Source organism: Triturus cristatus, chromosome 6, assembly GCF_964204655.1.
Source record: "Triturus cristatus chromosome 6, aTriCri1.1, whole genome shotgun sequence".
Classification (NCBI taxonomy): Eukaryota; Metazoa; Chordata; class Amphibia; order Caudata; family Salamandridae; genus Triturus; species Triturus cristatus.
The window spans coordinates 1065401604-1066555036 of NC_140589.1; the positions used below are offsets into that span (position 1 = coordinate 1065401604).

Here is a 1153433-nt window from a genome sequence, read left to right on the forward strand (position 1 = left end):
TGGCCGTATCAGCAAGGAATTTAGATATCTTGGGGTTATTATAGTGAGAAATATAGATGATATCCCTAAGATTAACCTGAAAAAAGTGACAAATGAGATCGAACATCTATTCTTAAGATGGAAGAACTTGCCCTTAACCATTTATGGAAGGGTTAACTTGATAAAAATGGTAATCTTGCCAAAGTTAACCTATCTATTCAGTTCCATTCCTCTTGGTTTCTCAGATAGAGATATCAGTAAAATCCAAGGCAAAATTGGCAGTTTCATCTGGTCAAATAAAACATCAAGACTCTCCTGGAAGAAGCTAAGGCGGAAACTTCTGAAGGGAGGCTTGGCCCTTCCTGATCTTTCTTGGTATGCCCACTCGTTCCAATTTAAAAATGTTCGGGCATTACTTGTGTCTCCGGGTGATTCTAGTTGGGGGATGATTTTGAAAGAAATGGCTATTTTTGAGGGAGGAGGAGGGGGCTTCTTATATAAGTTTGGAGCCCCAAGGTATTTCAAAAAGGTACGGTTAAAGGTATTAAAAACAGCCTTAAATGGGTGGTATAAGATCAGGAGACTGTGGAGGATCCGTTATTATTCAGAGTTTGCCCCTATTTGGGACTCCCCTGGTCTGCCTGCCTGTTTGAAAGACTGCCTTGCGAAACCTATAAAGGATGCTGGCCTTACGATCTGGTCTGACCTTATTTCCTCAGAAGGCGTCCATCCATGGGAGGTGTTAAAGGCCCGAATTGGCAGCCTATTCTCAAGATTTAAATATCTCCAATTGGTCTCCTGGTTTACTGCAGAGAAAGATCATATAGATGGAAACTGGGAAATAGAGTCTCTTTTTCAAAACACAAATCTTATCAAAAAAGAGGCAGGCCATTGGCATAAAACTCTTGTGGAAACTGATTTGGCCAAGTCTCCCCCACAGCAGTCGGTTTGGAACCTATCTGTCTTGGACAGTGTTGCTGTAGAGCTATATGAATCTTCTCTGCTTACATTGTATAAACTAATCAAACCTGCTTCATTAAAAAAGAACCATTTCTATGGTATCAACAGACTATACTACACCCCCAAGAAAATAGCCAAGTTTGCTACCTATGTATCTGCAAAATGCCCAAGGTGTGAATTTTCCCCGGCAGATGATTTACACATTTTTTTTGATTGTGGGAAATTAAGGCCCTTCTTAACCCCCATTTAGCCCAAACAAAACAGTGGTTACAAAATAGCTGCAAGGCTACAAGGTAATTATCCCGTGGGGAACGAGGAGTTGCCGGCGTACACCCCTGCCAGTTAAGTCTGGGTGGCCGAGCCCTAGAAAGTCTTGAATTATGATTCTACATTGTCTATGTAAATAGGAGTTAATGATGCAGCATTTTGGCAAGTTGTCAGATAGGCACAGCATAAGTTGTGGTTAGACCGAACTTGAGACATTTTATGGAGAGAACCCTTATCAAAAGTGTCTTGTATTATGATAAAAAACAAACTGTGTCAAGGTTCAGAGACAGTACATTCAGTCATTGTCACACAGGCGGCCATCCGGCGATGTGTCACCCGCTTGCTTCGGGGCATTTGGTTACTTTACTACCTGTTTGGCGAATTTCAGCGCGGCACTTGCATCTGTAAAGATGAGAGATTTGCCTTCAGCTTGCAACCTTAACTTTGCTGAGTATAGAAGAGCGTATATAGTTCCTGATTGTTGGAGCAGTTTCTTGGCTGGAGCGCCCCCTGCATGCCCCCTGGACCCGCAAGTTGAAGTCCCGATACAGGGATATTGTACTGCCTTGGTATTGAACTGATCCGTGCTCGTGGGCCATCCTCAGAACTGTGTCCCGGTCCTGATTGTTTAGAAGGCGGGAGAGAAATGGACGCGGCTGCGCCCCGATCAGTGGTTTGGGGTCGAGAGAGCAATGTGCCCGTTTAACAAGAAACATGCTAGAGAGTTCACGGTCAAAGAGGTCACTCAACATGGTCTCTACATACTTCTCCATATTTAGTATATTGGTCGTCTCCGGGATTCCAGTGATTCTGACATTATTGTGTCTGGCTTCTAAGTCCTCATTTTTGGCCCTTATTAGGTTTAGTACCTTGTCCATCTGTAGCAGCTGTTTCGGCTTGTCGGTCATCTGAGTCAGATACTCTGACACGGAGTGAATGTCATCTTTTTGTGTAGCATCCATCTCGGTTTCTCCAGCTATGCTGGCAGCCGTGGGCCCACTCTCCAATTGACGTGTTGATCTTTTGTCGAATGTCAGTTTCGGGTGTTTTATATCTGTTTTGTCCATGTTGTCTGACGGGCAGGTGTGTAGGGGCCCACAGTTGCGTTATTCTCTTTGCCATGGCACTGTTAGTCTCAGTATATGTCCTAATAGTTCTGGCGGATCCACATGGCCTCTGGATGTCTCACCGGCCCGGGGCACCTCCAAAGAGTAAACAGCGTGTTGCCTGCGTTGCAGCCCGCGGATTATCCAGCATGTCGTGGCTTGCAACAATTGTGTTTGCCTATATTTTTGCAACCGGGGGGGCACCGTAATGCCACTCAACATTCCCTGATCACCCAAATGTTCGATCAGCATAGTGATTGCAGTGAGTCTGCTACGGTGGCTGTTCCGCGGAATGTGTGGAGCTCGGCGACAGCCACCGTGCAGATACCGGCGCAGTTCCTCAGTGTTAGGGCCTGCACTGTCCCACATGTGCGGTCCACTTAGTCGCCAATGCTTTCCCCGGTCCCAGGATAGAAAGGAGGTGGTGCTGCAATCTTCGGGGTCTTCCGCACCGTGCCCCCCGCTGGAGGCTCCCAGCTGCACAGCGCAAGTCAGGGGCGCTCCACGAGACTCACCAGTGTGTCAGCTCCAGGGGGTCCACTTTGCCTCCACCGGCAGTCAAGACTGCCCCCAGCGGGGCACCAGCGGCACGAGAGAGCACCCCCGTGAGGCCGCGAACATCGGCCCCAGTTACCAGCAAGCAGGAAGGGCAGCGAGTCGGCAGCAGCGCCAGCTGCGTCAGTCCCAGGGGCGCTTCGGGATCTCATCTACTAGGCCGCAGCAGGCCTGGGATATCTTATCTTGCCGGGAGCGTAGATGGCACCTCTCCCGATCATCGAATGCCCAGAATTCTTCTCACGCCTCTTCCAGGTAAGCACACCGTGTGCAGTGCTGTATGGACTCTGAGATTTAGGCAGGATTATTTCGGATGTTGAGGCTCGGCTGGCAGAGCCCTCTTAGAGAGCGGACATCTTGCTGCTCAACTTGGCCACGTCCCCTAAACCTAATATATAATGATTTTGTGAAGGGTGGGTTAATTTCGACCATGTATTTCTCGAAAATAGAATATGGTTTGACATCTAGGAAAGATTCCGTCCATTTCCCCAGATCTGACCGGTTAATTAGTTCTGTCCCCAGCTGATCCCAGGACATTGCCTTCAGGTTTATTTCATTAGAAGAGATTGATTGAGAATCTGTCCAATACTTTTCTAGGCCTAGTGAGAAACGTCTGTTTCACAAAGGCCAACCACAGAAGCTTTCTCCCACCTTGAGACCTATCAAGTATGTCTTGAAGGCCCTCTCTGAAGCTTACCAATTCAGGGGTCGTCCAGACTCAAAACCAGTATGAAATTGGTCTGAGTTGTATTAGGCGGACAATAGGCCAGATGACTAGATCAAATTTAAATACTAAAGGGGTGCTTTTGGTGATTTTAAGAACCTTCCTCAAGAAGTTATTCTCAGCCACTGCTTCTTAGTTCTGCATCATAGTTAACGGGATCCTGCAATTCCACACGATAGATACTGGCGGCTACAGCTTGGGCCCTCCAGGCTTCAAGGTTCGGAGCGACTGGATGGATGGAGGAATTATTTGCGAATTTTATTAGTGGTGCTGACCGGTGTTTTAAGATAAGGGTGCTTTTTGTGACTTGATTTACCCAGGAGTTGGAACTGGACAGACGTATTCCGAGATAGTCAAATTAATTCACTCTCTCTATTTGTTTCCCCTCTAGCAATATTGTTCCTTTGAAACCTCTATGCTGGCGCAAGGCCATTAATTTGGTTTTGGTTTCATTTATCACTAGGCCATGATCTGAGCAGAAGAGACTAAACTTGTGCAAAAGGGTCTCTAGGCCCTTAGGGGTATTTGAGCTTAGTAGCATGTTGCAAATAGCAGCGCTGGAATCTTGGACCCCCCCAAGAGCTGGTAAGTCATTGTCACAGGCCAGTAGGTAGTGAATGCATCCATTTATGAACAACAGTAATAGGGTGGGCGCAAGTACACAACCCTTTCAAGCTCCTTTTTAGACCCCCAAATGGGCCAGTTAATTATCCATTTGGTCCCAATCTGACCTTAGCAAAGTTATTGCAGTGGAAACGTGTAATGATGGTAAGGAGGGGCTCTGGGATCACCCTATCACTAAGGGTTCTCTACAATCTATCCCTTGGGACCATATCAAAAGCCGCTTTAAGGTCTACAAAAGCGGCATATAGAGTGCCATTAGCCAAATCCACCCCTTTCCACCTTACCAACTGGAACCTGAATACCTGGTCAACTGTGGTGGTCTTGGGGTGAAAACCTAGAGTTAATGAGACTGATCACCAGTATTTAGCAGGGCCCAGTTTTGGCCCTTTTTTGTGAATAGGGAAAAGCTTTGCCCCTTTTCATGACTTGGGGATATCCGTTCCTGCCAGTATAGCATTAAAGATGCAGATGAGATATGGAGCCCAAATGGCTTGCTCTGAAATAAAGAGATCTACTGGAATTGGGTCCAACCCTGGGGACTTCCCTGGATTCTGAAAGATTATGGCAAATCTGACCTCTGTGTCACTAAAGGAAAGCCCAGCCTCATAGGACACATCTGTTTTGGGAGGGGGTAGGTTCACTTTAGTGGTTTCTGGTTGTCCTGTTCTGTTTAGGGACCCACCATTTGGAGAAGGGTGAGAGCAACTACATGGGGTTTTGAAGTGAATCAGCCAATCATGTGGAAGAATATGGGTGCCTGGTTTTATCTTGGCTGACTTAGCACCATGAGAGATTACTACCTGAAGTCCTTTTGATTCCCCTTTCACAGATCTGCTAGTAGGTCATTCCAGATTGCTGTGTCCTAATCATTTTTTGCAATTCTTTGGCTTTGCTTGTAATTCATTCTGGAAATCTTAACCTTGTGATAACAACCTTCTTTAAGGGCACCTAGGAGATGGGTTTTGCCACTCTACATTCTTTATTATACCATGTGGTGTCTATGGACCTAGATGTTTTTTTTGTGGTTATGGGCTTGTTAAAAAACTGCATTTTTAGCTCCTCAACCCATTCAACATGGACATCCATAGTTTCTTCAGGGGATAACTCTGGAACAGCTAGAAATGTCAATGTGGGGATCAGGTAATACATGTGGGCGGGAAGGCCCTCATTATACACATTACTTCTCCACTTAACCGATCTATGGTCATTACTCAATGTCAGCTCACTACACAGTGTTCTCTCATCCCTTTCAAACCTACTTGCTATGCCACCAAGGGTTAGAAAAAGTGGTGAGTGATTGCTTTTTGTCCTGGGAAGGACTTCCATGTCTTCGATGAAACCCAGTATTGGAGGGACACAAAGAGATAGTCAATGTGGCTTGTATACTAGTTTCTGGTGAATGTCAGGTGCCTCTTCAGATCTGATTTGGTTCTGCCATTACATGCTCTTAGTTGGTTGCATATGCTAAAATCAGTTAGTTGCAAGGCTATTTTAGGGATTGATTTAAGGCATGGGTCCAACATTTGGGGCAATTTGGGGAATACCCCAATGTTGGTCTTCTTTGTTGGCCAGGTCCTTTTGCAGAGTGTTCGGTTCACATCACACATTAAAGTCCCCAACTAATATTTTGGCAATCTCTTCGTTCAATTTATTATTGATGATATCATTCAGTTTGTGAATAACAGGGTAATCAGTAGACCTGAAAACACTCCTGCAGGTAATGTTAAACAGATGGAATTTGCCATTCCTGCTAGGTACAAGGATTTCAAGACCAAGGATATCTGGGCAATCAGAGGATAGCTGTTTGACCTGGCACTCCAAAGTGACCCTAATCCATATGGGGAGGTCACCTGATGGTCTACCTGATTAACGCTGTCAAATGGAAGGTCATAAAGCCTTGCCTTTGGGTGGGGATGATTTCCCATGTTTCCTGAAGCATGACTATGTCTGCCTTATCTATTAAGGCCCCCCATTCCGTCCTGGCTAGCTTACTCTCCATACAAAGAGAGAGTAATTCCCTTGAGCTAACTATTTCAATTCGCTATACCATTTTTCTTATAGTAAGAAAGCTGAATGTTACAACAAAGATTCTATTTTGTCACAATGATTTATTAAAAAAGAATAGTAATATATATGTAGTGAATTCAGTAATTCTACATGCACATGCAATGGAATATACTCTTGTACAATGTTATCACAATTCGTAAAACAACATTTATTCTAAAAACAAATCACATATCATACCATGTATCATACATTATTAACACAGTTCATAGAAAACATTTGTTCTAAAAAACATTTCACCTATCATAATGTGCTACCTAATAGATATAAATCGCAACTGTGACCAGCACAATAGAGATAGACATCTACGTAAGATAAAAATTGTTCCTATTCTTTACGAGTGCATATCCACTGAGGCTTTACAACATAGTGCTTAATACATTGATGTAATCAGTATTTGACTTCTCTATGTCGATCCTTGGATTATGCCTTCAACAGCGTCGACGCGTTTCGATGGCCTCAAATAGTTTTTGCCATCTTTATCAAGACACAAGATTTTGTCTATCTCATAACTTGAGTCCTCAAGTATTGTCCTGTTAGTCTCCAATCTACCCTTTCTACGTTCTGTATCCTCTTAGCAGCGGTGCCGTGTTCCTGTGAGCTGCTTATCGCTTTTTTTATATGCGAGGCAAATCTATATCCTTATGACCTCTGGTCTAGAGCGCAAGCGTCGGGTTTTAAGAGTATTCTCCCATCGATCACTGTGCCTTCATTTAGCGTCCTTCGTTCTTTTTAGCCCTCCGTTACTTTTAAACAGATTCCGCGTACTTTAGCACTTTCGTTGCTCTTTCTTTGTGATACGGATCTATGTTAACAGGTCGTCTGATTCAAAGGACACGCATCGGGTTTTAGAAATCGCCATCTAAAACCCGATGCGTGTCCTTTGAATCAGACGACCTGTTAACATAGATCCGTATCACAAAGAAAGAGCAACGAAAGTGCTAAAGTACGCGGAATCTGTTTAAAAGTAACGGAGGGCTAAAAAGAACGAAGGACGCTAAATGAAGGCACAGTGATCGATGGGAGAATACTCTTAAAACCCGACGCTTGCGCTCTAGACCAGAGGTCATAAGGATATAGATTTGCCTCGCATATAAAAAAAGCGATAAGCAGCTCACAGGAACACGGCACCGCTGCTAAGAGGATACAGAACGTAGAAAGGGTAGATTGGAGACTAACAGGACAATACTTGAGGACTCAAGTTATGAGATAGACAAAATCTTGTGTCTTGATAAAGATGGCAAAAACTATTTGAGGCCATCAAAACGCGTCGACGCTGTTGAAGGCATAATCCAAGGATCGACATAGAGAAGTCAAATACTGATTACATCAATGTATTAAGCACTATGTTGTAAAACCTCAGTGGATATGCACTCGTAAAGAATAGGAACAATTTTTATCTTACGTAGATGTCTATCTCTATTGTGCTGGTCACAGTTGCGATTTATATCTATTAGGTAGCACATTATGATAGGTGAAATGTTTTTTAGAACAAATGTTTTCTATGAACTGTGTTAATAATGTATGATACATGGTATGATATGTGATTTGTTTTTAGAATAAATGTTGTTTTACGAATTGTGATAACATTGTACAAGAGTATATTCCATTGCATGTGCATGTAGAATTACTGAATTCACTACATATATATTACTATTCTTTTTTAATAAATCATTGTGACAAAATAGAATCTTTGTTGTAACATTCAACTTTCTTATTATAAGAAAAATGGTATAGCGAATTGAAATAGTTAGCTCAAGGGAATTACTCTCTCTTTGTTTGGTGATAAGAACCTCATTTCCCTTGATTATTTAAGGGGTCCCTCTTTATACTTTTTATTGTAGCTTACTCTCCATGCCAGCGAGGTTCCACAAAATCAGTATGGAAGAGTTTGATAAGTTGAAAATGGGTGGAGATTGAACATCCTGGTGTCTTGGGGGCATTCTGCATTATTGTACTGTGGATGGGGGACTACTGGGGGAGAGGTTGTAAAATTGTTCAATGGCGGGACAAGAGGTATTACTAGACTCCATCTGTGGTGGGTCCGGGTGGGAGAGGAGTTGGCCGAACGGCTTGGGTGCTCGACCTCAGACCTGGAGAACTGGGTTTGAGTATCGGTAATGACGGTGAACATCCTGTGATTCTGGGCAAATCACTTAATCTCTCCGTGTCTAATAAAAAATAAAGAATGTGTGTCCTCATGTAACATAACTGGTGCTATGTAAAGCGCTTTGATACCCGATACCGGGTCAAGTTCGCGCTATATAAAACTCTGCAAAACGAAAACAAAAAATGCGGAGAAAGAAAGGGTAGCATTGGTAATAGTTTGCTATCAGTGCTTGTGGCCACTGAGCATGCCAGTCAGTCTACGCAGGAAGGCGATCAGGAGATTGGGGATGCTCACTTCCTTGGGGAGAAAGAAAACCGCTTTTGAATTGGATCTGTGTGGTTGTGGGGTTATAAGAAGGAGTTTGCATGGAAAGTAATCCATTACTAATGGAATGGTGAGTGAACTGTAATTTAATACAGTCCAAATTATCAGAGAAGGGTATGCGGGAAGCCCTTGTAATATCGGCTAGGGGTGGGCGGAATTTGTGTAGTCCCGCTACGCAAAGCTCCGCGAAACGGTAATAAATCTCTGTGAGCACGCAGAGCTCCGCGAACACGCGGAATTGCTTGTTCCACTTGTTCGAGATGCTTTTTTCCTGTTTGCAAACACTGTTTGCGTGCTCGGGTGGAAATATCTTGCGAACACACATTTTGAAAGCGCAAACAAGCAAAAAAATCTGCAAAACTGCGGATCGTAGAATTTTTGGCAACTCCGCGTTCTCCGTGGAAAGCGAAATTACCCAAATTCCACAGAACGGAATTTACCGCCCAGGCTTAATTTCGGCATGTACGACACTTGATCATTTCCTCATGCTGCAGATCCAGTGGATCACTTTATTAATCAGGGCAGACTGGTCTTCTCTGGCTTGCGGCAAACGTTTTAGGACCCCAGTCATAAAGATCACGTTGTTGGATGGGTGAGAGATTTGATTTAGATGCAACAGAGAATGCATTAGGTTTACTGGCTCAGTGGTGTGGGCAAGTGATGACACAAGGAAGGGGGAATCAGGAGGAAGGTAACATGAATAAACTGATTTGGTTACGTACACCCTTTACCGACTTGGTCCCCACTCATTGATGCGCTGCGGGTATGGAGATTGGGTGAAATCCTGAGTCAGCACCTGATTTGCAACCTGTTGCGGAAAGGATTTGTTTGTTCGCACCTCAGTGTTATTCACATTGCTCAAGGACCTAGTGGCCGAAATAGGTAAACCTCCTAGTCTGGCCATCAACACTTTAGACTGGGGTTCATGTTGATGGTCAATCGCCTGTTTATGGATGGCTCTATGGTCCCTGGACCCCCTATCCTTAGAGTGTTTACTTGTTTTAGCTTTTGACAGTAGCTCTTCTCTGAGCGACTTGACTTCTGCCCTCAGTGTTTTAAGCCCTGATATCCTTAATCTGGCTGCTATAAGACTCATTGGTCTCCTAATATGAGGTAACAAATGGCTCAATGTTTTGCCGGGGTGCTTCGTTGACAGCAAGGACAGAGAATCAATTTTCACACATAAGAGCAGGTTCTAGAGGAACTGGAAAAGTTTGGGGTGAAAGGGATCTATGCATGGGGGGGCTGACGCCAACATTCACTCCCCGCTGGTTCTCATGGATTTTATTGTTCTCACTTGGAATCCGAGCTGTGGGAGATGAGGTTGTGTGGCTGGCTGAAGTTTTCTTAAATATGGGGGCCACTTGCGTCTTTTTTTGGTTTCCCCACTAAGGCAGGGGTGCTCCGGCTGGAGAATGTTATCCACCTCCTTTATAAGATTGTCAATGTCGCGAACTGTGGCAATGTGGGAGCAATCAATAGATTTCTTACCAGTTGGCTCCCCTGGAGGTTTGCTAATACTCTTCCTTTTACTCATGCTTTGTTAAAAAAAAAAAATAATTAGCAACAGTTGGAAGTTTAGGGATTAACCCTTTGACAGCCTCTTTACTAGATGTAGGTGTAAGGGCAAGTGCAAGATGAAAATGTGGGTGCAAGTAGAGTTTAGTTTATGATGATGACCCAGGGAGGGCCCATAACCAAAAAAAGCAGCACCAGGGGTGATTGTGAGGAGTTGGGACAATTTAGCAAGATTTTCAAAGCGATTTGACAGCAAGCGTGCATCAATGAATGCTATAGTTGACCTGCTAGTACTGTGAAGTTTGATGGCTCCCTTTAACAGACTCAAGGCAGAGCGTTAAAGAACACAGGGGGATTTGTGGGTTCTAGACCGCAGCAGCAAATCTCTGCAGCACCTTAACCACTCCCCCCGGAGTCAAAGCAAGAATGGAATCAAAACATGAATGCACGGAGAGGTCTCAATAATGGCCTCCTTGATGGCAAACAGGGGCAGTCATAAGCGAACAAAGGCTGTCTCTCCACAATGTCTCTCCACCACCTTGCAGTGATATGAGCTCAGCATTGAGTTGTTGGCAAGGTTGTCGATCACGGCCACATAGACCCCACATGGCGATGCTGGAATCAAGTTGAGATCGGGCAGGGCTCTAGCTCTAGCAAGGCTCCAGAAGGTCACCAGCAGCAGCAGCAAAACAGCAGCTAAGCAGCAAGGCTCTAACAAGTCTATGACAACCTGGCAGGCTCCCTAGCTGATACCAACAGCAGAGGAATTGCTCGACAACAGGTCACAGATCACGAAACACAGCAACAATGATCAGACTCACCTCTCCCCCTGCTCCAAAGGCACTGCCTCCACCCGCGTTAGACCGTGAGGTTAATGTTTCTGACAATGATAATGACAATGATGGCAGTGATGTTGATCTAGTAGAGTGATTTTCTGTGCCACCTCTGACCACCCTGCTACCCTGCCACACACCTGAGTACAATACAGGTTAGGCGCAGTGGCTGCGGACAAACCAGCTGCAATGGCGTTGTATATGGGCAAAGTAAGTCGACCGTACAATAGTGCGAATTGGGTGTTAGCAGAAGTATTTTTTGAGAGCGGACTTTGAATGACTGAAAGACCCCTTGTAGGAGGGTTACTCGAATGCAACCACTTTGTGACCTCTCAGCAGCTCTCCTCTCATCTTGTTCTCACCGCGTTGTCACCTTGCTCCTCCTGATTCCCTGACACCCCTGTCACTCCCGAGGTCAAACGTAGGGTGGGCACGACCGCGGTATCACAGTCATACAGGCACAGGCATGCCCACTCACACACCTGTACAGCCATTCATGTACTCAGCACTCAGACATCCAGTTACACATGCACTGAAACACCTAGTTATATACCCAGTCACCCACCCATACAGCTACTCACATATGTATTTACAAAACCATAAAGCCACTCACACACCCAGTGAGAGAGTGGCAGAGGCACTTCTACACACATTCACACACCCACGCAGCACTTATGTATCTACCACTAACAGAGCCACTAGCTCATACAGTTACAGAGTGAAACACTGACTAACACAGCCAGTTAGTAATCAATACAGATATCTACATATCCATTTGAACATCCATACAGTCACTAAAACACCCAGTCACCTACTGAGGCTCCCAGTTTACTTTAGGAATCTGAACAGTTAACCACTGCTAGATAGTGGTAACACATATGTGCTTCTCCACTAAAAATGGTTTGATTAAGTTAACTGCAATTAGGAATTTAATTTACCTGTAAGGCTCTAGTAGAGTGCACTGCCTGTGCCCAGGGCCTGTAAATTAAATGGTAGTAGTGGGTCTGTAGCACTAGTTATGCCATGCATTTAAGTAGCCCTTTAAACCTGTCTGAGGCATACCACTGCTGAGAACATTCATACATACTGTTACGGTACAGTATTTGGAAGGGACGCCCTGAACACGCCCCTTCCAAATACTGAATCGCAAACCCATTTTGCAATTCGGTAACAGATCACCAAATCACAGAAGAGGGTTTGATACATGGGAAAATCTATCTATCTATCTATCTATCTATCTATCTATCTATCTATCTATCTATCTATCTATCTATCTATCTATCTATCTATCTATCTATCTATCTATAGGCTTCATTTGATGATTCTTCATAGAACTTTCAAAAATATAACTACATCCACCTCAGCTTCTTCCTTGAACATTTGGGCTGATCCATTGAACAGGGGGTCAAAAAAACGGAATGGGGCGTTCCTAAAACGTCTTTTTTTCCATGCAATTTCCAACAAGAAATTTGGGAAGTGATACAGAAAGACAGCTAATCTGAATTACTCCAAATTTAGCAGAAACTAGCTCTTTGCTCAAAAAGTCTGCTGTTTGTGATTTTGGTGTAAATCAGTTCAGACGTTTTTGGGGAAAAAATGTCAAAACATGCTGATATTCTGATGATTGGTCCCTTAAATTTAAAAAATAGGACATTTTAATTGACTGAGAGGGCTTTTTTTTTCACTGGTCCCACGTTCTGAGTTTAGTTTAGCCTAAATGTAACATATAAGGGTCTGGGTAAGGGTACCCTGATCCCCTGGCACTTCTGAAAGACCCAGAGGGACTCCCAGGCCAAAATGTGAAAAATGTTGTAAAAACTCAGCGTGGTCTCCTGTAAGACAAGAGTTGTGCAAGAGACTGGTACCACGATACTAATGCAAGCTTCACAAACTGAAGCTTGTATGTCTCGCTCGATGCTTGGTGGTGGTAAGGCATGACTACTGCAGTACCAAAACCGATTACAAAACATGAAAAATGTGGGGAGGGAGTGTGTGGGAGTTGACTGCCCGCAGGGAGTTGGACACAGGCCATCAGCCATGCACGGTGGGAATTTAGCCACCTGCGGGTGTTGGCCAAAGGACTGGACAGAGGCAAGGCCTTGTTTCCAGCCTCACATTGTGCATATCTAAAGGCTGTGCGCCACAGGGGGGTTGGTCACCTGCGGTGGTTTGGATTCAGGGTCTGACCACAGGCCAGGCCAAGCAGCCAACCCCATGCTATGTACAGCTGAAGATCTTTCAAGGTGGATGGCTGGCTGCCCAGGGATGCTGATCGCAGGCGTTGCACTGCAGCCAACCCCGTGCTGCATACAGCTGAAGGGGCTGAGTGAAGGACCTTCCTGTCTCAATAATGAACTAATGATATTATCCAATGAAATGCTGTTTTGTCTGTCTTTCATGGGTACCATGGTGCTGGTGTTTAGGTATTGGGGTACCGCAATACCAAAAAACAACTACATTTTATCAAAAAAGTGAAGATCTACTGTTATTTGGGCCTTTAAGGAAACTACTGAGCTTAAAGTTTAAATAAAACTACTCCTTCATAGCAAATAGAACTTTTCTTTTTAATAGTTGGGGGTCCCGCTGTATTCCAGTGGCACCCAGAACAGGAAGTACAAACCACGTGGACCCTGGGATTGTTTCTATGGACTCTGCCAGAATATTGCAATATCAAAAGGATATCCAAAAAACAAAAAGGAAAGCAGTCATTGGGTTGGCCTCTCAGGAGACACTATTAAAAAAGCTCACATTCTTTAGAAACAACCCCAAATGATTTTGTTAATCACCATTACTGGAATGCCATTTACCAGAGGCAGTTTGAAGTACGAACACTTCTAAGCCATCATGGAATCAGACAGAAATGGAGACCAACAAACCCTAACTGCATCACCCACCACGCCTATACAAGTCACCCTACAGAAGATGTTGACATCATTGTGTTCCGAAGCACTTCTGCAGCACTTCCAGAAGTAAGGCCAGCAAAGGAATCACTGGTGTGGCAGTTTTTGACCTTTCACCTGGCGGAAAAAGAAGTTAGTGCACAGGAGGTGAAGTGGACTTTGTGCCAGGAGGTGCTCAAAGAGGGAAAACTGGAAGGTGTATGATGGGAACATCAATGGAATGTAGATGCACGTAGGGGCTGTGCATTTCTGCAGCACCACAAAAAGAAAGCCCAGCAAAAGAATCACTGGGTGGCAGTTTTCTGACCTTCCAGCTGGTGAAAAGAAAATAGTTCACAGGAGGTAAGGTGCACTTTGTGCCAGATGGTGCTTCACAGGGAAGACTAACTAGTATTTGATGGGAACCACTGGAATGTGAAAGCACCCAAGGGCTATGACCCCCTAAAACCATAGTGTGTGCAGAGCTAAAAGAGAAACGATGGGTGAAAAGACAACCAACTACTCCGGAGGAAGTGCTGCAACAAGAAGAGGAAGAAAATGATGAGCAATATGCAGCATTTCAGGATATACTGCATACATTCACATAATGTTGTAGCCTGTGGTGAAGTAAACAGAATATATTCAAGGGCAGTGGAACAGTGCCTGCAAAAAGACCACAAAGGACATGTGTTAAAAAAAATAAAGAAGTAAATAAAAAGATACAAAATGTTTTTTCAAAACAGTACTTAAAACTCTTTAAAAATGAGACCGAAATTACGATACCTACCCTTCTTCAACTGCTTTGCTGTCTTAACTTTTCAGCATATTCAACGAGAACTCTCACTAAAGCTTATAAGTCAAGTGCATTGCTTGTCTGACTGATCAAGTAGGAATATGCCCATCAACCTAGCCTCTGTATCTAGGCAGCAATTTTCCCCACAATTGCCCTCATGCCAACACTGAGGAATTCTTAGCAGTTGTTTTGCTGCCCCAAGATGCCCCTGAGCAACGGCAGGAACTGGACACCCCTGTGAAATTGGCCAAATTATAAGACAAGAGAGAGTCATCTTCTAGCAACAGGAAAACCCCAGGTCCTGACAGGCTCCCCTTGCAGTTTTATTGAGCATATCTCGTTCTGCTAATCCCTAGATTAGAAAAGGGGTATGAGGCAGCAATTGCCAGAAATAGCCTACCCCCTTCATCTAGAGAGGCCTTTCTGACGCCTCTTCCTAAGCCAGGAATAGACCCAAGCGACCTTGCATCCTACAGACCTTTATTGAGTCTCAATTCTGGCTAAAACATTTTAAATAAACTATTGGCTCAGTGCATATTGCTACTGATTGTCCAACTTGTTTATCCCAACTAAAATGGCTTGTGCTGGGTAGAAGCACTCCACGTAATATCCAACATACTTTCAGGGTCATGGAATTTGCGACCAGGTCTTGGCACCGTGTTGCCTCCATGGTCCTTGATCTGGAAAAGTCATTTGACTCCTTGGAATTGAGCTACCTATTCACAGTGCTGATAATGCTATGGGCTGGGTGACTATATGTTGTGCATAATTAAACTCCTTTACACTGCACTTATTACAGGGGTCAGAATTTGGCAGCATATCTCTTACTCAATAGCTGTGCTTAGAGACACCAAGCCCTCCTCTTCGCCATTGAAAAGGAGCCCATGGTGATTAACCCTTTAGCATTGTGGGGGGCGCAACTGGAACTTACCATTTACCACTTGGAGATAGGATACACTCCGCCTCCCTATATGACACCAATATGTTGCTCTACCTTAAAGATGTATCTGCAGCCCCACCCAGCATTGAGTGCATACTCTAGACCTTTGCATGTGTATATGGGGCGAAGGTTAAATGACAAAAATCATGCTTGTATGCTGTTCTCCAAGGTGCATCAGAGTCTAGAATTGATGTGCGTGATGGTGCACTTCAGTGCAGTCCCCAATCATCCGGTACCGATGGATGAGGGTTTATCCTGATTAAAGCAATCTGCTAGATGGTGGCATTTTGGAGAACATTACCACTTTCAGTGATGCACCACATCACCTGTCAACAATTATAGTGCTCCCCTGACTGCTATACTTCCTTCCTTATATAAGTTTTTCTGTGCAATAGATGCTCTGCTGGGTGACCTTATTTGGCGCATTGGGTGCTGGAGAGTCATAATGGCCAAGTTTAGACTTTCCTAAACCAAGTGTGGAATCTAGGACTTTAATTTAGAAAATTATTATCTTGCAGCACAACTACAATGGGTCTTTTGAAGGCTGGCAAAACAGCATCTGGAGGATACAGTTGTAGGAAGGTGGAGTATTATGTAGTGATGCTGGTTAGACATCACTATGCAATACTCCCACAATACCCCAGAGAGTGTTGTTGGATTCACAATAATACATCCTTAGCTCAGTCCTGGTAGTGTGGCAATGAGCAGTCAGGCTTCACTAGAGGAAAATGTGTTAAGCATTCCAGAGTACCAACATGGACAATAAGTAGCTGACACAACTCACAAGAAATGCAATACCAGTTTATAAAACTAAAGCAGATTTGTATGTCAATGTAGACACCCAAACTAACAAAATTGAATAAGTAGAACCTGAGTTATGAATTTTAGAAGAAAAATAATTCAGTGCCTTTCATTACATCAAAACTTTACTATTGCGATCAACGGCAGCAGCTCCCCTTGCCCAAAAGCAATGCCGGATCCCGCAGGAGGTGGCGAGCTGGCAGGGACCATGGGGGCATTGGGGCTCCCCAACGAGAGGCCATGCCGCGGGGGACGGGGTTCCCAAGACCAAAAATGGCCCGGGAGGGGAGCCACTCGGTCCCCCTCCCTTAAAGAAAAAAAGCATTGGGCATGCCCCGGGGGATGGGGTCCCCAGGGCCAAAAATGGCCCAGGACGGGAGCCACGCGGCTCCCCTCCCTCTAAAAATCATATTAAAGAATTGGGAATACCCTGGGGGATGGGATCCCCGGGGCCAGAACTGGCCCAGAGAAGGGGGACCACGCGGCCCTTCTATGGAATAAAAAAAATAATAAAAAGAGGCAATGCCCAGAGGATGGGGTCCCCGGAGCAGATAAATGCAGCAGGAGGGGGGCCACGCGGCCCCCGCCATGAACAAATAACATACATTTATTTTTGGCCATGCCCCCGGGCCGAAATTGGGCTCCTCGCAGCCACCTTCCTGATTTTTTGTTTGTGAAAATGTGCAGGCCCTGGGGGATGGGATCCCCAGTGCCCAAAACATATTGAAAGAAGGGATGCCACACAGCTCGCCTTCACAGATTTTTTCTTTTAAATCTGGCATCTTGCCGGAGGCCCTGCCCCCTCCCTGCACCACTCAGCAAACATGCCCCCTAGCGCGGTCTAAGTTGGGGAATTAAGTTCCCTCCAATACTGAGGGTCCCTGGGGGCCAACTAGCCCACCATGTACCTCCAGTAAGCGCCACCAGCTGGATTGCTGAGAGGTGGTCCGAGGCCACACCCCTTTTTACACGGCTGTGTCCTTGGATTGCTTTGAATGGGTGATCGTTTTTTGATATGTTTTTGCGCCTGCCAGGAGCGTGATATAAGGACCCGCCTTAAAAGTGTTCTGTGGTTTCGCTGGCAAAGTGACTGTGTGTTTCAAGGTATTGAATTCCTTCAGGACCATTTCAAGAACGGGCCTGGCAAGTGGCCGCTGTCAATGCAGCCCGTGACTGCACGGGGAAGAGGGATGATTACACTCTCTTCACGGCCCGGCTTGTTTCGTGCATTGAGGTTGAGGCGTTGGGGACTCAAGGGATGCCTTAACACTGTATTTTAAAGGGGACACCAGCTGCTACACTGCCCCACATTTTGTGAGGCAATTTTTCAGCGCTCACTGTAGCGAAAGAGATCCTGCTGATGTACTTACCTCCAATGTGCATTCTGGGAATTGTAGTCGTGGCATGGACTGCAGTGGCCCTGAGCAACAGGGTCAGATGATCTCCCTCCAATGGGAGTGCCACAGCAAATTCAAAAGTGGGAGAAGGTGGAACCTAGGTAAACGAGCGGTATCTGAGGAAGGCGATATGCCGAAATACATTATGCCCAGCTGTTACCTGTGAATAAAGGCTTCTCGACAAGTACCCCGCTGTGTCCTTGGATTGCTTTGAATGGGTGATTGTTTTTGGATATATATATATATGTATATATATATATTATCTACTGGCGGTCGCCAGTAGATAGTTATAGTTAGGACCGTGTTTCCATAGGAAATCTGAAAATTCTATTTTTAATAACTTTGGCGCCGGTTGACGAATCTTTGTGAAATTTTCAAAACTAATGGGGCGCTCCGCTCAGCTCCTACCCTGAAAGTCTCGGGGGGATTCGTCAAGCGGGGGCCAAGAAAAAAGGGAGGTCCCAAAACGCGTTTTCCCCATGCATTTTTCCATAGGACCTTTAGTCGAAGGTACAGCCCGAACGGCTGAACAGAATTACTTGAAATTTGGCAGAGAGGTAGCCCTCAGGTCAGGGAAGTGCCTTTTGCATATATGGAGTCAATCTGTTCAGTAGTTCCTGAGAAAATAGCATTTAAAAGCATATACATATCTATAAGCGCGCACCGTGCGAGCACCCTAACATGCGCGAGCGTAATTCTGATTGGTGGTTACATGTTAGTCAACGTTCGAATCGGTCGAAATCAGGAAGTGTCGGCCGCCATTTTGTTTGTTTTCAGTGCGAGAGTGAAAAAGGAAGGTGGCGAACGTGAAAAGGGGGCAGGGTAGAGAGTTCCTGACCCCCTAGCCTTTGTCAGGGGGTCCCTGAAGGACATTTAAAAAAAAAAAAAAAAATCGCGGCGGTGCGCGCACCGTGCACGCACAGTGAAAAACCCCAATAAATAAATAAATAAATAAATGTAATACGTAGTTTATTGTAAAATAAATATATAAAAAAATAATAATACATACATAACTTAGCATTTAAAAAAACGTACAAATTCACTGAAAAAACCATAGGTTTCACACACGTTATAGTTAGGAATTAGCATTTAAAAAACCTTGCAAATTCACTTAAAAAACCATAGGTTTCACACATGTTATAGTTAGGTGGATATTTCGCTCGTAAAAAACCAATGAAATTCCCCCGTTATAGTTAGTTCAGATAACTATAACTCGCGCGACCGCCACTCTATCACAAGGATGATGTCATGAGTGATGTAATATGTGACGTCATGAGCAGGATTGCGGGCGCGCGAGTTATAGTTATCTGAACTAACTATAACGGGGGAATTTCATTGTTTTTTTACAAGTGAAATATCCACCTAACTATAACATGTGTGAAACCTATGGTTTTTTTAAGTGAATATATATATATATATATGAGCTCTCTTCGCTCACAGTTTTCTCCAGGGAAAAAAGAACGAACGTAGACCTTCTTTGTGTGATTTCAAAGATGCTTTATTCCTCCTCGCCTGCCATTACGCGTTTCAGCCGTCACAGCGGCCTTGATCACATGACAATGTTCAGAGAGTTTTACTCGGTATTTAAAGTGCTAGTGCTTTGAAAAAACTACCTCACACACATGGTCTGATTTCATAGAGATAAAGAACAGACTGATAGGTACCAGATTGATGTCGATAAAATAATACATTAAATATGCATGACATTTGTGTGTAAAAATGCATACAGGTAAAATACCTAATTTACACAGATCCTGTGGACCTATAGACTCAAATGTTTACAGTATTGAACATAAATAATATTAACCGATGCCTGTAAAATACCAATGAAAGAATAAGACCTGGTAGGGATATTTTAATCATTCATTATCTCGAACCTGTGTGTGTGTGTGTAAAAAAGAAACAAATGTGCTTGCCCAATACCTGTGCAAAATACCTAGTGAATGCACCTCGGATGATATTTGAGATTGACTGCATATACCTGAGGCCTCATCTTGTATGCAGTTGAAAAATGGGGGTTGCACAGATTAAAAATCATTGCAAAATACCCAGATGTTTAAGAGATATAAAATCAAAAATCGATGGAATAATAATAAAATCCGAAGGCGCAAAAAAAAGAGAAGTGCAAATAGTGCAATACCGATCCAAATGGACCTCTAGTGCAAAACATATATATTGAGGTAGATATGTACAGAGGAATGTTAATAAATATGCATGAATGCCAGTGTTCATGAAGGTGTTAAGGAGAGGGTTGTTGGATTGCCCCTATGGTTACTGAGAGAAACATAATAACTTAGATAATGCTCAAATTACCATGTAATATCCTAAGACTGTAAACCATCAGAACAAATAATAGACACACAATAAGTAAAAACTATATGTCTAAAATGTTATTCTAAAAAGGTCTAAGCCTCAATAAATATTAGAATAAGAACAATATAAATACTAAAAACAATAAGTTATTTTATAATCAAACACGACCAATTTACATAATTAGCAATTCATAATTTCAATTTCTAGATAGGCTCTCTATGCTGGTATGATTGAACTTACAGATATGTGTAAAGGTCTTCGGTTGCATTGAGCCCTCCAGGATATTTGGAATCAAATTCCAATATATAATTAGTTTCCAGCCGTCTTAACTTGGCTTCCCTGTCCCCTCCCCTTTTGGTGACAGGGATAGCCTCTACAACAAAGTATTTAAGATGACTGGGATCACTATCGTGAATGGCTTGAAAGTGTCTGGCTACTGGGTAATTTTGATCCTTGTTAATGATCGCTCGTATGTGCTGTAGTATTCTCTTGTGTGCAGCTAATCTAGTACTCCCTATGTACTTTAGATGGCAACTACATTCCAAAACGTACACCACGTACTCAGTTTTGCAAGTTAAGTGTTGCTTAATCTCACGGATTTTAGATGAGAAAGCTGTAGTGTATGTTTTGACATTACTTCCAAATTTACATGCTTTGCACGTTGAGCACTTGAAAAAACCTTTTCTCGCAGTGAGCCACATATCTTTACGACCCTCATCTAGTCTTTTTCTTGCTAGTTTGTTTCCCAAACTTTTAGTTTTTCTGAAGGTGATGGAAGGATTGACCAGCATGTGACTTCCTATTACCGGGTCATCTTGAATAAAATGCCAGTTCCGCTTGACAATACTTCTGATTTGCCTTTCATGTTTGGAATACGAGAGAATCAATCTCACAGGTTGAGCGGCGGCAGTGACCCCTTGCTCTGATAGATTGGCCTTGTATATTAAAAGTTCCTCCCTTGCCTTGGACCGTGACCTTCTGATGGCTGCATCCACTATTCCCATGTTGTACCCTCTTGCTAAAAATCTAGCCCGACTCTCTAACTGTTTAGTTTTCATATCTTCCTCACTGCTGCATATTCTCCGTATACGGAGCATCTCCCCGTATGGTATACTTTTAATTAAATGCGGAGGGTGGGCACTCGATGCATGCAGAACAGTATTCCCTGCAGTGGGCTTTCTGAATAGTGTAGTAGTAAGGCTATTATTTTCCACTGTAACCTGCACATCAAGAAAGGACACAGTTTGCTTGCTGATGGTATGAGTAAATCTTAAATTGATATCATTGTGGTTAATCTGATCAATAAATTCACTGGCTTCAATCTCAGTCCCCCTCCACACAATAAATAAATCGTCAATGAACCTAAACCAACAAATCACGTTGTTATTGTAAGTGTGTTCAAATTGGCGCATGAGGACCAGTTCCTCCCACCAGCCCATGAAAATACAAGCATAGCTGGGAGAAAAACTGGCCCCCATGGCTACACCCTGAGTTTGCTGATACATTTGGCCATTGAATAAAAAAAGATTATTGTCCAAACAGAATAGTAACATGTCCAACAACATTTTAGTGTGCTGGGCATAAACAATGGATCTGCTGCACAAAAAATGTTCGACTGCTCTCAAGCCATCCTTATTACGGATACATGTGTATAATGAGCACACATCCAACGTTATTAACAGATAATCTGTGCACCATTTTAAATTGTTGATTTTATTTAAAAAGTCACATGTATCTTGATTATATGATTTTAGATTTTTCATATATGGCTGCAAGAAGTAGTCTATATATTTAGAAAGATTTTCCAGTGGCCCATCACAGGCCGCGATAATGGGTCTACCGGGGGGTTTGTTCATGTCTTTGTGTACCTTGGGTATAAAATAGATAGTGGGGACCGAAGGATGCTCTCTTTTGAGAAATTTATATTCATCTCCACTGAGATGCTAGAAGATATTTGAATAGTGCTTCCTGTGTGTTCTTGTATTTAGCAGGAGTGCTCTTCTTGTAACATTCCTCATCATTAAGCTGACTGTGAGCTTCCTTTAGGTATTCCTCCATAGGCCACAAAACAATATTTCCCCCCTTATCAGAATTCCTTATAACAATGTTTTCCTTTTGTAGTTTGGAAATCAATTGATTATATGTTCTTTCTTTGTTGGTGTACTTTCTGTCTGGTCTATTGACAAAGTAGTTGAGTTTTTTAATTTGATTGACTACATGTTCACTAAATGCATCCAAACCATCTCTCGCCATGATTGGCACAAATTTGGATTTATTTTTAAACGGCGTTGAGGGCCTGGCACATGCTTCCAAAGGGGACGTGCTCGGCCTGCTGGTTCGTGCTTCTTCTCCCAATTCACAAAGGTCCTGGTAGGTTTCTAAGTCTGAGACCGTCAGACCAGAGTAGTTGTCTATTTCCAAGTTTGGAGTGCTTTTAGCAGTCTGGTCTGTGAGGGATCTGAGCTGGTGGAATTTAAGTAGTTTAAGTTTCCGAATAAATTGGTAAACATCTACACGCGTAGTTGTATACTTAAAGTTAGACTCCTGGCAGTGGGACAGACCAAGAGATAGAATTTGGGCTTCTGCTGCCGAAAGGTTTACATGGGCCAGATTGATGATAGTGTTGGCATCTTGTTCAGTAGTAGGGCTGGTGGGGGTGGTGATGCCAGTATTAGTTGCCTCTACTGTCTCCTTCCCATGCCCCGGCCCCGTTTCCTGTATTCTCCTTTTTCTATTTGCCTGGCGTCGCTCCCTTCGCCTTTTGGATTTTGTTTTGTAACTGTCCCCTGATTGCGTGGTCTCAATGTGTCCCGTCTGCTTTGCTTTAAAATGTCTAATTCTTCCCCCAGAGTGAACTTGACTCCTGCATGGGTATTTCTTCTGCTGCTTTCGTTGTCTGATTCACTTTCCGGGGCTGAGCTGAGATCAGAAGCGGTGGCCAATTCATTGCATTGCTGCACCTGCTTAGTTGTATCTTCCCCTTGTATACGTCTCTTAGCTGTCGCTTCCCTGAGTGAATCATATCGTCTCGCAAACGTGAATATTTGACCACTCGCGTAATCATCGCGGTCTCGTTTAAACTTGAAAGTTTTGCGTGTTTTGATCTTTTCCTCTTCTTTGGCCAATCTGCTGTTCATTTCTTCCCTAAGTTTGTGACTTATTTGTGACTCTCCTTCAGTTTCAGTAATGTCGCCCTCCAGGACATCAATTTTTCTTTGAAGTTCTCCTCTGTCTATATCGGCATACTTAACTAGAATTTCCACCAAACGTCGTGACAATTCTAAGTTGCACTCCCCCCATTCGGCCATCATCAGTGGATTGGGTGCCTCATAACTAGGGGCAATCATAATGCGAAGCCCTCTAGGAATTCTCCCCACGTCCAGATACCTTTTTAGGGAGCATGCTTCCCACCATTTAGCTTGTTCCTGTCTTTTTAATTTTTCCAATGTTTTATACTTTTCTTTAATTCCATTGGCACTAGTATTTACATTTGTTCCTCTGTTATCCCATCTATTTGCACCATTTGTGTCCCCAATGTCATCTGAGAACATCTCCTCTGCGGCAAGTTCTCGAGTTCTGAGCATGTCGGCAGACATATTTGGTATAAGGAAATAATCTAAATGTCCCTCCAATACAATCGACGTAGTTCCAAATGGAGCTTTGCGATAATATGGAGGATTGAAAAAACCTCCCGACCCGTGTGGTGTTAAAGTAGCGCGGCGTACCTTGAGTTTTCTTTCGCCCAGCGTGTTCCCAACTGCGTCACTTCGGAAGCGTTCCCGTCTATTTCCCGCTCCGAGCGGGACGTATCCGATGGAAACGCCGGTGAGTGTGGGCTGGGATGTCACGGCGTGTCTCAATCCGCTTTCTGTGTATATGTATATATATATATTATCTACTGGCGGTCGCCAGTAGATAGTTATAGTTAGGACCGTGTTTCCATAGGAAATCTGAAAATTCTATTTTTAATAACTTTGGCGCCGGTTGAAGTGTATCTTATTGAATACATGGCTTACTGAGTAATGTTTAAATATGTAAATATCTGTATCAGTCTCTCACTTTGTGTATAAGTGGCTGCATGGGTTGGTGAGTAGCTACATGAGTGTCTATAGAGGTTATTAGTTGGTTTTTTGATTATCACTATGAGTGTCTGAGTGTCTGTATGGTTCGGTGGGGGGTATTATGTAGTGCATAGGTGCATGAATGAGTGACTCACTCTTTGTATGTGTTGAAGACAGCATGTGTGCAGGACTGTATGGGTGGATGACTGTATGCATGGATGTGTTAGTGAGTGAATGACTGTCTCAATAGAGTCTTTATGAGTAACTACATATGTTTTAAACTAGTATATGTGACTATTGGTGTATATAAGTGAGTATATGTGAGAGTGAGAGATTGAAAGAGTTCCTGTATGAATAAGTATGTGTTTCTATAAGTGATTGTTAAAAAGACTAAGTATGTGTAAGTTTCTGTTAAAGTAAGTGTGCTGGTGTGTGTATAACTGTATATGCAAGTAAATGGATGTTTGTTTCTTTATTAGCATGAGTGACTATGTGTGTGAGTAACTCTATGGATGAGTGGAATTGTGTTACAGGATGTTTAGGTGTATGAGTACATATGATGTGTGAGTACATGTATGAGTGACTGTATAGGATTGTTGGTGGATGAGTGGATGTGTATGTGGATCTTAGAATTACTGAATAGGTTGTTGTAACTGTTATTGGTATGTCCATTGTTTTGAAAATTTTAGTGTCTATTTTTGAATGTTTGTATCAAAGGTTATATTAGGGTGAGAGGAGGTCTACCACTCTGTCACAAGGATGATGTCATCAGTGATGTCATTTGAGATGTCATCAGTGATGTCATGAGTGATGTCACTGACCATGTCATGAGTGATGTAATATGTGACGTCATCAGTAGTGCATTGCGGGCGCGCGAGTTATAGTTAGCTGAACTAACTATAACGGGGGAATTTCATTGGTTTTTTACGAGTGAAATGTCCAGCTAACTATAACATGTGTGAAACCTTTGGTTTTTTCATTGAATTTCTAAGGTTTTTTAAATGCTAATTCCTAACTATAACGTGTGTGAAACCCATGTTTTTTTCAGTGAATTTGCAGGGTTTTTTAAATGTTAATTCCTAACTATAACGTGTGTGAAACCCATGGTTTTTTCAGTGAATTTGCAAGGTTTTTTAAATGCTAATTTTTTTTTCTTTCTTTTTTTTTTTTTTACATATTTTTATTTTAATTTTCTATCCTTTTTTAAAGACTATGGTTACATTTTTAAAATTCTATAATATGTTTTTTTTAATATATTTTATAAAATAAACATGTAAAATTTATTAGCAATACATTTTTTATTTTTTTTTAATTTTTTTTTTAGTACGCGTACCGTAAGCTTACGGTTTACGCAACGTCTGTAATTTTTCTACGCTGTTTGTGTATAGTTACGCAATTTGCGTAGCCGCGCGTACTCCGCGTGGGACGCGTACGCGTGTACGCTACACGCGCACGTTACGCGGAAGTGTCGGGTAGTGACTGTTATGCGCATGCGCGCAAGCGCGTGTCTTTTTTACGCGCATGCGTACTTTTGCCGTAAGCGTACCGTAAGCGTACCGTAAGCGTACGGTAGGTCATGTAATCATGAAACACAACTTTTGATTGGATGAAACTACTTTCAGTTCTAGAACTCTCCTACACCACACCCATTCCCCTCATTTCTGCTTGTGATCCCTTAGGAGAAGGAGCTGGGTTGTCTTTGTGATACGATGGCAGAACAGCAGAGCCCTTCTGAGAGTGAGGCTAGCACTAGCAGCACTACCTTGAGGCAGAGAGCGAGGAAACAAAAGACCTCTTATGTATGGGATTATTTTACTTTTCCTGAAGGCCAGCTAAAGGTAAATGCACCCTTAGTGACTTGCAAGCTGTGTCAGCGTGTACTTTCAAGAGGTAATCCTGACAGGAAGTATTCCTTTGGGAATCATACCATGATGAGGCACCTCAAGGATGTACACAAAAGGACACATGCTCGACTTTTTGGAGGTAACCCTTCAGTAAGTCAACCAAGCACATCCACAGCAGCTCAGCCTGGACCATCATCTGCAGGGCTGAGTCCTTCTTCTGCAGGTCAGGTGAGCCCTTCATCTGTGGGGGGAGCATCTCCTTTTGCTGGCCCTCAGGAAATTAACCCTCGATTTCTGAGGGTTGATATTCGATGCGCCTCTTGTCATGATCTAATTTGTCATAGGGAGACCAGTGTTTCCCTAGTGAACAACAAAATAGATCAGCACACTTGTCGCAGAGACTAATTTTCCCAATCTTTCTTTCCTCTGTCCCTACATGAACACAACGGCTCTTTTAGGAGCCAACCTTATCTTTCATCTTTTTTTTATATGTTTTTAAAAACTTTTTTTTTTTTTTTTTTACCGTACGCGTAATTTTTTATTTTTTATTTTAAAAAACACTAAAAATCAATTATCACATTACAAGGTCCTTGAGAGACTACAATTATTATTATTGACTTACCATACTCACTGAAAAAATATTTATTCATTTGTTTTTTTTAAAAATAGTTTTAAAAATGTTTGTAGTTTTCGAAAATTTTCTATATCAATCTGAAAAATATCAATCTGAAAAAAAAGAAAAAAGTATTAATATTTTTAAAACATTTTATAATACAGTACACATATTTACATATTTATCAAAAAATATTTTTGCCTTATTTTTGCTGTTTTCAGAATATATTGCATTTCACTATAAATTGTGAAAGCAATTGCATTCATCATTTTACAGCGGGCAAAAAAAAATAACAATCTCAAAGATTGTATTAAAAAAGCCCAGAATCTCTTTTTACTTAAACTTAACATTATAGAAATGCATAATATTCTAAAAAAATATCATCTAATATCAATACTTATTTCTTTAAAATACCGTCTGATATGTTTGTTTCAGAAGTATAATCACAATATTATATCTCAAATAACTCCACATTACATCTGGTTCCATTTCCTTTAGGCCAAATAGTAATTTTAAAATTCTTTTTTGATTAAATTTCCAATGGTAATCCAATAAAATTCTAAAGTTTTATTTGTACAGATCTCACCGATTCTCTGTAACATATTGGTTCCCGAAAGATTTATTAATAATTTATTAAGTCCACAATAGAATTGGTTACCTTTCCACATGGCCAAATAGTAATTTAAAAAATCTTTTTTGAAAAAATTTCCAATGGCACTCCAATAACATTCCAAAATTTAAATTGTGCAGATGTTACCGATTTTCTCTAAATTTTTGGTTTTCGAAAGTTTCATTAAAAATTAAAAAAGTCCACATTACAATTGGTTATCTTTCCATTAGGCCAAATGATAATTTAAAAAATCTTTATTTTTGAAAATTCCAATGGTAATCCAATCAAATGGTAAAATTGTTTTGTCCAGATCTTGCCAAGTCTCTCTAAAATTTAGGTTTCAGGAAGATTAGATAGGAATTTGCTAAATCAAAAGGCAAACGTTGCTTAAAAACCAATTGGGAATCATTACACAGTGTCCAGCCTTTTTCACATTTAAGATAAACTGTGTAATGTCCAGAAGTAACAGTAGGTCCTTCATGGAAAATTATTGCAACAGTTACAAAAGTTTTTCCTGAAATTGATAATTGCTGTCCTGTAAACTTCTTTATTAAAGTATCCAATTTTGAACCATCAGCTCTACATCGTTGCATCATTAAAATTACATACTGTCCGTATTCCTTTAAAATTAATGTTGAAAACATGTCAGATTGACACTCACCGCATTGCATGCTATGATTAGCATCTTTAACTAATTTAGCAAAAGTGACTGTTTTAGTCTCTGGCAATGTCAAAAAAATAAACCTTTCATTATCAACATTAGAGCCACATAGATTATAACAGTTTTCACAACTATGTTCCCATTTATAAGAGAGACCAAATAAATTATCAATTGCAACTTCTTCTTCTTCCAGTACCTGAAGAAAAAACATCAAAAATTCGTGTGCATCTTGCTGTTCATTTTGAGAAAACTGTGTTCGTCCTCAACATACATCTAAAAGTTTTCTAATTTCATTAGCACTTTCTATTTGAGTTTTATCATTACTCAGCTTTTGAAAAAGGAGACTCGGCTCTGAACAGAATCTTTTTCCCTGATTTACTATTATCTGCTCTTGCAAACTTTCCAGATAAAATGCAACATTCAGCACTACATTTGCGTAGCAGTTGACACCAGAGCTATTTTCAAAATGACATCCTACAACCTGTTCTTCTTTTTCCTTACTCTTTTTGCTTGCAATTACATCACTCCTCTTTTTTTTCCTCCTCTGTACATCTTCATCACAGATATTCTCATTTCTCCTTTTACGAGAAACTACACGTTTCTCCAACACAGGATACTGACCTAAATGAGGAGCATAGCTTCTTCTTAATCTATTATACTCCTTTACACAATTTGTATCAGCACTAACTTTTGAGTCATCAAAGTCTATCATGAATAAACCTGATAATGTTTTCACTCGTGACAAAGCAACATATGCCATACCTTCTTTGAACACAGTTGAACCAATGTTCACAAATGCACAATCTACAGTCAATCCTTGAGACTTGTGAATAGTTACAGCATATGCTAGCGAAAACGGAAACTGCTTCCTACGTACATATAAGTCTTTCACAAGCATGAAACGAACTGAACAACGACAAATGTCTTTAACTTCTTCTATCTGATCAAATTTTATTTTTAAACATTCAATTCCATCTTTTTTCTGATAATTAATAAAACCCACAACTCTTCCCATAGCTCCATTAACTAAACCTTTTTCAACATCCAAATTTCTCCTTAAAAATACTCTACAGTTCATGCAAACATATAGATTTTTTTCTAATCCAGCTGTTTTGGAAATGTTCTTCTCTAGTGAATCCAATTTATTTTTCAGTGTGCCTGTTACTGTGACAGTAATTCTTCCATCCTCAATTTTGTCCACTGCTTCTAATTTCCTGATCTCTTCCTTTTCCAATTTCAAAAGCTCCTCATTGAATATTGAGCATTCACGTAGAGTTGGCATTAAGCAGATGATACTTTTCTTTTCTGCAATGTTCTTGTATATCTTCTCTGCAACTATTTCTTCCTTTGGAAATAAATTATGTAGCAGCCGACTCTGTAATGCTTTTTTGCCAACTTCTGTGAGTAGTCCAATTCTGATATCTTTCAGAATACTTCCATATTCTTCATCGCTTGCTTGCCTCATATTAGTAGTAAGTTCCTTGTACTCAAAGAAGGACCAAATATTTGTATTTCCGATGCTTCCCAATGACTTCTTTGTGTCTTCATGTGTCACAGTATTAAACACTGGTTGTCCTTTAACTGGAGTAAGTTGCAAAAGATCTCCAAAAACTATGACGGGTTTTCCACCAAATAACATGTCATAGTCTGTCTTCAGAATTTGCTGCATTCTTAAATGCACAAAGGCAAGCATTAAGTTTGAAACCATGCTCACCTCATCAATAATGAGAACTTGCATCTTCTTCAAGACTCTTGAAACTTCCAAGGATGCTTCTCCAGTTAGCTTGTTGTATTGTATTTTGTTCTCATGCTCCACTGGTAACATTAGCAAACGATGTAAAGTGATTCCTTTTATGTTATATGCTGCTAACCCAGTTGGAGCAGTAACCACACAAGACAAAGTAGAATCCGTTTTTTGCTGTAGGTAGCTTCTGATGACTTTAATTAGGAAACTTTTTCCAGTTCCAGCTTGTCCGCTTACATACATCCTGATTGGATGAAATGATGTGCATGAGCACTCTTTTTTTTCATGTAGAAATCCGTGATCAATTTTGTTTCTGATCTCTTCATAAATTTGTTGCTGCTCTTCGTTCAGTTGTCTTTCCAAATTTTGTAAGTCTATAAATTCTTCTTGAGCTTGATTCATAGCCGTTTCCACTTCATTCATGGCTATTGATGCTTCATTTTCAAGATTGGTTGTCCTAGGGGATCTTGACTGAGTGTTTCTGAACTTTGGCTGTCCTGAGAACTGTCTCTAGCTATTTCTGCTGCAATTGTAGTTTCCTGTTCAATTTCTTCATTTAACATTTGCAGATAACTTGAGAATGTACTGCATTGTATGCTGTCTTTGCAAGCATTAAAAGAATCTTCATAGCTTTGAAATTCTCCCAGTAGTTCATCCTCTGTACGCCATGGTTTAAACAACTGTAAAAGAGCCAAGTAGTAAAATTCCTTCTTGTCAGTAGTGTCGCAACTCAGCTTCCTGTGATTTATCAAACTTCCTTTTGTTTGCTTCACCAAACATCCTTCCTCACCAATGACTTTATATTTTCCATTGTTGATGTCTTCTGCGGCTTTCCGTGAATAAATGTAGTTCTGCAGCACTTCATAGAGACACATGTTCTCCAGATGTTGACTTCTCTTGGGATAATATGTGTCCAACATGTTTGATTTCAAAATATCTGTACTTTCTGGGTCATTCTCGGCCAAATATTCAATTTCTCCAACAGATTTTAGTACCCGATTTCTCATTGCTGCAAGGCCTAAACTTGCCCAAATTATTCTTCTTGACTTCGAGTAGAGACTTGCAGAAGATAACCTATCTGAACATTCGTAGGATCCAATTTCTCGATGCGATAACATCTTCAAACTGAAACTGTACAGCTTCTTACTGACAGTCTTCTCGTGAGAAATCTCTTCCCACATTTCCTTCAATTCTGTTTTTTCTGATTTTGTAATGTAAGACGTTACATATCGAGCAACAGCAATGGAATTGTCAGCTACATACTGTATATCCATGTTAGCGTTCCACATGGATAAAATGACTGGGTTGTAGTCATTTATATTTTTTGATTCTTCTTTTCTTTTAAGGTTGTAGGTATTCTTAGGTGATTTTCTTGTGATAGTATGTCTCACAGCTGACATAAAACTGTTTACTCTTCCATTTGAAAGAACAGGTCTAGGAAATCCAAATCGACATTTAGTGTAGTATTTATCTTTGCTCTTGTATTTCCGTCGACAGTATTTTCCACACCGATGACTTTGGAAATGTAAAACTTGCTCCTTTAACTTTTTCTCTTCTGTGCTTTTTGGTATAGCACATGTTGCATATTCTTCAATGTAAGATAACACTGCTTCATCAGTATCTGTTCCAAACTTTGGGGCATCCTTGATCCACAACAGCATATGAATATGAGGAGCACCTCTTGCCTGGTACTCTTTTCTCCAAAAGAAATCTACTACTTCTCCAAGAGGTGGATTTTTTTTATTGCAGATGAAGGACATCATAGCCTCAAATCTATGATTGAAATATCTGCAAACATTAACCGGATCCAATGAGCACAGTTCTCCTGCTGTCTTGTATTCGATGTTTTTAATGTTTGAATTTGCCTCTCGTAGAAAATCCAGTAAATCATCCCAAGCGTACTCCGCACAGCTTAGGGTAACGAACCATGTTGGTGTTCCTAAATTCCGTAACATGCATTTTAATTCACCATGGCGTCGGTACCAATATTCATTTGTCCCACGCTGACAAGCCATCAGATTGATCAGTTGTGTTTCCACATGATCATCTCGGTGCTGCACTTTCTCCATAAAATCCTTAGCAGACACATTTTGTAAATGTACTCCACTTTTTAAAATGTGATTTACTGCATAAGACAGTGCAGACAAGTCGCTTTCAAATAAAAGATGGAACAAATAAGGAATACTTCGTCGAAATCTGGGATCTTCAGCATATAGTCTTGTAGTCCGATACTCAGAAGCTGGAATCTGTTCCGGACGTTCATCGTATCGTCCTCCTTTTCCTTTAGGAAACAGCTGGGGAAAACATCGAGCTTCCAAGCTCTCCTCCCATACACTCACGGGACTTCCTTTTGCTTTCTTCATCTGAAAGAGATCAATATTGTCTCCCATAACTTCTTTTGAATGAAGAGGATGTATGCTAAAATGTTCATAAATTTCTTCTTCCTTTGACTTGTCCACTTTTTCAATTTGTCCAGTTGGTGTTTCTGTGTCTTCTTGTAAATCTTCTTCTTCTTCTTCTTCTATATAAATTGATTCATACCATTTGTTATTCCTTTTCAAATACAAATTTGCTCTTTGTACTTTCCGTACATCTACCAGCTCCTGCCAAATCTTCTTATTCTTTGTAGGTACACCATTAACCAGAATAATTAATGGTTCAGTTTCCAAAGTATCCGCATCAATAGTTTCCATATTTTTTTTCAAATCCAAGGGCAAATACACCACTCTACCTTTTAAACCTCTCAGTAAATCAGAAGGAGGTAATTTACCAGTTTTGGGCTCCATACGTACTATGGTCTGGAACGGATGAACACATTGAATGAGTATAGACTCATATGTATTTAATTCAGAAAGTTCAGCAGGAATAGCATCCAATTCTAAATTATTATGTACAGCTCTGGTCGGCATTCTATTTTCCTCTAACTTGTTGTAACAGTATTTACAAATACGCTGTACTTCACCCAATTCAAAACAATTTTCAAGAAATATATATGTGGCAAAATCCTTCCACTTATAATTATCTTCATTTTCACTCTTTCTGTAGAGATCAACATACCTGGTTTGTTTTCTATAATGAGTTCTGCGGCAACAAATACAAGTAATATTTGGTCTTTCATTAGAGATTATTGCAAATTTTGTTATGTGATCATTAAATGTCTTACTTACAGAGGGTTCTACATTCTCTTCCACTTCTTCCTCATTTACTGTGTCCTTCTCTGCACTGTTTTGTTCAGGACCAAAGTAACAAAACTGAATTTCATCAACAACCTTCTCTACATCTGATACCGTTCCACGGAACAGAGCCCTATTCAATTCATCTAACTTTATTGCTGGACTTTTAGCAAAATACAACCGTCTCACAAACTTTCTCATTTCAGTATGATGAACAGCCAGCATCCTAAAATGATGGAAAACACTATTACACACTTTTCTAGATAGACAAGCCAGAGAATGACCCTGCAAACCAGTATTCTCTCTCACTCTGCATGGATCTAGACTTTGAAGCACCTTAATCTTCTGTTTTATACTTTTTTTACTAAATTCTCTTAGAAACTCACGAAATTTGTCAATAGATTCCTGACGCACAGTGCAAATACTACTACAATTCCAAGTGTACACTGGGGCTTTAGGACGTCTCCCCATAGCCTCATCTGCCATCACTTGTACCTCATCTCTTGGAACCATTATCTCCTTCTCCATTATGCAACCATTTTTTACTTCGTAAGCACGACCTCTGGTGTCAACTGCATGCAGCAAACTATTACTTTGAAAATAGCTCTCTTCATTAAAAAAAGGTTCACTACTTGAACTATGCATCCACTTTCCTAAAAACACTTTACAAAAGTTTGTTCTGTTCACTACTCTTTTCCTTTTGCTATGTGATTTCAGTACATTAACCATTTTGTCTAATGTACGCATCCTATTCAAAATTAAAATGAATAGTTTCCTTTTTAATTCTAATGCCTTTGCTGCAATGGCTTCAATTTCTTTTTTTCTTTTATAAAACTTACTCTTTTGCTTATATTTCTTCACATCCTTTATCAAATTGGACATAACTCTTCTCTGAAACATTTTTCTACGTATCTCTTTAAACGCTGTTTTTCTATTTATGTAAATCTTTTCAGTTGCAGAAGGTATATTTTCATTAACTAAATTCTCAATTTTTTCCTGTCCTTTTCTTTTCAAAACATTCTTTCCAGTACAGACATTTTGTACATTTTTCATTCTTTTGAATATATTTTTTAGAAATTGTTTTTTCTGCTTACCAGAAGATTTTTTCTTTTTCCCAACATGAGCATCTTCTACTAACTTTGGTCCTCCAGTTGTCTTCAAATATAGGTTTTTTTTGTGAGTTTTTTGAACTCTGGATTTTGTAGGCATCTTAAATTTTGTTCACTGCTCTTCAGCAATACCTGAAAAAAACTAAAAAAAAATTCCTTTATTTTATTTAAATATATTACTACATTTCTTTTCACAATAGTCACAAAACGAAATTTCTTTGCCAATTTGAATGCACACTTACTGCTCTTTTTTTTTGGCAAGTGATAATCACTTTTACAGACTGACACATTATGAATCCACTTTTCAGATTTTTTTAAATGCACATGTCCAAACTGCTTTTTCAGACCACCACCATGTGTATCCTGGGTGACTGCCTACACTCCAGCAAGGGCAACCAGCCTTAGTGATGCTGAATGTCTTTGCATTACAGACTGAAACCTCAAACCCCACTCGCTTGTAAATACTGTGCATGATTATACATGGAAAGGAGCTGGGTGTGTGCTAAGAGTCTGCTTCTGCACCAAAAAATCGCTCCCCCTTTTTCCTACTAATGCAACTGTGAAATCACCAGAGCAAAACGCAATAAATCTCTGCCTGTAATTCCTATTTGCACACAGAGTCATGTTTTCACATTAGTCACAAAACGAAATTTCTTTGCCAATTTGAATGCACACTTACTGCTCTTTTTTTTGGGCAAGTGATAATCACTTTTACAGACTGACACATTATGAATCCACTTTTCAGATTTTTTTAAATGCACATGTCCAGACTGCTTCTTCAGACCACCACCATGTGTATCCTGGGTGACTGCCTACACTCCAGCAAGGGCAACCAGCCTTAGTGATGCTGAATGTCTTTGCATTACAGACTAAAACCTCAAACCCCACTCGCTTGTAAATACTGTGCATGATTATACATGGAAAGGAGCTGGGTGTGTGCTAGGAGTCTGCTTCTGCACCAAAAAATCGCTCCCCCTTTTTCCTACTAATGCAACTGTGAAATCACCAGAGCAAAACGCAATAAATCTCTGCCTGTAATTCCTATTTGCACACAGAGTCATGTTTTCACATTAGTCACAAAACGAAATTTCTTTGCCAATTTGAATGCACACTTACTGCTCTTTTTTTTTGGCAAGTGATAATCACTTTTACAGACTGACACATTATGAATCCACTTTTCAGATTTTTTTAAATGCACATGTCCAGACTGCTTCTTCAGACCACCACCATGTGTATCCTGGGTGACTGCCTACACTCCAGCAAGGGCAACCAGCCTTACTGATGCTGAATGTCTTTGCATTACAGACTGAAACCTCAAACCCCACTCGCTTGTAAATACTGTGCATGATTATACATGGAAAGGAGCTGGGTGTGTGCTAAGAGTCTGCTTCTGCACCAAAAAATCGCTCCCCCTTTTTCCTACTAATGCAACTGTGAAATCCCCAGAGCAAAACGCAATAAATCTCTGCCTGTAATTCCTATTTGCACACAGAGTCATGTTTTCACATTAGTCACAAAACGAAATTTCTTTGCCAATTTGAATGCACACTTACTGCTCTTTTTTTTTGGCAAGTGATAATCACTTTTACAGACTGACACATTATGAATCCACTTTTCAGATTTTTTTAAATGCCCATGTCCAGACTGCTTTTTCAGACCACCACCATGTGTATCCTGGGTGACTGCCTACACTCCAGCAAGGGCAACCAGCCTTAGTGATGCTGAATGTCTTTGCATTACAGACTGAAACCTCAAACCCCACTCGCTTGTAAATACTGTGCATGATTATACATGGAAAGGAGCTGGGTGTGTGCTAAGAGTCTGCTTCTGCACCAAAAAATCGCTCCCCCTTTTTCCTACTAATGCAACTGTGAAATCACCAGAGCAAAACGCAATAAATCTCTGCCTGTAATTCCTATTTGCACACAGAGTCATGTTTTCACATTAGTCACAAAACGAAATTTCTTTGCCAATTTGAATGCACACTTACTGCTCTTTTTTTTGGGCAAGTGATAATCACTTTTACAGACTGACACATTATGAATCCACTTTTCAGATTTTTTTAAATGCACATGTCCAGACTGCTTCTTCAGACCACCACCATGTGTATCCTGGGTGACTGCCTACACTCCAGCAAGGGCAACCAGCCTTAGTGATGCTGAATGTCTTTGCATAACAGACTAAAACCTCAAACCCCACTCGCTTGTAAATACTGTGCATGATTATACATGGAAAGGAGCTGGGTGTGTGCTAGGAGTCTGCTTCTGCACCAAAAAATCGCTCCCCCTTTTTCCTACTAATGCAACTGTGAAATCACCAGAGCAAAACGCAATAAATCTCTGCCTGTAATTCCTATTTGCACACAGAGTCATGTTTTCACATTAGTCACAAAACGAAATTTCTTTGCCAATTTGAATGCACACTTACTGCTCTTTTTTTTTGGCAAGTGATAATCACTTTTACAGACTGACACATTATGAATCCACTTTTCAGATTTTTTTAAATGCACATGTCCAGACTGCTTCTTCAGACCACCACCATGTGTATCCTGGGTGACTGCCTACACTCCAGCAAGGGCAACCAGCCTTACTGATGCTGAATGTCTTTGCATTACAGACTGAAACCTCAAACCCCACTCGCTTGTAAATACTGTGCATGATTATACATGGAAAGGAGCTGGGTGTGTGCTAAGAGTCTGCTTCTGCACCAAAAAATCGCTCCCCCTTTTTCCTACTAATGCAACTGTGAAATCACCAGAGCAAAACGCAATAAATCTCTGCCTGTAATTCCTATTTGCACACAGAGTCATGTTTTCACATTAGTCACAAAACGAAATTTCTTTGCCAATTTGAATGCACACTTACTGCTCTTTTTTTTTGGCAAGTGATAATCACTTTTACAGACTGACACATCATGAATCCACTTTTCAGATTTTTTTAAATGCCCATGTCCAGACTGCTTTTTCAGACCACCACCATGTGTATCCTGGGTGACTGCCTACACTCCAGCAAGGGCAACCAGCCTTAGTGATGCTGAATGTCTTTGCATTACAGACTGAAACCTCAAACCCCACTCGCTTGTAAATACTGTGCATGATTATACATGGAAAGGAGCTGGGTGTGTGCTAAGAGTCTGCTTCTGCACCAAAAAATCGCTCCCCCTTTTTCCTACTAATGCAAATATAAAATTACCAGAGTTGTACACAATAAATCTCTGCCTATATTTCCCAACATGTGTAACCTGGGTGACTGCCTACATTCCACCAAGGGCAACCAGCCTTAGTGATGCTGAATGTATTTGCATTACTGAGTCCAACCTCAAACCCTTAAACTATTCATTTTTTATACCAATACACCTTAATTTATCGTGAAAACATAGTCCATATTATTTTACATGTTCCTCACATTTAAATTTCTCCCAAAACAGAAAATAATAAACGCAACTTCAACAAAAAGAATTACATTTCTATTATTCATTTCTTAATTTACCATATACATCCCCTCTCAAACTCTAACCTCACCTTTAAAATTAGTTAGTTGTGAAAGAAATGTGGCACTCAAACAGCAGATTATCAGAGCCAGGATCTCTGTTCTCTACACCTCTCTCCTCTCAGCAGAACCAGATAATGGCAAAGTTTCCCTCTATTTTTCCACACATATACATGTAAGTTTCAAATCTCAGTGCTTCCCCCTTTTTTTCAAATGTAATCACACATTTCTATTGGTTGAAAACCAACCCTTTTCCAAAAGTACCCTGCCCCCAACTTGACTTCTGCCTAGTACCCTTCCCCCAACTTGACTTCTGCCTGCTACCATAGCAACAGCTCATGGAACACTGCTGTGTGGAGTTAGGTCAGAAGTTCGCCACACAATGTTTCAATTCCACAGAGCAAGAGTGCTTGACTTTTCAAACCTAACAGCAAATCCATAGTACTGTTCTTTGGTAACACATTTTTCTGTACCAATACAAAACATGCTTCTATTAATTTACACATACAGCCTAGTTTTTATTCTAGAATGGTATGAAACAGCCAATCAGTTCTTTTTGTTTTGAAAAAAATATGTATGCCTCCATTTCCAAACTGTCTTTCTTTTCATATTGCCATTCTACTGAAAGACACCTCCTGAGTGCATCCAGTTCTCCTTTGAAGATGTTCACAGTGTGGATTGTAGGGCACAGCTATGTCTTCTGGAGTGAAAAGTTTGCAGAGAAAACAGGTATGGTGAGAGACCTTGCTTTGCCAAATGTAGACATTAAATGGATTGGTCAGAGAGGGTTAAAGTGGCACCAATTGATGCCATTGGTGAAATCCTTCATGCAAATCCAACACCCTGACCTCATAATAGTGCACTGTGGTGGCAATGACCTAGGCACTTTGACTGGGGTAGGTCTGGAAATGCTTATGAAGGACACCTTTGCACAACTGTTTTCACTTTTCCCTAAAACTGCCTTTGTGTTTTCTAACATATGCCAAAGGCAAAAATGGAACTGGTCCAATCATTTCTGTCCGCAGATTGACAAAGCAAGAAAGCACGTCAACAAATCTGTTTCTGCTTTCCTCCGTGACTATGGTATGGGTTCCATTTACCACAACAACTTGCGTTACGACATGCAAGACATTTATAGAGGAGATGGTGTGCACTTCAATGATGAAGGGAACAGAGTCTTCCTCTTGAACCTTAGACTCTGCATCGGTACTTACTTGTAGGTACCACAAAAAAATCACTTAATAAACACAACGGCTCTTTTTAGAGCCCCCTAATATCTAAACACTTAAATCTGAATTTCATTTCTTGTTTGTATTTTTTTTTTTACCGTACGCTTACCGTAAGCTTACCGTACGCATACCCCGTGATTTTTTTTTAAAATCAATAAATGTTTCCTTTGTACTTTTCTGTCCTTCTTTGACCCCCTTACAAATGTTAGGGGGTCTGTAACTCTCTCCCTTGCCCCCTTTTCAAGATATCACTCTTTTTTACCGGAGTGAAATACACAAAATGGCGGCCGCCGCTTCCTGGTTTCGGCCGATTCGAATGTTTACTAAGATCTAACAGCCAATCAGAATCGCGCTCGCGCACGCCACCGTACGCGTACGGTAAGCTTACGGTAAGCGTACCGTAAGCTGGCTCAGATATATATATTGATTTAAAGGCTATTTTCTCAGAATCTACTGAACAGATTTACACCAAACCTACAAAAGGCACTTCCTTGACCTGAGGACTACCTCTCTGCCAAATTTCTAGTAATTCTGTTCAGCCGTTCGGGCTGTAGCCCTGTCTAAAGGTCCTATGGAAAAATGCATGGGAAAAACGCGTTTTGGGACCCCCCTTTTATCTCAGCCCCCGCTTGACGAATCCCCCCGAGACTTTCAGGGTAGGAGCGGAGCGCAGCGCCCCACCTATTTTGAGAAATTCGCGAGGATTCGTCGACCGGCGCCAAAGTTATTCCAAATAGAATGTTGCGGATTTCCTATGGAAACAGGGTCCTAACTATAACTACCTACTGGCGACCGCCAGTAGGTAATATATATATATATATATATATATATATATATATATATATATATATATATATATATATATATATATATATATATATATTTATATATATTCACTGACAAAAACATAGGTTTCAGGGGCGTTATAGTTAGCTGGACATTTCCCTCGTACAAAACCCTAGAAATTCCCCTGTTATAGTTAGTTCAGCTAACTATAACTCGCGCCCCCGCAATGCACTGCTGATGACGTCACATATTACATCACTCACTGACCATGTCATGAGTGATGTAATATGTGACGTCATCAGCAGTGCATTGCGGGGGCGCGAGTTATAGTTAGCTGAACTAACTATAACAGGGGAATTTCTGGGGTTTTGTACGAGGGAAATGTCCAGCTTTCAAATTTATACTATTCCATTACTGTAAAAACACATTTTATATAAAAACTGACTAAGAAACTATAGCCCTGAACCACAAGTGTGACAATGGTTAAAACACTACATGCATAGTGCATACTACTTTGAAGCAGTTCATGTCCTAAAGCCTACCTCACTAAAAGACTACATGCTAACTGACTGAATGATTACAGTACTATAAGGAGACACACTGGGTGAGTAACAGGGTGTTTGCTAGAAGTGTATGAATACTGACTGGGGAATTGAAGGTGTGAAAGACAACTGTGTAGGTGGTTAGAGGCCTGCATGCATAGTGAATAGGCATTTGAAGCAGTCTATGTGCTAAGGCCTGGCTCACTGCATGAGTACTTGGGAACTGACGGAATGATTAGAGTACAGCAAAGAGCGTGCCTGGGTGAATTTATAAGTGGTTGGCTTTTGGCACAGTGAATGGATTAGTACTTGGTACTGAATGGGTCACTAGAGGATGTTTGCTGGACTGTATGGATACTGGCTAGGGAATTGAAGATGTGAAAGACAAGTGTATAGTATGTTAGAAGACTGCATGCATACTGCATAGACATTTGAAGCAGTCTATGTGGTAAAGTATGGTTCACAACATGAGTATTTGGAAACTGACTAAATCATCAGACTACTGCTAGGACAGTGCCTGGGTAAAACTTTTAAATTTTCAGTTCTGGCACAGTGAAGAGAATAGTACATGGTACTGCACTTTAGTGTCAAACCCTGACTCATTTTATCAATGCATAAGCAAAGAATAGCTTCTAAAGCTTCTAAAACTTGACAACATGACCGGTTTTAAAACAGTTATCTGTCAGCAAATACACAATGTTACCAAATGCTTCTATCACAATCCTTACCCAAATGCACACAGACTCACAGTGTGATTTTAGACAAGCAACACTATCCTAGAAGTGTGCCAAAACTCATTCACTAGTCTAGAAGAGGTAAGGGTACTGCACACAATCTACATATTTAAGTACAGGACATTAGTGTCAAAGCATGACTCATTTAATCAACGCATAAGCAAACACTGGCTTCTCATGCTACTAAAACTTGACAACATAACAGGTTTTAAAAGAGTTATCTGTCAGCAAATACAAGATATTACTAAATGTTTCTCTCACAGTGGTTCCCAAATGCACACAGGCTCTCAGTGTGATTCTACATAAACAACACTATCCCTTGCACTATACCAAAACACATTTCTTCATCTACAAAGAGTAATACATTTTACTGCAGAAACATAACTCATTTCACAAATTCATAAACAATGACTGGTTTCTACTTCTACCAAAATATAAAAACTGCATAGTTATATGTCTACAAACACATGAAAAAAACAAATCCTTATCACAAAATGGTTTCTACATGCACACACACTGTCAATAAGATTGTAGAGAAAAAAAAGTACTCCCTACACTTTAGCAGAAGAAATACATTAGTCTGATTAAAATAAAAATAGTCTACATACATCCCCTCACAATTAAATAACTCACCTTTCAAGATGTTTAGTAGATTAAGAAGTATATCAGTCACACACCAGATATCAGTCACACACCAGATTTTCTTATACAGAATCTCTGCACTGTGCACCTGTCAGCAGAACCAAAGAATGGCAAAGTTTCCCTCTCATTTTCCACACATATACATGTAAATATCAAATCACATTCCTTCCCACATAAATTCAAAAGCAAACAAACATTTCTATTGGTTAAACATGTCAACCCTTTCCAAATGACATAAACTTCAACCCTTCCCCCAATCTGCCTTCTGCCCGTTACCATAGAAACAGGTCATGGAACACTGTACTGAGCACACAGGTCACAAGTTCAGCTCACACAATGTTGCTAATCAAAACAGCAAGTGTGCTTGACTTCTCAACATATCAGCTTATCATATATAATGTTCCTTTCACGCACTTTTTGTTAACCAATAAGAATCATGCGTTTAAAAAACAGAAACATGCACCCTACCATTCAGTGTAGAAGGTTGTTGAACAACCAATAATTTCTTGTCTTTTTTCAAAATTGCATCTTAGCCACCATTTTAGAAACATCTTACTTTCCAAACTGCCATTTCATTTTCAGAGACCATCTGAGTGCATCCAGACCTCCTTACAAGATGCTTACAGTGTGGATTGTGGGACACAGCTACATTTTCTGGAGCCAAAGGTATGCAGAAAACAAAGGCATTCACAAAGACCTAGGTTTGCCAAATGTAGACATTAAATGGATTGGACAGAGAGGGTTAAAGTGGCACCAATTGATGCCATTGGTGAAATCCTTCATGCAAATCCAACACCCTGACCTCATAATAGTGCACTGTGGTGGCAATGACCTAGGCACTTTGACTGGGGTAGGTCTGGAAATGCTTATGAAGGACACCTTTGCACAACTGATTTCACTTTTCCCTAAAACTGCCTTTGTGTACTCTAACATATGCCAAAGGCAGAAATGGAACTGGTCCGATCATTTTTGTCCACAGATTGAGAAAGCTAGGAAACTAGGAAACATGTGAATAAATCTGTTTCTGCTTTTCTCCGAGACTACAGAATGGGGTCCATTTACAATAACAATCTGCGCTTTCATATGCAAGAGATGTATAGGAGAGATGGAGTACACTTTACTGATGAAGGAAACAGAGTCTTCCTCAACAACTTTAGACTCTGCATAGGTACTTACTTATAAGTACCAAAAACTCTCAATGAACACAACGGCTCTTTTTAGAGCCACTCAAGAACAAACACTTAAGCTTAATCTTTAACTCCCAACAATTTCATTTTTTTCCCCTTGGATCCGCGAACCCACCGCATGAGGATCCGTGCATCCAACGCAATAGGATGCGCGCACCCTTTAAAAAAGGGGGGCCCCAGGGGGTCCTTCTGGGACCCCCTAAGCACCTCTAGAGGGTCAGAGTATTTCCACTCTGCCCCCTTTATATGTTTTACACACTTATTCCCCTTACTTAATCAGCCTCGCTTCTACCGAGGCATAAAATGGCCGCCAACAGTTCCTGGTTTCGAATATAGAGAGACACTCGACAGCCAATTAGCATTCAGCACGTGATCGGGAAGGTGCGCGCTCGGTTCGGGGAGGGTGCGCTTACGGTGCGGGTACGGTCCGCGGATCCTCCGCGGCCATAGATATCACTAACTTTTTTACCCTAATTTTCTCAGGAAGTATTGAACAGATTCACACCATATATGCAAAAGGCACGAGTCCGAACTGAGGACTACCTCTTTGCCAAATTTGGTGTCATTCCGTTCAGCGGTTCGGGCTGTAGCTGCGACAACAGATCCTATGGGAAATTGCATGGGGAAAACGCGTTTTGGGACCCCCCTTTTTTCTCGGCCCCCGCTTGACGGATCACCGCAAAACTTTCAGGGTAGAAGCGGAGCAGAGCTGGCCAAAAGTTTGGAAAATTTCACGAGGACTCGTCAACCGGCGCCAGCGTTATTCCAAATAGAAGGTTGCGGATTTCCTATGGAAAATAGGTCCTAACTATAACTATCTACCGGCGACCGCCAGTAGACTATATATATATATATATATATATATATATATTCACTGAAAAAACCATAGGTTTCACACAAGTTATAGTTAGCGGACATTTCACTCATAAAAAACCAATGAAATTCCCCCGTTATAGTTAGTGCAGGCAACTATAACTCACGCGACCGCAATCCTCTGCTGATGACATATGTGTCTTTATGAAAAAATAATATTTGCAATATATGTATAGCTAAAATTTAATGGAAGAAGACATGGGCAAATAAGTGTCTAAATACAGTATTAGCATCAGCAGAGGATTGCGGTCGCGCACCGTGCGCGCACAGTGAGCACGCGGTGCGCTTCGCGCACCGCGCGCCCACTTTACGCAGTTAGTGCCGTGCACGCACGGTGGGCACGCGGGAAATACGGTAAGCGCAATCGGCATTTAAAAAAAAAAAAAAAATGAATTTTTGCCCTTGGGGGTACTTTTGGGACACCCTAACCAAGGCTAGGTGGTTAGGAGCTGTCTAGCCTGCCCCTTTTCCTGATATCCAACTTTGTTTTTCCTCCCCCCCTCAGAGTGCGAGAGAGAAAATGGCGGCCGCCATTTCCTGGTTTCGACCGATTCGAATGTTTACTAAGATCTAACAGCCAATCAGAATCGCGCTCGCGCACGGCACCGTACGCGTACGGTAAGCTTACCGTAAGCACACGGTAAGCGCACGGTAAGCTGCCACAGATATATATATTGATTTAAATGCTATTTTCTCAGGAACTACTGAACAGATTTACACCAGACCTACAAAAGGCACTTCCTTGACCTGTAGACTACCTCTCTGCCAAATTTCAAGTAACTCTGTTCAGCCGTTCGGGCTGTAGCTGTGTCTAAAGGTCCTATGGAAAAATGCATGGGGAAAACGCGTTTTGGGACCCCCCTTTTTTCTCAGCCCCCGCTTGACGAATCCCCCCGAGACTTTCAGGGTAGGGGCGGAGCGTAGCGCCCCATTAGTTTTGAAAATTTCGCGAGGATTCGTCGACCGGCGCCAAAGTTATTCCAAATAGAATGTTGCGGTTTTCCTATGGAAACAGGGTCCTAACTATAACTATCTACTGGCGACCGCCAGTAGATAATATATATATATATATATATATATATATATATATATATATATATATATATATGCAACTCCCATAAACCTTTGCATAGCCTCATTCAGAGCAGCCCATTCCGGGCATGCAATCATCGTGAAAAGGAAGGGGCGTCACCAGAGCGAGCATACTGCACAACCGCCGCCTCTGAAGAAAGAGTCAGGAGACTCGAAAACGTGTTAGGCGTTTAACGGTTTGGAAAGCTGTGCAAGGAATCTGCCTGATTTCTGGGCCCATACCCATTAAATGGCTTTTAGCATACACTGCAGTGGAGTGCGTCTCTTTCCAGAAGGGAACTTTGGAGCTTGATTTTTGGGGGGCTGTCCCAGCCACCGAGACTGCACCACCGCTTATTAAGGGGGCCAGGGGGACTTGTAAGACACCACCCCTCATCTGGAACAGCAGCGAGGGATTTAGGACATGACAGTCAAGCAAAGGCCCGTCCGAGGGCTTTCAATAATTCCCGCAGAATATTGCCATTTACAACTCTGGGACTTCAACTCCTATAAACCTTTGCATAGCCTCATTCAGAGCAGCCCATTCCGGGCATGCAATCCTCGTGAAAAGGAAGGGGCGTCATCAGACCGCGCATACTGCACAACCGCTGCCTCTGAAGAAGGAGTCAGGAGACTCAGAAACGTGTTAGGTTTTTAAGGGTTTGAACAGCTGTGTAAGGAATCTACATGATTGCTGTGCCCGTACCCATTAAATAGCTTTTGGCATACACTGCTGTGGAGTGCGTCTCTTTCCAGAAGGGAACTTTGGAGCTTGATTTTTGGGCGGCCGTCCCAGCCGCCGAGACTGCACCACCACTTGTAAAAGGGGGGCAGGGGGACTTGTAAGACACCACCCCCCATCTGGAACAGCAGCGAGGGATTTAGGACATGACAGTCAAGCGGAGGCCCATCCGAGGGCTTTCAATAATTCCTGCAGAATATTGCCATTTACAGCTCTGGGACTGCAACTCCGATAAACCTTTGCATAGCCTCATTCAGAGCAGCCCATTCCGGACGTGCAATCATCGTGAAAAGGAAGGGGTGTCATCAGAGCGAGCACACTGCACAACCATTGCCTCTGAAGAAGGAGTCAAGAGACTCGAAATGAGTTAGACGTTTAACGGTTTGGACAGCTGTGTAAGGAATCTGCCTGATTGCTGTGCCCTTACTCATTAAATGGCTTTTAGCATACACTGCTGTGGAGTGCATCTCTTTCCGGAAGGGAACTTTGGAGCTTGATTTTTGGGTGGCCATCCCAGCTACCGAGACTGCACCACCGCTTGTTAGGGGGCCAGGGGGACTGGTAAGACACCAACCCCCATCTGGAACAGCAGCGAGGGATTTAGGACATGACAGTCAAGCGGAGGCCCATCCGAGGGCTTTCAATGATTGCTGCAGAATTTTGCCATTTACAACTCTGGGACTGCATAGCCTCATTCAGAGCAGCCCATTCCGGGCGTGCAATCATTGTGAAAAGGAAGGGGCGTCACCAGAGCGAGCATACTGCACAACCGCCGCCTCTGAAGAAGGAGTCAGGAGACTCGGAAACGCGTTAGGCGTTTAACGGTATGGACAGCTGTGTAAGGAATCTGTCTGATTGCTGTGCCCGTACCCATTAAATGACTTTTAGCATACAATGCTGTGGAGTGCGTCTCTGTAGCTTGATATATATATATATATATATATATATATATATTCACTGAAAAAACCATAGGTTTCAGGGGCGTTATAGTTAGCTGGACTTTTCACTCGTACAAAACCATTGAAATTCCCCCGTTATAGTTAGTTCAGCTAACTATAACTCGCGCACCCGCAATGCACTGCTGATGACGTCACAGATTACATCACTCATGACATGGTCAGTGACATCACTCATGACATCACTGATGACATCTCAAATGACATCACTGATGACATCACCGATGACATCATCCAGTGAATGTGTGTCTTTCTGAAAATTAAATATGTTTTATATATGTATATCTCAAGGCCGATGGAAGAATAAATGGGTATATATGTGTCTAAATGGATGATTTGTTTTTGAAAAATATATTGTATAACTGACTGATTAAGTGTATCTTAGTGAATACATGGCTTAGTGAGTAATGTTTAAATATGTAAATATCTGTATCAATCTCTCACTTTGTTTATAAGTGGCTGCATGGGTTTGTGAGTAGCTACATGAGTGTCTATATAGGTTATTAGTTGGTTTTTTGAGTATCAGTATGAGTGTCTGAGTGTCTGTATGGTTCGGTGGGGGGTATTACGTAGTGCATAGATGCATGAATGAGTGACTCACTGTTTGTATCTGTTGAAGACAGCATGAGTGCAGGACTGTATGGGTGGATGAGTGTGTGTATGGGTGTGTTAGTGAGTGAATGACTGTCTCAATAGTGTCTTTATGAGTAACTACATATGTTTTAAACTAGTATATGTGACTATTGGTGTATGTAAGTGAGTATATGTGAGAGTGAGAGATTGGAAGAGTTCCTGTATGAATAAGTATGTGTTTCTATAGGTGATTGTTTAAAAGACTAAGTATGTGTAAGTTTCTGTAGAAGTAAGTGTGGTGGTGTGTGTATAACTGTATATGCAACTAAATGGATGTTTGATTCTTTATTAGCATGAGTGACTATGTGTGTGAGTAACTCTATGGATGAGTGGCATTGTGTAACAGGATGTATAGGTGTATGAGTACATATGATGAGTGAGTACATGTATGAGTGACTGTATAGGACTGTTGGTGAATGAGTGGATGTGTATGTGGATCTTAGAATTACTAAATAGGTTGTTATAACTGGTATTGGTATGTCCATTGTTTTGAAAATGTTAGTTTCTATTTTTGAATGTGTGTATCAAAGGTTATATTAGGGCAGAGGTCTTCAATCTGTGGGGCGCGACCCCCAGGGGGGGCCTGGAGTCCTGGCAAGGGGGTCGCACATTCCCCAGCTTCACTTGTCCCTGCAATTCAAAACGTGTGCTTTCCTTTAGAAAAAAAGACAGCCCTTCAGGGACGATTATTTAGATCGTTATCAGCTTCTCTCTGAATGAAATGCAAATGTAAAAGTGTAAAGGATGCTTGGGAGTAGTTCTGGCTTAATTCTTTTTTTTAAAATCTGTTACTTTATTTAAATCTATTTTCATTGATAAGCTCACATACCAAAGCACCAAGCGAAACAAGTACAGTATACATAAATTGACAACACACAGAATAAAAAGTACAATTACTTAAAATCGAAAAGAACGATTACATAAATTATAAACATCAATAATGAACCAAATTGCTCATCGCAATATCACAGAGACATTCACATCGAAAAGTGTATTTTTGGTGCCCCATGAAATTAAAACCACTCACATGGAAAAATCAACATACAAAAGTGTCCAACACATACTATGCCCCTCAACAAACCGAAGACCTCCCTCGTCCAAGCCGAAGAAATAAGCAGTTCATATGGGCTGGGGAATTGATCTGCAGCCCTCCTCCCCCCACTTCCTAAAGGTCCTCAAAAACGCCACCCATGTACAGCAGCCCACAGTCACTGCGGGACCAGCCACCCCCAACCCACCCATCCACACCGACACGCCTTGATCTCCCAAAAATGGCTCTCTTCCATCAAGGTCTTCTCCAGGGCCAGCACCAGGATGTGTGACACCACTACACAAATGCTTTAAAATTACTGTGGGCACCATGGTGAAAGACACAGGGAAACAGGCCAATAGGCCTGAATGAGATGTCTGAAATTTGTAACATTTTGTCTGGAGTCATGAAATGTCCAAAAGAGACTGCCTTCCAGCCCAGCTGAATAACGCTACTGGGCAACGGCAGAGGAGAGTGCACTGGGAGTTTGTACTCTAGGACTAAAAAGGCAGGTTGAATCCCCCGAAAGGCGATAAAGAAGTGTACCAGGAGCCTGTCCTCCAGTAACTAAAAGGAAGATTGAATGCCCCACTACGGCATGTGCCTTCCAACTAACGCGGTACAGGAGCACGCGGGGACTCTTGCCCCCGGGCTAAAGGAGGGAGCCTTAATGACAATTAGGCATCAGGACAGACGGCGAGCCACACTAGATGGTAAGAACTAGATTAAGAATTCATTCAGTAATTTCTGGGTTTAATTAATCAAATCACTCCAAGCTTTGTGATAACAAAGATTTGTTTTTTTGAGTGGAAGTACAAAGCGTTAACAACTGGGCTGAGAAGTGCTTGCTTTTAATTTTAACTGCATTTAGCCATTAGTACCCCTAAAGAGGTGTTGAAGGGACAGCTATGGAAAATAAATTGCATTACACACTTTGGTATTACTCAAATCTACGTTTTGAAAGCACCATTTTATCGTAAAACTATTTCCACCTTTTGCAGCATTCTATCTTACACTGTGTGTAATGTAAGTATGAAATAATGACTTACATATTCACAGTGCTTTCAATCACAGGCTGTGACCTCGTAGCACTAATAATACACATCACTAGTCACCACTGAACCAACCAAGATGTAATTCTGTGGCTCTCTGGTTACACACAGTCCTCGGTAATGCATTCACTAATCGAGGTTTCATAAAGTACTACAGTGCATTTCCCACTGAGTAACAACCTTTTAATTTATTCTTTATTTATGCTGCCCTTTATTTTTTATGTAGATACCTGATGGTAAAAGACCTCAAAAACATGCAGAGGGCCTCATTTATGAAAATTGTTGCATTGCTGCGACAAAACAGCGATGCTAAAGTTTTCACTGCGCCCTCCTTGTGACAGTGGGTGTGGAGCATTTAGTGTACGGCGCACCATGTTGTAAGGAATTACAGCTACATCAGTATTTCTAACGTATCTGTAGGGGCAAGAGTGACACATTGCTGGGGTGTGTCTGAAAACAGATGCAACTCCAGCAATGTGTTTTTTCACATGGGGCAAACCCCCTGTGAAAGGGCCTGCGTCAGTCTCACCCCTGCTGTGAGCCAGGTGTAAGATATTAACACAGTAGCGTCCTAGAAGTGTCGCAGTGAAATCTCATAGATTTCACTGCTTCACTTTTATGACCCTTTATTGCAGGGGAACGCCCACCCTACAAACAGAATACCTGACACGGGTATAATGTAGCGCAGGCCTTTCCAAAGTAACACATCTGCTTAGATGCCTCATTTTGTAAATATGGCGCAACATGGCGCATTATTTATCGCGCCACAGCATCACAAAAAGTGACGCAATGGTGGCGTAAAAGTGTGACAAGCCTTCATAAGTAAGGCCCAGAATATTCTGGGGCTTGTTTATGAGAGGCTTGCATCACCAGAGCATCACTTTTTTTGACCCTCCAGTGGTGCAAGCCTCTCAACCATACCTATGAGGTGGTGCAAAGTCACCCTGCATGGCTTTGCATGGCCTCTTAGATATGGAGTAAGACATAGCAGCGCAAGTCACTGCTTTTAAATACTCTGCATCAAGGAGGTGTTCCATGGGCTTTGTGTGGGGTTCCCATTAAACACTCATAGATTTTGATGCTGCCCCATATTTACAAAATCATGTAAACCTGGGGAGCTTTAAAAACAGATGCATCCCGAGTGGAGGTGTAACGAGGAGAGATGTTTTAATTTCTCCTAGTTCTTTCCTCTTTCCATGTGTGCCGCGTTCTGCAGCTCACATAGTAAGAGAAAAACGCCTCTCTGGATTGTTTTTGTGAAGGAAGGTGCCCCTTCCTGTACAAACACAATCCTTCCTGTGTTGGTGCTAGGCAGCAATTTGTGGGCCAACACAAGGGAAAAGGACAGGAATGCACCATATTTAATAAATACGCCAATTCCTCAAAAATTAGGCTCGTAGTTTATAGCTACACCTTTGACTACACCCCCATGCTCACTGACCTTTGGTTTGCTAAACACTGTTTAACATTATTTCCTCACAGTAAAAATGATTTGCTGTAGGAATTGGGTGCGTTTATAGTTGTAGATGATGAAGAGTACAAGGTTCTAGAAATTTTTCTCAGAAGGGGGTCCTTATGCCTAAAAAAGTTTGACAAAGGGGTCTTGACATCAAAAAGTTTGAAGACCTCTGTATTAGGGTGAGAGGAGGTCTGCCACTCTATCGCAAGGATGATGTCATCAGTGATGTCATTTGAGATGTCATCAGTGATGTCATGAGTGATGTCACTGACAATGTCATGAGTGATGTAATCTGTGACGTCATCAGCAGTGCATTGCGGGCGCGCGAGTTATAGTTAGCTGAACTAACTATAACGGGGGAATTTCAATGGTTTTGTACGAGTGAAAAGTCCAGCTAACTATAACGCCCCTGAAACCTATGGTTTTTTCAGTGAATTTCTAAGGTTTTTTAAATGCTAATTCCTAACTATAACGTGCCTGAAACCTATGGTTTTTTCAGTGAATTTCAAAGGCTTTTTAAATGCTAATTTCTAACTATACCTACAGAGATAGGACATGTGAGGAAAGAAAAAAAAACGCACAGAAAGAAAAAAAAGGAATGCAGAAAGAAGCAACAGAAGTCCTCAAAGACGAAGAAAAGTGCAAGAAGAAGGATAACATGCAGAAAGAACAAACAGAAGAGCAGAAAGAAGCCTTGTTGCAAAATCATCCTGTACCCTCAACTTTTTCAGACGGATACTGGTGGTAACTGAGTCTGACTAACCAGCCCTAGAGCCAGTGCTATGTTAAAAGACACTTAGAATACAGTGAAAATACCTACATACACTAGGGAACACTATGTGATTAGCATGACCTCCTCTGTAAGCCCCTAGTAGATAATATGGCAGGGGGGTTAAAACTACCTCTTAAAACACACCACAGGGTGTGTTTGCACACGTCACCTCAGGCTCCGTCCTCTCCCTTCCCCACTGTGTAAACATGCCCTGTGGCCGTGTTAAGTTGAGAGATTAAGTCCCCTTGAATCCTAAGGGTCCCTAGGGTCAAACTAGCCCACTAGGTACCTCCAGTAAGCGCCACAGAGCTGCGTTGCAGAGAGGTGTAAAAAGGGGCGTGGCCTCAGAACACCTGTCTGCAATGCAGCTCCCTGGCGCATACTGGAGATGCCTGTTGGGCTACTTGTCCCTCAGGGACCCTCAGTTTTGAAGGGGAATTAATACCCCAACTTACAACTCGCCAGGGGACGCTGCAAGGAGAGGGCATGGGCTCCGGTGCGATGCCGGTCTTTTATTTAGAAATTTTTTTTAAGAAGGGGGGCTGTGTGGCCCCCCTTCTTTTTCTAATTTATTGGCTCTGGGGACCCCATCCCCCAGGGCCTGCCCTCTAATTTCTTTTTAAAAAAAAAATAATTTGGAAGGGGTCCGCGTGCCTCCCCTCCCAAGGCCTTAATCGGCCCAGGGGACCCCAACCTCCAGGGCATGGCCTTTTTTTTTTTAAATTCTTTAGGAGGGGTGCTGCGTTGCCCCCGTCCTCAGGCCACTTATGGCCCCGGGGACCTCATCCCCCGTGGCCGGCCTTTGTTTTTTATTATTTAAAAAATATATATATTTATAGACACACCTAGGACATGCTGGACAAACCGTACGTACCTATCACCATGACGATTTGCGTGATATTCATTAAAAGAAGACTACACTTGGAATGTATTTACACCGCTAGTGAAGCTCTGACGTTTCTGACACCCTACCGTGCCTAATCCCGGCACCCCCGCCGATGGGTACTCTCCAAGTAGACACCCTTATTGTTTATTTAAACAAATATGGGTAGCTATTGACGGGCACATTTAATACACACGCACATCAAGCTTATCATGCCTATGTTATAATGCACAGTGATATGCCATACATATTACAATCTGGGATCCATATCTTTGTCACAGTGCATATGCAAAGTTACACTCCCCAGCACATATTTTATATTACAACTTTAGAGACTAGTTAGGTTACACAACACCGCCCTGTGCATATTACACTCCAAGGCTCATATCGCATAGTACGCGCTAGTGCCTGTGCTATCTCGCGCTCTCCAATGAATCTGTCATTGCGCACAATGTATTGCATATTATATTTCATGCCCCGGTTCATCTTATATCACACTTTTTGGTGCATAGTTGATACCATACACTATATCTAGTTTTCATTTTCAATCTCGCTCTCAGGACTATGTTCTATAAAACACTGCGTTCACCTACCCTTTCACAGGCATTACATTTTGCGATGGGGGTTGGAGGGTCAGGGGGTGTTTCTGCCAAGTGAGCCTGGAGTCACAGTCACAAACGTCCTCTAACCTGTCCCTGTCACCTCCACCCTGCCTGTCCACATGCCATGCCCCTATCCCCTATTCCCTTCCTCCTGTCCTCCATGGTCCATTTTACTGCCACACCCTTCTGCCCTCCCTGGTCTGTTGTGCTGCAACTGCTCCTCCTGCCTGCCCCACGTGGTCTGTTGTGAGGCCCCTTCCCCTGAACTCTCTTGTCTGTGCCCAGGTCCTGACCCTCCCTTCTATCCTCCATGGTCCTTTGCGCATGTCCCTGCACTCTCCTTCTTGCCCATCATAGCCATTGTGCTGCCTCCCGCTTGCCATGCATGGTCTTCTGTGCTGCCACGGCCCCTCCCACCTTCCCTGTGTAGTCAGCTAGCTGCCCCTGACCCCCTCCCACCTTCCCTCCATGGTCTGTGTGTATGCCATCATAGTCTCACTGTTGCTCTAAATGGTGTATCTTGCTTCTAGTGCCCATCCTGCCTGACCCCCATGGTCATCTTGCTGCTCCTGCCCTGCCCCCTTGCCCCAGCCCTCTGTTTCCATGTGCAGACCCCTATTCCCTCCCTCCTGGCTTGTCTGTTCCATTGTAATGCCCCTGATCCGTCCCTAATGCCCTTTATGGTCTGTTATGCTGCAGCTTTCTCTCCTGTCTGTCCATTATGGTCAGCTAGCTACCATTGCCTCTTTCCCCTCTGTTCTCTGTTGTCCATGTGCATGGTCCTGTCCCCTCCCTATTGCTTTTTATGGATTGTTGTGCTGCACTCCCGTCCCGCATGCCCTGTGTGGTGTATTGTGCTGCTGAAAACCCTGATGCCTGCCCTGTAGGGTCAGTTTGGTTTACCTCTCCATATCCCTCCTGTCCTCTGTTATCCGAGTCCATGTCCCTACCCCAATTCCTCCTGCCTTCCATGATCCAATGTACCATACTTGCGAACATTTTGAACTTGGTAAGAGGGAGATTTTGAAAAAAAACTGGGTTATTGATTTTCCCCTTTGAGTTACATTGAAAAAGAGGAGATTGTCGACAGGAGACAGATCAAATAAAGCCCATTTGAGCTTAAAAACATTGGACGTTTCCTGACTGAATCGGGTCTGTTGGCATGTATAGTTGTACTACCACTGCCTCTTCCTTGTGCCCACAATGGTCTATTATTTTGCCACAGCCTCTCTTGCCAGTCCTGTATTGTTGGTTTGTTGCCCCTGGCCCCCTTTCCACTGCCCTCCATAGTCTGTTGTGCTACCACTGCCCTTCCTGCCTGCCCAGTGTGGTCAAATTGTTGCCTCTGCACTCTCCTACCTGCCTTCAATTTTCAGAATTCGTGCCCCTGGCCTCTGCCTCTCAACAGTATCCTAATGAACAACTAGGTTGCTAACATTCTATATTTATTACAAAAGTGTGGAACATCTGACGTCATCTTGATGTAATCAAAACTGTAATACCGAGAGCATTTCCTTTAGAGATTACATATATGAGAGGGTCTTATTTGCATCAAAATTATGGTTAGTGCTCTAAAAAACTAAAATGAGGACATATTTTCTGAGTTTTCAAATAGCACTTTTAAATTATTTGTTATCTTTATGTTTTTTTATCCAGTTGACCACTTGATTAAATGTTGCACTTAGGGGAGAGGATGTGGTGTTACTTCCAGAGCTGCAGACTTTGCAACTGGGGAACCAGGTTGGAGTTTCTGCTTCAGCTTGACATTCTGTGATTCTGGTCAAATCACTTAATCTCCCCATGTCTAAAACCAAAATGAATTTGTTCTTGTGTGATGTAACCAATGCTCATGTAAAGCACTCCAATACCTGACAAGTCTGCACTATATAAAACTACAAAAACACAAAAAATAAAAAGTGTTTCGCACACTTCTGTCATTGGGCTACATGTGGGCTACATCTGGGTGATATTTGTGGTACATTTGGGCTCTTTTGTCTCTGGTGGCCATCTTGGGAGATTTATTTGTTATGAAGTTTCCTAGTTTCCTCATTTACTGCAGTCTCCTCAATAGGAAAAGCGTTCAGTTTTTTACTTTGATTCCATCAAGAAGGTATTCAGATATGTCACACATTTGCCATACATTCTGAATGTTAGCACTCTAGTTACTCATTAGATCACTGTAGTAAAGCTACTGCTCACCACGGAAGTCTGCTGCTGGTATTAAAAGTGCATGTTTCAGCCTGCATGTCAGAATATATTTAATGAAATAGAAGAGGATTTGAGAAATCACTCAAAATGTGCCCTAATTTTTCTTTCTTCAGCACTAATCATAATTTCTATGGCAAAATGAACCCCCTCATTGTGTTCCTTTTTAAATTAAATGTTTTAAGTGTTGCCAGTTTATTCCAATCAAGATGGCTTTAGGTGTGCCATACTTTTGTCATAAATAACACAGTAAGCGCTCTAGTTGTTCTTAAGAACACTCTGGGACATTCTGTCATTGGGCTATACTTGGGCTACATCTGGGTGATATTTGTGCTACATTTGGGCAGAGGCGTAGCTAGAGCTTGTGGCGCCTGGGGCTATCCCTCAGATTGCCGCCCCTGGGGAGGGGGGGTTGCTGGGGAAAAAGGACGGCGAGCACTTGAAAGAGGTCCGAGAGACACGTAGTATCGCCGCTAATAGTTACCTCGATCATGCAAGTTACATGCACATACATGACACGGTCCAAGGCTACACAGTTGAATACACTGGTGACTGGCAGTGACTGGCAGTACAAAAGAGAACACAGATACTGCATGATTTATCTGTGGACTCAGAAAAACCGCATGTGACATCCATCAGAGAGCTGCGTAAATAATTACCTGGTAATCCCCTCAGCACAATGCAAACATGCACATACATGACACTGTTCAGGGATCCATCATCTACAGCTGACATTAAATGTCCACTCATCATGGTCCCCCCATTAAAGCAGTGCACTTTGTGATCTGCATGGTACATGTTCTTTGCAGCAGGTACATTAACCCTCTGTGCTACCTTTCCAGGAGTCAACCCTTCCACTAGACAAAACTCCGATCTCTCTCTAGGAAGAACATTAATCACGAAGTTATCATGACATTTTTATTGTTTCTTAAAATTGCTGGAGGCCAGGAAGGATGCAGCAAGTTTTTTTTAAAACCATAATATACTTGCAAACACTACGCACCCACCCGAAATAGGTACCCAGTGCGGTCACACCATTCGCATCGCCCTAACCTGCTCAAGGTTCATGTGACCTCAGTGACAGAGTCACAGCGACTGGATCACTGTTGCTCTAGGATGTACTGCTTAGTAGGCCTGCCAACAAGACTGGAGATGAACTTCAGTATGGATTGTGGTGGACAGGCCTTCAAGGTTAACCCACAATTGACACCACTAGGGTACACCTGCTTGTGCTAAGACATCAAGCCTTCTAAGGTCTAGTGGGGCCTTCTAAGGTCTAGCATGGGAATGTGCTCCCTCAGTAGAGTGGTCTGGTGGACTGGTCATGAAGGCTGAACCCGGTTCCCCAGTTCCAAATTCGACAGCTCTGGCCATAGTGCTACATCCTCTCCCCCACTGAACACCATACTTCCCCACTGAGAGAAACCTGCACTGCCTTTAGCTATAACCTAATTGTGCCCGCTATAAACACTTGGATGTGGCTCAATTCAAATTATGCACTTGATAAGAGTAATATGCAATGTCCATTGCTTACATCCTTACAAAACGTAAGCAGTTTGGTTTAAAAAGACCACTTCCATAAACACAGAGCCATGGTACAAATTTTGTTTTCCAATCCACCCATCAACCAGGTATTGCAGTACCTCCAGGAATGGTACACTTTCCCACCTGCTGTTCAAAGAAAGATGAGAAAACAAAAGTAGCACTTCGCTGGCAAACTCTGTACAGTGATGCTGGTGTATTTGGATGTAAATAAAACAAATCTGGCCACTTTGCAACTGTCTTGCTTTATTTAGTTATGTATTTATTTTTCATATTTAAAACCTTCTATTTCTCTCCATCGCGCTGCACTTTGGAATAGAAAAATGTCAGAAAAAGTTGTATCACCCTTACGCCTCCCCTGGCGAGGCGTAGGTTTTTGGTGCTGCCTCAGACTCACGATTTCTCATAAATCAGGGGCAGTGTCAAAAAGCCAAGGATGTTGCTTGGAACGCCCCCAGCAATACCCATGGAATGCCCCTTCCACACAGTTTTCTATGTGAAAGGGGCACATATTCATAAGGCCATGAAAAGCCACGTAACGTGGCTTTCCGTGGCCTTGTAAATATGCCAGTGGCACATTGCACCACCGGAACGTCAAAAAAGTGACGTTCCGGCAGTGCAAAAGTGCAGTAGGGCCTCTTAAATGAGGCCCTGAGTATTTAATGAGTCGCTAAACAGAGCTATGTAGCATTGTTTAGTCTGAGCATATATGCTTTCTATGTTTGTTTAGTATAGGGCACAGCTATATTGTTTTCCTGAATGAATAAATCTTCTTTTATGGTCAGTTCATTGGTACACGCTAAGCACCATTTACACAATTGCACGCCAAATACAAGTTACAAAGCACCCAAGCAACAAAATATTACATGGGTCATGGGATTGCTAGAAGTGTCACCACTAGAGGTAAGGCTACCAAAGGTTGGAATGGCCAAAAAAGCTACATCTCAGACAATAAGATGTGTACAGTTTCAAAGCCAGACGGGAGAAAGACATATACCCAATAGAAAATGGGTTGTGGGAGGAAGCATTTATCTCCATTCCAGAGAGTTATCAGTAAGAGGTGGTTTCCCTGGGCGCAAATGAACATTTTCCAGAGTGCACTACACCAGAATTCAGCTGGGCAAATTTGATGAAGCTGTGACTGAGAGGGTACTTTTACCCACATACAGTGGTGTTGCTTGATTATAGAGAATTAATGGGAATAAGTTGAGAAGATAATAATTGGGCAGCCCATCACCAGTAGACATTGAGAAATTGACCCCACAATATGGCAGGTGTATGGCAGAGGACAGGGTGGTGTATAAAAGTATGGAATGTCCCAAGAAAGTTGAAATAAATCTTGGGAGGTATGAGAGGAACATAATTTACTTTGATGAAGTGAGATGAGCAAATCCAGTGATGTGTGAAGTTATATATCATAGAGCTGTTAGCTAAATGTGTAGTTGCTTAGTCATTAGGAGAACTAAAAAATGAATCCTGAAATGAATAGTTTGTAGATGAAACCGCTTACAGCTGTACATCTTGATTATAGTGCCACTTTGCCTGCATTATTTCCATATTTGGTCTTTACTCCAATATGTACATCTTGCAGACTCCACATTTTCCTTTTGTAATGCCATAAAAAGTTCACCAATTGTGTGAATGAACATAAAAATTAAAAATTCTATACAATATATATAGTTTTACAAATTATCTCTGTCCTTTAAACTATGAAATCCTTGATTAAGGTTCACCTACCTTTGTTTATGTCACCAAATGTACATCTCTGGATGGAAGTCACAATTTGATCAACTTTATTAACAAATTGAAAATGTGTGGCCCACAATGTATTAAATATATAATATCTATATAAGATACATAGCAGATAACTCTGTAATATGGTCCATAATTGCCATTGAGGTGTTCCAGTGACATCATAAACCATGAGGCCAAAAACTGAGTGGTTTGTAAAAGTCATTAAAACCAAGGAATGGCAATACAGGACCATATCACACCTGGCAGTGTTATGTATTGTTTTTATTACATGTTTATTTTTGTGTTGCTAGGTTGAAAAGGGTGATTACCTCTAAGTTCAACTAACAATGGCACTGAGAGGAATTAGGATGTCTAGGTTTTGTTTAAATATTTTCATTAAATTGATCATAAAAACCAACAGCAACATCAAAGGTGATGGTCAGTGGATTTAAGCGATCCTTTGATTGCAGCATTTACCACATATTTATTGATTAACTGCATTTGCCACCATTGGCAAAACTTGCAGAGTTCACCTAAAATGTTGTTTCTCAGATGGATGAAAATAATACTAGAAAAAGTGCTGCATAGCTGCCATTTTTGATGCATAATTTAGAAGTGTATAATTTGGTCTTCTGTCACTTAATCCTAGTCTCCCTGACAATGTTAAAGCTCTGCTGAGTGGTTTGGGGAATCCCATGATGATGATAAAATCCTTATTTCACAGGTAACTATGAAATATTTTCCATATTTCACAGTTCCCTGTGAATTATGGGTTATAGTACAATTGCATTTTGGGCAAAAAGAGCATCGAAACATAATATCGATATGTCTGATCTAAAACGGAGTTATGATTCTGGCATTATTGCATCATATTTTTAAACTTCAATGCTTTTCAATTTAAAAAGCTGCCAAAGTTGTTTAAAAACATGTAAAGGGTGGTGGGGGTGTCCAGGATGGTGAACGCGTAGTAGTTCCTTTGTCTTGCTACATGGTGCCTATCCACCAACCTTTACACCTAGCTGCCCAAACTGCTTATAATTTTGCAAGCAGGTGGGGGAACCTTACGAGAGTATCCTCGCCGGCAGCAGTTCTCCGCAATGCTGTGGATACCCAGGGCTTCTGATGCCCTGTGTGGAAGCAGAAAAGTTCCTGTTGTTGCACATGACCAGGAGCATGCTGTAGCTTTAAAGCTCGGCATCTGCATGTTAAAGTTCTGACAAGCAACTTCCCTCCCGGTTTCCAAAGCCAGAAGCGCATCATGGAAAGCAAATTATGTAGTTCTTTGCATAGTGGTTATTGTGCTACAAATGTCAAAAGAGGACTGATGCCAGCACCTAAAATATCAAATCTATGAAATACTTACCGGTACCAATTGACTTTCCACCCCCGTTGTCTGTCCATGGAGCTTATTGGTTTGGGCCCAATGGACCCGGGGCCGTTCTCATCTGTGTTGACTGAACACTCATACAAGGGGATTTCTATTTGTTACCATGACCTAGGTTACAACCAAGTCAGCTGTTGCTCTCTTTTAAACTGTTGATTGGTGCAGCCCCAGATTGTTCCCCCCCTATTGGTGTATTGCAATCCGCATTAGGCTTCTACAGGGCAACTGATTGAGGTGTTTCTTTTTCTTTGTTTTCCTCCACCAGACCAGTCCTATGGTGTTACCGCCTTGCTTTACTATCTCATACAAGTGCTATCTGATATTGGACTATTGCTGACTCTGAAAATTTGAAAGGGTATCTATTTACTTCCTTTTCTGTTTTAGTACTGTCTTTCCAATTGATTGAGTCTTTTAATGTCGCTTATGCTTCCTTCTAGTTTTGCTGCCCTAACATATCTATGAAAAGCGCTTTCTGTGTACCAATTGTTATAGTTGCTGGGACAAGCCCTAGCTCATTCCTCTCGGAATTCCACCTTGCAAGATATAGACAACCTCATTGAGGAAGTAAAGCAATTCTAACACCCCCATGCCCGAGCAAACCCAGTGCCAAAATTTTAAAAAAACAAGTAGCTTCCCTATTCGCAAAACGTGTTCGTATATCAAAGGCATGCTACTTCTAAAAGAAAAGTATTGGGCGGGTGCTGCTAAAGCTAATCCGCAACCAAGCCGTCTACCTAACCCTTTGATTCCACTAGAACCTACAATAGTATGCACCAACTGTTTTTCCCCCCTGGCTCCTAGCGCACAGGCCCCCAATGGCTCAAGTATGCTCCCAGTTTCTACCCCTCAGCCTGTAGCTGCAGAGGTGGCTAGCGCACAGATTAAAGAATTATGGGAATTTATCCATCAATTGAAGGCAGAAATAATGCATCTGAGGGAGAAAGTACAACTACTGACTAATTCACAATCATCTGGGCCTTTGCTAGTAGTTCAAATTGAAAGGCCAATTCTGTTCAATTGCATTTATAAGATGTGGTAAATGAAACAGTACATTGAGAACAACATTAGCGTAGCAGTTGACACCAGAACAGTTTGACAACTGGTAACCGACAGTTTTTTCTTCCTAGCACCTTCCTTGTTCTACTTCTTTTGAGGAACATCAGTTGATTATTGTGTAAGCTTCTGCTTAGGACATATTATCTGTTTCTCATAAATAGGATACTGTCGTAAATGAGGAGCGTATACACTTCTTAACCGATTGTACTCTCTGACATAACTTGCATCAGCACTAAGTTTCTTAACATCAAAATCAACCAAAAACAAACCAGACAATGTTCTAACTCACGACAACTTCACATACCTTCTTTAAGTACAGTACTTCCAATATTGATAAAAGCTGCGTATACACTTAAATCTTGTGGATAGTTACTACATATACCAGAGATACAAACACAGAAACCCCGGCACTCTAATTGTGTATATATGCAATTCTAGATATAGATCTCTTGAGCTAGAAAAACGAAATGATGTGAGGAAATGACCCCTGACATAGAGAATGTCCAGGAACGTACGTGTGTATTATTCAAATACTGATTTATTCATTGAAGAAATAGTTAGAAACATAGGTCAAAAACATTACAAGGTGTTCAAAAACACAATTAGTTTTGTGAAGTTCTTGGGAGTCCAGTTCTTGACATGTGGAGCATCAGAAACAACCAACGTGCGTTTCGTCACCACCGTGACTTCCTCAAGGCTGTAAAGATAATCATGAATACACAAAATTGGTATTTTCATACATGAGAAGGGATATCTATTGTTATTAAATTCTAAAAGCACAGAGTGTCTCCTTAAATTCAGGCAGACAGATAGAGTGGAAAAGACACCGAAAAATGACGTGATCATAGTTAGCCAAAACCAGAAATATAAAGAGTGAAAAGTAAGAAGTAAAACAAGAGTAGAAAATAAAAGATAAAGAACAGAGAACAACCAATGGGCAACCGGTGAGCACTATTTACATCTTGGTGATTCCAAAAGATACTATAATTTGAAAATCAAACTCAACAAACCCTACATTCCAGTGTGTGTAGTAGAAGGAAGAAAAACCTATTGGAACATAAGGAATATTTTTAAAAGGGAGAAAGGGGAAAATTCTTTGGAAAAGAGTACATTTAGGAACAAACAGGTCCCTATTTGGGACCTAAAGTGTATCCCTACCATCATAAGTTATCTGTTGTAAGATTAGAATCAAAGTTAATAACCTCTGTTGTGGAGCTCACATAAAAGGGGGGCTTCAGTATACCTAGTCCCCTATAGACTCCAATATCCTGGACAGTTTGTGGAATCCCAGATTAACGTTCCAAAGTTTGAACTAACTGAGAATAAAGAAAGTGAAGAAGAGTGTTAAAAACACAAAATGGCATCGGTTTCATAAAACATTAATATCTGAGAAATCCAGATTTATTTGAAAAATGAGTACCCAAAGGGGAACCTCTAATAGTTAATAATTAGTTGTCTCTGTAGATACTTATGATTTTAAAGATAGATGGTAAACCGTATTTACTTACAGAAATCCCACTCTTTTAGTGTAATAGTTTCACACAATCCCGAGTCAGAATTAGATGGAGAACAACTCAAGTGTCCCCAAAACGCTGCACAGTATTCCTAAGTACCAAAAATATATTTGTAAGACTGAGCATTGCTGCAGTAAACTAGTCTATTATTTATTCAGAGAAACATTATCTTAGATAAAAACATGCAAAATATCCTACACTCTTCAAACACTGATTCTATTGTGCCCCAATTTAGAAGCAACACTTACATTTAGAGGCGAATAAGCGTAATCGTCTTTGTCATCAAAATACGATGTGTCCACAAATTAGGGAACCGTGATAAGGTCCTAAATATATGCCAGAGAGACTGGGAACTGCTGCTGTCAGACATATAAGTCCTTCACAAGCACAAAACATACAACACATCCGGCAATCTGCTTCACCCCATCAGTCTCATCAAATTTGATGGCTAAGTATTCAATCTCATCCCTATTAGGAAAATTATTGAAAACAATAACATTCCCTATCGCACCATTTACTAATCCTTCCTCAACATTTAAATTATGCCACAAAGTTACTCTACAGTTTTTGCGCATGCGTAAACACTTTTCTAGGCCTGCAGTCTTGGATACAGATTTCTCCAATGAATCCTATTTTGCTGTTGTTTTCCCACTTAGCAGTACTGTCACCCCCTGGCGTTCCATTTTGTTGATAGCTGTAATTTCCCAAAAGAATTCTGTCTCCAGTTTTAGTAATTTTTCATTAAAATTGGAGCACTCTTAAGTGTAGGCTTTAAACAGACTATAGATTTCCCTTCTTCTATGAAATTGAACATTAGCGGTGCTGCTATGTTGATAGAGGAAAATAGTTTTTTGATAAGTCGACTTTCTAAGGTACATTTCCTAAGGGTGGGCGGTAAACTACACTCCACCAGTAGAGTTAGCGTTGTTTGCCCACACTGCAATCCGCTTGAAGTTCCGAGTTTCAGCAAAAACCCTGCCGCAGTGCACAGTTTACAGGCATGGCGACTCCCACACTAGGATTTACAACAAGCTCAGGTGATATAAATTAACTAGCAAGCTGCTTTCAAACAGGCTGACAGCCTCAGAGGTGAATCTAAGAGATCTATGGGGGTGTAACTCCCTAGAAATTACAGGTAGTTGTTTTGAAAAACCATAATCCTCACCAAAATATAGGAGTCATCCACTCCGATTAAAACTTGTTGCATTGGAAGAGACCACCGGCTTGCACCAGAATAACTGCTCCAGCCACACGTGCGCCATCTCTCTAGCATTGCACTTTGGCTAGCATGGGTGAGATCAGTATGGAGGAGTTCAACAGTGAAACATCTGCTCTGAGCCAGATTGCAGTGTGTCTTTTCGGCTTGGTAGCTGGACAAGCACATTTGCAAGATTGCAAGCACACTAGAATGGTAAGAGTGGGGTTGCCAGGAGGAGTTTTACATATGATTGATTACTAAACTGCACTATTGTGTTGGCGGCCAGCTTTGCTGCTTGAGCACCGAGCTCGCATGCATTGTTCGCCATTAGAGACCATGTTGAGCAAGTTGTCGTTTTTTATGCAGATGCATCGTAGGAGGCTTTTATTAAGGTGGGCAGCAGACTTCTTTAATCCCTGAATTTAAATGATTTGATTTACCACGCAGCGAGGGTTTTCTTTTGATGTCTTTGACACCATTTCCGTTGGTGAGTGGCGACGGGTTCACAGTCTCATAATTGTAGGGCCGATCTGGCACGCCCTTGCTGATAGTGCTCTATATGGCTGCATAATGAGTGACAGACACGCTACATCCCATGCTTAGGAGTGTTAAGGGACAGAAAACAGTGCAAGTACAGCCTGAGGCACAGTACCTGGCCCCCTCACCTTGGGGGCGCCATCCAGGGAGCTGTTCCCTGATCCCCATCCCCATCCCCCCCAGAACCAGTGCTATACAGCCTCAGTGGGCCGCCGGGCATGCAGTAGGCTGTACTGCAGAGATACTGCTGAGGAGTTTGGTTTCTTAATTTAGCATTTTATAGCACTTTAAATTAATGCCACATGGTTAATGGTGTGTAGCACATTATAATATAGTGTTTTGGCTTAAAAGTGATTTGTCCGGCTTGGGGTGCTTGACAAGCTGCTTGCAGCAGATAGTGAGCTAAGGCAGTCAGCACAGTTCCAGTTTCTATTGCTGCCTCTGTTTACAGTAGTTTACTCCCCTCATCTCGGTGAACTACAGGCCAATCATCAGTGCACTAGTCTAGGATTAGATGGCCCATGCAAGCAGCAGACAGCTGGCCACAGTAGGTTCACACCTTATGGTAAAGATGGCAGAATCGGAGTTTGCGGCTCCTTGTACCACCATGGCAACATATTCTGTATGTTGAGCTAATCGTTGTGTAGTTCTGTATGATTGCCAACTCTATTCTGCAATACATAGTGCAATTCCAGCAAAATTAAGTTCTGTCGATTAGGGGTGGTTGATCAACTCTGCCCACTAGTGGAACTTCGCAGAATTTCACAGATTTTTTCGGAAACTCAGCAAAATTCCCGGCTTAATGTTTACCCTTCTTTGTCAGAACTCCTACTCTAATGTCCTTCAGAATGTTTCCGTATTCCATGTCAGATGCTTGACACATATTCTTCAGTAGTTCTTTGTATTGGAAGTTTAGCCAAATCTTTCCATTGCCATACTTCCCAAGCAATTCTGAGTTTCATCATGGAAAAGAGTCTTGAAAACAGGCTGTCATTTGAGCGGGGTAAGTTGCAGTAGGTCACCGAAGACAATTAAATGATTTCCTCCAAACAATATGTCATACTCTGATTTTAGAACTGTTGCATTCTTAAGTGTACGAAAACAAGCATTAAGTTTGAGACACGATGCTCACCTCATTGATTATTAAAAGCTTCAGTTTCTTCAATACTCTTGACACCTCATGACAAGCTTCACTGGATAACATCTGGTATTCCAGTTTATTTTCATGTTCAACAGGTAGTATAAGTAGTCGATGTAAGGTAAGCCCTTTAATGTTGTGTGCCGCTAATCCAGTTGGTGCTATTACTGCACACAATAAATTAGATTCTTTAGTCCTCTGTAGGTAAACGGTGAGAACCTTAATTGAAAAGCTTTTCCCAGTGCCACCTTTACCACTTATGTATAATTGTATTGTCTTAAATGATGAGCATTTGCATTATTTCTTCTCGTGGAGGAATCCCTGCTCTATTTTTTCTATGACCTCTTTCTGGTTTTAGTTCAGTTGTCCAATTAACTGTTCAAAATCAACAGTGTCCAGTCTTGCTTGGTCCATTTTAGTTTCCACCTCATTCATGGCTATTGCTGCTTCGTTTTCAATAATGGAATGTCCAAGTGGATCTTGACTCAGTGGTCCAGAACTTTGGCTGCTTAATGAGCTCGCCTTAGCTATCACAGCAGCAATTGTTTCTTTCTGTTCGATCTCATCATTAAACATTTACAAATAGTTTGGAAAGTCTGGACACTGATTTCTGTATTTCACAGTGCTGAAAGAATCTTCATAGCAGTCATACTCTACAAGTAATTCTGTTTCAGCACGCCAAGGCTTTAAGAGTTGTAGAAGTGTCAAATAGAAAACCTCTCTTCTGTCTGGAGTTTGGCAGCTACATTTTCTGTGGTTAATTAGATTTCCTTTTGCGAGTCTCACCAAATAACCGTCGCATCCAACTACTGCATATTTCTCTTCTTCTATGTTTTCAGTTACATTGCTTCTGTATCTGCAATGTTGAAGAACTTCATTAAAGGCACATGTTTTCTACTTGCCTTAAGGTGGCTCGGCTCCTACCTTGAGAGGCGTGAGCAGGTGGTCTGATTGAACCTGAATGCCTCAGCAGTAAAAAAGTTAAAGTGGGTGGTGTAGCAAAGGTCCTACCTAAGTCCCACTTTCGTCAACATTTATATGTCTCCTCTGGCATATTTGGTTGAATCATTTAACTTCAAGTTCATCTCATATGTGGATGATACCCAGCTCCTGCTCTCATGTGATGGGGATTCTATAATTGTGAAGGATGCATTTGCTTGCTGTATGGTAGCCTTGCTTGACTGGGTAAAGACAACAAACTACAATGGAACCCTGATATAACAGAAATCCTGTTGTTTGGGCAGAATCACATTCCAGGATAGGTTGGAGCTTGGTCTTACATGGTTCCCCCACACTCCCTCTCACAACGGTGGCTAGGAATTTGGGCATCATGTTCGACACCCAACTTTCACTTGATGAACAGGTATCAGCAGTAGTAAAACATGCGTCTGGATTCTTCACATGCTGAAGAATCTTCTTTACCAGCTTCCGCTTGATGCTCAAGTCACAGTGGTCAGGTGACTAATCCTGTCAAGGCTGGACTATGCCAATGCACTATACCTTGGCCTCTCAGACTATCTGATCCAGTGATTATAAGTTGTAAAGACTATGTTGACCCGCCTACTATAGAAAATACTGAAATATACATCAGTATCATTATTTGGGGAAAGACTCCTCCTGCTATCTTTTGGAAATGTATAACGTACAAAGCTCTGAACCTGACACACTAAGCCCTGGACAGTGAAGGGCCTTTGTACCAGAATGAAAGAATTAAGCAATACAGCCCACGGAGACCCCTGCACTCTAGCAATGCCGGTCTAATTGTGGTTCCTTGCTACAAAAGGCAACAGAGTGAAAGTTCCTCCTTCACTGTTAGGGCAGCCGGGATAGCAAATCAACTGCCTGAATAGATGAGGACTATCCCAGGTGAAGTAACATTTAAAAAGCAGCTAACAACTGTCCTATTTAGACTGTAGAGGGACAAGAGATCAGTGATCCATGCCTACTTTCCGCTTTACCTAATCAGAGCCAAGACAATGTTTCGGAGTAGCTGAGCGCTGTAGAAGTACTCATCATTCATTCAAACTTAATTACCTATATTTCAATTCATCATTTACCTATAGGGAAAAATAAATCATTAAGATTTTTTTATGGAATACTTATTTTTTCAGCTACACATTGTAATTACCAATGTTATTTAAGTCTCCATGGTGGAAAATAATGGCAACAGTAGCTTACGTTTTTCTGTAAATTGTTGCCTGACCAACTATAAAGTTGGTGATATCAATATTGATTTTACCTCCATCTGCTCTACACCTTTGTAGAATGAGAATAACATACTTTGAACTCTGTTTGACAACTAATGTAGGAAGCATTTCTGCTCTGCACTCTGAACAGCAGTTATTTTGCACAGATTCCCAAATATTTTTTCAAAAGCCACAGACTTGCAATCTGGTTTAGTAAGGTACACAAATTGCTCTGACTCAATGCCTGTTCTGCTTCGATAGGAACAATTAACACATTCATGATTCCATGAATAGCTTATTCCAAAGATTTCATTAACTGGAATTCCCTCAGTTTCAAACATATTTAGAACTATCATTAAAAATGCTTGAGCGGGAGGAGCCTAGCGCGCATCCAAGATGGTCGCGTGAGCACAGGGCTCCCCGGACCCTTGCTGCTCCTCGGAATTTATCCTGAGAATATCCTGATGTGGTTTATGGAATCTGGCAGATGAAGACCGGCTGAGCACGTATCTCTTTTCAGAACTCGAATCGGACCTGGGAATCCTGAGTTGTCGTTGTTCGAACTTTTGGGACCCACCCGACGGAGGTGCCCGGGGCGAAGGTGAACCATGGAGCCGTGTCGTAATTGAACAACAGCGGCTGCAGTGCGGTGCCAGTGGCCGCTCTACCACTTTCGGTTTCACTTTCGGACTTCAGGGGGCTGGCCTGCGAACGCACTTGATGTGGCGAGGTGTTTCCTTGGCCTCTGCACGAGGCCTTGTTTCCACCTGCCACTAGTGTGCCCATCGCCTTGGGTCCCCCCCGCACCGCTATCTTGTGGTCCCTGGTGAGGCGCTGGTCTGCGGTGCCGGTGCCCCTACGACTCTTGATCGGCGGTCCCCTTCGGTATCCGTGACCACATGGGGGGCAAGGGGGGCCCCGAGGGGCGTAAGACTAAGGCCTCCCTCCGCGGGGGACCGGTCCAGGCCAACAACATGGACCGCTACACTCAGGGCAGAGGGTCCCCTGGAGCGACCGGCCCCCCCCCCGGATGCCGCCGGCGGTGGCACGACCGTCTCTCCGGAGCTTTCCCTGCAGGACATCATGGGCGCCATTGATGGCATCAGGGAAACCATCGCCACGCAATACGAGGCCCTGGCCCGTAAAATCGACACGGTGGCAATCGATGTCACCTTAATTCGGGCAGACCTCTCCAAAACTAACGAGAGGGTTCAGGCTCTCGATGCGCGGACCTCCACCCTTGGCGCGGATGTGTCGGACCTGCAGGCCGCGCTGGGTGACATTAAGGCGGTCAACGATCAGATGGCTCGGCGGCTGGAGGACTTCGAGGGACGGGCCCGACGCAACAACATCCGTGTCATAGGCGTACCGGAGTCCTCTGACAACCGCCCGGTTGACCTCCTGGTCGAGGAACTCATCCTCCAACAGTTGGCCCCTGCAGGCCTAAGCAAGTTCTTTGCCGTGGAGCGGGCCCATCGAGTTCCGGGCGGTCGGCCGCGGCCGGGGGCCCCCCCGAGGCCTATCATGGCCAAACTGTTCCACTATAGCGACCGAGATGCGATTCTGCAGGCCTCACGGGTCCACGGCCCAGTTCGTCATGAGAACTCATCCATTAACTTTTATCCGGACTTTACCCAACTTGTCCAGAAACAGCGGATGGGATTCCAGGGGGTGAAGCGTCGTCTCCGTGAACTGGGCCTAAAGTACTCTATGCTCTACCCTGCAAAACTCCGAGTGGAACATGAGGATCGGACTGCCTTTTTTGACTCTCCTGTGGCCGTGAGTGACTGGCTGGACTCGCTGCCGGACAGAGGTGGCCGTCCCGGGCCCTCTGCAGGCGCCGAAGGTGACGGGTCCCCTTTGGAGTGACTTTTGGTCCTTGATTCTGCCATTTTGCACTGTTCAGCTGGGTTTTACTTCTTTTGTTCATTTTGTCTCGCTAGGACCTGTGTGGGGGGCGGGCGGGGACGGGTCCCTTTCCTCCTCCGGGGTCTTTTCGTAGAATGGGGTTAGGAGGGCGACAGGCACACTGCAAGTTGGGGGGGTTTTCTGGCCCGCAGGGGTGCAGGGTGGGGGGAGTTGGATTTGGGGGGGGGTTGGGGGGAGGGAGGGGTTGTTTTGCTGTGTGTTTTTCGTTTGCAGGGCGAGGTACTGATTTTTGTCCAGATTCGGGAACTGTGCTGCTGAATGGGGGGCCTTTGATCTATTGGAGGGGATGGGGGGGGACGGGTTGAGGCTGATGTCATGGAACGTCAATGGGTTGGGGGACCGTATCAAACGGGGTGTAGTACTGCAGTATTTGCGCCGTCTGACTCCTGATGTGGTGTTTATCCAGGAGACGCATCTGGTTGGTAATGTTTGTCATGCAATGAACAGGGGGGGATACCGCCTCGTGGCCCATTCTGGTTTCACAACTGGTTCCAGGGGGGTGGGCATTCTCCTGCGATCCTCACTTCCGTTGGATATCACTAGGGTAATCTCGGATGACAGAGGGCGCTATGTGTGTCTGACTGGAAGGTGGGAGGGGCAGCCCCTTTCCTTGGTCTCAGTTTACGTCCCCCCGGGCCTCCAGAACTCCACCTTTGCGGACTTGGGTCGAATGCTGCTTGAACTTCCGGATAGTCTTTTGCTTATGGGCGGGGACTTTAATTCGGTGGTTTCGGGTGACCTGGATCGTCACCCACCCAGGGCCCTCCCCGCTGCCCAGGCATGGCTTGGTGGACTGCTGGAGACCTTCGGTCTGGTAGATAGTTGGAGATTAATGCATCCGACCCAATGTCAGTACACCTTTCACTCTGGGGCGCATGGGAGTCTTTCTAGGTTAGACTATTTCCTTATGCCCGCGGCACAGACTGGTCGGATACGAGAGATTAGGCACCTGGCGCGGGGTATCTCCGATCATTCCCCGCTGTGGTTGCTCTTTGACACCGAGTCGCGGTCTGCAGGGCGGATCGCTCCCATCAACCCGTGGTACCTGCGAGACCCTACGACTCGCGACAGTCTGGTTAAGGCTATGGACCAATACTTCCTTGAAAACGAGGGGTCGGTGTCGTCCGCAAGGTCCCTGTGGGAAGCCTTTAAAACCGTAATCCGCGGACACGCCCTCTCCCAGATAGTGGTGGCTAAGAAGCATAAGAGTGAGGCAGTGGTGAAGCTGGAGACTGACATCTCGGGGCTGGAGTCGGCCTTGGAGACGGGTGTCACTCCGGACGGGCTCCATGCCCTCAGCCTGAAACAGTTTGAATACAGGTCTCTTGTCACTGACGCTGCCAAAACGATGTATAGGGAGCAGCAGGGTCGATTGTATGATGCCGGGGACAAGGCGGGAAAGTTGATTGCGTGGCTGGATAAGAAGGAGAGAGTGAATCGTGTGGTCCCGGAGCTGCGTGTCTCGGATGGAGTGTGTCTGACTGAGCCTGGCGAGATTGTGGAATGTTTTGCTGACCACCTCCGGGCCGTGTACTCCCCGGTGACTGATAGGGACGAGGAAGACTCTTGCCTTCTGCTGAGGGATATTGCTTTGCCCTGCCTGTCCGTCGAAGACCGTGAGCAGCTGGACGCCCCCTTGTCTGTAGATGAAATTGCATCTGCGATTCGGTCCCTTCGTTCGGGCAAGGCAATGGGTCCCAACGGTCTGCCTATTGAATTATATAAGTTGCGCCTGGATAAACTCGCGCCCTTCCTCCGTCGTATGTTTCAGGAGTCCCTTGAGGCAGGCTCCCTTCCTGACGATCAGCGTCTGGCTACGATAGTCGTGATCCCCAAGGACGGTAAGCCACGAGACCGCTGTGCCTCCTATAGGCCTATTTCACTGCTAAACGCAGAGCCTAAAATCCTGGCCAAAGTCCTTGCCAATCGTTTGTTGAGCGTCATCTGCGATCTGATTCATCCTGATCAATGCGGCTTCATCCCTCACCGTAACACCGCTCTTAACTTGCGGCGTCTTCACGGCGCCCTCGCCAGGGCGGCGTACCTCTCCGAACCGGCCGTGCTGGTTTCTTTAGACGCCACGATGGCCTTTGACACCATCGAGTGGCCATTCCTCTGGGCTGTCTTGACCAAATTCGGCTTTGGGGAAGGATTTCTTGGCTGGGTGAAGCTTCTTTACACGGGACCCATGGCTCAGGTGGTGGTTAATGGTCGGGTCTCTCGGCCCTTCGCTCTCGGTAGGGGTACGAGGCAGGGGTGCCCGTTGTCCCCTCTGCTCTTTGCTCTTGCCCTGGAGCCGCTCGCTGCTTGGCTCCGCTGGGAGCCCTCGCTCAGAGGGATCCGGTGGGCCCCGGGCTTCGAGGATCGGGTCTCGTTGTATGCAGACGATATTCTCCTGTATCTCACCTCGCCGCGGCAGTCGCTTAATGTTCTCTTTGATGTTCTGACTTCCTTTGGGAGAAATTCGGGTCTAACGATCAACTGGTCTAAATCCTGTGTCTATCCTATCTCCGGCGACCCTCCTCTCTTGCCGCCTCGGCTTCCGATCCAATTATCTCTGTCCGGCTTTAAATACCTGGGAATATACGTCTCGATGGACCCGGTGGCTCGCTATGAGCAGAATCTCCTGCTTCCACTTCGGCGTTTGAGGGAGGACACGGCTCGGTGGTGTAAGCTGCCCTTGTCCCCGCTGGGTCGGGCAGCGCTGTTTAAAATGATGTCCCTTCCCAGATTCCTCTATGCACTTCAGAACTCCTTCGATGTCATTCCTGTGTCCTACTTTCGGGAGGTGGAGAGCCTGCAGAGGAGATTGGTGTGGGACGGACGGGCTCGTATCGCTCTGGCAAAGCTTACTCTCCCCTGGTATGACGGGGGCATCGCGCTTCCCGACATTCGCAGGTACTATTGGGCCTCACAGCTATCGGCCATTAACCATGCCACGTATGCGCCTGGCTTGAATCCGGCGTATGAGATGGATAAATTCCTGCTTCCCGGCGGAAATTATAACAGGGCACTTTACTCCAGCTCGGCTGGACGGACCCTTACGGGCCCTACTAAGATTGCGGTACGGATCTGGAGGGCGGCCAATGTAGCCATGGGCTGGAGTGAGCGATTAACATGTGCTACTCCCCTGTTTGCCTCCGACCGACTGGGAAGCCTCTGGACAACGAAGGGGTTTGAATGTTGGGACACGATTGGTATTAGTAGAGTGGGAGACTTATGGATTAAGGGTGCGGTTAAAACATTCGCGGCGCTCCAGAGCGAATACGAACTTACGGAAAGGGAGTTCTTTCGCTACGCCCAGGTTCGGCATGCTCTGCTCTCTGTTTTTGGGGAGGGGACCAAGATCCCGGCTTCTTCGCCCCTCGAGGACCGCATACTCGATGGTCATGTCCCCGACAGTACTATCTCTTTAATTTATAAAAAACTAATAATCGGGCTGACCTCTTGGTGCGCCTCCGGGAGGCGTGGACGGGGGATGGGGTGGAACTGGACGACGAGGACTGGCAGTCCGCACTGTCGTCCCCCAAGGAAGTGGCCATTCCGGCCCGTCTCCGCCTGGTCCAGCTTAAGATTCTCCACCGGGTGTATGTGACGGGTCCCCGTTTGGTTTCGATGGGATTTTCTGAAGACGGGCTCTGTAAGCGGGGATGTGGGCTCAGTGCCACCTTTCTCCATATCCTCTGGGAGTGCCGCGAGGTGGCTGAATACTGGGGCCGGGTTCATGTGGTCATGGGACAAGTCACCGGGGTTGCGCTGTTGCCAGAGGTGCGTCGCTGTGTCCTGAATGTGTGGGAGCCCAATGATTATAACGCGGCTCAGACTCGGTGGGCGGCCCTGGGGAACATGATTGCCAAGAGAGATATAGCGCAGCTATGGGGTTCCCAGCGGCCTCCCACCGTGTCCGTATGGAAGGAGAACATGGACTGGTGCATGTTCAGGGAGAAGACTGTGTATGTGGCTCGTGGTAAACCGGGGGCATGGGGTAGAATCTGGGGGCAATGGAACGCGTATCGTGGGGGTATCTGTACTCCCCCCCCCTAGTGGACACCGATATTGCTTTGTCCCCCTGACCCTTGATGGTTCCTTGCGACTTTTGGAATAACCGAATATAGACGTTCCTCTCCCGTGACCCCCCCCCCCGACCTATCAGTACTCCTTCCTCTTGATAGCTATTTGAAGGTCTGAAGTAGAGTCCCCCGGAGGTAGCCTGACCCACACTTTTTGTCCTTATGCCTCGCCTTTTGTTTTTATTTGTTATTTATGTTAAACCTATGTATCCTGCTTCCCTAGGACTATCCGGAGCCGTGTACGGGACTGGGCCTCGGGAGTCGACTACTGCCTTAAGAACTGTATGATCCTTTCTGAATCTAGCGGCCGGCCCTGGTGGTTGTAGGCCCATGCTTGTAATTGATTTATTGTTCAATAAAATTTTCAAAAAAAAAAAAAAAAAAAAAAAAATGCTTGAGCATTGTGTTGAGAATTTAAAGTGAATTGTATAACACCTGTAGAGTGGTCAACAATGTCACGTAACTGTGGATGGTTGCAGAACACACATACTTCTGAGCCACCACTAACCTCAGTTAATTTGTGAAAGCTCGGCACAGATTTTTCTGTTTGTTTTGTTTAATGTATCAAACACTACTGGTAAATAGAATACAGCATTTACGACTACATTACAGTAACAGGAAACACATGAGCAGATGGAAAATTAATACCCTAGGCTAGCCTGCATTTCATCACTTCTCTTCTTTTTTAAATCCTTTGAAGATACTCTGGATGTGTGGCCATAAGTGTCACCCCCTTTTTAATCAATATGATCCTGGGTTTAAGTTTATGGGACAGTTAGCCCACCCCATGTATATCCCCCCATCAGGTAGCTTACCTCTGACAGCAGGGTTTCTTACTATGAGGCTAGTCTTCCTCAATTTTTCAAAAACCTGCCCAAACTTATAAGTAGGTTGTATACACCCTCCACTGTAAAGAAAAAAAACTCTGTTATGATCCTTACAGATTTAAGCAATTCCATCTTACAGGGGGGACATTTTATATACCCCCCCTCAAGGTGATCGGGGGGAAGAACTTCTGAACTGCAGTTGGGTGTACTCCCTGATACTGAAATTGCAAACAAGTAGGCCTTTATAAGGTCTAAATCAGGGCCCATGTTCTCTCTCCCCCAATTGACATAACATCGTGGGCCGTAACTCACACAACAAACATGTACCACATATTGTGGCCTCCACATCGCTGGTTTGTTGTGCCACTTCTCCCATGAGCATCAAGGGCCTCATTCCATTTAAATGAGTGCCCCGACTGCCATAAGTTCTTCCAATCTTACCCTGCTCTTGTTGGGCAAAAAAACTAAGAGCCGTCTGCTTTCACCTTGTAAACTGCTCGGGCTGAGGTACTTCTTGCAAAGTCCAAAAGGACCTTGAATCAGGTCTCACAGTTTTAAATAGCTCCGCCAACCAGGTTCGCTGTTCTCCTGAACAGAGGTTGGAACCACCCTGACTAGCCCGCCATCTTAGAATGTCCAATAATTAGCCAATTCAAGGGCATATTTTTAGAAAATACCCTCCTACTTTCTAGGCCTCATAAGTCGGTTGTCAGTCAAGTAATTTACCAAGCTCACAGTGTATTCAGCCAGATCTACCCATGTCAAATGTATTGTATTAATATGCGATATCAACATGCCGACTAGCTCTTCCCAATACCAATATCGCTGTAATTGTTTATATTGTGCACGGATTGCCCCTGCATCCTTTGTATATCAACACGCCACCTAGCTCTTCCCCATGCTAGTATCACTGCAATTGTTTATATAGTATACGGATAACCCCTCCATCCTTCAGTTCCCCACCTAGTCCAGCTTACCCTCATGACTCAGGAGTGAAAAACACTCTTCTCCTTTTGTAATTTAGGCGGGATACATTTCTACTCATAGCAATACAATCCCTATCCTCCCTATTGTTAAGGCCTTGTGTGATGGTATCTGATTTTATCATGTGCCACTGTTCTCTCATATTTCTTCTTGCCTCAACGCTACCTCCTCCCCTCCTCCCTTGAATCTTTCCTAACATAAACCACCTGAAGTCATTCAGTCCCTGGACTTTTTTCACATAATGATTTACCAGTGGTGCATTTATTTTGGATATTCTAATCACCAATCTATGCTTTCAGAGACTCTGTCTTATCTCCCTGAGAGTCACACTCACATATCCAAGTCCACATAGGCACAGTAGGAGGTAAACTACATTCTTTCTCCTGCAGTTATTTAAATTTGTCACAGTGTGTTTGACCTCATTATGCTCAGCACTAAGGGAAACTAGGCACTGGTCACACACACTACAGTTACCACATTTGTGGTTACCTTTTTATCTCCCCTCCTCAGTTAGGGTACCTTGTGTCATATGATCTTCCACTCTATACGTGTATACCAACATACTTCTCAGATTTCTATTTTTCTTAAAAGCAAACATGGGTTTCTGTTGTGTGACTTGCTCATCATCATTCAATATTTTCCAGTTCCTATTGATCACATTCTTGAGCTTATTTCTTATCACTGAGAAATGGCTCACAAAACTATCCTCTCCTTGGAGTTATCTGTTCTTTCTTTATCCGGCATACTTTCCCTATCATAGAAACAGGGCCTTTAATATGAATGGTTTATAAGCTTTTTTGGATATCCTCTGTCCCTCATTTTTGTCTTTAGGTTGTCCTCATGCTTAAAAAAATCATTCAGGGAAGAACAGTTCCTCTTTTTCGGAGGAACTGTCGAAAAGGGATATTGTCCTTTAGAGATTTGGAGTAATGTAAAAGAGTGTTCTTGTCTGTAGGTTTTGTATACAGGTCCAACTCCAGACTCACCTCTACTGTCTTAATAGTCACGTCTAAAAAGCCAATGCTTTGATTACTAAAGTAGGCTCAGAACATAAGGTTTTGATCTCCTAGGTTTAACCACATAAGAAACTCATCTAACTGTTCTTTGGGGCCTACCCAAATAAAGAAAATGTGATCGATGAATTGGTGCCAATTTCTAATATTTTCATAAAAGGGGGATATTTTATTATAAATATGCTTCTCCTCGAACTCCCCCATGTATAAACAGGCCAGACTGGGAGTACAGGTGTCTCCCATACTGGTCCCCTTCAGCTGTAAATACAAATCCTCTTTGGGCAATAAAATGTTTTTCAGAAGTACCATAGAGACACATCTGATGGTAAAATCCTTACTTGCTCCTTATATGTCAGAATTCCCTAAGATTTTTCAAATAACTTCAATGGTATCCTGCTGCGGTATATTTTTATATAATGCCTCGATGTTGAGGGTCAACCTAAATTCCTTATTATTATCAAATTCAATACCTTCCACCTGAGTTACCATGTGGCCTGAGTCCCTAATATAAGATCTTTGTTGTTGAACCAAAGGTTTCAAATAAACTTTCACATGTTTACTAAGTGGTTTTAACAGGGAATCTAAACATGACACTATGGGTCATAGCGAGGGATCCTGCAAGTTTTAATGGATTTTAGGGAGCCCATAATAGACTGGGGTCTTCATGTCTGTGTTCCTTTTAAATCTATATTCCTGCTCACTTATTCAGTCTTCCTCCTTTGCTTTTTCTTTATATTAAATACTCCTCTTTTTAAACCATCTAATCTGGTCGATGGTTCCCTTTGGTAGTGTTCAGGTACCGATAATAATCTCAAAGCCCTTGCCTCATATTCACTGGTATCGAAAACCACCACCACTTCCTCCTTATCTGCGGGTTTTATTGTATTGCTATAATCTCTCCCCAAAGATTCCATTGCATCTCTTTGAGTTTTAGGAAGATTATTTGTCTGGAAGCATCCTTCATCTAAAATCTTGTGACCTCTATCTCTACCACTTTTTCAAATATATTCACATTCTTCCCCACGTAGGCAATGTTTGGGTAAATGTGGACATGGGTCTCAATCCTGAATCATTCCTCCTTTCCTGTCTGGGCCATCCTTCAAAAAACTGAACTAAGCAAAGTGTAGATCAGGATCATAAACACTAGTAGTTTAGATGCAGTACTATGCTGGAAGACCACATGCTGACTGTTTTCAAAATGTATCCAAATACCATTCATTTTACTTAACAAAGATTATGCTGTTCAAAATAATTTCTATATATTATAACATGGGTACACGCAAAATCTTTTATTGTGTTTCATTTGATAAATTATAATGTTGTTGATGTATGATTGCAATCCCAGCTACCCAAAGAGTGCACATAACAACTGACTTGCCTCTTATTTTACTATTGGCATTGTTGCCAGGGTGGTGGGGAACCATGAATGTTTCTAAATTCATGTTTGCAACCTATTACCTTTAAAAAAAAAATCTCAATGCACTGATATAATCTGATTTACTAAGGTGAAATGTTCTGCATGTTAATGAAATACACTTTTTGAATTTTGAAGAGGCTTTGTCATATTTTTGCAAACTTTCTGCAAGATATCTTTCTAAATTAAGGTGTCCCTACAGGTAAGCAGTTCAGAACTACCTAGTTAATTCCTCTCTTTAACTGCAATTAAAATTTAAATAAATGCTTGCCTGTTTATTACACATATTATTTATGTTAGTAATCTGTCAAGTAAACAGCAGTCCAGTATTGCCGTTGACCAGAGTGCCTCACGTAAAGGTCATGAGGGACGCATTCAGCCCCCCGGCTGTGTTTTGCATTCCACTGTATTATAAGGTCCCCTGCTAACTAAATTTACATGAAGAAGGCAGAATAATTTCTGTTCTGGTGGTCTTTACAATATTTAAAACATGCAAAGTTCATTTTTAATAGTTTCTATCAATTATATATATATATTTTTTCAATTAAAAAATGTAGGTTAAAACTTAATTATAGTTAAAAAATGTATTGTCCCTATACAACCCAATTTTAAAGTATGCAAACTTAAAAAATTCTAAAGTTATAGTTATGACTTTCATTGGCAATTAATCCACCACCTCCAAACTATAGTAGGAAATGGACCCAGTTACACCCTCTTTCTAGCATGCTAATCAGAAAACACTAACTCTAACCTGCCACTCTACCATGCACTGTGTTGTGACAAATAATGTCATTTGAGAAGTTTAAAGTGTTGGTATGAACGCTATGATTTCACATGCTATAAGTTATGTAGTATGCAAGGGTATAAACAGTGCATGGAAAAAGATGAGTTATGGTTAATGTAGTGTAACAAGTGCGGTAACAAGACTGTGTTCGGAGGTACGTGACTTATAGTCATTTGAAGGTGGTCCATAAATTATAATTTTAAGTTTTAATTATACCTTTATAATTTTTTATGTTTGTGTTTTTTAAGTTGGGTTTGTATAGAAAGAATACAAAAGCTATTTCTAACTAGAAGTTATTCTTACCCTTTATATTTTTTAATTGTATGTTAATGGTCTTTATTTTTTAATAAAAATGATTTTCAAATTTGAGTGTTGTAAATCGAGTGTAGTACAGTACAGTGAAGAAGAGTGTTGTTGAGTCTAGTGTCGTAGAAGAGAGTATTGTAGAGTGGAGTCAAGAAGAGTGGAGTGATGTAGTGTATAGTGGTTTAAAATATTATACACTGGAGTGGCATGGTGCGACATATCGTGGAGTGGAGTATTGTAGAGTAGAGCAGTGTGTTGTACAGTGTAGTGGCATGTCGAACCAAGATTTTACTGCTGTACAGTTGAGGGTCGTAGACTGGAATTTCATGAAATGGAGTAGAGTGGATTGTCATCGAGAAGTGTGTCGTAGAGTAACATAGAGTGTAGCTGAGTGTTGTATAGTGGTGTGGCATAGCATGGAGTTCAGTTGAGCATAGTGTTGTATAGTTTAGTGTTGTAGGGTGTAGTGTCATGCAGTAAAGTGGTGCAGAGTCTCGTATAGTGTAGTGTTGTACAGTGGTATATCATTATTCATGAGAACACAGGGCATGGTAGAGTGGCAAGTTATAGTCAGTGACGTCTGGTTAGCAAGCTGAAAAGAGCATGTAACAAGGTCCACTACTTATAACAATTTGAAGGTTGTCGATAAATTGTAAGTTAAGTTATACCTATAACTTTAGAATTTTTAAAGTTTGTGTGGTTTAAACTTGGTTTATATAGGTAAAATAAGTAGGGGTAGGGTGGAATTTTTAATTCCGCCAGTGGAATTGGAAGAATTTGGTAGTTACGCGTTACTCTTGTAACAGAATTGCTAATAAATTCTGCCGATCCACCAGCAGAATTAATCAGCACTGGAACTAATTGCTATGAACATCAAATAAATAATTCTTACTCTTCTGGGAATAGAAATAGACACACCCGCTCTCCTCAACACCAAGTCACGCATCACCTCCCTCTCACTCAGTTGCACCCGGAAGTATATTTAAAAAAATTGCCCATGTCTGGATGACACAAATGAATGCTGCACTGCTGCTGGAAGTGATGAGTGTTTCCATGGTGACACAGCCTGCAAGGGACGCTTGAGGCCATTAGTCACAATGGCCTCCAGCAGCAGCTTCATTGCAAACCTGCCCAATGAACTGACTTGCAGCATCCGGAGACCCAACAGCCACCACCTATCACAGTGTCTTCTGCTCTAGGTCAGCAGCCTCCTCCCACCATGCATTTGCCTGTCCCAGAGAGGCGTCAGTGCAGCCAGTCAAGCTGGCTTAGTCAGCAGCAGCTTCTTCACCTCTATATCCAACACCGTGAAGAAGATGACAGCTGTTGCCTTGGTGGGGCTGGTGGAGCAGACCTTCACAGCATGAGGACAATCCAAGAAGTTCAAACAGCTTCTGGTCATTGACGAGCCCCAGGTTGACTGGTAAATGGTGCATGACATTCAAATGGCCGGCACGGGCAACATGACTCAGTCCTGTACCTGCCCAGCTTGGTGACCATAGATACAACACAAAATATCCCCACGAAGGTGCCAAATATGAGAGAAAGCAGCCATGTTCCACAGACAGGTGGTCCATGACAACCCTAGGCGTTAACAGGCATATACAACTGTAAAGTCTTCTGCCATGTGGGTGCAACTAGTAGCGTTTGACCACCTGCTGAAGCACTCTTGTGGGTGCACACCTGTGAGAGTTGATACCTGCAGCCACACCCACTTGAGAGACTGCACTGCCGTATATATGGTAGGAGTGGGCGGAACTCCACAGAATTCCATGCAGTAAATGCCTAAAAATAAGATTCCTAACTATAACAAAGCTTTAACCTCAGGATGCTTGTTTCCAGTCCAGGGAGGATCTGGCTTGGCAGTTCGGGCTGGACTGTTCCCAGGGAGAGCAAGGTCAAGACTGATTTGCATGTGACTGGGTCCAAACTGGGTTGGTGTGGTGAGCAAAAAAACAATGGATTTAGCCCAGATCTGTGACTGGGGGTGACTGTTTGACAATGTTCAGCCTTCCGTCCATCATCTTTTTGTGTTGCGATCTGGTGATCCAGCCAGGTGGAGCTATAGACCGTTATACCATCTTGATAAGCTGCACATGAGGATTCCAATCCAGCAAGGAATTTGTTCACTAACCTTTGAAAAGTGGCAGGTGTTTTTTTCAGACCAAAAAGCATCACAGTAAACTGATATTGCCCATCTGGGGTTAAAAATGCAGATCTCTCTTTTGCTTCTGGAGTCAGACTTATGTGCCAGTACCCTGATGTGAGATCAAAGGTACTCAGATATGTGGCTGCTCCCAACCTGTCAATTAGTTAATCTGCCCTCGGAATTGGGTGTGCATCAGTTTTGGTCTCTTTTTACCACCCTGGGTATAAGGCTCGGGAACTAACACAACTGGGCTTGCAAAGGGGCTCTCAGATGGCTCTATAACTCCTAATTCCAGCATCTTGCTTACTTCAGCATCCATGCTCTCTTTCACATGATCAGACTGCCTGTATATTTTATTTTTGACAGGTAGGCTTTCACCAGTGTCCACGTCATGGGCACACCAGCTAATCTAACCAGGGGTCAAAGAGAAGAGCTCAGCAAACTGATTTAGGACTTGCCTGCAATCAGTCTGCTGTTGGACAGTGAGGACGTATGACAAGACCACTCTTTCCACTGACCCATCTTTTGGATTGTTGCACAGGAGGTTAGGGAGAGGTTCACTCTCTGCTTCCCGTCCTCATCTGTTACCATGAACATGATCACATCTTCCCTGTCATAGTAGCGTTTAACATGGTTTACTTGGATGACCCTCTTAGGGCGCCTGCAAGAGCCAAGGCCCACCAGAGGGTGACCTCCCCTTTTCTTTCTAGGATAAGGTAGGGCCTTTTCTTTCTAGGATAGGGTACTCCATTTATCTTGGAGAGCCCTAGGAGCCACGGGCTCCAAAGCCCATACTTTCTGCCCTGTTTGGACCTCAACCATAGCATAATTTTGGTCATACCATTGCTTCTGGCTGGCCTCAATGTTTTTATTTGTTTTCTCTATGTATTCAGCCATCCTGGAGCGGAGACCAAGCACATAGTCCACTATGTCCTGCTTAGGTTCAACGAGAGGTTTCTCCCATCCCTCCTTCACAAGGTACAATGGTCCCCTAACAAGATGCCCAAACAGAAGTTTAAAGGAGGAGAACCCCACTCCCTTCTGTGGCACTTCCCTGTAGGCAAAAAGGAGGCATGGGAGTAAAACATCCCATCTCCTTCTGAGTTGTTCATGCCATCATAACTTTCATGGTCTTGTTGAATCATTCAACAAGGCCATTACACTGTGGATGGTAGGGGGCAGTGAACCTGTAGGTCACTCCACAATACTTCCACATGTGTTTCAGGTAACCAGACATAACGTTTGTAACTCTGTCTCATACCACCTCCTTAGGGAAGTCCACCCTGGTAAGTATACCAGTGAGGGCCTTAGCCACTGCAGTGGCAGTGCTCGTGCTAAGGGGAATAGCCTCAGGATACCTGATAGCGTGATCAACTACCACCAAAATATATCTTTCCTGATAATGTAGGAGGGTCAAGGGGACTGACAATGTCAACCCCTACCCTTTCAAAGGGAACCCCAACCACTGGAAGTGGAATTGAGGGGGCTTTTGGGTGGCAACCTGTCTTGCCACTTGTTTGACAGGTAGCACAGGAGTTACAAAACTCCTTCACCTTTTGGTGCATCCCTGGCCAGTAGAAGTGGCTGACTAGCCTACTCCAAGTCTTGGTCTGGCCAAGGTGTCCAGCTATGGAGATGTTATGAGCCAAAGAGAGGAAGCATTACCTGAACGCCTGAGGCACTACCACTCTCCCAGTGGCACCATTTTGGGGTCTCTGACCTCTGTGTAAAGGACCCTCTGCTCGCAATAGAACCACTTACATCACCTCCTTCCTGTGCAGCAGCTTGCTGTCACAAGCTTTCATGTGTGGGACAGGTCCTCTGCCCCTGGCACAGATCTTCCCTAGTGGGTCCTCCTATTCCCAATAGCTCAGCCTGGTAAGGCTCCAGGGGCTGACTCTTCTTCCTCCTAAGGAGAAGGGTCTGGTGTCTGATTTGCAGCTGGTTCCCCAGTCTGCCTGCCATTTCTCTCAGAGGGCTGAGCCATTCTTCCAAACTCAAACACCTCTTTTTCACTTTGGGCTCTACTCTGTGTTCTGGTTTTTACGCACACCGAGTGTGGGATTCCAAGCATTTCAGCATGGAATCTCACTCCAATTCAATGCCAAGCAAACAATCAACTGGAATGGATGAAGATACTGCTACCTCTTTTTGGCCAGCAACCCCTCCCCGGTCAAAGGACGCCATAGCCATGGGATGATTTGTTGTCACATTGTCAGCATTGGTGACTGGATAGGTCATTTCGGGCAGATATTGTTCAGAGGATGCTAGTTAATGGGTTGCCATGGTGACATTAGCACCAGTGTCTCTCAATGGCTCCACCTTAACTCCATTAATAACAGGATGCTGTCTGTATTTTTGCATGTTAGTTGGCCAGACAGCTAAGGTGTCTACATCCACATCCCCTAGTACAGATCCCTCAATGAGCTCGCTGACATGACTAGTGCTCTCCTGAGATCCCATCTGGAGATTGGCAACTGCATTTACTGAAGGTGGACTACAAGCATTTTTCGTGGTTTTACAGTCAGGGTCTCCAGTTTGTTGGCCAAGTGACATACATTTATGACACCAAGCCCTTTTGGTATCCCAGTTCTTACCTTGGTACCCTCCCTCAGGCTGTGATGAGTTTCTGGGTCCACCCTCCTGAACAGATTTTTGGGGGCCTGAAGAAAACTCATTTTTGTTTTTCTCTTTTGGGTCACCATCTTTCCCGGGGGGGGGGGTGACCTCTTTCTTTTGGTCACCCCACCAGTGGTAGTTTTAGTCACCCTTGTTTTGACCCAGTGATCTACCTTCCTTCCCAACTCTAGAGGTGAAAGTGGACCTAGGTCTGATGTAACCTCTCACTGTAATAATTACTTAAAAGATGATCCTTCATAATTAAATTGAGACTTGTTCCCACAAGAGAAGATCCCAATGTTTTCTGGCTACCTTTCTTGCTAGGAAAGCTCTCTCAAATTCAGTGGACCATTTGGTGGTTTCATCACCATCTGAATATTTAGAGCCAATCCCTTTGGGGAGTTTTGAGTCAAAAGAACCTTCACTCTCCCTATTTACTTGTATGCTGCCACCAGAGATGGGTCCTAGACCCATCTCTTTCCTCTGCCTTTCTATTTCCAGGAGCAGAGCTTCTAAGTTCAGTCTCCTATTCAATCTTTTTAGCATGAGGTCTTCACCTGAGCTGTTTCTGAGGGGACTGACTCAAGTCCATTCTCAAAATCATCTTCATTAGCAGGCTCCTCATCCTCAAACTGGGCTACCTGTTCTGGGTGATCTCTCTCAAACTGAGATATCAGTTGTCTGAGATTTTCCTTTTTGGGACTTTTGCCTGATTTGATGCCATAGTCCTTACAAAGGGCCCTACATTGAGAATGGCTTAGGTCCATATAAAGGGTCAGGTCAAGCTCCTGAGCTTGTCTATCAGTATCAGGAATTATGTTACTAACGTTGGGACCTTTTTATGGAGTAAAAAAAAAGAACTACACAATCAATACTTCCTCCTAACTAAAGAACAGATTTTTTTTAATTCTAACCACTTAGGGCCAGATTTACAACTTATTCACGCCATGTAGTGCAGCAGCTACAAATGCTGCACTGCATAAAAAGAACAGAGGAGGAGAGTACTATGTTTACAGAAATATGGCTCTGTTCTCCCCTTTCCCTAGCATCGGTGCTGAAATCAGCTACCGTGTGCCATGGAGACACCTGCCACGGAGACACCTTAGCGCCATAGTGCAAGGGTGTCCTCGTCGGTCTGGCATAGGTTTTGTACTGGAAGGTTACCCTTCCCATGCAAAATACTATGCATAGACTGACTTTAATCCTTTCCCTCTCTGTATGTGTGCTGTAAAGTGCAGCACACATACAAAGCCGGAAAAAGGAGATATGAAAGCATTTTTCTTTTGTTGTACCCACTTCAAAAGGGCGCAGTTTTCTGACGCTAAACCCTGTCTACTTTATTTAGTAAATAGGATTTAGTGTCAGAAACCTTGGGTGGTTCGTTGGGGATGCCCATGTTCCACCCTTGGTATGCCCCCTTGTCACTAAGTAATGCAAAGGAGCACTATGCGCTGCTCTGCATTACCTTCACATTATTTCCAGAGCTAAACAAGCTTAGCGCTGGAAAGTAAATCAGAAAATAATATTTTGCGGTGATTTTGTATCACAATGGCATAAAATCTTAGTAAATCTCCCCCTAAGTTTCTGGGGCTTGACCAAGTCCCTAGCAGTTATTTTTCAAAATTTGGAATAAATATACAAATTAAAAATTTGACGAGCTAGAGACAATTTTTGGATTTACTCATGTGGTCACTTATTGACAAAGTGGTTCCAGCAAATGCAAATTCTTCTATCCCACCACTGAACCACCAATGTAGGAAGCAGGCTCTCTGTGCAGTGTACTAAAATGAACTACACTATGGGGTATATTCACAAGAACGTGTGCTAAACATCACAAAATAATTCTAACGCAACATTACACATCGTAGCCTATCACGGGAAAATAAACCCGTGTCAACGTGGAATTCACAACACGGCGGTACCATACGATAGTCTGCCGAAAATGCGCCCAATGTCCGCGATACAACCACCTCGACGGAGATAAAAACACAAACCACAACGCGAAAAAACATGCGATGGGCCAAAGCGCGATGAGGAAATCAGCGATAAGCACCACCAGGCCTGCGACACACACGGTAGGCAGGAATAAGCACAGCAAAAGCATGGAAAAGAAAAACAAACCAAACAGAAAACAACAGCCAAGCACGATGGAGGCAACCCAAGCCAGCAGACAACCCCACAAGCCCCATTAGCAACAAAACATTGTACATGGCAGGCCATCTTGGACAAGTTGAATGCAGCCTGAGAGCGGAGCAGGATAATGGAAGAAAACCAGAACATCCGGAATGATGCGAAAGGCACAAACAAGCAGAAACATGCCAACAACAAGAAGACAGCAATGTACACCTGAGGTGGGAGTCCCGCACCACACCAGGAGCTGGATGACATGGAGGAAATGGTGTTCCACCACATCAGTCTGGAGATGGTGGCAGGACACGGGGACCAGAAACTGCCCAAAACAACAGACACAACAGCAACAGGGAGAGGAACCAGCAGGGACTGGGGGAATGGGGGGAGATGGGCACAATGGCAAACATGCACAATGAAGCACAGCACAACTGCAGACAAACCATGCCCAAGAGTAACAACACCAACCAGGAGCACAAGTCACACAACCCGGCAATATCACACCACTGAACAAGCACAGAAGTGAAAACAACACCGCCTGAAAGGGAGAAGGGTGAGCCAAATCAGAGCTGAAGGGACATCTCACACACAATGCAGCACACACACATAGGAAGCAGAGCATCCCAACATCGAACAAAATGTGGCACAAACACCAACATTTGCACAACCGAACACAGGACACAAGTGCACCCGCCTGTGGCTGGTATACGGCCATACTTATCTGGCTAAGCACGAAACAGGGACATGATAATGCACAAGTACAAACCCACAGTCCTGATGGGGTAGCAATGCACGTATGGCAGGGAGCCAGAGAGTCAGTGACACACACATTGGCATACAAATCAAGACACAACACAGTGGGAGACAAGTGAAAGTGCGGAAACTTTATCAGCAAGTGTGTGTCAGTACGGCCAAGAGAAGTGCCACGATATGCAGACCAATGCAGCAGCATGTCTGAATGAGGAACGTAGGAAAGCGCCCATGTCCACCTCGGGGGAGTCCATCACCAACACAAGTCAGTGCCAAACCGCGTTGGTTGTCCGCGCCTGGATCATGAGTCCAGGCCAATGCAGCCATGTCAACTGTCATCTTGGGACATGTGACCAGATTCCCAACATGCAACCAGGTGTCGGGACACGTGCTATGGGTCACATCCAGTTGTGGATGCAGGTACCTTGACACTCGTTCATGAACGCGAGTGCAGCTGCGTAGGCCAACATCTCCAATGAGCGATTGTTGTCCACCTCATCTGACATGTCGTCGACGTAATCCATCAGCTGACCCGGACAGATGTGCTGACTCCAACCACTGGACCCAATGTGCACCAAAGCCTAATCGGGTAGTGGCTCAATGTGCTCACTGCACACGATGACTTGTGCAATCTCCCCGGTCCAGGTTCCAGCCTGCATGCCAAACATCAATGCTTGCCATAAACGGGCATCACAGTGACACTCCTGGTCGTGGGCCAACAGGGGGCGCACACACACATTGTAATCCAGGTCAGCTACCGTTACGTTTGAGAGGCAGACATCCATGTACCACTCGAATGTGCACAAGCGACAATGCAACACAGACTAAACGCAGGTGATGTCCGCAAGGCAGAAGCTCAGCCGGTAACTGATCTGCAGCACTGCCAACGGCAGTGCCCCCAGTACATGCAGCAGATGTGCACGGTACAGGTCCATGTGACTGGAGTAGGGCATGTGTCCGGGATGGTCTGCCATTGTGTCAGTGGCTCTGCTTGAAGCGGCACTGGCTTGCCCTGTGCCAGTCCTGTGGATGAAATGGCACAGCTCGGTGCAATGAGCAGTGTCTGTGTGCAACGGGTGCAGGCCTGGGGTGGGAGTACGTGTGAAGGCCATTTCACATACGCTAACAACGACCAAGGACATCTGCGTGTGGGATGTGTACACGTTGGTCTCACGTCGGGCAGTGCTTAGTGTAAGAGTCGCAAACAAATGCTATCGTATCTGTCAGGGGGTGCTGCCCACATGCAAGTTCATCCTCATAGCTGCAGATGTGCTACCACCTGATAGTTCAGACAATGGACCTTTCATCTCTACAGTAACTTCACCATCTGCATGCCTACAGGAGATGTACAGAGGCCTGTTGTGGGTGTGGTGGGATGTCTGCGACCCTGGGAATCATGGATGATATGCCCAGCACGTGGCACATGTGCGGCCTCACTGTGCTACATTGCCACACAGCTACTCCTCCCTCCCACGAGCCCCCACACTTGTGTGCGCTGCACGGTTGCATCACTTGCACTCCTACGGCACACCATTGTAACGCCTGTCCGCGCATGTCCAGCGGCATGCCAACAACGCCGTGAAGCTGGCCTTTGAACGTGTGCGGCCACGTGAATGTGGGCCAATGGTCTGGACAGGGCGGACACAGGTGTACAGCCCATGGCTGGCTGTGATCGCCTTGGACTGATACACATTACACTTGGCATGCATGTGCTAAAACCCCGAGCGGTCTTGCGCTCTTACATGTCCCCGTACATGCAGGCCGGCCCTCCTGGTGCATGCCACATTGCAACATCGACTACTGTGGTCCTGGTGGCTACAACACCCCAATACAGAGACACACTTACTGCACTTCCTGTCCAAGGACATTTCTGAGCCACGCCCTGCTCCCCCTGCTGAATCAGCACACCCCTGCATTGACCTGACGTACGCCGGACCAGCACACGCCGCTTGTGCATGCAGAGGGGTGCGTGCGAAGCTGCATGTCCAGGGTCACTGCCAATGCTGAGGTGACATGGTAACGTCCGATGAAGACAGCACACTGTGATGTTGCAGGGCCTGTGCCCATCATGCTGACATAATGACCACACAGACACATTTGCTCAGATGGTGTGAATGGCTATGGGCACGTGCACCCGGCCACATTTATTAGCAGGCACACATACCGAGTGACACCTGTGTTGGATGTGTGTAGGGTGTGTGCACACCAGCCGGCAAGGGCTGCCTGGTGCAGTCAGAAATCGACAACAGTGTACATCAAGATGTTTAGCTTGCATCCGCATGCAGAAAACTGTGGTGGTGATTCTGGGGTTAGATGTGCTCTAGCACTTTTAAAAAAAATACTATTACTTTGTGCATTTTTAATTCATTGGCATATAGCGCAGTGTGTTTTGTGTACTGTATCTATTTTTAAAAAATCATTGTGCACTGACTCTTAGCGCGCGGCACTATCTTTCTCTCGGCGCTGCCTGTGTACTTACGCGCTGATTGTGAGTACCGTCACCGCTTCTTTTGTGTGCAAGTGCAACTGTTATTAGCGGTGTTTGGTGCTCTTTGACAGCGTTTTCTTACCGATTGAGTCCTTTTCTGTTTCCACACCTGAGGCGGAAAGCCAGGTGCATCCTTCTCGCTATCTAAGCGCTTTTTCTTTTGTTTCTTCTCCGGGGTCGCTGGGTGGCAACATCGCCACGGTGGGGTCTGCCTTTTTCTCCCATTCCCTCACTTGTCCGGTTTACGAGGTGCTGTTGGGCTCTCGGGGACAAAAACAGCGGCCATCTTGGAAGGAGTCTTAGCACGCCGGTCGGCGGACCAGCGGTGCGGCTCTCCTTACACCTCCCCTGCATGACTATAAATTTGAGTAGTAGTTCGTGCTGGGCCAGTTTAGCTTGCATCCGCATGCAGAAAACTGTGGTGGTGATTCTGGGGTTAGATGTGCTCTAGCACTTTTTAAAAAAATACTATTACTTTGTGCATTTTTAATTCATTGGCATATAGCGCAGTGTGTTTTGAGTACTGTATCTATTTTTAAAAAATCATTGTGCACTGACTCTTAGCGCGCGGCACTATCTTTCTCTCGGCGCTGCCTGTGTACTTACGCGCTGATTGTGAGTACCGTCACCGCTTCTTTTGTGTGCAAGTGCAACTGTTATTAGCGGTGTTTGGTGCTCTTTGACAGCGTTTTCTTACCGATTGAGTCCTTTTCTGTTTCCACACCTGAGGCGGAAAGCCGGGTGCATCCTTCTCGCTATCTAAGCGCTTTTTCTTTTGTTTTTTCTCCGGGGTCGCTGGGTGGCAACATCGCCACGGTGGGGTCTGCCTTTTTCTCCCATTCCCTCACTTGTCCAGTTTACGAGGTGCTGTTGGGCTCTCGGGGACAAAAACAGCGGCCATCTTGGAAGGAGTCTTAGCACGCAGGTCGGCGGACCAGCGGTGCGGCTCTCCTTACACCTCCCCTGCACGACTATAAATTTGAGTAGTAGTTCGTGCTGGGCCAGTTTAGCTTGCATCCGCATGCAGAAAACTGTGGTGGTGATTCTGGGGTTAGATGTGCTCTAGCACTTTTTAAAAAAATACTATTACTTTGTGCATTTTTAATTCATTGGCATATAGCGCAGTGTGTTTTGAGTACTGTATCTATTTTTAAAAAATCATTGTGCACTGACTCTTAGCGCGCGGCACTATCTTTCTCTCGGCGCTGCCTGTGTACTTACGCGCTGATTGTGAGTACCGTCACCGCTTCTTTTGTGTGCAAGTGCAACTGTTATTAGCGGTGTTTGGTGCTCTTTGAGAGTGTTTTCTTACCGATTGAGTCCTTTTCTGTTTCCACACCTGAGGCGGAAAGCCGGGTGCATCCTTCTCGCTATCTAAGCGCTTTTTCTTTTGTTTCTTCTCCGGGGTCGCTGGGTGGCAACATCGCCACGGTGGGGTCTGCCTTTTTCTCCCATTCCCTCACTTGTCCGGTTTACAAGGTGCTGTTGGGCTCTCAGGGACAAAAACAGAGGCCATCTTGGAAGGAGTCTTAGCATGCCGGTCGGCGGACCAGCGGTGCGGCTCTCCCTACACCTCCCCTGCACGACTATAAATTTAGAGGCTTCTCTCTCCACGCAGTGGACGCGCGGGGTGGACGCGCCTCACTCGCGCCAAAGGAGCGCCTAAGGAAAGCCCGTCTGCGCCCGTCAGCGTCCTGGACGCCGGACGGGGCGGACGTAGCCCTTTCCTTCCTGCGGCGCTCTCAGATTGTTCTGCCAATATGCGCCTCTACTCCTCTGCTGAGCTTCTCTCTTTACAAAGTAAGACGGCTCACTGCCGCTGCGTCTTCCCTGCATTGAAGAAGAGCTGCCCAGGTTGCGGCTGGCGTCTGGTCAAACCCTCTGCAGTATCTCCCACGAGTCTGCCCACTTACCACTCCTGCATCCTCCTTAATACCAGATCCCTTAGCAGACATTCTCTGGATGTTTTCAATCTGCTTTCGGAGTCTAAGCCGCTCTGTCTCTTTCTAACAGAGACCTGGCTGGGAGAGTACTCCGGCCCTGATCTAGTCAATGCTATTTCTGCAGAATATATCATCATCAGGTCTGACAGGGCCGCAGGTAGAGGTGGTGGGGTGGCTATGGTGGTCGACAAGCGTTTTCCCTGTGCGACTTTTCAGATTAATAACATCGCGGGATGTGAATCTCTTGGTTTCACCCTTTCCTTGTCTCCACACCAAGCCTGTGTTGGGCTTTTAATATATAGAGCACCGGGTCCGTTAGGTCTTTTTTTTGAGGAATTGCAGGCTGCGCTCTCTGTACTTTGCGTAAAATCTGAGCATTGTATACTGCTGGGTGACTTCAATCTTCATATGGATACGAGCAGCAATGCAGACGTTGGTAAATTGTGGGATATTACAGCCCCTCTGGGTTTGTTACCGTATATCTCTGTTCCAACTCATAACAAAGGCCATACCCTTGATCAAGTTTTTTCCACCTGTGTGATTAATATGCTTCCCCTGTCCCCGGTACTGTGGTCTGACCACTATTTAATAAATTTTTATATCCCCTCTACCACCGTGTCTTCCATAGGACCGCTGAAATGCTCTAGAGGGATGACACGGCCTTTTCATCAGGTGACCTCTGAAATGCTGACACACGCTCTATCCCTCCACCCCTGTCAGCCATCCGGTAGTTTAGAGGAAGATTTGGATTCGATACAGAGGTGGCTTGTGGACAGATTTGAGGAGCTAGCTCCCGAGAAAACGTCTAGCAAACCTTGTCGTCGCGTTTCTGCCCCATGGTTCACTCCCTCTCTTGGTGAGATGCGACGTGAGTGTAAGAAAGCCGAAAGGGCATGGCGCCGCTTGTACGATCCCGGGGACAAAATTTAATATAGGGAAGCTATCAAGCTGTATCACAGCCATATTATGGCTGAAAAAAAAGCCTATTTCGGAAAAAGGATTGACGATGCTGAAAACATAAGTAAAGAAGTCTTTCGCATCGTTAAGGAGTTTGTCTCCCCTACTTCTATCCTGCCCTCACATTCTCACACTGAATCCTGGGTTGCCCAACTCGCAATCTTCTTTACGACTAAAATTAAATCCATTCAAGGTACTTTTCCCCCTGTGAGCCTTGCATCCACACCCGAGACTGGATCGGCTTTGTCTCCACCCGGGGGGGTGGAAGGTCTTTTTTTATCCGAATTCTTGCCTTTACTACCCGCAGCCTCACTAGATCTCCTCTCCCAGCTGAAATCCGGCTCCCCGCAGGATCCCTGCCCTGCTAAATGTCTTGGACGAGTAGCGCCTGCCTTGAATTTCTTGCTCAATCCAGTGCTAAATAGATCCTTGAGCACTGGAGTAGTCCCCCAAGCTTGGAAGCACGCCCTGATCCTGCCGCTAGTCAAAAAGCCCAATCTGGACCCTTTAATCCATTCCAACTATAGGCCTATCTCCCTCCTCCCTGCTCTGGCAAAAGTGGTTGAGAAACATGTGCATGCCTCTCTTTCTACCTTCATCGAGAGCAATAATATTCTGCATGATACCCAATCGGGTTTTCGTGCGAACAGGAGCACGGAGACCGCTCTTCTTGAAATCACCGATGCCATTAGGGAGGTATTAGACACTGGAGGAAAGGCCATCCTGGTATTGCTGGATCTGTCGGCGGCCTTTGACACCGTTCCCCACGACGGTCTCCTTTTAAGACTCTGGGAGATTGGACTTCGGGGAACGGTGCTAAATTGGTTCAGATCATTTTTGACCGGCCGACGGCAAACAGTCTGGGCACCCCCCTTTTCCTCCGAGATGCCGTCTTTGGAAGTCGGAGTGCCTCAGGGTTCCATTTTAAGCCCCACTCTTTTTAATAGCTATATGGCTCCTCTGGCGGCAGTGGCGGAGGCGTTCGGTGCCCAGATTATATCTTATGCTGACGACACCCAGCTCCTCTTTACCTGTGCAAAGGGCTCTGACTTTGACGGCTTACGGATCAGAGACTGTCTGGGGGCCGTTTTCGACTGGTTTCAGCAGCACAGTCTGAAATGTAATTCCGACAAATCGGAATTGCTCTTTTTTGGATGCCCCCCGGACCCCAATTGGAAGACATGGTGGCCTGCCGATATGTTTCCTCCGGCAGCTGCTTCGTCTACTGTAAAAAATCTAGGCTTTCAGATTGATGGTCTCTCTTTCAGACCTCAGATCCTTGGCCTTGTGGGTAAATGCTTTGGTATCCTGAAGATGCTTCGCAAGTTTCTACCACTGCTGTCTTTTCATCACAGAAAGATAACTGTTTAGGCACTGATAGGCTCTCACCTTGATTATGCGAATGTGCTCTATCTGGGGCTGCCTAAATTTCTTCTTTCACGCCTGCAGATTGTGCAGAACTCCGCTGCTAGAGCCATTTATGGTCTGCAGCGGAGAGCGAGGGCATCTGAGCTGCTGAGAAAGCTGCATTGGCTCTCGATGTCCAAAAGGATCACCTTTAAGGCATTAACTCTTGCCTATAAGGCACTCCATCTGATAGGGCCTATATACATCAGGAAGCGTTTGGCTTTCTATGTTCCTAGCAGAACTCTGAGATCTACTTTTTTGTCCATGGCCACTGTCCCTTCCATCAAACGGGCTAGAATTGGAGGTCGCTCTTTCCGTCATCTGGCACCCCAATGTTGGAATGCTCTGCCCGTCTCCTTGAGGAAAGTCAATAACTTGCTGACCTTCCGAAAAGAGTTGAAAACATGGCTTTTCTCTCAGTAATCTTTGGCTGCTTCATCTACCCTGTTTTACCTCACGGGTTTTTGCTAAAGCGCCGGGACACTCCTCGGAGTAGCCGTGCGCTATAAAAGACCCGTTTTAACATAACATAACATCATAAAGGACATAACCATTCAACCATAAAGGCCCCATGACTTGTGCTTCATAGAGTTAGTGGCCCCGGATGCACAGCGTCCTGCATGTGCCAACCACCATGGCCCGCTGAATTGCGAGTCACTGGGGCAGGGTCACGCGTGCAGAGCAGGTTTCCGTAGATGACAAAGGGGCTTGTCGCGGAGTGTCTCGGTGGACAGTGGAAGGTGTACCCTCAGGGCATGATGCAGATGGCAGGACCACGCTGAAACAGTCACTATGGAGGAGATGAATGGAACAGACACATGTCGGACACCAAGCCCGGTCCTGCCAGATGAAGATGCAGAAGACCACCAGGACATGGACTCAGATGCCACCAAGGTCCAACCAGATGGTGCACATGGCTCATTGTGCACAGAGTTAGTGACACCAGTGCTGTTCAGGGATGCCGCCTGCAATGAGGCGTGTCCAATGGTGTGGACTCCTCCACATCTTGCCCAAGACACAGTTCCACATGTGTGACCTACTGGACCACAGTGTAGGCCTGAGGCAGCGGTCAGCATGGGCCATTCACCGAGTGTCACCGGCTTAGGTTAGATGGCCCCACCAGCCTGCGTAGATCAGCTTAAGTGGCACCACGGGACGCGGACTTGTGGTGAACATGGTTGATGGCACCAGGTCAGTTGTTGATAGTGTTCGATCACTTCCGTGACTCTGATATGGCTTTCATCCGGACTGAGCCGCATCTTCCTCTTACTCCTCTCCATGCGTTCACTGCTGTGGACTCTGCCATTTATGATTCGCGACTATGTGCTGGATGTGGGACCTACTAGTCCGCAGGGTAGGCCTGAGCCCTCATCCACGTGTTGCCGGCTTGCGTTGAACAAGGTTAGTGGCACCACGTGTCGCCGGCTTGCGTTGAACAGGGTTAGTGGCACCACGTGTCACAGGGCTACGATATGGAATTTTGCCTCACTTATCGAAGGGAGTCTGGTGCTATGGCCGCTGCTACGGACTTGAGGTCACTGCCATTCAGGATTCAGGACACAGTTCCCCTTGTGGGACCTACTGGGCCGAGGGGACACCGGTGGAGTATGTCATTGAGAAAGGAGTAATGTGGGCCAGCATCGGGGTGGCCAGCCATGGTCTGCGGAGGCTGCAGAGGTTGCGGGACTGGTGCTTGGAGCTTGCACCGGCACGTGGTGGGCCCTCTTTGACACACGCTGGTGTAGGCAGGTGAGCGGAGCCTCGTTGGTGCGCTGGAGCAGGCATGACGGGTCTAGGGACCAGCGGCCCCGGGTGCAGCAGATGCACAGGGAGCCGGCTCCGCCACGCTCGGCACAGGACTCGTGGTAGGCAGAGAGGTGCCGCCCTGTCAGACGCGTTGTCCATTCCGAATGAGAACCATGACCAGTGCGACAGGCTTTTTTTTCGCACCCCTACACAGGCCTGGCGTACACAGCTCCAACCCACTATGCACGCTCATGCAGGGGCGGATGTGACGTGAGACATTTCCGCGTTCTGCCCCACAGCCTGTGGGGACATGGTAGCGTCCACTGGCCACTACACCCCATGCTTCAGCAGTTGATCTCCGCATGACCATTTCCGTGGTTTGCACCCTATGGTCTGTCCGGCACCTCCACGCCACACCTGGCATTGGGTAGGTTCACATTCCTTAGTCATTTTCCGCTCTCGCACATGCCTGCTCCATGTCTCTCCTCACATCCTGCTATTGTGTGTCTGCGATGCCGTGCCATGGCTGGGTTGTGGGCATGGCAAGGCAGGATCCCCAATGGAGTTGTGTTGTCGTGTCTGGTCGGTTGGCATATTGTGTGTCATGTTGAATGTAGTTGTGCTGCATCCCCTTTGGCAGTGTCATGAGTTGCATGACTGTGGCCTAGAGGTGTGTGATGTGTATATTTTGGACTTACCAATTGGCACTGCAACTCCATGTGTGCCATCCTGGGAGCACTGGGTGATGATGGACTGTCAGGAGATGTGAGTTTCATGCACTCTGCGTGGGGAGTTGGCCACAACATTGTTGAGGAGTCCTGGGCAGTCCACTATTGCCTGCACATTCATGGTATACGTGTGCTTTCTGTTGTGGTAGTTGTGTGCAGTGTGGGCAGGGGGCACGAGGTGTACATGTGTGCAGTTGATTGTCCCTGACACATGAGGGAATCCAGCTATGGCGTAGGGGTCTTGCTTGGTCTCCAGTTGCTCCTGCGCAGTGTGGGTGACATGAGGGTGCTGGGGTACCAGGCTGATGTTGGCATCCAGGACAGGTGTGATGCCCTTGAATGGGGCTGGCTGTGTGACTCCTCCAACTCTGGCAGTTGTGGGTTGGATAATTGCAGAGGCTGGCAAGTGCTGCGCAGCCGGCAGCTTTGTCTGCTGTGGGATGTTGGTTTCCGCTGGTTTGGTACCGTCAGCAGGTGGGGGATGTGGGTCAGACTGCGGGAATGGTTGTCCTTGGTCCTGTGGTGGGCAATGTCCTCCTCTGGTGTTGGGTCTGGGCAGCAGGTGCATTTCAGGTGTGTCCGATGTCTTTGTGTACGCTGCCTCTGTGGTGTTCCTGGGGGTGGGGGGCGGGACAGGTCCTGGGGTGGTGGCGGGCCTGGGGTGGTTGCGGTGGGTGTTGTGGCCGTCATGGGTATCCGCATTGCATGATCATTGTCTCCATGGCATCTGTGGGTCTTCCGATGTGGCTCTTGGCTGGGCTCCCTTTTATGCTGCAGGTAGTCGTCCTGCTTAACACCAGCAAAAGGCAGGTGTTAATTCCCTGCTGCTACCGTGGCTTATCGCCTGTTTTTGGTTCGTTGTGAAAGTGGTGTTGTGGTTTTTTTGTGTTTTTTTGCAAGGGAACGCCTACTCTGCATCTCGTTAGGGTTAGTTGATGGTGTCCACCGTGGAGATAACTTTTGGGGCACTTATCGCAGGAATACTGGCGTTGTGTGCAGTTTGCACCAGCTTGTGAATGGGGTGTTAAATCTATCTCCACTTTTGATGCGTTAAGGTGGAAATAAATCGGAGATAAGTCCTTGTGAATATACCTCTATGTAGAGAGTTCAGTGAATCCCCACTTTGTATACAGAGGTAAAAGTAGATTGTTAGATCTGGGGGTCTCTAGTTGGCAGAGGTAGGTACCTTTGACCAAATAGGGACCCTTGCTTCTAGTCATGGTAAGGGGGATACACACTTTAGATAACCCCTGCTCACCCCCTTGGTAGCTTGGCACGAGCAGACAGACTTATCCCAAAGGCAATGTGTAAAGTATTTGTACCAACACTCACAGTAATACAGTGAAAACACCACAAATGGACACCACAACAGTTTAGAAAAATGTAATATCTTTATCTAAACTAAACAAGACCAAAATGACAAAAATCCAACATATAAAAACTCAATAGAATGTCTTTAAAAAGATTGTTGCAAAAATAAACTTGTAGATGATGAAATGCGACACTTTACTCACAAAGTACCTGGGATACGTAACGCACAACAAACAAAAGGGTCGCAAAGAAGGCGATGCGTCAGTTCTTCCTGCACTCCGGTTCCGGTGCGACAAGATGGTGCCTCGATATGTTGCGACGATCCAGTGCGATGAGAGATAATGGCGTCTTCACTGCGATGCGACAAGATGGAGGCAATGCGTGCACACCCAACGGCCGTGCGGCGAACTCTGTGATTTTCGGAGCCACGACAGGCTCTGCGACACACTTCTCTGGTGATGCGACGACACCCTCGGTGACAGCGATGCGCTTCTCTGGTGTTGTGGCGGCGATCACGCAGTGCACTTCCTCAGCGATGTGACAGCCCTGTAACACGCTTCTCCGGTGATGTGATGGTGAACAGCGGCAGCAGCAACACGCTTCCTCGATGATGCGACAGCGGCTGCAGCGGCAGAGTCATGCTTCTCTCTCGTTGCGTTGCACTTCCAGTTCCCAACAGCAAAAAGGCTCACACCCAGTTACAGGCCCTCCTGGCAGACTGGAACTCCCAGCAAGGAAGTTCAGGGAGTTGGGGTTGAAGTCCTTTTGTGCCTGGGACTTCAGAAACAGGAGGCCAGCTCTTCCCATGCCCTTGGAGACTTTTCTTCAGATAGACACAGCACCCAGCAAAGTCCTTCTTCAAGCAGGGGACACAGCACACAGCAAAGTCCTTTAGATCTCTCCTAAGTAGAAACAGTAAATTTCAGACCAACCCCAAACACACAGTAAGTGTGGTACTTCTCCTCAGTCTCTTCAGCTGATCTTCTTTGGCAGGGATTCCTCTTGATCACGAAGTAGTCTAACTTAGGGGGTTCAGCTCTAGTATTTATACCTCAAAGGTCTTTGTTCTCCATGTATGAGGGTTCCTGGACCCAGTTCAAACCAGTCCTGGGGGCACTCTATCAGCGCACATTTTCTTCCTTTGTGAGTGTGGGCCAGGGTCATCAGACACACCGCAGGGGGTGGAGCCAGCATTGTGGAAGGCAGGCACAGCCCTATTCAGCCCCAGGAGCTACGCCTCCCACCACTCCAAATGTAGATAGGTCTATTCAGCCTAGTACTGACTCACCCAGACTCCTGGAGCCACCCCATCCCCTGTCACTCTCAAACCAGACAGTCAATCCACAAACAGGCAGAGGCACACAGAAAGGTTGAACACGAAAATAGCCACTTTCTAAAAGTGCTATTTTCAAACACTGAATTTAAAAACCATCCTTCCTAAAAGATGTGTTATTAAATTCTGACTTCAGGGATACCAGATTGCAAATTTCCATCTTACTCCTATGGGAAGATATGCAGGTAAACATGTTACACAGCATTCCCCATTCTGTCCTATGGGCAAGGTAGCCTTTCAATAGTGAAAAACAGATTTGGCAGTATTTCACTATCAGGACATGTTACCCACACTAGTACATGTCCTACCTTTCACATACACTGCACCCTGCCCAGGGGGGTACATTGGGCCAACCATAGGGGTGTCCAGTGTGTAAGAAAAGGGAAGGGTCAAGGCTGGCAAGTGTGTACACTGGACAGATCAACATGGCAGTTACCAAACTACCCACAGGCACTGCAGTGGCAGGTCTGGGACACTATATTAGGGCTACTCCTGTGGGTGGCACAATCAGTGCTGCAGGCCCACTAGTTGCATTTGAATCACCAGCCCTGGCACACTCAGTGCACTTTAGTAGGGACCTACTGGTAAAACAAATATGACAATCATAGATAAACAATCACAATAACAATTTAACTAAGAAGCACATGCACATTGGCACTGATCAGCAGTGGCAAATTGCCCAAAGCATCCAAACCAGCAAAAACTAATTCCAGAACAGTGTCAAAAATACAGGAGGTAGAGGCAAAAAGTCAGGGGAAACCACGCCAAGGATACCAGGTCTAACATAGATAATACTAATGCTCTTTTTGTGGTAGTGTGGGTGAGCAGTTAGGCCAATCAGAGGGTAGTGCTCAGCATTTGTTGTACTCACAGAGTCAATAAATGTAATACACACTTAAGAATAATCCAAGACCAATTTATAAAAATACTGAAATATTTTATGTAATTTTTAAGACCAAGCACATAGTTCTAGGTTAAGTAGTTTCGGAGTTACGATTTTTCAAAGTTCGGAAAATGAATCACCTTTGTGCGCAATTATGCACCATTGAAAACAACGGGAAAGAAGTAGAAAAATGCATATTCATTCAGGCAATGCTTTCACAAAGTTCACCTTCTTGTTGATGTCAGGACCAGGTCCAACGTTCCAACAGGAGAAGTTAGGCGCATCCTTGACTGGCCGGGAGCAAAGTGCTGAGGGTCTTAGAAGCTAGTGTGCAGGGACGAAGGGGGCCATGCGAAAACACACTGCACAGGAGGGCTTACAGGTAAGTCCAGTTGATCTCCATGGAGGGAAGAGGTTGCAAGGGCTTCAGGACCATGGGAGCACAGCTGGTTGGTCGATGCTGGGCCCGGTGGGGCCGGGCACAAAGCGAACCAGTGAGCTGGGCATCGTGCATCTTGAGGTCCTCGCAGTCAGGAGCAGGCAAATTGAAGAGAAGATCTCTGGACACTGGGGCTACTCAGGAAGTGGTATCAGGTGTCTCAATGTCCCTCAATGGGTGCTTGCTTCTGGTGTTTTTGGGACTCCAGTGTGGACTATTCTTCTCAGTATTTGTTGTTGGGGATCCGGTACCTCAGGTATTGGTTCGCTGCGGCTCCTGTAGGTCCTGGCATCTCCAAACTTCGTGTGGAGGCCGACCTGACCCTCCAGAGCTGTTGTACCTTTTCTTGCTTCGGTGCTGCATTGAGGTCGTTGGAGAGCAGCAATCGACAAATCAAAGTTCACAGAGCTGGTTCCTCCGGAGTGCAGGGGAGTGATACCTTCACTCTGAGAAAGCGTCTCTGAAATTTCTCAAAGGCTGTAGGTACTCTGAAGTTCTTAGAGTCCTTTCAGGTTCTGAATGACACGGCAGACAGCGAATGTCGAGTCCTTGAAGCAGCAGGCAGGGTTTGGTGCTATTTTCTTCTGTAGCAGGGCTTGAGTTCTCGTCCTGCTTGACTTCTTTGTCCTGGTCTTTATTTGCCCATCAAATCTGATCATCGTCTTTGAAGCTTTCTGCCTAGGAAGACCATCCTGTCCTGGAGGAGATGTGAAGCAACTCTGCCTGAAGCAGGCTCAGTCTCTGTCCTCTGAGAGCGCTCGCTCACACCCCATGAGGTCAGAACCATGTCTGGTGGTGGCAGACTGGCAAAAAGAAGTCAGGGACCACATCAGTGCTTGGTAGATTTTAAAGTGACCCACTAAATGGGTATCCTGTGTGAATTTATTAATAAATCCACCACTGGCATCAGTGAGAATTTACCAATAACAGATTTTGATACCAAACATCATGGAAATCAGTGAAGCCATCAAAGAGCTAGAAGATTTGTGTTGACAAGTATCCAGCCCATGTACTTTCCTGTGCACTTATAACATCTCAGAATAGACTGGACATTGTAGAGACATATCTGCTCATGATGATATGTTCACACACATGACTCTGCCTTAGGTCCAAAGACCTGCAGTAAGGGTGACCTACCTATACAAAATGCAGTGTATGGGAGGCATGGCACACAGGGATGTATTTCCATGAATATATGGGGAATCGTCACACACTTAACTCAAGTGGTACTACCATATAGACATAAGTCATTCTAAATAATCATGGGAGTCCAATACTTTGAAAGCTTAGTGCATTTTGATCCATGTTTTGTTCAAATATTCCTCAGTAGTTTCTGAATTCACAATGAGACAACATGATTGAGAAATGCCCATCCGGGCCTTATTCTGCATCACGTAGGAACTCATTGTTCATCCTAGGTAACCATACATAAATGTATCTAATGCATTTCGGGCTGATAGCCCTTTGTCAGGGATAACTGTAATATTAAACAAACCATTGGTAAACTCTAATGATTTCTTGAACCATAAACAAAAGTAAATAGTGAACCATGCAGTCTATGAAGTGAATTCGCAAAAACATCAATCCTCATTACACTATAACTATTCATTTCACAAGCATCATGTTCAATTCAACCCAACCATTTGATTACAAAAATAATCAGTATTAAATCCATCATAATGATGGGCACAAATGTTCTGTGTCTCTGTGCTGAAACCTGCAGCGTGACCTCTCCATTTGACATCCATGAACCCAACAGCTTGTGCTCTAAATAACTGAACACTAAAAGACCCTTTGAAAACAGGTGAAACCCGTATTGTTGCATTCCACATGATCACAAGTGCCGAGCCAAACTAAAATGAACATGAAAGAAATACATGAATCGCTTGCCTCAATTTTAACTTGCAGCCCGTGTCCCTACCAAAAAAATGTAAATAAATCATATTATAAACTAACAGTCCCTATAGAGACTAAATCATGAACATTTATAAGTTTACATGCACATAAAAACACTAAAATATAGATTGTGTTAACTGAAATATGTTAGTTAGCCCAAATAACATTAAAAAAAACCCTTTGGAATGATGGTTCAAACTTCTGAGACACATGGCTGTGTGCCATGTCAACTCTTGGGATGTTTCTTCACCAAGATGCGTAGTCTGAAATGGCAATATACATAGTCTTGCTGAGGGGTCCCTGGGGGGCACAACCAGGGCTGCTGCCCAGAGGACTTTCTTTAGTACCCATGCCCTAGGTACTAGGGATACCATTTACTAGGGACTTACAGTGGTAACTGAAGTTGTGCCAACCGTGGTACAGTTTTTGGGAAAGAGATCTGGCATGGGGAACCTGGTTAGCAGGAACCCAGTACACTTACAGTTCGAAATCACATCAGGCATCCGGCAAAAAATGGGGGCTAATAATGTCAAAAGAGGCACTTTCCTACGTGCTGCTGGGTCACTTATCCATTTTGTTGCACAGGAGTACATAAGGAAGATGGGTTTTGTTTGATTTGTTGGGCACAGTTTTATTTTGTGAGACAGAGAGCATGCAATAAAATCTTATGTACATTAAGATGTATTCTACAGTAGCGGCTCCTCCGCTAAGGTGGAGATTTGCCCCACTTCTATTTCAAAAGTGTGAAAAAGAAAACGAAAATGATAATAACAGGACATTATTATCAATGTATTTTTCTATGCAGAACTCGGAGCCAGGTCGGGACGGGGCTGGGCTCTGTGAACAGAGCAGAGTGAGGAGTGGTTTGCACTCCTCTAAGTGTGCTTGACAGTTTGGCCGGCCCTCTGGGGCCGACCAAACTGTCATGCGCACTTAGCATGTTCCCCACGGGGCTCTATTGCACAGCCACATGGAGAACATGCCAAGGCTCCCAGGCACTGCCTGAGTGGACAAACAGGCCGCTCAGTCCAATCATAATGCTGCTCATGCAGCATCATGATTGGCTGGGAGAATACGGGAGCCTGGGTGCATCCTGTACTTTCCAGCAGATGAAGAGAACGGAGGAGAGGCGTGTGGTGGTGAAGGGGAAGGTTATTTTTTTTTAACTTTTTTTTATCCATTCCCATCCCCCTCCTCACCACCCCCGTTCTGACACAGCCGCCACTGGTATTCTCTTTGTTATGTATTTGTTTATAGGTTTCCAATAAATTGGTCTTTCAGTTGTTCATGTAGCAAAACTGTAACTTTACATACACAGTCTAGTTTACTTTTGGGCTTCTTTGCTACTTTTAGTAGTAGTGTGCAGAACGATATCACTAGGTTTTTGGCCCTTATAACTTGATTACCACATCATAACATCGCTTACAATAGCAAAAAGATAAATCTATATAGTTTAATGTACTTTGTTGTTAAATTTCTTTACAATCTGTTCAGCCTTTTTGTCATGAAATGAAAAACCAATTTGCCACTCACTTCAGCTGCTGTTTGGAATGTTTCTGGGTAATTCATGAAGCGGGGGCCAAGAAAAAACGTGGGGTCCCAAAATGCATTTTCCCAATGCCATTTCACATAGGGATTTTGAACATGACTACAGCCCGAACCGCTGAGCAGAATTACACCCAACTTGGCAGAAAGCTAGATCTTGGTCCAGAAAGAGTGCTTTTTATAATTTGAATTAAATCTGTTCAGTAGTTCTGGAGTTATTAAAGAAAATACATGTTATATATTTAGAGACGTGGAACCTCTGCGGATTTGACAGATTTCAGGATAAGATCTGATTGGCTGCCACCTCTTCAACCAGGAAGTGGTGACAACCATCTTGGGACACAGGACTCAGCCTGAGTCCCAAAAAAATGCACACAAAAACAAAAGCGGCAGGGTGGGAATACACTGACCACCTAGGCCTGGTGGTGGGGTTCCACAGAAACCCTGCCCGGGGTCAAAACATTTTTCTTGCAGAGGATCTGTGAATCTGCAACAAAACAAAGCTTGGTATCCATGTTTTTTTAATACCTCCTGGGTGGGCCAGGTCCAGAGGGGATAATAAGAAATATAACTGGGGAGAGGGCTTGCATGGCCCCACTCCTGGGCAGTTTCAGCCCTGGGGACCCCATCTCCTGGGACTCGGCCTTTCAAATTTACTGGGGGCTGCCTTTCTGGGCCGATTTTGGCCCCAGGGAACCCATCCCCCAGGGCCCGGATGATATTCATAAGGTGAGGGGACCACGTGACCCCCGCCAAAATGGGAGTGGGGCATGCGGTTCCCTCCCGAGCCGATTTAGTCCCTGGGGACCACATCCCCTGGAGTCTGGCTGCAATTTTAAAAGATAGGGGTGCTCACAAAGCCATTAGCAGCACTGGGGACTCCATCCCACAGGGCCGGCTCCTGCTATGTCCTGTGGTGCCCATCCCGGGACATAGTGGTTTCCATTTGCTTTAAAAGTATTGATGAGAAAGCTGTGCATCACCCTTTATGAACTCACTATGGTGCTTAAACAAATGATGACCTCCTGCTTAGAGAACACTGTTTTTCTATTTGAGAAAACACTGTACCAACAATGTAGAGGGACTGAGATGGTTTAGAAGGACCATGTGGTCGGAACTATATAGGAAGTACCAAATTACCAGTCAATAGAAGAATCATGGAGCACTCATGTGCTATTAAAAAGAATGATCATAACTATCCAGTTGCCAGGTATTTCCACCTCTAACATAGCAGCAACAGTAATGACAGAATAGTTAGTCAGTCAGTCAAAATTACTTTATTCGGCTCATATCAAGAACCATAAAAGTGCAAGTTATCACAATAAATACAATATATATTACAGTTAAAATAAGCATGTGCACATGATTTTAAAACACTACATTAAAATAAGACAAGGTCGAGTTTGCTCATAATTCACAGTTAATTTTAAACAAGACTAAGACCACATGATTTTTTTCCTTAATCTCATCGCAATGGTCAAAAAATTTGCAATGTTAAAAATCTCCCAGGTAGTGCTTAGCAGCTGGAGATACAAAAGAGCAGGTTTGACTTGTCTGAATCCCTTATTCTTGATAAGAGGGATGATAAATTTTCTGCGGAGAGGGGACAAATGTTTGCAAAAGAAAATAAGGTGAACAGTGTCCTTAAGAGAGAATCTGTCACATGAACAGATCTCTAAGTCCCTGTCCTTCATCCATCCTGCGGAATCAGTGAACAAAAGATGGTATTTGTTCAGTCTAAACCTTGTCAATAAAAAGCGATGATTCATGTTATTCACTATGGTCAAGTAAGGTTCTATGCTGCATGTAGTTATTAATAGCTGATGGGCCTTTACTGTAGGTTTTGTTAACTCCTTTTCTTCTCTGGCTAGAGTGGTTCTGAGCTTATGTATATCTTTTACCCATTTGCGATCTCCCTTTGATAAATTATTGGGATTATCGAATATGTCTGGGCGGCCTATTTCGTCACTTAGGTTCTTAACATAACGCAGCCATGGAATAGCCTTTCCGAACTCAAGCGATAAACAGTCTGTTATAATTTCGCGATTTAGTTCAAGTTCCGGATTTAGCCAGATTGATATCCATTTTAATAGGGGGGCTAAAGCTATCCGATCAGTTAAGTAACCAACCCCACATTCTTGATGTACAATATAACCAGAGGTTGCCTGGGGGAGCGATAGAATGGTTTTTAAGAACTTGTCCTCTACCACCTGAAGTTCCTTCACATTTTTAAAACCCCACAGGTCCGCACCATACATAGCTATGGAGGTACATTTGGCTGCATAAATGTTCAGTATGGCTTGCATGGGTTTCACCCCCAGTTTGCGGGCGAAGTCCAGAACACCTATAATGGATCTAGCAAAGGCATTACGTTTTGCAGCTAATTGAGGGGCCCAAGATGACTTATCATCAAAAATAACCCCCAAATATGGGAAGCTTGTGATTCTAGATAAAACGTGGCCCTCACATAGCATGGTCTTAATTTTCTTGGGTTTACAACCTACAGTCATGACGTGCGATTTAGAGAAGTTCACGCTTAAATCAAGTCTTTTCATGAAGTCAGCAAATGTATCTAGGAGACTTTGAAGCCCTACTGCTGTGCGTGCTAACAATGCAGCATCGTCTGCATATAATAATGCAGGAATTTGATACTTCCCAGCCTTAGGGATATCCTTACAAGACTCTGTTAAGGCAGTGGCAAGGTCATTAATATAAAGTGTAAAAAGGAGGGGAGCTAAAATACAGCCCTGCCTGACACCATTGGAGATTCCAATCTTGCCAGTGCAGTTACCCAATCGGTCGTATCTGACAATGGCAGAGAGATCTCTATGAAGATCTGCTAAAAAATAGACAAGATTTTCGTCTACTCCCTGCTTGAGGAGGAGTTCCCACAGTTTCGACCGATTCACTCGGTCAAAGGCCGAGGATAAGTCCATAAAGGCCAGATGTAACGTCCCTTTCTTAGCTATAGTATATTTACCTATTAAAAGGTAAAGATTCAAGCTTTGGTCTATGGTGCCACGGCCCTTGCGGAACCCATATTGTAGGCACGAAAGGGTGTTGGTATCCTCCAACCAATCTGTTAATTTACCTAAAACTACTCGCCCCAGGACTTTAACTGCGGAATCAATGAGTGAGATGGGGCGATAACAACTAGGGTCCCCTTTGTTACCCTTTTTAAAAATGGGTATGATCACTGACTCGGACCAAGTGTCCGGAATGCCTGCGACACAGACCCTGTTAAAAATATTCATTAAAACTGTGGACCACGTCTCGATGTCTGATTTAAAAAGGTCCGAGGGGACGCCATCGGGACCCGGAGCCTTATTGCTCGTCATCTTGCCGATGGCCTCAGCCACCTCGCCCTTGGTTACGAATAAAGTATATTGTTTTGTAGTGGGAAGAGGGGGATTTAATCCACCATTCATGCCCACTTCGTAGACTGACTTGAAGTGAGAGTGCCACTGGTGAACCCCAATACCGCAATCTAATTGAGTGTTACAGGAATCGCGAAAGAAAGGTTTATTAACGACAGACCAGAACTTTGCACTATTGCGAAGGACGTCAACGGAAGAAAGTTCCTCCCAAGCGTCCTCCCGGATCTCCTTTTTCCTAGTAGCCAAGGTTTTAGTATAATCTTTCCTGAGTTGAGCTATGTTAGACCGATTCAAAGGTTTGCTGCTCAAGGCCGCCCTCAATTTTCTGTTGGCCAGAGAACAGTTTTTGTCAAACCAACCTAACTCTGCCTTGTCCATTGTTTTCGCTGGACACCGAAGATCAGCTGAGATCTGGGAGCAGATTGCGGAATACGCCCCTAGTACTTCCATGTTCCCTGCTTCCAAGTCAAGGCACGTGGTCAACTCAGGGCCAACCTTCTTTTTCAAATTTGCAAAGAAATCATCGGAGATGACTTTGTCCCATCTGATTCTGCGATCCTGATCAGTTGGGCGAATATGAGATTTGTCCGTTCTGTCGGCGACTATAACAGGTTGTAAAAAAAGATCAGACAAGATAAGGACCACAGGATTATGGTCACTGAAATGTGTCCAGACTGCCGAATATTCCTTAGTCCTGTTCCTCAATCCTGAACTGATAAAGATATAGTCGATCACAGAGTATTTCCCATTCCCTTTAAATGTTGGGATGTTCTCATCCACCATGGCAAGGAGTAACAAGCCATGGTCAGCAAGAATTGTTTCCAAGAGAGCACCCTGAGAGGAGTGCTCAAAGTGGGCCTCCCGTGATTCAGTTGGGCCTAAGGGATCCCCCAGATAACACTTCTCTGGGCATCTGTGAATATTAAAGTCGCCCATAATAATAATAGGACAAATTATCTCAGTTTTCTCTCTAAAATTAGCCAAAAAACAATGTAATGCGGTAAGATGCTCAACCGTGGTGTCTCTGTAAAAAGAGTTGTAAAAATTAACAATTAAAAAATTACTACCCCCATTGAGGGAGATCTGAACTGCCAAACAGTTACATGAGCCTGTATCTAATTGAGTCAGCGAGCCAGGAATGCTAGCTGAGATCAGGGTAACCAAACCTCCCTTGGCCCTCCCCATATGAGACGGTACGGCAGGTACAAAAAAACTTTTATAACCATCTAAACTCAAGGTGTTGTCCGTGTCCCAAGTCTCTTGGAGGCAGATTACTTCGCCTGAGCAGATAAGATCTCTCCAGGCCGGGTCATCTGTCTTATTTCTCAGCCCTGCTATGTTCCAGGAGACCAATTTAGTTAGAGGGCCCGTGGGACCATTACAAGCACTATTAACTATCAAAGGTACCATGTCTGGGACTGCTGGCTGAGTTTCGGACACTATACTTAGTTCTTGCTGCCCTAGTCACTCGTTGTCATCCAGGGTGGATAGGGCAGAGTATCTATTAGAGATAGGGACGACATAGTCAAGGGGGGTGCAACTCTTTTGGAAGTTATTGGTCGTCCTTGGGTCAGGAGCGGGGGGATAGAAAAAACCCAAGGGGAAGACATTAACATAATCATAATGGACTCTGGCAGAACCTGCCTGCCTCAGAATGTCCTCAACCAACCTGGGAGATCTGAAACTTATGACAATACAGTCACCGTCTAAGCACTTGTTAGTCTTACCCACCCAAGGGACTCGTCTAATCATCAAAAAATTACTATGTAAATGTTGCCCCAATACGGTTTTATTTGACAAATAATGAAGGGCTTTGTTTTTTAATGAGGACCAGTGTTCACTGTTCCCGTCCACAAGCTTAGGAACATTGGCTAAAATAATAGAGTAGGGGCAGGCCTCAGGAGGTAAGTGTAGTGTCGAGTCCCTCCCTGGGGGCCGACCCGGGGAACAAATCCTCCCCCTTAGGTTCAGCTTGTGTGTTACCCTACCCTGAGATATGTCTTCAACAATGGGAGGTTGGGAAATGGTAGAAGAGCCTATAGCTGGTGTAGTGCAAGGAAGTGTAGGTTGATGGTGTGTAGTGATCATAGAATCCAGCATATTGTCAACTGTAGTTGTACACGCATTTAGGGAATCAGCTACCTCAGGTCTTAAATCGGCATTTAAAACCTTAGTTTGGAGGTGTGACTCGATTTTGGTGATGCGGTCCTCTATTCGTTTCAAAATAGCCATTAACAGTACAGTTAATAGCTTAAGGCGAGCATCAATGATGGTCGCTATATCTGACCCTATATCTAACCCTATACACTTGTTACCAGTGTCGGGGCCCTGAGTTATACAGTGGTTGACTCCCCCGCACGTTGACTCACCAACTAAACGAGGAATACTAAGGTTAGCCTGTGGCAACCCCTGATCAGGATTGCTCTTTCTGGGGATTTTTGCCTGTTTCCGTGCTCCCAGGGAGTTATTTGCCTTTCTTTTACCTGCCATGGTTTTACCCCCCTTAGATAGCTGATTAGAAATGCCTCTTGATTGTCTAGTTCTAACAGCTACCGGAGAGGGGGCAGGACTAGGATTGGATAACAAGGCAGGTATAACTAAAGAGGTCTCCGCCATTTCAGACCCATTTTGAGACATACTAGGGTTGGCATCATCAGGGAGTACAACAGCTGCAGTGGTCGTAGGAGGGGTACAAGATGCGACTAACCTGGGAGGTTCAAGTGATAGTCTACGTTCCACTAACGCAATTTCTTTTACAATAGCAGATTCAGCATGTTTTAGGTAACTATCAAGAGTTCCCAAGCCCCCAGTCCTTTTACAAATTTTAGAGTTCATTCTCCGCTATGATAGAATGCAGATGCAAGCCGTGGGAGATGCAGCCAGCCACCAGGAATCGTCACTTCAATCACAACAGGAATATTTGTCACAGTTTTACCTAATGCGTACGGTCCGTTTGCAGATAGTAGATGGTGTCCCGCGATCACATGCCAAAGAGAAGGGGCCCGGCCCAGCCTCACTCGGCCTCTGAGGGCCTAAGAGGGCCCGCCCTTTGCCCGGGCTTAGCCCGGCGCCGCCCGCGCGCGTCCCGCGATGCGGGAGAAGCGTCGCGCTTTTATGCGCCTCCGGGCGCAAGGCACTCTGGGGGCTGTGGTCTCCGGTCTCCGGTCTCCGGCCGCGAGAGATGGCAATGGCGGCGGGGAGACACAACGAGGAGGTCCCCGGTAGCGGCGCCAACAACACCAGCCCCAAGACACAAAGAAAAGTTCACCAGCAGGTAGGCAGCGTTCGAATTAATCAGGGTTCCCGCTCTGCAACACGAGCGTCGCGCTTTTATGCGCCTCCGGGCGCAAGGCACTCTGGGGGCTGTGGTCTCCGGTCTCCGGTCTCCGGCCGCGAGAGATGGCAATGGCGGCGGGGAGACACAACGAGGAGGTCCCTGGTAGCGGCGCCAACAACACCAGCCCCAAGACACAAAGAAAAGTTCACCAGCAGGTAGGCAGCGTTCGAATTAATCAGGGTTCCCGCTCTGCAACACGAGCGTCGCGCTTTTATGCGCCTCCGGGCGCAAGGCACTCTGGGGGCTGTGGTCTCCGGTCTCCGGTCTCCGGCCGCGAGAGATGGCAATGGCGGCGGGGAGACACAACGAGGAGGTCCCCGGTAGCGGCGCCAACAACACCAGCCCCAAGACACAAAGAAAAGTTCACCAGCAGGTAGGCAGCGTTCGAATTAATCAGGGTTCCCGCTCTGCAACACGAGCGTCGCGCTTTTATGCGCCTCCGGGCGCAAGGCACTCTGGGGGCTGTGGTCTCCGGTCTCCGGTCTCCGGCCGCGAGAGATGGCAATGGCGGCGGGGAGACACAACGAGGAGGTCCCCGGTAGCGGCGCCAACAACACCAGCCCCAAGACACAAAGAAAAGTTCACCAGCAGGTAGGCAGCGTTCGAATTAATCAGAATAGTTAAATACGATACGTCAGAGGAGGTAAGCAGGAAAAACAACGAAGAATTCAGGAATCCCACCACATTACCCAAGTTAATTCTAAATACCTGCATGGATTAAACATTGAAGAAGGACTGGCTATCCATATTGGAATGTAATATTTACCTCATTCACGTTCTATAGATGAATTGCAACCATCGAATTTCCCTTTGAAATCCTTGAGCACAATTCTTCTAGAGTGACAGTGCAGTCACTAACAAATTATGTTCCCATTTATTTATCGTTCTGTATACATGCTTCTTTTGGTATATTTCATTTTCCATTAGGCCCTCGGTCATGAACCTTTGTAGGTCAATATGGCGAAGGCAGTTATATAACTTTCATGCTCTCTCCGACTCCTGATCAGTATTTTTAATCAGAATTATTAGTGATTCGACACAAGGGTTTTTTCTCTTTTGTGTTTCATTCATACTCACTATCACTCCATGCCCTGAGCACTGTAGGTAACTCGGATGCATCATCATGTTGGGCACTGGCCCTTGAATGTTGTCTTGTTTTATTTTGTTCTGTTAGATTTCAAAATCATTTATTTTCAGAAACATTTGGTCATAGGGGTAACAGCTATATTGCATGATTATGTTCTTACAATTCAGTTGTTGAGTTTGGGTTACCTTATCTTGATTAAATGTTTTATTTTGGGCCCTTGCCCAACATTGTCTGTGGTGTATTGCTAACTGTTGGAACACACTGCATTAATGTCATGTGTAGAATTACAAGTGTGCTGGAAGGAAGCATTCTTCCAAGCTGGGTGGAGCACGTATCTGGTAACAAAAAATGTTGTAAACAACTTTAGTTCAATTTCAATCAGTTCGTACTCTTTAGACTGTTGTTCGAACTTCTTTTTAATTATTGCATTTATTCACTGAGGACATGGCATTACATCAGTGGTTCCTTAATCAAATCATGCTCAGTTGAAAAACAAAACTCAGATATCCCAATGCATTTCGGGTCTTACCATGACCCTTCATCAGGGGTGTGGGCGTGGGGAAGGATTGAGGTCGAGACTATGTCGGTATAAAGAAGGTTTTATTGACAGGGTTTGTCTCCTTCTAACAGAAGCCAGAGTTAGGCCACAAAATAATGTCTCTTATCCTGGGACTTCTTCACTCTTGTCTGTGTTTTCCCTTGTCTGGTTTCCGTCCCTTTTTGGCTCGCGCTGCTCCGGTGCATATAAGGAAGAAGGGAACAAGGATCAGTATCACCTAATGCTGTATGAGGGGGAAGGGAGTGAGGGACCACCCGTTTTGGTGCTCGGTGCTATATACAAGGCGAGGGTGCTCAAGGAATAGGGGAAATAAGGAGCGGGAGGTAGGAGAAAGTGCCATCTTTCTTGCATGGTATGCCCCCACTTTTTGATGAATTGCTGATGTGTTTTGACTGAGTGTGCCCTGGGCTCCTGCCAATCAGGTACCCAGGGCCTATGTTCCTTCCTTAAAACTGTGTTGAAGTCTAAACCCAATTGGCATCTCTGGCCACATGTCAGCTCCTGGTAAATGGTACACTTAGTACCCAGGGCCTTGTGACCAGAGAAGGCCCCTAAGGGCTGCAGCACTTATTGTGCCACCCTCAGAGGCCCTGTACCCTGACACACACATACTGCCCTTGCAGGCTGAGTGTCTGGGTGCAGAACAAAACAGAGAGTCAACATGGCACACATCCCTGTGTGCCATGCCCACAACACACACTGCCCTGGCATACCTCAGCCACCCCTCTAGTTGGGTGCCCTATGCCAGTGGTGTGGGTACAGGTGCATGAGCCCTGTGCCCCTACAGTACCCAGGTCCATTACTGGGCACTGTAAATGCAGTGCTGCCATTTAAGAGTATATGGTGCTGGGAGCTCGTCAAACACGAACTCCACAGCACCATAATTTCAACACTGAAGACTGAGAAGTTTGGTATCAAACTTCTCAGCACATTAAACCCGCACTGATGCCAGTGTGGGATTTAATGTAAAATGCACAACAGAGGGCATCTTAGAGATGCCCCGTGAACCTAACCTACAATCCACGTCTTGTCTGAGGGGCTGCCTAGGCTGCCACACAGCAGACATGTTGCTGGACCCCTGGGTAGAGAGCCATCCGCTCTCCTGGGCCTGCAACAATGCACATCCTGGGCGAGGTGCTAGGTCTCCTCCCCCAGGATGGGCAGGGGAAGCTTCAAAGGCATGCCACCTTTGTGAGCTTCTCCAGGCCACTTGCTGTACTCAGCAACTGGCCCCTACCGTTCTGACCCCCACTCTGGTGGGAAGACTGGCAGGAAACCCCAAGGAAGGAAAGGGGGTGTGCCAGCCTCTGCCAACCCCACCCCTCAGGTGTGGGAGGTGAGGTGAAGCACATCTCCGGGCTCTCACCATCTTGAAGATGGGAAGCCCTGCCCAATCAGGACTAGGCTACTGCCCCCCTCCCACAGGAGAGTGGCAGGATAGTGGGTGTAGCCACCCCAGGTAGGGGACCTATTGGTCCCTGCCCTTTACCTACCTGTAACGCCACTAAATTTAGTATTTAGGGGCACCCTGAACCTTCCTTCCTCAGATCCAGATTCCGAAACAAGAAAGAAGATCAAGAACCAAGAAGACCTGCCGTGCAGCTGCTAACAAGAGGAAGACACCAACTGATTTGGCTCCAGCCCTACAGGCCTGTCGACCCTCGAACCTGCTCCTGCTAAACCCCGGCGTCTCCAGTGGTCAGCAACCTCAAAAACCCCAGAGGACCTGACTGCCTTGTAACTCTAACTAACTGGAACTCCCACGAGCAGTGGTACTGCTCAAAGCAAGTAACAAGACCCTGGCATCAGCCAGGTACCGTGACTCCTGCACCCTCTGCACCCGCCAAGCCTGGCCTGTGCTGGAGTGGACAAAGACCACGAGGACGTCCCCCCGGCGACTGTGACCCTGAATCCAGCACCCAAGGACCCACCTTGACGCTCCTGACAACGCCTGCAGCCTCAGAACTAGGGACCCCTCCAACCGCGTCCAGCAGAGGGTAAGATTTCCCGTCGCCAAAATGCACCCCTGCACCCGGCGCCCTGCGGCCCCCTGTGCCCAACTCCTGGGTGCCTACCTATCCTCCAACTACCCAACTTACCTCTCGAAGTGGTGGTCGCACCTGAAGAATCTTCGTCCCCGAGCTTGCAACCTTTGTTCGTCCTTGAGCTTCTCCATTGAAATCCATTGAGCGCCCGACGGCTCAAAAGCACCCTGCACCCAGCCGCCCGAGGGCCCCCGGCAGTGCAACCTCTGCTCTAATCTACTTCCCCACTTGCCCTGAGTAAGTGACCAGGAGCCTGGCTCCCACAGCCGAGTGACCTGCTAGCCAGTAGCCACCAGCCACCAACCACGGCCCCCCTGCCTCTCATAGGATAACATTGGGCTTAACTCTCTCTGCACCCGGCTGCCCCTGTGCCGCTGAGGGTTTATCAACTGTACCTACCTGACCCTGGAAGACCCCTGAGTCTATGCCCAAAACTAAACTCTGCCAGTCGAGTACTTACCCAAAAACCAATAACTCACTTCTCTTCCATAGGGTAACATTGCCTGGTTTCACTTGGAAATTCTTCTGTCGAGTTTTGAAACTTTAAAATATTCACCTAAAATCAGCCGAATTACGAAAACGAATTTACTCACCTGTTATCAGGAGAGATCTCAGTGCTGGATCTTGGTGCCCAGCACTGACCCTGCAAAGTAATTACAACCATTCTTACCTATAACTTGATTTTCCTCCATAGGATAACATTGCCTGGTTTTTGCCAGAAATTCTTCTAAGTGTCGATTTTGCCAACTTACAAATATTCGTTAAAAATCGCCTGTAGAAAAAAAACACATTCTTTCAACTGTTTACAGGAGATGCCCCAGTGCTGGATCCAGGATCCAACACTGAGTTAGAAAAAGTAACAATATCCCCACTTACCTGCTAAGTGAATTTCCTCCCATAGGATAACATTGGTGATTCTATGTGAAAAAGTTTCTAAGTGTCAACTTTTAAAATACAATAATATTCCTTAAAAATCACAACTGTAACCAAAATGTTTTTACTCAACTGTTTACAGGAGATGTCCCAGGACTGAATCTAGGATCCAGTCATGTGGTAAGAAAAGTAATCCAAAAAGTAATCAATTGCATTTAACTAGAAATTCTCATTGAGCTCAATGTTATATTGTGTTTGAAATTGGGTTGCCTATTGCAACAACTGCAACTATTGTATTCAAAAGTCTATTGCCTATTGAAAAGTATTTATCTAAAGCATCTCATTCTGAGAAAGTATATTTTGATACCTATTGTTGGTTCTAAAATAAAACAACCATATATTTTTATATACAAACCATTGGCCTAGAGTTCAGTTCTTGAGTGTGTGAGACCATTTGCTGAGTGTGCACAACAAATGCTTTACACTGTCCTCTGATACTGCCTTACTGCTCGACCAAGCTACCACATTAGAGAGTAAGGTTATATCTAACTTTAGCCTCTGCCAAACCTCTGGGGGCTGTGGACTCTGTGCACACTGTGCCTATTTGGGAACAGTATATACAGAGCCACTTTCTTACAAGAGGATAGAGGGTGAGATAAGAAACACCTCTACTCGCCAGTCTTTCCCCGTGTCCCGAACCACCCCGCAGCCCTTTTCCGTACCTTCGAGAGCCATGCTTCTCCCGAAGCGTGGCTGGGCGCAGCGTGGAAACATTGGCCTCCTGGCAGCTTCTGGTCGTCCACCCCCCTCTTCGTCTCGTTGCAGAGATGCTCGTCCTGCTGTTGGGATCCTCGGATTTCTGGTCTCCACGTACGTCTCTCTTGCGTCTTTCTCCTCAAGTCCGGAGGTCTCCTTCTTCTCTTCCTAGATCTTCCAACCACTTATTGGAGCTTGGGAGCTGACGTGTAGTACGGAGGCGGTCCTTGCGTGGTCTCATCCCAGTTAAAGGGGCAGGTCTCTATTTCGGGTTCGTCCACTTCGGTTTCCATAAAGGATCTCTGGTCCTATTTATCCTGTCGGGAAAGAAGAGGGGGAGTGGTAACAGGGGGCACAGATCACCAGTCAGTTGTTAGCTCGTCGTCCCTGGTTCCCGGGTCACAACGTGACAAGGGGTTACTTCAAAGAGTTCTCCAAAAAGAATGAGACAGAAGACTTTTCAAGAACAGTCCACTGGTTACTACTAACTAACCAGCATAAATGACGTCATACTTAACTAGTGACAATCGTGTAAACTAAGCAAATAGGTGAAGCGCCGAGTGACTGGTTATCGAAAAGTTCAGTGCAAAATGTGACAGCAGTTCGCCGAGGTTAAAGTGCCACAAAACGTGCAAAACCAAACAAAACAGTGTTAAAGATTTGTGCAGGTATTTTTACCGGAAGTCAGAATGAGGGTGAACGACAGGTATAGAACGCGTGCTAGTGCTCGTAACCGAAGAAGCTAGATCAATTAAACCAAAAGTCGAAATACGCCGTGATGATAGAATGATCCCACTGTTTTAGACCGTGCCTGTGTTATACGCGCATTTAAACACTCGCTCGTGTCAAATGCGAAAGTGACTCGCCAAGATTAAAGTGCCACAAAACCACACAAAACAGTGTTAAAGATCAGTGCAGATGTATTTTCATGTTTGCTTTACACGTAATTTTAGTCACACATGGTATCTGTTTATTAGTTAGCACTGTTTCTTTAAGACGTTCGGAGCGGGACGCATTGTTACATGATGTTTGCTTTTTAAGTAACTTTATTTACACACGGTATCCGTTTAACTGTCTTTCTTTAAAACGTTCGGAGCAGGATGTCTACTTAACCTTTCACCCCAATTTATGTTGAGTCACTAACGCTCCTGAGGATGTAGTCAGGATTTTGCACCGTCGCGCTAATCTCAGCACCTTTTAATGTGTAGCTTTCAGTCTAGTATAGTTTAAACCCCTCATTTCACCAGTCGCATGAGATATTTTTGACATGAACGAGTGTCTAAATGCGCGCATAACGCGGTCGTGGTCTAAACAGCGGGATTATTCTATCACCCTGGTGTATTGAGATTTTTGGTTCAATTGATCAATCTTCTTCGTTGACGAGCACAAACATGCGTTCTGTACCTGTCGTTCACTCTCATTCTGACTTTCTGTAAAGACACCTGCATGGATTTTTAACACTGTTATGTGTGGTTTTGTGGCACTTTAATCTTGGCGAGTCACTTTCACATTTGACTTGAGCGAGTTATAACACAGGCACGGTTTAAAACACTGGGATCATTCTATAATCACGGCGTATTTCGACTTTTGGTTTAATTGATCTAGCTTCTTCGTTTACGAGCACTAGCACGCGTTCTATATCTGTCGTTCACCCTCATTCTGACTTCTGGTAAAGATACCTGCATGAATCTTTAACGCTGTTTGGTTTGGTTTTGCACGTTTCGTGGCACTTTAACCTTGGTGAACCGCTGTCACATTTTCCAGGGAACTTTTCATTTGACATTAGATAAATAGTCACTAGGCGCTTCACCTTTTTGCTTACTTTGTACGATTGTCACTAGTTAAGTATGGCATCATTAATGCTGGTTAGTCAGTAGTAACCAGTGGACTGTTATTGAAAAGTCTTCGGTCTCATTCTTTTTGCAGAACTCTTTGAAGTAACCCCTGATGAAGGGTCATGCTCAGACCCGAAATGCATTGGGATATGAGTTTTGTTTTTCAACTGAGCATGATTTGATTAAGGAACCACTGATGTAATGCCATGTCCTCAGTGAATAAATGCAATAATTAAAAAGAAGTTTGAACAACAGTCTAAAGAGTATAAACTGATTGAAATGGAACTAAATTTGTTTACAACATTTTTGTTACCACATACTTGCTCCAGCCAGCTTTTAGGGATGCTTTCTTACAGCATACTTGTCTCTTTGTAGAATTGACGTCTTTGGACACAGCGTACTGGCTAGGATGCACAGTGATTACAATTTGATTCTATTTGGTTATCTAGCAATAAACACAAGTGCCCACAGGCAACATTGTCATTATGTGTAGACTTACAACTGCTGTGTGGTCAACTTAGTAACAATGCATGCAGTTCTGTAGTAGGCACCTCTAGTAATAGGATATATTTGTGCCATGCTGTATTCCCTCTTTTACCTTCCTCCCCCCATCAATCGTGAGCAAGGTTGCTGTGCAACCAAAACATGTAGATTGTTTCTCGCGCGTCAAAAAACTGGTGAATCAGGGTCCCGTTTTACCATATAAATGCCTGAAGCCATCCCTGCCTTACACCTGCAGCATGAGACCCTCACATAGGCCCCACCATTCTGTCTAAAACATTTACTAGATACAATAGGCCCCACGCCCACCTAGGAACATGCAAGTCTCTCCTGCAAAGAAGTTATAGGCCTCAGCTCACTGTCATATTGATAAAGTTACCAAGCCCCACTGGTCGCAAAAGTGCATTTCTGTTGTACACATCACAGTGAGCCAGCACAGACACGAAACATCCCTTAGTTAGAGGAACAACATGGTTCAAGACTTGGGTGGAGGCCAGCTGGTACATCTCATTGCTTCATATCTAATATCTGATGTTTTTCTGCTAGCTTTTGAAACTGCGACAGCAACTTGCCATGAGAACATGATCTGTAACCTTTGCAAAAGTTCTGCTTTCTTAAAAGTTTTCCGAGAAGTGATGCAAATCGCTTTTATAAATGTCTAATTTCATCATGATCTATGATCAAGCATCAGTTGACCTTCCAATATCACAGATTTTGCACCATGGTGTTAGTTCTGCATTTTTAATATTTTGACGAAGTAAGTGAAGGTTTGCGGTCAAAAGCACCTGTTACTGTTTTGACCCTGTGATTATTAGTTCCACATTAAACAAGTATAAAGATCTGCTCCACAGCTCATGCGTTGACCACCTTTCGTAGTGTCTAGCACGCGTTGGTGTTCCCTGTTGACCGCTCTATTTTGGACCTAGCCTATTTGAGGTTGCAGTGTTCATAATAGATTGAAAATCAATCAATCTCTCTCTCTCTCTCTCTCTCTCTTGCATTGATGTAATCTTAAAGCTTATGATACTGCATGGTTTAGCTTATTATTTGTTATGTGTCTCTTAGACATCTGATTATCTAGTAAGATTGTTCAAAGTTATTTGTCGATTGAAACTATGATTTTCACATTTTCTTGTTTAAACTTGTTCTTAAAATAAAAGTGCCACTCCAACTCAGTGCCTACGTTTCACTCAAGTGTCTTATTGTTGGCCAATACCAACAACAGGCCAGTATCAGACCCCAGATCAATACCAGAATCAAGACTCAGAACCCTTCCGAACCTGGAAGAAAACATACAGACGGTGAATGGAAACAACACGCTATTGCCAGAAACATTAGAGACTATACATATTTATAACCTATCTAACTATATTCCAACTTAAGTGGAATTATCAGTGTTATACAAAGGGTTGTCTTTTGTAACCACTGTTTTACAAAATCCTGTTGACACAAAAACAGTGATTCTGCATTTTTTGAGAAAGGTTAGATTAAAAGCTTTCTTCTTAGAAAGAGAAAGGAGGGAACAGATCAATATAAGTGGACTAAGAAATAAATCAGTTTTTATCCCAGAGAGTGTACTTTTGCCAGCAGAAATACTGATATTTGAAGAACAGATCCTACGTGAATTGGATGCCCTTCTAAAAAAGAAGATCTTTTATAATGCTAATTGTACCAAACAAGAAATGAAAGCTCTAAAAGATCTATCGGAGAATACGGCTATAATAATCAAGCCGGCTGATAAAGGGGGAGGAATTGTGCTCTGGGATACGAATAAATATGATGAAGAGGTTATACAGCAGTTGTCTAATCCTTTACATTATAGACTACTGGAAACCAACCCAACACCCAAACTGAAATCAGAGATTTTAGAGATTACCAAAGAAGGGCTAGAAGAACGTTGGCTATGCCAAAATGAATTTAACTTTCTTAACAGTGATAAAATCAAAGTACCTAATATATATGTTTTACCAAAGGTACATAATTCTATGACTAATCCACCAGGAAGGCCTATTGTGTCTGCATGTGGGTCAATTTTGGAGGTACTAGCAAAATACATCGACACCTTTTTAATTCCCATGGTAAAGGACACACAATCTTATGTTAGAGATACAATGGATTTGATATCGAAGGTAGAAGGGTTACCTTACGATATGGAAAAACAATTCTTGGTATTGTTCGATATCGAATCATTGTACACTAACATACCCCAAGATGAGGCATTGGCAGTAATGAAATATACACTAGATCAACGAGATCGTCCTCATCAGGTCCCTACTGATTTTATTACATCATTAGCTAACCTGTGTTTAAAGAACAACTTTTTTAATTTTAAAGAAAGTTTGTACTTACAAGTATCAGGAGTAGCAATGGGCTGTAGCTTCTCACCAGAAATAGCAAATCTGGTTATGGCAGAATTTGAAAAGAAATGGATATATAGCGACACCAACCCATTTAAAACTCATGTAGGGTTTTGGTGTCGTTATATAGATGACATATTTATGATTTGGGATGGAGAAGAAATACAATTGACAGACGTCCATAATTGGTTAAATTCAAGAACTGTAGAGTTTAACCTTACCATGTCTAGGGATCGTGCGAAGATACATTTTCTAGATGTATTTATCCAACAGGAGAATGACCAGTTAGGGGTAAGTTTATACACAAAAACTACGGACCGGAACACCCTTTTACACTTTGCTAGCAGTCACCCTCGAACGTTGAAAGAAAATTTGCCATATGGGCAGTTCCTTCGTGTGAGGAGGAACTGTACCAACAAAGATGATTATTTTTCTAATGCTGAGTAACTTAAGAACAAATTGATAGCTCGTGGATACCCAAAGAAATTGGTGAAAGGTGCATTAAAAAGAGCATGGTACACACCTAGAGAAACTTTGCTGATCCCTAAACAACAGGATAAGAACATTCCTTTGACATGTGTACTCACATACGATCCAAAAGCTAATAGAGTCAAGAAAATCATTAAAAAAACATTGGAAATTAATTGAACCCTTAGGAATTTCTAAACCACTTTTTGCTTTCAAAAAAGGAAAAAATATTCGACAACAACTTGTGAGAGCAGCCAGACATATTGAGTCATCAAAGACATATCTGAGAAACCTACTAAGTCTACGTCCAGTGGTGGGTCATTTTCGATGTCAAAATTGTTTGGCATGTAATTTAACAGAAGACTCTAAACAGTTGAATATTAATGGTCAGACACATTATCAAAAAGTGTTTTCAAACTGTAATTCAAAGAATGCAATTTATTGCATAAAATGCCCATGTAATAAATATTACATAGGCCAAACGACACAAGTCTTAAAAAAACGAATTTTACAACACAAATCAAGGATCAAATTTAAAGTCCAGGGGGCTCCTTTGGTCCATCATTTTCAAAATTTCAACCATTCCGAAAACGACATAAAGTGGTCAGTTTTATGTGTGATCGGAAATGTGAGAAGAGAAGAACTGCAAATTAAACTCAACAGATTGGAGGTTAGACTAATTGAAAAATATCATAGCGCTACAATGGGCCTCAATGATAAAGATGAGACCTGGGCATTAATGCAATAAAATATTTACCATCAGACCAGATTGGATGCAATGTGATATGTGTACAGATTTGAATTATACAATTCTATATAGTAGCCAACTCTTTATATGGAAGTACTATAGATGGCAAGATTGTAAGGAGTGGTGATACAATAGTGGGTTATAAGGTGTCCAAATCACATACATTGGTTTTTATTTTTTACTTATTAGGTTGAGTGTTTTTAATATATGCACTCGTTTATAATCACTTGTGGGAGACATATAATAATCAAGAGTGTGGTTTTTCGCTAGAATAATAGGATCTATATAATATAATTTTGCTGTAATTATCTGTGGAAATATTTAGCAACTGTATATATGGTCTTTGGATAGAGCAATTGGCCACAAAGAAATCGAGAGTTTGTTTTGTTATAGGACAAAAGAAAATGGTTATCTATATAGACCGATAGAAACCGCAGAAAATTGGTATATATTTTTGTCATTTTCTGAATTTTGTAGATATGGAGCCTAGTTTCTTGATAAAAGATTAAGAACAAGTGGTGTTGGTAGAGGCTTGTCTAAATACACTTCACTTTCGTTTTGGTTTACATCACGTTCAAAGAGGCTTTTTAAATGCACATTTGGGTGTGTTTTATTAATTAATTATTTTGTTGTTCGCCACTCCAGAAATTATAATGGGATAGAATCCTTTCGAGACTCTTTGAGTCTTATGTTTCTATGTGTGTATATATGTAAATAATAGTAGACATATTGTATATATGGATTAAAAGGTGTATTTGATTTTGTAGGTTGAATTTTGAAAAATTACACATTCATCTGCCCTAGTCCTGAAGAGGCCTGAGAATATTAAGGCTGAAACGCGTCAACAGTTAAATTGAAGACACCCGTAGGAATTTAAAATGTGATTAAATAAATAATGAATACTCAACAAGTTTAAGGTGGAAGGAATAGACCTCTGAGTTTCTTGAGAAGAGTGTTCTTCGGTGTAAAGGAATGCTGGTGAGAAAAAGTATTGAGAGCATCCTTATTGATTAGTAGGGCAAGGAGAAATGTGTAAAATGTAAATATCATACATAAAGTGTTTGTGTTATGAATATTTGTATATATGTATATCAAAAAAGTACATATTCTTTGCTGGATTGCTTTTGACTTTTGATTGAAATATAAATACAGATTTTTCAAAAAGAATAAGACTTTTAGGAAGGGATAATTAAATTACCTCTTCATCCTACTGTACATTAGATCTATCCCGAGGCATTACTATCTTTATGTAATTCTTATTGTTTTTAGATAGCACATTCATAGGGTGAAAAATCACTCAGCAACAGCTGGCGACCACGAAAACCTGCGGCCATTCTAAGGCTGCAAGAAATTGAGACGCGGCAAACCCTGCCTTCGGTGCCTTTTCCCGACTTCCTCCAACTCGTGCCCGGGTAAGCCAAAGACTTTTATTTTTTTCTTTGAATTACTTCGGTGTAAGTGTTTGGCTGTGTTGGAGCGAGCACTGACAGGTAGAGTTCTGTTCAAAGTCTCTGTTCCTTGCAGACTACTGTCTTGCCACGAAACAGAACGCCTTTTAATTCGACACTTGTGCAGGCACTGACCCAGTAATTCTTGTTCCGTTTCATATGTGTCTCAGCTGTGGTTTATGAATTTCTATTGCGCGTTTTGAGTACTTTTGGTGATACCGGATGGGGAGTTGGGCTGCCCTCCGGACTTAGCATAGCCCAGGGTGCAAGACCCTGCAAATTAGCATAGCCCAGGGTGCAAGACCCGGAGAATTAGCATAGTCCTGGGTGCAAGCCCCTGGAGAGTTAGAATAGTCCTGGGTGAAAGGCCCTTGAACATTGACACCGTCTTTATATTGTGACTAGTGCAGGAGAGTGCGTCTGGAGAGTGCATCTGGCATTAACAGGAGTTACTCTACATCGCAAGTACTTATTTTCATAAGGATCGGGTCTAAAAGAAAAATCAACGCCACTTACCCCGATACAGCCCGTGGCTGGGCCAGTTGTTTTCAACGAGACTCGCTCGGCGAGCTCGCTGAGACCTCTCATCCACCCAATGAGGTAGCCGAAGCTGGGGGCAGCCGGAGGAGCCCTATCCTGGATCACATCGTTGAAGGAACGAGCCAGGCGGGTGTTTGATGCATAAGGTTAACCCCGGTCCCCATGACGAGGATCGCAGCTAAGAAGGAAGAGGCCAGTAGGGCGTTCAATACTTAAGGTTAACCCCCGGACCCCCGGACAAGGCCTCCTGACCAAAAAAGATTGCTGCGCCTCCGGAGGCTGTTGTGGAGGGCCCCTACAGCACACATCATAGTGGATGCAGAGCACCGAAGCACAGCCCCGGACCTCCGATCGGATCATGATGGCAGGAGCGTCCATCTACGAACCTGCTAAGTCGTGCACGATTGGCACGGACCAAGGAACTGGGAGCGCCCAAGGTTGACGGCAGGTAGCACCGGAGGAAGCAGAACCGCTCTAACCGCCTATACAAAGGTACAGATTAATCGTATTTCTTCCCGCGCCGCTTGATCTGCGGTACGCGACGGAAGCAGTCGGTTCGTTTCCCCGCCCCTAAGGCTCAGCACACAAAGACGAGGAGTGCACACAAATGGTTTTTCTGGATCTGGCATTTGTATTCGTTTGGGTTAGAGATTGAGTTCACAGTAGCCCCGTTACATCCCCACGGTAATCAAAGACCGGACCAGCGGGAGCCCTCAGTCCCACCAGGCGGGGGTTACATATGTACATCTACGGCAGCGACGACATCAGGGATGCCTCACGGTACGGTCACTCACTCTTCGTCTATTATTATCTATTACTATCTTTTACCTTTATTTTTATCTGTACATAAAATGGCCGACCATTGAAACAACAAGGGCGAGGGGTCCACCTCCAGCCACTGGTCGCTCCTGTCCTTAACAATCTCATCCTAAGCTTAACAACTGAAAGAGGACAACTACAAAAAGGAAGGGAAAGTGAAACAAGCCAATCCACATGCCACAGAGATAGATACAGTTCAGCACTGATAGCCATTAGACTCCCGGTCATAGGAGGCGGCCATCTTAGAATGACTCGATTTCAATGGTATACCACATATCCTTTCAACATTGACCGACCTTCCTAAGAGCTACAGGTCTGACTCTTTATGTCAACCTTTGCCTATTTTATTCTTTTCTCTGCATAGCCTGCCCCCTATCTCGCCACACAGTTTACGCCCATGGTCCAGTCAATTAGGGCTATAGAATCAACACCTTCTCCCCACCCAGATCCAACTCTACATACCTCCACAGCTGTTTACCTCCCCCTACCACAGCCACCTGTATCCACAATCCAAACTTAACTCACAACACAGACCCAACACAAGCCCTATACACTTTTTGAGACCCCTATCGTCGCATATACTGCGTCATATCATGAAACTCACAGGCTCTCATACCTACACCATCATTTACCCTCCCGAGTACGATCCAAAGAGTGGTGGTGATCTTCTATAGCGTTCCCATTACCCGAGCTAGGACAAGGGACCATCTAAGTTTTGGACATTCCATCTTCCTGTTCCCTGACGCAAGGGGATTGAGTCCAGATGTACCTGATCACTCTGTTTGTGCAACATGTTTTCTGTATAGATGCTACAATGTGCCTTTTATTTACGTTTAAAAACTCTATTTACTGTTAAGCGCTCTGATACCCGCAAGGGTCTTGTTCGCGCTCTATAAAACTTTTCAAATAAATAAATAAATAAATCTCTCAGCTTTCTGAAACGCGCAAGTCCAGATGACTGCGTCTGGCAGTTCTCAGTTTTAACAGATTGTGATCACCGAACTAATGTTCACATGAAACAGCTTCTGTTTGCTTAAACATTTAATTCTGCAAAGAACGGGAGGACTCTTATTGCATTAAGTGAAAAGTGGTTCTTTCAAATGCGTACTTCATAAAGGGGAAGTCGTACCACGTTTCCTTGTGGTTTCCTATCCTTCTCGGGCACAGCAGCAGTGTAAGCCCTTCTACCACTCTTTCCATATTGTACATCGTACCATCTGCTTTTCTCCTTTTAGCTGCATGCATTGTTTTTCTTTCTGTTTCTAGTTCATTTCATTTCATTCATTCATTTGTCGATTATTTTTTTTTGGCCCACCTGCATGGCTGCATGTCTCGTTTCTCGGCTTCTCTCTCTCTTTCTCTCAGTCTGCATCTCCCAACTGCCTGGGTTGCGGTTCTTTCTCACATCAGTGCCAGATGGTTTCCTCTATTCTTTAGCGTGATCTAATATCTAGGTGTGTTAGTATATTCCACCTGCTTTCCTCTATTGTTTTCTTTATTGAGATCTAATAACTAGGTGTGCCAATGTCTATGTATATCATGTGCATGTTTCTGGTTTTATAATGTCGTATTATCATTAGTCTCCGGTCCCCCATATCCTCTGTGGCCCCTGCCCTCTGAGTAACTGCCTTTACCCCACCTTTTTCCCTCTCCCATGTTTCAACTAACCTCCCCTTACTTACACTGCCCACTGGACATTGCTGCAGCTAGGGTCTATATTACTTCTGCACCCCTGCCTTTCTGCCCCAGTACTTCTGGAGTCTTCCACTTGATGATTCTGTCAAGTGGTAGACCAAGGGGGAGGAGGGGTTTCTCACTCCCTGTTATTCACCACAACACTGCCAGTCACTCCTGTGCACCTTTTCCGCACGTTATGAACAATAACCGCCAGGAAACCATTGATCTTATTTTGCATTTAGTACATGATAGGGCAGTTGCGGTGTTTAATTCTAACACAGACCGTATTACCCATTCACTGAATATCAGGGTGACCTTCTGTCCAGTGCATGGGACATCCTAGGGGTAACTTTCACACCAACAACAGAAGTCTGACTGTCTGTACTACTTTTAGTTGAACTGCCACCTCCAGGCACTGCCCACACACATCCTCCGCCGCTTCCTGATACTACACGCCCGGATCTGGTCTGGCCAAATTATTCATCAGACTTCTTCACTGACCACACCACATGCCGCACCCTCTTTATATTCACCAGTTTCTCCACTAGTGATTCACGATTTGGGCATGAGGGCTGCTCTATGTTCTAGGGATATGCGGACCTTCTGGAACCTAGTTAATACCGGCTGTAAAGAGGGTAAATTGGCAATAGAGCCAAATCTTGGGGCAGAAATCTGGAGGGCCCACTTCAAGTCGCTATATGCAAGGGGAGAGGAAGAAGTAGGACAAGCTAAGGGCATGTTAACTTGCTTACAGCAGTCTTTCCCCAATGCCCCAGATATTTCCTTAAAAGAGATAATGGATGCATTGAACAGAGTAGCTCCCGCTAAAGCGCCAGGCCTAGATAAGATCCCAGGTGATGTTTTTAGGACCAAACCTACTATTTGGGCCCCATATTTTTGGAGCCTATTAAAAGCTAATCTCCAGGGGATGCCAATTCCGACGACCTGGTTGGGGGCAGAGATTATTCCGATCTACAAAAAGGGTTGTCCACTTCTCCTCGCTAACTATCGTCCAATTAGCCTCATAGATGTTTCTCAAAAGATCTATGCACGAGTGCTTTTGGATCGATTAGAGAGATGGATGTAAGAGTATTCTATACTTAGCCCCTACCAGGCCGGTTTTAGAGCAAGGATGTCCACAATAGATCAGATTATAAGGCTGCAACTCCTTTATTGGAAGACAGTGCTCCTGGAGGGTGGCAGCCTTTATCTGATCTTTGTAGACCTAAAATCAGCATTTGACCTGGTCCCTGGGGACAAATTGTGGTCCATCTTAACAAGTATGGGGGTCCCTCCTTACCTCTGTCATCAGATGAAGCGGCTTCATGAATCTAACTATGCGCAAGTTAGATATGGGTAAAACTGTGAACTCACAGATCCTATAGCTATAGATAGAGGGGTAAGGCAGGGGTGTGTTTTGGCCCCAACCCTTTTCTGTCTATTTATTAACGGCCTTGTGGAGGACTTGACTGGTGGGAGGGATGTAGATGCCCCCAGGTTGGCGAATCACAGGGTTCCGTCCCTGATGTGCGTCGACGACACCTTGCTACTATCCAAATCCCCGATGGGAATTGAGCGTGCCTTAGATATTTTCCAGTCATTCTGCAAAAGTAGGGGTTTGGAGATAAACTCGTTAAAGACCAAATATATGGTTTTTAATGCAGGTGACTCAACACATCCAAATCCCTGCTTAGATGGGAAACCACTGGTTAAAGTTACAGTTTTCGATTATCTAGGAGTAACCCTCACTGATAAAATGCAGTGGCACGCGCTAATTAGGAAGGCCAGCTTAAGACTGGCCCAAACCTCGGGGGGGCTGGCTAAGATGCTTAAGAAAAGCACTCATAAAATGGTTGGCCCGGATATGGAAATCTATAAGACACAAGCAAGGGGGGCGGCCCTATATGGGGCAGAAATCTGGGGCCAACAATCATCTGATCCCCTCTCTAGGAATGGAAATTTCTTTATTAGACAAATTCTAGGCCTTCCGAAAAGTACACCATTGATGCCACTCCGTATGGATCTTGGGGTCGGTGCAATTGCTGAGGAAGTTGCCCTTCGGCCCCTTCTCCACTGGCAACGTCTATGGTGCACACCAGAGTTAGTGGCTTTCAAGGATGAGGTGAAGGAGGTCTTAAACTTGCAGGGGGCAGGTAAAATGCCATGGTTAGCCTATATTAAAAATACCTTAGTTGCTCTAAGGATGGGTGACTTATGAGCTAACGCTGAAGTATCCTGCCCGACAATTCCCAGGAAGGCACTTTCAAAGCTCTTCAGAGAATATAAGGTAAATCAGATCAAGGGGAATTCCATCACTGGCACACTGACTGTACAATTTTTAGAAGTGAAGGACCAATACAGGTTAGAACCTGTTCTTGACGCTATTCAGCCCCTCCTAGCTAAAAAACTTTATTTGCAATTTAGGCACGGTGTACTACCACTCCGTGCCTTTACAAATAAATGGGGGGGGGTGCACAGTCCAAGGGGTGTCCTGTTTGTGATAACACTCCAGAAATGGACCAACATGTACTGTTTGTCTGTCCGGTATACAAGAAGATTAGTCACCGATGGCTTCAGCAGGTCTGCCGGAATCTCTGGACAACTCATTGTGTGGAGGCTTATAGGATATTAAAATATGATACCAGCCTCCCTATTGTGTATTCAGTTTCCCGATACTTATTCTCTATGTGGTGTGTCTGTCTAACTCTATTAAAATCTAGCCTGGTTTAATCAGATCTTTTTAACCTTTTAAACAATTTTAACTCTTTTTACTGTATAATAATTCTGTAGTATATATACTGATGCTTTTTCTGAGACCTTTTAAATATTGCACTGTGCAGCACTTTATTTCATTTTGCATAACTCAACTTTATGAAATGTGTTGTATTTTTAAATGTACTTTTATGGTCAGAAAGGCCGAAATGAAGATATTTTGAATTGAATTGATTCACGATTTCTGGGAGTCCTCCTCAGGATCCGCCTACTCTGTGGGATCCTCAGAGGAGGCCAACAATCCAGATATTATCCTCCCAGCCACACCTATATCGTCCACATTCAGTTCTAGTGGTACAATACACCAAGCAGACTCCCAAGAATACCATTCACCACTGTTAAGAGCACTCCTAAGGGATCAGTCACAAGACACAGAGCATGTGCCTGCTCTAGAGGCAGACGGCACTACCCCACACAACACTACGGAATGAGCGCAGCAACAGGGAACTACACAGCACCATTGATTGTTGTGTACCTATTTAACAACCATGTCATTGGTCTTTCAGAAGGTCATCCATCTTCATTCATTCCGGCAACTCCCTTAACCAACGCTGTTCTCCTCCCTGTGTTTCAAGTTTTAGGCATCGACTTCACCCAAGCACAACAACTGAGGCTAACAATAGTACCCACTTATGCTTCCCAATTACATCCAAGAACAGCTCTATAAATTAAAAAAAGTATGGCCACCCCATTGCAACGCTTCCTCAAAAACTTCACAGGCCAAGAGCAGCGCATAATTAAACATTGTAGAGAGCTCCATGAGCACACAAAGAATTTATCGCACCCCTGGCCACCTGAAGGGAGCTTCCATTGTGCTATACTAGATCATGCCACTACCTTCTTAGAAGCTAAGTACTCCAGCAGCAAACTACAGTAACGCAAAGATAACCTAGCATTGTGGCATATCTTTAAAGAGAACGCTGAACCCATAATCATGCCCACGGCCCCACCGCCATATGTAAGCGGTATGTACCCCATTGAACTACTGGCGAACTCTGTCACCCTCCTCGAAAATTTAGACTTGACCTCTCCTACAAATGACCTACCAGCTGTTGGTTCCATTCCAATACCAGACAATAATCCTTCTCCACAACATCCCTCAATGGACAGTGGCATAATGAACACAGCTCCAGGCCTAATAAACATAGTTCCAGCACTACGATCTCTTGCCAGCCCCAGCTCAATGATAGAAGCTGTGGTACCAGGATTCCCATGCCAGATAGACGCACAGTTCACACTGAAGTTTACACCAGCACCAAATACTACAGCACAACAGCAAGATGAGTATGAAGACTCTGACACCGCCTCTCACGCATCATCTCACTGTTCACACACTACCTTCAACCCCTTCCTTGCTGATGAACCGCTACAACTTCCAATGCCGCGTCGCTCCCTCCAACGCCAGCTGCCACCAAGCAGTGCCACATCCCAGTATTATGACAAGACCCCTATTCTGGATCTCCCCATTATACTTCGACAGTTCAGGGATGTGAGCAACAATTCTCTGATACGTTTGACGAATTACCTTTAAATAAATGGAGAAGCGGCCCTAACCTGAACAAGAGCATGGATAGCATTACACTAGGTGACCCCCACACAGACATACTACACAGAAGCCGGTCACCCAGCCCTACTGGCCAGGCTAGGGCTATCCGACGCCTGTAAATGAAAGTAAAGCAAATGCATTAGGCACTCGCTGACAAATTAAGGAACGCAGACCTTCGAGCACCATCAAATCAGGCATGGGTAGACACCTCACCATTAGAAACACTGCAGGCACACGCTCCTGGGCGAAAACCACCGCTGCTGCTTCAGGTATGCCTCAGACAGCTGCGACAACTAGCCAGGACTATCCCCCTGCACAAGCACCTCGGCAGACATTCCCACCAGCGCCAACATTCACATTTCACACGCTACCCGGGCCCATGTATACTTTCATGTACACATCACCACATGGGGAGCTCCAGAATGTAAAGGACCAAGCAACAAGAAGAAAGAGCGGATGAACATAGCTATAATAACTACAAGTGTTGGGAACACACAGCCGGCAAGATGACATTTTATATGACGTCTCAGGTAGAGCCTCTATGCGTACCAGTAGATTGAAAAACATTTGTAACATGTATCTCAGTAGACAGTATGCACCACAGAATAATGACCTAACGCCAAATGAAATGGTAACACTTGGGGAAGATTCAGACTACTATGTCAATCCCTTCACAGACAATTTGGCAGGCTGGACAGAGAGTCTGGCACCACAAATGATCCTGTGGCCATGAATAGGGTCCTTTGAACCACAATACATGGCCACAACAGAAAATTGCATCCTACACAGGGTGGGAGATGAAGACTGGGACTATAGTTACATGACGGCAAGTTTAAAGATTTGGCAGAAATATGCTCACCAATATGACCATACACGGCTCACTACAGCAGACACCAGAGTGACATATCAGATGTCGCTACTTTTCAAAAAATGTGCATGACCCCCCCCCCCCATTGTATGTCCCATGGCAACAAATGGACAATGACAATTTGAAAAAACAATTGCCGCCACTAACAGAGGGCTCTGGCAAATGAATAGAGAAAAACACCGCAGGCGTCAACCTAACCATACATACATTGAGCCTGCTCACCTTCTTTCTTCGGAGAAGAAGCATAAGACATATTAAAAAGCGTCCATAACAAAATAACACTCACTGGGATAGAACACAACGGTGTCGCATTTAACAAAATACGGCCCTTTGTATGGTCCCACTTGCGCAGCAAATTCCCTGACATCTAAGACATTGGGTCCCTAATGTCGCAAACAATGCAACCGAACGAGGATCCCACCCAGTACATTTCCTGAAGGAAAGAAAAATGGCATCAGGAGTTAGGGGAAAAATGGAATGCAACTGGAGGGAACTGTTGATTCTTCTACCACACTGTTAAGAAGGGACTGCCCACTGAGGTACAGGAAAAGTTAGATGGGATAGTGTCAATGGAATGCAAGCCATGGCCTGAAATACAAGACCCTATCATTCACTTTTGCAAAAAGAAGCAAGAACAGGACAAGAATAGACAGTTGGCTATAGAAAATGCAGCCGCGAAATTAGTACAGCAGAAGCTTAATAGGAAAAAGATAGACCAGATACAGTCATGCTAGCAACACTAGTCAATCAGATGACTGCGGTTACAGGGTTTCCCCAGGTTGCCATAAATGCACAGGGAAAAGCACCATACATGCAGACACAGCCCATTTCCAACACTGAACAACAGCCGTACTACGGTAACAAACAAAACACGGCAAGGAACACAGGGATGCAGGGTAGAGGTAGAGGAATGGAACAACAGAGATTCAGATGGCTGCCAGGCCCCCCCGTCTGCTCTTATTGTCAGAAACAGGGTCACATGCAGAGCGACTGTAGTGCTAATATGCAGAATGAGGGTCGACTAGTCATAGGGCCTTCACTGCGAACACCCCCACAAATCCAACAACAGCAGTAGATGCAGCCACAGCCACTTCAGCCCCAAGTACTATACTCCTATCCCTTACCAGTTCAGCAGCAGCATATGCAGCAACAAGTGCAACTTCAGGCACCTGCAGTAGCCCAACTGCGAGCACCCATTCAGCAGGTACAGACACCAATGCAGCAGCAACAAGCACCTGTATATCAGGTGATGCCCCAAGCACAAACTCTTGTATCTCAAAGGGGCACAGTGATTCCGTCCAGCAACCCATTTGCGCAGGGCACCATCCAGCAATATCAAGCAGGAGGATACACTGGTTAGGAAAGCCCACAGACAACTCTTGTGTGCCCAGTTTTATTGTGTACAATGAATGTTGAACAGGACTCCATTGTCTTTGTCACAATAAACAATAAAACATACAGCTTTCTCATTGACACAGACGCCACTTACTCCTGTATTACGGGAGGAACACTGCCCATTTCAGATCAGATAGCAGACACACAGGGATTCTCTGGGGCAATAGCAAGGGTCCCTTTCACTAAGCCAGTACCAGTAGAAATAGGAGGCCACTAGGTGGAACAAGAATTGCTCTACTCACCACAGTCTCTAGTGAATCACCAAGGGCGTGACCTCATGGCAAAATTGAACATAACAATTCACTTTGATGAAAAAGGCACTATGATCTGCTCAATATCAGGCACACATTTGGCTAGGATGATGGCAGTCACTGTGTACTCCTCTTTGAGCGATTAAGTAAGGGCCCGTCCAGTGGATGAGCACGCCTTTTCCGCTGCAGTACATACCATTGTTGCTACCACTCCAGAACTGAAAGGCCGCACTGTTCAACTAACAAAAGAACTCATTTTCAGACCTCAAGTGCCAGGCTCACAAATATCTGACAAACACATGATCATAGACATACACTGTCTTGAAATAACACCCACATACTGGGCTTTTCAAGCATCTGACAATAGTGTCTGTACCTGGGCCTGCATCATTTCATTCGACCAGGAGAATTAGTATGGGATATTTCAGATGATCAACTGTTTGGGCCTCCTGAACGTTATTCAAAGAGTAAGATTGTCTACGAAAATGCTGTCCCCCTTTCAGTGACAGTGGAAATGAGAACACCTACTGCCGACCAACAAATTGACTCCATACGTGAAGCAGATTTAGCTCAGGTTCCAGCGAATATTTGGACAACTGGCCCAAATGATGTAGGCCTCATTCACTCTACTGCCCCATTCAGAATAACACTGAAACCAGGTGCACCATACAAGCATTACTGAACCAGGGAGTAATATACCCCTGCACATCTCCTTGCAACACCTGTCTGTTTCCGGTGAGGAAATCTAAGACTAATCAATGGTGTTTTGTACATGATTTACGTCCCCTTAACAACATTGTGGTACCAGAATTGTTCTGGACCCATCTGTAAATCTCACAAATATTCCTCCTGAAGCTCAGTACTTTTCTGTCATTGACTTGAAAAATGCCTTTTTTTAGTGTCCCATTACACCCCGATAGTCAATACCTGCTCTCCTTTACCTTTCACAATATTCAACTGACCTACACAAGGTTAGCACAAGGCTATTGTGAATCCCCCAGTGTCTTTAACAGAGTTGTCAAAGCTGATTTATCAAATTTTCAATGTGACCGTACCCTGCTACAATATGTCGATGACATATTGCTCTGCTGTCCTACAGATCAACAATGCAGAAAGGATACAATAGCTCTGCTCACAACATTAGCACAAAGAGGATACAAGGTAGACAAACAAAAGCTTCAATACTGCCAGAAAGAAGTGCACTACCTTGGCCAATTACTTTCAGCATCAGGAAGACGAGTCACACCAGATAGAGTTGAGCCAATAAAATACACCCCTGTACCGCAAACAGCCAAGGACATACAGTAATTCCTTGGGTTAGTTAATTATGTTAGTCAGTGGGTCTTTGATTTCTTTACCATTACTGCCCCTCTGCTAAAAGCCATTAAAGTGGCCAAAGACGGACATAATAAGTTAGATTGGACACCTGAAATGATAACAGCCTTCACACAGCTAAAAGATGAAATAACAAATGCACCAGTTTTAGGGTCCCCTGACTACACCAAGGAGTTCTACTTGTTCACTCACTGTGACGGCCAAGTTATGACTGCAGTGCTTACCCAAAAGTATCCCATGGGCCACAAGCCCATTGCCTATTTCAGCGGCATGCTGGATTCTGTAATGAAAGGCCACTACCCATGTGAACAAGCTCTAGCAGCAGTAGCATTTGCTGTTGAGTAAAGCACCCCCATAGTCATGGGGTCCCTTTAACTCTGTACACTGAACATGCCGTCTTTGCAATAATCCAGAAAGCCACGACAACACTAACTACACAAAGAGTATCATGCTATAAAGTCATACTATCATTGGCCTCTCTGAAGGTTGTCAAGTGCCTCACAGTAAACCCTGCACCTTTCTTTGCCTACTCCATTGCCACCTCAGATGATGACCCTCATGATTGTGCCACATATTCACCAGATGTGTCAGGAGCAGCAAAAGAGGACCCATTGCCAGACAGTACCATATATTTTATGTTGAAGGGTCCTCCACCATTGATCAAAAAACAGGGATCAGATACACAGGAGCTGCTGTAGTTAGAGCACAGCAAAATGACTCCTCTGACTCCCTAGACATTGTACAACAGATTACATTACCATCACATTACTCAGCCCAAGCAGCAGAACTGGTGGCATTAATTGCCGCCTTACACAATGGAGCAGACGACCGCATCACCATATGTCACAACAACAACACACTACAGCATCTTATGATGGAAAAGGCATGGATTTCTCAAATCCGATGGTATGTCTGTCATCCACAAATAGTTACTAGAAGAACTAATAGATGCACTAACACTACCAGCTGCGGTAGCTGTAGTCAAATGTGCAGTACACACAAATGGCCAAGATTTTGTATCTAGAGGTAACGCTCTGGCAGATTGGAGTATTATAAATGGGGAAACCCGTAGGACCACTGGACCCGGGTGAGAAAAGGTATGAAAATAAAGGTCACAGTGGAAAGCTGACTGCAAAATCACGTACGTGGAACCGAATTCAGATACATTAAATGATTCAAACATCACTGCACAAAACGGATGATTTCTTGTGATTAAATTTGCATCACAGAAATGGAATTAATCAGAACATGGAATAAATCAGCATTGGTACACATTGATGCTCAGAAAAAGAGGGAAGGGGTGAGTGCTCAGGGAGAATTGAGTGATGGTGTGAAGGAACAGAAAGGTAATGTGGTTCAGATACATCCAAGCTTTTTAGATCCAATCCGGCCTTTTACTTGGCAAAATAATATAATCACAGACATAACATTGTAGGCACAGATAAACATGTCTCTGTCACCTATGTTTGATAAACATAACAATAACAATATGTCAACGTTTCGACCCCTGTAATCATAAAGGTAGCTTCATCCTTATTGGGGGATCTTCATCAGGACTCAAGAAACTAGTGAAGGAGGGGAGGGAGCTCCATTAGGTAACAGCACGTACAATCCGGCGGTCTTTTCAAGATGAGGGATCGTAAGCCACGGGCAAGGACCCAAAACGTAGTGAGGCGCACTACGTTTAGGACCCTTGCCTGTTGAGGCGCACTACGTTTTGGACCCTTGCCTGTCGCGGGTACTTGGGCCTCCCACACGAGTGAGGCACCGTTTTTATCGGGAGACACGGGGGAATGCTGGGTGGTAGAAAATTTGTGTCAGCCCGGTGATGCCACAACTTTCCCACACAAAAATGTGTGGAAAACGTGATTTTTTCAGCTACAATTGAGGTTTGCAGGGCATTCTTGGTAGAGAAACGTTGGGGGATCCACGCAAGCCATACCTCCCTCGAATCCCCCGGGTGTCTAGTTTTCAGAAATGTGTGGGTTTGGTAAGTTCCCCTAGGTGGCCGCCGAGCACCGGGCCAAAAACCCAGGTGACCCCCTTGCAAAACCAGGTTGTTTTGAGGTAGGCAATTTTCATGTCGCCTCAATACGTTTTGGGCCCTTGCCTGTCGCGGGTACTTGGGCCTCCCACACGAGTGAGGCACCGTTTTTATCGGGAGACCTGGGGGAACGCTGGGTGGTAGGAAATTTGTGTCAGCCCGGTGCTGCCACAACTTTCCCACACAAAAATGTGTGAAAAAGGTGATTTTTTCAGCTAAATTTGAGGTTTGCAGGGCATTCTGGTTAAGGAAACGTTAGGGGATCCACGCAAGCCATACCTCCCTGGAATCCCCCGGGTGTCTAGTTTTCAGAAATGTGTGGGTTTGGTAGGTTCCTCTAGGTGGCCACCGAGCACGGGGCCAAAAACCCAGGTGACCCCCCCTTGCAAAACCAGGTCGTTTTGAGGTAGGCAATTTTCATGTCGCCTCAATACGTTTTTGGGCCCTTGCCTGTCGCGGGTACTTGGGCCTCCCACATGAGTGAGGCACCCTTTTTATCGGGAGACCCGGGGGAACGCTGGGTGGTAGGAAATTTGTGTCAGCCCGGTGATGCCACAACTTTCCCACACAAAAATGTGTGAAAAAGGTGATTTTTTCAGCTAAATTTGAGGTTTGCAGGGCATTCTGGGTAAGGAAACTTTGGGGGATCCACGCAAGCCATACCTCCCTGGAATCCCCCGGGTGTCTAGTTTTCAGAAATTTGTGGGTTTGGTAGGTTCCTCTAGGTGGCCGCCGAGCACCGGGCCAAAAACTCAGAGGACCCCCCCATGCAAAACCAGGTCGTTTTGAGGTAGGCAATTTTCATGTCGCCTCAACACGTTTTGAGCCCTTGCCTGTCGCGGGTACTTGGGCCTCCCACACAAGTGAGGCACCGTTTTTATCGGGAGACCCGGGGGAACGCTGGGTGGTAGGAAATTTGTGTCAGCCCGGTGATGCCACAACTTTCCCACACAAAAATGTGTGAAAAAGGTGATTTTTTTCAGCTAAATTTGAGGTTTGCAGGGCATTCTGGGTAAGGAAACGTAGGGGGATCCATGCAAGCCATACCTCCCTGGAATCCCCCGGGTATCTAGTTTTCAGAAATGTGTGGGTTTGGTAGGTTCCCCTATGTGGCCGCCGAGCACCGGACCAAAAACCCAGGTGACCCCCCCTTGCAAAACCAGGTCGTTTTGAGGTAGGCAATTTTCATGTCGCCGCAATACGTTTTGGGCCCTTGCCTGTCGCGGGTACTTGGGCCTCCCACACAAGTGAGGCACCGTTTTTATCGGGAGACCCGGGGGAACGCTGGGTGGTAGGTAATTTGTGTCAGCCCGGTGATGCCACAACTTTCCCACACAAAAATGTGTAAAAAAGGTGATTTTTTCAGCTAAATTTGCGGTTTGCAGGGCATTCTGGGTAAGGAAACGTTGGGGGATCCACGCAAGCCATACCTCCCTGGAATCCCCCGGCTGTCTAGTTTTCAGAAATGTGTGGGTTTGGTAGGTTCCCCTAGGTGGCCGTCAAGCACCGGGCCAAAAACCCAGGTGACCCCCCTTGCAAAACCAGGTCATTTTGAGGTAGGCAATTTTCATGTCGCCTCAATACGTTTTGGGCCCTTGCCTGTCTCGGGTACTTGGGCCTCCCACACGAGTGAGGCACCGTTTTTATCGGGAGACCCGGGGGAACGCTGGGTGGTAGGAAATTTGTGTCAGCCCGGTGATGCCACAACTTTCCCACACAAAAATGTGTGAAAAGGGTGATTTTTTCAGCTAAATTTGAGGTTTGCAGGGCATTCTGGGTAAGGAAACATTGGGGGATCCACGCAAGCCATACCTCCCTGGAATCCCCCGGGTGTCTAGTTTTCAGAATTGTGTGGGTTTGGTAGGTTTCCCTAGGTGGCCGCCAAGCCCGGGGCCAAAAACTCAGAGGACCCCCTTTGCAAAACCAGGTTGTTACATGATAGGTAATTTTGATGTCTCCTCAATAGGTTTTGGGCCCTTGCCTGACGCGGGCACTAGGACTACCCACGCAAGTGAGGTACCATTTTTCTCTGAAGACTTTGGGGAACGCAGGGTGGGTGGAATTTTGTGGACCCACGCAGATTCCAGAACTTTCCATCACAGAAATATGAGGAAAATGTGTTATTTTGGGCACATTTTTAGGTTTGCAATGGATTCTGGGTAACAGAACCTGGTGAGAGCCAGTAAAGTCACCCCATCCAGGATTCCCCTCGGTGTCTAGTTTTAAAGAATGTACAGGTTTGCTAGGTTTGCCTACGTGCCAACTGCGCTAGGGCCCAAAATCCACAGGTATACACATTGCTAAGACAGAAAGACTGTGGCTATTTTTTGTGGGGGTGGGGGCATTGGTATGACCATTTTGGGCAGCCCCCACCCCCACGCATAAAAAAACCTGCATACTCGCTGGCGCCTAGTGGGCTTTCTGCCTCCCCAGGCGGCAGATCAGGGGCCACTGCCACCATCTGCCCTCCCAGGGGGGCAGAAAGACTGGAATTTCTCTGGGGTGGGGTGGGGTATTGTCATGCCCAATTTGGGGAGCCCCTATCCCTACACTAATAAAATAAAAAAATCCATGGTTTCTAGTGGGCATTCTGCGCCCCCAGGGGGGCCAGATTGGGGGCTACAGCTCCCATCTGCCTCCTGGGGGCAGAAAGACTGTCATTTTTGTGGGGGGGAGGGTGGGGGCATTGGCGTGCCCGTTTCGGGCAGCCCACACCCTAAAAACAATTGCGCAAAAAAAATCCCTGGTGTTTAGTGGGCTTTCTACCCCCCCAAAGGGGCAGATTAGGGGCCAATGCCCCATCTGCCCCTCGGATGGGCAGAAAGACTGTAATAATTGGGGGGTGGGGTGGGGGCATGGGCCTGCCCGTTTTGGGCAGCCCCCACCCCTATTGTTATTTTTTATGAAATTCCCTGGTGTCTAGTGGGCTTTTAGCCCCCCCCGGGCAAGATTGGGGGCTACTGCAAAAAGACTAAATAATGCCCAAATAATTTGGCGGGAGCAAAGGCCCTTGCCCAAGGGGCCGCTCCCCCCACCCTGGTGTCTAGTGGGTGGATCCCTGCTTGGGGATTGCCCTCCTGTGGCGATCCCCAAGCAGGGATCCGCTGGGGAGGGGTACCATTGGAAAGGGGAGATTCTCCCCTTTCCAACGATACCTCTCCCGTCTTTCTACGTGCTCATGGGGCTGAGATAGCCCCCTGAGCACGTAGAAAGTGAAACTGAAATGAGCCTCTTGGCTCATTTCAGTTTCACTTTCACTGTAATGATGTCGGCACGACGTGCGCGTCGATCGTCATTACAGTGAAAGGGGGGGGGGGCACGGGAGCTGGGGAAGCTCTTCCCCAGCTCCCGAGGCTATTCTGCATGAAAGGGAATCCCTCAGGGAATGCCTCATGACGAGCTGGACTCGTCATGGGCACAGCGCGACTGTGCTCCATGACGAGTCCAGCTCGTCATGGGCATACAAGGGGTTAATTGGTTTTCTGGTATGTTCCATTGTATTAGTACAAAGACTTGTATTTCTCAAACTGAAGTTGCCAACACCACCAAGTTTCTTGCAACACCACCCCCTCCACCAGCCGCCACATATGCTCGAAAAGGCCCCCATAGCAATACATTAGGTCCAAAGCCCCCTGACAGTAACATTAGTAATGCACACACCAGTATGCGCCTTTGGTCCCTGACTCCTTCCCTGGTTGAAAATAATACAGAATGGGACGGCACAGTTGATCTCACAATGCGCCCCCCACTGAAGGCTCGCCGACGCAGACATGCCCTGCCAGCCTGACTTCCCAAACATCTCACTACCCTGCTTCGCACATCCAAAGTTACCAAGCCCCACTGGTCTCAAATGTGCATTTCTGTTGTACACATCACAGTGAGCCAGCACAGACACGAAACATCCCTTAGTTAGAGGAACAACATGGTTCAAGACTTGGGTGGCGGCCAGCTGGTACATCTCATTGCTTCACGTCTAATATCTGATGTTTTTCTGCTAGCTTTTGAAACTACGACAGCAATTTGCCATGAGAACATGACCTGTAACCTTTGCAAAAGTTCTGCTTTCTTAAAAGTTTTCCGAGAAGTGATGCAAATCGTTTTTATAAATGTCTAATTTCATCATGATCTACAATCAAGCATCAGTTGACCTTCCAATAACACCTTTTGCACCATGGTGAGTGTTCTGCATTCTTAATATTTTGACGAAGTAAGTGAAGGTTTGCGGTCAAAAGCACCTGTTTTGAAAATCTTTGTCTCTCTCTCTCTCTCTCTCTGTCTCTGTCTCTGTCTCTGTCTCTCTCTCTGTCTCTCATCCCATCCCTTTTCCTTGCATTAATGTAATCTTAAAGCTTATGATACTGCATGGTTTAGCTTATTATTTGAGATGTGTCTCTTAGACATCTTATTATCTATTAAGATTGTAAGTTATTTGTTGATTGAAACTATGGTTTTGACATTTTGTTGTTTAAGCTTGTTCTTAAAATAAAAGTGCCAGTCCAACTCAGTGCCTACGTTTCACACAAGTGTCTTATTGTTTTTAGATAGCACATTCATAGGGTGAAAAATCACCCTGCAACACTGGAAGTATTGTTCAGAACTGCTGGGAGTGCCTGTCCTTGATGTTTAACAGACGTCTGATGCTGACAATTGATGTAGCAAAGGCGAATGCGCTGTGGTGACAGCACCCCTGATGTTCGGGCTGCATGCCTTCATTCACCACAGCATGTGGATATATATATATATTTTTTACTGAAGATAATGAAGGTTAAATGGACATTATAGTAAGCCTGGGCGTTGAACTACGCTCCGTTCGCGGAGCTTGCAAAGTTTAGGCAACTACGCGATGCGCATAGAGCACGAAGTTGCAGATTGCTACGCAATCTAGCGCGTAGCGTAGTAGCTCAATATTCATTCTCGCGCGCGCAGTAACGTCTTACCGTGATTCTGCGATCGCCAACTTGCTTTTCTGTCCATTCGCGAGCGCTACGAGATTTGTACTATGGCTGCCCAATCCCGCGAGAGTGTGGGAACGCGAACACGTCATTCGGGAGCGCGAGCTGACTTCCGGCGGCTGTCTTGGTAAGATCGCGATCCCGAACATGCAAAAACTACAATCTGGCGAAGAATATCTCTCGATCTTCATAAAACCTCATTTAGCTCATAAAACTCCTCAGATTGTGATTTTGCTGTAGTCTTTTGTGTAAGGAGGAGTCCTTTAATATTTTTAACTCTTTTTTTCAAGAGGAAGGAAGTGCCCCTGAGTCTACAACTTCCTGTTCCTGTCCAGCAGGCTCCTCCCAGTGCTTTGTGCATGTGCTGTTCACTTTCATTTGGATTTGGAGCTGGAAGGATCACTTTTTGTGTCTGTCTGCTCATACCATTGGATTGGATTTATTTGAGGACTTTTTGGTTTGAGATTTAATTTACTACAAGTAAGTTAGAGAATTGGTGTGTTTGTTTCATTGGGGCTTGTATTTGTATTACCTACATTTTTCTGGGTTTTTCATTGTTTTTTAAAAGTATTGTTGTGGCGGGTGGCCTGTGCTTTCAATAGGGGCCTAGTTGTTTTTCTCTGCAATTTCAGCCAGTAGGGTACCCATGGGTTCATGTTTCGTGGTGTCTGTAGAATTTTCAACATCATGTAGGGCATGGATGGCATAGGATTATTTGAAATGCTAAATGTGGCTGTGGTGTATTTCTCTGTTGGTGTGTGTGTGGAATACCTTTGTGGGATGTGTGTGCTTGATATGTAACTTCTTTCCAATCCTTTCGTAGCCCTGTTCATTTTCATTTGTGGATTAAAGCTGTGTTGTTTAGCAGGCCTCCTTTGTCCGGTCATATATTATAGGCCTGCTTCAGTTCATTGTTTTCCATGGCCTGTTGTGACTGTGAGTGCCCATGTGGCTTTTGGCAATTTTGTGGTGGTAGTTTAGTAGTGTGTGCTTCTTTTTCCATAAAGGCCTGTATTTCTTTTCTTTGTTCCCCTTGGATTATGCTTGTTGTTGTGTCCTCCTGGCCATGTGTGTGGCGGCCATTTTGTTAAGGCAGGCTTTGTGCTTTTGCCATAGGCTTACATTGAGTGTTCCAAGCTTGTGGCCTAGTCTGCCAGTAGGCCCAGAGGTAGTCAGCCTCAAATCTTTAGTGCGTTATTTAAATTTACAGTTTGTGTTGTCTGTTGATTTTCTTTTACACCATGGATGGCTTTGGATTTTATTGCAAAAGGTGTTTTTTGGGGTGGAATAGCATTTTTGGGTGTGTGTTAAATAAATAGGGCTATTTGGCAGTATGTAAGCCTAGGGATTCAGCACGCGTACTTTTGGTAACTCTGCACAGCGCGACAATGCGGACTTACAGTTTTCGTCATTTTCGCGCTCGCAATATGCGTGTTCGCACACGCGATAAAGCCTTTTTGTACAGTTCGCGATCCCGAACACGCAGCTTTTGCAATCTGGCAAACAATATCTCGCGAGCAACATAGATCCTTCTCGAAAACGCTTTTTTATGCATTTCTGCTAAAAAAACTCCTCAGGTTGTCATTGAGCTGTAGGTTTGGAGCACGGAGAAGCTTTTATTTTTTTCAAAATATTTTTATGAGAGGAAGTAAGTTCCACAGACACTAAAACTTCCTGTTCCTGTCCTTTGTAATCACTTTTTGGTTATTTGTGGTGGGTGGCCTGTGCATGTGTGTGGCGGCCATTTTAGGAAGGCAGGCATTGTGCTTTTGCCATAGGCGTACATTGACTGTCTTCCATTTCTTGTTGTTGTGGGTGTGTGGCGGCCATTTTGTGGAGCCATCCAAGCAGTGTGCTTGCTTTTGCCATTCTGTTCCAAGCTTGTGGCCTAGTCTGCCAGTAGGCCCAGAGGTAGTCGGCCTCAAATCTTTGGTGCGTTATTTAAATTTACAGTTTGTGTTGTCTGTTGATTTTCTTTTACACCACGGATGGCTTTGGATTTTATTGCAAAAGGTGTTTTTTGGGGTGGAATAGCATTTTTTGGGTGTGTGTTAAATAAATAGGGCTTTTTAGGCAGTATGTAAGCCTAGGGATTCAGCTCGCGTACTTTTGGTAACTCTGCACAGCGCGACAACGCGGACTTACAGTTTTCGTCATTTTCGCGCTCGCAATATGCGTGTTCGCGCACGCGATAAAGCCTTTTTGTACAGTTCGCGATCCCGAACACGCAGCTTTTGCCATCTGGCAAACAATATCTCGCGAGCAACATAGATTCTTCTCAAACGCTTTTTTGTGCATTTCTGCTAAAAAAACTCCTCAGGTTGTCATTGAGCTGTAGGTTTGGAGCACGGAGAAGCTTTTATTTTTTTCAAAATATTTTTATGAGAGGAAGTAAGTTCCACAGACACTAAAACTTCCTGTTCCTGTCCTTTGTAATCACTTTTTGGTTATTTGTGGTGGGTGGCCTGTGCATGTGTGTGGCGGCCATTTTAGGAAGGCAGGCATTGTGCTTTTGCCATAGTCGTACATTGACTGTCTTCCATTTCTTGTTGTTGTGGGTGTGTTGCGGCCATTTTGTGGAGCCTTCCAAGCAGTGTGCTTGCTTTTGCCATTCTGTTCCAAGCTTGTGGCCTAGTCTGCCAGTAGGCCCAGAGGTAGTCGGCCTCAAATCTTTGGTGCGTTATTTAAATTTACAGTTTGTGTTGTCTGTTGATTTTCTTTTACACCATGGATGGCTTTGGATTTTATTGCAAAAGGTGTTTTTTGGGGTGGAATAGCATTTTTTGGGTGTGTGTTAAATAAATAGGGCTATTTGGCAGTATGTAAGCCTAGGGATTCAGCACGCGTACTTTTGGTAACTCTGCACAGCGCGACAATGCAGACTTACAGTTTTCGTCATTTTCGCGCTCGCAATATGCGTGTTCGCGCACACGATAAAGCCTTTTTGTACAGTTTGCGATCCCGAACACGCAGCTTTTGCAATCAGGCAAACAATATCTCGTGAGCAACATAGATCCTTCTCGAAAACGCTTTTTTGTGCATTTGTGCTAAAAAAACTCCTCAGGTTGTCATTGAGCTGTAGGTTTGGAGCATGGAGAAGCTTTTATTTTTTTCAAAATATTTTTATGAGAGGAAGTAAGTTCCACAGACACTAAAACTTCCTGTTCCTGTCCTTTGTAATCACTTTTTGGTTATTTGTGGTGTGTGGCCTGTGCATGTGTGTGGCGGCCATTTTAGGAAGGCAGGCATTGTGCTTTTGCCATAGGCGTACATTGACTGTCTTCCATTTCTTGTTGTTGTGGGTGTGTGGCGGCCATTTTGTGGAGCCATCCAAGCAGTGTGCTTGCTTTTGCCATTCTGTTCCAAGCTTGTGGCCTAGTCTGCCAGTAGGCCCAGAGGTAGTGGGCCTCAAATCTTTGGTGCGTTATTTAAATTTACAGTTTGTGTTGTCTGTTGATTTTCTTTTACACCATGGATGGCTTTGGATTTTATTGTAAATGGTGTTTTTTGGGGTGGAATAGCATTTTTTGGGTGTGTGTTAAATAAATAGGGCTTTTTAGGCAGTATGTAAGCCTAGGGATTCAGCTCGCGTACTTTTGGTAACTCTGCACAGCGCGACAACGCGGACTTACAGTTTTCGTCATTTTCGCGCTCTCAATATGCGTGTTCGCGCACGCGATAAAGCCTTTTTGTACAGTTTGCGATCCCGAACACGCAGCTTTTGCCATCTGGCAAACAATATCTCGCGAGCAACATAGATCCTTCTCGAAAACGCTTTTTTGTGCATTTCTGCTAAAAAAACTCCTCAGGTTGTCATTGAGCTGTAGGTTTGGAGCACGGAGAAGCTTTTATTTTTTTCAAAATATTTTTATGAGAGGAAGTAAGTTCCACAGACACTAAAACTTCCTGTTCCTGTCCTTTGTAATCACTTTTTGGTTATTTGTGGTGGGTGGCCTGTGCATGTGTGTGGCGGCCATTTTAGGAAGGCAGGCATTGTGCTTTTGCCATAGTCGTACATTGACTGTCTTCCATTTCTTGTTGTTGTGGGTGTGTGGCGGCCATTTTGTGGAGCCATCCAAGCAGTGTGCTTGCTTTTGCAATTCTGTTCCAAGCTTGTGGCCTAGTCTGCTAGTAGGCCCAGAGGTAGTCGGCCTCAAATCTTTGGTGCGTTATTTAAATTTACAGTTTGTGTTGTCTGTTGATTTTCTTTTACACCATGGATGGCTTTGGATTTTATTGCAAAAGGTGTTTTTTGGGGTGGAATAGCATTTTTTGGGTGTGTGTTAAATAAATAGGGCTTTTTAGGCAGTATGTAAGCCTAGGGATTCAGCACGCGTACTTTTGGTAACTCTGCACAGCGCGACAACGCGGACTTACAGTTTTCGTCTTTTTCGCGCTCGCAATATGCGTGTTCGCGCACGCGATAAAGCCTTTTTGTACAGTACGCGATCCCGAACACGCAGCTTTTGCAATCTGGCAAACAATATCTCGCGAGCAACATAGATCCTTCTCGAAAACGCTTTTTTGTGCATTCCTGCTAAAAAAAATCCTCAGGTTGTCATTGAGCTGTAGGTTTGGAGCACGGAGAAGCTTTTATTTTTTTCAAAATATTTTTATGAGAGGAAGTAAGTTCCACAGACACTAAAACTTCCTGTTCCTGTCCTTTGTAATCACTTTTTGGTTATATGTGGTGGGTGGCCTGTGCATGTGTGTGGCGGCCATTTTAGGAAGGCAGGCATTGTGCTTTTGCCATAGGCGTACATTGACTGTCTTCCATTTCTTGTTGTTGTGGGTGTGTGGCGGCCATTTTGTGGAGCCATCCAAGCAGTGTGCTTGCTTTTGCCATTCTGTTCCAAGCTTGTGGCCTAGTCTGCCAGTAGACCCAGAGGTAGTCGGCCTCAAATCTTTGGTGCGTTATTTAAATTTACAGTTTGTGTTGTCTGTTGATTTTCTTTTACACCATGGATGGCTTTGGATTTTATTGCAAAAGGTGTTTTTTGGGGTGGAATAGCATTTTTTGGGTGTGTTAAATAAATAGGGCTTTTTAGGCAGTATGTAAGCCTAGGGATTCAGCTCGCGTACTTTTGGTAACTCTGCACAGCGCGACAACGCGGACTTACAGTTTTCGTCATTTTCGCGCTCGCAATATGCGTGTTCGCGCACGCGATAAAGCCTTTTTGTACAGTTCGCGATCCCGAACACGCAGCTTTTGCCATCTGGCAAACAATATCTCGCGAGCAACATAGATTCTTCTCGAACGCTTTTTTGTGCATTTCTGCTAAAAAAACTCCTCAGGTTGTCATTGAGCTGTAGGTTTGGAGCACGGAGAAGCTTTTATTTTTTTCAAAATATTTTTATGAGAGGAAGTAAGTTCCACAGACACTAAAACTTCCTGTTCCTGTCCTTTGTAATCACTTTTTGGTTATTTGTGGTGGGTGGCCTGTGCATGTGTGTGGCGGCCATTTTAGGAAGGCAGGCATTGTGCTTTTGCCATAGTCGTACATTGACTGTCTTCCATTTCTTGTTGTTGTGGGTGTGTTGCGGCCATTTTGTGGAGCCTTCCAAGCAGTGTGCTTGCTTTTGCCATTCTGTTCCAAGCTTGTGGCCTAGTCTGCCAGTAGGCCCAGAGGTAGTCGGCCTCAAATCTTTGGTGCGTTATTTAAATTTACAGTTTGTGTTGTCTGTTGATTTTCTTTTACACCATGGATGGCTTTGGATTTTATTGCAAAAGGTGTTTTTTGGGGTGGAATAGCATTTTTTGGGTGTGTGTTAAATAAATAGGGCTATTTGGCAGTATGTAAGCCTAGGGATTCAGCACGCGTACTTTTGGTAACTCTGCACAGCGCGACAATGCAGACTTACAGTTTTCGTCATTTTCGCGCTCGCAATATGCGTGTTCGCGCACACGATAAAGCCTTTTTGTACAGTTTGCGATCCCGAACACGCAGCTTTTGCAATCAGGCAAACAATATCTCGCGAGCAACATAGATCCTTCTCGAAAACGCTTTTTTGTGCATTCCTGCTAAAAAAAATCCTCAGGTTGTCATTGAGCTGTAGGTTTGGAGCACGGAGAAGCTTTTATTTTTTTCAAAATATTTTTATGAGAGGAAGTAAGTTCCACAGACACTAAAACTTCCTGTTCCTGTCCTTTGTAATCACTTTTTGGTTATATGTGGTGGGTGGCCTGTGCATGTGTGTGGCGGCCATTTTAGGAAGGCAGGCATTGTGCTTTTGCCATAGGCGTACATTGACTGTCTTCCATTTCTTGTTGTTGGGGGTGTGTGGCGGCCATTTTGTGGAGCCATCCAAGCAGTGTGCTTGCTTTTGCCATTCTGTTCCAAGCTTGTGGCCTAGTCTGCCAGTAGACCCAGAGGTAGTCGGCCTCAAATCTTTGGTGCGTTATTTAAATTTACAGTTTGTGTTGTCTGTTGATTTTCTTTTACACCATGGATGGCTTTGGATTTTATTGCAAAAGGTGTTTTTTGGGGTGGAATAGCATTTTTTGGGTGTGTGTTAAATAAATAGGGCTTTTTAGGCAGTATGTAAGCCTAGGGATTCAGCTCGCGTACTTTTGGTAACTCTGCACAGCGCGACAACGCGGACTTACAGTTTTCGTCATTTTCGCGCTCGCAATATGCGTGTTCGCGCACGCGATAAAGCCTTTTTGTACAGTTCGCGATCCCGAACACGCAGCTTTTGCAATCTGGCAAACAATATCTCGCGAGCAACATAGATCCTTCTCGAAAACGCTTTTTTATGCATTTCTGCTAAAAAAACTCCTCAGGTTGTAGGTTTGGAGCACGGAGAAGCTTTTATTTTTTTCAAAATATTTTTATGAGAGGAAGTAAGTTCCACAGACACTAAAACTTCCTGTTCCTGTTCTTTGTAATCACTTTTTGGTTTTGGCACCCCGACTACTGCGGAGTCGGGGTGCCATTCAGGTTGGTGGTGGGCGGCCCTGGGAACCCTGGGCTCTCGAGTCCCCTGACGGCCGCAGCAAAGATCCCCCTGGTCACCATTTTGGGAGATGACCTCAGCAGTGGCATGGCGTGGCCACTGGGCATCAACTCCGGCCCTGAGAGCAGAGTGCGGACTGACTACACGGGTGAGACCCCTGTGTCGGTGCTGGGCCCCCATGTATGATCCGCCTCTGATTGATTGATTGATGCGATTGATGAGAAACTTATATAGCGCGACTATCGCCCTACGGGCATCCTGGCGCTTAGACTGAGGAACGACAACAGAGATAACAAAAGGAGTCATGAAAGCTTGCCTGGTTTAAGCTTTGGGATGTAACCAGGTCTTGAGTCCCTTATGAAATTCAAGAAGGGAATTGCACTGCCGCAAGTTCACCGGAAGCTTGTTCCACATGCCGGAGGCTACTGTGCTGAAGGCTCTTCCAACCACCCTAACACGCTTGTACCTCGGAACCACCAGTAGACCAGCTGTAGAGGAGCGCAATTGCCTACTTGGTAGGTAGTGAGCGAACTTATCCTGTAAGGGAGCTGGGCCTAGTCCATGCACTGCTCGGAAGGAAATGCACATGGACTTGAAAAGGACCCTTTCCCTTACAGGAAGCCAGTGTAGATCCTTTAGTGCTCTGGTGGACGAGGCGCAGCGTCGCCTATCAAGCACCAATTTAGCTGCGGCCGACTGTATCCTCTGCAATCCTTGAAGAATATACTGCGGAGCCCCCAAATAAAGGGAGTTGCAGTAATCGAGTCTGCTTAATACCGTGCTGCGCACCACTGTAGCTCGCGACTCCCTAGGGAGCAGAGGTAGGATACTACGAAGCAGCCGCAGCAAGGCAAAGCAGACATTAGCACTCTTGCTTGCCTGGGATACCATCTGAAGGTCGTCGTCAATGATCACCCCAAGATTACGGACCTTCCTAACTGGTATGAGGGGTCCTCCCTCCGGTGTAAGACAGAATTCGGAGGGGAGATGTTTAGGGATCCTAAATGGTGAGCAGAAGACCACCTCTGTTTTACCGCTATTAAATTGGAGCGAGTTCTTTCTCAGCCAGTCCTTAGTCTGGTTCATGCATTGATGGAAACGATCCATAGATAGAGCGTCTTCCCCCTCAAGAGAGAAGGCCAGCTGCGTATCGTCAGCATAATTCACCAAGCTGACTCCGAAAGATTTTATTAACGGGAATAAGGGCCGCAGGTAAATGTTAAAAAGGATGGGACTAATTGCGGATCCCTGCGGCACCCCATACGCAACTGGAGACTTGCTAGAAGAGAACGGTGCCAAGGTAACTACCTGCTGCCTGTCTTCTAGATAGGATTGAAGCCATTGCAGTGCTCTACCCTTTACACCTATCTGCCTCAGCCTCTCCAGCAGGACAGGGTGGCTAACCGTGTCAAATGCTGCTGACATATCAAGGAGCACCAGAATCATGGCATTCCCTTTGTCAGCCCGCATTCGAAGATGGTCCAGCATGGTGGTTAAAGCTGTTTCGGTTCCGTGGCCAGGACGGAAACCAAACTGGTCCCTATCCAACAGAAGGTTCTCTTCCAGAAACTGAGATAAGATCTTGCTTACGGATTTCTCCAATAATTTCACCGGATATGGTAGGAGAGAAATAGGCCTGAAGTTAGCTGGCACCAAAGGGTCCAGATTCGGCTTCTTTATCAGTGGAGTTACCACTGCTAGTTTCCAGCAGACTGGAACGGATCCATCTGTTAAAGATTGATTACAGATCATCCTTAGCCAAGGGAAGGTGTGATGTCCGTACAGCTTCCAGATCTTGTGGGGTAGAGGATCTAGAGGTGAGCCCGACGACACACTTTCTGTCAGGTTATCAAAACTTTCCTGAGAGAAGAGTTGAAAGCTGTCTAAAAAGGCGATCGTTTTAAGATCTCCGTTGGCCGGGCTAGTTGCTTCCTCAGAGCCATGCTGGTGGATGTTAACCTGTAAATTATTTACAATATTAAAGATCTTCTCCTGGAAAAAGGAGGCAATTTCATTGCATAGAGTTTGCGAGGGGGCGACTCTATTGCTCATACAGTCTGGGTTAGTAAGGTCTCGGACGATCTTAAAGAGAGCTTTAGACCCATTAGACGCCTGTGTGATGGAATTGGCATAGAAATCTGCCTTAGATCTCAGGATAAGAGTTTTATATTGTAGTTGTACCTGTCTTAGATCTTTTTTATCTACCTCAGAGTAGCTTCTCCTCCATTTCCTCTCTGCCTGTCTACGAGAGAGTCTGAGAAGGCGCAGCTTCTCATTGTACCAGGGCGCTGATCGCTTCCTTGCCTTCTTTAGTGGCTTTATAGGGCTACAATGATCTAAAACCTTAGTTATGTGATCTGTGAATAACTTATAGTTATCCTCACAGACTTATTGGGATGGAAAAGATTGACATCGAGAGAGGTGATCAAAGAGTCAACCTTAGCCAATTTGGCCCATTCTCTATCCATCCTACAAAAGCCCTGCTGTCTGGGCATGTTCTTCTGGTGCGGCATCTCCAGACTCAAGCGAATAAGAAAGTGATCAGTCCAATTCAAAGGTGTTATATTGATCACTTTCATTATATCTGGACTGGAGAAGACCAAATCCAGAATACGGCCCTTCTAATGGGTAGGGCTACACACCAGTTGATGGAGATTCAAGGTGGAACAAGTAAATAGAAGGTCTCTCAGTTGACTGCTAAGGCCTCCGTCCTCGCTAAGATTAAAATCACCTAAAATGACCATGTTGGTGTGGGCAAGTTTTAGATTGGTGATGGTTTCCGCGAGAAGATGGAATTGGGTAATCGCGCCCGGTGGCCTATAGCAGAGCATCCCCGTAAGTAGGCTTCCGCCAGGGGACTGAAGAGAGAAGCCCAAAATTTCTATCCCCCCAACTGCATCAATTTGACATGGCCTGAAGTCTAGGGTGTCCCTAAAAATCAGACCCACTCCTCTCCTTTTGCCCACGCTACGAGGCTTGTGGATAATTTTGTATCCACTGGGGCAGGCCCCGCTCAAAGCAATGATAGACTCTGTGTTGGCCCAGGTTTCTGTCATGAAAAGTACATCTAATTCCATGTCTTCCAAGAGGCTAAACACTTCCGTGAAGTTTTTAACAAGTGAGCGGCTATTGATTAGACCGCAGGCAAGATCAACACCTGCTGGTTTGTGACCCTTTGGAGGATTTAACTGTAGCAATTGTGATCTGCTATAGCTTACTCGTTTTAGCTCGCAATTTAACCGTATAGCGTTACTGGCGCTGGCGGCATCCGGGGCGTGGATGGGCGCAGACGGGCTTGCCTCTGGCGCGCCTCTGGCGCGCCATCGGCGCGCTCGCTGCGCGCGCGCGCTACGCGCTTGCATCGGGTGATTTAAATAAGGTCTCAGCAGGAATGCCCCAACCACTAGAGTGCGACTAAAAATGGCGGCTAGAAATGGCACAATAGAAATATCAATACACCCAAGATGGCGATATGAGGAAACAGAAGAGGTCGTCACGCTAAAGCAGCGTGTGCAAGATTGCTTTTCTTTTTAAATGCGGGTAAGTGAATCAGCTTGTAAAACGAGAATTGTTAAAATACACTTCGAGATTAGGTCGGTTTAAAATACAAACAATACAGTACAATAAAAGCGGATAGAAGCAGCACCACACGGCGCCCTAGTTGCAGCAGTACTTCACACACACAACACGCGCTCTGTCACTCGATGTTGGCCTCAGCCAATTAGGCTGCGCGCTTGCATCGGGTGATTTAAATAAGGTCTCAGCAGGAATGCCCCAACCACTAGAGTGCGACTAAAAATGGCGGCTAGAAATGGCACAATAGAAATATCAATACACCCAAGATGGCGATATGAGGAAACAGAAGAGGTCGTCATGCTAAAGCAGCGTGTGCAAGATTGCTTTTCTTTTTAAATGCGGGTAAGTGAATCAGCTTGTAAAACGAGAATTGTTAAAATACACTTCGAGATTAGGTCGGTTTAAAATACAAACAATACAGTACAATAAAAGCGGATAGAAGCAGCACCACACGGCGCTCTGGAGTGCTTGAGGGGGTTCCTCGGGCTCCGGTGCCACCCAGCTGCTCAGCCTTGTGTGCGGTCTCAGAGAGAGCGGCCACAGGAGCGGTTGCTCAGAGGAACCTGTGGTGTCCGGAGGAGACAACTGGAGCAGGGCCTTGCCAGTACTGATGATCTCCAGGGACCCACCGGGTTGGAGGAAATTGCCCTGCAGCGCCTGGAGTCTCGGGGCCTCCAGTGTTTGCTCCAGGGGCCTTCCCGGCATCCATCTAGAATCCCTAGACTTGCCGCAGCGTCCTTGGACCTGGGGACCGGGCATGCGGGGGACCTCCCGGAGGTGGTTCCTCATGCTGGTGCCTGCTCCCCAGGGCATTGCCTGCCACTGGAGGAGTCCCTGTCCTGCATATCGCTACTGCTCCTCCTCAGGCAGACTACATCACTCCCCATCTTAACAAGGCTTTTCGACAGACCCCCTCCTTGATGGACTGGAACCTGCACCTCCCCTCCTCCCAAGCACCTTGATACCCTTACGGGTGATTAGTTGCACTTAACAAACCCGTGATTGATTGATTGATTGATTGATTGAGTGCCCGGAATCGAGGACCCAGGCAGCGGCTCCTAGCCGCGAAGGTCACAGTGAGTGGGGAGATAGCGCTTTGCCTGCGAGGGCCCTGTGAGGAAGAGGAGAGAATTGGCACTGCGTCAGAGCCTGATCCGCTGTCTCCCCGTTAAGGCACGACTGTCTGCTGCCGACCGGGGATGCCTACGGTACATTGAACGTTACCCCTACTTGCAGGAGGCTTCTTCCCTAGTATTTGGCTTTGATCCTTCCTCCCTGTTTGAAGCCCTGCATATTGCAAGCTGACCATCTGGCAGGCCAGTTGAAAGGGGCACATTTTTTATTGTTCAGCCCCGCGTCTGGCGGAGACCACAAGAGAAGTCAACTGCTTGGCCCTGGGGTATATTGGGAGGAGGACTGAAGCCGACCTCTGTACATGCACCCTTGCACGCTCCATGTGCATGGTGAGTGCCCTCCCTCTTATACATACCATTGCACCCTGCACAGTGGATTGCATCAGGGGTGATCTCCTTATTCACCCCTTTACTGGTGGGACCGGCGAAAGCACAAGGTGGCCCTGGCCAGAGCTTCCTTGTCCAGGAACACTCGTTTGAGGGGAGGTAGCAGGGCGCCTTGGGTCACATTCTTTCGCCTCCCTGGCCAGGACCTGGATTGCTCTGCATCTTTGATGAAGTGACTGTTGCACTCACCCTCTCTGCTCTTTCTCTGGTGAGCTATTTAGAGCTTCCTTGTCTGAACACCATATTGACCTGAACACTTGCATTGAACGGCACCGAGCCCTTGCTCCCTGCTATCCCGCCGTTTAATCTTCCAGGGCTGGCTTCTCTTCATCGCTGGGCCCACGGTCCTCACTGTACATGCTGTCATGCCTCCTAAAAATAAGGCCAATAAAGACAGTGAATCTGCCACATCCCGGGACAACCCAGTCACGTCCTTCTGGTCTAAGATGAACTCTCAAATGCAGTAGGATTCTTACTCTTAGGCTGCGGTATCGGGGAAGTCCAGCTCGGAGGTGCCAGTCACCCAGGCGTTCATGACATATTTTCTGCAAGAAATCAAAGATGAGATCGGATCTCTTCAACAAGATTTCAAGGCCAGACATATGTAGGGAGGTTATGGAAATCGGAGTCGACGATCTTGAACGCACTATGGACACTAGGACAGAAGACAACAAAAATCTTTGGAAAAGGATGACGGAAATCGAAGAGCAGAATATCACCCTACAATTGAAACAAGAAGACCTGGAAAATTGCAGTAGGCAAAACAACCTACGTATCAGGGGGGTCCGCTGGGAGGGGAAGGAAAAGACAACCTGGCATATACAGCAGAACTCCTACAAGCCATCCGGGAGAATGAGGAAGCTGCACCACCTATGCTTGACAGAGCCCACCGGGTCATCAGTCCATGCAATCGGCCTGATTTTATTCCAGACATTCTTAGAAGAGTCCACTACTTTGCAGACAAGGAAGCCATTTTGAGAAAAGTGCAAGGGATCAAGGCGGTTTCATATAATGGCCTCTCGATACTTCAAGACTTGGCGCCTGCTACGCTTCGGCAGAGGAAAGATTTCAAGCCTCAATATAATGTAGCAGTGGGGCCACCCCTTCGCTCTGATGTTCACCTGGGAGGGCAAACTGTGAGTCCTTCGTTCGCTGAGAGATGCGAAGCAGCTTCTACAGCTCCCTGTGGAGCCTGAAAGAGAGGACCTTTCTTCATCGCGGGAACGTCGGGACGGGCCTCTCTGCCGGATATGGTCCACTGTTATGCCCCCTCGTTCCAAAGGCCGCATACAGGAACTCAAATCCTCACAAACTAAGCAAGACATCATTAGTCACATTCGCTCTCTAAGTGGCTCTTTCTCACCAGCGCAATCACCAACCCATGTGGATTAAAACTCCACTGCATGTGCCAGCCCCCAAACTAGCCCTGAAGTCCCTTGCATCTAATCCTGGAATGTGGGCTTGTCCAGTTATTTGATATAGGACCTGTACATGGTTGAGTACTATCTATGGGTCGGTCCACCGCACGCATCGGAGGGTAACAGTTGGCCCTCTTAATCGGAATAACTGTGCCTACAGAGGGCATCACCATTATCATTGTAACTGGTTTCCTTGGGATTGCCCAGTGGTTGAATAAACCATTGCTTTACCCTACATTGCCACGGGACGAAGGTCGCGGAGACCCTCAAACTTTTGTGTGTCTGCCACCCACCTCCTCAGAGTCCCTTAGGAGAGTGACTTTTCCAGAATGGCCTGCCTGAGTGACTCCGGGCTGTTCCTGATAGACTCTGATGCTGTTTGGCCCAGTTGGCCATCTGTTACTGCATTTTTTCATTTTTATTTTCTCCTTTTTTTTAACAGTCTGTTCTTTCCCCATGGATGCGCTGATTTTAGGGGCTGGGGCGATGCAAATAACTGAGGGTACCTCACTGGGAGCCACTCAAACATGCTCTATTGAATCGGAACCTTATGATGGCTTTCCAGTCCTTCTAATGGGGTGGATGACCTGAGGGGTGGGGCCGCGGGCTTGCAATGCTACTGTGAGGGTTGCTGGTGACGCACATTCCTCTTTTAGATACTATGACTAACCCTATTAAATTTCTCTACCTAACTGTAAAAGGGTTGAATTCCCCTAACAACTGACGCCAGGTGTGGCCATATCTGCTTCACCATGACACTGATGTGGTTTTGATTCAGGAGACTCACTTGCTTTCTATTGACACTCGCCTCATGTCACATCCGAGATACCCCACTCAAAATTGGGCCTGCTCCTCTTCTAGAACGGGGGGGGGTGGGTTACGATCTTTTTCAAGCCAGGCTGGCGAGCGGTGACTCCCAAAATCACGGCAGACGAAGGTGGGAGGTTTATTAAAGCACACATGGTCTGGGTCAGTGGTCCTTAACCTTTGTTAACATATACACTCCCAATCAAAATCAGGATGTTTATCTTCGCTTGCACCTCAGGGAACTCCTGCCGACAGTCACAACTCCTATTGTCCTTGGGGGGATTTTAATTTGGTCTGGAACTCAGAATGGGATCGCACTGCGCAAGCGCATCACACCACCAGGGCGATATCGGCGACACTGTGGGATGCCGTCACCCACTTCTGTTTCGTTGACGCCTGGAGACACCTACACCCTGATTCTAAGGATTACTCCTTCTTTTCTCATGTGCATTGGTCATATTATCATATAGACTACTTTATCCTCTCCCTCCCCTTGATACATGCGCTTTGTAAGGCACATGTCTTGATCTCTCTCTAACCCCCTAATTCACATAGGGAATTCTTCTCTCGATGGAGACTGCCTCCTCAGGTCCTCCGGGACCCTGTAGATGTGTAGATTGAGGCCTTCTTTCTTGCTAATACCCTCTCTGATACCTCTGAGGACATTAGATGGGATACCTTCAAAGCTACTATCCAAGGGGTCATCATGTCTATATCGATTGCCAGGACCCCGGAGGCTCGGTTGATCAAATCCACCCTTTCTAGAGATATTAAAACCTTAGAACGCAAGGACCACGTGCGGCTCCTTGCTGAACTACGTGGTCAATTGCTCTTACAGTGCACCAACAAGACAGATCGACTCCTACTCACCCTCAACCAGAAATTCTAAACGGGGGACAAGGTTGGGGCATGTCTGTCACAGTGACTCCGAGCTCAGACCACACAAGTCCACATCGCTAAGCTTAAACGCTTGGGCCATCTTGGAGGTGGATAAAAGCCTGAAGCTGGAGAATTTCTATTGGGATCTCAGTGCGAATGACCCTTGTCCCCAGGAACCTGTTTCTGCCTTTATTGACTGCTGCCACTGGGACCCTATTGACCCTCATTGTACGAAATTGTTAGACGACCCCATTACTCATGACGAAATTGCCAAAGTGTTGAAGCAACTCCCGATTGGTAAAACCCCGGGTCCTGATGGTTTGCTGGTTACTTTCTACCGGGTTTTTTATCCGAGGCTTCCTGATCTCTTGCTCCATCTTTTTAATAGTTTCACAGATTACTCGGGTCTCACCCCAACAATGAATGAGGCGGAAGTAGTGCTTATTATCAAGCCAAGTAAAGACCATACCCTGCCCGCGTCCTTACGTCCCATTGCTTTGTTAAACACTGATGCCAAGATCTACATGAAAATCCTTACAAACCATTTAGAGCCCCACCTTCCGGGTCTCATTGACCCCGATCAAGTGGAGTTTATCCGTCATCGTCAGGGAGCAGACAACATCCACTGGATAGCCCACCTTGTGGAAAAGGAGCTTTACAGAAATATTCTTGCCTGTCTGGTGTTCCTGGACGCGGAGAAAGCATTTGATCAAGTGCATTGGGACTTTCGCAAAGAAGTCTTAGGGAAGGAGGGATTGGGTCCGGGATTGATCTCTAAACTGATGGCTCCTTATGCGAAACCCACTACCCGCATTCCATTCAATGGATGTCTTACTGCACCTATTCCCATCTATCGCGGTACCAGACAGGGTGCCCGCTATCCCCTTTATTATTTGCCCTAGTGGTGGAACCCCTGGCCATCGCCATTCGTTGAGATCAGGATATATGGGGTATCCCCATGGATGGCTATGAACATAAAGTTTCTCTCTTTGCTGATGACCTCCTTCTCTCCCTGTCCTCTCCACCTACTTCCCTCCCTGCTGTAGCGATGCTCATAAGGTCCTTCGAAGACACTTCAGGATATCAAATCAATCTCATTAAATCTCAAGCCCTTAATCTTACTCTTCAGGCCTCGGAAGTCCAGGAATTGCAGGATCTGATCCCGGTTCAGTGGACTGACGTGTCAATTCGGTACCTGGGCCTTGACCTGACACCCACACTCTCGACCTGGTCCTCGTTTAATTGGCCTAGATATAGGAAAGCCATACGGGAGGAAATGAGCAGATGGAATGGCCTTCGTTTTGCGTGGGGACGATGCATCAATACCATTAAATTGTCTTTTCTCCCTAAAGTCCTCTATATCTTTCAAACCCTTCCAACCCCAATACCACAAGCTGATATTCTAGCCCTACAGCGGGACTTTACAAAATGTATCTAAGGGAATTCCCGTCCTCGCTTCTCTAATAAGATCCTAATGCTGCCCCGTAACCGGGGTGGGCTCGCGTGCCCCAATCTTTTGGAATACTACTGGGTTTGTCACCTTTGGTTTATATCAGAATGGGTAGTTCGCGAAAGTGAAAAGCATTGGTTTCATTTGGATTCGGCGGTATCCTATAGACCTTTGTGGGATCTGGCATGGCTACCGCGAGGAGCCCGCCCCCGCAGTGCTTACATTGCTACCCCTAAGAGAACGGTACTAGAGATCTGGGATAGCTTGGCGATACCTCTGGGCCTTACGACATTTCCCTTTCCTAACACACCTATAGCATGTAACCCCATGTTTCCCCGTGCCCTGCAAACTCAGGCATTTGGTGCGTGGACGGAGGGAGAATGCCAGGTTATTCAAGACCTTTCACAGGGCGACGACTTCCGTACGTTCGAGCAATGAAAGCAAACCTTCCATCTGTCAGAGGGGGCACGTATGCAATACTACCAGCTACGGCATTGGCTCAACTTCCAAACCTACATTCAGGAAGCCACCAGACAGCTTACCGCCTTTGAATCCCTGGTTCATAAGTGTGAGAGTTTGAAGGGTTACAACATTCTCAACAACCCACATCTCATGGATATCAGACACAATAGGCCATAGACATGGACGAGGAAATATCCCCAGAAGGGTTGGCTCGACTGTGGAAGGACATCCAAAGGGTATACCAGAGCATTCCGCAATGCAAATCAGCATACAAATTGATGACACGGTGGTACTATACTCCAACCCGCCTGCATCAGATGTTCCCAAACTCCTCCCCAACTTGTTGGAGGTGCCAGAAAGATAGAGGGGACTTTATTCACATTTGGTGGCCATGCCCCAGTCTCATGATGTTCTGGAAGGAGGTCCTCAGTCACATCAAAGAGGTGGTGGGTTTTCCTATTCCTTCCTCCCCACTTGTCATGATTTTAGGCATTAAACGCTTAACGCTAAAAGCAATGACACTAACAGAATGGCACCTGATCCTCCATTGTTAGGAGCCACTAGGCAGTCAATTGCTCTGTATTGGAAGAACCCCCCCATAGCCACTTGGGGGCATATTCGGAGGACTTATCTCCGATTTATCTCCACCTTAAGGCAACAAAAATGGAGATATATTTAACACCCCATTCACAAGCAGGTGCAAACCGCAGACATCGCCAGTATTCTTGCGATAACTGCCCCAAAAGCTAACACCACGGCTGACACCACCAACTAACTCTAATGAAATGCAGAGTAGGCGTACCTGTGCAAAAACACACGAAAAAACAACACCACCACTTTCACAACGAACTGACAGAACAGCGAAGCGAACCAAAAACTGGCAATAAACCGCGGTGGCCGCAGGTATTTAACACCTGCCTCAAGCAGGTATAAAGACGGACGCCTACCTGCAGTTGTCTACGGAGACCCGCACATAACCATACCCGAAGAACAAATGACGCCATGGAGCTGCTCATCATGCAGCTCAGAGCCCCAACAGGGCCACAACACCCACTGCCACCACCCCCTGGACCACCACCACCCTCAGGACCCAGACCCGCACCCCCCCAGACCACCACAGAGGCAGCATAGAGTAAGTCAGCGTACCTACCGAAAACACACCACCCTTACAGACCTAACGCACGCGGAAGTCATTGCCCACTACAGACTCAAAAGGACAACCATTCTCCGCATCATGACACACATCGCCCACAGGCTGACGGTACAAACACAGCGGAGAACATCCCACCTCAGACAAAGCTGCCGGCTGTGCTGCACCCGTTGGCCTCTGCGACATTCCAACCAACAACTGCCAGAGTCGGAGGAGTCTCACAGCCAGCCCTATCAAAGTTCATCACACCTGTCCTGGATGCCATCCTCAGCTTCATACCTCAGTACCTTCAGTTCTCCAACACTACGCAGGAACAGCTGGAGACAAAGCAAGGCTTCTCCGCCACAGCCGGATTCCCGGCCGTGTTGGGGGCAATTGACTGCACACATGTTCCACTTGTGCCCCCTAAAGATACTGCACACCACTACCACAACAGAAAGCACACGCATTCCATCAATGTGCAGGCAATAGTGGACCACCGGGGACTCTTCACCAATGTCTTCACCAACTACCCAGGCAATGTGCACGATTCCTTCATCTTCCGACAGTCCATCATCAACCAGCGCTTCCAGGATGGCAATATGGAACTGGACTGCTCGTTGGTAAGTACTAAATCAACACACAACACACCACACATCCCACAGCCAACAACGCACAAAGCACATCAGTGGGGATGCACACGTGACCAAGCCACATTCGACATGTCAGACTACACGACCACCTACCAGACACGACTACACCACTCCATGGTCATCGGGGCTACTCCCTGAGGGCTGGCTTACACTCACCCCACACTCAGCCAGCACAGGCGTCACTGAGTTGGTGGGCCTGCCATAACATTCTGACGAACCAAGTATTGACTCTTTTCTCCCTGCACTGTCACAGGTGATCAAGGATATGCACTCTGCCCATGGATGATGACACCCCTCCGGGACCCGAACACACATGCCCAGAGGCAGCACAATGCGGCCCACATACGCACCAGGGGCATCATTGAACGCACATTTGGCGTGTTGAAGTCACATTTCAGGTACCTGGACTGCACAGGCGGAAGCTCCTGTACAGCCCGGACGTCGTGTGCAAGATGATCATTGCATGTTGCACAACATCTGTGTTTGCACCAGGGCCCCATGGATCCCAGTACCAGAGGTACCGAACGATGATGATGGTGATGGGGCAGGTGGGCCACATCCCACTGCAGCTGCAGCAGGAATGGCCCATAGGAACTACATCATTGACACCCTACTTTTCATGAGCACGTCACATTGTGTCGGTCCGTGGCAATCATGGGACAGTAGTAGATGTCCAATTGCACTGCATGTGTGAATCAAACATTTTTGCAGGTTACCGTTTGGAATTGTGCATTGTCATGTTATATATCCCTGGGGTTACAGATGTGATTTGCCTGGTTGTCCACATTTGCCGGTCCAGTTGTGTCCTGTGTTCAGTTGTGGAGGGGTTGATGATTGTACCGGGATGTTGCCAATGTTGAGGTGCACTTCTGCTTATGTGCGTATGCTGCATGGTGGGTGTGTCGCTCCAGCGGCTCTGATTTGACTGCCACTGGTCTCATTCATGCGGTGTGCCTGTCGGTTCTGTCCTTCCACGGTGCTTGGATGTTTTGGTGTGCATGTTGTCCTCTGTAGTTGGCCAGGTTGTATCCATGGTACTCCGCTGTTGCTGTATTTTGGTCAGTGGCATTTTCCGTATGCTGTTCTTGTGCTTGTTCCCACATTGCGCGTGAGTATTGCTGCCCTCGTGCTGTTTATCCCTGCTTTCCTCATCACAGAAAGGCTCATCGCAGGTTTTCTGGCGTTGTGGTTTGTGTTTTTATCTCAGTCGGGGTGGTTGTATCGCGGACATTGTCCACGTTATCTGGTGGCTATCGCATGCTAACGCCTTGTTGTGAATTCGACGTTGACACAGGGTTATTTTCCCGCGCTAGGCTGCGATATTGAAAGTTGCGTTACGCTACTCTTGTTTCTTCGGTTGTGGGATGTCTTAGCCCTAGAATTGCTTACAACGGCATCATCCACTGGTCTCTTTCATGCGGTGTGCCTGTCGGTTCTGCCCTTCCACGGTGCTTGGATGTTTTGGTGTGCATGTTGTCCTCTGTAGTTGGCCAGGTTGTATCCATGGTACTCCGCTGTTGCTGTATTTTGGTCAGTGGCATTTTCCGTATGCTGTTCTTGTGCTTTTCCCACATTGCGCGTGAGTATTGCTGCCCTCGTGCTGTTTATCCCTGCTTTCCTCATCATAGAAGGGCTCATCGCAGGTTTTCTGGCGTTGTGGTTTGTGTTTTTATCTCAGTCGGGGTGGTTGTATCGCGGACATTGTCCACGTTATCTGGTGGCTATCGCATGCTAACGCCTTGTTGTGAATTCGACGTTGACACAGGGTTATTTTCCCGCGCTAGGCTGCGATATTGAAAGTTGCGTTACGCTACTCTTGTTTCTTCGGTTGTGGGATGTCTTAGCCCTAGAATTGCTTACAACGGCATTATCCACACCGATGCACGGTTTGAACGCCTTTCTCTAGGGCTCGTAAACCGGAATACCGGAACGGCTCACCTGAATCAACGGGCCTGTCCTCTCACCTCCCGAAAACCCTTTAGTCTCTAATTTGAGATTTGGATCCTTACAGCACATCCGTCTGTTTCCCCCCCTTCCTTGAGGGAAGTTCCCTCTAGTTTTTTTTTTTCCTTATTTGTTTCATATTGCTATAAAATTGTCCTTACAGTGTAAAAAGCTTCCTTAGATAATGAGAAGGTCTTACCTATTATGAGGCTATGCATAACATGTCCCCAATGATTTTATTGATGTATCAATGGTAGAACCCCACTTGACAACTGGACTATGGAGTATCTCTTGTTCTCCAGCTCTATCTCCATGTACTCCCCTGGAGATGGATATACTGTTAAGCGGATTGAGGTCTGGGGGTACAGTATGCATTTTTTCCCTCTACTTTGACATACTACGTAGGTGTGGTCTTGGTGATATTTTGCATAGTTTAGACTATGCTCCTTGTGTGTTTTTTTCTTATGATGTTTCACTGTGTAACATGGAATGTGAACTTATTTTGATGCTTCTCTTACAGGGACATGTGTCCTCAATTTGTCTGGCCTTTTTTTTGCTTTATTTTCAATTTACAGACTTTACAATAAAAGAATTATACAAATAGATATATGCCAGTCTTTTATACATCTAGCATCTTCAGACGCATAACACATATCACAATACATGTGCAAGTAGAAAAATACCTCAGTCACAATACCATGCACATCTTAAAACTTGACAGACTACACTTCACTTTTTAAGTTTTTAAGCAGACTCTGAAAATTATGTGGTATATTTGAAATGTACCTTTCCACAGATACATACAAAGTACCCTAATCACTAATCCCTGTGCTAACATGTCTTAAACTTCACTTTTATTCTGCAATTTTACCATTCTATCATGACTTAGGGTGTTGGGCCAAACCAAATATAAAGCAGCAACCCTTTGCATATCTGTGCTGTAAGTCTCACCAAATTTCTGAAAGCATGTATGCATATGTCTGTACCTTTTGCTAGTAGCATCTTCTATAAAAGAAACATACAACTATATGTATACCTGTGTTTTATACGTCTAGTATCTTCAGATGCATAACACATATAACAATACATGTGCAAGTAGACATACCTTAGTCACAAGACCATGAAAACCTTAAAACTTGACAGACTGCACTTCACATTTCAAACATACACCTAGATTTAAGCAGCGTACTTCAAGTGAACCTTTCCACAGGCTCATACAAAGTACCATAATCACTAGTTCCTCAGCCAACACATCTTAAACCTCACTTTTCTGCTGCTGCTTCACCATTCCACTACAACTCAGGTGTTGAGCCTAGCCAAATTCATAGCAGCAAACCTTCACAAGACTCTGTTGTAAGTCTTCCCATATTACTGAAAGCATGCTTGCATGTGTCTCTACCTTTTGCTAGTGACACTATATATAAAGGAAGCATAGAAATATATGTATACCTGTGTTTTACATGTGTAGAATCTTCAGATGGATAACGCATATCAGAATATATCTCCAAACGGAGACTTTCCTTAATCCCAACACTATGCAGACCTGAAAACATCATACAACACATTTCCCATTTTTTTTAAGAACACACCAAAAATTATGTTGCATATTTCAACTGCACCTCTCTAGAGACTTATACAAAGTAGCCTGATCACTAATTCCTCATTTCAACATGTTTAAAACATCACTTTTGTGCTGCAGCTTCACCAATCTAGTACTACTCAGTGTTGAGCCTACCCACATCACCTCTCTGTTATACATCTTGCATCGTCAAATGTATAAGACATATGAGAATACATATGCAAGTAGAGACATACCTCAGTCACAAGTCCACACACACCTTACAACTTAACAGACTGCACTTCCAGTTTGAAAGTGACTCCTAAAATCAAGCGGCATACTTCAATTGCACATTTCCGCACAATATTATAAACTATCAAAATCACTAATCCATTTTCCAAAGTACATATATTACTATACACAATCTATTTCAATCATCATTTAAGTACAATAAAAGAAACTACAATTTACATCTCTACATTTAATCATATATTTCAAACATCACAGTTCTTGAATAATTTTTTAAGATTGAAAATAAAACTTTTCAAAAAATTACATATTGCTACAAACAGTAAAGCACTACTACATAATACATAATATACCTAACAAATTTCTAACTCACCTTTCAAATAGTAATGTAGAATATAAAATTTCAGAAACTCATAAAAGATTTTCTTTTGCACACAATCAATGTAATGCACCACTCTCAATAAGGTAAAACCAGTAATGGCAAACTTTCCCTCTCATTATCCACATAAACAAATATAAGTAACAAATCACATTCCATCCTACATTATTTCAAATTTTAAAACACATTTCTAGTGGTTAGACATATTAACCCTTTCCAACTGTCTTTTAAAAGTGCCCAAACTGGTTCTATTATTTTCTGGAGTCGGGATTCCACCGCGGTGCCGCAGTGTAGTGTCGAGATGGAGCCCCGAACTCTTACGAGACTTCAAAAACCTATTTCTAATAATACTAGTATTTTTTTTAACAACACACTACTCCTACACATACAACTGACTTAGGAAAACTTAATTAAGTGATATATCACTTATGTATAACCTACTATTTTACATTTTAAATCCACACTTACGTTTTAACCCTTCCCCCATTCACCTCAATTCCAGTTTTCAGCAACACTTTTTGCAACATTCAACTGTACTGGCAGGTCACAAGTTCATCATATTTTTAACTTCAGCTCAGAGGCTTACAAATGCAAATAGCAGGTGTGGTTGACTTTTGCGAAGTATTACCATATCCTATCTACTGTACCTTTCAAACATTTTTTAATAACCAATAAGAAACATGCTTCTGTAGGACAGTAACATGCAACCTATTTTTGAGTACACAATGTTAATGAACAGCCAATAACTTATCAGCTTTTTGAAAAATAGCATCTTCCCCACCATTTTAGATACCTCTCATTCTACCAACTGACTACCTGATCTACAAACATCTTTTCATTCCTTTGAGGCATCCCTTTAAGATGCGTTATGGATTGTAGGGCACAGATAAGTTTTTGGGTGCAAAAGGTATGCTGAAAACAGAGGTATTGACAAAGACCTAGGTTTGCAAAATGTGGATATTAAATGGATTGCACAGAGAGGATTAAAGTGGTACCAATTGATGCCTTTAGTTAAAACCATTTTGCATCTCAAACCCCCTGACCTCATGATTGTGCACTGTGGTGGCAATGACCTAGGCACATTGACTGGAGTAGGACTGGAAATGCTCATGAAGGATACCTTTGCACAATTGATGTTACTTTTGCCTTCAACTGTCTTAGTATAATCTCATATATGCCAAACACAGAAAAGGAAAAGGTCAAATCAATTCTGTCCAGAGTTTGAGAAACCTACGACAAATGTTAATAACGCTGTTTCTGCTTACCTCAGAGACCATAAAATGGGCTCCATCTATAACAACAATTTACGTTTTATTATGGATGACATCTACAGAAGGGATGGAGTTCACTTCATAAATGAAGGTTGCATGTTGCAGAGTGTTCTCAACAACCTTAAGCTGTGCGTCTGCACTTACATGTAGCTTCAACAAAGTCATAATGAAAACAAGGGCTCTTTTTAGAGCCACCCTATAACCCAATAGTGAATCCTTAAAAAAACCAAAAACATACATACTCTTTTTAAATATTATGAGGATTTGGGTACCCATCGCAAATCCAAAAACAAAAGTACTAACTCAATGTACTACAACACAATACACTTTTCAAGTTCAACTTTTTTTATATATTATTACAAACTCTATTAAATTTAATGTAATTATTAATTAAATGTCACTAACTCTATAAAAAAAGTTTGCAAATGCAGCACTACCTTCTAAATTATATACCATTAAATTATTTATTTGAAGTGGATCCACAAATCCAATGCAACATTACACGGGGGCGCGCTGAGAGCCGCAATGGGGTTGCAACTCCAAAATCGAGAGAAAAAAAAAACGCCCAACTTCCATTACTCGATATCCGCCCCGGGGACCCCATTTCCCGAGGCATGCTCTCACGTTGGGGACCGTGGGGGAAGCTCCGATGCCCCTGCAGTCTCTGCTGGCACCCCACCTCCTGTGGGAGCCAGCATTGCTTTTGGACAACGGGAGCTGCAGACATGCAGCTCCCCTTGTCCAAAAGCAATTCTGCATTGCTTCATGGAAGTGAGAGCAAGTTTCCTGCTCTCGCTTCCATGAAGCAAAGCGGAAGTTTGCAATGGCAGGGTGAGAATAGTGCTCCCACCCTGCCATTGCAGACTGCAATGTCCCGTGAGTGACACCCCAGGACATTGCTGGAGCCGGCCCTGGGGGGTGGCGGTTCCACCAAGGAAGGCTCCTGGAGGGGGGCAGTGCGGCCCCGTCCAACAAATGTTCAAAGCCCTGGGGAGGTGGTGGTCACTGGGGCCAGGGGTCAGCAACGGACCACCGTATTTGAATAATTAGTGCCCCGGAGAGGTGGTGGTCCCTGGGACAATGTGTGGGGGGGTCAAGCCCCCCTACACTTTGATTTTCAATTAAGCCCTGGAAAGGTGGTGGTCCCAGGGACTTGGGGGGGGGGGTTGCAAGGCCCCCCCACATTGCCCCAGGACCTGACCCACCCAGGGGCTTATTAAAACGAAGCGCGGGAGTCTGCGCTTTGTTTTTTGTGTTGTTTTTTTCAGTGGAATTTGCGCAATTCGTGGAATGCTTTTTTTTGCCCCTGGGGGTCCCTGTATGACCCCCTGATAGGACCTAGGGGGTCAGGGTGTTTCTACCCTGCCCCCTTTTCTTCATGTTTAACCTTTTTTCTTGTGACTCAGTTCAACCGAGTCACAAGATGGCTGCCAACACTTTTTGGTTTGGCATGTTGGCAGCCAATCAGAGTCAAGCTCGTGCTTGGGAGTGTTCGCGGATCCACCGCGGTCACCAGATTTCGATATTTCTTTATTTTTGAATTTCTCAGAAACCACCTACTGGATTTACACCATTTAAAAAAAGAACGCTTTCTGAACCAAGAGCTACCTTTTTCCCAAATTTTGAGTAAATCTGTTCAGCAATTCGGGCTCTAGCCTTCTCCAAAATTTCCTATTGGAATTAATATGGAGAAAATGCGTTTTGGGACCCCCCTTATTTCTCGACCCCCGCTCGGTGAATCAACTCGAAACTTTCAAGACAGGAGCTGACCAGAGCGCCCCATTTGTTTTGAACATTTCACGAAGATTCGTCAACCGGCGCCAAAGATATTGGCAAATCAAAAAATGCTTTTCCTATGGAAACTAGGTCCTAACTATAACTACCTACTGGTGACCACCAGTAGGTAATATATGTATACACACACACACACACATATATATATATATATATATATATATAATATATTGCATATACATCTACATCTATATATATTGATTAGAAATATAGCTTATTAAAACTATTTTAAATAATTGTTATAATAATTTAATATTTTCAAAAAATGAATTATAAATCCCTATTTATGAAAAACAATAGATTTCACCTTTTTGGCGGTATTCTATTCCACAACAATTATTATTCAATATTTATTGTTTTAGATTGTAAGCCAGAAGCACAATATTTTTGTAAATTATATTTTTGACACAATATTCGTGTAAATTGATATTGTTGTTCTTTATATTCTATAAAACAACTGTTCACTTAATCTGTCACAAGGTCGTAATGAGAACCCACAAGACTAAATTAAAACCATTCAAAATTATTTTCACCCACAGATGTTTTCCTAAGAATAAGTTAGTGGAAAATTGTGAGGTTTCCTTCTGTCGTTTTTAATTGAGGATAAGAAATTGTTGTTGCCATGAACATGTTTGTACCCTTCGACAGGCAGGAGCACCTCTGCAGTACTCTGCATGATGAACAGAAATGTAAATTACAATGCGCTTACGTGTCTCTCAATGCTATCCACAAATGTGCCAATTTTTGCTTTCTGAGCACAATCAGGATAAATTTACACTCTTATTTTTTGTGAACACATATGTGGCATGAGTCTAGTAAGGAGAGTTCAATCAGGTATTGGGGGCATGTCACGTTAAGATGCAGAAAGACCCTTCTTAATTTCAATACTCAGGTCATTTAGTGCCACAACGTGGATGAGTAATGCAGCTCATATCAGTGGAGAGGAAAATGGACCGTATTTCCCCACCCAAAGTTACCAATTCAGAGAGTACAGGAAACTATGAGGGTGGAGAAAATATAGAAAATTCCATAGTGGGCCCTTCGGGAAATAAATAATTAATTGTGAAATCAGTAATTCTACATCTGATTGCCAAGTGACTTCCCATTTTGCTTTTGACCTTCCTCGCTGTGTTTCCGTAGATCTCAAGACTACATTCGGGACAATGATAGCTTTTAAAATCCCCATCAGAATTAAGTGGCTAGATGTAATTAATGAGGGCCTAAGCGGTGAATTGTTTTGTCATTGAGTGCAGGGGTTCGGATGTTGTGGTTCAACATCATAACTTCCTCTGCACTGAGGGCTGGGAGCCAGGGGCAACTGCGTCTGTGAGGGAAAGAAGGGGATTTGAGGTGTACCATGAAGGATCCCCCGGATGCCTTCAGTACCATGTATGCTTTACCATAATTGATTTAAACAGCACCTGAATGCATGGAACAAAAACACTCTTAACACGTTCTCTCGGACTAACGTTTAAAAATCCAAACATGTTCTCACCTACCTCCCTCCACCTCTCAAAACAGAACAAAGGACCATTGGTGACTTCTCTGATCTCCACCTCCTCGGGTCAGCAAGGATATTTTGTGATTACCTGTGACCCACCTAGAAGCTAATTAAAAAAAACAAATAAACTAAAGAAAAACCTTTGTACACCACTTCATGTAATAGTCCCGTAATAATAAAATGGTGTGCTTGAATAAATTGTGGAAGCATTAGAAAAATTGGCAAATTGTTGAGGTTGCCATAATGTGTAAACTCTGACATGCACCGATTTTAAGAATTTGGAAAAAATTGAAAATTCCCCCTTTAATCCAAGTAAAAGTAAACACTGAAAACAGGAACACCTAGTCATAGTCCAGACCCCAGCTCTGTTCTACATACTTACAATACTGTTTAGCAACCTTCAGTTCAGTCATGTAAGAAGGTGCAAATGGTTTAAGGTACTGACTATGGGTGATCTTATGAGGCTAGATAGAGTGTAGCACAGCAGTTCACTAATTATTGTAGGTGTAAGTGCAATCTTCAATGGGAAGGTTAGGAGAGAGAGAGGTGAGGCAGAAGCAGCTTCTGGAAACTTTGAGGCTACTACTGTATGCCTAGAACGCTCAAGATCACGTGTATTAAAAATAGGGAGCCCGACGTTGTGTCCAGACCAATCAATGTATTTTTAAATAGTTAATCACATCAGAAGATGTAAAGAGAAGATCAAACGGAATGAATTGTTTGATGCACGAACTGTGAGAGTCCCGGATGGCACAGGAATCTATTAGTAAAGCGGTTTCTGGGTGAAAAGGTGGTCAGCCCAAATATCCGAACCCTTTCCACCCCCACTCGCTGCCTTTGTGAGCCCCAGTTCATTTTCCCTTGTTGCCCCTCCACCAACCACCCTAGTATGTGGCGCTGCACACTGGTTCCACGGCACGGCCTGTGCTGGAGCTCTATGTGATTCAACTATGGGATGAGGAGGAAGTCAAGGAACTCTTGGCCTCAACCCAGAACAGCAGTGAGGAGACATTGCCTGGGTTGAGTGGTTTTAGATTTATTTTGGACTATTGGTGCTTTTTGCTGGATTTTGTATATTACTTTGGAAATTTTGTTAATTTGTTTGGGCATTTACTTTAGATATTTAGCTTTTTCTGCATCATTTTCCCTATTGGACGGTGGATGGTTTATTTAGACATTTGCCATGACGTTCCTGACTTGTTCTTTTTTGTTGTCTATCCCCCTCCAAGAGGATTCTACAATTCCCATAACTCAGGCTTTAGTTGAGTTATTTCTCCCCTCCCAAAAGACAGTTTACATCTTTACACCATTCCCGGAATCCTTATCCCAGTACTTTTTTTTCGTTTTTAGAGTTTCTTTATATAAATGTGTATTTTTTTAACTGACTTAGATGTGTTATGAATCTTTTAGTACTCTATGTGAATGCCTGAAGATGGACATGTGTGGTGATCTAAGGTGAATGGCTCATAATCAAGACTCTCTAATGCATTCCATGCCACTACTAATATGGACCAAACTTCAGGCCCACGTTTACATGCAGATGTAGTTTGCTTTTATTCAAAAGTGGCAACAAAATAAGAATTTCAATACATATTCAGGAGTGCGATGAGTAAACTAAAAAACGGGGGGTGTTGGGTGGGGAAGGGCAGTGATTGGTGAGTGATGTTTTCATTGGGATCTTTGTCCCTGATCACCCTAGGGGAGGGTTGTCTGCGTCCCGAGCATTGTAACTGGGCTCACATTGGGGCGAGGATCAGGTTTTACACAGAAAGTATATGGGTTTCTGGGAGGGGTGATAGCTTTCCAGGTGGTTGTTCACCCTCGGTTCTTTGAGGGGCAAACCTTGGCTTTGAAGCTTTAGATCACCCCCTGTGAAAGAGGGCCTGCATGAGCTGCGTGACCATCACATGGCACCTTGCATTCTCCTCACACGATACACTGAGATGTTCCTGGTTCAACTTAACAATGTCCTTGAGAATTTTATCCATGTTCTCCAAGACCTGTCTCAAACATGAATGCATGTTGTACAATAACCTTAAGGCACAGATAACACTTCAGCAGAGACAGATGATACATAACATTGAAATACATGAGTATCTGTTGTAAGTGCCCAAGGACATGCTATAGAAGAGTGTCTTGCCTGGCAGTGACATGGATTCTTGTGGTGTGGATGGAAAATATGGTATTACCTGTGATGGAGCGCGGTTACCAGCTCTGGATGCACACACATACCTAATACACACCTCGGCCCAAAAACATTCACACAATAAGCTAGTAAAACCCGCTGGCATCAATTTTTGTGTTTTACCTGAAATTTGATATTCACCTTTACCAAATCTTACCAACTCGATTATCTTAACAGTAATTTCCTCTCCTCAATGAATCAGGGTGCTGAGTTAGTTTAAGGTAGAATGACATTAACCTTTTACTTCGAATAACCACAGACTCAAGACGTTTTGAAAACCTTTATCTAAATCAATAATTTGTGAGTCAAGAATCAATTACAGTGAGCACCTTCACCCAAAAAAGAAGGCAGAGGAAGTCAAATATAGCAAAGTCATTAAATGATCAATGAAGACGGTACCTGAAAAGGGAGGGAAAGAGAGAGCACAGGCACAAAAGACAGGTTTCTCAGAATTATATCTACCTATGGTCATAGATGAACCCAACTCCTTAAAGATGGGGCCAGATAGAATCTCCCAGGACAGGAATGCAGACAGAAGATCAGGCAGATTCAGATCTGGAAAGATGACCTCTTCTAATGTGCAACGCCAGCGTCGCACCCCTATCTGGTACTACTCTCCTTGAATATCCCTTTTCCGAAGACCACTTCTAGATGATTAGATTATCAATCAGTATCTCAATTTCATAAGCAGAGTTTCTGGCAGCAGCAGGGTCTGAGACAGCGTCTCGGACAGAATCTGGAGCAGCATATGCGTTTGGTCAGTGACGAGTGGAATGACAGATCTGACAAGTCGGACAAGTTCTCTAGCTAACTTACCACAATTATACTATTCTTTATTCATGTACCACCCCCAAAAGTTTCAATATTTGTGTTTTCCCCTATTCTGATTGGTCAGGGCGAGGAGGTGAGTTCATCACACCATATTAAATGTAATGTTTTCTCTTTGAGCCATTGTTTTATGTTTCTGCCCCTTAATTTACTTCCCCATAGCTTTATTCCCACCCGCATTTCACGTTATGCTTAATACAAATTTTGCAACAAAATATAAATTTTTTCATGCATTCAGGTCAACAGTTCCTTTTTCCAGGCGTCTTAGTTCGAGGTGGCCTTGGCTGGGTTTCAAGTGGTGCTGTCACAGGGTTCCGGCTGGTTCTTGTGAGCCTGCGTGATCATCAGATGGGTAGGGAATTCAGTCACCATCCGAGGCCCAAATATAGACTAATAATAAAGTCAGAAGACACGGAAATTAATGATTTCACTGTATACCACTTATCTCTACTCTATCCCCATTTACTTATTTAAGTCTTTTGCATTAGTGTTTAATAGAGTTTACGAGGTTTAGTTCAAGCAGCAGCCTATGCGTTAACATGTGAGTTTCAAGCGGCCATATTTGATGCTATTGCGCAGCTGCAAAGTTTCCCACCAAAAGCATAGAGAGTGTCATACTACGTAGATGCAGTAGACGCATGCGCAATAGAAATCCCGCGTTTTTGGCGGCCATCTTTAGTCACTCGGATTACTTGTTAGTAATACACATAGAAAAGCATCCCCTAGATACAGTATGTTCATATGTAATGCAATATTAGTATTTACAAGACTTGTTGGTTACATTATTACATGTTATTTGAGAGGATTGCATCCAAGCAAGTTTCTTTTCACAAAATCTTGCTCCATCAATCCCCTCTCTGATGGCTTTTATTTCCATCATTTATTTCTACTGAAACAGATGCCAACTTTAGCACATCTCTATTTCTTCTTCAACCTTTTCATTTCTTTCTTTTTCCTTTTTAATCCTCTCATTTTTTATAAAAGTCTCATTTCAATTCTTCTAGTTGTATTTCTTCACGTTTTCTTTTCTTTCCCCTTTCATGCACTTCATATTTCTTTCTCCCTTTACAGCATTTGTGCCAAAACATTATTTCTAATACTTGTAGGCTTATTCCCATTATGGGCAATATTATTTGACCTAGAATACCTATACCTAAATGAGAAAACCAACTACCTATGTTAGAAATGCTATTTGTCAATTCCTTCGACACACTTTCAACTTCCAGTGGTTTTAACTCTTCCTCTAATTTCGTAATATTTTTAATATATTTTCCAATCTCAACACTTTTATCAGGAATATACGTGCAACCATGTTGCGTTTTCAATAATTTACAGAAACCACCCTCTTTTGCCAATAATATGTCAAGGGCAAGTCGATTTTTCATAGCCATAGATCTGACCGCAACTAATTCAGTGTTAATCATTAGAAATCCTCCAGCAGTGTCAGTAGATAACCGATCAACTACTGTAGACAACTGGCACATTTTTCGTGAATTCAGAAGAACTCCCACTGAAGGTATCAATGCACCAAAAATGTCACCTACGATTTCTGAAAAACTAGCTCTTTTTACACGTGTTAGTCTATTTGTGTCTTCATTGCTTCCAGTGATTCTTTTTACATGATAAACCTTAGGGAATACTATTCCAAAATAACAACTCCCATACCAATGGTCTGGCAGCCTAAAGTAGGCTTTATTGCCACACACATAATAGATTCCAGGAAATACTGGATCAGTCCCTCCTTTTAGTCCCCATCCCCCAATTACTAGGAAATTATGCTCACATTCACTGGAACCAATAAATACATTGTTATATTCTGTTTTAACCTATGGAGACAGATTTTCCCTGTCTTTTTAAAATCTAGGGACATAGCAGCATAAGTCTTGCCACTTGCAAAATGCTCTTCCTCCTCAGCCCATTTCGGTATCTGAGGTTTAGGTTCAGAAGCTCTTCTTTGGAAATCTTGTCTCCTTTTTCAACTAGATTCAAAAATATTTTCTCTTCTTCATGCAATTTACATGTTAAATTGTGCTTATATGCTTCAGCTATATCTATTGTTTTCATGGTTAGGAAATATTCATCCATAAATTCTGAATCTCTTGTACTAAGAACAGGGTTCATGTTTTTTCACATAGGAACCTCGGAAAAAATGACATCTACATCAGAGTATAATATTGCAATTTTCCTGTTCTATAAAATAAGCTTGCTAAAACACTACAGGAGATACTATATGTTGTTGGTAAAATGATGATAGGTCACTCCTTCTGCTACAGATGCAGGTAATTTCATGCAGACATAGCAGTCACTAACCTCCATAGTTTCTACATATTGTACTAATAGTTGGTAAAAACATTTAAATCAGTATCATTTTTATTCACAGTGTGATGTAAATCTAACTCATCAGGTGCTTCTAATTCTACTCCATCTCCTTTGATCGTAGCTATCTTTTCATGTGTATTAGTGTTATTCTGTACATTTGTGACCATTAAATAAGGTATAGCCACTGTTAATACTAACCATATTATGAGTACTACAAATATGCTACATATACACATTCTGCAACATTTCTTTAAACTTGTCTGTTTTCCAGCAGCTCTATTGTCAGCCATTTTCAAGTGGGATATGAAGATTGCGCTTCTCTACTTGAGTAATTCAACTTTGCGACTGAGTCTAAGAGGGGGAAATTCGTTTCAGGGTGGTCTCAAGTCAATTTTCCCTGCATTAAAATGTTCAATTTCCTCTTCAATTATCTCCAAATTCTCGAAATCTTCGAGAATTACGTATGTCCACTCAGGACCTTTGAGTTTATTATTTATTATTTTTGCTCTGGGCCTTCTTCGTTTTGGATTTTCAGCTGATGGTCCAGATCGATCGTCTACCTGCTCTGGCTCTTCTGCTATTGTTTTAAGGTGATATTTCAATCTCTTGCTAACACCTGGCCTATTATCACCTTTTCCGATTCTTTTAGCTTGCACTGCACTTTCACTTTCTTCAGGTGATCTTTTGTTCTCGTTGGTTTGATGCACAATTTGGTTATTTTCGTCTTCAGAATCTCTCGCTATCTGACCTTGTCCAGGGCTTATTATTTTACTGTCACCTGCCTGGATGCGTTCTCCTTCCCTAGTCTGACCCTGTTCAGGTTTAATTTTTATTGGTATTTCTTCTTCTTTCACCTGAACTTCTTTGACTTCTCCTATCTGGTCCTGCTCAGGTCTTTTTGTCTCTTGATTGTCTTCTGTCTGAACGTTTTCTCTAATTCCTACATGTCCCTCCCCAGACTCCGGATCTGTGAATTTGATTTCTTCTGTCAAAGTAAATGGCACTTTCCTTATCTGGTCCTGCTCAGGTTCCCTAACAATCGTGCTTTCTATCTCCCGAGCGCGTTCTTCTGTGCCTTTTTGGTCATCACTCTTTTCCTGAAGCTTGTCTAGTTTGGCTTCTTGTTCTCTCAATTACTTCTGGTATATCTACTATTGGTATGCAATCATCCTGACTGGTGTTTGGTTGTTCTTCGTCAGCTACTTCAGGATCTTTCACTTGGGATCCTTCAGCTGTGCAACCTTCAGCCCCTTCAACTGCTTGAGTCAGTTGAGGTTCGTCATCGTCGGGTGCTGGTACTCTTGTAGTATGGCTTGCATGTATCCAATTAGCCAAGCCAGCACACTTTACTGCTGTTGTTGTAACCAATATAACCTGATGTGGTTTATCCCACCTTGGTGCTAGGCACTATTATTGAGTGTGGTTCTTCACTACAACCCAGTAAGCGGAATTCAGATCATGCGCTTGGTTCGGCTGCCTGGGATTTGCGTCTTCTCCAACCTGGTGAGATATAGAACGCACTTGGTCAGCCAACTCTTTGCAATACTCCAGTACCAAATCATCTGTTATATTCAACAGCCTGTGTCCTGGTGTACATGCCTGTCTCATTTCTCTTCCCATGATTATTTAATGGGGACTCAATGCGGTATTCTTGTCCGGAATACTGCTAAGTCCCATCAGAACAAGAGGTAAAGCATCAGGCCAGTCCAGTGGAGTGGATGCAAACATCTTTCCCAGCCTTGACTTCATTGTGCCATTCAATTGTTCTACCACTCCAGATGCCTCTGGGCGGTATGCGCAGTGCAGCTTTTGCTCAGTTTTAAATGCTTCACAAATTAATAAAAATATTTCATTATTAAAATGAGACCCTCAGTCTGATTCAATAGCTACTGGAAAAACGAAGCGTGGTATAAGTTCTCTCAGTAAGAGTTTGGCTACTGTCAAGCTGTCATTTCTTCGGGTGGGGTATGCTTTCCCCCACTGTAGAAATAAACAAACGATGACAAGTACATATTTCAATCCTCAACAAGCAGGTAACTGAATGAAGTCAATTTGAAGTCTTATAAAGGGACCTTCAGCCTTTCCAATTTTCCCCATATAGACTAATATTTTCTTGCCTGGATTCATTTGTTGGCATGTCAAGCACCTTTGGCATAATCTTTCAGCAACATTTCTAAACCTTGGATTAAACCAATCTCGTCTGAAAAGCGTGTTCATTGCATCTCTGCCTATGTGGGTGTCTCCATGATACATTCTGGCCATTATTGCAAGCATACAGTCTGGCAATACAGGTCTGTCATCTTAGTAAACCCATACACCATCTTCTGCCCTTTTTGTAAAACCAATTTTCACCCATTCTTCTTTCTCTTTTGCTTCTGCTTCATCTTGTAATGATCTTACTTCTCTCCATGTTTCTAAACCTGACAATAGCATAAGTTTTCCACACCTTTCTGTTTATTGCCATTCGAACTTTTGCACAGTTTTGGGCCACCTGGTCAGCATAATGATTACCTGCAGTCACACGGTCATTTCCTGACTTGTGTGCAGCACACTTGACCACTGCCACTTCTTTTGGTAATTTTATTGCTTCAAGCAATTCTTTAATGAATTGTCCATTTTTAATGGGAGACCCTGAAGAAGTCAGGAAGTCTTGCTGCATCCAAAGCTGGCCAAAGTCATTGTACAACGCCGTAACCATACTGACTGTCAATGTAAATGGTTACTCTCCAGTTTTACCCCTTTTTGCAAGCTCTAATCAAATCAATCAATTTGGCTACTTGTGCAGACCTGACTCCTGGTCCTGGTAAATAAGATACTTCAACTATTTCAGCCAATGTACACACGGAATAAGCAGCACTCAATCCTCCCTCCTCATGGCGCATGCATGAGCCATCTACAAAAAATTCATGCTCAGCATCTTTTAATGGCTCATCCTGTATGTCTGGATGTGGTTTTGTACTGAGTTCTGTTACATCAAGGCATTCATGTTCGGGTTCATCTTTCACTTCTCTATTATGTGGATCTGGTAACAAAGTAGCTGGGTTAAGTACAGTACATCGGACTATGATCACATTTTCTGCTCCTAATATGATCCTCTCATACTTCGTTAATCTGCTTGGGGTAAGATACTGAGTTCGAGTTCTTGTTAAAAGAATAACAACTGAATGTGGAACATACACATTTACAGGGTGTCCCATCACAATTGACTCACTTTGCTCCAGACTCACGACGTGGCTGCCACAGCCTTTAGGCATCCGGGCAAAGCGGTTGCTACAGGATCTAAGGTAGCAGAAAACGATGCCACTGGGCATCGCATCAGGCCATTTATCTGCGTTAGGACTGAGAGGGCACAGTTATCTCTCTCGCAGCAAAATAATGCAAAATCTTTCGAGAAATCTGGCATACCTAGGGCAGGTGCTTCGCACAAGCAATTTCGTAATTTCAAAAAGGATGTCATGCTCTGATCATCCCATTCTATTTGTTCTTTTGCTCGTTTCTTTGTCATTTGTAGTTTCTCAGGGGACACTTTATGTCCGCCTTTGGCTATATGGTTTAGCAAGGCTTTGGAATTCATTACACAGTCACTTTTTGTTTTGGAGGTTGACCAAACGATCGTCGATATATTGAACTAGGACAGATTCCTTAGGCATCACTAAGGTCTCAAGACATTTTTAAAAAATTTAGTTAAAGATCGAAGGACTTTCTGTGTACCCTTGAGGAACGCGGTTCCAAACATAAACACGATCCTCAAATTTGAAAGAAAATAAAAACTGACTATCTGGATGCAATGGGATGGAGAAAAAGGCATGGCATAAATCAATCACGGTAAGCCACCTCGCATTACATGGTATTTGGTACAAAATCACTACAGGGTTGGGCACTACCGGGCAACAGGGCACAACAATCTTGTTAATCATTCTTAAATCTTGAACTACCCTATATTTTCCGTTTGGTTTCTTAATGCCAATTATAGGTGAATTACAGGAACTACTCATGATTTCCTTTAAAATGTTCAACCATTCGATTTATTTCTGCTGCAACACCAGCCTTAACTTCAGGACTCATCTTGTACTGTCGAGTGTTTGGGTAGACTGCACCTTCCTTCACTGTCACTTTGACAGGATCTACATCTGTCATCAACCCTACTTCTTTTCCAGTAAAATCCCACACCTCCGGATTTACTGTCAATTTTACCTCTTCTGGTAAGTCATCTTGGGTTGTCATTGAAAACAAATCTTTTACTTCTGCTCCTTGTTTAGCTAGCATGATTTTATATATTCATTCTTCATCTGGGGTTTGAATGGCAACACGGTCCAGTGAGCAAAAGATGGTGCAATTCATTTTGCACAACAAGTCTCTCCCTAATAAATTCACAGGACTGGAGTCACATACGACAAACTTGTGCATCTCTTTAAGGTTACCGATGCACACCTCCATTGGTTTTTTAATAGGGGTCCTAATTTGTTTATTAGAAAGGCCCACTACTTGGATCGCTTCTCCTGAAAGGGGTAGGTTTGGAATATCTGCTGTTCTCACTAAGGGTGGACGGACAACTCCGTTCCGCCCACGGAATGTGCAGAGAGTTGCCCTTCTGCGATAATAGGCGGAGAAAAAGGGCAAATCTCCGCACACTCTGGCATAACGGAAGTTGGCCGCCCGCCCGCAGTATTAAATACATTAAAAAAGCAATTTTTAAATAACTTTACCTTATCGGCGGCGTCCCCGGGCTTCCATCCTCCTCCAGCGTGTCTTCTTCTGGGAACTGTGCATGTGCGGGAGCCCGCGCATGCGCAGTTCCCAGAAGAAGACGTGCTGGAGGAGGATGGAAGACGGGGACGCCGGCGATAAGGTAAGGTTATTTAAAAATTGCTTTTTTTATGTATCTAATACTGCGGGCGGGAGGCAGGCGGGATGTGCGTAACGGATCTATGAGGAGGGGTTGCGGACATTGGTTCCATCTCCGTGCCTCTCCGTGTAGGTCCCTTACGCACATTACGCCCACCCTTAGTTCTCACAGTAGAAGGGGTAGCACCAGTGTCCAACAAAAAGGTAATGTCATTTCCTTCTACCTTTCCATCAATATATGGACCTGACTGATCTACCGGTAAGGATGTGCCAAGTACGCACTCCTTATCCCCCCTCTCAGGCACCGTCATTGATCTTGATCTTCGAAATATGCATCCTGCAAAAGAACTGTGATGTTAAGTAATTTTTCTTACCACTTCCTTCCTGAAATCCGGTGTCTGCACTGTACTTGGCTTGACTCACAAAATTTGGCAAAGGGGCAGGTGGCAATTGACTCCGCAGGTTTACAACCTTTTGTGGTTGACTCATTATCACTTCATTCTGCGTCTGTGGATTTAAATTTTGATTTGGGCTATTATTATTTTGTATATTTTTACACTCGTTCTTCCAATGCCCCAATTTTCCGCACCCATGACAAGGGAAATCTTTCTTTGCCTCTTCTCTGCTTAGTCGCCCTTTTGGTTTACCGCCATTATTTTCACCATTTCCTTGCCCCTTTCCTGGGTTTCCTGCCATGTTAGTTAACTGGAGTTCCTGTTCATCTGCCACTTTTACTTGAGTCCACATCACTCTCTCCTCTAGAATTTTTCGTCTATTGTCAATTTCATCTCCACAGTACTTTGCATATTTTAAAATCTCATCTATGGGCTTCGCTTGCCAACACAAATTATGGGGCCCGATTCACAGAATTAACTTAAGACAAAATCCTAAATTTATTACCATTTTGGTATTCACAGAAGGCACTTACTCATTTTGGTATTCACAGAAGGCACTTACTTATTTCGGTATTCACAGAAGTTAGGAGTCCTAACTTTAGGACTCCTAAATGCCTTCTGTGAATTCCGAAAGTCTTAAAGTTAGGATTTTTCTCAGTTTAGGAGTCCTAAAGTTAGGAGTCCTAACTTTACTACTCCTAAACTGGGAAAAATCCTAATTTTAAGGCTTTCGGTATTCACAGAAGGAATTTAGGAGTCCTAAAGTTAGGAGTCCGAACTTTACTACTACTAAATTGAGAAAAATCCAAATTTTAAGGCTTTCGGTATCCACAGAAGGCATTTAGGAGTCCTAAAGTTAGGAGTCCTAACTATACTACTCCTAAACTGAGACAAATCCTAATTTTAAGGCTTTCGGTATTCACAGAAGGCATTTAGGAGTCCTAAAGTTAGGAGTCCTAACTTTACTACTACTAAATTGAGAAAAATCCTAATTTTAAGACTTTCGGTATTCACAGAAGGCATTTAGGAGTCCTAAAGTTAGGAGTCCTAACTATACTACTACTAAACTGAGAAAAATCCTAATTTTAAGACTTTCGGTATTCACAGAAGGCATTTAGGAGTCCTAAAGTTAGGACTCCTAACTTCTGTGAATACCGAAATGAGTAAGTGCCTTCTGTGAATACCAAAATGAGTAAGTGCCTTCTGTGAATACTAAAATGGTAGTAAGTTTAGGATTTTGTCTTAAGTTAGTTCTGTGAATCGGGCCCATGCTGTTTAATCATTTCAGAAATTTCTTTTCTTAATCCTAACACAAATCAATACACAAAATGAGTCATATCTTTGTCCCCAATACTTTCAAACCCACTATACTGTTTGAACACCTGTAGGAGGCGCTCATAGTACGCATGGACAGACTCATCTTTTTCCTGAGTTGTTCTGTCTAACTTTATCCAATCAGTCTCTTTTGGGGGAATTTTCCCTTTCAAAAAAGTAATTACTTGGTTATATTTTTTCATAACCTCTTCTGACGGGGCTCCTGTTTTCTCGTTTCTCCGGTACTCATCATTTGGCCAATCGACTGTGATTTTACATTCAGTCCACAAATCAGCAGGCACCACTATGTTAAAAAGACCATCCAGATCGTTCAGCAAAACTTTTGAAACCTTCACAAACCTCTCGACTTATCTATACCATTCCACACGCTTCTCTCTCAGTTTTGGAAAATCATTTGTAAATGACAAAATATCCTGTCTTGTCCATGGGACATGTACATAACCTCTTTCTGGAACTCCTCCCATCGGGTACAATCTTTCTGCCTTTTCTGTTTCCTTCATTAAATACTCTGATGTCACTCGACTGGTCTGTGCTTCTTCCTTTTTCTTTGTCCACGTTACTTTCCATCTGTCTAAATGTCCCCATTTCTGTAATATTGCCATCAATTCTTTTACTTGTAGCTTTCTTCCTGACATGTTCATGTTTTCCAAATCTTTATCAGAAAATTCTGCTCTTTAAGGTTTTTGCAGGACTTTTGATCGCCCTACCTCTATTCCCATTTCGGAGGCTAGATTCATTAATTTTTCTTGGAATGCTTTTGTGTTTTGTGATATGCTTCTGCAAATGAACAGTAATTCTTCCTCATTGAAGGTATTTAACCTTTCCAATCCTACATTCCTAGCTATCATTTCTTCTAATTCAACTCTTAGTTTAAAAATATCTAGTATTTTTGGTGGTGGATCGGGTTTCTCTATGTCTCTCGTGTCCATCTTTCCAATTCTTCTGGGGTTATTATGGTGGCACTCTTTGTTCCGGTGGATGTCTCAATTCGTACCTCTTTTGCACCACCTGGTGTGACTCTTCTGGGTGTGTCATTTAATTTCCCTCTTATCGGCAAGTCCATTAATGAAATTACAGACTCGCAATCACTAGCTTGGTTGTCAATTATTATCTTCTCTTTTCTAGGTTCAATGATGAGTGTTGTCATGACAGGTGTTTTAGGACAATTTGATTTATCCCCATGCAATGGGACAACAGGACCTATAGTCACTGGTATAGTCAGATCTTCAGGATGTGTGTTTAACTGGGTAATTTTCTGTATTAATTCACTTCTTTTCTTACTTATCGCTTCCCTTTCTCTTTCCTGAAGTACCCTTTCCATTGTTCTCTCATGTACTATTTGTGGCACCAAGGGTGTCTCTGGGAGTGGAGCACTCGGGGTAACTCTGCTTGGTCCTTCTTGATAAGGCGGAGGACTTTTCATTAAAATATCGTCTAAATAATCTACGTCAGATTCTCCGACACCTGTCGTCATTAAATGTTTTTTCTTTTCTGTTCGTCAGCTATTAATACAGGATATAATCCTTCAGTTAACATGGCTTGCCTCCACTGTTTCATCTGTTTAGCTCGGGTTTCGCTTAGACATTTTGGGTAAAAACTGCTCAAATTTCTGTTACACCTTGGTCTATCTCGTTCAAATGCCTCAGTCTCCCATTCTTCTAGTGCCTCATACTGAGTTAATCTAGGTCTGGGTTCTAACTCATTCATTCTTGTTCGTAAATTATGTAAAATTCTTCCATTAAATGTTCTGTTTTCTGTGAAAGCCAAAATCCCATCATCTTTTGTGTATTCGATCCAATTTTCTAACCATACACAAGTATGATAACCTCTCTCTACCATCATGTAGGATGCAGGAGTTTTCGGAGGAGGAATGAGAATTCCTTCTCTGGTTTTAATGGGTTTATCCTTTTTAAAATAATTCTTTATTTACGCATAAATGTCATTTTTCTCATCTCACCATACATTTTGCGCGATCTTCCTTTTAGGTACTGCTCGTGGGCAAACCCTAAATAATTTCTGTCTGAGCAACTCCCTATTTATGTTGGATCGTACATACACAATCCCTTATCTATTATTTTTCTTGAGATTTCTATGTTTACAACTATTGAAACTCTTCTCCAATACTAGTGCATCTTTTATTTTGTAAGTAAGCAGAAAATTTTCGCGTCAGTCACATGCCTGCTGTCCTACCAATCCCAGCGCATTTTTTTGTGACGTCAGTGCAGCACCCGCAACTGACCCCTCCTTTACAAGGTAATGCGAAAACTTATTTTTTCACTAATTTAAATAGATTTTGCATTAATTAACAACATAAAACATTTGCCACTTTGTCAGATTCTCTACATTTCAAAGAATAGTCAATTTATTTTACTGCGAGTAAAACCTTTCCGCTTACTCTTCACTCAAGCATCAGAGAACCTGCTACTCCTTCAGTATAACCCTTTCTAGGTGATATAAGACCAAAGTTTCACCAACAAACTCCTTTGCAACCAATTATTCTCACTTTCATACAGAAAAATAATCCCTAAATCAGTGCTTCTAGTCTTACCTAACTTTCAGCACCTTTCCGAATACTGACAAGTAACCTCCCTGCAGTATGGCTTCCATTTACCATCTGCTATTCAATATTCCTGGGAATTTCAGACAACATGACTAACAACGAAAACAATAACAACAGATGTTAATGCATATATCAATAATTAAATCCACAATATTCGCTACCCAACTAACTAGTACCTAACCATGCCTCTGCTACCAAGTAAAAACTGATGGAGCGCGGTTACCAGCTCTGGTTGCAAACACATACCTAATACATACTTGGGTCCAAAAACATTCACATAATAAGCTAGTAAAACCCGCTGGAATCAGTTTTTGTGTTTTACCTGAAATTTGATATTCACCTTTACCAAATCTTACCAACTCAATTATCTTAACAGTAATTTCCTCTCCTCAATGAATCAGGTTGCTGAGTTAGTTTAAGGTAGAATGACATTAACCTTTTACTTCGAATAACCACAGACTTAAGACGTTTTGAAAACCTTTATCTAAATCAATAATTTGTGAGTCAAGAATCAATTACAGTGACCACCTTCACCCAATAAAGAAGGCAGAGGAAGTCAAATATAGCAAAGTCATTAAATGATCAATGAAGACGGTACCTAAAAAGGGAGGGAAAGAGAGAGCACAGGCACAAAAGACAGGTTTCTCAGAATTATATCTACCTATGGTCATAGATGAACCCAACTCCTTAAAGATGGGGCCAGATAGAATCTCCCAGGACAGGAATGCAGACAGAAGATCAGGCAGATTCAGATCTGGAAAGATGACCTCTTCTAATATGCAACGCCAGCGTCGCACCCCTATCTGGTACTACTCTCCTTGAATATCCCTTTTCCGAAGACCACTTCTAGATGATTAGATTATCGATCAGTATCTGAATTTCTCAAGCAGAGTTTCTGGCAGCAGCAGGGTCTGAAACAGCGTCTCGGACAGAATCTAGAGCAGCATACGCGTTGGGTCAGTGACAAGTCGGAATGACAGCTCTGACAAGTCGGACAAGTTCTTTAGCTAACTTACTTCAATTATACTATTCTTTATTCATGTACCACCCCCAAAAGTTTCAATATTTGTGTTTTCCCCTATTCTGATTGGTCAGGGCGAGGAGGTGAGTTCATCACACCATATTAAATGTAATGTTTTCTCTTTGGGCCATTGTTTTATGTTCCCTCCCCTTAATTTACTTTCCCATAGCTTTATTCCCACCCGCATTTCACGTTATGCTTAATACAAATTTTGCAACAAAATATAAATTTCTTCATGCATTCAGGTCAACAGTTCCTTTTCCCAGGCGTCTCAGTTCGATGTGGCCTTGGCTGGGTTTCAAGTGGTGCTGTCACAGGATTCCGGCAGGTTCTTATGTGCCTGCATGAACATCAGATGGGTCGGAAATTCAGTCACCCTCCGAGGCCTAAATATAGACTAATAATAAAGTAAGAAAAAGACACATTAGAACACGGAAATAAATGATTTCACTGTATACAACTTATCTCTACTCTATCCCCATTTACTTATTTAAGTCTTTTGCATTAGTGTTTAATAGAGTTTACGAGGTTTAGTTCAAGCAGCAGCATATGCGTTAACATGTCAGTTTCAAGCGGCCATATTTAATGCTATTGCGCAGCTGCAAAGTTTCCCACCAAAAGCACAGTGTCATACTACGTAGATGCAGTAGACGAATGCGCAATAGAAATCCCGCGTTTTTGGCAGCCATCTTTAGTCACTCTGATTACTTGTTAGTAATACACATAGAAAAGCTTCCCCTAGATACAGTATGTTCGTATGTAATGCAATATTAATAATTTAAAAGACTTGTTGGTTACATTACTACATGTTATTTGAGAAGATTGCATCCAAGCAAGTTTCTTTTCATGCAACCTTGCTCCATCACCTGCTTACTAAGGGGTCTGAAGGCAGCTGTGGACTTGTACAGTGGAAAAAAAGTTATGAAATACATGAGAATTTTGACAACGTGACATGAAGCAACTGAGAGACGTGACAACATATGTTGATGCTGATAAATGTCAAAGGGAGATACAACATATATGAGCAAAATGAATAATGGGCAGATACTTGTTAGAAATTAGAAAGGTGGTGAAGAGGATTTGCATTTGCAGTAGGTTCACAGACTTAAATGGCCGATTCTTGGTAGAGTGGTGAATTCCTGCTTTCAGGATGACCCCTGATGTGGTGTGAGGACACCAGGAGGTGAAGCCTGCAGAGAGTCACTTACAGAGAATTGAAATATTATAACACAAAAACTATGAGGGGATGGGAGTATGTTGGTGTTACAAAGTGATGAAAGGTCTACAGAGCTGTTTCCTGGGTGGCAGCTACTGAGAGTCAGTCAGAGGCTGTAGGAAGGTGGAATCTGAATGCATGGTTGCTCCCACTTTTTTCCTGGTGCTTTGATGGTTTTTGACTTAGTTTGGCTGGGAACCTGTTATCCAGGTCCCCAGCCTATCTGCTTTCTCTTATACATTTATTCCATGTACTTTAATTGCATTACAGATTGGATCTGAGGTGCCCTTATAAGTCCCTAGTATAAGGTCTACTATGTACCCAGGGCATAGGTACCCCAGAGGCCTACCAGGGGCTGAAGCATGTATTATGCCACCCCTGGAAAGCCACCCAAAATTACACCACAGGTCTGCTACTGCAGCCTGGATAAGGTGGTGCATGCACCCCTTACTGTGATATAGGTTACCTATATCACTAAACATATAGACACATATAAACCTATAAGTCACTCCTATGGTAGGCCTTGTCAATCCTGAAGGCAGAGTGCTTGGTTCTTATGTGAGAGGGAAGCCCCCACCTCGAGCACTGAATCCACTGAAGATTGTCGGCCTGGTCACTCGAGTGACCCTTGGCCTGCCATTTTGTGTTTCGTCTCGAGGTCCCTTCGTGATCCCTGGTCCATTGACTGGTGGGTCCCTGAGGGGGTAACTTTGAATTTCCTTGGGCTTCCCTGGTTTCTCCAGATGTGCCCCGACTCCCTACCAAGTGGTGAGTCCCACAGACCTTGCTGGTCTGCACCGAAGCATCTTTCTCGTATCTGCATGGGTTGCTGTTGCCAAGGCTTGTTGTGTCCAATCTGGGCACCGATGCTGCAGCACTTGACATCCTTCGTGGGACAGCTCGAACCCAGCTCCTGGTCATCCTCGACGCCTCCTGGTCCTCGTGGCTGAAGAGTCAAGCTTCACCTCTTTCCCCTGAAATCACCCGACATCGGTGGGCATCTGTCCATTGCCTTCCTGGTCACTGGCTAGTGACCCAGACTCTGTCCCCTCTGCTTTCAGGTTCTTCTCATCTTCGATTCAGGCTTGGATCTCTTCGGACACTTCGGATCTTCACGGCAGCAGCACTTCTTCGCCAGCTCCCATTGAAATCGACGACGTGACCCAACACCAAAAGACACCTAGGCACCCGGCTTCCCTGGGTGAGGTGACACGAGTACTCTGGTGCTCCCGTGGGTGTTAGCCCTAGAACTTCCTAAGTCCAAAAGGGTTTGGTCCTGACTCATTTCTAAGTGTCCCTAATCTTTAAAAATCTAACCGCGACTTTCCCTGTAGAAGCTAACAGGAGCTCGCGGCTGTGTTCACACACTGCACACGGCCCCCGTGGGTCCCCTGTGTCACTACCTTGGGTGGTTCCTTGGGGTCCTAGCGATTCTACAGGCTCTAGGCCTTGTGTCTAATTAAAGTTGGGGTTCTTATACCACTTTTTTAGTATATGGTTTGGCTCACCTCTAGGGCCTGACGTGTATTTGTGCTATTTTACTGTGATTATTGAAGCGTAACTTATGTGTTTTGACCTCTAGTCTCATAAAGGGACTAGGAGGGTGTGTTTAGTAATAAATACATATATTTTATATATATACCTGGTGTGGATATCTTTCATTTAGGAACTCAAGAGATTATAGACTGGTAAAACAAGCTGCTTTACATTCCTCCAAGACTTAGCCTGAAGGCTGCTCTCCATAGCTACCACTAGGATAGCTTTCAATAAAGGTTGTCTTTAACCAATAAGGGGTTGTTTGGACTGATACAGAGTGCCCACTATAACTAGTGGACACCATATATCAGGCCAACTTCTCACAGAGGCAAACATTGATGTGACATGAAACAAGGCTAGGTATTATTACAAATGACATTTCACTCACTGATTGACTGCAAGGGGGCATGGGTGGATTGAGTAAGTAACAGAAGACATATACTCACAGTCACCAATAAAGATTTTGAAACGAATAATGTATTTTGTGACAAAATGACACAGACATAAAACCTGTACATTCACCCATTACACCTGGTAACGAGATGCCGAACAAGACATGCTTATTGTGTTATAGTATCCCATTTTAGAGATAGAGGTGCATAGACTGTGTTTGATTATCTAGGATGCTTCTCTGTCATCTGGTATCTGAGGCCAGTCCACATGACAGCGCAGGTACTGCAGCAGCAATGATGGGAGTGACAGGTGGCCAAGGGGTTGACAACACAGTATTTGCAAAAGATAGAATGTCATATATGAATGGGATTATTGAGCTCTGACAGTCAAAGAGAGGGGCTTCTCAAAAGTGTGGCTGCAACATTTATATCTGTGAGGCATACTTGGCTGGGTGCCAGGAAGGCACTAAAAAGCTGGTCCTGGTTGGGGGTGCTAGGGAAAGTTGCTGTTTTAGCTATCACCTGTAATGTGCCGGACATTTGGACCGTGAAACAGAAAGTTAGAACACATCAAGCTTGGTATAATCAGTAGCCACTCTACAAAGGGTATAGGCGCTGTGTGGAACCAGTCATACATGTGGTTCCCAGAGTACCCTCCTCAGAACACTTTCTATACCTACAGAAGAACAGAGGAGGACTGAACTTGCTGACAGTGACCAGAGAATATCTCAGAAGACTGGAACTGTGGGAGACTCTTGCACCGAGGACAAAGAAGTGGACTCCAAGGGTCATAAGGCTGACCTCCTGTTCAGGGACACAGCAAAGCTACAAAGGCCTTTCTGGCAAATACCCAGCTGTCCAGTTCCAACTGGTCCTGCCCTAGACCCTGCTGCTGGCCTATGCTGGAGTGAGACTTGACCCCCAAGTGCTGTCCCCAAGGGCCTGGACCCTCGGCTGGTGTCAAAGTGTACTTCTCCTATCATCTTCTGAAATCTATGACTTGGAAACGTTTTGGCTCCAAAACCTCCCGACGACCAGGACCAACCTGCCAAGCTGAACTGACGAAGGTGCATTGCAGCAGGTCCATAGATTTAGCTCACTCTGCTTGGAGCTTTTTCACAGTAGCAACTCTGATTCAACTGGACCTTGCAAAGAACGTATCTGGCTTTGTGAGGCCCTCTTCAGCTACAGCCTGCAGCCTTGCCCCTCTGGAAGAATCTCTTGCTCAGAGCTTTCCCACCAAAAGACAAAAGCTTCCCCGAGACCTCATCTAGCGAATAGCTCTTCAGCTACAGCCTGCTGCCTGCCTCGCTGAGGATTTTTTACTTCCATTTTAGAGACTAAGGGCCTGATTCCAAGTTTGGCAGTGCAGGAGCCGACGGCCCGCTCCGGCACTGCCAAGCTCATGGTCCAGCCGCCTGCCGGATTAAGAGTGTTTCTTGTGTCTGACAGGGCTTTTTTGGCGATGCCTCTGAAAATGTGCACCACAATGGGAACGCCAAAATCTCTTCCTGCGCGGCTTGGAGTGTAAAGTCCATGCTGTGCAGGAACTGTAGTGCATGCACACAAGGGGGACACATGATGTGTACCCCTGCATGCACCCCAGGGCCTAGAGGCACCAGGGGGCCCTGCGGAACCGCTTTGTTTCCTCTCCACCACAGCTTTCATGGAGGAGGAACCGCCTTGAAAACCGTGTCAGAGAGGAAACTTGTAATATGCTTGGTGGAACAACAGCAGTCCTTCCAAGCGTAATGCTGCCTCAACATCACCTGGCCACCACCAGGGAATGGTGGTTCCCTGGCAGCTGCAGTGGTCAACTGCCCGAGTTGTAATAGGCCGGTCAGAGCACTGGTGTGGCGGTCACTGTAGTGCCACGCCGCGCCTCCGCGAGTTTGGCGGTCCTCAGAACAGCAGACTCTTAATAAGGCCCTAAGTCCGAAAGTAAAACTTCAAACTGGTTTTAACCTGGTATTTGTATCCAATCCATGCTCCATTGTGGTCTGCCTTAACTTGTGCCTAGCTACTACTCAAGCAAAACCAGATGATTGTGGTTGGCTCTGAACATTTTTTGGCAACATTTAGAACCTTAAACTTCATAACTAGAATTTCTCTTATTGGATTTTCATTGTTTTTGTGTCATTTTTGTAGCATCTTCCCTGCCTGGGTCCCTGATAATGACCACACCACACGCGGAGCTTAGTATTACATCTATTTATTCTGCTGTATGTAACTGCAAACGCCACATTTTAGAATAAGCTTTCATGGCATTGCACTCTTGCGCCTACATCACAGCTCTACGGAGTCCGTTAGGAGTTAAAAGGGTTCCGTCATACAATATTTCAAGACACTACAATTTTATTTATTAAAACGTACTTTATTTTTCTACATTTTGGAGGGGTTTTCTTGTGTTGTGTTTTGATTTGAGCTATGTTCGATGCCTCCTTTGTACGCCACCCTTGTACATAGGGGACAGCGTCAAATACAATGGGGGTTGAGGTGGAACGCCCATCACAACACCCACTGCCCACCTCTTTCACACTAAACATAGCATTAAAGGGTGCCTTATGTCCAAGGCAGCGTTAAGCCACGTTAAGTGGCTTAATGATGCCTTGTACATAAGGAAAGGACCCTATCACCACGGGAACATCCCAAAAAGAGACGTTCCTGTGGCGATAGGGGCTTGTACATATGCCCCTTCATTTTTAGGTCGAGCATTCGAAACCTCTTGAATATACTTTAATATATACTTTAGTATATACTTTAGTTTATACTTGTGTGTATGTACTTTGTGGGCTCTGGAGATCAGCCCTAGTACTTGTCAGCTTACGCTTAGGGTCTTTCTTTTCTGTTCAACTGCCTCTACTTAACTGTCTTGTGGAAAATGACCAACAGAGGTCAGTAAAATACCAGAAATGCTTTCTGCTGCGGAACTCTTTTAAAACAAATTCTGGCAACTGCCTATATTTAACTTTCTCGATATAAAACGACCAGCAGAGGTTAGTAAAATACCAGAATCACTTTAGCATTCTCTAGATTCCAGTTCATAGAAATTGTCTTCCAACGAGCACCCGTAGACAATAATATGTGTTTCAAATCTTGTATTTTCAGTGATATGACCACCGAAGGCACTGCTTTTATATTAAAAACAGAGCTTTGAACTATACCATTTCCCACTGAAAGGCAATATTTTTCTCCATGTGTTCCCATACCTGGTGCGTCACGCAGTTTGGTGCTCACTTTCCCTCTATCTTAAAGAACAGTAGATGTTTCAGAACCGAGGCTAATGTGCTGCATAGCAAAATACATATGAGGTCCCATAGGCGAGACCGAATGCATTGCAAATGCTTGTTTGCTTAAGGTGAACTGAGTCAAAGAGAAATTGGAGCCAGATTACCTGGATCGCATTAACTATTGGGCATTACATAGAGTGCACTGTTGCTTTTTTGCACCACCTTATGCATCCATTTTTGGGCAGACCGACCAGGGCAGCCTGTTCTTTTTGCACTGTTCATTTGATGCAAATATATGTTTTGCATTCGTCAGCTATTTCAGATTTTAGTCTAAACCTGTTTGTCAGTGTGGCTACCTCTCCTCCTGCCAAGAATCGCCATATGGGATTGTGCATCCCTTTAACTGCCAGGAATATTTGCAGGGAGTAAGCTGGTGATTGGCAGCGGTGTTATTAGATCATCTGCCTGAGTCTGGCTAATTTGACAGGGTTAATTAGGGTTAAGGAGTTAATAATTGATGTGCACACAACATAACTCAAGTAAGACAGACAGCTCTTCTTTGTTTACTTTTAATTTTAAAGCTGTTTGAGCTTTAAGCGTAATTCAAAGCAAATGGCAATTGTGCTGTTTATTCAGGAGTTTTTCTATTTGCGTTTTTCATTATTAAAAACAGTTCCACGCTAACACATCGTAATAGACATTTTTACATTGAAAGATGCTGGTCTGAAGGATTGTTTTTATGAAAAGGAAATTTATTCTGCTTTCAACAGGTTATGTTTTTTAGAATTCAAAATATAACGTCATTTCCGCCAGGACTTATGTAAAGCGCTCAACTGGCTGTATTTAGTCATCACAAAAGGGTTCAATGTTGCCCCGCTGTAAAACCTCTTGATTTAGTTAATGTCACAGTTCAAGTCATGTAACTGCATTCCCAGCAGCAGTATTTGCATTGCTAATAGAAATCCCGATTATAGAAAAGAAGGGATACAACCACGGCCCATGTGAAGACCATATAGATTTCATATGGTCACAGTTTACATCCATTCCTGCCATGGGAGCTAGTCCCAGGCACGCAAATTGGACACCGTTTTTACCAGAAGAAGAGTGGGAATGCTGAGTGGGTGGTAGGAAATGTATGGATCCCCACAGATTCCAGAACTCTAGATCATGATTTTAGTCAAAGTTTGAGGTTTGTAGGCTTTCTTGATAAGAAACCGTAGAGGATCCACACAAGGCACACGACCCTGGATTCGCCTGGGTATCTAGGTTTCAAAAATGCAAGGAGTTGAAGGGTTACCTGATTCACAGGAGATCCAGCACCCGAAAAGTGAAAGCATTTACCGTGGCAAGTGAGAGGAAACTAGGATTTATCCTCTCTCGAAACTAAACCCAACAGAATCCATATTTCCTCTCGCTAGCCATGGCAATATGCATGCTCTAGGCCTCAGTGGGGCAGAAAGACTAATGAGGCTTTAGAGGTGAGAGTGGGGCCTGATGTCATAATAGGCTGGACCCCAATTAATTATTTTTGAAAATATATGTCCCCTGTATCCAGAGGGCTTTCTACCCCCTGAGGGAATAGATCAGTGGTAAACCTGCCAATCTGCTCACCACAGGAAGAAAGACTGTAGTGCTCGTTCTCGGGTGGGGACAAGAAGACCCGATATCTGGGTGGGCCGCACCCACTTCCTTTATTTGGACCATTTTTGCATGGTGTCTAATAAGCTTTCTGCACTTCTATTGTTATGGCTGGGGAACAGCTTGATGCCTATATCTTATCTCTTCTTTTTTAAGCATTCTTTCCTAGTGTCTTATAGGCTTTCTGCCCCCCCTTCTTCCCTAGGGGGTAGATTGGAGGTAAACGCTCCTAATCTGTCCTCTGGGATACGTAAAGACTATTTAATTTTTTCTGGGGTGGGGGCATGGCCTCAGGCTTTTTTGACTGCTTTTTCCTGGTCTATAGTGGAATTCTTCCCCCCTGGGGCGCCGACTCAGAGGAATTTTCCCATCTACCTCCTAGTGGGCAGAAAGACTGCTAGAGCCATTATGGGGTGGGGACACAGCTGATGACTCGTTGGACCACTCTCCCCCTTTCCTTTTTTTACCATATTTCCCTGGTGTCTAGTGAGCATTATGTTGCCCAGATGGCAACAGATTACTCCAAATTGGGGTAAACCTCTCAATCTTTCATTTGGAGGGGCAGAAAGATTGTTGGGTCCATACTAGGGTGGGGGCATGGTCTGATAGCTGAGCAGGGATCCAGCCTTTTCTTTTTTTAATCATTTTTTTCAGTAGTGTTAATAGGACTTTCTACTTTCCCGAGGGGTAGAACAGATGTGTGCCTGTGAGACTGTAATGCCTCTTTTGGGGTAGAGGCATGGGCCGATGCTATTGTGGTCCACACCCACCCATTTTTTGATTTAAGCTAAAAAAAATCCCTGTCTTAATGCCTTTCCAAGCGGTAACAGAAAGACTGTTGTGTTTACGGGAAGCACTTGCCTATGCTCAGGGGGGCCAACTGCCTCAAAAACATTTTCTTGGTGTTTACTGGACGAACCTCTGCTTGGGGATCGTGGTCCCATGGCAATCACCAAGCAGGGATTGACTTGGGGAGGTACTGCTGCAAATGAGACATTGTCCCTCCCCAGCGCTACCAGTCTAGCACACATTGATGCTTGAGTGGTTGAGCTATGCCCTCAAGCACCAATCAGATTGAAATCCGATAACTCCTAGTGGCTCTGTCTGCTTTTAGTTTGTGTACTATGATGCTAGCACGCTGTGCGTGCTGCGCATCACAGCAAACAAAAAAACACAAACTCTGTACTCAAACGAAGCATTTCCCTTGCACCCCAATTTTTTTTGTTGAAAAAATCCTTCTGGTGTAAACACCAGAAGAATTGTCGCAAACACGGCAGTGGACTACCCGCCGTAGTACACCACACTTCAGAGACAGTGTGGTGGACATCATTGGGTCTCCCACCACACTCAACAGACTAGAGATAGGCTCTTCCGGACCATTAAGGTCCCACTTCTCATCATGGTCAAATGACTTGATCGTGCAATTTTCAACCATCTTATCCAATTGATAGATTCGCTAACTCTGCTCCATTCACTGCAATGTATGTTCTTTGTGAATGAGGTACTGATAGTGGGGTATTGGATACTCTTCATCACTGAGCTGACAAGGACATGCACACAGCATTGATTTTATTGCATCTCTTGGTAGCCTTTGATACCATGTCAAGTCAAGTCAAGAAAGTCTTTATTTCGAATATTTCATCTTAAAAGACAAGATAAAAAATACATTTAAAAAATATGCGATGGTTTACATCATTTCCATAAAAACCATTTATAAATACATAACTCTTTAAAAACAGGAATAAAAAGGTATTAAATGGTTAGAGAACACGACTTGAATTGGTTAAAACAGACTCCAAAAAGTAACAATTTCTATAATTCTGTGGTAGGAGGCAAAGTGTTACAAGAATTATGCCTACTCCGTAGTAGCCAAGCCCATCTAATGTATTTAGCTAAACCAATAACCACAAGGGAAGATGTATCCGTCTTAAGAAACCTTTTGGCAGCCTGGGCAGATCTTACACCTAGTTCACGACACACAGGCCGCAACCAAACTCTTCTAGGTCGGTCATATAGCGGACAGACAAATAAAAAAATGATCGTCTGATTCGACTAAATTCTTACAGTTTGGGCATTTGTCATTGCCGTTAATAGACCAACCAGAAGTGAAAGAGCATAATGGGAGGGACCCTATTCTGAATTGATGATACAGTTTCCGGTCCAGCTTCTTGGTTATTACATCCCAGTAAGCCTCAAGAGTGGGTTGATCCTTAATAGACAGGTAGCATGTTGTCAAAGAGTTGGCAGTCAAGGAGGAAAGACGTTTATGCTGTGACCAAAGCCAGTAGGAATCCCTGAAGACTTTTTTAGGGGGAAAAACAGCCGTCACAGGGTTAAACCACAGATCGCCCATACCCATATCTATCAAGATAGATTTAATTTCTGTTAACCAGCTAATTCTATGGGAGCCCCCCATGTCTTTTACCTCCAGCAGTCCCCTTGCATAATGAGATAACTCCGGGGTGGTCCATAGGCGTCGCCAAAACGCCAAAGGCCTATACCGGGTCATATCTTCAATAGGCTGACATCCTAGGTCGTATAGCAAGGGAATTCGTGGGGCTGATGTGGGTAGCCCAACTATAGACCTCAAAAAGTTATTTTGGGCCACCCTCAGAGGGTCCAGTTTACTGAACCCCCATAACTCAGCACCATACATGACTGCTGGGATAATTTTAGATCCATAGATTTTGATCAACGGAGCTACTGGTTTGGTGCAAGATAGTCTATGTTCTTTATACAACGCTCCACCTAATTGTGAGTGCTTAAGACTAAGGAGGTCGATCTGGGGCCTCCAGCTTAAATTGTCACTAAATGTGACCCCCAAATAGGTGAAGGTGGAGGTCTGTTCAAGCGTTGCGCCACCCATATCAACCCTGGCTTTAACTGGGCGGGTGCCACGAAGGACCATAAACTTTGTCTTCCCCACAGTAACCTCGAGCTCATGGTCGCGGCAAAATAACTCAAACCGAGTCAGTGCTAATTGAAGCCCCTGACGGGTTTTAGAAATAAGGAGAGTATCGTCCGCGAACATGAGCAGGGGAACTTTCATGCCTGCTAACGTGGGTGCATCTGTTGGGAAGTCACGAAAATACCTAGTTACACCATTGATAAACAGGGAAAACAAAGTGGGGGCCAGTACACACCCTTGTCTGACCCCTTTGGTCACGTTAAATCTCGCTGTCACCTCGCCTGGTTTGCCCCATCGGACCTGTGCGTATGTATGAGAATGTAAAATAACCAAGAACCTCAATAGTTCAGCCGGCATGCCCATCTCACGGAGGACATCCCACAATTTAGCTCTTGGCACCGTATCAAATGCGGACCTGAGATCCACAAAAGCTGCAAAAAGCTTCCCCCCCCCCAAATGAACTACCTTCCAATAAAGAAGCATGAACCTAAAAGCTTGATCTATGGTCCCGACATGTGTCCGAAACCCCGCCTGGAGGGGCGTTAGAATGTCGTGTTCGTTGATCCAGCTTGTAATGCTGTGGTAAATATTTAAATTACCTGTATTATTTTTTATGCGGTAAAGTCTAGTAAGAATAACTCAGTCAAAATAAGAGGCAGAATCCGTGGTATTAGAGGTTCTGAAAAGGACTTTATTCCTTACAAAGGAATTATGGTTCGAACCAGGCAATCGTATTCCATCACCACGAAGGTTCAGGAAGGGATAGGCATACATTATTGACAAGTAATGATATATATATGAAAAGCATTACATTAAGACAGATGCAGGAGGCGTAATAGCTGATAATACAGATAAGAATACACATACGTAATGAAAATAGGCGTAATAATAGGCGTATACTAGAAACGTCATTTAAAATGATGTCACAAGTGGGTGGATCCATAAGAGAATCCTGCAGTGTCAGCAGAAATATTTGGCAGAGATGCGCGCGCAGCCGCATGACGTGTGATTGACGTGCAACTAGAGGGTGAAGGGGAATTGACATTTAGCTCTACATGTGGAGACAGAAGTCTGGGGGGTCAGGTCAACCTAATCCCAAATCGTATCTAATATCTTTGTTTAAGGAACTGTTTTATCCAAAAGGAAAGGTCTCTCGGACGGAATCTATTCTATACTGACTGTTAGTGCATGTACAAGCGTCTATGTGTCTACATGAGATGCGAGGGGGCAGGAATCTTCCATGGTAACAGGGGCTATGAATTACTTGCATAAAGACAGCGAGGCCGGGCCCTTTGCTCGGTAGCTGGAAGGATGTTTACCTAAACTACTAGACAGGAATGCATTGGATGAGGAGCGGAGCAGATAACTTGAAGGCTGAATACAGTTTTTGGCAGGCAACAGGCCGCGTCAGGCACCGTTAGCCGCGCAGGGAGTAGGACAAAGTTCATGGATACGGATGCAGGTCCAGGCTGGAGCATTTCAGAGGCAGAAACAGGAAAAGGCTTGATGGCAGAATTCAGGGCCTACTCGCCTGAACTGTAAAACGTGACAAGTGAACCATATAAAGTCGGTGGCCAATCATACTTAGGAATGGAATATTCGACCCATTCATGGCGGATCTGAAAGAGGACATGTTGACATTGGACGCACATGTATTTGCGTCTTCATAGCTGGAACTGGAGGGAACATACATGTACTTGTAACATGTACATGGAGCCATTGGGGTCTAAGATAGGGGACATAACTGATCATAAAATTCATATTTCCTCATTCCCTCCTTGTCCCCTACGGACCCTTCATGAAATATCCATCTTCATCAATCCATCAATCTGTTCATATAGCATCATTTGTTCTTCTTTCTTCTTCCGGGATCTTGAATGAAAATTTGAAGGTGGGATACACGATGTGGCACACAGACCACAAATCGCTGGCCCACATTGTAGACACAAGCAGCAACTGAATAGTATGAGAAAGCCAATACCTAGGAAGGATAGGATCCTCCATCCCCAGGCTGACAACACGCTCCAGAACCAACCGGACCAAGTCCAGGTGCCTGGATTCTGGTGTATCTGGCTTATGATCTTATGAAGGCGAGTTATGGCTTTATATACTGACGGCGCGTTTTCTGGTATGAAAACACAGCAACTTGATCCGATGACCCTACAAGCTCCGCCCCTATCGGCCAGGATGACGTCAAGGACAAGACGATTTTGAAGAACAACAATCCGCATCGCAGACTGCTCCTCTGTTAAGTTGCCTAAGGCGGAAGTAGTTTCATTCACTACTGCTTCAAGGGTTCTAGTTAATCTACGTATCAGCTTACTATTAGTGACTGTACCTATGTAGGGAAAGAAACCTTTATTGAAATCTGTGTATTGCTCCCATGCTGTTTCAGTGTAGTCGACAATCGGGAGATCTCTCTGCTGTCTATTGTGTACTAAATGGGTATTCCTATGGTAATCAGGCGGGGCTAGGAAAACAGGTGGCAGAAGGAATGCAATGTAACAAGTACCATCCCAATCTAGGGGTAGGCGTATGTATGCGGTGTGACCACAGATGAAGTAGGAGTGACGGGAAGCTCTAAATGTAGACTTGCCTTGATCACTGAATTCTATTACAGTGGTACATTTACTATGGCCCATGTGTATTGAACCATTCTTTCTTACACATAATTCGCCTCTAACTGGAAATACTGACACAGCGGGCAAGATTGGTGTAGCTTCGGATTCAACATTCAGGATCATGAGGTTAAGTGTAAAGTTACCTAATCCATATACTTCATTTTCTAGATCAGTTCCTGCTCTTTTGGGAAGTCCCTCCTTGTTAGGGTAACAGACTTTAAGTAAAACTAGGTTCAGGTTTCCCCATACCCAGTTGTCTTGATAAACTACTGAATTTGAATCTAGGGAATTAATCAAACTAAACCATGCTCCACAGGAGCCATTGTGTGTGAATGGATACGGAAAGAGGGGCAGAACTCCCTTGTATTTCTGATAGGGAGGGAGTCGGCCACATATCCAACAATTTGTAGCATTGCTGGTCTGATGAGAATGATGTAACATACTAATGAATGTGTTGTTGCGCAGCGCAAATCTATAGGACAACTCATGCGGAGGTAATTCGCTAAAAGAATGTTCGGCAGTAGCATTGAAAGCACGCTTGGAAATAGGGTAATACATGTGTAATAATATACTGGCAATAATAATCAGAAGACTTAGAGAAAACATAATTAATAATGTCACTATGCAGTGACTACGAAGTGATTTACAGTACGCATGTTTCTTGAGCTGTTTCTGTCTATTTCTCTCTCTATTTCGGTCTAGAAGATACATGTCAGAGACAAATTCAACCGATTCACCTTGAAGAGGACTTAAACAATCAAATTGTCTGACTTGCTAGACCTTAGTTTCAGTTTATAATTCTCCTTTTCTGGCTTATCAACCAGGGGGAGTTTTGAGTCAGTCTGTGAGGAAATGCAGGGCTGAAAGTTCAAGTCAGATGGTAGTCCATGAAATTTTTTGATATGGCTCGAGTGCAACCACCCTTTGCGTCCCTCAATCTTCACAGCTGTCCTTGTGGTCAATAAGACGAGCTTGGGCGACTGCCAGCGAGGCTCCAGCGGGTTCCTTCTGTCGAAGTTCCTTACAAGCACAAGGTCCCCCGGAACCACGTCATTGGGCTTCACCTCAGTGTTATCGGGGAAGGCTGCAGCTACCTGTGAACGACAAGATTGTAGTGCAGACATCAAGGAAGCCAGGTAATCTGTCAACATATTACAATCAACATCAGTGATTTTACGAGGTATAGGCGTCCCCCACATATTTGGTGGTCTACCGAAGATCACCTCATACGGGGATAGCCTTGTTCGAGAGTGTGCTACCATTCTCATGTAAAAGAGAGCAACTGGTAAAGCTACTATCCAGTCGACACCTTTTTCTCTACATACTTTGGACAGTCTAATTTTCAGAGTTTGATTATGCCGCTCCACGAGACCTGCTGCTTCGGGATGTCGGACACAGTGGAATTTCCATTGGTAGCCTAACAGAAGTGAAACATGTTTCATTAGCTCGGATGAGAATGGCTGGCCATTATCTGAGTACACGACACGGGGCAAACCATACCGTGGGAAGAATTCTCGAACTAACTGTTTGGCAGTAGTCGGGGCAGTGTAATCTGAGACGGGATACGCCTCTGTCCACCGGGAAAGAGCGCATACAACTACAAGGACATATTTGAATCCTCGACATCGTTCCATCTGGATATAATCCATCTGGAGGACTTCAAAAGGGTGATTGGGAGGTTGAAATCCACCCTGTTCTACAGGTACGCCTTTTCCTGGATTGAACTGACAACAAATCATGCAGGTACGTACTTTCTGTTTAGCTGCTGCTCGCAAGTGTTTATTGAACCAAATGTGTTGAATACTGTCTAGCATAGCTTTCTCTCCTAGGTGCGCTGGACTATGTATTGTGTTAATGATGACTTGAACCATGGAGTCAGGAAGAAACCATATAGATTTTCCCTTCGTCATCCATCCTTGATCCGTTTGGATCCCTCCTAATTCAGTCCATCTCTTTATTTCTTCTGGTGTAGCATGTGTCTGTATGTCAATTACATCAAGGGCGGGATCCTTAACTGTCATGCAGTGTGTTGGTGTCGGAACTATTGTCTTTGTCGTGTCAGTTGTATGAATCTGATTCTGAGCAGTCTGTTTAGCTGTTCTGTCAGCTAGGTCGTTACCCTGAGAAATAATGTCAGTCACTTTCGTATGGGCCTTGCACTTCATAATCGATATTGCAGTAGGCAGATGTATTGCATCTAACAGAGCTTGAATAAGGGGACCGTGCTGGATGTGGGCACCGTGAGAAGTTAAATAACCTCTCTCTCGCCAAAGCACGCCGAAGTCATGGACGACTCCGAATGCATAACGTGAATCTGTGTATATGTTGACTTTCTTATTTTTGGCTTGAATACAGGCTTGTGTCAGAGCGATGAGCTCTGCTGCTTGAGCTGACAAGGTATCGATACAATTTGTTTCAATAACTTCAGTGTCTGTTGTGACTGCATAAGCGGCCACTAACTCTCCTGTATTTGTTCTCATGCATGAACCATCTACATACAATGTCAGGTCTGGATCTGATAGTGGAATATCTGTCAAGTCTTGTCTGGGTTTCGTCGTAATAGTAATAACTTCAATACAATCATGTGCCAGTGGGTCTGTTCCACTTAATGGCAAAAGTGTGGCAGGATTTAATGTACTACAACGTCTGATTTCTATATGTGGCTGGAACAATGTCAATTCATAACCCGTCAGTCTTGCTATAGTCAAGTGTTGTGTTTGGGTCCGGTTCAAGAGAACCTCTACTGCGTGTGGTACTTGTACTGTCAATTGATGTCCTAACACTATGGCATCGCTTTGTCTGATTGCTAAAGCTGTTGCTGCGACTGATTTCAGGCACGCAGGAATAGCCTGAGCTACGGGATCTAATGTACTAGAAAAATAAGCACATGGCTTGTGTGATCCTGCTTGTTCCTGCGTGAGTACTGACAAAGCAGTACCTTCACGTTCTGTGACAAAGAGTGTAAAACGTTTGCTGTAACATGGTGTTGCTAAAACAGGTGCTTGGCATAAAGCTTTCTTTAAGCTTTCAAAAGCTTGTGTATGTTCCTGAGTCCAAGGGAGGACAGTCGATGTCGCTGCCTCCTGTGTTGTCAACTGAATGAGTGGTTTTGCTAGAAATGCATATTGAGGGATCCACTGCCTACAGTACGAAGTGAGGCCTATGAATGCCCGCACCTCCTTTTGTGTCTTGGGTGGCGGCATGTTAACAATTAACTGGATACGGTCGGGTGTAAGCTGTCTTCCCCCCTTGGACAGCAAGTGCCCAAGGTACACAACTTGCTGGACACAGAATTGCAGCTTCGAAGGGGACACTTTGTGCCCCTTGTCGGCTAAGAAATGTAAAACCGTCAGTGATGCTTTTTCACATTCAGGTTCGCTTCGGGCGGTGATCAGCAGATCATCGACATATTGAAGCAGGGCAGTGTTAGCTGGCATGTGGATACTGTCAAGTTCTCTTTTCAGTGCTTGGCTATAGATGCTGGGGCTAAATATATTGAAGCTCGTCGTATACGTAGTGATGATAGCAGCATTCTGTCATTTTTACCGGGCACTGGATCATATCTACAATCCACAAGATGTTCCTTAAACATGTCGGACGTTGCTATTTGGGTAGTACGTTGGTTTGCTAAATCTCTAAGAGACGATTTACTTCGTGACGGTGGTGTGGCAAAAATTGCTGTCGCACCTCCTGTCGCACCTTCCGAGGTGCTAGGCACGAAAGGATTTGTGGGATGTAAGGTAGAAACTGTGGATGCAGGAAAAGCGGTGGAAACAGATGGACCTATTGGAATGTGCGGAGGAGTTTGTTGTTGCGGAGTTGAGGGCGGATGATCTCGGGGTTGAGCACCATCGACAGGTGGCGTGTGTGGTGGAACATTAACATATTCGGGAGCTACATCGTCTAAATAGGAGGAAAGGAAAATATCTTTTGCGGTCTTGGGATGTGCTTTAATCGGGAGTAATGGGGGTGGCAAATCTTTCGGTATTTCCGGGGTGGCCTTAGGTAAACCTTCGGCCAAAAGAGGATACATACCATTCATAACAGTGTTTCATTGTCTGTCTACTTGTTCTGTTTTTACTCGGGTACCTTCCTCAATTAATACGTTTTCTCGGGCTTTATTTGAGTTCTCCCTACTTTTCTCTTCCTGTCTGAGCGCTTTCTCTGTGCGCCTATGCGATTCCTTACGCCATAACTCAATGGCATCTTTCTGTGACTGTCTGGCTTTCTTTTTCCATAATTCTTCTTCTACTCTCATGATGCAATCTGCATCCCATGTCCCAGCTGCGGGCCACCTCTGACTTTCTGCTAGATCCTTGGTGTAGTCCACCCATAAATCAAGATATAATACGGCATCTAGGCCATGTTTATGGTACATAAAATACCCTGGAGTGTCCCTAGGTGGAATGGGAACAGCTTCTTCGAGTACTCCTTTTCTAGTTTTGATCTGTCTTAATTTTGAAAAGAACGGCATCTTTAAACCTTGCTACTTGATTCTTATTTGAACTGGACTTGAACACAATTAATACAATAAACACAATAAGGGACACTCATTCATACCACAATTTTTAAACCTATTAAAACATTTAACATTCAATATTTAACATTTAACGAACAATGATAATTAGAAGAAAACTAGTTACTGACATAATACTAATACTAGATAATACTGGATTATATACAAAACATACTAGATATACTGCTAAACAGTACAGATACACTGCTAAAACAGTGCAGACCGGATCTGTGTACCCAAACCCGTCATGACCGGCACAAATTAATGTGCACGTCTAAATGCCTCCCCAGCAACGGTACTCACCGGGTAGCACGGAACGGAAGGCCTCGGAACTGAACTGGACTGGACCGGACTGGACTCGACTCGACTCGGAACTTCGGAACCTGGTGGGCCTCTGTATACATCGGATCTTGCTCTCTCAGCTAGGCTCTGGTCGGGATACTTCGCACTTCTCACCGCCTCGTCTGGGTGTTGATCGCAGCCTCAGTCACCCCCGCTTGGCCGGAGGGAGATACAGGAAATCCTGCGGGTACGCGTTTTTGTCCGTCCAGCTGTGGCAGGAGACCGGGCCTGCAACGCACCTCCGGCGCGTGAGATGAGAAAGTGTCCCTATTCGGGCGCCAATTTATGTGGTAAATATTTAAATTACCTGTATTATTTTTTATGCGGTAAAGTCTAGTAAGAATAACTCAGTCAAAATAAGAGGCAGAATCCGTGGTATTAGAGGTTCTGAAAAGGACTTTATTCCTTACAAAGGAATTATGGTTCGAACCAGGCAATCGTATTCCATCACCACGAAGGTTCAGGAAGGGATAGGCATACATTATTGACAAGTAATGATATATATATATGAAAAGCATTACATTAAGACAGATGCAGGAGGCGTAATAGCTGATAATACAGATAAGAATACACATACGTAATGAAAATAGGCGTAATAATAGGCGTATACTAGAAACGTCATTTAAAATGATGTCACAAGTGGGTGGATCCATAAGAGAATCCTGCAGTGTCAGCAGAAATATTTGGCAGAGATGCGCGCGCAGCCGCATGACGTGTGATTGACGTGCAACTAGAGGGTGAAGGGGAATTGACATTTAGCTCTACATGTGGAGACAGAAGTCTGGGGGGTCAGGTCAACCTAATCCCAAATCGTATCTAATATCTTTGTTTAAGGAACTGTTTTATCCAAAAGGAAAGGTCTCTCGGACGGAATCTATTCTATACTGACTGTTAGTGCATGTACAAGCGTCTGTGTCTACATGAGATGCGAGGGGGCAGGAATCTTCCATGGTAACAGGGGCTATGAATTACTTGCATAAAGACAGCGAGGCCGGGCCCTTTGCTCGGTAGCTGGAAGGATGTTTACCTAAACTACTAGACAGGAATGCATTGGATGAGGAGCGGAGCAGATAACTTGAAGGCTGAATACAGTTTTTGGCAGGCAACAGGCCGCGTCAGGCACCGTTAGCCGCGCAGGGAGTAGGACAAAGTTCATGGATACGGATGCAGGTCCAGGCTGGAGCATTTCAGAGGCAGAAACAGGAAAAGGCTTGATGGCAGAATTCAGGGCCTACTCGCCTGAACTGTAAAACGTGACAAGTGAACCATATAAAGTCGGTGGCCAATCATACTTAGGAATGGAATATTCGACCCATTCATGGCGGATCTGAAAGAGGACATGTTGACATTGGACGCACATGTATTTGCGTCTTCATAGCTGGAACTGGAGGGAACATACATGTACTTGTAACATGTACATGGAGCCGTTGGGGTCTAAGATAGGGGACATAACTGATCATAAAATTCATATTTCCTCAATGCGACCCAACAACAGACGGGCGGTAATTTTTTGAACTGCGTCGATGAGACTAATTGGGCGGTAGTTGGCAGGGGCAGAGCGATCACCCTTCTTGTAGATAGGCAATATCTCTGCCCCAAACCAAGACACCGGGACCGACGCGCCACCAGACAGGGCATTTGCTAAGGTTTGAAGGTAGGGAACCCATAGATCCTGTTCCTGCTTGAATAGATCGGCGGGGATACCGTCGGGGCCTGGTGCTTTTCCCCACGGCAATGATTTCAAAACAGACACTACCTCATTAGAGGTAAACTCTAGTGGAGCAACACCACTAAAGACCCGTGGGGATTCTAAGGGCAACTCCCTAGAGAAAAATTGGTTTTCAAAATAACTGACCCACTGGTCAGGAGCTACATGGTTAGCCGGTATCATAGCATGTGGGTTCCTACCCCATTTTAAAATGTGCCAAAAGTGGGTCATGTTTCTGCCCTCGCAGGCCTCGAGTAGCTCTTGCCAGCGTGATTCGTCCCATTTCGTTTTAGCCAGGCTTTGGGCAAGTTTATAAGCAGCTCTACAGCTCCTGATCGTTAACGGGTGTCTAGATTTAATTGCTGAGATCAGTGCTTTGCGTGAGGCTCTGCAACCACCATCAAACCAAGAGTTTTCTGGCTTGGGAACCAGTTTAGTTGTGGCATGGACAGTTTTAATAAAAAATGTTTTAAGCCCTGTAAACAGTTCTCTATGAATGTCCGACATGGAGTTTATGATCCCCTCCCTTGATTCACAGTTAGATAACTTAAGCGTTGCAGCAGTAATCAAATTCCTGATAGCGACCCGGGTAGAGGGGTCCGAAGCAATTTTAGGCCAGCGAACCCTTCTCATATCCAAAGACAGAGTAGCTTGCACATGCGGGACACTTCCAACATCACTATATGGCTTGGCAAAGCTACTGTCCGATAAAGTCAACATCAGGGGGTTATGGTCACTTTCTAATCTATCAGACACAACCATATCGACTACGTCAACCCACATCTCGCAATTCACTAGAATATAATCAATTCTGCTCCCGCATCTACCATTATTAAAAGTTATCTTCCCCTGCCTGTCGGATGTTGTTCTGCCATTAACGGCCCTCAACCCCATCTCCAGGCAGATCCCCTTCAGAAAGAGGGCTGCTTGGGTCCATTTACTAATGGGTGGTAGACCTAATTGCGGTATACCCCACACGGAGTCCTCCGCTTCAGATAGTTTTCCATCGTCTAACCCCAGTGGTTCAAAACAGGTGTTGAAATCACCTGCCACAACCCAATGACCGTCTCTTGTAGAATTACAAAGAAACTGTTCTAATACAAGAACTGTAGGGGAGCATTTACCACCGGGAATTCCCCTAGAGTAAATATTAATAACGAGAATATTTAGACCCTTTGAAGAGGTAATACGAGTGGCCAATATGTCAGGGCTATCTATCGGCACTTCCACAGCAACTATGCCTTCGCATTGGCGAACCCAGGTTGTCAGACCACCTGTTGGTCTCCCTCTGGGGCCCCTGGTGGCTGGTTTAAAGTAATTCATATACCCTACTCGAAAAATAGGGTCAGCCGCCCACGACTCCTGGAAACACCAAATATCCACCTGGTCGATAAAGGCCACCCAGTCAGGAGAAATTACTTTAGATTGGAGGCCAGCTATATTCCAGGAGGAGAGTGATAGATGGCAGTTGGTGTCTGGCGGTTTTACCGTTCGAATCTCCATATTAGGGTTAGTTGTAGGGCTACCACTAGAGGGGCTTAGATGATCAAGAGTGGTACGTGGGATGGAGTCCACAACAGGTACAATGGGCTGTATTAGAGCTTGTGGCTCCCTACTAACAAACAATGGGCTCCTAGTCTGGAATTCCCAGGGCTGTGCAGAGCTATCCCCATGTCAATCGTTGTCCTCCAAGGAGGAGAGAACAGCGAACCGGTTACTTAACCCAACTGGGTGAGAACCAAGATGGAAATTACGATGGGGGGCACGTGGTTGCATATGAGCCGCCGGCCTAACCGGTCTATAGAAGTAGCCCAGGGGTAAGATCTGTATCTCATCTAACAATATATTTTCTCCATGGCCGGTCCATGTGGGGTAGCATGTGTGTAGAGAGTATAAAAGTGCATGTATAAATTCATTTCCAAAACATCTAGAACTAAACAGTATTTCTAGAAACTGGGGGTATCAATCCTAGTATAATACTACAACGATCGCCATTGCCCAGTAATACATTGGATCCCTAACGAAATGGAGAAACTCCAAACATTCGGTTTCTCAGATGAGGACTTAGTGTCCTTACTAGGCGACTTCACTGTAAGTGGTCAGATGGGACTCATAACCAGCACAGTGGGCAATGAAGACCTTAACAAATTAACATCATTAAAGAAGAAGGCCAAACGCATTGAAATGCATGGCCATTTCATGTTGGAGTATCTAAAGGCAGGAGTCATCCCACAAGGACTAAGGGTGAGAAACATCCCAAGTCTTTTTGTAAAAATTCGCAAATTCCTAGAACGCTGGTCACATATAGCAAATAGATGTTCCCGGGATCTAATGATCCTTATTGTAGAAACATCTAAAGAGATGATACAAGCATTAATGGAGGAAATCCAAGAACTAGAAAACAAAATCAAAAGTGACCAGGCAATCGAAGAAGCGAAAAAGAAATTAGAAGAGGTAGAAGCAGAGATGGTATCCTACCATGAATACCTGATGAAACGAAAAACGGATAAGCTCAAAAAAGATGTAAGATATACCACTCAGGAAAAAATTTACCCATATCTGGCAGATAATTTTTATCAACAACTGCCAGTTGAGGAAGATCAATTTCAATCTAGAAATGACAGGTCTGTCAAAAAAATAGTAACCTTCTCGGATACTACAGACTCAGAAGGAGAGGGCTACAACCAATATCAAGCCAATATGGGGGGCCGTCAGGTCCGAGGAGATGATAGGGGCGATCGGCCTGGTTTTTTAGCCCGGCGAGGAGCCCAAAGAACCAGATGGCGACCCAGGTACCAACGACGTCAGCGGGGCAATTATCAACAGGGATACAACTATCCCCAAGCACAGAATTTCTATCAGGACGATCCTCAAGTTCTGACGACCAGACATGCCCATTATTGGCGAGAATAAACCAAATTCCAATCTTCAATTTAAGCACCATCGAAATTGATAGTCAGACTGAATCTATGCTGACAAAAGGGCTATCTTTCATCCCACACACTAAAACAAATAAGTTTGAGCTTTTTCAAGATCTCATCTCATTTTTTCGTAAGATCAGATTACGGGCCTTCTTTGAGGACAGGCCCCCACAAATATCAGGCACGCCCAATAGATCAGGGTTAGCACCCCCGTCTACATTTACTCCGACATTGGAACAGGTAGGACCGGAGGTAGCCATCTTTGAACATGTGGTGTTCAACAAAATAACAGCAGCCACTAAATTTATTCCAGTACCCAAATATAATATACCTCGTGAGGAATACCAGGCCCTTGTGAAACTTAAAAATAACACGGATATTACCATCAAAAGCTGCGACAAAGGTGGGGGTATAGTGTTAATAGATACAGACCAATATGTCATGAATATGACTAAGATGTTGTCTGACAAAAACCACTATACCCCTATAAGTGTTGATCCAACCAGGAGAGTATCTAGACTAATAAGAGACTTAACAAAAAAAGGCTTAGAAGAGGGAGCCATCTGTGAGCAAGAATCGATTTTCCTAAATGTACCCAAACCAAAAATGGCGGCAATATACGGTATACCGAAGATTCACAAAAATGCTACCAATCCGCCGTATAGACCCATAGTGACTACTATTGGGTCGGCAACAGAGACACTATCGAAATATGTTGATGCCATATTACGTCCCCACATTCCTAAAACAAAATCGTACATAAGAGACACATGTGACATTATTAACAAGATCGAACAAATTAGCTTTAATCAGTCATCACAATTTCTAGTTACCATGGACATTGAGGCATTATATAGCAATGTCCCACAAGCAGCAGCATTAACGGCAGTAAGATGGTTCATTGAAACCTATGAAATTGAGTGTCCAGTACATTTTTTATTGGAATGTCTTAAAATCATTCTTCAAGAAAACACCTTTGAATTTAATGGTGCACTATACCAACAAACCCAAGGAGTAAGCATGGGTGCTTCCTGTGCACCAACGGTAGCTAACATCTTTATGGCATACTATGAACATCAATTTATCTATAATGAAGTCGCACCATTTAGTGAATCCATCACTAGCTGGTCTAGATTTATAGATGATGTCTTCTACATCTGGAACGGGACCGAGGACGACCTAACGGAATTTGTTTCCTGGTTAAATCTTTGTGATCCAAATATCCGTTTTGTGGCGGTAAGTGATAAATGTAAAGTTGAATTTCTAGACGTAACAATTAAATCTATCGGACAACAGCTAGTGGTGGATCTATTCACTAAGCCCACAGCAAGGAACACGCTCCTGCATTTCTCTAGCTATCATCCCACAGCACAGAAGTCAACCATCCCCTTTGGGCAATTCCTTCGCCTTCGAAGGAACTGTACTAATATAGAGGACTATGACAAGCAATCGGACATCATGAAGGCGAAATTTATTGCCAGAGGTTACCCTAGAAGGCTAGTGCGTGACTCCTTTAAAAGAGCACGCTATTTTGACCGTCAATGTCTACTGAAAAAGAAACCTCCAAAAGAGCAGAAACGCTTGGTAATGGTCATGAGATATTCAACTATGAATGAGTCCGTGCGCCAAATCGTGAATTCCAGCTGGCACATTTTAAATGCCACAAGGAATGACGCAAATCCCCTGCCCAAGCCCATGTTTGCCTATCGGAAAAATAAAAACTTGAAGGATCTGGTGACGAGGTCCCGTATGCACAAACCCACAATCACCTCTGCACAAACTACCATTGAAGGTTTGCATACAGTCAAAGGAAACTATAGATGTATGTCTTGCCTTGCTTGTAAGTCTGCCCTAGAAGTCAAACAATACTCCATCAATGGAGTTGAAATACAACTGCAGAGTTTCACGAATTGCAAAACCACTAACATAATATATGCAATTCAATGCCCCTGTAAGAAAACCTATATAGGGGAAACTTCAAGATCAATGGCGACTCGCCTAACAGAGCACAGGTCAGCCGTTAAAACGAAGAAACTACAAGCACCATTAGTACAACACTTTATTGACTTTAATCATACCACGGAGAGCATAAAATGGTTAATATTAGAGAAAATCAATACTAGTGGAGTACAGGGCATGGAGATACGCAAAAGAAGAGAAGTCTTTTGGATATTTTCGCTGGACACTTACAAGAAAGGTTTAAATAATGAGATCCCGTGGAGTCAAGCGATCCGTTATAATAACTAATGTGATATACATAAACATCAACAGGACCAACAATAAATGTATGAATTTGGTACGAATTCAATGCCTGTAGTCAGCATCCCTACGTGTGGAATTTCCAGTTAAGAATCAAAGAGTAGAGACAAATTGGATAACATAAATACTGCTCAATAAAATTCTATACAATCTGCGTCACCATAACACAAATATATAAACTGACCCAATTTTTATATCAAGTGATATGGCCACCTAAGAAAGAGATTAGTAGCCTTCTCGAGTTGGTTTATAAAGGTCTACCCTTATGGCTCTTAAAATATTGTCGTTCAGAGACTCGATCGTCTTATCTCGTCCCCAATTCCAGAAGTCTTAGTCTATTGTAACTGGGATAAAAACGAGGAATTAAGTATCTGCACCTTCATGTCCATTTATGAACATTGTTAGTGGGAAGCAGGGTGATTGGTTTCCACAAGAAGAAATCAGTGCCGGCGCTGAACCAATAATGTGTGCATATCCCTTTAAAAATAGAAACCACGGCCGTGCAACACATGATCGGCTAATTTGGATCACAATCAACCAATAGTAGAAAGACTTATGTAATATAACGGAAGTACTAGTTATCGGCGGCGTTTGCACGCTGGCACGACCGCTTGAAATCGGATGAGCAGAGAACGTAGAATAGTTGGTAAGTGGCAATCGAGATTTGAGGTAATCAGCGGAGGTAGAGGGGGTGTATCGTCCTGTGCCTCTGAACGTGGGGTGTTCGTAAAGTATTAATCTAGATAAATATGCTTGTTTATAGATGACGTTACCGCACGTCCTTCAGAGAAAAAAACGAGCGATATACGCACATGCCGTGACTCGCAAGAGCTAACAACGTTGTTGTTCCGGTGAGTGCAAATCGGCTTTCTGGTATTAAGTAAAACTATATTAGGAGTTGCGTCTCCCGTTTATTCATACAAGTATGCCCCGAGATATAAATACATTCCTTCTTCCTCTTGTCTCTAGACGGCGTCAGTGTACTCCTCCTTCCCTCTTAAATACCCAACAATTGATGCATACGCCATAGTTTGGATGGGACAGTTTGGACTCTGCACGTTGTTACTGTGCTTAAGTAAGTACTATAGAATAAGCATAGATTAAAGGGAACAGCAATGGATATCCCTATTATTAAGCATCAACGCTAAGACATTGTGTTTTTTTGTAGATTGAGAAGCAATATTAACCTATCAGCAAGCCTCCTTTGATGCATGTCGTCACTACCCTTTCCTACTCTATATAAGAACTGAATTCCAAAAGTAAGTTAGTTAATACAACATTAGTGTAGTAGGGAGAATTGGGCCATAAAATCGTATCTATCATTTTTGTTTCATTCTGTCATAGAGCTTTTGGTACAAGAACGGCTCACAACGCATTAGCGCCGAGAAAGTATCATGATAACAAGTCAACAGACCTGCCCCCAGTAGAGGAAAATGAGTGGTGGCATACATATAAAACAATAAGGTAATGAAATAAAACATGCAAACAGTAATGTATCTATAGCGAGTAAATAGAATCCCAATGAACTTCATTTACATTCTCGCTATATATAAAAATTGCCTTTTATAGTATACAATCAGGTCAGGTGAGCATCATAGAGAGATAGATATATATATATATATTTTTTTTGCCCAAGAGGAATACCTATAGAGCCCTACTAACAGATGAAATCATAGATAAATGGATTGTACCTTATCATACATAAGTAAAAAGATTCTATGAATACTGAATATACTCGAATGTCTTGAACTTTCTCCACTTAGGGCCTTTAATGGTCATATTATAAATACTGCAGATCGATTAGGTGAATTGGAAATGAATAAGACTGAATTGTGTAGATAATATGTATAGGAAATAGTATAAAATTGTAAATGGATTCATGTTTGTAAATTTTGTAAATAAGGAAATAGGTATTTTAGAATTAGTATTATGCACTGTAGGTTGTTTTGGTATGCACAGACAATTATAGTTTGTTTTTCCTATTGTAGGAGGTATCAGAATTATGGTTACCTGAAGAAGGCTGATCGCCGAAACGCGCGTAGAATCAAAAATTAGCCATAACTTACCACTATCGTCTATTTATTTGTCTTTCATTATTTTTGTTTTCTATTGGTGCTTGATTATATAATGGAATTACAAATGTTTACATGGATACGATATGACATGATGATTTTGATATAAAATATATACAAAGAAAAGTTTTTGCACATATGTATATATATAAAAATTAAGAATGAAAAAGTAAGAAATAAAATGAATTATCGAATCAATATGTGCATTAGTTGTCATGTTTAACCAATGGAAAATCATAAATGAAATGTTTTGATTGTTTGTGCATTACCTTTGCTGAATTGTTTCCTATATAGTTTTGTTCAAAAAATTTCATCTAACAAGGGTACATGATATGAGGCCGTCTCCAAGATACGTTCGACCAAATAGCGGGACCCAAAACTTAGCACCACACAATCACCTGTCAAAGCCTTTTGAGTGTGACCAACCCAGGGCACCCGCCTGACCATTTTAAATTCTTCAAATAAGGAATGGGGTACCCCACATTTCCTGCTGAGGAAGTGCAGCGCTTTGTTTTTTAAGTTGGACCAGTGCTCACTAGACCCTTCCGGTAGTTGGGGAACATTGGCTAAAATGACTGTATACGGGGTGGCCTCAGAGGGGAGATGTAAGCTTCTGAAAACTTCGGGATCTACTGCATTAGAAGGCATGGGCCTTAATTGGTTCACTGAGAGCTGCTGATCTATCAGCGATCTTCTGGCGGCTATGGGGGCAGCAATAGGCCTAGAAAGTTGTACCCCTGTTGCAGGGGGAGTTGGAAGAATGTTAATGTTAGTTCCCAAGACAGGTTGACCAGTAATAGTCCTAACACTAGGTCTACGGACCTCATCCTCAATATTTGTAACAGTGATTGTTGGCACAAGCGGCGGACCATTAGACAAGGTAGTTTCAATGTGGCTGAGCCTAGTCAACACAATGTCTAACTTTTCCAAGACTGGTTGTATTAGTGTAACTATTTGGTCTTTAAGTGCAGAACTTAAGATGTCGATGCTCTGGTAATCAATGGGTTGCTTGTTGATGGTGCCTGTAGGGGCGGATAGAGGAACAGAAGAGTGTGTGCTTAGCAGATCCGCGGCAACTCGGGGATTAGGGGGTTTATTTTGGATCCTGCCTTTCCTTTTTTTACATGGGGGTTCGCTAAGTTTAGGGGCTACTACTCTCTTGTTTGCTCGTGTAGAAACCATTGCCGAGAGGGAGGGGGGGCTAGAAGTGCAGGGAGAGTCAGAAACACCGGGACAAAAGGGTACACTTGCCGAGGTGACATTGGCGGCTGTGGGTGGGGCACCTGACAGGGAGATAATAGGATCCAGTGAGAGCCTACGTTCTACAGCTAGGATCTTATCAGAGATTTCAAGTTCGACCCTTGTTAAGTAATCGTTAAGAGTGCCAGCTAGCCTACCTTCAGCCTTCCTTTTGCTCATGATGGGGATGAGGCAGCACAGCAACAGCCCAGTGCAAAATGAAGTTATCTCCAGCAAGTATTACACTTAAGCGTCCAGATGCTGTAGTGGACCCCTGCACGAACGAATCGATCGTACAAACCAAAACCAAAAGGGTAGGCCCTGCCCGGCCTCTCACGGCCACTGACGGGCAAGGACGGGCCCGCACTTGGCCCGGGCTTCGCCCGGGCGCTGCCCGCGCGCGTCCCGCGCTGCGGTGTCACCAGGCGGCCTAAGTAGTGTTCCGGCACGGCCTGGTGACGTCGCCGCAAGCGCCGATGTCAGGGAGGTGCTGGGAAGTGTAGTTCGTAAAGGGCCGTTCACCTCACGGCAGCTGGTAGCAAGGAACGATGGCGAGAAGCGACCAGCAGCAGGGGCCTTCCACTTCCCCTCAGAGACACCCTCGTAACAGGTAAAAAGCACCAGAAGCTAGTAAGCAGCAAAGCGTCCCGCGCTGCGGTGTCGCCAGGCGGCCTAAGTAGTGTTCCGGCACGGCCTGGTGACGTCGCCGCAAGCGCCGATGTCAGGGAGGTGCTGGGAAGTGTAGTTCGTAAAGGGCCGTTCACCTCACGGCAGCTGGTAGCAAGGAACGATGGCGAGAAGCGACCAGCAGCAGGGGCCTTCCACTTCCCCTCAGAGACACCCTCGTAACAGGTAAAAAGCACCAGAAGCTAGTAAGCAGCAAAGCGTCCCGCGCTGCGGTGTCACCAGGCGGCCTAGTAGTGTTCCGGCACGGCCTGGTGACGTCGCCGCAAGCGCCGATACCAATCGTTCCTAGACCATTTGGATGGTTACGGTATTGAAGGCTCAGTTATTACCTGGATCTGGAGCTATTTGACAGATTATGTAATCTAGGTAATGTTGGATTCCTTACTGCCCAAGTTTAAGACTCTGACTTATGGCGTGCCACAGGGGTATGCACTATCTCCCTCGCTTTGTAATTTTTAGATCATTTATGTATTTATTTACATTTTTGTATAGTCATGTAGGAAACAATGATATCACAACTGGTTTGATGGAAGAGAATAATATGGCTATGTGGTGAGAAGTATAAAGGGACTTTATATGTTGGAGGAGGAGAGGGTAAAGAAGGGGTAAGGTGGAAAAATCTACTACAGAATATAAACCATGAGAGATGTTAATTTCCAGGCCACATCAAGTGATAGGGATCCCATTTACATTTAGGGGTCGATTAGGATGGTGGTCGGAAAACCATTCCGACCGCCATGGTAGCGGAAATGAACCGTCTGCAGGCTCCACGGGAAAACCGGCGGTCAGATTAGGATCAACCACCAGAAAAAAACAACCGCAGCAGATCAACACCACAAAAGACCGCCGGTAGTGGGCGGAGCAGGTGAAAATCCATCGGTGGCTGTCGGATTCGCTGAAGAAAAAAACAGATCTGCCGCAAGGCCAGAGAATTGACCGCATGCACAATTAGGAAATCATTGAGGTGACAGCGGAACAATACACTGTTTCCGACCGCCGCGATCGCTAACAGTGATGAATGGGAGAGCAGGCGGAAGGGCTGTTGCATACCCACTGCCGCGGCCGCTCCGGAATCAATATGGCGGTCAACAAAAGAACACACACAACAAGGTCACCAAGTGTACACATCAAACTAGCTCAGCCCCCAAAAACACCCAATACACCCCAAGGACACACCCCCTCGGCAACTAAAAAAATACAAATCCCAGGACAACCCACACAACACACCTGACAGCAATACTCCATTTTGACACACCCACATAGCTAAGTATAAAACAGCCCATTCCCTGACCAGAATCCTTTGCAATTCTCCATCCCTGAAGGAACTAAACCCTACAGCACATAGGAGAGGCAAACCACCACACATCTCACCAGCACAACAGCACACACTGCACTTACATCACCCCCACCACCCTCACACCTAAACCTCAAACCATTTGCACATCACACACCATGGCACAAAAGAAAATGCTCAAATTCACTGACAATGAGTTGTCAGTCACGGTAGATGAGATAATCAGAGTAGAACCACAATTATTTGGTAACCTGGTCCAACAGACACCATTAGCCACCAGAACACAAATGTGGGAAAGGATAGTCAACAAAGTCAATTCAGTAGGGACCACCCACGTACCAAGAAGGAGATCTTGAAGCGGTGGCATGACCTCAAGAGGCAGGTGAAAGAGAGGAATAACAAGAACCATCAGCTGCCTCAGATGACGGGCGGTGGCCCTCCCATTCCACCAAGAACTTTCACTGCTTCGGAGGAGAAGGTGCTTGCCATACTGTATCCAGAGAGTCTCACAGGAATAGCCGGGGGAGTGGAGGCTGGTAAGTACAAACAAATGTCTACCATCACACTGCTATATACTGTCTTGCACAACTACAAAGCTACACCTCCTAGACCCAATTCCATTCATGTGCACCACACACCCCCAACACATGTCTCACAGATCCAACATTCACTCCCTCTCCTTCACCCCAAAGGTAGCTAGCAACACCCCCTTGGTTGCATGTGTACAGGCAGCCAGCACTACAACTCCCACCAGGCCCCCTGTCCCACAGCTAAGGAGGATGGAACACTCCCCCCACCCAAGAGCCATGTGTAACCATTCCCTTCTTCTGCTCCACAGGGAGGCAGCCATCTTAACAGGGAGGGGTGTCAGTGGATAGGCAGCCAGCACTGCAACTCCCAACAGGCCCCCTTGTCACAAAGAACACCAGGATGGAGCACCCACCCCACCCTAACCAGAAGCATGTGGTAACCATTACATTGCCCTCATCAAACTAACAGGTAGGTAGCCATCTTAACAGGGAGGGTGGGTTGTGGGTGGGAAGCCAGCACTTCAACTTCCACCAGGCCCCCATGTCCCATAGCTCAGCAAGATAGAGCACTCCCCCCACCCAGGAGCCATGTATAACCATTCCCTTCCTCAGCTCCATAGGGAGCCAGCCATCTCAACAGGGAGGGGTGTCTGGATAGGCAGCCTGCACTACAACTCCCACCAGGCACTCTTGTCCCACAGCTGAGCAGGATGGAACACTCTCCCACCCACAACCGTGTGGCAGACATTGTACCTCACCAACCAAACGTACAGCTAGGTAGCCATCTTCACAGGGAGGGGTGTTTGTGGTTAGGAAGTCTGCGCTACAACTCCCACCAGGCACTCTTGTCACAAAGCACACCAGGATGCAACACCCACCCCACCCAGAAGCATGTGGCAGCCATTACATTGCCCTCATCAAACTAACAGGTAGGTAGCTATCTTAACAGGGAGGGGGGATTGTGGGTGGGAGGCCAGCACTACAACTCCCACCAGGTCCCCTTGTCCCACAGCTCAGCAGGATAGAACACTCCCCACATGCACAACCATGTGGCAGCCATTGTATTTCAACAACCAAACTTACAGGTAGGTAGCCATCTTTACAGGGAGGGGTAATTGTGGGTGGGAGGCCAACACTTCAACTCCCAACAGGCCCCCATGTCCCACAGCTCAGCAAGATAGAACACTCTACCCCAGCCAGAAGCATGTGGCAGCCTTTGTATTTCAACAACCAATCTTAGAGGTAGGTATACATCTTCACAGGGAGGGGTGTTTGTGGGTGGGAGGCCAACACTTCAACTCCCAACAGGCCCCCATGTCCCACCCCTGAGCAGGATGGAGCACTCGCACTCAGCCAGAAGCATGTGGCAGCCATTGTAACTCACCAACCAAACTTACAGGTAGGTAGCCATCTTCTCAGGGAGGGGGGTTTGTGGTCAGGAAGCTTGCACCACAACTCCCACCAGGCACCCTTGTCACACCAGGATGGAGGACCAACCCCACCCTACCCAGAAGCATGTGGCAGCTATTACATTGCTCTCATCAAACTAACAGGTAGGTAGCCATCTTAACAGGGAGGGGTGTTTGTGGGTGGGAAGCCAGCACTACTACTCTCACCAGGCCCCCTTGCCCCACAGCTCAGCAGGACGGAGCACTCCACCACAAACCCATAAAGATGTGTCAGAAATTCTCCCCAAATGTGCCACAGAACAGGTAAGTAGACAGTGCAGGCACCCCTCCATTTCTCTCAAAAAGCATGGAGCCACATGACCAAACCAGCCCTCACATCCCACCAAACTTGGCATAGATCCAATTGCCACTTACAGTGTGCAGACAGCTAAGCGTATGTAACTGTCACAGAAACCATAGTGTGACTCACCAAATAACATGTTGAAGAAAATCAGGGCACAATCATACACAGCACTGAATACTATCTGTAAGTGCCATGGCGGCAGAGCATCAAGGCCCATATGAAAACAAAACAAGCATCGTCAGTAGTAAAAATAAAGCAAAGCACATGACATAACAAAGGTATGCATGAGATTACAATGTCTAGTTCATGCTCAGATATAACGTCTTTCATGCAGAGTAATCAACAAAGATGCTTCACATAAAGTTGTTGTGCTGCTATTTGTTAGATGACAACATGTCCTTGTAATCACAAAATCTGTACGTGGCGTATAGTATCTATTAACATGTTCTACCATGGAGAAGTAATGTATGTACCTCCACATAATATCATCATGCACAGTACTGAGCAGGCATACAATGTGATATCAATGTAAACTGTGTGGTGTATAACATGTAACAACAAAACATCTAACACCAAGCTTGAGGGGTGCACTTCAATGACCATTTCTCCTCTGTTCCACAGGTGACCAAGAACTGATAGCTGCAGATGACCAAACCAACCTGCAGAGCCAGTCTTCCCCCCCGCCCCCAGAACATGCACTCTCTGATGCAGACTCCCTAGATTTCTTGGATGCGGAGCCAGAAGCTGGCCCATCAGGCATGCCAGGGCGCAACAGGTCCCAGGACCCCACTGTCCCCACCGCCACAACCTCAGCAACAATAACTACGCTGAACCCTGCTGTAACAACCTATGCCGCCTCCACTACCACCATCACCACCACCAGTGCTGCCTGCAACACTGTCCGTGCCTCAGAGGATGACCACACCACCCCACAATCTGAGGAGGGCAGGGAGAGTACGCAGGTGTGTAGAGTGGTGACGCCACAGGTGGTAGGGCAACTGGGCATCAAAACCAACCTGACACTGGGACCGAAACCCTGGTCAACATCGCCAGAGTCCTTGGGGCCTATGAACGAGCCCAGGGACACACGAGCCAGGCTCTTGAAGATTCCTGTGAGCTCCGCCTGCTGCTGAGGTCCATAGACACATACATGGGCCAAATCATGGACCTCTTGGGTCAGCTTGTGGGTGTCCTGAGAGACAGGCCTGTGGCCCAAACAACAGCTCAACCTACCTCCAGTGGCCTGCAGGATGACAGTTCGCTCACCTCCCCTTCAGCCACAGAGAGGGGTGAGTCCTCTGACCCCGCTGAGCCCGAGCAGAGACCCCCCCTACCAAACGCTCAAGAGGCCGTCCAAAGAAATCCCAGGGAGGATCACGTGGCAAAGCACCAGCCAAATGCCAGTCAAGGAGCCAGCCATGATGGCACCCCTCTTCACCTTGCCACTGACTTTGTTGACTGTCCTTACCCACACTGCCAGGTTAATGGCAGGCATCTGTTGGACTGGGTTACCACATCAATGTGGGGACTACTCTTTTGTCTCATCTACCATCACTGACAACTCTTTGATTCCCTTTTCACCATTTGGTAAATATTCACTTCCCTGTCACATATACCCATTGTAAATAAACACTCCTTGCACACCTATGTTATCGTGTCAGCTCCTTGTTTATCACAGGATGTACAATGTTGACTCTGTTTACAATGTACCAGGAGCACTGGTTGTTTGGAGTCATTGAGAGTCTGAAGGGACCTAGGAAAACACAAGAGAACACTATTTACTTGTCAGGTGATGGCACCACAGCCATTACCCAACACTTGTCATCAAGGTACTCAAATCTGCACACATTACAATTAGCAACAGTACCAACATAGACATCCTGTAGCTGTGCATAACTACCCTGTCCCAGAAACATTAGCAGCCAGCACAGAGCCAACCACAGGCAGCAGTCACAAATCTCCCCTAGGCCTTTTCACCAATAACAAAATCAGCAGACAATGGCACCGTTATACGTTTTCATTCACCTTCAAGGGAAGTAGTGGTTGATGAGCTGTTGACGCAGGTCGACACCTTCCTTCTCTCCACTATCCTCGTCACTGGACATGTGTGGGTTTGCAGGCGGGGGCCTCGGCTGTTCATCATTGTCCAGAAGCAGGGGGATCTCCTTGCACAAGGCCAAGTTGTGGAGCATGCAGCATGCAACTATGATCTGACACACCTTTTGGGGAGAGTACATCAGTGCACCTCTACTCTTGCCCAGGCAGCGAAATAGTGATTTAAGTAGACCAAAAGTACGGTCCACCACACGACTTGTCCTCCCATGGGCATCATTGTTGCGGACATCACCCGGGGTCCTGGGATTCCTCAGTGGGCTCAGCAACCAAGCCCAGTTGGGATATGCAGAGTCACCTAGGTGTGAGATATACAGACCAATTTTATAAGATAAACAGTAGCTGAGAACAGCATGTCACACATACAGCACACTACTTGACTGCGTACTCACCCACAATCCACACACGCTCTGGATGCAGATTTGCCATCAGCTGTGGTACGATGCTGTTACGCAGGATGTAGGAGTCATGGGCTGATCCCAGAAATTTGGCACAGACATGTGAGATTATCATATCTGCGTGGCATACCCATTGCACATTAATGGAATGGAAATGCTTCCTGTTCCTGTAGATGTGCTCACGTGCCTGTGTGGAACCAGGCCAACATGTGTGCAGTCAATGGCTCTAAGAACATTAGGGATGTTGGCAAGGACATAAAAATCACCCTTCACATTTCATGCCTCCTGGGGAAATGGATGTAGCTGTCCTTGTTGGTCATCATAGCGAACAGGACATCACGTAGCACCAAGCTGAACATGGGTTGCGACATCCCACCTGCGGTGGACACCGTGTACAGGAATGAACCAGTAGCAATGAAATGCAGGGCCGCCATCCCCTTACACGTTGGTGTCAAAGCAGTCGGATAGGTTCTGCGAGGCCTCAGATGGGGCTCCAACAGGACACACAAGTCTTGAAGGGTAGGTCGATCCAGACAGAATTTCCATATGATGTCCTCATCCTCCATGTCCACCAGCACTGTGAATGGACGATGCACATTTGGTCGCCTCCTAGGTGAGATGAAAGGGGAAACATGTCAATTCAATCCCCCCCATGTGATGTGTCCAACATCTTACGTGTTGACTGAGACAGCGCCAACAATGACTGGCAAAAACACTTCAGCTTACAGCATAACTCACATGTATGGACACCTTGATCTAAACTAGTCGCACACGTCCAGTATTCACACAGTGAGTACCCCCAAAACAGATTCAGACTATGTGAATTTCAAAAGGTACATTTCAACATCTTGTGTCACCAGCCCTGAGAGTAGTTGACACAGCACATGTGTGAGACAGCAACATTGCTAGCTTCTACGTAGCTGCTGTACCTGCCACATCTTGCGTAAGTCGGCCAGGGCACACATTAACAACACAATGTGCACAGTGTGTGCACAAAGAGCAAGTATTAACATGAGTTCAGCAATCTACACAGTGAAATAGGCACATTATGTGGTCAGACCTTCATTACTGTGTGTCGGTTAGCCATCTCACACATTGAAATGTGTACAAATTTGAGAGTCCATCACACCACAGATCTGTGTACATGCACAACAATTTCATAAGTGACATGTGAGTGAGTACATGTCCGTTCATGTAATCCTGTGCACTGACATGGCATGTGAAGTCATCAGTGGGCTAAATGTCACACTAGCAGTGGTTAGCACAATCTGGTGGCATGATTCGAGTGTATACTGTACAATATTGAGAATGGGCCATTGACACTGACACAGCACGATGTGTCCATAGGTGCCATAAGCATGCACCACCACCACAATCATGGCCAAAGGCACCAACATCAAGCAGCCAAATCGCGGTAGCAGCCGCCTGGCCCCTGCTGTGTGTCACCATCAATGTCCATGCCCTCACAGCCAATGTGAACAGCAATCGCGGTAGTGATATACACATTGAAAAATGGCGGTTGGCGTGCTCCGCCACCTCAATCATGGACATGGGCACCAATATCAAGCGGCCAAATCATGGTAGCGACCGCCTGGCCCCTGCGGTGTGTCACCGCCAATGCCCATGCCCTCACAGCCAAAGGAAGCGCAATTGCGGTAGTGATATACACATTGGAAAATGGTGGTTGGCGTGCTCCACCACCACAATCACGGCCATGGGCACCAATATCAAGCAGACAAATCACGGTAGCGACTGTCTGGCCCCTGCGGTGGACCACCTCCAATGCCCATGCCCTCACAACCAATGGGAAGCACAATCGCGGTAGCCAAATGCAATTTTGAAAATAGCGGTAGGCGTGCTCCGCTACCGCGGGGCCGGTCATTGGATTCAGTGTAAGATACACGATCGCGTAGCAACCACCTGGCCCCTGCGGTGTGTCACCGCCAATGCCCATACAGCCAATGGGAACCGCAATCGTGGCAGCCAAATGCAACCCCAGGGGACTATATATGTGTGGGAGGGAGCCACACATTTACACTGCTTCCAGACCCTGCTGACTGACACACTTCACCACCAACTGCTGCTGTTCTTGTCTCCTGGACCCAGTGATGGCGAGGACTGAGAACATCAGGGCCCGTCCCTTCACCACAAAGGAGCAGGAGGTCCTGGTGAAGGAGGTGCTCACACAGTATGGGAGGCTATATGGTGCTCCTGATGTCATGGTAAGTGTTTCAGAGTGAAAGTAGGGGAGTGCAGGGAGTGTACAAATGAAGTTGATCTGCTGCAGTATGTGCCTGAGAGTGAGGGTTTGTGTGATACACTGCCTAGCATGCTGACTTCAGGCAAAAGGGGTTTGTAGCCTATTTTACACTTTTCCCTGGCTGCATATCAGGATGGGAGGGACATGCAGTGTTTTTGCAGCCATACAGTGACACTGCAAGTTTGGTAAGTGGGAATCAGGACAGAAATTGCCTGTGCTAATGGATGTTTGGGTCCATGAGGTTCTTCACAGGCTCATCTGTGACATTACAAAGAGTTTCCATCCGTAGGGTACGGATGGAAGTGTGTTTGACTTTATATTGCCACCATGGATATGTCAGCATTATGCACACGAGTGACATGCCTGAGGGTGACACTCTTGGTAGAAATTCAACTATGACGCAGCAGATTATTGTAATTATGAAACATCCCCCTTCCATTTTCTTCACAATGTGTCCTGACTCGCATGTGTAGGCACTGTTTTCCCTCTCATATTGTACATGCATGTGACAGTTCTGATGGCCATGTTAGACCACAGTGTGAGCCCCCCTGGCCTGCACAGTTACTGGCCAATTTGTCAGGGACCCATCACTGAATGGACATAGTGAGACATATGGTTTGTCTGCTATCCTATTCCTCAATGAGCTATCTTAGGCCTGTGGATTGCACAAGACAGACCTTGTGAGGGTGTGAGATTGTAAGATCATGTCCCTATATGTGACCTCCATGACACAGGTAACCATTCGCAGGGCAAGGACATTGAGGGGTGTGCAGAGTTGGGCACAGTGAGTCTGCCCCAAAACATCCTTTGCAATGTATTGTATGTCTTGCTCCCTCACAAACTGCATTGCAGATGTGGGCCATCTTCAGCTTGCTTTCTGTGCTGGCATTCTGCATGTGTATGAGATGGCCAGGTACTGTGTCCATCCTCATACCTAAATGCATTCAGGTATATTATCTCACGCTAATGTACTACGTGTCATGCTGTATTGTCTCTGCTAAACATATCTGAATAGCTGTGCTGAGTGTGTGCATGCTCCTGTACTGAGACACAGTGTCACTGAAATTTCCTCTCCTTATCTCCCATGCCTGTAGCTTAAAGTCCACCAACGTAAGGCCATATGGAGGGCCATTGCACGCAAGGTGCAGGCTCTGGGTGTCTCCAACTGACGGCACACACACTGTCACTAGAGGTGGGATGACATCTTCCGGCTGAGCAAAAATGTGGCAGAAATGACGCTGGGACTGCTCCCTCGGAATGGCAGGTTGGCACGCAGGAGCATGACACCACTAATGGCCGCATCTTGGCAGTGACACAGCCAGAGCTGGATGGACGTTTGAGGGCCCATTAGCAGCAAGTTGGGGGTAAGTATTCTGGAAAGGGGGACTTTGGGTGTGAGAGACTGCATGTATTCCAACACTGATTCAGTGCATAGCTCTGTGATGTTGCTAGTGTGAATCAATGGCTTGTAAGTGGCCTCTGTGTTGAGTGCAGCTGTCATGCATTTACGGCACATGTACTTTCTCGTGTCTTTAATGTAATGGACTTTGACATTACATGCTCAGATGTGGCCTTTTGGCATCTGCTGCATCAGGGGAGTCATGGACATCACTGGGCAGTGAACGGCAGTGTGCCTCAGTTGAGTGTGCTTTTGTCGATGTGTGCAGTGCCTGACCTCAAAATTGTGAGAACTACACATCTGACGCCACTGTGCAACTGTAGTTGTGCACCAAAGCACAACATGGTGGATGGCAGTAGCTCACAGCCATTGCTAAATGAGATTTGGGAGTCTGTATCTGTGTTGTCCCCTTATGGTGACTCCATATGTGACTGTGACAACATGTTAGATGTACATCTTTTTCACCTACAGGCACGTAGGTATGCTTACAGGAATCTGTATGTCAGGTTACATGGAGGCACGGGCAAGCTAATTGGCTGTGTGGACATCACATGGGTCATTAATGCCAAGTGTACATCTTACCATGCATGTTTTGAGTTTTGAATTAAGGTGGCACATGCAGACTGCACAGGGTTGTGTGCAACATGGGGGTACCATCATCTTGTTTTGTGCCCTGCTTGCATATGATGTTTTTTGTGTATGGCACTAAACTGAACCTACGTCTCTGTCTCTTGCAGCATCTACCGAGGGCACAGAAGGACATGCGACGGACACCAGTGGTGAAGCTTCGGGTACGACTACTACACATGAGCTCGCTGACACTGATGTGACCAGCGCCTTGGAGGGGGACAGGAGTGCCCTTGAGGAATCACGCCCAGAAACACCAACCTCAATGTCATCTGAGGCCAGTGGTGACTCCTCGATGTTGGCGGGCACAGGTAGTGGGAAATCTGCCTCCTCTTCCATCACACATCGTCCAGTGCCCACCTTCCCAGCTACTTTCACTAGTGCTGCACGTGCTCGCACCAGTAAGAAGTGAAGAGTGTCCTTCCCCCAGGCACCACTGCCACTGCCCCTGACTACCCTGCTGCCCTCAGTGTTGAGGCTGTGGATGTTTTGCGCCATCTGTGTGTGGGGCAAACAACTCTTGTGAATGCCTTCCAAGACCATGACAAGAAGTTGGCACAGGTAGTTGCCTTCATGGAAGGCATTCATTCAGACATGGGTGGGCTACACAGGACTGTCCGGTCTTTGTCCTTCACCGTTGTGGCAACCATTAAGCTGTCACAGGCTCAGAGTCCAGCTCCAAACCCTTTGGCAACTACCCTGCCAGTGGCTACATCTGACGAGAGTGACCACACACTACAGCCCACAGGCTCCTGGTACACCACACGGAGCACGCAACAGCAGCACCCCAAGCGGGCCAGAGCGCAGACTCCATCCCCCAAGCAAACTAAAGTCACACAGGAGCGCAAAGGCAAAATCCCTTCAGGTGAAACTCAGGGGCATCAAGCCAAGAAGAAGGCCTCAGGCTCATATGCCTCAAAATCTGCCCCATCCAAGGACACTCCTGTCCCAAAAGTGTCTCCCAAAGACAGGCAAACAGTTGCAGTGCCTGCTGTGAAACTGGTGCCTGCTAAGAGTCCGCAGAAAAAGCCCTCTAAGGCAGATTCACCCACAACCTCAACTCTCGCCCACACGCCTGTGCTGCTGGGACAGGAGGGCACTGTTGGGGGTTCAAATGTTCAACAGGGGATAAAGGGAAAAAGGCAAGGCCAGGCCAAGCGTACCGCCAGATCCAGCGGATCCCCAGAGGGAGGGCCACCACCGGCACCTGATGCACCTGTGGTAGAGTGAGGATGTTGTGCCTGCCCCACTCCTACCAAGACAATCATTCCCTATCAAATCCCTAAGAAGTGGAAAGGCAGCCCTCCACATTCTCCCTCCCACACTGTGTCTCACGGCAGCATGTCTCCGCCTCCACATGCCACCACACCACCAGGTCCAAGCAGCCCTCCAGCTTACAAAGCCACTGATGCCTCTACCTCAGCTCGTCCTCTCTCTCCCAGATCCAGTCCTCCAACTGGCACCGACAATCAGCCACCTCCCAGTTCGACTGACAGACAAGTCTGAGGAATAGTCCCCCTCCCTAACCTATCTCTCTCACAGCTGTGCCTGGACTGCCCATAGTTATCCCCCTAGCTGTGTTGCTGACCATGGCAGTGTACGGTGTCACCCATTCCCTGTGCAGGTTCTCATGCACACATGACCCTCCTTTGCACTATGGACTGGCCACTGGCCTTGCAGTTTGTAATTTGGATGCCCATTCACTGTACAGGTTCTCATGCACACATGTCCCTCCTTTGCACTATGGACTGGCTACCGCCCTTGCTGTTTGTAATTTGGATGCCCATTCCCTGTGCAGGTTCTCATGCACACATGTCCCTCCTTTGCACTGTGGACTTGCCTCTGGTCTGGCCTTGCTGTTTGTATTTTGAATGCCCATTCCCTGTGCAGGTTCTCATGCACATATTTCCCTCCTTTGAACTATAGGCTGGCCACTGGCCTTGCTGTTTGTAATTTGGATGCCCATTCCCTGTGCAGGTTCTCATGCACACTCTTTGTAATTTGGCTGCCCATTCCCTGTGCAGATTCTCATGCACCCATGTGCCTCCTTTGAGCTATGGACTGGCCACTGGCCTTGCTGTTTGTAATTTGGATGCCCATTCCCTGTGCAGATTCTCATGCACAAATGTGCCTCCTTTGAACTATGAACTGGCCACTGGCCTTGCTGTTTGTAATTTGGATGCCCATTCCCTGTGCAGATTCTCATGCACACATGTACCTCCTTTGAACTATGGACTGGCCACTGGCCTTGCTGTTTGTGTAGTTTGGATGCACTCCCTGTGCAGTTTCTCATGCACACATGTACCTCCTTTGAACTATGGACTGGCCACAGGCCCTGCTGTTGTCTACTTTTGATGCCTATCTGAGTGATGTGTAATAAAGACAGTTACTCATGTTGTCTGCTTTGCCAGTGTCCTTGCTAAATAAAAACTTTTCAGTATGGGTATGATTTCATGTGACACATGCTATGTATGCCACTTTAACATTGCCAATTGCTTGTTTCACTTTTTCAGAGTTTTCCAGAGGTGACAGACACTTTAATTCTTCTTTACTCTACGGCTTGAGGGTGCAATGATGGGTGTTTGTGATGATATACTGTTATACTAATCATTCTATGGTCAGGTTTGCTAAATTGTACACATGTCATGTTAGGATGCACTACCAGCTCAGAGGGAAATTCTATCCACAGGATTACATGCAGGCTGGTAGGGTCCATCATGTCTGTGTGATCTTTCTTGATGTGTGAACAGCAATGTTGATGTATGGTCATCTGGTGATGGCCTATCTTCCTAGTCAGATGGGTACATTTGAATATGTGCACTTGAGTGGTCATGAAGTGTGAAGGGGTGACTTGGTCAGTAGTGTTGATGTGTGTGTGCCCCTGCAATGCCAACTGCACACATGTATGACCCAGGAGCTGAGTGCCTGTTTGTTTGAATTGTCAGCCCTGTGCTTGTGATTGTGGGCACATGTAGGAGTTTTAGGTTGTGCACTGTGTGTTGGTGTGTCCTTGCACTCCTGGGGGACACCTACTTGTTGTTGCTGCCAGTTGTGAGTTTGTAGAGTGTGTGACTGCCAAGTCTGTGTTGTGTTTTGTTGATCTGTCATGTGTCTTGTTACTGTTTGTGCTCACTCTGCTGACCTGCTCAGCCACACCGACATTGTTGGTGAGTTTTCTCATGCATTGCTGTCACTTGAGCCATTTTTGGCTCCAGTATGGTATGTGGGATGTGGAGTCATACCACCCCATGTCTGTGCTTCTGATGTCTACCCATTGTGAATGACTCCTCTATGTGTTTGTGTACAGTACACTCCTGACCTGTCCACTACTGACGTACACACCACTTCAATCTCATGTCACCTACCCCTTGGGTTGCCAGTGTGTGAGCCTCCCCACCACTTCATTTGCTATACTATGGTTTGTGGTGCTGATCTGTGCAGAGGACCAATTGCCACTCAGGGCAGTTTCCCATATGGTTATGTGTGATTTGCTTGTACTGGTTTGCAGTCAGGGTTGCTCATGTGCAGTGCAACTGTTTGTGCTGCACAGTCCTCTGGTCATGTTGTTTGTACCTGGGTGTCCCTGAGTTGTGCATCTGTGGGTGTTGGGTAAGCTGTATGTGGTTTTGCTGAGGTACTGCTACCCTTCCTGATTGTGATGTCTGTGTGCTGTGCTGATTTGTGTTGTGGGAGTACATGTTGTGCACTGAGATGTGTGGGTACTGATTTGGTTGGTGTGCACACACTGCTTGGTCTGCATGCAGTGCTGTCAGTGTATGTTGCCTTGTACTTGCCAGGTGTGCATCCCCCTGATGTCCAGCTGAGTTTGCAATGTGATGGATTGGCATGTGCATTTGTTGTGTTTTTGATGTGGAAGTATGCAGTGTTTGGGCTGTGTTGGCTCTTTCTGCTGACAAATGCTCTGTGTGTGTCATGTTCTATTTGCATGACATTGTGTGTGAGTAGTTTGTGCATTGTGATACATTCAGATGTGTGTTGCAGGTGTGGTGTGCATTACTTGTGTGGGTTTGACAGTCAGGGAGTGTGACAATGAGCCATGTGTGTTGTGCTGATGACATACACATGTCAAGTAAGTTGACACAGATGTGTGGCTGATCACTGTTTGACTTCAGACACTTCCTATCATTCCTGTGCCTATGGATGGCTTGCCTTGATGTCTCCGTGAGTTATTAAACAGAGGTCACTTTGGTTTAATTTTACTCACTGTGCCACCCATGTCTGATTTGATGGCCTAAGGGTGGTGTGATATGTTCATTCTCTTGCATGTGATGTACACATGCTTTGTGGTTTGCTCCATGGCTTTCCAGCACTGTCCATTTCACATTTGACTAGCCCTTTTATTGTCCTCCATTGCTGCTGACATCTGATACGTGTTTGTGGCTGTGTGTCAGTGTGGGGTGTGTCTGAGTGACTTGACAGGCAGTGTGGACAGTTCAGTGGATGTTCATATGCAGTGTGAGTCTTCATTTTGTGATTGGACTCAGTTTGCTTGACATGAGTGGAGGGTAGGTGTGAGGAGGAGGAATGCCCTGCCCCTGAGCTTCTGTGCAGGGTGTTCCTCTTCACCCCCACCTTCTAAGACAGGCTCCCTGGTTGTTTGGTGTGTGTGGTGCAGGGTCTGGCTACACCTGGCAGATAAATTGTGCAGGGGGGGCACAGGAGGAGCCCACAGCATGTCCCCAAATGGGTGTGGGGGGCATAGTGTGTGAAGGGTGGTGGTGGGGCCCTGTAAATCTTTGTGGACTGCCCATGCCTGGCGCTGGTCCTGCCTACTACATTCTGCGCAGGTTTTCCCACGTCAGCACCTCTGCGGTGATGTAACCGGGACATTGCAGTGATTTCGCGGTTGATGGGTGACCTGAATTCGGAGGGGTGATTTTATTAAAGTTAGGACATGTGTGGATACACTTGGAGATGTGTTCCTGTCCCCACAAGAGTGTCTGATGTGGACAGGAACCGTATATCAGCCGAGGAGTTGTGTGTTGTGTGCAGAGTTGTGTGATTGCGTACCTGCGGCGTTGCCTACGCAAGGTCCATTATTTGCTGGTAGTGGATCAGGTACAGCACCAGAAAGGCTTGTAGAGCTGGATCCATTGCGGTCCGGACCGTGTGGAAGAGACCGGGAGTCTGGTTTCGCGCTCTGCTGTCGTGCTTCCGCCGATCCGGTTGGGTGGTCTCTCCGCTGCGGTGTGCCGGGCTGTTTGGGGTATCCTGATTCGTACATCGGATGGGAAGTAATTCTGCACGGCGGTAGGTCTCTATTGGCTCCCACCGCCGCGGTGGCGGGTGCATATTTGTGGCGGTTGGCAAACAACCTTTACAATACAATCATTACATCGCGCTACCTTTACATAGCAGTCATTACATCGCAACATCCTTTACATCGCATGTCATTACAACGCAGCCATTACATCGCATGTCACTACAACGCATGTCATTACAATGCATGTCACTACAACGCAGGCATTACATCGCAAGTCATTACAATACATACCATTACAATGCATAGTACCCTTACACTATCCAACACTTACCCTACTGTTGCACTCACTGGAGTTAGAATAGTAATTTTTACCCCTACACTATCCAACACTAACCCTACTGTTGCACTCACTGGAGTTAGAATAATAATTTTTACCCCTACACATTCCAACACTTACCCTACTGTTGCACTCACTGGAGTTAGAATAGTAATTATTACTCCTATACTATCTAACACTTACCTTAAATGTGATGTAATGGTATGCATTGTAATGGTATGCGTTGTAAAGGTATAATGCGATGTAATGGAATGCATTGTAAAGATAGTTTCTGAAAATGCGATATAATGGCATGCGATGTAAAAGAATGCGTTGTAAAGGATGATGCGATGTAAAAACTGCGTTGTAAAGGCATGCACTGTAAATGTATGCGTTGCAACGTCATACATTTGTGGCGGTTCACGTCGCACAATGGCAGACGGGAAATGGGCTATGTTTGCCCATTGTAATATGGTGGGCGCGAGGACCCGTGCTGGAGTGTGGAAAATGACATTTTCTGCCAGAACGGCGGATGTGCCTCTGCCCGCCACCCTAATGAGCTCCTTAGTGTCTCCTTCATAAAGGATCAGTACTCTGACAGGATGGTAACAGCAAATATAATTTAGAGAGAACAATTAGTCAATTCACTTCTTTCCAGCATTTGTAAGGAGCTCTGCATATAGGGGACTGGGGGTGGCACTGGAAAAGTAGAATTTTCAGTTCCTTTTTGAAACTTTTGTGTGAGTGGATTCAGTGTCATCTTTAGGTTTCTGGTGGCCTAAAGACATATTTTAGGGGACTGTATTCAGAACAACTTTCTATTGTTTTAACCCATTGTCTGATAACTAAAACCACATGATGGCAAACAATGTTGAATAATGTGTTAAAGTTTGAGATGGAGAAATAGCCACGTAACACAGAGAGAAAATTAACTTTTTCAGGGGCCCCTTGAAAGGTGGGCACCCAGGGCAATTGCCATTTTGCCCATGCCTTGAAAAGTCTCTGAGAGGATTGTTCTGATGATGAGAGGCAAGGAGTTTCTTATTATCTAAGAACGACTGTTTAGTCAATCGTGAATTCTTTCGGGGGTGGGCAATCAGTAGTATCAAGTCTGCACTGCAGGCTGTTTTGAAAAGGCTCCTAGATTGCAGGGGAAGCCAGTTGATGGATTCCAGAATTGTTGAGAAATGGTCAGATTTCCTCTATTCTGTGACTAATGTGACAGCCAAGTGTAATGTTGCTCTGAGAGGTGGGTTTTGAGATGCCTGCCATAATTGAGTTACCATGATCTAGTTTTGAGAGGACCAAGGATTGAATAATTAGTTTGACACCATGGTATGAATTGCTTGATACTTCGCAATGGCTTGAGCTAAAATTGTGTTCCCTTTGCTAGGTTATCAATGTGGTTCTGAAAATGTAGGTGTGTGGTACCCTCCACAATGCTCCTTTTGCTGTCTATAAGGGCTCTCTCCTGAAGCCTCTCAGGAGCGGTGCAGTGTCGATTGAGTTGGGAGATCAGGAGAAATTCGGTTTTGGGTGGGTTCAGGTTAAGGTGGTCCATGGTCATCCAGAATCAGACTTCTGAGAGAATTTGAGAAGCAGTTGTGATGGCTTCTGATGAGGTAATTGTCATGTAGTGCTGCATGCCTTTTGTGTAGGAGTGGTAGCTGAGGCTTAAATGCTTGAGAATAGAAGCAAGGGGCTTGATGTAGATATCGAAGAGAGTAGGAAAGAGTGTGGCGCCTTGATGAGCTCCATGGTGGAGTATTGTTATTTCAGAGGTAGAACTGTCTATTTTCCAGAAAGGAGGTGAACCATATGAGTATGGATCACTGACACAACATCAACTCTCATAACATCGAACTACATAATTATTGAGTCAACAATATTGTAAACAAAAATATCGACATACCATACACAAAAAGAAATATCACTAATATTGAATAGAAAATGTCATTGAAATGAATGTTGATGACAAAAATAACGTCCAGAAAAATATAGAACACAAATATATCGATAACATTAAATTAAAATGAAACACATCAAAAATATTTATACAAAAAATTCGACAACACAAACATCGATAGTATACATTTTAAATATATCGAAAATAAATGTTAAATATAAAAAATACTATTTACAATAAAATAACACATACCAATTAATGTAAATAAACAAAACAATCAATAACAAATTAGCCACATTAATTTAAACAAATAAATTAAATATACAAAAACAAATTAATAAACAAACAATATTATATATAAAATAAATTAAAAGTAAAAAAACAAACAAACATAATTATATATAATAACGGGGGGGAAATATAAAACCTCTATCTACATATAAAATTAATGAACAACAACAAACAAAATAAAAACAAACAATAAATAAACATAATAAATATTAAAGAAATAACTAGGTGGTCCGGTGTTGTCGCAAGTGTTTATTGTGGAGCGTGCCTACCACTCACTAGGTCCCAAGTCGCCAGTGGGAACTGCACCTCGGCCCATAATTGTGCGCCTCTTAAACTAAAGAGATTTTGCATCAGTAAAGCGTAGTTTGCAAAGTGCCTCTATTCCTTACGCTATGTTGTACTCAGCCAAGCTAAAGATAACACACGGAGGACAGTCGCACTTTTTTACTGATGCCAGGGCAGCCCTAAAGTACACGCAGCATATATGCTCCAGGAAATCGTCACTACGCCCATCCCAGCAAAATGAATCAGAGCAAAACTTGAGTGACAATGATTGATACATCTAACCTAAGTCCTGTTTAGTATTAAATATTACTATGTTCTGTAAGCGTTTCAACAGATACGTTCACACAGTCTATCGCTATGCATAGGTAGATAGTTAAGTATTTCCTTTGCCCTCGCAAAAACGACAGGTTTATATTTGTTGGATTCTACAACACTGATACAGCCTAGCCACCCGGCCAATAGGCAGGATCTTGGCGGCGTCGCTAGCCCCGCGGGGAGAACTCCCATGTGTTCTTGTTTTTCTGTTAAATGGTGTTGTAAACTGGAGGGTGTGGTATAAGGTCACAGCTTTATTGGGAGGTTGGTGTGGGAGGTGGGGGGACAAGAAACCTGCAGCATATTCGGACATACAGTCATTAGCTATACATTATACTCGTAAAGTAGATCACAGATGCAATCATGTATCCAATATCCTAATCCAGTTCCTACTGGCTCACAGGTTTTGTATCAATGAACTGTCTACATGGCTTTTAGCTCCAACATGCTCTTGATCTATATAAACACATTTTGTGTAACACATCAGTTGTACAATGACAGAGGCTAAATTCATTACTTGGAACATTAGAGGGCTCAATGATTTTAGGAAATCTAGATTGATGCATACATATTTAATCAGACATCGGATAGACGTTTGCTTCCTGCAAGAAACCCGCCTGAAATATGACTCAGATTCCAGATTAAAAAACAGATACTAGGGGGAAATACATTCAGCCCCATATTCTAATTACGCACGGGGTGTATCGGTATTGATCAGGCGTGGGTTGGGGCTGGATCACTATCAATACACAGATTGACCCTGATGGACGTTATGTAATTTTCCATGGCTCATTGATGTCCACACAGATCAGCTTAGTGGCCATATATGGGCCCAATGTGGATGATTCGCAATTTTTCCTTACCATATTAGCAGGCGAATGGGGGTGACACAATCATTTGGGGGAGAGATTTCAATGTAATGTTGCAGGATGAATGGGACAGAGTCGGGGCTGCTCGCTGCCCACATACTAGGGCTGCCCAACAATTAAACGCTGTCATACTTGATCAAAATCTTAATAATATTTGGCGCAGCAGAAATTCAGGAGTCCGGGAGGGTACCTGTATCTCCCCATATCGTAGCTCCTGGTCCAGCCTGGCTGGTTACCGGTGACGTTGCCTCCTGGGCCACAGATGTGGACCGTGCTCCAGTTGTGCTGTGCTGTAAGATTCGGCAAACAGTACTTTGTGCATTTAACTGGCACCTTCCCCCATATGCTCTTTTAGATGCTGCATTAAAAGAAGAAATTAGAACTGAAATCACCCAATTCGTTTCCACAAATGAGGGGTCGGTAGACTCTTCCTCCACCCTTTGGGTAGCATTTAAAGTAGTTATTAGGGGTGCATGCATCTCCAAGCAAGCAGGGGTTTTAAAGGCAATTAGAACTACTTTAACGAAGCTAGAACACAACATTAGATCCACTGATTTGTTGTTTTACCAGTTGGGGGTGCCTGCGTGAGCAGATCTCGAAATTTGGTTAGGAGGCTGAAAGAGACCCGGTTTTTGGGTAAACACGCGAAAGCCCGCAGTTACGGAGAACGTGGCAGGCCAGGTAGAACCCTTTGAAGCTCTCTGGTAGCTTGCATAAATGCTGATACACCCGTTATACGATATACTTCAAATGTCACAGGTTGCCATCGCTATTTTTGCATGTAATCCCATATATGCCCATCAATACCATGTGTATAGATAGTTACTCTGATTGCATTGTACTGTACATGTTGTTTTATGCCAATATAATGTACGCATCATTGTAAAGCGTACAGATGACTAATTGTAACATAATTCCGTTCTGAACTGGTGATGACTGTGTAATCCATATATGAAAATCTGTTAAGAATACTGGGCAGTTTGCTGCTGACTGTATGTCTGTAACGCACATATGTTTGGATAAATTTCAACCAATCAAATTATTAAAAACAAAAATAACAAAAAAAACAATAACAAGGTGACAGCTAAAAAATTCAAAAAAGCTATCTCAACCAATACATTTAAAACACACTAACACAAACCAATAGAAAACTCTAACTAATTAAACAAACACTATATAAAAAATGAAATAATTAACATCAAATTTACCGTATGACGTATGACCACAGTGGAAGAATGACCGTTTGAGAAAGAGAAGACAAAACGGAAATCAACTTCATGAAAAACTATTCCAAACATCCCACAAAAAAAGGTAAGCCCAAAACTTGATAGCTAAATAAATTTAAATAACTTGTAAAACATTATAATATAATTTCCTTAATATATAACAGATTCAACATCACTAAAATTGCATCTAGAAATATCTACACAAAGATTGAAGGACACAACAATAATCAAATATAACACAAAGTAAGTATATGGCTTCACCAACAAAATATTTTAAAAAACAAACTGAATAAAATAACAAACAATAGCTAACAAATGTTCTTTTATTTTTAACAGATTCTACAAAAATCGGCAAAATGAGAACATTTACTAAGGTCACTCCATCACCTAAAAGAGTAATTATATTTACTTAATTACAAATAAATAATAATAAACACTTAAAAATATAAATAATGAAATAACTAAAAATACAACGTAATTTTTTGTTTTTCACAGATTATAATTCACAACAACTCCACCAAAACCCCCCAAAACAAACATTGCATTTCAAAAGAAAACCAAAATCAAAATAATAGAAATTTATAATACAAAGTGAGTGTATAAAAGAACTAACAATTAGACATAACTATTAATTTTCTTTTATTAACCCCTTGTATGCCCATGACGAGCTGGACTCGTCATGGAGCACAGTCGCGCTGTGCCCATAACGAGTCCAGCTCATCATGAGGCATACCCTAGGGAATCCCTCTGGTGCGGGCACCAGAGGGATTCCCTTTCTGCACAAATAGCCTCGGGAGCTGGGGAAGAGCTTCCCCAGCACCCAAGGCCCCCCCCCCCCTTTCACTGTAATGACGATCGGCGCGCACGTCGCGCCAACGTCATTACAGTGAAAGTGAAACTGAAATGAGCCAAGAGGCTCATTTCAGGTTTCACTTTGTACGTGCTCAGGGGGCTATCTCAGCCCCCTGAGCACGTAGTAAGACGGGAGAGGTATCGTTGGAAAGGGGAGAATCTCCCCTTTCCAATGGTACCCCTCCCCAGTGGATCCCTGCTTGGGGATCGCCACAGGAGGGCGATCCCCAAGCAGGGATCCACCCACTAGACACCAGGGAGGGGGGAGCGGCCCCTTGGGCAAGGTCCTTTGGTCCCCCCTGTGTAATTTTGGGAATTTTAGTCTTTTTGCCCTCCCTGGGGGGCATATGGGGGCATTAGCCCCCAATCTGCCCCCCGGGGGGTAAAAAGCCCACTAGACACCAGGGAAGTTGTGTAAAAAAAAAATTAGGGGTGGGGGCTGCCCAAAACGGGCAGGCCCATGCCCCACCCCCCTCAATTACTACAGTCTTTCTGCCCCCCCCGGGGGACAGATGGGGAATTGGCCCCTAATCTGCCCCTCCGGGGGGGCAGAAAGCCCACTAAACACCAGGGATTAGTTTTTAGTTTTATTTTTAGGGTGGGGGCTGCCCGCAACAGGCAAGCCAATGCCCCCACCCACCACCATTACAGCCTATCTGCCCCCCTGGGGGGCAGATGGTGCATCGGCCCCCAATCTGCCCCCCCGGGGGGGCAAAAAGCCCGCTAGACACCAGGGAATTGTAACAAAAACAAAAATAGGGGTGGGGGCTGCCCAAAACGGGCAGGCCCATGGCCCCCCCCCAATTACTACAGTCTTGCCCCTAATCTGCCCCTTCGGGGGGGGGCAAAAAGCCCACTAGACACCAGGGAATTGCTAAAAAAAAAAATAGGGGTGGGAGCCCATACCCCCACCCCACCCCACCCCCCAGTTATTACAGTCTTTCTGACACCCCCCCCGGGGGGCAGATGGGGCATTGGCCCCTAATCTGCCCCTTCGGGGGGGGCAGAAAGCCCACTAAACACCAGGGATTTTTTTTGCGCAATTGTTTTTAGGGTGTGGGCTGCCCGAAACGGGCACGCCAATGACCCCACTCTCCCCCCCACAAAAATGTCAGTCTTTCTGCCCCCCAGGAGGCAGATGGGAGCTGTAGCCCCCAATCTGGCCCCCCCTGGGGGCGCAGAATGCCCACTAGAAACCATGGATTTTTTTGTTTTATTAGTGTAGGGGTAGGGGCTCCCCAAAATGGGCATGACAATACCCCACCCCACCCCCAGAGAAATTCCAGTCTTTCTGCCCCCCGGGAGGGCAGATGGTGGCAGTGGCCCCTGATCTGCCCCCTGGGGGGGCAGAAAGCCCAGTAGGCGCCAGCGAGTATGCAGGCTTTTTTTATGCGTGGGGGCTGCCCAAAATGGTCATACTAATGCCCCCACCCCCACAGAAAATAGCCACAGTATTTTTGCCCCTTTAGGGGCATATCAGGATGAAACCCCCTTCCCCGATTCCCCCCCAGGGCGGCAAAAAGCCCACTGGGCTCCGATTTCTTTTTAGCAATGTGCATACCTGTGGATTTTGGGCCCTTAGGCAGTTGGCACGTAGGCAAACCTAGCAAAACTGTACATTCTTTAAAACTAGACACCGAGGGGAATCCTGGATGGGGTGACTTCACTGGCTCTCACCAGGTTCTGTTACCCAGAATCCATTGCACACCTAAAAATGTGTTCAAAATAACACATTTTCCTCACATTTCTTTGTCGGAAAGTTCTGGAATCTGCGTGGGTCCACAAAATTCCACCCACCCTGCGTTCCCCAAAGTCTTCAGAGAAAAATGGTACCTCACTTGCGTGGGTAGGCCTAGTGCCCGCGTCAGGCAAGGGCCCAAAACCTATTGAGGAGACATCAAAATTACCTATCACAAAACAACCTGGTTTTGCAAAGGGGGTCCTCTGAGTTTTTGGCCCCGGGCTTGGCGGCCACCTAGGGAAACCTACCAAACCCACACATTTCTGAAAACTAGACACCCGGGGGATTCCAGGGAGGTATGGTTTGCGTGGATCCCCCAACGTTTCCTTACCCAGAATGCCCTGCAAACCTCAAATTTAGCTGAAAAAGATCACCTTTTTCACACATTTTTGTGTGGGAAAGTTGTGGCATCACCGGGCTGACACAAATTTCCAACCACTCAGCGTTCCCCCGGGTCTCCCGATAAAAATGGTGCCTCACTCGTGTGGGAGGCCCAAGTACCAGCGACAGGCAAGGTCCCAAAACGTATTGAGGCAACATGAAAATTGCCTACCTCAAAACGACCTGGTTTTGCAAGGGGGGTCACCTGGGTTTTTGGCCCGGTGCTTGGCGGCCACCTAGGGGAACCTACCAAACCCACACATTTCTGAAAACTAGACACCCGGGGGATTCCAGGGAGGTATGGCTTGCGTGGATCCCCCAACGTTTCCTTACCCAGAATGCCCTGCAAACCTCAAATTTAGCTGCAAAATCACCTTTTTCACACATTTTTGTGTGGGAAAGTTGTGGCATCACCGGGCTGACACAAATTTCCTACCACCCAGCATTCCCCCGGGTCTCCCGATAAAAGCGGGGCCTCACTCGTGTGGGAGGCCCAAGTACCCACGAAAGGCAAGGCCCCAAAACGTATTGAGGCGACATGAATATTGCCTACCTCAAAACGACCTGGATTTGCAAGAGGGGTCACCTGGGTTTTTGGCCTGGTGCTCGGCGGCCACCTAAGGGAACCTACCAAACCCACACATTTCTGAAAAATAGACACCCGGGGGATTCCAGGGAGGTATGGTTTGCGTGGATCCCCCAACGTTTCCTTACCCAGAATGCCCTGCAAACCTCAAATTTAGCTGAAAAAGATCACCTTTTTCACACATTTTTGTGTGGGAAAGTTGTGGCATCACCGGGCTGACACAAATTTCCAACCACTCAGCGTTCCCCCGGGTCTCCCGATAAAAATGGTGCCTCACTCGTGTGGGAGGCCCAAGTACCAGCGACAGGCAAGGTCCCAAAACGTATTGAGGCAACATGAAAATTGCCTACCTCAAAACGACCTGGTTTTGCAAGGGGGGTCACCTGGGTTTTTGGCCCGGTGCTTGGCGGCCACCTAGGGGAACCTACCAAACCCACACATTTCTGAAAACTAGACACCCGGAGGATTCCAGGGAGGTATGGCTTGCGTGGATCCCCCAACGTTTCCTTACCCAGAATGCCCTGCAAACCTCAAATTTAGCTGAAAAAATCACCTTTTTCACACATTTTTGTGTGGGAAAGTTGTGGCATCACCGGGCTGACACAAATTTCCTACCACCCAGCATTCCCCCGGGTCTCCCGATAAAAGCGGGGCCTCACTCGTGTGGGAGGCCCAAGTACCCACGAAAGGCAAGGCCCCAAAACGTATTGAGGCGACATGAATATTGCCTACCTCAAAACGACCTGGATTTGCAAGAGGGGTCACCTGGGTTTTTGGCCTGGTGCTCGGCGGCCACCTAAGGGAACCTACCAAACCCACACATTTCTGAAAACTAGACACCCGGGGGATTCCAGGGAGGTATGGCTTGCGTGGATTCCCCAACGTTTCCTTACCCAGAATGCCCTGCAAACCTCACATTTAGCTGAAAAAATCACCTTTTTCACACATTTTTGTGTGGGAAAGTTGAGGCATCACCGGGCTGACACAAATTTCCTACCACCCAGCGTTCCCCCGGGTCTCCCGATAAAAACGGTGCCTCACTCGTGTGGGAGGCCCAAGTACCCATGACAGGCAAGGGCCCAAAACGTATTGAGGCGACATGAAAATTGCCTACCTCAAAACGACCTGGTTTTGCACGGGGGTCACCTGGGTTTTTGGCCCGGTGCTCAGCGACCACCTAGGGGAACCTACCAAACCCACACATTTCTGAAAACTAGACAACCGGGGGATTCCAGGGAGGTATGGCTTGCATGGATCCCCCAACGTTTCCTTACCCAGAATGCCCTGCAAACCTCAAATTTAGTTGAAAACAACAGCGTTTTCACACATTTTAGTGTGGGAAAGTTGAGGCATCACCGGGCTGACACAAATTTCCTACCACCCAGCGTTCCCCCGGGTCTGCCGATAAAAACGGTGCCTCACTCGTGTGGGAGGCCCAAGTACCCGCGACAGGCCAGGCCCCAAAACGTATTGAGGCTACATGAAAATTGCCTACCTCAAAACCACCTGGTTTTGCAAGGGGGCTCACCTGGGTTTTTGGCCCCTTGCTCGGCGGCCACCTAGGGGAACCTACCAAACCCACACATTTCTGAAAACTAGACACCCGGGGGATTCCAGGGAGGTATGGCTTGTGTGGATCCCCCAACGTTTCCTTACCCAGAATGCCCTGCAAACCTCACATTTAGCTGAAAAAATCACCTTTTTCACACATTTTTGTGTGGGAAAGTTGAGGCATCACCGGGCTGACACAAATTTCCTACCACCCAGCGTTCCCCCGGGTCTCCCGATAAAAACGGTGCCTCACTCGTGTGGGAGGCCCAAGTACCCGCGACAGGCAAGGGCCCAAAACGTATTGAGGCGACATGAAAATTGCCTACCTCAAAACGACCTGGTTTTGCAAGGGGGGTCACCTGGGTTTTTGGGCCGGTGCTAGGGTGGAAATTTGTGGATCCACGCAGATTCCGGAACTTTCCACCACAGAAATGTGTGGAAAATGTGTTTTTTTGCTCAATGTTTTAGGTTTGCAAGGGATTCTGGGTAACAGACCCTGGTGGGAGGCAGTCAAGTCACCTCATCCTGGATTCCCCTGGGTGTCTAGTTTTCAAAAATGTATAGGTTTGCTAGGTATACCAAGGTGCCCCCAGAGCTAGGGTTCAAAAACTACAGCTAGACATTTTGCCAAAAAAGGGTCATTTTTCACTGCGAAATTGAGGTGTGGCCACGTTGCGTTTTGCGCCGTTTCCAGTCGCGGGCACTAGGCCGACCCACACAAGTGAGGTACCGTTTTTCTCGTAAGACTTTGGGGAACGCGGGGTGGGTGGAAATTTGCAGATCCACGCAGATTCCGGAACTTTCCACCACAGAAATGTGGGGAAAATGTGTTTCTTTTGTCAATTTTTTAGGTTTGCAAGGGATTCTGGGTAACAGACCCTGGTGGGAGGCAGTCAAGTCACCCCATCCTGGATTCCCCTGGGTGTCTAGTTTTCAAAAATGTATAGGTTTGCTAGGTATCCCAAGGTGCCCGCAGAGCTAGGGTTCAAAAACTACAGCTAGACATTTTGCCAAAAAAGGGTCATTTTTCACTGCGAAATTGAGGTGTGACCACGTTGCGTTTTGTGCCGTTTCCTGTCGCGGGCACTAAGCCGACCCACACACGTGAGGTACCGTTTTTCTCATAAGACTCTGGGGAACGCGGGGTGGGTGGAAATTTGTGGATCCACGCAGATTCCGGAACTTTCCACCACAGAAATGTGGGGAAAATGTGTTTTTTTTGTCAATTTTTTAGGTTTGCAAGGGATTCTGGGTAACAGACCCTGGTGGGAGGCCGTCAAGTCACCCCACCCTGGATTCCCCTGGGTATCTAGTTTTCAAAAATGTATAGGTTTGCTAGGTTTCCCAAGGTGCCCGTAGAGCTAGGGTTCAAAAACTAGAGCTAGGCACTTTGCCAAAAAAGGGTAAATTTTCACTGCGATATTGAGTTGTGACCACGTTGCGTTTTGCGCCGTTTCCTGTCGCGGGCACTAGGCCGACCCACACACGTGAGGTACCGTTTTTCTCATAAAACTTTGGGGAACGCAAGGTGGGTGGAAATTTGTGGATCCACGCAGATTCTGGAACTTTCCACCACAAAAATGTGTGGAAAATGTGTTTTTTTTGACAATTTTTTAGGTTTGCAAGGGATTCTGGGTAACAGACCCTGGTGGGAGGCAGTCAAGTCACCCCATCCTGGATTCCCCTGGGTGTCTAGTTTTCAAAAATATATAGGTTTGCTAGGTTTCCCAAGGTGCCCGCAGAGCTAGGGTTCAAAACCTAGAGCTAGGCACTTTGCCAAAAAAGGGTACATTTTCACTGCGATATTGAGTTGTGACCACGTTGCGTTTTGCCTGTCGCGGGCACTATGCCTACCCACACAAGTGAGGTACCATTTTTATCGGGAGACTTAGGGTAATTCAGTTTTGTAAAGGAACTGTTATTATCTATTGACTTTCGATGCATTTCTTCCTTCCAAATGAAAGATATTGTGTAAAAAAGAAGTCATTCTAAAAAATGACTGATAATTCTCATGCTAGTATGAGTATTCCCAATTTCAGAAATGTGCAAATATCTACTGTTTCTAAACTCTATATTTTGTTCCCATTTCAGAAATACATAGGTGTCTTTCATACCGATTTTTCCATGTACACATTTTTACAGAATAATTACTATATACCCGGTACATAATAAAAAACCATTGCAAGTTGCTGCTCAGTTTTTGGCTCTGGGTTCGTCGGGTTCTTGGTGAACCTACAAGTCCTATATATCCCCACAACCGGTAATGTCCAGCGGATGTAATGGTATATTGCTTTCAAAGAGCTGTCATAATTATAAGAAGTTACAGGTGAAAACGTTGACACAAAAGGCTATTTTTTTCAACTAATTTTCAATTTATCCTATCTTTAACTGTTAGTTTCTATGAAAAAAACCTTAATGGATCTACACAAATGACCCCTTGCTGAATTCAGAATTGTGTCTTCTTCTCGAAACTGTATAGCTTTCCAGGATCCATTATTGCTTTTGTACCCATTTCTGCCATTAACTGGAAGGAGGTCAAAAGCACAAAAAATAGCAAAATTAGGCTATGTCCCAGAAAAATGCCAAAACTGTGTAAAAAAGGTTGGGTTTCTGACAAAAGTCTGGTATCCCCGAAAAGCTGGGAAAATGGTTATTTCAACCCCACAAACCCTTTTTTGATAACATTTGCAGGGAAAAACCCAGATGCTTTCATTTGCAGCCCGTTTTTCCAATTTTTCCGAATAAAACCAAAATTTTGCTGTATTTTGGATAATTTCTGTGACCCCTCTAGGAGAATCCACAAACCCTGAGTACCTTTAGAATCCCCATGATGTTGGAAGAAAAGGATGCAAATTTGGCGTGGATACCTTATGTGGTCAAAAAGTTACAGGGGCCTCAGCGCGCACTGCCGCAAATAGCCAAAAAAGGGCATGGCACAGGAGGGGAAAAGGCCTGGCAGCGAAGGGGTTAAGAAACTGATTATTACTAACAAATACTTGTCTCTTAACAGCATCTACAAAATTCAACAAAAAACAACATAATTTTAAGAAAATTCATCAACTGCATTCAGTAAGTATTTTTATTTCTCCACCATATTAAATAGACTAAAAAAGCTAACCAAACAAATAAACTAAAACTATAACCTCTTATTTTATATTTCACAGATTACGCTTCAATAAAATTCCACCTTAAAGCAACAAAGCAAGAATTAACTTCGAAAACAGAAACAAAAGCAACATTACAGAAAAAAGATAAAATTAGGTAAGTATACAAGTTAACCAACAAATACAACAAACTAAATAACAAAATTTAAAAATATTAAAATGCAAATATATCTTACAAATATTTTTCTCTTGCCAACTTTTACAAATTATAACCTACAACAAAATCATCGAAAGCAACATCAACGAAAAATAGTAAGCATTTTTTATCAACAAAATCAAAATAGAAACTAAATAAATAAAATAACACAATAAAATGAAACACTTTAATAACAATGACATTTTGCTCTTATACCAACAGAAAAAACCCAAGTGGATAAACATCAACAACAGAAAGGAAATCCATCAAGAAAATAAAATCAAAATACATGTAAGTGTCTATCACACATATTCATTATACACAATGTTTATTGTTCAAATTAGTATAATTAATAATTATAGAAATATACATACATATATTCACAGATTAACCAAGAAATGGCAGAGGGAGCAAAATTCATTACTTCACAAAAAGGGAAACTACTTCTCTGCTACATGGGGTACACTTATACCCAATAACAAATGAGTGGAAACAAAACACATTGGAAATGCAGTAAATATTATTCTAACTCTTGTTATGGTAGAGCCACTACAGTAGAAACCAATGTAGTAAATGTCAAAGAACATAACCATTCCCCAAATGTAACTTAAATTGAAATTAGAGATGCTCTAGAGACAATAATAGAAGCAAGTACCAGCTCACAACAAACAACTACCCAAATACTTAAAAATGTGTTAACTAGGATACCTGAGCATATTACAGGACAACTATTAAGATTAATTTCCTGAACTAAAAGAGCTACAACTCAAACACCACCTACCCCTCAAACTTTTGCTGAAATACGAATATTACCTGAATATACCATCACTCACAAAGATAACAAAAGTCATGAACAACGAATTCTCATCTTTGCAACAAATACCATTTTACCAAAATGTTAAAAACTGAGACACGTGAATGATGGATGGCACATTCAAAGTTTGTCCCAAACCTTTCTATCAATTATACACAATCCATGGTGAATATGAAAATACTTACATACCCTTCCTATACGCACTACTCCCGAATAAACAGAACACCACATACATAGAGCTCCTAACAACGGTCAAACAATACACCAACAACTATTTTCCGGAAAAAGTCATCATAGATTTTGAACAATCAATGATTCAATCAATTTTAAAATTATACCCACGCACTTCAATACAAGGTTGCAACTCCCACTTTAATCAAAGTATCTGGAGGCACATACAAAAATCTACTTTAAGTATAGAGTATGCCACTAACAGCAACTTCGCCTATCAAATTAAGAAATTAATAGACTTGGCCTATGTACCAACAACTGAAGTAGCAAACCATTACAACCTACTTCTTGAAAGCCCCTTCTATCAGGCAAATAAAAAACAAACTAAAACCCTTCCTGGACTACTTTGAAGATACTTGGGCGAGAAGGTTACATAGGTCAGGTCACCGTAGGCAACCCAAATTCCAAATACCTTGGTGGAATGTATATGATAGTACTCTAGCTCAAAAGGCAAAAATAAACAATGCAGTGGAGGGATGGCACAATGTCTTCCACACCACAATTGGAAGAGGACAACCAACCCTACATAAACCTATAGAAGCTATTAAAAAAGAACAAAGCTATCAAGAGCTCAGAATAGAGCAATGCCTAACAAATATCCGTCATAAACTAAGTAAACATACTAAAAGTATGTATAAATACCTGCAACATAAAACTGGACTCTTTACAAACACCAAAGGTCTAGAATACTTAGACATGATAGCTAAATCTATACTCTAAAAAAACAACAATGGTAAACATCATAAACTTTAACTTCAAAACATATAAACAACATATTTATACTATTTTTTTAAATAATAATTATATAACTATGTCATGTACAATTTAAAAAATAACACAAATATATATGGCATACTGTAATTGTTAAATAAAAAAAATACAAATAAATCAACGTAACCAGAAACATTTCCCACCCATAATAATTAAAAATAACTTACAGTTATGTAGCAGTAGTTGAACCGGGAAATCCAATAAATCCATAGAAGATAAATCAAAACCAAATCCATTAGAAAAGGGAACTTTAAAAAAATGCAAAACTACAACTGTAGACAAAATGATCCGACGACGTACTCCTCTCAATTACGAAACCCTCAAAAACCTGAAAAATAGTTTTAAATAAAAAAACGCTCCAAAAAACCTGAGAAATAATAGGAAATGTAAAAAATCTTTTCAAAAAACAAAGTCATGTTTCCTATTTTGTAAAAAAAAATAAGGGTCGAGACCACCATCCGTTCACAATCGGGAAAACCTGCACAAAAAAAATAAAACAACACCCACCCACAATACCAAGTACAAACCCACAAACATTAACATTAACAATAAACACAACATAACACAATTAAGCAATACATAACTAACACTACTTAACACTCTACTCTAATTCAACACTACGGCAAACACATAAAACACAGAGGGGTCTATTAGAATGGCGGGCAGTGGCACCACCGCGGTGCTGGTGGTGCGGAAAAATGCATTTTACCACCCGCGAGCAGCAGAACCCATGCCCGCCATATTAGTATGGCCAAACATAGCCCATTTCCCGTCAGCTGCGGTGCGAAGCACACCGCCATCAAAGTGCGCCTGCCACCACTGTGGTGGGAGCCAATGGAGACTCATCGCCGTGCGGAATGATGTACGCCCTGCTCCACAAATTAGGATGCCCCAAACAACCAGTCGCACCGCAGCGGAGAAACCACCCAACCGGAGACGGCAGAAGCTCGACAGCGGAGTGCGAAACGAGAGTCCTGGTCCCTTCAACCCGGTCCCGACTGCCATGGATCCAGCTCTACACGTTTTTCTGGTGCTGTACCTGCTACATCACCAGCAACTCATGGACCGCCGCGGACGCCACCGCAGGTGCGCAATAACACAACCACAACCCACAACTCATGGGCTGATACAGGGACCAAATCAACATCAGACACCTTGGTAGGGACAGGAACACATCCACAAGTGCACCCACACATAACCCACCTGCCACTAAGTCACCCCTCCGCATCCTGGCCACACATTTTCCGCCATCATGCAGGAATGTCCTGGTCACGTCACCGCAGTGGTGAAGACAAGGGAATACATGTGCACAATGCAGAAGGCAGGGCCAGTGCCAGGCATGGGCAGGGCACAAAGAGCACAGGGCCACACCTCTACCCTCCACACACTAGCACCCCCCATGAAGGCACATGCCATGTGCCCCTCCTGTGCATCCCATGCACAACAACAAGCCAGTTGAATCCACACCCTGCACCACACAACAAACAACCAGGGAGACAGCCACAGCAGGAGTGACTGCAGTGGAACACACAGCACAGAAGCACAGGCCCATGGAAACACACACACCACAACACCACCACACTCAGGGCAATAAAAATGAGTACAAGCACCAAATGAACCCACATACAAGGTACAAACATCCAACTGGACACACAGCCTGCCACGTCACACACATATACCCCATACTGACACACAGACACATACACACACCACATGCCAACAGCAATGGAGCACAACAAATAGGAAAGCCAAAGTGGGGTACACACAAATGGAAGGCCATGGAGACAAACAACAAGCATGTGTACATCACATGCAAGACAAGGAACAGAGAACAACACCCTCAGCCCATCAAAGCACACATGGCAGGCACAGTCAGTGCAGTCAAACCACAGACAGCTCAGTGCAACAACACAGGGAGACAGCAAGGCAAACCATGTATAGGCACAAGGATGAAAGAAAGTCCCTTAAGTCAAACTGTGAACAGCCACACATGTATTCAACTACTTCACAGGAGTACACCAGCAGCACAACACACAGGGCCCATTGACACACTCCAAGACTGCCAAACACCAGTAGGAATCTACACACATACCCCCCTCACACCAGCAGCACACAACACCAGTGTCAAACACACTGAAGGCTGGCAATACTTGCCAGTCAATACACAGACAAACAATCACATACCCTGGGGGTAGCCGCAAACATCACACACACACAGGGATGCCAGAACAAATGTCTGCACAAAAACAACAGACAAACACATAACCCAGCAGAAACACACACAGAACCAAATCAAGAACAGATATGCCCTATGCAGCTAAACTGTGGTAAGGCAATGGGAGCACAGACACAACAGGAGTGCACAACTTCGTCACTCAGGAACAATGCACAGACAACATACCACAACACAGACAAGAAGTGCATCATCACAGAACAACAAAGCCACATCAAACACACAACAGATGCACAGGCAAAGAAATCACATAGCAAACACAGCCGGACATCAGGGAATGTACACCAGGCAATGACAAGGCAACATACGCACACAGCACTGCATGCACAACAAGCAGTGTGTGCACACCAAACATACCAGCCCCACACAGACATGAGTGACATAACATCAACCAACACAACACCAATCAGCACAGCACAAAGACAACAGCACACCCAGGAAGTGAAGCAGTACCACAGCCAACACACACACATCCAACACAACACCAACAGATGCACAAGTCTGGGACAGAATGGTGGAAACTACTTGACCAGAGGACTGGGCAGCACACACAGTTGAACTGCATATGAGCAACCAAGACTGCCAAACAGCACAAGAACATCACATATAACCCATTGGGAAAATGCCCTGAGTGACAAATTGATCCTGGCCAAAGAACTGCATCACAATGCACAATGTCACAAATGAAGTGATGGGGAGGCACACACACATGTAAACCAAGGGGACAGCTGACATCAAAGTGAAGTGTACTGCAAGTCAGTAGGGGACATGGCAGGAGTGTACCATACACAAATAGAGGTAGTGCAGACTCACAATGGGTAGGCATCTGAAGCACAGATAGGGGATGGTATGACAACACACACAACATGCCATACTGGAGGCAAAAAGGCACCGTGTGTAAGCAATGCATTATAAAACACAACCACAATGGCAGTGTGGAGCACCAGGTCTGCACAGTCTCCACAAACAGTAACAAGACACATGGATGATCAACAAAACACAACACTGACTTGCCAGTCACACACTTTGCATACTCACAAGTGACAAAAACAACAAGTAGGAGTCAGCCAGAACTGCAAGGACACACCAACACACTGCACAGTGCACAACATACAACTTACACATGTGCATTCAACCACATCCACAGGGCTGAACAATCAAAACAACAGGCATACAACTCCTGGGTGACACGTGTGTAGTTGACAATGCGGGGGCATGCACACATCAACACTCCCGACAAACTCAAACCCTTCACACTGCACACCTCTTGACCACCCAAGAGCACACATTGAAAGTAAGCCATGGGACTAGGATGACTGGCCATCACAAGATGACCACACACATACACCACTGGGCACACATAAAGGGAGAATACACATACATGATGACCCTGGGCAACCTGCCTGCAATCCTGTAGTTAGAATCCCACTCTGTGCTGGCAGTGCCCCCCAACCTGACATGTGTACAATCTAGCCAACATGAACAAAGTTAGAAAATGACAACTGCTTTCCATTTAAAATTGACATAATTGCCCCCACAAGTATCTGGGTCAGGGCGAACTGAAGTCCCTGTCACCCCTGTAAAAAAGTAAATGAGCGAAGACATTGGCTATGTTAAAATGGCACACAGACCATGTGGCACAGTAAACCATATACACACAGCAAAATAACTTTATTCAGTAAGGACACTGACAAAACAGACAACAAGAGCAACTGTCTTTATTCACATATTGCACAGATAGGCACCATGAGTAGAGAAGAGCAAGGCACAAAATGCAGAGTATGTCCATGAGAAGCTGCACAGGCAAGGGCAAAACAGCAAGGCCAGTGGCCAGGGCAAAGTGCAGAGTATGCCCATGAGAAGCTGCACAGGCAAGCGCAAAACAGCAAGGCCAGTGGCCAGGGAAAAGTGCAGAGTATGTCCACGAGAAGCTACACAGGCAAGAGCAAAACAGCAAGGCCAGTGGCCAGGGCAAAGTGCAGAGTATGTCCATGAGAAGCTGCACAGGCAAGGGCAAAACAGCAAGGCCAGTGGCCAGTCCAGGGTGAAGAGTATGTCCATGAGAAGCTGCACAGGCAAGGGCAAAACAGCAAGGCCAGTGGCCAGGGCAAATTGCAGAGTATGTCCATGAGAAGCTGCACTGACAAGGGCAAAACAGCAAGGCCAGTGGCCAGTCCAGGGTGCAGAGTATGTCCATGAGAAGCTGCACAGGCAAGGGCAAAACAGCAGTGAACAACAAGGCCAGTGGGTAGGGCAAAGCGCAGAGTACGTCCATGAGAAGCTGCACAGGCAAGGGCAAACCAGCAGTGAAAAACAAAGGCCAGTGGGCAGGGAAAGGTGCAGAGTATGTCCACGAGAAGCTGCACAGGCAAAGGCAAAGTGCAGAGTTTGTTCATGAGAAGCTGCACAGGGAATACTTGAACACAGCAAAGAGCAACAAGGCCAGTGGCAAAAACGAAGTGCAGAGTATGTCCAGGAGAACTTGCACAGGGAATGTGTGCGACTGTACCTTTCCATGGTCATCAACACAGTCAGGGGGTAACAATGTGCAGTACAGACCCATGTGTGTGAGAGACAGGTGTGTGAGGGTGACTACCACTCAGACTTGGCTGTCAGGCGGATTGGGAGCTGGCTGTGTCTCGGGGACTGTCGGGGCACTTGACCAGGGAGAGAGCGGACCAGCTGAGGTAGAGCTATCAGTGGCTTGGCAAGCTGGAGGGCTGCTTGGACCAGGTGGTGTAGTGGCACTTGGAGGTGGAGTCATGCAGACGTGAGACACAGTGTGGCTGGGAGATTGTGGAGGGATCCCTTTCCACTTCTTTGGGATCCTAAATGACTTGCCTGACTTTGGATCAATGGGAGGTGGTGTGGACACAACAGGCACACTCACCACCAAAGCTGCATCAGGTGCAGACGCTGGCACTCCCTCTGGGGATGTGGTGGATCCAGCGGAACGCTTTGCCTGGCTTCGCCTTTGCCCCTCCATCCCCTGTTTTCTAGGTGTTACCCCTTTAGTGCCCTCCTTCCCCTGCTTCACTGTGCTTGGAATGGGAGTCGAGGTGGTAGGTAAATCAGCCTTGGAGCCCTTCCTACGTGTACCCTTGGCATGCACCACCTTCTCGGTGGGCACAGAAACTGTATGCTTCTCTTTGCAAGATGCTTTAGGGACAGGAGAGTCCTTGGCTGGGGATGCCTCTGAGACATGTGAGCCTGAGGTCTGCTTCTTTGCAATTTGGCCCCTGGTGTCGCCTGATGGGCTTTTGTCTTTGCGCTCTGGGGTGGCTTTGGTCCTCTGTGGGGATGGTGTCTGCGCCTGTGACCGCTTGGGTTGTTGCTGCTGTGTGCTTTGTGTGCTGTTTCGTGACTTTGAGGTATGTGGATCGTGGTCACTATTGTCAGACGTGGTCAATGCCAGGGGGGGTGGACAAAGGGACTGGAGCTGGACTGTGAGAATGTGCCTGTTAAAGGGCTGCCATCACTGTGGAGGACAAAGACTGGACAGTCCGGTGCAGACCACCCACGTCTGAATTAATGCCCTCTGTTAGACACGGGGTAGCGTGGTGCAGAGCGGGTGGGCCAAACTCCGGAGGAAATGTGTAAAGCATCCATGCAGCACACACAGGCGACACACCAGGCACACTACAAAAAGAGACCACACCAGTTTAGGTGTAAAAACAGTATGTGTATTATAAAATAAACACATCAGAAGGGAATCACAGGTGCAGTTGAACTGTGCCAGCCGGCACCGGGTAATAATTCACAGGGGGACTATATACAGGGCAGCGCCAATCGGGCCGCTGCCAGAACCAAAACAAAGGATACAGAATAGTGAATGTGGAGTCCATCAATGAAAATGTAACCGCCAGTCGCTGCTGGCAAACCCCTGCCCGTGGCATAAATCGCTTTAGGCCTATGTCAAATTGGCATTAGGCATGAAACGAAAACATCTCTCCCAGTAGGCATAAAACATTTCTGGGTATGAGGCATGAACCCTGCAAAGAAAACATCATGGCATCACAATAGGCAACAACACATGCAGTAGGCATCACCATGAGCCCGAACACCTCAGGCCTTATCAGTACGCAGGAAGACAGTAGGCATATAACAGCAGGCATGAAAACTCATTATGCATCAGGACCCATAAGGCCTAGAATGAAACTAGCATTGCATGAATCCCAGTGGGCCTGCGAACATAACCAAGACGTCAGTTATCAAATCAGCACTGCAAACCGGAGGGAAAAGCATTAGGTATCATCCTAGGTACAAATGCATTATGCAACAATAAATGCAATAAATCATATGGGGCAATAGGCCTCACCAGCACAAACACAGTTCACCCCAATCGGGGGAACAACACTCTGAAACTGGCCCTAGGCCAACTGGCCTCCCTCCGGGGCTCAAATGCCCTATGTCCCGCAAAGTCAGGGCTGGCTGCAAAAACAGCAAAAGAAAAGTGTTCAAAGCGCTGGGGCAGGGCAGGAGTGTCTCTCACTCTTCTATCTCTTCTACTGAGGAGTACAACGCCCCCCAATACGCTGCAGCTGCCTGCGCACTCGCAGGGCAGCTGGGAGTCAGGCCCAAAAACAAGCACTGGCACCACTGCGCAGTTGGGAGCCCAACTCCGGGACCCCTGAAATTCACAGTGCTCCCCAAGGTTGCAGCTGCCCGCTGTCAGATGGGGCTGCTGTAAGGTCAGCACGGGCACCATGGTGCCCTCAGAGCGGCACCGGGGGGAGGCGAGCACCGACAATGTGCCCCGACACCACCCCTACCAAGCTGGGACTGAGCCTTACTCACCGGGCTCTCTGGAGTCCTTGCGCAATCTCTGGGCACCGGCACTGTGCCCCGATAGGCCCCTTCCTGCTGGCAGACGATGGGGGCAGCCGGAATGGAGCACGCACTGCTCCCGCTTCTTCGGTGGCTGCAGGGCTCTCTCTGGCAATAACGTGGGGAGTCCCACAGGCCTTCTCCTTGAGGGGCGGGGGCGGGTTGAGATACATCATACAGGAAAGTAGCGCCCACGCTCCTCACCTCCTTCTGGGGCACAGCTGTAGCGCTCACGAGGCGCTAGAGTCCTCCCAAGGCCAGGGTCTCCCAGAATAAAGTAGCGCTCTGGCAGCACAGCACTGCAGGCTTCAGCTCCTCACATCCTTGAAGTACAGGCCACCAAATATAGCGCTTTGACAGCACAGCGTTGCAGGTGTCACTCCTCCTCTGGCAACCAAGAAAATAGTGCCTTCAAGGCGCTAGGGAGCTGGTGAGGATCCCAAGTCCCACACAAGACAGTAGTGCCCACGAGGCGCTAGGTCCCAGGAATGCCGTCAGGGTCCCACATAATCAAGCTGCAGCAAAAATGCGGGGAATTGGATATATAGTGCTTTAGCAGCACAGCTCTGTATTGAAAATAACCAGCTCTTCCTGGCAGCAGAAGGTGCTTCTTCTCTTGGGCAGGTGCTGGAGGCCGCGCTCACCAGGTGCTAGAGAGGCCCAACAGCTCCAGGGACAACTGCTCTAATGTGCCAACACAAAATATGCTTGTGACTTTGGAGCTGCACATTCATCTATATCTAGTGGACGTGGAACTGGTGATCCTGAAGAGTGGGCGGAGGCATGTTGCCGGTGATATTGCCCTAACAACAGCTTTTTTTATTTATTTTTAGCTCCAATCGAATCCAAAGTTCAATTGTACTGATCACAACTCATATCTATCCCTTATCTAGTAAAGCAGTAATCGTCAGCACAACAATCATCACTCTGCTTTGTTGTAGCTGCCAAAAGCTCCAGTGCAAAATATAAGCTGAATTTCCTGGTCTGTAAAAAGCCAGTTTTGCCACAGGTGTGGGAGTGCTCACGTGCAATTGTGCGGCTGGTGTAGCTCCAGAGCTGAACCGAATTAAATGCTTTCAGTCTGTAGGAGAGTAGGATCTGCTTCACATGGGTACCCCCACTTTTTGCTGGTGTTTCACTGTTTTTCGACCTTAGTCTGGCTGTGGCCCTGCTAATCAGGACCACAGCCTAGCTGCTTCCTCTCTACAATGGTTTGCATGTACATTAGGTACATATCTAATTGGATTCTGGAGTGCCTTATAAGCCCCTAGTATATGGTATACTATGTACCTCAGAGGCCTACCAGGGGCTGAAGCATGTATTATGCCACCCCTGGGAAGCACTCCAAAATGGCACCACAGGTCTGCTTCTGCAGCCTGGGTAAGGGTGTGCTTGCACCCCTTACAGGGGTATAGGCTACCTATATCACTACCATTGCACACACATATAAAACCTATAAGTCACTCATATGGCAGGCCTTAACAATCCTGAAGGCAGAGTACTTGGTTTTTATGTGAGAGGGTGCCCCTGCATGAGCCAAGCCCCTCTGCAGCGTTTGGAGTATCTCCTCTGATGCTGTTTGTGGTGCAGCCTGACCACATACTCTTAAGTGCATTATAACCTCGCGGTAAATGCTAACTTTGGGATGGCTGCACGGAAACATGTCGTGTTTGGTGTCAAACGCTTTGGAATACTACCCCCCCCCCCCCGCCAGTTCTGGTGGCGGGGGTAGCATTCCACCCTTCTAGAGGGTGAGACTAGTTCACACTGGTCTAACCCGGTAGGACTTTCTTGAGCCCTGGCATCACAAAATGGATGCCTCTGCCACAGACATAGGTCTGGCCTCCTGCTTCTGACCAAAACTCCGGCAGGGGAGGCCTGGACAATAGGTTTCCTGTCGAAGGGAGGTGGTTAAGGGAGGTGTAACCACCTCCCCAGACAGGTAGATGTGTATTGGGGCTGGGCAGGAGCACTCTCTGGTGCTTTGAAGTCCTGCACTGGGGGCACACTTGGTGTCCCTGTGCATAGTCCAATTCAAACCGATTGCAGGGACTACCTGCCCCTGCCATGGTGCAAAACTGGACAAAGGAAATGGGTGTAACCAACCATCTTTCCAAACCCTCCCATAGGTGGGTCCCCAGAGTATGTCCAACCCCCAAACTTAGTATAAGTATGGGAACCCAGTCCTTGAGACTTTAGATTACCCTGGACGAAACTCTGAAACATATATCCTGGACCATCGACTTTCTATCTCGACTAGAATACAGAAGAAATCTCCCTTGGGGTCAAGGAGTGACTCCCCTGCTTAGCAGGCACCAAAGAAGCAACTGACTGGTCTACATCGCTGAAGCTCCCACCGGACGCCGAAGTATTTGCATCACCAGAGGTAGATTTCCAGACTTCACCGAGGCTACCCTGAGTCCACAGCAAAGCTGAGGCCCGTGGCTATCGTGGGTGACGTGGAACCATGACCCCTGGACACCGCAAACTTTTGCAGCAACACTATCTTCCTGGTCCTCCTCTAAGTTGTGCTTTGGGCTCTGAGTAGCCCCAGCCTTGAGCACCTCCTACACCGAAGATTGCTGGCCTCCACTCCACGAGTGACCCGTGGGCCAGTTTCAAGTGCAACCGATTGAGGCTCCTTTGCGATCGCTAGCCCATTGGCTAATAGGTCCCCACGAAGGCAACTCCACTTCTAATTGGGCTTTCCTGGTTGCTCCAGATGTGCCCCGACTTACCGTTGCTGGGTGAGTCCCTCAGACCTTGCTGGTCTGCACCGCAGTCCTTTCTCTGCTTTCCATTGACTTGCCGTTGCCAAGGCTTGTTGGGTCCAATCTGGTCGCCGACACCACAGCACTCGACAGACTTTGTGGGACAGCTCGAATCCAGCTCCTGGTTGTCATCGGCGCCTCCTGGATCTCGTGGCTGAAGAGTCACGACGCCCATCAACTCACCTGAAGCACCCGACATCTGTGGGCATTTGTCCAACCTGCCCTCGGTCACTGGCTAGTGACCCAGACTCTGTCCCCTCTGCTTTCAGGTTCCATACATCCTAGATCCAGGCTTGGATCTCTATATACACTTCTCCTCTTCACGGCAACAGCAGTTCTTCGCCAGCTTCCATTGTAATCGACGACGCGACCCGACACCAAAAGACACCTATGCACCTGGGTGAGGTAACTCAAGTACTCCGGTGCTCCTGTGGGTGCTAGCCCTAGAACTTCTTAAGTCCAAAAGGGTTTGATCCTGACTCGATTCTAAGTGTCCCTAATCTTTAAATTTCCAACCGTGACATTGCCCTTAGAAGCTAACGGGAACCCGCGGTTGTGTTCACACACTGCACACAGTCCCCGTGGGTCCCCTGTGTCACTACCTTGGGTGGTTCCTTGGGGTCACAGTGATTCTACAGGCTCTAGGCCTTGTGTCTAGTTCAGTCGTGGTTCTTATACCACTTTTTTGGTATATGGTTTGGTACGCCCCTAGGACCCAAACGTGTATTTGTGCTATTACTGTTGATTGCTAACTTGTAAATTAAGTACTTTGAACTCCAGTCTCATAAAGAGACTAGAGGGGTGTGTTTTATCCTAAATACATATATTTTGAATATATACCTGGTGTGGTTGTCCTTTCATTTGATCATTCAAGAGATTATAGACTGGTAAAAAAAGCTGCTTTACATTCCTTCAAGACTTAGCCTGAAGGCTGCTCTCCATAGCTACCACAAGGATAGCTTTCAATAAAGGTTGTCTTTAACCATTCACCATAAGGGGTTGTTTGGACTGATACAAGGTGCCCACTAGAACTAGTGGACAGCATATATCAGGCCACCTTCACACATTGGTGTGTACCGTGTGGGATTCCAGCTTGCTATTGTTTTACCAGATAATCTCAATTGAATTGATCAACTGAAAATCACTAAAGGTACCTAAGGTACATATAATATCAAGTTTAGCTACTGTAAGTTCTACTGAACTTAGAGTTGTGCGTTAAGGGATAGCACACCCTTTCTACAACTCAAGAGAGTTTAGTAGGCCACACTAGTGTAGGTAGTGCAATACACCACACCACAGTAGTAATGTCTAACCAGCCAGGAACCAGTGGGTCCCTACCAGGAAACAGTGAGCTCCTTCCCTATAGATATGAGGATCTCTCCTTTGCTCAGCTTAGGGCCTTATGTTCCATTAGGAAGCTGAAGACAGGCAAAAGCCCAACCACCCAGCGTCTCATAAAGATACTTAAGCTGGATGATCTCCCAGGACCTAGTGGGTCTGATGGGGTAGGCAGTGTGGGTGGGGCAGCAGGTGAGGGATGGCCTAGGGGTAGCAATTCCCCTGACCCTACCTCTAATGCTGACCAGAATGGTGACAATGACCAGACTCTGGTGAACCCAGCTCTCCTGGATGAGGATGAGGAGTATGACAATAATGCTCCTTCCTTTATTCCTCCAGGTAGAACTGAAAGTAGATCTAGAAGGGATAGATCTCTGTCAAGGGGATCTGTCCAGTCTAACTCCTCTATAGGGACATCTGTCTCTTCTCACAGAGGGAGGGAAACCTCCCAGGATAGGAGAGAGAGACTGCTGAAGTATGAGCAAGACAAGTTCAACCTCAGAAAGCAGCAGATGGCCTTAGATAGGGAAGCCCTAGAGCTCTACAGAGCTGGTAAAAAGGAGGGACTAGAGTCCCTTGGTGGCAGCAATTTCCTTAGAGATAGGGAGAGGTCTTATGACCATAGAAACCTAAGTAAGATTGTCCCTCCCTACCAGAGTGGGGATGACATCCACAAAAGGATAACTGCCTTGGAGAGGGCCTGTAAAGTACAGAAGGTCCCTCAAGGTCAGTGGGCAGCAATCTTATGGCTCTCCTTTGCAGACAAAGGTAGAGATAAGCTCCTCAGTGTAAGAGAAGAGGATGCTGATGATTACCATGTCTTGAAAAGTGCACTGCTAGATGGGTTTGGCCTAACCACTGAACAATACAGGTTAAAGTTCAGAGACACCCAAAAAGCACAAAATCAAGACTGGGTTGACTTTGTTGACTGTGCTGCTAAGGCTCTGGAAGGTTGGTTATTGGGCAGTAAAGTGTGTGACTTCATAGGATTGTACAATCTGATAATGAGGGAGCAGACTCTTAATAACTGTCAAAATCAGCTGTTGCACCAGTACCTGGTAGACTCTGATCGGACCTCTCCCCAAGAATTGGGAAAGAAGGCAGACAAATAGGTCAGAACCAGGGTGAGGCAGAAGGTACAGAACCAAGGTGGCGACCCAAAGAAGCAGGATTCTAAGAACTCTGACAAGGGTGGGGACAAGGGTAAAGACCAGACGTCATTATTATCAATCAGCATTTTAAAAGCGCATGGCGGATCTAGCTGGGTGTCTAAATATTGAACAAAGATATAGAGAGAGAAATGTGATAATTAACAAATGTTTAACTTTTTAAAAAACATCAAAATAGAATCCCGTTGCTTACATGTCTCGCATGTTTCCCCATTGCCAGGTGTGTCAGAAGTCCTTACATTCAAAGTTTTTAAATCCTACGCCTTCATACCCATGCAAAACTCATTATGTGCACCTGAAGTAATTATTGACACACTACTCTTCACAAACCTGTTTCCGGTATTGTTGCACCACTAAGATGTGTTAAAGAGGAGATTTCGTTTCTGATTTAGAGTTGGGTAGCAATGGAAAAAACTTTTATTTTTGTAGTTTAGCTTCTGGATTTAATACCTACTCCGGAAATCAGAAGATTTCCATTATCACCCAAGGCATAGATGTATTTATTGATGTAACAACTGACAAGAAATTCTGTATAAAGCAACAGTTGCATGTTTTATAAGCAGGTTGTATCCAGTTTATCTATGGAAAACTTTCCTCTCTATTCACTAAAGAAAGTGTTTGGCCAGGCCTAAAGTTTGGTCAACATTTTATGTTCTCACCACTGTGATCTCTGTTCTCTAAGGCCCCCATTTCCAGACGCCTCCTCATTCCGATGTGTTTGGTAAATGCATTTACTAGACGAATCTGAATTATCCGATCCACGGAAAAAAGACAGGTCTCTTCATTTTCTCTTGGAAATCTCTCATTGAATGTGTGGCCCAAATCAGGAATTACCAGAGGACACGGACCCGGAATTTATTGATTTCTCAGTAATTCCTCATTTCTTAATGGCCCTCAATGTCCAACTAGTTGTAGCTGGATGTCCCCATCCCCAGAGGGACCAGTATTGGTAGCTTTAGGGTGCGAAAAATTCGAGCTTTTTGGTTGGACATATTTGGTGGTCGTAATGAGGGCCTTATTCCTTTTTTTTTTACATTTTCATTCAATCATACCCGTTGTCTGTCCATTTTGACATGCTTTATCCCAGCTGTATATTTTCAGATAATTGATACTGCTTGGCTTATTTCTGTTTCCTTTATTGTCTGGTATGGCTGTGTTTTTTAACTTGCCTCTAACATTCTGGTGACTTTAAAGACGCCATTACCACTTTGCCATTCACTCTCATTCGTTCATAACCTAAACAAGGGCTTAGCACAACCAAGACATTACTTAGACTTTTTAAAGAGCTCCGGCTTACAACAACTTCGATACTTTTTCTGTATTTCGTACCTGGCCTGGGAGTGCTGGAAACTACTAGAACCCGGGTTTCTCGCATAATAAGTTTCTGCAAAACCCTCTCTGCCACAAATCCCTCCTCATTAAACTAACCTTAACAGCTCGTTGACGCTATTCAATGATGCTGTTTCTAGATGTGATGAAGAGCGTTTTCATAGTATATATAATAGTTAGTAAAGTAAACTATTCCCTCAGGATCAGCCTCTGAGATTTTTTTTTTAACAGAGTTGGGGAATAACGTGACACAGGATTGGGAGGGTAATATCCTGGTTTATTGATGCATTTTTGGTGATATGATTGGGCGCATTTTTAAAAAGTCTGTGATGAGTGGATGCAGAACTTTGGGCAATTCTGTTTCTTCTTTTTTCACATTGAGCTGCCCAGAACTGAAAAAAGCCAGAATGCCCTGCAGCACAATAATTCCTCGTTGTACACAGTGAGGAATGCACAGAACAAGAGATGGTTGTGCCGTCCATCACTGTCAAGGGTCAGACAATGGAACTATTTTAATAGCAATTGCATTAAGTTACTTTCACTGTCCGGGGACTTCCAGGCTTGAAACTTTGCTTTTAAGACCACTGTCAGAGATCCTACCTCTGAGTTTACCTTAATGCAAATATCAATAAGGTAAATACATTGCCAGCCTGTCATAATGCTCATAAGAGTAACTGTGCTGGGCTTTTTGTTTTCCTTCTGCCGAGCAGTGGCGCAACTCTGATTCTGCATCTCAGGTGAAAAAGCACCGGCGAATTTTGCATCTTTCGAAATTCACTCAAATTTTTTTCTCACCGTTTCTATGCTGGCAAGCCAGAACAATTCTCTACTATGGGGAGGAAGTCTTCTATGACACTTATAGTGGTGAGTAGTAGCATATTTTCAGTTGACATCTTTAATGCTGGACTAAACCTCAATATTTACCAAAATGTAGTGGGAACTCTAGGAATGCAAAATATAGGTGTAAGTTACCTATCACGCTTACACATTCTTTTAAATATCCTTAACTCAGTAGTCTCTGTAACATTGTCCTGCAAGACTTTGCAGAGAATCCAAAACCACCCTTTCTCGAATTCCTTGAGACAGATCCTCTACCAGTAGTTACTCTTTATCAGCTAGAGTACCTGCATTGGGGTCCCATCATTCAAAAAATCTCTACAGCAAACTTTGAAGATAAGTAAATTCTGAGGTTCCCAATAAGTGAAGAGAGAATAAGTTGTGACTTCCTGAAGTAGGTTGAATTTTTTATATATTCAATCTAAGGGTGACCCATATTTCAACCTTCCCGGTGGCATGTAGGCAGGACCTTTTTCAATCTACGAGATCCCCATATTACAAGCTCCGCTTTGGTACCAGTGCAAGAATCCTTACTACCAGGATGTAAAAATTGTTGTACCTGTGGAAATGCAAATGGCCAACTTCTAAGGTAAATTGGAATCTATCTCTTTTAGATGGGGCTCACTGGAATGGTAGTTGACCCTAAACTCAGAAAATGTAGTGGCCATTTGAGAGGACACAATAAGGACGGGAGTTGAGACCAAGATATTGGTTTCCATTGGAGTTGTTGAGGAAGGGCCCAGCAGAATTAAATCAGGACTCTTCCTTGACATCTGTTTCACAGAAACCAAAGTTGTGTGCACACACATGATGAGTCAAGTGTAGGCATTTGGAACATGTAATTATTTTATCTGTCTAACCATGAATTGGGGAGGCTCAGGATCCCCTATCCACTCTGCCACCACTGAAGAAGAAAGCCTGATGAACATTCGTCTAACCTTTCAGACAAGCCCAGCATGACTCAGGTTCCTCATCTGAGAAGTCAGACTCTTCTCTTGTGCTCATAATTGCAATCTCACCCAAGTCAAGCAGTCGTCAGATGAGTGATAGAAGTTACTCTACAACTCCACTCCAGTTGCCAGCCCCTCGGATGGCTACCTGAGCAACTTTCTGGACCAGAGGGTGTCTGACTCCATAAGGAACTTAAAATAGTAGGCATGCACAGTAACATGGTCAGTATGCCCACTTGCAATTAAGAGGAACACAACCTGTGCATGTACTAACCAGGCTTGTATGGAACAACTGCAGTCTGGGAACATAAGTAGTGGTCTGTTTGCATGATACATCATTCAGCACTTTTGGAGCATAGACCTTAGCACCTATGGTCCCAGACCACAATTCCTTTGAGTCCTGTTCACTATCTGCATGGTTAGTTTTGACACAACCAAAACTCATTACACCATTCTCTAAAGAGCTAAAGCTTACAGCAACTTCACTAGTCGCACATGAAACAATCAACGCCAACATAGATACCTGCCCTGATACCCTTCAACATCCACACTTTGACCTTAGACAAACTCATCAACCACCAGTGAACTGAATAGGTCCTTTGAGGGATGAACATGTCTTGGCTGTATTTGATATTGCTGTCATCCATATGAACAACATGAAGAATTTGTCCATTTGATACTACTATCTGGCTTGCTGATATATTATCAAGTTTCAAATAAATGTAAATATAAATCTTCTTTTCAGTTGAGTACTAATTCAAAGTGTAATAACTTGGAAGGCGCTTCCATTATTATCTTTAGTTAAAGTCACACTCAACAACCACAATCAACACCCCTGGTATCATGGTGCCAAATAGTACAGTACCACTTCTTCCAATCAACATTAGATTCAATAATTTTGCTTTATGTGGATGTGTGATGACATCTATACCACTTCAAAACAGTGGTAAGGGAGGGCGGGTGACCCGCCTACCGGGAGGGTATGGAGGCCTTTATGTTAGGCAAAGGAAGAAAAAGGATACATTTACCCAGAAATCAAGTTACAAAAACACTAAGAGGATATCCCTGCCTCAAAAACCTTAGGTGCACTTCTTGAATAGTAAATATCCTAGGCTAGGCACATAAGGAACTGATTGGGGTGTATACAGACACCACCCACAGAAGAAGAAAGAGAAAAACAATTGTGGATTGAAAAGAAATATGACTGTGATTTACACTTTTGCCGATCATGCTTGTATTGTATAAGTGTGAAGAGGACTAGTCCTTACTCTATCTGTGGCCTTTCGACAACACATTAGGGAATATGGTGGTTGTCCCTACCTCTTTGTACCATGCCGAATTGTAATTATAACTAGATTTATATGTGAAACGCCTTAGAGCACCACAGCCCTATTACTCACCACCAAACATGCAGTAAGCACTTCTTTAATAGACACCACCTCTGCACGAGATGGGAAAAAGTAAAAATAATCTTTTTTATATATATAAGCCTCCCCGACTCTGGCAGTGGCATGCCTCATCATCAGGTTCACCCTGACCCCTAAAACTTAGGGTGGGCTCAACAATATTCCAGGGAGCCCTTGCATGTTATGGTGTCTGGGGGAAGCAACATGGAAATAAAAATACCTCATCCACTCCCAAGGTATCCCTTTAATAGTGGGGTGGAAGTGCAATGATTACAAATAATTAATATATGAGGGGCATACAGGTTATAATGGTCCTACGACCCTCGTGGTGCCACCCGATGATAATTCATGCCACTACTAGAGTGGGTGAGGGTTATGTATGAAAAAGGATTAATTTCCCTTTTTCCCATCTTGTGCAGAGGAGATGTCTATTTACGAAGGTCAAGAAGTGGGCAGGTAAAAAGACATGAAACCATGGATTATAATTCTGCTGCCATCACTGACAGCTCAAATCCCACCATGATAAAGCATTAGAAAATTTCACTGCGGTTAGAGATGCACTTTGGGTGTACCACCTTCATTACAACAGAGGCTAGCTCTGTTAAAGACTGACTCTACTGAAATGTGAAGCCTTTCCACTGTCCTCGCATGTTGTTAATCTCAGAGAAGGAAAACAGACCAGATAAAAAAATGTAAATAGAGCAGGGCTGTACTGCTTCACCACACTGTGCAACGGACGTTTGATCCAATACCATCTCACCAGAAAGATCAACCAAATTGACTGCCACTCAACCATCCACCACCACACTATTATCTTTAGACTGTGCTACCAGCCCACAACAAAGAACAACTAAGATGGCTCATCTTTACCATTACATCATTACACTACACGCCTCACACCTCAGTATCACCATAACCCCCTTATAGTCACCACACTGGTAAAGTCTATCACCGACTCACAACACTACACTACCACCTCAGATCACAATACTACACCCACAGTACTACTGCATTACCACTACACATCACCTTACTATTGGTCTTGTTGCAGGGATTCTGCTTTTGCACAGAACTATGCGCAGGAGACCAGGACCTCAGAGAATTGTGGTGTACCAGAAAACTCCCCTCAGAACCCAGAACCCCTTATCCGACTAGCTTAGTATCCCATTCGTTAACCTAGATCTAGCTAGGTGGTCCCAATGTATAGACAAACCAGAACAAGCGACTTAGATATTTCTCAGGAGTGGTGGGAATCCGAAATACCTGTTCGTATCTATTTGTTAGTCCACAACATAATAATACAGACACGGTAAAGTTTAAAGAGTTTATTTTATAAACCTCGCGTCCTAAGATGCAGTACTTTGGCTAACACTAGCAGACTAACAGTACAGATCAGAACCATAAGCATTATTACAATACCATACAAAATGAAAGGAGCAATCATACTAATAATGACAGTGGTATATAGCCACACTCCTTTCACTAGAATCTAATACATTATTATTATTAGACTATTAGAAGGTCTCTTAGGCTAACAGGGACCCCATACCGTATAGATCAGCTTAGTAGAATCACATCAAATGATCAGCTCTCGCATGCATCAGCTCTTCTGTTCGAATGAATGTAAAACCAAACTGTTCTGCAATATTAAAGACGCTTGTCCTTCAGATATTGGCAGCTGTATGCATGATATGTCTAACAAGTGGTACGATCAATCTAAACACAACACTCTGTACCTTCTAGTGACCCAGACGCGTTCTTTGCATGATGTACAGACCAAGGGCACATTTCACGGTTAAGAATGTGAAACAACAGTTTGTTATCCTGTAAGGCAAAGTCAAGTCAGCATTTCTACAAATGAATAACACATAACAACAGTGTCGTGTGCAGTGCAGCAGAAACGACAAGCTTGCGTGCTAACCATGATCTCGTTTATGCTAACTTAGTGTTGTAAATAGGGCGTGGCTTAATCCATCTCACAGTCTACTATTGTCCCTAAACTGCTGCACAAGCTTCCAAACTACATTATCACCCTCCGGTAAAAACGTGACACCAAAGCACCTCTCTGTTCTAAAAAACACTACACCATGGCACTGCATTAGCACTCGTGCTATCGCATAGCTCCAAATATATCACACACCCTCCCCAACACAGTCTTGTAACTCCCAAGACCAACCACCACTGCCACATGCAAACTAACAGCAGCCCCACACAACCCTTGTAATGCTCCAAATACTCCATCATCACACAGCAGAACCCTGGAAGGGCCGTTTCTAGTTGTTCTGGTACTTTCTAGAGACACATTCTGATGGGTATTTTAAGCAACATGGAAGTGTGAAGGGGGGAAAATCACTAATGCACAGTCAATTTAGAAACACCACTTCCTGATACATAATAACCAAAGGACAATTGAGGAAGATTAGTTACGTTTATTAGAAAGCCAAAAATAACTAAAAAAAAAAAAAGCACACCTCAACATGAGGGTAGGTATAGAAATACAATGGAAACAGCATGAAGCCAAATCTATGCACCCAATTTAGACCGTGCAACATGAGTAGAACTATTAATTTGAGAAGGTGGATACAGACAATCAAGAAGCAAGAGTCCAAATTTCCATGCATCAAGGGCTGATGAACGAAGAGCATTTAAATCTTTCCCTACTCTATCACTATAGTGACATCTCTACTTTAATGAGTAAGCATATTGAATCAGGAGGAAAGTTGTAAGTCGTGGAGGCTTCCTAAGAAGTCTTTCCGCCATTGAGATGAGTCAGGCAGCATAAAGCCACTATCACAAGAGGAAGAGTTTGTTCTGAGATGCTCCCTCTCCAAAGGCAAGGAAGATGTGGGCACTATCCCTAATTCCAACAGCCAGTTATCCACAGGTAGAATTCCCATGGTGCGCTTCTCGCATGTACTCCACAATGGGTACAGCCATGAGCGTGCTTTTGCATTGTGTTCTCCATGTGGATCCTTTGCAATAATTTGTCCTTGGTCCCTGTGCCTTCTCCCATGTGAAACCAATTTCTTTCCTTTATCACCTCCAAGCCATATGATTGTAACTTATTTTCTCCTTGCCTGGATGCTAAAATAAAGACATTCATTACTTTGTCTAAAGGAATGCTTCTCTGCCTGCAATGCAAAATGTGAGGAAGAACAGCTTCCACAGCGCACATGAAATTCTCAATCAATCAAAGCTTTATTTCGACATGTAATGTCATAAAAGCACAAAGTACATAAAAAACAATTTCATAGCAAATGCATTTTAAAACATGTCGTAAGAAGATCTAGTTACCTAATATACAATAAATATCTAAAAATTTATTAAGTTTAGCAGCTTTGGAAATAAAAAAGAGGGGATTTAACTGGGACTAGTGAATCTCTGCCTTATCAACCATGCCCAGCCTAAGAATTTGGCCACCCCGCAGACTATGGTGGTATTAGTGGATGTTTTGAGGATTCTCAGGGCTTCAATATGATCCCTTTTTCCTAGGTGTAAACAGACAGGCCTAAGCCATTTCATTCTTGGCGGTATATAAGCTGGGCAGGCAAAGAAGAAGTGGGAGATATTTTCGGCAGCACCAGAGCAGAATGGACTATCTGGAAGAGTCTTATGGGGGGGATCCACTTACTGGTGCGGTCACGGAGGGGGAGGGTCCCGAATCTGAACTGGATAAAAAGAGATCTATCCTTGGGCTTCGTAATGAAGTCCAGATAAGGTTCTAGAAGAGGGATAGATTTATGCTGGCGAAATGCCTCTGTCAACCTACCAAGATTAGGATCTCTTAGTTCCAAGGCATCCATCCATACCCAAAATGCTCGTTTAGCTTCCTCCTTGGATATTGGTGCCCCCAAAGCCCGGTCAGATGCGAGGCCAGTTGCGACCAAAAGCTTTTTGATATTTGTGAGCCACTCAATTTTATGGACTCCTCGCTTATTCATAACCTCCCTTAAACCATCGGCATAGTTGGAAAGCTCAGGGGTACGCCACAACCGCGTCCAGTATAACAGAGGGCGAAGGGTGGCTAAATCTCTAATAGAGCGCCTACCAAAGTCGCTCAATAGTGGTTTAGTCGGGGTACCCCTAGGGAGTAATGCAAGTTCTCTAAAGAACTTGTTTTCATTGGTCACAAGGGCATCTACACAACTGAAGCCCCATAGTTCCGCGCCATAGAGGGCACTACCTACCGCTTTTGCGGCATAAATGTCTAGTACTGGGGCAATAGGTTTGGTAGTAGAGGCACGGAATTCCTTTCCCAGGGCTCCAGTTACCTGTTTATGGTTAAGGACCATTTTATCTATGTGGGGCTGCCACTTGAGCCTGTCAGAGATTCTAATCCCCAGGTAATCAAACTCCCTGACACGCTCAAGTGGTTTCCCATCTAGAGTCAAGGTGGAGCCAGAGGATCTAGTTAGATTAAAATAGAGGAGTTTGGTTTTGGAAGTGTTAATGACAAGGCCTCTCAGCTCGCAGAACAAGGAGAAGCGCTCCAAGAGCTTCTGCAGTCCTATGGGCGTTTTTGAAATTAGAAGCGTGTCATCCGCAAAAAGAAGGGCGGGGACTTTGTCACCCGCCAATGTGGGTACATCCGCTTCAACTTCGAGCAGGTAGGAGACTACGCCATTCACAAACAATGTGAAGAGTGTTGGTGCCAGAACACAGCCTTGGCGAACCCCTCTATTCACCGGGATTTTGTTGGTTTTTTGACCCTGGGTCCCCCATCTGATGCAAGCGAAATTATCTTCGTGCATCCGAATAAGAAGTTTCAAGATATAAGGTGGGATCCCCAACTCCTCCAAGATCAGCCACAGGCGATTGCGAGGGACCAGATCGAAGGCGGTCTTAAGGTCAATGAACGCTAAATATAGGGCGCCCTTGCCAATAGTGACCACCTTCCAATAGAGAAGCATTAGCCTAAACGCTTGGTCTATTGTGCTGGTGCAGGCCCTAAAGCCTGCCTGGAACTTTGTCATGATCCCTTTTTCGTCCGCCCAGGAATGGATCCTCTCTAGGAGGACCCTACCGACCAATTTCTGACCAGAATCTATAAGGCTGATTGGGCGGTAGTTCGCTTGGTCTCCCCTAGAGCCCTTCTTGAAGATGGGGATTACTTCGGCTCCCCTCCAAGACTCAGGCACCGGTGATCCATTCAGTAAGCCATTGATAAAGATTGTGAAGTACGTAGCCCAACCATCAGTGTTGGCTTTATATAGATCACCCGGGATGCCATCTGGTCCTGGGGCCTTGGCAGATACAATTTTGTCAATGGCAATTTGAACCTCTTTCTTCTCAATCCTTGGGAATGGGAGGGGGTCAGAGAGTGCGGCTATGGGCCTCAGGCAGGTGCAAGGGTCCTCCGCGTGCTCCACCCCCGCATACAGGTTCCTAAACTGGTCAAACCATTCTCTGTCCGTGATATAATTTGGGATTTGAGCCTGGTCGTGGTTAATGGATCTTCTTAAGATAGACCAAAATAGCTCGCCATTTTTTGCGTGGCTCGCTGATTTTAAAGAAACCCAACGCTGCTCCTCCCAGTCTTTCTTTGCGGAGATAAGTGCTTGTCTATAAAACAACCTCGCTTGCTTGACGTCACCTGGGTTGTTAGATTTGATCGCAAAGATTAGGCTGTTTTTCTTTAATCTACAGTCTTTGTTAAACCACTCGTTTTCTGGCTTAACTCTTGGGTTGGGTTTTTTCCTGTGGTCAAGGAACAGAGTGCCAATCGAGTCCATAGTTTCCTCATAGACTTTGGTATGGCTGGGCATGTCCTTGGGTACTAAAGAAAGCCTGGTGGTATAATCAATGAGGGTTTTCTCCAGAGTAGCAAGTTTTATGTTGCACAGGACGAATTTAGACCATTTGAGGAATCTATTACAGTTAGAGGGATGGAGCATCTTGGTCATCATTTGCATTCCATAATAATGGGTTGTGTCTTGTCTATGCCAGATCTCCCGCATGCTGAGGGACAGAGGGTTGTGGTCGCTATTGATTGATGGTGTTACAATCATGTCAACGACAAATTTCCATCCCCTCCTGTCGATCAATATGTAGTCGATTCTGCTTTGGCTGGCGACCCTATTAAAAGTATTGGCGCCCACTAGGTCGGAAGATGTACGCCCGTTGGCAGCTCTTAAGCCGAATTCTAATGCTAGGGCATTAATTTGGATCACGACCGGGGACCATCTTTTTACGGGGTTGAGAGAAAGTAAGGAAATGCCCCATCTGGTGTCCTCGTCGTGTATTCCCAACATGTCATCTGTGGCGAGCGGTTCAAAAGAACAGTTAAAATCGCCAGCGACAAGGAGAAGGGAATTGGAAGGACAAGTGGAGAGCATTTCTGAGAGGGCTGTGATGGTGGAGGACTTAGCACCCCCTTGGGTTCCACGGGCATAGACATTAAAAAGTTCCCAAGAGAAACAACTCTTGGTACCTTTAATGGTAAGCCTCATTATGTCTGGCGTGGAGCAGCTATTAATGGTGACCCTAAGATTAAGAGCTGCCCTAATCCAGACCATGAGTCCACCAGAGGGACGGCCACGGCCGATTGAGATGGCTGATATAAAAAAAAAAAAAAAATCCCGGCTTGTACAGTGGTTCGACACTCCAAGTTTCCTGGAACATGCATATATCATGCTCCTCGATGAATTCATTCCAATCTGGAAGATTTAGCTTGTTACGTAGGCCTGCTACATTCCAGGAGACAAGCTTAAAGAGGCTGGAGGGGATTTCCTGGGGAGTAGAAGCACTTGGGGGATGGGTTTGGGGGGGGTCAAGATTAATAGTGGGCCTCTGAGGTATCATTAATGAAGTGGATAGATCCAGACCCAGGTGGTCAGGAGATGTAACAGACTCTAATGTGCGACAACCTGGGGGAGGCGAAGGAATGAATGGTATATCTTTGTTACCCTGCAGTCAGTCGACAGCCTCTAGGCTGCTGTATCGATTTTCCGTAGGGATAAAATCTAGCGGCAATGGAGGTGTAGGCCAGCTCCCCAGTGAGGGACCCCTCCCTTTCCGATGTACAAGCGTCCAAGCTTCCGTGAAATGGCCAGGGGGATAAAAATAGGTCAAGGGAAGAGCTGTAATACATGTTCCTGGGGTAGTATATCTCCAGTAACAAATGTGCTCGACAGTTTTGGGATCATTGAAGTTAATTAAAATGCAGTCCCCCCTTATGTTCTTAGCTAGGTGGCCTACCCATGGGACCCTTCTTATCATGAGAATTTTGGAGCTAATGTGCAATGGCAGTGGTCTGTTTTTGTTGAGCCAGTGTACCACCCTATTCCTCAGGGTTGTAGGTGACTCAACTTCGTTTTTGGCCAATTCGGGGACTCCTGCTAAAATTACAACGTAAGGGGCGGTTTCAGGTGGCAAGTTGGGGATGTTAGCCCCATTCGGGGTCCTGGGTGTCGGTGACCTAACAACCTCTTTCAGCTGAGTTGTACTAGGCTGCTTGGATTTCCTATGGTCAAAAGCTGAAGTGGGCATATTAGTTACAATTGTTGGTTGACATTCGGAATGAACTGTTGATGGAACATGGGGGACCACCAGGTCTTTTTCTGCTCTTAAATTGACCAGTGTGTTTGGGGCCCCTGGTTGGTGGATGTTGTTTGGAGTGAAGGACATGAAATTCAGAACATTAATTCAAAAGCACGAGTTTGCCAGGGGTTTGCATTTCAGGCCTACAGCTTTGGCTAAGATAAGAATGTATCATTTTAACATTGCTAGTGGCATAACTATATTTCATTTTGACTAACACATTTACCAAATTATAGAAAGTATTTTTATTAAACACATTTAGTACATGAGCAGTGTCAAACTTAACACGGTTTCTTCATGTTAGCGTTTTATGCTAGTTACATTTATTTCCTATGTTAACTCTTCATACTACTTATCAGTACACTAAAATATGTCACATAGATACATTAACGTGGTTCACAATTCTAACACTCACATTTACAAAAGGCACGATTATATGGTGGTGTGCTCTATACGTGATTAGGATGCACCCCTACATATGAGTAAAATGCAAATACGAAACTTCCACTCTATCAACCCCTTTTCTCCCCTCCTTTGGTATCCATAAACTACAGCTTTGTGTTCAGAACACCAACACCTTTCAATATAAACACAGAACTCCTGTCTTTATCAATGTTTGTTTACATATAGTATTTCCCTCCCCTTATTATGTTTAGGTCTCGCCTGAGCCAGCGCGCATGCGCTACTCTGCGAGACTTGAAGTACGCCCTTTTTAACTTTAAAGACACGCTCGTGCGTGTGCTTTTTTTTTAAATCACACCTATTGGCCTTTGCGTACGTCTTTCTAAGAAAGACAGCTGGCAATTGGTCAAAGGCGGGTGCATGGCCCGCCTTTTCTCTGCCTTGGCTTAGGGTCCGCGGGGCCGAGCAGCAGCGCCATCTGTTACCAATTATCTTAATTGGAAACAAATGGTAGTCGCGCTGGCTTCTTCCTTGCAGCACGCGTGTGTGCACCACTGGCGGTCACCCTTACAGCGTGCGCACATCGCACACCACTCGCGGGACATGCCTCCTTGTTTATTTACATTACAAATGTTTGTTTTATAGCGTGTACGATAATGGATTGGGTGATCTTACAACAAGACAATTGAACACACTCAGGAGAGTGGTTATTTGTCGCGCCCGCTTTTATTGTTACTGTTCTCGATCCCTTTCATGGGATGCGGGTCAAAGGGCCATTAAAAAGGCACAGCCGCGAGCTCCTGGTTAAAAGGCGGAAATCCCTGAAAACTGCGGGATCGGATTTGGAGGGAAGCTGTCTGTCTGAAGTCCCACGCGTGTGAGAAGCGAACTCGCATGCACGCACGGCAAATATTTCACTCCTGTGCCTTAGGGAGGCGGAAAACCCCATAGGAATTTTATGAAGGCTCCGACCTACCGAAAAAGAGCTGGAAACCCATTTTGTCTAGGCAGTGCCGGCTTTTAGGCGATGCAAGTGGTGCCACCGCACCGGGTGCCAAGGTCAGGGGGCGCCATCTGGGGTCTGAAATCGGCGCCAATCGCATTGCCCAAAAGCCTGCACTGTTGAACATCAAGCTTTCTTTTCCAGGACGTTAATCTTCCTAGAGACATATGACAGTGTTAATTAGATCAGGAGGCACACTTTTATGCCCACCCAGCGCTGCAGGAAAAGTAAATATTTGTTTTGCTTATGAGTCAGAAAATAAAATAAAAGGTTTTGCGTTAACATTTCAGTATGTCTTCTTGTTTGTGAATTTAAACAAAGTAAGTTGCAGGCAGGGCTGGCTCTGTGGCAGTGCAACATATATTATAGTTTTAAATGCACCTGCTGCCGCATTCTTTGATTCCAGCAATTTTCTGGCAACAATAAACATGTCACCATAACTCCGGTGATTAATGTTTTTTTCTGCCGAGAGAGATCGGAACTTTCACTTGTAAAAGTTGTGATTTATCGTAAGGTAGCACAGCGTGCCTGCTGCAAAGAATGTGTACCATGCAGATCTCAAAGAACATATCATGTAAATACGTCTACTGCTTTTGTCAGAGAGATCCTATTCTTAATTGCAGTTTTTAATATAAAATCCTAATGTAGAACAGTGAGCAATTAACTATCCTCAAAGAGCTGCATGAAAACTGCATGGTATAGGTTAGAGCGTTACAATTTTATCTCCAGTCTTTTATTATCCTAATGTTGCAAAATGTGTTGATTGGGGCAGAAATCAATTTTTATTATTAAAGAGAACCCCCAACCACGGTGTTCAGTTTTATATTCTAATTTTGTCCTTTTCTAGACCAAGCAGTCTTAAACTATACTGCCTACAAGTATGGATGACATGACTCCTATTGTAGTCCTCTGTCTTATGTAATGTTTCCCATATTGATTTACACAAGTATAATTGATTCAGTGGCATAGCAAGGGGGGGAGGGGTGTCCGCTCCAGGTGGCATGAGTTTTGGCAGCGGCGGCCTCTCCCGCTCTTACCTGCCATCTAGGGGTAGCAACCCCCCCCCCCACCCCCCCACACTCTTCAATCGACTGCACTGGGGTGGAAAACGCAATGACCTCCACGGGCAGCCAAAAGACTAGCTACGGCACTGGATTGATTGTCTCTGTATAATATGTGTGATGTAAACATCTCTGACACCCTACACTGGTATGAGTGTTGCTATAAAACTAATTTAATTAATCCGTGAGAAAGTAGTCATGGAGACTTGAGGTGCACTGTTGAAGGGTGGTGGTGAGGGAATCCGTGGTGGAGGTGGTCATTGGCGGGGCACCAACAAACATTGTCACACAGGGCGCCATCAGCACTAAAGCCGGCCCTGTGTGTAGGGATTTATAGGTTACCTTCTTTTCAGCGTGTGATATCAGCTCTTCAGTGGGTGACCATGCGAAGAGAGCCGATATCTTGTAACACCCTCAGGCAGTTGGCAAGTCTGCATTTTTGAATAAGCCCCACGTCTCAGTAGTGGCGTAAAACAAACTGACAGGACATTACAATCAATCAATCAATCAATCAATCAGTGACACTTGTAAAGCGCGCTACATACCCGTAGGGTCTCAAGGCGCTGGGGGGGGGGGGGGGGGGGTGCCGCTACTGCTCGAACAGCCAGGTCTTCAGCTTCTTCCTGAAGGAGAGGTGGTCTTGGGTCACGGACTGGCAGTGATAGTCCACATGCCTGCTTACTGCTGAGCATGTTTTTATTTTCTTGTCCTACATGTAATGTAAACTACAAAGTTGATGGAGTGAGAGGAGTTTACATTTTGGCTATAGTTTCTGCTTACAGCGTTCGTTACACGAGTTCTCGTTCTGCTCGCAAGATACAGCTGGTTTACTTTTTTGTTTACAAAACTGCATTATGAAGGGAAAGGGAGGACGGTTCCAGGTTCGTTTGTGGTTCATGTTTCCATTCGTCCCTAATGCTGGGTCAGAGTCAGGTCAGGTAGGGAGGCAAGAAAGGCTAGGGATCCAATCCACTCAAGTCGTGTATTGCTTCCATTGAAATAATTACATCAACACAGCTGAAAGCAACGGTTTTTAGGTGAAGGCCGGGGTTCAGGTTCAAGGCTGGTGGCAGTGTCCGTAATGGCCTGGAGTGCGTTGGTCCTCTTCTGCTGTACACCCCCTTCTCTGAGGCGCCCCAGGAAGCATGTCCTCTCTTGCCACTGACGATGGCGTCGCAAGGGCTCAATGCGCCCTATTCCGAGCGAGGACATTGGGCATCGCATCCTCTGGCAATGGAGAAATAAACAGGTAATAACTGGGGTGAAGCGGGCCATCGGAGCTCTGGGTCCGGGTGCCACTGCACCTGCTGCACTATTGATAGCGGCGCCCCTGCCCACAGATGCCTCTGCCTCGGGGGTGTTTCCATCAGCGGTAACACTTCTATCACGCTAGAAAAGCGAGCCCTGGGGCTGGTAACACCGCTCAAGTACAGCGCTGACCCCCATCTTCCCCCCCATGCTCGCCGCATTCACAGGCGTCTGAATAATGTGCTGACTAGAAATCTGAACAACACATCTCTCGGAAAGCAGGAGGCGCTAATGTTCTCCATCGCACGGACATTCATGTAAAAGTGTACATTTCCTGCCTTTTAATTAAAATGCTGACTCGCCGGTCATCAGCTCCGCTTCAAAGAGATGAATGTAACAGGGAGAGGGTCGGCGCCTCGATGGAAGGGAACATTAATGTCTTGGAGATGTTAACCCATTTGCACTTGTGCAGTGGGAAACAATCTGAGGCTTCTAAGCGCTCTGAGCGTTCACACATCAATCACAGATGCTACGTAGATTGAATGCAACATAAAACCGTGGGTTACCTGGTGAAAAGAAATCCTTAGTTTTTATTTCATTTAAGGCTTTTGTAAAGCTCCGCAAACCACATTTCCACACCACCTTCCATGGCCGAGGAAGGGAAGGATCGCAGGTCAAATGCCCTGGAAGTGAGGTTCCCTAGTTCGGTGCCCCGAGAAATGCAGGGGGGGGGGGGGGTTCTTCTGTCACCCAGCACTGTCAGGGTGCACAATGTAAGTAATGTATTGGTATTTACATCGTCACTTACCCTGACTGGCCCCTGAGAGTTCACTCCAACTCAGCCTTCCCAGTAGGGGGGCTTGTGGGTGGCCCCTGAGAGTTCACTAATATTCTCCTATAAGGTCCCAAAGGCGAGACATATTAGCTATGCCAATGCTTGTTTTAATATGTTGCTCTGAAATAAGCTTGAGTAGGATCAATGCAATCAAAACATTCGGTGATTTAGAAAGCCTTGTCCGCTTCCCTGTGCTTAAAAATAACTCTTTGGAGTGACACTATCTCTGCAGGTGAAATCGCCGTGACTCAGAAGGCATTGACCTACGGCAGCCATGATCGGTATGTCGAAAACATGTGATTAGCTCTCACTGTGGAATGAGGCTCTGCATGTGCGTCTCCGGCGGCCGAGCCCTCCCACCCACAACTAAGATGTAAATAGTTGGTGCCCGCCCGGAAGAGGTGGGTGAAGACAGGCTGCTGGACGGAGCAGCCGGAGCGTGCCCCCACCCGCCAAGGAGAGACCGCTGGAGCCGGATTCATGCAAGGTGCCCGCATGACTGGCCAGCAGGGCAGGATGCCAGAGCAGGCGCAGCGCTCGGTCGGTGTCCTAATGCCCGACGGGCAGGAGATCTGCTTGGCAGTCGGGGTACGTGTGTTAATGCAGCAATCCAGAGGGGGGGAGTGGGGGGGGGTGAATGCCGCAGGTGATGTGTGGAGCTTGTGTGGCGGAGGTGGGAGGCTAGGAAGGACCGGGGGCTAAAATGACTGATTATTTAGCATTTCAGAACTTTTTCTCATGTTTGAAACCCACCCTTCTAGCCCAAGGAAGGAGCAATTGCAATGTTCATTATTTCTGCCAGGAAGTTCCCCTCTTGGATATCTGGAAATCCTGACACTTCTAATCAAATTATATTTCTGCCATGGTCTCCGAAATAGGCTTAGAAGTCCCGCGCGAATCTGCTGTGGCATACTGGCCAAATATTTCAGTTACGTGCAAATTACGCGGCCAGGGAAGGCACCGCGGGTTGCTGCCCCTGACGCTGCTGTGCGCGCCCGATCACGAGCCTTGCGTGTTATGTGCTCCTCTCCTTCCGCACCGTATGTTATCTCTGGTACATCAGTATTTCCGTGTGAGCGAGCATTAATAGCTGGCACTCGACAACGGTTTCATGCGCTCTCGATCGGCTTGCGTGGTTTGTGAGCAGTTTCCCAGTCACGCTGATCATAATGTTTTGAAACCAGGATACCTGCGGAAACGAAAAGACAACAGAACTTTGCACTGCTGTACATCGGTGCTAAGATGAGAGTGTGGGACAACCAGGGCTTTAAGTGGGCTGGAGCATCGGCAGTTCTTAAAAGCAGGACGCGCAAACGGGTCCCTAACGTGCTCTCTGGGGCTTATTTACAAGCCCCTTGCGCCACTTTTGCGTCACTTTTCCCATGTTAAAAATGCCGTAAAAGTGGCGCAAGGGGCTTGTAAATCTGCCCCTCTATTTTTACCCTCGGGGGGTGGGGGGGGATGTAAGTCTAAAAATAGTAGCACCCGTCACTGCTTTTGATGGAACTTCTAAGAGACCCGTCGAAACTTGGGAGGGCTTTACATTAGCACCAATTCCATTACACAAGCCCATATTCATTTTTTGAATCACCAGTTGTACAGCCGACGTTAGGCTGGAACCTGCTGTCTCAGCTCGAAAGCTCTAGCCTTATGCCACATGTTCGCTCACAAAAACTGCAGCATTTTCAGTATTATATACAACGAAAACATAGCTGGTTCATATTTATGTTATGCAACTTACAACAATTGACAAAGGCAATAGTACTGGCGTGTTGCAGGTGTAATGTCACTTGTATTATGGATGCAATGACAACAGAAGCACAATACCAGTCGGGTGGCACACTATGCTAAGTACAAATTTTTAGCATGTGTTTTAGGCCACGCCTGTAATTACATCGGCCATGCCCCTATGAGAGACCCCTAGTTTTTTCATCCTACTTAAAGCCATGGGGACAACTTATCGTCGCCATAGTGTTTTTTTCTTTGTCTGTGAAAATGTTCCCCAGGGAAAGCTACCCTAAACAGGAATTTAAAATATGTCACTTGCGCCAGACATACGGCTCAAAACAGGCATTGTTTGGAAGTCGGCTGTGGTGGACGGAATTACACAAACTTGTCAGTAGAGCGTGTGTAGTCTAGCGAGTGGAATTGGAGTAATTGCTTCAGCAGCAGCGTCAGACTGGGATAAAATCACAAAAATAGGCCCGGACCACAAAAGAAAACAGGCCAACATTAGCTAATCAGATAGCTAAACAGTGACCCACATTTGCAAATGTGGCCTGTTTGGAATTCATAAAGACACACCGATGGGTCTTTTGCACGGTATGGGGGATTCCATTCATCTGTTGTTGCTGCAGGCAGTGTTTGTGATATTATCAGAGATACCAACTGTAATAATCGACCCAGCAAACCATAAAACAGCCCCACACACTGTTACAAAATCCGGCCCACACACTAATCTGTTATGCCAGCCCATCAGACACCGCCTGGTTGCCCTATAGGTTAGTCCGACCCTGTTCAGTACCCTTTTTAGGTCTCGCCTGGCATTGCAGCGCGCATGTGCTGCTCGCCGGCGAGAGATACTGTGAATGAGGACTTTCAGAAGGAGGCTTGAAGCCCCGCCCCTCAATTCCATTGGCTGGCATCACCTTTTATGCTAAACGGTGGCTTGCCATTGGAAATGAGCTTTTTTGGTTGCCGCCCTTTCGCATTTTTGGGATGGCCTCTCCGGACTGGATGGCTTGGTTTACGTCTGTCATGAAGCACTTTCTTATCTTCACGAGGCGAGTTATATAAACAACACGTGGTCCAGTCCGGAGGGCCATCCCAAAAGGAGGCAGGGCTGTAGGCAGGCACAACGTGCATTGCGTGCTTTCACTTTATGATTCCATTGCGTGGCGACAGCTTGTTTCCATCTGTAGCGGGTCAAGCATTGCTTCCTTGGGAATCTCTCCCATTGTGCTTGGGTTTGGCTGCCCTTGCGGTATGGGAGAGGCTGTTGCTGCTGCTCTTGGTAATCGCGATGTCCAAAGGGGTGGTAGTCATAGTCCTGACCATGTCCATGGCTCTCTTCATACCCACCATGCTCCCGCTCGTGCCCGCCAAGCTCCCCCCTTTCATGCCCATGCTCCCACTCTGATGAATAATCTTGCTCGTGCCCATGAATCCTATCAGGCCTCCATGTTCTCTCTCGTTCCCTATAGTCCCTTTCATGGCCGGCGTGCTCTCTTTCATGGCTGCCATGCTCCCGGCTATATCCACGTCTCTCTTCATATCCGTGGCCTCGCTCCTGTCCTCTGTGCTCTCTCTTGTGAACCCCATGGCTATCCTCTTGCCCATTCTCAGCAGTGTGGCTGTGCGTTTCTTCCTGGCCCCTGATGCGGGGATGGCACTCACAGCGGAGGCCTGCTTGGCGGTCAACTCCCAGATGGTCTCCCTTTAGTCTAGGATGGTCTCCTTCTGGTGCACGACTGTCTCCCGCAGGAGCAGAATGGTCTCCTTTGGCTCTCCATGAGACCCTGTCCAATGGACACTGCTGCCTCCATTATGCCGTGAGGCCTCTGAGTGACAAATAGAGTCATTTTCTAATGGCATGGGGCTGCAGATACATTTTGGGAGGGTGTGCTCTCTCCAGCCCCCAGGCACCAAGATCAGACACAGCTGAGTCACCAGGTTTGATGCTGTGATTTAGGGCCTGTTTTGTTTCCGTCTGCGGCAGAGTTCCCTGTCTCCGTCTCTCCCTCGCCCGAGTCCTTTGCTGTTCCTCAACATGATGAGACTTTCAGGGGGATTTAAAAAGAAGATTTGTGTTGTTTGCTTCCTATTTATTTATTTATTTTTATTTTATTAAAGCATATAATCACTACTACGATTTGGTGCTTTATCAGTTGTTGAATTTTATATCATTCCTACAATAGCGACTAAAAAGCCTGAAAGTCTATGACTCGCTGCTGCATAGTTTACATACGCTTTAAAGGCTTTTTTCTATGTAGTATCACTGCTATTAGCGTTTGTAATGCCTTGTTAAAACAGTAACTTGACCGCATCATGGTGTAACGTGCACATGCATCTAAACATTTAATTTGATGAGGCTGGTGACGCATATTATTAAATACACGTTAAAGGTGTACATTGCATAGCTGTCCTGTCCAGTTTTCAGCACGCACCTTTGAGCGACATGCCATCATTTTAGGGAGGAAATTGGAAGGAGAAGCATTTTCAGGCGGGAGACAGCAAAAGTAAAGCTAATTGTTGCTTCACAAATCAGGAGTCTCCGGCCCAAATCGGGTGCATTGGCATGTATGCGTCACGTATGACACCTTTTGTGACAATTTATCAGGAGCAGAGAGCAGTGGATGAAGAAATATATTTTACTAAATTAAAATCTTGGTTTATTAAATGCAATGCAGTACCTGGATTAAACAAAAGGTAGGCCACATCAGTAGCTTGAAAAGCAACCTTTTTTTCTACTTTTCAAGAGCCCGGCAGCTCACAAGATGATCCTACGAAGCCATTTGTTTTGCTATACAATACCATTAGCAAAGCAAATGGCTTTAACTTAATCAAAGGCGAGATCTATTGCATTTTCAATGCTTGTTATAAGTGTGCATAAGCGCGCCTTTCTGGTTGAACAGTGAGGGGTGGTATTCTGAACACAGGCAGCAGTCCTATGAAAAGGTCTATTACCTGAACTGGTCTCTCCTGTTCCGATTGAGCAGTGAATGTGCTTGTGTTGACTGACAATGGTGAGCATGTTTCTTCCCCTACTTGGAGCTTCATTGAGCAACCAAGGAGCAGAGACTAACATCTCCTGAATGGTTTATAACTCATGTTATCCTCCGTTGGAGGGCTCACATTGGCATTTATAGTGGACAAATGGGCAGTTCTAGATGTGAGCTTCCAGAATATTCCCCTAGATCAATCCACTTCCAGGAGAGCTCACTATGGACTAGCATTTGTGTCAGTTATATTGTGGCTCACCATTTTTCAGGCTTCTGTTGGCTACAAAAAGCAGTTGGACTAGAAACAACTAAGATTCAGTGATTATAATGACCTAACCCGAAGGGATGGGAACTAAATTAGATGCAGAATTAGCCACAGGAATCTATTATCGAGGATTCCCCTGTATGTCCGCACTTATGCATTTGTTTGTTCCTTGTAGGTGAAAGCCTCCGGGCAGGAGCTCTTCGATAAAGCGTGCCATGCTGTGCAGATCAAAGACCCTCATTTCTTTGGCCTCTGTGTTCTTCAAAGTAAGTGTATCTTGAGCAACCTACAATTAAACGTGGGCAGTGCTGATTGCCAAAGGCTGATTCTGTGCTGGCGCGTTTCCCTTCTACAAGATAGTACCGGTATCACGAGGTCAGAAACGATTGTCAGCACTCACACGGTCAATAGTTCTCCAGATGGGGGTTGATGTTTTTAGCACAGGTGTACACTGTTGTTGCCGGATAGTATTGTTTTATTTTAATTGGACGAGTTAGGCAGCTGTGACACACCTTACTGTGAGTGATAACCAACTTACTTGATCGTAGGAGAAAGGTGTTTGATGGAGAAAATGTGTTAACTCAAAGGGGTGACCTCGTATTCCTCAGACATGGGATACGTTTATATGGTATAAGGAACAGTGGTTTCCGTGGATCAGTTCATGAGTAATTATGCTCTTCAAGGAAGGCAACAAAAGTGCTCTCCCTACATTAACATACAACGTAAACACCACACTGTTAGTCCCAAGAAATGAAATTATTGAAACCTTTATAATACAGTCTGCACATATATATTTAAGGTGCTCCATAAAGAGAAGTGAATGGTGCATTACCTACTCTGTCAGTCAATCAGTCAAGACAACTTTATTCGGCAGAGCGCCTCAAAAGAATAAAACAGTTCATTATACAAAATATTATAAGTTTCTTAAAACATATGTATCAAATCAGGATTACCAGTCACAAGGCAACTATTTTTCTGTTAAAATAATAATTCATATATTTTCCTAGTGCCAAAAGCTTTCTTTTTAACATGTAAAACTGCATAGCCAATTTTTTCGTGGAAAGCTTTTGCAAAAAGTCTAGAGCTGCCTGATGTTGTTTAATTTTTGTCTTGTGTAACACCAGAACGACGTAAGCTGACCTCAGATGCGCATATAATAATAATAAATCGGTATTTGTAAAGCGCGAATTACTCATCCTTCCGGGTCTCAAGGCGCTGGGGGCTGTTGTGGAAATTAAGTGAGCTTTTGCCCAGAGTCACATGGTGCTGAGCTGAGTTCCTGCTGTAGCCAGGGATCGAACCATGAACCCTGTGCTCTGAAGTCAGCTGCCCTGGCAGCTGCACCACACTATAACGTGCAGATAATAATGTGAGACCATATATTATTACATCGGCAAGGCGGTAAATCACGAGACCAGGAAAAGCTACCATTAAATGGATTGTGTTCAATCTAAAATAGGTGAGTAAAAGCTGAGAGGTTGGGTTTTCAAACAAGTTAGGTAGGGTTCAGTGAGGGTAACAGTTACAACTTGGATATAGGCTTCTAAGGACTGCTTTTTTTGGGTCCTTGCTAATCTCTAAGTCATCTTGATATCACAGAAGCATTTTTTCACTCTCGCTTTTGCATCTTTGCCAATGTTTTGCTGATATAAAAACATTTCATCTAGGCCTAAAGTAAAAAAACATTTTTTTAACATAGACTATCCATGGTATACTTCCTAATTATCTAAATTAAGGCAATCTTGAATGCATGTTCTTGTCAAGCCTGCTTCCGGGATCATCCAACATTTAGTCCACAACAAAAGAGGGGTCAGTCCAACTAGATCATCTAAATACAGAAGTCCTAGTTCTTTGTCGCGAATAACATTAGCAGTGTTTTTTGGAACTGCCTAAATCCTAGGGGTGAAACAAACATGTTGTAACTTCTCAACTTTTGTGATCCCCACACACCTGTGCCATATAAGGCTTTTGAACTGCATTTAGATTTGCACAATATTATAAGTTTTGCTGCAGGTTTTTGTTTTAATTATAGAGAGAACCAAAAAATGCCTTCAATGTTCTTTCATCTGTTGGGATTCCAGTTGAAAAAGGGATTTACATGAACTAAAGGCTACTCCCAAGCAACTGAAATCCCTGACCTTGCCCTGATAATGTCTACACATGTTGAAGCATTTTACCTTTGAGCCAAAGGGACCTCAAGTCCTTATATATGATTTAGAATAATTTACTTTTAGGTCTTGCCCCTCCACGAAGTCAGAGAAACCCTCCAATAAGCTCTAAAGCCCATTGTCCGTGTGGGCCATAAGGACCGCATCGTTTGTGTACAATAACATTGGAATATTTTGGTATCCCATTTTCGACACATCCCTACCTAAATTGATTAAATGATTTGAAATTCCATTTATATATAATACAAAAGGAAGGTCTAGCATCAGGCAGTGTAGACTCCAGTTATTAACACTAAATTATTCAGGTACCACCCCTCTGTTCGAATCATCAGGGGTTCCATTGTCCTTTTCCATTCTCACATTGTAAGCTGTAACATTTGCGAAATGTTCCACACTAAACATAGGAACAATATTGTCCTTACTCAACCAAGCCATGTTCTAACATTGCTGAATAGGACTTTTCAGTTAACGCTTTGGCTCGCCGTGTTCGTTTGTCAAGGTCTTCTTCTCAGGCTGTCTCTCTATTGCTAATGCAGTGTTGTATCTATTCTCAAATTAACAATGTGTGAATACACTTGCAAGGGAAACGTCACTCAAGCAGAAATAGAAAACAGTATACATGCGAAATGGAAAACAGGGCTACTGAAGACAAGTTTAGAATATTAAATCAATGGTGCACATTTAATATGCGTTTGCACCTTTAAACACAAATTAATATAACATGTCAGTACATTAAATTCATATTGATTGTGGCATATAGTAAACCTTTAATACACATGTGTAAGTATGGCCAAAAACTAAATTTTATATGAAATATAGGAAACATTAGTGCGCACATTACACAAACATTATCTTTTCTAGAGTAAGCACACTCTAAATATGTGAGGATGTTTTACTCATCAAGTCTTCAAAGAATATCTTATTTATTATGATTAAGGCACACAGTGGTATATATAAATTCTCTAATTCTACAGTGAATACACTTTAATAATGATGTCAACTGCAGCATTTCATATTAATGCTCCTAGGCCACACAGGAAACATGTGCTAAGTGCATTTGCATGTCATGTATTTGTGACGTGTAAAGGTGTGGTCAAACATACACTGTACCAATCCCCCCTCTGATGGCAAGTCAAACCATCACATCTAAGATAATCTTTTTATCAAATTGACAAATTACAATCTGGTTGTTTTCATCAAATTCCTTCTGGATTCCTCCAGAAACTTCATATCTTCATAGTATTTACTTTGGCTGTCTTCTAGTTCTACGTAGGCTTTTTTAATCTTCAATCCCTTTTTTACTTGTGAATGTTTGCATCCCTCATAGATTACAAACAAGAATAATCCACAAAGGGGGCCGAGCTTGCCAGCTCGCAAAATGGCCGCGCCGTAACAGAGCTCCCCTGAGCCATCAACACTATCCGGCATTATCCTGACTCTTTAAGCCCTGTGTTTGCTAAAAGCCGCTGCACCATCCCGATCTGCGACACCTGTGTGGCTGAGACTTTACCGCATCGCTACATGTGAAGAACAGCCTGCAGAGCGGAGCGGACGCTTTGCAATATCCACGGGAGAGTGGTGGGCTGCCTGAGCTGTCATTGGGTCCTACTGCGTGATGGGGTGAGCTCCCGGGGGGTGCCTCTGCGGTGGGGTCGCACCTGCCCTCCAAATCGACGCTACTGACCTGGCTGAAGACTCGGCTGTGGGGAGCATGGGCACTGCCTGGGGTGCATGTGGACCATGAGTGCTCTGCTCTGGTTTCCTGGCTGCCTGACCTGGGGCGGGGCTACGCCTATCGGGAACCACGTAGAGAGACTGCCTGACTCTGCTATGCAGCCTGAAGGCGGCCTAGCGTCTCCCCTCGCCGTGTGAGACTCTGAAGATTGCGAGGGTGCTGCGCTGTGTGGCAGCCCCCTGGTGATTTAAGCTGCCGCAGAGAGCGTAGGTGAATTGTGGCCTGACGTGAGGACGTGAGAGACCCAGTGTGTGAAAACCAGCCCTCTGGATTTGTGGTGCCGTGCTTAGTTTTGTGATGCTGCAGAAGGGGGGGAAGCTTCAAAATACACTTGCTGCTGAGGTATGCTGTCTGATGCCTGTAAGCATTTAAGGCCCTGGGCCTGAGGTGGGACTTAAGTGGGACCTGGAGATGAGCTTTGCTTCCTTCATTACTCCACGCAAATCCCTTCCTGTACTGGGTGCACTGATTTGGAGGCGGCTTCTATTTGAGGGGTAGTTGACCTGGTGAGCCCTGCAGAGTGGGACAGGCCGTGAAGACGTTCATCTCTGCCCCTACTAAGCTGTATCACTTGAATAGCTGATTGACCTGGTGTGGCGCCAGAGGGTTATCCTCCTGACTGTCTGATCTTGCCCTAACCTTGGTGAAGTGAGCCCCACTTGCGACAGCTCTGGGGGGCTGAGTCACCTTCGGAGGCAGCGGCTGGACAGGTACCCTCTGGAGATGGTGAAAGTGGATAAGGTCTAGTATAAGCTCCCATTTGAACAGCGCAAAACATGAACCCTAGAACCGATGATTCCCAACCCCCCCCCCCCCCCGAACAGTGCAGCATGGCTGAAGAAATGCCAGTCAAATCCTTGCTACAATGCAGGCTAGCCTCAGTTCCATAGACGGGAAAATAGACTTATTAGCCTACAGCATGGTTCGTATGTCCGAACCACTTGATAAGCACTCTGAAAGTCTAGACATGGTGGAGAGACGCGTGACGGAGGTGGAGGAAGCCCACATGGAGACTAATGGGACTCAAAAACAGATGAACAAGGCCCTTACACAGCTGCAGGACAAGGCGGAGGACTCGGAAGCCAGGTCTAGGTGGAGCAATATACGAATCACTGGCCTTCCGTAGTCCACGGCCACAGGCAACATATAACTGTTAATCGAAACCCTGTTTGTGACCCCCCTGGGCCATGAGGTCTTCTCCTCCATGTACGTGATTGAGCGTGCGCACCGCTCTTTGGGCCCTAGACCTCTGCCGGGATCCCCCCCATGCCTGATTATTGCCAAGCTCCTGAACTACAGGGACAGAGATGCAGCCCTGAAAAGAGCCAGAGAAATAGGGACCTTGCAGTATGAGGGCTCCACCATCTTGTTGTTCCCTGACTTTACAGCCAAGGTACAGGAAGCGTGAAGGCAGTTTTCACCACTAAAGTGTGCACTGCGTGCTCAGTACCTCGATTATGCTATGCTATATCCAGCACACCTCAGAGTGACGATGAATGGAGTATCGAAGATTTTCTTGGATCCTAAATCCCTGCAGAAAGCATTGAAAGACTACTCTGCAAACCAACCGCGCAAGAATGATTCAGAACAATTGCAGGGGGCTACGGGAGGCACTATGGATGAAAATGACTAGAATAGGAACCTATCATTATACTCCTAATTGATCCTGTATGAAAGGAGGAGGGGAGGGTGGAGAGGAGTATTGTACCCATATGGTATGCTACTTACTGAATGATACACTGACCGGACAGGTGCTACTTCCCTGCTTGCATATTGTGTTGAGGATAGCTCTATCATGACGGTATGCCGGACACTTAGAGGTGTTGCGCGCCATTATGTTGGCACCCCTCCCAGTAAGCACAGAGAATGCATAGCAAAGTCACGGTTTAGGACGCCATTCTGATGGTACCGCTTACCTGATTTACACTTCTGCATGATGGACTTTTGAGATACTCTTACCTGTTAGTCCTGATGTGATCTGTGGTTCGTTCTTTGATGTGCACCAGGAACGGAAATCAGGGCGTAACGTTTTCCTGAGGGAACTGGAAACTGTAGGTCACAGGACTGGGCATTATTGATGCTTGGGAGGGTAATTAGTAATGGTATGATGCATGGGGTGGTCTTCAGAAAATTGGTACGCTTCTGTAAGTAAGACTTTACGGTAGGCAGGATAAAATGTCATATTTGTTTGTTGTGATGGCTGACATTCTCACTTGACTAAAGCAGAGTGAGTATCAGAAGAGAGACAACATAGGCCCCTGTGTGTGCTCCACTTGATGGCACTAAGCTGTCTTCGTTTGGGGAAAGAGGGGGGGATTTAGTTTGCGTCCAGTTGGGGAAGATGCGACGTGGAAGGGGGAGGAAGTTTGATAATGTTTGTTTATTGAACCACGGCGAGTGCTCTGTCCATACGACGCACTTTAGACAGGATAGCCAGCAGTCTCGACTAGACATCACGGAGAGAGTCAGGTACACTATGGTCATGCTGTTCTATCTAAGATGACTCAAGGCGACAGAAACATGATCAGATGCCTTACATGGAATGTTAGGGGCCTCAGCAATCACTGTAAGGTGCACCATGTTATTGCATACCTAAAGCGGCACAACATCGATATTGCTCTGCTGCAGGAAACTCATTTACCAATTGATAGTAAGATCTTCCAGCAGAGAACTTTACGGCCTCCTTTGAATTGGATTTTCCACTGACTTGGTCTACGGACCCGGTTCGATATTTAGGCATACAGATTCATACGGACCCGGAGATTATCCTCAGGGAAAATTATAGTTGGGCTGTCACTAAACTTGAGGAGGATGTTAACCACTGGATACGACTGCCTATCTCTTTACTTGGCCGAATATTGCTGATGAAGATGGTAGTCCCTCCGAGGTTTTTGTTTCTATTTTCAAATATACACATGGTACTATCAGCTCACTTTTTAAATTTCTTACCTCTATATTGACAAAATTGGCCTGGGTGGGAAAGAATCTGCATGTTCAGTGGAAGGTTCTTACCCTACTCTATGGGCTGGGTGGGCTGGGATCCCGTGATATGGACCCTTATTATAGAGTGGCACAAAGTTTGCACATGTTCTATTGGATTCATCACGAACTAGACCCTCCTCATATACACATAGAAAAACTGGCTGCTGCTCCCGCCACTCTCCCCTCTTGCTTGTTCGGTGCTCCCGATCGTCGCACAGGTGTACTAGACTCGATTAATGTCACTGTGCATGCATGACATAATCTGATGAAGAGACAGGCGAGCAATATACTATATTCCTCAAGTACTCCGTTGGAATGGTGCGCGTGGCTGCCTATGAGTACAGACTGGGCGACGGTCAAGGCTTTACAAACCATTAATATTACCAGAGCAGGGGACCTCTTTGTAGATGGTGGGGTACGTACGTGGGTCGACGTGAAGGTTGATGGTCAGACAGCTACACCATTAGTGCAATTCCATTATCATAGGGTGCGCCATGTCATGTGTGCACTCCTAGGTGATGAACTGGCAGAGCCACCGGAGGTAGCTCCTTTCACTTTAATATTAAAAGCGCTGTCTCCTTATAGACTGGTGTCTAGCATGTACGGAGTAGTACAAAGTTACCGTAAGAACTTTTACACCAAATTGCAGTTGGAGTCGCAAACTGACTATGATGTAATAGATGACGACACTTGGAGCTATTGCTGCGAGGTGACATGGCGAGTCTCCCTAAATGGCTGACATCCCCTAATTCACTTCAAATACCTACAAAGAGTATATTACACACCTGCACGCTTGTATTGATATGGATTGTGTAAGACAGCTGAGTGTGAAAGGTATAGAGCTGGTCCAGCAGATTTCCTACATGTGGCCTGGTTATGTCTCAGTGTTGCCAAATACTGGCGACGGATATTCCAGGAATTGAATGATATTACAGAGGTGCATATATCTCCGGTGTAGGAGAGTAGGATCTGCTTCTTATGGTTACCCCCATTTTTTGCTGATGTATCACTGTTTTTGACTTAGACTGACTGGGATCCTGCTATCCAGGACCCCAGTCTAGCTGAGTTCTCCTCTAAATTGATTGCATGTACTTTAGGTACACTCCAGATTGGATACTGGGGTACCCTTATCAGTCCCTAGTATGTGGTATACTATGTACCCAAGGCATAGGTTCCGCAGAGGCCTCCCAGGGGCTGCAGCATGTTTATTCCACCCCTGAGAGACCATTCAAACTGACACCACAGGTCTGCTACTGCAGCCTGTGTAAGGTGGTGCATGCACCCCTTACTTAGATGTAGGTTCACTATATTTATTCTAAATCACTGCACATATGAACCTATCAGTCACCGCTATGGCAGGCCTTATCAATCCTGAAGGCAGGGTGCTGGGCTTTATGTGAGTTGGTGCCCCTGCATGAGCAGAGCCCCTTTGCAGTCTTCGGAACCTATTTTCCAGGGTTGTTTGTGATGCAGCCAACTATATATATTTAAGTGCTGTAAATGCTAACTTTAAAATGGCTGCTTAGGAACATGTCGTGTTTGGTGTCAAACACCTTGGAATCATACCTCCACATATGATTCCTCTCTTCTAGAACCACTACTGTGGGTCACCGGGCTACCCGGTACCAGCTTTCTTGACCTGGGCATCACAAAATGGATGCTGCCAGCCACAGACACAAGTCTGCCCTCCTGCTGCTGAGCCAAGCTCGAGCAGGGGAAGGCTTGACAATAGGATTCCTTTCACAGGGAGGAGTGACCACCTTCCAGACAGGATTTAGTGTATTGGGGCTGGGTGAGAGTGTTTGAAAGTCTGCACTGTGGGAACATTTGGTGTCCCTGTGCATAGTCCAGTTCAAACCGGTTGCAGGGGCCATTTGCTCCTGCTCTGGCGCAAAACTGGACAAAGGACATGGGTGTAGACACCCCTCTGTCCTGACCCTCCCATAAGTGGGTCCCCAGAGTTTGTCCCACCCCTTCCTTGGGTAAAAAGTAGGAACTCTGACTACTGGACTTTAGATTTTACCTGGACTAAACTCTGCTACAGAAACCAAGTACTTCAAAATACTACGCTTTGCTGGACGACTGAAGAATCTCCCTTGGAGTAAAGGAGTTACTTCCCTGCAGCAACAGGCACCTAAACGCATGTGACCGGTTTGCATCTTCCCAAGCTCCTGAGGACTCTGAAAATTTCTGCAACACAGGAGGTGGGTTTCCGAGGGCTCTGAGGTTGATCTGTTCTCTCAGCAAGTCTGAGGCCAGTATCCCTTGTAGGGACTGTGCAACCCGAACCCCTGTGCACTGTGTACTTTTGCAGCAGCATATGCTTTTTGGCGATCCCTGTGCTTTAGACTAAGTGTAGTCCTGACCCCGAGCAGTATTTCCACCGTAGATTTCTGGTCTACAATCCACGAGTGTTCCGTGGGCTGGTATTTCGTGATTCAGCTCGAGGTCCCTTCGCGATATCTGGTCCATTGGCCTGTGGGTCCCTGTGAAGGTAACTTTGACTTTCTTTTGGTTGCTCCAGAAGTGCCCTGACTCTCCATTGCTTGGAGAGTCCCCAGGACCTTGCTGGTCCTCACCGTAGCTTTTTTCCTCTGCCCGCATGGGTTGCAGTTGCCAAGGCTTGTTGGTGTTCGATCCGGACACTGACCTAGCACTCGACATCCTTTGTGGGACAGCTCACCTCTGGACTTTGGTCATCGTCGGCGTCTCCTGGTCCCCGTGGCTGCAGAGTCAAGCATCCTATCTTCTCACCTGAAGCACCCGACATCGGTGGGCATTCGTCTACTGAGCCCCTGGTCACCCTGAAGTGACTCAGACTCTGTCCCCTGTGCTTTCAGGTTCTTCTTGCCTCGGATCCAGGCTTGGATTCCACCGGACACTTTTTCATCTTTCAGACAACAGCACTTTTTCGCATCATGCCATTGAAAACGACGAAGGTTTCCCACCACTTGACCCCTATGCACCCGGCTCCTCTGGGATAGGTAACATGGGTATCTCGGTACTCACAAGGGTGCTGGCCTTAGAACATTCTGTGTTCCAAGGGGCTTGCTTAAAGTCCTCTCCGAAGTGTCCTTAAACTCTAAAATTCCAACCGCGACTTTCCCATAGGGTTGTAAAGAGCTCGCGCCTGTGTTCACACACTGCACCCGTCCTCTGTGGGGCCCATGTGTCACTACTTTGGGTGGTTCCTTGGGGTCCCAGTGATTCTGCATGCTCCAGGCACTGTGTCTAGTTAAGTCATGGTTGTTATACCACTTTCTTAGTATATGGTTCGGTCTCCCCCTGGAGCCCGCTGTGTATTGTGCTAGTTACTGTCGTTCTAGTGATTTAAAATTGTGTGCTTTGTGCTCTAATCTCATAAAGAGGTTAGTAGAGAGTGTTTAGTAATAAATACATATATTTTATATATCTCTTGTGTGGTTCTCTTTTCATTTGGTCATTCAGGAGGTTGTGATCTGGTAAAACAAGCTGCTTTACATTCCTTCAAGACTTAGCCTGAAGGCTGCTCTCCACAGCTACCACTACGATAGCTTTCTTTAAAGGTTGTCTTTAACCTAATCATCAATAAGGATTGTTTGTACTGGTACATGGTGCCCACTTTAATTAGTGGTCAGCATATACCAGGGATTCAAGCTCGCTATTGTTTTACCAGATAAATCTCATTGAGTGATTAACTGAAAACCACTAAAGGTATTAGGTACATATAAATCAAGACTAGAATAAGTAAGTTCTACTGAACTTGGAGTTGGATAGTCAAGAGAGTTTAGTTCCCACTAGGTTAGGTAGGTGCCTACACCACATAATACTAGTATGTCTTCTAGGCCAGAAGCCAGTGGCTCTCTGCCAACTAAGTATGACCATCTCTCATTTCAGGAATTGAGAAATATGTGTGCATCTAGAAAACTGGGGACAGAGAGAAATGCAAGCACCCAAAGTCTCATAGAGACATTGCTTTTAGATGACCTTATAAAGACCCCAGGGTCTGATGAGGCAGGCAAGTTGGGTGGGACAGGAGATGAGGACAGAGCAGGAAGTGAACACTTCTATGAGCTGGACTCAAACACTGTCCAGGAGGATCAAGATTATTCTAACCTGGAAAATCCAACTCTTCCTTCAGATAGGGGAGAAGGCCCTAGTGGCCCTCTCTTTACTCCACCAGGGAGAGAACACAGTTTACCCAGAAGATAAAGATCTCATTCTCAGGAATCTAATCATTCAGGTACTTCTGTAGGGACCTCTGCTTCTCATAAAAGGGACTCTTCATATGAGAAGAAGTGTCAGTTACTTGAGTATGAGAGGACCAAACTCAGAATCAAGAGGGAACAATTGGCCTTAGACAGGGAATCCCTAGAGCTCCAGGGAGCTTCCAGAAGGTTGGGGCTAGAGCCCCATGGTGGCAGCAGCAGTGTCCCCACAGTTAGAGAATATACTCATGATCATAGGAACCTGAACAAGATAGTTCCCTACCAGAGTGGGAATGACATCCACAAATGGATCACTGCACTAGAGAGGGCCTGTACAGTACAGAGGGTCCCTCAAGAGCAGTGGGCAGCTATCTTGTGGCACTCCTTTGCTGACAAAGGTAGAGACAAGCTCCTCACTGTAAGAGAAGAGGATGCTGACAATTACACAGTCTTGAAGAGTGCTCTCATTGATGAGTTTGGCGTAACCACTGAACAATACAGGATTAAGTTCAGAGACACCCAGAAGGCACAGACTCAGGACTGGGTTGACTTTGTAGATTGTGCTACTAAGGCTCTGGAAGGCTAGTTACTTGGCAGTAAGGTGTGTGATTTTAAAGGATTGCACAATTTAATTATGAGGGAGCAGACCCTTAATAATTGTCAAAATCAGCTGTTGCATCAGTACCTGGTGGACTCTGATCTGACCTCTCCACAAGAATTGGGCCAGAAGGCAGACAAATGGGTCAGAATCAGGGTGAGCAGAAAGTTCAGAACCAAGGTGGTGTCTCTAAGAAGCAAGATGCTAAAACCTCAGATAAGGATGGGGAGAAGGGTAAAGACCAGAATTCTTCTCAAGGGCCCCAAAAGTCTTCATCTGGTGGGGAGTCAAAATCAAACAACAACAAAGGCAAGAAGAAACCATGGTGTAATATCTGTAAACAGTAGACCCATTGGACAAATGATTGTTAAAAGTCCAAGGAATCTACTCCAGCCACCACTGCCCCTAAGGCAACTGTTCCCCCTAGTTCAGCTCAAGTGATGGTACACAGAATAAGGGTGTAGTAGGGTTAACCCTGAGATCTGAGATAGACTCTGGCCTAGTCAGAGTGCCAACTCAGGCTGTGTTAGTCTGTGATGGAGGCATGGATATTGCCTCCTTATTTGTCAGTCCAAGTAATCTGGGCAAATACAGACAGCAGCCTTTGATCAATGGAAAGGAGGCCTTGGAATTCAGGGACACAGGTGCAAGTGTCAGAATGGTGACAAAAGATCTTGTGGCCCCTGAGCAAATCATACTTGGTGAGATGTACCAAGTGACCAATGCAAGCAATGTCAGGACAGACCATTCCTTGGCCGTTGTGAATTTCCCCTGAGGAGGGGTAACTGGCCCGAAGAAGGTTTGTGGTAAGTGCAGACCTCCCTGTTGAATGCTTATTGGGCAATGATTTGGAAACTTCAGCTTGGGCTGAGGTGGAACTCAGGACACATGCAGAAATATTGGGCATCCCTGCAGATGTGTTTGCTATGACTAGGTCACAGGCAAAAATGTCTTCCACTGAACAGACCCTGAATCCTGGGATAATGGACCAGGTGCCTTCCAAGAGAAGGAGCAGTAGGTGTAAGGCAGCATCTTCCCCCCGCTTCAGAGTACAGATCAGTCGCTTGAGGGAAATGATCTTAGTCCTGAAGAAGGAACTGTCTCAGAGGAACTTGAGCCTGATCAGGTTGAGTTCTTGGGGACAGGGGGCCTTCAAGGGCAGAGCTGCTGCTGAGAACGGTGATGGATCAAACCCGGATCTGTTGACTGGGTGTGAGTGTTTGATTGGTTCTGATGCTTCGTCCATCACCACCCCCTTTTGTACCGCTTTGTTCGCCATAAGTTGGCAGGGTATGCTCAGACGCAAGTCCCTTGCTCACTTTGCCACTGGATTCAAGCAAGCCTGGCTGAAGACGGCTGAAATGCCAGAAACCGGTCCTACGAAGCTTGTTTCCGGGCCAGGGAAGGCATGGCTTGGCAGTTCGGGCTGGACTGTTCCCATGAGGCACAGGGTCAGACTGATTTGCATATGGCCATGTCTGAACTGGGGTGGCAGAGTGGGCTAAAGAACGGTGATGGATCAAACCCAGATCTGTTGACTGGGTGCGAGTGTTTGATTGGTTCTGATGCTCCATCCATCACCACCCCCTTTTGTACCACTAGGTATCCAGAGGCAATTCCACTTAAGACTACCACAGCTTCTGTTGTGGCTAGAGCCCTCCTGGGAATCTTTTCCAGGGTGGGTTTTCCTAAGGAGAAAGGGGCAGATTTATAAGCCCTGTGCGTCACTTTTGCGCCGCCGTTTCGTCACTTTTGTGACGCAGTGGCGGCGCAAATCCTGCGCCATGCTGCGGGGTATTTACAACGTGACGCATCTGGCAAATGCGTCACGTTGTAAGGCCCTGCGCCACATGTAGGCGTTTTGGAGCAGGGGGGGCGTTCCAGCGCAGGAACGCCTCCTAAAAGTGGCTGAGTGAAATCTACTAGATTTCACTCAGTCACTTTTAAGGCCATGCTGCGTCAAACCCCTGCGCCTGCTTGAAGCAGGCGTAAGGATTGACGCAGCATTGTGAAGATAGGTCCCCCCAAAGCATTGCAGGAGCTGCATCGCGCTTGCGACGCAACTCCAGCAATGCGCCACTTTTACGGCACAGATGCGTCACGCATCTGTGCCGTTTTTGCCCCATGGTGCGCCGCATTGTAAATTCGGTGCATCCATGGTGGCGGAGCTGTGGCGCACAATAACTGGCGCATCCCTGCTGATATGCAGGGATGCGCCAGTTATTATAAATCTGCCCCGTAGTATCAGACAGAGGTGCAAACTTCGGGGCAGATTTATAAGCCCTGTGCGTCACTTTTGCACCGCCGTTGCGTCACTTTTGTGACGCAGTGGTGGCGCAAATCCTGCGCCATGCTGCGGGGTATTTACAACGTGACGCATCTGGCAGATGCGTCACGTTGTAAGGCCCTGCGTCACATGTAGGTGTTCTGGAGCAGGGGGGGCGTTCCAGCGCAGGAACGCCTCCTAAAAGTGGCTGAGTGAAATCTACTAGATTTCACTCAGTCACTTTTAAGGCCATGCTGCGTCAAAACCCTGCGCCTGCTTGAAGCAGGCGTAAGGATTGACGCAGCATTGTGAAGATAGGTCCCCCCAAAGCATTGCAGGAGCTGCGTCGCGCTTGCGACGCAACTCCAGCAATGCGCCACTTTTACGGCACAGATGCGTCACGCATCTGTGCCGTTTTTGCCCCATGGTGCGCCGCATTGTAAATTCGGCGCATCCATGGTGGCGGAGCTGTGGCGCACAATAACTGGCGCATCCCTGCTGATATGCAGGGATGCGCCAGTTATTATAAATCTGCCCCTCAATATCTAGTTACTTGACTGCTATGTGGAAGGAATGTGAAATAAATTACAAATGTACCACCCCTTATCACCCACAATGCAATGGGTTAGTTGAATGGTTCAACAAAACGCTCAAGGGCATGATTAAAGGTCTCCTTGAAAAGCTCAGGCATAGATGGAACATACTTTTGCCCTGCCTTCTCTTTGCCTACATATAGGTTCCTCAGAAGGGGGTTGGTTACAGCCCTTTTGAACTTTTGTTCTGACATCTAGTTAGGGGTCCTATATGTCTAGTGAAGGAGATATGGGAGTTACCTTTTAAACCCCCTAAACAGGATATTGTAGACTGTGTACTTGGTCTCCGTTCCAGGATGGCTGAGTACATGAAGAAAGCATCCAAAAACCTTGAGGCTAGCCAGGAAGTGCAAAAGGTCTGGCATGACCAAAAGGCTGTGTTGACTGTTTATTAGCCAGGACAGAAAGTATGGGTGTTGGATCCTGTGGCCCCGGCAGCCCTCCAGGACAAGTGAAGTGGTCCTCATACAATCATTGAGCAAAAGGGAGAGGTTACCTACCTGGTGGACCTTGGAACTCCCAGGAGCCCCCATAGGGTGCTCTATGTGAACAGGCTCAAACCATATGTTGACAGGGCAGACATGGGTTTGCTCATGGCTACTGATGAGGGACAGGAGGAAGAGAGTCATCCACTCCCTGACCAGCTCTCACAGAACCCTCATGATGGTTCAGTTGATGGTGTAGCCTTGGCAGGCAGCCTCACTGACCAGCAGCAAACTGATTGCAGAAATGTTCTGAATCAGTTCAGACATATGTTCTCACTGACTCCAAGTCAGACTACCTGGTGCACTCATGAAGTGGACACAGGTGACAGTCTGCCTCTTAAAAATTAGATTTACAGGCAACCTGACCATGTCAGGGACTGCATCAGGACTGAAGTCCAGAAAATGTTGGACCTGGGAGTAATTGAGCCCTTGGGCTAGTCCAGTAGTCTTGGTACCAAAACCTCACACCCAGAATGATAAGAGAGAGATGAGGTTCTGTGTTGACTACAGGGGTCTCAATGCAGTCACTAGTACTGATGCCCATCCAATACCCAGGGCAGATGAACTTTTGGATACTTTGGCCTCATCCAAGTCTTTGAGTACATTTGACCTGACAGCTGGCTACTGGCAAATCAGATCAACTGAGGATGCAAAGCCAAAAACAGCATTCTCAACCCCTAGTGGGCACTGCCAATTTCTGGTGATGCCCTTTGGTTTGAAGAATGCACCTGCCACTTTTCAAAGGTTGGTGAACAGAGTCCTTACAGGCCTGGAAGCCTATAGTGCAGCTTCTCTAGATTATATTGCTGTCTTTAGCTCCACCTGGGAGGATCACCTGGTCCACCGGAGAAATGTTTTGGTGGCCCTGCAGAAAGCAGGCCTCACTATCAAGGCCACCAAGTGCCAGATAGGGCAGAGTCAGGTTGTATACCTTGGACTGGGTTGCTCCAACTATCCAGACACCGGTCAGAGCTTTTTTGGGCCTGACTGGGTACTACAGGAGGTTTGTCAAAGGTTATGGATCCCCTTTGAATGACTTAACTTCCAAAAGAATGCCTAAGAAAGTTCAGTGGACAGTTAGCTGTCAAAAGGCATTTGATGACCTGAAGCAGGCCATGTGCACTGCTCCCATTCTGCAAAGTCCTGACTATTCCAAACAATTCATTGTGCAAACTGATGCATCTGAGTTGGGGGTAGGGCTGTGTTATCACAACTGAATGAAGAGGGCCAGGATCAGCCAGTACCTTTTATTAGCAGACGGCTGACCCCCAGAGAGAAACATTGGTCAGCTATTGAGAGGGAAGCCTTTGCTGTGGTTTGGGCCTTGAAGAAGCTGAGGCCATACTTGTTTGGCATTCACTTAATTGTTCAGACAGACCATAATCCCCTCTTATGGCTAAAACAGATGACGGATGAAAACCGCAAACTTTTGAGGTGGTCCATTTCCTTACAGGGGATGGACTATACAGTGGAACATAGACCTGGGAGTAACCATGCCAATGCAGATGGACTCTCTAGGTATTTCCACTTAGAACATGAAGGCTCAACTGGTCAAGGTTTGGGGGGGTTGATGAGGAGAGTAGGATCTGCTTCTTATAGTTACCCCCACTTCTTGCTGATGTAACACTGTTTTTGATTTAGTCTGACTGGGATCCTGCTATCCTGGACCCCTGTCTAGCTGCTTTCTCCTCTAAATTGATTGCATGTACTTTAGGTATACTCCAGATTGGATTCTGGGGTACCCTAATAAGTCCATAGTATATGGTATATGGTATACTATGTACCCCAGAGGCCTCCCAGGGGCTGCAGCATGTATTGTGCCACCCCTGAGAGGCAACTCAAAATTACACCTCAGGTCTGCTACAGCAGCCTGTGTAAGGTGATGCATGCACCCCTTACTTAGATATAGGTTCACTATATCTATTCTATATCACTGCACATATAAACCTATATAAACCGGCGGAGATGGGCATACCACCCAAACCAGCTGCGAAAGTAAAGAATCTGTGTGTAGTGATTGACAATAAATTAACACTCTGTCAGCAGACCAATGCCGTGGTCTCTGCATCATATTTTCTTATAAAGAAAATTAGGAAGATATTTCCGTACATCCTGGTGGATACTAGGAAAACAGTAGTCACTTCTCTTATTCAATCTAAACTAGACTACTGCAATGGGCTATACCAGAATGCCCAGAAGCAGTGCCTAAAGAAGCTTCAGAAAATTCGAAATTCTGCGGCACATCTATTGCTCAATATTCCCAGGCATATAACAGTATCTAACAAAATCCACAATTTGCACTGGCTCCCTGTACTACAGCGCATCAAATTCAAGGCACTGTGTCTTGTCTACAAAGCCTTGAATCATTTTTTTTAAAAATATCTTTATTTAACATTGCACATGGTTCACATATGTACATTGCAAGTAATATGCTTTTTGAAAATAATATAGTGGCTCAATTTGGCTTAAGTCATGGTCACTCATCATTACTCTACATACTGAAAGCGTTAGGTGCTTATAGGAAGTACAGCAGTTCTTACAGCTGAAGTGTACAAATTGCCATACCAAGCCGCTAGAATCGATTCTATTAAATGTTACCCAGTGCAATACCCATGTTACCCCCCCCCCACTAGAACACTCCCTACCCAACACCCAACAGAAAAAAAAAAAAAAAAAAAAATGCCGCTTTGTAGACTAACCGCCACGCTGATGTACCTGCGTCCGGTGTGTGTCGGGCCTAAGAACCCCAATGAGGGGCTTGCACCGAGGGGGGGGGGAGGAAGAAGATGGGGGGACAGGGGAGCAAGGAGCAAGGAGGGGAAGCAAAGGGAAGGAAGGAGGGACGGGAGAGAGGGGAGTCAGATACACATCCGGGTGAGGGGGAGGTGAAAGCAAAAGGGCAGCTCTCCTGTAGAGCATGAATGAATTAATGGCCCCGAGACCGCCTCCCACTACCCCACCGTACCGCTCCCCCGTGAGCTGTATTGTGTTACCACTGGGTCGACTTCCTCCACCGCTTTAAATTGTTTTACAAGGCATGCCCAGTCCATTGCAATCGGGCGCTTCCGCTGTCCCCTAGTCTCCTCCCGGTATAAAGCCTCTCTTTCAGCTACCGCCCATCTGCCCACTTCCTCACGCCAAGCGCCCACCTGCGGCGCTAGGGTAGACTTCCAGCGTTTTGTTATCATACGTTTAGCCAATATTAGTGCCAACCCCACAAATCTGCGCATCAACTTTGTTTTTTTAGGGAGAGGGACCAAACCTAAGAGGCAGGCCTCGATGGTGTCCCATGGAGAGCGCTCCGTCAACTCCTGCAGGCCCCGGACAACCTCAGACCAAAACCCCCGCAGTCGTGGACAATGCCATATCATATGTCAGAAATCAGCTTCAGGTGCCCTGCAGCGCGGTCATGCCGCGGATGCAGCGGGGAACATCTTTCGAACCGTTGCTGGTGCAAGGTATGCCTTATGCAGGATAAACAACTGGATCGTTTTTAAGCGGCTATTCCGAGAGACTCGCCGGGGATGTTCTAATATTTGTACCCATTCCCTATCCTCTAAATCCCGCCCCAAGATCAAGTCCCACTTCAGCCGAAGATGCAGCAGTGCGATATGCAAATATTCTCTCAAGCCGCGGTAAAGACAGCGCACCAAATATCGGCCATGTCCCATAATGTGCAATGACCTCAGCAATTGGAAAGTCGGGGGTTCTACCTGATCTGTGTACCAATATGTTCGAATGAAGCGCACTACAGCTGCATGCGTGAGAAATAAAGTGTCAGGTACCGAATTTGTACGTACAAACTCGCCATGCTGCATCAGGTGACCCTCGAAAAAGAAGTCCCCAACGGTCTCCACCCCATCCTGGGTCCACCCTCGTATTTGAATCGTCTATAGTACCCCTCGCCTAGTAGGCAGTCCACATAGACGAATATTCGGGGCGTACGGAGATGGTACCCTCGCCGTCCTTTTCGCCTGTGCCCAGTAATGCATTGCGACATGCAACAAGTAAGGAGGGTCCCGCATTCTCTGTGCACCAGGACATAGCTGCGACAGAAGAAGCCCTCGCTTTAACAAGTTCGGAGAGTACCCTATTTCCAATAGATTCTTACCCGCTAGTCAATATGCCAGCCACTGTAACTGTCCCGCTATACAATACGACTTAAAATCGGGCGCCCCATGCCTTCTGCAGTACTGGGCAGTTGTAATTTTGCCAACGCCAATCGACGCCTGCCCACCCCCCACACCAAAGATATCAGCAACTTATCCAGCAGCTTAAAAATCCAGGCTGGTAGGACCACCGGTAAGTTCACAAAATAATAAAGAGGCGGGGTAGCATAACTATTTTCGACACCGCCACACGGCCCGCCATCGTCAAAGGCAGCGAAATCCAAAAGGCAATCTGGGAGCGCAGCGAGTTTATAGCGCGGACTATATTGCCGTCTATGGTGTCAGCGTTTAATCTGTAAATATTAATCCCCAGGTATTTAAAAGTAGTTGGCTCAACTCGGAAATGCAATCCCCCAAATGGTAGTGTAGGAGGCGTATCCACATTGTAGAAGGCAAAGGCTACCAACTTGGAAGCGTTAAGATCCTATCCCGATATAGCCCCGAATCTAGAAAAAGCCGCAGCTATTTGATGTTTATCATCTTCCAAGTTACGAAAATATAACAGCATATCATCCGCATACAAAGATACCGAATGTAGCTCCCCGCGCAGCGGAATGCCATATGGTTCCATTATCTGACGCAGATACTGCGCAAGAGGTTCCAGGGCCAACACAAAAAGCATGGGAGATAAGGGGCAGCCCTGCCGAGTACCCCGGGATATTGGATAGGCGGAAGAGATGGTCCTACCTGTTTTAGCACGTGCCGTGGTAGAAGTGTACAGCAATTTAATCCATGCACAATAAGACGGGGGCAGGCCAAATTTAGTCAATACCGCTAGCATATATGGCCAGCTGAGGGTATCAAAAGCTTGACGCATGTCCAAGGACAGGCAGCCGGCAAGAGGGAAAGAATCGGATACCGCATGCATCAAGGCGTGAAGTCGGCTGATATTCAAAGAAGTACTGCGTTGGGGCACGAATCCACATTGGTCCGTATGGATCAGGCAGGGTAGAAGTGGGAGGAGTCGCGACGCCAAGACCTTGCTGAGTATCTTATATTCTGTATTTAGAATAGAAAGTGGCCTATAAGACAAAAGATCAGTCGGTGCCTTGTCAGGTTTTAATAAGGACGTGACTATCGCTTCCCTGGTAGTTGGGGGCAGAACTCCATCCTCCAAGGAAGTAGTATAGAGTTGCAACAACCTCGGGATCAATTTATCTGCAAAGATGGAGTAAAATTCTACTGGAAGGCCGTCGGAGCCCGGCGTCTTATTGCGGACTAGTGCCTTTATCGCCACCCGGATTTCCGCCGCAGTAATCGGAGCAGCCATCTCCTCGGCCACTGTGTCAGAAACCGTAGGGAGCTGAACCTCTGACAGGAAGGAAAGCGCGGGAGCCACCATATCGACACTTGGGGCGGCATATAATTGAGCATAATAGTCCCGAAACGCGGCATTAATCTCACCTTGAGACGAAACCAATACATTGTCCACCGTATTTACAGCCAGGATTCGAGTAGGGCTCAACGTCGGCCGTATCAGTCGTGCCAACAGTGTGCCCGCCCTGTCTGCCTCAGAGTGTGTACGCTGTGTATAAGCCTCAAAGTCTAACAGGCGTAGGCGCTCCAACAGCTCTGCATTCTTAATCCTGGCAGACTGTAAAGGATCTGTGTCTCCTGCACTCTCCTGGGCCGCCACCTCTAGCGCCTGCAATTCCCTTTCCAGATCTGTAAGTTCTCTAATCGTTTTCCTCCGTGACCCGGCAGTGTCCCTATGGCAACCCCACGTACCGTCACTTTAAAGGCCTCTCATTCAATAGCCCTGGACGAGGCTGAGCCCTCATTCTCCACAAAAACGTATCAATAGCTGTAGACAATGCCGCCCGATATACCTGATCTTCTAGTTATAGAGGTTGCATCCTCCACGTTGGTATTGGGGCTGGGGAAGGGCCCCAAGACAAGTGCACTTCAATGGGATTATGATCAGATATTGTCTTGCCCAGAAATTCACAGTGCGTAATAGCAGAGGAAAGCCCCGGTGAGCATAAAAAGTGATCCAAGCGTGTGTGCAACTTATGGGGGTAAGAATAAAAAGAATATTCCCTCATGTCCGCGTGCAGCGCCCTCCAGATGTCTATTAAATCCCAGCCCTGCGCCCAGCGGGTTAAGGTTAACGCCTGCGCCCTCGCTGCCGTGTTAAGCAAGGGAGGATGGGAACGGTCCAGGCCAACATCAAATACTGCGTTTAAGTCACCACCCAGCAGCCACGGGATATGTGACCAGTCAGCCAGCGCCCGGGACACCCGTATGAAAAAAGCCCCTTGGTCTATATTTGGCGCATAAAGGGACCCTAGCACCACCTGTCTACCATCTAGTGCTCCCAATAGAAGAACGAACCGGCCCTGATCATCTACTCTGCACTCAGTGAGGGAGAAGGGCATGCCCGCCCTAATCCAAACTGCGCCCCCCCCGGGAAAAGGCCGAATAGGCAGTCGCAAAAAATTGCCCCCGCCATCTCCGTTGCAACTTTGCAGTTTCCGTGGGAATTAAATGTGTTTCTTGAAAACAAATTATGTGGGCTTTACAGCGATGCAACTGCGCAGCTATTCTATGACGTTTAGCTATGGAACCCATACCTCTCACATTCCACGACACCAGGGTATAGGAATTAACTGCAGGCAACATCAGTGAAAATAACCCCCCCCCCCCGGATCCCAGCCCAGCCCACACAATCCCACCCATACCCCTCGGAGCCTCAGACTATGCGGCGTAGGTACAACAAAATCAACAAAACCCCAATACTGGGTCCAACGCCCAAACTTCGTTCGACCAAACCATTCAAACAAAATTAGCATACTTCACGTACTACCAGTGCTTTCGCCATTGGGGGAAGGTCGCTAACACCAGTAATAGTCACGTTAAAGCAGCAAGGCACACATGAAAGCACCCAAAACGTGGTCCGGGCCAGGGACCTATTCTCCTATTCCCACCTGTCGCAACGACGTCTATGGACTATACTTCGTTACCCTCCCGGCTAAGGTGCATTCAACGAACTATACCTCCCTAGGCCAAACAGGAAAACAACCATAGGCTATGCATATCTCAATAGGCCTTGAAACTTGAATCTAAGAGTCTGCCGAGGCCAGCGGGTCCCTGCTGAGCCGAGAGCCGCCAAAGGAAACAATGCAAGGCTACCATCAGACTCGGTGTCCGTGTTCACTCCTTCAGACGGGCTAGAGCTGATCTCAGAGCGAGAGGTGCGCAAAGTGGAGGCCGCTTGTAGAGCCCCTTGCCTGCCCTCCAGTATCTGCGAATGACTCAAGGAGTTAGAGATCGAACTTTGCGTGATAAGACCCTTCTTACGCCTCCGAGAGGGGCGTCGTGCCTTGGGCAATGAGGAGTCCATGTGCCTCATGGGTTGCACAGCGGGGAACGTCTTGTCCAGCCACTCCCACGCAGTGTCAGGGGTATCGCAAAACAAGGAACGTTGTTCATAAAGGATTTTAAGCTTTGCAGGGAACAATAAGGCAAAGGACAGGCCTGCAGCCCGAGCCCGCGCCTTCACCTTCACACAAATTTATTGCTTAAGACAAAAGTATTTATATTCAACCTCTCTTTCTGAGAAAGTATATTTTTACCCCCTTTGTGGTTCTAAAAGTATAACAAGCATATATTTTATATATATAAACCATTGGCCTAGAGTTCAGTTATTGAGTGTGTGAAACCATTTGCTGACTGAGTGTGTACAATAAATGCTTTACACTGTCCTCTGGTACTGCCTTACTGCTCGACCAAGCTACCACTTTTGAGAGTAAGGTCATACCTAACTTTGACCTCTATCAGCCTCTGGGGGACTGTGGACTCTGTACACCCTGTACCTATTAGGGAACAGTATATACAGAGCCACTTTCTCACATTGGTGGATCAGCGGTGGGATACAAACTTGCATTTGTTGGACTACTTGGTTACCATCTGATCACACGACAGAACTCTTAAAAATTGCCTTTAGAATTCTGATTGGTTTTTCCAAAATTACTAAAAGTCTTGCTAGGGCCTTGCTAAAGTCCCATTAGAATTTTAGAAAAATAAAAGTCACTATAGTCAGGGTAGAGGGTTAGAACTGTCAGGTTAGAATGTCTCAAACAAACCCAGCTATTAGTGATAATAATAACATGGACCTGGTGGAGGAGCTCGACCTCACACCTTACTTACACCTGTCTTTCAAGGAATTGAGGTCCTTATGTAAACTCAAAAATTTACAAATGGGTCTGCATCCAACCAAACAAGGGCTCCAGGAGCTCCTGGCTGAGTATGCTAAAGACCACCCATCTGAACATGGTGATGGCCAGTCAGATGAGGAAAGGGAAACAGGGGAGGTGGACAACAACCTCCCCATACTATTCCCTAGGGAGGAGATGGCACCCATACCCTCCAACTCAAGACATAGCATCTGGGCACCTAGAGACCACACAGGTGGCTCTGGTCCCAGAGACAACACTGGGGGACCCCCCAGTGAAGAGGACAGCCTTGTGAGGCTGGCCAGAAGAATAGATCTAGAGTCCAGACTCCTGGCCCTAGAAAAGGAAAGGAGAGAGATGGGTTTAGCACCCATCAATGGTGGCAGCAATAATAAAAACAAGGATAGGGAGGAAACTTCTGACCCTAAAATCCCCAAAGGGATTGTCCCTAAATTTGAGGAAGGTGATGATATCACCAAATGGTTCACAGCCTTTGAGAGGGCTTGTGATATCAGGAAAGTAAAGAAACCTCTCTGGGGGGCACTCCTGTGGGAACTGTTCTCTGGTAACTGCAGGGACAGGCTTCTGACTCTCTCTGGGCCAGAAGCAGGATCCTATGACCTCATGAAGAAAGCTCTGATTGAGGGATTTGGATTCACCACTGAGGAGTATAGAATTAGATTCAGGGGGGCTCACAAAACCCAGACCCAGTCCTGGATTGATTTTGTAGATTTCTCAGTGAAGACACTGGATGGTTGGTTAGCTGGACATGGTGTGCAGGATTTTACTGGATTGTACAATTTATTCATGGAGGAACATATTTTGAGTAACTGCACAAATGAAAAGTTGCATCAGCATTTGGTAGACCTAGGTCTAATTTCTCCCCAAGAATTGGGAAAGAAGGCAGACCACTGGGTCAAGACTAGGGTGACCAAGACAACCACTGGGGGTGACCAAAAGAAAGTGGTCACAAAACCTCCCCAGGGGAAAGGTGGTGAGAATCCCCAAGATAAAAAGTCTGAGTCTTCCAAAGGGCCCCAAAAACCTGTTCAGGTGGGTGGGACCCAAACTACTCCCTATGTGCCCCAACCATATAGGGGGAAGAACTTTGATCCCTTAAAAGCCTGGTGTAATACCTGTAAAAAGCAGGGACACCTAACTGTAACTTGCCCCCAAAACAAAGCCCCTAAGGCACCCAGTACAGCTACTCCTGGGGCAGCAAGTATAGAAATGGGATCAGAGGTGTACCCTGAGCAAATCTGGGAACACACTGAAGCAAGTTTAGTCTCCTTGGGAGAGGTGGAGTTTGCCACTGTGGCTGTGTGGCCCCCCAACTTAAAGAAATACTTACAGTACCCCTGGGTGAATGGAACTAGGGTAGAAGCTCTGAGGGAAAGACACACTGGTTTCCCCTGAGCAATACTTGATTGGGAAGTCTTACCCAGTCACCAACGCTGACAGTGTCACCACTAGTCATCCCATGGCCATGGTAACATTAGGCGGGGGGGGGGGGTTACTGGCCTGAAACAGGTAGTGGTCTCTCCAAAGTTGCCAGCTGCATGTCTGCTTGGAAATGATCTGGAAACCTCAGCCTGGGCTGAGGTTGAGTTAAAGGCCCATGCAGCCATGCTGGGCATCCCTGAATAGGTGTGTGTGCAAACCAGAGCACAGAGCAAAAGGAAGGGTGAAAAAGTAGGTTTGGAGCCTGGAATAATGGCCCAACCAACCAAGAGGAAGGGCAAGAAGACTGGGGGACCAGCTTCTGTACAGCCAAACACTCAGAACCCCTCTCCCCCTGGAGAGGATGTAGATACCCCTGAGGGAACTGAGTCCATGGAGCTTGACCCTTACCAGGTTGAACTCTTGGGCCCAGGGGGACCCTCTAGGGAAGAGCTGTGCCAGGGTCAGCGAGACTGTCCCACTCTTGAAAGCCTGAGACAACAAGCTGCTTCAGAAGCCAGGGGAGATGTCAGTGGTACCCACAGAGCTTATTGGGAAGAGGGATTACTGTATGCTGAGGCAAGAGACCCCACTCCTGGAGCCCCCAGGAGGGTGGTAGTGCCACAGAAGTACAGGGAGTTCCTCCTAACTTTGGCTCATGACATCCCCCTAGCTGGACATCTGGGGCAATCCAAAACTTGGGAAAGGTTAGTGAGTCACTTTTACTGGCCCCAGATGCACCAAAAGGTGAAGGAGTTTGTCAGCTCCTGTGTTACCTGTCAGGCCAGTGGCAAGACAGGTGGCCACCCAAAGGCCCCCCTCATTCCACTACCAGTGGTGGGGGTCCCCTTTGAAAGGGTAGGTGTGGACATTGTGGGTCCACTTGAACCTCCCACAGCCTCAGGGAACAAATTCATTCTAGTAGTAGTGGATCATGCTACTAGGTACCCTGAAGCAATTCCACTTAGGACTACTACAGCTCCTGCAGTAGCCAAGGCCCTCCTGGGTGTCTTCACCAGGGTGGGTTTTCCTAAGGAGGTGGTTTCAGACAGAGGTTCCAACTTCATGTCTGCTTACCTAACACACATGTGGAAAGAGTGTGGAGTGCAGTACAAGTGTACTACACCCTACCACCCACAAACCAATGGCCTTGTTGAGAGGTTCAACAAGACATTGAAAGGTATGATCATGGGACTCCCTGAGAAACTCAAAAGGAGGTGGGATGTCCTGTTACCATGCTTGCTTTTCGCTTACAGGGAAGTGCCACAGAAGGGAGTAGGTTTCTCACCCTTTGAACTTCTGTTTGGTCATTCTGTAAGGGGACCACTGTGTCTTGTAAAGGAGGGCTGGGAGAGGCCTCTTCAAGAACCCAAACAGGACATAGTGGACTATGTGCTTGGCCTAAGGTCCAGAATGGCTGAGTATATGGAAAAGGCATCCAAGAACCTTGAGGCCAGCCAGGAGCTCCAGAAGCACTGGTATGACCAAAAAGCTGCACTGGTTGAATTTCAACCAGGGCAACAGGTGTGGGTTTTGGAGCCAGTGGCACCAAGGGCTCTCCAAGACAAATGGAGTGGCCCTTACCCTATCCTAGAGAGAAAGAGTGAGGTCACCTATCTAGTTGACCTGGGCACTAGCAGGACACCCAAAAGGGTCATCCATGTGAACCGCCTTAAACTCTACAATGATAGGGCTGACATCACCATGCTGATGGTGACTGATGAAGAACAGGAAGCAGAGAGTGAGCCACTCCCTGACCTCCTATCCTACAGCCCAAAAGATGGGTCAGTAGGTGGTGTGATTTTTTCAGACACCCTCTCTGCCCAACAGCAGACTGACTGCAAGCAAGTCTTGCAACAATATGCTAGCCTCTTTTCCCTGACCCCTGGTCTGACAAGCTGGTGTACCCATGATGTGGACACTGGTGACAGTGCACCTGTCAAGAACAAAATCTATCGACAGTCAGATCAAGTCAAGGAAAGCATCAAAGCTGAGGTCAGCAAGATGCTGGAGTTAGGGGTCATTGAGCCTTCAGAGAGCCCATGGGCTAGCCCAGTGGTTCTGGTCCCCAAACCTCATCAACAGGGTGAAAAGAGAGAGATGAGGTTCTGTGTGGACTATAGAGGGCTCAACTCTGTCACCAAGACAGATGCTCACCCTATCCCAAGAGCAGATGAACTGATAGACAAATTGGGGGCTGCCATATTTCTCAGTACCTTTGACTTAACTGCAGGGTACTGGCAGATTGGCATGGCCCCAGGAGCAAAAGAAAAGACAGCATTCTCCACCCCTGATGGGCATTATCAGTTTACTGTGATGCCCTTTGGGTTAAAGAATGCCCCTGCCACCTTCCAGAGGCTGGTGAACCATGTCCTGGCTGGGTTGGAGTCCTTTAGTGCAGCTTATCTTTATGATATTGCTGTCTGTAGCTCCACCTGGCAGGATCACCTGATCCACCTTGGGAAGGTTTTAGAGGCTCTGCAGAGTGCAGGTCTCACTATCAAGGCATCCAAATTCTGGATCAGGGAGGATCAGTGGCAGTGATCCTCCTTGATCTAAGCGCGGCCTTTGACACAGTGTGTCATGAAACCCTACTAAGCCGCCTGTCCGGTGTGGGGATTAAGGATAAGGCTTGGGCATGGTTTGAATCCTTTCTGGGGAACAGATCCTTCAGGGTTTTTGATGGCGATTCAGCCTCCTCCAGTAGACCTCTAAATTGTGGAGTTCCTCAGGGCTCCTCTCTGAGCCCTGCTCTATTCAACCTTTATATGAGACCACTGGCCAGTGTCGTCCGCCCATTTGGAATTAAAATCATCTCATATGCGGACGACACGCAGCTGGTGGTCTCACTGGCGCAGGAGGCATCTCGAACTGCGCCAGGCGGGCTCAGAGAATGCCTGGAGGAAGTGAGGAGCTGGATGTCGTCATCATCCCTGAAACTGAACGGAGAAAAAACTGAGCTGATGCTCCTAGGACCCTCAGAGCCGGCACTTTCCCCTTCCCTATGGCCCCCATGCCTAGGACCGCCTCCAACCCCAAAAAGTACCATCAAAAGTCTTGGGGTATGGCTAGACAGCTCACTGTCTTTCAATGTCCAAGCCACAAAACTGTCAGCCACATGTTTTGGCATTCTGCGAGTGCTAAATAAAATCTTCCCCCTCCTCCCCCTGGAAGCCAAACAGGCTGCCATTCAAGGGCTCATCCATTCACGTCTTGATTTTAACAACGCACTTTATTTGGGTGCACCAGAATACACTCTTCGGAGGCTGCAAACTGTACAGAACAGCGCAGCTCGCCTTCTACTTAAAATCCCGCACAGGCACTCAGTGAGGACCGGACTGACTAGCCTCCATTGGCTACCGGTCCGGCAGAGAGTTCTGTTCAAGGCACTATGTATAGCCCACCAAGCCTTCTGGGATATGGGACCCATCATTACCCGTGATCTGATCACCCATTACATCCCAAATCGCAGTCTCCGCTCCAGCCAGACTTTCTTAGCAGCAGTTCCAAGAATAAAAAGATCTAGAACCGGCGGAAGGACATTCATGTACAATGCAGCGAAGGCTTGGAATGCTCTACCGCTTCATCTTAGAGCCACCCAGAATCTTACTATGTTTCGCAAGCAACTGAAGACCCACCTGTTCACATCTTCCTGCTAAACTTTTGTTGTCTTTTTTTTTTTTCGTCCCTTCCCTGCTCCCTGTAGGTCGCGGTTATCCTAGCGCTTGGACGCCTTCGGGCAACAATTGCGCTCTATAAATCCCCAAGTTTTACAAGATAGGGCAGGGCACTGTGGTGTACTTGGGCCACCTTGTAGGTGGAGGCCAGGTACAGCCCTTACAACCCAAAATCCAGGCCATCATGGACTGGATAGCTCCAACAACCCAGACCCAAGTCAGGGCATTCCTTGGCTTGACTGGGTACTACAGGAGGTTTGTGAAGGGGTATGGGTCCATTGTGACCCCCCTCACAGAACTCACCTCCAAGAAAATGCCCAAGAAAGTTAACTGGACAGTTAGTTGTCAAAAGGCTTTTGACACCCTAAAAGAAGCAATGTGCTCAGCACCAATTCTAAAAGCTCCAGATTATGCCAAGCAGTTCATAGTGCAGACTGATGCCTCTGAGCTAGGGATAGGAGCGGTCCTATCCCAGACCAATGATGAAGGCCAAGACCAACCTATTGCTTTTATAAGCAGAAGACTACTCCCTAGAGAGCAGCGTTGGAGTGCCATTGAGAGGGAGGCCTTTGCTGTGGTTTGGTCCCTGAAGAAGCTGAGGCCATACTTGTTTGGCACTCACTTCCTAGTTCAAACTGACCACAGACCTCTCAGATGGCTAATGCAGATGAAAGGGGAAAATCCAAAACTACTGAGGTGGTCCATCTCCCTACAGGGAATGGACTTTGAAGTGGAACACAGACCAGGGACTGCCCATGCCAATGCAGATGGACTTTCCAGGTTCTTCCACTTAGACAATGAAGACTCAATAGGACAAGGTTAGTCTTATCACCTTTCGTTTGGGGGGGGTTGTGTGAGAAAGTGCCATCTTTCTTGCATGGTATGCCCCCACTTTTTACTAAATTGCTGAATGTACTTCGATTGAGTGTACCCTGGGTTCCTGCCAATCAGGTGCCCAGGGCCTATGTTCCTTCCTTAAACCACACAAACTCCAAATTGGCAAACCCTAGCCACATGTCAGCCCCTAGTAAATGGTACCCTAGGTACCCAGGGCCTTGTGGCCAGGGAAGGCCTCTGAGGGCTGCAGCACTCATTGTGCCACCCTCAGAGGCCCTGTACCCTTACACACACACTGCCCTTGCAGGCTGAGTGTCTGGGTGCAGGACAAAACAAAGAGTCGACATGGCACACATCACTGTGTACCATGCCCATCACCTACACTGCCAAGGCATATGTCAGCCACCCCTCTAGCTGGGTGCATTACGCCTATGGTGTGGGCACAGGAGCAGGAGCCCTGTGCCCCTACAGTACCCGGGTCCATTCCTGGGCACTGTAAGTGCAGTGCTGTCATTTAAGAGTACATGGTGCTGAGAGCTTGTCAAACACGAGCTCCACAGCACCATATTGGCAACACTGAAGCCTGGGAAGTTTGGTATCAAACTTCTCAGCACATTGAACCCACACTGATGCCAGTGTAGGATTTAATGTACTAAGCACCCCAGAGGGCATCTTAGAGATGCCCCCTTACAGCTAACTTACAACCACGTCTGCTCTGAGGCTGCCCAGGCTGCCACACAGCAGACACGTTGCTGGACCCCTGGGTGGGAGAGCCCCTGCTCTCCCGGGCCTGCAACAATGCACATCCTGGGTGAGGTGAGAAATCTCCTCCCCCAGGATGAGCAAAGGGAAGCTTCAAAGGCAGGCCGCCATTTGGAGTTTCCCCAGGCCACTGCAACCCCCCACTCTGGCGGGAAGCTTGGCCGGAAACCCCATACAAGGACAGGGGATGTGCCAGCCTGCCCACCCCACCCCTCAGGTGGGGGAGGCGAGGTGAAGCACATCTCCGGGCTCTCGCCATCTTGAAGATGGGAGGCCCTACCCTATCAGGATTAGGCTACTGCCCCCCTCCCACAGGAGAGAGGCAGGATAGGGGGTGTACCCACCCCAGGACAAGGACCCATTGGTCCCTGGCCTTCACCTACCTGTAACGCCCCTAAATCTAGTATTTAGGGGCACCCTGAACCTTCCTTCCTCAGATTCCAGATAGAAAACTACAAGAAGAGCAAGAAGAACAAGGACCTGCCCTGCAGCTGCTAAAAAGAGAAGAAGACACCAACTGCTTTGGCCCCAGCCCTACCGGCCTGTCGACTCTCGAACCTGCACCAGCGCGGCATCTCTCATGGCCAGCAACCTCACCAACCCCGGAGGACCTGGCTACCCTTTTGGCTCTAAGCCCCTGGGACTCCCATGAGTAGAGGCTCTACTCAAGAAACCTATTTTTAACCCCAGGCAGCAGCCCGGAACCGCAGACCCAACACACTCTGCACCAGCCAAGCCTGGCCAGTGCCGGAGTGGACAAAGACCCTGAGGACGACTCCACGGCGACTGTGACCCCGAGTCCGGCACCCAAGGACCCCCCTCGACATCCCGGAAGAAGCCTGCAGCCTCAGAACCGAGTGCCACCCCAACCGCGATCAACCAGAGGGTAAGATTCCCGACGTCAAAAGGCACCCCTGCACCCGGCGCCCTGCGGCCCCCTGTGCCCAATCCCGGGGTACCCACCTAACCTACAACTACCCAACTTACCTCTCGAAGTGGTGGTGGCACCGGAAACATCCTCGTCCCCGAGCCTGCAGCCTTTTTCCAAACCGGAACATTCCCATTGATTTCCATTGAGCGCCCGAAGGCTCAAAAGCACCCTGCACCCAGCCGCCCGAGTGGCCCTGACAGTGCACTCTCTACACTAACCTACTTCCCCACTTGCCCTGAGTAAGTGACCAGGAGCCCAGCTCCCACAGCCGCGTGGCTTGCCAGACAGCAGCCACCAACCAAGGCCCCCCTATCCCTCATAGGATAACATTGGGCCTAACTCTCTCTGCACCCGGCCGTCCTGAAACCGCTGAGGGTGAACCAACTGTACCTACCTGACACTGGGGGACCCCTGAGTCCATGCCCGGAATTTCAACTCTGCCAGTCGAGTACTTACCCTTAAACCGCTAACTTCATTTTCCTCATAGGGTAACATTGACTGGCTTTTTCTTCAAAAATCTTCTAAGTGTGAACTTTTCAAAACTGCAAAAATTCACCAAAAATCAGCCAAGTGACAAAAACGAATTTACTCACCTGCTCCTAGGTGAGCTCCCAGTGCTGGATCTTGGTGCCCAGCCCTGACCCTGAAAAGTGTTCACAACTATACTTACCTCTAACTCATTTTTCTCCCATAGGAAACCATTGTCTGCTTTTCTGTGAAATTTCTTCTGTCTATTTTTGCAAATTTGAAATATTCTTTTAAAATCGTACCAGTTCTGCAAACGAAATTACTTACCTGTTTTTGCTAAGGACCCCAGTCCTGGGTCTAGGTACCCAGTCCTGGATTACTAAAGTAACGATAAAGTACTCTACCTGCAATTTGAATTTCTTGCCATAGAGATCCATTGAATGTTTTCTCTGAAATATTTTCTAAGTGCTAACTTTTGAAATAGCTAAATATTATTTAAAAATCATTACAGTTATTAAGTCGACTTTCATCACTTGATTCTGAATACTGACCCAAGGCTGGATCTAGGAGCCAGACCTGGAATTCCAAAAGTAATCTGAAAAGTAATTTATTACAAATAACCTGAATTTACCATTGAGCTCAATGCATTGTTATGTTTAGGAAATAGGATTGTTTATTGCAACCAACGGTGACTGTTTACACAAATTTATTGCTTAAGACAAAAGTATTTATATTCAACCTCTCATTCTGAGAAAGTATATTTTTACCCCCTTTGTGGTTCTAAAAATATAACAAGCATATATTTTATATATATAAACCATTGGCCTAGAGTTCAGTTATTGAGTGTGTGAAACCATTTGCTGACTGAGTGTGTACAATAAATGCTTTACACTGTCCTCTGGTACTGCCTTACTGCTCGACCAAGCTACCACTTTTGAGAGTAAGGTCATACCTAACTTTGACCTCTATCAGCCTCTGGGGGACTGTGGACTCTGTACACCCTGTACCTATTAGGGAACAGTATATACAGAGCCACTTTCTCACATCCGCGGGCTGGTATTTCGTGATTCAGCTCAAGGTCCCTTTGCGATCCCTAGTCCATTGGCCTGTGGGTACCTGCGAAGGTAACTTTGACAATCCATGGGCTTTCCTGGTTGCTTCAGACGTGTTCTGACTCTCCATTGCTTAGAGAGTCCCCAGGACCTTGCTGGTCCTCACCGGAGCTTGTTTCCTCTGCCAGCGTGGGTTGCAGTTGCCAAGGATTGTTGGTTTTTGATCTGGACACTGAACCCCCAGCACTCGACATCCTTCGTGGGGCAGCTCACCTCTGGACTTTGGTCCTCGTCGACATCTCCTGGTCCCCGTGGCTGCAGAGTCAAGCATCCTATCTTCTCACCTGAAGCACCCGACATCGGTGGGCATTCGTCTACTGAGCCCCTGGTCACCCTGAAGTGACCCAGACTCTGTCCCCTCTGCTTTCAGGTTCTTCTCACCTCGGATCCAGGCTTGGATTCCACCAGACACTTTTTCATCTTCCCGACAGCAGCACTTTTTCGCATCACGCCATTGAAAACGACGAGGGTTTCCGACACCACTTGACCCCTATGCACCCGGCTCCTCTGGGATAGGTAACGTGTATCTCGGTACTCACAAGGGTGCTAGCCTTAGAACCTTCTATGTTCCAAGGGGTTTGCTTAAAGTCCTCTCCGAAGTGTCCTTAAACTCTGAACTTCCAACCGCAACTTTGCCATAGGGTTGTACAGAGCTCGCTCCTGTGTTCACACACTACACCTGTCCTCCGTGGGTCCCCTGTGTCACTACTTTGGGTGGTTCCTTGGAGTCCTAGCGATTCTACGTGCTCTAGGCACTGTGTATAGTTAAGTCGTGGTTGTTATACCACTTTCTTAGTATATGGTTTGGTCTCACCCTGGAGCCCGCTGTGTATTGTGCTAGTTACTGTCCTTCTAGTGATTTAATATTGTGAGATTTGTGCTCTAATCTCATAAAGAGGTTAGTAGAGAGTGTTTAGTAGTAAATACATATATTTTATATATCTCTTGTGTGGTTCTCCTTTCATTTGGTCATTCAGGAGGTTGTGATCTGGTAAAACAAGCTGCTTTACATTCCTTCAAGACTTAGCCTGAAGGCTGCTCTCCACAGCTACCACTAGGATAGCTTTCTATAAAGGTTGTCTTTAACCTAATCATCAATATGGGTTGTTTGGACTGGTACAAGGTGCCCACTTTAATTAGTCGTCTGCATATACCAGGCCAACTTCTCACATCTGGATCCTATGCTGGGCTACACTAAGAACATAAAGAAGGAAATCCGAAGATTGGCCCACATGGGCTTACTAATTGCAAAGCAGAGGGTTGTGATGCGCTGGCGCGTGGCCCTTCTTCCCCCCTACAGGAGTGGTCTCGTGACATGCTATACTGTAATACGCAGATGGAATTGTATAAGGACCTGCTCCCCCCCCCCCCCAGAGCCGTCCCAAGAACTTTTGGGGAATGTATCAAACGTACTTAGAAGAGAAGGCCTGATTATCTCCGCCTAGATAACTGTTTAAGATGTGTGAAAACTGGTTTAAGGATGACTGCCGCATCACTGAGATGACTGGGGTTAATGTTGCCTGTTGCGCATTGTACTACAGATGGATGCCCTAAGTAGGCGAATTATGTATGGTTGTGTTTTCTACCTGTTCCTCCTCTGTATTGACAAGGTTTGTTACTGGCTATCCCCCAGAAGGCTGTTGCGACTGAGACCCATTGGCAGGCACTCCGTTTCGATTATGAATACTAGCTGTTGGGACCAGACTTACCCATGATGTCTTATGGGGTTAACACTCTGTTGAGCGCACCAATGTATGGATAATGCAGAGATATGTTTGATGTGAATTTCTGTGGCCACTGCTGTGGTTCTTTCAGGATCATAATTTGTTTTTTTCTTTCTGTTATGCTTCTATTATGCATATAAAGTTGTATGCCTTCTGCGCTGCTACATTGCAGAAGACTGTAAAGTATGTTAACATGTAAAACTTCAATAAACAAAATAAAAAAATAAAAAAATAAAATGAATAAGCCACAAAGAGCAATTATCACTAAAGGTTCCAAGATGCTTCTAACAATTATACTCCCTAAGTTTCCAAACCATCTGCCTTTAGCGGAAAATCCATACTCTATTGCTTCCTAAGCACCTGTTGCTTCTAACCCTTTTCCAATCTCATTTTAACTCAGTAATGTTCTTAATGTATTTCTTCAAGTCCTTACTGTTGTCTGAAATCTAAGTATACCATTGTTGAACGTTTAATATCCGACAGACTCTGCTCTCCTTCAAAAGAAGGACATTGAATGCAAGTCGATTCTGCAAAACCATAGATGTGATAGCAACCATTTCAGTAGCTATAACTAAAAATCCTCCAGCCGTACCAGGAGATAACTTATCAACTACAGTAGAAACCTTTCTTATCCTATGCAAGCTGAATATCACACCTACAGATGGTATTAGAGCACCAAAGATGTCTCCTACAATTGTACTGGCACCTCTCTTAGTTGTCGAATGTTCTCCCCCTGTTGGGTCATCAAGTTGTCCCACATGATACATTTTTGGAAAAACGATCCTTAGGTAACATGTTCCATACCATTTCTTGGACAACCTGCAGAATGCATTTTCCAACAAATGTAATAAACTCCAGGAATAAAAGAATTTGCTTAATCTAAAAATAATTCCCAATTTCCACAAACTTCAAATGTATGATCACATTCACTGTTCCCACATAATTTGTGTCTGTCGTAGATTTTCTAATGAATATGCTAAATTTCCCTTTATGTTGCCAATCTAGAGATTCTGCTTCTAAATTTCCCACTAACCTATGTTCACCTTGCTCTTTAGCCCATTGAGGTACTTTTGCATGATTTGCTTTGTTAGCCAATATATCTCTTCAAATGTCTTCTACTGAATTCATGAGTTTCTTTTCTACACCAGTTAAGGAACAAGCTACAGTATGTTGGTGTACATAAGTGATGTGTAATGCCATGGTGGGTCTAAAGAAATGTTTCAATATCTCTGAGGTTTTAGCATCAGACTGATGATTGAGGAGCTTCAGCACAGAAACTTCTGACTACACAAAGGGCCTGCTTGAGATCTTGGCGGATGGATTACCCTGTCACAACGGTGACGGTTATCCCTTCCGCTGAAATGTAAATCCCATAGACTATAATGAGATTTATATTTTGGTGGACAGGATATTTGTCACCATTGTGATGGAGTAACCCGTCCGCCAACATTTAAATAAAGCCTTAAGTCATGATTCGAGTAATAATATTGAATATTACCCTTTCCATAAAATAAACTCAGCAATAAACTATAGGTATATCAATATGTCAAGGGGAGATGATGATATATTACCCCCTCAGCAACTGATGCAGGTAATTGCATGCAGACATAATAATCCTAGCATCCATAGTGTCACAAAGCAATCTAGAGTAGATGTTCAATTAAAAATCTTCTCTAAATGCATCTACACATAAGTCTTTCTCATCTATTGCAGGTAAACTATTGTCAGTAGGAAGTTGTGTTTGAGGGGCACTTGAGGCTCTAAGCACCTCTACCGAAGAAGGATGTGGCAGATTCAATATTACAAGCAAAGCAATGAATGAATGACCAAGAATTATAAAGATCACAAAGGCCCATAGGCGTCTAGGCACTGTAGTATTGCAAATCCTGACCTGTTAGGATATAGATACTAATGTGTCTATCTATAAGGTGAACAGTCACGTTTTTAAGGCTTTTCTAAAAGGGAGATGCATCTTCAGGGATGTAGGACAGTGGGGAAGAGTGTTTCAGAGCCTTGCCCCTGCAACTGAAAAAGCTCTGCCTCCTCATTTCTTCTTCTGGACTCTGGGAACAGTTACCCAGTTTTGGTGTGCTGAGCATGGATTTCTAGTGGGCACATACCATTTAAACATGGCTTTGATATCATCTGGACTTGCAGCATAGAGAGCTTTATGTACTGTGCATAAGTTCTTAAACCATACATGTTTCTCTACCGGAAGCCAGTGCAGTCCTTGGAGTCCTTTTGACTCAGAATGCCACTTAGGAATGTCCATAATAAGACGTGCCAATGTATTCTGCACAAGTTGCAGCTTTAGTAGGGTTGACTTGCTGATCTCAATGTAAATTGCATTACAATAGTCTATTCTTGAGGAGACCAAAGAAAAAGTGCCTTGCTTATGAGCTGGAAGGGCCATAAATGGAAATACCTTCCTCAGCATTCTAATCAAGAAGCAAGTACAATTAACCTTACGGTCGAGAGACAACTCACTGGCCTGAAGGATACCAAGATGTTTAGCAGTGTCCACTAGAATAGGAAGTATGCCTAACATTCCGGCCACCAGTTGCCATTCCAATTTGAAGTAAGACCACCAAAGAGCAGTACTGTTGTCTTCTCTCCATTTAGCTTCAAGTAAATCTTGTCCATCCAAGATGCTACAGCCTTCATGCAGAGAATGAAGTTAGCTGTGGTGCCCTGAGTTTCTTTAGAAAGAGACACAATAATCTGAGTGTCATCTGCATATCACAATGCCTTTAGTCTGAAGGAGGGCACAGGCTTAGCCAGTTGGGACACGTAGACGTTAAATAATGTGTAGCTCAGAGAAGAACCCTGAGGAACCCCATATGGCAATGAAAAAGGCTCAGAGTGGAATTAGTTTACTGTACCCTTTGAGATCTCTCAGTAGGTAAAGAGAACAGCAGATTCAGAGCTCTGTTGTTAATACCCAATTTCTCCAGGCACTTTATCAGCAGGGTAGGAGAGATGGTATCAAAGGCCAGGAAAGACCCAACATGATTAGTGCTGCGGCTTCCCCTGTATGAACAAGACGTCTGATGCTGTCCATGGCAACTATCAGAGCAGTTTCCTTTCCATGGTTCTTCCAGAAGCAATGTTGTGATGCATCCAACAGACCTTGCTCCTCTGCATATTCCATCAGGGTTTGATTAAGGTGTCTTTCCAGAATCTTCACTGGGACCGTAGGCAGGGAGATAGGCTGTGTTAGATTTAGGCTCCATAAGATCTCTGAGGTTAGACCATTCAAATTAAAGATTTCAGCACAATCTTCTCAGTTTGTTTCCACATGCACAAACAGCAAAGCAAAGTTCAAATGTTTTTTCAGCACCATATTTACAAATGATCTTCGTGAGACTTTCATAGCCCTTCTCTGTGTTCTCTAAGTGACAATCCATGCTCCTTCAACAGACTCGGGCCTTTGTACTCTTCTCAGCAGCTTGGGCAAATCTATTAGGCTCCCACTCTAATGAATGCTCAGTTCAAACTCCCTAAAGATCACATCCAGGATAAACTGGCTCAGTCTCTTTAGTGACAATGCAATTTCAAAACTCAGTTCAGCCACAAAGTTCAGTTCAACGAGGCTGAATTTAATGCAAATTGTTATAACAAAATGTCCAAAATGCTCTCTCTCGGTCATTGACAGGAAGATTTGCCCATTCAGGTGAGGAGTACCTCCGAAAGGGTGCTCTAGCTCTCTTTGATGTCTCTCTTTGATGCCCTCACTTCTGGCCTTTCCTACTCATTGTCACTTAGGCCAGATGCTGCGGAATCTTCTTGGATAGTGTTTGGCAGACGTACTTCAGGCAAACTGCGTCTCCCTCTGTCCTGTCTTCTTGGCCACTGGTCTCCAGACACAACTTGTGCTACTGTTGCACTGGACCCTTCACCAGGGTTTGGATTTGGTGCAGTCAACACTACAGAATGGAACCCTTCTTTACCGACTTCAACTGTTGACTCTCCCAGATCCCCCTCAGGCCAAACAAGTGCTGTACTAGCTTCTTGCTGATCCCCAACAGCTTGACTGCTTCCTTTGTCTCACTGTAACCACTGGCACTTCAGGGATAGGTGCTGTTATCTCATCAAGGGGACAAGGGACTACAAGTATGTGCAGCATGGACCCAGTTGGCGAGACCTCCAAACTTTAGTTCAGTTTTTGCAACCAAAATGACCTGGTTCAGGCTTCACCACCGAGATTCCAAGCACAACTTGCGCACGTACTTCTTCAACATAACCCAGTCGCTGGGACTGAGGTCATGACACTGCTCCTATTGAGGTGGGGCCGTAGCTCTCCAACCTTGTGGGACACAGAACACACTACATCAGCCGGCCCTTTGCAGTAATTAAGAATCATGTCATCTGTAATATTCACAAGTGCATTTGCAAGCACGGCTGGCGCTCTCATAGCTCTAGTGTGTGAAAGAGGGTGGGGTGCAGTTTCTGATAGTCCAGTGAGAAAGAAAAAAGAAAAACGGGGAGTTTATTCTTTGTGTATTTGTGTTCCAGTATGAAGGGAATGCTCCATTAGGAGTAGGTGTCCTCACACAAAACGAAGGTGTCATAATTCATCATTTAGGCCGGCGCTGCAATGTCCGACGGGCCCCCATGAGGGGGCTCTTTGCCGGAGATCTTTTTATTAGCCATATGATGAAGTGTGTGGGTTTTCTTGTTCGTAGTGTGTGTAAAGTGATGGTTGCCAAAAAGTGATATTAAAATAGGTTTAGGGATGTTCCTAGTCAAGTACGTTTATTGATTGAGCTCACTAACCTAATTTAAAAGGTGTGGTACTCATTTAGGGTACAATGGTCCTAATAAGCCATGTAAATATCTCATTTAAAAATAAATATGGTGACATGTTTCTCGCCTATATCTGTCCACTTGGATAAGGCGGCGATTCTTCAGGACCTAATAATAAAAACCACACTACTCATTGACTTGATTTCTCACTCTATTAGTTGTGATTATGGTAATCAGTCACTCAACAGGTCATACAGATAATACATTGTACCTTGACCTGGATCAACAGTTCACAATTGGGCAAGCAATGGCCCTGTGAGGGTGAGGTAGAATACGGCGCCTATTAGCATTGTGAATGTGTGCTGGCGTCCTCCTTCAGACCTACTCCAGCTATGCTCACCTCGGTTGGTCTCAGAGCTCTACCCATGATGATTTCATTGGGAGACAATCCTGTTCTCCTATCCCGAGTACTGTGTAGAGTCATCAACACAAGAGGCAAAGCATCAGGCCATTTCCGAGATGTCAAGGCACACACTTTAGCCAATCTAGATTTCAAAGTGCCATTCTCCTGCTCCACGATTCAGGATGCCTCCTGTCAGTAACTGCAATATTGCCTCTGTTTGACTTGAAATGCTGGGCACAACACCTTCAGGACCTCATTATTAAAATGAGTTCCTTGGTTTGACTCCAGAGAAATTGGGAAACCGAACCTTGATATTAACTCCCTCAACAACAACTTAGAAACTGAGACTATCACATCTTCTGGTCGGGTAAGCTTTAACCCAACGTGAGAACATGCACACAATCAATAGGACATATCTCAATCCATTGCACACAAGCATCTCTATAAAGTCCTGTTGCATCCTGTTGAAGGTACCTCCTGATCTCCCCAGGTGATTCAGTGTGACTGCTGCTATATTGCCTACATTCTGCTGTTGGCACAAAACAAATCTGTGACACAACCCTTCAGCCATCAATCCGAGCCTAGGATTGAACCATGTTTGCCTGAACAAGCGCACCATGGCATCTCTACCTACTTATGCAGGTTCATGATAATGTCTTGCCATAGGAGGCAACAAGCTACCTCGCAACACAGGTCTTCCATCCTCTGAAACCCAAATATCGCCTTCACCTCTTTTGGCACAACCTGCTGCTCTAATCCAGCTTTGCTGTTCTGCTTCTGACACTTTTTCCTTTACCTTCTTAACTAGCTCCCAAGTATCAACTGTAGTTAACAACTGACTGCAATTAGTCTCATCCTGCTTTTCATTCTGCTACACCCCATTAAAGTTACAAGCATGCATGGCACAATTATGTGCTGTCTCATCCACATACCTGTTGCCCAATGTGACATAATCAGCGCTGTTGCAATGTGTAGCGCTCTTCACAAGTGCAATCTGGGCATGCAGCTGTAATGCCTGTAACAAGCTGTGGACACTTGCACCATTCCCAATCTGTGGACACTTGCACCGTTCCTTAAAGTTGACCCCAAAGAGGTCGTAAATCCAGCCCCCCTCTCACTGCAAAACAAAGGACAACATTTATAATAATCAGGCATTCCCAGTACCAGGGCAAGGCAGAGGCATTCTCCCAGCTCTGAGAAGGCACGCATGCAGCTGTCATCCCATGTTACTGGATCAGACACATCTTGATATGTCAGCCTCTGTATAGTCTTGGCCACTAGGGAAAAGTTGGGAATCCACTCTCGCAGTAGCCCACCATTACCAAGAGCATCCTGACTTCTCTCTAGGTAGTTGGCGGATTCATTTTCAGAATTGCCAAAATTCTGTCTTGTGACACCTTCCTTGTTTGTTTCTCGTTAGGATGTCCTATGTACTGGGCTTCTTTCTGACAGTACTGCAATTTGGTCGGGGATAGGTTATGTCCATTCTTAGCTAAGTGGTTCAACAGAGTAATTGTGTCTTGCTTGCAAGCCTCTTGAGTATTTGATGCCACCAATAGTTCATCAATATATTGAACCAGAACTGAGTGAAAGGGCATTTCCATGGATTCCAGATTCTTTCTTAAGCATCTAGTTAAAGATTGCGGACTCTCCATATACCCTTGTGGGACTCGGCACCCTACCAAAACACGACTGCTGAACCAAAAGGTAAAGAGGAATTGGCTATCCTCATGCAACGGTGTGGAGAAGAATGCTTGGCATATGTCAATGGCAGAGAACCACTAGGCTTCACATGGAATCCGAATCACAGCTGGATTCGGTACCACAGGACAACAAGGGACAACAATGGAGTTAACCTTTTGCACATCTTGGACAATGTGATAATTTCCATTGGGTTTCTGCAAGCCCATAATCGGTGAGTTACATGGAATCCCCATAATCTCTTTCAGAATGCCTTGCTCAATCATTGAGTCACTCACAGGAATAATCCCAGCAACTGTTTCAGGGGTCAGATTGTATTGTGTGATTCTCTGGTACTCATCATTAGGTTTCACTGTTATTCAACACCCTTTATGAGACCTATATCCTTCCCTGAAAAGTCCCAGATGTCAGGTAATACTGTGTCTTTAGGCTCTGAGGGCAAATAATCTTTTGTCAACATGGGGTAAAGTATAATCCCTGTCTTCTGTTTAAGAAGTTTAAAGACAATTTCTTCATCATGAGTCTGGAATTCTGTGCCATTTGGGGTACAGTAAATGGAACTACTAAGTTTGCACAAAATGTCTTATCCAAGTAGATTTACTGGCCTCGAATCACACACCCCATATTGGTGATCCTCCTTGAAAGACCCTATTTTGACAGGTAGTGCTTCTTGAATGGGGCTAGTTATCTGTTTATTTGCAACTCCTACAACTTCGATTTTTTTCCCAAGAGCGGTAGGTTGGGGACCTCTGCTGTTCTCACAGTAGAGTGGGTAGCACCAGTATCTTTCAAGAATGAAATGGGATAACCACTCACTTTGCCCTCCACAAATAGTCTACTCTGGCCTAATTCTAAGGTCGCGCCAAGCACGCAATCCTCCTCCCCTCTAAGGACCTGTCTTTGTGACAGGTCTGAGCAGTTATCCTCATCTGTCTGTATCATGGAATACTGTTGAGACATACCCTGATTCACAAGAGGATCAGTGTTTACATTGGGAACTTTATTCAAATTATATCTCTGAACATTTTCATTTTGTGGTAGCATCAGGGCTTGCGGAACCTGCATTTCCTGAACTTGGGGCACACTGTAATTCAGTACTCTCTGTCCCTGTTCTTGCTGTATCTGAGACATATTATTACCTTGAGATTGCACAAATCCACCATTCTGAACCTGATTCCTATTTCATATGGTACCAATATTAAACATACATTCCTGCTTTGAATGTCCCAGCTTGCCGCAAACGTGGCACAGATTGGGCTTTTTTTAAGTCGCCACAACAATCCCTGTACTCGGATCAATTGGAACACCACAACCTCTACCTTGCGATTGAAACTTATTACCATCTTGCAGAACAGGAACTGCCTGTTGATACACTCCCTGCATGGGACCAGTATACCACAAATTGTTGATTCAGACCTCGCTGTGCAGCTTTCATCTGTGCCATCATTGGCTTTTTCGTTCAATTTCTTATGTTTCATTTCCAGTTCAGTGCTGCAATATTTTACATATCACAGTATCAATGGGCTTAATCTGCCAACAAATCTAGTACTGTTGAATCATCAAACTAATCTCAGGTTTCAATCCATGCACAAACCAGTACACAAAGTGTCCCAGGTCTTTTGACTCGATGGTCTCTGTTCCACTATACTGCTTAAATGCATGCAACAGTCTCTCATAATAAGCATGTATTGTTTCTTTGGACTCTTGGGTTGTTCTGTCAATTTTGGCTCAATCAATATATTTAGGAGATATTTTCGATTTAAAAAATGTAATCACCTGATTATACTTTTTCATCACCACTGGTGATGGAGTGTGAAATGGGATTTCTAAACGGCTCCTTCTCAGGCCAATCCACGGCAACTTTACATTTGACTCACAAATCACCTGCAATCACAATTTCAAATAACGAATCTTAAATCATTCCACAGAACCTTTGACATCTTTACAAACCAGTCAACCTGTCTATGCCATTCCACTAGGTTCTCTCTCAATTTCAGAAAATCATTTGTGAATGATGCATAGTCAGTCCTGCTCCAAGGTATGTGTACATAACTTCCACCTGGCACTTCTCTCATGGGAAGCATGTGTATATCCTCATCTTCTTCCTCAGCTCGAGACGGAGGTAGTTCTATTCTAACTTTCTTTTGTTCCCATTTCTTTGCCCATCTACCTACCCATCTATCCAGCTCATTCCATTTTTGAACATAGGCAACTTATTCTGTGATCAGTAATTCAATTCCTGGCATTCTCATGTTTGCAAGATCCCCATCATTAAAGTTTAATCTGTAACTTCTCTGTAATCTACAGGTCAATTTCATATCTGTGAGCCAATTCAGACAATCTTTCACAAGCTTGTCCTGCACGTCTAGTAATGTCTTTACACATGAATAATAGCTCATCATCCTAATTGACACTTAAGTGGGAAGTGTCAGGGTTGACAAGTATCATTTCTTCTGATTCAAATTTCAATTTGACCACATCTAGTGTTCTTTTTCTCTCTGGGACCTGAATATCCCTTCCACTTGTCCTGGGATTTCCGCTACCTGTCGGGGCAGCTTTACCCCTAAACCAATCATCCAGTTCTCATGCAGTAAGACCTTGTTGTTCTACTGGAATTAGCTCTCCACTAAAGGAGGCACAATTTACATAAAGTGGTAAATTCAAAAGGGACGTCAGAATTGGGCGAACCCATAGGCATTCCTGTCCTGGGGGTACTGTTATTAACGCTTGGAGGCACATTTGTGTTAGGCATGAAAAAAGGTGGTGATCTTTGTGAAAGCCTTCTATTCCGGTCACACACTGTCCGATTTAATGTACAGTCTGCACTGGTAGCACATGGGGTACTACCTTGTGCTGGGACCGAATACGCTTAAGGAATTGGTCACATTGTCGAGCCCACAGGATTGTTACCTAAGGTACTTATTCCAGTAGGAATGGCAAAAGTATGTGTAGTATTTCCCATTGCTACAAGATTATACAATGGAACTCCAGGACCAATTGCCACAGGAACTGTCAGTGCATCTGGGGCATTCATACCAAGTGAATTTGAAGGGGCTGTCATTCCTGAACTTTCTCCCATTGGGTTAGAATTTACATTTGCTGGTGCCATAGACACATCAAATTTTCACCCGTATGTGCATTACTCGCTCCTCCAGTTTGAGTCAATGTTGTATGGAGGTAGGCGGTTTAGCAATAATTTGGTTATTTTAAATCTCTATCACTATCCTCAGTTGTGTTCTCTGAGTCATCTGTCTCTTTCTTCTATTTGTTATCCTTTTGTTTACCTTCCCCTTCTTACTCACGTGTTGATGCAGGATATGAGTTAATCTCCAAATCAGATATTGTATGGGTTAAGAGAGCATTTAAGGTTTATACTCAAGAAGCTAGAACTCTGGACTCACAGTGCAAAAATTGTAATACACACTGTTATTGTGAAATCTATGGAAAAAATTGGATTTTACTTAACATTGGATGGGCTGGCATAAGCCATCAGACCCTCCCATCTGCACATGTGATACGTTCTCTGCACTAGACACTTTACATATTGTCTTAAATGGGCCAATCTGCGACATAAACATATTCGCCCATTACTCGTGCCTCCGAATTTTAATCAAGCAAGACCAGCTCTTTTATATTTTCAATTTTTAGACAATTTTACTGCTTTTTGGTATTTATCTAGATTTGTAACAGGAGTGTATTTTGCTTTTGCATGACACTGTATTTCTATTGAATTTTATGTTATGGACTGAAATTTATTGATGTTTTCATTGCACTTTTATCATTGCTGATGCTAATCGAAATAAAGTAAATATTGACTGACTTAATTAACACGGTTGCTGTGCTCATCTCAAAATTAAAAAAGACAACGCCACTATGTGGTGGGCTGTCACTAGAGCTGGTGCTGACAATTAAGGTCTGTCGCTGAGCACGGTACTGGAGACCACCGGCACAAATTAAGCACTGTATTAAAGATGTTATGAACATTGACGAATCCACCTGATAAGACAATGATCATAACGGTTTGTGATTGTGTCTGCAGAAGAGCAAAGATAGCACATAGTGTTCCTGATTTGGAATCATATGGTTCGATATCTTGATGAATGAGCAGAAACATGTTGACTTCATGTTGCTTGAAAGCTCTGAATGTAAGTCCTCAACGTGTTTAACCATGTTGTTGGGGGACAGTAGTAAAAACTGGTCACACATTTTTAAATTTCTAGTTCAGCCCGTGTGACCCACAGACAATATGAATCAGACTGGGTTGCTTAAGAAAGTTCCATAATTGATGGCTACACAAGCGCCCAGTGCTAGATAGATATCCTGTTGGTGAATCATGTCACAATGTGAGTGTGAGTGCTTATATAGTGACATGTAAACAAGTAAACTGACTCATATATGCTAGTAAATTCCTACACCTTCATAGAACTCGATAAGTAAGTTATAATACTTTTGTGCTATTAAATGTGAATATGGACGGAGCATGGTAGCCCACATAATCTGTCTTAACTGTCAGTGTATTATTTGTACTAGAGTAAGCCCTTGAATTAAAATAAAACACATTTGGTGCTCTATAACTAGCAAAGCTTAACCAAATGGCTTGTTCATTGTGGAAGTTGTTTATTTATGCAATCATTACACATGGTTGGTAACATCAATTCGGGCACAATCAGGTGTTTTTCACTTCAATTGAAATTATCCCACAAATTTTGCTACGTGAAACCTGGCAAAGTTTGTGGGGTGAAAAGACTATGGGGCCTATTCGCTTAGTGGGCGGATCGCCACCGCCGGGGCCACCGTCGGCCCGGCGGTGGCGATCTGCCCGCCAAATGACCCATCTTCACACCCGCCATATTAGCATGGCGAGGGGCAACGTGGGAGACAGAAAGACCGTCCGCCTCTTTTCCGCCAGTTGGATTCCCGGCCGGGCAGAAAAGGCCTTCAATATGGTGGCGGTGCCATCCATATTAGGATGTGCCATTTTCAGGGCCTTTTCATGGCGGAGACTCTGCCATGGAAAGGCATGCAGAGTTCACTTTGGGGGCCCATTGGGGGGCTGCACTTGGGGGGTACCCATGGTACCCCCTACATTGGCATACACAAGGTGGCAGGCACCACGCGGGGCCTGTCACGTTGTGCATGCCAATGCACAACATGGATATATTGTATTGTGGCGAGTGCTGCTTACAGCAATGCAATATATGCGGGATGCCACCGTGGCAGTGGCATCCTAATTGCCATGGCGGGACCGCCGCACCTCTGGCGGTCGGTCCCGTGTACCATTACGGTGGAGGGCAGACATCATAATGGACCCCTATATGTTTCCATTTTCAATGGACATGAATATCAATTCGGTTAGAATTATGGATGTTAAGATTAACCCACTTGGGTGTGAGTGTGATTGAATCACGTCCGTGAATTGATAACAGGCTGAATAAGCGGTGCCCACTTGGGCCAAATTGGAATACATGGACCTAATAATATTAAGTGGGCTGAATTAATGATATTGTACAATTTTTTTTGAGTCTGCATCCGATTGAAGAGCAGTATATTTGATCGCTGTACAGAAATGCTGATCTAATGTTGACAGATTTACTCAACATTGAGTATCAACTTGATATTGCCTGATATTTTAAAAGTATAATGACCCTGTCAAAATGGATGGCAATTTGCACTATGATGTGGTGATGTGGATGATTTTGTAGTCCTACTTCAATGTTGTTAATTATGTGCACTATATGTGAATGGTGGTAGCAAACGTTGTTTGACCCGTGACCAAGAAGCGGCTGCTCCGAAACACGTTGGGTGTTTACGCTGTATGAAATAAAATACATCCACGCTCAAAGGAATTGGGCTCAGTATTGTTTTTTTGTATGAAGAAACTAAGGAGTTGATATTGGAGGTTGGCTACCTCGCCGTGAGCCCGCCGGCGTCAGAGGTAGGTGAACCCGTGGAACTGCTCGGATATATATATATATAAAATTGTATGGTGTCAGTGATACACTGGGTGGATGTATCTAGGACATCAGAGAACGGGCTCTAATGCTCTAATGCAAGTGCAACCGCTTTTGGTCAGAGATCTTAGAGTCCTAACTCATGGGGGAAGCCCTCCCTAATGGAAGAGGAAACTTCACACACTTATTAGTGTCATGCTTCATCATAGGAATCCTCTCCCCACTCTGGTAGGACAATGCCACCCGGGCGGACTCAGCCTCCTCGAAGACTGACTAGTTAGGAGGGAGTTCTTGCATGAATCTTACTGGACTACTCCTTGTAACAGGCGATCCAGACGAAAACTTTAAAATACCTTAGAGTTCCCGGGGATTACTATCTTTATTTATGGAACGCAAGGTAAGATTAAAAACGAAGGGAGATTTGGGTATTGGAGTTCAATGTCTCACCCCCAAATTATTGCCAACATGTTTCTGCCCACTATCATAAACCTAAGCGGTCTGGGACATTCGTCAGGGCAAAGGATCCCTATAAAAAGTGCCTGCAAAAGATTCAGATTGGAATCTATTTGGTAGATTGCTAACTAAGGTCCTACCATAATTACCTTGCTTTGGTTGAGAAACTTGTTCTTGCCACCTATAGTAGACAAGGTACAAGAAGACACATGATTCATAAGTTACTCGAGGATTCTAGTCATGCAATTAGATACTTATATTTACGATTTCTAAGGTCTGTAAGAGGCCTGTGATCTCTATCAATGGAGAACAATCTGTACATGTAATCATACAAAGTTAAAAAGAAGAAAACTTCTTTGTGATCTATACTGTTAAGGCCACTAGCCTATGTGTCACTACCTCTAATTTCCTATTGTGATTAATATCACTGGTTAATAAGCATACATCCCTTACCCTACAGTCTGGGAGCTACAATCTTCAATCTTCAAGGTCACAGAGAGTGCGGGGATCCTTTATAGTCACACACTAATGTAGGAAAAACCACAATCATCATATAGTGTGAGCCCTTCCAACCTTATAGGGAGTACAAGTCTGCCTAGTGTTGCGCCCACAGTAGATCTCTATGGTAACGAAACTACTCTGTAGTCATTCATAATTAGTTTGTTCCAAATGCAGTACCACCGACCACGCACACTAGCCAAATCATTTTAAAATCATATCAGTACGATAATGAAGAGACGTGTGTGGCTTGGTGTTACCTCCACAGTTGGTCTCTCTGATGACGAACCCACTCTGTAGTCACTCATCATTACTTTCTTTATATGCCAATAGCGGCACTGGAAAGTTGGAAAAATACAGAGAAAGACAACATCATCTGTGTCTCTACACAATACATTATCCAAGCCTTTTCCAGAAAATTATAAAGAAAAATTGGAACATACTGACGACCGGAGAGCTGATGATGGAAAAAGTTTTCCTTCAAGAAAGGGACCAGTATCAGGGACTTGGTATTTCACACCCGCCCTAAAAAAAGCGTTCAGAAGAATTCACAACAAACACTCTGGAACCTACCCCCACCAGTTGGGGACTCACATTGTGGGAACTGTAGTGCGTGCCCGCTAACAAAAATAGTGACTGAGTTTGACATTGGCCTAAAGACTCCATGGAAGTTAAAAAGTTTAACAAACTGTAACACCAACAATGTGGTGTACATTATTCGATGTCCATGTAAATTGTTGTATGTGGGCATGACAATGAGAAAGATACGAACAAGAATTTCTGAGCACCGTAGCACTATCTGGTGCAAAAGAGAGGCTACCAGACTAACCCAACATTACCTAGAAATAGGTCATAGCGATTGTGACATGGAGTGGTACATACTAGAGAAACTGATACAGACACGCCCGGACATGAGCAGACCCTTGTTTCTATTCAAGCAAAGATGGGTGTATAGATTACGTACAGACAGACATGGTCTAAATGACGAGATTTGCTGGGGAGGTTTGACTATGAACTCAACTGATGAATGTGCATTTTCTTTAACGTGTACATGATACCCGGTCCCATACACTGAATTCATTCAGTACCGTTGGTGTAACAGCGTCCACCTTGAATGGAAGTATTAGACAAGTGGAGTAGAGAAGGGTATAATGAGGTAGTGACTAATATTATAGTCCGAATAAAAGAGAGTTTGATGTCCTGGTACTGAGACACCGAGGATTGACTCGAGGCATCATAGTTAGAGTCCAGGTAGTAGACTTTGTCATAGAGAGCCGTGTACAATCAGGGGTCTGAATAACAAGGCCCAAAATGTATCACTCTCCTGTATATGAAGCATGGTAATCAGAATAGGTTTTGTGAGTAGAAAGTCAGCGGTGGGAACATAAATTTGACTTCCAAAAAGTAGGTAACACTCACTTGACAGCGCTGACACTACTGCCGGGTTTTGCATTGCAAATAAAGTTTGTGAATCCGGTCCTAGTTTCTGACACCCGAAAAAATGGCACAGCACTTCCATGAACGTAATAAGCATGGTGACCTCACAGTATGGAGACAGGCAACGTACTACCATGGGAGAAACTGAGATGTGACGGGGTATCCTTTAAAGTGAATAATAGACAACCTGCCAGCACCGAAATAACTTGGTCTGCTGTTACGTTGCCAATAAAGTTGTTAAAATCCGAATCCATGGTTTGGCAACTTGGAAGTGTACAATACCTTTATAAACGTTAATAGCACTGTTATATAAACTAACAGAAACATATTTGCAGCTAGGGCAAGTGTTGTAAATAGTTTAATACTCCCACGCATTTTAACATGCAATGGGTGGAGGTTCCGCCGAACTTAACTGCATTTCCCAGAAACCTGCGAGTTACCCCAGGGTTCCAATGTACTGACAACTTCTGGATCACTGCAGTTGACACGTGGTCAGAAGTAGCTATTTAGAGCCAAGCCCCACGCACCGCAAACTTGAATTACGGTGCAGAGCGGGAGAGACGTAGGTGAAATGGCCGGAGATACCTTTTGACGAAGTAAGTGGGGGCATGCTATACGGAGGCACTCCTTGTGTTTGCTTTATTCGCCCTAAGTTGGCAGGGTTAGCCCAGACGTGGGTCCCTTGCTCACTTTGCCACTGGATTCAAGATAGCCTGGCTGATGAGGGCTGTTAGCCCGAAACCGGTCCCAGGATGCGTGTTTCCGGTCCAGGGAAGACATGGCTTGGCAGTTCAGGCTGGACTGTTCCCATGCGGCACAGGGTCAAGACTGTTTTGCATATAGCTGTGTCTAAACTGGGGTGGCAAAGTGAGCTAAAGATTGATGATGGATACAACCAAGATCTGTGACTGGGGGTGAGTGTTTGAAACGTTTAGCACTCTGTCCATCATCTCCTTGTGTTTGATTTGTTCGCCCTAAGTTGGCAGGGTATGCCCAGACGTGGGTCACTTGCTCACTTTGCCACTGGATTCAAGATAGCCTGGCTGATGAGGGCTGTTAGCCTGAAACCGGTCCCAGGATGCTTGTTTCCGGTCCAGGGAAGACATGGCTTGGCAGTGTGGCTGGACTGTTCCCATGCGGCACAGGGTCAAGACTGACTTTGGTCAAGACTGATTTGCATATAGCTGTGTCTGAACTGGGGTGGCAAAGTGTGCTAAAGAATGATGATGGATTCAACCCAGATCTGTGACTGGGGGTGAGTGTTTGAAAAGTTTCAGCACTCTGTCCTTCATTTCCTTGTGTTTGCTTTGTTCGCCCTAAGTTGGCAGGGTATGCCCAGACGTGGGTCCCTTGCTCACTTTGCCACTGGATTCAAAATAGCCTGGCTGATGAGGGCTGTTAGCCCGAAATCAGTCCCAGGATGCTTGTTTCCGGTCCAGGGAAGACATGGCTTGGCAGTTTGGGCTGGACTGTTCCCATGCGGCACAGGGTCAAAACTGATTTGCATATAGCTGTGTGTGAACTGAGGTAGCAAAGTGTGCTAAAGATCTAGGATGGATTCAACCCAGATCCGTAACTGGGGGTGAGTGTTTGAAAAGTTTCAGCACTCCGTCCATCATCTCCTTGTGTTTGCTTTATCAATTTTATTACACTATATATATTTATACAATAAATAAAATAGTAAACATTGACAAATCCAAAAAGCACATTTACTAAAAATACTAAAAATATTAAAATACATTTTTAAAATAAAAAATATTATACCATTAAAAAAAATAAACAAGTAATGCAATCAAATCTATTCAACCAATATTATGAAAACTATTGTAGTCTAAGAATATTACACATAGTATTCTCACTCTAGTATATGCCACAGTTTGGGAAGTGTTGGACTTCGGAGGAGTTAGATTTACTATTCGTACACCAGTCTAAGCAACAGTAGGGAGAGCATTGGATTTTGGAGGGGTGAAATTTGCCATTCCCATTCCAGTCTAAGCAACAGTAGGGAAAGCCTTGGCCTTCGGAAGGGTGAATTTTACTATTCCCATTCCAATCTGTGCAACAGTAGGGAAAGTGTTTGACTTCGGAGGGGTTAATTTTACTATTCCTACTTCAAACAGCGCAAGAGTAAGGATAGCGTTCGATTTCAGAGGGGTGATATTTACTATTCCCACTCCAAACTGCGCAACAGTGGGGAAGTGATGGACTTCAAAAAGGTCATATTTACTTTTCCCACTCCAATCTGTGCAACAGTAGGGAAAACGATGGACTTTGAAGGAGTGAAATTTACTATTCCCACTCCAAACAACATCATAATTTGGAAAAGTGTTGAAATTCGGAGGTGTTAATCTCACTATTCTCACTCCAAACAGGAGTTACTATTGGCACTTCAGGCAGTGCAAATGGTTGGAAAGTGTTGGAATTTGGAGCGGTAAAATTTACTATTCCCACTCCAGTCTGTTCAATAGGCCTGGGCGGTAAATTCCGTTCCGTTTGCGGAATTTGGGTAATTTCGCGTTCCGCAGAGAACGCGGAATTGCCCAAAATTCTTCGTTCCGCGGCTTTGCAGAATTTTTTGCTTGTTCGAGTTCTCAAAATGCGTTCTCTTAAAATATTTCCCCCCGAGCACGCAAACAGCGATCGCGGACAGGGAAAAAGCATCGCGAACCAGCAATTCTGCGTGTTCGCAGAGATTTTATACAATTTCGCGGAGCTTTGCATAGCGCGAATACGCAAATTCCGCCCACCCCTACTGCTCAACAGTAGGAAAGTGATGGATTTTGAAGTTGCTATTCTCACTCCAAACAGGGCAAAAGTAGGGATAGTTTTGGATTGCAGAGGTGTAAAATAGACTATTCCCACTCCAAACAGCGCAACAGTAGGGAAAGTGTTAGACTTTGGAAGGTTGAAATTCACTATTCTGGTGTTGGCATAAGACAGGGAGGTCTTAGAGTCTAAGATCACAGAAGATGAATTATCAAAGGCATTAGGATCCCTAAAGGAGGGTAAAGCGGTAGGTCCTAATGGTCTTCCTATTGAGTTATTTAAGGGTGTAGCCTCTAGAATAGTGTCTTCATTGCGCAATATGTTGCAGGAAGAATGGGAGGAGGGCCAGCTACCAGTCGATCAGCGGATACCCACTATTGTGGTAATACATAAGCAGGTGAGGCCCCCTGATCACTGTAGATCCTACAGTCCGATTTCCCTCCTTATAGTTGAGGTCAAAGTCTTGGCCAAGGCCCTAGTGAATAGGCTGATACCGATTATTACCAACTTGGTCCATAGGGATCAATCAGGTTTTATTCCAATAGAAGTACCCGACACAACCTGCGTAATCTATATGGAGTGTTGCACATGACAAGGGATCCCGCTGGCCCACAAACCTCAGACATGCACTGTTGACAAAGCTGAGGGGTGACACCTCTCTTTCTGACTATTCTCCCCTTGAAGACAGACTTCTGATTGACCCTATCCCCGAGAAAGTAATTTCAACAATATACAGAAATCTTATGAATAATCTGCCTGACCAGTTGAGAGCCTTAAGGACTGCCTGGATGGATGACCTGGGCAACATAGATGATGAGGAGTGGCAGGAGGTGCTCCAATGCCCGCGAGAGATAGCAATACGAGTGCGTTTCCTACAACTGATCCAGCTCTGGATTTTGCATCACTCCTATTACCTCTCGACGCTGCTACACAATATTGGTAGGGCACCATCACCGCAGTGCATCCAAGGTTGCCAGAATTAGGGCACGTTCCTTCATATCCTGTGGACATGTCCCAAGATAGTGACATTTTGGCGCAGGGTCACGGCAATCATGGCTAGGGTGGTGGGTACTGACGTGCTGCTGGACGCAAAATGGCATCTGCTTATAATTAAGGGGGAGGTGGTCTGGCCCAAATATGTCACCATATGGCCGACACTGGCAGTGGGAATCGCGAAACGTAATATTGCTAGGGGGTGGGGGCACCATTTCCCCCTTCAGTGACAGACTGGGAAAAGGATGTTGACTGGTGTCAGAGAGCAGAAGAAACAGTGTACAAGAGCAAAGGTTGTGTCAGGAAATGGGAAAAGGTGTGGGCCCGTGGCGTGCTTACAGGGGATTGCTGGAGAGCCGGGTGGACACTGGAGAGGCCCTTGACGACTAGAGAATGGTACTGCTTTAATGATGTTTCTTCCTTATTGTCAAGCTGGGTTCTGTCCCACCCTGCCACGTGTCATCCTAATCCATGTAAGAGGCTCTCCAATGTGCATGCTTTGGGAAATGTTACTGTGCTGTCTACTGAGCGTGTTTAATAAAAAAAAGTTGTAAAAAATAAAATTAATTTACCATTTTCACTCCAAACAGGGCAAAAGTAGGGATAGCGTTGGATTGCAGAGGCGTAAAATTGACTATTCCCACTTTAAACAGTGCAACAGTAGGGAAAGTGTTGGACTTTGGATGGTTAAAATGTACTCTTCCCACTCCACTCTGTGCAACAGTAGGGAAAACATTGGATGTCAGGGAAGTTAAATGTACTATTCTCACTCCAAACAGGGCAACAGTAGAGAAAGCATTGGATTTCAGAGAGATAATATTTACTATTCCCACTCCAAACAGCACAACAGTAGGGAAAGTGGTTGACTTCGGGTGGGTAAAATTTACTATTTCCACTATCCTGTGCAAGAGGGAAAGCTTTGGATTATGAAGGGGTGAAATTTACTATTCACACTCCAAACAGTTCAATAGTGGGGAAAGTGGAACCCAACAATTTTTAATTTTACTATTCCTACTGCAGTCTAAGCAAGAGTAGGGAAAGTACTTCACTTCAAACACATTAGGTATATGAGTACCCCCATGAATGTAGAAACATTAGTAAACTTGTTATATAAAAAATATTAATTAACATGAAAATATATGTGTATTCCAAAAACGAAAAACAATTAGTCACAATTATTAAATATGTTATTCAATTATTAATGAATTAACTTCCCACCCTGTCCCTTTACAAACTTAGCAACCCACACCTAATATATAACTTTTCAAAAAATGATTTAATATCTTACATATATAAAACTAAATTAAATAATTAATTAGAAATTCATAAATTGGTAATATTTAATTATTACTTTATTAACTTCCCACCCTATATCCTTCCAAACCTTGCATCCCACAATTAAAAAAATAAAAATAAATATGTACTCAACAATTTACATATTTGAAATTCAATTAGATTATTAATTTACAAATACTAATTACTAGTTAATTAATCATTACATTATCACCTTCCCATCCTATACCCCTACAAACCTAACTGCTCGCAAATAATATATAACGAAAATACATCATTATTACATAATTTACATAATAAATATCAATCACATAATTAAATACAATGTATTAAATAATTTCTAATAAATGATTACCTATAACTTCCCACCCTAACCCCCTACAAACCCAACAACGCTCTTGAATATGATACATTGTTATTAAAAATGTAATTAAAAATCCTATATAACACAAAATTATAAGCTAGATTTTAAAAACTATTGATAAAATTCATATAATCTATAGTAACATAAAATTAATATATCAAGTAAAACATATTAAAATAATTTAAAAACTATATTATATATATACTAGTGAAAAAAATTAAAAACATTTATAGTATTTAAAACGGTATTACCTCGAAAAATTATATTCTTGTCAATGATAGACCTCTTTACTTATGCACTTTCACTGCTCACTTTTAGGGAACAACTTTTTTCTTTTTGCTTAAGCAATTCACGAGATGCATGCGTTTTCCACCTGTCTCCTGTGTGTGCTTATCACCCCTCCCACTGCGTGTTGCTCTCTCTCATCCTTCTGCTTTTCTCCCCCAGACGCATGGCTCTTTGGTGTTTTTTTTCTTGCTTAAGCACTCCACAAGTGCCTGTATTTTCCCACTATCTCTCTTTTGGGCTTATTTCCCCCTGCCGCTCTGTGTTGTTGTCTATCATTTGTGTGCCATTCCCCCTCTTTGCTGCTCTCACTCTTCCATGTTATTCTCTTCCGCTTTCCCACACTCCTCATTTCTTCTTCTCACCCATGTGCTTTTATGGTGCTCTCTCCCTCTTGTTCTTCTCCCACTGCCATCAGTGAGCTGCTTTTCTCTTTCCTCCCCCACTTGCTCTTCCAAAAATATTTTTAAAATCAGGTGTTACTATTGTCCAACTTAATGGCACACAATCAGTGCTTTAAATGGGCCGGTACTCACCGGTACTGAGTACCGGCACTTTTTATTTTTATCACCCTGAGTACCGGCACTTCTCTATGGCCGTGGAGAGTACCGGTACTCATGGAGGGTAGGTGCATTGGCCTTTAGTGTTGGTAGCCAGTCTCTTTGTTCAGCCAAATCACTTGCTGAGCCCCTGCTGAACTATTCAGCGTGGGCTCATTTGCATGATATCCGGGTGTGCGCCGTCATGCTGTGTTTGCAAGGAATCGAGGCAGCCCAGTGACAGCACAATGAGAAAAGCCATGGGAGGTTAAAAGGCTTTAGTCTCTCTTGATTCTTTTGTGCGAGTGTCTGCTTATGTGTGTCTGTTTGCCTGCTTGTGTGTGGGTGTTAAAATACTGTTTGAATTTCATTTTGTTTAACAAATTAACCAGATTTTTTAATAGAAACACATTTGTCGTGTGTGCTGCAACTATTATATAAGCCAATAAACTTCGCATGTCTTGCCTTTAGCCCCGCCCACTCGCCACATTCAAATGAGTACCTGCTTAACTTTTTTCCCATTTAAAGCACTGCACACAATGGATCACTATCAGGTTGATGAAAGTTTAATGCAGGCATGATGGTCTTCTAATTTAACCACAGATCTCTCTGCAGAGAGTGCACAAAACAAGTGATAGTATTTAGAGTAACAACATCAATGCATCAGTCTGTATGCAGAGCGGTTGTGTGAATATCCAGCAGGATTCTTGACACTAGTGGCTATTGCATTTGTAATACGGCCAGCAGGATAGCCCCCACATTTTGACAGAATATCCCATCTGCAAACCCTAAATAAGGCCCCTAGACAGTGAAGTGGGTAAAGAGAAGACACGCTTTCCTTTAGACAGTCAATTAGGTCCTTTTGTTGAAAGACCTGCTGAGGAGTCTTCCTGAACACTGCCATTTGGTAGATGATGGGGATGAAGGGTGGGTATGCTGTCTCATGTTTTCAGAGTGTGAAAGGTCTATTAGCTAAGGCCAGCCTCTTGTCTGCCTTCCTGATTACTGTTAAGTGTGGCTGTTGATTGCCAGATGCAGAATGCTTTCCTCTCTGTATGCTTTTGTTGTGGGTGCTTCAACCTGAACATGACCCTGCTGTGTGGGGCTCACTCTACACTTAGGCAGCATGGAAAAGGCACATAAAAGGAGACCCAACACACACCAGTTCTGAAAGTGCAGACAGAGAATAAACATTCTGGGACTGATACGATGTCAGTCGGAAAGCCTTCAACTGCTAGTCGGAAGCTTTCCAACCGCGGTCGGAGGCTTTACGCCCAACATGGTCAATTTGCGGTCCAATTACGATGTTGGTGGTCTGAGCAGAACCCAGCAGGTCATTCCGACTCGGTTCCGACCAGCTCTCGAAGTCTTCCTGCTGGTAGGAACAGCACCATAATACCATATGGACGGCGTTTACGCCATCGGGATTACAATGCCGGTTTTTCACAGCGTTTCCGTGCCGGTCTGTCCGACAGGGAAAGGATGTCAGAAAGGACTTTTGGGGGCCCTAGCAGGGCCCCACTGCCTCCGCGGCTTATAGTTGGTGGTCGAGGGGGTACCTAGGATACCCCCTGTAAAACCCTCCACTGTGTTGCAGGCACCCATTTCTGAGTTACAGCCGTGACACAAGCTCACATTGGAAAAGTGAGTATCTGACCGAACAGTGTTTGGTCGCATCGTAATCAGGCGGTCGGAACCACCGACCGAAGTTCGGACGGCCCTGAGACGGTGTTGGTCAGTGGCAACTCCGACTGACATCCTAATAACCCCCGCTGTATCTGCTTTATCTGTATAAAATTGGGAGCTGATGACCCACTTCTTTCAGTTCCAAGTTCTCTTTGATCCAAGAAGCATGAAAGTAGAAAGTTTATTGATGTTCAATTAATTTAAATATTTACATCTTGATCATAGCAAAGGATAGGAAATAAAAACAAAGTAAAAGCATACAAGCAAACTGAAAACATGCAGTCATGCAGTAGGCAGAGAGGACTGCCCTACAGGCTAAAACTCACAGTAGTGTGGTCCTTTGCGAGCAATCATCTATGACTCAAAAAAGAGCTTTGTTCTTTCATTAGTAAAACCTAAGTCAATAATTCATCTTTCTTTATAATGCATGTTCTCGCTCTTTTTTTTTTTTTTAATTAAAATGTCCACCTCAGTGACAGTCAATCTTATTGGTGATTCTTGCAGCATAATTATAACACCAAAATATCCTTGGGTCTAAAAACTGAAAAAAGAGAAGCTGATGATTATCAGGTATATGTCTTCGCTAGTCTCCTTGGGGGAAAGATCCCTTTTAGGACGAATACCCTCACCCACCTTTGGTGGCATGCTTCATCATATGGGTTTCTCCTCCCAGTGGGAACACCTAGTCCCACTGAGGGCTACAACCTCCCCACTGTGAGGAAGGAGCTCAGGGATGTTTTCAAAGTAGCACTACACTACTGAGGATGCTGAAATCCCATATGTATGAAGTGTGGTCAGGTGAGGACGCAGCGCAAAAAAGTGAAAACGTGAGTAGTGATAGTTAATTAAAACTGCCTAGTGTGAACAAAACCAAACCTTTATTCACTTGTACACACTGGTAGGGTTAAAAAGCAGTTCAACAAGGAGTGTAAATTATAAACTGCTCGGTTTAACAAACGGTCTACATGTTTCAGCCAAGGTGATCTAAGCAAGTATCTAGGCTTTCTTCAGGACCACTAAAAAAGATACATTGCTGCTGCTAATAAAGTGGAAAAAGAAAATATATGAAAAATATATACAGAACCAGCAATCCTATGTGTTGTTAGTGTATTACTGGAACTATCTGTAGATATAAGAAAAAAAAGGGGGGGTTTTGGAGAAGACATATACAACAAATCAGTCAAAAATAAATGTCAGTGAGTATACAGTCACAAGGATTGCATATATCCTTGAGAAAAACGTAAAATTACGTATATATATTTTATAGTGTGAGGGATTTCCTTCATAACACATTCATGACACTTACCCTAAGGTATAGGATAGACAGGCGCACCTCAAACTGGCAACAGCTCAGGGAAGGGGGCTGCGCTCTGTAAAAGATGTAAATAGGATCATATGTCACACATATTGACAACTACATGTGGACACTGATCTACAAAAACTCTGTTTAAAGATGAATACCACAACCCGGCTACGGGTGTGGTGCATGGAAATATATTTGAGATTTGTATTAAAAATGGGATTGTAGCAGTAATACGGTAACCTGAGGTAAAAAACAGGTCAAATGCAACAAATTCCAATAAGAAGGATTTTCACATATGACTATTTGTAGGTATCGCATTCGTAACGACAAGTCTCCCCAAAAGTATAAGCGTGGAATATATAGAAAAATAATCTTGCTTACTTAGAAATGTCTAACTAACGACCGAGGGGTATTACAACGTCAACCCAAAGGTATTGAACCACTAGCTCGTATCTAAACATAAAGGTATCAGACAATGTTAAAAGCGTGGTATCCCAGGAAGTAGTGTAAACATAATAACGAGAATGTGGCTGCGAGCATACCACTCACCTCTCCGTCGGTACACCGTCGCGGTACAGAAGCTGCAGCCGGAGGTATCCGATGGAGAGGCGCAGGAGCTCTAAATAGTGTAAAAACGACCTCGTAAGCTCTACGCATAGGCCAAGGACCTCTAGGTGGCCAGCGTAGAAGCCGGTTTGGATTATGTTGCGCATGCTCCCAGTCAACATCAGACGCTCCCCCACCCTGCACACCTTCAGGAAGAGCCTCAAGACCTGGCTCTTCGACTGATCCAGAACTGCACCGCCCCTCTAAGCAGGACCTGCTCTCCACCTAAACCTGGGAACTACCCAGAGTTCTGTTTTTCTAGCAAAGTTTTTAAGCATAGAATTTGCACAGTGCTTTCCATGCTGAGCTAGAAAAGGACAAAGTGCCTGAGTACGGCAGTTGGAAGACCAGGTGAGATAGCTCCTGGTGGCCCCCTGCCCTTGGTAGCCCACCCACCCCGACGGACAATGCCCAGAACCTCGGCATCATTCTAGACTCCTCCCTCACCCTGACCCGCCAGATCAACGCCATTGCCTCCACCTGCTTCAACTCCCGCTGCATCCTCCACAAGACCTTCAAGTGGATCCCCCGAATGCAGGAAGACCATCACCCATGCACTCATAAGCCCTCACAGAAACACTAACAGATCCAAACACGCACTCACACACCCACTCACAGACCCACACAGGCACTCACTTATCCACTCATACACCCACTCACAGACCCACGCATGCACTCATTCACCCACTCAAAGACCCACACTGGCACTTACACACCCACTCTCACAGGTTACGGGTTGCAGTTAGAAAATACAATTAAAATACCAAAGGTTACAGGTTTATTATAGTTAGGAAATAGAACATTAAAAAAACTCTAAACTTTACTGAAAAAAACAAAGGTTACAGGAAATTTCACTCCATAAAAAAACAGAGAAATTCAGCAATTATAGTTACCTGAGCTAACTATAACTTCTGCCCCAGAATGCACTGCTTATGACTTCACATATGTTATCACTCATGACTTGGTCAATTGCATCACTGATGAGTAACTCACACATCCACTCACACATCCACTCCCATACAACCACTCATATCCATTCACAGATCCATACATGTACCCACACAACCAGTCACTCATTCATAGAGCCACTCACACAGCCACTAACTCACCCATGTAGACACTCATGCACCCACTCACTCATCGATATAGCACCTCACACATCCAGTCATAAAGACATATGGACACTAGCACACCCACTCAGTCACCCATACAGCTATTCACACACCTACTTACTCACCCATATAGCCTCTCAACACAGCCACTCACTTACCCATAAAACCAATCACAGACCCTCACAATTACTTACATACCCATTCATACATCCATACAACCACTCACACACCTGCACACTCATCCATACAGCCACTCACACAGACACTCACTCACCAATACAGCCACACACTCACCAACTAAGTTAACCAAACACCCACTCAAACATCCACTCACTCACCCATACAGCCACTGACACACCCATTCACTCACTCATACAGCCATTGAGTAAGTCTGTTCAGTGAACTCCGCTCCGCTCACGGAGATCTCCACACTCCATATTATACAGAACTTGCGTAGCAGAGCAGCGTTTTTTCCCTCACTCGCGTTCTTCAACATCAAGTTGACAAGCAAGAAAAAAGGGGGGTCCCAAAACGCGTTTTCCCTATGCAATTTTCCATAGGGACCTTTAGTCCAAGGTACAGCCCGAACGGCTGAACAGAATTACTTGAAATTTGGCAAAGAGGTAGTCCTCAGGTCAGGCATGTGCCTTTTGCATATATGGTGTCAATCTGTTCAGTAGTTCCTGAGAAAATCAAAAGTAAAATCACATACATATCTGGGCGGAGCCTAACCACACATCTCATCGTGAGATCTGATTGGCTGTCAGTACTTCATCCAAGAAGTGTTGGCAGCCATCTTTGGACCAATATACATGATAGCAACTCATTAAAAAGCATTGCAGTGAATAGAAGGTTTTAAGACTTTAGTTACATTATAAATCATTTGTTGATGGTACCATACTCATTTTAGGAATTGTGGTGTGTTCTAAGGTGATTTTACCATGTGAAAAAGCCTTCTGCTGTGATATCACGAACCATGTTTGAGAGAAAACTATTTTCTCATACTTTTCCCACAGAGGTTTGGAAGGTGATCTATAAGCTAAACTGAGAGCATATTTTCTGTAAATTCACAATATCTTTCTCAGTCATGTAAGAATGAAGTCTGACATTCTCAGTAAAACATGTACATCCAACAAGGGCAGAGACTGTCAGTTGATTCCTTTGTGTTCTACTGCAGCTTCCCAGAGTGCTCTAAAGAACAACTAGAGCGCTAACAGTCTTACTTATGACAAAAGTATGGCACACCTGAAGCCATCTTGATTGGAATAAAGTGGTAACACTTAAAACATTTAATTTACAAAGGAACAAAATGAGGGGGTTCATTTTGCCATATAAATTATGATTAGTGCTGCAGAAAGAAAAACTAGGGCACATTTTGACTTCTGAAATCCTCTTTTATTTCATAAAAACATTCTGACATGCAGACTGAAACATGCACTTTGAATACCAGCAGCAGACTTGCCTGGTGAGCAGTAGCTTTACTACAGTGATCTAATGAGCAACTAGAGTGCTAACATTCAGAATTTATGGAAAATGTGTGACACATCTGAATGCCTTCTTGATGGAATCAAAGTAAAAAAGTGAAAGTATTTCCTACTGAGGAGACTGCAGTAAATGAGGAAATTAGGAAACTTCATAACAAATAAATCTCCCAAGATGCCCACCAGAGACAAAAGAGCCCAAATGTAGCCCAAATATCACCCAGATGTAGCCCATGTATAGCCCAATGACAGAATGTCCCAGAGTGTTCTTAAGAACAACTAGAGCGCTTACTGTCTTACTTATGACAAAAGTATGGCACACCTGAAGCCATCTTGATTGAAATAAACTGGTAACACTTAAAACATTTAATTTAAAAAGGAACACAATGAGGGGGTTAATTTTGCCATAGAAATTATGATTAGTGCTGAAAAAAGAAAAATTAGGGCACATTTTGAGTGACTTCTCAAATCCTCTTCTATTTCATTAAAAAAGTCTGATATGCAGACTGAAACATGCACTTCTAATACTAGCAGCAGACTTCCGTGGTGAGCAGTAGCTTTACTACAGTGATCTAATGAGCAACTAGAGTGCTAACATTCAGAATTTATGGCAAATGTGTGACATATCTGAATACCTTCTTGATGGAATCAAAGTAAAAAACTGAAAGCATTTCCTACTGAGGAGACTGCAGTAAATGAGGAAATTGGGAAACTTCATAACAAATAAATCTCCTAAAATGGCCACCAGAGACAAAAGAGCCCAAATGTAGCCCAAATATCACCCAGATGTAGCCCAAATGTAGCCCAATGACAGAAGAGTGCAAAACACTTATTTTTTGTGTATTTGCAGTTTTATATAGTGCAGACTTGTCAGGTATTGGAGTGCTTTACATGAACATTGCTTACATCACACAAGATCAAATTCATTTTGGTTGTAGACATGGGGAGATTAAGTGATTTGACCAGAATCACAGAATGTTGAGCTGAAGCAGAAACTCCAACCTGGTTCCCCAGTTGCAAAGTCTGCAGCTCTGGAAGTAACACCACACCCTCTCCCCTTGGATGCAACATTTAATCAAGTGGTCAACTGGATAAAAAAACTAAGTTCTTTGTCGCTTAGAAAATATGTCCTCATTTTAGTTTTTTAGAGCACTAACCATAATTTTGATGCAAATAAGACCCTCTCATATATGTAATTTCTAAAGGAAATGCTCTAGGCATTACAGTTTTGATTACATCAAGATGACGTCAGGCATTCCACACTTTTGTAATAAATATAGAATGTTAGCAATCTAGTTGTTCATTGGGATACTGTTGAGAGGCAGAGGCCAGGGGCACGGACTCTGAAAATTGAAGCCAGGTAGAAGAGTGCAGAGGCAACAATTTGACCACACTAGGCAGGCAGGAAGGGCAGGGGCAGCACAACAGACTATGGAGGGCAGTGGAAAGGGGGGCAGGGGCAACAAAACAACAATACAGGACTGGCAAGAGTGGCAATATAATAGACCATTGTGGGCAGAAGGAAGAGGCAGTGGTCATACAACCATACATGCCAACAGACCCGTTTCAGCCTGGAAATGTCCAATGTTTTTAAGCTCAAATGGGCTTTACTTGATCTGTTTCCTGTCTACAATCTTCTCTTTTTCAATGAAACTCAAAGGGGAAAATCAATACCCCAGTTTTATTTTAAAATCTCCCTCTTACCAAGTTCAAAATGTTCGCAAGTATGGTACATTGGATCATGGTAGGCAGGAGGAATTGGGGTAGGGACATGGACTCGGATAACAGAGGACAGGAGGGACATTGAGAGGTGCACCAAACTGACCCTACAGGGCAGGCATCAGGGTTTGCAGCAGCACAATACACCACACAGGGCATGAGGGACGGGAGTGCAGCACAACAATCCATAGAAAGCAATAGGGAGGGGACAGGACCATGCACATGGACAACAGACAACAGAGGGGAAAGAGGCAATGGTAGCTAGCTGACCATAATGGACAGACAGGAGAGAAAGCTGCAGCATAACAGACCATAAAGGGCAGGAGGGACGCATCAGGGGCATTACAATGGAACCGACAAGCCAGGAGGGAGGCATGTTATAGTTAAGTGGATATTTCTCTCGTAAAAAACCAATGAAATTCCCCTGTTATAGTTAGTTCAGATAACTATAACTCGCGCGACCGCAATCCACTGCTGATGACGTCACATATTACATCACTCATGACATGGTCAGTGGCATCACTCATGACATCACTGATGACATCATCCTTGTGATAGAGTGGCGGCCGCGCGAGTTATAACAGGGGAATTTCATTGTTTTTTTACGAGAGAAATATCCACCTAACTATAACATGTGTGAAACCTATGGTTTTTTAAGTGAATTTGCAAGGTTCTTTAAATGCTAATTCCTAACTATAACGTGTGTGAAACCTATGTTTTTTTCAGTGAATTTGTACGGTTTTTTAAATGCTAAGTTATGTATGTATTATTATTTTTTTTATATATTTATTTTACAATAAACTACGTATTAAAAAAAAAATGTACATTTATTTTTATTGTTTTTGGTTTTTCACCCCCGCGATTTTTTAAAAAAAAATTCAAATGTTTTTTTTTGCCGTCGGGGTCCTTCAGGGACCCCCTGACAAAGGCTGGGGGGTCAGGAATTCTCTACCCTGCCCCCTTTTCAAGTTCGCCACCTTCCTTTTTCACTCTCGCACTGAAAACAAACAAAATGGCGGTCGACACTTCCTGATTTCGACCGATTCGAACGTTGACTAACATGTAACCACCAATCAGAATTACGCTCGCGCACGTTAGGGTGCTCGCACGGTGCGCCTACGGTGCTCGCACGGTGCGCGCACGGTGCGCGGCTATAGATATGTATGTGCTTTTAACTGCAATTTTCTCAGGAACTACTGAACAGATTGACTCCATAAATGCAAAAGGCACATCCCTGAGCTGTGGACTAACTCTCTGCCAAATTTCAAGTAATTCTGTTCAGCCGTTCGGGCTGTACCTTGGACTAAAGGTCCCTATGGAAAATTGCATGGGGAAAACGCGTTTTGGGACCCCCTTTTTTCTCAGCCCCCGCTTGACGAATCCCCTCGAGACTTTCAGGGTAGGAGCGGAACGGAGCGCCCCACCTATTTTGAAAATTTCGCGAGGATTCGTCATACGGCGCTTAAGTTATTCCAAATAGAAGGTTGCGGATTTCCGATGGAAACACGGTCCTAACTATAACTATCTACTGGCGACTGCCAGTAGATAATATATATATATATATATATATATATTCACTGAAAAAACCATGGGTTTCACACACGTTATAGTTAGGAATTAGCATTTAAAAAACCTTAGAAATTCAATGAAAAAACCAAAGGTTTCACACATGTTATAGTTAGCTGGACATTTCACTCGTAAAGAACCAATGAAATTCCCCCGTTATAGTTAGTTAAGCTAACTATAACTCGCGCGCCCGCAATGTACTACTGATGACGTCACATATTACATCACTCATGACATGGTCAGTGACATCACTCATGACATCACTGATGACATCTCAAATGACATCACTGATGACATCATCCAGTGAATGTGTGTTTTTCTGAAAATTAAATATGTTTTATATATGTATATCTCAAGGTCGATGGAAGAATCAATGGGTATATAAGTGTCTAAGTGGATGATTTGTTTTTGAAAAATTGATTGTATTTCTGACTGATTAAGTGTATCTGATTGAATACATGGCTTACTGAGTAATGTTTAAATATGTTAATATCTGTATCAGTCTCTCACTTTGTGTATAAGTGGCTGCATGGGTTGGTGAGTAGCTACATGAGTGTCTATAGAGGTTATTAGTTGTTTTTTTGAGTATCACTATGAGTGTCTGAGTGTCTGTATGGTTCGGTGGGGGGTATTATGTAGTGCATAGGTGCATGAATGAGTGACTCACTCTTTGTATGTGTTGAAGACAGCATGTGTGCAGGACTGTATGGGTGGATGACTGTATGCATGGATGTGTTAGTGAGTGAATGACTGTCTCAATAGTGTCTTTATGAGTAACTACATATGTTTTAAACTAGTATATGTGACTATTGGTGTATATAAGTGAGTATATGTGAGAGTGAGAGATTGAAAGAGTTCCTGTATGAATAAGTATGTGTTTCTATAAGTGATTGTTAAAAAGACTAAGTATGTGTAAGTTTCTGTTAAAGTAAGTGTGCTGGTGTGTGTATAACTGTATATGCAAGTAAATTGATGTTTGTTTCTTTATTAGCATGAGTGACTATGTGTGTGAGTACCTCTATGGATGAGTGGCATTGTGTAACAGGATGTATACGTGTATGAGTACATATGATGAGTGAGTACATGTATGAGTGACTGTATAGGACTGTTGGTGGATGAGTGGATGTGTATGTTGATCTTAGAAATACTGAATAGGTTGTTGTTACTGTTATTGGTATGTCCATTGTTTTGATAATTTTAGTATCTATTTTTAAATGTGTGTATCAAAGGTTATATTAGGGTGAGAGGAGGTCTACCACTCTGTCACAAGGATGATGTCATCAGTGATGTCATTTGAGATGTCATCAGTAGTACATTGCGGGCGCGCGAGTTATAGTTAGCTGAACTAACTATAACGGGGGAATTTCATTGTTTTTTTACGAGTGAAATGTCCAGCTAACTATAACATGTGTGAAACCTTTGGTTTTTTCATTGAATTTCTAAGGTTTTTTAAATGCTAATTCCTAACTATAACGTGTGTGAAACCCATGGTTTTTTCAGTGAATTTGCAAGGTTTTTTAAATGCTAATTCCTAACTATAACGTGTGTTTAACCCATGGTTTTTTCAGTGAATTTGCAAGGTTTTTTAAATGCTAATTTTTTTTTTTTTCTTCTATTTTTTTTTACATATTTTTATTTTAATTTTCTATCCTTTTTTAAAGACTATGGTTAAATTTTTAAAATTCTATAATATGTTTTTTTCAATATATTTTATAAAATAAACATGTAAAATTTATTAGCAATATATATTTTTTTATTTATTTTTTTTTTTTTTTTGGTACGCGTACCGTAAGCTTACGGTAAGCGTACGGTTTACGCAACGTCTGTAATTTTTCTACGCTGTTTGCGTATAGTTACGCAATTTGCGTAGCCGCGCGTACTCCGCGTGGGACGCGTATGCGTGTACGCTACACGCGCACGTTACGCGGAAGTGTCGGGTAGTGACTGTTATGCGCATGCGCGCAAGCGCGTGTCTTTTTTACGCGCATGCGTACTTTTGCCGTAAGCGCACCGTAAGCGTACCGTAAGCGTACGGTAGGTCATGTGATCATGAAACACAACTTTTGATTGGATGAAACTACTTTCAGTTCTAGAACTCTCCTACACCACACCCATTCCCCTCATTTCTGCTTGTGATCCCTTAGGAGAAGGAGCTGGGTTGTCTTTGTGATACGATGGCAGAACAGCAGAGCCCTTCTGAGAGTGAGGCTAGCACTAGCAGCACTACCTTGAGGCAGAGAGCGAGGAAACAAAAGACCTCTTATGTATGGGATTATTTTACTTTTCCTGAAGGCCAGCTAAAGGTAAATGCACCCTTAGTGACTTGCAAGCTGTGTCAGCGTGTACTTTCAAGAGGTAATCCTGACAGGAAGTATTCCTTTGGGAATCATACCATGATGAGGCACCTCAAGGATGTACACAAAAGGACACATGCTCGACTTTTTGGAGGTAACCCTTCATTAAGTCAACCAAGCACATCCACAGCAGCTCAGCCTGGACCATCATCTGCAGGGCTGAGTCCTTCTTCTGCAGGTCAGGTGAGCCCTTCATCTGTGGGGGGAGCATCTCCTTTTGCTGACCCTCAGGAAATTAACCCTCGATTTCTGAGGGTTGATATTCGATGCGCCTCTTGTCATGATCTAATTTGTCATATGGAGACCAGTGTTTCCCTAGTGAACAACAAAATAGATCAGCACACTTGTCGCAGAGACTAATATTCCCACTCTTTCTTTCCTCTGTCCCTGCATGAACACAACGGCTCTTTTAAGAGCCAACCTTATCTTTCATCTTTTTTTTATATATGTTTTTAAACACTTTTTTTTTTTTTTTTTTACCGTACGCGTACGGTGCGCGTAATTTTTTTTTTTTTTTTTTAAAAAACACTAAAAATCAATTATCACATTACAAGGTCCTTGAGAGACTACAATTATTATTATTGACTTACCATACCCACTCAAAAAAATATTTATTCATTTGTTTTTAAAAAAAATTGCTTTAAAAATGGTTCTAGTTTTCGAAAATTTTCTATATCAATCTGAAAAAAAAGAAAAAAGTATTAATATTTTTAAAACATTTTATAATACAGTACACATATTTACATATTTATCAAAAAATATTTTTGCCTTATTTTTGCTGTTTTCAGAATATATTGCATTAGTGCACTGTGGTGGCAATGACCTAGGCACTTTGACTGGGGTAGGTCTGGAAATGCTTATGAAGGACACCTTTGCACAACTGTTTTCACTTTTCCCTAAAACTGCCTTTGTGTTTTCTAACATATGCCAAAGGCAAAAATGGAACTGGTCCAATCATTTCTGTCCGCAGATTGACAAAGCAAGAAAGCACGTCAACAAATCTGTTTCTGCTTTCCTCCGTGACTATGGTATGGGTTCCATTTACCACAACAACTTGCGTTACGACATGCAAGACATTTATAGAGGAGATGGTGTGCACTTCAATGATGAAGGGAACAGAGTCTTCCTCTTGAACCTTAGACTCTGCATCGGTACTTACTTGTAGGTACCACAAAAAAATCACTTAATAAACACAATGGCTCTTTTTAGAGCCCCCTAATATCTAAACACTTAAATCTGAATTTCATTTTTTTTTTTTTTTTTTTTTTTACCGTACGCTTACCGTAAGCTTACCGTACGCGTACCCCGTGTTTTTTTTTTAAATCAATAAATGTTTCCTTTGTACTTTTCTGTCCTTCTTTTACCCCCTTACAAATGTTAGGGGGTCTGTAACTCTCTCCCTTGCCCCCTTTTCAAGATATCACTCTTTTTTACCGGAGTGAAATACACAAAATGGCGGCTGCCGCTTCCTGGTTTCGGCCGATTCGAATGTTTACTAAAATCTAACAGCCAATCCGAATCGCGCTCGCGCACGCCACCGTACGCGTACGGTAAGCTTACGGTAAGCGTACCGTAAGCTGGCTCAGATATATATATTGATTTAAAGGCTATTTTCTCAGAATCTACTGAACAGATTTACACCAAACCTACAAAAGGCACTTCCTTGACCTGAGGACTACCTCTCTGCCAAATTTCTAGTAATTCTGTTCAGCCGTTCGGGCTGTAGCCCTGTCTAAAGGTCCTATGGAAAAATGCATGGGAAAAACGCGTTTTGGGACCCCCCTTTTATCTCAGCCCCCGCTTGACGAATCCCCCCGAGACTTTCAGGGTAGGAGCGGAGCGTAGCGCCCCACCTATTTTGAGAAATTCGCGAGGATTCGTCGACCGGCACCAAAGTTATTCAAAATAGAATGTTGAGGATTTCCTATGGAAACGTGGTCCTAACTATAACTACCCTGGAAGTCTCGGGGTGATTTGTCAAGCGGGGGCTGAGAATAAAAGGGGGTCCCAAAATGCATTTTCCCCATGCATTTTCCCTTAGGACCTTTAGGCGAAGGTACAGCCCGAACGGCTGAACAGAATTACTTGAAATTTGGCAAAGAGGTGTCCTCAGGTCAGGGATGTGCCTTTTGCATATATGGTGTCAATCTGTTCAGTAGTTCCTGAGAAAATTGCAGTTAAAAGTACATAAATAAATACGGTGTCGTGCGCGAGCGTAATTCTGATTGGTGGTTACATGTCAGTCAACATTCGAATCGGTCGAAATCAGGAAGTGTTGTCCGCCATTTTGTGTGTGACAGTGAAAAAGAAAGGTGGAGAACATGAAAAGGGGGCAGGGTACAGAGTTCCTGACCCCCTAGCTTTTGTCAGGGGGTCCCTGAAGGACCATGAAGGGTGAAAAAAACATTTTATTCTTTTTTTAAAAATGCGAGGTGCGCGCACGGTACGCGCACTGTGCGCGCACCGTCGTGAGGTACGCGCACGGTGCGCGCACGGCGGAAGAAAAATCATTAAAAAAAAAAGAATTAAAAATCAAATTTAAGTGTTTAGATGTTAGGTGGCTCTAAAAAGAGCCGTTGTGTTAATAGAGAAACAGAGGAACAAAAAAATGACAAAAATTATAGGGTGCCGCATGTGTGCTGCTGTATCTTGCTCTCTATTAGGGGAATGCTGGTGTCCCCATAAGAGAGAAGAGCATTGCACGCATTGCACCGTATATGCACCCTCTTAAACAGAGGGTGTATATCCAGAGGAACAGAAGCAGGTGAAGCTGCCACCGCAGATGAAGTGCTCGGCTGAGCTGCCGATGATGTGCTCGGCTGAGCTGCTGCGGATGTGCTTGGCTGAGCTGCTGGAGGGTTTTCTCTAGCAGCTCGAGCATAAGCCATCTGCGGCTCCCTCGGTGGAGCGGGGTGACTTTGGCAGACAACCGCGCCTGGCATCCTCTTCACAGCACCTACCTGGGCTCCCGAGCAGGCATTCTTGGGTCCATCGCACTGTGTCTCCCCCACCGCCTAACGACATCAGAGGCCGCTGTAGGGGGAGACTACAGCTACCGGCATCCCTCACTGTACCGCCCACTTCCGGCGGAAAGCACGCCCAGAGGCGCTACTTCATCTGCGGCTCCCTCGGTGGAGCGGGGGGACTTTGGCAGACAACCGCGCCTGGCATCCTCTTCACAGCACCTACCTGGGCTCCCGAGCAGGCATCCTTGGGTCCATCGCGCTGTGTCTCCCCCGCCGCCTAACGACATCAGAGGCCGCTGTAGGGGGAGACTACAGCTACCGGCATCCCTCACTGTACCGCCCACTTCCGGCGGAAAGCGCGCCCGGAGGCGCTACTTCATCTGCGGCTCCCTCCGCGTCGCGGGACGCGCGCGGGCGGCGCCGGGCTGAGCCCGGGCAGAGGGTGGGCCGTCTGTGGCCGTCCGGGGCAGGAGGAGGCAGGGCAGGGCCACCCCTCTTGCGCGTCATCTAGACCATCAAGGTACTGTGCCGTTTGTCCTATTCACCTTCCAACGAACAGTGTGACTGCCGGTCTCCATGCTGTGATAATTACTACCACGGATTGAAGTTATTACCTCGCCACTACACTGCATTATTGGTAAACTCTACAAGTATTGTTGGTACTGTTTACAACGTAAAATCTCATTTACCATTCGTGCATGGCTAAAAGGAAATCCATGGAGGGAGCCGGGGGCAGTTCTAACAAAAAGGGGAAAAAGGCCAAAAAAGTCACCCATGCGGCAGGCAATTGTGTGTTGGACAGGATCGAAGCTATTGTTGATGATTGTCAAGTGCTACTGGAGGAAACTAGGCCTCCATCTACTGTTGCAGGGGAACCAGTAGTAGATTCTTCTCTTAGCATCTGCAACCGTAAGATTCCAAGTATGTTCAACAAAATTAGACAAGTCCCATCTACAACACCTCCTCCCCCCATACCCAATGGCCAACCCGAGCTCTGTCAGGGAGACAAGCAGGATATCTCGGATTCTATACCTAGTATTGAATCCCAATCCCCTATCACCCCACTCGAGCTCTTATGCTCTAATAGGTTTGCTATTTTGGAAGGCTCAGATGAGGAAATCCCTGTATGCCAAGACCCTGGTCCATTAGTCCCTAAAGCAGTTCAGACTCCCAGTCCCCAGGGATTATCCCTGGAACAGAAAATTGACCAACTAGTAAAAGAGGTAGAACTGTTGAAAAATATAGTTATGGAACTGAGTAAGAGGGTTCCTTTAATTCCTATGCAGATGAACATCCCAAGCAGCCTTGGGAATCCAACACCACTTGTACCCTCAATATCTGTCCAGTCTGGCCCTCTGCCAATCCCACACAGAGGGACTCACTTAGCCCGCAATATGATTGACCCTATTAGAAAGCCACTTTTGCCCTCTGCCAGTAGCAGTAAATCTTCGTACACGGATATTGTGAAATGTAAAAGAAATCATAATGAATTCCCTCCAATTTTAACTACATCCGAATCTGCTGGGCCCTCAAGACTCAGCTACCAGGAGGCCCAGGTCCACTTTAGAGACAATACTGCATCAAACTCTATCTCAGGTGGCCTCTTGGCTAATCCTAACATAGCCTATATGGTTAAGGTACCTAGACTTACTACTACCCTATCTTACGAAAATGAGGACTCCGTAAAGAACAAAGCCATACACTGGGTTAGGCATGTCAGGGGGTGCAGGTCAATCATCCGTGACGATATCACCAAGGCTAGAAGAATCTCACTCCACAATAGCCAATTTGATTGCATTGAGCTTACATTTTCTAATACCACTCTGGCAGAAAACTTGGTCCTTCTGGAATATCGAACATCCGCTCCAGACTATTCCCGTATCCAGATAAGGCGTACTCCACTCTGGGTCCCAAGAGGGCACGAGTCAGAGGGTAGAAATAGGGTTCAAAGCAATTACTCTAATTTGAACAGGGTAGATTGACTGGCCCAAGACTTATCTCTTGGTCGTATTGTGGAGCCGGATTCTATCGCTGCTGATTATATCAACGCACCACCACTGAGCCCACCACTTCCTTCACTGTCCCCCCTGCCCTACGAGATGCCCCCTTGCATTCAGGTAATTACAATTCCTAAAAATTCTATGCCATCTCTAAATTTCGTTTCATGGAATATCGCTGGGCTCCCCAAAAAACTTTTGATCCCGGAATGGCACGACTTCATCAGTACGTTTGACGTTTGTGTATTCCAGGAAACATGGAGTATAATCCCTCTCCACAAATCAGGGTATACTACATATTACCTACCGGCTTCAAGCTCAGGGAAAGGCCGCCCATCGGGGGGACTACTTGTGTGGGTAAATATTAAGAACAACTGGTTGGTAGAGACCCATAATAGTGTCTCCCCCGATCTTCTACATTTGACTATAAAAGGCCCACATGGCGGTCCTACCCTAGAACTATTCAATATCTATGCTAGAGGTACTGTGGGAGGACAGGCCTCCCAGACAGTCTCCGCCCTGGATCGCGAACTAACTCTTATTGAACCCCACTCTAGTATCATCATTTGTGGGGACATCAACTGCACATTTGAACCCTTAGCTTCGGAAGATCTAATGGGGACCAGTGAGTTTGATCTCAATTGGGGCATTCCGCCCCTACAGCTTACCCCAATTAAGAAATGGTCACAAAGGGCAATTCAATTGAATGCCCTTACTCAAGAGTTCAATTTACGAGCAGTGAACGGTAGATCCAAATCTGACATGGGCGGTGCCTTTACATTCAATAGGCTAACCACCCCGTCTCGTATTGACTATATCCTTGTTGATATCTATTTCTGGGGGAACATTGTGGATATGGTCGTCAAAAATACTATAGACAGCGACCATAATCCACTGTGCTTACAAATCAAAGATGTTTGGCTGACCCCGCACCACGAGAACAATCGACCACCTTTGATGGCAACCAAAGAAGTATCGCTGACAGGATGCAATAGACGCCTCAAATGGCATGGGATCTCACAACACGAGGGGAAGCTCGCATCAATTAAAGAAATATTAGCCAGGAAACACACCGAGCTGTGTGAAGCCAGCAATAAAACGGATGATCCCCAACTCATACCCTCTCTCTACCATGACACTATCAATAAGATAGGGGAATTCTTTATTCTGGGAGAGAATCCTCGCCGTAAGGCGGACCCCGTGCAAGGCTCAAACCCATGGTATTCCAAAGATTGTAGAAGGGACAGAGCGACCTTGTCAAAAGCCATAAGGAAACAAGATAGCAATTTAATTAGAAGGGCGAGACGGGACTATTCTAGATCTCTGATAGTCGCCAAACGTAATTGGGAGGAAATGCACTGGCAGGAACTAAAAGAGGCGGCATTAAATCGAAATTCCCCGGTCTTTTGGGACCTCCTTAATAGAGGCAAATGGGCCAAAACGGCAAGTATCCCAAACCATATAACAGAGCTGCAATGGTTTAACCATTTCTCTGCTATATATGCGGGAGAGACTGTCTCTGTAGTGCTTGTGGAGGATTATTCGCCCCCTGCCGTAAATTTTCCAGCAGAGACTAACTTTGGGACCCAAGAAGTCATTCTGGCTATCAAAAGTATTGCGCCCGGCAAGGCGGCAGGCCCAGATGGCCTTCCAGGTGATCTTCTTCTACACGATCCAATCCCCTGGGCTTCATTCATTTCTGTTGTAATGAATGCTATAGCTAAGGGTTCTATAGTACCGGAGTCATGGAAAGCTGCAGTGGTGATTCCCGTTTATAAAAAGGGCAATAGGGAGGACCCTGCCAATTATAGACCTATTAGTCTAATTGACGTGATACAGAAAGTGGTTGGCAGGAATGTTTTATCTCATTTTCAAGCAGGTTTTAGACAAAAGGTAGGCACTATGGATCATGTTTTTAGATTTTTTATGATCTACTGGAAAGCGGTAGTCTTAGGCAAAGGCACTTTATATTTAGCTTTTATAGACCTAAAGTCTGCTTTTGATTTAATTCCCCGTAAAAGATTGTGGCAGGTCCTATTTGAATTAGGATTCCCTCAAGAGATCCTTGCTTTTTTAAAGCTTCTCCACGAGAACAACCATGCTAATGTTAGATGGGGTGCCCAGGGCCAGCTTACAGGGAGTGTCGCGGTGAACAGGGGGGTTCGCCAGGGCTGTGTATTAGCCCCCACCCTGTTCTCTCTATACATCAACGGGGTGGTGGATCTCCTTAGAGAGGTTCCAGCTGATGCTCCAGTCCTGGCTGGTGAAAAAGTTCCTACTCTCCTGTTCGCCGACGACACTCTCCTGATTTCCAAATCCCCGGCTGGCCTACAAAATTTTTTAAATAGGTTTGATTCCTTCTGCAAGTCCCATGGTCTCATCCTAAATACAGAGAAAACTAAATTAATGGTTATTAATCCTCCAAGACGTTTTAGATATGCCTTTAGTCTGGATGGCACACCGCTAGACATCGTGGACTCCTTCGACTATTTAGGCATACGCATTGTAAAAGGGATGAAGTGGAGCTCGCACCTGACCAAGATGCTCCTGTGCCACAAGAGGGTATCTGGTGCCATTATTAGAGAACAACATCTCTCTACTAGTCGACCAGTGGCACCGGCCCTTGTGGTATATGAAGCACAGGCTCTATCCAGCTCTATGTATGGGGCAGAAATTTGGGGCTATGAAAACATCCACGACCTGGTCATGTCCGAGAACAAATTCATGAGGAATCTTATCTCTGTTCCCACTTCATCTCCACTAAAACCCTTGTTTTATGATTTAGGCAGACACTCCATTCAGGACATTGCACGTCTCCGACCTGTTTTATTCTGGGCAAGACTGCGACGGACACCGGAACATGCCAAATATGCTGCAGGCTTAAGTGAACTTATATTAGCTGATACTGGGAGGAGGTTAAAATGGATTTCCCATGTAAAACAAACGCTGAGAACCATTGGCTATGAAGACTGCTGGGAATCCCAGATACCCCCCTCGAAACAGGACCTTAAGAAGGCTTATTAGGTTTGGGTTAATGCAAGAGAGCTGAATAATGTAAAGATGGGGAAGTTGAGCAAAGCATTTTTTGAGCATAAGCCCCTTTGTAAATTGGAACCCTATCTTGACTTTATTCAGATTCCACTTGACAGATCACTGTATGTGCGCTTCAGATTGGGGTCCCTTCCTCTTAACTTTGTTACTGCTAGCTGGAAGGGACTTTCCCCTACATCTGTTGGCTGCCCGAGTTGTACAGCACCCAAAGAGAATATTCCCCACTTTTTATTTGCCTGTTTCCATTATAGAAGAGCAAGAGCCAAGTGGCTGAGGCCGATCTGCAGAATGCTGGGTAGTCGTGACTACCGCATTGTGTTACGCATTCTACAAACAGACACCTCGTCCCTCACTATTGTCTGTGGAATTGCCAAGTATCTGGGTTGCGCTTGGCTACTGCGGAAGAAAAAACTCGCTCTTCATATGCTCTAAATTACCTACGTGGTCTGTCTTTATTACCTGATATCTATCCACTCACAATGAATTTTGGGTCCTTAAGCTTCTTGTACTTTGCACATATTGTTTTTATCTTGTCTCATAGTCCTTTTAGATATACCCATGACTGATCAATTCTTTTATTGTCAATGCCTATTTGATCCTTATTATAATACTGTATGTTGTGCTTTTATGATATTTTTTTCTCGAATAAAGCTTTACCTACTATACGCATAAGCCACAGGATGTACATCTCTAACATGCCTGATCATAGTGAAGATACTAAAAGAGTATTTCTTTTTAGGATCTCCTCTTGATAAGACACCACCACAAATAGTGCAGGTGACTTTTGGAGCATTCACCTTCTTCTGCCCCTCTGGAAAAGTGAAAAATTGCCATACAAAAGAGTTTTTCTGTTTCTTCTGTCTCTGTGGCACAAGGGTCTCCTGCTCACTCCCAGAAGATGACTGCTGCTCTGCCATTCTCAAGTACTGGAGTACTGGAAAAGCTGCTCAGCTCCTTCTCCCAGGGAATCAGAAGTAATAATGAGGGGAGTGGGTGTGGTGTTGGAAGTTTCTGGAACTGAAACTACTATAAACCAATGAAAAGTGTTGTTTCTTAATCACATGACCTGAAACTACTATAAGCCAATGAAAAATGTTGTTTCTAAATCACATGACTTGCCGTGCGCGAATCATGCGCGCACGGTGCGTGCACGCATGCACGTACGGAGCACGTGCGCATGCGCGTATGGAGCACGCGCGTACGGAGCACGCGCGCATGCGCGTACGGAGCACGCACGATGTACGCATGCGCATGTGGAGCATGTACGCATGCGCACATGGAGCACGTATGCATGCGTGCACTGTGTGCGCACCATGCACGCACGGTGCGCGCACAGTCAAAAACACTTAAAAAAAAAATTATAATTAAAAGTGTTTATAAGTTTATAGAACATATTAACTATGCTGTTCAACTCTATCCAAATTAAAAAAAAAAAACTGAGCCATTCCATATTACAGGATAAAGTTAATCTATAACTATATATATAGGTAGCTTATTGTAAAATAAATATTTAAAAAATATAATAATACATTCATAAATTAGGATTTAAAAAACCTTGCAAATTCACTGAAAAAACCATAGGTTTCACACATGTTATAGTTAGCTGGACATTTCACTCGTAAAAAACCAATGAAATTCCCCCGTTATAGTTAGTTCAGCTAACTATAACTCGCGCGCCCGCAATCCACTGCTGATGACGTCACATATTACATCACTCATGACATGGTCAGTGACATCACTCATGACATCACTGATGACATCTCAAATGACATCACTGATTACATCACTGATGACGTCATCCATGTGATAAATTACCACATCTTCTCACACCCTAATATAACCTTTGATACACCGACTCAAAATTTAAGAGTTCCATTCTCAAAACCATACATACTGCAATACCAATAACTACATACCCACTTATTAACTCTTAGGTCTACATACACCTCCACTCATTCACCTGTACAGTCACTCATACTTACAGTCACTCCATACAAAACTATCATATGCATTTATACACCTATATAGACACTCACACACTACAAATCATCGGTAGAGGTACTCTCACACCTACTCAGTCATGCAAATAATCACATTCCCATTTACTCACCTATGCGGTTATACACACTCAAGTTCACTTACTCATAAAAATAGTATCACATTCTTACGCTCTTATAGAATCATTGATACAAGCACACACTCATCCATACAGTCACACTCACAATCACACACTCTCACATCTACCCACTGATATACTCTTACACGCATATATACTGCCTTTCACATATGTAGTTAGTCACAAATGTACCACTGAGATATACATTCAATCCCTAACACACCCATACATACACTCACTCAACCATACAGTCCATCACAGATGCACTCTTAAAACCATGCACCCATAGAATCACCCACTCACACATCTATGCATAGAGTCACACACACCCTACCCACACAAACACTCAGGAACCCATACAGATACTGAGACAAGCAATCAATAACTCATATAGACACTTATATAGGTATTCACAAAACCATGCCGCCACTTATACACCAACATACAGACACATACAAACATTTACACAGTTTAGTCACTAGTCTGCAGTAAGATACATTTAATGACTCACTTATAGAGTCAGTTACGCACCACAGAAAACCATCCATTTACACACTTGTACACCCACTCATTCTTCAACAGTCCTTTCCCTATATATATTAAACTTGTTCAGAAACACATACTCAATGGATGATGTCATTAGTGATGTCATCAGTGCTGTAATTTGAGATTTCATCAGTGATGTAATGAGTGATGTCACTGACCATGTCATGAGTGATGTAATATGTGACGTCATCAGCAGTGGATTGCAGGCGCGCAAGTTATAGTTAGCTGAACTAACTATAACGGGGGAATTTCATTGTTTTTTTACGAGTGAAATGTCCAGCTAACTATAACATGTGTGAAACCTATGGTTTTTTCAGTATATATATATATATATATATATATATATATATATATATATATATATATATATATATATACATTCTTGCACTATCTTTGTATACTCCACATATGCCAAAGACAGAAATGGAAGTGGTCAAATCAATTCTGTCCAAAGATTGACAAAGCCAGAAACATGTTAATAAAATTATTTCTGCATACTTCAGAGACCATAGCATGGGCTCTTTCTATAACAACAATCTGCATTTCAATTTGCATGCAATCCATAGACGTGATGGAGTTCACTTTACAGATGAAGGCAACAGGGTGTTTCTCAGCACCCTGAAACTCTGCATTCACTCTTATCTGTAGATAACACATACTTCAATAAACACAAAAGCTCTATTCAGAGCCACCTTATCGCCCAATACTAGATAATACTTATTGTAACTCTTATTTGTTTAAATATATATTTTCCAGAGTCGCGACTCCGCAAACCAAAAGCCCAAATTCAATGCACAGCAACACATTTATAAGGTATAAATATTAATGTAATATTATACAAATTGCAAACACTTTGAACATGATTTTCCAACAGTCTTAGTATGTGAATAGCTGGATAAATAAGTCTGAGTTAGTCTTGAAGTACATCATTCAATTTCTAAGTGAAAGTGTACTTAAGGAGGAGAGTCTATAAGTGGGAATGTGAGTTGATGCATGAGTGTCTCCAGGGTGCATGTGTCTCTGAGTGTGTCTGTGAGAGGGTGCATGTATCTCTAATTAGGTCTGTCAGTAGAACAATGAGTGTCTCTGTGGGTATGTGAGTGGATGTGTGAGTCTCTGGGTGGGTCTGTGAGTGGGTGCATAAGTCACTCTATGGGTCTTTAACTGGGTGGGTGAGTGAGTCTATGAGTGGGTGCATGAGACTCTGAGTAGGTTTGTAAGTGAATGAATGAATCTCTGATTGTTTCTGAGAGTGGGTGTATGAGTCTCTGAGTGGGTCTGTGAGTGGGTGCATAAGTCTATGAGTGGATGTGTGGCTGGGTTGGGTGCTTGACTGTCTGAGTGGGTCTATGACTGGGTCTGTGAGTGGGTATCCAAGTATCTGACTGGGTCTGTGAGTGGGTGTATGAGTCTCTGAATGGGTCTTTGTGTGGGTGTATAACTGTCTCAGTGAATCTGACAGTGAATGTGTGAGTCTCTAATTGGATCTTTGATTGGGTGCCTAAGTGAATGTGAAGGTCGGTAAGTGAGTATTAGTATCTGAGTGATTCTGTGAGTGGATTTGTGACTCTCTAAGTGGATCTGTGAGTGGGTGTATGAGTGTCTGAGTGGGTCTGTGAGTTGGTGTATGAGTCTCTGAGTGGATCTGTGAGTGGGTGTGTGAGTCTCTGAATGAGTCTGTCAGTGGGTGCATACATCTGTGAGTAGGTGAGTGACTGGGTATGTGAGTGCCTCAGGAGGTCTATGAGTGGTTGCATGAGGTTCTGAGTGGGTGTGTGATAAGGTGCATGACTGTCTGAGTGTGTCTGTGAGTAGTTCTGTGAGTGGATGTCTGAGTCTCTGAGTGGTTCTGTGAGTGGATGTATGAGCCTGTGAGTGGGTCTGTGAGTTGGTGAATAAGTATCTCAGTGGTATGCAAGTGGGTGCATTAGTTTTTCAGTGGTTCTGTTCATCTGAGTGGATGTGTGAGTATGTGTATGAGTCTCTGACTGGGTGTACGAGTGGGAGTCTCTCTATGAGTCTCTGAGTGGGTGTGTAAGTGTCTGAGTGGGTCTGTGAGTGGGTATATGGGTGTCTCACTGGGTCTGACAGCATATAAATAAGTCTCTGATTGGATCAATGAGTGGGTGCATATGTATCTGAGTGGTATGCAAGTGGGTGTATGAGTCTCTCGGTGGTTCTGTGCATCTCTCAGAGGGTCTGTGAGTGGGTATATTAGTATCTGAATGGGTGTGTGAGTGGGTGCATGAGCCACTGACTGGGTCTACGAGTGGGAGTTTCTCAATGAGTCTTTGAACAGGTGCTTACATCTCTGAGTGGGTGAGTGACTGGGTGTGTGAGAGTGGGTGGGTCTGTGAATGGGTGTATAAGTCTATGAGTGGATGTTTGGCTGGGTTGGGTGCTTGACTGTCAGAGTGGGTCTATGACTGGGTCTGTGAGTGGGTATCCAAGTATCTGACTGGTTCTGTGAGTGGGTATATGATCTAATTGGATCTTTGATTGGGTGCCTAAGTGAATGCGAAGGTCGGTAAGTGAGTATGAGTCTCTGAGTGATTCTGTGAGTGGATTTGTGACTCTCTGAGGGGATCTGTGAGTGGGTGTATGAGTGTCTGAGTGGATCTGTGAGTGGGTGTGTGAGTCTCTGACTGAGTCCGTCAGTGGGTGCATACATCTGTGAGTAGGTGAGTGACTGGGTATGTGAGGGCCTCAGAAGGTCTATGAGTGGCTGCACGAGGGTCTGAGTGAGTGTGTGATAAGGTGCACAACTGTCTGAGTGTGTCTGTGAGTAGTTCTGTGAGTGGATGTCTGAGTCTCTGAGTGGTTCTGTGAGTGGATGTATGAGCCTGTGAGTGGGTCTGTGAGTTGGTGCATAAGTAGCTCAGTGGTATGTAAGTGGGTGCATTTGTTTTTCAGTGGTTCTGTTCATCTGAGAGTGGGTGTGTTGGTATCTGAGTGGATGTATGTGTATGTGCATGAGTCTCTGACTGGCTCTACGAGTGGGATTCTCTCAATGAGTCTCTGAGTGGGTGTGTAAGTGTCTGAATGGGCCTGTGAGTGGGTATATGGGTGTCTCACTGGGTCTGACAGTATATACATGAGTCTCTGATTGGATCTATGAGTGGGTGCATATGTATCTGAGTGGTATGCAAGTGGGTGTATGAGTTTCTCAGTGGTTATGTGCATCTCTCAGAGGGTCTGTGAGTGGGTGTATTAGTATCTGAGTGGGTGTGTGAGTGGGTGCATGAGTCACTGACTGGGTCTACGAGTGGGAGTTTCTCAATGAGTCTTTGAACGGGTGCTTACATCTCTGAGTGGGTGAGTGACTGGGTGTGTGAATGTCTGAGTGGGTCTGTGAGTGGGTGCACATGTCTTTGACTTGATCTGTGAGTAGGTGTATAATTCTGTAAGTGGGTCTGTAAGTGGGTGCATGGATGTTGGAGTAGATCTGTGAGTGCATGTGTGAGTCTTTGAGTGAGACTATGAGTGTGAATGCGAGTCTCTGAGTAGACCAGTGACTGGGTGCTTAAGTCTCTGAGTGGTTCTGTGAGTGATTGTGTGAGTTTCTGAGTGGGTCTGTCAGTGGGTGCATGACATTGTGAAAGGGTCTCTGAGTGGGTGAGTGTGACAGCTGGACACTACGTTCCTCCCAAACTTTATTCAAAACAAAAAAAGGCCAACCTGTGGGAATAAAATAAAACACACTAAACACCACGTAGTCTCACTGCCTCGAGAGGCAATCCAAAATACAGCAGCAGACAGGCGCAGCTGGGAGTACCCGGGCCTCTCTGCATGCATCTATGATTTAACTAGCTACCACTGGGCACAAACACAGTGTAGATGGAGTGTGGATCCTCTGACAGCATGCCAGTTGGGTTAATGTCCACTCACTCACTTGGATGGTCCTGCGTGCTCTCACAGTGATGTGGTTGGCATCAACAGTTCAAACTTAGTGTATCAGGAGCATCGGTGGAGTCCATTGCAGAGCTTACTCTTGGAGCATCCTGACTCTATGAAGGACAACCTTTTCAGTACTGGGATGGCATAGACGATGTTCAGGACATCTACCTCTGAGGCCCCGGTGCCTCTTTGTAGCTTGTTGGTGTAGCAACTTCCAGACCATCTCTCGTTCAGGGATTCTCTTGCGGCCCATTCTGATGGGTCGCTACAGGACAGCATGGTCTGTGCAGGGCTGTGTGTGCACTGCCTGAGGACAACTGCAGGACACCTGCAGGATTGACAACAGAAACTACGGCCAAGTAATTTGTGCAACCGCAAGGGTGGATAACGTATGGTTGGTGTGCTTGCCAACAGGACCCAGCTGCGGGTGGGCTATCAGATTGTTACTGGACAATGGCCTCTCACATTGTGAGGAGTTCCTTGTTGGTCTAATGATATTTTGTGGGTGTAAGGCTCCACCCTGGTGATTAGATGCTTCCTCGTTGGTTCGGGTAATGAACATGGCAATGATGATGTGGTTGCCATTAGATGACTGGGATGACAGGTGACATAGACTGGCAGGGAGTGAGGGTGACTGTTGGGACCTTGCATCCACATAGCTATGTGTATTCATTGGTGCTGTTTTCCCCTTCTGGCATGTGCAGTCATTAGTAGGTATGCCATGGGAAAGGATGATTGCACCAGGAAGTGTGCGGCAGAAACGTGGTTCGTGCTTGCTGGCAGCTTACATTTGGTTCTCCCACTGAGCTGTCAACAGAGACGTCGCACCACCTTGATGGCTGGCTTGTGTCTGTAGGTAAAGTCTCCATTAGTGGCAGGAGTCCTCGGTCTTTTTTACCCTGTGATCCTTTGCTCTTATGCATCTGTGGTCATCAGGTCTTTCAGTGTGACAGGTCTGGTCACACACTCTTCTCTCTTTAGAACTCTTGCATGCCATGTGGCATCCTGCTATGTGTTGCACGTGTTCTGCTCTTCAGTTTGTGCGAGGTGGCATCAGCCACATGTCATCAGTTCTCCTCACAGGGAGCTCCTTCCAGCCCCGTCCTGTCCGTAGTACTGTGCATCTTCTCCCATCTTAGACCACTTGCAGGTTCTGTCCTGTCTGTTGGACTGGCCATCTTCTCACAGGTGCATCAGCCAGGTTGTGAATGGCGATGGAGGTAGGTTTGCCTTCATGGATCCGGTCTGCCATCTTTTCAATACCTTTCTTCTCCTGGACAAGGTATTCAGGGTGCAACTTGAGATTACCATGGGAGGTGAGTGTCTCCTTCCATTGGTGGTGGTGGCCACTAGGGAATGTGCAACTCTCCTCCTGCCTGTAGTGGGTCAGTGAGTGACTCAGTCTTAAGGCAGTGTTGGGGAGGACACTCCCTGAACAGTTTCTGGCCGGCTGCGGGTCAGTGCTACTGCAGTTGAAGTGTAGATGCTTTCCTTCCTCCATTCAGGCCATGCTAGGCCTTTTCTCCCCTCTTTTCTCTGGGGAGCACTGGGGGCGCTAGTCATATGTGTAAGGTAGATGGCAGACAGCTCCTTACTTGACTTGCCGTTGTGTCCACTTGCCACCTAGGGCAAAACTGTTCTCCTCCCCCTTTTTGTTGAGAAAGTCCATCCGTTTCTCTTGTCTGCCAAGGCAGCTTGTGATCACGCCGTTTACCACCAGGGGCGTGGAGCACTATCCTCGCCAGACTCATCTTTCTCCTACAGTGTGAGCTAATTCACCTGCAGGCAGATGTCAGCTCGTGAATAGCAGGGTCGTGGCAGTAGATGACCATTATTCTCATTCTGCCCTGCAGTAGTGCCATACAGCTACCAGGGGGCATGAAATGCACACTGCACCCACCTCAGCTTTTTCTCCTCACCGACTCAGTCTGGGACGTGCTCATTCACTGGACTTGGGACCCAACACACTTATGCCCCTGCTCTGGTGAGTGAGGATGAATGGGGTGGTGGACATTGTTCTTACTAGCACTCCAGCCCCACCCTGAGAGCAGCTTCATGGTGGTGCTGCAGTCTTTTGGCTGTGTGGCTTCCTAGGGCTAATGCAGGATATGCCGGGTGGCAGAGAAGCATGTCTCTTTCAAAAGTGTAACCCCGTAGGGGCTGCTTCCTTTACATATTACTGTTGCCAGGTGCGTGCAGCAAAACAACTGCTAGGTGGCGCTGCCGCTACTCCTTCCCAGCCGTAGAGGTCTCTCTGTAACTGTGGGCCGTGCTGGGGCTGGAGATGCAGAGGGGGGGGGCTCGCAATGCAGGTGCAGCAGGGCAGCTCATCTTCTCACAATGTTAGCTCTGGTTGAGGCTGCTGCTACATGTTACTCGGTGCTGCCACTTTAAAGATGGGCCAAGGTTGCCTTCCTAGTGCTGTGGGCTGTGCTTTTCCTTGCGGGCTCTGTATGAATAGCTGCAGGGGGATGACACTCACCATGGATGCAGTCGCAGGCCGAACCACGCTACTCTTGCCTGCGGCCAGGGTGTCATCTGTTAGTCGGCGCACCCGGCAGCACGCTTCTTTCCATGCTTCTCCACCGCAGCTGGCTTGGCTCTCCTATTTCTCTATCACATGGTCTGGGCACTGCAGGCATTGTGGAAGTGGCAGGGGAGGCCGCCAAGTCTTCTTTCACTGATGTCAGCCCCCCCTCTTTTTTAGGCATCATTCCCTCTCCCACGCGGGTGCTGCAGGTGGGGGTCTGCCTCTTGCGGTACAGGTCAGCAGCATGTAGGCGGTGCTGGCTGTTGCACTCCAGTCCCTTTCCCAGATTTCTTTTGCCAGATCCGGTCTGTATTGTAACAGTTAGAGCACCAGCTTTCCCCCACTGGCGCGCGTTTACCGATCCCCACCCCTGCGCTCACACCGGCCAGTGTGAGCGCATGTATAAATAAAGTAGGTGGAGCTGCGCAGTCAGTCCACGAGTAACTCACACTGTGTGTCCGTGTCTTCCTGCAACGTGACGCGAGGGCCGCTATCGCGCAGCACACCGCGGGAGGGCGCCCCCGCTACACTACACTGGCGATGAGGACGGAGAGAACATCTTGTTTTATGCCCTGTGCAGTGTGTGAAGCCAGCAGCTTCACCCCTCTATAACCATGAGGCCGCTCTTGGGTACTGCAGGCCCACCACACGTGCCCATAGGCCGTCCACAAGCAGCAAACATTCTCGCTAGGCCGCACATCGGCACCCACGTCCAGCACCATGGGCGATCAAGATGACGCCGCCCAGGCCCCTGTGCCAGCGACTCCACATCCCCCCCCCTCGGGCGTTCTGCCTCCCTTCAGTGAGTCAGCAGACCCCTCCACGGCCACAACAAGATGGCAAACGTGGCTTGGCCGCCTGGAGAACTACTTAATTGCCACGCGGGAAAAGGATGGGGCAGTAAAACGCTCGCTTTTACTACATTAAGCGGGGGAAGAGATCTACCTTTTGTTCAAGCATCTACCGAACACAGGCTTCCCCGATGATTATGCTGCAGCAGTCACAGCCCTCAATGCCCATTTCTATCCACAAATGAACCCAGACTTCGAACATTTCAAGCTAAGGCAAGCCAATCAAAGAGAGAGCGAGTCAGTAGACGCTTTTCACGCACGGCTCAGGGAGTTAGCCGCCACTCACCTTGTGGGTGACCGGGCCGCAGAAGAAATCAGAGCCCAGCTGATCCTTGGGATATGCAACAAGGTCCTACGTGGCCTCATACTCAGGCAACCGAACATACTGATGATGATATCCTGGTACTAGCACAGTCTCACGACCTGTCAGCGGCGCGGGCAGAAGAAATGGACATGGCATTGATGCGAGGGGCGGAAAAGAGCATCATGGTCTAATCGGAAAGAACTGATGCTGTCAGGACAAGAGACAAGGCCCACAGACCACGGGATCTCCAGCCGCAGGCCCCAAGGAATCGCTGCAGATACTGTGGGTATGAGGAACTTCCCTCACAGTCATGCGTGAGGGAAGATCTGCACCAACTGTGGCATTGTGAACCACTTTGCATCTGTGTGCAGGAGAAAGACACAGCGCAAGGAAGGAAACCGGCCCAAACCAATGAGAGGGATGGTCCGCCAAGTGTCACAAGTCTCGCTAACGTCACAACCCGGGAGCAAGAAAAGGGAACAGACAGCCTACCAAGGGGACGAGTCCAACTCGGAAGACGAAGGCGAGACATATCTAGTCTCATTTACCCAAGCCCTGAAGAGTAGGAGGTCGACCCCAACCTCGCTGCATGATCCAGAGCGCAGGGTCTGATGTCAATGCGGTGATTGACACCAGCACATCGGTGACTGTAATGGGAATCCAGCAGTGCAACAATCTGAGACCCAAGCCGGAACTCAGACCGTCGAAGGCCCAGATCTTCGCATACGGTAGCGACTCGTCACTGTCGCTCAAAGGAAAGATGACCATGCCTGTATGGTCAGGAGGCATCGAAATTACCATTGACAGTCACATAATTAACCAAGAGGTGACACGCTGCTCAGCAGCCATGCGGCCGACGACTTAGGCCTGGTGATGTTTGCCGGGAGGGTACAGATGGACCAGTTGGAAGAGTTGCTGAGCCAATTCAAAGACTTGTGTAAGGGGCTAGGCAAAATAAGGAGAGCCCCCATTAAATTACACATAGACCCGACTGTCCCACCAACAGCCCTAATACACCGGAGGATCCCCTTTCACCTCCGACCGCTGGTAGAAGAAGAACTACAGAAGCTCGAAAACCAAGGGGCCATTGAGAAAGTGTCAGGGCCCACGCCATAGGTGTCACCCATGGTAATCGCGAAAAGCCCCGTCAACCAGGGAAGATCAGACTTTGCATAGACATGCACCTCCCAAACAAGGCCATTCGGAGCGAACGTCACATAACGCCGACCATGGATGACATCGTCAATCAAATCAATCAATCAGGTGTTTGTTAAGCGCAACTACTCACCCATAAGGGTCTCAAGGTGCTGGGGAGTGGGGGGTGGGTCGCAGGTTCCAGTCCATCAAGGAGGGGGTCTGTCAAAGAGCCAGGTTTTGAGGTTTCTTGCGAAGATGAGGAGCGATGTTGTCTGTCTGAGGTGGAGCGTAAGGTCGTTCCAGGCACTGGCCGCGTGGAAGGAGAAGGAGCGGCCTCTCGATCTGGTCTTTCTGGTGCGGGGGACCACGGTGTAGGAGAGCTGGGCTGATTGTAGGGTCCTTTGGGGTGTCGTGGAGGGACTTGTGAGCGTGGGTTAGCATCTTGAAGGTGACTCTAGCTTCGATGGGGAGCCAGTGGAGTGTGAGCAGGTGCTGGGAGATGTGGCAGTGTTTTGGCAGGTTGAGGACCAGTCGTGCAGTGGCGTTTTGGATGTTCTGTAGCTTGTTTATTCCGGCATAGAGTCCATTGTCATAGTCGAGCCTGCTGGTGACCAGGGCGTGAGTGACGGTCTTTCTGTGTTCAAGGGGGAACCATTTGAAGGTCTTACGTAGGAGGCGGAGGGTGTGGAAGCAGGAGGACGAGACGGTGTTGATCTGGCGGTCCATTTTGAGCTCTGAGTCCAAGATGATTCCCAGGTTGCGTGCGTGGTCCGTGGGGGTGGGCGAGCTTCCGAGGGCGGGGGGCCACCAGGTGTCGTTCCATGCATCTGGGTTTGGGCCCATGATGAGTGCTTCCATTTTGTTGGTGTTTAGTTGTAGGCAGCTGTTTTTTAACCATTTGGCGACTGCTTCCATGCCTTCTCGAAAGTTGTGTCTGGCGGTGTTGGGTTCGTTGGATAGGGAGAGGATGAGTTGTGTGTCGTCTGCGTATGACACAATGTTGAGTCCATAGGTTCTGACAATGAGGGCGAGTGGAGCCATGTAGATGTTGAAGAGCGTAGGGCTGAGGGAGGACCCCTGGAGGACTCCACAGGTGGTAAGTGTAGGGTCCGAGAGGAAAGGGGGGAGTCTGACCTACTGCGTTTTGCCGGAGTGGAAGGTGCGGATCCAGTCGAGGGCCTTGTCTTGGATCTCTGCGTCATGGAGTCTGCGTATTAGGGTGCGGTGAGAGACTGTGTCGAACGTCGCTGAGAGGTCGAGGAGGATGAGAGCTGCTGTTTCTCCTTTGTCCAGTAAGGTGCAGATGTCGTCTGTTGCGGCGAGGAGGGCGGTTTCCGTACTGTGGTTTTTTCTGAAGTCGAGGATGTTGTGCTCTTCAATGAATGTGACGAGTTGGCAGTTGATGGCTTTCACAATGACTTTAGCTGTGAACGGGAGCAGGGATATGGGTCTGTAGTTTCTTAGGTCGGTGGGGTCATCCGAGGGTTTCTTCAGGAGGGGCTTGATCTCAGTGTGTTTCCGGTCGTCGGGGAACGAGGCGGTTGCCAGGGAGCGGTTAATGGTGTGGCAGAGTATGGGTGCGATGGTGTCAGCGGCTCTGTTGAAAATGTGGTGGGGCAGGCGTCCGTGGGGCCCCCGGAGTGGATTGACTTCATCGTCTTCAGTGTGTCTTCGGTGGGGAGTGCTGTCCAGTTGTCGATCGCTGGCTTCAGGGTGTCGGGGTGGTTTGTGAGGGTTCAGTGTGTTGGTTGTCTTCGTCAAAATTGTCGTAGATTCTCTTGATTTTGTGGTGGAAAAAGGTGCTGTGTTTGTCGCAGAGATCTTGAGGCGAGTGGCCGATCCAAACGGCTCCAGGTGGTTCTCGAAGCTGGACCTGAACGCCGGCTATCACCAACTAACACTCGCCAACGACAGCCGGTACATAACCATGTTCAGCACTCACCTAGGCCTCCGGTGGTATAAGAGGCTGAATTTCGGCATATCATCTGCCGCCGAAATATTCCAAAACGCTGTCAAAGAATTTCTGGTTGGACTCCCCGGCGTCTTAAACGTGAAAGATGATATCCTTCTCCACTCCCAGGCAGTAGAAGAACATCACCAACACATGAGAGCTATGCTGAAACGACTGTTAGAACACGGAGTTACCTTACACAAGGAGAAGTGCCTGTTGTTCCAACAAACCATTGAGTTCTTTGGGTACACATTCACTCAAGAAGGCATACAGGTCGACCCATGGAAATCCCAAGCTATCAAGACCGCAGCTGCACCGCTTACCGTAGCGGAGGTCCGCAGTTTCCTGGGAATGGCCTCCTCGACCACACCATGCTGGTGTACTTTGACCCCACAAAGAAAACCGAAATACTTGTAGACGCCAGCCCCGTGGGTCTAGGAGCCGTCCTTACACAAGAACAAGAACCCGGGAGATGGGCTGCTTTAGCGTATGCCAGCAAAGCGCTATCGCCAACGGAAAAACAATACTCGCAAAGTGAAAGAGAAGCCCTAGCAATCCGCTGGGGCTGCAGACATTTTCACCTGTACATATGCGGACACCCATTCACCATTGTCACGGATCACCAACCCCTGGTACCACTATTCAGGGGATCAGCGCCCCATCCCCCACCATGCATTGAGAGAGGGGCTATCAGGCTCCAACACTATGACATGGACGTGATCTACCTGCCCGGCGCTAAGAACCCGGCTGATTTCCTGTCAAGGCACCCAGACACAACCGGGGAAGGGAGAGAGGAGCGTAACTGTGAGGACACAGAAGCCCACCTGGACATGATAGCGGCAATAACGGGCCCCCGAGCACTGATGCTTGAAGAGATAGCATCCGCAGCCGGAGTAGATCCTGTCCTGATCAAAGTTCAGGACATTATCCAAGGAGGGCTATGGCGTCAGTTCCTGCAGTCAGCGAACACATGGTCAAGCCCAGAGAAAGAAAGCCTGATGCACATGTGGAGGGTAAGGAATGAACTGAGCCTCACCTAAGGTGGCATTCTCCTGAGGGGGCCCCGCATCCTCATTCCGGCATCCCTACAGCTGCAAGCAACACAACTTGCCCACGGAGGGCACCAAGGGATGGAAAAGGCCCGCATGAGAGAAAAGGTTTGGTTCCCAGGGATGGATGCCCGAATAGAAGAACTGGTCCAGAAGTGCCCTTAATGCCAAATAACAAGTGGGATCGAGAGACCAGCGCCCTTCCACACAGAAGAACTTGGTCAGAGCCCATGGTAGAGAGTGAGTGCGGACTTTGGGAGTTTCCCAGATGGGCGAGTCACACTAGCCCTCATGGACAGCAACTCTAAATATCCGATAGCAGAAGTCGTGAACTCAACAGCTTTCCTACCCGTTGGCCCTGCCCTGGAGAAAATATCTGGCATGTTCGGATGTCCGAAAGAACTCCACAGTGACAATGGACCCTCATTCCAAGGACATGAATTCCACTAATTCATGCACCACTATGGCATCCGGCACCGGCGCATCACCCCACAATGGCCCCAAGCAAATGGAGAGATCGATCGCTTCATGAAAACGGTAAACAAGACCCTTCGTATTGCCGTGGCAGAACAGAATGACCCAGAGCAAGAGCTCCAGAGATTCCTACGAGAGTATCGGAGCACGCCCCATTGTTCAACGCGCCAAACACCCTGGGCGCTAATGTTCAACGGCACCCGCTGAGATGGCATCCCCACTGCCCCAGGCTGGTCACCCCCTCCATTCGACGAAGAGGGGGCCCTCAGGAGGAGAGAGAAGCGTAATGACAATGCCAGCCAGACTCGGAGGGCGGCAGTTCGCCCGCTTCAGCAAGGAGACATTATCATCCTGAGAGAACGAAGGCCCGGAGGAAAGTTCCGAACTCGGTACGAACAAGGTCACTGTACAGTGGTCAGCAGACAAGGGACCATGGTGACAATTCCAGAAAGCAGGAGAAACAGTGACCCGCAACATCTCATAGTTCAAACAAGTAGATAGGCCTGTCTCTCCTGCTACCATCGAGGACCAGACTGAGGAAGCCGAGAGCAGCCAGGGTGAGCCCCAGAGAGCCAATGACCAACATCCAGGGGTGCTCCCCTTACCGGGGAGTCCAGGAGTTGCCGGTACCACACCAGACCTGCCTCCTGTCCCTAGCACCCCGGTCCCCGCATCCACAACCAGCCGAGGGACCACCAGGTATGCTCTGAGGGAGAACCGTCCACCAGGCACCTGCCTGAGAGACTTTGCCTGACAAGTAAGTGAACTATGAGACTTTTCGTGTTGATATGGGATGTAACAGTTAGCACACCACCTTTCCCCCGCTGGTGCGCGTTCACTGATCCCCGCCCCTGCGCTCACGCCGGCCGGCGTGAGCGCATGTATAAATGAAGTAGGCGGAGCTGCAGTCAGTCCGCGAGTAACTCACACGCGGCCCCCCGCTACACTACATGTATGGCGGGTGGCAGTAGAGGAGTTGTACTTTCTCGAAGTGAGGCCTTTTCTCTGCCGTGTACGTGCATGCCACGTCCCCGGCGCCTCAGCCATGGTCCTGCTAGCAGCAGATGCGGTGCTGGCTAAGGCTTGGGCTATACTTCCCCCATGAGGAATCACAGAGCTGCTACCAGCACACATGTGGCGTCAGACCACCTCTTCACCATTAAGTTGTGTGCCCTACTCCCACAAACAAAATAAATGATGAACACGGACACATGCTTACTGCACATACAACTGGCCGCGAGCTTGTGAGCTCGAGCTCTGTTATTGCCTGGCCCACGTCACTCGTGACGTCTGTGTTGGATGGGCGTGGGATGGGAGTAAAAGCCAGCACTCTGGGAGAGGCTGGTAAAACCTACTATGTATCCAGCAGGACGCTACAGGCGAAGTCAGACGAGTGGCTGAAAAGAGAAAATTATCTGTAACTATACAAGTAGATGCTTAACTAGTACGGAACGCATGTGTATTTTACTGATAGTCTAATGTGTTTTTGTCTAAAGCTTAACATGTGAGAAGTTTGCAATGTTAAACTAGTATTAGGGTGACCTCCTCCGCCCATGTGATTAAGGGAACTGGTTCCTGTTCGGAACTTTCCTGCGATCACCTAATGCATTCGGCATCTTTTAGTCTTTCTTTCCTTCCATCAAACTAATTAGACTAAGACATCTGACATCACTGATACCTAGGCGAAAAGTTTAGGACAGGAGACCGTATCCGTAATATCCTGGAGTGAAGTGGACAACCTACACAGAACATTTAACATCCCAGTTGCCTTGCTGCTGTCAACTACATGTGTCATGTTTGAGCTAGAGATTCAATAGAGATCTTTGCAGTAGATGTATTAGACCACTGATGTGTCTCACTGCTGTCCGAAACCATGAACACGTTGTACAGATATCTCTGTAGCAGCCAGCAGGTAGTCGTTTACCCACTGCATTTTCTGACTTGGATTAGAATCTGTGACCTTCAGGGCACATTTGTATTTCTTCAGTCACTTTATTAACCCCCTGATCTACACCACAAGGATTGTGAACAGTGACTTAAAAATAACATGCATGCTCAGACATAAGTCACACATTTATTTCTTCTTGTATGTCACTTCAAAGTAATGAATATTTTGGGCGCAACAGGAGCTTCTTTTTTTTTAAAGTAACCCAGCACTTTATAAAAAAGCAATGGAACAAAATTAAACCTAAAGAATGGAAATATTGCTTTGGACCTCAAACTGTTATACTTTATACATTGGATATAGGTGAAAACTTATCTCATCAAATGCATTTCAATCAATCAATGAAAACTTTATTCGGATCGTTGAGAATCCATAAAAGTACAAAAAGACAATTATAAAATCGTACAATAAAATACGCATTTGTTTATGATACGTAATAGTGAGTGTTTCATAGTAATGTTTTCAATCCATTGATCTCAGAGGTTTGTCACCACGTTATGGTTTAACAAATTCTCAAACAAGACATCCTGGCAGTGATCACTATATAAAATGATTCTCATGCAATAAATAAATGAGTTTACTCATTATTCGGAATTACAACCTCTTTAAATAAAGGGGAGTGATGCTTTGTTGGTAGACTGAATAGGCAATTTCACTGAGTAAACTACCTCAGAGTACACCCCTTATGTGCAGAAACCAGTGTTCCCCTGAGAGACATTATCCAGTGCACTACAAAATGACGCAACAGTCGCGTTTTTTTTGTTTTAAGTTGAATGCCTTTGGCCATGCTGGTCAGCATCAGGGATGCTCTACAGCATGGCTAAAAAAAATACTAGCAAACCCAATATGCCTCAAATTGACCTATTGGCTTTGGCAATGCTTGTTTTACGGATGGAGGGATTACACAGCACGCTGGCATTCTGACATTATTAAGTTAATCAATGCTGGAATGTGGCGCAGCATTCTTGCACCGAAGGGAGTACTTCAGGCGCTCTGGGAGAAGAGAAATTGAAAGGCCTCCTGGGTGAGAGCAAATAAGAAGGAAAAGGGGAGGTTGGAATGACAAAGATTGTCTTCTCAAAGCTGTTTCAAAGTTTGCAAGTAAAAACAATGCAATTACACAGTCTCAGCTCCGACTTAAACAAGCATTGCTAAATGCATTAGGTTTCGCCTATGTGATTAATAGTAAGCTGTTTTTTGATGTAAGTTGTAGCTTGCTGAGTAGTTCTACAATATAAGTTACAAAAAGTCTGTTGAAGTGTTATGACTTGTATATGTACAAAAAGGCAACATATTGTGCTGTTACTAGTGGTATAGTGTGGGTACGTAATTAGCAACATTTTGAAAAATTAAATGAAAGAGTGAAATATTACTATTAATTGATGTTATAGCACTATTATGTGCTTAGAGGCATTCTGACAACTTTTGGGCCCGCTGCCACTGCACTGGCTGCACCATTCAAATCATGTCCCTAGTGCCTGCAAGATAACTGCATTTGTGACTGCTTGTTTAGCAGTAAAATATAGAAATATTTGGTATTTAGAGAAGTTATGACAACTTTTGGCCCTGGTGACACTGCACCTGCTGCACCATTCAAATCATGACCTTACTGCCTGTAAGGTAACTGCATGTGTGACTGTCTGATTTGTAGTGAAATATTGCAATAATTGGTATTTAGAGGGGTTCCTAGAGCTTTGGTCCCCACTGTCACTGTACCTGCTGCACCATTGAAATCATGTCCCTAGTGCCTGCAAGGTAACTTCACTTGTGACTGCTTATATAGTAGTTAAATATAGCAATATTTGCTGTTTAGTAGGGTCCCTAGTGCTTTCGGCCCCGGTGCCACTGCACCTGCTGCAACATTTAAATCAAGCTCCTTTTAACTGCAAGTCAGCTGCAATTGTGACTGCCTGCATATAGCAAAATAGCAAGATTAGCTGTTTAGAGGAGTTCTGACAACTTTAGGGCCCAGAGCCACTGCACCTGCTGCACCATTCAAATCATGACCCTGTTGTCTGCAAGGTAACTGCACTTGAGGCTGTCTGTTTCGTAGTAAATTAAATGAATGTTAACTTTATTTTTAACGTGCAATGTTTATTACAAAATTTAGAATTTGATCATAATGATCAAATAGATTAAGATGAAAAAATCAATCCTATAATCCCTAAAAAGTGCAAAGAAAGATGCTCATGAAGGGATAGGAAATGCCACAAATGTTCTAAGGCTAAAGCATCTGCTTTACAAGTAAGCATTCCAGCATACTGTTTGAAACTGTCTGCCTTTTTTGTGGAAAGAGATGTAAATTTAAATATAAAGGAATTTCTAAAGCCCAACTGTTACTCCGAAGAGTGTCCTGACACTCTGCACAGACAGTGGAACGACCGCGTGGGGCAATGGAACCTGCTCATTTGCTAGAGAAGAGCCATGTTTTCAGATTCTTACAGAACTGTGGGGTAGCTGTGATGCTTATTAACTCCAGGGGGAGTTTATTTCATAAAGACGGACCCAAGAAGTGAAAGGATATGCCCCCTGTCCACCCTGTCTTTGTGTATGCTATAATAGTCTCACTTTTGCCCTCCATGATATGTTGTGCTTCCAGCATACATGGCAACACTTTGGTAGAGTAAAGTGGGAGATTTAGAAAAAATAATTCGGAGAATGTATTTCTACTAATGACTTCTATTGCGGGCTGCAACTGGTCTATCAGCGTGCATGGGACTTGCAAGTGTGCTGCTGCAGGATTGGAAATCAGATCAAATATACGTTTTTTCCATACCTGTCAAGAGTACAGAGAAATCGCTATGGCACGCACAGAAAACATGAAAAACATGTTGTGCACTTGCTTGCAGGAGCAGGTTTGGAAGTGCCAGCCCCTGCTATCTGAAGCCCGCAGAGGAATCGGGTGATTGCATACAGGAATTAGGAGGTGAGAGACTAGCCTTGAAATTGGTAGTCTCCTGCCTGACTGGGATGATTGGCATGTATGTTCCGGTGCCCATCCTGCCTAATCTCTGTGGTCAGCTTGCTGCTCCTGCCCTACTCCCTTGCCCCCTACCCCATTTTCCATGTTCAGACCCCTATCCCCTCTCTCCCACCTTGTCTGGTCTGCTGTTGTACCCCGCCCCTCCCTCCTGTCCTTCATGGCCCGTTATGCTGCATCTGTCCCTCCTATCTGTCCAGTATGGTCAACTTGCTGACCTTGCCTCTTCCCCTCTGCCCTCTGTTGTCCATGTGCATGACCCTGTCCGCTCCCTATTGCTTTCCATGGTCTGTTGTACTGTACAGCCGTCCTGCCTGCCCTGTGTGGTGTATTGTGCTGCTGCAACCCCTGAAGTCCGCCCTGTAAGGTCAGGTTGGTGCCCCTGCCCAACTCCCTCCTGCTCTCTCTTATCCAAGTCCATGTCCCTACCTCATTCCTCCTGCCCTTGGTGAGCCAATGTGCCTTACTTGCCAACATTTTGAACTTGGTAAGGGGTAGATTTTGAAAACAAAAAACCTGGGAAATTGATTTTCCCCATTAACTTACATTAAAAAAGAGGAGATTTTAGGGAGGAGACAGATAAAATTAAGGCCTTTTGGGCATAAAAACATCGGGAGTGTCCTGCCTGAATCAGGTCTGTTGGCATGTATGATTGTACTGCCACTGCCTCTTCCTTCTGCCCTCAATGGTTTCATACATTACCATAGCCTGTACTGCATGGCTGTTTTTCTGCCCCTGCCCCCTTTCCCCTGCCCTCCATTTTCCGTTGTGCTGCCCATTCCGCTTGCACACCGTGGTCAACTTGTTGCCTCTCCATCCTCCTCCATGAGAGGGTGTTATTCCCATAGAAATTATGGTTAGTGCTTTAAACAACTAAAACTAGGACATATTTCTGAGTTCTCAAATAGTGACAAAGCACTTTTAAATAATTTGCTAACTTTATGTTTTTTCTTTATCCAGTTGATCACTTGATTATATGTTACGTTTAAGGGGGAGGATGTGGTGATATGGCTAGAGCTGCAGACTTTTCAAATGGAAAACCAGGTTCGAGTTTTGGCGTCAGCTCAACATCCTGTGATTCGGGGCTTATCACTTAATCTCCCCATGTCTAAAACCAAAATGAATGTGTCCTTGTGTAATATAACCAATGCTCATGTAAAGCACTCCCATACCTGCGGGTCAAGTCTGAACTGTATAAAACTGCAAAAAATTGTGCTTTGCATACTTTTGTCATTGGGCTTTACTTAGGCTAAATTTGGGTGATATTTGTGCTGTATCTGGGCTCTTCTATCCCTGGTGGCCACTGAAAAAACCATAGGTTTCACACATGTTATAGTTAGCTGGACATTTCACTCGTAAAAAAACATTGAAATTCCCCCGTTATAGTTAGTTCAGCTAACTATAACTCACGCGACCGCAATCCACTGTTGATGACGTCACATATTACATCACTGTATTCACTAAGATACTGTTAATAAGTCAGTTATACAATTAATTTTACAAAAAAATACATCCATTTAGACACTTATTTACCCATTTATTCTTCCATTAACCTTTAGATATACATATATAAAAAATATTTATTTTTCAGAAAGACACATATTCACTGGATGATGTCATTAGTGATGTCATCAGTGATGTCATTTGAGATGTCATCAGTGATGTCATGAGTGATGTCACTGACCATGTCATGAGTGATGTAATATGTGATGTCATCAGCAGTGCATTGCGGGCACGCGAGTTATAGTTAGCTGAACTAACTAAACCGAGGGAATTTCAATGGTTTTGTATGAGTGAAAAGTCCAGCTAACTATAACGCCCCTTAAACCTATGGTTGACAAATCTTTGTGAAATTTTCAAAACTCGTGGCCCGCTCCGGTTCGCTCCTATCCTGAAAGTCTCGGGGTGATTCGTCAAGCGGGGACCGAGAAAAAAGGGGGTCCCAAAATGTGTTTTCCCCATGCAATTTTCCATAGTGACCTTTAGTCACAGCTACAGCTCGAACTGCTGAACGGAATTACACCAAATTTGGCAGAAAGGTAGACCTTGGTTCAGAGTCGTGCCTTTTGCTTAAATGGTGTAAATCCGTTCAGCAGTTCCTGAGAAGATCAAAATCAAAATCACATATATATCTATGGCCGGGCTGGATCCGCGCACCCTGCCGAGCACAAGCTGTATGCTAATTGGCTGTCAACACTTCAAACCAGGAAGTGTTGGCAGCCATCTTGTGCCTCAGTAGAACCGAGGCACAAGAAAGCAGAAAAACAAACGCGCAGAATGCAAAAAAGGGGTAGGGTAGAAATACCCTGACCCCCTAGGCCTGCTCAGGGGGTCCCACAAGGACCCCCAGGGCCCAAAAAGTTTTTTTTTTTTTTTAAATGGCGAGATTCGCGCACCCAGCATGAATTTCGGCCGAATTTTTTTTTTTAAACGAAGCGTGGACTTCCACGCTACGTTGTTAATTAGCCCCCGGGGGGCCAAATTCTGGGGGCAATACTTAATATGTAAAGGGGGGCCCCCCAGCCCCGGGGACCAACACCCCTCAGGGCTTCTTGGAATTAGGTGGGGGGGCTCTCAGGCCCCCCCAGCCCCGGGGACTGCCACCCCCCGGGGCTTCAATATAAGTGGGTGGGGGGCTCAAAGGCCCCCCCAAGCCCTGGGGACCGCCACCCCCAGGGCTTCTTTAAAGTATGTGGGGGGGCTCTCAGGCCCCTCCAGCCCCGGGGACCACCAGCCCCGGGGCTTTAAAAAATTATGTGCGGTGGGATCTCAGGTCCCCCAAAAAATACCCTGTGTAGGGGGGCTCAAGCCCCCCACACGCCCTGGGGACCGCCACCTCCTCGGGTCTCTAAATATTTAGATTGGGGGGTCCGTGACGGATGCCCCAGCCCCGGGGACCACCACTCCCCGGGGCTTTGAAAATGTGAGGAGGGGGGCCGCGCGGTCCCCCTCCTGGAGCCATTGATGGCCCCGGGGACCGCCCGCCCCCAGGGCCGGCTCATGCAGTGTCCCGGGGTCCAGTCCCCCGGGACACTGTAGTTTGCAATGACAGGGCGGGAGCCTCGCGGCTCCCACCCTGTCATTGCAAACTGCTTTGCTTCATTGAAGCGAGAGCAGGGAAACCTGCTCTCGCTTCAATGAAGCAAAGCAGATTGCTTTTCCACATGGGGAGCAGCATGTTAGCTGCTCCCCATGCGGAAAAACAATGCCGGCTCCCGCAGGACGTGGGGAGCCAGCTGGGACCGTGGGGATATTGGGGACCCCCCACGTCCCCCAACAGAGAGCGGGCCAGGCCCAGGGGATGGGGTCCCCGGGGCTACAAGTGGACCGGGAGCACAAAAGTAAAAATAAATAAAAAAAAAAAAAAATTCGAAAGGCCGGCCCCGGGGGATGGGGTCCCCGGGGCCATAAGTGGCCCGGGAGGGAGGCCACGCGGCCCCCCTCTCCAACAATTTAAAAAATAAAAAAAATAAAAATTAAAAAGGCCATGCCCCGGGGGATGGGGTCCCCAGGGCCTATAAAGGCCTCGGGAAGGGGGCCACGCGGCCTACATTTAAAAAATAATTAGGGGGCAGGCCCTGGGGGATGGGGTCCCCAGGGCCAAAAAAATAGAAAAAGACCGGCATCGCGCCGGGGGCCACGCCCCCTCCTCTCATCACTCTGCAAACATGCCCCCTGGCGCTATTGCAGATGGGGAACGTATTCCCCTTGAATACTGGGGGTCCCTGGGGGCCAACTAGCCCACCAGGAACCTCCAGTATGCGCCAGGGGGCTGCGTTGCAGAGAGGTGTTCTGAGGCCATGCCCCTTTTTACACCTCACTGCAACGCAGCTCTGTGGCGCTTAGTGGAGATACCTGGTGGGCTAGTTGCACCCCAGGGACCCTCAAGATTCAAGGGGAGTTAATTGCCCAAGTTAAAATGCGCCACGGGCGCGTTTTCACAGTGGTGAAGGGAGGGGGCGGGGCCTGAGTTCACATGTGTGCAAACACACCCTGTGGGGCGGTTTAAGTTGGGAAATTAATTCCTCGCCAATCCTGAGGGTCCCTGGGGGCCAACTAGCCCACCAGGTACCTCCAGTAAGCGCCACAGAGCTGTGTTTCAGAGTGTTATAAAAAGGGCCGTGGCCTCTCAACACCTCTCTGCAACGCAGCCCCCTGGCGCATACTGAAGGTACCTGGTGGGCTAGTTGGCCCCCAGGGACTCACAGGATTAAGGAGGAATTAATTTGCTAACTTAAAACACGCCACAGGGCGTGTTTGTAGACAAGTCACCTCAGGCCATGCCCCCTTCCTTCACCACTGTGCAAACGTGCCCCGTGGCACGTTTTAAGTTGGGGAATTAATTCTCTTACTGAGGGTCCCTGAGGGCCAACTAGCCCAACAGGTATCTGCAGTATGCGCCAGGGAGCTGCGTTGCAGAAAGGTGTTCAGAGGCCACGCCGCTTTTTACACCTCTCTGGAACGCAGCTCTGTGGCGCTTACTGGAGTTACCTAGTGGGCTAGTTTGACCCTAGGGACCCTTAGGATTCAAGGGGACTTAATCTCTCAACTTAGAACGGCCACAGTGCGCATTTACACAGTGGGGAAGGGAGGGGACGGGGCCTGAGGTGACGTGTGCAAACACGCCCTGTGGTGCGTTTTAAGTTGGGGAAATATTTCCCCTTCAATCCTGAGGGACCCTGGGGACCAACTAGCCCACCAGGTGCTTACAGGAAGCGCCACTGCACTGCGTTGCGGAGAGGTGGTGCAGGCCATGCCCCTTTTTACACCTCTCTGCAATGGTGCTTACTGGACGTACCTAGTGGGCTAATTTGCACCTAGGAAACCTCAGGATTCACGGGGACTTAATCTCCCAAATTAAAACGGCCACAGGGCGCGTTTACACAGTGGTGAAGGGAGGGGATGGGGCCCGAGGTGACGTGTGAAAACATGCCCTGTGGCGCGTTTTAAGTTGAGGAAATAATTCCCCTACAATCCTGAGGGCCCCTGGGGGCTAACTAGCCCACCAGGTGCTTCCAGCTAGGGCCACTGTGCTGTGTTTAAGAGAGGTGACCTAGGCAGTGCCCCTTTTTACACCTCTCTTCAACGCAGCTCTGTGGCGCTTACTGGAGGTACCTAGTGGGCTACTTGGACACTAGGGACACTCAGGATTCAAGGGGACTTAATCTCCCAAATTAAAACGGACACAGGGCGCATTTACACAGTTGTGAAGGGAGGGGATGTTGTAGGAAAGTGGTTCTATATATAGTGAACCAAAGTAAAATCAGCCGAACCATGAATTCCGATTTACTCACCTGTTATCAGGACAGACCTCAGTGCTGCATCTTTGAGCCCAGTGCTGATCCTGAAAAGTAATTCTAACCGTACTTACCTGCAACTTGAATTTCCTTCCATAGGCTAACATTGACTCGTTTCACTTGGAAATTCTTCTAAGTGTGGAGTTTTGGAACATACAAATATTCCTCTAAAATCAGCCGAACTACGAATTCCGATTTACTCACCTGTTATCAGGACAAATCTCAGTGCTGCATCTTTGAGCCCAGTACTGATCCTGAAACGTAATTCTAACCGTACTTACCAGTAACTTGAACTTCCTTCCATAGGCTAACATTGACTGGTTTCACTTGGAAATTCTTCGAAGTGTGGAGTTTTGGAACTTACAAATATTCCTCTAAAATCAGCCGAACTACGAATTCCGATTTACTCACCTGATATCTGGACAGACCTCAGTGCTGCATCTTTGAGCCCGGGACTGATCCTGAAAAGTAATTCTAACCATACTTACCAGTAACTTGAATTTCCTTCCATGGGCTAACATTGACTGGTTTCACTTGGAAATTCTTCTAAGTGTGGAGTTTTGGAATTTTAAAATATTCCTCTAAAATCAGCCAAACTACGAATTCCGATTTACTCATCTGTTATCAGGAGAGACCTCAGTGCTGCATCTTTGAGCCCAGTACTGATCCTGAAAAGTAATTCTAACACTTATAAATTCACTCAGGCACTCTCCTTGCAGTACTCTAATCATTCAGTCAGTATCCAAGTACTCATGCAGCGAGCCAGGCATTAGCACATGGACTGCCTCAAACATCTATCCACTATGCATGCAGTCCTCTAACCACCTACACACTTCTCTTTTACACCTTCAATTCCCCAGTCAGTATCCATACACTTCCAGCAAACACCCTGTCACTCCCCTTGCACTCCTATAGTGACCCATTCAGCACCATGTACTAATCCATTCACTGCGCCAAAACCCAACCACTTATAAATTCACCCAGGCACTCTCCTTGCAGTACTCTAATAATTCAGTCAGTCCCCAAGTACTCATGCACTGAGCCAGGCCTTAGCACATGGACTGCCTCAAACCCCTATCCACTATGCATGCAGTCCCCTAACTAACCAACACACTTATGGTTCTGCACTTATACATCCAACAAAGAAAACAATATTTCAGTTTCAATATTTTAAAAAACATTTTTATTTCCATTTATATTAAAAATATATAATGTAATTTAAAAAATAAAATATGTAAAAATAAACTGTTAAAGAACTGTAGAAAATAAGAATGAAAAAAAATACATATAACTATTATTACATTTAAAAATTATCATTTAAAAAACCTTCGAAATTCACTGTAAAAACCATAGGTTTCAGACATGTTATAGTTAGGAATTAGCATTTAAATATGTATTATATATAGCAATCTGCATTGAAGAATGAGTGGATATATAAATATCTGGATGGAGGATTTAGTAGCAGTGTGATTGACTGTTTACTTGACTAATTTATAGTATCTCACTAAATATATTGGATATTTACTAAACTGTGTGAATATCTGTATCACTTTGTCAGTTGTTGTGTAAACTGCTGCACCAGTTGGTTACTAACTATGTGAAAGTCTATATTAGTTATTGATTAGTTAACTGAGTATTTGTATAGGAGAGTGAATGTGTGTGTGGTTCGGTGGGGGGTATGTGACTGCCCAAAGATGTGTGAATAGTTGATTCAGTAGGTATATGAGGTTAAGACTACATGTTATAACAGTTGTTTGGGTGAGTGAATATCTTTATGGGTGTGGTGATGAGCAAATATATCTCTCAATGGTACATGTCCAACAAACTAGAAAAATAAAAGGCAGTGTATGTGACAGTTGTATATAAATAAGTATACATAAGACTCAGTGATTGTATGAGTGACTGTATGGATAACTGTATACCTGTAATAGTGATTTTATAACACACTAAGTAAGAGTTACTATCTATATGAATAAATGAAGTGGTGTTTGTATAAGTGTGTAGCTGAGTAAATGTAAGTATGATTCATTGTTTGCATAAGTGAGTAGGATGACTGCATAAGTGAATAGGATGTGTGCTGGTGTGTAATGTCGATATAGGTGTATAAGTATATTTGATAGTGTTCTAATGATCATTGACAGCATGTATGAGTGAATCTATAGGTAAGTGATTAGATGTTTGTGTAGATCTAGGAATCACTGAGGTGGTTTTTAGAAACTATATTGGAGTGTCAATGGATTCAAATACAGTACTCTATATTTTACAGTGAGTGATGAAAGGTTATACTACTGTATGATGAGGTGTATCTGATTGTCACGTGGATGATATCATCAGTGATGTCATCAGTGATGTCATTTGAGATGTCATCAGTGATGTCATCAGTGATGTCAATGACCATGTCATGAATGATGTAATATGTGACATCATCAGCAGTGGATTGTGGGCGCGCGAGTTATAGTTAGCAGAACTAACTATAACGGAGGAATTTTAATGGTTTTATACGAGTGAAATGTCCAGCTAACTATAACAACCCAGAAACCTATGGTTTTTTCAGTGAATATATATATATATACATATATATATACCTCAACACAAAACCTTCCCATTCACTCTGTTTATTCCAGCTGGCCACTCCCGACAGAGGATGTGTTTCGGCTGTGTAACAGCCTTTGTCACCTATAGGGTGCAGTTTTGTAAACACATTTATACTCTTTTCTCACCGTAAACAAAATACTATTAGGTTCTTGGTTAACAACTTCATTATGAAAAATATAAAAACCTCTGGGATATCACATTAATTCCACTGCAGTATTGAACCGAGGGTATAAGACTTTCTCAATTGCTGAGTATTGAAGGTTGCATGGATTGGTTATATTAGCTGTTTTGTTTTTAAGTAACATGATGTTTCATGTAGATTCTTGGAACAATGACAGACCATAAAAACTGGTTTAGTCTTTCAAAGTTGCATTTCATCAGAGCACACCGGGTACATTTGGGAAATGAATTAGTTGTATATTTTGCTTTGCATTTTTTGAACTTTGACCACTGAAGTGTTGCTGTTTTAAAAACCCACATCAACGGTCCATAATAACATAAAAATGAGGACATTTATATGACAATCAACACATATGGTGAATTGCACTATTTAAGCTTGAAATGTAAAACATTTTAGAATATTAGTTTTTAGATGTGAAAGAGCGTGTTTTAAGTCCACAGTGATTACTATACTGTATTGGAATTATTATGATGTCCGCGCTTGTTTGGTATATGACCCCCGGGTGGGCCAGGTCCTGAGTGGGGAAAATGTATCTATATAATTAGGGGAGAAGGGAGCACGCAACCCCCCCTCCCCAGGCCAATTTCGACCCCAGAGACCATCACTTCACCGGGGCCAGGCCATTCATCAAAAAAGGAGAGTGGGGCTGCACAGCCCCCATCCCCAGGCTTTTTCCTGCCCCAGGGACCACTACTCCCCCAGGCCAGGCCAGGCCATTGTGGAAAATGTAGAGGGGGGCCTCCCTTGGCTGTTTACAGCCCGGGGACCACCATCCCCCGGGACAAGGCCATGCAAAGATCTGTTAATAGCCCTGGGGACCACCACCCCCCCCCCCCCAGGGCTGCTCCTACTATGACCCGAGGTGCCCAACCTCCGGACATAGCTGTTTGCTCTCGCTTGGAGGGAGCTATTTGAAAGCTTCCGCCAAGCGAGAACAAACAGTTAGTCATCTCCCAGCAGGCGAGAGCACGTAAAATGCTGTCGCCTGCAGGGAGTTGACTTTCATCTAATGATGAAAAAAATTGCTCTCTCCTGCAGGGAGCAGCATTTTAAGCTGCTCTTTGCGGTGGGAGCAATTCTAGCTCCCACAGGAGGCGGGGAGTCGGCTGGGGCTACTGCGGCATTGGGACTCCCCCTTGTCCTCTAACAAAATTTTCACCCAGGGAGGGGGGGGGGCTGCATGCCCCCTTTCCTTTTAGTGTCTGGCCAGGCCCTGGTGGATGGGATCCCTGGTGCCAATATTGGCCTGGAGAGTGGGTGCATGCCACACTCCCCCTTGATAATCATCCGCCCAGGGAGGGGGGCAGTGTGCCCCCTCCCGCTTTTAAATATTAAGTGAGTGCCCTGGGTGGGCTCCAGGGCACCCACTATTCACTGGGTGGGCCCCAGGAGATGGGATTCCCGTGGCCAATATTGGCCTGGGGAGGGGGGCTGCATCCCTCTTTTACAATGAGGCCAGGCACCAGGTGTTAGGGTCTCCAGGCCAAAATCAGCCAGTGGATGGGCACTGCTTGCCCCTCTTCTGCATAACTTAAGGTATGGGCTGTGGAGAATTGGGTCCCCGGGGCCAAATTTGGCCCAAGGATGGGGGCCACAAACCCTCAGTATTAAAAAAGGTGGCAGCCACCGGGGTTGATGGAGGGAGTGTGGTTCCAAACAATGCTGCCCTTCTAGCGGCGATAAATGATGCCAGAGACAAACTGGACGCCAAAATCAGTGCTGTGGGCACAGAAGTCTCATTCCTACGTCAAGACCTTCAGAAGGCTGTGGATTGCATTACCGAAGCCGAGGTGAGAGTGTCAACAGTTGAAGATTCAGTATCTACCCTCCAGAAAAAAGTGAATAAGCTGACTGTGCTCTCCCAGGAACTAGCCTGCAGGGTAGAAGATGCTGAGGGCCGTGCGAGGCATAATAACCTGCGCTTCGTCGGCCTACCGGAGGGATGCAAGGGATCCACTGTATCACCCAATGGCTCAAAGATCTTATGGCGGCGTACTCATTATCCACTTGCTTTGTCGTCCAGCAGGCCCACCGGGCACTAACCAAAAAACCACCCCCGGGCAAGAAACCTCGACCAGTGATTGCAAAGCTTTTGAATTATGCTGACCGGTACGTTATCCTACAATTCGCCAGAACCCGTAAAGAAAAGTTCCATTACGACTCAAAACCTATAATGATCTTCCCGGACAATACACGCCTGGTGCAGCAGCAACGCCAAACCTTCGTGGCCGCGAAGCGCAGGTTGCGAGATCTTAACCTGCAGTATATGGTTCTATACCCATCTAGGATGCGAGTCATATTTAATTCTAAATCCTTCTTCTTTGACTCCCGGAAGGCTGTCTTTGCATGGACTGATGAACACTCTTCCCTCAAACCTCATACGCCTCCGCCACGGGAATCATACTCCTCCCAGAGCTCACAGCACAACAGGCCTCGTAGGACCAAATCGAAAAGGTGTCATCGGTCCGGCTCCGACAGATGTTCCTCCAGCCCGGCCCAATTACCTGAGCGGTCGGTTGAGCCCCAGCTGTGACGTTCACTAGTCTTGGACCTATGTTACTGCTAAATGTCCTCTGAATGGAGTGGGCACCCAGCCATAGAGTGGCTGCGCCTCAGGCATCCCTATTCCCCATTGTTAATGTTCTGTGGGTGGGTTGGGTATAGTTGAGTGGGGGCCCAGAGTCCCCCTGTTGGGGGCCTGGCGAACCTTACACCGCCACAGATGCTCCTAGTGTTCGGCAGTGTCGGTGGGGGGTGGAGGTTTTTGGGGGGATTTAAGTTGTACTGTTATTAGACATGCAGACTTCCTATCTAGATTCATGCAGAAACCCTACAGCACCCACAGAGATTCGGGATGATGGCGCAGATTGATAACCCCCCGACAGGGGGCCTTACGGTGATTTCATGGAATGGCAGGGGGTTTGGTTAATAAGATTAAACGGGGTGCAGCCCTTAGCCAGGCCAAACGATATGAGGCCGACATCCTACTATTACAGGAAACACAGCTCCTGGGCATGAAAGCCCCGTGCCTGGCCAAATTCGGGCACCACTGGGTATAACACGCTGACTTCGTCAGAGGGTCACGCGGCGCGGCCATCCCAATACATTGTAGAGTCCCCTTCCAACACATGCGCACCTGGATAGATGCCGGGGGTAGATTTGTTGTAATTACGGGCACACTTTATGGCGAGCACATTACCTTAGGCAGTATCTATGCCCCCCTCCTTTAGGGTCCACCTTTATCGACAGGGTTTCTAGACTCTGTGGGGAACTGCTGGAGAGCTTCAGCCTCCTGGGAGGTGACTGGAACGATACCACAGGTCCCAAAGAATGGCAGCGAAGCACTGAACCCCCCTTACCAGGGGTTACCAGTAAACTGAACACGTTGGCCTCCACTCTGGGCTGGGCAGACATCTGGAAGGAGTACTACCCCACAGAGCTTGTGTATACCTTTCTATCAGCAGTACATGTGTTATGTCATGTATTATTTATCTCGTGCTCTACTTGTGTTCCTCGTGACACTGTCCACGAGAGAGGGGAGATTCTAGAGTGTGGGGACAGTTGGATTGGATGTCGAGGAGGTGTGACTCTGCTGATGCCGTGTTACTTGGAATAAATACCTAAAATGATTTCCAGTCTGTGGTACTTTAAAATTTGGGACCGCATAGGAGGCAGGGCCCTACCCCTGTCTATTCCGGTATTAGCGAACCGCGAATGGCCAATGCAGTATGTACAAGTGCTTTGCATAATGTTTTATCGATAAATGCACTTTGTATACGATATTTCACATTGACTTCGTGGGTTCTATCTTGGAGCGGTGGCCATCTTATGGTTGCCCTCACATAGGCTACACATCAAGGACAAACACCGGCCTTTAGAACACATGTGCCTTCCTTTGACTTCTCTGTGACCTGTGCGACTTGGCTCCACCGCCCCAGGTCAGTCCGGTCCCACGAGCTCCCCGTCCTACGGCCACCTGTGATTAGCATCAGGGTTTGACACACCATAAAGCCTTTTCATCCCACACAAGCCTCCGGCTAATCTCTTTCACACCTGACTCTTCCTGCTTTATGGCTTGTTTTACAAACAGGAGGTGCTCGTGTTTATTGGGGTCTGTTGATATCTGATGTGGGATCTGAGCCTCGCTGGGTAAATAATTGTGGGCTGGCTGAACTGGAATGTGGGATGGTCATCACGACTCTGCCTTTTCGTTTGTAATGAATACATATGAATGACCATATCGTAAAACAAGGAATGTGTGCCTGAAGCATGATATTTTGTATATAAGGAGAAGCCCGTTTTTGTAAAAGAAGCAGTCTCCTGAGAACATACATGGTGTTGTACTTCTCGGATACCTGTAATTGGTATGCAAGCCAATAAATACGATCTTTGACTTCACATAGAAGACTCTGTGTTTCTGTGGGTCTGAAACAGGAAGAACTCGAAGTCTTAGGGTGTGTTCCCCTGCACCGCTGGGTTTTAAAAACTCAGTACTTCAGTTGGCGCCCAACTCGGGGCGATTTCAGCGGTACCGGTCCAAGCCAGAGGTTCGTGAGGAGCTTCGTGTGGAAATTCTGGAGGAAGGCCGCCACTTCATCGACCCCTGCATGTCGACGTGGTTCGAAAGTCTTTTCTGCGAGGTTCTCCGCGTCCCGACGGCTATGAAGGACTGCTGCCCTGATTAATCGCCCTGTTTTGGACCCTTGACGATCATCGCTACCTCAGTTAAGTATAAGTGTGGAGCGTCTCCCAGTTTGTTTTGGTATCCTTCGGGAATTTGGTATCCTTCGGGATCGCTTTGATTTGGAACTTGTAAGTGCCAAAGCCAGAGGACTCGTGTATTCACGAGACTATCGTATTCGATAATCCTTTGAAGTTTGAAACTAGACTAGTGAGCGAAGATGCCTGGTTCTAGTGTATTTGGAAGGTTGTTTTGTTTGGGTTGTAGAAGGGATTCCCAATTAGAGGATTCATGTCCGGTTCCTCCAATTGGAACTCCAACTTATGAGCTTTATGTAAAACATGGCGTGGGCCCCATTGCATATAATGAAGTATGGATCCGATACACCAGAAAGGACTGTGTTTTAAAATGGCCCCAAAATGGTAGTTTCGATACAGATATCTTAGATAATTTGGAAGTTAAATTATTTAAAAAGAAAGCCCGGCCGGCGATGTTTGATTCTTTCCCCCTATGGCGAAAGGAAGCCAAACAGAAGGAAATTAAGCTAGCGAAAAGGAATAAGAGAGAAAAAGGTATGTCAATGGTGCATGCAGCTGTCCAATTTAAAGATAATGAGGAGGAACAAATGAATGAGCAATTACATAGACAGCGCAAACTAGGGATCGATAAATGTTACCCAGTTTTGTCACCCCTTCCACAAGATGAGACGAAAGAGAAAGAGAAAGATTCACTAATGTCCCATTTGCTAAGTTCGCCACCCCCGTATGCACAAAATGTCACAGCGCCTCCACAGCTTGTGAATGTGCAGCCTCTAGTTAATGTGCCGCAAGCCTTCCCACAGCCGCCAGCTCCCCCTCAGCTGGCTCCTATCCCTACAGCGCAGCCCTCTCAAGGGCCGCCAGTTTTGTTACCTGTTGCCCCTGCGCTTCCTGCGACTTTGCCTAGTACATCAGCTGCCTCCCCTGGCGCTCTTCCTTACACTACCCAGGTACCTGTATCTGCACCCGCTTTTCTTCCCTCTATCTTTCCCCCCGTTTTCGCCTCAACTTCTCCTTCAGCACGACAACGACTAGCTAATGTAGTTACTAGTTTAATGTCGCCTCTCTTTGGGTCATCTAGTATGACCCCTGGTTTACAACGTAAGCAGTTGCGTAGTCAACTGCCTAATCCTGAAGAGAAAGAGGTATTAGATCATATGGCGCGTAGGTGGATTGTTTTCCCTTTACTCTATGATGTGGAGTCAGTTGTTAACGTTTTTCACCAATGGGACGCCCCAAAACAGAGGTATGTGTTTGAGAAAATGTGTGAATTCCTCTGTGAGGAATTGGAAGATCATGGTTCAAACTCAAACCCGCAGGAGTTGTGTCGAGTGCGATTTGATTTTGGAACAGGTACAATTGTGGGTCCCGATGTAGATAAAGCAGTTGCGACTTTACTGTCCTTCAGGAATGAGGATTGTCAACAATCATTGTTCGAACAGGAATTCCCTGTGGGGAAAAAGGTAAAAGCGCGCCAATATCCGATGCGTGAGGTTCCTCCAGTTTGGAGACCTGCTGATGCAAATGTTAATCCACCTGTTCCAGCTCATTTCCAGCGTGTTTGGGTGCATGTCCCTTGGAAGAGTTCTGAAGTAATAGCGCTTAAACAGACATTGCCTGACCCCCGTAAAAACCCTACAGGATATTATAAGGAGTTATCACAAACTGCAGAATCGTGTGTCATGAATCTGGCTGACATAGATATGTTGTTCGGGAATGTGGTTCCACAGCCTTTATGGGGATCCATTCGTAATACAGATCATGCTGCAGAACTAGGGGCCACATGGGCTAATATCGTTGCCGCAGACACTAGACAAGTTGGTGGTGCAAAACCTCCCTGGTAGAATTATTACCTACATGAAAACCATAATGCCCGCGATGCGCGTGAATTGGGATAAACTATCCGCATGCAAGCAGAAGAAGGAAGAGACAGTGTCCGATTTCTTTACAAGGTTTGAAGAAACGTTTATCGACCACAGTGGTCAAGACATGAGTACTGAAGGTGGCCAACGGTTATTTGTTGATAAATTTGTGCAGAATCTACTTCCCAAGTTGTGTAAGAAATTAAACGATTCAGAGAGTTCGTGGGCTGTTTCCTCTTCAGCGCAAATACTGGCTACTGCACAGTATTACGAAAATAGAGATAAAGATGAGAAGGATAGAACAGACAAGAAAACGAAAGAATTGAAAACGAAGGTCCTTTTACAGCGGGCTTATCCGCCACGTGGAGGACAGAATAATTATAGGCAAACCCAAGGTATCTATCAGCAACCCCAACAGTTTCAGAATAACCAGCAAATGAATGGGTATTATCAACCACGTATCCCTATAGGTCCCAATCAATGTTCATATTGCAAAGAGGAAGGTCATTTTAAGTATAGTTGTCCTAAATTGTTGCAGCGTACTAATAATGCGTATGGCGCAAGAGGTAGAGGTGGTCAGCAAGCTCCTAGAGGTAGAGGGCGTGGAAATGTTCCCCAGAACGCGCGTCCTCTTCCGCCTCAAAATACGATAAATAGCTTTGATCAGCAAGCCAATGCAAATGGTAATACAGCTCAGTACTATAATAATGATTATTATGCAGAAGACGACAATATGGAAGGTAATGATTACTAGGACAGCCATAGACAGAGAGAGGGAGTTGTTTCAGTGCCAGTGGATCAGAGTGGCCCGTATGTTAAGGTGACTACAGCGGGTGTAACAGAGCCCTTTCTGCTGGACACTGGTGCTGCAAAGAGTTCAATTATGCATTCAAAACTCCCTGGCGCGCCTTTGTCTGGCGAAATGAATGTTTCAGTAGGTTTTTCTGGCGCCCCAGTTAGGAACCCTATTTCTAGTCCTATGCCACTTTCTGTTGGACCTTGTGAGCTAAAAGCACCCCTCATCCTAAAGACAGGTTGTGGTGAAAATCTGTTAGGGTTGGATTTGTTAAAAAGATTGCATGCAACGCTATATTGTTCTCCCTCAGGAGTACAACTTACATTGGGTAAGGAAGTGATTTCCCCGATGTACTTGTCAAAGAATACATTGCCACCTGAATTGTCATCCCTTCCGGATGTCCTTTGGGCTACTGGTCCCAATGATGTGGGTCTCTTGGAAATACCGCCATATGTGGTCACTTTAAAGGCCAATGTCAGATTGCCACGCATTCCCCAGTACAAGATCTCCAATGAAGGTCAGAAAGCGTTGTTAGCAATTATCAGTGATTTGATTAAAAAGGGTGTAATTGAAGAGACAAGAGGCAACGTTTGCAATAGTCCTGTTTTACCTGTCTTAAAACGAACGGACCCTTCACAGCCACCTGTTTACAGATTTGTGATTGATCTTAGAGAGGTAAATAAAATAGTTGTGCCACAGTTTCCAGTTGTCCCTGATATAACTGCCTTGTTAACTATGATTCCAGCTTCCGCTGCATGGTTCTCAGTGATCGATTTAAAGAATGCCTTCTTTAGCATCCCAATTGCAGAAGAGAGCAGGGACATTTTTGGCTTCAGTTTAGGAGGTCGAAGTTTCCGCTTTAAACGCGCTCCACAGGGCTACTGTGAAAGTCCATCAATATACAGTCAGGCTTTAAAAGCGCAGCTTGATGCACTTGTTTTACCTAGTGGCGCTATCCTTATTCAGTACGTTGACGATTTACTAATCGCCGCGGATACTGAAAAGATTTGCAAAGAAGCTACATTGTCATTGTTGCGTCATTTGTCTGCCTTTCATCACAAAGTGTCTCTCTCAAAACTGCAATATTGTCGACAAGAAGTGACCTACTTAGGTCATCTCTTATCGAAGGAGGGAAGGAAACTGACCCCAGAAAGAATTCAAGCCATTGCACAATTAAGTGTGCCAAGAACACAGAGAGAAGTGCTTGCTTTCTTGGGCATTACTTCATACTGTAGGCATTGGATACCAAATTTTTCTTTGCTGGCAAAACCTTTGTTAGCATTAACATGTAAAAACACACCGAATCCTGTCCCATGGTCTGAAGAGTGTCAGAAAAGTTTTTGGGAATTGCGAAATGCATTATGTTCAGCTCCTGTGTTGGGTACCCCTGACTACAGCAAGCCTTTTACATTGTATGTTCATGAAAAGGACGGTTGCGCATTATCAGTGTTAACACAGCCTTTTGGCGACAGACCGCGTCCATGCGCATATTTTTCGTCAACCTTGGACCCGGTAGCGAGGGCATTGCCAAGTTTTTTGAGAGCTACAGCCGCAGCAGCTATGTCTATTCGACAGTCTGCTGGATTGGTAATGGATAACACATTGATTGTAATGGTTCCACATGCTGTGGACACATTGTTAAACCGGACCAAGACACAGCACTTAACTAGTGTTCGATTGTCAGGGTATGAATTGACACTGTTGGCAAACCATATACACATAAAGAGATGCAACACGTTGAATCCAGCTACATTATTGCCAATTCCAGCAGACATAGATGAGATTGAGCAACATGATTGTCTGTTTAGAACAGAAGAAGAGACGAAAGGGAGAGTGGATCTTAAAGATACTCCCCTAACTGAGTGTGATGGTACCTTATGGGTGGATGGTTCGTGCTTCAAGCTTCCGAATGGTGATACGACTGCTGCATATGCTATCACGACTTTGAACACGATCGTTGAAACTGCACGAGTGCCACATAATTCGGCTCAAGCAGCAGAATTAATTGCCCTTACAAGAGCATGCGTATTGTCTGAAGGAATGAAAGTGAACATATATACTGACAGCCAGTACGCCTTTGGCGTGGCTCATAGTTTTGGGCGATTGTGGAAAGAACGTGGGTTCCTGACTTCGCATGGAGCTAAAATTCAGAATGGCAAGTTGGTGAATGATCTCCTCGAGTCACTGACCCTACCGTTACAAGTTGCGATTATGAAATGCAGTGCGCACAAGAAAGTCACTGATGATGTTGGTCCTGGTAATGCATTTGCTGACGAAATCGCGAAAGAGACAGCAAAAGATGTGAAGACTCGAATGTATGTTGCAGGCCCTGCAAGATGGGTTGGTGATGTTGGAATGTGTGAAGACACGATAGAGAGTGTGAAGTCCCTTCAAGCTGAAGCCACAGAGAAAGAGTTGAGCAAGTGGAGAGAAAGTAAGGGTAAATTGGATGAGAATGGTTGTTGGGTTGATTTGTCAGAACATCGGCGATGGTTGTTACCTGATGCATATGTGCTTCCAGTGGTTACTTTGGCACATGGAATGGCACATATCAGTGTGAAAGGAATTTGTAAGTTGTTGGCTCCAGTATGGCAGAACACTGGAATTCCCAAATGTGCAGAGAATGTGGTTAAGAATTGTATGGTATGTTTGAAATATAACCCTAGTAGGGGAACCCCAACTCCAGCTGGTCATTTTGCGCCTCTATCATATCCATTTGAGGTTCTGCAGCTAGATTTTATCCACATGGAAAGGTGCAACAACTTGAAATATGTACTGGTTGTTGTTTGCGCTTTTTCAAAATGGATAGAAGCATATCCCCTAAAAGACAACACTGCTTTATCCACAGCCAAAGCCCTTGTGAAAGAATTTTTCCCTAGGTTTGGAATGCCAAGAATGGTGTGGAGTGATAATGGGAGTGAATTTGTGGGTAAAGTGATGAAGAATGTGTGTGAGGGATTAGGTATAAAGCAGAAGTTTCACGCTGCAAATCACCCCAATCAGCTGGATTAGTAGAGTGCTACAATGGCACTCTGAAGCTCAAACTGGCCAAAATCCAGGCGAGCTCCGGTCTTAAATGGCCTGACGCTCTGCCTTTAGCACTCCTATCAACAAGAATGACTGTGCATTCACGAGTGGGACTTAGTCCATATGAAGTGGTTTTTGGCCGCCCGGCCAATGTATGGGGTGTGCCAAGACCGACAAAATTCAGCGAAATCGAACATCCAGTACTGCTTGACTATCTGTATGAATTGACGGCTAAATTGCGTGTTTTACACCAACAGGTGCACGATACACTCCCCCAGGCCTCTGAAGCTCCAGGACACCATATCGATCCTGGCTCGTGGGTACTCGTGAAGAACTTTCAGCGAAAGAACAACGATGAGCCCCGTTGGATCGGCCTTCACCTCGTACTTCTATCGACAAGATCAGCGGTTCGAGTGAAAGGGAAAAAGAATTGGATACACGGCGCCCACTGTAAATGGATCCCTTTGCCTCTACCATATGACCAGTGGGTCCAGGAGGGTATCACTGATTCTGAAACAGACACTGTACCTCGTTTTGTACCATTTAGTGATGCACGCGTAAGAGGCACAACTTCAGAACAAGAAAGTGACGATATTTTGCAAGAAGCTGTGCCACCGTCAATTCGTTTGGACACCACGGAGCCTGAACTCTTGTTTCAAGATCAGACAGTAGCTGGCAGAAACCGCTACAACCTGAGACCCAGGCCTATGGACAAATAAAATTCCTTTACCTTACTATTTTTTGATATTATAGCTCTCCCATCTGAAGGACTTTTTGATTTTTTGTTTTTCGAACCACCATCCGGGTTCAGCCGCAGGGTCGCGGTGCCAAGACTTTGGGGTACAGGCCGAAGACGTTAGGTCAACGGTTCTGGTTGGTCTAGGGCGTTCCCTGGACTGACAGGCGTACTCCTTAGCAGAAGATACTCACCCGCCGCGAGCGGCACGATTAGAGGATGGAGTTTTTCAAGATGGAGAGACCCGCTGAGGAAATGAACTTTAAGACGAAAATATGTAAAATAATGAAGAGCAAACGTTTTCTATTTTTATGTCTGTTTATACTATGTAGTATGATGGTGTTTACTGTAGGATTTGTATTCTTCTCCTCTCAAGTGCCATTTGCACCCACTGAACAGCCTATACCTCCTCCTACTGTCTCCTTGCACTCTTTCCACCCTCTGCCTGAACACGAACAAGCTAGACGGTCTGAGTTCGTAAACAACTCGTTTATTCAGCTCCTGCACCAGCACCAGCTGGTTATGAATACAACCAATTGCTGGGTGTGTGGGTTAATGCCACATACCATTAATAAGGGTATTCCTTATCTAGTGCTGCCGTTTAGATATAATGGATCATCATGGGCATTCCAGACCATGTTTCTCTTTGCATTAGATACCTATGCCCCGCGACAACCGCGTTCCATCAGACCTAGCACAAACAATAAGGCCTTAATGAAAGGAGTTGCTGATATGAGCAGAGATATCGACGCATACTCATCTATTCCCAAGGATGAATGGCGAGCTTATGTAGGTTGGAACGCGACGGGGTATAGCATTAGTCTGGGTGAAAGGCAGCGAAAAATCTCATCCCCAATTTGGGTCGTACCCCACATAGGTCGGTTCTGTTTACAAGGTAATGGGCAGAATCCAAGAGCTCAACTGGGGAAAAGTGACTGTACTGAAACGTACACTTTTCCATCGCAGTTTTCCCCTGCGTTTTTGGCTGCCAAGGGTACATATTTTGTCTGCAATGACCGAGCATATACATGGTTGCCCCCTGATTTCTCGGGCACATGTTATATTGCAAACTTGCTACCGCCAACATTTACTGCTGCCTCTGATTATCACAAGACCAGAGTTGTGAGAGGCGTGGTTAGTAAGGAAGATACTGCCGGTCAGGAAGCGGGAGACTTCTTTTTGGGTTTCCTGCCATTTTGGGGACCTATGGTCAATAGTAGGAACCTGAGACAACTGACACGTGTGGTTGAATCCACTGTTAATGTTACGGCTGGTGCCCTTGGTAATTTGACAGCTGAGCTCCAAGCGGATCGCCTCATGACTTTGCAGAACCGTATGGTTCTAGACGTCATACTTGCAGACCGCGGTGGGGTATGTAAGGTCATCCAGTCTAGCTGTTGCATTTTCATACCAGATAACACTCCAACAGTTTATCAAGCCATCTCCAAACTGCATAAAATATCTGAATCTATACACGTGGATAAAGGAGATTGGTCACTGATGGAGTGGTTCTGGGAACTGATATCTGCCTGGGGTTGGAAGATTCTGATGGTCATTGGAGTGATCTTAGCCATTATTTTCCTGTTCTGTCTGTGTATACAGTGTGCTCCTGCGATATGTGGCCTCTGTGCTACATTATGTGTAAGGAAACCTGTATCGAGGGACGAGCTAAGTAATAGGATGATGCTACAGCAACATCTCCATGACTTCATGAATATAGACCTGGACTCGGATTGATATGAGTATAGGTTTTGCCTATGTAAGGGCAAAAGGAGGGTCTGTGGTACTTTAAAATTTGGGACCGCATAGGAGGCAGGGCCCTACCCCTGTCTATTCCGGTATTAGCGAACCGCGAATGGCCAATGCAGTATGTACAAGTGCTTTGCATAATGTTTTATCGATAAATGCACTTTGTATACGATATTTCACATTGACTTCGTGGGTTCCATCTTGGAGCGGTGGCCATCTTATGGTTGCCCTCACATAGGCTACACATCAAGGACAAACACCGGCCTTTAGAACACATGTGCCTTCCTTTGACTTCTCTGTGACCTGTGCGACTTGGCTCCACCGCCCCAGGTCAGTCCGGTCCCACGAGCTCCCCGTCCTACGGCCACCTGTGATTAGCATCAGGGTTTGACACACCATAAAGCCTTTTCATCCCACACAAGCCTCCGGCTAATCTCTTTCACACCTGACTCTTCCTGCTTTATGGCTTGTTTTACAAACAGGAGGTGCCCGTGTTTATTGGGGTCTGTTGATATCTGATGTGGGATCTGAGCATCGCTGGGTAAATAATTGTGGGCTGGCTGAACTGGAATGTGGGATGGTCATCATGACTCTGCCTTTTCGTTTGTAATGAATACATATGAATGACCATATCGTAAAACAAGGAATGTGTGCCTGAAGCATGATATTTTGTATATAAGGAGAAGCCCGTTTTTGTAAAAGAAGCAGTCTCCTGAGAACATACATGGTGTTGTACTTCTCGGATACCTGTAATTGGTCTGCAGCCAATAAATACGATCTTTGACTTCACCTAGAAGACTCTGTGTTTCTGTGGGTCTGAAACAGGAAGAACTCGAAGTCTTAGGGTGTGTTCCCCTGCACCGCTGGGTTTTAAAAACTCAGTACTTCAAGTCTCCGACCCTGACTTTACAATTGGCGACGAGTTGTAAAGGAAATACCCACGTGTCAAGTTTCCTACTGAACTGCTGATTTACAAGCGTTCAATTTCGTTCCTGTTTCTGCGTGTGGTTTCCGGTCATCGTGAAGAAACAATCCAATTTTACTGAAGATTGAAAATACTACAGGTCGTATTCTCTTTTGAAAGAAGGGAATTTTTACTTACAATTTCTCTCCTTTGACTTGCTTTCGTTTGAAAGGTTATCGTTCCTCCACGAGCGCCTTGCCTGTCGCGTCTCGCTCTTCGGAGTGTCAGCAGAGTTCGCCTTCCCCTTCAGTCACGTCTGTGTTGTGACGTTTAAGTTCACGTTGCGTGAACCCAGCATGCCACCATTTTTTTTCTTAAAGGAGCTACCTTATTTCCCATATTATCTCCACCGCAATACTCCTTCACGGTGATGCGCTCACCTTAATTAAGCGCTTCGAGTATTTCCATCTGTTCCACTGTTTGGAAGTTACTACTGTGCCAGCGGTGCATATTAGATGATGGCGGTGATGTGCACACCAGTGTTTAGGCTTGACATTCACATTGCATCTTGATGCGCTCACCTTAATTTAAGCGCATCGAGCAATTCCATTCGTTCCACTGTTGGGAAAATAACTTCTGATTCAGCGGTGCATATTCGATGGTTACGGTGATGTGCACACCAGTGTTTTAGACTTGACATTCACATAACATTTTTTTTTTAAATGAAAGTAACAGCACATCCTCTCAGTTCTTCAAGCAACTCAGTGATGTGCACACCTCTACGTTCCTGACTCATTTAAATAATTTTGTGCACACCTCTACGTTACTTGCTCAATTAATTTTTTTATTTGTTCCTCTTTTGTTTTGATTATTTTGTATTCTAGTGTGTTACTATATATATATATATATATATATATATATCTCCAAAACACACGTCTCCCAAGATAACGTGAAGCGCACTCCGAGCTCGTAATCCAAAAATAAATCTTTATTTCACTCTCCGTGGAAAGCTGACACACGCGTTCCGGCACCCTGGCCTTCGTCAGTGTCAGTTAGTGCATTACAAATGCCACATATAAATAATCACTGTCTTCATTGGACAGGAAGGAAAGTGAGCAAAACCAACAAAGGACTAATCAAATAGATTACAGTGAATCAATCATTATGTGTCGGCCATATTAGCCTAGTCAATTAACAGAAAATAACGACAAAATTAGAAGGTTAATTCATCAAACCATAGCAGATGTGTGGGTACATGAGACAGTCTGAAACCCTTGAGACATATCGAGCATGCAAAGACGGATATGCACGAATTGCAAATTGCCTTAGAGGGGAGAGGAAAATCAGTTCATTCATTTATGTAAATTTTCATGATTAAGCACAACAAATTCATTGAGAATATTGTTCCCTCATCCGGCATATTAAAATTCAACAAAAACTCTGTCTAGGGTCAAAAATATTTCATATATTCAAATAGAGCCCTCCAATGGGCTGATGTCTCGTAATGAATGTAAAATACAGAAAATGTGTACAAGTATCCCACACAATGCTCGTTCAACCAATATACTGATGTTTTAGTATTTTAAAACCAATTGTAAGCATGATGTCCCCTGGGATTAGACTTTGAATTAACCAATGAAGGACCACAGTTCTTCTTCCATATTTAGACCCCCCGGAGTGCGTGTCTGGAGTTCAACAATAAAGCGTGCCTCCAGTTGACGCAATTCTTTGACCCTGTCTCCACCCCTTTCAGTAACGGGGACGTGGTCAAGGCAAAAATAACTCAGTTTGTCACTGCGAGATTCATGTTTATCGGCAAAGTGCCTAGCCACCGGGTAGTTAGTATCCCGGTTGGTGATTGCCCGTGTGTGCTCCAACACACGTTTCTTCGCTGGATGGATAGTACTCCCAACGTATTGGAGACCACACGGGCAAATCAGACAATAAACCACAAAGTTCGTATTGCAATTCATGAACCTGTTGATAGTGCGCATTCCTTTTCTACCGGGAACCATGTACTCTTTAACCTTTTTGCTATTTTTACAAGCTTTACATGCAAGGCATGGGTAAAAGCCAGACACAGTCTTTTTCGGAATATTGTCAGAAAAATGACTGCGCACCAGTAGATCTTTCAATGATTTGCTTTTACGATAGGTTACCTCGGGTTGCTCGGAGATAGTTTTACCGATGACAGTATCAGTTTGCAGAATTTTCCAATTCTTTTCTACAAGTCCCCTAATGGCTCCGGCTTGGGTGGAGAAGCCCAAAATGAGTCGGGGACTTACAATATCTTCCGGTGTGGCAGCCTTCTTAGGCTCTTTTGAGCCCAATAAAGACTGTCTCTCAATCGCCTGCACTTTTAGGGCAGTGTCATTGAGGAGATCACTGGTGTATCCTCTTGATCTAAATCTGCTCAACGACTCACTAGCTGCCTGGGTATAGTCATCGGGGAGCGTGCAGTTCCTTTTCAGCCGAACAGCTCCCCGTAGGGAATGCTCCGAATTAATGACTGAGGGTGTTGACTTTTGTAATGCAGGACAGTATTCCCTGCAGTAGGCTTACGATAAAGCTTGGTACAGATTTTGCCATCTGCTACAAAAACTGAAAGGTCTAGGAATGGTACCTCGGTTTTACTCATATAGCTTGTGAATCGTAGATTGAGGGTATTGTCATTCAAGATATCTATATACTCTCTTGCCTCTTCAGGTGTGCCCTTCCAAACGATAAATAGGTCATCGATGTAACGTGCCCATAGGGCAATTTTCTCGACCCATATCTCGTTGTGGTCTGCCCAGGCCACGTGCTTCTCCCACCAGCCCACGAACAGGTTCGCGTAGCTGGGGGCGAAGCACGTGCCCATCGCAGTGCCCTGAGTTTGCAGGTATAGTTGACCACCAAATAGGAAAATATTGTTGCATAAACAAAATTCAGCAAATTCCAGTAGCATGTTATTATGCATCTGGAACTTCAACGGTCTGGCTTTCAGAAAATAATGGAGCGCTCTCAGTCCATCATTGTGTGCAATACAGGTATAGAGACTGGTTATGTCCATGGTTATTAGTACAAAGTCTGGCTCCCACTGTATCTCTTGTATGCGCTTGATGAAATCAGTTGTGTCCTGAATAAAAGAGCTTAGATCAGCTACAAGGGGAAAAAGAAAATGATCTACATAGATAGATGCCTTCTCCAACAGACTCTCTTTGCTTGAAACTATAGGGCGCCCTGGTGGTTTTAGGGAGTCCTTGTGGATTTTCGGTAAGTGGTAGAAGGTTGGTAATACAGGACTGTCAACTTTAATGAACTGGAATTCGTCCTCCTCCAAAATACCACTGTTTTTCCATTTTTCAAGCAGATCATAGAATAATGTCACGCTGGTGTTGTACCTTTCTCTGTTAATTGTTTCGTAGCTGGTTACGTCACCCAATAATCTTAATGCTTCCTCTTTATAAGACTCTCTGGACATCACCACCACATTGCCGCCTTTATCAGACTGTTTGATGATGATGTTTGTATCTTCTTTGAGACTCTTAACCGCTGCCCAATGCGCTTTAGATAAATTGTAGAAATTGTAACTCTTCAATTGCCATGCATTGTCATGTGACCTTAGTTTATTGAGATCTCTTATCACGGAATCGTGGAAGCAATCGATTGCATCAAAGGGCATTTTTGGAATGAACTTAGATTTCTTCTTGAATTTACTTTTGCCGCTGGTTTGGTTAATGCCTAGAAGAGGATTCACCTCTTCCTCTGACTGCGTTGATGTCGCACCTTTTTGCAACCCATGCAAGGTTTCCAGCGTCTCAAGATCTTGTCCTGTTAGTGCATCCGTTATTTGATGAGGTGTTGCCGGTGATGGTAAAATTGGACGTAGCTTGAAAGTTTTCTGTAATTTCTATTTGAATATATGAAATATTTTTGACCCTAGACCCTGCATGCTCGATATGTCTCAAGGGTTTCAGACTGTCTCATGTACCCACACATCTGCTATGGTTTGATGAATTAACCTTCTAATTTTGTCGTTATTTTCTGTTAATTGACTAGGCTAATATGGCCGACACATAATGATTGATTCACTGTAATCTATTTGATTAGTCCTTTGTTGGTTTTGCTCACTTTCCTTCCTGTCCAATGAAGACAGTGATTATTTATATGTGGCATTTGTAATGCACTAACTGACACTGACGAAGGCCAGGGTGCCGGAACGCGTGTGTCAGCTTTCCACGGAGAGTGAAATAAAGATTTATTTTTGGATTACGAGCTCGGAGTGCGCTTCACGTTATCTTGGGAGACGTGTGTTTTGGAGATATTTTGTTGTGGACCGCCTACACAACCAGCGCACCCACACTGCTGAGAGCAAGGCAATGGGCGGAGTTGTTTGACCAGAATTGAGGAAACTTGCTCCGCTGTTACCCGGAAGCCGTAGCTTTGAACACGAAACTACGGGGATTACATGGCGAACAGGACTTTACCCTGAGACGCGGTGGACGCAACGGCAGCGGACGCCGGGAAGAGGGCACGCGCTGCACGGAAGAGTCAGCTGCCTCGGTGAGTCCTGTGTGAGCCTTTGTTGAATGAATCGGGCATTGACGGCAAGTGTGTTGAGCTCCGGCAATCTTTGCCATATTGACAAGTACGATTGGGACATTGAATTTCTCCACGAGTAACGATGTTTAGTGACGCTGAGAGACTTGAAGCTGCTGATGCGGTTTTTCAAGGTGCCACAGCAAGACCTGACCAAACAGCAGGAACGAGCACAGACAGAGGTCCAGACAATTTAAAGGGTTGGTTCATTAAACTGGAACGTACTTATGAAAAAGAAATCAGGAAGTGGTGGGAGGCCACCTCCCTGCAAAAATATCTAGATGTAGGACGCATTCCTAGAGGTCTTAGAATATACACAATTCCTTCATATGAAAATCCAGATCCCAATTTGCTGAAGGACTGGGCCGAACATACGGTGTCATCATCTAAAGGCATGGTCCAGATTCTGATAACATATGCCAAAAGCGACAGAGTAAAACTCCTAGATGAAATTAAGGAGATTGAACAGCAGATCTCTTCATTTGGCGATTCAGAAGAGAAGGACAGCCTCAGAAACAAAATGAAAACCAGACTCATATCATACGAAAATGACATCAAGAGACGCAAGCAAAGCAAGTTTGCAAGAGATCAGCAAGATTATGAGTCAGGCAGAGTACTTACCTTTGCCAAAAAGTACGATGCACCAAGGAGAACTCTCCAAACGGCGAGCCTAAGAAGTAGAACACTAGATCCGGTGGACACATCAGAGTCTGAGGTGGAGATTGACAACCAGAGAGAGAGGATACTCTGAGGGATCTAGGTACAGATGGAAGCAAGGAACCGGATTTTCCGAAGGAATACGAAATAATGAAAGAATCATGGCGGAGATATCCGCAAAGAGTAAAACCCCCGGACAGAAACATCGCAAAACCAGGAGAGGGGGCAAGAACCGCAAGAGGAGGTGGAACACCCCGAACAACGAGGGGCAGGCGAGGAGCCAACAGAAAATAGACGCGCAAACAGTGGTAAACCTTTCTGGAAGAATGCTAACCGACGAAGAAGTGGGAGTCCTTGAGAGGGGCCTGACATTCTGCCCAACCTCTGAATGGGACTATGTCCAAACTAGAATAGATCTTTATTGTTTCGTACGCAAACTGAAATTACAGAAAACTTTCAAACTACGTCCAATTTTACCATCACCGGCAACACCTCATCAAATAACGGATGCACTAACAGGACAAGATCTTGAGACGCTGGAAACCTTGCATGGGTTGCAAAAAGGTGCGACATCAACGCAGTCAGAGGAAGAGGTGAATCCTCTTCTAGGCATTAACCAAACCAGCGGCAAAAGTAAATTCAAGAAGAAATCTAAGTTCATTCCAAAAATGCCCTTTGATGCAATCGATTGCTTCCACGATTCCGTGATAAGAGATCTCAATAAACTAAGGTCACATGACAATGCATGGCAATTGAAGAGTTACAATTTCTACAATTTATCTAAAGCGCATTGGGCAGCGGTTAAGAGTCTCAAAGAAGATACAAACATCATCATCAAACAGTCTGATAAAGGCGGCAATGTGGTGGTGATGTCCAGAGAGTCTTATAAAGAGGAAGCATTAAGATTATTGGGTGACGTAACCAGCTACGAAACAATTAACAGAGAAAGGTACAACACCAGCGTGACATTATTCTATGATCTGCTTGAAAAATGGAAAAACAGTGGTATTTTGGAGGAGGACGAATTCCAGTTCATTAAAGTTGACAGTCCTGTATTACCAACCTTCTACCACTTACCGAAAATCCACAAGGACTCCCTAAAACCACCAGGGCGCCCTATAGTTTCAAGCAAAGAGAGTCTGTTGGAGAAGGCATCTATCTATGTAGATCATTTTCTTTTTCCCCTTGTAGCTTATCTAAGCTCTTTTATTCAGGACACAACTGATTTCATCAAGCGCATACAAGAGATACAGTGGGAGCCAGACTTTGTACTAATAACCATGGACATAACCAGTCTCTATACCTGTATTGCACACAATGATGGACTGAGAGCGCTCCATTATTTTCTGAAAGCCAGACCGTTGAAGTTCCAGATGCATAATAACATGCTACTGGAATTTGCTGAATTTTGTTTATGCAACAATATTTTCCTATTTGGTGGTCAACTATACCTGCAAACTCAGGGCACTGCGATGGGCACGTGCTTCGCCCCCAGCTACGCGAACCTGTTCGTGGGCTGGTGGGAGAAGCACGTGGCCTGGGCAGACCACAACGAGATATGGGTCGAGAAAATTGCCCTATGGGCACGTTACATCGATGACCTATTTATCGTTTGGAAGGGCACACCTGAAGAGGCAAGAGAGTATATAGATATCTTGAATGACAATACCCTCAATCTACGATTCACAAGCTATATGAGTAAAACCGAGGTACCATTCCTAGACCTTTCAGTTTTTGTAGCAGATGGCAAAATCTGTACCAAGCTTTATCGTAAGCCTACTGCAGGGAATACTGTCCTGCATTACAAAAGTCAACACCCTCAGTCATTAATTCGGAGCATTCCCTACGGGGAGCTGTTCGGCTGAAAAGGAACTGCACGCTCCCCGATGACTATACCCAGGCAGCTAGTGAGTCGTTGAGCAGATTTAGATCAAGAGGATACACCAGTGATCTCCTCAATGACACTGCCCTAAAAGTGCAGGCGATTGAGAGACAGTCTTTATTGGGCTCAAAAGAGCCTAAGAAGGCTGCCACACCGGAAGATATTGTAAGTCCCCGACTCATTTTGGGCTTCTCCACCCAAGCCGGAGCCATTAGGGGACTTGTAGAAAAGAATTGGAAAATTCTGCAAACTGATACTGTCATCGGTAAAACTATCTCCGAGCAACCCGAGGTAACCTATCGTAAAAGCAAATCATTGAAAGATCTACTGGTGCGCAGTCATTTTTCTGACAATATTCCGAAAAAGACTGTGTCTGGCTTTTACCCATGCCTTGCATGTAAAGCTTGTAAAAATAGCAAAAAGGTTAAAGAGTACATGGTTCCCGGTAGAAAAGGAATGTGCACTATCAACAGGTTCATGAATTGCAATACGAACTTTGTGGTTTATTGTCTGATTTGCCCGTGTGGTCTCCAATACGTTGGGAGTACTATCCATCCAGCGAAGAAACGTGTGTTGGAGCACACACGGGCAATCACCAACCGGGATACTAACTACCCGGTGGCTAGGCACTTTGCCGATAAACATGAATCTCGCAGTGACAAACTGAGTTATATTTGCCTTGACCACGTCCCCGTTACTGAAAGGGGTGGAGACAGGGTCAAAGAATTGCGTCAACTGGAGGCACGCTTTATTGTTGAACTCCAGACACGCACTCCGGGGGGTCTAAATATGGAAGAAGAACTGTGGTCCTTCATTGGTTAATTCAAAGTCTAATCCCAGGGGACATCATGCTTACAATTGGTTTTAAAATACTAAAACATCAGTATATTGGTTGAACGAGCATTGTGTGGGATACTTGTACACATTTTCTGTATTTTACATTCATTACGAGACGTCAGCCCATTGGAGGGCTCTATTTGAATATATGAAATATTTTTGACCCTAGACAGAGTTTTTGTTGAATTTTAATATGCCGGATGAGGGAACAATATTCTCAATGAATTTGTTGTGCTTAATCATGAAAATTTACATAAATGAATGAACTGATTTTCCTCTCCCCTCTAAGGCAATTTGCAATTCGTGCATATCCGTTTTTGCATGCTCGATATGTCTCAAGGGTTTCAGACTGTCTCATGTACCCACACATCTGCTATGGTTTGATGAATTAACCTTCTAATTTTGTCGTTATTTTCTGTTAATTGACTAGGCTAATATGGCGGACACATAATGATTGATTCACTGTAATCTATTTGATTAGTCCTTTGTTGGTTTTGCTCACTTTCCTTCCTGTCCAATGAAGACAGTGATTATTTATATGTGGCATTTGTAATGCACTAACTGACACTGACGAAGGCCAGGGTGCCGGAACGCGTGTGTCAGCTTTCCACGGAGAGTGAAATAAAGATTTATTTTTGGATTACGAGCTCGGAGTGCGCTTCACGTTATCTTGGGAGACGTGTGTTTTGGAGATATTTTGTTGTGGACCGCCTACACAACCAGCGCACCCACACTGCTGAGAGCAAGGCAATGGGCGGAGTTGTTTGACTATATATATATATATATATATATATATATATATATATATATATATATATATATATATATATATATATATATATATATATATATATATATATATATATATATATATATATATATATATATATATATATATATATATATATATATATATATATATATATATATATATATATATATATATATATATATATATATATATATATACAATTTTTTTGGGTGTTACCTTCGGCTGATCGTCAGCATGACTAGTCAAAGCTATTCTATTCAGCCTCCTCAAGCATTCTGGCCTGCCGGCTCTGATCCATGCATGAAGTGGTCGCAATGGAAGGCGTATTTTCTCAACTTTATTGACACTATCGATGAAGATGGGAAAATGACACCAGAGAGGAAAAAGAAACTTTTGTTACATTCTGTTGATCCAGGAGGGTTAAAAGCATATGAGGAGATGACTGGAGCCTTAGGTGGTGGGGACACTAATGTTTTTGAGGCAATTGTGAATGACTTTGATACATATTTTGCACCTAAAGTCTGCATTGGAATTTTAAGGTTTAAGTTCTTTCACAGGAAACAAGAAGCCAATGAAACAATTGATGAGTATGTTTCAGCTCTGAGGAAACTTGCCGACGACTGTAAGTTTGATCATTTGGTCGATCAATTCATCAGAGATCAGGTGGTAATGCATAACAAAGATCCTGCTGTTCAAGACAGATTATGGATTAACGGCGATGCTGAGTTAAAAGATATTCTGAGCATAGTAAGAAAGGCGGAAATGTCTAGTTGTAGTGCAAAGTTACTTAAACGCGATGCTGCTATTGCAGAGAACTCTGCAGAAGTAGTCAGCAAAATTAAAACAAATTTGCTTTCTTCCAAATCTAATAATTCTGTTGAATATAAAAATTACACTACAGTAAAAAAAAAAGGAGTCCAACCGTGGCACCAATTTTAGGTGTTACCGTTGTGATAGTCCTTCACATTTAGCTTTGTGTAAAACATGTCCTGCCTTAAAGCAACGATGCTCGAATTGTGGTATTGTGGGCCATTTTACTAAAGTTTGTAATAGGAAAAAGAAAGTGAAGGTTAAGTGTCTTGATGAAGTTGATTATGATTCGAGCGAATGTGAGGATAATATTAAGAAATTTACCATTAATGACTCTGGTAATTCACAAAACCTGGATCCTAGGGAGCTATTTATTTGGAACATTTATGACAACAGCGATAGAATTCTTAAAAAGCCATTATGTTCCATGCTCATAGGTGGTATTTCTGTACAAATGTATGCTGATTCAGGTTCACCGTATACAATAGTAGATGAGGAAACGTGGAAATCTCTTTTTGTGGCACGTTTAGGCAATAAACTTCTAGAACCTGACATTCAACCAGTGGGATTTTCTGGTGAAAAAATTGACATGGTTGGGTATAGGTCATTGCTTTTTGTTTTCAAGAATAGACAGACTACCAGCAAACTATATGTTGCCAAGAAGGGACCTTCAGTTTTAGGTTGGAAGGATCAAGGAAAACTTGATATAATCCTTAACCCCAACAGTCCAGACCCGGTCATGGTACTTAATGAAGACAATTCGCTTTGTAAATGTTTGCTAGAGAAATTTCCCAAAGTTTTCAGTGGGAGTATAGGAAACCTGAATGACTTTGAACATCGCATCATATTGAAATCCGATGCCTGTCCGAAAATCCACAAAGTGAGACAGATTCCCGTTCTCCTCAGAGATGATGTGGAGAAAGAACTAGAGAAGTTAGTCAAGGTGGACATTATTGAGCGTATTGAATCCACTGAATGGATTTTTCCGATTGTTGTGGCAAGACGTAGCAACGGAAAATTAAGATTGTGCGTTGACCTTAGACATCTAAACAATAATATTATCGTAGATAAGTTTCCTCTTCCCAAGATCTCGGAAATGTTGTCTTTGGTGAAAAATGCAGAATGGTTTTCCACTATAGATCTTTCTGCCGCTTACCATCAGATTTCCCTTGCAGCTTTTACTACCCCTTTCGGGTGTTTTCAGTACAAAAGGCTTCCTTTTGGTTTAGCCTCTGCGGCTGCTATTTTTCAAAGATTGATGTATCATCTATTTGGTCAAATTAAAAATGTAAGATGTTTTCAAGATGACATTCTTGTGTTTGGAGCCAATAGGGAGGAACACAATAGAATCCTTTGTGAAGTCTTTACTATTTTGGAGTCCAAAGGATTGACTGTTGAGCATTCCAAGTGTAAGTTTGCTGTGAAATCTATCACTTACTTGGGTCACACCATCAGTAAAGATGGTATTTCTCCCAAACGTTCTTTAATAGAGGCTATTCGTGATGCACCTAACCCCACGAATAAAGAAGAAATTCGATCTTTTCTAGGGTTAGCTGAATTTTATTCCAGATTTGTAAGGAACTTTTCTGCAAGAATGTTCTTCATTAGACAACTCCTTAAGAACAAAGCAAGGTTTTTATGGAGCACAGAATGTCAGTCTAAATTTGATAACATCAAACGTGCTTTCGTAGAAGCTCCAGCTCTAAAGGGATTTGATCCTGATTTAGACAATATTGTCACAGTAGACGCTAGTAACAAGGGGTTAGGTGGCGTATTGTCTCAGATAGGACCAGAAGGGAATGAGAACATTGTTGGTTATGCTTCTCGTGCATTGTCCCCTTCTGAAGAGAAATTTTCCGTTATTGAAAAGGAAACCCTTGCATGTGTTTGGGCAATGGATCATTTCCGATCTTTCATTTGGGGTAGGTCTTGTTTAGTACGTACTGACCATAAACCCTTGGTTAAACTTTTAACAACGGAAGGGATTTTGAATGCCTCAGCTAGAATCGCTAGGTTGTCATTGAGGTTACAAGACTACATTTATCAGATTGTCTATGTTCCTGGGAAAAAGAATGTCATTGCGGATTTCTTGTTCAGATTACCCATTGAAATGCATGAGTGTGATTCTTATGATTTGGATGATGAACAAGTTGCTTTGATTCACAATCAAGGTTTGTCCAACTTTGATGAAATTAAATGGTCTAATAGTTATAGACTTGATGCCACTCTGCAAAGGTTAATCATTTTTATGAATATTGGTTGGCCTTGTAAAAGTAAACTTCCTAATGCATTTAAACCCTTTTGGGAAATAAGGCATGAGCTTTCTGTCACCAAGGGGTACAAATGGTCTAATAGTTATAGACTTGATGCCACTCTGCAAAGGTTAATCATTTTTATGAATATTGGTTGGCCTTGTAAAAGTAAACTTCCTAATGCATTTAAACCCTTTTGGGAAATAAGGCATGAGCTTTCTGTCACCAAGGGGTACATTTTTAGAGGTGATAAAGTTATTCCTCCTCTTTCAATGAGAATGAAAATTGTTAAGCTTTGCCATGGGGAACATAGTGGCATTATCAAAACCAAACAAAGGGTCAAGCAATGGTTTTGGTGGCCAGGGATTGATGTTTTGATTGAGCGTGTTGTGCGTGAATGTGTACCTTGCTGCAATTCGGACAAATCTTTAGTCACTTTGAGGCCGAAATTGGGTGAATCCTTTATTCCTGAAAAGCCTTGGCATACTATTGCAATTGACATCATGGGTCCGGTTGGCATTGAGAAAAAGTTCACTATAGCACTTATTGACATTTTTTCTAGATGGCCTGTAATTAAGGTTGTTGACAAAGTTGACTCTCAAGAAGTTTTGAAATTTCTTGATAGAACATTCATTGAAGAGGGTTTACCTGTTCAGGTTATCTCTGACAATGGAGTTCAGTTCATGTCCAATTTAACTCAAGAATATTTCAAGAGAGCTGGCATTAAACATAGGACGACCTCGCTTTACAACCCTTCTGGTAACGGCATGGTTGAGAGATTCAATAGAGTTCTTAAAAACTCTATTCAAATGGCTGTTCAGAACAGTTGTGACTGGGAGGTGCAAATTTTCAAAACTTTGTGGATGTATAGAACAACACCCCATGAATCTTTAGAAGTAACACCTTTTGAAGTCATGAGAGGTCGAGGTGCTAGAACTAAATGCAATCCTGAATGGTTATTAGAAAGTACTTCTACTGCCTTACCTTTTGATGTTTTTAGATCCAGAATAGTTAATAAATGTAACAAGCATCATGAAATGTATAACAAAAAACACAATTCTAAGGATGTTTGTATAAAAGTTGGTTCTTGGGTCAGGGTCAAGAAGCCTTGGAAAACAAGCAAGGATGAAAGTCAATATTTCGAACCCTTGCAGGTTAAGAAGGTTTTAAGAAATGCTGTCCAATTGTCAGATGGTAAAGTTTGGAACCTTAAAAGAATTGCTGTTTTTCGTCCTCCTCCTAATTTTCCGAACCAAACTCCTTCTTTGGTAATTAACCGATCACATGATTCCCACTCAGAGTGGGATATTACTACAAAGAAGGATGGGAATGCGATTGATTCTGATACTCCTAACTGTGTTAATGTTGGTCATGATTGTCTTAATGATGATGTTGTTATTCCGGGGGAATGTTGTAATGAAGAATCATCTCCTTGTGAACAGCAAAACGATGTAGAATTGTCATCTGAAGGGGTTCATGGGAAAGATCAAGTCATTACTGATGGACCAAGTTGTAGTACCAAACGTACTCGTTCTAAACCAAAATGGATGTCAGATTATTTCTGTGATGTAGCATCTTAGTTTTTTTTTGATTTGTTGTCAATTGTTTTGATTATTGTGTAAGGGGATGATGTGTTATGTCATGTATTATTTATCTCGTGCTCTACTTGTGTTCCTCGTGACACTGTCCACGAGAGAGGGGAGATTCTAGAGTGTGGGGACAGTTGGATTGGATGTCGAGGAGAGAGCGGAGGTATGACTCTGCTGATGCCGTGTTACTTGGAATAAATACCTAAAATGATTTCCAGTCTCCGACCCTGACTTTACAACATGGTTCCCAGTCTCGCCTGGACCACTTCTTTACACACCACGTATATTCCTGCACAGGGTCTCACAGGTTACACACCTCTCCAGAGGGCTCTCTGATCACTCTCCGATCTCTCTCAAATTGCATACCTGCTCCCATAAACCCCCGTTCTGGTGGCAGTTGTCCCCATGGCACCTACGAAATCCAGATTACCAAGACATGCTCCACAAGGCAATTGAAGACTACCTAGACACAAATACTGCCTCTGCACCGCCCCAGTGCTTCCTCTTGGAGACCCTGAAACCCACCTTGCGTGGTGTTTAAATCAGCTATCGCATCCAAGAGAAATGCACACAATGAGCACAATTGGCAGACCTTGAGGCAAGACAGATGTCTCTGACGACGCAACTCACCCTAGCCCCTAGTCCGCTTCTCCGGTGGAATTTACTGCAAACGCAACAAGAAATACAACAATATCTAATGGGGGAAGCCAAAGAGATCTGGGAAGCATCACAAAACCAAATATATCAGTGGGGCGATAAGTCGAGTAAAATGCTCCAGAGGCTATGCCAAGCTGACAAATCCTCCGCTATAGTGCCTACCATACGAGATGCCGATGGTGGGCCTATGCTCCTCGCCTGAGCAGGTGGCCTGGAAAGTCGCCCGGCATTTTTCCTCCTTGTATGTGCGTCGCGAGCAGTTATCGGAGGACCAAATAGCATACTGTCTTAGACATTGTACCACGCCGACTCACAGATCACGTGCATGACCAACTCGAAGCGCCCATTACTTTGGACGAGCTGACCGCGGCTCTGCATGCCATCCGTCCGGGGCAGGCCACCAGACCCAACGGGATCCCGATGGAGTTCTTACAGCCGCATATGCACATATTAGGCCCCCACCTACTTGCCGCCATGCATGACGCACATGAACAGGGTATATTACCCCGGGACTGGCGACATGCAGAGATAGTTTTATTTCTCAAGCTAGGACACCACCCCTGGAAGGACCGCCTCGTGTGTGGCTGATTTAATTCACCCAGATCAATCGGGCTTCATGCCCCATAGGGCCACCCACCACAACATAAGGAGAGTACATAATGTCATAGCGATGGCCCCTAGTTTGGGGCACCCCACTGCCCTCCTATTGGCAGACATAGATAAAGCTTTTGATTTGCTCAACTGGGTCTATATATTTCAATTACTTGAGGCGGTAAATTTCGGCCCTCGCTTTATAGCATATGTCAGGCTAATCTACACTAATCTCACGGCCTCAGTTCACATAGCTGGACATCACTCTGATCCCTTCCATATCCATAGAGGCACAAGGCAGGGCTGTCCACTATCCACGCTGCTGTTCGCCCAAGCGGTGGAACCCCTAGCTGCCTGGGTTTGTGGCGACCCAGTGCTCCGAGGTTTCGAATGGTCCCTATCGCACTCCGACCGCATCGCACTCTACACGGACAATGTCCTCTTATTTCTGACAGACGCGAGGTTCTCGGGACCACGTATCCTGCAAATCCTCAGACTATTCAGGGAAACTACTGGTCTACACACTAACCCCTCCAAATCTGTGCTTTTCCCAGTATGCGGCAACCAAGGCCAAGGTACCTGGACGACACAGCTGATACATGCGACAGAAGGTTTCAAATTTCTCGAAATCTTCATATCGCCCTGCCCTAAGGTTTCATGGGCCAATAATATTAGCCCACTGGTAGCTAGTCTCACTAATGAAACGACCACATGGTCCTCCCTCCCACTATCGCTGTATGGCCGGTCTGCCATCTTTAAAATGGACTCGTTGCCCAGAATTCGCTACAAATTGCAAAACTTCCCTCACAAGATTCCACGATCCTGGTTTGCACAAGTTAATGCTATACTTAATAAATTTCTCTGGAATGGGGGTGCAATCAGAGTGGCTCTTCACACTTGCACTCAGTCTACTTACTGCGGGGGAATCGCAGCAGCAGACGTTTATGCCTATTATGTTGCCTCTCACGTCCTGATAATTAACGAATGGTGGTATAACTCTCCAACTGACCCAGCTTTTGCACTAGAGCATGCTGCAATGGGGAAGACCCTTCTCCTCCAACTCCTCTATAGCTCTAACACCCTTGAATCATTGCCCTCGGAGTGTAAGGTGGGGATTCAGCTTTGGCGGGCTACAGTCCGACAGATGGTATGGTATGGAACTCTAACCCAAACAACCCCCCTGTGGTATGGCACGTATCTTCATCCTGTGGCGGCCCTACAGGGTTTCCGTGGGTGGGACTTGATGGGGATCTCTCCCCTGGGAGATGTCATTCGGGTACCATATTGAAATCATTACAGCAGCTTCTTTGCGACTTCCAACTGCACAAGACCCAGTTCTATAAATATCTTCAACTTCGTCACGCTTTGACCCACCCCCCCCCTGATTCAGACCCTAGAATCCCTCCCGGAATTCCATCCCCTTGAGGGTAGCCTCTTAATGGGGGACCTGGGCCTACATAAAATTAGACAAATATATAAAACATTGACAACTCCCACCCGGACCACCCTCGACAAGACTAGACGTGCATGGTAGGAGGACATTACCGACGTGACGGACGCCGACTGGGCGGAGGCCATAGCCAGCCGTCTGAGCGCGACGCTTTCTACACGGTTTCGTCTCATGCAATTCAAATATTTACATCGCGCATATTATACCCAAACCAGACTCTGGTCAATGGGAGCTATCCAATCCCCTACATGGTTGAGGTGCAAGAGGAAGGATGGGACATTTTACCATATGGTTTGGGGGTGTTCTGCATTGCAGCCCTTCTGGCGCGGGGTCTCCTCATGCCTCAGTAATACACTATCATGGGAACTCCCATACGATCCACAACTCTTTCTTTTAAACAGCACTGACGAGAGAGGGGGCAATAAGTACAAGCATCATTTACTCTTTTTAGCCCTCCCTATTGCCAAACATGACATTGCACAGCTATGGAAGGGGACCTCCCCCTGACCCTGGGCAAATGGAAGTTGGAGCTAGATAGATGTATGGGTGCGGAAATTACATTATTTACGGCACATGGCTGTCCCAAAAAACACCACAAGATCTGGGCTCACTGGGCAATGTACCGTGGGATTGACCTCCCCCCTCTACCATCAACTGACCCCTAACTGAGGCCACTATGTAGGTACTTTCCCCTAGACTTATTTCTTTCTACATTGGGCTTGTCTGTATTTCAGCGACCGTATCCTGGGACTGTTGACTTGAATCTTGAACTGTCTGCATATTGTTTTTTTGAGTTTCCTGCATGTTGGCAGAATTTGCTAAATAGAAAACCTTTGAAATGATGGTATTCCTGCTCATTAATGCCTTTTTACAGGTACTTGTAGGGTTTATGCCCAGACTTCACTGGAATAACCTAATAAAATCAGTTAAAAAAAAAAAGGTGGCAGGCTCATGGCGGATGGGGTCCAACTGCTTGCCCTAAGGTAACTGTAGCTCACACACTCACCATGCGCTGCTAATTCTCCGCATATTACATCCCTCATGACATCTTCTATGACATCATTGATAATATCAGTGCAACATTTGCTGTAAAATTATTTATGACATAACTGTGCATGGCAGGAATGCGAGTTATAGTTACCTTAGGGTTCAAGTTATAGTTACTTGAGATAACTGTAACTGTAACTATAACTGCTAAATGTCTATAGTTTTGTGCATGTAAAATGTGAACCTTACTATAACGTCTCTGTGACCTTTGTTTTTTTATGGAATTTCTAAGGTTTTTTAAAATTTCATTTCCTAACTATATTGTCTCTGTGACCTTTGGTTTTTAAAGTGAAAATATACATAAAATTGTTTCCCAGTAGATGGATGGATGGATGGATGGATAGATAGATAGATAGATAGATAGATAGATAGATAGATAGATAGATAGATAGATAGATAGATAGATAGATAGATAGATAGATAGATAGATAGATAGATAGATAGATAGATAGATAGATAGATAGATAGATAGATAGATAGATAGATAGATAGATAGATAGATAGATAGATAGAGCAGTTTGATGGATCTGCATGAAACTTTCCAAAACAACTTAACCCACTTTGGATCTTTCATGGAAAGTTTTGCGGTGATATATCAAGATGGGTGGCAGAGAAGTTTGGGGAGTTGGGGTGTCCCATAAGAACTATCTTCCTTTTTTAAATTTCCATAGAAAACTTTGCTCTCAGGAAAAAATGGCTGAACTGAATCCCACCAAATTTAGCAGAGACCTTAAACTTTACCCAGAAAGCATGCTTGTTAGGATTTGGTGTAAATCCGTTTAGTTGTTTTTGAGAAAAAAGTTTTTAAGTGTGCTTGGGTTGGACATGAAGGGTTAACCCTGGTAAAAAAAAATAGAGATATAGTCCTGTGTAAATTGTAAAAATTAACTGCTTCTGATTGGTCTATGGAGTTTTTTCTCCTTTTGCCATTTCAGTTCCGCAGTACTGGTACCAGACACCAGTACCAAAATTATCTGATTTGTTGGCTGTGTTAAATGTTATGGCTGCCATTACAGGACTCGGGGATTCTGTTCCCATGCCTGATAAAAGACTTATTAAGGGCTTGTAAGTGCGGTGGTGTGTACATCTGACTCCCAGAACCATTTGGGAAGGGGTGTTCAAAGGGACACACCAAAGTAATAAAACTAAAAGCTTATTTTGTCATCTGTACCACCGTGCGACCCACCATGGCCTCAGTGTGATATTGAGGTGCTCAAAGTAATAATAATAAACAAATGCTGTGTGTACTTGTGGTTAGCCACACTCTAGGGCGCTGTGTGCAGGCCCGTGCACAGGTGGGTAGGCCACCCCACTTGGGTGTGGCAACCCTGCAACAGTTGGGTGCAGAGCCTGGCCTGCTCTCTGGCCAATCATAGCTTCACACAGCCTTTGGTACAGCAGGTGTTGGCCACTGCCGGGAAGTTGGGGCAGATCCTAACCACAGGCTACAACCTGCACCCAACTGCCACTGTAAATGGCTTTTGGCCATGCACAGCAGTGGTTGACTACTCCTGGGAGGGAGGGGTTGGGCTCAGACCCTGTGGCCAACTTGCTGTGCAAAGTCAAAAGACTTGCACAGAGGTGGTTAGTCACTCTCCGGGGGGTTTAGTGCAGGTTGCATAAGGGGGTTGGGCACATGCTCAAATTAGAATCTGATTAAAAAAACACTGAGGAGAAAGAGTAAAGTGATGTTATAGTTAGGTATGGCAATAAGATCTTTGATTACATAAAAAAATTTAATTTACTGAACAAAACAAAGGCTAAAATAATGTTATTGTTAGGCGTTGATAAAGAACAGAAATTCACAGTTATAGTTTAGTGAACTAACTATAACTCGAGCCACCATTTTGCATTGCTTTATGACCTCACAAATGACATCACTCATGACATGTTAAATTACATAATTGATAACATCTCTGATGACATCCCAAATCACTTCATTGATGACCTCACTGATGACATCATCCAATCATCGTAAAAGTGTCCCACAGGCTTAATAAACTGCAAGTACTTCAAAAAGCTACATTTTTGCATCACCAATCATGGGATAGTGAGCAAAATCTTTGCCCACATCCTAGACACATAACATACCTGCCAATCAATCAATTAGTCAATCAAAAAGTTTAATTTCAGGCACCAAAGTGACCTTGAAAGTACACATTAAAAGCAGCAAGGATAAGCAGCAAACAGGTCTCTCTAATTGTGATAACATACATAAAATTAAAAAAACATAATCAATAAGTATCATACCTGCCAACTCATCCACATTTCATTTGTTATTCACCCCCCTAACAAATTAAATGTTTGTTTATACTTTAATGGGCTAAAACTTGTACACTGTCCAAAAAAGTTAGTTCTCTGTTCACCTTAATGGGATCACCCTCTCAATTATCTCACATGACTGTAATTGTAAGTATGGAATGTGACAGGTATGCATTAGCCACTGATATGACATCTTCAGCAGGGCATCATGGAGAACCCTCGGTGGTTTGGTAAAATACAGTACACACATTTCCAAAATGAGCCTTGCTTACAACCGCAGTGTGAATTCAACCATCTCCAAGTGGGCTACTCCTACATGCTACAATATTGACAAATCTGAAATTCCTAAAAATCTTCAGCGAAGTTCTAGAAATAAACATCCACACCTTATCAATGTCCTCTTTACTTGCCTTTGTCTATATCACCATCTAACAACCATTTAACAAGAGCATGTGCCCAGAATACCTCTTGCATGCAATACAATGTAAATAAAAGCTTTGGCTTTTCTGACAGTTATTTGTGACATGTGTTGGCTTTTTGCCACATGTTTCAAGAATTCGGGGGGGGGGGACTGGGAGTCTAATTAGGAGGTCCAAAAGCCCGTGTTCCTAGACAGAATCAAAGTTTCAACAAGGAGCTAATGTTCCTATGAAGGATAAAGAGGAAGGCACAATCTCTCAGAGGGTGGAGAGTACCCGACGAGCAGCACCACCCTAAGATGAAGCATGACATCCTCTAGCGGATGTGTGAGGGCACTATGAATAGTCCAGCTGACTGTCTCGATCTAGTACTCTGACACAAGGTACTCTCCACCCTCTGAGAGATTGTGGCTTCCTCTTTATCCTTCATAGGAACATTAGCCCCTTGTTGAAACTTTGGCTTTAAGCCACAACCTACTGTACAACATTCCTTTGCAACGCACATCAAGTGTGCTCAGTCTTTGCATTGTTTAACATGGAATCCAACAATAAGCTTGTAGGTGGTGATGAACGTTTTCGCACACTTTGCTACACCACTGTCTTCTATATGAAAGATATAGGCTAAGCTGTGCATAAAGCATGTGAAATTTCAAGTGCACCAAACTATCCAATTTTTTTGGGACTGGTGGAAGAAAGGGAGTAATTTAGTATAGAAATGTTTAAAACAATGGAAAAATACGGGTGTAAAAATAAGAACTTTACACTTTTCCCAACTGTATATATACGTACTATATGCAGTATCAAGAATATGCACTCATAAGGTTAGGGAAGTAGGTGCAATCAGTAATGGATATGAATCCCATATATAGTCACACACACTTTGATATTCGTAGTTTACGCTTGCCTGTGACAGGAATGCATATAAATATTTGATCAATCGTAAACAACAACGATGCATAGGTGTAATCTAAGCATGTCATATTTTTCAGACCTTTTCCTTCCCTTTGTGAAAAATGTTTTACACCCGCTCGAGTAAAGTGGCAGTTATTAATGTAAAACTGAGGATGAGTCCGTATAGGCTGCCTGTTGCTTCTCTGCTGATGGGAGATGTACTATCTAAGATAAATGTTCTTCTTTTTACAGACAATGAATATGTTTTCATGGATTTGGACCAAAAGATCAGCAAATATTTTCCCAAAGAATGGAAGAAGGAGAGAAGTAAAGTAAGTCCACCTTTGTAAAAGGCATTGATTGGGCAGCAGTAGGAAGTAGAAGTTGCAACATTTTTTCCCAGTACCAATTGATCAATGAGTGATTTTCAACTGTAATTCTTAATGATAGACTTTTCTTTTTTTATAACTTTAAATTTGAAAACCCTTATATAGATCATCTTTCGTACTTTTAAAGAAGTGGAGAGATTATTTTAGGTTTGATGTTTTTTTTAATTGAGTATCAAATATATTAATCATTAGGCCTTAGAAAGAATACGTGAAGTATTAACCTAATTACTTTCTCATTTTGCTTCACAGTTTAAGATACACTTTCTAAACTCCATTTGTTTAAACATTTCAGTCAATTAACACAATCTAACAGTCTAGATTTTTGGAACGTAAGACCTCTGCGTTCTTCAATCTGACTGTCAATCCATTATTCAGGATTTATAAAGCACAGCTAATCACCCGCTAGGGTATCCAAGCACTTGCAGGCCATTTGGAATTTCAGAAGTGAGGTGATAGTCCGAAGGTGCCTGGGGAGGCTATTCCAGGTCTTTGCTGTGGTTTTGGAGAAGGAGCATCCTCCACTTCTGCTTCGGTAGTTGCGGGGGGTATGGGCAAGTGAAAGGGAGGCAGAGCATAGTCTTCTTGATGGTTGCTGGAAGTTCAGAAGGTGGATAATTTAGGTGAGTCCTTGGTTGCATAGAACCTTGTGTGCATGGGTCAGCAACTTGAAGGGGAACAACCTTTACAACGCAACTTTTACAACGCACTACCATTACAACGAAACTGTTACAACGCAAATGCATTGACAACGCATGCCATTACAACGCAAGTCTTTACATCGACTTGCACTAGATGGCGTGCTAACATTAAAAATAGTGTAGTTTACTATCCAAACACCTTCCCTACTGTTACGTGGACTGGAGTTAGAATAGTAAATTACACTTTTTTAATGTTAGCACGCCATCTAGTGCAAGTCGATGTAAAGACTTGCGTTGTAAAGACTTGCGTTGTCACTGCATTTGCGTTGTAAAAATTTCGTTGTAACAGCATGCGTTGTAAAAGCATGCGTTGTAACATCATACATCCCAACTTGAACTAGTATCTCTTCTGTATGAAGGGCCAGTGGAGTTTCCTGAGGTGAGGTGTGATGTGGGTTAGTCGGAGAAGGCTGAGGATAAGTCTGGCTATGGCGTTCTGTATGGTCTGAAGTCTCTGTAGAATATGTGCAGCAATTCTTCTGTAGACGGCATTGGCATAGTCCAGTCGGCTGTGAGGGCTTGTGTCACTGTGCGTCTCGTGTGTAGGGGTAGCCACTTGAAGATCTTATTTAACATGCGCAGAGCGAAGAAGTAGGGGGAGGAGACGGCATTGATCTGTGATTTCATGATGAGCTTGTTTTGCAAGAAGTCGGTTACTTTATTATTTCTGTGTTTACGTAGGGCAGGCAGGTTTGTAATACATACATCTTTGAGTACCTTTTTTTATTGTCTGGGTGTGATGTTTTGCCCTGAAGGGAGGTCCTCCACCTCCTACTGTCTTTACTAAGATGAGGCCGTGACACTGGGCTTGGTACAAGTGATTCTTTTAGTCGTGTTAAACAGAATCTCCGGGTGGCCGGGGCCCAATGGAGACCAAAGAGAAGGACTTTAAACTGAAACAAGCCGAAGGGTGTGGAAAAGGCGGTTTTGTCTCTGATGTTAGGCTTTAATGGAATCTGTCAATATCCCTTTGTGAAGTCTATGGTGGACATTATCTTGGCGTCTCCGAGTTTCTCGATAAGTTCGTCCACCCAGGGCATTGGATATGCATTGAATTTCGACACTGCATTGAGTTTGCGGAAGTCGATGCAGAAACGTATGCTCCCATTGGGTTTAGGTACTAAAACAATCGGAGAAGACCAGGCACTATGGGAGGGTTCAACTATGTCAGCCTCTAGCATTGCTTTTATCTCCTGTTCTACTGCCTCTCTTCGGGTCACGGGAATACGATAAGGTCGTTGTTTGATTGGTTGTGAGGTGGTGGTGACAATGTCATGCTCAACCCAGGATGTCCTTTCGGTTATACCGGACAGGACAGATGGATAAGATGCACACAGAGTCTTCAATTGGTTTTTCTGTTCCCTTGTGGTTTGGAGCCCCCCAGTTGGGCTGAGGCTGGTTTGTTGGTTTTTGGGGCATCAGCGATACCTCTAGGGGTTTACTCAGGGTAACATGGCATACACGGGCATTTGTACATGGAGACACTGGGACCGGTCCCTCCCACGCCTTCAATAGATTGATGTGGTATATTTGACTTGTCTTGTTTTGATGTGGAACGGCTACCCGATAGGTAAGCGGGGTAACCTTGCTCAAAATAGAAAATGGGCCCTGCCAGGTGGCTAACAGCTTTTTTTCGGTGGTGGGTAGTAAGACTAGAACCTGGTCCCCTACTGCGAACTCCCTCAACCTGGCGTTTCGGTCATAATATCGTTTCTGTTGGTTATGGGCCTTCTCCATATTCATGTGAACCTCGTCCCATAATGACGACAAAGTATCCCTAAGGGATGCACTATATTGTAGTAGGGGTTTCGCCTCATCCTCCTCTTCAGTCTGTTGCTCCACAGCCATGTCCAGGAGCGTACGGGGCCTTTGTCCAAAGAATAACTTCAACAGTGAGAACCCAGTAGACTTCTGTTCATGTGTCCTGATGGCAAAAATGACTAGGGGTAATTGTCGGTCCCAATCCCTTCCGGCCCGATCAATGCTTTTTCTCAGCATTGTTTTGATGGTTTAGTTGTACCTTTCCACGAGGCCGTCCGTTTGGGGATGATTTACTGCTGTCCTTATTTGTTTGATCCCTAACAAGTCACACACCTGTTTAATTAATTGGGACATGAAGGGAGTTCCCTGATCTGTGAGTAGTTCGTGTGGGAACCCAACGCGCGAAAACAAGGTAATCATGGCTTGTGCCACTGCCTTTGTGGTGGTAGTAGTCAGGGGGAACGCTTCCGGAGAGTAGGGGGGCTATATACTGACCCCATCTTTCCTGGGGCCAGGAGGCTGTAGTCGTAACACGTTCCCAATTAACTAAAAAATAGTCGGGATTGTCCCCGTTTTGGAATTTTTGTAGGACCGACCCAGGCACGTTGGGATGTACCCTAGCACTAGATATAGCGTCCGTGAGTCTCAGAATAGCGGTATCTTGTACCTGCTGGTTATTGGTCAAGAGGGTAGCTTGGTCTTTGAGAGCTGCATGAAAGTCCTCACGGTCCTTTTTTGCCTGCTTGGTCTGTTGCTCCATGACCTGTTGTAGATGGCGTTGTCCCTCTGCTAACTGAGCGATGATGGCCTCCATGGTTATGGGTTGGGTCATTATATCAGGACCGAAAATCCCACTTCTGACACCACTGTGATTTTTTGCCCCGAAGGGAGGTCCTCCACCTCCTACTGTCTTTACTAAGATGAGGCCGTGACACTGGGCTTGGTACAAGTGATTCTTTTATTCGTGGTAAACAGAATCTCCGGGTATCGCAGGTTAACAGAAGAAAACCATAAGGGAACAAAACAAAGGTCTTCTTCCTCTGTAAATCAGGCTCCTGGGTCTCTTCCTTTCTACGCCGGGGTCCCGGTCTGTCTTACCTGGGCCGTATGACTCTGAGCGAAGGGACAGGGTATAGGAAAGAAAAAGAAACAAAAGCGCTTTTAGTCAGCTGTTCTATTAACTGCGAGGATGGGGGAAATAAGGGGTTGTCCACCAACACCGGTGTCCCTAAAGTGCAGTGTCTAAGTGAGGGGGACTCAATGTGTTGTTCTTGGTGTGGCCCTTAGACCTGCCCACCAACCCCTAAAAGAGAAAGGACGCGCGGCTGCCAATTGCCTGGCGCCACGACCCTCCAGGGCCGTGGTACAGGGAGAACCCGCCTCTGTGTCCCTTCTTGGAGAGCCGGTCCTGTTGGCTTTACTCGTGTGCTCGCCTCCAACTCCCGCAGATCGGTCAGGCTGGATGTCGTCTTCCGCTGCGTCCCTCGTGGTCTCCTCGATTCTGCTGGTCTCGTTGGCGTCTTCCTCGTCTCCTTCCGTCCGTCCTCCTTCTGCCAGCTCGAGCGAGCTTCTTCCCTCTGTCTCTGCCTTTTGTCCCTCTTCCAGGTTCCTGCTTCCGGCGCTTTGTGGCAAAACGTCTAGACCGTCACCACTACTTCCTGTTAGTGGTATGTCAGCGGCCATGTTGGAGTTCTCGGATCTTCCGAGCGGTGGTGAGAACTCGGTGTCTTCACCACACAGGGTTTGAGGGTTTCCTGAATGGTCTAAACATTGTCATAAACCGATTTATATTTTCTAGCATTCAGGGCAGTAGTATTTTTCACATTTTATTTATCTGTGTGGGCGTGACAATATATTTTTTCTTCCTCTTGGTCGATGTTACAGCTTGTGCAATTTCATTTTCAGAATTGCAGTTGAGTTTGTGGTTGAAACCGGGGCTGCAGACAGCACTTAAAGTAGTATTAATTAACTCCTTACTTTTGGATGTTAGGAGCAAAATAATTTATTTTGTATGTTTAAAACCATTAAATAGTCATTTTAATTTTCAATAACCATTTTATTTGGCAAGTAAATGTATTTGCTGAAAGATATACATTTTTTGTAACTTCTTTGCCCAATGAGATTTCTTTCGTTGCTCTTTACTGTGTATGAAATTAATTGGACTTGTAAGTCGTGATTTCACTGCAGAACACACAGTGCATGCCATGCTATAAGTTGCTCCCCTAGTACTCAATAGAGGTGGGGGGGCCAAAAAATGAACAGGGCCAGTAGAGCCAGAGCCGAACTAGAGCAGAGCCAAGGGTCTGGCTTGCTTCTTCGAGCCAGTGCACTAGCCGAACCCCGAAAAATGTGCTATGTTAAATATGAAAAAAGTGTATTGACATGTAGAAGTTTTGACATCAATCCATCACATTGTAGCACTGCACTGAGATGTACTTATTACAAGTGATAATTTTAAACATGAACCATTAGTGTACTAACAAGGAAAGAGAGTTGTCATGTAAACCCTGTACATGGCCTAGATTATTAGAGAGCAATATTATGGCCTACTAAATCACACACAAGTTCAACTGGTATTCTGAACTCAAATTTTTAAAAGTTTTTTTTTAAGCGGTAAAAAGGTGATTTGGTGCAATAAAATATTTGCCTAAGATAATACAATTTAAGCGGGTAAGTCACAATTTATCCACATTTTCTGGCTTCACTTTGTACAAAAAAGCCACTAAATTGGTATATATTTGTCTTGAATGTTTGATGTTAACACTTTGTCTTTACCTCTTTGTGCATTTTTCTCAACCTGATGATATTGGGGCACTTTACATGACCAGTTACATCACACAAGGTCACATTCATTTTTACAAGCACTGGCAGATTAAGTGATATGCGAAGAATCACAGGATGTTGAGCATAGGCTGAGACCTGAGCCTGGTTCCCCAGATCCAAAGTCTGCAGCTCTGGCCACAAAAACCACATCATGGGTAGAGGGAGGGTGGCAAGCAGAAGCCAATTGAAAGCTTGGCTTGTTATAGGCTGAGCCAGGCTTCCGGCTTGAGCCTTGCTTGAGTTTTCAGTGGCTCGCCCACCTGTAGTGCTCAATCACTTATTACTCAGCATTTCCTGCTCAGGAACTATGTGAGTGCATAGGCTTAGACATCATTTGCTTGAGCGAATAAACCAAAGGTGGTGCAAGTTTAGCGCAACAATTAAAAAATATCTTTATTGATAAACACATGAATAGACAAGTATTGGCTAATAGCTTACCTTCATTAGCAGGCCATGCAAACAAAAATCTTCAAGACTCGTTTTCAATACACTTTACCACATTGGCTCAATTTAATGCAAGGCCTGGGCAAAACTTCTCTTTTGCCAGAGCAATCAGAGTAATTATAGTAATTCCAGGTAACTCTTAGAAGCTAAATTACCAATATCAACTCAATTACGCATGCTTGAGTAATTTGGGAGGAAAATCCTGCTGCAAGAGAACATTTAGCGAGTGCTAGCAGCTGCTCGCACTCACCATTTGACGTCTGTTGCATTTAGCGCTATTTCTTAGGGCAAAATGCATCCTTGTGTCCATTTTGAGCTGAGACAGTGCTAAATACCAGGGGTAAATTAGGGGAAATCCTAACCTAAGTCAACATTTGCTGCAATTTCTTAATGCAAAATGCATTCTCATGTCCATTTTGAACTCACGGATGCCTTTTTGTGCTAAGAAAATAGCACTAAATGAAGAATAGCTCTTCTTGTGTAACTCTGCTTAAGTCCGAGTGATTACACTACACGGAATTACGCAAGTTACAACCAGTCCCCTTTTTAACATGTGTTTTTTTAATCGTGCCTGTTGTACCTGCATTACTGAGTTAAGAAGTAATGACGTGGTGCATTGAATGAGAACTTATAGACCAATGTAATAGGCTGAATAGCTTGGCAGACTACAAACCAAAACAGCTATTTACGATTCTGCTTTTTAAGCAACTTCACTGATCATGTTTTTCTTAATTTTTTTTTTAAACAAAAAGAGCTCCAGCAAATTTAGCCCATGCTTTATCACTTTCTTCAGAGTCCAGTATTATGTGGAGAACGGCAGAATAATAAGGTAATTAATTACTACATGCAATTGTAAAACATTATCTGCTTTTTTACATTAGTCGCAACATTGTTCGTTGTTCCTTGGTTATTTATATTTTGAGAATTGTGTTCAGTGAAAAAAAACGCCTGCCCATCCTTTTCAGATGTATCTTAAAAATGCAGTGCTCTGCCCAAGCTTTTGCCCCTACTATATGCCACTCCACTCTATGCCACTCTACACCACGACACTCTACACCTTCAGACACTCTACCTTACACCACACCACTCTAAATGACTCATCTCCACCCTACTCTATGCCACTTTAAGCATCTCCACTCTACTCTAAGCCACTCTACTTCACTCTACTCTATGCTGCTCTACCCTACGCCACTCCACTCTACATCACTCAACTCCATTCTACTCTAAGGCACTCCACCATACCCTATGCCACTTTAAGCCTCCCCATTCTACTCTACCCCACTCAACTTCTCTCTACTCTATGTCGCTCTACCCTAAGCCACTCCACTACACTCTATGCCACTCCACTCCACACAGTGCCACTATATGTCACTGTACTCTATGCCACTCAATGCCACTCTACTATATGCCACTCTACGCCATCCTATTCAATGCCACTCCACGCAATTCTACTCTACCCCACCCAAGTATTTTCCACTGTCCTCTACGCCACTTTATTCAGCACCACTCAACACCACTCTATTGTACACCACTGAGCCTGTACCACTCTACTGCATGCCACTCCATTCCACTCCACTCAACTCTGTCACTCTACTTTATGCCACTCTACCCTTTGCCACTCCGCACAAGTCTATTCCACTGTGCTCCAAACCACTGTACTCCATGCCACTCTACACCACCCCACAATATGCCATTCCACTATACTTTACACCACTCTACACCACTCCACTCTGCACCAGTCCACTGCACACCATTCCACTATAAGCCATTCCACTCCATACCACTATACTCTATGCCAGTCCACACAATGCCAATCTACGCTATTCCGCTCTACACCACTCCACTACACACCACTCCACGCCACTCCACTTCACTTCACTCTACACCACTCCACTCTACGCCACTCTGCTTCATGCCACTCTACTCCATCCCACTGTACTCCATTCTACTATAAGCTACTCTACGCCACTCCACTCTACACCACTTCACTCTTCTCTATGCCACTCTAAGCCACTCCACTCCTCACCACGCTACTCCACAGCACACAATTTGACTTGACTCTACTCTACTCTGCAGTTCACCACACCTTTCTACACTACTTCACTCTGCTCTACACCACTCTACTTCACTCCATGCCACTCCTCTCTATGCCATTTTAAACTAAACCACTGTCCTCTACACCATTCTTCTCTATGCTTCCCCACTCTAATCTACTACACGCAACTCTAATCCCTGCCACTCTACTCCATGCCACACTACTCAACACAACTCTTCTCTACTCTATGCTACTTTGTCACCTAACCTACATCACTTTACGCTACTCTATGAAACTCTACTCCACTCCTCGTCACTCCACTCTAAACCGTACCATACCACTATGGCACTCCACTCTACACCACTCCAAATGACACTACTCTATGTCACTTCACTCTACACTATACAACTGCACATCCTTTATGCCACTACACTGTTCTCTATGCCACTCCACTCTAACCCACTCCACTCTACTCTGCTGTATGCCACTTCACTCCACACAATGCTGCTCTACAACATACTCTGCCACTCAACTCTACACCACTCCACGCCACTCTACTCTGTCACTTCACTCGATTCTACTATACACAACTCTACTCTACACCACTCTATTATACACCAGCCTACTCAGTGACCCTCTATTCTGCACCACTATACTCTGCACTACTCCAATCTATGCCACACCACTCAACGCTACTCTATGCCACTCTACTTTAAGCCACTCTATGCCATTACACTCTATTCCATGCCACTCTACTGCACTCCATCCTACTCTATGACACTCTACTCTCCCCCACTCTATGCCTCTCCATTCTACTCTATGAGACTCCACTGTACACCACTCCACTCTAAGTCACTCTACTTCACTTCACGCCACTCCACTCTGCCACACCACTCTGTGCCATGCTACTGTGTGCCACTCTACTCTATGCTGCTCCTCACTGCACCACTCAACTCTGTCAATATACTCCACACAGTGCCACTCTACACCACTTTATGCTACTCTAGTCTGTGTCACTCTACTCTACTCCACTCCAGTCTATTTCACTCTATGCTACTTCACTCTATGTCACTCCACTTTGCACCATTCTACTCTATGCCACTCCACTCTACGCCACTCCACTCCACACAGATCTACTCTACATAAGTCTATTTAATTAAACTCTACTCTAGGTCGCTCTACTCTGTGCCACTGCACTCTACACTCTACTCTAATGCACTCTATATCACTCCAGTCTATGCCACTCAATGGCACTTCACTCTATTCCCCTCTATACTTGCTACTCTACTGTACGCAACACCCCTTTTCTATATACTACTTTACCCTACACCAAGCCACTCTGTGCCACTCTCTTATATTCAACTCTACTTGATACCACTCCACTCTATGCTACTCTATGCCTCTCCACGTCACTCTACACCACTCTACTTCTATTTCCAATATGCCACTCTACTCTACGCCAACCCACTAACTTTAAGGCAGGCTCATCATGGCTAAAATACATTGCCAAAGCCAATAGCTGTCACGCAGGTGATAGATATTGGCTTTGCCAATGCTGATTTACATAGGTACACACACAACATAAGAGGAGTAAGCATCACTCACCTCATGTTATTGGCCATTTGGTGTATCATTTCATCACCTACGAAGTACTTCCATTACAATGCACTACATGTCAAAAGTAACTTTAGCAGGTTTGCATTGCTTTTCTTTGCTCTTCTGTTGGGCTTTTTACCCTCTATCTGCTACCAATTCATTTTCACCACTTGATGGGAACATATTGATTATACAATAAATGTAGCCGGATTTCAGTGTTGTAATCATGTGTGGAGCATGTAATGCATTTCCACATGCATTACCTGTTCACGATTTATTGTCTAATCCTGTAATGTTGGCGCTTTTCTCAATGGTGCATTTAAATGTTTGGTTGCAAGCAGTTTTGCTGCAGCTTATGGATATCTTCATTCTTTCAGTTTGTGGCTGTATTTTAGAGTTCATGGTCATCGTTGTGGTAATTGCAGCAAGCCTAGAATGTTACAATTTGATGTCACAAATGTGTGGAGCATGTTTTCTTGTTGTGTACGCATTTATATTGTATCTTTATTTTAAAGAAAAGTGTGCCTTTACTGCCAAGGTATAAAGGTCATTTTCTTTTAAATCTTGAGTTCCATTCTTTCCTATCATTATTATTTTCTGTGTTCAAAGAGTAAACAACTATCCTCTAGGTAAACTGTAAGGATGAAGATGAGAAAGGACCCACTTCAACTTTATTTTCGGAGGCCCCACTTTGTACCTGGAATTATGTGCTGCGCTTAGTATGGTCGTAGTTAAAGTAAATTGAATTCATTCGAAGCATTTCAGGCTTGATGTACAATTCTCACTCACAAACCAGGGATGTGCAGTTTTTACACCAACTGTTTTGTGAACAGAACAGCCTGCTTACTGAATGTTAGTTAGATCGTCGAAATTTGTGACACCGTGCGCCTGCGTGCCAGTGCAGGGATGAAGCCTGCCTGCAGGGGACAGCAGATCACCATTCTTGCATTTCCATTACAAAGCCGATTTTTTAGGTCTCGCCTGAGGCAGGGCTGCTCTGGCGAGACTTTTAGTAAGGGGGCTTCAAAAAGCTGACCACACGCTTTTGCTTGTGTGGCCTAAAGCGTGCGGTTATGCGCACGGTTACGCGCACAGGCGCCATCTGACTTTCCTCTCTCGTCAAGGCTCATTAAGCGCATCGCTCGTGGGCACCCATACAGCGCGCGCACATCGCACACCACTTGCCAGACGTGCCTCTTTGTTTGAATGTTTCCTGGACATTTTAAACACGCACACAAAGCTAATCCTTGTTTTGAATGCTTCCTGGACATTTTAAACACGCACACAAAGCTACCCAACAACAAACTACTGCGCTTGCCAAACTTCTTCGCACACTAAACAGACAGTTGATTTACGGCTTATTTTTCTGGTTTATTGACAGCGCGCGCACATCGCACACCACTCGCCAGACGTGCCTCCTTGTTTTGAATGCTTCCTGGACATTTTAAACACGCACACAGAGCTAATCCTTGTTTTGAATGCTTCCTGGACATTTTAAACACGCACACAGTGCTACCCAACAACAAACTACTGCGCTTGCCAATCTTCGCACACTAAACAGACAGTTGATTTACGGCTTCTTTTTTTTGGTTTATTGTTTCCCAGAACAAATAAAACATTGAAAATTGGGTCATTTACTCTGTGGTTTGCGCACTCTGTTAATTTTTTTATTTTTTATTATCCCACAGGGCAAGGTAACATTAGCTGTGTGCTTCCAACTATCAGCCTTAGTTATTCACTCCTGCACATTTGGAGGGAGTTCTTTACCACTGTAACTAGCAAAGACACTGTCATGGCAGCATCACTCAGCACCACCACAGCATCACTCAGCGCAACAGCAGCATCACTCAGTGCCACCACAGCATCACTCAGCGCCACCACAGCATCACTCAGCGCCACCACAGCATCACTCAGCAACACCACAGCATCACTCAGCACCACCACGGCATCACTCAACGCCACCACAGCATCACTCAGCACCAGCACAGCATCACTCAGCGCAAACCACAGCATCACTCAGCGCAAACCACAGCATCACTCAGCGCAAACCACAGCATCACTCAGCACCACCACAGTATCACTCAGCGCCACCACAGTATCACTCAGCGCCACCACAGTATCACTCAGCGCAAACCACAGCATCACTCAGTGCCACCACAGCATCACTCACGGCCACCACAGCATCACTCAGCACCACCACAGCATCACTCAGCACCACCACTGCATCACTCAGGGCCACCACAGCATCACTCAGCGCCACAACAATATCACTCGGCTCCACCACAGCGTCACTCAGCACCACCACAGCATCACTCAGTGCCACCACAGCATCACTCAGCGCCACCACAGCCTCACTCAGCATCACCACAGCATCACCACAGCATCACCACTGCATCACTCAGCGTCACCACAGCATCACTCAACATCACCACAGCATCACTCAGCGCCACCCCGGCATCACTCAGCGCCACCCCGGCATCACTCAGCACCACCACAGCATCACTCAGCACCACCACAGCATCACTCAGCGCCACCACAGCATCACTCAGCGCCACCACAGCATCACTCAACGCCACCACAGCATCACTCAATGCCACCGCAGCATCACTCAGCGCAACAGCAGCATCACTCAGCGCAACAGCAGCATCACTCAGTGCTACCACAGCATCACTCAGCGCTACCACAGCATCAGTCAGCGCCCCCACAGCATCACTCAGCGCCACCACAGCAACATTCAGCGCCACCACAGCATCACTCAGCACCACCACGGCATCACTCAATGCCACCACAGCATCACTCAGCACCACCACGGCATCACTCAGCAAAACCACAGCATCACTCAGCGCAAACCACAGCATCACTCAGTGCCACCACGGCATCACTTAGCACCACCACGGCATCACTCAGCACCACCACGGCATCGCTCAGCACCACCACGGCATCGCTCAGCACCACCACAGCATCACTCAGCGCAAACCACAGCATCACTCAGCGCAAACCACAGCATCACTCAGCACCACCACAGTATCACTCAGCGCAAACCACAGCATCACTCAGTGCCACCACAGCATCACTCACGGCCACCATAGCATCACTTTGCACCACCACAGCATCACTCAGCACCACCACTGCATCACTCAGGGCCACCACAGCATCACTCAGCGCCACAACAATATCACTCAGCTCCACCACAGGGTCACTCAGCACCACCACAGCATCACTCAGCGCCACCACAGCATCACTCAGCGCCACCACAGCCTCACTCAGCATCACCACAGCATCACCACTGCATCACTCAGCGTAACCACAGCATCCCTCAACATCACCACAGCATCACTCAGCGCCACCACAGCATCACTCAGCGCCACCACAGCATCACCCAGCACCACAACAGTATCACTCAGCACCACCACAGCATCACTCAGCACCACCACAGCATCACTCAGCGCTACAACAGCATCATTCAACGCCACCACAGCATCACTCAACACCACCACAGCATCACTCAGCGCAACAGCAGCATCACTCAGCAACACCACAGCATCACTCAGCGCCCCCACAGCATCACTCAGCGCCACCACAGCAACATTCAGCGCCACCCCAGCATCACTCAGCACCACCACGGCATCACTCAACGCTACCACAGCATCATTTAGCACCACCACAGCATCACTCAGCACCACCACTGCATCACTCAGCACCACCACTGCATCACTCAGCACCACCACAGCATCACTCAGCGCAAACCACAGCATCACTCAGTGCCACCACAGCATCACTCACGGCCACCATAGCATCACTTAGCACCACCACAGCATCACTCAGCACCACCACTGCATCACTCAGGGCCACCACAGCATCACTCAGCGCCACCACAGCATCACTCAGCGCTACCACAGCCTCACTCAGCATCACCACTGCATCACTCAGCGTAACCACAGCATCACTCAACATCACCACAGCATCACTCAGTGCCACCCTGGCATCACTCAGTGCCACCCTGGCATCACCCAGCACCACAACAGTATCACTTAGCACCACCACAGCATCACTCAGCGCCACCACAGCATCACTCAGCGCCACCACAGCATCACTCAACGCCACCACAGCATCACTCAACATCACCACAGCATCACTCAGCGCTACCACAGCATCACTCAGTGTCACAACAATATCACTCAGCACCACCACAGAATCACTCAGCACCACATCAGTATCACTCAGCATCGCCTTTGCACTAGTACACCACCACATCATCATCACTCAGCGTCACCACAGCACCACTCAGCACCACAACAGCACCACTCAGCACCACAACAGCATCACTCAACGCCACAACAGCATCACTCAGCGCCACAACAGCATCACTCAGCGCCACAACAGCATCACTCAGCGCCACAACAGCATCACTCAGCGCCACCACAGCAACATTCAGCGCCACCACAGCATCACTCAGCACCACCACGGCATCACTCAATGCCACCACGGCATCACTCGGCACCACCACGGCATCACTCAGCGAAACCACAGCATCACTCAGCGCAAACCACGGCATCACTCAGTGCCACCACGGCATCACTTAGCACCACCACGGCATCACTCAGCACCACCACGGCATCGCTCAGCACCACCACGGCATCGCTCAGCACCACCACAGCATCACTCAGCGCAAACCACAGCATCACTCAGCGCAAACCACAGCATCACTCAGCACCACCACAGTATCACTCAGCGCAAACCACAGCATCACTCAGTGCCACCACAGCATCACTCACGGCCACCATAGCATCACTTTGCACCACCACAGCATCACTCAGCACCACCACTGCATCACTCAGGGCCACCACAGCATCACTCAGCGCCACAACAATATCACTCAGCTCCACCACAGGGTCACTCAGCACCACCACAGCATCACTCAGCGCCACCACAGCATCACTCAGCGCCACCACAGCCTCACTCAGCATCACCACAGCATCACCACTGCATCACTCAGCGTAACCACAGCATCCCTCAACATCACCACAGCATCACTCAGCGCCACCACAGCATCACTCAGCGCCACCACAGCATCACCCAGCACCACAACAGTATCACTCAGCACCACCACAGCATCACTCAGCACCACCACAGCATCACTCAGCGCTACAACAGCATCATTCAACGCCACCACAGCATCACTCAACACCACCACAGCATCACTCAGCGCAACAGCAGCATCACTCAGCAACACCACAGCATCACTCAGCGCCCCCACAGCATCACTCAGCGCCACCACAGCAACATTCAGCGCCACCCCAGCATCACTCAGCACCACCACGGCATCACTCAACGCTACCACAGCATCATTTAGCACCACCACAGCATCACTCAGCACCACCACTGCATCACTCAGCACCACCACTGCATCACTCAGCACCACCACAGCATCACTCAGCGCAAACCACAGCATCACTCAGTGCCACCACAGCATCACTCACGGCCACCATAGCATCACTTAGCACCACCACAGCATCACTCAGCACCACCACTGCATCACTCAGGGCCACCACAGCATCACTCAGCGCCACCACAGCATCACTCAGCGCTACCACAGCCTCACTCAGCATCACCACTGCATCACTCAGCGTAACCACAGCATCACTCAACATCACCACAGCATCACTCAGTGCCACCCTGGCATCACTCAGTGCCACCCTGGCATCACCCAGCACCACAACAGTATCACTTAGCACCACCACAGCATCACTCAGCGCCACCACAGCATCACTCAGCGCCACCACAGCATCACTCAACGCCACCACAGCATCACTCAACACCACCACAGCATCACTCAGCGCTACCACAGCATCACTCAGTGTCACAACAATATCACTCAGCACCACCACAGAATCACTCAGCACCACATCAGTATCACTCAGCATCGCCTTTGCACTAGTACACCACCACATCATCATCACTCAGCGTCACCACAGCACCACTCAGCACCACAACAGCACCACTCAGCACCACAACAGCATCACTCAGCGCCACAACAGCATCACTCAGCGCCACAACAGCATCACTCAGCGCCACAACAGCATCACTCAGCGCCACAACAGCATCACTCAGCGCCACAACAGCATCACTCAGCGCCACCACAGCAACATTCAGCGCCACCACAGCATCACTCAGCACCACCACGGCATCACTCAATGCCACCACGGCATCACTCGGCACCACCACGGCATCACTCAGCGAAACCACAGCATCACTCAGCGCAAACCACGGCATCACTCAGTGCCACCACGGCATCACTTAGCACCACCACGGCATCACTCAGCACCACCACGGCATCGCTCAGCACCACCACGGCATCGCTCAGCACCACCACAGCATCACTCAGCGCAAACCACAGCATCACTCAGCGCAAACCACAGCATCACTCAGCGCAAACCACAGCATCACTCAGTGTCACCACAGCATCACTCACGGCCACCATAGCATCACTTAGCACCACCACAGCATCACTCAGCGCCACAACAATATCACTCAGCTCCACCACAGCGTCACTCAGCACCACCACAGCATCACTCAGCGCCACCACAGCATCACTCAGTGCCACCACAGCCTCACTCAGCATCACCACAGCATCACCACTGCATCACTCAGCGTAACCACAGCATCACTCAACATCACCACAGCATCACTCAGCGCCACCCCGGCATCACTCAGCGCCACCACAGTATCACCCAGAACCACAACAGTATCACTCAGCGCCACAACAGTATCACTCAGCGTCACCACAGCATCACTCAGCGCCACCACAGCATCACTCAGCGCCACCACAGCATCACTCAGCGCCACCACAGCATCATTCAATGACACCACAGCATCACTCAACACCACCACAGCATCACTCAGCGCTACCACAGCATCACTCAGTGTCACAACAATATCACTCAGCACCACCACAGAATCACTTTTCCTGGACATTTTAAACACGCACACAAAGCTAATCCTTGTTTTGAATGCTTCCTGGACATTTTAAACACGCACACAAAGCTACTCAACAACAAACTACTGTGCTTGCCAAACTTCTTCGCACACTAAACAGACAGTTGATTTACGGCTTATTTTTCTGGTTTATTGACATCACTCAGCGCCCCCACAGCATCACTCAGCGCCACCACAGCATCACTCAGCGCCACCACAGCATCACTCAGCACCACCACAGCATCACTCAGCACCACCACAGCATCACTCAGCGCAAACCACAGCATCACTCAGCACCACATCAGTATCACTCAGCATCGCCTTTGCACTAGTACACCACCAGATCATCATCACTCAGCAAGACCCGAGTATCATTCAGCATCACCTCAGCATTGTCTCCGCACCAGTCACCACCACCACTACCACTTCAGCATCACTCAGCACCACTCCAGCCTGCTCTCGGAATCTGGCATCTGTTGATTCTCCCCTAGTGTCTAGCCGCTGCTAGTGTTATAATACAGGTACTAGTTCCCAACCTTCACCCTCCGATTGCTCATGCCCCCTCAAAAAAAAGGATTTAACAAACAACCATTGGAATAGGCAGAAACAAGTTGCCAGCATTGCAAGAACAAAAGAAAACTGAGGAAATGTTTTATTGTACATACTTTTTTTAATATGGGCGTTCCGTTGTACATAATACATTCTTGGTCATATATAATGTAACAAAATTGCTTCTGGCACTTTTTTATTATAACTTTTCAGCATGCTGCACAGCAGCCACACTTCTCTACAGCACAGCTTGAAGACATTGGCAAAGTCAATAGCTCTGGCTAAACACTTATAAGACCCCAAAGGCGAGACCTATTGGCTATGCCAATGCTTGTGTTTTAAAGGGACAGGTGCTACTTTAAACAAGCATTTGTAATGCAATAGGTCTCACATTTGCGAGAGTTTAAGCTATTGAATGCCAATGTCTTTTATTTATTTGATAATTAACACATAAATAAAAGGCATTGTCTTTTACAATGCCAAATGCTCAAGCTCATGTAGATGCGAGACCTATTTCATTTCAAAGAAGCGGCCACCATTGTCCCAGGCTGCTTGAAAAGAGCAAGCGTGCATGGCGCACTGAATTGTTGCAGGAAAGCATGTCGTGCCTGCAGTCGGAGAAACTCATCAAAGAAAATAGTACTTACAGCATAAGTAAGACATACCGTGTAACAACAGAAGTAAAAGAGCCAGTCCTCATGGGGGGTCACAAATGAAGACAAGGCGGTACTAAGGAGGGACTATCAAGCCTATTAAGGAAGCAGAAGCCAGCATTTACGAAGGACATTGACACAGGGCAATGACAAATATGGGCGGAGAGTGGGCGGGGCTTAAAGTCTATACTCTAATACAGCATGCATAGCAGAGCAGCGCATGCGCTGCCCAGGTTCGACCTAAAAAATGGTTCCAGTTTGACAACCCTTCAGTGGGAGCAGTCATTCATTAACAGGACCATTGACTGCTCAACCATAGGTCACCGGAACAATTCTCAAAGGAGATTCTGTCTCCTGGGGATAACTTTCCATTTGTAATTAAGTTACACTGCAACTCAGGGCTCTGAACGTTCCACCGAAACTCTCGAATCGAATAGAAAATGGATGCTCCTTTCAAGGCCTCTCCTATTTTAAGTTTATACTGGATCTTAAAAGCCATTTTACGAGCCAGACTTTGCAGACTTATAAAATGGCTTTGATACATTGTAAAAGGTGTTTTGTGGTTTCAGTTCCTGTCTTTTTTTGAATTGTAGGTTTTGCAATGATATAACACCTTTGCAAATGTCTTCATTTCTTTTTTGGAGTCAGTTCATTTTCTTCATTTTACCACTTCTCTTTCACTGTATTTCAGTTTGTCACTATTTTGTTGTCACTTTATTCTTTATGTCACAATGTATGCATTATTATCCATTTACTGGTCTCTTTTCTTTCCCCATAACTCTATCTCACTTTCACTCTCTTCTCATCATGAGTTCAATACCACTTCCTCCTTTAGCCACATTCTCTCGCTTTTAGCATTTTCTTTTCAGCCTTTCTTCCTCTGTCACTTTGTCACTATTTCTACTTTTCTATTACTATCTCTGAGTAACTCTAACTGTCATAGCCTCCCTTCAATGCTATTCTCGTTTTTATTCTGGAAAATGAAGTTTTGCCTGTGAAAATGCAAAACCACAGTTTCCAGAATTCGAAGTCAAAAATATATCTCTGGCACATGGAACCTTGATATCTGTCAATATATTAAATGCACGATAACACTATTCAAATGACAGGGTGGCAGCCACGTGACAAGCGGCACTTTTTTAAAAAAATACATCAGAATACACATTTGTTTATGTAAAAAAAAGCAATCTCACTGTTTGCTGAGGCAATTGTGAAACAAGCATTTACAATGCAATGGTCTCGGCATTGTTAAAGTTAGAGCTATTGGCATTGCTCATGACATTATTTTTGTTTATGTTTTTGTTTTTAAAACCTTGCCTGGGATTCTGTGTTACGGAGTGGAATTATGTGGAATGGTATTTTGTGTTGTGTAGTGGTATGGTGGAGTTTAACTACGTGGTGTGTTGTTGAATTTGATAGGATTATGTGGTATTCTGTGGCGTGGATTGGATGTATGTGGTGTGTTGTGTATATGTGTTGTTGAGTTGAATTATGAGGTGTGTTGTCGAATTGTGTGGTGTAGAATGGTAGTGTGTGGAATGGAATGGTGTTGCGTGGAACTGTGTGGCGCTGAATGAAATCATGCTGATAGGAGTTATGTGGCATGATGGCTCGGTTGGAAGGAATGCAAGAGAGAGGCGACAGAGAGAAGGAAAAGCTGGTAAGGATGAGAGTGCATAACATGGGGAAAATACAGAATGAAGGGGAGAGAAGAACAAGTGCTTCCCTCCAATGTGTAGGACATGTAGTGCTGGGTTGATCACTATATTGTTTCAAGCGCTCCTTGTCCCTCCTATGCCCTACCTGGGTGCACCTCGTTTAAAAGACACTTCTTCCATCCTGCCACAGGGCTATTGCCTGATCCCACATTGAGGCAGCAATACTGCCAGGATAGTCTGACCCTAGAGATAGCTACACGCAGCACAGCGCTGCACCAGCTGTTCTCGCTCATACTTTGGTGCTGCCTTCCCTGCTTGGCTATGTAACCTAGGGTTAACTGGGGGTCAGTATGCATAATAATAACCTGGGATTTATAAAGCGTGAACTGATCACCCCTAAGGGGTGATAGGTGCTGAGGTGGTGAGGAAGAAGATACCAAAGGGAGAGGGAGAAGGATGGAGGGAGGCTGTCGTGAAGTTTCCAGGTCTGCACATCAAGCTTCCTGGTAGTCCAGTTGTCATGAGGCCTGGTTCAGACATAAGTGGTAATATAGGATCCTCTAATTCCTTGTGCAAATACTAAAGCTGAAGTCCATAGGTGGAACTTCCTTCAACACACTGATACTAAGATGAGGATAATGGCCCCAGTTGTAGCACTTCCTGCCCAGAAAGTAGGGTTTTCCACTGTTACCCTATGTTAGTGAAGACCCTAGGCCTGCCCTCTGCCACATACACTACATGGTCCCTTCATTCCCTTGTTCACCTACGGCCGCTTGGCCAAGTTGCTCACAAACGGCCATTGAAGATCCATGAGCGATGGTCGGGGGATGCATACATCCCCTCACTGACTGTTGCTGTGGTTATTTCATCCTGGTTCAAATCTCCACCGCATGTGGGCCAGCAATGCACAGTGGGAAGTGCACTTAGGTGCCTCAGTTCCTATGTGCCCCATGCTGTGTTAGGTAAAAGCACAGGTGAACTACCTGGTGTGCCAGCAGTTTTAAGGCAGTAGTGAGACAACAGCAATGCAAAAGGGTAATCTCTCATATTTATCACATGATCATAACTGCTTTGTTCTCCTGACTATAGAGAATCCCTCAAAGTCCCACTCAAAAGATACTGAGATGTCACACATACGTGTAGTAAAAACAAAAAAATGTCCCACATAGGTAAACCGAAAACTTGACAGCTATTTGTGTGCAGGCAGTGCTCCAGTGCTGAGAACCACAGCAGTCTACATTTTACTCTTAGAACCAAATTGCTACTTGTTTTAAGGGATGCTATAATGTAAAAACATTTTTTAATTTCTAATACGGTGTCCTCGTTCTTTCCTATTTTTACAGGGCTAACCTGGGGCATTTTATAAATAATAATAATATTAACAATAATAATAATAATAAAAGAGAGTTAAGCAAGCATGAGTTTGGCCTTTTTGTGGGCTATTGGCTTTGCCAATGCCTTTTGGTGATGTTCTGCAGCACTGTTTTTTTTCCCAACGCTGCGCAGAATCCTCTGATAAATAGTGCACAATGACTGGACCACTTCTGTCAGTCACATCATTCCACTGGAACATGCATGTGTAATGAAGTGTGTGTTTGGTTGAGTCAGAAAGCATGCTTGCTAGTGGAATGGCAGGGGATGGAGTTCGACATTTGGATTGGTAAATAAAACAATTTAAAAATATTTTAGCAAGAAAGCTCATTTAAAAAACAGCAGGATGGAAGGGCAACAGACCAGAGGAGCGAATGGGGGAGCGGGTGGGGCAAGGAGGGAAAAAACATCAGAAAAGGGAGAGAGCAATACAGGTGCCAGGGTGGCATGCACACCTGGAGAGAGAAAAATACAGGGCGCGGGGAAGGAGAGCAAAGCCTGGAGGGCACGGGGGACACACACAAGAGAACGAGCAACATGTAAAAGTGACAGCAACATGGGGGGTGGGGCAAAAGCATATGGGGCAGGAACAACATGAATCACAGGGAAATTAGGGTGAAATGTACGGAAATGTACACGAGAGGAACATGAAGTGAGAGGGTGGGCATTTGAGGGGAGCACATAGGGAGACAAGGAGAAAGCTGGAAAACACATGCACTCTCAAGCAGTACTTAAAAAAATAAAAATAAATTGCTCCCTAAAAGTGAGTACGGGATGGATAGAAGGCAGACAATCAGGGAGATGGTAAAGAGACTATTCTCCAGAGGAGGGACATACACAGGATGGACGAGCTGGGACGTGGAAAGCCACTGAATAAGAAGCAAACAATTGAGAGTGACAATAATGCCAACCAATGGTACCCAATGGCCAAACTGTAGACTCCTGTAAGTCCACCCATAGACTGTTGATCCATTAAATATTTATATTATATTTATATTATTACTTTGAGGACACTGATACGTTCTTACTAACTAAATTCTATCAGGCATTGTATCTCAATCTACAGTGCGCAGGAGGAACAGCTCATCTGCTGGGAATCATTACAAGCAGCATTGTTAAGCGTACTGAGGAATTTCGTATCGTCATGTAAAAATATTGAGTTGCGGGGCGTGGCTTGCGCGCCGCTGCGAGATGGCGGACTGCGCTTGAGCTCTGTGCCGAGCGAGGGTCGACGGAGGTTTAGTTGCCGCTTCGGACTGCCCCGTACATTTCAGAAGTTGGCCCCATGATTATGACGCTGCCGAGTGTGTTATGAGGGAGTTTTCCTGAGCTTTGAAGCTGCCGGCGACCACATTTCGGGCGTCTTGAGGTGGCGCTCGGTGTTTTCACGAGCGGCCGCCATTTTGATTCCTCACTGGCGGAGATGTTTTTTCTCCTCAACACGACGACGTTACTGCTACAAACTTGCCAGGAATGAGGACAAACAAGAGCTGGTGACGATTTTCACACTTTATAAGTCTATATTGATTTTTTCTTTCCTCCTGTTGCTTTGCTGCCTATTGTGAGAATATTTTTGGTTTTCTTCTAATATACCTCTCGTCAGAGCACCGCCAATGCCTTTATATGGGGCTTCTTTGCTCTATGTTTCCCTGCTTCTTGGTTGTTTCTGGGTGTCGAAAGGCGTCCTCTTGGTACCTGCAGGGCATGATATTTTTGTGATGGGGTTCCTTTCCCTGACCTTGTAAGCCCGCCATTATTATTGTCCTGTTCTTTTTGCTGAAAGTGCGCTCTCCATTTTTGCTCGTTTCCTTATTGCACATTGAGTACTTCTACATCCTCTGGCATTTCCTTCCCTTAATCTATCTGAAGGAGTGTATTTTGCTCCTGCTGAGGTGGTGTGCTCTATGGCTGCGAATATGGGCCGTCACCAAATGCTAAAGACGCAAAGGACTCTAAAGCGTCTCTTAAGAGGTCCAAACAGGTATCCCCTACACCTGAGTCTGCTCAAAAGGACACCAACTCCACTCTTGATACTATTCTGATGCGCCTTAATGAGGTCCATGAAATTGCGCAGTCTACCAAGACTAACACAGATTTACTGCAAGTGGAGGTTTTAGCCATCAGGAATGATTTCAAGGCCCTTTCCCTTCATGTTTCAGACACAGAAGCACGTATTAGTGGCGCAGAGGATACCATGCAAAAGCAATCTAGATCTCTCTGCCAGTTAGAGCGCTCAATGGCAGCATTGCGGAAAGACCTCACTGAACAAGAGGATCGTAACCGCAGATCTAATCTGCGCATTTTTGGTCTTCCGGAGGATGTTGAGAAAGACGCATCTTCTATGATTGATTTCCTTTATCAATGGATTCCTTCTACTCTGCAAATTTCTTTCCAAAGAGATTTTGAGCTGGAACGTGCACACCGTGTTCCCACCTTTCGCCCTAAGTCTGCTAGCCAACCAAGAGCGATAATTTTTAAGCCACTGCGCCATCAGCATACAGAACAAATTCTGGCTCATATGCGGAAGGTTAGAGTTGTCTCTTGGAATGGCCATCGCATTTCAATTTCTCAAGACTTTGCCAGAGACACGGTAATAAGGAGGAAGGGTTTTCTTAATCTCCGGAAGCGTCTAACTGAGATGAATATCCCCTTCTCTTTTGCTGGCCCTTCAAAATTCCGCATTACTTTCAAAGGTCGCTCCAGAATCTTTGATGAACCTGCTGATTTGGCCTCGTTTTTGGATAATCAGATGGAGCTACAGATGGAACTTCAAATGGAGGCCTCGCTTGATCCTGGTTCCTCTGGCACCTGATGCGGTTATATATAACTGCAATGAGTTTTCTTCTTTTCCAGATCTATTAAGTTTAGTCTTTTTTAGATCTGCGTGGTGGTCCTATTGTCCACTGTTCTTGGTGTGCTTTTGTCGTCTTTTGGTGCTCCCTTCCTATTGTTATGGTGTAGTGGTCTATTATTGTCGTTAGATCTACTGTATGTATCTTCCAATATTTCGTAGTAGTGTTTCTTGATAGTTTGACTTCACTCCTGCTCGCTTGTCGTCCTTATTACTCTCTTCCTTCCTAATTTGTCTTTCTACATATTAGGTCCTGGTCCGTTTCTTATCCCACTGTATGACTTCTTTTATTTTCTTTGAATTTTTGTATGAGACTTGGTCTTTTCTCTCTTTGTTTTTGGTCTTTCTGACTGATGGTCGTCTTTTGTTGTCTTGTATTTATGGAGTACGCCATTGTTTATTAAATGTATTGGTGTTTAGATTGGTTACATAATTGATTCATAGATGCTTATTAGATGCTTATTAATTGCTATAATTAGAGTTAATCTTTTTTTTTTCTGTATAGTTAGTGTTTATATCTATTTCACTGTTATATCATTGATTGGTTTGTTTATTTATTATTATAAATTGGCTTTTTCGACTAGGTCGAAATTCTATAGCTGTATTGTAATTGATAGGCTTATGTTTCTTTACTTCCATGTTCATATGTTTAAGATATTCTCGCCTCTTTTAGTTAAATTAGTTTATCGGGTTCTATATATTTGTGGACAGTTATCTATAAGCATATCTATAGATCTTACATATTTATATATAGTCTCATTTCTCTTATTTATCTGCCATAGGGCTTCATTGATTGTTATATTGATCTGTTACTACATGCCGTTCTCTACTATGTTTCATTTATTTTCTTCATAATGTACCATATAGTCTGCTTTGGAATGTATTTCTTTCTCTTTATTCTTTTTTGCTCTTCATGATGTCTGCTTTGGTTTTGCTCTACCTAATAGTGATGATTGCTTTTAGCTCATTTTTCATCAGCTCTTATTGATTGCATTAGTTATTTCTCTCTTTTCTGCTTTTTCCACTTTTTTATGATATATTATATGTGTTACCTATTTATCAACTTGGTTAAACATGTCGCCTTTATAGACTTACATGTTGTACTGTTTCTAGAATACTATAATTAATTCTAGTTCATATCTTTCAGATAGTTCTTCTTTTTAAATACGCATAATCAGCTATGTACTGTTTTGGGGCTATTTATGCTGATGGTTTTTATTCCTCATGTTGGTCCCCTTGCTCATTTTCCCATGTTCCCCCTTGTATGAATTTGGTCTTTTTCAGACCTTCCTTGTGGGCCCTTCTCTCTCTTTTTCTGTTTATTTTCTTGCTTTCTTTTTCCTCTTCTTTCTCCTTTTCTCTTCGGATTTCCTCCTTGGATTCTCCCTGTTTCGTGTTGGTGTCTAGTGTCTGGAGGCGAGTTTTCTTGGATGTTGTAGTTCATATATCATATATGAAATATCTTTTTCTCCTGTTAATGGCTCTATGTCTGGATTGAATATACTTTCCCTTAATGTTAAAGGGTTAAATTACCCAGTTAAAAGGTCAAAGATTTTAGACTACTGCAAGTCGCTTTCTTCGGATCTGGTCATTTTTCAAGAGACAAAGGTCTCTGCCAAGGAGGCGTTATTTCTGAAGAAAGAATGGGTTTCTGATGTTGCTTGTTCAGATGCTTCTGGTAAAAGAAATGGGGTAATTACTTTAGTTTCTAAACACTCTGGTTTGTCTATCGTTTCCTCTGAACAGGATACAGAGGGACGTTGGTTACTATCTAAGGTGTCTGATGGTAATGCTGATCTCTTTGTCATGAATATTTATGCCCCTAACAAGGATGATACGTCTTTTTGGAAAGCAATCACCAAAAAGCTAAATGACACACCTCATTCTGGTAATCTTATTGTAGGTGGTGACTTTAATTTACCAATGGATCCTATCTTAGATAGAAATTCTGCCTTTAACTTTCGTCCCCCTCAAGCACATAAACAAATGATTAATATGTGTTCTCTGATCCATCTTCAGGATGTCTGGCGTCTTCATAATCCCACTGGCAGTGACTTCTCCTTTTTTTCTTCCCCTCATTCGTCCTTTTTCACGCATTGACTATCTTTTGGTTCACTCCTCTCTTGTTCAATCTTCCTCATCTCCGCTTATTCATCCTATTTTAATTTCAGACCATGCCGCGGTGACTTTCACACTTATGTCTTTTGCTCCTAGGGCGAGATCTCGATCTTGGAGACTAAACACAGAAATCTTACATGATGATTCCCAGGTTCGAGAGTTTTCCAATGATATTGAGACGTTTTTCCTTGAGAATGTTGGTTCAGTCAGCTCCCCTGTTGTTCTCTGGGACTCTTTTAAATGCACTTTCCGTGGTCAGGTCATTAAATGTATGTCAAGGAGAAACGCTACCATTAAAAAGGAGCTCACGGACTTAGCAGATGAGATTAAACGTCAGGAATCTCTTTTTCGACATTCTAAGGATAAGTCATGCCTACAATCTATTAAGAATTTAAAATATACGTACAATACTATAGTCACTAAGAGAGCTCATATTGGTCTTCAGGCTCAGAAATCTAAGAAGTTGCTGTTAAAAAATCGTGCGGGCAAGATTCTTGCAGCTACATTAAAGTTCCAGGAATCTTCTTATAAATCTTCCCAAATCTCTTCTATTACTGACCATCTTGGTAAGAAAAAATTTCAGACTGAAGAAATTCTTGAGGTCTTTCGCGATTTCTATAATAATTTATATACCTCCTCTACTCAAGCTTCTTTTGAACAATGCCAGGAGTTCTTAAAGACAGTTCCTTTGAAAGCTGTATCGGAGGAAGATAATAACTCATTGAATGGCCCGATTACCTCTGACGAAATTGTTTCTGCGATTAAAGCCACTCGCTCCGGTAAAGCTCCAGGTCCTGATGGATATCCTATTTTGTTTTATAAAACCTTTATTTCTGTGATTGTTCCGAAACTTCAATCCGTCTTTGATGCTTTTATTAAAGATGGTTCTGTGTCTGGTTCTGCTGCTGATGCTACTATTGTAGTAATCCCCAAAGAAGGGAAAGATCATTCGGACCCCAAAAATTTTCGTCCTATTTCACTTCTTAACATGGAAGCTAAGATTTTTGCTAAAATCTTAGCTAAACGCTTAGGATCCTTTATTCCTCAATTGGTTCATCCTTCCCAAACAGGTTTTGTAAAGGGGCGTCTTGCTCGTGATAATATCCTTACTTTTTGTCACATTCTCGGTTCCGCCAAGCGATCCAATCTTCTGGCGGGGGCCTTGGCCCTTGATGCTGAAAAGTCCTTTGATAAGGTCTCTTGGCCTTTTCTACGAGCTGTTTTATGTGCACATAATCTTGGTGATTCCTTTAGCCGTATGGTTATGTCTCTTTACTCCCGACCTAGAGCTAACATAAGAGTGAATGGAGCTACGTCGTCCTTTTTTAACCTTCGCCAGGGTACTAGACAAGGGTGTCCCTTGTCTCCTCTTCTATTTTTGTTGTCCATTGATCCTCTTCTCAGAATGATTGACGTTCATCCAGACATTAAGGGGTTCTCTTTTGGATCTCATCAGATAAAAACAGCTGCTTATGCTGATGATGTTCTCATTTTCTCGGACGATATTGCACTGGCCATCCCTGCTATTTCTGATACGATTTCTATTTTCTCAAAGGTTTCAGGATATACCCTGAACAAAGATAAGACAGAGATGTTCCCCTTAAATGCTTACTGTTTCTCCTCTCATATGGGTTCGTCGGGCTTTAAGTGGCAATCTAAGCAACTAAAATATCTGGGTATTTATTTTTGTTCTACCCTTTATGCTACGGTTACTTATAATGAATCTCAAACTATTCTTAAGGTGCGAAGTCTTTTAGAAAATTGGTCTCCGAAGCATATTTCTTGGTGGGGTCGACTCCAAACTCTTAAAATGATGATAACACCTATTATTAATTTTGTTTCTTCTATGCTTCCGGTAAAGCTCTCTGATTCCTTTTTTCACGAACTTGATTTACTTACTTCCAAATTTTTATGGAATGACAAAAGGGCTAGAATTGCTTATAAATTCTTGCGGAAATCCTACGATATGGGAGGATGTAATCTTCCTGATTGGGGGAAATATCTGTCTGCTTTTCTGGCTTCTCAGGGCGCGCTCTGGTTTTCCTCTCCCTCTATTCATGTTCCAGCTTGGTTGCTAATAGAACAGGAATTGGCCTCCCCTCTTCCGACTGCCTCTTTTTTAACCCCGAATACCCTTTCTATTCCATTCTCTCGATCTATTATTTTAGACACTATTGCTGCGGTTCGCAAGGTTGATAAGAGAGTGGCGATTCCACTGCATAAAACTAGATGGTCATCTATTTGGCGGAATTCCAAAATCAAAATTAATATTGATCCAGAATTGATGTTTTATTGGTCTAGGAAAGGTATCTCACTTGTTAAACATCTTTATGATTCCAACAATGATCCTCTCCCTTTCTCTTCCCTGGCTCAACAATTTTCTTTATCTAATTTAGATTTTTATACCTTTCTTAAGATAAAGGTAGCACTTACTAAAGTACACCTTCATCCTTCTTCCCCTACGATTACGCTTTTTCAACTATGGATTAGGTCTGGTCATGTAGCATCTAGGATTTGTAAATTTTTGTCGTCTTCTACACTTCCTACTCAAACTGTCGCACAGCAAAAATGGCTGCATCATTTCGATCATAATGTTACTGATCATATTTCTTCAGACACTTGGCAAGATATTGGTAAGTTCTCTCTTCGTAACAAAATCGCCCCCTCATTAATGCAATCTAAGTTTTTCTCTATTAATCTTCTTCACTGGACTCCCACTCGTTTATATTCGTTAAATCTCAAAGAAGACAATCGATGTTGGAGTTGTGGTCTTTCACCAGGCGATTTTCAGCATATGTTCTTTGATTTCTCCAACCCTTTTGGGGTTTAATTCACAAACACCTCATGATTATCTTTAATATCAAGTTTCAACTCTCTTTTCCATTAATTCTTTTAGGCCCGTTGGCGGCCTCGGTCCCTTTGCCTTTAGATTCCATGGAGTTACAACTGTTGGATCTTTTACTAACTATTGCAGTCAAAGTAATTCTCATGGAGTGGAAATCTTTTTCTTCAGTTTCTTACCATACTTGGTGGGCATGGGTTTCCTTTTTACGAAGTGCTCATACGTCAGTTGATCACGCTCACCTCTCACCTCTCTCCTTCTATATCTAATGGTGTGTGGAAGGCCCTCGATACGTACATGGAAATGGCCTCAGAGGGGTTGGTGGAACAATATCCTTTTGATTTGTCTGGTTAATGTTGTCTTGGGTGTTGGGTGAATCCTTTGGAAATCCTTTTCTCTTCTTTCACTTCGTCTTGTCTTTCTTCATCTTTATCCTACTTTTTCCGTCTTTGCTTTCTTCCTTTCTTTCCTTTCATCCCTAAATTAATATCTGATGGTGATACTTTTGATAATCACTTCTCCCGGTTATCAATTGCTTCTTCTCTAATTAACTTATTTCTCTGATATTTACAGATTAATGAATGTTAAGGTGATGTTTTTTATTGTTTAATCTCGATCCACCATATTGTGTGTTTTAGCTGATTTCAATTGTATCACTCTTGCTTGTATCCTGCGCTTTCATTTGTTCATTTAAAATAATAAATTCTTTTGAAATCAAAAAAAAAATATTGAGTTGCACAACTTTGCTACTTCAGTGCTTTTATTGCAAATGCAATATGTATACCTCTCTCACATATACAGTGACTTGTCTGCGCTGTATAAAAACGCAAATCTTATTTTAAAAAGATTATATTCTCCTTAATGGCAAAGTCTGCTCCTGTTTCATCGCGATGTATCAACAGTTTTCAAACTCTCGGGTAGAGCTGTGAGACAACTGTAGAATGGCGTAAATCGTTCTTAAATAATAAAAACACCCAAGAACGTCAACTTTGCCCAGCAGATAAGCAGCTGCTGAGGCCGGTATGTACACAATGTAGTCAAATAATTTGCTCTTAGTGATAGGAAAACAGCATTTTAATTAATTGCACGCTAAAAATGGGGCTGTAGAGGGCGCTCGTGCCTTCCAGAACCTAGTGTGAGGCTGCTCTCTTTAACTTCAAACGCGTCTGAAACGATTTATGTACTGAGGGACGTTTAATATTCGGAGGAACTAAATTTTCTGGTATGCAAAGGCGTCTTAGCAGATCTCTCGATTTTCTCAGGTCCATGCGCGCATATCTCATTCAGAACAGTTTTTTCGGTGCACTCTGGGATTTGCAGTCCTATCATTACATTATAAAATTAAGGCTACAATTGCAGAATGCACAGAGAATGGTCCTGTGGGGCCTGTCAAGGAGAGGAAGACAAATGAGCTCCTGCATATACCCCGGGGTCCGCCTTTCCCAAACAGCACTGGCCTGGTGTGAGCTACGAGAATGTCCCGATCTGGGCTGAGGAGAGGGTTTTAAAGGGTTGGGTGAATACGAACGGTTTTAGTTCTGAGCCCGGGAGGCAGCAGAGTTCGGGTGGGTGGGGGAGGGAGGAGCAGGGCAGGAGGTGATCTCACCGCAGCGGCTCGGAGGAAAGCGAGACTGCGTGCTGTTGGAGATCAAAGACTCGGAATGTGTTTGCACAAAGCTCACCATCTGTTTTCATTCAGCCACTAGGCAGCGGCATTTTCGGATTCGGGGGCGTGTTTTTGAGGAGATAATTAGAAAAGTTGAAAAAAACACGCCCCCCGAATCCGAAAAGGACAGGGCCTGTTTGGAGAGACAATCCTCTTCTCCAATGGCTGGCCAGTATTCAAGAGGCCAGCCAATGGAGAAGAGGAGAGAAGAGGGGCGGGTTCAAGCCCCTCTTCTCCAAAACATTAAATCTCCGACTTCCGGTTCTGCCTTCGGCAGACCGGACGGTCCTCGACCTAAAAAGTGTTCGGTTTATGATTTTGTTAGCAGTTGTGTTTCTTTGGAGCATATTGAAGAGGAATCATCCAAAAAAGTGAAAAATAAACCACGCTGTTTATAAAGATTCAAAATATTGAATTAAATGTTTATTTTCCCGTTACCTTCAGATACGTGGCAATTTTTCTTCCAGTATTTTTTTTCGTTTTACTTTTTTAGCAATGCGTTTCAACTGCTCGCATTGTAAATAAGTGGCCTACTGCTTTGCCAATGACTGTTAGTAACTTCTTTCTCTAAAACATAATGCATTTCACTATTCACAACAGGCATCAGTGGCAACTTAGCAGTCACAAGTTTAATTCCCTTAATTAAGTTAAAATATGCTGAAGACAGGAATCTACTTCACATCAAAGTGCCATGTTGACCGGTGTGACTAATCTAACTTCTTTGTGATGCCAATGAGTGCCCCGAAACAATGACCATTAAAAGCAATGGAAAAGCTTCCAAATCTAAATACCTACACATGCTATGAGTAGTTGGTACTGGCAATATAAACAATTTCTCTTGCCAGGGCTTATTAACAATGCTTGTTTTTACCTGGAAAATAACTAATGTTTACCTGCTTTGCCCTCAATACCACCCTATATCTCACCTGCCGCCTCTATGCCAGGAACTGGGTTTCTTCATGGCTCGGTTGCAAAACACTGGAAGACCGTTAGAAACTATCGATGGAATCTTCTTTTCCTCTCTAGCCTGAACGGCTATGCCTTTACACCTGCGGGAGTGCACCACGAAATAGCAGAGTGGCAGATCCTCAAAGAATGGCTGGAAATGTAATGTGAACAGGTCTAAAGTGGAAGCCCTTCATTTAGTTCAGAGAATAGAGAACAACTGTATTAGAAATCACCATCTGTCAGTGGCGTAACAAAACTTGAGGGGGGCCTCACTGCAAAGTATAGGGAGGCCCCCCACCCGCAAAGCCCCCCTCCGGACTCGGTCAAGAGATCTCTGTCCAGGGTACTGTGTTGAGGGGGCCCCCTGGAGCTCCAACCCCCCTGCAGGGGGGGTGGCAGCGGGTGCTTATTTTACGCCACTGCCATCTGTAGTGGGGTGTTCCCCCAGATTTCTGCCTTCTATTTTTTAACCCGTTTTTGTTAACCATAGAACTCTGGACGCTTTACCTCCTGCCAACCAGTTGCAATGTGTGTGTGCTCTTCTTGTTAAACATGGTGAAATTGACATTGACCTGACTTGCACATTTAATTTGCCTTTAAAGTACCTAGTTTATGGTGCCATTAGTACAGAGGGCCTGCAGATTAAGCGTGACCAGTAGCCTGCAGCAGTCATTGTGCTACCCGCTAAAGTTTCACTGGATGTGCAGTTTTAAACGGCCTGGCAAAATAAACTTTTTTGCCAGGCCTCAAAGACAGTGGACAAGGGTTATAGGTGTGGGAAAGGGGACTCCTCCCTTAAGAGAAGGGAAAGGGGCTGCGTATAGCCCATTCCTGTGCTTCAAAAGATGCTCACCTGGACACTGGCAGATGAAGCTCACTCCTATGCCTGCTTCCCTTTTTTATTTCTAGTCAGGTTTGCTCCAAAGCCGGAGGGAGGGGGAACTGAACTGATTTAGGGAGTGGACAAAGGCTATCCTTCCACCTACAGGCTGGCACTTGGCTGAAAAGAGGCTCCCAAAAACATCTCCTCAGAACACTCCTGGGCCTGTGAAGAATCAGGAGGTTTGCCTTGCTGTCTGAAAAACCTGAAGGAAGTCTGGACCCCGTTCCTTGAACTCAGGACTCCAGCAGTGACTCTAAGGGTCTGTTGGCTGGACTCATGTTTCAGCTTCAGGAACCCAATGAGCTTCCAGAGGCCTCTCTCCCTGACACTACCCAGCTGACAAGTTCCAAATGGACTTGCCCTGGACCTTACTGCTAGGCTCTGTCCTGGACTTTTGGTTGATATTTGAGTGTACTCCTCCTGCCCAAACTTCAAGAGCTAGAACAGAGAAACCTTTTGCCAACTTTCTGTCAGGAGAACCAACGGAGACTGGGGTTGCTATTGAAACCATAGCTGTCGACGTCCAATTGCCAGTCAGCATCAGCTTGCCTGTTTGCCCCACTGAGGAGATCCAACTTCAAGGAAGTTTCTAAGGGCTTCACCAAGACTGATGTCAAGCTGAAGCCAACCAACATTGAGGCCTTCCTTGGCAAATACCCTGGACTTCGCCCACTTGGGCTTTCCTGCCATCATAGACAACTGCACTGGGACCCTGCTTTCCAGCAACCCACCATTGTTGCCAACTTGCAGCATGCTTTGCCAACTACTCGTCGACTACCTCTTTTTCTTCACAAACGTTTTTAAGTCAGAAGGTAAACTTTCCAATGGGATGAACCCGGTCCTTGTATCCAACCCATGCTTCATTGTGGTCGCCTTTAGCTTTTGACTTTGACCTGGTTGAGAGCCACCAGATAACCGTGGTTGGCGCTTTGTGCTTTGTGCTTTTTGGTACTATTTTTTATTAAAACTTTAATAACTCACATCTCCGGTTCTACATATTCAATTTTTGTTCTTTTAGTGTAATTGTATTTAGTAAAATATCATCTATTTTTTTAATTTATTTGGCATTTACAGATTGTCTCTAAGTTAAGCCTGACATCTTTGCGCCATGCCACCAGAAGTTAAGCACCGGATTATTTAGTGACTTTAGTGGTTCACCTTGACAAGGAATATGATTGTTATTAGAAGTGGGTTCTCACCCCTGTAACTAATACTCCAATGTGTTACAAGTTGCATTGGTTCTATTTTTCCAGGATTATGCCCTTGGTGTGCAGAGGCAGAGAGGAACATTCCTAGCAGTTAAGACACGTGTGCGGGAATTGGACATCTGCTACTCTCTCCTCGTCCCAGCTAGTCTCCGAGTTGTCCTGAATGGGTCCTCTCATTTCTTCAACATGGCAGAGGAGGCCTGGGACTGGTTAGAATCAGCAGGACACCACACCTCACCAAGTAGACGAGAAGTCAACATAAAGATCGCCTCTGACAATCATGGAAGCCACAAGGGGAAACGCAATAGAAACAAGAGACCACCCACGCAACTCTGTACTGTCCCTAACCTGGAACATGTGCTGAAGGAGAGATGTGAAGCCCTGCAAACAGCTGCAACGATACAAGACTGCAACAATAGCAAAGACCTGGCCGCTAAATCCACAGACACAGCTCCACTCTTTTTACTCCCCCCACATGGACTTCATGTCCGTATCGATCGCTTCGTGGGAACTGCGGCATTGATTACTGACTGCACTTGAGCGGTTAACCTAGGCAGCACACACTCAAATCACAGTCTTGTGTTTTCGACTCTGGTTACTCACTGCCGGGACCCCGCATTACGGCCTGGAACCGAGAACCCCTCGGAAATACCCTAATTCAAGACCACGACCGCTGCTTCAATCGTAGTACCGTTTTACAGCCTATATCGATCACTATTCAAGAACCCAGCAATCCCGGCGCCCATCGCTACCATTATTATTTTCCCACGGTATTCGCCTAACACATGAGGGACTTCGTTTGATCTCATCGGAGCCTCACATAACTAACTTGCACCTTAATTAGCCTGGCGCACATCCGTTTTTTTAAGAAAACATTCAGCGTCCCACACACCGGGCTCTAACCGGCAATATTTGCTATATGTACACAGGCATGATGTTCATAAATGTTCTGATGATGATCCCCCTATTTATTTAAGGGATCAAAACGCCGTCGACACAATGTACATCATATGCATAAACTATACTGTGATGTCAATTGTGTAATGGTGTCTCCACGTTACTAAAGTCTGGTTTATCTTTATACTTCCATGCAGACACGTCCCCCTTGCCTGAACCCTTCCCTATTTTTCGTTTGTTCGTTTATGTCAGTAGGACGCCGGTTGTGTCCCACTTGGACTCTTTTTGTACTTTTTGTTATACATTTATTGAATATTAAAATTTTGTCCGTATGGACAAGGAATATAGTACTGATTGAGTCTATATTTATTAGTAATATTCTGACTGTCTAGGGACCACTGTCTTTAGAAAATATATACGCACTCAAGGTCCCTGACCAATTGCCTATTGGGTTCCCTTGTTTTTCTAAAACATCACATAGGTCTCAGTTGGGGCATTAGTTGCCAGCTGGATCGAGAGGTGACACGTATTGAAGGCACGCTCCTTAGACTGGACTCAGATGCAGCACTAGACCCTACCGCCACGGCATGCCTTAGACAAATTGAGACAAGAGCACACAAAAGGCATGTGGCAACTGTGCTGTCTGAATTACGCTGCGCACTCAGCACAAACCCACGCAAAAGTAGCCTGCGCACATGCACCCCTATATCATATGCCTGTTCCATCGCGGCAGGAAAGGAGGAACACCCGCCCAATTGATGCTAGCAGTGGCCCACAGCTGTTCTGACCGCAGCTTGTGACTCACAAGAAATGTCATCCCATACGTGCCTTCTCTACAGATACAGTACACACCTAGAAAGCACAGTGCCATCACCTTAATAGAACACTCTTTCTGGGGGGAAGCGGGGATACAGACACTACTACGGCAAACAATTAATGCCCTTTGACACACTAGTTGAGGAGAGCGACCTGCTACGAGGCAAATTCTAATCACACCCATCTCTGGTACTGGCATTGTGAACATTGTGGGGAGACATAACCCAAGAGCCCACAATACACCATACCGTCCAATACATGCATGAGATGGGCACCGGAAGACACCTCCCAAAGTGGTTCGGGGAGTCACTGAGGACACATGCAGCACACCCATTGGTGTCACTCAGACAGCACTGGGACACTGATCTCCACAGACAATGCACGGAGCGAGAACGGTCGACTATACATGTAGGGCCCACACACATTCTAAGAAATGCCAGGTTTCGGCCTATACAATATTTCATAATACATAGAGCATAACTGACACCAGCTAAGATAAACAAATACTTCAACCGCACTGATGCCCACTGCCCCAGATGTAGGCAGGAAGATGGGGATCTATTACAGATGTTAGAAACCTACACTGCTCTTGTCCCTTATTGGGAAGCTGTCACTGCATGCATGTTGCAATGTACTGGCCGAGCCATGGAATGTAATTGGGAAGTCTGCCTTTTGGGCTTATTTCGTAGATCCAAAAAACACAAGGTGGCATCCCAATTCATAGACCTGGGGTCAATCGTGGCTAAGCGTTTGATCACTAGACACTGGCAACCCTCAGAACCTAAGAAAGCTTGGTTTCAGTCACTGGTGAATTGGGCTCAGGCAGAAAGCGTTGCATTACACTGTGAGGACGTCCAAGGGTTGCGAACACTCTATATAGTGGTGGCATGGGACACGATCCTACAGGACCTCCACAATGCCTGGCGGGAGGGCTGAGAGACCCGAGAGACCTCCCAGGACACAGATAGGTTGCGAACACCAGTAACCAATGCAGAGTAATATATGTAACTAAATAGGACCTATAGCTTGTGGCTCCGTGTGACTTCATACCTCGAACATCCTGCACACATATCCCGGGTACACCACAACCGATTAGCAAGATGGGGACTATACCACATAGCAATATCACACTAATTACAAGGATTAATAGTCAGAGACATGGAAGTGGCCCAGCCACTGGAGGGCAACAGAATATCAAGTTGGGCAACAGTTACCATTCCGCTTATCTAGCCATCAATACCCCTACCTCACTCCACAATCCCGTCCCTAACCTCGCCTCCTATCCTATACCACTCATGTTGCGCACAGAAAACACACCAATGTTCCCATGGTCAAATAACTGTGATCTGTATGTGTTTACCTCTGTGAATGTCTGCCAATAATAATTGTTAAAACATTAATAAAACAAATGTAAGCAAAAAGAGTGGATGGGACTTTGGGTCTGCGGAAATCATCATGGGGATGACAAAGCCCCGGGCACACGTATATGGGTAAATATGCTAGTTAGAGACCTAATATTACTTTTTTGTATCCTTCCCAGCCCTGAAGAAGTCACAGGATACTTCACATTGTGACGAAACATGTGTTGGCTGGTTGTGCCTATCAATGATAAAGATTAAATGAATTGAAGAACTTCTATAAATCTTGAATGGACCTTCTATGATATATTTGTGATATTACAGACTTTGCTAACTAGCATATTTACCCATATAGGTGTGCCCGGGGCTTTGTTTCTCATAAATTGTGCGGGTTTGTGCCCACACACACATAGGGGTTCTAGGGTATCTCCCCTATCCTGGTTGCACCGTGTTACACACATAGCGAACATACAAAACGCAAACAGAGCAAGGCACCACATTTCCTGGCATATCACAAACCCTACCTCTCAGACAAATCATCATGGGGATGATATGGCAAGGTAATGCGCTCTTGAGTCCTGTACATTCAATCGAGAATACTCATGTAAATGTGAATGTATGTTGTTTGAACCATAGTGTTAACCAGTCTTGATACCTGGGAAGAGATAAAGTCTATTCATGTGAAGCCCCAGAAGCCAAAAAGGGGAAATGGTTTAGGATGTGCAAAACATCAGGATTAAGTTTGGATATTGACTGATGGGAGACAAGTACTACTGGATACCATGTTGTCTCCCATTGCAAGGCATTTCCACAATCCCATTCACAGAGGGAAAGACGCTATGGTCCGCCTCTTCAGGATTTACTGGTTTAGTCCCCATTTCCGAAACTTGTGCCATAGGTATGTAACTTGTCAGCAGTTTAATGTGGACCGGAAGCTGGCCGTGACTATGAGTGACAAAAGGAGATCAGATTGTCCCTGTAATCACATCCAACTTAATTTTGTGGAAAGGCCCATTTGCTTCGAACAACGCTATATCTTAGCGGTGGTCTGATTGTTTTGTTATTGGGTGGAAGCTTACCCGACTAGGAGAAATGGCATTCCCACTATGGCCAAACTATTTTTATGGAAATTAATTTCCAGGTTCAACGTACCCATTTCTCTGGAGTCAGATCGCGGGACCCATTTTAGAAATTGAGTTATGAGAATTCTGTGTATAGCACTTTAAATGGAGCAGATGTTCCATTGTAGCTACAGGCCAGAGGCATCTGGGATTTTTGAACATCTAAACAGGATGTTGAAGTCTTGACTAGTCAAGGTGTGTCTATCAATGTCCTCGAAATGGCCCAACACCCTTCCCATGATTCCGATGAGGCCTCAAAGTGCTCCTGACGGGCTGACTGGTCTCTCCCACCATGATATCCAGACGGGGAGAGCCATGAGACTTCCTGCCATGCTCGCAGCTGAGCTTGTGAATATAATGGAAGATATAATTATTGACAACTGCAAAGGAGTGGCTGACATGGTGCATTCTGTCTCTCACCAGGTTGAGTTGATAACACCACTTCCAAGTCAAGAAAGTGTCACAACCAAAATCATGGGAGTGAGTCTTGGAAAAGAAACATGTCAGGAAAACCTGCATGGAACCCCAATTGTATGGCTGTTTCAAGTCATCCTTTTGACTATTACTGCTGTGATACGTGGATGCCTCCTTAACTGGATCCATGCCTCCCATACAATGTGAGTGAGACAAGCCGCTGAAGAAGTGGTAACCACAACCACTGATTCGCAGAGTGAAAATTCAGCACGGAACAAATGTTCAGAGGGCAGAGAATATTTTGCTCAAGTGCCTCAATGTCAAGTTAAGACAAATGCAGAGCCTGTGGTGAATGAGTAAAGTGTATCACAGTGACTCAAGCAATAGAAACTGCGCACATCAAGCTAGAGAAGGTGCAGGCACTTTGGCCAAAGGAGTGAAGAGAAGAAAAATGTTGCCAAAAGGCGGTGAGAGACTGAGAGCAGTTGTGTCAGAGGAACACATCCCAAAAACGATCATCAAAGAAATAGAGACAAGCGAGCAAAGTGACAGTGAACAACCAGTAGTCAGAACATCAAAGGTACTCAGCTCCTGAATGGAATTACTTTTGCTGAAAGGAGGCCTGATTTGAAAACACAAGACTGGGAATTAACAGAGAGTTTTTGAAAAAAAAACATGAATAGTGTTAACACGCTAAAGATTTGTTTTTTGATTTCTGATTTCAAGACTGAGGAACTGTAGCATCTACAGGAAACTGGGAGGACTCCATTGCCCAGAAGTCCTGTTTAGCCACAGAGCAGGGGAAGGAGTGAGGATGCTACAACGCGCCTGAGGCACTCCCACTGCAATGGGGACTGAGGAACTGCAGCAATTCCAGTAAACAGGGCAGACTCCATTATTCAGAAGTCTGGTTTAGCCCCAACGCAGGAGGGGTGTGGGCGTTACACAGCACCTCAGACACTCCCGCTGTGTGGGAGATTAAAGAATTGCGGTTGCTCAAGAAAACAGGGTTGACTCCATTGCCCAGAAGTCCAGTGTAGCCCCAGCGCAAGAGGTGAAGCGAGGATGCTACAAAGCACCTGGAGAACTCCCTCCCTGTTTTCACTATTTAAACTTTGGTTGTTGCATCCCATGATTTTATTAACTGACAAGCACTTCTTTACCAAATTTTGGGTAAGTGTACATTTAAAACTTTCGTTGTTGGGAGGGATTTGTGGGTCAAAGTTACATCCTCTAGTACGAAGTTTCTCACAAGTGTTATAGGAGTAATTAATAGTGAGATTGTTGACGAAAAATGAAAGCACAGCACCAGTCTACGCTTCTACATTTGGAGGGTGGAACAATGGCTCAGGTAACCTCGGAACCGTCGAGCAAAAGTGCTTCTGCAAAAAACGATTGGTAAAATTCCAGTCCATAATTCTTGTGCTTTGAATGATTCCTTGTGAATTACTACTGACAATGGCCCACTACTTCTCAGCCTTTCCCCAGACAAAAAGAGCAAAAAGGAAGAACGCCCCCACTAACAAAAATAGGGGTGAATAAGAGTGACTTACTATTCAAATGAATGGTTGAATAGTCAACCTAATTCCATAAATTTGAACTGGAGTACAACCCCCACAATGCCGTAGAAAAGAAGAGGCAGTAGGGAAAACTCTGTCATGGCAGCTGGGGAGTTGGGGAAGAAGAGGCTTTTGGCCAAAATAATGTTTAATAACATGTACCTCCAAGACTCGGTCAATATCCCAATTTGATATAGTTTCCAGTATGGAACACCTTTATCTTTATCCAGCATGTACTCCATATGTGATTGTTCTTGAGAACGTACCTGCACAAAAACAATCCTGCCTACAGCGCAGGCACCCTTGCATCACCGTGCAAGGGGGCTTGCTTTGGTGCAAGGCAGCACATTGTCCGCCAGTGCAGGCAGAGAGCAAGAATGTGTCATGTGAATATGGCACATTTCTGCCCTCTCTCTTTCATGCACCACAGCAAGTTATCTTGCTGGGCTGCGTTGCATGAAAATTTGATAAATCTGCCCCTAGGTGTGCATCTTTTATCATATTTAGCTTGACTTTAAATAATGCAGGCTGCACTTTAAAATGGTTAACATCTGGCTGCCATCTTGTTCCATGTCATGTATCTTTCTTTATTTTAGGAGAAACCAAACTCGCAATCTCAAATGAAGTATCTTTTGTTTTCTGTTACCATATAGAATGTTTTCATTCCGCAATCCATGTAGAAAGTGGCAATGAGTCCCTGCAGAGTACTGCTTGGACCAAATGTATCTCCTTATCTCACAGATAACTGTAAGTCAAAAAAATGTTTATAAAAGATCCATTGTGCAGCAGTCTGAGAAAATAATGAATTTAGTTATCAGTGTGTACCTTATCTCTGAGTGGGCCTTCGTCTTGGAATCATATGTAGATGTAGCGATTGTTAGAACGTGTGATTAAAACGAATGCAAAGTAAATGCATATTTAGATGTCTTTTTCACTTGCTAGAAGTTTCTTTGCCTGATCAATAAGCAGATGCCTTTTTCTGATGCCTTTTGAGCAGATGCCCTTTTTAATTGCCTTTACAGCAGACCCTTCTTTACTGAATTTTTATCAGAACTTACCCCTGACTTAGCATAGTAGGATACTCTCTTTATGGGACAGCTGATCTTCCCTGACTTTCCTTTGTGAGATAACTTTATAAAAGATTGTCTATGTTCATGATTTCTGAATTACTTTGAATATATTGACTAAGGTATTTGTGTATTGATTATAGATTTACCACTAATTTGATTATTTGAATTTGTAACTTTGCTAATCCTTTAATAAACCTTTATGGTTTTGAAACTTAACCACTCTCTGTCTTTCTTGTTATGTTAATAGTTTTTTAAAGCGCTCAATTACCCTGAGGTGTCTTGGCGCTAGCAGCAGGATACACCACTAAAAGAACCCTATTTGAAATTAATTATTAAAGATCCAGGTTTTCACTTGCTTTTTAAAGGCAAACTTTGAAATGGAGTTGGGGGGAGTTCCAACACTCGTAGCTCGAAGGGTGAAGCTACTTCCACCCCACTTTGATTTCCTATATCTGGGAACTACAACAGTTTTTTCATCCTGAGATCTTAAAATTCTACTTGGCAGATACCGTTTTAGAGATTGTTTTAGGAAAAAGGGGCCCATATCATGAAGTGACTTGAAGACCAGGCCAAGTGCCTCAAATTTTATACAATTTCTGGCTGTTAGCCAATGAAGATCCTTGATGGCCTGGGAGACGGAAACTTGGGTATTCCAAGGAAGAGCCTAGCAGCCGAGTTCTGCAGAATTTGCATTTATTCAGATACTGTTCCTGTAAACTCAGACATAGACCATTACAATAGTACATTTTTGACAGCACTAATGTAGTAAGGACTGTTGTTTTGCGCTAATGGGAATCAAAGGTTATATTTTCTTAGTAAGTTTTAAGGTGTTGAAGGAGGATGAAATCACTGAGTTTATTTGACTAGCTTCATTTAGTTTGTTATCAATTACAACTCCCAGATTTTTTGTCTTAATGTCTGGAGCCGGCAGCTGGCCCATCTCCTGCGTCCAGATGGAAGGTGACAAAAAATGTGGGTTGTTTCCAAACAAAATGGCTTCGGTCTTACCCAAGTTTAATTTTAGACAGTGACTGCTCATCCAACAGTTGATTGCACACATGCAGTCGTGAAAAGTAGCTCCGATCTTATGGATATTGTTATATACCAATACCAAAATTTGTGTGTCATCTGCATAGGATGTAAGGGAGCATCCAAAGCACATAACTAAGGAAGCAAATTCTGTTACATAGAGATTAAAGAGCATGGGGCTGAGCTAGGACCCATGTGGGACCCCACAAGAGAGACTAAAATCAGACCTCGAATGGTCTGATCACTATTTAGTGGATTTCTCGGTTCGGGGTAAACAAGAATTGGTCGGTTTCAAAACCAGACCCACCAGAGAATTTAGGCAGTGGCATAAAATCACACCTCAATCCTTTCAGGATTCCTTCATCCCTCCCCATTATGGAGAATCAGATGGTATGGAGGAACAATTAGCATCCTTGAACACCAATCTTATGGCCGCCATCCATCATTTAGCCCCTTCCAAATCACAACTAAACCACCTCAAACGCGCGCAGGCCCCTTGGTACTCGTCCAATCTGAAACTAGAAAAATGCCTTTGTAGAAAGCTAGAACGAACCTGGCGCCTTTCACATAATCCATCTGATAATGATCAATTCAGAAGAACTCTGGCAGCATATCATAAAAATCTGAAGCTCGCTAGAAAACTATATATGGCCACTCAGATTGATAATGCCGAAAATTCCTCCCGCACACTCTACCAAATATTAAACACTTTCACTAACCCCAAAGCATGCAATACCGATGGACTTCCCTCACAAATCCTCTGTGATAATATTGCAAATCATCTAGCTCAGAAAATTGAAAAAATATATAAAAAATCACTTCGACTTCCGTGCCTTGCCCGAGTCCGCTCATAAAACTAACTCCCGTTAAGGCGGCCTTACAATCCCTAGATACCTTTCCTGCCTGTACCAGCACCGAAATAGACTTTCTTTTAAGGAGCACTAAATCAGGCTCGCCTTTAGACCCTATGCCGGCAAAAATCGCTGCCACTCTGTCTACTACTCTGGCCAGTCCTATTTGTTCTTTCCTTAATAGATCTTTGGATGAAGGTGTTCTCACAGCTGAATGGAAGGCAGCTCAGGTTGTTCCCATAAGGAAAAACTCGAAGCTGCCACCAGAAGACATTACCAACTACCGACCCATTTCTCTGCTTCCCCTGTATAGTAAGCTTCTCGAAAAACATATTAATAAACATCTCTCCGAGTTCATTGAAACCACTCACTGCCTAGATCAATCACAGTCTGGATTTCGCCCGAAACATAGCACAGAAACAACATTAGTGGAGGTCACAGACAACATCCGAATGGCAGCTGACAATGGTCGGGTAGTGATGCTGGTCCTGCTCGACCTGTCGACTGCCTTCGACACCATGTCCCATCAGGTTCTTATCACCCGCCTTAAAGATAAAGGTGTTGGGGGCAAAGCCCTGAGTTGGCTAATCGACTTTCTAACTAATAGGACGCAAACTATTAATCTTGGTCCCTACCGTTCTCAAACCACCAGTTTCAACAAGGGGGTCCCGCAGGGTTCTTGTTTGAGCCCCACATTATTCAACATCTATGTCACCCCCTTGGCAGGACTTCTTAGAAGGCTCGGATTCACCCCTATATCCTACGCTGACGACACGCAACTTTTGCTGTCATTTGATAAATCAAATCCACTCATCCAAGATATCTTTTCAGAGGGAATGAAAGGTATCGCGCAATGGATGAGGGAGAATTTCCTACAGTTGAATACAGATAAATCGGAAATAATGTTATTTGGAGAGGCAAAACTAAGATGGTCCCCCAGTTGGTGGCCAGAGGAATTAGGTGCGGCCCCGTCCCCAAAAGATATAGTAAAGAACTTAGGAGTGCGTATTGACCAGGGTTTAACTCTAGAAGAACATGTAAACACAACCGCCAGATCCTGCTTCCATACTCTCCGCATTCTGCAAAGGGTCTGTCCTCTCCTCCCTCTAACAACTCGCAAAACCCTTGTTCAAACACTGATTATCAGTAGATTGGACTACTGTAATGCTCTATTGATTGCAGCCAAAGAAAAATCCTTAAATAAATTACTGGTTGTCCAGAACACCGCAGCCCATTTAGTCAATAATGCACCTCCCAAGACTCCTTCAGCTCCTCTTCTCCGTGACCTCCACTGGCTCCCAATAAAAAAGAGAATCAAGTTTAAAATTTGTTGTATGGTTTTCAAATCCTTACACAACTTGGGTCCTGGTTATCTGGCTCATAAATTAGTCAGATATACTCCTACCAGATTGTTGAGATCCAGTCATCTAGCATATCTTTGTACCCCTCGCATCAAATTGGCGCAGATGGGAGGTAAAGCGTTCTCTCACCTTGCGCCTCGATACTGGAATCTTTTCCTCATACAACTACGTCAATGCACCAACTTTTTAGTCTTCAGGAAATTGCTGAAAACAGAGCTATTTTAAGTCTAATCCTCTTTTGTAGGTCCTCAGGCTGTCCGAGCGCAGAGATTCCCCGTATGGGGTGATTCAGGCGCTATATAAGACCCATAAATAAATAAATTAATTAATACAAATTGATCTACCACCACTGTTTGTTCTCTACCTTCAAGAAATGATTTAAATAATGCCAGTGCCTTGTTCCTTGGGAAAGCCATTTATTATTGTTTGTCCGCTACATTGATGATATTTTTTTGATTTGGAGAGGTCCAAAAACCACATTGACTGAAGCCATTGTTAATCTCAATACCATCAACGACAGGTTGAAGTTCACCTTTCATATCAGTGACACACACATAAACTTTCTGGATGTCTTCATCTATATCACTGATCAACACATCCAAACAACTCTTTACAGGAAGGAGACCGACAGAAACAATTTGCTACACTATCTCAGCTTTCATCAGCCTTCACTTAAACGCCACCTTCCATATTCGCAAATTCTCAGAATAAAACGAATCACGTCTGAACCTCAACAATTTATTCAACAAACACATGACATGGAACGACGTTTCGTAGAACGAGGTTATCCACCACAAATTTTTGCAAAAGCAATTGACAAATCTTCATACACACAAAGAAAAACCTTGTTGGACAAACAACCAACATCACTCAAATCTTCCTCAAGAATTGTTATGGTCACAAAGTACTTTACTGAAAGCTTTAACATCAGGAAAGCTGTTCTTAAACACTGGCCCTTGCTACAACTGGAGTCTGACTTCAATCAGATTTTTTCGGACCAACCATTATTCGCCTACGAAAGGAGTAAAAACTTCATGGAGTTATTGAAACCCAAATACTCCCCACAAGTTTCTTCAAAATACAAGGGTACCATACCTTGTCATAATTGTGGAAACTGTAATAACATTATTTTGGGCAATAAGATACAACATCCCACAAAGGGCCACAACATCAAGCAATTTGTTTCAGCGACCTGCGATTCCATGAACTTAGTGTACATGCTAAAATGTCCATGTGGTCTGCCATATATTGGCAAAACTGAAAGAAAAATAAAAACACGGTTAAATGAACACAAGAGTAACATTCGTAACAACAACCTGAAATCCACTGTTGCTGTACACTTTAATGAACATAAACATAATGTCAGCCAACTGCGCTTTCTAGTGTGTGAAATTGTCCCATTAAAAGAAGGACGTGACAACAGAAAATTCTTGATTCAAAGAGAAACAGCTTGGATATATAGAATGAACTCCCTGGTACCCTTGGGACTGAATGATCGTACTGAATTTAGTTGCTTTATCTGAACTTGTATATGTACCTGTTCCAATGATCAGCTCCTTGTTCTTTCAATTTTGTTTTTAATTTTGCGTGTGTATCACTTTATCCATCTCAGTAAAACCCCGTTATTCTTTCATCCTTTTACTCTTATTCTAACTCTTATTCTTAAATCCACCCTTCTTAAATTCACTTTTTCACGTTATAACATTGAAACACAGTCACTCCTATGTTTGTTTATTTTCGCTTTTATTTTCATTACCTTATTCAAATAACTTTATTTAAACAACGTTATTCTAACAACCTTAGTCACCCTGGATTCTGTCTAGCCTGTTCACTTGTTATGATTATCTTTGGGACACATTTATATTTATATTTGTTTCTCTATTTCTTTCTTTATTGAATATTTCTACATCGAACATAATTATTTTGGACATAGCCATGTCTTCATCAAGCGCTCTTTCCCTTTCAAAGATGGCCGCCACGCATTTGGTCCGCTCTCACTGTTCATAACCCATTAACACACACAGCAGCACTCTTCCGCATCTTCCTGAACACTCGGGTGATGCTCGTTTAACGCCTAACCAAGGTAACTTTTTTTTAACAAACATCAGATTGGCTATTAATCTTTGGAATTTGGGTTTGTTTTAACCTTTGGTTCATATTTTCAACCCGTATGTATTTGATCGTTTTGGAGCACTTTTCGGCATTTTTCGTGACTAAGAGTTATCACAACGATTTAAGTTATCCAGATTGGCGCATTTGGGTCTATCTTCAATTTCTAACTTGTCTAAACTTTCACAGCCGAGGATTTAGTTTCTTACTGGTGACGGTTGTAACGTCCTTTTCGGTTTTCATACTTTTAACGCACATTAATTGTTTCTTCACGCATTATGGACTTATCAGCGGTTTCACACCACTTGTTAACACTATTAATCGTTTTTTCTAGTCAATTACGGGGTATGCCACATTGACTCCTATTTCTTTCCTAGGATTCCTCCTGACGAAGGGTCAATACCCGAAATGCATTGGGGATTTTCCTTTGTTATCGTTTGAAACAACATGTGATATATCAAATTAAGCATAAAGTATGCTCTATTGTGATTAAACCAACATGATTTAAACCTCATTGGTGTTACAACATTTTGAATTTGGTAACTTCGTTACCCATCAGCGCTGTGCTCAAAGAGGGACACTTCCCTTGACGGGTTAGTGCAACGTTCATTGTCATTTATCCACCTTGGTTGAGGTCGCTCCTCTTCCAGGACGCCATTATCTGTTTGATAATTGACTACATTTTGGAGTAAATCGGAGTGCGTGGTATTCCAACTTTTTGTTCCTTATGCCAACATTCTCCAACCGCTCAATTAGGATTCGAGTGTTTGACCGTATCAAATGTGACCGGTAGGTCAAGGAGAACAGGCGCCACGGTTCATTCACTATCCAAAGCGGCCCTGATCTCCTCTGTGGATTTTATAAGTGCGGTCTCGGTACAGTGGCCTGGTCTGAAACCAAATTGTGTTGGGTCCAGAAGATGGTTGTTTTAGATAAAGGCCATTAGTTGTTGATTCCTCATTTTTTCTATTGTTTTACCCCGAAATTGCAATCGAGATATGCGCCTATATATTTGTTGGGTCCTCATGATTGAGACAAGGTTTTTTTAGGAGGGGAAGGACTAAAGCCTTCTTCCACAGTGATGAAAAAAGACCAGTTGCAAACATGGAATTAAAAAAGACCAGTTGAAACATGGAATTAAAAATAACAGTAAGATTACTGGCAATACGTTTAGGGATATTTTTAATTGCTGGTGGTGGACAGGGATCTGTTGATGATCTTGATTTGGTGATTCTAATGAACTCCACTACCTGTTCAGCAGTCGAGGCCGGCATGACTGGTGGGTGGGGGACTGGGAGGATGCACGGGGAGGGTGTTGTGTGGGGAGGGTTTAATTTTTTTTTTTTAAGTTAACTTACCTTTCCCAGCACAGTCCGGTCCCACGTCGTCTCTGCTTCTCTGCTCCTCACAGGAAACAAATGCAAAAAGAACAATTGATGGACAGAATGCAGAACAATGTCATACATTCACCCCAGTACAGAGATCTGGGCCTAAATCCATCGTTTTTTTGCTCACCATGCCATTCCAGTTTGGACCCAGCCATATGCAAATCAGTCTTGACCCTGTGCCCAATGGGAACAGTCCAGCCCGAGCTGGCAGGCCAGGTCCTCACTGGACTGGAAACAAGCATCATAGGACTGGTTTTGGGGTTTCACCCCTCTTCAGCCAGGATAGCTTGATTCCAGTGGCATGGAGAGCACAGGACTCACGTCTGAGCATACCCGTCTCACTCGGAGTGACAAATGCAAAAAGAACAATTGATGGACAGAATGCAGAGCAATGTCATACATTCACCCCAGTACAGAGATCTGGGCCTAAATCCATCGTTTTTTTGCTCACCATGCCATTCCAGTTTGGACCCAGCCATATGCAGATCAGTCTTGACCCTGTGCCCAATGGGAACAGTCCAGCCCGAACTGCCAGGCTAGGTCCTCCCTGGACTGGAAACAAGCATCCTAGGACCGGTTTCGGGGTTTCACCCCTCTTCAGCCAGGATAGCTTGATTCCAGTGGCATTGAGAGCAGAGGACTCACGTCTGAGCATATCCGTCCCACTCGGGGTGACAAATGCAAAAAGAGCAATTGATGGACAGAATGCAGAACAATGTCATACATTCACCCCAGTACAGAGATCTGAGCATAAATCCATAGTTTTTTTGCTCACCATGCCATTCCAGGAAACAGGCAGCCTCCCTCCCCTCCCCTAAGCCAATCACAATTATGCAATGGCAGCGTTGTGATTGGTTGGGAGACCGACCACACAGGCGTCTATGGGGAGGCCATCTTCTCCATGTAGGCTGCATGCAGCCTACATGGAGAAAAGGCAGAGTGTGTATGGCTGGTTTGGTTGGCCCTGGGGCCGACCAAACAGTCAACGCCCTCAGAGTGGGCAAGTCGCTCCTCCCCTGCCCTAAAGCAGGTCCGCCCACCCACCCGCCCCCAACCAAACCCTTCTGCTTTCTCACAGTGCGAGAAGCAGAAACATAAAATGGTATTTATAATACCATTTTATGTTTCTGCATCTCGCACTGCAAGAAAGCAGTGGGGCAACGCTCCCCTGCCCACGTGGTGGACCCACCCCTGCTCTTCAGGTGTCACTGAGGCAAACTCAAAGGAGGTGGCTGTTGGGGGTTCTGATAGGAGGTTTTCTTCCTTGGCATTAAGTGGTTTTGTCATATTAATCCTGGAGTTTGAATTGCTCCAAGTGACAAATTCTGCATGAATTAGATCTGCTTTACCCCTAAAATAGTGGGCAAGTGAATCACATAAGGATTGACTACAGTTACTTCCTTCATTGTTGAGGGATTTGGTGAGCTTGGTAATGACCTGTAACAGTTCTTTGAAGAATTTTTGGGTGTTTTCCATCTGCTGAGTAAAGCATGTTGTTTTTTCTTTCATGAGAACATTTTTATATTTGGACAGCGGGCTTTTGTAGATTTCCTTGTCTAGATTGCTATATTGTGCCCTCCATTTTCTCTCGAGTCTTCTGTAGTTTTGTTTTTGCTGCCTCAGTATCTCAGAAAACCAGGGGACTGAAGATTTTTTCATATCTGCTTTTGATGTCCTAAGTGGGGCTACTTCAGAAATTGTTTCACTAACCATTCCATATATTCTCTTGAGGCTGCCTCTGCGTCCTGGGAGAAAGATGATTGTTGAGCAACCAGTTGCGATAACAGCTGCTAACTGTCAGCCTTTTTCCAGTCCTGATAGTGAGTATTACCTTTAGAATTTTTTTAGGGCTGAATGTTCAAAAAAGCAGATATTTCGATGCATATAGCAGAGTGGTCCAACCAAGTTCAGGGCAAGATTTCTTTAATTTTGATGTGTTGGTTGTTGGAAAAAATACCATCTAGCGTGTCGCCTGCAAGATGGGTAGGCTGTTGCACAAGCTGCGAAAGGCCTAAAGTCTTCATTATTTCCAAGAGATCCGAGGTATCCTTACTGTTAGGTGACTCAAGGTAATAGTTGAAATCTTTTAACACTGTGAAATCCTTTGCACGGGCCCTTGCTTCCAATTGTGAGCCTACGGTCTTCAGAAAGCTGCCTTTAGGGCCGGAAAGACGTTAAATTAATAAACCTGAAAAAGTTTGTTTGTGTGAAATTTCAAAGCTGAAGGATCACAATCTAAAGATGAAACTGGTTCAAATCAGGCTTTAAGAAAGTTTTTGTAGATGACCCCCAGACCTCCATCTCTTTTTAAGAGTCTATCAAGTCTATACAGGAAGATACCTGCCGGAATAGCTGCTCCAAGATCTGGGCTTGAGGTTACATTTGCCCAGGTTTCTGTCACAATAATTAGGTCAATATGATGCCTATTAATAAATTCTGACAGTTCGTGGCAGTGTTTAACTGCCGAACGGGCATTGTGGAGCCAAATGTTTTTCACATTATTGAAATGTATTAAACTTTGATGGTATCCTCAGTCGCAGCTAAAGATTCATAGGAGGGCACTTTATGTACCTGAATTTGCTCCAGGATTTACATGGAGCAAAGCACCCTGTCAAAGGTATTTAAATTCTAGAGACTGCAAATCCAAGACTGCAGTGCCTGCCAATAGCACAAAGAATAAAGTTCAAAACTTTCAATGCCATCCTCAAGACTCATGGTGTCATCACCCAAAAATATCAATTCACTGTTTCTGAGCTACACTTCCAATAGCAGTAATGTAAATAGGGGGGGAGTATGGTCAGTACCGATTTGCATAAGTATGGGTCCAAACTGGGGTCGCATGGTGAGCAAAAGAACGATGGATTCAACCCAGAACTCTTGACTGGGGTGAGTGTTTGAAATGTTTCAGGACTCTGACCATCATCTTGTTGTGTTTGTTATGCTCACCCTAAACGGCCAAGGTTATGCCCAGATGTGGGTCTCTTGCTGGCTGTGCCACTGGATTCAAACTAGCCTGGCTGATGAGGGGTGATAGCCCGAAACCAGTCTCAGGAAGATTGTTTACCGCCCAGGGAGGACCTGGCCTGGCCGTTCGGGCTGGACTGTTCCCATCGTGAGCAGGGTCAAGACTGATTTGCATATGGCTGGGACTATACTGGGGTGGCATGGTGAGCAAAAGAGCAAAAGAACAATGGATTCAACCCAGATCTCTTGACTGGGGGTGAGTGTTTGAAAGGATTCATTACTCCATCCATCATCTTGTTGTGTTTTCTATGTTTGCCCTAATTGGCCAAGGGTATGCCCAGACGTGGGTCCCTTGCTCGCAGTGCAACTGGATTCAAGCTAGCTTGGCTAATGCGGGTAATACCCCAAAACCGGTCTCAGGATGCTTATTTTCGGTCCAGGAAGGATCTGGCCCGGAAGTTTGGGCTGGGTCGTTCCCATGGGGAGCAGGGTCAATACTGATTTGAATATGGCTGAATCCAATCTGGGCGGGCATATCGAGCAAAAGAACAATGGATTTAGGCCCAGATCTCTTGACTGTGGGTGAGTGTTTGAAAAGTTTCAGCACCCCATCCACCATCTTGTTGTGTTTGCTAGTAATGTAAACATACTCATCCATAGCATAGTTCAATTGAAAATCTCATAGTGGGAAGTCAATCCACATTGTAGGAGCCAGGTCTTTTAGAGGAACCAAGATCTCTTTGACACCCATATCTCACGAACCAAACTAATCTGGCAACATTAAAAAATATGAAAATAAGCCTTACCTTAAAGATAGGTACCCTATGAGGGCAATTTTGGCCCAATCGAACACCGACGCTGAAATTTCCGGCGGCATAACTTCCACAGCTTCGATTTATGATCTGTATAACCAACAAGAACCGCTCCTTTGAATGATAGTTTGTGCTACAAGAAGGCAAAATGTTACAAATCAGTACTTTCCAAGACAAATAATTATATAAAAACATATGTATACATGAATGTTTTAGTATCTTGATCACTACCAGTAATACTCTTAATGTACTTTGTCCCTGATCGCTTTTGCAAGATGTTTCAAATAAAGGGGAAAATGGCGTCCTTTCTTAGTTCTTTTACCGATGTCTATTTTTTCCCCAAAACAATATCTCTCAACTTGACCTAAACGGTAGCACCCCCACATATAGCTGGTAGTGCTTCTCTGATTTACCAATTACAATTAATTTGCTCCAATAACACCAATTGATAAGCTCATCCAACATGATTTAATACATTTTCAGCATCAAGGCTGAGCATGATGAGGATGCATTTTCTTCTTTGGGTAGTTCACTTTTTCTACTACTGATGTTTTCAGGGCCAAATCCACTATTATTAAACCTATTTTAATGCACAAATAATAATTGGTTGTAAAAACACAGCTTGTACTTGGTGCACATCTGTACTTAAACAGGCGTATTTTAGCACTTGTTTATTACCCCTGGGTCTAAATGATTCACAGAGAATTTATGAAATAGCTTTTTCTCGTACTGAAGTAAGCAGCTGGACTCCTGTTAAAATTATTCACAGTGTGAAAGATACTTCTGTAGTTTACAACGTTAAACTATTTGCTTCCTGGAATCTCTACACACTCAATCAGATAGAGAGCTAGACTAATGGCTTTAACTGTTCTCTTATCTGTTGTGTTCTGCAGTTAGCTCACACACGATGCTTTTTGCAGTCAGTCAGTGCAGCTGTGTGCTGGAAAGATGGATTAAAGAATGGGTTATTTCTTCAAGAGTATATGCTATCAACTGCCATTGCTGGGAGCCCCTGCTTTCCACTTCAGTTGTTTGCATTGGTGGTTCTTTTTTGGAGAAACTGAGAGGAATCCTGTTTCCGGCTACTGCTTTTGCAGAGCCCTAGCTTCTATCCTGTGACTACCTTGTGCAGCATTCTCTTGTATTTTATTTATTTAGTGGCCTACTGTCTCACTGTGGCTCACTGTGGCACCTTGCGTGTGTATTGGTTCTACTTGTTATTAAAACATTGGAATGTGGAGCACTCCATTGAATACAATGGAGTGCTCCGTGCTTCCACGGGCCGGTAGAAGCCCGCAGAGCAACATTCCAATGTTGCTTTTGTTCACAGCTATTGGTGTGAACAAAGGCCTTTTGGAGCTTGAGGGGATTTAAATCCCCTTGGGCTCCAAGATGCCTTTGTTTTATTTGTTAGAACATTCTGCCCTCTAGTGGCAGAATGTTCTAATAGCCTTATAGCCCTTCGTAGCTGGGCTATACCGACTATTAAAAGTCCCGCTCCCTTGTTAAAGGGCCTCGCCTTTGGCCTAAGGCCTTTAACGCTGGAGCGGGCCTTTAATAGCCGGTATAGCCTGCTACGTTGGGCTTTAAGGCTATATTAGAACATTGGAATGTTGGGAGCTCCATTGAAGACAATGGAGTGCTCAGGGCTTTCAATTGCTGGTAAAAGTCTGGAGCTCCAACATTCCAATGCTTGTTTTCACATCTCTTGATGTGAATAAAGGTCTCATGGTGCCCGAGGGGATTTAAATCCCCTTGGGCTCCCTGAGGCCTTTATGTTATTTTTTAGAACATTCTGCCCTCTAGTGCCTGAATGTTCTAATTGCCTTATAGCTTATGTAACTGGACTATAATGGCCATTAAAGGCCCACTCCCTTGTTAAAGGACTTCGACTCGGTCCTTTAACGCTGAATGGGGCCTTTAATACCCAATATAGCCCGCTACGGCGCGCTAGAAGGCTATATTAGAACATTGGAATGTTGAGCACTCCATTGAAGACAATGAAGTGCTCCAGGCTTCTAATGGCTGGTAGAAGACCGGGGAGCCACATTCCAATACATTTTTCAGTTCCCAGCTGTTGCTTTGAACAAAGGCCTCTCGGAGCCCAAGGGGATTTAAACTCCCTCAGGCTCAAAGAGACCTTTGTTTTTATAAATTAGAATATTCTTCCCACTAGGGGTGGAAAGTTCTAATTGCCTTAGAGCCCTCTGTGAAGGGCTCTACCAGCCAATAAATGCCCTCTCCCTTGTTAAAGTCCCTCTCCTGCTGCTTGGGCCTTGAACGCTGGAGCGTTCCATTAATGGCCCGTACAGCCCTCTACATCGGACTTTAAGGTTATATCAGAACATTGGAATGTTGAGAGCTCCATTGAGGACAAAAGAGTAGTTCTGAGCTTATAATGGCTGGTATAAGCCTGGAGCTCCAACATTCCAATGTTTGTATTTTTGTTTCTCCATTTCTAATTTAGAAAATTCTACCCTAAGTTGTCTCAGGCTCCGCGAGACCTTTGTTTTTACAAATTAGAACATTCTGCCCTCTAGGGGCGGAATATTCTAATAGCCTTAGAGCCCTCCATAGTGGGCTCCACCAGCCATTAAAGGCCCGCTCCCTTGTCAACGGCCCTCGTCTGCGGCACTGATGTTAAATGGTGGAGAGTGCCATTAATGGCCGGTAGAGCACGCTACATCGGACTCTAAGGCTATATTAGAACATTCGAATGTTGAGAGCTCCATTGAAGACAAAAGGGTAGCTCGGGGCTTATAACGGCTGGTATAACCCCGGAGCTCCAACATTCCAATGGTTGTCTTTTTGTTTCTCCCCTTTTAATTTAGAACATTCTACCCTAAGTGGGTGGAACGTTCTAAAAGCCTTATAGCCCTCCTGCCTCGGGCTATACTTGTTTTTTAAGGCCCTCACCCTTGTTACAATAACTCAGGTTCAGGGCCTTCTTTGCAGTGGGCTATAAGGCCATATTTTACCATTCCAGTTTGGAATGTCTTTGGTGGAGGTTCACTGGACAGTTGCTTCTCCATTGATAGTGGACAGGTTGTTTCAATAAAGCTCACCAATTACCTTTCTTTGCAAGTCAATGCCATCTTATTTACACCGTCAATGAAAATGTAAATCACTCTAACGGGTCAGCTATAGCAAGGAGGCCTCAGGAATAGACAACTTTTAGTGGGATAGAGAAAGAGAAATTTGACTTAACTGAGGAGATCAGGCTAAAGGGTTGTTCGAGTGAAATTCTCTTACTTTCTACAGTAAGTGACTCTGTGGCAGAAAAGGAGCCTCGGCACACGTTGACTGTACTGCTGGGAGTGAACGTTAGTGAAGCTGGACAGGCTTTCTGGGCATGCGGTGAGTCGCCTACGTCAACATCAGGGAGGAGGAGGATGACATCAACGTCCGGCTAGAGCAATTGTAGTGGAAGTCAGGAAAGTGGGCTGATGTATTGATTAGTCATTCTGACGTAGCTTATGTCCTCTGCATAGAGGGAGCAGCATTATGAAAGCTGCCTTGTGTCTGAGGCAGAGCCGCGCTGCTGCAGAGGATTCCATGTGAAAGACAAGCATTTGCAATGCAATAGGTCTCGCATCTGCGAAAGCTTAAGCTAGTGGCATTGTAAATGACAATGCCTTTTATTTATCTATTTTTAAAACCAACAAAATTAAAGGCATTGTCATTAACAATGCCAATAGATCAAACTCTCACAAATGCGAGATCTATCGCATTAAAATGCTTGTTTTCTTTATGTTCCAGAACTTTGAAGTGGCTTAGCTGATATGCAGCGCAATACAAACCTTTTAATAAATGATAGTGATCTCACACCCTTCTAAAAAAAGGCTTTTGCTTGCCTAACACCACAAATGAACAACTAGACTAATGACTAATTGAAATATAAATTCTGGTTGAGATATAGTGTAAACTATTGAGAACTTTTTTCAAGTGTTCTTATGCTTGTTAACCCCTTTGCTGCTGGGGTAATTCCCCCGTGGCACGGGGGGGCGGCGGCGGCGCTGTGCTCGTGACAAACCCAGCTCGTCATGAGGCACAGTGGAGCTCGTCACGACTCCGCCCACTAATTGATTCTCCCGCACAGGCGGGAAATCAATCACGCGTGGACGGAGCGCGACCGTTATGATGAGCCCAGCTCATCATGAGCACAGCTCCACTGTGCCTCATGACGAGCTGGGTTCGTCATAAGCACACAACGGGTTAAAGTGCGCTTTACAAATATAGGTGGTGCAGTCATCCACGCTCGGTAAATGCTGATTTTTGAGTGCCTGTCTCTACCTAATAATGTGCCATGGCCAGAGAGCCAAGGTTACTGGCACCTCACCTTGCTCCAATAGTGCCCGGGGCGGATAGAAATGTTTCACCCTCGCTACTGCTGGAGAAAAAAAAGGAAACAGCAGCCGCAGCCTTCTCACAGGCCAGTCTGAAGCTGGCTACATCAAAGCAGTGACTTGCCTCTGAACACCCATCTCCGCACCTCCACTCAGATTCCCTGAACCTCCTAAGCCCTGTCAGGCTGGTTAACAAGTTGTATGGAGGGGAGGGAGTGTTGATGTGTTTCGACAGGGGATTTAAGATAGATGCCAGGGGGGCTGATAAAGTTCTCAAAACAGCGACCTCTGCAACTTAGAAATACTTGAAAGTACTAAACAAAATTACTGGAGGCAAGAAAGGGGGGTGCTGCTGTATGCAGGGTCTTTATGAAGCCAGTTCTATTTGGCCCTCTGAAGATTGGCGCCCTGGGCCTGGAGCCAGCTCGCCCATGACAAAAAAACAAGCATTGGCATAGCCAATAGGTCTTGCCTTTGGGACCTTATAAGTGTTTAGCCATGCAACAGTTGCATAACTAAATACTAAATACTTAAAACCTCATCAAAGCGGCCGTGAAAGTAATTGCGGCGCGCGCGCCCGCGCACATGCACTGTAGCTCTAGGCTGGCCTGGTAGCACTTTTTGGGGCTCTCTCAATAAGTCTCGCCAGACCAGTGCATGCGCTGGGTCAGGCGAGACCTAAAGATCCTGGGGGGCCTCTAAGATCAAGCTGTCCAGGTTAACCGACGAGGAGAGCTTGGCTTTGCTAAATATGCCGCTGTGCGTTGTGCTGTATCCGATTTTAGGTGGTTCTTGCACCCTTTTTATTGTAAAGCCAATCTCTCCATCAAGCCTGCTGTTTCCCTTCGCTTCTTTCTGGCGCCAGTTGTAATCTGACAGTAATTGCATGCGTGCTTTAATGAAAAAACACAAAAAGGCTGTTAACTCAAGAGGATGAAAGCTGTTAGTTCTGTTGTTAATCAAAAAGCTCACTTTTAAAAACACTGCACGGCTGCAATGAAAATAGCACAGAACCGTGCCAGTCTGCATTGTCTCAATAAGGAACAAAAGTGAGGAAAGAGTTGAGGGGGGGTGTGCTGGGAGGGTGCCTGAGGAAACGTAGCTAAAAGGCCCATAAAATGCCAATCCATATTCTGACAGGATGTGCATAAGATGTAGAGTTGCCGACTTTGGTTGGTGCTGGAAATCAGGGTTTGAGCCTCCGTGTAGGCTCTCCCTGTGCCTTAAAAAAAATAGCGAGCTATGAGGAGATGGTGAAAAGAAAAAAGTAGTTCACAGGAACAAAACATATGGCCACTAATGAAAGGATCCAAGTAGCAAGGCCAATCACCAGGGTGTTATCAAAGCAGCCAGGAGGCTGGGCAAATGTACACTATTAACCAAAGAAAGCAATGGAATGTGTGAAGGCAGACCAAGGAGCCAATGAAAAAGTGCTTGATGTGTTCCAACACCTGAGAGGTGCCTCGCAGAGCAGTTCATGCGCTGACTCGAGACTCAACCTAAACAAGCATTGGCATAGCCAATAGGTCTCGCCTTTGGGACCTTATAAGTGTTTAGTTATCCAGCACAATATCCTTGGTGCAACAACATCAAGTCTTGCATGGCTAAACACTTATATGGTCCCAAAGGCGAGACCTATTTACCTAGAGATGTGCGAGAAGAGAGGCAGCTGTGCTAGAGATGTGCGAGAAGAGAGGCAGCTGTGCTAGAGACATGGGAGGAGAGGCAGCTGTGCTAGAGATGTGCGGGAGGAGAGATAGCTGTGCTAGAGATATGGGAGGAGGCAGCTGTGCTAGAGATGTGTGAGAGGAGAGATAGCTGTGCTAGAGATGTCGGAGAGGAGAGGCAGCTGTGTGGGAGGCAGCTGTGCTAGAGATGTGCGAGAGGGGGCAGCTGTGCTACAGATGTGGGAAAAGAGGCAGCTGTGCGAGAGATGTGCAGGAGGAGGGGCAGCTGTGCGAGAGGAGAGACAGCGGTGCAAAGCAGAAAACACCTATGCTGTAGGTGTACAAGACGAGGAAGCTGTGATGCTGATGTGCAGTGAACTAAAAAAACAGAATAAAATGCTGGAATTAATCTCAGCCTCCGGTAATTACTTGGGCCACACTGCAACCCACTGGACAGGGAAAGAAAGGAATATGGAGAAGCACATATAAAGGAAAGAGGTAGGAGAAAGAACGACCAAGAGAACAGTGGGAGAGGAAGAAAAAAATCAAGGAAGGGGAGGAAAAAAAAGGAAAGAACGCAAGAAAGGGTCGAGAGACAGATGGCATGAAGAGGAGAGGGTACAGGTAAGGTGGGACGGAGCAGGAGAGGGAGAAAGAGCGTGGGGAGAGAGCCTGCAAGAGAATCGGAAGAGAGAAAACAGGAGGTAAGAGAGAAAACGGGAGGTAAGAGGAAAGATAAAGAAAGGAATTATAACGTAAACAGACTCAGAAGGTAGAGGGAGAACGAGAAAAATGGAAGAGAAAGAAAACACGAAAAGGAGAATAGAACAAAGAAAAGGAGAGAGAGACAGAGAAAGGGAGGGACAGAGAGAGAGAGAGAGCGGGAGGGAGAGAGAAAAAGATGGGTGCAGGAAAGAGACGTAGGAGAGGTTGGTTTCTGTGACTTCACAGTGTGTGCAGCTGGACACTGTGGTGTGGTCAGTGCATCGTGGGTCCTAGTGCAAGGCAGGCAAAGGGCCTCTGTATGCTGTGGCGTGGTCAGTGCGTCGTGGGTCCTAGTGCAAGGCAGGAAATGAGCCAGTTGGCTGTTGTTTGAACTTTTTTTAAATACAGGAACCTTCAAGAATCAGTGGCCCCTCAGGTGTCTGGGGCCCGGTGTCACTGCACCTCCTGCACTCATGGAAGCTACGCCCCTGGCTGGGTGTCCACTCTGTCTGCTGTGTCCTGTGCAGAACTGTGAAGGCGTGGGTTGTGTGTTTCCGTGCCCGCTGGGGGGGTGGGTGCTGGGTGTGTTCTATACACGACTGCTTCTGCCTCGTTTGGAAGTGCCAAGAAGCACAGGTGCGCTGTAATCAATCTTTAAATGCAGTGTGCGCATCAGAGTGCGCGAGTCCTCATAAGGATTGTACACGCCTCTGAGAGGCCTAAGAAACAGTACATTTTCTTCATTCAGCTCTTTCTAACCACGTCTGAGGTTTCCTAGCGCTATGAGTGACTGACAATGGCGATGAGACGTAAGATGTATTTGTAAAGCACACGATCACACATGGGGTTTTCTGGTGCCGTATGACAGATGTTTGTCGTCCCATAGCTAGAGGCATTGCTGCGGCGAAAGTGAAAGTAATCGAGCAGAGCATCAAAGGGCTGGGTGAGAAGGGAGGGGGGAATGCAAGGGTCAAAGCGGCTAAAGTGAAAGTAATCGAGCAGAGCATCAAAGGGCTGGGTGAGAAGGGAGGGGGGAATGCAAGGAGCAGCTGTGCACATGCACGCCATCGTGCACTCAAGCCCTAGGCCAGCAAAACCATGTGGGTAGCACTTTTGAAAGCCCACTTACAAAATGTCTCAAAGAGACAGCTTTCGCTGTCTCAGCGAGACCTAAAAAGGACCGCCCATAGGAGAAACCATCTACAGATATAAATGAGTAAGAAATTGTCCTTTGTGAAAAAACACGACAGGGATACATAGATCTCTGTGCTTGCTGACTGTTGTTATCATTAACAACAGGGGCAACCCAACCCACCTGAACCAGGGGCAGTAATATCTGTTCCTAACAAGAGGTTCAGGAGACAATTTGTTTGAAAATACAAAATACACAATATACAGATCAAACATAAAATAAATAATACATTAATGAAAAAGAGGAAAGGAGCACAAAAGAAATAGAAGTACCCGTACGTACAAGAGCAATCACTGTAAATTTATTACAAAAACTAAAACAATTGACACAATAACGCTCAACAAAGTGTGCTGGTATACAAACAATATAAATCACAAACCAGACAAGTGGCAAACGAAAAAATGTACGTTACAACAAAGGTGCAACATATACAAAAATGAATGTGTCCATCATGGATTTAGGCCACCCTAAATCCATGATGGACACATTCTATTTCTTTTGTGCTCCTTTCCTCTTTTTCATTAACCCCTTCAGCGCGGCACGGATTTCCGCGCCGTGCTGAAGGTTCTGAGCGCGGGCGGGGCCATGACGGAGCGGTTCCGTCATGCGCACAGCGCAACCGACGCTCATGACGGAACCGCTCCGTCATGAGCGTCGAAGGGGTTAATGTAGACAAAAGGATAAGAGATCAATTATTGCTTTATTGCTATATAGATAACATATGTGAAGAGTTGAGGTTCAAGGACGAACCACCCATCATCAAGGTGCTCATCGTAGTGTAGGTGGTGGATCACATATGAGGTGTGTGGTGAAATTAGAGCCGACTAAAGAGTTCACAAGAGGCCAGTGCTGTGGCCTCAGGGACACATGGCAACAGCAATGAAGGGAAAGGCGATTGTTCTTTCAAACGTAATTGTTACCAATTCACAGGGTTGGCACCCGGGGCCAACAATTAAGGGCCCTATAATGATGTGATTCGGAAAGCGAATCACATCTAGGTTTCACTTCAGACCCCCTATTTACAATGTAGGCGGTGGAAAGTGAAATCAGACGGTCATTCCAGCGGGATTCTAATGGGCTCAGTAGCCTGTCTGCCAGTCGGAGTCTGCAACGTAATCCCCGCATTTTAGTACACCAATTTCCTACTGTAGGAGAAACAAGCAGTCCATCTTGACGGACTGATTAATGATTAATTCGATGATCATATATTTGAATCACTCAAGTGCTCTATTGATATTTAGTATCTCTCCCTGCATTGTTGAGAACTGTTTCTGAATACGTGGGCTGTAGGCTCTTTTGGAAGGTGTAGCGCTGTACTTTGCTTTATATGTAATAACACTTGTGAGGTCGTGGAGAGCGACTACTGCTCTCATTTTTGGATTTTTGTTATGAGTAGGTGTTGGAAAGTTTTATTTGCATAATTAATTAAAATTGTTACAAAAGTTTCACATAGAAAATGAAGTTACAATGAGTAAAAACCTTTTTTTTTTTTTTTTTTTTTTTTTTTAAAGAAGTAATACTGGAAATGATTACTCTTTCGCTTTTAAAAAATGTGCTTATACTGTCCAGAGGTTAAGAAGCCCCCGGTGGCCCCCTCTCTGTTAGGCCCACACGTTCTATTGATACTAGGAGTTTTTTTGCTTCTTCAAGGAATTTAACTCCACGGCAAGCCAAGATTATGGAGGAGCCTCTGAGCCAACATGTGACTGCCTGTCTGCAAGATCGAATGTTTAACACATTCAAGATAGGTTTCAGTAAAAATCGTCTCTGGTTTATCAGAAAAGATGGACCAAGGTTTCTGTATGGTACCCGCAAAGGCGGCATTGTTTTGTCTGATGCGGCGGTTTCCAAGATGGTAGTAGGTCTTTTGAGACGTGCATCCCCATCCGATAAGCTCTAAATACTTTTTTGAGATGACCATTGAAGTGGGATGCTAGATAAGGCAATGGTTTTAAAGATGTGAAGGAGTTCATGATGGTCCAACCATGCCGACGTTTTGCCAATGTCTCTTTATCCTCCATAAACGATTTCCTTTTTGCCGCCGCGTTGGCTAGTTTGCTAACGTAGCCTTGTCTGACCCTGATTTCCAGACTGATTCCAGCTCCAGCTTTTCCACGCATAGTTTCAGATATTGTCCCCAAGTATTCGGCTTTTCAGTTTCCCCATGTTTTTTTGTCTCCTCCCAGCTTAGCCAGTCCAATGTTTCTGAGTGAGCAGTTCGAAGTTTATAACAAAGTTTCACGAAACTGCTCATACTCCGGTACTTCTGATTTTGTAGACCAAATTCAAGCCTGACTTGTGCGGCTGAGGCAGATTTAGGCAGATTAAAGACCGCTTTATAAATTTTGGTCTGTAAGTTGTTTAAAAGATCAGCCTCCTTCCCGCACCATGTAACCAAGCCATACGATAGAGTCGGCATTATCTGTGCTGCCATCACTTTTAATTGGTGACTATAATTGGGACAGTCCATTTTACCTTTTAGGGAGCGGTGGGCAAAAATTAGGGATTGTGCCTTTGTTTTTAATGCTGTTTTGTGGTCATTGTAATTACCTCCTTTTGTTATTGTTAGACCCAAATATTTATAGTTCTCTTGTTCTTTCACTGTTATCCCTTGTGCCGTCCATTTGTATTTTAATTTATTCGGGTCAACCAACCAGACCACTTTTGTTTTTTCTTTGTTTAGTTCCAAGCTTTCCCTTTCTAAGTACGATGTTAATTTGTTAATGGCTCTTTGTAAACCGATTGGGGTTTTACTCAACAGAACAATGTCATCAGCGTATTGTAAATAGTAAATTGGGTTGTTTACCAAGTGGGGAGGATGACTATCTGCTGATTCGATCGCGTTTGTGAGGTCAGCAAGAAAGAGATTGAAAAGGGTGGGGGCTAAAACACAGCCTTGTTTTAGACCTTGGTGCGTTGGGATACTCCCTGTTGTGCTACCTCCGTTTCCCAGTTTCACCTTTGTCCAAGTATTTTGGTATAAGGCTTTGATGGCTACTAAGAGCTGGTGTGCCAGCCCCCAGCTCTCCAACTTACTCCATAGGCGCTCTCTGTTTACTCGGACGAAAGCAGACTTGATATCAATGAAGCAAGCATACAGACGAGTACCTTTTCCTACGGCTTGATCCATTAGGATTGCCAGACAGGTTAGGTCAGTTATTGTTCCCATTCCTTGCCTAAATCCTGTTTGAAATTTTGGCATAATCTTTGTTTCTAAGATCCAAGCTTGTAATTCTAATAAGATGCAAGAGGCATATAGTTTAGCCTCTACATCTATTAAAGATATCAGTCTGTAGTTTGAGGGGTTTCGATGGTCACCGCGCTTAAAAATGGGATGGATGATGCTCCCTTTCTAGGTGGCGGGTAACTCTGCATGTTTGTATATTTGGTTAAACAAAGGTGTTAGAGTCTCTGACCATAGGTCCGGGTCGTGCTTAAAGATTGCGTTTGGTAGCCCGTTGGGTCCAGCTGCCCCCTCTGTCTTTAATCTTAAAATTATCGTCCTTAGTTCATTTTTGCTGGTTAAATCATCTAATTCTGTTAACACGTTCTCCAAGTTTTCCTGCACCAATTCCCCATTTTTGTTTTTATTCTCTCCTTTTAATTCCTCCATGTGGTCCTTCTCTACCCCAGAGTTGTTGTGACCTGCCTCCGTTTTGCTATATAGAGTTTGCACATGTCTGATCCAGATGTCTGCTCCAACCCCCGCTTCCTGTTGAAGTTTAAACCCTTGATTAAGATCATTTATAATGCCCCAAAATCCCGGCTATTCGGATTTTTTCACGAAATTAGCAATTTATGCCAGCTGGATTCTTTGTATGTATACTTTGCAGCTGTCAATGCCTTCCTGTAGGTACTCCTTGCTCTCCTCAGTTTAGATATGTTTACCGCAATTCCTGATGTTTTTTGATTTGCCAGGGCCCGGACCTCCTTGGCCACTTTTCTTTTTCTTGTTCTAAAATCCATGTTGAACCACGGCTCCTTTTTGTTGTAAAAGTTTCTGTGGTCCCTAAACTTGCTGGGAACTTATGTTGCAAGACCTGAATCGTTTGTTCCCAGTGGGATACTCGGTCCTCCTCCTTTTGGGTTCCAAAGTCAGCCATCTGTGCTTTAACTGAGGCCGTGATTTTGCCCAGACCCTCTCTGCGCCATTTTAATTTATTCAGATTAAACTTTGATGCGTGTTGCAATAGAGAGGTCATTGTTGGCGCCATACTTGGTGCAGAATTCAGACTTATAATTTGAGGAAGATGGTCACTTTCAGCTCGGTGTTCTATACCAAACGCTTCAATGCTAGGGATTAACTCATCACTTATTATGGTATAATCGATTATTGAGTGAACCCTGCCACATAAATATGTGGCGGCTGCCGGCCTTTCCTCCTTAAAATTCCCATTTAGTATTGACAAGCCGTGGTCATTAAGGCTGGATGCTAACTGTTTTCCTCCACTGTTTACTTTTATCTTCACCTTCGCCTTGTTTTGGTCGATAAGGACATTGTTGAAGTCACCGGAGATGACCAATGGATATTGTAAGTAAGTCCTTTGCAAGAACTTAATAAGTGATAACAAGGTCACATGTTTTTCTTTTTGTGACTGTTTATCGGGGTGGATATAGACATTAAGGATGATCAATTTCCAAGGTTCCATGCCCGGTGACTGGTTTTCGGTAATTCTGATCACTTGGACCCACTTCAGGCCCACATCTATCTCCTCAGATGCCCAGTTGAACTTAAGGGTTACGTATGTCGAAAGTCCACCACGAGGGTGGCCATACGTGGAGAGGCTTTCTGCATATATTTGATATTCTTGGAATCCTGGTATTGGTGTTGATGCTAATTTCCAGGACTCCTGAATCAAAATTATGTCTTGTCGTAGAAAGAAGGCTTGAGTTTCATAGTCATGGGCCATTTCTCGAAAGCCATGCACATTCCACGAACAGATTAAAACTAGTATTTCCTGTTCACCAAATGCCTTTGGATTGACATTTGAAATAATATGATTACTCCAGACCACTTATCATTAACTGTATTATCAGATATAATGGTGAACCCTAATCAGCCATTGTATCAAGTTATATATTACCAATAGTTGCAATTCCCAAGTGTGATTTGAAAACTGTTATTGGCACAAGTTTGATTCTTATCTTCCAGTAGGAACCATGTTAACCAATTCCTGTTCTACTTCCACAACACTGTTAACCCTTATGGGAGGTGTATTCCTTGAACTCTTGCATACGCTCTAGAAATGGCCAACTTTCTTACAGATATGATGACTTTTGCCCGGTGCTGGGCACAGGGCCAGTTCTAGGATGTTTGGGGCCCTGGGCAGAAAAGGAATGTGTGAGGCCCCTCGAAATTGCATATACGTGGCACAATCAGGGCTGTTTGTATCTGAATAGATTCACCTGCTCCTGAAGCTGTAGCCACTCCCTCTCAGCCACCTACAAGCACCTCTTAACAGCTCATCAAGTGCTGAAAGTGTGGGGGTTGCTTATCTCCAGAGAGGATTAATATTGCCTGGGACCTAAACAGCAGGGCAATAGCCATCCCGCTGTGCCTCTGGGTGGGTGAGGGTGGAGGCCTAATTACCGGACAAACCTGGGGAATGTGTCTTCTCGCAACTGGAAATGGGGGCCCCCCTCCACTTGGGTTACCCTCACTACACCATAGCAGTGAAGCCAGGGGAGAGAGGCCTCCTAAGGTGGCGCACTTGCAAAGTGGCACCTTTCATGCCGTGGTCGGAACCTGTCGCTTTGGTGCGAGCCCCAAGTTGGAAGGCTGACTACGGGTCCCTGGACAGCTGCCCACAGCGCCCATGCCTAGCACCGGCCCTGGCTGGGCATGAGGATGAGTTCCCTTAAATGTGTTTTGGAACCACATCTAAAACATAGACCATTTCTCTTTAGACCTGGCAGTTAGATTTTATCTTTGTCAGTAATTGCATTTTCACTGAAAGAACAAGAAACATCTTTTGAAGCTAATGCTGTAGTAAACATAGTTGAGGTTTTGATTCGTTTGCAATGTCAAGGACTTCATTAAGGCTAAAAGTCTTTTCCTGAATCTTTTTAGATGAACAGTTGGAAATGAATTGATCTTTCAAATAAATATCCACATTTTCATCCAGTTCGCATGTGGGCGTCTACATTTTTTAAGTTCCAAGGACAACTGCCTACTCTTAAAAAATGAAAAGGTAGCTTTTCATTTTTATTTTTAAAATACAAAAATACATTGCTTTATTTAAAAAGCAATCACAGACATGGTGGTCTGCTGATCCCAGCAGGTCACCATCCCTGTGGTTGTTGCCATTCTCAATGGTTCGCAAATTGCGACCTGCCTCATCAATATTAATGAGGCAGGTCCATTTCCGACCCACTGCGAATCGCTAAAAGTGTCAAACACACTGTTGTACATCGCAGTTGGCGATTTCCTAATAGCGAATTACTAAAATTCGCTATTAGGAAATTTCAAAACATGCGACTTCGTACACCTTGCACATACTCCTCTATGCTTTAATTACATGACTGTTTGTGCCTAAAGAAACTGTGGCAGTTATATTAACAGGGAATGATTCAATTAAGGTAACCAGAAGCCGGAATCAAATGCACTCAATTATAAACAAACAAAATGCCTCTGGAACCATGAATAACACCTTTTCTTATGCCAGACAAGTCCCTTTTATACAAAAACATTTAACAATATGTATTGATGGATTGTTGTAATATACATGGTAAAGGGAACCTTTAATGTAAATAATACAAAAAAAGAAAAATAACAGTCAATAAAGGGGACTTGTGTGGCATAAGAAAAGGTGTTAATCATGGTTCCAGAGGCATTTTGTTTGTTTAGAAAGAAACCGTGGGGCATATTTTCAAGGATCTATCGCCGAGATTTCGGCACTTTATCACAGCCAAAGTCACGTTAAAATTATCGCCCCGTTCACAAGCTGGTGCTAACAGCCCATATCATCAGTCTACCTGCGATTGTATTCGCAAAAAAACATAGCCACAGATGACCCCAGCAACTAACACTAATGATATGCAGTGTAGGCGTTTCCGTGCAAAAAGCCGCGACATCACCACTCCACAACATTCTCAACGACCAGCCAGATCGGCGATAAGATCACAAAACATGCGATAAGGTGCGTTAGCAGCAGGATTTTAACACCTGCTCTGACCTGGTGTAAAGTCGAATGACAACCGGCACCAGACAAGGCACCACAGCCCATAGCCACACATGAAGAACAACAGATGCCCCAGAGCAACTGATCATGCAGCCCGGAACCCCAATAGGGCAACAACACTCACTGCCACCACGCCCAGGACCCCCCCCCCCCCCTTTTGGACAAAGATATTGCACATGAACTCCACGAAATCATGAACCAAACAAATCGCCTGAAGTCGCACAATCACAACACCTAACATACATGTGTGGTCAGAAAAAGGGAAATCATACATTCATATCATATTATCCAAATAAAACGTTTATTACAGATTAAACCCAAAACAACAATTCAGAAGAGGCATGGCGGGTCTTCTCAGGAAATTCTGTAAGTCACAGCCTGCAAGACAGAAATCTAGATAAGTAGGTGTGTCAAGCGCTCATCAAAGTACAGAGAGAGAGCGAAAGAGAGAAAGAGAGAGGGGGGAGGGGAGAGAGAAAGAGAGAGAGGGAGAGAGAGAGAAAGAGATAAAGGGAGGGAGAGGGGGAGAGAGAAAGAGAGGGAGAGAGAGAGAAAGAGAGGGAGAGGGAGGGAGAGAGAGAGAAAGAGAGGGAGAGAGAGAGAAAGAGAGGGAGAGGGAGGGAGAGAGAGAGAAAGAGAGAGAGGGAGAGAGAGAGAGAGAGAGAGAGAGAGAGAGAGAGAGAGAGAGAGAGGGAGAGAGAAAGAGAGGGAGAGAGAGTGCCGACACTGCGAACCCAGGCCTCACTGCTCACCTTCTTCCACCGGTGTGTCTCCAACTACGTGCCGGTATACACTGCAGTCCCTCAGGTCCCTTTTCTGAAACAGTTTACAGAGACATACAGTTGCACACGCCATCATTGCTTGCCCGCCCCTGCGCACCCAGCCCCTTTTGCCGCCCAGCGGTGATTGCCCATCCCTGCGCAACCAGACCTCACTGTTCACCTTCCGCCACCGCCGTGTCTCCAAGAGGGCCCACCACGTGCCGGTGGGAGCTCCAAGCCCGGGGCCCGTGACCATGGCACCCTCCACATCATGAAACCTGCACCACGGGCCACCTGCTCACACACTTGATTCTGGGTCTTGATTTCGTAATGGCAGAGACCATATCAGTGCACACGGCATCATTGCAGGCTGCACACCCGCTCAGCTCTTGAGGTACCACTAACTCGGTGAACCGCAAGGCAATGCCACGTGGCGGGAGGCCTACACTCCGGTCCAGCAGGGCGTACACTAATCCTCACCAGTCCGGACCGCCAGGACGGGCCATCATCGCAGCTGCACACCCCCTCAGCACTTTAGGTGCCCCTATCTCACTGCACCGCAAGACACCTTCCCATGGCGGTGTGCCTGTGCCTGCCACAGTGTATCCGGTGCCACCAAGTCTGTGCACTGATAGCCATGGACCCTTTATGATTGAGTCCCGTGGTGCGGACGCCATCATGTCACCACCGGCACTGGGCATTGTGAGGTGGCAGGGCCCTAGGCCCTCATGCATAAATGAGAACCACACGGAGACATCCAGTTGGAGAGTGGAAATGGCGTACAGCACTTGCGCCAGGTCCTTTTTATTGGCAGGGTCACATGTCCTGTGACGCCTGTGCTGAATGGGTATGGTGTGGGTGTAAACCAGCTGTGAGGGAGTGGCTGTGGCATGCTGACAACTAGACCTGTGAGCAGCAGATCCCTACAGGGAAGACCTGGGACATGTAGCATTGTCGTCCCTCCCTGTGAATATAAGCGGAGTGGGCTGTCCTGGCTATGCCAGTCCAGCATAAGGGTGTGAGAAATTCCACCTGGGGCTCTGGGCGTGGTTCCGTCCTGGACCCGACAAGGAAGTGACTAATGGATGTGTCTCTGCTGTAGTGTCGGCACCACCCGGACCGCAATCGGCAATGTGTCACCCTGTGACCCAAGTCCCACAAAATGAGCAACATGGACATAAGGGGGAATCACTGACCCTACAATCATCCATACTTCCACACTTGAAAGATCATAGACATGACACATCTGTGTTAACATGAAAGTTTATTGCACTTTCAGTGGAGTGTTGCAGCTGGAGCAGTACAGGGCCATGCAAACCCCACTTTACATTGTTGGCCCGTGGAGGGCCAGACAGAGTCCTTCAGGGAATGACAAGTACATCAGAAGAGGAGGAGTTCAGTCTGCAGTCTGATAGCTGTGTCATTGGTGACCAAACAGAATATGGCAGTCCATGTCAAGTTCGAAGGTGAGTGTCGCAGAGTGCATCGGGGGACAGTGGAAGGTGATGATGCAGAGGACAGAACCAAGCAGAAACAGGCCACATGGTGGAGATGAATGCTACCGCTTCCTTCTGACCACGAAGACAGATTCATCTGGATCTTCATCCTCTGCTGTTGCATGTGCCTCACATGTGAGTGTCTGTCTTCAGCACTGTGTGGCAGTGACACCTCAGGGGCCAGAGGTGGAATGTCTGCCACACTGTGTGGCACTGACACATCAGGGGCCAGAGATGTGAATGGGGTGGTAGCAGCAGCATGCATCAGCGCCAGGTCTTGTGGCAGCAATGCCATGAGAAGGGACTTTATGGCATTGAGGGACCCAGCTACCTCTCGCTGGTGTGCAGCTGTGGCAGCCGCTCTTTCCGCCCGCGTACGCTCCATGTTCTCCATGATCCTCCGCATGTGTCCCAACTCCTGGGCGAGATCGCGGGAGGCACTCTGACTCGACAGTCATTCTTATCGCAGAGTCAGGACTCTAGCAATGTCAGCCATGGTTCGTTGGAGAGCATGGAGCGGACTGTGGGTGTCTGTTAGGGACTGTGAGTGGTCCCTGATGGGACTTAGACACCCCCGTATGGCATCTAGTTTGGCTGCCATGTAGTCGAACCCCACCTGCACCTGTTCAGCCAGCTTCTCCTGGCACCCCAACAGATGGCGTTAGAAGGCCATGTCTTCGTCGTGGGGGTCCTGGGAGGCAGCCGTGGTGGTGGGTGCTGCCTGCTGTGTGTTCTGTGCAGGGGGTGGGTTCTCCTCGTAGCAGCTGGGCTGCCCTGCTCCTGGAAGTGGGCTGCGGAGGCTCTCCACGAGTTGTTGGAGGGCATCGGAGTCGAAGGTGTGGTGGTCCTCTTCGTCATCAGAGAAGAAAGGTTCCGACTGCTCTGCAGGAGGTGTTGGATTTCCACCTGCAATGTGAAGGGAAGATGAAGTTTAACATTTTGTTCACATGTATGTTGACGCATTGTACATGTTTACATTCATACTGCATGACAGTGTACATTGTCACTGTTTGGGGGGAGCTGCCTATTTGATGTGGGACAGTGGACATTCCGAATACAGCATTGATGTGTGTTTGTACTTGTATATTGTCAACTCACATTTCCCTGCAATGCCAAATGTGATTGGCCAGTTTCTACGCACATGCGGCACCAGTTGTGTCCTCTGTTCTGTTGTGGACGTGTTGCGGTTTGTACCACATCCTTGTCAATGTTGATGTGTTCTGCATGTAATGTGTGTGTGCTGCATTTTGTGGGAGTCACCCCTGCAGCTCTGATTTGGCTGCCCCTTAGCCCTTCCATGAGGTGTGCCTCTGGCTTCTGTGCTTATGAAGTGCTGAGATGTTGCATACTTGGGAGCATTGGTCTCTTGGTGGGAGTTGGGGGTCTGGGGCATGGTTTGTCCGCAGATGTGCTATGCTTAATTGTGCATGTGTGCCATTGTGCCCATCTCCTCCTGTTTCCCCAGTCCCTGGTCGTTACCCACCCTGTTGCTGTTGTGTCCGGTCATGTTGAGCAGTGTCCGGTCCCCTAACTCCTGCTACCGTCTCTCCACTGATGACTGTGGATACCATTTCCTCCATCTCATCCAGCTACTCCTGTGGCGCTGGACTGCCACCTCCTGTCTGCATTGCTGCCTTCCTGTTGTTTGCAAGTTTCTGCTTGGTTTTGCGCTTCACATCATTCCAGCGCCTCTTGACCTCTTCCATTGTCCTCTTCAGCACTCCTACTACATTCACCTTGTCCACAATGGTATTCCATATTCCAATTTTAGTTGCCAGTGACACAGTGGAGGTGACGAACAGTAGTTGATGGTGTTCTATCACCTCGGTTATCAGGATCCTATTTTCCTGCGGACTGAACCGCTTCTACCTACTCTTCCCTGACCCCGGCGGCCCAGGCTGGTCCTACTGGGGGCTTGTGGGGTTCTGGTTGTCCTCTGTACTTGCTCCGGATACCTCTATTGTGCTTCGCTGTTGTTTGGTTTTTTTTGTATTTTTTTCCCCTACTTTTATAGTGCATTTACCCGCATGACGCGTGGGAATTGCAGGCCTGTGGCTGATTTTCGCTGATTTTTGTATTGCTATTGGCGTCATCGCTACTATTTTTGCATTTGTGTTTCGTGTTTTTGCGGCGTTGTGTTGATTTTAACGCGTTCATTTGACGCGTTATCGTGAGACTATCGCATGGTACTGCCGTGTTGGGAATACCACATCAACACGGCGTTATTTTCCTGCGATGTGAAGAGTTGCGTTAAACTAATTATGCAGTAGTTATCACATGTTTTTGAGAATATGCCCCTCTGTCTTTCAGTCATGATGCATGGTTCTTCCATGAAGCCTTTCTCCAACTGAGCCATTGCCTCCTTATATTAATTCCATGGTATTTCAGGAGAAAAGTTCTTGCTATCAATAGCCATAATATAGTTTTCGATGCTGCGTTTCAATTGCTGCCACTTAATCAGAGGTTTACGAGGGTTTTGTAAAAACAGATTTGGCTGAGTGAATAATGAAGAGTTAGCCAACTAAATAATGTTATTGCAACAGCATCGTTAATTGTAAATAATAATGAAACCGTAGAGCAGGCTCAAACAAGCACTAATTAAATCTTGCGAGCGTCAATCAGTTTTGCTGAATGCTGTCATTGGATGATAGAAATGAAAATTGTATGGGGGAAAAACGAGCAAAAATATTCTTCCATGTGTGGGAATGATGTATGTACAATTCACTAGATGACGCTCGGCTCCAAGGTTTACCAAACAGTTTCTACAGCTCAGTTTGTTTATGCCAGCTTTCTATGGTAACAAAGACAATATGCATGACATATTGACTACGAACATGTGATCGAAATCATGCACGTGATTGTATTCGTGCCTGCGACTGGGAAGCACAGAAGCAGGTTGTGTCTATTGAAAGTGCCGCAGAACATTCATGCTATAAACAAAGGAGCTTCTCCCAAAGGCATCAAGGCTGCAACAGCAGAACTTCGAAAACACAGTGAATAATGCAAAAAGAACAATTGATGGACAGTATGTTGAACAATGCCAAACATTCACAGAGGTCTGGGCCTAAATCCATCATGTTTTTGCTCCCCATGCCATTCCAGTTTAAACCCAGACTTAAGCTGCTCCTCATGGAAACAGTCCAGCCCAAACTGCTAGGTCAGTACCTCCCTGGACCGGAAGCAAGCATCCTGGGACCGGTTTCAGGGTTTCAACCCTCATCTGTCTGGCCAGCTTGACTCCAATGGCAGGGAGAGCAGGGGACCCACGTCTGGGCATACCCGCCCCACTTGGGGTGACATATGCAAAAAGACTGGGTGTGGTGTGGTGAGCAAAAGAATGATGGATTAAACCCAGATCTTTGAGACTGGGAGTGAATGTTTGCATTGTTCTGCATTTCATCCACCATTTGTTATTTTTGCTTTTAAAACACTGAAGGGCACAATGATTTTACCAATAGAAGAAAAAACCCAGGGTGCCAGCTACAAATTAAATACGTACTGAATATATATTTGCTTAAACCCTTTTGTGAATGGTTGGTCTAGTTTGCTCAGTGCTTTGGTGGGCTAAAGGTGACCGAGCAGGGCCGGCATGGCACTGGTGGCGTTCGGTGTACCAATCAGTTGGGTCCCCCCATGACCTTCTCCTCAGATTACCTGACTGCCACTGGGCAAAAGCACTTCTCATCTCTCCATAGCCCTTCTCTCACTTACATTTCATTTGTTTTAGAGCACTGGGAAAGGCTGCCTTTACTAATAAGAATGCATATCTACCCAAACTAACCCTTTTTACCAACATTAAGAATAGATAATGAAAGAGTGGGGCCAAACCATAACTTCCTAACTATTTTATGCAGTTTGCATGCAGCTTTTAGATGACAGCTCGTAACAGTCACTGTTCTATATTAGGGATGTATCTTTTGTACTGCAGTAACACAAGGATCTTTGTGGCAAAAGCAGTAATCCACTCAGCTATCCATACAAAATACAGGTTTGTGATCTGCACAGAAGTGTTTTTTGCAGCAGGCACATTAACCCTCTGTGCTACTTTATGTCACTAGACAAAACTCCGGTCTCTCTCTCTCTAACAGTAACATTAATCACAAGAGTTAAGTTGACATTTTATTGCTGCTTGAAAGCTACATTCATAAGGAGCTCTGCAGTAGGTGTTTTGAATTTGGAAGTCAGCGCCCCCTCCCCACGTCAGCGCCCAGTGTGGCTGCACCAGCAGCACTGCCCTAAACCCAGACCTATGACAGAGATCTCTTCGATTCGTCACCAACTTGTTGAGTCTAAAGACACATGTAGATGTATGAAGAAGAAATCCGAAAGGGTTGAATTTTCCGAAGTATTTATTCTAGAAGCATACAAAGGCCCACACGGAACGGCAGAAACGGCCTTCCTCCACAGTTGTCTGGAATCAAGCACCAGTTTCATTCCAGACATCAAGTGGAATGGAAAAAAAGGTTCCAAGTTCCCTAAGGGCAAATTATGAAATAAACAAAGCACAATACAACAGGCTTGTTATCCTCACCCGCCCTTTTTTGCTGGTTGAGTAGTTCTGCCCGTCTGTAAGGGCATCTTTTAGGGCATGTAAAGAGGCCTATCCCTTACTGCCAATCGCCAATGGTACAACTAAGGGCCAGATTCCGATGTCGTGCCGACCGGAGTCCATCCAACTTCGGTTTGGAAATGAAACCAAATGACCTCCTGCCGTCAGTTCCAGCCCAGGAAGTAGGATCCTGTACTTACAATGGGAGCATACATTCTGAATGGAATGCATTCTCTCATTGCAAAAAGCAGAGGTGCAGTTCATCCCTGCACCCTGTGGCAGGCACCTCAAGGTGCCTGCCACCTGGTTCAGGTATCAACAGGGGGGCACCATGTGTGCCCCCTAGTCTGCCATTCGGTGGCCTTGCACACAAAGGGTCCCTGCTTGGGTCCCCCAAAGACAGATTCCAATGCCTTTCTGTGTCGGAAAGGCTGGCACAGAAAGGCAGTGCGAATCTGCCATTGTAATCCTTCGTCCGTAAAAAGCCGGCAGAGGGATTACTGCAGGGTTTCCGAATGGCAGACGGGCCATTCGGAAAACCACTTCAGATAACCTTCTGACAGACCCCATCGACATGGGTCGGTCGGAAGGCAATCCAACCAGACTATTACGATGCAGGCTGGAGGGCTCCAACCGACGGTCGGAGCCATTCCAGCCCGCATCGTAATCGGGCCCTAAGTGTTTGTTACCAGCTTCTAGCAGTTATGCCTCAACCTCAGTTCTTAGTGTTACAGTAAGTCTTTGTCCAGAGCCAATGGTGCTGAAGAGAAGAGGCCATGTGCCACAGGTGACAGGTCCTGCTGATAAGGTTCCCAATACCTTAAGCCATCCATCAAGCAGGACACAGATAGTGTTGGCAAGTGCCAGGCCTAGACCGAGAAATGGATATGACAAAACTGTCCATTCTTCAGTCAGTGCACACTTTTGGGATATGCTTTGCTGTCTCTTTGCACAATAAATGAAATTAATTGGTGAATAATATCCTCCTTTCCAATCAATGGCTGGACTCCTCACAGGGACAGTGAAAATGCAGTCCTCATCTTTTAAATCTCTTTTATCGCAAGTCGTGCAGGTCTCTTCTGTCATTTAATTTAATCAGTTGCTGTGCTCAATTAGCTGAAGTGCTTTTTGGGAAAAAATTAATATTTAAACCTGCAATATCGTTAAATTGTTTTTCAGGCTAATTTTGCAGAAGAGGAATAAAAGATATAGTAAGTAACTGTGAGGTTTGTGTTTTTTCTCCAACAATAGTGACAAAGCAGCAAGACACTTGTACTACTGCCACCTCAAGGAACAAGTGCTGAGATCCCAGTGCACGCAGAAGGAGGAAGTGTACTTCCTGTTGGCGGCGTACAGGCTGCAGGCTGACTTTGGTGATTTTAAAAAGAATGAGCCCGATGGGAAGTATTTCGAGCCCCAAGCATACTTCCCACAGTGGGTAAGAAAGACCGATACATGCTTCTGTTCCATAATTCAATGAAGATTCTTAAAACAAAGCCTGTCCTGTAATCCTTGCAGTTTCAGTATGGTGTGTTTTAAACTTTAGAATGTTAACAAATAGCAGTGGTGTCACTAGGGTTGGTGTCACCAGGTGCGGGTAACTCATGGTGTCACTCCCTCACGACTTACCTCAAGGACCTCCTCCACTCTGAGTCCGCCAGTGGACACAGTTGGCAAATAACGGGACCATACAGAATCCTTAGTAACGTTTGTAAATGTAGGTCCTATATTTACAAAGGCCATAGAAGAAAAATTGAATTCAACAAGGTCGGAGGTAAAAGACTGTAATAAGTTATGAACTAAGAACTACATAGAAAAATGATGCCTCCACCTAAAGTAAGAACCTGGTGCGGTCACACCGGTTGCACCGCCCTAGAGCTGGCCCTTCTCAAGGGTCCTGTGATCTCAGTGACAGGGTCACTGTTGTTCTAGGGTGTGCTGCTTCATAGGCCTGCCCTCAAGACTGGAGTTGAACTTCAGTATGAATAGTGGTGGACAAGCCTTGAAAGTTAACCTACACTTGTCATGCTAGGGTCCACCTGCTGGTGCTACGACACCGGGGCTTCTAATGTCTTGCGAAGCCTTCTAAGGTCTAGCATGAGATACTGCTCTCTCAGGAGAGTGGTCTGGTGGACTGGTTATTAAGGCTGAACCTGGTTCCCCAGTTCCAAATTCAGCAGCTTTGGCCATAGTGCCACATCCTCTCCCCCACTGAACACCATACTGTCCCACTGAGAAAAAATCAGACTGCCTTCAACTACAACCCAATTAAACACCTGGATGCGGCTCAATTTAAATTACACACTGGGCAAAAGCAATATGTGGCCTACATTTACAAAACAAAAGTGACAGCATCCTGGAAAAAACAAACAATCATAGGGGATGCAAAATGTTACAAACCATGTGAAATGTAAGCAGGAACAACATGGTTACCTTAACGCTTTTACACTCACTCTTCAGAAATCAGTGAGTGCTTTTGTCTGAAAAGTTAAGGACATGACTACAGGGCCCTGAATGGACCCATTTCAATGGCCATTGCTTATATCCTTACAAAACGTAAGCAGTATGGTAAAAAAAGACAACATCCCTAGATGCAGAGCAGCAGTACAAATTTTGTTTCTCAATCCTCACATTGCAGTACCTCTAGGATTGGTGCACTAGTTCCAAGCCCAGGGAAAACAAAGCCAAGACAACAAAAATAGCGCTTCATTGGCAAACTCTGTAAAAGTGGCGCTAATGTGTTTGGGTGTGAATAAAATAAATCTGGCCAGTTTGCTACCACTCTGTCTTACGTTATTTAGGTATTTATTTTTCATATTTTTAAACTTTTATTCCCGATGCTGCACTTTGGAATTAAATGTCAGAAAAATACGACATTGATTTCCAACAAAAGTGATTTTCTTTTTTGAATCCATTTCACAGGGGTGCAAATAAAAGAAAGGAGAGGAAAGAGAGTGAGAACCCCGTCTTGCAGGCAGCCACTGTTTTCAGTAAGAGTTAGACTCAGAGAAGATCTGCCGTGCTAGCAGGCGAGACTGAGGCCTGAAGTTATTTGCAAGAAGAGATACACACAGTATAACACCCTTAGAGGTACAGACACGAGCGGAGATCTGCCTCCTCCAAGAGAAGGCACTTCCTGGGTTAAAGGTCACTTTTTTGGAGATGGATAATTAATTAAAGCGACTGCAGCAACATCACCAGATCACGGACCTGGGTTGAAAAATGCAAATTGGGTCAGGACATTTCTGTAATTTCCATCATTTTGAGTGACCCTTGTCAAGTGTGTAGCGCCTAGTATCTGGAGTGAGCTTTAAACTGAGAGTTTTAACAATGCGACAGAGACCCTGGTGTTAAAGCGCCTCGGGTCCGAGCCACAGTCCTGCATCCGGGGCCTCTGGGCAGGTCCAGCCAGCATGTACACAGAGGCAGAGCTGCTGTGCCTGAAAGTCGTCTCTTCGCACTGCAGGCCTCCTGAGTCCCAACCGCTCAAAAGATGGGCCCACAACTCTCGAAGACGTGGTGATCAGTGATCAGAGAGGCAGTGATCAGAGAGACAGGCAGGCAGGCCACCTCGCTACGCACTGCCTCCGCCCTCCGCCCTGCGCCCTGCTCAAGAAGTCAAAGTCACATAAGTGAAAAGTCGACACTCCCAACAACACACACAGCACAGGCAGCATAAGCATAACCGGTCCGCAGCGTCCGCTTGACCACCGTGACCTGACCCATGATGACCATTATTATTGCATCGCACAGCGCACAAGCAGGCAGCATAACCGCTTGACCACCACCTACCACCACCTGACCCATGACCTAATCAATTGGTGCTGGTCTGCCGGAGAAACTCACCTGCTGAGTTGGTGGCAGACAGGGGGGGGGGCTACGTCAGCCGGCGGCTAGCCTTGAGGCTCCTTGGAATAGAATTAAATTATGGCGGCCCAGAAACGGGGGGTCAACCTCTGCTCCGACCTCCTCGTGATGCCAGTCACGCGCACTTTTAGGGCCCAATGCGCATGCGGGATTCCCGGATTCAGAATGACATCACTGCACCCGGGCCTAGAGTCTCTAGTAATGACGCCACTGCCGAGACACGCAGACGCGGCGAAGGAGGAGACAGTGCGCACTGCACACAGGCACCTCCTCCTCCTGAAAGGTTAGGTTGCGTTGCGTTGCTCTGCACTACTGCACACACTGGTCCTTTGGTGTCACCCCGTGTGAGGGTGTCACCCGGTGCGGTCCGCACCCCCCGCACCCCCATAGTGACGCCGCTGACAAATAGCCTGCTAGGGGAATGTACATGTATATGCAAAGCTACCAAGTTTTCCATGAAATCAAGCATGACATTTACATGTTTTCAGAATACTCATTTCCGACATTTCACTGCCATATTATGAACGACCCTTCACTACACTGCAGTTTTGTCTTATAGTGATATATGGTACAGAAAAGATTATTTTGCAATGATTTGTCTAGAAATGGTCTTACAACATTCACAATGTCTCACATTCTTATTTAGGGTTGATCCAGCAGCGTACTATCAACAACTGATACTCACCTTGGGCCCATAAACACACACACTGTCAAGTAAACCGCTGGACTGGGTTTTATATGTTTCACAATATTCAGGATTAGTCTAAATACCTTTACTAACCCTTCACAGATCAAAAAGTTATTTCCTCTGGTCGATGGACCATTAGTTGAACTAATTGATGGTGATAATGACATAAAACTAACTTGCCTGTACTTTAATTAAAATGAAATAACCAAAAACTCCTTTAAGATTTAAAAAACTTTATCTAAATTTTAGAGCATGTGAACCACTTCAAAAATACAGTACAGTCGCCTTCACTCATTAGGAGAGAAAATTCAATTAATTATTCATCAAGCACATACTTCGGGCTCATGCAATGACCTATGCACAGAAAGGGAGAGGACATAGAGAAAAGAACATCTGGAAAAACACAAAATAATAATTACCAAGAATGGTGTGAAGACCAACCTCCTGGCCAAAGGGCTGGGAAGGGTCCCCCGGGATAGTTCAGGCGACAAAGAATTCAGGACAGGATTCAGGACAGGATAGTTGACCTCTCTAGAACCGACGATTGCCCCGCAACCCTCTCTGACACTCTCTTCCTCCTCGAGATTCTTCCTCGATCTTCTTATCTAACCCCAATTAAATTAGGATAGAAAGTTCTGCATTCGGTTTCTTCAACAGCATCTCACAGCGTCTCTCTCAGCATCAGCATCACCCACTACACCGACAGCATCTCCGCTCTCTTCATCTCTCAGGCTCTTGTGCTAACGAACTAACTAAAGTTACCTTAATTATACCTTTCGTTCTGGAAGTTCCACCCACCAAAGTTTCAATATCGTAAAAATTTGAAATCTAATTGGTCAGGCAAGGGGGGGATGATCATCACACCATGTTTACATGCCATCTAAATCAGTCTAGTCATTGTTCATAATCAATCCCCTTAATTTTTATTCACAAATTTTATTTCCCACCCGCATTCACATTACATTTGCAACATTGGTTAAAACTTCAACATGTACAAACATTCCGTTGAACATTTCACCGTTCGTTCTCAGGCCAAATCACTCTGCGACCTTGGCTGCTTTTCAAATTCAGTGTCATCGTTCCGGGTTCACTTTCAGTAGACATGCGCAGTTGTACAGTACAGTCACATGGCTCAGATTACGTCAGTTATACACGAGAGGCCCAAATGCGCACTAATAATAAAGTCAGAAAGACAAATGTTACTTTAAAAAATAAATGGTTTCCCTGTATACCACCCATCTCTACTCTATTCCCCTTTATTTATTTATACTTTCCCTGCATTAGCATTAGTATAATAGCTTATTTTCTCAGCAAAGCAGATACCGTACACGTGAGCCTTTAAGCCGCCATGTAAGTGCCTTCTGCTCATGCGCAAGAATTTCCCTTCAAGCATTAGCTCGTCATACTGCGTAGATGCAGTTGACACATGTGCAGTAAAGATTCCCTGTTTAAAGCGTTCTATTAGTCCTTCGTCCGTGATATTCGCATTAGTAAACACATAAGCAAGCTTCATTAACCCGCGTGTTTGTGTGGTGTGCATTAGTTTAACACAAAACAATCTTAATAACTTGTTATTAGGTTAAAGGAGCGGATTGCGTCCGAGCAAGTCTCTTTTCTATGAGTCCTTGCTCCATCAGGGTCACCGACCCCACTTCCCTTCTCCAACATGATAATCATGGATTTGTAAAGGGGTAGGTTTCTAATACTCAAGGAATAACAGTTGTTAAGAGATCGAACTTTGAGAGCATTTGTGTCTCCTGCCCTGAACCTCCACCCGCCCATTTTCCCCGATCCTCACTGCCCCTCCTGCTGGCACTTTCTGCCTGCTCAGTGTATGTACAAAAATGTCACAGGTTTTCTGCCATGAATCGAGAAATACCACATGGAAAAGAACCTGGTATATTTGGGCCCATGTGGTTATTCTGCATTCCAAGGAGAAACTCATGATCACTGGATTTTGGTGTGGGGATCTTGGTTTAAATTGGGGAATCTGGCCTCTCGGTATCCCCGCACCAAAAACCGGTAGCCTTGTAATGAGGGCTTAAGTTGAATTGTGAATCCTTGTCCTGGGCTTCTTAATGTTCCTTCCAGATGGATGCTACTGTCAATTCTAGATGCAGTTGAGTCTCCTCCTCTACCTCTTCATTTCCCAACTGAACTTGGGGGCATTTACACTATACCAACATTTTGCTGCCCTTGCCTTGGTTGGTGGGTGCATATTTTCAAAAGGCTCCAGAGAATAGGTTGTCTCTGCCGTGATTAGGGTTGTCACTCCGCTCAGGTTTCGCCTCGACAAAATCTCCTGAAAGACTTGCTCTCTCTCCAACTAAAGGGTACTACCTGTCCTCCCTTGCCATACACTACATATGACATGTTAGGAAAATAAATCTTTTTTGGCATTTTGCTTCAGAAAGTGGAGAAACTGTAAAGTGTGAATCACCATCCGCTGCCTTTAAGCCAAGAAGCTCCATACATTAACTGGAAGTCTTGCGATCTAGGATCTTGAAATTTACACCCATAGCTGATGTACTGAGGGAGAGGGATTCAGTGGCTGAATTTGATATAACAGTGTGTTTAGCACCTGCTGTGCTTTCTCATTTCACTCTCCTGTGATCATTGAATTTGGAAGTAACTACCTATGATAGAACCTATCTTCGTCATTTCTATGCCACAGTCAATGAATCACAGTAAATGTGTTGTAGGTATGTTCAGATGCCTCTGTGTTCCACATCCATCATAAATAGCAAAGTATCTAATTTAATTAAAGAGCTGGATTGGTAGATCTATTTTCCAAAATGGTAAACAATTCTAAGAAAATGTTGATAAGGTCATCGCTGATTAAATATGTCTCCTTTCCCCTGGAACAATCTCCCAGGCTTTCTGTAGCCATTCAGACATCATGGGCATTCAATCTGTTTCACTACAAAATCCCTTTGGGCCTTAAAAGCTTGTGAATATTATAGAAGCATACAAGTTTGAAAGCAATAATTTTTTAAAAAAAATACCCATAGATTAACATGCATAGATTTACGAAAGCTACCATTTTCTAATGATTTAATATCCACATAAGTTGCTTTCACATCATATGTTCAACATTACAGGTCATTTTATAGCACATTAACAGAAACTTCCAAGAAAAAGAGAGGGCTGCCCTAACCTTGATTTCCCATGCTAATTCCCATAGGAAATTTCTGTTGTCAATAAAGAACAAGCATTTGCAATGTAATAGGTCTCGCATTTACGAGAGTTTGGGCTACTGGCATTGTAAATGACGATGCCTTTTATTTATGTGTTGTTTTTAAAACAGATAAATAAAAGGCATTGTTATTTACAATGAGAATACCTTTAACGCTCGCAAATGCAAGCCCTATTGCATTGCAAATGCATTCGGGGCCCATGTTATAACATTTTGTAAAAATCATTAGGAGAGAGCGTGGCTTGCCTGCAACAGCAGGCAGGACACAGCTATTTGAGAAAATAGTGCTCGGAGGCTGTAATTAAAGTCTACCGAGTAACAACACATGTAACAGGATGTGTCGCCATGGGAGGTTACAAAATGAGACAAGGTGGTACTAAGGAGGGACTACTAGGCCTTTTGACCAATGAACAGCCACAGTTTACACCGGACAATGACACAAGCCAATAAAAAATATTGGTGGAGAGTGGGCGGAGCTTCAAGTCCCTATCTGAATACAGCATGCCTCGCAGAGCAGCGCATGCGCTGCCCAGGCTCGAACTAAGAAATGGCCGCATGAAATTACACCAAATTTGTTGAAAGGTTGGAACTTTACTCACAAAGCATGCTTTTTGTAATTTGGTGTAAATCGAGTCATGTGTACCACAATGTAGCCGCTCCCAGTGTGGTGTCGCTAGTGCTAGTGCAGTTTTAGTTTTGTGAGTGCAGGCATCTCACAAAAAGTGAAGGACTGGTCTCAAAATCGAGTCATGCCTTTGCAGGAAATGTACATCTAAAGAGGGGCTCTGGTTGGTCACTTAGGGGTTAAAAAATAGGTATATCTGGACGGATGGGCCATTGGGAGTCCCGTAGTGCAGAAATTTAAAAAAGTAGAGTCTTCTAATTGGCAGGGTGAGCTTTTTCTCCCATCAGCCATTTCAGTACTGCGAGAACAGTTCTAGTCCTGAGGTACAGAGAGATCTGATTGTCAGGCCGCAACCCAGATAAAAATGTTGCGGGTGTGATTGCAGGACTAAAAGTAGTATAAGGAGGCAGGTTCAGGATGCTCTGATACCCAGGTAATTGTGATGTAATATGTGAGGTCATAAGCAGTGCATTGAGGGGGTGCAAGTTATAGTTATATCAGCAAACTGCTAAATTTCTCTGGTTTTGTACAAATGACACCTGAGCCTAACTATAACGTCTCTATAACCTTTGTTTTTTTCAGTGAATTTCTAAGTTTTTTTAAATTTCATTTCCTAACTATAACATCCCTGTAACCTTTGTTTTTTTCAGTGAATTTCCAAGGTTTCTAAATGCGAATTCCTAATTATAACGTCCCTGTAACCATTGTTGTTTTCTGTGAATTTCTGTTTTTTTTAATTAGTAGTCACGCTTGCAGTGTGGTGGAGAAACGGGGCTGGGCCTCTGACAAGTTCTCAGGATCCCGCAGTGTAGGACTTACAGGAGGAACCAGGTGGGCTTCTTGGGCACCAAGGACCCTCAGGAGTAAAGTGGACTCATCCCCCAACCAGTAGTACAGCACGAGCCATGTTTGCAGAGTGGTGGAGAAAGGGGGCGTGGCCCCTGAAGACCTCTTAGCAGTCCCGCTGTGTGGGACTTATTGGAGATAACAAGACAGGTAGTTGGCCCTAAAGAAGATCCTTGGGGGCCAACTACCCCTCCTGTTACCTCCAGCATGTCCCACACAGTGGGATTGCTGAGAGGTTTTTGGTGGCCACGCCCCCTTTCTCCACCACTCTGCAAACACACCTCCTGGTGCACTACTAGTTATGGGATGAAGTCCCCTTGGCACTTGAGGGTCCTTGGGGGCCAACTAGCCCTCATGGTACCTCCAGTAAGACCTACACAACTGGATCGATGAAAGATCATCAGAGGCCATGCCCCCTTTCTCCACCACTCTGCAAACGTGCTCTAAGGTAACTATAATTGCACCCCTGCCATACACAGTTTTCTCATCAATAATTTTATTGCAAAGGTTGCAGTGATATTATCTATAATGTAGATGTCATAACTAAGGCTCCCAGTTTTCCGTTTTTACTGGTTTTTACAGATAAATACAGACAGAAAACAATGTGTTTCCTGTCTGTATTTATTTTTAAAAGTTCAAAAATATGGAAAATTGTGCTTCTTTTTGGCGACTCTCCATGCTGTTTTTCGTAATTTCCAGGACAACAGTTGAGCAGATAGACAGTATGGGAAGTTAAAATTAGGTTGAGATTTCCCTCAATGCAGGCGAATGTCAACATATATTTGAATTATAATGATGATGTTTACCTGTAGGTGTAGTGTTTTGCTACATTTGGCTGCTTGATTTGCTAAAACGCGATAGGCAGAAAAGTATGAGTGCATGTTTGTCAGTTAAATAAATGTGGAAATATATCATTTTAAGACTCCATATATTCACAAAACATAAAAGAAATAAGGATAAATACCAATAACATGGCCAAAAAATAAATATGGATAAATACAGAGAGAAATGTTAAAAAAAAAAATACCATAAAACCGGAAGCCGTAGTCAGAACTAATGTAATATGTAGGATAATTAGCAGTGCATGGCGAGGGAGTGAGTTATAGTTACCTTAGGAAACAAGTTATAGTTAACTTTAACTATGCCTGCTGAATTTTTATGGTGCTATGTGTTTAAAATCGGAACCTAACTATAATGTGCCTGCAACCTTTAGGTTTTTAGTGACTTTCTAAGGGTTTTTCAATTCTATTTCCCAACTATAATGTCCTTGTAACATTTGTTTTTTTTCTGTGAATTTCTAGGGTTTTTTAATGTATAGTACTTTAATCATTATTTAATTGCCATATGTTATTTCAACATGCCCCCTCCACCTAAAAAAATATACCCGGCCTCAGGGGATGTGTTCCCCAGGGCCCAAAGCGGCCCGAGATGGGGGCCCGCAGGTTGAGGCCAATCCCCCACTGCACCAACCCCTTGTGTGCAGCCAACCACATATTTCGTATCGCCTTTAGCCGTGCGCAGTAGGGGGTTGGCCACAGGTCCTGGTCTGTAGCTAGGCCCTGTGGCAAACCCCCGCAGGCAACCAACTTCTAGCACCACATGACCTTTGGTTATGCACTGTGGAGGGTTAGTCACACCCGGGAGCGCAGCCTCCCTTCCCTGGCTGATTTCAGCACCAGAGACCCCATGCCCCGGGGCTTGGCACAATTTGTGTGGGGGGGGCATGTGCCCCCCTCATCAGGCTAATTTTGGCCCAAGGAACCCCATCCCCTGGAGCCTGGCACTATATTTATGGGGTAGAGGGCACAGGGCACTCGTCCCCGGAGCAATTTCAGCATGGAGACCCCATCGCCTGGGGCCCGGCCACATTCCAAAAAGGGGGGGCACACAGCTCCCAGGCCGATTTTGGCCCCGGGACCCCATCCCCGGGGGCTCGTCCAACACCCAGGGCACCCACTGCTCTATGGTTGGAAGCCATAGGGGAATCCGCAAGGCCCCATGGCCCCATGATTTCAACTCGCTCCCCACCTCCAGCGGGAGCAGGCATTGCTCCCACCCGCAGGGAGCAGATAAAAATGCTCCTCTCCCTGGGCGGGGGCAATCTTTTCATCTGTTTTCCTGCCCGCTTCAGTGCGGGAAGGGAAATGGATAAATAGTCTGCTCCCAGCAGGCGGGAGCATTTTTCATGCTCCCGCCTGATGGGAGTGGACTTGGTGTTTGCTCCAGTGTGGCGGGAGTTTGAAATTTCTCCCAGCAAGCAAGAGTAAAGATAGGTTTCCCTGCCCGTGCCAGTGCGGGCAGGGAAACTGCTATATCCCATGGGTGGACAACCCGGTTCATAGCATGAGCAGGACCTGGGGGATGGGGTCCCCAGGGCCAAAATTGGTCCGAGGAGGGGGCCTCATGCCCTCCCTTCCCATTTGAATATTTGGCTGAGCCCCAGGGATGGGGTCCCCGGAGCCCAAATTGGCCTGGGGAAGGGGGATGCACAGCCCCCTCTCCCTTTTGATATTCAGCTGGGACCCAGGGGGATGGGGTCTCCGGGGTGGGAATCAGCCCAAGGAGGTGGGCCGTGTGCCCCTCCCCCTTATAATAAGGCTGGGCCCTTGGCGATGGGGTCCCCGGGGTCAGAATTTGCCAGGGGAGGGGGGACAATGTCCACCCCCTCTCTCCGAATATATATATTGTCTCCCCACAAGATCTGGCCCATCCGGAGGGGGGGTAAAAAAAAAACAAGCATTGGAGATTAGTCTTGTATTTTAAAAAATGTTTGTGTATCCTCCACAAATTCGCAGTAAAACTTTATAAGAAAAAAATGTTTTGGCCTGTGGGATCCCACTACCAGGCCTAGGGGGTCAGGGTATTCTTACCCTGCTCCCATGTCGATTTTTTTCATTTTTCTTGGGACTCAGCCTGATTGAAGTGCTGGCACCCAATCAGATCTCAGTATGAGATCTGTCGTGATCCGCTGAGCCTCCGCATCTCTACATATGCATACATTTTTTTTAATTACTTCAAAACTACTTGAAATATTTACACCAAATTACAAAAAGCTCTCTTTCTGGACCAAGGTCTGGCGTTCTGCCAAATTTGGTGTAAATCCATTCAGCATTTTTGGCTGTAGTCGAGTCTAAAATACCCATGGGAAATAGCGTACGGAAAATGAATGTTGGGACCCCCTCTTTTTCTCTGCCCCCACTTGACGGATCACCCCGAAATATTCCAATCAGCAGCTGAAGTGATTGGCAAACTAGCTTTGAAGATTTCATGAAGATTCCTCAAATGGTGCCAAAGCAAAACAAAAGCGATATTCCTATGGAAACTAGGTCCTAACCACAACTACCTACTGGCAACCACCAGTAGGTAAAGTATAAATATGTACATATTTAAGATTGACAGGACCACATTTGAACTAGTTATTCCTGAAATCATACAGACCTGGTACCTATTGGACATTAGAGCTAATCTGGATGTTCAATACCAAAGGAAAGAAATTGCAGCAACAATTCCAAAGACTTATCATCATAAAGCATACACATGGGTAAGAACAGATTTGCTTTGAATTGTTGATCCGACTGCCCATGAAGATAACTCTCAGGTGAAAGCGGAAATGTAAATGTTTTAATCAAGGAGTAAAAGCATATCAAGGTATTGTTCATCTTGTTTTCATACTACTATCACACTTTTGGCCAAGAGTTCTTCTAACTGTCTCATTCCAGTAACACTGTTCGACTGGTATGAATTCTTGTTTCCCTGTTAGTTAGGCTCGACATGAAACACTCCTCTCACATTGAAATCCATGGTAAGCCATTAACACACTCCTGAGACAGCAAGAATGTATGGGAAGCCAGATATATGTAACCTGGCACATTCAAACAGATCCTTACACAGAATTTCAAGGGGTAAATGCAGAACGTTTGTTAATGCTATTGATGGCCACCTCCGTCTGTATTGTCAAAGTGAGCATGCATGAAGGCAACTCATATAGCATTTCTCTATAATTCTATAGATATTAAAGTTGGGGCATCCGCACAGTTCTGCACTGTATTAAGAGCCAGTAATTACATTTGTATTTTTGACCGAGATGGCATTGTTTTTGCTCAATCATTTCAGAACACTGATTTTAATTTGATCATATAACAAAACGATTCGGAATTGGAAAAAGATTGGAAATCAAGCAGGAGTTTTAGAACACAGTTTTCATGGCACTCTAAAAGGGCAGCTGTCTCTACTTATAGAAGGATGGATGTAGAAATGGGTGTTGAGCAACTCCTCACCATGAGGATCAGTTTCCTGTTCCAACTGTACAACTGTGTTGGGCCCTCTTAAATATTGGTATTTTGTCTGTTAATGTTCCATATGGTCCGGACTGTTGTTATGTATTGAACCAACTTGGACTGATCCAAGACGACACACACCTTTACATATAATAGCTTAAGCCAATATCTTTCTCGAAGTGTGCTTAACATCTCACAAGCCTAGTTAAAGAGAACACTTACTCAGGTGGGCATAGTTTCATTTTGGCACAACAATCATAAAGTCTTGTCAAATGTTCTAACACCATCTTGAAATCTAAACTGTCCTCAGTGCCTCATCTGTTGAGTCAGATCTAGACATGAGCAAGAGAAATACAGCTTACACATCAGATGGTAGTAGTTGACAAACGGGTTCCTAGAGTAAGATGCATGCTGTGTGAAATAAATATATTCTTAAAGACAGAACTAAAAAAGTGTGATTATTCAAGATCTACCAAGGAAAAAAGCAAACCTAGTCCTACTGCCACAAACTAACTTGGTGGGTACAGCAAAACATTTTATTGACAGGCAAAAGTTTTGACATTTACCACATGTTGGTCTTACACACCCCTCTAGAGACATGGCAATTTTAATGTGGAACTCGTCTCCAAGCTCTCAAAATAAAGTTTAAGTGGATGCACAGAGTCTTTTTACCTCATTCTCCTGTCCATGGAAAGGAAAGAAGATCATGGTTTCCTGAAAGGGTTTGCCAAGCTGCTGTTGGATGCTACACGGGACCTCAGTATTGTGGTGGAGAAAGACCTACTCTGGTTTAGGACCAAGGAACTAAACATGACGAATCACAAGTGCCACTGGAAGGTTTACTTCCCTGGATTCTACAGACTGCAATGAGAGGCAACACTTGTGCTGCTTTGAGGCACATAGATCCATCTCTAAGATTAATGACTTTGTACACATTGCGGTTCTCTCTTGCTTCAGGGATATAGGGGCATGCATTTTAGACCATTCCCCTTTGATTATGACCATGAGAGAGGCACTGCAGAAGAGGAAGGATGTATGTAGGCAAAATGACTGGGAATTACAAGACCAGAAGACTAAATTGACAGTTCATTGAATGCTGTGGTGACTATTCGAAACATGTACAAATTAACACTGGTTAACAGTGCAATACTCTCAACAATGAGAGTTTTTCATTATTCTTTGTGTTAGATAAAAACATGAAAATCATAATAAAAGTTTTTTAAAACAAAAAGAAAAGAACTCCTTAAACTGGATAACATTTCTAGACCACTGACAAATGTTAGGGCTTTCTCGATTTCAGGCCAAGTTATCCTCCAAATTTTCCTACTGACTATAAAGTCTGTTACAGTTTCTGTGATGTCTTACAATTGTTGCTCTGATTTTCTCTAGGATACCTCAAGTGTCCCTTTTTGTGCAATTGCATCCTCTGATCCATGTGCTCTCATCTACTTGTCTCCCTCACCATTCCTTATTCAAATACAGCTATCTTATCTTTATACATTTTTGCCCAAGGACTAGGTATTATCAAATCTTGACCTAACGAAAAGCTTCCTACTGCCCTTTTCCTATAACGAGACGAGCTATTTAACTTAATCAGCTATCCATTGTCACCTCAGGTTTCGACCCCCTTAATTTCATTGTTTTTGGGAGATACTTTCTAGATTACATATCATGAAGGTTGTTTAGAGCACTGCAGAGTGGTGTTTCACTCCTGATGGGGTTTTTGCCTTCTCTGCTTTGACCTATTTCCTGTCTGCAGTCCTCTGTCATTTTCCTCTTCTGTTTGTCTTTCTTTCTACTTGCTCAGCTTTCTTTTTCAGATTTTTAAGCATTTATTTATTTGTAAGTATGTTTATCTTTTGAACAAATCAGAGTCTCTCATGGCACCTTTCTTACCTATGTTTTTGGTTTTTATAGTTCCTCTTCTAAGTAAAGGGTCATTCAGCCTAGTGTCCCACCTCTCTTACAGCATTACCCAGTCAGGATGTGGAGGGCCTCAAATCAAGCCTTGGTCAGCAGTCTGCAGTAACAATACTAAATCTTGCCAGCAGGTGACAGTTGGGCATCCGTGGCTGCAACCAGCCAACAAGGTCCTTCTCAAACCTATCTACCTGCCATTTTCTACCATTTCCACATGATGTTCTACAGCAGACAATGACCTATTTATCGCGGGCCAGCTTTAGGGTGGTGCGGCTGGTGCAGCCGCACTGGGTGCTGACCTGAAGGGGGAGGGTGGTGCAGATCGGAGCTTCCGAATCCTCTCTACTTCCACGGACGGAGTGATTACACAGTCACGCACGCACACACACATCACACGCTGGTGGGGCCCATTACACCAACATTCATCCTACCACTCTATCCGTGCCATGTATAAGGGGAAACACTTTCTGATACCTAACCAATCTGCATGTACTCTGAGGTCAATGGCATCAACTAGTTGCTATAGATCTGGTGAAAAACATTTCAGATACGTAAATAAATTCAATAACATGACAATAAAATAACCACCCGACACAGTGATTCAAACAGAATATTTGTTTATCTAAAATTGTATGAAAAGCCAATTAAATGCAAATTCATTTCTCTCATATTTACCTATTCTGGCTAAAAGTCAGATCCTAAGTCAGAACCGGTCCTCAGCAAAATTATCAAAGTTTCTAGCCGTCATGTAGACTCACCGTCCTCTCCGTCAGCATCGGGACCTCGGATCATCAGTTCGGGAAGAAGTGGCGCTAGACCTCTCTAGTCTACTAATATTTATACTAAAATTACATTCCAAAATGTTGCAATCATATCATACAAAACGGATGAAATGGCGGAAATTATGTCGTCTTGGTACATTGCGATACATCAGTACAATTTCACACACATTGATCGTCTCAAATAATGAATAGAAAAATAAAGGGTCCACAACTAATTCGTTACTTCTACGGATGTCTCTTTTGGATAATTTGTATCCCATTCATGGGATCATCATAAGTTCATAAAGTCAGTATTTTGTTTAGATACAAATTTCATGTTCAGGGGCACTTGGCATCACTCCTGGATCTGTCGTCATGATCATGGCTTTTCAGTTCGTCAAGAGGGCAAGGTCACAGGCAGTGCGAAGCCTCCTTGCAAAATTTTCCATCAACTCGAATGCAGGCTGCGGGTGGTAGCCATCTTTTAGTAGGCCACATTGGTCAACTTAAGTAAAATGAAACACAAAACAAAATTACTGCACGGAAATGATTATACAGTGTTATTCCCCCACTAATACCCTTATGTGTATGTATTTATCTAGCCATTTGCGACATCAAAAGCCATTAATGCATATTAATTATAAGCGCAAAACACAATAACATCACATAAGCAACATCTATTTCGTCAATTTGCTCACCAACTTAGTTCACTTATTATTTTAGCCATGCAATAGCATTCCCACGTGTAATTCTTCTGTTAATAAGGTTGATTAGACAAGTTTCGATAAACTTTTAATGATTAATAATTAATCAGTAGTACTTTTAATTATAACATGCGAAAATGAAACAGGTATTTGGGTTTAAAGTAAAAACCCTGCTCCATCAATCCCCCCTTTGGTGATATCTTAGCACCACAAAAATCAAAAACCCAAAAATCAATTTAATTTCCCCTTTTGAAGGAATTCAAAATATCTTCTTGTTCATTTTTCAAACCCTTGTTTCCATCTCATCTTCTTTCTTAGTTTCTATATAAATGCTTTCTCTTAGCTCTTCTAATTCTATTTCTTGTGGATCTCTTTCTGGTTTCTTTTGTCTCCTTTTAACATTTTCTTTTGTAATTTTCTTTTTATTTCTTCTATATCTACAACACATACACCCTAGTCTAAGAATCAATAATGCAACTATTACACGTGTTAATGGAAATAATATCTTACCAAAAATGGTACTACCTATTTTAGCTACGAAATTCTTAATAGCAATCATTTTATTAGCCATTTTAGTCCAGATACTTTCAGCTTCCAGTGATACTAATTCTTCATGCAAATCAGTAATATTTTTGATATAAACTTTTAGATCTTTGCTTTCGTCAGGAATGTAAGTGCAACAATGTTGAACTTTCAGCATTCCACAGACTCCACCCTCTTTTGCCAAAAGAATGTCAAGGGCAAGTCGATTTTGCATCGCCATAGCGCGCAAAGCAACCATTTCAGTATTTACCAAAAGAAAGCCTCCAACGGTGCTTGTTGACAAGCGATCCACCACTGTTGACAGCTTACGAATGCCAAAGGCATTCAAAGAAATTCCCACTGCTGGAATTAAAGCTCCAAAAATATCTCCTACAATTTCTGTCCATGTTTCTCTTCTATAGCGTGTTAATGGATTAGTTTGTTCAGCATTTTCTACTCTATCCATGTGAAAAATCTTTGGAAAGACCAGGCCAACATAACATGTGCCATACCAATGGTCAGGCAACCTGTAATAAGCCTTGTTCCCACAAATATAATACACTCCCGGAAAAACTGGATCTTCTCCTCCTCTAAATCCCCATCCGGTTGCAATAAAGTATGTATCATGGCACTCACTAGTCCCTATGAAATAATAATCATACTGGGATCTCTTCCTGGTAATGCATAGCTTGCCTTTCTGTGGGGCATCTATAGCCATAGTTGGACCTGTTCCATTTTTCAATTATTTTTCTTTCTCAATATCCCACATTGTTTCACTCATTTTGTGCCCTTCTGCTTTCTTGTGCATGTTCAACCTTCTTCTCTCAACCATGTCTAGAAAATTATTTTCTTCTCCTTTCAAACTGCAAGTTAAATTGTTTCTAAAAACATATTCTAAGGTTAATTCTTTAGTTTCTAAAAAAATCTCACCTAAAGTGTTAGCTTCTTTTGCAGGATTCAGTTCTTTATTCATAGGCAATTGCCCAAGAATGTTATCTACATTAGACATATTATAATCTAATTTTCCTAACTGATAAAATATACTAATCAACACACTACATGAAATTCCATACGTAGCTGGAAGATGATGATAAGTCACTCCTTCCGAAACAGAGGCAGGTAATTGCATGCAAACGTAGCAATCCCTTACTTCCATTGTCTTTACGTATTCATACAACAATTTTGAAAAAACATTGCTAGAAAAATCATTGATTGACCTGTCCTTATGTATATGTACATTGCTAGTTCTAGTTGGTACTATCTTCTGTGAACTCTTCCCTATATTAGTCCTGTTCTCAGTATGTCCTTCTAAAGGGTCTATAGTGACTCTAAAAGAAATCAGTAGAGCAAGTACGCTCCAAAGCAGCATTAATAATCCTGTACAGCAGCAGCACATCTTGCACCATCTTTTCAGAAAGGTACATCTACTTTGATTATTCTCTGTGTTAGCCATTTTGTTAATTTGACCGTGTCTTTTGACTTAGCCTCTTCTACTCCACTACCGAACATTTTAGGGCAGCAAGTACCCACCAGATTATTACAATCTATTAGTTCTTAATTTTACTTCTTCACTTTCTTCTTCAAGTGACTTCCTTGGATTTACTCAATTTGGATTTTCATCACTTTTCACTGTTTCTTCATCATCATCAAACTGTATCAGGTCCTGAACATCCGTCTCTTCTCCAATGTCAGACAAGATAACTCTCAGGATTCCCACAGCTTCTTCTTCAGCAACCACTTTCAACAAAGCCTCCTCTGGACTTCCTTGACTGTTTGCCTCTTCTCCTTGTTCAGGCAGTGCCACATACGTCCATTCCGGTGACTTGTACCTCTGGTTTGGTTTTCTTATTCTTTTAGTTCTCTCAGGTATCTTTGTTTCTTCTTCTTTAGTGGGATTTTGACTTGACACTTCGTTCACTTGTTCAGCTTTCGAGGAGTTAACTCGTGTCAGTCTATATCTCAGTTTCTTTATCTTATTGGGCCAAAGATCTTCTTTAGCATTTCTCTTTTGTCTTCCTTCTTTATTGTTTCTTTCTCCAAGCCAAGTTCTCTTTCTCAGAACTCGTCCTCCATGTATCTCATTGTCACTTTCATCAGACTCTGTCTCAGTTGCCTCTTGTTCATCAACAGTTTTCTTTTCTCCAACAACTTCTTTTTCTCCAACAGTCTCTTTTTCCACCAATGGAGAGTTCCCTACTTCTGTCCCTCCTCGGGTCTCCGACACGCAATCTTCTTGCTGTCTACTTGTCCCTTCACCTAGCTTGTTGTTGATGTTCCCTACACCTCCTCGGGGTTTTTCCGCAATCTGTCCCTCTCTTTCTTTTCCTGTCCCTTCTTCTTCAAAAATTATCTCAGGTGGAACTTGTCCAATTTCCTCATTTGATTCAGGTGTCACTTCTGTTGGAATGTTCTTTTCTTTTCTTTCTTTCTTTTTGTGTTGGTCACTGTTTGTTGAAACCTCAGGTACTTCTTCAGAATCTGAACTTGTCTCTGCGGTTTGCACTGTTCTTTTCAGAACCTCTTCTGGTGGGATGAAAATTTCTCTTGACTCACTTTCCCCACTTTCAGGATTCTTTTTCCTTCTTACTGTCTCACTGTCTGCATCATCACTGGAATCTGATTCTTCAAAGTATTCTTTTCCAGTGCCGTCTCTTGGATTTGGAACTCTCAATGTGTGACTTGCATGTTTCCAATTTTTCACTCCAGAACACTTCACAGCAGTCGTTGTGGTCAGAATGACTTGTCTTGGCCTTCCCCACCTTGGAACCAGGCAATTCCTTCTTCTGTGGACTTTTATCCTTACCCAGTCCCGTGGGCTCAGATCATGGGCTGGTTTCTTTTCAAGGGTGGTGGCATCTTCTCCAACCTGGTGAAACACAGAATGAACTGCGTCAGCCAGGCCTTAACAGTAATCCAAAATCATGTCATCAGTTATAGTCATCAGCTTGTTGACTGGTACAAATGCATGTCTCATAGCACGTCCCATGATAATTTCATGTGGACTCAAACCTGTTGTTCTGTCTGGAGTAGACCTAATGGTCATCAGGACTAGAGGCAAGACATTGGGCCATTTCATTCCTGTGGCTAGGCACATTTTGCCAATTCTGTTTTTGATGGTACCATTCATTTGTTCAACCACACCAGAAGCCTCTGGTCGGTAAGCACAATGTAGCTTCTGCTGTACACTCAGTGCTTCACAGATCAGACCCATGATTTCATTATAAAAATGTCCTCCTCTGTCTGATTCAATGGTTACTGGGAACCCGTACCTTGGGATGAACTCTCTCAACAGTAGCTTGGCCACTGTTATCCCATCATTTCTTCTTGTTGGATATGCCTCCACCCACCTGGAGAACAAACAGACCACCACCAGGACATACCTCAATCTGTTGACTTGGGGCATTTCAATGAAGTCTATCTGCATTCTTGTGAAGGGTCCTCCCTCTCTGCCTATTGTTCCTAGGCTCACCACTGTTTTCTTTCCATGATTGAATTGCTGACATATCAGACATCTCTGACAGAGACTCTCTGCTATCAGCCTGAATTTTGGACTATACCAGGTCTGCTTAAAGGCCCTTATCATAGCATCCCTCCCCAGGTGTCCTTGGCCATGATACATCCTTGCCATTGTTGATAGCATGCTATTTGGCATGACTGGTCTTCCATCCCTATAGACCCACACATGATCTTTTTCCCTTGGTGCACAACCTGCTTTCACCCAATCTTTCATTTCCTCATCTCCTGCCTCATCCTGCAGCTGTTTCACTTCCTCCCATGTTCCCACCTCATTAGTAAACATCAAGGAACAAGAAGACATTTCTCTTTCTTTACTCCGATTAATGGAATGATTATTTCTTGCACAGTATTGTGCTATGTCATTTGCAAATGTGTTCCCCACTGTGACAAAATCATCACCTTGACCATGAGCAGCACATTTTACAACTGCTAGTTCTTTAGGCAGCTGTATCGCCTCTAGTAATTTTCCAACCACTTCAGCATTCTTTATGGGAGTTCCACTTGAGGTCAGGAAACCTCTTTGTAGCCATAGATGGCCAAAATCATGGACAACTCCGAAGCCATACTGGCTGTCAGTCATCACAGTCACTCTCACATTCCTTCCAATCTTGCAGGCTTTAGTTAGTGCCACCAATTCTGCCACCTGAGCGGATTTAACTCCTTTCAAAGGTGATGCTCCCACAACTCCTGAAACTGTACACACAGCATATGCAGCACTCAGTGTTCCTTCCTCCGTTCTCAAGCAAGATCCATCCACAAACAACACATGATCACTTTCAGGCAGTGGCAGATCTCTTATATCTGGCCTTGGTTTTGTACAATAGTCAAGCACATCCAGGCAGTCATGATCAACTTCATTTCTCACTCCCACACATTCAGCATCAGGTAACAGTGTTGCTGGATTCACATTCACACATCTCTCCAGGGTCACATTTGTTGCACCAAGAATGACTTTCTCATATTTAATCAGCCGACTATGAGACATAAACTGTGTCCGGCTCCTTGTTAAAAGGATTGCCACATCATGAGGTACGAATACCCGTACAGGATATCCCATTATGATTCCCTCACTTTGTTCCAGACGTCTACAGGTAGCAGCTACTGCTTTTAGGCAACCTGGTAAACCTACAGCTACTGGGTCAAGTGTTGATGAGAAGTAGGCAATTGGCCTTCTCAGACGTCCATGTTTCTGGATTAACACTGAAAGTGCACATCCATTTCTCTCACTACAGCACAGCTCAAATTATTTTTCGTAATCTGGCATTCCTAGGGCAGGAGCTTCACATAGTCTGTTCTTTAACTCTTTAAATGCAGCCATTTCTTCTGGGTTTAGTTCCAATGGGTCTTTTACCTCACTTTTGGTCAATTTAATCAATGGCTTGGCAATCAAGGAAAAGTTACTTATCCACTGACGACAGTAACCCACCATTCCCAGGAACATTCTCACTTCTCTTTGTGTCATTGGGGCTCTCATCCCTCTAATGATTTTAATCCTGTCAATGGTCACTTGTCTCAGACCTTTCTCAATGTTATTTCCCAGATACTGGACTTCTTTCTTGCAGAATTGCAATTTGGCTGGAGATACCTTTAATCCTCCATCTGCCAAGTGATTCAGTAAAGCAATGGTGTCTACTTCACAGGCTTTACATGTTTTTGATGCCACAAGGAGGTCATCAATATACTGGACCAAAACTGAATTTTCAGGCATTGTTAGACTTTCCAGAGATTTCTTCAGCAATTGATTAAATATTGAAGGGCTCTCTGTATACCCCTGTGGAATTCGGCACCATGCCAAAATCCGCTCTCCAAATCTAAAAGAAAATATTGGCTGGCTGTCATGATGCAACAGGATTGAAAAGAAAGCATGACACAAATCAATTACGGTATACCATTCTGCATCATGGGGAATCTGATACAAAATCACTGATGGATTTGGCACAATGGGACAGCATGACACAACAATCTTGTTCATTTTTCTCAAATCCTGTACTATTCTGAACTTTCCATTGGGTTTCTTCAGTCCCATTATTGGTTAATTACATGGGCTGCTCAATATTTCTCTTAACACCCCCTGGTGAATCATTTTCTCAATTATGGGTGTTATTCCTTCAATTATTTCAGGTGTCAGTCTGTATTGTGGAATGTTTGGTTAAGCCACTCCCTCTTTTACAGTAATCTTTACTGGATCTACATTTCTCATCAGGCCCACATCTTCTCCAGTAACATCCCAAACTGTTGCTTTCACTGTCTGTTTCAATTCTGGGGTAATGCATCTGGATTAAATACAGCATATGTCCCCAAAGCCTCACATTCCCTGTTATCCATGGTCATTCTGTATAGAACATCCTCATCTGGTGTTTCAAAGGTTATTCCATCTGGAGTACAGAAAATAGTGCAATTCATCTTGCACAGCAGGTCCCTGCCTAGCAAGTTCACAGGACTAGTGTCACACACCACAAATCGGAGCTTGTCTGAGAATTTCCCTCTTTTAACCCTTACTGGTTCAGTAAGAAGAGTTTTAATCTGTGTGTTGGACACACCAACTACTTGGATTGCTTCATCCGAGAGAGGAAGATTCTTTATATCAGCTGACCTGACAGTTGATCTCGTAGCTCCTGTGTCAACTAGAAAAGTAACACTTTCACCATTGATTTTCCCATCTACAAAAGGTCCTGCCTGGTCTATTTCTAGAGTTGCGCCAAGTACGCACTCCTCCTCCTCTCTTCGGCACCGTCAGAAGTCTCCCTCAGAATCACTTCCCTCATTTTTCAGCCAATATTGAGATACAGCGCTTGCGCGTTTTGGCTTGATTACCTGCTCTTCATCGTAGAACCACGAATCTTGACTGTACTTCTGGGATCCTCTTCTCTGTGGCAAGGGTGGTTTTGGCACCTGATTCTGCTGCTTAGCAGCCTTCTGCTGTTGCTGATGCTGACCACACCCCTCACTCTGCACCTGTGAATTCAATGATGGATTGTCATCATTAGTAGACGGTGGATTCTTACACTCGGATTTCCAGTGCCCTAATTTTCCACAGTTGTGGCAAGGGAATTTCTTCTTCGCTTCCTCAATATTTCCTTTCCCTTTTCCTGGACCAAACCTGGGTTTATTTCCTGGGTAATTTGCTTGTTCAACCAACTGAGCTTCCTGTCTTTCTGCAACTTTCACCTGTGCCCACATTGCCTTTTCTTTCAGTTTCCTTTGCTTTGCCTCAATCTCATCACTGAAGTACTTTGCATGTCTCAGGATCTCATCAATCTTTTTGCTCTGCCAATCTACGGTATGCTGCCTTATCATTTCACTGATTTCAGGCCGCAAGCCATACACAAATCTATATACAAAATGGCTCAGATCCTTATCACCTAGATGCTCGTCTCCACTGAACTGTTTGAAAGCCAGTATTAGTCTTTCATAATATGCATGGACTGATTCCTTCAATTATTGATGTGTTCGATCTATTTTTAGCCAGTCTGTTTCCTTGGGGGGTACTTTATTTTTCAAGAAGGCCATAACCTGTTCATACTTTTTCATGACCTCCGGATCTGGAGCTCCTGTCTTTGGGTCTCTTGGGTATTCCTTAGTGGGCCAGTCTATGACTATTTTACATTCAGCCCACAGGTCTGCTGGTACAATTATATCAAACAGACTATTCAGGTCGATCCACAGCACTTTTGACAACTTCACAAATCTGTCGACCTGTCTATACCACTCGACAGGCTTCTCCCTTAGTCGAGGGAAATCATTTGTAAATGATAAAATATCCTGTCTGGTCCATGGGACATGTACGTACCCACCTCCTGGAATCTCCCTCATAGGGTAGGCTGTCACTGCTTTCTCCTTTTCTTTCAGAGGGAATGTTGAGTAAGTTCTGTCTACTGCATCCTCTCGTTTTCTATACCATCTGTCTTTCCATCTCTCCACATCTCCCCATTTTCTCAGCAAAGCAATCATCTCCTTAATCTGTCCTGTCCGGCCTGCATTGTTCAGATTCTCAATGTCCTTATCTGTGAAATGCCTCTCGGTAAGGCTTTTGTAAAGCTTTTACCTGGTCCATGTCGATCCCCATTTCACTGGCTATTCCTTTCAACCTGTCATGTATGTTCTTTGCTCTCCATGTGATACTTTTGCATAAAAACAGAATCTCCCCTTCCTGATAATTCTTCAATGTTTCTGTAGGGATTGTTCCTACAATCAGCTCCTCCATTTCCATACGTAGCCTGGCTACATCAATTCCCTGGGATTCTTTTTCTTTCCTTTGCAAAGCCTTCAGCCAATCATTCAAATCCTCAGCAGTTATTCTCACAGATTTTTCTGCAACCCCTGGTTCTGACACTCTTTGTGGTTCTAGGATTGATCCCCTGTTCCCTTCCACACATCCAGAATTCAAACTTGAGTTAGTCTGCACACTCAATTCTCCTCCACATATGGTATGTCTCCACTGATTTTCTCCTGTTCTCCACTGTGTTTCTCCTGCTCTCATTTCAACCTGCTCCGGAGGAACAATCAATCTATTGCCCACATATGGAACTGTCAAACCACTTTCGCCCGCCCTCTGCTTGTCGAAAATCGGCATAACCGGACCTATTGTCACAGGCACCGTAACTGCCTCAAGATTTTTTGTCAGTTCCCTGATTTTCTCTGTCAATTCAAAGGTAGTTCTTGCTAGTTCTCTGGTCTTTTCATCCTCAACTTCATTTTCCCTTTCTCTCTCTCTTTCTCTCTCGCTTTCTCTCTCTCTTTCTCTCTCTCTTTCTCTCTCTCTTTCTCTTTCTCTTTCTGCCAGAGAACATACAGCTTTTCAATTCAGGGGTCATAACCTCTGTTTTTATGATCCGCAGGGTGTCTCTCATTGGGGTAACTGCTGTTCCTGCCTCTGGTTCTCGTCTATACGGGGGTGGTCTTTTGTAGAGCATGTCCTCTAGGACATCGTCATCAGACTAATTCGCCCCATACCTCCTTGTTTCTACATTATGTTCTTTCTCAGTACACTTTCTCCCTTCTGTCTCCTCTGCTGTTCTCATAGGATATAAACCCTCAGTCATACTGGCATCTCGCCATCTTCTCATCCGGTCATGATGGGTTTCGCGATCATACTTTCGCCCGAACATATACCGGTAATTCCCTCCACTCCTCTGCTTTTCTCGCTCATGCATTTCATCTTCCCATTCAGTCAATGCCTCAAATTGCGTCGGCCTAGGCCGAGGGTCTAGACACATCATCCGCTCCCGTAAGTTTCTCAGTATGGCCAGATTAAATGAGCCATGTTCCGGTAAAGCTAAAACCCCATCCTCTTTGGTATACTTCACCCAGTTATCTAACCAAATACAGGTATGATACCAATACTTTGCAACCATGAAGGATGCGGGGGTTCTTATCGGGGGAAGTAACTGTCCTTCCCTAGTCACAATATCTTTATCCTTGTCAAACCAGTTCTTAACCTTACTAAACAAGGATTTCTTTTACTTTTCCTCAGCGTGGTAATACATTTTCTTATTTTTACGCAGCCCTTTTGTCTTTCTACAACTGTACGATCTCCTGTCCAATTGCAGCGCGACTCACACCAACGCACCAATCCTGGAGCATCTACGTCACTAACTCAGTCCACGAATCCCAGCGCGACTCACACCAACGCACCAATCCTGGAGCGTCTACGTCACCCTGTATGTCTCCCAATCCTGGCGCGGCGTACACTAGCACACCAATCACTGTGCTTCCACCGTTCCAACCCACTGTCCAATCACAGCGCGGTCTCCCTGACGTCAGCAGTCGCTGCAGCAGCTTCTGCACCTGTCTCCTGTCTCTCTCGTCTACCCCTCCTTTACAAGACTACTTGGTAGACTTTGTTTCAACTTCTACGAGTCTGCTAGTTACAACATACAAACATCTCCATTGTCTGCTTCGCTAGCCACAGAACAGCAAAAGACCTTTCCCACGAGAATTCCGCCTTTCCCGAGAGCAGCGCTTACCTCTGCCCTACTACGGAAGCGTTACTTCCGTTGATAAAGTAGCACATCCCTCTACTCTACCCTTCTAAAAAGCACCAATTAACTGTTTTCTCCGGAATGCTCCTAAAAGTTTCACAATTAACCAGAATGCCTTCTCATTCACGCACTTTCACACCAGAAAATGTAGTACATTCACACAGAATTCTGTCTTTCCCGAGAACAGCGAACAGTCTGTCCTACTACAGAATTATATCACACGTTAACAAAGCAGCGCTTACCTCTGCTCTGTCCTTCTAACAAACTCAGAGAATATCTATTACCTTCCCAGTGATAAGTGTTAACGGAATGCCATAAGGATCCCTGATACCTAAAACCAGAACTTCACAGATAACCTTCGCTATCATATACACTTCTCTCACACAGAAAATAAGTTTCTAATGGCAACACACGGCGATGCTACCTCATCGAACCCAGACAATGCGACGCGCAACTTCAATTGTCACACGTTTTTCCCCTGTCTACATACAGGGCCAACAATCCCGCCTTTTTCCGAGAGCAGCACTCCCTCTGCCCTACTACGGAACTGTCACCGACTCCCTACGTCCCAGAAGTCGTACGCACTACATAAAACTCAATACAACTTCGACATACAGTGTTAGTACAAATATCAATCAATAATCAACAAGCCTATATACACGCAAATTCGCCAGATCAAGACAATAGTTAACCATCATTCTGCTACCAAGAAACTGGTGCAGATCGGAGCTTCCGAATCCTCTCTACTTCCACGGACGGAGTGATTACACAGTCACACACGCACACACACATCACACGCTGGTGGGGCCCATTACACCAACATTCATCCTACTACTCTATCCGTGCCATGTATAAGGGGAAACACTTTCTGATACCTAACCAATCTGCATGTACTCTGAGGTCAATGGCATCAACTAGTTGCTATAGATCTGGTGAAAAACATTTCAGATACGTAAATAAATTCAATAACATGACAATAAAATAACCACCCGACACAGTGATTCAAACAGAATATTTGTTTATCTAAAATTGTATGAAAAGCCAATTAAATGAAAATTCATTTCTCTCATATTTCCCTATTCTGGCTAAAAGTCAGATCCTAAGTCAGAACCGGTCCTCAGCAAAATTATCAAAGTTTCTAGCCGTCATGTAGAGTCACCCTCCTCTCCGTCAGCATCGGGACCTCGGATCATCAGTTCGGGAAGAAGTGGCGCTAGACCTCTCTAGTCTACTAATATTTATACTAAAATTACATTCCAAAATGTTGCAATCATATCGTACAAAACGGATGAAATGGCGGAAATTATGTCGTCTTGGTACATTGCGATACATCAGTACAATTTCACACACATTGATCGTCTCAAATAATGAATAGAAAAATAAAGGGTCCACAACTAATTCATTACTTCTACGGATGTCTCTTTTGGATAATTTGTATCCCATTCATGGGATCATCATAAGTTCATAAGGTCAGTATTTTGTTTAGATACAAATTTCATGTTCAGGGGCACTTGGCATCACTCCTGGATCTGTCGTCATGATCATGGCTTTTCAGTTCGTCAAGAGGGCAAGGTCACAGGCAGTGCGAAGCCTCCTTGCAAAATTTTCCATCAACTCGAATGCAGGCTGCGGGTGGTAGCCATCTTTTAGTAGGCCACATTGGTCAACTTAAGTAAAATGAAACACAAAACAAAATTACTGCACGGAAATGATTATACAGTGTTATTCCCCCACTAATACCCTTATGTGTATGCATTTATCTAGCCATTTGCGACATCAAAAACTCAAGATAGTCAGAGCATTGTCTGAGTGAGAGGGGCAGTTGATTCCATCCCGAAGGGGCTTGGTAGGAAAAAGATCTACCGCCCAAACGCGATCTCTTAATCCTCGGGACAGTTAGCAGCGATTTAGAACCAGACCTTAGATCTCGGTTGGGGATGTACCAATGGAGCCTTTCAGTCAGGTATGAAGGGCCGGGGCCCCACAGTGCTTTGTGGGTCAGACAGCACAGTTTGAACTTGACTCTTTTCTTCATTGGTAACCAATGCAGTTGCCGTAGTAGCGGGGTAGATGTTGATCTGCTGGGAGCTTTAGTAACCAGTCGTGCTGCGGTATTTTGCACCACTTGTAGACGGCTGAGAGTAGATTCATTTGAAGCGACCATTAGTGAGTTACAATAATCAAGTTTGTTTAGTACCAGGGCCTGGATCAGTGTCCTGCGGAAAAAATCAGGGAGGTATGGCAAGGCTTTCTTCAAAAGACGCAGAGTAAAAAAACATGTACTGACGGTGTAAGAGACATGATCCTTCATGGACATGGCCTGATCAAGGCGGACGCCCACATTTTTCACTGTGACCTTAGGTAATGGGGCGGGCCCCAGCTCAGTAGGCCACCAGTTTGGAGACCATAAAATAGTGGCATCTCCAAAGAGGACGATTTCAGTTTTATTGGCATTCAGCTGTAAAAAGTTACTGCACATCCATTCCGAGATGATCAGCATGCCTTGGGAAAAACGGGTTTGAGCAGAAGGAGAAGTTTTATCAAAAGGAAAGATAAGTTGAGTGTCATCCGCATAGGAAATGGGGATGAACCCAAGAGATCTTAAAAGAGGGGCAAGGGGGGCCACGTAGATATTAAACAGTGTAGGGCTCAAACAAGAGCCCTGTGGCACACCCTTGGTCAAACACTTGGTGGCGGAGTGAAAGGGACCGAGGTTCAGGGTTTGTGTACGGTCAGTAAGAAAACTGGTAATCCAGCTAAGCGCCGTACCTCCTAATCCTGCTTCTCTTAATCTTTTGAGCAGGGTTTGATGGTTGACCGTATCAAACGCAGCAGAAAGATCTAAAAGGACCAAGATGGCAGATTGTCCCTGATCTAACGTGCGTCTGATACAGTCGGTTACAGCAACCAAGGCCGTCTCAGTGCTGTAATTTGCACGGAATCCTGATTGTGACGGATCCAGGTAGCCTGTTGTTTCAATATGGATAGAGATGTGTTTATTCACATATTTCTCAAGAACCTTGCTCAGATATGGGAGAAGGGAGATAGGGCGAAGGTTGGCGAGATCGTCCATAGGAAGCTTGTTATTTTTCCGTAGGGGTATAACCTGTGCAGCTTTCCAAGAAAGGGGGACTAGGCCCGAACTTAGAGAGGAATTAAACAGCATGGTAGCAGAGTCCGCAAGTGCGGCCGCAAGAGAAGCCCCCAGTCTTGCAGGCATAACATCTACGGGGGAGCCCGATGTGACATTATGTAATAAAGTAGTTGTCTCCTCCCGTAGGATAAGGGGGAAAGACATCAGAGGTGGGGGATTGACGGTAAAAGGTTTAACAATGTCATCCAACATTGAGGAGTGGCCAGTACTGGCCAATTTATCATAGATAGTGTCGATTTTTTGGATGAGAAAAAGACTAATTTTATTGCAGAGAGCTTGGGAGTGCAAATTGTCCAGATCACAGGCTTTAGGGCAGGTGAAGTCTTTCAAGATTTGATGAAGAATTTTCGGCGCATTGCCTGCTAGTCTCAATTGCGTGGCTATATATAATCTGCGTGCAAGTTTAATTTCTTTATGATAAAGTAATAAAGCTGCTCTAAAATTTGCTTTATCAATATCTAAGTTGGTGCGACGCCACTTTCTTTCGAGGTTCTTGCATTTGCTTTTCGTTAAACGCAATTCCGGGGTGAACCACACCGCCAAATTATTCCTGGGGGCTTTCGAACAAGTCTTTACAGGGGCGATTGAGTTAATAGCCGATAAAACAGTGGTGTTAAAAAGAGTGAGATTGTCTTCTATGTTGTTAATCGGAGAGAGCCTAGGAGGTGTGAAGGCTGATGCAAAAGACTCCGAGTTAATTTTAGACCATTGTCTATAGGGGAATTGAATATGTGCTGCCAAGATAGAAGGTGTAGGGGGGTGCTCCACTTGGAAATTAATAAGGGCATGGTCGGACCAGCACAAAGGACGGGGGGATTTACAAATAAGCCAGTCTGAGTTGGAGAAAATAATATCTAGAGTATGGCCGGCCGTGTGTGTGGGACCCTCGATCTTTTTGATGAGGTGAAGGGTAGCCATGTCAGAAGTAAAGGCTGCTACTTCGGGCAGCAAAAGATTATCACAATATATATTAAAATCGCCTAGTAATAGAAAATTCTCCGTCGCAATCATATGGGGGGCAATTAATTCCATTAATTGGGTGGAGAAATCCTTTATAGGACCAGGAGGGCGATATACCAATGCCCCCCTCCACGAATCTTGGGTGACCGTATCCATCTTAAAGATCATGATCTCAATTTGAGCGTTGGAACATTGATCTAAGATGGAGAGTTTAACCTGATCATTATATACTATTGCAACCCCCCCCCCCCCCCCGGTTTTCAGCGGCCTGTCGAGGTGCAAAATTTGTAGCCATCGGGGATAGCAATCTTAATATCAGGGCCACTGGTGGGTTTCAGCCAGGTTTCAGTCAGGAAACCCACATCAGGCATGATAGTCGTGATTAGATCCCATATCTCGGATGAATGTTTGGGGAGCGATCTCACGTTGATTAGGAGACCCTTCCAGTGATTAAGCCGTGGATTGTTAGGTGGTGAAGTGTAATTATTGCTAATCATGCTTGGCACCGAGGGCCTGGTATAATTCTGGCCACGGGTCTGTCCCAGGGGAGACTCCGCTTCCCAATTGCTCTGAAATCTGCAATATATGCAGGAAAAGGCTCCTTCAATAGGATGCGGTACCGTGTTGTGGCAGAGCAGGCTGGATAACGGTGACCTAGCACAAATAGATCTGAGAGCGGCGCTGCTATATAATAGTATGCGCTTACTAGAGTTATCTGTGGCAGAGATAGGGGTCCTGGCGCCTGGCGACGGCCCGGCGCGGACGGGCGCAGACGGGCTTGCCTTTGGCGCGCCGCTGGCGCGCCGCCGGCGCGCACGCTGCGCGCTTGCGCCATGGCCCACTAAATAGTGTGCAAGAAGCAGACGCTAGACTGCTCCTCGTGTACTACCAAGATGGCGGGCGATATAGCTCGCAGTGCAGGGGATCGTATACGCGGCGATTTAAAAGGTAAGAGTATCCCCAAAGTGCAAAGTGCTTCAGCCTTTAGAATATTTGAATAAATTCAACAAGAAATAAAAACATCAGAGATGGTGCAAACACGTAACAAAGCAGGATTAAAATGTTTAAAAGCCCTCAAGAGTCACAACAATAAAAACACAGTACACCTCGCAAAGCGTGCCAGTCTCGATCTCCCGGCTCAAGCCTCAGGAGACGTCGACGCTGCGCGCTTGCGCCATGGCCCACTAAATAGTGTGCAAGGAGCAGACGCTAGACTGCTCCTCGTGTACTACCAAGATGGCGGGCGATATAGCTCGCAGTGCAGGGGATCGTATACGCGGCGATTTAAAAGGTAAGAGTATCCCCAAAGTGCAAAGTGCTTCAGCCTTTAGAATATTTGAATAAATTCAACAAGAAATAAAAACATCAGAGATGGTGCAAACACGTAACAAAGCAGGATTAAAATGTTTAAAAGCCCTCAAGAGTCACAACAATAAAAACACAGTACACCTCGCAAAGCGTGCCAGTCTCGATCTCCCGGCTCAAGCCTCAGGAGACGTCGACGCTGCGCGCTTGCGCCATGGCCCACTAAATAGTGTGCAAGGAGCAGACGCTAGACTGCTCCTCGTGTACTACCAAGATGGCGGGCGATATAGCTCGCAGTGCAGGGGATCGTATACGCGGCGATTTAAAAGGTAAGAGTATCCCCAAAGTGCAAAGTGCTTCAGCCTTTAGAATATTTGAATAAATTCAACAAGAAATAAAAACATCAGAGATGGTGCAAACACGTAACAAAGCAGGATTAAAATGTTTAAAAGCCCTCAAGAGTCACAACAATAAAAACACAGTACACCTCGCAAAGCGTGCCAGTCTCGATCTCCCGGCTCAAGCCTCAGGAGACGTCGACGCTGCGCGCTTGCGCCATGGCCCACTAAATAGTGTGCAAGGAGCAGACGCTAGACTGCTCCTCGTGTACTACCAAGATGGCGGGCGATATAGCTCGCAGTGCAGGTGATCGTATACGCGGCGATTTAAAAGGTAAGAGTATCCCCAAAGTGCAAAGTGCTTCAGCCTTTAGAATATTTGAATAAATTCAACAAGAAATAAAAACATCAGAGATGGTGCAAACACGTAACAAAGCAGGATTAAAATGTTTAAAAGCCCTCAAGAGTCACAACAATAAAAACACAGTACACCTCGCAAAGCGTGCCAGTCTCGATCTCCCGGCTCAAGCCTCAGGAGACGTTTTGACTCGCAATGAACTAGTGCAGAGGCTTAATGTGCTTGCTCCAAAGAACAGATCTGTATTTTATGTGGATAGCTGAGTTGATTAGTAAAAACAGCCTTTACGAGGGCATTAAAACAAATAAAGTGCATGTGAGAGAGGTGCTATGGAGAGATGAGGGACACTTTTGCCCAGTGGTAGTGAGGGAATCCCAAGAGGAGGTCATGCAGGTGAAAAAGATTGTTGCACCAGGCACCATCTGTGCCAAAGCCGGCCCTGTCTTTATCACACAGGTTTCCAGCAGCAAAGACCACTAATGTGCTGCTCTTCCACCTTCAGTTGCCCCCCAGCCTGGGAAACACCATTTAATCAATTTAGCATTTACCTCTGAGCCAGCTCAAACTCACCAGAACGTGGCTTGCTGTAGTGTAGTCTTCCATCCCAAGCTGCTGTGCTCTATCTTTGGATTCTCATGCTCTTCCTGCCCAGAGTGTTGGAACCTTTGAGTTATCCTTTCGAATTGGATATGAACTCTCAAGGGCAGGTTCTCAGGCACATTTTTGCATACTTCATGAATTGTTGCAGGGGGTGAGGTAACTGTTATTTGCACCGTATGTGTTGCAGATCACCCAGTTCTCACGTTATTGCAAATTATTTTATTTTTTTGCTTCTTATCTAGCCTGTTCATGCTAGTGTGTGACCAGAGGTCCTCAACAAATTGAATGCAGACAAGTTCGAGGGTTCATGACCTCTGGTAAAGGGCAACCATCTTGCATGTTCCACCTGTGGTGGTCTTATACGTTTTTACTCTTCACCCTGATTCTTACCAGGGACATCTTCAGGGTTTTGGGTGCCCTGGGCCAAACGTATTTTAGGGGGCCCCTGTTCTGAACTGCTTTGAATTTATGATCCAATTTCAGCATTGTCAAGCCAACTTTGGCCAGGTCACTGACACTGCACAGGCACAGGGGTCGAATTCTAAACGTGTTCCCATTAATATTCAGGGATAGTGATGTGTGTTTTCAATATAGTAATTTAGTAGCAGCTCACTAACATAGTGCAAATCAGTGCCCCACTGCCATCTCTCATGTGTGAGGTCCTGTTTTGCTCTAATAGGAGCTTGTTATGGATGTTGCATGGTGTTGAAAAAAAAACCACATTTATCTGCCAAATGACTGTAAAAGTCTCCTACTCATTACCAGTATTAAAAATACATTAAGAAAAATGCTATTTCAAACAATCCATGTTTAAGAATCAATCAAGGTCATCAGGGCAGGTTTGTGTGGCAAACAGAGGATGTATCTATTAGCCCCCTCCCACCCACCCACCCCTGAAAGGCTGGAGCCCACTTTGCCAATGCCTTAAAACGTCTCTGATTCTTCCTTGTATGTATTCAAGAGAGTATAAAACACAGAAACAGCGCATGTTTGAGCTTGCTCTCTTATGCAAGCTTCCTGCAATCGCTCCAGTTTACTTAATCGCCTTTCAGCCATAATTATATTACTAAACTCCAGTTTAACAATTTGAGTTTAGTCATGTACTTCATATTGCCCAAAACAATCATCCCGCAGACATAATGGGGCTTATTTGCACCACTTTTGCCTCATTTTTAACATGGGAAAAGTGGCGTACGGGTGGCGCAAGGGGCTTGTAAATCTGACGCAATGTGTTTAAGCCTTCTTTTTTTTTATTTATTTTTTTATTCATCATCGCCAAGGAAAACATATCAATTCATTTCATTATACAAGTTCCATCCAACCGGTTATACAACAAAATCAACAGAAATGACAAAAAAAGAATATACAAATAAGCAAAATTAAGACATGATTAGACCCCGAGCAGGAAGACTTCATTATCTCATTATTTCAGTCATTTTCAAGTCTATTTTTCCAATAAGTAATTGGGGCCCAGATCCGTTTCCCCATTTGCTTTGTCTTCCCTCCTTTTTTATCATACAATGCTTTTTCTAATACATATACCGCTAATAATCGCGCTAGCCATTGTTGGAATGTTGGCGGATTAGGATCTTTCCACATTGCTGCAACACATAATCGACATATGGTCATTGCTATATAAATAAACTCATATTGAGGTATTTCTACACCGTCCCTGATTACCCCCAAATCATAACTTCGTTGGTTATACTAATTTTAATCCCAAGTGCGCTATCCAAGAATTGCTCTATTGTGTTCTTAAATAAATCCAAGGCGGGGCATGCAGAAAACATGTTTAAGCCTTCTTGATGATGTAATGAAATGATACATTGAATGAGATAGAACATTTGTTTTGCCTGTTTATGTACGGCAACTTATAATGACCTACGAGGCACCCTTCGGAGCAGTCTTTTGTCTTTTCAGTCTCATCGGTTTTCACAGCCTATCACCAATTTTTGAGCTTATTTGCTCATTGTCACGAGGACATATGGGCAAGCACCTCAACATATTGCTGCTTTCATGCCATTGCTGCATTACACTTTTGTGATGTGACTGCGTCTGAAAGCCAGCACTAAACTAGAGCAAATGTATTTATTCTGAAATGAAAATGCAAAAGGCAGTGTTCCAAAGTGTACGTTAACAGGAGCTTTGTGGCAACAAACGTTCTTCCTTTTGGAAATCAAGACTCATTGTAACACTGTAATTCATAATAGCAAATGACATTCATCACCGCAGGGTCTCGCTCATCCCTCTGGAAGGCGCAATGTCAGTCTTATTTTAACCCACTTCCAGCACGGCGGATTAATTTTTATATGAAACAGCCAGTCAGCTCTAAGCAATTCCCGATCTACGTCATCATCGCACCCACACAATCCTACTCCTGGCACGGAAATTGACCTAGAAAATGGCAAACTTAGATTTGCGACGCATCCTCACGAATTTGAGTGTACTTGTTAATTGCATATGCTGTAAATGTGAAAACCTGCGAAAATTCATACCTTGATCATTGAATATTTTTGATTATTCAAGATTTGCAATGTGTCCTCGTGTATTTGAGTGCAATTATTTGGTAATTGTGGGTGCTACTACTGGCGCTTGTACCTTTTGTGAAAATCCGCGGGGATGATGACAGCCGAAAGGAAAGGCAGCATCTTGAACTGAAAATGATCCTCTCCCACAGCAAGCAGAAGAAACGAATATATAACTTTTCTTCGCATGCGTTTACTTCGCATGCCGTTACTACGCGGTGGTTAGTACGACCGCGTTGTTACTTAGCATACCTTTACTTCGCAATTCGGAACTACGAATTGCAGTAAGGGGGTGCTGGATGTTGGAATAGTATCATTTACTATTCCAACTCCAGTCTATGCGGACACTAGGGAAGGTGTTGGATTTTAAATCCAACACCTTCCCCCCCTTACTGCAATTCCTAGTTCCGAATTGCGAAGTAAAGGTATGCTAACTAACAACGCGGTCGTACTAACGACCGTGTAGTAACGGCATGCGAAGTAACGCATGCTAAGTAAACGCCGCTTCCCGAAGAAACCTCTATGATTGGGCCTGACTCGGCACCTGGAAGTAGGCATCCTGTAAGTTCTGGGTCATGAGAAAATCCCCTTGAGATACCAGAGGATAAATTCTCAGCAGAGACACCATTTTGAATGTACACTTAGTCACATATCTGTTGAGAGACTTCTGCAACAGTTTTTTTCTCTTCCGCAGCTTTCTGCCCTTATCATCAATTTGAGGAGAAAACAGTTTGTCTCCTGAAAATGGATGTTTCAAAAGGAGAGATTTTTGAGCATGCTCCAATTTCCACATTTTCAACCACAAAAGGCACCGAGCAGCAATGGATGCTCCAGCCGCGTAGGCCAAAGAAAATCAAAGGAAACATGAGACAAAAATTGTGCAGAAAGGTCCATATTGGCCAATGTCTCTGTGGGGTATTTTTGTTCTCGGAGACAATCAATGAGAAGCTGAAAGTCTTTCAATAGCGTTTGAGAAAAATAAGCTGCATTGGTCGCAGCCCTCAGGGCAACATTTTATGTTGCATAGTCCCTCTTTAATGACTTGTTCACTATTTTATCAGTTGCATCTGTCAATGATGCTTCTTCAGAAGCCAGAGAAGATGCAGACATCATACTGGCCACAATTGTATTCACTTTAGGAACCTGAGGGTATTTCTCTGCATACCCTTCCAGAGGATAGCCTTTAAAAACAAAACGCAGAAAGGACGTTTTGTCAATGTTCTTACTGTCCTTTGTGACCAAAGTCTCAATCACATCATGCATCGGAAGATTATCAGAAGGAGATGCGGTATACTGGGCAAAGAACTCATTGTGAGACAAAACCTTGGACTAAAACCCCAACATTTATCTGATGTGCTTCAGCAAATCTTAAAACTGTACCCCCAGAATATCTCTGCCTTTAGAGGCAAAACCCACATCCTCAGCCAGGTTTTTTTTTAAAAACATCTTTTTATTAATTTTGCATCATAAATTTAGCATGGATCATACATTTGTCTTTAGGTTACATATACAGTAAAGAAAAAAAACATGATTTAATAGATATCAGTTCAGTGTCCATCATATCTTGGCATATTGTAATCAGCATTACTCAGAGTCAGGGCAATTAAGTCAACTATTTACCACACTGGTCACTTTGGGTGCCTTTCAACCATGATTGTCACCCTACATACCTCTAAAATCTCTCCAATGTCCCCATACTTTTCCCCACTTTTTTGTACACCCTTGCCCTTTATATACCACTTGTTCTGCATTTTGGCGCCTATCCATGCCTGACATTCATTACCATAATGGTGAAGGTTCTGGTTTGCCCCATGCCCTTGCAATATTTCTCTTTTCTACCCCTAGGGCTAAGGTGGCCCATATATGGTGGTACCTGGGTCTAGACTCGTCCCCAAACATATTCAGTAGTATTTCTTTTGGATTCATTTGGACCGTTTTGGATATGACTTGGGCCAATGCTCCAGTGATTCGTTCCCAGAATGACTGAATAAGCAGACACTCCCATAGTTTATGAAAAAAGGTGGCTTCCAGGGAGCAAGCCCGTAAGCACATTGTTGACCGTGTTTTTCCTATCTTGAAAAGAAGGGTCAGGGAATAGTAGGAGCAAATCAAGATCCATAGTTGGATCAGACGGGGCATAGTTCTAATGCCCACCTCTCTTCGGCTTTTCACCGTCTCAGCCTTCTCCTCATCATTCTATGTCCCTGACATCCTCTGGCCATTTCTGGCACAGTGATGTCATCACATCTGGGGAATTGTGTAATAATTTTTTATCTGTCATTAAAATACCCTTATTGGGCATAGGGTCCGCTATGAGTTTGTCCTCTAAAGTTGATAGATCTGGCAACGATGTTCCTTCCCTTATGTGGCTCTTCAATGCGTGGCGGAGCTGTAGATACCTAAATCTTTCTGTTTCAGACAGGTCATATTCTCATTGCAGATCTGTGAATGATATTATAGCCTGTCCTCTCCAAATGTCTCCTAAATGTTTTAGCCAGAGTGTCTCCCAGTTTTTGAATCCTTTCAGTCCTCTCACTTCTCTCAGTAAGTCACTTTGCCTCTGTCAGTCTGTTGCGCCAACCCAGCATGCTGCCTCCCGCCGTGCTCTGATCACCGAACGAGTGTACTCAGGGATAGTGTTATCCTTTCTTCTTTGGTATAGAATAGTTTTTAAGTTTCCGTTGCCCATCGCATGTCTATCTACTCTATACGCAGGCTCCTGCTGACCCGCAAATCCCCAGTCATTAATTAGCATTAGTTGCATTGCCCAACAATAGAGTCGGTCATCTGGGTTTCCCAAGCCACTGTTATATACACCCCTCTGTAGTTTATGCATAGCTATTTGAGGGGGTGACCCCAGTCACAACAATGTCTGCACCTCCTCGTCTAGCTTCCTAAACAATTCTGGCGGTATACAAAATGGCGTGTTTTGCCACACACAGAGAAGACGCAGAAGGGTCATCATTTTATATAGTGCAGCTCTACCCAAAAGTGTGAGTGGCAGAGTGCACCACTGGGTGACGTCATTGTGTAATTGATCTACCTGGGGGTGCACATTCAATCTGAGAAACATTTGCGGGTCCCTGGTTATGTGGATGCCCAGAAATTGAAACCTGTCCTCCACAACCAGAGCCCGACAATCCGACGGCAATCCGAGAATCCCCCGGCGAGTGGGAAGACAAGAGATTTGGATCAGTTAATTCGATATCCAAAATGGTCATGGAACTCTGCAAATATCTGGCGCAACCTGCTTACTGATCCATATGGGCATTTGGCATACAGGAGGACATCGTCCTCATACAGTGATATGATTTCCTCCCACCTGCCGGGCATAGGTATTCCCCTAATCAGAAGGTCACTGCGTATCCATGCCACGAGTGGATTCAGTACCAGTGTGAAGATTATCGGCAACAGGGGACAGCCTTGACATGTCCCCCTCCCCAAAGGGAACACTCAAAAGTTACTCCATTAGCCCTTACTTGGGCCAAGAGTTCCTGGAATACTACTCGGACCCACTTACAGAAGTTTGGTCCAAAGCCGATCCTAGGTAGTATAGGAAAGATATATTTCCATAGTATGCTGTTGAAAGCCATCGTAGCATCAAGTGCCTTCACTACTACTTTATCTGAGAAAGGTGGCTCGGTTTGGACTCAATACCCCAAATAGGAATTGAAGGTTCAGTCGGGTACTACGATGGGGCATGAAGCTGAACTGGTCCGGTGTATTACTGTCATAATAACCCCTCTGAGTCTTGTTGCCAGCACTTTGGGCAAGTACTTTAGCCTCCATGTTTAGGAGGGAAATCGGTCGGTATGAGCTATACTGGGAGGAGGCTTGCCCGTTTTATGAATGGCGACTATTGTGGCAATCCACTGGTCCCTTGGCAGAACACCCTCCTCTCTGGCTTTTTGAAAAATGGCCAACATTGGTTTAGCCACCCAATCGCACATATCTTAAATAGCTCAATTGGCAGGCTGTTGGGGCCCATTGCTTTCCCAGGTTGCAGCCCTCTTATTGCCCCAACCACTTCCTCTTCCGTCAGGTCCGATTCTAATCCCACTCTGTCCTCTTGCGTCAATGTCTGTATGTCGAGGGATTGTAAAAGCTCTGTGCTGTCTAGTTCTGATTCCGGATCTGGGGGGCATATAGGGTCTTATAGTTGGTGGTGATTGCCTCTGACATCTGCCCTAAGGAGGTTCACGTCCGTTGTAACCGTGTCCAATTTAGTTTCCAGTGTGTCTCCTAATTCTAGTATTGCTTCCAATATTTCTCTCAGTGTGGGCCCCCCACCCTGCTGCTGTGTGGAGGGGCCTGCATCAGTCCCCATCAAGGGGGAAGCGTCACCTTAGGCCGCAATTGGTACAGTAGATTTGTCCAGCTTGTTAGATTGCATTAGTTTGATCCCGCAGTTCCTGACGATTGCCCTAAGTTGCTTATTTCCGTTCAGTCCCTCCGGCGCAGTGATCCCCGTCGTCAGTTAGTACTGAGTTTGGTATGGGCTTACGTTCTCTTGAGCCAGCTTTACCCTCTCTTCATGGCCAGCCCCACCCCTGGGAGGGAACTGGGCAAACATTCGGTCCAGCCCCTCATCAGGAATCCAGAGCTATCCCTGCAGCCAAGATATTTTATGAGAGCCGTCCGGCTCAGTACAACCATCCAGGGAAGAGCACCCCTCCACCTAGGTGTTCGTCACGAGGGTCCAGACCCCACCCTCTTCAGCGGTCGCCAAAGCCCCAGGCTGTATGTTTGCCCTCAGGCATCTCCCAGCCGTAGTGATCTCATGGGGACAGAGCCGCACCTCCAGGCAACCCTAGGAATTAATGGAGTCACATTATCTAATAGCTTTTCTCAATTTCCGAATCGCTATTAGGTAATGTTAAGGCATCGCAAATTGTTTTGCGAATCCTACATGCATAGCATTTTGCGATTCCCAAATAGCGAATCAGGAAAATTCTCTACCCGGGAATCGCAAAATGCAGGCTTGATGCATGTGCCCTTATGTTACTTATTCTGTTGAAACTAGACAGCATGCATGTTATGGACTGGAGAGGCTGTCCTTGTTGTTTGTGCTATCATACCTATTGCTTTATTTGAGTCTATTGTGTTATTGATGGAGCCAACCAACTTAATGTCCCCTGATGTTTTTGTATCACACTACTTTGCTCCTGCAAACAAAAATAAAAATTAATTTGAAAAATAATTACTTGCCTTCTTATTCTTCATTCTAGATAATCGCAAAGCGAGGGATTAAATACATCCTGAAGCATGCCCCAGAAATGCATGAAGAACTGCAAGGTTTGCCTGTCAAGAAGGCTGTGCTAAAATTCATCAAGGAGTCCTGCTTGCTAGAAGATGTGCCAGTACACTGCTACAGACTGCAAAAAGTAAGCAGAAATTTAAAGTTCAAAGAACCTTACTCAGAATTGTTGTTCTTGTTATTGAATATGTTTATTACTGCCGCTTGCTTGAGATTGGATGGCTTTACACACTTTTTTGTTGTTGTCCTACCCCTGGAGCGTAATTTATTTGCTATCTTTTTGAGTTGATGAGCTGTAGCCATCCACTACTGACATCAGGAAACTCTATTTTGTCAATTGTTTTTTAGTGCGACTTGGGAGCGCATGTCTTTCTTCACTCTATTCCCATATGCTCATTGCTCACGTTCCTCCACTCGTCTACAAACCCTTCCCATTCCCAGCTCCGCTTTCTTGGCTTTTTGAAAATATTTTTAAATAAATGTTCTTATTTTGTACAAAATTGCTCTTGTTGGGCCCTGGCAGCTGCAAACTGTCACAATAAGACTCGCTACCCCGCTTGTCTGTGGCTGCTCATCCCTTCCTTTCCCTCCCTTCCCTGCACTCCACTTTATTTTATTGAAATTGTTATATTATATGTGCAAGGGCCTACCAGCTGTAATCTGCTGCCAGGCTGCTGCTCGGCTAGGCTTCCACATGTACTTTTGTTTTATTTAACGTTTGAACATTGCTGTCGGCCATAATTGAACAGTAAATAAAACTTCAAATTAAAATGCCAAAATGGTCACTGGTCCATCACTAGGTATGTGCACGCACAGGCGGCCAACTAAGAATGCTTTATCTGATATGGAAAAAACATTCATTCATTCATAATCTTTCTTCGGCTAAATAGACATAAACGTTTTACAATAAAAATGCACACAATTTTTTTATAAACAGTAATTACATAGCATACATTATTCTATAAATACATTCCTACTAGATAAAAACAGAATATTCCAGAGCTCAACATACATATGCATCTTCAGATAATATAATAGCCAGCTAGACCCTCCAATTTCTGTATTTTTTTTTAAAGATGCAAACTTCATAGAATTTTAAAAAAAATATTTTAAAACGCTATACCATAAAATCAGCTTTTAACAAGTATTTGGTTGTTCATATTGCCTCCTAATTTCAACATAAAATTAATAATTGCATAACATCTGTCTAGTGTTCCTAATTGTTGTAGAAAAACAAGTCCCATTTTATAATGACTGACATTAGCAGCTTGTAAAATTGGGAACATGTAAAGTGCCCTCGCTGCAGAGTATGATGTGCAAAACAGCATAAAGTGAAGGTAGTGCTTTGTCTGGAAACATTATCACATGAACGTTTCGATAAATCTAGAAACCATGTACCCTGTACGAAAATACCAACCAAAAGGGGCACAGTGCTTAGGAAGGGACACCTTCCTGCACAAAAACAACCCTTCATGGTGTTTTGCTTGTTCCTATGTGTGTTGCACAATGCAGCACACATAGGAACAGCAAAAACGAGGAGAAATAAAGCATTTCTCCTCGTTTCCTCATGTTAAGACCAGGTTTTCCCTGGTTCTAATGTTGGCTCTGCCTCCTATTTACGCCACCCTTTTAAATAGGGGGCAGCGTCAAAATCAATGGGTGTTGCGGAGGAACGCCCACCGCAAAACCCGCTGCCCACCTCTTTCATGCTAAGTATAGTGTGAAACCCTGCTACACAAGCTCCAAATCATCCAGAACACCGCAGCCAGACTCTTCCTCGGAACCCCACGACACAAGCACATGACCCAGCTCCTACAAGACCTCCACTGGCTCCCCATTGAGAGTAACCTTCAAGCTACTCACCCACGCCTACAAATCCCTCCACAACATCGGACCCAAATACTTCAACGAAAGAGTTTCCTTCCACGTAACCAAAAGGAACCTCCGCTCCGCCGACCTCGCCCTAGCAGAGACCCCATGCATCCGCAGAACCAGAGCAGGCGGAAAAGCCTTCTCCTACGTTGCAGCAAAGACCTTGAATGAGCTACCAGTCAACATCAGACGCTCCCCACTCTGCACACCTTCAGGAAGGGCCTCAAGACCTGGCTCTTCGACTGATCCATAGCTGCACCCCCCTCCAGCACCTTGAGACCCTCATGAGTGAGTAGCGTGCTTTATAAACCCCTGATTGATTGATTGAAACAGTGCCCTATTTACAAGGTGGCATTAAGCCGCTTAACGTGGCTTAATGCCACCTAGTAAATAAGGTGAAGCCCCTATCGCCAAAGGAATGTTGTTAAAAATGACATTCCTGTGGGGATAGGGGCTTGTACATATGCCCCTAAATATGGTTCAATCCTCCCAGAGATGAATACATCGCACACTTTACCACTGTTACCATGAAATGAGACTTTTCCTGCAGCAGCCTTGCACAAAAATTATAGAACAATTGTTTCACCATTGCATTGCAACTGGGGACTATTGATTGAAGAGTTAAAAATAATTTTGGTATACCCAGCTGCTCGAAGGTCTTTCTGACATAGGCGAGCCAGGGAATCCGCTTCCTGATATCAAGAGCAAGGCAATCACTAAGAAAGGTCCTCACCAAATTCACCTCCAGTTTACACCAACTATTTATCTAGAGTAACAAAGGCGCTAAACTAATAAGATCTATAAAGTAGTCTAACCATAGTTTATTATGACAAATAAAGGCTGCTGTGCTTCGTGTGACTGCAAGTAATCTACAGATAAATCTATTTTCAATACCCTGCAAAATGTCAGCATTATTGTACCCCCACACTCCCACTCCATACGTTCCTACTGGAATTTCCTTGTTCTTGTTGATTATCATTTCTCTTATGGTTTTCTGGCGAGGCCTATGTGATAATCAGTATACGGCCTCAGTTGCTCTACTGAGTTGTGGTGAACATAAGGTTAGAAGAGGGTACCATTTTAGTGTAGCATGAAATGATATTCCAAGAGAGTTAAAGGTCTTAGACTTCTTTTACCTTGACCCCCGCTAATTGATGAGACTTAGACTAAGTACAAGTGGGGTCAAAAGTCATGACAAATGATTTTGTGAGATTTACCTTTAAATCAAACCTTCCATAAATGTAAAAAATGTGTCAAGGAGCGCTTGTAGGCCGTTTGCAGTTCATGCAATTAGTGTGGCATCGTCAGCATAAACAAAATTGGTGTGAGACGGTTTCCTGTCTTGGCTATGTCTTTGCCCCAAGATGATAAATATTGATTCACACCATTTATGTATAGGAGAAATAAGCAGGGTGCCGAAATGCACACCTTGCAAACTTTGGGATTAGTTCTAATATGTTCAGTACATTCCGCCAAAGGTCCATACCTAACCTTTACGGTAGTTCCCCAGTGGAGACTTCTTATAATGGAAAGCAGTTCCTTTACCACCCACTTGTTCTCCATAACTGCCCATAATTTAGAGTGATTTACCATATCAAAAGCATTTGAGAGATCCATGAAGGTTAAAGGCAATGCTTTTCCCTTGGCTATAACATATTTCCCTGTTAATAGGTACAAATTTAAGCACTGCTTGACAGTGTCAGCTTCAGGTTGAAAACCATACAGTACTTCTAAAATTATTTTGTTCTCTTTGGCCCATTTTCTGATCTTGATAGGAGTACTCGCTGCAAAATGTTAGCAGCTGAGTCTATCAGTGAGATAGCGCGATAACAGAAGGATAAGCTCCCATCTCCCTTCTTGTAAATGGGCACTAGCATGGCAGTCAACCATATCCTCTATCAGAACATTCGTAAGGAGTGGTGTCCATAAAAGAATATTTGTTTTAAAAATATCTACTGGTAAGGCCAGAAATATTCCTATTTATTTGAGAGACCACTTCTTGAACATGGAGAGAGTTACTAAAGGCGCACAAAACTGAGGTGACTAAAGAATCTTTCCCAGTCAGCAGAGATTAAGATCTCTGTTTTGGAAGTTGAATGATAACCAAAAAAGGATGATGTAATATTTCCCAAAATCTGATATAATCCTTCCTATCACCTGCCTCCAATAAATCATTCTATTCTTCAGATCTTATCTCTTATTTTACGTTCCACAAAGATAGATGTATATAATCGGCATGCATTAATAACTTCTTTTATGCAAGCAATGCGCGCTCCCGTAGGAGGCGGAAAGCCGGCTGGGACCGTAGGGGCCTTGAGGTTCCCCCTCAGTCCTGGGTAAAAGAGACGGAAAAGGCAAAATAAAGGTCAGAAACGAGCAGAAAGAGTCAGAATAAAGATCAGAAACGAGCAGAAAGAGGCAAAATAAAGGTCAGAAATGAGTATAAAAAAGCAGAATAAAGGTAAGCAATGAGCAGAAAGAGGCAAAATAAACGTCAGCTGTGAGCAGAAAGAGGCAAAATAAAGGTGAGCAATGAGAAGATTGAGGCAGAATAAATGTCAGAAATGAGCAGTAAGAGGCAGAATAAACATCAGTAACAAGCAGAAAGGGGCAAAATAAAGGTGAGAAACAAACTGAAAGAGGTAGAATAAAAGTCCTGGGGAAATGAGAAGAAAGAAACAAAAAAGAGGTCAGAAATGAGCAGAAGGAGGCAGAATAAAGGTCAGAAAGAGGCAGTATATAGGTCAGAACCGAGCGGTAAGCGGCAAAATAAACGTCAGCAACTATCAGAAAGGGGCAAATAAAGGTGAGAAACAAGCAGAAAGAGACATAATAAAAGTCAGCAAAGAGCAGAAAGAGCTAAAATAAAGGTGAGAAAGGAGCAGAAAGAGAAAGAATTAAGGTCAGAAACGAGCAGCAAGAGGCAAAATAAACATGAGAAACGAGCAGAAAGAGGCAAAACAAAGGTGAGAAATGAGAAGAATGAGGCAAAATAAAGGTGAGAAACGAGCAAAAAGAGGCAAAATAAAGGTCAGCAATGACCAGAAAGAGGCAAAATACAGGTGAAAAATGAGTAGAAAGGCAAAATAAAGACCAGCAACAGGCCGGAAGAGGCAAGATAAAGGTGTGAAACAAGCAGGAAGAGGCAGAATAAATGTCAGAAACTAGCAGAAAAAAGCAGAATATCAGCAAGGAGCACAGAGAGGCAAAATAAAGCTGACAAATGAGCAGAAAGAGGAAGAATAAAGGTCAGAAGAGAGCAGAAATAGGCAAAATAAAGTTCAGATACAAGCAGAAAGAGACACAATAAAGGTGAAAAACAAGCATAAAGGGGCATAAAGGTCAGCAACGAGCAGAAAGTGGCAAAATAAAGTTGAGAAACTTTAAAAGGAGGTAGAATAAAGGTCAGAAACAAGCAGCAAGAAGCAAAATAGAGGTGACAAAGGAGCAAAAAGAGGCAAACTAAAGGTGAGAAACAAGCAGAAAAAGGTAATAAAGGTCAGCAACGAGCAGAATGAGGCAAAATAAAGATCAGAGACAAGCAAGAAGAGGCAAAATAATGGTCAGAAACTAGCAAAAAGAGGCAAAATAAAGTTGCAAAACGAGCAGAAAGAGTCAAAATAGAGGTCAGAAACCAGCAGTAGAAGGCAAAATAAAGATGAGAAACAAGCAGAAACAGACAAATTAAAGGTCAGCAATGAGCAGAAAGAGGGAACATAGAGGGCAGAAAAACAAGCAGGAAAGGCAAAACAGAGGGCAGAAAAACATGCAGATAATGCAAAACAAAGCAGAAAAGGGCAAAACAGAGAGCCCTCACACACTCACACCCCACTCACAGACCCAATCGGACTCTCTCATGTCGACTCACGGACCCACTCAGAGATTCACACACCCACTCACAGATGTACTGAGACCCTCATGCATTCACTCACACACTCATTGTCAAAGGGAAGTGGTAACAATTAAGAAATAAAATGTAAAATACCTTAGAAATTTACTTAAAAAAACAAAGGCTACAGGGACGTTATAGTTGGGAAACAACATTAAAAAAACTTAGAAATTCACAGAAAAAAACGAAGGTTAGAGGGGGTTACAGTTAGGCTCAGATTTTACTTGTACGAAATCAGTGAAATTCAGCAGTTATAGTTATCTGAGCTAACTATAACGTATGTCCCCGGAATGCAATGCTTATGACTTCATATATTACTTCACTGATGACATTTTCAGTAACATCACTGATGACATCTTAAATGACATCACCGATGACATCATCCAGTGAATGATTTCTAAAAGTTTAATAGTGTTAAACATATTTACCAGAGTACTATAAAAGTTACAATAGTATACTTATGGTCCCTGGGGTCATTTAAGGCCCCGGGGACCACCACCTCCCAGGGGCCAAGCAGAATTTTGAAAAAGAGGGAGGAGGATGCGCGTTCCCCTCCTCGGCCATTTACCACCTCCTCCGGGCCAGGCCAAATATTAGGAGAGGAGGAGGGGGTTCATGTGCCCCCCCTTCGGGCGCCATTAAAGGCCCAGGGTACCACCATCCCCCAGGGTTGGCTCCCTAGGTCCCGGGGTACCCACCCCCGGGACATAGCTGTTTGCTCTCACTTGGAGGGACCTATTTTTTTGGAATCTGTTTATTAATATTTTCAAGGAAGCGGAAGAAGGACAGAGGGAGATACAGCGACAGATTTGTGAAATATTAAAGGAGGCACTGGAACACCACAATGTTTGTAAGAGCGACTCTCCTGACAACAGAGAGTGTCTTTCAAAAACACATTTGCGATGTTAAGGAAGTAAGTGCCCTTGTAAGGTTGCCGTCAAGCAGGTCAGTATGGTAAATTCAAATGCCCAGATGACGGAACTTAGTCGGTTGCCAGGTAAAAGAAGCTCCATTAATTATGAGCGCCAGGTTAAGTAGGCTGGGAACGAAGTGAAACAAATAGGACTTTTCCCAATTAACATGCAGTGCAGACAGTCATGCAAAGGAATGAGGAGTCAGGTATGGCATACAGAACAGAGCAGGCATCCCTAACATACCGCAGCCAATCTTCTGCTTATAATGATATTGCATGCACATCCTCGCCCATTGGTATACCCTGTGACTTCGGCGAAGTACACATAGCTAGAGCTAAGGGTTTTATAGCTGAGGAGAAAAGGAGGGTAGAAAGGGGGAAGCTCTGTCTATTGTCTACAAACTCTTATCTGTGCCGAGATGAGGCCATCTATTCATACCCTTAAGGTTGGTGTATCATAGAGAAGTTTCACCAAGCGGATATATCTGGGCCCAATGCTGTATCGCAGAAGAACCTCAAAAAAGATAAAGCTATTCAATAGTGTCAAACGCCTTCTCAAGATCGAGGATTAAACAACCCGGCTACCAACAAATATGAGGGGTATATTGCATTAACAAGAAGAAGCGGCGTAAATTAAAAGAGGTACTAAGCGCCGGGAAAAACCCATTCTAGTGTATGTGTATCAAAGAGAGTACTAGTGGAGCCAGCCTCTCTGCTAACACCCTAGCTAGTATTTTATAGTCCATATGTAGTAATGCCAACGGGTGATAAGAGCCCAGATGTACAGGATCTCTGTTGGGTTTCGGTAGGGAGACAAGCGTAGCCTCACAAAGAGAATCAGGGTGGTGGTAGAAGAAGAGAACCTTATCAGAGACCCGCTGAAGATGTGGGGCCAGAAGATTTGTGTAGGATGTACAGAATACAAATGGAAAGCCATCTGGACCTGCCACCATTCCAGTAGCAAGGTTCCCCATCACAGCCCTGACCTCATCAGAAGTAATGGGAGCATCAAGGTCCAAACGCTGATCTGGAGTCAGTGTGGGGAAGGAGAGCTCCAACAAGAAGGAGTTGATATCTGATAGAGGCGCCATCAAAGTCGATCCATAGAGCCAAGTGTAATGGAGAACCAGTTCCTCATAAATTTCATGTTGTGTATAATGCATCACTCTCCAGGGAGACCTCAGCGCAGTAACTGGTTGCGCTGCCACTCCTGGCAAATCAGCCATGCAAGAAGGGACCTCGAATGATCCACAGTCACATGCACCCTGGCCAAGTGTGCTGTCTAATTCAGGCATCGCAGTAGCTCGAGCAGATCTGTATGTGTTTTCTTCATATCAGCGAGGTCTGACGCATGTGAAAGTTGAGTGACAGATCCTGTTTCGAGTTCCAAGAGGGTCCGTTCTATCTTGGACAGTTCATCCTCTAGTTGTCTCGGCATGTCACAGCGCAGACCTAGACAGCAGCCTCCAAATGTCACTTTTAATGCATCACATTCTAACAGGGCCCATGAGGCAATGTCAGTGTTGTGATCAAAGTACTCCATAATAGCAGTATTTAGGGAATTGCGGAAAGGTGGTCTTCCAGCATGGCTGGTTGAAGGCGCCAAGTGGGTACCCGGGAAGGTCTAGTGTCCCAGGTAACATTTAAGTATTGAAGGTTGTAATCAGAATGAGTGTGGCTCAAATAATCGGCATGGGTGATAGAAGGTAGTAGGTTGGGTGTGCACAATATCCTGTCTATGTGAACGTGTAATTTATACGGGGTGAGAGTAAAAAGAGTATAATTGTGTCAAAGGTTTGCGGGACTTCCGCATGTCTACCAATCCCCACTGATATATCCAGTCCCTTAGCATTGATGCGTTAGTGGAGGCCACTGTACACTGTAAAGGGGGAAAAGAGTGGTCTAGGCTTGTGTCCAAAACACTATTAAAATCCCTCCCACCACCAACCAAAGGAGGTCACACCATTTGGAAAGTGTCTGCGATGGTGACGGTAGAAAGGAACCCTGGTCAGTATTAGGGGCATATTACCTAACAGGGAGGAGACAGTGTGGGATTCTGGATGTCACAGCGATGTCTTGCATGTGTCATCTGGTATCTCTAGCTAGGGATTATGATGTAGGAATGTTCTAGTGGTTGCCTAGGTTAAGGAATGTATTGGTTTGAAGGTGGGGTTCTGGGACCAGGGACGGTTGATAAGATAACTGTTGGCTGAGGAGTTGGCTGTAAGATTGGATGGGCCCTGTTACTTGGATTAAACCTGCACTTATCCTAAGGATCTCCAGTGTCTAAGCGTCTTATTCCATACCAAGGAGGTTCTTACAGACAGCCATTGAGTCTTCACGTAATGAAAATATAATAATGCTGCACAAACTAAGACACAAACTATGTCTATCCAAATGGACCCTCAAAGATGTGGGTAGGGGGGTAAGAGGCTTTACACACCAGATAGTACATCATCCCCTATCAATACAAGGAGAACGTGGAGCCCCATGAATCAAATTGTTAACCAAATGTCGAACTACCCCCAGACATGTCCACCCAAAGGGGGTAGAGAGTATCCCGTTCACCACCTCTGGAGTCAATATAATTGTTATCCAAACATCGGACTCCCCCATACATGTGCACCCAAAGGGGGCAGAGAGTATCTTGTTCGCCACCTCTGGAGTCAACTCTTCGTGGCCTGTAAAGACAACAGGGCAAATTTAAAAGAAAGTGATGCATCTGTACAGATGCATCAGTTTCCTTGTGACTTCTTGCGAAACCCTTGCGCCACAATGGATGCGTCGTATTTACAATACGGCACACCATGGCGCAAGGATTGACAGATGCGTCAGAAATTCTGACACATCTGTTGGTGCAAAAGTCATGCACTGCTGGAGTCATGTCGCAAGCATGAAGCAACTCCAGCAATGCATTGGGTATTCCCAATACACTGCATCACTCCTTACACCTGCTCCAAGCAGGCGTAGGGTTTTCATGCAGTGGTATTCTAGAAGTGACGCAGTTAAATCTTGTAGATTTCACTGCGTCACTTCTACAAGGCTTTCTTGCGTGGGAACACCCACCCTGCATACATTATACCAGACGCAGGTATAATGTGGCGCAGGGCTTTACAACGTGAAGCATCTCCATAGATGCGTCACATTGTAAATGGGCCACAACACGGCGCATTTTTTATGCTGTCGCTGCATCACAAAAAGTGACGCAATGGTGGCGCAAAGGTGCTGCAAGGGGCTTGTAAATCTGCCCCAACATTTGTATACAGTAGATCAAGAATATACAGTGGAGCATACTGCAAAATCAACATAAGACATTATACAGCCAAACCAAATCATAAATCAAATGATGTCATCAGACGTCTGCGGCGTGACATCTGGCAGGATTGTCGAATTGGTATCTGATGGGCAAGCTACAGAGAACTTCTTGTCCCCAGACGATCGGGCAGATTCTGCCCCCGGTCAGAACTACTAAGGGGATCAGAAATCCATGCTGCCTCCTGGACAGCTCGCCTGTGCTCCATGATAATCTGCTCCAAATTCGGCACTCCCATCAGGCTAGAAGGATGTCGTTTCCCACACCGCAGAAGCAAGCCAAGTGTGTCCCTCGTGATTCTCTGCTCTTCTCTCCCACCACTCAGCCGGGGACCAGAAAAATGTCCAGAGGCCTCGAGCCAGTCCCAAGCATCTTGTGGTGTATCAAAAATCTTATTTTGTCAGCAGTCACTACACTCAACCCCACAGGGAAGAGTAAGGAATATTTTATATCCAGTGTTTGGAGTTGCTCCTTGACTGTTAGAAAAGAACTGTGATGGCGTAGCACCCCTAAGGTATAGTCCGGAAAGAACATTATACACGTGTTTTCCAGCCTGACATCCTGTAGCTTCTGGGATTCACGCAGTATCTGTCACGGAAATGCAATACTTAAAAAATGAATGGCCGAGGACTGGTGCCCAGAACAGGTCGCAGCGAGGGAATGCGATGTGCACTCTCAATGGTGAAGTACGACGAAACGAAGGACTCCGGCAATTGCTCCATAATACATCGTTCAATAAATGTGACTGCATCCTGGCCCTCCAACACCTCCGGGAGACTAATAAGGCAGAAGTTATTGCGTCTCGATCAGCCCTCTGCATCTTCCACTCTGGATTCTAGGTGCTGGATCCTGGTATCATAGTCTTGTAGCTGCTGCTCCAGCAATTTAGTGGCAGTTGGACATCTGAGAGAGCCTGTATCATGGCCATTACTCGGTTGGTTAATTTTCTGTGATCTGCGTGAAGTAATATGAGATCTGCCACCACATTATCAATTTTGGATTGCAGGGAGACACAGGAGCATTGTATAGCCTCTAATACCACATCACATCTATCCCCAGGGGGAGAGAACTGGCTCACAGGGTCCAATTGATCGGCTTCCGTAGTAGATGAGCATGAGGAGGCCCTGGAGTTGGTATTGCATGTGTGGCCGATCTCAGCAACATCTCTATTACTTTTCAGTCAGGCGTGACTTCAGCTCCTGGGTACGAACAGTGAGTAGGAGGGGGCCAGTATTCAATAGTGCGTAGATTCGCTTGTGGTCACATGCCAGTGGGCCATGGTGCAACACAGTATATGCAGCACTAGGTTTTAAAGGTCTCAACAACAGAGAAATTCACTGCTTCCAGGGAGGCAGAAACAATATGAGTAAGTGAAGGTATGGCACTTCAGTCGCATTGTCAGCAAAAAGTCAGAGGACTGCAGACAGTGCCAGACAAAAAAAGCCACAATACAGCAACCAGCAGCAGTCAAATCAGCTTAGGATGCCAGGTGCTGACAGTTAATCACATCCTTACCATACAGTGTGAGGAGTAAGGTCATATTGTTGCCAGGTGGGAAAAGTACATGCTCATCAATAGTCATAGTGGAAATGAGGCTTCCTCAATTTCCGGGGAGGGAATCCAGCCCCTGCTTTACAGGGCTTGTGTGGTAGGCCCCACCCTAGGCCGCAGGACAGCATCAGCCACTCTCGAGGGTGCCAGTAGGCTACTCGGGAGGCCCCGCAACTTGGAGAACTAGCAGGGAAGAGCGCTGCAGGTAAGGAGGCAGGACACAGCCAAAGTCCATCGACCCACAGACAATTCTAGGAGCAGGCGGGAGAAGGGGCCGGCACCCAGACACAGTCTCACTTTAGAGCTCCTCAGATCAACCGGGCTCCAATCGGGGGCCTCCTCCAGTGCGATGCGGTCACTCCACTTCCAACGCGTCCGGGACACGCATCACAGCCAGTGCTCGAGAGGCCCCACAATGGCCCCAGCTTCTGCTTCCTGACAGCTGCCAGCTATGCCTGACGGCAACAAGTCCACAAGCCAGCTGCCTCTCAATGCGACACACGGCCTCTTCATTGCTCCACACTGTCTGTAGCAGGGCGCAAGGTCATGGTGGCAGTTGGCGGCCCGCTTCGGTTGACTCCCTGGCAGGTATGCAGATGGGGGCACTTAGGCAGGCCGGCAGGGCCCTGGTAGTGTGCGGATGCCATTCCTGGGAACATGAAAGTAACCGATAATGTGGAAGTGTAGTGGAGAAGCGTTATGATGCATCCACCATCTTGCCCCTGCAGACCAGGTCCCTCTCACTAGGCGGGAGCTTTGACAGCTCCCTCCAAGCTAGAGCAAACATTAAGTCCGCTCCAGCTCGCTGGGATCTGACTTCTCATCTGTTTTCCTGCACACTGTCAGGTGGGCAGGACAACAGATGAAAGGATTGCTCCCACATGCAGAGAGCAGGATTTTTGGCTGCTCTCTGCATGCAGAGAACCGGCTTTCGCTGGAGGGGGGAGCTGGCAGGGACCGTGGGGGTATTGAAGCTGCCCCGCGGTCCCCAGTGCTGCAGACCGGGTGCCCTGGGTGGTCTCCAGGGCACACTACATCAAAAAGATGGGCCCTGGGGTTTGGGGTTGCCGGGGCGGAAATCAGCCCAGGGAGGGGGGCTGTGAAGTCCCCCTCCCCATGTGTAATTTTGAGAAGAGAGTCAGGGTTTTCCCTTTTAATTACCCTGAGTATGTAAATGCCTAAAATCATCTGCAAACTCAGCTTGTTTGGCCTCGCCCCATTTTTCTTAGTAGTATGGAAAGGTCTTCCCGCCTTTTCCCATGTTGATGGATAGCATACCAAAAGGCCTCTGAGCATGTTTCCTTCCGATTCTGGTGACACGTTCTTGATGCAGAGGAATTTTGAGGACAGCTCCACCAAATAAAGAAGTACTTACTTCATATAGTTCGGAGGAAGTACTCTTGTTTGGAGGAGATTCCCTTCTTTGTAGTCTTGTCCTGTTCTCTACATGAGGATTCATGAACATTCACATTGCTGAAATTACATGCACACAAGATCACCGGAGACATTTCCTTGTGGTCCATTACATAGCTGTAGAATGGAATACGCACTAGTTATTACCCAATGAGGTAGCACATACTAATTAACCAGTAGAAAGTGCTCCAGTTGTGTAGATATTTTGGGCAAAACTGTGGACTCTTGTTGGATGAAGGGGCAGACGAGGTTCCGTTCTGGCCCAGTCACTCACACAGCTACTTACACACCCACACAGACACTCAGACATCCACTCACACACCCATTCAGGCACTCTCACATATACTCACCGACCCACACAGCCACTCACACATCTACTCACACACCTACAAAACCAATAACCCACCTATTCACAGACCCATACAGCTACTGCCAGACCCACATAACCATTCACACACCCACTCACAAAACCTTATAGTCACTCACACACCCAGAAATCTATTCACACAACCACTCACACACCCTTATAGGCACTCACATACCCTCTTATAGAACTATACTGCCACTCTCACACCCACTCACAGATTTATACAGACACCTACACATCCATTCACGGACCCATACAGCCAATCACACACAACTAACTAACCCATACAGCAACTCACAAAACAAGTCACACACCCACACAGCTACTCACATACCCACTCACAAACCCATACAGCCACTCACACACCCAGTCACCGACCCATACAGTTACTCACACACCCATTCACAGACCCTTACAGCCACTCACACACCCACTCACAGACCCATACAGCCACTCATACATGCACACACACTAGAAATTCACTAAAAAACAAAGGTCACATGGACATTATAGTTAGGAAATAACTTTAAAAAATCTTAAACATTCACTGAAAAAACTACGGTTACAGGAATATTATAGTTAGGTTCAGATTTTACTCATACAAAACCAGTGAAATTCAGCAGTTATAGTTACCTGAGCTGACTATAACGTATGCCCCCGCAATACACTGCTTCTGACCTCACATATTGCATCACTCATGACATGGTCAGTGACATCACTGATGACATCTCAAATGACATCACTGATGATATCATTCACAGAACCATTCACATACCCACTCACATACAAACACACCCACTCACACACCCATACAACCACTCACATACCCACACAACTACACCCACTCAGAGATCCATACACCCACTCACATACCCATTTATAGACTCATACACCACTCACTCACCCACTCAACCACTCACACACCCATTTACACAAAACTACTTACAGTCCTATACAAGCACTCACACAACCATACACTCACTCACATACCCACTCATACACCTAAACAGCTACTCAGACACATACTCACACTCCCATACAACCACTCACACAGCCATACAGCCACTCACACACCTAGAAAAATGCTCACAAACTCATACAGCCACTCACATACCTACTGACAGATCAATACAGCCACTCACAGATGCACTCACACAACCATACAGCCACTCAGGTACCCACTCACACACTGGTACAGATAGTCACAAAGCCACTCAGATAACAAAGTATCACTCATTAGTAGTAAAGAAATTTAACTTATGCTGTAGTTTAGTATATCTTTAAGTCTCAGAAACATTTACAAAGCACACATTAACTGGATTATGTCATTAGTGATGTCATTTGAGATGTCATCAGGGGTGTCACTGAGCATGTCATGAGCATTGTAATATGTGAAGTCATAAGCAGTGTACGAGTGAAATCTGAGCCTAACGATAACGTCCCTGTAACCTTTTGTTTTTTCAGTGTATATATATATATATATATATATATATCCGAAAGTTTCAGGCACGTTATAGTTAGAAGCATTTAAAAAACCTTAGAAATTCACTGAAAAAACCATAGGTTTCATTGACGTTCTAGTTAGCTGGACATTTCACTCGTACAAAACCAGAGAAATTCCACCGTTATACTTAGTTCAGCTAACTATAACTCGCGGCCCTCAATCCATGGGTTGGTGTGAAGCTACATGAGTCTCTATATGGGTTATTGATTGGTTGCCTGAGTATTTGTACGGGAGACTGAGTGTGTGTGTGGGTGGGTGGGAGGTGTGTGACTGTGCATAGATGTGTGAGTGGATGATTCACTGGGTGTATGGGTTCAAGAGTGCATGTGGAAACAGATGTATGGGTGGATGAGTTTGTGTATGGGTGTGTTGGTGAGTGGGTGGATGTCTCAGTGGTACATGTCCAAGTAACTACATATGTAAAAGGCAGTGTATGTGAGAGTTGGAGTATATAAATTACTATACGTGAGAGTCAGCGATTGTGAGAGTGGCTGCACAGATGAGTGTGTACTTGTATCAGTGATTATATAAGAGAGTAAGTATGTGTTAGTATCTGTATGAATAAGTGGAGTGGTGTGTGTATAATTGTATAGGTGAGTAAATGGGAGTGTGATTGATTCTTTGCATGACTGACTAGGTGGGTGAGTAACTCCATGGATGGAGTGTGCGAGTGTCTGTATGGGTGTATGAGTGCATATGATGGTGTTGTATTGTTGAGTGACTGCATATATGAGTGAGTGTATGGGTGAATGAGTGGATGCGTGTGTAGACCTAGGAATCAGTGAGTGCGTATGTAGTAACTGGTATTGGTGTGTAGATGGTTTTGAAAATGGTAGTCTGTATTTTAGAGTGGGTGTATCAAAGGTTATATTATGAGTGTGAGGAGGTGCATCAGATTTTCACTTGGATGATGTCATCAGTGATGTCATTTGAGATGTCATTAGTGATGTCATCAGTGAAGTCACTGACCATGTCATGAATGATGTAATATGTGACGTCATCAGCAGTGCATTGCGGGGGTGCGAGTTATAGTTAGCTGAACTAACTACAACGGCAGAATTTCTCTGGTTTTGTTCAAGTGAAATGTCCAACTAACATCACTGAAACCTATGGTTTTTTCCGTGAATTTCAAAGGTTTTATAAATGCCAATTTCTAACTATAACGTGCCTGAAACCTATGGTTTTTCAGTGAATTTCAAAGGTTTTTTAAATGCTAATTTCTAACTATAACATACCCGTTGCGTTTCCAGAACGGTGTAGAAAGGTGAGCGTGGCCTCAGAAACACCTCTTAGCAATCCCACTGTGTGGGATTTACTGGAGGTAACAAGAGGAGTAGTTAGCCCCCAATGTCAACCTTGGGGGCCAACTATCCCTTTTATTACCACCAGTAAGTCCCACACAGCAGGATTGCTAACTTCTTATATCAGGTCCGCCCCCTCCCTTCACCACCTAAAAAAGGCATGGCATTGGACCCCCCTCTCTGCAACACAGCTCTGTGGCGCTTACTGTAGGTACCTGGTGGGCTAATTGGCCCCCTAAGGACCCTCAGGATTCAAGGGGACTTAATACCCAAACTTAAAACGTGCCATGGGGCGTGTTTGCACACTTGTCACATCAGGCCCCACCCCCTCCATTCACCACTGTGCAGGTCTTGAGGTAATTTCTGAATTTCAGCAGCAATGGTGATTGCCTGAGGTGCAGAGGCAAGGAGTTCCATGTCTTTGCAGGAAGGTAGGAGAAGGATCTTCCTCCAGCAGTGGTCTTGCGGATCTATGGGATGGTGGCCAGGGCCAGTTGTGTGGAGCGGAGATTTCTGGTGGGAGTGTAGAAGGAGAGGCAGTGGTTGAGTTATGCAGGTCATGCGTTGTGGAGGGCTTTGTAGGTGTGTGTGAGGAGCTTGAAGGTAATTATTTTGTTGATAGGAAGCCAGTGAAGGTCTCTCAGGTGGCTGGTGATGTCGCCGTGGCGTGGATGTTCAGGATGAGCCTGGCAGAGGCGTTCTGGATGTTCTGCGGTTTCTTTAGGAGATTTCTGAGTGGTGTGTTGTAGAGTGTGTTGCGGTAGTCGAGTCTGCTGCTGACGATCATACAAAGCAGGCAGAGCGTGTGGAAGCAGGAGGATGAGACAGCTTTGATTTGGGAGTCCAGGATGATGCCGAGGTTTTGTGCGTTGTCTGTGGGTGTGAGGGGGTTCCGAGTGCAGTGGGCCACCAGGAGTCATACCAGGCAGAGGGGATGGAGCCAAGATGAGGATTCAGTCTTGTTTGAATTGAGCTTGAGGCAGCTGTTCTTCATCCAGGTGGTGACTGCCTTCATCCCGTTGTGGAAGTTACTCTTGGCAGCTGTGGGTTTGTTTATGAGAAAGAGAATCAGCTGAGTGTTATCGACGTGGGAGACAATGTTGAGTCCATGGCTTCTAAGATGATGCAAGCGAGGCCATGTTGATGTTGAAGAGGGTGGGTCTCAGGGAGGATCCCTGAGGCACTCTGCAGCTGATCTCTGTGGGTTCTGAGTTGAACGGTGGGAGTATGACTCTGTATTCAACTGATGAGGAAGGAGCTGATCCATTCAAGGGCTTTGTCACGGATGCCGGCATCATGGAGTCAGTTCAGTTCAGTTCATAAGGCTTTATTCGGAGCTTAAACACAAGTCCATAAAAGCAAAACAAATGCAATATACATCACCATAATAAAACAGCATACAGATTACATGATTAAAACATTCAAATGATTAAAAAAGCATACTAGGTCTTGCTTTGATGGCTGAAAGGAGGAAGGTAGCAGTAAAAAAGCAAACATCAGGATAAGGTTTAAAAAGCAACTTCATGGCGTCTTGCATATTCCTAACTCCGTATTTTAACAGTATAGGCTTAAGGTAGGCTTGACGAAAATTACCGTATAAATTACACAATAATAAAAAGTGCATGGTGCTTTGGACTGAAACATTATCACAAGGACAAGGGCCAACCGGCTGCTTTTTAATACACGGGTAGGCCACCAAAAGGTGCACTATCCCAAACCTTAATCTTGTAATGACGTAACGGTGAGAAGGGCGAGTGACTATACTTAAATAAGGCTGAAATCCTTCTGTTTCACAGAATCTATCGTAAAACATACAAGTACTTAAGTTATTACTAGTCCTTTCCGTTTCTCTAATTTAAAATTCATAAAAACCGATTTCGTCGTTTCTTTGGACAGACTTGAAGAGGCGTAACAGTCTTCTTTGAGGTTAATGCCAAAAATTTCCAAGTAACAATTTAAAACAAATTTAATCCATGGAATCTTTAGGTGGTCGTCAGTGGTAAGACAATCTCCAATAATTGCTCTATTTAGGGAGGTCTCTTCCTTAGACCAGACTGAGCGCCACAACATTAAAGGCCATAATGTTAATAGGTCTGAAAGATGGAAAATACCAAGTTCTCTGTGGGCCAAGTCATTAGTAGCGGATTTCAGCAGGCACAGGAGCCTTTTGATGAAAGAATTTTCCTCCACTTGCAGGATCCCTGCCTTGGTGTGCCCCCACACCCCTGCCCCATAAAGGGCCACCGAAAGACATCTCATCTGGAAATTTTTTAGCATATCTTTAATCCTTTTATCTCCAATATTGGTGGCAAATTTAAACACCCCGTGGGAGCTTTTCGCCATTTTTGCCTGAACACCATTAATCTCTCTAATCCAACTGCCCTTATTAGTAAAAGTAATACCAAGATAATTAAAAGACTCCACAGTTAGCACCTTGTGGCCGTCAATAAAGAAGGGATGGGGTTTTTTACATCCTACACCACATTCCATGGTAAACGTTTTAGATTTATTAATTAACAGCTTCCTATCCCTAATGAACAATGAAAATCTGTCCATCAGGCGCTGTAGGCCGATTGGGGTCCTGGACAGGATTACTGCGTCATCCGCATAAAGAAGTACGGGGACACTGAAATCCTTGATTTTTGGTGCATCAGCCGCAACTTCCTTTAAAGCTAAATCTACTTCATCATGGAGTCTTGCGCAGAGGGTGTGGTGGAAGTCGGTGTCCAAGGCGACTGAGTGGTCCAGGAGTATGAGTGCAGCAGTCTCGCCTTGGTCGAGGAGGGAGCATATGTTGTCTGTAGCGGCGAGGAGAGCAGTCTCAGTTCTGTTGTTGCTTCTGAAGCCAGATTCTGAGAGGCCCAGGATGTGGTTCATTTCGATCAACTCGGAGAGTTGGGCATTAATGGCTTCCTCAATGACTTTTGCTGGGAGTGGAAGCTGAGAAATAAATCTGTAGTTCTTGAGGTCCGTCGGGTCGGCAGAGGATTTTTTTCAGCAAGTGGTTTATCTCTGTGTGTTTCCAGTCTTCATAGAAGGTGACAGACTCGATGGAGCAATTGATGGTGTGGCAGAGTTCTGGTGCGATGGAGGTGAAAGCTCTGTTAAAGATGTGGTGAGGCCAGACATCCAAGAGGGCTCCTGAGTGGATGCTTTTCATGATCCTTAGGGTGTCGTCAGAGGTGAGGGTGGTCCAGTTGGGCAAGGTCTGCTGGGGTATGAAGCCATTGGGTGCAGTGGTTGTGGGTAAGGTGGATGAGTCCTGGGTTGGGAAGCTATCAAAGATCTCCTTGATCTAGCGGTGGAAGAAGATGGTGAGGTTGTCACAGAGGTCTTGCGAGGGGGGAATGTCTGCTGTCTCTGTGCTGGGTTTGGCAAATTATATATGACCACGGCGAAAAGTTATTTGCTGTTGTGTGCATTGGTGTTGATGCATTCCTGTATTGCTGCTTTCTTTGTTGTTCTGATGAGGTTGTGGTGTGCAGTGAAAGTGGTTTTGAAGGCTGCGTGGTCTGCCATGATCTTCCTGCTCCTCCATTTTTAGGTTGAGCCTAGAGCAGCGCGCCATCGCTGCTCTGCGGGACTTTTAGTAGGGGCCTCAGAAAGCTCACCCACACGGCCATGCGTGTGGTTTTGTTTTCCTCACTTTCCTCACAGGCTATTGGGCTTTGCGTGTGTCTTTCTAAGAAAGACAGCACGCAATTGGGCAAAGGCGGGTGCATGTCCCACCTTTGCTCCGCCCACGGCCTATTGCTTGTGGTTACCCACAGCATCGACATCTGTTTTGAATTATCGTGCCAAGACACGGGCGCGATAATTAAAAACAGATCGCTTGCTGTGGCGTGCGCACGCGCACCACTGCTCACTTGTGTCGCATCTCCGGCGGCTCCCTCGTGTGGGTCTCCGCCACCCAATGCAGCAGGAATCATACAGTGAAGGCTACGGGCCCTCCAAGTCTGGGACCACCAGCTGCCACACCACAGGCCAGCCTTCCCTCAGCGAGTTGCGTGTCTGGGAAACCCAAGAGCTCTGGCCCGTATATCTGCTTATGGGGAGCAGGGCACCGCCTCGTTAGGTGCCCAGCGTTTCAGGCAGCGCTGTTCTCACCAAAGCTCAGGACACCAAGAGTATCCTTCCTCTGTTGGTACCCGGTGAATTTCACAGGCACTCGCCCCTTATTTTAGGTAGAGTCACCTGTGGATGTCAGGCTTCCCCGCGTCAGCGCAGCATCGGCGCAGGCCCTTTGTCTCTGATCATCTATGTTTGCTCCGTGCCTCCCTATCAGCACTCGTCTCTCAGGAGATAAGCAGGCAGCACAGAGAGATCGTCCGGTCACAGCAGGTACCTGGCCGTTCTTCTGTCGGGGCTGCCACGCCGTTTGTCCACTTCAGACCCAAACACCCGTTCTGATATTTCTCTCTGTTCAGCATGCAGCAGGGAAAATAGCGGCGGGATGTTCACGGGCCGACCCTGCCCTGTTAGTGCCATTCGCCCACAACAGTGCGATACTCCGTGGCATGTTCTGGGTGATAATAGAATGATTCGCCGTGGTATGGGTGACTTGTGGTCACTTCTGGGGGACTAGACGTTCTCCGGAGACCTAACGAGTGTTTTAACCTTAACATGAACTTTTCAGAACGCACCACTGATAAATCGTGCCATCGCTGCCTAGTTTCCGAGGCCTATGGGTAATTAGTTTCCCCTGTCCAGGGCTCATCTCTTTGCCTTTTAGGAGTTGTGACCCTGGCTTTATTATGGGATAACCACGGCTCAGTTTTTAGGTCTTGCTGAGCCAGCGCATGCGCTGCTCTGCGAGAAATTTAGTGAGTGGGCTTTTTGAAAGTGCTACCAGAGGCTTTTGCTGGCCTCAAGCTTGCGTTCACGCGCGCGTGCACGAGCGCAGCTGCCATGTGGGTTTCTGTCAAGGCTCATTAGGCCTTGCGTGCCTCTCTCCGCCTTGCTTGCGCTTCAATTCCCTCCCCCTCCCCCACCACAGATTGCATCACTCTGCTGGCCTCCACTCCCCCTCCCACCCCCCGGCCTGGCTTGTTTATTTAAGCAGCTAGGCAGTAGGTCACAAAAACACTGCCCCAAAATATTTCCATTACTTTAAATTTCTTCACGACTGAAAAAGGTCCTCAGTGTTTGCTTCACATATGTTTTTTGCAGTGATCAGTAAAAAAAGAAATAATAAAGAGCCTGCTTCGCCAGTTGACAAAACACTTGAACGTTGTGAGCTCATCCTACATATGCCTCAGAGATTTTCTCACTTGTGTGTCTCCGCTTCCTAGCAGCAGCTGCCGCGAGCAGTGTGGTGAGTGATCAAGGCGCTATGGCGGTGTTTGGATCAGTCTGCAGTGGTGTCACCCCACCTCCTGCTAAACTGCCTCTCTCCACAAGCTGTGGCAACACCTGGCCGGGTGAGGCTGGGAAGGGCTCGCCGTTACAGCACGTCCGCATGCTGCAATACAAGGCCGTAAAATGAGATTCAAGTTTACCTGCTTCCTTTTCCTCTCTTTTCCCTTTTCTTCTCGCCCTCTTCCCCTAACGGAGCCGACATGCTGGCAGCCAGAGACATGCTGGCAACCAGAGACATGCTGGCAGGCAAGTGCTTCTAACATGTCAGGAGGGCTGGGACAAAGCCACGTGCCAGTCAATGATTACAAAACTGTTTACTTAAAAAACTCTCCTCCCAACATTCCCTGAGCTGCTGCTGTCAGTCAGATTTGTAATGATTGACTCAAAACTTACAGTGGCATGCTCTGGCATTTAAATGATTATAACTAAGTGCCCTTGCACTCTCTCTATTTTTCAAGACCCTCTGGTGCCATCTACGATGAGCTGTATTAGTCTGGCACCGTAGAACAAGGCCATACTTGGCCAGAACTGGCACACCTAGTGTGGCAAGGGGTATGCAGCGCATTAAGGCTCACCAGCGCCCACTCAGCTAGGCAGGCATATTTACGTCAACATTCCTACTCTTAATGAATATAAAATAGTCCCAGCCCACAGTCCTACCTAATGTTGGTAAAGCATAGGGTTGCCTCATCCTACCAGCACAATGTAAATAGACATGCACAAATAAAATGTAGAATGTTTATATGTCCCTACCGTTAGAATATCCCCCAACAAAACTTCTGCATCTCAAACATTAGTGCTTTCCCTCTTCCTCTACATGGCAGGTTCCAACTTAAGCCATTTGACAGGTGTTTAATGTATGGCTATTGGTGGTTTTTCTTGTTATAAGGTGTGAGGTGCCTGGGTTCTGCTGCAGCTGCTGTGCAGGGGAGCCACCAACGCTTCAGGGGGGCCAAATTCTTCAGGACGGGTCTCATTCAGTCCAAGGCCAATTAATATCTGTCACATATGGGAGTCTCAGGGACCCCTCATTAAATTTTGCAGGGAGACTCCATCATTTTGTGTTATGCCACTGGATAAATATTAGCTGAAAACACCATCGCTTCCTGTAGCACTGTTTTAAGGTGTATGTTGTGTGGAACTTCTTGAGTGTAACCAGCATCAAGTGCCTGACTGTTCACAACCCTCCCGCTTTTTGGGTGCCATTTGTCCTCCACTCTCGATTATTGAGTACAAACTGCCAAAACACTTGGTGCAATCTTTGCTGGACCCCCAGATGTAGAACGCTGCTTTTCACACGTCATCTCATCCATAACATTGCAAACTATAAAACAAGCATTGGCATAGCCAATAGGTCTCGCATTTGGGAACTTATAAGTGTTTAGCCATGCAACAGTTGATGTTGTTGCACTAAGGATATTGTGCTGCATAACTAAATACTTATAAGGTTCCAAAAGCGAGACATATTGGCTATGCCAATGCTTGTTCAAAATGGATTGAGGAACCTGGATTGGAAGCTTTTCTTGGTGCGACAAGAGCGGTCCGAAGATGGGTAGGTAAAGGTGTGTAGTCCAACTAGATGCCCAGGAATGAGAAGTCAATTCTATATGTAAAAACCCAGCACTTTACTGTGTAAATACTCGCTAAAATGTAAAAAATCTGAGTCGAAGTGGTGCATACGAACTTTTTTATACAGGTTGCAACAATTTTTAATAAATATGGTGCCCCTGGGAAAAATTTGAAAGACGGGCCTTCCGGTGCTTGTTTGTGGGTTTAATGTGTCCCCAGTGTGTGGTATTGTCTTCCAAATTGTAGTTCAAGCATGGCAAACTTGTACGTGCTGCAGCCCATGAATAGATGTCAGCGGTATCTGAATATAATGGCGTTAAAACCTATCGCTGTTTATTTAATTGTGCTAAATATGATTTGATGCACTACTGGCAACAGTAAAATGTACATTGTAGTGAAAATGTGCACTACCGTTTTGGGCTGACCAGTTAGCGGTATTTGAATGTTAGCTGTAAAGTCACCTGCGTTTTAAGTTAAAACGCAGGTGACTTTACAGCTAACATTCAAATACCGCTAGCGCCTCGCAGGTGTAATAACCAGCTTCACTGATGTAGCGCTTAACCTCTGCAAAAAGGCATGGTGTCAATTAAGTAGAAAAGCTTACTGGGTCCTGTAGTGGTGTGAAATCCTCTGCGGGCAATGTTTGCGAACCTCTATAGTGCCAAGAAGCCCAACGCATAAACCTGTTTAAAAAATGCTGTTGGGAAGTACCCAGCGGCCGCTTAGTAGCGTCTCCTTACCATTGGTAACTATGGGAGATGTGGCCAACAGGCGGCACACGTGTGATGACGTTGACTCGGGAGAGGGGAATTGAAACCCTGCTGTTTTCTAGCTGTGTGCTCTTGGTACCATATAGGAATTTACCTTAATGTAAAGAAATCAACGCCTCTCGGCGTCGGTTACCGTTTGCTACTAAAACTGGAAGTGCTTTAGAAACTTTACGCCCCTGTAGTAGGCGCTAGTAGCGGCTTTGGTGGTTGACGTGAGTGGCAGCTGATATTGACAATATTCAGATAAATCATTGGTCCAGTGCCTAAAGAAAAGCGTTTTTACCCGTTTAGGTCATTAATGTTCTCTCCATGAAGTACACGCACTTGCAACGCCCCTGGCAAAATTTGTTCATAATGCATGGTGCCACGATTGTGGCTTCTTGGCGCTGAAGGGGTTTTGCAAGCTCCGCAATGGGTTTGTGGTACGCCAGCTGCACCCTTTTTCACAAAGTACAATTTCAGAAATCTGCATTTTTCATTGTAGTAGTTCAACAGCGGCCATAGGCGCGGCTTTCCCGCCACCCCCCTTCCCCACACACACACTCCTGATGGTGGTCGGCACTGAATCCACATTTTTCGTCGGACCTGCCCATGTTTGCCAGATAGGGGTGTTTTCAGTTTGTTTTCCAAGATTCCTGCGCTTTCAGGAAACCCACGGTGCTGCTGAAACGCCCCCTCCCCCCGAAAAAATAATCTAAACGTCACTACCTGGTCGGGCGCATTGCAGCCCCTCCAAATCAACTGCAGGGGGCGCTACTGGGGCAGAAAAAAAATGTTAATATGACCCTTAACTTTGACCTGAGTATAGGGGCACAGAAGCCAAACGAGGTGACAGAGATTAAAACAACAGTGCAAAATGGTGATTGACAAATTGAGTGAGGGTGCAAAGAAGGGAAAAGCGTGCAAGGGCAATGCATGCATGAATTACAAAAAAAAGGAAGCCTAAGGAAAGAGGACACATTTGACGGTACTGTGAAAAGAATGGCTTCCAGAAAAACAAAATAAATGGAAGAAGGAAAAGAGAAATAACTGACATATATCAGTGCGGCTCCGTAGGAAGTCAGGATCGCTCACTCGCGTAATATAACGTTCAAACTGGGGGTGGAGTATCTTTCTGGCAGGTCGCTTAAACGGGGCGCAATAAATTATAGATCGCATATAGCGCTTTGGAGGTTTTAGCCTGTTATTTTTCGCATGCTTGCAGGAATTCAAATACGCATAGTGCCAGCACAGAGCTGGGGTATCCCTGCTAGAGAGGTAAGGTTTGCCTCGCTGTCCTTTTATGAAACCTAGAATGATATTGTGCATGAACTGTGGACTGCACCGTCTGGGTCTTTCTTTTTTTCCTCTGCATCTTTAGCATGTCGCTGTCACAGCAGCTCCAGAGCTGCCTCTGATAGGTTTCAACATAGTGCCAATATCGGCCACACATTTACCAGCCCTCCCGCAGCAACATACAGGTAGCATAAATAAGCAGACAAGACAACTTTTTGGTGGAGAAAATTGCTGCAGGTTTATGAGCATACCAAATATGCCAACATGGTGGGTTATCTTACAGGCGATCCAAAGGCGAGCCGCCCCTCGCGGCCTACCACCTGATGGGCCAACTTGCATCGTGGTCTTAGCCAATCGGTGCTTAGCGGTTGTGGTGAGGGGATAGCCCCTCCCACTTACGGTGAACCAGTGGTCCACCATATAACTCATGCCCCCCCACGAAGGTCGGGGCATTCAAGCGACCCCCGGTTGTACAGGTTTCCAACCGCCCGTAGGACAGATGGGGTGCCGTCGCACCCCAGGGTCCACCGCACAGACTTCCTGGGGATATTCGGCCTCAGCACCCTTTGGGCTCCTGAAGAGGGTATCCCTGAGTACCTTTCCACCTCTGGATCGCCATGTAACTCCGCCTGCAACACAAATAAAAAGATTAGAACATCCTTTCCCCGGCACCCTGATTACGCCGGGTAAGCGGTAGGGAGGGAAATGAAATCAGGGCGAGGGGACAAAGATGCCGCCAGGTGGGTGGGGGAGGAATTTATACCTCCCCGCGACCCCAACTCCGGCCGGAAGTGATGAGCGGGAACCCAAAGGGGTCTCTGGACACTAGGCTGCCCAGTGTGCCATCCTGTGGCACTAAAGGGGCCGCCCTCTTATGAGGGTCCCCTGCGGTGACTTTGTCGGTCAACCCACATAGTGCCAATATCAGCCCCACTCACCTGCCCTCCCGCAGCAACATACAGGTAGCATAAATAAGCAGACAAGACAACTTTTTGGTGGAGAAAATTGCTGCAGGTTTATTAGCATACCAGATATGCCAACATGGTGGGTTATCTTACAGGTGATCCAAATGCAAGCCACCCCTCGCGGCCTACCCCTGATGGGCCAACATGCATCGTGGCCTTAGCCAATCGGTGCTTAGCGGTTGTGGTGAGGGGATAGCCCCTCCCTACAAGGTGCGGAGCGTTCAAGCGACTCCCGGTTGTACAGGTTTCCAACCGCCCGTAGGACAGATGGAGCGTCGTCGCACCCCAGGGTCCACCGCACAGACTTCCTGGGTATATTCAGCCTCAGCACCCTTTGTGCTCCTGAAGAGGGTATCCCTGAGTACCTTTCCGCCTCTGGATCGCCATTTAACTCTGGGTGTGGTGACCGTCGCAGCCAGGGCCCCCCACCAAGGCCGGCGCTCCTACTTACATCCCGCTATTTCCAGGGCCTCCCCTAGATCCAGGAGGAACAAGTCCATGCCTATCCTGGAGAGATGTATCCCATCATCCTCGAAACACCCTGTGAATTTAGCATGAAGCAACCCTTGTCTTATGAATCCAAACCCCATTTCTTCGGTGAATTTACGCATCGCGCAATTGACTCTCCTGTGTGCATTGCTTCCCCTGAACGGGCACCCTGCCACAGGAGCTGGGGAGTGATCTCTGACCACCACAGTTCACATGTCCCTAACTGGTTGCCTAATTTGCAAATTGTGGCCTTCATGTTTTGAAGCAGTGTCCTTTTGCCCAAAGTAGCGGCCTTATCTTTAGCTATTTATAGTGCCTCTCTCCCTATCCAGCAAGAACAGGTTCATGCTTAACTGGACAGATGTCCCTCATCGTCCTCAAAGCACCCTGTGAATTTGGCGTGTAGCAACCCATGTCTAAGGAAGCCAAATCCCCTCTGCTCAGTGAATTAGCGCATAGTGCAGATGACCTTCCTGCACGCAGGCTCCATCGCCTCCCCCAACCGAGCTCCATGCCACAGGAGCTGGGGGTGATTTCAGACCACAAAAGTTCACCTGTCCCCAACTGGTTGCTAATTTGCACATTGTGGTCTTCATGGTCTTCTTCCAGGGTGCATTACTTCGCCCCATTGACCAGACACTTTTTCAGTTTTTTTGGACTGCCCCCTGGCGAACATAGTAATGGTGTCAAAACAGGTTTGAGGGAATATGTGTATGGTGCCCGTTATTAGAAACTGCACCCTTTCGTGGACTGACAACTTACTCAGCCCACCCTGCTTGCTGAACCTTCAACCGGTCACAGATGCCCAGTCCCTGCTATCCACCTGTGTGACCCTTGATACTTACACCAGTAATGGTGTCAGACTACAAGGTTCTGTGTCACGTGTTTCGCTGCAGTCCCTTTGGTGGATCCGCTGGGACCCTTCTGCATCCCTGCAAATGCCTTGTCACGAACTAAAGCCCTTTAATGCCCTTGCCCATCCCTCAAAGACACCTGACAGCATGATGCCCCCCGCAACTTTGGTGAAGGGTTTATGGGCCCAGCGCACCCCAGTCTGTGTTTCCAACATTTATCCTCCCTAGAGGCTCCAGATAGTGTGAGTGGCTATCACTGTCCTGGCAAGGCATGCCAATGGCCTGTCCCCCCCTTGGTGACTATCCTGCCATGGGATAGGCGACATTAAGCACTGGTGTCCTTGTGTACCTAACTTATAGGAGGGAGAACAACATGTACGAATACCTGCCCTTTCTTGAGCAGTGGGAACGCCAAAACAATCATTCCTCAATCATTGTAGCCAAATTATGCTATGACCCCATGTTCCCACCAGCTTATTGCACCGCAATCCACTTGTTAAATGGCAACTTCACCAAATGTCTGGCTCACTGGCTATAGGGTGGGTGTTTTTGTCTCACATGAGCAACTGGTAGCATGCCCTTGTATACAGAGTGCACCGACTCTGCTGCATCGACCAGACATTTGCGCAGGCAATTCTGTTGTTGAATTGTGTCGAACAACTCAATGGTGTCCCTCTGGTTTGTGTGACTGTATGCCTATCGTGCATCTTCCCAAGTGTGCCCTGCTATGATTTGTGTGTCAAGCCACAACCGCAGTCTGACTACTCTGCCCCCTATCCGTGCTACTTTATCAGATCAAGAAGTGTCATAAAATTAAATATATGCCTTCGATGGATGAGGGCTTCAAAGGATGCCTGCTCTCTTGAGGGAGAATGATGCCCAGATGAGCTGGTGGCCATTGTCCATATGTATCCACCAAATACATAAACCTGTAAGCTAGCACTACTGGCGTCGATGCCTCTGGTTACTTGCCTAAGACCACGAAGGCCCCCATATGGCTTTGTTGCCTGGCATCTCGGGCGTAACTTTGTCCACTATTTTGACAGAGTACAAATTAAGCGAGGGATTCTAAAGGAATAGTTGCCTTCCCTCAGTTTGTGATAGGGGTGTGGTATGAAACCCCCGAGCCTGGGGACCCCTCCAACAATCTACCGTCATCTAAACAGAATAAGGAAACCCTCCCCCTGAAGGGCCACCTGGCAAACATACCGGGGGAAGTGTAAAATTGTACTCCTCCCCCCCTTGGGCCGGTAAACGACGGCAAGGAAAGACAAAACTTGGTCATAAGATCCCCGTTTCCCGTTTGTACACTGACCAAGCTTAAGATTAATAATGGTATCGAAGGACCCATCCCTGAGCGTATGTTTGCAACACTATCCACTGCCTCACCCTAGTCAGTAAAACCACTGCGGGTAGCATGCAAAGCTAAGCCCATGCATAAATTACTGGCCAATGCGAGCGGACCAAGCATTCGCCACTCCCTAAGCCATCGGAACTGTCGATGGTATGCACTTTTTGTCCCTTATCACAAATAAGAGGACCTCAAAATAAATGACCTTGTACACTACCTGTTCCTGTGTTTAATTTAATAAACTATAATGTTGTTCATTCATAATAGGAACCCAGGTCACCCAAAGAGTGCACATATCAACTGATTTACCTCTTGTTCCCCCTTGGTATTATTGTCAGGGAGGAGGGAAGAATTAATGTTTGTAAATTAACCAAATGCCTTGGTGCGTGAACGTCCGCTGGTCGCACTAGTCAATGCAGCGGTTATTTAAATTACTAATACTGTACATATCAATAAAACTATGAACGGCAGCTGAGAAATGGGCCAGTCACCACCCTAGGTGAAGTCATGCCCTCCCAAACTTCTGCTAGTATACCAGGGAGCAGCCAAGACAGTGGGAAGAGGAGGGGAATAGTATGTATCAATACCTGTCCTTTCTAGAATACTGGGAATGCCAAATGTTCTTTAATACCTTGTAGCCTATTTGTGCTCTAACTTTATGCTCCAGCCCAGTTTGACCCCAACTTTGGGACAACGTTGGTAGTAACATGCTCTTAATTGTATGTGACATTCTATAAGCACTGCGCAGAATTCCCCATGACCACTGGAGACTCCTCTGGTGATGCATGCCCCAGGAGGGGGGAAGGGCTCATCCTTTTAAAGAGTCAGACCTCGTTATACTGCGAAAGAGGCACGTGCGGCACTCGAATGAGACAAAATAACTATTCTTTGCAAAAGAGAGCCTGTCTGTAACTATTGTCTATATTCGTACAAAAGATGAACCATGATATTATCACCGTACAAAAGATGAACCATGATATTATTACTGATCAAGTCTGTGATGTCATAGTCGCTACCTCTGGCATAGTCTCATAAATAGCCATATATGACTGACACCGCACTCTCATCCTGTGATTTGTGTGATCTTGGCCCACTTTATTGTGAGCAGAGCCCCGCGATGCATACTTGGCTTCATGGTCTATAAGGCACACATAAACTACCCTAGCTGCCCCTTGCCGCTGGGTCATCCTACCCTATTGGAGCCCCTTAGAAAGATCAGGGAACATTATGTCATTCTCAACACTTAAGCATAAATCTTTGCTTAGCATAGGTGCTGAAGGCGATGTGTAAACCTTCCACCTGGTCCCGGACACAGCGGTGAAGAGTTCCAGAAGGACCTGGCCAATATAAAAGACACCAACAGATCTGAGGGAGCCCTGAGCAAGTTTCAAAGATTGTTTAAAAGTTAAAACTAATCTGCAGGGCTACCCAGCATGCTCAGGCAATGACTATGGCATTCAGACCGGCCACCAGCACACCGGTGCTATACAAATGTAACGTGTATGCGAATGCAAAGGTATTGAAACGCTGTACATGAACACCAGTTACATTACATATTCAGCAGAACTATCCTAATGTGCCCCTGACCGCTTAAAGGTACTTAGTACAGCCACACAATGCCTAATTATTCGGGCCCGCACCATGGACCAAGGTTTACTCGCCCAGTCATCCGACCCGTATTGCCCCCTTGTAAGGCGTACCAAGCTGACTGCACCAGGGAGACCCACCCTTGGTTTGCCGTCCCAAATTAGACACTCTGTCACTTTGGCATGGACAGCACCGCCCTACTTACTGCTTTTACCGTTCGTGTTGCCCGGCGGCGCGAGTTGGTCCTGGCAGGTCCGGTGCGACTGAAAACTTGCAGAATTACTTCGGAGGAGAGAACAACATGTAAATATCTCTGGTGCGGCACCCAAATTAATGGTCTGTGTCGTCCGCAACTTTCCTACCCAGAGCACCCCCGCTCTGGTGCACGCCCATTGTCCTGTGATGCCACCTTTGTGAAGATACCTTAGAGTTACACCTTTTGGCGCGACAAAAGGGGAACAGGCACGATGAATTCTTCTCTCTGAGCTGGGTGCTGCTGTTTTTTAAGAGCACTGAGCCAGCTCAGAACAGCAGGGAGCATCAGCCTGACTGATGGCGCCATGGAAGGGGATAACCTGGCAAAGTCCATCAAGAGGTCATCAGTCTGATCCCCCAGAGTGCTTACTATTGGCATGTTTAAAAGCGCAAACGCCGTCAAGCCGATTGGAGCACTTTAATAATAAGTCCCGGTTGCAATGCAAATCGGATCAGGCGCACTGCCAGATACGATTCGAATTTGGTTGGGGAAATAAGTGATTTACGCCAAATCACTAGATGTAGAGCCGGGATTCAATAAAGGTTTCGCAATTCCAAACTCACCTGTTTGGGTGCTAGTGCCCCCATCTTGTCTCCAAAACAAGCGTAACTGCTGCACCAGTAATCACGCACCGCCAGCAGCGGCAGCATCCGATATTACTGCTGCCTGGCCGCTTGCTTAAGATTGCATTGAAAATGGGGCTGGCTCCCTGCCCACGTGGTAATAGCAGGGGCTTGGGAGGGGGATCTCAGCGGGGGTCACACTCGGTCGGAGACAAGGATCTTGGTCCCCAACTCGTGCGCCGTGGGTCGGCTGGAGCGGGCCACCGATGCCAAGCACGCACACCCGAACTTCCAAATCCCCCCACTGCCATGACCCTGCACCCCCGCTGTCGCACCGGAAGGCACGAAAACTGTCGCCGAATCTCCCTGCTCAATGCCCCCCTCCGATGCCCTCTCACCAAAGCCGCACCCACCAAGGTAACCAGGTGCCTGCAGTACCGGGACCCAGGACCATGACACGGAGACGGCCCAACCAGTTGGAGGGCCAGGTCGGTGAACTGCACAGAGCAGGTACTAGAAAAGCGGGAGGATCATAGTCTGAATTGGGTCATGAGGCGCCAATACCCCCGAGACAGTTGGCTGCTGGCGGGGCCAGACACCCCTACATTTGTCGCAATGACGCCTCAGACCCCCGCTAGTGGCAACACCCGGCCCGCTACCCTAACTCGCCACATTGTCCCCCTCGCCCGGGTAACCTTATTCGCGATAGAGGCGGGAAGAGGGGGGCAGCGGTGAACTCTGCTAACACGATTGCACCCTGGGCAATTTTTTAAACAAAGAAAATGTATAGCGACTGGATCGGAGCACTTCACATGAGCACACATTCATTTTTAGTGGGCACATGGGGGTGGGTGATTTGAACTCGGTTCTTCTGCTTCAAGGACTGCAGCTCTGGCCGTTACGCCACGTCCTCTACCCGTTGTGGGAACCTAAAAAGCAAAACAAAAAAGCTAGACCGGGGATAAAACTGGTTTTGGGAAGAGTCTTGGCGGGATTTCCGCAGCCAAGCCTCCAGTCACTGCCCACATAATAATAGAGAGAGCCATCGGTGTGCAGCACAGCAGTCTGCCAGAATCCACGGTAACTGTCCATGGAGCCACATGCACTGCGTAAGCCCAGCTGGAGGGGTCAGAGTGAAAGCAGACCAGGACTTTTAACCCGTGTGTTTGCAGCTTGCACTCGCGCACAAAACAAACACAGGATACGGCCTCTGTTTCAAACAACCATCCCCTATTTCCTGAATGTTATCAATTGACGGTGCACTGTGAACCAGCCATGGCTCCTCGTCGAGCAACAGGCCGCCTATGATGGGAACAAAGGGGGGAGGGCGATTGGAAAATAGAAGCACTCGCCATGCATTTGTTGTAACTTCAAAGTGACTCGACTTTTAAATTTATCCCACACATGAGCCCCATTTCCATTACATCCAGATGCAAACATTCTTTTATTCCCCCGATATTGCAAATGTTGAGCTTGAACCTGCATCTCAGGCTCGAAAGGCGGAAGCGCTAACCCTACACCACAATCGTGCCTCAGCGTAACATGCCCCGGCCCTACCGACTGCCTCTAACCTCGCTCTCCACATGTAAAAGTTGAAAATGCGACCGAGAAAGGTGCCCTACTGCATGACATAGCCCTTGATAATGCCGTGTCTGGGGTCCGAACCCAGGTTGCTGAAGCCACCCCACAGGGTATGAAGCACTATAGGATCCCGTTGAGCTGCTTGACAGCAGGTAGACCCATGAGGGGGGGGCGGGGGTTCTGGTTGGGTAACTCCCCACCTGTAGCGGGTCGCTAAGCTCGCAGGCCAAACGTGCCGAACAGCAGAGGATTGACTTGAGATCACATGCCCCCAAGTCTACCAGGCGCCACTGGACAGCCATCCCGATCCCACGCCCATGTTGCCCACACATACACCAGGAACTCCCGGGAGCGGAGCATGCCCGATGGGGGGGGGGGGGGGTGGACCCCTCACTTCCAGAGACGACTCCCTGTCAGTATTCCACTGCGAGTGGCTCAGGCCCGGACGACGCGCAACAACCCCACACGACGGAGAGGCTGGATGACGCCCGGCTGGATGACGCCACACAACGGAGAGGCTGAATGACCCCACACGATGGAGAGGCTGGATGACCCCACACGACGGAGAGGCTGGACGACCCCACACAACGGGATTTGTACTCTGCCAGACCAGGGAGGGGGCCTTGCGACGCCGTTATCCCCTCCCCCCGTCACTGCGAGGCTTGTGTATTTTTGCAGTCCCAGGTGAGGGGGGTTCGCAGAGCCTGCAGCTCTCCCCCCACCCCGACATGGGGCCTACCCCGACTAAACCCAAGGGCAATCCCTGAGGCGATGGCAGCGGAGAGGGGGGTCTAGCCCTCCTCAACCCAGGCAACATCCGGCTCAAGCGGGCCAGAGCCCTGGACCCGAGTCCGCTGCCATTGCCTCGGGGAGGCAGAGGGGATCCTGGTTGCGTTGGCCATTACCCCGAAAGGGCCCGCTGCTCCATATGCCCCGGGAGCTGACTTACCCACTGTTGGACAGGCCACCCGAAGGGCTTGCTCCCTCCCCGCATGACAGGGCCTAAGCCCCGGCCCGCCAGGCGTGACCCACACGAATCACCCGCACCCCGTCTCCCGACGGAACTCTTGCCCCCGGACCTCCATGTATCACGGGACCGAGCCACCACCGGCTCCCCCGGCCGGATCAAGCCGCCATCTTGGGCCTTGCACCACGAGGCCGCGTGGCCTCCACCCGACCCTAACCCTGGGCCTGGCCGGCCCCGGCATCCCGGCACCACCTTCCACCCAGGAGGTGAGCGGACCACTTGGCAGGTCAATGGGAGAACGAAGCGTCAAGGGCTCTCCCCCGCCAGGTGCCGATCGCCTCCAGCTCCCCCAGGCGCTGGCTCCACCCCCTGCTGGGTGTCTGGACACCTTCATCCCGGACCCTCCGACCTCCAAGTGCGAGGGTCCGGACATCAAAGGGCGCCAGACCTATAACTAGGGCAGCTCCGGAGCAGGACGCCAGTTGTATCCTGGAGTCGAGAGACACCGAGAGAACTCAGCCTTGACGGACTACTGGCGCTGCCGTAGCCCTATCTTGTGAACTATCGTCCTGCCTGCTGGCGCTGCCGCGGCCTTCTGCAACCTCCATCCTCGTCGGGACCTGCTGGCGCTGCCGCGGCCCGTTGTAACGACCATCCTCACCGGGACCTGCTGGCGCTGCCACGGACCGTGCATCGACCATCTCTCCGGGACCTGCTGGCGCTGCCGCGGACTGTGTATCAACCATCTTCACCGGGACCTGCTGGCGCTGCCGCGGACCGTGTACCATCCATCTTCACCGGGACCTGCTGGCGCTGCCGCGGCCCGTCCCAGCTAGAACATCGAGCTCGAGGATTGTGAGCTATCCACCATACCACCTCACTACCAAGACTGGTAACCAGACTGTCCCGCTACCCCCTTTCCCCATCTTGAGAGACTTGAATCGAGGGGACCCCTGAGTCCAGACCTCCTTGTACCTTCCATCGTACCGTAAGAAATTGCCTATAAAGAACGCTAAATCTTCTCCTTGTGTGGTGTCTGTCTGTGGGGGGGAAGTTATTTATCTGTACGATCGCTGGAGACGGCTCTCCCCGGAGACCTCTCCCCTTGTCCTCGGCCGACCCTCCCGGTCCGTCTAACATTGGTGGCCAGCGGCGCGATCCGAATCAACGCGTAATCGTACAGAGAGTAGCTCACCCCACGACAAAACCACGATGTCAGCCAAAGATAGCGGTTCCACTGAAAAGTTCCAAATGGATAAGTTGGAAGAATATAACCACCGCGAACTTAAACAATTCTGCATGGAACTAGGCATTGCTACCACCGGCCTGAGTACCAAAGACGATTTAAAGCGCGCCCTTGAGTCGTGGGCGGAAACTGGGGTCACCGGATCCCCCGACCAAAACAGTGTCGCACCAGAGGGGAACGCCACGGCTCCCGAGGAGCGGGGAACGGGCCTCTCGCAGGAGGAGATCCAAGAAAGAGAAAGACCCAGATTACACGAGTTGGAAATGGCACGACTCAAGATGGACGGAGAACTAAAGTTAGCCGAGCAGAAACTAAATCTAGAACATCTGCGGCTCCGAGAAGAGCGAGAAGAAAAACAGAGACATAGGGAGCTCGAGGAAAAAAGAATAACACTCGAACACGAGCGCAAACTGGCGGAGATAGAACTCCGGAAACAGAATAAAGAACCGGGGGTGCCTGAGCGACCGCACACCCCGGGAGCAACCGAGAAAAAAGTCCACATCCCCAAGGATGTTGTCCGAGAATATGTCCGAGAGGACGACATACAACAATGGTTCAAAGCCTACGAGATCGCCATGACCTCCCACCGGATCGACCGGAGTGATTGGGGAGCCGGACTATGGGGAAGGTTCGTCAACGAAGGCCGCGATGCCCTATTGCAGCTCCCAGATCACCAGATGTCGTCCTACGACCACATGAAGGCTGCCCTCCTCACCCGCTACGGCCTCACGCCCGAGATGTACCGCCAGAGGTTCAGAGACTGCACCCGGATCCCGGGTACAACTTGGGTGGAGTACGTCAACTATTTCAGCCGAGCCTTCGAGGGTTGGATCAAGGGGAGCCATGTAACGACTTACGAGCAACTCTTTAACCTTATGGTATGGGAGCACCTGTCGAACAACTGTTTCGTCGAGCTCAGGCAGCACCTCCTCGACAGTAAGTTGACTGACCCCCGGCAACTCGCCGCCGAAGCTGACCGATGGGAAAGCACCCGAGTGGGCCGGAGAGGACCGCACGAGCAAAACCGAAACAACCAAGGCCAGCACCGTCCCCGGGGAGGAGGAGGAGGCCAGGGGCGAGGGAGAGACACCATCCCGGCAACACCCGTGGCCAGCACCCCGCCCCCGGCCGGGCGGGGCAACCCCCCGATGCGCCCGGGGTTCCGAGCCAACGTCACGTGCCACCGATGCCAGCGAGTCGGCCACTACGCCAATGACCCGAGCTGCCCGCAGAACCAAACACCAAAGCCCCGCCAGGTAGCGGCCGCCGCCCTGGGGGAAGAACGACTATCAGAGGAACAGGAAGAATATGAGCCGGCCCAGCAAGAGTGGGAACCGGCCGCCATGGGTCTAGCATGCCTAGGGGGAAAGGACATGGTTCCGCGGGCCCCCCTACCCGCCAACACCCGGAAATATGGCCAATGGGTGACCATTAATGGACGTCGGGCCGAGGCCTTACGTGACACAGGCGCCAGTGTGACGGCCGTCCGCTGTCACCTGGTGAAGCCTGAGCAGATCCTGCCGAACATTCTCTGCCCCGTCCGCTCAGCCGACAATTCCGAGAGTCTGTGTCAAATGGCCTGCGTCCCCTTCGAATGGAGAGGGGTCTCCGGCCTGTTGAAGGTGACGGTCCGGGATGATGCACCCGTGGACTGCCTCCTGGGGAACGACCTTGAGAGTTCCCCGTGGGCCACCGTCGAGAGAAGAGAGCACCTGGGGATGCTGGGCCTCCCGGACTGGGCCTGCGTAACCACCCGGTCCATGGCCGCCCGTGCCGTCCCCCGATCAGAAGATCCAGAATGGCCAGCACCTCCGCCCCCGGTCGCCCCAGTAGAGGACCACGACGAGACCAACCCCCCAGAACCAACGGCCGAAGGGGTCGCGCAACCCCAGGACCTTCCCGGCCTGGCTCAGTGGCGTCAAGAAGGGGGGCCCACCCAAGAGCAGTTCCGCCAGGAGCAAAAGACCTGCCCCTCCCTCGAGGGGCTCCGCCAGCAAGCCAGCGCCCAGAGCGCAGGGGACTCCACCGGAACTCATTGGGTCTATTGGGATAACGACCTGCTATACAGCGAACAAAGAATCGCAGAACTAGGGGCCAGTCGAGTGCTGGTGGTGCCTCTCCGCTTCAGAGACTTCCTACTAACTCTGGCCCACGATGTCCCCCTGGCTGGACACCTGGGCCAGGACAAAACCTACAGTCGCCTAGTGACTCACTTTTTCTGGCCGAAGATGCGAAACGACGTCCTTAACCACTGCCGGTCCTGCCCCACGTGCCAAGCCAGTGGGAAGAGCGGCCGTAAGCTGAAAGCCCCTCTGCAACCCTTCCCAGTGGTCACCACCCCGTTCGAGAGGGTAGGAATAGACATTGTGGGGCCCCTGGACCCCCGCACGGCACAAGGACATAGGTTCATCCTGGTACTGGTGGACCACGCCACCCGCTACCCCGAGGCGGTGCCCCTACGAACTGTAACAGCCCCGGTGGTTGGCCGGGCCCTAATGGGGATCTTCTCCCGAGTGGGCTTCCCCCGAGAAGTCGTCAGCGACCGAGGCACGAACTTTATCTCGAAATATATGAAGTCCCTCTGGCAACAGTGCGGGGTCACCTACCGATTCACGACCCCCTATCACCCCCGAAGGAACGGACTAGTGGAGCGATTCAACCGCACCCTCAAGGGGATGATTGGGGGATTGGAAGAGCCCCTCCGTCGCCAGTGGGATGTACTACTCCCGTGCCTCCTCTTCGCCTATCGAGAAGTTCCCCAGAAGTCCCTCGGCTTTAGCCCTTTCGAACTCCTGTACGGGCACCCTGTGCGAGGGCCCCTCAGCCTAGTCAAAGAAGGTTGGGAGATGGCACCCCTAAAGACCCCTCCAGACGTCTTCAAGTACCTCCTGGCCCTCCGCAATCAGACCCGACGCTTCAGGGAGATGGCAAAAGCGAACCTCGAGGCCAGTCAGGAGGACATGAAAAAATGGTACGATCACAATGCCTCCTCCGTCGAGTTCGAACCTGGTCAACAAGTGTGGGTGATGTCCCCCACCGAACCATGTGCCTTGCAAGATAAGTGGACGGGGCCCTTCAAAGTGGTCGAGCGCAAAAGCCCCGTCACTTACCTCATCGACATGGGGACCACCCGGAACCCCCTTCGGGTCCTCCACACCAACAGACTCAAACCACACTTTGTGCGCTCAGAACTCAGCCTCCTGATGGCTACGGACAGTGGGGCGGAGGAAGACTCCGAACCCCTCCCGGATCTCCTGAAGACTCAGGAGAACGACGGTTCCGTGGACGGGGTCCGGCTCTCCGATGCCCTCACCCCAGAGCAACGCCAGAGCTGCCGGGACCTCCTACTGCGGTTCGCTACACTGTTCTCCCTCACCCCCGGGATCACCCCTTGGTGCTTGCACGACGTGGACACCGGGGACAGCCCCCCTGTCCGACACCGGGCCTACCGCGTGCCAGATCGGGTACGGGCCTGCATCCAAGAGGAAGTGGCCAAAATGCTCACGATCGGGGTCATCGAGCCCTCGGACAGCCCCTGGGCCAGCCCAGTTGTACTGGTCCCCAAAGCCGCTGCCCCCGGCACCACGCCTGAACTGAGATTCTGCGTCGACTACCGGGGCTTGAACGCTGTCACCCGGACCGACGCTCATCCTATCCCCCGAGCAGATGAATTGATCGACCGGCTGGGGGCCGCCCGCTATCTCAGCATCTTCGACCTAACAGCGGGATACTGGCAGATCGGTCTCACACCCCGGGCTCAGGAACGGTCTGCCTTCTCTACCCCCGATGGCCACTACCACTTCAAGGTCATGCCCTTCGGCATGAAGAATGCCCCCGCTACTTTTCAACGTCTAGTGAACCAGGTCTTGGCGGGGCTCGAGGAGTTCAGCGCTGCCTACCTGGATGATATCGCGGTGTACAGCCGCCACTGGTCCGACCACCTCCTCCACCTCCAAGAGGTCCTGCAGGCCCTCCAGCGGGCCGGCCTCACGATTAAGGCTGGCAAATGCCAAATTGGTCAAGGGTCCGTGACCTACCTCGGGCACCAGGTGGGAAGCGGACTGGTGGCCCCACTGCAACCTAAAATTGCTGCCATCCAGTCCTGGCAGCCCCCGTCACCCAGACCGAGGTCCGAGCCTTCTTGGGACTCACCGGCTACTACCGGCGGTTCGTGAGGGACTACGGCAGCATTGTGGGGCCCCTCACGGGTCTCACGTCCCAAAACCAGCCGAAGCGGATTAATTGGACCACCGACTGTCAAGCGGCCTTAGAAAAGCTGAAGGCCGCCCTGTGCACCGCCCCTGTGCTCCAGGCCCCCGATTACAGTCGGGAATTCATTGTACAGACAGACGCCTCCGACCACGGCATCGGAGCGGTTCTTTCCCAACTGAACCCCGAGGGCCATGACCAGCCGGTGGCCTTCATCAGCAGACGCCTCCTGGCCCGAGAACAGCGCTGGAGCACAATCGAGAGGGAGGCCTTCGCAGTGGTGTGGGCCCTCAAAAAGCTCCGGCCCTATCTCTTCGGTACCCACTTCCGGGTACAAACCGACCATCGACCCCTGTAGTGGCTGATGCAGATGCGGGGGGAAAACCCAACACTATTGCGCTGGTCCATCTCCCTGCAGGGAATGGACTTCACCGTGGAACACCGACCGGGCCAAGACCACGCCAACGCAGATGGCCTGTCACGCTTCTTCCGCCTCGACGAGGAGAGTCCCCAGGAAGATGGGTGACTCTCCCCGCCTTCAGCTGGGGGGGACGCATGTTGGACAGGCCACCCGAAGGGCTTGCTCCCTCCCCGCATGACAGGGCCTAAGCCCCGGCCCGCCAGGCGTGACCCACACGAATCACCCGCACCCCGTCTCCCGACGGAACTCTTGCCCCCGGACCTCCATGTATCACGGGACCGAGCCACCACCGGCTCCCCCGGCTGGATCAAGCCGCCATCTTGGGCCTTGCACCACGAGGCCGCGTGGCCTCCACCCGACCCTAACCCTGGGCCTGGCCGGCCCCGGCATCCCGGCACCACCTTCCACCCAGGAGGTGAGCGGACCACTTGGCAGGTCAATGGGAGAACGAAGCGTCAAGGGCTCTCCCCCGCCAGGTGCCGATCGCCTCCAGCTCCCCCAGGCGCTGGCTCCACCCCCTGCTGGGTGTCTGGACACCTTCATCCCGGACCCTCCGACCTCCAAGTGCGAGGGTCCGGACATCAAAGGGCGCCAGACCTATAACTAGGGCAGCTCCGGAGCAGGACGCCAGTTGTATCCTGGAGTCGAGAGACACCGAGAGAACTCAGCCTTGACGGACTACTGGCGCTGCCGTAGCCCTATCTTGTGAACTATCGTCCTGCCTGCTGGCGCTGCCGCGGCCTTCTGCAACCTCCATCCTCGTCGGGACCTGCTGGCGCTGCCGCGGCCCGTTGTAACGACCATCCTCACCGGGACCTGCTGGCGCTGCCGCGGACCGTGCATCGACCGTCTCTCCGGGACCTGCTGGCGCTGCCGCGGACCGTGTATCAACCATCTTCACCGGGACCTGCTGGCGCTGCCGCGGACCGTGTACCATCCATCTTCACCGGGACCTGCTGGCGCTGCCGCGGCCCGTCCCAGCTAGAACATCGAGCTCGAGGATTGTGAGCTATCCACCATACCACCTCACTACCAAGACTGGTAACCAGACTGTCCCGCTACCCCCTTTCCCCATCTTGAGAGACTTGAATCGAGGGGACCCCTGAGTCCAGACCTCCTTGTACCTTCCATCGTACCGTAAGAAATTGCCTATAAAGAACGCTAAATCTTCTCCTTGTGTGGTGTCTGTCTGTGGGGGGGAAGTTATTTATCTGTACGATCGCTGGAGACGGCTCTCCCCGGAGACCTCTCCCCTTGTCCTCGGCCGACCCTCCCGGTCCGTCTAACACCCACTCTCCTAAGACAGACTGCAGCCGAGGTGATGGCCGGTCTCAGCAGCCCTGCCTAAGGAGAAGGGGGTGGTGGACACTCACCGAAAGTTCAGCTCCTGAGATCCTCAGGGCATGCCAAATGGCGTCAGGGCGAGGGGACAAAGAGGCCGCCAGGTGGGCGGGGAAGGAATTTATACCTCCCCCGACCCCAACCCCGGCCAGAAGTGACGAGCGGGACCCCAAAGGGGTCTCTGGACACTAGGCTGCCCAGTGTGCCATCCTGTGGCACTAAAGGGGCCGCCCTCTTTTGAGGGTCCCCTGCGGTGATTTTGTCGGTCAGCCCACAAATGCAGCCCCAGGAATGCAGAGCAGGGGTGATAGGAAAGGGGAGCAAGAGAGAGGAGACGGATCTGTGCAGGGGGGTTGGAGACCAGAACAGCTGACCGTCCAGTAAGGCAATTGCACACCGTGTTTGAAAGGCTGGTATGAAAGTGACACCGACAGTCTGTATACATGGAACTGGACCTTCCTCCGAGTACGATGAAATCTGCACGGAAAGGGTGGGGGCGGTGGCAATTCACCTGTTCTGTCTTTATTTCCAGCCTGGAGGCATTTTTGGAAGTACACATTTTATTTTATTATAGCAATGTGCATACTTCGCTGCTATGGTAAATTAGTAATTTAACTCTCAGTTGATGAGATGCACATTGATAAAATCATGTTTTCAATTAGCATAGTGAAACTGGTCGCTAGTGTACTCTTACAGGTAATCTTCAGAACGAGGAAGTCTATCGTGCTCCAATTATGACATCATTTTTAATGTGATTGGGAGAGAAAATGCAGAATCTAGATAGTATCTTCCCCTTAACATAAATTGGGTATAGGTAGTAGTAAGGGAAAGCATCACTGTGTCCCAAAATTGGCAGCGTCAGTTTCATCAGGAACTTGTGTTTTCTTTCACTGATTATGTTTACTGCCCCCAAAGGGCTGTCTTTTGATATTTCCACATGCACTCTAGATCATTAACATATGTCTGCGGAATAGGCCTTGCATCACAGGTGGTTGAGGTCACCAAATACTGAGAGAAAAAAAAATCATTGTAATTGCCTCTGGTAGTCATTTACGTATTATTGTTTTTATGTAGCACCCACATTGCCTCTTGACACTAGTATTCAAGGCACTTGCGAGTCAGTATTTGGAATCGCATTTGGTAGGTATGTAGTTATTGTTGCTATATACCACTGGCACAAATTAAGCACAGCAGGCACTGTCACTCTCCGTTACCTCCGTCAGTTCTAACCCCACCGCTGCTCGTCCCTGTCTCTGCTCTCTGCCCTCTCCTGCTCTCACCCCGTGCTTCCGGTGCCCTCTGCCTGTCCGGCTTTATGCCACAGCACCCTGCTTGCTCCCTGCCTCTACTCTTTGCCCCTTTCGCACCCCGTGCTTCTGGTGCCCTCTTACTGTCCGGCTCTATACCACAGCACCCTGCTTGCTCCTTGTCTCTATTCTCTGCCCCCCGCCCCGCTCTCACCCTGTGCTTCTGGTGCCCTCTGCCTGTCCCGCTCTATGCCACAGCACCCTGCTCCCTGTCTCTACTCTCTACCCCCCCCCCCGGCCCTGCTCTCACCACGTGCTTCTGGTGCCATGCTCACCCTCCGTTACCTCCCTCAGCTCTAACTCCACCGCTGCCAGTCCCTGTCTCTGCTCTCTGCCCTCTCCTGCTCTCACCCCGTGCTTCCGGTGCCCTCTGCCTGTCCGGCTCTATGCCACAGCACCCTGCTTGCTCCCTGCCTCTACTCTTTGCCCCTTTCGCACCCCGTGCTTCCGGTGCCCTCTTACTGTCCGGCTCTATACCACAGCACCCTGCTTGCTCCTTGTCTCTATTCTCTGCCCCCCGCCCCGCTCTCACCCTGTGCTTCTGGTGCCCTCTGCCTGTCCCGCTCTATGCCACAGCACCCTGCTCCCTGTCTCTACTCTCTACCCCCCCGCCCCTGCTCTCACCACATGCTTCTGGTGCCATGCTCACCCTCTGTTACCTCCCTCAGCACTAACTCCACCGCTGCCAGTCCCTGTCTCTGCTCTCTGCCCTCTCCTGCTCTCACCCCGTGCTTCCGGTGCCCTCTGCCTGTCCGGCTCTATGCCACAGCACCCTGCTTGCTCCCTGTCTCTACTCTTTGCCCCGTTCTCACCCCATGCTTCCGGTGCCCTCTGCCTGTCCGGCTCTATGCCACAGCACCCTGCTTGCTCCCTGTCTCTACTCTTTGCCCCGTTCTCACCCCGTGCTTCCGGTGCCCTCTTACTGTCCGGCTCTATACCACAGCACCCTGCTTGCTCCTTGTCTCTATTCTCTGCCTCCCGCCCCGCTCTCACCCTGTGCTTCTGGTGCCCTCTGCCTGTCCCGCTCTATGCCACAGCACCCTGCCTCTACTCTCTACCCCCCCGCCCCTGCTCTCACCACGTGCTTCTGGTGCCATGCTCACCCTCCGTTACCTCCCTCAGCTCTAACTCCACCGCTGCCAGTCCCTGTCACTGCTCTCTGCCCTCTTCTGCTCTCACCCTGTGCTTTCCGGTGCCCTCTGCCTGTCCCGCTCTATGCCACAGCGCCCTGCTTGCTCCCTGTCTCTATTCTTTGCCCCTTTCTCACCCCGTGCTTCCGGTGCCCTCTTACTGTCCGGCTCTATACCACAGCACCCTGCTTGCTCCTTGTCTCTATTCTCTGCCCCCCGCCCCGCTCTCACCCTGTGCTTCTGGTGCCCTCTGCCTGTCCCGCTCTATGCCACAGCACCCTGCTCCCTGTCTCTACTCTCTACCCCCCCTGCTCTCACCACGTGCTTCTGGTGCCATGCTCACCCTCCGTTACCTCCCTCAGCTCTAACTCCACCGCTGCCAGTCCCTGTCTCTGCTCTCTGCCCTCTCCTGCTCTCACCCTGTGCTTCCGGTGCGCTCTGCCTGTCCCGCTCTATGCCACAGCACCCTGCTTGCTCCCTGTCTCTACTCTTTGCCCTGTTCTCACCCCGTGCTTCCGGTGCCCTCTTACTGTCCGGCTCTATACCACAGCACCCTGCTTGCTCCTTGTCTCTATTCTCTGCCCCCCGCCCATGCTCTCACCCTGTGCTTCTGGTGCCCTCTGTCTGTCCCGCTCTATGCCACAGCACCCTGCTCCCTGTCTCTACTCTCTACCCCCGCCCCTGCTCTCACCATGTGCTTCTGGTGCCATGCTCACCCTCCGTTACCTCCCTCAGCTCTAACTCCACCGCTGCCAGTCCCTGTCTCTGCTCTCTGCCCTCTCCTGCTCTCACCCCGTGCTTCCGGTGCCCTCTGCCTGTCCCGCTCTATGACACAGCTCCCTGCTTGCTCCCTGTCTCTACTCTTTGCCCTGTTCTCACCCCGTGCTTCCGGTGCCCGCTGCCTGTCCCGCTCTATGCCACAGCGTCCTGCTCCCTGTCTCCACTCTCTGTCCCACCACACCCCCCACTCTCGCCCCATGTTTCCAATACCTTATGCCTGCTTAGCTCTGCTACAGCACCCTGCCTCTACTCTCTGCACCCCCAGCTCTCACTTTTAAGTTATGTTTTATATTATTGTATGTGAAAGTTTTAACACTTTCACATACAATAATATAAAACATAACTAAAAACCTATAAAATCCCGAAAGCGAGACCTATTGGCTATGCCAATGCTTGTTTCTTGAGTCATCTGCAGGTGCGCCTAGACTCTTGGAGGGCGAGAAAGAACCAGATGGCTTCCTTCTAGGGTTGCTCATCTGAGGGTTTCCTGAGGGGAGTCAGTGTGTTAGCGCAGTCAGAGATCCACTTTTCTATATAATTGTAGACACCTAATATCTCTTCTATAGTGCACCCCAAATTGGCCCCCCTGTTAGTGTAGCAAGCGCATTATGGTAAAGGTAATTCTGCAATTTCAGTTAACCTCATGTGGGTTCTCCATCGGTTTTCATGACATCTTTAAAAGTATATTCATCCCCCAAGTGGACTTTTTAATGCTCCGGTTCTGAGTTCGCTGGAGGTCTGCCAAAGCCTGCTGCTCCAATTTGGTGATTGGAAATCAGGTCACCGGACCCGCTAATATCCATGGTGGTGCGTCTACACGGCTTGACTGGCTGTAATATTCAAACAAAAGAGAGTTGCCCTCGACTAAAATGCCCTCTCAGCAGGCTTACTCCATTTATTGAGGCCAACTGCGAAAACAGGAGCTCACATTAAAAAAAATGCTCTTGGTCTAATGTGTTTCGGATGACCGTCCTTTAACACAGGCACATGACAGGACGACGCAGCAACATAATTGCAGACAGCTGACTATCTCTCTTATAGTCCTCCCCCAAGTGGGCCTCCCTGTGAGTACAGCAAGTGTATTATGGGAAAGGTAGTTCTGCCATTTTAGTTAACCCCATATGGGTACGCCTTCATTCTTCATGACATCTTTAAAAGTATATTCACCACCCAAGTGGGCTTTTTAATGTTCCGATTCTGAGTTCGCTGGAGGTCTGCCGAAGCCTGTTGCTCCAGATGGTGAAAGACAACAGTTCGGTGGGCTTCATGGACAGTCAAAGCACACACTATGACATACTTTTTTTTATAGTACATACTGTGAACTGGGATTTTTACACTTTGTCTGGATCCCTTTCCCCATTCCTTGGATTATCCCTGCACATTCCCTCGGGATAAGCTGAGGGCCTGCCCGCCACTGGAGGATTCTCTGGTGAGCGCGGGATGGCCGATGATGAAGCATGACACGGGGGTCTGAGGCCATCAACTATATTTTAATAAATATCTTCTAGGTCCTAAATGCAAAAATTGGGATACTGAGCCCATCCGGAACCAGGTAATTTCCCATATAAAAGTATGAGGGGCTGTCACACATGTGTGTTTGATATTTAGAAGGGAGACTGCATACACATACCCCAATAATTACACTATCCTTCCCCCCCAGCCATGTACATGGAAGGGGTGGAGTGTTTTGCAGTATATTAACAAGTCACAGTGGCCAGGGGAGGCTGTGGGGGCTCTATGCTGCCCGCTGCCAGGCTGTGCTCGAGACAGCAGTGGCACATTACAGCAGAAAGAATACTCATGGAGCCTATGAGCGACCTGCCATTGGCCTATACTCGAAACCGCAGTGGCCTGTGACAGCTGAAAGGGTAGACTATAGGGGGTCTGAGCCACCTGCCACCAGGTTGTGCTCGAGAGAGCATAGGCTTCCGGCAAAGGGAGGTGACGGGTTGACAACTCCCTGATGGCATGCCACCTGTGCTGGAGGGGGTGTGAGCAGGACAACTTCCGTTTCTTCACCCCCAAGCAATCCAATGCCATCTTCAAATGCTCTGCCCCAGCCTTTGTTTTTAACCTATACCTGGCTCCACTACCCTGACATCACTATGCGCAATTCACGGTTGGGTGGAAGATCAAAGGGGACATGTGTAAGTGTTTGTGTGTGACTGGTGCTGACTGAAAACATATGTACGGCCCTGATGGCAGTGCCGAAAAAAGAATACATGAAGTAAATAAGCATAGCTACAGTGTTATATGTATGCGGGGATGGGGTGTGCTGCTGAACACCAAACGTGCCCATTAGGCACTAATTTAAAAACATAGCCATCCTCGATATGCTGTGAGCTTGTCCTAAACTGTGAAAGACAGCCAGTAAGCCAGTGTCTGCAGGATCCTTGCGCAAACAACCCAATTTTTAATGCCTGATGTCCCAAAGACGCATTCTGTCTATGTATGTGTATAGTGTGTTGTGTGGTGGTATAAGGTCTACCAGATAGCTAAGGCTGTCTGTAGTAAGATCCAAAAATAAGTTCAGTAGCCTAATGGTTTTCTTAGGAGTGTCGCAGCCCCCACCTTCCACACTGCCGAATGCTGAGATTGTTGAATTTCAAGTCTTCCTAGTTTTGAGCTTACCTTGTCTCTTTGCCTACCACCACCTTAAACTACCTGTCTCTTTATCTCACTCTTGCAGGTTCATTTTCATCCTTGCTTTCTCCTGTTGTTACTATTTTGCAATCTTACTCCTCCTTCCTTTTCTGCATTTCTCTGTCTTTCTCTAGGTTTAAGTTTGATGAGAAAAAAAGACTTGGTCCCAAAAAATGTATGCTGGTGCCCATAACCTGCAACCACCCGCACAAAAGACGCGCTGCTGTGAGATGAGTTTGCAATGCTGTCTTGAACTAGGTGTGCATGGAATCCAGCAGTTGTGCTTTATTCTAATAAGGTTTGCATTGTTGTTGTAGGATAAGAAGGAAGCCCATTCCACTTTGTATCTGGTCTTGACCTTGCGAGGACTCCAAATTTACCAGGTAATGTAACTGCGATGACTGTCACCCTCTGTAAACTGTCGACTGGTCTGTGCTCACAACAGTGCACTCTTTTGAATGGGCTTGCTGCAATTCTTTCTAGGTATGGGTAGTGGGAGTGTGACAGCCTTGACTAAGATATACATTGCTAAATACGGTCTATCATATTATATGGCATGGAACTCACAACCTCAAAACGGAATCCTCTGAGAAAATTGAAGGTCGACTGTGTAGAAAATGTTTGACCCTAAGGAAAAGTTTGTCTTTGGAGGCGATTGACTTTGAGTTGAGGACAGATGGGGTTACATTTTAGAGGTTGTGCTCATGTCCTATGTTATTCATATCGACCGTAAAATTGCCTACCCTAATTCCATACATAATTTGATTAAAATGGAGTCTGCTTCTGATTTAAATATCTGTTATACAGTTCCAAAATGGAATAGTTCACTGCATTAAAACAAATTTGTGGGGGGGTGGCCAACTGCCGGGAGAAATGGCCGCTCACTAGCGGAGCTCCCTCACGATACTCCCTAAATATCCGTGCATGCCAGTGTTGCCCCGATTAAGAAATACCTGAGACGACCGTCAATTGTTCCCGGGAGGAAAGAGGGCCCCCCAGCCGCGTTTGGGCCGGATCCGATGAAGAGAGCTGCCAATCAGGAGCTGGACTCGAGCTGTGCTGCGGAGGATCGAGGTGTGGCCTGGAGGGCGCGTGCCGCCAGGCTCTGCTGATCTACAGCTACAGTGCAGCCCCCATCTGCTGCTTCCTGGGGGGGGGGGGGGGGGGGGGGCGCTTTGATGACCTTGAGCTGGTCCTGCTTCCGCCTGAGGTGAGGCAGAGAAGTCCCCGGTGATTGGGGTGCCGGACGGGCGGTGCGTGTATTGGTCTGTCAGCAGCTGGCTAGTGAAATACATCAACTTCCCATTGGGGCCTAGCGGGAGACGGCAGAGGCCTACCCACTGCACTCCACTTTCCCTAACCGGAACTGGCCCCTGAACCTCATACTGAGCAGCTGAGGGCTGCTTCCTGCCGCGGATTCCCTTCGTTAACGGCGCTGAGGGCTGCGGCTGTAGCGGTCGCTGTGGGGCACCTGGGAGGAGCGATCCGACTCCCCTTCCCGGCTGCTCATTGTCCTGTGTTGCGTGGCCAGATGCCTGCGGAGCGGACACATGCGCTTGCTGTCCCCTTATGGAGCCGATACTGGTGCCCCTGGGGGCGCGGGAGGAACAGGCTCCATGCAATCAGCAGAGCAGAGGGGAACTATTGATAGTGCCACTGCCCATCCCTTCATCAGCTGCCGTATTTGAGGGGGCTCACAATGAACATACAGGGCTCTTAACCCAGCAGGAGTCCCTCCACTTGCCTTCAGGGACTCCAGCTCACAAGTTGGCTATCTATACAACGCTAGTAAGACACCAAACGCAAAAGGCTACCCTCGGCACACCTCTGGAGGTGCTTTCTCCTAAGGCATTTCTTTCAGAGTCACCTATTCAGGTGACACCTCTTTGCACTCCCCCAGAATCATCAGCCAGGTACGATCTCTGGGGCGTTGGAGTTGAGAGTCCTGTTACAACTGCGCCTGGTGCACGCCGCACACATTGTTGACCCCCAACCTTCCTAGATGACTGTTTGCGCCTCTTGCTCACCTCCTTGCCGACGTGCTCAATAATTATTTATTTATTTATTTATTTTAGGTTTTTATAGAGCGCGTAGTCACCCTCGAGTATCCCAGCGCTGAAACCTCGGACTCCTAAGGGGGGGGCACAGGGAAGCTTCGCATAAATCAGGGAAAAAGGAGGGTTTTGAGGGACTTCCTAAATCGTAGGAGGTTTGGTTCAGCTCTGAGGTTCGAGGGGAGGGCGTTCCATTTTCTGGCCGTGTTTACCGAAAATCTGCGGACGCCGATGCGGGTTTTCTTCACCCTAGGGACAACGATAAGGTTTCCCTGTTCAGACCGGAGCGCTCTCGGCGGTCTGTATGGAGTGATCCAAGTGCTCAGAATGGGGGGACCAGCGTCGTGCAGGACCTTGTGTGCCAGGCAGAGGGCCTTGAAGGCGACTCTTTCCCTCACGGGGAGCCAGTGAAGTTTTCTCAGGGCAGGTTTGGCCGATGTTCTTGCTGGGGTGTCTGTGAGCAGGCGGGCTGCGGCATTTTGGGTTTTTTGAAGTATTTGGAAGGTGGCTTCCGGCGCCCCGAGGTAGATAGCGTTGCTATAATCTAGCCTTGCTAGCACTAGGCCTTGAATTAGCAGAAGGCGGGACTGGAATGGTAGTAGGGGGAGCACCTTTCTGCATGATCTAAGTAGCCCATAGCAGATGCCGGCTGTTTTCCTCGCCTGTGTCCTAAAGGTGAGATCTGTCTCCAGCCACACTCCCAGACTCTTAACCTCTGTCTTAGGGGAGGGGGGTCACCCATACAGGCGGGCCAGATGTTAGGGGGGAGACTCGAAGTTTTGTGACCGAGGAGAAGGATCTCTGTTTTTGACCCGTTAAGCTTTAGGTCAGAGTCGCCCATCCATTGATGGACGGTGGAGAGGCAGTCTCGCAGGTTGGAGGGCTTTAGCTTGGGGTGTGAGAGGGTCACCACCAGCTGAGTGTCGTCAGCATAGCTGACGATCGTGACTCCGAATGGGGCGACCAGCTCCTCCAGTGGGGCCATATACACGTTGAAAAGCGTGGGGCTCAGTGAGGAGCCCTGAGGCACTCCACACCGGAGGGGGATTGAGGGGGAGCGGCTTTCTCCTTCCCAGACTTGGAAGGAGCGTCGGGAGAGAAAGGATGTGAGCCATCTCAGCGCACTGTCTTGTACGCCAGTATTCTCTAGGCGCTGGGCTAGGACCTGGTGGCTGATGGTGTCGAATGCCGCGCTAAGGTCCAGGAGGACCACTGCCACTGATCCTCCTGTGTCCAGGATTTCCCTCGCTTTTTCTACGGCCGCCAGGAGGGCGGTGTCTGTGCCCTGACCTGGTCTGAAGCCTGTTTGGGAGTTTTTTAGGAGATGGTTTGCCTCTAAGAAGTGGGACAGCTTTTTATTTGCAAGCTTCTCCGCGACCTTACCTATCCAAGGGAGGAGGGAGATGGGTCTATAGTTGGATAAGTCCGCGGGGTCTAGCGACGGCTTCTTCAGAAGACCTTTAACAACGGCCTCCTTCCAGCTTTGTGGGACTTCTCGTTGGGCAAAAGAGGTGTTAATGAGGGCCGTGAGTCTAGCTGTAATGGTCCGAGCGATGTTTTTAGTGAACCGTACGGGAACTGAGTCGCTGGGGGCCCCACTTTTCGTGGCTGCTAGAGTAGTTGTCACTTCTTCTTCTGTGACTGGTCCGAATGAAGCTAAGCAAGGGGGTTCGGGTTTGTCCGTGGGGTTTCCTGGCGTGAGGGCACGATCCTTGGCTATTCCAGGGGTGGCCTGATTGGTGGCAGGTAGGGAAGAAAGGATTTTCTTAATTTTGTTGTCGAAGAAGTTAGCCAGGTTGACGCATTTCTTCTCGGCTGCTTTGGGGTCCAAGGGTGTCTGCGGGGGGGCTGGAACATGGAGGAGCTCTTTAAGGATGGAGAACGTCTCTTTGGCAGAGCACGAGGAATTCTTTATTCTTTCCTCAAAGAAGGAGCTTTTTGCGCTGTGGAGGGCTTGTTTGTAAGCCTTCATGGCTGTTTGATAAGCGTTTTTGTCCGTCGCCGATTTGTTTTTTCTCCATGTTCGCTCCGTCTTTTTGCACTCCTTCCTAAGAATGTTCAGGGGCGGAGTGTACCAAGGAGCATGGTTAATCCTTTTTACATGCTTAAGAGAGCATGTTAATGGGATGAGGCTGTCTAGGGGGTTGGTAAGCCAGCTGTTGAATTCTCTATCGGCGGTGTTAGGGTCAGTTGAGAGGGGGCCGTCGGATTCCCTAAGCTTCACTTCCCATTCTTCTGGACTTAACTTGTGCCAACGTCTGGTTAGTATCCTGGTTTTCTGTTTAGGGACCGAGGCGGGCTGATAGGACCAGTGCATAGGGACCAGAAAGTGGTCAGTCCATGGAAGGGGGGTAGGGTCTTGGGTTTGGAGATTCCTAATGTTGGTGAAAACTGGGTCTAGGAGATGTCCTTTCTCGTGAGTGGGTTTCGAGTTCAGGAGCAGGAGGTCAGCTGACATGAGGTCTGCTAGGAGATTAGCGGCAGTGTTGTCTGCCGGGTCTAAAAAGTGTAGGTTCAAGTCCCCTAGAAGAAGGAAGTTGGGCGTTGCTATTGTTTTTAAAAGGATGTGGTCCATCAGAGTGCTTGAGAAGTCACCTATCGAGCCTGGTGGTCGGTATACCAGAAGACCCGATAGTGAGGTGGTGGGGGAGATCTGGAGGGTGAAATTGGGTCATACTTCTGGAACTTGTCCCCCACAGGTGGCCGCGGTGACACGGATCCGGCGCCACCACCAAGGGCTCGCATTGCTCCTTGTATCACTGAGCACACTCAGGGCATACCTGTTTGGAACACCTGGAACGCCGGGGTTGTGCTGCAGCCCCACATCCCCTCTTTGAAGGGCACGCATCAGTCGCCGCTGCCCCAGGCGCTATCTGGCTGGCAAAACCCGACAGGCCGGCTTGGAGCTGATTCCTTTTGCAGGCAGCGGTGAGTAGCCAGCTGGACCCCACCTGTGCCGGCTGAGACTGAAGTGCTGAAAACACCATGGCGAGCGGCCGGGGCGGCTGCAACGCACTCCAGACGAAGCTGGAAAAATACGCTTGGCAGACGCACAGACCTCTTCCACAAAAGCCAAAAACCCATCAAAACCTGCGTTGCTGGATATTCTGGTGGCCATCACCACGGTGCATACATCGCTGGAGGGCCGCATTGACACCGTCGCGACTGAGGTCTCCCTGATCAGGGCGGATATGCGCAGGACAAACAAGTGCCTCTCTGAGGTGGAATCCACTACCAAAGACCTTGTGACTGACTCGGATCTGCTCAAGCGCCAGGTTGCGGATCTGCAGGCCAACCAGGGACTGTTAACGCACCAGCTCGATGACTACGAGGGCCGTATGCGCCGCAACAACGTGCGCATTTTGGGTGTGCCTGAACAGGCGGAGGTACAGGCAGCCGATCTTTATCTTTATGTTGAGAGCCTTGTACTACAACACCTCCAACCTAAGGGACTATCCAAATACTTTTCGATTGAAAGGGCACACAGGGTGCCAGGTGGCAGGCCAAAGCCAGGAGCTCCACCCCGTCCCGTCCTCTCCTAGTGCGGGTGTTCAACTTTAGAGATCAATATGTCATACTACACTCAGCAAGAGTAAGCCCGCCGGTCACAATCGACAACAGCACAATCACTTTCTTTCCTGACTTTACATTACGTGTGCAGAAGCAACGTCGCAGCTTTTTGGAGGTAAAACGAGCTCTGCGTGAGCAAGAAATCAAATACGCAATACTGTTCCCCGCGAAGCTATATGTCGAACCGGAGGGGAAGACCTGGTTCTTTTCCAGACCAGAGGACGCATGGGACTGGCTTGAGGGATGGCACACAGTCGAGAAGCGGAATAACAGGGACCGCCGAGGGACGGGTTCGACAGCCACAGTCGGACGATCGTCAAAGACCCACAAAGCCGGACAGCGTTGTTGCCGATGCCTCCTCGGGCCAGAATCAAACAGAGGAGTGGTGAGACCCTGAAAATTTCTTAACTGCGATCCATCTTGGTGAACTTATTGGAGTCACTGTACTCTGGGTGCTGCGCCCACCATCTGTAGGATGCCTGGGATTGCCTGCTGCAGATCCAGAAGACAACGGACACGTAACTATGTATGCAGAGTGGGGCGATGGGGACATTCATTGACTGGTATTATCTCACGGCCCTACCTCCTCACTGGGGACGAGTACTGGGGGCATAAGTTTGTTACAAGACACTGCTATGGGGAGTGGGGTTCGTACACGCTCCTACAAGTTTCTTAGGGTGGGCGAAAGGCACTCTGCAAGTTTGGGGAGGTGGGTGGTTTCTTGCCCGCCATGCAGGGAGGCAGGGAGGGGGGTGGAAGGTTTTTTTTTTAGGGTGGGGGGCCTTTTGACCGTTTTTCTTTTCCTTGGTTGGGTAAATTGCGAGTTGGGGGGGTGGACATCCTGTTCACTGCATTTCTCCATCATGCATCCTACTCTGTACTCTGTGTGTTTTAGTGTGTATTGTTCTTTGTTTTTTGGGTATGACAAATATGACTGGTTCCACGGAAAGGCAATCACTGTGTACATGCTTTTGGTAACTCTGTCTCTGAAGATAAGGTGGTCTACTACTGTGTCCTCCCCTTGGGGTGGTCACAGGAAACTCTCCCTGCAATGGAATGACCATATAATGGGACGCGATCAGTAAGACAACTAAGAAGGGGCACACGCTGTTGTCGTGGAACGTAAACGGGTTGGGTGACAAGATCAAACGGGGTATAGTACTCCAATTTTTTAAAGACACTCCCCTGATATAGTCCTTTTACAAGAGACGCACTTGCTTGGTAATGCCTGTAGGGCTATGTCGCGATGGGGTTTCCAATTGGTGGCTCACTCTTCTTTTGGTTCTGGCTCTCGGAGAGTGGGCATAATGGTTCTGAAAACATTCCCCATGACTATCGATCTTGTTCAAACTGACGCCCTGGGTAGATTTGTTGCCACCTCTGGGATGTGGGAAGGGTGCATACTTAATCTCCTTTCTGTCTATGCACCAGGATTGCATACCCAAGCCTTTGCAGACATTGGGGACCTCCTCTTACCCTTGCCGGATGGCAGAGTATTGATTGGGGGTGAATTTAATTCTATTGTCTCCGATTCTCTTGATCGGTGGCCCCAGAAGGCCTTGCCGCCCTCATGCATGCGGATCTATAGCTTACTTGGGGCGATGGGCCTGGTAGACGTCTGGAGGAGTCTACACCCGGCCGAACAGCAGTACACTTTCTACTCAAGTTCTCACCTAATTATATCCCGTATAGACTACGTATTGATGCTCGCACATCAAATTGGCTGCATGAAGGAAATACAGCATTTGGCTAGGGGTATCTCTGACCACTCACCTATCCTGTATTGCCTGTAGGTGGGGGAGCTCACAGTTGGCCGTGTAGCCACGATCAACTCCTGGTACCTCACGATCCCCCAATCAGAGATAAGATTGTCAGTGAGTCTGACCTTTATTTCCAGGAGAATGTCGGTACTGTAGACTTGGCGGCAGCACGATGGGAAGCCTATAAAACTGTCATACGGGGGAGTGGCTCTGGCTCAGATCTTGGGACAGCGAAAGGAGAAGTGTGCAGATATGACTGTCTTACAGGGAGACATCCTATCTTTGGAAGAATCCCTCCGGCTTGACGACTCGGCAGAGGTGCGGTGGAGAATACACATTAAAGTCACGGAATATACAGACTTGGCGACTGAGGCTGCCAAGTCGTGCCACAGGGCCACACTCAGTAGAATCTACGTCATCGGCGACAAGGCTGGCAAACTGTCAGCCTGGCTAGATCGTAGAGACCATTCCCGTAGAGTTGTGGATTAAAAGAGAGAGACAAATTCTCTCTCTCTCGCCTCACTGCCCCCCAGGACATAGCAGATGCATTCTGCCAATACTACCAGTCACTCTATACGTCTTGAACTCCACATATGGAGGAGGAGGCCTCCTTGCTTTTGTGAGATATCTCTTTGCCCTCGCTCACTGACCAGGAGCGCTCCGTACTTGACCTAGATATCACAGTCACAGAGGTCAAAAAAGCCATCCACGACATACGCGGTGGGAAGGCATCGGGCCCTAATGGCTTGCCCATTGAATTGTTTAAGCCCACTCCGGGCACGATAGCGCCCTATCTCACCGCAATGTTTCGGGATAGTAAGAAGGGGGGGGATGCTGCCCGAGGATCAGCGGCTTGCTAATATCGTAGTCAGTCATAAAGTGGGCAAGCCGAGTAAGAAATGTTCCTCTTACAGACCCATCTCGCTGCTCAGCTGCGAAGCTAAAATCCCCCCGAAGGTCCTTGCCTCCCGGCTGCTTGGGGTCATTACCCATCAGGTCCACCCAGACCAGTCGGGATTTATGCCCGCTAGAAACACCTCCCTCAACCTGCGCAGGCTCCATGGAGTGGTGTGCTGTGCTGACACAATTAGAGAGGACGTTGTCGTGGTCTCCCTTGACGCTGCTTCAGCATTTGACACCATCGAGTGGCCTTATATGTTTGCTGTCCTTCATAAGCTGGGCTTTGGGCCCGAGTTTACCAGCTGGGTTTGGCTTCTCTACCAACAGCCACTCGCTCAATTAGTGGTTATTAACAGGAAATCTCCCCTTTTCACTCTTGGTAGGGGCACCAGACAGGGATTCCCCGTGTCTCCGCTTCTCTTTGCCCTGGCCCTCGAGCCTCTGGCAATGTGGGTCCGTAATGACCCTGCCATAAGGGACCTTAAATGGACGTCCAGCTGGGAAGACCTTATATCGCTGTATGCGGACGACATCTTGCTCTATCTTGCGTCCCCGGCTGTATCCCTCAACGTGGTCCTAGACATATTCCAGGTGTTTGGTAGATATGCTGGCTATTCTATAAACTGGTCCAAATCGGTGTTATATGCCCTCTATGGAAAGAGGCCTGTGCTCCCCCCGGGATGTCAACTGGCGGAAGCTGTTGACAGCTTCAAATACTTGGGGATCTGGGTCTCTAAGTGTCCGTCCAGATTTTACGATCGCAATCTCCTGCCACCTCTCATGCGTCTTAAAGCGGACGTCTTACATTGGAAATCGCTTACGCTCTCTCTTTTGGGGCATGCTGCCCTGTTCAAAATGATTTCCCTTCCCAGGTTTGTATATGCTCTCCATAATACTCCACACTCCGTTGCACTCTCGTACTTTAAGGAAATTGACTGTATCATACAGGACCTGTGGTGGGAGGGTAAACTGCCTCGTATCGCGACACACAAGCTTACGCTGGGTTGGTTCGATGGTGGCATAGGACTCCCAGGCATGCGGAAGTACTACTGGGCATCACACCTCGCGGTGATTAACCAATATATGTATAGGCCACAGGGCGACCCAGCCTTCCAGATCGACAGATGGCTCCTTCCGGGAGGCAGCTTTGAAGAGGCTGTTTATGTACGGTCATTGAAGCCCGCCCTGACTGGCCCAAAGGGACATGCGGTGCAGGTGTGGAAGGCGGCTACGAACAGTTTGGGCTGGGAGAGGGAAAATTACGCAGGTTACACCACTCTGGTATAGCGAGCAATTGGGCAGGTTGATTCCCTCAAGGGGTTTTGATCACTGGGACCTTATCGGTATTTCCAAGGTGGGCGATTTGTGGAAGTCAGGTGGGGTGGTTCCTTTCTCTTGGCTGCAGCAGGAATATGAGTTAGCGCAATTGGAATATTTCACGTATCTCCAAATTAGACATGCCCTACTGGGGGTTCTCCCTAAAGGTAGTGAACTCCCCGCTTCCTCCCCGTTTGAGGATAGAGTACTAGATGGAGATCTGCCGGAGAAGGCCATATCACTCATCTACAAAAAACTGGTCAACAACATGGCAGATCCCCTGACTCATCTGAGGGTTAAATGGGACCACAATGTAGAGGGATTAGATGATGACGAATGGTTGGCGGCGGTGGCATCTACCCGGGAGGTGGCTATATCTTCCAGGCTTCACCTGGTGCAGCTGAAAATTCTCCATAGAATCTATCTGTCTGGGTCTGTCTTGGTTCATATGGGATATGGCTCAGACGGCTACTGTATAAGGTGTTGTGGGCAAGAGGGAATCTTTGTTCACACACTTTGGGAATGCACGACCATCCAGAGATATTGGGAGGCAGTAGTGAACCTTATGGAGGAATTGTTTGGGGGGCAGAAGATAGAAAGTAACATTAAACTAGCCCTCCTAAAAATTTGGAGCCCTACGGACCTAAACTCCAGGGAGCGTGTTTGGGGCTGATGGTGGCAAAACGCAATATTGCAGAGGGCTCAGAGCCCACTGTGTATCGAGGACTGGGGCAGAGATATGGACTGGTGTATGGTCATGGAAAAGTCTGTATATGAAGCCAGGGGGTGTCCGAATAAATGGGCGCAGATCTGGGGACAATGGAACACCCACAGAGGGGAAATATGTGAACCTCCAAGATCGAGGGAAGATGTTATAAATGGGACCTGAATATGTCTAAATGGGGATAGAAAGTATTGTTTGTGACTGCTATGTCTTCAGTAGCATTTATAGTATAACAAAATTGCCATTGTATATGTACTGTGATAGTATCATTGTTCATGGCTTAATTTCAATAAAAAAGATTTATAAAAAAAATAAATTAATGTAAATTTGACTGTATGTCTATTGAAGAGTCTCGTTTTGAATTAAAGGTATGGCTGAAGACACGTTAAAGTATGTAGTTATGATCATTAAAACTATTATCAAAATGTTGGACGCCTAACTTCATTTGTTTGCGTAGTGACTCATAGACATGCACTTTTGCTTAGTAGCAAACCTAGCTACCAATGCAATAAGGTTTTATTCTAATTTTAGCTCTGAATGTACCCTGTCCTGAGAAATCTTTTGCCAAGCTGAAAGTAGCAACAAACCATGTACATTATGTGATTGCCCATCACAAGACATGATGGGCAAGCTATTCACCATTATGAGCAACTGACAGACTCAATCGGGAGGGGGGCAAAGGACAAGCGGGCTACTGGGCCTCCTTTGCAATGACTGGGGTCATTTTCTTCTGATGTTCTGGAATCTGTCCTACCATGACTCACCAAAACTGGGCCAAGGCAACCCCTTAAGCACTTGACACTTAGTGGTAGTGATAGCGAGCAGTCACAGGCTTCTCAAGGCGATAGCGTGGGGGTACATCAAGCTTGGAATTGAACAACTGGTCAGCAGCACAACTAATTGTCCGGTACTTGTCTTTTAATGAAAGAAAGTACTTTAATACAGTGGCGTAGCAAGGTCAGGTGGTACACGGTGCTGACAATTTCTTGTCACCCCCGGCTTAACATACAAATACAAACAAATAGCATGCATTATAACATTTACATTACTTACCAAACTCAATATCATAGAGAAGAGGATGATCACAATGAATCAATGAACTAAAAAATGTATGAAAAATAAATTGAGCATAGCACTTATAAGCTTCAGTAATAATGCACTACTAACTCAACAGAATGATGTGGGGTGACTGACCAGCACAGCAGCAGATAGGTTTGGTTGCGGTTGAGTGAAGATGAGTCACTGAGTGTTTACGTCTTGCTCACAGTACAAACTGCAGAGACAGACTTCGGCGGAAAGAAACACCCCTTCCCTTTCCTTAGCCATACTCTCTCCACTACACAGCGTTGAGTTCAGCCACGTTTCGTTGCATTTGTTGACTGAACTAAAAAGTTTCAATACGTATTATGTTGACTTGGTGAGGTTAATCAATTGTCAGATGAAGTTAATAAACTGGTTTTGAATATTATGATTTTTTTTTTAAAGTGTTGTGAGCCCACAATTTTTTTTAATTTTAAAAACACATATTTTTGCCATTTCGTCACCTGCCTCAGTGATGACACCCGGGACGGCCCGCACCCACCGCACCCCCCTTCCTAAGCCACTGCTTTATTAACCTTGAAAACAAATTACTACACACCACAAAATGCAGTTACAAATGAATACAAATGCAGGGCCACTCTACGAGCTTTAAAGTCCCATTTGCTTTCACCTCTCGCTGTAGCGTACGTGCGTGGTAGGTTTTCAGGCACAGATACCGTGCTGCCCCTTGCATACGAGTTTGTGACCTCAGTATTTACAGTCTCTGCATTATTCTTCTCACCTAAATGTGAGTTTTCTTGTCTGATCATGTGGGCACATGCACACGTCCGTTCCCTCCATTGGAAGGAAGTGTGCTTCTGTTCCGTCCTCTTTGGCCCTGCAGCAGCTGATGCGGGTTCTGCCCCCTCTAGGCTGCTACAGCTGTGATGGCTGTCGGCGTTCACGGGTCGAGGGGGATAGAGGTCACAGGTTCACTGCAGGTCTCATGCAGGCAGCGGGGCAGCTTCAAGGCCACATGGTCCATGTCGGTGTCAGCTGTTGAGGCCATACAGGCCCAGTAGATTAAAGTGGTATAGTGGAGGCCAGTTGGCCTTCACCCTCCTGACACTAGTCTAGTCACGACTACTGTTAAACAACAGGTATGGTGCCACCACCGCTCTACATGCTAAACCCATGACAGGGATGATAGGGCTAAAATGAGGGGCACACTTTGTGCACCCCTCCAGGTCCAGAAACGTACTCATCCCAAGAAACAGGCCTAGGGGCCTTTGCACACACGCTTGATTAATGTGAAGGTCAGGCCAAAATAAAAAGTTAGAATACAAGATGTTCACAGGTGGGCGCTCAGGACTGGTGTGCACAACCATACACCATTCAGGGGGCATTCCTATCACAATAATCATGAAATATAATATTGTGACTAGTTGAAGGACTCCGCACGGTTCTGGAGGACCATCAACAGCCCTTGTTTCTCAGACCCGAATAAATCTGGGCTAAGTGCGAATATTCTCCCTGAACATTGGAGGCAGTATTTTCAAGGCCTGTATAACCATACCATAGACACACAGGAGGAACCGCAACCAACAGTTTGTTTAGTCAGCAGTGGACCGGTCTCTTTTTCTTTAGCACAAGTAAGGGCGGGAATAGATGGCCTTACTAGACATAAGGCTCCAGGACCAGACGGGATCCCGTCTGACCTCTTTAAATGCAATCCAGAGGTATGGGCGCCCCTACTGACAAGGGTGCTAAATGCAGCAATAAGTTCCTCTATGCCAGGCTCATGGTCGTCTGCAATCATTGTGCCCATTTTTAAGAAAGGGGACAGGGATAATCCGCAATGTTACCGCCCAATATCTCTGATTGATGTATCAGCAAAGGTTCTGGGTCGGGTGATTCTAAATAGGCTGATGGACTGGGCTGAATCCACTAATATAATCACTGACGTTCAATATGGGTTCCGCCCCGGTAAATCCACGGTAGTGCAATGTAGTGAATCTTTACCTCATCACGGCCAAATACACATTAGCGAAGGAAGGGGTCTTCTATCTAGCGTTTATGGACCTCACGGCGGCATTTGACTGCGTGAACCGGAGAAAACTGTGGTCCCTGATGGCCAGTCAGGGTGTAGATATAGCTATAATTAACATCCTGCAGTCCCTGCACCATAATACCTCCGCCGCGGTAAGGTACACTCAGGAGGGGGATATTACAGATAAATGTGTATGCTCCAGTGGGGTCAGACAGGGGTGCATATTGGCACCTTTCTTGTTTACGTTGTATATCAACAGGTTGGATGCCGCCCTGTGCGATATTCAGACAGACGTGCCGAGGATAGGGGAAAGAGCAGTTCCTGTTCTGCTTTATGCAGACGACACGGTGTTACTAGCCCGTACCCCCCATGGGTTGCAGTTGCTAATCGATGGCTTTGTGAGATTTATGGAGAGTCTGGATATGTCCCCGAACCTCACAAAATCATACGTGATGGAAATGGGGAACAAGAAAGGGAAATCGTACAATTTTTCTATTGGGACACACATACTAGGTAAAGTTCCAGCATTTTCCTATTTAGGTATAATATTCGACGGCCGATTAAACTTCAAGCATCTACTCGATAATAAAGCCATGTCCCTGATTAAATCTACAGGTGCAATTATGAACTGTGGACAAAGACTAGGGGTTTGGACTCCGGACGTGATTTTAAAATTGTATAATTCAATCTGATGTGCCAAGGTTTTGTACGGAAGTGAGGTCTGGGGATTTGTAAAGCTTAACAATCTACAAAGGGAGGAAAATAATTACATGAGGCGCTTGTTGTTACCGAGCAGCACCCCTGCCTTTATAGCGCATGAAGAACTGGGGGCCGGGTACATCTCGGATACCATAGCAGTTAAACCCCTAGCATTCTGGTTGAAAATTTGGCTAAGTGAAGAGCTTGGACTGACAAGGATGGTGGTCCAGGATTGCCTCACGCTGGACCATGCTATGAAAATCCCTTGGTTAAAATATGTGAGGGATGGTTTTCATAACTTGGGTCGCTCAGCCCTGTTCTGCGATATAGACACTATAAGCCAGAAAGACAAGACGGACATTAACCCCTTCAGTGCCCATGACGAGCTGGACTCGTCATGGGCCGCGGTTGCGCTGTGCCCATGACGAGTCCAGCTCGTCATAGACCCCGCCCGCTAATGAAAGCGCCGGCACAGGGCGGGGAAAGGGGCGGGCACTGAAGGGGTTAAAACACTGTTTTTAAAGTTTAGTCAGTCTCAACGGGAGACTACCGAATTAGGAAAGGAGTCTGTCGGAAATTATATTCTAGTGAAGTCTACCCCGACTAAAGCACCTTATTTAATCCTTCTGACCAGTTCTCATGAGAGGTTTTTAATAACTCGTTTAAGATTAAATCTGATAGACCAAATCCTGGCATCTCCAGGGGGTTTTATGAGAAATGTAGAAGAGAGAGGACCCTGTGGCTGCGACGACCTGTCTCCACAGGATATCTCTCATTTTCTTTTTATCTGCTCATATTATACTTATCCAAGGAGAAGGTTTTTAAAGACTTTACTCAGGAATACTGGCATTAAACAGATCTGTGTTGCCTTGTTATTTCTAAAAATGTCCTCAGATGTTCTTACCCTCCATTGTGTTGTAAATTTTTTAAGGATTGCATTTAAATTAAGAACCTCAAGAGGGATTGATAATAATTAGAATTGAGTGTGTTGTCACTTCTGATCATTGATAATTTTTACGGTGTTTTTAGAGTATTTAGAGCTTTTAGTCTAGGAGGTGGACTATAATGTTAGTGGACATATCAATATAGGGAAGAAATGTTGATATGTTTAATTCTGTTTTCATTGTGAATGCTTTTATGATTTATTTCAAATCGAATAAAGAACTATAATAATAATAATAATATTGTGACTATATTGAATTTTTATTGTACCTTCACTTTCTTCGGTCAAATGTTATGTGTGGCAAATGAATACAAAAAATAAACATGAGTTCACATGCAAGGTGCAGATTTAAGTCAGTCTTGATCATGGTTCATTAAAGCATGTTTTTTTCCTTTTAATTGCAGGAGAGGAGCCGCGTGCGTCAACTGCTGTACGATTTTCCTTGGTCAAGCGTGGGAAAACTAACATTCCTTGTAAGCACTGGCATGCAGCTAGTCCTGTTATTGTTCGTGCTTCGCTCCCTGGGCCTGAGGCTCTGGCGGAACATGCCGTTTTGCTGAGAGTGTGTGTGGCGCTACTCCCAAAAAACACATTTCAAGAGGGCGCGTTGCTGTTGCGCGGTCTTACAGATTCATGTGATCAGAGGTGTGCTGTTTAATCCACATATAATAATGAATTAAGAACTGTGGTGAGTGACTTAAATCTCAAGTCACAACAAATCGCCGAAACTGTGCTGCAGGTTTATTGCGAAATCTTCACAATCGTCACATTTGAGGCTGCTGCAAAAACACACGACACGAGGCCTTGAACAACGTTGCCACGCCCTCTAGCGCAACACGGCAATGAATTCTCAGCGCCACCCGTCAAACACTGAACATGGCAGCAGTGCAGCAGGTGCAGTGACACCGGGGCCCAGTGCCATCGGGGGTCGTATGGTCCCTGATTTCTGATTTTTATTTACTAGCCTTCAAACTATCAGGGGGGCCTTGGTGCTTGCTTGTACCACCTCTGCCAGGGCACTGCTGAACAGAGCGCACTCACACCTCCGTTCCTAAATTTAAATCTTCTCATTCAATGGACGACTGTTTCTAGTACACGTAAACGACTGCTGTGCTGGTAGTGTGGGTCTTTGAACAGGTAGGGCGTAGTGTTGTATTGTACTTCCCTTTGATAACGTGAACACAACCCTTGAAGAAGTCCTAATCACGCGTGCGATGCATAGAGCGGCAGGGCGTGCTGCCAAAGCTTCTTAGATTCTCTTTGTGTCAACCCATACGCACCAAATAACCCCGCGTAGAAGTTAAGGAGCCCAACTGGAACAGCTAACCCCCCCCCCCCCCCCTTCCCCCCCAGTCTTTTTAGGTCTCGGCTAGCGATGGCTGCGCTTGCGCAGTCTCGCTCGCGAGAGATAATGACTTGGGAGAAGAGGGGCTTGAACCCGCCCCTCTTCTCCCCTCTTCTCCATTGGCTGGCCTAGTAAATGCTGGCCAGCCATTGGAGAAGAGGTCCCGTCACTCCAATCATGCCCCGTCCTTTTCGGATCGGGGGGCGTGTTTTTTGCGAAAAGTCTCAGGGAGGAGACAACAGCAAAACACGCCCCCGAATCCGAAAAGGACGCTCCCTTTCTCCGAGGCATTTCTGCTGTGCCTCGGAGAAAGGCGGTGGTGTCTTCCGGTGCCCTGTTCCTGTTTACTTGTTATCACCGCCTGCTGACTCCTGGCGCTGAACCTTGGCCACCTTTCCAAAGGCGCCACATTGCATCGCTGGGCCGTGTATGAGAGCGCCACACCTGGCACGCATTTCTGTGACACGGGGGCATGTTCGCCATAACAAGGTCCCGTCACTCCAATCATGCCCCGTCCTTTTCGGATCGGGGGGCGTGTTTTTTGCGAAAAGTCTCAGGGAGGAGACAACAGCAAAACACGCCCCCGAATCCGAAAAGGACGCTCCCTTTCTCCGAGGCATTTCTGCTGTGCCTCGGAGAAAGGCGGTGGTGTCTTCCGGTGCCCTGTTCCTGTTTACTTGTTATCACCGCCTGCTGACTCCTGGCGCTCAACCTTGGCCACCTTTCCAAAGGCGCCACATTGCATCGCTGGGCCGTGTATGAGAGCGCCACACCTGGCACGCATTTCTGTGACACGGGGGCATGTTCGCCATAACAATATCGGAGTCCATCTCTGGCCCTAGGTTCACACAAGGCTCTTAGCTGTCATTCATCATGGTAGACTACGTCACTCGAGCATAGGCACTTGCTTTCCTCCCCCACCCCCCACCCCCATCCCCCCTCTCCAGATCAAGCCTCTCACCAGCGTTGTTCACTGCAGGCAGTCACTCGGTGCCACTCAGTACCGTCTTTCTCTCTCGCTGCAGCTAGCCACGCACACAAACAGTCCCTCATCATCTCTTTAAAAAAGACACAAAGTCATTCCTTGCCCACAGCCATTCTTTGCAGTCACTCACTACAGTTACGATTACGATTAACTCTAACACACTGCATCCTCCGTATTCGCAGTCGATACAATCACTGATAAGGCGCATTCGCACCTTGAGGGCAGTCACCGACCCCAGACACAGTCAACTGACAAATATAAAATGATTGCCTGCTGACACGCTTGGTCGGTCACTACAGACAGCCACTCACCACAGTCACTGTCTCGCTGTGGACACCTACTCACCTTAGACAACACCGCCCTCGGCGGTCTTTCATCCGGGGCAGTCTCATTCTATTTGTAGCTGTTGATCATACGCAGCCTTATCACGGCAGCATGTCATCACTGGCATTCCAACACCTCAGATTCAGCCACTGGCGACTGACTCTCGCAGGGGACGTAGAGCCACTCTCTACCTATATTGTTACCACAGACACTGTTACTCTCTGCAGACAGAATCATTCACTGATGATATTGGACTTCATTGCAGACTAAGTCACTTTCTGTAGAAACGCGCTTGAAGCAGAGACCGTCTCTGCAGCCACCCTCTCACTGCAAGGAGCAGAACACGTCAGAACAGTCACATCGCAGATAGCCATACACATTCCGGGCTAAAGCTTTACTGGCAGTGAATAAAAAACATTTAGATGCACACATCATTCACAAAATCTACTCGATAAACAGAACAATACATTAACTGTTTTAAAATTAAGACACACACTCACGAGACCCCGTTTCACAGAAACTGCAAAGAAACATTGGTTAACCCAGCATGTGTGCAGCCAGACAACCATTCACCAAGAACACAGTTGCGTACCAAACACAGTCACCCACTTAATCTCACAGTCTCTCTCCCGAGACGGTCACTCGCTGAAGACAGTCACTCACCCGCTCTAGACAGCTACTCACCGCAAGCAGGCACTCACAGCAGAGAGGGGTTCGCTGTAGATACGGTCACTCGGCAGACAGAGTGCAGCGAAGGTTGTCGGGTGGGGATCTCCCGCCTGTTCAAGAGAGGTCTCTGGCCATATTTTACTGTTTTACATGTAAACTTACTGCTCCCGAAGACGAAGGAGGGGACAGGGAGGGACCAACGCGGGAAAGGGAGGGGTAGGGACAGAAAGCAGATAGCGAGACAGAAATGAAGGGCAAAACAGGGGAAGCGTGGAAAACGGGATGTAGGCAGGGAGAACTCCTACTTTCAAGAAGCATAGTCGAGCTTAGGGTTGTGAAAGTTGGAGACGGGAAGATTGATAAAATGAGGAAGAAAGTCAATATGATCTTTTACGGGAGGAATGAAAATACAAGCAGTGGGACACCCTCCTCCTCCCGCCCCTCAGTGAGTCTGCAATGAGCTCACGCACGTAACAAGCATAGTGCCAATATCGGCAACAGTTATCACAAAGCACATAAGTACATAAGTACATAAATAAAACACACGACACTGTAATGTAAGTGGAGAAATATTGCTGCAGGTTTATTAGCATAACCAATATGCAAACAAGGTGGGTTATCTTACGGGCGATCCCAGGGCAGGCCAGCCCTATGCCGCCTGCCCGTCTGATAAGCCTAGAGTCACCATGGCAACGCCAACTGGTGTATACCAAATATTGGGAGGGTCCACCCCTCCCATCCGTGGACCACCAGTCCACATGCTTCACACTCCCCCCGTGATGGGTGGGCGAAGCATACATGGCAGCCCCCGGTTGCTCAGACCCACAACCGCCTTTCGGTTAACGGGGCGCCGTCGTTCTTCCAGGGGACCCGCTAAACATCCCTGGGTATCCCGGCTTAGCACCCCGCGGTGCTGCTGCATGCTGTACCCCTTGGTATGTGCAGACCCTGGATCGCCCTGTAACTCCTCCTGCAACACAAAGTAAAATTGTTAGAAAAAAAACCTGCCCCCCCCCCCCCTTTTGTCCCTCCGGACGCCGGGTAAGCGGAGGGGCGAGCAAGGCGAACGAGCGGACAAGAGGACGAGGAGGGGGCGGAGACAGTATAAGTACCCCTGTCTCCTGCCCGCCCTTGCCGGAAACAGCTATCTGTTGGGGTCTCCCCCGGACTAGCCCAGGGACTCGACCTCCCACCCCTGTGCCTTCCTGTGGCACTAAGGCGGCTGCCCTCCAAGGGGCGGGCCGCTGCGCAACCCCCCCCCGGGCAGCCTTACATAGTGCCAATATCGGCAACAGTTATCACAAAGCACATAAGTACATAAGTACATAAATAAAACACACGACACTGTAATGTAAGTGGAGAAATATTGCTGCAGGTTTATTAGCATAACCAATATGCAAACAAGGTGGGTTATCTTACGGGCGATCCCAGGGCAGGCCAGCCCTATGCCGCCTGCCCGTCTGATAAGCCTAGAGTCACCATGGCAACGCCAACTGGTGTATACCAAATATTGGGAGGGTCCACCCCTCCCATCCGTGGACCACCAGTCCACATGCTTCACACGCCCCCCGTGATGGGTGGGCGGAGCATACATGGCAGCCCCCGGTTGCTCAGACCCACAACCGCCTTTCGGTTAACGGGGCGCCGTCGTTCTTCCAGGGGACCCGCTAAACATCCCTGGGTATCCCGGCTTAGCACCCCGCGGTGCTGCTGCATGCTGTACCCCTTGGTATGTTGAGACCCTGGATCGCCCTGTAACTCCTCCACAGCCTTGGGAGTGGCCACCGTCACTACCAGGGCCCCCCACCAAGGTAGACCTGTTTACTTACAACCTGCTGCAGGCCAAGCTTCCCCTAGGTCCAGTAGGAAAAGGTCCATGCCTAAACTAGAGAGGTGCACCCCATCTCCCTCCAGGCACCCTGTGGACTTGGCGTGTACAAGACCATGCCTGATGAAGCCAAGACCTCTTTGCTCTGCGCAACTGTGCATGGCTCCCGATAGGCCTTCATACCTACAGCATACTGATACCGGGCTTCTCCCAGGTCCAGACAAAACAAGTCTACGCCCAACCGAGCCGGCGGCCAGCGGGCACAATCAGGACAGGTTCCCCCATCCTTTCTAACTCCCCCGTGGATTTAACTGGAATGACCTTAAACCTAAAAATAGGCGATGGTCCAAGGTTGCCTTTGCATGGCTAAATAACAATCTCTTTGCCAAGACACTCCTGTCTGGCAGTGCCCATGCGGGAGGAGGTAAGAGTTGACAAGCCTGCCTTACTTCCTCCTTCACTCCAGTGGAGTACGCCCATCGTATTCCATCAGTCACCACCAAATGTAAAGCCTTGCCCTCCCAAAATTCTGCTAGTATACCAGGGAGAGACAGATCAGGGTGACCACAGAGGAGAACAACGCCAATTGTTCTCCTGCAGATTTGTAGCCCAAAGTGTTGGCCCGTTGTTTCCCTTAATCGTATGGACCATAAGCCACTTCCACAACCTGCATAGCTGCCAGCCAGTGCTGGAGGGCGGCAGAAGTTACCCGGTACTGATACTCGCATCAAAGGTACCTGTTTCGTCGAACTCAAGGGCGGGCTACTAAGTGAGCAACCAGGCTCCGCCCTAGTATCCAGAGGTCAAACCCAAGCCCCTCCAAGTTCTGCTGCTTCACCTGCCTGTTAACACGAATCCCAGGGCAGGCCACCGGCCTATAACCCATGCATGGCCATGACTGAGCTAAAATACCTCTGAACAGCATGACAACAGGCTAACCACCAGCATTGCGTTCTGAATGTTTCTGACACTGCCAAGCAACATGCGCATAACTAGAGCAACTGGCACCATGCCATAAAAGTATCAATTCAGCCTTCTATGACACAAAACGTGCCCTTGTGTTGATCCGAGTAGTGCTCCCTTCAAGCCAGCAGCCCTACCCAGGCAACCCGCACCCTCTTGGCACTGGCACACCCCCGCCCCAGCTGCCCTAGAGTGCCTGGTCGTGTGTAGCCACAACCTATGTTTCATCACTGACGTGATATCGGGGTATGATGACACATCTAACTCTACTGCTGAGTGCCCGTTGCACCATCACAAGTATGCCTTTGCCTGCTCAGAGTCTGGCTGCAAAGTTGGATGACATTGACACCCCAGCCCAGAGCGAAAATGGCAGCTTTACAGTATCTGGTGGTATAGACTGTCCCCGTACCCTGATGGAACAGAACGCAATTCCCTTGCTCCTGTTGCGCACGAACCCAAAACCAATTGCTCACCATGGTTCAATACCTTCCTGCTGCTAAACATTCCCTAGCCGAATGTAGACAAATCTAAGTTCTGCAAAGGCTCTACTTCGCAGCCTGCACCACTCTGCCAGTGCCGAGAAGACCTTTGTCATGCTGCCTGGCCTAACCAATCTTGCCCTGTTCTAGAAGCGCCCGCTTCAGCCGTAGAGCAAAAAATTCGCCAGTAACCCCAACTGGCCCTGATGCGAGACAAACCGAGCCAAGGCACAACAGTGAGTGTACTAACTAATAGCAGGTCTAACAGCGTCAACAGGCATCCTCAGCTTACAATAGGTGTGATGGAGTAAGGGTATCCATTGAGCATCAAGATGACAGCTTCCCATCTGCCCGACCGTGGTGGAACCACTCCTGATATTCTAGTACACATGGTCCCTGTTCACCTGTCACTGCCTGATGTACGTGACCTAGGTACATGGTCCCCTTGCATGGCGGCATGCCATTGAGACCAACATTCCTTCCCTGATAAGTGCCACTATCTGCCTACGCTACAATCTTGCCTGGCGTTCTATCATGCCCAGATATACCACGCGATGATTGCTCTCCTCCGTCACTTGACCCGACCACACCTAGAAGAACAAACACAGCGAGAGGAAGCAGCCTGTGACCTGCCCCAAAAACCTCCAACCCGCATCAAACCGACCCGATGGAAAGACAACCAGCGCCTAAAGCTCTACACCCGCGGATGACCCAGGAAATAACCAATCGTTTAACAATCGAGTAAATAACAACAGACATCCTTTCAGCATCTGAAGGCCTAGCCCTTCAGAAGAACCTGGGACCCCAGTGCCAGGCATCAGAGCAGGCCACGGCACCAGTGGTGTGACTGATCTTAGCCCACTTCCGTGTGAGCCAAGGCCCGCGAAGCATCCTTTTTTTTTTTTTTTATGATCGCTGAGCACACGTAAACCACTCTAGCTGTTCCTTGCCGCTAGGTCGTCCTACCCTAAGGAGCCCCAATGAACGACCAGGTAACCTTAACACTCACTCAACACTGGGCGTAACTCTGTGCTTGACCTAGATGCTGGATGCAAAGTGACACCTCCCCCTGCTCCCGGCCATAGTGGTGAAGTGTCCCATGAGTGCTCGGTTAATATAAAAGACCTCGACATAACCGAGGGAGCCCTGCGCAGCTACAGACGCCTGACAGTTGTCCCGTTCCGTGGAAGCCTGCATGATCACCATTCATAGCGTTACTCTAATGCGCATAGGGAAATACATTGTATTTATAATAATGTCTGTATGTGAGCGCAAAGGTTTTTTTTATGCTACTGGTTGCGGTAGCATGCAAGTCTACCACATGTAGTATGGTGGTCCATGACTATTGTCTACTTCCCCAACTGTGATATTTACATTTAGTTAATTTCCCTGATTTCGGAATTTACGTCAGGTGGACCCTTGATATCACACACAGAAAAAGGACCCAACCCGCCAACCTTTTGCTGTTAAATTTCAGACAAAAACAGCTTACAGGTGTGTGTCAAAACCCAACTTACTGGAACTCATTTATCGACCACAGTAAGAAAATAACTGCGTGTGCCTGCTGAGCTCTGACCTTGTGACTGTGAGGTCAAACAACCTCCTGCCCGTGCATACCAATGGATATAGCCCGTAAATTGCTGTTGTGCTGTGCGAGATGTCGGGCTGTCGCTAGGAGCTCCCTCTCTTGATACCTGTGGTTACTCATCCTATTACCCCGGAGCTGTGGCCAGCCAGGACTGTAGGCTATGTCGCTGACACCGTTACGCTGTTGTAACAGATACTGATCTGTAGATAAACGCATTACCTAAACATCCATGTACCTCAGACTGTAGGCCCCTTACAGGTGAGACGTTAAAACCTTTCCTTTCCTATAACTCTTGCTGTCAACTTAGAGTTTACTTCACTATGCATTCATCAATGAGGCTAACAGGCATGTCCTCTTGAAAGTGCCTCCGTTCAGGCATGGTACGGCCGGGTCAACCGCACTACTAGCCAAACTTCCTAAAGTTTTACACTCCCATGCCCTTTCAGTGTAAATATTATTTGAATCAAAATGCCCATGGTACCTACGGGCCCCGTGCCCATCCCGATGAAGTATGTGCAGTACCAACAGTGAGAGCCGAAGTCAAAACTGGTGAGCCCAGGCAGAGTCAGGCAAATCATTGCTTCCCCAGGTCTATTTAAAACATATTGAGATACCAAATACGGTAAGTCACCGCCATTGCGTGACAATTGACAATTCCAACCAATAATAAGGTGCTACATGTGACGGTGAAGTGAAAATGAAGGTAACTGATACATTAGTACAGGATATATACAGTGTGCATTACATCAGATAGTCGTAACCATCAGCACAATAATTTAGAATAGAGGCACCGGAGACTTAAACAGTTCCTTCATTAATGAAAAGTGGTTAAGACATAATGGTAGACGTCTAAATCCCAAGAGCATCCGGCCAACTTCCACGTGCAAGTAGAAAAAGCTGTGCATCAAGTTTGCCAGGAGGTCAATTGATTCACTAAAGGCCCCAAAAGAGACAGTACGAGGCTATGTTTTGTATTTAATTAAGTTCAACTTTTAGCTTTATGCAGCTCTTGCTGCGTATTGACAAAGTTCCTTCCCTACTTCTTTCTTCACTGTCCCAGTGGTAAGGTTTTTATGGAAGTTTGTACAAATTTTTCCTCTCCCACAATGAGCTATTTAAACGAATGCCTTCCAACTCAAAGCCCCTGCATATAGCTGCAGTTCGCCGTTTGTGCTGAGTTGCTACTACTTCAGTACAAAATTAGTGTGATGCAGCCCCTATGTTTCATTGAGCTATGTATCATATTTCACACAAAACAAGGCAATGATAAACATGACCCCTACCTTCCTCCTCAAAGTTATTTCTAATTTGTGCCAATCAGATTATGTTGTCCCCTAAAAGCCCTTTCCATATATTTCCTTGCCGGATGAAAATCATTTCACACCCATGAAGCAAAGTTCATAACTGGTGCCTGGTCAAAACTGAAGACTTGAGGCAGTCTACTCGACTGTGCTCCTCTCCATAATAAGATGGTGCTATCTAAACAGTCTTCAAACAAGTTAAACCATATCCTGCAATGTAACAACAAATAAACAATCTCTTTCATGCGGGCTGACGTCCTAATTACAACTGATGCAGGATTGTAGCCTCGGTCTATACACACACGGAGTACAGGAGAGCGTGCGCCCGGCAGGGCAGCCCTCACTCTTGGTCTCTCCTGTCCAGGGCTTCCTGTGCCCGTGACCAAAGAGAAACCCTTTCTGTTCATGATCGCAACCTTGGTGAGATGGCCCGCACCCTACTGCCATCCCCTGAGGCATCTCACGGCCCCTGCGCTGACCGCATCCCCCCATGCCGTCGTTCGACCTGCCCCCATGTCATCACAGCCAGACACTGGGAGACCGGCTCTATCAATGCTTATAGTACAGGGCTGTTGGATTGGTCAATGGTTGCACAAGATAATTAAGTAGCAACTCAGGCATGTCCAAGATGTAAAAAGCTTTTAACTTACACATTTAATGAACCAGCGCGCGGCTGAAGGCAGGAGTTTAAACAAAGTGACCTTAGTCAAAAAACAGAGCCTCCTTGTCGTCAATATACAACAGTCAATGCATAACAATCAACGTACCTTTCACACTGCAAGGGTGAGAGTGGACAGCACAGATGTAGTCACAATGATTAAGAGAAAAAATAGTTACGTCAAGAAAATTTATTATCAATTTCATACATAAAAACTGCAAACACAATACTGTATATTGTCATATGGCTATTTAGGAAGCGGTGACAGTATTAGCATATCAATGCACATTAAACATAATCATTAACAATGACTATACAAAAAATACATCAAAAAATGTAAGGTTAGGGACACAATAAAAAGGACAAAAATAGTCCTATTGACAGAGGAAAGTCACCAAATCTAAGACTCATTGAATGTGACCCTAATCAGTATTATTTCCTATTCAATATGTCACAAAGAATTATAATCAGAGATTTTGTGTGGTTTCCTCACAAAATCTCTGATTATAATTCTTTGTGACATATTGAATAGGAAATAATACTGACAATATACAGTATTGTGTTTGCAGTTTTTATGTATGAAATTGATAATAAATTTTCTTGACGTAACTATTTTTTCTCTTAATCATTGTGACTACATCTGTGCTGTCCACTCTCACCCTTGCAGTGTGAAAGGTACGTTGATTGTTATGCATTGACTGTTGTATATTGACGACAAGGAGGCTCTGTTTTTTGACTAAGGTCACATTTGGTACCCCTCTCCTTTGTCTTTGGGGTCCCTCTCTCCTCTTTTGAAAAGTTTAAACAAAGTGCCCAGCAGAGATGGGTTCCATACACGCTCCTGCAAAATTACTTTAGCCCGTTAATTACCACCTGCCTTCGGCGAGGCCAGGAGCAAGCCTGCGTGCCTGGGGGTGAAGGAAGTCAAACATAGCGCTCCTCACAACCGCACCCACTCTGTGGAGTTACTGCTTATGGACAGGGACTAACCTGTGTGCCTGAAAGAGAAGGGATCAAGACGAGCACTCCTCTGAATGAGCTCAGCAGCTGGGGCAAGTCCTCCTGGTCCTTGCGTCAGGACACGATGTGCAGTATAATTGGCTGCTCTGAACTGGAACTCGACTTGTTCCCGGGCCGCAGAGACTAAAAATCCCAATAAATGTGGGACAGGATCCTAGGCACACGCAAATAGATTTATTTGTAAAGCGTTCGGATATGAGCGCACTTAAACAGAAAAGTTGTACATGACCTCCCATGAAAGCGCTCCCTTTATCCTAGTACGCATCACGATAGAGCTTGGGCCTTGAACAAACATACCGTGATCCAGGCATACCTAACCTGGATCGTGACCTATTGTTTCCTCGCGCTTGAAAATAAATACCGTGATCCAGGCATGCCTAAACATGGATTGTGACCTTTGTTTCCTCGCGCTTTCATCGCCTTTTATCTCCCATCAATATATAGCGCGACTCGACCTGAAGGTATTGGAGCGCTGAACCGGAGCCCGTATTACATTGCACGTTCAGGCAGGGGAGATAAGTGCTTAGCCTAAAGTCAGGATGTGGACGCGACCCCCAGGCTCGCACCCTGGTTTCATGCCGCAAAGACGGCAGTATAAGCCTACACATGGCCGGGGCTGTAGGGTGCCACCCATGTGGGCGCAAGCTCGACCCGACAGTAATGGTGCACCGGCCGGAGCACCGTGTATACATTACACATTCGGGCTGGGGAGATAAGTGATTAGCCCAAATAAACGGCTGTGGACGCGACCCCCGGCTCGAAACCCGGTTTCATGCCCCAAGTCAGCAGATTAGGCCTTAACATGCCTGGTGCTGTAGGGTGCCCCCCCCCCACGTGGCGCGAACTCGACCCGGAGGTATAGGAGAGCTGGGCCGGGGCACCGTATTTACATTACACATTCGGGCAGGGGATAGAAGTTAGTAACCCAAATTACAGGTTGTGGACGCGACCCCCAGGCTCGAACCTGTGCCCTGCAGCGAAGACCGGACTGCGTAGACTCTTCCCGAAATAGCTTCCAGACAGAGCCTCGGCACCCCCCCCGCCCGCCCGCCCCCAGATACCCCTCCGGGCTAAAATACTCCAGGGCCGGAGACGTGGTCCCGCGAGGGGGGGGGGGCCTCACGCTGCTTACTCCTGCAAAGGCCCCCAGCTCTTGCTGCCCTTTGAGTCTCACCTCGCCCCCTGGAAATGTATACCTTGTGCAAAACCATGTGAATATCCCCTGGCTGCCGCGCCTCACGCGGAAGCCGAGCCCCCGGCGCAACCTTGTGCTCTGCCCCTGAGACGGCCTGTGATCTCCTACGAGACCCGGACCTGCCTACACTCCAGGTCGCCCTCCCTGCCGCAGCTGCACTGGACTGAGCAGAGAGGCCTTAGATGCACGGGGGGCGGGTGACAAGAAACAGCGAGCCTGGGCACAGTAATGGTATCTGCCGAGGAGACGACACTGAGGGGAGGGAGTTAAACACCCTGGAACCAAACGCTCCCAGCCCGAGCGCGCTCGAGGCCTCCCGCAGGAGCAACCTCAATATTTAAATATCGATGTGGACATCGAGGGGCACGGGGCACAGGGCCGGGGCACTAGCCCCCTCTTACTCTACTCTCACCTCGCGACACGCGACCCACAGGATTCTGCCCCTCAACGTCCACATCCGACAGCGCGACCAACAACCACAAGGCGAACGAGCGGACAAGAGGACGAGGAGGGGGCGGAGACAGTATAAGTACCCCTGTCTCCTGCCCGCCCTCGCCGGAAACAGCTATCTGTTGGGGTCTCCCCCGGACTAGCCCAGGGACTCGACCTCCCACCCCTGTGCCTTCCTGTGGCACTAAGGTGGCCGCCCTCCAAGGGGCGGGCCGCTGCGCAACCCCCCCCCCCCCCCCCCCCCCCCGGGCAGCCTTTCATTTACAATGCAATGGTCTCGGCATTGGTAAAGTTAGAGCTATTGGCATTGCTCATGACATTATTTTTGATTGTTTTTGTTTTTAAAACATTTAAAGAAACGGCATTGTTATTTACAATGTCAATAGCTTAATCACTCTCAAATGCGCGACCTATTGCATTTGCACCCACACACAGAGCCACCTACACACACACTGATTAAGCTATTGACATTGCAAACAACAATGCCGTTTCTCAACATGTTTTAAAAACAAAAACATAAACAAAAATAATGTCATGAGCAATGCCAATAGCTCTAACTTTAACAATGCCGAGACCGTTGCATTGTAAATGCTTGTTTCTTATCGTTGTTATACACTTAGCTGAGGCTGAATAACTCTAGCCTTTAGAAGATGACGCTTTACTTATGGATAATAAGGAAACCAAATTGTTACTACAGCACTTGTTTGGGAGTCCACTCCAGCACAGGCTCTTCTTAGATTCCATGTCACGTGCTTGGCAGAATGCACATGCTGTGGATCCCAGAACTCTTTTCCATGAACGTTTATTTGGTTTCTGCACAATACACGAAACAGCATGCTCCGTTTCTGGATGAAGACACTAACATGTCTTTTTTTCTCCATTTCAAGAGCATCTATGGACGGTTCATGGGCATTTTCCAAATGCTTTTATGTTACACAGGCATATTATCAGTCCCAGTTTTGCATTTTTTTGTCTTTATAGCTATTCCATTTTGCCAGGTTCCTTGAACTACTCACAACGCGATTTTATATTTTCTCTAGAGTCATAACTTATTTTATTATTTATTTTAATTAATGATTTTGTTAAACATGGTGTACCCCATGGTTAGTCTTGTGTGGTTACCTGATTTTTCAAAGTGTGGAAAATGAGGGTCCATGATGCTCCTCTAATTGGGGTTTGGCTGCAGTAAAGTTGTCTGACACTCTCCAAAGCTTCCGGCGATCCCGCCAGAAGAATAATGAGGGAAAGGAAAACCTGAGAAACGGCAGCGCTGAAATCATATTTTGTTGAGCTGAATTTCATTAAAACCCTCTCAATTCTTCTCATACAAAACGTTTGCAATATTATGGCTTTAACTAAACTTGATATGCAAATTCTGTACCCACTTATGGCAAACTCTCTTCTTTATTATGGCCGCGTGCTAGGGCTACTGTCAGGGCCGGACTGGGAACCAAAACCGGCCCTGGCAAAGTGCCGCCCGACCCGGCAAACGGCCTTGTAACAAAAACGGCCACAGGGGCCCAAAACCGGCCCACACCCGTGCGGCGGACCGGGGGATTTCCCGGTGCCCGCTACGGCCAGTCCGGCCCTGGCTAGTGTCTAGCATGCCTGATGAAAGTTTACGGTTACCGCTTACAATTTAGTTCAGTAAGTCTCCCAATTCTAGACATTAGGATTTCCCACTCTTTACTGTACCCCATTTAAATGACGTCTATGCATTTTATATTCCTCTTTCCCCTACATACACAGACAGTCCTCTTCCCTGTGACCTCCTGTCATTGTGGTTTTAAGCGGGTGTAGCTGATACCCAGAACACACTTTTTTTGCTTCTTTCTACATAAAAACAGCAATATTATTGATTACTACGACAGTTGATCTTCGAGCAAGGAATACTCATTGCCTAAAAAGAAAAAATACTTTATCGTGTGTGTCCGTAAATCACACAACTTTGTTCTACTTCAATACATATTCTCAGTTCTGGACATGGAAGAACTGGCTGTGCTGTAGACTAATGGGGTAGGCTAGCCACCCTGTTCAGGGAAATATTGTATTGTTGTTAAAAACGTGGACAGATAACGAAGGTTGTTATGTAGTTGCAAAAATATCGGCCAAGAGTAAAGTGTTAGTCATGGGTTTAAACTATGCAAATCGCCATTCAGGAATATATTGTATTGGTGTTAAAAACGTGGACAGAAAACAAACAGTACTGGGATTGGACCCTACCTCTGGATCTTCTACTGAATAAATTTGAAAGTTCCAATACCTACAATGCCAGGGACAGGGGCCTACGTACCAACCTCTTACCCTGAGGAGCCCTGGAAGCCCTTGCACTCTCGTGAGAGGCACTACACTTTTGGGGGCATATTATTAACAACGGCCAGCGAGAATTATCGCTGGCCGTGCTTAGCGATAATTATATTATCGCAAGCTATCTCTGGTATTTATCGCCCTGGTAGCGTGTTATTAACAACGCGTTACACCAGGGCGATAAAAATTCCAGAGATAGCGAGGTTTTCACCCTTTTGCAGGGAACATCGCTGGTTTTACAGCGATGTTCCCTGCAAAAGGGCGATAACCTTGCTGAAACGACCCACAGGGTCGTATCAGCATAATCCACCCCCTATGTTAGGGATGGCTAAGTCAGGATTTTAGCAGACGTTAGGTTTTGGCGAAAACGTCAGTTTTTGCCACAATCTAATGTGTGCTAAAATCATATGGGCTGCCTTGTAAATATCGCGATGTAAACATCAGCGATCTTTGCAAGGTAGTCCATCTTGGGTACGCCCAGTAACGCCCACTTTGCATCTCATTGGAGATGCAAAGTGAGGCGTTGGGGGGAAAAAGGGTGCTAACATGCAATTATGCATGTTAGCACCCTCTTGTAAATAGGGCGCTGGTTTTATCTCCGCTTTTTTGGCTTTGTAAACCAAAAAAGTGGAGATAAAGACCTTGTATATATGCCCCTTGGGGGCATATCAACAAGGGCTTTATCTCTGCTTTTTTGGCTTTAAAAGCCAAAAAAGGAGAGATAAAACTAGCGCCCTATCAACAACAGGGTGCTAACATGCAAATTTGCATGTTAGCACCCTTTTACTCTACGCTTCCCCTTGCATCTCTAATGAGATGCAAAGGGGGCGTTCCAGAGTAAAATAATAGGAGAAATGTCGCTAAGCGACATTTCTCCTATTATCAAGAATGTCGCTAACCCTGTTAGAGACAAAAAAAGCAGCGCTAACCGCGGTTAACGCTGCTTTTTTACATCTGGTATTTTTCTGACTTAGCCATGATATCCTATGGAAGGAGGATATCATGGCTAAGTTTGCCTGTCCCTATCAACAAGGTAACGTGAGATTATCGCTGGGGTTCCAGCGATAATCTCACGTTAGCCTGTTAGCGTGAGGATTTTTATCGCTATTGAGATAAGCGTTGCTAATAGCATGCTATCTCAGCGATAAAAATTCACGCTAGCCGGCGATAATTATCCTAGCGCTAAGTGCGCTTAGAGATAATTATCGCCGGTTGTTGTTGATATGCCCCTTGGAGAGTTAGTTCATGACTCGCATTGATTCCTTTCTCACCTCTCTTCGATATCAGCTAATGTGTTCTGCTGTGGTATCTCGGACGACACAGTTGACACTTGAATAACGTTAAATATAAATACCCTATAGAAGAGAGGTAGTTGCAGTCCCATCTTGCAGACATTCTTCTAACAGTGATGGTTTGGTGATCTCTGATCAGGCAATCCAGACAGCTGACAAGACCTATGTGAAATTCCACACAATGAGAGAAGAAACCCTGAGAAAGTAAAAGAAGCTCAAGAATACCATATCAAATTAGAGATATCCATAAGTGACACACCATCTGGTTCAATGGGTCTTCCAGTGCCCTGATTTTATAGACACTATCTAGCCCCTAGTTTAAGCACAAGGACATCTTCACGCCCGAAGGAGAACGTGCCTTGCGTGAATTAAAAAGAAGAAAATATGAACAAAGGGAAAAAGTGGTCAGACTCAGACTCTTGGCATTTCAGCTGGTTAAAAAAAAAGACTTTGTTTTCCCAGTATTAGGAAACAGGTACAGCGACCTACTCACTCATCCAAAAGACAAGACAAGAAAGTTACAATGTTCTTAACTGTTTATATGACTGATTATACCCATAGAATAAACGTAGCAGGTACATTCTTAGCCAATGTTCCGCCAGCATACCTGAATGCAGTCATTGCGCTCACTGAGATCCCTGTATTCAAAGGAAGAAATAGCAAAGATGATTGATATCGTTAGAGGCAGAGAAGGTGTTTAACAGCTTGGGGCGAGGCTACTGTTCCAGGACCCTGAAAAGGGCTATATAGGGGAACGCATCTGTAAGCAAGAATCACTTGCTGTACACAGAGTTTGTAGCTCAGAAACACTACAGTGGATTTGTGTCTGCGATGTTTCCTGTCATGAGAGGGACTCGACAGGGACACCTGCTGTCCTCACTGCTATTTGTAGTAGCACTAAAACCTCTAGCTACCACAATACCAGAGGCCACCAATGTAAAGCAATTAAAACTCCCACAGGCCCATCAAAAATCTTGCTGTATCCATATGATACACACCTAACAATATGAGAAACTGCAACCTGCATTTCAGACATCATCACCCGATTAACAAATGTTTTTTTTTTTACAGTAGTCAAGTTAACAGGACTATATAATTTCTCTTACTCTCTTTCAGCTTGAAAAGCCTTTTGCAGTTAAGGAACTCCTTGCAACCCATCACTGCTTTCACAACAATCCAGACACCCATGTTTATGTTTGTTGTTGTCACTGAATTTTGACAGCCAATCCTAGCCTCTTTCATCCTCTGTTATCTCATTTCTTTGGATCCCCATCCACTCTTCAACCCTCTTTCACATCAGCTTTTCTTTCAGGTCATTCACTCAGTTGATAAGCATGTCTTTGGGCTTCTTTTCCCTTGAAGAGGTCCACTGCCCTTATTCCTGTAGTCGTATGTAGAGTAACCCTGTCAGCCAGAGTTTGTAAGTGACCTCCAGCTTCCAGTTCAGCCTATCGCTCCAAACAAGTTGGAGGTTCTCCTTCAAGGTAGCACGGAATCTTTCAACTACCCTATTGCTTTCCAAGAGGTAAAGAGCCAATTTATTGCGTCTAATGCCCTGTGTTCTTAAGAAACACCCCATCTTCCATGACGATAATTGTTTGTCCATTAAAATTTCCTTTGGGAAACCTTCTTTTAAAAGGATCTGTTTCAGAAACTTTATAATTCTGTTGGTGTTCATGCCACATACTAACTCTCTCAGATCATCTGTAACAGAAAATCAACTAACACAATAACATAATATAGGTCCTTTCCCACTGTATTGGTGCTTGTATATCCAAACTAATCTCTTCTCATAGAACTTTAGAAAGCTCCCTACAAGCTGTGGGCAGTGTCCTTACCATCCTAACTTCATAACCTTTCACAGCATAACTGTAGGAGGCTGGCTTAGTATGTGGTGTACACTTATTTAAGTGTAGCACTCTGCACCAATCCAGACTACCCTTATGGTGATTTTAGTGGTCTTGGATAACCTTTGAAAGCTCTGAAAGTTGTAGCTGTGGAGAGCAGCCTTCAGGCTTATCTTGGGGAAGTGTAAAGCATCTTGTTTTGCCAGTTCAATCTGTAGTGTTAGTTAAATGAAAAATAAACACAGTGTTTATATAAAAATAATTATATTTAATACACAACACTCACTAACACATTGGTATATCTCCTACCTGGCGATATCAACACAATACACAAGAATACTTCAAAATCAATCCGATATGTAGCACAAAATACAATGGTCTCCAGGAGGAGACAAAACCATTTACTAAAAAAGTGGAATGGAAACTTAAAAGGAGAATGGTACTTGGACCAGAACACCCAGAGGAGCTGGGGACACAAGGAACCACCCAAGGTAAGTACACAGGAACCCAACGGAGTCTGTGTGCAGAGTGGAAACACAGCCGCGTGTCAAATGGAAGTCAATGGAGATGTTGCGGTTGCAGTTTTAAAGATGAAGGACCCTTTCCAGAGGACCCTGAAGAAACCCTTTGGAAGACAGAAGGTTGGAGAGCCACCCCTCCGGTGGATACCCTAGGAACCAGGTTACCTGCACCAAGGAGGCCAGGTGCATGGGGAGAAGTGACGTCGGAACCTGCCGTAGACAACAATGGAAGACTTCGAAGCGGATGCCTCTGGGAAACACTGTGAAGAAGTACGGTGGAATCCAAGAGTGGATTCTGGAAGTGAAGAACCTTCAAGCAGAGAGGACAGAGTCTATGCCACTCAAAGGAGACCAGGAGGCACGGAGACACAAAGCCCACTAATGTCAGTAGGTTTTAAAGAGTGGACGGTAACCTTGTCTCTGCAGCTGTGAGTACGAGGCGATGCTGAGGAAGACCAGTAGCCATGCACGAGCTGTCCCATGTCAGTGACTAGGTGGTCAGTGTCCAGTGGGAGCACCAACAAGCCTTGGTAGTTCCAACTGACATGGAAGAGGAAAAAGGACCAACATTGGGACCAGCAAGGTCTAACAGCTGGAGAGTCAGAGCAGGCCCCGAGCATGAGGAGAGCCCACTGAAGCAAGAGAGCCCCTCAGGAGGACTCACAGATCAAAGGCACAGGAGTCACAAGAGGACCTTGAGCAGCTCACCAAAGATGGAGGCCCACACTGCAGAGGATGCAGTGAGGACGCTGATCTTGGACGGAAGAGGCGCTGGAGGCTGAGGCTTCTTATAGCCCGAAGATCTCTGAAGTGCAGAGCCAACAAGTCTTGGCAACAGCAAGTTGATGCAGTGCACAGGAGTTTGGTACCAGCGGTTCAAACGAGGGATACTGCCCTCAAAATTGCCACGAGGACAGGTCAGGCCTCGAGGGGTTTGCAGAACCACTACCTATGCTGCTGAGTCTTGGGAAGTCCGTAGGACGACAGGAGCGGTAGGCCGGCCAGCTTCGTTGCTGTGCCTGCAGATGCAGGGGAGTGGCTCCTTCATTCCAAGGGAGATTTCTTCCTGTGTCCATGATGCCCACAGGTCTGTTGAAGAACCTGGAAGATATACAGAAACAGACAATGAAGAAGACTTGAAGAACAGTGAGACCAGGAGCAGGATGAGTCTTCCTTGGTGCTGTCTCTGTTCCAGTCGAAGCCCAAAGAAGTCCAAGTGTCCAGACAAGTAACGAGTGATGTAGTTTTACTGTTGAGTCGTGTCCCACAATGAATCTAAGGACCAATCCACAGGTAATCCCTTAAGTACCCTAAGGAAAGGGTTGGAGCAACTCGAGGATCCCTCTCATAGGAGGGACAGGACTGGGGGAGGATACTCCCATGTCCTTTGTCCAGTTTCGCGCCAGAGAGGTAACCAAAGCTTACTGAACTGGCTCAAACTGGAGTATGCAAGGAGGGCACCAAATGTGCCCTTCAAAGCAGTCTGGTGGTGCTGGCAAGCGCCCCCACCCCAGCCCAATACACCAAGCCCTGTCTGGGAAGTGGTCACACCTCCCTGTGACAAGAAACCTATTGTTCTGTCTTCCCCTGCTCGAGCTCAGCTTAGCAGCAGTAGGGCAACATCATGTCTGTGGTCGGCAGCAGCACTAGCTTGCTGGCAGACCCTGAAAGGCTGATACTGGGAGTACAAGGGTGCCCCTAAGGAGACCCCCAGTACATTGGATCATACTTCCAACACTGGAATCGGTGTTGGGGTATGATTTTAACATGTTTGATACCAAACATGACCGGGTTTGGTGCAGCCTCATAATGACTGATGTCCACTATTTGTCTAAAAATGGCTGACCACATTTGCAAGGCCTGGAGAATTGACTCTGCGGTTTGTTGGAGTGTCCTGCTCATGCAGGGGCAACCTCACACTTATAACCAAGCACCCTGCTCTCAGACTGAAAAATGCGGCCATAGGGGTGACATATAGGTTTAAAGTGCAGTGACCTCAGATATAAGGAAACCTATATCTGTCGTGAGAGGTAGACTCCCATGGGTGACATATTACATGCTGCAGCCCATGGGAGACCCCTGGTGTACCTATCCCCTGGGTACCTTAGTACCATATAATAGGGTCTTACAAGGGTACACCAGTAGCCAATTGTGGAGGTGCCAAAGTACTTACCATGTCAATTTAGTGAGGAAACCACGGTTGCTGGGATCCTGATTAGCAGGCTCCCAGCAGACTAAGTCAAAAAGAAACTGACACCAGGCAAAAAGTGGGGGTAACCATGCCAGAAGGATCCTGCCTTCCTACAATAACCTTTCCGATATGTCTTGTTCCTCTAAGCAACAGTCCATAATAGTCTAATAACCAATAATTTACTACCCAATATGACCTGTGTGTGTTACTCAACATATTATGGGGAGGCCACATGTCACTAACCATTTTTCAAACCCCTAACTACACTTCATTCTTTGCCATCTCTAGTATTCAGTTATGCCTCCCAGTGTCACGTCTCAAACTTTCACATCATCAAAGTAATCTTCCTTTACTTTCTCACTTAAATCCCCTCCATCAGTTTTGTCCTTAGACAATCTACTCAGACAGTCTGCCGTCATGTTATTGATAACCTTGAAATTGCACTCCAGTAGCAAAACTACCCATTTAGGTATTCTAGATGAGATGTAATTTAAGCTTTTCTCAGTCAATATTTTTATGACCAGTTTTTATCGAACCTCCTTTCCCCAAACAAAATTTTTGAATTTCATTGGTGGCCAAATCACTGCTAAGGCTTCTTTCTCAACTACCAAAAATGTATTTTTGTTCTCCCACAGAGCCATGGAGATTTTCTACTTCTGCATTATAACAGCATTTAAACATCTGTTGCTAGAATCGGTAATTATGCTGATGATTGGGAGATGCTGTCAGATTTTCTTTGTTGTCTTTACTATTCCAGATAAATGTAACCCTCTTTTTTAACAAATGCCTCATCCTGTCCGTTTTGCTTGTAAAGTTCTTTATAAATCGACTATAGAATTTGGCAATCTCATAGAAAGTAAGCAGTTCCTTTTTATTGGTCAATAGATGCTCTATAGCTGAGAATAAATTACTTTGAGGCCTCACACCTAGACCAGAAATCAGATGACCCACGTGATAAATCTTTTCATTTCCAAAACAATTGTTTTTCATTTTAAGTGTTCACCTTTCAGTCATGTCTCTCCTTATATTTTCCTACCAACAACATCTCATACTTGCAAAACAGGCCGCCTTCAATATCTCCTAACAACATGCCCTTTGCCCTCTGGAAGACAGATGCCATTGTGCCCAAAGCAAACTGCAATCTTATCAATTTGTAAGTGCCAAGGAGGGTCACAATGGCTGTGAGATCCCTAAAAGTTTCATGCAAAAGTATCTGGTAGCAAGTGGAGGCCAAGTCTAAGATAGTGAAGACTTTGGTGCTCCACAATAGAGCCACCAGTATATTTTGGAGGAATATTTACCTACAGCCACATTCCTATATTCCCCTAGATCTATGCAGAGCCTAATCACTCCACTTGGTTCGTGGGCCACCATCACTGGAGGTTGATATTACGCTTAACCCCTAGAAATCTCTAATGTTGTAAACTCAATATGTAGTTGCCCCTTTCAAACATACATACTTTAATTCTCACTTCATACACCTTGAACAATAGCGTTGCAAATAACATTTTGATTTCCCTTCCTTCTATCTTTACTGTTTACTTTGGTTTCCTGCGTTGCTCCCCATTAATCCGAAGCAGAAAAGTTCCCTAAGTTACTGTTCCGCACAGTTTTCCACTATAGGATCATTTGGTAGAATACCCCATCATGCTGCAAATTTTGCACATTGTTCTAATGGCTGGGCTTTCACTTCAATTCGCTGTGTGCCTTCTCTGCCAACACCTATAACAAGACCCTTAAACATGTTGCCATCTTTGCTATTGATGATGTTTCTTTTATTTTTTACAAATCAAATTGATTATTTGCTTTCTTTTCATGGTTTTCTTTTACTCCATTATCATGCTTGATTACCTCAACAAATGCCAGAGAATGCTCAATCTGTTTGTAAGTTCTAATACTTCATTCAAAGATGGGTTGTCATTCAGCCATAATTACTTCCCCACTTTATCATTCCTGCACTTTAGCATAAATTAATCTCTTATCCTCCTGTCCGTAGTTATTCCAAACTCGTAAGAGGAAGCTAACGTCCCTAGGGCAATGACATACTCTTCTTCACTCTCCCATTCTCTTTGCACTCTTACCTCAAACTAATGCCTCTCACTTGAACCAAACAAATTTTGGGAAGTAGTGCTTGGCAAGCTTTGACGTACAAATATCATACTCATTTAGACCCCGTCCTCATTGGTCTTCAGATCAAAGAGATTGTTATATACTTCTTGCCCTTTCATCCTAAGACAGTTCATAAGAGGAAAGTTCTTCCTTTGTGTTGAAAGGCTGGTGTAACATACTGTTGCATAGTGTGTAAGCACGTTCTTTCACTCTAATTGTGGTTAGATTTTACAGGTGAGGATAGGAAGCAACATGATACAGTTCAGTTATGCAACTTTTCTGACATTGAACACTGGACATTATACACACTTGATGCACAGCATGCAAAACCAAAAAAAACCTCCAATATTCAATATGATAAAATATAAGAAACATATGAAAGCACAATGTATGGTAAGGTGTAATAGTTACCTCATAAATATCCTTGTCAGTTAATCTAAGGTTTTTCTGGTGTAGCTAATAATTTGTGGTTCCTACAAAGCAGCATAAAAGTAAGGCATATGTCACATCGGGAACAGCCAACACATTTTGTCCACAAGGCATATGTCACATCGGAAACAGCCAACACATTTCGTCCACAAGATTATAAGTGAACAATAATATTGAATGTTACGTATGTTTTTCATTAATAATAATAGCATGTCAAACATATCATTTAAGTGTATGACCGGGGCACTAAAACAAAATAGAACACTCTGAGGTCAGGCATAAGAGGTATATGCTCCAAAAAGTGACACAGGATGAATTGAGTACACCAAAATGTTTTGTGGAAGTAATGAATGATTTTGTGGATGGTTTAAACACCATGAGTTACTGTAGCCTAATAGAGATATAATATAATCAGAGCCAAGAGTTCACCTATGAATTACCATAACCTTTTAGAGTTAAGAAATATAGTACAGTTGGAAGGTTCAACCATAATCAGTTAGAAGCATGCTTAAGAGTAAGTGCTCAATAAAACAATTGTGAAAAAATTTGGATATATACCTATTCGTAACAATTTGTGATGCAGGTACAGTGGAGTGAAAAAGTGAAAAACATGGTCAAGTGATGAGCGAATGGAGTAATGGGAAAGGGCTTTGTGAAGCAATGACATAGGAATGGCAGCTTATATGGTAAATTAACAGTCATGCCTGCCACAGTTACCCAACATTTGTTTTGAGTGTTGTAAATGTAATAAATGCAGGTTCACTGTAGACGAAACAAGCACATTTGGGACTTTATCAGTTGCAACACAAACTGTGTTGCATATGTGGTTGTCACTGTTTCAGGATTTATATGTCCAGTACGATATGTCCCCTAAAAGAGCGTACCAAGGAATACATTAGAGCCATCTGCAACAGAGATGACAACAACCGTCTGGCAAAACACAACATCATTCACCAGTATGATGACCACATTTTTATCAGGTTTTAGCAAGCAGCATTGTTAGACCTGGTACCATTGGCGTGAGTCTCCCTTCCATTTTATCTGATTGCCTCCTTTGGTTTTTATATGTTTTGCTGGTTTAGATGCTTTGGGCACTGTGCCACTGCTATTCAGTGCACAGTGCAAGTGCTCCCTATTTTAAATTGATGGGTTGATTAGTGACTCCATGATTGGGTTATTTGATTTACTTGTCAGACCCTAGTACAGTGCACCATGTGTGCCCAGGGCTGGTAAATCAAATGCTGCTGGTGGGCTTGCAGCACTGGTTGTGCCACCCAGAGCATGGTGTGGGGGCTGTTCTATCACAGATTAATGAAGAGGGCCTAGACCAACCTGTAGCCTTCATCGGTAGGAGGTTACTTCCACGGGAACAGAGGTGGAGTGCAATTGAGCGTGAGGTATTTGCTGTGGTCTGGGCACTGAAGAAGTTGAGACCATACCGGTTTGAGACTCTCTTCCGGGTTCAGACAGACCACAGGCCCCTCAGATGGTTGATGCAGATGAGGGGTGAGAACTCAAAGTTGTTGAGGTGGTCCATTTTCCTACAGGGGATGGACTTTACGGTGGAACACCGTCCTGGTACAGAACACGCCAATGCTGATAGTCTGTCCAGATTTTTCCACCTTAGTGAAGAGAACTCCCAAGGGGAAGGGTAGTTCTCCCCACATTTCAGCTGGGTGGACACATGTTAGACCTGGTACCATTGGCGTGAGTCTCCCTTCCATTTTTCTGATTGCCTCCTCTGTTTTTAATATGTTTCGCTGGTTTAGATGCGTTGGGCACTGTGCCACTGCTATTCAGTGCACAGTGCAAGTACTCCCTATGTTAAATTGATGTATTGATTAGTGACTCCATGATTGGGTTATTTGATTCACTTGTCAGACCCTAGTACAGTGCACCATGTGTGCCCAGGGCTGGTAAATCAAATGCTGCTGGTGGGCTTGCAGCACTGGTTGTGTCACCCACAGAAGCAGCTTGTAAAGTATGTCTCAGGCCTGCCATTGCAGAGCCTATGTGCAGTCTGGTACTGCCATGCTGACTGGCCAAGTGCACCAACTTGCCAGTCCCTAAAACTTCCCTTATCTTCATATCAGACACCCCTATGGTAGGCCCAAGGGCAGGGTGCATTGTAAGTATAAGGTAGGACATGCCCTGGTGTGTGTGGCATGTCCTTATAGTGAATTACAGCCATTTTCGTTTTTCACTATTGCAAGGCTACCTGTTCTCTACAGGCCAGAATGGGCAATTTGATTATTACATTTTATAATGCTAACTAACTCAGGGAACATGGTAGAAATTCGAATTTAGTATGCCTAAACTCCAAATGATAAAATACATCTTTTAGTGAAGTTGGTTTTAACATTCTGTATTTGAAAATACCACTTTTAGAAAGTAGGTATTTTCTTGCTTAACTGTCCAAGCCTGCCTCTGCTAGGTTGTGTATTGTGTGTCTGGTTCTGTGAGTGACAGGGCCTGGGGATTCCAGGGGAGAGGGTGAGTCAGCACAGGGCTGAATAGGAAGATCTGCATGTAGATGGGTGGGAGGAGTTGCTCCTAGGACCTGAATAGGGCTGTGCCTTCCCTCCACAATGCTGGCTCCACCTCCTGTGGTGTGTCTGATGTCTCTGCCCTGCACTCTGAAAGGAAAGGAGGAGTCAGGTAAACAACGTGCTCCAGGACTGACCAGAACTGGTTTGTTCTAGGCAAAGGCCACTCTGCCTTCAGAGAACAAAGAGAAAAGTAGTATAAATATGGGGACCCAAACCCCAAGACTTTAGATCACTTCTGGAACAACAAGAAGAAACCTCTGCCAAGGAGAAGAACCAAAGGAAGCTGTAGGAGTTGGACTGCCCCCCTGCCAGTGTGCTGTGTTGTTGGGTTGGCCTGCAGTGGTGTCTTCATTGCCAAGGAGAGAAGGAACTTTTACAGAACTTTCATCATCTTGCAGAATATTTCTCCAAGGGCTTGAACTTGTGCTTGCCTCCTGCTGAAGTCTCAGAGACAACAGACTTCCCCACCAGCTCCCCTCTGAATTTCCTTGCTGGGAATTCTATCTGCAGAAGCCTGCGTGTCGCTGGGAGCTGGAAGCGCGACGCACCAAGAAGAAGCGCGTCGCTGCCGCAGCTGTAGTCATCGCATCGCCGGAGAAGCATGCCGCCACTGCATCTCCCAGAAGCGTGCCTTCGTCGCAGCTGTCTGCTGTCGCATCTACGGAGAAGCGCATCGCAACCTTGAGGGTCGCCGTCACATCATCAGAGAAGCGTGTCGCAGGGCCTGTCGCGGCTCCAAAGTACGAGAGTCGCCGCAAGGCTGCCAGGGCGCGTCGCATCGTCTCAACGTCGTCGCATCAAGGGCGCCATCTTATCGCATTGCAACCGGGCTGCAGCACGAGAATCTACGCATCACCTCCTCTCTGGTAAGGATCAAGACGCATCCCCTACTCTGCGCAAGCATTGAGGGCGTGATGCATCGTCTCCCCCGAAGCAAGGAACCGACACATCTCCAACGCTGCGAGCCTTTGGTTTATTTTGCGTTACGCATCCAGGTACTTTTGTGAGAACTGTGTCTCATTTACCAACAACTTGAGCTAATTCTACCATCTTTAAACCAATTTAAAGTACAGTATTGTGGATTTTTAGAGGTGGTTATAGATCAATGAAGTTAAGTAATATTTTAGATAAAAGGATCATCAGACTCAGATCAGTTGATAGAGACATCAGTTATGACAGAGAATTACATATTTCCTTATGCATTAATGAAAATGAGTAACTCTTTGTTGTGCACACAATGTGTCCAGTATTTCCATGTGTTTTTAACCACAGCAAACTGTAATATTTAAAAAATAAATTTAGCATCACATTTACATACCTGGAATGATTAGACTAGAGGGTGACATTTCATTGTAATTTGATGTACACATTTTACACTATTTTCTTATGGATTATAGAGCTGTGATATTTTTTGTTAAGCCCACAATGCCACAATCCTCCATGCCTATTTGCTGTGTCTTAAATTGTACCATTTCAAAAACAAAATGTTGGCATCATACCTCCATTACATAGAAATAATATACCAGAGGATGCTTAACTGCAATCTGATGACAGTTGGTAATTGTAAATCTTTTATCTGCATAAAGTACCTGTTAAGTGGGCCTGGTTTCTAAAAATATAGTGTCATACATTTATGTGTACTTGTATCTAGTTAATTGTATTATACCAATTGGTTCTACTACATGATTCCTTTTGAACACTGATATCTGTCCGATTGTTGCCATACTTTTATTTATATTTTTATTTGTTCACATATACCCAGATGCAATATATTACATCTATTCTTTGATCTTTCTCAATTACTTGATTTCACGCGTCACTTGCAGAGCGGCTAGGATTCGGGGGTTATTACAAGCAACTAGGGGCTGGCAATTGCTGCTCGTGTTATCGACCGTATAAGGTCTTTTATTGCTCTTCTATATTTTAATTTAACCGGCTTCTCCCTTCGCATACCCACATTTTAAAAACGAACCATTCACCTGCTGCTTTGAGCGGGGCTTCTATCTGTCTCTCACCCTTTGCGAGTGCCATCTTGGAGGCAGTTGGGGACAGAATTGGGCGCCATACTGGTGAGCGCGCTAGTGTTTAGAACACGACGTCGGACTACTTAAGCAGGCCAATGCAAGCGTGCAGTTAATACTTGATTTAACGCGTCACTTGCAGAGCGGATAGGATACGGGGGTTACTACAAGCAACTAGGGGCTGGCAATTGCTGCTGGTGTTATCAACCGTATAAGGTCTTTTATTGCTCTTCTATATTCTAATTTAACCGGCTTCTCCCTCCGCATACCCACATTTTAAAAACGAACCACTCACCTGCTGCTTTGAGCGGGGCTTCTATCTCTCTCTCCCCCTTTGCGAGCGCCATCTTGGGGGCAGTTGGGGACAGAATTGGGCGCCATACTGGTGAGCGTGCTAGTGTTTAGAACATGACGGTGGACTACTTAAGCAGGCCAATGCAAGCGCGCAGTTAATACTTGATTTAACGCGTCACTTGCAGAGCGGATAGGATACGGGGGTTACTACAAGCAACTAGGGGCTGGCAATTGCTGCTGGTGTTATCGACCGTATAAGGTCTTTTCTTGCTCTTCTATATTTTAATTTAACCAGCTTCTCCCTCCGCATACCCACATTTTAAAAACTAACCACTCACCTGCTACTTTGAGCGGGGCTTCTATATCTCTCTCACCCTTTGCGAGCGCCATCTTGGGGACAGTTGGGGACAGAATTGGGCGCCATACTGGTGAGCGCGATAGTGTTTAGAACACGACGGCGGACTACTTAAGCAGGCCAATGCAAGTGCGCAGCGCACGCAGCGGGCGTGCCGATGGCGCACCAGAGGCGCGCCAGAGGCAAGCCCGTCTGCGCCCGTCCGCGTCCCGGACGTGCCTGGGGCGATACACGATGCCTGTAAAGTCAGCAAGGTACGCCATATTTACTCTAGGAAACAGCTTCTGGTTATAGGTAGCAGGGCAGAGACTGCTGCTGATGTTAATGCTGCCTACCTTGGGTTAGATACAGAAAAAAGGTGTACTAACACATCTAGTAACCTTAACTGCGGGCTGATAAACAGCAGGTCATTAGTAAAACATCACACGGAAATTGCTTTGCTGATTGATGATATGAAGCTTGATGCTCTGTTTCAAACCGAAACTTGGATTAGAGCAGAGTCAGCCGTAGAGATAGGCCTCGCCTGTCCTGACGGATTTAAAATCATACACAAACCAAGGAAAGAGGGTAAAGTGGGAGGGGTGGGATTGATTTTCGGTGAGGAATTTAATTTCACTTTGTTACAGGTGGATGAGATAGATGGGATCGAATTGATGGGATTCTCGCTTCAGGAAGCTAAATGTAGTCTTTTTACAGGACTGCTTTGTTATCACCCTCCGGGGAGTAACACTACGCAGCAGCTCCTCCTGGACACTATCGCTAACCTATCTCTAACACATTCTAAAATGAATGTCCTGGGCGATTTCAACCTGTGGGAGAACGTAAGCACGAATAACCAGCTGAGAGACTTGAAGTATACTTGTACTAACCTCAGTCTCCAACAACTGGTCACCTCCCCGACTCATCGGGGAGGACATTTACTTGACCTTCTATTTGCAAATGAGTCAGAGGTGGAGTTATTAAATATTGCCCCCCAAAACTGGACAGATCATCACCTTATCCATTTTAAAATACGGTTAGTTGATAATCGAGGCCAAGCCAAAACCGCCGTGTCGTTTCGGAGAGGCAGGAATTGGGCTAAACTCGCGAGGACAGGCGCTCTCTTAACACCACCCATAGTGAGCCCATTTCAGGCATCTAGCATGGTTGAGGATAATTACAACACCTATCAGGAGTTCATTACGGATGCCCTGGATCAACTAATTCCGCTGAGAAAAATAAAAATTAGAAATAAAATTTCAGCACCCTGGTACAACGATGAACTGAGACAGTCAAGACTACAGTGTAAAAAGGCTGAAAGGAAATGGAGGAAGGGGTACTCGGGGACAAGCTAGCATTAAAGTCAGCACAGACTAGATATAAGATGCTTATCTTAGAAAGCACAGCCAATTTCTATGCCAAATCCATTGTACAAGCACCCAACGGGACTAAAGAACTGTTTAAAATTGTAAGAGCTATTTCGGCTCCAACCTGTCTGGAGAATAAAGTGGAGGCCTCTCAGAAGTTGTGTGACGAGATTGCCACCCACTTTGAGGACAAAGTTGCAAAGATCGTTGACCTTCTTAAGGATAACGAAGTTGCTGCTCAGGACCTTGGTAAAGAGGCAACTAAGGGGACCTCGGGTCAGCAATGTTCCTTGGTCACTCATCCTATCCTTACAGACCTTATTTTTGACACAACGGTGCACAGTATTTCCTCAGGCTCGCCACTTGACCCCCTGCCCCAGAAAGTGTGGAACACATACGGCCGCCTGACTCTTCCTTGGCTACGTCAGATCTGTAACCAATCTTTGGAAGAAGGCTTAGTCCTGAAGGCATGGAAGCAGGTGGTGGTATCCCCTCTAATCAAAAAGCCAGCTCTGGATCCGACTAACCCGGCTAATTTTCGGCCTATTTCCCTCCTTCCTTTTCCTATCAAGATTTTGGAAAAGGCTGTGAGCAGATCTCTTTCAGATTATTTGGAGGAACATCACTTGCTGGACAGGGATTAGTTTGGTTTCCGTCCCGGTCACGGGACGGAGTCAGCCCTGATAACCATGATGGACAACTTGCGGATGCGGGCCGACAACGGGAGCACCGCGGTTTTGGTGCTCCTGGATATGTCGGCCGCATTCGACACAGTGAGTCACCCAATTCTGCTTGAGAGACTGAAAAGTATAGGGGTAAAGGGTCGGGCATTGCAGTGGCTTTGGTCCTACCTGACGGGGAGACAACAGGTGGTAACTCTGGGGCCGTTCTCTTCTGGAAAATCTCCCATAGTTTATGGGGTACCACAGGGTTCTAGTATCAGTCCCATTCATTTTTAATATATACTTACAGCCACTTTTTTCGATCATTAAAGCGTTCGGGGTTGAGTTAGTCAACTACGCGGACGACACGCAATTGGCATTTTCGCTGGAGGGGAAACACGCGGTCCCTTTGGAACAATTCCAAAATTGCATGCGTCTGGCCACAGATTGGCTGCAGAGAAACTCCTTGCAGTTTAATGGAGGAAAGACGGAGGTACTGTATTACTCACCGGCAAGGTTGGCCCTGCACCTGCCGGTGAAGCTCAGGCTTGCCCCGGAGGAGGCTTCGTTGACCCCGGCCAACACAATACGTAATCTCGGGGTCCTGATGGATAAAAACCTCCAACTGGACTCACAGGCAAGTAAAACAGCCAGCGTGTGTTTCGGGTTATTGCCGCTGCTATGTCGGATTCTTCCGATCTTGCCAGAGGACATGTGACCCTTTATTGTAAGGAGCACGGTACTGAGTAGAATGGACTATTGTAACTCTCTGTACTTAGGGGCCCCTCACTACATCTTGCAGGGGCTGCAAAGAGTCCAGTTGGCCGCGGCGAAGCTTGTGCCAAACCGTAGGCGCAACTCTTCGTCTACTCAGGCTTTGAGAGAGCTCCACTGGCTGCCAGTCAGGGAAAGGGTCCTCTTTAAATCTCTCTGTTTGATCTATAGAGCAACACATGGGATGGGCCCGGTCCCTCTTCAAGAAAGGTTTACCTGGTATCCTCCCAGAGACAGCTGCGCTCTTCTAGCGCAAATTTGCTGGTAAGGCCTAGATTTAAACGAGCCAGAATGGGCGGGAGGGCTTTTAGTGTGGTGGGCGCTCGGATGTGGAACGAGCTTCCACAGAGGATCAGACAGATTGACTCCTTAATTGAATTCAGAAAGAGCCTCAAAACATGGCTTTTTCCTAGTGCCCGACTGTTCTGCCCTGTCTAATCCCTCAGCACCAGTGATATTTGTTTTTATCAGAGCGCCAGGATACCCGTGGGGTGACAGAGCGCTATATAAGTACCAATACAATACAATACAATACAATTTGTAAAAAAGTTTGCTTACATAAGGATTTGATCCAAAAATTGTTTTTGTTTTCTCCACACTTTCCTTTGAGAGTAACATCCGAAAATTGCATTATTATATGATAGTATCTCATTCACACTTACTTCCTTTCTTACATACTACTTACGCTTCACCTGGTGTTATCAACTTTGCTCTGCTGCTACCACCTGCTTGGTGACCAACCTAGTCCAATAGTTTTCCTATATAATCACAGATGTATTTATTATTTCCTTATATCTTGCACGTTCTTTATTATATTTATCACTTTTATCTGACATCCACAAACAAGCATGTAATACTATGGGAACATCTGTTACCATAAGCCCAGACATCTCTCTTCTGCTTCAGTGCAAACTTGCCCTTGCCTTGCTCTTCTGACTCTTGTTGGTTTCTCTCTCCTGCCGTTTTTCCTATTAGGTGCTCGTTCTGCCCCACTCGGTAACAACGCTTTCTTTGTTTGTACCATCTGATCTATCTGCCTCCTGTCTCTATTTAACTGCTCATTTTTGCATCCTTTGCCTCTCTTGACGGCCCCTTTTTGCATGTTTTGCTCCTCTTACTGCTCTGTTTTTCATTTTGGTCTCTTCTATCAGTTTTGTCCCTCGACTTGCTCTGCCAATCACGATTTCCGGCCTTGTTGCTTCCACCGGACTTTTCTGTTCTCCCCACCGGACTTTCCCACTCTTGCTGAGCCCACCTACCACCCCATGCTTCTCCAACTCTCAAAGGCCCTACTTAATGGAGGCCGCAGAATGGACGTGTGCATTGGGTGCACAGCATTCATACTGAAGGCAAGCTCGTCTGCACCCGTCCGTGTCTGGACCACGCCCAGCACTCGGAACCCTGGTCTAAATGACTCTCGCAGCTACAACGCCAACAAACTCAACCTGCTGAACTCGTGACACCGCCACAAATGCTGCTGCTGAGCCACACCTCAGACCGCGCTGAACCCCATAGCCTGCTCGCATTGCCACTTCCCTTGCTTCCATACACTTGCTCTCACCACCCACACACACATGGCAATCCTCACCAAGTCTGAATTAAAAACCCGCACTCACACAGCATCACATAGCCACCCCGCACAACAACACTCAATCGCATGCATGCTTCTTAACACACACATACTTGGCAAGCACTCCACTGAGATCTTAGACCTATTCGACTCCAACTCACCGGACCTCCTCTCCATCACCGAAACCTGTCTCAACCCCACATTGGCACCAGACAATGGCCAGCCATCCCTACTGGATACTAAATCTTGCACCCAGACCGACCCCATAAACCAGGAGGGGGAGAGGAGGACTCATCATCATCCAAAGAGACACCATAAAGTATTCCTCTTAGTACGTATTCCAGAAGCCACTTTTATGGAACACATGCACTTCAATCTTCAGAAAGATACTAAAACCAATATCAAAGGCACCCTTGCCTACCGGTCCCCAGGACCTCGCATCTACTGCAGCAACCCTTTCACTAACTTCACTTCACCACTCGCCATGGGCACCAAAAATGACTCCAAGGCTATCGCAACTTTCATCTTGACGACCCCTCGGACTCCATTTCCACAGACTTGCTTGACAGTCTACACATCGGCCTCACCCAGCTCAAACTAGGCCCTACCCACATCGCCAGGCACACCCTGGACCCCATCTTCCCCTCAAGGAATAGGTTAAATTCAGCTGCATGACTCCACTCACATGGACGGACCACTCCATCGTCCACGTCCACATGACAGGACCACCAACCATCCCTACAGAGTCTAGCAACACCCCAAGCCGTTGCTGGTAGAATGTTGCTGAAATGGAATGGCTCAATGCCCTCCAACTAAATTACCAAGATCACCCCCAATGACCTCATGAACGACACAAACAATTCCAACAACTTGATCACCACCTGCGCAAATACCCTAGTGCCCCTGAAAAACACCAAAACCAAAAGAACAAACAAGCTAGCTGGTACAACTCTGACCTCAGAGAATCTAAGAGAGTTTGCAACCAACTTAAAAGAATATGGAGAACCACCCGAGAAACCACCACACGTAACACCTACAAGTCTGCACTTACACACTATCACCATCAAGTGTTAGAGACCAAGAAAAAGGCCCTGACCCTGGTAATTTAATCTAGCTCCAACAGCTGCAAGGAACATTTTGCCATCGTCAAGCAATTCATCAACCCAACAGCCTCAACCAAGACCATCAACCCCTACAGAAAAACTCTGTAACAACCTCTCCGTCTTCTTCCATGAAAAAAATCACTAAGATCCACAGCAACTTCGAAACCCAGCCACCACTCATTGGCCTTCCCAGCCTGCTAAGCTCATCAACCAAAGACTACCAACTGCTAGCATGGAACCCTCTATCCATCCAGGACACTGCAGCACTAATAAAGATAGTCCACTCAGGGTCTCCCACAGACCCCTGCCCCCACCATATTTATATTCTGGTAAGATCCACGATCAGCGCTGCACTCACTTCCATCATTAACACCTCCCTCAAAATAGCCACCTTCCCAGATAGCTAGAACCATGTCCAGGTCACCGCCCTCCTCAAAAAACCCTCAGATGACCCTTAAGTACTCAGCAACTACCAACCCATCTCACTGCTCTCCTTCAAAGACAAAGTAATAGAGAAGACCTTCAACAGACAACTCTCTGACTACCTAGAACACCACAAACTCCTGGATGACTCAAAATCAGGTTTTCAAAACAGCCCTCATCATTGCCACAGACAACATCCACACCATCCTCGACCGTGGACAGAAATCTGCCCTCATCCTCCACAACCTCTTTGCCGCTTTTGACACCATCTCCAACCACTTACCTTTCACCAGACTATACCCTGTTCACATCAGAACCCAAGGACCTCATCTGCGGAGTCCCACAGGGATCATCACTCAGCCCCACACTTTTCAACATGTACATGACTCCTCTGGCTAATATCATTACATGCCATGGCACCAACATCATCTCCTACATTGACAACACCAAGCTCATTTCTTCCCTCTCAGACGACAACGTAACCACCAAGACAAACTTCAAACAATGCATGACCTGCATGGCCAATTAAATGAAAGAAAACTGCCTCAAGCTCAACACTGACAAAACTGAAGTGCTGATTCATACCCACCCCAGCCGACCACGCTACTAACCTAAGCTTCATCCTGGACATAAACCTTACCATGAAGTTGGAAGGGTCACCTCCTCATGCTTCCACATCCTCTGCATGTTATGTAAAATCTTCAAGTGGCTTCCACTGGACATCAGACATACCTTCATGCAGGCCATGATCACATGCAGATTGAACTACGGGAATGCACTCTATGCCGGCATCCCAACCCATTCTCTTCACAGACCTCAAACATCCAAAACACAGCCGCCAGACTTGTCCTTGACCTCCCGTGCCAAACCCACACAACAAAATTACTCTGTGCACTCTCACTCGAACACACACCTCGCATCCATGGAAGCAGAACGGGAGGTCATTCATTCTCCTACTAAGCTGTAAAATCTTGGAACGACCTCCTCCAACACATCCGGGCCTCCTCCTCACTTCTTAAATTCCACAAAAAGCTGAATTCCTGGCTTTTCAATTAATCTTCTTGCGAGACCATCAAGACTGCCTGTACTCAGACCCAGCCTCACCACATGCCTACACTCACCTTATCAGTGCCTGGATAACCTCATGGTTGACAAGCAGCACTCTACAAATCCACCTTACATTATATTAGTTTTCATAATTTGTTTTTAATTTAGCTTTCTTCATCAAAGAAAGCAATCACCTTCCCTATATTCAGAGCTGTATCACGATTATGAAATATTTATAGATGGCACCCATCTGTTTAATCAATTATTTAGTCCATCACCCCCTTTCTGCCTAAATCCTTTTTTCTATCATTCACGCTATCATTAGACACATTTCAAAATGGCGCCCAGCCACATAACCTTAACTTTAATCCATCATTTATTTCTTGGCCACACACACCAGCAACAAATACACTTCAACATGGCGACCTTCTAGGGAGACTAAACTTTAGTTCATCATCTATTTCTTGTCCTAAAGCACTATTTCAGCATTCCTGCCACAACTCATCAAACCACTTTACTGCTTTCCCCCTCCAATACAAGGCAGTACCAGCTATCTTTTTTTACAGCAGATGCATCTATTTATTTCTACTTTGTGGGTTTCTCTCATTCAATATGATGTGTCACCGATACGTGTAATGAATAACTGCACCTTTTTATACTTCTATAATCATTGCACCTAAGGAGGCTCCCTTTCAATTTTCAATTACAGTTTTGATTTTGCATATGCCCAAACCAACACCTTATTATATACTTTGTTTATTCTCTGTTGCCACATACATTCTATTTAGCAACAAACAATTCTCCATACTACGTATTTTTTGCATGATGGTTTTCATGAACAACAACTGCTATTTTGTGTTATTTTCCCTAAGTAAAATTATCCTTACCTGTTCACCAGTGTCACCCTGTCATCACCCAATTAGTGCAATAGCTTCCTTGCCAAACAGTGCCCTATCTGTTTTAAGAAGTATTATGGTTAGTACTAACTCCTTTCTATACAGCTGTAATTTCCTACTCTTTCGTTCTCCCTCCCCAACTTATGGTCCTCATAGTACCCTCATTATCCTTCACAATACTTAGCTCTTCCTGTATCTAGCTGGTATAAACACGCTTCTTGTACATTCAATATACTCATTCACCCCGGACCTCTTGCAGCGCTAGGATGTATTTGCTCTTCCTATGTCATTGTACTTCTCAATACTCTTCCCTATTACTCTATTTAGTCCTTAGTCAACCACATTTTTAAAGTTTTCTTTCAACTGAACCAACATCAAAAATTATTACTAATAGGTGTATATCTAACCTTGCACTGCATTTTTCTTGAGCACTCACTCTTGATTTCATCACCACCCCTCTAGATGATTAAGGTTGAACTTTTCTTCTGTATTATATTTCTTAATTCTAAAACTCTCATCTCTGATTCTTCTGTATCTCTATTAGGGTGCGACAACGTATGAAGGTTAAACTATCTACCATTCTGGTGTACCAATTTATTCTGTGTCTCTTTTTGACGCACGTCACCTCGGTACTTGCCCATGGATTCTACTATTTCGCTTTTTGGTGCCCCCAACTTACCAATAATTGTTCAATATGTTTGCCATGCTATTATCATTAACAAAAGACATATGGAACATTCCGTATTGTTGTTAATCTACAGCCTTGACAAAGTCCGTGTGATGAAACAAATGTTGGCTGTTTCGATGTGAGAGATGCCTTACACTTTAATGCAGACTTATGAGAACCAAAAATTATTAAATACACCAGAAAAATCCATCTTGTGTGGCATGGATACTCATGAAAGAACTGTTTAATGTTATCATAGATTGTGCTTCAATATGCTTGTTTTAAAGATTTGATTAATGGCTATTTCCGATCACTTCTATGAAAGCCCTGGGTAGCGGGTGACAGTATGGTGGGCACCACTGTAATACATTGTATACAAACTCTGTCTTACTATAGGTGAATATACTCTGGCCGCATCCCTCTTGTGGGATGTGAAACTCTCTTTCCACTGCTACCATTGTAATAGTTTCAGATATGATACCCAAGAACTTCTTCTCTACAAGATGTACACCATTATCTAACCTGGTGCTCAGGAGTTTATGTATTAGTTTTGGCATCTGGAATTTTCCACTACCGGTGCAGATTAACCTCGACTTGGAAGAAAACCTACTGACCAGTATAAGTGGGATAATATCTTCCTCTTCATAATGAAAATACTAACTGTCTCAAGTAACTCAATGGCCATTAAAAACGGTATAATAATTGTGTCCACCTAGGAGCACATTGAATGCCTCCAGGGCCGGACAGGCCGTAGCGGGCACCGGGCAATCCCCCGGTGCGCCGCACGGGTGGGGGCCGGTTTTGGGCCCCTGGGGGCCGTTTTTGTTACAGGGCCGTTTTTGCAGCATAGCTGCAAAATCGGCCCTGTAACAAAATCGGCCCAAAACCGGCCCTGGCGGGGGAGGGAGGAGGAAGGGGGGAGGGAGGGATCGGCCGAGCACTTTGCCAGGGCCGGTTTTGGTTCCCAGTCCGGCCCTGCAATGCCTCCCCTGTGGCTCTCTTTTAACAAGCATTGGCATAGCCAATAGGTCTCGCTTTTGGGACCTTATAAGTATTTAGTTATGCAACTTTTGCATGGCTAAACACTTATAAGATCCCAAAGGCGAGACCTATTGGCTATGCCAATGCTTGTTGTGATTTGACACCTATATTTGCAGTGATAGTGATGTCAGGCCTATATCTGCAGCAATAGTGATCTCACACCAATATCTGCAGTGATGGCAATCTCACACCAATATTTGCTATAATAGATATTCCACACTTAAATCTGCAGTAATAGTGATATCACATCTATAGCTACAGTGATATCGATCTCACACTTGCAAGCGCAGTGACATTTAGTGCGCAAATTAAAAAGTAATGCAAAGTGCTCTTCAAAGTAGCGTGTGTGTGAAACAATGATGTATATGAGCCTGTAAGTGTAGTCACTATTTTAAATGCATGCAGTATTCTATTCCTGTAACACTAACTGTACGAGCTTACACTGCAGCCTAGCGAGCTGTAAGAAAGAAGATGGGCCTCAGAAATAAAAGAAGCCAGCAGTGCGGTTAAAGTAGCTGCTGGGACAAAATGTCTAAATAAGGGAAGGCACCACTTCGATGTTTAATCCGCAACATGTTGAAGGCTGGCGCTTATACAAGCTATGGTAGTAGCATGTACAGGCACAGCGCGAAAGCTAGTTTGTATATTAGGAGTATGTAGTGCGTAGGATTGTATTATACTAAAAAGTGCACATACAAGAAGCGCACTGAAGTGAACTGCAGTGGAGGTGCACTTATAGTTAACGGTAGAGAAATGCACAGTGAGACCTTAAAAACGGCACAAATAGGAGATGTAGCTCTGTAATTTAAAAAACTTTCCGTGTTTGTTTGCAGCGAAAGTAGTGAAACTTTTAGAGTTGGCGATGTCTAGGAATGGCATTGGATCAAGAAGTAATTACAAAAGCTTGTTCTGTTCCATTTAAGTACCGAAATAGTTTTTAAAAAAGGGAACCCTATTTTAAATCACAAAAGTATAGCACATGGCCTTAGTTAAAAAAACATGTACGTGAGGTAGAGATGGGGTGCTAATGTTCCCTTGTCTGCCAAGTAGGTGCGAACATTAGATTGTAAGAATGAAAGGGTTGGTTAGGTGTGGCCCAAAGAAGAATTAGAGGGTATGTTTCACTTGTGCGGCCGCTAAAGTGAAAGTAATCATTTCGCGGGCGCTTTGATGTTCTCAGTGGCCGCGCGACTCACTGAGAACATCAAAGCGCCCGCGAAATGTACACGCAGGCTGCCAAAGGGTGCGCGCGCCCGGCGCACATGCACTGTAGTTGGGGGCCTGAAAAGCACTCCTTTGCACTTCCAAATCCCCGTTTTCTATAGCTCTTGCCAGAGCAGCGCTAAAGCGCTGGCTCAGGCGAGACCTAAAAAGCAAAAGCCATCTGTTCCTTCTCTGGTACAATGCGTGTTGACACTTCAGTCTCCTTGGTCTGATGCTCACGCGTCGTGTACGGAGGTGCAGGCTGCCTCCCTAACTCACCCTGTGTGCTCTGCCACTCCTCGCATACGTGGGCCAGCGTCTGCTTTCTCACCTGTACGGCTAGATCGCCCCTGCTAGTTAACGCAATATCTGGAAATCTAATTTAATCATTTTAATCTTTTCATATCCATATGCATTTATTTCTTTTATTTTTCATGCTGCGTAAATATCGAATTTTCTTAAAGTGATGGATTAGCCAATACATGCTTCACACTTTAGGCTAATAGGCCTAGGGATTTTTCAAGGGTGAAAGTTATTTCCCAAACAATCATCATTAGACACTACATGCCGTGTACAATTATTAAAATAAATTAAAATTCTGAATAAATAAAATGTGTTCTTCTATTTTATAACCTTTGGTCCAACTACATACCCAAATTGAGAGCTATTCGCAATGAATACCTGTCACTGACCTTTCTCAACTATGGATCCAGTGTTTGGCTTATTGTGTGTGTTATGAACATCCAAACACCGTCCTTGTAATGTTGTCTGCTTATATACTCCTACTACACAGCCTACTCTTGAATTCCAATAGCCTACTTCAAATGAATAACTATTCAAAAAGGCAGGGATAATAAATCTGTATTCAGTTCCTAGCATAGCGCTTCCAGAATAGGGTGAGAAGTACGGCCGAACGTGCACGTACGCGCCTTGATGTTCAACTGTGGGTCAAAAGATCCCTCGAAGTGATAGAATAAATCTACCAAAAGAAGACAAATCTGGAATTAAGGTGGTTTCCAACATATAAAATAATCCGGTAAGAGACATATTCAAAAGACAGAAGGCATGGCATACAGAGGGATAACTGAATGGAAATCTACCCTGTCAAATACCTTTCTATTCAGATAAGGGGATAACTGAATTCAAATAAACTCTGTCTAATCCCTTGCTATTCAGATTAGGGGACCGACAGCCAGTGACCACTCAGCACCTTTTGCTCTATTCACTGCACTCAACACATTTAACTCTGTTCGCTGGGGTTGGGCCTCTTGTGGTTGCATATTAAGCATATTAGGAGCGCTCAAAAATACACAGTGCGCGCGGTCCTAAAGGAAACAAATCTACAGATCTATATATAACATAACGTGTATTTGTAAAGCGCACATTCACCACAAAGGGTGTCTTGGCTCTGAATAACAGATGTTTGTTACCCAACTCAATAGTACTCGTTTTATCAACCTCAGAAGGATGAAAGGTTGAGTGGACTCGCTGGGAATTGAACATGTGGCCATGAGGTCAAACACAGGCCACAGTGGACACATCAGTCCACTAAACCCCCAGGGATAACTATGAGAACACCAGCACAGCATACTTGCTCCAGTACCTTTTACATGTATACTTACTTACCTGTACATGTAATTTTTCCTAATTAATTTTGATTTTCCTTTTTAAATCCACAATTTGGATCCAAGAATTTACCACGGTCTTGTTTATTTGCTTGTTTTGACATTAACAAACAGTATCAGCATATATTAGATGTTTAGGAGAACACAGACCCAGTTTAGTTTGTCTCTTACTCTTTGTATGTTCACATTTGCCAAGCTTCACAGTGTGCTGCACACAATTAATCCCTCTTTCGGTTGAGCCTGGGCAGAGCATGCGCTGCTCTGCTAGACATGCAGTATTCGAGTATGGTTATGAAGCCCCGCCCACTCTCCGCCCATATTTGTCACTGGCTTGTGTCATTGTCTGTCGTAAATGCTGGCTTCTGATTAGTTAATAGGCTTGTTAGTCCCTCCTTAGTACCGCTTTGTCTTCATTTGTAAACTCCCATAGGGACGGGCCCTCTTACTTCGGCTGTTACACAGTACATCTTATTCAGTCTGTAAGCACTATTTTCTTAAAGGTCTTTCTCCTACTGGAGGCACGACATGCTTTCCTGCAAAATTCATTGCTATCACGCTAACTTCCCAGGCATTCTTGTCATCGCTTTGTCCTGAAGAGATCCCACTATTCTCATGGGGATCGAAACGTCGTCGACTTACGTCTCTAAACGCTATATTGTATTGTATATTCAATTATTGAGTATGAGATACTAATCAGACTTTTTTGTATCTGCAATCGTTCACCAAAAAGTCACTTTTTAAAGTCACCAGCCTGGGTTAAGGAAATCGGCTGCTTTCCCTTTTACCTCATCACAGCTAGCTCACTCACCGAATTGTTTATTAATTGTTCCTAATTATAATTAAAAAGTTTTTCATCATTTGCATTGATCACTTGTTTAAACTCCAATTTCTTATTTTAGTAATTGCGATATTATACCTACTCTATGTGAATGGGACCATTGTTACTTAAAAATACCTGTCTACCCTTGGTCCCGTTTGACCTTTAGGGTTTCCTTGTCTCTTATTTTGTTCCTGCAAAATTCAGCACATTCAGCGCGTCGTGTGCACTCTCACGGGCCGCTTTTACAAAAAAAAAAAAGCACCCCATACCGCACTTTCACTTTAAATAGCGGCCGCGGACCTTTCTTTATACGCGGCTCATCTAAAGAAAGGGGCAAGGCATCTATTAACATGAAAGCGCAGCATGGGGCGCTTGTAAACAGCAAGCATTTGCAATGCAATAGGTCTCGCATTTTAGAAACTTTGACCTATTGGTATTGTAAATGACAATGCCTTTCATTATTGCAGGTTTTTTTAAACACATAAATAAAAGGCATTGTCTTTTACAATGCCAATAGCTCAAAATCTCGCAATTGCAAGACCTATTGCATTGCAAATGCTTGTTTTAATTACTTAAAAAATGAATTAGTTTCCATAATTCTAAATGGCATGCTATGTTTATTGATTACTTTATTAAAATAACTATCAGTTAACAAAAAGTTTACCAAAATAAAAGGAAAAAGTGACAAATGTATGCAGTGGTCTCATGGCTTCTAGGTGCAAAATACATCAGACCAAGCATAACGATTGACAAGCATTACATCCGCATGAAGAAAAGAAGCACAAATTATGGTTGAAGTTTGTGGTTGAAGACAGAAAGAATTGACTTGCAATTGTTATATGACATGGCAGGAAATCAGCCACAGGTTGAATCAGGCTATAAAGGCGGATACTTGCAACTGTGATTGAGGTTGAAAAGACACCTGAAACCTTTCACACTCTTATACAGCTTTTATTTCTTTTCAGGGGAAGAAATTTGAGATTCAGCCCGACGGGTTGCCCTCCGCCCGAAAACTTGTTTACTACACTGGTTGTCCTTTAAGGTCGCGACATCTGCTGCAGTTGCTCAGTAACAGTCACAGGCTCTACCTTAACACACAGCCTGTGCTTAAGGAGATAAGGAAGATGGAGGAAGCAGAAGGTGAGTTCCAAATTAAAGACCCTAGGCAAGCTTCAAAAACAAGCATTGGTAATGCCAATAGACTCAGCCTTTAAATGAAAATGCCTTTTCAGTCACTCATTGGTTTAGGCACTCCGTAAGTTATCATATATGCCTTCTTACCCTCAACTTTACATTTATGCTTCTGTTTATCAATGCACTGGCTCATTCTTGCATTTTCCTATTTACAGATAAACAATAAAACACATAAACATATGTAAGATAAATAAAGGAAGGCAAGTAGAAACAAGCATTTCCAACGCAGTAGGTCTCGCATTTGCAAGAGTTTGAGCTATTTGCATTGTAAATGATAATGCCTTTTATTTCTGTGTTTTGAAAACCCTTCAAGCGGTGCGTAAACACACACTTTGCACTTATAGTCATTTACGTACCACTTGTCGGTTTTCAAATGTTCTTTCCACATAATTTACTCAACCATGCTGCATAATTTGGTCCTCTCGTGCTGCATTATTCCAGTGGCCCTGGATATATTTAGTCTCAATGGCATTCTTTTTTATGAATGAACTGTTGGATTCAACTATATTTGAATGGTTTTAATTAAGTATCAAATAAAGGATTTAATAACACGGGAAGCGTTTTGGTGCTGTTCGTGATGACGATAGTATAGTGTCATGAGACTATGTGTACTAGGATGCTTGTGGTTGTGGGCGGACCTAGTAGAGGAAGTACATAGCTGTTTGGAAGATGTGGTTATTATCACTAATGACGTAATCAGAGGGAACTCAAAGAGTGTCATCTTTGCAACTGCCTTTCCCCCAAAGTGACTCAATCTGCACTGACCATGTCTGACCTTCCTATAAAGGCTTGAGAAAGTATTGCAGTAGATTTCTTAGTCGCATGGGCATATGGTCTAGGGGCACACAGGGCTGTTATGGTTGCAGCATCGAAGGAACACCACAAAGAAGAACACAAGTCAATACACCACAAAAATAACAAGACTTTCTGCTCTGCCACACTTCTGAAATGTGAACTGGCAAAGCAGAAAGATGAAGCTGGTGGATAAAGTAAAACAAGAGATTACTATCAAACAGTTTAATACTTGCAGCGGTTTTGTGAGGGCAAATACCCTCTCACCTAAGAGATCAGTGTTGGCATTGAGGGTAATTCTAGTCAAGGGCTGGGTTCCAGAAAGGGTCTGGTGCCAGGCACATAGCAACGGCCGGGGAGGAGCAGTCATGGTGCAAGGGAGTGATGGAAAGGATGACAAAACTGCACTGAGATGTGAATCACTGCAGTGAAAGATGCCTCTAACATCCTAGAGGGACATGGGTGTGTGTCATAGTCACAGATAATGATTCCTCCAACATGGTACAGCTCAGCATACCACAGGGCAACAAACTAACTGTTGCACCCTTAGCTCTCGGGCCATTCTGTTTTTGAATTGTTCACAATATTTCAAGCATTATTGTGGGTCTGATTATTTGGAACCCTTTCTAAGAAGAACCCCCATATCTTCCTCTTGACCTCACCTCAAACCTGTTCCATAATTCTGTATTCCAGAAGGTTGGATGACAGAACCACACATGCCTGTACCTTGAGTGCCTTACCAAAGCAGTCTGAACAACGACTGCGTCGTTACCATGCGTTCCTTTAGTACACAAGTCGTTACAGCGACTTGCCTTAGGGAAAGCACTGGACTTCGAATAGTATAAGTTACTATTCCACCTCCTGTCTAAGCAACATGAGGAAAGGTGTTGGACTTTAAATTTAACACCAGTCCAAAAACCTGTTCCCTAAAACAAGTCATTGTAAAGACTTGCATGGTAAAGTAACGCATTGTAAAGACACAGTCGCTGTTCAGTCTGCATTGTAAAGGCTCTGTGTGCTTTCGACTGCATGGTAAATGATGTTTCCTTTTCCAGAAGCATTTTTTTAAAATAGTTTTGGTGTCTTTAAATATCCAGAGACACTGGGAGCGGGGTATTTCTGCTGGGATATGAGAGTGGAGCAGAGTAACCTCTGACTGGGCCTGCAGGAACAGGATAGATGCCATCTGACACAATTAGTAGCTCAATGAATGGCATGTGCAGCTATGGCTTTGCTGCCAGGGTGAGTGATTTGATGCAGAGATCTGGTTCTCTGGATTACTTTTTGGGTTGGGTGCATTGATCTAGATCTAAAGTGCTCACCTATGACCAAGGTACAATGGTGGAAACTCTTGGCCCTTGGCTCAGTGGTAGAACTTCTTGGCATAAAGTGGACACCTATGACATGATCGCACCCATCTTTTGCATACTGCTGATAATTCTTGCATAATGCTGATGCATCTTGGCATAATGTGGGAATAACATGGTTCAAAATGCTGGCCACATCACAACAGCGGAAATTCTTGATATTGTATGAGCACCCATGGCATGCTTGCACTCCCTTCTGACACAATACTGCGCCTGGCATAATGCTGGTAATTCTTGTCATAATGTGGACATCCTTGGCATGATGGACAACATCCATGGCATAATCCCCGCCCTGGGGTCATAGTGGCAGTGCATGTCATACTATACCCATAGGTTCCCATGCACAGTTACTAGTGGCATGAAAAAAAAGCTGTTGATGGCAGATTGAAGTAATATTTAATGGGTGAAAAGCAGACCCCCCTGCCTCTTACTTTGTTGATGGCAAGTCATCTCAGGCTGTGCAGATGTTAACGGAAAGCTTCCTTCATCCATAGATACATGCTTTCAACCATGAATATACACATTCATCCATAGATGGACTTATTAATCAATCTGTGCTCCTTCACCCAATCATCAGTCCAAGCATTCGGTGTGGTCTGCAGCAGGTCACATGGTTGAGATCTGAAAAAATAGCTCAGTGGGCTGATATACCCTCTTTACTGATCCGTCTGTCATCTGCACCACATCATGTGTGAATCCGGCAAGGATAAGCCAGCCTTTCATCCTTCTGACGTCGATAGGACCAGGCCACTCAGCGGACCTCTGGTAGCATCACTAATTAAAGAGCTACAAGGTAACATAAGATAATTATTTCGTATGTGGACCATAAAAGATGGGTTGTTATTCCGTATAATGTGCAATATTGGTTGCAAAATCTAATGAATAATAGTAAGTCTTTCTCATTAGTAGTAAGTGGGTCACTTCTATCTACACTGAGGAATTGTTGACACATTGAAGTAAAGAGTGGCAGCATAGGTTTTACTCATGGCAATTTTCTGGTGTTCCTCCAGAGTCAGCATGGCAGTGGGCAGCCGGCGACAATTAATGAGCTGTACTGGTAGGCAAAGTGCATGCTCCAACGTGTGCATGGCATTCGTTGTGTTCAGGGTTATGGGCGTGCCTCTTACGTTCCTTGGTGAGACCAATGCTAATTTGGGGTGCACTGTGAAGTTCACGCAGTCATGAAATATCAGCTGGGCCTGCACACATGTTCGGGTAAAAGCGACACCTTTCTCCGTGTGCACAGGGTGGTGTAGTGTTCAGGGGGTTTGCTCAGAGAGGCTAGTCACGGTGAATTGTGCGGCCATGTGTTGCACCAAGTGCAGTGCTGTCATTCTATGGATGTGCGGGCAGGGTAGTGCTTGCGTGTGGTGTGCAAGCAGTGGGAGCACACTTTACACAAAGAAGGCCATGCTGCAGTGTGCTGGGGGCGTGGGAAGTCAGTGAACAGTTATTCAGATCAGGGCACGACTGTGACTGTGTGAATATGAAAGCAAGGCTCCACTCTTGGTATGAAGAGCAGCATACGGTATATCATGGTCCCCTCTCTTTATACAAGTGAGTGCAGTGTACTGTAAGCTCGAGGTTTGCAGACAGTGGCCAAAGCACAGTCCTGTTGTTGTATGCCTGTCAGAGCCACGCCGTACTCCTAGTGTGCAGAGCTGTGGGCGTCTTGCTCCTGGTGTGCAGGGCTGTGGGCAGTAAATTATCACATGTGACTCACCCAATTACTCGCTCCCGATGCACAAAATAAGTAAGTAGCTAAGGGGGCAACACAGACGCCCGCATGTAATCATAGTCTGCTGCCACCCTGAGTGTAAGTGCACGTGCAGCCTGGACCGTCATCCACCAGTTTAAAAACAGAAGCGGTACTCCTGTGGGAGAGACGGATTGAGCGAGGCCACAGGCAGAAAGTGAATGAGCGAGAAAGCGAAAAGAGTTCTCCCAAAAGAACACAAAAGCAATGCAAGCGTAAGAAAACATTAGCTGGCCAGTGCTCTTGTGAGGAAAAACAGAAGTGAGGTATCGCTGCCTAAACCAGTTAAAAGGCAGCAAATAAGCGGGACACTGGATTTAACCAGTCAGAAGCAGGAGGCGGGAGCAAAGTCCTTTATTGACTACAGCAAATCTTGCAGTCAGCGCATGTGTGCTGTGGGCTCGACCCAGAAAAGGAAACATGCTGATTCAGGTCTGCCAATTCGCACGGTCCTGCAGTGGGACACACAGTTGCATGCCTCATCTCACAGCCACACAATGAAGAGGCATAATCACACATCGAGCTGAAAACCCTTGCCCGATGCGGTTAGCAGCCCAGGTGTAAATGGTCTGCAAAGAAGGGCTCCAACTGAAACCTTCAGAGGGCATAGGGTGGCACAGATGAGTTTCTGATTGCTGTGGGGGATGGTAGCTGTGGCTGTTTAGGCAGAGAAGGGTGTCCAAAGCGCCACCCACCATCGCCTTGCCCACTAGTGAAAGCCAAGTCTCCTTCTCCGTGTTCCTGCACACAGTAAAATACATTTAGGTTGGCAGGTCTACTGTTGCTTACCATGACAGGCATATGCTTGAAGCAACAAATAAAATTAACCACAGCAGTGGTTGGCCATCTTGGAATGGTAAAACATTGATACGCTGTGAACAACACCATTCCGTGATCAATGCACAGGATGTGGTGTGCTGCACATAAAACAAATGGCAAGAAAGTGGCCTGATGTCACTTTCTAGGGGTGTTATAATATGCTCTTAAAATGAACATGAAGAGAAGAGAAAGAAAAGAAAGTGTTCCAATAAAAGGAGAAAATGGAAAACTAAGGGACTACCCCACCAGACCTGGTACTGAAGCACAATTATTTGCAGGCTGATGCGCGCATTTGATCAGGTAAGACATAGAAAGGATAAACTGAGCTAACCCATTCCCAGTGCTTTCATGTGTAGAAGCAGAGTGGAAAGGACGCTCATACAGACCAGTCGCAGAAAGGGGCTGACACGAAAAGTGTGGATGTGTGCCTGTGTGTGTCTGTGTTTTGATTTCAGGAACCTGGCAGAACGCTAAGCCTTTCAGTCAGGCCTCTATTCTAGCAAGAGTTATTACAAATATTCTACTGTAGGGCTTGTCATAGGGGGTAATCGACACCAAAAGCATTGCCAACAAAGGAAATATGTGGAGTTTCATGTACCAAAATGCATGTCTGTAGGCTTTAAGATACTGAAAGAGCAATCCACCCTTAAAAGCCTATTGACTTTACCATATGTATTTTAAAATAAATAAATCGGGCCTACTGCAGGTACATTTTATAACAAAGAGATCATAATTAAGGCTTTTGAAATAGATTTTCACAATGAATGAATCAGGCCTATGAATCAAGCCTAAAGCCTTTATCATTGGCCTGTCACCATAATCGCCTGTTTCCTACTTTATTGAACATAAGTGTTCTCACAGGGCAACAATCAGATATGCCATAGTAAAATTTCTAAATCTATTTAAAACTGCAGTTGTTAAAATAATATAAAATCCCTCCTGGAAAACCTTTCCAGAGTGCATATCTTCTACCGGCATTGTTTGTATGAATGGGCCACTAACATCAAAACTATTGCCTTTAATGGTAATCTGTGAAATCCCACATGACAAAATACCTGCCTAAGGACTTTAGAACAGTGTAATACAATCCAGCCCTAAAGGCCTATTGCTGTTAGAAACTACTATTCACAATAAGTAAGTTAGTCCCACTGGCTTTGTTGTAACTTTTGATAATATACCATTCAGACCTATGGAATCTGACATATGTTTCCCAGTGAACTAATTAGGACTTTTGCCTGTATCATTGGCTTGACTCCATGGCAAACTAAGGTTGGCAACCATCATGCAAAAAGTTATAAAATTGGAAATATTGACACAATTACAGTTTGTAAAAAAATATGCAGCCTATCAAAAGGGGCTAAAATGGATCATCATATTGGTAACCTTCAACCCCAAAGTTTTATCAGAGATGGTGTCCAACACGCTAAACAGCTTTGCCTGCTGCAGTAATCTGTAAGACTTCATGTAACAAAATACCGGTCTGGAGCCTGTGACAGAATGTGATAACAATTCACTGTTAAAGATCTATTGGCTTTAACATATGCTTGTCACAATAAATAAGCCCTGTCTGCTGCCTGTGTCATACGTGTTCATAATAAACAGGTCAATGACATCAACATAGCCTTTTTCCACAGGCGGTGTATGAGCAAATAATAGTGTTGCCATTCACTCGGGGGTCAGTAATTATTATAACCCCCTGTGGCATAGTGGAGGCAGGTACGAATGCCCTCCGCCTCTACATGGTAAATATAACATACTACCCTAAGTGCAGGAATCTTTGATTATAACCACGATAGGTTGGTGTGTGCCATTTGATGTTTAAACAGGAGCCTGTATTTCTGTTTTGGTTCTGTTTTTATTCTCTAAACAGCCCTTCTGCAATCCCAAAATTACAATTCCAGTGAGGTGATTGAAACCTTTTGAAACCCTTGCCCTGATGAATTTGCCAGAACAAAGTTAAGTGGCAATGAAACATGTTGGCCTTCTTTGAAACGGGTAACAACATTTTGTGTTTTTACTTTTGAGTGGGCTCACTGTCTTGAATAAAGAGGGTGATTGTGACGTGAGTCTACAACTCAATTTTAAAGATTGCTTTGAACAGTCGTTCCTTGCAATTCACGGGTTTTGTCTTTTCTTCTTTTTCTGCTGGGAACAGGAACACAGCTTTCTCTTGCGACCTGTTCCCTCTTTTCTCTTCACTGGACTCTAATTTCTTTCTCCCATGAGTGGGCACCCGATGATGAGAAAACGTGGGCATACTAGCGAGAACCGGCTGGCAGCCTCCCTGGTGGTGCGTACGTGAGGGGCCCACTCATGCTTCACCTTCTTTTTCGCTTAAATACTTTTGATTTGTTTTTGTGAAGGTGGTGGGTAGTGAAGGGCTGTTTGTTGTTTGAAGTTTGATAAATTGAGGGTGGCTGGACCTAAATAATTTCTGGATAAGAATACCAGTAGTAGAAGAAAAATTGTTTTTTCTCTCTAAACAGTTTTTTGGTCCTATGCTAAAAGTGGATACCCCTCTTTGGTGCCTTGCCTTGCTTGATATATCAACATAGCCTTTGCCAGTAAATCAAGCAGACCTGTGGTATTTATCATTGTCTTGTCACCTTGAACAACTCAGGCCTACTGTATTGAGCATAGGCTTTCATTCAAGGCAGCCATTAGGGATATGGTCATACAATTACAAATGTATACAAATTATAGCTGGCAAAGCAAAATATTTTCTCTGATAAGAGGGCCTATCAATGACTGTCACAGTGCAAATCTTCTATCCCCATGACAGTGCAAATCTTCTATCCCCATGGCTTGTCAGAAGGAGTAATGGACACCAAAACCCTTGCCCACTATGGTATTCTATCAGATTCCATGTCACAACATACCTCTCTGCAGACTTTGAAACATAATGATAACAGCCCACTCTCATATTTCTATGGACTTTAACCCCTTCGCTGCGGCGGGAATTCCTCCGCAGCGCCGGGGGGTTGGGGGGGGCAGCGCGGTGGCGCTGTGCTCATGACGGAGCCACTCCGTCATGAGCCACGGTTGAGCTGTGCTCATGACGGAGTGGTTCCGTCATGACTCCGCCCACGGCGCTAATCGCCCGCACAGGCGGGGAATTAGCGCCGCGTGGGCGGAGCGGCCGCCAACGGCCGCGGCATGACGGAACCACTCCGTCATGAGCACACGGCAACCGTGGCTCATGACGGAATGGCTCCGTCATGAGCAGGGGAGGGGTTAACATGTGCTTGTCATAATAAACAGATCAGCCCTAAAGCCTTGATCATTTGTTTGCCAACATAACCAACTCAGTTCTGCTGTATTGAGGTAAACGTGCAGTACAAACAGCCTTATTAAATGCTCTATTCAAGGAAACCAACACAACATTTGCCCAATCAAATGTTGTACTCAAGGCAACCAACATGTAGGCAGAGCCTAAGCCTCTCTCTCATTAGTACTTCTGAAAGTAATTCTTCTGTTGCTCACATTAGGTATGCCAACAGCTACTCCATCATGCCAACCTAAAAAGGGATGCTGAAGTTACTAGTTTATAAAATAACTGTAGGATTATTACTACCAAATGATGGAACCTCAGTAAAATATCACAAGCATTTGACAATTTTGCATTGGGACGTTCCGGCGGTATATGCCATATCTCCTCGATAAAGCTTTTTAGTAAAAAAAAAAAGTTGTTGTATCAGACATTGTCCTTAATATAGCAGTAATGGCATTTTGCACTTGCTTATATATTTCCCCATAACAGTATACTTATAATGTACCAAAACCATGTAATCATCATAATTTTAGGGGATGAGAACCAACACCTTCTTTATGCTAGACATTTTTATCACCATTAAGTGTTTGCTGTACTAAGAAGCACTAATTTTCACCTTCTTTATTTCACATTCTCATTTATTCTGTAGTCAGTTGCATTTTCACGAAGTTAGGAATATTTTTTAAAAAATGTTGTTGAAAGTGACTTGTCTTCAGATACGAAATCAGTATTACATATCGGCTGTATGTTAGTGGGTGTGTAGGTCAGCAGTAGGCTCTGTCACTGAGTTCCCACTTCAGTTGAGTTGCCCTATTGCAAACTGAATCTATCTAATAAATAAAACCATAATATTGAGCTCTGTAATACCATGTGGAGTGGAGAGCAATCATGTAAGTTGCCTTTTGTTAGTGTGCTCAGTACCTTTACCATATACGTTTTGAATGTATTCTTTATATTTATTAACCATAAATAAACATGCATAAAATGTGAGAGAAGTGAACCAAAGTGTAAATATTTTTTAGTAGATATTTATAATGAAGAATACACATCAATTAAAGGTATGATCAAATACAAGGAGCTCCTGCCATAATGGAGCTCTTTTACATGTCAGGGTCAATGGCAGACTAACACTCACTCACACTCATTCTCACTCCATCATTCATTCTCACTGTTAGTAATTTATTCTCACTCACTATCTTGCACTTGCACTTTTCCTCACTCTCACTCTTTCTTACTCTGACTCAGTCATACTTACTCATACTCACGTGCTCTAACTTCCTCATTCTCACACACTCAATCTCTCTCCTTCATTCTCATTCACTCTCAATCACATTCACTCTCTCACTCACTCATACTTCTCACTCATGTGTGCTCACTCTTATCACTTATCGTGACTCGCTCATTGTCATTGACACTCAATCTCATTTATTCACATTCACTGCCTGTCACTTATTCATACTAAGTACCTGCCACTGACTCTCACTCACTTTCACTCATGCTCACACATATAGAAACACACACTCACAAACACGCTGTCTTGCACAAAAACACGCTCTTGTGGCCAAAAATGGGTCTGAGAAGGGAGGCCACGTGACCCCTCTCCCTTAAAGTATTTAGCCCTGGGGGTAGGCTCCCCGGGGTCTTTAATGGCTCGGGGAAGGGGCCACGCAGCCCCCCTCCCCACTGACTTAAATTTTGGCCCCAGGGGGTAGGTCTTCCTGGGCTTTTTGGAGGTTTGGGGACGGGGCTACGTGGTTCCCCTCAACATTCTGTTACATTTAAGCCCAGGGCCTTTTGAGGCTCGGTGATGGGATCCACATAGCCCCCCTCTCATATATTCTAGTTTTGGCCCAGAGTGGGTTCCCCAGGGCCTCTGGAAGCTCTCATATAAACAAATGTTAGCCTTAGGGCTGAGCTTCCTGGGGAAGGGTGGCCACCTTCCCCGTGGCATAAACACAGTGAATGCAGCCCCACTGCCATTTTGTTTCTTTGTTTTTTTTTAATCCCGCAGGATCGCAGTATTTTTTAACAATTTATTTTTCTATTTGGCCCAGAGGGGCCAGGGTATCCCTACCCTGCACCCTTATATTATTATTTATTTTTAATTTCAGGACAGGGGTCGTAGTCCCAGAGCCCTGCAATGGCTGCCAGCAACATTTTTCTCATGTTACTGGCAGCCAATCAGAGCGCTCGCTTCCATGGGAGCACACGTTCAGCAGTCTGGGCTGTAGCCCTGTGTAAAGAAGCCTATTGAAAATGCATAGGTATTTTGGGCCCTCCCTTTTTTCTCAGTCCCCACTTGAAGGACCACCTCAAAAATTTACATGCACAAATTAGTCAAAAAATAGCACTTTTTTGGAAAGTTCCATTGAGATTTATTAAACAGGCCCAAAGTTATTATCACCTCAAAAAACACTTTTCCTATGGCTCAGGTGGCCTAACTGTAACTACCTATATAACTACCTATATATATTAGCCTTAGGTAGTTAGGACCCAGTTTCCATAGGCAAAGCGTTTTTTTGACTTGCTTATAACTTTGGCGTTGTTTGATGAATCTCTACGAAAACCACTCAAAAAAGTGCACCCCTTTTTCGCTAGTTGTGCATGGAAACTTCGTGGTGATTCATCAAGTGGCAGGCAAGAAAAAGGGGGGGTTAGAAATAGTGTGTTTCCAATGTTTAATTCCCATTGAGATTTTAGACACAACTACAGCCCGAACTGCTGAACGAAATTAAACCAAATTTGGCAGAATGCTAGATCTTGGTTAAGAAAGCGTGCTTTTTGTGATTTGGTGTAAATCCGTTTGGAAGTTTTTTAGATTTTAAAGGGAAAACCAACGTGTATATCTAGAGGCACGATTTCTTTTAGGTACTTTGCAAATCTACGCACCAACAGTAATGCCGTGATGAGGGGCGTGGCTTGCAGCCCAACATGGAGGTTGTTTAGACTACGAGCTCCGGGCCCAGGGCGCTTAATCCTGATAATTATCCGCAACCCCTTCGTGGTCGGGTGGCTGGCGGAGTCACCGGCCAAGGCGAAATATTTGGGGAATGCGATGAAGAGTTGCTGAGGAGCTGCGAGGGGTATCATCCCGAGTTTGGCCCTAGAGGAATTCCAGGTACTCGGAGGGCCTAAAGTATGGGAGTGGCCTAAAGACGCAACGGTCTTTCCCGGCTCGGGTGCACATGAGGCTCCGGATCTCTGCCTGCGGTGCGCATCCAGCAGCAGCAATCAGAAGGTCCGGACATCATCCGGTTATGTACAGCATCAATGAAGGCGAGTTTTGGCAATCTGTGGCGATGTTGTGAACCCCCTCTTAAGTGGGTGATGGCCTTCTGGGGGGGCACGGATCTGACTCCTTCCCCAACTGGCCTTACTGCACGATGCCCGGGGTCGCAACACCAGGGATATACCCTGTGGCAGTACTTGAATAATACCTGGAGGGGGCCAACTTTAATCATTGAATTTTCCCCCACTCCGCCGCAAGTGGTGAATGCGGCCCCTCCCCCTTCTGGTTCCAGGGACTGCAGTGCACGAGGGCCAGTTCCTGCCACACTGGGCCTCAGTGATCACGATCGGAGGACACCCAGTGGGTGTCCTGGATGGATCTGAGCCGTCCTACTGTGCCTGGATACGTTCCATAAACAACAGGTGAGGCCGCCTATTTCTTCCATTTGCCTGGCCCCCCCTTCCCCATGTACCTTGAGTGAACTCTCGAGTGGTCATAGCCTGCTGTTGCTTGATGGGGGGATGCCCGTATGAGTGAACCTTGCAGATGAGGAGGGACCCTTCCTGGGCCACCAGATCAGGACGACCTATGGCACATGGCGTGACACTACTTCTGCGTTAGACCCCAAGATCTTAGATCGATGCAGGACCTGCTGGGAGGCACGTAGTGGACCTACCTTTAGACAGTAACAGTAAACTCCTTGGCTGAACTGGAGCTGCTACGGGGTGTGGCCAGGGGTCATACGGGGGTGCGACTAAGGGTCGGTGCTGACCAGTGAGGCGGTGGTGGGATCGCAAGACCCCCCCCTATTTCTGGAGCGGCTGGAGGGGCATTTGCAAGATGGAGACCCTACAACATTCTGTAGAGTGCGGCCTGGGAGTGACAACCTGTTGGGTAGGACTATCACTGCCGATGGTTCCTGATCAGTGGTGATACAGCGGAGTGCTGCTGAGAAGGAGCTGTGGTAATTGTGAGAGTCTGAAGGCTACACTGAAGAGGCGTGTTTCTAGTGACTGAGTTACCATGTTGACCTACCGCTCACGAACATAATATGTAATCAGCCAGATCAATAATAGCCATGGGCAGAGGGAATTCCAGAACGACCTCGAGGCCTGGGAGGGCTGGATCTTGCTCATCTCCCGTGGAAGCCTCGTCCGGATGCTCTCGTCGGATGGAGGAGGGGGCTACATCAGACCCCCCAGTAGATAAACTGGACATGATCCTAAAATAATTCCGTAATTCCCGATCTGCGATCGAGAACTAACTGGGCACAATCTCAGTGGTGCTTAATCTGCTTAAGGACGACCACAGAAAGTTGTCAGAAAAGGTCAAGACCACAGAGCAAACATTGGAGGTGGTGGTGCCTCAGGTGAAGGACCATGACGAACAATTGAAAGAAATGCATCACCAAATAGAATCCTTACAAGCCGGCACGGACGAGGCAGAAGGGCGAGCTTGACGCAATAATCTCAGGATTGTGGGCCTTCCTGAAGGAACAGAGGGCCCCAACCCAACAATCTACATAGAATAATGGCTGAGAACTCCTGTGGCATCTACAGGCTTATCACCACATTTCACTGTTGAACAAGCCCACCGTGTGCCCACACGTTGGCCAAATCCTGGACCAAACCCCCATCCAATATTGGCCAGGATTCTGAATACAGAGCTCGTGATCATGTGTTGCAGGTGGCACGGGACAACCATCCATTTCAAGTAGATAATGCAAGGATCTCCATATTCCCAGATTATACACTGACAGTACAACGTAAACACTTTTTGTTTATGGAAGTTAAAGCACAGGTCCGGGCAGCGGGCGTTACATTTGCATTGCTATTCCCAGTGAAACTGAAAATTAACCACAATCAGCGCGCTTTATTTTTTGATACGCCAGACAGTGCGTGGGATTGGCCAGACAGGACTTTCCTGATCTTTTGCTTGACAGACCTCCTGAGACAACGCAGCCGAAATCACAGCAAGGGACCCAGAGACGCAGAATGGGTCTCATCATGCAGAGTACGGGATTCAGTCCCCCGCCTTGCCAAGAGGTAATGGAGGGCAGGCAAGAGGCCCTCCGGTCTGCGGAGAGTCTCCGAGTTCCACGTCGACCCATCAGCACCAATACTTCCGTCAAGGTACACACAGACTGATTCGGAAGGTAGTATTGCATTATTCTCTTCAGGGTCTACGCAGCACACTCATGATACAATGGGTTGAACCAACAGTATGTAAGGAAGAACTGCGCCTGTGCATGGCTTCAATGAACTAACTCGGCTCTATAGATGGCCAATAGCCAGCTCCGGTGACTCTTTAGTCAACTACTAATGTATCGTAATTATGATATTATATTTTACACACACAAAGGGGGGAGGTATGACGAGTCCTGTTGCCTGGCCTGTCCGGGGCACTTCCTCTTAGTACATATTGTTTTCTTTGTAAATCGAACACGCAGCCTACCACGTAAGTGAAAGCAAGAGTTCAAAGTGTATTATGTTAACCTTTTATTACAGTTTGGTCGAGCGAAGTTGAATTGTTGGACCCAGTATTGGGAAGAGATTGTTTAGTTTATGTTATTGCCGCACTACCTGATGATGGTCTTGGGGGGAACAGGGGGGTTTGGGGGGGCTTCATAATTAATTGCTGATGATGTCAATTGCTAAAACTTACACTATTGTATCCTGGAATGTGCGTGGGATCGGGTCGGTACACAAGCGGCACAGAATAGCCCCCCAAGTCCACCGCTGTAAGGCCCAAATAGTATATCTCCAAGAGACACATTATTGCCAACAGAGACCTGCAAATTGAAGAAGTGCTGGAGAGGCCAACTTTTTGCGACAGCGTATTCTGCCTTCTCTGGAGGGGCTGCAATTTGGGTATGGGCAGAAGTCCCCTTTACCCTCAGTGAGAGTAGAATAGATGACCAGGGGAGATATGTGTGGGATACTAAATGGTAAGCAGGTGGTATTAGGCACCATTTATGCTCCAAATGTAGATCAGGAATCTTTCCTATCATGGGTAACACAGGCTCTCTCAGACTGCTCACAATATCCATGGGTCCTGGGTGGGGACATTAACGCGGTGTTCGATGTGCATTGGGATTGATCCCATCCTCCCTTGCCAAACACTACTGCTACAGCACAGACGGCTACCCTGACTATATGGGCACATGGATGGAATCTTTGTGATATCTGGCAATCGCAGCATGTGAATATGCAGGAGTTTTTCTTCTATTCCCACCAGGTTAGATCACTTTACCTGTACGCTTGATTTATTCTCGACCATACAACTGAGTACCTACTTGGGTAAAACCATATCTGACCACAATCCCATAGAATTAACATTAAATTGGGGCCAAGTCCCCACACCTATCCCCACATTGCCGCTGCAGCCCTTGCATTCAGAGGACCAAATGTTCCGTACCACATTAGCCATATCCATCTCCACATATTTTGAAGAAAATGAGGGCACAGCCATGACAAGGTCCATAGAGTGGGAGGCTTTTAAAGTGGCAATACAGGGAGTTTCCATTGGGTCCATAGTGGGAGTTCGAAGAGAGGTGGTTAGAGACATAACAGCATTAGAGGGCACTCTGCAAGCACTAGAGGTGTCAGCTCAAGTGCATGTGACGTCAGCTGAAAGCCTGCAAGAACCTAGGATAAAATATGCTGAATTATTGGAGCAGTTACAAACGATCTACTTAAATGTTTATACATTACGCACACACCCTGAAGCAGATAGGGCCAGCTCATTACTAGCACGGCTAATCAAACCCCAAGTCTCCTCCACTCCCATTCTAGCAATATATGATTCCCAGCAAACATTAGCTATTTCCCAAGCTGAAATTAATAGGACTTTTCAGGACCATTATGCCCAGCTTTATACGGCTCCTTCTCTGGATATGACTGGAGAGACTACGCATTTCCTTGAGGTGATCAAACTCCCCTCTATATCGAAGTCGAACGCTAAAGAATTGACAGCCTCGCTTACCTTGGCAGGAATCCGTTCCGCCATAAAGGCATTGGCCCGCAATAAAACTCTGGGTTCCAATGGCCTACCTGTTGAATTTTATTCAACTTTTGGAGCGACAGCGACTCCCAAACTATTACAACTTTACACCACCTCTCTTGCAGAGGGCGCACTACCTCCTACCACTAGAGAGGCAATAGTTACATCTTTATTGAAACCTGACAAGGTCCCAACTGATCGTACTTCCTACAGACCTTTATCAATACTTAACACTGAATACAAAATACATAGTAAGATTTTAGCGTCAAGATTACTCCCCTGACCTCACTAAATATTTGACATTTACATGCCCTGATGCATGCAATGGCTGCAACAGTCCCACTAGCGGGGTTTGACACTTTGAGTTGGCCATATATGCTTACAGTGTTGACAAAGTTTTGACTACCCCCAAAATATTGCAATTGGGTGAAATTGCTCTACACCGACCCCACTACCCGGGCCTGAAGGACGTGGCTGTAATTACCATGCGGGTTGTACTGACAACCACCTGCTATGCCTTCCCAAAAATGAAGAGTCGATCAGACAGTGGAGAAAATACAACAAGCGTTTATTATCATATATCTCTATAGAGGAGCCCCGTCAGAACCTCACCCAAAGGAGTGCATCGAGAGGACTGACGAACCAACACTTGCTCATAGATGATAAACCTTTCTGGAGACTTCGGCCAACCCCACAATGGAAAACTACCAGCCAGAGCTGGACATGAACAAAGGAGGCACAGAGAGATGAGCTCGCACCTGTCAGTGGGTCACGTTAGCAGCGGCCCAAGGTCGCTGTGCCGAATCGCAGCGTCTTCCCAATGTGAGAACATCATGAAGTGTAGCCGATGGCATGTAAAACAATTATACTTCTCATTAGCAAGGGCAGCTGCAACCTTTGGCATGTACAGAAAATATAATAAATTGCAATGTTCTGCTGAAACAAGCAGTTTCATTTTTCGGCCTAACGTGAGCGCAAATACAGACAAGCAATGATTACGAAATCCAATATGGAGGCACATTAGTCAAGCAGTCCTTTATGCTGCAGCCGCGGTTTAGTAGACCCCAAACACCAACACCAATACATTTTGTTCAGCCACACAATGCTGACACAACACAATATGACAAATGCGACTAGAGGAAAGGGATTTCGAATATATCAGACCCTCCTTTTAGCATGTGTGGCTAACATAAGCGAATCCTGTTTTGGTTAGTCAGCATGGTCTTTATCTATCTAAGGGGTGTATAAAATGTCTTTATTAAGCATCTATTTGATCCAAGCAAAAATAAAGTAAATATAAACTTCAGAAAAGGTATACTCAACAATCGAATATGCCTTCATCAATCAACATGAGTGACTGTATTTCATGCATCATCATTTGAGAATACTTGTTGTCATTCTTGGGCAATGGAACACTAGGAGTGAGCTTACTTATGCAAACGGTACAACACAATGGAAGGCAATTGATGCATAAGCAACAGGAAAAAATGAAACCTACAATGCCCATCAAAACTAGCAGAATCTTCCGGCCCCATGGCCTCAACAAGTCCCAGAACCACCCTGATAATGACCAGGACCCATTATCTACATGTATTTCTGACGCAAATCTATGTAATCTCTGAATTTTTAAGTGGACAGTTGGAGCAGCGTCTGGTATATAAACGCAGCAGCTGCTTCCGATGATGCAACACGCTCCACCCGTATCCGCTAAGATAACATCTAAAATCATCGATTTTGAAGCGAGACAAAACTCGTAGCCTAAAGCTCAACTGTAATGTTTGTTAAGATACCTGCAGTTGTATTAATAACTCCCTCTACTACCCTGGCAAGGCAGCGTACGCCACGGCTATTAAATATGGGGCCCCAGATTGGAAGGACACCCTTCATGATATCAGTAAATTGCTGCAAGGAGGTATCAGTTTGGTCAATATCATCGGTATTGACAATTCTTTTAACCCTAAATGGATGCAGGTCCCTTCGATATAACGTAAGATAAACAGGGGGCAGGAGAAAGGAAAGGTAACACCGACCAGACCACCCTCTAGGAAGCCAAGTGTAGGCTTGTTACCCACAGATGAAATACGCATTCGGAGGTGTCAGTAAAGCTGGACTACTAGTAGTGTTCAGCTGATAAGTATAATTACAATAACTCTTTCCAACAAAGACATTTCCTGACCCTTGAACACAAAAACTGGATGTTGCATTTATGACAGAGACTGGCATGGCTTTATCTTCAGTGATAGTACGTTCTTGGAAACATTTAAAATATTCAGAACATTGAATCCTTGAAAATCCAGTACTTCGGTTTGTAACCATGTAAAATTTTCATGAACTGTGAATAAATTCATACATGCATCAGGATGTAGGGTACCCTCCTTTCCCCCTGCCCCAGGCGTATATCCCTGATGTACTTCTATGTAATCTAGAACCGCTTCATAATCAGCTTGCGTCATTTTTATTACGTCCGCACAATAATGCATATAAACAATAGAGAGTAATTGAAACCAAGCCTCACAGCTACCTAAATATAACAAAGGTATCGATATCAGCAAATCATTCTTGTGCATGACCGAGGGAAGCAGGCCACACACCCAACACTCCGTGGCATTAGTAATACTGTGGACTTGATGAAGCATCTGGATGAATGCATTCTGAGTATATGTTTTTCTGTGTCTTTCTTTATGCAGGGCCAAAGCAAGAAACAAATTCTCCATTGGGACTGGAGTAGTACCTATTAGGGTATGCACAGGATACTGTACCTCCAGGAAAAACAATACTCCTAATACAAATAACAGAGAAAGCAATATTATCATCACAAATACTACTTTAGTCTTGGGGGACCAAACAGGGCCATGGGAATTGGGGCGAGGAACCGCAAAGGGCTGATCTTCCTCAGGAATGGTATGACCAAAGGGATACATTATTAACAAGAATTACTTGGGAAATTTGAGCCACCATACAACCAGCTAGAGGGGAGTCTTCTCCCTGTGTCGGTCTGAGCCTCACAGGCATGCTCCTATCATTCATCAAATATCTACTCTCCCACAATGAAGCTGCACAGCTTTGCAACCCAGAAAAACAATTGCGGCCCAGGCTAAGGAAAAAAGTCTTTATTTCAGGATAGGGCAATCACCTTCCGGGGCAAATACCCTCAACGATCCTGTCCAGTGTCTTGGGCAGTGCAATCTAACAGGCACCAGAGGCACAGCACCTGTACCCTGAACTCAAGTCCTTCCCTAACTCCTGTGTTGCCCTGCTGGCGCACTGTCTTTTCATCGGGGCTGCAGATTGTACCTAGTATGCCCAGGCACCTCCTGATCAGCAAACGAAGGTGAGGGCTCGCATTCAGTTGGGGACCGGGACTCAGGGGCTTGATTCACAGAAACTGCAGTACCTGAAGCAACCCTTTTTTCAGAGGGGGTCACCTCCAGCAAGGCCTCCTCACCGTCCTTGTCGGTCTGTACCTCTCTCAGCTGGGCATCAGAAAAGGGAACAAAGTAAGGAATCTGCTCTCCCTTCTGGTCCGCGATCCCGTCCTTCAGCCAGGAATCGTACGGCAGCGATAGCGGTGCACGTTTAACATGGCTTACATGGACCCAATGCTTCCGGCCTTCCACCTTCACTGCGGTCCTGGTCGCCAGCAACACCTGGGCTGGTTTCTGCCACCTCAGCTCTAGGCTGGATTTGCGCTGGAAATTTCACACCAAGACATAATCGCCCGGCAGGACCTGGTGTCCTGGCCCCTCTGGCAATGGCTGTAGAGCAGCAGATATCTGTTGGTGAACAGAACGGAGATCTTTAGACAAGGCATACAAATAGTCAATCAGAAGAGGATATTCTATATCTGAGAAACATTTATGTTTCGGGACATCCCACACATTAGCAGGGCACCCGAAAATCACCTCATAGGGTGACAAATCAGTCCTCGAGAGTACAGTCACCCTAGTGGACAATAGAGCTAAGGGCAACACATCTGGCCATTTCAAACCTGTGCTTTCATGTGTCTTTGCTAGTTTCAACTTGAGGATGCCATTGTATTATTCAACAAGACCTGCGGATTGAGGGTGATGTGCAGCGTAGAATTTCTGCGTTATCTGCAAACCTTTGCATACAACTTCAATGACTTTAGCACTAGAATGACTTCCGTTGTCACTCCAGATCACGCGAGGTAATCCGTAGTGAGGGAAGAACTCCTTTAAGAGTTCCTTTGCTGTCGCTATGGCCGTGTTTTCTTAAGTTGGGTAGGCCTCAACCCACTTACTGAACGTACAAGCCACCACCAGCACATACTTTAAATTATTTACATGTTCCATTTCGATGTAATCCATCTGAATGACCTCGAAAGGGAAAGAAGGTGGAGCAAAATTACCGGATGATACAGAGGTGCCTTTTCCAGGATTATGTTGCAAGCAAACCATACAGTGTTTCACTATGTGTGTTGCAACCTTAGAAATATTCTCATTCTGCCATACCAGGTCCAGCAACTTGCAGATGCCCTTTGCGCTTATGTGTGCTGGACCATGGGCCATGGTGACTACAGGAAGAACATACGCATTTGGCAGTAGCCATCTGCGTTTGTCCGACAAATCTGTCCAACACCCGTCCTCGTCTAAGCGCCCTGGCCTCTCCTCCCACATTGCCAGTTCATCTGTAGTCGCCTTCTTCTGTATTTCCTTCACACTTTCCACAGTGTCCTCGAGTATCCCACTTTCTGGAACCCATCTAGCAGGACCCGCTACAAACATTTTATTCAGCTGTAACCTGGCAGTCTCCTTGGCTATCTGGTCAGCAAACGCAGTTCCCCTCCCAACATCGTCCACCACAGCTTTGTGTGCACTTCATTTTACTATAGCCAGTTTGTCAGGTAATGCCAATGCCGATAACAGTCTAAGTATCAATGGACCATGCTGTATTCTCTGCCCATGGGATGTGAGAAACCCTCTCTCTGCCCAAAGACGTCTGAAATTGTGCGCTACACCGAAGGCGTACTGGCTGTCTGTATAGATGTTAACAGTCAGTCCCTCACTTAATTCACAAGCCCGTAGAAGGGCAACCGATTCTGACGCCTGTGCTGACTGATAAGGGACACGAGATGTCTCAACTATTGTGTGCAAAGTGATAATCGCATATGCTGCAGTGGTAGTGACATCCGGCAATTTGAAGCAAGAGCCATCAACATATAGTTCCCCATGGGGTTCAGATAAGGGAACATCAGTCGGGTCTACCCCTACCTTCGTTTCCTCCTCAGTCCGAAATTAACAATCATGGACATCATTGTCCTTTTCATCTGAGAGGAGGGGTAGTAACGTGGCTGGGTTCAAAGTAGCACATCTTTTTATAGTGACATGTGGTGCAAATAAAGTTAATTCATATCCAGTAAGACATGCACTGGTGAGGTGCTGTGTCTTTGTCTTGTTCAACAGTGTGTCCACAGCATGAGGTACCATCACTGTAAGGTCAGTATCAAGAACGAGCCCTGCCGATTGTCTGATAGATACCGCAGCCGCTGCTGCAGCTCTTAGACAGCTCCGGAGCGCTCTGGCGACATTGTCAAGAATGGCAGAAAAATAGGCGCAGGGTCTCTGCTTACCTCAAAACCCTGTGTTATTGCTGAAAGCGCTCAACCTTCCGCCTCATGTACGTAGAGCACAAAAGGCTTTTGGAAGTCAGGAGTGCCAAGCACAGGTGCAGAGCAAAGCGCAGTCTTCAACTGATCAAAAGCTTCTTGGCATGCAGGTGTCCAGGGCAAGGGTTCATTCACATCCTTAGTGGTCAGGTAAAGAAGGGGTTTCGTTAGTAGGGAGAAGTTAGGGATCCGCTGACGACAATATGAAGTTATACCCAGAAACGCGCGTACCTCAAGTTGGGTTTTAGGAACAGGCATGTTAGTTATAGCTGCTATGCGTTCTGGTGTTAGTCTCCAACCCTCCTTCGACATTAGGTGACCTAAATAGGGGACCTCGTGTCGACAATTGAAATTTGGAAAAGGACACCTTGTGCCCATTGTGTGCCAAATGCAACAATAATTTAACTGTGGCTTCCTTACAACCTTCTTCAGTATCCAAGGCCACCAACAGGTCATCCACATATTGCAACAGAACATTACCAGGAGGGAGCTCCAGGGTGTCTAATTGCACCTTTAAAGATTGACTGTAAATACTGGGGCTTTCGGTATACCCTTGTAGAGCACGACAGATTCTAAAACTTCGGCAGGCTAATCTGAATCCAAAAAGGTGACGGCTGTCCGTGTGGATCGGTATACTAAAGAAGGCGTTCTTTAAATCAATAACGGAGAAGAATTTTGCAGTCTGTGGAATCATACTCAGTATAGTGGTGATGTCAGATACTACAGGATACTGAGGAACCACTACTTTATTAACCTCTCTCAGGTCTATTACAAAACAGTAAACGTCTTGAGTGATGTCAGAAGAGTCAGCGGGGGCCTTTTTAAGAATGGGAAGAATAGGGCTGTTACACACATTCAATACTGTCTCCTCCACGACCCCTGACTGTATCAAATCCTGTATAATCTGCAATAAAGCCTTTTATCCTGCCGGTGAAATCTTGTATTGGGGAATTCGAGGCAACCTGGCATCGTGTTTAACCGTTATTGAAATAGGCGGGATCTCTAGTAACCCAACATCTGTGTCACCTGTAGCCCATAATGTGCTTGGCACCTCATGGAACTCAGGAGGAAGAGGATCGCCTTTTGCAAAACATTGAGTGACATAAGCAATTTGCGGACCCACAGTCATATATACACCATCTGGAGAACAATATATTGTGGCATGTAATCATTTTAACACGTCCAATCCCATTCACTTTTCTCCACAATGTGATGTCAATAGGAATGGTGAATCAACTGTAAATGGACCAAGTGTCAGAGAAAGGGGCTTGGATATGGGGCTAACAACCAGTACACCTGAAAAACCCACCAAAATGTTGTTCTGGCCAGACAGAGCTGCCCCCGGGACCGGGGAGCGGGAAACAGAGCTATTCATAGCTCCTGTATCCACTAGAAATTTCTTGGTGGAGGCTTGCAGATCCGCAGTAACATATGGCCCACGCTGATCTACAGACACTGGAACTGGTCTCTTGCTCTGTCCCTGGCTGTCCTAGCTGTGTGAGAATCCTGTCACTCCATCCATGTCATAGTCATCATGATAGTACTGTCGTCCCCCCGATCCGTCAAAGTAGTTCCCGCTCTCTCTATTTCATGCAGTATTCTCCCTCTGCACATCACCTCATCCCCCTCCTTCTCAGCCACTTCCACCGAAACCCCTGCCTCTCAACGTCTCATCTCTCAGCTGCAGTTCCGGACACTCGCTCCGCCAGTGTCCCTCCTTTCTACAGTTCGTGCACTGATTTATTCCCAAAGGCGTATTCGAGGCACCACCCCTACCAGACCTAAGGCCTCGTGGACCAAAACCCGAACCACATGCTCTACCCCTTCCTCTCGCAACCTGCTGTAACAATACCCTCATCTTTAGATGTTTCGTTTTCTTTTCTACTTTTTCCTTATCTTCATTCTCTCTATGTTCGTAGTACTGAGCCATACTTAGTATCCCTGATGGGCAGGACGTTGTCCAAGTACTCTCTGCAGCTTGCACTCGAGTAGCAATTTCAGGAAGTAAATTGCTAACAAATCTGTTCACGAACAAGCGAATTCCCCCTTCCAGTGCCATATCCTGGCCACTAAAATCTAGAAACACTCCTTCAAACCTGGTAAAGAAATCCGATACACCTTCGTCCGTCTTCTGACGGCATACAGTCAACTTATCCCAATCCACTTTCTTATGCGGGATATGGGAGTGCATGTAGGTGATAATTCGCCCTGGCAGGGCCAACAATTCTGCTTTTGTTTTTTTGCCGGGCTTGCGCTCCTTGTCCCAGCCTCTAATCTCCTCCCATGTACCACCTAACTCTAGCGCAGGATCCTGAGTATGAACCTGTCTCCATGTATGTACTGGTACCAATAAACCAAAAAATAGTTCTATATCAGCCAATGTCATCACTGTGGAGTTGGCCGCCTCCGTTAGCACCTTATAATATGCAGTAGGGTTATTTCTCGGGTCTGGTAACTGGCCCATCAGGGCAAGAACCTCACTCCTCTTCCAGGGAGTGTAAACCCATTGTTGTTGAAACCAAGCATCAACTCGTTGTCTAATTACTGTGTTTGTAGAATCACGCAATTCCGGTATTTCAGGATGATAGATGGGGTGCACCTCTCTCATAGGGTTCTGGGTCCCCAGTAGTAGGATCTTCTGACGCAATCAAACTCTATAACCCACCAAGGTAGTTACATTTCTAAAAACTTCATTTTGGGCCATGTCCATCATATAAACTCTGTCTCGTATATCATAAATAATCTGCGGTGCCACTCCCCCAAAACACTGTTCCCCCAACTGAATCAAAGTGGTCGACATATGCTTAAGGGCATGCTGTTGTATAAAAGGTTCATAATCTTTCATCACACTCCAGATATCCTCCACACTATAGATCTGGTGTCGAGCCCACTGAGCTGCCTGATTCGCTATAATCTGCTTCTCCTCTGTTCCCACCGTGGAACGCATTAATATTCTTTTCGCATGATCCGGCTCCGCTGGCCAGTTGGTGTTGGAAGGTCCATGTGCAGGGGTCTCAGTATGCATCCATGACTGGGGTGTGGCGCTTGCGGAGGACGAGGCGAACGCAGAGACAGGCACTGCCGCATAAGCGTCAAAAACTGGGGTTGTGAAGGGAGGGGAAGCGATCATGACAGGCGCGGGGGAAAGGTCAGTAGGGAGAAGAGATTGTGCAGGAAGAGGGGTAACATCCGCTCCTTGCTGGGGTCGGGTAGTTGATGTGGTAGTGTCATGGGCGCCGGAGGGGGCATCCCCCGTGGCCGGGGCAAGGGAAGTGGGGACTGTAGGGTATATACGTTGCGGGGCATATGGCGGCGGTGGGCGAGAGTCTAGAAGTTCCTCAATTAGTTCATCCCCCTCCTCCCTAGCAACATAGCTTTTATCGACCTGTAGTCTAAACCTTCTGTCCTCACATTCTATACCTTTCTCTGTCTTTTCCCTGTCATAGGCTACTGCCTTCTGATTAATAGTCTGCGCCTTTTTTCTCCTGGCTACCTTCTCTGCCCTCAAACGTTGTTGCTTCGCTTCCTTCTGCCACACCCTCAGAGAATCAAACATAGACTGTGTCGACTTCGCCTAGCAAACATTTTATCTTGCAAATAATTGATTTTCTGTTCATATAATGATCCGTTAAGTGGCCATTGTAACTCAGCGTTGTCTTTTGTATATTTATTCCATAATGTGTTGAACATAATAGGACCAACACCATGTTTTACATAAATATCAAAACATTCAAAGAATAATTCCTAAAAATCATACCCAAGTTCACAGACCTGTCAGATACAAGACTCGAATCAGTTGTTTTCCAACACCGTCGCAGGTGTCCGGCACAGCCCATCGGCTAGTGTCTCAACGATACAGAACACGTGTCTTCACCATACAAGTACAATACCGGACATATCCCGTAGGCTCATGTCTACACCAGAGGACTGGCCTCAGTCCCTGACTGACCGATACAAGACAAAAACAAACAGTCCATAGACTGCTCCAGAGAGCAAAAGACAGGCTTTCACCACAGACCTTCTTCGGACCATTCCGAAACCTTCCCCAGACCTCATCTGGGACCATTCGAGCTAGCGTTGTTCCAGACCTTTCCCAGAGCTTTTCGAAGCCTGCCGCGGACCTTTCCGAAGACTGTTTGGCAGTTTTCTCACACCTCACTGTGAACACCGTGCGTCTTTATTCCAAAGTCCCCAATAAACTCACCAAAGATCTGGCAGATTACCTGCAAACAGTACCGGACCTTTTACAAAGTGTCTAATTTATAATGGTTGCAAAGCGGAACATTGCACAGAGATGGGGCTCGGAAGACATACCAACGATAGCAGCTTGGTGCAATGATATGGATGGTGTTATGATAACTGAAAAGACAGTGTATAGTAACCGAGGATGCCCGAGCAAATGGAATAAAGTATGGGGAGGATGAAATACATTTAGGGGATACATATGTGAACCTCCTAGGGCACAGTCTGGGGAAACATCTGAGGACGAAACTGTTGGAGACATGTGAGAATAATGTAAGAATGATAATTGAAATTGGAGATTTCTTTGTTGCACAATCGGATTGATGAAGTCCTATGGCTATCAGACTGTAATTGTACTTTAAAATGGTGATGTGAACCGTAAAAATGTTACTTAGTTGATATCAATAAACACATTTTGAAGTGGCTAATTTCCAGTTGGCCCGGCAGGCTGCTCACAAGCACTCTGTGTTCCTCAAGGGTCCACCGACCCACCATACAATGGCGCCATTTTTCCATAAATCAAATCACTCACCTGGTGCACACAGGTTCAAGCAAGTTTATTCTCCACCGCCGGCTCTTCAGACCAAACAGTCAGCTCCAAGGTTTCGCCTTCAGGACTCTGGCCAAGGGCCACTAGCTGGGGATCCGCCCGATCAGGAAGGCGGAGTAGCTGCAAGAACCAAACTCGTCTTGGATATGAGGGCCCTCCGGTACACCTGACCGACCAGGCACCACCCCAGCCCCCGCGCCCCAGTTACAGGGGAGAGGGCCCTTTTGTGAGTCCCTGTTCGGGCGCCATCTAAAGGACATGGCTGTAATTACCACGCGGGTTGTACTGACAACCACCTGCTATGCCTTCCCAAAAATGAAGAGTCGATCAGACAGTGGAGAAAATTCAACAAGCATTTATTATCATATATCTCTATGGAGGAGCCCCGTCATAACCTCACCCAAAGGAGTGCGTCGAGAGGACTGACGAACCAACACTTGCTAATAGATGATAAACCTTTCTGTAGACTTTGACCACGCCCACAGGGAAAACTACCAGCCAGAGTTGGACATGAACAAAGGAGGCACAGAGAGATGAGCTCACACCTGCCAGTGGGTCACGGTATCAGCGGCCCAAGGCCGCTGTGCCGAATCTCCGCATCTTCCCAATATAAGAACATCATGAAGTGTAGCTGTTGGAATATAAAACAATTTCACTTCTCATTAGCAAGGGCAGCTGCAACCTTGGGCATGTACAGAAAATATAACAAATTGCAATGTTCTGCTGAAACAAGCAGTTTCATTTCTAGGCCTAACGTGATCACAAATACAGACAAGCAATTATTACGAAATCCAATATGGAGTCACATTAGTCAAGCAGTCCTTTATGCTGCAGGCGCGGTTTAGTAGGCCGCAAACACCAACACCAATACATTTTGTTCAGCCACACAATGCTAACACAACACAATATGACAAATGCGACTAGAAGAAAGGGATTTCGAATACATCAGGCCAAGACTGGTGCAACTATCTCTCCTGCATACCATATTTATTGGGGTACTCGTCAGGGATGCTCCTTGTCACCCCTATTGTTTGTTACGATTCGTCATAACTCCATTTGGCATCCCATCAGGCGCAATGATCCACTCGATATCACTTTAGGCCGATGATATGTCACTGTATTTTAAGGATCTGAGCATGAACATGCAACCCATTTCAACAGTGTTTTTGCAGTTCGGGACCATTTTAGGCCTTTGCCTTAATGCCTCAAAATCTGTGGTGTATTCCTTTTACGATAATTACAACAGACCCTACTTACAGTTTGACCACTTACAATTCAAAGTGGAACCCACGGCCTTTAAGTACCTAGGAGTACATATTTACAGGACCAGTGCAGACAGTATTGATGGAAATGTGGTCAGAACTATTAATTCTCTTCGATCACAGGTGGCATTCTGGACTACCTTGCCGTTAACAATAGCAGGCCAATTAGCCGTATCCAAGATGGTCATGCTACCCAGATTTTTATATCATTTTGTAAATCTCCCCATTGCCCTCCCGACTTGGATCTTTAAAACACTGGATACCCTATTATCATCCTTATTAAGGGGGAAAGGGAGGCATAGGTTAGCTAAGATGCAACTTCCGAGCACTGCGGGCAGTTTGGGGGGTCCTGATTTTAAGGCATACTGCATTGTTGGACAATTGTAATGGCTGGCATATTGGCTAGTTGGCCACAATTTATTTGAGATTGATTATTCTCCTCAATGCTTACAGCGCGGAACATTGCAGGCATTGCTGTGCCATGGAGCTGTCAGAATGCATAATCCCCCCTTTCTGCTGCATATTGCATTGCACTATTGGAAACAGGCTCTGAAATATGCACACATGCCTACCCCATATGTCCCCAAAATTCCCCTCTGTGGTCTACCTACCTGGTGTGGAATATTATCAAATGCTCGGTTGCGGGGATGGACACAGGGAGGAATGAGTACTGTTTGTGACTTCGTTTTTAGATGGTAACTTGATGCCCCACAACAAATTTGTACATACAAATGCAGTACCAGACACTCTATTTCTCATACATGTGGCAATCACACAATACATCCGTAAATAGTGGCTGATGGATCAGAGAGGATCCCCTACATTTCACCTGCTACAAGCTCTCTCCATAATGGGGCCTGGGCGTCACGTTGTCAGATGACTGTACCGAGGACTGAGGGAACATCTCAATACATCATTTTTCACCCTTCTGCAGAAATGGGGAGGGGTGCTGGCAAGAGACTTGGAGAATAGGGAATGGAACGTAGCCCTAGAGCATCCTAGGCGGGTGTCCCGTAACTTTAGGCTAAAAACAATACAACTGTTCATATTACATAGGGCCTACCTCACTCTGCTGACACTACAGAGGATGTATCCCACTGCTTCTGCTGATTGCCCCAGACGTTCTCATCAATCCGCAGACTTTATCCACATATTGTGGACTTGCCCTACACTGGGGAAATTTTATTCGGAGGTCACACGGGGTCTATCTCAACTCCTTGGACTACTATAGAGGCTTGTCTGCTGGGTCTTTTTCCTCTCCCTAAGAAGGTGACTTTACTGCGCCGCTTTGATGGGTTGGTGTTGATGCTCGCTAAAAGACTAATTACACAGCGCTGGAAATCTCACATGGCACCACGTGAGGGCCGATGGAGAGAGGAGGTCGTTAGATGGTCTGTGGCTGAGAGAGAGGTGCTCCGCCATGAAGAGTATAGGGAATTGAAGAATAAGCTGATCTCCATGTATTGTCCCAGCCGTTGGAACAATTTAAGGTAGAGGTGGGTGGGGTGGTTGGGGGGCCCCAGAACACACAGACTACACTGAATGATCATACAGATAGTACCAAATTCTCAGTTATATTGTGATGTGAATGTGCATGTTGGGCCCCTCCTTCTCTCTCCCTTCCTCCTTCCCCCTTCTCTCCCTTGTCCTCTACCCCCTTGTTTGTTTCTCCAGTAACCAAATGTTCGCCCCTGCAGGCAACTTGCTTGGGGGATTGATTGGATAGTAGCGGCAAAGTTCTAAGGGAAGATTTTCTGGGGTGGTTTGTATTGTGGGAGGGATGAGGGGAGGGTTTGATAGCGGGTAGGGCAAAAGTTTATTAAGAGACATAGCAACATATGTGATGTTCTGCGAAAGGTTGGGTAGATACTTCTGTAACTTAGCTGGGAGTAGAAATGTCATCATTAAAAGCTTGATTAGTAAGTTGGTATGAAAAATACATGTCCATATACACTAGTTATGGAAAATGTTTTAGAAATGACATACGGAAATGTATAACCTGCCTGTACACTTGCAAACTTAATAAAATATGTGTTAAAAACAGCAAAGGGGGGCGTGGCCGGGCAAGATGGCCGGACGGACGTAGTTCGTCTCGGCTCCCGGTCCGCGCTGCAGCTCCGATCCATTTGCTACGGTGCTAGCTCGCCAGCCAGACCCCAAAACGCATCAGCGCATCGGCAAACACAAGGGGCATGTTTTGAAAGCCTGTTCTTATTTCGAATCCCCGAGGACAACCAGAACACAGCGAAGGCAGTCCATCCGTGGAACACCTAAAATGGCGGCGCCTACCTGATGTGAAGCGGTGACTTCGACCCCGCCGTAGGATGACTCCGGGGACCAGCGAGGACACAGCCACCACACCTTGACTCCCCTGTAAGCTTGTCTGCCGCGGAGCTCTCGGGACACCTGTAGATCACCGCAATTGAGGGGAGGAACTACCAAGGCATGCTGACCCTGGGCAGAATCTCAGATCCCAGGTTCCAGAGGTGGGTTCACGGGTCCTGAATACCCAAGCATAGATTGCCCTACAAGAGTGCCCCAAACTATCAAAGTTTGCCCTGGTTGCTGGTGCCGGGGTGTGACCGTTGACTGGGAGTCGGATCCCGCGCTCTGCCTGACCTCAATATGGCGGCCCGCTGGGGAAACTGAGCTCGCTGAATGCGATGGTCTCTCTTTGCCAGACTCTACCTGCCACTACATGCGAACTTTGGCGAATCAAGGGAAGCCTGTCACACAAGACCAGCGAGCCCTGACCCCCAAGATAACGTATTGAGTGCGCCACTCCTCTTGGGCAGTGGACGCTGTGCCTGACCCTGAGGTGGTGGCCTGGTACGGCCGACCCGGATTGGACGCTGTGCTCCACGATTCTGCTGCCCCCCCGGAATTGCTGAATAATGCCCTGTGTTCCTTCAAGTGCTGGTGAGGGTTAGAGGACGATCAGTGACCGCCTACTCTGCGGCTTGAGAGGACAGTCAGTGTCCTGTCGCATCGACAGCTCATGACGACAGCAGCTTGATCGTGCCAATGACCACGCCACGTGCCGTCCTGGGCTCTGAATGTAATTAACGGAAGCCTCCCTTCACTACAGCCTCCCCACTGACATCGCAGCCCCCAGGACAATGACTTAACAAGTGAAGATTAGACCACAGGGCGCACGAGTGCTGGGGCATGCTTTGGCCGGGACCTAGAAGGGGGCCAGTGACATCGCCGGCGTTTCGGGGGGACCCCAGGCCGCCTCCCACTACACTTCGTTCTTAGGTCTCCCGCTGCGACAGAGCCCGGCCCAGGCCTGTCTCTATGCCGCCAAAGAAGGTGACGAGCAAGGCATCGACCAGTGTAATCGACTTCTTCGTGTCAACAGACAAAGGCTCGCTGTCTGACTCGGGCAAGAGAACGGACGTCCTGGCCCTCACTAAGGACGACTTCCTGGCCACGCTAAGAGACTTTAAGACTGAGCTACGGAACAAACTGGGGCAGGACCTTAAAGCCTCGATTGACCAACTGAAATCGGAACTCACCGGATGACTCGCCTCCCTCCAACAAGATGTCGACTCCGTGGGCACGAGAGTGATGGACCTCGAAGCCCAAACTCAAGATCTGGATAAGCACACTGCCAATATGCAAGAAGACATCCACACCCTCCGAGCCCAATTGACCCAGGCACAGCTCAAAGCAGAAGACCTCGAAAACAGAGCACGAAGGAAGAATCTCCGCATTCGAGACCTGGCGGAGGGAGCCGAAGGCCTGGACCTCGAGGCATTCCTAGAGGGCCTCTTCGCGGAAATTCTCGAGAGGGTGCACCGTGTTGGAAGCCTGGTCACTAGAGAAAAGAAACGGCCCTGAGATGTTCTTGCCAAATTCCACTCCTATAAAGCCAAAGAAGCTGTTTTGCTAGCCGCCAGGAAAAAAGGAACAGTCTCCTTCCAGGACCACTCCTGCACCATTTTCCAGGACCTGGCACCGGCCACTCTAGCATGGAGACAACTATTCCGCCCCATCACGACAAAACTACGAGGCGATAACATTAGATATAGGTGGACTTATCCCTTCGGCCTCTCCTTCGAATTTAACAACAGGCAGCAGCACATCACAGAACTCCAAGAAGGTATGGATTTTCTGGGCCCCTCCTCCGAGCTTTCTGTACCCACACAGAAACGACCGCAGGACTCGCCGAGAGGCGGCCCCTCAGTTAATCAATGGTCCACCAACTCCCAGAGAAACCGTAGATGAGGCCCTTATAGACAGGCTGACCGACTGCCCAAGTTACGGAACCTGCCCTAGATGCAGCTCTAATCCTGTTAGACTTTGATATCGCCAGGGGGACGCTCTGGGTTTTGGTAGGGCCAGGTATGCTATGCTTCTATCGCTGAACATAAAGGCACCCTCACCAACTATATTATGTCTCCCAACAATAGAAGGCCTGTGCTGCTGTCTCACACTGGGGGTCGACTCATCTGACGAATTCCACAGGGACATATCTCATATTTGGTCCTGCCAAGCTTTCAGATTTCGTTTTATGGCCTAGCTGCAGAGAGCCTATTTTCACAAGTAGCCTTAGAGATCGGGCTCTTTGGACTGGTCTCACCGCTTTCCAAATGTAGCACCTGAAGACTTTAGCTCAACGTATGATTGGAGCGGGCTTGGACGCGGACCTCGGTCCTTCTGTTCCCCCTTCACACACACCGTGGTAACCTGATTACTAGTCGGGACACTCTCCTCGATGTGTATCACGACGATGTTGGTAATGTTGGTGTTTTTCTTTTTTTTTTCGGGAGGGGAGGGTTTTGGGGGGGGGTGGCGGTTTTTTAATCACGGTCCACTGACACAGGCCTTACAGAGGAGACTTACTCACCTATGTCTCATGGGGGTAATACACAACACCAGCCAGGAACACATGAGCCTATGGACCCACACCACAGGTCCAGAAGGAGGGAGGGGGAACTACCCTAGGTCCAATAACACTTACAATAGGCTCTTGGAATGTGAAAGGTCTCAACTTTCCCCAAAAACGACAGAAGGTCTGGAAATATCTTACGGATCATCATCTGGACGTAGTGGTGCTCCAGGAAACGCATCTTGCTAGAGCTGAGGACACACGGCTCCGCCACAAACAATACCCACTGATTTATCGATCCTCCGCTCTGACTAAACTGCGGGGAGTTGCCCTCCTATTCCACAGCTCCACGAAATTCCAGATTAGAGACATTTGGTCAGACAAAGACGGACGAATAGTTATGGTCAAGGGTACTCTACAAGGCATGTACATTTATCGCAACATACGCTCCCAACACGGGACAGACACCCTTTTTGTGCAAACTGCTCGGGAAAATGCGAGACTTTGCGGAAGGGAAGACTATCGTGTTAGGTGACTTTAACCTGACCTGGCAAGCAGACTTAGACGGTAAATAGACATAATATCGAAAAAAAAATATCGAGTGGACAGAATATCGAGTTTTAAATATAGAATGGACAGAATATCGAATTGCCAAAATATAGTAGTGAAGAATATCGAAAAACAGGTAAGAAATATCGATTGCAATAATATAGAAGTAAGTAATATCGACAGTCATAATATAGTGGTAAAAAAAATCGAATTTTTATAGTGTTTTAAGTGTTAGTATATGTGTTAAAAAATATGTATTAATATTGTAATGTATGTTAGTATATTTTTAAAGTAATGAATTTTATGTTATTTTATTTTTGTGTAATTTAATTCCGTAGCGGGTTGTGGGTTTATAGGGGAGTAGGGTGGGAAGTAATTTAATTATAGTACATTAAATAATAATTTATAGGAATTATTAATTATTTTTAATTAAATTTTGCGTTTTACTTCTGTAGCGGGTTGTGGGTTTATAGGGGAATAGGGTGGGAAGTAATTTAATTGTTATTAGTTAATTATTAATTGGTATTGAAAATTAATTGGTTGTTGATTAATTATTAATTGGTAAATAATTTGTATTAATTGGTAATTAATTTGTATTAATTGTTTAATTGATAATTATGTTAATTGTATTCATTTAATATTTGTAGCGAGTAGTGTGTTTATAGGGGAATATGGTGGGAAGTAATATAATTGTAAATAATTAATTATTTAGTTGATGTGTTTATATTTTTAATTAATATATCTTTAATTTAATTTAGCGTTTTACTTCTGTAGTGGGTTGTGGGTTTATAGGGGAATAGGGTGGGAAGTAATTTAATTGTTATTAGTTAATTATTAATTGGTATTGAAAATTAATTGGTTGTTGATTAATTATTAATTGGTAAATAATTTGTATTAATTGGTAATTAATTTGTATTAATTGTTTAATTGATAAATATGTTAATTGTATTCATTTAATATTTGTAGCGGGTAGTGTGTTTATAGGGGAATATGGTGGGAAGTAATATAATTGTAAAAAATTAATTATTTAAATAATTTGTGTATATCGTTAATCAATATATTATTAATTAATTATTAATTGGTATTATTAGCATTTATTAATGTTTGTTATTGAAAAACAATTGGTTGTTAATTAATTATTAATAGGTAATTAATTAAACAAAAATATATTGGTATTTATAAATAATCAATTATAGAACTCTTGTGTGATTGTTAATTAATTGTAATACTTGTTTTAGTATTAATAATTAATTAATTTTTAACAAAATATTAATTTATTATTTTCCCTACTTTTGCACTTACTTGAGTGGGAATAGTAATTTTTACCCCAACGCTATTCAACGCTTTCCCTACTGTTGCACTCTCTGGAGTGGGAATAGTAATTTTTACCCCAACGCTATTCAACGCTTTCCCTACTGTTGCACTCTCTGGAGTGGGAATAGTAATTTTTACCCCTACGCTATCCAATACTTTCCCTATTATTGCACTCTCTGGAGTGGGAATAGTAATTTTTTCCCTCTCGCTATCCAACGCTTTCCGTACTGTTGCATTCTCTGGAGTGGGAATAGTAATTTTTACCCTCCCGCTATCCAACGCATTCCCTACTGTTGCATTCTCTGGAGTGGGAATAGTAAATTTTTACCCTACCGCTATCCAACGCTTTCCCTACTGTTGCACTCACTGGAGTGGGAAAAGTAAATTTGACACTCCCGCTATCCAACGCTTTCCCTACTGTTGCACTCTCTGGAGTGGGAATAGTAATTTTTATCCCTACGCTATCCAATGCTTTCCCTACTGTTGCACTCTCTGGAGTGGGAATAGTAATTTTTACCCCTACGCTATCCAACGCTTTCCCTACTGTTGCACTCTCTGGAGTGGGAATAGTAATTTTTACCCTCCCGCTATCCAACGCTTTCCCTACTATTGCACTTACTGGAGTGGTAATAGTACATTTTACCCGCCCGCTATCCTACGCAGAAAATATTGAATATTTTTAATAAATATTACGTTAATATATATGTATTAATTATTTTGTTTACGTACATTAATTATTTATTAATTTTAATGTTATTTAAGTATTTTTAAGTATGTGTCAGTTAATTATATGTATTATTTCATTAATTTTACATTACTTTTAAAACATTAAAAAAATTCGATATTTTGACTAACTATATTATTTACAACGATATTTTGGATTCTATATTTTTGTACTTTCCTGTTTGGAGATAGGGAGTCGATATTTTGGTATTCTATATTTTGGCATCGATATTTTTGTGAGTCTATATTTTTGTAGTTGATATTATGTCAGTGATCCGACTTAAACAGCACCCACTGTGCGTCCATTCCTTTACAGATGATATTAAACAACAACTAGGTGACATGGGCCTTCTAGATGCCTGGCGCACCCTCTACCCGCAGACACGAGACTACACTTTTTATTCCCACGTACACCATACTTATTCAAGACATGACTACATATTCATAAGCCAAAACTTACGGATCATTGTTTGGTCTCGATAGGCCTGTCCTGGTCCCATATTACATCCTCGACACCCAAATGGTACTTCCCTCACACAGGATAGAGTGCTCTGTACTGAGTTACGAGAGGCCATCACCAATTTTTTTAACCTAAATAAACCCGAAGACACCAATGCTTTTAACAACTGGGTCGCCTTCAAGGCGGTATTCCGAGGGAAATGCATCAGCCTTAACTCTGCTCTGAACAAAGAGAGGGCCAAGGAGCGGGAAAGCTTAGAATCAGAACTGGAAAATATTGAAAAACAACACAAAGCCAACCCCACCAGGGCCTCCCTACGCACACTCACTGCCGTCCGTGGGAAGTTACGAGCCATCTATAATAATAGAGCAGAATTTACTCTTTTAAAACTACGTCAGCTGTCATACTCACAGGGTGACAAAATTGTTAAACATCTAGCCAGACAACTAAAGGAAAAGTGCAAACGGGAATATATAGGGGGGATACTAACTGAGGACGGAACTCTGACACATAAAGATGCAGAAAAATCTGAAACCTTCGGGTCCTTTTTATAAAACACTATACCAGGGAGAATCAAGGGACGGAGAAAGAAGGGAGGGCTATCTCCAAACATTACAGCTTCCACAGGTCTCACAGACACAGAATGACAACTTAACAGCGTCCATAACGTCCGACGAAGTGGCTTCTATCATAAAATCCCTCAAAATACATAAGGCTCCCGGACCCAATGGGCCCCCGGCCCACTTCTATAAAACGTTCGCTCCAGATATCGTACCCCATCTTGCGTGGCTTTTTAACAAAATGGCCGCAGGAGGCGCGGCCCCCCATCAATGTCTGAAGCACTTATCTCAGTTATCCCGAAGCCTGGGAAGGACCCGCAACGCTGCTCCTCATACCGTCCCATAGCGAAAATATATTCGGCCATTTTGGCTGCTCGGTTAAACGATCTCATGCCTGACCTTATCCATCCTGATCAGTCTGGATTCATCAAAGGCCGTCAGACCCATGATAATACCAGGCGCATCGTACATTTGATAGAAAAGGCCTCCAAACGGAATATACCAGCAGTACTCGTGGGTCTGGACGCCGAGAAGGCGTTTGACAGGGTGGATTGGTCCTTTCTTTTTAAAACGCTTACCCACTTCGGCTTCACAGACGGCTTCCTTACCATGCTTCAGGCTAATTATGGACAACCGCGCTCTAGAGTACAGGTGAACGGGATTGTCTCAGCCCCCTTCTCCCATACCAGAGAAACACGCCAGGGATGTCCACTTTCCCCGCTATTATTTGCCCTTAGCATTGAGCCATTGGGGATGGTCATACGGGGTTCACTGGGGATCAAGGGAAGTCCTTTTAGCGGGGAGAGCCACAAAATTTCGCTCTTCGCGGATGACATACTTCTATCCTTCACTGAGCCATCCTGCTCTCTCCCCACGCTTCAGACAGAATTAGCATGCTTTGAGGCAGTGGCAGGTTTCAAAATAAATTTAGACAAATCACTTATACTTAACCTAACCATCCCGGAGAGTGAAGTGAGAGAACTACGCTGCCATACCTCGCTACAGTGGACTTCCCGATCTCTGCAATACTTGGGGGTACAACTGACACCATGTGTCAAGGGGCTCTTTAAAGCTAACTTCCCGTCCACCCTCCGCAAACTCCAAACTGATCTCGATAGATGGAAACCGCTTTTTATCTCCTGACTCGGACGCATACATGCGGTCAAAATGACCTTACTTCCTAAACTCTTGTACTTGTTCCAGGCCTTGCCCATAGAACTCGATAAAGATTTCCTACCTAAGGTCAAATCTATGATACTAAAATTTGTATGGCAAGGAGGTCGAGCACGCTTCTCCTACCTGATACTACAGCGCCTACGAACAGAAGGCGGGGTAGGCTTACCCGATTTTGCCCTTTACTACAAAGCGGCACAACTCCGAGTGGTGACTGAATGGTCTAAACGTGAGTCGGAAAAACATTGACTCCATATGGACTGCTCCGTCACCAGAAGGTCTATTTGGGATCTCATATGGCACCCCAAGAGAGACAGACCCGAGAATGCTTACATAAGTACCCCCACCCGCACCACTCTGAAAGTCTGGGACACCATTTCTAAAAATGACCAGAGGACCACCTTCCCATCGCCGTACACCCCTCTCCACTTTCATCCAGAATTCCCGCGAGCCTTTCGAGAGGGCCCCTTTGAGGCCTGGAGAGAAGGTGGTTGTCGAGCACTAACGCATCACTTTCATAACTCTGATATCCTTACTTTTGAGAATTGCAGGCGGGATTACAACCTAGAACCAACAGAACACTTTCACTACCTACAGCCTAAACACTGGGTCACCGCACCTCACATCCAAGACGCAGACACCCGACCTCTCACAAAATTTGAATTATATGTCCAGACAGCCAGTTCCATGAAAGGAGTGATCTCCTTCCTCTACAAATATCTACTCAATACCCTGCACTTCCCACGACCACGTTACATACACATGTGGGAGGATTTCCTCCAGCGCACAATTTCGGATGGAGAATGGAGGGGCCTGTGGGCTGACATTACTAAATTCAACCATTCTATTGAGCTGCGGGATGTACATCTTAAAACAATGATGGACTGGTACCTGTACCCCTCTAAGCTTAAGCGCATATTTCCAGGCACGTCTGATCTGTGCTGGAGGGGCTGCGGGCTGGTGGGTGATTTCCGTCACATTTGGTGGGATTGTCCCACTATTCGTCACTTCTGGGAAGAAATTCTTGCTCACATTAAAGATATTCTGGGCTACCCTATTCTGACCACAATAGCAGAGACTCTACTAGGCCTGCGAGACCCCACCCTAGAACACCAAACCAAGGCTGATAAGGCCATTATGTGGACCTGCCTCGGAGCGGCAAAAGTTGCGATAGCGGCTGCCTGGAAGAAGAGGGAGGCACCTGCGGTCTCGCTGTGGCACTCTCGGCTTTGGAGACTCCTGAGTCTAGAGAGGATGTCCGATATCTTTCGAGATAACTATAAAAACTTTGAGTACAAATGGGGTCCCTTAGTCACCTTCCTGACATAGGGTTTGCCACAAGCAGTATGCCCTCCTTCGATCAGAAGTATGCATCTCTTTCAATTCTAACGCTGTACATAACTGACTACGTACCTGTGACATTTTGACAGTAGTTTACCGCCACCACCATTTCTCTGCAGGGTTTAGGGGTGGGTTTTTCTTTATCCTAATTTTATTTTGGGGACTCATTTGGGTTTGTTCTGGGTTTCGTATTTCTTATGTTAAGCACCCTCCCTGTTGGAGAGTACCGAGCTCTAAACTCGTCACAAAAGAAAGACGGGCTGAATGTATATTCTATCCGATTGTAATACTATACGCCTTCACACCTTGGACAACTGTACCCTACTTCTAGGTACCATTGAGAAGAAGGCTTAGATTATCTCTGCTGCACTACAAAACAGCCCCAAATATGCTCTGCCGCATTACTATTTTTCTTTCTGATTCTATACTCATTCTCTGTAATGTTGCACAATGTTTGGAATTATGTCAATAAAAACAAGTTTGACAAAAAAAACAGCAAAGCTGTGATTGGCTGGCCGCACCCTGTGTATAAAGGTGTAGATGTAATTTTATATTTCGGGGAACAGTCCCCGGCTGCAAAAGTTGAGATGCAATGTAGTAGAAGTGGTCAGGGTTGAGGTACCCTAACCCCATGGGTGCAAAAAAGGGTCTGTGAGGGACCCGTGATGGGCCAGAAAATTCCCCAAACAATTTTATTCCAGGTGCAAGGATTTGCAAATTTGCTGTGACGCTCAGTGTGGCCCCCATTTTCTACCGCAGTGGATATGCGAATTCTGCTGAAATTAAAAAATATATATACACTCATAAACCCACTCACAGGCCCACTCATACATTCTCACACCTGTTTACTAACCCACTCAGGCAGTCATATACCCACTGAGACACTCTTCCACCCACTCACACACTTATACTCTCACTCACAGACCCACTCAGACATTGTCAAACCCGCTCACAGACCTACTCAGACACTGTCACACCCACTCACAGACCCACTCAGACACTCATACACCCATTCACAGATCCACTTAGACACTATCACACCCATTTACAGATGCACTCAGGCAGTCTCACACCCACTCACACACCCACTCAGACACTCACATACCCACTCACAGACCCACTCAGACACTATCACACCAACTTACAGACCCACTGAGATACTCATACACGTACTCCTAGAGGCACTCCAACACTCTCACATCCACTCAGAGACCCACTGAGACACACTCACAGCCACTCACAGACCCACTGAGATACTCACACACTCACTGGTTGTAATGGTGTTGGTTTGTCCTCGGGGTCGGCTTGATGCGTTGTTTGCTGAATCTTCATGACATTTTCCATACTAATTCTTTGTTCATATCAGCTCCTATGTTGAAAGTTTGGGGGTGATTCGTCAAGGGGGGGCGAGAAAAAGGGGGGTCCCAAAACATGTTTTCTCCATGTTAATTTCCATAGGAAACTTTAGACAAGGCTACAGGTCGAACGGGTGAAACAAATTACCCCAAATTTGGCAGGGAGAAGGATCTTGGTCTTGAAAGCACGCTTTTGTTTATTTGGTGTAAATTTGTTCAGTTGTTTTGGAGAAATATCGAAATTTACAGATATCGATATTTGGGAATTCTGCCATCTGATTGGCTGAGGCGTTACGAGCACAAGCTTCCTGCTTATTGGCTGCGAGCGGTTGCAACTAGGAAGTGTTGGCAGCCATTTTGTGATTCCGTTGAAAGGAGTAAGAGAAAAAAGGACGAAAAGAGTAGGAAACAGGAGGATAGGAGCACTGTAACCTCTGTGGGGGAGTGCGAAGCAAAGTAGTCACTCCTACCAGACTGAAAGTGCGGTGTTGCTCAGAGTGACTTGGTGCTGAGATGAGATGCTGCTACAGTCGGGTATGAAACCGAGCACCTAAACTGTGAGGACATTGCTGTAAAGTGATGTGCTCTGGTGTTTGTAGCATACTTGCGGAAGTAGTGTTAGTAGGCGTTTATACCATACAGGGAGTGGGAAGCGAACTACTGACCTCTACCGTGCGTTTATACTATACCGGAAGTGGGAAGCGAAGTACTCACGCCTACCGGTGTGAAGACTCGGGGATCAAACAGAGCTGATTGTTGTAAAGTGATGGGCTGTGGGCGTTGCAGCATACTGGCCGCTGTAGTATAACTGTGTAAGTAGTGTTAGTATGCGTTTATACTATACAGGGAGTGGGAAGTGAACTACTCACCCCTACTGGTCTGAAGACTTGGGGATTAAACCGTGAGCTCATTGTTGTAAAGTGATGTGCTATGGGCGCTGTAGCATACCTGTGGAAGTAGTGTTAGTTTGCATTTATACAATAAAGGGAGTGGGAAGCAAACTACTCATCCCTACCGGTATCAAGACTCGTGGATGAAACCATGAGTTCATTGCTGTGAAGTCATGTGCTCTGTGTAGTATTCCAATGTAAGTCATAGTAGAATGTTAGTATGTAATTCTACTATAATGTAAGTATGTAATGTTAGAATGTAGGGCTGTCATGAGGGGAATCTTGGGGAGTTTATACACGGTGCTGGAGAAGACGGTTGCCTTGCTGTCTTGTCCTGTTGGTGGCTGTTTAAGCTGTCTTCTTTTCCTGCAATAAATCTACTTATCAGATCCACTGCTGTCTTCCTCTTCACTACATAAATTTGGCAAGGAGCGGGAGAAGGTAAAAAGAAGGCAGCACTCACCAATATTTTGAGCTTGCTTGCGTTCTGCTGAAGACCCGTTTTCTTGGTGAAGCTGTTTCTACTCATCCCAGGGTCGTCGGCTGATCGAACTATGTGATCCTTCCTCTGGTAGGATTTATATTTTTTGATTTTGGGCTTCCTCTGCCTCTTCACTACACTCTGGTTGCTGTACTACATGTGTGCAAGTAGTGTTAGTATGCGTTTATACTAATTCTGTAGTTATGCATTAACCAATACATCATGGCCCTATGGAGCGCCACCTCCCAGGCGCAGGTCATACAATGTCCCGGGGTGTGCATCCGCGGGACATTTATGTTTGCTATTGCAGGGCGGGAGCATTGCTTCCACCCTGTGATAGTAAATTCTTGTTTGCCTCATTGAAGAGAGAGGAGGAAACCCTTGTATCGCTTCAATAAAGCGGATCCGAATGGTAAAAATGGAGAAAAAAAAAATGAAGCGGGGTCTCACCCGTTCATTTAAATGAGCCCACTGGTGGGTAATGTTCCGGTGCCAATCCTATTATTATATTGCGGGGCCTCTGCAGCACTGGGGACCTTAATCTCACCTGTAAATTAGGCGCGGGAGGGCACAGAGACATTTTGCAGACTAGGGGGATCGACACCTCCCTGGATATTGTTTACGAATTGTTCGGGGGGCTTCGAGGCCAACTCAAGACCGGGAATCAGCAACCTCCGGGGCTTTACTTAAATATGCAGGGTGGGCCTCACCAGTCCTTGATGCCTCGGTGGCCCTAGGCAGTGCCTTATTGGTTCTGAAATCACACGGGCAGCACTCATTGTGTCATAAAGTGATACACTCATAGAACCCTTGCCGTTGTAGAATTACCCAGGCTTCATTTATGTAATAGTCTGTTGGTTTATATTTGGTAGGTGCACCGCAAAATTAAAAATGTTTTCCCTCTTAACCTACTATCAACCGCCGATTTGCACAATAAACTACAGACAAGTGTTGTCAGAAAAAGAAGACCCATAGACTCACTTATTTATTGGTAGAAAAAATAACTTTTATCAAAACAACACAATTAAATGGAAGCGTAACTTTATTCGAACAACAGTAAAACATGAAAGAAGTGGGTGGGACTCCTCTGGAAGCATCGTACAAGACCTGCAAGAAAAAAAAGAAACATAAGTATGTGTGCCATGTCCAAGAGAACAAGTATTTGCTCTGCAATAGGTCTCGCATTAACGCAAGTTTAAGCTATTGGCATTGTAACTGACAATGCCTTTTATTGAGGTTTTAAAAACGAAAACAAAAATAAAAGGCATTGTTATTTGCATTGTCAATAGCTCAAACTCGCGTAAATGCGAGACCTATTGCATTGCAAATGATTGTTAATTGCTGTCAGGTCTATGACCAGGAGGGACCCGGCCCACTTAAAGCCCTGCGCACTGTAAGTTTCAAGCAAGCGCCCTCTGCACGAGACTAAAGGCTCCTTGCCCTTTGACCCAAGGCACCCTGCCCAGTGACACTGGCTCCTGCTCACAGTATGAGGTTCCTATCCCTAAAACTCACCACCATTGGCTCACCGCATGAGACCAGACGCAGCCTTAAGCCACGCTCATGCGCTGGCATCAGAAAAGAGGCAATACCAGCACACGCAATGAAGTTCTCGTAAGGCGCCACTTAGGCGCTCTAAAAACATCAAAATAAATACAATGAAATAACAAGCCTGGGAGTTGTGTGCCGCTCTAAAAGAACATTTTTAAAAAAGCACCCATGTGGTGCTCAGAGGCGCTTGAGTGAGTGCGCTGGCAATGAGCGGGTGCGTGATCGCGCATCCTGCTCTTTTTCAAAGCACATACTCGTGCTTGTGGCACGGGGCTGCGCACTCCCGCAAGCCTTATGCCGCCACAAGCACGAGTATGTGCTTTGTAAAAAGAGCTGCACGACGACTAAAGGTGTCCTATGCAGTGCATGCGCACTGCGTAGGCGAGACCTAAAAAGAAAGGTAGTCAGAATGAAAGGAAGAAAGTGAGAATGGGACAGAGAGTGAGTGGGTGGAAGGGAGAAGGGGAGGGAGAGTCAAAAGAACAGAGGGAGGAGGAGACAGAGCGTCAGCCTACTGCACCCAGCCCTCACTGTTCAACTCCCGTCCCCCGTGTGTCTGGGACGCTGGGGTCCGAGAGAAAGAGTGCAGTCCAGCAAGTCTTTCAAATGAAACAGAGATATGAATGAGGCCAGAGATTATATTATTATCTACGGCAACATCGCTTGTCTGCAGCTGTGCACCCAGGCTGCTGCACCCCAGCCCCTTCCCCCGCACTGTGCTCAATTGCAGCTCCTGCGCACCCAGGCTTCACTGCTCACCTGCCACAACCGGTGTGTCCAACGACGTGCCGGTGCAAGCTCCATCTCCGGGGTGCCACTCTTATGGTGGCACAGCAGGTCTCCGGTCGGGGACGGTGTCTTGATACCACGATGGAAGGCGTCAAAATGCCCAGGTCCTCATCACGGGCTGTGCATCCGCTCCACCGATTATGGTGCCACTAACTCAGTGTCTGAAAAGGGAGATATAATATAATGATGGAAACGTCTTAAGGTAAATGAAGGTTTATTTAAAGCTTAAGAGAGAACACCAGTTGAGTGCATCCTTCCTTCTTGAAGTACGATCTACCAACTGTAGTTGGAGTGCACGAAAATACACAAGGGTAAATTATAATATATTATGCCAACGTTCACATACAAAGGAACAGAGCGCATGCTAGAAGGATAATGTGCGCGTGCAATGCAGTTGGGCAAGTCTGTGTGCATGTACACTTAGTAATCAGCTCACTACTGTGCCCCAAAAGCCAACGCCACATGTCTGTAGGGCAGCCCTGCCCGGTGGCTCAGGCCTACAGTACGGTCCCGCAGGTCCTTAAAATGAGAGAGAGATGTGACTGAATGAGGTGAGAGATTACATCATTATGCACGGCAACATCGCACATGTGCACCCAGGCTGATGAACCCCATCCCTTCCGCTGCACCACACTGAATTGCAGCCCTTGTGCACCCAGGCCTCACTGCTCACCTGCTGTCATTAGTTTGTGCCCAAACACAACATCCAGCAGGGTTCACAATTCAGATGGAGTTTTGATTGCCAGGATGATGTACACCTCATGGATACCTTTTTTTTATTGCGCATTGTGATATGCGAGGTGGATGCGGCCATATCACCTGAATCAGTGTGGAAGAACTGGGACATGTGGCGTCGTCGTTATCCTATTTATACGTACGCAAAGTGGGCTGGGCTGGCATACGCCAGGCCAACGTAGGGGTGTGCATAATTATTCCAGGGACCTGGGCATTGTTCAGTTCCTGCCTGGGCGGGAAGTGTACTCATGTGTGTGTCCCTGTTGCAGTTTTGACGTCGCACAATCCGCAATTTACATTAATGTAGCATGTACCGGGAGGGCGGCAACTATCGCTAATGAGATGCTATCCGAAAACATTGAATGGACAACATCACATGTCGTTGTCAAGCTTGTGGATATGCGCAGACACGCATGTCAATGGTGTGCGGTAATATTGAAAGTGTTGCTATCGTAAAACGTACACATGTGAATGTGCTCAGATGGAGGGAGGATCAGCAGTGAAGCTACGTCATACACAGTGATAACGGTCATTACAGGTAAGCAATGCATGTCAAACGTGAATCTGAAAGTCTCACATATGACACACTACTATACTGGTAAAGCCTGACAACAGAGCATACTGCAACACAAATCTACACATTACTCTTTACTGTTTGTCACATGTGATCTAGGATGTGCACTCTGCCCGTGGCTGATGATACCCCTTCGAGCCACCAATACCCAGGCCGAAAGGCAGCACAACACACATTTGGTTTTTTGATGTAACGTTTCAAGATGCATGGGTATCACACTTGGAAGGCTACTGTACAGAGCATAATTATTGATCAAGAGGATCGTTGCATGTTGTGTGTACTATAAGATGGGTGGGGTCCTCCAACTGTTACAATGGGAAATGTTATGAACCAATCAAAAGGTTTTTTTAAGGTCACATGGCAAGCGCGCACCGAGCTCAAAGGGGGCAACGCGAGTTTGAGAAAATATATTTACCATAATATAAGTTTATTACAGTTAGAAATGTATAAATGTGGAAAATATTTTATATTATCGCTTGCTCTCATACACTTTATAAACTTATTTAGATATAGTTTTGAGACATAAAAAAATAAATGAGGGAATGGCGTACCCGGCGCGATACCATAGGTCTATGATGTAACACAGGGTCTGGCAACGTGCACTACGGAACGCGCAGCCGGCGTGACCCTATACGTAGATGACGTAACGCGCGTATTGGTACCGCGCAGCCGTCGCATACCAAACTAGGAGCTGGCGCGACCTTATACATATATGATGTTAGGCGGGACACGGTGCTACGAAGCCGTCCGATACGAAATGCGCATCCTTAATGAGTTTCGCACTATCGCGGATAGGATTCGCGTGGTGATGGCGCTTGGTACACTACCGGCACGGGAGTCTAGTTTAAAAAAAAAAAATATATATATATATATATATACATACTTTTTTTGGAAGATATAAAAAATTACATAATTTTTCAAATTAAAAAAAGGATAATAGAGTTGCAAAATATTACCAAAAAAAATAGAAAAAATGTAGGTTTTATAAATATTAAAATATGAAATTAATATTTAAAAAACCTTTGAAATTCACTGAAAAAACCATAGGTTTTACAGATGTTATAGTTAGGAATTAGCATTTAAAAAACCTTAGAAATTCACTGAAAAAAACCATAGGTTTCAGGGACGTTATAGTTAGTTGGACATTTGACTCATATAAAACCAGAGAAATTCGCCTGTTATAGTTAGTTGAGCTAACTATAACTCACGCGCCCGCAATGCACTGATGATGACATCACATATTACATCACTCATGACATGGTCAGTGACATCACTGATGACATCTCAAATGACATCACTGATGACATCATCCACGTGATAATATGATGCACATACTGATGGACTGATATAAACTTTGATACACACACTCTAAAATACAGACTGCTATTTTTGGCATAGATATATATGAATTTTTTTTAAACTTTACAGAAACACACATTCACTGGATGATGTCATCAGTGATGTCATTTGAGATATCATCAGTGATGTCATCAGTGATGTCACTGACCATGTCATGAGTGGTGTAATATGTGAAGTCCTCGCCAGTGCATTGTGGGCGCGCGAGTTATAGTTAGTTCAACTAACTATAACAGGTGAATTTCTCTGGTTTTATGTGAGTTAAATGTCCAACTAACTATAACGTCCCTGAAACCTATGTTTTTTGCAGTGAATTTCTAAGGTTTTTCAAATGCGAATTCCTAGCGATAACATCTGTAAAACCTATGTTTTTTTCAGTGAATATATATATATATATATCTGTAAACCTACCTAACACACATATATGCCTTGCATCACAGAAGGTGAACCTTTTCTCAATAGGACTCACAATTCCCCCTGTTAGAGTAACGGCAAAAAATAATGATGATTAGCCATCAACGTTGTACCATCTATCCTATTAAGGCCTTGGTTAGTAAACGAAAGAAGTTGGTGGTGGATGGGTACCCTCTTTAGTATTAGTATAGTTTTAAAATATATATTGTTGTCGGCGCAGTACTTAGAATTGTCTTGTATATCATACCCCCAATGTACATGAATTATGTACTTGGATGAGGAACTCCTATCCTCTTTGTTGAATTCCGAGCCTTCGAAAAAACACTGTAACAGATAGCCACTTGATGGCGCCAAAGTCCTACAACACCATGCACATCTCCAAATAAAGAAATATATCCACACATTTATAACGTCACTCCCGATTTCCAGATGGTAATCAGCAGACCCACAAGTGACACAGAACGGTTCTCCACAATTTTGTTTCAGGTATCAATTAAGTGCAGCAGACACCACCTGATGATCTAAAGTAATGGAGCCAACTAGATTGATAAAGGCTTTTGCTGAAACGCGTCTCTTTTTTTACCTCATGGGTTGAGGGTGTCCATAAAGAATAAATTGATGCCGTACCCTGACAGCCTTGTGTCTGTGCCAGCTTCTATGGTTCACCCTGCGGAAGCTGAACGGTGTGTTCATTTATGCAGCGTGAGCAGTTGTCACACTTTTCACAGAACACCAGTCGTCTGTGGCTCTCCCCCCATGACCGCAAAGTTGTTGGAGGAGTACGGGAGTGCTACGGGTGGAGCCCCCAGTTCGACGTCCAGGAAGAGGAACAGGGATGGCAGCAGGGAAGAAACTGGGTCCTGCAGCGGGGTCTTTTCCGCGACTGCCAGCACGGGGTCCACGACTCCCAGCAAGAAATGCCTTGCCCAGGAGACTGGCGCCTACTGGTGACTGGGCACTGTTGAGGCCTTTGCCGAAGCGGTGAGGCATGTTTGGCTTACTCACCCATATTTTCCATTGGCCCCTTTCAACCCGGAGTGTATGCCTGGTTATTATTTTTACTGCTATATTTCTAGACTTTGAGCCTCTCGCCCCGGCCCTGGTCAAATCGTATCCTCCATTCAATACCTCCGGTATTCAATATTTGCCAGTATGTACTGAGGGCAATTTTTTTAATCATCATACGGCATTCTGGGATTGTTAGTCCTGTGATTTGAATTCCGGTGAGTGGTGGGCATTTATGCCGATATTTGACATTGCACACTTGTTTTACATTTATACATTTATACTCCGGAGTGCGGCTACCATTTTTCCGTTGCCATGCCCTTTTATAACTGTGATGGAATGCAGCATCTTTATACAATTCAGGAGCTAACTCGGATTGCAAAATGGAGGTCAGAGGGAGCGTCACGGCATTGCTGTGATCAGAGGCGGTATCTACTTTGGGGCTGAGACTGTCTCCTCAGAACAAGGGAATGACTTTCAGCAGTATGATGGTTTTGAAATTTAAACATGAATACATTGTATTTTATGAGTTCAGGTATTACGAGAGGTTTTAGTTTGGCGGAACTTTTAGCTGTTCAAAAAGATTCCCATTATAACGTTTCAGCACAGAATGCCTGCAAATGCTATTTGATCTATGTCAGCCAGTATGAGGCAATTGTTGTAAGCTGTTTAAATCATGCATTGTGCATTTTTATATTTCAACAAAGGCCTTACTAATATTGTGGACATAATTTTGCCGTACATATTCATAGACTCTGTGAGCCATACATTGCGGAGTCTCATTGGAGAGTATGTCTTCTATGTTCACCGTTTACTTATAGTGGGAGTGACTATCTATAGAGTGCATGAAATGGCGGCAACTAGATTGATAAAGGTTTTTGGTGAAACGCGTCTCTTTTTTTACCTCATGGGTTGAGGGTGTCTATAAAGAATAAATTGATGCCGTACCCTGACAGCCTTGTGCATGTGCCTGCTTCTATGGTTCACCCTGTGGGAGCTGGATGGTGTGTTCATTTATGCAGCGTGAGCGGTCATCACGCTTTTCACAGAACACCAGTCATCTGTGGCTCTCCCCCCATGACCGCAAAGTTGTTGGAGGAGTATGGGAGTGCTACAGGTGAAGCCCCCAGTTTGACGTCTAGGAAGAGGAACAAGGATGGCAGCTGGGAAGGAACTGGGTCCTGTAGCGGGGCGGTTTCCGCGACTGCCAGCATGTGGTCTATGCCAGCATAGAGACTACCAAACACGGGCGAATAGAACTCCAAGCAAAAAGCAGTCCAAAACACAGACGCTGAGCATGAGAATGCCCTCACCAAAACATGCGGAAAATGTGTTTTTTCAGCTAAATTTGGGGTTTGCATGGCATTTAGGGTAGGAAAACGTTGGGGGATCCATGCAAGCCATACCTCACTGGACTAGGGTGTCTAATTTTCAGAAATGTCTGGGTTTGGTACTTTCCCAAGATGACCGCCAATCCCGGGGCCAAAATTTCAGGTGCCCCCCCCCATATCCAGGTAGTTTTCTTATAGGTAATTTTGAAGTCTCCACAGTACGATTTGGCCCTTTCCTGTTGCAGCCACTATGCCTACCCACACAAGTGAGGTATCATTTTTATTGGGGGACCGGGGGAATGCTGGGTGGGAGGAAATTTGTGGATCCACGCAGATTCCATAACTTTCCCACACAGAAATTTGAGAAAAAAGTGATTTTTTTCAGCAAAATTTGAGGTTCGCAGGGGATTCTGGGTAGGAGAATGTTGGGGGACCCACGCAAGCCATACCTCGCTGGTCTCCCCCGGGTGTCTAGTTTCCAGAAATGTGTGGGTTTGGTAGGTTTCCCTAGATGGCCGCGGAGCCCCGGGCCAAAAACTCATGGGACCCCCCTTGCAAAACCAGGTTGGTTTGTGAATTTTGATGTCGCCTCAATAGGTTTTGGGCCCTTGCTTGTTGCGGGTCCTTGACCCACCCTCATAAGGTGAGGTACCATTTTTATCCGGAGACCTGGGGGAACGCTGGGTGGGAAGATATTTGTGGATCCACGCAGATTCCAGAACTTTCCCACACAGAAATTTGAGAAAAAAGTGATTTTTTTCAGCAAAATTTTAGGTTTGCAGGGGATTCTGGGTAGGAGAATTTTGGGGGACCCACGCAAGCCCTACCTTGCTAGACTCCCCCGGGTGTCTAGGTTCCAGAAATGTGTGGGTTTGGTAGGTTACACTAGATGGCCACCGAGCCCAGGGCCAAAAACTCATGAGACCCCCTTGCAAAACCAGGTTGGTTTGTGATAGGTAATTTTGATGTCGCCTCAGCAGGTTTTGGGCCTTTGCCTCTTGCGGGCCCTTGACCCACCCACGCAAGTGAAATACCATTTTTATTGGGAGACCTGGGGGAACGCTGGGTGGGAGAAAATTTGTGGATCCACGCAGATTCCAGAACTTTCCCACAGAGAAATTTGAGAAAAAAGAGATTTTTTTCAGCAAAATTTGAGGGTTGCAGGGGATGCTGGGTAGGAGAATGTTGGGGGACCCACGCAAGCCATACCTTACTGTACTCCTCCAGGTGTCTAGTTTCCAGAAATGTGTGGGTTTGGTAGGTTTCCCTAGATGGCCACCGAGCCCAGGGCCAAAAACTCATGGAACCCCCCTTGCAAAACCAGGTTGGTTTGTGATAGGTAATTTTGATGTCACCTCAATAGGTTTTGGGCCCTTGCCTGTTGCGGGTCCTTGACCCACCCACGCAAGTGAGGTACAATTTTTATCCGGAGACCTGGGGGAACGCTGGGTGGGAGGAAATTTGTGGATCCACGCAGAATCCAGAACTTTCCCACACAGAAATTTGAGAAAAAAGTGATTTTTTCAGCAAAATTTTAGGTTTGCAGGGGATTCTAGGTAGGAGAATTTTGGGGGACCCATGCAAGTCATACCTCGCTGGACTCCCCCCGGGTGTCTAGTTTCCAGAAATGTGTGGGTTTGGTAGATTTCCCTAGATGGCCACTGAGCCCAGGGCCAAAAACGTATGGGACCCCCCTTGCATAACCAGGTTGGTTTGTGATAGGTAATTTTGATGTCGCCTCAATAGGCTTTGAGCCCTTGCCTGTCTCAGGTCCTTGGCCCACCCACGCAAGTGAGGTACCATTTTTATCGGGAGACATGGGGAAACGCTGGGTGGAAGGAAATTTGTGGATCCATGCAGATTCCAGAACTTTCACTCACAGAAATTTGAGAAAAAATAGATTTTTTCAGCGAAATTTAAGGTTTGCAGGAGATTGTGGCTAGGAGAATGTTGGGGGACCCATGCAAGCCATACCTCGCTGGACCCACCCCGGGTGTCTAATTTCCAGAAATGTGTGGGTTTGGTAGGTTTCCCTAGATGGCCACCGAGCCCCGGGCCAAAAACTCATGGGACCCCCCCTTGCAAAACCAGGTTGGTTTGTGATAGGTAATTTTGATGTCACATCAATAGCTTTTGGGCCCTTCCCTGCCGCGGGTACTTGGCCCACCCAAACAAGCGAGGTAACAATTCTATTGGGATACTTGGAGAAATGCTGGGGGGTTGGAAATTTGGTGTTACTTTCTGCAGCGTGAAAATTGAGCACAATAATGCAAGGAAAATGTCACAGTCACATTTTGAGGTTTGCAGGACATTTTGGGTAAGATAACTTGTTGGGATCCACAAGAGACATGTACTCCCATGGGTGTTTAGTTTTCAACAAAATGTACAGTTGGTAGGTTATTCTTAGATGAAATGTACACCTTGGCAGAGAGACTAAAAAGACAAAGATTACTGCACAGCCATCTATTCCTCAAGCACACACATACTGGTTGGATTTGGCATGAGGGCGAGTGATGGTTCAGTATATAAAATTGAAATGCACTGTCAATAATTGAAAGGACAAAGAACTGAACCAATGACTCGCAGCTTGTGAGCTGTAAAGCCATGTCAAGGCACCAACCACTTTACAGGCTATTCACACACCTTTCATACATGATACACTCAAGACCATTCACACCACCAGGCACAAAACCAACACATTACGTCATTCACAAAAAGGGACAAGGTACACCCTGCTTGACAAAAACAGAAAATATTTTTTTTTCTACACAACCACCTATTCCTCAAGCACACATACATACTGGTTGGATTTGGCACGAGGTTGAGTGATGGTTCAGTATATATAGTTGTATTAATGGCTCAGTATATATAGTTGTATTAACCAGAGATTTCACAAAAAAGAAATGCACTGTTAATAATTGAAAGGACGAGAAACGGAACCATTGACTCACAGTTTGTGAGCTGTAAAGCCACGACAAGGCACCAACCTCTTTACAGGCCATTCATACACCTTTCATACGTGTGACACATGCAAAACCATTCACACCACCAGCCGCGGGCCCAGCACATTACAACACTCACACCAGCAGACAGCGCCATTCAATGGCCCATCACTTTCACACGCCCAACCACACCAGCTCACGGATTGCGTGGAGTGGCGTTTGGCTAGCAGTGTGTGTAGTGACCAGCAGCTAGTCACTACTCACACACCGCCAGCCAACCGCCAGTCCACGTACACCGCCAGCCGAGTGCCAGTCCACGCACACCACCAGCCAAGCACCAGTCCAAACACACCACCTGCCAAGCACCAGTCCAAACACACCACCAGCCAAGCGCCAGTCCAAACACACCGCCAGCCAAGCGCCAGTCCACGCACACCACCAGCCAAGCACCAGTCCACGCACACCACCAGCCAAGCACCAGTCCAAACACACCGCTAGCCAAGCACCAGTCCAAACACACCACCAGCCAAGCGCCAGTCCACGCTCACTGCCAGCCAAGCGCCACTCCACGCACACCGCCATCACATTTAGGATTTTTTAATACATAAGAAAACACAAACAAATTGCAAATAGATACAAATCTACTAACACAAAATCTGAAACGAAATACACTACACAAGTGCCAACCTTGAAACTGAACAAAAAATATTAAACAATAGAGACCAGGCAGTTCACTTTACCACTCATGGATGCTCCCAAAAATTATTTTGCGTGTGGTACATTCTAAAACAAGCAGGCACACATAGCCCAGGGTTAGAAGGACACTCGGGGCAGTACATACGAGTCTCCTTCCGCGTACCTCTTCGCCAACAGACTCTACATCTCCTACTGGGATAGTCTTTTGAGGGTGTGGGAGGAATGTGATCAGGAAAGTGGCAATCTTTCAATCTAGCCACATCCTCCATCACTCCAACACTAGGAACACTTGCCTGTTCCACTAAAACAAGGCTGCCTATTACAGACTCCTGAAACTTAACAAATGGCATCTTTGACTCAGGACACAAATCCTTGAAAACAACAAAAGCATTAAAGGTTGCCAAGTGGAAAAGATGGATAGCCAACTTCTTATACCGAATGTAAGCCTTACAAAGAGTAGCGTAAGGTTCCAACCTCTGATCTACTCTGTCAACACCACCCATGTGCCTATTATAGTCTAAAATGCACACAGGTTTGCACGCTTCAGCAACCTGACCCCAAACAGTCACAGGTGAAGTGCTTTTATCATGGATGGTTGTCAGCATGTAGACATCTCTCCTGTCTGAAAACTTCACAGCTAGAAGTTCCTCACAATGCAATGCACTGCACTGTCCCCGCACAAGCTTTTGACAAACAAGTTCTTTTGGAAAATATTTACGGTTAGAGCGGATTGTGCCACAAGCAACAGTGTCGTGTTAAAAACCTTTGTCGATGGAGTCTTCCAATGTTTGTGGAGTCGACTGAAAGGAAGATTGCGATTCATGACAGTTAACATGTTCGGCTCCTGTTATGCAAAAGTCGAAGTGTTGGGTCTCTGGAAGCTTTCCTTTGGATATTTGTGAACTGTTAATTTCAAATTTAAAAATCGCACACCAGTGTAGAAGTTATCTACATATAAATGGTGACCTTTGTTAACAAGTCCTCTACCAGGTTCCCACACAATTTTCTCAGTCTCTCCAAAAGTGGATGGACAACCAGGGTGGTTAATCCTGGATTCCTTACCAGTGTACACCCTGAAATTAGAGACATATCCAGTCCTACTGTCACACAGCATATACAGCTTAATTCCATAGCGTGCCCTCTTACTAGGAATGTATTGCCTAAAAACCAAGCAGCCCTCGAACAAGACCAAAGACTCATCCACTGCTATTTCTTTCCCTGGAGCATAGATCTCAGAAAATCGATCTACAAAGTGATCAATGAAAGGCCGAATCTTAAAAAGACGGTCACACTCCGGGTGATCTCGTGGCAACGCTAAACCATTATCGACAAATGCAGCATCCGAAGCAGAAGCAAATACCTATCACGACTCATGACTGCCGGAAATATAGCCGTTGCGACATTGATGGCTTCCTTAGCAAGCGCATCAAAAAAGTTAAACCCAAGAACTTCTTCATCTCTTCCAGATTTGTGAGAGTCCACCGGGTAGCTCTAGAATGGGGCTTAAGGCTGGCACTGTTGTCCCTCAAAAACTGTTCGGCATACAAATTAGTCTGCTCAATAATCTCTGCCAAAAACACATCTTCCATAAACAACTGAAAAAAATGTATCGGCAAAAAGTTTTCTGTATTCACTCTACACCCTGGAACACCTGTATATACTTTTCAAATAAATTTGGCCCCTGGAAGCGACCCTATAAAAATAAACAAATTCCCTGGTGTCTACTGGGGTTTTCTGACCCCCTGGTTCCAGAAACGGCCAAAACTCGGTCGATCTCCCCGGGGGGGCAGAAAAGTCTAAAATAAAATTTCCCCCTTAGCAAGCGATCCTTGCCCAAGGGGTCGCTTCCTTTGCATCAAAAAACACATCCCTGGTGTCTAGTGGGGCATTCCTGGTGCAAGATCGCGACGCTGTGCATGATCGTGCACCAGGAATGCCCTGCATTGAGACATCAGGGTAGAGGAAACACTGTTTCCTCTCCCCCGATGCCTCAATGTGCCGCAATGTGCCCCCCCCCCCCCCCCGGCCTACCGGAGCAGCAGAAACGTACCATCCTCCTGGACGCGCTGGAAACAAATGGTTTCCAGCGCGTCCAGCGCTTCCTGAAGATGTCGGCGCGCGCTGTGCGCGCTGACGTCATGGGAATGCGTGGGGGGGGTCGGGGTGGCAGCGGAAACACTTCCGCTGCCATCCCTCTCTGTGGGGACAAGATCGGTAACCCAGGGCGGGAGCGCCAGCGCTTCCCCCATGGGCTGTGCTCATGACGGAGCGATTCTGTCATGAGCACAGTCCAACCTATGCTCATGACGGAACCACTCCGTCATGAGCATCGAAGGGGTTAATGAAGGTTTTGGGTCATTCTAGGGAGCCCTGGGATAGCTCTTACAATACGCAAAGCTAAGAAACACTGTCAGAGAGATATGGGCTGACCTCCCTGCCGCACCAGTGGCATCCTCCACACTCAAAGCTCTACTGGAGGCAGGACAGATTGTAAAACTAGTCTGTTTTACGCTGTCAAAAGGACTGAACTGAATTATCCATGAAAGCCAGACAGCAGTGGGAAGAAGACCTAAGGAACACTTCACAGATAAAGAGAGGTAGTAGTTACGTGTCAAGAAAAGGACATAGCAAGCAATGGCATTGTTAAACGGGCACACTTCAGGTTCCTGCATCGCACTTACTTAACGCCCTTAAGGCTGACAAGATATACGTAGATAGATCCCATGCATGTCCCAAGTGCAGGGGGAGGAACGCCATATTTCTATGTATGTCCTCAACATGTAGAGTATTTGCTAAATACTAGGAATGGGGCGAGTGCTAATGTCACGGAGATGGGTAACAGCCATTAAGATTGAGAAAACAGTAAAACAATGTATTTTTGGCATTATCCCAAAACCTAAGTAAATAAGCCCTAGGTTTATTGTTGGGTAAACACAGAATAGGAATACATAGACTCTTCCATTGGGCCCCCAGTGCATAAACCACTGTCCGTGCAGGTAACAGCGGTGGGGCGGGATAAGAGGGGGTTTTCAAGGGAGATGCCAATGGAAAATTAATTATTTATTTAATTTTCCTTCTGCATCGTCTCTCCAAATCCCCCCTTACCTGGCCCCACCGCCCCAATGCTGTTACCTGCACGGACCGTGATCTGTATAGGAACAAGACAAATTGGAATAGACCTGGGCTGGCAAAAGAAGCATGAAAGTTGTCAGAACAGACAAGGGAGTATCTGAAGACTGGAACATGTGGGTGCAAATGAATCATTAATTAACCAGACCCTCTGAAGAGAATTACTCGAAGCATAAGGCCCAGGAAAAGGTTAAGCATTACTAAATACGCTGGGGCGCAACAGATTTAGATTAGTCTGATCTCCCTTCTGAAGAGAGGTTTTATTGCCTGGTTACACAATACGATATACAATATTCTGTACGTTAATTAAAGTCTACATGCATCTCCAACAATGTGCTAATAATGTTATTGAAAGGTCATTGGTGGTTCCCATGTATTCTAAGGTCTGCTCAATTATCAAGTTAAGGCTGTAGATTGTTGAGAGGTTATTTCTTTTCCTATACAATTAAGATATTTTGTCTTGAAATTCTTACAGTACATTCTATATGGTGAAATAATAAAGTACTTTATCATGTTTATGTTTGTATAAATGATTATACATTCAGTGTAAAAGAACAAAGGATTAAAAAATTAGACACCGACGCACACAGTTTAAAATATTTCATCAATGTTAACCACCAGTTTTCCTCCAAACTGGTCTTGGTGCGAATTTCCTAACAATAGTAATACTATTTAACAAAATGTTTTCTTGTATTTCCGTAGAGAGGTTGAATACCACCACATGTCGTGTGTGATTTTGAAAGGGCCATAGCCTATGGAAACTATTTAAGAGATGTGATTGAATCTTCATAACTAATGTTCTTGGCACATCATTTCCTTTTTTTACTAGGTAGATTGAGGTCTTAGCGTGACAAATGTATCTCCAAAGCAGTCCATTTTTCCTTAGTTGTAAGTTTATCCTAATACAATTGAAAGGGTAACTGGCAAAGTATTGAAGACACTATGTGTAAGAACATTGCTTTAAAAAGCAAAGGATCGGGGGTGTGGCCAGGCAAGATGGGTGGGGGGACGTGATCCACGTTGGCTCCGCCGCCACAATCAATCAATCAGGGAATTGTAAGCGCATTACTCACCCGTGAGGGTCTCAAAGCGCTGAGGGGGGGGGGGGTCTGCAGATCTGTTTAGCCGAAGAGCCAGGTCTTGAGGGTCTTCCTGAAGGTGTTCAGGGAGGGGGCGCGTCTGATGTCTGCCGGTAGCTCATTCCAGGTCTTGGCGGAAATGTGAGAGAAGGATCTTCTACCTGCTCTGGCTCTGTGGATGCGTGGGGTTTCGGACAGTGGAAGGATGGAAGATCGGAGGTTTCTTTTGGGTACGTGGAAGTTGATTCTGTCGTTGAGGTATTTGGGTCCGTTGTTGTGTAGGCATTTGTAGGCGTGAGTGAAGATTTTGAAAGTGATTATTTTCTCCACGGGGAGCCAGTGGAGACTTGATAGGTGTTGGCTGATGTGTTCGTGTCGGGGATCCCAAGGACGAGTCTGGCGGCGGTGTTCTGTATTGTTTGGAGTTTGCGGAGTAGGGACTTATTGATGCCGGTGTAGAGTGCGTATCCATAGTCCAGTCTGCTGGTGATGAGTGCGTGGGTGACAGTCTTCCTTGACTCAGGGGGGATCCACTTGAAGGTCTTATGGAGGATGCGGAGGGTGTTGAAGCAGATGGAGGTGACAGCGTTGATCTGTCGGTTCATGGTGAGTGATGAGTCGAGTACGATGCTGAGGTTCTTGGCGTGGTCTGAGGGGGTAGGTGGGCTTCCGAGGGCGGTCGGCCACTAGGTGCTGTCCCATGCTTAAGGAGTGGTACAGAGGACGAGGACTTCTGTCTTCTCAGCGTTAAGCTTCAGGCAGCTGTTGGTCATCCAGACTGCGACGTCTTGCATTCTTTTCTGGAAGTTGAGTTTGGCAGTGGTGGGGTCTTTGGTGAGGGAGAGGATGAGCTGGGTGTCGTCGGCGTAGGATACGATGTTGAGGCCGTGTTGTCGGACGATGGCTGTGAGGGGGGCCATGTAGATGTTGAAGAGGGTGGGGCTCAGGAATGAACCATGTGGGACTCCGCGGGGAATTTATGTGGGGTCGGAGAGGAAGGGTAGGAGTCTGATCCTTTGGCTTCTTCCGGTGAGAAATGATCGGTTCCAGTCCAGGGCTGTTCCTTGTATGCCTGCGTCGTGTAGTCTGGCGACTAGTGTGCGGTGGGAGACGGTGTCGAAGGCCGCTGATAGGTTGAGTAGGATGAGGCTACAGAGTGACTTTGGTCCAGGAGGGTGTGGATGTCGTCTGTGGCGGCGAGTAGGGCGGTCTCTGTGCTGTGGTTGCTTCGGAATCCGGATTGGGACGGGTCGAGGACGGCGTTCTCTTCAATGAATCGTGTCAGTTTCCTGTTGACTGTTTTCTCTGCAACATTGGCTGGAAAGGAGAGGGATGGGCCGATAGTTCTTGAGGTCGGTGGGGTCAGCTGTGGGCTTCTTGAGCAGGGGTCTGACTTCTGCATGCTTCCAGTCATCTGGGAAAGTGCCTGTTGTGAAGGTGGTGTTGATGGTGCATTATAGTTCGGGTGCGATGACGGCTGCGGCTCTGTGGTAGATTTGAGAGGGGCAGGGGTCGGTGGGGGCCCAGAGTGGATGCTTATGGTCGAGGCGGTGTCTTCGGACGTGATCGGTGTCCAGATGGAGATGATGGGCTCGCTGGTGTTTCTGGGGAGCGGGGGGGTGTCTGTGGTGCCTGGTGGATGGTCGATGAAGTTGTCGTAGAGGTTTTTGATCTTGAGGTGGAAATAGGTTCCAAGCTTGTCACAGAGGTCTTGGGATGGGGTGATGTCTGTGGCTTCGCTGCGTGGGTTGGTGAATTCTTGAATGACACTGAAAAGTTCCTTGGAGTTGGTGGAGTTGGACAATGCATTCTCCAAGTAAAAACGAAGCACAAATCTGAACCTGCGCACAGGAGCAGTGACAGCCTGATCTGGGGGACGGATCTTGCCCCGAGGCCAAGGATTTCTGGTGGATTGGAGGCAATGGAGGTGAGCTCTGGCACCAGCTAAGATGGTGGAACAAGGCCCCGAAGATCGAATCAGGAGGGGGATGGTCCAGGTGGTGATCCTAATGGCTACAAAACAATTAATGTTATAGGGGAGTGGTGCAGCAGGTTGGCACCCCGCTGCATGAAGCAACTTACCTGACCTGGGTATTTCCTGGTCGGGGCAGCCATGACGGAGGGCAAAGGTAACCCCAGGCAAGAGTGAGCAGTGGACTTGACCTCTTGGGGATTTCGCCAGGTGAAGCGGACGGCCCAGCCAGAAAAACAACCTACCGCAGACATATGTAGCAGGAACCCTCAGCTGCACATACCATTGCAGAGTAAGGAGACGACGAGGGTGGCAGAAAGCAGGCCTGCTTGACTACAAAAAGGCCCATGAAGTTGCATCCAGCGAGAGCAGGGGTATTCAGTGGTCCGCCCCCCAAATAGCTAAGGAGAAACAGCTGAGGGTGTTGTAGTTACCGCGTTGGTGACTGTGGGCCGGGTCTGGCATCTTTCCTCAAGGACTCACGACATTCACTCCTGCCTAACCCTGACGTGGAGAATAGCGCTGGGGAGGTTTGACCGGGCCCAGGGAGAGCACCTGCGGCTGCTGACTGGGGATGCCTCCTGCCTGGGGATACTGAGAAGCGGGCCAGCCTGTATGCCCATTGAGGAGGGAGGTGACAAAGCTTATTGAGGAAGAGGCCAGCCGGGGACTCCCACGCACAGAGTGGTGACGACCCAATTCTATGTCACCGAAAAAAAACTCCATCAGCAGAAAGAAAGGTACCCCGAAGCCTGGGGATGCCAGGAACACATAGCGCTTACCAAGGACGACCTACTGGCTTCCCTTAGATATTTCAAAACAGCACTCCGTACAGAGCTCGAGCTGGACATCGCCACCCCCATGGAGCAGCCCAAGTCAGACCTCATTGAGCGCATGACTTCTATCCAACGGGACATGGACTCACTAGGCACCAGGTTGCTTGAGGTAGAGGCCAAATTTCTTGAGCTTGACAACCATGCAAAGAATACTAGCAGCATGGTACAGGACCTCCGCGCCCAATTACAATTGGTCCTCCTAAAGAATGAAGATTTGGAAAACAGATTCAGAAGGGATAACATCAGAATTTGGGAGCTGGAGGAAGGGGCAGAGGGGTCCTGACCTGGAGGCATTCATGGAAGGCTTGTTTGCGGAGATTCTGGGGGCAGGTCAAATTGAAATAAATATTTAGAGGGCTCATTGAGTGGGGGGACAGGCACCCGGAGATTGAAAATGCACCCGCAATGTCCTCGTTAAATTGCATTCATTCAAGGTAAAGGAGGCCATACTCCAAGCGGCTTGAAAAAAAGAGCCAATCACCTTCCAGGGTTTCTCCTGCACGTTGTTTCAAGACCTGGCACAGTCCACCCTGCTATGCTGTCAGCAGTTCAGGCCAGTGACTGCAAAACTAAGACAAGAACGCATCAGATATCGTTGGACCGTCCCTTTTGGTCTAGCCTTCAAGTTTAACAATAAAGCACGCTATGTCACAGAATTGAGGGAGGCTATGGATAATTTGAGACTACCTCAACTGAGCCTACGGGCGACCAGAATACCTCGCAAGGAGACACTAAAGGGTTGGGGAAGAGTTATCAGTGGCGGACTCAGAGTAGAGAACGGAACCCAAAGGAGTGAAGACAAAGTATAGTGGCATCCGCAGAATTGAACCCTGACTTTTACACTGAGAACATTTGATGGCTGATGCTGTCCCAAGAGGCCAGGAGAGTAGGGGAGCACCTGTCTGTTGACCGCCAGGGCAGTCCAGCGTTGTCCGGAGACCAAGGAGGTCGGCTGCCGTTGCTCGCCCTCTTGGCCCGTTGACAGGAGGAATGTTACTTCATCATGTAGCTGATTTTGGAATGCCATGGTGGTGGGCTCTGACCGAGTCTATAGAACATGACCCAAAATAGGGTCACCAGATTACTAAGACAATTTATATGCCTTACCTATAATAAGGAGCCAGACCAGCAATGGAAAGTACAAGTCTTGCTGTATTAATTTATCTCTGCAGAGAGAATCCATGTCAGCCTGCCTCAATTGAGATGAGCTGAGAGGACTGAGCCCCCACCAACTCATAATTCATTTACATACAATCAGAAATTCTGTAGGCCATGCCCACAAGGGAAGGTTACAAGTTATACAATGAATAGTGACTCACTGCCACCATCTGCAGGGAGTGTACTTTCTTACCATAATCTGAAGGTCATTCTACACAAGCCCTGCTCCTCTGACACATGAGCAAAACTCTATGGACAACAAGTATTGCACAATATTGCACAATCACTAAGGCCTACCTTTTCACAGTTTGGAACACATTTGCTAACATAACTAAACCATCATACAAAATGGCTGCTAGCAGTCATAGACTAACCTATACTTTAAACCATTATTCTAGCTCAGTGGGTTGCCTACAAACATAGCAACCATCACTATATTTTGCATTATAAGGCTAATCTAAATAGCGTAACATAAGGGACATAGTCCTATGATTATTTTGAAACCTACAGACCATCCTTTTAGCGTTATAAGTTAAATATAGAAGTACAGAGGCCATCATTCGTCAGCATGAGGGAAAACCTGAGGGGTATGCAACTGTGCAGAACTAAGGCGAGATTCCGTTGGATTTGAATCTTCAGTCCTTGAAAATGCCTTTTTTGATTTCCATGGGAAAATAACTTCTTCAATAGCTGCTTGGGAAAATGAGTACTTTTCATTTCTATGGTGACATCAGACCTCATAACTACAGTGTTAGAAACCATGAACCATTTTCTTCATGAATGTCAGAAGCTAATCTATGGAGTCTCTAAATGGCAGAATAAACAGTAGGGGCGTAATCAGGAATCCTAACACAATGGCTACTACTTATCATGCGACTGGCTCCTCCCCTATCTGCATGGATGGTGTCTAGCACTCTCCAACTTTTGTAGGTAACAAGCCTAGTGACTTGAAGCTATGGGATAATACTAGTCTGGATATCTGCTGTGGAACTAATCATTGCCTCAACTACTTTAATCAGGTGACAAATACATTGACTGCTTTACATAGGTACTCAAAGTGGCAATAAGCCAGTGATAACATCTATAAATTACTACATACTACATCACAGTATCAATCGGATCAACATCTGCTGTATCTATAACCCTCTCTACAGATACACTTCTTCACTGCAGCTTGTGATCCTAGTGATAATTGGATGGAGCAATATTGAACTAGAGACAAAGGGAAAGAAACATAATAGAGACCTGACCAGCCTCTAATAAACCAAACATGAACATAGGCATTTCAGACAAAATATACATTCAAAGTGTATGAGCAAGGATGGGCTATTTATCATATTCAAGGCAAACATATAATTGCAGTGACTTCTTCCTACAGAAATACTCCCACATCTTTTCAACACAGAACGGGGTTGCTGTATCTATTACTGGGACAGGTATGACTTGCTAATGGGGAACACTCTGCTCATGGAAAGACCTAAAGAACTCAGTAATGTTGAACCATTGAAAACCCTACACTCCATTTTCTTGTCCAGCCAGGAAGCATTCATACTTCCCTCATTACGTTCAGGCAAGCGCCTAGATGCAAGGTGCCTTTTTTTCCTGCCCTTTTCTCAGGGTGTAACTCTGATGCAACACTCTGTACTCTAGTACATCCTTATAATCTAATTCAGCTTTCTTAAGAGTGTCAGCATAGGAACAGGTATATACCTCTATACCCAGGCCTCTCACCTACCCACATACAGCAGGAGTAGAAACAACACCAGATCATCTTTGTGAGTCACAATGGGGAGCAATCCACGGGCCTTACAACTAGTAGCATCTAATCATATACTGCCCTTATTTTATCCATGTCCCTCCTTATACAGGACAAACATGGCATAGGCATGCTCAGGTGAAACAATGGCAGTCCCTATCAGTGTATGGACTTGATGCTGCTCCACTAGACAGAACACTACTCCAAACAGTTTCATCAGGACAGTGAAAACGGTCACATTACTTCATTTCTGGTGGGTCAATTCGGACCAACCTACATCATTTGTGGGGCGGAGTCATGTCTTAAACTTGATTTTTACAATAGTGATGGAGTCTCTTGCGATCCCTCAAACAATGGGGCAATCTTCTGCCAGAGTCCGTTTTAAGCCTCTCCGGTAGGGTTCTATTTTCCATCAAACTGTACCAGATGACTGCATACGCCTTGGCCTCCCAGTCGAGGCTTATCCATAATCCCGGTCCTTCTTCAAGTCGGTAGGGGTGCCCTTCGGGCAAACACTCGCTGCTCACTTGAAAGTCTCAATGTTTCAAAGCAGTGCACCAGTGCAACTTTTCTTATCTTTCTTACATCGGCACCACAAATGTAGTGCCTTCTGCTAATCTCAGATCCTCTGGTGCACTGTTCTTCCGTTGGAGCAACGAAAAGGGATGGCCAAAACTTATGGTCAAGGGGCTCAAGGAACCATGCGCTGTCAGAGGTTTACCAGCACATGACAGGTGAAGCATGAAACCCAAAGCCAACCCTGCCGTCAACAACTGGGATCCATCTTTTTCTTTCACTCTTTGTGCTGAAACTCTGGTTTTGCGGCAAGCAGGGAACCAGCTCCTCCTTCTTCAGCTGTCCAACGCCGTCTGATGGAGCAAAAACGATGCTTTGGAGATGCCACCGACGGCGCGCTGGCTATCCCTGTCCTGCCTTGCTGCTTTCTGGGTGCTGGTACTGTAGCTGTTGTTCTCACAGGTCATGATTTATCTTATCACCGTTCTGCAGGTTAGATTAATATCACTTTTCCTTTTTCTGGAAGATCCCACAGAACCTAATGATGTAGGACACAGTGGTTAGTTTTCTTCAATCTGCATATAAACAATGTATTTGCATTTAACAGTGGGACAATGGGCAAGTGGCCTGCAATACTCAAGGAAGGTAGCCAAAAGCCCTAGGACAACTTTTAGTCTGGAATGTGCTGTCACTCTCATAGAATACAAAGGCAAGGGCGGTGCTTCTGGCCACTTCTGTTCTGTACTTTCCAGTATTCTTGCTCTGTTTAATTTAAGGGTACTTTTCTCTACTAACTGAGGATAGATAGGTACATATATAGGCCTTCACTCACATAGCAACGCTCAGGGCATTCTTTGGAGTACTTAACTCAGTTTGCTTCTCTCTATTCATTTGAAAAGCGTCAAAAAGGAAAATGTGCGGTGCAAATTATCAGGGGCATACACAGATACCCTTCCTAGTAATTGTGCATTATGTGCACCATTTAATACACAAGCTGGACAATGCCTCCTTATCATCACTGGGAGTACATGGCAAGCTAATCTAATAATTCTTAGGTCTCTGTTGTCTGATCTAAAAACATTATCCTTTCCCACATCACCTGTCCGGGGGGGGCAGTATTCCTACCTAAAAGTCACAGTCCTGCTACTCAGGATAGCTAATAAGAAACTCTTTGTGTCTCTTATGACTATGTGTAGAAGGGCAATATCGTGAGAAAGTTTAGTGGTCACCTTTAGCAAGAGCCACAGATTTATTGTTCCCTTTAAGGGTCCAATCAGGGAACATCAATCTAGTCTGCTCGTCCCTTTGTCGCTATGCCAATTACATCTCCACCAATTTTACAAAACGGAGGGGCAGTAACATGACTGTCTTTCAGGGTGACACTTTTTAATCAGGACAATTTGTCTATAATACTATTTGTAACCAATCAGACATATACTGCTAAGGTGTTGTCTCTCTTCTCTTGTTTACAGCATGGAATACCATATCTGCGAAATGTATTGACTAGAATAAGTCCAACCTCCGCTGTGCAACAATTGGGCGTCGTCACACCCATTCCCCCACAATGCAGGAAGGGCCAAACCCCTATAAAACAAAACGCACAAAAAAAATAAAAACACACATGACAAGCCATCATGTATACTTGCTGTATACTAAGCACAGAAAGCATAGAACAATTCAATATACTATTTAAATGATCGGTGGCGCACAACACTGTGTCATGCACTTCATGCACAGTGAACCTGCAGCCCAAAAACTAATATTGCTTTTCCTCCGACAGTAGGTGACCTAAGTGTTGACCTGCTGTCGACACAACTTACTGTGTCTCTTCTGACAACAAAAACAAGTCATGAAAAAACAAGACAAGCAAAAATGAAAAATGCACGAACATTTCTTTCTAAAGGGCTTGTTTAAAAACACAAATACTTAAACACACAGCTGACAGCACTCTCCTTTAAGGGGGGGCTTGGCTTAAAGCGCTTTATATAAAACTGCGCAGACCATGGTGCACACCTATGACGTCTTTTTCAAACCAACTCACGTGTCCAACTGTGGTCTTGTCAGCCCTAGAACCACGCAGAACACGTCATTAAAGAGCTGTGGATAGAAGCAAAAATACACAACGCAAAAGAAAGACACTTCTACATAACATACAAAATAATTTTTTTAAAACATGAATCACAACTGGCACTACTTACCATCACTGTCCCTTTTAGGCCTGTCATGCCTAGAACATGTAAGCAGGAAGCTACCTTAATTTTGTCTTTCTAAAGAGAAAAGATTGCCACAGACACTGTCTTTCTTTGCGCCACAATTCGGCTGTGTAAAATAAGTCCTAATTTTCTTATTTATTATTTTTTTCCACTAATGTAGCCCACTAAATTCTAAGAAAGACCCTCTAATTACTTTGGGCCATATGTATGAAAAACGCGTTTTGCGATTCTCAAATTGCGAGTTTTAGGGAATCTCGATTAGAGAATCGCAAAATGCAATGTATGTAGGATTTGATAAATATTTTGCGAATCCTACATATTCCTTATTTGCGAATCGCAAATTGAGATTCGCAAATAAGGAATACCTTCCCATTCATTCCTATGGGCTAGAAGGCCCATAGGAATGAATGGGAAGACATTCTCAATTTGCGATTCCCAATTAGAGAATCTCAAATTGAGAATGCAATTTCAAGGTTGGAAGGGTGTCAATAGGACACCCTGTTTCACCCCTGAAATAAGCATGTGTGCACGTGTGGCGCACTTACATGCCCTAAGGGCATGTATATGTGCCACATGGCACTTTGAAAAATGCAAAAAGTGCATTTTTCAATGAAAACGCAATTACCACCAACCTGAATTTGCTGGTAATTTGTGATTCCTTAAGCCAAAATCATACAACTTGGGTGCTTCCTACATTGCATTTAAGGAATCGCAGTTTGGGATTCCCTAAATGCATTTGCAAAATAGGGAATTGCAAATTTAGCGATTTCTTATTTTGCGAGTGGGTTTTTGTGTGCTACATTGCACACTGCCTAAATTGCGATCGCAAACGCCGATATTCTGTGAATTTCAGCGTTTGTAATCGCAATTTGGCATCATACATATGGCCCTTTGTCTCTAGAATTAGTGTAATGTATTTTTTAAAAAATAAGACAATAACGAGAGCTTTATTTATTTTCTCACCTGTGAACCAAAAACATTTTTCTTTTTTGTTGTAAACAAAGACAGCTCTGTAACTTTCAATTATTGGTTTTCAGTTCTCTTCAAACATGGCCCTGGTCCTATCTTATCAATAAGCTAAAAATAGGCACCCAGCACAGAACTTTCTGGACTGCTAACCAGCCACTATGAGCACTCCTGGCCCCCCACCTCTTTCCAAGACCCACTTCTGCTGCAAGTGTTACACTTTTTATGTCAGTGACGCTTATAAGCGGTGATCTCACCTCTTATTTACTCACTCCTGTTCAAGTGCACCCCTTTAAAATAAACATCTGCCCAGCATAAATTTACACTAGCTTGCACTGAATAACAGATGCTTACCGCTACTCAATTCAATAGTACTCATTCTATCAACCTCAAATGGATGAAAAGCCCAGTGGCCCCACCGGGATTGGAACCTGTGACCATGAAGTCAAACACAGACCCCTGAGCCACCAAAGCCAGCTGGGAACAACCTGTAAATTCAAATGCATATTTCTTCTCTGACATCCTTCTCTCATATTACATACACTTCCTTATGCTGATCAGGCAAGATTTTTTTTTTTTTTACTATTACATTCTACAAATTAAGGGTGTCATGGGGAGTTCTTTTTCTAGCTAAATTTCTCAAATTACCTTTTTCAGAGCAGTGATAACAACGAGAGGCCAAATTAAACCCACTCCAGGCATGTTCAAACAGAGGCCAAATTCATCAATTTCCTAATGCAAATGTTCTTTCATTTTTTTTTTCTTTTCAGCATGTTCTTAAAGAAACTAAACAATTTCAAGCGCTTTTCCCAAAAGCGGTCCACAGACCATATCACACAAAAACCTCATGTCACATAACTCACTGCTCATTCAAACAAACATTTCACACACCACCACTGCTGACGTCAGTTCTTATTCTCTCAGGCATTCACACACACAGATACATCACGAGACAATCTGAAAACTGACCCACCACAATCACTCCAGAGACTGCAATTTGTGCACAAGGCATATTTCAGATTGCCATGCACATGTCATGCATCCCCCAAACCGTCACTCAAATGGAGGACACTCTGTGGATTGTCACTCAAATTCACAATAACCCAAAATCCTACACAGTGCCCATAAAAAGGCCACAGTAACCCAGCATTGGCTCTCACATATTTTACACCACAAGATTCTTAAATATAACAGAGTCAATACCATTTTTAACACAGATATTACATTTCAGGGTACCCTTTCAAGACACAAAGGCCTCTTTATCAATTGAACATCACATAGAAAAACAATACCGATATCCCAAACACTTAAATTTACTCAAACAAGGTATCTTAATATAAGATACTTATACAATTCCCACTGTGCAAGCGCAATGCAAATCCACTTCTCTGTCCGAAAATCGTGCACAAAATACACTAAATAATCTGCACGAACAGACCTCTTAGGTATGTGATACAACACGGCCCAAACAGCCTTTCACTAAGCACCACCTAAGAACCTCTGTTACGTGTATGGATAGCCCAGCTCGACCCTGTTGTGATTAGACACGATCTAAAGCCTATCCCGCATCTTGTAGCTCGTAGAGCCGTTAACGACTCTCAAACCACCACGAGATTCAGCCCAGCACTGGTTCACACAATACGGTTCAAACTCGCTATTAAAGCACAGCCCAAGTAGCTTGTCCACAATACTTAAGGGTACACATCAAGGTACTGCCTTGTCAGACGTGGTCCGGCACTGCCCGTGAGGTTCGGCACTAGGGCTCATCTCATCCGTGGTTCAAGACCACTAAGATACAGCTCGATGGGTGTTCTCACCCTCACAGTCCGGTACCACTTATGGAGCACAGACCGATCGGTTCTGTCTCACTCAGGTCGGTGGTGTGGCTCCATCCACGAAACACGCCTGAAGGCCCTGCCCCTCCCGGTGCTACTCAAGAACCACTATGAGATGGGTCTCTAAAGCCCGAATCACCCGGAGCAGTTCAAGTTCACACCGAAAGGCGGTCAATGATCTGCCTGGCACGGTTCAGTCCAACACCACCTCAAGACTGGCGCCAGTACATTTCCAGGTACTAAAACGTACACAAAGTCACTTACCTGGCACGCCCAGGTGAAACAAGAGTACTCTCCACTGCAGACTCTCCAAACCAACCGGTCAGATCCAGGGTTTCGCCGTCTTTGGACTCCGGCGAATCACCACTAGACAGGGACCTCTCGACCAGACGGGCGGTGCAAGCCACAGAAACAGAGCTCTATCTTGTGGGATCCCCCGATCCGCCCTCCTGGTCAGCCTGCACACTGACCTCACGACCTGATTGCAGGTGTGATGGGCGATTTCCGCAGAGTCCCTGTTCGGGTGCCATCTGTAGAAGATGACCCAAAATAGGGTCACCAGATTACTAAGACATCTTATATGCCTTACCTTTAATACGGCGCCCGTCCAGCAATGGAAAGTACAAATCTTGCTTTATTCATTTATCTATGCAGAGAGAATCCATGTCAGCCTGCCTCAATTGGGATGAGCTGAGAGGACTGAGCCCCCACCAACTCATAATTCATTTACATACAATCAGAAACTCTTTAGGCCACGCCCACATGGGAAGGTTACAAGTTATACAATGAATAGTGAGTCACTGCCACCATCTGCAAGGAGTGTACTTTCTTATCATAATCTGAAGGTCATTCTACACAAGCCCTGCTCCTCTGACGCATGAGCAAAACTCTGTGAACAACAAGTATTACAAAATATTGCGCAATCACTATGGCCTACCTTTTCACAGTTTGGAACACATTTGCTAACATAACTAAACCATCATACATAATGGCTGCTAGAAATCCTAGACTAACCTATACTTTAAACCATTATTCTAGCTCAGTGGGTTGCCTACAAACATAGCAACCATCACTATATTTAGCATTATAAGCTTAATCTAAATAGCGTAACATAAGGGACATAGCCCTATGATTATTTTGAAACCTTCAAGGCGCCCGCCGTAATGCCTTTATTTCAAGTCAACATGTTACAGTGGGACCAGATTTTCCACAATTGTTGACTGGGGATTGCTTTTATTTCATGGTCCCCAGGTGTTTTCTTTGGGGACTTAAGGGATAGCTCTCATTACATCTTTCAGGGAAGGAAACACAAAAATGTGTGGAGGTTTGGTGCTGGGTATGTAGATCTGCAGAGACGAGGTTGAATATGGGAGGGAGAGGTCTGTGTGAGAGGCCCGGCGGGAGAAGGAAAAATAACTTAAAATGATTACTACAGCATCCTGGAATGTGAAAGGTCTGAACTCGCTACTTAAGCACCAAAGGGTTTGGAAATATTTGCTAGACCATCAATTTGATGTTGTAGCACTGCAAGAGACACATCTTAACAGATCTGACGATCACAGGTTGAAGCACAGGAGCTATCCTCTGGTCTACAAATCCTCCTAAGGGATGAAATAGAAGGGGGGGGGGTGGTGTTGCTGTTCCATTCCACCATGGAATTTCAACCAGAAGCGTCAAGATGGAGAAAGATGGTAGGGTGGTTCTGGTGAGGAGTAGACTGAGGGGAAACTTTGCACGTTTTTTATTGGCCTATGCACCCAACACACCTCAAATAGCTTTTGACTCCAACTTGTTAACCTTGGTGGGAGAGTTTGTGCAGGGACCAGTAATACTCATGGAGGACTTTAATCTAACAAGGCACTCTGGCCTTGATATCACCCACCCGCACCGCGCACCCACGGGTAGTTTTTGCAAAGGAGCTAAACAGCCTATTCAGGATATGGCGCTCAGGTATGCTTGGAGGGCTCTCTACCCCAATATAAAAAAGGACTTCTCCTTCTTCGTCCATGTGCATCAGACATACTCCCACCTAGACGATGTATTTCTTAGGGTCTCTTGGGAGCTTTACGAGAGGTGAAGATCCACTCTATCACTATTTCAGATCACGCCCCAGTCTCCGTCTGTCTCAAATGGAACGGCCATTCATCCAAGTTCTTGAGGTGGTTCTTTCCTGCCTCACTTACTCACGACAGACAACTGCGTGATGACTTTCGAGTGGCGATCAGGGAATTCTTCCAAATAAACTTACCACAAGACACCACACCTTCTAATAACTGGGACTCCTTCAAGGCATTATTTAGGGGCAAATGTCTGGGACTCAATTCTGCCTTGATCAAACAGAGAGCAACAGAGAGGGCGGCCCTGGAGGTAGAGCTCAGGGATGTAGAACAGGTACATTACAGAACCTACATGTACTTTTCATCGTAAAGTGATCGCATTGAAGGGGAAAATCATTGTGATCTATACCAACAGAACAGAACTTACACTCCTACGCTTGCATTGCAATTCCTACGAACATGGGAATAAAGTTGGGGAACATCTAGCGAGGCAACTCAGGGAGAAAAGAAAAAAGGAATACATAAGGGGGATTAGTGACATGACGAGAAACATAGAGATTGCTGATGAGGGTAAAGCAAGGATATTTAGGGCATCTTATGACGACTTGTACTGAGCCTACAACACAGATAGCACAGCCAAAATGATAAACCTCTATGAAATCAATCTCCCTCAGGTCACGCCCACTCAGAGCACTCCTGGGAGTTCCAATAATCAATGAGGAAGTGCAGTTAGTGATCGCGGTGCTGAAACCCTATACATTTCCAGGACCCGGTGGCCTGGCGGCTCATTTTTATAAAACTTTGCGTCCAAAATGACACCACACCACACCACACCTGACTCACCTTTTTAATCATATAGCCTCCGGAACAGCAGTCACCCTGATTATGAGTGCAGCCCTAATAACAGTAATATTTCATTTCATTTCATTTGCTTTATTTCGATATCTTGTATCATAAAAGCGTTGAATAACATTTGTGCAAAAAGTTAAAGTAATACAAGCAATCATTTGATACATAGTTGATTGATAAGAACATATTCAAACAGTGCATCAGAAGCATGTTATTACATCACAGAAAATGAAATGATTGTCAGAGGAACTACACAATACAAATCCTAAAAATTCATTACTAAAATCGTTGCTGGTTAAAATATATAAAGTTGAAACAAGTAAAAACTTGGCAAGACGGCCCATGGACTTGTATAAAGTGCCAGTGCATAGTATAAATTGTAAGTTAAAGGTTATCATGGGTGGAAGTTATTTCTCCGTATAGCCTAGTGTGTAAAATGAAGGCACCCCTTGTATGGCTTTTTGCCTAACTATCCACGCATGGCTTAAAAACTTAGCCACGCCACAAAGAAATAGGGCTCTTGGATCAGATTTTAGAATGCGCAGAGCCTCCCGATGGTCGCGGGTGCCCATGTCTCTACAGATTGGTTTCAACCACTTTGACCTCGCGTTATTATAGGCCCGGCATGTAAACATAACATGGGCAACGCACTCCAATGGGGCTCTACAGCAAGGGCAGCCTTCTGTTGTCTGATTTGGTAGGCGCCACTTTGTTGTAAATGCATGGACTGGAAGTGTGCCAAGCCTAAAATGGATATACAATGACCTGTCTCGTGGAACTTGGATTAAATCCAGATAAGGCACGAGTGTTCTGGTCTGCTTGTGGTTAAAAAACTCCTCAGTTAACCTGCCCACATTAGGCTTGTTGAGTAACTGCCTATCTACCCAGTCCCAGAATGCGCGTTTAAGCTCTGTCTTGTTTGGGGGGGTTTGACTGTCCCATAACAGTAATACCAAAACCAGGAAAAAACTTGCAACAATGTGCCTCCTATAGACCAATAACATTGTTAAACCTGGACACCAAGCTGTATTCTAAAATACTGGCAACTATACTGGAGCACATGATGCTAGAGCTAATCCACCCCGATCAATTAGGCTTCACAAAGGGCAGGCAAATCCATGACTATGTCCGACGGATCCTTCACCTGATCGAAAAGGTGTCAAAACACAGAATCCCGGCAGTATTGTTAGGCTTAGATGCAGAAAAAGCGTTTGACAGAGTGAACTTGCCCTTGCTCTTTCACACACTGCAGCGCTTTGGGTTTTGCAAAGCTTTTATTAAGATGATCAGAGCTAATTATACCCAACCGTGGTCTCTGTGCTGATTAACAGAGTTAGTTCTCTGCCTTTTTCCCTGGGCATGGGGAGGAGGCAGGGGTGTCCATTGTCACAATTACTGTTCGCTCAGAGCATCGAACCCCAAGCGGCCCGGATCCAAATGACACTGGAGATAAATGGGTTTTGTATTGGATCCATCGAACACAAAATATCGATGTTTGTTGATGATATTTTGTTAATGCTCTCGTCACCTCATTCCTCTTTGACAGCCCACCAGAAAGAACTTTGTACGTTAGAGAGAATAACAGGCTTTCGGGTCAACCTGATCAAGTCCTTCCTAATGAATCCCACCCTACCATAGACGGAGATGACCTCGCTAGTCTCAGCTTCCCATTCCAGTGGCCTAAACACACTCTTACATATCTGGGTATAAAGATCACAGCCAAAGTGGATGGGCTATACAGGACAAATTAATCACCTTTACTGCTCCAGCTGCAGCATGAGTTTAAACGATGGAGGCACCTCTTGTGGCTGGGCCGAATTCATGCAGTAAAAATGACGGTCCTCCCGAAACTGCTGTACTTGTTCCAAGCCCTTCCCATAAGCCTAGATCATGACTGTCTGCCCAAGCTCCGAACTTTAATCATCCGTTATATATGGCACAATGGGAAGGCACGGCTACTGTTTGCGCTACTTAGACAGCCAAAGGGGGGTGGGGTAGCACTGCCAGACTTTGATCTCTACTAGGAGGCAGCACAATTGAGGGTGGTTGTTGAGTGGCCCCAGAGAGAATCAGACTAGCATTGGCTACACATGGACAGCGCAATAGTTGAGAGGACTATCTGGGGTGTGCTCTGGAAGCCAAGAAAGGACAGACCCCGGAACGCATATCTGAGTACCCCCACCCGGACTACTCTCAAGGTATGGGACACAGTCACAGGTGTAGCGGAGTGGACAACGTCTTCCTCCCCCTATTCTCCAATATATTTTAACCCAGCGTTCCCTCCGGCGACGCAACCAGGTCCTTTCGACGCATGGCAGGAGGGTGGCTGTTTGACGTTGTCTGATCTCTTTCATATTTCTCACATCTTGACTTTTGAGCATTGCTGGTGTGACTGCCACCTCCTTGCCTCAGAATATTTTCACTACTTTCAGCTTAAACATTGGGCACTACACCCTACAATGATGAAAGCTGCGACCCATGAACTAAAGTCCATAGAAAGCTTTGTACTGAGCGTGGGATCCTTGAGGGGAGTGATCTACTTTCTACACGCACCACTGCTTTCTACCTTAAACTTCTTACTACCTGGACACATGGGCTTTTGGGAACACCTGTTAGGAAATAAGATTTCAGAGGAGAAATGGAGACATCCATGGAGAGACATAGCTAAAAACAATCACTCTCTGGGTATTAGGGATGCACACTACAATATACTCTGTGATTAACACCCCTACCCTACAACACTGAAAAAGACTCTGATATATTCTAGAGAGGCTGCACTCTATTGGGGAACTTCCGCCACATCTGGTGACTCTGTCCGACGATTTGCTCCTTTTGGACTGAGATTTTAGCACAAATCAAAGAAATATTGGGATACATTGTGCCAGATACACCCAATTTCACACTGCTGGGCCTCAGGAATAATTGTTTAAAATATCTGATGAAGGGAGATAGGGCTATTATGTGGATTTGTCTAGGGTCATCTAAACTGGCAATTGTAGCAGCATAGAAGAAGATAGACGCACCCGCTCTGACCCAGTGGCATGCCTGCCTTTGGAGGGCACTCAGAATGGAAAGGATGGCAGATATCGTTAGAGATGACTTTAAGAATTTGTAATACAGCTGGGGACCCCTTGTGTCATATCTCTCCCGGAGCCTTCCACAGACTATCCCCCTACTACAAGAGCTATGCACCTTTTCCAGTTCTAATTCTTGACCTCAGCACCCAGTTTGACACTACCAATAGATTGTACATATCGCACAACCTTTCTACAACTACTACACACATCTTATTCCAATCTGCCATCCAGTTTACACCCCACTTAATCACAGTTGATTAGGTTGAGGGAGGGGAATAGTGGGAGAGGGGAGGAGAAGTTTATCATCACTCAGGTAAAAGTCTGTAATGCAAGTACTGCGCACAGTATATCTTCAGGTTAAAAAGCAACTGTGTTCCTCTTACTGTGTTGAACTAGCTGTGGGGAAATGTTATGATATGCAAATGCCAATCAATGGGTTGAAATGTCACTTACGTCATTGGATGTGATTGAGGACCGCCTGTATGGGTCACCATTCCCCCAATCTTGCCCTGACTTGACCAAGGCGATTTTCGCAGCATGGCATGCCTCTGTAAAGTGGACTGGCTGGAAGGGTAGTGTTATGCTCCAGACCCATACTTTGCTCCATCAAGTGACTGGATTGGAGGGGTTCAGAAGGTGGGACCTGATCAAAATTTCACATCTGGGTGTCTCATGACATGATTTGCACATGTTGTCCTCCTCAGACTGCAGGCTGACTTCCAAATACACCACTACCAGTTTTACAGATTATTCCAGCTCCACCAAACCCTATCATCCCATCTGTGTTCCTTGGAAGGGGTCCCCGGATTTAGTCCCACGGTAGGTAAGGTTTTCATTACCCTTCCAGACAGGAAGGGGTTTATCATATCTACTGCTCCCTGGTCACCAACTCTCTGGACTTATTTGCTAACCTCCGCACACAGTGGTAATCCTAGGTTGGTACTTTGGAAGACGGGGACTGTAGGGATGCGCTCATGGCTCTGAGAGATTTGGTCTTTTCCCCTTGGCTCCACATGATTCAGATAAATGTCCTGCACACTACATATCCGACACCACTGAGGTTGTGGAGGACGGGTAAGCTTCCATCATCCTTGTGTCATAGCTGTGAAGCAGACAAGAAATATTTCTATCCGTAGTCTGGTCCTGCCCCGTCCTACACAGATATTGGTCCCAACTTCTGGGGGTCTTGTTGGGGATGTTGGGAAGGACCATTGATTGTTCACAGCTCGGCCTTCTGGGACTGTCGGAGGACCTGGATGGGAGGCGCTCTGAGAGATTTCTCATGGGAATGGGTTCGCTACTTGGAAAAATGGATATTGCCCAGAACTGGACTTTAGCTGCTACCCTGGACTTGCTGGTCTGGCAGTGAGCTATGGAATGGTGTTCCAAAATGGAGGAGCCGATGTACGCAGCACGGGGCTGCCCACATAAACATCATAAGATGTGGGGCCTTTGGTGGGACTACTTTCGGCTTCAGGGACTGTAATGTTTCATGGTTTTATTACCATGGAGTCGTGGCCAAATGTGTTGCATTGCCTGTCTTGTTACTTGTGTTCGTTAGATGCCTTGTAAATCCAATACAAATATTTAATTTAAAAAAAAAAATCATGCCCAGTCTGTGACCAGTGGAAGATTTCTCAGTCATCTGCACTTCTACAGCCATTACCAGAACCTCCAGAGCCTTGACATACTATTTTCACTGATTTCATTGTAGCCTTGCCTCCATCAGAAGGTAATAAGATTATCATGTCACCATTGATGCCTTTTCAAAGATGGCTAATTTCACGGCCCTTAAGAAATTACCTTCTGCGATAACCAAAGGACAAATTGTTTTACGAAAATGTTTTCATTTACCTGGGCTACCTCAAGTTATTATTTCGAATCGGAACCTAAGTAGGTCTCCCATTTTTTAAAGTACTTTTGCAAATCTCTCCATATGGATGTGGCTTTGCCGTCTGGATTTCATCCTTGGACCAGTAGTTAAACTGAATGACTTAATCAAGGAACTAAAATATTATCTTCAACACTTTTGCAATTCCACTCAAAGTTAGTAGTCTTGTTTTTTAGCCCTGGTCGAGTTTTCCTATTAGAACTCTGTACATAGTGTCACTCAGTCTTAACAATATTTCTTTCAATATTTCAGTCTTTTCATTTATCACCCTCAAATGTTTCGCTTTGTTCTGTTTTTCAAGGTCCAGTTATGTTCCCTGCAGCTGCCAGCTTTGTTTGAGAGTTGCAAACTGTTCGACGTAAGACTTTGTTCAATCTTCAGTGTCTCAAAAGACAATGAAGTTCTATGCTGATGGACATCGTAAATGTTTTCCTGATAATAACATTGGGGATAAGTCACGGACTGCGCCCGCCTGCAAGAGGATCTCAAATCCCCTTTAAAAGTGCAGGTGGGTTGCCGCCTGCTCTGTGAAAACACAGAGAGGCTGCCAGCTGCCGCTCATTGTTTTCACATGAATGTGCTGCCCATTGGACGGGAGAAAGGGGATCCTATGGACCCCGCCAGACATCCTCTTGTAGGTGGGTGCAGTCACGGACTGCACGTGCCTGCAAGAGGATTTCAAATCCCCTTTAACAGTGCAGGTGGGTTGCCACCTGCTCTGTGAAAACACATAGAGGGTGCCAGCAGCCGGTCCGTGTTTTCACATGAATGCGTGCCCCCAGACATACATCGTAATAGGGCACATTGTTATTGTTTGTGATAGAGATCAGGGTATCCAAAATATGCCCACTACCACGGATAGAGTAATCACACAGTTACACGCACATACATTCATCATACGCTAGGGCCCATTTCACTAACATACGCTCAAATACTCTATCAGCAATAAACCTGTGGGAAGGAAACACCTAAACACCCTGCATCTATATCTAGGACGATAGGACCTGATTATAGTGGTTGTCCTTAAACATACTCTATACAATCTATACAATAATGATCAAAATATACACAATAATTGACAAGAAAGGAAATTCAACACCATGTTTTAAAGTTATATTGCTTTATCTAAAATTAGTCAAAGTAAATCAATCAGAATAAATCATTCTCATAGTTACCTATTCTAACTAAGTGTCAGAACGGGTCAGGACAAGTCTCTCGGTAAAGTCTCTCAGGACGAAGTCCCTCAGCATCGATCCTCAGCAACGCAAGTTCACGCAGCAAAGGTAAAATGGCAAGTGGCAAAGCCCTCCCTAAGCTAACAATTCTTATAATGAAAATTACAATGGAAACACACATAAAGTTGGCAGAATAAACTGTATCACTGAGCAGAGCGAGAAGGAAGGGATGTAACATTGCTACATCTGAAAATCTTCGCTCAGGAAAAGTCACAAGACGTGAACTACGGAACAGGAACCAAGAAACTATCAAAGTATCCAACTTGTTCAACTTCCCTCGGCAACCGGGCCACAGTACATTGTTCGTTTCTGAAGCTCCTTTGTTTGCCAAGGACGTTCCATTTCTTTTGGAGATCCTCCAAACTGCTGATGTCCTCATGGAAATTTACAATAAGGACCATGGTCAGTTGTCTTCGACCTTTTTCCAGCAGGGGTCTCCCTTGCCACATCACAGAATATGCCACAGCCAGGCTTCGAAATACTGTCAGCTCGATTAAGGCCTTCATAGGCCACAATAGACCATCTTAATTAAAGAGTCAAAATAAACGTTACTACAGCATAATGATTAAACAGTGTTAACCCCACTAATACCCTTATGTGTATGTATTTATCTAGCTTTGCAACATAAAAAGCATTAATTCAGACAGCGTTTTGTGCTTAAAATAAATAGCACACAGCAACGTTTAAACATGAAAACTTGCACATTATTATTAAACAGGAACAGCACAAATAAGCTAACCCTCGTATAACTCTCTCTTATGTTAGAACAAACGGATTGATTAATAGAATCACACTTGCACAAGACAAATAATTAATTGTTAATTATTAATAAATTAATAAAACGCATAGACATGCCAGAGCTTCAAAAGCCCATGAATTTTCTAAAAGAAAACTCTGCTCCAGCATTTGCACCCAGTGCACCATTTAACCCCTTCGCTGCCAGGCCTTTTCCCCCTCCTGTGCCAGGCCTTTTTTTGGCTATTTGGGGTAGTGCGCGCTTAGGCCCCTGTAACTTTTTGACCACATTAGGTATCCACGCCAAATTTGCGTCCTTTTCTTCCAACATCATGGGGATTCTAAAGGTACTCAGGGTTTGTGGATTCCCCTGGAGGGGTCACAGAAAAGAGCCAAAATACAGCAAAATTTTGGGTTTTTTTGGAAAAATTGGAAAAACGGGCTGCAAATGAAAGCATCTGGGTTTTTCCCTGCAACTGTTATCAAAAAAGGGTTTGTGGGGTTGAAATCACTATTTTCCCAGCTTTTCGGGGATACTTGACTTTTGTCAGAAACCCAACATTTTTTACACAGTTTTGGCATTTTTCTGGGACATAGCCTATTTTTGCTATTTTTTGTGCTTTTGACCTCCTTCCAGTTAGTGGCAGAAATGGGTACAAAAGCAATAGTGGATCCTGGAAAGCTATACATTTTCGAAAAGAAGACAACATTCTGAATTCAGCAAGGGGTCATTTGTGTAGATCCATCAAGGTTTTTTTATAGAAACAAACAGTTAAATGTAGGATAAATTGAAATTTAGTTGAAAAAAACAGCCTTTTGTGTCAACGTTTTCACCTGTAACTTCTTCTAATTATGACAGCTCTTTGAAAGCAATATATCGTTGCATCCGCTGGACATTACTGGTTGTGGGGATATATAGGACTTGTAGGTTCACCAAGAACCAGACGAACCCAGAGCCAAAAACTGAGTAGTAACTTGCAATGGTTTTTTATTATGTACCGGGTATATAGTAATTATTCTGTAAAAAAGTGTACATGGAAAAATCGGTATGAAAGACACCTATGTATTTCTGAAATGGGAACAAAATATAGAGTTTAGAAACAGTAGATATTTGCACATTTCTGAAATTGGGAATACTCATACTAGCATGAGAATTATCAGTCATTTTTTAGAATGACTTCTTTTTTACACAATATCTTTCATTCGGAAAGCAGAAATGCATGGAAAGTCAATAGATAATAACAGTTCCTTTACAAATCTGAATTACCCTAAGTCTCCCGATAAAAATGGTACCTCACTTGTGTGGGTAGGCATAGTGCCCACGACAGGAAACGGCGCAAAACGCAACGTGGTCACACCACATTTTCACAATGCAAAATTACCCTTTTTTTGCAAAGTGCCTAGCTCTACTTTTTGAACCCTAGCTCTGCGGGCACCTTGGGAAACCTAGCAAACCTATACATTTTTGAAAACTAGACACCCAGGGGAATCCAGGATGGGGTGACTTGACTGCCTCCCACCAGGGTCTGTTACCCAGAATCCCTTGCAAACCTAAAAAATTGTCAAAAAAAACACATTTTCCACACATTTCTGTCGTGGAAAGTTCCGGAATCTGCGTGGATCCACAAATTTCCACCCACCCCGCGTTCCCCAAAGTCTTACGAGAAAAATGGTACCTCACTTGTGTGGGTCGGCCTAGTGCCCGCCACAGGAAACGGTGCAAAACGCAAGGTGGTCACACCTCAATTTTGCAGTGAAAAATGACCCCTATTTGGCAAAGTGACTAGCTGTAGTTTTTGAACCCTAGCCCTGCCGGCACCTAGGGAAACCTAGCAAACCTATACATTTTTGAAAACTATACACCCAGGGGAATCCAGGATGGGGTGACTTGACTGCCTCCCACCATGGTCTGTTACCCAGAATCCCTTGCAAACGTAAAAAAATGACAAAAAAAACACATTTTCCCCACATTTCTGGGATGGAAAGTTCTGGAATCTGCGTGGATCCACAAATTTCCACCCACCCCGCGTTCCCCAAAGTCCTACGAGAAAAATGGTACCTCACTTGTGCGGGTCGGCCTAGTGCCCGCGACAGGAAACGGCGCAAAACGCAACGTGGTCACACCTCCATTTTGCAGTGAAAAATGACCCTTTTTTGGCAAAGTGACTAGCTGTAGTTTTTGAACCCTAGCCCTGCCGGCACCTAGGGAAACCTACCAAACCTATACATTTTTGAAAACTAGACACCCAGGGGAATCCAGGATGGGGTGACTTGACTGCCTCCCACCATGGTCTGTTACCCAGAATCCCTTGCAAACGTAAAAAAATGACAAAAAAAACACATTTTCCCACATTTCTGGGATGGAAAGTTCTGGAATCTGCGTGGATCCACAAATTTCCACCCACCCCGCGTTCCCCAAAGTCCTACGAGAAAAATGGTACCTCACTTGTGCGGGTTGGCCTAGTGCCCGCGACAGGAAACGGCGCAAAACACAACGTGGTCACACCTCCATTTTGCAGTGAAAAATGACCCTTTTTTGGCACAGTGACTAGCTGTAGTTTTTTAACCCTAGCCCTGCCGGCACCTAGGGAAACCTACCAAACCTATACATTTTTGAAAACTAGACACCCAGGGGAATCCAGGATGGGGTGACTTGACTGCCTCCCACCATGGTCTGTCACCCAGAATCCCTTGCAAACGTAAAAAAAATGACAAAAAAAACACATTTTCCCCACATTTCTGGGATGGAAAGTTCTGGAATCTGCGTGGATCCACAAATTTCCACCCACCCCGCGTTCCCCAAAGTCCTACGAGAAAAATGGTACCTCACTTGTGCGGGTCGGCCTAGTGCCCGCGACAGGAAACGGCGCAAAACGCAATGTGGTCACACCTCCATTTTGCAGTGAAAAATGACCCTTTTTTGGCAAAGTGACTAGCTGTAGTTTTTTAACCCTAGCCCTGCCGGCACCTAGGGAAACCTACCAAACCTATACATTTTTGAAAACTAGACACCCAGGGGAATCCAGGATGGGGTGACTTGACTGCCTCCCACCATGGTCTGTTACCCAGAATCCCTTGCAAACGTAAAAAAATGACAAAATAAACACATTTTCCCCACATTTCTGGGATGGAAAGTTCTGGAATCTGCGTGGATCCACAAATTTCCACCCACCCCGCGTTCCCCCAAGTCCTACGAGAAAAATGATACCTCACTTGTGCGGGTCGGCCTAGTGCCCGCGACAGGAAACGGCGCAAAACGCAACGTGGTCACGCCTCCATTTTGCAGTGAAAAATGACCCTTTTTTGGCAAAGTGACTAGCTGTAGTTTTTGAACCCTAGCCCTGCCGGCACCTAGGGAAACCTACCAAACCTATACATTTTTGAAAACTAGACACCCAGGGGAATCCAGGATGGGGTGACTTGACTGCCTCCCACCATGGTCTGTTACCCAGAATCCCTTGCAAACGTAAAAAAATGACAAAAAAACACATTTTCCCCACATTTCTGGGATGGAAAGTTCTGGAATCTGCGTGGATCCACAAATTTCCACCCACCCCGCGTTCCCCAAAGTCCTGCGAGAAAAATGGTACCTCAATTGTGCGGGTCGGCCTAGTGCCCGCGACAGGAAACGGCGCAAAACGCAACGTGGGCACACCTCCATTTTGCAGTGAAAAATGACCCTTTTTTGGCAAAGTGCCTAGCTCTACTTTTTGAACCCTAGCTCTGCGGGCACCTTGGGAAACCTAGCAAACCTATACATTTTTGAAAACTAGACACCCAGGGGAATCCAGGATGGGGTGACTTGACTGCCTCCCACCAGGGTCTGTTACCCAGAATCCCTTGCAAACCTAAAAAATTGTCAAAAAAACCACATTTTCCACACATTTCTGTCGTGGAAAGTTCGGGAATCTGCGTGGATCCACAAATTTCCACCCACCTCGCGTTCCCCAAAGTCTTACGAGAAAAATGGTACCTCACTTGTGTGGGTCGGCCTAGTGCCCGCCACAGGAAACGGTGCAAAACGCAAGGTGGTCACACCTCAATTTTGCAGTGAAAAATGACCCCTTTTTGGCAAAGTGACTAGCTGTAGTTTTTGAACCCTAGCCCTGCCGGCACCTAGGGAAACCTAGCAAACCTATACATTTTTGAAAACTATACACCCAGGGGAATCCAGGATGGGGTGACTTGACTGCCTCCCACCATGGTCTGTTACCCAGAATCCCTTGCAAACGTAAAAAAATGACAAAAAAAACACATTTTCCCCACATTTCTGGGATGGAAAGTTCTGGAATCTGCGTGGATCCACAAATTTCCACCCACCCCGCGTTCCCCAAAGTCCTACGAGAAAAATGGTACCTCCCTTGTGCGGGTCGGCCTAGTGCCCGCGACAGGAAACGGCGCAAAACGCAACGTGGTCACACCTCCATTTTGCAGTGAAAAATGACCCTTTTTTGGCAAAGTGACTAGCTGTAGTTTTTGAACCCTAGCCCTGCCGGCACCTAGGGAAACCTACCAAACCTATACATTTTTGAAAACTAGACACCCAGGGGAATCCAGGATGGGGTGACTTGACTGCCTCCCACCATGTTCTGTTACCCCGAATCCCTTGCAAACGTAAAAAAATGATTAAAAAAAACACATTTCCCCACATTTCTGGGATGGAAAGTTCTGGAATCTGCGTGGATCCACAAATTTCCACCCACCCCGCGTTCCCCAAAGTCCTACGAGAAAAATGGTACCTCACTTGTGCGGGTCGGCCTAGTGCCCGCGACAGGAAACGGCGCAAAACGCAACGTGGTCACACCTCCATTTTGCAGTGAAAAATGACCCTTTTTTGGCAAAGTGACTAGCTGTAGTTTTTGAACCCTAGCCCTGCCGGCACCTAGGGAAACCTACCAAACCTATACATTTTTGAAAACTAGACACCCAGGGGAATCCAGGATGGGGTGACTTGACTGCCTCCCACCATGGTCTGTTACCCAGAATCCCTTGCAAACGTAAAACAATGACAAACAAAACACATTTTCCCCACATTTCTGGGATGGAAAGTTCTGGAATCTGCGTGGATCCACAAATTTCCACCCACCCCGCGTTCCCCAAAGTCCTACGAGAAAAATGGTACCTCACTTGTGCGGGTCGGCCTAGTGCCCGCCACAGGAAACGGTGCAAAACGCAAGGTGGTCACACCTCAATTTTGCAGTGAAAAATGACCCCTTTTTGGCAAAGTGACTAGCTGTAGTTTTTGAACCCTAGCCCTGCCGGCACCTAGGGAAACCTAGCAAACCTATACATTTTTGAAAACTAGACACCCAGGGAAATCCAGGATGGGGTGACTTGACTGCCTCCCACCATGGTCTGTTACCCAGAATCCCTTGCAAACGTAAAGAAATGACAAAAAAAACACATTTTCCCCACATTTCTGGGATGGAAAGTTCTGGAATCTGCGTGGATCCACAAATTTCCACCCACCCCGCGTTCCCCAAAGTCCTACGAGAAAAATGGTACCTCACTTGTGCGGGTCGGCCTAGTGCCCGCGACAGGAAACGGCGCAAAACGCAACGTGGTCACACCTCCATTTTGCAGTGAAAAATGACCCTTTTTTGGCAAAGTGACTAGCTGTAGTTTTTGAACCCTAGCCCTGCCGGCACCTAGGGAAACCTACCAAACCTATACATTTTTGAAAACTAGACACCCAGGGGAATCCAGGATGGGGTGACTTGACTGCCTCCCACCATGGTCTGTTACCCAGAATCCCTTGCAAACGTAAAAAAATGACAAAAAAAACACATTTCCCCACATTTCTGGGATGGAAAGTTCTGGAATATGCGTGGATCCACAAATTTCCACCCACCCCGTGTTCCCCAAAGTCCTACGAGAAAAATGGTACCTCACTTGTGCGGGTCGGCCTAGTGCCCGCGACAGGAAACGGCGCAAAACGCAACGTGGTCACACCTCCATTTTGCAGTGAAAAATGACCCTTTTTTGGCAAAGTCACTAGCTGTAGTTTTTGAACCCTAGCCCTGCCGGCACCTAGGGAAACCTACCAAACCTATACATTTTTGAAAACTAGACACCCAGGGGAATCCAGGATGGGGTGACTTGACTGCCTCCCACCATGGTCTGTCACCCAGAATCCCTTGCAAACGTAAAAAAAATGACAAAAAAAACACATTTTCCCCACATTTCTGGGATGGAAAGTTCTGGAATCTGCGTGGATCCACAAAATTCCACCCACCCCGCGTTCCCCAAAGTCCTACGAGAAAAATGGTACCTCACTTGTGCGGGTCGGCCTAGTGCCCGCGACAGGAAACGGCGCAAACGCAACGTGGTCACACCTCCATTTTGCAGTGAAAAATGACCCTTTTTTGGCAAAGTGACTAGCTGTAGTTTATGAACCCTAGCCCTGCCGGCACCTAGGGAAACCTACCAAACCTATACATTTTTGAAAACTAGACACCCAGGGGAATCCAGGATGGGGTGACTTGACTGCCTCCCACCATGGTCTGTTACCCAGAATCCATTGCAAACGTAAAAAAATGACAAAAAAAACACATTTTCCCCACATTTCTGGGATGGAAAGTTCTGGAATCTGCGTGGATCCACAAATTTCCACCCACCCCGCGTTCCCCAAAGTCCTACGAGAAAAATGTTACCTCACTTGTGTGGGTCGGCCTACTGCCCGCGACAGGAAACGGCGCAAAACGCAACGTGGTCACGCCTCCATTTTGCAGTGAAAAATTACCCTTTTTTGGCAAAGTGACTAGCTGTAGTTTTTGAACCCTAGCCCTGCCGGTGTGGTAAATAAAATATCACGCTGTCATAATTTTTCAGATATCAATAAGATCATGCATAAAGCAAGAGGCTGAGTCTGTGGTATCAGATTCATAAAGGGCTTTATTCCAATAACTCGAGTCAAAGGGAGAATATCTCCATCACCAAAAAAGGATCTGGACGGGGCTGAAAAGTATTCTCAATATTCTCAAAACATTATTCACAGAGTACAGTATATATACATTTCTCAATTGTACGTAAGCAAGAGAGCAAGAGAGAATGAGATAAGAGCATGTGGGCGTGTAAGTAGGCGTGAAGGTGGGCGTCCATGTGGGCGTCCACTTGATGATAATGGGTAAATTGTCATGTGTGGGTGGATACCTGGAGATGATTTCGCAATGTCAGCAGAAATACTTGGCAGAGATGCGCGCGCAGCAGCATGACGTGTGATAGACGTGCAACTAGAGGGTGAAAGGGACTTGACATTTAGCTCTACATGTGGAGACAAAAAGTCTGGGGTTATGTCAACCTAATCCCAAATCATATCTAATATCCTATGTTTAAAGAACTATGTTATCCACAAGGGAAGGGCTCTCGGACAGAATCTATTCTATACTGACTGTGTGTGCGTGCACAAGCGTCTAAGTGTCTACACTAAATGCGAGGGGGTAGGAATATTCCATGGTAACAGGGCTATGAATTACTTGCATGAGGACAGAGAAGCCGGGCCTTTTGCTTGGTAACTGGAAGAATGTTTACTTAAACTACTAGGCAGGAATGCATCGGCTGAGGGGGAAGCAGATAATTCGAAGGTGAAATACAGCTTCTTGGCAGGCAGGCAAAACTGGCCGAGGCAGGCACCGTTAGCCGCACAGGGAGTAGGACAAAGTTCATGGATACAGATGCGAGCTCAAGCTGAAGCTGTCAGAGGCAGAGAGCAGGGAAAGGCTTTGAGGACAGAATCGGGCCTACTTGCCTGAACTGTAAAAATGGAGTAACTTAGCCATATAAAGTCGGTGGCCTTTCATACTTAGGAATCGAATATCCAGCCCATTCATGGCGGATCTGACAGAGGACATGTTAACGGTGGACGCACATGTATTTGCGTCTTCATAACTGGAACTGGAGGGAAACATACATGTACTTGTGACATGCACATAGAACCGTTGGGGTCCAAGATAGGGGACATAACTGGTCAGGAGAATCCACATTTCCACATTCCCTCCTTGTCCCCTACTTGCCCTTCAAGAGATATCAATCTTCATCAATCCATTGATCTGTTCATATAGCATCATTTGTTCTTCTTTCTTCTTCCGTGATCTTGAATGAAATCTTGGTGGTGGAATACACGATGTGGCACACAGACCACAGATCGCTGGTCCACATTGTAGACATAGACAGCAACTGAATAGTATGAGAAGGCCAATACCTAGGAAGGATAGGACCCTCCATCCAAAGGTAGATAATACACTCCAAAACCAACCGGACCAAGTCCAGGTGCCTGGATTCTGGTGTATCTGGCTTACAATCTTATGAAGGCGAGTTATGGCTTTATATACAGATGGCGAATTTTCTGGTATGAAAAATGCAATAGCTTGATCCGATGACCCTACAAGCTCCGCCCCTATCGGCCAGGATAACGTCAAGGACAAGACTATTTTGAAGCACAACAATCCGCATAGCAGACTGCTCTTCTGTTAAATTGCCTAAGGCAGAAATAGTTTCGTTCACTACTGCTTCAAGGGTTCTGGTTAATCTACGTATCAGCTTACTATTGGTAACTGTACCTATATAGGGAAAGAAACCTTTATTGAAATCTGTGTATTTTTCCCATGCTGCTTCAGTGTAATCGACAATTGGGAGATCTCTCTTCTGTCTATTGTGTACTAAATGAGTATTTCTATGATAATCAGGAGGAGCTAGGAAAACAGGTGGCAAAAGGAATCCGATGTAGCAGGTACCATCCCAATCTAGAGGTAGGCGTACATATGCGGTCTGGCCACATATAAAGTAGGAATGACGAGAAGCTCTAAATGTAGACTTGCCTTGATCACTGAATTTTATTACAGTGGTGCATTTACTATGGCCCATGTGTATGGAGCCATTCTTTCTTATACATAATTCCCCTTTTACTGGGAATACGGACATGGCGGGCAATATTGGTGTAGCTTCAGATTCAACGTTCAGGATCATGAGGTTAAGTGTAAAATTACCTAATCCATATACTTCATTTCTTAGATCAGTTCCTGTTCTTTTTGGAAAGTCCCTCCTTGTTAGGGTAGCAGACTTTAAGCAAAACTAAGTTCAGGTTTCCCCATACCCAGTTATCTTGATAAACTGCGGAATTCGAATCTAGGGAATTAATCAAACTAAACCATGCTCCACAGGAGCCATTGTGTGTGAACGGATAGAGAAAGAGGGGCAAAACTCCCTTATAGTTCTGATAGGGGGGGGGAGTCGGCCACAGACCCAGCAGTCTGTAGCATTGCTAGTCTGATGTGAATGGTGCAGCATCTGAATAAAGGTATTGTTGCGTAAGGCAAGTCGATATGATAGCTCATAGGATGGCAGATCACTAAATGTGTGCTTTATGGTGTGCTTTATGGTATCATTAGTGGAGGAGTATAAGAGTGAGGCAATAGGAGGAAAAATAGCATGTAGTATTAAGCTGATACATATTATCATGATGCACATAAGAGATTGAAAAATTACAGTCACTATACATCTATTTGCTTCTTATCTAGCTCTCTTATTTTTGCTTTATGTTATTGTCCAAGATCTTATGCGAGCCAGAATACATGTTCAACCGCTTCACCACCTAGTGGACTTAATTGATCAAACGGGTTCTGACTTTTTGAATCAAGGTTTAGCTTTGTGGAAACTTCTGGGCATTCTCCTCTAGAAAATGTTGTTCAAAATCCAAGTTCAAAGTTTTTTTTTTCCTTTGTAAAAGAGTGGTGAAGGTGCACTTTGACTTTAACGGCCGTCCCCGTGGTCCAGAGCACTGACTTTGGCGCCTGTCATCCAGGAGCGATGGAGTATTCTTTGACCTGGGTGTTGTCAGGGAAGGCGGCAGCAACCTGCGAACAACAAGAGAGTAGTGCAGACATCAAGGAAGCCAGGTAATCTGTCAGCATGTTACTGTCAACATAAGTAATCTTTTAGGCATTGTAGTGCCCACATATTTTGGTGGTCTACCAAAGACCACTTCATAGGGAGATAAGCCTGTTCTAGAATGAGCTACCATTCGCATGTAAAAGAGGGCAACCGGCAGGGCTACCATCCAGTCTATACCTTTGTCTGCGCAAAATTTTAATGTCTGATTATGTCTTTCTACAAGGCCTGCTGCTTCAGGATGTCGCACACAATGGAATTTCCAGGTATACCCTAACAGAAGGGACACCTGCTTCATTAGTACCAGGACATATTTGTAACCTCTACATCTGTTTATTTGGATATAATCCATTTGGAGCACTTCAAAAGGGTGGTCAGGTGGATGGAATCCACCTTGTTCCATCGGAATGCCTTTACCTGGATTGAATTGGCAACAGATCATACATGTTCTGACCTTTTGTTTCGCTGCTGCACGCAGGTGCTTGTTGAACCATATATTCTGTAAGCTATCTATCATTGCTTTCTCTCCTAAGTGTGCAGGACTATGTGCGGTATTTATAATCACTTGTACCATGGTATCAGGAAGAAACCATGTGGATTTGCCCTTTGTCATCCAACCTTGATCAGTCAGTACCCCTCCTTGTTCCGATCATTTCTTTAATTCGTTTACAGTAGCATGTGTCTGAATGTCTTGTACATCCCTGGAAGGATCCCTAACTGTCATGGCTTTGGACACTTATTGAACCTGTAACTTTGTTATGTCTAGTGGGGTCTGAGCTGTCTGTTTAGCAGTTCGGTCTGCCAGATCATTGCCTTGGGAAATGGTATCTGTGGCTCTAGTATGTGCTTTACATTTTAGGATAGCTATGGCTGTTGGTAAATGTATTGCTTCCAGTAGGGCTTGAATAAGGGGGCCATGCTGTATCTTGGCCCCATGAGAGGTCAAGAAACCTCTTTCTCGCCAGAAAATCGGTATAAATGTTTACTCTCAGGTGCTTAGCTCTTATGCACGCTTGTGTCAGGGCGATGAGCTCTGCTGCTTGTGCTGACAATATGTCTATTCTTTTAGTCTCTATTATTACAGTATCAGCAGTCACTGCATATGCTGCCACTAATTCTCCCGCCCCTGTCCTCATGCATGAGCCGTCAACATATAGTGTTAGGTCGGGGTCTGGGAGTGCAACATCTGTCAAGTCTTGTCTTGGTTTAGTCACGGTATGTATTACTTCAACACAGTTGTGTGGTGAAACGCTTTCTGTACTGGAGGGCAAAAGGGTAGCGGGATTCAGTATGTTGCATCGTCTGATCTCTATGTGTGGTTGAAGTAACGTCAGCTCATAATCCGTCAGTCTAGCTACAGTCAGGTGTTGTGTTTGTGTCCGGTTCAAGAGAACCTCTACTGCGTGTGGTACTTGTACTGTCAGAGGGTGGCCCAGCACTATCGAGTCACTCTGTCTTATGGCTAAGGCCGTTACTGCAACTGATTTAGGCACGCAGGCAAAGCCTGGGCTACTGGGTCTAATGTACTAGAAAAATAAGCACAGGGCTCGTGTTTTCCTGCATGATCTTGTGTTAGGACAGATAGTGCTGTTCCATCCCGCTCTGTCACAAAAAACATAAACGATTTGTTGTAATCAGGGTTTGCTAAAACTGGTGCTTGACATAAAGCTCTCTTTAATTCTTCAAATGCCACAGTGTGTTCTTGAGGACTTTAGTCTTTTTGTGTCTTGGGCTGTGAAAAACCAGAAATCAATTGAATACGTTCCGGTGCCCACAACTAATTCCCCTGAAAGATCACAATAAAACATGAGAAAAAGGGGAAAGCACCATACCTATTTCCTCGGCTTAATTTCTAAGGGGGCTAATTTCTAAGGGGCTTAATTTCTTAAGGGGCTAGCGGGAAGCGAACCTCCTCAGGGGCCAGCAGAAAGCCAATATTCTCCTCATTCCCCCCCTTTTTGACAGGAGGAAATCTGAAACAGATTTCACTGCTGTCAAACACTATCAAACCCTGTGTCTTGTCAACACTATTAATCCCTGTGTGTAGCTACTGGGCGTAAGCAAAATTATAGGAGATACACAGCGTATGTGAAACGGCGAGAAATCCTTCAAATTAATGTACAAACCTCATTGTGTTAGCTCATAAGCTGGCCAAATGACATCTCATATGCAAATGTCCCTATTACATGAACCTACACCAACCTGAAGTCAATATTAATGCTAGGAGGCCCTAATAGGAATGCTAAATTACCTAAATATTCGGAAAACCAAGTTTAAGAACAGTTGTTAATGTTGATAATTAATAATTTATCTGCTAAAGAAATCAGTCAATGTGCAATAATTTCCACCTATACAATAAATAGCCTAATTCAAAAACAAGTCAACTTTTGGGGCCACCACTCACAAGAATGAGCTTACTAAAGCAAACTTTAAAAAGGAAATTCTGTCAGATATTTTCTCATTACCCTAAATACCGGGCCTCATTTGTCACTCTGTGGTGGCAGTCCTTATTTAAAACAGGCCTTTCAAGAGTTAAAATGCGAGTGCACAGATCATAACTGTTCCTTAATGTCCAATCTGGAAACATATGACCGAGGCTGCCTGTCTATAAGAGAAAGGCAGTTATGTGAAAAATATTTTAGTCTTGCATAGCCTTTTTCTTTTGTTTCATTCATCTCCAACACCAATTAGACATACACTGATAACGTGTTGTCTGCTATTTTGACAGCATGATAATGGTAATATCATGTCTGTGAAATTTAGTAATTGTGCCAAGCCATCAGTATACCGGGCACAGAAAGCATAGATAATTACACTAACATATATAAATGAGCAGCGATGCGTAATTACAGTACCTACAGCTCAGATGCGAACATTCTGGCCTGCTTAATTTGTCAGGCTTATAATCAATAACTTATTTACCTGCCCTATACAACCCCATCTGGCAGTGGGTCATCCCAATGATGACCGCGTCAAGTCTGACACACAGGATCAGCAACAATAATCAAAAAATGACGAACACACGAACCTGTCTCTTTTTTTTTTTTTTTTTTTTTTTTATAAAAATGAGCTATGCATCTTTGTACACAATGTACCCTCATGTCCTAGTCGAAGATGCATCCCACATCTTTCCTCACAGACCCGTAACCACTGGATCATTTATCCAATGCAACTGGTGGCAGCTTGTGGCCACAATTCAAAAATGTCTGAATTTGAAAATCGTTTTTATATAGGCACATAGCCCTTAAAATTCCAAGCAAGAGCAACATTTTACTTTCTGACCAGAAGCAATATAACAATTGCTAAAAAATAAAACAAATCTTCTCCATAGACATTTCCTCGGGGCACTTGTTTTGCACAGAATAGAACAAGGGAATCTTTCTCGACTTACATTTCTCAGCTGCCCTGTCTTATCAGAGAAGTTAAAAATAGCCCCTCAGCGCGGCCTGAGCCTGGGCTGCCAGCCATCTTTTTTTTGTTTTTCCTACTCCTGGCCCCAAGGCTCTCCAGCTGCAGGCATTACACAGATGCGATGTCAGAGAAGCCTTCTAAGCAGTGCCCTGTTCTGCTCCTCTCATCGGCCCCCACCTACACTGGCTACAAGGTCAGAATCTGTCTCCGATTTCTGTATCACATTCTGCTCTACACGGCCCCCACCTTCTCCTCACTCTGAAGCTGTCAAAGACAAAAAGACTACTCAATTCCATAAAAACTGCAATAATTCGCTCAATTGAAAAATTATTTTTACATACAATTTGCACTCAGGGGGTCATAATCTTACCGACTTGACCCAGCACATTGGCTCACTGGACCATCAAGAACACAAACCTGTATTCATGAAAAATTTGCAAATTCGAAATACCCACAATTCTTTTTCCAAGCTAAACTTGTCACTAATTATTTTTCGTTAACACTTTGTACATTAGGGGTGTCATCAAATCACAGGAGTTGCTCCTTCTCTAGCTGCACCCCTCTCAATTTCCTATTGACAACGTAGTCAAATGTTGGACCATGTAAACACCAGCTATGCGCTGTTCATTTGGTGGGGGGCTCAAGAACCTTTGGGCTACTATGTAATTAATATATGTATTATAACTGGTCTTTTTACTGGGGCCACTCTTGCTAGGTCCTCTGAAAGGACGGGATAAATACCAGCAACGTCAGTATTTCTTTTTCTGTCAGCCTGCGCTCATTTTACCAGCTCAAATTCCTCCTGTAACATCTCATCCTTGGCTTTTCCAGACTCCAGTCCACTTCTCTCTGCTTCGTGAAACACTTACTCTGTCCTTCTATGTCACTCCTTGCGCCAAAAACTCAATGGCATCCTTCCAAGCTGGTCTACATTTCTTCTTTCATAAGAGTGTTTCGTTGTCTGTCTACTTGTTCTGCTTTTACTCAGATACCTTCCTCAACTAACACGTTTTCTCGGGCTTTGTCTGAATCCTCCCTACTTTTCTCTTCTTTTCTGAGCGCTTACTCTGTGCGTCTATGCTATTCTTTACGCCATAATTCAACAGCGTCTTTCTGTGACTGTCTAGCTTTCCTCTTCCACAACTCTTCTTCGACTTTCATGATACATTCGGCATCCCAGGTCCCAGCTACGGGCCATCTCTGACTTTCTGGTAACTCTTTGGTGTAGTCCACCCATAGATCAAGGAATAATATGGCGTCTAAGCCATGCTTGTGATACATAAAATGTCCTGCAGTGTCCCTAGGAGGAATAGGAACTGCTTCTTCAAGCACCCCTTTTCTAGTAGTAATCTGTCTTAACTTCGAAAAGAGCGGCATATTGACAACTGATCTGACACCTGGTCTTGAACACACTTAATACAAAAAGCACAATAATGAACAATCATTCATACCACAATATGCAGGACATTTTAACACATTAAACATTGAACATTAAACATTTTAACCTTTAAAAATGACCAACAATGATGACAGTCTGCATAACTAATCACCAAGCAGAATTCTTGACAATAACTAGATACTTCGGAATACTTGATATACTGCTAAACAGTACATATACACTGCTAAACAGTGCAGACCGGATTTGTGTACCCAAATCCGTCTTGACCGGCACAACCTATGTGCGCGTCAACACGCCTCCCCGGCGATGGTACTCACCGGGTAGCTCCTTGAAACGGAAGGCCTCGGAGAATGAACTGGACTCGACTACTGCGGACATCGGACCCTCTGGACATCGGGACTTTGAAAACCTGGTGGGCCTCTGTATACCTCGGACGCAGCTCTCTCGCAGGTGGGCTCTGGGTAGACAATCTGCGTTCCTCACCGCCTCGTATGGATGCCTGGTCGCAGTCTGTCCCCTTCGGTGGCCTGAGGGAGTTGGCGGGAAAACCCGCGACGTGCACGCTTGAAGTCCATCACGGCTATGGAAGGGGGCAAAACAGGACCTTCATCTCCGGCGTGTGGGGAAAGAGATTAAACTGTTCGGGCGCCATTCTGTGGTAAATAAAATATCACGCTGTCATAATTTTTCAGATATCAATAAGATCATGCATAAAGCAAGAGGCTGAGTCTGTGGTATCAGATTCATAAAGGGCTTTATTCCAATAACTCGAGTCAAAGGGAGAATATCTCCATCACCAAAAAAGGATCTGGACGGGGCTGAAAAGTATTCTCAATATTCTCAAAACATTATTCACAGAGTACAGTATATATACATTTCTCAATTGTACGTAAGCAAGAGAGCAAGAGAGAATGAGATAAGAGCATGTGGGCGTGTAAGTAGGCGTGAAGGTGGGCGTCCATGTGGGCGTCCACTTGATGATAATGGGTAAATTGTCATGTGTGGGTGGATACCTGGAGATGATTTCGCAATGTCAGCAGAAATACTTGGCAGAGATGCGCGCGCAGCAGCATGACGTGTGATAGACGTGCAACTAGAGGGTGAAAGGGACTTGACATTTAGCTCTACATGTGGAGACAAAAAGTCTGGGGTTATGTCAACCTAATCCCAAATCATATCTAATATCCTATGTTTAAAGAACTATGTTATCCACAAGGGAAGGGCTCTCGGACAGAATCTATTCTATACTGACTGTGTGTGCGTGCACAAGCGTCTAAGTGTCTACACTAAATGCGAGGGGGTAGGAATATTCCATGGTAACAGGGCTATGAATTACTTGCATGAGGACAGAGAAGCCGGGCCTTTTGCTTGGTAACTGGAAGAATGTTTACTTAAACTACTAGGCAGGAATGCATCGGCTGAGGGGGAAGCAGATAATTCGAAGGTGAAATACAGCTTCTTGGCAGGCAGGCAAAACTGGCCGAGGCAGGCACCGTTAGCCGCACAGGGAGTAGGACAAAGTTCATGGATACAGATGCGAGCTCAAGCTGAAGCTGTCAGAGGCAGAGAGCAGGGAAAGGCTTTGAGGACAGAATCGGGCCTACTTGCCTGAACTGTAAAAATGGAGTAACTTAGCCATATAAAGTCGGTGGCCTTTCATACTTAGGAATCGAATATCCAGCCCATTCATGGCGGATCTGACAGAGGACATGTTAACGGTGGACGCACATGTATTTGCGTCTTCATAACTGGAACTGGAGGGAAACATACATGTACTTGTGACATGCACATAGAACCGTTGGGGTCCAAGATAGGGGACATAACTGGTCAGGAGAATCCACATTTCCACACCGGCACCTAGGGAAACCTACCAAACCTATACATTTTTGAAAACTAGACACCCAGGGGAATCCAGGATGGGGTGACTTGACTGCCTCCCACCATGGTCTGTTACCCAGAATCCCTTGCAAACGTAAAAAAATGACAAAAAAAACACATTTTCCCCACATTTCTGGGATGGAAAGTTCTGGAATCTGCGTGGATCCACAAATTTCCACCCACCCCGCGTTCCCCAAAGTCCTACGAGAAAAATGGTACCTCACTTGTGCGGGTCGGCCTAGTGCCCGCGACAGGAAACGGCGCAAAACGCAACGTGGTCACACCTCCATTTTGCAGTGAAAAATGACCCTTTTTTGGCAAAGTGACTAGCTGTAGTTTTTGAACCCTAGCCCTGCCGGCACCTAGGGAAACCTACCAAACCTATATATTTTTGAAAACTAGACACCCAGGGGAATCCAGGATGGGGTGACTTGACTGCCTCCCACCATGGTCTGTTACCCAGAATCCCTTGCAAACGTAAAAAAATGACAAAAAAAACACATTTTCCCCACATTTCTGGGATGGAAAGTTCTGGAATCTGCGTGGATCCACAAATTTCCACCCACCCCGCGTTCCCCAAAGTCCTACGAGAAAAATGGTACCTCACTTGTGCGGGTCGGCCTAGTGCCCACGACAGGAAACGGCGCAAAACGCAACGTGGTCACACCTCCATTTTGCAGTGAAAAATGACCCTTTTTTGGCAAAGTGACTAGCTGTAGTTTTTTAACCCTAGCCCTGCCGGCACCTAGGGAAACCTACCAAACCTATACATTTTTTAAACCTAGACACCCAGGGAAATCCAGGATGGGGTGACTTGACTGCCTCCCTCCATGGTCTGTTACCCAGAATCCCTTGCAAACGTAAAAAAATGACAAAAAAAACACATTTTCCCCACATTTCTGGGATGGAAAGTTCTGGAATCTGCGTGGATCCACAAATTTCCACCCACCCCGCGTTCCCCAAAGTCCTACGAGAAAAATGGTACCTCACTTGTGCGGGTCGGCCTAGTGCCCGCGACAGGAAACGGCGCCAAACGCAACGTGGTCACACCTCCATTTTGCAGTTAAAAATTGACCCTTTTTTGGCAAAGTGACTAGCTGTAGTTTTTTAACCCTAGCCCTGCCGGCACCTAGGGAAACCTACCAAACCTATACATTTTTGAAAACTAGACACCCAGGGGAATCCAGGATGGGGTGACTTGACTGCCTCCCACCATGGTCTGTTACCCAGAATCCCTTGCAAACGTAAAAAAATGACAAAAAAAACACATTTTCCCCACATTTCTGGGATGGAAAGTTCTGGAATCTGCGTGGATCCACAAATTTCCACCCACCCCGCGTTCCCCAAAGTCCTACCAGAAAAATGGTACCTCACTTGTGCGGGTCGGCCTAGTGCCCGCGACAGGAAACGGCGCAAAACGCAACGTGGTCACACCCCCATTTTGCAGTGAAAAATGACCCTTTTTTGGCAAAGTGACTAGCTGTAGTTTTTGAACCCTAGCCCTGCCGGCACCTAGGGAAACCTACCAAACCTATACATTTTTGAAAACTAGACACCCAGGGGAATCCAGGATGGGGTGACTTGACTGCCTCCCACCATGGTCTGTTACCCAGAATCCCTTGCAAACGTAAAAAAATGACAAAAAAAACACATTTTCCCCACATTTCTGGGATGGAAAGTTCTGGAATCTGCGTGGATCCACAAATTTCCACCCACCCCGCGTTCCCCAAAGTCCTACGAGAAAAATGGTACCTCACTTGTGCGGGTCGGCCTAGTGCCCGCGACAGGAAACGGCGCAAAACGCAACGTGGTCACACACATACTGGTTGGATTTGGCACGAGGGCGAGTGATGGTTCAGTATATTAAATTTTATTAACAAGAGATTTCACAAAAATGAAATGCACTGTCAATAATTCAATGGAGAAAAAACTGAAGCAATGACTCACAGCTCGAGAGCTGCAAAGCCACGGCAAGGCATCAACCGCTTTACAGGCCATTCACACACCTTTCATACGTGATACACACAAGACCATTCGCACCACCTGGCACAAAAACAACACATTACAAAATTCACAAAAGGGACAAGGTACACCCTGCTTCAGAAAGGCAAATATTACTGCACAGCCATCTAATCCTCAAGCACACACACATACTGGTTGGATTTGGCACGAGAGTGAGTGATGGTTCAGAATATACAATTGTATTAGCAAGTGATTTCACAAAAATGAAATGCACTGTTAATAATTGAAAGGGCGAGAAACTGAACCATTGACTCACAGCTCGTGAGCTGTAAAGCCACGACAAGGCACCAACCTCTTTACAGGCCATTCATACACCTTTCATACGCGTGAGACATACAAAACCATTCATACCGCCAGCCGCGGGCCCATCACATAACAAAACTCACACCAGCACACAGCGCCATTCAAGGGCCCATCACTTTCACACGCCCACATTCCTGACACAGCAACTACACAAGCAGATGGATTGCGTGGAGTGGCACTCAGCTAGCAGTGTGTGTAGTGACCAGCAGCAAGTCACTACTCACACAGCCAGCCGAGCGCCAGTCCACGCACACCGCTAGACGAGCACCAGTCCATGCACACCGCTAGCCAAACACCAGTCCACGCACACCGCTAGCCAAACACCAGTCCACGCACACCGCTAGCCAAGCGCCAGTCCACGCACACCGCCAGCCAAGCACCAGTCCACACACACCGCCAGCCAAGCACCAGTCCACACACACCGCCAGCCAAGCACCAGTCCACACACACCGCCAGCCAAGCACCAGTCCACGCACACCGCCAGCCAAGCACCAGTCCACGCACACCGCCAGCCAAGCACCAGTCCACGCACACCGCCAGCCAAGCACCAGTCCACGCACACCGCCAGCCAAGCACCAGTCCACGCACACCGCCAAAGAAGTGCCAGTCCACACACACTGCCAACACATTTAGGATTTTTTTAGGCAAAAATAAAAACACAAACAAATCACAAATAGATACAAATCTACAAACACAAAATCAGAAACTAAACACATTGCACTAACGCCAACCTTGAAACAGAATCAAAGAATACAAACCAATCAGTTAACTTTACCACTCATGATTGCTCCCAAAAATTCTTTTGTGTATGGTACGCTCTAAAACAAGCAGGGACACACAGCGCAGGTTTAGATGGACAGTCGGAGCAGTACATACGAGACTCCTTCCGCTTATCTCTTCGCCAACAGACTCTACATCTCCTAGTGGGAAAATCTTTTGCCGGTGTGGGAGGGATGAAATCAGGAAAGTGGCGATCTTTCAATCGAACCACATCCTCCACCACTCCAAATCTAGGAACACTTGCCTGTTCCACAACAACAAGGCTAGCTATCACAGAGTGCTGAAACTGAAGAAATGTCAACTTTGACGCAGGAGAACACTCCTTGAACACAATAAAAGCATTGAACATTGCTAATTCGAAGAAATGGATGGCCAACTTCTTATACCAAACATAAGCCTTCCGAATAGCAGAGTAAGGTTCCAACCTCTGATCTACTCTGTCAACACCACCCGTGTGCTTATTGTAGTCTAGAATGCACACAGGTTTGCGCACTTCAGCAACCTGACCCCAAACAGCCACAGGTGAAGTACTCTCATCATGGATGGTAGTCAGCATGTACACATCCCTCCTGTCCACAAATTTTACAGCTAGTAGTTCATCACTACGCAAGGAACTGCACTGCCCCCTCTGAAGTTTTTTGCAAACAAGCTCTTTCGGATAAGCTTTACGGTTAGAGCGGATTCTGCCACATGCAAAAGTGTCCACTTTATACAATTCCTTAAATAATTGCACAGCAGTATAGAAGTTATCAAGGTACAAATGGTGGCCTCTGTTAAACAGTCTCCTAGCAAGATCCCACACAATTTTCTCTGCAACTCCAAAAGTGGACGGACAACCTGGGGGGTCAATAGCAGAATCTCTACCAGTGTACACACGAAAATTAAAAACATATCCTGTCCTACTCTCAGACAACATATACAGCTTAATTCCATAGCGTGCCCTCTTGCTAGGGATGTACTGCCTAAAAACCAAACGGCCCTTGAACAAGACCAAAGACTCATCAATAGATATTTCTTTCCCTAGAGTATAAATCTCAGAAAATGGATCCACAAAGTGATCAAGAACGGGCCGAATCTTAAAAAGACGGTCACAGTCAGGGTGATCTCGTGGCAACGCCATAGAATTATCAACAAAATGCAGCATACGTAGCAAAAGTAAATACCGATTACGAGTCATAACTTCAGGAAATATGGCAGTTGCCAACAAGGGGCTAGTAGACCAATATGAAGCCAAGGTTGGCTTCCTTACCACACCCATCAATAAAGTCAAACCCAAAAACTTCTTAATCTCTTCCAGATATGTGGGAGTCCACCGGGTAGCTCTAGACTGGGGCCTAAGTTTGTCGCTGTTGTTCCTCAAAAACTGTTCAGCATACAAATTCGTCTGCTCAACAATCTCACCCAAAAATACATCATCCATAAACAACTGAAAAAACTGTATAGGCAAAAAGTTTTCACAATTCACTGTACACCCTGCATCACCGCTAAAGGCAGGCAACACCGGCTGCACCATGTTTGGATCAACCCAAAGTCCAGCACTTCCAGTAGGAAGCCTAGCAGCCTCAGACTGCAATGCAGATGCCTCTTGCACCATCGGCACAGCAGTTTCCTCCTCTAAGACAGGCACTTCATCCACACTGAGAGTTGCTTCATCCACACCAAGAGTACCTTCATCTGCAGTGAGAGTACCTTCATCATCTGAAGATTCCATATGGAGAGAAAAGTCACTGCCAGAATCTTCCCCTCCCTCCTCTCCCTCAGACGCACTGTCAGTCTCATAATCATGCTCAGAGGAAGATTCAAGAAGCATACCGACCACCTGTTGAGCAGTCATTCTACGGCTAGCCATATTGCTTACTAATAAAGGTAACTTGTCAACAACAACAAACTCTTTGTAAAATAAGTAAGAAGCAAAAAGCACCTTTATCAAAAACTCAAATATACTCCAAAACAATACCACTCACTTGCCAGAGGCAGCTAAACTACTCACCACCACCAACTCTGTACAGACACAGTATGGATCAACAATATCCCACTAAAAAAGAAAGAGAAAAGCAATTACACATAAGACTATGCAAAACACATCGCAAAGAATTTCATGCTCAAACCACTAACTAAATATGCCGCCATTATGACATCACTTACAAAAAAATTCATTCAGACATTATATTATTACTCATTTGGTGTAAATACAACAACAAAAAATTTCTTACCAACACAATGCAACTACACAAAACTGCAGAACAGCCACCGTCGAAAAGCTTTAGACTAGAATAAAAAGAAGAAAAAAAACTTTATTGTAACATATGCATATAATGCTCTAGACCATCACGTACTGCGCAAAATGTATTGCTTGACCCTCCCACTTTCAAAAAGGAAAGATCGATGGCCCAATCCTTTACAAGCAACGCGGCGAGAATCTGGAACTGAGCCTCAGCTCCGGACCACCCCCTCCCTCTTCCCAGTCCTTCAAAACTAACCTCAAAGTTCTCCTCCTGCAAAGACACTTCCAAACTTAATTCACACCCTCTCTATTGTGTGAAGGAAGTCTTTACATTATAGGAAATTCTGTTCTCCATGCCCATAGAAGTGCCTACCCAGTGTGTTCCTGTGTTTTGCGTGTCTGCCATTTATTGCACTTTTATACCTCTACTTGTACTTTGTACTCTTTTGTATGTTGACACCACTACAGTACACCTGCTTGTGCTAAGACATCAAGCCTTCTAAGGTCTAGTGGGGCCTTCTACGGTGTAGCATGGGAATGTGCTCCCTCAGTACAGTGGTGTGGTGGACTGGTTATGAATGCAGAACCCGGTTCCCCATTTCCAAATTCAACAGCTCCGGCCATAGTGCCACATCCCCACTGAACGCCATACTTGCCCACTGAGAGAAACTCGCACTGCCTTCAGCTATAACCTAATTGTGCTCGCTATAAACACTTGGATGTGGCTCAATTCAAATTATGCACTTGATAAGAGTAATACACTGCCTAAAAAAAAACCACTCCTAGGGAATGCAAAGCATGTGCAATGTAAGCAGAAACAACATGGTTACCTAAACGATCTCTCACTAACTATTCAGAAATCAGCGAGGGGTTTCACCGGAAAAGTTATGGACATGACTAGAGGGCCCTGAAGGGAACCGTTTCACTGTCCATTGCTTAGATCCTTACAAAACATAAGCAGTATGGTAGACCACATCCATAAAAACAGAACCATGGTGCACATTGTGTTTTCCAATTCACCCATCAACCAGGTATTGCAGTACCTCCAGAAATGGTACACTCTCCCACCCTAGAAACAACAATGCTGTTCAAAGGAAGACGAGAAAACGAAAGTAGCAATACACTGGCAAACTCTGATGCTGGTGTACTTGGATGCAAATGAAATCAATCTGGCCACTTTGCAACCCCTCTGTCTTACTTTATTTCGCCCCCCCTGGGAACAACAATGCTGTTCAAAGTTAGATGAGAAAACGAAAGTAGCAATACACTGGCAAACTCTGATGCTGGTGTACTTGGATGCAAATAAAAACAATCTGGTCACTTGGCAACCCCTCTGTCTTACTTTATTTCGTCCCCCCTGGGAACAACAATACTGTTCAAAGTTAGACGAGAAAACGAAAGTCGCACTGCACTGGCAAACTCTGATGCTGGTGTACTTGGATGCAAATAAAATCAATCTGGCCACTTTGCAATCCCTCTGTCTAACTTTATTTTGCCCCCGGGGAACAACAATGCTGTTCAAAGGAAGACCAGAAAACGAAAGTAGCACTTCACTGGAAAACTATGTGATGCTGGTGTACTTGGATGCACATAAAATCAATCTGGCCACTTTGCAACCCCTATGGCTGACTTTATTTCGCCCCCCCTGGGAACAACAATGCTGCTCAAAGGAAGACGAGAAAACAAAAGTAGCACTTCACTGGCAAACTCTGATGCTGGTGTACTTGGAAGCAAATAAAATCAATCTGGCCACTTTGCAACCCCTCTGTCTCACTTTATTTCGCACCCCCCCCCCCCTGGGAACAACAATGCTCTTCAACGTTACACGAGTAAACGAAAGTAGCACTTCACTGGCAAACTCTGTGATGCTGGTGTATTTGTATACAAAAAAAAAAAAAGGGCACTTTGCAACCCCTCTGACTTATTTTGTTTCACCCCCCACCCCCCTACCAGCACCCACCGATCACAAGATGTAAAAGAAATCAATCTGGCCACTTTGCAATCCCTCTGTCTAACTTTATTTTGCCCCCGGGGAACAACAATGCTGTTCAAAGGAAGACCAGAAAACGAAAGTAGCACTTCACTGGAAAACTATGTGATGCTGGTGTACTTGGATGCACATAAAATCAATCTGGCCACTTTGCAACCCCTATGGCTTACTTTATTTCGCCCCCCCTGGGAACAACAATACTGTTCAAAGGAAGACAAAAAAACGAAAGAAGCACATCACTGGCAAACTCTGATGCTGGTGTACTTGGAAGCAAATAAAATCAATCTGGCCACTTTGCAACCCCTTTGTCTTACTTTCTTTCGCCCCCCCCCCCCTTGGTACAACAATGCTGTTCAAAGTTACACGAGAAAACGAAAGTCGCACTGCACTGGCAAACTCTGATGCTGGTGTATTTGGATGCAAATAAAATCAATCTGGCCACTTTGCAACCCCTATGGCTGACTTTATTTCGCCCCCCCTGGGAACAACAATGCTGCTCAAAGGAAGACGAGAAAACGAAAGTAGCAATACACTGGCAAACTCTGATGCTGGTGTACTTGGATGCAAATAAAAACAATCTGACCACTTGGCAACCCCTCTGTCTTACTTTATTTCGCCCCCCCTGGGAACAACAATACTGTTCAAAGTTAGACGAGAAAACGAAAGTCGCACTGCACTGGCAAACTCTGATGCTGGTGTACTTGGATGCAAATAAAATCAATCTGGCCACTTTGCAATCCCTCTGTCTAACTTTATTTTGCCCCCGGGGAACAACAATGCTGTTCAAAGGAAGACCAGAAAACGAAAGAAGCACTTCACTGGAAAACTATGTGATGCTGGTGTACTTGGATGCACATAAAATCAATCTGGCCACTTTGCAACCCCTATGGCTTACTTTATTTCGCCCCCCCTGGGAACAACAATACTGTTCAAAGGAAGACAAAAAAACGAAAGAAGCACATCACTGGCAAACTCTGATGCTGGTGTACTTGGAAGCAAATAAAATCAATCTGGCCACTTTGCAACCCCTCTGTCTTACTTTCTTTCGCCCCCCCTTGGTACAACAATGCTGTTCAAAGTTACACGAGAAAACGAAAGTCACACTGCACTGGCAAACTCTGATGCTGGTGTATTTGGATGCAAATAAAATCAATCTGGCCACTTTGCAACCCCTATGGCTGACTTTATTTCGCCCCCCACCCCCATCCCACGCTAGCAGCACCCATCACACAGAAAACGAGACAAAACCGAAAACGAGCGTTTATTTTTTGGATCCATTTCACCTAAAAGCCCCTGCACTTGGACGATCCAAGCGCAGGAACAAAGCGGAGCCTACATAAAAACATTTCTACCCCCCCCAACATTGTGCCCCCACCCTACCTAACCCACCGATGCAATAATACCCCCTCCCCAGCCCCAAAACTGACCTTTACTCTCCGACGCGCAGGAAGCAAATGGCTTCCTGCGCCTCGGAGAGCAAATGGGAAGCCTCCGGTGACGTCAGCGCGGCTCGCGCGCTGACGTCATTGATGACGCGGGCGGGGGGGAGGCAGGGGAAGGTCTTCCCCTGCCTCCCCAGTAAAAAAAAAGTAAAATCAACGAATCACGGGGGGAGCGCCAGCGCTTCCCCCAAGGGTGGGTCCCATGACGAGCTGGACTCGTCATGGGCACAGCGCGACTGTGCTCCATGACGAGTCCAGCTCGTCATGGGCACAGAAGGGGTTAAAAGGTGCGCCCGGCGCAAACAATGACAATGCACAATAAGGCCCCTGGGCTACTAGACCCAACCACAGCCAAATGACTCCATCAGGTATCATCTTCCTGACAGTGTCTTTTATACTAACCCTTGATTCCTAAATGGGATGGTGGTTCCTTTGGAATCTAAGTTTCAAAACTTCATAGGGTTTCTTGTAGAAATTATATATAATTGATGAGGCAAACACTGATCAAAATGTGTTCTTATAATTCAGTTTGGTAGGACAAATTTGTGATAAATTCCACGCAACCTCCAGGGGTTTTGACAATTTCTGTATCCTTTTATTTTTTTTACCTTTCCTAATTCATCAGTAAACTAGTTATTAAGGGTTGAATTAGAAATGCATGTCCTGACATCACTTTAAGTCATTCTTAGGGAACTGACGTGGCCTCACCAGCGGCAAGATAACTGCGCACTGAGCGAGCGCCACCAGCCACTGGCCAGTAAAATCCACCACCATCGGCCTTCTGAGGGGAGCCACCGCTTAGCAACTGGCAGCATCCCACTCCTATGCATCCCATACAGGGGTCCCACCGGGCCTGGCGTCCCGTGGTGGCGACATCTCTGTGCGGGGGGCTGGTCACCTTCCACGTGCTCCCTCGGGCCCATGTAGCTGCATCGGCCCCGGGTGAGGACTTCAGGACCCCGCTCTGTAAGAGTCCTGAACTGCGGCCTCCCGGAGGGTTCTGGCGCCTGGCCGGGCTGTTCCCAGCTCTCCTGTGATCCCGGCATCACCTGCTGCCCGCATTGTGGACAACTCGGTCGCCGTCTGGAACAGACAACTCGACTCCTCGGCGGCGGTGCCCAGCTGTGGTGTCCGGCTCTTGAGCTCCATACACCAGCAAAGACATCCTTCCCCTGAGAGCTGATCACCTAACACAGAAGCGGCAACGCAGCGCTGGATGGTACCTCATTCTCAAGTAAGGGCAGGGCTTTAAGTGGGCCGGGTCTGTCCGGGTCTGAGCACCGGCAGTTTTTTTTTGGGGCCCTCGAAACGGGTCTCTATCGGGCTCTATTTTCGTGGCTACTAAAGGTAGTCCGTTCTTTATTTATTTATTTTTTCGGACCCATTTTGAGGGCCCAAAAAAAAACTGCCGGTGCTCAGACCCTGCCCACTGTTGCTGCACTGTTAGGTAACCTGACCCCGTCTCCCTTCGCCATCCTCCACTTTGCTGAACTTGTTGGGAACCTATCAGCTCAGTGGTCACGGCCTGACGTCACTACAGAAGGCCCCTCGGCGTGCACCTAGCTGCCTTGAATGAGTCTCCCCTCCTGCAACACAGATAAACACACGAGGCTCCGACTCTCCGAGGTGCCTTGCACGAGTGCCTTCCCCCGCACTTAAATGCCGTGGTGCAAGAAGGTTGGTATGAGGAACGTGTTTCTGAACCTAATTTCAATGTGCTGTGGTGCGTCTCTGTCCCGAAGGGTCTTGCACTGGAGCGAAGGTTGCACAGTGTGAACCTCTCTTGTGCATGCTGCTGCCAAGGTACATTCTTCAGCCCGGTTCTTAAACTCTTTTAAAAGTAGGCGCAGCGCCACCAGGCAAGTAGGAGCCTGGCACTGTCATGGTTGGCATTCCATGCCCACGTTACTGTACGAGTCTCGCACACGGCCCCTCGTGGCTTGCAGATTTCAGCTCATAGTTCCATGAAAACAACACGCTTCTAGATTGCTTTTCTTCGCCCTACCTGTAATGTTCCGCCCTGGGCTAAAACCCGTCCGTAGCCTTCCGTACACCCCCCTCGCCCCAGGGGCAGCTTCGAGGGTGGCCACCCTCCCCCATAGGCGCATCCTCCTTAAACTTCTGAAGTCAAAAGGAGGCTTGAACGAGCACATTTTTTGTAGGTCGGTTGATAACTTGTACGTTTAATGGGATACAGGACGTTAAAGTGACAAGCGTTGTTAGCAACGTTTTCGAAGAATAACAGCCAGAAGTAGCCACCTCGAGATGGTTTACTCTTACTTACCTGCTACCATTTAAGGGAGAGTGTCTTTTGGCTATTCATTAATTAATATATGCGTGTTAATTTACAGTATACAGTGTATAAAACATGTATCCGCAGAGTAAAGTACAAATAGCCTGCCGGGGTCCGAGGAACCTCGTATTTGCGCAAGACGTATACCGGCTGCGAAAGAGGCTTTGGGTAAGAATAAAAAAACATTAGCGGTACAACTTGGTCGAGAGAAACGCGACCGTAACGGTGGAGTTTATTTCTCCGACTTTTGAAAAATGTACACATTTAGTCAAATGCAGTCGAAGTAGCGAATGGACAGACTTCCGGTCTCGGGGGGTTTGGAACAGCGACGCGGCGGCTTTTACAGTTTCAGTTGGGCCCTGCTGTGCCCGGGATGCGTTTTGGAAAAGGGAATGGGCGTGACGTCATTACAATGACTGGAACTATAATACCCCGTGCTAATAAAATATATATATATTTCTTACTATCATTATTATTATTTTAATGTATTTTTCTGTTTTTTTTTTCAAAACGTTGCATCGCGCATAATATACAGTGGGCGATAAAACACAAAATATGCGCAGGCCGCAGTGATTCTCGCCAGCTCTTCCTTGTTGGAAAATCCTAGATTCTTAGAGTTGGGCACCATGTGTGCAAACATTAAAAGGCCAGCGAGGTCAAAGCTACTCTTGGGTGTTTTTGTTTATGGTTTTTATGTGGGGCTGGTGAAAGCAACACCCCAACGCGTGTTTTTTAAAGTGTTTGGTATTTTTATGGGTTATACTTAATAAATATACCTTTTTGCCTATTTTATTATCCTTTGCTGGATGCGACTTCATGATTTTCTTAAGCACACAGTGCTAGTTATTTTGATTTAGACCACGCCCCTACTCGGATAGGCCACGCCCCTTCAAGACATTAACCACGCCCCTTTTAGAGCACCCCCAGGTTTTTTTTCCCACTTAAAGCACTAAGTAAGGGTGCGGCGTTTGGGACTGCAGCACTCGCCCTGACCATCTGCCTGGGCTCTGACTTCCTACCCTCTACGGCCGCAGGGCCCCTGCCCACAGAGGCTCTACCCTCTGGCTCTGCGCTCTAGGCTGGTGCTGCGTGCCGTTGGGCCCCACGTCTGCTCTGCCATTATGGCTGCTTGTGGACAGCTGAGGGCCAGATGCCCCCAGCTGCAGAACCGGTAATCAGCATTTATTCATCGGCACCCCGCCTGCAAGCTGCTCAGGGGCCTGTCCTCCTTAGGATCCCCTCTCCTTGTGGCTCCTTGCCTGAAAAACCCTACCTGCGACACCCTGCCTGCTGTGGCCTGGCATACTGGAACTCTCCCCTGCTCTGCTCTTCCGATCACGTCCTGGCCCGACTCAGCGCGGGCATCCATGTGGCTGCCAGGACCCGAGCGGACAACTGTGTGCCTCTGGCAGCATCCTCAGGTGACCTCCACCACTTCAGCCAGGCCTGGGGGCCACCCTATATCCTGGCCCATTGGCGCAAGCAAAGCTAACACCACCATTTAACTGCCCATGCATGCTGCACCCCAGAACCTCCAGGAGCGGCCGCACCGGGCCTTGCGGAGGCTTTCTGAACTTGTCCCACCCTGACACACTGGGACCCCTACCAACATAGCCTGGCCTCTCTCTTTGATTGCACACCCTGCCGCCTTGCAGGTCAACGATGGGGAAGACTGACGCCAAGTAACCAAAGCTCACATTTCCGGGTCAGGGGACAGGTAGAGGTGGCCAGTTGCCCCGGACGCTGGTGAGCAACCCACTCAGACAGATCATCCCGAGGAGCAGGATAACAGCCTTCATGTCATACTGTTTGATGTCAAGTCCAGCTTGAAGTCTATCAACTCCAAGATTGATAATCCCACGTCACGCCTCAATCAGGTCAAGCAGCGGGTCGACTCTCATGATGCCCGCATCACTCAGCTCAAGGCCAGGGTCTCAGAGGCCGACGACATTGGCACCGAAAATAAACAAAGTCTCCTCAAAATAGACAAGGTCCTTGAATTTATATGCGCCAAGAATGAAGATCTCGAAGCACGCTCTCAGAGGAACAACATTCGCGTTATTAGTGTACCGAATTCTACGGCGCTCAAGAGAATGGAGGACTACCTTGAATATCTGCTTTGTGAGCTCTTCAGCTCATTCCTGTTCGGAAAGTTCATCACTGAACGGGCACACAGATTCCTTGGCTCGCGACATCCCCCTGGGGCCCCTGCGAGACCCATAATTGCCCGCCTGTTAAATTATTGGGACCGAGACTCCATCCTCCGATAAACCTACGTTTTTCACAGACCTGAAAACCGCCCTAACATTTACCAAACAGCTGCAGAAGTCCCTCCCGCGGAGTCGCCGTACTGTATCCGAGGACAGTTGCACCAGTGATAATGACTGATCTCTGCACACTCTGATCTATGTTATACAGTCACTTTGCACTCAAACTAAGACTCTGCCTCACTGAATTTCATGTTCCTAACTACGCATACAGTTATCATATGTTACTTCATCACTACTCCCCTCTGTGTCCTTAAACGTTCGGCCACCCTGCCTAAATGGCACGTTGGTAGCTGGCTGAGCCCTCGCACCCAAAGGGATAACTCCCACTTCGATCCACTTTTCTCAAAGTTGGTGGTTCCGTGGGTGGTGGTCCAAAGCTCAACCTAATTGGGGGTTAGAGTGGGAGGGGGGTTGTGGGGCTCTTCTTGAGGGGTCTATATGAGACACCCTGACTCCTGGGTTCCGTTATATTGTTATTTCTGTATTGGTTTAGGCATGGCACTTACCGCATTTGCTAGGCAGCGCTTTGTCCTCTTCGACACAGGGCACCTCATCTTGACTACTGCTCACAGACACCGTATCATTGATTCACTTCAGACTGACCCATGACTGACACAACTTTCCTGACCTGGAACATTAGAGGCATGAATGATCATCGCAAGGCACGCCTCATAAATTCATACCTTAGCAGACACAATGTGGACATGTGTTTCCTTCAAGAGACACACCTTCTCCCCCCCAATGCATCCAAATTGTGCTTGCGGCACTGGGGTGAAGCTTTTACTGCATTCCACTCTAACTAGGCAAGTGGCGTCACCATTCTCTTTCGGAAGGACCTTCCTTGGCACATCACACAGTCTTTCAATGACACAGAGGGCAGGTATGTGATATTAGCAGGTGCACTTTTCAGCTAGCCGGTGATTCTTGCGGTGCTGTATGGGCTAAACACTGACGATCCTCAATTCTACACCCAAGTATGGAACATTATTTCCTCCATTGGCTCCCTCCTGCTGACATGGGGAGGCGATTTCAACATCGATCCCATGAGGACTCTAGATCGCTCAGGTGCTCGCATACATCACCCCTAGGCCACGGCCACCCTACGCACTATCTTCGAAGACAACTGCCTGCTTGATGCATGGGGCCACACCCACGCAGACACACGTGAGGGCACTTGCATGTCCAACACGCACGGCTCCTGGTCCCGTATTGACTTATGGCTCATTACCTGCAACGTCGCGTCCTGGACCATCTGAGTAGACCACCTGGCCCGCACCTTATCAGATCACGCCCCAATATGCTTGTGCTTGTGTTTCCCACTCCCCCTTTGCCGTATGTTTGCATGGCGTCTGCCTCCCAACGTGCTGCGGGAAGCGGCATTTCGAGAAGAAATCCGGGGAGCTATTGCTGAATTTGTTTAGCATAACGCCGGCTCGGTAGAATCACCCTCGACCCTCTGGGAAGCCTTTAAGGTTGTGATTCGGGGGGAATGCATTGCAAGACAATCAGGGGTTCTTAAATCCATTAGGGGAACTCTTGAGCACCTGAAGGCAGACATTAAATTGCTTGATCAACATCAGGCTCAAGACCCAAACCTTGCCACCCTTGCTGACATCAGAACTAAACTTTCCGAATACCACGCTGAAGCTTGTTGGAAAGTGGCTTTCCTAGGCAAAGAACTTCGAGCCCATCAATACAGGGAGAGCGACCGCCCTGGTAAACGCTTGCAAACCTATTGAGGAAGCCCCATGCCTCCTCATACATCACGAGGCTCAGCAATGGGGCTGCCGTAAGGACTGCGTCCCCGGGCGACATCATTGCTAGTGTCTCTGCTTTCTATTTTCAACTATACACTACCGGCAATGCGACTCCCCGTGAACTCCTAGATCAATACTTTGAGTCGATCGAGCTTCTGTGGCTTGGCAAAGAGCATCGTAAATACTTGGATGATCTACTCACCACTGAAGAGATAAACAAGGTAATTGCAGAGTTCCCGGACGATAAAGCACGTGAATCCAAAGGGCTTACACCCACATTCTATAAAGAATACACGCTTCTTCTCATTCCCCATCTAACCGAGCTGTACCAGGAATACCTCACCCTTGGCAGATTTCCCCCCTCACTGCTCAAGGCTATGTTTACTCTCCTCCTCAAACCGGACAAATACCCCGAAAGCTGCGACTCATATTGCCCTCTATCGTTGATTAACAAGGACAACAAGATATATGCTAAATTACTGGCTAACCCGGTTCTCCCCCTCATGCCCCTGATAGCTCGCCCTGACCAGTCAGGGTTCATTCCAGGTTGTACCACATCTCATAACCTGCACACTATTTTTCCATGATCCACCAGATCAACCCCGCCTTGCCCGAGTTGGCAGCCCTGCTGGATGCCACCAAGGCCTTCGATGCGTTGGAATGGCCCTTTCTCTTCTATCTTTTAAACCGGCTGGGCTTTAGTCAGGGCTTCATCCAGAAGATCCAACTTCTTTATACTCTCCTGTCGACGCACCAGGCAGGGTTTCCCTCTCTCTCCTATGCTCTTCGCCATTGCCATGGAACCTCTTGCAGCGTGCTTACTTCAACACCATACCCAGTGGGGCATCGGCTTCTCAACCCGCAGCCTTGCGATCTACGTGTAAGTAGACGATGTTACGTTATATATTTGTGAGCCGCAAGTAAATTTAGCCCCTATGACAAGGGAGGTGATACGATTTGGCTGCTACTCCGGGGTGCAGGTCAATTGGTGTAAATTCGTCCCCTTTACCCTCACTGACGCAACACTGCCCTTTTGCATTGAATACCCGTTCATATGGGCCACGGGCTCCACTAGATACCTTGGCATCTGGCTGAGCAGAGACCTTGACAAGCTGTGGAAGTCAAATTTCGGCAAAGCGATAGAGTGGCTTGAAACTAAAATACCAGCATGGCCAAAACTCCCTCTCTCGCTAGCTGGACGTATCGCAATCTCCAAAATGATTGTGCTCCCTAAATTTTTATACCTGTTTTTAAATATCCGATTCCATTAAACTCACAATTTTTAAAAAAGATTATGCTCCAACCTGATTACACTAATCTGGGCTGGTCGCCAATCCTGTATCGCACATGACGTCCTTACATTCCCTCTCTCCTATGGCGGCTTGGGGGCCCCTGACCTCAAACTCTATGCACTCTGTGCTCAAGCCAGTTTCCTTCACTTCTAGCTCCACCCAATGCCCTTTTCAACCTCATGTGGTGGTCGAGACTTACCTTGCTTCTCCTTGGCAATTACGGACGGCATTGTTACTACTTGGGATGGGCTCCGCAAATACTCCCGGGATTTATTTGCACCCTCAATTCATCTTAACAACCCCTCCTTCCTTCCACTAAAAACAACCACCATGGCACACCGGGAACCTGGACATCAGTACTTACACCAACCTCTACCCCAATAACAGCTTTCTCTCTCTTCCTGAGAGCGCAACACCACCTGACAAATTGCTCTACTACCAAATTAGAGCTACCTGTAAAAACACCAACCATGCAGTTCCACTTGCTCCCCAGCCTAATGCCGCGCTGGAGTACACACACTCTGCCACATCCCCACGTAAACTTGTTACACAACTCTATGCACATTCACTAGCGGCCTCCCTCATTGACACGGAGTGAGCCCGCAACACATGGGGGTCTGACCTAGTTGACGACCTCTCACCAGCACAGTGCAGTACTACTGCAACCAAACTAAACGACTCTCCCCTAATTACCGGCTGCGACTTATTCACTTAAAAATTTTACACCAACTCTACCACACTCCGACTCCACAACACAAGATGGGACTGACTGATAGCAGCAGATGTGCGTGCTGCGCGACTCCAGACGTGACTTTCACACATTTGGCTTGGTCATGCCCCAAAGTTACAGACTTTTGGCAGGAAGTATGCACAATCATTAGCGGTATAACCACGGAACACATTGCACAGACCCACTCCTTTGCCTACTGGACTATGTCAGGGATGTGACGAACGTCAACCGCAAACTAATCGCAATGCTGCTAGTTTTGGCCAAGTGGTGACTGGCAATACACTGGGTACGCAAACCCATGCCGCAACCCAAGCATTGGCTGTCAGACGCGTCTTACTGCCAGACGCACCTGAGTGAATACTGGGACCTGATACCCACGACTAACACACTACTTGACATATGGGGCCCTTTGATCTCCTACCTACACCAAACAGCTAATTCTGGGGAGCCCTCCTACGGGTCACCCACCCCCAGCACCCTGATCACTAACGCCGGCCCTGTCAGAACTAACTCATAACGCTCTACTAGACACTTGTACGCAGAGCACACCATTCGGTCACACATCTTCTCATTAGTGAAGTGTTGTCATGCAATCTGTTCGGTTATCATCTGCTGTAGTTATCTACATATGTTATAAAGATGTCAAGTTGTACAATGAGTGCATAAGTGTATCATGCCTTAAGTTCAATAAAGGTTTTTGAAAACTTAAAAAAAAAAAGACATTCTTAGGAAACTCGATATTTAGTTAATTGTGATGATCTTAAAGATTCTGCAGTTAATGTTTTCGATATCAGATTATATTTTATCAATTCTATAAGCAGCAAGGGACAGATGTACCACCTTTAGAAATTGCGACTTGCAAATTGTGCCAAATTGCGAGTCGTAATTTGCGAGTCACAATTTCCAATGTTCAACAGTGTCTGAGGCACTGTTTGCGATTCCCAATGGGGTCACACATTGCATGCCTCATGAATATTAATAAGGCTGTCGCAATTTGCGACCCCATTGGGAATGGCTAGCACTCCCAGGGATGGTGGCCTGCTGGGGTCAGCAGACCTCCATGTCTGGGACTGCTTTTAAATAAAGCATTCGGGGTGCATTTAAAAAAGAAAAATGTAACTTTTCATTTTCATTTTTTAAGGGCAGGCAGTGGTCCCTGGGACCACTGCCTGCCCTTATAAAATGTTTGTGCATGCATTCCCAAAGGGGAAGGGGTCCCTGGGGACCCCTTCCCGTTTGTGAGTGCTCTAACACCCTTCGGAGAAGGGTGGTAAACTGCAAGTGTTTTGCAACCGCAATTGCGTTCACAAAACATTCTTACATGGCTTTTGGAGTCGCTATTAGAAAGGGAATGCATCTTCCTAATAGTGTGTCGCTAAACCCTATTTTGCAAGACGCAAATTGTTTGCGATTCGCAAAATAGGGTTAGTACATCGTCCACTGGTTTTTGCATGCGCAAACGGGTCTAAAACCCATTTGCGCATGCAAAAATCCGTCGTACATCTGGCCCCAAATCCTATAACCTCACTGTATGCCAGATTGGATAAACAGAGGTTATAGATATGGGGTGGAACTCTCCTTCGTGCTATCTGTTGCAATGCTATTATAACAATTAAATTAGAGTAATTGCACATTCAAAAATAATGAGTTAAATTACATATGTAAAGAACAAAAGATTTTTGCTTTCTAGGGCCATCAATTCATATTCAAAGAACGTTTTTGCAATCTATTACCAAAAAAGAGACTATTCATGCAGAAATTGAAATATATTCTGTGTCCCTGAAATGTATTCTATTTACGGAAAATGTGGTGCTTAGTGTTATAATCACATTCATTTTACTGCCTATTCATTTACTCCACCAGAAAAGAAATGCTACATGGAGTCGTATATCAGTGACACCTTGGAGATGGACTTTGAGCTGTTGGATGGAGGTGGTCATGAAAGTGAGAGCAGCAGGGGTAGCACAAGGAACAAACCTATGTCTTGCCAGTCAACAGTCACCCATGGAGGCTCTCATACTTCAGGCATCGAGCCAGACTCGAGGCACAGGTTGTCAGTGGAGATGTCTGTGGATGAGCCCTTTAGAAATGAGCCCATGCATCGTACAGATAAATCCTGCAGCTCATCCATCAGCCATGGAAGTTCGGGCATTGTAAACTTCAGCCAATGGCAAGCTGATGGTGACTCTCTCGAAAATGGTAAGGGTGTAAACCGTTTGTATATGATCAGGTCAGGGGATGGAAATGTAATTCTCAACTACCAAAATCAAATTATACGCTGTATTAATGTAGTAAGTGCCCAAAATAGTGACTGCAGGTAGAATTTACTTAGAATCATTTGCCTATTCCATTACACTCTCCTTTGCAAACACCTTTCATTCCCAACCCATGCAAACATATCTGCTACCTTCTTGCATGACCAGATAAATGCACCTTTGGATCTAAATGTTTGTGAAGTCAAGGAACACAGGAGAAGATCCCACCTGCAGATTTTTGCAATATCCCTTACACTTCCACTACTTAAAAAACTGAAACAAGTGTTGTTACATTTTAGACCATTTAATTTTGTATTTATTTAAAGATTTATAAGGCGCACAACTACCCAACAGGGTTTCCCGACTCTGGGCAGGACAACGCACAAACCGAGGTTGCAGATAGTTGAAACAGAGGAATTATACTTGGTTATAAAGAAAGGTCTTTAGCTTTTTACAGAAGGCTAAAAGCGACTGACAGATCCTAAGTTCCAAAAGAAGGGAATTCCACAGTTTAGGTCCAAGGTAGGAAAACAAGCAGCTTCTCATATGAGTAAGCCGAACGCTGAGAACAGATAAAAAGAAAGAGGCTGGCCGATCTGAACTGTCGGGTGGGTAGGTAAGCTTTGACCAGGCTTTGTATGTACGAGGGTACCAAGCCATGTTTAGCTTGAAACATGTAACATAGAGCCTTGAACTCAATGCACTTGTTCACCTTCAGCCAGTGATGTTGATGAAGCAGAGGTGAAACAGAGGCGTGTCGAGGCAACCGAAAAAGAAGGCGGGCAGCCACATTTTGAATGAGCTGTAGACGGCGAACGGAGGCCTTATCTGCGCCCAAGTACAATACATTGCCATAGTCAAGTCTGGAAATCACCAATGCCTGCAATACGGTTCTTTGGGCTACGGGTGGAATTAAACCAAAGGATTTTTTTTTAGCCGCTTGAGAACCGCAAAGCAAGTTGTGGTGACTCCAGACACTTGGGCACTAAGAGAGAGATTGTTCTCAATAGTAAAGCCCAAGTTCTTAACCTTAGGGACTGGAGCAGGTAGAGGTCCCTAAGTGTCAGGCCAATGGCTAACTCTCCAGAGTCCAGGATTGTTTCATGATAATACCAAAAACCTTTCTTGATTTTCTGTAAAGATTTTCTCACTCAAAAGATCCTTTTTAACTGCCCAATACTTTGAGGTACATTTTGCATAACTATTACTCAGTTTTAATCATATTAATCATTTCTGCAAGACCCCTCCACATACCTTCATTGCAATTACACAAACTGGAAAAGCATTCCAAATCTATTGCATTCAAAACCTTATATTTATCACCCAAATGCCACCAAAAGTGATACTACATAATGGTGTTACCATAAACGTCACTTCATCTGAACTTTGCTGAAGTTAATACACATTAATCTAAAGAAAAGTCAGTATTGAGCTCATTAGTTAAGGTTAGTATAAAATCCTATTTAAGATTCCGATCTCTTTCTTTTTTTTTAAACACTATTTATAATTTTGGTTCTGCACATGAACATAACGCAAGTAATAATACACAATGAGCAGCTTTAGGTTATATGTCCAGCAATACATGGATCATAGCAGTAAGGTGGATCAGCCAGAGTCTGAGGTGGTAGCCGGGATGGCGACAAAACATAAGCCTGGCAGTGTGAACTAATTCTTGGGTGGTGATGGAGTGAATACCCCCCCGGTGCAGTCACATTTCATACATGTTTTTATGCTAGCCATGAAGGGTCAAATTTGTGCAATCTGTCTTGTACAATTGCCGAGAGCTTCTCAATGGCAATTATATTACACATTTTTCCCCACTACATATGCAAAGTGGGGCTAATTAATTGAATATAGACCTGAGCAAGTGTGATATGAGTTTGCCCATGGGCGTGGTGAGCAGAAACACTTTGTTTTCCCAAGAGTCTCTGAGGAGCACCACCAGTGGTTTTAATAATAATGTAATGCCCATTATGTACTTGATATGTGATACAAATTTCTTCCAATATGAGTGGACCTGCGGGCATGCCCACCACATATGGAAGAAAGTGCCCCTTTCCCCACAATCTTTCCAGCATAACTCTGGGTCTCTGTTCATTTTCATTTAGGAAAATGGGGCATAGGTATCATCAGGGTAATAGTTTGTAAGCATTTTCTTTGTAGTGGATGCTAATAGATGATTTAAAAGCTATTTGCCATATTCTTCCCCAGTTGTCACCCAAGATCATTCTTTATAAGTCTTTCCAAAGTTTAAACATATTATGTTTAGGTTTTTATGACATTCTAAAAAGGTTCTTCGAATCCATGTGATCCCTTTTACAAACTTGTTTGTTTGCGAATAAGGTCTCCAATGGTTTATTTCCCTGCCAGCAAGTAGGGACACCTTTTTTGATCTGGCCCAGTGTAGGAGCTGGAGCAATTGCAAGTGATCTGTCCAGCTCGCAGCTGGTCGTTTGTCTCTTGTGAGGAGTGTCCCCCTTGTCACCAAGTCACCCAACAACGGAGGATTATGTGCATACCACGTACTGAATCTGATGTCGTAAAGATCTGATAGGAAGTCTGAGTTAGGCACTATGGGGATCAGAGGTGATAAATGCATGGCGGAACCCTCCCATCATGCTATCTGTTGAAATACTCAAGTACGATGCCACTGCGTGTGAGTTGTGTGGGGATGCCGCCACACCATTGAAGGAAGCCATGGTAGTAAACGCAAGGGTATGGGGGAAAGCCTTGTTTGATATGTAGCCATCCCTTATTCCCTTCATCGAGGATCAATTCTAGGGTTGGGCACATTTGTGCCGCTTGGACATACTTTTTGATAATAGGAAAGCCTAGCTATCCCTCTGCAGTGGCTTTAAGTAGTTTTGCTTTGGGGACCTGGAGGGCCTGTTTTCCCAGACAAAGGATAGCATTTTTTCTGTATGGGGTCTATGATTGAGCTGTGTAGGCACAGAGGTAGTACCTGAATGCTATACAGGAGTCTAGGTAAGAAGTTCATCTTAAAGCAATTCTAGGAAAGAAGTTCATCTCAAAGAAGTTTTTTCGCCCTAACCAGAATAACGGCACTTCCACATCAATATAAATCATTAAAGAGGGTCTGTAGCAAGGGTGGAATGTTTGACTGGTAGAGGGGGTGATTTTTGTGGAAGATAAATGCCCAAATATTTGATGGTGCTCAGTGTCTCTGTGAACCTTTTGCTTTCTAAAATTTCCTGAGCTCCCTGGCAATCGCCCACGACTTCCATGCCACTGGATTTTGAAAATGTATTTTAAAGCCTGATACCTTGGTGGAAAATGGAAGCTCTTCCTTGAGAGCAGGAATGGATATGGCAGGGCTAGTCAAGAAGCATAGGATGTTGATGGTGGCATAGAGAGCTATCATGAATTCTTGATTAGCATCTGTCACCCCCCTTATATTCTGATTGTTCAGAATTGTGTGGGCCAGGGGTCTCATAGACAGTGCAAACACCAGTGGCAACAGTGGGTGCCTTGTGTCGTGGAGAGTTTAGATGAGTATATACCATTCACCTTCATATGTGTGTTGGGTCTTCTGTAGCTCGCTAAAAGCCAACATATCATTTTAGGGCCAAGTGGAACCCACTCTAGGAATTTGGAGGTACACGACCACTTATCCCAATTGAAGGCCTTCTCTGCATTTAGTGAGAGGACCATCAGTTGTCTAGTGTGTTTTGCTGTCTCAGTAAGGGTAATTGCCAATCTAGCATTGTCTCGCACATGCTGGTTTCGGATGAAGCCACATTGCTGTAGGGAAACTAGTTTGGGCCAAATAGTGTGAAATCCATGTACTAGCACCAATGTGACTATCTTCTTGTCTATGTTCAATAAGGCCGTGGGCCCGTAAGAGGAGCAGGCAAATGGATTCTTATCCGGTCTTAGTTAGCTGTGATCCTAGCATGGTATTGGAAACTCCAAAGTTTAGAACACAATTGAAAACCTTTGCTAAAGGTGCAGCGGAGATGGGTGGTAAAGGTTTTAAAGAACAAGACCAGAAAGCTGTCCAGGCCTGGCACCTTCCGTTGAGGTACTCGCTTGGAGTTCTGCAGATGTTTAATTTCAGTAGATTTTTTATTAAAATTTTGTCTTTTTCTCCCCAAAACCCATGACATATCACATATAACATAACACATACATAAAAGAATTAACAATTAACATGCACTCTGCGTCGCTAGTTGCTACAGGGATGCCCACTCTGGCTATGTAGGTTGAGTTACAAATAGCCTATTTTGGCTATCTTCCACCCACTGTCCTCTTATGGTTCATAGAAGCACAGAGAGGGACAGGGGGGCCTGAGCAGAGAGAGAGAGGATGGGGTAGAATGAGAGTTAGCGTCTTTACTATTGTCTAATGTGGGTTGCTATCCGGGTAGGGCTGCTGGGCTTATTCAGGGCGGATCATACGGGTCTAGGTATTTGTCCAGGGTTGCCCACATTCTCCTGTCGGGCTGTCTCCATGGTGAATCACTTAAGGCACTGTATCCGCTCCCCTAAGGTATGTCACCCAGTTGAGCCATGCTTTAAACTTAGCCTTGCAGGTGTCTTTCCAGTTATTGAGTACCATTTTTATTCCTGCTGTTAGAAGGAGGTCGAGTAGGTCTCTGTCATGTTCGGAGTCTGTATCTGTCCTAATGAATGCAGTTACTAGGGTGGCAAACTTGGTTTTAAGGGTACAATGTAGCATATTGTTTAAGAAGGCAAAAATCTTCTCCCAGAATGCCTTGACTTTTGGGCAGTAGTATATGAGATGGGCCAGGTCCCCCTTTCCATTGTTGCAGTTCCAGCACTGTTCATTGGGGTTCAGTCCCAGGGACGCCAAACGCGCTGGGGTCCAGTAGATTTTGTGTAGTGTCCAGAACTTTGACTGTGCTAGTACCGGGGATATTTTGCTTTGTGTGGGGGAGGACCATAGTTTCTAGATCTCATTTTCGTTAAGTGAGTCCCCAAGCTGGGACTCCCAGTATTTGCGTTTCTTTTCATTGATTTTTGTTGGGCTGGACCTTAGTAGTCTGTAGAGATGTGATACCTGATGGGCTAATTTATTAAGGTTGGACATATACTGGAAGATTGATGGCTTGGTAGTGGAAAGTTTCGCTTTGGTCAGTGCAGTTTTGATTTTTAGAAAAGTATATAGTTCTATATCTGGTAGATTATGTTTGTTTTTTAGCGTAAGGAAAGTGATGGGAATCCCTCCAACTTCAAATTGTATACGGTGGGAGATCCCTGTTTTCCCCCATGAGTCGATCGAGAGCGGCTTGCCCCTGTATTTTATCTTAGCGTTTGCCCACAGAGATTCCCATTTCGAGTTTTTTATACTGTGTTCCATCTTTTGGTCCACCTTCAGCAGAGCGTTCCTGGCTTTTTTGACTATTGGGTTTGTTGTTAGTGAATGTTTGCTGGCTGTTAGCAGGGGTAGTTCTGCAGATGTAATATCTGATTCCATGGGAGTGCAATCCTCACCGTTTAGTAAGCATTTGAAAGGCCTAAAGTAAGCCTCATGAGCATCTGGGTGAAGACGAGGGTCGGTGAAGTGTGTCATGGAAGTCTAAGTGGTCATGGTGTCTTTTTTGCCAGTGTGAATAGTGCCCAGATCACTTTGGATTGTAGGAAGAAAGTTTTGTGTGTGTTTTTGTCACAGTTTGTATGACAATTGTCTTTTGGCCTTATCTCATTTCTCATATTATAGATGTTGTATATAATGGAGTTACTTTGCTGTTTCACGCATTACTAGTTGTTCAAGTTCGCCCCTCATTTTCCTTAACGCTCTATATGTTCTGAGTGAAGTATCTAATTTGTGTTGGACTTCAAGGTCTTTCAATTCTATTTCTAATTCATGCTTTTTTTTAGTTTTTCCAGGTGCTTGAAGTGTGCTGTGTGAGATATTAATTAATCCCATATAACAGGTTTCGCTGTATCCCAAATGTTGCTCCAACAGACCTCTTCAGTGTAATTCTGCTGAAAGTAGTGCTTTATTACAGCACATATTTTCTCTCGCACTAGCAGGTCTCATAGGGCAACCTCGCTAATTACCCAAGGTTTGGGAAGGTGTGGCTGCTGCACTCTGGGGACAAAAACCATGCATACAACTGCATGGTGCAATAAGATCTTTTAATTAATGCCCGTGGGAACTATTACCTGACACAGATCTCACAGGACTAGGAAAAACTCTATGCGGATATATGACCACTGTACATGGAAATAAAAAGTATAATCTCTTTCTCCCTGGTGCTGCTACTGCCAAGCGTAAATCAGATCAAGTTCTGCTATACCCTGGAGTACAGGGGCAGGACGTCTGGGACAAGTATATCATAGTGAAGAACGCTCAGCCATTGTGTTTAGGATAGCATTAAAATTCCCACCTAATATTATGTGCACTTTGGTGAAGCGTGCCAGTTTGGGCATGAAGCCAGCTCTCTTCATAGGATGCATAGAGGGGAAAAAGCATGACAGTGAAAGTCCCAAGCTTTCCCTGCATCCATAAGCACGACTTCCATGCCACTGGATTTTGAAAATGTATTTTAAAGCCTGATACCTTGGTGGAAAATGGAAGCTCTTCCTTGAGAGCAGGAATGGATATGGCAGGGCTAGTCAAGAAGCATAGGATGTTGATGGTGGCATAGAGAGCTATCATGAATTCTTGATTAGCATCTGTCACCCCCCTTATATTCTGATTGTTCAGAATTGTGTGGGCCAGGGGTCTCATAGACAGTGCAAACACCAGTGGCAACAGTGGGTGCCTTGTGTCGTGGAGAGTTTAGATGAGTATATACCATTCACCTTCATATGTGTGTTGGGTCTTCTGTAGCTCGCTAAAAGCCAACATATCATTTTAGGGCCAAGTGGAACCCACTCTAGGAATTTGGAGGTACACGACCACTTATCCCAATTGAAGGCCTTCTCTGCATTTAGTGAGAGGACCATCAGTTGTCTAGTGTGTTTTGCTGTCTCAGTAAGGGTAATTGCCAATCTAGCATTGTCTTGCACATGCTGGTTTCGGATGAAGCCACATTGCTGTAGGGAAACTAGTTTGGGCCAAATAGTGTGAAATCCATGTACTAGCACCAATGTGACTATCTTCTTGTCTATGTTCAATAAGGCCGTGGGCCCGTAAGAGGAGCAGGCAAATGGATTCTTATCCGGTCTTAGTTAGCTGTGATCCTAGCATGGTATTGGAAACTCCAAAGTTTAGAACACAATTGAAAACCTTTGCTAAAGGTGCAGCGTAGATGGGTGGTAAAGGTTTTAAAGAACAAGACCAGAAAGCTGTCCAGGCCTGGCACCTTCCGTCGAGGTACTCGCTTGGAGTTCTGCAGATGTTTAATTTCAGTAGATTTTTTATTAAAATTTTGTCTTTTTCTCCCCAAAACCCATGACATATCACATATAACATAACACATACATAAAAGAATTAACAATTAACATGCACTCTGCGTCGCTAGTTGCTACAGGGATGCCCACTCTGGCTATGTAGGTTGAGTTACAAATAGCCTATTTTGGCTATCTTCCACCCACTGTCCTCTTATGGTTCATAGAAGCACAGAGAGGGACAGGGGGGCCTGAGCAGAGAGAGAGAGGATGGGGTAGAATGAGAGTTAGCGTCTTTACTATTGTCTAATGTGGGTTGCTATCCGGGTAGGGCTGCTGGGCTTATTCAGGGCGGATCATACGGGTCTAGGTATTTGTCCAGGGTTGCCCACATTCTCCTGTCGGGCTGTCTCCATGGTGAATCACTTAAGGCACTGTATCCGCTCCCCTAAGGTATGTCACCCAGTTGAGCCATGCTTTAAACTTAGCCTTGCAGGTGTCTTTCCAGTTATTGAGTACCATTTTTATTCCTGCTGTTAGAAGGAGGTCGAGTAGGTCTCTGTCATGTTCGGAGTCTGTATCTGTCCTAATGAATGCAGTTACTAGGGTGGCAAACTTGGTTTTAAGGGTACAATGTAGCATATTGTTTAAGAAGGCAAAAATCTTCTCCCAGAATGCCTTGACTTTTGGGCAGTAGTATATGAGATGGGCCAGGTCCCCCTTTCCATTGTTGCAGTTCCAGCACTGTTCATTGGGGTTCAGTCCCAGGGACGCCAAACGCGCTGGGGTCCAGTAGATTTTGTGTAGTGTCCAGAACTTTGACTGTGCTAGTACCGGGGATATTTTGCTTTGTGTGGGGGAGGACCATAGTTTCTGGATCTCATTTTCGTTAAGTGAGTCCCCAAGCTGGGACTCCCAGTATTTGCGTTTCTTTTCATTGATTTTTGTTGGGCTGGACCTTAGTAGTCTGTAGAGATGTGATACCTGATGGCCTAATTTATTAAGGTTGGACATATACTGGAAGATTGATGGCTTGGTAGTGGAAAGTTTCGCTTTGGTCAGTGCAGTTTTGATTTTTAGAAAAGTATATAGTTCTATATCTGGTAGATTATGTTTGTTTTTTAGCGTAAGGAAAGTGATGGGAATCCCTCCCTCTTCAAATTGTATACGGTGGGAGATCCCTGTTTTCCCCCATGAGTCGATCGAGAGCGGCTTGCCCCTGTATTTTATCTTAGCGTTTGCCCACAGAGATTCCCATTTCGAGTTTTTTATACTGTGTTCCATCTTTTGGTCCACCTTCAGCAGAGCGTTCCTGGCTTTTTTGACTATTGGGTTTGTTGTTAGTGAATGTTTGTTGGCTGTTATCAGGGGTAGTTCTGCAGATGTAATATCTGATTCCATGGGAGTGCAATCCTCACCGTTTAGTAAGCATTTGAAAGGCCTAAAGTAAGCCTCATGAGCATCTGGGTGAAGACGAGGGTCGGTGAAGTGTGTCATGGAAGTCTAAGTGGTCATGGTGTCTTTTTTGCCAGTGTGAATAGTGCCCAGATCACTTTGGATTGTAGGAAGAAAGTTTTGTGTGTGTTTTTGTCACAGTTTGTATGACAATTGTCTTTTGGCCTTATCTCATTTCTCATATTATAGATGTTGTATATAATGGAGTTACTTTGCTGTTTCACGCATTACTAGTTGTTCAAGTTCGCCCCTCATTTTCCTTAACGCTCTATATGTTCTGAGTGAAGTATCTAATTTGTGTTGGACTTCAAGGTCTTTCAATTCTATTTCTAATTCATGCTTTTTTTTAGTTTTTCCAGGTGCTTGAAGTGTGCTGTGTGAGATATTAATTAATCCCATATAACAGCTTTCGCTGTATCCCAAATGTTGCTCCAACAGACCTCTTCAGTGTAATTCTGCTGAAAGTAGTGCTTTATTACAGCACATATTTTCTCTCGCACTAGCAGGTCTCATAGGGCAACCTCGCTAATTACCCAAGGTTTGGGAAGGGGTGGCTGCTGCACTCTGGGGACAAAAACCATGCATACAACTGCATGGTGCAATAAGATCTTTTAATTAATGCCCGTGGGAACTATTACCTGACACAGATCTCACAGGACTAGGAAAAACTCTATGCGGATATATGACCACTGTACATGGAAATAAAAAGTATAATCTCTTTCTCCCTGGTGCTGCTACTGCCAAGCGTAAATCAGATCAAGTTCTGCTATACCCTGGAGTACAGGGGCAGGACGTCTGGGACAAGTATATCATAGTGAAGAACGCTCAGCCATTGTGTTTAGGATAGCATTAAAATTCCCACCTAATATTATGTGCACTTTGGTGAAGCGTGCCAGTTTGGGCATGAAGCCAGCTCTCTTCATAGGATGCATAGAGGGGAAAAAGCATGACAGTGAAAGTCCCAAGCTTTCCCTGCATCCATAAGCATATGCCCTCCCTGTCTTGATGTTTGGATGCTAGATTAAAATGTATAATCCCCGCCACTGCAAGATCCCTACCTCCCCTTTGTTTTAGACATGTGTGTGGCAAGAAATTGAGTTGGAACCAAAAGGACTTCAAGCCTTGTACATCTCTACTCAACAAATGGGTCTCTTGTAGAATTTTGAAATCAACCTATTTCACCTTTAGCCACTGTAGCTACGCACCCGTGTTACTATTGTCAGCTGGGACATGTCCTTCTCTGATGGCGTTCCTTCCCCTTCCCAATCGAAAGTGAGGCCAGGACGGGTTGAATGAAAGAGGCTAGAAGCATGGGAAGTGCCCAGCAGACGCATTCTGAAATTAGCTCAGCAGTTCGAGAGCAGATCTGTGTGATGACCAGGGAAACCATGTGCCGAAAAAATAAGGTAACAATACAACTTCATGCAGTATCATGATCCGGAATGTTGTTGTGTAACATTCGAAGAATAAAAAGTTCATGCCAGGAAAACCAGTTCACCAAAATGTGGTCATTCGTTCTCAGGTGCAGTGTTGAGCGACCTCCGGAACAAAGTTCAAGTGCTCCTGTAGTTAGCCAATGTAAAGCTCTCCGACTCAATCCACTTGTGAGTGTTGTTGAAGTAAACAATGTTTCAAGACTTAGAAGGTCTGATAGCAGCACGGAAGAGATATTCTCAAGAGGCTGCCCTCAGGTTGACCGGTGTTGTTTAGTGTAGAGGATCAGCCATGGCCTCTGGTCAGTCCTCATCCAAGAAGGAGGCCCACTTCTCTGTCCTGTAAGTGTTTCATACATCTACGCTCTTTGTGGGTATTATTTGATTTGGGAGTACGTAGAGTTCCCCAACCATCCTCGGGGGCAGGCAAAATGGACACTGACTGGGTGGCTTGATCATCAGTGAGGCCCAGGAGTCCTTGGACTTCCTATACTTCTTTCACTACGTGTGATGTGCCTTTGTAACTGAAGTGGAAGGAGAGCCCCAGACGTATGGATGTTTTCTTGGAATCGCGTGCTGTGACCTCTTTAAAGTGCTGAGTGCAAGATTATGGGATGAGACATCTTGAAAGATATAGTGTGTGTCACCTTTGAATAATAATGGTTCTTGCTTTTGTGCTGCAGCCAAGATGGCTTCCTTTTCTTTGAAGAAGTGAACCTTCATAAGTATATCCGGGGCCGGCTACAATTGCTGTTGGAGGGCAAAAAAGACACGTGGTCTAACTGTACGGTCTTTAAGGTTGTGTCTTGCCGGGTCTGTTTGAAAAATGCATGCATTTAGGTCAGAAGGTCTTTGTTAGCAATCTCAGATGGGATGCCCCTGATGCAGATAAAATTACTCCAGGATAAGTTTTTTTATGTCATCTGTCTTGTCTGTGACATTGCTTTGGCATGTTTTGAGAGGGCACAGCAGACGTAACATCCCGTCTTGCAATTAGGAACTGGAGGCAAGGTCATTTTCGACCTGGTCTAGGCATGTTTCAGTTCATTGGAAGCGGTGATTCAGGTCCAAAATCGCTTTACTTATGTCTTGCTTCCATGAGAATATCTCTTTTCGGAATTCTAGCAAGAGGACCTGGATATCGCCTTTCGTGGTCGGCCTGCAAAATAGGATCTGCAGCAATCTCCTGAGTATGGTGGCCGCTTAGAATAGAGGCCTCTGATGAAGGTTGTTTCTCCTCAATGAAGATGTAGCGTCTCATGGATAGAGGTGGTTTTAGGCACTTTCGCTTTTGAGGATATCATGGGTGTGGACTACAATAAGTATACAAACAATAATGGACAAAATTCTTGAACTAATCTCAGCCAGCTATAATCACTCGGGTCGCATTACACTCCTTCGTTATTTTGCACACTATGCCACCTCAGTTAGGACCCAGCTTTATGCAAATCAATGTTGACCGTGCTCCAACGGGAACAGTCCAGCCCAAACTGCCAGGCAAGATCTTCCCTTAACTGGAACACAAATAACCGAGGGCTGGTTTTGCCCTAGTTATGGCAAAACAGCCAGGTATAGCTTAGTTCCAGTGACACAGTGTGCACAAGACCCGTGTCTGGGCACACCCATCCCAATTAGGGTGACATACTAAAGTATACAAAAAGTAATGGCTCTGGGTCACATCCCAGCCCCTCATTATTTTGCACACTATGCCGCGTCAGTGGGACGAATATGCCCAGATGTGTGTTCTGTGTACATTGCGTCACTGGAATCAAGCAATAGAATCTGTGGCTCTCCCTGACTTCCGGCCTCCCTCCCATTGCACTTACCTCCTTAGGGGTGAGGCCAGTCAGGTGTGTTTTGTTCCATCTGTCTAAGCAGCTGGGTACTCAGGCGGGGCAGTGCGCCACTGAGTTTTGCTTTTGGCTCATCCACACGTCACTGTGCAGGTACGATCCTGGCGACCATCTCAAGGGGGGGATTGGTGGGGGGCGCCAGAACCATTTCCAATTCGCTCCTGCAGTTCAGTTGCCATGCGCTCTGGATGGCTTCCCCTTTCCCCGAGTCCTTCACGGAATAAAAATTGAGGTCATGGCTCTCCCACCCCGGGAGAGCAGTGAATTAATGAATCAGTGGGGACACCGGATAGGAGCTCAGACAAGGTGCCCCCCCTGGCTATGCCCTCCATTAAAATCTCATTCTACAGAGTACGAGTAGTTTATGTTTAAGGATTTCGCTATATCTTCTAAACTTTTAACAATAATTTCTTCCAATCTTTGTATCTTTTGGATCTCAGTTAAATCTTGAATGTTATGTGTGCTTCCCTCTAAGGGAGTAGAAGTGGTCTGTGATTTTGATAGTATTATTTCATTTTTTTGGTTTATCTTTTGAATTGTTACGTTATGCGCTCGGATACTACAAGAGTGTCCTGGCGCGAGCCTTGAGAAATGGTAGAAGGCCAGCTTAGTTGAAAAGGAGTGTTTTCAGTTTTTTTTTTTTTTTTTTTCAAAAGAGCGGGGTCTTGAATTCTACATAGGTCAAGCAGTAGGTAGTTCCAGGCCAGGGCGACTTTCACACTAAGTGAACTGCCTCCCAATCTCTGTAATCGAAAACGGGGAACCATGGATAGGAGATGTGTGAAGAACGGCGTGGTCTGGGTGGAACGTAAAAATAAAAGCATTTTTTGGAGATAGATTGGACCCTAGGCGTGAGGAACACGATGAGCTATTACAAAGGATTTGAATTTCACCCGTTCGGCTATGGGCACCCAGTGCAGCACTCTCAAATGTTGTCTCACACTGCTTCTACCAGGGATGTCCAGTAGAAGCCTGGCTGTCACATTCTGAACTACCTGTTACCTGTTCAGCAGATAGCCTGGAGTGCCGACATAAAGAGCGGTGGCATAATCTATCCGAGATAGAACAAGGGCCCGAGTGACCGTTTCCCTTGCCGCACTAGGAAGGAGGGGAAAAAACTTCCTGAGAGTTTTTAAAAATCCAAAGCATGTCCCAGCCAACTTCTTGATCTGAGTTGAGAAGGTGAGTTTCTCCTCAAACCAAATCCCCACGTTTTTAATGGGTTGGCCTGTAGATGATGGCAAAGCTGAGCCGGACGGCCAAAGGGTTTCTCTGAAGTGGGAGGAAAACTTCCCGATGTGAAGGATTTCCGATTTCTCTTTGTTACACTTAAGTTGTGAGGAAGACAGCCAGTGGAAAACTGTAGTCAGGCATTTCTGAGCGGCGTCTATAGCATCCGCATTTTTACTCCAGGTGAACAGAAGCTGCGTATCATCAGCGTAAGCAATTATTTTTGCACCCAAGTTCTCTGCCAATTGAACTAGGGGAGTAACATAAATATTAAAAAGGAGAGGGCTCAGGGAGGAACCCAGTGGGACCCCTGTAGTCACTCTCTGAGGAGAGAAAGAAGCTGGGGGAGCCAGACATGTTGCGTTCGGTCCTCCAAGAAAGATTTAAGCCAGCCCCAAGCTGAGCCAGAGATGCCAATCTCAGTCAGTTGGCTCAACAGCAGTGAATGGGGAACCGCGTTGAATGACGCTGAGAGGTCAATTAAAATCAGGGCTGCCTTCCCACTGGCATCCAGGCAATCACAGATAGCCGCAGAGACTTTAACCAAGGCCATTCTGTACTATAATTGGCCCTGAAACCCGATTGAGCTGGATGGAGCAGGCCTGAGCATTCCATGAACTCAGTCAACTGCCTGGTCACTACTTTTTCACACACCTTGGCCATACTAGGCAAGAGGAAAATAGGGCGGTAGTTCCCAGGACACATAGGATCAAGAGAGGGCTTTTTCAAAAGAGGCAGGATCTTAGCCTGCTTCCAAGTCGTCGGGACACATGCCTTCTGAAGGGACATATTAGTAAGCCTGTTGACTTCAGGATTGACAGTTTCCGCAACGGCAGCCAGACGTCTGGCAGCACAGGGGTCTGATGGTGAGCCTGATTTCAGGCTTTTAAGGATTCTAAGGGAGCTGGGTAAATCAATGGGGGCAAAGGCGACTAGGGCTTGAGGGAGGGGAGCAGGTGGAACTCTTGATGCCAGGGGGATAGCTGTATCTCTACTGCAGGAGGAAAAAGACGCCTCAATAATGCAGATTTTCTCTATGAAAAAACTAGAAAGGTGTTTACACTAGGTGTTACAAGCGGGAAGTATGCTCGATTGTGCCATGGGAGTCAGGAAACTCTGGACAATGGAGAAAATCTCCTTAGAGTTATTCCTGGCAGCATCAATGCGAGTCGAATAATATGCCCCTTTGGCGTGAACTATGGCAGTGTAGTAGATTTTTTGTTTTCTTCTCAGTCCAAGTTTAGCCCCTGGATAGTAGTCCTTCCACCAGACCCGTTCCAGTTTTTTGCACTCCTGTTTGAGTTCCCGAAGGACCGGTGAAACCATGGTTTAGAAGGAGACTCTCTGGAGGACCTGTGGTATGAGGCTGGGGAAATGTGTCCAACGGTGCTAGCGATCCAATTGGTGAATTGAGTTAACCCTCCTTCAAAATCATCAAAGGAGTTGGGCCTGGATGCAGCCACCGCCTGGCTAAAAGCGAACGGGTCAATTCTAGCAGAGATTGAATCACGCTTGGGTTGTGTCCAGAAGTTCACAGCTGGTGTAACCCAAGAAAAGTAGGGCAGGAGATGATCGGACCAAGAGACTGGAGTGGGGGCCTCGTCCTGAATGTGGAAATTAGAACAAATAGGGTCCAGAACATGACCCCCTGAATGTGTCGGTAGGTCAACCCATTGGGTGAGCTGGGCGACATTGAGATGTATTTAAGAGCTCTAAGGTATCTTTCGTAGATACCTGGTCAAGGAGAATATTCAGTTACCCAAGAACAATAAATTTGGAAAAGTGGAGCCCGGGGAGGTATAGCATCCCCCAGTGCCTTGAGAAAAGCCCCAGCCGGGCCGGGGTGTCTGTAGATCAGGGAGCCACCTAATGTAAAGTGAGCTGAGATGTTGATACTAAAATCAAGTGCTTCACAATCCCCCCTCATGTAGACTCACCCCGTTGCAGAACCCACTTGTACCTATGGATAATAGCCACCCCTCCCCCTCTCCATGTTTTCCAGTCAAGCCTAGAAATCTTATAGCCATCCGAGATAGCCAGCCTCACCGTAGGGTTTGAGAATTCATCTAGCCATGTCTCGGTGATAAACAAAAGATCGACTGGTTTATCTACCAAAAGATCAAAGACATCCTGATGAAGTGAGCGTGTGTTAATTAGAGCCGCCTGAATTAGAGGGTCTTGCAGATCTCTGCTAGTAGCAATACTAGGGGGGGGGGAATCAACGCCACCAATATTCAATTTAAAACCACAATTAGGGCAAATTGAGCTGATACATTCTAGCACATCCCATCTACTAATGTAAGGGCAGTTGAAAGAGATGCACCTTCAATCCAAAATAATCAATATGGTTCTGCTGGAGCAAACATAATCAATAATAGCATTTCAGATTCTGCAAGACTACAATCTCATAAATAGTAAACCATAAATACCGTCCCTGGCTCTTTACCCTCTGTCTATCTCATGTGTTTTATGCATCTCCTGTTCCTGTTTAGTCTCTCAGACTTTATTCATCCTCCTTTTTTCCTTCCAATGTCTTGGTTTTTGTTTTCAAGATTTCTTTTTGTTTACACAAATTATTTTCTGTTAATGTCATCCTTTTTATATCCCTTGAAAGTGAGACTTTTGTTTGTGACAGGTACGGTAGTAGTGCTAGATGATGCCTCACTAACTGTCATAAAGCTAATAATTTAAGTTCTTAATTCCCTCACAGGGCTCTCGTGTAAAGGTGTTCTGTCGCAATTCTTCTCATTGTTAAATCAAAATTTTCAATCTGACTTAATACGCTGTGTTATGAAGTCTTTTTCATCTATTTCTTACATTTGAAGATCTTAAGATTCAGAGACATGAAAAATATACTTTATTTTATAGTATTTTTCATCTCTGAAAACATTAAATCTTTAGCGATAGAGATGATATACAGAATATGGGGAAACAAAATTATTATGGTAAAGTCTTCAAGAAAAAAGTTTGATTGCTTAGAATGGCTCAGTGGATTGACAATACTTAATAACAAACATAAGAATTTGGAATAAGTGATTGCAAACAGAGAGAAATCTCATTATTAGAGTGAGAAATATTTCTAGCAAGAGGTAAAGTACACAGTAGGCTATAGAGAAAGGAAATATGATTTAATGGAGTAATAAATGCAATCACTGCTCACACCAAATGTCAATCAAGAAATATACTGTATGAAGAGTTACTAATAACCAAGAGTCTTTGCAGTCAGGATAGAGAGTATTGGGAATAATTTAAAACATCATAGATAAAAGATTCAATCAAAAGGGATACCACCCAATCTGATACAAAAATCGTTCAACAGGTGTAATACTGTCACTAGACCATAATTATTTTAAAACTTAGACAAATTAGGAAAATTAAAGAGGAAACCAACAAGTAAAGTAAGATTCATAGCAAAATACAACAGTGAAAGTTTGCTTTCCTATACCTTAGTCAGGCTACCGATAGTATTTAAACAAATAAGACAAAAACATATGTCTGGAAAGCTTGTATTTAAATGTGGTAAGTGTGTTTACTGTCAGTATGTTAAAGAGAAATGGACTGAATTATGAGATGCTAACTGTCAAAAGAAATACACCATTAAATATTTTAGTAATTCTGATTCGACACACTTCATACTTCTTTTCTATGCAAGATATGTATGCATAAGAACTATACGCTGGGTCAACTGTACATCTGTTAAAAGAATGATTCAAAAATTATCTGAGTAAATTTTAAAAAAATTAAAAAAATGAGAGAAAGTGTATTTTCTGCAACAGGAGACCCCCTTTGTTACATAATATTAATCCAAATCTTAAAGCCTAAACACGCATCTGAGTTGTGTCTCATTACAGTTCGTAAAAGCAGTCATTCACACTTGTATCCTCCCACCTTGCTACACCTCACCTCAGTTGCCTTAACTGCAACATTCCAATCCCCATTGTCGATTTGGATCACCATGCTGGATTTCACCAATCCAGTGTCGCCATGCTGATTTGAACTGGGCTCCAGTGGCCTGCTTTTGCAGCTCCATTTTCCTCATGGTGCTCTAGTAGTCACTGGGTCCTTAGTTGTTTCATCATCTGTTGACTCCCATGGGAAGCCAAGGGGAAAGGACTTTCAAACCTCAGAGGCTGAGAAGTCTGGAATTTTGTGGGAAGGTAAACCTCCTTGATGGCAGAGGCAAACCTTATTGAGGGTCCAGACTGCAATGATCTCTGATAAAAAGAACTGCATCCTCTGCTTTAGTGAGCTTCATCTTACACAAGACTCTGCATAAACAACCTGTATTCAGTCCTATTCTGACCTATTTAATGATAGCCAGTCCATATTTTCACAATGACTGTCCAGATTCTATACGAGTATAGCTCTAGCACTTACTTTAATTTAGTAAATCTAGCACTCGGAGGGGCCCTTCTGATGTGTTCTTTAGTCTGACTGTAAAAGTGTCCTTATTGCTTGTCTAGTGGCTGTGGTCTGCCACAGGGAGTGAGGTGATCCATAACTCAAGGGGCATGCACCCATCACGTCACTGTGCTTGCACCACTCCCAGGGCATGCCAAGAGGGTGTTGTGAGCGTGTTGCAAGGCGTGGAGGCTGTTTGTTCCAATTCATTTAGTGTGCCCCAGATAATTTTCAGCTATGGTGTGTCTCCTTCTAGATAAAGAACCGTGAGACATAGAGTCCTTGTCCATGATAGCCCACCTAAAGTTGGAAATTACCCTCCCCAATTCCAGTCCTGAATTCCACCCTGTTAGACCTGTCAGCCCTTTGGCAGTTCCCTCCTCATTTTATTATTTTTTTGTCCCTTTTCACCTTCTCATTTTTTCTGTCTACTAAACTTTTCGGGTGTGGACGTAGAGGCTCTGGGCGCCCCATTCTCACTAATTGAGGGTGAGGCGCAAGGTGTCTCACTAAAATGGAAGAAGGGATTTAGTGTTGTCACAAAATGGTGGATTAAACTGTCACCCTAGGACCTGGGCCATAGACTATCATGAGGGGTTCCGGAACCTTCTGGACCACTCTGGTCAGTCAGGGCCCAGGTTATAAATAGGGGTGAGGTAGGTCGGCCATTTTAGGTTGATAGGTGGGCTGTGAGGTAGACAGGAGTAAGGCATCTGAGTGGGGAGGTGGATGCGCTAGAGAGGGAAATTGATAGTTCTGAGGTTCTGCGATACTTCCCTCCTCAGCCGATACCACCCTCGACCTTTTGACCTGTCCCTGTCCCCGGCCACTGTCTGAGGTCACCTTTACCCAGGGCGCTCCTACTTAATCAAGACCTCTGAAGAGAGTCAGGGAAGCGAGACACCCTCCTGGACTATCACTCCTACATCCTGGTAGACCCCTGGGATACTGGACTCCAGAACTATCGACTGATCATCTTCCTGACAGAGAGGAAGGAGACTTGGCTGTAGTCCCCAGGAGTTGGCTTACCAATGTGACTGCCTGGGTGTGCAGATCGCCTGTTTAACTTTAACCACCCCCCGTCTGGAACCTTAGTTGGGAACACTCACTGCCGCGGACCAGGATCTAGTAGAGCGTCCCTGAAGTCTCTTGGGGCCTTGTGGGGAGATCTGGGGCTCCAGTGTGCCAGTTGCGGGCCAGCGACGCAGCCGGGGGTGTGAGGAGGCTGCGCTGAGGAAACGAGGGCTGTATCGAGCTCTGAAGCGGCCTGACTAGTGTCACGTGACGGGGGTGGATTTTGGAGCGCCGCCCCCGCCGCTCCTGGGTGAGTGAGGAAGCCGCGCCCCCCGAGAGCCGCGCTGCTCCTGGCGGCGTCGGGTGCGCCTCTAGTCGAAGCGGAGGCTCGAAGTACTGGTGTCGGGGGTGTGAGGACAACGAAGAGCTGAGGATGACCTCCCCCCGGCGTTGAACTCCTCCAGAGACCGTTACTGAGGTGAGGCCGACAGACTGGGGGGGAAACGCTGTGGAGCGGGGCCTCAACTCACTTGGAAGCCTGCAAGTCGCAAAGATCCTGGGGAGGCGGGCGGAAGAAAAAGGTCCCTGGTTTCGCCCCTCCCCGAGGAGAAACCCCCCTTGAATGTCAAGTTTTGGTAGAAATTAGCCAGGAACTCGGCCCCTGTCTCCGTGAAGCACCCCGTGAGGAGGAAGCCAGGCATAGAGTAAGCTGGGCCTCCTGGGGGTAAACTTTCAACAAGAGGACTAGAACTGACAGCCTACATAAGACTATCCCTGGTACATCAAAGTATAGAGCTTAGTGCATCCAACTGTTTCCGAGCGCATTGTGGGATTTGAGAATAGCGCTGGGGGTGCCCTTATCGTGTATACCCTGGAGGAAACTTGCTAGAGTAACAATCTGGTCCCAAAGACCTTGTAGGATCTTGAATTAGCTGTAATGTACTCATCTGCCTTGAAGAAGATTGTACAGAATATATAACCATTTGATTGCCAGTGGGATGTACATGTTATACGTGGTACTGTAATTGGGGCTGGAATTTAAGGCGCTGGGTTACATTATCCTGTGTTGATGAATTATCTGCCAATCTGATGTTGACTAGTATTACCATTTAGAACATAATGCAATGTTGTGAAACTGGAATGTAGAGGATAAAAACCAAATTGATTCATTTGAAAAGGGAAGATAAACTTTTCTACCTTTTTTTTAAAAAAAAGAACAGTGTAGTGTCCTTTCTTTTGGGTGGTGCTGCGCAAGATTGTGAGCTGAGTAGGATGCAAGCATGAAAGGCCAAGTGGAGATGTTAGCCTGTTGACCTGGGCCAAGCTACCCCTAGGACATAGGTCCAACAAGTTGGTGCTCAGCGGTGGGATCCTTATTCAGTGCTTGCATCCGCTTGGTAGCAGTTTTGCGCGCATCACCACCTACACTGGATTGTTTTGGCTGGAGTTTTCTCCAGATTGTTTTCCTAATTGGAGGTTTTTAAAATTGTCCTGTGTATATTTCCTTTTTGGGAAAGTCTTCCAGAGTAAAGTTCTTGTTGACTGTGTGGGGTCCCATCTGGCAGGATGGAATTCGAATTGGGTAGGCTGGAGGAATATACGGTGGCCCAATTGAAGGAATTCTGCCAGGAGCGGGAGGTATTCTTTAAGCAGGGGGCGAAGAAAATGGAGCTCCAAGCCAGCTTAAGAGCCTGGGTTATGGCCCACCCTAGCGGGAAACGGGAGGAGGAACCAGGACTAGACCCCCTGGAAGAACCGGAAGTCCTCCTTCCCCCTGGGAGCGGTAATATGGACGTTGGGTCCAGGGCCCCATCAAGGGTGGGAAGTAGCGCCTCAGGGGGGAGCTTGTCCTCTGCTGACCTGGTTGACCGAAGGGAAGAGAGGCAGCTTAGAATGGATCTGGCCCGGTTGGAAAAGGAGAGGGAGGAGAGGAGGTTCCTCCATGAGCTCCACTTAAAAGAGTTAGAGCTCAAAGCCCTTCAACTTGGAACCCCCAGCAGTCCTAATGGTGGCAGCATACCGAGAGAGATCCCGAGAGAGTCCAGGCCCTACCTGCCCAAAGATGTGGTTGCTAGCTATGGTATAGGGGATGACATTGTAAAATGGCTGGCTGCCTATGAGGTTTCTCTAAGAGCCCATGGGGTCCCCGAAGCCCAGTGGGGGGGTGGCCTGTCTAGGTATATGCCTCCGGTGGGGAGGGATGCCTTGTTGACGCTAGAACAGCCAGACCAGACCAGGTACCCCGTCATGAAGGTAGCCCTAGTAAGGAAATTTGGACTGACCCCTGAAAAATTTAGGCAGAGGTTTCGGGGCAGTCAGAAGTTGTCCACTCAGAATTGGGTGGACTTCTTGGACTATGCCAGGAAGGCCTTAGAGGGCTGGGTGCAGGGCAGTGATGTCAAGGACTATGAGGGACTGTACAATTTAATTTTAAAGGAGCACCTCCTAGAGAAAAGTTTTCCAGAGCTGCGTCAGCACCTGGTAGACAGCAAGCTAACTAATCCCAGGAAGCTTGCAGAGGAGGCGGATATCTGGGCGAGTACCCGGGTATCCTCAAAAGGGACTGGAGGGAATTTCCAAGGGGCTGGTCAGGGCGCCCCCCAGAAGAAAGAGGGGGGAGACAAAAAGAGGGAGTTCTCTAAAGGCCCCCAAAAGAGTTCACCAGGGAAGGGAGTAGGATTCCCTCCTAAGGTTGGTCCCCACAAACCCCCTTATCCTGACCGTGGTCAGCAGCCTAGGGTTGTCCGATGTTACGAGTGTGGTGAGGTTGGGCACTATAAGGGGGATGCCAAGTGTCCCAAGAGACCACATCCTCCCATTGGAGGAAAGACCCCTGGGGTGGCGAGTGTAGTGCTCGGGGAGGAGTTGCCCCTAGATAAGGGAGGTGAGTGGGCAGGGCTAACCTTAGTGTCCTTAGGGGATTGTGAGATGGTTCCTAAGACCCAGATGCCTTCGAATACTACTAAGTACAGGCAATGGGTCACCATCAATGCCCAGAGGGTGGAGGCTCTGAGGGACACAGGAGCCAGCATGACTATGGTAAGGAGTCAGCTGGTACCCCCAGAGCAGGTGGTCCCCAATGTAGTCCACCCGGTTGTGATGGCTGACAACCGAGAGGGTCACTATCCGGTGGCCCAGGTTCCCTTTGAGTGGGGAGGGGTGGCGGGTCCTCTACGAGTTGCGATCAGCCCTGCCATGCCGGTCGACTGCCTGTTGGGAAACGACCTTGAACACTCGGCGTGGAAGGAGGTTGAGTTCAGGGCCCACATGGAAATGTTGGGGACCCCTGAGTGGACGTGTGCCCACACTCGGTCCGTGACCACCCGAAGAGGGGACTCACAGAGGTTGGAGCCTGGGACAAAGGCCCAACCAGCTGCCGTAAAGGGTAGACGGGGACGGGGAAAGCCTGCCCCGGCATCTGACCCTCCAAAGGTGGATGGGGCAACTGAGGTGGTCCCGGAGTCTACGGAGGGGGATGTAACGTCCCTGGAGGGCTTGCCTACCCCTGCAGACTGGCAGGTGGAGGGAGGACCTACTAGGGAGGAGTTTTGTCGGGCCCAGAAGGAGTGCCCTACCCTTGAGGGTTTACGGCGGCAGGCCGAAGCCCAGGCAGCGGGTAACGATTCGGGGAACTTCCACATATATTGGGAAGATGGACTCCTGTATAGCGAACCCAAGGCTCCGGTGCATGGTTCATCCCGGGCCTTGGTAGTTCCCCAGCGTTACCGAGCCTTCCTATTAGGACTGGCTCATGAAATACCCTTGGCAGGACACTTGGGACAAGACAAGACCTTTGCTCGACTTGTCCCTCATTTTTACTGGCCTCAGATGAGGATTACGTCCGATACTTTTTGTAGGACGTGTGTAACCTGCCAAGCTAGTGGGAAAACGGGGGTGAAGCTGAAGGCTCCCCTGGAACCACTGCCTGCTGTTGGTACCCCCTTTGAAAGGGTGGGCATCGACATTGTCGGGCCATTGGATCCACCAACGTCGGCCGGTCACAGGTTTATCCTGGTTCTGGTGGATCATGCCACACGGTACCCAGAGGCTATACCTTTGAGGACCATTACTGCACCTGCGGTGGCACGGGCCCTTATGGGAATTTTTACCCGGATGGGATTCCCCAAGGAAGTGGTGTCGGACAGAGGTACCAACTTCATGTCGGCATACATGCGGGCTATGTGGAAGGAGTGTGGAGTTACTTACCGGTTCTCCACCCCTTATCACCCCCAGACTAATGGTCTGGTGGAAAGGTTTAACAAAACCTTAAAGGGCATGATCCGGAGTCTGCCCGAGAGCCTGCGGAGGAAATGGGACGTCCTCCTACCTTGTTTGCTGTTTTCGTACAGGGAGGTACCACAGAAGGGAGTGGGCTTCAGCCCCTTCGAGTTGTTGTACGGGCACCCTGTGCGTGGACCCCTCAGCCTGGTGAAGGATGGATGGGAAAAGACTCCCAGAAAACTTCCCCCGGATGTGGTGAGCTACATGCTGGCCTTTCGTAGCCAAATGGCTAGGTTGTGGAAGCAAGCTTCTGAAAACCTAGAAGCCAGCCAAACGGTCATGAAGGAATGGTATGACCGAAACGCTCACCCGGTGAAGCTGGAGCCTGGCCAGAAGGTGTGGGTGATGGAACCTGGAGAGCTTAGCGCCCTCCAGGATCGCTGGTCAGGTCCCTTTGAGGTGGTTGAGAAAAAGGGCAAGGTTACCTACGTGGTAGATCTTAAGACCCCCAGGCAGCCCCATCGGGTGCTCCATGTCAATCGCCTCAAGCCTCACCAAGAGAGACCCGAGGTTACGTTAATGATGGCGACTGATGGGTCAGAGGAAGAGGAAAGTGAACCTCTTCCCGATCTGTTTGCGTCCCAAGAGAAGGATGGATCGGTGGAGGGAGTGATCCTTTCACCGTCACTAACTCCTGAACAACGGAAGGACTGTCGCCAGGTACTGGAGCAGTTTGCTTCTTTGTTCTCCCTTATCCCGGGAAGGACTCATCTGTGTACCCATGACGTGGACACGGGGGACAGCCCACCTGTGAAGTCCAAGTCCTACCGACTGTCGGATAAGGTGAAGGCTAGCATCCATGAGGTAGTTACCAAGATGCTAGAGCTAGGAGTGATTGAGCCTTCGAGTAGTCCCTGGTCCAGTCCGGTGGTACTGGTACCCAAAGCTGCCCCACCGGGCACTGCCCCAGAACTCCGGTTCTGTGTGGATTATAGGGGACTGAATTCTGTGACAAAGACAGACGCTCATCCAATCCCGAGGGCGGATGAGCTCATTGACCGGTTGGGAGCTGCCCAATATCTCAGTACCTTTGACCTCACCTCCGGGTACTGGCAGATTTCCCTGACGGATGGAGCCAAGGAAAGGTCAGCCTTCTCCACACCCGAGGGTCACTACCAGTTCTGTGTGATGCCCTTCGGGCTCAAGAACGCCCCTGCTACGTTCCAGCGATTGGTGAACCAGGTCCTCTCTGGAATGGAAACCTTTTCAGTTGCGTACCTGGATGACATCGCTGTCTTCAGCCGCAGCTGGGAGGACCATCTGAGTCACCTTCAGGCCGTTCTTCAGGCTTTGCAGCAGGCAGGTCTGACGATCAAGGCCAGTAAGTGCCAGATCGGGCAGGGGTCGGTAGTGTACCTCGGTCACTTGGTGGGTCGGGGCAAGGTGCAACCCCTCCAGGCCAAGATCGAGACCATCATGGCCTGGGAACCCCCCAAGACACAGACAGAGGTTCGGGCCTTCTTGGGCCTCACTGGTTACTACCGACGCTTCGTCAAGGGATACGGTACCATCGTAGCCCCCTTGACCGAGCTCACTTCCAAAAAGCACCCTCGACGGGTGATCTGGACCGAGGGATGTCAACAAGCTTTTGACACCTTGAAAAAGGCCATGTGTGCGGCACCTGTTCTCAGGGCCCCTGACTTTGCCAAAGAGTTCATTGTCCAGACAGACGCGTCGGAGCACGGTATTGGAGCAGTGCTGTCGCAACTTAATGATGAGGGTCTAGACCAACCGGTGGTTTTCCTATCTAGGAGACTACTCCCCCGGGAACAGAGGTGGAGTGCAATTGAGAGGGAAGCTTTTGCGGTGGTGTGGGCTCTGAAGAAGCTGCGGCCATACCTGTTTGGCTCGCACTTCCTGGTTCAGACCGACCACCGGCCCCTTAGATGGCTGATGCAAATGAGGGGCGAGAATCCCAAGCTGTTGAGGTGGTCCATTTCCCTACAGGGGATGGACTTTAGGGTGGAACATCGCCCAGGAGTGGACCACGCCAATGCTGACGGTCTCTCCAGGTATTTCCGCCTTAGTGAAGAGGACTCCCAAGGGGTTGGGTAGCTCTCCCCACTTTCAGCTGGGGGGGACGCGTGTTAGACCTGTCAGCCCTTTGGCAGTTCCCTCCTCATTTTATTATTTTTTTGTCCCTTTTCACCTTCTCATTTTTTCTGTCTACTAAACTTTTTGGGTGTGGACGTAGAGGCTCTGGGCGCCCCATTCTCACTAATTGAGGGTGAGGCGCAAGGTGTCTCACTAAAATGGAAGAAGGGATTTAGTGTTGTCACAAAATGGTGGATTAAACTGTCACCCTAGGACCTGGGCCATAGACTATCATGAGGGGTTCCGGAACCTTCTGGACCACTCTGGTCAGTCAGGGCCCAGGTTATAAATAGGGGTGAGGTAGGTCGGCCATTTTAGGTTGATAGGTGGGCTGTGAGGTAGACAGGAGTAAGGCATCTGAGTGGGGAGGTGGATGCGCTAGAGAGGGAAATTGATAGTTCTGAGGTTCTGCGATACTTCCCTCCTCAGCCGATACCACCCTCGACCTTTTGACCTGTCCCTGTCCCCGGCCACTGTCTGAGGTCACCTTTACCCAGGGCGCTCCTACTTAATCAAGACCTCTGAAGAGAGTCAGGGAAGCGAGACACCCTCCTGGACTATCACTCCTACATCCTGGTAGACCCCTGGGATACTGGACTCCAGAACTATCGACTGATCATCTTCCTGACAGAGAGGAAGGAGACTTGGCTGTAGTCCCCAGGAGTTGGCTTACCAATGTGACTGCCTGGGTGTGCAGATCGCCTGTTTAACTTTAACCACCCCCCGTCTGGAACCTTAGTTGGGAACACTCACTGCCGCGGACCAGGATCTAGTAGAGCGTCCCTGAAGTCTCTTGGGGCCTTGTGGGGAGATCTGGGGCTCCAGTGTGCCAGTTGCGGGCCAGCGACGCAGCCGGGGGTGTTAGGAGGCTGCGCTGAGGAAACGAGGGCTGTATCGAGCTTTGAAGCGGCCTGACTAGTGTCACGTGACGGGGGTGGATTTTGGAGCGCCGCCCCCGCCGCTCCTGGGTGAGTGAGGAAGCCGCGCCCCCCGAGAGCCGCGCTGCTCCTGGCGGCGTCGGGTGCGCCTCTAGTCGAAGCGGAGGCTCGAAGTACTGGTGTCGGGGGTGTGAGGACAACGAAGAGCTGAGGATGACCTCCCCCCGGCGTTGAACTCCTCCAGAGACCGTTACTGAGGTGAGGCCGACAGACTGGGGGGGAAACGCTGTGGAGCGGGGCCTCAACTCACTTGGAAGCCTGCAAGTCGCAAAGATCCTGGGGAGGCGGGCGGAAGAAAAAGGTCCCTGGTTTCGCCCCTCCCCGAGGAGAAACCCCCCTTGAATGTCAAGTTTTGGTAGAAATTAGCCAGGAACTCGGCCCCTGTCTCCGTGAAGCACCCCGTGAGGAGGAAGCCAGGCATAGAGTAAGCTGGGCCTCCTGGGGGTAAACTTTCAACAAGAGGACTAGAACTGACAGCCTACATAAGACTATCCCTGGTACATCAAAGTATAGAGCTTAGTGCATCCAACTGTTTCCGAGCGCATTGTGGGATTTGAGAATAGCGCTGGGGGTGCCCTTATCGTGTATACCCTGGAGGAAACTTGCTAGAGTAACAATCTGGTCCCAAAGACCTTGTAGGATCTTGAATTAGCTGTAATGTACTCATCTGCCTTGAAGAAGATTGTACAGAATATATAACCATTTGATTGCCAGTGGGATGTACATGTTATACGTGGTACTGTAATTGGGGCTGGAATTTAAGGCGCTGGGTTACATTATCCTGTGTTGATGAATTATCTGCCAATCTGATGTTGACTAGTATTACCATTTAGAACATAATGCAATGTTGTGAAACTGGAATGTAGAGGATAAAAACCAAATTGATTCATTTGAAAAGGGAAGATAAACTTTTCTACCTTTTTTTTAAAAAAAAGAACAGTGTAGTGTCCTTTCTTTTGGGTGGTGCTGCGCAAGATTGTGAGCTGAGTAGGATGCAAGCATGAAAGGCCAAGTGGAGATGTTAGCCTGTTGACCTGGGCCAAGCTACCCCTAGGACATAGGTCCAACACGGACGTTATACTCCGGACGCAGCTTCGACCTAAGGAGACATTCTGTGTGGGCTCAGCGGTAGAAGTCACTGGAGCGTAAGACAGCGAAATACGGGTCCAGGGGCCACCAAGAGACGTCGGGTCCAGGAGGAGGAACGCCAAAGAAGCCGCCGGGGAAGCTGAGGAACCGGAGTCAGAAGTCACAGGAGCGGAAGGCAGCGGAGAGTGGTCCAGAGGCTGCCAAGAGACATCAGGTCCAGGAGGAGAAACGCCGAAAGAAGCTGCCGGGGGAGCTGAGCAACTGGAGTCAGTGCGCCCATCTCTTCTATAGTGTGCCCAAGTGGATGTCCGAAGGACTGCCAAGTCTTTTACGAGTTCCTATCCAGACACATTGATGTCCCTGGAAAAATACAGATTGAATGCCATAAGAAAACCGGGGCAGAGCAAATCTTGTCTGAAATAAAGGGCAGATTCAGTTCGGAATGGCTCTTTGAACGCTTGATGTACACGGACACTGGTGTTGTCCTTACCTGGTGCTTCTTCCCGGGGGCTGGCGAGTCTTCGTTGCTGCGCAGGTCCTTTCCCCTCCCGCCGTCGCAGTGGTGAATAAGGCGACCGCTGTGTGGAGGGATCGGCGGACTACAATCCCCAGGCTCCTTTGCCACAGCTACCGGAACCGGACACCCGACATTTCGCGCCCGAACGGCGCTTTAAAAATTACCCCGCCCCCCGCATCGCGGGACCGCGCGCGGGCGGTGCCGGGCTAAGCCCAGGCAAAGGGCGGGCCGTCTGTGGCCGTCAGGGGCCAGAAGAGGCTGGGCTGGGCCACCCCCCTAACTTTGGGCCCGAATTTACCAACGAACGGACCCTTCGTGGAGATTGTTACCAACTGGGGTTGCTACTCTGAAGGTAATTGGGAGCACTGCTATGTTCGTTTAGCTTATAAGGATTGTGACGACATCTTTAGCAGTATCTGTGTGTTCTACTGCTTAAATAGTTGTTTCTGTTCCTTGGTCCGGCTAGTCTGCCTTTATGGCTAAAAATATTAACAAAGCTGTGGCCAAGGGGGGCGCGGGGACTTTGGACGCCTTTTTGAAGAAAGCTGAAACTGTGGTTGCCAGAGAAATTGCAAGTGTTGAGAGGAGGCTTTCCCTGGAACCAGGACTATCGGCTAACCACGGATTGCAATTGAATGCCCCTATTAATGACACTGATGTGAGTTTGCCTAGTTGTCCATCTATTGTAGAGACTGCACTAGAAGTGAGTAACATTGTTGTTCCTTCTGTAGTAGATGGTATTGACGATCTCCATCTCTCACCTCGAACTACTCGCTCTGGTCAATCTCGAGTATCAATGTCTGCCACTACTAATTCAAAAATTGGTAAAAGAAAAGCGACCAAGGGCCCAATTGGAACGCGTCAAAAAGTAAAACAATCTAGGACTGTACAATCTGCTACTGAGTTAGCCCCACAGGATTCCATATTGGCCCCTTTGGCACAGGGGAACAAGACGATTGGGGCAGGCGCGAATGTTGCTCAGATTCCTGACGTTTCTGTTGGTTTTAATTTGCTTGATTTTTTAAAGCGTATGGATGAGCAATTGAAGGTCTCTTTGACTCCGGTTTTGAATAGACTTGACCACATTGAGAATAGACTTACTTCGATTGAGCGCCATATAGCTGGTCAGGAAACAATCTTAAACACTCGTAACCCATTGGATAAACCCACCCTAGCAGGAGTTATATCCAGAGTATCCGACCTAGCTGATTCCATGATATTTTCCACTGTAGGTGTTACTAACCAAGCTGCAGTGGCTGTTGCACCACCTGTTGATCCACCTGGAGGTGTTAACTTGAGCTCTCGGGATGTCCCGAGGAGAGTAAGCTTGCCCCCCACACAGATAACCAAAGAATATCCTTTGCATTTGCCACCAGAGGCTTGTCCGTATACTGTCATTCTGGCAAATGTCCCTCCATCTACTGATGGGAAGGAAGAAAATTGGTCTTCTTTAAGAAACAAAGCCCTACATTTTTTAGCTGAAAAGACAGTCTTGGGGAGCCACCTTTTTAAGTGTTTTAAAATGGTAAGAAGGGTTCCCTGGGTGGGGAAACTAAATAAGACACTTAAGGGCGACTGTGTAGTTGTGAGTTTTAGCTCTCCGGATCTGGTAGCTAACATCTTTAGGCAGGCAGGAACGTCTAGATTACACGATGATTTTGTGAATATCCTCCCATTGGGGTTTTTCTATCCACCTCACTTACAGAGACGGGGCGGGATTACTGGCTATAACGCCCAACCTGTCCCTGCGTTTAGACCCCTGGCCTTGAGTAATAGATATGAGGTCCTTAGTTCTCTGGACACAAATGACTGACTTCATGTAGCGCACAGCCAGTCTTGGGATATTGAAGTCAGTGGAGTGTGTATGGAAAACGATGGAAGTGCGATGCCTGCAAATGATAATTCTGGTCCTTATGGTTCGGGTGTTAGTTCCGTTACCGGACTCATTGATCGGGATAAGGGTTTTAATCGGCTAAAAATTAACTTCACCCCAGATAATAAGGTTAACGCTTCCGCCGGCACACTTAATTACCCGCCTGTAAGGGCTCTGGTTAGGGAGGAGGTTACGGACTCCTCCCTCCATCCCTTGGTTACGGGTAATAGTGTGGCCAATGTTTTAGTAAATAGGGTTATTGCTCTGTCATGGAATATAGCGGGGTTGAGAACAAAAAGAGAGGATTCAGTTTGGAAGACATTTCTCGCTTCCTACCATATAATTGCTTTACAAGAGACGTGGGAGGCCAGAGATCCTTTTTACCTGGATGGGTTCCAGTCCTTTATTAAATACGCTCTCCCTTCTTCCTCGGGGAGACCCAGTGGTGGCCTCTTGTTATTATTTAGTCTTAAGCTATTATATAGCACAGAACTTGTTAAGACTAGTTCACCCAATATATTGGCGGTTAAGGTTGTAGGTGTCAACCTCCCATCATTGTTAGTGGTGAACTTTTATAATTAATTTACGAGGACGGACGAATTGGAGCATTTAAAGGCTTTATTTACCTTTTTAGAGGATTTCGATGCAAATAATGTTACCCCTTATTATTTGTTATTGTTTGGCGATTTTAATACTCATTTAAGACAATCCAATTGTTTTGAAAATTTTGAGCAGGCTCATTGTCCGCAGGAGGAAGCCCTTTTTGATTTTTCAAAAGGTGGGATGTTTCTAGACAGTATTGTATCTGCTTTTAATTTATTTATGCCATTGCAGAATTTAGTACCTCCTGTGCCCACATTTACTGGTCAGGGTATCAACAGTATTATTGATCATATATTAATTTCCTGTACTATGAAGGGACTGATAGGACCTTTTTGTGTCACGGCTAATGTTCTTAGTGACCATAACCCACTATCTCTGGAATTAAACATTAAGAATGTCCTTAGGCCTATTCATATGTCTACAATTTCTAATCCAAACATAGTCCCCACTAAACAGGGAACTCGTTTGAGATGGGAGGTTATTACCCCTAGTGATTTTCTTGAGAAATTGTATCATAGTAACCGGGAGGATTTTAATATTTGCCTAGCGATTGAATCCAAATCAGAGGATATCCTTGGTGCCTTTGAGCGAATCACCAGTCAGGTTATGGATAAGTTAACTCTCGTTGGGAAACCAAGACCTAAGAAGCATAAAAACTGGTTTGATCAGGCATGTAGTAGCGCGCACTCTATTCTTTTGCTGGCCTTAAAAGACGGCGCGAAAGATACCAGTAGGATTGTGGAGGCAAGAAGATCCTTCAAAAAAGCCCTAAAGGCAAGGAAATCTTGCTTGAAAAAATTGGCGTGGGAAGAACTGTCAGACGCTAGTGTCTTAAAAAGTAGTTCCCAATTTTGGAAGGTAATTAACAGCCCACTTTTTAATGAATTGGAAAATACTATTAATGATTGCCTCATTGCCCCAGATAAATGGGTGTCACATTTTAGTGGCCTTTATTCTGAGATTCCTGACCAGAATCCTGTAAATTTTGGGGATACAAATCTGTCATCGACAATTAATTTTACTGAGACTGAAGTTCAGGACGCCATCGAATCAATGGCAAAGGGCAAAGCACCCGGCCCCGATGGTGTCCCGGCGGATTTGTACAAGGCAGATTCCAACTACTGGGCGAAAATTCTAACCTCAGTTTTTAATGCGGCAGCAAAGGAGGGTGTTCCCCGTTCTTGGGGTAAGGCCGTGATAGTACCAATATTTAAAAAAGGTACAAGAGAGGACCCGGCATGTTATCGGCCTATTTCGCTTCTTGACTCCGCAACAAAAATAATGGGTAAAGTTGTCCTAGCACGGTTAACATCTTGGCTGGAGGATAACTCCATTATTTCGGACCTACAGTATGGTTTCAGAAGGGGAATGAGCACGGTAGGCCAATGCCTTAATTTGCATCTTATCATTGGGAAGTATACGATTGTGAAGCAGGGGGTCTTACATTTAGCATTCATGGACCTATCGACTGCTTTTGATTTGGTTAATCGCCAAAAACTATGGGCTTCCCTGGCAACTATGGGTCTTGACCCCGTGCTGATTTCCTTTTTGGCACTTATACATGAAGATACTACTGCGGCGGTCCGTTATAATAAGGACGGGAATCTAACTGATGCCTGGCAGGTGAAGCGTGGGGTGAGACAGGGGTGCATTCTGGCCCCCCTGCTCTTCTCACTCTATATTAATAACCTGGGGGACGTTTTGTCTTCATCTTGTAAAGACATCCCAAGAGTAGGTACTAAGTTGATTCCCGCGTTGCTGTATGCGGATGACACGGTCTTATTGGCTAGAACTGCTAGAGGACTTCAAGCCCTTTTAAATGGTTTTAATGATTTTATGGTCTCTCTGGACTTAGTAATAAATTTTAAGAAATCTCATTCTATGACAATAGGAGATGGAGCTGCAAAAAAGGTTAAATTCTTCTGCAACAAGCAGGTGCTAACAAAAGTCCAGACCTTTCCATATTTGGGGGTCACTTTTGATGACCGAGGTTCATGGGTCGCGCAACGCGCGCTGAAACAGAATATCCTCGCCAGGGCAACTGGAGCGTTGTTGGGTTTTGCAAAACGGCTGGGTTGCAAGCCCTTGCCCGCGATTTTGAAAATATACAACGCTAAGTGCGTGCCTATGGCCCTGTACGGTAGTGAGGTCTGGGGCTATGCATCCGCAGTGGAGATTCAACCAATTGAGAATGCCTTTTTCCGGAAACTTTTGTCATTGCCTGTTTCTACTTCAATTTTTAATATTCATGAAGATCTGGGGGCTGAATATTTAGTGGACCAGATTGCCGTTGCCCCTTTATTGGGTTGGCTAAGGGTTTAGGCGCAGCACCCACCAACCCTAAACCAGCTCATAATACAAGATTGTCTGGTCCTTGACAAAGCCATGTGCATTCCCTGGCTACGATATATTAAATCTAAGATGGAGACTCTTGGCTGCCTAGAATTATTTGAGAGACCCTGTGAGCTGTCTAAATCGAAAATAAAAGACTTAAAGTCTCAGTTCATGTGTAGGGCAAAGTTGCAGAGAGAAGGCGAGGAAGTGTGTAAACCGTCTGTCAGGAGATTTGTCATGTTAAGTATGGGCTATGAGATGCAGCCATACCTGACTTATATTAATAACCCTTTTCATTTGTTTTTATTGATTAGGTTTAAACATGACATGTTACCCTGGCTCCTAGCACACCCGAAGGGCTTTTTTAAAGAGGGCACTTTGGGCCCCTGTCCATGTGACAACGCCTCCGTACAAAATACGCTGCATATGATTTTTTGCTGCAAATTCTACACTCTGTTACGTAAGAAATTTATTTGCCCAATTTTTAAAAACTATCACTTTGACCAAGTAAGGCCCGCCTTGGTGTTTCTGCAAATGCTGGGCTCTCCCTTTGTCTGTTTTGGAGTTGCCAGTTATCTGTCAGGGGCTATCAGAAGTAGAAATCGAATGTAGTTTAATATATTTTTAGTCTTTTTATAATGTGTGAGAGTCCGAGACCAGGCCTTTTTTATCTTCTTTCTTTCGAAATCATGAAATAGTCTTTTAAATTTTGGCCTGTTTTATATCTTTTAACACTTTCGCCAATTATTTGTGTAAACATATTCTTATGTATAATTGTGTACTTTGTATTGTCTGAATTTTCTTTGTTAATCATTTTTATATGTAACTTTTTGCAAATGAAATCGTCTGTATGCTTTGATGGTTTTAATTATTAACCGAATAAAGCTATTGTTGACTGACTGACTGACACTCCTACATCCTGGTAGACCCCTGGGATACTGGACTCCAGAACTATCGACTGATCATCTTCCTGACAGAGAGGAAGGAGACTTGGCTGTAGTCCCCAGGAGTTGGCTTACCAATGTGACTGCCTGGGTGTGCAGATCGCCTGTTTAACTTTAACCACCCCCCGTCTGGAACCTTAGTTGGGAACACTCACTGCCGCGGACCAGGATCTAGTAGAGCGTCCCTGAAGTCTCTTGGGGCCTTGTGGGGAGATCTGGGGCTCCAGTGTGCCAGTTGCGGGCCAGCGACGCAGCCGGGGGTGTGAGGAGGCTGCGCTGAGGAAACGAGGGCTGTATCGAGCTCTGAAGCGGCCTGACTAGTGTCACGTGACGGGGGTGGATTTTGGAGCGCCGCCCCCGCCGCTCCTGGGTGAGTGAGGAAGCCGCGCCCCCCGAGAGCCGCGCTGCTCCTGTCGGCGTCGGGTGCGCCTCTAGTCGAAGCGGAGGCTCGAAGTACTGGTGTCGGGGGTGTGAGGACAACGAAGAGCTGAGGATGACCTGCCCCCGGCGTTGAACTCCTCCAGAGACCGTTACTGAGGTGAGGCCGACGGACTGGGGGGGAAACGCTGTGGAGCGGGGCCTCAACTCACTTGGAAGCCTGCAAGTCGCAAAGATCCTGGGGAGGCGGGCGGAAGAAAAAGGTCCCTGGTTTCGCCCCTCCCCGAGGAGAAACCCCCCTTGAATGTCAAGTTTTGGTAGAAATTAGCCAGGAACTCGGCCCCTGTCTCCGTGAAGCACCCCGTGAGGAGGAAGCCAGGCATAGAGTAAGCTGGGCCTCCTGGGGGTAAACTTTCAACAAGAGGACTAGAACTGACAGCCTACATAAGACTATCCCTGGTACATCAAAGTATAGAGCTTAGTGCATCCAACTGTTTCCGAGCGCATTGTGGGATTTGAGAATAGCGCTGGGGGTGCCCTTATCGTGTATACCCTGGAGGAAACTTGCTAGAGTAACAATCTGGTCCCAAAGACCTTGTAGGATCTTGAATTAGCTGTAATGTACTCATCTGCCTTGAAGAAGATTGTACAGAATATATAACCATTTGATTGCCAGTGGGATGTACATGTTATACGTGGTACTGTAATTGGGGCTGGAATTTAAGGCGCTGGGTTACATTATCCTGTGTTGATGAATTATCTGCCAATCTGATGTTGACTAGTATTACCATTTAGAACATAATGCAATGTTGTGAAACTGGAATGTAGAGGATAAAAACCAAATTGATTCATTTGAAAAGGGAAGATAAACTTTTCTACCTTTTTTTTAAAAAAAGAACAGTGTAGTGTCCTTTCTTTTGGGTGGTGCTGCGCAAGATTGTGAGCTGAGTAGGATGCAAGCATGAAAGGCCAAGTGGAGATGTTAGCCTGTTGACCTGGGCCAAGCTACCCCTAGGACATAGGTCCAACACACCCTCACTACTTCAGGGTTACGGTTTTAGTTGTGCTTTAGAAAAATTACAATCTGAACAAATTTGACTATTTATAGATCCCATACTCTATATCAACTAATAACTCTGACCTCACTTGTAGGAAAGAGCAAACAATGAATCAGGGGATCCTGAGGAACCTAAGTAGAGATCTTACAACTTATAATATTTGCTTGAGTCTTCGGCTTTCACCTGCATGACCCCTGAAGATTTTCTTTACCAGACAAAGAGATTAATCTAATACATACACAGGTGGCTTTCTCAGGGAGCAAATCTGCTCAACATCTATCTGATTTCAGATCCTGTATCAATCCGGTCTCAATGATTTATGATATACACTAGATGAATGAAGAAGTGCCCGTCTCCCCTACCTTAAATGCTCCTCAACCCAGAATAATACGTCCTCCTATATTGCCCAGTTTATTCACACCTGAAAATGTTCTGGCTTCAATGGTGAAACTGCACGCAAAAAAAATAACCATTCAAGATCACTCTTTAGAAATGTTTAACTTTCCAAAAAGTACATAAAACACAGTGATGGACTAACATGTTTGTTTAAATCTACATAGACAGAAGCAAACTTTATAGGTAAGAACTCATCAAGTCTGACTCAAGATACTGCAATTATTTCATTAAGTTTTTAAGTTGACTCTGCAACAGATTATCAATAATGACAAGAACCCTTTTTTCCATCCAAAGATGAGACAACTAGAAAAACTAAGGTACCCTCCATTTCTTTGTTAATATTAATGACGAATAAGATTAAGGAACTAACAAGCAAATACTAACGTTCCCAGCCAAAGTTGTTTATCATTGTTTTACCTAAACCGTCCGAATTACCACAAGTTGATAAAAAGGGTACCCGTAAAGTGAGTTTCCCTTCTTCAATGGAAGATCACATCCAATCACATAAATCTTCCTCTAACTTTGTAGTCACAGCTCTCAACTCTTTGGCTGAACCGTTTGTACCTCTCAAGGAGGTATTCGTGACATCATGTTGTGCTCCACCTTTAGGAGATCTAGACCAGGTATGCATTGCTCAGACAATTTACCGGCCTAATGCAGGTGTATACACAATAATAGTTGGTTCATACCTTCTGGCACATATAAGTAAGTTATATTTGAAAATCTATTCCCTTAAAATGATCAGCCAATGAATCAATGTCAAAGTTCTTCATTTGATTCACATACTAAGTACTACAGTCAACAGATACTGCTCTTAAAGAGTATTAGACATATAATTCATCCACCTGGAATCTCCAATGTGCCTGACCCTCGTTTTCTTCTGATGCAGTCTGTGCTATGATTTAGGTGCATGGCAACAATTTGCATTATTGTACCATGCATGTATCTTTACCTTCCAACCGTTCCTTATATTTTCTTGATATATGTACTGCCTTTTATACTCTCCATGAGACCATCTTATCAGAAGCAAATTGTTGGAGTGTAGTGAGTCATTTTGCAAGGCCTTAAAAACATGGCTTTCCCCCCTTTAATTGTTAGGCCTCTTTTTTGTCTTTCCTATGACCGCCGGTTCTATCCACACCCCTTGACGCCTTGAGGCAAAGTTTGCGCTCTAGAAGGCTAATATTCATTCATTCATAGTTGCCACAAAAGGGGTCAGACAGACATATTCTATCCCTAAGACCAAGTCGAATTGGCAACAAGTAGCAGTGACCCTCCAAGCTCAGTAAACTATAACTGGTAAATTGTCATGTTTACTTTTTGTTTTCAAACAATTGTTTTAATATTACTTTAAGGCTTACCTAGAGCATTAATTTAACCTTTGTTTTTTTCAGTGAATTTCTAGGATTTGTATTAACATAAAGTTAAATAATATTACCATGCCTAACTATAATGTCACTTTAACCTTTGTTTTTTTCAGTCCGTGGATCCCATCCTCCGGAGCCCTATGACTGCTGCAGTGTTCTAGGGAGGCCATCACCCATTACACTGCATTTCTCTGCCAGGAGGGTGGGAGCATACACTACATGCACTTTCCCGGGCAGGGAACACAACTTTGCTCCCACCCTGGTGGGAGCCAAGAAAAATTCTTTACTCGCCCAGGTGGAAGCAGAATTAAAGAGCTGGGTCCCAACAGCACCACAATGGCTGCTTTTTTGGGAGTTGGCCAGGACAACAGGGGTCTTTGTGACTCCAACAATCAAGGCTGTTGGGGGTGCCCCAGGTGGGTAACGCTTCTTTTCAGCTTAAGTGCTGGGCTCCTTGGGGTTGGATATGTTGTGGGTGCCCCAGGTGGGCACAGGGGCTCACGCAGATGAAAATAAATTATAAATGAGCAACAAGAGCTGCTCATTTATTATTCACTAAGTGTAAGGAGTGCCCCATAATGCCCTAGAACTTTTTTCTATCATATTTTTCGTTCCTAGTTTTACCCCTACAATGGTCAGGGACACCAACAACCATTTGTTTTTTAACATGTGGGGGTCTACTGAGATTGCAGCAGCCCCACAGCAACAATTAAAACAAGCATTGGCATAGCCAATAGGTCTCGCCTTTGGGACCTTATAAGTGTTTAGTTAACCAGCACAATATCCTTGGTGCAACAACATCAACTGTTGCATAGCTAAACACTTATAAGGTCCCAAAGGCGAGACCTATTGACTATGCCAATGCTTGTTTTTAAACATATTTGGTCTCAGAGGATGGGGACACCAGGGCCTAAAAATGCTCAGAGTGGGGCTGCACGACCGCCTCAACAAACCTTCTTGGGGCACTGGGACCCCATCCCTCAGTGCACAAGAAGGCATGGAGAGATTAGTCACGTCCCCCCCCCCTCCCATTTTTTGTCTATTTGGCCCCAGGGGATGTGGTCCCCCGAGCATTTTAACGCTCAGGGAGTGGGGCTGCATGCCCTCTATTCCTTTTTTTAATTGTATTTAGTCCTGGGGAATGGGGTCCCGGGGGCCAATTAAGGGTTGTGATGTCATTTAGATGTCATCAGTGAAGTCATAAATGATGTCGTAGAAAATGTGATTAGTGATGTATTATGTGAGGTCATAAGCGGTGCATGGTGGGACACCAGTTGTAGTTAGCTCTGATAACTATAACTGTTGAATTTTTGTGTGTGTGTTTTTTTAGGTCAAAACGTTAATGTTGTCACAGACATTTTCAACTAACTATAAAGTTACTTTAACCTTAGGTTTTTCAGTGAATATATATATATTCACTGAAAAAACCATAGGTTTCACACATGTTATAGTTAGCTGGACATTTTACTGATAAAAAACCAATGAAATTCCACGTTATAGTTAGTGCAGGCAACTATAACTCACGCAACCACAATCCTCTGCTGATGCTAATACTGTATTTAGACACTTATTTGCCCATGTCTTCTTCCATTAAATTTTAGCTATACATATATTACAAATATTTTTTTTTCATAAAGACACATATGTCATCAGCAGAGGATTGCGGTTGCGTGAGTTATAGTTGCCTGCACTAACTATAACGTGGAATTTCATTGGTTTTTTATCAGTAAAATGTCCAGCTAACTATAACATGTGTGAAACCTATGGTTTTTTCAGTGAATTTGCAAGGTTTTTTAAATGCTAATTCCTAACTATAACGTGTGTGAAACCTATGGTTTTTTCAGTGAATTTGTACGGTTTTTTAAATGCTAAGTTACTTTACGCCATTCGTGGCGTGCGCGCCCACTTAACGCAGTTCGTTCCGTGCGTGCACGGTGCGCTTCGCGCACCGTGCGCGCACAGTGAGCACGCGGTGCGCTTTGCGCACCGCGTGCCCACGTTACGCTAGATGGGCCATGAACGCACGATGCGCTTCGCGCACCGTGCGCACATGGAGGACATATGATGAGCATCGTTGTGACAGATAATATATTAGTTTTTCTTCATTGTTATATGCCATGCACAAATGGTGCCCTTCAGGGAACCATTTGCACATGGGGTGGGGTGAGTGTGGATACTTTTTTATTTTTTTTAATATTATTTACCGTACGCGTACGGTAAGCGTAATCGGCGAAATTTTCGAAAAAATTAAAATTGCCTTTTTTGCCTTGGGGGATCGTTGGGGACTCCCTCATCATGGCTAGGTGCTTGGGGGCTGTCTAAACAGCCCCTTTACATGTTTTTGCCCTTTGTTTTTCAATCCCCTGTCAGAGTGCGAGAGAGAAAATGGCGGCCGCCGCTTCCTGGTTTCGACCCATTCGAATGTTTACTAAGATCTAACGGCCAATCAGAATCGCGCTCGCGCACGTCACCATACGCGTACGGTAAGCGCACCGTAAGCGCACCGTAAGCTGGCTCAGATATATATATTGATTTAAAGGCTATTTTCTCAGAATCTACTGAACAGATTTACACCAAACCTACAAAAGGCACTTCCTTGACCTGAGGACTACCTCTCTGCCAAATTTCATTTAACTCTGTTCAGCCGTTCGGGCTGTAGCTGTGTCTAAAGGTCCTATGGAAAAATGCATGGGAAAAACGCGTTTTGGGATCCCCCTTTTATCTCAGCCCCCGCTTGACGAATCCCCCCGAGACTTTCAGGGTAGGAGCGGAGCGCAACGCCCCACCTATTTTGAAAATTTGGCGAGGATTCGTCGACCGGCGCCAAAGTTATTCAAAATAGAATGTTGCGGATTTCCTATGGTAAGAGGGTCCTAACTATAACTACCTGCTGGCGACCGCCAGTAGGTAATATATATATATCGATATATCTCTCACTCTCCAAGATAAATCAGACCTATTGTCTTTGTAAACATTTTGCCAATAACTATATTCAAATGTATATTGTATACATTCACACATTACAATGCTTAATTAAAGTGATTGCCATAAAATATTTTCAACAAAGCCCTAATTATTTAAAAAACATCAACATATCTTGGAGTCTTTTTTTTACTTTTTCAGGCCAGAAAATGCAGTGGTCGAACCAATCACAATGGGGCCTTGCACTCCACCTGAAGAGCATACAGCTCCAGCTCCTACATCATTTATGACTTCACTGATGACATCTAAATGACATCACAACCCTTAATTGGCCCCCGGGACCCCATTCCCCAGGACTAAATACAATTACAAAAAGGAATAGAGGGCATGCAGCCCCACTCCCTGAGCGTTAAAATGCTCGGGGGACCACATCCCCTGGGGCCAAATAGACAAAAAATGGGAGGGGGGGTGACGTGACTAATCTCTCCATGCCTTCTTGTGCACTGAGGGATGGGGTCCCAGTGCCCCAAGAAGGTTTGTTGAGGCGGTCGTGCAGACCCACTCTGAGCATTTTTAGGCCCTGGTGTCCCCATCCTCTGAGACCAAATATGTTTGAAAACAAGCATTGGCATAGTCAATAGGTCTCGCCTTTGGGACCTTATAAGTGTTTAGCTATGCAACAGTTGATGTTGTTGCACCAAGGATATTGTGCTGGTTATCTAAACACTTATAAGGTCCCAAAGGCGAGACCTATTGGCTATGCCAATGCTTGTTTTAATTGTTGCTGTGTGGCTGCTGCAATCTCAGTAGACCCCCACATGTTAAAAAAAGAAAAATGGTTGTTTGTGTCCCTGCCCATTGTAGGGGTAAAACTAGGAACGAAAAATATGATAGAAAAAAGTTCTAGGGCATTATGGGGCACTCCTTACACATAGTGAATAATAATTGAGCAGCTCTTGTTGCTCATTTATAATTCATTTTCATCTGTGTGAGCCCCTGTACCCACCTGGGGCACCCACAACATATCCAACCCCAAGGAGCCCAGCACTTAAGCTGAAAAGAAGCGTTACCCACCTGGGGCACCCCCAACAGCCTTGATTGTTGGAGTCACAAAGACCCCTGTTGTCCTGGCCAACTCCCAAAAAAGCAGCCATTGTGGTGCTGTTGGGACCCAGCTCTTTAATTCTGCTTCCACCTGGGCGAGTAAAGAATTTTTCTTGGCTCCCACCAGGGTGGGAGCAAAGTTGTGTTCCCTGCCCGGGAAAGTGCATGTAGTGTATGCTCCCACCCTCCTGGCAGAGAAATGCAGTGTAATGGGTGATGGCCTCCCTAGAACACTGCAGCAGTCATCGGGCTCCGGAGGATGGGATCCACGGACTGAAAAAAACAAAGGTTAAAGTGACATTATAGTTAGGCATGGTAATATTATTTAACTTTATGTTTATACAAATCCTAGAAATTCACTGAAAACAACAAAGGTTAAATTAATGCTCTAGGTAAGCCTTAAAGTAATATTAAAACAATTGTTTGAAAACAAAAAGTAAACATGACAATTTACCAGTTATAGTTTACTGAGCTTGGAGGGTCACTGCTACTTGTTGCCAATTCGACTTGGTCTTAGGGATAGAATATGTCTGTCTGACCCCTTTTGTGGCAACTATGAATGATTGAATATTAGCCTTCTAGAGCGCAAACTTTGCCTCAAGGCGTCAAGGCGCTGTGGATAGAACCGGCGGTCATAGGAAAGACAAAAAAGAGGCCTAACAATTAAAGGGGGGAAAGCCATGTTTTTAAGGCCTTGCAAAATGACTCACTACACTCCAACAATTTGCTCCTGATAAGATGGTCTCATGGAGAGTATAAAAGGCAGTACATATATCAAGAAAATATAAGGAACGGTTGGAAGGTAAAGATGCATGCATGGTACAATAATGCAAATTGTTGCCATGTACCTAAATCATAGCACAGACTGCATCAGAAGAAAACGAGGGTCAGGCACATTGGAGATTCCAGGTGGATGAATTATATGTCTAATACTCTTTAAGAGCAGTATCTGTTGACTGTAGTACTCAGTATGTGAATCAAATGAAGAACTTTGACATTGATTCATTGGCTGATCATTTTAAGGGAATAGATTTTCAAATATAACTTACTTATATGTGCCAGAAGGTATGAACCAACTGTTATTGTGTATACACCTGCATTAGGCCTGGAAATTGTCTGAGCAATGCATACCTGGTCTAGATCTCCTAAAGGTGGAGCAGAACATGATGTCACGAATACCTCCTCGAGAGGTACAAACGGTTCAGCCAAAGAGTTGAGAGCTGTGACTACAAAGTTAGAGGAAGATTTATGTGATTGGATGTGATCTTCCATCGAAGAAGGGAAACTCACTTTACGGGTACCCTTTTTATTAACTCGTGGTAATTCGGACGGTTTAGGTAAAACAATGATAAACAACTTTGGCTGGGAACGTTAGTATTTGCTTGTTAGTTCCTTAATCTTATTCGTCATTAATATTAACAAAGACACGGAGGGTACCTTAGTTTTTCTAGTTGTCTCATCTTTGGATGGAAAAAAGGGTTCTTGTCATTATTGATAATCTGTTGCAGAGTCAACTTAAAAACTTAATGAAATAATTGCAGTATCTTGAGTCAGACTTGATGAGTTCTTACCTATAAAGTTTGTTTCTGTCTATGTAGATTTAAACAAACATGTTAGTCCATCACTGTGTTTTATATACTTTTTGGAAAGTTAAACATATCTAAAGAGTGATCTTGAATGGTTATTTTTTTTGCGTGCAGTTTCACCATTGAAGCCAGAACATTTTCAGGTGTGAATAAACTGGGCAATATAGGAGGACGTATTATTCTGGGTTGAGGAGCATTTAAGGTAGGGGAGACGGGCACTTCTTAATTCATCTAGTGTATATCATAAATCATTGAGACCGGATTGATACAGGATCTGAAATCAGATAGATGTTGAGCAGATTTGCTCCCTGAGAAAGCCACCTGTGTATGTATTAGATTAATCTCTTTGTCTGGTAAAGAAAATCTTCAGGGGTCATTCAGGTGAAAGCCGAAGTCTCAAGCAAATATTATAAGTTGTAAGATCTCTACTTAGGTTCTTCAGGATCCCCTGATTCATTGTTTGCTCTTTCCTACAAGTGAGGTCAGAGTTATTAGTTGATATAGAGTATGGGATCTATAAATAGTCAAATTTGTTCAGATTGTAATTTTTTCTAAAGCACTCCTAAAATCGTAACCCTGAAGTAGTGAGGGTGGAATTCAGGACTGGAATTGGGGAGGGTAATGTCCAACTTTTGGTGGGCTATCATGGACAAGGACTCTATGTCTCAAGGTTCTTTATCTAGAAGGAGACACACCATAGCTGAAAATTATCTGGGGCACACTAAATGAATTGGAACAAACAGCCTCCACGCCTTGCAACACGCTCACAACACCCTCTTGGCATGCCCTGGGAGTGGTGCAAGCACAGTGACGTGATGGGTGCATGCCCCTTGAGTTATGGATCACCTCACTCCCTGTGGCAGACCACAGCCACTAGACAAGCAATAAGGACACTTTTACAGTCAGACTAAAGAACACATCAGAAGGGCCCCTCCGAGTGCTAGATTTACTAAATTAAAGTAAGTGCTAGAGCTATACTCGTATAGAATCTGGACAGTCATTGTGAAAATATGGACTGGCTATCATTAAATAGGTCAGAATAGGACTGAATACAGGTTGTTTATGCAGAGTCTTCCAGGCTTTGAAGAGGGAGATTATTACGTTGGGGTTGACCTCATCATTTTGGCATCTCACTAGGATGAAGGTAGAAAAATACGATATAGTGCAGCTGTTCACACAACTGGAGTAGCCAGGGGTTTTTGTCTTCATTAAAGGACAGAGGTACAAATAACCAGAGTTCTTCTAGGTCATAGGTGTGCTTTACTCAGGTTGGGGACTGAGGCTGTGCGACCCTGAGTGCGTGGTTACATGGGGGCATGCAAGACTAGGTGAGTTATCGCTGTTGTTTTACATGTTTTTATGACACAGATTTGATAATATCTCCTAAAACATGCTAAAACTCCTGTATCCTCCCTTACTGTCCCCTCGGATTCGTGTAGAGAGGCCAGGACTGTAATTATTAGGTGAGTGGTATCGATCTAGACTAGCGATCCATAGACTGAAAATCAAAATGAAATGTTATTTTCACATTTGGCTGTATGAACCATTGTTACTATGTATCCTGCTAATGTTACAATTATAACAAAAACGGATCTGAACATAAAAGATTACCAGTGTTCTTAATTATTTTCCTGTTTCAAATGTGTCATGTATAGGTGTGGAAATAGACCCATTAGTTTTTGTTTATTCATTTTTTTTCAAACCTGAGCCGCGGCTTGCGCAAAACCGAGCAAATAGAACGTTGAAGCATCGCTTGTGCCACAAGCACATTACATGGGGCCAAGAAAGTCCTCAGTGCTGACCCTATTCAATGTTCAGGCAAGCTCACTTTTCTTCTCTTGCCTTTCTCTAATTTGTGTTTCTCCTTTGATTTTACGACACATCTAAATCCCCTGAAAGTTATCAGTTTAAAAATGTAATATTCATTAATGAAATTCTGATTAATCGGGCCTGTAGTGTTGCACATGCTTGATACGGCTGGCTTCCAGATTGAAATCCATTTTGGTTTTGACCAGTACGTAATTTGTAAATAAATAAGTGCCTGGGCCCTCATCAGAAAGCTACTGCAGCTTCCACCACCGATTACCCCTACAAGTGCTGACAGGGACAGTAGCAGTACAACTAATAACCATCATACACCTTTCCAGTGTGACATTTTAGACTATTCCAGGACCCCAAAGCTATCAGAATGGCTTAGGGGGCATGTATTAGTCCTTTGTAATGTAAATTGTATTAATAAACAACTGTTATTGTGCTGTTCTCTAAATTAGACAAACATCGCCACCATGAGGCAGGCATATGGCAGCCTGTCATAAGTGCTGGTGTTGACAGTTAAGTGCTGGTGCCGAGCACCAGAAACCACATTTCAAATTAAGCAATTGTTTTTGGCAGTATGGTTAAGTTCATAGGGACATGTAAAATAAAAGGGGCGAGCATGTTCTGAGTTGACGGTTCTTCTGAGACCGCCAAGCTAAAACCTAGCGAGTTAGTGTCTGCCTCTGTCTGATCATTCATTCAGGCACCCAAGGGCCAACATGTGATACAACCACTAAATGTAAGATTGTTTAATTGCCAAACATGCAGCCACTTTAATCTGTAAGGATAAAATACTAATCAGTGTCTTCAAAGTAATGGATACCGACTGCCTTTCAATAGAGTGGGGGCGAGGGTGAGCCTCGGAGGGCTGCAATGATCCTTTTGTCAGCAAGTACTCATCGACATCAACGGTGAAATAGAGATATTCTTTTAATTTTGATATAGCAGAATAAATACATGAATCAAAACTGCCCATATTTTTTCTTTCATATTTTTCTTTTCTTACTTGTTGCAGAGGTGGAGCTTGCCGTGGACGAGCCTCTGGAAGTGCCCGTTGATGACCCCCTGGAATCAAGTCAGTTTGATGAGTTCACTGAGGGTGATTCTTTCGACTTTTCCAGTTTGGAGCAGGGTAACTGGCAAGGTGCGTTTTGGTTTTCAATGTATTCAGATGTTTCTTTTGAACTGTTCTATGTCCTATTTAAAAATAGAGACAGGTAGATTTATACAAAGAAATTAGAACTCTATATCCAGGAACAGTTTGAGATTACAATTGCATTCCTGAGCTGCAATCTGAAACAACACCCTTGTGTCTCTGCAAATGGTCCTATAAATCTTACCTCACTTTCTGGTAGCTCTGGTCCTGTATATATTATGTGTATTGTGGGTGAAAGCGAAAAACATACTATATGGGAATTTGTTACATTGGACATGGACTTGACTTGGCATTTTAGTTACAGCGTTTCTGGGCAATGAACCTTAAATTGTTTTTTTACATCTTAGTATTTGTAAATCTGTGACATCTCTTATAGTAGCTGTGGATATTTTGGGGCTCATTACGATGTCGGGTGGAATCACTTCCGCCCGACACTGACTTGGCCATGGGGCCAACCGACACCCGGTCGTCGGTCCCGACCGCCCCATTAGGATGCGACCGAACACTGTTCAGTTGCATTCCTATATTTTACTATGGGAGCATGCATTGCGGCCATAAACCGGCTGTAATGCATGCTCCCATGGTGAAATGGGAGGTGCAGTTCATCCCTGCACCCTGTGGCAGGCACCTCAAGGTCCCTGCCTAAAGGTTCAGGGACCAAAAGGAGGGCACCATAGGTGCCCCCTCGGCCTCCAAACGGAAGTCGTGCAGCAAAGGGGGCCCTGCTGAGGGCCCCCTAACACGCTTTCTGACATGGTTTCCATGTCGGACAGACTGGCATGGAACAGACTGGCATGGAAAGCATGCATTGTAATCTCAAGGGTAGAAAGAGCCGCCCTTGAGATTACAGGCCAAATTTCGACTGGCGGACAGGCTCTCCAAGCCCGTCGGAAACCAGCCGGAATGACCAGTCGGATTCCTTTCCAACCGCCTCCATCAAAATGAGGCTGTCGGAAAGGAATCCGACCGGCCCATAACGAAGCGGTCCTAAAGGCTCCAACACTGGCTGTATCGTAATCGGCCCTTTTAGTCAGAAAGTTTATGTTCACCAAAGACTAGCCTGATCTGTAAACGTGCACAAAGTTCAAGGGTCAGTAAGCTCTGTTTAGAGAAGATGATGAACCCATTGATCTAATACTTGTGAATTTTATTTCCAATCATAACCTTTCATAAAATGCTCCAAGCCTAATGCTATTTTAAGGATATACTGTAAATATTCATAGACAGTGTATACCTATGAGAACTACATTGGCCTATTTTGAAAATAAAACTGTACAAAAAAAAATCTTATCTTTTCTTAAAATATGCTAGCAACTAAAGTGGTAATGTACTCGCTGTTAGACAGCTTGACTGCTAGTTCAGCAGATTCAATGGTCTCCACTTCTCTGGTAGAGAATCACTGGCCTCATTTAGAGATCCCCACAAGGAAGTCAAATGCAGACGAGGAACTATGTGCCATCAGTGAAACCACAAGTGTGGCAAATCACTAAGGGCACCGACCTTTGCAGAGTGGGTGCCATATCTGTTTTGCATGCTTGACAAAATATGTTTTTCCAATAAACAAACTCTCAAAGCAGGAGTTTGTTTTAAAAAGACGATGGTCCTTAAGTTTTCTCCCTGTGCATTGGGGTCACTCTTTAACTTCCCTGCTTGGGACTGTCATGCCTCCCATTGGGAGCCCAGGGCCGGGAAATATAGTGACGTTCGCCTGCCCTAAATAGTATAGGTCAACTACCACCATAACCTGGCAGCCTTGTGACGCATAGGTCGTTACATCAAAAGTTTCAGAAGGTGGACCCATCTGTGGCTCTGCTGTTGAAAACCTTGCAGCATCACCACCTTGAAATGGGGCAGTGGAGCCCTGACTTTGGCGGGGTGAGACTGAGCACTGCCAATTTACGGTGTGGTCCTGCTTCACCAAAGCTCTCAAAAACCTCCAAAAGCGAACACATTAAAACGCTTCCCCTGTTGTTGAAGTTCAAGATAATTAAAGATCAGTGGGTTTAGGACTGGAAACATTTATTAATGCCACAATTTCAGGACTATTTTCTTTGTGTACCTCTCTCTTTTCTCTCTTTTTATTTTTTTAAATAGGCGATAAAGGGCTCAAATCGCAAAACCATTTGGAAATTTATTCATCTTTCATTCTGTCCCTATCTGGAAAAGATTTACAATTTGTTTTTTAATAATCAAGTAATTAAATGAGAACTCCTGGGAAGCTGTGATAGATGCAGAGTTCCAGCGTGCCTAAACATACATATATATTCACACATTATCTACTGGCGGTCGCCAGTAGATAGTTATAGTTAGGACCACGTTTCCATAGGAAATCCGCAACATTCTATTTGGAATAACTTTGGCGCCGGTCGACGAATCCTCGCGAAATTTTCAAAACTAATGGGGCGCTATGCTCCGCTCCTACCCTGAAAGTCTCGGGGGGATTCGTCAAGCGGGGGCTGAGATAAAAGGGGGGTCCCAAAACGCGTTTTTCCCATGCATTTTTCCATAGGACCTTTAGACACAGCTACAGACCGAACAGCTGAACAGAGTTACTTGAAATTTGGCAGAGAGGTAGTCCACAGATCAAGGAAGTGCCTTTTGTAGGTTTTGTGTAAATCTGTTCAGTAGATCCTGAGAAAATAGCCTTTAAATCAATATATATATCTGTGGCAGCTTACGGTGCGCTTACCGTGCGCTTACGGTAAGCTTACCGTACGCGTATGGTGCCGTGCGCGAGCGCGATTCTGATTGGCTGTTAGATCTTAGTAAACATTCGAATCGGTCGAAACCAGGAAGCGGCGTCCGCCATTTTCTATCTCGCACCCTGAGGGGGTGCAAGAAAAACAAAGGCAAAAAACATATAAAGGGGCTGTTTAGACTGCTCCCAACCACCTAGCCTTGATGAAGGTGTCCTCAAAGATACCCCAAGGGCAAAAATTCAATTTTAATTTTTTCCGAAAAATCGCCGATTACGCTTACCGTACGCGTACGGTAAAAAAAATAAATAAAAAATAAAATATCCACAATCTCCACACCCCGTGTGCAAATGGTGCCCGAAGGCCACCTTTTGTGCATTGTATATCTTTATATGCATTGCACTATAAAAAATCAAACATTAACTTTCACAACAAAGCGCATAATATGTCCTCCATGTGCGCACGGTGCGCGAAGCGCATCGTGCGTACATGGCCCATCCAGCGTAACGTGGGCACGCGGTGCGCGTAGCACACCGCGTGCCCACCCTGCGTGCACGGCACTAACTGCGTAAAGTGGGCGCGCGGTGCGCGAAGCGCACCGCGTGCGCGCACGGAACGAACTGCGTTAAGTGGGCGCGCACGCCACGAATGGCGTAAAGTAACTTAGCATTTAAAAAAACGTACAAATTCACTGAAAAAACCATAGGTTTCACACACGTTATAGTTAGGAATTAGCATTTAAAAAACCTTGCAAATTCACTGAAAAAACCATAGGTTTCACACATGTTATAGTTAGCTGGACATTTTACTGATAAAAAACCAATGAAATTCCCCCGTTATAGTTAGTGCAGGCAACTATAACTCACGCGACCGCAATCTTCTGCTGATGCTAATACTGTATTTAGACACTTATTTGCCCATGTCTTCTTCCATTAAATTTTAGCTATACATATATTGCAAATATTTTTTTTTCATAAAGACACATATGTCATCAGCAGAGGATTGCGGTCGCTTGAGTTATAGTTGCCTGCACTAACTATAACGGGGGAATTTCATTGGTTTTTTATCAGTAAAATGTCCAGCTAACTATAACATGTGTGAAACCTATGGTTTTTTCAGTGAATATATATATATATATATACACACATACATATACATAATGTCATCAGTGATGTCATTTGAGATGTCATCAGTGATGTCATGAGTGATGTCACTGACCATGTCATGAGTGATGTAATATGTGACGTCATCAGCAGTAGATTGCGGTCGCGCGAATTATAGTTAGCTGAACTAACTATAACGGGGGAATTTCAATGGTTTTGTACGAGTGAAATGTCCAGCTAACTTTAACATGTGTGAAACCTATGTTTTTTTCAGTGAATTTCTAAGGTTTTTTAAATGCTAATTCCTAACTATAACGTGTGTGAAACCTATGGTTTTTTCAGTGAATATATATATACATACATATATATGCCTATATATATATGTACATATATACATCCATACATATCTATATATGCATATATATATATATATATATATATATATATATATATATATATATATATATATATATATATATATATATATAGTACCTACTGGCGGTTGCAAGTAGGTAGTTATAGTTAGGACCTATTTTCCATAGTATATATATATTCACAGAAAAAAACATAGGTTTCAGGGGTGTTATACTTAGCTGGCCATGTCACTCGTACAAAACCATAGAAATTCCTCCGTTATAGTTAGTTCCGCTAACTATAACTCGCGCACCCACAATGCACTGCTGATGATGTCACATATTGCATCATTCATGACATGGTCAGTGACATCACTGATGACATCTCAAATGACATCACTGATGACATCATCCAGTGAATGTAGTTTAGTTTTGAAATTTAAATATGTATTATGTATATATATATATATATATAAAGCAAACAAACAAAAGTGAAGCCAATAATGACATTCAAGACATCAGAAAAGAAAAAAATGTTTCAGCAAGTAATACGAATGAAGCCAATGAACTTGTACCAGGCACGAATTCTGAACAAACCAAATTATTGAACGGCAAAAACATGAATCTTACAGCAGGCGATGTGCAAGTTGTTAAAACTTTCCATTCTTTAAGTACCAACGATGATACCAATATTGATACATATAACAATACACAAGTCATGGCAGAGATGGAAGGCATTAACATCTCGTGTTCAAGTCTGAGTCCATTTAAACCTACTTCCACCTTTGTTCCAATCATGCCCGTGACGCGGTAGATATTTTTCATGATCGGGTTACGGAAGAACTAAAGAAGATTCACAGAACACGTAACAAACAGATGAGTAATAGAACTAATTCTCAACATCAATCACGAGCATATTTTCAACTCATGAAAAAACTTAACAGCAATCACGAAATCATTAACAACAAAAGCGACAAAGGAGGCAATATAGTATTATGGGGCAAGAAAGAATATAAACTGGAAGCCTATAGACATTTAAATGATACAGACTGTTACCGGAGAGTCAGTGCCACAGTATTTACGAAAATAAATAGGAACTACAAAGATGATCTCTCGATGTGGAAAAGAGACAATATGATCAGCAAGGATGAATTTAATTTCCTTTACAATGCACACCCAGTTCTTCCAACTATTTATTTCATACCTAAAGTGCATAAAGGCACAAATCCGGTTCAAGGTAGACCAATCATCTCTGCGATCAAAAGTACTTTTGAAAACACTTCACGCTATATTGATTATTATTTACAAGACTTTGTAATCAAATTACCCACCTATTTACGTGACAGCAAAGATTTTTTGTGTAAACTTAGCAATCAAGAATGGTTATCTGAGTATCGTTTTATAACTCTAGACATCACTGCTTTGTATACTAGTATCAGACACACAGATGGCATTCAAGCCATGGAATACTATCTAAACAAGAGAGCTGTTGAATTGTGTTCTCACAATAAGATGTTGATATCTATGATACATTGGTGTCTGTTCTATAACATATTTACATTTGATGGTGTACTATTCCAACAACTACAAGGAGTAGCAATGGGAGCATGCTTCTCCCCCAGTTACGCGTCTCTTCACGTGGGCTGGTGGGAGGAGCATGTCCTATGTAAAGAACAAAGGGAAATTTGGAATAGACATGTGATACGATGGTGGCGTTACATTGACACAGTATAAGTAACAAGGGAACCCGGTAAAGGTAGCTAAGGACCACGGGTGAATTCGTATATTTGTTAACAATAGTCCCTAGCGTAATCTTGGTTTAGGAAAACTAGTTCTACATAGACTTCAATGAGACCTATGTGAGTTCCTCCTGTGTCCAGCCGGACAGAGGAGCATTTAATCTTGAATTTCACAAAATTATAAGTTAGAATAGTGAAGACTGATGAAACAAGGGCACAATCCTGTACCGAGTTTTCAACAGAGAGGGAAAAAGAGGATCAAGAAGTGAGAGGAAAATACAAAGTAATAACAGGCAAAAAGGCTTTGGAGCGATCATGGGGGCTTACAATACATTAATCAACTTTAAGTAAGCTCTAGCCAACAGTATCCACAATACATTTACACACTCGATACAATGTGGAACTATTATAGCAAGTCGACGTGACGTTTCGATCCCTGGCTCCTAGTATAATGGGATCATCATCAGGACTATAGGATTTTTCAAAAGATTGCCTGGTTTGATTGTAAAGCCTAAATGGGGTAAGGGAGTATGAATTGTGTCAAGGTAGGACAACAATTGGCGGTAGGAAGTACTTGTGACTTCGTGGGGGTGAGTTCCGCTCTGGGTGAGAACGCGGACGTCCACCGAGGCAGCGGGATAGGTCAGCCACGGTGTTGGATCAAATCGGTAGTTAAAGGGGACACGCTTTTGGACCAGTGGATAAAGGAGCGCGTCTGGTGCGGTGTCTGGGCGGCAGCTAAATAGGCTGTCCGTGGTTCTTCATAAGGCGGATTAGTTGGTTATGGGGACACGCGTACTTCGATAATTGGATGAAGGAGCGCGTCTAGTGTAGTATTGAGGCGGCAGCTGCAATGGCTGTCCGCGTTCCTTGTAAGAGCTCGTCCGAGTCTCTCAGCTACACTGGGAAGTCGGAGTCGACCGGCGATGGGGACTGGATCCCTCATCCTTTGTGGGACAGTCGCCCTCCAGAAGCTGGCCTTCCTTGAAGCCTCCTGGACCCCGTGGCTGACGATCCAAGCAACCCATCTTCCACCTGGAAGCACCCGACATAGAAGGGCTCTTTCTCCTGAGCCCCCTGGTCACTGTGCCGTGACCCAGACTCTGTCCCCTCTGCTTTCAGGTCCTTCTCTTCAAGATCTACATCTTCACGACATCGACGATGCTTCTGGCTAGCAGCAGTTCTTCACGTTTTGCCATTGAAAATCAGCCCGCGACCCGACATCGAAAACGACCTATGCACCCGGCTTCCCTGGGGCAGGTAACAGTGGTACCTCGGTACTCTCTTGGGTGTGGGCCCTTCAAAAGCTTAACTCTAAACTCTTGAACTCCTGCTAGAAGTGTTTTTAATCTTGTAAAACTCAACCGCGACATTCTCCATAGGCTTTAATAGAGATCCCGACAGTAGCTTATACCACTGCACGCGTCTCCCGTGGGTCCCCTTCCTCACTACCTTGGGTGGTTTCACAAGGGGCCAGCGACCCTAAATGCCCTAGGCATTGTCTGTAGAATTGTCGTGGTTCTTATACCACTTTTTTGATATATGGTTTGGTCCCCCCCGGAGCCCTGTGATTCCAGTGCTATTTATTGTAACTATCAATGTTTGTTTGAATTGTATCTTTACCTCCAGCCTCATAAAGAGACTAGTGGGATTATTCTTAGAATAAATACATGTATTATATATATATATACCTGTGTGGACTACTATTTCATTTGGTTATTCAAGAGGTTATCTATGGTAAAACAATAAGCTTAACACTCCTTCAAGACTTAGCCTGAAGGCTGCTCTCCACAGCTACCACTAGGATAGCTTTCTTTAAAGGTTGTCTTTTAACCTATCACCTATCGAATTGGACTGGCGCAAGGTGTCCCCTATAACTAATGGACAGCATATGCCAGGCCAACTTCTCACATGATTTAAATAAAATGTTGTCTTTTGAGTTCTCTGTGTCCCCCCCATCCCCAAGTCCCTCTTGAGTACTCCTTTTCCCCCATCCCTCCACTATCCCCTTTCATTCTTTACAGAGACACATAGTGGACCCCAGCCAGGTTAATACAGCCTGGACGTGAGATTCTTGGATTCTTAGGAAGGAACAGTTATTCTTGTGGTTAAAGTGTATACTTGACTTATCAAAACTTTTTTGCAGGAGTCTACGTCCCCTGAGCTTTTCTACTACTTGTGGGGCTCTGTTACCTGCACTTTCTTCCTTAAAGATATTTCATTGAGTTCATATGTGTTTAAACTTAGATTATTTGTGATCCCCTGTACTAATGGTACTCCCCGCCAGTGAACTCTAAAGTTTCAAAGTGCGCAGTGAATTTGCTTTTTGTTAGGTCATTTCCCTGACTTACAAGAAATTACTTAATAATACGGCAGACCCCCTCCAGCCACTCAGGGAACAAGCATTGGCATAGCCAATAGGTCTCGCTTTTGGGACCTTATAAGTATTTAGTTATGCAGCAGAATATCCTTGGTGCAACAACACCAACTGTTGCATGGCTAAACACTGATAAGGTCCCAAATGCGAGACCTACTGGCTAGCCAATGCTTGTTTTACTTCTCCCCATGCGATCTCTCAAGACTCTCAGAGGATCTTAATACACCTCTAGCAGGCACAGTAATTTTCCATGCAAGTCGTGCAAGATGCTTGGGAGATCGAATAAACCCAATGCGGCAAGCTTCAATCCCTGAAGCATGCATACTACCCTCACACGTCTCACACGGGATCGCAACACAGTTGTAGGACAACAGTAGTATATGAGAGGGAATAGGTTACCCACTGAGAACTCTCTCTTGGATAATAGTTGTGCATACTAGGGAGTGAGGAGGGACTACCCTCTCTTAAAAGCTCTCTCTTGAATTACAAGTATGCAAAGTATTGTGTGGGGAGGTACTGCCCTTTCTTGTCAGAACCCTCTCTCAGGTGATGGGTGTGCATAGTAGACTGCATGGGTAGACTGGCTTCTATTTGCAGATCTCTGTCTCAGATAACAAGTGTGTGTAGTAGTGTGTGGGAAGGGGCTGCCCTCTCCTTCCAGGCCTCTTTCTCAGATAACGAGTGTGCGGAGTAGGGTGTGTAGGTGGACTGGCCTCTCCTGTCAGATCTCTTTCTCAGATGAGGGGTTACCGTAATAAAGTGTAGGGAGTGCCAGTCCTCTCAGAGACTGACCTCTCCGCTACGACCTCTCTCTCAGATGACAGGTGTGCATAGTAGTGAGCGGAGAGGATTTGCCATTTCTTGTCCGACTTCACTCTCAGATGACCTATGAGCATGTTAAGGTGTGTACATAGACTGGCCTCTTCTGTCAAACCTCTCTCTCAGATGATGGGTGTGTGTAGGAGGATTTATGCATGGGATGCCCTCTCCTTTGAGACCTCTCGCTCAGATAATGGGTGTGCATAGTAGGATGTGTTCATAGACTGGCCTCTCCTGTTAGATCCCTCTCCAAGTTGACGGGTTAGCGTAGTAGGGTGTGTGCATAGACTGGCCTCTCCTTTGTTTATTTGTAGAGTTTTATATAGCCCTAACTGGACCCAAGGGCATCAGAGCACTTCACAGTGTATACATGGTAGCAAAATATGTAGTTTACATAAAACATATTAGAGTAGACATACAGGCAAATGGTAGTGCATAGCCAATATGTAAGAAGGTGTAGATTCATCAGTAAAGCCTTTCTGAGGTAGACAAAGTTTATGACCATACAATTTGTTTAAAAAGTGCATAGTAGCAGTACCTACTGGGGTAGGCATAAAAACATTATGGCAGTAAGTAGGCGAGACGTTTAGGCATTTCAGAGGTAGAGTCAGTTAAAGAAGCTATTTTCATAGCATATAGTATCTGTACTAATCTATTTAGACATAGCTAAATAGTGACAGTACTTAAGCGGAATAAATGAATGTTTCAAGGACAGTGGCTGATAAATTAATGAGGTAGCGACAGTATAAGTGAATATATAATGGTGCAGAGACAGAATATCGAGTACAAAATATTGAGTTGCACAAATATCGAGTCATTAATATCGTGGTTCAGAAACATCAACAGCAAGAATATCATGGTCAAAAATATGAACTTATGGGGTGTAGCTAAGCTGAAGACCGCGATGGCCGTGCAGCTCTGAAGCTCCTCCGATACACCCACAAAATACAGCATTTATCTGCTCCAATGATGTCCTCATAACAATTGGAGAATTCAGTCCAACTCATCTGAAGGGGATGTGAGTCATTGGGTTCCAAAAATGTTGGACGCTTGAGGGGAGAAACAGACTCGACCGGGTCCTGCGCACATTACCGAGCGGAGAGGACCGCGAAGCTGAGCACTAATTGAGGCCCCGGCTTGTGGCCTTGTCATTGGGTACCCCGTTCATTCTGCACGGAGCGGCAAATTCAACTGCACAAGGGGCCAGAGTGCTCCTGGAGGTGAGAGGGGCCATATCGAGATGTATCATCCCCCCACCGAATACCTGTGACTTCGTTGCCTGAGTGCTGCGTCACTGCACTTCACAAGGCCTGCCCGGCTTCGATTCCCAAAGGCCAGCTGGGCAGATGCGGAGGGGGTGGACCGGAGGTGCTTAGGCCCCTCTCCCAAATAATAAATCAGCGTGTGTTCCCTACACATAGTGTCTACCAAATTGATGCGCAACAAGGGCCTGCATCCAGTCACCACATCAGAGGGGGACTAAAACCGGCCCGTTTGAACACTGTGAACTTTATTTTGCTGGACTGGGCACAGTAAGTGCAATGACTCAAGGACTCTACTCACAGTCTAGCCCATTACCACTCCACTTCTAATGTGGGAGGCCCCATACTAAGCTGTGTGTCTGCCTCCATAAGCAGTGACCGCGCATACACTTGTAAGCTGACCAGGAATACGGTGTCCTGCTTGCCGAAGTGCTTTTCTGCGTGGAGTCAGGCCCTCTACCGCCTAGGGCTTCATCAGACCGTCACCCCGAGTCACACAGGGGCCTCTCTGCCCATTATCTTTCCCTGCGCCACACTTGCACAGCACGTGGCAGTCCCTGGGACCTCCGGAGGAGCTCTATGGGTGGTGAAACATAGCTGACGTGACACAGCTCAATTGATGGCGGTCGATGGTGCACTGCTGCTGCGCTGATGATATCCCTACAGCCTTCTGGCCTGTGCTGTTATAAGCGCCCCCTGTTTGTCTGCTATGGTGATCAATTAGCATGTTGTACATCATGGGCGCTTCCAACAAGTGTGGATGTGGCGGTGCTGCAGATCGGCGCATATAAATTCTCCCTACTTCCACGGACAGAGTAAACCTACAGTCGCACGCACATACACTCATCATACGCTAGGGCCCATCACACCGAAATTCACACTATTACTCTATCCACACTGAATATAGGAGAGGAAACCTAAACCAATCTGCATCTGAACGAGGTCAATGTGACCATAAAGACATTGTCCTGAGTCATGATTTAAAACATAGGAAATACATTTGAAAACTCAATAAATGACAAAGAAATAACCACCCGACACTGGAATTCAAACAAATGCTTATTTATCTAAATTAGTTCAAAATGAAAGTCAATTAATAGCAAAATCATTATTCTCATAGTTACCTATTCTAGCTAAACGGGTCAGGACAGGTCTCTCGGTAAAGTCTCTCGAGCTGCCGTCCTCAGCATAGGTTCAGGAAGAAGTGGCCTCAAAATCCAAAACGCAATGACCGCAAAGAACGCAATGAACGCAAAGAACACGGACCCTCTCTAATCTAGTATATTTATAACAAAAAATAACAAAAAATAAAGTTACAAACAAACTTTGAATACCCGTTGAGCCGCTGAGCAGAGCGAGCAGGAAAGGATGTCACTTGATAACATTTAGAAAACCTCCGCTCAGGAAAAATCGCAAAAATAAAAACACGGAAGAAGGAAACTCGAGTTTGCAAGCGATACAGTTATAAATGCTCTTCCTTGGTGCCATAGCAGAGCCACCGCAGATTTATCATTGTTCATTGTGGCTTTATTCTTCTCCAAGGACAATTGGAATCATGCCCAGAGCTGCTGTCCTCACGGAAACTTTTAATTCAGGCAGAGGCTGTGGTCAGGTGACTTTCAACCATGTTCAGCAAGGCCTCTCGTCAAAATTCAATCACTCGAGCGCAGGCTGTAAATAGCAGCCATCTTTGTTTAGGCCAAAACGGACCATCTTAATTAAAAGAAACACAAAACAACGTTACCACATCATAATGATTATACAGTGTTAATCCCCACTAATACCCTTATGTGTATGTAATTATCTAGCCTTCTGCAACACAAAAAGCATTAGCACACGTTATTTTAAAAGCGTAAACTCGAAACAAATAGCACTTCTGCAATACTTATTTAATTAAACTGGGCATATTAATAAGCAACATGTATGCATTCCCACGTGTAGTTTCTCTCATTAGTAATGTTGATTAATTTAGACTTTTAACAAAACAAACTTATTATTCAGTGATTACAAATTAGTAATTTTAATCATAACATATAGACAAAACTGGAGCTTAAAACTCGATAAATTTTCAACAGAAAACTCTGCTCCAGCAATCCCCCCTTTGGTGATATATTATCACCTCAAAAACCAACCCAAAATTTTTAGGAGAAATTGAAAATGTCTTTTATAACACAACATTAAACACCAGACTCTCTCACATCATCCCTCTTCAACTCCAAGTACACACTTTCCCTCAATTCTTCTAATTCTATTTCTTGTGGGTCTCTCCTTGACCTCTTTTGTTTCTTTTCAGCATTTCCTCTAATTACTCTCTTTCTCCCTCCCCTGTTTTTACAACACAAACATCCCAATCTTAGTATCAATAAAGCAACAACTACACATGTCAAAGGAAATAATATTTTACCAATAATGGTACTACCTATTTTAGCAATAAAACTCTTAACAGCAACTATTTTATTAGCTATTTTAGTCCAGATACTTTCAGCTTCCAGTGGTACTAATTCTTCATGCAAATCAGTAATATTTTTAATATAGACCTTCAGATCTTTGCTTTCGTCAGGAATGTAAGTGCAACAATGTTGAACTTTCAGCATTCCGCAGACTCCACCCTCCTTGGCTAATAGAATATCAAGGGCAAGTCTATTTTGCATAGACATGGCACGTACGGCAATCATCTCCGTATTTACCAAAAGAAACCCTCCAGCGGTACTTGTCGATAAGCGATCCACCACTGTTGACAGTTTCCGAATTCCATATGCATTTAAAGAAATTCCCACTGCTGGAATTAAAGCTCCAAAAATATCACCCACAATATCTGACCAAGTTTCTCTCTTAAAACGTGTTAGTAAATTTATTTTTTTCTACGTCTTCTATTCTATCTATATGAAAAATCTTTGGAAAGACCAGGCCCACATAACACGTGCCATACCAATGGTCAGGCAACTTGTAATAAGCCTTGTTCCCACAAACATAATACACTCCTGGGAAAACTGGATCTTCACCACCTTTAAAACCCCATCCTGTTGCAATGAAGTATGTATCATGACACTCACTAGTCCCAACAAAATAATTATCATATTGGGATTTCTTTCTAGTAATGCATAGTTTACCCTTCTGTGGTACATCTAGAGCCAAAGTTGGACTAGCCCCATTCCTCAATTCCTTTCCCATCTCAATATCCCATATTGTCTCACTCACTTTATATTTCCCTGCCTTTTCATGCATGTTCACTCTCCTTTCCTCTACCATGTCTAGGAAAGCCTTCTCTTCTTCTTTCAAACTGCAAGTTAAATTGTTTCTAAAAATGTAATCTAATGTTAATTCTTCTTTCTCAATAAAAATCTCACCAAAAATGTTAGCTTCTTTAGCTGGATTCAGCCTTTTGTTCATATGCAATTGCCCAAAAATGTTATCTTTGTTAGACATCTCGTAATCTATTTTCCCTAACAAATAAAAAACACTACTTAGTACACTACATGAAATCCCATACGTAGCTGGTAAATGGTGATAAGTAACACCTTCTGAAACGGATGCAGGTAATTGCATACAGACGTAGCAATCCCTAACTTCCATTGTCTTTACATATTCGTACAACAACTTTGAAAAAACATTACTAGAAAAATCATTAATTGACCTATCTTTATGTATGTAAATGTTACTAATTCTAGTTGGAACTACTTTCTGTGAACTCTTCTCTACATTAGTCACATTCTCAGTATGTATTCCAAAAGTGCCTATTGTAACTCTAAAAGTAACTAATAAAGCTAGTATACCCCATAATAGCATTAATGATCCAGTACAGCAGCAGCACATTCCACACCATCTTTTCAAGAAGGCACATCTACTTTGATTATTCTCTGTGTTGTGTTAGCCATTTTACTACTTTGGCAGTGTCTTTTGACTTAGCCTCTTCTACTCCACTACTGAGTTTTAGAACTCTAGATTATTTCACACAGCTAATTTCAGATTTTCTCTTTTCACTTTTCTCCAAGTGACTCCTTCAGTTCACTCAATTTGGATTTTCATCACTTTTCACTTCTTCTTCAGCAACATCAAATTGTATCAGATCTTCAACAACATCCTGTGCATCCGACTCTTCTCCAATGTCAGTCAAGATAACTTTCAGGATTCCAACAGTTTTCTCCTCAACCACTTCTCGTACGGTCCCCTCTGGATTTCCTTGACTTTCTGCCTCTTCACCTTCAGATAGTGCCACGTACGTCCATTCCGGTGACCTATACTTCTGGTTAGGTTTTCTGATTCTCTTGATCTCCTCTAGTTCTTTTGAGACCTTCTGTTTTTCACCTTTTGCTTGATTCTGACTCGACACTTCGTTCACCTGTTCAGCTTTCGATGAATTTGCTCGTGTCAGTCTGTACCTCAGTCTCTTTATCCTGTTGGGCCAAAGATCTCCTCTTACAACCCTCTTTGGTCTCACTTCTTTATTATTTCTTTCTCTGATCCAAGTTCTCTTTCTCAGAACTCGACCCTCTGATTTCTCATTTTCACTCTCATCTGATTCTGTCTCATTTGCCTCTTGTTCTTCAACAATTTTCTTTTGCTCCACAGTCTTTTCCACCACCGATTGAGATTTCCCTAATTCTGTCCCTCCTCGGGTCTCCGACACGCAATCTTCTTGCTGTCTACTTGTCCCTTCACCTAGCTTATCAGGAATGTTCCCTACACCTCCTCGGGGGTCTTCCACAATCTGTCCCTCTCTATCTTTTTCTGACCCTGCTTCTTCAGGTGTAATCTCAAGTGGATTTTCAACCTCCTCATCTGATTCAGGTGTAGTCTCTGTGGAATTGCTCTTTTCTCCTCTTTCTTCTCTACTGCTTGTTGGAACTTCAGGCACTCTTACAGAATCCGATCTCTCCTCTGAGACTCTCAATGTTTCTCTTGAAGCCTCTCTTGGAAAGGAAAAAGAATCACCTGACTCTCTTTCTCCTTCACCCCTTTCAGGATTCTTTTTTCTTCTCACTGGTTCAGTTTCTGCATCATCACTTGAATCTGACTCTTCAAAATACTCCTTACCAGTCCCATCTTTTGGATTTGGAACTCTCAGAGTATGACTCGCATGCACCCAGTTTTTCACACCAGCACACTTTACTGCAGTCGTCGTAGTCAGAATGACTTGTCTTGGCCTTCCCCACCTTGGAACCAAGCAATTTCTTCTTCTGTGCACCTTAATCCGGCTTGCTTCTTCTCAAGTGTGGTAGCATCTTCTCCAACCTGGTGAAACACAGAATGAACTGCGTCAGCCAGGCCTTTACAGTAATCCAAAATCATGTCATCAGTTATTGTCATCAACTTGTTGACAGGCACAAATGCAAGTCGCATTGCACGTCCCATTAATATCTCGTGCGGACTCAAACCTGTGGTTCTATCTGGAGTAGACCTAATAGTCATCAGCACTAGAGGCAAGACATCAGGCCATTTCATTCCAGTGGCTAAACACATCTTACCAATTCGGTTTTTGATTGTGCCATTCATCTGTTCAAAGACTCCAGAAGCCTCTGGTCTGTATGCACAATGTAGCTTCTGCTGTATGCTCAATGCTTCACAAATTAAACCCATGAGCTCATTGTAGAAGTGTCCACCTCTGTCAGACTCAATTGTCACTGGGAACCCGTACCTAGGAATCAACTCTCTTAACAGTAACTTTGCAACTGTTATCTCATCATTTCTCCTAGTCGGATAGGCCTCCACCCATCTTGAGAACAAACAGACTACCACTAAAACATACCTCAATCTGTTCACTTGGGGCATTTCAATGAAATCTATTTGCATTCTGGTAAAAGGACCTCCTTCTCTGCCTATTGTTCCTAGACTCACCACTGTCTTCTTTCCAGTATTGAACTGCTGACAAATCAAACATCTTTGACAGATGCTCTCTGCAATCAACCTGAACTTTGCCTTGTACCAGGTCTGCTTAAAAGACCTAATCATTGCATCCCTCCCCAGATGTCCCTGGCCATGATACATCCTTGCCATTGTCGATAACATGGAGTTGGGCATGACTGGTCTACCATCTCTATAGACCCAAACATGATCTGTTTCTCTTGGGGCACAACTTGCCTTGATCCAATCTCTCATTTCCTCATCTCCTGCCTCATCCTGCAACTGTTTCACTTCATCCCACCTTTCTAGGACATTAGTAAACATCACAGAACAAAAAGACATCTCCCTTTCTCGTGCCCTATTAATCGAATGATTGTTCTTTGCACAATACTGTGCTATGTCATTGGCAAAACGATTACCAAGAGTAACAAAATCATCTCCTTGTCCATGAGCAGCACACTTCACCACTGCTAACTATTTAGGCAGCTGTATCGCCTCAAGCAACTTTCTAATCACTTCAGCATTCTTTATTGGAGTCCCACTCGACGTCAAGAAACCTCTCTGTAGCCAAAGCTGGCCAAAATCATGAACGACTCCAAATCCGTACTGACTATCAGTCATCACAGTCACTCTCAAATTCTTCCCAATCTTGCAAGCTTTTGTCAATGCCACCAACTCAGCCACTTGAGCAGATCTCACTCCTTTCAAAGGCGATGCTTCCATAACTTCTGAAACCTTGCACACCGCATATGCTGCACTCAGCACACCATCATCAGTTCTTAGACATGATCCATCCACAAACACATGATCACTCTTTGGCAATGGCAAATCTCTTATGTCTGGTCTTGGTTTCGTGCAGTAATCAAGCACATCCAAACAATCATGATCAACATCATCTCCCACATTCACATTGTCAGCATCTGGTAACAACGTTGCTGGATTCACATTCACACATCTCTCAAGAGTCACATTTGATGCTCCCAGAATGATTTTCTCATATTTAGTCAACCGACTATGTGACATGTACTGAGTCCTGCTTCTTGTCAAAAGAATAGCCACATCATGAGGTACGAATACCCTTACAGGATATCCCATTATTATACCCTCACTCTGTTCCAAGCTTCTGCATGTAGCAGCTACTGCTTTCAGGCAACCTGGCAAACCCACAGCTGCGGGGTCAAGTGTCGATGAGAAGTACGCAATCGGCCTTCTCAGTTGTCCATGCTTCTGAAATAACACTGAAAGTGCACATCCATTTCTCTCACTGCAGTACAACTCAAACTCTTTCTCATAGTATGGCATTCCCAAAGCAGGGGCTTCACACATTCTGCTCTTCAACTCTTCAAATGCTGCCATTTGTTCTCCATCCAGTTCCAATGGGTCTCTCACTTCACTTTTGGTCAACTTAATCAGTGGCTTTGCTATCAGGGATAAATTACTTATCCACTGACGACAATAACCCACCATCCCCAGAAACATCCTCACTTCTCTCTGGGTCATCGGGGCTCTCATTCCTCTGATAATTTTGATCCTGTCATCGGTCACCTTTCTCAGACCTTTCTCAATATTGTGTCCAAGATAATGCACCTCTTTCTTGCAAAACTACAATTTGGCTGGAGATACCTTTAACCCTCCATTTGCCAGATGATTCAGTAAAGCTATGATATCCACTTCGCAAGCTTCACGTGTCTTCGATGCCACAAGTAAGTCATCGATATACTGCACTAGCACTGAGCTTTCAGGCATGATCAAACTCTCCAATGATTTTTTCAACAACTGATTAAATATCGAAGGACTCTCTGTATACCCCTGTGGGATACGACACCATGCTAAAATACGCTGTCCAAACCGAAATGCAAAAATCGGCTGGCTGTCATAATGCAATGGAATTGAAAAGAAAGCATGACACAAATCAATCACAGTGTACCACTCAGCATCATGAGGAATCTGATACAAAATCACTGAAGGATTTGGCACAATGGGACAACATGCCACCACAATTGTGTTAACTTTTCTCAAATCTTGTACAATTCTGAACTTTCCATTAGGTTTCTTTAGCCCCATTATCGGTGAATTACACGGGCTACTCAGTAACTCTCTCAAAACACCCTGTTGAATCATCTTGTCAATTATAGGAGTTATTCCCTCAATTATTTCCGGTGTCAATCTGTACTGAGGAATATTAGGATAAACAATCCCCTCTTTCACTGAAATCTTCACTGGATCTACATTATTCATCAATCCCACATCTTCTCCAGTAAAATCCCAAACTGCTGTTTTCACTGTGTGTCTCAACTCCTGAGGCAAATCATCTGGATTAAACACAGCATATGTACCAACAATCTCACTCTCTCTATTATCTAGAGTCATCCGGTACAAAACATCCTCTTCTGCTGTCTCAAAAGCTATTCCATCCGGAGTACAGAAAATTGTGCAGTTCATCTTGCACAATAGGTCCCTACCTAACAAGTTCACTGGACTGGTGTCACAGACTACAAATCTGTGCATATCTGAAAATTTCCCTATTCTTACCCTTACTGGTTCAGTAAGACGAGTCTTAATCTGTGTATTGGCTACACCAACTACTTGGATTGCTTCGTCCGAGAGAGGAAGATTTCTAATATCTGCTGACCTGACAGTTGATCTCGTCGCTCCTGTGTCTACCAAAAAAGTAACACTCTCCCCATTTATTTTCCCATCTACAAATGGTCCTGCCTGGTCTATTTCTAGAGTTGCACCAAGTATGCACTCTTCCTCCTCTCTTCGGCACCGTCAATAGTCCCCTTCAGACTCACTCCCCTCATTCTTTAACCAGTACTGCTGTACCAGGTTAGAACGTCTCGGTTTGTTTACCTGCTCATCATTGTAGAATCCTGAGTCCTGGTTATACTTTTGGGACCCTCTATTCTGCGGCAAGGGCGGTTTTGGCCCTTGACTCTGCTGTCTGACAACCTTCTGCTGTTGCTGCTGTTGATTACACCCCTCGTTCTGCACCTGTTGATTTAAGTGTTTATTTTCATTACTCACTAATGGTGGATTGGTACACTCGGATCTCCAATGCCCCAATTGTCCACAGTTGTGACAAGGGAACTTCTTCTTTGCCTCCTCTAAATTCCCCTTTCCTTTTCCCGCATATCTGGGCCTATTTCCTTGATTATTTGCCTGTTCCACCAACTGTGCTTCTTGTCTCTCAGCAACTTTCACCTGTGCCCACATTGCCTTCTCTTTCAGCTTTCTCTGTTTTGCCTCAATCTCATCACTGAAATACTTTGCATGTCTCAAGATTTCATCAATCTTTTTACTCTGCCAGTCAACTGTATGCTCACGTATTCTCTCACTGATTTCAGGTCTCAGGCCATATACAAATCTGTACACAAAATGACTCAAATCCTTATCACCCAGGTGTTCATCTCCACTGAACTGTTTGAAAGCCAGTATCAGCCTTTCGTAAAAAGCATGAACTGATTCTTTTGCCTCCTGATGTGTTCGATCTATCTTAACCCAGTCTGTCTCTTTCGGGGGTACTTTATTTTTCAGGAACACTATAACCTGTTCATATTTTTTCATAACCTCTGGATCTGGTGCTCCTGTTTTCGGATCTCTTGGATACTCCTTAGCAGGCCAATCTACAACTATTTTACACTCTGCCCACAAGTCTGCTGGAACAATTATATCAAACAGACTATTCAGGTCAATCCACAGCACTTTTGACAATTTCACAAACCTGTCTACCTGCCTATACCACTCGACGGGCTTTTCTCTCAGTCGAGGGAAATCATTCGTAAATGACAAAATATCCTGTCTAGTCCATGGGACATGTACATATCCTCCTCCAGGAATCTCTCTCATAGGATAAGCATCCACTGTTTTCTCTTTGTCTCTCATGGGAAAAGCTGAGTAAGTCCTGTCCACTGAATCTTCCCTTTTCTTGTACCACCTATCCTTCCACTTTTCCACATCACCCCATTTTCGCAATAAGGCAATCATTTCCTTAATCTGTCCTGTTCTGCCAGCAGCATTTAGATTTTCAATGTCTTTGTCGGAGAAATCCACCCTGTAAGGCTTCTGCAAAGCTTTCACCTTATCCATGTCAACTCCTTGTTCACTCGCTATTGCCCTTAACCTGTCATGTGTACTCTTAGCCCTCCAGGTGATACTCTTGCACATAAATAACAACTCTCCATCATGATGGTTTTTCAGTATATCTGTAGGAATTGTTCCTGCAATAAGCTCCTCCAATTCTATGTGCAACCTGGCTACATCAATTGCCTGTGAATCTTTATCCTTCTTTTGAAGAACTTTCAACCAATCATTCAAATCTTCAGCTGTTATTTCAGTAGACTTTTTCACTGCACCCACCTGTTCTGCCATCCTCTGTGGTTCCAAAATCGTTCCTCCCAAACAACCAGTATTCAATCCTGAATTAGGCTGCACATCTAATCCTCCACTACATGTGTCATGTCTCTGCTGTCTCAAATTATTTTCTCTCGTCCTCATTCCTGATTCCTCCAAAGTGCAAGAACCAACCAAAACATTTCCTACATAGGGAACTGTCAAACCATTTTCACCCATTCTTTGTTTATCAAAAATAGGCACAACCGGACCAATCGTTACAGGCACTGTAACTGCTTCAAGATTTTTCGTCAGCTCTCTAATTTTCTCAGTCAGCTCAGATGTGGTTCTGGCTAATTCCCTTGTTTTCTCGTCACTGACTCGATTCTCTCTCTCTCTCTCTCTCTCTCTTTCTGTGAAAGAGCTACCACTTTTCAGATCAGGTGTCACAACCTCAGTTTTAATAATTCGCAAAGTATCTCTTACAGGAGTAGCAACTGGCGTGCTCTCTTCTGGTTCTGGTCTATACGGAGGTGGTCTCTTGTAAATCATGTCATCCAAAACCTCATCCTCGTAATCATTAACTCCATACCTTCTCACTTCTGTATCAGGCACCTTTTCTGCACCTTTCCTCCCTTCCGCTTCTTCAACAGTTCTCATAGGATATAATCCCTCTGACATACTAGCATCACGCCATCTCCTCATTCGATCATGATGAGTTTAACGATCATATTTCCTCCCGAACATATACCTATAGTTGCCTCCACTCCTCTGCTTTTCTCGCTCATGCACCTCATCTTCCCATTCCACCAACGCCTCGAACTGTGTCGGCCTTGGTCTAGGCTCTAGACACATCATTTTTTCCCGTAAATTTCTCAACACGGCCAGATTAAATTAACCATGTTCCGGGAACGCTAAGACACCATCCTCTTTAGTATACTTAGCCCAGTTATCTAACCATATACAGGTATGATACCCATATTTCGCAACCATGAAGGATGCAGGAGTTCTTGTCGGAGGTAGCAATTCACCCTCTCTAGTTATTATGTTTTTATCCTTGTCGAACCACCTTTTAATTTTACCGAACAAGGATTTTTTCTTCTTTTCCTCAGGTTGGTAATACATTTTAACGTTTACCAATATTCTTTAGTCTCTTCCGCAACTGTACGATCTTTTGTCCAATAACAGCGCGACTCACACCAACGCACCAATCCTGGAGCGTCTACGTCACCCTGTACTCCTTCCAATCCCTGCGCGGCTCACACTAACGCACCAATCCTAGCGCGAGCACTGTTCTGATCCACTGCCCAATCACAGCGCGGTCCGAATGACGTCAGCAGTCGCTGCAGACGCTTCTGCTCTGTCTCCTGTCACTCGTCTACCCCTCCTTTACAAAGCCTTCTCAGTAGACTTTGTTTCAGATTCTACAAAATCTATTAGTTACAACATATAAACATCTCCATTGTCTGCTTCGCTAACCACAGATTAGTAAAGAAAATTATTTTTCACAAGAATCCCGCTTCTCTCTAGAATAGCGCTTACCTCTGCTCCACTACGGAATAATTACTTTCGTTGACACAGTAGCACATCCCTCTACTCTGCCCTTCTAACATGCATCCATTAACTGTTTCCTCTAGGACTGCTCCAAAGAGTCTTACAATCAACTAAATGCTCATACATTCACGCACTTTCACACCAGAAAATGTAGCACATGCACACAGAATCCTGCCTTTCCCGAGAACAGCAAACAGTCTGTCCCACTACAGAATTATAACACACGTTAACCAAGCAGCGCTTACCTCTGCCCAGTCCTTCAGACAAGCTCAGAGAATACCTATTACTCCTCCCGCGATAAGCTTTAACGGCGAACCTTACGGATCCCTGGGACTTAAGACCAGAGTTTCACAGATAACCTTCGCTACCATACACACTCCTTTTATACTGAAAATATGTCCCTAATAGTAACACACGACGATGTCACTGATTCCGAACCCAGACAATGTGACGCGCAACTTCAATTGTCACACGTTTTTCCCCGCATACGTACAGGGCCAACAATCCCGTTTTTCCCGAGAGCAGCACTCACTTCCCTCTGCCCTACTACGGAACCGTCACCAGCTCCCCACGTTCCAGAAGCCGTACACACTACATAGAACTCAATACAACGACCTCAACATATAGTATTAGTACATATACCAACATCAATCAATAAATCAATGAATCAAAAGCCTATGTACAAGCAATCTATCAGATCAAGACAATAATCTAAAACCATCATACTGCTACCAGGAAACTGCTGCAGATCGGCGCATATAAATTCTCCCTACTTCCACGGACAGAGTAAACCTACAGTCGCACGCGGGGAACAACCTTTGCAACGCCGTTAGTACAACGCGTGCCGTTACATCGCATTCGTTACAACGAACGAGATGTAACCACGCTATGCCATTACAACGCAAGTCTTTACATCGACTTGCGCTAGATGGCGTGCTAACATTAGAAATAGTGTAGTTTACTATCCCAACACCTTCCCTACTGTTAAGTGGACTGGAGTTGGAATAGTTAATTACACTTTTCTAATGTTAGCACGCCATCTAGTGCAAGTCGAGGTAAAGACTTGCGTTGTAATGGCATAGCGTGGTTACATCCGTTCGTTGTAACGAATGCGATGTAACGGCACGCGTTGTAAACAATCGCGTTGTAACATCATACATCCGTCGCACGCACATACACTCATCATACGCTAGGCCCATCACACCGAAATTCACACTATTACTCTATCCACACTGAATATAGGAGAGGAAACCTAAACCAATCTGCATCTGAACGAGGTCAATGCGACCATAAAGACATTGTCCTGAGTCATGATTTTAAACATAGGAAATACATTTGAAAACTCAATAAATGACAAAGAAATAACCACCCGACACTGGAATTCAAACAAATGCTTATTTATCTAAATTAGTTCAAAATGAAAGTCAATTAATAGCAAAATCATTATTCTCATAGTTACCTATTCTAGCTAAATGGGTCAGGACAGGTCTCTCGGTAAAGTCTCTCGAGCTGCCGTCCTCAGCATAGGTTCAGGAAGAAATGGCCTCAAAATCCAAAATGCAATGACCGCAAAGAACGCAATGAACGCAAAGAACACGGACCCTCTCTAGTCTAGTGTATTTATAACAAAAAATAAAGTTACAAACAAACTTTGAATATCCGTTGAGCCGCTGAGCAGAGCGAGCAGGAAAGGATGTCACTTGATAACATTTAGAAAACCTCCGCTCAGGAAAAATCACAAAAATAAAAACACGGAAGAAGGAAACTCGAGTTTGCAAGCGATACAGTTATAAATGCTCTTCCTTGGTGCCATAGCAGAGCCACCGCAGATTTATCATTGTTCATTGTGGCTTTATTCTTCTCCAAGGACAATTGGAATCATGCCCAGAGCTGCTGTCCTCACGGAAACTTTTAATTCAGGCAGAGGCTGTGGTCAGGTGACTTTCAACCATGTTCAGCAAGGCCTCTCGTCAAAATTCAATCACTCGAGCGCAGGCTGTAAATAGCAGCCATCTTTGTTTAGGCCAAAACGGACCATCTTAATTAAAAGAAACACAAAACAACGTTACCACATCATAATGATTATACAGTGTTAATCCCCACTAATACCCTTATGTGTATGTAATTATCTAGCCTTCTGCAACACAAAAAAGAATTAGCACACGTTATTTTAAAAGCGTAAACTTGAAACAAATAGCACTTCTGCAATACTTATTTAATTAAACTACGCATATTAATAAGCAACATGTATGCATTCCCACGTGTAGTTTCTCTCATTAGTAATGTTGATTAATTTAGACTTTTAACAAAACAAACTTATTATTCAGTGATTACAAATTAGTAATTTTAATCATAACATATAGACAAAACTGGAGCTTAAAACTCGATAAATTTTCAACAGAAAACTCTGCTCCAGCAGCGGCATGGTCCGTAAAAGACCCTAAGCAGTGTATCTTGCAATTTCCCAAGGCTACAGAAAAGGACCCTGTCACGGATACAACCATGGAGGCTCAGACGCTGCCCCCACTACAGATCAGGCAACCTGTTCTAGCTCCATGTTGCAAGAGTTAAGAGCTGGATTGAAAGCTTTAGATAGCCGCTTAGATTCCTTAGATAGGCGTTTGGACAATCTAGGGGCTAAAATTGATATACATGTTCAGAGATTGGACACGGTGGAGGGTAGGGTGTCTGACCTGGAAGAAGGATCTGTTCTGTCGGCCGGCAATCTAGAACGGTATGAAAAGATTCTTAAAGATGTGGCAATTAAAAATGAGTATTTGGAATCGCGTAGTAGGCGTAATAATCTTCGTATTTTAGGTGTGTCGGAATCCTCCAACACTGGTCACATGGACCAATTTGTGGAAACTCTTTTGGTCGACCTCTTTGGTAAAGAAGCCTTCACCTCGACATTTGTTGTAGAGTGCGCCCACCACACACTTGGCCCCCTTCCCAACCCTGGCTGCCCTACTCGGCTTATAATAGCTCGCCTATTGAACTTTCGCGACAGGGATACAGTGCTGTGCTTGGCTAGAGAGAAGGGCGTGCTCCACTGGCAGGGATCTGCGCTATCATTGTACCCTGATTTCACACTAATGGTGTAAGAGGCAAGACGTAAAGATAATGGTGTAAAAGCTATGCTTCGTATCCTTGGACTCCGATATGGTGTACTGTATCCGGCACGCTTGCGATTTGACATTGAAGGAAGGTTCCAAATCTTTAAATCTCCCTCAGCGGTGCAGGAGTTTTGTAGAGGCTACAAGGGGGTGGGCCTTCAACAAAATAGGGATGCAGATAGATCCTCTCCTCCTCACTGTGGCTCTGTTGCGAGCGTAGAGCTATTTTCCACTGAGGGATGCGGGCGCAAAAGTGGAGATCGTAGATATCTCTCACGAATGCTATGATGCGGTTATTGATCACAAGACTGGCATTGGACAATCAGATAAGAATAAAGTTGGGTGTCCGGAGTGGCATTGCCACCCCCTAAGTGTTTAGCACACTTAACCTGTAAAATGGTACTAATTTGTTTGGAATTACAATTTTCAGAATGGTTGATTTGTTTGCTTGGGGTAGGTAACTGTATGCTACAAGAAGTTGTTCCCTGCATAAAGGAGAGCAGGGTGGGGGAGGGGAATGTTTCCTTATATGTCTGCATTTGCTACTCATCTGTTTCCTTAGCTACACTTCACGCTGTAATTATGTTGCTGCCACTTCAAAATTATTGTTATATAAAACGATATGACAACTATAGCTAACTTATCCACCTATTCCAACCTAAAGCTTCTCATTTGGAACGTTAGGGGGTTGAATAATGCCAAAAAAGGGAGGAATGTTATGCAGTACTTACAGCGACATGGAATAGAAATTGATTTTTTGCAAGAGACTCACCTCCCCAGAACAGACACCACTTTGTTTGCTACAGCCAGGGGCCCACCTTTAGGAATTTAACAAAAAATATATCGACTTAAAGTAGGTAATATCGATTTTAAAAATATCGAAGTCTTTAATATCGTTTATAAAATTATAGTTGTTAAAAATATCGTATTTTAATTGTGATGTATTTTAGTATATAATTTATATGTATGTGTTGTATTATTATTGTTTAAGAATTGTTTGTAATTTTAATATATGTGTTAAATGTTTAGTAGTTATTAATTTTGTTTAATTAGAATTTTGCGTTTTTAGTTCTGTAGCAGGTTGTGGGTTTATAGGGAATAGGGTGGGAAGTGATTGAATTATATTAAATTTATAGATTACTTTTTATTTATTAATATTTTTTTAATTGAGATAGTGTTAAATGTGTTGAGTAATTTATTTTTAATTAATTAATAATTGGCTGTTCATTAATTGGTAATTAATGATGGTAATTGCATAATTAATTTTAGGAGTGGGTTGTGGTGTTCATAGGTATAAAGGTTGAGAAGTAAAACATTTTAAATGTATGGATTAATAATTGGTTAATTTTAATGAATTAATTGGTAATTTTGATAATTGAGTAATTAATTTTAGGTGTGTGTTGTGCTGTTTATAGGAATAAAGGGTGGTAAGTAATTTGTATTTAACTAATTAATATATAGTTGTTAATTAATGTAAATTATTTGATATTTATTTTGGGTAATTTTTTATTTTTGTTTGTGTTGTTTTTACTTTTAAAGGGGTAAAGGGTAGGTATTAAATACATTTTGATTACTTTATTATTAGTTGGTAATAGTTTTTAATTTAAAAATACGTTTTATTTGCATTTTATTATTTCATAGTTTAATTTAGGTGTGTGTTGTGGATATTATAGTGGTAAAGTGTGTGTACTCAATTAATTTGTATTAGTTTTTTATTTATTAATAATATTTTTTCATTGATTATTAATTGTGTTAATTATGGAAGTATATGTAATTACAAATGTTGAAGTGTTTTGTTAATGGTGTGGTGTTATAGGGTTGGAAATAAAACAAATACATTTATGTAGTAATACATTTTTTGTTTGTAAATATTTTCTAGTTTAAAAGAATTATTTTTTATAAATTTCTGTATTATTCTATTTTATATATTATTTGTAGGTTTTTGTTATATGTACTTAATATTATATAATGTGTTTTCTTTTTATATATTCAAATATATTTGATTTTTCATTTTGTAAATTTTATATATTTATTTTCATGATTTGTGAAAATAAATGTATTTTTTATTTCTGTTTTAAGTGTTTAAGTGTGAATAGTAATTTTTGTCTCTCCGCTATCCAACACTTTCCCTAATGTTGCACTCAATGGAGTGGGAATAATAATTTTTACCTCTCTGCTATCCAGCACTTTCGCTACTGTTGCACTCACTGGAGTAGGAATAGTAATTTTACCCCTCCTATATCCAGCACTTTCCCTACTGTTGCACTCACTGGAGTGGAAATAGTAATTTTTACCCCTCCGCTATCCAACACTTATCCTACTGTTGCCCTCGCTGGAGTGGCAATAGTAATTTTTACCCCTCCGCTATCCAGCACTTTCCCTACTGTTGCACTCACTGGAGTTGGAATAGTACATGTAATTCCTCCGCTATCCGACACTTACTCTACTTTTACACTCACTGGAAAGGGAATAGTTATGTTTACCCCTTTGCTATCCAACACTTTCCCTACTGTTGCACTGATTGAATTGTGAAATTAAGTTGAAATATTTCGTGATACTTTAATGTAGATTTTTTATATTTTAAATCATTAATATATACTGTTATTTTTTATATTATTTTAAACATTTAACTGAAATTTAAAATAAGTTTATTAATTGTTTTAAAGTAAATATATATGTATAAATTGTGTTTGTGTGTTTTTTATTACGTTTATTTGTTATATTTTATTAAAATGTATATGAGATGTATTTTTTGTTAAAATTATATTTAATACATTTCATATATATTATTTTATTTTATATTAATATAAAAGTTGATATTATACACATCTATATTTTTTACATTGATATTTTTTAGTCGATATTTTTGTACTTACCTGTTTAAGTATAGTAGTCAATATTTTTGTTGTCTATATTTTTTACTCTATGTTTTTTACATCGATATTTTTTACATCGATGTTGTGTCTGTGAACCATATATAATGATAAAAATACTTAGGTAAACAGCCATTGGGCCCAAATATTAACCATGGGCTGCGGAGCGCGTAAGACAGAAATAGGAAGGCATTAGGAGCAGTATCTAAAGTGATGTTGAGGTAGAGCACAACATATAAATATATGCATATAATATTTTGACGAATTCTAGATATCTTAGCACAGGATACCTGGGGAATAAGTAGCCATAGCTAAGACCAATAATTGACAGTAAGCTGCAATGTGCAATAGAATTATATGGATGAGATAGTTCACCGATAGCTATGGACCGGCTTCTTTATGATGTGGGGAATTGAGGCAAACAGATTTTTTCCCCCAATATAGTGGTGCTGAGGCTAGTCTTGACTTTGTGAGTGGCAACAAGAGCTGACAAAAGCTTTAGGGGTTGTGCTTAAATATTTGTTAATAAGAAGGAGTTTCAGTTTCTTCTTGAAGTGATGGAGAGATTGATTTTCATGGAAGTCTTATGGAAGCATGCTCCAGATTTTAGGGGCATTCCTGGAAAAGGAAAGGGCACAAGATTTCTCTTTCTTGAATTTTGGTGGAATCAGAAGGCAGCTGTTTGAGGTTCATAAAGGTCTCTTTTTCCCAGATTTTGAGAGCTTATTTGAGAGGTAGGTTAGTTTATCTGTGTGGATAGCTTTGTGGGTATGCATACAGTTTTGAATATAGCTCTTGCCTCAATTGGAAGCCAATTAAGCTGCTTCAGAGTGGGCGTGATGGAGTCTTGTCGGCTCTCTCCTGATAGAAGCCTGGCTGCAACGTGGAGAGTTTCTCTCAGGGGGGCTAGGTATGTTTCTGGAACGCACATGAGCATTGCATTACCATAGTCCAGCTTGGGAAGGACGAGGGCTTGCACCATGGTCCTTAGGTCATGAATGGGTATGAAGGGTTTGACTTTTTTTAGATGTTTCAGAGAGTAAAAAGTGTTTTTCACAGAGGTAGTAATATGCTCCTTTATAGTTAAGTGACTGTCGAGTTCTTTTGACTTGGTGGACCATAATTTGCTCTGGACAACCCTAATTTCAATGGGAGCACCTAGGGCGATTGTAGGGTTTCTTTCCCGGCTGTACGAGAAGTTATTTAGACAGGACCGTTTTAGCCCCCAAGGAGAATGTACATCCAAATTTAGAGTGGGGCAGGGGATAAGACAAGACTGTGTTCTTGCACCAATTTTATTTTCTCTATTCACTAATGGAATAGATAAACACCTACAGACAATACAGGCAGACGCCCCTATGGTAGCAGGTCGTCCGATACCTGTCTTATTATATGCGGACGATGCCGTATTGTTAGCAAGAACCGCGATAGGCTTACAGAGACTGATGGATGCATTCTCTACCTTTATGGTACAAAAGAAAATGGTTATAAACAAGTCCAAAACATACATCACGATCTGTTGGTCTCAACATGTTACTAATATTAGAGCCAAAATGAACAGGGCAACCCAGGGAATTTTAAAATTTTCTTCCAAACTAGGGAACCAGACGATTTATAAGATAGTAGCTTTGTATAAAGCCAAAGGTGCAAGTACAGCCCTTAATGGGGCAGGGCTATGGGGTTACACAAATACAAGAAAACCTCTCCCTGAAACGGTTGCTTTACTTACCACTATCTGCTTCAAAGACCATCGCACATTATGAGGAGGGTCTTCAGTTTACTGAAGAACTACTATTGGTACAACCACTAGTATTCTGGGACTCCGTATGGAAAAGGGAAGAAACTGCTTTTACAAAATAAATTATTTTAGATTGTCTTAAATTGCATGCTGCACTTAAAATACCATGGTTGTCATATATTAATTATGCTCTGGAAAACATGTATAAGGTAACAATATGGTCAGAAATTTCTAAAACACTGATGTACACAAAGAAAGAGATTAAAGTAATTAAAGTCATGGCAATGCCACCATCCTATGAGGTACACAGGCTGGATAGGTTGGGCCAGATAGGAAGGGGATTAGCTATTCTCCTAAAAAAAGGAGTACAAATGTACAACAGAACCATTAGCGCTGAAAGGATGTGAATGTCTATCTTTTCAATTCTGTTATCTCCCACCTTCACTCTATCAGGCCTTTTAATCTATCGACCACCAGGGAAATATGGGGAGTTCTTAGAAGAATTACCCGAAAGAATGGCTAGCCTCTTACTTAAGAAATCTTAAGAAATCTCATATTACTGTACTTGGAGATTTAAATCTAGTCATGGAGGATAAAAACCATCCAGGAGTAAATAAACTAACCTCAGACCTAGAAAGCCTACAACTGACTCAGCTGGTAGCAACAGCCACAGATGCTAAAGGACACACTTTAGATGTGGTAATCTCTAATGATCCCAACCTGACAGCAGCCATTCCTGTTCCAGTACCATGGTCGGACCACCACTTTATCCCGTTCAAGGTACGAAAGTTAGGAAATGAGGACAGAGAAGCCACTTCTAAGGCTACAATAATGAAAAGGTGTTGGGATAAGATCAATACGGGTACTTGGGGGGAAGTCTTAACAGACACCGCAAGCCTGCTTTCAGAGATTTGAGGGTCAGCTAAAGAAGGATACTCGAGATGGGAATCATGGAGCACGCAATCCCTAGATGCAGTAGCCCCTAAGGTTGCCCACAAGCCCACAACCAGAACTAAAGTAGAAGGATGGTTGAAGTCTCAGTTACTGGCGTTAAAGAAAAATTGTAAAAAAAATTGAAAAGAGAGTGGAGGAAAAGTTATGATCCCCAAATCAAAATGAAGTACAAAGCAGCCATTAGAAACTATCACAACAATATTAAACTGAGCCAGACAAAGTTGTTTGAGGAAAAAATTACTGGGGCCAATGGTTCAAGTGTGGCTCAAAAGGTCCCAAAGCAAAAGGGGTGACCCAAAGAGGGGCACTGTTTTTTCTAAAACGTGAAATCAATTCAGTGGGGAGCAAAAGACAAAGTACGTATAGGGTCATGTAGTTCAAAAGATGACGGCTATTTATTTAAACAAATTCAATTGTAGAGTGCTCACATAATAAGAAAGCGTGGTGTGAAATTGTGATAGTGGATTTAAAAAGGCATCGCATTGACAACAATATAGTAGTTGAAATTCATAATTGATTTTTACAAGTTATGAGGAATTCATGTTGTGGGGTGGTCGACGGCGTTTCGAACCCAATTATTGGGGTTCATCTTCAGGACAATGGTGAGCAAGTTGGATTGCGTGGGCACTGCCAGTGGGTCAGAGATAAGTGAATGAATTAGTTTAAAAAACAATCAGATGTTGGATAGAGCTCCAGCAGCAGCAGGACGTCTCTGACTGCTCGGTTTCAGACACCCATTCATTGCCCTGTCGCCCTTCAAAAGAAATGTATATTCTCCTGGCGGATCTATGTACTGCCCAGCTGCTCTATCCAACATCTGATTGTTTTTTAAACTAATTCATTTGGCTCTTAATCGATACAGCCTACGTGAAGCCCCTGTCTCCCACATTGGAGCACTGCCTCTAGGAACTACACCATAACTTTACGGGCAGTTTAATTTCATATCAAATTACCTCGGACCTAATTGGAAGACAGTGGTCCATTCTCTAGTCACCTCGCGACTGGACTATGGAAACTCATTATTATTGGGGGGTCCTAAATATGTCACCCAGAGACTGCAAGTGGCCCAAAATGCAGCAGCAAGGCTGCTGTGTAACATCCCAATACGAGAGTCAGTAAAAAAGCATTTATTTAGACTACACTGGCTTCCGGTAGAAGCCAGAATAAAATTCAAATCACTGGTTATTATTCATAGAGCACGGCACTATAGAGGCTCAAAAAAAGTTGGGAGGCTAGTCTCTCCCTACTTTCCGAAGAGGCAGTTGCGATCCCATACAGAAGAACACCTAAAACAGACAAAGGTCAGGAGGGAGAAATGGGGAGGAAGATATTTCTCCCATCTAGCCCCCAAATTCTGGAACTCTTTGCCGTTAGAACACAGATTGATAGACAAATAACTAGAGTTTTGAAGAGAGATCAAGACTTGGCTGTTTAAGCAATACATTTAAGAAATGGTTTGGCCTGTATTCAGTACCTGACCGCGCAGCGCTGGGAAGCCTTAGGGCAGCCATGCGCTTTATAAATCCCAATAATAATAATAATTAAAAACACCTTTTTAGAACTTAGGCTGGACATGAGATCTAAGGCGGAAAAGGACAAATCAATTGTTGTACAGTATATATCAAATAGCATAGCGACAAGCACAAAATATTATCTGTCATATGTGACCTACGCCCATCATCTATTTGTGCTAATTAGATTAAGATGTGGCATTGCTCATTATCTTGTAGCTTTCCCTACTACGCAGATTAATCCGCCTGAAGATATGCCATGTCCATGTGACAACAGGAGTAAGCAGAGTACAATGCATTTTTTGCTATTTTGTAATTTTGATAAGAATTTTAGATGTTTTTATCTGAAGCCTCTTTTTCTCACCTATCATATCAGGTCACATAAAGAAGCATTGAAATTCTTGGTGACATTGGGTGATCCCTTGGCTTGTTACTGTGTTGCCCTGTTTATCCTGGAAACTATTAAAATGAGAAAAACTATGAGTATCTAGCAGAAAGGAAATTACATGATCCATGGAATTTTAGAATATTAGTATTAGATTTTTTATGTGTAATTTTTATGGCTTGATTTTTTGGTGATGTACTAATATTAATGTGGATGTACGGTTTTAACATATGAAATGAAATTATGTTATCAACTTGATTATACCCATATACTAAACATGTTTTTTCTTTGTATGATGTACTTTTATGACTATCTTTTGATAGACAAATAAAGATTAAACGAACGGACTGTCGAGTGTGATTCCCAGGGATTTGACTGCATTGGAGATGGACAGTTTGCAGTTTAGTGCTGTGATATTGTTGAGCCAATCTGCTACCGGAAATAACTTTTCTTTAGGTTGAATCAGGAGGAGTTCTGTTTTGTTGGGGTTGAGTTTGAGGTGGTTGCTAGTTAGCCAGGATTGAACTGTGTGTAGAGTACTATTTAGGTGCTGGATGTCTCTGACTGACGAGATTTTTATGTAGAGTTGGGTGTTATTCAAATAGAGGTGGTTGGCAATTCTAGCTTCTTTCAAGATCACTGCGAGGGGTTCCATATAGAGGTTGAACAGGGCAAGGGCCAGGGCTGACCCTTGCGGGACACCTTGCGGCTTAGGTGATGTAGTTGAGATTTAGTTGTTGAATTTGATTAGCTGTGTGCAATTGTTCAGGAGGGAGGCAAACCACTGAAGGACAGTTCCATTGATGCCCGCTCTCTTCGAGAGGATGTTAAGGAAAATGTTGTGGTTGACAGTGTTGAAGGTGGCTGATAAACCCAGGAGGACTAGGAGGCCCTTCATCCAGAGACCTGTGAAGATCATCTGCGATGTTCAATTTGTCGATCTCAGTACTGTAGCCTTTCCTGAACCCCGACTGGAAGGTGTTATGTAAGTTGTATTTTTCAATGTGGGGGTTGAGATGTTCAAGCACGCACTTTTCGTTTTTGTGAGGAGAGGGAGGTTAGTATGGGTCTATAGTTACTAAGGTCATTCGTGTCAGCGTCCGTTTTTTTATGAGGGGTGTTACTTGGCCGAGTTAGAGAGGAGCCAGCATAGAGCTGCTCGACAGGGAGGAGTTGATGATGTTGGTCCATATAGGAGAGATGACATGACTGAACTTTTTTACCAGTTCCGCCGGGAGAGGGTCCTAGATGTGAGATGTCCGCTTCATGTTCACAAATATTTTATGGACATCTTCATCACAGATGTGATTGAATTCGGACCAGGAGGCATTGTTTTTTAGTTGTAGGAATTTGGTGAGCTGTGTTGACGAGGAGGGGAGATGGGCTGTATTTAGTGTGTAGGTTTCAGTAGCGTCTTTTCTGCACGTGGCTTCCTTGGTCACCACCGGGGAGGGGATACAAGGGAGGGATTGATAATAGAGATTTTTTTCTTCAGTTAAAATGTTGCAAATTCTTGACAGAGTTTTGTCAAATTGTTAATTGCAGGTTGAGGGAGGGAGGATGTTCGCTGCTTTATGATATTGAAAAGATCTTTTGGTCTATTTTATGACCGGTTCAGTTGTTCCCGGAAAAACGAGGATTTTTCTCTGATGATATGCTTTCTGTATTTTTGGCGTTTGGCCCGGAGGGTCAAAGGGTAAGCTTCAGATGGTTGCTGTCTCCAGTTTCTTTCCTTTGCATGGAGTTGACGCCTCTCAGTGTTTAGGTCATTATTGAACCAGGATCTGGAGGGTATGTGTTATACCCTACTTAATTGTATAACATGTACTTCAGCCCTGTTGCCTCTAGCTACTCAGCCAGAGTGTGAGATGGTCATGGAATGTTGGTGTGCCTGTGATGCGTGGAATGCCTGGGTGTCTGAGTGGATGAGTGTTGGCAGTTAGAGATGGGCTGAGCAGCTAGGCAGGCTGCTCCTGGTGGGGCTGGTACCACACTAGGCTGGCTGGAGTCAAGATAGATGTGACCTGTACTGGAGACTGAATAAAGAAGACTTAATATTACCTCCTGGCTCCAGGTGTCTATCTTCATAGATCACAACATAATTTTGGCGACGAGCGGTGTTTCAAAATGTTTTATAATCTCTTTTTAAGGGGGATGGGGGATAATGCTGTTCATATGTATGTATCTTATCCATCCTTTCTTGCCTTATTGGTTCTTTCTCCTGCGATGTTTTATCTTTATTGCTGCATCCGTGAGACTTGTACCATTATTAATTTTTCTTGTTTATAGTTTTTGCTTGATGTTAAATTACGTTCATTTTTCGTTTTCTTTGAAGAAAAAGGGATAATGTTATACCCTACTTAATTGTATAACATGTACTTCAGCCCTGTTGCCTCTAGCTGCTCAGCCAGAGTGTGAGATGGTATTGGAATGTTGGTGTGCCTGTGATGCGTGGAATGCCTGGGTGTCTGAGTGGATGAGTGTTGGCAGTTAGAGATGGGCTGAGCAGCTAGGCAGGCTGCTCCTGGTGGGGCTGGTACCACACTAGGCTGGCTGGAGTCAAGACAGATGTGACCTGTACTGGAGACTGAATAAAGAAGACTTAATATTACCTCCTGGCTCCAGGTGTCTATCTTCATAGATCACAACAGTATGCTTCTTGACTTCTTGTGTTTCAGGGTTGTGATTGCTTCAACGAGTTCTGTCATTTTATTGTTGTCGTGGCAGGTAAGGTCAGTGGTGGAGGAGAGGCTGGGAGGAGGATGGATTTGGGAGTTGACGAGAGTTTCTAACTCTGCTTGGGGGATTTGGTGGAAGTTCCTCACCCAGCACTTGGGAGGGTTAGGTTTGAGGCAGCCCTTTGGCTGGAAAGTATTGAGCTGGAATAGTATTAAATCATGGGTCTGTCTTTGCAGTGCTGGGTCAGCTCGTTCGCTATCAAGAGTGAGGTAATAGAAAGAACTGGGGGATCCTTCACATTGTTCAGATGTAAGTTGAGGTCCCCTAATATAATATTGGTGCTGTCATTAAGGGAGGTTAGTGAGATTAAGTGGGCTAAGTCTTAGAGGAATCTAGGATTGTCACCAAGAGGGTGGTAGATTAGATGGAATTTGATGAGGATGGGGCCTTTTGAGGAGAGCTGGACTCCTAAGTATTCAAAGGAGGGGAAGTTAATAGTGTGAAGGTGCATAATGCAGAGCTTGTTTTTGTGTACAATGGCTACACCCACCGCTGCTACCCTGGCGGTCATTGCGAATGATCAAGAAGCCCTGGGGGATGATAAGGTCAATGTACGGGGTTGAATGATTTGTTAGCCAAGTTTCAGTGAGAAAGCGTATGTCAATGCTGTGTTGTTGGATAGCGTCCTCTATATCCGTTGGGAGCTTGACTGCAGAACGGCAGTTCAGGAGCAGGCAGTGTGGCTAAGGTGGCAAGATCGCAATAGGGTGGCAGGGCTGGGTGGTAGTTAGTTGCGTGGGTGGCCTAGGTGACCGGGTGGTATACAAGGTTGGGTTGAGAATGACTGGGATCTTTCGAGGGTCAGGTTGGTTTGGGGCCCTGTTTGAGGTATTATTCAGCAAATCTGCTGCCTGAAGTAGCATTCCCATCACACTGTGGTTGGTAGAGGGTTAATGGTGCATGCAGGGTGTGGATTCCTTAGGGGTGTGGGCTGTGATGTCGGGATGATTGTGGGAGGCAGGGTCAGTGTTCGGCTTGGGTGCAAATGGTAGGGGCATGGAGAGATTCAGCCTTGAATTGCAGCAAAGTGATGGCTTTTCTTCAAGGAAAGAGTTGATTTTGATTTCAAGGTAGGCAATTATGGAGAGCAGTTGAGAGTCAACTAGGGACGGAGGAGTGTTGACGTTTACCTGAGGCTAGAGTGGGGCCTGGGGAGAGCCCCTGCCAGTTGGGGTTGGAGGATTGAGCATGAGGGGGTGTATGAGATAGTTCTTGGAGAGCAGTAGGTGAGAACAATGAGGAAGTGGATGGTAATTCCAATGGTGAGGTCACATGATAAAGATTCCAGAGTTGGGAGAAGCCAAGAGGGGTTAAGTGTTGTGATGATGCAGGTGCGTGGATCTGAACTCTTGTGGATGGAATGGATGCTTGATTTCTAGGTGGGGAGGGGACAGATATTGGCGAGGGTGGTTCTCTGTGAAAGGGTAGGGGGGTTGAACTAGGACTGGCTGCTCATGATTGGGTTAGCTCTTTGGGGAAGCTGAGGGCATTAAGTCCTGGGATGGTGCTGGTGTGTAGATCTGATCTCTGGTGGAGGGGAGGGGTGCATGAGTTATGGGGGCGGAGAGGAGTCAGGGAACATAGAGGTGGAGAGACCGGACAGTGTTGGCGAGGTTGGTTCTCTGTGAGAGGGGAGGGGGGTTGAACTAGGACCGGTTGTCTGTGATTGGGTAGGCTCTTTAGAGGAAGGGAGATGAGTGGGAGTAGGAGATGGATCCGACAGCATTTACAGAGCATGGGAAAGTGATGGTCAAAGATGGGTAGGTTATGTTCCGAGGCTTGGATAAGGATGTTCCCCAAACTGTAGACGGTTATGAACACTTCTCTTCTGAAGGACTGCGATGGGCAAACATCGAGCTTTGTTCCATAGGGCACTTTTGTAGTAAGGGTGACGTGAAGATGATTACGTTTGTGCTCCATTTGGCAGGTTTTTTGGTGCAGAAGATGAAGTCCATTGTACGGACTCCATGGGTTGGATTATAATAGATGCCCGTTATTAGTGTTTCTGGATCTTTAAGGAAGTTGCGCTTGAATTTGTTTGCAGCAGAATTGGAGAGGTTACGTGGAAATTTAATGCAGAGTGAGTTAGGTCCATGCCTTTCCATGAAAGTTTTGCGGTGGGTCGCTGGTAAATGGTGCCACTGCAGTATCAGCAGATAAGCAGTAAGAGTAGCCAAGGGTTCCCTGGACACCAGGAGAGTGGGGACAGTGTTGTACAGATAAAGAGGCGCAGTGTAGACAAAAGGGTGTCAGCATCCACAAAGGGTCATTATGTAAGCCAGTATCTTCAGTCTGTAACAGTCCAAGCACAGTATTATACTAAATGTATAAGCACAATATTGGCGTAGAGACGGCAAGATCATTTGATATGGTGTGCATATAGTCACAGCCAATGCTCAGGCTTAGCTTCAAGTAGAACACCGTGGTACAGCACCAGGATCTTGCCTGGAAATAATTATGTTTCAAATAAAATGCAGGGGTACAGTATCAAGTACTGGCAGTAATATTATTTTACTTCAAGTGAATATTGTTGAGCATTAGGAAGCAGTCTCCAGTCACAGGAAAGTTGGTGAAAGCATAGTAATTAGTGAGTAGAAGAAAGTCTACTACTGTTAGTCCTTAATGTAGTGCTATAGGAGACTGTTTCAGAACTGGGAAGTAGGCAAGGCGAGGATCATACAGACGTTCCAAGCTGTCTTCCCCCAATTTGATGGAGAAGTTGATATAAGTGGGGTTGTAGTTGAAGTATGTGGTCCTTCCTTACTTTCAGTGGCCTCCCCGAGGGGAGTGATTGTAGTCCTACAACATATTTAGTTGCCTAGAAGGAGGGTAGAAGTGGGAAAGTCCAAACGCAATTTTTGTTACTCCTTCTGTAGGGGGGATAGGAGCTTAGTCCTGTTGCAGTTATTATTTCACAGTGTCTTATTCCACCCAGCTGTCTTTTGGCTGATTGGTTCCGACAGGGCTATCCTGCCATACGTTGCTGGATAGTGAAGAGGAGAGGGGGAGGTTAAGCCAGATCAAAGATAGCCAACACATTCCCGTTTTAGAGTACTTCTTCATTGTCGATGGGATGGTGAACCAGGAAAAAAAACAGCAATGGAGCGATAATGGTGCTCTAAGAGGGAGGTAAGAAGTTGCCCCATAATTGCCCAGACCACTGAGTTGTCCTGTGTTTGAGCAGAGCTGACCAGAGCATCTCTGAGCCCGCGCCCCTGCTGCAGCCGTAGGCCTGACCAATCACCGGTGAAGTCTGGAGTGGTCCAGGTGGCGGCCGTCGGGGGCAGGGATGACACGCGGCTCACTGCAGTCTACTGACAGACTGGGGAAAGGCTTTTTTTTTTTTTTTTTTTTAATGGAACAAAGTTGGTAGATATTTCTCGTCCAAGGGTGCCCAGTGCCACCCAGCTTGTCACATACCAATTGCCACCTCGGACCTCAAGTGAGGTTGCGATGCTGGAAGGGCAATGTTTGAACGTTTGGCAGGTGGGGAGCGGGGTTGGCATGGGGATCTGTAGAGAAACCAGGGGCTGGGAGGGGAGGGACCAGGGTGGCATACTCACCGCAAGGCACTGAGTCAGATAATGGCAGGGGCTCAGACCCTCTGTCTAAGCCAGTCTGGGGTTTTCGCTGGCCCATAGCAGCCACAGAAGTTGTTTGCGAGAGTTGCAGGGTCACTCTTCTTCAGAGTTGCAGGGCTGTTTCAGGATGGTGCCCTGGAATATCCTGGTCTAGTTTGAGGAAGTCCCTTTACTGCAGAAAAACATTTTGATCATAGCCCTGGTCCAGGGATTATTTCCCAAGTCCAGGGGACTGTTCCGTGGTAGGGCTTAACAAGATTTGCGCTGGAAGCTATCCTCTGCCCTGAGAGCACACGGAGGCTGCTCCATCTCAGTCGGCCATCTTGTCATCCCTCCTTTGAGAGAGACATCGCATACATACGGGTGTGCGTAGTAAGGTGTGAGGTGACAGGCCTTTTTTTCCAGACCTCTTTCTCAGATGACGGGTGACCATAGAAAGTTGTATGGATAGACTGGTCTGTACTTTCAGATCTCTGTCTCAGATAATGGGTGTGATTAGTAGTGTGTTTGTGGAGGGACTGCCCTTTCTTTCCAAACCTTTCTTTGAGATGCTGGGTGTGCATAGTAGAGTGTGGGAAAATAGACTGGCCTCTCCACTGAGACCTCTCTCTCAGATAACAGGTGGGCGTATTAGGGTGTATACATGGATTGGCATCTCCTGTCAGACCTCTCTCTCAGATGACAGATGTGCATAGTAGAATATGTGAATGGACTAGCCTTTCCTTACAGACTTCTCTGTCAGATAACAGTGTGCGTAGTTGAGTGTGGGAACAGAGATTGGCCTCTCCATTGAGGCCTCTCTCTCTCTGATGACGGGTGTGCTTAGTAGTGAGTGGAGAGGGACTGGCATTTCCTGTCAGGCCTCTTTCCGATGACGGGTGTGCATATTAGGGTGTATACATGGTCTGTTCTTTTCTGTCAAACCTCTCTCTCAGATGACAGGTGTGCAAAGTAGGGTGTGTACATGGACTTGCCTCTCCTGTCAGACCTCTCTCTCAGATGACGGGTGTGCGTAGTAAAGTGTGGGGAGTGACAAGCCTTTCTTTCCAGACCTCTTTCTCAAGTAATGGGTGTGTAGAGGGAGACTGTCCTCTCCACTGAGACCCCTTTCTCAGATGGGGTGTTTGCGTAGTGAGGTGTGTGCATGGACATACCTCTCTTTTCAGACCTCTCTCTCAGATGCCAAGTGTGTGTAGTAGGGTGCGTGGAGAGAGACTGGCTTCTCAGCTGAGAGCTCTCTCTCTTGAATGACAGGTGTGCATAGTATGCTCTGTGCAGAGGCTTTCCTCCCTGCTAATACCCCTCTTTCTGATAATAGGTGTGCATAGCAGGGTGTGGGAAGAGACTGTGCTCTACTCACAACTCTTACCAAGCCAATAGGCATTACACGTAGACTCTGATAAACACCATCGCCAGTAAGACTCTTTCCTACAGTAGCAAGTGTTCATACTACAGTGTATTCAAAGATCACCTACTCCTTTCTTCTTTTCACGATCCCGCGAGAGTCTTACAAGATTGTAAGTTTAAAAAAAAAAAAAAAGAATAACCATCTACTCATCACTGTACTTGTCTCTTACATGCCTTCCCTCAAAAATATGGGCAGCAATATGTACTTCTGCTAATAGAGTGTATTGAGAACTCATCTACTATTCACGATCCCGCAAGAGTCCCATGAGATAGTGAAAAATTACTTAAAAACAATATACATATATTATCTTCACAGCATGCCTTTCTGCTGTCCTCTTATAAAGCTCTTTTACTTCATTTCCACAACACCTCCAATTTTTCACAGTAAACAGTAATGGCGGCCATTTCATCTCTAACATTCCACAAGCCAGCCAATCATATTGCTCACTCTTGCAGAAGCCTTTCACTCCCACGTGAGCGAAGGCTCATGTGAAAAACAGGACTCTCGACCAGGGCTCCATATTTGAATTTGCGCTCTCGCAAGACTCTTGCGAAACTCAAGTGCCAAAGTATACAATTCTTTTTTTACCTTAATATCTGAAAACCTTCAGAACGGATTTACACAAAATCACACAAAACACACAATCTGTGGCCAAAATCTAGCTTCCTGCCAAATTTGCTGTAATTCTGTTCAGCAGTTGTTGCTGTATCCTGTATTAAAGAAGTCTATGGAAAATGCATGGGGATTCTGCATTTGGGACCCCCCATTTTTCTCAGCCGCTGCTTTACAGATCTCCCCAAAAGTTATCAGGGTGGCACCAAGGCATATGAGCATTTTCTTTGGAAAGTTTTATGAAGCTTCATCAAACAGGGTCAAAGTTATTGGCAAACCAAAAAAACACTCCATCTAGGGAAAAGCAGATTTAACTATAAATACCTAGTGGTCAGCGCCACTAGGGGATATATATATATATATGGGAACTTTCTCACAGCAAATTCACACGGACTCTTTAAGTAATGCTCCGAAGAAAATGTAATGTAGTTTAACGTGCACCATAACGCCCTTCAGCCACTGCCCATGTCCTTGATCACACAAATGCTACGGTGCCATCTTGCCTATTTTATACTGTAGGATTTCATAGAAAACAAAGTCAGACCACAAGGTATATACATGATTATGTATGATACCTATACACATTGTCGGGTCCTGGGGCTGGATAGCTGTGGGTGCCATCTTTGTTTGGGGTGAGTGTGTCCTTGCGCGGGCGCCATCTTGGAGCGTCCCGACGCTCGAGCTGGTTTGGGAGACGCCTATTTAAGGCGGACTTACACTATTAAGTGTTCTGATCATTGCTGCACTAGCGCAGGTCGCGCTGCCAGCGGGCTCTGATATTTTTAAATACCTTTAGCTTATCTTGGTTGCTTTTCTTTTTTATCCCCTGATTTTTGCCACTGCTCTGCTGGGCTTCTGTCCCCTTACTCGCATTTAATTTGTTGAAAACTCACCGCCATTTGGCGGGTCCGGGTCCTGCGGCTGGATAGCTGTGGGTGCCATCTTTGTTTGGGGTGAGTGTGTCCTTGCGCGGGCGCCATCTTGGAGCGTCCCGACGCTCGAGCTGGTTTGGGAGACGCCTATTTAAGGCGGACTTACACTATTAAGTGTTCTGATCATTGCTGCACTAGCGCAGGTCGCGCTGCCAGCGGGCTCTGATATTTTTAAATACCTTTAGCTTATCTTGGTTGCTTTTCTTTTTTATCCCCTGATTTTAGCCACTGCTCTGCTGGGCTTCTGTCCCCTTACTCGCATTTAATTTGTTGAAAACTCACCGCCATTTGGCGGGTCCGGGTCCTGGGGCTGGATAGCTGTGGGTGCCATCTTTGTTTGGGGTGAGTGTGTCCGTGCGCGGGCGCCATCTTGGAGCGTCCCGACGCTCGAGCTGGTTTGGGAGACGCCTATTTAAAGTCGTCCTCTCCCGCGCAGCGGGAACGCGCAGTGGGACGCCGTTGCTTAGCCGGAGTCGTGCCAGAGTCCTGCCCGTCTGCGCTCGTCCGCGTCGAGGTAGCGGGTGCGGGCTATGGACTCTGGCCTCCTGCCATTGCACCATCATGTGTAATATAGCGACACTCAGGTACGATCGTGCTGATCTCTTTTCCATAAGAGACAGCCTTTTGGCGTGTAACCCTGTCCCTGTACCTCCTCTCTCGGGACCTTATGATTGTTCTTGCGGTAGTTTTTCCCTGGCCACTCCCATTGGGGTACGACCTGCTGAAGGGACTGCCCGTGGCATTCACACGGATTGCACCGAGCAGGAACTCAATATATGGAGCTTGAATGTTAGATCTTTGGTCAAACACCATCAGTTACTACGGGACATGATAGATACGGACCTTCCTGACATCATTTTTCTTACCGAAACGTGGTTACAGGACGCTGACACTGCCATTATAAATCTGGCTTTCCCCTCTACCTACACGGTGTTTACTTTGAACCGCTCGACTAGGGGAGGTGGTATAGCCATGGCGACTAAATCCTGCTTCCCAGCTGAGTGGAAGGCTTTGGATCTTCCAATGTGTGAAAGCGCCTAGTTTAAGGTAAGGGTCAGTCATCAATTTACCTTCAGTGGTGTGCTTATCTATCGTCCACCTGGGAACGACACTGTTTTTAAGGCCGCCCTTGCGGATGTGGTTGGCTCGCTGGCTCCTAGGTGTGCTAACTTTAGCATAGTAGGTGACTTAAATATACATCTTGATCAGACGTCATCTCTATCCATCAGCTCCTTGTTAGCGGACCTGGAAGCGATGCAATTTAACCAACTAGTCACCTCCCCCACCCATATAGGAGGTCATATACTTGACCCCTTTTTTACCACCTTAGTTCGGGCTAGATCATCTGACCCGATGGTGGTGGGTTGGACTGACCATCTGCTGGTTAAGGTGTCATGTCCCCTAGAAAACCTGCAATTTAAACCTGTGGATAAACAGATTTTAAAGCGCAATTGGCGTAAACTCAAGTTGGAGGAGTTTGTCAGGATATTGGAGGCACAACCCCTGGGCAAACTGCAGAATGTGGAACAGGGATATGAACAGTATTGCAACTGGGTCCTTACTGCCCTCGACTCTCTTATACCTCTGCGCTGGGCTAAATGTCACGTCAAAAATCGTAGCCCTTGGTATAATGAGACTCTTGCTGAACTTAAGAGAACTTGCAGGCAAGCTGAGAGGGCCTGGCGAAAATCCTTTGATCCCACGTTAAAATCACTGTACTTTGCCCAGCTTAAGACCTATCACAGAGCTATCTGTCAAACCCGGGCCGCTTACTATGCAGCTGAGTTTTCCAACAGCCCTAACCCTTCTAAGTTAATTTTCAAGGTACTCAAAGACCTGATGGGGAAACGGGCTACCTCGCAAGAAATCTGCACGGACTCTCACTGTGAAAGTCTGGCATCCTTTTTCGTGGGGAAGGTGCAGACAATCTATCGAGGATTTATACCATCTGTTTCCGGGGATGCTCTTAGTGATATGAAGGTCTCGGTGTCCGAAACTCTGTCCATCCTGCCGGCCATGTCTAACGAGGTATTTGACACTCTGAGCCTTAAAATTAAATCTGGCTCCCCCTTAGACCCACTGAAGCCGGAGTTTTTCATCCGTCTCCCGCCTCTCTGTCGTGAACCCATTTTGGACGTGATTAATCTTTCCCTCAGTGAAGGCGTGGTCCCGCCATCCTGGAAGCAAGCTGTGGTCAGCCCTATTCTGAAGAAACCCAACTCTGACCCCTTGCTCCCGGAGAATTACCGGACCATCTCCCTCCTGCCTTGGACCGCCAAGGTCACTGAGGCACACGTGAACTCCATCCTGTCTGCCCACCTCTCTCGTAATAACATTCTTGACGAGAGTCAAAATGGTTTCCGCGCCCAACACAGCACTGAAACTGCTTTGCTCTTTATGACCGAGCATTTGCGGTCAGTGCTGGATGCGGGGCAGACTGCGGCGCTCCTACTGTTAGACCTGAGCGCCGTGTTTGACACGGTGTCTCATGACATTCTGATGCGGCGCTTGGAGGAAGTGGGTATTGGGGGGAAGGCTCTTCAGTGGTTCCGCTCCTTCCTCTCGGACCGGTTTTTCAAAGTAGACATTCCACCTGGCCAGTCCTCTTTTCATTCTTTGGAACTGGGAGTCCCTCAGGGCTCTGCTTTAAGCCCCACATTGTTCAACTTGTATGTGAAACCGTTGGCCGCTGTCGTCAGGCAATGTGGCCTTACCATGACATCGTATGCCGACGACACGCAGCTGGCGGTGACACTCAGTGGGGACCCTGAGGTGACTGCGCCCAGGTTCCGTGCAGGACTTATAGCTGTGGCTAGCTGGATGCGTAGCAACTGCCTACAGCTTAATGCTAAGAAAACCGAGGTCCTGGTTGTGGGGAAGCAGGCGGAACTTTGGGGAGACCAGTGGTGGCCTTCTGAACTGGGGGTGTCCCCCATTCCAGCGGCCGAAGTTAAAAATCTGGGGGTTTGGCTGGATTCTAATCTTTCTTATACCAGCCATACTAAGAAGACAGCAGCTACCTGTTTTGGTATTCTGCGAGGGCTGAGGTCAGTCCTCAAATTCTTTGACCCCCCCACTCGGCAACTGGTGGTTCAGGCCTCCATTCTTTCCCGGCTGGACTACGGGAGTGCCTTGCTACTCGGAGTCAACCAGGCTGAGGCTACTAGGCTTCAGAACGCTGCTGCACGGGCCATTGTTGGCCTTCCGAGACGATGCTCTGTCTCTGCTGTTCTGACCTCCCTTCACTGGCTTCCGGTCAGACAGAGAATCAAATTTAAGGCTCTCTGTCTGACATTTAAGATCCTGAAGCTTTCCTCTCCCCCTGCTTTGGCGGGCCTTATTTCTCCATACGTCCCCACGCGGTCTCTCAGGTCTGAATCTTACCATCTGGCGACTAAACCCAGGTTCAGGCTGAGTAGGATGGGAGGACGCTCCTTCCGTGTTCTGGCGGCTGATTTATGGAATTCCCTCCCTTTACATATCCGCGCCCTAAATAGCCTGACTCTTTTTAGACGCGCCATTAAAACACATCTGTTTGCCTCTGCTATTTGATTTCTCTTTTTCTTAGCTTTGACCTGTTGTGTTGTGTACCTGATCAGGCGCCAGGACGCCCCTACGCTGGGGCAGCTGTGCGCCTAATAAAAGTTATTAACATAACATAACATAACAATTGATTTTCAGTAACATGTCGAGTAATTTGTTCATACACCAATGCAATCAATTCACCTGTACTCAACATAGTATTCATTCATCACATTTCATATGAATTCATTTCTCTCCCCTATCTGATTAAATAAATGTTTTGACTATCTGATCTGTAAAACGTATACCACAATGTTTACTATGACCCACAGTACCTCTGCTATTACTTTTCTAGATATTAAACTCTGTGTCAAAGGAAACAAAATTTTGCATGCTAGTAGCTCATGCCTAAAGTCGCAAATCAAAGCTATACCAAACAGGGAAATGATTAGGGCAAGAAGCAATTTTAGTGAAGATGAGGAGTTACACAAAAACTTTAATGATATGGAAAATAGATTTGCACTATAAGGCTATGACTGTGATACAATCAATGCAACTATGAAAAGGGTTGCGACTGTAGATAGGGACTCAACTCTCTACACAAGGAGGTAAAAAAATAATTAAAAAGGGATGTGATACTACTAGACTTACTATAACATATGGCACAGATGAGGGCAAACTAAGCCGTATCCTTAACAGATATTGGGGACTACTAATGACAGACAGGACTAGAGGTAATTGGGCCACTAAACACCCAAGTGTCATCTTTCATAGAGCTACCACTTTTATAAAAATTGACACCCGAGTTCCACTAAGACATCAACACATTGGCTGTGCCAACAAATGAATCGATTTCATAAGTGTGGCAATTGCAGTGTGTACAGATTTGCACTACATAAAATTATGGAATTTCAGTAAAACACCAAGACCAAATAATACATCAAGATACATAAGTCATATCATACAAGTCAAGTCAAAGAAGGCTATATTCGATTGAGTAAACAAACAATCATAAAAGCTCAAAGTTTAAAAACATTCTTACAATTCATACAAACATAGTTCAGATAAGAATTACATTATTGATTAAATACATACAGTTAAAAAAGGTATTAAATTTAAGAAGCCTTCATACAATAGGTTTAAAAAAGAGGTCCGTAAGTTTTTTTAAAACAATTAAGTACACCTTTGTTTCCTTAAGCTCAAAACCTTTTTCAGAAAGATTGTTATACTGAAAGCACTATGCTCATTATCTAGATATTGAAGAGCCAATAAAGCAGGACGGCATTGACGTAACCCACAGTGATTCAGGATAGGTACAACGAGGAAGCTCCTGGGTGCAGAGTAAAACCTACAGAAAATAGTAATGTGGATTGTGGGGAAGTGTTATCATAGGGACATAGTTGGAGGTTTTGAGACCAGTCATTCCTTGTGGGAAAAGTAACTAGTCTGTGAAAGACCCCCAACCTAAAGCGAGTTAATAAGAATCTGTCATGGGCACTAGGTACAAAGCTTAGGGAGGGTTGAATATTAAAAGTAGTTAAAACCATCTGATTGTGCAGGACTGTGGGTTTTAAAATCTCAGATGACATTCTAATAGTATCGAGATGGAGAATGCCCTCATGCCTTAATTCCTTCCTTGTTATTGCCCTGATTGTGATAGGATTGATAAAATAGCATAAATGGACGAGATCTTTTAAGAAATTATAAACATATTTTAGCCATGGAATCTTCATTACACCTTCCAATTTTAAGATATCAGTAATGATATCTCTATTCAATTTGGCCTCTACTTTTGTCCAGAGCCTGTGCCATAATAGGACAGGCTCGAGCCTAATTAGATCTGAGATAAAAGGTAGTCCTAACTCAGCATGGCAGATGCATGCTGAGGTACTACTCAGGACCGATAAGATGTATCTTAGGAAGGAATTCTCTACTCTCTGAATTGGTAGCGGATCCGCAAACCCCCAAACCCCGCTATCATACACTGCAGCTGAAACACACTTAGCCTTGTAAATTTTAAAAAGCTCCTCTGGGGGTTGTTTGCTTAATTTTTTCGCAAAGGTAGTAAAAGCGGAGGTAGTGCGTAAAAGTACCAGTTTGTTTGCTGCAGTTGCTTGTACCCAAGTATCATTGTGTGCAAAGAGAATGCCCAAATATGAGAAGTTCTTTGTGACCCCAATCTTTTGTCCTGCCACATACATGTCTTTATATTTCTTCATGTTTCTTTCTTGAAGATGAGGAGTTACACAAAACTTTAAAGATATGGAAAATAGATTTGCACCATAAGGTTATAACAGTGATACAATCAATGCAACTATGAAAAGGGTTGCGACTGTAGATAGGGACTCAACTCTCTAAACAAGGAGGTAAAAAAATAATTAAAAAGAGATGTGATACCACTAGACTTACTATAACATATGGCACAGATGTGGGCAAACTTAGCCGTATCCTTAACAGATATTGGGGACTACTAATGACAGGCAGGACTAGAGGTAATTGGGCCACTAAACACCCAAGTGTCATCTTTCACAGAGCTACCACTTTTATAAAAATTGACACCCGGGTTCCACTAAGACATCAACACACTGGCTGTGCCAACAAATGAATCAGTTTCATAAGTGTGGCAATTGCAGTGTGTACAGATTCGCACTACATAAAATAATGGAATTTCAGTAAAATACCAAGACCAAATAATACATCAAGATACATAAGTCATATCAGACAAAATTTGTGGTTTATGTATTTATTTGCAAATGTGTCAAAATCGATGTTGGTAGCAATATACTGTCATTAAGAAAACACATTTCTAAACACAGAGCGATCCAGAACAACAATCAGCCTTATCAGGTTGCATTTACATACTACTTTCCATGTGAACAGCACTGATTATGATGTTAAAGTTCACGGGATACACCATGTCTCTCTTGATCTCAGAAATGGTAATAGAGAACAATGCCTTTGCATTTGCAGTGCTCAAGCTCTATGACTACTCAAGTTGAAGGTAAGGAAACATGCGATTAATATAGATCATTAATAACTGTATTTTTTGAATGATTTAGACTATTACACACTACAATATATTAGTTGTAGTTGTAATATGACACCACAATCACATAAAGTCATACACAGAATGTCTGTTCCATTTGACATCTGCCAATTCTGTAACTTCTCCACTGCATGTGTTCATCACATGTAACTTTGGATTGACTTTAACTGGTTGGCGCTTTAATTTACGACTCAATAGGCTGAGATTACAACATAAATATTATTAATAATAACTGCACACTTTTCATGACCGTATGCTGCGAAACAATTTATATACACTGTTATTTTATGAATTTCACTGTAGTAAATGTTCTTTTATTTACTTAATTACATTAAATTTAAGAAGGTATCAATATATGACTATATTTTAGCTACACCTATAATTTCAATGGTAGCCTACTTGCTTGTTTAATGTGTAACTTTTCGGGTTTCACACACAGACATTTCATGGTCTTTACCGTACCACAAACTATTTTACACCACCTCTTTTCCACTTTTCTCATGAACGATAACCCACCCACCATTTCCTAATGGGTTGCAATTCCCTATCACATATATATGGGGAACTCCTACATTTTCTCTGATACAATATTTACGATATTTACACTACATTTTCTATAGTATACCATTTTTCTCTCACTTAACATACAAGTCACAGACCATCATCATTATCCGAAAGGGTTGCGCTTTCATTTTCCTCATGTTTAGAGAACTTTTAAAGGGATCACTGATACATCTGAACAACATTGGCATTCACAGTAGATACTATTACTAACACCATTTTCTCATATAGTGAACCAGAACAGCCCACTAGATAGTCTCCCATCTTATTCAAATATTAATTTTGTCTTTTATTAAACTCCTCTACTGAACAAACTTTTATATTGGACTCCCTTAATTGAAGTTTGTGCTTTACCTTCTTATTTCCATTCTTAATTGGGCTAGTGTAGCATAGCTTCTCATATTTCAAAATGGCGAATCGTTCTACGCCATCTACTAATAGGGACATCACATCATGCCCGTCAACTATGTCTACTAGTAGTACAATATGAACAAATGGTAGCACCCATGCAAGAAGCTGACGCCACAAACACAAGAAAAGAAATGCAACCACAAGATACTATCCCCATGTATGTTTTACTTTGGTTGTCTGGTCTTAGAATTGTCATTATCCAATTAGATTTTCTCTTTTGTCACCAAGATGCATACCAGAGAGTCATTCTAACAACATAAGTGACTCCAAACAATTTACAGAAACATTTGTCACTTATTGTTGGGTCATGCCACACTTTCTTGAATTGTGTTCCTCTAAAGGTTAGGTGCTATGATTTTTCTACTCCCCAACCACCCCGGCCACCAACGTGGGAGTACAACCTTGTTTTACAATTTGTTTTAATCTTTATTTGCTTATATTTGTGATTATTAATCTGCACCAATAGGTTAGTGACCACTCCCCTCCATTGGCTAGTCACACTGACATTTGAGTCTTGGCTTTCCATCACCAGTGCTATTTAATACTACCGAAAGGATGCACGTCATTTATGTCAAGCATACACCATTTCCATCACTGGTGCCTATTAATACTTACAAAATTATTCACTTTATTAATGGCAAAAATAGAACATTTATTTACACTTAATACATACCACATCACAGTTCCTGTGTTTGAAAGTCAATGTGGCAGCAGTTCTGATTATCTCACACCTAACGCCTAGTTGTAGGTATCTTACCTAGGGTACTATCTATAGAACATCTATCAATCTAAGGCCCCCACTTGATATTAGTACTTGTTTACATACAACACAAACTCTTAGGCTTCTTATACTAAAAAGATATATTTGTGACTGATTATATGTTTTGGATCATATTGTGAACATCTATACCTATTATGTTCTACTGACATAATATTTCAGATCACGATACTCTGGAGACCTATTATTATAATTCATAAGGAAAACAAGCATTTGCCATAACAGGTATTCTACAAATATTTAAACTAGAAGCTCTCAGAATCTGGATTTCTTGACTCTGATATCTAGTATTATACTTAACTTTCTTTTCCAGGAGTTACTTCTTTCCCTGATAACCAATTATTTGTGCACTATAGTACAACTGTGCAAGTATATACACAGAAATAGATAAATCTTACAGTTATTTACTTGTATGAGGATGATACCAGGGCCAGCTTTAGGACGGTGCGACTGGTGCAGCCGTACTGGTCAGTAACCTCAGGGGAGGGACACTGACCTCAGGGAGCGGTACTGTGTTTAGCAATAACTTATGATTTAAAAGCACCTGCTGCAGAGTTCTTTATGCATTCAGCGTTCAGGCAGCAATAAAAATGTCGACATAACTCTTGGGATTAATGTTCCTACCGAAGTGATCCGAGTTTTGTCTAGTAGCAGGTATGGCTCCTTATAAACTAGGGCAGAGAGTTAATATGCCTGCTGCAAAGAATAGAGCTAAATGTTGTGTGAGTAGCTGAATGGATTAGTAAAGATAGCCTTTACCAGTGCTTTAAAATAAACGAAATGTATGTGTGAGAGAGGGGATATGGAGAGGTGAGGGGCACTTGTGCTGGGTGGGAGTGAGTGAGGGAATCCAAGGAGGAAGTCATAGGGGGGCACTCCAAAAAAGATTGCCGCACTGAGCGCCACCAGTAGTACAGTACAATAGTAAAAAACGTATCTGGGCAAATTTAAAGAATTAGTTTTTCATGGATGTTAATATAAGGAACTGACTTTCATTATCTCTGCCTTGTATTTTTTAGGGCTTAGGCTTAGCTTGCTTATGCTACTGAGGAATAAGTGTGATGCCAATTCATCCTACTGCTTTGCAATGTATTTCTTTGAAGCATAAAATATTCGGATTACTATCGAGCTGTTAAGCAAACACCGAAATAGACTAAAGTGTTAAAAAGGGAAATGCTATCCAGAAGGTTAGTGACCCAAATATTCAAAAGTGGTCTCATTCATTTTTATATTAGACCTCATTTGAAGTTTAGCTTATTAAATTGATGTGTTAAATTGATTGAATTTACTTGAATGAGACATGATTTAATTACCAATGAGGAAACATATATATGCAGGGTGGTAGAGTAGGCCTGATATTTAATATGACAGTGTGGACCTACCAGGGGAGGGAGAGGATATACAATCAGAAATGTGATTAGAGAAGAACAGGAAGTCGGTGGTAAGGTTGATGGCATGAGAGGGGCTGGAAACCTGATGTGTCAGACCCAGAGTGGTACAAGCATTTAGCAGCTTTTCAGTTGCTGAAGATGTTGGTAGTTTGGCCCAGATATCAAAGTCTCCAAATAACAATAATTTTGACTATGTTAATATGAATGGTTCAGAAAGAACATTAACAAACCGAGGGTCATTCCTTTGTGGACTATTAATTTAGCCAGATGTAATTGAAGTGTTTGAACTAGATGACAAAGAACAAAACAGGTATTAGTAAAGTCATTAAAAGAATATTAGCAAAATATATATTTTGATGGTAAATAATGGACATCCTACCTCACCCATGCAGTCTTTATGATTTACATGGTGAATTTTATAGTTCATTAGAAGGCAAAGAGTAATATCACATGCTGAACTGTCAGGATTCAGTGAGGGCGACTAGATGAAGATGGTGTCTGTTTATATCATCAAAGGCCCTATGGACTATGCAAAGGTAAAGACAGTACATTGAACAATGTTGTCATTAACAAATGTATAGAAAATAAGTCCATTGCTGCAGTCGGGATGGACACAGAAGGACTTGCCTTTGGCACACCATTGAACCAGTAACTCACAGAGTCCCATTAAATAACGCTAGGGGGAACCACTTAATGCCTTCACCTGAATCGCTTGAGTACTGCCTTAGATGGCAAGGAAGTCCAAGCCGTGGTGGAGAGCAGGAGCCAAACTGAGTCAGGATCGCTATTACATCCCCGTGACGAAGGATGAGGGGTTAACCAGCAACAATTAAAATTGCAGCTTTAACAAGTACCATTTTTATTAAAAAGCACATACATAAATAAAATACAAATAAAAACAACTTGCGAGCAAAATATCCTAACCAGTGTGTACAAAATAGCACCATTAGTGTGGGGCCAGACGGAGTCAGCCCCGCTACTTACATCCACCAGGGGAGGCACATTCTAAGAATTGCTGGAACCCACATGGGCGAGATTACCCTAGCACTTAAGGATAGGTCTGTGCACTGCTGAATAGCTACTTTTGGTTGTTTTTACTATTAATTGTGGGGCAAGATTTGTGGAAGGTGCTGCATTTAAACTGTTTGACAGGGAAGGGGAACAAATATATCTAATGCTTAAAAGTGATCTGTGGAATTATACTGAGAAAAGAAAAGTCAGTCTCCTTGTGTGTTCATGATGTACTTGTATATAAGAATTAACTTACAACTTTGACAACAAACATTTTTTTCTTATCACATTTACAGCTTAAAGCATCAAAACCAAGAAATTTCGGCCACAGTCACAGCCAGAGTCTGTATGATTTGCAACTTTACCATCAAAGACACTCACCTCTAAATGTTACTCTATCTTCAGACAATTCACAGAGCTACACCTTTGGTTGAGCCATGGAGGATAAGATACCGATACGCAACAGGGGTTCCAAGTACAGAAATATTAGAAACAATTGTCAGCGTTTCGACCCAGGAGAAAATGAACGTGTCATCATAAGGACAAAGAAAATTAAATGAACATGGACATAATGTATCACTTCAAAGGACTTAAGCAAAGCCTGTATAGTTTGGGCCTGGGGCAAATTGGTTCTGGAAATAACCCCATTATGGCTGTATGAATGAGCTATTCAGGAGCGTCCCCGTCAATCGGAAGACCACTAAAGATTGCCTTTTTTCAGTCTTCAGCAGCAACACCTCTGACGATTGAAATCGATTGATGCCTTTTGAAATTAAATTATTGCATTTGTTGAAAAGTTTAATTCGATATTTAATTGTCATTTTACCCTTTTTTACACACTGTGTACTATTTAACTTGTATTCGCTGTGTGATCACTTGAGCACTTTTTCACTACAATATTATATTGTGTCTATTCTGTTGCTGAGTGATGTCAATATAACATGTTCCATTGAAAACTAATAAGGGGGCTCGTCTTGTTAATGTCTGGTCCATGATTGTTTAAGTGACTCTTGTTCATTGACTGATGCTTTGACTAGTATTGTTTCCATACTTCCCAGCTTGGACTCCCTGTTGTGCATCTGTATAGAACTGGTCCTGGTTCCAGGTGCCGTTTGAGCCTTCACTTTGTATTTAATGGAAGACAAGGTGGCAGATAACAGCTGCAGCTACTCCACAGCAGCCTGCAAAACAAAGTTTGGCCAGTATAGGAAGGGATCCATGAACTGCCTCTCTATGGGCCTTTAAGGGAAGATCATCTGCTGGAGTATGTTGTCTAGTGTAGTGTCCATCGGTCATGAATACCTCCAGGTATTAAAGCATGAGGAAATCCATGCTGGCACCTTCCTTTTGTTTAGCTCAAATAATTTTCTGCTGTTGCTGGTAACTGTGTTGCCTTATTTCCTGTCATCAACACGCAGGAGAAACTTTCTCAACAATTTTTGAAAAGAAGAATGAAGACACTCGATAATGAGATTAATTTTGGTTGCTTTGTACATGGACAATGTCTCCAAAATATGCAAATATTAAACATTAGGGCACGCAGCTGGTTTAGTGCTTATAAACAAGTATTATTCATGAATATTGCTTAACAAAGCATAGAAGTAAGAATTGAATTCTATGATGACCTCAGTGATGAAACTATACCATATCTCTCGCACTGAGCTTATATGTAGTGCGTGCAAATAACAAATGCCTTCGGCGTGATTCTCATAAAAATGCAACCTGAAAGGCAAGGTAAAGCTCTGCAATCAAGTATTGGAGAGGTTTTGCACGTATTCGGGGCTACGGCTCAATAAGCACAAATCCCTGTGCTTCCTTATGGTTCGGCTGTGAAGGAAGTGACCCGATTAGGGCCACCCGGGTCACTCGCGACTCCCTCTCAGCCTTCCAAACAAATCAAGAGTCGATCAGACAGTAGCGAATACAAACCAAAGTTATTTATTAGTCATACACTCGAGCGGAGTCCAGTCTGATCAGCCTCCTTGGATTGCTGCAGAGGGACTAATCCCCACCAACATGCTAATACATGATATACATTTCCAATACCTCTAAGGACACGCCTAGACTGGAATTTTCCATTTAGTAGCTGGTGAATAAAGGAGACACAGAAGGATGAGTTGCAATCCTAAGACCTGGTACATGCTATCTCAGTTCCAAGGTTACTCTGCCCGTGCCCGCCACTCCAAGGGTGGTAGCAGGCCTATCTAACGGGAAAGGTATGCAATGACACAAAAGTCATTAGTGCAGCAGAGCTCAACCTTGAAGAAACAGAAAAAATATTGAGGCTGCTTTCTGCTGAGGCAAACAGAATGCGACAGAAGTTTAGTTTCGATCACGGTATAAAATAGCTGCTGAATACAAAATGGTGCCGCAAATGCTAACTTAAATAGTACAATGCAACAGGAAATTGACCTAAAACAATTTTCATTCCAAAAGCTGGCCAGCCTCCCTCGGGACCAACTCCCACTGCTGAGACAACTTTGGTGGACAGAGCATTTCAGATACCTGTGCATACAGGTGGCATCTGAGGATGTACAAATACTGCAATATAATGTCTACAAAACGATTGACGATTTGAAGCGCTCAGTTAGTTTCTGGAGTTCCCTCCCTCATTCCTTAATGGGCAGACTGGCAGTGGCCAAGATGGTGGCGCTACCCCGCTAACTATATACATGTTGCAAAACGCGTTGTGTCCCATTCCTTGGCGGATATTCAGGTCATTGGACTCTATATTAATTGATGTTTACTGGGCTGGCCGTCGTAGCAGAGTGGCGCTTGCTACACTGAACCGCCGATTCGAGGATTGCGGGCTTGGCGGCACTACGGATGGACCTTTATTACTACGCAGCACAGTTACAGCATGCCTCTCATTGGCTTGACCGAGTCCCGTCTGCCAGTCTGTCGTCGTTGCTAATGGAGGAGGTGGGAGTCTCAGACACAGTGTCATACGTTGTGAGGCAGACCATGCGCAAACTCAGAGGTTTCAGGAGTTGTGTTTGTTGAAGCAAAACTACATTTTAACAGTAGCTTTTTGTGAATTAGTTTTTTTTACTTATATACAAGACTCATCCTACATTTACCCATTCCATGCTGCAATAGCCTCTGGTCATACAAAGCCAGCAGTGGCTGCAAGGCATGGTGTAGGGTCAGGCTCTGCAGCAAAATACCCATACCAGGATTTTAATTCAACCGTATAATTGATTGTTTTACCTTTTAAAAAAAAATCTCTCATGTCATGAGAGCCACAGATCACAGTCTATGTCAAACATCATGACTTTACCAGTGCACATTTGTTATTTTTTATCCTTATTTTCTATGACTCTGAGTGCCCGCTAGCAATCCCCTGAGGTCGGGCATCTATCTCAGAGCCGTTTCCTTTTCCATAGCATTGAAACTGCGAATTTAAGCACAATCCTAATTTTTAAGATGAGTAATAGATTCCCTTCATTAGCCAATGAAATCTTAAATATTTCAGAAAATATAGAAAGGAGTTTCTTTCAAGCCCACCCGGCGCCTTTTTGAACTCAGATATCGCAAAAGCTACTGTACAGGTTTACACCCAGCAACGAGTAAAGCTGCATATTGTGAACAAGTTTGATATAAATACGTTCTGCATTCCTTGCTGATGCGGGGAGCAAAATAGCAACATTTCCTCTGGGAGCTTAATTGGAAAACTCAATTTTTGAGAACTTCCTCTATCTATCTGTCTATCTATCTGTCTATCTTCACTGAAAAAAATTAGATATAAAGTGAGGTTATTATTAGGTATTGTGATAATATCTTACTTTGCATTAAAAACACTACAAATTCTCTGAAAAAAACAAAGGTTAAAGCAACGTTATATTTAGGTGAAAATGTCAATTTAAATGTAATGTTTTTAATTTTTAAAAAACCAATGAAGTTAAACAACTATTTCAAGTAACTCAAAGGCCGTGTGCGGCGGTAGGGTTGGCTGCAAGGCCTGGCCTGCGGCCAGGTCCTGTACTCAACCCCCCCGGCCAGCCATTGCCCCCGCCATGCACGTCCTTCACTTGTTTGCAGCAACTCATCTCAGACACATAAGCCTCGCCCTCCTCTTTTTTAAGAATACTGCAAGTCTCCTATAGTAACCTACTCTTAACTATAACTTCATAGTGTCACTTTATCTGCATGTCGGGGTCTGACTGGGAAAAAATAAGACCCAGGCACCGAAATAAAAGTGTCATACATTAGCATACCAGATAGCTAAAAAAGTGCAAATCAGGGCAGTTTTGAACTTGTGAAGACTCGCTGTATGAGTATTGCAAGGTATAGGAGACTGAACACATTTGTGTATGCTGCAAGCAATGCTTGTTTTAATATCAGAGAAATCAACAATAAAAAACAGCCCAATTGGCCATAAAACAGGCCAACAAACTGCTGGGGGGAAAAATGGCACACACACTAATATGTGAGACCAGCCCGCCGGGCACTGCCTGATTGCCCTATAGGCCATGCCAAAACTGCTGTTGTGGTGTAATACATTTCGATGTTTCAAGAAGATAATGCTTTTTCAGTGGCAAGAGTCTCATGAGTCACCACGGGAGGAGGAGGAGGTAGTGGTGGTGGTGGTCTGATTTATACCCTCATATTATTCAATTGCTTCTGCCCACATATCCAAGTACAGGTGTGATGCAGGTAGGTCATGCGATTTATTCTGGCTCTCAAATCCTGCAGATGAACATTCCACAAACCATGGCAATTGCACAAAAAAATGACCCACACCTGCAAGTAGCTTTCTTGAAGAGATGTGTTTCTGATTGGGTTCAAATTCAAGACTGGGTGACCTGAAAGAGCCTTGAGGAACAAATGAACAATTCTGATGAACACATCTCATGGACTAGTATGATGTGCCTTGTATAATAACAGTTAGAACATGGTACAATGGTCTCGGGGGACCGAGTAAAAAATATTGTATGTAGAAATCTAAAACCTATCTGAACTAATCAACATATAAAAACTTGGGGGAGGCTGTGGTGGCTGCCCCCCCGGAGTTCCCCCGCATAAGCAGTAGTGCCGGTAGATGGTGGTGGGTCATTGTGGCCGAGGGTATGGGTCTGACTCCTGGTTATGGGATGTGTGATGTTTCATGTGGATGTGTCTGTTGTCTGATGGGGGTGATTGCTGTGGGGCTGACCCCCCGCGGGCCCACCCCCCCACACAAATTGGAGGGGAATCTTGCCTATCCATTTGGTTCCCCCCTTTCGGGCTGCGTGGACCGGCCTCTTCCCTTACCGGGGGCTGGGGGGGGGATTGGCCTCTGCGCTGGCCCGCCCTTCCCCTTCCTCCTTCCTGCTTCCCCCTCCCCCGGGATATGCTGTGAGTCCCCCCCCAGACTAAGATTGTTCTCTTTGTGGCATAGTTGGGTATGGAGGGTGGGTTCCGGGTGGGAGGTGGGGTAATGGGTCAGTTGAGCGGACAACGTTCCCCTTGGGCACAATAGGTCGGAGGCTAGGAATGTAATGCTCAACACTGTGATAAACTGGTGGCCTCCTTAGTTGTATTGCGACATTCTTGATAAGCTTCGTAGACAACGCCACGATTGGCACAGATGGCGCACAATGCCTGCACTGTATCCTGAGCTCTCTGTATAACTAAAATGCTCAATGTAATGTGTACTATGATGTACCCACTTGAAAATCCCAATGAAGTTGTTTTAAAAAAAATCAACATATGAAAACTTTTAAATTCATATATCTTAGTATTTAGACAATTGGTTAACAATAGTGCAGATGGTGCAGTTCTCAAACAGGGTGAGTATATACAAGTATAATCCGGGATAGAGCAGTTAACAGTCTTGAAGTGCTTGCCTTTTGAATCAGGCATATCAGTATGAACTGTTCATCCTTTTAGCCATATCACCCATACTATGGCAGTAGAGATTTGGAAATGGCGAAATTGTTTGACGCTGGCCTAACTGTACCCTGTCTGCATAGCTCCTACTGCGAGGGATTTATATAGACTACATTCCCAGAAATGTCTGAGCCTACGCAAACAATCATAATGCTGCTTGCTCTATCAAAGTACATAAAACTGTTTTTATATTTGTAAGGTATTAGACCTAGCATCTTTTGGCGTGTTTCCCCTGTCTTTATGCTTTCTGACCTCCTGGTTTAGACTCTGTTTTTGCTGGTTTAGTGTCCCGTCACACTTTCTCACTGCTGTCTAGTGTTAAAGTGCAAGTGCTCCTATTGTAAATTGTATTATGGGTTGGTGTTTCCATGATTGGCATATTTGATTTACTGGTAAGTCCCTAGTAAAGTGCCAGGGCTTGTAAATCAAAGGCTACTAGTGAGCCTGCAACACTGATTGTGCCACCCACAGAAGTATCCCTGTAAAGGTATCTCAGACTAGCCACTGCAGTGTCTATGTATAGTTTTTACTACCATGTCGACCTGGCACATGGTGCCACTTGCCAAGCCCTAACCTTCCCCTTTATTACATATAGGTCACCCCTAACGTAGGCCCAAGGTACCCCTATTAGGCAGGGGGCAGTGCATTTGAAAGGTAGGACATGTACTGGTGTGTGTGACATGTCCTGAAAGTGAAATACAGTATAATTCGTTGTTCACTATTGAAAGGCTGTCTGTCCCATTGAATAAAATGTGGAATAGTTGGTAACATTTTACGAGTATATCTTCCTATTGGGACAAGATGGAGAAATGGAGTTTAGTATGCCTGAACTCAGAATGTAGAAAGGAATCTTTTAGTAAAGATGATTTTTATGTTCTGTGTTTGAAAATACCACTTTTAGAAAGTAGGTATTTTCTTGCTTAGCCATTCTGTGTGCACTGGGGGACGGGGGTCGAGGTGTGTCCTGCCTTTCTTGGATGAGGCAGGGCTGGGCTGAATAGACCTGGGCCGCATTTGGAGTGGTGGGCGGAGATTTCCATGCACCCGAATGAGCCTACTATGCCTTAGACAATGCTGTCTCTTCCTCCTGCTGGGAAGCTGGGCCAGAGAGGAGCAAACTGGTTTGGAGTGAGCACAGACACTCTCTGCCTAAGAGAACAAAGTAAAACTGCGTATAAATATTGGGGCCCAGACCCCAGAACTTTAGAACTCACTGGGATCAAGGAACCTGCCAAGGAGAAGAGCTGGAAGAGCTGCCAGGATGAGTACTGCCCCTTTGCTGTGTTGTAGCTTTGCTGGGTTGGGCTGCAGATGCTGCTTCAGCCTTGGGCAGTAAAAGGACTGGACTGAACTTTCTTCCCTTGTTGCTGAGTATCTCCAAGGGTTTGAAATAGAGCTTTCCCCCTGTTCAAGAAGTCTCAGAGACAGCAAAGACTTCACTTTCCTCTGGGTACCGCCTCTGGAACCTTGAGTTTCAGTAGCCACAGAGGGTGAAAGCAGCCAACACCATCACTGACACCGCTGCGGGCGCTGTATCCTGAAGGCACCACAGAGGGCACTGCCTCATTCCGCATTGCAGTCCTGCTCTCACAGACACCACTGGACAACCATCAGGAGTCGTTGTCTGGACCGTAACTTGAGGGCCCGCATGCCGCACCACTACGCTTCACATCGCCACAGCGAAGGTTGCCACGACCAGCCTGCAGCGAAGCAGTCGGCCGGAACCAAAAGGTACTGTTTGTGAGTCTGCTGACACTAACGCAGGTCTGCACCGCCGCGGTCGGCCGCAACTGTTGGATTCTGTTGTTTTCAGCAACCCGGCAGCCCCAGTCAGAGCTACCAGCTTCAATGAACTGCATTTTAAAGTTCTACTTGCAAAGTGCCTATTTTTGATTACTATATGTTGGTCTTTTATAGGTTTGGTCTTGTTTGCACAGAAAAATGTTGGTAATTTTTCTAAAACTAGTATGGTGTCCTTTTGTAGTGTTTTCACTGTTTTAGTGTTGGTTATGTACAAATGCTTTACACACTGCCTCTGAGATAAGCCTGACTGCTCATGCCAAGCTACCAAAGGGGGTGAGCAGGGGTAATTTCAGTAGTGTATCCCCCTTATCTTGACTAGAAGGAAGGGTCCCTATTTGGACAAAGGTGCAAACCATTGCAAACTAGAGACCCCCATTTAAAATCAGGTGTTACGAGCAGATTAACTATTGAAAACCCCACGGTTGGCGAGAAATGACAGATGCACTTAGATGAAGAGCTCACTGAAAGGGAATGGTAGCAGTGTGTGAAGATTGCATCAAGTAACGCACACTTTTAATTAACGTTCATATGACATACCTGACCACAGCCAAACTGAGTGCAATTTACCCAGGCAAGTCCTCTAGATGCCCCAGATGGAATGCTGAGGGAGTGGATATTATACATGTCACCTGGGAATGACCAATGATACAGGGGGTTCTGGGTAAAGGTTACTCGCAGACTTTGTGGATATGCGGGGGGCATGCGACTCCCATAATTAAACAGTATTAATAGGGGCACCAAAATAAATGAAAAATGGTTGCATGGGCGTAGAATTCTATGCGTTAGGAACATTATTGGCCAAGAGAAGAAATACTCACCATTGGTTGTGCTCAGGGCCGTGCCCAACTGCAGATCAAGATGGCCGCTTCTAGATGGGGCTCCTGCCACCCGTTGTTATAATACCCCAAAATATCTGCTTAAATCTTTGTATGCCATTAAAATTATAATTCAAAGGAGCTGCGCAGTACCATAATACAACCCGCGGGGGCACTGGGTGAACTAAGACAGGCCTGCAAGTTGAGAGCCAAGGGCTGAGAGTGCGCCGCCCGTCCTGGAGAGGCACTCGGGGGGGACTGTCAGGACCTTTTGTCTACAGCAGGCAGGTCTTGTTCTACATAGCTGGTCCTCCTGCTGAAAGTCCCGGCCATGTGCCAGAAAACACCACCATCACCTTGGTAAACACCCCGAGGGGCACTGGAAAGGCCGAAGAGAAGCACGGTAAACTGAAAGTGCTCGTGGCCTACCTTGAAATGCAGGGAATCCCTGTGGCCTGGCAAGATGGGGATGTGAAAATACGCATCCTGCAGGTCCAATGCTACTATCCAGTCTTTTTGTTCTAGGGCAGACAAGATCTGAGTTAGAGTCAGCATCTTTGAATTTCTCCTTCTTGAGGAAGAGATTGACGGTCCGAAGATCTAAAATGGGCCGCAACCCTTTGTTCTTCTTCAGAATCAGTAAGTAGCGGGAATTACAGCCACTGCCTACTTCTGAACCCGGGACCCTTTCTATAGCTTCTATGGCCAATAGAACTTTAACTTCCTCCTGAAGCAATATTAAATGATCCTCCGTCAGCCGTTCCTGATTTGGCAGAATGGGAGGAGGAAAAGAAAGGAAAGGAAGAGAACAGCCCTCCTGAATTATCTGCAAGACCTACTAGTCCGATGTTATGGACCTCCAGTGGGAGAGAGGATGAAGAATTTTCCCACCAACTGGAGTGGTTTGGTCTTGCAGAGTTGGTCTAGGAATGCTTGGAGCCTGCGACTGCTGAGGGCAGGGAGGCCAACGACTTCTGGCTTCCATTCCCAGGTCAGAATGAACGGCATACACGTCCCCGTGTGGCTTGGTAAGCCTGTACAGGACGGTGGCTGGGATGGGGCTGAAGTGGCTGGAAACCCCTTTCGTTACCATGAAAGGGGAAAAAGGTAGACTGGCTACGAGGAGGGGAAGAGAGGCCCAAGGATCTGCCCGTAGCTCAAGAGTCCTTGAAACTCACTAGGGCCGAATCTGCCTATTCCTCAAAAAGACGGGTTCCATCAAAGCGCATGTCCATCAGATTTGCCTGGACATCACCTGAGAAGCCAGTTGTCCTAAACTAGGCGTGGCGCCTCAAGGCCACTGTCGAGGAAATCGATCTGCCCAGCGAATCTGTCGTATCAAGGCCATACCTTGTGGTGGATTTCTCTGCATCTCTCCCATCCTTAACTGCCTAACAGAGCACAGCCCGGGCCTCCTCCGGGATTTGTGGCAGCACTAGCAAAACCGTCTCCCAAAGGGAGTGGGAGAAACGGCCCAATAAGCATTCGTTATTCACCAACCTTAATATGCCAGGCTGGAGGAAGAAAACATTTTCTTCCTCTTGTATTCCCTATCTGGAGGGGTGGGAGGGAACGTGCCATGTGACATAGAGGCCTGCACCACCAAACTTTCTGGGGTGGGATGTTGACTGAGGAACTTTGGGTTGTCCGGAGCTGGGCGGTGGTGGTGTGCAATTGTCCAATTCACAGGAGCCCCTATGCCTTGCTTGGACCACGTGCCTAGAAGGATATCAGTAAGTGCTTCATTAAAGAGCAAAAGGGGTTCTGAGGTGGAAGCCCCAGGCTGAAACACTTCAGTCAGGAGATTAGTCCTGACCTCCACTGGGGGCAGCTCCAGTCTAAGGACCTTGGCTGCCGTCTTGACCACCAAGGCATAAGATGCCACCTCCTACGTAACCACAGTTGGCGGAGAAGGAATGCCATCACCAAGATTCCCATACCAGTCCAATTGCTCTGCTTTATCATGCGTGTTTCCCAGAGGGTCTATAGACCCCTCCCATTTCTCTACCGAGCCTAATACATCCACAAAGTGTTCAGGCGACACCATAGAACCCCTGGGTTCAATCAACTTCAGAATCGGCGTCGAGCGTAGTTGTTCCAACTCCGTGTCTAGTGGATGAGGATGGGGATGGCACTGCCGATGGGCACCGGCAACGCAAAAGGCACCGACTTCAAGTCCTATGCTAGAGGAGGTTGCGGTGGCATGACCCGTATTGACTCAGATTCGATATTGGATCTCTGAGGTCCCACCGGTGCCGTGTCCATAGCAGATGGTGTCGAATCAGATAGGGCCGCTTCCATCCCTGCCGTGTCCAAAGGCTCACCAGAGGGGTTTGGCCACTCAAATAGGTGGTGCATGGCATCGTAGAACTCTTTAATCTGAGCAAGGGTTGCTCTGGCTCCAGGAAAACAAGGGAGGTGCGAAGTCGACCCTGGCTCCTGCTCCGTAGAATCGTGCCTAGAGCGTCCGTGCTCCTTACCTCCTTCGTCATTGGATGACAGTCGAATTAAAGATGAAGTCAGCTTAGACTTCTTCATCTTCTTCTTGTGCCTCCTCCCCGCGTGTCCTCATGACCTCGAGTGGGAGAAAGAGGACTTTGGGCTCTGAGAGCGGTCTTTGCGACCTCCTCTTCTTTTATCGGGTCCGGGACCTCCGCAGAGTTTCGCTTGACGGTGTCAGCTGTCGGGCCACAAGGAGCTTTAAAGCCCAGTCCCATAAGGTGTTAGGAGCCATGGCCCGACAGTCTGAGCACAACTTTGGATCATGGTCGCACTCGAGGCATACAAGGTGGAGATCCGTGACCAACATTGTGCGGGGACAGGCCTTGCATGGCTGAAACCCTGTCATCCTCGAAGACATCCTCGCACACGAGGGAACAAAATCTAGAAGTCAACAAACAGTTGAGAAAAAGCCTGTCAAAAAGCGACAGAGGGATAGCTCTTCCCGGATCTGCACTTAACTGGCGTGGAAAGAAAAGAACTGACGTCTGCGGGCTTGGGTGGTGCCTATATACATACTGCGACATCATAACGAACGCTAACAATCCCGACGACGTCACGCGAAGTCGAATGTAGCCACCCCATGGCGTGAGCAAGGGGTATTGCTTAGCAAAAGTTTCTGGATCCAGCCTGACACCTGGGAAATTCAAAGGAAAGGAATCTACAGCTAGAAGTCCCTATCAGATAGCGCTATTTTGGGCCTCATTGTATCAATCCCGGAGACAACTGATAAGGAGCTGGACTGCAACACAGTCGCTCTTGGGGTGGTAGACAGAAACCCGACTGGCCACATAGGCGCCTTCCATTGCACTCTGGTGGTTGGCAACAATTACTGAGCCCACCCCAACTGTGACTCTGCACATATGGTGAAACTCGAGAGGTGACTCTTTTGGAAGCTAGAGAGGGAGATGTCTCAGGCCAAGGGATCTCGTACTGCCCACCAGACAAAAATTGATACATATGCGCAGCCCAAGGCAGATACCTCTGCCTCAACATCTGATGGTCCCCGGCCTTTGTCAGGAATGACCCCAGAGGCTGAGGAGACCCCAACTCTACAGGACATTATGACAGCTATCCAGGGCATTAGAATGGTCCTGCAGGGCAAAATTGGCTCAGTAAGGACCAAGGTCACACAAATGTATGCCGATCTGCAGAATATGGGCATCCGAGTCAAGGAGGCGGAAGACTCTATAACTATGTTACAGACTGAAACGAAGACTTGAACAGGCCAAGTCAGGGTCCTGGAGGCTGGAGTGGGGGACTTTGAAGTATGGAGCAACAAAAAACACCCGCTCTACTGGTGTATTACTAATGAAAAATGTAACATATTATTGTGCCTCCGGTTAGATAATTCGGTAGTGTGAAGCAACAAAAAACACACCCACTCATCTGGTGTATTACTAAAAAATGTTACACATTATTGTGCCACCAGAAGGTATTGAACACAGTGAAGGATTCAGTATGTCAGTGAAAACCCCGTAACTTGAGTGTAGGGGCAATTCCGACAGTAAAAGGTATTATTGAAGACACTAAAAAAGTGGAAAAGACAGCAAAAGGTACATAGAAAAAATGACACATATTTAAAGACATTGAGGGGCAGATTTATAAGCACCTTGCGACACTTTTATGGTGCCGTTGCGTCACTTTTGTGACACAGCAGCGGCGTAAACAATGCACCACTATGCGACATATTTACGACATGACGCATCTAGTGAGATGCGTCAAGTTGTAAAGCCCTGCACTACATTATACCTGCGTCAGGTATAATTTATGCAGGGTGGGCGTTCCGTCGCAAGGAAGCCCCGTAAAAGTGACGCAGTGAAATCAACAAGATTTCACAGAGTCACTTTTACGTCCCCACTGCGTCAAAACCTTACGCCTGCTTGTAGCAGGCGTAAGGAGTGATGCAGCACAGCAAGCATAGGGCGCCCCTGAGCAGTGCTGGAGTTGTGTCGCGCTTGCGACACAACTCCAGCACTGCGTCACCTTTACGCCATCAGATGCGTCACGCATCTCTCTATCCTTGCGCCACGGTGCGCCGCATTGTAAATGCGGCGCATCCATGGTGGCGCAAGGGCTTTTAACCGTCACACAAAATAACTGCCGCATACCTGCTGATTTGCAGGGATGCGCCAGTTATTGTAAAACTGCCCCTATATGTGTAGGATATTATGACAAATGCAAAACTGTTACAAATGTACGATTTATAACATTGAAGATGATACGTATGGTGTTTACAAAGTTACATAACTGTTCCAACTAGACAATTTAAAGCACAAGGGTGGACACCACATTTTCAGATTCTTCTGCAGCCAGTGGTTCAGATAGTGAGGCTGATAGACCAAGCACAAGTACAGGTGCTTACCACCAGGAATATCCTTTCCAGGAACATCAGTAGAATTTTTGAGGGGTAGGCCAATGGCCAGAGTACAGGGGCAGGGGACGACCCTGGACCAGACCACGGGGACTGAGGGATCCCAGGTGGAGCCGAGGCAGATCCAGGGGCAGGAAGCAGTTCCAGTTCCCACCAGAATGCCAGAGAGAGATACAAACATGGAAGCAAGTCTACAGGTGATGAATTCACCAGATACCATGCCAAAAAAGCCAAGTCAATCTATCTGACTATAACTTGACAATGGAGGAGGAGCAGGTTCTATGTAAAGGTTTATCATTTGTACCTACCACACTGCCCAACATCCAAATGGAACTGCACCAATTTTTTAGGAAGGTTCGTTTAAAGCACTTCTTTAACACGATTCCTACACAGGCAACCTTCTCCAACACTGGTTTATGGCCTCCCTCCAGTTTTATACCACCATCACATCTCATGTCGCATAAGATCATGGCATTTGAACAGGTGGTATTGAGAGATGTCAATTATCTCCTGTCTAAAAAAAGAGTATGTGAAATACAGCATTTCGAAATCGGAAAGGAAGGCAATGCAGTCCTTCAAAGACAACAGAGACATAGTCATAAAGCCTACCGATAAAGAGGGAGTAATAGTAATCCAGAGCACCGGTGAGTATAAATCTGAGATTTTGACACAATTGGTTGTGGCTGAGAACTATATGAAATTAAGATCAGATCCCACAAAGGAAATCTTGGACACCATTAGGAGAGTCACTGATGTAGGTCTAGAAGAAGGTTTCTTAACACCACATGAGTACAGTTACCTTAACAATTCCCAACCCAGAATGCCCACGATATACACACTACCGAAAATCCATAAAATGATGACGAATCCACCAGGTAGACACATAATTTCTGGCTGCGGCTCATTACTCGAACTACTATGCAGATATATAGATTTTTTTTGAAGCCCATGGCAGAATACACTGCATCATATTTGAGGGACACAATGCAAACTATCAAGTTGATTGATGGTTTAGTTTTTAACAAAGATAAACAACTACTCGTGACCATGGATATATCATCACTGTACACTAGTATACCACAGCATGATGCTCTGACTGTCATCCACACAGTACTGAACAACAGACCGAACCCTACTCAGGTCCCCACCCAGTTCATTATAAATCTACTGGAGATTTCCATGACGAAGAACTTTTTCTCCTTCCAGGGAGAATACTTTGTCCAAACTAAGGGGGCAGCGATGGGAGCAGGATTTGCACCAGACCTGGCTATCCTATACATGGATAACTACAAGCAATTCCATGTGTTGGGGGACCAAAACCTGTATAGGGACAAGGTGAATCCCTGGAAACGTTACATTGATGACGTGGTTATGATCTGGGCAGGAACCAAGATAGACTTACTTGCATTCAAGGACTGTCTAAACCAAACAACAAGTGATATTAAATTCTCCATGGACTATAGTAGGAGTCAGATCAATTTCCTTGGCATTTCAATAAAAGAGGATGGGGTAGACTCTTCATCGCCCTCTCCAGGAAGGAGAGTGAAAGGAACACGCTGTTACGTTATTCCAGTCATCACCCTAGGAACCTCAGGGACAACCAGCCCTTTGGTCATTGTCTTCGTCTCCGGAGGAATTGCAGTAAAAAGAGGATTTTTATGCTGAATCAGACATTCTTATGCTTAGAGTACTCAAGTGAGGGTACCCAAAGAACCTGCTCAAACAAGCTTGCAAACGGGTATGGTTCTGCCACAGGGAATTCTACTTGAACCCAAACAGAAACCCAATCTAGAACAGGAATGGATGATTTGTGTTACCACGTTTTGCACACGAAGCAATGAAATCAGGAAAACAACCAACCATCATTTGCATTTAGTGACAGAGGAGGTAGGGTTTCCCAATCCATCAATGCATGCCTTCAAAAAGGGCAGGAGCATAAGGGATCAGATAGTGAGGTCGTTGCTACCGATGCCCATCACAAGAATCCCCCTATGTTATGGCAGTTACCACCTGTCAAAGGTCATTTCAAGGGTGGAAAATGTAAAGCATGTCCTCTGACCAGAGAGATCAAGAGCTTCACTCACAATAACTACACACATAACCTTAGGGAACATCCCAACTGCAACACAATGAGGGTAGTCTATGCTAAAACATGTCCTTGTGACTTCATGTACATTGATCAGACCACTCAAAAGGTAAAAACACGGATACTACAACACTGTAGTAGAATAAGATGCAAAGTCCAAGGGGCACCTTTGGTTGAGCACTTCTCCACATTTGGCCACCAAGCTGAAACTCTCAAGTGGTGAGTTGTTGAGAAAGTGAGCCGGAACTCTAGGAGAGGTAACTTTGGCAACATTTTAAACGTACAGGAATGCAAATGGATTCACGTCTTTGACACAGCCTCAAGAGGTTTAAATGAATATGAGGAAATTGCATGGCAGGTATCTACCCTTAACAATGGCTGACCCCCCACAGTGATCTGTACACTGGCAGCGATCATCAAGTATAACCCTGGCCACAATACGGTTACATATTGCTTACATTAAGCCATGATATATATTTGTATATTATCTCTCAAATTCATTGTGGCTGGTATCACTGTAAATATCGCTGTAACATATTTTATCTGTTGTTTCCATACAATGTGTTTTTGTAATGAGTGTTTGTTTTTTATTGAACACACTGGCATTGTATTCATCTCCAGATACATTATCGTCTTCAGTAGTCCATTGTGAACAGGATTTTTTTCTCTTTAAGTAAAAAGTCTTGTTCGCAATCTTATTAGCACGTCCACCCTTGTGCTATAAATTGTCTAGTTGTAACAGTTGTGTAACTGTCATAACACTATACGTATCATCTTCAATGTTATGAATTGTACATTCGTAACAGTTTTGCAATTGTCATAACATCATACACATATATTGTCTTTGAATATGTGTCATTTTTTCTATGTTCCTTTTCCTGTCTTTTCCACTTTTTTAGTGTCTTCGAATAATACCTTTTGATGTCGGAGTTGCCCCTACACTCGAGTTACAGGTTTTTCACTGACATAATGAATCCTTCACTGTGTTCAATACCATCCGGTGGCATAATAATGTGTAAAAAAATGTAGTAATACTCCAGACATGGTGTGTTTTTTGTTGCTTCACACTGCCAAATGATCTAACTGGAGGCACAATAATATGTTAAATTTTTCACTAGTGATACACCAGATGAGCGGGTGTTTTTTGTTCGTTCATACTACCGAATAAACATAAGGATTAGCATTGAGCAGCTTTCTTTCGCTGCCATGCTTGAAACGCGAATCGCTGGTGACTATTAATGGCGTTTGCGTCATTGCAGCCATTCGGGACGTGCACGCGGTGCGGGTGTCCTCAACATTCAAATACGAGAGCCATCGCCCACCGACGCTGCCATCTATTCAGAGCGGATAGACTCTCTGAGCTCTTTTGTACAAGCGCACAACAAGGGTAAGATCTCCTAGCTCTTTCAGTTCTAAACCAATTTTTTAGGTACGGAGGCATTCCAACATGGGAATATTCTCCTGTCCTTCATATAGGCACAGATGGGATATAAACTTGACCTCACATGGTATGATTGTCTCTCCCGCCGCATTGGTCATCCAAGGCCCCCATTTGTATGGGCTTGCATTTAGGCATGTCTTGCTCCCACACAGCTGGACAGCGGTGAATCCCCCATTTTAGGTCTCACCTACGCATAGGAGACCTTTAGCCGTCGTTCAGCACTTTTTCGAAGCACATACTTGTGTTTGTGGCAGCATACACCTTGCTGGAGCGCGCAGGGGCGCGCCACAAGCACAAGTATGTGCTTAGAAAAAGAACAGACTGCGTGCGCACGCACACACACAAACAGCTGCTGCTTCTTAGCGCGATCGCTTTTACTTTCTCGCCCGCGTCGCTTTCACGGCCGCGCGGCCAATGCTTGTTCTTTGTTGACATTGTTTAAACAGGCGCAGGACTCCAACTAGGATTCGTTCTTCAGCCTAAAATCTTTCCTAAGAGGCATACTTATTTGGAATTATTTCAAAGTCATAAGGGGTAGTATTTTTATGGAACAGTATTTTCGGGGCTGAAGCTCTCCTGAGGTTGTATTTCATAGTGATTTAATAAGCATTACATTTTCAGTGACAACTCCACTTCATAAAGATGATCCTTTTATTACCAGATAGCAATCCATGGCAGACGCGCAATGAGTTGACACTATCTTGCCATACATGATGCATATATTGGAAAGTCACAAATAAAGCTGAAGCGCCACATTTTATACTTATTTAAATTCGAACACTAATGTCAGAACTCGTGTTTTAAAATCTCAAAATCTCTTTGATTATCAATTAGAAGACAACATGGTAAACGTTGACTACTGCCAGATATAACGCATGGCAACAACACATGAAAGGTTTAGAGCATGTTGTAGTTAATAAACTTTCAAAACTCATCAAAGAGGCGATGGAAGTGAACGCCTTCCAATGCTGGCTATTCTGTCACTCGTAGGCACGCACAGAGGAGCATTCTGTTTACGACAGGCACGCGGCCGCTGTGTTTGCAGACAGATTTGTGAAGTCTATTTATAGCGCAGATATTTTTGGCGCTTGTACTGTCAAAACATGGAGTCATGGTGCATTCATGTGGGAATAGCCTGTGCTCCCCCAGCGAGGTCCATTGCAATTTAAAATTAATTAATGGGCGCTTTAAACGAACTTGTAATAAATGCCATTCCAGGGGGTGTTTCCCTACTCTCCAGAAGAGTAATTTTACTGGCTCGGTGCAGATTAGATTGTGATAGCGTGTTAATGCACACTGGAGGTTGAGACGCAGCAGACCCATGCTGCACTGATGTAAATAAAAATACAGGGACAACTCATATCCATATTTGACTGTTTTCATAAAGTTATTAAACACCATTGGTACATTGCTGAAGCAATGTTTTCTAAACGTTGTTTGACTTTATCAGCTTTTCTCCAGGCACTCTATGTTCTTGCTTTTATACAGAAATGCAAGCACAGCTGTCAATGGCACCATGTCTTTGAGGTCCTGGCTTTTAAGCAAACAGCTATGAGCATGCTGGGATTTGTAGGCCCAAACAAATAAAAGGAAAGTTAAACTACAAGTTCATAAAAGAATTCTATACTTGCTTGGGTTTGTTTTTGCACAGGTGAGAGTAGGGCGTGAGCTGCTACCCAGGGACAGGAGATTGCATTAAACAAGTTGGGGCTGCTTGCCAGGACATTGCAGTGTTTGTTTGTGTTCCCCTGCACACCTGGGGTTGCTGCTCATGTTTAGATAGCTGCTGGCGCCTAATTTACCCTCCCGCCGTCGCTGGTACTTACCGCGACCGCTGTGTGGAGGGATCTGGGGACCACATCGTGCAGGCTCCTTCGCTTCGCTCCAGGCCACCGGAAGCGGACAGGCTGTCTTTCGCGCCCGAAGGCGCTTTAAAACCAACATCATCCCCTGCGTCGCGGGACCGCGCGCGGGTGGCGCCGGGCTAAGCCCGGGCAAAGCGCGGGCCTTCTGTGGCCGTCCGGGGCAGGAGGAAGCAGGGCAGGGCCACGGACTGTCGGCTTTCAGAACTCGGATCCTGGACATGTTGTAACGTGCTACTTTTAACTTTTAATATTGTTTATTGTGTACATTACGATTGTTGGCCTTATTTTAATCTGAGGGTTTTTTTTTCTTTTTAAATAACTGGGCAGGTAAACGGACAAGGTACTGTGGTACTATTTATTTGGTAGCTTGCGTCTGCTGGCCCCATTATGTCCAAACTTAGGTCCTCTAAACTGGCGACAAACAATGATTCAAGGACTCTGGACAACTATCTTGTTAAAGTAGTCAGTAAAATTAACAAAGATAGGAGATTGTCATTAAGTAGGGTTAGCCCAGAAACGTCACCCACAAGGCTGTGCCCATCTACCTCATTGATGCCCCTTAGTGGCCTGCTTAATTCTAATAACGAGTGTAGGAACCCGGGGTCACCAGGCCCTATAGGCGGTAGCGTGGCGCGAGCCGGTCGGGCAACCAGAGGGCTATGTGTTAAGCAACCATACACCACACGCTTCTCATGGACTAGGAACACACACAATAAGGGACGCCACACCGTTCAATTATGCAAATACTTCAAGTTTATCCAAGTTTAGTTGGTCAGATGCAGTTCAGGAAATAACAAGGTAATACATGAATTATAATACCATCATGACATTACATTCGACACTCTGGGTGATACTTATGCAGTGCCTAACCTTGTTCTAGCGCTGTGCGCGCTTACGTAAAGTCTTTCCCTGAACGGGCCGTCTAACTAAGCATGATACTTGAACGGGGACACATTGGGCTCACTAACATGGTGCCTGTAGAACTGAGCGCTCCTCGTGATCAAGGGCCCCTAGTACTGTGAAGCAAGGCATATAAACATAGCGCTACGCGCAATCAGTTGCATGTGGATACGTTTGCGTAGAACATTTAATACATCGCGTGACTCGTAATCAGTCGCATGTCATTACCCTTGAGCAGAGCATATAACACAGTGCGCTACTCGCATTCCTGGGCATGTGACTACTTTCGAGCAGAGCATATAACACCATGCGCTACTCTCATTCCTTGGCATGTAATTACTTCCGAGCAGAACATGTAACACAGTGCGCTACTCGCATTCCTTGGCATGTAATTTCTTTCGAGCAGAGCATATAACACAATGCGCTACTCGCATTCCTTGGCATATAGTTACTTTCGAGCAGAACATGTAACACAGTGCGCTACTCGCATTCCTTGGCATGTAATTACTTTCGAGCAGAGCATATAGCACATGCGGTTACTCGCCGTCCCGGTCTCTCCGGCTGAGGAAGCAGAGTCGGTGGCGTGAAGCGCCACACGAGAGTAATGTTAGTCAGTACTTTGAACGGCTTCCAGCGGGGAAGATTACTGGACTTGAGGAGCGAGTCCCTATGCTCCGGTGCAGTTCACAGAGCACCGCGCTCAGTAACACAGGAGGGGGGACACGGACAGGATCCCTCGGCGGGGTCTCTCCGTCGCGCAGGCAGGGGAGGGGATTCCCACGGAGGGGACAACCCGGGCCAAGTGCGGTGTGGTTTCCAGACCAGCAGGGGGCGCACCAGGGGGGATCTCGGCCTCCGGGCTTACCTCCGTCTCGGCGTCAGCAGGCGTCCGTCCTCACGACGTTGGGGGAACTCGGCCCCGACCTTGCGCTTCTCCTCACACGGCTGCGACGGCCGCGACGGGGCCCCGGACTTCGCCTGGGCCTCGCGACACAGCAGAGCACTCTCCCAGGCCTCCAGGCCGCGGCGGTGAGCGCGCTGGCTTCGTCGTCGCAGGGGGGGGGCTCAAATTAAGGATGGGGATATGGTGCTCAGCGGAGCACGCTGCCGGGGGTCCCAGACCAGGGCAGGGAGCGCGGGGGTCACAGCGCTAGTACCTGGTCGATCCCCGGTGGCTTGGCAATCGGCTTAGTATTTTGTTCACTAGGGTAGCTTGGACACGCAGTCTCAGCTCTGGCATTCAAGGCTTACAGCTCGCTCTTGTCATGCAGTCTCAGTTCTTAAAGTTAGGTTTCAGTTCTCAGTTGACAGATGAAGTCTTTTGGCGCAGATGTATCTGGCGCCCATAAGGGGTTCTGTTACAGGGGTAGGGATGGAGAGGGCGACTAGGTCCTTCCTAGTCAGGCTGGCAGAGAGTCTCTGGGTCCTCCTACTACTGGGCAAGATCAGTGGGATTCACAGGGCACCTCACTCACTTAAGAGGCAGTACCTAAAGCCTGTCACTCTCAGAGGCATAAGTCCCTGGCTAGGCCCTACCGCCTACACTCCTGGTGGATTCTTCCAGCTCTGCTTCACCCCAATGGCCAACTCACCACAAAAGCTTCCCTCCCACTCTTAAGTAGCACTAGGTCAGGTGACCTCTAGCCAAGGCGGCAAAAGTAAAACCCCACCTCCCTTCTAGAAGGTTCCAGCTTCTTCCAGGAGCTTCCCCACTCTAACTATGGGACAAAAAGGCGGGCTGGTATCGCAACATTGTTGTGGGTCCCAGCCAGCTCCTGGCAGCTAGGGTGCTACTATGAAAAACGACCACCCTGTAGTAGCAGGGGTCTGTGGCAGCCATCTTGGGAGAAGGGAGCACCTGCACCTTAACACTGCAAAAACGAAAAAAATGAGGGAAAAAGGGCCAAGTCCAACAACGAGGATGATACAAGTATTGATGTACCCATGGTAGAGCAGGAATTTTGTATTGATTTTATCCAAAGCCAGAGCCCGACACCACCATTAAGGTCCTCTCCAACTCAATCTCCCACAAGGAGAGCGGTGCGTGCTTGTAGAAAGGTTCCTGTTAAGAAAGCAGGGGGTCGGAAGCCCAAAAAGGCAGGTTTAATATCTCACAATAGGGGAAATACTCCTGAGCCCACAAATAGTATAGAGGGAAGTATTTTGCATGCAGCTCAGATTGATCTCTTGGCTACCATCCTTGAGTCTAAATTGGAAGTAATGATCAGTCCCCTGGTGGCAAAGGTAGAACTAGTGCTTCTTAGGGTTACTAGACTGGAAGGTCTCGTAGAATCCTGCATGACCCGGTCCACCACCTCGTCGAGCCCTCAACCTGGCTCATCGGGCACTATGGGTAACCATACAGTGGGTCCAGCAGCACATGCTTTAGTCAGTAATAGGGCTGGTGGCTTAGGGGCTATTGTTCAGGCTCCATCAGCCGCAATTGCGCTGAATACTCCATCCTCGACCTTATCACTAGCAGGATCTGCTAGAGCACAAACAACATCTGGACAATCACAAATAGTACAAAAGAGCAGTCAGGACAGTATAGAAGGGGGAGACACTGTTGGGAGAAGTAGACCTAGGAGGAATAATTTTATTAATCTCCCTCCGGAGTGTGTTCCATATACCGTGGTACTAACAAATGTACCAGAGGTTGACTCCTGTTTGAATGATCCTAGGCTAGAAACTTATGATGCTCTTAAAAACAAAACGCTTGCCTGGCTGAATCGGAATTGTGGTTTCCCGTGTGCCTTTGCTAATGATATATTATTTACCCGTAGAGTTAGTTGGATTGGCAATGGCACAAAAAATACAAGAGGAGACTGCATTATTATAAATTTTAAATACCCACAACATGCGGCAACAGTTCTCCTCAGAGCTGCCATTTTGCCAACCCTGGAAAATTCGGTACGTGTTAGACCCCTTGGTTTTTTCTATAATCATCTGGATAATACCCAATGTCGTCCGTCCCATGTGCAAAGGTACCCTCTAAATGGGAATGGAGGAGGGATGGTTGGGTGTGCCCCGAATGCATTTGTGAATATGTCCCGGTCTCAAATCAGTGGGGAGCCAAATTGTGTCCAGTTGGTCAATAGGCAGTTTGATAACATTTTACCTCTTTACAATCGGTATACTGTTCTATCATCATTGGAGGAAAATGACTGACTGCCCGATGCCTTGGGGAATTCTACCCAGTCTTTAGCACCGTCCCTCAAGATCGCCACATAGAACATTGCTGGATTAAAGAACAAAATTGGGATTGCCGAATGGGAAATGACATTAAAATCTTTTGATATTATTGCCCTGCAAGAGACTTGGGATCAAATGAACAGCTTTTCCATGGATGGCTATTGTCATTTTTGTAATCCAGCCACCAGTAGTGTGGCAGGAAGACCCAAGGGGGGCCTGTTAAGCCTTTTTAAACTGGACATTAAAGGTACACTAACTCAGTGCTCTTCGGGGTCTGAAAATTGTCTAATTGTTGAGCTTTTTACCCAAGATAAGGTCAAGATTCTTTTTGTCAATTTTTATAACTCGCATGCAAATGAATGCACCGGTCAAAATTTGGATGTACTGGATACATTTCTGTCAGTCTATAGTATAAATGTAAATACTTTTGAATTAATAGTATTAGGGGACTTTAATATACACCCATGCACCCTACCATGCATTAGGCGGGATGATGAAGGTCCTCCCCTTTCCTCAACTGTACACCCGGAACACACTAGGCAGGGTGATCATCTTGAGCTTTTTCTTGCAAAATGGAACTTATATGAGTCTGGTTGCGGAGATGGTAATAATAGGTCCCCTACGTTTAAGGGAAAAGATAAGGGTACAGTTATAGATTATATTTTTTTTGTCTTCTTTTTTGTTAAATAACGTGTTAAATTATCATACAGAGGTGTCAGTTTTTAGTGACCATAATCCAGTTTTACTTGTATTGAAGAATACTGAATTAATTTCTCTTAAAAAAGTAAAAGTTAGTGGCGGCTTGAACCTTAGGGTCAAAGATCAGAATCGTAGGTTGAAGTGGACAAAAATAGTCCCTGAAATCTTTCTTCAAGAGGTCTTATCCAAAGTGGAGGATGAAGTCTCTATATGTTTAGCGGAAAGTACAGATCCCAAAGAGGTCATATTAGCATTTGATAATATCTGCATAGAAATTAATCGTAGTCTCCAGGATAAATCTAGGCAGAAGTCGCTAGTGGGCAATAGATGGTTTGACAAGAAATGCTCTAAAGCGCATGGAGTACTACTAAAAGCATTAAAAGCAAGTCCTAAAAATCGAGCAGATATAGCTAATGCTAGGAACGTGTACAAAAAAACTATTTTAGAAAGAAAGAGGGACTTGAAAGACAATGCTTTGGCCCAACTCCTAGAACCAAAAACCCTAAAAAATAGTGGTTTATTCTGGAAAATAATAAATCAGCCCCTCTTTTCTGATGACACAAATACCCCCTTAGAGGCAAACATTCCAGATGAGGGCTGGATCAAACATTTTAATCAGATATACTCTGAAACATGTAACACTGGCACCCCTGATGGCATCCTAGAAGTTGAAGTCGGGGAAATCTGCACTGCTGAGGACGCTGTTATTTTTGCGGCAGCAGATGTGGAAAGGGCTATAGATCTGACCCTAAAAAATAAAGCCCCGGGACCAGATGGGGTACCAGGAGATGTTTTTAAAAGTACCCCGAAATTTTGGTCTAAAGTATTATGTAAGGTTTTTAATGTTCTCTCATCTGATAAAATCCCGCTTTCTTGGAAGAAATCTATAATTATACCAGTTTTTAAAAAGGGTAACAGGCAAGACCCATCCTGTTACAGACCCATTTCACTGATCGATTCATCGGTGAAAATATTGGGCCGGGTTATTTTAACAAAACTGAACGATTGGCTAACAGAGAAAGGGGTCCTAGCAGACGTTCAGTATGGCTTTAGACCAAAAAGGAGCACTATAGATCAAGGTCTAAATTTTTAATTATTAATAGAAAAATACACGAAGGCTAAGGAGGGGTCCATGTACCTGGGGTTCATGGACCTCTCGTCAGCCTTTGACCTTGTAAATCGTTCCAAATTATGGAAAATTTTGCTTGACTTAGGACTGGACAGGGCTCTTGTTAATCTCTTAGCAGATTTACATACCGATCTAACTGCTTCAGTTAGAGTTACCCCTGAGGGGCGATGTACGAGCCACTTTAACTCAGAAAGGGGAGTCAGGCAGGGGTGCATTTTGGCACCCCTCCTATTTACTGTTTACATAAACGCCTTGGAACCCACACTAAAAGATGCAACCCATGACATTCCACGTATAGGAGAACTTGGAATTCCAGTCCTCCTATACGCGGACGACGCTGTCTCACTTTCTCGTACTGGTGTTGGCCTCCAACGATTATTGGACGCTTTTGAGGTCTTTATGGGTTCCCTGGACCTAAAGATCAATGTTAAAAAGTCTCAGATAATGATTATGGGCAAGTGCAATAAAAATAAGCTCTCAAAAACTTTCATATGTGGGAAGCAAGAACTGTGTAGAGTAGCTACATTTCCATATCTGGGGATCACTTTCGACGAGAAAGGCATCTGGGGTCCCCAGATAAAAAATAGAAATGTTGCCCTTGTTAAATCATCTTCTGCTCTTCAGGGATTTATGAATAAACTAGGAGCAAGGCCAATTGTAACTTTGTTAAAAATCTATAAAGCAAAATGTCTTGCTGTTGCCACATATGGAAGTGCGATATGGGGTAATTGCTCGATGGAAAGTTTACAGATCACGGAGAATAAATTCTTAAGATCTGTTCTTTCTCTCCCACAGTCTACTCCCACATATATTGTTCACACTGAACTTGGTGTGGGCTACATTTTAGATCTGATTAGAATGGCCCCCGTTTTGGCATGGCTAAAGACCTGGTTGAATCAAGAAATTCCCCTCAACCATATCATTTTAAAAGACTGCCTGCAGCTGGATAAAGTAAATAAAATAGCTTGGTTAGTCTACATTAAAAATTGCCTTGTCAAAATAGGGAGACCAGACCTTTTCTATTCCCCGGAATTGATAACTGTCAAAGATATTAGATTGGTTAAAGGTATGATGAGAGATTTGTCAAGTTTAGAAAGAGAACAAGTAGAATTTGAGAAACCATCGGTGCGGGCTAGTATTATTTTGAGTACACATGTAGGCCCTGAATTATACTTAACCATTGTAAATCAACCTTTTCACCGTTTTCTCCTTACACGTTTTCGGTTTAATCTGATTCATCTAACCCTTGGCCATTTTCCAACTTGGTGTACTCCCGAAAACGCAATGCCGTGTAACTGTGACAATTTTTCGACCCAGAACACACTGCATTTTTTGATGTTCTGTGACCATTACGCGGCATTAAGAAAGAAATACTTGATCCCAATTTTAAAGGAGGCTGGGTTTATACAGGTTAAGCCTGCTCTCCTGTTTTTACAGTTATTGCAGACCCCTAGGACCATGTTCCATGTCGCTAGTTTTTTAGTGGGTGCTGTTAGGGTTAAAAAGAGGAAGCTCTCTATTAATTCAACTATTACGATGTTATGAATGGCTGAAAATGTTATTTTTCATATGAAATGCCTCCTCTGTGAACCTAAGAGAATATAAATGTAATATGCCAATGATGTTTTTAGGATGTTTTATTCAACTGACCTCTTTTTAAACATTTTAGAAATTATGAACTGTTGATTGTGTGAAATTTATAGTGTACTGTTCCTATGTCTTTTTATGATATTTATTTATCAAAATAAAGTATTTTGACTGACTATACTTGCTTAATGTCATAACCTCTTTTTCAAACTCCCAGTTGTTACCAAGAAAGGGACCAAGGAATATGATCGTGGTTCAGTGGACTAATGCACCCAGTCCAGAAATCTGTGTTTCACCTCATGGTCACAGATTTGAGTCCCAGCAGACCCACTCAGACTTTTATCCTTCTTGAGGTTGATTAATGAGTACCGTTGACTTGGGTAACAATAATCATCTGTTATTTCAATTCAAAGAGACCGAAGGGAGAATGTGTGCGTAATATTAACTATGGTCTTGTGGTCCGCCAGCTGGCATGGGCATACAAGAGCAGCTATTTTTACTTTTAAACTCAGACCAAAATTACACAAAACTAGACAATTTTCTAATCCTTTCCTAGTCTCATTGCAAGTTTGATCCTTTGTCCCATGATTGCCCAGTAAACAAACTAATATTTGCTTGCAAGTGAAGGTAAAGGGCAAGGAATGGAAACCACAGAAAAGTAAACATGACAGCAAAAGGATTGTTTAATGCGTGTTCCTGCTGTTAGTTCGTCGTCACATAGCCAATAGGTCTCGCCTTGGGGACCTTATAAATATCTAATTATGCAGCACAAGATCCTTGGTGCAACATCAACTGTGCATTGCTAAACACTTATAATATCCCAAAGGCGAGGCAATGTTTATTCGAGGCCGCCATTTGTATGGGCTTTCATTAATGCACAGCTTGCTCCTATGCCACTCGACAGCATTGCAAATTTCCTATTTTAAACATGATTTGCTTAGACTGTCTCTTTCCCTTCTAGATTAAGATTTATCGCGTAATGACCACGCCGGCTTATTACTCTGAATGAAGTGAACTATAATTGGAAACCACACAGGGAGCTCCCCTTATACTACTATCAGTGGGAGTAAGATACAAAAAAATATTTTACTAAATCAATAGCTATAGTTTTTTATAGTTTTTTTATAGTAATATATCAGTTTGTCTTGTAAAACATACAGTAGTATTTTCAGTTTGGATACAATTAATGTTTCAGACTACCTCCATACAGCTTGTACGAATAGGATTCATATCCTCCTTGGGCAACATATACACTATGGAATGTCCAGGCTAAACACCACGGTCAGTGTCCTTGCATTTTTTCTTTGTTTACAAATATTTAATCAATACATGGAGATAGTCCTCAATTGTATTATCATTATAATTAGGTTGTCCACATGCCCTGATGAAGACCCTCATGCGGAGGTAGAAAATACCCTTATTGCGGAAGACGGGATGAAACGTTGACAAGTTCCCCTTTTATGGCCTGTAATACTACCCCCTGACCCGTGCTCAATGCTCAGAGGACATTTATGGAATGACATAGTAGAGTGACAATGCACACAGGCCTAACATTGGTTCGGCAAAATATGGACCTATTCCAACCAATGTTGTGTGTATAAACTAGGATACAATTGTTGTTTACTTTCTTTGATTATTTCTTTATCTTTTCACATTCACTTCATACATGAGCACTCCTTTTTTCACCCTTTTCTGACAACAGTTTATTGTCGTAATGATTGATTGAAAATCACTTATTCAATAATTACATAAAAGAAAGATTTTTTCTTACTAAATTGTTTTGTCATTGGTCTTTCTCTTGTGGCCTCTAATCAATACATAGGACAACTCTCTGTATAACCATTTGAATTAATTTCCCCAGTTCCACACTCTTGGGGTGGGTCATCATATACGACAGGACCAAGTGTTGTTGATACTGTACAGATCCTGGAATGCAGCAGGCTGAACATACTCCCTACCTCACTCAAGATGGGGGTAATCTAGTTTGAACACTAAGACCTGCCGTAAGACTGAGTGGCAACTAAACCGCAACAAACAATGCTTGTTATATTGAGGGGATGGGTGGAGTGGCGGTAGAATAGGTCCATGCCTCTCTCGCAATTAGTTACTTGTGTTAGGATAAAAGGCACTCTGCGCAGTTGGGAGTGCGGGCAGTTATAAGTCCTTCATGTGGGGAGGTGGTGGGGTTGCAACGTGAGTTTGTGCTATTTTTTTCTTAGTAGTACGTGTGTTAGTAGTAGCAATGACACTTTCTTGCAGATGGAGTATCCACTTGGGCCTACTCTCTTACCCCCAGGGCTGGCTTTAGCACTGGTAGCTCCCAGTGCAACATTCTTTTTTCGCACCCCCCTATGACCTACTTCTACTCTAATTCCTTAATTACCACTCTCCAGCAGTGCCCCTCATCTGTCCATAGTCCCTCTCTAACATATATTTCATTTTTATATTGTGCTACTCATAGTTCACTTGAACTCTTCTGTGATCTGCATGGTAAACAATCTTTGCAGCAGGCGCATTAACCCTCTGCCCTACTTTATGATGAGTTAAAACTACCACTAGACACAATTCTGATCTTTCACCAGCAGGAGAATTAATCAACAGATTTATCTTGACATTTTTATTGTCCTCCGAAAATTGCTGAACGTACAAGGAAGTTCACCTACTTTTAAATCCATAAGTTATTTTTAAACACAGTGGCCCATATGAAAGTTAGTGCCCAGTGCAGCTGCACTGGCCGCACTGCCCTAAAGCCGGCCCAGCTTACCCGACCCCAATCAAAGGTAGTCCTGACATTACGAGCTTATTCCGTGGTTCCAGCACACCAGGCGCTTGAAGAGCCTCCATATCACCTTGGTTTGTGCGCTCGTGATCCCCCTCCTACTCTGGATCCGGCAGAATGATTAAAGTGTCCCCATTCCAGCAGGGTGTGCCCATTGACAAAGTCTGATGGCTGCTATGTTACCGACACTCAGCTTTAAAGTACTCTTCTGGAATGTGAATGGCCTGGGAGACAAAATTAGGAGACGAGTGGTCCTCCAGTATCTGAAAAGACACTCTCCAGACATAGTGCTCCTTCAGGAGGCGCTCCTTCAGGAGGCCCACCTCCAGTGCACAACTTACTTTGCGATGAATAGGTGAGGGTACAAAATGGTTGCCCATGCCAGTAATAGGAGGGGCTCTAGAGGAGTGGGCATACTTCTTCGCAATTTGTTTCCTTTTATTGTTCATCATGTCTCACATGACACACATGGGTGCTTTGTGGCAGTCACAGGACACTGGGAGGGCCATCTATTCAACATAATCTCACTATACATACCCTTATGATTACACAACATGGCATTTTCAGATCTGGGTGCACCGCTCCTCTGCCTCCCTTAGGGTAGACTGTTATTGGGCGGAGACTGAAACGCGGCTTTTTGTAACACCATTGCACATAGCCCCCCCCCCCCACATTAGAGGGAGACTTCTAGTAAAGTTCTTGCTGACTTTTCTGTCCGCGATGGGCCTAACAGACACATGGTGGTTTATCCAGTATAGATTATATTTTCAGATTGGACCCCCAACTCCCCTATTTGGGTGACGCACATCACCTTGCTAGGGGTATTTCATACCACTCCCCAGTGTGTGTGACCTATGGACAGACCTCTTGTAGGAAAGTAGGATCTGCTTCCATGGTCACCCCCACTTTCTGCTGGTGTCATTATGTTTTGCTGGGTCCTAAGGGTGAGGGTGCGCCTGCATGAGCGGGGCACCCCTACAACCTTCGGAGTCCATCTCCTGGGTTGTAAGTGCATCAGTCATTACGACATATAGAGGTATGATTCCATGCACTGTAAAGCTCCTCCGGGAGGTCCTCAGTACTCCCGGTAGCAGTCTTCCAGAACTGGACAACAAGCTAGGGCGGCTGCCGACCAGAGACACAATTCTGCCCTCCTGCTGCTAAGCCAAGCTAGAGCAGGGGAAGGCAGAACAATAGGTATCCTGTCACAGGGAGGTGTGACCACCTCCCAGACTGGATTTAGTGAATAGGGACAGGGTGGGGGCACTTGCCAGCACCACTGAGGCTGCTTGAAGGGCACATTTGGTGCCCTCCTTGCATACTCCAGTTCAAACCAGTTCAGAGAGCCGTTGGCTCCCGCTCTGGTGTGAAACTGGACTAAGGGCATGTGAGTAACCTTCCCACTGTCCAACTACTCCTCTGGGAGGGACCCTTTGTTGGACTTGGCCCTTTTTGCAGGGTCATCCCTGAACTTTTTGCCTTCCTCCTGGTGTTTTTTTCTGACCTGGTGTTGGTGGTTTTAGGACTCCGGGCACTTTATCACTGCTGTACAGTGTAACATGCGTGTGCTGTCTATGGTAAAATGTGGTAAGATTGGCCTACACCTGTTTGGCGGATTTAATTTATCTATCAGTCCCTTGTAGTGGTATCTCAGATACCCAGGGCCAGATCATTAAATGCTACTGGTAGGCTTGCAGCGCTGCTTGCGCTACCCACCAAAGAAGCCTTTCAAACCTGTCTCAGGCCTCTGCCATCGCAGGGCCTGTGCGCACAGTTTACTGCCGCTGTGATGTGGCACATGAAGTGGTTGCCACATCTGTGACTCCCCTTTTTCTACACATTAGTCACCCCTAACGTAGGCCCCAGCTAGCCCTATGGGCAGGGTGCGCTGTAGGTAAAAGGTAGGACATTTGCCTTAACTGTGTGGCATGTCCTGGTAGTGACAAACAGCCATTTTTGGTTTCTCACTACTGTGAGGCTGCCCTCTCATAGGAATGCATTGGGGATTCCCTGATATGTGCTTCAGTGGTAATTCCTGACCTGAGAGAAGGCTGAATAGGCCAATCTGAATTTGGAGTAGTGGGGGAGTAGCACCTGGGCCTGAATAGGACAGAGCCTGCCTCACACAATACTGGCTCCACCCCCTTGTGGTGTGTCTGGGGTCAGAGCCTACACTGACAAAGGAGGTGGTCGTCCACCTTTAGAGAAAGATGTGAGTGCCCCCAGAACTGGTTTGGTCGGGCACAGAGCCCTGTGCGGAGGTGCAGTGTGTCATGAGCACTAGAAACCTCACTCATGCTAAGCCTTCCTAAAACTATTATATTGTACACATTTATGATTGAACCTGTTGGTTAACAATGTTATTTGGAAAAGTTTGGAAAAACTTGTCAAGTATGAACCATTCGTTAAACTTTGGGCATTGCAGAATATACCTTACAAATACTTGTCATGATTAGATAGGTAAATCATTAGTAACACAAGGAAAAGCGCACGAGGAAAAGTGCATTATTAATTATAATAAGATTAGGTAAATAAGTTCTACAAATGGAAAAACATTAGCATTTTCATGTGAAACACCTAACAAACTGAAAGGCGTTAGCATTCCATGTGAAACGCCCAACGAACTGAAAGACATTAGCATTTTACGTGCCAACTGCCACACGTGAAACACGAGTTGGCAAGGAAAGACACGAGCGGTAGAAAGGTATTTAAACTGCCCATGTGTAAAGATCAGTGCTTGGTCTCGTTAGACTCTGCGCTTAACTGTTTCTCCAGACCTCTGCGGCTGCTGCCGTCTTCGGCTTCCTTCTTTGGCTCCCCTTCTGATTTCCAGTTTCTGCGTCCTCTTCCTGCTCGTCGACTCCCCCGGATCTTCTTTCCTGATTTCCCTTCCTCTTCCGATGCTCTGGGCCTGCCAAACAAAAACAAATTCCTCTGAGGAGGTCGGAGGCCACGGTTGGCTCTCGCCCAGTGCCGGATCCCACCCTTCGATGGCGGTCTGGGGATGACAAACCTGTACATTTACTACTTGGCAAGCCGGCTCCTCACTATACATGACTGGTTTAACGGTGGCTGGTCTGACCAAGCATACAGACTGGAACTACACATCCTGGGCCTGTCCAGCATCCAAGGGATGCTGTACGGGAGCACCATCCCCAGGACCCTGCCTGCAGTCACGCGTGGGGTGCTTCTGGCCTGACGGGCCTCTTTGCGCCACACTTGCTGGACTGGCAAACTGACCCAATATACCCCGCTTTGGCAGGGCACCTGGCTCCGGGAGGTCGCTAACCTGTCGGGCTTCAGAGCATGGGGCTCATCAGATCTTGCAGCTGGGAGACTTATGGGGAGGGGACCGTCTGAACTGTTTCCAAGACCTACAAACCCGGTATTCCCTGCACCCTTCACAGTTCTATCGCTACTTGCAGTTGACCCACGCCCTCCACTCCCACATCCCAGAGGGCACCTCCCTACCTGAATACAGCCCACCCAAGGCCCAAATCATGACTGGCAACCTGGGGAAATGGGGGTTCCCACATTTATTGCTGCCTCACGAACCACACCCCCAATGCACTACACCGCCTCAGAGATCGCTGGGAAGGATGGCTCGGGGCCATGGAGGATGGCGATTGGAGAGACGCGCTAATTGCACCTAAAACAATCACAGCTTCGGCAAAACTCCGATAAGTCCAAATATACTATCGCCATGCCGCCTACCTTACACCGCTGCAGCTCCACCACACAGAGCTCAGGTCCGATGCGTCATGCCCCCGTTGTAGTCAACCCCAAGCTGATTTTTACCACATGGTATGGCTATGCTCAGTAGTCACACGCTTTTCGGAATCAGTGGTCGGAGAACTCACCGAGGTCCTGGGCTGGGAGGTTCCTCTTAACCCACTGAATGTACTCTTGGGGGTCAGTGAGGGGCTGGATGGATCTCGGACTGACAAACTCTTTCTAAACACAGCCATGATGGTGGCCAAGAGAGACATTGTGGCGAGCTGGCTGAGCCTGATGCCGCCCACCTTGGCACGATGGCGCAGGGGGGGTGGACTGGTGTGAGGCGCAGGAAAAACCCTTGTACGAAGCCAGGGATGCCCAAAGAAATACCACAACATGTGGGGAAAAACGGGTAGGGGTGATAGAGGATTGAGGTTTTTTGGAGCGGTCTGGGCCACGGTGAGCGTTACCCTGTTCCCCTTTATGCTTATAAACATCCAGGACGTACTTTCAGTCATAATATCGCTATGTCTCTGATGTGCATTGCTGCTTCTATTTGCTGCTGGTCTTATGTTTCTGTCCTTGTTTTTCCTTGTCCTCGTTTTTCACTCAAAATCAATAAAATTGGTTATCAAAAAAAAAAAAAGAGATAAGTGATAGAAGGCTTACAAGGCCTTGTAAGAAATAGAAAGAAACAATCGATGAGTCATTTCTGATTTTCTTTTGTACTGCAATAACTATTCAAATAGAAAACTTCCTCGTTTTAAAGCGTCAAGAACTCAGTAAAATCTTGAAGAAGCATTATTCAAGAAAACATACTTTTTTTAAAGGACGCTTATGCTTTGAACTGCAAAGAGATATTTATAATTGTGTCGCACAAGGACTTATTATTTTTTATGAGTATTTTAATCAATGTGGTAAAAGTAAGAACCACAAGTAGAAAGTAAATACACCAATTATAGATCGGAAACTTGCGTAGATTATAAAACTAGTATCAATATCAAGGTGGTTGTTATTTTCTTGTTTTACAGAACCAAGACAACAGATAAAGAAATCACTAGACATCATTCCAAGAGAATATGCAAGACAGCATATGTTATTATAGGTATTGTCACTTGAATTAGAATGCCTTGTTGTTTTTAAAACTAAACTGATTTTCCAAAGAGTAATATTGTGTATGCATGTGTTATTATAGATATTTCCTGGAAACTCCATATCCTGAGACAACCCTTCCAACCGATACAAGTGCCATAGGATACAATCCCAGAGCTGTTGAGGTACCCATACACCTACACCTGGAAGACCTCTCTTCTCTTGTTTTTCTCACTCCCATCTCCCTTTCCCCTTGGGGCCTTTCTGAATATCAGAGTGTTAACTTATCTCTGTTGTTTGGGGAACTCCTGAGGAGACTGGGGTTCAATCGTCGTCAACAAGAACAAGGAGAACAAGTGAGTGGCTTGCTTGACACAGTGGCTCCAGAGGGGCTAGATGAGTCAGCGCTAGGCTGAAAGGCCAATCTGCATTTGTAGTAAAGGGAGGAGTAGCAGCTGGGCCTGAATAGGAAAGAGCTGGCCTCACACAATGCTGGCTCCACCCCCTTGTGATGTGTCTAGGGCCAGAGCCTACACTGACAAAGGGGGTGGTCGTGCAGCTTTAGAGAAAGGTGCGAGTGCCCCCAGAACTGGTTTGGACCGGGCACAGAGCCCTGTGGGGAACAAAGACCCTAACTGGTATAAGTATTGCGGCTGTGATCCCATGAAGGTGAGCTTGCTTGGAACAGAAGATTGTGTGGTACCAGGAGGAACCGCCATGGAACTAGGCTGCAGGAAGTGCTGATCTGCTGCCTTTTTTGGGGGCTGGGAAGGACTACCACCCTGCCTAAATGGATCCTTGTATTGGCCTCCCTGGGGAAACTTTGCTGGCGTGCCCCCTGTGCTCCCTCAGGACTTTGTGGCTTGCCCTGTGTGGTTCGTGGGGAGCTCTGTGGTTTTGCTGGAGCCGGTAGTACAAAATGTTGTATACCCCCCCCCCCCCCATTCTGCATGTTTATATTAATCTGAATAATCAACTAATTGTAACATTATTAATTTGTTTGAAGTGAAAACTCACCAATTATATTAACAAAAGAATTACACGTGGGATTTGCATTTTGCATGGCTAAACTAATTGTATACTAATATATGTATGCATACTAATGGTAGAAAATTAGAATATTGCATGATATATGTTGCTTTTGTGACGTAATTGTAAGATGCACCAGATGACATCACTGGGTGAATATAAACGCTTTGAATGTTGCTATTATGCTACTTACACATAGGGGAATTAGTAAGGGTTTAACATTTTATTAGCCATTTCAATGTTTTAATTACGTTTTTGTGTTTGTTTTGCTTAAGTTGACCATTTGGGCCTTCATAAAGATGGCTGATTGAGACGTACGACGTGACTGCTGCTGTCTCACGAGGTTTTGGGTGAAGTGCGCATGCGCCACCGCCAGCAACAATGGCCTCGTCCTGACCCCAGGAGAAGATGTACCCATCAAGGTCATACTGGGAGAGTTGCCAGGACCTCAACAATAAACTGTCTTTAAAACTGGAACCAGTAAGTGCGATGACTTAATCTTACGGACATTGTGAGAACTTCACAGAGTGACCCCAAATCCACCAATGAGGACTGTCTTAAACTCATTCTTGATTCATTTTGACATTAAAATCATTATAAAAGACGGTAGAATAGGGAGTTAAGGGGTCCTGTCGTTCGATTTGTCTTGCTGTGAATTTCCTGACGTTATGCTGACGGAGAGGACGGTGACACTGCTGGACAGCTGTAATTCTGAATCTTTGAGAGACTGAATTGCGGCCTGACTTTAATGAATTTAAAGATTTTCCACGACTTGACTGACTTAGAGGACGACTGATAGCCAGATTAGGTAAATATGATGTTCTGCGGTTTGGACGATGATTTTCTAACAATTTGCAATTTAATTAGATAAACAATGTTTTCATTAATTGACAAACGTGTTGTGTTGATTATTTGAAGAAATTAGAATAAGAGAAGAGTATAGATAAATGAATTGAATCACTAAAACATAAAACAACTAACTGATTCATCACCAAATGAGGGTAATATCACGAGGTTAAGAGTTAATAAAAGTATTCAATGCGCATTAGGGTTTTAGGTAAAAATATATTCCTTTCATGTCAGCGTTTGGAAACTTATCCCTCTAGAGAAACAGATTACTGAAGTGTGAGTATTGGTGTTATGGGCCCCACCAATGAATGTATTTGAGTGAGTGTGTTATTGTGATGTTTGGTCTGTGACGAAGGGGGAATTTGACTTTCCACGCTGCAGCAGTTTTACTGGTAGTAGAATGATGGCTGTTATTGTTTTGCTTTGGTGATTATTGCTTGTAAATTGCTTATTTATTATTGGTTACTGATATTGGTATATGTATTATCACTCTATGTTGAGTCGCGTTGAGTTTTATGTTGTTTGCACGGCTTCTGGGATGTAGGAAGTCGGAAGTTTGTAACGGTTCCGTAGTAGAACAGAGGTAAGGGCTGCTCTCGGGAAAGACGGAATTGTTGTTGCCCTGTAGGTACACAGGGAGAAACATGTAACGATTGAAGTTGCACGACGCATTGTCTGGGTTCGATTCGGTGACATCATCGTGTGTTGCCATTAGAGACATTTTCTGTGTGAGAGAAGTGTGTATGATAGCGATGGTCACCTGTGAAATTTTGGTCTTAGGTACCAGGAGTCCAAATGGCATTCCGATAACACTTATCACGGGAAAGGTAGCAGGTGTTCTCTGAGCTTGCTAGAAGGATAAAGTAGAGGGAAGTGCTACTTTGTTAACGTATGTCATAATTCTGTAGTAGGACAGACTGTTCGTTGTTCTCTGGAAAGACTGGATTCTGTGTGAATGTACTACATTTTCTCGTATGAAAGTGTGTGAATGTAAAGGCATTCGGGTTAATTGTGAAACTCTAGTTTTATTTCTCAGGAGCATTGGGTCTCCAACTATGTGTCTCAATTCTGGAGAAACGGTTAGCTAATGCTTGTTAGAAGGGTAAGGTAGAGGGATGTGCTACTTTATCAATGGAAGTAACGAATCCGTAGTAGGGCAGAGGTAAGCGCTGCTCTCGGGAAAGACGGAATTCTCGTGAGAAAGGTCTATTACTATTCATTGGTTAGCGAAGCGGACAATGGTGGTGTTTTTATGTTGTTACTAACAGAATTGTAAATTCGAAACAAAACTTACCGAGTGGTTTTTGTGAAGGAGGGGTAGACAGGAGCAGGAGCTGCGGCAGCAGCTGTTGACATCAGAACGACCGCGCTGGGATTGGCCAGTCAGTCAGAAACGTGGAACGCTCTGGATTGGTGCATTAGTATACGCCGCGCTAGGAGTGGAGAAGCACAGGGTGACGTTGACGCTCCGTATTGGTGCGTTAGTGTGAGTCGCGCTGAGATTGGAGAATTGCAAAAGTGACAAACGATCCGAATTGGTGCGTTAGTGTGAGTTGCGCTACGATTGGACAGAATAGCGGTACAGTTGTAAGGAGAGACTAGCAATACACAGAAGACAGGAAAATGTATTACGATCCACCAGAAAAGGAGAAAAAGTCCTGGTTTGGTAGAATTAAAAAGTGGTTTAAGAAGGACAAACCGATTGTAACTAGGGAAGGACAGTTACTGGCTCCACCGAAAACCCCCGCATCCTTTATGGTTGCGAAATATGGATATCACACCTGTATTTGGTTAGACAATTGGGTCAAGTATACTGAAAAGGACGGAGTGTTGGCTTTTCCAGAACATGGTTCATTTAATTTGGCAGTTTTGAGAAATTTAAGAGAGAAAATGATGAATTTAGAACCAAGACCTAGACCGACACAATTTGAAGCATTGACAGAATGGGAAGATGAGATGTATGACCGAGAAAGACCGAGAAGTGGCGGAAGGTATAGGTACATGTTTGGTAGGTCATACGGATATGAGACTCATGATGATCGAATGAGAAGGTGGCGGAATGAGAGTATGACTGAGGGTTTGTTTCCCGTAAGAGCTGCAGGAGAGAATGAAGGAAGAAAGTGCGTAGAAAAGAGACATAATGTGGAATCGAGAGGGTATGGAGTGATATATATAAAAGACGGTAGAATAGGGAGTTAAGGGGTCCTGTCGTTCGATTTGTCTTGCTGCGAATTTCCTGATGTTATGCTGACAGAGAGGACGGGGACACTGCTGGACAGCTGTTATCCTGAATCTTTGAGAGACTGAATTGCGGCCTTACTTTGATGAATATAAAGATTTTCCACTACTTGACTGACTTAGAGGACGACTAACAGCCAGATTAGGTAAATATGATGTTCTGCGGTTTGGACGATGATTTTCTAACAATTTACAATTTAATTAGATAAACAATGTTTTGTTTTGATTAATTGACAAACGTGTTGTGTCGATTATTTGAAGAAATTAGAATAAGAGAAAAGTATAGATAAATGAATTGAATCACTAAAACATAAAACAACTAACTGATTCATCACCAAATGAGGGGAATATCACGAGGTTAAAAGTTAATAAAAGTATTCAATGCGCATTAGGGTTTTAGGTAAAAATATATTCCTTTCATGTCAGCGTTTGGAAACGTATCCCTCTAGAGAAACAGATTAATGAAGTGTGAGTATTGGTGTTATGGGCCCCACCAATGAATGTATTTGAGTGAGTGTGTTATTGTGATGTTTGGTCTGTGACGAAGGGGGAATTTGACTTTCCACACTGCAGCAATTTCATCCCCTATTGTTGCAGGGCACATAAACGAGCGCGGTGTAGGGTTTCAAGGCCGCAGTCTACTTGAGCTGACTTGTGCCCGGAGCAGCATTTCGGCATGCAGCGTGCGTTGGGCTGCAATTCGTGAGTAAGTGGAGGAGGAGCGGGAGGGGAGAGCAACGCCAGAAGAAGATCTCTCCCTCCCACATCGTGTTGCCTGGTAACGGGCCCAGTAGCCACCGAGGTCCACGAGGCAGCTGGAAGTGGGACTGCTCGGCAGCGTGGCCCCGCCCTCAGTGAAACACCGCACCGTGTGCTCTAGCGTCTCTGCCACGGAGGCCGACGGAGTCTCGCAACCGCACCGGGTCAACGTTGTTAGCACCGCCCTCCCTAACTCTGTCAGAAGTAAGGCAGGGTCTGCAGGAGCCAGCGGAGAACGGCCCGGGTGCTCCTAAGGATGTCTCTGCGCCCCTCAGCAACCTAGTGCCTCAGTGTAGTGAAGCGCATGCTTCCTTTAAGGATATCGGACCCGAGCTTTCCCAGAAGTGGTGTACAGGGCTCAACGAGGGTGGGGGGTGTGAACTTTGGATTACGGGCATGGAGGACCTAGAGAGGTCACCCCACTGGTGAGAATGGTCAGTTTCTCCCTTCTTGCCCACCCGTGACTGCATATAACTTCGGGGTGGGCACTGGAATTCCCATTGGCAGGTCGAGGTAAACCTGCTGTGGAGGTCCCGATCCAAGTTGGACCCGTACCGAACCGCATTTACCGTCATAGGTAGACAGGAGGCCCTGACACCTGCGTGTGAAGGTGAGTTACCATATATCTCCTAGTAAAGGTGCTGGATACTGCGGTGTCCTGTATTTACGCTGGGACAGTTGGTGTCCCATGTTTACCGTCTGCATGTGTAGAAATGTGTTGTGCTAACCTCACTTACAACAGGAGTGATGCCATGTTATGCCTCAGTGCCATATGGTGATTACAGTGTTTTTCTGGGGTGTAATTAGACAGGATGTTTCCAGCTTTTGCCCTGATTGAAATGTGTATGTAGCGATCCTTTCCTAGCAGTGATTCTACTTTACGTTGTGCACACTGCTAATAGTTCCTATGGTACACTTTTAGTGATGTTTATGCATAATGTGCTTAGGCCATGGTGGTAATATGTGCACCTAGTAAGTTATTAACGTTGATGCTGATGATAGTGGACAGGATGGGTTGTGGTGAGGTACTACACTACTGGTGATTATGTGTTACATAATATGTCTATGCATGATGGGTTTATGCTGAGTGTACTGTTGCCAGTAGGTACTAGTTGTTTTTATTTCCACTCCTTGTGTGTTCTAATCGTGGTGACAGTGGCCCGATTGGCCCTTTAATGTATATAATCCCCTGTAAAGTCATACCTAGTGCCAGGTGGCACAGTGTATATATGTGATTGTGTTCTAATGGGTTTTATGAGTAATACAAAGGCTATTTTTTTATATAACCTTGTGTGGAGTTTATTTTGTGGTGTGCCTAGTGTGTCGCTGCTGCGTTAGTGTGTTGCGCAAACGCTTTACACATTGCCTCGGGGAAACGCCTGACTGCTCTGCCAAGCTACCAATGCGGTGAGAAGGGGTTATCTTCAGTGTGTATCTCCCTTGCCCTGACTAGAGTGGTTGTTTCTGCCTGGCTTAGGCGCTTGCCCTAGAAAACAGAAATCCAATTTCTGACACCCCTGAATCGTCCCAATCCTTTCCTAAGTGTACTTAAGGGCTTACCTGTGGGTGGGTCCCTAGATTTATCGTGGGACAAGATTCAGATCACATACCACTTCAACTTCGACCATCTGGAAACTCTAGACTTCACTGGACTTGGCTTTGGGAAACAAGACTACAACGAGAAACATTCCTGCTGCTCCTGATCTTGTCGTCCTGCTGGTCTTCTGCAACACCTGTGCCTGTGCTCCATACAGGTTCTTCACCAGGCATGTGGCCATCCAAGGCATCTGAAGGAATCTCTCTTGGAGTTAAGGAGTCACTCCCCTGCATCTGCAGGCTCCACAACACAGCTGACCGGTCTGCTGATCCTGGGCTCCCACAGACTCCGAAAGACTCAGCAAAACAGGTAGTTGTTGTGCAACTCCCTCAAGGCCTGCACTGTCTTCATACTGCGTTTGAGGCCAGTATCCCTCGTCGGAATCGCTGAAACAGAATCCCTGTACACCACGTTGACTTGCTGCTGCCAGGGCTTGGTGGCTCTCTTCTCCAGAGATCTATGGGCTCCAAGAAGCTCCAACCTCAAGCACCTCCTGCAGACAATATCTTCGCCCTTCCAACTTCCTGTACATCGTGGGCCTTCTTCATTGGTAAGCAGGTCGAGGTCCTCTTGCAACTCCTGTGACTTCAGCAAATGGGTCCTCTTGAGGGTCTTCTTTGGCATCAGTGGGCTCCCCTGCTTACTCAGGCCTGCTCCGACTTACCTGCTTGTGGTGAGGCACTTGGACCTTGCTGGTCCTGACACTGCACCTTTCACTCTGACTTTATTGTTTGCCATTGCCAAGGCTTGTTGGTGCCCCTGCCAGACACTGACCCCCTGGCTCTTGACATCTGCTCATGAACAGCTCCTGTTCTTCCACAGCGTTGCCTGGTCCGCACAGCTGCAGCTTCAAGGGCACCATCAACTCCCTTGCATCTAATGACATCGGTCGGCATACGTCATCCATGCCTCCTGGTCAAACCTCAGTGGCTTAGGCTCTGTCCCCTCTGCATACAGGTTCTTCTCACCTTGAATCCACCTTTGGATTCCACCGGACTCCTTTGTCTTCTTCTCCAGCAGCATCTTTACTGAAGTCCATCATTGTGGCCTACCTCGGTTTCCAATGTCACTTGACACCTATGCAGCCGGCTTCCCTGGTGTAGGTATGCTGGTTCCTGGGCTATCCACAGGTGGGGTGATTCTCCAACCTTCCATGGGATTTTTTCAGGTTCCACTGGGAAGGGTCTTTTTTTTCTTTAAAACTGCCACAGCGACTTAACCATTAACTCGTGTTGATCACTCAGTCGTGTTCACGCTCTGCACACGGCCTCCGTGGGGTTCCTGGGTACTTACCTTGGGTGGTTCCTTGGGTCCCCAACACTTCTTTGACTTCCGGGTCCATTCTTGACTGGAGTCGTGGTTTGCATTCCACTATTTTAGTATGTGGTTTCGTCTCCCCCTGGAGACCACTGTGTATTTGTGCTACTTAAGTGTTCTGTTTTCTAAGTATTGTGTTTATATCTCCGGGTAGGAGATATTGCAATGTGTTATGGAGTGTTTGTAATAAAATACCTATTTTTATAACTACACTGTGTAATTCTTTTTCACTTAAACTATACCATAAGATTAAGTACTGGTAAAACAAGCTGCTTTACAATCCTCCTTCTGGACTAAGCCTGAAGGCTGCTCTCCAGAGCTACCACTTAGAGAGCTTTCTAAGATTGTCAAACACCACTAAAATCACCATAAGTGTTGTCTGGATTAGGGCAGGGTGCTACACTTACATAAGTGAGCAGCATATACTACGCCAGCCTCTCACACCTCTCTTGACCTAAAGCGAATGATGGTGCTTAATCCTTGGTATCTCAGGGTGCCCTGTATTGAAGCGGGCCTTCAGGAAGCCACTGATTATTACTCTGCAGAGAATTAGATAACTGAAGATTCAGATTGGGAGCTATGGGAGGTGTTCAAAAAGGTAATTAGAAGGTAGGATATATCCTAGTCACAGGTCATAAATAGGAGAAAAAAAGTTAAACTAGAATCCCTGGAATGAGAAATCCTGGAATGTGAGACTCTCATGGTCTTGGGTGACCATGCCGCAGTGCAGTGTCGCTTGGCTCTCAAGTGTAGGGAGTTCAAAGACATCGCTAAAGATGCGGCCAAGGCCAGATACTGTGCAATCCAATACCATCTCTATGAGGTAGCAGACAGGGCGGGCCAACTCCGGGCGTGGCTAGACAGACGGGAGGCTACGTCGAGATGGGTGTTTGAGGTGGTCAGGGAAGAGGAGAGCCGAGTTAGAAATAGACATAGAATAGCTGACACCTTCTTGGCTTACTACACACAAATATACACTCAGTCCTTTGCGACCACAATGAAGAAGCACAGGAGTTGCTATAAGACCTCCATGTACCAAGTCTTGACCAACCGAAAGGGACCTCCTTGAACAAGACCTCACCGATGATGAGGTTTGGCAGGCCATTCGTGCACTGAACCCGGGGACGGTTGGCAGCCCAAGGGTCTTCCCAATGAATTGTACCAACTCACTGCAGCAAAGATCGCCCCCTTCATGCTACGTATGTTTCAGGAGAGTTGAGAGGCTGGAATATTACCAGCAGATCCAAGACTAGCTAACATAGTAGCAATCCATAAGACGGTAAACCGCCTGACAGCTGTGCCTCTTACAGGACAATCTTGCTGCTAAATGCAAAAGTAAAAATCTTAGCAAAACTATTGGTGACCCGACTGACTCAGGTAATACGATCGCTGGTCCATCCAGACCAGTCCGGCTTTATGTCAGGCAGGGGCATGGCACTCAATTTGAGGCGCTTACATGGGGTTCTGGGTCGTGCTGCTGTGATCCAGCAGTGGTATTGTTAGATGCAAAAATGGCTTTGATACGGTGGAATGGCCCTTCATGTATGCAGTGCTAGAAAAACAGAGATTTGGTCTAAGATTCTTGGCTTGGATTTTGCAGGCCCAAGTGACGGTGAATGGGGGCATAGCGACTTATCACGAAATCCTAAACAACTCCCCTGACCTCTTGTCACGTCTTCGAGAAAGGTGGGAGGAGGATGTGGGACAGTTGAAGGATGACGAATGGCAGGAGGCAATGGCATTTCCTGAAGAGGTGGCCATCCGTTCCCATTTTCTTCTCATACACCTCAAGGTCTTACATAGAATCTGGTTACTGGCAAAGATGGGAAGGCTGAGCCGGTGATGTACCCCAGGGGGAGTGGACATGAGGGAGCATTCTCTCATTTGTTGTGGGATTGCCTGATGCTCCAAGATTACTGGGAGGTGGTTAAATCCTGTGTCATGAATGTGTGTGGTGGTGACATGACAAGCTCAGCAAAATAGTGCCTTTTGAATATATGGGAGGCTACGGATCTGAATAGCAAGGACCGCCTCTGAGTGACATTGGGCTTTATGGTGGCCAAACGAAACACAGCCATGATGTGCAGGGTTGTATTCGCCCCTTCCCTGAGAAAGTGGAAGGCAGATATAGATTGGTGTATGCAGGTGGAGAGGGTGGTTTACAAGGGTAGAGACTGCCTGAATAATTGGACCAAAGTTGGGGGAAAGTGTCATGCAGTTCCTATAAGACCTATATAGGATCTGCACGTTTAGACAACATACACTGTGGGACCGGTGTCTAGACTGATCCCAGATACACCCACCGGGTATGTTGGCCTGTGTACCAGCTAGCTCGCGATGCCACTATCACCTCCTCTTACCAAGGGAAGAATAGTTCTTGGCAACTATCGAACATGACAACCCTGACCCCCAGGAACGTGGAAACAGTACCTGACTTTTCGCTCAGTCACTCGTGCTCACTTTTTCTCAGAGAGATATACATAATAAACGGTTAGGACATTTTCAATAAGCATTTATTGAACAGTTGCTATTCTAGTGTGAAGTATGTGTACTGAAATCACCAGTAGACAGTAGCATACATAAATGAGTAGCGGCACTAAGAAAGTAAACAGATGGAAGGTTTCTACCATTTCGCTAAAATCATAACCACAGGCAAGTATATAAAATATATAGCAGTAAAATGCTTACTCCTACGATGCAACCCTAACTAGATGTATCTAAGTTTACCAAGCATGTGAGTAGGTGTAAAGTCAAGAATACCTCTAGGATAAAACCAACCCCCTTACCTGATATGAGACTGTGGGCCCCGTTCCTGGTCTCGAGCTGAACACCCCGCAAGGGATGTCAGACCACTGCGAGCTGCAGTATCTGCATGCAGGAAGCACCTTGCGTCAGTGTATCGGCCGGGAAGTCCTGATCTCCTCTGACAATCTCAGCAAGATGTGATGTTTTTGTAGCCTGAGGCGTCCCCAGGGGTTCTACCTTGCTGTGCCAGTGTCGGACTTAGGATGACGTTGGGAATCAACTTTATACATAGTTATTATGCAGGAGTTGATGGTCCTGCTGTGATTCCAAGAAACTAAGAATCCTCATACATAATTTATGAGGCCAGTGTTCAGGGAAAAACCCTACCTACTGTGTGTAGTATTGTAACCAGGTGAAAGGTCAGTCCCTCAAATCCGTTACATATGTAATATAGGAGAGAATGTAGGTGAACAGTTATGATGTTACCTGGACATATATTGGGGTACCTATATGGAATATAACAAAAGTGGAACGATATAGAGGGGTGTTATGCATGCAGGTCGCTCAAGTTGATCCAGGGGGGGGGTCTCAAGAAAATCTGTTTGAATGGGCGAGAAACCTTTGAAATGTCGGAGAGGCGGGGATGCGTTGACTGTCTAGAAACTGATTCAGTTCGCCCATTGTCGGACTATGTCTTGGTACATTGTAATATTTTTGCTGTCATTGCAATGGTATGTTTGATTATCGCAATTAAAAAGATTTATGAAAATAAAAAAAACATTGGTTTACCTCTATGCCCCTGACTATCATTAGCTAGGTTCGGGATATGATGGAATGGGCAGCCCCTGAGGAAGCCCTAAAGTTAGGAGGAATGACAAACTTGTTGAACACCTGATGGGGAAGGGAATTACACAAGAACACATTAATGTTTTGTAGGCACAGAGAGAATAAGTGATTTGCCCAGAATCACAGGATGTTGACCAAACGCCGAAACTCAAACACAGGCTCCTCAGCTCCAAGGTAGGCATCTCTGGCTATTATCCTCTCCAACAAATGCATTTAAGAAATAACTGTTTTTACCTTGATTAGTGTGTTGGTCATGTTTTACAAGGCGTGTTCATAACTCTGGCTCAGCTCTTGCTTTGATTTTCTTTGCTTGCTTATGTGTAATGAAATACATTGCCTCTGTGTTGCAGCCCCCGTGCACTGGACACGCAAAAAGAAAGGGAAGATTAAGAATATTAGGTACACAGGACCCACACTGTCTCACCACAAGAGCTATTTAAAGCAATTTAAAGGTGCCCCTCCTGGACGAATTCATTTATTTTGGTATCTGCAGCATGGAGCGGAAGTAGGGTCAAAAGTATTTATCTGCGGGCCGCTGCCTCTGAAAAGACAAACAGCCTCATGCATCAAGCCAAAATCCAGTCGGTAAAATACCGAATCGCTAATAACACCCGTTAGCGAGTAAATAAAACCTAATCCCAATGCATCAACCCAAATACAAAAATCGCTATTTAAGGAATCCTTAAATAGCGATTCCTTAAATTGCGATTGCATTTAAGGAATCCCAAATTGAGATTCCTTAAATGCAATGCATGAAAGTTAAAAAATTAGCGAATTCGCTAATAGGGGGAGCAAATTACCATGAAGATGAACTGCATGGTAATTTGCTAAAAGTTTGAAAAATGCACTTTTGTGCATTTTTCAAAGTTTCATGTTGCGCACACACATGCCCTTAGAGCATGTGTGTGTGCAACATATGTGCACATATCAATTTCAGGGGTGCAATAGGGTGTCATTTTGACACCCTTGCACCCTTGAAATTGCATGAGCAATGTTGGAAGGCGGACCCCGAGGAGTCGGTGAGACCACCAAGGGGGGGGGGGGGCCCTCACTTGCACGAAGTAGCCGAGCGCCGTCGAGAAGCCTCCAGAGAGATCCTTCTCCTATCACGTACTAGCACAGTAACACCACCACACCGGACTCAAGGAGGTTGTCTCAAGACGAGCAATTCTTTATCAGCATTTAAAGGTTTACGAGATCAATATTTACACGAAAGGGATCGAGGGATCCACCAAAAGTCTCAGTGTCTCTTTGGAAGGGTAGGGGTAGCGGGACAGTCTTTGGCAGGAGCTCGGTACGAGGGTACCTGGGGCCCAGTTCTTATCCTCAAGCTGGAGGACCTCCGGATCTCGGAGGGGTCGAGCCGCGACGGCGTCAGCAGGGCTCTGGCGTTCAGTTCGTGGGGAGCCGCGATCAGGTCAGCAGGGCTCTCAAGATGGTTTCTGCTCAGCTCGAGCCGCGACGTCGTCAGCAGGGCTCCGAGGGAGGTTTCAGCGAGGTTGGGCCGCGACAGCGTCAGCAGGGCCCCGATGTTCCGGGGGGGTTCAAGGTGTTCACAAGAAGGAGCCGCGACGCAGTCTGCAGGGCTCGTGATAGTTCAAGCAAGAGTTCTTCTCCGTAGGGTCGGCCGCGATTCAATCAGCAGGGCTCTCGACTCCTGGATACAACTGCCGATCTGTGGCGGGGTCGCCCCAGATATAGGTCTGGAGCCCTTTGATGTCCGGACCCTGGCGCCCGGGGGGGGGGGGGCGGAGAGGCCGGGTGGAGGTGGCCAGACGCCCAGCAGGAGAGGCGCCCGGCCCAAGAGAGTTGCAGGGCGATCACACCTAGGGATGGGAGGACAGTTGGGGGTCTCATCGATACTGTCCTCTGCCGGGGGCGGTGAATGGTTCATGTGGCACCCCCTGGCCAGTTCTTGGTGCCTCGATGTCGGGGCTTCGCTGGGGCCGAGGCCGGGTTGAGCGGGGTCGCGCCGGCTGGCGCACAGAGTCACGTGGATGCCAACAAGATGGCGGAGCCCCGAGGGGTATGCGACCTCGTGCGGCTCGGAATGAGGGGTCTCGGTGCAGTTCGGAAGGGTGGCCCGTGAAGGCCGGGGCGGGGAACGGGCACAATCCACGGGGGTAAGGACCACGTCACGAGGCCGGGTCCAACAGGCGTCCCCCCCAGCCGAAGGCATGGAGAGTCACCCATCTCCTTGGGGATTCTCCTCGTCAAGGCGGAAGAAGCGGGACAGGCCGTCGGCGTTGGCGTGGTCATTGCCGGGCCGGTGTTCAACATCAAAGTCCATCCCTTGCAGCGAGATGGACCACCGCAGCAGCTTGGGGTTCTCGCCCCGCATTTGCATTAACCACCGCAGGGGCCGGTGGTCGGTCTGGACCCGGAAGTGGGTACCGAAGAGATAGGGCCGGAGCTTCTTAAGGGCCCACACTACAGCGAAGGCTTCACGCTCGATGGTGCTCCATCGCTGCTCCCGGGGCAGTAGCCGTCGGCTGATGAAGGCCACTGGTCGGTCGAGCCCCTTTTCATCGGCCTGGGACAGGACGGCCCCGATCCCGTACTCGGAGGCGTCCGTCTGCACCACGAACTCCTTACTGTAGTCGGGGGCCTGCAGCACAGGGGCAGTACACATCGCTGTCTTGAGGGTTTCGAAGGCTGCTTGGCAGCGGGGTGTCCAGTGCACCTTCTTGGGCTGCTTCTTGGACGTGAGCTCTGTGAGGGGGCCAACAATGCTCCCATAGTCCCGGATGAACCGCCGGTAGTAACCGGGGAGGCCCAGGAAGGCCCGGACAGCTGTCTGGGTAGTAGGGGGTTCCCAGGCCTGGATAGCATCGATTTTTGGCTGGAGAGGGGCCACCTGCCCGCTTCCCACTTGATGGCCCAGGTAGGTCACGGATCCGTGGCCGATCTGGCATTTGCTGGCCTTGATCATGAGCCCGGCCCGCTGGAGGGCGGCCAGGACGGCTTTGAGGTGAAGGAGGTGCTCCGCCCAGTGGTTGCTGTACACGGCAATGTCATCTAGGTAGGCCGCGCTGAAGGCCTCGAGCCCGGCCAAAACCTTGTTTACAAGTCTTTGGAAAGTGGCCGGGGCGTTCTTCATTCCGAAGGGCATCACCCGAAAGTGGTAATGCCCATCCGGGGTAGAAAAGGCGGATCTTTCTTGGGCGCCGGGGGTGTGCTGGATCTGCCAGTACCCGGCGGTGAGGTCCAGCGTGCTCAGGTAGCGGGCGGCTCCTAAGCGGTCGATGAGTTCGTCGGCCCGGGGTATAGGATGGGCGTCCGTCTTGGTCACCGCATTCAGGGCTCGGTAGTCTAAGCAGAATCGTAACTCCGGGGAGTGGCCGGGGGCTGCGGCCTTTGGTACCAGGACGACAGGACTGGCCCACGGGCTGTCGGAGGGTTCGATGACCCCCAGGGCCAGCATCTTTGCTACTTCGGCCTGGATGCATGCCCGCACTTGGTCGGGTACCCTGTAGGCTCGGTGTTGCACGGGGGGGCTCTCCCCGGTGTCGATGTCGTGGACGCACCAGTGGGTCACCCCCGGGGTGAGGGAGAAGAGGGCTGCGTAGTCCTGCAGCAGTTGTTGACAGTCGTCACGCTGTTCCGGGGTCAGGGAAGAGGCGAGTAGGACACCTTTGATGGATCCGTCATGGACGTTGGACTGCACGAGGTCGGGCAGGGGCTCGGAGTCGTCCTCGCCCCCCTCGTCGGTCGCCAGTAGCAGGCTCAGTTCGGTCCGGGCAAAGTGGGGTTTGAGCCTGTTAGCATGTAGAACCCGGAGGGGGTTCCGGGGGGACTCCAGGTCGACTAGGTAGGTGACGGGGCTTTTCTTCTCCACTACCTTGAAGGGCCCGGTCCACTTGTCCTGGAGGGCGCCGGGTTCAACCGGGGCCATGACCCAGACTCTCTGGCCTGGCTCGAATTCGATGGTAGAGGAGTTCCGATCATACCACCGCTTCATGTCCTCCTGGCTGGCCTCAAGGTTGGCTTCGGCCATGGCTCGGAACTTGCGGGTCTGGTTTCGGAGGGTCAGGAGGTATCGGTAGACGTCAGGAGGGGCGCCTTGGAGCTTCGTCTCCCAGCCCTCCTTGACCAGGCTGAGCGGTCCGCGGACCGGATGTCCGTACAATAGTTCAAACGGGCTGAACCCCAGGGACTTCTGCGGGACCTCCCGATAGGCAAACAGGAGGCACGGCAGCAGGACATCCCATCTCCGCCTGAGGGGCTCTTCCAGGCCCTGGATCATTCCCTTTAAGGTTCTGTTGAACCGCTCAACCAGTCCGTTCCCCTGAGGGTGATAGGGGGTTGTGAATTTGTACGTGACCCCGCATTGCTGCGACAGGGACCGCATGTATTTGGAAATAAAGTTTGTGCCCCTGTCGCTCACCACTTCGCGGGGAAATCCCACTCGGGAGAAGATCCCCATCAAGGCCCGGCCTACCACGGGGGCCGTTATAGTTCTTAGCGGGACCGCCTCCGGGTACCTGGTGGCGTGGTCCACGAGGACCAGGATGAAGCATTGGCCCAGGGCGGTCTGGGGGTCCAGGGGCCCCACGATATCGATTCCGACCCGTTCGAACGGGGTGCTGACGGCTGGAAAGGGCTGGAGGGGGGCCTTGACCCGACCCCCCGTCTTCCCGCTGGCTTGGCAGGTCTGGCAGGACCGGCAGTGGTTGTCCACGTCTCTCCACATCCGGGGCCAGTAGAAGTGGGTCACCAGACGGCTGTAAGTTTTGTCTTGCCCCAAGTGTCCGGCGAGGGGCACGTCATGTGCCAGGTTGAGCAGGAACTCCCGGAAGCGGGGGGGGACCACCAACACGCGGCTGGCCCCGAGTTCTGCCACTTTTTGCTCACTCTACAACAGGCCCTCGGCCCAGTAGACCCAGTGGGTGCCGGTCTGGTCCCCGTTGGTTTGTGCGGACGCTTGTTGTCGGACCCCTTCGAGAGAGGGACAGGACTGCTGCTCTTGCTGGAACTGCTCCCGGGTGGGGCCCCCTTCGTGTCGCCATTGGGCCAGTTCTGGTAGGGCGCACGGGGAAGCAATCCCCTCGGGGGAGGATTCACTAGGTTCATGGTCGGTGTCCGCCTCCCCTTCGCCGCCGGCGGGGGGTGGTGCGAGCCCCTCGGGCTGGGCGGCACCGGGGGCCGAGGACGGGCGGGGGGCCCGGGCGGTCATGGACCGGGTGCTGGCGCAGGCCCATTCGGATAGTCCCAGCATTCGGAGGTGCTCTCGTCGCTCTACTTGAGCCCAGGGGGAACTCTCCAAGTCGTTCCCCAGGAGGCAGTCTACGGGTGCGTCATCGCGGACCGTCACCTTTAGCAGGCCGGTCACCCCTCCCCACTCGAAGGGGACCAGGGCCATCTGGCACAGGCTTTCGCTGTTGTCGGCCATCCGGACGGGGCACAGCACATTGGGTAGGATCTGTTCGGGGGTCACCAGGTGGCAGCGGACAGCGGTGACACTGGCGCCGGTGTCACGAAGGGCTTCGGCCCGTTGTCCATTGACGGTGACCTGCTGCCTGTACTTCTGGGTGTTGCTTGGGATGGGGGTGCGGGGCACCATTTCTCGGCTACCCAGGCAGACCAGGGACATGGCTGCCGGCTCCCATTCGGTGGTCCCTCGGTCGAGGGGTTCTTCTTCCTCTTCTCCCTCTCCCAGGGCGGCGGCCGCCAGCTGTCGGGGCGGGGGCCCGCCGGCCCCGCTTCTTCGGTTCAGGGGGCAGACCGGGTCGCTGGCATAGTGTCCGGTTTGTTGGCAGCCGTAGCATGTTACTGGTGGCCGTGGTCCGGGACTGGCCGGGGTCGCCCCCCTTCGGGCTAGGCTCGGGGAGAGTTGTTGCTGCGGTGGCCCTCGAGGCGGGCTCCTGGGGGCCCCGGCGGGGGGGTCCCGGTTCCTGTTCGGCCCTCCCCCTCCACCACGTTGGCGGGGGGGTCCGGTGGGGTTCCTCTGGTACTCCCCCATTGAGTTCCGGGGGACCCAGGAGTTGACCCACCGATCGGCCTCGACGGCGAGTTTTCGTGGGTCGGACATTTTGCTGTTGAGGAGGTGTTGCCTCAGTTCCACGAAGCAATTGTTGGAGAGATGTTCCCACACGATGAGGTCGACCAGCTGCCCGTAGGTGGTGACTTTGCTACCCTTGATCCATCCTTCTAGGGCCCGGCTGAAAAAGTCCACATATTCCACCCAGGTGGTACCCGGGATCTTTTTGCAGTCTCTGAACCGCTGGCGGTACATTTTCGCGGTTAGCCCGTAGCGGGTGAGCAGGGCCTCCTTCATGTGATCGTAGGAGGTCATCACCTCCTCCGGCAGCTGGAGCAGTGTGTCTCGACCCTCACTCAGGAACCGCCCCCACAGGCCGGCGCCCCAGTCCTTTCGGGGCACCCGATGAGAGGTCATGGCCACCTCGTAGGCCTTGAACCATTGTTGGATGTCGTCATTCTTATAGTACTCCTTGACGACCTCTTTCGGGATATGTACCTTAGCCTCGGCAGGCGGTAGGGTGTCTCTAGTACTGGGGGTGTTGGTCCCCCCGTTCTTGGCCTTGATTTCGAGCTCTTTGAGACTTCGCTCGTGCTCCAGGGTCATTTTCTTTTCCTCCAACTCTCGGTGCCGTCTCTTCTCTTCTATCTCCTCTTGAAGCCGTAGCTGCTCTAGGGCCAGTTTCTTTTCTGCCAGCTGGAGTTCGCCGTCCAGCCGCAGTCGTGCGAGCTCTAGTTCGTGGTTCCGGACCTTCTCCCGCTCTCGTATTTCTTCTTCGGAGAGGCCGGTTTCTAGGCTCTTTCTTCCTCCGGTTGCCGGAGTCAGTGCGGTTGATGTGGCCTCAGTCAGGGGCAAGGGACCTTCTTCTTGGGAGTGGCCTGCCTCGGCCTCCAGCCAGGTCCTCAGAGCCTTCTGCATCTCCTCTTTGGTACCTAGGCTGGTGGTTGCAATGCCTTTGTCCTTGCAGAACTGTTTTAGTTCTTTGTGCGTATATTCCTCCAACCGTTCGGGCTGGAACTCCATGGTCGCGTTATTTTCCTGGCTGCTCATGATTACTGTTTGACTGGATGGGTAGCTAGTGGGTACTGGCTGGTACGTACTGCGTTCGGCTCGGATCCCGTCGCTGGCCACCAAATGTTGGAAGGCGGACCCCGAGGAGTCGATGAGACCACCAAGGGGGGGGGCCCTCACTTGCACGAAGTAGCCGAGCGCCGTCGAGAAGCCTCCTGAGAGATCCTTCTCCTATCACGTACTAGCACAGTAACACCACCACACCGGACTCAAGGAGGTTGTCTCAAGACGAGCAATTCTTTATCAGCATTTAAAGGTTTACGAGATCAATATTTACACGAAAGGGATCGAGGGATCCACCAAAAGTCTCAGTGTCTCTTTGGAAGGGTAGGGGTAGCGGGACAGTCTTTGGCAGGAGCTCGGTACGAGGGTACCTGGGGCCCAGTTCTTATCCTCAAGCTGGAGGACCTCCGGATCTCGGAGGGGTCGAGCCGCGACGGCGTCAGCAGGGCTCTGGCGTTCAGTTCGTGGGGAGCCGCGATCAGGTCAGCAGGGCTCTCAAGATGGTTTCTGCTCAGCACGAGCCGCGACGTCGTCAGCAGGGCTCCGAGGGAGGTTTCAGCGAGGTTGGGCCGCGACAGCGTCAGCAGGGCCCCGATGTTCCGGGGGGGTTCAAGGTGTTCACAAGAAGGAGCCGCGACGCAGTCTGCAGGGCTCGTGATAGTTCAAGCAAGAGTTCTTCTCCGTAGGGTCGGCCGCGATTCAATCAGCAGGGCTCTCGACTCCTGGATACAACTGCCGATCTGTGGCGGGGTCGCCCCAGATATAGGTCTGGAGCCCTTTGATGTCCGGACCCTGGCGCCCGGGGGGGGGCGGAGAGGCCGGGTGGAGGTGGCCAGACGCCCAGCAGGAGAGGCGCCCGGCCCAAGAGAGTTGCAGGGCGATCACACCTAGGGATGGGAGGACAGTTGGGGGTCTCATCGATACTGTCCTCCGCCGGGGGCGGTGAATGGTTCATGTGGCACCCCCTGGCCAGTTCTTGGTGCCGCGATGTCGGGGCTTCGCTGGGGCCGAGGCCGGGTTGAGCGGGGTTGCGCCGGCTGGCGCACAGAGTCACGTGGATGCCAACAAGATGGCGGAGCCCCGAGGGGTATGCGACCTCGTGCGGCTCGGAATGAGGGGTCTCGGTGCAGTTCGGAAGGGTGGCCCGTGAAGGCCGGGGCGGGGAACGGGCACAATCCACGGGGGTAAGGACCACGTCACGAGGCCGGGTCCAACAAGCAATTTGCGAGAACCTACTGGTACTCGCAATTTGCTCATGCAATCTCCAATTCATTCCTATGGGCCTGGAGGCCCATAGGAATGATTGGGACGGCATTCCTTAATTGCTACTCGCAATTTGCTAGTCGCAATTAAGGAAAGTTAAGGAATCGCTATTTGAATAGCGATTCCTACATGCATAGCCTTTTGCTATTCCTTATTAGCGATTCCTTATTTTTCGCTAATAAGGAATCGCAAATGGCATTGTTGATGCATGTGCCCCAAAGAAATTTTTGTTGGGAATTAGGAGAGCGTGTGAGAGAAGCCGGAAGGAGAACTACAGTACTCAAGGGCTAATGCTTGTTCCAAGCTGAGCGTCATGCACAGCTTGGTGTCGGTGATGCAGTTGCAGTGATTGAGCCTGGCTTCCGTAGCCTGTATGCAAGACTCCCCCAAAACGCAGGCAAAGCACAGCAGGGACAGGTACGATGGGAGAACTCACTGCATGAAATGAAAGAAGACAGCTGCAATGCATTCCCCCGGACTTCCGCACAGTCCCTGTGGTAACATTTAGGCTGGAGTTCAATGTTCACATCCATCCAGTCCCGTCCCGCCCACGACTCCCACCTCGACTCCATAGCCATGTCCTTCCTCCTGCTGTTCTAATGGCGATCTGGCAACTCCGCCTACGGCCACAGTAAGAAGCGCCCCAGGGCAGATAGCAGCAGCTCCCCTAAATCTGCCCACACCCACCACAGGATGTGGTCCGTCGGCTGCGCTGCCGCCTCTGGTGCAGGAAACCAGGGTTCGAGCCTTGGGGTCGCGTCCACATCCTGTGATTCTGGGCAAATCACTTAATCTCCCCTGTGCCTGAATGTGTAATGTAAATACGGTGCTATGTAAAGCGCCCCAATACCTTCGGGTCGAGTTCGCGCTATATAAATATGCAACAAAAAATACACACAAAAAAACTCTGACATCACTCTGGTCGTCTGTGACTCAACAGAGAATGAACACTGTAGAGTTGGGGCCCTAGGACCACTTGCTACAGAAAGATAGAGACAGACACAGCGGGAAGGCTTAGTCAACTGGCCACGAGCATGCGCACTCATGCCCTTTTATTAGCAGCCCCACGTCACTTGTAACACCTGTGGTGGATGGGTGTAGGGCACTTCTTGAAAATGAGATATAAAAGTGCAGGTACTCTGTACCAGAGTACCTGCTTGCTTCTGAGAAATGCCGGTACTCTCCAATTAAAAGTATTACGTTTTTCTTGAGAAGTGCAGGTACTCTCCCTCTCAAAATAGAAAAGTGACAGAACAGGCCCATTTAAAGGACTGATGTAGGTTGTGTGTGTGTGTATGTCTCCGGCCCTCAAGGGAGTGGCTGGTAAAACTAGTGCCTGCTGAGACTCTGGAACGTGTCCAGCACAATGCTACTCACACCTCACCCACATGCGCAGCTTCTCCCCCTTTCCCTAAAAAACAAATAATTTTATTGAATGTGGGGTGCTCCGCCCCTCACGCCCATGCTCACCATTCGCCCATGCTCCACCCGGGAGCGCCCACGAGTTGTGCCTAGGCTGCATTTATGTGCTTTGAATTGTAACAGCACGACCCTGTACATGCAGAATAAGCACAGAATTGTTTTTTTTTGGGGGGGGTTAACAATCTTTATTGCATACCAATCAAGAGCTTACAGTACAAGTACAATAGCGCATATGGTTCATTGATTCAAAGTAGCGAGCATGTCAATACGGAAGCCCAGCCCCAACAGCTCTCCCGTCCCAGCAATCACTGAGCATTGCAATTCAGAGTAGTAATTTGCAATACCCCCTTGTCCATGTCTCCCTCTTCCAGGCGTCCTAGTCGCATACATTCTTGCCCAGCCTACTCCTGCTCATCTGTTGCGTTGGCAGCTTTATTCCTGAGGTGTGTGGCAAAGGGTTCCCAGATACTAATAGCCTGGATCTAGCAGCCATGAGTTCCCAATAGGTGTTGAGTTGCTCCTAACAGTGGGCCACATCCAATAACCATGCAGCGTGTGTGGGTGCTGGACTCCGACCCCAGTGTACTGTGACCCTGCACCTTGCCACGGAGCAGCGGCTGCAATCTGAGGTTCCCCGCAGTCCCACTGGTGTACGGTATGGTTTGTGGAGATATTTAAAGTGGATAATTCGCAGTCTGTAATTGGGGGATAGGCGCTCCGTCTGCCAGCAGCAGTATGTCAACCTGTTGTCCGGGACCTCACCACCCAACTCCTGCTCCCACTCCTCCCTCCCCGTGACACGCCCAATTGGGGGGACTTTATTGTGATCAAGTATATCCTAGTGGCCAGTTTCCACGGGAACGCAGTGACATATAAGTGTTCCAGAGCAACGAGGGCCGGTGGGGTGGCTCGAAGAAGGTGTCATAAGACGCCCGGCAGGTCGCTTGCAGCTGGTAATAGAGCAGCCTGTTCAGCGCTGTGGCCTCCTGCACAGAAGGGTTTGACAATGAGTTGAGAAACTGTCCTCCAGGGACGAGATCCGCAATAGTTTGAACTCCCAGCTCAGCGGCCCTGCCCGCCACCCTTTATCCTGCAGCGGGGGAAATGCCGCTGCCCGCGTCCCACGCAGGGGGACATCAGCAGGGCAGCCTTCTAGTGGCCGCCCGTCGGAGCCTCCCCCCTTGCTCCGCCTCGCGTGAGGCCGCACCTCGGGGAGGGGAGGCCCCCAATGGGATTGTCCGGGGGAGGCGTGCCACTAGGGTGGGCGAGGCTAGCCCCCCCTTTTTAGGCGCCTCACCCCCCTCTGATCTTCCTCTGCTTCCTGCGCGCTCCTCCTGGCCACGCGTATTCGGGAGGTCGTCGTCCTCGTGTGCGCGAGATGTCCTCCCGTTCGCCTTGCGGTGTGTCGTCGTCGGGTCCGGCTGTTTGCGGTGAGTACGGGCCATTGCCGAGTGCTGCCTTCCTCACTCTTGGTGCTCTGAGTTGAGTGTTTGCGTCGTGACTGTAACGCACGGTCCGGCTGCTGACTGACTCGGTGATACACTCAGTGCCGGTTACTCACCTCATCCCAAGGCAAGGTCCTCACACCTGGGCGTGGCGGTGTGTGTCTAACGCCTTCAGGGTTCTCACTGACTGCACCTCGCGCCGGGGCACGCAGACCTGAGCCGGAAGAAGGTCCGTGCATGATATGTGCCTGGCGACAACTGAGCGCGCGCTCTGGGAGTGTTTCTCACAGGTGGGGGGGGGCTGATCCTCGGGGTATAGAGCTCATTCGGGCGCACCTCATACAAGGGTAGCGACTTCACACAGATGCATATCTCATTCGTTTCAGTGGTTGTTTCGGCCTCACTCGCTGAAAGCTCGTCGACTGGTTTGCCAGCCTTCGTAGGACCGCAGCGCAGCCCGCCTTACCCCCCTCCCCCCACCTGGTCTCTGCTGTTTTATGCGGTAAATACGGGGATGCAGAGTTGCGATGCCACTGAGTTTTCTCTGTTCCCTATGCCCTGCGCACCGATTCTGGCACACTAGGCTGCGGGCCTGAGCTACGCGCTCCGAGCCCCGAGCCTTCTTCGCCGCACTTCTCTCAGTCACATCTTACGTAGCACGTCGTCTCAAGTGTATCTATAATTGGTCCGAAACTCAACAGGACAACAAAACTGAGGCATGCAGTCACTAATCTACCAGAAATTATGTTGGTTAGTAAATAAAGATACATTCAAGCAAAGCTTTGTGTGGTTCGTTCCCTGTGATTTTAAATGTATTTTAAAACTGCATTTCACACTGCTCGCTGATTTTAATTGGTCTAAACCCTGGCTCTTAGTTGTTTGCTATGTCCCTTACCTCCTAATCTTTTGTTTACGGGGAGATTTATCAAGGGTGTTGCTCCTTTCAGGGCCCGCTCTGATTTGAATGTGCCCTGAATTTGAATTGTTGTTATTTTCTGTAGCGACACTGCAGAATTCAACATGGCGCAGTAGATCGAAATTCTAACAGCACTAATTCAGTAAAGATGGTGTTTTATTTTTGTATTATGATGTAATGATTGTGTTTTTAGCTCCCGCTTCAGGGATCTTTATGTAAATTCCAGGTCATACTTTTGAAACGAAGCAGGCCGTACCGGCCTTCCATGCTTCTGAGGTAGATAAAAGAAATTATTTTGCACCTTTACGTGTAACATGTTTTGTATTGCGATGTTTGGTGTGGGCACAAATTGCTCATCATTCCTAGTTTCGTAACTTTGAGTGGAGGATAACACGCTGATTGTGTCTTTTTCCATTGTCCGAGGTATCCCAATTCAAAACGTCTGCTGTATATACCTGCGAGCTTGCGTCGCGTATTACTTAGGGTTTGGATCCGGGGGGGCGCACGGCTGTTGCGGGCTCACGGCAAGCGGAAGGTGATGCGGGGCCGCCCTTGTAGTTGTGGTTGTTTGGGCGCGTTTGCCAGCGGCGTGTGAGGTTGTCGCGGGCTTTGTGTGAATCTCCGGAGATATCTTGGGGGGCCCCGGTAGTCAATAGGGAGCTGCGAGCGTGTTTTTTTTTTTGATGGCGTGGGTTTTTGATGACGGGGTGGTGCCCCCTTTGTTAGCAATGCACTGTCCTGATGCAGCGGCTGGTATTTGCGGTGTCATTGCCCTCCTGGAATTCGTGGGGGGTCACGGTAAGGAAACACAATGCACAGTTTGGTGTTTCCGGGCTTGATGCACGTGCGTGAGACATGACCCGTCAGGGACGCGTTACCTGCACTTCGGTCAGCGTTCCGCCACTTGACGTCAGCACTGTCAGAATGGGGGAGATGCAGGCCACGGGGGGTTCTTGCCTCCCTCCTGGTAAGATACAGGCCCTGCCAGGGCGCACCAATGAGATGCAGGCTACATGGGCATGGTTTACACTCACTTAACACCCGCCTCCCCCCCCCCCCACAGTATTAGAAATGGTATTAGAAATGCGGTTGGGTAGGAGAGTGTGTGTATGGCATTTTAGGACACAGGCAGAAGAGACAGGGCTTCCTCTTTACAGTATACCCTGTCCTCCATCGTAGTCAATGAACACATGTATAAATGGAGAATTGACTGATGTGCGAGATTTGAGGCACTTTCTTCTCCCTTGTGAACTCTCTACCTAGTGAAGCGCACACTGGCAGATCATGAAGTATTGGGATCACCGTCTTCTTGCCGTCGACGCTGACTTTGAGGGCGCAGTTGACTTCGCCATAATGCAGGAGTTACAAGCACACCTATCAGTCGTCTCCCCGGCCGTTGTATTGGGGGCGGGAGGGTCATGCTTGGTGAGCGGAGTTGGCCTAACGGCTAGAGCGGCCAACCTCGAACCTGTCACCGGGTTCGAGTCTCGGGAATGACGCTGAGCATCCTGTGATTCTGCAAATCACCCTATCTACCCCTGCCTAACGGGGGCTGGCATTTGCAATGCAATAGGTCTCGCTTTTCCCCGGAGCTGGCGGCAAATCGGCGCTTGGAGGCCCTGACGGGAGATTGTTCGCGCTTTACAGGTGTGGATTCGTGTTTGTGCGTGGCGCCGCTACACGAGGGCAGTTTGTCTCGTTTGTTGTGCCCAGTTGTCTGCACACCGTCTCGCCGGCAGCCCCGTGGCCATAAGCCGTTGAGGGGGGGGGGGCTCACAGTCGGTGCTTGGGGCCCAAAAAAAAAAAAAAAAAAATGAAAGGTGGCTGAACTGCCCCCTTTCCCAGAACAAGGAACCTAGGCCCTACGTGCAGCAACGGATGTGTTATCAGTGGCGGCTGGTGACATTTAAAAGTGGCAGGGCGTAAAATCAGTGGTGGAGCACACCGGGCGAGCGAGCGTAGCGAGTGAGGCCGAACCACATAAGGAGGGTTCGGGGGGGGGGGGTTCTTAGACCGAGAAAATTTTGAAAAATGAGTAGGCAAATTGTGCATTTTCAAGACTTTCGGAAGCCACTGTGCTAAACAGAAACAGGCCACTGCCTCCCCTCAAACTATCATCAGTGCCAGATGACACCAAAACCCATCTAGTGGGGTAATCTGTGAGATTCTTTGTAACAAAATACCTCTTTGAAGGCTTTAACACAGCATATTAACAATCCACCCCTATAGGCCTATTGGCTTTAATTTGGGGTTTCCACTAAAAATAGGACACCTCTATTGCCATGTGGTAACTGCTCAACTTAAAGAGATAGACCATGGAGACTGACTTAACTTTTTGCAATGAACCAGTCAGGCCTATAGCAGTGCTTAATTTGAGATGTTGGTTTCCGGTGCTCAGCACCGGTGCTTATAGCATTAGTTAAGGACACACTCATTCAGAGTGTGTGTGATTTTCCTCAGAGTCACAGGATGTTGAGCCACGCTGAGACTCAAACCCGGTTCCCCAGCTCCGAAATCGGCAGTTCTAGCCATTAGGCCAAGTCCTCTCCAGAATAATGAGTGCCGGGGCTCTAGTCAGGAGGCAGTTTGCACCAGCACATTTCTCTTGTTAGCGCTGCCTCCTGAGGAGAGCCCCGGCACTTTTTATTTTACAAATAAAGCACTGGCCTATAGCCTTTATCCTTGGCTTGTCACACTAACCATCTCAGGCCTATGGCGTTGAACATAAGCTTTCCCATAAGGCAACCATTGGCATTCAGTCACAAAAGTATAAACTTGTACAAGATTAGAGTTAACAAGCTAAAACACACCCCACCTAAATGGATCTAGGCTATTCACAGTACAAATCTTCTACCCACGAGTTTTGGTGGAGAGTGTAGCCAACACTAAAATCATTGTCTATTGCGCTAATCTGTGAAATTCTGTGTAAAACTACCCATTTACAGACTTTACCACTGTACAATAACTATTCACCGTTAAAGGGATATTGCTTTTAAAATTTGTTATCCCTATAAATAAGGCAGTCCTACTACAGCCTCTGTTGTAACTTTTCATAATAAACAGACCATGGCATCTGACTTACATTTTCCCCAATGAACCATTCAAGCTTATAGCCTTTAATGTTAGCTTGTCCACATAACCAACTCAGGTGCACTTATTTTGAATTTATGCTTTCCCACAAGCCTACAGTCATAGCATTACACATTCGATCAAATTTACAGGTGGCAAATTAACATACAACCCCTCCGAAATGGGAGTTCCATGGTACAGTCTTTTATCTCAAGGGAAAGTCAGAGAGTGTGACCGACACCAAAATCCTTGTGCACTTATGATATCTGTGAGATTATCTGTAACAAAATACCTGTGTATGGATTAAATAACAATACACCCATACAGCCCTGTTGAATTTAGAATGTGCTTTTCAAGATAAATAAGTCAGTCCTTCTGCTTTTGTCATAACTTTTCATAGTAACAGATCAGACCTATGGCATCATTGGTTTGGAAATTCCAAGATTACAAAACTTTCCATGATTGCCCTACTGAATGCCATGCAGAGATTCTCTCTTTTACAGCCACTGTGGCCCTATCTAGGAGAGATAAAACAAAGTATATGGTGCATTCAGGGCTGGACGGTCCATTCTGCCTCTAGCATTTACCCGATGGGCTACATACAGGGTAGATGGCTGCTTGCAAAGACTGATACTAGGAAAGAACAATGGTTCTGTTGGGTCAGTCCGAGTGAATACCTTAAATGTTTTGGCAGACACAAACTATGAATTCACCTGCAGTGATAATTAACTAAACACCACAGGTTCCCTTTATGTCCAGTGTAACCTATGTTTTGGTTTTTCATCGAACACACACAAGTACAACTGGTGTACCATCTAAAACTGAACAGCGCATTGCTCGGGAGCAGTGAAACAAGTGGAAATACACAAATTCACAGTATGTGCAATATAACGTCGAAACGCCAATGCCCTTTATTTCAATTCTTGTTATGCAAAACCTGCATGATACGCTGTATTCTAATCTGGACTAATGTTTAAAGTAATTAATGTCCATTGCAGTGAAGCGTTTCTAAAGGAACATCTTCGATTTTATACTGGGACCTGGTACATTTTCAACCCTGCATGCTTGTTTCTATATTGAAGAGCAGTCGATGGCTCCTCCTTTGATGCAGTGGCAAGAACGGTTTCCTCATGAGAATCTGCTAAGTATATGGCAAGTACCTATTTGTTTGCTGCATTGTACTTTTCAGTCTGCCAAGGTAAAGAAAAAAGCACACCAATACCTTCCACAGGCTATATTGAACTTCAACAAAAAGTAATAAGATGAACCTGGACATTGTCTGCTGCGCATGTTTACAACTTAAAGCTTTCTATAGCAGATGGTCGACCTATGTTCCTTGAGTGCCCTCACTGCAGTGACGCGTTTCTAAAGGATGCAATGTATACTTCTACTTGGACGACTGACACACGTTATAAAAATATGAACATCCGTAGATGAAATCAATACACAGCCTGCACAACCTTGTTTAAGCCTCATTACTAAAATGACTCTTTTTGTAACTAGTCCTTTACCTGCCTATCTCGCGAGCATGTGGCCTTTGCAGCATACGGAGATGGAATTAATAATGCATTATGAAGCGTCGCACATGGGCACCCTATGTCAATACGTTTATCGTACAGTCACTAAACGATCCGAATCACTCAGGCAGCAGGCTCAGCTGTAACGCGGTGGGCCTATAAGTTAAAAACTGCCAGCCTGGGCCTCACCTGGTGTGAACTGTTTGAGTTCACAAGTCCTTCCTCCTACTACTGCCCTACTCCGGACAGCAACCTGGCGGCCTGCAACATGGACTAGCTGCTGCTGCTGGTAATGGCACGAGTCACACGATGATGCTTCAGGACACACTGCCTCGCCTCCTCGACCTTGGTTCTCCGCTCTGCAGTCCATCCATCTGGAGTGGAGAGTAAAATGGCTGATACTCCAACTGCCGACTCACGCACGCGGGAAGCAGTCAGATTGACGTCATCGAGCCTGCGCAGACGGTCAGGGGTGGGGTGACACCTTGACAAGCTCTCCTCCACTCTCTGATTGACGTGGAGAGTTAGCGATCCCGGGCTTGTATTTAAAACGCCCGGGGCTAACTTAACTTCCACGTCATCAGGGGGTGGAGACTGGGCCTTCCAGCTAGGTCTTTGCCGAGCTGATGACATCACAGCCTTCAGGGCTGTGATGTTGTCGGCCCGGCAAACACATAGCAGGCTTCTTTGGGTCCGGGAGCAAATCAGTCACGTGACGTGACAGCAGAGCTGCGCCAGTATTGGTGAGACTGCAGACTCTGCAGTGAGACAGTGCCCCGTGTTCTACTTTGGGATTTTTTTTTTATAAAATAAAATGTGATCTAAGCAGTCCCTGTGTTCTACTTTGGGGATTTAAAAAAAAAAAAAATGTGATCTAATCTCTCCTCTTGAGAAATGTACCTGGGGCGGAGCCCCGACGCCCTCAAAGAGAAACCGCCACTGTGTGTTATGCCCCTGGTCCCATCTTTGCACGAGGTTATCCCCCATGGAAATAATAGACGTTTTAGTGTTCTGGCACATGTTCCCTTTACAGAATGTATTATGCAAGAAAAGGCCTTGATTGGTGCAGAATGTAGACCATCCAGGAGGGAACTTTGAAATCTGGGAAACTGGGTTGCAGCGATTCTCTAGGCCCCCAACCTTGGCGGCCACACAGTCCAAGTCCTAGTGGATTAGTCCAGGTGCTCCAACATTCATCAATTGGAGATCTAGGATTCTAGTGCTATATAATATGGAACCCCCTGTTTATAAAATGCGGTGGCTAAGGAGACGAGTATGGGGGCTAAAAATGTGGTCTCCTATCACTAGCTGGCTAGAGACGACTGTTTAGCTTGCAAAGGCATCCTTTATTATTTATCATTTATCTACTGGCTCCGCTCTCTCTGGCGAAAATTCTTCTTTGTTTCTTCTTTCTTTCTTTTTGATTACTGCCAAATAATGAACTGTAAATTACTATTTTCAATAAAGTCTAATGTATATTGCTGAATGTTAATGAAGATGTATTCACTGTGACAATCCATTTTTGAAAAATTAATTTAAAAAAAGAAAAAAAAAACATTTGCCACATAATACATGGTCTCACCGTTTCCTTTTCCAACAACCACTTAAAACCTTGGGGCATAACTCTTTCAAATGAAGGAGTGAGCATGTTTACATATATTAACAAAACGTTTAGTGCAACATTTAACATATAAAAAACCTGTTAGATATTTGTTGCAAAAAGATATTGGAAACAGTTCAATACAAGTCAGTTTAAAAAACAACTGCTATAGCTCGATTTTGAAGAAACTGGCAGAAAGATTTAAACTTATTTTTCTATAAATATTTAATGATTACAAAAAATAAAGGTTCCTGCTACTTGTCACTGAAATACAGCAGAAGAAAGAAAAGTAACCTTCGTTTTTTGATTCTTTCAACACCTGCTTTGATTATGCTTGGGACCTGACCTGCCTTTCCCCTCTGCTGCTGGCAGCAGGCATTGTGGCATCCTAACTCAACTGCAATAAATTATTGAATGTGTGCCTAATCCTAGTATTTCCCGAATTAGATGGGGCGGGTTGTCAGAGGGGTAGCGTACAAACAGTAAAATGTTGTCGGCATAAAGTGAAATTAAAATGGGGCCATAAGAAAGCTGGAGGCCACGGTGTATATGGCACTCTTGGAGATGGCGGACAAGAGGGTCCATCGGGATAATGAATACGAGTGGTGACGGGGAAGCACTGTCTGGTACACCTGGGGACGGGGACAGCATCTGTTATGGAGCAGTTAACCCTGAAACGTGCCACCGGGTTGGTGTAGAGGAGCATGACTAGGGAGATGAAGTTCCCAGGGAGGCCGAGCTTCGTTAGGGTGGCCTTTTAAAAGGGCCATTCAAGGGAGTTGAATGCTTTCTCTGCATCCAACAGGGCGACCATCGCAGGGACTGAGGTGGAGATCCTGTTTAGAATCCCAAAGACAGTTGGTTCAAGGAAGTGGCTATGTAAAGAGCAAAACCAAATTGCACCGGGGAGATGATTTTCTCCATCAATAGGGACAGTCTGGTAGCAAGGACTTTAGCTAGGATTTTGTTGTCTAGATTGAGAAGGACCAATGGGCATTAGAAGGCAGCAGCAGCTCCTCCGTTAAGGCAGAGGAGTGTCACCCCACTGCTTTCTCAGCAGTGAAAACAGGAAAAATAAAATGACAATAAAACAGGTTATCATTTTATTTAACCTATAATCAGCACGCGGAAGAAACGGCTGCTAAATATCAGACATTCCGAAGGGAATGTTTTGAATATGGGGAGCAGGTGGGGAGAGTATTGGCAAATAGAATAAGGCAAAAGCAGTCACAAAGCAAAATCGATAAAATTAAGGATATAGATGGGTCTCTGCAAAACTCGGAGTCCGGCATTTTGGAGGTATTTAAACTTTTTTATGAAAAACTTTATGAAAGTGGGAAAACCTCTTACCCGCGGGGGTACTTGGGTGAAATCAGCACGGTAGGTCTGGACCCGGCTCAGAGTGAAAGCCTGTCTATCTCTATAACCTGGGAGGAAATTATTCAAGCAATGGTATCTCTACCAAGGGGGAAAGCAATGGGGCCTGATATGATTCCTTTAGAATTTTATGTCTCCTTCCAGGCTGAGCTACAGGACGTGTTACTATCTTTATTCAGCAGGCATTCATGGGTACAGTACCCGACTCATGGGCTAAAACAACTATAATCGTCTTTAAAAAGAAAGGCAAGGACGAGGCGGAGCCAGCCTCATATCGCCCTATCACATTAATTAATTCAGACAGCAAGATCTTCTCTAAAATACTTGCTAGAAGACTTGGAAAGATTATAGCACCACTAGTCTCACTACGTCAGCATGGGTTTGTGGCAGTTAGAGGCACTACGGATCATGTTCGGCGAATAATATCTCTTCTGGACTGGTCCCAGGCTTCCGAAGTCCCAATAGGGGTGGCCCTGTTGGATGCCGAGAAAGCATTCGACAGGGTCTCCTGGGAATTTTTATGGGCAGTTCTGCATTGGAAAGGCTTTCCATCTTCTTTCATTAAGGCTGTACAGGCCATGTATACTTGTCCAGTTGCCACAATCCATATTTCAGGCAATCACTCAGGGGAGTTTAAGATATACAGGGGCACTCGTCAGGGGTGTCCTTGCTCCCCTCTTTTATTTGCTCTCTATATTGAGCCCTTGCTGATTAAGATTGAGCATGACCTAGAGATTATCCCAATACAGCCTGTGAGTGAGTCTATAAAAGTTTTGGCCTACGCGGACGATGTGGCCGTAGTGACATTTGATGTTCCCAATGCAATGAGGCGTATCGAATGTCTGACATCAGAATTCGGTGCCGTGTCTGGCTATAAGTTGAATTTACATAAAACTCAAGTCCTTTTTACTGGCTCTGACGCCCTACCCGGGGTCAACACAGTTACAGAGGCTATTTATTTGGGGGTAAAAATTGCGGTTAACGTACAGTCCATAGCCAATCTAAATTTTGAACCTATCCTAATCTCAACAAATAAAATGCTAGAGAATCTTGATTACTTGCATTTATCATTATATGGCAGGTGTAATGTTATTAAGATGGTAGTCTTCCCGAAATTTCTCTATTTATTCCGCACGATCCCACTTCTAGTTCCTCATCTAATTTTTATAAAAGCCGAAAGAATGTGCTCCCGCTTTATATGGGGGTACAAGAGAACAAGGAGAACCCTTAAAAAACTAAGCTTACCAAAGGAGAGGGGGGGGGATTAAATATCCCTCAATTTCAATATTATTACTGGGTGGCCATGCTCCAATATATGGGAATATTGTTTTTTGGTGTTCAGTCCTATAAGGACCCAGCTATATGTCCGTCTATTTATGAACTTATTTTAGGCCCAGAAGCCAACTATATGTTCTCTAAGTTTTTTGTGCCCAGCTATTACAAAAGGACACGTTTTAAGACTTTAGCTACTGCTGCTGTAGTTTGGTCTAGAATTCGCAAATACTTTATTTTAAAGGAATATAACCGATATATGCCCCTGGGAATACCAGGTAAACTCCCTTTAATTTTTTGTGACTCTATTATGCGGAGATGGAGTGCTCAGGGGGTTAGAATCATTGGTGACCTTTTCATAGAGAAACAATTAATCCCATTTGTAGAACTTCAAGAGAAATTTGGGCTGTTACGTACAGACTTTTTTAAATATCTCCAAGTTCGCAGCTTTTTAGATAACCTTGATTTAAGAGGACAGATTAATCTAGAAAAGAATGTAATATTAGAATGCATAAAAGTGAGATGTAAGATTTCTCAACTCGCTAAAATAATGATTGCAAGTCAGCAAGACGACCTTGCTTTATATGAGCACCGCTGGGGGATGAGGTTGGGGATATCAGGTGTCGACCTACAAGCCGCATTCAATCTAGCCGATCGGTTAATTTTTTCAGGTAGATATAAAAGTCAATATTATATGGCCATTTTCGATTTATACTACTCTCCAGCGAAGATAGCCAAATGGGGGACAAACCCAGGGATCTCCTGTCCTAGATGTACCCTGAGGGCTGCCGACTTGGTGCATATGCTATATGAGTGCCCAGTTCTCTCTCCGTGGCTTAAGGAGATACAAAGTTTTTTTAATATAGGTTTAGACATTTCAGTTAATTTGTCACCTCAACTAGTGCTGTTTGGTTGTGAGTTTGGAGCAAATGTCAGAATTCGACCAACCCCCGAGAAGGGATTTTTGTTTCTATGTATGGCTATTCTCCGTTTATGCATTACTTCCCAATGGCTAAGTCCTGACTCACCGTCCTTTAGTATGTGGATGACCAAACTATTATCCTTGTATAAGTTAGAAACTGCTCTGTACAAACTTAAAGGCAGGGAAAAAAAGAAATTCGGACTTGCACTATGGGCCCCAATCATGAACTGGGTATGATTAATTTGGTCTTTTTCTTCTTTTGGATTCTTACTGTATGTAAATGTCATTCGAACGCCTTCCTCTTAAGTATACGTTTTTTTCTGTATTTATGGGTAATGTAACAAATGTTAACAATATAAAATTGTTTTATCACTAATGCTGATTTTTGAAAATTCTAAAATAATAATAAAAAAAAAAAGAAATTGTATACCGGACAGGCTTCCATGTAGAATATTATGATTTGTGAAGAGGTCTAAAGGACCACCCCCTTTTTTTCATTTCCTTTTTCTACTCCTTAGCCACACAAGCACCTTCTCTGAGCACTCATCTTTATCACTTTATCCATTTGAAGATCTAAGAGTTTTCTATATAATGTGTAAATAGAATTGTTGTTTGAGACTGACATATGCAACTAAAGTTTCAGAAATGCAAAAAAAACAAACAGGTTATCATTTTATTTTTCCTCTCTGACCCGAGTCAAGGGTAGGGCCGGGCCATCCTGAACGACAGCAGTTGCCAGCTGTAGCGTGTGGGAGGAGTGATGAGCACAGCTAAGTGTGTATGTCAGTTTGGCCGGCTGTCTTAGGATGGCCAAACCGACATGAGCACTTGGCATTTCTCCACCCTGCTGTTCTGCATAGCCGGCTGGAGAAAAGTCACAGGCTCCCAGGCACTGTCTGAGTGGCCAACCATGCCGCTCAGACCAATCCCGGTGCTTCTCTCATGCAGCGAATAGTATTCCCCGCATGAGAGCAGCATCTAAATTAGCATTTGGGAGCCTGCAGAGTGTGCACCAGTCCAGCGGAAGTCGAGGTTGGGACACGAGCACAGGAGCACAGTGGCATCCGCAAGCTGCAGGTAAAGTCTCTTATTCTTTTTCTCTTATTTGTCTCCCCCAGTCCTCTGGCCTATAATTCTCTGCTGCGTGAAACTGTAAAAGACGTTGACTGAGAAATGGGAAAATTTCACCGGCTTCTCATTTCTAACTGTTTTCCCACAAAAATAGTTTCTGTTTGTGATTATTGTCAAACAACAACGCACTCCACAATAAACAGTAAGGAACACTCTGGCATTATGCAGTAGGCCAGAAGGCCCAGCAGCCTCAGGGTCATTCTCACCGAAATCAGGGATAGAGGCTGAAACATCGGTATATCCCGGACTCGCTGCTCAGAAGGGTAGCCCCGAAACTGCACAGTGTCCAGAAAAAGCCCCGATGAAAGGGAGCATCTGAGAAGGAGTCAGGTGTGACTTCAGCATGTTGATAGTGAACCCCAGTGACTGCAGGAGGTCCACCATTGTCTGGAGGTGGAATATGACAGCCTGGGGCGAGCCCGTCTTCAACAGATAGTCGTCAAGATAGGGCAAGACTGGAACCCCTGATCTGCGCATGTGAGCTGCGACCACTACCAACATTTTCGTGATCACCCGAGGGGCACTGGTAAGGCCAAAGGGGAGCATGGTGCACTGAAAATGCTCATGGGCTACCATGAACCATAGGAAGCGTCTGTGGGCTGGTAGGACAGGAATATGGAAATAGGCATCCTGCAAGTCCAGCACCACCATCCAGTCTCCAGGGTCAAGGGCAGACAGGACCTGAGCCAACATGAGCATTTTTAACTTCTCCTACTGGAGGAAGTGGTTGAGTGCCCGGAGGTCTAGAATAGGACGCAGGCCTTTGTCCTTTTTGGGCACCAGAAAGTAGCAGGAAAAGTAACTACGATCTACTTCTGGCTCAGGCACCCTCTCGATAGCTCCCTTGGCTAGGAAAGCTGAGACTCCCTGGCAGAGAAGCGCCAAATGATCCTCCAGCATGCAATCGAAAGACGGTGGTATAGAAAGAGGGGTAGCCTCGAAGGGGAGGGAGTAGCCCCTTCAGACTATTTGCAAAACCCACCTGTCCAACGTGATGGATTGGCAGTGGGGGAGGTGATGGCGAATCCTGCCACCTACTGTCCATTGATTGGCCTGCAATATCGGACTAGGAGGGATTGGAGGCTGCGGGAGGGGGTAAAGGGTGGACAGGCCCGCCCGCTGGCTCCCAGACCTGCGAGGTCACTGGGTGCCACGTTCGCAGCCACACAGAGGCTGGGCAGCTTGCATGAACCAGTGGCTAGGCTGGGGCGGACATGGCTGGGCACCCCTTCCGTAGCCATGAAAGGGGCTTAAAGCAGACTGGAGGGGTCAGTAAGACGCAACAAGGCCCAAAGATCTGTCTGTAGCCCAAGAATCCTTAAAGTGCACCAGCGCCGAGTCGGCTTTGTCGCCAACAAGACGACGGCCATCAAAGGTCATCCCCCGAAAAGCCAGAAGTCATCACCCAGGCTTTGCGCCTAAGGGCTCCGACGTGGCAATCGTTCTACCCAGTGAGTCAGTAGTTTTCAAGCCCACATCTGAATGTGAATTTGGCTGCGTCTCTCCCATCCACCACTGTCTAGGAGAGAATGGCCTCGACCTCCTCTGGGCACTGAGCCAGCACCTGTGCGACCGTATCCCAGATAGTATGGGAGTAGCCGCCCAAGAGGCATGCGGTGTTCACGGACCACAGTGCCAAGTTATAGGAAGAGAACATGTGCTTCCCAAGGTGATCCAGCATTTTGGATTCCCTATCTGGAGGAGCAGAAAGGAATGCACCCTTTGAAGAAGTTGCTTGGACCACCAAGCTCGTGGGGGAAGGGTGTTAGGTGAGGAAAACTGGGTCACCCCGGGCCCGGCGATGTCGGCAGGCAATCGGCCTTTCCATAGGAGCCCCTGTGCTGGGTGTGGACCAGGCGACCAGGAGGACATCGTGAGGGCTTCGTTGAAGGGCAGAAGGGGTTCAGAGGAGGATGCCGCAGGCTGAATCACCTCTGTCAAGAGGTTTTGTCCTGACTGCCACTGAAGGGAGCTCAAGGCCCAAGTCCCTGGGCGCCCTTCACACCACCACAGCGTACCATGGTAGGAGGAGAAAGCATGCCAAGGTCTGGAGAAGTATCCAGGCCATTGGCTTCACCCAGGTCCACTCTCCAGTCCAGGTTCTTCCAGCTGGTCTGCTAAAGGGTCCAGCGACCTGTCCCAGTCCTCATCACTACCTTCTGGGCGGTAGGGAACACCAGGGATGAACAGGGAAACAAAAGTAGGCTTCAGAGTCGGATCCGACGACGGTCCTGGTCTGGGTCTATCTCGGGGGTGGGGATGGGGACAGTGCCATCCGGGGGCATGGCCGGCACTGGGGGCATTGTCGCTGGGATCAGTGCTGGGGAAGGTCGAGTGAGATAAACCGCTGTTGAGCAGGATCCAGGCCTGGATCCACAGGGACACTCCAGGGCTGGGGCTCCTGGCATCGAAGGCCCAGGGCCCTCAACTGGCTCCGTGGGGGCCTGATGGTACGCCAGCAGATTCAGGCTGTTCAAAGATGAGGTGGAGGGCCTCGTAGAACTTGAGGAGGGACGCAGGGGATGCTCCGGTTCCTGGAAATGCGGGGTGGCACGGAGTCATCCCTGAAGTAAGCACCAGAGATGGAACCTTAGAGCGACGACACTACCAATCCCGCATCGCATCAGCCGACCTATGGGGAGAAGGCCAAGGGTGCCAGTGCTTCTTCACCTTCTTCTTCTTCTTCTTCGACTTACCTGAAGACCTCGAAGACTTGAAGTGCGATGAGGTGTGGGGGCTCCGCGAGTGGCCTCGAGACCTTTCTCTCGAACGAGACCGCTGTCCTCCAATAAATTTCGGGACCGCTGCCGCAAAGACTTTGGATTCATGGCCCCGCAGTCGGAGCACAACTTCAGATCACTGTCGCGCTCCAGACACCAAAGGCTTACTAGGTGCGGATCCAGCTTGGGGAGAGGAGTTGGCCTAACAGCTAGGATGCTCGACCTGGGACCTGGGGAACTGGGTTCGAGTCTCTGTAATGACGTTGAACATCCTGTGATTCTGGGCAAATCACTTAATCTCCCCGTGCCTAACAAAAATGAATGTGTGTCCTCATGTAACGTAACTGGTGCTATGTAAAGTGCTCTGATACCCGATACCGGGTCAAGTTCGCGCTATATAAAACTCTGCAAAAAAAAAAAAAAAGCTGGAACCCGATCCAGCGGTGGGACATCCCTCGCGCACCAGGATTCGATAAACATGAAAAAGTCGACAAAACGTCAAAAAAGGCTAGTCAAAAAATGACTAAAGAGTAGCTCTCCAGATCTGCACTAGGCTGGCGTGGAAAAAGAAAGAACTAACGTCAGCACGCAGGGGCGGCGTCTAAGTAGACACCGCAACATCATTCCGGGGACCACGATGCCGAAGACGGATGCAGAGTCGACCAACACCACCTACCAACACGCATGGGAACTGCTAAGAAAAAAAATCTCTGGATCCAGTCTGACATCTGGGGGTAATTCTAAGGTAAGTTATCTATAACTAACTGTCTCTTTCAGATGTTATGGTTGCATTTATTGGAGCATGGGTGTTTTTTTCCCTGAAAATATGTGCCATGTGGTCTTGCTTTATAAACATGTCATTCGCAGGAAGGCAAAGCTCTTGCCAGTTATAGGGATTCTGTGTACTTACTGCAATGACAAAAAATATGACATTCTTGTTTATTTTAACAGTGATGTAGCTGCTGTTTTTTTCTTTTTTTTTTTTTAATCATGGAAGTGTAAGCATTTGCTACTGGGAATTATAGGTTGGCCAAGCCAACAAACTAACAAAGAGAGTCAATCCAAGGCTCTGGCTAGGCTCTAAGAGCAGAGTCATAATTCTTAACAAGCATTAAAAATGCAATAGGTCTCGCCTTTAATTAAGTTAAAGCCATTTGCTTTGCTATACAATACCATTACCAAAGCAAATGACTAACTTAATTAAAGGTGAGACCTATTGCATTTTCAATAAAAGCTGAAACTGGGAGTCAGTGTGAGAAGATGACACTGGTGAACATTAAAAGCTGGAACTGAAGATCAGTGTGAGAAGCTGGCCCTGTGGGCAGTATGAGTAACTAGAGCTGGGGGTCAGTGTGAGAAGCTTGCACTGGTGGGCAATAAGAGCTGGGTATGGGGTCAGCGTATGAAAATGACACTGGTGAGCAGTATGAGAAGCTCGAACTGTAGATCAGTATGAGAAAATGACACGGGGGAAGTAAGAGGAGCTGGAGCTGGGCGTGAGTGTGAAAAGCTGACACCAGTGAGGAGTAAAAGTAGCTGGAGCAGAGGGTCAGTGTGAGAAGCTGACACTGGTGAACAATAAAAGCTGAAATTGGGGGTCAGTGTGAGGAGATGACACTGGTGAACAATAAAAGCTGAAACTGGGGGTCAGTGTGAGAAGATGACAATGGTGAACAATAAAAGCTGAAACTGGGGGTCAGTGTGAGAAGATGACACTGGTGGGCAATATGAGGAGCTGGAACTTGGGGTCACTTTGAAAAGCTGGCATTGGTGGGCAGTATGAGGAGCTGAAACTGGGGGTCAGTGTGAGAAGATGACACTGATGGGCAATCTGAAGAGCTTGCTGGGGATCAGTGTGAAAAGATAACACTAGTAGGCAGTATGAGGAGCTGAACCATTGGGTCGCTGTGAAAATCTGACAATGATGGGCAATATTTGCTGGAGCTGGGGGTTTGTGTTATAAAATGGAAATGGAACTGGAACTGGCCTGGCGGGCAGTCTGAGATGGTGAAATTGACGGGATGCATAAGGGACTTCCATTAATGCCCACTCCAGGAATCCGGTTGGCAGCATGAGCGAATGGCACTGCAGAGCTGTGTGAGATGCTCGATCTACCGGTCAGTGAACCATATGGCGCTAGCTCCTCGCATGAGGTGCTACCATCGGTGGGAAGCACGGGAAACATGCACTGGAGGGCACGGGAAACATTCACTGGAGGGCGTTGTGGGGGCGCTGGAACCGACCGGTAGTACGAGGAACTTGCTCAGTGAGCAATTTGAGGAACGGGCACTGACGGGTAATTCTTTAAGCTGGTGATGGTGGGCCGTGTGCGTAACAAAGAGCACAACCCCCCCTTCTCTCTCTTCTGCGCCACTGCTGACCGTCAGAGGATCTGGATATTCTCAGTATCAGGTCTCCCATGCTCTCTTTCACTTGCCTGGAGCAACGTAAATGTTTACACGACCTCTCGCATACTTTTCTGACATACCTAAAATCACCCAAAATCTCACAGAAAACAAGCACAATTACCTACATTCCTAACGGCAATGATTACAATTAAAGAGGCGCCCGGGTTTAGATAGAAAAATTATCGGTAAATGGGGGCGCAGGTGACAGCAGAACCAACACAGATGTACGGGGAGGAGGCATAAGCAACCCGTAAGGCTCATGTGGAGGAAAGCAATATGGCGGGCACAGATGGGGGGGAACAACACAGGAAAAAGGTGGGCGGATGCAACACAGACGGTGCAGGTTTGAGAAAAGCAAACAGACGAGAAAAGCAGCGTGCAACTTGCAGGCAGAAACATACTGGTGAAAGAGAGGTACACGGAGGGTGGTGAAGGATGGGAGAGAAGTATAGAGGGAAACAGCTGGCACTCCTAAAAAAAAAAAAAAAAGCTGATTTTTTTTATTTACAAATACAAGTTACATTGGTAACTAAAAAGATTTTTTTTTATAGCGGGTGGGGGAAGCAACATTATGGTGAAAGCAGTGGGGTCAGAGACAACATGGGGCGCAGGTGACAGTAGAACCAACACAGATGTACGGGGAGGAGGCATAAGAAACCCGTAAGGCACATGTGGAGGAAAGCAATATGGCGGGCAAGGATGGGGGGAACAACACAGGAAAAAGGTGGGCGGATGCAACACAGACGGTGCAGGTTTAAGAAAAGCAAACGGACGAGAAAAGCAACGTGCAACTTGCAGGCAGAAACATAAGAGATCTAACCGCTTCCCAGCAATAGCCCTGTCTGGCAGCCCCGGCTCTGCTCTCAGGTCCAGTGCGCAGTGGCGCGGCCCGGTCACATGGCCATGTAGACACTCTGTTGCTTTAGAAAAAAAAACACGCGCGGGCCAGAAAGTGAAAGAGGACCGCGCTGCATACGATTTCTTATCTTTATGGGGCCATGTGTTTAAACACATGGCCCCATAAAGATAAGAAACCTTTTGCGACGGGAGGAAGTCAGACGAGCCCGTCCAAGTGGGCCGTCTTAAAAATGGAAAAGTCTACGTCACAAAGTACTCTTTCCCAATGGCTGGCCACCATTTAGCATAAACGGTGACGCCAGCCAATGGGAAAGAGGGGCGGGGCTTGAAGCATTTTACAGAATTCCCTCAGAATCATTAAATCTAGCCGAGCGACTGCGCATGTGCGCAGCCACGCTAGCCGAGACCTAAAAATAGTTTGCATGTAAATCAAACAGTGTGTAGCATGTAAAAACATGATAAAGACTCATCAGAATTTAAAGTAGGGTATTTCTTTAACACCAGAAAAGTGTCTCCACAGTACTCATATTATGTCACAACATTGAGAGGCGTTTCATAAAAGTGATCGTTTTTAAAGATACTTTTAGAAACTAAGCACTAACCGGCAAGTCAGTTGGCAAATGTGGCCTATTTGTGGCCTAGTTTCTTATAATAAACTTGAGAAGTTTGTACAGCACGCATCCTGAACTCATATTTTTGAATGCGCTTTCACATGTGATAGTGAAGCAAAAGGAGGCACGCTGAAATAAAATATTTGTCTAGGATTACAAAATTTGATCAAACGGGGGAGCCGGGGTTGAGACTAAGTTTTCTGGTTTCCTGTTGTGCAATTCAGCCATGGTATCTTAACTCGCTTTTTTCCATCAAATGTTGCTGCTTTATTTGTAATTCTTTGTGCATGAAGTCAGCGAGTAGGGGGTCAGGCAGAAGGAGCCACAGGAAAGTTCATCTGAATTTGGGGTTGAGGGCCTGGATTGAGCCTGGCTTGAGCTTTAAGTGGTATCCCACCTCTACTGTACATTAGGGAATTAAATGTTAGGTTTCTTCAAAAGGTTTCCTTGCATTCTCGAAGACAAAGTGCTGCTCTCAGGCAAATCTGCATGCTCAGTGGTAATGAATGTACCCTGAATTGAGGTGCGACCCTGTGATAAGTGTGATATGAGGTCAAGCCTTTGGGTATATTTTAAAGGGATTATTTCTGCACCAGAAGAAGTGCATGCTTTCTCTTATTTGTGCACTCCTAATTGTACGTGGTATTCACCACCTCTCCAGTGCCCTGCTCTCCAAGCTTCCCTTCTCTCTTCATCACACCCCAAACAGGGCAAAATGTGATTGTGATTGCTTAATGACTATGAGAAATGCCCTTATTGTTTTCTCTCCAAAATTAGCTTTAAAATGCATCATTTGAAGGCCAATACCCCGAACCCTCCATATGTTAGTTAAACTTGCTTGCTAATTTGAACTGGTCTCATACTTTTACGCCACACCACTTTGAAAAGTCACTGGCCACCACTGTGTATAGACTAGACTGGTGTGAACAAATGAAATAATCAAAGGCGTCGTACAGATGGAACCCATGGTAGAGCAATTTATGTGATCTACAGAATACATGGCATGAAAACAGAAGAGTCAATCGAATGTGCAGAGAAAATATACTCAGTCCTGAATGTCAGATTCTAAAGTGAGCAAGTAATCCCCGAGTGGTTGCCAAAAGTCCCATGGTCTGGAGGTCAGTGGCTGTAACTGGGCATAGTCCCCACTGGCTGTCACAGTACGTAATGTCTCTCAACCAGTTCGAGGTGGAAGGTGAGCGGTTGGCACCCCAGAGAACTGCGATCTCATTCTTGGCTTGACCAGCAGTAGCGTTAGCGACACAAATATGTGTACAGATCTAGGGAAATCTCCAGTGTATCCCAGTACTAAAATAAGAGGGTCCGGTGTGATCTTCAAGTCAATCATGGTGGAGAGGAGAGAAAAGACAGAAATCCAGTAGTAGTTAATCTGAGGGCACGTCCAAGGCAGGTGTGCAAATTCAGCATCAAGGATGGAGCATTTGGGGCCATGAGCTGGGTAGGTAGGATCAAACCTTGCAATAGCAGCAGGAGTGACTAACTCAAAGCAGAAAGTTAAAATGTAACAGTTTGCATTTGTGGTTAATCAAAATATAGCGAGTTTGCGAACAGCAGTACGACCACACCTTCTCTGAAAGTGGAGAGCCCAGGTCAGTGTCGGGTCATAGTATCAGAGTTCAGGGACAGACAGGAACGGTACAGTTTGGAGACCAGCCTGTCACCATCCAAATCCAACAGCACAAGTGAAATTGGGGAAATCATCAGGGGCCAGAGGGTAGGAAGGCACGCAGGTGCGTAGAGTATTATGTAGTCATCGGAATACAAAGTGATCCATGTAAGAGGAGTTATGAAAATGGGGGCTGATCCGTACACCGACACTGGAAGGCGTGAGGTCGTGAGGCGCCCTGGTGGACCTGAATTGCAGCGCTCGGCGCGGCGAGCATCGTGGGGCCAGAACTACACTACCCAGAAGCCCGCGAGGGGCACTTCCGCCCACAGCGCGCCCGGAGGCGCTCAAAAGCCGCGAGGATTCCCCTGTGGAGCGGGGGCTGATCCGTACACCGACACTGGAAGGCGTGAGGTCGTGAGGCGCCCTGGTGGACCTGAATTGCAGCGCTCGGCGCGGCGAGCATCGTGGGGCCAGAACTACACTACCCAGAAGCCCGCGAGGGGCACTTCCGCCCACAGCGCGCCCGGAGGCGCTCAAAAGCCGCGAGGATTCCCCTGTGGAGCGGGGGCTGATCCGTACACCGACACTGGAAGGCGTGAGGTCGTGAGGCGCCCTGGTGGACCTGAATTGCAGCGCTCGGCGCGGCGAGCATCGTGGGGCCAGAACTACACTACCCAGAAGCCCGCGAGGGGCACTTCCACCCACAGCGCGCCCGGAGGCGCTCAAAAGCCGCGAGGATTCCCCGCTGCGCGGGCAGGGCCGGGCTGAGCCCGGGCCATATCCCTTATCGCGCTCCCTTCCTCTACCAGGCACTATCCTACAAGGCAAGTACACAATCTCTGCTACGGGACTCGGGACATTGAGACTGTCGCAGCGGTCGCTGCCATATTGGCCGTATCAATTGCCTATTGTTGACTGTTTCCACCTGTTGTTAAAGCTCTGTATCCACCTTGCCCCATACACTGGTCTGAGGTAGTGGTGGGAAATCTCGGCCGCGCGCAGTACCGCCCCTTTGGTCCGCATTAAATCAATAGTTGGTCCACTCATTACACTAATATCATGGTAAAGAGTAAGAACCCTCAGCCCAGGGTGGAGGGAGGAGTAAAGGGGACCCTGGACGCCTTTATTGTAAGAGCGGAGTCCCTGCTAGCTCACGAAATTTTACTGACGGAAAAGCGGCTTTCCCTGGACTCTTTAATAGCCAAGAAGCGGTCCTCCTTGGGCAACTTAACCCTCAGTGTAACGCCGGGTGGGGTTCCCCCCAATTCCCTGCTGGTGGCAGACCCTAGCCCACGAGGGACTCTAGATCTAGCAAGCCCGTCTGCTATAGTTATCTCCCCCACTCTCAGGGCGCCGCAAGTAGCAGGCTCGCTACACTCTGACACGGTGTTAGGAGAAGTAGAAAGGGGGGGAACCAGTGCACTTTTAACAGCGCAAGACACTGAATCCAAGCAATCGCCCACCAGGGAAGTGGTAACCCGATCGAAAAGATCTCAATTGAAGGCAGACCCATTAACCATAGGAGGGACGCACACCCCTAACCCCTCTAACCCCTCTAGTAGGTCTAGCCGCAGAGGACCAACTAAGGCCACCAAGAACCCCGAGTGCTCTAAATGTCCAACTTGCAAAACTACAAATGGGTCAACAGGGCTGCATGAAATCATTACAATACTGGAAGGGAAATTGGAACAGCTCCTAGTTCAACATTTAGGCCCAGTATTAGCAGCAATTTCTAGTTTGGAATGCACATTAAGGAGGTTGGCAGATCCAGTCCCTGAAAAGCCAGTTGGGATCATTCCACAGAGGAGGCAAGAGGGTGGTGGGAGCGAAGAGGAGTCACATAGGGTTGCCAGAGATAAAACGGTCACCATTAATACAGAACTTGAGCCCGGAAATTGTAGGGAAGCCGTTTTAGAACAAACAAACACTGGTAATAGGCACTCTGGACAAAAAACCAAGGGTAATATGCGGACTCCCCCTGATCCAAAAACCGCTCCCTGTGGCCCAAAAGAGAACGCAGTTTGGCCCAATATTAGTAATAATACTGTCTGCGCTCAGAACACCCCAGGCCTCCCGACACTAGATTTACCCCCCGCATCCAGTCCTTACACGTTAGTGTTAGTAGGCGTCCCAGGCCTTAATAAAGATGTCGAGGAATCAACCAGCACGCTGATAAATAAGACCTTACACTGGGTGCGAAATAAACCACATGGGATGAGGCTCCAACACAGGCACATCTTAATGGCCAGGAGGGTGGCCTGGATTGGGAATAGCGCAAAAAGATTTACAGGTGACTGCATTATAGTTAATCTCAAATATCCCGAGATGGTGAGAGATCTACTTGATAATCCACACATGGATGGGGGTTTTGGGTCAAGTATAACGATGTTACCCCTGCATTTCTTCTATAGGAACAGTGCACTTGAAACTGGGCAGGGATGGCGGGGGCCCTGGGATCCTAAAAATCGGAGGGAGGTGGCACCTGTTCATGACACAAATAGATTTACTCTGCTTTCTTGTCCCTCCGTATTGGACGAACAGGACTGACTGATGGAAATAGGGAATATGGAGCCTGAGTTCGCAAATCCTACCCCAGGTAATACCGTAGATCTCAAGGGGATCCCAGAGCAAGCGGCAGCATCCGTCCCCGTGGTAGAGCAAGGGACGGAAATGGAAGCCAGGCCGAATACGCCACACGGTCTGGACAAGAGCCCCTCCCCAAGAATGATGCCTAGCACGATTAGGGGTATAGCTCCAAACCTTAGGGATCTGGGGATTATTTCCTGGAATATTTCAGGCCTTGCAACCAAGATCCAAAATATTGAATGGTTAGCCTTTATAACAAAATTCCAAATCATTTGCCTACAGGAAACATGGGAAACCAACAAAACTGTCCCATTCCTGGAAGGATATAAATTGTTTTTTGTGCCAGCCCGGAAATCTAATATGGGAAGAGCCAAAGGCGGACTAGCAATGTATGTAGCGTTGTCATTGCAGGGGAAATGGCAAGATCTGGGGTGGGACTCTGGCTGCCTTCAGGGCGTAAAACACTCATCGGTGGGCCTAAAGCTCATTTTTATAAATTTTTATAACGCGGGACAATCCTTAACAAACTTGATGGAGTTAGAGGAAAGATTGGTTACCCTTCAGAACTCAGGGGATGAGGGCTATCAGCTAATTCTCATGGGCGATTTTAATTGCCACCAGTGCCCACATCTGAAATGGGAAGGTGGCTCTTGGGATAATTGCCCCTCTATTAAAGGTTGGCACCTGGAGCACACCAGAGAGGGTCTGTCCCGGAGTACAATACTGCGTGAGTTCGCCCTAACCCAGACAATGGATCTGATTGATCGGGGGAAGTCTGATAACATAGCCCCTTCCTTTAAGGGAAGAGGCTGTAACTCAATAATAGACTATATTTTCATTTCCACTGTCCTAATAACTAGAATAGGCCAGTTTACGATAGTACCCAGCGCGTTTAGCGATCACAATCCTTTGGTCATGTCACTACTGGACATCTTTCCAGGTACTAAAACAGACAGAAGGACCACCACGGGTGAATTTAAGGCAAAGGATAAAGGAAGAAGAATTAAATGGGAAAATATTGATGGGGAACAACTCCATAGAGCACTCCTTGCCAACGCCGAGAATCACCTGTGGAGATGCTTAGACCTCACTGTTGAGGGGACGGACCTGATTGCAGCGTTTGAGGGCACCGCACAGCATATAGACACTCTCTTAAGAAGCAAACCAAGGCCCCAGGTAGATTTCTGCCCTAGATGGTTCGACAAGAACTGCTCCAGAGCCCATAAGGACCTAAAATTGGCACTATCAACTGCCCCTAGGGACAGAGGAGTGATTGCTGACTGTAGGGCCCGGTACAAAAAGGCAATTAAGGCGCGAAAAATACTCCTACAAACAGAGGCCTGGGAATCCTTGAGAGAGGCCGCGGAGCTCCATGATATGACCAGCTTTTGGAGGATTATAAATGCGCCTTGCTTTCAACCCCCGAATAAGCCTCAGGTCGTATCCCACATCTTGCCAGATGAATGGATGGCGCACTTCAGTGGCCTATACAATCGTGGCGAGCCCGAGGAGCTGCCAACTATTGGCATAGAATCCCTTGGTGGTGATTGGCCACACTTTACGGTCCAGGAGGTTAAACTGGGAATCGAGGGCTTGGTGGCGAGGAAGGCCCCAGGGCCAGATGGGATACCCCCCGACCTCTTCAAAAGTCAGGTAGACCTCTGGGCCCCGATACTGACCAGGGTGCTGAACACAGCTATTGAAGCAGGCATGCCCAGATCCTGGTCCACGGCCACTATCGTACCTATATTTAAAAAGGGCAATAGAAACGACCCGCAGTGTTATCGCCCAATCTCCCTCATCGATGTCTCGGCAAAAATTCTGGGGAGAGTTGTTTTAAATCGTCTGTTGACTTGGGCCGATGATAATAACATCATCACGGATGTGCAGTACGGGTTTAGAAATGGGCGTTCTACCACTGATCAGTGCCTCAATCTGTACCTCCTGGTAGCAAAGTACACTGTGGCCAGGGAAGGCACTGTTTACCTGGCTTTTATGGATCTCTCAGCAGCATTCGACTGCGTGAACAGAAGAAGGCTGTGGGAGATCCTGGATGTGCTGGGCGTTGATCCGGGCCTGATCCATATCTTACGAACACTCCACTTAAACACCACGGCACGGGTCAGATTTGGCGAGAGGGGGGAAGTCACAAAGGACTTTGGGTGCAGTGGAGGGGTGAGACAAGGGTGTATCCTTGCCCCTTTCTTGTTCTCGCTCTACATTAATGGGCTTGATAAGGCACTTAGAGAGCTGGAGGCCGACTGTCCCTGCATCAGGAGGAGAAGTATACCAGTCCTCCTTTATGCAGATGACGCGGTACTCCTGGCGCGCACAGGAAGGAGCTTGCAGACTCTCATCAGCGGCTTTGTACGCTTTATGGCAGATCTAGACTTAGTTCCTAACCTTTCAAAGTCTTACGTCATGGAAGCAGGCAAAACACCTTCAAGGAATTGTACCTTCTCTATAGGCACCCATAAACTTGAGAAGGTAAAAACCTTTAACTATCTGGGGATTATGTTTGACAAGGACCTCTCCTTTAAACCCCTTGTAAAGCATAAATGTAGTCAATACCCGAGAGCAGTAGGGTCAATCATGAACTATGCAAGTAGACTTGGACGGTGGTCGCCTAATGAAATAGTAAAGTTATATAGGTCAGTTTGCTGTGCTAAGACTCTATATGGAAGTGAGTTATGGGGTTTCATAGATGCAAGTAAAATCCAAGTAGAAGAAAATAAGTTCCTAAGGAGACTCCTGCAAGTGCCCCAATGTATCCCCTCATATATCGCCCATGAGGAACTGGGCATTCCCCACCTCAGCGACAGGATTCAGCTTAACCCCATAATTTGCTGGATCAAGATCTGGATAAATCCCGAGGCATTGTTAACTAGACAAATCTTGGAGGATTGCATGAGGGGGGACAAGGGCATGCTAATACCCTGGCTTAAATACGTCAGGGATGCACTAGATTTATTGGGCCACGTACCCTTTTTTAATAACCCATCCACACTGGCCAAAAAGGACCTGGCCCTTGCAAAGGCTGACCACCTCCGAGATATAGCCAGGGCCAGAGAAGAAATAGAAGGGCGAAAACGAAGTGTCTGTGACTATCAGCTCACAAAAACCTCTGTGGGGATGGAATTCTACCTGTCTAACATATATAACAAACAGGATAGATTCCTGATGACTAGATTTAGGTTAAATCTCCTGCACCACATTCTGTCAGTCCCCGCCGGTTTTGTAAGCGATGCTAGGACAAAAGGGTGCTGCGGCTGCGATCTACGACCTCCGCAAGACACCCTACACTTCGTCCTACTCTGTCCCTTTTACGCACTCCCATGGTCTCGGTTTCTAAAAACTGTCTTAAAACGAGCCAAAATTAGACAGGCCAAAGTGGCCCTCTTGTTTCTTAAAATGTCGATCGAACCTTTTGTCTTATTTAGCACTGTGCACTTTTTGCGACTCGCAGTTAAATTAAGATTGACCAAAGGAGAGGCACACTGAAGTGGACAGTGGAAAATCGTTTGGGATTGATTGGACGCATATAGATACATTTTTTTATATAAATGACTGTCGTACATAAAGGCTTACTGTATTCGATTGCCTTGTTTTTACCCTTAACTTGTTTGTATATAGGGATTTTATATCATTGATTTTATATGGAATGTGTATAAATGATTTATATTACTCTTAATGGATTGTACGATTGTAGCATGAACTGCATCTTTTATGGATATCTTTTTTTATCCGAATAAAGATTATTGACTATTGACTATTGGATATCATCAGCATGTGCAAGAACAAGCCTATCCAGAAAAAACATCCCTCAGAGTGTGAAGATCATGGCATTGTAAAGTGCGTTGAACTAATCTTTTACTTCAAGGGGGAGCCAGGGGTTATTAACCAGAGGTAATGCAGGGGAGTAGAGGATACCACCGCCCAATTGTTGTCAAAGTGCCCGCCATGCCTAGCATGTTGTGGCGATGGTTTGGATATCTGAGGATTCTAAAGGGATACCTTTCAGTAGTTTAGAGGAGTGGAGGAGGTCCCCCAGTTGGTCTCTCTCTGGTTTGAGATAGGGGATACAGGCATCTGGGTGATACCAGCGGTATGAATAGTGACACTGAGCTGCAAAATAGTCAAGACGGAGATCTGGAATCCCAAAACCACCTTGGTCAAAAGGGAGAGTAAGAGTGTCCGAGCGAATGCGGCCAGCCCAGATGAGTCGTGTTAGTAGACTATGGAGATTATTTTAAAAGTCCTGCGAAAGAAGTATAGGGATATTTTTAAAATGATAAAGAAAGTGTGGTAAAACCCCCATTTTGATTAGGGCGACACGATCCGACTTGGAAAGGGGAAGCTTGATTCGATGCTCCACCTGAGTTGCAAGTCTGTCCACGGCAGGGCGGCAGTTGAGCCGAAGGACCTGGTCTTTATCCCTATGAAGGTGTATACCCAGGTACGTATTACTTTCCGCAGTCCAAGTCAAGGGGTATTCGATAGAGACAAGGTGTGTGTTGTCTGTAAGCAGTAAGAGCTCAGATTTGGGCCAGTTAATATGGAGCCCTGAAAGTTTGCCTAATCCTAGTATTTCCAGAATTAGATGGGGCGGGTTGTCAGAGGGGTAGCGTACAAACAGTAAAATGTTGTCGGCATAAAGTGAAATTAAAATGGGGCCATAAGAAAGCTGGAGGCCACGGTGTATATGGCACTCTTGGAGATGGCGAACAAGAGGGTCCATCGGGATAATGAATACGAGTGGTGACGGGGAAGCACTGTCTGGTACACCTGGGGACGGGGACAGCATCTGTTATGGAGCAGTTAACCCTGAAACGTGCCACCGGGTTGGTGTGGAGGAGCATGACTAGGGAGATGAAGTTCCCAGGGAGGCCGAGCTTCGTTAGGGTGGCCTTTTAAAAGGGCCGTTCAAGGGAGTTGAATGCTTTCTCTGCATCCAACAGGGCAACCATCGCAGGGACCGAGGGGGAGATCCTGTTTAGAATCCCAAAGACAGTTGGTTCAAGGAAGTGGACATGTAAAGAGCAAAAACTAATTGCACAGGGGAGATAATTTTCTCCATCAATAGGGACAGTCTGGTAGCAAGGACTTTAGCTAGGATTTTGTTGTCTAGATTGAGAAGGACCAATGGGCATTAGAAGGCAGCAGCAGCTCCTCCGTTAAGGCAGAGGAGTGTCACCCCACTGCTTTCTCAGCAGTGAAAACAGGAAAAATAAAACGACAATAAAACAGGTTATCATTTTATTTTTCCTCACTGGTAGGGCCGGGCCATCCTGAACGACAGCAGTTGCCAGTTGTAGCGTGTGGGAGGAGTGATGAGCACAGCTAAGTGTGCATGTCAGTTTGGCCGGTTGTCTTACGATGGCCAAACCGACATGAGCACTTAGCATTTCTCCACCCTGCTGTTCGGCATAGCCGGCTGGAGAAAAGTCACAGGCTCCCAGGCACTGTCTGAGTGGCCAACCATGCAGCTCAGACCAATCCCGGTGCTTCTCTCATGCAGCGAATAGTATTCCCCGCATGAGAGCAGCATCTAAATTAGCATTTGGGAGCGTCCACAGTGTGCACCAGTCCAGTGGAAGTTGAGGTTGGGACACGAGCACGGTGGCATCCGCAAGCTGCAGGTAAGTCTCTTATTCTTTTTCTCTTATTTTTCTCCCCCAGTCCTCTGGCCCATAATTCTCTGATGCGTGAAACTGTAAAAGACATTGACTGAGAAATGGGAACATTTCACAGGCTTCTCATTCCTTACTGTTTTCCCACAAAAATAGTTTCTGTTTGTGATGTTTGTCAACCAACAACACACTCCACAATAAACAGGAACACTCTGGCCTCCAGAGAAAGGCGCAACCCCGACTAATACTTCCCTTCAGAGGCATCCCATTTTCTCCTCAAGAGCACCCTATATCCTCGTTTCCCCAAATGCCTCAAAGAAAGACTCCCTCACTAAAAGTGACCCCCTTACCTTTTGTCGCAGGTAGGGTGACCAACTGGCATGGGTGCAAATTCAGGACGGTAAGTGTAAAAATTCAGGACAAAGGGTCAAAATTCAGGATAACATTTCAGGACAAGAGGTCAAAATTCAGGACAAAACTTCGGGACAAAAGGTACATTTTACAGACACATCAAAATATGTCGCACAATAGTATATAATTAAGCCCATCCATATCCAAACATATTTAAGCATTTGCAAACCTATGTATACTTCCATTCATCCTTTCACTCATTGATCCACCCTTTCACTCATCCATCCATCCATTATCCATCCATCCACCCTTTCACCCTATCCATCGGTACGCTCATCCATACATTCTTCCTTCCATCCATCCATCCATCCATCCATTAACTCATCTATCTAGTCTTTTAGCCTTTCACCCATCCAGCCATCCTTTCACTTACTCATCCATCCACCCAGTCACTCAAACTTGCACCAATTCACCCTTTCAGTCATCCGTCAATCCTCCCTTTCTCTCTCCATCGACCCTTTCACTTAGCCATCCTTCCTTCCACCCATCCATCTACTCATCCACTCATGAATCCATCCATTGAACCTATCATTCATCCATCCACCCTTTCACTCCTTCACTCATCTATCCATCCCTCCCTTTCACTCACTCATCCATCTTTACATCCACCCTTTCACTCATCTGTCCATCCATTCACCCTTTTACTTATCAATTCATCAATCCATCCATAATTTCACTCATCCATCCACTCATTCACTCGCCCACTATTCACCCTTTCACTCATCCATCCATCCTTTCACTCATCAATCCACCCTTTTTACCCATCCATCTGCCCTCCCACCCATACGTCCATCTTTTTACCTTGTTTCTCATCCATCCTTCCACTCACTCATCCATCCATCCTTGTTCTCATTATCCATCCATTTACCCTTTCATTCATCCATTCACCCTTTCACTAATCTATCCAGCCATCCACCCATCCCTTCACTTACTCACTCACCCACCTTTTCATATTAATTATGAGCTGAGCCTTTGTCTGCAGAGTTGCAGACAGAAAAGGCTCATCAAGGATGTCACCCTTGCTGTAGTTCCTAAAGCAAGGGGTGAGGTGGGGGTAGGGGTAGGGATCACTATGCCCTTGCACATAGGCAATCTGAGTCATGAGTCATACATGATGCACAGTGCCAGGCCATGAGGTGATTCCAGATCTTTAATTGGGATGAAAAAACTTGGGGGGAGGGATCTCTCCAAAGGGGGTGTTCGATGCAATTAAGGGCGTGGCTTAAAACACCTAAGCTAAAAATCTGTTCTTAGTATATTGTACCGCCTGACTGGTATTTTGCCTCTTCTGTCATTGTATTAGGTATATAACACAAGCAACGTTACACCTACAACAAGCAAGAACTATTGGCTTTGTCAATGGTTGTTAGCTGCATAAAAAAAAAGGAGTAATCATGGCTTCCTTGAATATAATATTGAAAATGCATCAGTTCAAAATTAGCGAGATTGTGAAAGAACTCTAGCCCCTACTTTTTAACTTCTTTCACCAGCTTCTTTTTTTGAACTGGATTCTCATGTAGCTGCATTGGCGTTTTTGCACATTTTTTCTGTCTGACAGAATGCCCTGCCCTAGACAGAGGCTGGGGGAGGCCCACCACATGCTTTGCAGCCCAGACTGGCCCATTGTCATTCTGTATGTGACAATTAGCCATAATACAGAATAACAATGGGCGGGTGGGGCTGCTCTTGTGCTCTGAGGAGGAGGACAAGGCGGCCCCATCAGGGAGTTGAGGCTTCATGCACGGAACAGTGCAGGGGGCAATGCCCAAAATTAGGGCCAATAGGTGTACGGACAATGGATGTGAGGTTCAAATTACGGACGGTCCATGAAATTTACGGTGGCACCATGGAAAACGGGAGGGAGGGCGGGGTAAAGAAGGCACCACGGACAACAAGATGGAGGGCAGGAGCAAAGAAGGCACCACTGACAACGGGAGGGAGGGCCGGGGTACAAGAAGGTACCACGGTAAATGGGAGGGAGGGTGCGGGGGTACGAAAGGCACCATGGACAGCAGGGGTAAACAAGGCACCACAGACAGCGGGTGGGGGTTAACACAGCACCACGGACAACGGGGTGAGGAGGCGGGGTTGCACACAAGGCACCAAGGACAACGGATGGGGGCGGGGTTATAAACAAGGCACCACGGACAACGGGAGGGAGAGTAGGGAGTAATGAAGGCACGTAGGATAGGAAAACAAGAGGGAGATACCCTTCAATATTCAATCAGGGATAGGGTCAATTTGTACAAGAAACTCAAAACATCCCAAGAACACAAATTCAATCCAAGACGTATACATAGTGCTGATATTAAGGGGGAATTACACAAGAAATTGTTTCTAGACAGTCATACAAAGTCAATGAGTAGGTATCACATAGAGAAAACTAATTACACAAAATATTAAAAAATGTATACAATCTTATTAAGCATTTATACATATTGCAAAATTAAAAACATTAGTAAATGTACCCAGAGACAAAAAGGTCGACGCTGGGTTTCGGTGGTTAAGTGATCCTTCACCTTATTGTGGACAGTTCTCTAAACAACAGAAACAATCTTCATTTATTATGGTTTTCTTGTGATACTGACACCAGATATATACAAAAGTCTATACATACTAACAGGATTGGCAATGGTATAGAGTCTAAATGCTTAAAAAAATTGGATAATTTTTTTATATTTTGTGTAATTCGTTTTTTCTATGTGATACTGACTCATTGACTTTGTATGACTGTCTAGAAACAATTTCTTGTGTAATTCCCCCTTTATATCAGCACTATATATACGTCCTAGATTGAATTTGTGTTCTTGGGATGTTTTGAGTTTCTTGTAGTAATGATGGCACCAGAGACAACGGGAGGGGGGGCAAGTGTAAAGGCAGCACCACGGACAACGGGAGGGAGGGCGGGGGTAAAGGCAGCACCGTGGACAACGGGAGGGAGGGCAGGGGTAAAGGCAGCACCGTGGACAAAGGGAGGGAGGGCAGGGGTAAACAAGGCAACACGGAAAACAGGAAGGAGGACGGGTAAAGAAGGCACCATAGACCATAGACTGGAGGGAGTGTAGGGGGTAAAGAAGGCACTGCGGACAACAGGAGGGATGGCGAGGGTAAAGAAGGCACCATGGACAACTGTGAAGAAGGCACCACGGACAACAGGATGGAGGGCGGGGGTAAAGAATGTGTAGCGGGCCACCCGGCCCTTACGCGCTCAGGCGTATGCATGCACCCCTTGTGACCGGGCGCGGTCACGGGGTATATAATAAAAGGGCGAAGGTCGCATGTGACCTTACGGCCAGACCATACATCTGAGTAGTCATGTCCTTATTTGTCCGTCCCGAGTGTAGGCCGCTATCCCCGTCACCAGAACCACCACATTGGCGACGAAGGTGTGGAGCGGATTCATGTTGCAGCGCCCCTCGTCTCTGCTGCCCGGAGGAGAGCGCGCGCGCACCCGCATGACGCGGTGCGCGGTGAAGGTGCGACGGAGACCGGAGCGGTACTGCGGTTGCCAAGGTTCCCCGCCGAGACGGCATCCCCGGCGCGGGTCTGCAGCGAGCGGTGCGTGCGTCCTGTGAAGCCCTGCTGTCCCTGCAAGGTAGCGCGCACGTGCGCGCACGTGGTGCCGGAATCGGCCTTCCGCGTGTGCAGCGCGGGAGCGCTCAGGGAAGTGGCGCGATCCGCGTGAATAGGCCAGGACGGCCAGGGGCACCGCGCAGTGCAAATAGGGTCTGGCAGTAAGAGTTGGATGCGGCGAAGGACTCGGTGAGGGCGCGGAGACAACCCTAGTGTCAGGGGAGGTGACCCTGCGAGACAGAGGGGCACACCAGCACCTGCCACGCTGGAAAAGAGGCATTACTCCCAGGATTAAGCCACAGTGGGGGAGGCTACAGTGGTGCAGCAGCAAAGGAGGAACAGTGACTGGCCAGTACACCCAGGAAAAAAAAAAAATACAAGGAGGTGCGCGGGAGCGGAGCACCCAGAGCCAGTGAGAAGGGAGTGGCACCTCAAGTGCGCACAGCACCAGGGTCAAGTGCACGCACGGAACTCAGTGAGACCGAGCAAGGGCAGAAGGTCTTCTCTTTTCAACTCGAAGTCAAGGTGCCTAGCGGTGCGGGACAGGGACACATAGTGCAGCAGCATGGCGGACGACCAAGCAACCCCACCCGTCTTCTCGCACGCCTCGGTAACGCCCCTGGCTCCTCAGCAACGCCGCGGTGGAAGCGTTGGGTGGGCCGCCTTAACCACTACTTCACGGGCACGCAGGAAAATGATGGAAAGCTGAAGAGGTCCCTCCTTATGCACTTTGGAGGCGACGAACTCTACGAGCTGTTCGAGTCGTTACCAAACACGGGACAGGAGGACGACTACGACGCCGCGATCACAGCCCTCAACAAGTACTTTGATCCCCAAATGAACCCGGACTATGAAAGGTTCAATCTGCGGCAAGCCCGCCAAGGGGAGACCCAGTCGATGGACATGTACTATGCGAGGCTCAGGAAACTAGCGGCCACGTGTACAGGCATAGATGTAAATTAAGAGATCAGGGTGCAGCTGATCGCCGGATGCAATGCCGTGTCACTGAGGCGCCTTATCCTGCGGCAACCAGGATATCACTGGATGACATCCTGATCCTAGCGCGTTCGCACAAACTCTCGGACAAACGAGAAGAAGAAATGGAAACGGTGAGGCTGAGGAATACGTCAGGGGCCGTGACACCCAAGTCGGTGCGAATCAAGGAGGAAGTGGTGGAGGCCATACAGAGGCGCCCCGGAGGCACATCACGTCGAGGGACTGGGCCACGATCCCAGAACAGGTGCGGGTATTGCGGTTTCGATCACGGAGACCAGGAGAGATGCCCCACGAGAGGACAGGCGTGTGCAAAATGCGGAAAAGCCAACCACTATGCGAGCGTGTGTCAAGGGCAAGGAGGCCGAGCACGTGGCGGCGCTCCACGAGGGCACCCAGGAAGCCTGAAGCACCTCACGCTAGAGGATAGGGAGCCAGGAGTGTTACCAGACGAAGCCCCAGACACGGCGTATTACGAAGACGACGACGACGCTTTCGTCATCTCATTCACAGGACATGGAGGCAAGAAGAGGCGCCCGCCACCCATGTGTCACATCCTAGTCAATGGCTCGCCGGTGCAGGCGCTGATAGACACAGGGGCATCTGTGAATGTCATGGACTCCCACCAATTCGACCGGCTACAGCCGAAGCCGAAGCTATCCCGGAGCAAAACCAGAATCTTTACATATGGGGGGACGGAACCACTTCCCCTGCGGGGCATGATCGAGGTGGAAGTAGCCAGTGGCACAAACAAGTTGACGGCGACGTTCCACGGCACGGGGACGCTCGTAGGGTGCCATACGGCGGAAGACCTCGAACTAGTGCTTTTCGCCAAACAGGTGCATGAGAGTCACGCGGAGGACATATTGAAAGACTTTCCCCAGCTCTTCACGGGGTTAGGGAAGCTAAAGAACATGCAGGTGAAGCTATACATAGATAGGAGCATACAACCAAGGGCGCTCCGGCACAGAAGGATACCGTTGCACATCCGCCCGCTGGTGGAGCAAGAACTGCAAGCATTGGAGGACTTGGGCATCATCGAGAAGGTATCGGGGCCCACGCCGTGGGTGTCCCCTCTGGTGGTGGCGTCCAAACCAAAACAGCCCGGTGCAATCCGTCTGTGTGTGGATATGCGACTTCCCAATCTAGCCATCAAGCGGGAGCGGCATGCAACCCCGACGATGGACGACATCGTGGCAGATCTGAACGGAGCGCAATGGTTTTCGAAATTGGACCTCAACTCGGGCTACCACCAACTAGAGTTGGCTCCGGAGAGCAGTTACATTACCACCTTCTCGACGCACATGGGGTTGAGGAGGTACACCCGGCTCAGCTTCGGAGTGTCGTCGGCGGCAGAGGTTTTTCAGAATGCAATTCAGGAAACCTTGTCAGGGCTCGTCGGAGTGATCAACTTGAGCGACGACATCCTCATCTACTCCAGGAGCCTGGAAGTACACCACGCCAGGCTTCGAGCGACGTTGCAGCAGTTGGTAGACTGTGGCCTCACGCTGCACAGGAAGAAGTGTGCGTTCTACCAGAGCTCGGTTGACTTTTTCGGGTACGTGTTCTTCAGGGAGGGGCTGAAGGTGGACCCGCGGAAGGTGGCGGCAATCCGGAATGCACCCGTGCCACAAAGTCCCACGGCTATAAGAAGCTTTCTACTTGTATGAATGTATGTTTGCCTCTGAACCCATAAATCAACACTATATTTGATCTATCAGTCCTTTTTATTGACTGAGAGTAACAATCTTATTTTTCTTTTTTACATTTGCTTCAAACAGAGTAAACTCTTCATCAATAGACTACTTTGTATCTTACATTATTCACACATATATCCTGTACATGATATTTACACTTTTTTACAAAAACATATACATAAAACAAATAATATGACGTTTGTGTAACTTAAATCTCCACTATTTGTTTTTTCGCAGTGCTTTATGAAAATGTCCAATACTTTACACCTTTGGGACCTAAAACAACTTTGTCCTCAAATTTGTTAACCTTTCTTGGTCCTAAGCAGGGTCAGAAACAATCGTTGCAATACTTATACGAGGGAACCTTATATTTGTTAAATTCCTTTTCCTAGGGAAGCAAAAACACTTTTTTAGCTGTCCCTGTTTGTTCTGGTTCTCTGCTTGTCTGTTTTCGTAGCCTACGCGTTTCGACCTTTGTGTGTGGACCTACAAGTTCTTGGCAAGGTCTTCTTCAGGGCTTGTTTTACTGGTATGTGGACATCTTTCTCCATAAACTTTACTGGTCTCCTGCAAGAATAACAGTGGGCCTTATTTACAATGTGCATTCTTGGAAGTGCGTTTTATCTAGTGGGTCAGGATCAAGTTTACGTACCAAAATCTTTACTTTGCCGGTGTGGCTCGAACCGGTGATGTTCTTTGTCCTGTAAGTATATATGTCTATATTAATATGCGTTAAATTTTCAAAAATGAGTGTGGTATATATTTTCATAGTTGTTTCAAATCACTTGCGATTTAAGGGTGTTTATGAACACCTACCCGGCTAGGTTCCAAATTATTGGGAGAAGCCGGTCCGTTTCTTTACTGGTTTGCACTCGAGTTGTTGCAGTGATTTCCGGTGCCTGTTGAAGTTATCTAGAAAAGGGTTTATAGTTTAGGGGTTGCTCTAAAGGTGACTCGTTCCTGCATTCTTTTGCTCATGCTGCACCACCCGTGATTGAAAAAATGGGGTCTGATTGATTTTGTGTGTGCACGGGGCTTCTCGCGTCTCGTTAATCCCTCCTGAACCATGCGCTTAGCGTTAGTTTACAGCGGTGTTAGCTGTGGGTTCTATTTTTCTTTCCTGACTCCGACTTTAATTCCCCCACCGTGATGTTAGTATTAAATTTTGCTTCTGCTGCCAAATGGAACTTACGTCTTTCGAAGAAGGTGAAATCTTGAATTTCGTTTACTTGTTCTTCGTGTCCTCTGCGTCTTCGCCACTGTGGAGCTACCGGAGCTTCCGGGCTGAGCTCATTTGATTGGTTAGGCGAAGCGCGTGACGTGCCTGCGTCTTGCGTCGTGGCGTTGCTGTTACCCGGGTGATGATTAAGCCCTTCTCTCTGTACAGCGAGAATTAGCGTCAGTGTTGCTATGACGATGTTTTTTTTAAAAAAGAACGATAAAGTATTATGAGCGCTGTCTTTGGTGTTGACCAAATAATTTGTTTTTCTCCGTGTTCGGCCTTGAGATATCTGGACTTCTATGTTAGAACATTTCGCGCTTCTTGGTTTAATCCCTTCTTTTTATGGTTCGTGGACTGGCATCAGTGTTGTTGTAGCGATGTAAATTTGAAGAACAATAAAGTTTGACTGTCGATTGCTCCATTGGAGTTGTTGGTTTCTCGTGTCGGCATCTTTTAATGTGCTCTGTGCACGAGAAACCAACAACTCCAATGGAGCAATCGACACCAAAAAGTAACCTTGTGTACCAGGAAAAGCTCAATGTTTCAACAGGGAAGCTCAGATGTCTGTATAGAATGAGAGATGTATGATCTATTTCGTCACAACTGAAGACAGCGCCAGTCAAACTTTATTGTTCTTCAAAGAAAAATAGAACCCACAGCTAACACCGCTGTAAACTAACGCTAAGCGCATGGTTCAGGAGGGATTAACGAGACGCGAGAAGCCCCGTGCACACACAAAATCAATCAGACCCCATTTTTTCAATCACGGGTGGTGCAGCATGAGCAAAAGAATGCAGGAACGAGTCACCTTTAGAGCAACCCCTAAACTATAAACCCTTTTCTAGATAACTTCAACAGGCACCGGAAATCACTGCAACAACTCGAGTGCAAACCAGTAAAGAAACGGACCGGCTTCTCCCAATAATTTGGAACCTAGCCGGGTAGGTGTTCATAAACACCCTTAAATCGCAAGTGATTTGAAACAACTATGAAAATATATACCACACTCATTTTTGAAAATTTAACGCATATTAATATAGACATATATACTTACAGGACAAAGAACATCACCGGTTCGAGCCACACCGGCAAAGTAAAGATTTTGGTACGTAAACTTGATCCTGACCCACTAGATAAAACGCACTTCCAAGAATGCACATTGTAAATAAGGCCCACTGTTATTCTTGCAGGAGACCAGTAAAGTTTATGGAGAAAGATGTCCACATACCAGTAAAACAAGCCCTGAAGAAGACCTTGCCAAGAACTTGTAGGTCCACACACAAAGGTCGAAACGCATAGGCTACGAAAACAGACAAGCAGAGAACCAGAACAAACAGGGACAGCTAAAAAAGTGTTTTTGCTTCCCTAGGAAAAGGAATTTAACAAATATAAGGTTCCCTCGTATAAGTATTGCAACGATTGTTTCTGACCCTGCTTAGGACCAAGAAAGGTTAACAAATTTGAGGACAAAGTTGTTTTAGGTCCCAAAGGTGTAAAGTATTGGACATTTTCATAAAGCACTGCGAAAAAACAAATAGTGGAGATTTAAGTTACACAAACGTCATATTATTTGTTTTATGTATATGTTTTTGTAAAAAAGTGTAAATATCATGTACAGGATATATGTGTGAATAATGTAAGATACAAAGTAGTCTATTGATGAAGAGTTTACTCTGTTTGAAGCAAATGTAAAAAAGAAAAATAAGATTGTTACTCTCAGTCAATAAAAAGGACTGATAGATCAAATATAGTGTTGATTTATGGGTTCAGAGGCAAACATACATTCATACAAGTACATAACTGATTCTGGCCTCTGCTACCCTTATTGAATCAATTCCCCCCCCTTTTCTCATTCCATATAAGAAGCTTTCTAGGCATGGCTACCTACTGTGGCCGATTCCTGCCGAACCTAGCCACGCTGGCGGAGCCCCTGAGGCAGCTTACAAAGGCCGGGACGCCATGGTCCTGGACACCACACGAGGACGCAGCGTTCCAAGAGGTGAAGAAGGCCCTTCTGGACCAGACAACGATGGCGTACTTCCACCCAGGACGGAACACAGAGCTGGTGGTGGACGCCAGCCCGGTAGGGCTTGGCGCGGTGCTGCTACAGGAAGCAAGGCCAGGAGTGTATGCTCCTGTGTCGTACGCCAGTCGTGCGCTGTCGCCAACTGAAACGCGATATGCGCAGATAGAGCGCGAGGCTCTGGCTATTTGCTAGGCCTGCCAGCACTTTCACTTGTACTTATTCGGACACCCGTTCAAAGTCATCACGGACCACAAGCCCTTGGTGCCACTCTTCAGCGGATCGAACAGGCTGGCACCTCCACAGATCGAAAGATGGGCGGTGCAGTTGCAGGCCTACTCATTCCAGCTGATCTACCGGGCGGGGGCCAACAACCCGGTTGATTTCCTGTCAAGGCATGCCCCACCCGGGGAAGAGCGAGTCCCATCGGACCATAGCCTGCGGACAGAGGCGTTCGTACAGATGGTGGAAGAAGACGCGTGCCCGTTGGCAATCACCAAGGCGGAGATGTGCGAGGCCACTGAGCGAGACACCACGCTCCTGCGGGTTAAGGACGCTCTTGCCACGGGTCGCTGGCACAGGTTTCTAGACGGAGTGGCAGGTCTGGTAGAAGAGGAACAGAATGCAAGGAAACAGCTGTGGAAGGTGCGGCACGAGCTGAGTATCGGCGAGTCGGGCCTAGTACTGAGAGGCCAGAACATTGTAGTCCTGCATGATCTCCAGAGGCGTCTAGTATCCATAGCGCATCAAGGCCACCAAGGTGCCGGGAAGACGAAGGCGAGACTACGGTCCAAAGTATGGTTCCCTGGGATGGATAAGCAAGTCGACGATGAAGTGCGGACCTGTATTTCGTGCGCAATAACAGGATCCGATCCTGTTCCTGCCCCGGTGATCACCGAGGAGCCCTGTGACACGCCCTGGACAAAGGTGAGCATCGATTTCGGGAGCTTCCCGGATGGACGGCACACGATGGTCATCATGGATGCGTGCACCAAGTTCCCGGTGGTGGAACTGGTGTCGTCCACAGGGTTCGCACAGGTGCAACCTGCCCTTGAGAAGGTGTTTGCGACGTTCGGCCTGCCTAAAGAGATAAAGTCAGACAATGGCCCGCCGTTCCAAGGGCAGGAGTTTCAGAATTTTCTAAGACGCCGAGGGGTCAAACACCGGCGAATCACGCCCCAGTGGCCACAGGCCAATGGAGAAGTGGAGCGTTTCATGAGAACCCTCAACAGGGCAATGCGCATAGGGGTCGACCAACATCAAGATCTGGAAACATGCCTCCACCAGTTCCTATTTGCATACCGGCAGACACCCCATGCAACGACCAGATGTGCCCCGGCAACGCTCCTCCTGAAGCGCCATCCGTGAGGTCTCATCCCCGAAGCAGGTACCTGGATGCCTCCGGACCGGGATCCGGTGCGGACACAGAAGAAGCGCCAGCAGAGCAATGACAAGGCATCGGCGCAACGTGGGGCCAGAGCCCCAGACATTCGGGTAGGGTCTAAAGTGATCCTAAAGAACAGGCACCCAGGCTGGAAATTCCGCACACCCTATGATCTGGAAAGCTGGGTGCAGGGGACAATGATCACAGCCCAGCGGGGGCGACACACCGTCGTAAGGAATGTGGCATGGTTTAAGGTGATACCCAGCAACACGTTGGGCGGAACAGGTGGCCCGAGCTCTGGCGAACACCCGGGAGAGGCCGATCACCCATACAGTCCGGGAGCGAGGGTCTCCGGACCAGAGGCGCCAGCAATAGTGCGGCCAGAAGAACTCAGCGAACATCCGAGGGGCCCCAGCCAGGGAGATGGCGGAGAGGAGTCCAGCCCCGAGGGGCCACCTGGCAGCGGGAACCCTGCAACCCAAGAGACGGCGTGCCGGAGCCAAAGGTACCAGCTGAGGCCAAACCCGGCGCCCAGCCAAAAACTGAAGGACTATGCCTGTCGAGTGGAAGTGAGCAAGGAAGAAGCGCTCTGAAGACTGCGGACACATATGTACTTATCTCTTTCTATTCTCTCTCTCTTTTTCTTTCTTTCTTCTTATCTCTCTCTCTCCATTTCATTTCATAATGTTTGAAATCCAGACGGTTTGTTTGGCCGGCTAAAGGTTTGGAGGGATGTAGCGGGCCACCCGGCATTTACGCGCTCAGGCGTATGCACGCACCCCTCGTGACCGGGCGCGGTCATGGGGTATATAATAAAAGGGCGAAGGTCGCACGTGACCTTACGGCCGGACCATACATCTTAGTAGTCGTGTCCTTATTTGTCCGTCCCGAGTGTAGGCCGCTATCCCCGTCACCAGAACCACCACAGAATGCACCACGGACAACAGGTGGGGGGGCAGGGGTAAACAAGGCACCACGGACAATGGGTGAGGCGGGGTTAAACCAGGCACTCTGGACAACAGGTAGGGGTAAACAAGGCACCATGGACAACGGGTGGGGGGCCGAGGGTAAACAAGGCACAACGGACAACCGGTGGGGGGCATGGGTAAACAAGGCACATGGACAACGGGTGGAGGGCGGGGGTAAACAAGGCACAATGGACAATAGGTGGGGGGGCAGGAGTAAACAAGGCACCACGGACATTGGGTGGGGTCGGGGATAAACAAGGCACCTCGGACAAAGGGTGGAGGGGCGGGGTTGTAAACAAAGGCACCGCGGACAACGGGAGGGATATAAAAAGGCACCAAGCACAAGGGAGGAACGGCGGGGGTAAAGAAGACACCACGGACAATGGGATGGAGGGGTAAAGAAGGCACCATGGACAACGGGAGGAAGGGCGGGGTTGTAAACAAGGTACCAGGGACAACAGGAGTGAGGGCGAGGGTAAACAAGGCACCACGGACAATGAGAGGGAGAAAAGAAGGCACCACGGACAAGGTAGGGAGAGCGGTGGTAAAGAAGACAACACAGTCAACGGGTGGGAGTGCGGGGGTAAAGAAGACACCACAGACAACGGGTGGGAGTGCGGGGTTAAAGAAGGTACCAAGAACAACGGGAGGGAGGGCAGGTTGTAAACAAGGCACCACGGACAACAGGAGGGTGGGCGGGTTTGTTAACAAGGTACCACGGACAGCAGGAGGGAGGGCGGGTTTGTTAACAAGGCACCATGGGAGGGAGGGCGAGTGTAAAGAAGGCACCATGGACAACTGTAAAGAAGGCACCACAGACAACAGGAGGGAGGGCGGGGGTAAAGAAAGCACCACGGACAACAGGTGGGGGTAAACAAGGTACCAAGGACAACGGGTGGGGGGCGAGGTTAAGCCAGGCACCATGGACAACGAGTGGGGGGGCGGGGGTAAACAACGCACCATAGACAATGGGTGGGAGTGAGGTAAACAAGGCACCACAGACAACAGGTGGGGGCTGGGGGAAACAGGCCACCAAGGACAATAGGTGGGGGGTGGGGGTAAACAGGGCACCACAGACAATGGGTGGGGGTAAACAGGGCACCACAGACAATGGGTGGCGGGGTGGGGGCAAACAAGGCACCACAGACAACAGGAGGGGTCGGGGATAAACAAGGCACCATGGACAACGGGTGGGGGGGCGGGGATAAAAAAGGCACCATGGACAATGGGTGGAAATAAACAAGGCTACATGGACAAGCGAGGGAGGGCAGGGTTAAAGAAGACACCACGGACAACGGGGGAAGGCCTGGGGTTCTAAACAAGGTACCACGGACAAAGGGAGGGAGGGCGGGGGTAAAGAAGGCACCATGGACAACGGTAAAGAAGGCACCATGGAGAACAGGAGGGAGGGCGGGGTAAAGAAGGCACCACGGACAACAGGTGGGGGTGCGGGGGGACACAAGGCACCACAGACAACGGGTGAGGGGCAGGGTTAAACCAGGCACCGCGGACAATGGGTGGGGGCAGGGGGTAAACAAGGCACCACAGACAACGGGGGCGGGGGTAAACAAGGCACCACGGACAACGGGTGGGGGGCGGTGCTAAACAAGGCACCATGGACAACGGGTGGGGGCCGGGAGTAAATGAGGTCCCACAAACAAGGGAGGGAGGTCGGGGGTAAAGAAGACACCATGGACAATGGGAGGGAGGGGAGTAAAGAAGGCACCGCGGACAACGGGAGGTAGGGTGGGGTTGTAAACAAGGCCCCATGGACAACAGGAGGGAGGGTGGGGTTGTAAACAAGGTACCACAGACAATGGGAGGGAGGGGGTAAAAAAGGTACCACTGACAAAGGTAGGGCGGTGGTAAACATGGCACCATGGACAAAGGGAGGGAGGGTGGGTCAAACAAAGGATGACACACACGGGAGGGAGGGCGGGAGTAAACAAGGCACCACGGACAACTGGAGGGAGGGTGGGAGTAAACAAGGCACTCCAGACAACGGAAGGGAGGGCAGGAGTAAACAAGGCACCACAGACAATGGAAGGGAGGGCAGGAGTAAACAAGGCACCACAGACAACGAAAGGGAGGGGGTAAGCAAGGTACCACGGACAAAGGAAGGAATGTGGTAAACAACGCACCATGGACAATGTGAAGAAGAGCGGGGGTAAACAAGGCACCACAGACAACAGGAGGGAGGGTGGGGGTAAACAAGGCACCACGGTCAGTGGGAGGGAGGGCAGGGGTAAAGAAGGCACCACAAACTGGAGGGAGTGCAGGGGTATAGAAGGCAACACGGACAATGGGAGGGAGGGCGAGGGTAAAGAAGGCACTGTGGACAACTGTAAAGAAGGCACCACGGAACACAGGAGGTAGGGCGGGGCAAAGAAGGCACCATGGACAACAGATGGGTTAAACAAGGCACCTCGGACAACGGGTGGGGGGGTTAAACCAGGCACTACGGACAACGGGTGGGGGTAAACACGGCACCATGGACAACGGGAGGGCAGGGTTGTAAAGAATACATCACAGACAGCGTGAAGGGGGATGGGGGTCAACAAGGCACTACAGACAACGGGAGGGAGGGCAGGGGAAATCAAGGCACCACTTACAACGGGAGGCAGGGAGGGGGTCATCAAGGCACCACAGACAATGGGAGAGCGGGCAAACAAGGCACCACGGACAACAGGAGGGAGGACAGGGGGTAAACCAGGCACCACGGGCAACGGGGGTTAAAAAGGCACAGACAATGGAAGGGAGGGCAGGGGGTAAAGATGGCACCATGGACAGGAGGGAGTGCGGGTATAAAAAAGGCGCAACGGGAGGGAGGGTGAGGGTAAAGAAGGCACCATGGACAACTGTAAATAAGGCACCAAGGACAACAGGAGGGAGGGTAGGGCTACAGAAGGCACCATGGAAAAGGGGTGGGGAGCGGGTGTAAACAAGGCACCACGGACAACGGCTGGGGGCATGGGTAAACACGGCACCACGGACAACAAGGGGCAAGGGTAAACAAGGCACCACAGACAGCAGGTGAGGGTAAACAGACAACGGGTAGGGGTGGGGTTGTAAACAAGGCACCACAGACAACGGGCGGGAGAGTAGGGGTAATGAAGTCACCATGGACAACGGGAGGGAGGGTGGGGGAAAAGGCAGCATCACGGACACCAGGAGGGTGGGCGGGGGTAAAGGCAGCACCACGGGACAACGGGAGGGAGGGCAGGGGTAAACAAGGCAACACGGACAACAGGCGGGAGGGTGGGGGTAAACAAGGCACCATGGACAATGGGAGGGAGTGTAGGGGGTAATCAAGGCACCACGGACAATGGGAGGGTGGGCAAACAAGGCACCAGGGACAACAGGAGGGAAGACGGGGGTAAACAGGGCACCACGGACAATGGGGAGTAAACAGGGCACCACGGACAATGGGGGTAAACAAGGCATGGACAATGGGAGGGAGGGTGGCTGGGTAAAGAAGGCACGGACAACAGGAGGGAGGGCGGGGGTAAGTAAGGCACCACAGACTAGAGGGAGTGAGGGGGTAAAGAAGGCACAACAGACAATGGGAGGGAGGGCGAGGGTAAAGAAGGCACCATGGACAACTGTAAAGAAGGCACCACAGACAACAGGAGGGAGGGTGGGTGGGGTAAAGAAGGCATCATGGACAACAGATGGGGTAAACAAGGACAATGGGTAGGGGGCGGTGTTAAAGCAGGCACTATGGACAATGGGTGGGCAGGCACCACGAACAAAGGGAGGGAGGGCGGGGGTAAACAAGGCACAACGGACAACGGGAGAGAGGATGGGGGTAAACAAGGCACTACAGTCAGCGGGAGGAAGGTCGGGGGTAAAAAAGGAACCACGGACACCAGGAGGAGGAACGGGTTGAAAGAAGGCACAACGGACAATGGGAGGGAGGGTGGGGGTAAACAAGGCACCAAGGACAACGGGAGGGAGGGCAGGGGTAAACAAGGCATCACGGACAACAGAAGGGAGGGAGGTGGTAAACTAGGCATCAGGGAGAACAGGGTAAGCAGCACCACGGACAACGGGAGGGAGGGCAGGGTTGTAAAGAAGGCACCACGGACAACGGTAGGGAAGGCAGGGGTCAACAAGGCACTGCAGACAATGGGAGGGAGGGCGGGGGTAATCAAGTCACCATGGACAATGGGAGGGAAAGCAAACAAGCCACCACGGACAACAGGAGGGAGGTCGGAGGTAAACAAGGCACCACGGACAACGGACAACAGGGGGCAAACAAGGCACGGACAATGGAAGGGAGGGTGGATGGTTAAAGAAGGCACAGACCACGGGAGGGAAGGCAGGGGGGTAAAGATGGCACCACGTACAGGAGGGAGAGCGGGGGTAAAGAAGGCACAATGGGAGGGAGGGGGAGGGGAAAGAAGGTACCATGGGCAATTGTAAAGAAGGCACCACGGACAACAGTAGGGAGGGTGGGGGTACAGAAGACACCACAGGAAACAGGTGGGGGTAAACAAGGCACCACGGACAAGGGGTAGGGAGCAGGGGTGAAAAAGGAACCATGGGCAACGGGTAGGGGCAGGGGGAAACAAGGCACCATGGACAACGGGTAGGGGGCAGGGGTAAACAAGGCACCACGGACAACGGGTAGGGTTGGGGGGTACACAAGGCACCACTGACAACAGGGGGCAGGGAAAAATGAGGCCCACAGACAACGGTTGCGGGTAAACAAGGCACCACAGACAACAGGTGGGGGGGTTCTAAACAAGGCACAACGGAGAAAAGGGAGGGGGGCAGGTTTGTAAACAAGGCACCACGGACAACGGGCGGGAGAGTGGGAGTAATTAAGGCACCACGGATGACGGGAGGGAGGGTGGGGGTAAAGGCAGCACAACAGACAACAGGAAGGTGGGCAGGTGTAGAGGCAGCACTGCGGACAACAGGAGGGCAGGGGTAAACAAGGCAACACGGACAACAGGAGAGAGGGTGGGGGTAAACAAGGCACGGACAACGGGAGGGAGGGTGGCCGGGTAAGGAAGGCACGGACAACGGAAGGGAGGGAGGGCGGGGGTAAACAAGGCCACATGGACAACAGGAGGGCGGGCGGGGGTAAACAAGGAACCACGGACAATGAGCGGGAGGGCGGGGGGGTAATCAGGGCACCAGGGACAATGGGAGGGTGGGCAAAGAAGGCACCCCAGACAACAGGAGGGAGGATGGGGTAAACAAGGTACCACAGACAATGGGGGGGTAAACAATGCACGGACAACGGGAGGGAGGGTGGCCGGGTAAGGAAGGCACGGAAAACGGAAGGGAGGGCGGGGGTAAAACAGGCACCACATTCTGTAGGGAGTGTGGGGGTAAAGATGGCACCATGGACAACAGGTGGGGGGTGGGGGTATACAAGGCACCACAGACAACGGGTGGGAGCAGGGTTAACCAAGGCACTATGAGCAATGGGAGGGGTGAACAAGGCACCACGGACACTGGGTAAGGGGGCGGGGGTAAACAAGGCACTACGGACAACAGGTGAGGGGGGGTAAACAAGGCATCACGGACAAAGGGTGGGGGCAGGGGTAAACAAGAAACCGCAGACAACGGGTGAAAGGGCAGGGTTGTAAACAAGGCATCACGGACAAGGGAGGGAGGGGGTATAGAAGACACCATGAACAATGGGAGGGAGGGCAAGGGTAAAGAAGGCACCACTGACAACAGGAGGGAGGGCGAGGGTAAAGAAGGCACCATGGACATCTGTAAAGAAGCCATCACAGACAACAGGAGGGAGGGCGGGGCTAAAGAAGGCACCATGGACAACAGGTGGGGGGTGGGGGTAAACAAGGCACCATGGACAATGGGTGGGGGCGGGTTAAACCAGGCACTACGGACAACGGGTGGGGGTAAACAAGGCACCACGGACAAAGGGAGGGAGGGTCGGGGCTAAAAAAGACGCCACGGTCAGCGGGAGGGAGGTCGGGGGTAAACAAGGCACCACGGACAACTGGAGGGAGAACGGGGTAAACAAGGCACCACAGACAATGTGACGGGAGTAAACAGGGTACCACGGACAATGGGAGGGAGGGTGGGGTTAAGCAAGGCACCACGGACAACAGAAGGGAGGGTGGTGGTAAACAAGGCACCATGCACAACAGAGGGAGGGCAGGGGTAAACAAGGCACCACAGACAACGGGAGGGAGGGCAGGGTTGTAAAGAAGGTGCAACGGACAAAGGGAGGGATGATGGGGTCAACAAGACACTACAGACAACGGGTGGGAGGGAGGGGTAAACAAGGTACCACGTACAAAGGGAGGGTGGTGGTAATCAAGGCACCAGGGACAACAGGAGGGAGGATAGGGGTAAACAAGGCACCACGGACAACGGGGGTAAACAAGGCATGGACAATGGAAGGGAGGGTGAGCAGGTAAAGAGGGCATGGACAACTGGAGGGAGGGCCGGGGGTAAAGATGGCACCATGGGCTACATGTGTGTAGAGGGCCACCCGGCCTCTACACGTATGAGCGTATGCATGCACCCCTCGTGACCGGGCTCAGGCCGAGAGTATAAAATAAACGGGCCAAGGTCGCAAGTGACCTTACGGCCGGAGCATAGTCAAGTGTGGTTGTGTCCCTTATTACATAGCTCCAGAGTGGTAGGCCGCATGCCCCGTCCCAGCACCTTTACACTGGCGACGAAGGTGCTTTGCGAACCCCCGTTGCTGTGTCCCACTTCACTGCTGGCGTTTGGAGAAGGCGCGCGCGCACCCGCTCCGGGAGGTGCACGTCGAGTGGCGTGGCCGTTCCTGTCCTGCTGCTGAGCCGCCCCCAGCGTGTGCGGGAGGCGCCCGCTGTGCAGCGCGATTCCAGCGAGAGTGCGCGCAGAAGAGGAGCAGCGTTGTTCCCTGCCCGGAGGCGAATCAGGCGGTGAGGTTGCGCACACGCGCATCGGCTAGAGGCACCGGCCCAGCACGTAGGCCTCACGGGAGGTATCATCTTGCCCCAGAAGGTGTGTGCGCACGTGGTGGTGTAGAAAACAGCCCAAATAAAGGTGGATTCAGGGGGATTCCTGCTGGAATGAAGGATTTTGGGTGCTGAAGCGGCCCCAGCTCTGAACTGTGTGCCCTGCTCCCTGGGAAAAGGGGTCCTCCTTCCCCCATTGGTGGGTGCAGGCAGTCCAAGGCCCGAAAAAAAAAAGGAACAAAAGAGGGGACATATCGCTACCTCACATACCTGGTCCATAGAGGTACCACCTGGCAAGAAAAAAAAAGGGTCAGCATTTTGCGCAACATCCTAAAGAGGCCTTCTGTGAGCGCTAGTGTTCGTCTGGCAGTGATCCACATCACCAGACCTCATCGGTCAGCGGTACTCAGCGCGACAACATGGCTGATGACCAGGCGGCCCCGGCTCCAGCCCCACTGGACCCTCACTCACATGCCTCCATGACGTCCCTACCGCCATTCAGCCAGTTGGCCGACCCGGCCACTGCGGCACCAAGATGGAAGCGTTGGGTGGGCCGCCTCAACCACTATTTCACAGGAACTCAAGAGCACGAAGGTAAGGTGAAGCGATCTCTCCTCATGCACTTTGGAGGCGATGAGCTCTACAAGCTGTTCGAGTCGCTACCCAACACCGGACCGGATAACGATTATGACGCCGCCATTGCCGCATTGAACAAGTACTTTGATCCCCAAATGAACCCGGATTATGAACGGTTCAAACTGCGACAGGCGCGTCAAGGGGAAACGGAAACCATGGACATGTACTATGCAAGCCTCAGAAAGCTGGCGGCCACCTGCACGGGCATAGACCACAACGACGAAATCAGGGCGCAGTTGATCACCGAATGCTAGCCGGTATCCTTGCGGCGCCTCATCCTGGGTCAGCCAGGCATCTCCCTAGACGAGATTTTGATCCTAGCCCGCTCACACGAGCTCTCCGATAAACGTGCGGAGGAAATGGAGACGGTGAGCCTGCGAAACACTTCAGGGGCAGCGACACCCAAGCCAGTGCGGATAAAGGAAGAGGTAGTGGAAGCCATCCAAAGGCGCACAGGAGGAGCACAATGACGAGGTACAGGACCAAGGCCCAGCAGCAGGTGCGGATACTGTGGTTTCGACCACGGGGACCAGGAAAGATGCCCCGCGAGAGGGCAGGCATGTGCGAAGTGCAGGAAAGCCAACCACTATGCCAGCGTGTGTCGTGGGCAAGGAGGTAGAGCACGTGGCAGTGCTCCCAGAGGACGCACTGGGAGTCTAAAGCACCTCACACTGGAGGACCAGAGTAGCACCAGACACAGCCGTGGCGTACTATGAGGACGATCATGATGCATTCGTCATTTCATTCACTGGACGTGCGGCCAAGAAAAGACGACCACCTCCGATGTGCCAAGTCTGCGTCAATAGATCCCCCATACAGGCCCTGATAGACACCGGAGCGTCCGTGAATGTCATGGACTCCTACCAGTTTGACCGGCTGCAGCCCAAGCCAACGCTCGTCCCAAGCAGAATCAGGATCTTCACTCATGGGGGCACTGAGCCGCTCCCACTGAGGGGTATGATCGAGGTAGAAGTGTCTAGCGAGGCCCACATGCTGACAGCGACATTCCATGTCACGGAAGGTGGAACAGGCACGCTAATAGGATGCCATACGGCGGAGGATCTGGAGCTGGTGTTCTTTGCGAGACAGGTGCACGAAAACCACGCAGAGGACATCATGAAAGAATTCCCTCAACTCTTCATAGGGCTAGGCAAGCTCAAGAACTTCCAGGTGAAACTACATATCAATGGTAGTGTCCAGCTGAGAGCACTCCGACACCGACGGATACCGCTGCACATCCGCCCGCTGGTGGAGCAAGATCTGCAGACCCTGGAAGACATGGGAGTCATAGAGAAAGTATTGGGTCCCACGCCGTGGGTGTCACCGCTGGTTGTGGCACCTAAGCCCAAACAACCAGGCGCCATTCGTTTGTGTGTGGATATGCGGCTCCCCAACCAAGCCATCAGAAGGGAGCGGCACGTGACCCCGACGATGGACGACATCGTCGCGGATTTAAACGGAGCCCAGTTGTTTCTCCAAACTAGACCTTAACTCGGGATACCACCAGCTAGAGTTAGCTCCGGAGAGCAGGTATATCACCACCTTCTCAACGCACGTGGGGTTGAGGAGGTATACCTGACTCAGCTTTGGGGTGTCATCCGCGGCAGAGGTTTTTCAGAATGTGATCCAAGAAACCCTGTCCGGCCTCGTCTGAGTGATCAACCTGAGCGACGATATTCTAATATACTCCAAAAGCCTCGAAGAACACCACGCCAGGCTAAGAGCGACCCTACAGTGATTGGTGGACTGTGGCCTTACTCTACATCGGAAGAAGTGTGCGTTCTACTAAAGCTCCATCGACTTCTTCGGGTACGTGTTCTCCAGGGATGGGCTCAGAGTGGACCCCCGAAAGGCAGCGGCAATCCGGAATGCTACAGTGCCACAGAATCCAACGGCGATTAGAAGTTTCCTTGGCATGGCAACCTACTGTGGCCATTTCCTCCCGAATCTCGCCACGCTGTCGGAGCCCCTTAGGCAGCTAACGAAGAACCGGGACGCCATGGGCATGGACGCCACGAGAGGAAGCCGCAATTCAAGGGGTCAAGAAGGAGCTATTGGACCAAACAACAATGGCATATTTCCATCCTGGACGGAACACAGAGCTAGTGGTAGACGCCAGCCCGGTGGGGCTTGGCGCGGTACTTCTGCAAGAAGCACGGCAGGGAGTCTACGCGCAAGTAGCGTACGCCATTCGAGCATTATCACCAATGGAGACACGATACGCGCAGATAGAGCGCGAGGCCCTGGCCATCCGTTGGGCCTGTCAGCACTTTCACCTGCATCTGTTTGGTCATCCATACAGAGTCGTAACCGACCACAAGCCTCTACTGCCGCTATTCAGCGGGTCAAATAGGTTGGCACCACCCAGGATCGAGCGATGGGCGGTCCATCTGCAAGCATACTCATTCCAACTGGTTTTCCACCCAGGGGCCAACAACCCGGCAGATTTCCTATCAAGGCACTCGTCGCAAGGGGAAGTGGAAACAGCTTCAGATGACAGTCTGAGGACGGAAGCGTTCGTACAGATGATCGAAGATGATGCCTGCCCGTTGGCAATCACCAAGGAGGATCTGTGTGAAGCCACGGAGCTGGACTCCACGCTGCAGCGGGTCAAAGAAGCTCTCGCCACAGGGTGCTGGCACAGGTTTCTGGACGGAGTGGCCAGCCTCATCGAAGAAGAGCAAAACGCTAGGAGGCAGCTATAGAAAGTGCGTCACGAGCTCAGCACAGGGGAGTCAGGCCTGGTGCTTCGGGGACAGAACATCGTGGTCCCACAGAGCATTCAGAGATGTCTCGTGTCCATAGCCCATCAGGGTCACCAGGGAGCCGGGAAAACAAAAGGCGAGGCTCAGGTCCAAAGTATGGTTCCCGGGCATGGACCGGTTGGTCGAAGAGGAGGTGCGAACCTGCCACTCATGTGCCATAACCGGAGCGGACCCAATTCCCGCACCTATAATTACGGAGGAGCCATGTACCACGCCCTGGACCAAGGTGAGCATCGATTTCTGCAGTTTTCCGGATGGGCAGCACACGATGGTCGTCATAGACTCATGCACAAAATTCCCGGTGGTCGAACTAGTGTCATCCACTGCGTTCACGCAGGTACAACCAGCTCTTGAGAAGATGTTCGCAACCTTTGGGCTACCGGAGGAGATAAAATCAGACAACGGCCCACCCTTCCAAGGGCAGGAGTTTCAGGACTTCCTACAGCGGAGGGCGGTCAAACACCGAAGAATCACACCTCAATGGCCCCAGGCCAACGGGGAAGTTGAGCGATTCATGAGAACCCTCAATAGGGCGGTGCGCATAGGGTTGGACCGACACCAAGACCCTGAAACCTGCCTCCATCAGTTCCTGTTTGCATACCGGCAGACGCCGCACGCAACGACCGGGTGCGCTCCGGCTACCCTCCTTCTGAAGCGGCATCCGTGGGACCTCCTCCCTGAAGTGACCAACTGGGCGCCACCGGACTTGGACCCAATACGAACACAGCTAAGGCGCCAACAGACCAACGACAAGGCCACCATACGCCGCGGGGCCAGAGTCCAGAACATCCAGGTGGGGTCTAGAGTGATTCTGAAAGATAGGCACCCCGGCTGGAAGTCCCGCACGCCCTATGAGCCGGAAGAATGGGTCGTCACCCAGGTAAACGGAACTATGATCACAGCCCAGAGGGGGCGACACACAGTCGTGAGGAATGTGTCGTGGTTTAGGGTGGCACAAAGCAGTCAGCAGAGGGTGCCGAGCGACCCCGAGGACGAGGAGGAAGATGAAGTGCCCAGTCTTCCTGGCAGTTAGGAGGAGAGTGTCCCAAGTCCAGGGGCCAACGCAGCGCCGCGGCCAGGCCACGAGGTTGAGAATCCAGGGAGTCCCAGCCACGATGTAGCCGCGGAAGATTCTGGCCCGGCCGGGCCTCCCAGCGGCGCCTCACCAACCCACCGGGAGCCAGTTTCCCGAAGCCAACGGTACCAGCTAAGGCCAAATCCTGCCCCCAGTCAAAAGCTGAAGGACTATGCCTGTCAAGTGGAGGGCACCGTGGGGACGCCCGCGAAGCACGGGCCGGTGGCACGATGAGAACTTTGGACATTAGTATCTCTTTCTCTATCTCTCTCTCTCTCTCTCTCTCTCTCTCTCTCTCTCTCTCTTTTCCCCTCTGCTCTGTTCTTCGCTGGACTCTTGTCAGCGAAAGGTTTGGAGGGATGTAGAGGGCCACCCGGGAGGGATGGCGGGGGTAAACAAGGCACCACGGACAACGGAAGGGAGGGCGGTGGTAAACAAGGCCCCACGGATAACGGGGGCGGGGGTAAACAAGGCACCACGGACAACGGGAGGGAGGGCAGAGTTGTAAAGAAGGCACCACGGACAACGGGAGGGAGGGCGGTGGTCAACAAGGCACTACAGACAACGGAAGGGGGGTAAATAAGGCACCATGTACATCGGGAGTGAGGGCGGGGGTCATCAAGGTACCGCGGACAATGGGAGGGCGGCCAAACAAGGCACTACGGACAACAGGAGGGAGGACAGCGAGTAAATAAGGCACCACAGACCACGGGGGTAAACAAGGCACGCTCAATGGAAGGGAGGGTGGGCGGATAAAGAAGGTAAGGACAACAGGAGGGAGGGCAGGGGTAATCAAGGCACCACGGACAACGGGAGGGCAAGCAAACAAGGCACCATGGACAACAGGAGGGAGGTCGGGGGAAACAAGGCACCCCGGACAACGGGGGGTAAATAAGACACATACAATGGAAGGGAGGGTGGATGGGTACAGAAGGCACAGACAACGGGAGGGAGGACAGGGGGAAAAAGATGGCACCAAGGACAGGAGGGAGTGCGGGGGTAAAGAAGGCACAACGGGAGGGAGGGCGGGCGAGGGTAAAGAAGGCACCATGGACAACTTTAAAGAAGGCACAACGGATGACAGGACGGAGGGTCGGGGTACAGAAGGCACCACGGGCAACACATGGGGGGCAGATGGTAAACAAGGCACCACACACAACGGGTGGAGGCGGGGTACCCAAGGCATTAGTGGCAACAGGGGGCAGGGATAAACGAGGCACCACAGACAATGGGTGGGGTAAACAAGGCACTACGGACAACGGGTGGGGGCGGGGTTGCAAACAAGGCACCATGGACAACGGGCGGGAGAGTGGGAATAATGAAGGCACCACAGACAACGGGAGGGTAGGCAGGGGTAAAGGCAGCACCGTGGACAAGGGGAGGGAGGGCGGGGGTAAACAAGGCAACACGGACAACCGGAAGGAGGGCGGTGGTAAACAAGGCACCACAGACAACGGGAGGGAGGGCGGGGGTAAACAAGGCACCACAGACAACGGGAGGGAGGGCGGGGGTTAACAAGGCACCACAGACAACGGGAGGGAGGGCAGGGGTTAACAAGGCACCACGGACAATGGGAGGGTGGGCAGGGTTGTAAAGAAGGCACCGCGAACAACGGGTGGAGGGCGGGGGTAAAGAGGACACCACGGACAATGGGAGGGAGGGCTTGGTTAAAGTAGGCACCATGGACAAGAGGAGGGAGGGCAAGGGTTAAGAAGGCACCATGGACAACTGTAAAGAAGGCATCACAGACAATGGATGGGGTAAACAAGGCACTACGGACAACGGGGGTAAACAAGGCACAGACAATGGAAGGGAGGGTGGGTGGTTAAACAAGGCAGACAACGGGAGGGAGGGCAGGGGGTAAAGATGGCACCACGGACAGGAGGAAGTGCGGTGGTAAAGAAGGCTCAACGGGAGGGAGGGTGAGGGTAAAAAAGGTACCATGGACCACTGTAAAGAAGACACCACCAGCAACAGGTGGGGGGCAGGGGTAAACAAGAAACCACAGACAAGGGGTGGGGAGCAGGGTTGAAAAAGGCAGCATGGACAACGGGTGGGGTCCAGGGGTAAAGGCACCATGGACAACGGGTGGGGGGCAGGGATAAACAAGGCACCACAGACAAGTGGGGGGCGGGGGTACACAAGGCACCACTGACAACTGGGGGCAGGGATAAAAGAGGCACCACAGACAACGGGAGGGGTAAGCAAGGCACCATGGACAACGGGTGAGGGGGCAGGGCTCTCAACAAGGCACCACGGAGAAACGGGTGGAGGGGCGGGGTTGTAAACAAGGCACCATGGACAACGGGCGGGAGAGTGGAAGTAATGAAGGCACCACAGACAACGGGAGGGAGGGCATGGGTAAAGGCAGCACGACGGACAACGGGAGGGTGGGCAGGGGTAAAGGCAGCACTGCTGACAATGGGAGGGAGGTCAGGGGTAATCAAGGCAACATGGACAACAGGAGGGAGGGCGGGGGTAACCAAGGCACCACGGACAACAGGAGGGAGTGCGGGGGTAAACAAGGCACTATGGGCAATGGGGAGGGGTAAACAGGGCACCACGGACAACAGGAAGGGGGGCCGGGGTTAACAGGCACTACAGACAACAGGTGGGGGTGGAGCGTAAACAAGGCACCACAGATAAAAGGTGGGGTAAACAAGGCAGCACAGAAAAGGAATGGAGTGGCATGGCGGGGTTGTAAACAAGGCATCACGGACAAGGGAGGGAGGGCAAGGGTAAAGAAGACACCACGGACAATGGGAGGGAGGATGGGGTAAAGAAGGCACCACGGACAAGAGGAGGGAGGGCGAGGGTAAAGAAGGCACCATGGACAACTGTAAAGAAGGCATCACAGACAACAGCAGGGAGGACGGGGTAAAGAAGGCACCATGAACAGGTGGGGGGGCGGGGGTAAACAAGGCATCACGGACAATGGGCGGGGGGTGGGATAAAACAGGCACTACGGACAACGGGTGGGAGTAAACAAGGCACCACAGACAAAGGGAGGGAGGGCGGGGCTAAACAAGGCACCACGGACAACGGGACAGAGGGAGGGGGTAAACAGGGCACCACAGACAACGGGAGGGAGGGCGGGGGTAAGCAAGGCACAACGGAAGGGAGGGCGTGGTAAACAAGGCACCACGGACAACAGGAGGGAGGGCAGGGGTTAACTAGGCACCACGGACAATGAGAGGGAAGGCAGGGTTGTAAAGAAGGCACCAAGGACAACGGGAGGGAGGGCGGGGGTCAACAAGATACCACGTACAATGGAAGGAAGGGCAAGGGGAATCAAGGCACCATGGACAACAGGAGGGAGAACAGGGGTAAACGAGCCACCACGGACAATGGGGGTAAACAAGGCATGGACAATGGAAGGGAGGGTGAGCCGATAAAGAAGGTACGGACAACAGGAGGCAGTGTGGGGGTACAGTAGGCACCACGGGCAACATGTGGGGGCAAACAAGGCACCACGGACAAGGGGTGGGGAGCTGGGGTAAAAAAAAGGCACCACAGACAATGGGTGGGGGGCAGGGGTAAACAAGGCACCACGGACAACAGTGAGCAGATGTAAACAAGGGACCACACACAACAGGTGGGGGTAAACTATGCACCACAGACAACGGGTGGGGTTGTAAACAAGGCACCACTGACAACGGGTGGGAGGGCGGGGTTGTAATCAAGGCACCACTGACAATGGGCAGGAGAGTGGGGTTAATGAAGGCGCCACGGACAATGGGAGGGTGGGCAGGGGTAAATGCAGCACCACGGACAACAGGAGTGAGAGCAGGGGTAAACAAGGCAACACCGACAACAGGAGGGAGGGCAGGGGTAAACAAGGCACCACGGACAATGGGAGGGAGGGTGGGGGTAAACAAGGCACCAGGGACAACGGGAGGGAGGGTGGGGGTAAACAAGGCACCATGGACAACGGAAGGGAGGGCAGTGGTAAACAAGGCACCATGGACAACTGGAGGGAGGGCAGGGGTAAACAAGGCACCACGGACAACGGGAGGGAGGGCAGGGTTGTAAAGAAGGCACCACAGACAACAGGAGGGAGGGCGGGGGTCAACAAGTCACTACAGACAATAGGAGGGAGGACGGGGTAAACAAGGTTCCAGGTAAAAAAGGAGGGAGGGTGGGTGGTAATGAAGGCACCACAAACAATGGGAGGATGGGCAAACAAGGCACCACAGACAACAGGAGGGTGAACGGAGGGTAAACAAGGCTCTAAGGACAACAGGAAGTAGGATGGAGGGGGTAAACAAGGCACCACGGACAATGGGGGATAAACAAGGCACGGACAATGGGAGAGAGGGCAGGGGGGTAAAGATGGCACCATGAACAGGAGGGAGTGCCGGGGTAAAGAAGGCACAACGGGAGGGAGGGCGAGGGTAAAGAAGGCACCATGGACAACTGTAAAGAAGGCACCACGAACAACAGCAGGGTGGGTGAGGCTACAGAAGGCACCACGGGCAACAGGTGTGGGGGCAGGGGTAAACATGGTGTGTGGAGCGGGGGTAAACAAAGCACCACGGACAACAGGGGGTGGGGGTAAACAAGGCACCACGGACAACAGGGGACAGGGGTAAACAAGGCATAACAGACAACGGGTGGGGGTAAACAAGGCACCACGGACCACCAGTGGGGGATGGGGTTGTAAACAAGGCAACACGGACAACGGGTGGGGGGGCGGGGTTGTAAACAAGGCACCACAGACAACGGATGGGAGAGTGAGGTAATGAAGGCACCACGGACAATGGGACGGAAGGCGGGGGTAAAGCCAGCACCATGGACAACGGGAGGGAGAGTGGGGGTATAGGCAGCACGGCAGACTACGGGAGGGTGGGCAGGGGTAAATAAGGCACCATGGACAACAGGAGGAAGGGCGGGGGTAAACAAGGCACCAGGGACAACGGGAGGGAGGGCGGGGGATAGTCAAGGAACCACGGACATCGGGAAGGAGGACAAACAAGGCACCACGGACAACAGGAGGGAGGACGGGGGTAAACAAGGAAAAAACAGACAATGGGGGTAAACAAGGCATGGGCAAGAGGAGGGAGGGTGTCTGGGTAAAGAGGGCACAGACAACCGGAGGGAGGGCGGGGGATAAAGAAGGCACCAAAGACTGGAGGGAGTGCAGGGTTAAAGAAGGCACCACGGACAACGGGAGGGAGGGCAAGGGTAAAGAAGTTACCATGGACAACTGTAAAGAAGGCACCACAGACAACAGGAGGGAGAGTGGGGGTAAAGAAGGCACCACGGACAACAGGTGGGGGCGGGGTAAACATGGCACCATGGACGATGGGGAGGCAGGGTAAACAAGGCACTATAGACAATGGGTGGGGCGAGGTAAACAAGGCACCACCTAAAACAGGTTGGGGGCGGAGTAAACAAGGTACCATGGACAACGGGTGGGGGCAGGGTGAACAAGGCACTACAGGCAATGGGTGGGGGTGAGGTAAACAAGGCACCACAGACAACGGGTGGGGGAGGTGGTAAACAAGGCACCACAGGCAACGGGTGGGGGTTGGTGGTAAACAAGGCACCACGGACAACAGTTGGGGGGTGGGGGGTGAACAAGGTACCACGGATAACAGGAGGGAAGGCGGGCGTAAAGAAGACACCATGGACAATGGGAGGGAGGGCGAGGGTAGAGAAGACACCACAGACAATGGGAGGGAGGGCAGGGATAAAGAAGGCACCACGGACAACGGGAGAGAGGGTGGGGTTGTAAACAAGGCCCCGTGGACAACAAGAGGGAGGGAGGAGTTGTAAACAAGGTAACACGGACAACAGGAGGGAGGGTGGAGGTAAACAAAGCATGACACACAACGGGAGGAGGGCGGGGGTAAACAAGGCACCACGGTCAGCGAGATAGAGGTCGGGGTGAAGAAGACACCAAGGACAACGGGAGGGAGGGCGAGGGTAAACAAGGCACCACGGAAAACGGAAGGGAGGGCGGTGTAAACAAGGCACCATGGACAAAGGGAGGTAGGGCGGGGGTAAAGAAAGCACCACGGACAAAGGGAGGGAGGGCGGGGGTAAAGAAAGCACCACGGACAAAGGGAGGGAGGGCGGGGGTAAAGAAGGCACCACGGACAATGGGAGGGGGGCAGGGTTGTAAAAGAATACATCACAGACAACGGGAGAGAGGACAGGGTCAACAAGGCACTACAGACAACATGAGGGAGTGCGGGGGAAGAGGCTGTGGCTAAGTGTAAGGGAAAGACATGGATTCCTAGTGGAGGGCGAGTACCCATGTCTGATTTATGGCAGGGAAGGGGCACATCGGGAGCGAGGTGAAAGACAGGAGGCACACTGACATGGGGTGGGGAGGGAGGGGGGAGGGCCGGTATGGGCCGGAAGCTCATTCTCCCGGTTGTTGGCTGGTAACTTTATGTGTACTAAACATTCTTTGGCCGTGGAGGAAGCGGGTTTGTACTGTGTTGTTGCTATGAAAACAATAAAAAAATGTTTCAACAAAAAAAATGAGGGAGTGCGGGGGAAAACAAGGCACCATGTACTTTGGGAGGGAGGGCGGGATCAACAAGGCACCACAGACAACAGGAAGGGGGACAGCAGGTAAACAAGGCACCACGGACAACAGGAGGGAGGTCGGGGATAAACAAGGCACCACGGACAAGGGGGGTAAACAAGGCACGAACAATGCAAGGGACGGTGGGCGGGTAAACAAGTCACAGACAACGAGAGGGAGGGCCGGGGGTAAAGATGGCACCACGGACAAGAGGGAGTGCGGGGGGTAAAGATGGCACCACAGACAGGAGGAAGTGCGGGAGTGAAGGAGGCACAATGGACAACTGTAAAGAAGGCACCACAGACAACAGGAGGGGGGTGGGGGTACAGAAGGTACCACAGGCAACAGGTGGGGGTAAACAAGACAACACGGACAAGGGATGGGGAGCAGGGTTGAAATAGGCACCACGGACAATGGGTGGGGGCAGGGGTAAACAAGGCACCACGGACAACGGGTGGGGATGGAGGTACACAAGGCAACACTGACAATAGGGGGCAGGGATAGACGACGCACCACAGACAATGGGTGGGGTACCATGGACAACGGGTGGAGGAGCAAGGTTCTAAACAAGGCACCACGGAGAAACGGGTGGAGGGGCAGGATTGTAAACAAAACACCACGGACAACGGTCGGGAGAGTGGGAGTAATGAAGGCACCACGGACAAAGGGATGGATGGCGTGGGTAAAGGCAGCACGACAGACAATGGGAGGGAGGGTTGGTGGTAATCAAGGCACCACAGGCAATGGGAGGATGGGCAAGCAAGGCATCCGGGACAACAGGAGGGAGGACGGAGGGTAAGCAAGGCTCCACGGACAACAGGAAAGAGGACGGAGGGTAAACAAGGCACCACAGACAACGGGGGATAAACAAGGCACGGACAACAGGAGGGAGGGTAGGAGGTAAAGATGGCACCACGGACAGGAGGGAGCGTGGGGGTAAAGAAAGCACAACGGGAGGGAGAGCGAGGGTAAAGAAGGCACCATGGACAACTGTAAAGAAGGCACCACGGACAGTAGGAGGGAGAGTGGGGGTACAGAAGGCACCACAGACAACACAGGGCAGGGGTAAACAAGGCATCAAAGACAACGGGTGGGGGTAAACAAGGCACCACAGACCACCAGTGGGGGATGGGGTTGTAATCAAGGCACCACGGACAACAGGTTAGGGGGTAGGGTTGTAAACAAGGCACCACGGACAACGGGTGGGTGGGCGGGGTTGTAAATGGGGGCGGGGTTGTAAACAAGGCACCACGGACAACAGGCAGGAGAGTGGAGTAATGAAGGCACCACGGACAATGGGAGGGAGGGTGGGGGTAAAGGCAACACGGCGGACTACAGGAGGGAGGGCGGGCATAAACAAGGCACCATGGACAATGGGAGGGAGGGCGGGGGTAATCAAGGCACCACAGACAATGGGGGTAAACAAGGCACGGACAACGGGAGGGAGGGTGGCCGGGTAATGAAGGCACTGACAACCAAAGGGAGGGAGGGGGTAAAGAAGGCACCACAGACTAGAAGGAGTGCGGGGGTAAAGAAGACCACGGACAACGGGAGGGAGGGTGACGGTAAAGAAGGTACCATGGACAACTGTAAAGAAGGCACCACAGACAACAGGGCGGGGGTAAAGAAGGCACCACGGACAACAGGTGGGGGTAGGGGGTAAACAAGGCACCACGGACAACGGGTGGGGGGGCGGGGTAAATAAGTCACCATGGACAACGGGGGCAGGGGTAAACAAGGCACCATGGACAATGGGTGGGGGGCAGGGGTAAACAAGGCACCACGAACAACGGGTGGGGGCAGGGGTAAACAAGGCACCTTGGACAATGGGTGGGGGGCAGGGGGTACCCAAGGCACCACTGACAACAGGGGGCAGGGATAATCGAGGCACCACAGACAAAGGGTGTGGTAAACAAGGCACCACGGAAAAGAGGTGGGGGGTCAGGGTTCTAAACGAGGCACCACGGAGAAACGGGTGGAAGGGCGGGGTTGTAAACAAGGCACCATGGACAAAGGGCGGGAGAGTGGGAGTAATGAAGGCACCACGGACAACGAGTGGGAGGGTATGTGTAAAGGCAGCATGACGGACAACGGGATGGTGGGCAGGGGTAAAGGTAGCACCGTGGACAACGGGATGAAGGGCAGGGGTAAACAAGGCACCACAGACAATGGGAGGGAGGGCGGGGGTAATCAAGGCACCAGGGACAACGGGAGGGTGGGCAAACAAGGCACCACGGAAACAGGAAGGAGGACGGGGGTAAACAGGGCACCACGGACAATGGGGAGTAAACAAGGCATGGACAATGGGAGGGAGGGTGGCTGGGTAAGGAAGGCACGGACAACAGGAGGGAGGGTGGGGGGTAAAGAAGGCACTACAAAGGGAGGGAGGGTGAGGGTAAAGAAGGCACCATGGACAACTGTAAAGAAGGCACCACGGAAAACAGAGGGGAGGGCGGGGGAAAGAAGGCACCATGGACAATGGGTGGGGGGGGCAGGGTTAAACCAAGCACTATGGACAACGGGAGGGGGTAACCAAGACACCACGTACAATGGGTAGGGGGTGGGGGTAAACAAGGCACTACGTACAACAGGTGGGGGTGTAAACAAGGCACCATGGGCAACGGATGGGGACTGGGGTAAACAAGGCACCGCAGACAACAGGAGGGAGGACTGGGGGTAAACAAGGCACCACGAACAATGATGGGTAAAGAAGGCACGTACAACGGGAGGATGGGTGGCCGGGTAAAGAAGGCACGGACAACGGGAGGGAGGGTGGGGGTAAAGAAGGCACCACAGACTGGAGGGAGTGCAGGGGTAAAGAAGGCACCACGGACAACGGGAGGGAGTGCAAGGTAAAGAAGGCACCATGGACAACTGTAAAGGAGGCACCACAGACAACAGGAGGGCGGGTGGGGTAAAGAAGGCACCACGGACAACAGGTGGCGGGCGGGGGTAAACAAAGCACCATGGACAAAGGGAGGGGGTGGGGTTAAACCAGGCACTACGGACAATGGCTGGGGGTAAACAAGGCACCACGGACAAAGGTGAGGGGGTAAACAAGGCACTACGGACAAAGCTGAGGGGGTAAACAAGGCACTACGTTGAGCAGGTGGGGATGGGGTTAAACAAGACACCACGTACAATGGGTGGGGGCGGGGTAGACAAGGCACCATGGACAATGGGTTGGGGATGGGGTAAACAAGGCCCCACAGACAACGGGTGGCGGGCGGGGGTAAACAAGGCACCACAGACAACGGGGTGTAGGGGTGGAATTGTAAACAAGGCAACACAGACAAAGGGAGGGAGTAAAGAAGGAACCAAGGACAAAGGAGGGAGGGCTGGGGTAAAAAAGACACCACGGACCGAGGGAGGGCGGGGGCAAAGAAGGTACCACGGACAACAGTAAAGAAGGCACCACAGACAACAGGAGGGCAGGTGGGGGTAAAGAAGGCACCACCGACATCAGGTGGGGGCCAAGGGTAAACAAGGCATGACGGACAAAGGGGCGGGGGTAACCAAGGCACCATGGACAACGGGTCGGGCGGGGATAAACAAGGAGCAACGGACAACGGGTGGAGGGAGGGGGTAAACAAGGCACCATGGCGAATGGGTGGAGGGCGGGGGTAAACAAGGCACCACGGACAACAGGTCGGGCGGGGATAAACAAGGCCCCTCGGACAAAGGGTGGAGGGGGCTGGGTTGCAAACAATGCACCACGGACAACGGGAGGGAGTAAAGAAGGCACCATGGACAAGGGAGAGAGGGCAGGGTAGTAAACAAGGCACCACGGACAACAGGAGGAAGGCCCGGTTTTAAACAAGGCACGGACAATGGGAGGGATGGTGGCCTGCTAATAAAGGCACAGACAACAGGAGGGAAGGTGGGGGTAAAAAACACACCACAGACAGGATGGAGTGCAGGGGTAAAGAAGGCACCACGGTCAACGGGAGGGAGGGCAAGGTAAAGAAGGCACCACGGACAACAGGAGGGGGGTGGGGGTAAAGATGGCACCACGGACAACAGGTGGCGGGGCAAGGGGGTAAAGAAAGCACCATGGATAAAGGGAGGGTGTGGGGTTAAACAAGCGACCACGGACAACGGTGGGGGGGTTGGTGTAAACAAGGCACCACAGACAACGGGTGGGGACGGGGGTAAACAAGGCACCAGGGACAATGGGAGTGTGGGCAAACAAGGCATAACGGACAACAGGAGGGAGGACGGGGGTAAACAAGTCACCAAGGACAATGGGGGGGTAAACAAGGCACAGACAACGGGAGGAAGGGTGGCCGGGTAAGGAAGGCACGGACAACAGGAAGAAGAGTGGTGGGTAAAGAAGGCACCACAGACTGGAGGGAGTATGGGGGTAAAGAAGGCACCACGGACAACGGAAGGGAAGGCGAGAATAAAGAAGGCACCATGGACAACTGTAAAGAAGGCACCACGGACAACAGGAGGCAGGGTGGGGGTAAAGAAGGCACCACAGACAACAGGTGGGGGTGGGGTTAACCCAGGCACTACGGACAACGGGAGGGGGTAAGCAAGGCACCACGGACAACGGATAGGGGGCAGGGATAAACAAGTCACCACTGACAACGGGTGAAGGTGCGGGGTTGTAAACAAGGCACCACGGACAAAGGGAGGGAGTAAAGATGGCACCACGGACAAGGGAGGGAGGGTGGGGGTAAAGAAGGCACCACGGGCAAGGGAGGGTGGGGGTAAAGAAGACACCACAAACAATGGGAGGGAGTGCGGGGATAAAGAAGACACTACGGACAATTGTAAAGAAGGCACTACAGACAACAGGCGGGAGGGTGGGGTTAAAGAACGCACCACGGACAACAGATGGGGGCGGGGTAAACGAGGCACCACGAACAATGGGTGGGATGCGGGGTTAAACCAGGCACCACAGACAATGGGTGGGGGTAAACAAGGCACCAGGAACAACAGGGGCGGGGGTAAACAAGGAACCATGGACAACGGGTGGGGGGTGGGGGTAAACAAGGCACGGCGGACAAAGGGTGGGGGGGCGGGGGTAAACAAGGCACCACGGACAATGGGTGGTGGGGCGCAGTTGTAAACAAAGCACCACGGACAAGGGGAGGGAGTAAAGAAGGCACCACAGACAAAGGAGGAAGGGCGGGGTAAAGAGGACACCACGGACAATGGGAGGGAGGGCGGGGGTAAAGAAGGCACCACAGACAACTGTAAAGAAGGCACCAAGGACAACAGGAGGGAGGGCGGGGGTAAAGATGGCACCACAGACAACAGGTGGGGGGCGGGGGTAAACAAGGCACCACAGGCAACGGGTGGGGGTAAACAAGGGACCGCGGACAGCAGGTGGAGGGGCGGGGTTGTAAACAAGGCATCATGGAAAAGGGAGGGAGGGCGGGGGTAAAGAGGACACCACGGACAATGGAAGGGAGGGCAAGGGTAAAGAAGACACAATGGACAAGAGGAGGGAGGGCGAGGGTAAAGAAGGCACCATGGACAACTGTAAAGAAGGCAACACAGACAACAGGAGGGAGGGCAGGGGTAAAGAAGGCACTACAGAAAACAGGTGGGGGCAGGGGTAAACAAGGCACCAAGGACAATGGGTGGGGGTGGGGTAAACCAGGCACTACGGACAACGGGAGGGAGGGCGGGGGTAAAGAACAAGTTACTTACCTTCGGTAACGCTTTTTCTGGTGGATACAGTATCTGCCTGTGGATTCCTCACCTTGTGAATATCCCCTGCGCCAGCAACATTCCAAATTGTTTTGTAGCTCTCCACGCCGACGAGGACGACATCACAGAAGCACGGCTCTGCACGCGACTTTGCTGACGTCACTGGATCCATAAGAGGACCTAGTCGGCGTGATGACGTCAGTTCCGCCCTTTTTTTTCCGTGCCTTCGAGGCACACGGACGGACCGACAACAATATATACACAGTACAAAATATTCAAACCAACACACACAGTGTGAAGTCAATGCAGGAAAGCAAAAGAAATAACACACTTCCTTTGACAGTAACAGATATATTTGTCACATTATCACTACTGTAGGTATACAAGGGTGGACAACGGGGAGGCGGGTGGGTCAGTGAGGAATCCACAGGCAGATACTGTATCCACGAAAAAAAGCGTTACCAAAGGTAAGTAACTTGTTCTTCTGATGGATACATCTGCCAGTGGTTTCCTCACCTTGTGAATAGATTCCCACAGCAGTCCCCACTCCCGGAGGAGGGTGTCCACCCTTCTATACCAAAAAGTCCTGAAGGACGGAACGAGCAAAGTGTCCGTCCCTCCTCACCTCGGTATCTAAACAGTAATGCTTCGCAAAAGTGTGGAGGGAGGAACCAAGTTGCCGCTCAACAAATCTCTTCCACAGGAGCACCTCTAGATAAGGCAGATGTAGAAGACTTTGCCCTGGTAGAATGAGCTCCTATACCCTCTGGAGGTTCCTTACCAGCCAAAGAGTAACAGATCTTGATGCACAAGATAATCCATCTGGAAAAGGTGCGCTTGTGCGCCGCTCTGCCTTTCCTGCAGCCAATGAAGCCCATGAAGAGCTGGTCATCCACTCAAATGTCTTTAGTTCTATCGAGGTAAAAACTCACTGCCCTTTTAGGGTCCAAGCGGTGAAGCCGCTCCTCCTCCTTGGAAGGGTGAGGGGGAGGATAGAAGATAGGAAGGGTAATGGACTGCCCCAGATGGAAAGGAGTTACCACCTTAGGCAGAAAAGCAGCCCTGGTCCTGAGTACCATTCTTTCAGCATGAATGGTCAAGAACGGGGGTTTCAAACTCAGAGCTTGAAGCTCACTTACCCTCCTTGCCGAGGTAATGGCAATGAGAAAGATTGTTTTAAAAGATAATAGCCTAAGGGATTTGTGTACAAGGGTTCAAAGGGAGAACCCATCAAGTAAGTTAAGACAAGATTTAAGTCCCATTGAGGCAAAATAAATGGAGTGGGCGGAAATTTGTTGCTAAGGCCCTTAACGAACCGTAATACAATAGGTGATTTAAACAAAGACGGCTGATCCGGCAAGCAAAAGAATGCCGACAAAGCCGATGAATAACCCTTCACAGTAGGTACAGCAAAGCCTTGCCGAGCTAGAGAGAGAGCAAACTGAAGGATGTTGGATAAACGAGCCCTCAAAGGGTCAATAGACTTCTCCCCACATCAAAGGACACATTTGGACCACCTATAGGAATAGATAGATTTGGTAGAGTGACGCCTGGCAGACAAAATCACATCTACCACGTCAGGCGGGAGAGAAAAAGAATTCAGGTTGCCCCGTTAAATCTCCAGGCATGAAGGTGTAAGCTCTGGAGGTGGGGGTGTAGAACCTGCCCCAGCGACTGCGAGAGGAGGTCTGCCCTCACAGGGAGACGGAGCAGAGGGCACGAGGAGAGGTGGAGAAGATCTGTATACCACACCCTTCTCTGCCAATCCGGGGCGATCAATATGACTTGGGCCCGGTTTTGGCGAATCTTCCTCAGAACCCGAGGAATCAAGGGTATTGGAGGAAACGCGTAAAGGAGATGTGAGTCCCATCTCAACTGAAACGTGTCCCCCCCCCAAAGCTCCCTGCATCGGATACTGGAGACTGCAGAATAACGGGCAGTGAGAGTTCTCGTGGGTGGCAAACAGGTCCACCCGAGGAGTTCCCCACGTCCGAAAGACATGACGAACCACCTCCGGATGGAGCCTCCACTCGTGGTCGGCAGAGAACTGCTGACTGAGACGGTCTGCATGCACGTTCAGAACTCCGGCCAGATGATTTGTCATCAGACAAATCTGATGATCCTAAATCCAGGACCAGAGACGCAGAGACGCAGAGCCTCTCTGCAGAGACAATGCGACCCCACTCCTCCCTGCTTGTTGACATACCACATTGCGGTAGTGTTGTCCGTCAGGACTTGAACCGACTGACCGCGTAGGGAAGGGAGGAAGGCCTTGAGTGCCAAACGTATCACCCGCAACTCCAAAAGGTTGATATGAAGCAAGCTTTCCTCTGGAGACCAAAGACCCTTTGATCTCCAGATCCCCCAGATGTTTACTCCACCCTAAAGTGGATGCATCGGTTATCACTGTGGCCAACGATGGAGGTAGATGGAAGGGCTTTCCTTGAGACAGATTGCCCTCCACGCTTCACCAAGACAGATCCTCTGCAGCTTCTCTGGAGATCCTCACAGACTCCCTGAGATCCCCGTTGTGCTGAAACCACTGCCTGCGGAGGCACCACTGGAGCGCCCTCATGTGCCAGCGTGCCTGGTTGACCAACAGAATGCAGGAAGGAAACAGACCGAGCAGACGGACCTTCAGGACTGGAACGACCGCTCCATTGTAAAACAAGGGAATCATTTCCTGTATGTCGAGAATCCTTTGTGGAGGTGGGAATGCTCGACACACAGTAGTGTCCAGTACCGCCCCTATGAACAGGTTGCGCTGAGAGGGCACCAGGTGGGATTTGGACACGTTTATCGAGAAACCCAATTTGTACACCAGTTGAGTTGTAACCTGCAGATGATGAAGCACCTTCTCTGGCGACTCTGCTTTGAACAGCCAGTCGTCCAGATAGGGGAAAACTGGAATCCCCGACCTTCTGAGATGGGCTGCCACCACTGCCATCACCTCGGTGAAGACTCGAGGTGCAGTAGTAAGACCAAACGGGAGAACCGCAAACTGATAATGTTGCGACCCTACCGTAAAACGGAGATACTTCCTGTGCGACTCCAGGATCGGAATATGAAAATACGCATCCTGCAAGTCGATCGACACCATCCAGTCCTCCTGTTGCAGCGCTTGAAGAACCTGCGCAAGGGTGAGCATCTTGAACTTTTCCTGCTTCAGAAAAAGGTTCAAGATCCTGAGATCCGGGATTGGACGTAGCCTGCCATCCTTCTTGGGTATCAGGAAATACCGGGAGTAGCATCCCTGACCCCTTTCCTGCTCTGGAACCACCTCTATCGCACCTTTTTTCAGTAACGTTAGGACTTCCTCCTGCAGAAGAAGAAGGTGGTCCTCCGAGCAAGCACCTTGGCAAGGAGGGTAATTTGGAGGAAATTCCCGAAAGGGAAGAGCATACCCATTTTCCACAAGATTTAGAACCCAAAGGTCTGTAGTGACTGATTCCCGATCTTGCAGAAAATGGGTAAGCCGACCCCCCACAGGACCAATATGATCCAGAATGGCGGATCTAGGGCTGCTTTGCAGTGGTAGGAGGGAGGGAGGAAGAGGAGGAGGAGGGCTGACGACCTTGAGGATGACCTCTGTTCCTGCCCCTGTAGGTCTTATACAGGGTATTCTGCTGCTGCTGCTGCTGCTGCTGATGCTGAGGCAGCCTGTAGGTCCGAAAGGACGACCTCCCAAAACCTCTGTACCTTCTGAATGAGGAACCTCTAGACTGAGCCTGCAGGCCCAGAGACTTAGCCGTGGCTTTGCTGTCCTTGAACCTTTCCAAGGCTGCATCTGCTTTCTTCCCAAACAGTCCAGAACCATCAACTGGTAGATCTAGAAGTGTTACCTGCACTTCTGGAGAGAATTCCAACGACTTAAGCCAAGCACTTCTTCTTGTGGCGACCGAAGAGCCCATGATGCTGACAACAGAGTCCGCAGTGTCCAAACCACTCTGTATAACCTGATGTGCAGCTGCTTGAGTGTTCGACAAGACCTCTTTAAAATTCTGCCTGTCCTCCTCTGATAATTTAGGAGCCAGATGTTTTGCAGAATCCATCAGGGCATGGATGTAACGGCCCAAAAGGCAGGTCGCATTTGTGGACTTCAAGGCCATACTTGCCGAGGAGAACACCTTCTTGGCTGACTGGTCAAGCTTTTTAGACTCTCTATCGCTAGGAACTTGAGGAAAAGTTCCAGAAGACTTTTTCGAACAGGCAGCTTGAACCACCAGACTCTCAGGAGAAGGATGGGATGTTAGAAAGTCCGGATCTCCTGGAGCCGCCCTGTACCTCCTAGCAACAGACTTAGACACTGCCGGAGCCGAAAAGGGCTTACGCCAAACCTCCATAACTGGCTCAGTGATGGCATCATTAAAAGGAAGCAACGGTTATACCACAGTGGAGGGGGAATGAAGAACCTCCGTCAAGATGTTAGACTTAAATTCAGCTGTTGGGAGCTGCAAGTCTAAGAGCTTGGCCGCCTTCCTTATGACTGTGTGGTAAGGAACCACATCCTTAGAGGGAGCATCTGATGGAGGAGAAAGCTCCCATTCTGGGGACATATCAAGGCCACTTGCCTCCTTTAATTCTTTTAAAAAGTCATCCGACTCCTGAAGTTCACCCTCTTCCATTTCTTCTGCCTGATATCTCTGCTCTTGCAAAATCCTCTGCGCCTCCCGCCTGGAACTCATCCTGGGAACCGGCGTCAGCGGTGCCTCACACGACTCCGACGGCGCCGGAGCCGGCGTTGAACACGGATCCGGAGGCACAGCCTGAGTCGAACTAGGTCGAGCTGGAGCCGGAGATGAAGGTAACAGCGTCGACGTCTTCGGCACCAGCAAATGCCAGGACGGCGCCGCTGGAAGGAAAGGCATAAAGGGAGCCTGAGCATAGGCCTGAGGAACCCCCAAATTAAAGGCCATTGGACCCATAGGACCCAAAGGTGCTCCAGAGGGGTACATTGCTCTTGAAAAGACCCCAAAAATGGCATTCAAGTAATGCGATGGTTCTTGACCCTGGCCAGGGAAAGGCGGGTAAGGGCTCGATAAAGGCTCAGACTGAGGCATTACCGGACTCGGGCCAATCGGCGCCGACGGTGGAGCCAATGGAGTCGAAGACTCATCAGGTAATGGAGCCTCTTCCATCAGTGTCCGGAGAATGCGTCGGCATCGGAGATGGAGCCGAAGCACGCTCCAGAGAAGCTGCAGGCGAGGTCGGACAAACAGGTGAAGCCGGATTCGAGGCCGAAGGAGAAGGTGAAACATAGTCCTTACAACGTCGAGGAACTGGCAAAGTCGTTTTCGGAGCCGTCTCCTTATCTGAACGGCGTCGAGAGCCGTGCCTCCTCTTCTTCTTATGCTTCTATGATCTTGAAGCATGACCCGACGTCGACTTCGAACCCAACCTTGACCTCAACCTGGACCTGGACCTCGATCGCCTTTGACCTCTCTTCTCTTTCCTCATCTTCACGATGAACAGCTTGGCCTCTCTCTCCGTTAAAGCCTTTGGGTTCATCTTACGGCAGCAAGAGCACCCCTCGACATCGTGATCCGACGGCAGAAACCAGACACAATCTTTGTGCGGATCCGTGATGGACATATGGTTACCGCACTCTCTACAGTGCTTGAACCCTGACTTCCTCAACGACATCTTCAGGAAGAAACAAGAGAAGACCAGAAACAATCCAGAAAAACAAAGTAACCAGACAAGCTACGGAGAGTCCTAGAAAACCGTTAGCATCAACGGCGCGTAAAAAAGGGAACTGACGGCATCACGCCGACTAGTTCCTCTTATGGATCCAGTGACGTCAGTGGAGCCGTGTGCGGAGCCGTGCTTCTGTGACGTCGTCCTCGTTGGCGTGGAGAGCTACGAAAAAATTCCGAATGTTGCTGGCGCAGGGGATATTCACAAGGTGAGGAATCCACTATCAGAACAAGTCACCATGGATAACCGAAGGGAGAGCTGTTGCAAACAAGGCACCACGGACAAAAGGAGGGTAGGGCAGGCGTAAACAAGGCACAACGGGAGGGAGGTCAGGGTTGTAAAGAAGGCACCACGGACAACGGGTGGGAGGGCGTGGGTCAACAAGACACTACAGACAACAGGAGGGAGGGCGGGATAAACAAGGTACCACGTACAACGGGAGGGTGGGCAGTGGTAATCAAGGCACCATGGACAACAGGAAGGAGGACGGGGGTAAACAAGACACCACGGACAACGGAGGTAAACAAGGCACGGAAAATGGAAAGGAGGGTGGGCAGGTAAAGAAGGCACGGACAAAAGGAGGGAGGGGAGGGGGAAAAGGATGGCACCACAGACAACAGGAGGGAGGGTGGGGATAGAAATGGCACCATGAGCAACATGTGGGGGGCGGTGGTAAACAAGGCAGTACGGATAACAGGGTGGGGGGTAAACAAGGCACCACAGGCAACGGGTGAGGGCGGGGGTAAACAAGGGACTGCGGACAACGGGGAGGGCTGGGGTTGTAAACAAGTAATCACAGGCAAGGAAGGGAGGGCGGGGTAAAGAAGACACCATGGACAACTATAAAGAAGGCAACACAGACAACAGGTGGGAGGGCGGGGGTAAAAAAGGCACTACAGACAACAGGTGGGGTGTGGGGGTAAACAAGGCACCACGGACAATGGGTCGGGGGTGTGGTAAACCAGGCACTACGGAAAATGGGAGGGAGGGTGGGGGTAAACAAGGCACCACGGACAACAGAAGGGAGGGCCGTGGTAAACAGGGCACCAAGGACTTCAGGAGGGAGGACACGGATAAACAAGGCACTACGGACAATGGGAGGAAGGGCAGGGTTGTAAAGAAGGCACCACGGACAATGGGAGGGAGGGCGGGGGTCAACAAGGTGCTATGGACAACAGGAGGGAGGGCGGGATAAACAAGGTACCACGTACAACAGGGAGGAGGGCGGAGGTAATTAAGGCACCATGGACAACAGGAGGGAGGACAGGGGTAAACAAGGCACCATGGAGAACTAGGGTAAAGAAGGCACAAAAAAGGGAAGGGAGGGTGGGCGGGTAAAGAAGGCACGGACAACAGGAGGGAGGGCAGGGGGAAAAGATGGCACCACGGTACAACTGGAGGGATGGTGAGGGTACAGAAGGCACCATGGGCAACATGTGGGGGGCAGGGATAAACAAGGCACCACAGACAAGGTGTGCGGCTCGGGGGTATATAAGGAACCACTGACAATGGGTGGGGGGCAGGGTAAACAAGGCACCACGGACAATGGGTGGGGGCAGGGGTAAACAAGGCACCATGGACAACGAGTTGGAGGGCGGGGGAAAGGCAGCACCAAGGACAATGGGAGGGTGGGCGTGGTTAAAGGCAGCACCAAGGACAACGGGACGGTGGGAAGGGGTAAACAAGGCACCATGGACAATGGGAGGGAGGGCAGGGGTAAACAAGGCACCAAGGACAATGGGAGGGTGGGCAGGGGTAAACAAGGCAACACGGACAACAGGAGGGAGGGCAGGGGTAAACAAGGCACAGTGGACAACGGGGGGGGGAGGGCGAGTGTAAAGTAGGCACCAAGGACAACGGGAGGGAGGGCGGGGGGTAAACAAGGCCCCACGGACAAGGGGGTAGGGCAGGGATAAACAAGGCACCCATGGACAACAGGAGGGAGGGAGGGGTTGTAAAAATGGCACCACGCAAAACAGGAGGGAAGGTGGGGTCAACAAGGCACTACAGACAACTGGAGGGAGGGTGGGGGTAAACAAGGTACCACGTACAACGGAGGGAGGACGTATGGTAAACAAGGCATGACGGACAACAGGAGGGAGGATGGAGGGTAAACAAGGCACCATGGACATTGGGGGATAAACAAGGCACGGACAATGGAAGGGAAGGTGGGCCGGTAAAGAAAACACGGACAACAGGAGGGAGGGCAGGGGGTAAACATGGCACCACGGACAGGAGAGAGTGGGGGGTAAAGAAGGGACAACAGGAGGGAGGGCGAGGGTAAAGAAGGCACCATAGACAACTATAAAGAAGGATGGAGGATGGGGGTACAAAAGGCACCAAGGGCAACAGGTGGGGGTCTGGGGTAAACAAGGCACCACAGACAAGGGGTGGGGCATGGGGTAAAAAAGGCGCCACGGACAACGAATGGGACAGGGGTAAACAAGGCACCAAGGTCAACAGTGGAGGTAAACAAGACACCACGGCCAATGGGTGGGGGGCGGGGGACAGGGTTGTAAACAAGGCACCACGGACAACGGGTGGGGGCGGGGTTGTAAACAAGGCACCACGGACAACAGGCAGGAGATTGAGAGTAATGAAGGCACCACGGACAACGGGAGGGAGGGCGGGGGTAAAGGCAGCACCAAGGACATCGGTAGGGTGGGCGGGGGTAAAGGCAGCACCGTGGAGAACGGGAGGGAGGGCAGGGGGAAACAAGGCAACAAGGACAACAGGAGGGAGGGCAGGGGTAAATAAGGCACCACGGACAACGGGAGGGAGGGTGGGGGTAATCAAGTCACCACAGACACGGTAGTGTGGGCAAACAAGTCACCACGGACAACAGGAGGAAGGACAGGTTGTAAACAAGGCACCACGGACAATGGTGGGTATACAAGGAACGGGAGGGAGGGTGACCGGGTAAAGAAGGCACGGACAACGGGAGGGAGGGGGAGGGTAAAGAAGGCACCATGGACAACTGTAAAGAAGGCACCACGGACAACAGGTGGGGGACAGGGGTAAACAAGGCACCACGGACAATGGGTGGGGGGTGGGGTTAATCCAGTCACCACAGACTGTGGGTAGGGGCAGGGTAAACAAGGCACCATGGACAAGGGGGCAGGGGTAAAGAAGGCACCATGGACAACGGGTGGGGGTCGGGGGTAAACAAGGCAGCATGGACAACGGGTAGGGGGCAGGGTTCAACAAGACACCGTGGACAACAGGTGGGGGCAGGGGTAAACAAGGCACCACAGACAACAGGTGGGGGCGGAGATAAACAAGGCCCCTCGGACAAAAGGTAGAGGGGAGGGGTTGTAAAAAAGGCACCAAGGACAACGGGAAGGAGTAAAGAAGGCACCATGGACAAGGGAAGGAGGGCAGGGGTAAAGAAGACACCACGGACAATGGGAGGGAGGACGGGTGTAAAGAAGGCACCACGGACAACAGGAGGGAGAGCGGAGTTGTAAACAAGGCACCACGGACAACAAGAGGAAGGGCGGGTTGTAAATAAGGCACCACCGACAATGGTGGGTAAAGAAGGCATGGACAACGAGAAGGAGGGCGGGGGTAAAGAAGGCACCACAGAGTGGAGGGAGGGTGAGGTTAAAGAAGGCACCATGGACAACAGTAAAGAAGGCACCACGGACAATAGGAGGGAGGGCGGGGGTAAAGAAGGCACCATGGACAACAGGTGGGGGCGGGGTAAACAAGGCACCATGGACCAAGGGAGGGCGTGGGGTTAAACCAGGCACTATGGACAATGGGTGGGGTACACAAGGCACCACCGACAATGGTGGGGGGAAGGGGGTAAACAAGGCACTACGGTCGTGTGGGGGTAAACAAGACACCATGGACAACAGGTGGGGCGGGGGTAAACAAGGCACCATGGACAATGGCTTGGGGCGGGGGTAAACAAGGAACCATGTACAACGGGTGGCGGGGGTAAACAAGGCACCACGGCCAATGGGTGGAGGGGCGCGGTTGTAAACAATGCACCACAGACAAATAGAGGGTGTAAAGAAGGCACCACGGACAAGGTAGGGAGGGCAGGGGTAAAGACGACACCACGGAAAAAGCGAGGGAGGGGCGGGGGTAAAGAAGTATCCACGGACAACAGTAAAGGCAGCACCATAGACGACAGGAGGGCGGGTGGGGGTAAAGAAGGCACCACGGACAACGGGTGGGAGGTGGAGTTAAACCAGGCACCACGGACAATGGGTGGGGGTAAACAAGGCACCACGGACAACGGGGGTGGGGGTAAACAAGGCACCACAGACAATGGGTGGGGGGAAGGGACAAACAAGGACCCTCGGAGAAAGTGTAGAGGGACGGGGTTGTAAACAAGGCACCACAGACAACAGGAGGGAGGGCAGTCATAAAGAAGGCACCACGGACAACGGGAGGGAGGGCAGAGTTGTACAGAAGACAAAACGGACAACAGGAGGAAGGGCGGGTTGTTAACAAGGCATCACCGATAATGGTGGGTAAACAAGGCACGGACAATGGGAGGGAGGCCGGGTAAAGAAAGCATGGACAACGGGAGGAAGGGCGGGGTGTAAAGAAGGCACCACAGACTGGAGGGAGTGTGGTAAAGAAGGCACCACGGACAACGGGAGGGAGGGTGAGGGTAAAGAAGGCACCATGGACAACAGGTGGGGGCAGGGGTAAAGAAGGCACCATGGACAACAAGTGGGGGGTGGGTTAAACCAGGCACTACGGACAATGGGTGGGGGTAAACAAGGCACCACAGACAATGGTAGGGACTGGGTGTAAACAAGGCACTACAGACAGTGGGTGGGGGGCGCGGGTAAACAAGGCACCATTGGCAATGGGTGGGGGGCGGGGGTAAACATGGCACCATGGACAATGGGTTGGGCCGGGGGTAAACAAGGCACGATGGACAACGGGTGGCGGGGGCAAACAAGGCAACACGGACAACGGGTGGAGGGACGGGGTTGTAAACAAGGCACCACGGACAAAGGGAGAGAGGGCGGGGGTAAAGAAGACACCACAGACAACGGGAGGGAGGACAGGAGTAAAGAAGGCGCCACAGACAACTGTAAAGAAGGCACCATGGACAACAGGAGTGAGGGCGGGGGTAAAGAAGGCACCACGGACAACAGGTGGGGGGTAAACAAGGCAGCAGGGAAATCGGTTGGGAGGCGGGGTTAAACCAGGCACTGTGGAAAATGGGTGGGGGTAAACAAGGTACCAGGGACAACGGGTGTGGTCGTAAACAAGGCACCACGGACAATGGGTGGGGAGCGGGGTTAAACAAGGCACCATGGACAACGGGTGTGGTCGTAAACAAGGCACCACGGACAATGGGTGGGGAGCAGGATTAAACTAGGCACCACGGCCAATGGGTGGTGGCAGGGTAAACAAGGCACCATGGACAACGGGGGCAGGGGTAAACATGGCACCATGGACAATGGGTGGGGGGCGGGGGTAAACAAGGCAGTATGGACAACGGGTGGGGGGCAGGGATAAACAAGGCACCACGGACAACAGGTGGGAGTAGGGATAAACAAGGCACAACAGATGGGGTGGAGATAAACAAGGCCCCTTAGACAAAGGGTAGAGGGGCGGGGTTGTAAAAAGTAAAAAAGGCAAGAGTAAAGAAGGCACCACAGACAAGGGAGGGAGGGTAGGGGTAAAGAAGACACCACAGACAATGGGAGGGAGGGCGGGTGTATAGAATGCACCACAGACAAAAAGGTGGAGGGCGGAGTTGTAAACAAGGCCCCACGGACAACAGGAGGAAGGGCGGGTTGTAAACAAGGCACCACGGACAATGGTGGGTAAAGAAGGCACGGACAACGGGAGGGAGGGCTGGGTGTAAATAAGGCACCACAGACTGGAGGGAGTGCGGGGGTAAAGAAGGTACCACAGACAACGGGAAGGAGGGCGAGGTTAAAGAAGGCACCATGGACAACTGTAAAGAAGGCACCACGGACAACAGGAGTGAGGGCAGGGGTAAAGAAGGCACCATGGACAACAGGTGGGGGTGGGGGTAAACAAGGCACCATGGACAAAGGGGGGTGGGGTTATACCAGGCACTATGGACAATGGGTAGGGGTAAACAAGGCACCATGGACAATGGGTTGGGGCAGGGGTAGACAAGGCACCATGTACAACGGGTGGCGGGGTGGGGGTAAACAAGGCACCACGGACAATGGGTGGAGGGGCATGGTTGTAAACAAGGCACCACAGACAAATAGAGGGAGTAAAGATGGCACCACGGACAAGGGAGGGAGGGTGGGGGTAAAGAAGGCACCACGGACAAGGGAGGGAGGGTGGGGGTAAAGAAGGTACCACGGACAAAGCGAGGGAGGGGGAGGGGGTAAAGAAGGATCTACGGACAACAGTAAAGAATGTACCATCGACGACAAGATTGCGGGTGGGTGAAAAGAAGGCACCACGGACAACAGGTGGGGGAGGGGGTAAAGGAGGCACCACAGACAATAGGTGGGGGCGGGGTTAAACCAGACACAACAGACAATGGGTGGGGGGGTAAACAAGGCACAACGGACAACGGGTGGGAGGCGGGGTTAAATCAGGCACCACAGACAATGGGTGGGGGTAAACAAGGCACCACAGACAACGGGGGCGGGGGTAAACAAGGTACCACAGACAATGGGTGGGGGGCAGGGATAAACAAGGTCCCTCGGAGAAAGTGTAGAGGGACAGGGTTGTAAACAAGGCACCACAGACAACGGGAGGGAGTAAAGAAGGCACCACAGACAAGGGAGGGAGGGCGGGGTTAAAGAAGACACCACGGACAACGGGAGGGAGGCCGGTCATAAAGAAGGCACCACGGACAACGGGAGGGAGGGCGGAGTTTTAAACAAGGCAAAACGGACAACAGGAGGAAGGGTGGGTTGTAAACAAGGCACCATGGACAACTGTAAAGAAGGCGCCACGGACAACAGGTGGGGCGGGGGTAAACAAGGCACCACAGACAACGGTTGGGTGGCCGGGTTAAACCATGCACTGTGGAAAGTGGGTGGGGGTAAACAAGGCACCACAGACAACGGGTGGGGGAGAGGCTAAACAAGGCACCATGAACAATGTGTGGGGGGTGGGTGTAGGAGAGTAGGATCTGCTTCACATGGGTACCCCCACTGTTTGCTGGTGTTTCACTGTTTTTCGAACTTAGTCTGGCTGTGGCCCTGCTAATCAGGACCACAGCCTAGCTACCTCCTCTCTAAAATGGCTTCCATGTACAATAGGTACATTTCTAATTGGATTCAGGAGTGTCTTATAAGCCCCTAGTATATGGTATACTATGTACCTAGGGCATAAATACCTCAGAGGCCTACCAGGGGTTGAAGCATGTATTATGCCACCCCTGAGAAGCACTCCAAAATGGCACCACAGGTCTGCTACAGCAGCCTGTGTAAGGGTGTGCTTGCACCCCTTACAGTGGTATAGGCTACCTATAAGTCACTCCTATGGCAGGCCTTGACAATCATGAAGGCAGAGTGCTTGGTTTTGTGTGAGAGGGTGCCCAAGCATGAGCTGAGCCCCTCTGCAGCTTTCGGAAATCCTTCCTTATAGCTGTTCTGTGATACAGCCATGCCATATACTCTTAAGTGCATTATAACCTCGCGGTAAATGCTAACTTTGGAATGGCTGCATCAACACATGTTGTGTTTGGTGTCAAACACTTTGGAATACTACCCCCCCACCAATTCTGGCGGTGGGGGTAGCATTCCACCATTCTAGAGGGTGAGACATGTATACACTGGCTTAACCCGGTAGCACTGGCATCACAAAATGGATGCCTCTGCCACAGACACGAGTCTGGCCTCCTGCTGCTGACCGAAACTCCGGCAGGGGAGGCCTGGACAATAGGTTTCCTGTCAAGGGGAGGGGTAACCACCTCCCCAGACAGGCAGATGTGTATTGGGGCTGGGCGGGAGCACTCTCTGGTGCTTTGAAGTCCTGCACTGGGGGGCACACTTGGTGTCCCTGTGCATAGTCCAGTTCAAACCAGTTGCAGGGGCTACCTGCCCCTGCTTTGGCATGAAACTGGACAAAGGAAATGGGTGTAACCACCTCTCTTTCCAAGCCCACCCATAGGTGGGGCCTTAGAGTTAGTCCATCCCCTAAACTTACTATAAGTATACGAATCCAGTCTCTGGGACTTTAGATTACCCTGGACGAAACTCTGCAACATATATCCTGGACCTTCAACATTCTACTTTAACTAGAAGACTGAAGAAATCTCCCTTAGGATCAAGGAGTGACTCCCCTGCTTGGCAGGCACCAAAGAAGCAACTGACTGGTCTGCATCGCTGAAGCTCCCGTCGGACGCCGAAGTCTTTGCATCACCAGAGGTGGATTTCCAGACTTCCTTGAGGCTACCCTGAGTCCACAGCAAAGCTGAGGTCCGTGGCTATCGTGGGTGACGTGGAACAGTGACCCCTGGACACCGTGAACTTTTGCAGCAACACAATCTTACGGGTCCTCCTTGAAGGTGTGCTTTGGGCTCTGAGTAGCCCCAGCCTTGAGCACCTCCTGCACCGAAGATTGTTGGCCCCCACTCCACGAGTGACCTGTGGGCCAGCTTCAAGTGCGACCGCTTGAGGCTCCTTCGCAATCACTAGTCCGTTGGCTAGCAGGTCCCCACGAAGGCAACTCCTTTTCTAATTGAGCTTAACTGGTTGCTCCAGATGTGCCCTGACTTACCCTTGCTGGGTGAGTCCCTCAGACCTTGCTGGTCTGCACCGCAGTCCTTTCTCTAAATTCCAGTGACTTGCCATTGCCAAGGCTTGTTGGGTCCCTTCTGGTCGCCGACACCGCTGCACTCGACAGACTTTGCGGTACAGCTTGAATCCGGCTCAAGGACTTCGCCGACACCTCCTGGACCTCGTGGCTGAAGAGTCAAGACACCCATCAACTCACCTGAAGCACCTGACATCTGTGGACATTGGTCCATCCTGCCCTCGGTCACTGGCTAATGACCCAGACTCTTTCCCCTCTGCTTTCAGGTTCCTTCCATCCTAGATTCAGGATCGGATCTCTTCGGACACTTCTCCTCTTCACGGCAGCAGCAGTTCTTTGCAGGCTTCCATTGAAATCGACGACGCGACCAGACGCCAAAAGGCACCTATGCACCCGGCTTCGCTGGGTGAGGTAACTCGAGTACTCCGGTGCTCTCGTGGGTGCTAGCCCTAGAACTTCTTAAGTCCAAAAGGGTTTGGTCCTGACTCGATTAGAAGTGTCCCTAATCTTTTAAATTTCCAACCGCGACATTGCCCATAGAAGATAACGGGAACCCGTGGTTGTGTTTACACACTGCATACAGTCCCCGTGGGTCCCCTGTGTCCCTACCTTGGGTGGTTCCTTGGGGTCCCAGCGATTCTACAGCCTCTAGGCCTTGTGTCTAGTTCAGTCATGGTTCTTATACAACTTTTTTGGTATATGGTTTGGTACGCCCCTAGGGCCCAAACGTGTATTTGTGCTATTACTGATGATTGCTATCTTGTAATTAGGGCTCCCGGTTTTATGGAATGTATTTTTTGTCCATTTCCGTCTGTATTTATCCATATTTATTTTTGGCCCATTTGATCTGTGTTTATCCATATTTATTTCGTGTTTTGGGTACAAATGAAGTTGTAAAACTGTACATTTCCATATCTATTTACCTGATAGACGTGCACTCATATTTTGATGTCTGTCGTGTTTTAGCTATTTAAGATGCCAGATATTACACAACAATACATCCACTGGTAAATACTAGCATTATACCATAAATGAATGTTGACATATGCTGTTATTTAAAGAAATTGCATCCTGTTTTTAACTTTCCTATGCTGTCCATCTGCTGTGCTGCTAGCCTATAATTCATGAAAGACAGCACGGAGAGTCACTTAAAAGAAGCACAATTTTCTGTATTTATCCACTTTTCAAAATAAATGCAGACAGAAAACAAATTGTTTTCTGTCTGTATTTATCTGTATGAATCCGTAAAAACGGAAAATAGGGAGCCTTATTTGTAATTTAAGTACTTCGAACTCCAGTCTCATCAAGAGACTAGAGGGGTGTGTGTTAACCTAAATACATATATTTTAAATATATACCTGGTGTGGTTGTCCTTTCATTTGATCATTCAAGAGATTATAGACTGGTAAAACAAGCTGCTTTACATTCCTTCAAGACTTAGCCTGAAGGCTTCTCTCTATAGCTACCACTAGGATAGCTTTCAATAAAGGTTGTCTTTAACCTGTCACCATAAGTGGTTGTTTGGACTGATACAGGGTGCCCACTAGAACTAGTGGACATCATATATCAGGCCACCTTCTCACATTGGTGTGCAGTGTGTGGGATTCCAGCTTGCTATTGTTTTACCAGATAATCTCAATTGAATTGATCAATTGAAAACCACTAAAGGTACCTGAGGTACATATAATATCAAGTTTAGCTACAGTAAGTTCTCCTGAACTTAGAGTTGTGTGTTAAGGGATAGCACACCATTTCTACAACTCAAGAGAGTTTAGTAGGCCACACTAGTGTAGGTAGTGCAATACAACACACCACATTAGTTATGTCTAACCAGCCAGGAACCAGTGGGTTCCTACCAGGAACCAGTGAGCTCCTTCCCTATAAATATGAGAATCTCTCCTTTGCTCAGATAAGGGCCTTATGTTCCATTAGGAAGCTGAAGACAGGCAAAAGTCCATCCACCCAGCATCTAATAAAGATACTGAAACTGGATGATATCACAGGGCCTAGTGGGCCTGATGATGTAGACAACGTGGGCGGGGCAGCACCTGAGGGTGAGTCTAGGAGAGGAAACTTCCTGACCCGAACTCTAATGCTGACCAGACTGGTGACAATGCCCAGACTCTGGTGAACAAAGACCTCCAGGATGAGGAGGATGACAATAATGCCACTTCCTTTATTCCTCCAGGTACGCCTGACAACAGGGCTAGAAGGGATAGATCTCTGTCAAGGGGGATCTATCCAGTCTAACTCCTCTATAGGAACCTCTGTTTCTTCTCACAGAGGGAGTGAAACTCCCCAGGAGAGAGAGACTGCTGAAGTATGAGCAAGACAAGTTCAACCTCAGAAAGCAGCAGATGGCCTTAGATAGGGAATCCCTAGAGCTCTACAGAGCTAGTAAAAAGGAGGGACTAGAGTCCCTTGGTGGCAGCAATTTCCCTAGAGATAGGGAGAGGTCTTATGACCATAGAAACCTAAGTAAGATTGTCCCTCCCTACCAGAGTGGAGATGACATCCACAAATGGATAACTGCCTGTAAAGTACAGAAGGTCCCTCAAGGTCAGTGGGCAGCAATCTTATGGCTCTCCTTTGCAGACAAAGGTAGAGATAAGCTCCTCACTGTAAGAGAAGAGGATGCTGATGCTTACAAAGTCTTTAAAAGTGCACTAATAGATGGGTTTGGCCTAATCACTGAACACTACAGGTTAAAGTTCAGAGACACCCAAAAAGCACAAAATCAAGACTGGGTTGACTTTGTTGACTGTGCTGCTAAGGCTCTGGAAGGTTGGTTATTGGGCAGTAAAGTGTGGGACTTCATAGGATTGTACAATCTGATAATGAGGGAGCAGATTCTTAATAACTGTCAAAATCAGCTGTTGCACCAGTACCTGGTAGACTCTGATCTGACCTCTCCCCAAGAATTGGGAAAGAAGGCAAACAAATGGGTCAGAACCAGGGTGAGGCAGAAGGTACAGAACCAAGGTGGTGACCCAAAGAAGGAAGATTCCAAAAACTCTGACAAGGGTGGGGACAAGGGTAAAGACCAGAAGTCTTCTCAAGGGCCCCAAAAATCTTCTTCAGGTGGGGATTCACAGTCAGGAAAGGGTAAAGGCCAAAAGAAACCTTGGTGCAAAATCTGTAAAGAGAAAACTCACTGGACTAGTGACTGCACCAAGGCCAAAGAAAATACTCCAGCCCCCACCAATGCCCCTAAGGCACCTGCTCCTCCTAGTGCAGTTACAATTGGTGGTGGGAATACACAGAATAAGGGTGTAGTAGGGTTGACCCTGGGTTCTGAAATGGACTCTGGCCTAGTCAGAGTACCAACTCAGGCTGTGCTTGTCAGTGATGGGGGCATGGATATGTCCCCCTTTGTGAGTCCCAGTAACTTGGGCAAATATAGACAGCAGCCTTTAATTAATGGAGTAGAAGCTTGGGCATTCGGGGACACAGGAGCAAGTGTCACAATGGTGACAAAAGATCTTGTGGATCCTGGGCAGATTATACTTGGTGAAATGTACCAAGTGACCAATGCTAGCAATGTCAGAACAGACCATTCTCTGGCAGTTGTTAACTTTTCTCGGGAGGGGTAACTGGCCTTAAGAAGGTTGTGGTAAGTGCAGACCTACCAGTACAGTGCTTGCTTGGCAATGATCTAGAGACTTCAGCTTGGGCTGAAGTGGAGCTCAGGGCACATGCAGAAATGTTAGGGATCCCTGCACATGTCTTTGCTGTGACCAGGTCACAGGCTAAAATGTCTAAAACTGGACAGGCCCTGGATTCTGAAATAATGGACCAGGTGGCTCACAAGAGGAGGAGCAGTAGGGTTAAGGCAGAGCCTTCCCACCTGTCTCAGGATGCTGATCAGTCTCCTCAGGAAGATGATCTTGAGCCTGAAGAAGGAACTGTCCCAGAGGAGCTTGAACCTGACCAGGTTGAGTTCTTGGGGATAGGGGGCCCTTCCAGGTCTGATCTGAGCCAGGAGCAGAAAACATGCCCCTGACTTGAAACCCTCAGACAGCAAGCTGCTGATGAGGCTGCTGGGAATGCTAGTGGCACCCATAAAGTTTATTGGGATGATGGACTCCTTTACTCAGAGAGTAGAGACCCCATGCCTGGTGCATACAGGAGGTTGGTTATACCTCTGAAGTTTAGGGGTTTCCTATTGACACTAGCCCATGATATTCCCCTAGCAGGATACTTAGGCCAGAACAAGACTTGGGACAGAATTGTTCCTCACTTTCACTGGCCCCACATGTCTGAAGACACAAAGGACTTTTGTCGCTCTTGTGTAACCTGCCAAGCCAATGGCAAAGCAGGTGGCACTACAAAGGCCCCCCTGAAACCACCACCTGTGGTGGGGTGCCCTTTGAAAGGGTAGGGATTGACATTGTTGGTCCCATGTATCCCCAAACAGCATCTGGGCACAGATTTATACTGGTGGTAGTGGATCATGCCACCAGGTATCCAGAAGCAATTCCCCTTAGGACCACTACAGCACCTGTAGTGGCAAGAGCTCTCTTGAGTGTGTTCTCAAGAGTAGGCTTTCCTAAGGAGGTAGTATCTGACAGGGGTGCAAACGTCATGCCTAGCTACTTGACTGCTATGTGGAAGGAGTGTGGAGTGAACTACAAGTTCACCACACCCTATCACCCACAATGCAATGGTTTAGTTGAGAGATTCAACAAAACCTTAAAGGGCATGATCAAAGGACTCCCAGAGAAGCTATGTGAAAATGGGACCTGCACTTGCCCTGCCTTTTATTTGCATAGAGGGAGGTGTTACAAAAGGGGGTTGGCTACAGCCCATTTGAACTTTTGTTTGGTCACCCTGTCAGTGGTCCATTGTGTTTGGTGAAGGAAGGATGGGAGTTACCTCTCATGCCCCCAAAGCAAGACATAGTGGACCATGTACTTGGTCTCCGCTCCAGGATGGCTGAGTACATGAAAAAGGCAAACAAAAACCTTGAGGCTAGCCAGGAACTGCAAAAAGCCTGGCATGACCAAAAAGCTGTACTGACTGTTTACCAGCCAGGACAGAAAGTGTGGGTGTTGGAGCCTGTGGCCCCAGCAGCTCTCCAGGACAAGTGGAGCAGACCCCACACTATTGTTGAACAGAAGGGAGAGGCTACTTATTTTGCAGACCTAGGAACTCCCAGGAGTCCCCACAGGGTTCTCCATATCAACAGGCTAAAGCCATATGTGGACAGGGCTGGTATGGGCTTGCTCATGGCAACTGATGAGGGACAGGAGGAAGAGAGTGACCCAGTCCCTGACCTCCTCTCACAGAACCCTGATGATGGGTCCGTTGAGGGTGTAGCCTTGGCAGGCAGCCTCACTGCCCAGCAACAAACTGATTGCAGACAGGTGCTCAATCAGTTCAGACACATGTACTCACTGACTCCAAGTCAGACTACCTGGTGCACTCATGAAGTGGACACTGGAAACAGTCTGCCTATTAAAAATAAGATCTATAGGCAACCTGACCATGTCAGGGACTGTATCAGGACAGAAGTCCAGAAAATGTTGGATTTGGGTGTTATTTAACCCTCAGATAGTCCTTGGGCTAGTCCAGTGGTCCTTGTGCCAAAACCTCACACCAGTGCTGGAAAAAGAGAGATGAGGTTTTGTGTGGACTACAGGGGTCTCAATGCAGTCACTAGGACTGATGCCCATCCAATACCAAGGGCTGATGAGCTTATAGATAATCTGGCCTCAGCCAAGTACCTTAGCACATTTGACTTGACAGCTGGCTACTGGCAGATCAGGCTAGCTGATGATGCAAAGCCAAAGACAGCCTTTTCAACCCCTAGTGGGCACTATCAATTTGTGGTAATGCCCTTTGGTCTGAAAAATGCACCTGCCACTTTCCAAAGGTTGATGAATACAGTTGTCACAGGCCTGGAAGCCTTTAGTGCAGAATATCTCGATGATATTGCTGTCTTTAGCTCCTCCTGGGAGGATCACCTGGTCCACCTAAGGAATGCTTTGGAGGCCCTGCAAAAAGCAGGCCTAACTATCAAGGCTACTAAGTGCCAGATAGGGCAGGGTCAGGTTGTGTACCTGGGCCACCTTGTAGGTGGAGGCCAGGTTCAACCATTGCAGATCAAAATCCAGACCATAATGGACTGGGTTGCTCCAACTACCCAGACTCCGGTGAGAGCCTTCTTAGGCCTGACTGGGTACTATAGGAGATTTGTCAAAGGGTATGGATCGATAGTGACACCCTTGAATAACTTGACTTCTAAAAAGATGCCCAAAAAGGTTCAGTGGACAGCTAGCTGTCAAAAGGCATTTGATGACCTGAAGCAGGCCATGTGCACTGCTCCCATTCTGCAGAGTCCTGACTACTCAAAGAAGTTCATTGTTCTAACAGATGCATCTGATGTCAGGCATTGAGGAGCCGTGCCTACCTAAGCAAGCGCAAAAACTGCTGTTCCCCGTCACGCCTACCTACGAAACTACATTTCCCAGCGGAACCCCCCCCTCAGAAGGGAAGGAGCCACGGCCATATAATCGCGTATGGCACAGGGCGCGTCGTACGTGATACTGATCAGTTCCTTGCAACGGCATATCCTGTTTTGATTGTGGCGTCTGCGGTGAAATCGCGAAGAGCAATGAAGACGTCAACTCTGTGCTCGTTACTGAGCCACTTCTACCGCCCCGCTCGGCTGAGCGCAGCGGACCCCCCCTAGTGTTGCCTACCTTTGCGCGGAGGAATCCGTTACAGCCCACGGAGGTATCCCGCCTGGACGAAGCTAATCGCCAGGGGGACCCTGTTCCTAGTGAGGAGCAGCAACCGGAGGGGTTCGTGGACCTTAGGGAAGACTAGAAGAACCCGGTAAGCCTCTTGGCGTCCAGCGAGACGTTCAAGAGAATCAAACAAAACGTTTCCATTTTACCTGAGAGTAAGGCCTCTGGATATCCGGGAAGGAGGTACAGAGACCAGACACTTCTCTCTTTTGATTTATGGGCGAACTATGGAGGAAGCCCGCCAATTGATTAAAGAGGCCGTTTTTTCTTGTTAAGACAGTTAAAGGTCCAGAGCCCTTGGGAAAGTGGACCAAGGATTTGGTTTGGTACTCCAGTACTGTTTAGCCATTTTTGCAACCTGCTCAAAAACTGTACATTTCAATTCCCACCAGAGTGGGGGGCCTCGTTTTCCTTTTCATGATTTCTGGAGTGGGTCAAGAGTTTCTATGAGTTATTTGGGTAAGGAATGTGGTACGTGTGTGGAGGGTTGAGGACCGATAATAAGTAGGAACTTTGAAAGAGAAAAGTTGCTTATACATGTCTTGCCTTTTGTGTGTCACAGCTTCCCATTGGTGAGAGACGCATCTTGCTAGCAGCACAACTGAGGGGAGAGGTCACCCAGAGGTTTATGGTACGGAAGTGACTTAGCGAGAATTACATGAGAGTAGACAGGGAGCAAGTTAATGTTAACCCTTTGCTTTTCTCATTTCAGGTATCCCTTCCCACGCTGTTCCTACCCTACCCTATCCCTCGCTTGATTACCTCTATGCTCTGTAAATCATTTGTGTAGTCAGAGTGTGGGAAAATCAGGAGGTGGACCCTCTGAGCATCACCCTGATCCTGAGGAGCTTGGACCATCGTGACATCTGAATTGGGGGTAGGGGCTGTACTGCCACAGTTGAATGAAGAAGGTCAGGATCAGCCAGTAGCTTTTTGAGAGAAACGTTGGTCAGCCATTGAGAGGGAGGCCTTTGCTGTGTTTGGGCTCTGAAGAAGTTGAGGCCATACTTGATTGGTACTCACTTCCTTCTTCAGACAGACCATAAGCCCCTCTTATGGCTAAAACAAATGAAGGGTGAAAACTCCAAACTGCTTAGGTGGTCCATTTCCCTACAGGGGATGGCCTTTACAATGGAACATAGACCTGGGAGTAACCATGCCAATGCAGATGGACTCTCTAGGTATTTCCACTTAGAACATTAAGACTCAACTGGTCAAGGTTAGTTTAATGTCCCTGCGTTTGGGGGGGGGCGGTTGTGTAGGAGAGTAGGATCTGCTTCACATGGGTACCCCCACTTTTTGCTGGTGTTTCACTGTTTCTCGGCCTTAGTCCGGCTGTGGCCCTGCTAATCAGGACCACAGCCTAGCTGCTTCCTCTCTAAAATGGTTTCCATGTACAATAGGTACATTTCTAATTGGATTCTGGAGTGTCTTATAAGCCCCTAGTATATGGTATACTGTGTACTTAGGATATATGTACCTCAGAGGCCTACCAGGGGCTGAAGCATGTATTATGACACCCCTGGGAAGCACTCCAAAATGGCACCACAGGTCTGCTACTGCAGCTTGGGTAAGGGTGTGCTTGCACCCCTTACAGTGGTATAGGCTACCTATAAGTCACTCCTCTGGCAGGCCTTGACAATCCTGAAGGCAGAGTGTTTGGTTTTGTGTGAGAGGGTGCACAAGTATAAGCTGAGCCCCTCTGCAGCTTTCGGAAATCCTTCTTTATAGCTGTTCTGTGATATAGCCATACCATATACTCTTAAGTGCATTATAACCTCGTGGTAAATGCTAACTTTGGAATGGCTGCATCAAAACATGTCGTGTTTGGTGTCAAACACTTTGGAATACTACCCCCCTGCCAATTCTGGCGGCGGGGGTAGCATTCCACCCTTCTAGAGGGGGAGACATGTTCACACTGGCTAAACCCGGTAGGACTTTCCTGAGCCCTGGCATCACAAAATGGATGCCTCTGCCACAGACACAGGTCTGGCCTCCTGCTGCTGACTGAAACTCCAGCAGGGGAGGCCTGGACAATAGGTTTCCTGTCGAGGGGAGGTGTAACCACCTCCCCAGACAGGCAGATGTGTATTGGGTCTGGGCGGGAGCACTCTCTGGTGCTTTGAAGTCCTGCACTGGGGGCACACTTGGTGTCCCTGTGCATAGTCCAGTTCAAACCGGTTGCAGGGGCTACCTGCCCCTGCTCTGGCGTGAAACTGGACAAAGGAAATGGGTGTAAGCACCCCTCTTTCCAAGCCCACCCATAGGTGGGGCCTTAGAGTTAGTCCATCCTCTAAACTTACTATAAGTATAGGAATCCAGTCCCTAGGACTTTAGATTACCCTGGACGAAACTCTGCAACATATATCCTGGACCTTCGACGTTCTTCTTTAACTAGAAGACTGAAGAAATCTCCCTTGGGGTCAAGGAGTGACTCCCCTGCTTGGCAGGCACCAAAGAAGCAACTGACTGGTCTGCATCTCTGAAGCTCCCGCCGGACGCCGAAGTCTTTGCATCACCAGAGGTGGATTTCCACACTTCCCTGAAGCCACCCTGAGTCCACAGCAAAGCTGAGGCCCGTGGCTATCATGGGTGACGTGGAACCGTGACCCCTGGACACCGTGAACTTTTGTGCAACACTATCTTCCTGGTCCTCCTTGAAGTTGTGCTTTGGGCTCCAAGTAGCCCCAGCCTTGAGCACCTCCTGCACCAAAGATTGTTGGCCTCCACTCCACGAGTGACACGTGGGCCAGCTTCAAGTGCGACCGCTCGAGGCTCCTTCTCGATCACTAGCCTGTTGGCTAGCAGGTCCCCACGAAGGCAAACCCTTTTCTAATTGGGCTTACCTGGTTGCTCCAGACGTGCCCTGACTTACCCTTGCTGGGTGAGTCCCTCAGACCTTGCTGGTCTGCACCGCAGTCCTTTCTCTAAATTCCAGTGACTTGCCGTTGCCAAGGCTTGTTGGGTCCTTTCTGGTCGCCGACACCGCAGCACTCGACAGACTTCGTGGGACAGCTCGAATCCGGCTCGTGTATTTCATCGACACCTCCTGGACCTCGTGGCTGAAGAGTCAAGACACCCATCAACTCACCTGAAGTACCCGACATCTGTGAGCATTGGTCCGTCCTGCCCTCGGTCACTGGCTAGTGACCCAGACTCAGTCCCCTCTGCTTTCAGGTTCCTTCCATCCTAGATCCAGGCTTGGATCTCTTCGGACACTTCTCCTCTTCACGGCAGCAGCAGTTCTTTGCAGGCTTCCTTTGAAATCGATGACGCGACCCGACACCAAAAGGCACCTATGCACCCTTCTTCCCTGGGTGAGGTAACTCGAGTACTCCGGTGCTCTCGTGGGTGCTAGCCCTAGAACTTCTTAAGTCCAAAAGGGTTTGGTCCTGACTCGGTTAGAAGTGTCCCTAATCTTTAAATTTTCAACCGCGACATTGCCCATAGAAGATAACGGGAACCCACGGTTGTGTTTACACACTGCATTATGTCCCCGTGGGTCCCCTGAATCCCTACCTTGGGTGGTTCCTTTGGGTCCCAGCGATTCTACAGGCTATAGACCTTGTGTCTAGTTCAGTCGTGGTTCTTATACCACTTTTTTGGTATATGGTTTGGTACGCCCCTAGGGCCCAAACGTATATTTGTGCTATTACTGATGATTGCTATCTTGTAACTTAAGTACTTCGAACTCCAGTCTCATCAAGAGACTAGAGGGGTGTGTGTTAACCTAAATACATATATTTTAAATATATACCTGGTGTGGTTGTCCTTTCATGTGATCATTCAAGAGATTATAGACTGGTAAAACAAGCTGCTTTACATTCCTTCAAGACTTAGCCTGAAGGCTGCTCTCCATAGCTACCACTAGGATAGCTTTCAAAAAAGGTTGTCTTTAACCTATCACCATAAGGGGTTGTTTGGACTGATACAGGGTGCCCACTAGAACTAGTGGACATCATATATCAGGTCACCTTCTCACAGCGGGGGTAAACAAGGCACTGTGGACAACAAATGGGGGGCAGGGATAAACAAGGCACCTCGGAAAAATGGTGGAGGGGCGGGGTTGTAAACAAGGCGCCACGGACAACGGGAGGGAGTAAAGAAGGCACCACGGATAAGGGAGGAAGGGTGGGGATAAAGAAGACATCACGGACAACAAGACGGAGGGTGGGAACAAAGGCGGCACCACGGACAACAGGAGGGAGGGCGGGGCTGTAACCATGGCACCTCGGACAACAGGAGGAAGGGTGGGTTATAAACAAGGTACCACAGACAACAGGAGGGAGGGCAGGGTAAACAAGGCACTACAGACAACGGGAGGGAGGGCGGGGGTGAACAAGGCAGCACGGACAACAGGAGGGAGGGCAGGGGGTTATCAAGGCACCACGGACAACTGGAGGGTGGGCAAACAAGGCACCACAGACAACAGGGGGGAGGACAGGGGGTAAACAAGGCACCACGGACAACAGGGGTTAAACAAGGCACGGACAATGGAAGGGATGGTGAGTGGGTAAAGAAGGCATGGACAACGGGAGGGAGGTCATGAGGGTAAAGATGGCACCACAGACAGGAGGGAGTGCGGGGATAAAGAAGGCACAACGGGAGGGAGGGCGAGGGTAAAGAAGGCACCATGGACAACTGTAAAGAAGGCGCCCACGGACAACGGGGGGAGGGTGGGGTACAGAAGGCACCACGGACAATGGGTGGAAGGGCGGGGGGAAAAGAAGACACCACGGACAATGGGAGGGAGGGCAGGGTAAGAAGGCACCACGGAATATGGGAGGGAAGGCGGGGTGAAGAAGGCACCATAGACAACAGGAGGAGGGCGGGGTTAAAGAAGGCACCACAGACAAGGGAGGGAGGGCGGGGATAAAGAAGGCACCATGAACAACGGGAGGGAGGGCAGGGGTAAAGAAGGCACCGCGGACAACTGTAAAGAAGGCACCACAGACAACAGGAGGGAGGGTGGGGGTAAAGAAGGCACCACGGACAACAGGTGGGGGTGGGGCTAAACAAGGCACCACAGACAATGGGTGGGGGTCGGGATTAAACCAGGCACCATGGACAATGGGTGGGGGCACCATGGACAACGGGTCGGGGGTAAACAAGGCACCATGAACAAAAGGTGGAGGGCGGGGGTAAACGAAGCACCACAGATAACAGGTGAGGGGCACGGGTAAACAAGGCACCACATACAACAGGTGGGGCGGGGGTAAACAAGGCACCACAGACAACAGGTGGGGGCGGAGATAAACAAGGCCCCTCGGACAAAGGGTAGAGGGGCGGGGTTGTAAAAAAGGCACCGCAGACAACAGGAAGGAGTAAAGAAGGCACCACGGACAAGGGAGGGAGGGCGTGCGTAAAGAAGGCATCACGGACAACAGGAGGGAGGGTGGAGTTGTAAACAAGGCACCACGGTCAACAGGAAGAAGGGCGGGTTATAAACAAGGCACCACAGACAATGGTGGGTAAACAAGGCACGGACAACAGGAGGGAGGGTGGCCGGATAAAGAAGGCACGGACAACGGGAGGGAGGGCGGGGTAAAGAAGGCACCACAGACTGAAGGGAGACAACGGCAGGGAGGGCAATGTTAAAGAAGGCACCATGGACAACTGTAAAGAAGGCACCACGGACAACAGGAGGGAGGGCGGGGGTAAAGAAGGCACCATGGACAACAGGTGGGGGGGCGGGGGTAACGAAGGTACCATGGTCAAAGGGTGGGGGGTGGGGTTAAACCAGACACTAAGGACAATGGGTGGGGGTAAACAAGGGACCACGGACAACGGTGGTGGGGCGGGGGTAAACAAGGCACTACGGACGTGTGAGGGCAGGGGTAAACAAGGCACCAGAGACAACAGGTGGGAGGGAGAGGTAAACAAGGCACCATGGACAATGGGTTGGGGCGGGGGTAAATAAGGCACCATGGACAAAGGGTAGCGGGGCAAGGGTAAACATAGCACCACGGACAATGGGTGGAGGGGCGGGGTTGTAAACAAGGCACCACGGACAAATAGAGGGAGTAAAGAAGGCACCACGGACAAGGGAGGGAGGGCGGGGCAAAGAAGTCATCCCGGGCAAAGGGAGGGAGGGCGGGGGTAAAGAAGATACCACGGACAGCAGTAAAGAAGGCCCCACAGACAGCAGGAGGGCAGGTGGGGGTAAAGAAGGCACCACAGACTCCAGGTGGGAGGAGGGGGTAAACAAGGCACCATGGACAACGGGTGGGGGGCGAGGGTAAACAAGGCACCACAGACAACAACTGGGGGGCGGGTGTAAACAAGGCACCATGGACAATGAGTTGGGGCGGGGGTAAACAAGGCACCACGGACAACGAGTGGCAGGGCGGGGGTAATCAAGTCACCACGGACAACGGGTGGAGAGGCAGGGTTGTAAACAAGGCACCACGGACAAAGGGAGGGAGTAAAGAAGGCACCACAGACAAGGGAGGGAGGGCGGGGGTAAAGAAGACATCACGGTCTCCAGGTGGGGGGGAGGGTGTAAACCAAGGAACACAGACAACATGTGGGAGGCGGGGTTAAACCACACACCACAGACAATGGGGGGGTAAACAAGGCACCACAGACAATGGGGGTAAACAAGGCACCATGGACAACGGATGGGGGCAGGGGTAAACAAGGAACCACAGACAACAGGTGGGGGCAGGGGTAAACAAGGCACCACAGACAACGGGTGGGGGTAAACAAGGCACCACAGACAACGGGTAGGGGCGGGGATAAACAAGGCCCCTTGGAGAAAGGGTAGAGGGACGGGGTTGGGAACAAGGCACCACGGACAATGGGAATGAGTAAAGATGGCACCACGGACAAGGGAGGGAGAGTGGGGGTAAAGAAGACACAACAGACAACGGGAGGGAGGGCGGGCGGGCATAAAGAAGGCACCACGGACAACGAGAGGGAGGGCGGAGTTGTAAACGAGGCAACACGGACAACAGGAGGAAGGGCGGGTTGAAAACAAGGCACCACGGACAATGTTGGGTAAACAAGGCATGGACAATGGGAGGGTGGGTGGCCGAGTAAAGAAAGCACGGACAACGGGAGGGAGAGCGGTGGGTAAAGAAGGCACCACGGTAAACGGGAGAGCGGGCAAGGGTAAAGAAGGCACCATGGACAACTGTAAAGAGGGCACCACGAACAACAGGGGGGAGGGCTGGGCTAAAAAAAGGCACCATGGACAACAGGTGGGGGGCGGGGGTAAAGAAGGCCCCACGGACAACGGTGGGGGGGCAGGGTCAAACAAGGCACCATGGAAAATGGTTTGGGACAGGGGTAAACAAGGCACCTCGGACAACGGGTGGCGGGGGTAAACAAGGCACCACCGACAACGGGTGGAGTGGCGCAGTTGTAAACAAGGTACCACGGACAAAGGGAGAGAGTAAAGAAGGCACCACGGACAAGGGAGGGAGGACGGGGTAAAGAAGACATCGCGGACAACGGGAGGGAGGGCAGGCGTAAAGAAGGCACCACGGAAAACGGGAGGGAGTGCGGAGTTCTAAATAAGGCAACACGGACAACAGGAGGAAGGGCGGGTTGTAAACAAGGCACCACGGACCATGGTGGGTAAACACTGCACAGACAACGGGAGGGAGGGTGGCCGGGTAAAGAAAGCACGGATTACGGAAGGGAGGGGGGGTGAAGAAGGCACCACAGACTGGAAGAGTGCGGGGGTAAAGAAGGCACCACGGACAATGGGAGGGAGGGCAAGAGTAAAGAAGGCACCATGGACAACTGTAAAGAGGGCACTACGTACAACAGGAGGGAGGGCAAGAGTAAAAAAGGCACCATGGACAACAGGTGGAGGGCGGGGGTAAAGAAGGCACCATGGACAACAGGTGGGGGGGCGGGGTTAAACCAGGCACTACAGACAATGGGTGGGGGTAAACAAGACACCACGGACAATGGTGGGGGCGAGGGTAAACAAGGCACCATGGACAATGGTTTGGGACAGGGGTAAACAAGACACCTCGGACAACGGGTGGCGGGGGTAAACAAGTCACCACCGACAACAGGTGGAGTGGCGCAGTTGTAAACAAGGTACCACAGACAAAGGGAGGAAGGGCGGGGTAAAGAAGACATTGTGGACAACGGGAGGGCAGGCGTAAAGAAGGCACCACAGACAACGGGAGGGAGGGCGGAGTTCTAAACAAGGCAACACGGACAACAGGAGGAAGGGCGGGTTGTAAACAAGGCACCACAGACAATGGTGGGTAAACAAGGCACAGACAACGGGAGGGAGGGAGGGTGGGTGGCCGGCAAAGAAAGCACAGACAACGGGAGGGAGAGGAGGTGAAGAAGGCACCACAGAATGGAGGGAGTGCGGAGGTAAAGAAGGCAACACGGACAACAGGAGGGAGGGCAAGGGTAAAGAAGGCACCATGGCCAACCGTAAAGAAGGCACCACGGACAACAGGAGGGAGGGCGGGGGTAAAGAAGGCACCATGGACAACAGGTGGCGGGCGGGGGTAAAGAAGGCACCATGGACAACAGGTGGGGGAGGGGTTAAACCAGGCACTACAGACAATGGGTGAGGGTAAACAAGGCACCACGGAAAACGGGTGGGGGGGCAGGGGTAAACAAAGAACCATGGACATTGGGTTGGGGCGGGGGTAAACAAGGCACCACGGACAACGGGTGGCGTGGCGGGGGTAAACAAGGCACCACGGACAATGGTAGGGAGTAAAGAAGGCACCACAGACGAGGGAGGGTGGGGTAAAGAAGACATCACGGACAATAGGAGGGAGGGCGGGGTAAAGAAGGGACCACGGACAAGGGGAGAGAGGGCATGGTAAAGAAGGCACCATGGACAAAGGGAGGGAGGGCGGGGGTAAAGAAGACATTGTGGACAACGGGAGGGCAGGCGTAAAGAAGGCACCACAGACAACGGGAGGGAGGGCGGAGTTCTAAACAAGGCAACACGGACAACAGGAGGAAGGGCGGGTTGTAAACAAGGCACCACAGACAATGGTGTGTAAACAAGGCACAGACAAGGGAGGGAGGGTGGGGTAAAGAAGACATCACGGACAATAGGAGGGAGGGTGGGGTAAAAAGGCACCACGGACAAGGGTAGAGAGGGCGGGGTAAAGAAGGCACCACGGACAAGGGAAGAGAGGGCAGGGTAAAGAAGGCACCATGACAACAGAAGGTAGAGCGGGGGAAAAGAAGGCACCACAGACAATGGGAGGGAGGGCAGCGTTGTAAACAAGGCACCATGGACAACATGAGGGAGGGCGGTTTTGTAAACAAGGTACCACGGACAGCAGGAGGGAGGGGATGTAAACAAGGCACCATGGACAATGGGAGGGAGGGTGGGGGTAAACAAGGCACCATGGACAATGGGAGGGAGGGTGGGGGTAAACAAGACACGACGCACAATGGGAGGGAGGGCAGGGGTAAACAAGGCACCATGGACAACAGGTGGGGCGGGGTTAAACCAGGCACTAAGGACAATGGGTGGAGGTAAACAAGGCACCACGGACAATGTGGGGGGGCGGGGGTAAACAAGGCACTACGGACTACGGGTGGAGGGGCGAGGGTAAACAAGGCACGTCGAACGACAGGTGGAGGGGTGGGGTAGTAAACAAGGCACCACAGACAAAGGGAGGGAGTAAAGAAGGTACCACGGACAAGGGAGGGAGGGCAGGGGTAAAGAAGACATCACGGACAATGGGAGAGAGGGTGGGGGTAAAGAAGGCCCCACGGACAACTGTAAAGAAGGCACCATGGACAACAAGAGTGAGGGTGGGGATAAAGAATGCATCCCGGACAACAGGTGGGGGGCGGGGGTAAACAAGGCACCACAGACAACGGTTGGGAGGCGGAGTTAAACCAGGCACCGTGCAAAATGGGTGGGGGTAAACAAGGCACCACGGACAACGGGGCGGGGTAAAACAAGGCAACATGGACAATGGTTGGGGGTGGTAGTAAGCAAGGCACCACGGACAACGGGTGAGGGGCGGGGCTAAATAAGGCACCATGGACACCGGGTGGGAGGACGGGGATAAACATGGCACGTCGGACAAAGGGTGGAAGGGCGGGGTTGTAAACAAGGCACTACGGACAAGGGAGGGAGGGCGGGGGTAAAGAAGACATCACAGACAATGGGAGGGAGGGCCGGCATAAAGAAGGCACCACGGACAACAGGAGGGAGGGCAGGGTTGTAAACAAGGTACCACAGACAATGGGAGGGAGGGCGGGGTAAACATGGCACCACGGACAACAGGAGGGAGGGCAGGGGGTAATGAAGGCACCACGGACAACTGGAGGGCAGGCAAACAAGGCACCACAGACAACAGGAGGGAGGACAGGGGGTAAACAAGGCACCACGGACAACGCGGGTTAAACAAGGCATGGACAATGGAAGGGATGGTGGGTGGATAAAGAAGGCATGGACAACGGGAGGGAGGTCAGGGGGGTAAAGATGGCACCAAGGACAGGATGGAGTGTGGGGGTAAGGAAGGCACAACGGGAGGGAGGGGGAGGTTAAAGAAGGCATCATGGACAACTGTAAAGAAGGCACCACGGACACAGGAGGGAGGGTGGGGGTACAGAAGTCACCATGGGCAACAGTGGTAAACAAGGCACCACAGACAGTGGGTGGGGAGCAGGGGTAAACAAGGCACCATGGACAATGGGTGGGGGACATGGGTAAACAAAGCACCACGGACAATGGGTGGGGGTAAACAAGGTACCGCGGACAAAGGGTGGAGGCGCGGGGTTGTGAACAAGGCACCACAGACAAGAGGAGGGAGGGCAGGGGAAAAGAAAACACCACGGACAATAGGAGGGAGGGCGGGGTAAAGAAGGGACCACGGACAAGGGGAGGGAGGGCGGGGTAAAGAAGGTACCACAGACAACAGGAGGGAGGGCAGGGGTAAAGAAGGCACCACAGACAACGGGAGGGAGGGCAGCGTTGTAAACAAGGCACCACGGACAACAGGAGGGAGGGCGGGGTTGTAAAGAAGGTACCAAGGACAGCAGGTGGGAGTGCGGGGATGTAAACAAGGCACCATGGACAATGGGAGGGAGGGTGGGGGTAAACAAGGCACGACACATAATGGGAGGGAGGGCAGGGGTAAACAAGGCACCATGGACAACATGATGGAGGGCATGGGTAAAGAAGGCACCACGGACAACGGGAGGGAGGGCGGTAGTGAACAAGGCACCATGGACAATTGTAGGGAGGGCAGGAGTAAATAAGGCACCATGGACAATGGGTGGGGGGGTAAGCAAGGCACCATGGACAAAGGGAAGGATGGGGTAAATAAGGCACCACAGACAACGGGAGGGAGGGAGGGCGGGGGTAAACAAGGCACCACAATCAGCAGGAGGGAGGTTGGAGGTAACCAAGGCACTACGGACAACGGGAGGGAGGGTGGGGGTAAGCAAGGCACCACAGACAATGGAAGGGAGGTTGCTGGTAAACAGGGCACCATATACAACAGGAGGGAGGGGGTAAATAAGGCACCACGGACATAGGGAGGGAGGGCAGCGGCAAACAAGGCACCATGGACAATGGGAGGGAGGGTGGGGTAAACAAGGCACCACGGTCAACAGGAGGGAGGTCGGGGGTAACCAAGGCACCACGGACAATGGGAGGGAGGGCGGGGGTAACCAAGGCACCAAGGACAATGGGAGGGAGGGCGGGGGTAAACAAGGCACCATGGACAACGGGAGAGAGGGCGGGGGTAAACAAGGCTCCACAGACAACGGAAGGGAGGGTGGTTTTAAACAGGGCACCATATACAACGGGAGGGCGGGAGAAACAAGGCACCACGGACAACGGGAGGGAGGGCAGGGTTGTAAAGAAGGCACCACGGACAACGGGAGGGAGGGCAGGGGTAAACAAGGCACTACAAGAAGGAATTGTGGTATAGTTGATAGGGAATGGGCACCTAAAAGGGTAATTCCACTAAATATTTGTGTGGGCATAATTGTTACGGTGCTGTAAGGTAGAGAGAACCACCTGCCTCTCCAGACCAGTGGCATGGGCTACACTTGACGTAATTAGTAATCCCCAGCACACGTAATATATAAATGACAGCAGTAGCATCAGTTAGCCACAAAAATTTCAAAACATCAATCCAAGTTATTTCTTTGATCTTTATTCCTTTTTCGTGTTTTTCTTCGTGAATAGATTTCAAGCCAACACATGTTTCATCGCCTCAGTATAATTGTCCATGCAACTTTTTCAAGGCTAGGTGGAAATATAGGATACAGTCAGAAACAAAGTTACACTTAAAGCTGTGTATCTACAATTTTATTTCTGTGGAAAAACACTGAAACGTGACATGTCCACAAGTGGATTATTGACCCTCTCTTCCCTTGATTGAGCATGCATAATCGACCAAACTAAGGTTTAAAAACCACCATACAGTGAATATACACAATATAGTCTGGGGATAACGCATTCCTGGACCTCTTACAATAATACCCATGTGGCGTGTTATGTGCTTGATTGTAGCCTTATTTGTGTCTATTTAACCATCAAATTTGCACCCATGTGTCACACAATGGAAGTCAAAGAAACTGCACCCACTTGTGAGTGCATAACACACGAAAGTGAAACGTAAAGAAAAAAAACGACCTTGAATGTCTGTTATGCCAAAAACAAGAGGACAAAAGCAAAGCATAAGTATAAGCAGAAAGGCCTCCATCCTTTAGATAAAACACTCGCCACTACCGTTACAACTGGAAAGTATCCATAATGCACCTACTTGAAGTGTGGTGATAATTCCATCCCACACTGTCCTGCGGCATGGGGTTAATAGTAGAACTGATTATTACAACAAGTGGTCTTGTTCTCCAATATTTATTTTCGATCACTGTAAGAACAAATCAGACACACGAAGTCTGAAAAATAGCCTATATTATAAATAAACTACACGATTATGTACCGTTCTCAAATTTGTTATGCTCTATCTAAACATAGTAAAGGCTAGACCTGGGATAACATTGCCAGGGTATTGTGAAAGTAAGCGGAGAACGGCCCGCTGGTGCGGGCAGATGCAGAAAGGAGACGGACGTAATCGGTGGGCCCTGTAGAGCTCCCTGTGCTGTGGAGTGGAACGTTCAGGAGAGGGCACTGGACTCTCTGGGCTCCTAGTGAGAGACTAACAAATTAGAGCGTGTCGGTGTGGATACGAAGCGACGGCTGGGGCTGGCTGTGGTCGGATGCGGTCCCTGTTGCGGACCTGACTGCGCACTGGCCCGTTGTGGCGTAAAGGGTGAGAGACAGGTTGAGAGGACTGTGTGACATCCCAACACCCCCTGAGCTGGTAGTGGAGAGGACACTGACCCGGAATGCCAACTGAAGAGGGGAGACGCAGAGAGAAGCGGAGCATAGCTCATTGGAACAGGCGGCACGGTGTGCAGATAGAAGATGTTGGCAGGCCCTGGGGGGCTGTGGGGCGGCCCTGGAAGCAGGTGGATGTGAGCACTTTCCCTATGGAAAGGGGAGTTCATGTTGGAAGAGCTGCAATATATGATGGCCTGTCGCTGCAGAGACCTGTGGTTCTGCCTATGAGATATTGAGTCTGCTATCTGGTTTTTCGGGGCCTGATTCACACACGTTGCCAGCAAGAAGCATTGAGAGTTGGCCACACATTGGAAGTCTGGTGCCCAAAACGCGGTTGGGACTGCTCGTGGTGCATACCTCGGCACTGCACACGGATGACATCTTGCGGGCCTGGTCGGATGCGCTGATCCATCTACCTGGCTGCACTGTGGCTCCAGAGACAAGTTGGGAGAGCCAGGTGGAGCAATAGGGCGCACCTGAAGTACTGGTTTGAGGGCTTCGTCGCAGGCTGCAGGTAATACCGACGTGGAGCATTCGCAACATGTGGAGGGGTAGAAGACCTCAGAGAACTGCTTAGACGTATTTCTGAATGCTATTGAGAGTTCCCGCGCATCTATGGAAGTGAAGTTGGACAGAGTGGCGTTGGACCTTAACTAACTTCACACTGATATCAGAAAGTCAAAGAAAGGGTCACCGCTGTGGAGCAAGAGATAGTGGAACTGAAGCCGGACACAGAATTTCAAGAAAAGCAACAAAACGCTCATGAGGCCAGGATACGATACCTTGAGGAGCGGATGGAAGATGCAGAAGGCCGTTCCAGAAGGAACAATATTCAACTGATTGGGCTGCTGGAAGGGGCAGAGGGCCAGGATGCGGTCACCTTCATGGAGCGCTGTTTTTCAGTATCAAGAGGGCACACCGGGTCGCAGGCAGGAGGCCGGCATCGGGAGACAGAGCACGACCACTCATCTTCAAGGGTTGAACTTTAGAGATCGGGATGTGATATAACGAGAAACAAAGAAACTGGCTGAAGTCAAATTCGGGAACACTAAGGGGCTGTTTTTTCCTGACTATACAATGAAAGTTCAGCGTCAGCGTGGATTCTTCCTGCCAGTGAAGCAACAGCTCCGACAGCTGAATATCTCTTACTCTCTGCTGTTTGCAGCTCAGCTTCATGTGGTCTTTGAGGGGAAGTCGAGGTTTTTTGATACACCCCAGGATGCCTGGGATTGGCTCGAAACATTGGGTCAATACTCGGGCCCACGGCCCACAGGTACTAAAGCTTCATGGGTGGATGGAGAAGGTGGAGGATCCTCCCGACGGCAGCGGCCCGAGAGGCAGTTTCTTGGTTTACTGGCAGCACCTGGTCCTGACCAGATTTGCAAAGAATGACAGGAAGTGTTGTGCATCGCGGAACAGATGGCGGAGCTGGTAGATCCAGAAGATAAAGCGGACACTTCGCCCCGCTCTTTAAGGGCTGGAGGATCATCAGTGATGAACTCTTCATTAGACAAGACTGCACTGTGAATGCCTGATGCCATGCCACAGATGGCGGATTGTATTGTCTGAAAGAGACTGGGCCTGATACTCAATATAAGTAATGTCACTTGTACTACTGTGGAAATCCTTGTATGTGGTTATCGGCAAAACTAAATTTGGTGATATGGGGTGGTACATGAGGAACGTTTGTGTGTTCTTGGGGGCTGCAACTTCGCTGCAAATTCTTTGTGATGGTTAATTTGATGTTCATGGAGGGATACACGGGGGTACACCCTGCATGGGTACACGCCCTACGGCTTTTCCTGCATTTTGGGAACCGGTAGAACATGTGGTTGCGCTGTTGCCTGTCGAGTTTGGGCGACACCTCCAGGTTGGGGGTGTTGCTCATGTGATGTTTTTTCTCCATTTTGTTAGTTCTTCCCTTTTTCCATTTGTCGCAGGAATCACTCGGGGGACATTGAAGACGTTGCAGTGCATGCTCGACTGATATGTTGGGGTGTGTGGGTAGGCAGAGAATCTATTTATTGCACACATAACCTAGTTCTGGGATGGTATATATTAACACAATGGGGTGACCCTGTGGCCCTAGGAACCTGGGTATTTAACGTATAAAGAACAATGGTTCCCTTGGGTAGAAACAATGCGTATTGTAGTTAGCCGTAGTTACTTCAGCATAACATATAATACATTTCTGAAAGCAAAAACATTTCTTGAACAAAAGGGGAAAGAGGAACAAGAACACAGAGAAAGGATTTTCATTGATTTATGTATCAGAATTGATAACATTCGATAAACAGAAACCCATTGCAGAATTTTATACTTCCAAATTCATACAGTGATACAAAATAGTGAGATAGTGGTGCTCAGTGGTGATATAAATACATAGTGCAGTGAGGTGAGGGTGGGAGGATGTGGTTTGTTTTTGAAAGGCCAGATTCAAAATGCAGTAACAAGTAAGTTAAACAAATTAAATAGTTGGTAACAACTATGTTCTGCAATCTGTGCCACAATAGATCGTCGACGTTTCAACCCTATGGGCGCTTGGTGGAGTGTCACAAGCGGGTCTTCATCAGGACTGTGGAGGAGGAGGCCCTAGGATTTCAAGGGCGGTCAAGGCAAATTGATTGGAAGGGTATGGTTATTCTAACAGGATGTCAACTGTGAAATGAATTGCACAGAAGATCAAAGAATGATTGTTTTCTTGGGCTGGTAACACGGAGTCCTCACGAAACACTGCTTCCTGGTTTAATTTAATTTGTTTAACTTACTTGTTACTGCAATTTGAATCTGGCCTTTCAAAAACAAACCACATCCTCCCACCCTCACCTCACTGCACTATGTATTTATATCACCACTCAGCAACACTATCTCACTAATTTGTATCACTGTATGAATTTGGAAGTATAAAATTCTGCAATGTGTTTCTGTTTATCGAATGTTATCAATTCTGATACATAAGTCAATGAAAATCCTTTCTCCGTGTTCTTGTTCCTCTTTCCCCTTTTGTTCAAGAAATGTTTTTGCTTTCAGAAATGTATTATATGTTATGCTGAAGTAACTACGGCTAGCTACAATACGCATTGTTTCTACCCAAGGGAACCATTGTTCTTTATATGTAGTTCTGGGATGGGCCACACAATAGGTATGTGGAATGAGAGGGGTCTCCGGACACCATCCCGCAGATATGCAGTTTGCTCCTATCTTAAGCAACACAATGAGCACATAGCACTTCTATAGGAGACACACTTAAACGCAGTGGAAACTACCAAACTGCAGAGCAGATGGAGGGGTAGGATATATGCTACGGACTACTCCTTATTCGCCAAGGGGGTACTTATTTGGATATGCCCAGGGATACCTTTTACAGCAGATGAGGTCCTCACTGATAGAGCAGGTAGGTATGTGCTCATAAGAGGCAGATTGGATGGGCGACGCATACTGATGGGAAATGTGTATTCCCCGAATGTGGATCAGAGTCAGTTCTTTAGTCAGCTCTCCCTTCCTATGCCGAAATAGTGTGAGGTCCCTTGCTTGCTAGGTGAAGACTTTAACAGCGTACTAGACACAGGGTGGATAGATCCTTCCTTCCACTTTGGGGCATGGCTGCCACGAATAACTCTGTAGTACTGAACGGTTGGGCTGAAGGTTGGGGTCTGGTCGACATCTTGAGACTCCCCAATCCCGGGGTGAGGGTGTACTCCTTCTCAGTGCCCCATAATCTACAGGTCCACCTAGATAGGTTTTTTGGATCATCCTCTCTGCTTCCTTACATTTTAGATTCGGAGTACTGGGGGCATACACATTCTGATCACAACCCACATAGTGTTTCACTGGCTTAGGAGGGTGGAATTCCCAGAATCCTCACCTGGAGACTGCAACTGGCACTGCTGGAAGACTTGATCTTTCGGAAGGCAGTTGGAGAGGCTATAGGGGAGTACTTTGCGCTCAACTCTGGGACGGCTTCATCATCTTCTGTAGAATGCACAGCCATGAAGGTCACTCTGAGAGGGGAAGCGTCTGGGACTAGGATGTGGAAGCGGGTGAAATTGGATCTGACTGAGGTAGAAAGGACATTACTGGTGCTGGAATCATGAGTGGTTACACATAATGCAGAAATGTTCTCCTTGTTGGAGGCGCATAGGAAACATGCAGAGCTCTTAGATCGACAACGCTGCCTCAACTTTACGGCGCACTCCGCTTCTGTACATGCCAAAGCTGATAGGTCAGGCCGCTGTTGGCCTGGTTGATTAGGCGGGAACAATTGGCTGGGCCCATTACAGCTCTCCAATCTCGATATGGAGCGCTCAAATTCATGCAGCACGAAATACATGCCGAGCTGTCGTCACACTTTACGCAACTATACAGTTTGGCCCGGAGGGCTCTGGAAATAACCATACTGGAGTTCCTAGATAGCCTCTCCTTTCCGACTCCGACATCGGAACAGCGGAAAGAGCTGGATTTCCCGCTCACGCTGGAAGAGGTTAGAGGCACAATGAGGGCCATGCCTTCTGGAAAGGTGCCGGGACCTGACGGGTTCCCCCCACAAATTCAACAAAGCATATGCTGACCCACTAAGCCCGCAATTACTTAAAGTGTACACGGAAGCACTGGAGAGTCTTTCCCTCCCAACTTCAATGACGGAAACTACACCGATCACTCTCCCTAAGCCGGGTAGAGATCCCACGTCTCCGGGCGCATACCGCCCCTTGGTGCCACTGAATGGGGACTACAAAATTTTAGCGGGCATATTAGCAGGTAGATTGGCACCGATTATCCCACAATAGGTTCATAGAGACCAAAATGGGTTTGTGCCTGCTCAGAAGACATCACCTAACATTCATTGACTATTCCGGGTGATGCACTGTGCTGCAGCAGATTGGCCTACAGCAGGTTGTGTCTTGTTAGACATGGAGAAGGCGTTCAATACGGTCGAGTGGCTGTATCTGTTTGCCGTGCTCCCTCACTTTGGATTTGGGCCATACATACTAAGCCTCATTGGTTGCTATATGGTGCTCGTACTGTTCGGGTGCGTCTGTGGACTCTATTCTCTGAATCTATACTAATAGAAAGAGGTACTCAACAGGGGTGCCCTCTCTCCCCATTAAGTTTTGCCCTGGCAACTAAAGCGCTGGCGATGGCAATGCAAAATTTAGTGCCGGAGTGGGGGATACACCTCAGAGACGGCCTGCATACAGTCTCACTTTAGGTGGATGATATCCTGCTCTATGTCAAAGATCTTCGGGCGGTCCCACGGGTGATCCCGTACACACTGTGGTCATTTGCTCTAATATCAGGGCTGGGTGTGCATTGGGGTAGATCTGGTCTTTTTCCTTGCACCCCCAGAATGGAAGATCCACAGTTAGAAGTGGATGGGACGGTGGTCCACTGGCAACCGGTTGCATTTCGATACTTGGGTATACGCATCTACCATGATGACCGGGATCTTCTGGATAGCAACAACTCCACGGCAGTTACAGCGCTCAAATCACAAATCGAATTTTGGAAAATGCTTAACCTGTCAGTCATAGGCATGGTAGAATTGATTAAGATGATAATGTTGCCTCGTCTTCTCTAATATTTCTCCAACCTTCCACTTTACTTACCTGCTTCCTTCTTTAGTTCCCTTGAATAGGATCAGCAGGGCTTTTATCTGGAATAATACGCGATGCAGGGTTGCTTTGAAGAAGTTGTACTTACCACAGGAACAGGGTGGGCTGGCCTTACCCAATTTAGAACATTATTTGGTCTCACAGGAACCACCAACACCTCTTAATACAATATGGGCATGTGATGGGCACGGGGCGACATCTTGTGAAATGGTTCGCTGAGTTGAGTCGTGAACACACCATGGTGGACTTAACGCCGCTCCCTACCAAATGGGAAGCGGATCGGGAGAGACCATACTCAGACATGGGCTGGTCTACAGCTTTGTAAAGCCCTAGATTGATCCCTAGAAACGCTTGCTTCAGACATTCGATTTTATGTAGTCCACAGGGCATACCTATCCCCAGACAAGATTAATAAGTATTTTAACAGATTGGATGCGTGCTGTCCTCGTTGTGCACTAGTAAATGCAGATTTGTTACATATGCTCTGGTATTGCCGTGCATTGCAATCGTACTGGGATGGGGGATCCATGCGTTGGTTACCATTACAATAGGGAGTTACCGCAGCAATGGGAGGTATGCATAACAGGGATTTTTCCAAGAACCAAAAAACAAAGCCTCTTCTAGGTTTTGGGATCTAGGCCTAGTTGTAGCCAAGCGGCTTATTACTTGCCAGTGGAAGGCGAAGGAACCCGCGCCGCTGAATGCGTGGTTTCACTCTATGTTGAATTGGGTCAAAGCTGAGGCGGTATCGTTACTCAGAGAAGATACGTTGGGTCTTCGTAAGTTTCCTATCTCCGAGGCATGGAATGCAATGGTGTGCGCACTGCAGGGGTTTTTGACTCCGGTGGACCCATCTGACACTCCTACCGCTGTTTTGCATTGATTTCTATCTATATTGCATAATGAACTGCCTCGTGAACTGAACACTATGGAGTGCCTCCTACACCTCAGAATGTCGTTTATTGATGTTATGCGTTTACACTATGCTAATACACGATTGTAGGAACAGTAAATTCTGCACCGATTTATGATAACATACCCCTGGTCCTACTCACTCATGTGGGGATCCTGCTTTCCTTCCTTGCCCTTCTTTTTTGGTTATGTTCTTAGGTTTTTTGTTATTTAAAAGCTCATTTGATTGGTTGGCTAACTGAACTGACATGGTGGAGTGAAACCATACAAAATGTGTACAAGCAACCCATTTATGCATGTGTAATATGTTCATACTGCATTGCAACTAGGATAAGCTATCATGTAGAAAGAGTTTACTTGTAAGTGAAACCTGGGGTAGGATATCTACTGTTACCAAGTTTGAACTGATGGCAGATGGATTGTCCTGCCAGGCAATGTTATGTTGGACATTCTATCTTGTGGGCCATCTACTGGGTCTATATCTGGCAATATTTATTTTGTTGACTGTATTATTCAATGTGAAAATTTAAAAAACAGGTCAAACAAACAAAAAATCGAGGTTAGTCCGTATCAGTCAGTAGAAGAACTGTGCGGCGGGAGTCAGTGCGATCGGGGATGTTCCTTTAGGGGGCGAGAATCCTTTAGAATAGTGCTTGCAAAAGTCAATGACGCCTGCCGGGGAGTTGAAGATGCAAGATTTACTACTGACGTCGACATGCAAGCGGGCTGCATACAGCATGGTATATTTGAGGCCACATTTACGAAGCAAAATGTTGGCACTGTGGAACTATCGTCGGGCTTCCTGGACCGCAATTCTGAAATCGGGGAAGAGATTAAATGGAAGATTCCTGATACCGAAGGGGGCAGAGTTTACTGGCCAGTCTGAGTTCAGTGTCTCTATATCCCTGTATTTGGGAAGGCGTGCTACAATGATTTGAGGAGGAGCACACGGGGGGAGGGGTTGCAAGGCCCGAGAGAGCGTGAGCACATTCCACCACGAATGTAGAAGAATACGCATTTGCAATGCAATAAGTCTCGCATTTAATCGAGTTTGGGCTATTGACAATTGCAAATAACAATGCCTTTTTTTTTTGTTTGGGGAGACGCAGCGTGAAGGACCAGCAACTTACCAGAGCCCAGGACTTTGTGGCATTGAGCCAGGGGAAGGCAGCAGCAGCGCGAGAGACAGCAGCGCCACGAGGCCACGCCCCCAAACCAGCAGTACATTTAAATTGACTTCGCGCCTCCCGCTTCGCGGGAGACGCAGCGTGAAGGACCAGCAACTTACCAGAGCCCAGGACTTTGTGGCATTGAGCCGGGGGAAGGCAGCAGCAGCGCGTGAGACAGCAGCGCCACGAGGCCACGCCCCAAAACACCGGAAATAGTTGGCAGCAGCTTCCCGGACGCGGGAGGCGCGTGGGCGGCGCCGGGCTAAGCCCGGGCAAAGGGCTGTCAGGGGCCGAGAAGGGCCGGGCTGGGCCACCTCCCTAAGCTCCCGAGACTCAGTAAGACTTGTGGTACATTTAGATTATTGTACTTGTTGTTGTTCTTCACATTTTGGTACGTGATCTACTGTGTATCCCTGTGTATGCTGATAAATGGCAGGGAAAGGGAAGCGTACACTGGGGGCTGCAACAGTGACTGGTACTTTAGACCAGTTTATTACCAGAGCTGTTTCGGTTCTCGAACATGAAATCGCTATTATCGAGCGGCGCCTTTCAGCAGAACCAATGCATGCCAGACGTTCATCTATTGGTACATTGGCATTGGTCAAATCACCAATTAGGTTAGAAGGGCATGGCAGCGGCGATTTGCTCCACTATGGAGACATTGAGGCAAGTCCCATTGTGTTATCGGCTAGTACAAGGACAAAGGAGGCCAATGGTGTCTCTGCCATGGTAGCCGAGGGTTCTTTAAGCCCCAAAGTTACCTTTCCCCAGACAAGGGCTAGTAATAAAGTATCTAGACCAGCTAATCCTAAGAGGAAACAAGGTGGGGATGCTCAAGGTGCCAGGCAGTCGAAAATTCCTAAAACAACAAAAAACGCGACTAAGCCTGGCGCCTCATTACCCGATGACTGCCTGGTTACGGGTGAAGCCTATAAATGCCCCCCTGGTCTGCCTCATGCTGGTGATATGATCCCTCAGATCGAGCAGATGGTCCAATCTTTAATACTCCCCCTTTTAGAAAGGGTAAAATTAGTTAACGAAAGAATCGAACGTTTGGAACAAACGATTCTTGATAACTTTTGTTCACTAAAAAACGTTGTTAAACTTTCTACAAAAGACAGTGCTAAATCTAATTCTTCATCCCTTGATAAGTCCTTGACTATTGTACCTGTTCCCACCGACAACCCTCTTGTGTCAACTAATGCCAGTATAGGCACTGGTTCCCAAAAGACCCGGGCTAATACCTACAAACCAACTAGGGAGGCCGGTCGGACAAATAATGTATCTGGGGGTAACTTCATTAAGGAAGACAGGAAAGCGAGAGAAGCTGTAAATCCAGAGATTCACGAAAACCTTACCGAATCTTCCCTGGCCCATATCCATCTTCCACCAGAATCCCTTCCTTATGTGGTAGTATTAACTTGTGTTCCCGAATTAAAATGTGGCAAATCTGAATCCTTCCAACAACTCAAAAATAAAGTGACATTCTGGTTAAATAAGAATAGACCTATTCCCAATAATATGAATGGGAAGATTTTATTTGTCAGAAGGGTCAGTTGGGTGGGATCCAGACCTAAAGATGTTCCGGGAGACTCCATCATTATTAATTTCAAAGATAGACCCATAGCGAGTTTTATATGTGACTGCGCATTCTCTGGGATTCGGTCGGGGATCGAGGTGCATGATTTATACCACTTTTATAATCAGTCCCCTAGTCTTGAGGGTAGAATGGGACAGGATTGGGTAGTGAGAGGAATGAACCCTGGGTTTACTATTTTACCCCCAGATTACTACAATGGTGTGAGCAACCTGGACGACCTGGATTGACCGGAGACGAGAGGGCCGAATTTAACAGCCTCTAGGGATGTCATGGCAGCTGGAGATGAGCACCTGGGTGGTTTAGATGTAGTTTATCAGGCCCCGCACGGAAAGTCCATCCCGTATAGGGACCCAACTTTAAATTTGTACAGGGAGATCGAGAGGCCATATGAAGCAAGTTCCAACTTTGCTATCCAGGGCATATCGTCAGGATCAGGGCCAGGTACATTGATCTCTTGGAATATAGCTGTTCTAAAGGCAAAGATGGATTCTCCCGAATGGGTTGAATTCATCGGTAATTTTGATGTTTGCCTCTTCCAGGAGACTTGGTCTATTGAGCCCCAGCTCTTGCAGGGATATCTGAATTTCCACGTCCCAGCAACCAAGGGTCCCAAAAGCCACCCTATGGGAGGCCTAACCACCTGGGCCCGCCAGGATTTATTCCCTAAGGTTAGTGTGATACCAACAGGGTCTCCCGACATTCAACTAGTCAGGTTAATTTTGGGCCTTAAGGGCGATTTGGATATTTATAACCTATACCTTAGAGGGACCAAGGGGTCAAGGTCGCGGGTGTTGGATATTTTGGACACCCTCATAGATGTTCACTTGAGTAAGAGGGGAGTGATCATTGCAGGAGATCTGAATGTTACGTTTGAACCCCTCTTAGATCCGGACTCTGAATGGGGCTTTAACCCTGAGGAGGACCGGCTGTGGGGTATTCCCGGCTTGGCCCTTGTTCCAATTAAAAGATGGTCTGAGGTGGTAGTGCAGGTAAATTCCCTTTGCTACGAGAAAGGACTAAGGGCATTGAATGGTAGAACACCGGGGGACAAGAAGGGTGTCAGTACTTTTGATAATGGCCGCTCTAAAAGTAGGATTGATTACGTACTTTGCTGTATGAGGTCATGGCAATCCATCAAAGATATGGTGGTTGAATCAAGAGTAGAGAGCGACCATAATCCCATCTGTGTTACACATCAGTGGTGGGGGGGTACCCATATAGTAGCCGAGGTGATGCAATCTGAGCCTCCCGAAGTCGTCCCCTCTAATGACATGCGTAGACTCAAGTGGCGAGAGGTCAAGATGAACGATAAGGTCATTGCCAACATTGATGCAGAGTTGGCCAGAGTAACGCTGAAATTAGAGGGTGTGATGGCCACCGAAGAAGGTGGCATTCAAGCCACCGGGCTTCATGAGACTTTTTTTGAGGGATTACGCAGGTATTTCTTAAAACCAGTAAATAAAGGTAAAAAGCCCCCTCCCAAGCGGCTTCATTGGAATGACAGGGATTGGAGAAGAGCCAGAGTAAACCTGGCTGTAGCCCTTTCTAGTGGTCATAAGGCTTGTGTCCAGATGGCCAGACAGTTTTATAAAAAATGCCTTAGTCAGGCAAAAAAGAACTGGGATGAACTTTATTGGCAAGACTTGAAGGGAGCAAGCTGCGCCAGGGACTCTAGATTGATTTGGAACGTTATTAAGTGGAACAGAGGTGGCCTGCCTGACAGACCATCAAACCATGTTACCCAAGAGGAGTGGTTAAAGTACTTTAAGCCTCAATATGCATGCAACTTCACATATAATCCCTCGTGGCGATATCTTACGTTTTTTATTGCCAAGGTCCTTTTAGCACCAAAGATGTATTAACAGCCTTGGGTTCTGTAGCAACTGGGCGTGCCCCGGGATTGGACGGGGTTCCATCCGATGTCTTTCTCCACAATAAAACTTGCTGGAGCAAGTACATCGTATTAGTGGCTAACGCCGTGGCTGAAGGTGCCCCAGTTCCTAAATCATGGGGGGGAGCTGTCATTATCCCAGTTTTTAAGAAAGGAGACAAGGCACTCCCAGGAAACTACAGACCTATTAGTTTGATAGATACAATCCAGAAGATTATTGGGAGGATGGTCCTGTACTTAATATTGGATTGGATTGAGGACAATAGGATTTTGTCCTCATTCCAAGCTGGTTTTCGTAAATCAATTAGTACAGTGGACCAGGTCTTTCGTTTTGTTCAACTACACTGGAAGGTAGTTATCCTGGGGAAAGGTAGTCTCTATGTCGCTTTTGTAGACTTAAGAGCTGCCTTCGACTTAGTGCCCCGCTTGCGGTTGCGGTTGTGGTCTGTCCTTGAAAAGCTGGGGCTTCCTGTGGAAATCTTGACCTTGGTTATGAGGTTACACGAGTCTAATTTTGCCAAAATTCAGTGGGGAGGTCCTGGCGAGGTTACCTCAGGGTTCCCGGTAGAGCGTGGTGTGCGCCAAGGTTGTACCATGGCCCCCACGCTATTTTCTTTGTACATTAACAGGATAGTAGAACGCATGCTTAGTGTTACTACTGACGCTCCTAAGCTGGCTGGGGTTATCACCCCGATATTGATGTTTGCGGACGACACCCTCATTGTATCAAAAACTCCGAGTGGTCTGCAAAGAGCTTTGTTAGTGTTCGAAGACTTTTGTCTTGGACATGGCTTGAAGGTAAATGTGGCGAAGACTAAACTCATGGTTTTTAATCCACACCCAAGCTATAGAGCGAGAAAGTTTTTTATGAATGGTCAACCGCTTGAGGTGGTTAATAATTTCGTCTACCTAGGTATGCATGTAACAAATGACAACAAGTGGAGCAAGCATATCGAGATGACCGCCTTGAAATTTAGGCAGATATCGGGAGCCCTATCTAGTGAGCATAAAAAATCCCTCACTAAACCAATTAAACCAGTGCTCCAAGTTTACGAGGCAAAGGCTTTAAGTTCTGTGTTGTATGGGGCTGAGCTATGGGGTTTCGACGTGTTAACTTCTTTAACAGTAGTTGAAAACAAATTCTTCCGTAGTATAACTGGCCTCCCACAGAGTACACCTTTGGTCCCTTTGAGATATGATTTAGGCGGGAAGGCCATTATGGACCTAGCCAGACTCCGTCCGGTTTTATACTGGCGGAGGCTTTGGACAACTCCGGAGCTTTCTCTAGTCGCCAACGGTCTCATGGACGTTATAAAATCCGACACGTTCCATAAGATCAGATGGTTGAGGAATCTTCGTGCGTCCCTGATAGATCTGCGTCTGGAGGGGTTGTGGAGTGATCCGGCGGCTGCCTCGTTCCCTTCAAAGAGTTCCTTGAGAATGATTTATTGGGAACATATTGATTATCAAATTTGGAGCAGAGCTACCTGCTCCTGGATGACCAGTCGGTATCTGGAGGCAAAAGTTACACCAGCTCTGGAACCTGATCATCAAACCTGGTGACAGGAACCTTTACTTTCAGCTAAGAGCCGGTTCTCTACCACTTAGGTCCCTTACAAGTAGGTGGTCCAGTGCAGGCGTGGAAACATGTCCTGCTTGTGGCTTGCACGCTGAATCAATTGCCCACTTTTTGTTTGTTTGTCCTGCATATGCTATTCCAAGACGAGTTTGGTTGTCCCCATTGTGCAAAACTTTAGGCACAAGGAGTAGTGCTGTCGCCTTAAGAATTTTACGCACAAACACTTTACCGATTATTTCTATCGCTCTAGCTAAATACCTGTGTTGGGCATGGTTTTTAAGGAATAAAGCTCCCATGCACACACCGATAGTTTCCTCTTGAGGTCTTGCATTGTTGGGCCGTGGATCCTTTTTCCCTTTGTATTGTGATTGGACCCCTGTTTAATTGTTCAACTGATATCTCCTTTCATTGTTTTTTTTTATATCTGTAGCATTTTATATACTATCTTACCTTCTAGTCTATCGATTTGTTTAATGCTTTTTTTAACTTGAATTTTTTAAATATTTATGAACGGATGGATTTTATGTATTTTACAGGGTGCGTTAGTAGTTGTTTTATTTCCTTTTCTTTTTTGTTTGTGTCTTTTATGAACTTTTAAAATTCGAATAAAGACTATGATGATGATGGTTTGTTTTTGTTTTTAAAACATAAATAAAAGGCATTGTCATTTACAATGCCAATAGCTAAAACTCGTGTAAATGTGAGACCTATTGCATTGCAAATGGTTGTTTTTGGGGGGGTTTGGGTCTGCTAGGGCTTGTGGTCAAGCACGTTTGTGCGTTTCCTTTCCAAATACATTTGTACTGCTCCCCGAGTTCCTGCTTGTGGATCTTGTGCACTTTTGTTTGTTAATTTATTGCAACTCTTTGTCTAACTCTTCACCTCCCCACCCCTCGTGCACATAGGCTTATTGGGCTTGGCTGTGGATGGCTCCAATACGGGATTCCATCAACAAGTATTAGCAGTACGTAAACAGGAAGTGATATCACTTCACGAGTTTCCACTCATAGATCGTGTGCACTTTCGTATTACCCCAAACTCGATCATTGCTTAGAATACAAAATACATGCAGTCATTTCTTCTTTAAAAAACTATCCTCTGGGAGCGCATTTCTTTGTCTGCTCCCAGACATACCCCCCCCCCCCCCCCCCTCCCTCCCCCGCCCCCCAACCACCACCTCCGGCCGGTCAACTTCGCTTAATCTGCACTAAAAACATAGTTTAATTTGACCGTGTTCAGCTTCGGTGCCCATCACTGCTTGTAAGGAGGCTGTTATGTGTTTTAAGAAAAAGGCGCGCCTCTTCACCCGCTTCGGGATACATTAAGCCATGGGTCTTCAAACTGTGGGGCGCGACCCCCAGGGGGGCCGTGGAGTGATGCAAAGGGGGTCGCGCCTTCCCAGTCACACTTCTGCCCAGGCCCAAGGGCTTCAGCATCCCCCCACACTTCCCCCCCCCCTCCTGTGTCTCAGCCCGGGCTGCTGCAGTGAAACTTGAGCTGCTGGGGGCTCAGCTGGGCAGTGTCTGGATTCCTATCTCCGGCACCCCCGTGTTTTTTCACAGGTCTTTAAAGACCATTTGCATTTTAACATGCCTTTGTAAACTGGTTACAGAGGCTTAGGTTTTTTTGCTGGTTCCAGTACCCCCTGGGTCCCCACTGTGCCTATTCCTTACATTTGGATTTTACATTCACTGCCGTAGTGTGAGAATGCATTTCATGGAAAGGAATACAAAGTTGGCTTTCTGGGGGCGCCGTGTGTGAAAGTTTATTGTGCTTTTGAAGCACCTGCTGCAACGTTCCCCGGCAATTACCAGGCCTCACATAAATGTCAAGATAACTCGTGTGATTAATTATCTTCCTGGAGAGAGATCAGAATTTTGTATAGTTGAGGTTTTGACTTAGGTGAAGTTAGTGCAGAGGGTTAATATGCCTGCTGCAAAGAACGTGTACCAGGTAGATTACAGAGTGCGTATGATGTGAAGAGATCAGCAGGTTACTGCTTTCAAAAGAGACATCCTTTTGTTACTTGCAATTTATAACTTAAAGTCCTAATATAGGATAGTGAGCTATTAACTTTCATCCTAGAACAGCATGCACACTACAAAGAGTACATTATTAGACCATTGATTAATGTTGCAAAAAGGGTTAATTTGGCTAGAAATCAATTCTTATTATTAAAGGAAACTCCCAACTATGCTGTTTCTTTTTCGACTCTGAGTTTGTGCTTCTCCACACCAAGCACCCTTGAACTATGCTGCCTACCAGTATGGATGACATGTGACTCCTATACTTTTAGTCCTTTGGCTTATGTAACATTTCCTATACACTGATTTATACACTTATGATTGATTGTCTCTGTGTAATGTGTGTGTGATGCAAAGTGCTCGGACACCCTACACTGGTATGAGTGGCACTATATAACTAATTCAATGCATCTGAGAGTGTGGGGTTATGGAGACTTGGTCACTGTTAAAGGGTGCTAGTGAGAGAATCCGTGGTGGGGTGGTTATTGGGGGGGCACCAACAAACATTGTCGCACAGGGCACCACCAGCACTAAAGCCGGCCCAGGGAAGTATGCACAGCTAAGCGCTGAAAATACCGCTTTAGGTGACTGCTTTTTTTTGTACCGACTGGGCCATCAAAATAATCTGCTGGTAACCCTAACCATAGGACTGGAAGTTTTGGTGCAGGATCAGCACATTATTTATTTCCTTCACCCTCGATCCCCGATTAATGCCGCAATAGTTTAACTTAGAGCTTAAAGTCTACGCCCCGGCAATAACATGCTGAGTTACTTCATGGGTCTGGGAATGCACCCTGCATTCAGACAACTCATTCCTCATTCTCGCCCTTTATTGTCACGCTCACCTTGCACTCACAGTGATCACAATGCACTCACACTGATCACCATGCACTTGCACCATTCACCCTCTCACCTTGCACTCACAGTGATCACTCTGCACTCAAAATGCACTTGTCCTGCTCACACTATACCTCAACCTGCAGTCACACGAGTACACTACTCATCCTGCACTCATGTGACACTTCACTCACCTGTCCCCCTCACTACTCAATATGCAACTCACTCAAACAAGCCCATCAGTAATCATACATTCATTCATCCCATTCTGAACTTGCATCCGCACCCAAAATGAGAGAGGACAGCAAGGGAGTGAGAGAATTTGATTGAAGAGGTCAGGGATGAGGAGAAATGTGAATTGCCGAAGAGAAGTGTGGACACGCAAGAAGTGAGTGTGATCCAAAGGTGAGGGCTTCTGTTAGAACAAAGGGGAGATGTGAAAGAGGAATGGGGGAACTGGAGAGGTGTAAGATACAAATAGACAAAAATTTGAATGAAGAGACGAGGTGAATGAGAAGTGCTGAGGGGCACGGGAGGTGAGGCCATGAGATAAATGTGAGAGACTGTTAGAGATGAGGGCAGTGAAAGGACAGAATGGCAAGAGGTGATTAAAGGTGAAGTGAGAGGTTGAATGGGGAGAGTTCAGAAGTTGTAAAAAGGGGTGAAAGAAAATGACCTGCAAAGTGAGAGAGGGATCCGGGGTTAGGAGAGGAGAGAGGGATGGAAGGGAGGGGGTGAGAGGAAAGCTGCATGGGTAAACGGCTTAACTCTACACAAAACCGCCAGGATTTTAAGGGACCCCTGCTTCTTCCGGTCAGGGCCAGGTGAGCTTCTAATGTGGCAGCACGTATTGCTGCAGAGTGGAAGGCCCTTCACAAAGGTTGACTTGAAATCTTTCTGATGATAATTGCTGTATTTTGGTTATAAATGGGTACTGATTGGGTGAAATCTTTCCTCAGCAATACTGTGTGTAACAAATATCAAAATAATGAAGCAATGCTATCCCAAAATACGCGGCATCACATAACCTCATTTACATTTTCATCCCACGCAATTTAGTCAACAGGTTTAGACATTTTTGTCAGGAGGGGGTCCTTACGCCTCAAAATGTTGACAGGGGGGTCTCGGTATCCAAAAGTTTGAAGACCTCTGCATTAAGCTAACACCCTGAAAGTGGTAGCAGCTGTGTGCAAATAGCACTTAATCATTTTCGTGCCTATGCAAATGGATGCTTCAAAAGATGCAAGCCTTGCCAGAGGAATTAGCCAGCTCCTTCAGTTGCCAGTGCTACCAGAAGCCCAGTCTTTTCTCTCACATTTCTCATTTTATGTGCATACTAAGGTGCCAGTGGCAAAATATGATCAAAATATTTCTTGAGTGCCTGTTACAGTTAAAATCCACATAGCCAACCCATTTTCTTTTTAGGTTCCAGAACTTACTTGTTCTTGGTGCCATTGACTTACCACAGACTTTGATGTCTTTAATAGCCAATGTAAAATATTCAATAATTTGCTTAGTGGATAAATACTTATATAAGGTCGCGAAGGCGAGACCTATTGGCTATGCCAATGCTTGTTTTCTATGGGACTCTATATCTATTCTCTCGAAGTACGTTTTTGTGTTAATTCCCCTCATTTTCGAGTAGTTATGGAGAGGGGTTGTGGTGCGGCGGCCACGCCTCACACACTCCTGGGACGGGCCTGTGGTGGCTCGGCAGCCAAGGAAGAAGTTATGCGCCTCCATCACTCGCCGGCCAGAGAGGGCTCCGTGTAATTAGGTCTTTTTTGGTGGGCAGGCCAGGGAGGGGCTGGGGCCCGCAATGACTGCGAAGGAACTGACAGCTCCCTCCCGGAGCAGCACCACGCCAGGCCCGCAATTACCTCGCCGCCGGTCCCGCAGGGCGACGGGCAGTGAAAAGCTGGCACTTCAAAGGGAGGAAGTGCTCGGATGTGTGTCCCCTCGGCCGCGCCAGTGGCTGCACCGCCTCTTACGGGAGACTAGACAATCTCTCATCTGTTATGACGTGAACACTCAATTAGATCACTGAGTTGAAACGGGCCGGTGCGGCGCGGGATGCTAAGCAACCCTCGTTGGGTCCGGCCCGGGGTCAGGGCTGGTGACACATCGCTTCAGGCTCAGGTGGGGAGCGAGGGCGCCCCTGCAGCCGAGGGACCCCGGCCGGCTCACGAGTGTGCCAGGAGCGGGGGCTCCAGGCACCAGGGGCTCCAGGCACCAGGGCCTGCCACAGCTTTCTACCGATGCATGCTTCTGTGTGTTAAGTGCTATGGGGACCCAGCGAGTACAGCAAGAACAGTAGGCGGGCAGCAAACTCTCCGGAATCGGGGTGGAAGAAAAACACACACCTACACCTTAGTTATGCTTCGGTGCACTGACCCGGATCATCCGGTCCAGCCCCCATTTATTTACTTGACCTCTTCCGGGTCACAGCCTAGACCACCCTCTCCGTAAGCAGGGGGGTGTTCCCCTTGAACATAACATTCCTCCTTTATTATGGCAAACAAAAACAACACCAACACCGGGTGGAGAAAAAACCTTCCAGTATAGAAAACGCGAGAGAGAGAGAAAGAGAGAGAGAGAGAGAGAGGGAGAGAGAGAGAGAGAGAGAGAGAGAGAGAGAGAGAGAGAGAGAGAGAGAGAGAGAGAGAGAGAGAGAGAGAGAGAGAGAGAGAGAGAGAGAGAGAGAGAGAGAAAAGCGAGAAGAAGAAAAACACTGCCTTTCTTTTCCTCAGTCCATCACAAAACCTTTCAGTCGAGACGACACCGCCGGATTGGCTCGGAGATGATATCGGTGCCCACCTCGACCGTCGCTCCCATCTCTACTGACTTCAGCTCCAACTGCCCCTGGCGAATGTTCCACAGCTGCCCCGGGGCTTGGGGGGGCTAAACCAGGTGAGACATTCTCCTCGTTGAAAACGTCACCCATCGGTTCGCCATCCTCAGACTCTGGCACCACCTCACTTGGTTGTGCCGGACACTGGTACATTTTGAACTGGGAGACATTCCTGGTAACTGTCTCGCGACCCCTCTGGGCAGTGATCATTGTGCCCTTTACTGTCTGGACCACCCAGGGCTCGGGTTCAAATGGAAGGGAGAACTTCCCTCGGGGGTGTCGATTCTTCACCAGCACCATATCACCGGCCACCAACGCTCTGCTTCTGGCATGGCGCCTCTGGGACATTCGGTCATTCTTGGCCCGCCTCTGTCGGAGGCGTTTGGATACTTGACGATATGCAGACGAGGATGGTGTCAACTGGGGAAACACATCATTCAGCACCCGTTGATTACACAACGACCCAGGGCTGGCCATGGTGGTCGAGTGAGGTGTGAGTCTGTATTCTTTCACGAAATTGTACAGGGCACATTCCATGTTCTGTTCTCGAGACATTGCTATCCGGAGTACTTTGTTTAGGGTGCGCATGAAACGCTCCGCCTCACCATTGGCCTGCGGCCACCGGGGTGTGATTTTGACATGTCGGACACCTCTTGACCGGAGGTATTCAGAGAACTCGTGGCTGGCGAATGGCGGACCATTGTCTGTGCGTAGCTCCTTGATTAGCCCATGGCTGGCCATGATTTTCTCGAACCGAGGGATGGTGTTGCTCGCAGTAATGGAGTCCAGTATCTCAACCTCGGGGTATTTTGAGAAGTCGTCAATGACGACAAGCATGTGTCGGCCATCCGGTAGGCTCCCAAAATCGGCACTCGCCCGGTTCCACGGGTGAGGAGGTATGTCTTCCGTCAGGATTGGGGCCGGCGGATCAGCGGGGCCCACCGCTTGGCAGAGCGCACAGGACCGGACAGTCCTCTCCACCATACTGTCCAAATCCGGGAACCACACCTTGCTCCTCAGGCGTGATTTTGTCTTGACCACCCCTTGGTGCGCGATGTGAGCTAAATCCACCACTCGCTGCTGTAGTGACCTGGGGATAACCAGACGCGTACCTCTCATCAGACATCCCTCGGGGGACACAGCCAATTCGGACCGGACGTTGTGAAGAGCTTTTAACGCCACTTGTGCATCATCTGTACGGTGTGTCAGGTTCTCCAGCAGGAAACGCCACCTTCCTGATCCAATCGCTGATATCACCATCTCCCAACAGTCATCTCGTTTGGTCGCCTCCAGGATGTCCTCTAGCCTGATGGGTAGAGGCCGAGAGCGTTCCACCACCAGCCTGACGTACTCCTCCGTCTCCTGAGCTTCAGACTCCTCTTCTCGGGTAACCGGCCGGGCATGTCTGGATAGGAAGTCCGCCGGGTTTTGTGTCCCGGGGCGGTAGATTACCTTGAATTGATACTCTTGCAGCTGCAGGATCCACTTTTCAATTCTTGGAGGTGGTTTCGACGACACGCCCATGAAGAGAGGAATCAGCGGTTTGTGGTCAGTGTGAACCGTGAATGGCTGTCCATATAGATAGAGGTGGAAGTGGCGACACCCCCAATGTATCGCAATCGCCTCTTTTTCGATGTGTGAGTACCGTTGCTCTGTTTCCGTCAGAGCCCGGCTCACGTAGGCTACCGGGGCCCACTCACCGTCCAGTTGCTTCTGGGATAATACGGCACCCAAACCAATGGGACTGGCATCCACCGATAGTTCAGACTCCCGGGTGGGGTCAAAATACGCCAAGGTTGTTTCGGCGGACAAAGCTTGTTTGGTGGCCTGAAAAGCACTCTCTTGAACGGGGCCCCATTCCCACGTGGCGGCGTTCTTCGTGAGGTCCCGGAGGGGTGCCGTTAGGTTCGTGAGGTTCCGGATGAATCGACCACAGTAAGTGACCATGCCCAGGAAGCTTCTCACTCCGGTCACTGTGGTCGGGGCAGGTGCCGTCTGGATGTCACGGACTTTCGCGGGGTCGGGCGACACTCCTTGTTGTGAGAAGTGATATCCAAAAAACGCTATTTCTTTTTTTAGGAATTCGCACTTTTCACGGTGCAACGTAAGGCCACTGTCCTGGAGTCTCCGGAATACGCATCGTAGACGGTTCATGTGTTCCTCCAGAGTCGGTGCATGTACCAGGATGTCATCGCTGACGTTGATAACCCCACTGAGTCCAGCCAATACACTTCTGATGGTGTCCTGAAACACTTCCGCCGCGCTGGACACCCCAAAGCTGAGGCGCTTGTATCGGCGCAGTCCCACATGGGTGGAAAAAGTGGTTATGGCCCTTGACTCGGGATCCAGCAGGAGTTGATGGTAGCCGGCCCAGAGGTCCATCTTCGAGAACCAGTGTGATCCGCTGACCTCCGCAACGATGTCGTCGACCGTGGGTGTCAGATGGCGTTCCCGCTTGATGGCATGATTCGGCAAACGCATGTCCACGCATATTCTGACTTCACCTGGTTGCTTCGGCTTTCGGGCTATCACAATGGGGGAGACCCATGGTGTCGGTCCTTCCACTCTCTCAATGATGTCAGCGGCCTCCAACTTTCTTAGTTCTTCCTCGACCTTCGGCCGCAGATGAAACGCTACTCTCCGATGCTTGAGAGCAACTGGTTGTACTGATTGGTCTATGTGCAGCCGTACCAGGTGGTTCTTTAAACATCCGATTCCATCAAACAGGCTTCGAAACTCGTCCACCAGTGACTCAACATCCTCCAGGTGCACAGCGAAGGCAAACACCACCAGTTGCAAATGTTCCGCCGTACGACAGCCCAGCAACATTCCCGCACCCTCCTTGGTGACGTACACTTTTGTGCGAACAGAGTTAGCCTCATGGGCGATGTCGGTGGTGAAGACGCCTAGCACCGTGAGTGGTGTGCCGGAGCCATAGGCAAAAACCTGAATAGACGTGGGCTTTAGGACAGGCTGTATCGGGAAGGATCTCAGCATGGACTGGGCCATTATGTTTATGGACGCACCTGTGTCAATCAGCACCGGCGTCAGATGTCCTGCAATCTTGACGTTACACTTTGGGGCCCTCCGTCTCGGACATCCATCAGGTTGCAGGGCGTGAATTACATGGACTGTGCCTTCGTCCTCATCGTCGTCCATATCATCTTCCTCCGCCTCTTGTTGAGGGGCCTCCACCGCATTGATCTGCCGACTTTGTTGCCGTTGACGTCCCGCCGAGCGGCACACTTTGGCTAGATGGTTCAGACGACGACATGCCGAACACCTTTTTCCTTGTGCAGGGCATGGACCTTGGTGTGGGTACGGTCCTCCACACATGTAGCAGGAACGAGACGAGGGTGGTGGTTTGCTGTGCTCCGATTTCTTTGTAGGTGCTTTCTGCGAGGTGGTCGCCACCACCGCGTTCACTGGCTCCGTCTTCACCTGACGTTGAAGGGCTGTCTCCATATGTGCGGCGCGCACTTTGGACAACTCCTTAGACCGGCCCATGGTGAGAATGTCGGCCATGGAGATTCCGGGCGTTTCGAGGACCCTTTCTCTCAACTTGACGGACGAACAGCCCTGGATAAACTGCGCCCGCAGCTCGTCATCTGTGTCCGGTAGGGTACAGGTGCTTGCCAGCTCCTTCAACCGAGCATAGAAGGTGTCAACGGATTCCTCCGGTTGTTGCCTAGCTTGACGTAGGAGAAAACGTTCGTAATCTGGATTTGCCAGGGGTTCAAAATGCGCGGTCAGAGCTGCCTTGAGCGTAGCATAGGTGTGGGGAGGGCCGGCTTCCACCACGGATTTGGCCAGCCGATGAATGGCAGAACCACCCAGATGCAGTAGCATGGGCCGATGTCGTTCGGGCTTAAGGCCGACTGCGGCATAATAGTTCTCCAGGCGCTCCAACCACTCTTTCCACTTAGCCACCTGGGCGGATGGCGGGCCGTCCACTATGAACGCTTCAATCGGGGGCACCGTCGTCATCCTCACACCGGTTGGGCGGGAGGTCCGATACAGCAGGCGCAGGCGGACCTGGGCGCGACAGAGTATGTGGTACAGGGGTGAGCGCAGTCACGAAGAACCAAAAACCCTCACCTCCGGCACCGGCAGTGGTGAAATTGCGGCCTACAGGCACTCAGCAGCCAGGCCTCAGGGTCCGGGAGGTCAGCGTAGAAAAGCGCGCCCCACGTGGCAATCAGAGGCCGCAGGATAGGCCCCCTGGGCGAGACTCAGCAGTCAGGAACACCCCGCCGTCTCCCAGCAGCCCATAAGGCCCACCAATGCCTCCACCACAGCCAGCAGGCCACTGCACAGGGCACACACACAGGAACTGACCAGGAAAAAGCAAGCTGCAGGCGGCGTCCTTCTTTCGTCTGAGCAGCACCACCGGGACTCGATTTCCTGCGAGGAAGCAGCCAGGCAGCAGGCCGGCCGAAGAGAGCGCTCCCCCACGCGCTGTATGCGCGGCGCCAGGCACGTGCGCGTGCTTCGTCACCGTGACGACATCGGCCCCGATGCGGGCCTTGGATGAGGAGCAGACCAGGGAGGCGGCAGGCACAGGCCGCGAAGGCGCATGCACGTGCGAAGATCAGCGCTCCGTGATGCAGCCACCACCAGAGCGGGTCAGGCAGCGCTCCGGCGCTCGGGAACACACACGGGCCCCGGGGAAGCAGGCAGCGAGGATTCAGCCGTCGTGGGTCGGGAGTTCATCAAAACCCCCTCGTCGCCAGTTGTTAAGTGCTATGGGGACCCAGCGAGTACAGCAAGAACGGTAGGCGGGCAGCAAACTCTCCGGAATCGGGGTGGAAGAAAAACACACACCTACACCTTAGTTATGCTTCGGTGCACTGACCCGGATCATCCGGTCCAGCCCCCATTTATTTACTTGACCTCTTCCGGGTCACAGCCTAGACCACCCTCTCCGTAAGCAGGGGGGTGTTCCCCTTGAACATAACACTGTGCTCACAACAGATGGCTGCACTGGGGAAATTAAACCAGTTGCACTCTCGAATCTGGCTCCATTTACGCATGCTAAATTTGGTGAGGCAGCATTGATGGAGAGAATATTTTCACTTTGGCAGAGGCGACACTTACGATTTGATCAAATTGGGGTTCTACTGTTAATGCAACAGTAGAACCCCAATTTTATCAAACAGTAAATCTATATTTCTTGTTGCTGGGTTGCTGAAATTGTTTCTTTCACTTGCAGCGTTGAGGGACAATTCTCTACTGGTGAACGAGCTTACTTTTCATCGGAGGATTGTTGAAATTAATTGTATTTCTATTTTGGTATTATCGGCTCTTTTCTGCTGCGGTGTTGATGAAGTTGACGCATTTGGTTCATGATTGTATGCAGTTAACGCTGCCGAGGTGAAGCCACTTGTATATTTTGTTGCTTCAGGTAACTCTGCTGTTCGTCGCGTAAACCGAGCTCTCTTTTGCTGCTCTATTGACAAACTGAAGTTGTGTTCTGCTTCTTTATTTGTAAAATGTGCTGTCTTGAAACTACTGTCTTATTGAACTAGATTCTATTCGAGACACGCTGGCGGGGACTTCGGTATTAGCGGCGCCGTTGCACTTTTTTCCACTCCATAGTCTAGTGCTAAAAGTGCAACAGATGAAATGCGCATCCCTCCGCTATTTGCACCCAAATCATATAACGCTTAGAATTGCGGGAAAGGATGTTGCGCCATTCTTCGTTTTTAGGTCTCGCCTAGCTATTGCGTAGCAATCACTATGCAAGACTCTAGTAAGGGGCTCCCAAAAGTGCTCCCAAAAGTGCATTGCATGGCGAGCACGCGCACAATCACGTGCATCGTGCCGCCATGCAATCCACTTTTGGGGAAGCGCTTCAGCCCACTGGCGCGTGCACTGGCGACGGGCGTGCGGTTACGTGCACAATGATGAGTAGAGGCGCCATATGGCTTTCCTCTCGTCATGGTGCACGCACATCGCACACCACTCGCCAGCCAGCCTGCTTTCACTTTTGCGGGTTTGTGTTTCTAAGTAGTTTCGTGTTATTTCCGCTGGCTTACCTCCTGCTCCCCCTCTCTCTTCACGTGGCCACTCCCCTTCCTGTATGCGAGGCTCGCCGGGGCCGCGCTTGTTATTAAACCCGCCTCTACTGCTGGCTGCTTCTTCAACACACCCATGTTTAAATACAACCACGAATTCCATACAGTGACTGCACCACATATCTGGATCCAAAAAGTGTTTCACAAACACAATTGCATCGTTTGCTAGCCAGAAAAGGCCGTTCAACAAACGCTGGTGCCGTGCACGTAGTTTGCAGTTTATAGGGTTTCATATTATCCCTGCTTGCCTGACTCCGTCAAATACTCACTGCCTGACATATCCTTCTGCCTCTAGGCAAGCTCTTCCCAACACGCCTCGTCAATCAAGCAAGCAGCCCCGTAATAAAAGTGCACGAGGGACAAAACAAGAACTGCTTTCCGTTACCAGACGCTGTTCTCGGGACAACCATAACTTTTCCTGGCTGCTAATGAAACTGAGTGAACAACAACGTGACTTCAACAACAAAGGCGGGGCCTAATTATGACCCCGCCCTACTGGATGCCGAACAGAACCCGCCTTTTCAGCCCCTCTCCTGGCGCTGCAACTTTCGCTCCTTGCAGCCGCCTTTCAACTTCGTTATATCGCGTGAGACAACTTAACAGCGAGCTTTAGAGGCATGACGGCAGGGCTTTAAGTGTGATGAAAAAATGAGGGGGGTTCTCTCTCAAAGGGGCGTGGCCAATGTAATTAATGGCGTGGCTTAAAACCACAAACTAAAAGTCTGTGCTTATAAAAGTGTGCCGCCCGACTTGTATTTTGCTGTTTCGGTCATTGCATCTAGATATATAACTCAACAAGTAACATCGTACCTACAACAAGTCAGGACTATTGGCTTGTGATATGTGTGAGAGGTAGGAGTCTTTGGACCCCACGGCACATTAGACCGAGAAATCGCTATGTGGAAATATTATGCCGCACAGAACTTCAAAGTACCTTAAGTCTTAGAACTAACTGCCCCAGCATACATTTCGCATCCGTCGGCCCGACATTCCTTTCTAGGTGTGTAGACATTAGGGTGGTGCCTTTCTCTAAGGATTCAAAAATACTGGGGAAACGAATATTCGCCTGCTTCCATCAATGTTTGTGACCACTGCCTAATTTGTGCTGGTGCGTGCAGGTGAGGCCCACCAGCACTCATTTTTGGGGGCCGGCGCATATTCTTCCTCTCAGTCTCTGGTCCAAAACAAGAGTGAAACATGCAAGTGGGAAAGCAGGAAGAGAAAGAAACAACAAGCATGACGTGGTCCCGAAAGTGAAAGAGGATCTCTTGTCTTTATGGGGCCATGTGTTTAAACACATGTCCCCATAAAGATAAGAATCCTTTCACGATGCACAGAAAGCAGACGACCTCATCCAAATGGGACGGCTCAAAAAGTCAAACGTCACGAACAGCTCTTTTCCAATGGCTGACCACCGTTTAGCATAAACGGTGACGCCAGCCAATGGAAAAGAGGGGCGGGGCTTAATGCCCTGTACAGAAAATACCCCAAATCATTAAATCTCGACAGCGAGACTGCGCATGTGCGCAGCCCAGTCAAAGGCGAGACCTAAAAACCGGTGCAGTTGAATAGAGTGGTGAGGAGCTACTAAACAAATGTATCATGTCACCCCCATGTTCGTAGTTTCCACGATGCTAGATATACAAATATTGTTAATCCAAGATCTCACTTTTAAGCCTAGTCTTTGATACCTACTGTCTTGAGGATACGTTGAAATGTTTCAAGATGTTACAGTGTAGTTGTAGCGCTGTCTTCCAGTCTAGAAATGCGTTCCTCTGCGCCATCAAGCCTGGTGGTTTGTCAATCTAGGCGCTCCCCTGGACAGTCAATGCGATTTGTAAGTGTGTTAAAATGAGCATCGCTGGAGGGGAATCCCGCCCGGAGTTCCGCCATGATGACGGCCATACGCCACGTGCATCAGCGCAGGCCTTTGTCCGACAGCTCATCTGTGTCCCAATGCAAGCCGTGACCTCTTGGTAGTTTGGGCTGCTCAAAGAGCAATTTGCATTGCTTAGGATCAGTGCAGCCACTCGCAGACGAGGCATACAGAAAGAAAATGTAGGTAGAAGGGTGGCAGGTACCAATGAAGGAGGGATCAGAGGGGCGTTTTCCGCTCACAAGGAGTGAGTGGGAGGTCCAGACTGGTAAAGTGCCCCGGCAATGAGACTTTTAGAAAGAAGACTACCAGTAGTTCCTCAGGTAGAAGGGTGGCACCTGGGAGTGACAGCCACCTCGGAACAGCGGCGATAATAGACCCCTTTGTCACAGCAGTCAATCTCAAGGGTAATCCGCAAGTGCCTGTCTTGGCGAGGAGGCAGCAAGTGAGATGGCTGGGGAAGCTTGGTCGTTTCCTGCAAATGTTCAAGGCATCATGCTGTGGATGGGTGCAGCTGCTTCAGCAAGAGAGCTGGCAGGGTGTGCCAAATGAGGAGGATCAGTAGCTGCAGAGGGGGTGGTGATCAAGGTGGTGTACAAAAGATTGCACCGGCACTGTATATGTCTCCAGAGGACAACAGTTGGGCAGATGGTGCGTGGCACAAGGGCCCCAAGGGCCAGCACAAGCAATAAGGAGTCAAGCAGGAGAGTAAGGGCCTTTGAGCAGGGGCGGCTCTAGGCTCATGGTGGCCCTGTGCAGGGAGCGCAGGTAGGGGGCCCCGGAAGAGGGGGTCCGGGCGGGGCGGAGATCAGGAAGGTGTTTTAATAAAACGTCCAGAAAAGGTGTTAGATGACCAGTAACATGGTAACAGAAAAACGACGTTTACTTTTTGAGTGCTCATCACTTGGATACTTTGTTTTAGAATCTGGGTCTCTGGAGGGACCCCTTTCAACAAGAAAAACACGTTGCGCGTCCGTAAGAGAGTTCGGCCACAAAGCAGGATCCCTCCAATCACATAAATCATATTCAGAACACGGGTCAGTAACATGGTCTTGCTCTTTGGCTTCCTTTTCAATACCAGCATCATCAGTCTGTAAACTCTGAACCTCCTTCAGAATGCCAGATGTTAATGGACCGATGAATGATGTTTCAGTTTCTCTGTCTGAGGGTCTTTTGTAATAATCCTCATCCTGAGTTGGTAATTGCTGCATGTTTGTATCAATTTCAGAGTCACCTTGTTCATTTTCATTGGTCTGCTCATGAGTATCATTCTGCTCATGGATATCATCATTTTTTTGTTCTTCTTTATGGTCGTCAGCACCTGTTTTACCTAGTGCATCAGCAGTACTCTGGCCAGAGGATTCTCCATCTTTAGGTTTCCCTTGGGTGATAACGTTCAGGATTGCTCCTTCCTGTGACACTACGAAAGCCTGCTGAGCCACCTTTCTCTTTCGATTCGAATAACCAGATTTGTGTACTCGAATTCTCTTCATTTTGCTTGCAATGCAGCGGGCGAGGCTAGCAGTGGGAAGGGAAAAAAAGAAGACAATCAGCAGTGGCGGCTGCTGAAAGATTTTGATGTGTCATTTTTATTTTCTTGCAAAAACAACAGTTGATGGACAGAATGCAGAACAATGTCATACATTCACCCCAGTAGAGAGATCTGGGCCTAAATCCATCGTTTTTTTGCTCACCACACCACCCCAGTTCAGACATGGCCCTATGCAAATCAGCCTTGACCCTGTGCCTCATGGGAACAGTCCAGCCCGAACTGCCAAGCCATGTCTTCCCTGGACTACACAATGAAGGACCAGCATACCTTAATGAACGAGTGAATTTCCACCAACCTACCATGAAAATATGTTCCAGAACCATCTCCCTAGCAGCCACCCAATGCAGCCGCTGATAAAACAGTGGTGGCCGCTACTTCTCCCACCTGGCAGTGAAGACCTGAAAACCCTCCCCCTGCACCTCAGAGCCTCACCAACGCTCCAGCAGTTTAGGAAGGACCACAAGACCTCGCTGTTCAACCAACAAGCAGCATGATCCAGCAGCATGAATCCCACACCGCCTCGAGACCCTTATGTGTGAAGCAGCTGAGCTTTACAAACCCTGACTGATTGATAGTAATTACCCTTCCCACTACATGTATGACACATTATGAGGACTAGCCACATATGGAAGGTTTATTTGAAGAGTGTTATAAAACTATAGGGTAGATCATGTGACTTGGCATACAAGGTCTGTTTTCTCAGTCCACTGAGAACAGTAGAGCCTGGAGAATAGTTCATGATCTATTTGGTAAGTGACCTTAGCAGGAAGAGAGTAAGCTACCTTGAAATCATGGCACACAGAGACCTGTCTCAGTACGTCACTAACTGATCCTGAAGACAGCCTACAGGTAACCAAAGACTCGTCCACTTTACCACATTGTCAAAAGACAAAATACAATATATTAATTAAGGTTTCTTGTATAATGCCATATTCCAGCAACCAGTTCTGCTCGCTTTCAGAGCACCTATTAAACAAGGATTAATTACAGTGAGTCCTAAGGCTATGAAAAGGCACTAGAGGTTCACTGAAGCAAAATTAATGTGCAAGGAACATCCAGTCAGGAGACAACTTTCAAGCAGACGTACGAATCACTAGCACAGCGTACCAACGACCCCATGGGCTGTGGCATAAGCAAGGAAAATGACCCCTTTGGCTGCTGCTCAGGAAGTAAAATATAGCAATTATCAGGGTTCAATGGGCCCCTGAGGGTTTTGGGTCTCAGTACCACTGTACTTGCTGAACCAATGGTAACTATGCCCCTAGTATGGACAGAGAAGGCTGCTTCACCAATTGCAAACTGAGGACTAGTTAAACTAGTTTTCTCTGCTAGTCAAATGACAAGCACTGGAATGTAATTAAAGAAATGATCAAGAAGCCAGTCTCCTACCAAGGTCTCTGCAAAAGGGCATTAGATTGAGTTAACATGGGTAGGCACTGCCATCCTATTCCAGGCGTCCATCCATAGGTGCTTGCATTTCATGTCTGCCTCAACACCATATAAACAGACATAACCAAATGCCAAGTACATTCGAACACTCGATGTTTTAAAAGATTTGTGCAGGCAGATCCACTCATTAGATCACAAGTATCCGCTTCATACTCTGTTTTCATGATTGTTGATAAGTAATTGTAATCATTTTAATGAATCCTTAACATTACGTCTAACACCTCGTACCCTGCTCTCCTCTTCCCCCCAATACGACAGTGCCTTCCAAGTTACACCTCCAAAAGTCACCATGTCTCCTCTCAGCCACAAGTAAACACCACCCCTGCACTCCTGACTCACTCTTCCCTCAACATACAGCGCCGATCTGTACCACTCCCTACCCCTGGCGCACGGTGACCACCTCTCCGACCTGCGCCCTCTCAGAGATGAATCGTGAGAGAGATGCTCTCTCTCACGATTCATCATGCCCTCCCTTCCCATGACCCACAGAATACCTCCAGCTCGCCACCTCACATGGCTTACCTCCACCCAGACCCAAAGCACACACCATCTACAATAACATCCTCACCCAACCTTCCCCACGCCCCCGGCTCCTCACCCCCACGGGCTGGGATACATTCCTACGCCTGATCTGCCCTCCTCCCCAGGGCTCCCCACTACCTCGTCCAATGGCTCACCTTCCCTCGTGTTCACTCTGCAGTGGCACACGCTGACCTCCTCACTCCCCCTCCCCATGCCCTGACCCTCGGGCTGCTCACCTCACAGCTGGCACCAAAGGTTGCACACTGGCATGCTATCCTCTGCAAGGCGGCCTTTCTTGCCCAGGGTCTCTAGGCGCGCCGGTGCATGGCCTCGGCCGGTCTCGGTGCTGCTCGCTGCACGCCGGGCGCGGGTGCTGCCACCGCTCCTGCCGCCAGTGATGCGTGGTGCTTCTGTAACCCCTTTGCTGCAGGACTCGCGGGCACTGCGCATGCGAGCCTCCGGAGGTGCCAGATCTGTACTATAAAAACAAGCTCGATTCTCCTGGAAAAAAAATTCTAAACAAGCACAAGACCTACCAGAAGAGCCCGAAACAAGGCCGACCCCACACAAAGACGAGACTGGGTTAGAAAGGAAAAGAGTATAAGAACAACCATTCAGCGTGCATCACATTGGATTTAGCACGCCTCAGTCGTTCATGTGCCAAATCCCTGCCAGGGGCCGCCACGAATATGTATTGTATCCGATACCTCGTGGTGGCCCCTTGGGTTTGGTGGCCCTGTGCAGGTGCACAGCTTGCACATGCCTAAGGCCGCCCCTGCTTTGAGGACCAACACATAGGCAAAGCCCGCATCTGTAGCGCTATAGTTGGGAGGAAGGGATGAGGAGAGGCACCCTACATGCCCAGTCACTGGAAGAACCAAGAGGCATCTCAGTGGATGAGCTGCACAGTTAAGAAAGGTGATGTGGGACGCAGAGCAGGAAGGCTGCCACTGAGAGTAGCAGCATCACTCGTTAACTGTGGATACCTGGATGCGCCGCCGGGGGTTCCCCGTGCCCCTACCAGACTCTGCAGTTTCCGGGTAGGCTACCAGAGGTCTGCCAAGGCTCAAGAGGCGCTATGCCTACTTCCAAAGCTCACTCCCAGGCAGGTAGGATGATGGCAGGGAGGTCAGCACATGAGCCAATTCAACACTGCGGACTTGGTATAGTTAGCTGGGATGCTGCAGAGGTAGGGTGGTGGCCCGCTGCAGAGGTAGGGTGGTGGCCCGCTGCAGAGGTAGGGTAGTGGCCCACAGCTCCGGTGAGCCACAGGGCCTCCGTGGCCATGCTGGGCCACACGGTGTTGAACGGCGGTCAGGAGACATTCCCAGTCATGGGAAAGACCGCATTCAGCATTCCCTCGATAATGGTTGCATTTCCAGGTAGGCAAGGCGGGGAAGTGTTGAGGGATGGTAGAGATTCTTACATTAAACGTGCCATAGTCGCCGGAGCTCTAAAAGAAAGTGTCCATCTTAGCGGCTGCTGCAGCCACGCCCCTACCAAGGCATGTATTACTGCATGTTGTGTGGTGTTCTTGTAGTTAGGGTGACATGCTGTTTATATAGGGGGAAAGCTTTTGTCTGAAGAGTCAGTGCATTCTAAAACTTCGCATTCATTGTACTTAAGGAAGAAGCTTACTGTATCCCGCCCGGGTGTAGAACTCCAGCATAAGGAATGCTTGCCTTAGTAGCTGCCGCTAGTGCCGGTACGGGAGAAACCACAATTAGTTTTCCCTACACCAACGGGCGATCTTTCAAAAGAGCTATTCGCACAGCTAAGATTTCTCTTGGTGGAGGCAAAACATGCCTCAGCTGGAGAATACAAGTGTGACCAGTAGGCTATGGGGATTGCCTGTCGCTCTTTGTAAATTACATATGTGTAACCTGAGTAGCTTGGTACAACTCTCAACACTAGCTTTGTTTTGCTAACCCTAATTTGTAAATATTTTGTCTCTAGCATGTCTACTTGTAGCACATCTAAAAAATCAGTGTTTGTCCATTGTTTTGCAGAAAACGTGGGAGAAAATAAGTAGTACAATGCTTCACTCCCTCAGCATAGTGTGGCAAGTAAATTAATCCACAGTTAAGGTATTCCAACAGGGATTGTAATTTCCTCAGTGTGTACCAAGGCTCGAATTAGCACATTTCTGATGGAAATCAAGTGCCAGACTGGATAAACCATAGCCAAGAAAAGTCACGATCAGGTAGGCGATTTTAAACTTGTTTAAATTAATCTTGTAACTGCGATGTTCATATTGTCACTATCCAGTCCATCCAAGTCGAGTGTGCGTCTGAATCGTCACTGGTGGGATAGAGGTAATCAATGTATGATCAGAGGCGCAACTAGAGCCACATTTCGGGGGGGGCTAAGAAAACATTTCGGGGGGGGGGGTTGAATCTTTAAGCAATAGGCAGAGTGGAGCTGATTTCGGGGGGGGGGGGTGGCTAAATCTTTAAGCAATAGGCAGAGTGGCGCTGCAGGGGCTCTTAGAAGGGGTGAAACAACAGCGAGGCCTCATTAACATGCAAATGGTCTTTTAAAGACCTGTGAAGTGCTCGGGTGCGGCTGTGTCAGTGCCCGGGAAGCTGTCTCATCCCGGGCTGCCACACACGACGGGGGGGGTGCTGAAGCCCTTTGAGTCCAATGGGTGTTGCGCGCCTGTTTATGTATGTATGTATGTATGTATGTGTGATCTTATATAGCGCTCAACTTACCCTTGGGCATCTCGGCGCTTGCATGGGGAACCCGTCCTGGCTGTTTTCCCTGTGAGATAACCCGTACTGGGCATCCCCAAGGTGAAAGCCAGGCATCCCGCCGCGGGGGGGCCGTAGTGGAGATTAAGCAAGCTATTGCCCAGAGTTGCAGAGTGTGAACCCATGATTCGAGTCGGCACTCGGACACTCGGGCTCAGACCCTGCCGCGTCGGGAATTGAACCCTGGTCCCGGGTCTGACCTCTGCTTCAGGGTATGCCTCCTCTAACCAGTGAGCCACACTGTATGATAGCCACCCGCAATCTGGTTGTAAGATCTCTATTGTGTTTGCTGAGAATAGGCCCAGACTGTTCTTATAACCCATAGGCCATTGTTTGAACAAGTACTGCACTCCTTCCCATCGCAACTGAGCGTCACTGGGTACTCGCTTTCAGGTGCTAGATTCTGACAGAAAATACCATTGGAGATGTCCAGGGTGCTTTCGTACTTCGAGAGGGGTAATGAGCCTGTTCTTGGGGGTAGCCTCCTGGAGCCTTCTGTGTGCCCTATTGTGTCTGCGGGAAGTGAGGAGCAGGGAAGGACCACACTCCCCAACAATCACTGCGGCCCATTCATGTGCTGATAAGCGGGAAGGCGGGACACGCACATGGGTGCACCCGGGCACAGCCCGTACCCGTCCATGCTAGTAAGCAACCGGAAGGCGTCGGGCCCCCCATCTAAGCTGTTGGATCTTGAACCCGTAAAGAGAGTTTGAAGGACAATGGGTAAGAGAAAGGTCAAGAAACAAGACCAAGGGGGGGGAAATAGTTAACACTTTGGATTATTTTCTGATGAGGGTGGCCAATGTGTTGACTAAGGAGCTCGAACTAACTGAATGCCTCCTCTCTCTTGAAGAGGTTAAGATAGGTGTGAAGGTAACTACCCCCCCCCCCCCGCGGGTCCAGAAGCTTCTGTATGGAATGGGTCATTTAACTGTAATGATGATTTGTGCCAATGATTGGAAAATGTGTTTGCAACTGCTAATATGTAAATTGGCCTAAATTGAAGAAAGCTTATCCGCCCTTAATAAACGAGGGGTTGATAACCATACTGAGAAACATGATGGAGGAGGGGCACACACAAGGGCTAGCCAGACATGATGAGGATAGCCTGTGTCCCTTGAAGACCCAGAGGGCTGCAGTAATCCCGGCACCATTGTGTGGTGTCTCAAAATCAGCAGGGGTAGCAGGGGGCAAATGTCCCCGAGCAGCGATGGACTCAGACAGAGACAACTGAGTAGCTCATGGGAAAAGGCCTCCATTGGTTGACTAGATGTGCGAGGGGGACAGGTGACCTTGGTATTATTATTATGGCAAGGAGAGTGCCACGAGTGGGCATGACCCCTAACACAACAGTGGGTGATTGCATTGTAGTTAATTTTAATGACAGAAGACTTGTAGTGGACCTGTTAAGGGTACTTCCCAATGTACCCTCCCTAGGCTCACAGATCCACAGTCTTCCCTTGGAGTATTTTTACAAATCCAGGAGACCTCAGAACCTTGCGCTCGTATGCGACAGAAATGCAACTCACCGCCCCACTATGCACCTTGACCTGTACCTGTTAGGTTTGAAACGGGGGTTAACAATCGCTTCAGCATTTAGGAGGATTTGGAGTCTTGTGACTGACTGAGAAATTAATATCTGGGCCCATATATGGCTTACAACCCGAGATCATGAGACAACAAGCATTGGCATAGCCAATAGGTCTCGCCTTTAGGACCTTATAAGTGTTTAGCCATGCAACAGTTGCATAACTAAATACTTATAAGGTCCCAAAAGCGAGACCTATTGGCTATGCCAAGCGGCAGTGCGGCCGCGAAAGTGATCGCATCGCGATCAAACATCAAAGCGGCGGTGCAGCTGTGAATGTGAAAGTAATCGTGGTCAAACGCTGCGTGCGCCCGCGCACATGCACTGTAGCTCTAGGCTGGCCTGGTAGCACTTTTTGGTGCCCATGCGCTGGGTCAGGCGAGACCTAAAAAGGGGTGCGGCGGGAGACAAAGGGGTGAACAGGCATTGTTTAAAAATAGCTAACTGGAACATAGCAGGCTTAACCCCTTAACTACTGGGCATCCCCCCCGCCACCTCGCCCCCCCCCCCAGTGCAGAGCCCTTTTTTGGCTATTTGGGGTAGTTCGCGCTTAGGCCCCTGTAACTTTTTGACCACATAAGGTATCCATGCCAAATTTGCGTCCTTTTCTTCCAACATCATGGGGATTCTAAAGGTGCCCAGGGTTTGTGGATTGCCCTGGAGAGGACCCAGAAATTAGCCAAAATACAGCTAAATTTTGGTTTTTGGGGGAACAATGGGGAAAAAAGTGCTGTAAACAGAAGTGTCTGTTTTTTTTCCCTGCAAATGGTATCAACAAAGGGTTTGTGCAGCTCAAATCACAATTTTCCCAGCTTTCAGGGACTGACAGACTTTTGTCAGAAAATCAACATTTTTTTACACAGTTTTGGCATTTTACTGGGACATAACCTATTTTTGCTATTTTTTGTGCTTTCAAAAAATGGGTATGAAAGCAATGATGTATCCTAGAGAGCTATACATTTCTGAAAAGTAGACAATATTTCAAATTCAGCAAGGGGTCATTTGTGTAGACCCTTCAAGGTTTTCATAAAGAAACTAACAGTTGAAAAAAGAAAAAATTTGAAAATGAGTTTAAAAAAAAAAAAAACAGCCATTTGTGCCAATATTTCCACCTGTAACATCAATTAAGTATGACAGATGTTTGTAAGCAATATACCGTTATATCCAATGGACTTTTTTGGTTGTGGGGATATATAGGACTTGTAGGTTCAACTAGAACTCGAGGAACCCAGAGCCAATAACTAAGCAGCGTCTTGCAATGGTATTTTATTGTGTACCGGGTATATAGAAATTCATTTGGGAAAATATAATCAGGGAAAAATTGGTATGAAAGTCACCTGTGTATTTCTGAAATGGGAAAAAATATAGAGTTTAGAAACCGTAGCTATTTGCACATCTCCAAAATTATGGGTACCCATACCAGTATGTGAATTGTAGGTCATTTTTTAAAGTGACTACTTTTTTACACATTGTCTTACATTTGGAAGGCAAAAATGCATTGAAAGTCAATAGGTAATAACAGTTGGTCTACAATTGTGTGTTTCCCTAAGTCTCCTGATAAAAATGGTACCTCACTTGTATGGGTAGGTGTAGTGCCCATGACAGGAAATGGCCCAAAACGTAACATGGACACACCACATTTTCACAGTAAAAACTGACCCTTTTTTTTGAAAAAGTGCCTAGCTGTAGATTTTGAACTCTAGCTCTGCTGGCACCTAGGGAAATCTACCAAACCTATACATTTTTTAAAACTAGACACCCAGGGAAATCCAGGATGGGGTGAGATATCTGGCTTTCACCAGGTTCTGGTACCCAGAATCCATTGCAAACCTCAAACTTTGTAAAATAAAAAAACACATTTTCCTCACATTTCTGTGATGGAAAGTTCTGGAATCTGCTTGGATCCACAAAATTCCAACCACCCCGCATTCCCCAAAGTCTTCAGAAAAAATGGTACATCACTTGTGTGGGTGGGTCAAGTACCCGTGACAGGCAAGGGCCCAAAACGTATTGTGGAGACATCAAAATTACCAATACAATACTATCTGCTATTGCAAGGGGGGTAACATGAATTTTTGGTCCCGGGGTCGGCAGCCATCTAGGGAGAGCCAACCAAACCCATACATTTCTGAAAACTAGAGACCCGGGGGAGTCCAATGTTGTATAGCTTAAGTGGATCCCCTAACGTTTCCCTACCCAGAATACCCAGCAAACCTCAAATTTTGCTTAAAAAAATCAATTTTTTAGCAAATTTCTGTGTGGGAAAGTTTTAGGATCATCGGGCTGACACAAATTTCCTACCACCCAGCATTCCCCCAAGTCTCCCGATAAAAATGGTACCTCACTCGTGTGGGTGGCCCAAGTACCCGCGACAGGCAAGGGCCTAAAACATATTGAGGAGACTTCCAAATTGCCTATCACAAAACGACTTTTGCAAGGGGGGTGAACTGGGCTTTTGGCCCCGTGCTCGTTGCCATCTAGGGAAACCTACCAAACTCACACATTTCTGAAAACTAGACAGCCGGGGATTCCAGGGAGGTCTAGCTTGAGTGGATCCCCCAATGTTTTCTTACCCAGAATCCCCTGCAAACCTCAAATTTCTCTGAAAAATCTCTTTTTCCACACATTTTTGTGTGGGAAAGTTGTGGGATCACCGGGCTGACACAAATCTCCTACCACCCAGTGTTCCCCCAGGTCTCCCAATGAACAAGTTACTTACCTTCGGTAATGATATATCTGTAAGAAACATTACTTAGTTATAGATTCCTTACCTTAGAATTACCCCCAGGCGTCAGGCTGGATCCAGAAAGTTTTCTCATCATCAGTTCCTCTGCGCATTGGAAGGTGGCATCAGTTGGCTTCGCAACCGTCGTCGGCGTCGTGGTCGCCTGGATGACATGGGTGCACCTACTTAGACGCCACCCTCGGATGCTGACGTCAGTTCTGTACACGACCTTCCGCGCCAGAAACGCAGAGCCATGCAAGACACTGAACACTGGTGCACAAAACCAGGGCCTTGAAAGGATGTCCTTAACCCTAGAAATCAGTTCGCAGAACGGGGAGGATGGGTGGGGCGGTAAGGAATCTATAACTAATGTTTCTTACAGATATATCATTACCGAAGGTAAGTAACTTGTTCGTCTGAAAGAAACACGTTAGTTATAGATTCCTTACCTTCGAATAGATACCCCAGCAATACCAACCCCGGTGGTGGGTTTGCAAACCAAGATCACACCAGAAAATCCTGGAGAACAGAACGGCCAAAGAAGCCATCTCTCCAGACTTGGCTGTCCAGGCAGTAGTGTTTTCCAAATGTGTGCAGCGATGCCCACGTGGCCCCCTGACAGGTGTAATTTAGAGGAACTCCTCTTCCCAAGGCAGTAGTGGCTGCCGTCGCCCATGTGGAATGGGCGCATAGCCCGACCGGAAGCTCCTTTTTAGCCAGAGAATAACACGCCTTAATACACAAAACGACCCATCGAGAAATGGTGCATTTGTGTATGGCCCAACATTTCTTGGCGCCGATGTAGCCAACAAAGAGTTGGTCATCCACCCGGGACGGTTTTGTGCGATCCAGATAGAGAGGGCACTTTTTGGGTCCAGACGGTGGACCCTCTCTTTCTCCTTCGAAGGATGCAGAGGTGGAAAGTAGGTGGGGCAAAGTAAAGGTCTGCCAGATGTGGAAAGCAGTGACCATCTTGTCCGGTTGGACAGACAGGAAAGGAAGTTTGTAAAAAAGGGCCTGGATCTCACTCACCCTTCTAGCAGATGTGATGGCTACCAGGAAAGCAGTCTTAAGAGTCAAGAGTATTAAAGGACAGTTATGGAGCGGCTCAAAAGGATTGCACATTAAAAAGGCAAGAACAAGATTCAAGTCCCACTGAGGCATTACGAAGGGGATTATAGGAAAGAGATATGTTAAGCCTTTTAAAAAAAATGGTTAACTCCCGGGGACTTGAAAAGAGAATGTTGATCTGGCAGCCGAAGGAAGGCAGAGATGACTGAAAGAAAGCCCTTGGTAGTGCCCAGAGCAGAGCCCTGCTGGGCTAAAGAAAGAAAAAGAGAACTTTAGAGAGAGGGGCAGAAAGGGGATCCACAGCCTTTGCTGTGCACCATGCCACAAACTTGTTCCACCAGCAGGCGTATACCGAATTAGTGGAGGGACGCCTGGCTGCCAAGATTACGTCACAGACTTCGGGAGTCAGGTCGAAAGACGTCAACTGCCGCAACTCAATCTCTACGCAAGGAGGTGGAGACTGGACAGGTGTGGGTGGAAGACCGTACCCTGCTGCTGCGATAGAAGACCTTCCGAAGAGGCAGTCTGATCGAAGGATTGATGGCCATGTTGAGCAGCTCTGATACCAGACTCTTCATGCCTAATCCGGAGCCACAAGAATGACTTGGGCCCGGTCACGTCTGATCTTCAGCACCCTGGGTAGAAGTGGTATAGGCGTAAAGGCGTATAGAAAACTGCATCTCCACTCGCAATGAAAATCGTTGCCTAGCGAGTGCCACCTTGGAAATTCCAACGCGCAGAATTGCTGACATTGCACGTTCTCTTCTGTGGCAAATAGATCTAATCAAGGCTCCCCCACTGTCGAAAGAGACCTTGCACCACCTCCGAGTGAAGACGCCATTCGTGATCCATCATGCATGTACAGCTGAGTTCGTCCGCCATTGCGTTCAGGGAGCCTGCCCGGTGTTTAACCACCAGGGATATGCCCTGATGTTCCAGCCATGTCCAGAGGCGAAGGGCCTCCTGACATAGGGTCCACAACCCCACCCTGCCCTGTTTGTTGCAGTAACACATTGCGGTGGTGTTGTCCGTGAACACCTGCGCTACTCTTACCCAGACAGAGGGAAGGAATGCTTTAAGTGCAAGACGAATCGACCAGAGTTCCAGAAGGTTGATGTGAAGCCCGGACTCCGCCGGAGACCAGAGGCCTCTGATCTCTGCCTCCCCCATGTGGCCGCACCACCCCAGAAGGGATGCGTCCGTCACCACCTTATGTTCTGGTTGGGGAAGGAAGAGGGATCTACCATTGACCCAATCCTGGTTTGTGAGCCACCACTGCGGTTGTTGAGCAGTGCCCTCCAAGATCTGGACGCAATCAGACAGATTCTCCTGATGCTGTGCCCACTGGAACTTCAGGTCCCATTGCAGAGCCCGCATATGCTTCCTGGCATGATCGACCCACAGGATGCAGGAGGCCATGAGACCCAGCAGCCTCAGAGTCATTCTGACCGAAACCCGGGATAGAGGCTGAAAGATCGGAATCATAGCCCGATTATCCCGGACTCCCAGTTCGGGAGGATAGAACCGAAACAGCGTCGTGTCCAGAACCGCTCCGATGAAAAGGAGCTTCTGCGAGGGGGTCAGGTGTGACTTCGGCACGTTGATGGAGAATCCCAGTGAATGCAGGAGGTCGGCTGTAGTCTGGAGGTGGGAGATGACTGCCTGGGGCGAGCCCGCCTTCAACAGCCAGTCGTCGAGATAGGAGACAGACTGAAACCTCTGATCTGTGCAGATGAGCTGCGACCACCGCCATCACTTTCGTGAACATCCAAGGGGCACTGGTAAAGCCAAAGGGGAGCACGGTAAATTAAAAATGCTAGTGGCCTACCGTGAACCGTAGGTAACGCCGGTGAGCCGGCTGGACGAAGATGTGAAAATAAGCCTCCTGCAAATCCAACGCAACCATCCAGTATTCTGGGTCGAGGGCAGATAAAACCTGAGCCAGCATCAACCGGAGGAAGCGGTTGACATCCCTGAGATCCAAGATAAGACGTAGGCCCTTGTCCTTCTTGGGAACCAGAAAGTAGTGGGAGTAACAACCACGATCTACTTCTGGGACAGGAATGCACTCGATGGCCTCCTTGGCCAAGAGAGACGAAATTTCCTGCTGGAGAAGGGCCAGGTGATTATCCAACATGCGGTGGTATCGCGGTGGCATGGCTGGAGGAGTAGTCTCGAAGAGGAGGGACTATTCGCAAAACCCAGCTGTCCAACGTGATGGTGCACCAGTGGGAGAGGTGGTGGCGAATCCTGCAGCTCACTGGCGTTTGATGGGCCTGAAATGTCGGACTAGTAGGGTTTGGAGGCTGCTGCAGAGGGAGGGGTTGGTGGACTGGCCCGCCTACTGGCCCCCTGAGCCACGGTGTTGGTTCCCACGTCCTTGGCTGCATGAAGGTTGGATATTTTGCTGCGGCCTGTGGCTCTAGGTAGGACGTGCTGGGGCACACCTTCTGTAGCCACAAAAGGGGCAAAAAGCAGACTGCACAGGGCGGGCGGAGAGGCCCAAGGACTTGGCCATAGCCCGTGAGTAACTGAAGCTCTCTATGGCGGTCTGCTTTGTTGCCAAAAAGGCGACGGCTATCAAAGGGCGAGTCCATGAAGGTGATCTGGACATCCCCTGAAAAACCAGTCGACCTCATTGAGGCGTAGCGATGAAGCACAACTGACGTTGAAATGGTCCTGCCCAGAGAGTCGGCGGTATCCAACCCAGAACATATCTCAAACTTCGTTGCATCCCTCCCGGTGGTGACAGCCTGGGAGAGCACTGCTCAGGCCTCCTCCGGACACTGAGTCAGCACTTGCGCCACCGTATCCCACACCGAGTGGGAATAACGGCCCAAGAGACATGTGGTGTTTACGGACCACAGTCCTAAGCTGGTGGAAGAGAAACATTTATTTCCAAGATGGTCCAGCTTCTTGGATTCCATTTCCGGTGGAGCGATAGGGAAGGCGCTTTTGGAAGTGGAGGCTTGGACCACCAAGCTCTCTGGGGTGGGGTGTTGGGAAAGGAAAGTGGGGTAGCCCGGAGCCGGGCAGTGGTGTCAGGCAATCATCCTGTCCACAGGAGCACCCCTGTTGGGCCTAGACCATGTGCCCAAAGAGATGTTGGTGAGGGCCCCGCAGCAGGATGAGCACCTCTGTCAGGAGGTTAGTCCTGACCGCACCCGTAGGTAGCTCGCGGTTGAGAGCCTCGGCCGCTCTACGCAACACCACTATGTGCGGCACACCCTCCTCTATTGCCAAGCTAGGAGGAGAAAACATGCCAAGGTCAGGCGAGGTGTCCAAACCACTGGCATCCCCCAGTTCCTCTCTCAAGTCCTGCCTACTCTCCTGGTCAGCTAGAGGGTCACCTGACTGTGGTAAATAATTTAATTACCGGTACTTAATTTTATGCGGAAAATTAATAAGAATAGTTCAGTAAAATAAGAGGCAGAATCCGTGGTATTAGAGGTTCGGAACGGGCTTTATTCCAAACACAATTCGAATTGTGGGCTCCATATTCCATCACCACGAAGGTTCAGGAAGTGAAGGACTCTACTTTATTGACAGGTAATCATTTTTATAGAAGAGGCATTACAGTGAAACAGATGCAGGAGGCGTAACAGTTGATAACAGAGATAAAGACATACATGCGTAACTAAAATGGGCGTAACTAGGCGTAACTAAAGAACGTCATTAGGTATGATGTCACAAATGGGTGGTTCTATGAAAGAATTTCGCAATGTCAGCAAAAATACTTGGCAGAGATGCGCGCGCAGCAGCATGACGTGTGATTTGACGTGCAACTAGGGGGTGAAGGGAACTTGACATTTAGCTCTACATGTGGAGACAAAAGTCTGGGGTTATGTCAACCTAATCCCAAATCATATCTAATATCCTATGTTTAAAGAACTGTGTTATCCAAAAAGAGAGGTCTCTTAGGATAGAATCTTATTCTATACTGACTATACTGACTGTTAGTGCGTGTACAAGCGTCTAAGTGTCTACACTAGATGCGAGGGGGTAGGAATATTCCATGGTAACAGGGTTATGAATTACTTGCATAAAGACAGAGAAGCCGGGCCCTTTGCTCGGTAGTTGGAAGAATGTTTACTTAAGTTACTAGACAGGAATGCATTGGATGAGGAGCGGAGCAGAGCAGATAATCTTGAAGGTGAAATACAGTTTTTGGCAGGCAGACAGGCCGAGTCAGGCACCGTTAGCCGCGCAGGGAGTAAGACAAAGTTCATGGTCACAGATGCAGGCTCAGACTGGAGCTTTCAGAGGCAGAAGGCAGGAAAAGGCTTAATGGCAGAATCAGGGCCTACTCGCCTGGACTGTAAAATGGGATAAATGAACCATATAAAGCCGGTGGCCTTTCATACTTAGGAGTAGAATATCCGGCCCATTCATGGCGGATCTGAAAGAGGACATGTTGACGGTGGACGCACATGTGTTTGCGTCTTCATAACTGGAACTGGAGGGAACATACATTTACTTGTGACTTTATACATGAAACCGTTGGGGTCCAAGATAGGGGACATAACTGATCATAAAATCCATATTTCCACATTCCCTCCTTGTCCCCTACTTGCCCTTAGGAGATATCAATCTTCATCAATCCGTCGATCTGTTCATATAGCATCATTTGTTCTTCTTTCTTCTTCTGGGATGAATGAAATCTTGGTGGTGGAATACACGATGTGGCACACAGACCACAAATCGCTGGTCCACATTGTAGGCATAAGCAGCAACTGAATAGTATGAGAAAGCCAATACCTAGGAAGGATAGGACCCTCCATCCCCAGGCTGACAATACACTCCAAAACCAACCGGACCAAGTCCAGGTGCCTGGATTCTGGTGTATCTGGCTTACAATCTTATGAAGGCGAGTTATGGCTTTATATACAGATGGCGAATTTTCTGGTATGAAAATGCAACAACTTGATCCGATGACCCTACAAGCTCCGCCCCTATCGGTCAGGATGACGTCAAGGACAAGACGATTTTGAAGCACAACAATCCGCATAGCAGACTGCTCTTCTGTTAAATTGCCTAAGGCGGAAATAGTTTCGTTCACTACTGCTTCAAGGGTTCTGGTTAATCTACGTATCAGCTTACTATTGGTAACTGTACCTATATAGGGAAAGAGACCTTTATTGAAATCTGTATACTTTTCCCATGCCGTCTCAGTGTAATCGACAATTGGGAGATCTCTCTGCTGTCTATTGTGTACTAAATGAGTATTTCTATGATAATCAGGAGGAGCTAGGAAAACAGGTGGCAAAAGGAATCCGATGTAACAGGTACCATCCCAATCTAGAGGCAAACGTATATATGCAGTCTGACCACATACGAAGTAGGAATGGCGAGAAGCTCTAAATGTAGACTTGCCTTGATCACTGAATTCTATTACAGTGGTGCATCTACTATGGCCCATATGTATGGAACCATTCTTTCTTATACATAGTTCCCCTTTTACTGGGAATACGGACATGGCGGACAAGATTGGTGCAGCTTCGGATTCAACATTCAGGATCATGAGATTAAGCGTGAAATTCCCTAATCCATATACTTCATTTTCTAGATCAGTTCCTGTTCTTTTGGGAAGTCCCTCCTTGTTAGGGTAGCAGACTTTAAGCAAAACTAAGTTCAGGTTTCCCCATACCCAGTTGTCTTGATAAGCTACTGAGTTTGAATCTAAGGAATTAATTAAACTAAACCATGCTCCACAGGAGCCATTGTGTGTGAACGGATATGGAAAGAGAGGCAGAATTCCCTTATAGTTCTGATAGGGAGGGAGTCGGCCACATACCCAACAATTTGTAGCATTGCTAGTCTGATGGGAATGATGTAACATACTAATAAAAGTGTTATTGCGCAGCGCAAATCTATAGGACAACTCATGCGGGGGTAATTCACTAAAAGAATGTTCAGCAGTAACATTGTAAACATGTTTAGAAATAGGATAATATATGTGCAACAATATACTTGCAGCGATTATTAAAAGACTTAAGAAAAACAAAATTAATAACGTCACTGTGCAATGACTACGCAGTGATTTACAGTACGCATGTTTTTTCAACTGCATCTTTCGGTTTCTTTCTCTATTCAGGTCTAGGGGATACATGTCAGAGACAAATTCGACCGATTCACCTTGGAGAGGACTTAAACAATCAAATTGTCTGACTTATTAGACCGTAAGTTTAGTTTGTATAGTTCCTTATCGCTTTGTTCAACCAGAGGAAGCTTGAGTCAATCGGTGAAGACACGCGAGGTGTAACGTTTACATCAGACGGTAGTCCATGAAATTTCTTGATATGACTTGAATGTAACCATCCTTTGCGACCTTCGATCTTCACGGCTGTCCTCGTGGTGAGTAGCACAAGTTGAGGCGATTTCCACCTAGGATCCAGCTGAGTCTTCCGGTCAAAATTCCGCACTAACACCAGGTCCCCGGGAACTACGTCATGGGGTTTCACCTCGGTGTTGTCGGGAAAGGCTGCAGCTACCTGTGAACGACAAGATTGTAGTGCAGACATCAAGGAAGCCAAGTAATCTGTCAGCATATTACAGTCAACATCAGTTATTTTGCGTGGAATAGGCGTCCCCCACATATTTGGTGGTCTGCCAAAGATCACCTCATAAGGGGATAGCCCTGTTCGAGAGTGCGCTACCATTCTCATGTAAAAGAGTGCAACTGGTAAGGCTACTACCCAATCGACACCTTTCTCCCTACATATTTTGGACAATCTAATTTTCAGAGTTTGATTATGTCGTTCCACGAGACCTGCTGCCTCGGGGTGTCGGACACAGTGAAATTTCCATTGATAGCCTAACAAAAGTGAAACGTGTTTCATTAGTTCGGATGAGAACGGCTGGCCGTTATCTGAGTAGACAACACGTGGTAAACCGTACCGTGGGAAGAATTCTCGAACCAACTGTTTGGCAGTAGTCGGGGCAGTGTAATCTGAGACCGGGTAGGCTTCTGTCCAACGGGAAAGAGCACAGACAACTACAAGAACATATTTGAATCCTCGACATCGTTCCATCTGGATATAATCCATCTGGAGGACTTCAAAAGGGTGATCAGGAGGCTGAAATCCACCCTGTTCTACGGGAATGCTTTTACCTGGGTTAAACTGACAACAGATCATACAGGTACGAACTTTTTGTTTAGCTGCTGCTCGTAAATGTTTGTTGAACCAAATGTGTTGAATGCTGTCTAGCATAGCTTTTTCTCCTAGGTGCGCTGGACTATGTATTGTATTAATGATAACTTGAACCATAGAGTCAGGAAGGAACCATACAGATTTTTCCTTCGTCATCCATCCTTGATCCGTTTGGATCCCTCCTAATTCAGTCCATTTCTTTATTTCATCTGGTGTAGCATGTGTCTGTATGTCAATTACGTCAAGAGCGGGATCCTTAACCGTCATGCAATGTGTTGGTGTCGGAACTATTGTCTTTGTCATGTCAGATGTGTGAGTTTGAGCAGTCTGTTTAGCTGTTCTGTCAGCTAGATCATTGCCTTGGGAAATGATATCAGTAACTTTCGTATGAGCTTTACATTTCATAATTGATATTGCAGTGGGTAGATGTATTGCATCTAATAAGGCATGAATGAGGGGTCCGTGCTGAATGTGGGCCCCGTGAGAAGTTAAATAACCTCTCTCTCGCCACAGCACGCCGAAGTCATGTACAACTCCGAATGCATAACGTGAATCAGTGTATATGTTGACTTTCTTATTTGTGGCTTGAATACAGGCTTGTGTCAGAGCGACGAGCTCTGCTGCTTGAGCTGACAAGGTATTTATGCAATTTGTTTCAATGACTTCAGTGTCTGTTGTGACTGCATACGTGGCCACTAGCTCTCCTGTACTTGTTCTCATACATGAACCATCTACATACAACGTCAGGTCTGGATCTGACAATGGGACGTCTGTCAAGTCTTGTCTGGGTTTCGTCGTGATAGTAATAACTTCAATACAATCATGTGCCAATGGATCTGTTCCGCCTACTGGTAACAGTGTGGCAGGATTTAACGTATTACAACGTCTGATTTCTATGTGTGGCTGAAACAATGTTAATTCGTAACCGGTGAGTCTTGCTATAGTCAAGTGTTGTGTTTGCGTTCGGTTCACAAGAACCTCTACTGCGTGTGGTACTTGTACTGTCAATGGATGTCCTAACACTATGGCATCGCTTTGTCTGATTGCTAAAGCTGTCGCTGCCACTGATTTCAGGCACGCAGGCAGAGCCTGAGCTACGGGATCTAATGTACTAGAAAAATAAGCACATGGTTTGTGTGATCCTGCTTGTTCCTGTGTGAGTACTGACAAAGCAGTACCTTCGCGTTCTGTAACAAAGAGCGTAAAATGTTTATTGTAACATGGTGTTGCTAAGACAGGTGCTTGACATAAAGCTTTCTTTAAGCTTTCAAAAGCTTGTGTATGTTCCTGAGTCCAAGGAGGACAGTCGATGTGGCTGCCTCCTGTGTTGTCAACTGAATGAGTGGTTTTGCTAGAAATGCATACTGAGGGATCCACTGCCTACAATATGAAGTGAGGCCTATAAAAGCCCGTACCTCCTTTTGTGTCTTGGGTATTGGCATGTTAGCAATTAACTGGATGCGATCGGGTGTAAGCTGCCTTCCCTCCTTGGACAGCGAGTGCCCAAGGTAAACAACTCGCTGGACACAGAATTGCAGCTTAGAAGGGGACACCTTGTGCCCCTTTTCGGCCAAAAATTGTAAAACCGTCAGTGAGGCTTTTTCACATTCAGGTTCGCTTCTAGCGGTGATCAGCAGATCATCGACATATTGAAGCAGGGCAGTGTTTACTGGCATGTGGATACTGTCAAGTTCTCGTTTCAGTGCTTGGCTATAGATGCTGGGGCTTTCTGTGAATCCTTGAGGTGCGCGTGTGAATTTAAAGCTTCGTCCATTTAAACTAAATCCGAACAAGTATTGGCTTTCCGGATCTATTGGGACGCTGAAAAAGGCATTCTTGAGATCAATTACAGTAAAGAATGTTGCTTCGGAATCAATGGCTGTCAGTAATGAAGAAATGTCTGGGACTACGGGGTATTGTGGTACAATACATTTATTTAATTCGCGCAGATCAATAACCAATCGATATACTGGCGGGGCTTTTGGATCAGTTCGTTTAAGAATCGGAATTATCGGGGAATTATAATACATTGGAGTCGGTTTCCACAACCACTCCTTGGGTAATAAGCTCGTCAATGATTTGCAGTAAAGCCACTACAGCATCTGGGGGTAACTTGTATTGTCGCATTCGTGGTAGTACCACTCCTGTCTTTAGTGTGACTCGATATGGTGTAATGTTCATGCAACCAACATCTGTAGGGCCTTGTGCCCATAAATGTGTGGGTAAAGTCTGCAGTCGGTGATCCATGTCTCGGGACACATAGTGCCCTTTGAAATCACGTAAAAACAATCTTACTCCTTCCGGAGAACAACATATTATAGCTCCTAGAGCTTTCAATGTTTTTATACCTAACAGGTTTTCTGGACATGATTTAGTAAGCAATAAATCTGTAGTTCGTGTCAAGGGACCAATCGTAAGTGGAAGAGGCTGTGATACTTCGTTAATGATAGGTTTTCCTGAAAAACCAAGGGAAATATTCTGTGAGCCTGAGAGGGGTGCCCCTGGAACTTCACTACGTTTTATGGTTGTTCGGCTTGCCCCTGTATCAAGTAAAAATTTTCTATCTTGGCCTAATAGTTCACTGTGTACATAAGGTCCTTCTTGATCTACAGGGACCTCGATAAGGGGTAAGCCAACTTCCCTCTCTAGGCTGTTTCATGAGTATCGTTGATAATCAGGATAGTCATACTGTGCGGTCTGGTACATCTGTTGTGTCGTTGTTTGTGTGGCAGCAATAGGCTGCGGTGGTGGAGCTGGCATCGACTGTTGCGGAGGCATGGCCTGTGCATGCTGCGGAGCTCCTTGTTGGTTATGATCCTGTCTAAGTGGCCGTGGTCTTTCTTTTGTATTACCTATGACGATATTATGTTTTAGAACTGGACAATCGTGTACATAATGACCTGGCTGTTTACAATAGTTGCATGTCCCTTTTACAGAACCTGCTGAAACACTGGATTGTGTCATACCCTTTTTATGACCGTCAGCTGGAACTGTCTGGGAAACTATCATTTTCATTTTCGTGTCTTTCATGCGTCTATGTTCATGTTCTTGTTCCTCTCTAATTCTATTGTGATGGTACTGTAGCATTTGTAACATTTGTGACGGAGTGTTACCTTGCCAGGTACTCTCGAATTTCAATACTCTATTCTTAATTTGGGGCAAGGAATTTTCAACTAATTTTGTCACAAACAGATGTGGATACGATTCGCTACTTGCTTTTATTCCACTATTTATACCAAAACATTTTTCGAATCGGGCATAGAAATCACTAGTGTCTTCATCTTGCTTTTGTTTACAGGCTGAGATTGCACCCCAGTCTTCCTTTTTCGTAGTTAATAAACGTGGCAGTACCTGTACTAGTAAACCTGGTAGTATTTTGGTCTTTTCCCCAAGCCCTAAACCTGGACCTCGAGCTGTTTCTTCGTTTTCTAATGCTGTCCAATCTATCTTTTGGTCTCCCACCTCCCAATCCTTTTCTTTGAGTTTTTCGTAAATGCCCGCAGGCATTAATACCTTTAATATTTTCATAATGTCGGGATAGGTATACTCTCCCATGAGCAACATGTCTTTAATTTCACGGTGGAAACCCGCTGGGTCTTTGTCATGACTGGGTACCACTTTCTTCATTTCTAATAGTTCTATTTTAGATATGGGTGTGTATACAAACACACGTTTAAACTGATTGTCATCACCTTTTATCGGGTGCACTTCGCGTAAGGGATTCTGTCTATCCATATTGTGGTAAATAAAATACCGGACTGAATTTCATACGGAATCTTAAAATAAAGTAAATAGCTCAAAATAACAAGAGGCAGAATCCGTGGTATAAGAGGTTTCTAAATGGGCTTTATTCCATTCAAAATGGCCGACTCGAGTCGCGGCCTTCAGGTTCCGTCACCACGAGGGTTCAGGAAGTGAAGTACAATATTTTGTTGATAGACATGCATTTTTATAATAAGTGCATTACAATGAAACGAATGTAGAAGGCGTAACATTTGATAAGAAAAATGACGTGACAGTGACATAATCGAAACTAGGCGTAATAAGGAATAAAAGAAACATAATTGGTTAGGATTATCAGACATAGGTGGATCTATAAGATAATACTTGGCATAGATGCGCGCGCAGCAGTATGACGTGTAATTGACGTGCAACTAGGGGGTGAAGGGGACTTGACATTAACTCTACATATGGAGACGAAAAGTCTGAGGGGTCAAGTCAACCTAATCCCAAATCATATCTAACATCCTATGTTTAGAGAACTATGTTATCCACAAGGAAGGACTCTCGGACAGAATCTATTCTATACTAACTGTGTGTGCGTGTACAAGCGTCTAAGTGTCTATATGAGATGTGAGGGGCAGAAAACTTTCCATGGCAGCAGGGCTATGAATCACTTGCAGGAGGACGGAAAGGCTGAGTCCTTTGCTTGTGAGCTAAAGGAAATGTTTACCTAAATCACTAGACAGGAATGCATCGGCTGAAGAGCAAAATAGATAATTCGAAGGTGAAATACAGCTTCTTGGCAGACAGGCGAAAACTAGCCGAGGCAGGCACCGTTAGCTGCACAGGGAGTAGGACAAAGTTCATGGATACAGATGCGAGCTCAAGCTGAAGCTGTCAGAGACAGAGAGCAGGGAAAGGCTTTGAGGACAGAATCGGGCCTACTCGCCTGAACTGTAAAAATGGAGTAACTTAGCCATATAAAGTCGGTGGCCTGTCATGCTTAGGAATCGAATATCCAGCCCATAGATGGCGGATCTGACAGAGAACATGTTGACGGTAGACACACATATGTTTGCGTCTTAGAAACTGGAACTGGAGGGAACATACATGTACTTGTAACATGTATATAGAACCGTTGGGGTCCAAGATAGGGGACATAACTGACCAGGAAAATCCACATTTCCACATTCCCTCCTTGTCCCCTACTTGCCCTTCAAGAGATATCAATCTTCATCATTCCATCGATTTGCTCATGGAGCATCATTTCTTCTTCCTTCTTCTTCCGGCATTTTGAACGAGAACTGTGATATGGAATGCATGATGTGGCACACAGACCACAAATCGCTGGTCCACATTGCAGGCATAAACAACAACTGAAGAGCATAAGAAGGCCAATACCTAGGAAGGATAGAACTCTCCATCCCCAGGCTGCTATCACACTCCAAAACCACCCGGACCACGTCCAAGTGCCTGGATTCTCGTGTATCTGGCTTACAATCTTATGAAGGCGTGTTATGGCTTTATATACAGATGGCGAATTTTCTGGTATGAATATGCAGCAGCTGGATCCGATGACCCTGCAAGCTCCGCCCCTATCGGCCAGGATGACGTCAAGGACAAGACGATTCTGGAGAACAACAATTCTCATCACTGATTGTTCCTCTGTCAGATTGCCTAGGGCGGCTATAGTCTCGTTTACTACGGCTTCAAGAGTCTTGGTGAGTCTGCGTATCATCTTACTATTTGATATTGTACCTATATAGGGAAAGATACCTTTATTGAAATCTACATACTTGTCCCATGCCGTCTCAGTATAATCGACAACTGGGAGATCTCTCCGCTCTCTTTTGTGTACTAAATGAACATGTCGATAATAATCAGGAGGAGCTAGAAAAACAGGTGGCAAAAGGAATGTGATGTAACAGGTACCATCCCAATCTAGAGGCAGAAGCATATATGCCGTCTGACCACATATAAAGTAAGAATGGCGAGAAGCTCTAAATGAAGATTTCCCTTGATCACTATATTCTACTGTAGTAACACATTGGCTATGGCCCATATGTATGGAACCAACTTTTCTTACACATAATTCACCCTTTACTGGAAATACTGACATAGTGGGCAGAATTAGTTCAACTTCGGATTTGACATTCAAAATCATAAGATTAGGCGTAAAATTACCTAATTTATACACTTCATTTTCTAAATCAGTTCCTGTTCTACTGGGGTGACCCTCCTTATTAGGGTGACAGACTTTGAATAAAACTAGATTCAGATTTCCCCATATCCAATGTTGTTGATAAACTGCTGTGTCTGGGTCTATGGAATTTAATAAACTAAACCATGCTCCACAGGAGCCATTGTGTGTGAACGGATGTGGAAAGAAAGGCAGAACTCCTTTGTTATTCTGATAGGGAGGAAGTCGGCCACACACCCAACAATTGGTGGCATTACTAGTCTGATGGGAATGATGTAACATACTAATGAATGTATTATTACGCAGCGCAAGTCTATAGGACAACTCATGTGGGGGTAGGTCACTAAAAGAATGTTCATCAGTTATATTGAAAACACGTTTAGAAACAGGATAATACATATGCAACAATATACTTGCAGTAACTATTAAAAAACTCAAGGAAAACAAAATTAATAAAGTCACAATACAGTGGCTACGCAGTAATTTACAATAAGCATGTCGTTTCATTATGATTCTGGACTCTACATGATTCAGACCTAAGGGATACATGTCGGGACAGATTCAACCGCTTCACCTTGGAGAGGACTTAAACAATCAAATCGTCCGACAGTTTAGATCTGGACCTGAGTTTCTGTTTATAGAGTTCGGTGCTACTGGCCTCAGCCAAAGGTAGCTTTGAGTCAATGGGGGAAGACACACGGGGAATACTGTTTGTCAGGAGGAAGTCCATGAAATTTTTTGATATGGCTGGTATGCACCCAGCCTTTCCTTCCTTCGATCTTCACAGCTGTTCTGGTCGTCAGCAGGACCAACTTAGGAAGTCTCCACCTTGGCTCCAGTTGGGTTTTCCGATCAAAATTCCTGACGAGGACATAATCGCCAGGAATTACATCATGAGGTTTCACCTCGGTGTTGTCGGGAAAAGCTGCGATTACCTGTGAACGACAAGATTGTAGTGCAGACATCAAGGAAGCCAGGTAATCTGTCCGCATATTACAGTCAACATCAGTTATTTTACGGGGTATAGGCGTCCCCCACATATTCGGTGGTCTACCAAAGATCACTTCATAAGGGGATAGCCCTGTTCGAGAGTGTGCTACCATCCTCATGTAAAATAGCGCAACTGGTAAGGCTACTATCCAGTCCACACCCTTTTCCTGACATATTTTAGACAGTCTGATTTTTAAAAGTTGATTATGTCGTTCCACGAGACCTGCTGCCTCGGGGTGTCGGACACAGTGGAATTTCCACTGATATCCCAACAAAAGTGAGACATGTTTCATTAATTCGGATGAGAAAGGCTGGCCGTTATCTGAATATACAACACGTGGTAAACCGTACCGTGGGAAGAATTCTCGAACTAGCTGCTTGGCAGTAGTCGGGGCAGTGTAATCTGATACGGGATACGCCTCTGTCCAACGGGAGAGAGCGCAGACAACTACGAGAACATATTTGAATCCTCGACAACGTTCCATCTGAATATAATCCATCTGGAGGACTTCAAAAGGATGGTCAGGAGGCTGAAATCCACCCTGCTCTACGGGAACACTCTTTCCTGGATTAAACTGACAACATATCATACAGGTACGAACCTTTTGTTTAGCTGCTGCTCGTAAATGTTTGTTGAACCAAATGTGCTGAATGCTGTCTAGCATAGCCTTCTCTCCCAAATGTGCTGGGCTGTGAACTGTAGCTATAATGGCTTGAACCATGGAATCAGGGAGAAACCATACAGATTTCTCCTTCGTCATCCATCCTTGATCTGTCTGGATCCCTCCTAGTTCCGTCCACTTCTTTATTTCTTCTGCTGTGGCATGTGTCTGTATGTCAATTACGTCAAGTGCGGGATCCTTAATTGTCATACACTGTGTTGGTGTCTGAACTATTGGCTTTGTCATGTCTAATGTGCGATTCTGAGCAGTCTGTTTAGCTGTTCTGTCAGCTAAATCATTTCCTTGAGAAATGGTATCAGTAACCTTCGTGTGTGCTTTACATTTCATAATCGATATAGCAGTGGGTAAATGTATTGCGTCTAACAAGGCATGAATGAGGGGTCCGTGCTGAATGTGGGCACCATGGGACGTTAAATAACCTCTCTCTCGCCATAGCACGCCGAAGTCGTGTACAACTCCGAATGCATAACGTGAGTCAGTGTATACATTAACTTTCTTATTTGTGGCTTGAATACAGGCTTGCGTTAGAGCAATAAGTTCTGCTGCTTGGGCTGACAGAGTATCTATACAATGTGTCTCAATAATTTCAGTGTCTGTTGTGACTGCATACGCGGCCACTAAATCTCCTGTACTTGTTCTCATGCACGATCCGTCTACATACAACGTCAGGTCTGGATCTAACAATGGAACGTCTGTCAAGTCTTGTCTAGGTTTCGTCTTTATTTCAATGATTTCAACACAATCATGAGCTAGTGGGTCTGTTCCAATTACAGGTAATAGTGTAGCAGGATTCAATGTATTACACCGTCGGATCTCTATGTGTGGTTGAAACAATGTCAGTTCATAACCGGTAAGTCTTGCTATGGTCAAGTGTTGTGTTTGTGTTCGGTTCACAAGAATCTCTACTGCATGTGGTACTTGTACTGTCAATGGGTGTCCTAATACTATGGCATCGCTTTGTCTGATTGCTAAAGCTGTCGCTGCCACTGACTTCAGGCATGCAGGCAAAGCCTGAGCTACGGGATCTAATGTACTGGAAAAATAGGCACATGGCTTGCGTGATCCTGCTTGATCCTGAGTGAGTACTGACAAGGCAGTACCTTCGCGTTCTGTAACAAAGAGTGTAAAATGTTTGCTATAACATGGTGTTGCTAAAACAGGTGCTTGACATAAAGCTTCCTTTAGGCTTTCAAAAGCTTGTGTATGTTCCTGAGTCCAAGGGAGAACAGTCGATGTGGCTGCCTCCTGTGTGGTTAACTGAATGAGTGGTTTTGCTAGAAATGCGTACTGAGGGATCCACTGCCTACAATATGAAGTGAGGCCTATGAAAGCTCGCACCTCCTTCTGTGTCTGGGGTATTGACATATTAGCAATTAACTGGATGCGATCTGGTGTAAGCTGCCTTCCCTCCTTGGACAGCGAGTGACCAAGATAAATAACTCGCTGAACACAGAATTGCAGCTTAGAAGGGGACACCTTGTGCCCCTTGTCGGCTAGGAAATGTAAAACTGTCAGAGAAGCTTTTTCACATTCTGGCTCGCTTCTCGCGGTGATCAGCAGATCATCGACATATTGAAGCAGTGCTGTATTGACTGGCATGTGGATACTGTCAAGTTCTCGTTTCAGTGCTTGGCTGTAGATGCTGGGGCTTTCTGTGAATCCTTGGGGAGCGCGTGAGAATTTAAAGCTGCGTCCATTTAAGCTGAATCCGAACAAGTATTGGCTTTCCGGATCTATTGGGACGCTGAAAAAGGCATTCTTGAGATCAATTACAGTAAAAAATGTTGCTTCGGAATCAATTGCTGTCAACAATGATGATATATCAGGGACCACAGGGAATTGTGGTACAATACACTTGTTTAGTTCACGCAAATCAATAACCAATCGGTACACTGGTGGGGCAGTAGGATCAGTTCGTTTAAGAATCGGAATTATCGGTGAATTACATACATTGGAGTCTGTTTCTACAACTACTCCCTGGGCAATTAGCTCATCAATGATTTTCAGCAAAGCCACTACAGCATCATGCGGTAACTTGTATTGTCGCATTCGTGGTAGTACCACTCCTGCTTTCAATGTAACTCGATAGGGTGTAATGTTCATGCAGCCAACATCCGTAGGGCCTTGTGCCCATAGATGTACTGGTAAAGTCTGTAGTCGGGGATCCATGTCTCTAGACACATAGTGACCTTTAAAATCACGCAAAAACAACCTTACTCCTTCCGGAGAACAACATATTATGGCTCCTAGTGCTTTCAGAGTTTTAATTCCTAACAGATTTTCTGGGCATGATTTAGTAAGCAATAAATCTGTAGTTCGTGTCAAAGGTCCTATCGTAAGTGGTAGAGGCTGTGATACTTCATTAACAATAGGTTTTCCCGAAAAACCAAGGGAAACATTTTGAGAGCCTGAGAGGGGTGCCCCTGGAACCTCACTTCGTTTTATAGTTGTTCGACTTGCCCCTGTATCGAGTAAGAATTTTCTATCTTGACCTAATAATTCACTATGTACATAAGGTCCTTCTTGATCTACCGGAATCTCGATAAGCGGTAAGTCAACTTCCCTCTCTAGGCTGGTTCATGCGTAACGCTGATACTCAGGGTATTCATACTGTGCAGTCTGATACATTTGTCGTGTTGTAGTTTGTGTGGCAGTAGCGGGCAACGGTGGTGCAGCTGGCACAAACTGTATGGGTTGCTGTGAGGCTGGCATGGACTGTTGCTGAACTGGCATGGACTGTCCATGCTGCATAGCTCCTTGTTCATTCTGATCTTGTCTAACTAATCGTGGTCTCTCTTTTGCAATACCTGTAGCTATATTACGTTTCAGGACTGGACAATCGTGTACATAATGGCCTAGTTGTTTACAGTAATTGCAGGTTCCTTTTACAGGAACTGCAGAATCACCAGAATGTGTCACACCCTTTTTGTGACCATCTGCTGGTACTGTCTGAGAAACTAGCATTTTCATTTTTGTATCCTTCATGCGTCTATGCTCGTGTTCTTGTTCATCCCTAATTCTATTGTGATGATACTGTAACATTTGTAGCATTTGCGACGGAGTGTTACTTTGCCAGGTACTCTCGAATTTCAATATTCTATTCTTCACTGGGGGCAATGCATTTTCCACTAATTTTGTCACAAATAGATGTGGATATGAGTCACTACTTGCTTTTATACCACTATTTATACCAAAACATTTTTCAAATCGAGCATAATAATCGCTTGTGTCTTCATCTTGCTTTTGTTTACAGGCTGTGATTGCACCCCAATCTTCCTTTTTTGTAGTTAATAAACGTGGCAGTACCTGTACTAGTAAACCTGGTAACAGTTTAACTTTATCCCCGAGCCCTGAACCTGCAGTTCGGGTCCTTTCTTCCTCTGCTAATGCTGTCCAGTCTATCTTTTGGTCTCCCACTTCCCACTCTTTTTCTTTCAGTTTTTCATAAATGCCAGCAGGCAAAAGCACCTTTAATATCGTCATAATATCAGGAAAGGTGTACTCTCCCATCAGTAACATGTCTTTAATTTCTCGGTGGAAACCCGCTGGGTCTTTGTCATGACTAGGTACTACTTTCTTCATTTCTAATAATTCCATTTTTGATATGGGTGTGTAAACAAATACACGGTGAAACTCATTGTCTTCGCCTTTTATTGGGTGCACTTCCCGTAAAGGATTTTGTCTATCCATGTAGTACGGTGCTCTTTCTCTGGGGGGCAGGGAGAGAGAATCTGGATTTACAAAAAGGACGTACTGCTTACGTGACACTAATATCTCTTTAATTAGCTTGTTACTAGAACCTCTCCATCTGTACGTGAGTAGTTCCGTTAATATATCAGGTAAAGGACCAGGGTCAGCATGTTGGCTCTTATATAATATAAGGAGTTGCTGAATCATATAGATTCCAGCTAAACGTTGTTCATCTGTACTGAGGTTGAGAAACGTGTGTGCTACGGTCTCATCACCGTATTTTTCAGGACTAACAATCCAGTGAACGGCTGATCTGGCTAATTCTTGCTCATCTATGGAATCGAGGAGGTGATAACCCCTTCGTTCTCGTAGTATTTTATCTGCGGCTTGAAACGAATGTTCAGGAGATTTCAGATTTATTACAGGCGTCGGATACGTTCTGCTATTATTTGGGTATACAGAGTGTATTGGATCAGAAAAACATCTAGTATTTTCACAGGATCTTCCTCTGCCTACATAGGCTATGGTCTCTGACTGTCTTGCAGAGTTCCCTGATTCGGACACTTCATCTTGCTCAAACTCGTCTGTTCCCAATCTTTCTTCATGAATACGCTCTATTTCTTTACGAATTTTTCGGCACATGGCTATTATACAATTTTGCTTATCGTGTCTCCCTTCTGATATATTCTGACTCCATCTTGTAAGAGTAAGCATTACATTCGGGTCTACCCCCGGACGATCTTGATTTCTGATCACACAGTTTATGAGGAAACGTAACAGTTCCCCCTGTATCTCTACTTTCTGGAATTCCATAGCTCTGTTAATACATCCTGGATCTCGTCCTGTTTGAACAAAATGATATATGTTATCCAGATGCGTAGTCATTCCTGGTAACCTTGCTAAATACTCTGCGGCTCGTCTGATACGTAATGATGCCAGGACCATTTCGTCCTCTTTACCAACCACTGGGTCATATCTACAATTTACAAGGAGTTCCTTAAGCGTACGTTCATTTACGAATTTTGGTGTACGTGAATGTGTTGACTCTTGAAAGACAAGTTTATTTATTCTAGGTGGTGTAAAAGTACTGCTAGCACCTCCCGTGGCCCCATCTGGGGCGTCGGGTGTGAAAGGGTTCGTCGAACGTGACACCGCAACTATGGGTGTCGATACCTCTGTAGAGTCGACTGCGGAGACAGATGCGGAAACGGATGTGCTTGCCGACGCTTGTGTCGGAACTTGCTGTTGCACGGGGACAGATACCTGATCCTGACGTTGAACCCCTCTGCCAGATGGTCTATGTGGTGCGGCGTTAGCATACTCGGGAGCTGCGTCATCTAGATATGAGGAAAGAAAAACATCTTCTGCGGTTCTGGGAAGCCCCTTTGGATGTACCTTAATTGGAAATAATGGGGGTGGCAAGTCTTTTGGTATCTCTGGAGCAGCCTTAGGTAATCCTTCGGCTAGTAGGGGATACATACCATTCATAAGAGCATTTCTTTGTCTATTTACTTGTTCTGATTTCACTCGGATACCTTCCTCAATTAATAGATTTTCTTGAACTTTATTTGAACTTTCTTTACTCCTCTCTTCTTGTCTACGTGCTTTTTCTGTTCGTCTATGAGATTCTTTACGCCATAACTCGACAGCGTCTTTCTGTGACTGTCTGACCTTTCTTTTCCATAACTCTTCCTCCACTTTCATGATGCACTCTGCATCCCAGGTTCCCGCTGCGGGCCACCTTTGACTTTCCGGTAATCCCTTGGTATAATCTACCCATAGATCAAGAAACAATATGGCATCTAAGCCATGCTTATGGTACATGAAATGTCCTGGAGTGTCTCTAGGAGGAATAGGAACTGCTTCTTCAAGCACCCCTTTTCTGGTAGTAATCTGTCTTAACTTCGAGAAGAGCGGCATATTGACAACTGACCTGATACTTACTCTTGAACTTACTTAATACGAGAAACACAATAATGAACAGTGAACAATGAACAGTCATTCATACCACAATATGCAAGACATTTTCTGAATACTTTAAACATTAAACATTAAACATTTAATAATGGTCGACAATGATGACAGTCTGCCTAACTAATCACCACGCTGAATTCTTGACAATAACTGAATACTTCGGAATACTTGATATACTGCTAAACAGTACATATACACTGCTAAACAGTGCAGACCGGATTTGTGTACCCAAATCCGTTTTGACCGGCACAACCTATGTGCGCGTCAACACGCCTCCCCGGCGATGGTACTCACCGAGTAGCTCCTTGAAACGGAAGGCCTCAGAGAATGGACAGGACTCGATAACTGCGGACAGCGGACCCTCTGGACATCGGGATTTCGGAAAACCTGGTGGGCCTCTGTATACCTCGGATCTTGCTCTCTCAGCTAGGCTCTGGTCGGGATACTTCGCACTTCTCACCGCCTCGTCTGGGTTGATCGCAGCCTCAGTCGCCCCCGCTTGACCGGAGGGAGCTTACAGGAAATCCTGCTGGTACGCGTTTATGGTCCGTCCAGCTGTGGCAGGAGACCGGGCCTGCAACGCACCGCCGGCGCGTGAGATGAGAAAGTGTCCCTGTTCGGGCGCCATTATGTGGTAAATAAAATACCGGACTGAATTTCATACGGAATCTTAAAATAAAGTAAATAGCTCAAAATAACAAGAGGCAGAATCCGTGGTATAAGAGGTTTCTAAATGGGCTTTATTCCATTCAAAATGGCCGACTCGAGTCGCGGCCTTCAGGTTCCGTCACCACGAGGGTTCAGGAAGTGAAGTACAATATTTTGTTGATAGACATGCATTTTTATAATAAGTGCATTACAATGAAACGAATGTAGAAGGCGTAACATTTGATAAGAAAAATGACGTGACAGTGACATAATCGAAACTAGGCGTAATAAGGAATAAAAGAAACATAATTGGTTAGGATTATCAGACATAGGTGGATCTATAAGATAATACTTGGCATAGATGCGCGCGCAGCAGTATGACGTGTAATTGACGTGCAACTAGGGGGTGAAGGGGACTTGACATTAACTCTACATATGGAGACGAAAAGTCTGAGGGGTCAAGTCAACCTAATCCCAAATCATATCTAACATCCTATGTTTAGAGAACTATGTTATCCACAAGGAAGGACTCTCGGACAGAATCTATTCTATACTAACTGTGTGTGCGTGTACAAGCGTCTAAGTGTCTATATGAGATGTGAGGGGCAGAAAACTTTCCATGGCAGCAGGGCTATGAATCACTTGCAGGAGGACGGAAAGGCTGAGTCCTTTGCTTGTGAGCTAAAGGAAATGTTTACCTAAATCACTAGACAGGAATGCATCGGCTGAAGAGCAAAATAGATAATTCTAAGGTGAAATACAGCTTCTTGGCAGACAGGCGAAAACTAGCCGAGGCAGGCACCGTTAGCTGCACAGGGAGTAGGACAAAGTTCATGGATACAGATGCGAGCTCAAGCTGAAGCTGTCAGAGACAGAGAGCAGGGAAAGGCTTTGAGGACAGAATCGGGCCTACTCGCCTGAACTGTAAAAATGGAGTAACTTAGCCATATAAAGTCGGTGGCCTGTCATGCTTAGGAATCGAATATCCAGCCCATAGATGGCGGATCTGACAGAGAACATGTTGACGGTAGACACACATATGTTTGCGTCTTAGAAACTGGAACTGGAGGGAACATACATGTACTTGTAACATGTATATAGAACCGTTGGGGTCCAAGATAGGGGACATAACTGACCAGGAAAATCCACATTTCCACAATATAATACGTCATTCTTTCCTTGATGGGCAGTGAGACATGTTCGGGGCATACAAAAAGAATGTACTGCTTTCTGGATTCTAGTATTTCTCTAATTAACTCAGTACCTGAACCTCTCCATTTATTCGTGAGTAATTCAGTCAATATATCAGGTAAGGGACCAGGATCGGAGTGTTGGCTTTTATATAATATAAGGAGTTGTTGAATCATGTAGATTCCAGCTAAACGCTGTTCATCTGGGGTGAGGTTCAAAAACGTGTGTGCTAGTGTATCATCACTATATTTTCCGGGACTGTCAACCCAGTGAACGGCTGATCTGGCTAATTCTTGTTCGTCCATAGAATCGAGTATATGATAACCCCTTCGTTCTCGGAGTAATTTGTCAGCGGCTTGGAACGAATGTTCGGGGGACCTTATATTTATTATAGGGGTTTGGAAATTTCTGTTATTATCTGGACATATCGGACGTATCGGATCAGTAAAGCATCTAGTATTATTACAAGATCTTCCTCTACCTACATAGGCCATGGTTTCTAACTGTCCTGTGGGCAGTTCTAATTCTTCCTCCTCCTCGTTTTGTTCAGGCTGGTCTACCGCTAATCTTTCTTCGTGTATTCGTTCTACTTCTTTGCGGATCTTTCGGCACATAGCTACTATACTTAATAGTTTATTATGTCTCCCCTCTGATATATTCCGACTCCATGTGGTAAGAATTCGCATTTCTTCCGGATTTACCCCTGGTCGGTCTTGATTTCTGATCACACAATTTATGAGGAAACGTAACAGTTCCCCCTGTATTTCCACTTTCTGGTACTCCATGGCTCTATTAATACTTTCAGAATCTCGCCCTGACTGGACAAAGTGATATATATTTTCTAAATGTGTAGTCATTCCTGGTAGCCTCCCTAAATATATAGCAGCTCGTCGGATACGTAACGATGCCAGCAGCATTTCGTCCTCTTTGCCGGGCACAGGGTCATATCTACAATCTACTAGAAGTTCCTTAAGCATGTCGGGAGTTACTAGTTTGGGCGTACGTTGGTGGGCTAATTCTTGAAAGGAAAGTTTATTTACTCTGGGTGGCGTGGAAAAAATGTTTGTTGTACCTCCTGTAGCACCGCCTGGGGTGCTGGATGTGAAAGGATTCGTTGAACGTGATATAGCAACCATAGGTGTGGGTACAGCTGTAGAAACAGATGTGCTTGCCGGAACTTGTGTCGGAGTTTGTTGTTGCGGAGGTACAGACGGAGGGTCTTGGCGTTGAACCCCCTCGGCAGGCGGTCTATGTGGTGCAGTATTAGCATACTCGGGAGCTGCGTCGTCTAAATAAGAGGAAAGGAAAACATCTTCTGCGGTTCTGGGATGCCCTTTGGGATGTGCTTTTATCGGAAACAATGGAGGTGGCAAGTCTTTTGGTATCTCCGGAGTAGCCTTAGGTAACCCTTCGGCCAGAAGAGGATACATACCGTTCATAAGGGCATTTCTTTGTCTGTCTACTTGTTCTGATTTTACTCGAGTACCTTCTTCAATTAATAGATTTTCTCGGACTTTATTTGAATTCTCCTTACTTTTCTCTTCCTGTCTGAGTGCTTTTTCTGTACGTCTATATGATTCTTTACGCCATAATTCAATGGCATCTTTCTGTGATTGTCTAGCTTTCTTTTTCCATAATTCTTCCTCTACTTTCATGATGCAATCTGCATCCCAGGTCCCAGCTGCGGGCCACCTCTGACTTTCTGGTAATTCCTTGGTGTAGTCTACCCATAAATCAAGAAATAATATGGCGTCTAGGCCATGTTTATGATACATGAAGTACCCTGGAGTGTCCCTAGGAGGAATGGGAACAGCTTCTTCGAGTACCCCTTTTCTAGTTTTGATCTGTCTTAATTTCGAAAAGAGCGGCATATTGAGAACTGATCTGATACCTAATTTTGAACACGTTTAATACAACAAAACACAATAATGAACAGTCATTCACACCACAATATGCAGAACGTATTTAAAACATTTAACATTTAACATTTAATGAACAACAATGATGGCCATTTAGGGAACTAGTCACTAAGCATAATACTCGGCACTAACTAGGTAATTCTGAATTATATACTAGACATACTAGATATACTGCTAAACAGTACAGATACACTGCTGAAACAGTGCAGACCGGATTTGTGTACCCAAACCCGTCTTGACCGGCACAACCTATGTGCACGTCAGAACGCCTCCCCGGCAATGGTACTCACCGGGTAGCTCGGAACGGAAGGCCTCGGAACTGAACTGAACTGGACTTGGACCGGACTGGACTCGACTCGAAACTTCGGAACTTCGGAACCTGGTGGGCCTCTGTATACCTCGGATCTTGCTCTCTCAGCTAGGCTCTGGTCGGGATACTTCGCACTTCTCACCGCCTCGTCTGGGTGTTGATCGCAGCCTCAGTTACCCCCGCTCGGCAGGAGGGAGATACAGGAAATCCTGTGGGTACGCGTTGTTGTCCGTCCAGCTGTGACAGGAGACCGGGCCTGCAACGCACCTCCGGCGCGTGAGATGAGAAAGTGTCCCTGTTCGGGCGCCATATAATGTGGTAAATAATTTAATTACCGGTACTTAATTTGATGCGGAAAATTAATAAGAATAGCTCAGTAAAATAAGAGGCAGAATCCGTGGTATTAGAGGTTCGGAACGGGCTTTATTCCAAACACAATTCGAATTGTGGGCTCCATATTCCATCACCACGAAGGTTCAGGAAGTGAAGGACTCTACTTTATTGACAGGTAATCATTTTTATAGAAGAGGCATTACAGTGAAACAGATGCAGGAGGCGTAACAGTTGATAACAGAGATAAAGACATACATGCGTAACTAAAATGGGCGTAACTAGGCGTAACTAAAGAACGTCATTAGGTATGATGTCACAAATGGGTGGTTCTATGAAAGAATTTCGCAATGTCAGCAAAAATACTTGGCAGAGATGCGCGCGCAGCAGCATGACGTGTGATTTGACGTGCAACTAGGGGGTGAAGGGAACTTGACATTTAGCTCTACATGTGGAGACAAAAGTCTGGGGTTATGTCAACCTAATCCCAAATCATATCTAATATCCTATGTTTAAAGAACTGTGTTATCCAAAAAGAGAGGTCTCTTAGGATAGAATCTTATTCTATACTGACTATACTGACTGTTAGTGCGTGTACAAGCGTCTAAGTGTCTACACTAGATGCGAGGGGGTAGGAATATTCCATGGTAACAGGGTTATGAATTACTTGCATAAAGACAGAGAAGCCGGGCCCTTTGCTCGGTAGTTGGAAGAATGTTTACTTAAGTTACTAGACAGGAATGCATTGGATGAGGAGCGGAGCAGAGCAGATAATCTTGAAGGTGAAATACAGTTTTTGGCAGGCAGACAGGCCGAGTCAGGCACCGTTAGCCGCGCAGGGAGTAAGACAAAGTTCATGGTCACAGATGCAGACTCAGACTGGAGCTTTCAGAGGCAGAAGGCAGGAAAAGGCTTAATGGCAGAATCAGGGCCTACTCGCCTGGACTGTAAAATGGGATAAATGAACCATATAAAGCCGGTGGCCTTTCATACTTAGGAGTAGAATATCCGGCCCATTCATGGCGGATCTGAAAGAGGACATGTTGACGGTGGACGCACATGTGTTTGCGTCTTCATAACTGGAACTGGAGGGAACATACATGTACTTGTGACTTTATACATGAAACCGTTGGGGTCCAAGATAGGGGACATAACTGATCATAAAATCCATATTTCCACATGACCCCTACCAGTCCTCCTCCTCAGTATCTGGGTGCCATTCTGTTTGAAAAGGGGCCCCAGGAGTGAACAGGAGCAAAAAAAACCCTTGTCCGTGCCGTGTCCACGTTGGGATGGAGGCCGGGGTCGACGCAGGCCGGGGGGCAGGCCGGGGTCAACACCGGCCAGGGGGCCGACCGACGTCGAACGTGGTAGTGGTGCCGATCCGGATCCAGGCCTGGATCTAAGGTAGCCCAGCGGCTCCGGGGCCGGAGCCACCGGCAGAGAAGGCTTAGGAGCCCCAACCGAGTCCGTGGGGCCCACTGCACGCCGGCGGGATCGGGCCGCCCAAAGATGGCATGCATCGCCTCGTAGAATGTACGAAGCTGGGTGGGAGTCTGTCGTGACAGCGTTAGAAGCAAATCGGTGCGAAAGCCACTAACCTGACCAGAAGGCAGCAGGGACGGTGTTCAGAAGAAAGTTCCTTCCTTCCCGATGGCGCGTAGTTCCCCAGAGAGGAGTAGACTACTCTGTGGGAAGACGCCCCCCGGGGGAGAAGGGAGTAACAAAGGATGGCTCTGGGAGGTACTCCTTCAGGACGGCTATGGAGAGTCTCGGTATCCGCTCCCGTGTTGTAGGAGTACTGAACGTGAGTAGGTTTGAGCAAAGGAGCTCCCCGTCTGGGGAGACACAAAGGGGAAACAAGAAGTCTAGTGCAGGATCCTCTTCGTACCGGTGGCTCCGAGGGGCGTTTGAATTCCCAGCAGTTAAGCCTGTCCCACACTCACGCGGTTAATAGCACAACGTGGGTATAGCCGCTCAATGTCACTGCCAATGTAGTCTCCCTCTGTAAGTAGCCAGGGAAATACAGGGAACACGCGTTGAAGTGCACGCGCGAAGGTCCTAAGTACCTAGGTTAATGGAGGATCCCAGCTAAGTCCGGGAAAACGAAAAGCGAGGGTCTTGCCCGAGCAAGGAGCCCTACCTGTTCCTTTTACAAGTGATGCGGAAAGTCACGTAAGAAGGCGCCCGACCTCCGGCGGGGAAGAAACATCCGCCTGGCGCAAGCCTGAAGTGCAGAAAACCGCTCCGGGAAGCCTCACTGCAAACGGAGTCCTTGGCGGGTGGAAAAGCGCCCGACCTCCGGCGGGGAAGCACCGTCCGCCTGGCGCTCGCGGGTTGCTTAGGATCGGAAAAGATTGTCAAGCCCCGTTTCCTGAAACGGGCGGGGCTATATAGCCGCCCAATCAGGGAGCTCGCTGGTTCTGGCACTGCGTTGGAGAAGAAGGGGGTGTTCTGGGAAGTGTAGTTTTTTGGCCTTGGCGTGTCGTTTGAACGGGGGAACTGGGGTTCGGCAGCCGTTCCCTACGCAGGTCATGACAGAGTCGCTCCGGGACCTGGACAGGGAGGGAAACGTGGAGTCAACTCTTCCGGGTTTACCTCAGTCCATTTCCCAGTATTTTGCTTTAGTATGATACAACATAAAGCAAGTAGGAAAACAGAATGCAGGCTTAAAAGTGCACTGGGGACAGTAAACACGAGTCTCCTGCCTCTTTCCCTGCATCGAGCACACTTTACAACGACGATAGTCGCTCCTTTTTGGGTGCTGTAGGAATTTTATCAGCAAAGTGTCGCTCCTGCAGCCTTGCCACATCCTCCAGGACACATGAAGTGGAGGCTGCTGCTTCTGTAGCAGTGAGACTTTCAATCACAAACAACTGAAAGTCAAGGAAAGACATGAGTCTTCTTGTGGTGGTCTGATGGTAAACTACATACTCATTGTTTGTTGCTATCTGGATCAGGTGAGTAAACAGTTTCTTATACCAAGTGCGTGTTTTACGACCCGCATTGTATGGCTGAAAAACCTTGTTGTTCTTGTCCACTCCGCCCATGTACTTGCTGTAATCAAGTATACAGGTGGGCTTGTGGACTTCTGCCATCTGACCCCAAACCGTAACAGGGAAAGTGCTCTCAGCATGAATTTTAATAAGTACATACACGTCAAGCCTATCTGAGAACTTGACTGCAAGCAGTTCATTGGAATGCAACACAGTGCTCTGGGATTTCTGGAGCGTCTTGCAAACAAGCTGCTGCGGGAATCCTTTGCGGCGACAACGAATTGTACCGCAAGCCACAGTGCCAGCTTTGTAGAGCTCACTGAACAGCTCTACTCCTGTATAGAAATAACCCACGTAAAGGTTATAACCTTTGTAAAAAGTGGTTGGACAAGCTCCCATACGATCTTTCCTGTGACTCCTAGCGTGGGAGGGCAACCTACAAGCTTAAGAGTCGTGTCCTTCCCTGTATACACTCTCAAGCTGTACACATAGCCAGTCGAGCTCTCACACAGCATGTACAGCTTGATGCCATACCAAGCGTGTTTGCTCGGAATGTACTGCCTAAACAGCAGCCGCCATTTATACAAGATCAAGGACTCATCAATGGCTATATTCTTTCCAGGAGTATAAACCTCTAGAAACCTGGCAAACAAATGTTCCACAACAGGCCGAATTTTGAACAACCTGTCATGGACTGGATGGTCCCGGGGCAGAATTGTCCTTGAAATGCAGCATGAGTTGCAAAAGTAAAAAACAATCTCTGCTCATGTATGGTGCTTAGATGGGGGTTAACCAAACCGTGCGAGTAGACTAGTAGGATAGCAAGGTTGGTTTATGCACTACCCCTATTTTAAGCGTGAGGCCCAAGAATATCTTCAACTGCCCTAAAGAAGTGGGAGTCCACTTGTGTGCCCTAGAATGAGAAAAAGAGTGCCGCCATGCTCCCTCAGAAATTGTTCCACACGCACATTTGTTTGCTGCACAATTTCGTCAAGGAAGTCAACATCCTAAAAGAGATGGACATAGTCAATGGACAAAAAATTTGCTGTATCGACTTTACATCCAGCGTCACCAGTGAAAGGCGAAATTTGGGGCTGAACTAAATTGGGAGGCTGCTAAGACAGCTTTCAGTCTGTGCTCGCGGCCGCACGTGCCTGCTCTCTGGGTTGCTCTAACTTGCTACTGGTGGCCTGCTGCACAGACTGTGCTGGTAAAGGGACAGCACGACTGACATTGTCTCCTTCAGAATCGCTGGCAGATGAGTCATCGGATGGAACTGCGCCGACTGAAAAATCACTCCCAGATTCTGCTCCATTGTCCTCTCCCTCAGATGCTGTCTCAGTATCTGCTGTCTCAGTCTCTGATCCTGTCTCAGAGCTGGACTCCAGAACCAGACTTAGGACCTGGGCAGCATTCATCCAATGATACGCCATCTCTGCTCTAGTGCCTAAAACTATCCTTTTCAAACACTATCCTACGTAGAAGGCAGATAGGTTGTTTGTTTCAAAGTGTAGGTGTGTGTGTGTGTGTGTGAGTGAAGGGTTTAACAGTCAGTAGTTATAAAGTCACCTTACCTTCCCCCTGCAAAATAGTACGCTCTCCAAAAAGGCTAAGAAAGAGAGAAAAAAGACACAGTATTACTTTACCTTGCCACATACACATCATTGCAGCCTTTAGCGCTGGTGGAAGCCAGTGCAACAATCATTTTGGCACCCTCCCATGACTTTCAATAAATATCTGTTATTCAGCACCAAGATGCCTACGGGTGAACGTGTGCTTTACAATTGCACACTGTGACCTCCTTTGGTTCCCTAACTACCATCTTTGCAAAAGTGCACCTCATCTCTCCATAGCCCCTCTCTCACATACATTTCATCTGTTTCAAAGTGTTTCTAATGCGTGGCTTTACTAATCCACTTAGCTCTCCCCATAATACAGATCTGTTCTATCCAGCATGCCCTCTGCATTACTTTATGGCGTCAAAACTGCCACTAGACAAAAGTCAGATATCTCTATCCAGCAGGAAATTAGTTTGTACACTGCAGCAGTACCACACTGTTTTGCCTTTCATGTAACTTCAAAGAGACTCATTATAGTTCTTTCACAGTCTCATATTTTCAGCACTGGGAAATATATCTGTAAATATATATAACAAACAATTGATTCCCAAGTCCGTGAGCTCAATACCTGGTGCAGGCAGCTGCGGATAGAATCCTTACCCGATATTTAAATTCAGAAACACAAAGGATGCCGCACTCCAGAGATAGGTTTAAGAGTTGCTTTATTTGCACCACCACTACAACCAGTCGTGGTGAAAATAAAGAAACTCTGAATCCAATCTCTGGCATGCGGCATCCTTTGTGTTTCTATATGTGTGTATATATATATATATAGAAAGTAGACAGTTATAGTTAGGACCTATTTTCCATAGGAAATCCGCAACATTCTATTCCCAATAAGTCTGGCACCGGTTGACGAATCTTCGCGAAATTTTCCAAACTTTTGGCCAGCTCCGCTCCGCTCCTACCCTGAAAGTTTCGTGATGATTCGTCAAGCAGGGGCCGAGAAAAAAGGGGGGTCCCAAAACACATTTTCCCCATGCAATTTCCCATAGGATCTGTTGTCGCAGCTACAGCCTGAACCGCTGAACGGAATGACACCAAATTTGGCAAAGAGGTAGTCCTCAGTTCAGACTCGTGCCTTTTGCATAAATGGTGTGAATCTGTTCAGTAGTTCCTGAGAAAATGAGGGTAAAAAAGTTAGTGATATCTCTGGCCAAGGAGGATCCGCGGACCCTACCCGCACCGTAAGCGCATCCTCCCCAAACCGAGCGCGCACCCACCCGTTCGCGCGCTGAATGCTAATTGGCTGTCGAGTGTCTGTCTACATTCGAAACCAGGAACTGTTGGCGGCCATTTTCTGCCTCGGTAGAAACGAGGCTGAAGAAGCAAGGGGAATAAGTGTGTAAAACATATAAAGGGGGCAGAGTGGAAATACTCTCACCCTATAGAGGTGCTTAGGTGGTCCCAGAAGGACCCCCTGGGGCCCCCTTTTTTTAAAAAAAAAACGGCGAAATGCGCCCACGGTGCGCGCATCCTATCGCGTTGGGTGCACGGACCCAAGGAAAAAAAAATTGACATTTTTGGGAAATAAAGATCAAGCTTAAGTGTTTTGTTCTTGAGTGGCTCTAAAAAGAGCCGTTGTGTTCATTGAGAATTTTTGGTACTTATAAGTAAGTACCTATACAGAGTCTAAAGTTGTTGAGGAAGACTCTGTTTCCTTCATCAGTAAAGTGTACTCCATCTCTCCTATACATCTCTTGCATATGAAAGCGCTGATTGTTATTGTAAATGGACCCCATTCTATAGTCTCGGAGAAAAGCAGAAACAGATTTATTCACATGTTTCCTAGCTTTCTCAATTTGTGGACAAAAATGATCGGACCAGTTTCATTTCTGCGTTTGGCATATGTTAGAATACACAAAGGCAGTTTTGGGGAAAAGTGAAATCAGGTCTGCAAAGGTGTCCTTCATAAGGATTTCCAGACCTACCCCAGTCAAAGTGCCTAGGTCATTGCCACCACAGTGCACTATTATGAGGTCAGGGTGTTGGATATGCATGAAGGATTTCACCAATGGCATCAATTGGTGCCACTTTAACCCTCTCTGTCCAATCCATTTAATGTCTACATTTGGCAAACCTAGGTCTTTGTGAATGCCTTTGTTTTCTGCATACCTTTGGCTCCAGAAAATATAGCTGTGTCCCACAATCCACACTCTAAGCATCTTGAAAGGAGGTCTGGATGCACTCAGATGGTCTCTGTAAATGAAATGGCAGTTTGGAAAGTCAGATGTTTCTAAAATGGTGGCTAAGATGCAGTTTTGAAAAAAGACAAGAAATCATTGGTTGTTTGACAATCTTCTACACTGAAAGGTAGGGTGTATATTTCTGTTTTTTAAACGCATGATTCTTATTGGTTAACAAAAACTGATTGTAAGGAACATTATATATGATAAGCTGATATGTTGAAAAGTCAAGCGCACTTGCTGTCTTGATTAACAACATTGTGTGCTGAACTTGTGACCTGTGTGCTCAGTACACTATGGTAACGGGCAGAAGGCAGATTGGGGGAAGGGTTCAAATTGATATCATTTGGAAAGGGTTGAAATGTTTAACCAATAGAAAAGTGTGTTTGCTTTTGAATTTATGTGGGAAGGAATGTGATTTGATGTTTACATGTATATGTGTGGAAAATGAGAGGGAAACTTTCCCATTCTTTGGTTCTGCTGACAGGTGCACAGTGAGAGATTCTGTATAAGAAAATCTAGTGTGTAACTGATATCTGGTGTGTGACTGATATCTGGTGTGTGACTGATATACTTCTTAATCTACAAAACAACTTGAAAGGTGAGTTATTTAATTGTGAGGGAATTTATGTAGACTATTTTGATTGTAATCAGACTAATGTATTTCTCCTGCTAAAGTGTAGGGAGTACTTTTTTTCTCTACTATCTTATTGACAGTGTGTGTGCATGTAGAAACCATTCTGTGATGAGCAATTGTATTTTTCATGTGTTTGCAGACAGATAACTGTGCTGTTTTTATATTTTGGTAGAATTAGAAACCAGTCATTGTTTATGAATTTGTGAAATGAGTTATGTTTCTACACTAAAATGTAGTAATCCTTCTAAATGAAGAAATGTGTTTTGTTATAGTGCAAGGGATAGTGTTGTTTGTCTAGAATCACACAGTGAGTCTGTGTGCATTTGGGAACCATTGTGAGAGAAGCATTTGGTAACATCGTGTATTTGCTGACAGATAACTGTTTTAAAACCTGTCTTGTTGTCAAGTTTTAGTAGCATTAGAAGGCAGTTTTTGCTTATGCTTTGATTACATGAGTCAGGCTTTGACTCTAAAGTGCAGTTCTGAAATATGTAGTTTGTGTGCATTCCCCTTACCTCTTCCACTGTAGTGAATGAGTTTTGGTAAACTCCTAGGGATAGTGGTGCTTGTCTAGAATTACACTGTGTGTGTGTGTGCCAACCACTTCAAGAGAAGCATGTGGTAACATCATGTATTTTCTGACAGATAACTCTTTTAAAACCTGTCATGTTGTCAAGTTTTAGTAGCATTAGAAGCCAGTCTTTGCTTATGCATTGATAAAATGAGTCATGCTTTGACACTAATGTGATGTACTTTAATATGTAGATTGTGTGTAGTCTCCTTACCCCTTGCACAGTAGTGAATGAGTTTTGGTAAGCTGCTAGGGATAGTGTTGCTTGTCTAGAATCACACTGTAAGTCTGTGTGCATTTGGAAACCACTGTGAGAGAAGCATTTGGTAACATCGTGTATTTGCTGAGAGAGAACTGTTTTAAAACCTGTCTTGTTGTCAAGTTTTAGCAGCATTAGAAGGCAGTTTTTGCTTATGCTTTGATTAAATGAGTCAGGCTTTGACACAAAAGTGCAGTCCTGAAATATGTAGATTGTGTGCAGTACCCTTACCTCTTCTAGACTAGTGAATGAGTTTTTGGTAAACTCCTAGGATAGTGTTGCTTGTCTAAAATCACACTGTGAGTCTGTGTGCATTTGGGTAAGGATTGTGAGAGAAGCATTTGGTAACATCGTGTATTTGCTGACAGATAACTGTTTTAAAACCAGTCATGTTGTCAAGTTTTAGTAGCATTAGAAGCTAGTCTTTGCTTATGCATTGATAAAAGGAGTCAGGGTTTGACACTAAAGTGCAGTACCATGTACTATTCTCTTCACTGCGCCAGAACTGAAAATGTAAAAGTTTTACCCAGGCACTGTCCTAGCAGTAGTCTGATGATTTAGTCAGTTTCCAAGTACTCATGTTGTGAACCATACATTACCACATAGACTGCTTCAAATGTCTATGCAGTATGCATGCAGTCTTCTAACATACTATACACTTGTCTTTCACACCTTCAATTCCCTAGTCAGTATCCATACAGTCCAGCAAACATCCTGTCACTCCCTTTGCACTCCTCTAGTGACCCATTCAGTACCAAGTACTAATCCATTCACTGTGCCAAAAGCCAACCACTTATAAATTCACCCAGGCACTCTCCCTGCTGTACTCTAATCATTCAGTCAGTACCCAAGTACTCATGCACCGAGCCAGGCCTTAACACATGGACTGCTTCAAACGCGTATCCACTATGCATGCAGTCCTCTAACCACCTACATACTTGTTTTTCATACATTCAATTCCCCAGTCAGTATATATACACTCCAGCAAACACCCTCTCAGTCCCCTTGCACTTCTCTAGTGACCCATTCAGTACCATGTACTAATCCATTCACTGCGCCAAAACCCAAACACTTATAAATTCACCCAGGTACTCTCCTTGCAGTACTCTAATCATTCAGTCAGTACCCAAGTACTCATCCAGCGACTCAGGTCTTAGCACATGGACTGCTTCAAACCCCTATCCTTTATGCATGCTATCTTCTAACCACCTACACACTTGTCTTTCACACCTTCAATTCCCTAGTCAGTATCCATACAGTCCAGCAAACATCCTGTCACTCCCTTTGCACTCCTCTAGTGACCCATTCAGTACCAAGTACTAATCCATTCACTGTGCCAAAAGCCAACCACTTATAAATTCACCCAGGCACTCTCATTGCTGTACTCTAATCATTCAGTCAGTACCAAAGTACTCATGCAGTGAGCCAGCCCTTAGCACATGGACTGCTTCAAATGTCTATCCAGTATACATGCAATCCTCTAACCACCTACACAGTTGTCTTTCACACCTTCAATTCCCCAGTCAGTATTCATACACTTCTAGCAAACACCCTGTTACTCACCCAGTGTGTCTCCTTATAGTACTATAATCATTCAGTCAGTTAGCATGTAGTCTTTTAGTGAGGTAGGCTTTAGGGCATGAACTGCTTCAAAGTAGTATGCACTATGCATGTAGGGCCATATATAGGTAAATTATATTTACCGATTCTTAAATACCGAATTTTACCGATTCGGTATTTATGAATCGGTAAATGTAATGTAGGTAAATTATTACCGACTCGGTAAATATCGGTATTTAAGAATCGGTATTTACCGAATCGGTAATGGCAACTGGCTTCCCAGTCATTCCTATGGGCCTGGAGGCCCATAGGAATGAATGGGAAGCCAGTTGCCATTACCGATTCGGTAAATACCGAATCGGTAATAGGGGAGGCATCATCATGGGTGGCAGGGTGTCACATTGACACCCTGTTGCACCCCTGATTCGTGCATGTGTGCACATGTGGCGCACATACATGCCCTAAGGGCATGTATGTCTGCCACATTGCACTTTTCTAATGGCACAATAATGCTTTTCTAAATGTATTCGTCATTTACCATCAACTTTTAGTTGGTGGTAAATAACGAATCCACACACCGACGATACACTCCCCCTACATATCATTTCAGGATTCGGTAGTTACCGAATCGGTAAATTTACCAATTCAGTAATTTTACCGATTCGGTAACTTACCGAATCCTGAAATGTGCCCCCTACATAGCAAATGCCTAAATACCGGTCGGTAACGGGATATTTACCGAAAATCGGCCGTTACCGACCGGTATTTGGCTTCCCACATATGGCCCGTAGTGTTTTAACCATCGTCACACTTGTGGTTCAGGGCTATAGTTTCTTAGTCAGTCTTTATATAAAATGTGTTTGTACAGAAATGGAATAGTATACATTTGAAAGTTATTAATATACATTTATTTGTGATTCTTTTTTACAGATGCTGTTTTTCAACGTTAAAATAGAGAAATCATGCCAGAAAAAAAAAGAAAAAGAAAAGAACAGAGACAGGAGGATTATTTGAAGAAACATCAACCACAAGTATTGAATGTACAAGATAATGTGGCTAAAAGGAAAAAATCTTCTGATAAGATCACAAAGCAATTTATTAAAAATGTTTGTAGGAGCAAACAGAATGTAGATAATGCTGGAACTACTGAGAATTCTTCAAGTAAAAAAAAAATTCAAAATAAGAGGAAAAGTAAAAAAGCAAATGGTCAGTCAAAGGAGATAAAGTATGGTAAAAGAAGGCAAAATCAGTATAAGGAATTACGCAAAAAAATATTTTACCAGAGAGTAGTGCATAATTTGCTGAAAGATGTGAAGAAATATAAAAAGAGAGCTTTATTTTATAAAAAGAAGAAGCATATTGAAAACATTGTGGAAAAGGCCTTTGAAGTAAAAAGCAAACTGTTTATTTTAGTATTAAACAGAATTCGATCACTAGATAAACCAATCCATGTCATGAAGGCCAAAAGTAGGATGAAAAGACTTATTATTATTAAAAAAAAAAAATGTGATTTTTTTTTGGGAGAATGGAAACACAGTTCCAGTTCAGAGCCTTTTTTTTTGTCAAAATTGTATTTATTAGCAACAGACAAAAAGAACAAACCATGACCTCTTCGATACAACGGAATGGACTGGCAAGTGACAAAAATACAAAACCAGACACGGAAGTGGAAGAGGCAAGCTTCACCAATAATAACAGATGCTAATGTAGGGGTACAGTAGTGCGAAAGAGGAGGCGAAGCAAGCCCTAAAACCACACCCTGGAGATCCCAAACGGGCAATACCTAGAGTCTAGTAGTCCGGTGTCCGTAGTCTATGGAGAGAGGAATTGTCCATTCAAGTAGCCTCCGCGCCTTGGAACATCAAACTCATTTTATACAAAACCCAACTCCCCAAAATCCCACCCCCTCCCACCCCATGTACCCAGTTGGGAAAAAGAGAGAAAGAACAGAGAGGAAAGCGAGAATGAGAGAGAGAGAGAGTCCTGGGGAGGAAGCCCGGAGGACCAGGACTGGGGACGGAACCCTCGAAGGGGGGGTCAGGGCAATGCCTCAGCCCGGCTGCATAGAGACTGTGAGAAGGACTACCAGGGAGACCCACTAGTGGCGGTCTCAGCGGGCTACAGTTGGAACAGCCGCAACCCCCTAATATGGGGCGGGCAAACAGCCGCCGGCAGTCCCCGAGAGAGGAATGCCACCAGCGGTCCCCATTTGAGCTCGAATGCAGCGTAGTCACCTCTAAAAATATCCACCATTCTCTCCAAACTCAGAAGCCTCCAGAGGCGGGAATGCCACATCGAGGCCGTGGGGGCCACCTGTTTCTTCCAGTTGGCGGCGATAGCCACCTTTGCCGCCCCTAGGCAAAGCCACATAATGGCCTTATCTGCTCGGGTTTGGTAGCGCAGGGAGGGATCTCGAAGGCCCAAGAGCGCGGCCTCAATGGAGGTGGGGATCGGGTAGCCCAGCATAGTCTTGATTTGTGCCAGTATCTCCTCCCAGAATGGGCGAATAGTCGGACAGGTCCACCAGATATGTTGAAAATAACCCAAAAACCCGCACCCTCTCCAGCAGCGATCAGAAGAGCCCGGGAAGATGCGCCTCAGTTTAGCTGGGTATAGGTACCAATCCACCATTACTTTCGTGTGTGCCTCCCTTAGTTCTATAGAGTGGTTGTGTTTTGTGATGTCGGACCAAAGGGCCTCCCACTCCCGCTCCTCAATAGATCTATTCACCACCTCCTCCCATTTACCCTTGAACCGTGGGTTTGGGGAGACTGCAGTGGCCAGAAGATGACTGTATAAGAAAGAAATTGCCCCCTTCATGGTAGTGGTAGAGCATATGAATTTTTCAAACGGGGACTGTGGCCTGCTGATCGCCATCTGCACTGCAGACGATTGGAGCCAGTGACGCAATTGGAGATATCTGTAGTGTTCAGATTGTGGAAGGTGAAAGTCAGACCTGCATTCCGAAAACGTCATCATCCTAGTACCCCTAAGTAAATGTCCAACCATTAAGAATCCCCCCTCCTCCCAGGCGATGAATGGCCCCCCGGTGAGTGCCGGCGGAAAAGCCGCATGTCCGTGGATGGGGGTGTGAGGGGAAGGGAAAGTGGTCCATCTATCATCCTGGGAGATAGCATCCCAGACCCGCAGCGTCGTTCTGGTGGGCGTACTAATGTACGTGTTGTCCGGCAGATCTTGTTTGGAGCGCCATACCAGGTCCCAGATCGTCCGTCCCGCTATCGACCTATACATATGTAACCAATGTTTATCGGACTCTCTTTTAGACTATTCAACTAGCACACGAAGCTGTGCCGCCTTATAATAGAGGTGGAAGTCGGGAAGGCCGGCTCCGACTGCAGAGCGGGGCCTCCGCAACAGGGAATATGATAGGCGGGCACTCCCTCTCTGCCAGATATAACGGGAACAGAGAGAGCGCATGGTCGAGAAGAAGGAGAGGGGGACGTCAATGGGGAGGGCCTGAAATAAATGGAGCAGTTTCTGCAAGACCGTCATTTTAAGCGAGTGTATGCGCCCCAGCCACGAGATAAACAGCGGTTTCCAGCGCGCCAAATCCGCCTTAATTTGATCAAGAAGGGGGGGGGGGGGAAATTAGCCTTATACAAATCTTCCACTAACGGAGTAAGCCGAACGCCCAGGTATTGGAGTGATTTAGTCGCCCATTGGAAAGTCGTGCTCAGTTGCAGCCTCAGGAGCTCCCCCCTGGGTACCGTGAGGTTTAGAATATAGGATTTATCTAAATTTATCTTGAACCCCGCCACCCGTTCGAAGCGCTGCAGCTCTGCATGGAGAGTCGGAAGTGACGTAGCAGGTTGAGTGAGGGAGAGGAGAACGTCATCCGCAAAAAGGGATATCTTGTGGTCCTCCCCCGCAAACGGTATACCCGATATCTGCGGGCTGTGGCGTATGGCTAGCGCCAGGGGTTCTATGCTCAAGGCAAACAAAAGGGGGGAAAGGGGGCAACCCTGCCTCGTGCCTCTAGAAAGGGTAAAAGGAGCCGAGCACGTCCCATTGACTTGGACGCGCGAGGTGGGATTCCGATAGTTGGCCTGGATCATTGCAATGAATAAATCTGCAAATCCCATCTGCCGCATGGTGGAGAATAAGAATCCCCAGTCCACCCGATCGAATGCTTTTTCAGCATCTAGACCGACTAGTAGAGCCGGCATGCCCCTTTTGGAGGTTTTTTCTATCAGATGAACAATGCGGCGCGTGTTGTCGTGGGTTTGCCTTCCTGGAATAAATCCCGATTGATCGGGGTGTATCAATGCTGCCATAAGGGGATGGAGCCTGGCGGCCAGGATAGCGGAGTACAATTTAGCGTCCAGGTTTAATAGAGCAATAGATCGATAGGAGGAACATTGATCCTTGCTTTTCCCCGGTTTCGGGATGACCGTAATAACTGCCTCCGCCATGGAAGGAGAAATCGCACCCTGTGCGATTATGGCGTTAAAAAGAGACTGCAAGCGCGGGGCCAGGTCCGGCGCAAAGGTGCGATAAAAGAGGGCTGTGAGGCCATCTGGCCCCGGTGCTTTGTTGAGTGTAAGCGCCATAATGGCTTTGGTGACCTCTTCTAACGAGACAGGGGCACAGAGCTCTGCATTGGTAGAGGCGGCGACCTTGGGTAGGGACAGACCTTGCAAGTATTCATTCTGTACTTGGGCCTCAAGAGAGTCAGAAGTATACAGCTTGTTGTAGAATGAGCGAAAACAGTCTGCCTTCCCTTTATCGGAGTGTATAACCGTATTCGTAGTGTCTCGTATCCCCTCTATATAATCTTTGTCCCTTTTAGCACGGAGCTGCCGGGCTAAGTGTCTCCCAATTTTATTCCCCTGAGCATAAGAGGTTTGGCGCAGGCGCAAGAGGATGAGTTCGGCCCTGTTTGTGTATATCGCCTTCAGTTTGCCCTTTAAAGCCGTAAGGGGACGTAAGGTAATGCAGGAGGGCTTGGCCTTATGGGCCTGCTCTGCAGCCACCAACTCCGCTTCCAGTTGTTCACGCTCTGTTGCCCTCTGACGGTTGAGCGTAGAGTTAAGTGCGATGCACTTCCCCCGAAGTACTGCCTTAAAGGCATCCCAGCGGGTCAGCTACGAGGTCGCCTCGGTGTCGTTAAGGGCAAAGAATTCGTCAATGGCCTCTCGTAGCGCTTTGCGCAGCACAGCGTCTCTAGTGAGAGAGGCGGGAAAGTACCACTTAGGGTGGCGCTCCGGTGGGCCATCCCAATGAAGGGTGACCGTGACGAGACTATGGTCAGAGACGGAGAGGGGGAGAATCCGAGCGTCTCTCAGAGATCCCGTCAAAAAATGATTAATGAAAATGTAATCAAGACGGGAGTAGGACTGGTGGACATGCGAAAAGTGGGTATAGTCTTTGGTGGAGGAGTGTAGTGTGCGCCAAGCATCGCAGAGGCCAAGGTCCGACAAACGTTGTTTGATGGCTGGGGAAAATGAACCTGATTCCGCCCTCTGTGCGTGTGAACTGTCAAGGTCCGCGTGCCATACAAGATTAAAGTCCCCCCAACAGGACGACTGAGCCCTCCGCAAACTGCTCCAATTTTGTGCAGAGGGTGGACAGGAACCCTACCTGGCCTGCGTTTGGAGCGTAGATTGAGGCTAAAGTACATTTCTGACCCCTGATATTCCCCTTCACCATCACCCATCTCCCCTCCCTGTCCGAGCGCACGTCTAGGGGTTGGAACTGCACCCCGCTATGGAACATCAACGCTACTCCCCGATGCTTGGTGGTGGCTGAGGAGCTGTAAATGAGTGGGTATGACCTATGTCGCAACCTATGTTCATCCCCTTGCTGAGATGTGTTTCTTGGAGTGCAACGACATCCAGGTGGTGGTCGGAAATGTATTTCAGCACCCTCTGGCGTTTCTGGGGAGAATTAAGCCCTTGCACATTCCATGAACCTATGGACAAAGCCATCGCAGGACGGGTAGCAATTCTCTAGCGTAAGCAATTCTCAAAGCCTGGTCCCCTCCTCCCCCATCCCGCCCCATCCTCCGTGGAGATCCCCCCACCCTCTGAGACAAAAAGAGAGAAAGATAGATAGAAAAGAAAGAAAAGGGAAAAAGAAACACCCAAGAAACCCCCAACTCACATACCATCTGGGAGCAGAAGACTCGGAGGGCCATGACAACCCGCCACCACCCCGGTTGCATAAATCTAAAAGAGAAAAAAGAAAAAGGAAATCATCCCAAAGTGCTGATCTCAGGTCCCAAGCGATGCTGGATCATGTAAGCAGTTACTCAAAGAGACCCTTCCTTCAGTACCGGTGTCACCCCCCGGCAGTGCACTCGCCATGTGGAGCCGTTAGGGTCTACACCAACTCTACAGGGTCACCCCCCATAGTGGAGCATTCCTTCGGGTGGCTCCCCTCATGGAATCAGCGGGGAGGAGAGCGACCCACCATGGCCCACTCCCCAGCCTTCACCCCAGAGCCTCCGGCCGCCGAGTCCCCCGCATCCTCCTGCACAACCTCCGAGGGGGGAAAGACCCAACAGGGCCCAGCCGGCCGCGAGGTCCACAACAGTCCGCTGCTTGTTTTTATATTCAAAAGAAAGGCCAAATGGGAAGGTCCATCTGTATCGGATGCGCTCCGCTCTCAACTTGGCCGTCAGTGGTCTAAAGGATTGACGTCTCGCCAGCGTAGCCGGGGATAGGTCCTGAAATAGTGAACAGGTGAAGCCCTGGAACGAGACCTCTGAGGATGCTCTGGCCGCCGCCAGGACCGCCTCCTTGACTTTGTAAGAGTTGAATTTAGCCAGGACGTCCCTCGGCCGCCTTCTGTCACCTGGCGCTAGGGAGCCGACCCTGTGCACGCGATCGAGCTTGATTTTTAGAATTTGTGGCTTCACCACCTCTGCAAAAAGGCCCTCCAAGAAGGCCTCGAGATCGGGGCCCTCCGCCCGTTCCTCCAGGTGGCGCACGCGGATGTTATCGCGTCGGGCGCGGTTTTCCAGGTCCTCGGCTTTGAGCTGCGTCTGTGCGAGTTGTTCCTGGAGGGCCTGGATCTGTCGCGAGTGATCCGAGGACCTGCCGTTCAGGTCTTGGTGCTGAGCCTCCAGATCCATCACCCGCGTGCCCACCGCGTCGACATCTTGCCGGAGGCCGGACAGTTTGTCCTGAAGGTCCGAGCGCAGCTGGTCGATGGAATGCTGTACATCCCGGCTGATCTCCGCCCGTAACTCGGCCTTGAAGTCTCTCAGAGAGGACAGGAGGTCCTCTTTAGTCAGCGCCATTGCGTCTGATGATGCGGCCGGCGCTCCGGAAGATCTCCTATCCGCTGGGGTGAAGAAGGCGGTCACCGTGGCGTTGCGTTTGATCTGACCCTTCTTAGCAAGCATAAGGCTTCCCCTGACCGGGCTCCCCACTCACCCAGCGAAAGAAGGGGCCTCCTGACGGGAGCGCGAATGTCACGGGGGGTCTCGCCAGATGCTATAGGCGGGTACAGCGGAGACAGGGCCATCGCAGCAGGGAGCGGGGTGTTCACCGACGGGCCCCCAGCACCATCCAGACCTCCCGGCCGCCCTTAATCTGAGGGTCGCCTGCTGCCGGACCCCTGCGCCGGAGTCTCGTCCGCCACTGCCTGGTCCCAGGAGCCACCCCAGGCGTCCCGCAAGGAGAGCACCCCCTCAGGGCTCAACCGCCGCTCCTTCCGAGGAGTCAGGTCTCCTCCACTCCAAGGCCCGGAAGCGCGCGCCTCCCGTCGATGACCACTGTTACCCTCCTGGGGGGAGGCGCACAACGTGGGGAGTCCGCGTGGGCCCAGACGATGCCCCCCCCACTCTCCAGGGGAGGACGCTTCACTCACCTAGTGGGCCAGGACGTCACCCCGATTCCGCCGCTCCGGGGTGTCACCCAGGGGTCGCGCGGGGGCCCGTAGATGGCCGGTAAGCACCCCCGGCTGATCCGTCGCACAGGGTCTCAGATAATGACGTGAAGAGGGCTCCGTACCAGTTCCAGTGGCACCTGCGCCAAGCAGACGGAGATCCCCCACTCTACATCATGTCGATATTGCTCCGGTAGGCCGTCCGCTCGGCCGCGCCGCCGGGGGCCGCCATGTTGTGAATCTCGGCCGCGTCACTTCTCGGCAGCCGGCGGGAGCCTCAGGCGGGCAGACGGTCAGCCCGGATCTCACCGACCGATGTCCGATCTGCAATGGAGGTACCCAGCGGGAGGCAGGACCGTCTGTCCTGGTCCACTCCCCGTCAGTGCGGCAGCGCCAGGTGGGCATCACGGCCGCCCCTCCGGAGGCTGCCATTTTGCGGAACTCAGCCGCGGTAGCACTGGTGGCCAGCCCGGATCATGTCGAAGTGTGCCCAATCGATATCCATGGCACCCGAAGGATGGTAGGGTCGCCTGGGAGCCCTGGGACAGCTCCGCAACCGGGGAAACACCAGGGTGGCACGGGAGCCGACTCGGATTAGGTCCGATCGGCCATCTTGCCCAAGCCACCCAGAGCCTTTTTTTAATGAAGAGAGTTATTCACTGAGCGAAAAATTATTGTATGCAGTTGATATCAGTGTTAGAGGTTATGAGGTTAGTGACAGTTGTCCAATTGAGAAAGAGAAAATGGTTGAAAGAAATGCAGAAGAAGTGATAGCTGATGAAGTTTTAGGGAGACGTGCTAAAAACCCTGTGTACACTTGGGATTGCAGTAGTGTTTGCAGTGTACGACAGGAATCTATTGAAAAATTATGTCGTTTTTTACGAGCCTATACTAAAAAAAGTGTAAAACAAAAGATTAAGCTGTTGCAAGGACTAGACCCTTGCAGAGTGAGAAAACATACTGGTTTGCAAGGTCATTCTCTGGCATGTCTTTCTAGGTAAGTTTGTCAAAGTGTTTTTCACCATTTCAGAATGCTGGCAGTACATCATACTCAAATGCGGAAGTTAGTGAGAAGGTTGTATTATGCAAAAAGTCCAGCACTAAAGTTAAGTGAGTTGAACAGTGCTCTTTTGCATGGGTCAGTATCAGATGTGAAGCAGGTCTGTGATGATATTGAGTTTTGTTACTTTGGTCCTCAGCAAGTGAGTGAAGAAACTGACACATTAGTAGAGAAAAATGTTGAAGACAATGTACAACCCGTAATTACAGAAAAATTTGAGGATGAAATCACAAAGTTTAAGGTAATTTTGGGTGAAAGACCAAATGTTTCTTGTATTTGTTGTCGGTGAAGTCACTATAAAAATCAGACTAGGGGTGTCAATCTGTATTGAAAAAGTGAAATAGAAGATAATGATAAGTGGATGGAATTTGCAACTTATTTGCTGGTAGAGGATTGTTTTGATTTGGGATGTGAGCAGCGTATTTGCAAATACTGTTATAACAAATTAGATGAGAATAAAATGCCTGCTAGAGCTGTTCATAATAATCTAGAGTTGGTTGCTATTCCTCCAGAGCTGATAGATTTAAATACGTATGAGTCTATTCTTATACAATGTGTTCACCCGTTTCAGGCTATTGTTCGTACGGAGCTCAAAACAGGTAAATTACCTCAATCAGAATTGCAAAGAGGATTGAAAGGAAGAGTTGTGTATTTACCGTTAGATTTAAGGAAAAATATTGAAACTATTGGTGTAGACTATGCAGAAAATGAGCCAGATGATCTCCTCCGTGATTCCAGGTCCAAGACGCCTTACCTGTGACTCTTCATCACCCGCTGGTCTCCCCCTGCCGCCGCTGTCGTATTTGCATTTCGGCGCGGCCGCAGCGAAGGGGGGACTACACTTTCCACCATCCTTTGCGGCAGGAAGCCGCACACGGCTCTTCCGCGCCCGGAGGCGCATTTAGGCGGAGGAGAGCCCCCGCGTCGCAGGACCGCACGCGGGCGGCGCCGGGCTAAGCCCAGGACAAGGGCGGGACCGTCTGTGGCCGTCCGGGGCTGGCCGCGGCTGTGCTGGGCCACCTCCCTTGATCTTTCACCAGGAAGTTTGATTTTTGCAATTGATGGTGAAAAGTTTGCTTGCTAGGAAAGCGGTGTATCATATAGCTTAATTATAAGTGATAACGTAAGGATGGGCAAAAATACAGCTATGTCAACTCGCTCCACCGGAAGGAAAAAAGTACAACCAACAACCCCATTACCAAGCCTGACTGCAATAGACAGGATGTTACAGAAAACTATAGGGGTCGTTGTCAATGCAATCGAGAGCACAGAGAGGCGTCTCTCATTACCTCCTAGTATGTGTTTCCCAACTCAACTTGTTCAAGATAATATAACACACGTGAACACTACCATGAACACGGCGTACTCGCAGGAATCAATTCTTATGGACTCATATGCGGATTTTCCTGTCAAAGATTCTAATTGTGTTATCATTTCGCAAGCTACACCCCCTGCTGAGTTAATAAGTCGGGAAAATAGGCTGTCTCTTACTCCCAACTTACGGTCAAATGAGGAATCTCCCCTTTTAATCAATGTGTCAGACAATTTGGAGGAGCCAACTAATTGTACAAATAATGATATTAATACAGTAGGAAAAATATATAATGCGACTTCCCCACAAAGTTCACATGGGAAAGGCTCAAAAACTAAAGTTGGATCGAACAGGAATTTGCGTATTGCAACTAAAAATAGAGGAAAATCAAAAGGTAAACAGAAGAAAATAGTATCGATTTCTCTAAAAGAAAAAGGGGAGAAAAGTAAGCCACAACTTAGCATAGAAACGCATAGTAATGATGACAGGTACACTGCGCAACAAGGAACATCATTGCTAGACTTGGTGGATCTTATGACTAAAATTGAGCAGTTAATGAAATCACTTATTTTGCCAGTAGTAGGAAGACTAAAATTACTTGTAGAAAAAGTAGAGGGTCTAGAAAAGCAGGGAGTTGTTAACTCTGACACACTGAAGTCTCTGAGTATATTAATTAAGCCTATAGCTACTTCTAATTCTAGAATATCTGATAATGTTGTTAGTGATGTCTCAAAGCCAGCCGAAACTACAATACCAGTGGTAAACTGTGACAAGGGTCATGTACTTCATACCACACCCATAGGGACTAAATTGTTAATCCATAGGGACTCTGGACAAGAAGGAGCAGAGAGGGAGACAGGTAGGGGGCCCATAGGGAAGGAAGGTACGACAGACTTGATTTCAATTAATCGAGATAAGGTTATAAATACCTATGATAAGGCCAAACATATACATATTAATCTCCCCCCCAGTCAATCCCTTATACAGTGGTGTTGGCAGGGGTGCCAGAGCTGAGTAATGGAAAGGGAGAAAACTATCAAGAACTTAAGAATAAGGTAATGTACTGGCTGAATCATAACAGACCCCTACCTGGACAAACACAAGTTGAGATTCTAAATGTTAGGAGAGTACAGTGGATTGGTCACAGGCAAAAAGACTTACCTGGAGATTGTATAATTGTCAATCTCAGAGATAGAAGAGCGGTAAGTTTCATATGTCACTGGGAACCTAATTACAGTAGTGGCAGAATTCAAACTGTAGATTTGACTTATTTTTACTCATTAATGAACTCAAGGAGAACTAATACATGGTACCAAGGGGAGTATAGGCCTAGATATAGAGAAAATCTTATTCCCAATTTTGATGTTCCACTAGCAAATAGATTTCATATCTTGCAAGGGCTAGAAGATATTGACTGACTTAAAAAAGATAGTAGCCCTATTGATTTAATCCCCAGTGGGCGGCCGGAGACTGAGGATCGAGGGGTGGAAAACACCACCATAGATATAGAGACAGACATGGTGGTTGCTACTAGCAAGATGCAAGGCCCTATGTGTCAATATAGTCCACAAATTGATGTACCTCAAGGGGATATAACATATTCAAATAGTAATACTGATTTAGTGGTCGGTCAGACAAATGGGGAGGTATGGTCATTTCTGAGTTGGAACATTGCAGGGTTAAGATCCAAATTGGGTAATGAAAATTGGGAAAAGTTGTTAACTAACCACGATGTTATAAGTCTCCAGGAAACCTGGACAATTGAACCAGTACACATTAATGGATCTAAAACCTATTTTTCCCCGGCAGTTAGCTCACCTTATGGCAGGGCTAAAGGAGGTCTGTGTAATTACGTTTCAAATTTGTTAGTAAGCACCAAAATTGAACTAGTTTTTAACAACACGTATTATCATAATATTAGGATCACAATTAATAAAGGGATGATTTTAGTTTTGGTTAATTTTTATAATAACATCCAAGGAGAGGACGTAGATGACGTCTCTAGAATATTAGGAAGTAATATTAAATCTGCCATAGGGTGGAGGTCCAAAGAGACTTGTATTATATGGGCTGGAGACTTTAATTGCCCAATATGTAGGAACGTTGAGAGTGGGACATGTGGGGTAAAATTAGATAAAGATATTAGTATTAGTCACTTTGAACATTCTAAATGGGGGGACCATTTAAACGAACATATATTTGATAATGATATGGACTTTGTTAATAGATTGATTAGTCCAGAAGTCCCCTTTCTTCCAACGTTTAATGGCAGAGGGGCAAATACAACTATTGATTATGTCATAATGACTACTAGTCATGGGGGTATGATACAGGATTATAGTATCCTTGATTGTCCACTTAGCGACCATTTTCCTCTCACTTTTACTATGAGAATGAGATCTAATGAATTTTGTGGTAGGGCCAAATTCAAAGTGTTAGTAGATAATATTACTATGGCCCGCAAAAATGGATACGCTTTAAAGTGGACAAAAATTACCCCAGATGACTTTCAGGAAAAATTAATAAAAATATGTTGCCCCAATTCTATGCATGTACAGATGAGAATGTTGATGATTCTGATATGATTGATAATTTTCTGATGATTATTGCCCAAACTAGAAAGTTACTATGGGTTGATACTAGAGGTGGAAATAAGAGGCAGAAGGGGTGGTTTGACTCTGAGTGTACAAAGGCATGCTCAAGTCTAAAGCAAGCCCTACATGCCTCGGTGAAAGACATTGACCTAATCAGAAATTGCAGGAATGTTTACAAGCAAACCCTTAAAACTAGAAAAGATGCTCTTAAGAAAGAAGCATGGGATGCTTTATGTGAAGCTTCATTGAGCAAAGATTCTGCATTATTTTGGAAAGTTGTCAATGCCCCTTTTTTAAATCATAGTAATACAGACCGACTAGATGTGGCAATAACAGAGAGTGAGTGGGTTGAATACTTTGTGAAATTGTACTCCAGTGAACAAGATAAGAGGGAATGTGTAAATGAGAATATCCAAACGGGAGCATGTATTTACCCCTAGTAGCACTTTTGCCCCCGAACTTTCAGTAGTAAAAGTGCACAAATGTATTGATGCCTGCTTGGGAGGGAAAGCACCTGGCCCGATGGGGTTCCGGTTGATTTATTTAAAAATAACAGGGAATTGTGGGCTCCTATTCTTACACGCCCTTTTAATGCCACTCTACACAAAGGTCTCCTCCCTTCGTGGTGTGAATCCTTGATAGTCCCTATTTTTAAAAAGGGCGATCGAGAAAATTGTCAGTGCTACCGCCCAATATCACTCCTGGACTCCACTGTCAAAATCCTTGGAAGACTAATTCTAAATAGACTTCAAGTATGGGCAGAAGAAACTAAAATTTTAAGTGACTTGCAGTATGGCTTTAGAAAAGGGCTTGGAACAATTGAACAATGTTTGAACCTGCACATTTTAATTGAAAAATATACTAAAGCCAAGGAAGGTTGCATGTTTTTAACTTTTGTTGATCTTACCTCTGCATTCGACTCTGTAGTACATAGTAAACTTTGGCTAGTTATGGGAAACATGGGAGTAGACCAACTAGTTATTAATTTTCTCAGAGAGGTCTATTCAGGAGCCTCGGCCAAAGTCAGATATGGAAAAAGTGGTGAATGTACCAAATCTTTTGAAATTAAAAGGGGTGTACGCCAAGGCTGCGTCCTGGCACCGTTCCTTTTTACACTCTATATTAACAATGTGGAAAAAAAATTGCTGGCTGAGTGTAGGGACATGCCGATGGTGGGAGAAAAACCAATCCCAACCTTGCTATATGCAGATGACGCGGTCCTGATGGCCAGAACACCGCAGGCCATGCAGAGGCTAGTTACCTCCTTTTCTGACTTTATGAAACGGCTTGATTTGAGAATAAATTGCACCAAGACATTCACCATGCACTGTGGGTCAGGTGCACATAGAAAGAGAAAAGTAATTTATATTGGTTCTACCCCGGTAGAGGCTACCTTAATGTTTCCCTATTTAGGGGTTTTAATCGATAGTACAGGTCTATGGAACACCACAATTAAGACTAGGAAACTTTTGTACTGTAAATCTATTATGGCATTGAAAAACTTTAGCCGTAAAATAGGGAGGAAACCAATTAAATATATGTTGACTGTATATAAAGCGACCTGTGTAGCTATTGTTACATATGGGGCAGGCTTGTGGGGCCACGCTAATGTAAGTGCTCTGCAAGTGGTCGAAAATCATTTCATGAAATATCTCTTAGCTGTTCCACAAAGTGTCTCGACATATGTCTGCCATGTGGAACTCGGGAGCCATATTTGGAAGACACAATAAAAACAGCCCCAGTTCTACTTTGGCATAGAATATGGACTGTGGATGAGTCTGGATTGAACCGCTTGATTATGGAAAATGCGATGGGATTAGAGAAGTGTGGAAAGATTAGATGGTTGAACTACATTAAGAATTTTCTCACGCTATTAGGCACGGGGAATTATTATCTAGAACCATCCTCCCTATGCAATATCTCTAGAAAATGTTTAAAAGAAAAATGTATGACCTACTTGCATGAGAATAGAACCAGAAATGAAATTAAGAAAACTACGGTGGCAGCTCATGAGCAAATCGTTTTTTGCAAGAACATACAGCCGTATTTGAAGTTATTAATGAGTGATCATGAAAGGTTTTTGCTAACACGTTTTAGATTTAACTTATTATTTAGATCACTCAGCTTTCCAGTTATGAATGACTGGTCAAAAACTTTGATTAAGGAGGAGCCTAGCGCGCAACCAAGATGGCCGCGTAGGTGCGAGGCTCCCGAGGACCTCCGCGACCTCCTGCATTAATCCTGACTATATCCTGTCCTAGATGAGGGGACTGTGTTTGTGAGCCCGAGCTGAGGTGACACCCGTTTTCCGTTTCCAAATCGGACCTCGGACACCGGCGGGAGCACCGATTGAGGTTTGCGGCCTTCTCCACGCCGGCCCCCCGGATTGGAGTAGTGGGGCGATCCGGAGACAAGGTGAACAACAGCGGCGGGCAAGGCTGGGCGACTCGCGTACCCCGCACTTTCACTTTCGCTTTTGCGCCCTCCTTGCTGACGGGCGAGGTAGGGTTGCGGGGCGGAGTGCGGTGGTGTGGCCTTGCCCGGGTGCCCGGCCGACCCGCTGTCTGTGATTCGGCCTGCGGACCTGTAGTCGCCCCCCCCCGGAGCCCGTGATCTGGTTTGTCGGCCCTTTCGAGGAGATTGGCACGATTTGGGGACTGCAACCATGTCCACAAAGCAAGATGGCGACCGGGCAAAGGTGAAATCGACCCGCCGTGGCACGGCCCATCAGTCCAACAACATGGACCGCTACACCCTCCAGAAGGGATCTCCTGAGGCACCGAGTACGTCCCCTGCGGGCCCGACTGATGCTCCTGCTCTGCCCGCGGATCTGACCCTCCGAGACGTCATGGGCGCCATCGCCGAGATGAAGGCCTCTGTGGACCAGCGCTTTGACACTCTGGCGCAGAAGATAGACTCGGTCCTCGTGGATGTGGGCCTGGTAAGGGCCGATTTGTCCAAAACGAATGACCGGGTCGACTCTTTGGTCCACACTACCTCGGGCCTCACTACGGACGTGGCGGCCCTCCAAAAGGAGGTGCGCCGGCTTGGCCAGGCGAGCGCCCTGATGGATCGTCGACTGGAGGATTCCGAGGGTCGGGCCCGGAGGAACAATGTCCGCATTCTTGGGGTGCCGGAGGGACGAGAGGAGGAGGCGGCGGATCTGTTTGTGGAGGACTTGATTCTCACCCATCTCCAGCCCCGGGGGCTGAGTAAACTCTTTGCGGTGGAACGTGCCCACAGGGTCCCCGGGGGAAGGCCTAAGGTCCGAGCCCCGCCGAGGCCTCTCATTGCCCGGATTTTCAATTTTCGGGACAGGGACGCTATCCTGCAGACTTCTAGGCTACAAGGACCGGTCAGACTCGACAACATGGACGTCAATTTCTACCCTGATTTTACTCCGGCGGTCCAAAAGCAGAGACTGAGTTTTCTCGGAGTTGAACGTCGCTTACGGGACCTGAACCTTAAGTACGCAATGCTTTTTCCAGCTAAGCTGAGGGTAGAGGTGGATGGCCGCACGCACTTTTTTGATCGTCCCGAGGCGGCCGGGGACTGGTTGGACACTTTGCCCGGGGATCGGGGTCGGGGGGGTGGGGGGGGTGCGGTTGGTGGGGAGGGCCCGCCGGATCAGGACTGAGGGACAAATAGTAGGCCTTGCTCGGGACAATATTACTGTTATCATTGACTGCTCGTGTATGTTCCCCTCCTGTGGAGGTCGTGCGGGGTTCCTTGGGGGCTTTCCCTCCTCCTCTGGGGGACTAGTTAGTTTTTTCATCTATGGGGCGACAGGCACACTGCACTTTGGGGGGGCTGTCTGGGCTCATGCAGGGGTGCAGGGAGGGGGGAGTTCTGTTGGGACGGGTGGGTTGGGGTGGGGTGTTGTTCGTTTTTACCGCAAGGCAAACCCTTTACTGTGTTGGTGTTTTTGAGGTGCTCTTTGGGGGACAAATGATGGCTTCTGTTTGTGATGGGGGGTAGGGATTTGACTCTGTTGTCGTGGAACGTTAATGGACTGGGGGATAGGATTAAGCGAGGTGTGGTCCTGCAGTATCTGAAACGAATTTTTCCAGATTTGGTCTTTCTGCAGGAGACACACCTTATTGGTAATTCCTTTTATGCCATGAATCGGCGGGGCTATCGCTTGGTGGCCCACTCGGGCTTCACGTCAGGCTCGCGGGGGGTGGGCATCATGGTTAAGAACTCGCTCCCGCTGGAAATAGATGAGGTGCGCCATGATGAGAGGGGACGCTACACGGTCTTGGTGGGGAGAATGGAGGGCAAAGTAGTCGTTTTTGTATCAGTGTATGTCCCACCGGGGTTACAATCTACCACTTTTGCGGACCTGGGGCGCCTCCTCCTTGACCTCCCGGGGGGGCTTCTGGTGGTTGGGGGAGACTTCAATGCGGTGGTTTCTGGGACTATGGATCGTTACCCCCCTAGGGACCTCCCCCGGGCACAGGCGTGGCTGCCCGGCCTCTTAGATACATTGGGATTGGTAGACTGCTGGCGACTAAAACATCCCGCGCAGCTGCAGTACACCTTTCATTCGGGTGCCCATGGTAGCCTCTCGCGGCTTGATCATGTCCTTGTCCCTGCGGCCTATGCTGGGAGAGTGGGAGAGGTGCGCCATCTGGCTCGGGGTATTTCAGATCACTCCCCGCTCCTGTTGCATTTTGATGTCTTCCCGAGGGGGGAGGGTAGAGTAGCCCCAATCAATGCATGGTACCTGCGCGACCCCACTATTCGTACCGACTTGATTAAATCCTTGCAGCGGTACTTTGAGGAGAATGTGGGGTCTGTCCCCTCGGCCATCTCCCTGTGGGAGGCCTTCAAGACAGTTCTTAGAGGGGAGGCCCTCTCCTCTATCTCCCATGCCCGGAGGCGCGAACAGGAGGAGGTGACCCGGGTGGAAGCCGAAATTACTGAACTAGAGGGTGACCTGGGGAGTGGGGTGACGGATGCCACACTACATGTTCTACACCTTAAGCAGGCGGCCTATAGGGCCCTCGTCACGGAGGCGGCCAGGGGCCTCAGCAGAGAGCAACAGGGGCGACTGTATGATGTGGGTGATAAGGCTGGTAAATTGATTGCGTGGTTGGATAAAAAGGAGAGAGCGAATCGTGTGGTCCAGCTGATCGAGAGAATGGATGGTGTACGTGTCACCGAGCCAGAAGACATTGTCTCTTGCTTCGCGGATTATTTCCGCGAGGTGTATTCCCCGGTTTCTCCCTGCTCGGAGGAGGATTCCCATGCCCTGCTTCGGGACATCGCGCTGCCCTCCCTTTCGGTGGAGGACAGGGAGTCGTTGGAGGCTGCTCCCACCTCGGATGAAATTGCCCTCGCCATACGCTCGGTCGCATCTGGCAAGGCCATGGGCCCAAACGGCATCCCTATCGAGCTGTATAAGCTGCGACCGGATGTGCTGGCACCCCACCTTCGCGCGATGTTCCTGGCGGCCCACTCGCGGGGCTCCCTCCCGCCGGACCAGCGTCTGGCTACAATCGTAGTGATCCACAAGGAGGGGAGACCCCGAGAACGGGTCACATCCTATAGGCCTATCTCGCTCTTGAATGCGGAGCCCAAAATCCTCGCCAAGGTGCTCGCCAACCGGCTGGTCGGTGTGGTGGGCGATCTGGTCCACGAAGACCAGTCCGGCTTTATACCCCATCGCAACACGGCCCTTAATCTGCGGCGCCTGCACGGGGTGCTCGCGCGTGTTCCGTTTGTGCGGGAGCCGGCCATCTTGGCGTCCCTAGACGCCACCATGGCGTTTGATACACTCGAGTGGCCATACATTTGGGCGATGCTGGCGAAATTTGGATTTGGACCGGGATTCATCAGCTGGGTCAAATTGTTGTATTCGGGCCCATTGGCGCAGGTGGTGGTGAACGGGCGAGTCTCGGCCCCATTCGCGCTGGGACGAGGCACGCGACAGGGTTGCCCCTTGTCGCCTCTCCTGTTTGCACTGGCCTTGGAACCCCTGGCGGAGTGGCTGCGGTGGCACCCTTCCATCCGTGGTCTCCGTTGGACCCCCGAGTATGAGGACCGCGTGTCCCTATACGCTGACGATATCCTTTTGTACCTCGCCTCCCCGCGTAAATCACTGATTGTCCTGGTTGATGTTTTGCGTTCATTCGGTCGCAACTCAGGCCTTGTCATCAACTGGGCTAAATCATGTGTGTATGTGCTTTCCGGGGAGGCTCCCGTCCTCCCGCGGGACTGTCCGATCCAGATTGCATCTCAGGGGTTCCGGTACCTGGGTATATATATCACTCTGGACCCGGAGGCCCGCTACGAGCGGAATTTGCTTCCCCCCCTCCAGCGCTTGAAGGAGGACGTCGCGCGTTGGCGGCGCCTGCCGCTTTCGCCGCTTGGCCGGGCGGCATTGTTTAAGATGATGTCGCTGCCACGCTTCCTGTACGCTCTCCAGAACACTATGGACTTGGTCCCGGCGCGCTACTTCCGTGAGGTGGAGAGTCTACAGCGTCGCTTGTTCTGGGACGGGAGGCCGCGTATTGCCTTGGCGAAGTTGACGCTCCCGTGGTACGACGGGGGGGTTGCCCTCCCGGATATTAAACGGTATTACTGGGCCTCCCAGCTAGCTGCAATTAATCTTGGCCTTTACGGGCCCGCCTTGAACCCGGCATTTGAAATGGACAAGATGCTCCTGCCTGGTGGCGACTACAATCGAGCGCTCTACTCTGCCGCGCCCGACCCCCGCCTGACGGGACCTACGCGTGTCATGGTGCGAGTATGGCACGCGACTAACGCAGCTATGGGGTGGAAGGACCGTTTGACCCGGGCGTCACCGCTGTATGCGTCCGAGAGGTTGGGCTCCCTGTGGACCTCGAAGGGCTTCGAGAAGTGGGACACGATCGGCATCAGTACAGTGGGGGACCTCTGGACGAGGGGGGGATTTAAAACATTCGAGATGCTGCAGACGGAGTTTCAGCTGCAGGGCAGCGAATACTATCGGTACCTGCAGGTCCGCCACGCACTGGGCTCCGTCTTCCCAGACGTCGCCTCCATTCCGGAGTCATCCCCCCTGGAGGATAGAGTGCTGGATGGCCATGTTCCGGACAGCACGATCTCCCTCATATATAAAAAACTGATTAATGATCGCTCGGGCTTGCTGACTGGCCTCCGCGAGGCCTGGGTTGCCGATGGGCTGGAGTTGGACGACGAGGACTGGATTTCCGCGGTGGCCTCTCCGAAGGAGGTGGCCATACCGGCTCGCCTTCGCTTCGTCCAGCTAAAGATCCTCCACCGGGTTTACATGACGGGGCCAAGGCTTCTGCGTATGGGCTATGCCGAGGATGGGCTGTGTAAGCGTGGGTGTGGTGCTTTGGCGACTTTTTTGCATATTCTGTGGGAGTGCCCGAAGGTGGAGCGCTTCTGGCGTGGTGTGCATGAGGTCCTGCGAGTGGTTACGCGTGTCGCGCTGTTGCCTGAAGCGAGGAGATGCTTGCTGAATGTGTGGGAACCAACTGACTACTCGGTTCCGCAGACACGATGGGTGACTCTGGGATATATGGTAGCTAAGCGTGACATCGCGCAGCTGTGGGGGTCCCAGAGGCCCCCGGCGGTGTCGGCCTGGAAAGAGCACATGGATTGGTGCATGTTCCGAGAAAAGGTGGTGTACGTGGCGAGAGGTAAGCCTGGGGCGTGGGTGAAAGTTTGGGGCCCCTGGAACGCCTACCGCGGGGGTATTTGTGAGCCACCGCTGCTGCCGGCTGCCTCGCCAGCTCCGTCCCCCTAGTTGACCCCCTCCCCCGGCCCCGGGCACAGGGTCCCCCAGTCCCTGCTCTCTTCCCGTTCCCCTCTTTAGATTCTTGTGGATGGTTGGGGTCCCCCACTTACGGAGCACGTGCTGTCACTTCGGATTGCGGGTTGCCTTGCAGGTGTGGTTTTTGTGTGTTGTTGTGTTCTTATAAAATGAAACCGTATTGCGGGCTCGGAGTTATGTGGCCCACGTCGTTGATACCTCCTGATCTACCTCTCCGCAACGCCAAGAGCCCTTTTTTTTGTATGTATGTCATATTCTCCTGTCACTCTAGCGGCCGGCCGGAAGGTTGTAGGCCCATACTTGTATATATTTGAAAACTGCAATAAACGGTTTCAAACAAAAAAAAAAAAAAAAACTTTGATTACATGTCCTTGTTATGATTTATCAGTTCAAAATGATATGCATATTCCTTTTTTTTTGTAAATTTTATATTAGACCTAGACGAATGTATGTTGCTCCATTGTTAAAGATCATGGAAATCAATCGATGTCACCCTGCCTTTTTAGCTGTACAGAAATCGGATAGTATTTTCACTGTTGTATTTATTTCCTCATTTTTTAAAAATGCTTTTAATTACGAAAAACAATCGTGATCTGAACTTATGTGGAAATTTCTCCTTTTGGCTTTTTTGTACTTTTTTGTACTTTTATGGTTATCTTGTTATAATAACCGAATAAAGTTTATTTGATTTGATTTGAGCCACTAGTCATTTTAGTTAATGGTGTTCCTACTAAGAATAAGAAAATTTGGCAAGAGTTAGTGGATGTTAGAAATGTGCAAAAGGCATCATTGTATCTGTTAAAAAATAATGAGTACTATAGAAATGTGTTTGTAGGAGAAGAAGAAATAGATTCAGCAGAAGATACTGAAACATTAAGTGGACAAATAGAAAAAGTGGACATGTCCAGATGTGAAGAAATCTATGAACATTACAGTGTGCATCCACTTTATTCCAAAGAGGGAATGGGGAATACGATTGAGTAGTTCCAAATGAAAAAAGCAACAGGAAGTCCCATGAGTGTATGGGAAGAGAGCTTGGAAGCTCTTTTTTTCCTGCAGTTGTTTCCAACAGGAAAAGGTGGACGATATGATGAACGTCCTGTGCAGATTCCTGCATCTGAATATCGGACAACAGGATTATATGCAGAAGATCCAAGATTTCGACAATGTATATGTTTCATCTTCTGTTTGAAAGTGACTTGTCTGGACTTTCATATGCAGTAAATCACATTTTAAAAACTGGAATGCATCTCCAAAATGTAACTGCAAAGGATTTTATGGATAAAGTGCATCAGAGAGATGATCATTTAGAATCTCAGTTGATTAATCTGATGGCATGTCAGCGTGGGACTAATGTATATTGGTACCGTCGACATGGAGAACTGAAATGTATGCTACGGAACTTGGGAACTCCTACATAGTTTGTTACACTAAGCTGTGCTGAGTATGCTTGGGATGATTTACTTGAATTTCTTCGAGAGGCAAATTCCAATATAAAAAATATTGAATACAAAGACACCTGGAGAATTGTGCTCTTTGGATCCTGTCAATGTATGCAGATATTTCAATCATAGATTTGAAGCTATGATGTCTTTCATCTGCAATAAAAAGAATCCTCCTCTTGGAGAAGTTGTGGATTTCTTTTGGAGAAAAGAGTATCAAGCAAGAGGTGCTCCTCACATACATATGTTGTTATGGATCAAGGACGCCCCCAAATTTGGAACAGATTCAGATGAAACTGTTTTGTCTTTCATTGAAGATTATGCTACATGTGCTCTTCCCAATAGCAGAGAAGATAAAAACTTAAAACAACAAGTCTTACGATTTCAAAGCCACAGGTGTGGAAAATACTGTCGACGAAAGTACAAGTCAAACGATAAGTTCTATACCAAATGTCGTTTTGTATTATCCAAAGGAAGAGTGAACAGTTTTATGTCAGCTATGCGACATACCATAACAAGAAAGTCTCTGAAAAACACCTACAACTTAAGAAGAAGCGAAGAATCGAAATACATAAATGACTACAATCCAGTTATTTTATCCATGTGGAACGCTAACATGGATATTCAGTATGTTGTGGACAATTCCATTGCTGTTGCTCGATATGTAACGTCTTACATTACTAAATCAGAAAAGACTGAATTGAAAGAAATGTAGGAAGAGATTTCTCACGAGAAGACTAAGTAAGAAATTATACAGTTTCAGTTTGAAGATGTTATCGCATCGTGAAATTGGAGCATATGAATGTTCAGATCGGTTATCATCTGCAAGTCTATATTCCAAAAGTAGAAGAATCATTTGGGGGAGTCTAGGTCTTGCAGGAATGCGAAATCGGGTACTGAAATCTGTTCAAGAAATTGAATATTTAGCAGAAAATGAACCAGAAAGTACAGATATTTTGAAAACGAATATGTTGGACACATACTACCCAAATAGAAGTCATCATCTTGAGAACATGTGTCTCTATGAAGTGCTGCAAAACTACACTTTTAAACGGAATACTACAGAGAACATCAACGATGGAAAATATGGAGTGATTGGTTCCGAAGGATGTCTGGTGAAACAAAGGAAAGGAAATTTAATTAATCACAGGAAACTGAGTTGCGACACTGCTGACAAAAGGGAATTTTACTATTTAGCCCTTTTGCAAATTTTCAAACCATGGCGTTCAGAACTGGAATTACTTGGAGATTTTCCCAGCTATGAAGATTCATTTAATGCTTCTAAAGATAGCATACAATGCAGTGCTTTCGCAAATTATGTCAAAATGTTGAATGAGGAAATTGATCAAGAAGCTATAATTGCAGCTGAGATTGCTAGAGACAGTTCTAAAGACAGTCAAAGTTCTGCTGCACTGAGTCAAGATCCACTAGGACAACCAATTGTTGAAAATGAGGCAGCGATTGCAATGAATGAGGTGGAAACAGCAATGTATCAAGCTCAAGAAGATGCAATACAGTTAGGAAAGTTGGAAGAACAACTAAATGTTGAACAGAAACAAATATATCAGCAAGTGAAAGAGCAGATTGACCATGGATTACTTCATGAAAAGAGAGGGTGCTCATGTACATCATCTCAACCTATCCGAATGTATGTGAGTGGTCAAGCTGGCACAGGAAAAAGTTTCTTAATTAAAGTAATTACAAGTTATCTGCAGAAAACAACTGATTCGCATTTGTCTTGTGTACATAACATTAAAGGAATTACTTTACATCGTTTACTAATGCTGCCAGTAGAGCATGAGAACATATTGGAATACCACAAGCTATCTGGAGAAGCTTGTTGTGAAGTTTCAAGAGTCCTGAAGAAAATGAAACTTCTCATTATTAATGAGGTGTGCATGGTCTCAAACTTGATGCTTGCCTTTGGGCATTTAAGAATGCAGCAAATTCTTAAAACAGAGTATGACGTGTTATTTGGAGGAAAACACGTCATAGTTTTTGGAGATCTACTGCAACTGACTCCTGACCCATGAAGATACCAGAAAGTCTCTTGGCAGTGTTGGTAATGTGAACATTTGGAGTACTTTTGAATACAAAGAACTGACGACAAATATGCGACAGGCAAATGATGCTGAATATGGAAGTATTCTTCAAGATATAAAAATTGGAATTCTTTCAAAACAACGCAAACAACCTTTGGAGAGTCGATTACTTTGCAATGTCTTTCCAAATGAAAATGCAGTTCCTGCAAAAGTGTAGGTGGAAATTGCAAAAAATAAGTCAGTGATTTGCTTAATGCCAACACTGCGCGAGTGTTCCATATTCAACAAAGAATTATTGAAACTGGAAAATGAAGAAATTGTAAAAATGGAAACCATTGATAAAATACTGCATGAAGGAATCACTATTATTTTGACGGGAAAGTTGAGATAAAAACTGGATTGTTTAGAAAAAAAAATATCTAAAACTGCTGGTTTAGAAAAGACACTATATGCGTGTGTAAACTGTCAAGTAATTTTAAGGCGTAATTTGGATGTAGAGAAAGGTTTAGTTAATGGTGCAATGGGTAAAGTGGTGGATTTTATAAATTATCAGAAAAAAGAAGGAATTGAATTTTTAAAAATTAGATCAGATTGATGAAGTTAAAGAAATTGGTCGTTGTTCTGTTCGTTTTTTGCTTGTTAAAGATTTATATGTCCGTATGAAACAATTTCCATTTTCTCTGGCATATGCAGTGACTATTCATAAATCTCAAGGATTAAGTGTAGACAGTGCATTGGTGAACATTGGATCTACTGTATTTAAAGACGGTATGGCATATGTTGCTTTGTCGCGAGTCAGAACATTATCTGGTTTGTTTTTGATTGATTTTGATGAGACAAAGGTTACTGCAGATGCAAACTGTGTAAAAGAGTATAATAGATTAAGAAGGGTGTATGCTCCAAATTTAGGTCAATAGCCTGTATTTGAAAAGCATGTGGTTGGTCGAAAAAGAAGGTTAGAGAATATCTGTTCTGAAGGTGTCAAGAAGGGAAAAGAACAAGATAATGTTGTGATTGCAGGTAAAAAGAAATTGGACACTGTTGAAGAGATTGTTGGTTATCAGTTTGAAAATAGTTCTTGTGTCAACTGCTATGCTAATGTAGTGGTCAATGTTGTTTTTGATCTGGAAGGTTTGCAAGAACAAATTATGCAGAATCGGGAAAAAAGATTTTGTTCTCTGTTACATTCTGTTTATGAAAAATTGAGAACAGATAGAAGTAAAATACAATGTGTTTCAGATGTTCGTAGTCTTTTGGATGTGTGTTCTGGTTCTACACAATTTACACAAAATATCCAACAAGATGCTCAGGAATTTTTAATGTATATGCTTACCATTTTTGAAAATGAAGGTGTAGAAATAGAAAATATTTTTGGCCTTTCTTACAAATGGGAACATTATTGTGAAAATTGCATGTATACATGTAGCACCAATGTAGACACTGAGAGATTTCTGTATTTAACATTACCAGACTGTAAATCAGAGTCTTTCAATAAATGAGTTAAAGGTGCAATTCAAAACATGGAGTGTAGCCAATGTAAATCAGAAATGTTATCCACATTATTCTTAACAAAATATGAAAAATACATCAATTTAATGATGCAACGTTGTACAGCTGACGGAAGAAAATTGGATACTTTAATAAAGCAATTTGTAGCAGCACAACTATCAATATCAGGAAGGACTTTTGTAGCAATTGCAATAATTTTCCATGATGGTCCTTCCACCACATCTGGACATTATACTGCCTATCTAAAATGTGAGAAAGGCTGAACACTTTGTAATGATTCCCAGTTGGTTTTTAAACAACGTTTGCCTAGGGAATTACAAAATTCCTACCTAATATTTTTAAAGTCAAAGTTTTAGGAAGATAATTCACTCTGAGGAATTTATTATTATAATTTAATAGGACTACCATTGGACAATTTACATAAAGAAGAAGTGCAAAAATACTATTTGGCCTCAAGGAAAGGTATATTTTTGAATTATGGACTTTTTGGTGGTCATTGATTCGGTGAATATTTTAATGCAGCAATATTTACAGTTTTTATAAGTTAAAGTTATAAAATTTTGTAAGCTGTAAGCATTTCATATATGTGTGATTTGTATTTTCTGGTATTTTACTGAGAATAGTATGTTGTTTTTTTTTAACTATCTTTCTGATTGTTTTTTTTGCCCGCTGTTAAGTGATGAGTATGATTGAAATCACTGTTTCTAGTGAAATTCAATATATTCTGAGGACAGCAAAAAAGGAAAACAAATTACTTTGTGGAAATTATGCTGTGTTGTAAAAAATGTATTATTACATGTTATATATTTTTTTTCTTTTCTTTCACAGATCCAAATTTTAAAATAAGCAATTTAAATGAATTTAGATTGCAATGAAAATCTGAAAAAAATGTATACCATTTTTTATTCCTATTATTGTGAAGGTAAGTTTAACTAAGTCTCAATATGCAGAATGAGGAGGTCTGAAAGAAGCTGAAACATGTAGTTTTGAAATCTGACCATAATCAGATATCATGTGACCTGCAAAAAAAGAGATTTGAGGGGTTCATAATATTTCCCATTGTACCTATTGAAGGACCGCAATCATTTCAATCATTCTTCTTTGAACATCTTTGCAGACATAACTCTGTGCTTACCTTCTATCATTCGCAAGGAATTTTAAAACCGGAAATATGTCACTTTTTGTAACATAGTTAGCGCAAGACACTCTTTCATATTTACAAAGAGAGGAAAAGGCACTCTGTGCACTTTTTATGCTCCATGTAAATACAACCTCATTATGCACACCACTTTGCGTTGAAATGGTGTTCTATAAGTCTTATTGTGCATAATTGCACTGAATACTCATAGAACAAGACACATGTCTAGATTTATCAGAAATCATAAATCTCGATGTGTGTGTGAATGCTGCACCATTCTAAAATTGGTGTAGGAAGGCACAAAAAGGAGAATTGTTTTCATTTCTCCACATTTTTATATCTTCAATGCATGCTAAAATGTTCAGCATACATTGAAGGAGAAAAATGCATTTTCTCATTGTTTTTGTGCAGGAAGATGTGTCTTCCTGCAGAAAAACAAACAGCACATGACACAGATATCCTTGCACTATGGTGCAAGGGTGCCTGTGTCACCACATGGCTGCAGTTTAAGCAGCCGTGCAGAGAGAAGCATAGATTTGCAACATATTTATGTACATATGTTGCATCCCTGTGCTTCAGAAGTATACAGCACACTGCAGTTAAAGAGGTTACTGTATGATGCTGCAGCACTTCCTCATAGTTCTACACTTAAACATTCACCATACGCTACTAATGCATTCATTCAGTCAATTACGTACTACTCATACATCTAAACTATCACACACTAAAAGAAATTTAGCTCTTTTTTTAAACCAGGAAAGTTAGTTCTTAGAGGAACTTTTTTATCTCTTCTTTCTTCTTTTATTGTTTTTTCGGGGGTTTTCTAATAATTTTGTGATTTTTTTGGTTTTAGTGGAAAAAAAACAACACAAAAAACAGGAGGAACCAAACAATGAACTTCAGGGAACAAAAAAACAAAAAAAAACTAGCAATTGTGACTTTCTTGCCGGCGGCAGATCAGATCGATCGACTGCTCACCGTAGCACAAAGTCCCATTGCACTTAGTGCAGAGCACTTTTAAAAATTGAAGTTGAGGACGGATGCCCAAATTTTGGGCTGATTGATGCACTCTTGAAGTGCTCGGCTGCAATGAGGTGGAAGGCGCAGGAGCAGGAGTGTCTCTCATCCGTCGGCATTATTCTCGTGAAAGATTGTTAGGATAAAGGGTCCTCAGCTGCTTCATCATACTAGCCGTCCTGCAAGAGTATTTTTTGTTAGGATCTCCTCGAGACGGCACTCTTTTGCAAATCTTGCACGTGACCAAGGTGGCATTGGTCTTCGTTTGCCCCTCGGGAAAAGTAAAACATTTCCACACCACAGATGAAAAACGTGGTGTGCGTGGTGTCTCCTCCAAAAATTAATCCTCAGATGTATGAGGAGATGCAGGTGATGCCTGCTGCCGTGAAGCCATTTTTGGTTGAAAAAAGTTAGAGCGAAGTGTAAACTTAGTCTAAAAAAATCTTCTTCTCTGCAAAGAGATGCTCCTCCAAAGAAGGTGAAAGAAGAATGATTGAATTGGGTGGCGTCTTTCAATAGTTAGAACAGGAAGTGTAATGAACCAATCAAATCTCTTTTTTTGCAGGTCACATGGGATCCGCGCACCCTGCACATACGCATCACACACCCAGCGCGCATCCGCGAAATTGAATTAAAAAAAAATATAGGATTAGATGTAAAAATATATTACTTTTAAGACTAGTTTAGAGTTTGTCTTCAATTAATATTCACATGAAATACATATATATGTTTTTTTAAATGTTAAATATTTTGCGGGATCCACGCACCTACCGCGTCATAGACGCATATGACGCATTGCAGAAGCGCGTAAACGTCGCGTATAGGCTGGGAGTCGCGTACCGGTCACATTGCGATCGCGCACTAAACATGTACCCAATGCATACCATGCGCGGATGCTATCGCGTAGGGATGAGAATGGCGCGCATAGGGTGCACGGATCCAAAAACATGGAAAAAATATATATAAAATAAAGTTTTGAACATATAGTTAAAAAACATATTTTTAAAAATATGTTTGAAAAACCCAATAAAAACAAATAATATTTTTTAATTTTCAAAAGAATTAATTGAAAAAATAAGTTTAATTAATGGTGATAAAAAAGAATTTCAAAAAAACATAATTAATGAAATTGACACACTAATTTAGAAAAATATAGAAATACAATGAAAATCATTAAACATGATATCTTTAGAGATAAGTTATAGATAGGAATTAGCATTTAAAAAACCTTAGAAATTAACTGAAAAAACCATAGGTTTCATGCACGTTATAATTAGGAATTGGCTTTTAAAAAACCTTTGAAATTCACTGAAAAAACCAAAGGTTTCAGGGGCATTATAGTTAGGAATTGGCATTTAAAAAACCTTAGAAATTCACTGAAAAAACCATAGGTTTCAGGGGCGTTATAGTTAGCTGGACATTTCCCTCATACAAAACCCTAGAAATTCCCCTGTTATAGTTAGTTCAGCTAACTATAACTCGCGCCCCTGCAATGCACTGCTGATGACGTCACATATTACATCACTCATGACATGGTCAGTGACATCACTGATGAGATCACTGATGACATCTCAAATGACATCACTGATGACGTCATCCATGTGATAAATGAGTGCATCTTCTCACACCCTAATATAACCTTTGATACACCGGCTCAAAATTTCAGACGGCCATTTTGAAAACCATAGATACTCCAATACCAATAACTACATACCCACTCATTGACTCTTAGGTCTACATACATCTCCACTCACTCATTTGTACAGTCACTCATACTTACAGTCACTCCGTACAGGACTATTATATGCATTTATACACCTATATAGACACTCACACACCGCCAATCATCCATTGAGGTACTGACACACCTAGTCAGTCATGCAAATAATTAATCACAGTTATATTTACTCACCTATACAGTTAAACACACTCAAGTTCACTTACTCATAAAAATGCTAACAAATTCTGACGCTCTTATACAATTACTGATACAAGCACACACTCATCCATACAGCCACTCCCGCAATCACACACACTCACATATAGATAGTTATATACTCTTACACACATATACACTGTGTTTCACATATGTAGTCACTGACACATGTACACCTGAGATATACATTCAATCACTAACACACCCACACATACACTCACCCAACCATACAGTCCAACACAGTTGCACTCTTAAAACCATGCACCCATAGAATCACCCACTCACACATCTATGCACAGAGTCACACACACCCTACCCACACAAACACTCAGGCACCCATACAGATACTCAGACAACCAATAAATAACCCATATAGACACTCATATAGCTATTCAAAAAAACAATGCAGCCACTTATACACCAACACACAGCCACATACAGATATTCACACAGTTTAGTCACTAGTCTGCAGTAAGATACATTTAATGACTCACTTATAGAGTCAGTTACGCACCTAGAAAATCATCCATTCACACACGTGTACATCCACTCATTTTTCAACAGACCTTTCCCTATATATAGTAAACATATTAAAACTGTACAGAAACACATACTCACTGGATGATGTCATCAGTGATGTCATTTGAGATGTCATCAGTGATGTCATCAGTGATGTCACTGACCATGTCATGAGTGATGTAATATGTGACGTCATCAGCAGTGCATTGCGGGGGCGCGAGTTATAGTTAGCTGAACTAACTATAACTGGGAATTTCTAGGGTTTTGTACGAGGGAAATGTCCAGCTAACTATAACGCCCCTGAAACCTATGGTTTCTTTCAGTGAATTTCTAAGGTTTTTTAAATGCCAATTCCTAATTATAACGCCCCTGAAACCTTTGGTTTTTTCAGTGAATATATATATATATATGTATATGTGTGTGTATATGTGTATATATACTATCTACTGGCGGTCACCAGTAGATAGTTATAGTTAGGACCTATTTTCCATAGGAAATCCGCAACATAAGTCTGGTGCCGGTTGACGAATCTTCGTGAAATATTCCAAACTTTTGGCCAGCTCCGCTCCTACCCTGAAAGTTTCGTGGTGATTCGTCAGGCGGGGGCCGAGAAAAAAGGGGGGTCCCAAAACACGTTTTCCCCATGCAATTTCCCATAGGATCTGTTGTCGCAGCTACAGCCCGAACCGCTGAACGGAATTACACCAAATTTGGCAAAGAGGTAGTCCTCAGTTCAGACTCGTGCCTTTTGCATAAATGGTGTGAATCCGTTCAGTAGTTCCTGAGAAAATTAGAGTTAAATGTACATATATATCTATGGCCGGGGAGGATCCGCGGACCCAACCCGCACCGTAAGCGTACCCTCCCCCAACCGAGCGCGCACCCTTCCGATCGCGCGCTGAATGCTAATTGGCTGTCGAGTGTCTGTCTACATTCGAAACCAGGAACTGTTGGCGGCCATTTTCTGCCTCGGTAGAAGCGAGGCTGAAGAAGCAAGGGGAATAAGTGTGTAAAACATATAAAGGGGGCAGAGTGGAAATACTCTGACCCTCTAGAGGTGCTTGGGGGGTCCCAGAAGGACCCCCTGGGGCCTCCTTTTTAAAAAATAAAACGGCGAAATGCGCGCAGGGTGCGCGCATCCTATCGTGTTCGGTGCACGGATTCTCTCGCGTTGGGTGCGCGGATCCAAGGAAAAAAAAATTGAAATTGTTGGGAGATAAAGATCAAGCTTAAGTGTTTTGTTCTTGAGTGGCTCTAAAAAGAGCCGTTGTGTTCATTGAGAGTTTTTGGTACTTATAAGTAAGTACCTATACAGAGTCTAAAGTTTTTGAGGAAGACTCTGTTTCCTTCATCAGTAAAGTGTACTCCATCTCTCCTATACATCTCTTGTATATGAAAGCGCAGATTGTTATTGTAAATGGACCCCATTCTATAGTCTCGGAGAAAAGCAGAAACAGATTTTTTCACATGTTTCCTAGCTTTCTCAATCTATGGACAAAAATTATCGGACCAGTTCCATTTCTGCCTTTGGCATATGTTAGAATACACAAAGGCAGTTTTGGGGAAAAGTGAAATCAGTTCTGCAAAGGTGTCCTTCATAAGCATTTCCAGACCTACCCCAGTCAAAGTGCCTAGGTCATTGCCACCACAGTGCACTATTATGAGGTCAGGGTGTTGGATTTGCATGAAGGATTTCACCAATGGCATCAATTGGTTCCACTTTAACCCTCTCTGTCCAATCCATTTAATGTCTACATTTGGCAAACCTAGGTCTTTGTGAATGCCTTTGTTTTCTGCATACCTTTGGCTCCAGAAAATATAGCTGTGTCCCACAATCCACACTCTAAGCATCTTGAAAGGAGGTCTGGATGCACTCAGATGGTCTCTGTAAATGAAATGGCAGTTTGGAAAGTAAGATGTTTCTAAAATGGTGGCAAAGATGCAATTTTGAAAAAAGACAAGAAATCATTGGTTGTTTGACAGAACTTCGTATACTCCTGAGGCGGAAGCCGGGAGCTGAACTGCTTTTTAAAAATTTTTATTTCCTGTGTCACGAATAACTTGTTTGCTAGATTTTAACTTTGCACTCACCCTTCCGGCACCACCAGATCCTGTCCTCGAACCGCCCTCAACAGCGGAGCTATCGCTGTAGCGGAACGCCCCTAACAAACAATTCCAGTCGCCATTGACGGCGAGGGACGAGGCCACGCCTACCCTTAGGCCACGCCCACACGCCCTTTCTCACCCTTTAAATAATGTGTAACCACCGGACGCGCAGCGGACGGGCGCAGCGGGCGCGCCGTTTGCGCGCCGAAGGCGCGCCTAAGGCAAGCCCGTCTGTGCCCGTCCGGGCCCAGACGGCCTTAGGCCCAGACACTATGCCCGATTCTCAAAGGAGCATTACTTACACCCAAGACATGCTTCGAGCATTGAACTCGAATAAACATCCCAAGTGTAAGTACATTCTCAAGGAAGCCAACCCTTTCACGGGCTGTGCCCGCTGCAATCCGACGGAGGAGAAGGAACGTGCTCAAGCTCTACGACTTGGCCTTCTCAATTGCAGATCTCTTGTTAGACACGCTCATGAGATAAATATCCTCGTCCAAAATTCTATGCTGGACATATTGTTTCTCACAGAAACATGGATGACGCCGAACAGCGACTTTAACATGGTCAATGCCGTCCCCCCAGGCTATCAAATATGCCTTTTAAACAGACCGGTCGGTAGAGGCGGTGGGCTACCCATCCTTTATAAAGACCATATCACCTGCAGGATCGACAATGGCAATGTCAAAGACTGCGAAAGTTGCAACTTTATTTTTCAGATCTCGCCTGCAATCTCTCTGTCCGGACTATTAGTCTACCGACCTCCAGGCCCACTTGGGGAATTCTCCAGTACCTTGATGGATCACGCTACACTAAAAGCAACTACTGCTTCTAATTTTCTTCTCCTAGGGGATCTTAATCTCCATTTCCTTGATCCTACGGATAACTCCGCAGCTAATCTATTAACAGACCTTGCGTCAGTCGACCTGCATCTCATGAACTCAAAAGCTACCCATGAAAAAGGCCAGCTTCTGGATCCGATTTTTACGAATATTAGGAATTTTACACCCCAGGAACCCACTCCTTTCCCATGGACAGACCATTTACTGGTCCCCATGTACTGGCATCTTAAAATCGCTCCGACTCAACCACACAAAACCAGGACACTTGGTAGACGGTGGCACAAGCTGGTACCGGAGGAATGGGAAGCTAAGTTAGGAGAATCCATCCCGCCTCCCTCATCGGATCCCAAAATGGCAGATAGAGAATTGAATGATTGGCTCACCCACTCCCTAGACAGTCTTATCCCACTCACTTGTACTCTTAAACATACTAAGAGGATCAATCCAGCTCCATGGCACACCCCCGCACTGAACGCTTTAAGGAAGGAATGCAAAAGGTCAGAACGCATTTGGAGGAAAGACAAGTCTGTGAAGGAAAAAGACGTATTTCAGTCATCCATGAGAGCATACAAACTAGCACTCCGCAACGCCAAAAGTGCCTTTTATGAGGAAAAAATAAAGAATTCCTCCTGCTCAGCCAAGGAAACCTTTCTTATCCTTAAAGAGCTCCTCCATGTCCCCGACCCCCCACAAAAACCTATGGACCCCAAAGCAGCGGAAGGAAAATGTGTCAAACTAGCCACCTTCTTTGATGATAAAATTAAAAAGATCCTCGCTTCTCTTCCCGCTGCTAAAACCAACTCCATTGAAGGATATGAGGACCATCATCCCCTGCAGAGGAATTCCCCCTTGAAGCCCGCCGCCCCTCACTTGGTTTCCTTCGGCCCGGTTACCATGGAGGAGGTAGCAGCATCATTTGATTCAATAAAGAGTGGCGCTCCCAGTGACCCAGTGCCCATACGATTCCTCAAAAAAATCACCCATACCATAGTGCCCCCGCTGACCGCTCTGATCAACACCTCATTAACCCAAGGTGAAGTCCCCCCTAGCTGGAAGGAAGCGGTCGTTAAAGGACTTCTTAAGAAACCTTCATTAGACCCTGAGGATCTATCAAACTATAGACCCATCTCTCTCCTTCCTTGTATTGGTAAGGTCACTGAGAAACTTGTAAATAAAAAACTGTCACAGTTCCTGGAAACCAACCATCTCCTCAAGAACTCCCAGACGGGCTTCCGACCAGGTCAAGGCACTGACACCGCTCTCCTTGCAGCAGTGGAGAAGGCCAGAGACATTCTCGATACAGGAGGATCAGTGGCAGTGGTCCTCCTGGACCTGAGTGCGGCCTTCGATACTGTCAGCCACCAGGTCTTAACCCAACGCCTGGAAAACATCGGAGTGAAAGACAAGGCTCTGAAATGGCTTTCATCCTTTCTCTGCCAGCGCTCCTTCCAAGTCTGGGAAGGTGACAGCCGCTCCCCTGCCATCCCCCTCCGGTGTGGTGTGCCACAGGGCTCGTCACTGAGCCCCACGTTATTTAACGTGTACATGGCCCCACTGGAGGAGAGGGTCTCCCCATTCGGAGTCACTATCATCAGTTATGCTGACGATACACAGCTGGTGGTAACTCTATCTCACCCCAAGCAAGAGCCCTCCAACCTTCATGACTGTCTCTCCAATATACAGCAATGGATGAACGACTCAGCCCTGAAATTAAATGGGTCAAAAACAGAGATTCTGCTCCTAGGTCAAAAAACGCTAGATCTACCCCCGAACATCTGGCCCGCCTGTCTTGGTGAACCTCCTGCCCCCAAGACGGAGGTCAAGAGTTTGGGAATATGGTTAGAGAAAGATCTTACCTTTAGAACGCAGGCAAGGAAGACGGCCGGCGTTTGTTTCGGCCTATTAAGATCATGTAGGAAGGTGCTTCCCCTGCTCCCTTTCAATTCCAGGAAACAGTTGATCCAAGGCCTGATTGTGTCCAGGCTGGACTACAGTAACGCCATTTATTTGGGAGCCCCTGAAACCACCCTCCAGACACTACAGAAAATCCAGAATGCCGCTGCCCGGATGCTCACGAACACCCCGGCCAGAACATCTGCAAAACCCGCATTGAAAAAACTGCACTGGCTACCGATCAGGGAAAGAGTGGTATTCAAGGCCCTCTGCCTGGCTCACAAAGTGCTCCACAACGAAGGCCCACCAATTCTCAAAAACTGTATCACCCCCTATAGACCTACTAGAGCACTCCGATCGGACCATGGAAACCTCATTGTGGTACCCAGGGTGAAAAAAGCCCGTTCAGGAGGTCGCCGTTTTTCGGTTCACACAGCGAAGCAATGGAACGCGCTCCCTCTGAAACTAAGAACAGAACCGAATCTCCTCCGTTTTAGGAAATCGCTCGAAACCCTCCTCTTTCCATAAACCATTCTTATTTTCTGCACCCCCTCCCATCAGGATTACGAGGTATAGCGCTGGGATACTCATGGGTGACTACGCGCTCTATAAAAACCTTAAATTAAATTAATTAAGTTTGACAACCTTCTACACTGAAAGGTAGGGTGCATATTTCTGTTTTTTAAACGCATGTTTCTTATTGGTTAACAAAAACTGATTGCAAGGAACATTATATATGATGAGCTGATATGTTGAAAAGTCAAGCACACTTGCTGTCTTGATTAGCAACATTGTGTGCTGAACTTGTGACCTGTGTGCTCAGTACAGTGTTCCGTGACCTGTTTCTATGGTAACGAGCAGAAGGCAGATTGGGGGAAGGGTTCAAATTTATGTCAGTCAGTCAGTCATAAAGCTTTATTCGATACATTGCAAAAATGACCATAAAAGCACATGTAAACTACATAACATCACCATATAGAATAATTACAGGGTACAATAATACAACTGAACCATCCGGATAATTAAAACATCATGCTTTTCCTTACTTGGATACATTTAAGAAGGTAGGTAGCAGTAAAAAAACAAATATCTACTTCATACATATTAAAAAGCAGTTTCATTGAATCATGCACGGTACGTACACCATATTTTACAAAAATAGGTTTTAAAAAATGTGTTCGTAAATGATCGTACAATTTACATATCAAAAGTAGATGTAAAGTGCTTTGTGCTGAGGTGCCATCGCAGGGGCAGGGACCAACAGGATGTAATTTAGAGGAGGAGAAGGCTACCAGATTATGTAAAATACCCAACCTTAATCTGGTCAGTACAAACCGGTGAGATGCTCTAGTTACATTACTGAGATAGATTTGATAGCCATTTCCATCCACAAATTTGCTATAAAATATACGAGTAACTAGTTGACCAGTGCTTTCCTTCCGTTTCTCCCCCTGGTAGGTCATAAATATATTCTTCATCTCAGGTTTTGACAAAACTGAGGCAGCATAGCAATCCACAGTAATATCTATACCATAGATATCTCGGAAACTGGAGGCAACATATTTTAGCCACGGGATGTTGAGATAGTTATCAAGGGAGAGACAATCAGTTACATCTGCTCTATCTAAAGAGGTCTCTTCCTTCAACCATACAGATCGCCACAGCATGAGTGGCCTTAAGGAGATCAAATCGGACAAATGGTGGATACCCAGCTCTCTATGGATTAATTCATTAGGGGCTGACTTAGGCAAGCACAGGAGCCTTTTGAGGAAAAGATTTTCCTCCACTTGCAAAGTACTGTTCGATGTATATCCCCAAACTCCTGCTCCATAAAGGGCAGTGGACAAGCTACGTGCTTGATAAATTTGTAGCATGTCCCATATACGTCTTTCCCCTAATTTAGCCGCAAATTTAAAAACTCCATGGGCACTTTTTGCCATTTTTGTCCGCACATTGGTGGTTTCATGGGACCATCTACTGTCCTTTGCAAATATGATTCCCAAATAGCAGAATTTATCTACTTGTTGGACCTTGTGCCCGTCTAAAAAATAGGATTGAGGTCTCCTAGACCCTGCCCCACAAGTCATGATAAAAGTTTTAGTTTTGTTGATGAGCAGTTTCCTATTCTCAATGAAAATAGAGAAACTATCCATCAAACGTTGAAGCCCTAATGGGGTCCTTGCCAGTAACACGGCATCGTCTGCATATAACAGTCCTGGTACGTCAAGGACATTAATCTTAGGAACATCAGCGCTCACCCCTTTAAAACAACATCTACCCCATCAATGAAAAGTGTAAAAAGAAGTGGGGCAAGAACACATCCTTGTCTAATCCCACTTCGAAGCCTAAACTTCGTCGTACACTCCCCATTAGTACCATATCGTATACTAGTTCGGAGATTGGTATATAATTGGGCAAGAAAAAAACCGATTCCTTCTGGTGTGCCCATTTCTAACAATTTGGCCCAAAGAATCGAATGTTCAACCAAATCGAAGGCACTACTTAAGTCTGCAAAGCAGAGATAAAGGGAACCCGTTTTAGCCTGCGTGTACTTCCCTATAAGGAGATTTAAATTTAAACAGTGGTCCACGGTTCCACGCCCCTTCCTAAAACCATATTGGGTACTAGCCAAAATCCCATTATCTTCTGCCCATTGTTCCAGCCTTACCAATAGAACCCTACTCATAATGTTGACCGAGGAATCTAGTAGGGAGATAGGGCGGTAGTTCTTAACATCCCCTCTATCACCTTTTTTGTAGATTGGAATTATAATAGATTCCTACCAGGATGGTGGCACCCCATCGCTTACAGCAGCATTAAATACATTGGCTAGCAGAGGTCCCCACATCTCAGGCACAGCTTTATAAACATCAATAGGGACCCCATCCGGTCCCTGTGCCTTGCCCCCTTTGCTAGCATTAATACTCAATATAACCTCTGCGGTGGTAACATCCAACGGGATAGAGGACCAAGGTCCACTACTATCATCTGGCGGTATATTAGTGTTAAAAATGGTGAAAAAATTAGTTACCCATGTAGCCTTATTGACATTAGAGGTAAGTTCTGGGACCATATCATCTTTAAGAAAAGGGCAGTTAACTGTTGCCCAAAATAGAGCACAGTTAGATGTCTCAGCTGCCTGTGTCAATTTGTCCCAAGCCTCTTGCTGTAACTCCTTCTTGCGCCGTTTAACCTCTATCTTGTAATTCTGCCTGAGTTGGTTAACAACGTTCATATCTCTTGGCCTAACGGCCAAGCCCTGCTTAAGCTCTGATAGCTTTGCGGTACAGGCATGATCGAACCAACCTTTCCTGGGAGCTAATTTCCCGGGGACAGTTTTAGTAAATTTATTTTCAATGACTTTATTAATAGATATAAAATCTTTCACGATGTCATCAGCCTTACGATCGCTCTCAAGGATAGCAAGAATTTCTTCTCGACAGTCCTTAACTATGGATTTAAAAACTCCTTCAGCTTTTTCTCCTTTCCATCTAATTCTTGTGCCATTGGGTCTGTGGGTTTCAATGTTCATCACAAGACGATCAGAAGGGAGAACTCTATCCTTCCACAAAGTGATAACAGTGATGATACAATTATGGTCACTTAACATATAATCTCTGACCTTAGGTGGCTTGCACAGTGAAGTAATATTAGATGACACGCAAATGTGATCAATCACTGTATTTGCGTTCCTTCCCGTGAATGTAGGAATTGTATCACCCTGTTCGCTCTTAGCGTTTTCTAAAATTTCCATATCAAGGGATGCCAATAGTTTATTCAGGGAATCCCCGTATAGATTATGCGGGAAGTGCAAATCATCTTCCTCAAAATCATTCTTAACCCCACAAACCCCCAAGGTCGAAAAAATACAAGTGGGTATATTAAAATCCCCTACCCAAATAAAATTAAGATCAATATTGTCCCCTGTAATTAAATCGTCTAGGGCAGCCCCTAATTCATTCACGGCTTTATGCCTTGTGCTATCGAAGACGTTATTATAAAAATGTATTAAAATAGTATCAGACCCCTGATTGTCCGATAACCACAAGATCTGGGAATGGACACCAACGATCAGGTATCTTTTAACTTCGATTGGGATGTTAACGGAAACCAAAACCAGGAGCCCTCCCTTCGGTCTACCGGATAACGATGCCAGGGCTGGTAGATTAAATGAGACATGGTCGGGATAGCTGACACTTTCCTTGCACCAGGTTTCTTGGAAGCTTATAATGTCATGAGAGCTAATAAACTCAGCCCAACCCGGATTATCGGCTTTAGCAGCTAAACCAGCGATGTTCCAACTGACAATGGAACATGGCGAGTACTCCTGGACTTTATTAAACCTTAGATTCTTGGAACCCAACTCTGCCCTCGCCGGTTCCTCCCCCGCTATATTTATAGTGCCCCCGGCCTTCTCGGTAGTTACCACAACGGGACCCCGTCCTTTCTCTATATTACCCCCCAGAATCGCTGAGACTACAGTTGGCGATTCAGGACATACACACTGAACTACTCCACAAAGGCTGATACTGCTACTGCATGAGGGGGAAAAAGTACCCGAGGGTACTCCCCCATACGCCTGTTGTCAATCAACAGCCTCCAGTCCGCTAAACCTATTTTGAATAGGAGTTTGACTCAAAACAGGAGGGTGCACTTGCCAACCCCTATTGGTCATTCCCTTCCCTCTTCGCTGTACTTGTGTCCACTCATCTGCAAAAGTTGAAAAATGATTAGGGGGATAAAAATAGGACAATGGGAGAGATTGTATGGTAGCTCCTGGACTATGATGTTTCCAATTACAAATATACTCCACAGTCCTAGGGTCCCTAAAATTAACAAGGACACAATCACCCCTAATATCCTTAGCCAAATGTCCCACCCAGGACACCCTCCGTACCATAAGTATTTTACTAGAAATGTGCGGGGGTAGTGGTCTGAATTTATTAAGCTAGTCAGCAACTTTATTCTTTAAGGCCATAAATGATTCTTGACCTGGCTTACTCAATTCAGGGACCCCTGTTAAAACAACCAAATATGGGCTCGCTTCCGGGGGCAGGTCAATGATAGTTTCACCCATAGGGGCCTGAACTATTAAAGTCCCGGCTCCCTCTTTGGGCTGAACCGGTTTGCACTCCCTTGGGTTCTTAGTTGCTGCTACCACTGGTATCATAGGTGAAGGAGCAACTAGGGCCGGTAAAACTATGGTAGGAACTGAAGAGGGTATAGGTTCTATGACAACATTCCCCCCCAAAAGCCATTTGATGGTACAATATCCCTAGGCATGGTTTCCTTTTTTAGGGAATCTACAATTTCCAGTGATACAAGCTCAATCTTATTAAGCTGCTGTTCAATCTTTGTTAATCTATCTTCAACTGGGTGAAGGAGGAGTCTAAATAAGTCACCCATTTTAACCAAAATGGGGTCCTCCATCATCGCCCTTACCCCCACACTATTGCCCTCACACTGGGATACCACTCCCGTACATGTTAAATGTTCTACCGGTGCGGCTAAGGTATCCGGGGTGTTAGTAACAGCCTGCTCCCTAACATTGGCTGCAGCTTCGGTATTATACAATTTTTTGGACGTCTTCCCTTTCTTACCACCATTGGCATAAACCTGCCCTTGTTTATGCCTTGGAATCGCCCCTTGGCGTCTCTCCCGTAATTGGCTGGTATTAAAAGTCTTAGCAGGACTAACCACCGTGGGTAGCATGTGGGATGATGACACTAATAAATCCGAAACCATGGACTGCTCCCCCGGGGCAGTATAATCCAGATCTCGGGCAGCCGATGAAATACACATGGTTTCAGAGATCACAGGGGCACCATTACCGCTAGTTTGTCCATGGGGTTCAGGTGTCCGTGCATTAGCAATATACCCCATGGATGACCTTCTAGCGATGGCTAAATCTTGTGAGACCCGCCGCTCCATCAGCGTGATCCCCTGATCTATTACAGAGTTAGCTCTAATGATAAAGTTGTCCAAAGTCCCAGTTAGATTTCCATTAACCGCTCTGCTTCTGCTCTCTCTCCGGGCCATGATAATGTAGGTAAATAATCCTCGTAGAGAAAGTACTTACAGATTAGGTCCCGGGGAAGCAGATAAAAGAGGGTAGGCCCGATCTGGTCCGGTCTGAGCTTAAACGGGCCCGCCCTTGGTCCGGGCGGGCGGGCGGGAAGAGGCACAGCTGAGAGTGAGAATGAACGCGGGCTGCTGGTCCTCGCAGTCCCGCCGACGTTAATACCCCAGAGAAACACCAAGTCCAGTCGACAGAACGACTCGATCCACTGGGGTAGAGAGACTCCAATGCAGACTTAGAACAGTTCAAGATTTAAAATGCAACAACAATGAGCTCCCAGAGCAGGGTGTTAACCAGTTAAGAGAATGAAGCAACTAAGGGAGGAGTAAGGAGCATTGCAAGCGGCCTCCCCCCCAGGAGAAGCAATCCGCACCAGCCGCAGAGAGAAGGCCGCGACCCCAGGACTTCGCCTACGCCCGCACCTCTAAGCGCCTAAAGCAAGCTCCACTCGGCTCCCTCCCTGCCCCCGAGATCAGTTCGTCGACGTCGTGTCCGGCTGGAATTTGGACCAGCGACCAGGGACCTGTGGCCGGGAGCCGCAAGAAGCCTGAGAGACACCGGAGAGACGAGGCTCGCGTGGAGTCTCGCCGGCTTTTTCGGCGTGTGACGTCCTCCCTTTATGTCATTTGGAAAGGGTTGAAATGTTTAACCAATAGAAATGTGTGTTTGCTTTTGAATTTATGTTGGAAGGAATGTGATTGATGTTTACATGTATATGTGTGGAAAATGAGAGGGAAACTTTGCCATTCTTTGGTTCTGCTGACAGGTGCACAGTGCAGAGATTCTGTATAAGAAAATCTGGTGTGTGACTGATATCTGGTGTGTGACTGATATACTTCTTAATCTACAAAACAACTTGAAAGGTGAGTTATTTAATTGTGAGGGGATGTATGTAGACTATTTTGATTTTAATCAGACTAATGTATTTCTCCTGCTAAAGTGTAGGGAGTACTTTTTTCTCTACAATCTTATTGACAGTGTGTGTGCATGTAGAAACCATTCTGTGATAAGCATTTGTGTTTTTCATGTGTTTGTAGACAGATAACTGTGCTGTTTTTATATTTTGGTAGAATTAGAAACCAGTCATTGTTTATGAATTTGTGAAATGAGTTATGTTTCTACACTAAAAAGTAGTACTCCTTCTAGATGAAGAAATGTGTTTTGGTATAGTGCAAGGGATAGTGTTGCTTGTCTAGAATCACACAGTGAGTCTGTGTGCATTTGGGAACCACTGTGAGAGAAGCATTTGGTAACATCGTGTATTTGCTGACAGATAACTCTTTTAAAACCTGTCTTGTTGTCAAGTTTTAGTAGCATTAGAAGGCAGTTTTTGCTTATGCTTTGATTAAATGAGTCAGGCTTTGACTCAAAAGTGCAGTCCTGAAATATGTAGATTGTGTGCAGTTCCCTTACCACTTCCACTGTAGTGAATGAGTTTTGGTAAACTCCTAGGAATAGTGGTGCTTGTCTAGAATCACACTGTGAGTGTGTGTGCATTTGGGAACCACTGTGAGAGAAGCTTTTGGTAACATCGTGTATTTTACGACAGATAACTCTTTTAAAACCTGTCATGTTGTCAAGTTTTAGTAGCCAGTCTTGGCTTATGCGTTGGTTAAATGAGTTAGGCTTTGACACAAAAGTGCAGTCCTGAAATATGTAGATTGTGTGCAGTTCCCTTACCACTTCCACAGTAGTGAATGAGTTTTGGTAAACTCCTAGGGATAGTGGTTGTCTAGAATCACACTGTGAGTTTGTGTGCATTTGGGAACCACTGTGAGAGAAGCATTTGGTAACATTGTGTATTTGCTGACAGATAACTGTTTTAAAACCTGTCATGTTGTCAAGTTTTAGTGGCATTAGAAGACAGTTATGGCTTATGCTTTGATTAAATGAGTCAGGCATTGATACTAAAGTGCAGTCCCGAAATATGTAGATTGTGTGCAGTTCCCTTACCACTTCCACTGTAGTGAATGCGTTTTGGTAAACTCTTAGGGATAGTGGTGCTTGTCTAGAATCACACTGTGAGTGTGTGTGCATTTGGGAACCACTGTGAGAGAAGCATTTAGTAACATCGTGTATTTTCTGACAGATAACTCTTTTAAAACCGGTCATGTTGTCAAGTTTTAGTAGCATTAGAAGCTAGTCTTTGCTTATACATTGATAAAATGAGTCAGGGTTTGACACTAAGGTGCAGTACCATGTACTATTCTCTTCACTGTGCCAGAACTGAAAATTTAGAAGTTTTACCCAGGCACTGTCCTAGCAGTAGTCTGATGATTTAGTCAGTTTCTAAGTACTTATGTTGTGAACCATACATTACCACATAGACTCCTTCAAATGTCTATGCAGTATGCATGCAGTCTTCTAACATACTATACACTTGTCTTTCACGCCTTCAATTCCCTATTCAGTATCCATACACTTCCAGGAAACACCATGTCACTCCCTTTGCACTTCTCTAGTGACCCATTCAGTACCAAGTACTAATCCATTCACTGTGCCAAAAGCCACGACTTATAAATTTACCTAGGCACTCTCCTTGCTGTACTCTAATCATTCAGTCAGTACCCAAGTACTCATGCAGTGAGCCAGGCCTTATCACATAGACTGCTTCAAATGCCTATTCACTATGCATGCAGTCCTCTAACCACATACACAGTTGTTTTTCACACCTTCAATTCCCTAGTCAGTATCCATACACTTCCAGGAAACACCCTGCCACTCCCTTTGCACTCCTCTAGTGACCCATTCAGCACCACATAGTAATCCATTCCCTGCGCCAAAAGCCTACCACTTATAAATTCACCCAGGCACTCTCCTTGCAGTACTCTAATCATTCAGTCAGTGCCTAAGTATTCATGCACTGAGCCAGGCCTTAGCACATGGACTGCTTCAAATGCCTATCCAGTATACATGCAGTCCTCTAAGCACCTACACAGTTTTCTTTCACACCTTCAATTCCCCAGTTAGTATTCATACACTTCTAGCAAACACCCTGTTACTCACCCAGTGTGTCTCCTTATAGTACTGTAATCATTCAGTCAGTTAGCATGTAGTCTTTTAGTGAGGTAGGCTTTAGGGCATGAACTGCTTCAAAGTAGTATGCACTATGCATGTAGTGTTTTAACCATCGTCACACTTGTGGTTCAGGGCTATAGTTTATTAGTCAGTTTTTATATAAAATGTGTTTGTACAGTAATGGAATAGTAGAAATTTGAAAGTTATTAATATACATTTATTTGTGATTCTTTTTTACAGATACTGTTTTTCAACGTTAAAATAGAGAAATCATGCCAGAAAAAGAAAAGAACAGAGACAGGAGGATTATTTGAAGAAACATCAACCACAAGTATTGAATGTACAAGATAATGTGGCTAAAAGGAAAAAATCTTCTGGTAAGATCATGAAGCAATTTATTAAAAATGTTTGTGGGAGCACACAGAATGTAGATAATGCTGGAACTACTGAGAATTCTTCAAGTAAGAAAAAAATTCAAAATAAGAGGAAAAGTAAAAAAGCAAATGGTCAGTCAAAGGAGATAAAGTATGGTAAAAGAAGGCAAAATCAGTATAAGGAATTACGCAAAAAAATATTTTACAAGAGAGTAGTGCATAATTTGCTGAAAGATGTGAAGAAATATAAAAAGAGAGCTTTATTTTATAAAAAGAAGAAGCATATTGAAAACATTGTGGAAAAGGCTTTTGAAGTAAAAAGGAAACTGTTTAGTTTAGTATTAAACAGAATTTGATCACTAGATAAACCGGTACATGTAATGAAGGCCAAAAGTAGGAGGAAAAGAGTTATTAATTAAAAAAAAAAATTGTGATTTTTTTTGGGAGAATGGAAACACAGTTCCAGTTCAGAGCCTTTTTTTAATGAAGAGAGTTATTCACTGAGCGAAAAATTATTGTATGCAGTTGACACCAGTGGTAGAGGTTATGAGGTTAGCGACGGTTGTCCAATTGAGAAAGAGAAAATGGTTGAAAGAAATGCAGAAGAAGTGATAGCTGATGAAGTTTTAGGGAGACGTGCTAAAAACCCTGTGTACACTTGGGATTGCAGTAGTGTTTGCAGTGTACGACAGGAATCTATTGAAAAATTATGTTGTTTTTTACGAGCCTATACTAAAAAAAGTGTAAAACAAAAGATTAAGCTGTTTCAAGGACTAGACCCTTGCAGAGTGAGAAAACATACTGGTTTGCAAGGTCATCCTCTGGCTTGTCTTTCTAGGAAAGTTTGTCAAAGTGTTTTTCACCATTTCAAAATGCTGGCAGTACATCATACTCAAATGCGGAAGTTAGTGAGAAGGTTGTATTATGCAAAAAGTCCAGCACTAAAGTTAAGTGAGTTGAACAGTGCTCTTTTGCGTGGGTCAGTATCAGATGTGAAGCAGGTCTGTGATGATATTGAGTTTTGTTACTTTGGTCCTCAGCAAGAGAGTGAAGAAACTGACACATTAGTAGAGAAAAATGTTGAAGACAATGTACAACCCGTAATTACAGAAAAATTTGAGGATGAAATCACAAAGTTTAAGGTAATTTTGGGTGAAAGACCAAATGTTTCTTGTATTTGTTGTCGGTGAAGTCACTATAAAAATCAGACTAGGGGTGTCAATGCATTATTTAGTGTCTGAAGAGCAACATGGCTTTATACCTGGCAGGGACACTATAGCACATATTAACACTGCTATAGCTGTATTTGATGTTGCAAATCAACTGGAACAGCAGATTGGGATGATCATGCTAGATGCCGAGAAGGCCTTCGACCGGGTAGCTTGGGGCTCCTTGTGGTGCACGATGGGCTCCTGTGGCCTCGGTCAGAGGTTTATCTCGGCTATTAAAAAACTATACTATAAACCTTCGGCTAGGATTAAGTATAATGGCTTTACCTCTTCTATGGTTAGAATTGCTCGTGGTACACGGCAAGGGTGTCCACTCTCTCCCTTACTATTTGCCCTATATATCGAGCCCTTCATTAAACACTTGCTTCATAATATGTCTATATCACCAGTTGTCTGTAATGGCATCTCCTTGAAAGTCACCGCAAATGCGGACGATATCGCTGTTTTTTCCACTAGGCCAGTGGAAGCTATTATAGAACTAACTCAAGAAGCACAGCGATTTGGGTCCTTTTCGGGATACAAACTGAATCTCAACAAGACACAGTCTATTTTAAATTTCACACCAGTAACTACCTTATCGTCACTAGGTATAACAACTTCGGCTAGGTATTTAAGGGTATGCCTCAGCGCTCGCACTGATGACATATTTGATTTAAACAATACACCGCTCTTGAAAAAGGTCACTAATGATCTGCGTAGGTGGCAAAAGCTTATATTGACAATCATTGGAAGGTGCAATATAGTAAAGATGAATATATTGCCAAGATTTCTCTACTTCTTCCGTGCTATTCCTCTTAGAATTCCAATGTCTTTCTTTAAGCGTATAGATAGTGTCATTGGAAGTTTTATTTGGAACTATCGAAGAGCAAGACGGGCACTCAGATACATTAAACTTTCCTTTAAGCAGGGAGGTTTCAAACTACCTGATTTTAGATTCTACTTCTGGGCCGCCTTCATTAGCCGAATTCAGTCTTTAATGAAGGGACCTGCGGCAAGGGAATTTTGGGTATCGTATCAATTGGCACATGGTCCAAATACTGGCTTTTTGCTACAGTCTATGTCAGACCCCAACTACTACAAAAGAGTCCGATTTAAGACTCTTCGACATACTTATTTAATTTGGCAAGATGTCTGTAAAAAGTTCAACCTTCCTGACTGGCACAAATTTACTTATCTTTGGGGTAATCCGAAGCTCCCTGATATTTTTTCGGACTCGGTCACGAACATGTGGCTACAACAGGGAATCACAAATTTAGGGCAGCTCTATGATGAATATGGATTTAAGTCTTTTCAGACACTGCTTATGGAACATGGGCTCAAACACAACTCGTTTTTCAAATATTTACAAATCAGGAACTTCTTCATGCAAGAGAAAGGACTGTTGGCTCTTCCATCAACAACAGAAGTTCTTCGTGTAATTTTCAAGAAAGCTGATCGTGGTCTTATAGGGAGAGCTTATGGTTGTTTAATGGAAGAGCTTGACGACGACATGTCACAGATTACAGACAAATTGAATATTATGTTTGGTATAGAGATAACTCCTGATGAAGTTTCAGATTCACTCACTAGAATAGACATTTCTGTCACTTCAATAAATCTGAAATTACAACATCATCGAATTCTTTTTATGCTGTACTACACTCCTAATTTGATCTCTAAGTGGGCCACTTCAATTAATTCTACTAAATGCTACTGCCCCAAATGCAATGAATTTGCTGCAGATCTACGACATATGTTTGTGACATGCCCTAAGCTAGCTAATTTCTGGTGTAGGATTGCCCAGGAATTGAGTAAGTTAACCGGTAAATTAACGACCTTATCAGAGAAGGAAATTCTACTAGGGCTACTATTGGATACTGATAATGCCTCAAATTCTTTTGTTTCAATATTCATGGCTTGCGCTCGTTTGACCATTGCTAGGGTGTGGATAGAAAAATCCAGCCCTACTATTACTGAGTTTTGGTTGCTATTAAAGGGGATCTATGAAATGGAATTAGCAGTAGCAAAAGCAAGGGGATTGAGAACATTGGTTAAATTTGGACGGCTCTGGTCTTGCCTACAGTGGGATTGAAAGTATTTTGAAACTATTTCGGATTGACATTATATGATTTGATATAACATCTATATACAACTGTTCAATCTATATATCCATCTATATGTATTTATTTTTAAATGTAGTTAATGTAACAGAAGAATGTGATTTTTTCTTTTCTTTTCTCTTTCTTTTTTTAATTGCATTTATTTGTACGTGATTGACAAAATGATGTGCACTTTGCTTTCTCTTTCTTGTCTCGTATTGTGACCGTGACCAATAAAGCTAAATATGAATTTAAAAAAAAAATTTAAAAAAAAGAGAATAAAATGCCTGCTAGAGCTGTTCATAATAATCTAGAGTTGGTTGCTATTCCTCCAGAGCTGATAGATTTAAATACGTATGAGTCTATTCTCATACAATGTGTTCACCCGTTTCAGGCTATTGTTCGTATGGAGCCCAAAACAGGTAAATTACCTCCATCAGAGTTGCAAAGAGGATTGAAAGGAAGAGTTGTGTATTTGCCGTTAGATTTAAAACTATTGAAACTATTGGTGTAGACCATGCAGAAAATGAGCCACTAGTCATTCTAGTTAATGGTGTTCCTACTAAGAATAAGAAAATTTGGCAAGAGTTAGTGGATGTTAGAAAAGTGCAAAAAGCATCATTGTATCTGTTAAACAATAATGAGTACTATAGAAATGTGTTTGTAGGAGAAAAAGAAATAGATTTAGCAGAAGATACTGAAACATTAAGTGGACAAATAGAAAAAGTGGACATGTCCAGATGTGAAGAAATATATGAACTTTACAGTGTACATTCACTTCATTCCAAAGAGGTGATGGGGAATACAACTGAGTTGTTTCAAATGAAAAAAGCAACAGGAAGTCCCATGAGTGTATGGGAAGAGAGCTTGGAAGCTCGTTGTTTCCCACAATTGTTTCCAACAGGAAAAGGTGGACGATATGATGAACGTCCTGTGCAGATTCCTGCATCTGAATATCGGACAAGATTATATGCAGAAGATCCATGATTTCGACAATGTATCCCTTATATGTTTCATCTTCTGTTTGAAAGTGACTTGTCTGGACTTTCATATGCAGTAAATCACATTTTAAAAACTGGAATGCTTCTTCAAAATGTAACTGCAAAGGATTTTATGGATAAAGTGCATCAGAGAGATGATCATTTAGAATCTCAGTTGATTAATCTGATGGCATGTCAGCGTTTGACTAATGAATATTGGTACCGTCGACATGGAGAACTGAAATGTATGCTACGGAACTTGGGAACTCCTACATGGTTCGTTACACTAAGCTGTGCTGAGTATGCTTGGGATGATTTACTTGAATTTCTTCGTGAGGCAAATTCCAAAATAAAAAATATTGAATACAAGACACCTGGAGAATTGTGCTCTTTGGATCCTGTCAATGTATGCAGATATTTCAATCATAGATTTGAAGCTATGATGTCTTTCATCTGCAATAAAAAGAATCCTCCTCTTGGAGAAGTTGTGGATTTCTTTTGGAGAAAGGACTATCAAGCAAGAGGTGCTCCTCACATACATATGTTGTTATGGGTCAAGGACGCCCCCAAATTTGGAACAGATTCAGATGAAACTGTTTTGTCTTTCATTGAAGATTATGCTACATGTGCTCTTCCAAATAGCAGAGAAGACAAAAACTTAAAACAACAAGTCTTACGATTTCAAAGCCACAGGTGTGGAAAATACTGTTGACGAAAGTACAAGTCAAAGGATAAGTTCTATACCAAATGTCGTTTTGGATTTCCACCTCCTGTATTATCTAAAGGAAGAGTGAACAGTTTTATGTCAACTATGCGACATACCATCACAAGAAAGTCTCCGAAAAACACCTACAACTTAAGAAGAAGCGAAAAATCAAAATACATAAATGACTACAATCCAGTTATTTTATCCATGTGGAACGCTAACATGGATATTCAGTATGTTGCGGACAATTCCATTGCTGTTGCTCGATATGTAACGTCTTACATTACTAAATCAGAAAAGACTGAATTGAAAGAAATGTGGGAAGAGATTTCTCACGAGAAGACTCTAAGTAAGAAATTATACAGTTTCAGTTTCAAGATGTTATCACATCGTGAAATTGGAGCATATGAATGTTCAGATCGGTTATCATCTGCAAGTCTATATTCCAAAAGTAGAAGAATCATTTGGGGGAGTCTAGGTCTTGCAGGAATGCGAAATCGGGTACTGAAATCTGTTCAAGAAATTGTATATTTAGCAGAAAATGACCCAAAAAGTACAGATATTTTGAAAAAGAATATGTTGGACACATACTACCCAAATAGAAGTCATCATCTTGAGAACATGTGTCTCTATGAAGTGCTGCAAAACTACACTTTTAAACGGAATACTACAGAGAACATCAACGATGGAAAATATGGAGTGATTGGTTCCGAAGGATGTCTGGTGAAACAAAGGAAAGGAAATTTAATTAATCACAGGAAACTGAGTTGCGACACTGCTGACAAAAGGGAATTTTACTATTTAGCCCTTTAACAAATGTTCAAACCATGGCGTTCAGAACTGGAATTACTTGGAGATTTTCCCAGCTATGGAGATTCATTTAATGCTTCTAAAGATAGCATACAATGCAGTGCTTTCGCAAATTATGTCAAAATGTTGAATGATGAAATTGATCAAGAAGCTATAATTGCAGCTGAGATTGCTAGAGACAGTTCTCAAGACAGTCAAAGTTCTGCTGCACTGAGTCAAGATCCACTAGGACGACCAATTGTTGAAAATGAAGCAGCGATTGCAATGAATGAGGTGGAAACAGCAATGTATCAAGCACAAGAAGATGCAATACAGTTAGGAAACTTGGAAGAGCAACTAAATGTTGAACAGAAACAAATATATCAGCAAGTGAAAGAGCAGATTGACCATGGATTACTTCATGAAAAGAGAGGGTGCTCATGTACATCATTTCAACCTATCCGAATGTTTGTGAGTGGTCAAGCTGGAACAGGAAAACGTTTTTTAATTAAAGTAATTACAAGTTATCTGCAGACAACAAGTGATTCGCATTTGTCTTGTGTTGTCACTGCTCCAACTGGGTTGGCAGCTCTTAACATTTAAGGAATTACTTTACATCGTTTACTAATGCTACCAGTAGAGCATGAGAACAAATTGGAATACCACAAGCTATCTGGAGAAGCTTGTTGTGAAGTTTCAAGAGTCCTGAAGAAAATGAAACTTCTCATTATTGATGAGGTAAGCATGGTCTCAAACGTGATGCTTGCCTTTGTGCATTTAAGAATGCAGCAAATTATTCAAACAGAGTATGACGTGTTATTTGGAGGAAAACACGTCATAGTTTTTGGAGATCTACTGCAACTGACTCCGGTAAAAGGACAACCGGTATTTAAAACACTTGCCCATGAAGATACCAGAAAGTCTCTTGGCAGTGTTGGTAATGTGAACATTTGGAGTAATTTTGAATACAAAGAACTGACAACAAATATGCGACAGGCAAATGATGCTGAATATGGAAGTATTCTTCAAGATATAAGAATTGGAATTCTTTCAAAACAAGGGAAAGAAGCTTTGGAGAGTCAATTACTTTGCAATGTCTTTCCAAATGAAAATGCAGTTCCTGCAAAAGTGTACGGGGAAATTGCTAAAAATAAGTCAGTGATTTGCTTAATGCCAACACTGCACGAGTGTTCAATATTCAACGAAGAATTATTGAAACTGGAAAATGAAGAAATTGTAAAAATGGAAGCCATCGATAAAATACTGCTTGAAGGAATCACTATTATTTTGACGGGAAAGTTGAGATCAAAACTGGATTGTTTAGAAAAAAAAATATCTAAAACTGCTGGTTTAGAAAAGACACTATATGCGTGTGTAAACTGTTGGGTAATTTTAAGGCGTAATTTCAATGTAGAGAAAGGTTTAGTTAATGGTGCAACGGGCAAAGTGGTGGATTTTGTGAATTATCAGAAAAAAGAAGGAATTGAATTTTTAAAAATTAAATTTGATCAGATTGATGAAGTTAAAGAAATTGGTCGTTGTTCAGTTCGTTTTTAGCTTGTTAAAGATTTATATGTCCGTAGGAAACAATTTCCATTTTCTCTGGCATATGCAGTGACTATTCATAAATCTCAAGGATTAAGTGTAGACAGTGCATTGGTGAACATTGGATCTACCGTATTTAAAGAGGGTATGGCATATGTTGCTTTGTCGCGAGTCAGAACATTATCTGGTTTGTTTTTGATTGATTTTGATGAGACAAAGGTTACTGCAGATGCAAACTGTTTAAAAGAGTATAATAGGTTAAGAAGGGTGTATGCTCCAAATTTAGGTCAATATCCTGTATTTGAAATGCGTGTGGTTGGTCGAAAAAGAAGGTTAGAGAATGTCTGTTCTGAAGGTGTCAAGAAGGGAAAAGAAAAAGATAATGTTGTGATTGCAGGTAAAAAGAAATTGGACACTGTTGGAGAGATTGTTAGTTATCAGTTTGAAAATAGTTCTGGTGTCAAGTGCTATGCTAATGTAGTGGTTAATGTTGTTTTTTATCTTGAAGGTTTGCAAGAACAAATTATGCAGAATCGGGAAAAAAGATTTTGTTCTCTGTTACATTCTGTTTATGACAAATTGACAACAGATAGAAGTAAAATACAATGTGTTTCAGATGTTCGTAGTCTTTTGGATGTGTGTTCTGGTTCTACACAATTTACACAAAATATCCCAAAAGATGCTCAGGAATTTTTAATGTATATGCTTACCATTTTTGAAAATGAAGGTGTAGAAATAGAAAATATTTTTGGCCTTTCTTACAAATGGGAACATTTTTGTGAAAATTGCATGTATACATGTAGCACCAATGTAGACACTGAGAGATTTCTGTATTTAACATTACCAGACTGTAAATCAGTGTCTTTCAATAAATTAGTTAAAGGTGCAATTCAAAACACGGACTGTAGCCAATGTAAATCAGAAATGTTATTCACATTATTCTTAACAAAATATGGAAAATACATAATTTTAATGATGCAACGTTGTACAGCTGACGGAAGAAAATTGGATACTTTAATAAAGCAATTTGTAGCAGCACAACTATCAATATCAGGAAGGACTTTTGTAGCAATTGCAATAATTTTCCATGATGGTCCTTCCACAACATCTGGACATTACACTGCCTATCTAAAATGTGTCAAAGGCTGGACACTTTGTAATGATGCCCAGTAGGTTTTCAATCAACGTTTGCCTAGTGAATTACCAAATTCCTACCTAATATTTTTAAAGCCAAAGTTTTAGGAAGATAATTCACTCTCTGAGGATTTTATTATTATAATTTAATATGACTACCATTGGATAATTTACATAAAGAAGGAGTGCAAGAATACCATTTGGCCTCAAGGAAAGGTATATTTTTGAATTATGGACTTTTTGGGGATCATTGATTCGGTGATTATTTTAATGCGGCAATATTTACCAGTTTTTATAAGTTCAAGTTATAAAACTTTGTAAACTGTAAACATTTCATATATGTGTGATTTGTATTTTCTGGTATTTTACTGAGAATAGTATGTTGTTTTTTTTGTAACAATCTTTCTGATTGTTTTTTTTTTGCCCGCTGTTAAGTGATGAGTACGATTGAAATCACTATTTCTAGTGAAATTCAATATATTCTGAGAACAGCAAAAAAGGCAAACAAATTACTTTGTGGAAATTATGCTGTGTTGTAATAAATGTATTATTACATGTTATAATTATTTTTTTTCTTTTCTGTCACAGATCCAAATTTTAAAATAAGCAATTTATATGAATTTAGATTGCAATGAAAATCTGAAAAAAATGTATACCATTTTTTATTCCTATTATTGTGAAGGTAAGTTTAACTAAGTCTCAATATGCAGAATGAGGAGGTCTGCAAGAAGCTACAAAGTTGAAACAAGTTTCTAAAAACACTCTGTTTATACCTATGTAGTTTTGAAATCTGACCATAATCAGATATCATGTGACCTGCAAAAAAAGAGATTTGAGGGGTTCATAATATTTCCCATTGTACCTATTGAAGGACCGCAATCATTTCAGTCAGTCAAGGCTTTATTTCGACAAAGAGCATGTCTTAAAAAGTAGTACATAAATGCACATTATTTTTTAAAAAAAGATAAAAGCAGCCGGTTCATAGCAATAAATGCATACAATTCATAATATGAAAGCGCCAATAAATTACGTAAAAAGATACATTGTAAAACCAGAATTAAACAAGATACAAAAGCCTATTTGATCTGATCAGCCATGCCCAGCTTAAAAACTTCGCCAAGCCACAGGCAAAAAGGGGCCGTGAATCCGTTTTCAAAATTTGCAAGGCCTCCCTATGGTGTCTGGTGCCTAACTCTCTACAGAGAGGTTTCAACCACCTACGACGTGGAGCTTCATAAGCAGGGCATTCGAATAGGAGGTGGGGAACTGACTCTATCCTTAACATACAATGCGGGCAAAAAGGGATCGTCTGGGCCAGGGCCTTCCACCTAGCAGTTAGTTCACCCACGGGAAGTGTTACTTCTCTAAATTTAAAATACAATGCCCTGTCTCAGGGTTTTGATATAATATCAAGGTAGGGCTCGCAAAATGGGACCTCCTTCACTAAAAGAAATTCAGCAGTGGACCTACATTGTTTAAGATTAGTGTTTCGCCCGTCTAACACCTATCTCCAGTACAGTTTTTTCAAAACAGACTTGGGGGGAGCAGTCCTTGACTGCCAAGCTTCTTCTAGACCCAATTCTACCAGAAGTCGCTTGACTTCCCTCAACCAGCTAATTTTGGGCCAACCAGGCATCGATAAGACCTCTTTCAGACCGTCTGCGTAGCTGGCCAGTTCGGGGACTCTCCAAATGCGAGCCCAAAGAAGGAGAGGGCGCAACCTTGCCTGATCACTAATGGGACAACTACCCATGTCAAGCAGTAGTGGTAAGGTTGGAGTACTGTATGGAAGCCCCATTAAGTCCTTGAGAAATTTATTTTCTGAGCAAGACAACTGGTCCACATTCTGCGCACCCCAAAGATCCGCCCCATAAAGCGCCGCACTCACGCCTCTTGCCCTATAAATATCAAGTACCGGAGCAATTGGTTTAAGGGAGGAGGCCCGTTGTTCTTTAAGTAGTGCCCCCGCCACCATCTTGTGGCTCAACAGCATCTTATGGAGGTGGCAATTCCATCTCATAGTGTCACAGAGACGAATTCCTAGATAGTCAAATTCTTTGACTATTTCTAGGGGAACTGATTTTAGTGTGGGTGGCCTACCAGTCTTCTTTGGGGGATTCATGACCAGATACTTGGTCTTTCCAGTATTAATTTCCAATCCCCTCGAATCACAGAAAGACTGGAAGCTAGTTAAAAGGCTCTGTAGCCCTGCCGGGGTCTTGGAAATCAGGAGGGTATCGTCTGCAAACAGAAGGGTGGGTACCCTCCTGCCTGCCAACGATGGGGCATCTGAAGGGATTTGTAAAAGGTGGTCCACCACTCCGTTAACATACAATGAAAATAGAGTGGGGGCTAAAACGCATCCCTGACGAACACCTCTGTTTACAGGTATTCGTGATGTCTTTTGACCCTGGTTTCCCCACCTGATCTGCGCAAAATTTTCAGCGTGCAACTTAATTAACAGGGACAGTAAATATGGGGGCAAACCCAGCCCAGATAACACCCTCCAGAGATGGCTACGGGGGACCAGGTCAAAGGCAGTCCGCAAATCTATAAATGCAAGATACAGACTGCCTTTGCCCAGTACAACCACTTTCCAGTAGAGCATCATCAACCGGAATGTTTGCTCAATGGTCCCAGTGCCTGTTCTAAAACCTGCCTGGAAATCGGACAGGATACCCTTCTCCTCTGCCCACTGCAAGACCCTCCCCAGGACCACCTTTCCTGCCACCTTCTGTGTGGAGTCTAATAAACTTATAGGGTGATAATTTGCTGGGTCGTCCCGACACCCTTTCTTAAAAATTGGGACGACCTCAGCACCCCTCCAAGATTCTGGAAGAGCTGCGTCTGCAAAACTAGCATTTAATAATGAGGCAATAAGTTTCCCCCATTCTATCGGGTTGATGCGTAACAGGTACCCTGGTAGGCCATCCGGCCCCGCAGCTTTGTTGGGGACAAGACACTTAATTGCGTCCACAACTTCCTTAACCGTAAACAAAGAGTCTACACTCAGCTCAAGGTGGTCTAATAAAAGGGCATCAAAGGAAACTTCCCCATAGTTAGGAATTGGCATTTAAAAAACCTTAGAAATTCACAGAAAAAACCATAGGTTTCAGGGGCATTATAGTTAGCTGGACATTTCCCTCGTACAAAACCCTAGAAATTCCCCCGTTATAGTTAGTTCAGCTAACTATAACTCGCGCCCCCGCAATGCACTGCTGATGTCACATATTACATCACTCATTACATGGTCAGTGACATCACTGATGACATCACTGATGACATCTCAAATGACATCACTGATGATGTCATCCATGTGATAAATTAGTGCATCTTCTCACACCTTAATATAACCTTTGATACACCGACTCAAAATTTCAGACAGCCATTTTGACAACCATAGATACTCCAATACCAATAACTACATACCCACTCATTAACTCTTAGGTCTACATACACCTCCACTCACTCACCTGTACAGTCGCTCATACTTACAGTCACTCCGTACAAGACTATCATATGTATTTATACACCTATATAGACACTCACACACCGCCAATCATCCATTGAGGTACTGACACACCTAGTCAGTTGTGCAAGTAATTAAACACAGTCCAATTTACTCACCTATACAGTTAAACACACTCAAGTTCCCTTACTCATAAAAATAGTACCACATTCTTATACTCTTATACAATCATTGATACAAGCACACACTCATCCATACAGCCACTCTCACAATCACACACTCTCACATATACCCACTTATATACTCTTACACACATATATAATGCCTTTCACATATGTAGTTAGTCACACATGTACCACTGAGATATACATTCAATCCCTAACACACCCATACATACACTCACCCAACCATACAGTCCATCACAGATACACTCTTAAAACCATGCACCCATAGAATCACCCACTCACACATCTATGCAGAGTCACACACACCCTACCCACACAAACACTCAGGCACCCATACAGATAGTCAGACAACCAATCAATAACCCATATAGAAACTCATATAGCTATTTACAAAACCATGCTGCCACTTATACACCTACACACAGACACATACAGACATTCACACAGTTTAGTCACTAGTCTGCAGTAAGATACATTTAATGACTCACTTATAGAGTCAGTTACTGTTGTACTCTTACATGAAGTAGACTGGTAGCCATTATGTAGGTTTCAAAGCCTTCTTTATTGTACCAGTTCCAGATCACTTCAGACAAGGTTCAGCCACGTACCAGCTTCATCATTAGCCTATCTAGGCCCTTGTTACAGCCTCTATCTCAGCCCATGTAACAGCCCCACCAGGAGCAGCCTGCCTAGCTGCTCAGCCCATCTCCAACTGTCATCACTCACCCACACAGGCACCCAGGCATCACAGTCACACCAACATTCCGTTACCATCTCTCACTCTGGCTGAGCAGCTAGGAAGACCTAGGCTAATTACAATTAAGTAAAACTCAGGATATAACAGTTACGCACCTAGAAAATCATCCATTCACACACTTGTACACCCACTCATTCTTCAACAGACCTTTCCCTATATATAGTAAACATATTAAAACTGTACAGAAACACATACTCACTGGATGATGTCATCAGTGATGTCATTTGAGATGTCAAGAGTGATGTCACTGACCATGTCATGAGTGATGTAATATGTGACGTCATCAGCAGTGCATTGCGGGGGTGCGAGTTATAGTTAGCTGAACTAACTATAACAGGGGAATTTCTAGGGTTTTGTACGAGGGAAATGTCCAGCTAACTACAACGCCCCCGAAACCTATGGTTTTTTCAGTGAATTTCTAAGGTTTTTTAAATGCCAATTCCTAACTATAACGCCCCTGAAACCTTTGGTTTTTTCAGTGAATATATATATATATATATTATCTACTGGCGGTCGTCAGTAGATAGTTATAGTTAGGACCTATTTTCCATAGGAAATCCGCAACATTCTATTCCCAATAAGTCTGGCGCCGATTGACGAATCTTCACAAAAGTTTCCAAACTTTCGGCCAGCTCCGCTCCGCTCCTACCCTGAAAGTTTCGTGGTGATTCATCAAGCGGGGGCTGAGAAAAAAGGGGGGTCCCGAAACGCATTTTCCCCATGCAATTTTCCATAGGATCTGTTGTCGCAGCTACAGCCCGAACTGCTGAACGGAATTACACCAAATTTGGCAAATAGGTAGTCCTCAGTTCAGACTCATGCCTTTTGCTTAAATGGTGTAAATCCGTTCAGTAGTTCCTGAGAAAATTAGGGTAAAAAGTTAGTGATATCTATGGCCGGGAAAGATCCGCGCACCCTCCCCGCACCCTCCCGAGCACGAGCTGAATGCTAATTGGCTGCCAACACTCTGAATCAGGAAGTGTTGGCTGCCAACTTGTGTCTCGGTAGAACCCACTAACGCAAAAAAAACGAAGCGTGGCCCCCCCACGCTGACCCGCCCCAAGGAGCCCGTGGTGCGGCCATGCCACAATGCTTATAGTGTGGATTCTGCTGCTGGGGCTGGTGGGTTCCAGCTGGCAGGGGGTCGCCCCTTCCGTGCCTAGGGGCAAGGGGCAGCCTCGTCCAGGGCGCCTTGCATCAGGGGCCAGTCCTGCGACCCCCGGCTGTGCAGGGACGGCGGCGGCCGCAGAGGAGTCTACGAGCACCTGGGGGGCGCGCCCAGGTGCCGGAAGCTCTACTGCGCCACCAAGTACCACCTGCAGATACACCTGAATGGGAAGGTCAACGGCAGCCTCGAGAAAAACAGCGTCTTCAGTGAGTTCCAGGGGGAAGCACCTGCAATGATGCGCTCTGTGTAGCGATAGCTCGGTAGGTTGGGCGCGAGCTGCTGAGGTCCGTACATGGTCTGAACCCTAGAACAGAGAATGGTTTGTCTAACATTTAACCCTCCACCATTCCTGCGCTCCATGTCAGTAATAGAGCTCAGCAAGCCATAGGTGCGCACACGAGAATAGTTGTCTCAACGTTCAGACCATCCACCCTCCACCACTTCCCTGTTTTAAATCTCATCCTCTATGTCAGCAGGTTAGCGCAGTGGGTTTGTCGCGTACTGTACCCTCCAAACACAGACTTGAACGCTAGTGTACACTCGATCATTGTTCATTTATAGCTACGCTTTCACAATTGCTTGTCTTGACAGCGGCAGGATAGCTCAGCTGGTTAAGCGACTGCTGAAATCTAAGTTCAACTCACAAGACTCTGGTATGAAACCCTGAAAGATTTGATAGGATTCACGCCCCCTCCCCTCATTCCCTGGGTTTTTGGCACCCCTATATCTCTAAAATATCTCAGCGGGTTAAGCGTTTGCATCCGTGATCTGGGAGCCACCTACGAAGCACAGGTTCTGAGCCCAGAACAGTGTGTCAAGCTCTCACCCAATCACCTTTTCACTTTGCACGATCGCTTGGGGGGTTAAGCACCCACCGCGGAGTTTAGAACCTGGAGTCCGTTAAGACTGTCACCCTTCCGGTGTGGATGAAATGACACCGATACCCATCGTCACTGCTTTCCTATTGCTTGTCCCTCCATGGTATCCGTAGAGACAGCACTGCAGCCCAGACTAGTGCACCTGGGCGGCGTCCTTGCACCTTCGTATTACTTGGAGGGTATCGTAGCGCCTAGAAGCACCCTTTGAAGATGTAGATTGTGCAGCACTGTATGGAAGTGTGTCCGGTCATGATGGGCACATATTCCATGGCGCTGGTACAGGTGTGCGGAGAAGACGTCAGCACTGCACAGTAACTGCAAAGACGTGCACGCACGTACAACAGACCTTGCAGGACGGGCACCTAATGGGGATATTTTGGAATGGGAGAATGGTGCTCATCCCCCCAAACAAACAAACGAACAAGTTACTTACCTTCGGTAACGATGTATCTGTGAGAAACATTAGTTAGTTAGATTCCTCACCTTAGAATATCCCCAGGCGTCAGACTGGATCCGGAAGATTTTTCGTCAGCAATACCCCTTGCGCGTCGCTAGGCGTCGTCTGCGGCTCCGCGTCCGTCATCGGCGTCGTGCGCCGGAATGACGTCGGAGTACTTAGACGCCGCCCTCGCGCGCTGACGTCAGTTCTTGTACATAGCTTTCCGCTCCAGGAACGCAGAGCCATGCAAAGACCGACACTGGTGCCAAAAATAAAATCTAGGGGCCTGAAAAGGATAACCTTAACCCTGGATGTCAGTTCGCAGAATGGGGAGGATGGGTGGGTCGGTGAGGAATCTAACTAACTAATGTTTCTTACAGATACATCGTTACCGAAGGTAAGTAACTTGTTCATCTGAAAGAAACACGTTAGTTAGATTCCTCACCTTAGAATAGATACCCAAGCAATACCATCCCCGGTGGTGGGTCTGCGAACCAAGATCACACCAGAAAGTCCTGGAGGACAGAACGGCCAAAGAAGCCATCCCTCCGGACTTGGCTGTCAAGGCAATAATGCCTGGCAAACGTGTGTAGCGAAGCCCACGTTGCCGCCTGACAGATGTCCTGCAAAGGGACACCCCGTCCCAAAGCAGTAGTAGCCGCCGTGGCCCGAGTAGAATGGGCGCGCAGCCCAACAGGAGGGTCCTTTTTTGCCAAGGAGTAACAAATTTTGATGCACAAAACGACCCACCGAGAGATGGTCCGTTTGTGCACAGCTTTCCCCTTCTTAGCACCCACGTATCCAACGAAAAGTTGGTCGTCCACCCGGAACTGCTTTGTGCGGTCCAGATAAAAGGAAAGCGCATGTTTTGGGTCCAGACGGTGGAGCCTCTCTTCCTCTTTGGAAGGATGCGGAGGCGGAAAGAAGATGGGCAAGGTGACAGACTGCCCAAGATGAAAGGGGGTCACCACTTTCGGAAGAAAGGAGGGACGAGGCCGAAGGACAACCTTGTCCAGATGAACAGAGAAAAAAAGGAGGCTTTGATGATAAAGCCTGGAGCTCACTCACCCGTCTAGCCGAGGTGATGGCTACCAGAAAAGCAGTCTTAAGCGTCAGCAGACGAAGAGGACAATTATGAAGAGGCTCAAAGGGAGCGCACATTAGAAATGTGAGAACAAGATTCAAGTCCCACTGAGGCATTACAAAAGGGACAGGAGGAAACGTGTGAGTAATGCCTTTTAGAAAGCGTGTAACTACAGGGGACTTGAAAAGAGAAGGCTGATCAGGAAGCCGCAAGAAGGCAGAGATGGCAGCAAGATAACCTTTCAAGGTGCCCAGGGCAGAGGCCTGCCGGGCCAAAGAAAGAAGAAAGAGGAGAACCTCAGAAAGAGGGGCGGAAAGGGGATCCACAGCCTTTGCTGTGCACCATGCCACAAATTTGTTCCACCGGCAGGCGTATACCGTCTTTGTGGAGGGACGCCTGGCTGCCAGAATGATATCACAGACTTCAGGAGGCAAGTCAAATGGCATCAACTGCCGCCGCTCAATCTCCACGCATGGAGGTGGAGGCTGGACAGGTTCGGGTGTAGGACCGTCCCCTGCTGCTGCGACAGAAGATCCTCCCGAAGGGGCAGACGTATCGGAGGATCGGTCAACATACTGAGTAGCTCGGGATACCAGTACCTTCGTGCCCAATCCGGAGCCACCAAGATGACTTGGGCCCGGTCGTGCCTGATCTTCTTCAGCACTCTGGGCAGAAGTGGTATAGGCGGAAAGGCGTACAACAGACCACAACTCCACTCGTGACGAAAAGCGTCGCCGAGCGAGTGCTGCCTTGGAAATTCCAACGCGCAGAACTGCTGACATTGCGCGTTCTCTTCGGTGGCGAAGATATCTAACCAAGGCTCTCCCCAGTTCAGACGCCATTCGTGATCCATCATGCACCGGCGGCTGAGTTCGTCTGCTCTGGCGTTCAGAGAGCCCGCCAGATGTTGAACCACCAGGGTGACGCCCTGTTGTTCCAGCCATGTCCAGAGGCGTAGAGCCTCCTGACAAAGGGTCCACGACCCCACCCCGCCCTGTTTGTTGCAATACCACATGGCGGTGGTGTTGTCCGCGAACACCTGCACGACACTTCCCCTGACAGAGGGAAGGAAGGCTTTCAGTGCAAGTCGGATCGCTCTCAACTCCAACAGGTTGATTTGGAGACGAGACTCCGCCGGAGACCAGAGGCCTCTGATCTCCGCCTCTCCCATATGGCCACCCCATCCCAGGAGGGACGCATCCGTCACTACGACATGCTCCGGTTGGGGAAGGGAGAGGCTCTTGCCCTTGACCCAATCGCGGTCCGTGAGCCACCACTGCAACGGCTGTGCAGTGCCCTCCGAGATCAAGACATGGTCGGACAGGTTGCCGTGATGCTGGGCCCACTGAAACTTCAGGTCCCACTGCAGAGCCCGCATGCGCCGCCTGGCGTGATGCACTAGTAGGATGCAGGAGGCCATCAGCCCCAGAAGCCGCAACACTAGCCTGACCGAAAACCAGGATAGAGGCCGAAAGATGGGGATCAGGGCCTGAATATCCCGGACCCGCTGTTCCGGTGGATATACCCGGAACTGCGCCGAATCGAGAACCGCTCCGATGAAGAGGAGCTTCTGAGAGGGACTCAGGTGTGACTTCGGCACGTTGATGGAAAATCCCAGCAAATGCAGGAGATCCGCCGTAGTCTGGAGGTGGGAGACGACTGCCTGGGGCGAGCCCGCCTTCAACAACCAGTCGTCGAGATAGGGGAAGACTGGAACCCCTGATCTGCGCAGATGAGCTGCGACCACCGCCATCACTTTCGTGAACACCCGAGGGGCACTGGTGAGGCCGAAGGGGAGCACGGTAAACTGAAAGTGCTCTTGACCCACCGTGAACCGCAGGTAACGCCGGTGGGCCGGCAGGACGGGGATGTGGAAATATGCGTCCTGCAAGTCCAACGCTACCATCCAGTCTCCAGGGTCTAGGGCAGCTAGAACCTGAGCCAAAGTGAACATCTTGAACCTCTCCTTCCGGAGGAAGGCATTGACGTTCCGGAGGTCCAAGATAGGGCGTAGGCCCCCTTTGCCCTTCTTGGGAACCAGAAAGTAGTGGGAATAACAACCACGACCTACTTCTGGGCTCGGAACGCGCTCGACGGCCCCCTTGGCCAAGAGGGCCGAAACTTCCTCGTGGAGAAGATTCAAATGATCCCCCGAGATACGGTGGTGCTGCGGTGGCATGGCTGGAGGGGTCGTCTCGAAGGGGAGGGAGTAGCCCCTTCGGACGATTTGCAGCACCCACCTGTCCGATGTGATGGACCGCCAGTGGAGCAGGTGATGGCGAACTCTGTCGCCCAGTGGCGTGGAATGGGCCTGAAAGCTCGGACTAGGAAGGCTTTGAGGCGGATGCTGCCGGGGTGGATGTGGGCTGACCGCGTCGTCCTCCAGAACCGCCTCGGCGGAAACCACGTCCGCGACCGCGCGCAGGTTGGTTCTGCGGCTGGTGGCTAGGCGTACCTGAGGAGGCACCCCTTCCTTGGCCACGAAAGGGGCGAAAGGCGGAAGTTGCGACCGCGGGCCGAGAGGCCCAAGGACTTGGCCGTAGCCCGGGAGTCCTTAAAGCGATTCAGCGCACTGTCCGCTTTCTCGCCAAAAAGGCGAGTGCCATCAAAGGGCATGTCCATGAGAGTGCTCTGGACATCGCCCGAAAAGGACATGGACCGCAGCCAGGCGTGACGTCTAAGCACCACTGTGGTAGAAATCGCCCTACCCAGCGAGTCCGTAGTGTCAAGCCCACATCGGATAGCATGTCGCGCTGCATCCCTCCCATCGGCCAGAGCCTGGGTAAGTCGTGTCTGGACCTCCTCCGGACACAGGGGCAGCACATCCTCCACCGTATCCCACAGAGAGTGGGAATAACGGTCCAAGAGACAGGCGGTGTTCAAAGCCCGCAGGCCCAAACTAAGGGAGGAGAACAGCTTTTTGCCAAACTGTTCCAGTCTCTTGGAATCCCGGTCCGGCGGAGCGGTTGGAAAGGAGGATTGGGAGGTAGAGGCCTGGATAACCAGGCTCTCGGGGGTAGGGTGTTGGGACAGAAAACTGGGGTCGCCCGGAGCAGGGCGGTGGCGCCTGGCGACGTTCCTGTCCCCAGGAGGAACTGTGGAGGGCTTGGACCAGGTGCCCTGCAGAACGTCAATGAGGGCCTCATTGAATTGCAGCAGAGGCTCAGTGGAGCTTGCTGCAGACTGAAGCACCTCAGTGAGGACGTTAGTCCTCACAGCCACGGCAGGTAGCTCGAGCCCAAGGGCTGCGGCCGCCTTGCGCAGCACCACAGAGAAAGCAGCACCCTCCTCCGAAGCCACAGTCGGAGGAGAGATGAATCCAGTGTCCGGAGAGGTATCCAGACCACTGGCCTCCCCCAGTTCATCTGCCCAGTCCTGTGACAGTTGAGCCTGAGCGGCCATAGGATCCTCGGATCCCTCCCATTCACCCCCATCATCCGATTCCTGGTATGCAGGAGGAAGGATCGGAGCCGGGCGATAGACAAAATGTGTCTCCAGCGGCGCCGAACGCTGCGTCCATCGACGCCGTATCGGCGCCGGGCCCGGAGTGGGACTGAACTGGGGCTCGCCGCCGAGCGGAGTCGGCGTCGGAGGTGGTACCGGTGTCGACGCCGGCGGGGACTCGGGAACGGGTCCCTCGGGCACTTGCGGCGTCGAGGCCGGAGCCGTCGACGGCGCCGGAGCCGCCGGCAGGCAAGGTTACCCAGTCGGGTCCGCGGGGCCCGAAGGCGCACCAGCGGGCGTCGACGGCGGAGCCAGGTTCCTCATGGCCGAGAGAAAGGCACTGACTTCCGCCGGCGTCATGTCAGTCCCAGGGACCGGTGGGTATGGGGACTTGCGCGGCGCCTGCGGCTCCGCCGGAGCCGCGGGGGTGGAACCACCCTGACCCTCGGCCGAGTCGCGCGACCGGCGAGGGGAGTCCGAAGAGCGGTGTCGCCTCTTGGACTTCTTGGAGTGCTTCGACTTACCCGAAGACTTGGATCCCGACGACCGATGATGACGTCGGCTGCGGCTCCGCGACCGATCCTTGGACCTCCTCCTGGACCGGGATCGAGAGGGGCGCGGAGCCGAGTGGCGAATCTCGAGAAGCTTACGGGACCGCTCCCGTCTAGCCTTCGAGGTCAGGGCCTTGCAGTCCGAACACGACGCCGCGTCGTGGTCGAGGCCCAAGCAGTAAAGGCACCGGCGGTGATGGTCCGTAACCGACATCAAGCCGCTACAGTCAGCACAGGCTTTAAAACCAGGCATCCTACCGGCACCGGAGTCGAGACAAGATCGAAAAAGTTAGTCAAAAAGTGACTAAAGGGGTAGCTCTCCCGGATCTGCGCTTACTGGCGCGGACAAAAGAAGAAAGAAACCCCTCTAGCACCACCAATTCCCCCTAGCCCCCCCTCACACACCAGCGTCATTCTCTGCAGTCCGGGGGCGCACGTGAAACCCTCTCTTCCCATTCACGTGCGTCCCTCAGAACAAACAGCAGAGTTGTCTGCGGCGGTGAGCGCCGGGACAAAAGAAGCGCATTTTCCATCAGCTACAAAGGATGGCGACCGCGGCTTTTCAAGTTGTCTCTAGTTTCAGGAAGTTCAGAGGATGAATGGGGCGCCCCGCCTAGGGAGCCTTGTGTGGCCATGGAGCTGCGAGATAGAGCACTCGAGGGCTGGGGTGCGGGGGTAAGTAGTGGAGGGTGCATCCTCATACCCCCCCCCCCACCCCCTCAGCTCCCCAGCAAGTCCTGCCTTGGACCCACTACTAGCATCCCCTGCTCCGGCCGCTGAAATGATGCTTGGGATAGGTAAAGAGGGGAGAGGGGGGCTTGGTGGAAGAAGCCCCCACCTTCAGCAAACTGTCACTTTTGTTCACAATCCGGGTTACGGTCGCAGGGTTTATGCTCACATGCGTCCCTTCCCTTCAAAGGTCACTCATCTCAGCCAACTCATCCTCCACCCCAGGGTGGGTGGGTGGGGGGGGGGGCGGGGGGCATGGTCACGCCACGTCTCTCTGTGTTCTGGGCAACATTTTAAACACAGTTTATATATTGGTTTTCGGTGTGTGTACATTCATGCCCTGCTGCTGGGGGAACCTGTAACCTTCAAAAGGGTGATGTCACGCAGAATATTGTAATAAATTGCTCACTACTACCCGCTATTAACTGCAACACCCTGTCATGAACAATACATGCATCAGTAGACAGTCGGCTACCACATGTATCACCCTCAGCCCCACCCAAGCAGTCTCCTCATACATGCTCTTTTGTACGGCGGTTGAACGGGTGTTCTCAACACCCAGCTAAATAGCACTCACGTTTTCTAATTCAGGAAGGATTAAAGACGAAGTTGTCCCTCAGCAAAAAAAGTGACTTGCACAGAGATCACAGCAGCGGGCGTTTAGCACAAAAAGTTGGCTTTCAGAATGTAGTCTGGGCTATTGGTTAAATGCGTCGTGTATTTATGGTTTGAACCGAGTATGCACATGTATGTATTATATACATATATGTCACATGGCCTATTGGTTCAGATGCTTCCTGTAAGGGGTGAAACACACCCATGTATATGCCATGCGCCATACACAGTCACATATGCACACACACATATTAAATGTTTGGTTTTATATGGCACTTGAGAAGCCAGATTTTGCTATTTCCTAGCACCCTACATAGCACTTCATACAGTTAGTTGATGTAACATATTTAACGATTCCTAAAAGGATAAAAGGCTGAGCCTCAATACATTTCTACCACCGACCTGAAAAAAGTTACACAGGAATACATTACATAGGACCCCAAAGAGATTAAAGGCTCCGTCAGACCCGCCATTTCTACCTAGGCTCTGACCTACGGGTCACAGAGGAATACCTGAAGAGGGCGCACTGTGCAACAGCTATTTACCTGATATATATATATATATATATATGTGTGTGTATGTGTTTGTGTGTGTGTATATGTTTGTATAAACATGTATGTGTGTATACACGTATTTATATATACACACATACATACATAGCACTAGCAGGCAGAGTAGCGTCACATTTATATTCCAGAACCACAGTGGAGCATGCCGCCTAATTAATGAACTTATAAGCAACAATAGTCCCTAGAAAGAAAGGAGTAGAGGTAGCGATAAATAAGGACCCAATCAGTACTTATATTTTGAGAGACTTGCCCAGCCGGACAGAGGTCAAGAATTTTACTAGTATATTAATAATATCAAAAATTTCAAAAATTCATAAAGTGGGACACAAGCCTGTGTCCAGTACATACATTAGAACAAAGAAGCAAAAAGGTTCAGGCATGAAACAGAGTTTGTTATAGGTAGCATAAAATGAAAAAACAAACATTACAAACAACACCCTTATGTGTCACAGTTAAAGTTTTTACAACATATCGGCTATTTGTGAGTGTCGACGGCGTTTCGATCCTATTAACGAAATGCAAGGATCATCATCAGGACAAAGGACAATAATGCCTGTAAGGTACAACCTGAATAACCTTGAAGAGAAGGGAAAGGAAGAGGGAGAAGGTATTAGGAACATTAAGGACTCATGGGAGTCAAGATTTACAAGGGAGACAACTAAAAACCAGTACGTTACATAATATACAGTATGCTAATTGTTATATCAATGAAGAAGGAGGAGCAATGCGGAAGGAATAATCACGTAAAAATCAAGGCACGTAAAGAACATTATTAAGGCAGGTCGATACTAAAACATTGCGGAGTGAGATTTAAAACTCTAAACGTTATACCATTATCAATCAATATTTGTGAATCACAGCCATATCATTGTTGAATTGGGGTAAGCCATGGATTGTGCTTAGGAGCATATGCCGATGTGCCTGGCGTGTATGGCGTGTGCATTAGAATACATGCTGTGCAAGGGGAAACCCGGGAAAGAGGTTGTTAATGTATCGAGTGAATGATGCCTACAATCTTCTCGTGATAGCCTTAGGTCGGGAATTTAATCGAGTAAAGCAGAGTGAGATTTAAACTTGAGAAGGGAATAGGGCGCTTACCGCAGCCGCGGTTGAATCAGAGACGATATCTTATTAATGAACGTCATTGCGCTGCTGAGTCACAGTGTTGAAAGTTCTAAACGAGCAGTGACGTGCGTGTGATCTCTATGACAATCTGTTGCCTCCCACGTTGTCTACGGTCGTTCGAGTCAAGCAATACTTTATTTTAATGTTATCCGAAGGGCACTGGAGTGTTACAAAATGTCTCACACCCCATGTACCTGCCTCAGAGTGCCCGTCTATCGTCGAGATGCGCTTCTTTATTCCTAGATTACCCACAATCCATCATTGGTTGGGGCCATGGATTCTCAGCAATGTGGTGCATATATCAGTATCAGACACATACCCACACTTTATCTGCTGTCCTTTGTCATTTGTAGTACACCTGTAGCGTTATAACTCAAGGTGCCCTGAGTGCAGGCCTGCGGAGATCAGTTTAGATATTGCATTGTATTGCATTACTTGTATAGCGCTTCCTAACCCTATTTCTGGCACTGAAGCGCTTATCCACAAGGCATCACCGAGTTACACAGCTCAGCCTGCCCGGGTGAGAAGGAAGGCACAGAGATCATGTTAATATTAGTATGTTTTATGGTTACATCGTATAGCGCCTCCTACCTCTTAGGAGGCGCCCAAGAGGATTTTGGTGGATGGCGAGCACGTGACTCTTCAGGCTGTGCTCTGTTGGAAGAGCGCGAGTTTCTTGGGCATCACGCCTGAGCACCATGGGGTGCTGTTAGGGCGTCGAGGCGCTAGCTTGCTGGGGAGCGAGGAATAACTCCTCGCGTGACGGCGCCTTTGCCTGCCCAGAGGTTTCGGTGTAGGTAGTTGGGTTATCATATAGCGCACAGAGGACCTCATTGCTCAGCAGCAAGGAAGGCACCTAGAGGCGCTCAAATAAAGGTTTGTCTGCTACTTAGCTGAGTCACACGCCTGCCTGAACCCTAACCCGGGGCTCTTCGTACCCTACATTTTGCTTCACCGTGCCGACAGACACGTGCATAATCCCATTTACAAAAGACAACTGGACGGTCCTGGCTTTGTCAATTTCAAAAGTGTAAAACTCTGAGAAGGATTTGAACCTGCGACTTTCAAGTAGCAGCAAGATGTGAGCCGCACGTGCATTAACCCACATTGTGATTGCACGGGTGTCTTAGAAAGGCACATGGCGTTAGATATGAATATGTCAGACAGTGTTCTCGTAGCTGGGATCGGACTGCGTCTGCACACGCATGTATGCGTCTGTGAATCCGGCTCGTGGCCACATCCCAGTCTCTGAGGCTGATACCGCGAGCACGTGTTAGATAAATACACGACTCCCAGCTCCCGACACTCAGCCGAGAGACTTGCACCTGTTGAGTAACGTTTTTAAAGTTGAAAGGATGAGGGTGCACACATTCTGAATGCGTGGCGTTGCCGTGGGCAAGGAGTTACTAGGGTAGCGCGAGAAGGGGCTGGGCCAGGTGGACTCTGTGAAGTGTATGGAAAGGGGCCATCAGAAGAGCATCATGGTCACGTAACATAACGCGCCTAGTGTGTGTGGGATCCGCCTGTCCGTCCAACCTACCCACCCACCACCTATCCATCCATCCATCCAACCAACCATCCATCCATCCATCCATCCAACCAACCATCCATCCATCCATCCAACGAACCATCTATCCACCCTTAATCCATCTATCCAACCAACCATTGATCTATTAATCCTTAAGCAATCCATCCATCCATCCAACCATCCATCCAGCCATCTATCAATCAATCAATCAATCAACCCATCCATCCATCCATCCATCCATTAATCATCCATCCATCCATCCAGGAAAGTTTTGAAACCATACACCTGAAAGCTTGTGATGCAAACAGGTGAGGATATGGTTCTCCTTTAGGCGTGTCTGGCTGCAAGCTCGGAGTGAGACTACAGCCGTAATGCACAGATCGACAAGTGTGGTACCATCAGTACTCGAGTAAGACGATCAGAGGATGTTTAATACACCCGCTGGGAGTCTGCAGCAAGTCTGGGTTGGCATCAATGTTCGGTCAGTTTTAAGGACCATCTTTTGCTTGGATTCGAACATGATAGGTGAAGGCCCGGGGGATGTGGCTCCAGAGCTTCCAAATTCAAGGGGCGTTTCCTAGAAAAGGTGCTTGAAGGTGGACACATTTTTTTAAAGCATGTGCGAGAAGCAATTCAAATCTGTGTCTTAAGCCTCTGTGTTTACCACTCAATTTCAATTCTTGGCACGGTAAAACTGGGGGGGGGGGGGGGTGGTTGTAAGTGTAAGGCCTTGTCTGTGAGACACACTGTCTAATAAGGAGGCTGAGTTTCGAGTGTTAGTCATTTTAGAGTTTGGGCCACGAGATATCAATAGGGCAGCAGAATTAATTTTTCCGGTCTAGGGGTATATTGCAGATCCACCCACTCACCCCGTCCATTCATTCGTTCGTCCGTCCATCCATCCATAGATGTGTATTCTGTACACCACTCCATGAGTAGAGTCATGGATTTATAGAAAGCTACCTGGGGGCACCATAAGGTCATCTAGTGGGGAAGGGATGTAATTGAGCCCAGCCTGGCATGTGCTCCCACCGGCAGATATGCAAGTCCAGTGCACGTCACGTGTTATGACGTGGAATCGGGCACGCTCTTTCTTTAAGTTAGTCGATGTTGTAATTTAGCGTTCAAGCAGCCCAGTGGCTGCTTCAGAGCACTTTGCCAGAGAGGGGTGATTGTCCACCATGAGACAGAGATAGTGGGCGCATGAGGCGGAGATGCAGTCCAGCCTGAGCAGTAAGGTTCTTAAGACCTTGTTGAATTTCTTCAAATTCAGGAATTCATTCAAATGGATCAATTAATAAATGCAGTGATCACTTCAGGTTTTTTATCAACCATTTATCAGAAGCATACCATGAAATGAAACAATGTCATTGTGAAGAGGAAATGTGCGGTGTTCTTAACATTAGGTGGAACATCTGTATGGTAGTGTACTGTGTAGCAAAATGAACTGGTTACTAAAACACATAAAATGAAAAGAGGCTAAAAAAATCAGGAGCAGCTGATGAAAACAATCCAAATGACAGACAAAAGCCTGATGGATAATCAAAGAGCAGGAGAAAGAATAGGAAGTGTCCGAAGACTGGTCAGAATGTCACCCTTTGGACTGGGCAACTCTAGGGAATGAAGCATCAGAATTTATTCATACACAGTTTTGGAAAGTGCTGGCACGTCACCCAGACCACAAGCAAATATAAACTAAAGGAAAGATGGGTTAGAGATGAGAATCCCTAAACCAGCCCCCATCAATCCCTACCCTGGTACCCATGGTTCGAGGTGAACACTTCTGCTCCCAACAGCCTCCTGAGTTGGAGGGGGCTGCCTTCAGCTTGGATCCAAAGGCGATGGTGGCCCCTAGCCTTAGTCCTTCAACTACTGAGGATGTTCTCTGGTGTTTGAGCCTCTTGAAGGGGCGTTGTTGGGTCACCTGAGAGGAAGCTGAGGGCAAGTGATGGGCTGGTACACAGCAGAGGCCACTGTTAGTAGGGAATCAGGACATGGCACCCCATATGTTGTATGTATGTATAGATGTAGGTTTTATCCTTGGCTTCATCGAGTGCGCTGGGCTGTCTCAGGACCAGCGCCATGTGCTTGTGTAAATGAGGCATAGGCTGGCTGCCTGGAACTGCACTAGGCTGTCCTAGACTACCTTCCAATATTCCAGGCAGGCCACCGCCTCAGCCTGAATGAGCCCCAAGCCGGCATCAGTGTGAACCAATGAACGTCCAATAATGCATGGCAAAGACTTCTCCACTGCCCTTGCATGGCTTGGAGTCATGGACTAGAGGGGACCGCTAGAGGATCGGTACGGCTCACCTCCTGTCCTCCTCAAGTTTGGGAACAGTTATGGGTTTTATAGAACTCTACTAAAGATCTATGCACATATCCAACCCCCTGCTCTAGGGGGTGACAAGCCATTCCTAACCTATGATAACTGATCAGTGAAAGGACTTAAAAAGAACCCTTTGACTCAAGGAAAAGCATCATAAACCGGGAAGGAGGGAGGTTCTCTTGTACCAAATCATTCATTCTGACCGCCTGGGGGTCATTTGAGCACAAGCTTTCAGGCATCCTATAGGGATAGGTGCTGTACAGGGACGAAAACATGTCTCACATAACATGACAACGTAAGACAACATAGCCTAAAATGATCCAAGATAACATGACATAACATAGGTTCGTTTCTCCAAGCCAGTTTTACTTTAATCCTTGAAACGTTTTTCTCTTAAATGTCTCTCTAACTTGGGTTTAAGAAGAATGTTGCAGCTCTCCCTTCCAGCTGGGTAGCATTTTCAGTTTGCTATTTTAGTGATCGTCCAGAGATACATTATCTGCTCTTTCCAGGGCAAAAATGCTCCTTTACAGTAAGTACATTAAAGTGCTTATATAGGGGTGTGGAATGTGACGAGGCAGCGTGAGGGAGTTCCATCCTTGATCTGTGGGGTTCTGTGCCCTAAAGCATTTTAGAAGTTACCCGAGGTGTCAGATTTGTAATTCCATGGTACAAGATGCAATGCACGTGCTGCTTCTTGTCCTAGGCTTGGGAACAGCCCCAACGATATATATATATATATATTCAATGAAAAAACCATAGGTTTCACACATGTTATAGTTAGCTGGAAATTTTACTGATAAAAAACCAATGAAATTCCCCCGTTATAGTTACTGTAGGCAACTATAACTGACGCGACCGCAATCCTCTGCTGATGCTAATACTGTATTTAGACACTTATTTGCCCATGTCTTCTTCCATTAAATTTTAGCTATACATATTTTACAAATTTTTTTTTTTCATAAAGACACATATGTCATCAGCAGAGGATTACGGTCGCGTGAGTTATAGTTGCCTACAGTAACTATAACGGGGGAATTTCATTGGTTTTTTATCAGTAAAATTTCCAGCTAACTATAACATGTGTGAAACCTATGGTTTTTTCATTGAATTAGCAAGGTTTTTTAAATGCTAATTCCTAACTATAACGTGTGTGAAACCTATGGTTTTTTCAGTGAATTTGTACGGTTTTTTAAATGCTAAGTTACTTTACGCCATTCGTGGCGTGCACGCCCACTTAACGCAGTTCGTTCCGTGAGCGCACGGTGCGCTTCTCGCACCGTGCGCGCACAGTGAGTGTAACAGCCAATCAGAATCGCGCTCGCGCACACCATCGTACGCGTACGGTAAGCGTACCGTAAGCGCACCGTAAGCTGGCTCAGATATATATATTGATTTAAAGGCTATTTTCTCAGAATCTACTGAACAGATTTACACCAAACCTACAAAAGGCACTTCCTTGACCTGAGGACTACCTCTCTGCCAAATTTCTAGTAATTCTGTTCAGCCGTTCGGGCTGTAGCCCTGTCTAAAGGTCCTATGGAAAAATGCATGGGAAAAATGCGTTTTGGGACCCCCCTTTTATCTCAGCCCCCGCTTGACGAATCACCCCGAGACTTTCAGGGTAGGAGCGGAGCGTAGCGCCCCACCTATTTTGAAAAATTCGCGAGGATTCGTCGACCGGCGCCAAAGTTATTCAAAATAGAATGTTGCGGATTTCCTATGGAAACGTGGTCCTAACTATAACTACCTACTGGCGACCGCCAGTAGGTAATATAGATATATATATATATATATAGATATATATCCATATGCCTATTTCCAGAAACGCGTAGGCAAAAGGCTGGAAGAAACTTTGCTTGCACTGTGCGTTGGCGATTCGCTGCTGCCTGCTGATTAAACAAGGTGAAATCTAAACGTTGAGTGGGCGCTTCATTGTGTGAGCAATTTGCATATGGATATATATATATATATATATATATATATATATATATATTCACTGAAAAAACAATAGGTATCAGTACGTTATAGTTAGGATTTGCATTTAAAAAACCTTTGAAATTCATTGAAAAAACCAAAGGTTTCAGGGGCGTTATAGTTAGGAATTGGCATTTAAAAAACCTTAGAAATTCACAAAAAAAACATAGGTTTCAGGGGCGTTATAGTTAGTTGGACATTTCCCTCATACAAAACCCTAGAAATCCCCCTGTTATAGTTAGTTCAGCTAACTATAACTCGTGCCCCCGCAATGCACTGGTGATGACGTCACATATTACATCACTCATGACCGTGATATAAATATTACAAAAAAGTGTGAAGATCTTCCGTAGTATTTTTAGTCCAAAGAGGGCCTTGCTGTCTAGTTCTATTATTAGGCGGGTCTCCGGCTGTCTCAACGTCCGTTCTCTATTGTCCCCCCGGTCGTAACTTAGGGATGGAATCAATCACATAATAAGTTAAGCACTGGAGATCATTGTTGTGTACTGTGTTTCTTTAGGACTGAATGGTGTTAAATAATGGGTTTTGTTCATTCCAAATTTGCAGGCTCTACAGGAAGTACACTTATGGAAGCCTTTTCTAGGTTGCAGCCAAGTGCCACTGGATACTGTCTCTGGGCTATTTTTAACCAATTGTTTTCTCATAGACCCTGCACGTTTGAAAGTGATAGAGGGTTTAATGGGCAGGGAGGGCGCTAATACTGCATCAGTCTTTAATATGGGCCAGTTTTTATTAACAATTGCCCTTAACTGCCTGTGCTGTCTGTTGAACGTAGTGATGAGACGGGGAGCCTCATCTTCCTCCTCCCTACTGAGGTGTTCTATTTCAGGGGTCCTAGTCTTCACTCCCAGTAGGGATTCTCTTGTTCTAAGTGCAGCCTTGTCACTGGCTCCCTTAAGAATCATGTCACTGTATCCTCTGGCCTTAAATCTAACCAAGGCCTCTTCAGTACATTTGGTGACTTCCTCCTTGGTGCTCCGTGGTGCTTACTGGAGGTACCTGGTGGGCTAGTTGGCCCCCAGGGACCCTCAGGATTGAAGAGGAATTAATTCCTGAACATAAAACGCGCCACAGGGTGTGATTGCACACATCACCTCAGGCCCCGCCCCTCCCTTCACCATTGTACAAACACGCCCCGTGACGTGTTTTAAGTTGGGGGATTAACCCCCATTGAAACCTGAGGGTCCCTGGGGTGCAATTAGCCCACCAGCTACCTCCATTAAGCACCACAGAGCTGCATTGCAGAGAGGTGTAAAAAGGGGCGTAGCCTCAGAACACCTCTCTGGTGCATACTGGAGGTTCCTGGTGGGCTAGTTGGCCCCCAGGGACCCCCAGTATTCAAGGGGAATTCGTTCCCCATCTGCAAACGTGCCAGGGGGCGCATTTGCAGAGTGCTGAAAGGAGGGGGCGTGGCCTCCGGCACAATGCCGGTATTTCTTTTTTTTTTTTTTTTAAGAAGGGGGCTGCGTAGCCCCCCTTCTTTTTCTCATTCTTTTGGCCCTGGGGACCCCATCCCCCAGGGCCTGCCCCTTAATTTAGTTTTAAAAAATTAAAAAATTGGGAAGGGGGCTGCGTGGACCCCTCCTGAGGCCTTAATCAGCCCCGGGGACCCCATCCCCTGGGGCATGGCCTTTTATAATTGTTTTTTTTTTTTTTGGAGGGGGGCTGCGTTGCCCCCCTCCTCTGGGCCACTTGTAGCCCCGGGGACCCCATTCCTCGGGGCTGACCCTCTCTGTTGGGGACCGTGGGGGGGTCCCCAATCCCCCCACCGTCCCGCCGGCTCCCCGCGTCCTTCGGGAGCCGGCATTGCTTTTCCACATGGGGAGCTGCTAACTTGCAGCTCCCTATGTGGAAAAGCAATTTGGTTTGAGTTTTGAAAAAGAGAGCTGGTTTCCTGCTCTCTCTTTCAAAATTCAAACCAAGTTTGCTATGGCAAGACGGGAGCCGCAAGGCTCACGCCCTACCATGGCAAACTACAGTTTCCTGAGGGTGGGCACACCGGGACACTGCAGGTGCCGGCCCTGGGGGTGGCGGTCCCAAGGGCCATCATTGGCTCCAGGGGGGGGCTGCACGGCCCCCCTCCCACCATTTTCCAAAGCCCCAGGGGGTATTATGTTATGTTAAGTGTGATTTGTAAAGCGCACTGACACCGAAGCTTCCTGGCGCTGATAAACAGAACAAATGAGGGGAGAACGTAAATGATTAATTCTAAATAGAAGTGGGAAAGAGATGGGTTTTTAGCATTTTCCTGAAATTCAGAAGAGAAGAACAGGATTTGATTGGGAGAGGGAGGAGGTTCCAAAGCACAGGAGCTAGGTAGGAAAAACGACGAGCGCCGAATCTCTTGGTTTTACTCCTTGGGGTAGTCAGTAAATCGCGGTGAGCAGATCGGAGATTGCGTGTGGGACAGTGAGGGCAGATGAGGGATTTTAAAAAGGCAGGGCTAAGACAGTGAAGTGCTTTGAAAGTAAGGCATGCCACCTTAAAGGCGGCCCTACGATCGATTGGGAGCCAATGAAGGCTCGTGAGCAGAGGCTTGGCTGATTGCCATCTGGGAGTTCCATGGATCAGGCGGGCAGCCTGATTCTGGACAACCTGTAGGCGTTGAATCAAGAATTGTGGCAAACCGTGGTAAATGGCGTTGGAAAAATCCAGACGGGAAAGTACCAACGAGATGATGGTTTGAGTGAGTGCTGCTGGGGGCAGAAAGTGACGGACTTTGCGGATCCTTCGGAGTTGATACATGCAGGAGGAGACCACCGCTCCAACTTGAGCCCTGAGAGAGAGCTCGGTGTCAATAACGACACCTAGACTCTTTACTGTTTTTGCTGGGGTAGGGGGGGAGCCGAACTCTGGAGGCCAGAACTGAGGGCCCCAGTAGATGTGGCTGAGTCCGGGAAGAAGGAGCTCGGTTTTGCCGGGGTTCAGCTTTAATTGGTTCTGGTTCATCCAGAGTTGGATGTGTGTCATAGCTCCGTGAAAGGTTTTAATAGCGTGTGGTGAATTGAGAGAGAAAATAATTTGTAAGTCGTCAGCATAGTTATAGGTGACGATATCCCATTTCAGAAGTGAGGTGATAAGGGGCCGAAGATAGAGGTTAAAGAGGAGCGGGGAGAGAGAGGAGCCTTGGGGGACACCACAAGAAGTGTAGGTCTTATTTGCAGTATAAGGACCTAGGCGGACCGCCTGTGTTCTTCCCGTGAGGAAGGATTTGACCCACTCAAGAGCAACGCCCTGGATGCCCGCCTGCCCGACACGGTGGAGAAGAATGTTATGATCCACCGTGTCGAACGCGGCAGATAAATCCAGTAGGACGAGGGCTTGGGGAATACCCGCGTCTGCGTTACTCCTGAGTGTGTCAAGAACTGCCAAGATGACAGCTTCAGTAGAATGGGCAGGTCTGAAGCCAGCCTGAGTCGGTTCGAGATAGCAAGAAGATTCAATAAAACTTGATAGGCAGCGGGTGACATGGGCCTCCATGAGTTTAGAAAAATAGGGGAGGAGGGAAATGGGGCGGTAGTTCGATGGCTCCGCCACATCAGCACCAGGTTTTTTTAAGAGGGGTACCAGGATGGCCTCCTTGAAGGAGATGGGGCAGATGCCGGTGCTGAGAGAGCTGTTGAGTAGATGTAAGATGCTATCGGGTAATTTAAGACATATGCTCCGCAAGATGAACGGCGGGCAGCAGTCATTCGGGGAGCCAGATTTTACGCGAGTGGCTAATTCCGCCAAGGAGATGGGATCTAAAATAGGAAAAGATGTGAAAGTCGAGGGATTGTTAAAGGAATTATCTGGAAATGGCAATTGGGGGAGTGAAGGGATAGATTTTTTGATTATGGAAATTTTTTCTAAGAAGAAAGTGTTCAGGGTATCACAAGCTTCCTGGGTGGGGGTCTGGGCTGGGAGGGTTCTCTCGTCGATAGTTAGTTCGTTCAGGACTCTGAACACCTCCTTAGATTTATCAACTGCCGAGGAAATCCTATTGGAACAGTGATCAGTTTTAGCTGAACGGATGGCTATTTTGAAGTCCTTGCGAGCGGCCAAATAGGATTGTTTGGCTGAATCAGAGTAGTCATGTCTCCAGGTGCGTTCTAACTGGCGTGTTTTTAGTTTCCGGGCTTTGAGGTCATCGGAGAACCACCTATGAGAGTTCCGGTGTTTGGTACAGGGAAATTTAGCTAGAGGGGCAAACCGATCGCTAGCCGACTCAAGCCAAGAGGTCATATCTCGTTCTAACCCGTCGATGTCGGTGGGGTCGAGGATGTTATGTTATGTTATGTTATGTTATTTATTCTTTTGTATAGCGCAACGGTTACTCAAAAAGAGTGTCCCGGCGCTTTTAGGTAAGGGGAACAGATTTCAGAAAAACACAACACAGCTAAAAGAGGTTAAAAGATAAACAAAAAGAAAGCAAAACTACTGGCAGACCTATTGGGAAAACAGCCAGGTTTTGAGACCTCTTCTAAAATCAAGGAGAGTAGACGCCCCCCGCAAAGGGAGCGGTAGTGCATTCCACATCTGTGGGGCCAACAGACTGAAAGAGCGGCCCCCAAGGCGAGCCCTCTTCACACGCGGAACAGCCGCCAAAAGTAGAGATTCTGACCTCAACGAGCGAGTCGGATGGTAAAAGGTCAGTCTCTTTTGGAGATGTTTAGCTCCCACAGCATGGAGCGCTTTGTAGGCCAAGGTCAGAGCCTTAAAGGCAATCCGTTTGCGGATGGGTAGCCAGTGTAACGTCACCAACAACCCAGAGGCGCTGGCCCGTCTACTTAGGCCAAAGATGGCCCTGGCCGCCGCGTTCTGTGCAACTTGAAGCCTTTGTAGCAGATACTCTGGCAGGCCCAGGTAAAGAATGTTGGCATAATCCAACCTGGAGCCTATCAGAGCCTGCACCGTCAGCCTCCTGTGCTCCTCGGACAAGAGAGGCAAGAACCTCCGCAGCATTGTTAACAGGCCGAAGCAAGTGCCGGTTACCCCCAAGATCTGGGCTTTCATCGTCAGCCCCTTGTCCATCTTAACCCCCAAGTTTTTAGCCATGGGAGAAGAGCCGGACGGAGGGAACATGTCGATGGGCCACCAGGCCTGCCAGCTAGGCTCCGTATCGCACCCGAAGAAGAGTACCTCCGATTTGTCGGAATTGCACTTGAGGCTGTTCAGTTGGAACCATGCGAACACAGCCCCAAGGCAATTCTGGATACTCTCCCCGTCAAAGTCAGCCCCTCTCTCGCAAGAGAAGAGGAGCTGGGTGTCGTCGGCATACGACACGATCCGGGCACCAAATGACTCCGCCACCGCCGCCAAAGGGGTCATAAAGATGTTAAAAAGGGTCGGGCTCAATATAGAGCCCTGAGGGACCCCGACTCCCAGAGGCGGCATTACGGCGGTGTCAGTTGATGTCCAGATCGTTTGCCGGCGGCCGGCCAAAAAGGAAGAAAACCATTTGAGCACCGTCCCCCGCAGACCAATCTCAAAGAGTCTTGCGAGCAGGCCCTCATGGGGGACGGTGTCAAAAGCCGCCGACAAGTCCAACAACACCAGCATGACTTTGCCCCCGGTATCCAACACCCCTTTAATGGTTTCAGAAACCTCAAGGAGCGCGGTCTCGGTGCTGCGATGTGAACGGAAGCCCGACTGGGAGTCATGTAAGATCTCATGGGACTCCAGAAAATTGGAGAGCACCGACTGAACGTGCTTCTCCAGAATTTTTACAAGAGCCGGCAGCAACGAAATTGGCCTGTAATTGGCTGG

General features: G+C 46.1%; 1 protein-coding gene and 1 long non-coding RNA gene across 2 annotated transcripts; one reads left to right on the plus strand and one right to left on the minus strand.

Moving 5' to 3' along the window:
* Positions 1 to 61175: 61175 nt before the first annotated feature.
* Positions 61176 to 114992, minus strand: LOC146820992 (uncharacterized). The gene is made up of 3 exons (XR_014962650.1): positions 114826 to 114992; positions 61807 to 61920; positions 61176 to 61301 (listed from the first exon to the last, which is right to left on the minus strand). It is a non-coding gene; the product is annotated as an uncharacterized LOC146820992 (long non-coding RNA).
* A 157992-nt stretch (positions 114993 to 272984) lies between these two features.
* On the plus strand, positions 272985 to 847032 carry FRMD1 (FERM domain containing 1). The gene is made up of 12 exons (XM_085611901.1): positions 272985 to 273302; positions 277876 to 277966; positions 415875 to 415954; positions 422490 to 422566; positions 489988 to 490174; positions 530108 to 530263; positions 577239 to 577304; positions 592363 to 592431; positions 634821 to 634995; positions 747882 to 748217; positions 793293 to 793421; positions 846372 to 847032. Exons 1-12 carry the CDS (start codon positions 273195 to 273197, stop codon positions 846374 to 846376), a joined length of 1479 nt encoding a protein of 492 aa, XP_085468027.1. The 5' UTR covers positions 272985 to 273194; the 3' UTR covers positions 846377 to 847032.
* Positions 847033 to 1153433: the final 306401 nt, after the last annotated feature.

What these genes read in the sequence shown, in the direction of transcription:
- FRMD1 (XM_085611901.1), top strand. Translation starts at nt 273,195, where the DNA reads ATGCAAGGTGCCCGCATGACTGGCCAGCAGGGCAGGATGCCAGAGCAG. An exon ending in AGATCTGCTTGGCAGTCGGG is followed by an intron (nt 273,303 to 277,875) that starts GTACGTGTGTTA and finishes TGTTCCTTGTAG; the next exon opens with GTGAAAGCCTCCGGGCAGGA. An exon ending in TGGCCTCTGTGTTCTTCAAA is followed by an intron (nt 277,967 to 415,874) that starts GTAAGTGTATCT and finishes TTCTTTTTACAG; the next exon opens with ACAATGAATATGTTTTCATG.